At 39.1% G+C, this 1,024,994-nt stretch overlaps 5 protein-coding genes, 3 long non-coding RNA genes and 2 pseudogenes across 17 annotated transcripts; 5 read left to right on the forward strand and 5 right to left on the reverse strand.

Moving 5' to 3' along the window:
* Positions 1-3,215: 3,215 nt before the first annotated feature.
* Positions 3,216-348,516, forward strand: NR3C2 (nuclear receptor subfamily 3 group C member 2). Of its 2 annotated transcripts, none has more exons than XM_053216884.1 (9): positions 3,216-3,238; positions 9,646-11,404; positions 172,451-172,602; positions 248,122-248,238; positions 279,491-279,838; positions 281,599-281,743; positions 307,212-307,342; positions 313,184-313,341; positions 347,554-348,516. In XM_053216884.1, the coding sequence occupies exons 2-9, from the start codon at positions 9,648-9,650 to the stop codon at positions 347,707-347,709; spliced, it is 2,964 nt and encodes a 987-aa protein (XP_053072859.1). In that variant the 5' UTR covers positions 3,216-3,238; positions 9,646-9,647; the 3' UTR covers positions 347,710-348,516. The 2 variants fall into 2 exon arrangements, with proteins under 2 accessions (XP_053072859.1, XP_053072860.1); XM_053216885.1 differs by having other exon boundaries at positions 172,451-172,590.
* A 7,472-nt stretch (positions 348,517-355,988) lies between these two features.
* On the reverse strand, positions 355,989-675,822 carry ARHGAP10 (Rho GTPase activating protein 10). 3 transcript variants are annotated; one of them, XM_053216886.1, is made up of 24 exons: positions 675,458-675,821; positions 595,216-595,311; positions 595,081-595,142; positions 578,809-578,922; positions 572,551-572,622; positions 564,237-564,338; positions 557,540-557,650; positions 555,413-555,517; positions 544,646-544,775; positions 541,344-541,450; positions 539,053-539,147; positions 511,217-511,298; positions 509,209-509,254; positions 506,354-506,419; positions 485,915-485,989; positions 479,104-479,191; positions 470,567-470,625; positions 459,259-459,364; positions 457,444-457,603; positions 410,391-410,541; positions 384,856-385,015; positions 367,260-367,412; positions 366,004-366,095; positions 355,989-356,737 (listed from the first exon to the last, which is right to left on the reverse strand). In XM_053216886.1, the coding sequence occupies exons 1-24, from the start codon at positions 675,609-675,611 to the stop codon at positions 356,649-356,651; spliced, it is 2,475 nt and encodes an 824-aa protein (XP_053072861.1). In that variant the 5' UTR covers positions 675,612-675,821; the 3' UTR covers positions 355,989-356,648. The 3 variants fall into 3 exon arrangements, with proteins under 3 accessions (XP_053072861.1, XP_026922766.1, XP_053072862.1); XM_027066965.2 differs by lacking the exon at positions 578,809-578,922 and having other exon boundaries at positions 675,458-675,820; XM_053216887.1 differs by lacking the exons at positions 555,413-555,517; positions 557,540-557,650 and having other exon boundaries at positions 675,458-675,822.
* LOC106983317 (L-lactate dehydrogenase B chain-like) lies at positions 428,041-429,047 on the forward strand (annotated as a pseudogene).
* PRMT9 (protein arginine methyltransferase 9) lies at positions 675,001-768,219 on the forward strand. 5 transcript variants are annotated; one of them, XM_053216890.1, is made up of 13 exons: positions 675,001-675,023; positions 733,526-733,674; positions 738,274-738,510; positions 739,386-739,553; positions 741,784-741,886; positions 744,547-744,653; positions 748,167-748,359; positions 750,484-750,667; positions 753,526-754,243; positions 756,689-756,745; positions 764,183-764,336; positions 767,419-767,541; positions 767,841-768,219. In XM_053216890.1, exons 2-13 carry the CDS (start codon positions 733,655-733,657, stop codon positions 768,054-768,056), a joined length of 2,280 nt encoding a protein of 759 aa, XP_053072865.1. In that variant the 5' UTR covers positions 675,001-675,023; positions 733,526-733,654; the 3' UTR covers positions 768,057-768,219. The 5 variants fall into 5 exon arrangements, with proteins under 5 accessions (XP_053072865.1, XP_053072864.1, XP_014937001.3 ...); XM_053216889.1 differs by lacking the exon at positions 675,001-675,023 and adding an exon at positions 730,968-731,168; XM_053216888.1 differs by lacking the exon at positions 675,001-675,023 and adding an exon at positions 731,228-731,475.
* On the reverse strand, positions 687,995-695,035 carry LOC113601783 (uncharacterized). The gene is made up of 3 exons (XR_003423042.2): positions 694,923-695,035; positions 689,223-689,264; positions 687,995-688,451 (listed from the first exon to the last, which is right to left on the reverse strand). It is a non-coding gene; the product is annotated as an uncharacterized LOC113601783 (long non-coding RNA).
* Positions 695,086-730,747, reverse strand: LOC128314446 (uncharacterized). 2 transcript variants are annotated; one of them, XR_008296085.1, is made up of 4 exons: positions 730,380-730,747; positions 728,985-729,148; positions 714,181-714,365; positions 695,086-695,315 (listed from the first exon to the last, which is right to left on the reverse strand). It is a non-coding gene; the product is annotated as an uncharacterized LOC128314446 (long non-coding RNA). The 2 variants fall into 2 exon arrangements; XR_008296084.1 differs by having other exon boundaries at positions 728,985-730,747.
* On the forward strand, positions 718,449-720,050 carry LOC128314444 (60S ribosomal protein L36a-like; annotated as a pseudogene).
* A 1,628-nt stretch (positions 768,220-769,847) lies between the features above and the next one.
* TMEM184C (transmembrane protein 184C) lies at positions 769,848-794,908 on the reverse strand. Its single transcript, XM_015081524.3, has 10 exons — positions 794,221-794,908; positions 788,006-788,136; positions 787,871-787,907; positions 786,923-787,128; positions 777,103-777,177; positions 775,650-775,743; positions 772,920-773,032; positions 771,459-771,558; positions 770,821-770,992; positions 769,848-770,610 (listed from the first exon to the last, which is right to left on the reverse strand). Exons 1-10 carry the CDS (start codon positions 794,437-794,439, stop codon positions 770,345-770,347), a joined length of 1,413 nt encoding a protein of 470 aa, XP_014937010.1. The 5' UTR covers positions 794,440-794,908; the 3' UTR covers positions 769,848-770,344.
* Positions 794,909-794,933: 25 nt separating this feature from the next.
* On the forward strand, positions 794,934-889,400 carry LOC128314445 (uncharacterized). Of its 2 annotated transcripts, XR_008296083.1 has the most exons (5): positions 794,934-795,232; positions 796,481-796,635; positions 856,324-856,485; positions 886,488-886,556; positions 888,429-889,400. It is a non-coding gene; the product is annotated as an uncharacterized LOC128314445 (long non-coding RNA). The 2 variants fall into 2 exon arrangements; XR_008296082.1 differs by lacking the exons at positions 856,324-856,485; positions 886,488-886,556; positions 888,429-889,400 and adding an exon at positions 830,831-839,284.
* EDNRA (endothelin receptor type A) lies at positions 871,028-932,467 on the reverse strand. The gene is made up of 8 exons (XM_015081535.3): positions 931,887-932,467; positions 927,423-927,911; positions 899,223-899,350; positions 884,531-884,729; positions 881,279-881,431; positions 876,956-877,089; positions 876,421-876,529; positions 871,028-873,265 (listed from the first exon to the last, which is right to left on the reverse strand). Exons 2-8 carry the CDS (start codon positions 927,840-927,842, stop codon positions 873,125-873,127), a joined length of 1,284 nt encoding a protein of 427 aa, XP_014937021.1. The 5' UTR covers positions 927,843-927,911; positions 931,887-932,467; the 3' UTR covers positions 871,028-873,124.
* Positions 932,468-1,024,994: the final 92,527 nt, after the last annotated feature.

Genomic DNA, 1,024,994 nt, shown 5'->3' on the forward strand with positions numbered 1-1,024,994 from the left:
TGAGCAGTGCCAACACCGCGTGGGTGACGGACGCAGAGGGAAGCTCGATTTTCGGACAGTGGGAATGTGTTTGAAGAAAGGCAGTGATTGTTTTAACAGGGCAGCTCCGTGTTTAACACGGTTTTGTGTGGGAAGAGATTAGCAACTTTCACAGCTATTTAGGAAAGAAAAAGGGAAAGAACCCAGAAAAGGGCGGGGGTGGGGGCGGGCGGGTAGGGTGGTGGTCAAGAGATCCTTTAGGAAGAGTGTTAAACCGGGAAGGGGATGTGCAGGGTCAGTTCGCGGGATTTAAATCCTAAAGGACAAGAAGCAAGGAAGCCTGTAAGTGGTAGTGACAGTCACAATGCACCCCCATCCCCCCCCCCAAATTTTCCACCAAAGGTAAGTGTAACGGTGCAGTGGGAGAGTCTGTGACTGAACGTGTATCTCACACACGTGAATGCACGTGAACACGCACACACACAAACACACACAAGCACACACGTATCCCCTGATTGGGGAGGGGGGGGATCTGTGTGGCAGAGAGTGACGGATGTGGGACTTTGGGCAGGCTGCGAAGCCTGGAGGCGGCAGACTGCTCCTCAGGGCAGAGGGAGTGGGAGAATCCCGGGACCCCGGGCCACAGCTTCATTCTCTGCCCCCTGCCCTGCGTCAGCCTACCCCGCTGCTTCTCCCCCCTTTCACTTTCGCGTCTGCGTAGGTGTCTGCCCCGGCTGGCGCTAGGGCTCGGGGGCGCGCGGGGCGGCGCGGGGGCGCGCAGCGCTCTGCGAGCGGAGGGGGAGGGGTCCTGGCGCTGGGCCCCTTACTCAGCTCGCTCCGCGGAGCCACAGACGGCCGTGTGTCAGCCGCTGTCAGAGCTAGGGGACCGGTCACGACCGCCGCTCCTCACCACTCTCCCCACACGCCCCCACGCGCAGACACCGGGTCCTTACCCGGCGTCCCTCCCCCCCCCCACGGTGGGGGTGGGGCAAAGGCGCCGCGAGCCCTGGAGAGGGGGAGAGGAGCAGCTTCACTGGGTGGGCGGCGAGGGAGCAGGAAAAGAAACTTTTCACTCCCGCCCCCCGCGCGTGGTCCCCAGCCCGCGCCGCCCCCCGCGGGTGGGGACTGCACCTGAGGCCAGGGCGGGAGCTCAGGCCCAGACTTTGGGGGGCCGTGGGAAGTGGTGGAGGGAGGGTTACGTGCCTGGGGGGGGTACCGTTTTCCCTCGGCCTCCGTGCGGCCAGGGGCCAGGGTGAGAGGGCAGCCAGCCACTGGCGCCCCCATCCCGATTTCCCACCAGCCGGTGGCTGGACGCTTTGCAGCCTCCTCCCGCCGCTGAGGGTGTGACCCGGGGAGGGGGCCGCGGCGCCGCGGGCTCCCCCTGCGGCCGCCCCCTCACAAACACACAGACACACTCGCTCCGCCGCCGGAGCTGTCACCGGCCACCCCAGGCCCGAAGAGGGGGCGCGGAGAGCCGCGCTGCGGGGCACAGGCGCGGAATCATCCCGCTGTACTTCCCGGCTTCCAGGGCCGCCGCCGTCAACGCCTGGGAGACCAACAGCCCCGGGAGAGGGGCCGGCTGGAGGCCGGGCCGCCGCTGCTGGGGGCGGGCAGGCGCCCGCGTCCCCTTCTGTGCGATTTGGCGCCGCCGCCTCGCCTCCTCCTGCGGGGTAACAACACTACTGGTCTATTGCTCTACCCACCGTCAGTAGGGCGACTGCCGGGATTATCTTCTTCTCCATCCTTACCGCCGATCTGCTAATATTGGACTTGCTGGTGGCGGCGGCAGCGGCGGCGGCGGGAGTCTCGCTGTCCTCACCCCCACCACCCCCCCCCCCCGCCCCGCGCCCCAGCTTCCCCACCATGTCCTAGAAAAGGTGAGTGCAGCGACAGTCACTTTGCGCTGACAGCGGCGGGAGGGGGCCCGGGGAGCTCAGAGGCGGCTCTGGGAAAGGCAGGGTCCGCGTGGAGGGCGCGGGTGGGCGAACCGAGGCGGGCTGCAGGCAGGAGACCAGGTGCCCGCCGGGCCGCCTCTGGGCAGGGGTGCTGGGAGGCGGGCAAGGGATCGCGGCGGCTGACCCTGCACGGTTCTAACCTGGATTTTACAAGAAGCTGAGATCCAGGGCAAGACCGGCCCTCCGTAAGGGAGGTAAAAACTTAGTAAAAGACACACGTCCATTGCTTTAATAATGAATAATTTGTCAACGCGGGCTGCGCCGCCGCCTCCTCGCTTGCCCCGGCGCTTGGTCCGGGACTCCCTTCGTTCCTGCCCGCCGCCCGCGCTCGGCCCGGGTGCGATCGATGCCAGACTGCTCGCTTGGTCGGGAGAGTGCGCGTGACGGCGGGCCCCGCGGGAAAGTTGGGACACTTGGCGGGGACTCCCGGCTGCGGGGTCCCGGGGGCCTCTCGGCCGCTCTGCGCAGGGGACTGCTGAGCACCGAGTCGTCCCCGCCGCCAGGGAGTTCCCTACCTGCAGCGGCGGAGAGTTCGAGTCTTCCAGCGTTCGGGGTCTGGAATCCCGAAGCTTAATTACTGTAAAGAGAGGAGGGGCCTTTGGGCACAGCCAGGGTGAACCTCCCCCGCCCTGCGACTTTGGCGGGTGCAAGACAAGGGTGAGGCTGGAGGCTGCACAGCTGCCACCACCGGGCTGCGGGTCGCCGAGGGCCGGGGGACCAGATTTAGGTGTGTACGTCACTGGTGCTGACTCCCGGCCAGCCGGGAGCCTAAAACCGAGAGTCAGACGCGGAGCTTCAAAGTCCTTAGAAATCAAAGTTAAGAAGCCCATCCTTTTGCTTAGTAACTAAAGCGTTCGGGTGGGCGAGAGGAGAGTCAAGGTGGGGGTGGTTGGAGGGAAACCGAAATTTCTTCTTGCAGACACTCGATCCTTAGAAAACTGTTTGATTCCATACCCCTCATGTATGTTTCTCCCAATTATATGCAACCCCTCCCACCCATTATAAAGAAGTGAATACCCTTGATGGTAAGCTTTCTTTCAAATTGAGCTAGTGGAAAAATCCAATTCTAAACTAATAAATGCACCAACAAAATCATAAAGGAGACCATCAGCTTTTGACCCTGGTACTTTTTTTTTTTTTTTTTTTTTGGTGGGTGGGGGTGGGAGAGAGGCTGCGTTTAAAGGGCTTTGGCTGCACTGAAATCACCCACTTTTCCCGCACGGTTAAAACAAGGAAATTCAAATCGAGTGGGAACGTGATCCTTTTGCTCGCTGGCAGCGACGCTGCGGCTGCTCCGCTGAGAGGTAACTCGCAAGACCGAGAAAAGGGGCGGAGAGAGGAACCTCGGGGGTCGGGTAAAGCCCACTAGGAGTCCTCCCCTGCGCGTGGACGCTGTGGGCGGTGCCTGGGCCAGGACTGCCGCTCACCTGGCGCTGCAGGTGGAGAGCATGAGGGAACAACACCTTGACTGGATCTCGGGAAAACCGACTTCTTCCGCGTCACCACACTTTTCACGTCTTTCCAGATAGCCTGAGGTCGGCCAGGAGGAGAGTCAGGTGGGAGCGAGCAAGTTTGGGGCAGTGGAGCGAGAGGGGCTGGGGTCAGAGCGTGGATGGTGCCCAGTACCCAGTGTCGTAGCTGCTGCCCGGCACCCCAAGCACCCGCCGTGGCTGCGGCTTTAAGGGAGCTGCCGAGTCTAGGCTGTGTCGCAGCAACTTTGTATCAGTCATGTCGCCCTCCTGGTGACTGACAGCCACGATTGTCCAATGAGAAGCCCGCCTGACCTGTGCAGCGTGGAGCCTTGCTTCCCTCCGGGCCAATGGGAAGGGCTCAGGGGGGCGGGATAGCAACCTGAACTTTATCTGGACATGTGACCACCCCGGCCCTGGAGCTGGCCCACTCCCCCTCCGGGCTTTCGCCCGCCCTCTCTCGCTCTTTCCCTTCCCACTTCGCCCGCCCTGGCCCTGGCCCTGGCCCTGCCCCCTCCTCTCCGCCTCTCCGCGCCCGGGGTGTCATTGGGCCGGGGAGACACAAGCCAACTTCAGGCTGCTCGGAGGAAGCCCGTGCAGTCACCTGGGTGCAAGAGCGTTGCTGCCTCGGGCTCTCTCGCTGCAGGGAGAGCGGCACTCGCTGGCCTGGATGTGGTTGGATTTAGGGGGGCTCCGCAGCAGGGGTGTCGTGGCGTTGGCGAGCGCTGCAACAGGTAGACGCCGAGAGAAGGACCCCGGCCGAGGCAGGTGTGTAGGGGTGCGCCGCGGGGCGCCGCTTGCCGGACTCGGCTTGCGGCCGCCGCACGGGAGCGTGCACTTTGCAGGGAGAAGTGGCTGCGTAATCCGGAGGCACAGTCAGTATGGTGCTGTGTGCTTGTTGTTTTGTTTTGGTTTTCCACTTTTTCCCCCCTTTGGCCGCCAGAGGACTATTTTGGGAAAGTTTGGCCACTTTGGATAAATGCCCTCTAACGAGCAGCTTTCAACTGCCTTTGGCAGTGGGAGGTCTACCACCCTTCCCTTTCCCCAAGGATGAATTTCGGATCGTTTTCCTTTTACAATTTTTAAAGGACGTTTGAATAATATTTCTTTCCTCTATCAATTGCGGAAGCACCCAGATCTTAGCTGGAGGTGTAGCGGAAAAGGGCAGTTGAAGGAGATACAGAATCCTGATGGAGCCTGTATGAAGGGTGCTCTGGAAATTCGTGCATTTACCGTCCCCTAGTATTATAAAACTCTTGGGAGAGGCAAATGCTTTCTGTGGCATCAGTTGCAATTGTAAAGGCAGGGGAGAAGGGATGAAGCTTCTTTTGATGTCATCCGTACCCTACTACTGAATTTAGGTGCATGGCTTTTCCTACTGAATTTTAAAAGACCAGGTTTGAATCATAATGATATAGGGTACCATCAGTTTTAACTATTTATTATAACCTAGAAGTTAGGAAAACTTTTGTTTGATAGCAGACAAGTTTTGGAAACCGCCGAATTCCTAATATACTAATTTGCTTCTTAACATTTGTATTGCCATTTCTCCAGGTGCTGTTATTGATAGTATTTACGTAGTAATGATAACAGCGTTCCCCATCTGTGAAGTTCTGTGAAGTTTTAATTTTATGTTTGAGTTCAGGGCACACTGTCGCTGAAATGCCTGAGGATAGAAGTTTAAAAAAAATAAGCTAAAGGAGACTTTTTCCTTTAAGGGAGAAATAGTGTGGCTTGGGGATTTTAGAAAGATCAGGTGGCTGAGTGAATTAGGTGAGTGAATAGAAATCAGGTGTGCTCAGTTCTAACTGGTTCTCCAGCACTCTTAGGTGACCTTGGGCAGGTTTCTATCGTTTATCTCCTCTATAAAGGAGGGGAACATCATAATAGTTCCGTAGTGGGGGGTGACATAAAAGTAGTTAAGAATGGCAAACTTTTACAACGATACAACCAGTGAAAATTGTGACTTTAAGATTCTGTCTTTAAGGTGCCATATTATAGTGAAATAACTATAGAAAATGATATGTTTTAAGTGGGACTAGGTTGGGGGGATATTAAAAGTGAAAGTTTTCAGATAAAATATAAATTGGCAAGAATCTTTGTTAATATTCCTGAAAAAAGCTATTTCCTTATGGAAAAGAACAATTTAACACAGACTGTAAAACATAAAATTTTAAAGTCAGATTTTTCCTTTGCAGAAATAGTGTTTAAGAGCATATGCGTAGCTTAAGGTAGAACTTCTATCAGTGCTTTTTCTTTTGTGAAATTTCCTTTATGTTTTGGGGGGAGGTCATTTGCATGAAAATTAAAGGATCTTTCTGGTTCTTGTCTTTGTCCCAAGAGCGCCTCTGTTATAGTTTCCGATGTAAGGGAGACAAGTCTCATTCTATATAAGCTAGATGTGTATACCAGTGTCTGCTTCATCTTATACTTCAGTAACAAAAACTTTTCCTTTACCCTCTGGTTATTAAGTTCTATGAGGCTCATATTCATCAACTAAAATTATCATTATTTACTAGTACGTTCAGGTTAACTGAAATTCTGATCAAGCCATGGTTATTGTGCCAATTCCAGAAAGACAACCTAGGTTTCTTGGACAACATAGGAAATACATGCTTAACCTAATCTTTTTTTTTTTTTTTTTTACAGAGAAGACTGATTAAAATAATAGGGGGAACTCAGTATAAAATATTTTAATAATCCTAAATTTTTAAAAAACTCTGATCTTGAAAAATGTTTGCAGTAGAAGCCATGAAGATGCTAATGTCCTCTAGTCTTGTGCCTTACTGTTGCCAATCTTTATTTCCTTTGTTGAGAAGTGCATTAAGTTGGTAGATGAATACGGTACCTTAAATAGAACTAATTTAGATTTCAGTAAAGCCTTTTGCAAATTCTTTAATGATAGCCCTGTCAATAACGTGGTGAAATGCAGGCTGTTTTATGTTATTATTAAGGGTTCAAGGCTAGCCAAACAGGACTTGGAAAGTTGTGATCAGCTGCATGTTAGCTGATAAGGTGCTTCCTTGTAGAGTGCCTTAAGATTGTACTTGCCTGCTATCTCCCATGTCGATTCTCTTCAAATCTTCATACAGCCTCACAAGTCTTAGATTTGGCTCCTGCTTTAAGGCAGTATGATGAAAGACATCCCTTAGAATATTAGTAGGTGTTGTGAAAAAAGGGGGCAGTGGCCAAATTATTTAGAGGACATTGGATTAGAAAGGAAACAGGTTTCTGTACTGGAAAACTTCTCAGGAGTTTAGCAGGCAGATTTACAGTGTGAAACTTCAAAAAAGCAGTAAGTGGTCACCCTTTCCAAAAAAACGTTTGGAGGATGGATTTTGGAGAGGGATCTGGAGGTGGGGATTCTCCTTTCAGACTCAGGGTAGATAGGCCTGTTGCTTGGAGTGGGGGGGGGTGTGGGGGTGCAGATGAATAATGCAGCTAGGTGGAAGGTGGGGAGGCTGGAGCCTTTGGAGGCCTTTGGCAAAGGTGCCTAGGCAAGGGTAACCTGCAGTCACTAGGGTATAGGGTGGTGCAGTTCACCAAGACAAGAATGTGGATTTAGGGACAGGGTTCCAGGAAAGGGGTGTGATACACAGAAGATGTTCAGTTTTTTTTTTTTAAGTTTATTTTTATGTATTTATTTTGGGAGAGAGAGAGTGCACATGAGCTAGTGGGAGAGGGGCAGAGAGAGAGAGGGAATCCCAAGCAGGCTCCTCACTATCAGTACAGAGCCCTATATGGGATTCAAATTCCTGAACCATGAGATCATGACCTGAGTCGAAGTCGGATGCTTAACCAGCTGAGCCACCCAGGCACCCCAAGATGTTCAGTTTTGAACATGAATAGACATGTTTCTTGTGGTGTTTAATGTATTTGGACCTAAAACATCTATACCTTAGATATGCATCCATTCAAATTTGGTATGGGGTGGACAGAATATTCTTAGGTGGAAGTAGAAACACAGAATACTTGTAGTTTTCAACTTAAGTCTGTTTTTTTTTTCAACTTGTCTTTCATCCATACTAAATTTTTTGGCTGGAGTTACCAGATAAACAACTATTGTAATTTGTCATTTTCCCCTGTTTTGTGATTGACTTGTGATTAAGAACTTATAGAATGTTCTTTAAAAAGTAGGCTACATACCGGAGTTTAATCATCACAAATTGAGTATCGATTATATTATAATGAAAGATTTTTTATTTGTACTAGGTATCTGCTTAGGATGCAGTGGTGAAATTGATAGTTTTTGCCTCTTCAAATCACGTGTAGAATACAAAGAAGTAAGAGGTATTTATGGTACTCAGACAATTTAGGCATTAAATGTCATAATACAGCTTTGTGATGTCTATTGCCAATTTATTTAGTAGAGCCATTCTCTTATTTTTCTCTGTTAATTAACATAAGTTCTGTGGCCTGAGGACTTCCTGGTCTCTTTTTCAGGAGAAGCTAGGGAGGATGGAGGTAGTGCATGGCCAAGGGGGTGGGGGTGGGGCGGGGAAGGATGAGAGGGCCTAAAGTAATGTTGGTATACAGATCTGCAGAAACTGCACTGGACTTTTATTTGGGTCATGGATTGTTTACAGACCTGAAAGGATTTGAAAAATGTATACATAATGACTTCAGCAGTTTTGTATATTAAAATGTACAAATGAAATTTGTACTGAGAATGAGTTAATTTTCTTTAAAATATGTTTGTTGAGAGTGGTGGGTCTCAAAGTGAGGAGTGAATATTGCCCGCCCCCCCCCCCCGCCCCCCCCCCCCCCCCCCCCCCCCCGCCAATGGCCAAGGGGCATTTGGCAATGTGGAGACATTTTTGGTCGTCACAGCTGGGGATGGGGAGTGCTACTGGAGTCTAGTGTGTAGGTGTCAGAGATATTGCTAAACATCTTACAGTGCAGAAGGACAGACCTTCACACAAAGAGTTATCAGGCCCCAAATGTCGGTAGTGCCGAGGTCGAGATACCTTGCTGTACAGAGACCTGGGATTACATTTCAGCCCTGCCGTATAGCTGTGTGGCCAGAGCCTCGGTTTCCCCAATGTATCATTTGGATAATAGTTTTACTGACCTTATAGGGTTATTAGGGTAAATAAGAGGCTTATAATGTTGCATTGAGTTATATAATGCATAGAATTATGTAAGTATAGCCTATTATAATGATTTTGTCTATGAAATAAATTTATATAGAGAGTCAGTGAATATGATTGTATATCTAAGAAAAAAAAAAAACAACCTTTGGGCTCCCTGAGGATGAGGACTGCACCTCTTTTGTTTATCACTATAGATTCAGTGACTCTTTATAGGCCTAGGATGTAGCTAGCACGCACTTGGTAAATATTTGTTGAATGAATGAACACATAAATTGTCAGGACTCAGACTTCCTCCATTTGCTCTTGAAAATAAAACTGTCTTTGCTAGAAGCCTTTATAGCAGAGGTACCACTAAGTAAGGATGCATGTTGAAGTCCCTGTCAGTATTGAAATACAGAGAATCTGGTGGTGACATTCCCAGCTTCTCATACTGCCTGTCTGAACTATGGACCATCTTAGTTAATCAGGATATATGAATCTTTTCTTTTTAGAACTGATACGGGATTATCTTCATCACTAACACATTTTAAGAAAATCTTATTTTTTTAAAAAAAATCTCAATTATTTTTCCTGCGATAATTCACTTGATAACTTTAATTTTATATTGAGAAATGGTAACATTGATTGCATTTCCATATGGTTTTTAATAAAACCATGTAGATCTGGAAAGCAGCTTCCATATGCTGCAAGACTCCAAACGTTTTGGAGTCAGAAGATTTAGTTTTAAACCCATATTCATCGCTTATTATGTCTTTGACTTTGGGCAAATATCCCATATGACTGAGCTCTCAGTTTCCTCCTTGTCTGCCTCATCAGTCCCCAGGATTACTCTGAATATTACGTGAGTTGACATTTGTGAACATTCTTTGCAAATTCTAAAACATGTATTATAGCAAATATGTTACTTTTACTTACATGCAAAATAATTTTGTATGCTTGCTGCTCATATTCTGGCCTCTGGACAAGTTATACTCAGTACTCTGTTATAGCACCCCAAAAAGGTAATAATTTTAATATAACTAGAAGTACCGTTTATAGTAAGTAGACTATGCATTTATACTTTAATAAATACAACTTTAGAATGTCTTCTAGGGTGATATGGCTATAAATGACTCTAATTCGATTTTTTAATATAAATTTATTTGTTAGCTATGGAGACCAAAGGCTACCACAGTCTCCCTGAAGGTCTAGATATGGAAAGACGGTGGGGTCAAGTTTCTCAGGCTGTGGAACATTCTTCCCTGGGACCTACAGAGAGGACCGATGAGAATAACTACATGGAGATTGTCAACGTAAGCTGTGTTTCCGGTGCTATTCCAAACAACAGTACTCAAGGAAGCAGCAAAGAAAAACACGAACTACTCCCTTGCCTTCAGCAAGACAATAATCGGTCGGGGATTTTAACATCTGATATTAAAACTGAGCTGGAGTCCAAGGAACTTGCAGCAACTGTAGCTGAGTCCATGGGTTTATACATGGATTCCGTAAGAGATGCTGACTACACCTATGATCAGCAGAACCAACAAGGAAGCATGAGTCCAGCGAAGATTTATCAAAATGTTGAACAGCTGGTGAAATTTTATAAAGAAAATGGCCATCATCCTTCCACCCTAGGTGGTGTGAACAGGCCCTTGAGATCCTTCCTGTCTGACTCTGGGAGCTCTGTGAATGGTGGGGTCATGCGTGCCATCGTTAAAAGCCCTATCGTGTGTCATGAGAAGAGTCCATCCGTTTGCAGCCCCCTGAGCATGGCCTCTTCAGCTTGCAGCCCTGCAGGAATCAGCTCTGTGTCCTCCACGTCTGCCAGCTTTGGCAGCTTCACAGTGCACAGCCCTATCACCCAGGGGACTCCGTTGACATGCTCCCCTAATGTTGAAAACCGAGGCTCCAGGTCGCACAGCCCGGCACACGCCAGTAATGTGGGCTCTCCTCTATCAAGTCCATTAAGTAGCATGAAATCCCCAATATCCAGCCCTCCGAGTCATTGCAGTGTAAAATCTCCGGTCTCCAGTCCTACTAACATCACTCTGCGATCCTCTGTGTCTAGCCCTGCAAACGTCAACAACTCAAGGTGCTCTGTTTCCAGCCCTTCCAACACAAACAACAGATCCACGCTTTCCAGTCCAACTGCTAGTACTGTGGGATCTATCTGTAGCCCTGTAAACAATGCCTTCAGCTACACTGCCTCTGGCACCCCTGCTGGATCCAGTGCAGCCCGGGATGTGGTTCCTAGTCCAGACACCCACGAGAAAGGTGCTCACGAGGTCCCCTTTCCTAAGAGTGAGGAAGTAGACAGTGCCATCTCCAATGGTGTGACTGGCCAGCTTAACATTGTACAGTACATAAAACCGGAGCCAGACGGGGCTTTTAGCAGCTCATGCCTAGGAGGAAATAGCAAAATAAATTCTGACTCCCCTTTCTCGGTACCAATAAAACAAGAATCAACCAAGCATTCGTGTTCAGGCACCGCTTTTAAAGGGAATCCAACGGTGAACCCATTTCCATTTATGGATGGTTCATATTTTTCCTTTATGGATGATAAAGACTATTATTCTCTATCAGGAATTTTAGGACCACCTGTGCCCGGCTTTGATGGTAACTGTGAAGGCAGTGGATTCCCAATGGGGATTAAACAGGAACCAGATGATGGGAGCTATTACCCAGAGGCCAGCATCCCTTCATCCGCTATTGTTGGTGTGAATTCAGGTGGACAGTCCTTTCACTACAGGATTGGTGCTCAAGGTACAATATCTTTATCACGAACAGCTAGAGACCAATCTTTCCAACATATGAGTTCCTTTCCTCCTGTTAATACTTTAGTGGAGTCATGGAAGTCACATGGTGACCTGTCGTCTAGAAGAAGTGATGGGTATCCAGTTCTAGAATACATTCCAGAAAACGTATCCAGGTAAGTTGGCTTTTCCTCCTTTTTTGAAAATCATGGCTTTATAAAATGTTGAAAAAGTATTTACAGTTGGTAATTTTAAACACATTTCAGTTTACTGTTTTATGTTTGCTTTCAGGATGGTCATTGAGTGCTCCCCTCTTTCCTTGCTAGTATAATGTTACTGCTTTTTTGAAATAGAGGAAAAAAAAAACCTCTTAAAATCTTTTAGGAAATACTGGTGTTGATTTTCAAGGAGGGAGCCTATATGGGTGTCCCCTCCCCCGCTTCTACATTGCCTATTGTAGGTGTTTGGGAAAGGCTTGTTTTGTACTGCCTGCTACTGTATTTACTTTAGCAGACTAGCGCTAGACTGTTTCTTTAGCTGTATACCAGTTCACTAGAATTGTTTTAAATTCGTTTCTTTGTGGTTTTAGTCTTTTTCCTTAGCTTTTTTTTTTAAATTCATCTCTTCATTGGTTGTGAAATATGAAATTGAACCCCAAATCAGTTACCCACAAGCTCTGCACCCTCTTGGTCCTTTTCTAGGTAGGTTAATTGTATGTAAGTTATGGTTTTCAATACAAATAAATCATTTCCTTAACTGTGAGGGCTTTTAAAGACTCAGCACATCTAAAATTACTAAGTGGACAGTCTTGTTTTCTTACTCATATTGGAAGTAAACTATGTCACAGCAGTTTTGAATTGGTAGATTTACAACTTTTATGATCTGCAAGGGACATGCATTACTTGCTGTAAAATATCTCTTGACTTTCCTTTTTGCAGATGGCATATTGTGTATGTTTAGAAAAAAACGAGGTTTTTGGTATGACTGTAAAGGGTGGTTCTAAGTTATATAGTGAATACTTGTATTGAACTTTGCTTCAGTACTGTTTTTATTACATGGTTGTGATAAATGATCCCTTTATTGAACATATAAAAAATAGATTTCCTAGATGTAGTTCCTTCCTTTGGCATTTAGGAATACACAGATATTTTCCCTAAAAACTTATGTTATGGGAGATACGTTCATCCCATTAGCAACAGAGGGCTTACATGTATTTCTGTATCTTTCTTCTTCCGTTCTGCCTTCCTTATGAGCCAAAAGCTAAAACTTTAATTGGTGCACTCCTTTCCTTGTCATTGATGCACACCTTGCTCCTCTGGCCTTTATGGAAGCAAACATTCCATTTAAAGGATACGTTATAACAATTGTCCATAGCACGAACTGTCATACTGGGATCCTGCCTCTGTCTCTTAAATTCTAAACACTAATGCAACGTAGCCTAAGACAGCATGGCTTTCATCAGAAACAAACTCAGCATGTGGTCTACTGCTAGTGCTTTGTTTTACTTTCAGAGAAGGAAATTTTGCACACGATGTTGATATTTTCGTGAGTGATGTTTTTAGTGAGTTAGTATGAGGGAGTGTAGCCTGGTAGTGGAGGGCATGCTGCCATGGTCGAAATCTCAGCTGTGCCACTTAATTGCTTTGTGTCACTGCCCAAATCCCTTCACCCCTGGGCTTTGGTTTTCTCCTCCCCCCGGGGGGGGGGGAGGGGGGGAAGAAAAAAGGAAAGAAAAGGAATTCAGTAGTATCCATCTCAAAGGTAGTTAGGATAATTGAGTTAATTTATGAGAAGCACTTTGCCTATCATCTGGCATGCAGTAGGTATTATATACATTTTAGCTATTCCTGTTAACATTTGATTAGGTTGCACAATTTTTAGTTTCCATTTCTTTTAGTTTTTTGTTTTCTTCATTATATGAAATTACATAAAATATTTTGAAGAAATATTTTATACATAGTTGAAAGAAATATTTGTTAATTCTTATGATTGAATCCTACTCTGATTATTATTATTTTTTATGGTTAGGCACCATACATTTGCCATTACGTTTCTTTTTTTTTACAATGTTTATTTATTTTGAGAGAGAGAGAGTGTACACCTGCAGGAGCCAGCATGAGCAGGGGGAGGGGCAGAGAGAGAGGGGGAGAGAGAATCCCAAGCAGGTTCCATGATCATCACGGAGTCCCACTAGGGGCTCCATCTCACAACCAGGAGATGATGACCTGAGCTGAAATTAAAGATGCTTCACCGACTGAGCCACCCAGGCACCCCTGCCACTACATTTCTATTTATGCTTTATTAGTTTTGAAGGCAGTTGCTTTAGGTAATGATATTCTGGATAGCAGTAGTAGAGATATAGTAGATAAAATCATCATCAGTTCTCTGCTCTGTTTTGTTCTGCATCCTCTTTCCACTACTTTAATCGTAGTTTTTACACTCCTGAAGCCCCTCCCGATGTTCTAGTGACCCATAGCCTTAAACATGTTAATGTGAATCAGGGACCTTGAGCCTGCTCTGTGTTTGTGGGCACTGGAGGTGTTGTGAATTGTCTCTTCAGGAGGATTCCAAAATTCTTCACGTATGTGTTAGCATCATCAGAGGGGATTCATTTTGTTTACATGCATGTTAGTGTTGTTGCTAGTTTGTAGAAGTTTCCCCCAAACTTTTAATAACAAAGCTTTATTGTCATTTGAAGCCACTTATAGCCTGCTGGTTCTTTACAGCCTTTTCTGGTGAATATTATCGAAACCTGCTGTTTTGATCATTCTCAGAATAGAGGCTCAAGGATCAGAAGATATTTAGATTTTTTTTCTAGATTGCAGTCTACGTGTTATAATATTTAACCTCATCTATGCTTCATCTCTGGTCTCTTATTTTGTGTCTTTTGGATCAAAATCGAGCCTTTTTGTCTATACCTTAATGTGGGATGATGATACCCTGTTCTGGGGGATGTGGAATAGATTAAAGAATTACAGGTTGTGGAGGATCAAGGCGGTGTGTGACTGTTCCTAGGTTTTGTAATAATCATTGTCTTTAGATTGAACTGGAAACTGTTTTCTAGTAGGTGTCAAAGTGTTGTTTGGGATTCCTGAGACCCTTTCAAGGAGGGTTGTGAAGTGAAAGATCATGCATCGGTAAAAGATCCATTCAAAATGGAAGATAGACCAGTGCTAGTGTATGAAAAATTTACTAATAGGGTTTCAGATTCTACATTGCAACTAACCTTTAAGAAACTACTCACTTGCAGTTTTCAAGGTAGTGTCAAAGAATCACATCTGCATTTATCTCCAATGATCGTTAAAATGCTCCTCCTTTTTCCAACAACATATCCGTATGAAGCCAGATTTTCTTCATACTCTTGAACCAAAACCTGTCGCCACACATTGAATGCACAAGTAGATATGAAAATCCAGCTGTCTTCTATTAAGGGAGACAATAGACTTGCAAAGATGTAAAACGGTGCCTCTCCTCATTCAAGTTTTTGGGGAAACATAGTTATTTTTTTCATAGACCTATGCTTATGTGAACATGTAATGGCTTCTTATTTTTAAATGATTTAAAATGAGCATTAGTTTTAAATTCTAATATGGTAAATACCATTAGATCTAGCTGACCTAAACAAAAGCTTTTTGGAATCCTCCATACATTTTTAGAGTGGAAAGGTGTCCTAAGACCCCAAAGTTGAGAATTGCCGGTCTCTTCTATTCTCTACACCCTTTGGCAGTGAATGAAAAAAGACGTTATTACTTTATTTATGTTAGCCTTACTGAATATGATGCTGAGGAAGGAGTGCCCTATTCAAATAAGAAAAATGATTCTCCTCTAGTTAATTTTTCAAGCTGATAGAAGTGAGTAATGGCTGTGAAGTGTGTGTTGTCCTCCTCCCTGTGGGCATCCTGTAAGAGCGGTGACGAAAGCCATCTGTCTGTTAATCATTTCCAGTGAGTGGATTGCCTGAGCACCACAGTGTAAAGTAAATTATGACACAAGCTGAATGTAAAGCTTTGAGGATGGACACTGGACCTAGTTGTGTCATGTCGATTGGAGTTTCCCTGTCATCTAGGACACAAACAAAACTGTGACCATGGTGAGTCACAGCTTCTCTTGGCCTCAGTTTCTTCATTTAAAGTGGTTGTGTTGAACTCGGTGCTCTCCTGAGGGTCTGCCAGCAAAACCATGGAGTGGCTGTGCAGTTTCCTTGGAGTTCTGTTTGTGAAAAATCAAGAGTATCCTTTAACATATTTGCTAATCTGGTTTGGAGTATATTTTAATGGCAGGTCCAGATCTGTGGTTTCCAGGGTGTCCTGGATAGAAAAATATTATTGTAATTTTGCCATTTGTTATTACTATTTTTTAATGTTTGTTTATTTTTGAGAGAGAGAGACAGAGCATGAGTAGGGAGGGGCAGAGAGAGAGGGAGACACAGAATCCAAAGCAGGCTCCAGGCTCCGAGCTGTCAGCACAGAGCCTGACATGGGGCTTGAACCCACGAACAGTGAGATTGTGACCTGAGCAGAGCCAAATTGGATCCAAAGTCAGATGCTTATCTGACTGAGCCACCCAGGTGCCCCACCATTTACCATTTAAAAACAAGAAGCAGTGACTTATTTCAGTTTGAAAAGCAGAGGTTTTTTAAAATCAAATCTTTTGTAAAATTTGATACTATGAATTTATTTTTCTTTTAATTTCACCATTTCTTTTGAAGACAGGGTTTTTCTGTTGACACAACATTGATGTTTATGGTGATGGTCATAGTCACCCTGATAGCATCATAACATGCGCTAACATTGACTTAGACCTTTGAATGTAAAGTTCACTGTTTCAAAGGGCATATTCTGGTAGGTTTCAAGATGAATGATCAGGTGTTTATCTTATTCTATGCTGCATTTTTTTTTTCCATGATAGAGTGAAACAATTTAGTAAATAACCTACGGTTATTTTTTTTTTTTTTTCAGTTGTGCCTAGAGTTTTTAAAAACTTACCTTCTGTAGTACACCAAAAGGTTTAGAATTCAAGGAGTTTGTTAGAATAGTTACCTGTCCCTTAGCAGACTTTCTGAGTAAACCAGTGAGATCTAAATATGTCTATGTAATGCAGAGTATGAAAGACTGATGGGTTGTTTTTTTTTGTTTTTTTTTTTGGAGGGGAGGTGGAATTGGAGTGATTGAGTATTCATACTTCCTATAATAAATAAATCCATTAAGAATTACTTAGGTCATTTGGAAGTGAAAACCTGGAACTTTCTTTTTCTTATTATTTGTCTTACAATATTTTGAGTTTGAAATTGCTGGTGTACCTAGAATTTCTCCTGGTTAGTATTCTAAATAATATTTTTAGAAATGATTTCACAATGAGACTTGCTTCTCCTGATGATTCATCCACTTTCATTCATTTATGGTATTTCTGGTAAGAGTAGTGATAATTTTATTGAAAAAAAAAAAAGAAGAAAACCCTTAGTGGTTTTTAACGAACAAATCGCTATGTACAGTTTGATAAATTTTGCTTTTAACATCATAAGTGTCCTAGATTTATATGTCAGTATGTCTACCTTTTATTAAGTATTAGATATACTTAATATGCTTAGAACTGTTTACTTCATACTTTAAAAATAGAGATAAAAGCCCTGCTTTCAGTTAAATAAACTCAAATTATTCAACTTCAGACTGTTCAGGCTGTTTGCATATCCAGCAGTGGTGTGCTAGAACTAAGACCAGGGGATGTAGCATTTATGGATTTGATACCTTTTGCAGGAGTAAAATTCTGGATGTGTGTGACCTTTTCTATACTTGTAATGTTTAGAGTGGTACCAGATGTTATGTTGATCACAAGTAATTTAGGAGTAACACTTCACTTCCCCTAATGCTTTGATGGCATTAATTTTTTTCTCCAAAATAATATATTTTTTTTCCAGGCTTTCAACTGTTGCTTTAGTTTAATACTACTCATCTACTGATAAAATTTCAGCTCTCCTGCTACATAGTGTATCATTTTCTTTCATTTGCTAAATTCAAATCAAGAGAAAAATATTAGCTTTTATATGGAACTTAAATATAGTCATTAAATTGTATATTTTTGTGGACTGCATTCCAAAGTTTGTTAGTGAAGACCCAGGAAAAAGAATTGTGTTAAATGTGTTCGTATTTATCTTAAATTTTAGAATTTCTAGTTTTAAACTTGTCAAGTATAGGCTTTGTTTTCAGTTTTAAGAGTTTTAGAGGTAATGATGAAGTTAAAACATAATTACATATAAGCACCTGTTACTTGGTGGCCTGGAAACCTCTGGATTTATTATTGTCAGTGGTAAGGCCAAGGCCAAACTATCTATGTAGAAAAGACGTAGAAATCACTTGTATTTATGCAAGAAATAGAAAACTGTAGCATAAGGAAGGAAAAAGGACAAACAAAAAGTAATTTGAATACCTAAAAAGTTAATTCACTAGGGAGGGAGAGTGAGCTAATAACTGGCGATCTGAATATGTAACCATGGCTGTGACTTAATTAATGATGATATCTTCATTGTTATGTATCCTTACCTTATATATTAGGAGTTGTTGAGACTTACAAATAAAAATTATAATCTAAAACAGTGAAATAAGATTTACAATGGGCAAAGTCAACTTTGGGTATTCTGACAGTATAAGGTTATCTAGGCAAGTTTTGGAAAATGAGGAGTGGGGTGGTGGTGGTCAGAGTGGATATTTATCCTTAGTCTTGAAAAATTGGCAGAGGGTAGGAGTGGTCATTTCCTGATGGAGGGAGTTACGTGAGCTAAACTTGGAGATTGGCAGAAAACACTGAATGTGTCAAGATGTATGGCTGATTGTGACAATAGCGAATGAGAAGAAAGGCTGTAACAGATTAGTTCTTTGGAACTAGAAGGGAATGGAACTTGAAAGTCACACTAAGAAATTTGTACTTAATTTGGTAGGTAATGAGGAACTATTGAAATGTTGGAGCAGGGAAGTGGCATGAGCTGAAGTGCACTTTGGAAAAACCTTAATTAGGCAATGGCTGTGGGGTGGAGCCTTGTTAAGAAATTTTTGCAGCAGTGCAGGGGAATGGGAACTTGGTTCTCTGGAGCAAGGATGTCCAGGGTAATGGAAAAAAAGAGACAGATGTGAGACATTACAGAAGAAGCCCTTGTAGGAGTTTGTATAAGGTTTTTATTTTGAAATAATCACAAACCTGCCAAAAAAAAAAGTCCATTATGAACTAAAAAGAAGGACATTCTTTCACATAACCGCAATATAACCATCAAAATCAAGAAATTAACATTAAGTTACTTGCTTTAGGCCCATCTTGTGCTTTTTCTGCCCCAGTCCTGGAGTCAGCTATTTCTCCAAGGACTGCCCCATCCTCGCAGATACTTTCCTGTCTGCCTTTGGGATCTAACTCGGTATTCTGGGTCACAGGGCCACACTCCCCCCAACAGATGCCCTCCTTAGCCCACTCCAGCACTGACTCCCCCTGCTGGGCCATCCTCTCCCTGCTTGGGCGCTGCTCTGCACTAGACCATGTGAACGCATAGACACATGCATGCTTTCCCTCCGCCCCCCCCCCCCCCCCCCCGCCCCGCATTGGGCATCAGAGCCACCCTTGGGCTTGGTGCCCTACAGTGGGCCAAGAGACCTGTTCACACCCTACCCCCTACTGTGGATTTTTACTTTGCTATGTCTTGCCTAATGGTTTTAGGACTGAATTATTAAGAGAAAGGAGAGAACTAGATACTTAGGTAGAAATGGAGGGTAAAGTATGTGGAAAATCAGCGAAAACTCAAGTTGTGAGTTTGACTGTCATGGATAATGGTAAGCAATTAAGGGAAATGGAGAGGTCAAGAAGGAATAGGTCGGAGAAGAAGTGATGATTTATCTTGGTTCCATGAGTTTTAAGTTCCATACTACCTCTGACAGTAAGAGTCCTCCCTATAGGTGGAAATGTTGGTCTGGAGATGTGGGAGGCCTCTTCATAGAAGTGGCAGTTGAGGGTGTCAATGTGGGTGCTACTGCCCAGGGAGAGAATGTATGTATGACTCAGGTATGGCTTACAGTGCATTGTGAGAGGCATTTGGAGGAACAGAACCCCATTTAGGAGATGAGCAACACATCCTAATAAAGGAGACAGAGTTGTTTGGAGAATTAAGATAGTGCCAAAGGGATGCCAAAGGGAAGAATCATGTAGTCTTAGACTTTCCAAATTAGAAGGGCTCTAAGGCTGTCTGTAAATCCAGGCCTGGAACTAAGGTCCAGAGAGATTACATGCCTTTTCCAATATCATACAAAGCAGTTGGTAGCAGAGCTGGGAGTAGATCCTGCCCTTTTGTCTATTACGTCATTCTTTCCTTCAGTAGGAGGTGGTGGTTCAAAACCTGGTGATGGGGGTGAGGAAGACTAGAAATTAGACTGAGTAGTTGGCGCTGGTGATTTTTCAAGAAGGACTTCTGTAGAGGGGTAGGAATGGGAATTAGACCGTGATCGGTTAAGGAATAAGTTAGGAAGAGGAGAAACTTAGGAGAGGTGGGCACAGGATTTACCCTTGGGAGGCATCTGTTCAGTGGTAAAGAGAAAGGGTGAGAGAACAGGTGGTAGCACAAAGGAGCAGCAGGATCAGAGTAAGGATTTTGTTGGACAGGTGAGATATGACGAGGGTGGTGGAGGAGACTGTGCTGCGATTGAGATGGAAAATGTGAGAAGGAGGGCAGAGAATGACGAGGGCAGTGTCTGGGGAAGCTGAGAATAAAAGGGAGACTACGGTTAGCTGCAGGGTCAGGTATTTAACTGCCATATCGAACCAGTATATGTAAGCAGTTGCGGGCAGCCAGCATCACTGTTTTTAAGATAGGGAAACTGAGGCTCAGATGGTATTCGTGATTTGCCTAAGGCCACATAACTAAGGTATATGAAGAAACACATGCTTGAGATAGAGAAGAAAACTGAATGTCCTAAGAAAGATGGAAGTTTTAAAAACATAAATTATGTGGCCGATATAAAGCCCTCTGGCTGCCTCTCATTGCAAGCAGCATAAGGTAAAATAATCGAGGGTCTGAAAAGCACTGAAATATCAGAGCTCTATTTTATTTAATATCTGTTTTTCCCTTCTCATTCTGCACACTGACCTTTCTGTGACTCAAACTAACCGAGCCCCCTACCCTGTGGGGCCTCCATACTTAGCGTTCTCCCCGCTGAGGCTCTGCCTCCAGATTTTGGTTGCCTGTTCCTTCTTGTCACTTGGAATCAGCTTAGCTTAAGTGTCACCCTCTCAAGGAGGTCTTCCCTGACATCCTATTTAAAGTGGTGACTCCACCCCCCCACCTTCTAACAACACGTCACAAACTTTTGTTGTCTTCATAGCACATACCTATCAGAAGTTATCTTTGTTTACTTCCTCCAATTAGAATGTAAACTTCCTGAGAGCAGGAACCTTATCTGTCCTGTTTGCCAGTGTATTTGTCATACCTAAGACAGTGCCAGGTACGTTGTTGATGTCCAGTAAATTCTGAATGAATGAATGAATGAATGAATGAGTTGCTTTGCAGAGGGACTTAGGGGCAGACATGTATCTGGAATGACTGGATAAGTGTTGGTGATTGTGTAAGACTCCTACAATTATTGTCAAATAACAGAATTGTGTTGTTAGCGAAACGTCGTGACCCATGAACATATTTTTAAGGATTTTCACAAAAATAATCAATAGGTACTGTTCTTGTTGTATCCAATCTCAGCATAATAAGGTAGTTGGTGATGTATTACAGGCTATATAGTGACATAGTCTTTACTTACGAGGTCATTTATTTATTTTTAATTTACAAACGGTAAAATTCATTGTTTTGGGAGAAGTTTGGCCAAGTGAGTAGTCACATAACCACCATGCGTTCAAGATAAAAATAGTTCTATCTTCCACTAGGATTCTTTTGTGTTGTCCCTTCACTCCTCTTCACTACCAAACCGTAGTGACCATTTATATGTTCCCCATCATTGTAGATCTATTTTTTTGTAGATTGTCTTATAAATGGAATTACACTTTTTATAGCCTTTTGATTCTGGCTTCTTTTATTTAGCATAATGCCTTTAACATTCATCCATGTTGTTGCCCGTATTATTAGTTTCCTTTTAGTGCTGAGTAGTATTCCATTTATGGCTGTACCACACAGTTTGTTCATCCACTCACCTGCTGATTGACATTTGGGTTGTTTCCAGGTTTTGCTGTTACAAACAAAGCTGCTGTAAATATTCACATACAGCTCCCTGTATGGACATAGGCTTTATTTTTCTTCAGTAAATGCATACACGTAGAATGGCTAGATCATATGGTAGGTGTAGGTTTAATTTTTAAGAGACTGTCAAGCTGTTTTCTGAAGTGATTGTACCATTTTTACATTCCCACCAACACTGTGTGAGATCTGGTTCCATTACATCCTTGCCAGCACTTCAGAGAGTCAGTCTTTTTAATTACAGACATTATGATAGGCGTGTAATGAAAACTCATTGTCATTTAAATTGGCATTTCTCTAATGCCTAAATGAAACTGAACATTTTTTTTTCCCATGTGCTTCCTTGCCATCCATATGCCTTCTTCTCATACCTGTTAACCCTTTTGTCCATTTTTATTGGGTTGCTTTCTTCTTTTTGAGTTCTGTTATCAGTGGATGTTAATGTAAACGTTTTGACAGAAGACCTAGAATGAAGATAAAATTAGCTATTTAAATTTCTGGATTAACAGTGGGAAAAATAATAGACAATTTTCGGATTATTTAGTACCTGCTGTGTTCTTAATGTGGTCTTCACTGTATTCCTTTCTAGCTGTGGAAATGACTCACATGAGTATATACAGCTTTTTTTTTTTTTTTTTGTGCGAGGGGGCTGGGTAGTAGTTCTGTAATCATGTGTTCCATTGAATGATGCAGGTGAGAACTGTTACCAAAGATTAGAAAGGAAAGAGTTCTCTGTGGGCTGGAATAGCCAAGAAAAGCTTCATAAAGGGGATGAGATTTCAGGCAACAATTGAAGATTGGTGATGTTTGGTGAGGAGTAGAGATGTATTAGAGGATAAGCATCAACACAGGTCAGGTGTGTGGACAGAGGACGAAGCCCCCTTGGGTTGCTTTAATTGTATTTAGGGAAAACTAGATTATAGAAAATCCGAGAGTGCCAAAAAGAAGTGTTGGGCACTTTTAACATAGCATTATTAAACATTCTTTTAACCTGGAAATGACCTAAAAGGGTAGATAGGGAAATCTGATGAGGGAGATAAGAAATAGTGAATGAAACAATAGGAACAGTTGAAAGGCTATTGTATTGATAATTCAAACCTAGGGGATAAGTGCTGAGTGGTTGGGATGGTGGGCTGGGGATAGAAGTTCGAGTGTGAAGGAAGAAATAATTGAATGCCAGATCATCTGACCCAAAGCCTTTTCTTTTCCACTATACCACTAAGCCATATGTGCTAAACCCCACAAGACGTAGATTGCCACGGGGTATAAGGAACAAAAATAGTAATAAGGAAGACATTTAAACATAATTATGACTCTAAGAGAAAAGAAGTGAAATAATTTTATGTGGATGAAGATAAAACCTGATCATTTCGATACCAAAATAGAATACTTTTTTATTAGACTGTGGAGGAAAAAAAAATACCCCTGGGAAATGGAACAGGAAGAGCTGAACAGGTTTGGCAAAGTTGGAAAACAAGCTGGTAAAAGATGATATAAATGCGTCAGAAGTATTATGGATTTCAGAGGTGCACACAGGTCTGTAAATGAGCAGAATCCTAGCTTGTTCGGAAGCCCGTTTATTGTGTCCCCAAGTAACTGCTGTTTGAATTAGCAGGGCTCATTCCGAAACTGGGCACATGGTTGTTTTCCTCCATCACATGTTACAGTTTGTATTTACTTAATAAATGTTTTTCTGATAAATTTGAGAAGAGATTCCAAGGACAAAGTTTGGGAGTGGAGAGATTTCATGGGAGCAGATCTCCAATTTGCTCCAATTTGGATTCTTAGCTGTATTTTTGAAGTGCAGATTCTGTTCAGAGCAGCTTTTGTTCTTGGAACTACTGTATGATGGCAGAATAATATATGTTCATCGAATGCAAAGTATTTTTTTCTTGGTTTCTCCATCATTTTCAGACCCAGCTGAGGTAAATGTGCATGTGAGGTATTCCTTTGAGACTCCTGGAAGCATTTGAGTTTTCTGTATGTGGTAGAAATATGATAATTTTGTTGACATATACCCTGTATTTTGGACTTGGTTGCTATGATTCAGGTGCAAACAGCACTTTTCCCCTGTCCTAAATACTGTTTTTTAGCAAACTGAAGAAACTGACAGATGGGTAGAGTAAGGGAAGGAGAGGTTATAAGCATGGTAACCTTTCGTAGTGAAAACCTAGACCCGAGAGCTCTTATATTTATATAACTTTTTAACATTTTTATTTTTATTTTTTTCACTTTTTAGGGAGAGAGAAAGAGAGAGAGCCCAAGCAGGGGAGATGGGCTGAGGGGGGGGAGGGAGAGAGAGAGCAAGAGTGAGAATGAGAGCGAGAGCAAGAACGAGAGAGAGAATGAATCTCAAGCAGGCTCCATTCTCAGAGCAGAGCCTCACATGGGGGTCGATCCCACAACCCTGGGATCATGACCTGAGCTGAAATCAAGAGTTGGACATTGAACCAAACTGAGCCACCCAAGCACCCCTATTTATATGAATCTGAAATGGCTTCATGGGAGGGTCTTAGGTGTCCATTAGCAGGGTACCCCTTATTTTTGAGCTAATGTTCACTTAAAAAGCCAAAGATTTTTATGATGAGTATAATTGTGTCAACTGTGCATTTGTTAAAGGATGAATTTGTTGCCAGTACCTGAGAGTAGAAGAAGTAAAAATATATATATATATATATATATATATATATATATATATATATATTAACTGTGAACATGGCCTCATCCTCATCTTTGTGATGTCATAACACTGATGCAATATGCTTTTTAAAACTTTTTAATTCTTTCCAACTTTTACTACAGCAGAAATCATCAAATCTGGTATCATGAGGGTTTTAAGGAGAATAGACATAAAACAATTAATGTTGTTTTAATGGGAAAAATGACTAAATTTTTGTGAATATGTCAGAGTCTATACAGTCTGTCTCCTCCACACATGTAATGGATACTAAGCATGATAACCTGAGTTATTCAGGGCTTTTAATCAATGAAGAATGCTGAAAGTTTGCTTGTCATGCTGTTTTTAGTGTTGATACTTCAGTTGCTTGGCTTTAAAAGGGGGTGCTCTTCCCTGGTCCTTAGCCCAAGAGAGGGAAGAGAGATGATTACAAGACAGGAGACGTAGAGATTTTTCAAAGAGGAATGCACTGCCACCTATAAATAACTAATATCAATTCTATTTATTGAACTCCCTGGAATCTATAACAAACAACAATGAACGTTAAAGGCACTTAATCCGAAAAAGTTCTGGAGAGGGATGGTGGTGATGGCTGCACAACACTGTGAATGCACTTAATGCCACTGAACTATATACTTAAACATGGTTAAGAGAGTAAATTCTGCATGCGTACATTTTATCACAAATAAAGTAGCACTTAATCTTGACAAAAATGGGAGTACCTTGCGTTGATGAAATTTGGCATCCAGAGATACGGAGGTGTACTGAAAGTCCACTGTGTGAGCCCCTCCGAGCAGAGACTAAAGCAGGGACCATGTCATCCTTAGCTTTGATCTTCTGGACTACTAAGTACAGCATCCCATATGAACTGTGTTCAATACTGATTTTCATTCAAGAAGCATTTATTAAGCACTGGATTCTGTCAAAGCATGATCCTAGGTGTGTGGTCAGAGCAAAAATGAGATATTCCTCATCCTTTAGGACACCCAGTCAAGATACATCCAAGATCCAATTACAAAGTAGAATGTGGCAAGTTTGTTTGTTTTGGAGGTAGCAAACAATATTTTGAGCACACGGAGAGGGAATACTTCGGAATTAAATATTAATTTCACTAATGAAATTATATAATGCCCATAAGTGAGTTTCATGTAATTAATGAGAAGTCTTGGTTTGTAAACAGCACAGGAAACCATCTCTGACTAGCTTCAAGAAAACGGAATCTCTTGGCTCACAAAATGGGAGAAGTTCAAGGGGCAAACCTCAGGCTTGGCTAGATCCCAGGTTTCACATGGTGGTGTCATGAGTTTCCTTATTTCTCCATCGATTGCAGTTTTTCTCTTTTCATTCAACTTTGTTTTTCGAAGGTATGGTCGGCCTCACTCTGGGCTTGCATTTTCATTAGTTTTTTGATCCCGGTGAAAGGATCAGCCCTTTCCTTGATGGATTTTGACTGGCCTGGCTTGGGTCTCACCACAAGCTTGGAGCAGAGATAGCTCTTGTGTGCATATATGCATTGCGGGGGTGGGTGCTTGGCCTTGCCCAGCACAGTGGGCTAAGAACACAGGAAGATAGTTCTCTAGTGTTCAGGCAAACAAAAACGGTACTCTGTGTCAGTAATTTCAAAACTGATCATATAGTCAGTTATTAGTTACCCTGTATTTAATTAGAAGCATTAACTACAATGCTTGACTCTCTGTGTATTATGGTTAATAAGACTTTACTATTATTGAAGTAGACTATCTAGTTGTATTGAGAACTTGTGGAGGACAGAAAATTGATGATTGGAAAGGCCACGGTGACTTTTTTTAGAGAGATCTGATAGTCTCTTTTGTGGAGTACATTTATAGATACTTTAATGATGATAAAATTTAGTAGTAACCAGAATGTGTTCCAAGAGCAGTACACTGCAGATTCAGTCCCATTCTCTGATACATATGGAAAATCAGCTTTCATGTAACACCAAAAGGCTTATTAAATTGACCCCATTAATAAATATGGCCCTAGACCATCCAGAGATGGTCTCCCTAAGAGCACCTAAGAAGTGTCCATCTTATATTATTATTTTCTTTGGTCTGTTGATTGAGAGCCTCTTCAGTTCTTGGTGCAAATGATATTTTCTTAGTGTGGGAGGATTACTAAGGAAATGAACTTCTACCTACTCACCAGCACAAATATGTGCATACTTACAATATTTTGCATATGGCTTCAGAAGATTCACGCACCATTTTATGAACTCCCTGCTCCAGGTTAAGAACTATTTCTCTTGGTCATTGTTAAAATATAATTGTATAACAGAAAGAGAACCGTAGTGATCCACTACCAAGAGAACATTTATAGTTGAAAATGCGGTTTGAATTGTTTGCTAGTAGTGCTAGGTTATATGTTCAGTCACAACATCTCCTAACACGTGGTAAATACTTATGCAAGATGGCTATTTGGGAAAAAGAATCCTGTGAAAGGGGCACCTGGGTGGCTCAGTTGGTTAAGTATCTGACTTCGACTCAGGTCATGATCTCACGGTTCGTGGGTTCGAACCCTGCGTCAGGCTCTGTGCTGACAGCTCGGAGCCTGGAGCCTGCTTCAGGTGCTGTGTCTCCCTCTCTCGCTGCCCCTCCCCTGCTCATTCTCTGTCTCTCCAAAAATAAATAAACATTAAAAAAAAAAAAAAAAAGAATCCCATGAAATACGGAGTACTGAGTGGCCCATATAAACTGGCCAGCATTATCAGTTGATCTGATTAGTTGGTATCTGATAAGTTGAAAAGATAAAGATCAATATTGTAGATATTGTAGGTACAGGTAGCATCTTTTGGGAAGGGTATAATCAGAAGCCCGCATGGTCTTGGTACATTGGAGGAAATGTAACAAATGAATGTATAGGAGAAGAGTGGTAGATAGGAACGCCAACGTTGGGAATGCACTTCTACTTGCTTCTTGTATATTTTTAGGCAAGTTACCTAACCTCTCTATCAATGAGTTTCCATATCTTAAAACAGTGACAATAATAGTCCTTACCCTTATGGCTATTGGGAAATTTATCTGGGCTAGTCCATGTAAAGTGCTGGCATATAGTGACAGCTCAGTGAAAATAAAATATTAGTTTTTATTCTTGTTGATTTTTATTATCAGTTTCAATTAGAATTGAAATAGAGGAATAGAAACAAATAGGAACTACATGGGTAAATAATTGCTCATAAGAAAGTATGACCTAAGAGATTCCATTGTGAAAAGAATTAGCAATGTAGATTTAATAAATTCAACCACAAAACTAACATTATTTTAGAGAGAGGAAATCCTTCCAATTCTTTGTGCCCTCATGAGATCCTTAATTGAGAACTCATTCTTTTCTGAATTCCAAAAATAAAGATGATTATGAAGATAGTTTAGACTAGGGATTCTCAACTCTTTTTTAGAGCAATACAAATGAAGATTAATATTCACATATATCACAAACTCAGTGGCAGATTTGATTTAGAAGCCTTGTGTGGGTATGTGTGTGTGGGCAGTAAAGCAAATAGCACCATGAGCTTTTTGTTTTTGTGGTATTCATAAAAAATCAATACTCGGCATAAAAATATTATTCACTAAGAATTGCTTATTATGGGCTGTTGCTTAGGAATATAAGCCGCATGGTAATATACAGTAATGGCTTTAATTTCCAGTTCTTCTCCTGCTTGTGAAAACATGAGAATGCAAACAAGTAAGTGGCTTTACTATGGGAAGAATTGTGAACTTGTTTTGTGGTTCTGTTTTGAAAGTAATTTACGAACATCAGTATCATCATTATTAACAAATTACTTGGCACACCACTCACAACTGATCATGCCCTATTATATAGTTCTCTGATTTAGAGGGTACCCTGAGACGTCAGTAAAAATGGCCAGACCCTTCCTCCTCCTCCACACAATTAAAATCACTGTGTAATAATACTATTCAAATATAAAAACCATTGGGGCTCCTGGGTGGCTCAGTTGGTTAAATGTCTAACTGGCTCAGGTCGTGATGTCACGGTTCATGAATTCGAACCCCACATCTGGCTCTCTGCAGTAAGCACAGAGCCCCCTTCAGAGTCTCTCCCCCCACCCACCTCTTTGCCCTTGGCCTTTTTTGCGTTCTCTCTCTCTGTATCTCTCAAAAGTAAATACTGAACACTAAAAAAATATGTAAGAACTGGTGAGCCAATGATACTAAATATATAGTTGCTTTTTCCTTTGGACAACAGAATAAAACAAGAAGAAGGCCTGTTAGGGATTCAGATGAGCTATGAAAAATCTGACTTTTTATATTGAACATTGGGCTAGAATTATTGTTCAGGGAAGGCCTGTGACAGCTTTTACTCTGTGGGTTTTTAAAGGTAAGAATGATTTTCATGTTTGAGATGTTTTTGATGTGGCTGTAACCAGAATAGAAGTGTCTTAAATTATGGCTTTTCCTCATATTGAGTAATTCTGTTGTAATAAGTCAGCATATGTTGCTGTCTAATCTGAAATCTACATAAGGATAAAAAACATATTATGTAAAACCACCTATAGTAGCAAATCTTTACACTTCCACTATGCTTAAGATTTAATGCCAACACCATACACCAGATAATTTCCAGATGGTTTAAAGAGAACCTTGGTCAAGGAAAACATTTAGTTGAATGCATCTCTGACCCCAGGAGAGAGAAGTGCTTTCTAAGATTAGAGGGGAGGAACAAAGTACATACACATAAACTAAAACTTCTGACTGTGTAAAAATTCTAGATGCCTATATGCCAGGTAAAATTAAGACAAAGATGGGAAGTTGTGATTAGGTTAACTATATTAAGAGCTAATACAAATCGATAAGAAGATCATGAAGACTTCCAGTGGGGGTGGGGAAAAACACAGGCAAAGAACATGAACAGGCAGCTCATAGAAAAGCTCATAGAAAAGCATGTTGAGTCATGCTAGTAAATAGAGACAAATGTAAGCAACAGATAGCATTTTTCATCTATCAGATTTTCAGAGAGGGGAACAATTGATGGATGGATGGATGGTGCTTTGGAAAGTGGGGAGTTTAAATAAAGAGAGACAAGTAATTTGACAGCATAAAACACCAGAAATAGTATGATATAGTTCTTAAGCATGAACTCTACAGCTAAAAGGATCTGAGCTTTGTTTACCACTTACTGGCTGAGTAACCTTGGGCAAGTTACTTAACCTCTATGCCTCAGTTGTCCCCATTGTAAAATGGAGAACAATAATAGAATTTACCAACTGTTCTAAGGGCTCATTGAGTTAGTATATGTAAAGTCCTGGACCTATAGTAACCCTACGTATGTGTATTTGCTTTATTGTTATTATTATTATTATTATTGTCTGTACCTCATAAGGTCCAGTTTCTAGGACTGTATCATAAGGCAATTATTATACATGTGCTCAGAGATTGCTGTATAATGATGTTCATTTTAACATAACTTATAAAATTTTAAATAGATGTTTTATCAGGGTGCCTGGGTGGCTCAGTTGGTTAGGTGTCTGACTTGATTTCGGTTCAGGTCACGGTCGCACAGTTTGTTAGAGCCTTGCATTGGGCTCTGCGCTGACTGTGTGGTGTCTGCTTGGGATTCTGTCTGTCTCTGTCTGTCTGTCTCTGCCCCTCCTGGTTCTTTCTCTCTCTCTCAAAATATATTTATTTGGAAACTTAAAAAAATAAATACCTTTTTTTCAATGGATTGATAAATTTATTTTTAATAATATTGTGTAATATATGCAGTGATTTCTATAGAGAAAATTAATAACATGGGGAGTCATTAAAATCTAATTTTTTCACTTAACATTATATATGCAACTGCATCTACAGAATTTTTGCACATTTATGTGTGTGTATTTTATTCTCAGTGGAAATAAATGAATGTATATATTTTGTTCTTAATGGAATGGAAATTGCCTAAAAATCAATAGTGGTTATCCCCAAATAATAGGATTACTGCTCTGTTAATTTTTCTTTCTTGTATTTACCAAAGTTTTTACAGTGAGACTGTATTATGACTACTACAATAAATTATTAAAAGAGCACCAGTAATTTCATTTGAGAGTGGAGTAAATCTCTCCTATAAGAACAAGATCATCTTTGCCTCCAGGTGGCACTACCATTTTCAGAGAGAAGTAAAGAATTCTGGGCTGTTGTGCATTTAGAATCTGTGCTTGAAGGTTATGTTTGTCTTGCTTTCTAGACCAGTCTGGAAGACCTGGTGGGTGTCGAGGGAGGACTGTGTAGGCCTGCACCTGCCTCTCAGAATATTTGCTTTGCCTCTTGGGAGGTTCTGCCTGCTTCTAGATTCTTTGAAGTTGTAGGGCCATTTGTTGTAACGTGTATTAAAACTATCTGAGAGTTAAATTGTTATGTTTATAATTATCTGAATAAGCACGCATGATGAATAAAGCAAAGTTTTCATAATTTGGTTTATTTCCTAAGCTAATACAGGAACTTAAGAGCTATTTGGGCAGAATAAAAATAGTGCATAAAAAAATCCATTATCCTCATATTTACTTCTCCTCTACCTTAATGATCTCTCTTTCCTCTTGTTCCACCATGGGGTCTCTGTTTTATCAGGCCTGAAATCTGACCCTTTCAATTCCTATGATTGTGTAACAGTGGTTCTTTGAGGTACTTAGATTAGATGGACAACCTTTTGATTTTTCTTTAACTTCTTTTCAAAGTTGTACTGTTCTCACATAATGGTCCTTTACCTTAATGATATGAAGAGAAGTTTTAAATGTGAAAAAACAGGAAGAATTGTATTATTTGATATTGGGTGGATCGTTGGAAACCTTGCAAGCCTAATAGATTTTATTATATTTTTTTAAATATATAATATTATATATCTGGGCTAATCTGTTGCCAGATGTTTAAAGATTGGGTTTTGTGTGTAATATGAAATTCTTACTATTAAAAAAGTGCCTAACATTATTAACAATGTTATGGTTTGGAATTGGTATGCTGACCAGATATTTATATTCATTGAGCATATGATGACTGTGGAAATTGTGCCTTGTCTAGATTTATATTTACAGTTATTCTGTTGTTATTCCTAAGTAATATTTCTTTATAGGAAAAAATAAGTTTTTCATTAAACAAATTAAGGACAAATTAATGTATTTTTTTCCAGAAGTTATCATGTTTAGCATCAGTATATATGACAAATTATCTTCCAAAAGACCCTAATGTAATTAAGTTTGACCTATTGGTAATAATGTTATTGGCTGTGTTTTTTGAAAGTGGCATGAAATTCAGAATAGAATTACTGAAGGTAGATGGCAGTCAAGGTAGATTACCATTATTTTCCAGGAAGCTGAATCAGTCGAACCAAACAGAGGCTAAATCGTCTAGACAGGGATTAGGGATTTTCACTCAATGCCTTATTTGTCCTTTTTTTTATTGTTTTTAAAATCAAACTGCCAAAGGCAAAAATAATATTCATATTTTGCCACCCAGAGTTAACACATGTTAATTTCTCATTTGTTTCAGATCTTTATTTAAACTTGACACAAAATATTACAGATGAATTTCAAGTCCCATTTGAATCCCTTCTCTGCCTTTCCCTTACTGTCTGTGCAGAGGCAAAGTCAAGAATGTCCTGTGTATCTTCTGCCCATGTTTTTATCCTACACATGTATATGTATATGCACATATTTAACAATTTTACAGAAATGGAATCTTAGCCTTGTAAAACATTGAGCAATTTTTGAGTTCTATGTGTGATGCATTTAGATCTAGTTCATTCCACTTTAAGTGCTTTATAGAATTTTGTTACTTATCTGGTTCCCTACTGGTGGACATTGAGGTTGTTTCCAATTTTATTACTAATAAAAATAGTGCTGCAAAGACCAATTTTATAAATGTCTCCTTATACACATGAGCAGAGATTTCTCTAGGATATATAATTAGAATTTCTGGGTAAGGGACTATGTATATATTTTAAATTTTACAAGTTTTGCGTGGTGCTTGGCAATGTGTTTGTACTGATTTACATTGTCAACAGCATGTGTGAATTCCTGGTTTCCTCAGGTCCTTGCTGACACTTTGTATTATGAGTAGGAAATAGTGCCTCATTTGTGGTTCAAATGTGAATCTCCTCATTACTAGTGAAGTTGGACTTATTTTATAGGTTTATGAGACTGGGTTTCCTCTTCTGTAAATTGCTATTCATATCCCGTTTACCCAGATTTCTTTCGGCTTGTGTTCTATTTATTGATTTATAAAAACAATCCACACATTAAATCTTTGGTTATGTGAGTTGAAAATATATTCTCCCAATCTGTGGCCTGTTCTTTAACTTTGTTATGGTATTTTTTTAATAATTCAAATTTTTTGATGTAAAGTTTCAATTTTTTTTAATGTTCATTTATTTATTTTTAGAAACTGTGAGCAGAGGAGGGGCAGGGGCAGAGCAAGAGGGAGAAAGAGAATCCCAAGCAGAGTCCACTCTGTCAGCGCAGAGCCCAACATGGGACTTGATCTCATGAACTGTGAGATCATGACCTGAGTCAAACTCAACGGTTGGATGCTAAACTGACTGAGCCACCCAGATGCGCCTCAGTTTTTCTTTTTTCTTTTTTTTTTAATGTTTAAATGTTTATTTATTTTCGAGAGAGAGAGTGAGAGACAGTGCGAGCAGGGGAGGGACAGAGAAGGGGAGACACAGAATCCAAAGCCAGCTCCAGGCTCTGAGCAGTCAGCACAGAGCCTGATGCTGGGCTCAAACTCATGAGCCTTAGAGCTGTGAGATAATGACCTAAGCCGAAGTCGACTGTTTAACTGACTGAGCCACCCATGTGCCCTGCCCCTCAGTTTTTCTTACATTAGATGCTTTCTTAAAGAAATCCTTCCCTACCTTATATTCATGAAGATATTTTTTGATCTATACTTATATAGAATTTGTTATTCTTTAAGTCTGAACACTTTTCATGTAGTAGTTGATAAAAGAATTTAGTGTTCAGAAATGAGGTTACCCTAGGAAGTGAAGCATTGCCACTACTCTCCTCAGAGCTGATCTTCACATCAATAGGAATAACTCCCTATGATATTGGTGGAGCTAAGAACCGAAAACTGTTACACACTGACTTAACCAAGAGTGACTGCTATGTAGCTATTTAGAAGCGTTCAATAAACACAAGATAAAACAGAGAAGTCAGGGTTGTTTATTTGTTATTTGGTTTTGAAATTCAAATATTTGTGAAAATCCTATGCTGGTGTAAGAAGATGAAAGAGAGGAAACTTCTCATTTTGATGATCGCAGTTATTCAGTGTAGATTTAGATTGTTATCTTAAGGGCCTTTGGAAAGAAATATAAGACTACCCAGATGGAAAAAGCTCAAATGACACAAATTTGTACTCTGTACTCTCAACAGCATTTGCCACCTGAGGTGTGACAGAAGCACTCAATGGCCCTTTGGGGATGATCCCTGGATAGGGGGTGGATATTCATGTGGTGTGGTCTGGGTCAGAGATGGCTTCATCACAGATTGAAAGATAAAAATTACACATTTTTAGAAACTGTAAGTAAGAAAAAGAATGTTCATGAGACTGGAAAGTGCTGGCAGTTGAGTTTTTGAAGCCACAGTTGGTGTTGCCATTATAAGGCTCTCAGACAAACCCTATTTTTTCTTCCTAAGAAAGGAAGGAACATTTTTTACCCTTTCTCTACTTCTCTTGCTTCTGCTTCTTTCTTCAATTTAAATTACCAATAGACGCTGCCTGCATTTTATCATTGAAAGGCTAAATCTGAATCCCGTAACTGTGACTACTTAGCCAAGAAAGTAGTTCGAATTCCAGCTTGATCTTTTTTTATTTCACTTACGTATTCTAACACAATTTCAGTCTTTTGAAATTTAACTAATTTAAACTGTACTTTTAGGAATGTCAGTCCCTAGAAAATAAGTCATTAAATGTAAAGGATTCATCGCTTTCTTAGCAGTAAGCAAGGCATCACTGCCGCACCCCCCCCCCCCCCCCCCGTGGAGAAGAAAGCCGTTTGCAGCCGTGGTCAACCATGGCTTCAACACTGCCCATGCGCCAGTCTTAGCTGCCCTGTGCTTTCTAAGCATTAGTCTTTGTGGCAACTGTCTAGGAGACAGGTGTGCTAACTCTTGCTTTGCTTATAGGGAAACGGATGCTTTGAAGTGGCTGAGTAGCTAGATCATGCACTTATCGAATGCTGAACTGGGCTTACAACCTAGCTCTGACAGACTCTGAAAACCCTTTTCTTACCAGTACTGCTGTCTTAATTAAAATTAGCAGTGGTTTCATAATGGTATGACTTTGTGTCTCGGCATGAGAGGATTTTTATATTCTTGAGTAGAAGAGGAGTCGTGGGGTTTCTTCATCTTGCTATGTACCTGCAGAGGAGGTAAGTTGAGGGAAAAGAGAGTATTTATTTTAGCGACACTGAAGACTAAGTTTGCTTGTCTAGTAGTTAATGTTAGAGCTTGTCCTGGATGTGTATGCAGATGGTACCCTATGTAAGTGTCTTGTGAGGTGACAGTGTCTGAAGGCAACGTACAGTAGGACCACACGGTCCGGAATGTGTGAGAATGGGCCTCAGCAGCACTCTGTTGAGTTAGGGGGAAAAGAAGGAAAGAGAAAAAGCAGGTTGTATAACAATATATATCGTGTGATGCCATTCGTATACAAATTTAAAAGCACATAGAATATGTCCATTTATTGTTTATATGCGTGCATGATGGAAGTATAAAAATATGGAACAAAGACATCAACCAAAGTTGCTTCCAGTTTTCTGTATATGAATTTTTTTTTTCACTCAAATAACCACCACGACAACAAATGGCCACAAGCCAGGGGGATTTGCTGGTAATTACTGTACTTCCAAACAAAAATATTTTGGAACCTAGAACTAAATCGTTTCTTTAATCCTTTGTTTGAGCCATTGAAACGACAAGAAGCCTGATGCAAGCAGCCAAAAGTAGCTCTTCTTGCCAGAACTAAAAATATGTAGTTGGGAAGTAGCAAGAAACTGTTGTGTTAGGACCCCCAAATTGGATAAGGTGACACCGACTTGAGAGTTGGAATATCTGAGGCTTCTTTGTATGCTTGGGTTTGGTTTGTGTCCTTGGTAGCTATGCATGTTCTGTATGTCTGTGAATTCTGCCATCTATAAAGCATCCCTTGTCACTCCTCTTGGTGAAATACTCTGTGCCTGTACTGTGCTCTGTGGGCATATAAATAATAGAAGTACAACCTCAGGTATTATAGGTAAAGAAGTCTGAATGGCCAGTCTACGAGTACTCAGTGCTTGGAGTTACTTTTTTCTCCTCACAGTCTAAGATGTTCAAGAAGACTCAACAGGTAAGAAAAATAATTTGAGACACCCTGCTTCTTTGAAATGTAGTGAAAGGTCTCATGTAGGTACATCACCAGACACTAACTTGTATTTTAATTTTATTTCTGTATCTTATACTTTGATTTACACTTCTGCAATTAAACTAAAATGTGGTGTTAACAGGTCCCTGAATTAAGTCTATAAATTTAAAACCCATAAACTCCTGTTATTGCTCAATTAAAGGGGAATATGCTATGAACTGAGGATTTGAGACAAGCTCATTTGTTATCTTTCGGAGGTTGGTCTGGTTTCTTGGAGCCTTCTGTGTCCATTCCTCATTTTGAGAGTAGACTTTTATTTAAAACTTTTTTAATAGATAATTTAAGCACTGTTTCATTTATTGGAAGTACAGATGACCTGATTTGGAATAGTATGGGCAAGAAGTAGCAGCTGGTCTGAGATGAGCTTAGTTCAGAAAGCGATTTAGTTACTACTTAGTATTTCATAATAACAGGAAATTCATACATATATGATTATTAGCATACTTTCTAAAATTTCAGATGTATTGTTGAATGACAGTCTATCGATTGAGAAATGAATGAATATAGGTTGTCATTTAGAGTTTTCTTCAGGATGCCTGGGCGGTTCAGTCGGTTAAGCATCTGATCTTGATTTTGGCTCAGGTCATGATTTCCCGGGTTTGTGAGTACGAGACCCACACTGAGCTCTGTGCTGACACACGGAGTCTGCTTGGGATTCTCACTGTCCCTCCTCTCTCTGACCCTCCCCCACTTGTACTCTCTCTCAAAATAAATCAACATTAAAAAGATGGTTTTCTTTTACATTAAAAATGAGATAGCCCTTTAGAAGTACCTAGATTTTGGGGTCCCTGGGTGGCTCAGTTGGTTGAGCATCCAGCTCATGATTTCAGCTCAGGTTATGATCTCACAGTTCGTGAGTTTGAGCCCCGCATCAGGCTCTGCTCAGCCTACTTGGGATTCTCTCTCTCTCTCTCTCTCTCTCTCTCTCTCTCTCTGTTTCTCCCCTGCTTGTATTCTATCTCTTTCAAAATAAATAAAAAATTAAAAATAAAAAATAAAAATACCTAAATATTGATGTGACTTTTACTTAATGGTTTTTGTTGTTGTTGTTTTTAGAAAACATTATATATAATGGTAGTTTTAGGAACTTATGTAGAGTTTTTTTTTTTTAAATATAATTTAAAGGACTTTAGAGACACATGTCATTTGGACTCATAACCTCGTTCTTTTGTGATGATAGGGGCATTCTTAAACCCTCCATTATGTACAGGGGAACTTTTAGTAAAGGCAAAGTATGTTTTACCTAAAGTCCTGAGGAAAAGCACTGATAAAAACAGAATTTAGGGGATGTGGGGTAGGAGAAATGGGTACAAGGGGGTCAAAAGGGACAAACATCCAGTTAAAAAAAATAAGTCATGGGATGGAATGTACAGCATGGTGACTGTAGTTCATAATACTGTATTGCATATTTGAAAGTTGTTAAGAGAACAGATCTTAAAAGTTCTCATCACAGGAAACATTTTGTAACTGTGTAAGGTGATGGATTAATATCACCTAGACTTATGTGATAATAATTTCACAGTGTATACAAATATTGAATTGTTATGTTGTACACCTGAAACAAATATGAGGTTGTATATCAACTATACCTCAATTTAAAAAAAGCAGCATTTAGGACTAAGTAGATTACTTTCCTTGCGATGTTTTACCATGAACTTCTGTAAGACATGATAAGTTAAGAGGACCACCTAGGTAGTTAAATAAAATCATGTAATCAAATAAAATTTAAAAAATCAAATAAACATCATGTAAAATCACATTTTTACATAACATTTAAAGATAAATGTGGTTATATTTCAATTTTAGTAATATGTTTCCAATTTTCAGTATCTTATATAATGTTCTCAAGTCACAAAATACTAACCTAGAAAGTGACTTCTTGACTTAATTAAGGATAATTTTGTAGGTAATTCTGTGGAAAATAAGAATAAAATTTAAAATATACATATTATAGCTATAGAAAAGTTCCATCAAGAAATGATGAAGTCTAGGTTTAAAAGTTTTGACAAAAACAAAATTGTGGCAATAAAGATATGGCCCAAGTCTAGTGGCTAAATACTTGGGAGTGTATAGCTCTTCCTGAAGGCAGAAACTCATGGGTTTCTGAAATCAGGTTCTGAATAGTTCATGGTTCATGATAAGGACACATAGGAAGAATTTTTGTAGAGAAAGAAGAGAAAAGGACAGTCCTGGGATAAGATGTTTTACCTTACTTAATATCAAAGAAATAGAAATTAAGACAATAATATTTATTGCTTGCTTTCTATATTGACACATTTTAAAATAAGTTCTGTTTTTTGGGGTCACCCAGGTGGCTCAGTGGCGCTGAGCGTCAGACTTCAGCTCAGGTCATGATCTCACGGTTCGTGGGTTCGAGCCCCACCTTGGGCTCCATGCTGCCAGTGTGGAGCTTGCCTCTCCCCCACTCACACTTTCTCTCTTTCTCTCAAGAATAAATAAATAAACTTTAAAAAAGTTATGGGTTTTTTTTGTTTGTTTTTTTAAATAAGAGATACATGTATGCTTCTAACAAGAGCATGGGAGAGGGATGAAGGGCCTTTTCTGGAGGACAGTTTGGCAGGATGTTAGTAGCTTTATTCCTTTGCCCTTTGGTCCAGTTTCTCTACTTCCAGGAAACTGTCCTGAGAGAATAATGAGAAATGTGGATATTTACAAAGATTCATCACAGAGTTAATAGGACCTAGGTTTAAAATGACAACTAAGAGGTGAATTATGAAACAAAGTTTGCTATATTCCTATTATATGGGGCTTTCTAACTATAAATATTTAAATATTTTCTAATAACTTTGAAGACCTAGGAAAATATTGAATTAAAAATGGTATAAAACAACATATTCAGCATGGTCTTTTCATATATCCATATATGCAAAAATATACGTTCTCAGACATACTTACAGATGAAATAGATTCATAGATGAAATACACTATTTCTCTGGATGGTGATATTATGAGTGATTTCATTTTTCTTAATGCTTTTATTCTGTTTCCTGTAGTCAGTCTGTTGTTTTTATAAACAGAAAATTAAATTAAGCAGCTACATTTTATAAGTAAACATACCGCATAACATTTTAAAAAAAGACTCTCTTTTGGGGTGCCTGGGTGGCTCTGTCAGTTAAGCATCCGACTTCAACTCAGGTCATGATCTCGCGGAAGCTCAAGCCCCACATTGGGTTCTGTGCTGACAGCTCAGAGCCTGGAGCCTGCTTCGTATTCTGTGTCTCCTCCTCTCTCTGCCCCTCCCATGATCATGCTCTGTCTCTCAATAATAAATGTTAAAAAGAATTTTTAAAAAAAAATACTTTCTTTTGAATTGTAAAGGTTTTGTGGGTGATTTGGTTATTTCAACTGTCTGTAATTACTGAGTTTGATGCTGTGGAAGATGAAGAAATAAGGTATGATCTCTGCCTTCCTGGAGTATAAGCCTTAGTGGGAGAGGCAAGACAAAACTTTTCTAAAAGTCCTACAAATAAATTCTCTGGGTTTTCAGAAACTACCTCTGAAGTGGAGGATGGAAATCCAACTTATGTCCTTATAACTACCTGATAACTGGCAGTGATTAGTAGAATTAATGATTTTGATTATTTACTCTAATTCATTAAGGCCTGGTTTGGCCCATCTGTACCATGCCACTCCCTGTCCTCCACCTTTTCCACATTCAGATTAAAACTTAAAAAACAAAATAAAAAACAGTTACTTGCAGGTGTTGGGTCCCTGCTAGTTCATATGTGACAGGTAATAAAGGAACCTTTTAATTTTTTAAGGATATTAATTTGGCCACATGTCGGGTTTCCTCCTGCTACCACACAATAGCAGAAGGAGGGCGGTGGGAGGGAGGATTCTCAAGGTTTTGTTTTTTTTGTTTTTTTAATATAAAAATTGTTCCGTTTTAATTTCCAGGAAGGTGTTCCTGAGGGCCTGTCACCAGGTTGTTGGAATTCTCTTTACATCCATTTGCTAATATAAATTACCTGGAAGAAAAGACTCTAATATTTGTGCTAACATTCTAGATTGAACACTATTCCACTAGCAAATAGTGATGGGGCAAGGATACTTGAATTTTTATAAAAATGAGTGTAGCATTTTATAATCCAGTAAATTCTAAAATAGTTAAAAGAACTGCTAACTAATGTAAAAATGGAATGGCGAACTAATTTTTTTTAGAAGAATGTATTCCAACGAAGTGGGACCACTTGATAGAGTTGAGTGATTTACATTCATTTAGATTCATTATGTGCATATGCTTGCAAATCATATTCTAGCACTGTGAAAAAAATGTATTGGCGTACTTGGAAAGTCTAGTGAAATCCTGTCTATCAGTAGTAATATATGCGGACGTTAACACTGTTTTCTTTGAAGAATAAGCTGTTTAATGAATGGATCAATACAATTTCACAAAAGTAAACCATTCAATCAAAACTAATTATATGTTTGGAGACATGATAAAATAATTTTAATATGGGAAATGATGTGAAAAGAGATATATTTTTAGGACCATGCAGTTTATGGCCACAGCCTCTGATTTTAAGACTTTGTTTAGTTGAAGAAAATATAATCAAGTGGATTCTACACGTAATGGGGTTTTTGTTGTTGTTTGTAGGTGTATTTGTCTTGTGTTCTAGGTACCATCTTCCTAACAGACACCTATGACTCTTGGTATGGTGTACTGGTGGGAATTGAAATCGTATCAACTTACATTTGTATTCTGATTCTGGATAATTGCTAGTATTATGCCCTTGGGAAAGTTCTTAATTTCTATAAGCCTCAGTTTTCTCCACTTGTGATAATCTATTTAATTCACTGGGAATTTGTGAGGACCAAATAATACGCACACAGAGTCCTTAACACAGTGCTTGGCACTTATGTAAGTGTTAACTCTATGCAAATGGTTGCCATTAGTTAATTAAGATACACACTTTTTTTTTTTTTAACTGCTTGGTATTACGTTTTCTTAGACTAAAACCTGCAACTTAAATTCATATCTTCCTGGGACTGTCAACTGTCAGATTCCAACACTGAGATATATACCTATTTTGTGTTTTATAGATCACATATCCTGAAGTTCAAGAAATTAAAAAAAAATTTAACAGTTATTTTGTATCATAACGAATGGTCTTAGTTTAACATTCGTTAAGTTTAGTATTTGAAAAATCCTAAATGTCAATATTTAGGAGCTTATCAGTCAGGATCCTTAGTTCAACCTAGTTCTTATGTGCTGAATTTCTTCCAAGTTTTCCAACAGTATGTACTCTCTTCTGTGGGCAGTTTTCTATCTCCAGGGCAGTTTTCTTTGCATACCTCCCAACCACCACAACTGCCTTGCCTCATGAGTCTGTCCTGCCTGTTAGTACTGCAGGGCTTAGCTTAAACGTTTCTCCGTGAAGAAGGCATTCCAAACTTTGTGACCTTAAATTTTCCTTCTGTGTATTCATATGGCTTTTCATAGTTCTTTACCAAATATGTACATTATTAATATTGCAATTATTACTACTGCTACTGTTTTATAATTTTCTATAACCTATTGAACTATACCTCCCTTCTAGAATGCATGTCCCATTAGGATAGTGCTGGATCTCTCTTACTATTCTTACAGAGATTATTATTTGAAAGTTGGAAAGCCTGGGAGTTGGCAAATAGTGTCAAGGCCAGTGAGAGCTGCTGGAGGTACTGGGCTTCTGTTGGACAACTGTTAGGTCTGCAGGTGCACATACAGGTGCCCTGCTGCCTGCCCTTTGAGTATGAAGCAGGAACTTGCCTTTAGAGACCTCTAACTTTCCAGTAGAGACCACGCATCTGTGAAGTGCTTTATAAATCCAAAGCTCTCTCAATTTTTCTCAATACAGAGCATTCAAACTTTGCGAGAAAGAGGCTGATTCCTCTTGTTGTAGGTAAACCCCAGTTCAGACTAGTTCAGGAACTGATCAGCATTTTGTAGTGATGGAATTTTGTTACATTTAGTAACTCCCAGAAGTATAATCCTTTGCCTGGGAGAAGTGAATGAAGTCTTTGCACCTCTGCTATGAATGTATCTGTAAAAAGAATTGATGTGGTTCTGGAGGTTGATGGGCACTATTATCTTGCACCTATTCCCCCTTTCCTAGTCCCAGTTTGTGAATATATGAGAAAGGGGTGTGTATGTGTGGTGTGTGTGCTGCACATGTGTATTGGTGAAAGATTTGCAAGGTATTTTTACTCTTGAGAATTGCAGAAAGATGATGGCTATATATAATGCAATTCATACAGACTTTTGGAGAGAATAGTGTATCTTTCTGTACAGAGGCATATTGCATGTCAAATTGTCATTGCCATGACTTGTCATTTCTATCTACTAAGTTTTCTTTAAGCAAAATGAGTCCATTTGGAGTTTCGAAGATTATAGGAGCAGAAAACATTTCTAAAACATTACTATCTTTAAAAAAAAAATTTTTAATGTTTATTTCTGAGGGAGAGAGAGAGAGAGAGAGAGACAGCATGAGTGGGGGAGGGGCAGAAAGAGAGGGAGACAGAATCTGAAGCAGGCTCCAGGCTCTGAGCTGTCAGCACAGAGCCCGATGCAGGGCTTGAACCCACGAACTGAACCATGAGATCATGACCTGAGCTGAAGTGAGACGCTTAACTTACTTAGCCACCTAGGTGCCCCTAAAAAATTTCTGTATATTTGAATGTTTGAAAATTTATCAGTCCACTGACCTTGTATGCTGAAATAACTAGCTAAAAACTCCAGTACATGAATTTGGAACTGTTTAATTCCTCACATGCATTATAGTTTATAAGCTTAGGAAATTCTACTAAATATATGCTTTTATTTCTGGTTATTTTAAGTCAGTTAAATTTGATTATAATATTTTCCTTCAGGTAACATTCTGAGAAGCAAATATCACAAATAAATTGTGAATGTAAATGAAAAACATCACATAGACTTTCATCATTACTGAAAGTATGCCCCTAAGTACATTTCCTCCTTTTTTATTATGTTTTCTTATGCTTTGATATTATGTTTTAAAATCATTTTATCATTTCCTTCCAAAAAATTCATCAAGATCTATGTATATTAGTTTGAATTTGAATTTCTAGATGAGATGGTAGATCATAAATGTTCAAAAACGATTCCCTGAAATTAACAGAACATTATACTAGCATGATACTTATGCTTATAACAGGAGACCTGAAATAATTTCTGTTTGCATTTTTGTGTGCAGAAGCTTGTCTCCCCATCACCATACAGACAGACAAACAGAAACAAAACAAGGCTCTGGGAGCCTTGAAATGGTCTTTGGTCAAAACCAAAACTTTGACTATTAAATATTAATATACTTCATTTAATAAATGTGTTCTTATTCCTCTTTTGTGAACTTAAGTTTCATATGTCACATTTAAGGTTTACTCAGAATAACTTTAATTTTACTTTTTTATTTTTTTAAAGTTTATTTTGAGAAAGAACGTGCAAGTGAGGGGAGGGGCAGAGAGCGAGAGAGAGAGAGAATTCCAAGCAGGCTCCCTCCACACTGTCATTGTAGAGTCCCACAAACTGAACTGTGAGATCTCAACCTGAGCCAGCATCAAGAATCTGATGCTTAACTGACTAAGCCACCCAGGTGCCCCAGAAGAACTTTAATTTTAAATGAATCTTATTCTAAAGAAAAATATTATCAAATGTAAGTAATCCGTGAATAATTTCTACCTTGAAATGTAAATTTTTATAAACTAGAGTTTTCAGCTAGTCTGTGCAGGTGTACCTGCCTTTAAGCCTGATGTATAAAATGAAATGGAGATAAATTAGATCTGAATGTATAATTTGCAAAGTAGTTCCAAGTGGAAAGCATCAGCACAGATTTGTGAAATCCAAAATATTTGCGTTTAAAATTTGACCCAGCTCTCTGAGCCTGAACAGAAGATACAACTGTTTTCACTCTTGGATTCCCATACAAGAAATGGGGATAATACTTAACAGAAGAGTAGACAGATATGTAAAGCTTATAGTGGAATGTGAAACTTCATATAGTTAACAAATTATCACTGGCCTCCTCTCAGTAGATAAACAGTTCCTCAGGTACATTTAAGATAGAAAGTATATAAAACAGAACATGAAGTTTTTGGCATTTGAAAAGATTTCAGAAAATATACCTTCATTTAAAACATAAAGAAACTAGCTATCAGAGGAAGTATAAAAAGTGCTCATAATTGGTAGAAATCTTGGGCTTCTATACCGGTACCTATTTTCCACTCTGTATTATTTAGAACACTTAAATTTGCAAATTACTATGATCAAATCTAGTGCAGTGAAAAGTTTGTCTTAATTTCATGGCCTTATTTTTCAATCAGTATCTGGCTCTGTATAAAAATATATTTTCTCAAGCACAAGAGTAGTTTGGAAAGCATATTCTAAAATAAGATTGGGTAACATTACATGGAGAGGGCAAGCATTGAAATCTGCTAGAAGTCGATATTTTCCTTTCAATCATTAGAAAATAGAACATCTCCCTAAATTTCTGTTTTCCTTTGGGCTTCAACACTTGCCTACTTAAAAAAAAAATTTAACGTGTATTTATTTTTGAGAGCGAGTGAGCACCAGCGGGGGAGAGGGAGACACAGAATACGAAGCAGGCTCCAGGCCCTGAGCTGTTGGCACAGAGCCCGACTCAGGACTCGAACTCACGAGTGGTGAGATCATGACCTGAGTGGAAGTTGGACACTTAACTGACGGAGCCACCCAGGCACCCCAACACTTGACCATTTTCTAATGGAAGATTTCCTTTGGAAGCCGGGGGTGGGGTTCCCCTGGAGTAAAGATATTGTTGCCCAGTAAATGGAAAGACGGTAACAAAGTGTAAAAATTAAGGACTGGTGGAATAGAGAGAACTCTTTTTCTTTTTCAGCATCCCATATATGATTGGGTACTCAAATAGTAATTTATTGAAACATACAATTGAAGCTTTATAGTTCTATGAGAAGTGAAATGTGAGGATTTCATACTAAACACTTTTTATTTTTGTGCTTTTGGTTTTGTGAACTAATTTATTTTCATTTAGATTACTCAGGTAGTTTTAAAATTCATTTAATTTCTCTTTTACAGAGTACGTGTTTTAAAAGTATGTGTGTATCTTTATATGTGGTATATATGTGTATATATATATATATATATATATATATATACACAAATACATATGTATATATGAGATAATACAGAATTATATAGACAAAAAGTTCTCTATTGATTACCACTACCACCAACAACAATAACAACACAAAACCAGAAAACCCACCATCAAAGCCAAAGGAGCCACTATTTGGTGTATATCCTTTCAGAGGTTTTTCAGTTTTTTTAAAAATTACTCATTGTCTGTCTGCAACTTGCCATTTAAAATTTAATAATAAAATTTGGACTTATTTCCATGTCAGTCAGAAAAGCCTTTTAAGCATATTTTGTTTTCCATGGCATGTAGACATTTTAATCTTAAAACTTAAAACTTTTGGGGTGCCTGGGTGGCTCAGTTGGTTAAGCGTCTGACCGGCTCAGGTCATGATCTCGTGGTTTGTGAATTCGAGTTCCACGTCGGGCTCTGTGCTGACCGCTCGGAGCCTGGAGCCTGCTTCAGATTCTGTGTCTCCCTCTCTCTCTGCCCCTCCCCTGCTCATGCTCTGTCTCTCTCTCTCAAAAATAAATAAGGCGTGTACAAAAAAAAAAAACTTAAAATTTTTAAAGAAATAGATTTGAGCGATTTATTTTTTCATAAAATAAATACTTATTGAATGTGTATCATTTGCCACATAGGTACTAGGGATATTGAAAAGTTATAGCTGCTTGACCTCAAGGACTTCAAGAGTGATTTTTGTATTGTTTGTGTACACAAAAAACGATACAAATATCAAAGATGTTTTCTAACTGCAAATTAAAGAGCAGTCCATTCCGTCTGGGGTCTTTACATCCATCTTTGTGGTGCTTCTCTCTCAGATATGTGAATTTTATATCTCTACAAAACCTGAAATTCACTTAAATAACAGCTTATTGGTTTAAGAATGACAATATCTTGGCCAGATATTTCATATTCACATATCCTTTGCTACAATGCAGGTATGGTTTCTGATGATGTTCCTTTATTAAATATTAGATGCCTTTGTTATTAAGAGCTTCATCATGATTAGTTCCTCTTCCTCCTATCTCCCATTATTCCTAGTTCAGAATAATTACTGAAATGTAATTTAGTCTGGCAGTTTATTGTTAAGAATTCAAAGCCCAAAAGGTAATTTTTGTGTCTGTCTACTGTTCATGAGGCTTATTACTATACATATAGTACTGACCACTCCACTGGGCTAAGATTAAAAACCTGCACCAGTGTCCCATTTTGGAACCTACAGCCTGGATACTTCCATACTTGGAAAATGCTAGGTTAGGTATTAGAAAAATAAGTGAATAATAAGATGGTAAGTTATGGAATGACATTTAGTGGAATATTATCTTGCCATTTTTGCATAATCATGAAGCTCATACAAGTACGGAAAATGTGCGCTGTAATATAAAAGCAGAATAATCTTGTATGTTTTCTGAGTATAAGTAGACATACCAAGACGTTTACACAAAGGCCCGGGGCAAGAGTAGGCAGGCAGTTTTAAGGATGGAAAGTGGTTCTGAATGGATGACAGAGCATAGAGGTTGAGCTGGGCAGTTTGGCAAGAAAATAAGCCTGGAGAGATGACCAGGAGGTGGTTTACAGAGCCTTGTCTGTGCCACCCTAAGTGTATACATTTGTTCTTTTTTGCTAGAATGTTCTTCCTCTATGGAAATGCCTTCTCTCATGTGGTGGCTGAACAGTTAACCTCTGGGTTAGCTGGGAAAGGCCTTCCCCAGACACACTCTGAACTCCTTGGCGTCCTGTCACCACATGCACATACACACACATATGCACGTCCATGTATGCGCATGCACACACACAGACGCACACAGAGTTACTCTCCCATACTCACCCACCATTGTATTTCTCTAGGTGACAGGTAATTGTTGTCAATTTATTAAGTTCTTGTCTCCTTAATAGAATGTAAATTCCATGAGGGAAGAGATTATCTGTTACGTTTACAGATCTGTGGCCATTCTGTATGGAACAGTCACTCAATATCCTGAATGAATGAATCAGGAATTTGATTCCTAGTTAACTGTGTGGGCTGTGGGAAAATTATTTAATTTTTTGAGTCTGTTTTTCTTATCTATGAATTTGGAATACTTAACCTTAGGTTCTTGTCTCCGATTGCATAATGTAGTTAAAAATGTGACGGTCCATTTTAATAGCTATCTAAGATTGGTCGCTATGTATCTCTTATACAGTGGTTATCTAACTGGTCCAGGCTGTATAGTTCTTGGGCTGTAAGCCAGGATTTAGAGCCCAGGACTACAGCTCCAAAAGCTTTCCTATTTTTACTACCTGAAGCTACCTGAAATGGGATCATGATGAAAGCCCAAGGGTTCAGGGTCAGGAGTGAGGCTGCCTGCCCTCAGGGGTGCAGAGCCCAGTCTGGTAGTTAGGCAGCCAGTCAGGGTGAGGGAAAAGGAGGAGACGGGTCCTCACTGGAATTTCCCACCATAGGACCCTGGAGGGATGTGCAGTGATAGCTGCAGCTTTGCAACATGGGATGTGATCGACGAAGTCAAATGCCAAAGTAGCTGTTCAATCTGTAAATCTCAGTGGGGTTTTATGTGGCACATTTTGATTTTGGAACTTCTAGAGAATATTTGTAAATGGTAGTTTACACTTGATGCTTAAAACCTTCAAATTCTTCCAAAAGAAATGTTCTTTAATGTCTGACAGAAAAGAAATGAGCACAACATCAACTTCTGTAAATTGAATTGTCCTTTATAAACAGAAGTAGGGGTTGGAGAGAACCATGTTCTTTTTTGTAATGTAATGTTGTAAGGAAAAGTTTGGAAAGTTAATGAAAAGATCAGAAATTGCTTTAAAATTATTCAAAGTTTATTAGAGTATATTAAGTTTTCAGCTAATCGAGAGTATATTTTACTTCATGGAATACATTCAGATGAGCTATTGTATGATTTCTAAATGAATTAAAAATATTCTTCAGTGCCTGCAGTTGTTTTCCAAGAAGGCAGTTTTATGGGAACCTGTTTCTAGGGACTTAAACATTTTTGTCCCTATTTTATCATTTAGGTTGAAAGAATATCAAATTCATGGTATGAAAGTTGTGCTTCTTTTTTATAGTTTAATGAAACTAACGTATTCTGTTAACTGGAAGAAAAATAATTTCTTTTGCAATTAAAAAATTCAACTTAGGCTTCAGTTATTTTTCTAGTCTTTGTTAGAAGTGCTTCAGTTATATACAACATTGAGGGTAATTTAGATGTATACAGAATGGTTGGATATAAATTTTTCTCAAATTGCCTTGAACTTTTAATGGATAAAATGAAGAAACTTTGCCCCAGGGAAAACATAACTATTTCAAGTTTTATTACTCATAAGTACTAACATATGAATTTTTAGTCTCTGTTTATATATGTAATTTATTTTATGTTCTGCTTTATATTTATAGGAGGTATCATGAAATATTGCATATGATATGTTCAGTACAACTTTGGCGTTGGGATCATTCCAGAGCTGAGAGTTTGCTTAAAATTCAAGACTGTTTTGTTTTAGACATTTGGAATAGAAGTCTGTCTAAAATAAATTGCCCGTTTTCCTGTCTTAAATAGATTGTTCTGAGCAAAAACCTTTCCTTGATGAATGATCAAACTATGGTTTATTTTAAGCTCCTTTGGAGCTTGGTTACTTACATAAGCGTAGTAGTATTCCAAATCCCTAGCCTAGGATGACTACCATTTCTACCCACTTGTAACTACACTGAGGGCCAGATTAAGATTCTTAATCCCTGGCACATAACAAGGCCCATAGGCACATGTTCAGTTATTTCAGTTGAATGAATGAAACCATTATGGCAAAATATGATGCCCTTAATACCAACTGATATTTTTAGTGTACTTTGCCATCAGAATAAATGATCTCAGACTGCTGTCGCTGCTTCCTGCTTTGGGGCTATAATCTTATCTAGCTTGTCGAGCTCATCCTCAATACCTTATGCCCTTTGTCATGAGTCAGGAAAATTTAATCGAGTGCGGTTTAGTATTATGTACATTAGAGCAAGTATGGTCCAGGTAACAGCCCAACTGCCTCTACCTGTACGGGAGCACTCTCAGCACATGGATTCCAGGTCATCTGTTTTAATTACAGAGGTCTGTGTTCTTCAATTTTCCTGCCATTTGCTTTAGTCTTTTGAGAAGTGGATGTGTGAGAGTCGGGATCACCCTTGTGGCACAGTTGTAATTCCACAGCAGCTTGTCACGCTCCTCATCTTGTTGGGACTTCTCATGGATGCCAGGTTTCTAAACCATGTGAAGTGAGGCTCACCTGGGCGGGGGTGGGGGGCTCATCTCCCTGAAGCTTCACTTTTTCCACCAAGGTACTCCTAAAGTGGTAGAAGGAAATAAATGCCTGTCCCAGACGATTTAGGGATGTATCCCTAACCACTAGTCCCAAGAATCAAATATCTTTGAAGTCTCTTACATTGTGTCTTAAAAAGTAATGCCAACTTAGAATCTATACGTAGTATATTTATATTTATTTTGATGAAAAACGATATTTTAAATAACTGATAGAAAAACATGTCTGCTCACACATGTGCATGTCTGTGTAAGTATATATTCCGTTTTTCTCAAGTATTACCTCTCCTTCCCTCCTCCCACGCACACAGTCATGTTGGTTATCTATAACTTTGAAAACTTGGAGCATGAGAGACAGGTTTGTTTCTAACTCACCAAATCCTGGACTCTCTGTTTCTCCCCGTTGCCCCTCCCCCTGCCACATTCCGCTTGCAAACTGAACAATTTCTTTTTTAGCTCTTCTTCTTTTTCTGTGCCTTTATCATAAGCGGTTTAAGGAAACTAAGTTATATTTTCGGTCTTCCTTCTGGGGTCTTCTTAGCCGCCTCAATGAGTTCATTAGGCACATTCTTTGTCTTTCAAGTTATCGGAGGCAAAATGCTATCAGTTACTTCGCCACCACAGGCTGCCGTTTCTCCAGTCTTTAATCATTGTTTCGTAATTTTCCCTGCTCCTGCCTACCATTCACTCCCAAAACTGACGCCACCTCTTTCGAGTCTTTGTTATTTTTATGGCGGTTGCAGTCTACCTTCAGTAAGGTGCCTGTAGCAGTTTTCCATTTCTGCTTAATCAGCCTCCCCAAGCTTAGTGGCTCAAGCAGTAACTCTTTGGACATGATTCTGCATTTTGGGTGGGTTGAGCTGGGTCCACTCAGGCAGCTGTGGTCATGTGATGGGCTGGAGAGATGATCTCTTCATTCACGCACTGGGGCCTCGGTGCTATGTAGCAGGTGGGCCCTCCGCTCCATGTAGTCTTTCATTACTCAGTGGCCAGCCTCACGCATGCTTATGTGGCAGCCGGGATGTTCCGAGAGGATGGAAAGCTGCAAGGCCCCTTGAGGCCCTGGCTCTGGAACACTAGACAGTGTCACTTCTGTCTTGCTCGAAATAAGTCGCCAGCCAGACTCATGGGGCAGGTAAATAGACCCCACTGCTTCTGGAAAGAGCCGCAAAATACCGTAGCCATGCTTTTTCAAACTGCCACCCCAGTATTATATACCCTTCTGAGTATTCCCGTTGAGAAGCAAAAATTATTCAACAGTGTTGATCTTACAAACCAAGGATTACAAACTGACTGCCAAGGCCTCAGTGTGATCATCGGTGTGTTTAAACATTTAGGACCCAAGAGATTTTACGTTAAACTGAACCTGAATTTCTTCTCTTTAACAAAATGGAAGCCCTGGAATACGAGGCTTGCATCCACAAGTCCCCAAGGGGCTGGAGCTAAGTAGACTGCCTCTTCAGATAGGGGGTGTCTTTTCTGGTTTGTCATAGTCCCCACCACTGCCCTTTCCCTAGTTCAGATTATCTATCCAGCTCCCAGGGCCTTTGAACCTGTGACAGCTCATCATCAACCAGCACTGTGTGTCAGAACCAGCTGTGAAGCTTGTTGTTTAAGTTTATTTATTTTGAGAGAGAGAACCAGTCAGGGAGGGGCAGAGAGAGAGGCAGACAGAAACAGGCTCTGTGCTCCAACTCATGAACCATGAGATCAGGACCCAAGCCAGAGTCGGATGCTTAACTGCCACCCAGGTACCCCAGAACCACCTGTGAAGCTTTTAAAGCTGCCAGTTCCAGGGCACTACCTAAGACCTATGGAACACGATCCACTGGGAGGCAGAGCCTGGGTATATGCAGCGGCCCATCGCTTCACAGGTGCTTCTCTCCACACCCATCATTAAGAACCACTGACCCAAGATAAGGCTCTCACATATTTGAATGATACTGAATAATCGAAAAATGGCTATGCTTTGAATATACCTATTTTCTCTACTTAACAAATGTTACATGCTTTCACACTTACTTAATTTTTCCTCACAAGTTCTCTGTGAAAAGAATAGGTGATGAAATAAGATAGGGAAATTAATTTATGAATTGCTGGAAAATTTAATTTTGTCTCCTGAAACTCTACCTTCTTCATATTAAAAAAATATCATTTATTACAGCTTGAGGGATCTTCTACTTATAGGAAACTCCAATAGCAGCAATAAATTTTGGTAGTGATCCTTTTACTAGCACTTGAATCTGTACCTATTGAGAGATGTCTTTATAAAGATGGGGGAGAATTGTGAACATTAACAGTTGATTACCTATAGAAAATTCTGTGGAGCTAGTACCATTTACCTTGAAATTAAGGTAAAGCCTTAATTTATTAAACGGACTTAGAAGCACACAAAACGTGTCTTCCTTCTGTGTCTCAGAAAGCAGCAGCTTTTATATTATTTTATTTTAGTAAAGTACTTTTATTTTACAATAATAAAATTACATAATTTTTTAGATATGGTCAGTGCTTATTTGAGATTGCTTTAAAAAAAAAAACAAAACACCACCACCATGTTTTGTGGTCAGCCTTTGTTTTCCTTGACCTGCCTTCTCAGTTTTGTTAGTCCAGTCTTCTCTCTCTGTAGGGTACAGATTCACAGAGTCATAAGCAAGTGCTACACTAGATCCTGGCAACACCAGTCAGACACGCATGTCCTCAGTGAGGAGAAGGTCAGGGGGTGATCGTTGTCATAAGTCTCCTAAGAGAGGGTTCCTGCTGGCTACTCTGGAAGTCAGCAAGAAATACATGGGTTGAATCTTGCTTTTGGCAAACATTTCAGAAGCACAGTAGTTTCCCAGAGTGAATTCAGTGAAGTCTGAACTTTAAAAGGGGGGTGAGCACATTATTGTCTTTTCTGTTTCATGCTTTCAGGTATTCATAGAAAATCTGAACTGATAACATTACCTGGAAGGAATTAGGGAGTGGTTTCATTAAAGTTTTTTTTTTTTTTTTAAGTTTTATTTATTGTGAAAGAGAGAGATCGTGAGTTGGGGAGGGGGCAGAGAGAGAAGGAGACAGAGAATCTTAAGCAGTCTCTCCACTGTCAGCATGGAACCCGATGTGGGGCTTGAACTCCTGAAACCATGAGATCATGACCCACGCCGGAACCAAGAGTCCAGATGCTTAACTGACTGAACAACAACCCAGGCACCCCAGGAAGTGGTTCCTTTAAAACGTCCACCAAGGTCTGTCTCTTTTGATTCAAGTCTCTCTGTTCATATTTGGTAAATGCATCTTATTTGGAAAATTATTCACTTTCTTGAGGTACCTAAGCTTCTTTGCCAAAGTTTTTTTTACTATTTTATTAATTGTAATAGTTTATGACATTTAAAAAATTCTCACATGGTCTCTAGTAAAGGAGACATTTGCCCTTTGTTTAAGTAGTATTCCTTTCTACTATATGGTTTGTCAGCATCCTGCTAAATTTGGATCAGGGCTATGGAATTCTTTCATCCCTTTGGGGAGAAATCTCTTCTTTACTTGCACCAACTATTCAGTGGATGGACAAGTTTAAAAAAAAAATATTGTCGAGGCCAAAGACAATATTTTTATGAATTATACAATATACTATTAAAAGATTTTCTAAAATTAAGAAAATCTTGATTTTTTTCTTGCATATTATAGTTCACTTTAAATATGTAACTCCCCAGTTGTGAATAAAGTAAGAAGTAGAACAGAAAACCATTTGTGTTAGGTTTTCATGCATTGTTGCATGTTGTGGTTTTGTGAAAAAGATTTTATAAGCCTTGGGATCTAATAAGAGGCTGAGGCCCTGTTTGGTTTATAAATATGTGTGATATATTTTTTAGGTCTTCAGAAATAAAAGCAGAGAATCATTTCCTTATGTTATCAATTCCTCTATGGGAAAGCATATTAAAATGTAGAGAATATAATAGTATATAATTTAGCAACATAATATATAATGTGGGTTGAGAGACAATTACAGTGTTTTATTTCCCTATATTTTCCATTTTAACTGAATGCATTTTAGCAACAATTGGTTCCTGGCTGTAACATTATTTTAGCTGTTTCATAAAGCTTTACAGCAAATTACTGTGGTGTACCAGATAAAATAAATTCCTGACTTCACTCTTAAAAGTCATATTATGAGCAGGCATAATTTTTTACTTTTATAGGTAAGCACGTATTTTATAACCATTTTTGCATGTGTGCTGTCAAAATCCCAGTTGAAGATTGTTGTTCTTAACACTATTTCAATGGTTTCCTCTGTGTTTAAGGTTTTGTTTTATGCTAGCCAATCAAGCATCTTTTCTCTTTGGTTCTTAGTAAGCCGATATATACAGTACTGAATTCTGGGGTCACACATCACCAAGTAAACAGCATCCATTGTTTCCATTCACAGTACAGTGCCTTTAGTGTACTGTCTCCCCAGACAGCCTACCTTGTCCTCTTTTCAGGTGATTCGGCGCAACTCTTTGACCCTTCTGCATATGCTTCCTGCCACTCTCTCCGGTTCTTACTGCAGCCTGACACTTCTTACCTAACCCTACATCCCATTTGGTCATATTTTCTTCTGGGAATGTTATAATTCCAAGATTTTTTTTTTTTTTCATGCAGAAACGACTAGAAAATAATTGAACACACTAATAAACAGTCAGGCATTTATTTCTGATTTAATTGTCAGCATTTTGCAAATTGACTGCAGACCTTGCCCCCTTCCATTTTTTTAAGGGAATGTGTAATTGAAGGGTTCCCTAATTATATTTCCTAATTATATATCCTTACCCAGATATGACCATTCTTGTGTGCCCCTCTCTAGTACATGTGTTCTTTTACCACTTTCCTATTTACCTACAAACAATACCTATTGCATTATATATTCTTAAATTTGTATATGTAAAAGGCAATGATATTAAAAATTGAGGCATAGTGTTACAAGTGAATTTTTTAAAGACTTTGTTTTCAGAGTAGTTTTAGTTTCACAGCAACATTAAAGGGGAGGTACAGAGATTTCCTATATACCCGCTAGCTTATACATGCATAATCTCACCCATTATCAGGATCATTCACCAGAATGGTAGATTTGCTATCAGGGATGAACCTACATTGACACGTCATCGTCACTCACTTCTGGTGTTGTACATTGTATGAGTTTGGACAAATGTAGAATGAGATGTATCTGTCATTATAGTATCATTCAGAGCGTTTTCACTGGCCCCTGATTTTCTGTGCTTTGCCTGTTCATCCCTTCCTTGCTCATACCAACCCCTGGCAACCTCTGATCTTTCAGTGTCTCCATAGTTTTGCTTTGTCCAGAGTATCATATAGTTAGAATCATAGAGGATATAGCCATTTCAAGATTGTCTTTTTTTCCTTATTAATATTCATTTAAGGTTGCTCCATGTCTTTTCATGGCTTGATAGCCCTTTTTCTTTCTAGCACAGAATGATAATCTGTTGTCTGAACGCATTACACTTTATCTGTTCATATACTGAAGGACATCTTGGTCACTTCCAAGTTTTGGCAATTATGAATAAAGCTGCTGTAAACATCTGTGTGCACACTTTTGGGCAGATACACATTCTAAGTTCTTTTGAATAAATACCAAAGAGCACGACTGTATGCTAGGAGTGTGTTTAGTTTTGTAAGGAACTGTCAAGCTGGCCTCCATGATGGCTGCATCATTTTGCATTTCCACCAGCAGTGAGTGAGAGTTCCCGTTGCTCCCCATCCTCGCCAGCATGTAGCATCATCAGTGTTCTGGAGTTTGGCCATGCTAATACGTGTGTAGTCGTAGCTCGTCGTTTTAACTTGCATTTCCCTGTAACATAAGATGTATAAATGAAAGTTTTTCAATAACGTTATTATATTCTTTACAATTTAAATTTCTTAATTCATTTTTTATAAAGTAGTAGTTTGCGAGTCTAGGTTTTTTGCCTGAGCAGTATCCTTTATCCTTTTAGTATTTTTGTCCTCCATGTTTTATAATTAATAACCAACAGAATGCTTTCTGTGTATTTAAATGAAATAACATACATGTGAGAGTGGATTCTCAGTCATTATGAAATGTATCAAAGATGCAAGATACATCTAGATCAGTCCAAGGAAAGTATTTTTTTTGTACAGTTTAGTTTTTGTAATTCACAAAGTAATACTAAGATCTAAATAAGGAAAGAAAGACAAGAGCAAAGGACAAGAAGACTTCTAAAGCTACAAAGCTATGTATTTTTAAAATATACTATGAAAAGGACAGGCACATTTACCAAGTTAGTAAATAGTACATTTACATTGGAAACTTCTCTGTTAAATCCTGCAGCTGAACCACCTTTTATCTGTGCACTATAGGATCATGGCAGAGCACCTGCTATCCTCTTCATAATACAGATAGACCAAATTCTCTTTGCAGTGAGCCTTTTTTTTTTTTTTTAAATCTTCAGCTTTGCTCTTTCTGCAAGATGTGGCCAGGCCCCTCATTGCTGTTGAGTACAAGCTGAAATGCTTCAAAGACCTGGAGGTGTGGCTGAGATGGGCTTTTTTCAAGTCTTAGGAAGAGCCGTGTATAATGCTTTGGCAAATGAAGGTGGAAACCTTAGATGAAAGACCTTGAAATTGAATGTTGAATCAATTGAGGTACAACATATGTCTTTAAAATACTGACATGTAGTGCAACTTAATTATGATGCAGTAGCCAGGCAGAGTTTTCTCTTGTAGAGCCAGCATGCTATAGGGAGGCCTGCAGAGCCAGTGTCTATGAGTGAACATGTCCCTTTCTAGCCTGCTTGCCATGGATGTGTGCCACCGAAGTCCCCTGACTAAGCTTAGCTGAACGGTGGGGGGGGGGGGGGGGGGGGATTGGGGGGAGTCAGAGAAACTCCTCTCTTTCTGGCCTGGCTTTCCTACAGCCCCGTGACTAAAGAGTACCTTTCAGGCCCCAGCCATTCCCTACTAGTTCTTCTACTTATTACTCCTTTGTTAGTATTGGGGCAAGACAGTGACTGAATAGTAAGCATTTTCAAGAAATGGGTTTGTTTAGTTCCAAATAAGTGACTGTGTCATGTTTTCCTACTTATATCTAAGCATTTTGTCATTTTCTGTCTGGTTTTATATGTTGAAATTGGTATTGATGGCTGATAGATTTTTATGTGAAGTTGTGATGTGACATAAGTATACTTTTTTTTTAGAGCAAAATTTTTACAATTTAAAATTTAGAAGAGGTCATTGCAGCCTCACAATACTTTGTCCAGGTATATAGGACTTTTAATTTACTTGCCTAATATTTAGAGAAAAAGTAAAGAAAACTACTGTAGCATATAAATTGTTTTCTGCAGCCATTTTCTCATTTCAGCTTATTAGAATTTGCAAGTGAGAGAAGAATAAAAATGAGTGTGTGTGGCAGAGGCAGACGTAGTAGCAGTCCAGAATTCTCGGGTGGTCTCGGGAATGACTCTGGACATAGAAACTAAAGCAACTTATCAGAAATGCAGGGTAGGTGGCCAGGTTTTCAGTAGTGTGCGCATACACTGTTTCCGGCTGCCAAGTATTTGATAGGAAACGGGGAACCAGATACCTATATGTTCTTTGCGCCACCTGTAAAATACTGCTTGCTCTAAATTTTGGAATTAAGACATTGAGATATTAGCCGTTTAGAATAAAAACACATCTTTCTCAGTAGGAGAAGTTCATGCAGGACATGTTGTTGTCACTGTTAAATTCTTAGATCTTACCACAATTTACGTCAACTCTTCCTGGGATGCAACCATTTTTAATGCTTTATACATCAGGTGAGGATATTTTTGACAGTGGGACGTACCAATACCTCTTCTAAGAGTGATCTCTCATCCCAGCAATGTTGCCCCGTTCGTCCAAAAAAAATATTAGCATTCAGGCAATGGTTGATCTAAACACACTACCATTAAAAACGTGAAGAATACAATTAAAAATATACAATTGTGATTTTCTTGTTCATGGTGACATCCAGTGATACCTGATACATGAATCAGCAATCATTTCAGCTGCACATAACAGAAAATTAAAGCCACGGTGGCTTAAGCAAATGAGTCTTCTTTTCTGTCATCTAGAGGGAGGCAGCCTGAGCCAGATAGGTAGCTTCACAACATCATGAGATCTGAGGAGCTTCCTGACTTTCTGTTCAGCCCTCCTTTTTGTTCAGTTTTCATCCTCATGCTTGCTGCCTCATGATGACAGTGTCGTTGCTGGACCTCCACAATCCTCCGAGGAACAAAGAAGGTGAAAGGCAAAGAGCACAAGGCACAAACCAGTCAAGTATCCCTTAAAAAAACTGGGAGCTCCAAATGGCGCCTTCTGCTTATATCTCCTTGGCCAGAGCTAAGTCTCTTTGCCATCCATAGCTGAACCAGACATTGGGGTATATAGTTTGTTAGCTGGGAACTGCTGCTGTGTACAAAGCAGGGGTAGTGTCACTAAGAATAAAGGGGGGTAAACTGGAGTAGGTAGGTAGAAGAATCCAGCAACCCTGTGTGTAGAGATTTCTATGGCAGAGACCCAAGACAAAGCCCAGGAAAATGGCAGATAGAAGAGAACTGCTTTTTTTCTGTTTTTTGTTTTTTTAAAATCCTTGATTTAGGAATGAGGCAAAGCTCTAAGGAATAACAGAGTAAAAAGAAGGTAGCCTTCTACAGTCCTTCTCTTTAAAATTGACTGTAGGTAGTTCTCAGGTTAAAGCAGTCAGTAGTGCTGTAGAAATGCTACAAACCCAGTGTTTGGAGACCACAGGGTCTGGCCCTGAATCTGCTGATGTCTGACTTTGTTATGCTCAACAAATCACTGCATTCTTCTTGGCATGAGGGCTTCCTCCTTTCTTCTCTAAAATTAGGGAATTCAGTGAGTCACTGTGATCCCTCTGAGGTAAAAGACGTTTTGATTATCTGGGTCTTTTGCTCACAGTTTCCTCAGTTTGACCCCAAATCTAGCTCCCTTCTGCATCCCCACATGTGAAGTTGATTAAGCGTATATAGTATTGGTGGTCATTTTTATGAAAAATTGCCATCAGTTACTTGCTAGGGCTTTCGTTCGTATGGAAAGCTAGGATAGGCTGTTTTTCAGGCATGTCACCCCTTTGAGACTCAGCTGTAGCTTGGTTTGGACCTGTGACCACACATGCGAATGGCCCTGTTCATTTTGATGCCGAAGTAGGATTTTTTTTTTTTTTTTGACTGCTGTTCAGGGCTGGAGAGAGAGAGAGAGAGAGAGGAGGGAATTCCTCAATTTCATGTGAATGAGGGAAACCGCTTCTCAGATGTGCATCAGGGCGGTTTCCGGCTTGCAAACACCAACAACATTCCTTCATTTGCGTGGGCATTCAGCACAGACCAGCCCCCGGCTCCTCCAGCAGAGAGCACCTGTGGCAGTCCAGCCTATCTGACACAGACCATCAGCCGATGACAGTAGCTCTCTCCGTAGGGGTGGCAGGTGCCCGAAAACAGCACAGGAAGCAGTGGCGTCACTGATGGGCAGCCACGCAGAAGTGTTTTTAGAAGGTGCGCTAGCAATGCTTCAGCCAGCCTTTCAGGCTGCAGAGGGTCCTGGACACTGAGAATGCCACAGGGCGAGGGCAGAACGCAGGCGGGACGGAGGTGGGGTGCGTGCGCAGCCGAGGTGCAGAAAGGATCATGATGAAACAGTGTGTCTGTCTCCCTGTCTTTTCTTTTTCTCTCTGTCCCTTCTCTCTCTTCCCCTCTGTATCTTTCTGGCTTTAATTTAGCATTTTATTCTAAACAAGTATAGCTCTGTGTTCAGTTGGAAATAGTGGATAGAAATTTGGGTTCTTAAGGCATTTGCCCTTGAATAAGGGGGAAAAAGGGGGATTTCAGATAGAAATCTGAGCAACCTGAGGTTTCTGTATGGAATATAAGAAGAGTTGCAATGAATAATTAAACAAGTTATAGCTAATAAAATATACAGCACCTTGCTTCAAACTAAAACATTCTAACTCTGCCTTAGGGATGAATGCTTTTCATTATTTTTTAATTGTTGCCAGGGTTGACCTTGAAGGTCTTTACTGGCAGATAATTTGTTATGGTAAGAATGAGATCACTAAGCATTTTAGCACAAGCCGCATGATGCATAGAGTGTCTTCCTATTATATAATAGTGATGTGATAAGTCTGTTTTCCTGGGAATTTGTTCCTCCGTTTAGGTGGTAGCTTATTTCTCAGATCCTGCCTTTGGCAATCTCAGTGTTGCTGGCCCATAGGAGGATCTCTGGGGTCTGATGCAGGCCCCTGAATCCGTGTGCTATTCCTACTTGACTGTCTGCTAACCTCTCAAGGCCCATGAGCACCACAAGAATGTGCCTCCATTTTGATAAAATGAGCATGGCAAGATCTAGGATCTCCTTTCTCTCCTCAGAAAACGGTGTCCAGGGAGATGATGCCTCCATGAATAGAGTTGGACAGATTTTGCCCTGATGGCCTTTGACACTATTTAGTGTTCCTTTGTAGTTATTGTAAGACCCGTAATTGCAGATTGGTTACCAGTATGCCTAGTTACTGGTGTTTTGACAACTGATTTCAAAAAGAAACCGTAAAATGCGATGGAATATTTTATTCAATTGATTTGCAGTTCTCCATTTATGTTATATCTTAGGAAGAGCAGATAATAGAACATCATGGCTACAAAATTGATAAAAGCATAGAAAAAAAACCTGTAGTTTTCACCAAAGAAAGTAAGAAAATCCTCTGTATTTGATTGGGGAATTAAGTGTAAATATAGTTTCTTGTTTGTTTAGAGTATGTACTGAATTTTGGACTCGAGTGCTAAGTTCAAAACCACATGGTGTTGATGTGCATAATATTAGTAGGTTCTGTGTATAAAATTTTAATTAAAGAAACTTATTCAGTTGATTGGACCATATGGTATGTATTTTGTGTGTGTGTGTGTCAGTAACATCTAGAAAAAATACATTAGTATTACAATTCTCACGGTACTTTCTTACAAAGCAAATCCAGTGTGCTTTTAAATAAATATAAAGATTTATACTATATGTGAAACATATGTATAAGAATAAGATCTAGAATTACTACCAAGTATTCTTATGTTGTAAAAAGTTTTAGCTTCTGTTACATGTAGAAGATATTTGTTTTTACATTTTTAATATTTTTGGTAATAGAAAACATGAATTATTTATCATACATGATCATTTAATTTCTGTTTTGAATATGGTGGAATAATACATACCAAGTGTAATCTACATAAATTTTTTTTCTTTCCAGAAATTGCCGGTGAATCTTGGTTCATAAAAAACAACACAAATTCCTATCATTTTACTAAGCATATAGTTCCTTATTGCTGTCATTCAGCTTTAAAGGTGCTTATTTATAGACTCTGTGAAGTCAAACTGTCCTTGGCTTATTGCTTTAAAGTTGTAAACTCAGGCCCTTTGCACTGGTGATGTTAGTTTACATTTTGGTATGGTAAATCCCTAGTCAAACAGCTGTTGTTTAACATTTATACAACTTCATAAAATTGTGGCAAAGCTGTCGTGTTTAATTTCAGATACATTCAAAATATAGAAAACCCATAATTGTTAACCAAAGGCAAAAGTATGAAATGATTCTAAAAGAAATAAAGATCTATTGGAATTTCTAGGCTACTACAAGCTGGACTATAAGAAAATTATAACTAAGTTGTCTTGATTTAAATGAAGTTAAAATGCCTCTTACTACAGTAGATTTATCTCCATCCTCATTGCCTAAGGCTTATTTTTTTCTCAGCTCAGAAAGGAAAATGCTAGAAAATGATTCAGAATTACTGCCTCAGTTCATATTATTATAGCCACTTTTTATACAATATAATGAAACATGCAGCATGACGATATTTCATTCTACCTACAAGTTAGTATATAATTTTCAGGTTGTGAATATTCTAACTTTTGTAATAGCTTATTTTTGAGAATATTCTGAGTATGTTTACTTATTGTCTAATTTATAGGTTGTCTTATTTACACTTTGGATAAACGAACTTGTGGTTATAAACTGGATTTGAAATGCTGTCTCTGAGTAAATTGCAACATTAACCATTTACATTTTTTTAAGAATATGAGTACGGAGCAGGGGTTTTTTGTTGGAGTGAAGGGGTAATATTATTTCACTGCTTTACGTGCATTCCTCCTTTATTTATAAGATCTTACTTGTGTCCTGCTTTTAATAATACTTAGAGTGACTTTTATGGTTTTTTTCCATAGTAGATCTCTTGGTTGGCAGTAGGAAGTTAGTTACCTATAAACAGGTTATGTTGTAAAAACTCTACTAAATTGATGACTGCCATTCATAGCGTATTTTAAAAAGAGACGATGTTACAAATTAGAATAAAATATCCAGGCAAGCTTATTTAATGTATAATATCATGGAAACTGTAGACATTACGTTTACATGCTATAAATGCATAATGATTGCATCTGCATAATATTTATTTTATACCTTCCATATGCTTTTCAGTGGTTGAGCTGCTTGAGGCATTGAAATGGGTGGCTTTGGGGTCGGACAGATCTGTCTTTTGATCTTGGCCTGAGTACTGGTTGGTTTGTGAGCTGGGACAGACCATTTAACTTCTGAGTTTGTTTGCTCTCTGCAGTGAGTACAATGGCAGGGTCTTTTGTGAAGATTAAAAGTAGTAGTGTGGGGGCACCTGGATGGCTCAGTTGGTTAAGCGTACAGCTCTTGGTATCAGCTCAGGTCATGATCTCATAGTTCGTGGGTCTGAGCCTCGCATTGGGCTTTGTGCTTATCAGCATAGAGCCCGCTTGGGATTGTGCTCTTGTTCTCTCTCTCTCTCAAAAATAAGTAAACTTAAAAAGATTAAAAAATAAATGAAAGTAGTAACGTGGAAGTGGAGCAACTATTACAAAATAAGTGCTTGATAATATGAGATATTTATTAAGTTCATGGGCCATCTTCTTATTTTTATCCTTAGCACCTAGGTCAGAGTCCGGTCGGGAGGAGGTAGAATAGGTAATAACTAACTCATCTAGAGATCCTAGAGAGGATTGCAACTACTTTTGTGCCTTGTAATTTGGTGACGGTCGCCTTTGATGTGACTCATACCTTCATAAAGGTTTATGTGGAACAGGTTGTGACTGTCTACACGGTCAGCCAAACTAGAAACTGGGAGTCATTGTTAATCCTTCAGAATCCAGCTTCTTTTACCTACCTGTGAATATAATTGCCCTCACTGGTACTTGGTGTAACTGCTCAGTGGAAGGAGCAGTCGGGACGTCTCTATATCCAAGATGGAGCCTCTGTTGGATCTGGATAGATTGCAGTGGTGACGAAAAGAACACTGGGGAAAGGAAAATTCCAGACAAGGAGACTTACACAGACAAATGTATAGAGGCTGGAAGTATCATATGGGGGTGGGGGGTGGGTGGGGGAGTGGTCAGACCAGAACATTTAAAACACACACAGAATGTTCACAGCTCACTGGGCTTGGTTCTTTCAGTGGAAAAAAATCATGGTGTCATTTACTAAATGATAATGTGGGCATCTTCCAAATGAGTTAAAAAGTGATCGTAACCTAAGTGAGTTAACAGTTGCTATCAGCAGTACTTTGAGTTTTTGGTTCCTTGTTTTAGGTTTCTAAAAATAGAAGCATTTTGTTTGAATTTTCCATGTTTTAAACATCAGGTTCCATACTTTTATTGTACAGAGGTCTTAAATGTCACAAGTGTGGGCAGTAATATAGTTTGTCATATGACAGAGTATATTTTCTAGTACTTAATAATGAAATGTTTCTGAATATAATTTAATATTTGGTCTAGCAAATAGAAAGGTCACAGAAGTAAACTTGAAAGCAATTTAGAAACTTTTACAAGTGATGAAACGTTGTAGTGATTATTTAGAATCAGTACATTTTTCTAGAAAAATAATAAATGGCATTTAAACAACTAGGCTCATTCGCCTGCCACCATTTGCTACTTTGCTGTAAGATACTGAACTGCTTTTTACAGACTTTATTCTTACCCTAACGATCCTTTGATCAACCATTTTTGCTAAAGGACAGTGTATTATTATACGTATATAAATGTATAAAACCTTGTATCACTGTATGTAATTTTTTAAGATTGACTTCTTATCTTTTACTAGTTTTCTTATTCACAGAATATTCACTGATTGTACGTAAGTCTACTTAGTGAGGTCTAATGTAAAAAAATATATGTGAATTGAAAAATTATTCATTGTTACTGTTACAGCATTTGTTAGATCAGTCTAAACTATATGGAAAATTCTTATTGTAAAAATCTGTGTGCTGAAAAGATGCTCAACATCATTAGGAATTAGGGAAATGTAAATCAAGACCACAGGGGGATGTCACTTATGCCTACCAAGATGGCTATAATCAGACAGACAGACAATACCAAGTGTAGGTGAGGATGTGGTGAAATTGGAACACTTACGCATTGCTGGTAGGAATGTAAAATGGTGCAACTTTCTTGGAAAACAGTCTGGCAATTTATCAAACAGTTGAATGTAGAATTACCATATGACCCAGAAGCTCCAAGAGAACTGAAAATATACGTTCACACAACAACTTGTACATGAATGTTCACAGAAGCATTCTTTTATAATAGCCAAAAAGTCAAATGTTCATCAGCTGATGAATGGATAATCAAAATGTGGTATAGCTCTACAGTGAAGTATTATTGAACCAGAAAATGAGCTAATACATGCTGCAACATATATGAAACTTTAAAAACATTATGCCAAATGAGAGAGGCCAGCTACAAAAGGCCACATACTGTCTGATACCATTTATTTGAAGTGTCCAGTATAGGCAAATTTATAGACATAGAGCATAGATTAATGGTTGTTGGGGCTGGAGACAGGCAGAAATGGGGCATGGCTGCTAATGGATACAGTGGTAAAATATTTTGGAATTAGAAGTGATGGTTGCACAACTTGGTGAATGTATTAAAAAAATCACTGAGTTGCATATTTTAAAAACATGCACTATATGGCATATGAATTATATTTCAATGAAAAAAATGGGAAAAAAGATTGCGTGCATGTGTAGTGCCGTTGGTACTATATTTGCCCTAAATCATTACATTAAAAAAATTTTTTTTAAGTTTATTTATTTTGAGAGTGACAGCATGAGCAGGGGAAGGACAGAGAGAGAGGCAGAGAGAGAATCCCAAAGCAGACTCCGCACTGTCATTGCAGAGCCTGACTTGGGCCCTGAAACAGTGAGATCGTGAGCTGAATGGAAACCCGAGAGTCAGAGGCTTAACCAACTGAGCCAGCCAGGCGCCCCTAAATCATTATATTTTTTCAAAGATAGCCTAAGTTTCCTGTATGCCTTTTTGAATAACATAAAAAGTCATTTAAATCTATTTTTGTGAACTTTTTCATGTAATTCTCAATTTTAGTTTTCCAGATTAGGTGAAAATAGAGTATTGGTTGGTATTAAAGTATTTTTATGCTGAAATATGGACTTAATAAGAGAGCATCTATGAGGCAGAACAAGGACAGAGGCCAGGTTGAAGGTTATCCTGCTTCTTAATATCCTTAAGGTTGTTGAAGTAGATTTCCAAAGTATTCTTTGGACCTTTTGCTGCGTCTCGTCTTTCTTTTTATCATTGGCATCATTAGAAATCAAAGTTCCTTATTTAGTAAATAACATGGGAGAATACTATAAAATTTTTCTTTTATTTTAAATTGGCCTGTTATCTCTTATCAACACTTGTTTCTGAGTAGAAGCTTAAGTAGTTTTTATAAAGTGATGGTGTCTTAGACCCCTTTGAAAATCCCACTTAGCAGCTCTCCTGGCGCCTTCTTGGTGCTTCTCCAAGATCTCATTTCTCAACGCGGAGACAGCCTTGCTTGTCAGCTGTGCGACTCTGGCAGGGAGGGTGGGCTCACTGCACATGTTGCTGTTAGGCTGTGTGTTCTGCTCTGCTCATGTGCACACCAGGGTCTGAATCTTTTCCTCTCTTCCTCACACGGAGGTGGGGAGGAGGTCGATCTCTGCCTAGATTCATTGATGAATTCCTAACCACTTCTGTTTGAGAACTTCTGTTATAAAGGATCCTTGGCTTACATCCTTAAATTGAATTTTTAAGTAAGAATTATTTTAAAATGACATGCATACTCTGAGTTATCTAGATTTTCTAGAGAGTTAAATTTAGACACATGATTAAATTGAGATAAAGATTCTTCATCCTGTATTTTTCATTTATTAGTTGCTTAATCTCTTTTGTATTGTTTTCCAGCTTTTAATTTTCATGTAATATACTGGGAATTCTTTTGTAGCTTACTTTATCTTTTTTTTTTTGATCTTTTGCTTGTACAGGGTGATTCAGTGAATTTATTTTCATTGCCACATCATATTGTAGTATAATGAGCATAATTTCTTTTTGATGAGAATTCTTTGTAATTTTTCATTTCAAACCTTAGCGCATTGAATGTTTTTTGTGTTTCCTTGTGCAAACATACAATGGCACAAAGGTTTTTCTGAGTATATTCCTGTAAATGAAATTGACAGGGCATGGTGTATGAATATCTTTATTTTTCCTCCTAGTTGTTGCCAAGTTCTACAATTTGTAGTCCTACCCACAGTGTCTGAGAGTCCTCCTTGTTTCTCACTCTTAGCAACCCTGTTATCAGTGAGTTAAAAGTTTTTGCTCTTCTGATAGGCATGAGTATTTTCTTTTTGTTTTTCAATTGCTTTTTCTTCTTTCTAAAGAGCTCCCAAGCAACCAGATTGGAGGGAAATTGTATCTTTCTAGCTCATACTCATTATTGTTCCTCCAGCCACCTCCATGGCCAATGGGAAGGACCCAGCAATTGCACACATAGTAGGACATTTGAGGAGTTCCTCTGGTTGTCCATCTACACTTTCCCTCATATAGCTGGTGTGTCTTACCACCCGGGTCCTGTAACCATATGAAGTGACACTCAGCTGCCACGCAATGCCTTGCCTGCCTGGTCTCTATTTGCACCATGCACCCACTCCTCTCTCCTGCTGTCTCCTGGGCATCAGGAGGCTCTATAGCCTGTATCCCAGAGAAGTTCTCTCCTTCATTTTTTCCCCACAGGGAAGAAACGAAACAATGGAGACAACAAAAAATAAAATCTCGGTAAACTACCCTTCTGTAGAAGTGTCTGACATTGTCTCTGGGATTCTTCTGCTTAGCTGCTCGGACTCTGACGAGAAGCCTCTTCCAGGCTGCCACAGTTTACAGACTCTTCACAAGTGTCTAGCGTCTAGCTATTGTAATAATTAGTTTTAGGGCACTAACTTTTCTCTCAACATCAGTATCACCTGTCTCTTGCTTTGCTTCTCCCGTGTTCATCTGCTCTTTCAATATACCTTTTCTCCTCATAAACTCTTTGTAGCTGCTGGTGTTCCTTCTGACCCAGAGCCAGCTGCTTTTCTTGTTTTCTGGACAGCATCTATGTTTAGATGAAACTACCTTTGTTGTCCCCCCACCTTTGAGAAGAGCTTCACAATAGTTGAGAATACTTACATATTCCTTAGGAAACCCCAGTAGAACGAAATGTCAGTGAGAAAACTAAAAGTTCAGTCAGAGATGTGTTGTCCTTTGTGTCGGTTTAGGATTAAAAAAAAAAAGTTTGACCTTAGCAAATATGTAAATTTCAACACAATTAAATTTGAATTTATAATATATTTGGGCAAAGTTTCAAAAGAAATATAACTTTGAGGGAAAAGAGTTTTTGCTGATTTTAATACTGCAGTCATAAAATTGTACCTTTAAATTTTTATTTTTAGCTGGAGATAAACTAGGAATGCACTATATTAAAATAGTAATTGAGTCCCTAACATCATTTTCCTTGGTGTTATTCACTCCACTTATTTGCTAAAAATTTCTAATCGTATAATGGAAGAAATATATATTAAATCTCACTAAGAAAATTGTACCCGGGGCTCTTTTTCAGGGTTAGCTATTCTTGGAAGATAGAATTACCTATATTGTTAAACATCACGTGCTTTTAAAGCTTTTGACTTTAAAAGTTCAAGCTGAATTAATAGGTTGTATTTTTAAAAGTAAAAGAAATGGTTGTTTAAAGTTTAAGCTAAAACTCTTAGGGCAGTAAGCTGTCTCTTGCCCTTTTGTAGACTCTGACCATGTTTTGAGAGTCCTTGAGGAGAGACAGAGCTACAGAAAGCAAAGGGTCTGTTGCACGTGGACCTGCATTCCTACTCTGTACAATGTTTGAAGCACACAAAACCAGCAGCACTACACTGAGTCCTTTGTTCTTCCTGTTGGGCAAAACTCTGATAGCTTACTGTAAATATGGCCGACCGCCAAGCTGTGGCGCAGATTCTTTTTTTTAAATACTGTAAACTGGCACAGGCTCAAGAATTACAGTTCTTCCTTTTATTTGCCTTCTCCTTCCATACTGAAGAGTTTCCTCTATCGTAGGTAGAAAAACAGTTGTTGTGGTCAAGGGAAAAAGTGCCCAAACAGTCCATTTTTTTTTTTTTTTTCTGCCTTCCTCCTTGTCTTGGATACGTTTCTGCTGAAATAAGCAGAAGTACTTTTATTACTCTTAAATTTTAAAAGGACAATGTCCTCTCATGGTAATGAAAAGAACTTGAGTAGAGCAGTGTGAACTGAGTTGAATTCAGAACACTTAACACTGTGTTGACTTTAAAAATTAATTCCGTGTTGGTGTTTCCTACTTTTCTTTGTTATCATGGTTTTACTTCCTGTTGTCCTAGAATCTTTTTGGTTTTAGATTCTAGTTTTAATGTGCCTGCTTTACTTCTGACGTTACCAAGTCACTTTCCCCTTGTGTTGGAATTTGTGTGGCTGCTGCTGAATTGAAAAGAGGTAGAGGGAAATGAAGGGTGTGTGGTTCTGCCTTTCAACTACAGGGTGTGTCCCTTTTGAAACTTTTTCTTTTAAATGTAAGAAAAGGCTTGGAAATGTTGTATTTGTGGAAGGATTATTTGCTCATGATATTAAAAAAGAGATGCCAGGAAGAAGTAGATACTTTCTTGATAGAAAAATCTTGTGAAAAGTTTTAATTTTTGCAGTTCTATTGATCTTACACGTAGAAACTTCTAGACCTGAGTAGAAATGAAACGTATATTGTGATTATTTATCAAAAAATCAAGCGACGATTGAATATACCATTCTTCCTTACTTCAGTGACATTAAAATTATTTTTTACAATAGACACATGTCAACATACTTTTTCTTTTGGTTCATTAATCTCTGTTTCTTATAAAAAGACAACTTTGCTAGGATGTAATTAGGGGATATTTGTCTTGTTTTCAGACATGGTTAAAGGTAGAGGAGATTATGTTTATCATCAGATAGGTTTTATGACAGTCTTTTTAGGATATGTGGAGAATCTAAGAAGGAGGAAAGGATCCTGCTTCTACAGAGATGCTCTGTCAGTTACTGTGATGAATTTTCTTTATATCCTAATATATTTTTAATATTTTGAGGGGGGATTTTCACTAAACTGATTGAAAATAATTTTAAAAGTTGGGCAAAATGATATTGGCTACTTTGGCCTCAGTTTCTTCATAAAATTTAGGTTGTTAAACTAAGGCCTAAGTATCTTGAGGTTCTTTTCGTATGTTCCTACTTCTAGTGCTTCTCTAGAAATACGTATAGAGTTCTGCCAGTACAGTGGGAAAGCAGTTAGGCTGAGCCTCAGGAGGCCAGGTTCTCATCTTTGCCTTCATTTCATGATTATATGACCTAGAGCCTATCTACTCACTCTGGGCCCAGTTTCCTCATCTATAAAGTAGTCAGTAGAATGGGATGATCTTAGAGGTTCCTTTCAACATAAAGAGTCCAGACAAAATTCTATGGTTATTTTGCTTTTTTTGTAGACTAGAAATTAATGAATAAGTGAGAACACAATATGCTAACATAGGGAATAGCTCATTTACGTTTATTGAATGTAGATGTGTAATTTTGCAGTGTTGTATAATTCGAAGAAATTTTTACCTCCTTAGTACCCAGTCATTCCTTTTCCTTCTATTTATTATATAGGCTGCTGTCATTTGATGTCATTCACAGGGCGATTGTGAGTAAAAAATGGCATATGGATTAGGGCATTTGGTAGTTTTGAAGAGTTCCAGTGCAGATAAAACCTTCTGGGGGGTGGAATTCCATTTCGTACCTTGAGAGGCCGCTGCCAAGCACCATGCTGCAGGCCTTTGAGCCCAGGCTGTGGGTTTCAGTCCTGGTTCTATTACCCAAAAGTTTTGGTCCCTGGGATCATGCATTAAAATTCCCTGATTCTGAGTTTCCTTGTCTCTAAAAGGATAATTTAAGACGGTTTCACAGATCTGCATATTAACTGAGTTTTAAACTAGGTTGTGTGTGTGAATATCCTTAATTTAAGTTTTAACATTTTAAAAACTCATCATTCGGTTCAAGTTGGCAAACCTTTTGTTGGATATCTAAGGTATGGTGCTCAGGGGGCACACGCACACACCTGGGTAACAGGAATGGAAGCCATAATGTGGAAGGTTAGTTGTAAAACAGTGAATGGGAGTGTAATAATATAGATGTAACAATGGATTTCAGCTGGTAATGTTTTGTAAGAGAAGGTGTATCTGAGAAGGTGGATTTGAGCTGGGCTTGAAAGGTGGGTAGGATGTTACCAGTAGGAGAAGAAGGAAGAGCCAGGAGGAACTTCCAGTCAGGAAGAAGAGAGCCATTGAGGTTGGAGGATTTGATGCATGGATGGAACCTGGTTTCCCTAGGAAAGAAAAAAACAGAAGTAACTCTAAGAGGAAATCAAGTATAACATTGCTCTATGTAGTAAGAAATAACATTTAACCCCATTATGTATTGGAAACTTGCATTGAGTGCTGGTTTATCCTAATTCCTTATCAAAGACCTCCCTACCTTCTTCAGATAACTTTTTCCAGATCATATAACAAATAGATAATGCTGAAAAATCTTTCAATTACAAGTGGCATATAAATTCCTTTAGTAGTAGAAAAGTATTATACTCCTGAGTTTTGAGTTTTTGGACAATTTAAGAGCAAAGGTTCTTTAAAGAGATTAAATTGTCTGAAGCATACTCAGAAATCAGTGGAAAGATTGGCATATTTTTTAAAAAGTTTATTTATTTATTTTGAGAGAGAGAGAGAGAGAGAGAGAGGGGCAAAGAGAGAGGGAGAGAAAGAATCCCAAGTAGGTTCCACGCTGTCAGCACAGAGCCTGATGGTGGAGTTCAATCCAATGAACTGTGAGATTGTGACCTGAGCTGAAATCAAAGAGTTGGATGCTTAACTGACTGAGCCCCCAGGTACCCTAGGATTGGCATATTTAATCTTGGTTATTATCCCTTAAAATCATGCTATGACTGAATAACTTTTCTCCGAAATCGATGCAGCAAATATTTGACTTTTAAGTGTTAATAACTTGGAAAAATAAAGAAGCTATTGACTTTTTCTTTTCATGTACCTTTCATTTGGCAACAAACCATTTGAGATACTATTTCATGCTAGATTATTTAAAATAAGCTACAGTGAATAAGACTGCTTATAGGCACATTGTATATCTGGTTGCCAGTAGGAAATGTGTTTCTCAAACCTTGGGTCACATATTTTCTTCCATGTTAAGAAAGCTTCTTTGGTATTTGGCATCTGTTCATCTTTTGGGTATGCTGAGATTATCCGTTACATCACCTCCAGGGGTATGAATAGAATCACTGAGAAGTAGTGGTCAATAGTAGCTTTTGTTTGAAGAACATATTAGTAGCACAATATCAGTGGGAGGGAATATAGCATGTTTTTAAAATAAGAGATCATGGTATTGGATTTAGAATTCTGTTTCTGCCATTGTCATTACTTCAGTAGGAGATTTTCAGGAAGTGAAATGGCTTTTTGCTTTGGTTTCTTTACCCACAACACACTTTTTAAGGTGGAGTGTGGTATTTAATGTTATATTTTAATGCATCTGAACTTAAATACTCTTTATTTGCTAAAACATACAGGTGCATTTTACTTTTACTTTTAGATCTGTTGTACTAACATTATGACCATGAGCTTTTTGTATAGGAGCACTATTCATCCTATGTTATTTCTTTTCTTTCTAGGGGGCCAGCAGTAGTTGGTGTAGGGTAGTCACAGATGTTTGCGGAATGAATAAATCATTTCCATGGGAAAAAATTGGAGAGTTGAGGTTCTCCACCTTGTTCTTTTAATCTTGTATCATTTGGGTGCTATTACTCACTAGCTTATGATTGTAGGCAATGACCTCATTTAATATATCTAATCTTTAGTTCCTCCTTTTGCATAATCTCTATCACAGTACCTATATCAGGTTAGTGAGTACTGATAATGTTTTCATTTTAGTGAAATTTTAAGGGAAGTGTTTATTAAATTTGTTAGGTATCCCTCCTAATAAGTTCTTGGTGCTTTTGAATGTCTTTTCCTTCATTTTTTTCTCCTCTGATAAATTGGAGACTATATTTAAAGGGACTGCTTACACACAAGGTTATTGTAAAGGTGTACAATTTTTTACTTTCTATAAGGTGGGGTATACCTGTTTAATTTTGTGGTGTAGTAATGTCTCTGGGAGTCTCTGCTGTCTCTGAATATTTATAGAATTATAAAATTGTAAAGCCATCAAGCCAAGGGGTCCTGGGGCATTTATCTAGTTCCCTTTGCAGACAGGTCCAGACACATTTTTACCAGCTGTCCTCTCTTACCGCATGATTATAAGAATTAAAAGTAATGAAGGGAACTTAAGATTCATAACTTATTCTCTAAATAAAATGCTTACTGTTAAGACTGATTCTTTACACCAGACTGAGAGGGTGCTTTGTTTTTTCTGCATATCTAAATTTCTGCATACCCTTCCATTCATGTTTCAAAATTTCATATAAATTGCATGGGTAGGGAAACTCCTATCTAAATCTCTTGATTTTGACAGCATCCCGTATGATTTTACCCAAAATAATAAACATCCGTTTCTTTCATGTGCAGACATAGTGACACACAAATACAGTATTGAAAAAAAAAGTTAAGACTAATTATATGATTCTTCTAACCATACCACTTTCACGATTACATTCACAAGAAAGACTTTAGCAAAATAAATTGACTAGCAATGTTTTCATTGCTTAGTAAAGTGTTTATTGTTGTCATTGTTGTTGTGTACTGTTGAATTATTTTAATTGGTTTGCAATGAGGTTCTTCCAAATGTTGATCCATAGGAAAATAGGTATTCAGTAGACAGGAAAAATTGCCCTCGAAGTCTTATGTTGGCTTTTTTGCCTTAGCCTATCTGACCAGGTCAGTCATGGGGTTTGTGGGGCCCAAGGTGAAGGTTTCCTTCCAGAAGAAGCAGGAATTCTGCTTTGTTTGCTGGTCAGATTGCATGGCTGACACTGGCCAGTTGTCTTGCACCTGTCACCGGCCATCTATTCCCATGGGACAAATCTTCTATCCATCATCACTGCTAGAAAAATACATCAAAGCACGTGCCTCCCAGTAGGGAAGCTGGCTGCATCATCTTGGTATACAAGAAAGCATGTTGTTACTGATTTAGAAAGTTGCTGCTTCTAAAAAGGAAGTGTTTGGTTCTAACTCCTTAGTGCCCATTAATTGTGTCCGATTTTGTGTGGTTCTCTGCCACGTATGGAGAGACTGAGACAGACAGCCAGGATAGCTAACCATGAGCTCAGAGGCAAGTCTTGCTACTTTTTGCAATGTAGCTCATCTCTACTGCTTTTCCTTTTACAAAATTATTGTTTTGTCTTGTTCTCTTAATTAATTAAGATCCCTCCAAGGAAGTAGATCGGTATCACTGGGTAAAGATTTATATAATTACATTAGAGTGGGCACAATCCATTTGCCATACAGAAACAGAAGCTTATGCTTTAAAATTTAGAGAAACTGTGAAGGGTTTAAGAGAAATGGTGAACATGATGATTATATGCAAAGTGCTAAGGAAGTATTTAAATGTCAGTTTTCAGATCTGTTATCAGCTAAGTTCTGTCAGTTCATTTTTTTAATCCAACTCAAATTATTCATATTTCAAGTGAAGTATGTTTCTGCTAATGCTGCTATTTGGGGCATTTAAATTTCTATGGACAAATGCTGTAGTCCTAAAACGTGTGGGGGAAGTGGAAATAAGCATTGGAAGGTGGCTTATATGTGTCACTGTGAAATTGTATTCTAATATATTTTTAATTCATGTTATGGGCATCTTAAACTTTTTATCCGTTGATAGCAAATGCTTCAAAACCACATAAAATCACTAATGCCATGCCATGTATAGAATCACAATTTAGATACTTGCCCTAATAATCCATTCTGGATCATCTTTGCATAAACTCTATTAAGGGAAATGATTTTTTCCTTTGCTAACAGGTAATTGCCAAGTGTGACCCACCCTGCTGCTTGCAAAGAATTCTGAAGTGCAGACTGCATTTTTACAGAATGTAGTTAATGGCAAAAAGCTGTAGAGGGGTAGAACCAGAAAAGAACTGAAGGCAACAAGTTTAGAAAAGGCCAAAAAGGAAAGTTAGTGAGTACCCAGGAAAATATCCCCAGTATGATATAAACGAGCTCGGTCTCCACAGGGCTGCACCTTTTGGGAAATCATGCTGGGTAAAGTGGAGCAGAGACTTAGGAATTGAGATTTCTTATGAATTGAGCCCCGCTTTCTGGGATGTCTCTGTGGACATCTCCTAAATATCCCTTTGTGCCTTTTATATTGTCCTAGCTTTTCTTTTACTCTCTCCTTTCCAGGGCTGGTTTATATACTGATCCAGTGTTGAGATCCCTTTCTGCTGCTTCCTCTCTCACCCGCATTTAGAAAGCTGAACCATTATGTACTGATAGAATGTAGAGGACTCTTCTTGTGCTCAGTGTAACTAGAACCAGGGAAGGATTAAAGACATAATTGTGATGTTAAAGTATCCTTTCATTTTATTAATAATAAAATACCACTGTTGGTTTTTTATTATTATGAATAGTGATGATGATACAATAATAACAGTAGCAGAGACCAGAAGTGAGGGGTTTGGTGGGAGCTAAATATCAATCCTGACATTTAAAGCACCACTGCACAGCTCAGAATTCTGTCCCCTTCTCTTGATTCTCTTCTTTGACTATGTACTAATTCCTTTGAAACACTTTCTTCTTATTAGAACACATCCAACCAAAGAAGCGAGTACCTATTTTTAGAGATCTTCCTCCTCCCACAGGAAGTAACTTGTAGGTGAAACAGGAAATACAAGGCTCAGAGACCCTGCAAGAGTCTGAGCAGGTGCAGTGGTGTCTGAGGAAGTGAAGGAGAGGAAGACAGGTGACTAGTGTTGTATGGGGAGAGGTGGGCCCACTACCCCAGCCAGGGCATCAGGCTCCCGATCTGTGAGACACTGAGGTGGAATCAAAGGTGAGTGATTGGTGAGTGAGGGTTTGGGGAGGAGGGGATATTCAGAATGATGCCCAGGACCTGGTTTGGGCATCTAGATAGATGGTAGAGGAAATGTAGCAGGAGGGCAGGTCTTGGAGGAAGATTGAGTGTTGCTATGGTGTATCTCTCGGTGGAAGCATACTGAGTAATTTGCAGTTTTTTGTTTTTGTTTTCTAAGGATACATTTCTGTTTTTCAATATGTTGGTATGGAACCTAAGAGAAATAGGTTTTTAGTGCTTTTTCAAAAGTTCTTCCTCAAAGATTGTTCTAGTTTTTTCTTCGCTGTCTCTAAAGTAATGCTGAACATAAATCCTTCATGATGTGAATAATGAAAAATTTGTGTAGTTCTCTAAACTTAGGAGGTACATTACATTTGCCTTTGTGACTTTATGGATATTAGGTTTGGATTGTGGTTAAGCTAATGAACTGAAGAACTCAAGTTGATGGTCTCATCATTCAATCCAGCAGCTTGTGTTAAATTTTAGGCTAATATCTATGTTTTTACATGATTGCTTAGCTAGAATTCTTTTGGTACGTTAACATTTTTCATATTAAACCCAAGCTGAATTTTAATAGATATTTTTTCAGTTTATTTGAGAGTATCTTTAAACTTTTTAATATTTTATACCTTCCACTTGAATGATGACACTGTTGATTTAATGTTATAGTATTTATGTAACATGATATAGGCCAAGAGGACAATTAAACTGTATAGGCATACCTTATTTTTATTGACCTTCACTTTATTGTGCTTCACAGATGAGTTTAAAGGGGTTTACTGTTTGTTTTGTTTTGCTTTTACAAATTGAAGGTTTGTGGCAACCCTACATTGAACCAGTCTACTGACACCATTTTCCCAACGACATTTGCTCATTTCATCTTTCTGTGTCACATTTTGGCAATTCTGACAATATTTCAGAGTTTTTCATGATTTCGTTTGTTATGGTGACAAATCCATGATCTCTGATGTTACTATTGTATTGGGGTGTAAACTGTACCCATATAAGACAGTGAACTTAACTGATAAATGTTGTTTTTGTTCTGACTACTCTACTGACTGACCATTCCCCCATCTCTCTCCATCTCCTTGGGCCTCCCTATTCCTTGAGACACAACAATATTGAAATTAGGCCAGTGAACAAACCCTACAGTGGCCTGTAAGTGTTCAAGTGTTCAAAGGAGAGGTTGTACATCCCTCACTTTAAATCAAAAGCTAGAAAAGATGAAGCTTTAGATGAGAAAGACATGTCAAGGTCAGCATAGGCTGAAAGCTAGGGCTCTTGTGCCAAACAGTCAAGTTGTGAGTGCAAAAGAAAAGTTCTTGAAAAGATGAAAAGTGCGACTCCAGTGAACACACGGATGATAAGAAAGTGAAACAGGCTCATTGCTGATAAGGAGCAAGTTTGAGTGGTTTGGACAGAAGATCAAACCAGCCACAACATTCTCTTAAGCCAAAGCCTGATCCAGAGCAAGGTCCTAACTCTTAATATCGTGAAGGCTCACGCAGGTATTTGTCAGCAAATATCAAATAGCAAATATCAAAGAGGTTGATTCATGAAATTTAAGGAGAGAAGCCATCTTTGTAACAGAAAAGTGCAAGGTGAAGCATCCAGTTATCCAGAAGATCTAACTAAGATCATTAGTGAAGGTGGCTACACTAAACAGCAGATTTTCAATGTAGATAAAACAGCATTATACTGGAAGAAGATGCCATCTCAGACTTTACAGAGGAGAAGTCAGTGCTGGCTTTCAGGCTTCAAAGAACAGGCTGACTCTCTTGTTAAGAGCTAATACAGCTGATGACTTCCAGTGAAAGCCAGTGCTCATCTACCATTCCAAAAATCCTAGGACCCTTAGAATTATGCTAAATCTATTCTGCTTGTGCTCTATAAATATAACAAAAAAGCCTAGATTACGGTACATCTGTTTCCAACCTGGTTTACGGAATATTTTAAGCCCACTGTTGAGACCTATGCTCAGAAAAAAAGTATTTATTTCAAAATATTGACTGCTTATTGACGGTGTACCCGGTCACCCAAGAGCCCTGATGTTGTTTTCATGCCTGCTAACACAGTATCCTTTCTGCAGCCCATGGATCAAGGAGTAATTTTGACTTTCAAGTCTTATTTAAGAAATAGATTTTCTAAGGCTATAGCTGGCATAGGTAGTGATTCCTCTGATGGATCTGGGCAACATAAATTAAAAATTTTCTGGAAAATAATTCACCATTCTAGATGCCATTACGAATATTCATGATTCATGGGAAGAGGTTGGATACCAACCCTGACAGGAGTTTGGAAGAACTTGATTCCAACCCTTGTGGGTGACTTTGAGAGGGATTCAGGAATTCAGTGGAGGAAGTCACTGCAGGTCTGGTAGAAATAGCAAGAGAACTAGAACTAGAAGTGAAGCCTGAAGGTAGGACTGAATTGCTATGATCTCATGATGAAACTAACAGATGAGGAGTTGCTTCTGATGGATGAGCAAGGAAAATGTTTTTTTTTTTTTTTTGAGATGGAATCTACTGCTGTGAAGATTATTGAAATGACAGTAAAGGATTTAGAATATTCCATAAACTCAGTTGATAAAGGCATCAGCAGGGTTTGAGAGGATGGATTCTAATTTTGAAAGAAGTTCTGCTGTGGGTAAAATGCTGTCAGATAGCACTGAATGCTCCTGAGAAATGGTTTGTGAAAGGAAGAGTCCATGGATGTGGTAGACTTCATTGTTGTCTTATTTTAAGAAATTGCCACAGCCACTCCCAACCTTCAGTAGCCACCACGCTGATCAGTCAGCAGCCATCAGCATGGAGGCAAGACCTTCCACTAGCACAAAGATTATGACTTGCTGAGAGTTCAGATATGGTTAGCAGTGTTTTTTTTTTAGCAATAACATATTTATTTATTTAATTTGAGGGTGGGGGGTGGGGAAGAGAGACACACACGGGAGGGACAGAGGCAGGGAGAGAGAGAATCCCAAGAAGGCTTCACATTGTCAGCAGGGCTCGACATAGGGCTTGATCTGTGAACTGTGAGATACCTGAGCCGAAACCAAGAGCTGCACACTTAACTGACTGAGCCACCCAGGCACCAGCAATAAAATATTTTTTAAATTTTGTTTTTAATCTTTATTTATTTTTGAGAGAGAGAGAGACAGAGCGCGAGCAGAGGAGGAACAGAGAGAAGGAGACACAGAATCCGAAGCAGGTTCCAGGCTCTGAGCTGTCAGCGCAGAGCCCGACACAGGGGGCTCGAACCCACGATCTGTGAGATCATGACCTGAGCCGAAGTCAGACGCTTAACCGACCGAGCCACCCAGGCGCCCCCCACAATAAAATATTTTTAAAGCGTGTGCCTTAGTTTTATTTTCTTTTAGATTTAATGCTGTGTATATTTCATAGACCAGAGTATATATAAGTATTATATGTCCTGGGAAACCAAAAAATTAATTTGACTCACTTTATTCTGATATTTGCTTGTTATGACTGTCTGGAACCAAATCCACGATACCACTGTGGTCTGTCTGTATTGAAAATTTATGTATAATATTGGATTGCTGTATCAGCTCAAACAAATCCATTCCTAAAGATCACCTCTTAATTTTTCAGCAGCGTTTCAGATGTAGTGAAAGCACACAATCCTATGAAAATTCCATTTTATTATATATATTTTTTGAATACTGACTTTCAAATGTAGAGTTACTGGAACCTTTTTGCATTTTTAAGTGAATTCTCTTTAAAATGGGTAACCTTTGAGATGACAAAATTCAAGACTGGTTTCATAGAGTATAATATACTTCATTCTGAACTTTTTAAGGGCTGTTTTTTAACTTAAGAAGAGATTGCAAAGTGTTAGCATATCCCCATAGAAAATAAATCCCATACATAAAACCTAAGAATGAATTATTTTTCTTGTAGGTTGGCATGATTGAAATCACATTGCCAGTGTAGTTGTACATGTAGCTATTGTTCATAAAATTCAAACATAGCTAATAGATCATCTTTCACTGTTTGATGATTTGCCATTCTAGAAAATTCCTTTCTAGTAGAGATTTTTTTCTTTTTTGTAATTTTTAGCTTTCGATACTCAGAATGGAATGTAATCACTCAGGGTTTAAGTATGTAGGAGGAAGGAGAAATCCGAAATTTTTGATGATTTGATAGAGACTTATTTCACTTCTTATGGGAGAAGGCTTGTGAACTGATAAGGAAGAATAGAGACATTGATTTGGTATAAGTTTATCAATTTAGATTTTTCTAAATTAGTCCCAGTGTCTTCAAATTTATAACTGAATTTGAGGGCCAGTAACTTTTTTCTCTAGTATATCTTCTAGAATATTGCTGTGTTTTTAAAAAAAACAAGCATCTAAAACAGCAGCTGAAATTACTTCAGAAATTCCTGAGCACTTCGGTCACATAATTGGCAGAAGTCTTCCTAAATCTCCTTTATTGTGCAGTGTGTAGAGTAGGCATGTGTGCCAATTATGGTATAGGAAGGTCAACCTTATCTCTAGAGAGAGAAAGAACTTGCCTATATGTGCATTATTATGTTGCATCTTACGGATTTTCCAGGAACCTTCTGATATCAAGTATTTTGTCTAATTGTTTCCACAGATAAACTTGTCAAACGTGTTTCCTTATTTAGGGTTTAGAAACCGTGCTCCTTACTTGGGGCCACTATGAGGTTTCCCTCCAGGGGGTACTTTCCTGCTAGGTAGAATTGTGTATGATATCACTGAAGTCAGGGAGCAAGCAACAAGTGCACTAAATTGTGGGGGAAAGGCACACAAACAGTGGGGGGAGAGCGCCCTGGGAGGCAGGGAGGGGCTTGGAAAAGGGCTTGGAAACAAGTGTTCCCTACCCATGATTTTTTAACATTCTTTTTTTTTTTAATTTTTTTTTTTAACATTTATTTGTTTTTGAGACAGAGAGAGAGAGAGCATGAACAGGGGAGGGTCAGAGAAAGTGGGAGACACAGAATCGGAAACAGGCTCCAGACTCTGAGCTGTCAGCACAGAGCCCAACGCGGGGCTCGAACCCATGGACCGCGAGATCATGACCTGAGCTGAAGTCGGATGCTTAACCGACTGAGCCACCCAGGCGCCCCGATTTTTTAACATTCTTATGTGTGGTTACATATACTGTGTTGTTGTTTCTTTTGATTTGGAAGCCAAAGTAAGTTTATCCAACATCTATGTTTTCAGCAGATCAAGTTTTTAAGAATTCCATATTTCCTGAAATCATTTTAGAGATTTATATTAAGATTTGGAATATTAATGTTGGTGGAGGTTAGGAAATAATAGTTTTGAATTTTTGAAACAATTTTCTGGCTTTTTTTTTGGGAGGGGGGAAGGTTTCATGTTTAGATTTTGACATTGATAGTAAGGATAATTTTTTGTCATTAATCGAAACACTGTAAGATTTCTGTGGCTATTTTATATATTGGTGAGCTTTGTTGTGAGAGTTTTCAGGGGACCCACTTGGGTCAGTGGCCAAAATTCCCCGGAGTTTGTGAGCCTTCATGTGGAGAAAATTACTCTTTTATTTTCACTAGTATCTAACTGAAATTTGGCCTCTCCCTTATTTATGAATGTAGGCAATAAACTCTAGTAGTATTGGCAGCCTGTGACTTTGCCACTGATAGAAATCATATATTTTCATCTTACATTATAGTTGTTACAGATATCTCAAAATATTGAAGCTCATCACTACTTTAAAATTACAGCATTTATTAGACTCACAGCTAGAGCTTGTTATTTAATACGTTAATAAAGCAGTACATTATTATATCACATTTTAAATATTTTGATAACTGTCAATCTGATGATTTTCTTCGTAGTCTAGTAACACTCTTAAACAACATTCTAAGAAGGGGTCTGTAGACTTCACTAGACTGCCAAAGGTATCCATAAAACAGGGTCCCTGGACAGGGGAACATTGCAGGTGGGTACTGTGCTGCTGGTTTTACTGTTACCTCACTGTGTGTGACCTTGGGTGCCACTACCTTGGGTAGTGGCACATGTGTGCCGTATGATGACGATACCCATTGACTTGGGAAATTAATTGTAAAGATAAAACAAAGGAAATAGTATTAAAAATTTTTAGCGTTATGCATACAGAAGATGTTTATTATATGAATTTTTGCTTTTCTAAGAACAAGGCATGTATGAGTAATCATTAAGAGTATAAGCGAGGCATCTAGAGGTAATGTAAATTGTGCTTTCGTTCTCCAGTTTCAGTGTGGCTCAATGTCATTACACTTTACGATGAATTGCTACAGGAACATGCCAATTTCATTGTAGCTCCAAAACATTACCAGTCATGGAAGAAAAGAGGATTACTTTCCCCTAAATATTTCTTTTAAAATTGATTTCTGTATTCTCCAGTCCTCTAATCCAAACTGATGGGCTTCGGTGCTCCCCAAAGCAGTATGTCAGTCAGGCAAAGCACGAGAGAAGAACACGTTTCTTCTGCAGCAAAAACCAAAGTGTAGCAGCGTGGCTCAGTTCCTGTACCTAGTATAATTAATCAAGAAGTAAATAAATAAGAGATGGAAGAACAAAGATATTGAGCATTGTATTTGATGTTTTATGAACGTTCTCTTTTTATGACAGCCTTATGGAGCTCATCAATATTATACAATTTAATAGATGAGTCAGTTGGAGTTGGTGTCAGTTTATTAAGTGGTCACGTTACTCAGAAGCTTTAAAACTTGGATTCATATTCAAGACTAATTGTAAAGCCATATGATTGAGTTAAAATATAATTACTGAATAAAATGAATTAGGCATTAATTTTGAAATGTGATCTTTCTTTTTAGAGGTTTTATCTTTAATGCATCATTGATTTTCTTTTCATTGATGCTTGAGATTGACTGCAGTTTGGACAAGAGAGTATTTTTACCCTTTTGAAATTATAGGTGAGACTGGGTGTAGAGATATATGAAAAGCCAACTTTTGCTGTTAGGAGTAGTGTCCTGTTTTCATTTTTAAAATTCTATCCCCTAATGCCCGTGACTTGGATACATAACACACACAGTTTGAAGATCTGTTCAGCGAATGAGTGACTGAAAAATGGTAGGAAGACATGTTGCATTCTGACAAAAAGGAAACAGAAGGTTGGCTTGGGATATCTGTCCATTCTTTTCAGAGAACGCTAGCAGCAGTAAGGAGATCACTGAATGTAAGAAAACAGAAATTATAAGAGAAAAGAAAAATGTAGTGAGAAAAATAAGTTTGCACTGTTAGGGAATCCTGTAATCAAGAGTTTTGACATCTGCTACTTCACATACAGTCCTGATTCACAAGAATGAGGCACCGGGGGCACATGTCCTCCCCATCTTACAGACTGAGCCCAGGAAGATGCTGTAACTCTGTCACCTTTACAGATGAGACCTCAGAGCTAGATCTTTGGATTCAACATCTGGGCATCTTTGGGGAGGGAGGGAGAGAGAATGGAGAAAATGGAAAGCCACAGAAAGAAAGGTAGAAAAATAGAGCGAACAGAAACAGTGTGAAGCCTTCAGTGCTGTGCCTAAATGGGTATTCCTCAGACACCCTGTCCAGCCTCCCTCACTTTCTACCCATCTCTCTGCCAAATCTGGTTTTCCTGTGGTAGGATTCACTCTCGTGCCCCACAGCAGTTATCACAACTGGTAATTATTTGTGTGGGTAATTTTTTGTGTGAAATGGCTCTTTCTTCGTCAAGCATCTGGATCGTAAATTTGATTGCAATGGGAGCTATGCCCATTTCTTCCCTGCTTTAGTCTCAGAGCACAGTGCCTGGTACTCTGTAACTCCTGAGCAGGTGAAAGCAGGAATGGCTATATGCTATTCTATACAGGGATGGAAATAATAGAAAGACCAGTGTGGAGATAAAGACTGCAAGAAACTTCTCATAAAAGGAAATCGTGCAGACAGCTTGCAATCTTACGGTGTGCCGTGTATCGTTAACTATCCAGGAAATCTATATTTTAAATATTAATCTAGTTTTGTGGTTATGTGTCTCTGTTTTTGATTCTGAAAATTCTGGTCACCTATACCTCAGTAACAATTAAAGGTAAGTCATGCCTTATAGGAATGGAAGGACAAGGAAAGGCCCTGAAGGTAGCGGGTGTTCATTCTACCTCTACAGTAGACTTTTGTAGGTGTTGTTAATGCAAAATGAACAGCTGAAGACGTGGTGGGCCAAAGAGATTTAACGTGTCCAAGATTCAGATGATAAAGCGTCGGAGCTAAGATTAAAACCAGAGCCCATAATTTTCCATTAATTACATCATATTTAAGGAGGACGAAAAAGGACAACTTCAGAAGCCTCTCGGGGCATCGGCTTGCAAGACTAGGGCTGGGGCAGGTTTCCATGTGGTTCTCTCATTCTTTGGCTTATGCCATCAGTAGGTGCAGCTACCTGCAAAGTTCTGTATAATAACTGGTGTTCGCAATAATTACTGTCATTGGAAGGATGCAAATTATGTTACATTTAAGAGAAAAAAGAATATCATAGTTTAGAGATTTTTATTCAAAGTGATTAGAGGTTTAACACTTTAATTTTGTTACTGAGAATTCTCATGTATAAATTGATCCATTGATGTATAAATTATGTCTGGAGTCATACACTCCAGACTTGGAACCCCAGACTTCATGAGTCAAAAATATAATTGAACATTACTGTTTCTTGCCAATCCATATTTAATATTGTATTATAAAAGATTTCAGCATTATATAATTAAGGTGAAAACTTACATGAAATCTCCTATTAAAATGCCTGGCACATAGCACTTAAAGAGTTTTTAAACATTTTTTTTTTATAAACCTAGTCAATTACTATGTGATTTGGAATATTCCAGAATCTGAGAAATCATGTTTCTAGCAGCAACTCAATAGCATGATTTTGTTTATAACCCAAACACATCCTAAATCCAAATAGGGATTATTAATCTTTAGTTAATATGTCAGATGCTTATAAGTTTTTTTTTTTTAAGGGAAGAGTGGGTTTGTTATTGAAAATGTAATTCTAAATATAATACAAGTTTTGTAATGCTTTTGGCTGAGTATGTTGCCTTTTCTGTGAGTCCTTAGCTTCATTGTAAGACCCTTTAATACTTATAGCATAGAGAAGAAATTAATAAGCATACTTAAGTGTAGTTACATGGTGTATGGATCTAGGCCTACATTAGTATGATTCACTTTCAGTTTGGTTTTGTTTAAAGGAGAAAGGACACACTATTAAGTGGAGAAAACATTTATACAGCATGCTTAGGTGTATGTGTTTATAAATTGTGTTAATTATATAATTTTTATTTTTATAAAGTTTTTCCCTATAGTGCTTAATGCTAAATAAGCAAAATAATAATGAAGTGTGAAGCAAGGGGAGATGAAAATACGCCTTTGTAATCCCAAGATTTTATTAAATGACTTATGATATCTCTGCTATATTTTTGTGTTTGAACATGCTGCCTTGAAAATTCCATTTCTTTCTAGCTACTGTCACCAAGAACCTCTTACACTTTAGTTTGCTACCTTTGCTTCCTGCTTAGAAGTAAACAGAGCACATCCACAGACCTTGCCATACCACTGTATATCAGTTCCCCATTCATACCTACCTGCCTTATTCTCTCATTCCCAACACTCACCTGTCTCCAGCCCACATAATCAATTACACAGGATGATTGAATCAGTTGTTTGTGTGTAAAGATATACAGCTCCCTCCCGTACATGATACTGCCATTTTAAAAGTTTTAAAGCCTTAATTTGGGAGCTTTTACGGGCTGCTTGAAATCATACCTAAAATTTGTTATATATGTACATATGGAAGAGAAGTGGGTACATAGCTGTTTCTCAGAGGGAGTTAGGACACCAAAAGTATGGGGAAAAACTGGGAGCTAACTCTTAAATTCCCACTATTACCACCATACCTTCTCTCTCCCCCTCTCTCCCTTTTTCCTTCTTCTTTCCTTCCTTCTTCCCCTCTCTTCCTCCTCCCACCCCCATTTTTAAGCTAAACTCTTATTCTTAAACAGTAATGCAAGATACAGTGGTGACTCATTTATTTTTGGCAAAAGGTAAATTTATTGGTACTGTTTTGTTTCTCTTCCAAGTTTCATATATTTCTACATCTGCCAGTTGTGAGTGGTAAAACCAAAGGTAGCTAGAATCCCTTTGTTTTGGGGAGATCCTTGTGTATAACCCAAGTGGATATGAAGAAGTAACTTCTGTTGGGAGCCTATTATAACCATGAGGTCCAGTAAAGTCTAAAAATTTTATCTAGGTGATAAGGTGTTCAAAGTATTCTTTTTTTTTTTTTAATATGAAATTTATTGTCAGATTGGTTTCCATACAACACCCAGTGCTAATCCCAACAGGTGCCCTCCTCAACTCATCACCCACCCTCCCCTCCCTCCCACCCCCCATCATCCTACCTCCCCCCCCCCATCAACCCTCAGTTTATTCTCAGTTTTTAAGAGTCCCTTATGGTTTGGCTCTCTCCCTCTCTAACTTTTTAATAGCTATAGTGAAGGCAGGGCAGAGAAACTAAACACATTTGGTCAAAACTGGCTTGTGATCTTTTTGTATGATATCCAAGTTGAATGGTCCAGAAAAGAAAAATTAATAAAGAGACAGAACTGTATAAGGAAGTTGGGCCAAAATTAAAGATTAGCAAAAGCAATTTTATTTATCAATTCCAGCACATGTATTCTTCCTTTAAACAGTTCGGTTTTGGCATGATGATTCAAAGAAATGATGCTTGAAAAACAGATCTCTTTTATGACCTAGCAGTGAATTATATATGTAGTATTTTGGAATGTGTTTTGTACTTTGTTGTTTTTGTGAATTGTGGGTTAGCTTATTTTATATTATCATATTTGTGTTATTGTAGATACTTTCCCTTTTTCAAGGTCAAACTTGTCTTATGGAAATACTGTTATTGGTATGCTATTATTGCAATTTAAGTAAATTACCAATTAAATATCAACGTACTAGCCAAGTACTCTAATGGCTACAAGCACAGCTTGTAGTACAAGTACTACAAGCACAGCTATGAGTGTCTTGAAAATGGAATCTTTTTTTTTCCTTGAGATTCTAAGACCTACTACTTTTAGAACCTCAGTGATTAAGCAGTTTCATATAATTTAAATTTAGCAAACAAAGAACTGAGGCATGGCATTTTAATAAGGGGTTTACCTTGTATTTGGAACACACAGTTGAGTAAATATAGCCCTTTTGAAAGAGGACACTTTCAGTGCATTTTCATAATTTAAAGATATTTGTGGTTTTCTTTTATACAATACTCTATAAATTGAGAAGTAAAAGTTTCTGATCTCAGTGTGTTTATCCCTTTTTTGACTTGTTCCTCATCTTTGTAAGCCTATACTTTTGATTTTAGTATGTCAGGAACTAAAGTGGCTTATGCTTCTGTTAAATTTTTTTTAATGATAATTGGAAAGAAGATACAATGGGGATTGATAAACAGAGAAAAAGGAATATAATATGGTACAATTTAGCAGAAATCACTAGAAATCGTTAATGTTACATAAATAATGAGCCTTTCATGGAGATTCCTTTGTATTTAACATAAAAGCTTGTCATGTTAACATTTCCCCAGATTCTTCTGGGAAGAAATTTAAAATCTGTAGGTATCACAGAAATGTTTTATATTTGGAGCAATATGTGTGTATATCATATTTGTTTTAGCTTGATAATCAAGTTATGATTTGGGAGAGACTTCCATGTTGTAGCTACCATGTAAAAAGACTCACACTCTAGTCATTTAAAAGTACATGAATTTACATGGGGAAATATACCTTAGATTCAGTCCTCTCCAGAGGATGATGATGTTTTTGGCATTTATAAGCATAGATCTTGTTTCCATAGATGAATGAACTTGTATTTATATTGACACTTTCAATACAGAAATGAATGCATCCTAATTTTAAAGATTTATGAGTGAAGATTTGGCCAGATTATTTGTTCCTTTGGCGTTGAGTTGTATGAGTTCTTTATAATATGTTTTGGATATTAATTTCATCAGATATGTCATTTGCACATGTCTTCTTCCATTCAGCAGGTTGCTGTTTCATTTTGTTGATGGTTTGTTTCGCCGTGCAAAAGCTTTTTAGTTTGATGTAGTTTCGATGATCTATTTTTGCTTTTGTTTTTCTGATATGAGGAGATAGATCCAGAAAAATGTTGCTAACACCAATGTCCAAGAGATTACTGCCTTTGTTTTCTTTTAAGGAGTTTAATGGTTTCAGGTCTTACGTTTAGATCATTAATCCATTTTGAGTTTATTTTTGTGAATGGTGTAACAAAGTGGTCCCATTTCTTTCTTTCACATGTATCTGTCCAATTTTACCAGCACTATTTACTGAAAAGACTTGTCTTTTCCTTGTTGTATGTTCTTGCCACTGTTTTCATAGATTGACCATATGTAGGTTTACTTCTGGGCTCTCTGTTCTGTTTCATTGATCTGTGTGCCTGTTTTGATTAATAGAACTTTGTAGTATATCTTGAAACCTGGGACTGTGATACCTCCAGCTTTGTTCTTCTTTCTCAGTAGTGCTTTGGCTATTCAGGGTCATCTCGGATTCCATACAAATTTTAGGATTATTTTTTCTAGTTCTATGAAAAATACTCTTGATATTTTGAAAATGATTGCATTCAATCTGTAGATTGCTTTGGGTAGTATGGACATTTTAGCAATATTAATTTTTTCAGTTCATAGACATGGAATATCTTTCCAGTTGTTTGTGTCATCTTGAGTTTACTTCATCAGTGTCGTATAGCTTCTAGAGTATGAGTCTTTTACCTCCTGGGTGAAATTTATTCCTAGGTATTTTATTCTTTTTGATGCAATTGCAAATGGAATTGTTTTGTTAACTTCTGTGTCTCCTACTTCATTATTAGCATATGGAAGTGCAACATATTGCTGTCTATTAATTTTGTATCCTACAACTTTATTGAATTTGCATTTTTTCAAAGAAGATATACAGATGGTCAATAGAAACATGAAAAGATGCTCAGCATCATTAATTGAGGAAATGCAGCCAGCCAAAATGGCTAGTATCAAAAAGACAAAAATCAAGTGTTGGCAAAGATGTGGAGAAAAAGGAACCTTCATTCACTGTTGGTGGGAATTTTAAACTGGGATAGCCACTGTGGAAAACAGTATGGAGGTTCCTCAAAAACCTGAAAATACAAATATCATATAATCCAGTAATTCCACTGCTGGGTATTAAAGAAACTAAAAACACCAATTTGCAAAGATATATGCACCCTTGTGTTTATTTGCAGCATTATTTACAATAGCCAAGATATGGAAGCAACCCAAATGCCCATTGATAGATGAATGAATACAGAAATTGTGGTACGTATATAGAATGAAATATTGCTTAGCTGTAAAAAAAAAGAATGAGATCGTGCCATTTGCAACAACCCAGGTGGACATAGAGGATATTTTGTTAAGTGAAATAAGACAGAACAGGACAAATACCATATGATTTCACTTAAACGTGAATCTAAAAAAACAAATGAACAAACAGAAACAAACTCATAAATAGAGAACAAGCTGGTGGTTTCCAGAGGGGAGGTTGGATAAGGGTGGGTTAAACAGAGGGATTCAGAGGTACAAACTTCTAGTTATGAAGTCAGTAAGTCACAGAGATGAACAGTACAGCATAGGGAGTATAGTCAATAATATTGTAATAACTTTGTATGGTGACAGATGGTGATTACACTTGGTGAGCATTGAGTAATGGATAGTATTGTTGAATCACTGTTGTCCACCTGAAACTAATATAACATTGTCAACTGTAACTAAAAAAAAAAAAAAAAAAAAAAAAAAAAAAAGACTTGACCAGAGTTATAAAGTTACAACCAGAGACCTGTAGGGAAGTGCAATTTTTATTTTGGTAGCAAGACTTTATTTTTACATACATATACATATGCTCCTGTGACTGTGTTTTTGTAAATGAGTCTGTTCTTGGGCTATGTGTCATATTCATAAGGTTACTTTAAGAAGTGGTCTTTTTTTTATTTAGTAATATATGTGTCTTAAGTTTCCCGGTAGCAAATTCCAAGTTATAGTGGATAGCTTTATATTAATCTCCCAATAATTCACATGTAGAAAATTGTGGCTCAATAAGCTACAGCTTAGATATATAGCCTTTATGGGGGAAAGTATGAAAAATAATTCCTTTTTATTCTGAATGTCTATTTCACAGATGTTTTCCTTTTTTTAAATTTTGTTTAATGTTTATTTCTGAGAGAGAGAGGTGGGCAGCATGCTGGTGGGGGAGGAGGAGAGAGAGAGGGAGACACAGAATCCAAAGCAGGTTCCAGGTTCTGAGCTGTCAGCACAGAGCCTGTCATGGGGCTCAAACTCATGAACCATGAGATCATGACCTGAGCTGAAGTTGGATGCATAACTGAGCCACCCAGGTTCCCCACAGATGTCTGTCTTTAAATAAGAATTTACCATTTGTACATATTTGTATCACTTTCTTCAAAGTTATATTGTGTGCGTGCATATGTATGTATATGTATGTATGTATATATATACACACACACACAGGTATACTCATTTTAATGAAACTGTACATTTACAATAGATTTAAGTTTTCATTAGTATTTTAGTTATCATTGGTATTTTAAGTACTATAAATGAAAATTTCTCAAATATACAGAGAGCATACTTTCATTATTACAGCAACAATAGCTTTGGTTTAATAAGTATAACATATAAAATGTTTTCAGTAGGTCCGTTTTCATTCTGCTGAATGATGATCATTTTATTCTGTATATCCGAAGTATGCACATGAACATTATGAAATTTTCACTTTCAAGATCTTGACTTTCAAGATAGCGGCACTCAGGAAATGCTAGGTGCTTGTTGGGTCCCATTGCTAAGAATGTTATGCACATGGCTCATTTTATGCACACTCTGATCCAATGTGGTGGGATTTAGCCCTGCTCCATTTTAAAGCAAGGAAATACAGAAAGTTTAAGTAATTTGGCCAGGGTCAGGTAGCAGGACCAAAATTTGATCTCCAAAACCTCAACTTTACCTTTCCTCTTCAGATAAGATACGTTTTTATTCAAAATGTTAGCCTTAACCTTGTGCTGAGCTTTTTTAGCAGGTAGCCTACCAGTATCTTCCAGTGATCATGGTGGACCTCCAAGCTTTAGATCAGGTTGTATATTTGTTGTTTAATAGTAATGTGTTCACAATACTGAGGGAGCATCCCTGCCCTTCCTCTGGTAGGGGAAACACCTATGATGCTGCCTGGTGGCAGATGTGTGGGCCATCCTGTTCTAGGGTGCCTTAGAAGTACTACCCCAGAGGGGATGCCACGTAGGACGTTAAGGATAGTTTTCTTCTGACTGTTACACCAACATTGAAGTTATTAGTCATTAATCTGGAAAATAACTGGAGTGGGAATAGAGTAGGGCGTTCAGAGGAAAAGATGGAATATGCAGAGACCAGGAGAGAGAAACATTATGGTGAATGCAGGGCTCTAAGCATGCTGGTGCTTTTGTCTAAGATACTTTTCTTTGAAGCATTCCACTCATAAAGTTAAAAACCTACGGTGACATGCTATAGTTTTCTTGGGATTTCTGATTGTTGGTACACCTAACTTACCCCAAAAGATGTATGAACTTCACCTTGAGAAGTTTGGTATAGGTATCCTACTGATAAATTGTGAATGGAGTGGGGCAGCAAGAGGAATCCTTACTATGTGTAGAACATTTGCATCTAGGCAATTTCTGACAATAAGAACAATTCATTTTAAGCTTAAAAAAAAAAGTTATTTTTTTTATTATTTTTAGAGAACGAGCAGGGGAGAGGGGCGGAGAGAGAGAGAGAGACAGAGACAGAGACAATATATTAAGCAGGCTCCATGCTCAGCAGGGAATCCGACAAGGGCTTGATTCCATGACCTTGGGATCACGACCCGAACCCAAATCAAGAGTCTGATGTTCAACCATCTGAGCCACCCAGGAGCCCCAAAACTTTTGATTATTTAAATAGGTGGTTGTTTAATTTTGCTCAATTCCATTAAAAACTGTTATTTTATTGTTCCCTTCATGGAAATAATTTACTGGTATTATGTGATAGAGGCATTAATTTTTAAGAACAATAGCATAAACTTGGTAAAAAAAATCAAATCATTTCTTAATTTCCATTGTTAATTTGGAGTATTATGATTTGTTCTCATTTTATGTTTTTCCTGGTTATAAGATGAATCTATGTTATTCAGAACTAGTACAGTTTTTTTAATATTTTTCATAAAAATAACTTCATGAACTGTGTTCTTTTGGAGATACTCTGTACCAGTAACATATAAAAAAATCTGTCTTTTATCATAATTATTAGCATTATATCATTGTTTTGTAATAGGATCTTTTATTTTTAAAAAAAAATTTTTTTTTCAACGTTTATTTATTTTTGGGACAGAGAGAGACAGAGCATGAACGGGCGAGGGGCAGAGAGAGAGGGAGACACAGAATCGGAAACAGGCTCCAGGCTCTGAGCCATCAGCCCAGAGCCCGATGCGGGGCTCAAACTCACGGACCGCGAGATCGTGACCTGGCTGAAGTCGGACGCTTAACCGACTGTGCCACCCAGGCGCCCCGTAGGATCTTTTATTTTAAGATACCTTGCACAGGCTTGAAAAAAATGCCTTTATAACTATTTATCCTTCAGAGCAACATATTTATTTTCTAATACACTTCTTCAGAAAATGCATTTCACTTTTTCCTTTTTTCAGTTATTTTTCTTCATTGGGGTGAGTTGTGTAGGTTTAAAATAATTTTTACATGTCCAGATAAATAACTTAGGATTTACAATTTATGTAATCATGTTTACATTGTGTAATACTGTTTGTAAGAGATGGTGAATGAAAATTCCCATTAGGTAGAATCCATTTCATATGCAGTGAAACATCACTAGGCTATGGTTCCTTAATTACAGTACATGAGTCTACCTAGGGTGAAACTTTGTTCTATAAAATAATAAAATCTTTTTTTTCCATCATATAAATTTATTTTTATTTTTTAATATAATTTATTGTCAGATTAACTTGCATGCAATACCCAGTGCTCATCCCAACAGGTGCCCTCCTCAATGTCCCTCACCCCTTTTCCCCTCTCCCCTACACCTCATCCACCCTCAGTTTGTTCTTTGTATTTAAGAGTCTCTTATGGTTTGCCTCCCTCCCTGTCTGTAACCTTTTTTTCCCTCTTCCCTTCCACCATGGTCTTCTGTTAAGTTTCTCAAGATCCACATATGAGTGAAAACATATGAGATCTGTCTTTCTCTGACTTATTTCACTCAGCATAATACCCTCCAGTTCCATCCACATTGCTGCAAATGGCAGGATTTCATTCTTTCTCATTGCCAAGTAGTGTTCCATTGTATATATAAACCACATCTTCTTTATCCATTCATCAGTTGATGGACATTTAGGCTCTTTCCATAATTTGGCTATTGTTGAAAGTGCTGTTGTAAACATTGGGGTACAAATGCCCCTATGCATCAGCACTCCTGTATCCCTTGGGTAAATTCCTAGCAGTGCTATTGTTGGGTCATAGGGTAGATCTATTTTAATTTTTTGAGGAACCTCCACACTGTTTTTCCAGAGCGGCTGCACCAGTTTGCATTCCCACCAGCAGTGCAAGAGGGTTCCCGTTTCTCCACATCCTCTCCAGCATCTGTAGTTTCCTGATTTATTCATTTTAGCCATTTTGACCGGTGTGAGGTGATACCTCAGTGTGGCTTTGATTTGTATTTCCCTGATGATGTGATGTTGAGCATCTTTTCATGTGTCTGTTAGCCATCTGGATGTCATCTTTGGAAAAGTGTCTATTCATGTCTTCTGCCCTTTTCTTCACTGGATTATTTGTAAAACAGAAAATCTTGATACAACGTATGAAGTCAGTAATAAGAGTGAGAATATATCCTCTACTCCTCTAACAGGAACTCTGTTGTTTTGAGTAGCAGTGATGGCTTTTTTCATATAGGAAGATAATCATAGGACAATTATACATTTTTCTAGAAAGTGTAATTTTGTACTTTTTAAAACACATTCATTGTAGAAAACTTGAAATTCCAGGATTTACTTCCACTCTTCTTTGCCTGGGTATCCATATATTTTTTTTAAATAAAAGTGGTATAATTTTGTGCAAATTGTCTTTTTTGCAACTACTTGCATTAACATATCTCATGAAAACTTCCCCTGTTGTTATATATAATGAATATTTATGCATATATATAGAAAATTTATAATTTTTGTGTTTGTGGATGTAAGCAGTTCTCTATTATTAGACAAGTTGTTTCATATTGTAGTTTTGACGAACTATAGGTTTAGCTGTGGCTCTTGGATTTCTGTAATTCAAAAATTAAAATGAATTTGTATTAATGAAAATATATTGGTGCTTCAGTTGTATATTTATCAGGGTTTTGGAATTAATGTAACTAACGTTTTTAATATAAGCTTCCTTACATTTTTTAGGATAAAGCAGGACATAGATAAATTTAAAATATGTTATCTGGATCAATCATATCTTAGGGGCATGTTGAGAATGAATCTACAATTATTTAGGCAAAAGTAGAAGATCTTTCTAGTTTTGTAAAAACTGATACCTTGCCATAACGAGAGTACTTAATTTTTTTTCTATGTGTAATCTATGTACACAGTTTTGAAGAATTTTTTAAAATATTAAGACCTGCTTTATTACCACTTGAGTTCCCATTAATGTTTATTCATTCAGTGTTTGACTTTTATTTTACATTATTTCAGAAAATGTGCTAAGTAACTTGTTAGCTGCCCTACATTTTTATACCGTGTTATATAAGAATCTTTATTCTTCAGGAGTTTTCTTTGTAGTTTAGCATTCACACTACTTACATATCTGTACTTAAAAAAAATCAGAATAACCCGGTTGTTTAGCATTTCCCAAACGGTAAGATACCATCTTAGAAACATGAAGACTCTATAGTTAGCTTTTACTGGGTTTCATTGTGGAAGAAGCTTGTTGCTGATTGATGTTAGGACAAAGATTAATAGAGATCAATGACCAGAATTTCTCATCCTTTTCTAATGACCTGCTGATGCCAATAGGAGAAAATCCACAGTTTGATATTAGGAAGAAGGGCCTTTCATTTCCATGCAAGCAGCCGCCTGCAATGAGTCACTCTGTGGTTTGCACCCCTGGCTGAATAGAATCTCAAAGATGCCAAGCAGCATTTTGGCTAGATGAGCAAGGATACATATTGTCATAGTTCTGTGTAGGGTTAAGATTTATTATTTCAATTAACACAGAAAAGAGAAAACAAATACTCTTGAGTGACCTCAAAAATAAAGTATAAAGTAACATTCCATAAGTATCACTCCACAAATTACTTTTTCTCAAAATGACTTCCAAAAACTGAAAGAGAAATCCAGAACAATATTTTCAAGTGTTTCTTTGCTGGAAAATGAGTAGGACACTGTTCTTCCAGAACTAATGTTGTAAAATCCATCTCATGGCTTAAGGAAGCTTCCAAAGAAGCAGATCTGATTTATCACCCCCTCCTTCCTTTGGCAAGTCAGAAAGATTGAGTCACCTATAATTCCATTGGAATTCCAAAATTCGTTTCTTCTTCAGCCACAAATTATCCACCATTTCGGTGTCCTGAACTTAGGTACTTGATCAACCAAGGCTTTAAAAAGAGAATGGAGACTGACGTAGATACAGACCACACCTGGGTGATTACTAGAGGTGAGAGTGGGAGAGGTGAAGGTGGACAGTGGGCAGAATGGGGGAAGGCAGTCAGAAGGGACGAGTGTCCACTTATAAGATTAAGTCCTGGGGATGCAATGTACAACATGATCACTATAGTTAACAGTACTGTATTATAAATTTGAAAGTTGCTAAGAGGGTAGATCTCAAAAGTTTTCATGACCAGAAAAAAATTGTAACTGTGTGAGGTGGTAAGTGTAACTAAACTTATTCTGGTAATCATTATGCAATATAATATTTGATTATATATACAATATTTGATTGTATAATCAAATCATTATGGCATATACTGAAAACTAATATAATGTTATTTGTCAGTGATATGTATAAAAAAAATGAATGGGGACTGAATTTTGAGAATGTCTCCTATGATGTAGTAATACTACCTGCAAGATCTAATGACACATTTTTAGCTAAAACATTTATTACTCTTTCATGACTGAGGAGACCTAGACTCACTCACTGTGAGTCAATTTATTTGCTCTTTTATTCCCTCATTTACTCAACAAGCACTTGCTGATCACCTGCCTTGGGAAGATGCTGGGATACACAGTGACCAAGGGTCTGTCCCTGCCCTCAGGTGGTTGATAGCCTCCCCAGGGTTGTCCTTAGCAGTGGGGCCAAAGGGCCCTGCAGGGCTCTTGCCACTGTGCCACTGAGAAAGGTAGAGGGTAGGGTGTTAGGGTGAGGTACTAGATGTTCCTGAGGAGCGAGAAGAAAGAAGAAATTTACATATTAGAAAAGACAAGTTAGCCTAGAACATGAAATGGATGTTAAAACAGATTTGGATTTCTTATGCAACACCTTTTAAGTGTTACCTGAGGACATTGAAACATAAAAACAGGAGACTGGTAAGGATTTTATAGTTGTTTTTTTATTGAACACCTATACACCAGATACTTTGGCATTGAGAGATATGTACAATATAATTGTATATATGTGTACAATATAGATGTATACAATATAGTTATATATATATATATACACACACATATGTATATTTGTATACATATATAGTTGTATAGATGTATACAATATAGTTGTATAGATGTATACAATATAGTTGTATATATATATACATATGTATATTTGTATACATATATATAATTGTATAGATGTATACAATATAGTTGTATAGATGTATACAATATAGTTTCATTCAACACCTACACACCAGATTCTTTGGCATTCAGAGATGTATACAATATAGTTTCAGGATGGAAAAAGGGAATAAAAAACAAAAAAAATACAAGGATAGAAGAATATTTTGTACCAAGTTTATGGCTATTAATTTAATCTCCGTAAACATTGATTGAGTGAGTAAAACTTGTTAGTTTCCCACCCTTGAGTTCACACCCTTTTTTAAAAACTTGTTAGTTTCTTACCCTTGAGTTCACACCCTTTTTTAAGACAGTTGAGTGATGGGAACCAGCCACTAAGGGCTCTACATCCCATGCCAAAGAGATTAGAGTGTTTCTGTAGTTGATGGGAATCTTACAGGCTTTTAAGCAGAGGAGACACAGTTTTAAATTTGTGTTTTAGATATTTTACTGTGGTAGCTATGTAAAAAAAAAAAATTTTTTTTTTTTTTTGAGAGGATCAGTTAGGAGACTAATCTAGTAGTCTGAGAAAATAGCATGGCCTATGAATGAGGGTATAATTTGGATAATTGAGTTTAAGAATTAAAAAATAGCCATTTAGAGAGATTTCTAAACCTTTGAGCTTCTTCCCTTAATGCATTAGGGCCAGTTATTTGAAAAGTTAAAGCATACGTAGCCTCTGTGTGTGTGTGTGTGTGTGTGTGTGTGTGTATGGTCTATCCAAACGTATAGCAATTAAAAGTCTTATTCATATGTTATGGATATAAACATAGGATTTCATTCCCACCATCTGCAATTCTTAGAAATTCTCATATTCAGCAATGGAAGGTCAGGGTACAAATAATCTCAAAATGGTCATCTGTAAGTGCACTAACTTTGGATTCAAACAGACCTTCTTCTGTACTTTGTAATTATTTCTTGAGCAATTTAATCTCTCTCAGCCTCAGTATTCTCATCTATAAAATGGGCATAATGTCCAATTCCCTGGCCTATAGAGTTAGTAAGGATATAACATAACACATTTAGCACAATACTAGCTCACATTCTAAGCAATAAGTAAATGTTTCCTCTTTTTATTTATAGTAAGGTACTTGTCTTTCAGGAAAGGAAATTGTAATTTGGGGCCTCTTGGTTTATTTTCCCACTTGTATAATGGGACCCTAGTTTGCATATTTCCTCAACTTTATGTTTATATATCTGTTCTTCCTCCTCCAGACATTTTCCCTCAGCCTCATAACATTACATTGGGAGCAGTATACTGTAGTGTTATTTGATACCAACAATATACACTATAAACCTTTCTTTTACACTTTTCTGGGGACTCAAAGAAATTTAGCAAATAATGGAAAATTGTCTAATGGGAAATGAAGCCATGAAATTAACTAGGATATTGCATGTCATACATTAACATTGACGACAAAAAAATCAAACGTGTTGTAAACACTAAGGAAAGTGGTCATTATGAACTCCTTTCCCAAGCAACTAACATGGCCTTCACAGAAGGCAGACATTTCTCATTAACAGGTTTGTTCAGCTCTAGAGCAGGATGCATCTCTGTAGGCATTTGTGATCCCTTTTTGCAGGAACCCTGTGGGGCTACACTAAAGAAGATGATAAACATTCATCATACACCCTTCTCTGAGTACAATTTCTGTTATTTTAGGCTGGTTTTCTAGCTGACCTTAACATTTCCAACAGTCAAAATCATGAGGGGTCCCTGGAAAGTTGCTATATTTCAGACCCAAGTTATAGTACAAGAGAGACATAATGAAACCAGAAAAAAAAATGTAGAGAAAGCCAAATAAAATGATGAGCAACAAAGAGGACTCTTGTGAGGGAGAACACTTTAATACCAGAAATATGAAGGATTATGTAGTGGAATTTTCTATACCAAAAAGTGACACATTTGAAACTGTTGTTTTATCTGTGTCAGGTTCCCGGTTAATAGTGGTTAATAGTAAGGAAGCATTTCCTCCAGGCTTTTGGAAGTTGTTTCCACTTCTAAATAATAATTGGGTAAATTAGTTTAGTGTATGTTTGGCTATTTCGTTCTCTTTCTAGTTGTTTTCTTTGTGCTTGATATTATTGCTATGAATGCAGCAACGATAGAGTAACAAGTTAATCTTAAGGCTTGAAACAATCTGAAGGGAGAGTGCACAGAAGACATTCTAGTCTTTAAAATAGATATAACAAAATCTCTGCGTTAAAATTCATGCCCTTTTCATAAAGTCAGTAAACAAGTATCAGGTTTCTTGGATTATCGTATATTTGCAGTAAATTAGGGGATAAGAACAAACATATTGGAAGTGGTAGGGTAGGACATTAAAACCCATACAAGCACTTAGCATAGCAATTAGGGAGCTATCTGTTATCCAGGCAAACGACCCTATAAACCTCATTAGCTCCCCAATGGCATCACTGCATTTACAACAAAGTACAAAAATTAGAGTTTAGAATGATGACCCTGGGAAGTTACAGTTACATTTGTTCTGCCCTATACAAGAAGGCAGATGAGAATAAAAGATTTTTCTTTGGTGAAAATAAAAGTTCGGGCCTGAACATGAATAAATTTCTTGGATTTGGGAAGTTTACTTTGATTCATTTAACTAGTACTTAATGAGTATGTTCCAGATATTTCTCTAGGTCTGAGGACATAAAAACATACAATCCCTGCCGTCATGAAATGTCTAGAACAAGTAGGTGACTCAGACACGAATCACGTAGTGTGAGTTACCACCATGATAGGTGCTGTTCAGGGAGGACAGAGCCTTGTAACATCAAGTTCAGACTTGATACAGCTGGGGGGGGGGGGTGGGGGGGATATAAATTAAAGCCTAATCAGGTGATTAGATTTACTTAGGCAGAGTGTGGCTTGGAGGAGTGGCTGCTCAGTCTTGAGTTTTTTCATATTTAAAATAGACCTGAGTTGGGGCGCCTGGGTGGCTCAGTCGGTTAAGCCTCCGACTTCAGCCAGGTCACGATCTCGCGGTCCGTGAGTTCGAGCCCCGCGTCAGGCTCTGGGCTGATGGCTCAGGGCCTGGAGCCTGTTTCCGATTCTGTGTCTCCCTCTCTCTCTCTGCCCCTCGCCTGTTCATGCTCTGTCTCTCTCTGTCCCAAAAATAAATAAACATTGAAAAAAAAAATAGACCTGAGTTGATTGTGAATATCATATAAATTAATTGGTGTAAAGGGCTGGATGGTACAATGACTGACAGTTGGAAGCCTTATAAACCACTGCTGCTATGATGGTTGTTATTTGTTATTATGATACTTGTTTTTTGTGCCACAGATTGGAAGCTCACTGGGGGTAGACAGTAGGTTCTCAATAAATATGTGTTGAATTAAATGCTTTGGGAAAGTCAAATTGGACAAAAATGTGCAGACATGTGCTTTTTTCACAATGGGTGCTTTTAGTGAGGCCACCATATCTTACAGGAACACTGATTTTATTGAGGATGGAATGAAGAATTAATGCGGATATTAACAAAGATGCATATAATTTTAGAATTTGAAGAATTTTGTAGATTATCAGTGATGATATGGTGATGAACAAGGATGACTTAGTAGAGGGAATATGTGACTCATGGGGCAAAAGGAGCTTTAGTTTGAAAACAGTAGAGTTTTTTTTCTTCTATTCTTTGATTTGTTTTCAGTCATCAGGGATTTCACATAATACTGAAGGAGCATTTTGGGGGTGGTGGTGACAAGGATAGGTTAATAAAAGGTGAAAACCTTCGATTTAAAATAATATGCCATTTGGAAGTCAGTACAGTAAGAATTTGAAAATTTGTGGCAAAATATACAGAAACTCAAGAAAACTAAATTATAGTAATACAATTATGGGTTTAAAAAAATTTTTTTTAACGTTTATTTATTTTTGAGACAGAGAGAGACAGAGCATAAACAGGGGAGGGGCAGAGAGAGAGGGAGACACAGAATCTGAAACGGGATCCAGGCTCTGAGCTGTCAGCACAGAGCCCGATGCGGGGCTCAAACTCACAGACCGTGAGATCATGACCTGAGCCGAAGTCGGACACTTAACCGACTGAGCCACCCAGGTGCCCCCAATGATGGTTTTTTTTTTAGTAAAGTAGTATTTCCCATTTATTCTTCTGTGTTCTAGTTGAAATATGCTTTTCAGTCCTTGTCTGACTTGACTACCCAGCAGAATTTGACCCTCTTGTGCAATCTCTGCTGACCAGAGAGCCTGTGCTGGTCTTGCCCTCGACTGCACCACATTATCCAGCTTGATCCACTTCATGTTCTCTCTCAGCTCCTCTTCATCCCACTCATCTTACCTGTGTTGAATCCTGCAGCTTCAACAGAGACCAGACTCATTAATGGTCTTCCTTACTCTTCTAATTAAAAAAAATTTTTTTAATGTTTTTATGTATTATTTTTGAGAAACAGAGAGAGACAGAGCACAAGCGGGGAGGGGCAGAGAGAGAGAGACACACACGCAGAATCCAGAGCAGGCTCCAAGCTCTGAGCTGGCAGCACAAAGCCCTACTTGGGGCTCAAACTCACTAACAGTGAGGTCATGACCTGAGCCGAAAGGCGGTCGCTTAACTGACTGAGCCACTCAGGCGCCCCTGCTCTTCTAATTTTTTTTAATGCTTATTTATTTTTAAGAGAGAGAGACGGAGTGTGAGCAGGGTAGGGGCAGAGACAGCGGGAAACACAAAATCCAAAGCAGGCCCCAAGCTCTGAGCTGTCAGCATAGAGCCTGACGTGGGGCTCGAACTCATGGACCGCGAGATCATGACCTGAGCAGAAGCCGGACGCTTAAACAAATGAGCCCATCCAGGTGCCCTGACTCTTCTAAACTTCAGTTACTGTCTATACCAGTGCTACCCATAGAAATAGAATGGCAAAACTCCCATGTAACTTTAAATTTTTTAGTCGAGCCACATTATAAAGGTGAAAAGAAACAGAAGATGGTGATCATTTCATAATGTATGTGTTGAATCACTATATTGTGCACCTGAAACTAATATAATACTGTATGTCAACTATACTTAAAAAAGGAATCCATTTTAATTTTATTTCAACTGATACATCACAAATCTTATCCATTCAACATATAATCAATATAAAAATTATTAACGAGATCCTACATTTCATATAGATTTCTCTTAAACCTAGGATGTATTTTTTTTTTTTTATAGCACATTTCAGTTTGGTCTAGTGGCATCCCAGGTGCTCCATAGACACCTGTGGCTAATGGCTGCCATATTGGACCCTAAAGATCTGGCTCACAAAGACCAAATCCTCCTCTTTAGCCCTCAACTTTTTCAGAGCTCTAGACCCTTTATCCATGTACCTAGGAAGCACCTCAGACTTAACCTGTTTAAAGCTAAGCATATTACCTTCCTTTCCTAGTCCCAATCTGCTTTGCCTCCAATGTTCACATCCCATGAAGACACCTTCATTTACCAAGTTGCCCATGCCAGAATCCTGTGCATTTTCTTTGACACTGCTCACCCTCACATCCAATGTTACCATATGTAACAAGATAGGTATCGTTGAATCTGTTTACTCAGCCATCATCAATGCCATTTCCTTGGGCCATGTCACCATCATTTCCTAACTGGACCATGGTAATAGCTTCCCCTCTGATCTTCCTGCCTCCATTCTCTCCATTAAACAATGTTACCCACATTTCCTGAGCCAGTCTAAGGATTGCTTCAGAGCTTAAGATCTTTTAATAGTTTCCATTGCTCATGTGATAAAATCCACACATGCCTAATTGTGTTCATTAAGGTCATTTCCTTGCCTTCTTTTGCAGGCTGCACCCTTCTCTGCCTCCGTTTCAGCCATCCTGGCTTTTCTTCACTTCTCACTCACACTTTGCTTATACATCCTTTGCTTATACAGACTTTGCTTATATAGCTAACTTCAGTTTTTCCCTCAGGTGGTTTTAGTAGAAAATGTCTCTCCGCCTCCAGCGTAGGTTTCTTTCCTAATCTTCCATATAGCATTCATCATGTTTGTAAATGTTTGTATTTCATCTTCCCTACTGGACTGTAGGCTCCAGAAAGGCAGGAGCTAGGTCTGTCCTTTGTGGTGCATACAGTGTGCGGTAGGTAGGTAGGGTACCTGGCATTTAGTGAGCATTTCATGAATATCAAGAAAGATGAATGAATGAACAAATCCAGAAGAACACAGTGCGGTAGTCCCAGGTTTAATTAACCTTTATCTAGCATGTGAATTACCTTTGGAACATCCCAGCTTCTGCTTGAATACTAGTGATGGAAATCTCGCTAATTAGATAGGCATTTCTTCTTGTGAACAAGCCATTAAAAAGCTGTTTCATTATATGGAGGAAGAATTTGTCTTACGTAAAAAAGTGGTTTGTGAACACTCAGGGAATGTGCTCTCCAACTTACACCCCCCCCCCCAAAACAAAAAGAAAAACAAAAACCCATAAGGTAAAGGTTGTATTATCCCAGATATTCTGTTTTGATTTAGTGTTGTTGTTGAGTTTGGTTAATAGTTGCATCATGAATTTCATTTTCTTTTGAAAAACAACAGTGTACATATATTTTTTTACTCTTACTAATTAGTGTCTACAATGAAGAGAAGTAAAACATGTGTCAGTTCATTTTCTGTCTTGTTTACATGCATCTGTATGTGTATGCATTCATGTGCACATGTGTGTATATGTATTGTCTGTTTCTTGCTGGAAAAAAAGAAGTGATCTTTCTAACTATAAAGCATCTAGTGTTTTCCATTAGGTCTCATTTGTTACACATTTCTGCTTTTAAATTACTTCTGAACCACAGAATCTGGCAGGCCTCATAGGAAGGCATTTGAGGATAACTACTCTATCTGGAATCCAGCCATTTACAGTATTTGAAAGCAAAGAACAAAGCGAAGCAAATTGAGATTATTTCACTGAATGTTTAAAAGTTTTGGAAAGAACAATTAAAATTAAAAAGAAATCCTTCACTGGTGCATGCTTTGAAAATACCAAGTTTTCTCAATCTTTAATTTTGTGCATCTGAAAACCAACTTGAATTTGTTTGTCTTTAATCCTTTGCTAATCAGTGGAAAGTAATCTGGAAGAATTGCTAATCCTGTATGGCCTTGGAATAATGTTAAAAGGAGCCAGCTTGTTTAATGGGTTAATTACTCTTCTTTCCATTCTTAGAGTCAGATTCAGATCCAGCAGAGAAGCAAATCTTGATCATGTGTATTGTCCTGGTTCTTCCTCAAGAGAATTCAGATTTCATCATCTAGTTTTAAAATTTCTAAACCTCTTAATTATATTAAGCGTGTTGAGCAATAGTGGCAGTGTGGACCTCAGACTAATACCAGAGGCTCAGTGGAAACACTGGGATTTTAGAGATAGACAAGATGGACTCAAATCCTGGCTGACCACGTTCTGTTGTCCAGCTCCTGCTCTGAGCAGCCAGCACTTACTGAATGCTGACGAGGTGCCAAGCACAGTTCCATGTGCGTTAGGTATGTTCTATCATTGGGACACAGTGGTAGCTCCGTTTTATAAATTAGAGATTGAATAACTTGCTAAATTTGTGTAGCTCCCAGTGAAGTTTGATCTCTAACCCTGGTGTCTGGCTTTAAAGCTCATGCTTTTTCCAGCCACGTTGCCTGTATGTTGTTTAGATTTCTTGAGTTACTAGCTTTGATGTTACTTAAAATTCCACTATTGCAGCCTATTACATCTATAATTCAAATAATATTTTAATCAAACTGTATATGAGGAATACATTTGAGTATTTTTAGTAAGTTTAGAAACTCTAGGTGTTAGTATTTGTGAAGATCTAACCCTTCAAGTAGCCATTGGTGGTACTTGAAGAGAAATGGAATGGAAGTTTCTCTGCCTTGTTGGAGTAAAGTCAGTCTTAGAAAAAAGAGTAAGGGTTTTAGAGCTATTCTTTGTGAAGTTTTCAATAAAACATGGGTCTGTCATCCTTTTCCTAGATGTAGCTTACGGCTTACTTGTCATTCAGTTAATTTAAAGCTATATCAGGAGTTGTCAACAACTTTACTCCTTGGCCCAGCAAACAGGAATGCAACCAGCCTTGTAATTTTTGTAGCTGAACCGAGTACCACGCTGCCTCCTGACTTTGCAGGGAGAAGTCATAATTTAAAATGCCCCAACCACAAAAAGAGAAGACTGTGAGTTAATTATTACATTTTCTTTTTCCTTTGCTTTTTTTTTTTTTTTGGACTGTGTGTGTATGTGTTTGTGAGTTTGTCACTTAGTGACTTTGGCCCTCTAATTGATGTTCGTTCTCATATACCTTTACAGTTCTTCTTTGGGGGAGTTTCATTGCTCATTCATAGGAAGTTTTCATCCTATTTTCCAAAAGCTTAGGTTGGAATTGTCTACAAACACACGGAGAAAACTGGGCTTCATACCATCCAACTCTATCCCAAACCTTGAGGGTTAAAAATAATCCACTCAGTAAAATTCAGGGGACCAACAGCATGCCAGTCAGGGCTGATGTCAGCAGGGAGAAGGCAGCCACTACTCTTACCTCTCTAACACTGGAGTTTGGTTGGTCAGAAAATGGGGATGCCCCCCTACCACCTTGGTGCTTGATTCAGTGAGCTGCAGAGACCCTGAATTTGGGCTGAAGGGTTCAAACTTCCTTATGGCTTAGCAGTTCTTGTTCAGTGACACAGAAACTGATAAAGGCAAATAACTGATCCTGAGATTAAATAATAAGGACTTGAAGGCATAAAAGGAAGGTGGTGGGGGATAAGTTACTCATGGCAGTAAGGGGTAGAGTACCGTGAGTTTTGCTTCAGAGCCCTGCAAGTTTTGGCGTGGTGAACATATGTTTCTGCTTTGCAGCTTGCAGAATTTGGGCTGCTTCGTAATCTTGCCTCAGTTTGACTAGGGAAAAAGCTGTGATACTTGATTTAATAATCACCATGGAGTCAAATGAACTCCTTTCTGTGCCCAACTACCATATTAATCTCCAAAATGGGTTCTATTTTTCTTTCCAGGAATGGGCTGAAAATCTGCCCTTGTCTTTAGTAAACTAAAGAAAGATTACTTTATATCTTAAGTAGTTGCATTAGTAATGGATTCATTCCAGGTACTTTGAAGTTTCTCATGGCCTATAAGAGATGCCAATTAACCTTATAGCTGAAGTAATTTACAGTAAAAATACAGACAAAATGACTGAAATAGTATTTCTGTGAAAATCCTACTGTTACTCTTTTAGAAATAGTGAGATTTAGAAATAAGATAAGGTTTTTCACAGTTCTTTAATGCTACAGCATGATAATTGTATGTGTTAATAATAAAGGCATAGCAGGGGATTAGAAGTTTTAGTCACTGCTAATAGCAGTTTAAAAAAATCCCACAGCAGGTTCAGATATGTGGGAAAGGATTATAGTGAAAGCACAGCTTAGCTCATAAGGGGCTTATTATGGATCAGCAAACCAGGGCCTCATCAGATGTGAAATACAGGTGTATTCTCAGAGTTGTTTTATTTTGTGCCATTTGATACCTGTCACAGTGCATGTATGGAGCACTCTAACAGAGAAATTTCTGCTGTGCTTTTCAGTGTTCAGTATCTTGCTAGTTGGTGCTTCGAGGTAGCCATGACATTAAAGAAATGATATGATAGATTTCCTCTATAAGCCTCTCCCTTTTCTCCCCCTTTCAGCTGTGCTTTCTCTTTTCCGTTGACAATTCCAGTGTTTCTTAATTTGAACTGTACTCCTTATTGCTCTTGATGGCTCCTTGCGTATGTCACAAAGCTTGACTCTGGGAAGAGTTTTATTTTGCGTGTACTGTAGTCTTGTTCTTGGGCTTTTAAAAGCCAAACTTAGACTCATTCTAAGTGATAGAGGAAATGCTCTCCTCACCTTAATGTTTAATTTACTTGAAATCTAAAACTCTTTGGAGTAAAGTAAAAACAACAAAAATTTAAAAATGAAGCAGAAGTCTATGTAATAGTGAGTTAGTGAAGACTTAGAAATAACTTATTTAAAAAGTCACCTACAGATTTTTTACTTCTAATTTTCAGTAGCTCATGTCTTCTCTAGGCTTAGGAATTATGTATTTTAGAGAAATAAATAACCACACCTTAATAACAGAAAAAATGCATAGCATCAGTTCTTAAATGCCAACTCACAAGAAGTTCAGCAGAACAAAACCAGGCATCTCTGATTTCTGCAGTTCTTTGTGTGCATTGAGCTGAAGGTTAATTGCTGCTTCTTACTTCCTAGACACTAGTAGCTAAGAGGGAGAGGATAAAGCCTCCTATTTTCATGAGAATGTGCCATCAGCGAACAGACCCTTTATTAACATCTAGTCCATCTACACAAACATTTTGACCATAGTTACTGCCCCCAAGCTTTATTTGAGTGATTGCTTATTGGAGCAAACTTATTTTTGATCAATTCACTGATAGCTAAAGTCCTTAAACACCAGATTTTTTTCCTGTAATTTGTTATCTGTAGTCACAGTTCTGATTTGAAGCAAAACCAAACCCTTATCTCTACCATTAGGAACTCTTAAATGTTCACATCAGATTTTCTGGATAGCTTGAGTGTTTAACCTCTTATGGAAAAAACAGACCAGTTTCAGAATTATGAGGCATGTCAGAGATGTAGACTCACCTACACAGAAACATCAGCTCTTAAAATAATTCTTACCAAGTATTTGCAGTGGCCCAGAGCCCTGCACATAATAGATTTCCTATAAATGTTTGTTGAATTAAACAGAGATCTTTCTGAAATGTAATGCTGATCAATTATGTATGTTTGTCTTAAGAACCCAGACCATGAGAGAGAGTGTGTGTGTGTGTGTGTGTTGTGTGTTATTTATAGTACTAGTTTGAACTGTTGTGCTGAATAGAAAAACCACCACGTCCTTTTAGTAAAGACCCTTGTAAAACTCTGAGCTCCCTGGGTCATATTGGGCAACATGACCCTTCCCCAAAGATCTCAGGCTGTGACATTGGCTGCTTGGAGCTGTCACCCTCTGAGTCTTCCAGTTATCCTCATTCTTACCCTGAAATCTGTGATCAATGGGACTGTCTTCAGCAGCCCTACTCCACTGGCCAACTCATTGTAAAACATGTAAATCAAGAGTAAGAAAGTTAGGAGGGGGCAGCACTAGAGATTTGCATGTAAATCCAGTGCACGGATTTGTGACAACAGTGGTTTTCTGCTCAGAAGCTGCTTTGCTGGTTGGTTGACTTTGGACTACGTGTGCATGGGCAGCATTTTAGGGATATTTTGATTACAGATACGTGAGTTATTACCCTAGTTTTCAGGTACTTTTTCTTGACTTAAAAAATAAGTAGATGCATTAAAATGGATGTATGTATAATTTTTTTTCTGTTTCAAACATTCCCAAAGGATGTTACTGAAAATGTTTTAGGTGATTGGGAACACTTACATCATAGGTCACAAACTGGCACCCAGGCCAAATTTGGCCCTGTGAAGTGTTTTGTTTGGCCCCTACATTTTTGTTGTTGTTGTTTTTAATTAAATTAGTTCCTAACTCTTAAAATGGAGTTATTTTCTCATTCTTTATGGGGGGTGGCGGTGGTGAGACCAGAATGTCTGGCACTCCTGGATTTGAGTTCTGCCTTGTCCAGAGCAGTGACCTTCTTTTGATGGGACACCTCTTTAGGTCCCTGGATTTGCCACTGTTCCCTGTTACTCCTTCCTGCTAAGATGAAGGGTTGGTTGCCCTTTAATGTCAGGCTGAGCATGCCCACCCTGGCTGCTTTCCTCCTTTATTTTACCTGCTTAATTTCTATAAACATTTGAGTTTTGACGCCTGACTTTTACATGAATAAACCAATGCGAGTAAATCATGAGAAAGCCTTTTCACCATAAGCAAAGTAAAAGGTACTGATGAGATGCCTTCATCTCACTGTTTAAAAATATAAACATTTTAATTTTGCCTCTTTGGAAAAAACATAGTCTTTTAAAAATCACATTACATTTAACTCTTAGATATCCTGCTTGGAATCCTACTTTGAACATTAGTCTATACATGCACTGTCTGAACTTAATACTTTTGGTAGACCAGATGTATTAAAACTTACAGAGCACTGGATCTGCTTAATTTGCTGCTTAGCATTTCTTTCTCAGTTAACTAGATATTAAATACTGTAGTCTAGTAAAGAGAAACCAGTCTATAACTGAGTGCATTTTCTTCTAAGGTAGTTTTTAATACTATAAGAAACAACTGGGAATTTCTAAACAGAAAGTGACTTTTGTGAGTTACATTACAGTTTTGCTGTTGCCCTTAATGAGGGGAAGCCTTCCTTTTTTTTTTTTTTTTAAGCTTATTTATTTAGAGAGAGAGGGAGAGAATGCCAAGCAGGCTCCACTCTGGATCTCACAAATCATGATATCAAGACCTGAGCTGAAATCAAGAGGTGGATGTTTTACCTCCTGAGCCACGCAGATGCCCTGGGAAACCTTACTTTTTGAGACCAAGTCCTGTTTCTGAAAGGATAATCACAGTAGAGTCATATATTGTTGGGTGCTCTTTGGAGCTCATTTTGCACCTGTGTACTTCTACATATAGTATTTAATCCTCACAGTATCTCAGTGAGGCCAGTTCTTATATTATCCCGGTACTACAGATGGGGAAAAAATGAGGTATGTAAAGTGTAGAAAATATATAACTGGTCACAAAGCTGGGGAGAAATCCAAGATACAAATCCAGGTTTTCTATCTTTATAAGCACTAACCACCATGCCGTTTCCCAAAATTAAGAGGAGAAACATCCCTCTCTGAAAAACCAAAGAACAGAAAATGAATTCCCATTTTTCATATTGAAATCATTGCGTTATAAGTATGTTAATGAAAATACTGATTTTCTTTGACTGAAATGTTAGCTTAATTTGGGTGGTGTACCATATATTTCTACTTTTCTGAAGGAGCATCTCAAACATTGATTTTTTTTTTCAGTTGTTAAAAGATTGTCAAACATATATTTACCCAATACTGAAACCAAAGATTTCTAGATCAAATTAAGTCCTTTATAAAAACAGATGTTATTATGTTTTGACTGGTTATAAGTAGCAAATCTTAAGTAAATTCTTAAGTAAATTTGAAAGTTCAAATAAACATAATGAAAAAGACCTTTTCTTCCTAATGTTTCTACTTTGTGGTATACCTGCTTAAAATCCAGTAAACCCACCACTAAATTATAACTTTTGTACCAACAAAATTTATCATGAAAGTCAACAAGGCTACATGAATCCAAAATCGACTTAATGTAGGTTTGAAACGAAAGAATGTTTTAGTCATTTGTGTTTGTTTTGAATCATTTTTCCATTTTGGCAGAACTATAACCATATCATAGAAAAAAGAAAAACAATATTCCCTCTTCCCAGGCCTCTGAAAAAGAGGACACAGCAGCTATTGGCATTTTGATGTATTTCCTTACAGGCGTTTTTCCTTATATGCTTTAAAACAACACTATATATATATGCCATCAGACTTTCGTATATTTTTGTACTCTGCCTTTTCCCCACAACATTACAAATTTCTTCACGTAATTGTAATGTTCTCATACCATTCTAATGGCTAGGTAGGGCATATGATTCTTAATCTACAAACTAGGGGATGCAAGAGACTTGTACTTTTTTTCTCCTTCTAAATCTAGGAGGCTGCTCTGACAGGTTAAGGAAAGGGGTGTTCAGTTTCTCATCTATAGCTTTTTCTTCCCAGGGCCTGGCAAAGATCCTGTAGTGTGTATAGGGGGGTTACATACCACTATGGAGATCCCCTAGTTAGGAGTTTTTGTGCCATCACCTCTAATAGCTCGGTAGCAAGCCACTATGATCCTCCAAAGTTTGAAGGATCTGTACCTTCACTGTCGTGTGGAGTATGGGAATCCTGGCAAATCTGTGGCCACTGGATCTCTGCATAGCCCCACCAAATAACCCTTTCTCCTACCAGGCCACCCACTGCCATAGGGCTCCCTTATTCCTGGCTTGGATAGGCCTCCCTGATGCTGCCAGGATCTCACAGCTGTCAAAGGCATGCTTCTCTCTTCCATTCCCACCGACAAGAACACTTGATCTAATCCCATTTAGGAGCACAGGCTTCCAGAAGGTGTGAGGAAGTCAGATTGTCTGTAAGCAATATCTGCCTCTGGCCTTCTGAGACACCATCCCCAGAGGCAACAGGGGGACATACACTGTCTACTCACTCTGGGAGAGCGAATAGGGGAAGCGACACAAAAATCAGTAACCTCATATGTTATTCAGTCCTAGCTGCTTAGTATTACCCTGGTGATGCTGTAGTTGGCTGACCATCTCCATTACTCATACAGTTGTTGTTCATTACTTTCCAGTGTTATAAATAACACTGCGGTGAATATTTTTATGCATAAACTTTTTTCTCTATTTATGATTTTCTTAACGTGAATTCTCAAAAGTATCATTACTAGTTTTGAATTGTTTTAATGACTTTTTAGATACTATATAGCCATATTGCTTGCCAGTGCTGAATTTGAAAACCGAGTGGACCATTCTGGGGAGTACAACTGTGTAGTGAGTAGAGCAGGCTTTCAAAGTCATTCTCCTTTTCATTTCAGGGTTTTCTAAAATGATGAGTGACCATTGCTAATGCTTTTAAATGTTTCCAATTTCACCAAACTCACTGAGCACAGGGAGATACTTGAGAGGAGCCAGTGTATTCAGTGGATGAGTAAGTGGCTGCTGTTGTGTTCAGGCTGAATAGTAGTTCTAGTCATTACCACTAAGAGCTCTCAGCTAACTCAGTAGTTATTTGTGATCATATGATGTGTAAATTCACACGTTTCACAGACATATATATATATAAATACAAATACAAATCAATACCAGATGGCACAATCAATTGTTAACATCCTCTTACTTTCAGAGAAGCTGACCTCTCACCAGTTGTTAATGGGTTGAGTTGTATTCTGCCAAAGTTCATATATTGAAGTCTTAACTCCTCAATGCCTCCAATGTGCCCTTATTTGGAAATAGTCATCACAGATGTAATTAGTAAATATGAATTCATACTGGAATGGGGTGGGCCCCTAACTCAATAGGGCTGGTGTCCTTAAAAATGGGGGAAATAGGGCACAGGCAGGTACTCACAGAACAAATGCCAGATGGAAATGGAGGTGGATCAGAGTGGTGGCAGCGGAGGCTGAGGAATGCCAAAGATTGCCCGCAAACCGGCGGAAGCCAGGCCAGAGACCTGGAGCCCTCTGTGTATCTCAGCACTCAGAGGAGCCAACCCTGACGACAGCCTTGGTCTTGCACTTCTGTCCTCCAGGACTGTGAAACAATAAACTTATGATGTTGAAGCCACCAATTCATGGTACTTCGTTATGGCATTTTCAGCAAGCTAATACATCAATTCAAGAATGTTTTACAATAGTCTGATAACCCAAGGTTACATTTTTCCCCCTTTTAGATTGGTTGCACCTTTTCTTTGTCTTCTAGAACAAATTGTGGTCACATCCATGCCAAAGTTTCTGTTGTGCGCTGTTCCCCATTTTTGCTCATTCTGTTACGAATCCTTGAAGGATGCTTTATGCAAATTTCTATGTGCTCTTTTGCTTTCTCTAAATCACAAAACCTCTTATTTTAGCCATAAATGTTTTCTAGCATTCTTCATAATTTTCCTGACGGTATGCATGACCTTTGTGATCAGGTCAGTTGTGGCATTGCATGACTTCTGGTTGTTGCAAATGCACCTTGTTGTTTTGTGTATTTTCCCTTGTTTCAAGTTCACATTTCTGTTTTCTCATTATCGAGGCACATTCCCTGTTGAAAATAAATTTAAAATTATTTTGATTTTTAAAGCATACAGTCAAAAACAGAAGCAAAACATTGTGGGGTTTTTTGTTTTGTTTTGTTTTATCGAGTTTTTGTAAGTTAGTTTCAAAGAAATTTAGCTGTGTGGGCTTCATAGGGGACTGGACCTGAAATCACAAATTCTAGCTTTCTGGTTCCTTCTGAGTAGGACTGGAGTAGGACTGGTGCAGTGGGGCGGGGTCCAGGCCCTGGGCACAGTCTGTTCTTGCCACAAAAATGTACCTGTTTTACTTTGAAACAGTCTTCACATGAATAGTGCCTGGCTTTTCCTGATTTTATTTATATTGTCTGGGTTTACATTTAGCTCCACACACAGAAAGTAATGGTTTAAATGAGATTTCCCTCTCATGTAAAAGAACCTAGGAGGTGGCTAGAGCTATCACTGGTGGTTCTGGATAGTCATCAGAAAGTCAGGAGATTTAGGGGTCCTCCCAAGTTTTCATTCTCCCATCACTAGGAATATTTTAAGGAGACTTTCTGAAAGTTCCCTGAGATAGTTCAGCTCATGCCTCATTGGCTCAAACATCCAGCTGCAAATTAGACTTGGAAGTGTCCTTTGGGTAGACAGCATTGTGTGCAGTTTAAACGCAGTTATTTTTACTATTAATTATCCAACGATGGTACAGAAATGCCAATTTTTCGGCCTGTTCTCAGCATATAATGTTTATTTTTCTTTTTTAATTCTGAAGGTTTTTTAGATGAAATAGACACAAAATGAGTACGTTTGGAAAATTAAGTTCCTATCGATTTTATTTGTACTGGTGCAACCAAAAACAAGACAAAACAAACAAGCCCTCCCCCCCCCCCCAACAATCCTTTGGAAAAGAACCAACATTTTCTCCAAAATTGAATAAAATTAATACTCCATGAAGATGTATCACCATATCCATGGCTATCTAACATTCCATGGTACTGCGTGCCCTTGGGGATACCAGTATCCTAGTGTGAGAAGAAAGGCTTTCAGGTCAGATGGCAGCCTTACCCTAGCCTTGCTGTAGATAATGTGACGTTTTGACTCAGATGTTTTACCATGGATATTATCATACTAAGGACAGTTTGATAGCTATTTTCATATAGGGTATTTTGATACACATCAAAAAAGCAAACGTGTTGCAGATAACCATCGCTAGCAAATTTTTGTATACGTTCTTACAAACGTGATAAATGGGTATGTATATTCATGTAGGTATCACCTAAGTATTAAAAAAGACACTCCCGGTGGAATTCTGCCTCAAAGGTTATAATAGTTTAAATATTAAAGCATTTTGTTGAATGGCCTCCTAAATGGTTGAATCAGTTTACTTTACCGTTGGTAACAGGCATTATAAGTATTGTAATCTTGGGCAAAAGGTGGTAATTTTTATTTGCAGGGTTTTTTTGCCATGATTGACGTACATAGATTGTTTTTTAAGACCTTCCTTTTTTCCTTCCTGACTTCCTTTCTTTCTTCTTTCTTTTCTTTTTTCTTTTCATCTGCGGAGTTTGAAAGATAATTCAGAGACCATACAATTTCCCTACTTAAACTATATAATTCAGTGGTTTTCTGAATTGTATATTCACAAATGTGTGTATTCACAAATGCGTGTAATCATCACTACCACATTTCTTTTTTGTATTTTTTTCTAACATTTTGTATTTCTTGTTCAACCCGATTTGAAAAAGCTTGGAATGTAATCATAATTTGTCACACTTGTACCTTTTTCAGGTTTGTAGATTATCAATATTTTTAAGTGCTTTTTCTTTTTTTAAATATTTTTTTCAGTTTTAATAGTATTTAAACCAATGCAATAATACATTCACATTTCCAAAACACAACACAATAAACATTTGATTTTATATTTGTAAGATTGTGCCACAAAAAAATAGCATCCCATTATCTTGTATTTTGAAAGTAAAACTAATTAACATTATTGTGGTATAATTTCCATAAAAATACACAAATTTGAGGTGTATACTTTGATGAAGGGTAAAAACAGCTATAACCTTGGAACTGTCATCTTAATATTATTATTTTTCAATTTAATTTAATTTTTTATTTTTAAAAATTTACATCCAAATTAGTTAGCATAGAGTGCAACAATGATTTCAGGAGTAGATTCCTTAGGGCCCCTTACCCTTTTAGCCTCTCCCCCCCTCCCACAACCCCTCCAATAACCCTCAGTTTGTTCTCCATATTTATGAGTCTCTTTTGTCCCCCTCCCTGTTTTATATTATTTTTGTTTCCCTTCCCTTATGTTCATCTGTGTTGTCTCTTAAAGTCCTCGTATGAGTGAAGTCATATGATATTTGTCTTTCTCTGACTAATTTCACTTAGCATAACACCCTCCAGTTCCATCCACGTAGTTGCATATAGCAAGATTTCATTCTTTTTGATTGCCGAGTAATACTCCATTGTATATGTATACCACGTCTTCTTTATCCATTCATCCATCGATGGACATTTGGGCTCTTTCCATACTTTGGCTATTGTTGATAGTGCTGCTATAAACATGGGGGTGCATGTGTCCCTTCGAAACAGCACACCTGTATGCCATGGATAAATGCCTAGTAGTGCAATTGCTGGGTCGTAGGGTAGTTCTATTTTTAGTTTTTTGAGGAACCTCCATAATGTTTTCCAGAGTGGCTGCACCAGCTTGCATTCCCATAAGTGCTTTTTTTCTAAAGTAATAATAGCCATCAGCCTTTATGATTTCTAATTTAGCAACAAACTTGGAGAGTTCTTTCCAACCCAGAGTTCATTGGACAATTCTCCTAAATTTTCTTCTGATATTCTTAGAAACCATTGAGCTTTCAGGTTCATCTTTACCAAGTAATATGCAAAGCCAGTATTCCTACCCTGCTCTCCAACCTCATGAAGTGGAGATGAGGAAGAATGAATGAGCCCCAAGGTGAGAGTTGACAGTTGTACTCACTATTTAGTAATAAAAGATGATGTTTTTTATTTGACAGGGTCGGGAAAGATGGTATTTTATACATGACAAGGTCAGATATCCTCCACAAAATGTCATGTTTCATTTCCTCACACCCTTTGTTCACCTGGATGCAGGATATCAGAACGTATAGACATTGTTCTCTTTGGAGCACCACTACTGCCCTTGTACTGGGAAGTTACTTGTCTTCTTTTGTTTCTAAAGTCAAAGTGTATCTTTATATATTTATGAAAATGGTAGTATTTCATAGGATTTCTAGAAATTTTATGTAAGTGTGGAAGAAAAGCTTAGGTTTAAGTTGTTACTTGGAAACCTTGTAGATATGTCATTGTATAACTTTCACCATGGAGGTACCTTTAAAGTGTAAAAGTTTTCTAATTGTCATGTATTTATTTTTTGAATTAGAGTTACCTTGGCCCTTATATAATGTGATATTTCTATTTGAAAGACACTGTCACCTCTGTGCTACCCCTTAGGTTGATATGTATAGTCCACTGAGGGGACTTTATCGGCTGGTTCTTTCCATGTTTGGGGCAATCTTTTCTCATGGTCATTTTAGTTTTAACCCATCTTTTTTGTCGTAAGAAGTAAATTCTAAAGACTACTAGATGTACCTTTTGCAAGTAGAAGAATGACCTTTTCTTTTTCTTTTTTTTTTTCTTTTGCACCTAGGGAGAAACCTAATGAATGCCAAAGATGAGGTTTAGATCTACTTTCTATTGACTGATTTTGGAGAATATATGTGTATCATTTATATACTATGAGTGAACGTTTGAATATAAAGTGACATGGGAGACAAGAAGTGTTGGCATTTTGCATGAATGTGCACATATGCCTAAAGTTTGGAGTTAAAAAAAAAAAAAAGCAAGTAGCTTTTTCTTAAATCTTTATTTGCCAAAATCAGAGAAATAAAAATATTATTAACAGTATATAAAAATTTTATATTCAATAAAAAAATTAGGCTTTGATACCTAAATTGGGTTATAACTGCTTGAGGCATGAAGGACGTTGTTTTCTGGGATACCGTGAGCTCGGAGATGATGGAATAGCCCAAAGGAACCTCTAGGAGACACTGATGTCTGATAAATTGATGAGAGAGACCCTGTTGTTTCATCAGGACTCCAGATGGGCTAGTTGTGAATCTAGGTTGTATTTCATAATGTTTGTGGGTTGAGGACCTCATCAATTTTGAAGCCATAACTGTCTAGTTTATAAATGCCCATTGAGAACGAATCCGATCTTATGCATATTATGGGGCTTTCACTAGGATTAATTAGCTAATATTTGTTGAGTTTTATGAAGATAAAAAGCACATGTAGATGCTAGGAGGCATATTAAGTTTTTCCACGTAATGCCAAAATATTTTCATGGTCTCCCTGGCTAGTCAGAAATAAGAGATGATTAGTGACCAAACATGTAAAGGTAGGAGGTGATCATAGATTGAAAAGCTATTAAGTCAATTTGTGATTTAGGTGTCAGGTTAGACAAATGAGTTAAATAAAACATTTTCCAATTAACAGATGGAAATTCATGAAGAATCACTAGGTATTTTGAATTTAAATTTAACTTAATTTAAAATTCTCTTTGTTAATTGAATTGTTGACTTTAGAATTGGTCAGAATTCAAATCTAGTCTTCTCTACCTTGGGCAAGTTACTTAAACTTTGTCACCCTCAGCTTTCTTGCTTGTATATAGAGAAGTTTTTATAATTTTACCAGGAGTTGCTTGAGGTTGGTGTATGTAAATCTGTTAGTGTGCTACCTGGTACATAGTAGGTATTCAGTAAAGAGAAGTTGCCTTTCTACCTTCTCCTTTTTACTTTACTTAAAAGACTGTCTTTTTACCAAAAAATCTCTTGTGATGTAAAATTGGTATTGTGGAAGAAAGGGACATGAAGTTTTAGAAGAAGGAACCAAAAAGTATAGAATCTAAGCAGTGTAGATGAAAGAAATCCTAATAGGTCCTTGGGATTGCATGTTGGATAGGACTTAGGGCTGGGGCTCCTTCATTAAGCACAGTTTTTCATTTCCTCATTCATGTGCCCGGTCTCCAGGCCCCTGAAGGTGTTTGCATTTTTGACCCTGATAGGCCTTCATCACATCCTCTTATTTTCTAATATCTTATAACTTTAGAGGTTTTAAATTTCTGCAGATACAGAGAATGAAAAGGGAGAACATAAAAACTAATTATATCATTAAGCAGTCTGGCAGAAGTGTGGTTAGAGATTGGTTGAGACTGTATGTCAAAGTCAGATTTGAAAATACAATTCTTTTGGTATCAGAAGACCCAGGTTTATAATTTGTGCTCCACCATTTATTGGCTGTGAGGCCTTGGATAAATTCTTTGAGCCAGCACAGTGCCTGGTTCATTGGTGGTTGTTAACCTGTTATTAGTTTCTTCCTTCTGTTAATTGAGACTTAGAATACAGTTCTGTATTAATGATGCCCTCTTTACTCTTCAAACTAATGGATACACATGTAAAAATCTGCATTGGCTGGGTGGATAACTCCTGAAAACTGAGGACAGGTAGCTTAGTTGCTATTACTGGGGAGAAGACTTGTTCTTTTTTGGGGAGTGAGAGGGGTCTACTCCTATTCCCTTTACACTGTCCAAAGTTGTCGTCATTTCTGTTTCTTTGGCAGAGGAGACAAAGACAAATGCTAGGATGTTCTTAAAAGGCAGGGCTTTTGGCTCTGTGTCTTTTCTTCCTTGGGAGCGGATTCTGTGTCCACCTTTGCAAGAGGTAGAATTTGTAGAGTGTTCAGGTGGGGAGCAGGTGCATTCTGTGCCATGAGAACAGATGCCTCTCTTTTCCTTAAGCATCTTCCTCCCCATGCTGATTCTTCTGCCTTCAACTTCTCCCCTCCTTCTACAGTGGGAAGTAGAACATTCCATCTTTTGCCCCACCACCTCTCTCCTTATCACTCTGGTCATTTCTATAGCAAATGGAGCCCCAGCTACAGGTGGCAGAGCTCTGGCAGGAAGCTGGTGTTGAAATAAACAGCCGTAGCTGTTGGGGCCCACCATTGCCTCTGGAAAAGGACAAGCTGGGGCATAATATTAAGGCAAGAAAGGAAACCTGCAATGACCAAAATCCCCCCACAAGAACTAAGAGGTTTTAGGGGCTGGGAATGGGAAAACACTTGGCCATTAACATGTTGGTTCACATTCTTCTGCCTGGCCGAGCCATGTTCCTTTGCATACAGGTGAGACAATGCATGTGAGAGGAAAAATGTATAGGTGATGGAGAGAAAAGAGTGAAGTCTAGCAAGTAATGTCTGTGCTGAGAAAGGAGATAAGACTAATAGGCAAATACTTTGACTCCTGTAACAGAGCACACCCATCCTGCCCCTTGTCCAGTCGTATCCATGCCTGTCCCCTTGCTGTTTCTACTCCCTTAGATGAAATCATCATTAGGGTGTCAGAAAAGGGACTTTGGGAGCTCTAGTACACTGAAGTTGTCAGCTAATTATTGACTATGGGAAAGAACAGGAACTCTAGAAGCCATCATTATAGTATGTTTGGAGGGGCTACAGACTATAGATAACGTTTTGCCACAATAATAGCCCCTAAGATCCAACAGTACTATAAGGGATCACTGTGGTGAGTTTGAAGGGTACATGAAAATGTCCATGATTAGCATGTTTTCCAGGTTTTTTTCCTCTTCTTCTTTTTTCCTCCTTCTTCCTCCTTTTCTAAACCTTTCTTTTTTCTTTTTTTTTCAGATTGGAACTATACAAGGTTGAACTTCAATTTGCAGATTCACATATCCTCAACTAGATTAGCTACATATCCTCAATTTTAAAATGTGCCTTTTCTCTCTCTTCTACTTTTTGGGCTTCCAGAAATTGAGGTGTTTCTTTTAATCAGTAAGAACACGTAATGTAGGCTTTTCTCTACATCAATTAGTGCAGAATCATACCATCAATCATGACTTAGAATTGTGGAAATTAGATATTTTTATTTATATTCCTGTTGAACCACACTGATTGTTGAAGATTAATGCCCTTACCCAACTGACATCTTTTTCTAGTTTAATTTTAATTTCTTCCCATTAATGTATCTTCTTCTTATGTAGACCTGAGAATATAGAACTGAATTATCAGATAAAAATAATTCTTACTCAACTATGGACTTATCTTAGATGGTGTATCTGTAAAGAAGTAATTTAAAGTAGTGGTTTAGATCCATTTAAGTTCTGTTCTATGAGTATAATGATTTGTAGTGGTATTTTATTACTGTGCTTTTACTTCTTCTAATTATTTTTACCTATGTGTTAATTTACAAAGCAGATGTTCTTTTAGAATATTTAAACATTTAACATATTTATATTTAGTCGTAAGCATTAGACAGTGAGATTTCTCAGTTGTAAGCATTAGATGGTGGGATTTCTCAAACAGCAGGCTCCGTTTTTGAAAGGTGACCATTGTTAGTAATGGTGAAGCTTCGTTTTCACAGAGGTTGACGTTTGTCAGTCCTTGTTCTAAATGTATGGTTTAAATCTATTTGTTCCATAGACAGTTGGTGTCAAAATCCTTCAAGCCCTAAAGAAAAACAAACAACCCTGAGAATCTAAAGTCTTTGAAAGATTGACATCTTGCATACTGGAACAATAGAAATAATGGGTAATAATAAAACCTTTTCCTGGACCAACTAAAGCTATGTGTAAGCTAAGAAGTTTACTCTAAGGAGTTCCAAAGAACTCATCTTGGAATAGTAATGTTAGAAAACTTGAAGTTTATAAAGGTACTCTGAAAAAGATAAATTAAAAAAAGGAAACATCTGTAGTTCTTACAACAACCTGGGTCCAGTGATCTTGCCTCTTGCTGGTTGAAGTTCACATCTAGAGTGAATTATAAGTTAGAAACAAAGTGTGTTTTTGAGAATCAAACTTGCCCAAACAGTTGTTAACAGTGGTATGATTCACTGAACAAAATAAAACAAAACTAAAATCTTGAATCTTAAACCCTAAAACTAAAACAGAATCTTGATAAATGCAAGCCAAACTCATACACGTATGTATATATGTATCTCCTACTTACAGACAAAGTAAAACAAGATCTTAGATACTGTCTACTACTGTAAGGGTTCATCTCTGAATATCTTAAAGGATAATCATTTGCTGTAATTATTATAGGTAGGGGAAGTACTTGGCTTAGTTGGCACAGCTATTGGAGAAAACTTTCTTTTATCATTTGCTACCACTTGCTTACTTAACTGCAGTAGTAAAAGTCAGGGTTGTCTCTCCCTGGTGAGTAAATTACCCCTTATTTAGATCTGTTTTGATCTTACCCTTTTCGTGCCGTAGCTCACTTGATAGATGACAATCACACGTGTGAAAAGTCCACATCTGCCGTCGCGAGAGAATACCTAGATTTCATGCAGAGTTACTGTACTTCACCTCATGACTTCCTGCTTGCCCTAAGACCAGTCATCTCTTTCTCATTGATATGTAGCACACCTGTGTGTGATGACATCTCTGCTGTTAGAGAAGAGGCTAACAATAGGGACAGTGTACTGGAGATAAAAAAAGAGAGAGAAGCTAAGCCATACATATATACACAGATGCTGCTTTGCAATGTTAGTTACTTGGTCTGCTTATCTCCTATAGTTTTAGTGTATTGTAATATATAGGAAAGATGTCATTTTATGGATAAAAATACCAAGACCCAAGCTATCTTGCTTAAGGTCACAAAGCTATTTGGTAGCAGAGCTGAGTGATTTTTGTATGATGAAATTTTGCGTTGATTATGGTATCCTGTCCCCATGTATGCACACAGCGCTCCTATACTCAGTCCTTAGGCACAGCAGCAGGCCTTGTGATGCTTGTTTTGGAGAATTTGTGCTTAAACAAATGATTCCATAACCTGGACATGGCCCTGCAATGATGATACTGATTTTCTTTTTCATGCCCATGTAATATTTGAAGTAACATTTGGCTTCTGTCACAGATAGTTTGCATGTCTTTAATTTGCTAGACCGAGGCAATTAAACAACAGCAGAAGACTTGCCCAGTAGTTGTTAAGGCAGATAGGATGATTCTTTATCCAGTTAAAGACAGCTGATCTTTTCTGAGCTATGCTATTTTCTTTGGTTAGTAATGGGGATACGGGAAGAGAATGGGCCGGTGGTAGATGCTGGTCTCACCAGATGGTTGTCATTCTGCACTGAGATTTAGGTGTGTTCTTGTCAGAGCTGTGTAGACTTTGGAAGTGAGTAATTTGTGGAATGAAAACATATGCAGACATTTTAAATTATGTAAGGTTTAGAAAGATCTCGGTATTGAAGACTTTTGAAAAAATGAGGCAGATGTAATTTTTACTTGTTTTTCCTACAGAACCATTAGGTTTTTATTTTTTATTTTTTACCACAACTCCTCTCCTTGTACATACATTTAAAATAATGCCTAAATGATTCATGATGTATCTCACAAGGAAAATTAAAACTAAATACCATTTTTCTTTGAGATCATTTTTTGCAATCATCAAATCCCCATACCCTCTCTCTACATTATAACCACGTCAGTTGTATTTTCTTTTATGTAGCTTCTATACTTTTTATCAGTTGTTCAAAATAGGTACAAAGCAACCTGGTTGAGTTATATTTCATTAAGTAACTATAGTTGTGAATAAACTGATAAAATGATAATGTCTTAATTTCTCTAACTGGAAAATTTTAAAATACTCTTCCACTCAGATAATTATCTTAAAAATTTTTTTTAAATATTTATCCATTTTGAAAGAGAGAGTGTGAGTGGAGGAGGGGCAGAGAGAGAGGGGACACAGAATCTGACGCAGGCTCCAGGTTCTGAGCTGTCAGCCCAGAGCCTGACATGGGGCTCGAACCCATGAACTGATCATGACCTGAGCCAAAGTCGTTTGCTTAACTGACTGAATCACCCAGGCACCCCTCAAATAACTATCTTTTATGAGACTCCTTTAAATAAATAGATTCAATTTCTAGTCTCTTAAGTCAATAAATTAAGGCATTAATAGGACTATGATTTCTCTTTAAAAATACTAGTCAACATTTAATTTTTAAGGGGAATATATTGGACCCCAGAAGGCATGTTTTGTTAAAATAATGTGAAGTATAAATACATAGTATCAAATTGGAGTCACAGCCATAAATCAGTAATCTATATAATTAAGCATAATTTTTGGCTCATTATAAAAATTTCCTTCTTGAAACAAATTGAGAAGAGAAAATTTCACAAATACCTATTGAGTATTTCTCATAATTCAAAGTGACACTTTGTATGTTAAATTATACCAGTTTCTTTATCCCTTCCTGTTTGTAGACCTGTAGAAGATAATACTTTCCCTTAATGTTCCGTAAGAATTGACATTTGTATTGGGGTACCTGGGTGTCTCAGTCTGTTGAGCGTCTGACGTCAACTTAGGTCATGATCTCACGGTTCACAAGTTCAAGCCCCACGTTGGGCTCTGTGCTGACAGCTCGGAGCCTGGAGCCTGCTTTGGATTCTGTGTCTCCCTGGCTCTCTGCCCCTTCCCAGCTCGTGCTCAGTCTCTCTCTTTCTCTCATAAATAATAAAACATTAAAAAAAATAAAAAAGAAGAATTGGCACTTGTATTAAGTCACTGCCTTATAGAAATTTGTGTATAGCAAGTTAAAGCTACATTTACATGGGTTGTGGCTTTTCAGAAGGTAAATAATCTCATTTTCCCCCTTAAAAGAGGGATTAAAAATATTATATGCTCACTATAAATATATACATATTTTTATCTTAAGTTATTATGCATAATAACTATATATAACTACATATTGGGTAAATTAATATTCTCAGCCACACCAGACGATCACTATGAATATTTTACATATTTCCTTGTAATCTTTTCTCTGTGTGTGTGTGTGTGTGTGTGTACTACTTCACATATATTGAATGTAAATGAGATAAATTTTTTTTTTTTTGCTTTTTTCATTTAGCATACCATAAGCATTTTTAGTATGGAAAATATTTTTAGTGCTTGCAAAAAACATATAGCCTATATCATGTGTCCTTTGTTTACATTTTCTTTTTTTGACCATTCAAGTTTGTGTTGGTTTTTTCCCTCCTCATATGACTCTCGTAATGTGCATATTTGTACTTAAATCTTCATTTGAATGCTGACACTTTAAGATGAATTCTAAGACAGGGGATTTATAAGTTCGAAGAGTGAGAATTTTTGAAAGTGTAGGTCATAAGACTTTTTATAAATGTAGTAAAACTTCCATTACAATCAGCATTAATTTTCAATTCTCATGAAAACAAAATATCCTTAAAAGCTACATGAAGAAAAATTTTCAACAGGTATCGCAGGATGTTACAATCTGAAAGCATCACTGTAACGCCACGTTACTGACTAGTCAGATAGGCAGGGGTTCAGAGCTTTCCAGAAGAGTTTGTTTTTACTTTGCTCAAATTGCATTTAGGTGTTGAAGAATCGGGGATAACAGCTAAATGCAGTTGCTCTGAGGTGGCGCTGCAGATCATTTTGCCTGACAGGTGGGCCCAGACAGGGTGACAGCTTCGAACCCCAAGAGTGGTTGTGGTTTGCAGTGGAATGAACCATGTGAGGAACTAAGAACCGGGCCGGCCAACCTGGGAAGAGCCTGCTAGATTTAGGGAGGAATTGGCAGATCATAGTGACGGGATAGTGAGCCATGATGTAGGAGGAAATCTAGTGCTGGCCCTAACTATTCTGGTCCCATGACATACTGCAAAAGCTGCTTTTTAAAAATAAATTCTCATGGCAACTTTGATACTGTCAAAACATTGGTTATTTAAAACTTCTATTTGCCTGAATTACAGATAATCAAGAGTTTTCAATGTTAAAAGTACATAATTGTCATTTACTATACGATGTTTACAAAACTGTTTTCAGTGTTAGAATTTTGCATAATAGAGATTTTACATCATTTTCATTGTATAAAACACTCAAATTGTTTAGCATGTTAATTAAAGATTCCGTGTAATTACTGGATGTATGTTTTCTTAGTTATGAGAACATTATGGTAATATATTTTGCTATCAGAAATAGGTGTAGAATTTGCCGTTGTTTTTACAAAGAAGTTGTAATTGAAGGCTTTAGATTTTAATTTTTCTTTTGAAATCTTCTGGATTTGATTAGGCTTCACCTCAGAACCAATGCGGACATTAAGATACTTCTAAAATGAGTTATCCTTTTTAGGAAATTATAAAACTATTTGTTAGTGATTATTAGTAACCTTAAGATCATGTTTAAAATATGGACATGCAGCTGGTTTTCTAGTGTTTCATTAAACGTTGTATTGAATGAAGGCCTTTAGGTATTCGGTTTTCTGACTGTGTAAACTGTAAATAATAAATGTAAAATATAATTTTAAAGCAACCAGACCACTAATTAGGAAACATCTATAAAACTATGTGCATTGTAAACTCGCAACACCTTCTCCATGACTAAGACCAAGTAAAGCTCTTAAATGTTACGAAGGCCTTGTATTTTAAACATGGTTATAGATCTGAAAGAATATTTTTCACAGAACTAAAAAAATGCCCAAGTCTAATGCTGTGCTAAAAATAGTGTACTTGCATCTGACATGACATTGTGTTGATTTCTGGTGAAGTGTGGAAAGGTGGATACTTCACCCCCCTCATGTCACACTTGCTCTTCCCTTTCATTTCCACCTCAAATGATGTGATTGTGTTGCTTATGAAGATCTTTTCCCCCATATAGTCCTTTTGTTGTTCCTTGTAATGGAATCCATTTTTAGTAGCTCTCTTTAGACTTTGTGATTCCTTAGTCAGGGTTGGAACTGCAGTATCATGCACTTGCTGTTACAATAAAATATACCTCTTTCAAAAAGAAGTTGGATGGGGCGCCTGGGTGGCGCAGTCGGTTGGGCGTCCGACTTCAGCCAAGTCACGATCTCGCGGTCCGTGAGTTCGAGCCCCGCGTCAGGCTCTGGGCTGATGGCTCGGAGCCTGGAGCCTGTTTCCGATTCTGTGTCTCCCTCTCTCTCTGCCCCTCCCCCGTTCATGCTCTGTCTCTCTCCGTCCCAAAAATAAATTTAAAAAGTTGAAAAAAAAATATTAAAAAAAAAAAAAAGAAGTTGGAGTATTTGCAGCTTCTGTAAATAAGAACCTTCCATTACCTGCTTTCCTCCTAGCAAAAGTGTAAGGAACAGGTATATTAGCCATTTTCAGAAAACCTGCAAGTGGGTGCTAGCAAAAAAAGCCTTGCCATAGGATTTGGGGATCTTAGTTTTTACTGTTGAGCTTAGTGAGAAAGTTGCTATGCTATTTTTTCAGAATACATACAGGAAAGGTAAAGCCAGCCTGCAGTAGGTAAGGCCAAAGCAAATAAAGTTTAAAAACTTGATATATGACGAACATTTGAAAACCCTGCTTAGTATGATGGAGAGAGCAGAGAATTCAGAGTCAAAACCTGCGTCCCATTTTCCCACGTGACTAATAACCATAGAGGCTTGGGTAAGTCACTGAAACTCAGTTTTCTTTCATTTTTAAAATGGGGAAAATAATATGTATATTGCACGTTTGTCCTTGGCATTAAAAGGATTTTAGTATTTTGCTAAATTTACGATAACAGTGTTTAATTGGTTTAGTTTTCAAAATGTGAATTGAAAGGTTCTTCCGTCAATTAAAAATCTAGTAGGAGCCATACCAAACTGTAGTGTTGTTGTTCATCAGCTAAGTTTTCTCACAAGTGTAACACATTGGATGGCTTAAAATATTTTGTGTATCAAAATTTCAGTTAGTGAAATGGACTTGTTACAAATTTAAAGTTTTTCAGGACTAAGTATGTTAAAAAGTGATCATGTTTTATGGTGTTTTTTTTAATGGATTTTAATAAATCTGCTTACTGCTCACAAGATAAACGTTATTGGACTGCAGCCCAAGGACTTTCTAAAGGCCAGCGTTTCCTTTTTCTGGTATATTATCCATCACGTTTTATCTTACTTTGGTATGGCATATTCCTTGCAGTTGGTAATAAAAGAGAGTCCTCGGTCACTTAAACAAGTAATTAAGAGCATCATTTACTATTTCTTGCCTTTGAAAAGTGTTAATTTTATTTGTTGTGGGTTAATGATGCATTTATTGTCTATGCTTACAACTTATAGTAGTTCAAAGGTGAATCATTCCAATAGTAAAAAAAATTCTGTAACATTTAATTGCATTACAGATCTTTAACTAAAGACATATGCTTTTTTTTAAAAAAAAACTTTTATAAATTTGCTGAAATGTGATACTAAATGAAACTCTGAAGCAAGATATATTTATTTTAAAAGTATGATTATTTGGGAAAATGCCAGCTACAGCCAGATTGAGTCATCATTTTATGAGACATTTATTTGAATTAATGTGACATTATTTAATAGAATACCATATAAAACTGTATATGACTTGCCAAATGAGAATGCATTATAGTTTTTGCAGTTTCTTTCTTCTCATTATACTTCAGCAAGTGACTTTCAGAGAAATTTATTCTCTCTTCCCTTCAATATTGTAATGCCTACCATATGCTAGGCACTGTACGAGGTGCACAGCTACAGTAGAGTCGAGTCAGACAGACCATCAGTGCTGTGCTGGTAACAGTAAATGTTTAACAATGGGCTTTCCTTCTGGGAGGAAAGGCCCTGGCTTTTAGTGGTTGTTGCTTTTTATAGTGTGAATACTGCCACCACCCTGATCTCAGTCTACAAATGTGATGTGATTGAATGAGTTGCGAAAAGGTGCTAAGTGGCACAGTTGTTACCTTCTTGATAGAACAAATGTAAATACCTAAAGGACACGGAGTAAAATAGGAAACAATAACTTTTGAGCATTTATTATTCTTTTTAACAAAATTAAATTGTAATGTTATAGAAGGTAATTTTTAATAATAGCTGTAGTTTAATGACCGATTTGCAGAATTCCTACAGATTTAAGAACTGGCTTTCCTGAGCCAATACAGGCTATCTCCAATACAGCGCTAAGGGGTGAATAAACTTTAAAAAATAAAACACATGTTAAAAGGTGATGTGTGGGGGCGCCTGGGTGGCGCAGTCGGTTAAGCATCCGACTTCAGCCAGGTCACGATGTCGCGGTCCGTGAGTTCGAGCAACGCGTCAGGCTCTGGGCTGATGGCTCGGAGCCTGGAGCCTGTTTCCGATTCTGTGTCTCCCTCTCTCTCTGCCCCTCCCCCGTTCATGCTCTGTCTCTCTCTGTCCCAAAAATAAATAAAAACGTTGAAAAAAAAATAAAAAAAAAAAAAAGGTGATGTGTGACCAAAAATCAAAGCAGAATCGGGAACAAGGAATTGCCGTGTTTGTGTGCACATGCACGTACCTGTGCTGTTCTAGAAAGGCTGGTCAGTAGAGGCTTTGCAAATGCCACGGGCTGACTCTAGCTGATGTATGATTTCTAAGGGACAAGGACAGAGGTATGGAAGCCTGTTGGAGGACACTCTGCAGTGATTCATTTGATGGTCACTTGGGTCATGGCGGTAGTGCTGGAGGTGATGAGACATGACCAAATGCTGCATCTTATCTGCTCGTAGAGTCAATTGGGTTTGCCAGTATGAGACACAGGAGAAAGGGAGGGTGACTCCAAGGCTGGTGCCTGAGCAGCTGGAGAAATGGAGTTATTATGAACTAAGATGAGGGAGACCACTGGAGACTTGGGGAGACAAGTATGTTTATTTGCCTATGTTGTGTTCTGCGTGACCGTGACATATTTAAGTAGATCTGTTGGGTGGGCAGTCGCATTTAGGAAACTGGGGAGAGGTTTGGGTTGGAGATACAAATTTGGGAGTCAGCAGAACAGAAGTGGATGAGGTTACTGAGAGAACAGAGAGCTAGCTGTCCAACCCAGTGGGAAGATAAGGATGAGACGGTTAAGGAGCCTGAGCAAAGATAGCCTGGGTGTTAGAAGGGAAACAGTGTCTGGAAAACAAGTCAAGTGCATGTTTCAAGGACAGAATGATCCAGTATGTCTGAAGCTACGGGTTATATAAGTGAGAACTAAGAATTGTTTCGGCCTTGGAACGTGAAGGTCCTTTTTGACTGTGGTGAATGTGGTTCTGCTGTGGCTGGCCGTGTCCATAGACTGGTTTAATGAGAGTCTGGGAGGAAAGAAACTGGAGAAGGAGCGTGGGGAGTTCTTTCCATGGTTTTGCTGTGAAAGAGGACAGAGAATTTGGTGAGAACTGGCTGAGAAATGGAGTCAGTGTTGTTTTTTTTTTCTCTCTAGAAAAAAAAATAGCATACTTGTATACTAGAATTTTTTTTTTCTTGTAAAGTGTTTCTAAAGCCCTCTTCCTCTATGATGCAGAGTTTATCTTTACCCTCACTCTTCTCCCATCCGGGTGTTTATTGAAAACATTTTCCTTTCTTTCAGTAGGCCCCCCTGTACGTAGGAAACACATTTGTTGTCACCTTTTGTCACTTGATTCCTGCCTTTGGGGAACAAGCTTGTTCTCCGTGTTTCTCAGCTAAGTTGGGCGTCCGCCCCCAAAGCACTGCTGGTACCATCTCTAGATCCGTATGCATGTTAAGTAAATATAAACACGAGCTCCCGAAGCAAAGATCCGGTCGTGTTTGGATTTGTGATTTGGAAGGGCATGCACAAGGTGTACGTTCGTGGTGATTTTGATGTGAAGGACGTTTTAGTAGCACCGTGTCGCACACATCTCATGTTTTCTCAGTGTCTTCATTTGTCAAATGTTACTTCCCAATCTCATTTCATCCTGTTGGAAGTCTGTAAGTCAATACTTGAGGCAACCATGTTGAAGAGTCTCTGATAAAGTCTGATGGAAATATAATACAGGATAACTGATTAATTCCTTAACTCGCCGTTTTGTTTTCACTTTCTGATACACATTTTAGTTGCATTAGTAAGCTGTATCTGAAATCATCAAAACTGATGGCTCCAAGAGAGAATTCAACAGAGAAAACAAATCATAAATAGGAAAATTCCTTCAAAGATGATTGCCATTTCTCTTTGCCAAGTTTTATCTTTTTTGCATTTTTTACCTAACGTAATGTGAGATAACTATATGTGTATATGACTATATATAGCTTGGTTTTTTATTAGTGAGGCAGAAATAGAAAAAAATTTAAATCCCAAAACCCTAACCTGTCAAAAAAAAATTTATGTTAAAGGGAAAAGCCTTTCCTCTTATACTGTGCTGGGATATTAAGATGTAAATTAAGGAAATAATCTTAATTGTTATTTATAAAGCTGTTCCATTTAATCCATTAATTCTATTAAAAGGGACACATAGTTGTAAACAAGTATGATCTCTTAATTATGAGCTTATCCACTACAAAATTCCTTTCATCATTTCATTTGCCCCATAAGGCATATGTGCTATAATCTATTTTTAATGTTTTGCAGCATATTTATAGGGTGAAATTATGCATTTAAATCTTTGGTATGTGTTTGGAAACCATCTGTTATAACTTACTGGAAAATAGGAACTTCCTTCATTAATGTGTTCCCTTATTTGGGGGACTTAAATATTTAATAATATCCTTCCTAGTTCACAACTGAAAGAATGAGAAACATTATTGAAAAGTAGTTTTATTTATTCCCGCAGGGGGATCCAAACCTTACTGCTTTGCATTCTGTCATATTTTAGAGTTGTGTTATAAAAATAAACATTTATGATTTACTAAGGCAGCAAAAAAAGTGGATCCAGTTAACAGTAATTTAAACTTTAGGATGTGTTCAAGGAGTATTCATGAGAGACTTGTCCTCACATAGAGAAATAAAAAGTTATTATTTATTCGAAAATATGCTTGGGCAGTTGGAGAAGGCGACGTAGGGGATGGATTTGAAAATGAATACAAGAGTCCCAGATTTCAAGGAAGTTTAATAGAGTAGTAAGATATGCATAATAATTCACGAGTCTGAAAACAGGGGTAGAAGAGGTTTGTACAAATTGGTCACCTCTTGTTTTGTGTAATCAGTTTACAGGTAATTGCTTTATGAAAGTTACTCTACTTCTCTCTTTTATCCCTTTGCAAATGTATGATCATTATCAGATGTGTTCTCTCTTCTCTCAGTTTTTCTTTCTTACTAAGACATTTTACCTTTTTAAAAATGTATATCAAGCCCCTCCCTTCCCCAGATTGTAGAAATGTTTATATGGCTTTCGATATTAAAATAAACACACTTCCTCAAGAATTGCAACTGCAGGGATGCCTGGGAGGCTGAGTCGGTTGAGCGTCCGACTTCGGCTCAGGTCATGGTCTCACAGTTCGTGAGTTCGAGCTCCTCATCGGACTCTGGGCTGACAGCTCAAAGCCTGGAACCTACTTCAGATTCTGTGTCTCCCTCTCGCTCTGCCCCCTCCACCACTTGCGCACGTGCGCTCGCTCTGTCTCTCTCTTTCTCAAAAATAAGTAAATATTTAAAAAAAAAAGAATTGCAACTGCATATATCTCCTTGCCTTCCTGTAAAAGTTGAAGAGTGAACAGTGAAGAGGCTGTTCCAGGTGTAGGAACCCTCAGTGCTGCCTCCGCTGTCTCTGTAAAATGGTCAGCTGAAGAAGGAGAGAGACACAGAGAGCACCATGGGTTCCAAATCTATGTTGGCACGGTTTTCTCAACTTCACATTGACATCTTTGTAAGTGAAATACGTGTATGGAGGTGCTACAGAGAAAATGATAAAATCCACCTGGGTCAACAGATCTTTAGTGCACAGCTCAAAGTAAAATTCTGTTTTCTTGAATTCACTAAAACCAAGAATCCACTATCCCAGACTTTTCCACTTAACGGTCACTCTGTCTCCTCTTTGATTAGTATTCTTCCCGTATTTCTTCTGATTTTCTGGTTTTTCCATGTATGATTTATTAGTAGAAAGGAAGGTAAGTTAGAGAATTTCATTTTACTTGTACCACAGTTTAAGACAATCAAGTTGTCAAACAACAATAAAAGTAGGAACATCATAAGAAAGAGATGGTTGGGTTTTAGCTTGAACATCATAAGAAAGAGATGGTTGGGAATTCTCCTTTTTAGTAGGCTTCATCTCAGAATTTTGTTTCCCCATGGATTTGGAAATATAAACATGTTATTTAACTTTTCTTTCCTTATCCTAAACAATAACAATAACAACAAAAACAAAAACAAAAAAAGTGGGGAATATACAGAAAATTAAAGAAGGGAAGTAACCAGGATTTGATCTTCAATACAGTGAGTTGGAGGTTGACAGACTGACATCATTCCTGGTCCTTCTCCAGCGATTATTTGTATAAATAAGTCCTTTGAGGTGAATTACCTTGCTGTTTACTTCATTAAAGCCAATTTCATCAGTTGGCAAGTTTTTACTTTAAAACCTGCAGACCTTAAGCATGGGGTCTGGCCCTGTGTTTCTGTATGGGATGAATGTTAATGCAAGCGGCTTAAATGTGTTCAGTGCATAATTATAACAGAATCTGAGCTACTTGATACTACTTGATACTAAATTTTTTGTTTAAAGTTGCTAATGCATATCATCAGTGATGGAATACTCTGATATGATGTCTCCTGATAATGACACAATAAAAAACAGTATCACCTATGTAGTATTCTTGCCAAAGCAGTTTATTGTAGGTCTAAATATGAGAAAACAAGACAAATTTAGAATGTAAACCTGATTTAAAAAGTCTGATTCTTAAAAAAAAAAAAAAAAGATTTTTCCAAATGCAATAAGTAGACCTTGATTGGATCCTTATCAAAACAAAGTATAAAACATTTTGGGGATAACTGCAAGAATTTTAATTTTTTTAATGTTTTATTTATTCTTGAGAGATAGAGAGAGAGACTGGGTGCAAGGCAGAGAGAGAGAGTGAGACATAGAATCTGAAGCAGGCTCCAGGCTCCGAGCTGTCAGCACAGAGCCTGATACAGGGCTCGAACTCACAAGCCGTGAGATCATGACCTGAGCTGAAGTTGGATGCTCAACTGACTGAGCCACCCAGGCGCCCCATTTTTTTAAATGTTTTATTGACAGTTTTTATGTTGATTATATTTTATCTAGTATTGAATGAATGCTAGTTTTCTCAGGTGTGATAACAGAATTATGTTCATGGAGGGGAATAGTCTTAATCTTAGGAGATACATATTAATGATAGATGGTGTAAGATTGTATGATATCTACATGTATTTTTGCATGTTTCAGTAGAAAGAAAACTGTATATATTAGGGTTTTCCAGAGAAATAGAGCCAATATAATGGATCTATATCTATGTTTATATCTGTCTGTTGAGAGATTTATTTTAAAGAATGGTCCTTGCAGTTATGGAAATTGCGAAATCTAAAATTAGCAGGATGGGTCCCCAGGCTGGAGACCCCAGGAGGACCTGATGTTAGAATTCAAGTCTGGAGGTCTGCTATCAGAATTTGCTCTTGCTTAGGGGAGGTCAGTCTCTGATCATATTTGGGCTTTCAACTCACCAGATGAAGCCCATCCACATTATAGAAGGCGATTGACTTAGAGTCCTCCAATTTAAGTGCCATCAAAAAACACTCAGAGAAATATCGTTTGACCAAGTATGTGGGCACCATGGCCCTGTCAAGATGACAATAAAATCAACATCATACTATTTCTATCCTATCTATGTATCTATAAAGAGAGAAAACAAATGTGGGAAAATGCCAACAGTTGGTTAATCTCGGTACAGGGTTTACTGTGTATATGCATCATTCAGCTTTTTTGTAGGTTTGAGCATCTTCAGACTAAAGGGTTGGGGAGAGCAGAGACAGGAGGAGTTGTTTATCATTCCCACACATTTCTTTGTGATCTAGGCTTTTGGATACCCATGGCATCTTGTGCCCCAACTTTTCTTTTTTGGCAGAAAAAAGTTAAAGTGCTCCAGGCATCTATCTTAACTGTTCAACAAAAGAGGCCATCTTCTTTCCCTGAGTGCCAGCATACCACCAAGAGTCCCCTCAGAGGTATGTGAATGGAAGTCACACACAACAGAAGGAAGAACATTCTGTTTCAATCCAGAAAAAGCCTGCACATCCAAACCCCTGTTGTACCTCTTGCTTCCTTGGGTGGTTAGTTTTGCCTTTTTAAGAAGATGTAGGTGAGGTGATAGGCTGCAGAAGAAGAGTTCACTTTACAAAAACACGCCTTAAACTGTAACGTGCTGCACAGAAAATACAAGGTCATGGCACGGTGTGCAGTGGTGGTCAGAGGGCTGTTGTGGGCTGTTTGACTTTAAAGTGGAATCAACTCTTGTCCTTTCATTAGTCTGTCCTCAGAATCCCTTCCATGGCCTTCAGCTCCCACAAGTCTTTCCTTTCTGAGAACTCTGGGAGCAGCTGCTTGTTTGGCTTCATATGTAAAACAAATAAAACTGGAATAGCCCAGGACACATACTGAATCTGTAAATTCTCTGAATTATTATAAACTATTCATATTCCTGAGAGGATGTCCACCTGTTTTAATAGTTGTAACATTTCTTCGATTCCACATCCCCAAATTGAGTTACCTGCAGGCAAGCCCCAACTTTTCCCCAGCTCCTAGGTCCTGGGTGTTCATTCACCCACAAAGCACTGCTTTGCCCAGTCGATCGGAGGGCAGCCCTAGATGTGCACAGCCCCAGTGACGGTTGTCCCCAACTTCCCCCCAGATCATAGCCTTTTCTTCCTTGTGGAGATTTTCAGAGGAATTCTGGGAGTTGCAATTTTTCTTTTCTTTTAAAGAATGGGATACTTGACAACAGGATCAAGTGGCATCTGCGCTGTTCCGTAGCCCAGCCCTGTGCCCCTTGCCGTAGCCGTGGGGGGAGGTGCTCAGCACGGGGCACGGCACATGGGACTCTAGTGCTGCTGGGAAAGCCATAGCCTTAGCCTCTTCCAGTCATCTTGGGTTTTTATTATTATTACTATTTTTTGAATATAGTTGACACATATGTAATTAGTTTCAGGTGTACAACATAGTTACTTGACAAGTTTATACATTATGCTGTGCTCGCCGCAAGTGCAGCTGCCATCTGTCTCCAAACAAGGCTATTACAGTATCACTGACTGTATTCTCTATGCTGTACATTTTATTCCCATACTTATTCCTTCCCTAACTGGAAGCCTGTCTCTCCCACTCCCCCGTCCCCCATGCTGCCAGCTCCTTTTCACTGTTGCTGCTGCCTTTCGTAACTGGCTTTAGGAGAAGATTTGTGTTTTATATTGAGGGGAATGGAGAAAGAGAAAAAGTGTTTTAGTTAGCCCTGGATACCAAAGATATTTGGTCTAGAACAAAACCTGAGAAAAAGCATCCAAATTACTTAGACGGAAAATGAACAGCTTCATGCTTCCCTTTTCATCGTGTATCTACCAGAATGTCAAAGTGTTCTGGCGACACAAAAAATGCTTTGCGCTTTTTTCATTATTTTGTAAATGAGAAAGTTTTTGTTTTCATTGATCACCCAAGAACTGCAAGAAATGGTAAATAGCACATAAAACTAAATACGTGTTGTTTATTCATTAAGGATAAATTCCAAATATGAAAGCCTTAGCTTATGGAAGACATGGCATATATACGATGGCATTTGTAATTTCTCTGCCAACAGAATAACTGGAATTTCTGTGCTTTGTTGAATGCAAACGTTGGATGAGGGACCAACAAGGGGTTGGAGTTCTGCAGAAAGTACTCTTCAGTATCTGCTATCGTTTCTAAGACCTCCACAGAAGTCATTTGATCAGCATATTCATTCATAGGTCAGTGTTTCAAGTTGCTGTTAGTGATTTTTAAATTAGCTATGCCTTTGCTGGTAAAGAGGAAGCCAGATTAGCAATTAATTCATTCTAGTCCCTTATTTCTTGTTAAAAAGACTATACTTTCTAAAAGTAGCAATCAAGATGCAACACATTCCGTCACCCGTGCCACTCTCCTGCCTGGCTGGTTCCCAGAGGCAGTCACTCTTCTGGCTTTTGTGTTGCTTTATTTTGTTTTTACCTTAGGTTAGTTTTGTATGTTGTAGAGCTTCATATAAGTGGAATCATGTAGTATGTTTTTCATTTACTTATCATAATGTTTTCGAGTGTTCTCAGGTATTTTTTTTTTATTGCTGTATTGTATGCTATTGTCAGAGTATACCAGTGTGTCTCTTCTATTGATAGACACTTAGAGGCTCTTTTCCAGTTTTTGGCTATTAAGAATAAAGCTTCTATGAATGTTCTCCTACATGACTTTCTGTGGACATGGTTCCCCCCCCTGCTGCCTTGGGAAAATATCTAAGAGGGGGAATTATTGGATCATAGAGATATATGTTAAGTCTCAAACTGCCAGACATTTTTCTTACAGTGTAGTATCTGAGGGTTTTTTTTTTTTCTTTACTCCTTCATCAGTGTTTTAGGTTATCTGTGTTTTTAATTGTAGCCATTCTGGTGGGTGTATAGTGTGTGACTTTTTAATATCAAGGCAAATTTCTCAGAATTCTAAGGTCAGTTTGAATGTTATGAATTACTCTAAGTTATACCTACATATTTTAATTAGAAAATGTGGCCTCTTTTTAGAATTGCCCAGGTATTTTTGTTAATGGGTTTGAATTGAGAAATTTAACAATTTAACGTAATAGATAATGTTTAAGGATAAGGTAAAAGATAATGAAAGCTAACTAGGCAATTATGAGCATTCATCACATTTGAGGTGAAAACTTATGTTTTTTTAAATATTTTTAAATTTTTATTTATTTTTGAGACAGAGACAGAGCATGAGTGGGGGAGGGGCAGAGAGAGAAGGAGACACAGAATCCCAAGCAGGCTCCAGGCTCTGAGCTGTCAGCACAGAGCCCGATGTGGGGCTCGAACTCGTCAACCGCGAGATCATGACCTGCACCAAAGTCGGACATTCAACCGACTGAGCCACCCAGGCGCCCCAGAAAACTTATGTTTTTAATAGGTTGGTTTGTTCATTAGCTAAGTCATTTATTTTGTTTACCCATTCATGAATACTTCTTAATGGAATTGCCTAACAACGCTGTCCAGTAGAGTTTTCCATGTTGATAGACGTGGTCATTCTGTGCTATTCAGTATGGCTGGCCATTAGTAACATGGTTATTGAGCACTTGAAATATGACTAGTGCTACTGGGCAGAGGATTTACAGTTTATCTTAATTATGACTTAACAGCTACTGCATTGAATAGTGCATGGCCAGGTAAATATATTCAGGTGTTGTCTGGTCTTATATTATAAAATAACAAAAGTGTCTTTCTCCTTTATATACTAGAAAGTGCAAGTCTGGCTGTAATCATTGCCTTTAATTCACTTAAGTTTTTGGTATTTGGAATTTTATTTCATATTCTTATTATTTTTTATTGAAGTTTTCACTGTGATAATTTTAGATACATATGCAGTTATAAGACTTAATAAAGATCCCATGTGTCCTTTACCCAATTTCCTCCCTTGATAACATTTTGGAAAACTATAGTACAGTGTCACAACCAGAACATTGATGTAGATACAAATACAGAATTCCCAGTATGTGAAATTACATTTTCTGTATACTTGATCTAATGCTTAGATTTAGAATAATAGCCACTGGTAGGAAATTCTTTCCACTGGTCAGTTGTTTCTATGCATGAATTGAAATGGGCAGCCGATGCAGACCCCTTTATGTTTACGGGATTAGAAACTTTCTCATCTATTCCATTTATGTTATAGACACATGTGCTTTTTTTAATTGGTTAGATCATTACTGAGCAGATTGAAGTCATAAAGACAATGAATCATTAAAAACAATCCAGTTTTCTTAAGAATAAAGTCATTTGATTTCAATGATTATGTGATTATGAAAGGTATAATGTCTTGGTGTGAAGAAAGAAAACAAATAAAAGATTCTAATTAGACAGCAGTCTATTTTACTACTGAACCATAATGGGAGAAAATAAAATATTACTTGTTTCTGTTTTTTTCCAATCTAGAATCTTTTATAGGAGTAAAAGGCATTCTTAAGGAATAACTGTGAATGCTGCTTTTTTTGGGTCAATTCCCAGAAATGTGGTAACATTGTAAGTGATGCTGGAGCACAGTTAAGTAAGTTGACAGTAAAAATATTACTATAGTCCTTCAAAATAGTCTTTTATAATAATAGGTGTTAAGTAAGTGGGTGCTGTGATAATTGATTTTGATAAAGGATATGAGCCCAAGAAGATATTTTGTGACCTTCCTAAGCTTATCCTACATCTGCCTAGTCCTGTCTTATGACACAGTCTTCTTCTCTTTTTCCCTCTCTCTCAGCTCATACTAAGGGTCTCTCTGTTTCAAGGAAAGTATTAACTTGAGCAAAAGTATTAACTTGGAACAAAACTGTCCTGTGTTTTCTGTGCTTGCTCTTTTTCTGGATGAAATGGGTTGATTCTGAAATAAAAATGCAACTTTTCAAGGTCCTATCAGGCTGCAGATTATGTGTGTCGTGAGCTGTATGGAGATGAGAAGGCAGCACAGCGTTAAAGCTCTTGGTGCTTTATGCACGTGCCTCTCCTGGGAGATGTGGTGAAGTGAAGATGAATTAGGCAATAGGACTATTTCTTGTCTTTATTGAGCTTAGGTTCTAATAGAGGGTAGACATGTGCCAGATGAATTCACTGTAGTGCCAACAGTGAGGGTATGAGAAAGAGCCCTTTGCTCTTGGTGCATGGAGGTGGCAACGTTTGGGCGTGGCCTTAGAGGATTAACAAAGATGGTGGGAGTAGGCATTCATTCTAGGTGTAGGGGATGACATAGATAATGGGTCACAGACCACAAATGTTTGTGTATTTAGTCTCCAGAGTAGAGGAGACATACGGGAATTAACATGGGGATAGAAGGGAATTAGGTGCTACAGCTGGAGCCTTATTGTGATGATTCTGAGTCAGGGCTGTGGCTTTTTGGACTTTTTGGGGGGACAATGCTTACTTTCATACTGAAATGTAATTGTCAATACATTCCGTTTTCTTAATTATACATCCTAAAATGTATAATTATACATCCTAAAATGTATCTTAAGGGGAAACTTTCATTTTGTGAAATGTCTAAAATCAGGTATAATTTAGTGACCCTCCTCCTCTGTTTTCTCTTTTAATTTTTTCTTCTTTATGAATATATTTAAATAAGTTTTAAAATGTTTCATAGTTTTGTCAGTATTTAATACGAGAACGCTTATTTCATAGTCATTTGATTAACAGCGTCACAAAGCAGCATACTTTTTTTTTTTTAATTTTTTTTTTCAACGTTTATTTATTTTTGGGACAGAGAGAGACAGAGCATGAATGGGGGAGGGGCAGAGAGAGAGGGAGACACAGAATCGGAAACAGGCTCCAGGCTCTGAGCCATCAGCCCGGAGCCCGACGCGGGGCTCGAACTCACGGACCGCGAGATCGTGACCTGGCTGAAGTCAGACGCTTAACCGACTGCGCCACCCAGGCGCCCCAGCATACTTTTTATATCAGTGAGGAACTCTAAAAGGAATTCTTGAGCTGGAATGAAGGTAGAGGTAGTATAGTACTAGATTAAAATTCGGATTGTCAACAGTTAAGGTCCTTGGACTAAATTACAATAGAACACAGGATAAAGGGCTATTCTGGGAGGGAGTGGGTGATGATATGCTTAAAATGTTTTCAGACAATTTAAATACTGTTTTGTCAGAAGCAGCCACGCACAGGTTGTCTGTATATGGAAAACACGAAGTGGTTTTATGTATAATGTAGCTGAAATTACTTGGAGCTCATTAAATAAAAGAGGTGGAACTGCCACTCAGGACTTTTCCAAATTGACGGCCTGGAATTGAAGGTGAATACTGAGTGCTGACCATGTTCCTAGTACTTTGCCAAGCATTTGTCCCTGTTAATCCTCAAAACTACAAAGCGGCTACCATCCCCATTTTATAGGTGAGGACACTGTGGCTCAAGGTACCACATACTTAATTCAGAATCACTCGTGGCTAAGTAAGGCACTGTGATGTGAACCTGGCTCTGTTTGCCTGCGGATCCGGTGCTTGCCACCACCAGTAATTTCACTGGATCAGTTTTTGAAAGAGTATGAAGGTCCCTAGAAGAACACCCAAGAAGCCAAATCCCCTGTTTGGGGAAGGGGACTGGGAGAAGAGGGGCTTTGAGAACTAAAGGCCACTTTCATGACCTGGCGTGGATTACGGACCTTGTTCCCGGAGAGAGGGTTGTGCTCTGACACAGAGACCAGGTCAGGGGCAACCAACAAGCCAGGGTCATGTGTTGGTAGGAGGACTTTTGTCACTCGTACCAGTGAAAAATCTGAAGTGATGATCTCTAACAGGTAGATCACCAGACTGACCTCTTACACCATTAGAGGCAGTACGTGTCTTCCTTTTCCCCTTGCCCCGGAAATGTGTTGTGCATATAGGCCAGACTCTGAATAGTTGACAACAGACACAGAAGACCCTCAGATAGAACACACATTTCTCAGAATGAAGAGCAATATCAGTTCTGATTGTAAGAAATTAACTTAAATGTCAGCATTTTAGGTGAAAATACATTGTCATTAAGGCATTTCCAATCAGTAATGAGTTGGAGGAGGGAACTGCACACCCACACTTTACCAGCCTCAGCATCGTAAAGCAGAACCAGCGTCTGGCAGTTCCCAAACAATCTCTGTCTCTGGATTTCCAGAATGTTCACAGCATGATCTGATGAAATGAAATGCCATTTCATCCTTTAAATTCTGATGCAGAGATAGGTCTGAGGACTACCATAACAAAATTATTTTCCTGCATGTACCCAAGCAAGGAATTTGAGCTTCTAAATGAGTGGTTATAAGTCAACTCCACCTTTTTTTTTTTTTTTGAGAAGGGTTTATATCTGGTTTGATCCTCTGTGATCAATCTTCTGATATTATCCATATTACATATGAATAGTGGATGTTATATATATGTATTATGTATTGCATTTGTTGAACAAGGGTTTACATTTTTACACATTATAATTCTTAGTTAAATAAAAAACAGAAAAAATGCTTGCCATAAATTCAAGTGTTCTTATTTTGAGATTTTTCAGGGTTTTTAGCCATGGAGTTAACAGTTAACCTTGTTTCGTATCCTGCATTCTTTCAGAAGCTCTAAATAGGTATATGTTTTAGTGTTCTGTACAGCTGTTACTCAATATCATCTCTCTGTCCCCTTCACCTATCATAGCCCTGAAGTCTAGAAGCCAGTGAGTACACTTTGAATTGCTTATTTACAAGAGAATATAGGGGTGCCTGGGTGGCTCGGTCAGTTAAGTGTCCAGCTTCGGCTCAGGTCATGATCTTGCAGTTCATGGGTTCAAGCCCCGCATCAGGCTCTGTGCTGACAGCTCAGGGCCTGGAACCTGCTTCGGATTCTATGACTTCCTCTCTTTCTGCCCCTCCCTGGCTCATGCTCTGTCTCTGTCTCTCAACAATAAACAAACATTAAAATTTTTTTAAAAAGTATATGAAATAGATACATTCTAAAAGGTTATAAAATCCTATTTTTCTATAGACTTTAACCTGTCATATCAGCATTATGACTGGTTTTGTTGCCTAGTGTGTGGCAGTAGCCCTGAGTAGTCCAAAGACCTTTGAGAACAGTATTGGGGGTCAGTCAAGAACTCAGCTGTTTGACTTTTTATTTTTTATTTATTTATTTTTTTTACTTTTTTAACATTTATTTTTGAGACAGAGACAGAGCATGAACGGGGGAGGGTCAGAGAGAGGGAGACACAGAATCTGAAACAGGCTCCAGGCTCTGAGCAGTCAGCACAGAGCCCAGCGCGGGGCTCAAACTCACGGACCACGAAATCATGACCTGAGCCGAAGTCGGACGCTCAACCGACTGAGCCACCCAGGCGCCCCAGCTGTTTGACTTTTTAAAAGGCCTTACCAAAATTCTCTATATTTTGGTCCTTCACACTCATGCAAACCACAGTCTGAGAGAAACCTCATACTCTGACCACCAACCTGGAATGGATTCCTTTGGACTCTAATGGTGGTTGGGCAGGGAACTAGTATGTTTTTTATGTAGCTCCTTTCTTTCCAACTTTGTAAGTCAATATAGCAACATGTCTAAAATACTAGAATTTCCTCCTTTAGATCTCTTTTAAAAATATGTGTCTTAAGGGTTTTATAATGTTACCATGGTATCTTCTATCTGTCCTCTTAAAATATCATTATATAAAGCAGTAAATATTAGTAGGCATTACTCTATGCCAGACAGCATTTCAGTGAAGAAACCATGAGAGGTAAATGTAGAACCAGAATAACAATTTCTTATAGTGAATATCAGGATGACTGCTGATTGTATGTGCATAAAGTAGTTTACCCTTTGTATGCTATAAATGACATCCAGAGAGTGGTGATAGAGTATATATAAGAAGGACTTAGAGGCTACTCCACATAAGGAAAAGAGATACATTACTAGGAATAAGTACTACAAAGCAGGGTTAAGAATGACAATGCTACTGTACTGTTTACTCAGTAGGAAACCTATGTTTTGAAAAATTTTAAGAAACTAAAGAAAAAGTAAACATCCCTGATAATAGTGAAAAGGTCAAAGAAAAAAAGGTGAGTATACTGACTTCACTATATGTAAATACAGGTGAGAACTGAATAAAAGGTAATTTTTGTAGGTAAGAATTGGGTTTCATGGACTAATGTTCAGTAACAGGCTGGAATATTGATAGTAACAGGAAAGGATATGAAAGCTTTGTCAAATCCCAAAAGTAAGATCAATAAAAATAATACATACCAAAAAATAGAGTACAAAGCAGTCCTCTAAGATAGATTTCATCTCCTAAAATGTAAGCACGGAGACGTTTTTGGAAAATAGTGTCATAAGGCTGAACTCAGGATATTGTCCATATTGTTTTTCTGTGTAGCAGAATAGAAATTCTTGCTCTAAAGACTCAAGTGGTAAATCTTTCTTACAATTATTAGAAAAAAATTCAAAGTCATAATCTAGTTAGGTTTATAATTAGTAAGGGGGGAAATAAAACCAAAATGGAGGAGAGCATGGTGTTTTTTGGTCTTTAAATAATACGATCATTCATTTTAATTAAAAAGTGGAATAAAGAGGAGGGGCACCTGGGTGGCTCAGTCAGTTAAGTGTCCGACTCTGGCTCGGGTCATGATCTTGTGGTTTGTGAGTTCAAGTCCCGCATTGGTCTCTGTGCTGACAGCTTGGGGCCTGGAGCCTGCTTCGGATTCTGTGTCTCCCTCTGTCTGCCCCTCCCCTGCTCATGCTCTGTGTGTGTCTCTCTATCTTGAAAATGAATAAGCATCAATAAAAATGGAATAAAGAGAGGTCAGTCTAGAAAACCATGTTGTTTGTGCACCATCTTTGCAGTAAAAATGCTGATTTACTTGATACTGTTTGCAGGTAGAGAAGTGCTAAAGGCAGGCTTGTATACAAGGTTGAATAAAAGGAAATAAATAATACAGAAATGAAAAAAAATCATTGTATTGCTCATTCTAATGGGTTAGTATAAATCAAAAATGAAAATATTTTGCATGTATAGAGCAAAGAAGAGATCCTCCTCTCTTGAAACTGGCAAACCTCAAGGTTTTCAGTATTGTGCTTTGATGATGTAAATGCAAGGAAAAGTACCAGAAGTAATGATACACTAGAACCTGTCAAAGAGATTTGAAATCAGGAATTGGGGTTTACAAGGTGAATATGTTCTAGGTTCATACGTGAGCAATTATTTGCACTAAAATAATACTTTAATTTGCATTAAAATGATATTGACCATTTCAGGAATATATGTCTTCATAACCAGGAAAATATGGAGTAAAAATTTGAGCATATTACATTCACATAAAAAGTTTTCATGAAGTTGTTTTTCACTAGGTCCAGATGGCGAATGGTAATAACTATTTGACCTGGTATATTAGTTATCTGTTGCTGCATAACAAATTACCGCAAACTTGGCAGCTTGAAGCAACACTTATTCTCTCACTTTTTGGGGTTTTTTTTTGGTAGATCAGGAATCCAGTGGTAACTTAGCAAGGTCCTTTGCTTTAGAGTCTGTTACAGGCTGAATTGTATGCTGCTCTATATTCCTCTGTTGAAGCCCTAACTCTGAATGTGACTGCATTTGAAGATAAGGCCTCTGTAGAGGTAATTAAACTGAAATGAATCAGTTAGGGTGAGTCCTAATGAAATGTGACTGATGTCCTTATAAAAAGAGGTAACTTTCACACAAACATGTATGTGGACTGAGGAAAGTAAGGTAGCCATTTGCAAGCCAGGGAAAGAGGCCTTAGAAAAAAAACAGACCTGCATATGCCTTGATGTCAGACTTCTAGCTCCAGAACTATGAGAAAATAAATCTCTATCGTTGAAGGCACCCAGTCTGTGGTATTTTGTAATGGCAGCCCTCGCAAACTAACACAGGGTCTCACGGGCTGCAGCCATCTTAAGGTTCTACGAGGGAAGGGGTTGGTCCAAGCCCACTCATGTGGTTGTTGTCAGGATTCAGTGCTTTGCTGGCTTTTGAGCTGGGGGCCACATTTCCCCATTATCTGCTCTTCTGAGGCCATGTGGGGCTGTGTCAGAGCAGCTTGCTTGCAACATGGCAGCTCACTGCATCATAGCAAGCAGTCAGTCTCAAGGCTGAGAGGAGGGAGGGAGTCTGGAAGTTGCAGTCTTCTACAATCCAGTCTCCAAAGTGACCTCTCATCACTTTTGCTCTGTTCCATTGTGAATTGAGTCTCTAGTTCCAGCCTAGTGCTAAAGGGGAGAGGATTATGTAAGGGTTGAATTCCAGGAAGTGGGGCTCATTTGGGGGCCATCTTAGAGGCTGTCCCACCACACTTGGTTATAGAGTCTTTGTAAGTATATACTTGCCATGAAGTTTATCTGTATAACAGGAAGATACCAGAACATGGGTAGAAACACCATGCAGTAAAGATTATATGTAATTTATAAGCCATCTTTTTTCTTTATGGTGGTGAGTCATTTTGATGTTTTATTAAATGCTATAATAGGATTATATAACTTTTAAAGTACAAAACAAGCAACCCGTATATAGTTTTAACTTGTGCAGCTGAACGAAGTTTGAGGCATGTTAAAGCCAATGAATGCTAATAGGCATTGAGCGTTTAAAAACTTTTTTAAATGAGGTATATCCAACATATCGAAAGTCAAGAGAAACATATAATTCACCCTCATCACTGAGGTTTCACAGTTCTCAACTGTCATATTTATATCATCTTTTTTTTTGTGGCTGTAAGCATTTCAAGTATAATTACACACATCATGCTTTTTCATCTCTAAATATTTCAGTACTCTTCTCTTACAAAGGTGTATTTTGCTGCATAACATATTATCATAGTGATACATAATAAAATTAATTATTGTGTACCCAGATCATTTTTAAATTTTCCTTGGTTGTCTCAAAAATGCCTGTTTATAGTTGACTTGTTCAACTCAGGATCCTATCAAGAACCGTATATTCCACTTGGTTTTTCTGTCTTACAAGTCTCTTTTATTTGAAAGAAACTCTCATTTCCTTTTCCTGACATCAACTTGTTAAAGAATGGGACACATTTTAACTTGGTCCACCCCCCTGCCCCCCCCCCCACAACATTCCTTGATCAGTAAAGTTATTTATTCACACCAGCATCTTGCAACTGGAAGCCTCGTATGTTAAGTAGAAGGCATCAAACAGATAAAATAGAGACATCTGTTCTAATTTAGGCAAGGCTGAGAGACCTGTCCCCCCGAGCCACGCCTGTCCCTACTCTCAGTCACCTTCTTGGCTACACCCCTGTGTTTGGCACAATTTGAAGCTACTGTTTTAAATTGTAGATGGTTGAGACTGAAAGAGTAGAAAGAAAAGAAAGGAGCAGACAGAGTGAACAAGAGAGAAAAAAGTGAAGCAGCTGGGCAGGATTCAAATCTTGCAGCCTTTTGTATGCCAGAGCAACTGGCTGGTGCCCAGGAACTATGTGCTGAATGGAGGGGTAAGGACAAGTTGGCTGAGGGACTATTCGTTGGCATTTATGGCACAAGCCAACCTCTTCCTGATTATTCCTACTAGAATGACAGCTCCACGTGGCCAGGGCCTAGGACAATGCCTGGCACTTACACATGCTCAATTAATATCGGCTGAATAAATTTAAGGATGAATGAATAATGAATGAAGTAGCATTTACAAATCACCTATTTTATATCAGTTATGGTTTGTGCCGGTCACATAATTTGTAAGGTATTGATGTGCTTACTAATAGATCCTTATGAGGTAGGTTATTATTGACATCCTCTTACATATAAAAAAAAAACAAAAACTGAACTACAGACAAGTTGGAATTTACCTAAAATTATTCAAACCAGGGTCCAGCAAACTCTAAAATACATATTACTGGCTTTGGTGGAACTAGAAATAGCCATGAGAGCTGAATTTTAATTTCAGCTTTTCTACATGCTATTTACAGACTATACTGTTTCATTTTACGGAAATCATTTTGGTTTTCTATTCTTCAATCCCCTTTATGAAAAATGTTGGTAATTAAATATATTTTCATGGATTACTTACAAAGGTAAATTTGATATAAGGAAGCAAAAGTGTGCTGGGAAAAACTCAAGCTTTCCCCCAAGGTATCCTCTGCTATCTACTATAATGTTTAGCATGTAGCTGGCTTTTTAACATTTTTGTTTGACATTAATAACTTCTAAATGATAGTTATTACATGTCATTTTGTGCATGCTATGTTTCTGTAAGGTTTTGTAACTAAAACCATTATACACTTTTCCAGGAGTTACTATGTATAACTAACATAATACACAACCAAGGAACTGTGTGGCATATTTTATATTAGAACTTAATTGAATATAATAGTAAACCTAAATGAAAATAATATGGTACCTGATTATTTTATCACATAGTTTTCTTGTAATGGTATTTGCCTTAATAGAATTTGAATTTTTTAAGCATAGTAATTTTATAGGAAAACTTTGACAGTTTAAGTTGGCAATTCCAAATCAGCCCACTCATTGTGCTCACTAAAGTGTTCTTCCAAAAATAAATGAGTAGGCTGGCATTGTGTTTTAAACATCAAGCTAATTTTGGTTAATTATATAAATCTAAAAGCCATGGGCAAGGCAGCAATTCAGTCTTACTAGATGATGATCAGTGAAATTGTAAGACAGCTTGCTGAATGGTGCACATCAGGCTAATAACCTGAATGCATTGTGTCCAAAAGGACAGTGCCTGGCAGAGCATCAGATAGGAAGCCTTCCCAGCTCTTTAATAAGGGGCTTGTGAAAGCTTGCAAAAGAGGGTACAAAGTTAGAAACAGTAGTAATGGCTCTGATCAGAATTCAAAAACATTGGAGAAAAAAATGGTTACCATGCATAGCTAATAATTCTCTGTTAAATAATGGAAAGCTGGGTTGAGCAGCCTCATGGGCCATCCCTTACTTGCTCCTTATCGCTAGTTTTTGTTTAAATAGAATGAGTGCCACATTCTGTGGGGCTTTCATTTAAATTAGCTGAAATTAGCATTCTGCCACAAGCAAGCAGGAAATACAGATGCAGAATAAGAATGTGTTGCGGGCAGGCGAGTTTAGTGCACTTGACTCCCTAAAGACTTCCCCATTCAGAGAAGAATCATGACTCTCTTTGTACATGATTGTAAAGTAATAATGGACAGAAGTTATGTTAGATTTTTGCTGTCACTGAGTTCAAGTGGTGGATTTATGTTGCTGTCTGTTAAATAAGCTGAATTTCTTAAAAAGCTTCTGTGATTACACATAGATGTCTTTACCCCTGTATTCCATCTGATGCCTCGAAAAGGCTGTGTACAACTTGAGAAAACATCTTTGCACTTGACAGTTGCAGGATTTCCGTATCTGGGTTGAACAGTCTGTGGTGGTGTTTTGGATTTATTCAGGAAAGAGGTTCGTCCCTCCTTCATCCAGATTCTGTTGGATGGGCCAAGAATGACTGTTCAGGCTATTCTTTTATTTCATAAAAGAATAGATTTGACTGAACTTTCTTTTTTCAGTGACCATATGGTCATTGTGAAGGTCTGTGCCATTATTTGTAGAACTGAATCACAGAGAATTTCTGTTGCTCTAGAATCCAAATAGTTGATTCCTATAATCAGATTATTTTCCTTAGCTCTGTACAACCTGATTTTTACTGACCTATACATTCAGGAGCAGTTGAAAGTACCCTAGAAGACAAGAGAGACGGACTTAAAACCATTCATGGTAGCTGAGTCTTTTAAAGTGATTGCTGGTTTGCTCTGTTAATGTTATCAATTGGCTTTAAAATATAATCTTAACAGTTCAGCGTACCCCCCAAAAACTGCATTTCTGTTCATCGTGGTCTTTTATAGAATTTGAACTGCTGGCAGAAATTTAATTAACAGAATTCTTTGTGCCGCACACCTAGGCTTGGCCTGCAGTGTCACTGTAGATGAGGCAAAATTTCTCCAATTATTCTGGTTTAACACATTGTTTTCCAGCCCTCCTAGTGGACTGTCTGTTAATTATAAAACAAATGATGTATAAAATTCCTTTTGTTTTTAATCTTTTTAAGAACACATGGTAACATCATTCTTTGAATAAAACTAACATGTTAATGTTTTTCCCCTAGAACAAATTCTGTGACAGATAAATGTATTTTATGACAGACTACATTTTAAATAGATTGATAGAAATTATATAAGAAACCATCAGGCTTTTTAAGGTAACAGTATATTTGACTCGGCCCGTCACCACATGTGAGAGACAGTAAACCAACTGTAATATTTGCCCATGGAGGGAGGAGGTTTTTAATTTCAAAAGATGAAGTATGCTTCCTCTCTTGCCTCTTCCATGAACCAGGCTTGTTGTTTCTCTCATTGGTTGCACTACACTGCACAACTTCACCCTCATTCTTCAGAAGGGTTGGTTTTTCTGTGTCTTCCCTAACGTAAGTTATGGATTAGACAGTCCTGAGCATTTTTTTAATATGATCATTCCATGATAAAGGCTGCAACAAAGGGGAAATCACTTCTTTCTTGGGGCACAAAACATTCTGGATTCTGGTCTCTTTTGACATCCTCAGTTCATTTTTTGACATAATGTATAAGCCTGACAGTTCTAGAGTAGGACTCTCTCGCTCTGATGCGACAGCTTACATCAAGGGAGCGGGGCTCTGGACATGAACGACATGTTATATAATCCTGGGAGATGGAAAGAGAAATGGCTTTGGACTCTTACTAACCCAAGTTCACGTCTCCCTCTGCCAGGTACCTGCTCTGTAACCAGATAGTAGTTCTATTTCACTTTTCCTGGGCCTGAGTTTCTCATCTATGAAGTGAGAACAGTAACCGATAGCAGGAAGATTTGTCTGTAGGATTAAATAAGAGAATGCATGTAAAGTCTCTAGACCCTCAGTGCTTTTGGGTTCAGCACATGTTAATTGCCTTCCTCCTGCCCTTGAAGGTCAGAAGGTTTGGACAGTGGCCTGGGATTAACAGTGCTATAGGCCAGTGTGCCATCTGATGGCAGAAAGCACTAATTGGAGCTCTGCATGTCAGTATAAAATAAAGCTTGGCCCACAAGATAGGAAGTCATGGATCCTTTCACCTTCCTTGCTGGTCAGAGGCGGTACCAGTAAGTATTCTTGACAAGATAGATTAGCAGGAATCCTTATAGTAAACAACCTGAATGTATTTATTCATCTACCTGATTTCTTGCAAAATGAAACAACTCTGTTATTCTCCTAGGTAGAAGTCAAGATCTCTGATCAGTACCTAGACTTGGTTCTGCCTTGAGCTGTCAATGAAAACTCAGACACCTTCATTTGTTCTTTGGTTCATCTATTCATGCATTTATGTCTGCAAATCTGTATGGAGTATTAATGTATGCCACATCTTTTGCTGGGGACCTAAAAATTAGAAGGCCAGTTTCTACTCTCAAGGAGTTGATAGGCTTCTGGGGGATACATATGTATGCAAAGAGTACCCCAGAAGAATAAATACTAGTAGAGGTCTATCCACACGAGCCCTCCTCGCTGCTCCTTTAGTGCCCTGGCTCTTCAGTGCTGCATTGTCCCATTCTTCTTCACAGGCGTCTCTCTCACATGGTAGAAAGTCAATAAAATATTTCCTAAAGTGAATTTAATTGGTATGAGAATATCTTGGAAGTACTAATTACTCCCGTGGGTAGGGATAGGCTGTTAACTATCTTCATCCTCAGTTGTCTCGAAGGTGACACGAGGGTTCATGTCCTTTTGGATTTCTGTCGTTGCTACTGCTAAAGTTTGAATAATGATTTACCAGAAACTGATGTAATCAAATATGAATTAATGAACTAAGTTACTTGTTGTCTAAGGAGCAGTTATGAATTAACCAAGAATTGAATTACAAGTTGTTGTTTTTTGTATAGATTGCAAACTTTTTAGCATTTTTCTTGCTGGATTCTAAAAATGGAGAAAAAATATTTAAGTGCCTTTTGCCAATTGAGTTACAGATTGCCAATTGAGTTACAGAAAGAGGTAGATAGGAACTGAATATAAAACTGTAAATCCAATTCAAGTGAAAAACAATCATCTGAATTTGAAGTAGTTAATACTTAAATTTCTTGATAGTCATTTAAGATTCTTAAAACATCCGTCACAAGCAATCACAATGGGAAAAACACAGAGTTCTTACAGTCAGTGGTGCTCTTGTGTTTCTCTTATCAATGGGTTCTTCACAAAAATACTCCTTGGCCTGAAGGAAACACAATTTATAAACCCTCAATGTTATCAGCCTGGTATCATTTATTTAAAAATTTAATACTCTTTTGAAAACACTCCTCAATTTTGCAATGTTATAATTTCTGTGAATGTAAGACTATGACAGCGGTGCTGAGTTTTCTGATCCTTTCAGTTGGGTGTAGTGGCTAAAATTGGTTTACCTGACCATAGTTTTTTTTTTTTTTTCCCATGTTGATTTATTTTTGAGGGAGGGAGAGAGAGAGAGTGAGCCAAAGAGGGGCAGAGAGAGAGAGAGGGAGACACAGAATCCGAAGCAGGTTCCAGGCTCTGAGGTGTCAGCACAGAGCCCAATGTGGGGCTTGAACTCACGGAGTGCGACTGCGACTTCGACCTGAGCCGAAGTCAGATGCTTAACTGACCGAGCCACCCAGGCGCCCCTACCTGACCATAGGCTTAAGCAAAGTTACTCAGGTTTTAATTACTAAAAGTTATCTTCTTCCCTCTTCTTCCCTCGTGCTTCTTCTTATCTTTAAAACGACCCAGGTATTCTTACTGTCTACTTCTTTCAAGTGCCAGGTATTTGTACTCGTAGCACATAGGACGTTTAAAATAATTTTTCCTTGTAGTGTGCTGGGTGTGCTTGTTTGTTTTTTCCCCTCAACTAGTTGTTTCCTTTCTTTTCCTTCTAACCTCCTCCCTCATTTCTTTGTTTTCTTTTCCTCTTATTGTCAGCACAGTCCCTCAACTCTTGCCCTTCCTGAGCATCCCCTTTGTGTCTCTTCTCAGTCTTGCAAATCCTGTTCTTCCTGCACTGCCCTGTTCCACCTATGTCCATCTTGTCTCCCTTCCTTTCTTTTCTTTTTACCTACCCCTGTCTTTCCTTGACTTTTGTCTTCCCTCCCTCATTGCCACCCTTGAACTGTTTAGACTACTCTTGCCAAATGAGTTTTAGGCAATTTCTTGGCATTACTGTCTCTTCCGGTATCTACACCCACACATGTGCATATACTATGTTTAATTTGGGACTTTCTTGTTTCCTTGCTCCTTCCCAGCAAGGACTTTGTCACCATTCCCTCTGCATTGTACTGACTTTTGCTTAGTGAATGTTTGTTGAAAGAATAGCCTACTTGACTTTTCTACTTTTATTCCTACTCTACATACTTTTAGATTGTAAGATTCGGTAGGCTTGCCTGCAGTATTTAGCTTGAACAGAGTTCCTTTTAATTTTGCTATTACAGAAAATGGTTCTGTCTGTTTTTAATTGTTGTCCAAGCCTACCATATATATAAACAAATAATCTAAAAGGGATATTCAGAAAGTTAATGAAAACTTTGAGGTGTTAAAATCTTACCTGTACGTCAAGGCCCATCTTAAGTATTACTGCCTCTAAAATGAATTAATCTCTTCCTATTTTATTTCCATGATACTATTTCTATATATATTATAGCATTAATAAATATTACATATGGCTATCTTTACATATATTTGTGGAAGGACAGGAATCATCTTTACATTTCCCAAAGCATTTAGCATGATGCCCCACATAGCATAGATACTTGCTGAATATTTGTTATACTGAATCAAGAGGTAGAAAGAATATTTTTTTAAAAAAAGGAGATTCCAATGAACACTTCTCTTCATAAGGCATAAGAAACAATGGAACCTAGAGCAAAGATTGGGATTTAAATTGAGCTAGCACAAGGTAGAGGACATATCTCTGAAAACACTGATTTTTAAAGCTTTAAAATATATACTGAGTATATGAATGTTCTGCAAGTGAAAATTCGTAACTGTGAAAGAGAAAACGTAAATAAAAATATTTGGTAATGACTAAAAGTGTATAAGTGTACATAAAGTGTTCATTTTTTTTAATTAGAAAAGGACGCAGAGTAATTGCAATAATATATAAAACCATAGAATGTGCTCAATTATGTTGCCATGAATTGAAACTTCTGTTTCAATTAAATATAATTTACCACAGTTCAAACAGGCATTCCTGCATTTGCATCTAACCACAGGCACTAGTTTTATTGAGGAAAATAAAAAATGCCTTCTTTCATCTTTCACAAACTTTTTTCTCATGAGGCCAACCAGCTAGTGTCACAGACTGTTTCTTCCCATTTGGGGATTATAATTAAACAAGGGGATAAAAGAAAACACAGAGGGGAGGTCACAGCCATGATAGCCTGATTGTAGAGAGCTGAGGAACAAGAAAGAATGAAGTATCAATGGGAGATGAAGGGAGGGACAGAGTCTGAGTGGAATTCTCAAGGAAATGGCTCTAGCCCGTGCCTACAACTCTGGCCTGAGGAGCAAAGATAGCCTGGGGCTCAGTTTCTCTTTCTGCTCATTGCTTTTCCCAGCTTGCCTTCACTGCTTCTCTCAAACACATTTTCACAATCAAAAGTTAGCATAAAAGGGGAAGTAATGCACATATGGATCTGTTTCTCTTGCCTTAATAGGAGTTTACCAGAGGAAATATGATATACATGCTTTAAAATAGAACTAACTCTATGACTTGATGCATTCTGTGACTTGAGGTACAAGACTTTCAGGCCTAGTATATCTGAAAGCCTTATCCCATTCTTGAGAGAGGCATACCCCAGATACATTGCAGGTTTGCTTCCAGACCACTGCAATAAGGCTAATCAAATGAATTAGGTTTCCCACTGCAGGTAAAAGTTAGTTTACACTATACTTTAGTCTGTTAAGTGCACAATAGCACTATGCCTTAAAAGAACAAAGTACCTACCTTACTTAAAAATACTCTCTTGCTAAAAAAAACACCAAACATCATCTAAGCTTTCAGTGAGTCATAATCTTTTTGCTGGGGAAGATCTTGCCTCCATGTTGATGCCTGCTGACTGATCAGGGTGGTGGTCAGCTCTGGCTGAAGGTTGGTGTGGCTCTAGCAATTTCTGAAAATAAGATGTGAAATTTGTCACATTCATTGACTTCTTCCTTGCACAAATGATTTCTTAGTAGCATGTGATGCTGTTTGGTGTCCTCATAGTAGGACATAGTAGGACTCATAGAAGTCCTTCAGAATTAGAGTCCATCCCCTCAAACCCTGCTGCTGCTTTATCAACTCAGTTTATGGAATATTCTAAATCCTTTGCTGTCATTTCAATAATCTTCACAGCAGATTTCATCTCAAGAAAACCATTTTCTTTGCCCATCCATCAGAAGCAACTCATCTGTTAGTTTCATCATGAGATCACAGCAATTCAGTCCCACCTTCAGGCTCCACTTCTAGTTCTCTTGCTATTTCCACCGCACTGCAGTTACTTCCTCCACTGAAGTCTTGAACCTTTAATTTGTAAAAAGCGCAGTATCTGCAAAGCGCAGTAAATCAATGTGCACTAAAACAAGGTATGCCTGTATTCCTAAGTACATTACGGTTTTCTTTGCTATAATTGACATCCTTTCTGGTATTATTCGTAACTTTCTTTCCATGTTAACTCTTCTAAGTGAACAGGTAACTGTATTTTTAAACTGAAAAATTGCAGAACAAGTTATTTTTATTTTTCCCAGGACATAGGATCATGTTAACTGATAGTAGTTAGTCAAAAGTGCACTTCAGAAAAATTGTGAGGAGACATTATGCTTTAAAATTTCTTTGAACAGTTGTTGAAAACTAGATTTATTTTCCCATAGGAAAATATATAAACCTTTATGTAAATCTTGCATAAAATGCATATTTTTGGTAGTTCCTGCACTTCCAATAACAGAAAGAAAAGGAATTAAAGATAATGCTCATTTAACATTTTGCTCTCCACCAAATTTGTCTAGTTTAATCACTTACTATATTGTTTTAGAATAACAATTTCTGAAAAATTTCCCCATGCCATTAGGGTGTGATTTAGCTGCTTCACAAGGCAAGAAATCAGTCTTGAATTTTTTTTTTTTTCCCTTTGACAGCTCTTGAGTTCACAATTCAAGATAGACTTCCAAGGCCAGAATGTTAAAGAAAAAAATGAGTAGTTTTCATTTTGGTTAAAGAATACATACTTTTAAGTATCACTGAGATATAGACGTCTACACATGTTATGTATGTGTGTATACGTGTACTTTAAGTTTAAAAACACAGTGCATTTCTTACCAGATAAGTTTCTTAAGGAGGTATTTCCTGAAAAGTCATAAGGAAAATTGAGCTTTTTTGGGAGGTGAAAGGTTTGGGGTGTGGTAGGGAGAACCAGGCATATACAAAACTTTAAAAAATATGTTGTTGTATTTACAGTCATAGGTTCATATTTAGTCTTCCCAGGTTGTTTGTAAGCAGACCACGGTCCCCTGAAAAATCTTACGCGTCATTTTGCAAATCTAAAAGCGAGCTGTCTTCAACTTAGAAAATAAGTATTTCAAAACTTGATTCTGTAACCCTTACTCTGAAACGTTTCCTGAAAGATAGTTTCTTAACTAAATAATGTTATTCGTAGCAGAGTTACATCTTTGGATGCTAGGAATCTGTTTTCATTTCCTTCGAAGAAAACACACTTTGGCTCCCAGGAATTCATACAGAGATCAAACTGTAGGCATTTCCTCTCCTGAGGTCCTATAGGTGTAGATCTGCCTATACTCTCCTGCCCATCTCCTGCCTTCGTGAATCTTGGCCTTGGCAGTTGGCCTTAGGTGCTGATGACTAGTGTAGCTGCTGCCACAGAGCTAGCAGACTTTCTGGCATGAGTGCTGGGGTGGGGTAGAGGTAATGGGAGCAGCCTTCCGGAGGTGTGGATTATTTTAAATTCGGGCACCATTTGTAAAACTTTTACTTCCTGTTATTCACTTGAACTTCACAGCACAAATAAAAGAACACGTATAATTTTGATGTAGATTAATTTGTTAGAGATTTAGGTACTTTATTATAATATTTAAAGTCATGTAGTACTTCATATGCCTGTGAGGATGACCCATAGCCATGAGGATTCCAAGGCATATTATTTTCTATACAGCAATGATTCATATCATTTTAATAGTCTTTAAATGTCTTCTTTGGGTACTTATTATCTTGCTTAATACCACAAAGTAACAGACTTGAATTTTTTAGAGCTGAAATGTAAGCTTTTATTAGAAGATCGCATTTTGTAGGATTTCATGCTAATATTTACCCCGAAAAATTAGGTGATGCTGATCTTCAAGTTGCTACTATATATTTGATTCCCCTAGAATGTTTGATTTTTAACGTATAGCACAGAAGATCCCATTTATGAATATTTTGATTCCTTTCTTAAATTGAATCTTTGCTTCTAAAGATCAAGTGAAACAAATAATATTAAATGGTATTATCAAGTCACTGAACACACAGTAGGTTGTCTTAACCTTGCTTGAAACAATATGCAAACAAATGTAATCAGTTACTTTAACTAGAATATAAGCTGCCAATACTCTTGAAACCATTTATATAAAAGAGAAATTTATCACTGGGTTATGGTATTGGTGATTGGCGTTATAACTTAGTGAATTGTTTCAGTAGTGTAAAAGAAAAATAGTAAAACGATTGCCTTCCCTTATGCCTCTGTAAGTGTTACCCCGAATTTCACTTGAACAAACAATAGGAAATTGCGGTACACTTTTGAATGATTGAAATTTATTTCTCAGGAACAGCCTATTACTAATTGTGGGGAAGGGAGGGTACCCATATTCATCTGTTTTCATCCAGCTCCACTTGATAAACACCTTACTGGAACCGTTACCAGACCGTGGTCCTTTATCTAGTTTTGGGTAAGGCTTGTTGAGACTCTACTTATCGTTAGGAAGAAGAAATCCCTGCCCCAATAATACTGTCATGACATTATTTGTTTAACTCTCACACAAAGTCTTTTAACTTTGTGCAACTGTGAGTAATAAGAGTAAATTCTCCCGTCTTTGGCCTTTTCATTCCTATGTTCTGGGTCTATTCAGGGTCTATAAAATGCATGCAAGACCCACTACATCAGACTTGTATTTTAAAAACACTCCAAAAACCAACTATTAAATATATCTAAATTAATCAGAACCTGCACTTACTAATTTGTATGCAGAATTCAAGTAGTTACTAGGGAATCATCAGGAAAGTAGCACCTCACGCCTATGTGCCCCTGCCCTGTGCACACACTCCCCACCTCCCAATCCAGGAAATGTTCTTAGGTCAGACGTATTAAGGCTGCCATAACATGTTCACAGTGAGGATTCTAAAGCTGTGAGGTGAAAATCTTCATTAGGTTCACTATATTCTGAAATATTTTAGAATGATTTTAATACTAGTTTTAAGGAAGAGATCAGAGTTTTGAGTTATACTCAAGTAGTATCACAACATTTCATAACACAGATTATCCTATTTTTATTACAATCACATTTTCTATTAATCATACTTAATGTGCTTATTTAAATAAGCCTATGGTGAAATAGGTTTCCCCATTTCAGGAATTGAATTAAAAATCTGTTCTGTTTGGTATCTGTTGACTCTTAGGAACTCCACATTTTCTTCCTGTTAGTTGTGTGACTTGCATATGGCGATATCAGTTATTTCCATTATATCTAGTTTTTATATGGATTATAAAAATTAGGCTTTATCTACTTTATTAAAAAATACGTTGCCTCACAAACTCCCTTTTTACTTCCATTTTGAAAATAAAGGGAAGCAAAAATTTTTGGCTTAATTTTAGACCTCAACAAATTATTTTCTTACCCTGCAAGTGTCCAGCAGAAAATTCCTTCTTCTGTCCCAACCAGTCCTTTCCCTACCTTTAATTGCTTACACTTACATTTTCTAATGACCTTTCTATTTATCATGGCTCTAATTATTTCAATGAATAAATAGCCCTCTCTGCTCAGAAGGTAAACAGTGAACTTGGATACATCCTTCAGAATTATTTTGCCTTTATGACAAATTTATTTCTACCGTTATTTCCCTGTTTCCTTCTTGGAAATGCCTGCCATTTTTAGGCAACTTTTCTGACTAAGCTTGTATGTATCCACCTTTCTAGGAGTCTGATAAATTGCCGTTTGTCTCCTTGAACACCATCTGTTCTCAACAGAAGTTCCCTTAAAACACTTGCCATGTTCGGAAAGTTGATGCTGCTTCTAGCTACCTCAGGTTTTTTTTTTTGAAAGGTTTATTTTTCTCCCTTTCCTTTCTCACCTGCATTAACTTTACTTTTTTCCCATGAACTGGCTTTCTATTACCTATTGAATGTGCTGGCCTGTTTTTTCTGCAGGTGAAGTGGTCGGGGCTGAGCACACCCAAGGTCTAGGGTGGGGCTTCAGTGTCCCTGGGCAAGCTGGGGAGGCTCCCTGGGAGAGAAGAGCTTCCAAATTCATCTGTCTCCAACATTGGTCTCTATGTCTGCCCCCCAACTCGACCCAGCCCAGGCTGTCTTTTGCCTTGGAGCTTAATGGTGTGCTTCTGCCCAGATGGTCATAATTCTGTTACCTGGTTTCCAAGGGCTTGCTGACTTGGAACCTTTCCTTTATAACTTTGGGCATCTCTGCCTTTACTGGCTCAAGCTGGTTGCCCAACATTTTCCCAGTGTGCTTTCTCTGCCTCTCATTCTTCTCTTTTGGCTTCCTGACCGCTTCATGTCTCAGCCCTGTGTTCCTTCTCAGGTGTACACGTGGGCTCTTGTAAGTTGTCTCCTTTCTCTGTCTCTCAGTGTGTTGGGATCGCAGCACCTCTGGGTGCTTTTCTTTTCTGGGTCTTTAAAAATGATCAATTTATATAAGTCTTACTAAATTAAGGGATGAGGGTAAAGGCCAACATGCCATCTGATTCCTGAACATTATTTTACTGTATTAAAAAAATTATATTGCTGACCATATTCTTCAAAGCATGGTGAAATTTGCCTAGATAGAAATACATGTATGTACACACACATGCTTTATGTTCCCTATGTGTGGAAATATTTTATATTAATCTCTCTCTGCCACAGAGCGCATATAGCATATGCATATTTGCATTGTTTCAAACACTAGAAAGAGAATATTTGTATAGATTTCAAAATTTATATTGCAGGCAGGTGTTGATAGTACAGTTTCAATACAGGGCCTAGCAGGGTCCTTGAAATCAAGTCAGGACATCTAGCAGTTTTAGTTCTGTGACACTGAAATTAAACATAGGAGGTTTAGTGCATCTTATTTTAGGCATTTCCGTATATAAGATAGAAAAAGGCCGGTCGCCCTCATATCGTTGGTGGTAGGTTATCAGGTTGGTATCAGTTGACTGTCCTTCTGTTTCTCATCTGGCAGCAGTATAATGCAGGAAGTCATTTTTGAAGCAGAGTAGATCTAAGTGACTTCTACACCACTTCTTGCCTTGTTCCATTACAACAGAAGGAATGCCCTTTCTCAACTTCTTCACCATCTTTCATCACTATTTATAGGTACACTGAAATCCTTTTTCCCCCCACAAACTCCATTGGAACTACTTCTGACCACTAAACAATGTCCCATTTGCTTTGATATCTATGCACTTTGTCTTGTTTTAAAAACCTTTTTCATCTTTTCTCAGATCTTTTCCAAAAGGAAAAGCCTAACTTTTAAACCCTTTGAGAGAAACCTCCATAATTTCTTTTAAGAACATCAGGGCGATTTTGATGTTTAAGTTAACAATTGTCTTTAATAAGTACAGATTTTTTTTTGCAACCTTGGAAGATAATTAAATCTAGCATTAAAGCCAGTAGTAAAGAGGAGTACCTTTTCATTTGAGGGACTACCGTATTTCACTGAAAGCAAGGAAGACTGGCATGTTTACGTAAATAAATGCCGTGGGTATTTACACACAACACACCTAGGACTTAGCGGTACAAGTATGGATCCAAATCCTGTTTATGACTCAGTACTCTTGGGAGTGTCTCCTTGAATCTCTGCGATTCACATCTCAGTTATAAGAAATAGAAGTCACACTGATTTAACTGAATCTAGAGCTGTCATTTTAGTTTTTCTTGATTTGAGGAAGGGCTGTTTTAAGCAGACTTGATGTATTTTTTTAAGAGGAAAATAATAGAAAATTGTTTCAGAGGTTATTTTACATAGTAATATTTCCTCACTTTCCAGTAGGGATTTATCTGCACCGCTGGGCCCACCACCTGCATTCTGACACTAGAATATGGCGTCCAATCGTCAGGGACTTTAGTGTATTTTGTTTGCGGGTATGTGTCAGAGCAGCGTCTGGCTTGTGCTAGGTACTCAGCAATGGTATTGGGTAAATGCTAAGAGGGACAAACACTTGTTCATAGCACACAACTATAGGCTCGGAGAGCTACTTGGAGGTGATTCTCCTTAGTCCTTAGTACCAGAATAGCACCAGAGGTAAGATGAGGAAGGAGGTACAAGTGAGTAGCTGGAAGAACACTGAGCCCTGATTAGTTCTCCCTTCTTCCACTCTCAACTACTGGCAAGTATCTAAATGGCCCTTTTAATTTAAATTTAAATATTTAACGAATTTTAATGTCTGCTCTAATAAGGACCAAGTATACCCACACCTCTGATTATAGTGGTAGCCATTTTCTCAAAGTCAGAATATGCGGGAGAGTGGAGTTGGGGCAACAGAAGGTGGGGACAGGAATGAGAAGAGAAAGGTAGAGAAAGGAGGAAGAGTATTGGGGGGATTTTTTTTTTCTTGATTTGTCCTTAAGTACAGGATAGTACAGGATAAGGTATAAGATATCTGGAAAAGATGGTAGCTAATGAAGTAAATTAATACGGCATTTGTATGTACCCTTGTGTTGACTGCGTGGAACAGTGCTAATTCAGTGGCTGTGTGTTATCACTCATGTGCCCATAGAATCTTAGCTAACCAATGAACAACCTTTCTGCAACCTTAGGTTTCAAATATTTGTAGACAGAGGAAACAGCCCCAAACTTCAAACCCTAAGAAAAACAAAGACCTAAAGAAAGTACTCAGGATTCTGCCATTGTTCTGTTCATGCCGAGTCAGGAAATGAGTGTACCGTTTGGTTTATTAAAGTTATTTTTTTTAACATCGCATTTCACTTAAAAGTAAAAGTAATAAAATTGATGAGAAAAAAATGAAGAAAAGCATATTGCCAGAAATTTGTAAGTCTTAGCCAAAACTGGTGGAGAATGTGGTAATAGAAGGGAACTTAGCAGTGTGGGGTGGGAATAAACAATATCTAACTTCACCTCAGTACTTCCGTGTGTTACCTTGAAGGCCCAAGTCCACCATACTTAGCTGTTGCCCACATGATAGTAAATGATCATTTTATTGAGTTGGAACTGCTGTCCAATGGCAGACCCTGGTTTTATCATTAAAGCCAGAGGCCAGAAAGGTGTTACATGGAACCATAACAAATTCCCAATTTTTCAGGTCAAAAACCGTTGAAAAAAACTATTTCATATGGCTTAATCTTACAAATTATGCTTGAGTGGGAGAATTTTAAAAGAGAGTTCTATGGGGACCTTAAAGGTGAACACAGGCAACTATTGATAGAATAGAGCAGCATTGATACATCAACCCCAAAGGGCATAGGAATAAGGTAGAAGAGGTGTCTCTGAATTACCCTGCAGACTCCGCCATCTAATCCTGCTGACCTAGTGCCTATAGTTGCTCCCACTTAAAGCCTCTGCTATTTTCTTCCCAGGAAATTCTTAATGAAAAATACTTTGAAGAGCAGCAAATCATGACACTGCAGAAGATTTTTGCTTGTGTGTGTATGTGTTTCCTCTTCAATGTGTGTGTTAGTGCACACCTTATTTTCAGAGCTTACCAGTGAGGCTGGTCTGTCCCCTGAGTAGCATTTTGCAGTGTTGACCAAATCATTCTCTTTGGTGATGACTGCCACCAGGATCCAGGTACCAGTCATGCTGCCCTTCAGCACAGTAAGGGCAGGGTTGCTTTGTGTGTGTGTGTGGTTATAGTGTTGGCTTCCATAAAGAAAACCCCTGAGGACTAGAAAAAATTTATTCATGTTTTGGAAAGGGACATATATTTTTACCTGTTACAAGCTAATGTGTGATTAGGAAAGATTTTTGTTTTCTGATTCCTTACACCTTTACTGAAAGACCATCTCAGAGTATTAAGCTGACCTGAAAGCATTAATGTTATTTAAAAATAATAGAGGGATGCCTGGGTGGCTCAGTTGGTTTAAGTGTCTGACTTTGGCTCAGCTCATGAACTCACAGTCTGTGAGTTCGAGCCCCGCATTGGGCTGTGTGCTGACAGCTTAGAGCCTGGAGCCTCTTTCAGATTCTGTGTCTCCCTCTCTCTCTGCCATCCCTTACTTGCACTCTGTCTCTCTTGCTCTCAAAAATAAATAAAACATAAAAAAAAAACTAAAAATAATAGAATTAACCCTAAGAAAATATGGTTATTACTTGGGCATTTCTTTCTCAACTTCTAGTTTTCAAGTGACACCTCATTGATTATTGAAAAACTGAAATGTCAAAGAATGAATTTAGCTAATCCCATTAATTAGAACCACTCTTCAGGAATTTTAACGTCACATGAAGATGCTAATTTTAATATTTTTAAGAGTGGTATCTCTGCTCAAAGTCAGATATTGAGTAGGTTTAAAGTAAATATGGCAAGATGTCATGTCAGTGAAAGTACTATGACATTGTCATTAATTTGTAGATTTTGGAATGAGCTTCTCTGAACCTATGACATGTATACTGATGAAATAATGAAGGATATCCCTTTATCCTACATGAAAAAAACTTAGTATAAGACAGGTAGGAGGATGTGAGTTCATACAAAAAGGCCCTGTAATATTATGTACAAATCTTGCATAGTAACAATGATAGTGGAATGAGTTGGTGAATCAGAGGGCAATACCAGCGGCAAGGAAAATGATTATTTCTAGACTGTAAGAAAAACCACTCTGGGAAAAAGCTGTTCGGAGCTTTGATAAATTATATTTCTGGAAAGAAGCTGTATTCTACTGCACAGAAAGTCCATGGTGAAGCATGTTTTACATCAACTTTTTGAAAATGTGGTAAACAGAGCACACTTTGATCAGTAATTTCTAAATAACTCGGGTTCAAGGTCCATACCTAGGTTCAGTACCCATTAGTGCTCAGTGTCTCATGCCATCTGTATCAGCATCTAAGTCTGCATCTTAACATAAGGGTAGTTAACATTCAGGGGGAAAAGGTAAGTCATGTGTACTATATATAGTATGTTTCAAAAGCAAAATTACTGTAATTAAAAACACTCAAGCAAGCATTTTGTAGTAATCTTCTTAAAACCCACTTTATATGCTCAAACAAGCATTTAGAAGTAATCTCCTTAAAACATACTTTATAAAGTACTGACCCTCAGATGATGTGATAAGTTCTGGAAAGATTCCTTTCCAGAGAATTCTGGATAACTAACTTATGATGTATATAAATACACTCACATATGCCAGGGATCACAGAGGCAAAATAAAATGTGGAGGCATCTTTTTTAGCACATATATTTGGTCATTGTCTTAGCAACCACTGATTGACATAGAAATACATGCTCAATAAATGTTTCTGGAGATAATTTGACATTAAATCTTTTTAGAGACTCTGCATATACTCAAGGATAGTATACTACCAGGTATAGTTTTATGACAAGGGCTACTTCTCTGAATACGGAAACTCCTTAATAGAAAGATGTGGAATGCTTTTCACTTCAATATGGCTTATATGTGCATCTTATTTTTATAAGTTTATTTATTTTGAGAGAGAGCATGAAGCAAGAAAGGGGGATGGAGGGAGGGAGAGAGAGAATCCCAAACAGGCTCCGTGCTGACAGCACCGAGCTGTCTGATTTTTTTATTGACCCTCCTCTCAGAACCTAGGCCACCTCCAACCTCCAGCCTCCACTCAGTTCTCCATTTGGAGGAGTCCTCCCCATTTCAGAGTTATTAAGAGACACTCCCTGCCCATCCCCATCCTTCCTACCACATCCACCAAGGTTGTCAGCTTTGGATCCTTGGGGTCAAGCCCCAAGGAGGGTGTACTAAGGGGTCTGTAGGTTTGTGATTAAAATAATAAATGCTAGGCGTGTTTGATGCGCTTTTAAACTTTGAAAAAAAAAAAAAAAGATCGTGATGCAGGGCACGATCTCATGAACCATGAGATCATGACCTGAGCTGAAACCAGGAGTCAAAAGCTTAACCAACTGAGCCACCCAGGTGCCCCTACATGCATCTTATATATGCATAAAAATGACCATCACTAAGGTCAGTGGTGTTAACCATGACAGCATCTGAGTGGTCAACCTTAAGTCTTGCTCTCTCGGTGGCATTTGACACGGTTGACCTCCCATTGAATCTGCCCTCCCTTTTATTCTAAGACTGCATTATCTTGTCTTCCTACTTCTTTGTGTACCCCCTGCCCTCCTGCCTCAGGTTTATTAGTGAGTTCGTCTTTTCCTGCCTAACCAAAAACGTTCATTTTCTATAGATTTCCATTTGAGACTTTCTTTTCTCCTCATTTCAATTTCTCCCTGGGTGAATTCATTCATTGTTCCATAAGTAAAATCTAGAGTCCTTGCTCTGCCAAGAATAACCTATCTTTTAAGTTGTGTTGCACCCTTGAATGTGTTTTTTGTGCTTATACTATCTAGCAGTGGTCCTTACTCTTCTTCCAGTTTATTGCATCTTCTTGTTTTCATTGTATTGTACACATTAAAAACTGTAAACTGGTCACTTTTATTACGACCTTTAACGTAGATTTTTATACCCACCTCCATTTTCCATGCCACATTTTCAGTTGTCTACCAGATGTTTCAACTCCTTGTCTTACAATCATCTATAACTACTTAATCTAGTATTAGAGACTCTCCATGGTTTGGGTTATTTTTCACACTTGTCTCTAGAATGCATTCCTGGAGTTTGGACCCTGGAGCATTTTGCCATTGTCTGGACTTTTTTTTCTTCTCTTCTTCTTCTTCTTCTTCTTCTTCTTTTTTTTTTTTTGTGTAGCTCACTTTTGAATTTTGATTTATTTTTAAACCATGGATGATTCTTACCGTGTAATGACTTTAATATTTACCAATCTCCAGGTCTTATCTACCCTGCTCAATTTTAAACTTTGAGAGTAGAAGCTATTTGTTATCTTTGTATTCTCAAAAGGACTGTCACATAACTTGTATTTAGTGAAAGTCATTTGATTAAAATGATTCATTAATAATACAAAGGCCTATAATTATATTTGATTGTTTTCTTTGTTTTGTTAGAAAATACGTTTTAATCTTGATTAAGATATTTTTGCTTATTTTCCAAAAAATAGATGTTGCATATTTTGATCAAATGCTAATTTGGCTAGCTAGTTAAGGAGAAAAAGTTACTCAAATGCCCTCCTAACATAGATCCTTATTTTTAAAATGAAATTTGGGTCACCTGGCTAGCTCAGTCAGAAGAGCATGAGACTCTTGATCTCAGGGTTGTGAGTTTGAGCCCCACATTGGGTGTAGAAATTACTTAAAATATATATATATTTTTTAATGGAATTCTGCATATCGTAGTGTGGGCTTCAGTTTGTTTTGATCCAAAATATTTTTTTTTCTTTGAGATCTGTGTCAAGATACTTTTTTGCTGTGCTAAAGCTATGCTTTCTTGATTATGATTTTAAGTCTTTTACTGGCAAATTTCTTTCACTTAAATGAAATTTAGAGTGTAGAAAATGCATATCTCTTTAAACAGAGCCACTCTAATATTATTAATGGTATAAACTATTATGAAAACAAATAAAAAAGTAAAGTGGAAAATACTAATCAGCCATGGCTGTGTTTTAAATTTTAATTTCCTAATCCAGGTATATCCTTGAATTTTCTGTATATAATTTTATTCATAATTTTTCATACAACTGAAGTTTTAAGATGGTATGCCAATTTTTAATTTTTATCTATGGTGCATTATGAATTGTGGCTTAAGAGGATAAACTCTATTCAGTGATGAATTATCCCCCCAAAACACTAATGATTTATTTATCAACAAAGATAAGACCATAAAGGAAAATATACCACAAGTCTCACTCCCAAATATTCCCCCTAAATAATAGGAAAACTAGGATGAGATAGCACAGGTTAAATATTGTGATTCAAAATATATGCTTATTGGGGCGCCTGGGTGGCTCAGTAGGTTGAACATCCCACTCTTGATTTTGGCTCAGGTCATGATCCCAGAGTCATGGGATTAAGCTCCACATTGGGCTCCATTCCAAGTGTGGAGCCTTCTTAAGATTCTCTCTCTCTCCTCCTCTGCCCTTCTCCCCCTTTTGCCCTCTCACGCTTTCTCAACAACAAAATATGTTGTTGAGAACAATACAAAATATGTATTATATTTTTTTATCAAAACAAAAGGAAATAGTCTACAAAAAGGGTTTTTCTTTTTGTTTTTTGCTTATTTTATGTGTTGGTGAAAATAGGATTTTAGTAAACAAGTTGGTAAAGGTTAATTTATACTCTTGAAATTTTTTTTGAGTGTTTTCCAGATTCTTATGTTTCTTAGATTTAGTGTTCTTTATATAAAAGAATATATATTTGAATCTCAGTGATTATTTATCCTAATGATCTAATGTGGCTGTTTCCAAGTTGCACATTACAGACATGAGAAATACTTAAATCCATATTCACACAAAACACTAACTACAGTAAATAACACAACATAGCTATTGTAATACCACTATTTTATAGTATATTTGAAAAAAAAATTTTAGTGTTTATTTTTGAGAGAGAGAGAGAGAAACACAGTGTGAGCTGGGGAGGGCCAGAAAGGGAGGGAGATAGAGAATCAAAAGCAGGCTCCAGGCTCTGAGCTGTCTAGCACAGAGCCCAATGCCAGGCTTGAACTCACAAACCACGAGATCATGACCTGAGCCAAAGTTGAATGCTTAACCGACTGAGCCACCCAGGCACCCCTATAGTATAATTTTTAAAAACCTTTCTTTTGCTGCTTACCAATGTTATGCCTGCTTATAGAAATTAAAAGCAATACAGAAAAATATAATATAGAAAAGTGGAATTACCTGTAGATCCACTACTGTGGCAGTCACTGTTAAGAATTATAGATCCAACAGTAATACTGATTAATAATCACCAGAATTTAAATAACACTGAAGGTGCGTCCGTGTTCTTAGTGTGCTTACATATATGGAGTAATATAAGGTAGGAGCTTTGTTATTACTACTTTAAGGATGAGGAAACTGGCCCAGAAAGGTTAAGGAAAACTGGTGTGGATCACTCCCTGTCTTTCCTATGAGTAGACTATCTTTTAATTTAATCGTTACTATATTATATACAAAAGTAGACTATAACGTACCAATACTGTCCTACTGTGAGATCCAAAACAGACCCTACCTTGCCAACCTGCTCTTTATCCCAATCTTATATATTTACAGCACTGCTGTCCAGTTATGCTACAAATCCTGTCACTGCTATCTGTGTAAAAACAAAAAGTCACTTCTCACAGTCTTTACTAATTAAAGCTTAATCTGTAGAAGCCATTGTCCTCTCCTAGCTGGATAATTACAGGAGTCTCCTTTGCTGTTTTCCCTGATCCCAACACTACCCCATCCTCTGGTCCATTCTCTATACAACAGTCACAGTAAGATGTTTAAGTGTCAATCAGATCATGTTACCCTCTTGCTGAAAACATGTCAATATTCACGTTATGTTGATGGCACTTAGAATAGTATCCTGACTCTTTACTATAGCCTTCCAGGCCCGTGTGGTCCATTTCCACCCTCTTTTTGGGCGTCACATCCTATCGCCCATCTTCCCTTCTTCCTTGTTGCCTGAATTTGAGCCACAGTGCCCTCCTTTCTGTCTCTGGAAGGTGTCACGTTTATTCCTGTCTCAGGGACTTTGCACTTGTCTCTTTGTTTGGCATCTTCACAAAGCTAGCTACTTTGTCATTTCAGTCTCCCCAAAGATGTCTTCTCAGGCTACCTTTCTAAAGAACCCTATGCTCCACCACCCCATCCAATCTCAGTCTGTTACTTTCTTTCTAGCACTTATCACTTCCTAAAATTATTTGCTTACGTCTGTGTTGTCTACCTCTCTTATTACAGTAGAAACTCCACAAGAATAGGAACTTTCTCTTACTCATCACAGTGGTGCCTATAGTAGGCCTTCAGTGAATCGCCTCATTAATGAATTATTTAAACGCACCAGCATGTTCAGATACAAGGATGCTTACTGAAGTATTGTTTGCATATTCCTCAAAATTCTCACCCTGCTCTAGATAGCTGACTGAATATTGGAATTGATTACACATGGAAAAAATGTTTTTAGTAGCTGCAGGTGATGGTAGAAGCATACAGCTGATTAAGTGGCAGTACAAAAGATAGGTTTGTCAATTCATACTGAGTGAGTTTAAGAAATGAGACAGTATTTTCATACGAAGAGTTTCCTATCACTGAATAGTGGATCAGTCACCACTGTATTGTTATATAATTGTTATAAAGACAGTGAAGGGTAGTTTTACATGTGGTAATTCCTGGAACAATGTGGTCCATTACAGTTTCTCAGTGAGCTGGTTTCCTAGTCTTGTTTTGATCAGTAAAAATCATTTTTTCTCCTATGGCTTCTTCCTAAACATCGAACCATTTCAGGGAAAAAGAAAGATAGCTCAATTGTTTTTGATGATTGGCTAATTTATCCCCTCCCAAATGTCACCAGAATTAATGTGCACCTTGAACCTTTGGTTAATCTCTTCAGACTCTTCACTGGGTCATTAGAATTACTATATTTGGCACAAAAAAAAATAGCTGCATCTCACTTGTGTTTCCCTAAAAGAGACACTGTCTTTACAAATGGAAATATAATTTTCACAGATTTCTGCTTTTATAATATTTTAACATTTGTATGAAATCCTATGAACTGCCTTTGTTGATTATAAACTTCTTTATGTGAACATTGTTTCTTTGATTACCAAGACCAAAAATGATCATTTTGGGTAGTTTTTTACGTCAATATTAAAATGTTCTTTAGGGGGCAAAGTACCATTTTAATGTGTACATTTATAAAGAAATTTTAACCAAAATCAGCATAGATACAATCGTGAAGATGTGACAAAGTTTTAAATGCTGTATGAATAGCTGTTCTAGAAAGAATAAGTTTTTACATACGTATGCTTTTATCCTTGATCTAGATCAGAAAGTGGTTATTTGTGGTGTGTAATACATTGTCTTTAATTTGAGCTTGAAATTTGGTTTGTATAAAACTTGATCAGGACAGGCCGTCCCATTTATCTTTTGTATCCATCTTTAACTTAAAAGGATTTCTTAAAAATAATCTTAGAGATTTTCTATTTAACCTTTTTGTGATGAGAATTATCATCTAAAGAGAGGTGGTTTTGCTGTGGTTTCTCGCTCGGAAATGACTGAGCTAGAACTGGAGCTGAGGCCCCCGGCTCGAGCCTCTGTCCCCGCCTTTGCCCCTGCATATTTGGCCCTACAGTGTGGGCCTCACATTCTGTGTAGGTGCTTAGTAAATAGATTATACTGTAAAGTTGAATTTTGATCTACAGAATCACTGAGTAAACTTTGTATTTTCATAACACTCCGTGTCTAAGAAGTGAGTTCAAGGTCTGCCCCCCTGTCCTTCTCTCCCTGTCTCTCTCCTTCCCCTCCTCCTTCCCTACCCACCCCCCTTCTAAAATGTACTGATATATTGCTTAAAACTAGATATGTAACTTCCCAACACGTGCCGTAGTTCAGTTTTAAAGATAACCACACGATAAGGTGTCAGTAGAGACTGGCATTTCCCTGACCCATCCACGCTCTGTGGCTTGTCTTCTGTGTTAATAATGCATATGTTTGTGAGACAGCTGGCTGAGCTTTTGAGAGAAGTCTGTGTTCCTGGATGTTTTTTTTCCCCCTGTGCAAAGCTAAATGAACCGCATGGGAATTGAACCTATAACCTTGGCCTCATTAATTTACCTTCTGTACAGTCGCCTTTTGGAAATTTATGTTCTACTGTAATGAGATTAAGAGTGCGATTTCATTCATTCAATAAATAGTAGCAACCATCCACTAATGGCAGCAGGGTGCACAGAGATGCACAGGACAAGATTTTTGCCCTCCAGGGATTAGGATAAGTGCACAGGTCACTAATGTGAGGCCCAAAGTGGTGTCTGCTGAAAGGGGGAGGGGAGGGTAGTGCAGTGCTGGGGTGAATCGGGGGAGGGAAAGCGGTGCTTGCTGCTGGGAGAACACCAGGGCTCCTAAAGGATGGATGTGCTACGGGGAGTGTGAACAGGGGTGAGGAAGCAGGGTTGTGTCAGTGCCAGTGTCCGCACCGACAGGGATGTCAGCATCATGCGGCCTGCACGAGGCTGGGCGTGTGAGAGGACCTGCAGGGGAAGGTTGAGAGGGGGGAAGACTGAGCTGTCCTACCGAGGTCGTCATCATGGTGGTGTTGGTGGGACGATGGAAGTAATGAAGTCAAGCTCTTAAATAGGAAAAATCATTTGTCAGCCAGTGTGGAAGGAATTGGGAGGAGAGGCTGGTGACAGGGAGGATGCCTGAGAAAGTGAGAGACAGGGACCTGAATCCCTGTTCACAGTAGCCGGTGAGGCCGAACGGCAGACCTGGTAACTGTTAGATTTGCCAGTTAGGAAGGAGTCCAGGGTTTAAACCTGGGAGGTTCACAGATGGCAGTACCCTTCCAGAAATGCATGGAACACAGAGGCAGAGATGTTCTATAAAGGAAGTGAAAACAGGCCGTTGGACATGGGGGGAGTGGTTGGAGCCGGATGGGAAGATTTGGGAAGTCATTCACCAAGAGAGCTGTTTGAGCCGGGAGAGTCAATGAGATCATTAAGGGACAAAGTACAGAAATAAGGAAAAAGATGGCCAAGGGTCGAGCTCCGAAGAAAAGCTACATTGATGATCTAGAAAATGAGAAGGAGCCTGAAAAATAGAGGAGGCGTGTTAGGGAGAACAGGCTCAGTACAGTGTTACAGAAACCCAGGAGGCAGAGGGCTGCTGAGAGGCATGTACAGGCAGATTTGCTCTAATGTCATTGAAAGATGGTAGTGAACAAGAGGGGAAAAGCGTTCGTGTTTGCTTTAGTTTTATAATGAAAAAGAAATGTTTTAATTTGAATTTCACAGTGCATCCTTTTTATGCTAGACTTTCTCTTCAACTTTTCTTAATTTGGTTCCACTACATACATCTCACTCTCAAGATAGTTAAAAACAAATCTCATTCCTTCATATAAGGACTGTGGGAGGACTTCAGAATTGACGATGGGATGGGTTTTATGGTGTCTGTTGCAACAATGCCAGTTATTCAAAATCAGTCATTTATTCAAGTGCTGACTGGGGTCCTGGTCTGCCCCAGGTACTAAATGGTCCAGGAACTGGGCACACAATTGTAAATAGCAGAAGAAAATCCTGGCTCCTATTGAGTTTACTTTCTTGTGTGTCTGAGGAAGACAATAAACAGAGTACAGAGGTAAAGAGGACAACATATTCGATGGTAATGTGTTGTTCCGAGAGGAAAAATAAAGCAGAAAGGGGATAGAGGGTCCTAAGGAAGGAGGCATTTTCAGCAGCGTAGTCAGAGAGGCCAGACTGAGAAGGTGACATTTGGATGAAGCCTTGAAGGGGGTGGGCGGGACTCTGTAGATATCTAGGTGAGAGGGGAGAGCAAGTGCAAAGGTTCTGAGGTGGGAGCACACCTGGTGGTTTTGGGGGCCACTGAGGAGGCCAGTGTTGCTGAGTGGTATAGGCAAGCAAGAGAGGTTAGAGAAGTCTGGGAGGCCAGATTTGGCCCTGCGGTAACATGGATAACTGACTTTTCTTTTGAGTGTGAGGGAAAGCCCCTGGATGGTTTTGAGCAAAGGAGTGAATAAAGATGATTCTGGCTGCAGAGGAAGGAAGGGGTGGCAAGGAAAAACAGGAAGATCACCTAGGAGGCTTTTGCAAATCCCTGGGAAGAGGTGTTGACAGCTGAAGCTAGTGGTACGAGAGGAGGTGTGTGAAGTGAGTAGAATCTGGATGTATTCTGAAGGCAGAGTAAATAGAATTTAGCAGATTGGATGTGTGGAGGGAGAGAGTAAAGAGTCAGAGATGAGTCCAAGTTGCTGTTTTAGTTTGCCAGGGCCATGGTAACAAAGTACCACAAACCGGGTGGCTTAAACAACAAAGATGTATTGTCTCACGGTCCTGAAGACCCGAAGTCCAAGGCTAACGTGGGAGCAGGATTGCTTCCTTCTGAAGGCTGTCAGGGAGAATCTGTTTCTTACCTGTCTCCAGCTTCTGGTGGTTTTCTGGCAATCTTTGATGTTAACTGGCTTGTGAAAGTGTCACTGCCTTTACCTTCACATGGCATTCTCTGTGTGTGTCTGTGTCCTGATTTCCGCTTTTTAAGAAGGATGTGGGTCATGTTGGAATAGGGGCCCACCCTACTCCAGAATGCTCTCATCTTAACTAAGGTATCTGCTATGACTCTATTCCCAAAAGAGATCACACTTGGAGGTTCTAGGGACTAGGACTTCAACATGGGAATTTTGGAGAAGACACAGCTCAGCCCGGAACAGTTGCCATTAACCGAGATGACAAAGTCTGTCTGTAGGAGGAGCAGGTTTGGGGCAGGGAGAAGATCAGCGAAGTTACGGACATGTTAAGTTTGAGGTGTACCTCAGACACTCAAGTGGGCATGTCAGGCACGTGGATAAATGAGTCAGAAATTTCAGGAGGTGTCTGAGCTGGAGATAAATATTTGGAAGCCCTGGGCATATCCATGATGTTAAAGCTAAGAAACTAGACAAGATCACAGAGAGGATGGGTTTGACAAGAGGAGGAGGGTTATAAAAAGTGAAGTTAAGAGATTATTAAGTTTGGAGACCAAGACCAAGGCTCCCATAAATGTGAAACACAAGTCCTACCTATGCTTGTAGTTGTGAAAAAGCAGCCACAGTTAATGACGATTGTAAGTTGCATTCTAATTGTTTATGAACTTGAGATATTTCCCTGTGAGGCGTAAGAGAGGTAAGAGGGTTGGACAGAGCATGGGATGAGTTTCTCTGACATGCTGAAGAAGTTACTGGTGCTGAAATGGAATGTTTTGAATGCCATAAAGAAGTCAAAGGACACTAATAAAAATAATAAAGAGCACTTTTCTCGGAAGGAGAAACAACTTTGGAGAACATTGTTGCAGTCCTTGATTTAAGAAGTCATTTTCTAAAAAGTCAGTCATGCTGCAGTGCTCCAGCAGCTGAATACTTTGTTCCTTCTGTTTTTCGTGAGAGCATAGTGAACATGTCTTAAAAAAAAAAAAAAATTACCAGGACAGAATTAATCACGTTTTAGCTAATTTGGAAAACAGAGAAAGCATCACCGTGACATAACCATTCTAGTCTTCTAATGTGTTTTCTTTGAGTCTTTTCCACATGTTCCTGCTGTTTCACATGGAAACTGATGTCGTCGTGACAGCAAGGTGATGATGGTGACATACAACAGTTCTATTCAGAGTCTTCTGAACACATCCATCTGGCATTTCCCTGAGCCGTTGCACCTCTGCTTCCCCCGCACCTTTTCTTTGTCCAGCTCTCATCCTGTTGTGCTTCCAGATTCAGTTCAGTGGTCACCTTTGGGGAAGTGCTTCCCTACTGGCAGAGTCCCACCCTTCCCAGTAGGTGCCGCCATACTACCCCGCACCATAGCACTTACCGTAATTGTTCAGGTCCCCACTCACTGGAGGACAGAGACTGGGTTTGGGTATTTATTTCCTTAGTACCTTGCATAGGGCCTGTGGGTACATATTCAACAAATACATGTGGACTACAAATGAATAATGTCACCTTCTTTGCCTGTTCAGAATACATCTGTCACTGAACTACGATGCCTTATTAGAATGTAAAATATTCTTGTTTAAATTAGCACAGTAATATAGAATGTATCACAGTATATATGAGAAGATTCCCCTTTAAAAGTATTCATAGAGGGGCACCTGGCACATGAATAAAAGTATTCATAGAGGGGCACATAGAGGGGCACCTGGGTGGCTCAGTCAGTTAAATGTCCGTCCGACTTCAACTCAGGTGATGATCTCACGGTTCGTGAGTTTGAGCCCGCGTAGGGCTGACAGCTCAGAGCCTGGAGCCTGCTTTGGATTCTGTGTCTCCCTGTCTCTCTGTCCCTCCCCTCTTCGCACTGTCTCTCTTTCAAAAATAAGCAATAAAAAATTTTTGTAAGTATTCATACAGATTTTTGTTTAAAGGGCTGAAATTTTCCCCTAAAAACTGATGCCCTTCATTTTCTTACCAGAAAGATACCTGAGATATTCACCACATAATGGCTTTTGTTTTTTGAGTATTGACTGTGTCCTTTTAGTAAGCAAAATGAAGTGATTTGAACACACCTATATAAGGTAACACGGAAAAATGCAGAAGCTTGGAGAATTGCTGGCAGTCAAGGCAAGAATTTTTACATTTTGATTAGTGGATTGTTTTGGAAATGGGAGAGTTTTTTATCTGGCATAATTGAGATATATAATGTGAGTCTGGGTGAAGAGAGTAAAGAAGTATTGTAATAGCTCTTTGATGCCAAAAATACTTCCATAATGACTCAGCTCAAGATTCTCCTCCTCCCTGCCCACCTAGAATGCAAATAATTTTTTTGGTCAACTTTCTCAAAAATAGCGGGGCCGGGGGGAGTATTTATGTGATTATTGTTTCTTGGTATTGAGAAAAGGCTTTGCTGCATAGAATTCTGGATAGCATTACTCCACTGATAGGGTTTTACCTTCATTTTCTAGGTCACATCTGTGACCAGTAAATACTGAATTCATTTATGAAACTGCGAGTATTGACAAAGTTTGAGCTAAGCTGTACAGCATATCAAATTTGCTATTGTAGCGTATTTATTTAAATCTTGATTTCTTTCCCCAGCTCTACTTTACGAAGTGTTTCTACTGGATCTTCAAGACCTTCCAAAATATGTTTGGTGTGTGGGGATGAGGCTTCAGGATGTCATTATGGGGTAGTAACCTGTGGCAGCTGCAAAGTATTCTTCAAAAGAGCAGTGGAAGGTAAATGTTCATGTGGGTGTTCCTTTTACACGTTTTCTTTCCTGCTGCATAGTTTGCGTGCATAGTTAACTCTAAATCACTACTGGGAAATACATACAAAATACTTCTGAGGCAGTCTGTCAGTGATAAATAGTAGTAATGTCTTATCTAAAAACCACCTGGAGATTTTCCACTGAGTGCTGTTGAATGGGCAGAATTTGAAATTGGGAATTGAGATCTGTCAGAAAGAACTTTTTTGTTTTTATTGGTCTTTGTTTTTCAGTGAGACTTAGAAAAATAATTCTCCATAAACTTAATTTAAATGATGTGCAAGAGCATTTTTACTAGGCACACATAGAATGTGTCATGTCTTTTCTGTGTTTCTGTATAAATATATGTGTTTGTGGCAAATTGAAATTTTAATATCAGGATCGTGTCTGTGAGTTAAGTTGTGTTCCATACAGAATAATTGCATTGAACAGCTGCTTCAGATCCCAGGTCCCTGCTTCAGTCCTACCGTTGTTCTAACTGAAGGTTTCCAAACCAGTACACTAAATTAAACATTTGACTGAGATTCTCTAGGTATATTTAGGCTAGCTTTGCTTCTGTCCAAGTAATTGTACTTCCTGAGGAGAGGTAGTCTTTTAGATTGTGTTCTCCTTCCTCCATCCTCACTTGTAAGTCATTAATTACCATCAGACTTAGATGGTTTTAGTAATATTGACTATATGATTGGCTGAAGTGTAGAAGTTTTGCTCTTAGCAGCAGCATTATTGCATCATTGATGCTTATTTTACGGAGGAGCTCAACACTAAGACTCCTGTAGGTTTATTTCTCGGGCAGTTTTCTGGGGGATGAACTACTGCTTCAGAGACTTAAAGCACTTGAATGTTTCATCTTTGTTTTGCTGGTGACCACAGGAAGCTGGTGTCCTCAGTTCTGGATGGAAAAGCTGACCAACTCGTTATTTCTGTGCTTCTAGGATTGGTTTCGTGTTATTTAATTAATATTACATGATTTTACATTATTTACACTATTAATTATTTAATAGTCCCGAAACTCAGCATTGAATTGGTAATAGGAGTTCTGTATTTCTCAGAATATGGGCTCTTGGTTACAGGTGACAGAAAATCAACACAAACAGGCTTAAGCAGCAGTGGAAATTCATTTGGCTCACATAACCGTAAAGCCCTGGTGTAGGCTTGGCTTCAAACAAGCCATGGTTGTAAACCAGGTGGTTAGAACTCCATTGCATTCTCTCCAGTGCTTGACTTTGCTCTGGCTCTGTTCTCATCCAGGTTCTCTCATGGTGATGAGATAGCTACCAGGACCTCATTAAAAAGAAGTTCTCTGTTCCCAGCAGTTCTTAGAAAAGCTCCCAGTTAAATCTCCTCTAAGACTGCACTTGGCTCCCATGTTCCCCTCCAAACCAATTACAGTGACCTGGGAATGCAGTGATCTGACAGGCTAGTTCTGTCTAGAGTCAGCCAACTTAAACTACCTACACTAAACAGTGGGGAAGAGCATTTCCTGTAGGAAACCATGGATTCTGTTACCAGGAGATTGATTTCTGGAAAATAAATTTGTGCAGTACTGAGATCAATTTATTTTTTAAGAGTTTCCTCACCCACCACTCCCCTCTTTCTATCCTTAACTATATGATTGGCTCAGTAGAAGATAAGATAATAAGGTAAAATTACCTTTGGTACCTTCCTAATGCCACTTTGTACCTTCCAATATAAGGACTCCCCTCTTAGGCTCACTAATTAGTGAACAAAGTAAGGCAATATATAACAATAAAGCAGTGTAGAGAGGGCATTTGGAATGGTACCCTCTGTGGTACCCTGCCTGTGGCTCAGCCTTCGTATCAGAACCCAAGTTGTGGCTGTTTTCGGAACCTGGACTTCTCTGCTTCTGAAGCAAATGGCTTTCCCAAAGGTTTTGCTTAGTTTTGTTGTTTTCAGTAGTTTCTATGGAGGTAGCTGAGGAAACAATTGTTTTTGTAACTGAGGTATAAATAAATATGGAAAAACCTTGATGTCTAGACATCCTTTTCTTCCATTGGAAATTTGATCGATAATAGATAATGAAACTTGATGAGCACCTTTTAAGACTTTTATTAATATAGCTTAGTCCTGGGGCGCCTGGGTGGCTCAGTCGGTTAAGCGTCCGACTTCTGCTCAGGTCATGATCTCACGGTTCCTGAGTTCAAGCCCTGCATTGGGCTCTGTGCTGACAGCTCAGAGCCTGGAGCCTGCTTTGGATTCTGTCTCCCTCTCTCTCTCTCTGCTCTTCCCCTCCTGACTCTCTCTCTCTCTCTCTCTCTCAAAAATAAAATAAACATTAAAAATTAAAAAAAATATAACGTAGTCCCTATTTTGGGGGAATTCTGATTTGATTTATTTTTTTAATATGAAATTTATTGTCAAATTGGTTTCCATACAACACCCAGTGCTCATCCCAACAGGTGCCCTCTTCAATACCCATCACCCATCCTCCCCTCCCTCCCACCTGCCCATCCAGGAAGTAGCGACAGCTAACAAATTGATCAAAAACTACTTAAGCAATATAACGGAACAAGAATTTAGAATAATAGTCATAAAATTAATTGCTGGGTTGAAAAAAGCATAGAGGACAGCAGAGAATCTATTGCTACAGAGATCAAGGGACTAAGAAATAGTCACGAGGAGCTAAAAAATGCTATAAATGAGGTGCAAAATAAAATGTAGGCGGCCATAGCACAGATTGAAGAGGCAAAAGAGAGAATAGGTGAATTAGAAGATAAAATTATGGAAAAAGAGGAAGCTGAGAAAAAGATAAAAATTCAGGAGTATGAGGGGAGAATTAGAGAACTAAGTGGGAATTTTGATTTTAGAACTCACCTGAGTGAAACCAGACCATAAATTTTGAAAATAAACTTGATCAGAGTGAGGACTTACTTGTTTTTATTTTGTATTTGTATTTCTTTACTGTTTTATCATGTGTGTATGAGAGAGAATATGTGAGAAGTTGGACTCTGTTTGTATCAGAACTTTTTTGATTTAATAAAAATAAATTATTTTTATAATACTTTATAGTTGGAAGCACTAGTTTCATAAAATTATGGTATATGGATATATTATTCTTCCCCTTTTATAGATGAAGAAAGTTGGGATCAGACCCAGTTTATCAATCTATTCAGAATCATTAGACCAAACTTGGACCTGGATTAAAGTCTCAGGACTCCACACCTAGACTCAACCCAGCATCTCACAACTCTGAATCTCTCAGTCTACTTCTTTCATTTTCTATAATTTTCAAGCTCATGGAAACTCTACCCTATATGTCATTTGTTCATGCCTACTTGATGATAATGGTGTGATGTAAGCATTGAGAAGACATAATTTGGTCTATATTATAGTGTATATAAAAACATAATATATATATATATATACACACATATATATATAATACATATATATAACACATAAATATATATAATACGTGTATATATAGATATATATATATATATATCTATATATACACACACGTGTGTGTGTGTGTGTGTGTGTGTATAGATAGATAGATAGATAGATAGATAGATAATCAGGCTTTCCCTGATAACCTTAAGCTCTTCCTTAGATTATAAAAGCAGAGAATTCAAGAACCAGTAGATAGAGGGAGCTGGGATAAGGGGAGTCAGGTAAGCTGAAAAGAGCTAACCACACCAAGCGCAGAACTGGAAGCATCCACTAGAGTGGAGGCAGGAAGAAAGATGGAACAGTCTGAGCTCTGAGTTTACTGGTTTAGGGCTTTATGCCCTAGAGCACTCTACTCTAAAGCTTGGTATAATAGTGTAGTAGTAACGGTGTAAGGAGACTGCAAATCATTTGTTAAAAGTATAAATTATGGGGACACCTGGGTGGCTCAGTTGGTTAAGCACCTGACTCTTGATCTTGGCTCAGGTCATCTCATGGTTCATGAGATTGAGCCCCACATCAGGCTCTGCGCTGACAGTGCAGAGCCTGCTTGTGATTCTCTTTCTCTCTTTCTCTCTCTCTCTCTCCCTCTTCCTCCCTCCCTCCCATCCACACACTTTCTCAAAATAGGTAAATAAACTTAAAAAAAAACATTAAAAAATGTGTAAATTATGTTCTTTGTGTTCTGTTTAATGGGACATATATATGTGCTTATTTTTTTTATCTTAAACATTTAATATAAAAAAAACTTAGAAGTCTCATCCAGAACAGCTTATTTTCCAATAATGTCAGTTAAGAGCCATATTATTGTATGTTACAAATGGAAGTTTATAATTTTGTTTTTAAATTTGAATTGCTTATTTGCCTTGAAGTTTTGTCAAGACCTTTCTATCTTAAAAGGAAAAAGAATAAACATTTATATATTTATATTTTTTAAGTAGGGTTCTCCCTTGGTGGAAACTGGACTGGTTTTAGGGTCAGAGGATTTAGTTTTTTGTTTTTTGTTTTTTTTTAATTAAAAGAATCTTTATTTATTTATTTTTTTTTTCAATATATGAAATTTATTGTCAAATTGGTTTCCATATAACACCCAGTGCTCATCCCAAAAGGTGCCCTCCTCAATACCCATCACCCACCCTCCCCTCCCTCCCACCCCCCATCAACCCTCAGTTTGTTCTCAGTTTTTAACAGTCTCTTATGCTTTGGTTCTCTCCCACTCTAACCTCTTTCAGAGGATTTAGTTTTAATTTCTGGCTCTGTCACTCACTAGGTATGAGAGTAAGACATTATTTAATTTTTTTAACTGAAAACAATTTTATAACGTGTCATTATTTAATTTGCCTATATAATTTCTTTATATCTAAATAAGGAAAGTAGTATTGCCCTACCTAATGCTAAGAAAAATAAAATGGAAACAAAATGTTTTTGCAGATTTTATAAATCATCAAGTGGCATCAAAATATTAGATTTATTCTGTAGAATCAAATGCTACAGTTCTCTGGTTAATGTCTTTAGAGAGAGGTTGTGTAAGTGGTACAATAATGTGGCACTTTTAGGTTTTTGTTTTTTCTTCGTTAGGTTTTTATTTTTCCTGTAATACATTATTTTCTTCATAGAGCTCCCTTAGAGGTTGTAAGATTGTTCTAGCCTAGGAGTTTTCAAAGTTCTCAGAGGGCATGTGGGAGAAGTGGGCAGAGGATCTGCCAGAATTTTCTGGAGAGGCTGTCCCACATGTTCCAACTCAGCCTAGACTGTTGATATTTACCCCATAATTGACCCTCTGTCACCCATGCAGGCAGTCTTGCCTTTGGAAGTTGCATAGTGAGAAAATATTAAGAGCCACCAAACTACTGGACCTTCAGCTCCTCTGTGAGATGTCTTTAGGGTGAGACAGTCTTATCTCCAGAACGGAGCAAGACTATAGATATAGAGCAGCCACCAAATAAATGTTTGAATGTACACATGAATGTTTACACGTGGCATGAGAGCAGTTGAGGTTAAGTGACTTCCCTGCAAATCAGGAAATTAGCAATGAAACCAGCGCAAGAGTTGGTGCAGGCTTTTGACCTTCTAATCTGCAACTTGTAATTCTAGTCTGAGTTTTTACTCTCTGTCTCTTTCCAACTGTAGATTGCCAGTAGTTTCATCTCATGTGTATTTTATTTTGTGATCCCTCAGTGAACAGAGGCGACTACATTCACTACACTATTTTATAACCTAATTTCCTTTTTGGATACCCAGTGTACAAGCAGTGTCTGGAAGACACAGCTACCACAAATCACTGAAGAGGTACAAGGCTATGAAAGGACAGAGCTCATTATTATGTAAAGTCAACTGGATTTATATTTTTGCAAGCAGACCTGTTAGGCTAAAGAGTGCGTATCTTGGTAAGGTCAGCCAAATCATGTGATGTCAGTTTCCATACTTAGACATTTCCTTTTAAGTAAGAGACTTACAAACCTATTTCCTGAAACAAAATAACTTTAAGAGGTACAATTGCAGATTAATCAAAAGATTCCTCAAATAGGCAGAATTTTAAGGTAACCAAGCCTCTGAACATGTATTTCAGTCTTAACATATGTAGTTCACAGCATGTAGATTTGAAAATCTTTATAGTTTATTCTTTGAAAAAAAATTTTTTAAATGTTTATTTTTGAGAGAGCATGAGTGGGGGAGGGGCAGAGAGAGAGAGCAAGAGAGAGAGAGAGAGAGAGAGAGAGAGAGAGAGAGAGAGAGAGTCCGAAGCAAGCTCCAGGATCTGTCAGCATAGAGCCCGATGTGGGTCTCGAACTCACAGACTGCGAGATCGTGACCTCAGTCAAAGTCGGACGCTCAACCAACTGAGCCACCCAGGTACCCCTATACTTTATTCTTTGAGGTAACTGTTGTTAAGGAAATGTGATGGTTGGTTAATAGTTAATTTCCTTTGCTTTATAAAATTAATGATTAAACTGAACAGGTCCAGAGGAACTTGTCTCACTGTGTCATATACCCACATTAGCCCTATCACTGCAATGTGAGCAAGTGGGAGGTGCAGGGGGGTGGGGATGGGCACAATACAGTTGCACCCCAAAATAGAGAACTTGAATTTAGTGGACACACACTATTCAGGGTGGCATTATATAATAATTGAAATATAGGTATTCCCTTATAACTTGAAATATAAAATTAAGGAAATGATAATGCAAGGAAATAACATATATTTATTAGATGTCTTCAGTTCATGCTACGATACAGCCCTCAGTGTCTCCATGAGCCATGTACAGGGAGCTAAAGAACATCAAAGTCCATTGTCACTTACAGAACTGCTGAGTCAGAGATAGGAAACCAAGGACTGTTCTGGCTTACAGTTTTCTCATAAAACTCTTTAAAGATGATTTCTTTCCTTTACCAGATGTTAGGAAATGGATAACCTGGTTCTTTCTACTCACTTATTTTAAGAGCTTAAATAAATATCTATTCAGTAGATTATATCTACGGTTTTTATGAACCCTCCCTTCCTCCTTGTATAATCATAAGGCTTTAGTGTTAATTGCACGTTTGCCCAGATTTTTTGTAGCCCTTGAGTTAGTTGCTATGGGAACATGCAAAGCCATGACATTTAGGCTAACCTGGAAGGTCAGGGAAGGCTTCTTAAAGAATTGACCCCCAAACTGAATCTTGAAAGATTAAAATTGGCCATGGTGAGGAGGAATAAGGATAGTCTGTCTGCACAGGGCACCAGAAGCAATTTTGTGTTAACCACTTTGAAAATTGAGATTTGAGTAGAAGGTGAAGCTAAGTGTGCAGATTGGGTCCAGGTCTTGGACTGTTAGGCAGGACCTGAACTTATCCTTGGGCAAAACAGAACCTCTGGATGTTTTCAGCAGAATGGCAGGCTCAGTTTTGCATTTAATATCTGGATTTAGGGTGGTATGCTTATTTAAAGAGTTCTGGTGGCTGTTTTAAATCACTTTGGTAAGAGATGTCCAAGGAAAGAACTAGACCATCAGTGTTAGGCATTGAGAGGGGAGGGGTAGTTAACGAGACTATCTGGGAAGGAACATTAGCAGTTCTATATTGGATGTAAAGAAGCAAAGATCTAAGATGATTCCCTAGGCTCAGCTGCTGATATTAGTAACACTGGAGAGGGAGTTTATTTATTTGATATCTACTAAATGCCAGACACCATTCGAGGCATACCTAGACATCTTGAATGAAGGGACATCTGAAATGAACAAAGATCCCTGCCCTGGTGGAGCATACATTCCAGTGAGAGGTGGTGGGGAGATTAGACACAATAAATGAGTTATTTATGTAGCACAGGAAAAAAAAAAACGGTGGGGGGGAAGGGGCATTGCCAGGATAAAGGAGATTGGAATGAGGTTCGATTTAGGACATTGAGTTTGAAATGTCTATAGGACATTCAGGTGTGCCTAACAGAAAGTTGGAGATGAGATGCAGAAGGTTGGGGAACAAGGTAGGATTGAAAATAAAGATTTTGGAGTCATCATCCATGAAAATAGATGCATTTGCCCAAGAAATGGGTGTTTAGACAAAGAATGTGCCATGGTTAGAACCTTACAGAATATGAATGTAGGACATCGTGTGTGTGTGTGTGTGTGTGTGTGTGTGTGTGTGTGTCTGTGTGTTATACATGTATGAGTAATTTTTTCTCTAAATTGCACACAGAAAGCCCCAGTTAACTTGGTCTTTGTTTATTCCAAGTTTAGCTAGACATCAGACATTTTTGCATATGTGGAATTTTCAATCCCAGTTTTTGTTTTTTATTCATCATTAAGCCTTGATTATTATTGAATCTCAGTCCAGAGCTCACAACTAAACATGATGTAAAGGGGATTTGATTTGTTAACCAGTGCAGAGATGATGCCAAACATGTAGCAGGTGCTCAAGCAACATTTGCTGGTTGACTACTTGATAACTATTTATTTGTTTGTTTGTTTATGTTTTTTATTTATTTTTGAGACAGAGAGAGACAGAGCATGAGGAGGGGAGGGGCAGAGAGGGAGACAGAATCTGAAGCGGGCTCCAGGCTCCGAGCTGTCAGCACAGAGCCTGATGTGGGGCTTGAACTCACAAACTGTGAGACCTTGACCTGAGCTGAAGTTGGACAGCCAATCGACTGAGCCACCCAGGCGCTCCTGATAACTATTTAAATCATATAATAATATAATATAAGTATGTGTATGTGTGTTATATATATATATATATATATATATATACACACACACACACACACACACACACACACATATATATATATATATATATATATATATATATATGATTCACCCTTATTTCTGTCACTGTTTCTCTGAAGAAGGAATTTATTAGAAACTGATTTCAAGTAAAGACATGGACAGGTGGGCCAAAAGTTAATTCACATTATCCAAGGAGAGCTTCTTGTAACTTAAAATTTAAGTTAAGGTGTACTTTACATAGCAAATTTGTAAAGTATAAATTAGAAGCCCAGTAATTTTCAAATGTTGATGTGTTTGTTTGCCACCCATCTTGTTTGAGAAAAACATCCAAAGGAACAGAAAACTTTATATAAGTTAAAATGAAATTTTAAATAAGAGATGAAAAACACGACAAAGGGAAGATAAGAGCAAGAAAGGGAAAAATAGAGCCAGGAATGGGGATAATACAGAGAATATATGCCCTGAGGCCTTTGTAGAGACTGGCCACTTATTTGGCTCTTGGTTTTACAATAGACAACTCAAAGGCAACAGTGAGTCACCTCACCCAGGATGTTCTTCAAAACTGGTTTAGAGGATTGCCTATTTATAAGAAAATTTTCCCGAACATTGGTTTCAATTTTTTTTAGTGTTTACTTTTGAGAGAAAGAGATACAGAGTGTGAGCGGGGGGAGGGGCAGAGAGAGAGGTAGACACAGAATCCAAAGCAGGCTCCAGGTTCTGAGCTGTCAGAACAGAGCCCAACACAGGGCTTCATCAACTCACAAGCTGTGAGATCATGACCTGAGCCGAAGTCCGGCGCTTAACTGGCTGAGCCACCCAGGCACCCCAACGAGCATTGGTTTTAATGTGTCTGTTCCTTCCACACAAATTATAATCTGAAATTTAAAAAGTAACTCTCATTTTTGCTGTTAATGGAGTGGTTTGGTTTATTTTAAGGAGCAGTGCTTTAAAAAAATGCTTTATTCTATCCCATCTACTCCTATAATATAGCTACCTTTTACTGAGCAGTTACTAGATGCCAGACATTGTTTTATCCCATTTATTCCTAATTGTTTTTAATGTTTGTTTATTTTTGAGAGAGAGAGAGCGAGCAAGCAGAGGAGAGGCAGAGAGAGAGGGAGACACAGAATCTGAAGCAGGCTCCAGGCTCTGAGCTGTCAGCACAGAGCCTGACATGGGATTCGAACTCACAGACCATGAGATAATAACTTGAGCTGAAGTCAGACACTCAACCTACTGAGCCACCCAGGCACCCTTATCCCATTTATTCTTCATGACAGCCTTCTTAAATCTGAAAGCTTGGTGAGTTTTGAAAGGTAGTATCTTTAAATCTGAATTCTAAGCAGTTGTGACAAAGAAAACACTGAATGTATTTTAACTAGCCTTTTTGGTATGGTCCTTGAATTTTTAAAACTAAGAGCAGTCATAGTAAATATTTGAGTACTTATTTTGTGCTCATTATGCTAATAATTTTATTGTATATTCTCGTTTTAATCCTCATAATAACCCTATGAAATAGGTATGATAATTATCTGCCCTCATGTTAGATATCTGCCATCTGAGACATGTGAGAAGTGAGTGAGTAGTCCAAGATCGCTCAGACTGAAGGAAGTGGGATTGGAACTCAGGAAGTCCAGGCATTTTGACTCTGTGTACTTAACACATAAACTATACTGCCTCTCACAAGAGTTACAAAGATCCCAACTATTTTTACCCACCAAAAAGTAGGGCAACATCTCTGGCTTCAGAACACTTATGAAGAGCACATTATAATTTAACAGTTATCTCGCTATACTCTAAATAATTAACTCCTAGCCATTTCAAGTTGAAACTCTAATTTGAATTTCTGTTGCCCTGATGGGAAAGAAATTGGGTAGTCTCTATTTTTTTCTTAAGGAATGATCTCCATACTTTAAAAAAAAAAAAAGTCACCATTACCATCCTGAAGTACCTCTTTAACATCTTGATATTAATCTAAAGCTTTATTTAAAAATTTTATCTTCCTGTGTTTCATTTCCTGTGTGTGATAAAAATTAGATGTAGCCTATCAGGTTCAGAGAATCATTGTGAGAATGGCCTTCCTCATACAAGGCTGAAAGCTACTAATTCCTCAGGTCTTGTTGTCTTCTTTATGCCTAGTGGCTCAGAACCATACCCAAACGCCATAGGACACAGAGCTGCTGTCACAGAACTTGCACTCACGGTGTAATCAGGATCATACAACTTACATGATGTGATACTTTGACACCGGAAATATGAAAATTGCTAAATTGAGTGCAGTCAAATGCCAAAATAGCGTCCTGGAAGGATGGGGAGTATGAGGAGGCGTTTAGGCATTAAGGAGAAGTGGGCAGAGGAGGAGCAGGAAGATGGAGCCTGAACTTGAGCCTGCTTGCTTGCACAGGCCCAGATCAGGGGACAGCCTGGCCAGAGCAGGCAACTGAACAAAGACACAAGGGCCGCATTACGTAAGGCCCTCAAATTGGAATGAGAAATCGCAGCCCTTCTCCTAAATACATCAAGTCTTTTAATAAGTTCTTCACAGTGGAAAAAAATCAGTGCAGTGGCCCGGGCAGTTTTGTCCCTTGGTGTGGTACAGTGGCTTATGGCAGGTGCCCTCTAGAGGATGGATGACAACTGAGATGGGATTGTGGATGACAGAGTAGAAAGCACTTAATTTGGGACAGCATTGGTGCCCTTGAGCAAAAGGCCTGATTTGAGTGGTGACAGGGAAGAATTGGCAGGAGCCGATGGTGGATTAGTTTGGGGAAGGAGGTCAGAGACTGGAGAAGGAAACACTTTAAGAACAGAGAGATGAACATTGGAGTGCCTGTGCCTCTTCGAATCAGCAATTTTGTATCGTTTGGATAAATTGCTAGTAGTGCAATTGCTGGGTTGTAGGGTAGTTCTATTTTTTAATTTTTCAAGGAACCTCCATGCTGTTTTCCAGAGTGGCTGCACCAATTTGCATTCCCACCAACAATGCAAAAGAGATCCCCTTCCTCCGCATCCTCACCAACACCTGATGTTTTCTGTGCTGTTAATTTCAGTCATTCTGATCGGGGTGAGGTGGTGTCTCATTGTGGTTTTGATTTGTATTTCCATGCTGATGAGTGATAGTGATAAAAAAGAATGAAATCTTGCCATTTGCAACAACGTGGATGGAGCTAGAGTGTATTATGCTAAGCAAAATAGTTTGGCAGAGAGATACAAATATCATATGATTTCACTCAAGTGGAATTTGAGAAACTCTACAGATGAACATAGGGGAAGGGAAGGAAAAATAAGATAAAAGCAGAGAGGGAGACAAACTGTAAGAGACTTAAATACAGAGAAGAAAATGAGAGTTGCTGGAGAGGAGGTGGGTGGGGAGATGGATGGGGTGTCCCATCCATAAATGGGTTATGGATCTTATGGATAAATGGGTTATGGACATTAAAGAAGGCACTTGTTGGGATGAGCACTGGGTGACATATGTTAAGAGATGAATCACTGGGTTCTACTCCTGAGGCGAAGACTACACTGTATGTTAACTAACTTGAATTGAAAAAAAAAAAAAAACAGACATGATGGATAAGTGGAGTTGAGAACTGGTGAATCTGTGGCAATCAGTTCTCCAAAAGGGATAAAGCAGTCCAGGTAAATAGGAATGGAAAAGCAGAGACAAAATTCTGAAAAAGTTCCCTTCCTACCTGGAAATATTTTCTTGAAATGTTTAAAACAAACGGCATAGTTAAGTATTAAGCATGTTGGCAGACGGCCTTAGTTTTAGGTAGTCGATGTCAGTGGCTGCTCTGGATGTTTGGTGCAGTGTGTGGGAAGCTACACAATGAAGTTGAAAGGCTGGCGAAGGTGTTGGGCCCACAGCACCTATGGAGCAGGCTCACTGGCTGTAGTGATCATTGGGGGGACTTGTGCTGTTGTTACTTCTCATAGTAGAGGTACTAAATGATGATTTCAACAGCTTAGGGCCCCATAGGGAGCCACAAATACATGAAGCTATTTATGGTTGAGAAGGCAGAAAAATTCTGTAGCAAATAAAAAGATGCCAGTGTTTCAAGTCCCTAAAACTTTTCCTGTTTTTGCTCTTTAAAGACAGACCTATCTAGTGTAGTGATTTTTTCCCTTTTCACCTTATTCCTTGGTATCTGTTCACTGCCCATGCTGACTTCGTAGGTGGGAAACAGAGAGAGGCCGATAATGATTTTTCTAGAGACAAGCGGACAGGTGTAGCACATACACACTTCCAGAGCTCTGCCCCACCTCCCTTGATCACCCAGTGATTGCTGTTCCTCAGGCTAAGGAGCAAGGGAAACCCCGAATGTCAAGAAGAGGACTTCAGAACCACCTGGAATTGTCACAAAGCCCTCTGTGCACATGCACACATTCTCTCACACTCAACGCACCTCCTTCCAACATCATAGATCAAATCCACAACCGGAGAAGAGCAGATTGATGCTCCGGAATGGAGCTCACAGCTCTTCATGAGCAATGTAGATTGTTTCCATTTTGCCCTTGGGTTGGCCCCATTTGAAGCTCTGCAATAAATGCTAGCTCTTGGAATTTGTTGACTATAAGGTTCCATTTACAAAGGCATCACCTTCCTGTATGTGCTGTGTTGCTAATTAACAGTGAACTTTTATACCTCACAGAGCAAAGAACAATGCCTAAGGGAAGAGTGAGAAATGTATTTTCTTTTTACAGGTAGAAGACTAAAGCCTCCATTAAATCACTGGCATTTGACAACCTAATACATGATTACAAAAATGTTTTGTTTACTTTTCTAAAGGTAAAACATGAAATAAAGCAAATGGAATAAAACAACAGATTAAAGGATATAAATCTAGAAAGGAATTATAACTGTCAGCAAGAACTGAAAAGTCACTTCTAGCAAATTAGCTGAGGCGTAGACAGGGTGAGGTTTTTAGGAAGTTCAATGTAAATTTTAAATTACATGTATCATTGTAGTATAGGTCAGGTGCATTAACTTATATTCTTTTATTTCAGTAGATCAAAACTATATAATTTGAAAACTAAAAGGGAGATATCTCCTCCTCCTCCCTTCTAATCCCTTCTTAAATTTGATTTTCTTCTCCAATTCAGGAGGAAGAACCTGGGCTTGAGTTCCCAAATTCACAACATCCTCTTCCAAGGCATCCTGATCACTTACTGATTTTTTAATTGTTGTCATCCCACAATTTGCACACTTACTGTGTGAGTCCTCTGGTAAGAGGTCGTATAATAAAACCTTACCAAGATAGGTTTTAAAGTCCAATTTTTAATGGAGAACGATAGAGCAGAAAGAGAATTAGCCTGGGGTCAGACAAGGTGGACTTGAGTCCAGAATGGTGCTACTCACTCTGACACTTTGAGCAGATAATTGAACATCTGTTTCCTCTTCTATAAACAAGAGAAATTAAGTCTTGAAGTATCAGTCCTACCCATCCCTCAGAGTTAGGAAGATGAAACCGAGTACATGTATGTTTAAACTGCTTTAGAAACAATAAAGGCTCGCTTTACAAACATTACGTTTAAAAAAGAATTTTCTCCTACTTAGGAAGCAATTTAATCAATATACTTTGGTTCACAATAAAATGCGGAATATGTAAACTGTAGCTACTTTATGTACATGTTAAATATTTGCTTTGAAGGAAAAACCAGTAAAAACTAAAGTGTCTATTACTTTAGGCAAGACTAGGAGTTTTGACCTCTTTGTCACTAGTTGAGGCAGATCTATATTGTTATGAGTATTGTATGCCAAAGGGCGGTGGTGGGGAAACCTTTGTGTTTAAGGTCAGGATTTAAATGTAATCCACCTGAATACAGAATCAGAGAACAAAGGATATTTCAACATCTTAACCATTTGTAAGATCCCAGCTACTTTTTACTTTTTTTTTTTATTAACCATACCAAGATTTCTAAAACATACTGCATTCTTTTACTCTCCCACTCTTGACAAATGACTTAATTGGAAAACCAGTGGAGAATTAGTCTAGGTTGATTATTTTTCATCTGGCCTACACCATAGCATTTTCCCAGTTGAAACAGGCTCAGCAATTTGATATTGCTAGCATTACATAAGTACCAATTGTTTTGTTTTTCACTATCTCCTATGAACTAGAGTTGAATTCAGAAAAAAAAAAGAATGGAGTACTGGTAGCCATTCATTAGAAATATTTTTTAAAAATTACTGTTTTTAAAGATAAATAGATGAAGAAATAGTTACAGAAAATGCCATTATTAAATACTAGATAAAAAAAATTCCTTCAAACAACTTTCCCTCTCAATTTTTAAAATTAAATGTGCTTCTGACACATCTGATTAGGATTTAGATTTATTTGAAGAGCTTTAGTTGCTCTAATTGGTGATAGTTAAAATTCAAAATATTTATGTTATGTCTCCCAAATACTGAAATAGCTGACCTTTGCCTAATTGATTTAACCAGCATCTCACAGGACAGAGTTGTAATAGTGACTGAGGTCAGAAATCACTGAAATGTAGAAAGGTCCAAAGCTTGGAGAGCAGGTGAGGAGAGGGCAGGGCCAGAAGCAGGGACCCAACAGGGCCAGAGCCAATGAGGGATAACGCAGTTGTTGAAAATGGAAAGGAAAATGCCCCACCTGTGGCATAGTGTAGAGTCGGACCTCAACCCAGGCACCTTCATTCAATGCAGCAAACACTGTCGAGCGCTTACTATGCACTAGGCCCTGGGGGTGTGCTGCAGTCCAGTCCTATTAATGAAAAGACATGAGGATCCCAGATACCACCTTTTATATCATTCTAAGCAGTGTTTTGTTCTGTTTTGGTTTTTTCCCCTCTAGATTTTGAAAATTACCTATAAAGCAAACTAGGGGCACCTGGGTGGCCTAGTGGGTTGAGCATCTGACTCTTGATGTCACCTTGGGTCGTGATCCCAAGGTCCTGGGGTTGAGTCCCATGTGTCAGTCTCCGTACTGAGCATGGAGCCTGCTTGGGATTATCTCTTTCTCCCTCTGTCCCTTCCCCCTCCCCCACACTCATGTGTGCTTGCTCTCTCTTTCAAAAAAAGACAAAATAATGATGAGCCTTAGGAATTAACTTTGTCTTTTCCAGTGAAGCTGTACAAACTGTATAAAATTCAAATGGAACTAGTAAAGATTTCCTTTTTTTTTACAAAGATTCTCACTGTTGAATTCCGTTTACTAAGCAGAAAATTGGGGTTTTCAAATACTGGTAGCTATTTAAGAGAGTAAGTTGTAATTTATAGTCATGATCCACAGGGAGAGGATGAGAACAAAATAGAAATTATTTTAGTATCAAAAATTAACCTCTATTGAGCCATTAACACATCTTTTGTAAAAACAAGTGAAACATTTAAAGCAATTTTAAATTATCTTAAAAAATCAAGCAAATTATCTTTACTATAGTGAGGGGGGCATGTCAGAAGTGTAACATAAAATACAGATTTTCTTTTTTTATTAGGTTTATTTTTTTTTTGAGAGAGAGCGTGCATGCGCACGCACGTGGGAGAGGGGCAGGCAGAGAAAGAGAGGAGAGAGAATCCCGATCAGGCTCCACACTGCTAGCACAGGGCCCGATGCGGAGCTTGAAGTCACAAACTGCGAGATCATGACCTGAGCAGAAATCAACAAATTGACCAACTGAGCCACGCAGGCACCCCTGGGTGTTTTCATTTATGTAGAAAAATGGAGTAGACTTTCCTATTTTGTATTTACCATAACTTACCATTACATAAGTAGTAATTGTGCTTTTTTTTTTTACCATCCAATATGACTTGATATTATAATTTTAAAAACAATAGTAATTTTGTAAGAGTATTAATAGGCATTGATAAAAATCCCTGTTTTTAAGAGAAAATAGAGAAATACCATTATTAACTGGTTTTAAATATAAAATTACTGCAACTTTTCCTTAAAATTTTTTAAATGTGTTCAGCATGTCTGATTATGACTTTTTGAAGAACCTCAATCATTGACTAGACTACAAGAGGAATATTGTTTCAGATAGTCGTGACTGTGGTGCTTCCAATAAAGATTAAAAAAAAAACCTGTGTTAAATTTTTTTTTCAGTTACTGAGATATGTTTAAGATTTAAGTTGAAACATTTTTCAATGTATAAATAGTTTTTCCTTTAGTAATTGCATTATGACCTCATTCTGTTATGCATTATAGATGACTTGTTTTTAGGAAAAACAACTTCTAAGGGAAATGTCATTGGGACACCTGGGTGGCTCAGTCAGTTGAGCATCCAACTCTTGTTTTCAGCTCAGGTCCTGATCCTAGAGACATGGGATCGAGTCCCAGGTAGGACTCCGTGCTGAGCATGGAGCCTGCTTGGGATTCTCTCTCTCCCTCTCCCACTCCTTCTCCCTCTCCTTCTCCTTCCGTCTCTTTTCACCACTTGCACACACTCTCTCCCTCTCTCAAATAAAAAAAATAATAATAAAGAAAATGTCATTATGTAGAGAGGTGTGTACTGTGATGCATTCATGCTGCCTACTGAAGAGCAGTCTTTTTTAAAATAGAAATTGCTGCCTATAGAATCACAGAAAGAGCCTCTGCTTTCTTTCATATTTTATAACAAGGGGACAACCGACCATTTTCTTATATTCAGGTTTCTAGAACACATTGCATGTACCCACTCATTCACATTAAAGATCTATTTAAGAATCATTTGGGGGCGCCTGGGTGGCTCCGTTAGGTCATGATCTTACGGTTCATGGATTCAAGCCCCGCATCAGGCTCTGTGCTGACAGCTCAGAGCCTGGAACCTGCTTTGGATTCTGTGTCTCCCTCTCTCTCTGCCCCTCCCCCCACTCATGCTCTGTCTCTCTCGCTCTCAAAAATAAGTAAACATTAAAACAAAAAAAAAATGGGGCGCCTGGGTGGCTCAGTTGAGCGTCTGACTTTGGCTCAAGTCATGATCTCATGGTTTGTGAGTTTGAGCCCCGTGTCCAGCTCTGTGCTGATGGCTCAAAGCCTGAGCCTGCTTCGGATTCTATGTCTCCTTCTCTCTCTGCCCCTTTTCTGCTCATGCTTTGTCTCACTCTATTTCTCAAAAATAAATAAATGTAAAAAAAAAATTTAAAAACAAAGAATCATTTGAAGGGGTGCCTGGGTGGCTCAGTCGGTTGAGTGTCTGGCTCTTGATTTCGGCTTAGGTCATGATCCCGGGTCGCAGAATCGAGCCCTGTGTTGGGCTCTGTGCTGAGCATGGAACCTGCTTGAGATTCTCTCTCTCACTCCCTCTGCCCCTCTCACTTGTGCGTGCTCTCTCTCTCACACAAAAATAAAAAGAATCTATTGGAAATCAGTTCTAGGCAATGATTTATTTTATATTACACAGGTAAATCATAGAATAAATACTTTGTTTAAGATCATATAATAAAATACTTTTATTGTCATATGAAAAATGTGTCATAATTCAATTTCCTTAAACAAAATTTCCATCTAAGACTATATTTTCAGATTCAGTCTAATAAAGCTTAATGTTGGTTTTTGTTTTTATTGAGGTAACATTATATGTTACATATATATATATAAATTTTACATATTATCATTTTTAAGTGTAAGTTCAGAGGTATTAAATACTTTCATGTTGTTTTGCAGTCACCACCATCCATCTCCATAACTCTTTTCATCTTGTAGAACTGAAAATCTATACCTATTAAACAAGAACTCCCCACTCTCCCCTAGCCCCTGGCAACTACCATTATGCTTTCTGTCTTTGTACGTGTTTTTTTTTTTTAAGTTTATTTATTTATTTTGAGAGAGATGGAGACAGCGCAAGTGGGGGAGGGGCAGAGAGAGAGCAGGCCTCATGTGGGGCTCGAATCCATGAAGCCATGAGATCATGACCGGAGCCTAAACCAAGAATCGGACACTTAACCAACTGAGCCACCCAGGCACCCCGTATGTGTTTTTTTTTAACAAGTGCTTTTTCTTTCTTTTTTTTTTTTTTAACTATTTTTATTAGTTTTTAATGTTTATTTTTGAGAGAGAGAGACAGAATGTGAGTTGGGGAGGAGCAGAGTAAAAAGGAGACACAGAATCCAAAGCAGGCTCCAGGCTGAGCTGCCAGCACAGAGCCTGACATGGGGCTCATACTCACTAGCCGTGAGATCATGTCCTAAGCTTACCTGAGCCACCCCCTACAAGTGCTTTTTCTTAATTTTAATTATAATTGAAAATAGATGATAAGATCCCATTTTTCACATTCAGTTTAGATGTATGATGTTACAGTCAGCATAGTAACCTTTGGAGCCTTGTGTTCAAATTCTAGTGTTACTGTACACAGTATATTCATCACGGTTAACATTTACTAGCTGCCATTATGAACTAGGCACTGAAATGGAGATTCTGTGGTTTTATTTCTGTACAGTTTTTATACGAATTAAGTACTGTTCTTATTTGTGATGAGGTTAATCAGAAGAATTAAGTAATTTGTCCATAGTCACACACTGAAGGAGAGAGGTAGGAATTGCGTGCAGGTTTTTCCGACTCTAGGCTCTCTTTTGTTTGTTTTTACCATTATGCACTACTGGCCTTGGGACCTGGGGAAAGTTATCAGCCTCTCCCTGATTCCTAGCTGTAAAATGAAGACCAGGTGATTCCTAGTTTAGCATGGTATTTTGGCAATTGGAGGTGATGTATGCCAATTACCTGGCATGTCGTAGACATTAAATAAATGATAGCTTTTCAGAGTGTTCTTATTACTTGTCAGACTAGACATAGACCACAGATTATGCAGAGCTCTCCAAGTACTACCTTGGCGGAATAGTATATAAAATGTCAGGGGAACAATAATTTTATATGTCAGATTCCACCCCCTCCCCACGTGTATTAAATATAAAATGTGTATTCAAAACCAGTAAGAGGCTTCTTTGAATCCTGGTGAGAGTAAATACCATTGGAATCAAATGCAGACCTAGGGCAAGCAACTTTTCAATTGTTAAAATAGCTCTGTTTTATTATCAAATAGGGTGATGGATGACATTAAAAGCTATAATAGTACAGTAATACTATTTTGTAGAAGAGATTCACTGCATGATATTAGATAAGGGCACAAATCAAAAGTCCTAAATTGTACTTTTTCTAAAAGGAGACGTTTAAGTTCTAACTTGAAACAAAAATTTTACTAAAATTTAGTCCACATAGTCCTAATATGGAAGTATTCTTTTAAAAAACTTGAGAAGAAAGAGAAGGAAAAGCAGTAATTGATGAAAAGAAAAAAATATTAGGCAGTTTCTCTCCCTTCAAGACCAAGTCTTCAGAAATCCAAATACTCTGCAGCTTAGGTTAAGAAGCTGTGAGCTTGCTCCAAAGAAGAAATACACAGCAAAGCTCACTTCCATATCTTCATGTACAAGTGTGATAATAACAGCTTATGTTTGCACATGTCTTCATACCAGTAAACACTTGGAGTTGAGCAGCTTAGGCAGGCTCACACAGCCTAGTAAATGGCAAAGCTTAGATACAACACTTGGAGTGTGACATATTGGAGAAAAATGGAGAGGGGGTGCCCCTTGGTTAAAAATTTTAGCCTGCAGTTGATTTACATTGTCCAAAAATATTTTTTTTTTAACTTCTAGTGGTTTTCCCTGGAAATACCAGGTATGCCTACCTCTCTTATCCCAAAGCCTATAGCTGACCCTCTATAAGCAAGTATATAAGCTAATATTAAGAGGGTCCTGTTTACTGAGGATGGCTGTTGTGTCACTGGCCTTTTTTTTTTTTTAATTTTTTTAAATGTTTGTTTATTTTAGAGAGAGACAGAGTGCAAGCAGAGGAGGGGCAGAGAGAAAGAGGGAGGGAGACACAGAATCCAAAACAGGCTCCAGGGAGACACAGAATCCAAAACAGAGCCCAACGCAGGGCCCAAACTCATGAGCCATTAGATCATGACCTGAGCTGAAGTCGGACCCTCAACCGACTGAGCCACCCAGGTGCCCCATGTGTCACTAGCCTTTTAAACCAACGGTAAGTCAATGAATGTCTCAATATGTCAAGCTGGTAGTTTTGTCTGTAGTTAATTGCCAGTTCCACCTGTATGTGTGGCTAACCCTATTGGTACGTTTTAGCCAGAATTTACTATAATGTAAACTTATTCTCTTACATAAGGGATTGTCTCTCAAACCTACCCATCTTAATACCTTTGCACAGTGCCAGTTGTAAACCATCTAACCACAGGAAACTTTTCTGTTGCAGAAATTATAGCAGGAATCATACAACACTCTTCTTCAATAAACTGGTACCAAAGTCATACTTGGCTCATTGTCAAATCAAAGATGATTTGCTTCCCAAGACTTCTAAATGCTCTACACCCTCGTAAGACATTGCAATGGCTTCATGTTTTTGACCTGTGATTAAGTCATTTAGATTTTCTTTGACATATTCAGGCCACAGGGAGCTAGTCTGAAGCACTGTTGAGAGTTGTTCAAGTGTACCCCATTTAAAGGAGGCCCACTGGGGGGCGCCTGGATGGCTCAGTCAGTTAGCGTCCAACTTCGGCTCAGGTCATGATCTTTGTGGTCCATGGGTTCAAGCTCCACATCAGGCTCTATGCTGACAGCTCGGAGCCTGGAGCCTGCTGCGGATTCTGTGTCTCCCTCCCTCTGCCCTTCCCCTGCTCGTACTCTGTCTGTCTCTCAGAAATAAACATTAAATAAACAAGGCCCACTATATGGAGGTCTGCATTTGTTGAAATGAAGATGATAAAAATGAGTCTTCCCATGGTATATCTTCTATCTTCTGTCTTACTCCTGTGTATCAGGAGGTGCCATGGAACCCTTTAAAATCCAGGAATATAGGTCTGGTCTTAAACAGAACTCAGAAAGGAAACTCGGGATCCTGGAAATCCTTTTTTAAAATGAACCATTGGGGCCTGTAAATGAAGGAAAATTAGCTTTTCTTTGAGTTGTTTTTCATGATACATCAGCTTATTAGTGATACTTGAGATCCTGTTTATTATGGAACCGTCTTTCCCAGAGTTAAAGAAATGCCTTTATAGCAAACTCCCTATCTTAGTTAAAATGGGGGGAAAAAAATCTGGAGAAATCCTTCTACCTAAAATGGTAACCTTTTTGCAACCAATTAATTAATGCTCCTACTTTTATTAGAATCATTTTAATAGTGTTTCCTTTGTGACTTAAGTTTGTCTCTGAGTAGATACATTTTTGATGCGCAGTATATTTTGGGAAATTAAATGTTTGAGGTTTAATGTGATTCACTCCTATACCTCGGCATCTTAAACATAAGAATTAGTTGTCTTTACTTTGTAACAGACTTTTAGACTTCTAATCCTGGGGGATAGTTGATTTGATGGTAAAATTGCATCAGTTAACCTGCTTTTTAATAAGTAGTCTTTTCCCCTGCTTATGTAAGAAAATATTTTCTGCAAAATTTTAGGAAAAAAGAATGAAGATAGAATAAATATCTGTCCTTTGAGCATAGCAAGAGATTATATGAAAGCCAGTTGGTGTTGTGATATTTGCTTTACTTGCCCAGTAAATGCAAGGCCCACAGGAATACAGAAATATATATGCTATGGGCTCTTGCCATGTGGAGGGAGAATGCTTCCAAGATTTTTCCTATATACGTCCTTATATTTATTACATCTCATAGGTCTCCAAACTAAAATTTCTTAATCACATGAGGATTTTGATTTTAAGAAGTGTTTCCAGGGATGCCTGGGTGACTCAGTTGGTTAAACATCCAACTACCACTCAGGTCATGGTCTCTGGGTTAGTGAATTCAAGACCCGTATCGGGCTTTCTGCTGTCGGCACGGGGCCCACGTCAGATCTTCTGTCCCCCTCTTTCTCTGCCCTTCCCCCAGTCATATGTGCATGCTCTCTCTCTCAAAAATAAATGAACATTGTTTTTAAAAATATTAAAAAAAAATAGTGTTGCCAGATTGCTTTCCAAAGATGGCCATAATTTGCATTCTGACCAGGAGTGTATTTCCAGCCTCACCTGTAATAGGTGGTAGCACACTCTTTACTTTATGCTAGTTGGATAGGTATCGGTATCATTGTTACCCTCTTTAAAAATGGTGGGAAAATACACCCAACATAAAATTTACCGTCTTAACCATTTCAGTGTGTGGTTCAGGGATGTTACATGCATTCACGATGTTGTGCAGCCGTCATCACAGTCTACCTCCATTCATTCCCCAGCTCGAACTGTACCCATTAAACCATGACTCCAGGTTCTCCCCTCACCCCCCGCCCCCGGTAGCCTCTAATCTACTTTCTAGACCTACTTTCTAGTAGATTTAACTACTGTAGGTTACCTCATGTAAGTGTATTGGGTATTTGTCTTTTTGTGACTGGCTTATTTCACTTAATGTCAATAAAAATATATTTTTTATGATGAAAGAGAACTCCTCAAGAAAGGATTTGTCCTAGTAGTTACTGATAAAAATCTGTATTTGGATGACATTGATTTATTTCTGTAGTCATGAAAATTTCAAGCATCTCCTGGGTGCCAGATGCTATTCCAGGCACTGGGGGCAGAGCAACACTTTGGCCCCCATAGATAGAATGGTTTAGTGGGGAAGACAGGTTATTTACAAATAAACAGGTAAAGTAAAGGGCCCCGCCGGGGGGGGGGGGGATGGTGAAGAATTCTGAGATGGAGTATCTGGGTTGCAGGGGAAAGGTTATGTTAGTGTGGTCTCAAGAAGTTCCCCAGAGAAGTAAATGGGACTTAAAAGTTTGGGGCGCCTGGGTGGCGCAGTCGGTTAAGCGTCTGACTTCAGCCAGGTCACGATCTCGCGGGTCCGTGAGTTCCAGCCCCGCGTCAGGCTCTGGGCTGATGGCTCAGAGCCTGGAGCCTGTTTCCGATTCTGTGTCTCCCTCTCTCTCTGCCCCTCCCCCGTTCATGCTCTGTCTCTCTCTGTCCCAAAAAATAAATAAACGTTGAAAAAAAAATTAAAAAAAAAAAGTTTGAAGTGGAAATAAGCCCTCAGTGTGCCCTGGGTACAGTGGAAAGAGACTGGAATGATAGAGGAATAGCCAGTGGCCTTTGTGGCTGAAGAATGGGCAAGAGGAGGATGAAATGAGGTTAGTGTAGAGTGAGGGCACAGAGGTGACACCAGATCATGTAGGACCTCAAAGACCCCTGTTAGGAGGTTGGATTTTATTTTTGTAAAGGCACTTGGAAGCAAGACATGGAATGGTTTTCACCCATCACAGTTCCAGAGAAGTACAGCATTTTATCCCTAACAGTAAGTCCAGAAGGAAGGGAGAGAAATCACAAATTACCACTCTGACAGGCACAACACTTGGCATCTATAATTTTTTCCCATTTTATAGGTGAGGTAAGGAAAGCCTAAGACTTTCTTCCCAGTGTCTTTCTGTGGCAAAGAGCCAGATACATACATTCTCCTGTTTCCAGGCCTTTAGTCTTTAAAAACCATTTTAAGATGCAATTGATGTGTAAAAAGTTGTATCCGGACCTTTAGTTGTAAACAATAGGAATGAATGGAAAAGGTGTTTTGGAAAACAGAACTTAGCAGATCTTACATCTGCAATAGCTCTGTTCCTATAACTGGGGAGCTGATTTTACTTACTTAAGTCTCCCACCTGTGCTGAATCACTCCACCCCTAAGCCGGCCTCCATCCCTATTCAGTTCTTCCACTGCCCTTGGGCATTTGGGCAGGAGCCCAATGAAACTACCATCTCCTGGCAGTGAGAGCCTCCCCCTCATTCTAGGCTAGCTACTTCTGCCATGAGAAAAATGTCTGTGTATTCTGACGGCCTTATGGTTGGTGGCAGATGGAACGTTTCAGTAAAATATTCTGGACCTTCACTGTCCAGTATGGTAGACACCAGCCACATGGGGTTTTCGAACACTTGAAATGCGGCCAGTCCTAATTGAGATGTGTCGTAAATGTAAAAATACATACCAGCTTTTGAAAACTTAGTATAAAAAAAAAAAGAATATAAAATACCTTTCATAATTTTTATACTGACTCTATGTTGAATAAATAACATTTTAGGGGAAATTGGGTTAAATAAAAGACCATACTAAAATTAATTTCACTTGTTTATTTTTACTTTTTAATGTGGGTACCAGGAAATTTCAAGTATTTATCTCTGTGCCTTTTAACTGTTATTCGCTGCCACCTCCCTCACACACATGCCCGTTTATGCACAGGGGACCTCGTCCCGTGCTTTCCCATCAGACTGCCCTCTGCGTACTAATTGAACAGTATCCTCACAAGAGAAGAGAGGGGTGGCTCCAGATCCCATGTACGCTGTCTTCTCTGGAGCTTCTAGAGTTCGACCACAGAGAAAAATAAAACAAGCTTGGAAACGTGTCCACAGAACTTTGAAAGGTCCCACAGTCTCCCAAACAATGGAGAGAGTCTCTTCTCACACTTCAATTTTTACCTGGTGTTTTATCTCCCCAATTTATCAAAAAGCAGCCAGACCTACTAGACTTACTAGCAGGGGTTAAGAACCGTGCCTTCTGGTGCTTGTGACAATGACCCAGTTGCCCATCCTCTGCCTCTGTGTCGTTGTCCTGGTACTCAGCACGTACTAGGAATTTGGAGAGCACAGAAGACTCCACATTCCGTCTTCACTGGGCCTTCCCTCTCAGTAGTCCAGACCAGGGGCAGACTCAGATGGCCTCAGAGGATAAGCAGCCAGGTAAAGGGCAAGGTGAGCCCCAGAGCTGAACTGAAGACCCCCTGCATCAGACCCACAGGTACCAAGTGCCATGAACCGGGTTGACAAAACTCCTCTTGCCACCTGTGAGCCTGGCCTTCATCAAAAGATGCGTGACATTTAATACCATCACAGAGACACCACTTTGAATCGCTGTGTGGCAAGGGTGGCGCTGGGGAGCAGATGACAGAGGGTAAGTGAGTCCACCCAGCATTCCCTCTTCCACTTGGCTTGTTGCCTTTTCAGGATTCTTCAGCATTACGTATGAGCTCTGGAACCTGCCTACCTCTCTAGCTCTGTCGCTCTCCACTCATGCATCAGGATCCATTCTGCAGCTGCACTCAGCTTAGGAAAGTGTCAGTCCCTCCCGTGCGTCTGTCTGGCTGCCCCCTCGCACACACGGCCTTTGCACACGCAGTTCCCTGTTGGATTACTCTTCTGTCCTCCCTGTCTCTGAACGGTGCCAGCCGGTTGCTCCCAGGGCTTCAGTTCTCATTTTAGAGGTGGCTGCTTCCGGAAAGCTTCCTTGACTCTAGTGTGTCCTGTGACACCTGAGCTTGCCCCACCCCACATCTTCACAAGCTCTGTTAAACGTCTTATTTGTGTCTTCCCGCTGGACTGCTAAGAGCAGGGATCGTGCCTTGTTTAGTCTTTTATTTCTGCAAGTAACACAGTACGTAGTACATTGTAGGGGAAGGAAGGAATGAGCCATAAACCCAGATTGCCAGGGTCCCCTCAAAGTCATATGTAGTTGTTGAATGTCTGTCTTGCATCAGATCTCGGAAAATACAATATTTAAAATTTTAACTATAGGAGAAGAATGGAAGATTATTATCTTTTGAATTGGGTCTCTGCAGTTCACTGTAATTCAACACTTAATGATGGTCTTTTGATGCAATTTATATCTATTACTCCTTTAAAATTGTTCTCACAATTTTGATAGCTTACTTCAGTTCCTTTTCTGTGTTGGTTTCTCTGACCTCTCCTTTGTCTGCCAAAATGACTTTTTTTTGTTACGGGTGTTAGTCACAGTGATTTGTTCAAATTTCTCATGTTCTTACAGATGACATTAAGAGACTAAAGTCATTTTTGACATACAGGATCAGTCCAATGGTAAAATTCAGCTGAAGGAAAACATTGTTTTGGCTTTGGGAAACAGCTATCAAAGATAAATTTGAGTTTCCATCTGTGACTGCATAGTCTTCCCTGTTAAAGTACTTCTCAAGTGGCTACATGTTACCTCCTCCCTCTTCTGGATTCAAGTACTGAACATGCCAAGTGGCCATGCCTGAAAATAGAGACTCTTGCAAATATAGTTTGTAATTTTAAATAAAAATATAAAATAGTACTAGCAGATATTGTAGTGATCACTTAGGGAAATGTATTGGATGGTATCCTCAGATGGTTTGCTCTAAATATTAGTAGAAAAATTTTACTGAGGTTTTCCCATTTGGGATCCTAAGAATGTGTCTGAATTTCCCCTTGTGTTGTCTTGTATAAATGCAATAAACTGTCAGAATCCATATTTAAGCTGGTATCGTCTTAATATCAGAGTGTTTAAATGAATGATGCTAATAGTTTTGGAAGTTCACTCAGAAATAGTTTGAGCATGTATTTTGCTTGTTTCTTAAGATAGAAATTCACGTTATTATTCACTCATTGTAACCTTTTTAGCTTCACAAAAAGCCTATCACACTACTCAGCTTTGTATCATGTATCAACTTTATGCATTAGTATACTTAACTTGATTTCTTAATACCCTGTGTTTTATTCTGTGATTTAATTTTTAAATGTAAGTCATTCTGACTTCTGCATAAAAAGCAACAAGAAAAAAAATTCCCATTTTGTTTTTGGGCAGTGCTCTGACTTACAAAGTTACTGAAGTGCTGCAGAATGTAAATTCATTTAGTTGGACTAATAAGTTCATAAAATTGTGCCACACTTCATTATAATCTCTTTACCAGAGGAGAAAATCCTTCTGGTTTATAAATTCCAGCTGTTTTTAATTTTTTAGTTTGATTTGGGTTTTAACGTTCATGGACCTAAATGCTGCTGAGAATGTTAATTATGACGTTTTTAGCGTGAGGAGACCTTAAAAGAAATTGAAATGTTATTCAAATTCTAGGACTATCCAAATGACATAGCTGGCTGTGGGGAGTACCGCCACGTTCATTCTTTTTCTGTACACTCTGAGTCTCAAAATTGTCATTGGCATTTCATAGTGCTAGCAGGTTTTGGCAATATATTTCCAAAACAATTAAATTATCTAATTGGGAAATGAAAGCGTCTTCCCTAGAATTGGATGTTGGTTTCAAAATTTTACAGTTGGGTGAAAAAATCTTTTTTTTTTTTTTACAATTGGATGATTGTTGTAATTGTCGTTTGATAAGTTTTAATGTTTTGCTATGTTTAATATTGTTCATTAAAGTCCATAGTTCATTGACATGTATTATAAATACAAAGATAAGGATATTAATGGTACAGAGGTAAAATACCAGAGTCAAAGGATGAGATTTAAAAACAGATTCCTTTTAGCTTTTCCCATATTGGTGGCTAGAGCTTTCCAAAGGGTAGAAGTTTGAGAATAACTATTGTAGAAACTTCACTATAGACCTCAAAGAATTGGGAATTGTAGCTAAGTCCAGTTAATCTTGAATGTTTTTGCATTGACTTGCTTATATCTAAAGTGATCATGTGTCCCAGGGATAGTTTTGTTTTGTCCCAGGAATAGGATAGTTTTTTTAGTCCCATTTGCCTGGGATAGTTTTGGCTTATGCCTGTTCCTGGTACAGTATTTAACAGCACCTCCTTTCACACCCACACGTGTTTGGATAATAAACTGTGCGGCTACTCTGTTTGATGCATTATTAATTATGACTGCGAGTCTTCAGGTATATGTAGCACTTCCCCAGAAGTATTTATTTCTTCTAAATATTCAAAACAATGAAATTTGAGCATTATGACTGATTATAAAATGCCGCATATTTTATTTATGGTATCTGTAAATCTTCAAAAAAAGTTTTCTAAGCTTTTTTTTTTTTATGTAAAGGCTATCAGTTGCAAGTTGTATATATTAATGGGGTGTGTCCAAAATGAATTATCCTAATATTAAGTTATCTTTTCACCCACATGAAAAGCCTATATAGTATTTTGTTAGAAAAAATCCATTATTCTTTTTTCAGTTGAGACTGGAAATTTAAAGTGAAATTACAAACGCCAATTCCCAGAGCTGCCAGTGAAGTAACATAGAGTGATTTGTATAGAAACAAATATCAGGAGCCATTGTTAGCTAAATGATAACCGGCCTCAAGCCTCTAAGACCCGGATAGAGATGATGGTGGAGCAGGAACAAAATTGGCTTACCTGACAGCACTGTGCTGTGCAGGCCTGTGTCAGTGCATTCAGGTTTTCTTTCTTTTCCTGAGAAGTGAGGAAGATAAATTATATTCTGCTCTTCCCAAGGGGTCCTGGATTAGGGGGTGGGAACCCTCCCCAGGGCTGCCCTGGTCTAGCTGTGGAAACACAGGAGAGCCAATTCAGATCTCGTGTTTGCCCGCTGCTAGTGCTGTGGCAGTCTGCCAACAGGGAAGTTCTATGGAAAAGGGGGGTGGTTGGGGGGAAATGTGTGTTTCTTCCTCATAACTTGGCAAGGAGAAAATATGTCAGTAAAGATAGAGGAAAAAAGATGGCTTTAGTCTCAAAATCTAGTTGTTGATAAATACTGTTGTTGTTTTTTTTTTTAGGATTACTGATATTTCAAAAAGAGAAAAATAGGCATGTTTCTAAAGCATAACTAAGCTGTTATGATAACCAGTATTTAAATAGAACTTTGTTTCACAACAACAAAAAGTAAAAAATACTCCTAACTGAAAAAAAAAAATTCTCCTGGCTTAAAATCGAAATCATTGTTCTGATGGTTATACAGTGGTGTAAGCCAACTAAAAGTCAATAGGCTGTGTGCTTACAGTGGGTGAATTGTATGGATGTAAATTATACTTAGTAAAGCAGTTAAAAGTTAAATAAAATCCTGTTTCAGAGTAGTTTCGTTTTATCCTTAAACTAAGAAAACTAAACCATTCTGCTTTAATTCTTTCTCTCTTAAAATAAATTCTTTTAACTTTATTATGGAGAATTTTACATTAAAAATGCATGAAATTGTATAATGAACCCTCATGTATTCATCACCCAGGTTCAACATTTATCAGTATGTCCCCTTTTCTACCTCACTAGATTATTTTCAAGCATGTCTGGCATCCATAAATTCTTCAATATATATCTTTTAGAGATAGATCTCTTTTAAAAAATGTAATAAAATGGCCACTTAAAAGTGTTAAATATAATTATCATTAAAAGAAAATCATTGAAATTTTCTTCAGTATCATATTATAAATATCTTTTGTATAATTGTTCACATCAGGAACCAAGCAAACTCTGCAGAGCTTAATGTCCTAAATAGCATACAAGTAGGATCTTGGGGGCCAGGAGTTGTAATTTTAAGTGTGATTTATTAACCATATCAAAGGTCTTGTAAATATTTTCATGATATCATAAAACAGCAGATGTGGTTTAGCCAAGTATCCTGTGAAAATATCTTCATACAGAGCAGATCTTTCTAGTTTATTTTAAAAGTCATTGGTGATTATGTCTCCTTCCGAAAATCTAAGGTAGAAACACTGTACACATTGGTTCAGCGTATTCAGTAGGCAGGATACTTTAAGACTCTTGACTAAACATGGCAGAAACCAAACTTGCATGTAGAAATTGTTTTTGGGGGGGTGCTTGTGAGTGATGGTCAACCTTGTTACTCAGTAAGTATGGGCCATTTATTTCAGTGATTTATAGGTAGGTTATTTCATCCTTACAATGATTATACAAGTGTTTGTTGGTGGGTGCAGCAAGTCTTGCTTACATTTTGCTTTTTAGAGCAAAAGAGCTGAATTTAAAAAGTTTCAGTTTGTTGTGCAAAATCATTAGTTGTTCATCTGGACCTAGAATCTAGCTCTTGACTCGCAGTAGAGAATTATGTCTTCCAGAGCATGGTACTCCGGTTGTCACATTAGAGCACTATGCTTTTAGCAGGATACTATTTGAGATGATTAATTTGTCATAGGAATTGGAATACTCACCAAGGGGTGAAAATTACCTTGACAAATAGGATCTAAGACATCCTTTAGATGGTACTAAGAATAAAAATCCATCTTTCTTGTTAGGTTGTGTGACTACCGTGCACATTTATGAATTTCACATTTTAGAATTCATTTTGAGTTTATATTACAAGCGCTTATTTTCGGTAACTGATATTTAAATTTTGAAAATTTGCTGAGCACATCTTTCTCATTCTGTGCTGTTGCTAAACTTCAGTGTGACACTGGGAAACCACATGGTCTGCTGAATCCAGGATTGAGACTTAAAAGCGTAATTACATTCTCCCATCATTCACGTGAAACTTGAAGTGTGCTTACTCTTACTTCATCCTACTATGTGGTTAGAACTGAACATGCAAGCTTAAATGAAATGTAAGAGAAAAAATAGCTAAGACAAAGGTAGGATATTCTATCACTTAGGATGCTTTTGTCTGTGATTAATTTTCAGAAATTGAATGCAAACGGACTTCAATAATACAAAATAATACTGGCTCACATACTGCAAATCCAGAAGGAAGGCAGGTGTCAGGGTTGGCGAATACAAGAGAATAAAAATACCAAGATACAGGTTTTTTTCTTCTCTCTGTTCTCTCCTCTAAGTGTCTGTTTTACTCCAAGGCTGGCTTCCAGAAGTGACTGCAGTTATGCTTTCTCATTTATGCACTGGAAAAGAGAGAATTCTCATTTATAAAAAGTAATAGTAAGACAGGTTTGTTTTTCCAGACGTCCTCAGCAAACCTTTGGCCTTGGAGTTACATGCTCACTTAAGAACAGTTGTTGACTGGTGGGGGGATGTGGGGTGGGAGGTGGGTGTTGGTGTTACCCTGTAGAATTAAGAATTTCCCTAGGGCCGAAATTGGAGTTAGTTCCCTTGAAGAGGGAAGAGGTGCAGAGGGGGTATATTTACAGTTCTTTGGGGAAGGGAGAAGAAGGAAATGGGTAAAGTACAATAAGGCCCCCTACAAGGTCTTTTCAATTCTAGGCAGCTCATGAAAAAGAAACTTTAAACTTCTGACTTTAAATTGGCATATTTGGCCAGAGGTCACCCTGGTGAATTTCATTTTGGTGTCTCTTTTCTTCTCTGTGGCAGGTCTTAGAACTGGAAGACCTCAGTGTCATAGGACTTTCTGTGACCTGTCACGAGATGCATCTATGAGCTGAGGATGTCCATACTCTGCAGCCATTATCTCATCCTTTTCTGCAGGAAAGCCACAGCCAGACAGGATTGGTTTTTTTAGTCAGGCTCTCGAGACCCTTTTCAGGCCCAGAATTGGTCATGTATGCTGGTCTCACTTGCTTTGGCCTGCTTTCAGCACAAAGCTAAGAGATAGCTTGTCAGTCTATACCTGGTCTCTTTGCTCAATAGTGTTTCTCATGGAGTCTGGACCAGGTGTTTCTCTTAGTCCTTCCTTCTCTCACCATAATTATTCATCTCATCCATGCCCCCTGGCTCGTTTATCCTCTTCTCACCCATGCCTCCAGCTCATGTATCCACAGGGTACAGAAGTTTGGACAATGTCCTGACCTTTCTCTCTTGCCAGCAGTCCGGCTGCAGTGACAAGATACTGTCTGTTTCTCCAAAGCTGTTACTGCATAGGCTTGAATACGAGGTTTTCTAAACTGTATATTTATAGTTTGCATATTTTCAAAAAATAAGTGTTCAAAGTTCAGTAACTCTTCAGAGTTTTTAAAGTCTTTTTCTGCTTTACTATCTTTTCATCAAAAGTTTGAACTTCATCAAACTCTAAACTCTGTTCATCAAAAGATACTGTGAAGAAAATGCAGAGAGAAGTACAGAATGAAGTAAATATTTGTGATACATCTTACACATTATGTAAATAAGCTAGAATGAATACATATAATAGATACAGCTTTTAAAAAATACATGTCACCCAATAAAAAAAATGCAGAAATTCATCGTAGCTTTATTTGTTATTATAGAATATTGGAAACAACCTAAGCATCCATACGGTGGAGAGTGATTAAATCAACCGTGGGTACATCCTGCAATGGAGTACAATATGGCTTTCTGAAAGAATGACAAAGATCTCAGACTTGATATGGATGACGTTTTGTTGAGTGGAAAAAGCAGAGTACAAAAGTACCTATCTATATATGCTACTGTTAATTTGAGACAGATGAAAATACAAGATCTAATATACACATATATGCATATTTATGTTTATTTGTACAGGAAGGATAAACTAGAAATGGATTCCTTATTTGTAACAAATAAGGAATAAACCCTGTGGTATTGGGTTGGAATTGGAAATAGCAGTATCAACTCATGATTTTTTTTCATAAAAAGTAATTTTTAATAACTCTGAACTCACCACTACACAACAGATGACCTGCTATTTCACATAACCACAAATCCTATCATTACTGCTAGAGAAAAGGCATATTTTTAAATGATATAAGTATAAAACATTTTACATAAATCATATAGTAATTTGTATCCTTATATTGAAATTAAAGTGACAATGAAAAAACCGGATTAAAAACAAAACTGTAATAAACTTACATAGGGATGATTTAGGAATTCTGTGTAGATGGAGGACCAAAGTAACCTATAATAGTTACAAAAGTTAATCACTTTTGCTCTAATAATCTTTATCATGTTAAAACCAGGTAGAGGTTAAGGTATTTTTTTTAAAATTTACATCCAAGTTAGCATACAGTGCAATAATGATTTCAGGAGTAGAATCCAGTGATTCATCCCCTACATATGACACCCAGTGCTCATCCCAACAACAAGCTCATCTCCTTGCCCACTTAGCCCATCCTCCCACCCCAAACGACCCCCAGCAACCCTCAGTTTGTTCTCTGTATTTAAGAGTCTCTTATGTTTTGTCCCCCCTCCCTGGTTTTATATTTTTGCTTCTCTTTCTTTATGTTCATCTGTTTTGTATCTTAAATTCCACATATGGGTGAAGTCATATGATATTTGTCCTTCTCTGACTAATTTCACCTAGCATAATACACGCGAGTTCCATCCACATTGTTGCAAATGGCAAGATTTCATTCTTTTTGACTGGCGAGTAATATACCATTATACACACACACACACACACACACACACACACACACACACACACCACATCTTCTTTATCCATTCATCAGTCAATGGATGTTGGGGCTCTTTCCATACTTTGTTGATAGTGCTGCTGTAACATTGGGGTGCAAGTGCCCCTTCGAAACAGTCACCTATATCCTTTGGATACATACCTAGTAGTGCAATTGCTGGATTGTAGGGTAGTTCTATTTTTAATTTTTTGAGGAACCTCCATACTGTTTTCCAGAGCGGCTGTACCAGTTTGCATTCCCACCAGCAGCATAAAAGGGTTCCTTTTCCTCTGCATCCTTGCCAACATCTGTTGTTGCCTGAGTTGTTAATTTTAGCCATTCTGAAAGGTGTGAGGTGGTATCTCATTCTGGTTGTTTGTTTTTTTTTTTTTTTAACGTTTATTCATTTTTGGGAGACAGAGACAGAGTGCAAACAGGAAAGGGACAGAGAGAGAGGGAGACAAAGAATCCAAAGCAGGCTCCAAGCTCTGAGCTGTCAGCACAGAGCCCGACGTGGGGCTCAGACTCACAAACTGCGAGATCATGACCTGAGTCGAAGTCAGACGCTCAACCAACTGAGCCACTCAGATGCCCCTCATTGTGGTTTTGATTTGTAGTTCCCTGATGATGAATCATGTTGAGCATTTTTTCATGTGTCTGTTAGCCGTCTGGATGTCTGCTTTGGAGAAGTGTCTGTTCATGTCCTTTGCCCATTTCTTCACTGGATTATTTGTTTTTTGGGTGTGGAGGTTGATAAGTTCTTTATAGATTTTGGATACTGGCCCTTTATCTGCTATGTCATTTGCAAATATCTTCTCCCATTCCATCAGTTGCCTTTTAGTTTTGCTGAATGTTTCCTTCTCTGTGCAGAAGCTTTTTATCTTGATGAGGTCCCAATAGTTCATTTTTGCTTTTGTTTCCCTTGCCTCCAGAGACATGTTGAGTAAGAAGTTGCTGAGGTCAAGGTCAGAGACGTTTTTGCCTGCTTTCTCCTCTAGGCTTTTGATGGCTTCATGTCTTAGGTTTAGGTCTTTCATCCATTTTGAGTTTATTTCTGTGTATGGTGTAAGAAAGTGGTCCAGGTTCGTTCTTCTGCATGTTGCTGTCCAGTTTTCCCAGCACCACTTACTGAAGAGACTGTCTTTATTCCATTGGATATTCTTTCCTGCTTTGTCAAAGATTAGTTGGCCATATGTTTGTGGGTCCATTTCTGGGTTCTCTATTCTGTTCCATTGATCTGAGTGTCTGTTCTTGTGCCATTACCATACTGTCTGGATGATTACAGCTTTGTAGTATAGCTTGAAGTCTGGGATTGTGATGCCTCCTGCTTTGGTTTTGTTTCTCAGGATTGCTTTGGCTATTTTGGGGCTTTTGTGGTTCCATACGAATTTTAGAATTGTTTGTTCCAGCTCTGTGAAGAATGCTGGCGTTATTTTGGTAGAGATTGCATTGAATATGTAGATTGCTTTGGGTAGTAACATTTTAACAATATTCTTCCAATCTGTGAGCATGGAATATTTTTTCATTTTTTTGTGTTTTCTACAATTTCTTTCATAAACTTTCTGTACTTTTCAGTGCATAGATTTGTCACCTCTTTGGTTAGGTTTATTCCTACGAATTTTATGGGTTTTGGTGCAGTTGTAAATGGGATCAATTCCTTGATTTCTCTTTCTGCTGCTTCATTATTGGTGTATCAAAATGCAACTGATTTCTGTGCGTTGATCTTATATCTTGTGACTTTGCTGAATTCATGGATCAGTTCTCACATTTTTTTTTTTGGTGGAATGTTTTGGGTTTTCCACATAGAGTATCATATCGTCTCAGAAGTGTGAATGTTTGACTTCCTCCTTCCTATTTGGATGCCTTCTTTGTATTGTCTGCTGAAGCTAGGATTTCCAACTCTATGTTGAATAACAATGGTGAGAATGGACATCCTTGTCGTGTTCCTGAACTTAGAGGGAAAGTTTCAGTTTTTCTCCATTGAGGATGATATTAGCAGGGGGTCTTTCATATATGGCCTTTATGATCTTGAGGTATGATCCTCTATCCCTACTCTCCTGAGGGTTTTTATCAAGAAAGGATGCTGTATCTCGTCAGATGCTTTCTCTGCATCTATTGAGAGGATCATGTGGTTCTTATTCTTTCTTTTATTAATATGATGTATCACATTGATTGATTCGTGGATATTGAACCAGCCCTGCATCCCAGATATAAATCCCACTTGATCGTGGTGAATAATTCTTTTAATGTATTGTTGGACCCAGATGGCTAGTATCTTGTTGAGAATTTTTGCATCTGTGTTCATCAGGGAAATTGGTGGGGTCTTTGTCTGGTTTTGGAATCAAGGTAATCCTGGCCTCATATCAACTCATGATTTTTAATAGGTGTACATATATATAGGTAGGGAAGCAGATTTATATGCCTGTTTACATATGCATATACACATTTTCTTGTTCTGTCTCGTGAGAATGTCCGGAAACAGTGACACCCAGTAGCAATAAGGGCATCTAACATCTAGATCTTAATTTGCAACAAAAAGGTCACAATCTTTGGAGAATGGTTCCATTTAGTTCTGGGGCAAGGAATGTATACGATGATCCTGGAACATCTTATGGCACCAGAAAGGTGGTCTTCAAAAAATAAATGATGGGGGCATGTGCAAGAACCAAGCTGAAGGACAGCCTAAACAACGAGATAAATGGATGATAGTAATGGTTTACAGTCCCTTGCATGGATTAAACATCCATAATTCCATACACAATAAACATACAAATGAGGGAAAGGGAATAATTCTTTCTCATAGTATAATTCCTTTAATAAATATTGAAGAAATGAGGGAAATAGAAAACCACTACTTGGCTGACACTGCAGTAATGATTGTTACAAGTAAGAATAATTAATGGATACTAAATTAGTGGGTGAAAATATAAGAATCAGAATATTTGCCTTGTCTCGAAGTATCTCTCCCCAAAATATTTATTAATTACAAAGAAAAACCTAATGCCACCACAGTGGAGAAACCTGGCAGACATCACCTTAAGTGGTTAAAGTTAATATACTTAGTAATGAGAAATGTCACCATCACCTGGTGTGATGCCCTGAGAAGGGTACAATGTTACTTTTTTGATTTTCTTGCCAAAAATAAATTTAAACATAAGGCAATATCAGAAACATTCTACAGAACAACTGGCCAGTCCTCTTCTAAAGTGTCAGTGTCATGAACAACAAAACTGAGTGACTGTCTTCCATTGGAGGAAAGAAACTGAGCGGACCTGACATCTAAATGGAATGTGGAATCCTAGACTGGATCCCAAAGAAAAGGACCTCTGTGGGATAATTGGTGAAATATAAATAAGGTCTGCAGATGAGTTAATAGTATTGTAGCATAAACCAGTGATAATTGTACTGTGGTTATGTGAGATGCCACCATTTGGAGAAGCTGAGTGAAGGTCTTACAGGCACTCTTGGGACTTTTTTTCAGCTTTTTTTTCTAATTCTGAAATTATTTCAAAATTAAAGTTAAAAATGTTAGCGAAAAGACTTGAACACACACTCTGCAAAAGATGCTGAGTTGGCACGTGAAAAGATGTTAGCAGTCAGAAAAATACAAATTGCAAATTAAAAATCAGTGAGACTAGTTGGCATCTACAAAATTTGATGATAAAGATGGACATCACCAAATATCAGCAAGGATGTGGGTTAGCTGGCACTCTTACAATCTGGTGGGAGCATAAAATAATACAACCACTTTGAAAAACAATTTCTCGGTTTCCTGTAAAGTTATATATGCCCTGTGCCTATCTAATACATACCTACCCTCCAACCCAGAAATTCTACTTCTGGGTATTTATCTGAAAATATAAAAACATATATCCACACAAATATGTGTACATGAATATTAATAACATCTGTGTTAATAACAAACTGTATTCATATAACAGGATAGTCAGTGAAAAAGAACGAACTAGTGATGCATACAACATGGATGAATCTTAAAAATTGATGTTGAACAAAGAACTTAGCTCACTGCCTGTGAACTTCCATTTGTATGAACTTTGAGAAAAGGCAAATACCAAACTGTGGTGATTAAAATCAGAGCAGTGATTGCCCAGTGGTGTGTGGGAATTGGCTGGAAGACGGGGCATAGGGGTACTTTTTGGGATGATGGAGATATTCTGCATATGAATTTGATGTGTGTGTGTATTTACCCAAATGTAATGAATTCTACAGTAAACTTTATATCATTTGAACACAAGGCCCAGAATGGAGCAGACTGCATGGCATTGAATAATAAGCTCTTAGTAGAAAATTGAAGGATTTCTAACAGAAGCAAGAATGGCATGTGTAAAACTGGAACCACAGTCACAGTCTGTGGTAGATGCCTTAACAAAATTTTGCACTATATTATTTTTTCTAACATATTATTTTTTATTAGACATATCTTAGGAGTGCATATTTATATTTTATCAAAATTTCATTAATCAGGGCACCTGGGTGGCTCAAACATTTAAGCATGTGACTTAGGCTCAGGTTATGATCTCACGGTTCATGGGTTCAAGCCGTGTGTCAGGCTCTGTGCTCACAGCTCAGAGCCTGGAACCTGCTTCAGATTCTATGTCTGTCTGTCTGTCTGTCTGTCTCTCTCTCTCTCTCTCTCTCTCTCTCTCCCCCCCTCCCCTACTTGCACTCTGTCTCTCTCAAAAATAAACATTAAAAAATTAAATTTCATTAATAAATTCTATACTGTAGATTACAGACATCTGAAAATATCTACTCTTACTTTGGTAAACTGTATAAAGCTAGAACACTTATTAGTCATAAATGTCCTTTTTTAAATGTTTTATTTATTTTTGAGACAGAGTGCAAATGGGGGAGGGACAGAGAGAAAGGGAGACCCAGAATCCAAAGCACATTCCAGGCTGTAAGCTTAACACAGGGCCCGATGCGGGACTCGAACCCAGGAACCACAAGATCATGACCTGAGCTGCAGTTGGATGCTCAACTGACTGAGCCAGCCAGGTGCCTCATAAATGTCCTTTTTGAAAGGGAGAAAATGACCCAGTGAGAAAGAGTTAGAATGCTAGATGTGTAAGTAGCTTAAGTTAGAGTGTAAAAATATTAGGAGTATAATCTGGGCGAGTCTGCCATTAAATGCCTTGCATCCGTTTCCTATGAAGACTGGGTTTTGTTAATAAAAATGGTTTTGGTGTGTTTTTTTAGTGTCATTTTTCTGGAACCGAGTACATCTGTTGCAGTATAGAAGTGATATTGGTATTTTCTTTTCAAAAGGGCTCTATTTATTTCAAAATTAGTCAAGTTTTAATATTCACAAATTCTGTATAATTCATTAGGAGGTGATGGGAATGGATAATTTCTAAGTGAATAATTGTGTCAGTTTCAGCATAGAAAATATTAAGCTACAGGATTCATAAAATTATTACATATAAACTTTTGAAAACAAAGTTCTGGAGACAAGGGAATTTATATTTTTATATCTATCGAGGCATTATTTTGTTGTTTCATAACAAATTGCATTGGCAAACATGAATTCGTATTTTGTGATACATAGATAAACTTTTCTGGAAACTCAAACAGAATTTTTATAAGTTTATTTATTTTGAGGGAGTGCTTGTGTGAATGGGGGAGAGGCAGAGAGAGAGAGAGAGAGAGAGAGAGAGAGGGAGAGAGGATGAATCTTAAAAATTGATGTTGAACAATCAATTTGTTCAACATCAATTGAGACAGTCCCAAGAGATTAAGAATCCCAAGCAGGCTCCGTGCTGACAGCGGGGCTCAATCTCATTGAACCCGTGATCATGACCTGAGCCGAAATTAGGAGTTGGTTGCTGAACCTACTGAGCCACCCAGACGCCCCACACAGCATTTTTTAGACTCTAGTTTTGTTGATCATTCAGCAGAAGGTTTCTGTAAGGTGTCAAGCTTTACCAGAAATTTCTGGATTTTGTGACAGGATTCTCTTGAATCTTGTGTCAGCTGGGGTGGGGGTTGAGGAGATTCTAGTTAGAAGAGGAGGCCTTTAGGAGAGAGAAAAATAATTGGTGTTCTGTCAGCAATATATGTCTTTATGGCCTCTAGTCAGCCCAATGAAGATTTAAGGTTCCAGTTTTCTAGATGATACCCTTTTTAAAGTTGTAGTTTTTAATACATAATTCTCAGTAATACATCCCTCTTTGTTCAGCAGTTTTGTCTTGATTCAGCAGGAAGAGGAAATACTTGATTAAAATGGAAACAAGATGCTGGAATCTCAATGCTAGGAGTCTTTTTCTGAAGGTAGTTTCCCTGAAATAAGAGGGAAAATGAACTTTTTTTTTTTCTTTGAGTCAGGCCCTCTCACTGTATCTTTCACTAACATTTTTAAATAAGGACATTGAAGTTATTACTTCCAGAAGCTTCAGAGTTTTAAAATAAATGGCCAAGTTAGTATTCTAACCCATTTTGTTCACCTCCAAGTCCCAAACATTTTCCCACATGTCACATAATCTCTTGAAGTTTAGAACTGAAATCAATGCAAAAAACTTCTAAATGATCTCCAGCTATGGAATGGACTCACTGTATACAGGACTCACTATAGAGCTGAGAGTCTCATTTTCCATTGTCGGTATAATCCACAACGTAATGCTTCTTCACCATTTGTAAGTTGGAAACGTTTTTGCATGTTTACATGAACACTTATTCACTGTTTTCTTTGAGCTTTACTGTGAGGGCTGAAGAAGTGAAGGAGATAAAATCATTGTGCTTTGAATGTCATTCTAATACATTCCATTTTGACCAGCGTGTGTGTGTCTGTGTGTGTGTAGTCTTTCATAAAATCCTTTCACTAAAATTCAGTATGCCCCTTAATCATAAAATTCTTGACTGTCCACCTCAATTAAATGTGTTGCAAGATAACCTATACTTCTTCCCAAGATCAGGCAGTCCATGTTGTCTCTGCTCATTCACTTTTCCTCCCCACTTCTTTTTGTCTTTTCGTTCTTCCTTCATATTCTTCCCACATAACTTGAGGTTCTTGACTCTCTGGTCTTTTCCTTTTTTGACTTAATCTCTTTGGTGTATTCAGTCAACATATGCTTGTGAACACTGCCAAATCAGCATACTCAGCTTCAATTCTCAGTCATGTTCTATCTGTTCATTTGCCCATAGGATCTTTGTATGCATGGATTTTGCAGATGCCTAAGACAAAACAAGATGAAAATTTAACTTCCAGCCCCCTGCAAACATGGCAGCTCTTTCCAACTTCCGCATTATTATTAATGATAACGCCATTATTATTTTAGGCACTAAGGTTTATAACCCTAAAGTCATTTGGATATATCTCTTGCCTTTGTTCTTTAAGTGAAATCAGTCTCTAACTCTTTAGTAGCTCTTCCTTCAAAGTATCTCTGCCTTCTCTTCTCCTGTTTATTCAGATATTGATTTTCTATCAATTGGCAGACTCTTCCCTATCCCCAAACTAACCATACTATTGCTCAGCTGGTATCTCCCCAGTGCTTATTTCCTTGTGCCTTTCTCTAATAAGAGCTTATCATAGCTCAATAGCAGTCTGACTTTGCTCATAAATCAGATTCTACCTTAATCAACTACGAAATATTTATTGAAAGCCTGCCAGGCGCTGTGGAGAATACACAGATTTGTATAACACGCAGTCCATGTGCTCAAGCAGTTTATGGTCTAGTTAGAGAATTAAAACATATGTGTGAAAACAACACTAACAATAGATGGTAGTGCTTAATGAGGGCCAAATGAGTGCTTCCTTATGGGTCTTAAAGCTGAATCTTGGTGAATACTAAGAATTATAGATGCAGGGAATAGGGATCTCTGGGGACAAAGAATGAGTGAAGATCTGAAGAGGACGTAAGGAATATTTGGAGCTTAATGCATAGCTCTAAAATATTGCTGAAGGGGGGATGCCAGTGTAGGGCCGAATGGATGGATAAGGTTGAAAAGTGGGGCTGGAAGTAGAATACCTTACACTTCTGTAGCTATTCAATTTCTAGCCCCTTTTTAATATTCTTTCTCTCTATAGTATTTGTAAAGTATTCTAGTTCACATTCTTTTCTTTTACCCAATTGCCTATTTTATCTTTACCACACATTTTTACCCTTGATATCTTTCTCTTTATGCTCCCACACATTGATGTATTAGATCTTGTCACATTCAATCTATTCCGTGAAGTCCCAAGGGCATAAAATGTTATCTGAAATGTCTTCGTATTCCCATAGTATCTAAAAAGCTGGTGGGCACACAGTACATGATCAATAAAAACTTATGTTATTGGATTGCAGTAAAATAAATGGCAAAATTTCTACCTTCTCTGCTCCTTCCTAGTGAATATTTCACATGGCGAGCTATACAATTGTCTGAATTAAATAAGGAATCTTAAATAGAACGTATAACTTGTATTTTAAGTTACGTCACTTTTATTATGTTTCATTAATGTCCTAAATGCTACCATTTGTAATACAGTATACTGCAAATTTTCGGTTGTTGAGTGGCAGAGTGGCTGTTGAAAAAAATATGAATTTGACCAGCTTTTCTTTAGTAGCATTGGATAACCAGGGTGCATTTCTTTCAAGTGAACATTGTAGGATAAAGTGGGCTTTGGCTCATTTACTAAATCAATAGGGTTTTGTGTACTTAACGCCCACCTCCTAAGAAATAGGAGTACATTGAGGAAATTTACTTGTTTATGCCCCCTTGCTCTTATAATTGCAAATAATGGAATATTAGTCATTTTATATGGTGTTTTATGACTCTTCCTACAGTATATCCTAACTGCAGTGATGTTTCTTTTAATTTCAAGATAATATAATGATGATGTTCCATAGATTAAACAGACAAAAGTCTTACTTGGTATCAGTGAGTTTCCTTTTGTATTAGTTACAATCATAATAATAGCTAACCCTTACTGACTGCTTAGTCAACTATTAATCGAGTAAGCAAGTAAGCTGAGTGATTGACAGACACAGTTTTAGCTCTTTATAGATTATATTAACTCATTTATTGCACATATACACACACAAATCTGTTATGTTATTATAATTATTCCATATTAGAGTATTAAGATTATAGTACTGTTTCCAAACTGACTTTAAAATGTAATTAAGATATGTTTTACTTTGGAATAAATCTTCTAGTTATTAGAGGTTTTTTTCATTTCTAATCTGAATAATGGAAGAAAATAAGTAAACTTTAATCAGTTTGTTTTGAAGAAGTTTACCTAACTTACTCAGTTCTTTCTTTTTCCAACTGTTATCTTCCATTTTTTCATTTGTAGTATTTGATGACATATTATGACTAGTAATTAAACATAGTCCCCTTCAAACTCCAGGATATCTGAGAATAAATTATAGTGATTGAGAAAGGATGACTCTATGAATTGTACATCTACTTCATATGACTTTATAGTGCGACTTCTCTGGAAATGTTGTTTAAGATTTAGCACATGTATTACAAAGAAAATTATTGGTAGGTTTGCATAATAATAAGAACCTACAATTTACCTTTCAAACCTTCAGCCACTGTCTTCTGACAAGTGACCCAGGAGGCAGATGATCAGTTTAACATTGCATTAGCATCATGACCCAGAGGCCATCTGTTTTAGACTCATATAATACATAGAGTTTAATAGGTTTCAACAATAATCTCATCAGAAATTTGGTCTCACCTTCAGATATTCTTTGCACATATTTTCTTATTTGCTAGTGTTTCTATTTCACTCTTCAGCATGTGATGGCAAAGGCCTCAGAGCGTTTAAAAACATTTGTTGGATCTGAAATAAAGAAGCAGATGTTAAAAACCTGGAATTTAATCCGAGTCCACTCTGTGTATTCTTTTACATCAACCCAGTGCTGTATCCCCATGCTCCCCTATCCCTTCCACCCCAGTCCAGATGAGAGACAGAGATCCCTGCCACCACGTCTGCCCAGGAGTGCACTCAGCCTCTCCATATTTGAGCCACTTTCTTGTTTGTTGCCCCTCAGCTGGATTCCATGAGGAAATTCTCCCTTTGATTATAGATTTGGTGTGCCGGACTCTGGCATGTGAAAATGCTTTCTGGTGACCTCTGTAATCATCAGTCACTCCAATATTTTCTTGACTTATGGTTTTTCTACCTCAGTGGTTCTCAAGTTAGGTTGCAGGATTCCTTGACGCATTTAAGAATAGTGAAGATCTGGGGCCCGTGGGTGGCTCACTCGGTTAAGTATCTGACTTCGGCTCAGGTCATGATCTCATGGGTCGTGAGTTCAAGCCCCGTGTTGGGCTCTGTGCTTTTCGGAGCCTGGAACCTGCTTTGGATGCTGTGTTTCCCTCTCTGTCAACTCTTCCCCCACTCACACTATGTCTCTCTTTTTCTTTCAAAAAAAAAAAAACAAACAAACAAACAAACTTTTGCTTTTTTTTTTTAATGAATAGTGAAGATGGGGCGCCTGGGTGGCTCAGTCGGTTAAGCGGCCGACTTCAGCTCAGGTCACGATCTCACGGTCTGTGAGTTCAAGCCCCGCATTGGGCTCTGGGCTGATGGCTCGGAGCCTGGAGCCTGCTTCCGATTCTGTGTCTCCCTCTCTCTCTGCCCCTCCCCCGTTCATGCTCTGTCTCTCTCTGTCTCAAAAATAAATAAAACGTTAAAAAAAAAATTAAAAAAAATGAATAGTGAAGATGCCAAAAACCTTTTGTTCATGTGAGTTATATCTATTGATATTTTTTGTGTCAGGAACTAGAACAGACATTAAAAAATTAACTTCTTTAAGAATAACAATAAATCCATTACATGTTAACATATATTATATACTTCTTATGAAAAATAACTGCTTTCTGGAAAAAAAAACAGAAGAATGTCATTGGTGTATATTTTTGAAAATCTCCCTAATGTATGGTTTAATGGAAGACAGCTGGAGACTCATGTTGTTTTGTTTGAGGTATTTGAAGAAAATCTGGCTTTACGCAGATAAATAGTTGAAAAAGGGGAAAAGTATTTAAGAGCCTTTTTAGATAATTGTGAATACTTCTAGTCTCTGGAAAACCCCATTGTATACTCATGAAAGAATGAGAATGAAAAGGGCAAATAATATTCTGGTATAATTATGACAATGCTTTGACCTCTTGGACTCTCTAAAATAGTCCTAAAGGGGCACCTGGGTGGCACAGTCGGTTAAGCGTCCGACTTCAGCCAGGTCACAATCTCGCGGTCAGTGAGTTTGAGCCCCGCGTCGGGCTCTGGGCTGATGGCTCAGAGCCTGGAGCCTGTTTTCGATTCTGTGTCTCCCTCTCTCTGCCCCTCCCCCGTTCATGCTCTGTCTCTCTCTGTCCCAAAAATAAATAAACGTTGAAAAAAAAAATTTTTAAAGTAGTCCTAAAAACCCTGGATCACAATTTGAGATCCCCTCCGCTAGCTCAACAAATGAAAGTTTAATTTAGAGTTCCAAGCAAAATTAGACATTAGTTGGGCACTTGTGTCTAGAATATGTAAAGAACCCCTAGCACCCAATAACAAGATGACCGACAACTCTTGTAAAAATGAACAAAAAACCTGAATAGACATACACCAGAGAAGATACATGAATAGCTAATAATTCCATGAAAACATGTTTAGCACAATTAATCATTAAGGAAATGAAATTTGAAGCCACAGGGAGATTCCACTTCACACTCATTAGAGTGACTGCAATAAAAATATAAAACAGATAATATTAGGTGTCAGGATATGGAAAAACTTTGAACCCTCTCACATTGGTAGTGGAAATGTAAAATGATATAGCTAGTTGGAAAAGCAGTGTGGCAGTTTCTTAAAAAACTAAACAAACTTAGAAGAAATTCCGCTCCTAGGTATCTTACACCCAAGAAAAATGAAAATATAAGCCCACACAAAGATTTATAAACAAATGTCCACATGAACATTATTTGGTATAACAACAATGTAAAAAGCATCCAAAGTCAATCATTTGGTGAAGGAATAAACAATGTGGTATATCCACATAATGGAATACTTTTCAGCAATTAAAAAACAAACAAACAAAAAAAAGCCTGGCCACTAGTGCATGCTGCAACGTGGGTGAACCTCAGAAGCATTGTGTTGAGTAGAAAACACCAAAAGCAAATTATTGTCTGTTATGATTCCATTTATATGACGTGTCCAGTAAGGCAAATTGAAAGAGACCAAAAATAGATTAATTGGTGATCAGGGTGGAGGAGATGAGAAGTGTCTGCACATGAGCATAAATGCATCTTTCTGGGGTGATGGGAATGTTCTAGAACTGGACTGTGGTGATAATTACACAGGTCTGCAAAATAATAATCACTGAGTTATACACTTAAAATGGATGAGAAAAATATATTTTTGTGTTTTAAAGAATGCGTACTTGAAAAATAAGACACGGGAAACCACCAAAATATTAACCAAAGCTAGAAAACCATGAGACTAATGCTGAACTCTTGTTAACCTATGAGAGGGCATGTGGTTATATCCTGTAGTCTTTTAGATTCCTTAAAACATAGCACTTTCTATGATTCTGCAGAATCCTGCGTCATTTGTATGATGGACTATTCAACTATGACACGTTTTTTTGCTTGGGGATCTCTTTGGACCGCACTCTCAAAGTATTATTTTGTGTTTGCCAGTCTATTTTTTTATATATATTTTCAATGTATTCATATATTCTTGTTGCTGAAATCTTTTCTTATTTTCATTTTTTCTCATTAAGGTAACACTTATTAATTGTAACTATGATATTTACCCTTGTTTTTGTACTTAAGCTTGTAGCAAATTTATAGTCTTAACACACTCCAGACACTGGCTCCAAGTGTATTAAAAAGTTAAGATCAAATGTTGGTAACTTTTTCTTTTGTACTGCTTTGCTGAAGTTACAAGGTACTCTTTAAAAAAATTAAAACAAGACAACAAAACTATTTATCTGATTGAGTAAACCTCTAAGCAAGTAAAAGGCATGTAGCTGCAGTAGATTTGCCCTGGTTTTAAGAGGATTTCATTGTCTTTTATATTCAAAGGTTGCCATTGTTGAAGTTTCTTGCCAGTGGCAATAGACATTCATTACAAGAGCTACAGTTCATTACATATACATTCTGTCTACCCCTTTAGATATACAGTTCCTTTCCATATCTGTCTTCATTCTTTGTAGCTCTAAGCTTCTTGAATACTTGATAAGCAGCAACAACTCAATCCCAGTGAAAGAGTGAAAACCTGTAGAGTACTCTGGGTCACAGGGTCCTGGACCCACATTTGGTGTCAGAGCCAAGTGAAATAAAAAGGAAGGAAAGATTGCCTGATGTCAAGAGACAGTGGCAAGTGTATCAGCATGGGTCATCAAAAAGAAAAGATGGGTGGGGGGGCGTTTGGGTGGTCCATTCGGTTAAGCGTCTGACTTTGGATCAGGTCATGATCTCACCATTTGTGAGTTTGAGCCCTGCATCGGGCTCTGCACTGACAGTGTGGAATTGCTTTGGATTCTCTGTCTCCCTCTCTCATGCCCCCCCCCCCCCCCCGCCAGCAGTGAATAAATAAACATTAAACAATTAAAAAAAAAGAAAAAAGTTGGAAGGAGGCAGAAAGTCCATTGCAAGGTCAAGTCACAGTAGGAGAATGAATCTGCCCCAGGAAGACCTCAGTAAGGACAGTCATGTCATTCAAGTGAGTTCCATATAATCTGTTGTACTATTGACCTCTGACAAGGGGAAATTCAGGCCCCTCACCTGTCCCCAGGTTGAAAATCTCTGAGGTGTATAGGTTGGATTCTCTGGACCATGAGAGATTTTTCCTGTGCATGTCCTAGGAGTGTTCCATTATTTTTGTTCTAAGGTACAGGCACATTCCCTGGGCAGGTTACATTCTTGTGAGGTTGCCATTGGGTTAAATCTATCAAGGGAGATCACAGCAGCTTCCTATGGTGAATTCTCTGAGGCAGAGGCTTAATTACAGGAGTTCCCAGAGCTATAGGGGAGAATTCTGACCACTAGAAACCCATTGTAGTCATGCACATAAAGACTTTGCCCCAAATCAGGTTGGTTTATCTATGCCTATCCTATTTAAATGTATTTAAAGTTCTTATATGATTTGTATTGCCTTTTCTAGTTGTCTTGCCACTTTTTGCTCTTGATATGGTTTAGGCATACAGTTTTAGTTCAACTTTGGCTCATCCCCAGTTCTGTGGCAGTAGTTTTCAGCAAATATGGCTTTGGTAATAAGACTCTGGGCACCATCTGGGACTTAGCTTCTTGTGAGCCTGATCTGTAATTTGAAGCTTTTTAAGAATTTGCCTATGATTATGAACATGAACTAAGTAACAGGTCCAAATAGGGTGGTTTACATTCAAGATATGTACGCTCTTTATTAGGAGGACAATGTCTGATAGTCCTAGGCATACAGTAGGTCTAGGCATATAGTAGGTCCTCATTATATCCCAGAACTAGTGGGAAACTATATTTTGTTGACATCCAGATGCCTTGGTTTCTTCATGTTCAGTGATTCCAATCTGGTAAACTGGGATGCTAGGGAAGCTGGGGGCAGGGGGTGAATCTGGGTATCTGTATTTTTGAAAACTCTCCAGTAAGATTCTGATGCCCACCAGGGTTGAGAACCACTATGTGCTTATGACCCTCAGCGTGGAACCCACAGTCTGTGCTTGGGTTCAAATCATAGCTTCTCACTTCCTGTCTGTATACACTTAGACAAGCCTCAGCATTCTCATATGTAAAAAGGAAACTAAAAGAATATTTCATAGGGTTGTTATCCCAGTTAAACGAATTACGGTAATTGACCAGGAAATATAATTTCCTCTTGCTTGATTATTTCTGTAGATCAGGGGCCAGATTTAGCCCACTGACTGTTTTTGTATGAGCTAAGAATGGATGGAAAAACAAAAGGAAAATAATAGTTTATGATACATAAAAAAATACATGAAATTTACATTTTGATGTCCATAAATAAAGTTTTATTGGAATACAGCCATACTCATTCATTTACATATCTTGCGTTGTTGCATTCACACTACAATAGCGTAGTTGAGTACTTGTAACAGAAGCTATATGTCTGTCCCACAAAGCCTAAAATATTTACAGTTTGGCCCATTTACAGAAAATTTGTCTACCCCTTCTCTAGATAGAGCCTTGCAGTACTCAAAGCTTGGCAGGGTAATCATACTTTCTCTCAAATAGGGTACAGAATGAGGAAGCCCTCTTGCCTTGATATTCTTGTCTTTGATGCCCGGTGTTACTTACCAGGGTATGTCAAAAGAAGCACAAATTTAATAGCTATTTTAATCCTGATGTTACAGATGCATATCTTTGGTCATGTGTGGCATTACTGATATTTGAGTTAATAAATGACCTACACTTTCTCCATATTGTTTATCTACAGTATTTGCTTCCTCACGAGGAAGGCCTGGATCAGCTTCTGTAAGCTTGCTGAGCACAGTCTCCACCAGCATACAGCAGTTCGTGGATAAACGCCTCAAGGGCATTTAATAACATTTGCAGCTTAGTGAACTGGAATGGCTTTCCCGAGAACTGAGAGTCAATTTGAATGTTTTTCCCAATGCTCTATGAAACACCAGAGGCATATAGCAGTGAATCCCAAGGACATAAGGGTGACGAAATTCAGGGACATGCCTCTGTTCTAGATGCCCTGTTTTCCTTCTCATACCCTGGACGGGGTTTATATTATCTGTCCTAATGCCAGTTTCCAGGATTTGTTGTGAATTCTTAGACATAAAAATAAAAATCCAGATACAGAAGGCCAGATTCCTGCCCAGCAGCATTTCGTTTGCTTCTCGTTCCAAGCCCCATCTAGTTATTGACGGCTGCGTGAAGCCCCAGCCCCCACACCTGGGTGTTCTTGTCCTTGTAAGGGTCTTACCGCTGATTTCCCCAGACTGAAATTCAGCTTGCTGAGGTGTTTCATTCGGCCTATACAGTATTTCTTTTTGAATTTGTGAGTTCGTTGCCAGCATTTAGGAGTCGGGAGATTTCACATAAAATCTGGATGCCCAGCTTCTCTTGAAGCAGTGGAGGATCTGGCATCGGTGCCCCTGCATTCCCGCATGCCAGCACTTGGCATGCCCGTGGTAGCAGCTGTAGCAGCTGCTCTTTCCTTGAGCCAGGGCCTGCAGTCTCCTGCTGTTTCACGAATTTCAGTATCTCATGGCCCCAGCCTCATCTCAACGTGCCGGGCCCCACCGTTCCTACATGGGACTCTGGCGGTTCTTCAGGAGTACTGTCTAGTCTTCCCTGCTTCCTTAGTCACAGGCAACCTTCAGTGGTCCACCCGAAATGCTTAGTGGTCACCGAGCCAAGTGCATTCATTTTGAGCTAGCCTGTGATTTGGGAAATCTTTTTGTTTTGTCTTACTTTGTTTCTAGGGTTGAAAAACAGCTCAAATTGTAGAAAGTGAGTACATGGTTATTATATTACTCTTTAGTTTTCTGTGTGTGTGTGTTTAAGGCAGAGCAAATAGAAACAGCCCAGACCGTATGGTGAACTGACAACCAGGAGGTCTTGCGTGGTTCAGGGCTCAACATTATAATCCATATTAAAAACTAAGCTGGTACATACCTATTCTGCTAAGCACTATACTTTGCACCTTAAATATATTTTTCCCCTGTCCTTTACAATACTCTAGCAAGGCAGATTATATTTTTACAAATGTACAGGTGAAGAAACTCACCCATAAGAAGTAAAGGAACTTGGGGGCACCTGGGTGGCTCAGTCGGTTAAGCATATGACCCTCAGTTTCGGCTCAGGTCGTGATCTCACAGTTTGTGGGTTCAAACCTGGCATCAGGCTGTATGCTACACCATGGCGGTCTGCTTGGGATCCTCTGTCTTCTCCCTCTCTTAGCCCCTCCACCACTTGTGCTTTCTCTCTCTCTCTCTCTCTCTCTCTCAAAATAAATAAACAAATATTATTTTTTTTTTTAAAGTAAAGTAACTTGTCCCTGGTCACACAGCAGGTGATTAGATAAGTTTGATTTTAAACCTAGCTCTTCTGATTTAAAGTCTCCCATCTCTCTATTATCTCTGTGACCTTGGTTAACCCCTAGGTTGGAAGGAACTATTTTCCTCCAGTTCTAAAATTATATAATTTTCTACAATAAACAAGAAAACTATTGTCCTCTAGAAGGAACAAAATCCTCAATCTAATCATTGAAGGTAGTGCCTAGTATTCAGAGTTGCAGGAGAGCCATTTGTATGGCTTCCCCCTTCCTTTTTAGAGTTTAAGAAGAACTTACACAGAGGACTGTGTAAGTGAAAAGTATTCTACCAGCGGCCACAGTGACTGCAGTTTCATACCGCATTCATTATATGGTTTTCCTGGATGAAACAGAATCAGATTACAAAGATCTCATTTGCAAAAGTTCTAAGAACCTTGCATGCCCTATTGAAGAAGATTTTATTTTAACTTTAATCAGAATTCAATTTAAATAATTTAGAGTGTTTTTAGGCAGAATGGCTGTCTGAGATGTAATGTCTTCTTTTCTTAAACGATTGGATTGTATTGACTTAAAGGTTGAGTACATGTGAAAGACCGTATCCTTTGAAAGTGCTGCCTAATAATACTCAACTTTAATTTCATACGAGATAAACATATTCAGTTCAGAATACTATAAATATTAAAGTGGAAAACAGATTCTTTGGTAAGTTATCATGTAACTTCAGACCTACAAAAGCATTTCATCGGTTTTAGGGGTCAGTTTCTCACCTTTTCTTGGACATCTCTTGGACTTTTAGAATCATGTCTGTTGATTTCTGTTTTTCCCTTGGCTTTAGCAATATGATTGTCTTTACTAATATTTTTTGATATCTTTATTATCCTGATTTTAAAATTAATTCCATGACTTCATTGAATTTCACCATACACTTACGCAACTGATTTGTTCGGAGTCCTCTGTGGAAGGCACTGAGTGTGCTGTGAGACCATGTCATGGCAGCTGAGGCCTTAGATGGACAGGTATGATCTTGTCTGAAAGCACCAGTGTCCTTCCCTCTTCTTTCTCAGCTGGGGAAATTGCATTTCTCCTTTGAGGTCCATATAAAGGTGACCTCTTCATCAAGCTTCTCCAGTCACCACTGGCTATCTCCCCTCCTTCCCTCAGTAATTTCTTCCTCCTCTGTGATCTCATAACACTTTTCTCCCCAGACTTATTGAGGTAAAACTGGCAAATAAAATTATAATACATTTAAAAGTGTGTGATGGTTTGACACACATACACCTTGTGAAAGAATTCCCGCCATTGAGTTAATGAATAAATGCATTACCTCATGTATTTGTCTTAAAAAAAATTTTTTTTTCCTTTTGTGAGAACATTTAAGTTCTACTCCCTGAGTAAATTTCACTTATACAATACAGTATTATCAGTTACGGTCACCATATTATATATTAGATTTTCAGACCTTTTTCATCTTCGTACCCCTTTATCAGTTACTTCCTATTTTCCCATCTCCTAGCCTCTGGCAACCACCATTCTGCTCTGTTCCTATGAGTTTGACCTTTTTTTTATTTTTTTAATTTTTATTATTATTTTTTTTAATCCCACATATAAGTGATACCAATCAGTATTTGTCTTTCTCTCTCTGGCTTATTTCACTTAGCATAATGCCCAACAGTTTCATCTACTTTGTTGCATACAGGCTTTTTTTTAAGGATGAATAATGTTCCACTGTGTGTATCACATTTTCTGTATGCATTTATCCATCAGCAGACACTTAGGTTGTTTCCGTACCTTAGTTTGTGAATAATGCTGCAGTGAACCTGGAAGTATAGGTAATTCTTTGAGACAATGATCTTAATTCTTTTGGATATATATCTAGAAATAGGATTGCTAGATCATATGGTAGTTTTATTTTTGATTTCTTGAAGAACTATTTTCCATGGTAGCTCGTACCAGTTTACATTTCCACCAACAGTGTATAAGGGTTTCCTTTTCTCCACATCCTCTCCAACACTTGTTAATAACAGCCATCTTAATAGGTGTGAAGCTTGTAACACTTTTATACACAAAGTGCATTTTACTATGTATGTATGTATGAAGTTCTTTGTGAACAACTTTGTACTTTTCTTACACCCCATTGTATGTCAGTAAACACAATGCCTGTCACACAGGTGTTTATAAAAGGGACAGAGGCTGAAACCATAGAATTAGAAAATATTTTTGTTTTATCACGAATCATTTTGTATCCTAAGATTAAACTTTGGTTAAATGAGAATCTATTTTTCAAAATCTTGTTGTAGACTACTAAAAATCGCAAAATGTACTTTTTGTTTAAATTTCACTTTCATTCAGGCGCCTGGGTGGCTCAGTTGTTTAAGCATCTGACTTCAGCTCAGGTCACAGTCTCGCATTTCGTGAGTTCAACCCTGCATTGGGCTCTGTGCCAACAGCTCAGAGCCTGGTGCCTGCTTCGTATTCTGTGTCTCTTTCTCTGTCCCTCCCCGGCTCACTCGCTCGCTCACGCGCTTCCTCTCTCTCTCTCTCTCTCTCTCTCTCTCTCTCTCTCTCTCAAACGTAAATAAAGATTAAAAAATTTAAAAAAAATTTTCCTTTCATTCAAATGAACTTCTCATTCACTTTCAGATATTTTCTTGCCCCCCCCCCCCCCCGTGTATATTTGTTTTATTATATGGTGACACAATAACCACTGACTCCTCTAGTGCAAGACTTTAAATGTTAACCCCTACAGCTCTGCCAGCCAGGGCATTGAGAAGTTTGGGAGGAAACTGCCATTATCACAGGGCATGTGCATCAGCTGAGAAGACAGAGCCTCCCTGCCCCAGACACTAGTTTGGTGCCAAAGAAGAGGACCACACTGTTCTGGGAATGGTATAAATGCATCTTTAACACTTACCATGTACTCTGCACCATGAGGCTCTCTACCTTGAAGGTTTTCTGATACAGATACGAAGAACTGGCTCACAAACACCCAGCCTTCACATAGGGAAGAAAGCAGTAATTGCCAGTGAGAATTTGCCAGGGCAATAAGAACAACATGAAATGGGAATAATTTTAATAGTGTATGGTATTCTTACAAATCTTAATTAAAATAACGCAGCACTGTGGGGCCCAGCTCATAACAGTTCTCAGCTAATGTAAGCTAGATCCCCGAGGTTCAAATAATGTGTGAGGATGTTTCAGAGAGAAGATGTATGTGTCCAAGGTCAGTTAAGTTTGCAGAGAATGGTCAGGTTTAGTCAAGACCTTAGTCTCTAGAAAGGGAGAAGGAATGGACTGATGATAATGTCCAAAGCCTCCATTACATAAGAATTTACACAAATCCCATTAATTGGTGGTTGATTATTTTTATGGGTAATAAAACTTAAGTCCCCCAGAGGATTAAATCAGTCCGGCTCTATTCGCATTGCTGGTATCTGATGAATGCCATCCACCTTATTCTGACAGATGGAATTCTGAGCTGGGAAAAGCTAGGCTATTTTTGGCCTACAAGCTGTATTTTGTTTGTTCACCATGCTGCTTCATATAGGCATTTTATGCCACGTTACTTGATCTGAGGTGTTAACCACAGTGTAACTCTTTCCTTAATATTCTTCCAGGGAAGCCACAGCTTCTCAAGTATCATCATCTCTGATTTTTCTCTGACTTAGAATATTACTTCTAGACTTTTTGCCAACGTGTTTTATCAATTTTATAGTTGCAGCATAAAGATAAATACATAAACACAAGCAGCCTCCCTAAAAACTTGTAGGGGTGAGCACAGAAAATGAGGGAGGAGGGCAGATCTTCCATTTCTGCATTTTTTAAATCTTGGAATACCAAGTGAAAAATTCTAGATTTTTTTTTTAACATAGCGTCAAGATTGTAATGTGATGGCTTTCTAACTTTCAGCAGTGTTACAATTATTTAAAATGGATGGATGGATAGATATCTATACACATATATACACAATCTTAAGATTTTGTTTGCTTTTTATCTCCTGGAGTACTTTCTTTAGAAGTATTTTCAAAAAAGTAAGTTCTGTTATCTTTGACTAGTCGCCTTTCTCATCAAAGACCATAGTGGCTGCTTTTGAATTCTTTTAACTAATTTGCAATTCTAAGACTCTTGTGTGGGATAAGGACAGTGGTTACAGCTCCCTGTCCTGTCTTTAGCACTTTGCTCTTAGTTTGGCTTTGCCAATTACACTGTGTATTTACATAGGCCACAGGGTAAGGCTACATTGCCCTATTTGCTGCTTGTTCTATTTAATGATGACTTTGTATCTTTCCTTCAACCTCAACCGTTGCTCTTTTCAGAACCATAGAAGCAGCGATAGAGCCACAGTCACAGTGCAGATCATCCAATTCCATGTCTATATTGTAAAGTGAAGAAGAGGGATTTAGAAAGGCTGTCACTTGACCAGGACGACCAGCAAATTAGGGATTTACAAAGATTGCTGAGGAACTTCTATACAAGATTATTTAACTTATTAAAGTAGTCATTTTTTGGCACTGTGGATAGAAAAGGCTTAAAAACCACATTATGATTTCTTTGCATTTGTTATGTCTCCAGATTTCTTCATTCTCACCACATGGCACTGTACCAACAGCATATCTTAGGACAAATAGGAATGAAGTCAAGAGTCAAATGGGTACAGCATTCCCCAGCTGCAGTCCAGGCATATGGTTGGTATGAGGCTTCAGGGACCATGTAGCAGATGGACAGACAGGGCGTAAGAGTAAGAACCCACGTAGACAGTTGGAATGTTGGAGTTTTGCCCATGGTTCATGGAGCTTAAGCCATGTGGTAGAGTACAGTGATAAAGCGTAGGGAGTGCTAAGGACACACCAGCAATATCAGACAAGTGCCTGGGAAAGCAGCTTTGATGGGGGACCAAGACCAAGGCCCAACCTGCCTCAAATCCCAGGTCTTTTTCTCTCCTTAGGGGTTATGCATAAGGAACCCTGGCAAGTGGGGAAGCAAATTGCCTTGATCCAGTGCACTGGGCTTGCATCTCGAGAGGATATTAGAAACTCAGCCAGTCAGGTGTCACACCAAAGCTGGCCTCTGCCTGCGTACTTTCATTCCGTATTAACAAAAGAGGGTTACCATCTGGAAGCTGACCTACCCAGACCCTCCGAGGAGAAGAGGACACAGCATAGAACTTGCTGACTTGGGACCCGGGGTCCAGTAGGGAAATTAAGGCGTGGGAAACTCTTGTCTAGTGAGAGAACATCAGGCAGCAGGGCAGCTCTGGGCCAACTCAGGAGACCAGCATCATAGATGTGGAGTAGGGGGTAGGAAGGGCTGGAATGTTCTGTCAACTTTTGGCCAAAAGTAGTATCCACCCCAAACCTGTGGCTGGATGAGTCCTGGAGATGGCAGACTTGGAAGAGTGGGGAAAGGCCCAGACTGGTAAGGGCTGTGAGCGAGCATCCCAGGCCTAATGAGATTGTCCAACTGAGCTAAAAATCAGCTGGCCATTTTCCAGCGACTTGGGCCACTGAAGTGAATGTGTCTCTGTGATTTAAAAATGACTACAGTGATCATTAGGCAATCAGTTTGTAAATCTGCATACTTTCTTAATGATCGAATAACACAATTGTTTTTTCTATTCCTCATGACAGGCTCTTGCTTTTTGAGAGAGGGAAAAAAAGCACCGTATAGTTGCAAATAAGCTAGATGCTTATTTCTTTGTCTTATCTCTTCTATATAACAGAAGTGATGACAAGAATTAAAGAATATAGATCATTGGTGAATAAGTAACGGTGGGGCAAACTAGAAAGGCCTGGGGTATGAAACTGGACCTGCTCACCAGTGCGGGACAAACCAGTGTGGACACTAATGCTGAAAGAAAATACAGTCCAGAAGGCAGAGTGCAGAAGCCCCTGCGGTCTGGGCAAGACATCATGAGAGCCTCTGGGTGCAAGAGGAGCCAGGTGGGCTCTCGAGAAACAAATGTCAGAACCTCAGTCTTGGAGCTTGACTTTGGAGGGAGCCAGGGTGTTGGGAATTTTGTTCTATAAGAATTGAGGGTGCTATGCAAGCCAGAGAACAGAACAATGGAACACAGGGGAATGAAGACATAAGCCCAGTTGGCAGAAAGTGAACCCAGAATACAAATATAATTAGAGATTATATTAGACTTCACACAGAGATCCCAGGTTTAGAATAGAGGGACTAGTTCCTTCCTGCTCAAAGTCAACATTGGCCTGGACAGGGCTGCCCTAAGGGAGAGGTACTGTTATTCTTCCCATTTTATAGGTGGGGATCTGAAGGCTTCGTGAGGAAAACCAACCAGCCCTCACAGACAGGGCATGGTGAAGCAAAGTGGGAGCCAGGCATTCTGCTCCAGGAACAGTACTCTACTCCCCTATCTCCCATCTCAAGGGTATGACCTTGGAGGAGAAGGTTTGTGGAGCACCAGTTGTGTTCCAGTCATGGTGCTAAACATACTATTGCATTTCCTCTTTATAATCCCCCATGAGATACATTTGGTTACTCTAACTTCATGGATGAGAAAATGTAAGGTTAAATGGCTTCCTCAGCATTACACAGCTGATAAGTGACAGTGTCTGGATATAACTCACATGTGTCTGACCTCAAAGCCCATCACTACATTAGGAACTATGGTTAGGAACTTTTCATATCCTGGGTTTCAGCTGTAAATAAGGACTAAGCCGTTTTCTAAATGGGAAATTCTTTGATTTCACTCAACGTAGTCAAATGATCAAATGTACAAGGTTAAAATGTGTAAGTACAAAGCTTTCTTAGAAGGCAAGAATGAGCTACTGTTGTGCCTCTTAAGATTTCAGGACTGTTTCTGAGTGACTCACCCAGCAAGCATGGGTTTTGTCCGATCTGGATTCAAATCCTGACATCACCACTGGCCATGAGAAGCACCATGGACAGCTGCTTAACTTATTTCCTTGTCCAGAATGTGAGGATAATATTACCTATCAAAAAGGTTATCATAAATATTGAATATGATTATAATATAACTTTCCCAGACTAGTAGCTTAGAGCATAGTAGTTCCTTACCAAACGTTAGTCCTCTGCATTTCCATCTCATGCTATTATTCTCATATTCTCATGACTGTTCCACACACTTGTGAGCCGGTCTCTCATCTCCCCCCCCCCCCCCCCCCTTCTCATTATCAGCCAACAGGTTGTCTTATTTCTCAGGGCACTTTCCCACAGTTCCTCCACTCTCCTTTATCTGATTCTGATCTTCAACACCAAGTGGTAAAATAATCCTATGCAAAGTCCTGTTGTATGCAGATCTATGTCCTTTACCACTTCTTTCTCGTAAGCACAAGAAGTTTGGCTCAAACCTAAGATTGTGAGTCATTTCTTTGGGGAATAATTAGATAAAGGGGGACTTCCCAATTTAGAATGCTAAAAAAGAAAATACTCCTCTACTTTGGCAAGGTAAGTAGGTAACCCAAAGGCTTCCATTTTTATCTGAAGCACACATATTATCTGTTTCTTTGAGACAATGATGGAACACAGGAGGCAGAAGTCAACAACTTTGAATTATACAAGGTGTGGAATATTTGCATGGAGGACTAGAAATAAATAATTTAGCATGGCTTCAACTGTTCTCACTTGGATGATGAGTGGATGTTGAAGCAACTAAGATATAGAAAAATACATTTGGGGCTGAGGAGTAACAGAGAGGAGGATGACTAATTGGAAATTGTATCTCCTAATCACCCTCTTAAGGAGCCATACAAATTCTGAGCTTAACCAGTCTCTTCACTATACTCTGGATATTTTCCACTGACCTACCCCCTGGATTGGCTTCTCCATTGCCTAAAAATTCCTGTCGAGACTCCACAGCATGGCATGGCAAATCTTTACAGTCTTATTTTGCACTGACTCCACATACATTTCCTGTGCTCTAGCCACGCCAAGCTCACCCATCCCTATATATGATACTCTTCGACAACATTTTTTTTTAAATATGGTGTTCTCCTCTAATTAGAAAACTTCTCTCTCTTTCCATCCAACAAACATCCCTCAAGAATCTGGCCTAATATAATTTTTTCTAGTAAGCCTTTTCTGACTTCTGAAACAACAGTCACCAGTTCCATGTTCCTATAGCACTCTGCCCACATGCTGTTCTTGTTCCGGGGTTTGATTTGCTAAGCACTCTGTCTCCCACACTGGACCATGTATGAGTCCCTCAAGGATAGAGATCTTCTCTTATTCATCTCTTGGCCCCTGTGCTGATCATAATAACTGGCATGTAATAGCCACCCAATAATTATTTGTTGAGTTAATTAGTAAAATAACAAGCAGACATGTTGAGTTAATAGTGCCTAACTCAACAAATGATATATTCACTGTGCTTAAAAAACATGTGTCCTAGAAAACCTTTGGAATGCTACAAAGACATTGATAACAGTGGTAGCCTCTGGGGAAGGGAGCTGGGTGTAGCCAGAGGATAGTGTAGAGAGAGAGAGAACCTTCACACCATATGACCCATAATGCTGCTTGAATTCTCTACCATGTGCATGCATTATATCATTATATACCCAAATTAGTTAATTGTGTGTGTATGAGCAAAACAACCTCATATTAAATAGTTTCATAATTTCTTTTATAGCAAAAATTTAGATTGTCAATATAAGATTAGGATACAATTGCTCTCTGTTACAAAGACAGCTCTCATCTGGGTTTCAAGCCATAAGGGTCTTTAGAAACCAGGCTATGCCTCAGATGGCAAATAAGGACCCACTGAGCTGTGTTGAGACCTTCCAATCTTAACAAATAGTTTGAGGCCAGGGTGGCTGAACAAAACCCCTTCTCTCTGCCAGGCCTCATTTCTACTTTTAAGATCTTAGGGAATTTGCTGGTTGGGCAAAAGTGAATGAAATCTGATCATTAAGAACCCAGCACACGGATTCAGTTCTGAAAGACTGTGGATTTGTTTGCTTCAAGGTCTGGGGTTTTCAGGTACATTTGAATCCGGAAGAAGTGGTTGATTAGGTACTATATAAGTTTGCCATGCTATGAAATAATCATTTGAGGCTCAGAGTTGTAGGTTCGCCTAAACTCATGCCTTTTCCCTTCCCAAGTGTCAGAGCAGTTAATGTTTTAGTCTCCTAAAACTTATCCTTTATTTGGTAGCCTAAATGTTTCTCAGTGCAGAGATTCTCTTTCTGTCCCATTTTACCCTCTAGGTACAAATATCTTACGGATACTTCTAATATGTGTGGAGCCATAGAGAGAGTAATGCAAGAACACCAAGTAGAAACCCCAGCTAAGTGAGCCACATGATTTAACCTCCCTATGTGTCTTCGTTGACAAAATGGAGAAAACATGACCAATCTCACAGGATTCACCCCATAGGATTTTAAATTAAGGATTAAATTATATGATTGGTAAAGCACCTGTCACATAATAGGAATTCAACAAATGTTAATTCCCTGCCCAGTGCCCTGAATAACTTATAAGTTTATCAAGATAACAGATGTTTTTACATAGTGAAGTAACAACTATGCTAAATTCCTACTACTGAATGTGTGTAGGACATAAGTCACTCCTCCTGAAAAAAAACCTGTTTCTTGTCAATAACATACTTGTCTTCTCTTATTGCACATCATAGTAAATGTTTCTCAAGGTTAAAACTTACTGCACTTGGCTTTTGTCATATATTTTCTTTGATTATCTTTCACCAAAATATACAGAGTGCCTAAAATGTAAGTCACAATAATTAGAAGTTGTATTTTTTTAATGAAAAACTAACACCTTTCACACCAAGAAGAATGTTTATCTGGGAATTTTGTGCTTACCCACATGGGAAGAACTCTTGAAACACCGCAGGGAAAAAAATAAGTCCAATCTGACTTCTAAATTAAAATCTTAGAATCCTCAAAACATAACTTCAAAAGCTTTGTGTTTAAAGGTGGCAAAGGCAACCTATACTTACTTCTCAAGTGAGTTTTTTTTTGTTTTTTTGTTTTTTTTTTTTAACCCCCTGGCATTTTAAAGCATGTTAATCCAGGTTCACTCATAAACGCCAGCAGCAGGGGATCATTGTTCATTGGTTTATTATGGGCAGACCGGACTGGTTTAAACTGAGCAGAGGAAGTTAATTATCAAACGTTTTAGCTGGCTCTAACAATGAATAACCAGTTCCTGTCGGACACCGTCTTATTCACTGTGCAACATTATAAGACAGGGGGCCAGGGGAGGCGGGGGATGGGAAATCGCCCATCAGAATCTGCAATGAGGGAATTTGCTGGGACTGCCCTAATCTGTTTCCCAGGTTGTTCAAACCAGTTCAAGAGCAGTTAAACAAGGTTATGTAAGTGACATGTGATGTAGCCCAAAATAGTGACTGCAAACACAGGCTGCTGTTGCTGGGCAGTTGTCAACTGCTTTAGAAAAAAAAATCCTCCAGCAGGATAACAAATGGACCTTTAAAAATGAGAAGGAAATTTAAGCAAAAAGTTAATTCTAAGAGGGATTTGGTGAAATTGCCTTTCTGAAAATGAATGCCTTTTTTTTTTTTTTCAGAAAAAGGAAAACCACATTATACGTAAAGTCTGGATAGTCTAGAGTATCCATCAGGGGTAGTTAAATAAAGAGGACTCAAAAAGTTTGGTTTTTTGCTAAAGCAGAGAGTTCTCGGGTTTTAATAACAGCAACAACAAAACCATCAGATTTGTTAATGGTTTTGGGCATATAACAAATTATTGAGCAGTGAATCTTTCAGATGGTGATAAATATTAAACTATTTTATTACTGCCCGCTCTTAAACTCTCTTGTAGTTTCAAGGTGTGACAAAGAAAACTACATTTCACATGACATGGTAAGTGTGAAAATAAAATTTTAAAGGAAAATAAGATTCTTTGGTGAAATCTCTTTGACAGATTGTTTTTAATAGGAAAACAAAAACAATAACAGAAAAGGATCTAAACTTGACTGTCATCAAGAGGTTTGCACCATGACATTTGGGTTCTCACATGACCCTATGCTCTGGGTTCCCTGCCTTTTAACATGTTGCAGGTCTGGGGAGTCAGGAATCAGGGAGCAAGATTCCATGGAAGTAGATGGAGAAAGAGCCGTAGGATAGGATCTTTGTTACAGGATTCACACAGAGGGAGCTCATGTGGTATCATATCCCTGTTGTTGAGATCTTAGTCTCAGGGACTCTGGTGTTGGATTTTCTCTTCATCTGTAAGAAACCTGTGAACTAGCACCATGTTTCCCCACCTGGATTCTGAACAAACTAAGAAATAAAGCAATAGTTGATGGTAGGTAAAATATCAGCTTGTGGGGAGTGGGGGGGATAAATAAGTTGAAAGATGTGGCTTAAGAGCAAAAAAAGGAGGACTGCTACTGAGACACAGAATTAGAGACAGGTACAGGCAAACGCTGGATCAGGATATGCTTCCTCAAGGCTGGAGGCTGCACGCTGAGGGAGTTCTCCCCCAAGGGGAAGATGCTGAGGCAAAGAAGTCAGATTTATTCTTCTCAGACTTACTGACCAAGGCAGAGTGAGTAAAGGAGAAAGAGACGGCCGGAAGTGTGACGTCTATAGAGCAGTCTCCCCTGGAAGGAAATATCAATGGGGGAGGGACGGGAGTGTTCCTCTCTGGAAGGCGCAACCTGAACGCCAGGCACAGCTTCTTTGGGGGGTGGTGAAAAGGGATCTGGGTGCTGAGGCAGGGGAGGAGGTCATGTTCAGTGTGTCCTTACTTTCTCCAGTCCCCCGTTTGTAAAGGGCTATGCTCCCCAAGTGTCATGATAAGTCAGTTTCTCAAAATGTAGAACTTGGGACATTCTGTTAGATCTAGAATCACTTTAATCCCGTCACATTAAATACCTGCTCATCAGATTGAACTCACCTACCTCCTTCTTTGTGTATCTTTTTCAAACATTCATCAAGGTGTTTATAGGTGTTCAAGATGTTCTAAGGGCTTCTAGAACCTGATTCTTTCCACATCTAGTTTTACCTGAGAAGTTTAGTGTTTTACTTGATATCAGCCATGCTTATGGCCCAGCTCCCAGGCCGTAAGAGAGGATAAGAGAAGATAGTGTATTTGTTTTCACATGTAATTAGAGGAGCAGAACATTGCTGGGAATTGAAGGAGATGTGTGTGTCCACAGACACCACTGAATATGAAATTAGTTGAGCCAGAAGCATAAATAGGACTCCTTCCTAAGGTCAAAGCAGAGAGGTATGCAGGAAGATGTGCCACAGGTGCAGCCACAGCCTAGGGCTGAACCTCAGCCAGGATCAGACAGGCAAGGGATACTCGCTGCGCACCGTGTTACCTGTCTGCAGTTTTAGGATTTCGCAAAGGATGGTATATAATTTGGGACCAGCCTGTGTGCCTGTACCTGCGAAGAGAGATACAAATATACAGTGACCAGTCTTCTGAATTTTTTCCATTTTGTTAAAATAAGCCACCAGATACATTGTCTTTCATGCCGATAATAGCAATAAAACGACAGTAAAAACACCATAACTAAAACACCAGTAAAAATAACAGTCCGGTTTTACGGTATCCGATGCCTCTGGTCCCAGCTTTGCTTACTTTTCCTGAAATAGCAGTAAGTTTTGCTGAGCACATCTTTGAGCTCTGCCTACCCCTGCCTCCCCTTTTTGTTCCCCAGTGGCTCAGTGTCACTTGAATAAGATACATAAGAGTTTCGACTTGAAAGTTTAAGGAGTGAAGGGCCCTAGAAGGCTTTCAGTCAAAAGGATGAGATTATCAGATTTGTGATTCCAAAGGATCACTGCACAGCTCTGTGGATGATGGAGGCTCATGGCTGTGACTGTGTCCTCAGAGGAGCCCTGGTTTTCTAGTGAGTGGAGTGCCTCCTGGATCACTGACAGATACAAAATGGGGAGCAGCTCTGGTGCGGGGGGGGGGGGGGGGTGGGCAGGGGGGCTTATGTTCATTTCAACCAGTCACTCTTCCCTTCATATTCTAAGATACTGAGATCTGTTAGAGTAATTTCTTTTAGACAGCTTTTAAATTAAAGTTTAAGAATCATTTGATTTAGAAGTGGAGACATAGTAGAGGCAGGATAGACTAGTTATAATAATAGTAATATGCAGTGCTATATGATAATAGCAATAATATCATGATAACAGTTACCATTCACCAGATCCTTGCTGGATGCTAGTGGCTGTTCTCAGGACTTTATGTATTGTATTCGTCTTCCAGATAATTCATGACATAGGCACTTTGATAATTCCTATTTAACACAGAAGGAAACTGATGTACAGAAAAGTTAAGTAACTTGTCTCAGATCACACAGTAAGCAAGGGTTCAAACTCTGTAATTCAGAAATTTAACCAAGAGAGCTTTGAAATCAGGAGAGAAGGTACTGGTGGACATAGACGGGATTCAGGAGAAACTCAGGGGAGAGAATCGTCAGGCCCTCATGGCCAATTGAATATTTAGGATTGCAAGGGTTTGCAGGGAGGTGGGTGGGATGTAAATCAAGTGTGACCCTGAAGCTTCTAGTTCCAACAGCTAGTTGTAGCTTTCACAGTGGGGGAATATAGGAAGTGCATTATGTTTGGTTTGTGAATATGGAGGATTTGAAGTGTCAGAGACGTTCAGGTCGGGATGTCCTCTGAGTTAGGTGGATGCGTGGGTCTGAAACCCAAAAGAGAGGGCCCAGGAGCCCTCGTAGCATTGACAGATCCCTGGATGTCCTCTAGTCACCAAAATGTGTAGATACAGCTTGTTCCTTCTCTGGACCCCTGTCTTTCTGGGCTTCAATTGACCAGACCAGTTGCTTCCTGCATATTTAACTGTGTCTCTGCAGTTCCCTGCCCCCATCCTCTGCCTGGGATGCCTGTATGACTGTCCCCTCTGTGTTTCAACTCCACAGCATTCTTCAAGTCTTACCTCTGATGCTTGCTTTCTGCATAAAGCCTTCCTCATCTCTCTTCCCAGTATAATCACCTCCTTCTTTAAAGTCCTACCACATCAGGGGCGCCTGGGTGGCTCATTGGTTAAGCTTCCAACTCTTGGTTTCAGCTCAGGTCACGATCTCATGGATTCGTGAGTTTGAGTTCCACATCAAGCTCTGTGCTGACAGTGCGGAGCCTGCTTGGGATTCTCTCTCCCTCTCTCTCTGCCCTTTCCCCACTCATGCTGTCTCTGTGTCTCTCAAAATAAATAAACTTAAAAAAAAAAAAAAAGCCGTACCACATGAATCCCACATGATTTACCTTATGAAGTTTCCCTAGCCTCATCCACCCTCTAGAAAGTTCGAGGAGGGAATGGACTATGTTTTGACTTTAAAATGTGTGCCTACTTACTTTTAAGAGTTTTGATATTGAGTGATACTGGAAAACAGATAAAGCAGGTGAGGAGCAACAGTACAAGGCGGTTTTAACTTTCCAGAGTCTTCTACCACGCTTAAGGTCTTGGGCCCCAGTCTAGAATTCTTAGCTGAGTTGCAGACCAGAATCCCAGCATTTTGTCCTGTGTCTACCCTAAGGATATCGCTCACCACTCTCACATCCTTGCCAGTTTGTTGAGAAAGTCAAGGCTTGAAGATGAGATCAGAACTGAATGGTATTTGTCTCTTCTCAAGTGGTCTCTGTTCATCTACAGGTCTTCCTCATTCAGTGGTGATATTCTCTTCCCACAGGAAGTTCTTTGCTGATGTATTTAATTAAGAGTTGACTGTGTTTGTTTTTTGGATTTTCAAAATTCTTTATTTATTTATTTATTTATTTATTTATTTATTTATTTATTTAAGACCAAGCTAACCAAAAAAATGATGGGTACCATCACTATCACCATTTGTGTTTTTTTTGTTTTTTGTTTTTTTGGTTTTTACCTTCGGCCTGGCTTTGTGCTTCTTGTTTTGTGTATATTAATTGAATCCATCTGACAGCCTACAAAGCAGGTGTTACTGTGTTCACATCATGGATCAGGAAACTGAAGCTCAGAACAGGTTAAGCAAAGTGGCCAAGAATCTCACAGTTCCCTGTTGACTGAGGTAGGGTTGGAAGCCAGGTGTGTCTGGATACAAAGCTGTGCCCTTCCCACTGTGTCTCCTTCCCCCACCCCGCCTTCCATGTTTCCACTCTTTCCTTTCTAGCATTATTGATGCTTTAAGGCAAGACCCATATGTCACCCAATCTGTATTTTCTCATTTGGGACCAGCCCAAGTACAACAAAAACTTGGTTTTTGATTTCAAAGTAATTGAAAATTTTACATGACAATTTTTTTTGAGTTCGGTAACTTTTAAAATAATGACATTAAGTTTTAGGCACTTACTGAATTATTCTATAGTTAAAAGCAATACCATAGTTGAAAACAACAGGGGAAAAATGACACTTTTGATTTTTTTAATTTTTGAACTCAAACTTTGTTTTTTAAAGTCCATAGGCATTTTCCCTTTGATTTTTGTATTTCTGGTTACTCTGTAAACCCGTGAATTTATATTACATATGTACTAACTAAACTTCCTGGTACCCCCTTCAGATTTACTGTAACCTTGGCAGCTTTCTGTTTGCTAGAATTACTGCCTTTTCTCCAAAAAGCTGCCACTTCCTCAGGCAGGAGGTACGTTGAACTAGTACACACAGATGGATGAGTGACTAAAGTTCCCTGAGCCCTACTGAACAGATTTTCATTCTTAAAACAAGATGCTTTCAGATGCAGATGGCTCTGTAATGGCTACAGTTACAGGCAACCTAAGGAATTTCAGTGGCGCATAAAGCGGGTCTCCTGGGGGGAGAATTACTTAGGACCTAGGACACCAAGAAGGCACACTCATCCCCTGTGGGATTCTGACCCTGGTTTAAGTTTTGCCTTTCACAGAAGTCTCTGCTGCTTCCTTGGAAATCCTCAGAGCTCTTTTTCTCAATTGGGGTGTGTGTGTGTGTGTGTGTAGGAGAGTCTGAAAGGTATGATGCTGGAGATAAGGCAGAAAAGATTTATATGCATCTGTCTTTTGTAAGCCAATTACCTAGGAGCCAATAAGGCCTTCTGTGAGCATTCATTACTGTGGGTTTGTCTGCATATACAGCACACTATATGAACGTGTACATTCTGTATGTTGTACATGACTTAGTTTATCAGAATGATTGCTTTCGTTCATTGATCCTTTTATTCAGTAGCAACGATGGGCCAGGTGGTATGCTGTTTGTGCTGTATCTCTACTTTCTCCATTAGCTGGTAGGCTATTTCTTCACAGAGCCTAGTAGAATGCCATAGATGGATGCTCAGAAATTTTGTACAAAAGTTTTATTTTAAAGAACTATTTTTCTGAATCTTCAAATCCTATCCCATTTACTTGAACCTTCTATTTCCCTCCATGTTGTGGAAACGTACCTTCTTTTCTTCGGAGAATCCGTTACAGTGCTTGCTACCAACTAGCCAGATGGAACGTTCTCAAAATTTTTATGAGGAAAAGTAATCTATTTGAAAATGGTAGGACATTTGCACTTCCCATGTAAGTTTTAATTGATTTCATTTCCTTTTTTTTTTTTTTTCAGTACAAATTCTTGAGTACATGTGCATATGAGTATACTGCCATTGACAAAATAGGCTGTGGGTGTTTGGACTTGAGGGTGGTCACTGGAATACATTATTTATTAAAATAGTCCATAGATGCTTCTTTTCTTCTAAAAGGAAATGTAGTACACACTAGTATCTTCTCATTAACATTTTGAAAAGTTCAGCTATTTATGGAAAGGGCCCTCAACATTATTAAAGTTAATTTGTCCCATAAAAAATAATGTAAATCTAACACTTCAGAGAAGAACTAATACAGAGGCTGAATTTTATGTTCTGGTTTCCCCTTCATGGAGGTAGTCCTCAGTTATGTTCCCCATCTGTTTCCATCTCTTTGTCTTCTGGGCACAAGGTAGGATTCCATTTCATGCCTCCTTTGTGGTTGAGTGCTATCATTGTACTAAATCTGAGCAATGAATAGTGAGTTGCCCTTTCTGGGCTGGAGCATTATATTTCCTAAGTCATATTCTACATCCTCTATAGCATAAGACTCACAATATTCACTATGATGACTCCTCCCAAAGTGAGAAGACATGGAACAGAATATCCAGCCTATATGCTCTTGACTAATTCATTAATATCTTTACAAAAAAAGGTACATTTCCATAACATGGAGGGAAACAGAAGCTTAAAGTAAACGGGATATGATTTAAAGATCCAGAAAAATAGTTCTTTAAAATAAAACCAACTTTTCTCTTTGCTGATTTTTTTTCTATTGCTTGTCCTTGCCATTGATTTCTATACTATATTGCATTCATTCTATTTTGCTTTGGGTTTAGTTTTTATTCTAGCATCTTAAGGTAGAATTCTAGATCATCAATTTTAAATATTTTTTTTCTAATATGAGGATATAAAGCTAAAAATTCTTTTGTAAGTACTATAGCTGTATCCAACAAATTTTGATATGTTGAATTTTCATTATCATTCAGTTTGAAATACTCAGTAATTTCCATTTTGATCCCTTTTTTTGTCCCATAAATTATTTAGATGGGTGTTGCTTAATTTTCACATATGTGGGGCTTTTTTTAGATATTTTGTTATTGATTTCTAATTTAGTTCCTTTGTGGTCAGAAAACATACTATGCATGATTTTAATCCTTTTAGAAGTTGACACTTTCATAGCTCAGGATATGCTCAATCTCACCAAATATTCTATGAGCACTTGAAAAGGACACATGTTCTGTGTAATTGTGTGACTAAATGTTAATCAGGTCAGGTGTTTGATAATATTGTTCAAATCTTCTATATTGTTACTGTTTCTCTACATAGTGGTTCTGAGAAATTGTTACTGAGAGATGGGTTCTTAAATCTCCAACTGTGATTTTGGATTTATCTTTTCTCCTTTTTTAGTTATGTCAATTTTTGCTTGATTTATTTTGCAACTCTGCTCTTAGGTGCATTTTATATTTAGGATTGTTATCTGTCCATTTAATCATCATGAAATGACTTTGTTTCTTTGTTGATATTCTTTGTCTTAAAGTCTACTTTGTTTGATTTTAATATAGCTACATCAGCTTTCTTATGTTAACATTTTACATTGCATGTATTTTCTCATCTTTTAACCTTCAAACTGCCTGTGCCTATATATTGAAAATGCATCTTAACACATACCTCAGTCTTCTTTTAATCCAGTCCACCATCTTTGACTTCTAATCAAAGTGTATAGACCATTTACATTTAATGTAATTATTTGCTATATTAGATTTATATCTGTTATCTTGGTGTTTGTTTCCCTTTTGTTCCCTCTGTTATTTGTTCCTTTGTTTTTCCTTTACTTTTTGGGTTAAATGCTTTATAGTATGCCATTATATATCTCTGCCATGTTTTGAGCCATACTTCTTAGTGTTGTTATTCTAGTGACTGCTTCATGGCAGTCTTGGAGACATTAATATGAATTAGAATCACCTGAAGTGTTATATAAAACACAGATTTCTAGGTTCTGTTCCAGAGTTTCTGAGTTAGTAAGTCTGAAGTGAGCCTGTGAATTTAAATTTAAATTTCTGATAAGTTCTTATGTGATGTTAATGTTGCTTACCCAGGAATTACAGGATGTACTCTTAATTTATCATTGTCTACCTTGAATCAATTTCAGGTATACCATTTTAAGGATAATGGAAGAAACTTAACAGCAGTAGAATTTCATTTATATCCCTCCTTATTTGTGCTATGTTCTCAGGTATTTCTCTCATACATATTTTATAAATCCCATAATACATTTTTATTATTTTTTCTTTAAACAATCATTTGACTTTTAAAGAATTTTTAGAAAGAAAATTTCTTTTACAGTTTATCATCCATAATTTCCAGTTCTTGTTTTTCTTTTTGATGCATCCCAATTTCTATCTGGTATCATTTTCTTTCAGCAGAAAGAACTTTTTTTTTTCATACCTTATAATGTAATCCTACTAGCAACAAACTCCCTTAGCTTTAATTTATACAACAATGTCTTTATTTCACCTTCATTTTGAGAAATGTTTTCATTGGTTATTCTGAGTTGATGGTCTTTAAAGAGATGTTGTCTTGTGTCCTCAATTGCTTTGATACGAAATCATGTATTACTCTTTTCCTTGTTTCTTTTTATGTAATGTAATTTGTTTTGGCTCTGGCTGCTTATAATTATTTTTATGTTTGTTTTTCAGCAATCTAACTGTATTGTGCCATAGTGCTTTTCTTTGTATTTATGTTTTAAAGGGGGCATTTGCTAAGCTTTCTAGATTTGTAAATTTTCATATAGTTTTCTGACCCATTTTCTCTCTCTTTCTGGGACTCCAGCTGCACACATATTAAATTGCTTAATGCTGTCCTACAAGGTATTGGTGCCTTGTTCATTTATCCTTTAATCTTTTCTCTTTATGCTTTAGTTGGGATGATTTATATTTCTTTAATTTTAATAACCCATTTTTGTTTAATGCCCAATATGTTATTCATTTTAACCAATAAATATTTTATTTTATATACTATATTTTTAAGTTCTTGAATATCCGTTTGTTTTTATTTGTTTTATAGTTTCCTAACCTCTTCTGATAGTCCACAATTCTTAACTCCTGTTAATGGTATTTTCTTATACAATCTGGCATATCAGTTTTTAAATCCTTATTTGTTAATTCCAACCTCTGGGTCTGTTTCTATGGACTAATTTTTCTATTGACTTTGGTTCATATTTTTCTGTTTTTAAATATTGTATTCTAGACTTTCTGGAAAATCCAGATCCTGTTATATTTCTCTGAAGAGTATTGAGTTTTCTTCTAGTAGTCAATTAAATTACCCATCACCTTAAACTTGTAGAGCCTTTGCTTTAAACTTCTTTAGGATGATGTGCCTGGGTGGCTCAGTTATTTGAGCATCTGACTTTGAGCCCTGCATCGGGCTCTCTGCTGTCAGCACAAAGTCTGCTTTAGATCTTCTGTCCTGCTCTCTCCCTGCCCCTCCCTGCTGTTTTTTTTTTTTTTCTTCTTCTTCTTTTCTCTCTCTCTCAAAAGGAAAAAAAAAAAAAAAACTTTTTTAGGATAGGTCTATTTTGGTTGTGCCTTTAACTGTAGGGTAAATGCCTCAGTCCTGGAATACAGTATTTCCTCTTAAGGCAGGGACCTTCTGGTATTTCAATGGAGAGCCTGAGTTATTTAGTGAGTCCTGATTTAGTGGGATTCAGACTTTTTGTGGTGGGCAGAAGCTGAAATCATCTGCTCAGCCCTTTCAACTTTAAATTCTTTCACCCCTTGACGCTTTGGAGTTTCATGTTCAGTTTAGGGATCAGCCAAAAATTTGAGGAGAGTTCATATGTACATTTTCTCTCCCTCTATCCCCCCACCCCTCCATGACGCTCGTCTTTCCAGAATGACTTCCTTCAACGTCTGGCTGCTCTGGCAGTCCCCAAATCTGTTCTCTGCCTTCTCAAGCCATTAAGACTGAGGATTTTGCTTAGTTTCTATCTACCCTGCACTGAGTAGAACACAGGCTCTCAAGGAAAAAGCCATTCAGAGGTGAATATTGTTTATGGTGATACTCTTTTTTTTCAAGAATCCATTTTCTTCCAGTTTCTGCCTGCTTTTGGTTGCTCCCCATTGCCTTTAAATCTTTCTTTCTCTCCTTTCGTGGACAGTTTATAAGTGTTATTTGTAGGAGGTTCATCTGATTCAAGCTCTTCTGCCACTACCAGAACTGGAATTCTCTCCATAATGGACATGTAATTTCAATGAGAAATCTTTGATTTTTTTCTTAACTGCAGGATTATTCCTGTTCCTTTATAGTCTGACAAAGATACAGCTACTAATTTGCTTGGAGGCCATGTCCGAGAACTTTCAAGTGGACTGTTAATAGTGTCCCCTACTTCCGTTGTGTCTATCTAGTATATCACCTTCAGATTAATGTTTCTAAAACACAGCTCTGGACTTGACATATTGTAAGCAAGGTTCTTCGTTGATATCCTATAACCTCCGAATAAAATTTGAGTCCCTTAGCTTATCATCCAAAGCCTCCACTGTCTGGTCCCCAGAACTCTGGTTGTCTGCCCTATCATAGCATCATAGTAGAAAACCATTTACCTGAAAGAGCCTGGGACGTGACTTGCTGAGGATTAGCGCTCTTAACACTAGGAGAACACAGTGTTTAAATAGGACATGATTAAAAGTTTTGTAAATCTTCTAGATGCATTCTGTTGTTTTCATTGTGGGTTTTGTTGTTGTTGTTGTTGTTGTTACTACTTTTATGTTTTAATATAGATTCAGGGATGGGACACACATTACATATTTGTGTAGCTACAGTTTAAATCTTTAATGTTTGCACAACTAAAAATATAAATGGCAGGGAATTATCTGAAAACCCTTAAGACATTCCTGCAGCAGTCCCTTACATTGCTCTCATCCTATTTTTGGAAGATGAATTGGTGGCAGTGACCACACTGGTTGGTAGAAACCAAATACACAATTTCAACTATTACTGCAGGAAGGAAATTATCCTGCAGCTATTAATGTAACATGTATTTTTAAGGTGTGTTCACTTTTTTGAATTCTTATAGAAATATCCCAGCTCAGCACAGAGCCTGCTTGAGATTCTCTCTGCCCCTTCCTCCCGCATGCCTTCTCTCTTTCTCTCTCTCTCCCTATTTCTCTCAAAATAAATAAGTAAACTTAAAAAAAAGAAATATCCCAGCTTTTGGAAGTTTCTGTTTTTGAACACCCAAAGAACAAAGTCTTCTAGTGTGTACATAAATCAGTGGTGGTCATTTCTTACGCATTTTCGTATGCCTACAATCTCAGAGACTTAGTCACAGTTTATTGCACATTCACAGAAACGGAAAGAACCTTAGATTACCCCAACTCCTTATACAAAATTTTGGCAGCCTTCCACACATAGTGGGTTCCCAATGAATACTTGCTGAATTAAAACCAATTAGGGGGCACCTGGATGGCTCAATCATTTAAGCAACTGACTTTGGCTCAGGTCATGATCTCACGATTCATGAGTTCGAGCCCTTCAATCGGGCTCTGTGCTCACAGCTTAGAACCTGCTTCAGATCTTCTGTCTCCCAGTTGCTCTTGTTCTCTCTCTCTCTCTCTCTCTCTCTCTCAGAAATAAATAAACATTGAAGAAAACAATTAAAATTACATTTAGTTTTTTCTTTGGACTTTATTTTTCTTTTTTAACGTTTATTTATTTTTGCGACAGAGAGAGACAGAGCATGAATGGGGGAGGGGCAGAGAGAGAGGGAGACACAGAATCTGAAACAGGCTCTAGGCTCTGAGCTGTCAGCACAGAGCCCGACGTGGGGCTCAAACTCACAGACCGTGAGATCATGACCTGAGCCGAAGTCGGCCGCTTAACCGACTGAGCCACCCAGGCGCCCCGAACTTTAAAGTTTGTTCAATAGGAGTTACAGATAAAATCTGTGGTTTTGTGTTCAAGTTCACACCATGCAAAAGGCAACACAACTACATGGTGCTGGTTTCCAGTGAAAATAGTGGCTGATAAAGTAGAATACTCCTCATTCAAATAATGTTACTTTGCTTATTGGTTCCAAAGAGTACTTTTAGCATCCTGTTGGACCACCAGTAAATTATATTGCAAGTTGATGTTTAAAAAAGGCTTCTGGCCTTAAGGCACACGGATACTGTCAGCTTTCCTGAATTCTTCCAATTTCACCATTTGGGGAAGCCACTTTACCAGTGCTAGCATGAATTTTTTATTTTGAGTAAATAGCAATAATAATTATTTCCTTCTGTACCATAGGGTTGTTACAGGGCTTAAATAAGCTAGTGCTATAATAGCGCCTTAAACTTTTATTTTAAAAGTGGTAACCAGTTACCTAATAATGTATGGCATCACAAAATGTTATATGAATCAGGTATTGTCTTTACCAATGGGTATTGATTGCCTTTGTGTAATTATCTATACCTACTTACACTCCCTAAGAGTCTTCATTTTTTAAAAAAGCCATTAGATTATTATAATGGTAGATTTCCATTTCTTTACTTTGATAGATTTCCCTATTCTAGTACTGTTTATTGTTATTATTACTAAGATTTGCCATAATGTTACCGAGAATGTGCTCTAGATTAAATTATTTTAATTACATTAAGCAACACATATTATTTTTATTGAGTATTTACTGTAATTTACTTAGTCTCAACCAAGGGAGCAGGAGAGTCCTAGTCTGAAGGGAGTGCTTTAGAGCTTGTTCACTGCTTTACAGTAATCAGTGAAACCCCTTCTTTCCTTTATCTGCATGTTTTCAATGACCCATGACTCAGTCCTCGGACCTCTTCACTTTTCAGTCTGTGCTCACTCTCTGTATGATCTCATCCAGTCTCATGGCTTAAAATAATGACCACAAGCTGACTACATCTCCAGCCCAGACCTCTCCCTGACACAGACCTGTGCATCTAACTGCCAGCTTGACATATCCACTTAGATCCCTCTCAGGCATCTCAAACTTAACACATCCAAAACTGAACTGGGGAAGTTTCACATAAACCACATGCCCTTAAATGGCAGTTCCATTTTTCCTAAGGGTTCAGTCCAAGAATCTTAATGTCTCTAACTTCTGTTTCTCTCTGGTCTATGAGCAGATGCTAACAGTTCTGCCTCTAAGATGCATCTAGATTCTGACCACTTCTCACCACTGTCACTGCTACCACACTGACCAGAACCACCGTCATCTCTCCCCTGGTTTGTGGTGGTAGCCTCCTACCCTGGATCTCCCTGCATCTGTTGAGTCAGTTGTCAGCATAGCAGCCAGAGTGATCCTGCTAAGTGTAAATCACATCAAGTCATTTCTCTGCTCGAACCTTTCTGTTACACTCAGAGTAAAAAAGTCCAAGTCTTAAATATGATCTTTACTATGGCCTCATATGTCTGACTTCCATTAGCTCTATTTCCTTACCTCTTACTTTCTACTCATGCTTTCTACTCTTTCACACTTGGCTGTACCTTAAACATGCCAAGTATCCTCCCCAACCCTACCCTTCCCTCTTTCGCTTTTCCCTCTGCCTAGTGTATTTTCTCCCCAAGATATCCATACAGCGCCTTTATTTCCTTCAGACTTTTATTTAAAGCATCGTTGAGTGAGGTCTTCCCTACTCTTTTTAAAATATCAATATCCTCCCACATCCTCCCACATCTCCACCATGTTATATGCCCCTTCTCTTCATGTCCCCCTAGCACTTAACTGTCCAACATTTGTATATTTTACCTAATTACCTTGTCTGTTGACTGTCTCCTCCCAATTGAATGAAAGTTAATGATAGCAGGGACTTCTGACTGCCTTTCTCATTGCTATATCCTCAATATAGGATTGAGGATTGTTTGTTTGTTTTTTTAAGTTTATTTATTTAAGTAATCTCTACACCCAAGATGGGACTCAAACTCACAAACTCAAGAGTTGCATGATCTTCTGACTGAGCCAGCCAGGCACCCCTCTCCTCAGTGTTTCTAATAGTGCCTGGTACTTATTTTTGAAATTAATAAATGAATAATAGAACTAGGTACAGTTTTACATTTTGCCAGCAGATGCCTCTCGCTAAGCATATTCCCACATCCGAATGTTTGAAGTTACAGTTTGGTCCACAGTATGAAATAGTTAAACATTTGCAGTTGTATAATTTAAAAGTCTTCCCACTGAAATCACACGTGTAAATGGTGGGCAGGCATAGCTTAAACAACTGCAAGAGGGCCTTCGAATAATTCACTTTGCTGCTGCTGTGATATCTGAATGAAAGTTGCACCATTGCCTGTGAGGGCTTGTGTAGCTATCAAAAATTTCAGAGAGAGGGAACGTGGCTGTACGTATATGAGAGTTGGAAATAAATGTAGTATTAATCTTATCTGTAATATGAAGTCTATTATGTTATGTTATTTTAAAGTGACTCTGTTATGTCTGTGTTAAAGTGTTATGCCTATATTATCTGTAAATCATATTTCTCATCTATTTTTTAAAAGAAATTTCAAGGCAGGAAAGATGAAGTTTCATATTCTGATTATACATATTAGTACTTTATATTAGTGTAGTAGTCTTTGTTTTAACAATTTTTTTTTTTTTATTCAGGGCAACACAACTATTTATGTGCTGGAAGAAATGACTGTATCATTGATAAGATTCGACGAAAGAATTGTCCTGCCTGCAGACTTCAGAAATGTCTTCAAGCTGGAATGAATTTAGGAGGTAAGTCTTGTGTTTTTAGTTAAATAAAAATTGTTAAGATGGAAGCTCTGTATACTCCCAAAATTTAAGATGAAGCTAACATGGAGCAAAGATTTCTAAAAATCTTAACAAGTTCTATACTCATACTAAAACATTTTAGTATTTCTTTCTTAGCAGCAGTTAAAAAAAAGTGTGTTATGTGGCTGTAGTCCTAGTGAAGTTTTCAACCCTGAGTTTGCGAAGGTTTCAAAAACTGGGAACATAACCAAAACCAACACAAAAATGAATGACTTTTTATATAAAACCATAACTAACAGTTTTTATTACAATGTCTGTTTAGAAATAAGCCCTATATGTGATAACACTAATCAGATATGAATACATTTCTAATCTAAGAATAAATGTAATAAAGGAAGACCTGTATTTAAACAAAAAAAATTTTGAAATATCACATGAACCTGCCAAAAGGGGGGTAGGATGGGTGGTGGGGATGGTAAAAGACTTGAACCAAACGCAAAAGTGTACAGTGTCCATGAATGGGAAGGTCCAGTGTGCTAAAGGTATCAGTTTTCCCTGAATTAATTTATGCATGTAACACAGTCCTAACTAAATTACCAATTGGTGATTCTAAGTTCTTAAACAACAAGCAACAAAATTCTGAAAAAGATAAATATTAAGGGCAACTAGCTCTACCAAATAATAAAGCATATGATATAGCTATAGTCATTAAAACTCTCTGTTTGTTTACTGATTGTAAGATCAACAGAAAGTCAAGAAAAAAATTAACATGAGATTTTTGTATATAGTAAATTTGGCATTCCAGATCAGTGGTAAAAGGATAAATTATTCAACAGAAATTATTGTGACAACTGGGAAGCAATCTGGGAAACAAGAAAGTTGAATCCAAACTCATTATCTCCACCCAAATAAATTGTAGTCTTTCAAAGTTTTAAACTTGGAAATATAACCATAGAAGTACGAAAGGAAAACATGGATATTTCTTTAATACTCTTCAAGTGGAGAAGACCTTTCTAAGTATAAAACTCAGAAGCTATTAAAGAAAAGAATTGAGGAAATCAACACTATTTACAAATCAAATATTGCTTCAAAGGCAAATAATAAATAAGCTGGGAAAAAGTACTTGCGACTTATAGACAAAGGGTTTATTTCTTCATAAAAAGCTCCTACAATTTCATAAGAAAAAGAAAGTTCCTATAAAAAATGAGATTGAACAGAACAAGAATATGAACAGAACACTTAAAAGAAATACAATTGGTATTTGAAACACATGAAAAGAGTCTCAGTCTAAGCATAATAAGAGAAACGCAAATTTAAGATATTTTTTACAAATGTCAGAAATAAAAAATGTTTATGATATATTGTTTGATCATACGGAAATAAAGTAAAATTCAGTGGTGATCTTATGCATTTGAGGCGGAAATAAGGTGATACAGCCCCTGTGGAGAGGAATTTCGCTATTTCAGTAAAATGGTAAACATTTGACTCAATAACTCCACTTTTAGGAATTTATCCTAAGTATATTTTTGCAAGTAAGACATGATAAATTCATAAAATAGTTATTATAACATTGTTGACCATCAGAAATACATTATTCATGTGGTCAAGATTGATTAAATAAATTACAGATACTCTTCAGACATTAATAAGAATAAAGGAAGCTCTATATGGATTGATCTCCAAAATACTGTTTAGTGAAAAAAATCAGGTTGCAAAATAGATGTTTTGTCTACTACTAGTGGTATATCCGTTTCAGAAAAAGAATATATATTGTATCGAACATTTCTGGAATAGTATCCAAGAAACAAGAAACTGGTCATGTTGTCTCAGTAGAAAGGATTGGGTAGCTGAGAGACAAGGATAGGAAGCAGAATTACTGTCATTGTATTCTCTTCCATGGCTTTGAATTTTGTATTCTGTTTAATGCATGTGTTATGTACACATGTTGCCTAATTAAAAGAAATAAAGTAATTTGAAAAAGAAATCAAATGAGACTTCATCCTTCTTTGCTTTGATAAATGAACCAATAGGCTGCTAGTCGGGACTGGTGAGTAAAATGGCAGGATGGAGAGCAGAGAGACTTTTAGAAATCCAGAGGAGTATGAACTATGGCCAGCTGAGACTGCTCATGTCAGACTGTGGCCTGAATATGTGACACAGTAGCTCAGCCAGAGAGGCTCTTGCTGGTTAAGAGGATGGGCTCTGGAGCCAGAATGCCTGGGTGGGAATCCAGCTACTTCTTGACCGTGTAACCTCAAGGGAGCTACCACCTTTTCTGTGCCCATGTTTCCTTATCTTCAACTTGTAGTGATCAGCATGTCTGCCTCATAGACTGTGATGAAGATTGAATGAGTCAGTGTGCAAAGAAGAGAAAGCACTCAGTGCATGTTCAGTGGGTGGAGGTAATGCTCATTGTGATTTCCATAGCGCCTTCACACATGATCCGAATGATATTATTGCCCCATGTTTTGGTGATGGTGAACCTCAGGTGCCCAGAGAGGCTAAGTGACTTGCCCAGACATGTCACAGCCAGTAAAATGGTCTTATATCTCTAGGCTTGTGGTCTGGTGTTTCTAGTAACCACACTGTTCCCTTTTTCTGTTATCTGAATCAGTGCAAATGTGGCACAAAAGATCACCTTCTTAAGCGTGTGAGTGAGAATCAGGAGATATGAATCATTTAAAATCTAGATGGCACAAGGGTACAGCCATTGGTTATAAAATAAACTCTGAATCAATTTTGTAAAATCCAACATCTGAATCTAAATATACATACACACAACTGAAGTATCTTTTAAAGTGTCTATATGTAAATTTTATATAACTTACAAATATTTACAAATATTGTAAAACTTTACTATGTAAATATTACTATAAATATTATATAACCCATTCTATAAAATATAAGTACTATTAGTTACTATAACAAAATAACCACATCTATAATTCCCTACCTCATAGTGTATTGTTAAGAATGAACTGAGCCCATTTATAACCTTTAAAACAGGGTTTCTCCCCATGGGGGAGGGGAAGGAAAAAAAAAAGAGGTTAGAGTGGAAGAGAGCCAAAGCATAAGAGACTCTTAAAAACTGAGAACAAACTGAGGGTTGATGGGGGGTGGGAGGGAAGGGAGGGTGGGTGATGGGTATTGAGGAGGGCACCTTTTGGGATGAGCACTGGGTGTTGTATGGAAACCAATTTGACAATAAACTTCATATATTGAAAAAATAAATAAATAAAACAGGGTTTCTCAACCTCTGCACTGTTGACATTTTGGGCCAGGTAGTTCATAATAAGGAACCGTCCTATGCATTGGTATATCGGCATCCCTGGTCTGTACCTACCAAATGCTGATAGCAACCTCTTCTCCCCAATTTGTGATAACCAAAAATGTTTCCAGACTTCACTAAATGTACCCTGGGTGGCATTAAAACCCACTGGTTTAGCTATAATAATAAATAATTGTAAGCAGTATTCAGTTGTGAGATATTTTCTGCTAGAATGTAAATTCCATCAGGGGAAGAATTTTTGTCTATTTCGTTCATTGCTTTTTCCCCAGTAACTAGAACAGTGCCTGGCACAAAGTAGGTGTTCAGTAACCATTTATTGAATTAATTGAATGAATGATTAACTGGCATTTTTGAAGGCTTCTGTGTTCTCAGCATTTTGCTAAGACTTTATATGTGTCATCCTTTTTAAACCTCACATAAAATATGTGATACATACTTTTAATCTGTCCATTTTGGAAGTGAGTTCATGGAGGCACAGAGAGGTTAGAGGAGTGGCTTAAGGCCACAGGGCCAGGGGATGGCAGAGCCAGAACTCAAATCTCTGTCCCTGGCACCAAAGCCTGTACCAGTGTCACTCTGCTGTATGACATAGGTCCACTATTTGTAGATTGGCATTTTTATTTATTTTTTTATTATTTTTTTAATGTTTGTTTGTTTTTGAGAGAGACAGAGCGTGAGGGGTGGGGAGGGGCAGAGAGAGAGGGAGACACAGAATCTGAAACAAGCTTCATGCTCTTGAGTTGTCAGCACAGAGTCCGACGCGGGGCTTGAACCCACAAACTGTGAGATCATGACCTGAGCCAAAGTCAGACACTTTACTGACTGAGCCACCCAGGAGCCCCTGTAGATTGGCATTTTTAAAATAGCCCAGATTATCTATTAATGGCAGCAGCAGCACCCTGCTTTTTTAATTGTGTCTGTAATGATCTGTAAGTGAGGTTTGGCACAGTACCGAATATAGAATTCACATAGTTTGTTGTTGGTTTCTGTGTATGAGGCATAGGTTTTGTGAGTTTTGGTAAAACATTTTACTAGAGAGAAAGCATATTTTGAATCTCGAGGTCATTGCAAGTAGGGAGTCAAAAATGGGAAGAGTAGGAAATAATATTTATGAAAAATACTCTTTTCTTCAGATTCGAGTTATAACTTAACCATTTCTGGTTCAGAGATTAAATCCTTAACTTTTATTAAGTGTTGAGTTGCAGTGACCTACATTGTAATCTTTCTTTTTCTTTTATAATTTATTTTGAAGCCCTGCTTTTAGTTTCAATTTGGGCAATAGGAAATGTGAGCAATTTTATCACATTCAAAAAGGATAATGTATTAACCTTTTAATGTGAAGCAATCTTAAAAATGTGAGTTAAGTGAAACCTTTTTACACATGTTCCAATCTCACCCGTTGTCCTAATGAAGCAGGACTGTGCAGTTTCTTTTGATCCACCCTTCTTCCCCGCTACCTCTCTTGGGGGATAAGGCAGCTGCCAACCCAGTGTACTATTTGGCCGGCATTTTGTGTCGGTGAGTGGTCATCACTCTGGGAACAAAATTAGCCTTCCCCTTCTGAAGACTTCAGGAATCCAAAATACTTGACAACGGTTTTTTTCCTAGCTTATCATCTGGTTAGTGTATAATCCTAACTGTGTCCCCACACTAGCATCTACCTTAGAAAGTGGGAGGAAGGAAGAACAAGTCGATTTTTCTGTCTCGGAAGTTAAAGCCAGAAAATGTGCCTCTTCCCTTTTCTCTAGACCCACTCCCTCCTTCCTACCACAAGTACGGTTCCTTTTCTTTAAAATCCTGCTGCGCTTTAGGCTGCATGCAAAGGAAAATATAGCAGAAGATGTGAGAATGTCAACAGAGAAATTGAAAGGAAAATAACAGCTTTTCTGGCCCCAAGCTGGGCCTGCCATGCTTGCTCTAGCCCCTATCAGTAGATCTAAAAAAGTCTTGGTTCCATATGCATGAGAATTTACCGCTTTACATAGCTTTCTCCAAAGAATTAATCACTTTTACATGCCAGTGTTCTGATGAGGATGATCTATATACATGTCTTTGAGAGCTGCTCCTAAAATGCATAAAACGTCATTAAAGCCAAGTGGCCCTCAGACCAAGAGTAAGTTTTGAGGAGCACTTCACTTGACTGCACTCTGGCCATGGCATATAGAGGAGATCTTCAAGATTTTTCTATTCCAGTCCTCCCATTTACAGCAGAGGAACTTGGAATCTAAGATCGTATCATCAGAGACTTAAAAAATGCAACGTAAGAATTCTAATTCCGTTGTCTTCCCTCTTTTCCAGACCACACCCCTCTCTTATTTCATTTCTCATTAAATAGGCTAAGTCCCCTTTCACTTTCCTTTAATGAAGCCTCTAAAACATTAAAATCTTGCTCCCTGTAGCTTTAGAAATGTAGACTTTACAAACCACAGGGCATTTCTAACCTGGGTTCCAATTTACTTCCAGCGCCTATCTGCAGCTTTCCTTAATGCCAGCAATCACTCTCACTGGGTTTAGCCAGAGCCTTCCTTTAAAGGGTGGCCGTATCAGGCAGGGCTACCTCTTCCTCCTGGAATGGATCATGTCATGTGAGAAGAGAGGGATGTCAGACACAGGAAGCAGTAGCAACAGTAGACATGATGGTTGCTTTCTGGAGACAGAGAGGAGGCAGCTCAGTGAAAAAGGGAGGGAAGCAAGATGCTGACACTAGCAGTGTTCAAAGATACACTCTCGTATATTACTGATGAGGATGGAACCAAAGAGAGGAAAATCTGTAAATTAAAATTCATCCACATAATGCAATATTAATCAGCCAATAAAATTATGGCGATGAAAATTCAGAGCAATATAGAAACTTTCTAAAAAAAGTAATAATGAAAAATTAGCATGCAAAATTATTAAAATTTTACTTATTCTATGATTCTAGCTATATAGGAAAAGACTTGGAGGAGTCAAGAGACTGAGGAAGAAATGTTCAAGTACCAAAAGTGGTTGTGTCTTGTTTTTAATAATATGAACGTTTTACAATAAAACTTTAAAAATAGAGTTCACAATTTTGAACTAAAAAGAAGGGAAACATAAGAATAATACTGCTACTGAGCAGAAGAAGTAAAGAATTCTACAGATAACCAAAGGAGTTTTCCCTGAACAGAAAGGAAGAAAAGGGGGAAGGAGAAGAGAGACATCAGTAAATCAGTCTCCTGCTGTGAAATGCTGTGAGAACTGAAATGGAGAAGTGGGTGAAAAACAAAAGACCCAAAGATCCTAGAGTGACAGAATCATAACTGATTCTCCAAGAAAAGGGATCTTTTCTACTTGAGGTAAATTGGCTTTACCTGCCAGCAACTTTTGGTCACCTGCAAAACTCACACGCGGTGTGGGTCTGGTGAGAGAAGTTATAGGATCAACGCCAGTGAAGAGTAGGTTTAATATCTGAAATCCAATAAGGAAAACAATTTTTATATCTTTAAGGGTCTCCTGAGGCAGGATATGCAGTAGTCTGTATAAGTTTAGAAAGCCCAAGTGTACTGAGTTTTATGAAGAAATACCATTGCTTGGATTTTTTTTTTCTTTCCAATTCCTCTTGCTTGGAGACAATAAGAATTTCAGTGGGACTTTTGAACAGTAAAGTGCAGAGGGAAATAACACATTTTTATAAATCAGTGAAAGTATGGTTTTTGAATCTTCACGTATAAGTTACGCCATATTCATTTTCTTAGTAATATGACTTGAGTTAAACAACTGGTATTTTTACCTTGCAAAATTCCAAAGAGGAAAGTTCAGGATTGGTCCCAAAGCAGACACAATTTCAAGATTTACTATTTTTCTTCATTTCTGAGACTTTTTTTTCTTCCAAAGTTTACCTATTATGATTATAATTTGCGATCAGTATGTGCATTTAATTTTTATTAGTTTTTTTTTAAAACTCTTAATTATATTGGTGTCTTATTTGGTGACAGATGACATCTTAGCAATAGAAACATTCGATTCAAAGATTCGTCCCTCCTAAGAACATACACATTTGTAGGCACATACTCATGTCTGGGTGGGCTTACCCAGGTAGGCCGCTTTTCTTGGATCTTTTAAAATATATGACCCAGAGATGTTTGGGAAGTTCTGCTTGGTATACAAAGGCCCCTTGTTACTTCCATGCATCCTTTAACTTTTTTGTTTGCAGTCTGTCCTGGTAGGTTGTCATCCCTTCTACTTAATGGGCAGGAGAGCTTAGCCTTTCGGACCTTTTGGGGCCAGGATAGCTTGTCACTGGCCCAGGTGATCTCCAGAGACCTGGCATCAGAGCCAGCCTCTCTCCTTCTGGGCACCACCTCGGATGTACGGTCCTCTTTTGTCTGGACTCCAGCAGCCTTCCAATTCCACACACTCAGTGCTGTTTTCTGTAATACATGATTGTTTTCTAACTCTCTGATAAACTGTGGGGAGCTTTTGTTTTTGCTCTGTTCGCAGTGCTTCCTATTGTTGCACTCTTTGAAAAGTTACTTCAGATGATAGAGGTTTATTTTTATTTTTATTTTTATTTATTTTTGAGAGAGAAGAGAGAGAGAGAGGGAGACACAGAATCTGAAGCCGGCTCCAGGCTCTGAGCTGTCAGCACAGAGCCCGATGCAGGGCTCAAACTCACAGACCATGAGATACGACCTGAGCCAAAGTTGGACACTTAACCAACTGAGCCACTCAGGCACCCCAGATGATAGAGTTTTATTATAAGAATATTGATAATTTCACAATTAGCCATTGGGAAATACTGGGATGTTGCTTGGGACACATCAGATTTCAATTTCTAGGGTTTTCTCTTAGATTTGTTTTCCTCTTTTTTTGGCTTCTTTTCAAGCAGGAAGCTCTCTCCTCCCTCTGTTGGTGTTTTTGCTTACTCATTGTTTTCATTATACTTGTTTCTAGGCACTACCTTCTGTACCCCTTAGCTTCATTGTCATCTGAGTGTCCTGGAGTCAAACTTCCAAGAGAGGGTCTGGGCTGATTGGTTGGTCAACTATCAGAATGGAGCTTCTGATTGGGTGGAATCCTCCAGAGGATATAGACACATGGCTGCCTTTGCCTCTGCTGCCCCTACCTTACCTAGGCTGGTGTGGCAGGTTATAGATCCCTGTGCTGCAAAGTTCGATGATCTTTGACAAGAAAGATTTTGATCCTATTTTTCAGGAAGGAGCTATAAGTATAGATAGCAATCAGAGTATAATAGACTCAATGTAAACTCATTAAACAGTTACAATTAACTGTTAATTGTAGAGAATCCCTTAAATCATAGTAATTTTTTCAACACCCTGATTTTTATTCACATTATAAGTTACCCATATATTTAAAAGTAAAACATTTGTTTTTAGCAAGCAAATTGGCAAAGGAAAACAATAACTTCATGATCTTGGAAAAAACTACTAAGGCTTTATTTTGGAGTTCAGGGCTTTTTGATATAGCTCTTCAGAAAACACACACACACACACACACACACACACACACACACAACATAAATAAAGCAAATCTTAATTTAAAAAAAATCACCAGTTAATGCGTAAGGTAGACATTTTCTTGTAAAACATCTCTATACTAAGATAGTTCTCTGTCCCTACATGCCACGCTCTGGACAAAGGATGAGCTCTAGGATCATGGGAAGGGTAGGGAATGAGGGCTAAGGAAATATTAGGGAAGAAGATAAAACCACTTAAAATTAGGCATCATAGGTTTACCATAGTCAACTTAGAAAGGGTACTCAGTCATTCTAGCTAAAGTCCCTGTCTGTTCTCTAGGATTCATTGCACTGTCTACCTCAAATTCTGATTTCCCACAGTGAAAATCTTGAATTCATTTACTTTTAATTAACAGGCATGTCCACTAAGGAATATAATTTAATCTTTTTCATTTGAAAACCTAGAGACTAATGATCATCTGCTTGTTGCCTTTCTGAATAAACATCTTCTTCTCCTCGTCTTCACAGTAAAATGTTATGATTGTGAAGATGGGGAGAGGAAGCTATTTATATTACAATAAAGTCCTCTGTTCTCACCTCTAGGACATACAGAAAACCATCCAGCTAACCTGCCAACAGTCTGTCAGCCTTCAGTAGTAAATATGTATGATATTTAATATCATTAGTTTCTGTTAAGATGATGATTTTTCTGGCACAGATAACTTACCCTTTAAAGGCTAACCCAATTCTGGGGTGCCTGGGTGGCTCAGTCGGTTAAGCGTCCAACTTCAGCTCAGGTCATGATCTCACAGTCTGTGATTCGAGCCCCATGTCAGGCTCTGTGCTGACAGCTCAGAGCCTGGAGCCTGCTTCGGATTCTGTGTCTCCCTCTCTCTGCCCCTCCCATGCTCATGCTCTGTCTCTTTCTGTCTCAAAAATAAATTAAAAAAAAAAAAACATTAAAAAAAAAGAATAGTATTAGAGTAAGAATATTATAAAAAAATAAAATAAAATAAAGGCTAACCCAATTCTAACAGATTTTTTAAAATATTTTTATTGATTTATCAAATTATACATACTTGATACAGCAATTAATAAAGGAAAGTAATAGTTCTCTGCAATATATTGAGGGAATAAAGATGGAAGATGAGTCAAGACATTTGCCGAGCACTTTATTTACTGATGAAAAAATAATCATTTACATTTTGGCAGGGAGGCTCTTAAAAGCTGAACTAGCAGAGCTAATAAAAATGGTTTCTTCAGAATGTGCTGCTTCATTATTTTGAAAAGAAGATCTATCAACAATAATATAAAGGCAGTTGCTGAGTTAGGTCAAAGAAGTCAGAAACTCCAAAATGTAATTGTGCTCTGTTTCTCCTTCAGTGTTTGTACAGTATTTGTTTTGAGAGGATGATAATATGGAACATGTTTAAATAGTGAGGAAGGTAAGCAGTTGCTCAGTTACCAGCTAATTATTTTTTTTATATTAAGATTAATTTAATTTGTATAGGAGGGGGTCATACTGTTCCAAAAGTGCATCTCTGATGAACCCATTCATTGATTTGTTCAGCAAATATCCATTGAACACCTCTGAAATTCCAGATGCTCCACATGATGTTGCCGATGTAGCAATGAGAAGACAGGCACTGGCCTTGTTTTCAAAGACCTAATCTTTAAGAATGAAGAGATTTATTTTGGACCCAATAAGCATTAAAAATTGCAGCAGGGTACTTAAAAAACATCCTTACCGTTGATAGCGGCCCAAATCCCTGGAGTTCTTTCTCTCTGCCTTAGAGTGGTACCCATAGCTTCTTGACCTGTACTGATCAAAGTGGTGGCACCTCAGGATGACTTCCCATGACTGTGTCCCTTGATATTTGGTTGGTTCATCTTGCCTAGTTGCTTCCCATGCGTGCTGATCCCACCAAATGGCCCTGTGGCATCTGCTAATGCTTGCATGGGACATTGTCTAGAAGGGAGCAGCTGTGCAGTGTGAACTCCTGCAGAATGACCATAGCTCCTTCCCAGTTCCAACTACAGCATCTGTCAGGAAACGGAATTCTTCACTTCCTGTTGCTCCCTCAACTCAAGCTGTGAAAATAAGCTCTTCACATTCTTGCTGAAAAATTGAACTTCACTATGAAGATTTGTGGCCACCTTAGAGGTTTCTAAGTCATTTCTGGTCTTAGGACAACTGAAGAAGCTCTGGTTGGTCTCCTCAGAACATCTGCCATGTCTCTGTCTCTTTTCACTCTTGTAACGGATGCTAGGAAACGTGTGTGAAGAAAGGCTGGAACTTCGGGAGCCACTTTCTAGGAGCTCTCTCTCAGCTCCCTTCAGTTCTTGAACCACCATAGCATGTTACTATTTCCCTCAGAAACTTCAGAACTCACCTGCAGCAATGGCCTGAGAAGCCAGGAGACAAACTTGTGTGAATAATATTTTTAATGTTTTTATTCTTGAAGACCTCTCCACACAAAGTTTTCTTAATCTAGAAAGACTCAAACTAAGCCATTGATAATTCTAAAATTAGTTCACCAGTGAAAACTCAGTTTCATCTTTATTTGGCAGTTCATGATAATGACTTAGAAACATTTGCATATGTTAAGTAGCTCACTTTTTTTTTTAATTTTAAAGCAGACACTTAAAGCCTATAGAATAAAAACACCTTTCCATTCTGTATATACTCCTATTTTTCGATAAATTGAGTTAAGTTAGAAATTTTAAGCCAAATTCAAAAGATAATGCAAAGGAACAACAGGAAGCCCAAGAGGACTGTGTAATTAAACGATCAGTCATTCTTGGTTCTCACTGTATATCACGTTCATCTGTCAAGTCTTTGTTTTAAACCCACTCACCCGTGCCCTACTCCCAGAGACCCTCATGCAGTAAATCTGAGGGAGCACGGGCATCTTTACTTTTAAAATAGTATGCATTGTACATCAGTACACTAGAGCCAAGAACATCTGTTCTAGGGGTTACTAGAACACTGCCAGCAGTTTTCTTAGGATAAGAAAGCCCTTTCATTGTTTGTTTTTTAAATGTTTATTTCTTTATTTTTGAGAGAGAGCGAGCATGCACACGAGTGAGCTTGTGGTTCGGGGAAGGGGCAGAGAGAGAGGAGTAGTTGAGAGTCCCAAGCAAGCTCTGTACTGTCAGCCCTGTCAGTGCAGATCCTAATATGGGGCTCAAACCCACAAGTGGGAAATTATGAACTGAGCTGAAGTCAAGAGTCAGACCCTTAACCAACTGAGCCACCCGGGCGCTCCTCTTTTTTTTTTTTTTAATGTTTATTTTTGAGAGAACATGAACAGAGGAGAGGCAGAGAGAGAGAGGGAGACACGAAATCCGAAGCAGGCTCCAGGCTCTGAGGCATCAGCACAGAGCCCAATGTGGGGCTTGAACCCATAAACCATGAGATAATGACCTGAGCCAAAGTCGGAGGCTTAACCGTCTGAGCCACCCAGTCGCCCACCCTCATTGTTTTTTTTTTTTTAAAGCACCATTGTTTTATTTATTTATTTTTTTCTACTTAGCATTACTTTTCTCTTTTTAAGTAAATCACTAATCAGCATTTGGAAAACATTTCTTTATCAGGAGAGGTCCCCTAAAAATGATATTTGAAATTAATATATATTTGTATTTTCCTTGTCAACTCTAACAGCCCTTCAAAGGTTCATGTTAGCTTTTAGTCCACTGACTTTATTGGTTTGTGCTTTTCTAAGCAATAACTTTTTAAATTTTACATTTAAATGCTACAAATATTTGGGGACAGAGTGTTCAGAATGCAAAGATGAAGGAAGGTTTCTTATCGTCAGAGAGGAAAAGTCTGAAACAGTGACCCTACAGCTCTCTTCTGGGGAGCCAAGAGTGAGGAAAGAGATGAGAAGGCTGAGAATAATCTCAGGAAGGAAACTGGGGGGTGAGAGAGTCCACGGAAAGGTTTGTGATTTTTTTACGAGAGAAGAAACAGATTTAGAAATGCCATCTTAGGTGTCACCTCACGTTTGTTCATTTGCTCCTACCTCATACCCTGGACATGTGTAGACATTTGCCCCCACTGAGGAGAGACAAAAGGAGCTAGGTTATATCTCCTCTCCCCACTTAGAGTGCCCCCATGCCAGCACTGTGGCTGTCCCCTCAAGCTGGTAGTCAGTGGGTCAGATGTTTGTGTATGTGGTGTCGTCCAAGACCTCAAGTGGGTCTGTTCTCCACACTGTTCTTCAGAGCAAAGGACATCTTGACCCACTTCTCCATTCTTTCCCAGTAGAGATGGTTTGGTCACATCATTAAACTCTTTTCAGATAATATTAGTGGTGACATGTTGTTGGCTTTCCAGTTGTTTCATGATTAAACAAAAATCCTTATCAGGCTTTAAATATTATATAAGAGATTTGATTAAAATACTCTGGAGTCTAAGATTCAAAATAAAACTTAAAAGACTTAGCTGTATTTGATTTATTTACTCTAAGGTTCACTAACTGCCCCATTCCCAACAAGCTTTCATATCCAGTAGGTCAGTTTTTTTCAAAATGTTTGACTCATTTTCTTCTTTAATAAACAGAGTCTGAAGCCTCCCCTTAGGTTATTTGAAATTCAAAATAAATAGGATCCCGTGACTGAACATAACACAGCGAACACAAGGCTTGGTTTGTTTTCAACTCACATACACCCCTTTCGCCTCTACCTGCTTACCCTGCCCCTTGAAAGGTTCTGTGCCACTCCTAGGCTCTACCCTGTGTAACTAGTCCTTCCAGCTGCTCCAGTGTGCCCTCCACACCGCCAGTGACTTCTCCCGCCCACAGCTCCCTCTGGTCCTGCGCTACAGAGAAGTTCCTGCCAGTCAGTCTCAGTGGTTTGAGTGACAGCACACTTTGTCAGGCACAGCAAAGTCCTCTCGTTTGCAGTAGACATAGGAAGGCCAAGAAAACCACCTGTATTCCTATGTGTACACGTTTCCCATCAGTGCTATAACAAAGTACCACAAACTGAAAACAACACAGATTTGTTGCCGTATAGTTCTAGAGGTCAGAAATCCAAAATGGGTCTCACTGAGCTAAAATAATATGTCAGCAGGCTGTGTTCCTTTGTAGAGGCTCAAGGAGGAAATCCATTTCCTTGCCTTTTTCAGCTTCTAGAGTCTGCCCATATTCCTTGGCTCATGACTCTCTTCCATCTTCAAAGCCAGATTAAAGGCATCTCTCCTACCTTAATGTATTTCAATCTGTAGGGTCCCTTCTGCCCTATAAGATAACACATTCACGTGTCTGCCCTATAAGATAACACATTCACGCGTTCTGGGCATTAGGTGGTAAATGTCTTTGGAGGACCATTATTTTGCCATCACACTATTAACAACCTATACCCATCAAAACACACTGCTGCTTTGGGATTTCTGGATTGCTTCCTGACTTGGGCCCTCTACATACTCACCCAGCTCATTCCCCTCTCCCCTTACCCCCTGGCACCACTTCTTTCCATGAAGCCACTCTGATTTCTTGCTCACAACTTTCTGGTTGTGCCTTTGTCCACACAATTCTTAAATGGCCTACATATTCCTTCCATATGCTAATTAGTCTCGATCACCCACCCCAGGCCTGCTTCAAACACTGCATCACCTCCACATTAAGTGCAGCCCTCACAGATCAATCTTTTACACAGTTGGAAAGAACTTTCACTCCCTTTTAGGCTGTCCCAGATATTATATATGTATGCATTTTATTAAGACTTCTTGTATAGAGTTTTTTATTACTTCCTTAGATAAAGTTAATTAGTACCTCCTCTATGCTTCCAAAGCCCCTATTGTAGCATTTATCAGTTTTTATTACAATTATTTGTTTATAGGTATTTCATGCCAACTAGTCAAGAATTTCTTAGGAGCAAAGTTGTCCCTGTGTCTTCATATCTAGAGCACTTGGAACAAGTCGGTTAGTGTTTAATAAATGCTTACTGAATAAATGAGTGAATGAGCATGCAGTTAAACCTTGCACATACATAGCTAAACTGACTTTAGCAAAAAATTGTAAGTTTGGTTATATAGTTATTAAAGGCACAGTAGGCTTCATTTTGTAAACAGTCCCATAACAAAGATTCCAAGGATGATATTTTAAGAAATTTCTATAAATATTGTTGTTTCCATCCCTTTACCAAGAAGGTGCAGTTTCCAAAAAAAACCATATAAGTCTTGATCATAATGTTGACTTATATAGTATAATTTGGCAACTTCTTAAATGATAACATATTGCAAAAAAGTTTTTGTGTATGTCTTCATTTACTGATGAGGAATTTTATGTGATTTTTGAACTTCCAAATTATGCTTATTTAACCACAGTTTTTGTCCCCAACATGAGAGAATGGCCATCTTGGGATAGCTCTTGTAGCTATTAAGGTGGAAATTCTAGCCCTGGTCTGGTAATTTGTAGTGAAGTTTAAGTTTAAGGTCAAGAGAGGCTAGTTTGAGTTGACCTGGAGTGAAAGGGCTAGAGAAATGAGCCCCCAAAATAAATCTGAAAAGACAAAGCCAAGAGGTAATGGAAAGGAAACACAGGAGTGAGGGAAACCTGAGATGAATAGGTTAAGATGAAGATTTAGTTGAGCAGCTTAGTGAGATCCTAAATCCCAGGGATCATGAGCTACATCAGTGGAATCATGGTTCCCAGAACATTTGTAACCCAAGGTCCAAGTCAGGTATATGTACTGATTTCAGGTGAGAGAGGGACCTATCTTCCCAAGAACTTCACCAAGATTGACAGAAACAAACGCTCAGCCCATGTTTGGATGGCCAGTTGAGTAAAGCAGAAATAAGCAATGCTGTGTTCATGACCATAAACATGAAGACAGTATTCTGGCTCCGTTTCTGGGAAATAGAGAAACCTACAAGCTGAAGAAGGAGAATGTTATCAGACGGTATCTGTGAGGCCTCCACCCATTAGGAAAATGTGTGCCTACCTAACTGAACAGCATGAAACCACACTCATGATTGAAGTAACTCTGGGCAGGTTATACCTGGAAATTCCTTCACACAGTAGTCAGGTTTAATTGCACACTTAATTTGGCTGGGCGCAGGGCTAGCATTCATGGGATGGGGAAAAGGTGCAACTTCCGAAGATGAGAAACAGGCTATAAACCTAGGGGTGTGCACCTTTTTCCCTCCAGGTGGTGTCAGCAGGATGTTGCCCATGGGGAGCAGTGCCAGCAACACAGCTGAAGGAAGATTATGCTTTGTTTCATTACAGGAACAGATATTCTTTTAATGGATAGTTAGTAAGGAAGCCTATTGTATAAAGCCCAGCTTGAATTTTAATGTGAGAATGTTGAAGTCAGTCAGTCATTACTCATTTTTTTTTATGAGTGTAATAACCTACAGGATATGCACTTGTCAGTCAGTACACACACCCTTTGGGCGTGGTAGGGCACTTGGCCATGCCTTTTAAATTGTAAACCTGATGCTGTGATTACACTAAGCTGCAGGAACTTCTCTAGTGCACCGTATGTTGTGCCCATGTTGCTCGTAAAATATGTTTGTGGTGTGGCACTGGTAATAAGACTTGGATTTCCAGAAAACTAAACGTAAGTTTTAAATGTATGGATAGGTTCCAATCCTTTACAACACCGGTGACACAAATAAGGAATTCTGTATAGAATTCACCTATCTGTAGAGAGCAGGGGAAAACCTTCAGTGCTTCATCTGAAAGGGCATGGCCAGCTCTCAGCTCCAGACATTTGTTGCCATGGGAGAAAACAGGCAGATCTTGCCAGAATTTAAGATTTCTTTTTGAGATATCAGAAATACAATTTTTTTGTGAAATATGCCACATTCTGAATGATGAAAATGAAGGGAGTTTTTTTTTTGTTGTTTTTTTTTAATTTTACTTAGCTTACTTTCCAGTTTGTGACTTTTGCTATCAAGGAAACTAACTTTAGGAGCATCATAAATTAGCATGCTGCTTACTTCAGTTCTCATTTGCTTGTTTTTATATAGTCTAGGAATTTAATTATCTTTCTAGCTTACTGTTCCTGTTTTTATCAACTTCCGTAGCGTAGACCAGTGGTTCTCAATCAGCAGCAATTATATCTCTTGGAGGGATATTTGGCCAAGTCTGGAAATACTTTTGGTTGCTACAACTTAGAGTGAGAGTGTGCTACTGGCCTTTAGGGGAGTAGAGGGCCAGAGATCCCGCTAAATTGCATAGGCCTCTACGTTGCATAGGACAGAACCCAACAACAAATAGTTTTGTGGCCCCAAATGTCAGTGGTGATACGATTGAGAAATCTTCATGTAGACCCTGTTTTTAATTTCTGTGTATCCCTCCTTCCCTTCTTACTTGCCTTTCTTTTAAAGCACTTTTTCCCAGATACTCTGTTTCCTCTTCCTGGAATCTCATTCAGAACCTTTAGGTTGGTAGTTCTCAATTTCAGAATGTAGAAAAAATCTACATGGGAGTTTCTAAAAGATGGAGACTCTCAGCCCCCACTTGTAGATATTCTGACATGTGGATCTGGGGTGGGCCAAGATTCTGCTTCTTGAAATAAGCATGTGATTCTAAGGAAGACCGTGCACAGACCACAGCGAAAGTGGTAGGACAGTTCTCGTTTTCATAATATCTGCTTCTCTCCACTTTTTTTGGATCCTTTATTAGTTGAACTCCTTAACTATATTGTTACTTTTACTAAGCCTTTAAAAATTGCATATCTTTTAATAGTTATTTATACTTTGGGAAATAAACTAAAATATTTATGGACAATCAGTCATCCAAGTAGCTGAATAATATATCTTACAGAGTTTCTTTCCAAAATTTCTGGTCTCTTTTCTCTACTTTTTTTGTAATATACTATATGTCTTTTCACTGGTTGATAGTGCTTCCCTGAAAATAAAAGATTAAAAACTTGAAAATATTAGAAATAATCCATGTAAGTGATTCCTTGAGCAAACTGATGCATATGAAATATTACCATGTAGTTGTTCCATGGAGGCAAAAAGGGGAGGGCATTTATAGGCACATAAGAGCTATTTCTCCTAATGCTTCCTGGAACTCAGGAAAACTACATGTTTATGCAGATACCTGCCTTCAGGAGCTTCAGCTCATGACTGGCATCCCATGTATTATAAAAATTGAGTTCAAATCACAGGACTTTGATAGGTCTACAGCAGTTATTCAGTGTCTTGTTGAAATTTATAATTAGAAGGATATGTGGCAGTTATTTGGATCATTTATCAAGGCATAGCCTCTGGGATGTCATTACCAACACAGATGTCCTTCCACACAGATAAGACAACTTACAATCGTTGTAAGTTGCAAACATCATTGGTCTGCTAACCAGCTTGCCACCAAGGGTCATGGGTAACTTTGTTATCCAACTTTGACCACTTCTCATCATAATCCCAAAGAAGCTATTTTTAAGAAAGCTGGAATTCTATCTGGATGGCTTTGTGTTTATTGGCAGATATTAAAATAGTTATCGAATGTCCTGGGGAGAGGTCGTTAGCTTCTCCCTCATAATATTCATCAAATGTTTTTCATAATAAATAAATACAGGTAAATGTCTTGCTGAGCAAATGTGTTTTCACGGGTTTCCCTGAGCCCCTCCTCTGTAAAAATCCTTATGGCTGACCCTACCAACAGGCTACTGTACTTGAAATGATGAGGCCATGTGTAGAAATCCCCTTTACCAGTTGGAATCTCAGTGAATTCATCTTCCTGGAACTTTATTTCATCTGACTTAAAATGAGGAGATTAAACTGGCTGATTTGTGATGTTCCTTCTTGTTCTAGAAGGCTATAACTCTGTTAGAGTGCTCACAATATAGATATCCAACGTTGAATCGTCGGGGGTCCATCTGTGGCAGGAGAAGATCACAGCTTTTCTCTGCATCCCTACCCCTTCCCCAAGGATGTGTCAGGGTCAAGGGCAGAATCATTTCCCATGATTGCATCCACAGAAAGGAAATCATGCTGATGTGTCAAACTCAGCAGTACAAATTGGACCCTAAGATTAGGGATGGAGAGTACCTCTTTCCTGGATCCTGTCTCTAGTCTTGTTATTCTATGAAGTTAAAGAGGTAAAACACTTATTTTTGGCTTTTCCCTTTTTCATCTCTCATTAGACTTTCTCAGGGTCAGAAGTGGCAGGGCTCCTGCCCTCTCCTACTGTACTTGGCTTGCTGCTTCTTAGAGGGCACCTGACCTGCCTTTGTTATCATACCAAGGCTTCATTGAGCCCCTGGCTGCAGTTATTTTCTGGATAGACTAGCCTAGCTCATTGGGGCTTGGAGTGAGACCTAACATACTCTCTATTTCCCTTAACAGCTTTGTTAGAGAATGGCAACTGTAGTCCTCACGTTAAGACATATAACCAGTTTTTGAATGTCAGCAAAGCATTCATTTATTTATCTTCCCTTTTTTCCTCCTTTATTGCTGTGAAATAAAATGCTTAGACAAGTTCTGAGCATGAGAATACAGAAACCAAACAAATGAATGTAGAGTGTATCATTATTCTGGGCATATCTCATGATCTTTTATTCTCTGTGATCATGTCTGTAAAGGGAGAATAGTTGAATCTAAATTTTTTTTTTAATGTTTATGTATTTTTGACAGAGAGAGACAGAGCATGAGTAGGGGGAGAGCAGGGAGAGACGGAGACACAGAATCCAAAATAGGCTCCGGGCTCTGAGCTGTCAGCAGAGAGCCTGATGTAGAGCTCAAACCGACAAACTGTGAGATCATGACCTCAGCTGAAGTCGGATGCTTAACCACTGACTGAGCCACCAAGGCACCCCCTGTTGAATCTAAAAAAGAATTTCTAGGGTTGCCTGGGTAGCTCAGTTGGTTGAGCGTCTGACTCTTGATTTCGGCTCATGTCATGATCCCAGGGTCATGAGGTCAAGCCCTGTGTTGGGCTCTGTGCTGAGCGTGGAGCCTACTTAGGATTCATCTTCTCTTCTCTTCTCTTCTCTTCTCTTCTCTTCTCTTCTCTTCTCTTCTCTTCTCTTCTCTCTCTATCACCCCCCCATCCCTCCCCCCTTGCATGTGTGCTCTCTCACACACACACTCTCTCTCAAATTGAAAAGAAAAGAATCTCTAATCCTAACTCTGGGCCCAAAGAAATTGCTATTAAAGAATACAAATTCTTTGCAGGGAAGGTTATAGGCTTGTATCATCCCCATTCAGTTATGGAAGTTAAAAATTATTATGGACGCTAAAAATTGTGTTTTACATGGTGTGTAACTTAGAACCACATTGTCTGTTTGAAAATCCTAGCATGAAATTGGCGCTAACCCAAATCAGCAATGAGGAACTGACTCCTAGCAAAGACCTCTGCTCTGGGGTGACAGCCGTGGGCTACCCCATTACACTAGAAGAGACTTGTTCTAACATCAGCAAAGCCATCAGTGAAATTTATCATCAAAGACACCATGAATTCTTCCCAGTTACATACAGAAGTGTTAAAAATCACAACATGCTAGCAGACTATGTTTTAAATGAAGGGAAACCTATCTTTGGAACATAAGCAGAATACCGATAGGAAAATGGTAGGCAATTTGTGAGAAGAAACCCTAAGTGTTTTTGTTTAATATCCTTATTGTAAATGTGACATTACTTTAAAAATTACTAACAGTGGCATAAATATGAATTACAGCACAAAAGGAAAACTTCCAGAATGGCCCAATTATCCTTCCGGAACTACTTAAATCGTCTCCAGAAGACCTCCTCAGGGCAGCTCATCTTCTAGCTCTGGCAGAGATGGGCTGACTTGTTTTCATCTAAATCTACTGTTCTTTCTCCTCTGTGAAGGCAAAATAGATTATAAGGAATCACTCAATATAAAAAGGGATCTAATGTTTACTTCTCCTAAAAGTTTCTTTTTGATGAGTTAGCGTCATATTTATTAACAACTTTCTTAAATGCTTTCTTGGACCTTTTGCTTTTAGTGTAGCGAAGTGATATACATTTGAATAATATTTTTGAAACTTAAGTGGAAAGCATATTCTTTTAAAGACTCTTTTTGTCCAGCCTGCCGTGCTGAATTAGGTTTTGAGAGAGTCACCAAAGCTCTGGAATTTACACTGTGGCAGAATACCAGATGAAAAAATAGCCGTTCATCTTCTAAACAGAGCTGCGAGGTCAGGCATGTGTGTCTGCCCCCACCCTGGCATGGCTCTGCTCACCACCAGGCAGCTGAGAAGGCCTCGTCCTCAGCAGGGACCTGAGACCTGCCAACACAAGACATCATCAGAGCGCCTCAAAATGTTTTAGTACTAACTCTGTGTGCAGAGAAAAGTTGGAATGAAACCATGAGAAGCAAATGTAAGAGAATCACTTATTCAAAAAAGGCCATTTGGTTTGGCTCTGCTTTATCTGGGAGTTTCCAGACCAATTCAGCCTGTATCCTGAAGAGATCCCAGCCTAGAAAAATAATTTTTTTTCAAGTACATGCATCATTAGCTACTATTAATTCCTAATTTAGACTTATTCTGATAATGTCAGTGGAATAAAATGTAGAGTAATATTTATTTAAAATGCATAAAAGATACAAACATTGACATTTTCTCTTCCCTCAGGCCTATTTAATTGCCCCCCCCCCAACTTGAGTGGCATCCTGTTAACTCATTAACATGTACTTATTACACTCATCCTTTTTTTATATTAGTCTTAGCTTCTAATATGAATATATATTTTTTAATTCTGCTTGGCTTCTTTGTCTTGCATTTTTAAAATGTTAAAACACTAGACTAATAGTAGTCAGAAATACAGAATGTTTTCTGTGTTATGCCAGTTGTGAAAAGTACGTGTCTATATCAATTCATGGTATTATTATTCTGTGTTTTGTTATCTAGTTCAATTCTTTCTCTTGCTAAGTTTTAATAATATTTAATCATTCAATTATAATCTCAACATTGGTAGTCTCGACTAGAACCTAGTCAGTTTACTTTTCATGTAAATAATGTAAAGTGTTACTTATAATTTGCTTAAAATTGAGACAATTTTATATAAAATATGCTGTTAAGTAATAGTCCATAAAAGATAATTAAAACTATAATGATGTGGCTCTAAGTAATTCTTTTACAGAAAGAGTATTGAGCTAAGGATAAAATATTTTGAAAAAAACTGGTATTGGAGATAAACCTATTCTCTTAGTCTGCATATTTTTCCATTCCACTCCATAGTTTTTAATTCTCAGGTACACAAATAGTAGTCATAAAAAAATCTGAAATTGAATTTAGGCATCTTCCCTCGTTGCATTAGAATTCTCGAATACTTGCAAGCCGTAAGGTCACTGGGTACAATTAAAGGGTCCAAGACGAAGAAGCCATTGCAATGAAGTGAGAGCAGATGCTAAGAGGGAAAAACGGAATAACTGAAACCTGCCTAAATGTGACACTCAGGCAAATGTTAAAGCATTATATTTTAAATGTTCTCTGAGAGCTTATTTACAGAATGTTTTGCTGAAAATATTATAAAGAAAAATGCCATTAACCTAGGGTAAATAACCTCCTGGTATATCTATTGGATAAACTTTTATAAATACGTACATACAACTGCTTAAGGTAGATCCTATTTAGCAGACTTGCTGGTTTGAGGAGGTGTGCACGGGGCCCTTTCTATGGGTTTTCTGCCCAGCATGTGTTCTAGCATCTGACCAGTTCTTTTTGGCCTGAGCCTATGGAGGATCGTGCTGGGGCTCAGGAAGGCACAGTAAATTAAGCTGTGCACTGTAGTCTGTTTCCAGGTCACTGCCTTCTGCCTCTTTCTCATACCTTATTCACCCTTTGACCTTGTTAGAACAGTAATGTTTCTTCATAAAACATCCTTAATGAGACTATTTACCTTGCATACCCAATGAGATCATGCTTTGTGTAATAAATTCTGTGCTCGAACATGTGCCAAGAAGGCAACCCTTGCAGCTGTTAAAGAATTAACTTTTTAACTGAGGGAGGGAACTTTTGCTTGGTGTCCACAGCTATCATGGCTCTGTTTTTCTTATTTTAAGTATGTTATAAAACTAGATGGAGGTTTTCTCTACTTTTTTTTTTTTTTTTTTTGCTTATTTGTGTTTTGCGTACACAGTTGTATCAATCTTGAGCATGGCATAGTTATTCCTAAAGAATGCGAATTTACAAAGCAGATAAATAATGTGTATTTTCTTAAGAATGTTCATTTGAGGGGCGCCTGGGCGGTGCAGTCGGTTAAGCGTCCGACTTCAGCCAGGTCACGATCTCGCGGTCCGTGAGTTCGAGCCCCGTGTCGGGCTCTGGGCTGATGGCTCAGAGCCTGGAGCCTGTTTCCGATTCTGTGTCTCCCTCTCTCTCTGCCCCTCGCCCGTTCATGCTCTGTCTCTCTCTGTCCCAAAAATAAATAAACGTTGAAAAAAAAATTTTTTTTAAAAAAAGAATGTTCATTTGATTTCATATATCTATTTGTGCAAAGAACTCAACTCTCAGGTGCAATGGAACTTAGGAACTTTATTTTTAATCAGAAGTAGTAGGTTCTTCCCCCATGAATTCTATTTTTCATACAGACCAGTTTGAATTCTGCCTCTTGGTATCTCCTTCCATCAGGATTACGGTGTCTTCACATGGAGCAAAAGCATAAAGCCTGGGTTGCCTGCTACAGGAGCAGCCCCCGAGTCCACAGAAGTTGACTGTTCTGCCCAAGGAATTAGGAGAGAAAATATCTTGTGGATTGGTACAGGTTGTTATATGCCTCCTGTTAAAGAGATTAATAATCTCTTCAGTACAGGTAACCTAATGGTAACCTTGCCAAAAATTTAAGTCATTTGAGGGCTTGGCCCTTTTTCACACCCCTTTGGCCTCTTGGTTTGATGTCATCTGCAAACGTAATGGGGTTTCTCTCTTCTGTTTTTCCATGTCATTACAGTAGCCCACCACCTGCTGACTCTGCCACAGTCACAAGTGCCATCCTTGTGACCCCCTGCAAACCACTGCACCCCTCTGTATGATGGGGATGACAATAGTACCTACCCCACAAGGCCCTTAGGTGGATTAAATGAGATATTTTTAAAAGATGGTGTCCTAGCACTTAACATACAGATCCCCAATCAATGGTAGCTCTTTACTATTACTTTTTCCCCACTAAGAAAATTACATAGTCTCAGGATTAGAAGAAAACCAAAGAGCCCATTTTAAACACAGAACTAAAGCAAACAGTCCTGTAGCTTATAGTGGTGAAACTGTTTCTAACAAACAAGGTGTGACTGCTGGGGGATAGGGTGGAAGAGAGCATAGAGGACTTGACGTGTTTTTTTCCATGGTGCTGGACCTTCTTCCAGGCATGCATTCTGACATCGCAGTATTTGTCTTTTGAGCTTATTTTGGAAAAATACTTCTAAATTTATTTCTTACCACATTTATAGGGGTAAGGGATTTATTCCTGTTTCTCAAACAAATATGAACCAGAGAAGTTCCTTTCAGACAAATGAAAGGCCGGAACGTACAGTGGAGGTCTGATTTTCTTCCATTGTGGGGCCACTGGATCTCAGTAACTCATTGAATCACGTTTTTCTACCTTTGGACAGAACTGCACTCAGGCAAGCAGGATGCCTGTCTACCTATTACTTTAGAGTTTTTAGAAAATAATATTACGTGCTCTTGCTGGTAATTCATTCCAGGCTCTCTCCATAATGCATTCCAGAACACTTGAAGGAAATTCTCCTGATATCTAATCTCAATCCCTTCTTCTGCCCTTTAAACCCTTTATATCTTATCTTAACTTCAATGGGGATAGAAAGCAGATCCTCACCAGGGTTTGCCACGTGCCTTGTTAAGTTTTTGAAATTGCTATTTCGTCTCTCACGTCCCTCCTCACCCTCTACTGTAGAATAAGTCGATCCCAGTCTTTTCCCACTTTTTTTTTCCTCTTCACTAAGCATTTTTTGTCCAGGGCTTTGTGGGTAAAAGATTTGTCATTTTGTTGTTCCCCCTGAGACTTCCTTGGGGTATGTATCAGCACATAAATGGCAAGGTGCAGGTAGAAGGTGTTCCATGTAACCAGCCCACGGTCCACCCCAGCTGGCCTTGAGGTGCCGGCTACTTCCCTGCCCCACCACTGCTTACAGTTCTGCGGGAGTAGGGCCCCAGGGGTGCCACGGGCATGGTTAAGCGTCTGACTGTCCGTTTCGGCTCAGGTCATGATCTCACAGTTCGTGGGTTCGAGCCCCATGTCAGGTTCTGTGCTAACAGTGCAGAGCCTGCCTGGGATTCTCTCTCTCCCTGTCTGTCTGCCCTTCCCATTCTCATACTGTCTCTGTCTCTCTAAATAAATAAATAAACTTAAAAAAGAAAAGAAGTCGTGCCACAGAGAGCTTTGGAACTACGATTTATGCTCAGCCCTGCCATTCAATCCTATGGCAGTCTCTTGCTTTAATACAAACCTACCACCAAGAGGCCATTTCTCTGACATTGTTTCCTCTTGTAAGATTCTTGCTTGATTTAAAGTAGTCTCAACCTGGCCAGACCTCGAAGACATGCTGCTTCACCTTCATAAGTCTGGCTGTCTATCTAGCCCCCAGAAGTACCTCGTAGGGAGGTGCTGACTTTGCACCTTTCTGACTTTGTACCTCTGGCAGGGAAAGTGTCAGAATACGTCATTGGGGGTTGTCTTCAGAACCTTGTTACCCTCTCTGCACAATTAGTGGACCCCTATTCTGACTGCCTCGGATTCCCCTGAGTCTCTCTTCTGAGATTTGGCTTCTGGTCTGAGGGACTCCCCTCTTTAAGGGGAGGTCAGTTGTGCTTAAATTTGGGTGGATTCCCAACACAGGAAGGTGGCCTGGTCCACATGGGTCTTCCGTAAAACATGAATCACACTAGAAGCAAACCAGGACATGGTGGGAATTAATGGCAGAGGGGTATTGTAAATTGTGACCTCCCGTAGAAAGATACAACAACTTCTCCCTGCCATTGTCTGACCCTCCAAATATATTGTCAGTAGCACCGACCCCAAACTTATCATTGCTCGCTTCATAGACCTTATTACTTTCTTATGTATTGATCGAACGTCCCCAAGATTGTTATCTCTTGTCTAGGCTCAGATCTTGTTACTCAACATTGCACTGCTCACAAAAACAGCATACCTCTACACAGTGGGTGGATATTGGTTACCTAAGTAGTGAATAAATATATTCTATGGTAGCCACAAAATTATATTTATTAAAGATACAAAGATGTCTATAGATACCCTGTGCACATATTAAAATTAAACATATGGAGATCCACTCATTCAGAATGTCTTTTTTCCTCAGGTTTATTGAGGTTATGATTAACAAATAAAAGATTATATATATTTAAGGTGTACTACATGGTATTGTGATATAATGTGCATGTATAATGATTACCACAAGCTAATTCGCATATCACCTCATATAGTTATCATCTGCGGGCCTGTGTAATGTGGAAAGTCTTTTAATGTGGTCAGAAGTTAGGTTTCAGTTTGTCTTAGCATGTGTTCTATGCTAATAACATTGATAATGCCTGTTAATTTATTAAATTTTGTACATTAACATGAGACTATTCAGAGATACTTTTTAAAACACTGTCTTCAAGTTCTTTAACCACTCAAGGAGTATTTATAAACAGTTGAAATGCACTTTTTTATTATCCATTGAGAAGCTAATCATTTATTCCTAAAGCAGTGTAGGCACATTGCCCCTGGATGGTCGCCCCACTCCCATTAGTATGTACTGCCTTGGGAACAATATGTGCTCTTTTTCCTGTTAGTACCAGTTAGAGAGGTTTTGCTGCAAAACTATTAAACCTATAGAATGGTGACATTCCTTCCTTTGGTTCTATGACACAGAAATACTCGGTTGTCCCCCTAACTCTCTGAGCATGTCTTCTCTGGCAGTAGGAAAGCAAAGAGAAGCCACGCAAACAAAGAGGATGAGGAGGATGGGGCAAACGGGAGCAAGGCGAGGGTGGCAAGAGAGAAGAGAGAGGAATGGGTGGGTACTGTTACTGTCCTGTGGCTTCAAACCAGAAATTATATTTGGCCCGTGAACAGAAAATCCATGTTTTTGTATAACCTCAGTCTATTCTCTCTAATGTTTACTGCCAAGACCTAAAACTTCAAGACATTTCTAAGATGACAGAATTCTCACTTTAAATTTCTCCAGTGAAATGTCATGATTGAAAAAATCTCATACTAGTCTTTTATTCTACCCCAGAAGGGTCAGGGGGAAGGCTGTCCTAATTACCCATTTCTTGAACTAAAATATCTCTAATTGAACATACTTGAGAAAGATCACGATGAAAGTAACATGAACCATGGGAGAGTCCCATCCCACCATCTTACTGTGAGATGAAAAAATGAAATCATTCCTATCCAGCCATCATTCTTCCACACCAGTAGTTTGTCAAAAACTATGTTACAGGTCCTGTCCACCTTGGGACATAGAGTAAACCACAAAGGAAGACCTGCCATGCCATGTCTCAAGGCCTTTGTGAATCGTGAGATCTCAATGGGAATTCTTCACACTTTTTATAAGGTTCCACCAGATGCGCCCTGCTTGCTGTTCTGCATATTGGTCAAGATAGGAAGCAGGGCCTCCCCACTGCACAGCTCATGGTGTGGTGGGGGGTGGGGGGAAACAATCGTGGAGAGCCTGTAGAGTTCTGGCCTCCAGCAGTGCCGGGGAAAAGTAGCTGCCCAGATGTTGCTGGTAATTAAGGACTTGGCAGCTGAGGGCAGCCAGGAAGCACAAACTAGTTACTGTAACATCCACATAGAATGAGTGAAACTCCTTTAGGTCCAAGTGGGACTGGGACATGTTTAAATTCACATTAATGTACCCCTCCATGCACCCTCCCCCCCCGCCCCCCCCCCCCCACACAGCTGTTGCTGGCACTTAAGAAATGAAGTGTGGCTGTGGCCACCTGGGAGCATGGGTCCCCAAGCCCAATGCCCATTAACTCCATGTTAATTTAGTAAGGTGGTTTGTAGGCAGTGCTAAGACCCCCAATTTATGTTCACTGATGCTTTGGATAATGGAAACATGCTTATTAAGGATCTTTGGCAAAAGATTTTCCTGTGTAATTGGCAAACATCTTAATTATACACTTGGATTTGAAGCTGTGGCTAATCTTAAAGTATAAAAATAATGCAAATTAGATAAAGAAAGAAGGATTAGAAGGGAAACCATATAGCATAACTCCATTAATAGAGTATAATAATTTATTAAAGTTTCTCAAAATGTGAATTTGAAATAAATTCAGCATTTATTAAGTACCCATAAGCATAATGGAAAGGATGTTTTAGGAATGTGTAAGACACTATTACCAACTTTTAGGAACTTTCATTTTAGAATATAACACGTATTAGAAGAGCAGCATAAACTTTCCAAACACTTTAGAAAGGCTACTTCGAGTAATATAAGTATAACTAATTATGTATCTCCCCGTGCTTTTAGAAAAGATATTGGATGGATACACATGGCTGCAAAATCTACACACTGACGATATTTATTACCTTGAGCTGTTTAAATAAATATAGATTATTACTCAGTACCAAGCGTGTCCCACATATATTCCCAAAATCATAGGCTAAAGTTAAGTGTAACTGAAATACCAAACATAATATTGATAATCTCTTCAATAGGTTATGCTACAAGCCATAGCCTTGTGGATAAGTGCTAGAGAAAATGTTCATGATATTTTATAGCATTGACCTTAAGTCAGCCATGAGAATAAACACAGCAGTATAGACCTAAGGCCAAAAAGAAATATGATTTTTACAATTAATTTGCAAGCAAATATCACTTTTAATAAAATTTGAAACTATAACCCTTGGCTGTTGCTAGTCAATCAAATTACAGTTATCATCAGATGTAGTCTTATAAAGAAGGAGGACATTTTAATGAACTGGAATATTTTTACTATTTGAAGAATTATGGAAAGAATGGGAGTAACACTGAAATATATGCTTCAGGTGTCAACAGTAACTTTCAACATGTTTTTATTTTTCTTATCCATTTAGCCCTCTGTGACATGGGAGAGGGGAGCCTTATCGTCTCCATTTCTCCTTGAGGCTTAGAGAAAAGTTTATGTGACCCAGGCAGTTCCCAAGTATGTAATTCCCCAAATAATCAGTATGCTATCGATGAGGCACTTTGCTGATTTTTTTTCTTGGTTGGTAGCTCACTCATTTGTTTGTCAGAAGCATCTTAGTTACATACCGTAAGTTAGCACTACTGTGCGGTACTTGTCGACAGCTTCCCATTAGCACATGTGAATATAATACATTTGCTTTTCATTAAAACAATTCCAAACATCAGATTTTTTCTGCCAGAAATCTTTTATTGATGGAGGTAGTCTGTAAAGAAATGAAATGATTTGAAATGACTGCTTTAAAATTGTTTTGCTAATTTTAAAACTCCTTAAAATATAGGAATTCTATCTTTTAAGCCCAGTTCCAGTATTTAATAGATGTGTGGCAGGTAGATCTATTGTTGGCCAGTGGCTTGTCGTTCATCTAAATTGGTAAGTGTTTCTGTGATGAATGTGGTAAAGATTAATGGCCATGATTGTAATCATGAATGGTTATTTCTAAAATCAAGCTAATTAGTGTAGCATATTTCTACTCTACATTAAACGTGTATGCTAGAAGTCCCTCACGTGTTTGAACTAAGTAGAGTTTTGAAATTCTTCAGTGAAATTGAAAACCTTACAGGCGGGCCTTACAGGATGGCTCAGTCAATTGAGCGTCATACTTTGGCTCAGGTCATGATCTCACAGTTTGTGGGTTTGAGCCCTGCGTCAGGCTCTGTGTTGAAAGCATGGAGCCTGGAGCCCGCTTTGGATTATGTGTCTCCCTCTCTCTCTCTCTCTCTCTCTCTGCCCCTGCCCCTCTCGCACTCTGTCTCTCTCTCAAAAATAATAAAAATAAAATAAAGAAAACCTTACAATTGCAAATAAGTTATTACTGTAGCTCTAAGCTCAATTTGGCATTTCTAAGCTTTCTTTTCTTTTTATCCTTTAAGTCATACATCAAGGGGCACCTGGGTAGCTCAGTCGGTTAAGCATCCGACTTCGGCTCAGGTCATGATCTCACGGTCTGTGAGTTCGAGTCCCACGTCAGGCTCTGTGCTGACAGCTCAGAGCCTGGAGCCTGCTGCAGATTCTGTGTCTCCCTCTCTCTCTGCCCCTCCCCTGCTCCTCTGCCCCTCCCCTGTCTCTCTTTGTCTCAAAAAACAAACAGTTATCTGTCTACCCATTGACCCCACACACCTGCCATCCAAAACCCAACCTCCCATCTACCTTCCAGTCTCCCTTACATCTCCCCATTCTTTCATTTCTCGTCTATTTTAAGTGCCCTTGAGAAAAATGAGAAAGAAAAGCAATTTCTGTTAAAATTAATACTTACTGATCCTTTGGTTTTAATTAAAATGACCACATTATATTTATTGTCCAAAATATGGCACTTGTAAGAATAAACAGGGCATTATTGGTAATCATGCTGGGAAAACCAGCATAAACCAGGACTGTTCTGGGTAAATCAGAACATAATGTCACTCGTACATAATAAGTTCTCCTAAAAATCTGAAGTGAGATTCTAATATCGTAGTATGATATTTTTTAGTTAGATTATATGATATGTGAATTGTTGATTTGTATTCAAAATATAGAGTGGGTCAGATTTTTAAATATTGTATATGTGTGCGTTGGTGTAATTTAAACATGTTTTTTTTCAGCATTGGTTCCTATACATGTAGTTAGGATAGTAGTTAGCTCTCCAATTTGAAATCACCTAGATATTTAATTTATTCCATCTTGTTGCCTTGCTTTGGGGTTGATTGCTCTCCCATTAATCCAGTGGAAATCTATAAATCACTTTCTCCAGGTATACCATTCACCAGCGTGCCACGGGGACTGTAAACGAGGAGGAACACCCAGTCTTTGTGTTTCAGTGGTTTACAGTGTAACTGGGGATTAGGGCTAGCAGAATTTATGCCAAATAACCGCATAAGCCAGCGATGACACATGGACCAGAACAGGAAGTGTAAGTGGTAGAAAGTACAGGAACTAGTAAAGGGGCCAGCAAAGCTAATTAGAGGGAGCAGAGACTGCATTAGAATAAGACCCATTCTAGCACTTGTTGGCAACCTGGTGGAAAATAGGCGGGAGTTACTGGTTTATCTAAGATTTAATGGAGACATATGTAACTTATTAGCATATGAAGTAATTTTACCTTCCTCTGAACGCTCATCTCTATCATGTGTTCACTGTGTGATCTTTGACCTACCTATTTCTTAACCCTTCTGGCCTGTTTCCTCATTATAAAATAAGAAACTTAATGGTGCCTACTCATAAAATTGTTAAATTGGTTAATTAATATAAAACATTTAGGACTGTGCCCGATATTAGAAAATCACTGAGAAGGCTCTATTTCTGTTACTGTGACAAGACATCTTTAAAAGAAAAGTAGTCAACTAAGTCAATGTTTAATTGTAACTTACCTCATGTAAGGTATCCCAATCCTAATTTAAATTTGCCCTTATTATTTACAATTTCTTTTACAGCTCGAAAGTCAAAGAAGTTGGGCAAGTTAAAAGGTATCCACGAGGAGCAGTCACAGCAGCAGCCCCCGCCCCCACCCCCACCCCCCCAGAGCCCCGAGGAGGGGACAACGTACATAGCTCCTGCAAAAGAGCCCTCGGTCAACTCAGCGCTGGTTCCTCAGCTGTCCACAATCTCACGAGCGCTCACGCCTACCCCTGTTGCGATCCTTGAAAACATCGAGCCTGAGATCGTGTATGCAGGCTACGACAACTCAAAACCAGACACAGCCGAAAACCTACTCTCCACTCTAAACCGCTTAGCAGGCAAACAGATGATCCAAGTCGTGAAGTGGGCAAAGGTACTTCCAGGTAGGCATGCCTCTCCTTTCAAGGTCTGCATCCTGAAGAAGAGAAGTCAGGGCAACACATTTCACCATTTCCCCAAGAGTGCAGTTGGAGTTAGCTTTCTGTCAGGTCCTCATAACCAAATTTTGTAATCGCTACCAAACTAATCAAGTGTGTAGGGAAAATCTGTCAATGTGCTCATTTCTCCTGAGCTGTTAGGTCTAAGGGTTCTGTTGTTAATCTACGTTTCTTGTGCTGGTGATTGAAATAGGACATTTCCACCTCGAATTATCGATAAGGTGAAATACAATCTGTTTGTGAAAATGCAAGTTGAGCCCATTATTAGCAGCTCATAACCAGGGCTAATCTTAGCATAGACCAGTAAACCATGACCTATCAAGTAAGTTGTAGGAGATCCTGAAAGACTGTTCTTTCTGAAAATATCATCTTGCCTCCGGCACCCTTTAAATTGTCCTTGAAATTCCTACTGTAGTCACTTTTTATGCTATAGAATTTTATTAATAAAGTCCTTCTTAATCTACAGAAACATCACTTAGAATTGTTATCACATTGTCCCAGTTCATTAATCAAAGCAGTTTCTTGGGGCGCCTGGGGGGCTCTTTCTGTTGAGCATTTGACTGGATTTTGGCTCAGGTCATGATCTCACGGTCATGACATTAAACCCTGTGTCAGACTGCACTGGGCATGGATCCTGGTTAAGATTCTCTCTCTCCCTCTCTCTCTGCCCCTCTTTTCCACTCGCACTCTCTCTGTCTCAATAATAATAATAATAATAATAATAATAATAATAATGTAATTTATAAGCAATTTCTTGGATTACCTATGGTCAGCCAAGAGGCATAAGAGAAAAGATTGGGGAAAGCTCTGATGATTGGGTCTGTGAAGAGGAACATGTCCTGGTGAAACTCTGCAAACAGAAGAATACCATGATGTCCCTGGAAATACAGGGGGTGAGAAAAGGAACAAAAGATGGGCTGATGTAAGCCCAGAAATGAAGACTGTAAGAGAGAGGAGGACAGATGCCAAAGACACTTACTCTACTTTATATCTTTGTTGAAGTCCAGTATTCTCCCAGACGAGGGAAACAAGGAATAGTACTTTTTCAACCACTGCAAATTCACAAAAGTTAACTATAGATATGTAGGAGTTGACAGTTATTAAAAGTCTTTATTTGAATGTTAATGTGAATAGGATGAAGCAAGTTTTACAAGTTAACACAAATTCTTTCAGTCTAACCAAAGGTTTTAGACCATTACCCACAGTGAAGCTGTCTGAACTCCCTGGTTTTGTTTGTTCTGGCAGTTCACCCTCATTGAAAGTTTAGGGTGAATTTAAAATGAAACGTTGGAGAGTCTGGGTGGCTCAGTAGGTTAAGCGTCCAACTCTTGATTTTGGCTCAGGTCATGATCTCACGGTTCATGAGATTGAGCCCAAGTGGGGCTCTGCACTGACAGGGAGGAACCTACTTGTGATTCTGTCTCTCTCTGCCCCTCCCCTGCTCGCACACACATGCATGCATGCGTGCGCTCTCTCTCTCTCTCTCTCTCTCTCTCTCTCTCTCTCTCTCTCTCTCTCTCAATAAATAAACTTAAAATAAGATGTTAAACAGGGCCATGCCCATGGTGGGTGCTCCTTAAATGGCTATTGAATTGATCTGAGTCTGTTAGAGAAAGGTGACTATTTGGGGTTGCCTTAAGAAGCGTCTTCCTGGAATGTACTTAAATGCTAAGTGTATTTCTGTGATTAATTGTTCTGTTCTTCAGGATTCAAAAACTTGCCTCTTGAGGACCAAATTACCCTAATCCAGTATTCTTGGATGTGTCTATCATCATTTGCCTTGAGCTGGAGATCGTACAAACATACAAACAGCCAATTTCTCTATTTTGCGCCAGACCTAGTCTTTAATGAGTAAGTACCTATTAATTAGCCTTCATAAAATAACCTGCAGAGTTATTTGTTATGCTTTTTTTTATGATTTCTAAACATAAATCATATGTATATTTGTGAAAGAATCCACTGACACTAGCATTTTTAAGAGTAGAAAATCTATCATTTAAGAATTTAAAAATCACTTTTTGCAAAATTATAATGCACATGTCTGCGTATATATAAATCAGTTTATATAGATCTCATATAATATGTGGGAATTGTCCCAAAAGAAAGATGATCCAGTTGGCTCTAAAAACTTGACTGGTACAAAGCCCCGATTAATAGAAAACAGTCTCTTTTGGTATCTACTCCAGTTGAGAAGACTATCTAATTTCTAGGAAATGTGAATGTATGAAGTGTCAATTTTTACATGCATTCATACAGTGGTTCTTTTGTTAACAGTATACAGCTGCTCAATGTGTTTTCATGACAATCATAATTATCCTTCTTTGCAATCATAAAAGAAGCCGAAATGTTGTTCTGTAGTGAAACGTTTTTAGTTTTATGACGCATTTTAAAAGATCAAAAGAACTGTAAGAGATATTTCTTTGGCCATGAATTCCTTCCTATGTTACGTGTACATTTCAACGCCGTTCTTATTCCACGTTAGCACATTTCGCATATGTTTGTTTCCAGCAGTGCTTCTTTGTAATTGTTGGGTCAAGAAATACCTAAAATAAAAAGGAACATTTGAATTATGATAGTAACCACATCACTATTCTAACAGATGGCTCTGTCTAGAGATAGGAAAATAGGGGGTTCTGGTAAGGAAGGAAGCGCATAAGAAATAGATTGGTGATAAGAGCAATGCAAAAGATTGATAGTGGACACATAGTGCCGAGACACCTAAATGGTTCCAGAGCAGTTTACCTAGGAAGGCCAGTTCGCTCAAGTATGGCATGTCACCAAGACCATTTCATCCCAGTGTAAATTGGGAACATCCACTGTTGGTTCCCAAGGTGACCCTCCTTTTGGTGATTAGTCGGAAAGAATACTTCTACTGAACATAATTTTTCACCAAAAGAGTGAAGCAAGGCTAAACAACCAACATGCACATTTTCATTTACTTGTGTTCCTCATTAATCAGTTGATATTATATAGCAAGGCTTTTTTTTTTAATATGGTCTATAAACCAAAAGAAAAACACATTAAGGGAGGTCATTGTTTTAAATTTTTTTTACTATTTATTTTTGAGAAAGAGAGACAAAGTGTGAGTGGGGAGGGGCGGACAGAGGGGGAGACACAGAATCCAAAGCAGGCTTCAGGCTCTCAGCTGTCATCACAGAGCTTGACATGGGACTTGAGCTCATAAACCGTGAGATCATGACCTGAGCCGAAGTCAGGGGCTTAACCAACTGAGCCACCCAGGCATCCCAGAAGGTCCTTGCTTTAAATGGAAGTGTGGGTAAACAAGAATTGCTACTCAGGCCATCCAGCATGTCTCCATTTGACTTTAACAGGAGTTTTAAATGATCCGTTCAGTCCTATTTAGCACATATATTAGAAGTTTTTCTCATAAAATACATATAACTTAAAATTTTTCCATTTTAATCATTTTTAAGTATATAGTTCAGTGGCGTTAATTACATTCACAGGGTTGTGCGACCATCGCCACTGTCCGTCTCCAGGATTTTCATCATCCCAGACAGAAACTTTCAACCCATTAAACAGTAACTCCACAGTCTTCCCTCCCCCAAACACCTCATAACCTCTAGCCTATGAATTTGCCTTTTCTAGGTGTTCCCTATAAGTAGGGTCATACAGTATGTATCCTTTTGTGTCTAGCTTATTTCCCTTAAGACTCATGTTATCAGGGGTCACTCTTATTGTAGCATGTACCAGAATTTCAATTTATGGCTGACTATTATTCCATTATATATAGAATCAGTCCTTATTGTTTGTAGATTCTGTATTTGTGAACTGACCTTCTGACTACATTTCTTTGTAACCCCAAAGTCCATACTCAGAGCACTCCCATAGTCCTTCGTAGATGTGCCCAGAGCAGCAATAAATTAGAGTTGCCCAGTGTGTACATTTCAGCTGAGACTATCTGCCTTTTTGTTTCAGCCCTCTTACTGTGAACAAGTGGCTTTTTCATGGTCTACTTAGTACCATGTGGGTTTTTTTTTGCATTTTTGTGCTGTTTTTTGGTGATTTCATTGTTTAAAATGATGTCTAAGCATAGTGCTCAAGTGCTATCTAGTGTTCCTAAAGCAAGATGGCTATGATGTGCCTTAGGGAAAAAAAATATAGGTCTTAGATAAGCTTTTTTCAGGCATGAGCTATAGTGCTGTTGGCTGTAAGTTCAGTGTTATGAATCATATGTATATATATGTGTGTGTATATATATGTGTATATATGTGTGCGTATATATATGTGCATATATATATAATAATATATATATATATATTAATAAGGTATGCTTAAACAGAAATGCACATAAAACAGGATTATATATAAATTGGTTGATAAAGGTGACCAGTGGCTCTCGAGAACTTATTACCCTTAGGAGGAGCAGTTCAGTAGTCACTCATTCAGTATTTGCTGCAACTTTATAGAATATAACTACCTTATTTATTTTTACCAAATAGAGAACATTGACCACATTTTATTTATCCATTCATCTGTTGATGGACACGTGGGTTGTTTATACCTTTGGCTATTGTGAATGTTGCTACTATAAACATTTGTATATAAGTATCTGTTTGAGTCCCTGCTTTCATTTCTTTTGGGTATATACCTAGGAGTGGAATCTCTGGAGCATATTGTAATTCTGTGTTAAACTTTTGAGGAGGTGCACCCAGGTGGCTCCGTCAGTTGGGCAGCCGACTCTTGATCTCACCTTAGGTCATGATCTCATGGTTTGTGAGACAGAATCCCTCACTGGGTTCTGCGCTGATGGTGGGGAGCCTGCTTGGAATTATCTCTCTCCTCTTTCTCTGCCCCTCCCCCACCAGCTCTCTCTCTGTCACTAAATAAATAAATAAACATTAAAAAGTAAAAAAAAAAAAAAAAAACCTTTTGAGGAAACACCATACTGTTTTCCACAGCGGTTGTAGTGTTTATATTCCCACCAGCAATGTAACAAGAGTTCCAATTTCACCACATCCTTGCTAATACTTATTTTCTGTTTTTGGGTTATTATTTTTTTTTAATAGCCATACTATTAGGTATAAAATGTTTTGGGCTGGGATTTTTTTTTTTGAAATATATTGACATATAACATTGAGTAAAGGTAAGGTGTACCTGTTGATTTGATACATTTATATATTGTAATATGATTGCCCTTGTAGCCATCTTAGTACCTCTATCAAGGCACATAATTCTTTTCTTTCTTTTGGTAGGGGTAATTAAGATCTAGTCCATTTGCAACGTTGAGGATTATAACATAATATTTTATACATTCACTATACTGTACACTAAACCTGCAGAACTTAGTTATCTACTAGTTGCGGGTTTATACCCTTAAAACGGCATCGCTCCTATTCCCTCCCCCTCACCGCCCCCGTAACCACTATTGTACTCTCTGTTTTTACAAGTGAGCCTTTTTTAGATTACACATATAAGTGATATCATACAGCATTTGTCTTTCTCTGTCTGACTTATTTCTTAGTAGTTGTGAAGTTGTATCTCATTGTGGTTTTGCTTTGCATTTCCCTAATGACTAATGATGTTGGGCCTCGGTTCATAAGCTTATTGGCCATTTGTAGATCTTCTTTGGAGAAATGTCTATTCAAGTCCTCTTAGTCATTTTTAATTGGGTTGTTTGTCTTTGTGTTCTTGAGTTGTAGAAGCCTTTATGTTTTCTGGATATTAAACTCTTCTCAGAGATACAATTTGTATATTTTTCCCATTCTGTGGGTTGTCTTTTCACTCTTCATAGTACCCCTTTAAAATTAGAGTTTTTAATATTAATGAAGTGCAATTTATCTTTGTTTTCTTTTGTTGCCTATGCGTATGGTGTATTCTGTTAATTTGTAATAGTACACACATATCCAAGTGTACAGATTCTGAAAAAAGTACAGAATTGTAAGAATCCTTTTTAACAAGTGAGATGTAGGGGAAAGCAGCTTATATTTTAAATCTAAATTAATGTAATTAAAGCATTTGGGAAATAAATAAGAAGCCCAAAATAGAAAAGGCCATATATGCTTTGTGTGCATTTGTTTGTTCTAAAAAAAAAAAAATCAAGACAAAATGGAAACACAAAGATTGTTTTCCAATGTTATAAACAGTTACATGTTATTATATAATTATTAGACTGAAAATTTTGTCCCTGTTCTCCAAACTTTGACCTCAGCCCCAACCTAGAGTTCTCTAGTTTTCTCTCAACTAAAGAGCAGGGGAGGCTTGTGTTTTTCAAAGTTGAGAAGGGGGAGAAGTGCCTCTCAGAAAACATTCGGAAATGACCTACAGCCTTTTGATCAGATCACGCCAACAAAAAGAGCTTGGTGAGTGACTCTGTCACAGAACCTGTGTTTTTTCGGGAGACTACTAGGGTTAGAAAGAATGGCCTGCAACTAAAGTCTGAATGCATCCTCCTGCTTCATCCTGCATTCATTCAGGGAATACTTACTAACTGCCACCCATGTTCTGAGTGGTGGTTCTCAAATAGGGAAAATACATGTATATAGTCCTCGTCTCGTGGAACAGACAGTCTAATCAGGTAGACAGATATTGACCTGAGAATCCTCAAATTCCAATTCCAAGTATTGAAAGGGAAAGTACTTTAAGGGCAGTTAATGGGAGGTATTGATCTAGTCAGGAAAGCCTTCCCTGGGATTGATTAAAGTAGTGTGAACCAGGTGTAGGGAGTCCAGGAGGAGGGAAGCTGACCTAGACTGAGGGACCAGCATGTGCAAAGCCAGTGGCAGGAAGGAACTCAATTCAGAACAGTGTGAGGATGGGACATAGAGGGAAATGCAAGGATGTGAAAGGCAGAATCAACAGGAATCACTGGTGGTCACATTCAGGTAGAGAATGGAAGGGAGGAAGTAGTGGGTGTCGGGGATGACCTCCAGGCCTTCACCTTCAGTGCCAGGTAGGATTTGGTGTCATTCCCTGGGATACGGGAGCAAAGGTAGAGGACCAGACTTTGGAGGGGAAGAGGTAGGGAGTGTATGACACCAGTTTTGAACATAAGATTGAATTGCCTTCCAATTATTCAAGAAGAGATATCAAATAAGCAGTTATTATAGACATCTGAAGCCTAAAGAGAGGAGCCAGCTGAAGATACAAATTTTGAATTCATTTTAGACGCAGTGGTTAAAGGAAGCAAGACAGGGAAGTGCTACACATCACAGATCCCAAGAAAAGTGAGGGCTTCAAGAGAGACAGTATGGCTACTAACGTTAAATGCCATGTGATCTGAGTGAACTGGAGAAGTGAACCACAAAATAGGAAGCACATGTCACTGGTCACCTGCCAACACTTTGCACATTCATGTCTGCTGAACGTGTCCCTGTACTTTCCCTCAGCCAGTTCCTGTACTCCATACCCTTCCAGCAAGTGAGGTAAGGAACGGGCATTTTGTGTAAGGGAGTAATATACGCCATTCAGCTGAGGCTAGAATGCTGTGATGTGATCCCGCCTTGCTCTCCCACTCACTGTTTTAGGCTACCTCTCACCTGCACTGGCAGCTCTTTTTCAGGTATCTGTATCCCCACTTTGTTTCACTGGTACCTCCTCAATGAAATCACGAACTTTGTCTTAATTGGTTTTTAATTTCCAGCACCTGGCATAGGCCTAGTGTCCAAGGCAAAGGAGGAACTCTATAAATATTTGCCGAATAAATGAATTATTGAACAGATGAACCAAACAATCTATTAATCAGTCTGGAAGACACTTTCTAAGTTATCATTGCTAATTATGAGGATGACATTTATGATAAAGAAGTATGATGGGGGTGCAGTTTTCATGAACAGAGGCTTTGCTGTTTAAAATGGTGAACAAAATTTTAATGGTTGATCCTTTGTGTTTGCCTTCGCCTGTGAAACAGATCTGAAAGTTACCAGAGATCTTATCTTCAGCTGTGTACTGGCTTTATTGGAGTTGGAAGAAAGGTGGGGAGCAAGGAATAATTAAGGAAAACATTCTTTCCAATATTTTTTTTATTAAACATTGGGGTGAAGATATGAGTTAATACTTTAAATTAGCATAGAACTTTTCTTATTATAAATGCAAAACTTTTCAAATATGTATTAAATGATTAATTATTCAATTGTACCTTGAAACAGCTTATCATATATTGCTACAGATAGCTGCAAGTATTCAAATTTCTTATCAATTCAGTACACATATTAAAACTCCCATTTAAGCCTGTAATGAAATTTCTTCCAATTTTTTTTTTTTAATTTCTGAAAGGCAGATTTAGTGTTACCACTATGTTTTAAGTCATGGCCAGCATTTTAGAATTAAAAATATATTTAAAGGGATGCTTGCATTCCCTCAAGTGGTAGCCCAACAAGAAATGTTTTTTGAATGATCTTTGACTGTCTTTGTGGTTCTGAACCATTTGTGTACGTATATATGTATGTATGTACGTATGTATGTATATATTTTTGGTTCAGAGACTGTTGGTAGGAGCAAGAGTTTAAGTCTGGGTACCACTTTCTGGACCCCTCCGAGTGAGTGCCCTGAGTGTGCCAGACAGATGCATTAGCCTCAGTTCCTTAGTGATGGAAGATGAACCCCCGCCACTCCCACACCCCGGCTGTGTGATGGCAGCACCAGGAGGGAAGTACAAACTCAGTTATCAGTCATTGTCTGTTTCATGGAGTGCTGCCTGTCCCTGCTGTATCCCCAGGGGGGACCACTGTGCTGCCATAGTCCAGTTGTCCTTAGTGAGGGGCCCTCCCCAGTGCTCTCAAGGACCCTCTGCTCCTAAGGTCCTAAAGCTCTAATAGGCCTGGCTCATACCCCAGCCGTGTGTTCCAAGGCCGTGTCATTATTGTTGGGGTGTCTTCATGAAGGCAGGCACAGATGGAGTTAGAACATGGAATGCCCCACCCACACCTCCCAAGGCATCATGGTCAGTATTCCTGAGCCACTCGAGGTGGATTCTGTGCCTGGACCCTTGCTCCAGCTGAGAGCCAGTGATGGATGAGGGACAGGAGTTCTGGTGAGAGGAGCCAGGGAAGTGGGGTGAGCCTGGATAAGCTTCCCCTTTACTGGCTGCATTTGCTTTTCCTCCTCTCTCCCCAGTGGTTCTTCCTCCTCTGTTCCCTTTCTGCTGCTTTCAGACAGGATTTCTTACTTCCCCTGTGCTCACTGGGGCACTGTTCTGTGTAGTTTCCAGTATCTGACCTCCACCCTTTCCCTTTTCCTTCCACTCCCTCTCCCTTCCCTCCTCCTCCTTCTGCTCCCCCCTCCTTCCTTCCTCCCTCTCCGTCTCCTTCTCTTTCTGTGCCTGTCTTACACACACACACACACACACACAGGCACGCCTACCTCCTGTCTGAAAAACCAGCAGCCTTCTGAGATTTTCTCTATTTGGAAATCTCCATTTGGTCAGTATGAGGAAATAAACTTTGAAAGAAGAAAAAGTGTGCCTTATCTTTCCCTCGGACCCTGTGGAAACAAGGCCCTATCCTACCAGTTTGAGGGCCAGAGTCTGCAGCAGAATGGTGTGGCCATTTTGTGTGTTGGACGGGAGTTGAAGCTCCCCCTTTCCATGGTGCTTGCACTGCCCTTCCCCCCATGGTTCCCACCACTCCCTGCTGTTTGCACCTGGCCCTCTTCACTCAGGAGTCTGACACTCCTAAATAGAGAAAAACAATGTCACAAGTCAGCAAATGGTGAATCCTTGTCTATAAGGTTCAGAAACATGACAGAATGGAATTACCTTTCTTTTGCGTAAAGTTCAGGTGTGGAAGACACTGTGCCACCTGAAGGCGACTAGGCAGAGGGAAATCTAGGGGAAGGTACAGTGAAACCTGAGGAGATCTTATAAGCTACAAATGAGAGATAATCATCTAGTCCTATATGGGAGCAGAGGAAAGGTAGGTACAGAACTCAAAACAAGGGGTATTTCTTCCCTTCTTTTTTTTTTTTTTTGATTCTTTTAAAAACAGCTTTTCCTCCCCATAATCAACCTACCACAATGATAGGAAGTAGAGTCGGAGCAAAGAGTTACTTGCAGACATTTCCAGCAAAGGAGTTTAGAGGAGAGAAGTTCTTAAATAAATGGGTAACCGCTATGGATGCTTCTGCTGAGTTCCTGCTCATCAAAGAAAGTTCCCAAGGTGAGCCCGTAGGGGCCGGGGACCACCCTCACCTGAGAAGGGTGAGAACACTGAAGAATCCCATAAGGACTGGCACCATAGGTAGACTTTCTAACTCACTCCTTGACACGTCTTCTTTTTCCCCAAACCCTGCCTTTCATTTTGGACTGCTCTTGGGTGAAGGAGATATGTGATATTTATTCAGTCCATTCAGCAAATATTTCCTGAGCGACTTCAATACACCAAGCACTGTTCTGGGCACTGGAACAACAGGGAACAAATGAAATTCACACTCTAGTGGTAGGTGGGTGGGGTGGTGGAAAACATGGAGGCAGCATGAAGAAGTCCCACCTGCTGTGTCCCCATGGCTCAGGTAGCATACCATCATCCTTGTAAACAACCACGAAAAAGTGGCATTTAAAACGATAAGGTGCAGTTTGGATTCTCTCAGAGGATGTACTAGCACCCTTGATTAGCCACATTGACCTCCTGGTGGTGCTTTGAAGGATCTAAGTCCACTCTTGACTCAGGCCCCCTTTATACATGCTATTTGCTCTGTGCAGGAGGATGGTCCTTTCTCACCTTCTTGTCTTAGCTCAAATATTCCTTATTCAGAAGTCCGACCACCAGATCTAGAGAGACTCCTGTAGTCAGTCCCTCCCCATTATATCACACATTTATTTTCTTTGTAGTAGGTCTCCTGCCTGCATGATATAGACTCAGGGAGGGAAGGCCTGTCTGGTTTATCTTTTCATACCCAGCACCTAGAATACTGTCTGGCATTAGTAAGTGCTTGATAAACTAATTAATTTTAAAATGCTATTTTCAGCATTATTTCCTGCTGCTTCTTTGCATAAATGCTATGTGAACCAAATTAACCTTTCTCTTCTCTTAGTCCTATCTTTCCACTGCCGTGCCTTTGCTAACATTTTCCGTTTCTCTCCCTCAAGCCCAACCCAAAGGATGCCTCCTTTCTAATGACTTCTCTTCCCTTCAAAATCAGAAGGGACTTTTTTCCCCCAAAACCTTTTTTTCTTTTCTTTTCTTTTTCTTTTTTTTTTTTTTTAATGTTCATTTTTTTGAGAGAGAGCATGTGTGCACAAGCAGGGGAAGGGCAGAGAAAGAGAAGAGGACAGAGGATCCAAAGCGGGCTCTGTGCTGACAGTAGAGAGCCCCATGCAGGGCTCAGACTCGTGAACCACAAGATCATGACCTGAGCCAAAGTTGGTCTTTGGCCGACTGAGCCACCCAGGCACCCTAAAAACCTTTTATCTATATTACTTTCTTCTGTATCAGTTGTTTGCTGCTTTTTGTGTTTTATATACATTTTCACTCCAGATACACTGAAATTTCTAGAGCACAGAAAGTATACTTGAAAAACTTTTCCTTAATGTCTAGCAAAATGCTTTTTACATAATTGGCACTTGGTGGCTATTTTTGGTTTGTTAATAAGTACTCTTTCTAGCACAAGCGTCAGATGCAAGATCCCTGATACAGGTTTACTCTGCAGTGCTCTTAGGGCTTGGCGTGTGAACTTCATGAAAAGGATTCATTTTTGTAGGGTTCTCTCAAATTTTACTTCAGGAACATTGTTATATATTAATATTTCTTACATGTTGCTTCTTGTAGCGTACCTGAGAAATTTCCTGATAGTTAATGAAACTGGGAAATTTCCAGTTTAGTATGAAATTAAAACAAAACATAAGAAACTGCAAAGAGAATGCACTGTTGAAGCCATGTGGAATCATACAGAGACTGCACAGAGTAATAATGATGCAAGAAACATGTCTAAGATTCAATGTGAATAACTAGAGGGAGCGGTTTTTTATTTTGAATAAAAGTCAGAAACAGTTTAATACGACATGTTATCTGTAAAAGGCTTAGTTAGTGTGGCCAATGCTAGCATGTTGCTTTTTATTTCAATCAACGTGCCCAAGGACTTTTGTCTCTCCAGCTAAAAATATTCTTCCTTTCAATAGAAAATAAAACCACTAGAGTGAATTTATTTTTTAAAAAATTTAATTTCAATGCAGTGATTATTATTGCAGGATTGGGGCAGGTGGTGAGGAATGGCTTAGTCAGTTACAAAACAAAGGAGAGCACTAGGCTTCCTCCCTTGACACAGGTCATCCTGTGACAGAGGACGTCTGTGTCATCCTCAGACACAGATGGTGTCTTTGATCATGCTCCTCTAGGTTGTAGGAAGAGAACACTTGAATGTGCCCTGATATACAAAGTATTCACTGAACTTGCATCTCTAAACAGTTCTAGAACCAAAACCGAGCCACATAATTATCCATTTTTATCGTATCGTACATGACAGATGATTTGGTTTTAATCCCTCACTTCCACCTATGAACCCTAAGCAAATTAATAGAGTTGTGTACTTGGAGGGCTCTGAAGAGGTTAATTTTTGAGGGGTGGTTCTGGGATTGATACTTTTCTGAAAAAACTAGTAGGGAAGGAAAAGAAAAAAGAGACGGCCATAGTTGGTGACCTTCAGCCTTCTTAGTAAAGCTCATCTGTGTTTCCATAGTAGGCGTACTGCCCCAGACAGGGTCCACATTTACAGATGTGGCGACCATCGTTTAAAGGCCCATCATCTGTGCTTCCCCCACCTTGAAATGACCACTGTCTCAATAGAATCAGAGGAATTATTAGTATATAAACTCCTAATTTCCTTTTTGCTACAGGTATAATGTCACTCTCTTAGTCACCTTGGGCTGCTGTAACAAAAATGCCACAGGTTGGGTGGCTTAAACAGCAGGCATTCATTTCTCACAGTTCTGGAAGCTGAAAGTCTGAGATCAAGGTACCTGTATGGTCATGTTCTATGAAGGCCTTCTCCCTGGCTTGCAGATGGTGCCTTCTAATTTTTTTTTTAACGTTTATTTATTTTTGAGACAGAGAGAAACAGGGGAGGGGCAGAGAGAGAGGGAGATACAGAATCTGAAACAGGCTCCAGGCTCTGAGCTGTCAACACAGAGCCCGACACGGGGCTCGAACTCACGGACCGTGAGATCATGACCTGAGCCGAAGTCAGACACTTAACTGACCAAGCCACCCAGGCGCCCCACAGATGGTGCCTTCTTACTGTCTCCTCATGTGGTGCAAAGAAAAAGCTCTGGGGTCTCTGTTGCTGCTTCTGCTGCTGCTTTTTTCTCCTCCTCCTCCTCCTCCTCCTCCTCCTCCTTGTCCTTCTCTCCTCCCACCACATCTTGGGGGCTGTGCTCATCTAAACCTGTTTACTCCCCAAAGCCTCACCTCGTACTGTCATTACCTTGGTAAGGTTTAGGACTTCAACATAGGAATTTGGGGAGTGCAGGGGACACACATTCAGTCTGTAGTATCTCCATTTACATGCATACTATGTATGGTACAAGGGCAGTCAATAGTCAAGTGGTTTAGAGGGGAAATTTGAAGGATGATGAGCTGGTGCTTTTAGAGCTTTTGTTTATATAAGTTATAGCTATTGGTATTTACCCATATTAGAAATTAAAACAGGGGCACCTGGGTGGCTCAGTCAATTAAGTATCCAGCTCTTGGTTTCAGCTCAGGTCATGATCTCAGAGTTTGTGAGTTCAAGCCCCACCTTGTTAGCATAGGGCCTTGCTTGGGATTCTCTCTCTCCCTCTCTCTCTGCCCCTCCCCACCTTGTGCTCACTGCCCCCCCCCCCCGTCTCCTTCTCTTGCTCTCTCTCTCAAAATAAGTAAATAAAATTTTTAAAATAAATTTTAAAAAAGGACAATATAAGTGAATATCCTGATCACTTCCCCTAAAGTGAAATTTAAATCTCTTAATTGTTTAGCTAAAAAAAAATGATTAACAAAGACTTGGATTTCATGAGTCATTAATAAATATGGAGAATACCTACAATATGCAAAGCACCACCATGGCTGTTGTAAGGACAGAGTTTCCATTCTCTGGAATATTTTATGGTGTGGTTTGTGAATTAAGACCTAGACATATGTGTAGTGGCCCAACAGGACGAAGACCACATGACAAGTGACAAGTTTTATTTAAGAGGGGTGTTCCTGGGTGCTCCAGGAGTTTAAAGTGAAGGTGATTCTCTTGGGCTGAAGTGATCAAAGAAAGCTGCCTAGTGGGATTGTATAATTTTAAAACTGGAGTCGGCCTCCAAAGGAGGGTGAGAATTTGGATGGGCACAGTGAAGACAATGCTTTACGGTCCACAGGTGAGGAACTGTACCTGAGCAGGAAAGGGGGGGAGTCTCTGACGTTCACAGCTGAAGTTCTCCACCTGCTCATAGGTCAGGAAGAGCTGCGGACTCACACTTCAGAATGGAGGGGGCTCTTTCCCACTCTCCTTTTCTTCTCGTTAGTTCTGATTTCCCAAATCTCCTTCCCTCCGCAGCTTTTTGTTTTTGTGTGTCTTGTCTCGTCCCTCCACTTCTGCGTGACTGTTGCTTCTTCCAATTTTTCTCTTCCTCTTTTTCTCCTCTGTGTTCATCCCCCTGTGGCTCTCCAGCCCTTCACTGCCTCTCATCTATCAAATAAAAATATTACATCCTGATGTCAGCTTAGTTTTTAGGTTGAGACATAATTGACATGTAACATTGTATTAGTTTCAGTGTACAACGTGATTTGATATTTGCACATATTGCAAACGATCACCACAGTTAGTCTAGTTAACATCTGTCACCATAGTTAATGCAGTTTTTTTTCTTGTGATGAGAATTTTTTTTAATTTAATGTTTTATTTATTTTTGAGAGAGATAGCATGAGTGGGGGTGGGGCAGAGAGAGAGAGGGAGACACATAATGTGAAGCAGGCTCCAGGCCCTGAGCTGTCAGCACAGAGCATGATGTAGAGCTTGAACCCACAAACCCTGAGATCATGACCTGAGCTGAAGTCAGACACTTAACCGACTGAGCCAGCCATCCAGGCACCCCATCTTGTGATGAGAATTTTTAAGATCTACCTTCTGAGCAACTTTCAAGTTCTGAAACGAGATGTGTTCAGGTTTTCATACACCTTTGCAGGGGGAAGAAAAACAGAAAGAACAAAGTTGCTGTTTCACTTCAGTATGACCTTTCTTGCTCTCTTCTTTGGAGTGGTAACCCAAAATGGGAAGCTTTTTCACTCACGTTCCACCCATCTTGGTCTTGGTCTTAGTCTTAAAATCATTGAAATTGTTCCAGAAGCTACTCGAAGAAGTGACTTTGATTTTCTGATTTTTATTATATTTTGTATCCTTCCTGACCACTATCCTTTGTACTTGTTGCAGAAAAACACTGCTGTCAACTGGCTGCCCGGCCCCACCCCCAGCCCTTTGTGCTGAGCAGTAGTGAGGGAGGGGTTCGAATCACAGTCTCTTTCCAGGTTGTGAGGCCCAGTGTCTGGCTGGGAATGGGGTCCTGCCTGCTTTTGAAGCATCGGCCTCTACCCTCCATGCTTCTGGTAGATGAACCCAAAAACTCCCCCCAAAATCATTTGTCATTAAAGACTGCATGGCCATTTTGTTCTGATTAGCGAATGTTCAGAAGTTCATAGAATTTCAGAGTATAAGGGAAGGTTAGGAACATCAGCTGTGCTCAGCTATCTTGACTAGCAGTTTTCTGCAAGTGGGTAAAGAAGATGAGAAACATTTAGGCTGTGCTTTGAATAAGCGTTGTGTTCATGTCACTTCATGCACATGTGTAGTATGGTTTCAGTGTTGCTGTTTTACAGAGGAAACAGATGTCACTACGGGTATAGTGGCCTGGTAGTGTTATACTCACTTCACCCAGTCATGAATGATGCAGTTGTTCATAATGTCCTGAACAAAATCTGCTTTGTGACAGATGTTCAGAATAATAAGAAAGGACACGTGGCTAATGTCTAATAAATTAATTGAGTTGAACATCATCTTTTTTTATTAGTATTTAGGCAGATGACTTACCAGCTTTTAGAATGATTCAAACTCAAAAACAAAAAAACGTTTCTTCCAAAACCATGGCACCCAAAAACATTTTCTAGGACCCAGTTTGATTAATGAATTGAGTAGTGTCTGTGATAACAGTCTCTGGGGGTTCGGCTGTTTTCTTCTTGCACAGTAAGACTTTGCAGGTAGAAGGAGGAGTCCGCGGTCCTGTCATGCTAGCACAGTTGCTTTCTGCCTTCTGCAGCCCACTCTCACCACGCGCGCACTGGCGGGCACCTCTGTGTGAGCCACACTCTGCCGTTACCTTGGAAGCCTAACTGAATACCTGGGCTTTATCGGAGTAAATGTCCTTCCTTATAACCTGGGCCAGGTCTGTGGCTAGAATAATGTGACTTTGGCTTCAAGAAGACCATGACTCCATAAGTTGCGAGTTAATACAAATCTTTTATTGTACTAGGAAAAGTGCTTTGCTGTCACCCTTTACCCACACAATAGTCTAGCCACACTCCTGAATTCAGCAATGAACTTTGTTGACATTCTTGAAATTCAGTGGTTATCAAGGAGAAATCTAGCCTTTTTACGGCTCCTTTTCACAAGTGAGGAAACTGTGGTCGTTTATTGAAAGTAAGCCATGTCTTTAAGTCTATACCTAAAGTGTCCCGGTTTGAGGCAGTAATAGCTCACTGAAGGTTTTCTGTCTTCTGTTGGAACATCTGTGGTCTGCATATCATGAAATCTGCAGAAATTTAGTGTTAAAGTCTACATCCTACAAAAATGAGACTTTGATAATTTAAAAAAAAATCCTTTACCAGAGAATATTTGTTTTTTGTATCCTTTCTATGTGTCGAGCAATTGAGGTGTTAAATCTTAACATGGTTTGCATTTTGTTAAGTGCTCATGAGGTTCTAAGCATGCTATTGGGTATTTTAACCTTAATATAGCAGGTAAGAGGAAATTTTCACAGTGGGTTATAGCTTCCTGTTTTCTTTCCTGTACCACAAATATGTGTCCTTGTACCAAAAGAAATTGTGCTATGTAAGTATTTTAAAACCTAAGGTACAAAAGAGTGTTTTACAAAAAACTGTACCTAAAATATATGGTGAAAAGAATTTTTTTCATGATTTCTAGGACTGTCAGTGGCAAATTATGGTCATGTAGCCAAGCCCTTTCTCAGTTTTTAGATTGTCAAATATGATTTGATCTGTGTAACATCTACTGAAGTCAGTGGCCATTTGTGATGCTTAGGTTCAAGGGTACTTCTAGAAAAACACATCCCTTCTGGAACGTCACTTAAGGTGACAAACAAAACACTGAGTTAGCTTTTAACTCTTACTAGAGTTGGCCATGTACAATTAATAGAGAATTGATGAATGTCATAAAGACCACTGGGATACCACTCTCTGGCTCACTAGTCCAGAAAAGCAACATTCTCCAGCAATTCCTAGACCAAAGTGACTAAGTTCTGCCCTGGCTGTAAATAAATGACGTAAATACTATAACAGACATCAGAACTGCAGCTAGCCTAATGGTCCTTTTATGGATACATCTTGTTCATCGGTTAAGGAAAAATCTGGTAAGACTATGAAAAAAAATGTATATCATACACTGGAATAATTTGGATCTTCAAATTGAGTTCATTTTTATTTTAATTAAGGTTGGGGGGTGTGGGAAACCTGTTTGTGCATGTTATTTTTTAGGGAAATAACAAGCCTAAGACAGGGACCATCTGTTAACACTGACCACTTAACACGATGTTACATTTATTTGGACATAATAATGTGGTCTGCAGCATCAGATGTAAGGTCTGGTCTTTCAGATCGGCTGTGATTGTGCGTGCACCACACCGCTGAAATTATTTCACTCTCTGTGTAAGACTAACAGTATTACAATGTAATACACACACACATTCCTAGGGGCAACTTATAGAAGTAAGAGCAATGTTAGCAAACTTGCTTGTGAAGTCTTGAGGCTCCAGGGAGCCTGGCCCTGAATGAGCCCTGCTGGGTGTTGTTGGTATCTATATTTTACGAGCAACTCACAGTGTGTGAAATCCATTGGATTTACCTGTTCTCAGTGGCTACCAGGTATTTATTTAGCACTGGTGTAATTTGGGATCTACATACATACAAAAATCAACCACAGATGATTATCCAGGAGAACACGCGCCTTCGAAGTGATGAGAGTTGCCTGTTGCTTAATCCATGGGCTAACGTGAAAAGTTTCTTTTTGTAGCTCCTTACTAAATAAAGTGATGTTTGACACCCCTGAAAGGTATTTAGGTGACCAGGGTACACTTTAGTGCAATATTGCTAAAGAATTGTAAGTTAAAAAACGTCACTGTACCTTTCATAGACTCCTGTAGTTGAAAGAGCTGGGGACCTTTTATGCTTTGGCATTTATAAAATCAGCCAATGTGAAGGGATTATGTTTATTAAATGTAAATTCTTGGAAAGAGAAAAGAGTGATAAAGGTAGTTGTATTTTCCCTTCTCCCTCAGGGTACCAGAACTACAACAGACAGACCTTTGAGGAAGTGTTTCTGACTGACTTTCTGAAATTATGGTTTATTAAAGAATTTTTACTCTTACTGCTTTTAAAAAACATTTAGCACAGCCTGCAGTAAAAGTACATACAGTAAGATTAAAAATCCATCAAGACACAAAAAGGTGAAAGGCAAGTAGCAGAAACCGAGAAGAAAAGAGATTATTTTATATATTATAAAAGAAGAAGAATGAATGAAAAGCCCGAACCCTAAGAGAAGCTACATAATTAATGCACATCCTAGTTTCTTAATCTCAATCAAAGTACAGCAGATAGGATCATGGGCTGCAGAGAAGCCTTTTTGTTTCTAATAGAAATATTTTCAATTGTGATAAAAATACTCATAACATAAAATTTACCAACATAACCCTTTTTAACTCCATAGTTCACTAATGTTAAGTATATTCACACATTAGGTAAATAAGTCCTCGTTTCTTCCTTCCTCCAGCCCCTGGGAATAGCCGTTCTACGTTCTGTTCCTATGAGTTGACTGCTCCACATACCTTATATGAGTGGAATCACACAGTATTTGACTTTCTGTGACTGGCTTATTTACCTAACAGAATATCATCGAGGTTCATTCATGTTGTAGCATCTGTCAGAATATCCTTCCTTTTTAAGGCCGAATAATATTCCATTATATGAAAATAGCACATTCTGTTCACCCATTCATCTGTCTAGGGACACTTGGACTGCTTCCACATTTTGGGTATTATGAATAATGCTGCCGTGAACACGGGTGTACAAATGTCTCTTTCAGACCTTGCTTTAAATTTCTGCAAAGATTCTTTAAGTAGAAGTTAGCTTGTGTTCTGTCTGTAGATAGCCACAGCATGAGAAGTCACAGGAGACATTCGGGCTAATACTTAGAGCTCCTGAATTCTGCAGATGCCCATAGTTTGGAATGTTTTGTAGCTTGGGCTTATCAAATATTTACCTGTAACAGAACAGAAGATAAATATGATTCCAGGATTGCATTTAGTTTGGGTCAATAATTTCCCAAATCAGCTGCCTCCAGATAGACCTCCAGATAACTGAATGACTAAGCTTTTCATATACTTTTTTAGTAGTGTCTTGGTAAACCGATACTTGAATACCAAAACAAGAGTGTTCCTTAATGGCCAGTGGCCAATAGGTTCAAAGGACTATCCTCATAATGTAAAATAAGGCAATACTGTTAACATAATAATGGCAAGAAGGCATGGGTCCTATAGACACAAAAGTTGTTCCGATTATTTACTAAATTAAAAGCAGGAACTGGCATATGAATCATTTAAATTGTGAATGTCTTTAATACTCTGATTATAATGGGACTTTTTCTAATTCCCACTGTTATCATGAAAGTAAATTCCATTTTCAACCTCAAATTCTCTCAAAAAGCCAGGAAAAAAATATTTTCTAACTCTTGAATTATTCACTTTTGTTCCAAGTTATTAATCAGGTTTGGAGACATTAGATTATTTTAATATTTTAAAACTATTTCCAAATGACCATATGATTTTATGGACGTTCTAAGAGAGAACCAGATGAAGTTATAGCTCTGAATAAAATTGGTTTCTTAGTTTGAGAAAATTACAAGTTTGCAAAACTATTGAAATACTTCTTTTATCTTTTTGAAGTGTTTTTTAAAAAATATTTTAGAACTATTATTCTTGTAGATTTTATCCCAAGGTCTTTGGAATCGGAACAGGGTCTCTATGCCCATTTTGGTTATTGTATTTATTTATCCAAAAATAGAGTTCATTCTGTTCTGCAAATGAGATGTTTATAAACGGATGACATGTGCCCACTGTGGAGAAGGCTGTCAGTTATTCAGTCCTGACATTCACTTTAGTACAAGGATGTTGCCGACTTCAGTAATCTCTTACTGCCTTTGTATTGGTTCAGTGTTCAAGGGTGACTTTTGCATTTACTTTTATGTTTTAGGAGCATTATACAAATTTTGTCTTTTCCCCAAAGTTGCTCATGTATTTTTACATTACTGAAAATGAGGTAAGATTATAAAATGAATAAAAGCACGTAGCAAAGAGTACTTCTGTGAAGTAATATTGTAAAATTAATACCAGTATCGTGCCAAAAAGATTGTCCTTGTTTCAGCTTCTGTGGATGTACATTTCTGTGCATTTAATCTAATTGTGCAAAAATGATGTGTTGTAACATGTGTTTTCAAGATGGCCTATTTTCTTGAGATTTCAAGCTATATTGAGTACCTGGTACTCTTCATTTGGAGAACTCAATTTCATGCAGTGGAAACAACAGCGGCATTTGTAAACACAAAATCTTCCCACATAATGGAGGGCAAAGGGTAAACAAATGAGCATATGTAATAACAAAACATATGAGGTACCAAATATCTCTTCATAGTTGTGAAGAGATGCTCTGGAGAAAACAGCTAAAAACTGTTGGGCCACTGGCAAGTGCGGAGAGAGATAAACGGCCTGAGTTTGAGATGGAAAACCTGGGGTTGGCTCCGGGCTGCATCATGTACCTGCATTTCCTTATCATGAGCATGAGGATCATTCTTCACAGGGCATCGTGAGAATTGGCAAGAATAAGTTTAGCCTTGGTGTACAGTAGGCAGCCCATGCATGACAGCTACGAAGACCACGGAGGTTATTCAGGTAATAATAATACCTCAAGAAGGAGTTAAGGAGATGCTGTTCAGACTGAAAGGGCAAAAAAATAAAAATAAAAATAAATGCTTTCTTTAGGTGTGCACACATTGATCTTCTAATCTGTCTTCTGGTAGAATCTGAGGTCTCTCTTTACCCTTAAATCTGTGCATGGATGTTTTGTCAACACATCTGAGAACAGAAGCACTTGAACACAGAGGTGTTTAGTCCTCATGTTCTTCTCCAGGCACGTTCCTTTTACCTTCCTGAAAATCGGCACTCTCTCTGGTTTTTCTGCATTATCAACCTACATGTAGAAATAATCATGATAATACAATATTATTTTCCTATAAAGTCATTTTAAAAATTTGATTATTGCTTGGTTTGTTTTAGGCAAAATGATCTTGGGTCTCTCAGAAAGCATTTTGTTTTCTTATACCGAAAAAACAAAAGAATATAAGAGTTGTACAGTACTTTATAATTTAAGAATTTCCAGGGGCACCAGGGTGGCTCAGTCGGTTCAGTGTCTGACCTCGGCTCAGGTTGTGATCTCACAGTTTGTGGGTTTGAGCCCTGCATCAGGCTCTGTGCTGACAGCTCACAGCCTGGAGCCTGCTTCGGGTTCTGTGTCTCCCTCCCTCTCTCTGCCCTTCCCCACTCATGCTCTCTCTCTCTCTTTCTCTCTCAAAAATTAATAAAAATTTTTAAAAGGTTAAAAAAGAATTCCCATATAATTGATTCCTACATTTCTGCAAGGTTGAAATTGTTATTAGTATCCCAGTTTGACATGCAGTAAGTCTGGGTCTCAGAAACAGAACCATCGCAGACTCACAAAGCCAGCACCCGGAAGGGCTCATGGGCTGCACATCTCCTGACCCTCCTGAGGTGAAGCCAAGGATGGCTGTGCTGTCTCCAACACAAGGTGGCCTGAGGAATCAAATGCATAGAGTCTGCTTTTTAACTTGTATAGTGTCAAATGCATGTTGTGCTGTATTCCATGGATATCCTGATTTGTAATCCACTCCACCCCATTGTACAACCTAAATCTCTCCTCTTTCTTTTTTAGAAAGTTTTGAAGAACTTCACAAATGCCATATCTATCTTACTAGACATTTGATCTTCCTTTGTGTAAGTTTTCAGTATCATCTTGCTCTAATAGCATCATCATATGCAAATCTTCATTTGGTTGTCTTCACTTTTTTCTTTCCTTCTCTCTCTCATTCATTCATAGAACATACATTGAGCAAAGATTGACACATGACACTTGGCTCTCATATTCTATTTAATATTCAGAAAGGTTAGCCAGACATGGATCCTGCCTTTAAGAATCATAATCATCATAATGGGGGAACTGAATTGAGCCTTTTTTTTTTCTCTAAGCACATAGAAATTCTGCATTTAAAAAAGAAAGTCTTAGAGGGACGCCTGGGTAGCTCAGTCAGTTGAACATCTCACTTAAGCTCAGGTCATGATCTCGCAGTTCGTGAGTTCGAGCCCCGCGTCGGGCTCTGTGCTGACAGCTCAGAGCCTGGAGCCTGCTTTGGATTCTGTGTCCCCCCCCCCCCCCTGCCCCACCCCTGCTTGTGCTCTGTCTCTCTTTGTCTTTCAAAAATGAATAAACATTCAAAATTTTTAAGTAAAAAAGAAAGTCTTAGATATATAGGCAAGCTTAAAAGGGGGAACAAACAGGTGCAAGAAAAGGGAATTCACAGCCAGAGTGGTTTAACTTGGACCCAAAGCTATAGTTGGCGCACAGACTAGTGGATGTAGATGAATGCTTTCGACAGGGGGGGTGGATATTAGGACACGAACAGGAGACAAGAACATAGACTCTGGCAAGGCTGGGGCCTAAAGTGGAGGCTCTTGTATAAAGCCACAGCTCTGCAAAGATTTCACTGTCTACTAATAAGGACAGTAAAACTCAACACACCAGCCAGCCAGCCCAGGGACATGGCAGGGAAGCTGAAAGACATAAGAAACACAAGCCTGTATCACATCAAATGTGGAGTCTAAATTTAAACTACACAAGTCTTGCAAAGAGCATGTAAGCTAAGACATTAGCTTAAAAGCTGGTCCAAAACAAGTGAAATGTTTATACCCCCAACAGTTATAAATGCTGAAACTTCCCTCAGAGTCCCTTCCACAAGGCAATGCCCCGAGGATTCACCCAGGCCAGAACAGTGCTCAGACATGCATATCAGCATCCCAGAAAATTGAACACCACCACCAAAAAATCTGAAGGCAACTAGGAAACACACATGTTAAAAGTATTCAGGGATGTAGTAAGTAAAGGTGTAATTTAGGGAAAGAATATATAATAACCACAAAGTAAGAAGTACCTTATGGGAAATAACAGACGTTTGAGGAAGAACTAAGTAGTTATTTCTAGGCATCTAGACATGAAAAATGTTGTCATTAAAACACTGTAGACATTAAACATATCAGACACACAAAAAATATGTATAGTTAGAAAGTGAATCTGAGAAAATCACCTAGTTACAGTCCAGAGAGATAAAAAGAAATATGAGAGGGAGGTTGATATGGAAGACATAATGAGAAGATCCAAGGCCCTGTGAATAGGAGTCCAAAGAGAAAAAGTAACAGGAAAGGGATAGGGGTGTTACTTGAAGAAACAACGTAGAAGGACATTTTGGAACTGAAGAAATACCTACATCTTCAAATCAAATAAGGATATTGAGTCCTGAGCAGGACTTAGGTCCTTCATAATGAAACTGCAGCATCAAATAAATGGAGTTTTTGGTAAGTTACCAGAGAGAAAATGGAGGCTACCTGCATTAGAATGACAACTAGCCTAACAAGAAATCTCCCCAAAGCAGCTGCTATTAAGGCCCAGCTACAGTAGAATACTATCTTCAGAGTATTGAGGGAAAGTATCAAGCTGGAAAATCTCTAACTTTTTAATTTTTTTTAACATTTATTTCTAATTGAGAGACAGACACAGAGCGTGAGCAGAGGAGGGGCAGAGAGAGAGGGAGACACAATCCGAAGCAGGCTCCAGGGTCTGAGCTGTCAGCACAGAGCCCCACAAGGGGCTCAAACTCACAAACCGGGAGATCATGACCTGAGCTGAAGTCGGATGCTTAACTGACTGAGCCACCCAGGTGCCCCTCTAACTTTTTAAAGAATGAAGGTAAAATAAAGGCATTTTCAGACAAATCAAGACTGAAAGACTTGAACTTTCAGTGATTGACCGCTGTTGAAAGAATTATGAGAAAATATTCTTTAATATGTAAGAAATCGAACCCAGAAGGATGGAGTGAAGTACAGGGAACAATGGGGACCAAAGAAACACATCAAAATGAGACAGACGGGCATGTGGGTGTGAAGAGAGATGGGCTGATTTCAGGGGAAATGTGAAAAACGGTGTAATGTAAATTCTAAAGAGCAGTAACATGGAGGACTAGAAACAGTAGACCAAAGGTATTCTACTTGTTTGTGTGTTTCTCATGGAAAAGCTATGGATTAACTTTCAATTTTTAAGTATACAAATTCACAACATGATAATTAAAGAGTAAAAATAAAATGTGTACCTTCTGAATCCATTCCTGGAGCACAGGGGGATTTTTTTTTTTTAATGTTTATTTTTGATAGAGAGCACAAGGTTGTGGGGGGGAGGGCAGAGAGAGAGGGAGACACAGAATCCGAAGCAGGCCCCACACTCCGAGCTGTCAGCACAGAGCCTGTCCCGTCCAGGGCTTGAACCCACGAGCTGTGAAATCATGACCTGAGGTGAAATCTGAATAACCGCTTAACCAACTGAGCCACCCAGGCACCCTGCAAAGGGGGATTTTTTTTTTTTTAAGCCGGATCAATTCAGTAAAAGGAAGGAAAGTGGCAAGAAAGAAGGAAAAGAGGAAAGTTAGAGTGATAGAAAAAAAAATCGTAAAACATCAGTAATCTTGATAAAGGAAAACAGGTTAAACTAAGTTGTTAAAATACACAGACTCTCAGATTTTTTAAATCCTTTTTTCTTTCTTTTTTTTTTTTTTTGCTGTTGGTAAGAGACATGTGAAATATAATTAGGGTCTACCAGGGAAATTCTAAAGAGAGCAGAAGAAAATAAGAGACAGGAAAGGAGAAAGGAAGAAACAAAATTAATATCAGAAAAAAAAATTTAAGGCCAAAAAAAATACTAAGAATAAAGGTAGTGTTGCTTAGTGATAGAAGGGGAAAAAGCTTAACAGTAACATGGATAAAGATATGGAGAGACACATCACCAAACAAGAAACCCAAATGGTCAAAAAGCATTTGAAAAATGTTCAGCAGACTGGTGTTAATGGGAATGCAAGTAAAAGCACCAATGGGGCTATCCTTTCAACCCCCATCAGTTGGCAACAAATTTTAAATTAGATAATGAAAAGTATTGCCAGGGATGTGGAATAAAAGGAAATTCTTATCTCTTACTGGTTGGAATGGAAGCAGCAGATGTGTGCTTATCTGTGACTCAGCAATTCTGCTGTCATTGTACATCCTAGATTAATGCACAAGGTATACCTTGGGCATCATTCTTGATAGTGATAAAGAGGAAACAACCCAAGTGGCCATTGGCAGTGGGATGTATAAGTAAATTGTAATATATTCAAACAAACAAAACTTGCACCAGTGTCAATGAATTAAATTACAGTTACCTGTATTAAAATAGATGCATCTCAGAATTACAACATTGAATGAAAATAAGTTGCAGAAGAATGTGTATATCTAATCTCAAATTTACATAAAACAAATCAGGTACTGTATGCTGTTTTTACAGATACATACATGTGGTAGTAAAATATGCACATCTGAGAGGAAACAGTAGATCCCCCAACGTGCACGAGTGCCCTTCTTGAAGGAAGATGAATGGGAACCAGAAGGAAGACAGAGCAGGCTGTAACTCCACCATGTTTAATTTTTAAAGATCTGCAGTAAATATGACAAAAAAACATTAGCATTTATTTACATTGTTAGTTCTGGATAGTGGATGCCTAGGCTCCTGCTATGTGTGTGTGTGTGTGTGTGTGTGTGTGTGTGTGTGTGTGTGTGTGTGTGTGTTTGAAACATCTATTTAATTAAGAATATCTTCCAGCTTCTGGGAGACAAAAGACATATAATAATAATGGAAAGAAAATGTTCTGTGTTCCATTTTGGGTTCTGTGCAGGTGGCTTTCAGAGTTGAGATCAAAGGGTTTCTGCCAGTGAGGGGAACCCAGGAATGCATCCTGGGAGCTGTATCGCAATGTTGCTGTCCCACAGACTCCTACCTGCCATCAGTCACCCTTGGAAATCTATCAGCCATCATTGACCTTTTTTTTCTGTTTCTTTGGCCTTTGTCAAGTCTGTTCCCATTTTTCACTAATAGTCTCTTTTTCTGTTATTAAGTTCTGGTCATCATAAAGCAATAGTTACCCAGGCCCTCCCGAAAGATTTATGACTTTGAGAAAGAAAAATCTTAAAAATGAGCTGATGCTTGCTTACTTCTCATGGAAAGGGACAATGGTGACTTCTGTTGTTACATAATGTAGATGTTTAGGGAAACATTTGGATTTGGTGGAAGGAGAAGATTGGTTGTTTCCATGAAAATGTGCATATATTGCCCCAAACCCCCATCTTGCTTTTTGCCTTTATCGGAAAGATTCTATTCAAGGTTCTCACATTTAAAAATTTTGTCCAGTTTCCTTTTGGAATGTATTGCTGCAAACAGTTAACCGTCGTGTTTCATGACCTCCACGAGGATGGTCCATGTGGAGACAGGACTGATCATCACTGTCCTGTGTTCACAGCATCTAATACAGTTTATCAAAATGCTAATAAGCACTTGGTATCTCAAAAGGAACAGAAGTTTGTGGGCTTTACCCCACATCACAATGGCCTCTCTGCTATATAACACAACACAGTCATCCTTACTCTTGACATAAAATTATATAATGCCACCCTTCGAAAAAGTTTGGTTTCAGTGCTTCTGATACATGGTTGCAGGGTACTAGTAAATGGGATGGCAGTGTTGGCCTAGAAGCAGTTTGCCAATCGGTGTGAAATCTAACTTGTCTTTCAAATACGTATCTGCTCCATGTTGAAGCGTTTCCAAAGGAAAACTCTGAGTCAGATCTCTTATTAAGCTGCCTTGGGCCACCAGTCTGGGTTTGATCATGAACCTTGTATTCTCAGACATTTTCTTCATTTCCTTTGCAGAGAGAAGATGCATCAGTCCGCCATGTACGAATTGTGCCAGGGGATGCACCAAATCAGCCTTCAGTTTGTTCGACTGCAGCTTACCTTTGAAGAATACACCATAATGAAAGTGTTGCTGCTTCTAAGCACAAGTAAGCTGATGTCCACTTGGGCCCTTTTTCTACATTATTCAATAATCTTACCTTTAGGAGATTAGCCTGTTTACAGTGTCAAGTAGTAGGTATAAAAAATTTTCTGAGGAGGTGGGAGAGGGGCTTTGGTCTTTAGTGAATGAACTAAGTTACATGGAGAGTATGAAGCTTTGGGTAAAGAAGGAGCATATTCCTTCATCCACCTAACTACTAAATATATATTAAGTGTCTGTTATATATGCATGGGAGGATTAGGCAGATCAGGAACTACAGGAGTGAATGAGGTGCAGTTTCTGCCCTCAGAGAGTTTTACTATAAGATAGATTCAAAGATAATTTTAATACACTGCAGAAAGGGATACTCCAATCATTATAGAAGATAAAAGAATGTCGTGATGGCTCAAAAAAGGGAGAAGCATGTTTTGTTCTGGGGACCAAGGAGCGAGTCACGGTGAAGCTGAATCTTGGAGAACTTGGCAAGGATAATGAATTGGATATGAGGTCTGAGATGGCATTCCCATGAGGGGATGATGTGAGGGATTGTGGAAATGTGGGAAAGCATATCCAGGCAATAGAACTTAGTTTTGGAAAAGTTGTTTTGCCAATTAAGTTCTAAATTTCTATCTTATTTCTGTATTAATTTAATTAATTTTTCAAGGGGTATCAGGCTATATTTGGTTGGAGAGGAGTGGGGAATAAGGTTGGGGTGTAGGTTGGACCAGAATATTCAATGCCTGCAGAAGCCACCTGACCTTATTGGGTGGGCGGAGGAGTGCAACACCACAGGCTTTGAGCAGTGGGATGACGTGACTTAAGCTGTGTTTTGTGTTTTATGAAGATGTATCTGGCGCTAGACTAGATTAAAGGGCAAAGTTAAGGGGAGGCCGAGAAGCAAAGAGAATTTAGCCAGCTTAGAAGCACAGAGACCTGCTGTGAGCTGTTGAAATAATGACCTAAATGATGATGGTATGATGGACAGGAGCAAATGGATTCAAGAAACACTGCAGAACTGGCAGCCGACTAGAAGAGGAAATAAAAAGGATATGGATCAGAAGTGACACAGGTTTTGAGCATGGAGAAATGACTAAGACGGCAGTCATACCATTAAGAGGAACATGTTTATGTTGGGACTCAGAGAAGATTTGCTGGAGTTTTATAAACTGAGTTCTGTTTCAAATGGGTTAATTTTCAGATGTATCCTAATAGGCCAAAAGATAAGGAGAATTGGGGACTGGAACTCAGAAGACAGATTTGGGGATTGAGATATGAATGTGGGATGATCCTCATAGAAAATTGTCATCTAAAGTAAAATGGGGAGTGGGGTTGCCGGGGCACAGAAAGAAGAGGAATGATCCAGTTGACTTACATGAAAGGAAGATGGCAGGACCAAAAAGACAGAGATGGGACTGTCAGAGAAGCAGAGAAACTGGGATCCAAGTACTGGTTTCCAAAAGGGGCATGACTAAGAGCAAAGCTTCCCCAGGAGAAAACTTGAGAGCTCAGAGAGAAGCCTACTAGAGTTGACCATTAGACATCGAGCAGCTGCCAGATGGCCAAGGACTTGCAGATTGATGGGAAGCTTTTCTAGGCTTCTGGAACCAAGTATGAGAGAAGAGAGGTTGATGACATAAGGTGCCAGAGAGACAACACAGGACAGGATTAGCCTTGGCAACGATGTTGAGTACTTCTTCCTTGGGCAACGACACAGACATTTTCAAACTGAGGGGATAAAACTTGAGTAAGTTTACATCAGATGAGAGCGATGGCAGGAGACAGTATGGAGAAGAAATGTCTAAGCCAAGTGCTGTGGCCGCTGGGGAAACAGAAATGTTCTGGATGCCAGGGCGAATGACATGGACTTCAAGGGATGAGAGATTGTTGAGTGACCACCTAGAAGCAGAAAAGAGAATCCAGTGCCTGCCCAGCACCACTCCCCGCCACCTTGGTCCATGAATCAGGGACATGGGAGAAGGGGCAGTTTTGAGTAGAGTCATTTGGGAGGAAGTGGCATCACTAGCCAAGGACAGAAGGGGTAAGACGAGATGTTATTTCCAGCAAAGAGGGACTGGATCTGAGGAGGAGTTAGCCTGAATCAAGTAGTGACGAGCAGGAAGAGGGGATGCCACAGCGACTGTGGATAAGCGTCTGCTTCCCTATGGTTAGCACCTTGCAGTTGTTGAAGTGTTCGTATATTATCTAGTTTAATGCTTCACACAACCCTCTGAGATTGATGGCCCCATTCTAAAGTTAACAAAAAGGAGGCACACAAGTGTTTTTGTTCAGTATCCTCTGTGAGTTAGAACTCAAACCCATGGCTTTGGACTTCACATCCAGTGTTGTTCATGCTGGCCCCCAGAGCAGGGAGCAAAGGGTGTAAAGGCAGGCTGGTGGCATAGGAGTGTGACAGGAAGAGTGGATCGGTTAGTGGGCCAGACTCAGGCTCCCAGGAAGGGGGCAAAACAGCAGCCTGGTAGGGAGGTGGGACCAGCACTTCACAGCTGTGTTTTGTTTGGCCTGCACAGGAATTTAGGTTGCTTTTGGCCTTTTGTCTTGTTTTATTTTCATTGAATTTGATCGCCCAGGGCAGGGCATGCTCTCTCCTGTTTGCCGCAGGCCTTACCATTCCTCACTAATTACACTCAGGCAGTCTCCTGTAGGGTTGTGTTTGCAGCCCTCCTCTGCAGGGTCAGTAGAACCAGGCTCTTTCTCCCCACTCTGTCCTTCCTCGAGATTTCTGATGTTCCTGATTTATCCTTTTGGAATATAACTGGAATCTATAAGTTCGGTGACCGTGATTTTATTCCCCTTTCCAAGCAAGGTCATTAACCATTACTGGCTTGAAAAATGTTTTAGATTGATATAGATGTAGATATAGATACAGACATAAATATATAGCTATAGATAGATAAAATGGGTGATAGAATTTAAATAAAGTATTTTTTTCTAAAAAATGCTCATGATACCAATTCTTTACAAATCCTGACTACTCAATCTTAATTGGTGTCTTATCCTTTTATACCATTTAATCAGTCAGCCTTTAATCAATTCTGATACCATTTTGAAGCTACCCGAATTAATTTATTAGTTTCCAACTAGCTCAATACTTTCAATTCTGGGTTTTGTAGATGCTGGAAAAGCAAAATAAAAAGGCAAGAAAACATAAGTAAAGAATTGTATGAATCATAGAGCTGCAGGCTTTAGTAAGCTTATTTTGCTAATGTATGACAGAATGTGTGAAAATTGTTCTTCTTATTTAGGATGTTAAATTGTACACCTAATGTCCAGTGTATCAAGAATGTCTTTACCAATGACATTGAGAGAATCTTGTGTTCTTAATGCTTATGGAGGAAAACAGACGACCCTCTATCCCAATTGTCTCTTTGCTCTTCTCCAGCCCATAGATTTTGGATGATTTCCAGCAGCCCTGCTGTATTTAATAAGTAAATTCAGAAAATCTGGGCCGACCTCCAAAATTTGAGGTTCTGCTTAAGTTCTCCTTATTTGTGGGTTTGCTTCAACTCCTAAAAAATCTGGCTGGGAAATTGGTACAATATATTTCAGTTACAGATAATATATAAGTAATATTTGACATAAGTTGTTTATAATCTTGAGAATTTCCGATACAGGACTATCCATATGAAGGTCTTGGTGGATTTTAGTGGATATACCAAATAGTAGTGAAATATAGTAGTGAAATTTATTCACTCCATTCTAATTTTAGGTAGTTTTTTATTTTTTTTTTATTTATTTTTTATTTTTTTCCAACGTTTATTTTTGGGACAGAGAGAGACAGAGCATGAACAGGGGAGGGGCAGAGAGAGAGGGAGACACAGAATCGGAAACAGGCTCCAGGCTCTGAGCCATCAGCCCAGAGCCTGACGCGGGGCTCGAACTCACGGACTGCGAGATCGTGACCTGGCTGAAGTCGGACGCTTAACCGACTGCGCCACCCAGGCGCCCCATAGGTAGTTTTTTAATGTATAGGATGTTATCCATAAATATACTGAAAAGCAAAAGGTTTACTCCATAATATTTTATAACTTAAAAAAATAAATGATAACCTGTGGGTGGGCACTGTTTGCAAAGTATTTGCAGACATTCAGTTTCTTTCAGAAAGTTTTCAGTTAACATTAAAAGTTTGGTAGAAAGTAGATCTAAAGTTTGACTATTAACATCCTGGTTATTACCATCCTTCATATTTTTTATACTTTTAAAACAAGGCTTTATTTTTAAAGAAAACAAACTATTTGTTATATAATAGATGGCATTTAACTTTTGACATGAATGTCAAATATTTGAAACCACAGCCACTCTTGTGGCAGTCTCGGGAATTTGTGCAATTACTATTAGGGATTTATTTTTTCCCCACAAAAATAGACTTAGATAAACCACAAACCAAAGCCTCAATAATTAAACTCGAGAAGACTGTTAACATAATATGTGAATTTAATTTGCAAGATAATCCATATTTTTGTACGGGACAGCCAGGGTTTAATTTGGAAGCAGCAGTATTTCAGGTTTCCAGGGTCCTCATAATACTCAAAAATGTACTTAGCTGTTCTAAAGGGCTGATGACCCAAGTGAATTATTATTTATCCCAGTTATGATAAATTAACAAACATGCTGTATAATTAAGAAGTGAAAATAAGAGCAGTTTCAAACTCAGAACATTAATTTCACAAGATGAATTTTCTTTAGATCTTCATCTCCTAAAAATAAAGTCCTAAGTGATTTCATTTTTCAAAGTTAAAGCATGCATATCACTATTGGCTATAGTAGAAAGAAAGCAAACACGAAAGTAGATTTTCAAAGGGACTACTTTAGTTTACACTCTGCCCTACGTACACCTCCTTCCAGGCACAGGAGCGCCTTTCCTCTGTAAAGTGCTTTCACGTGTGTCCTGGGACAAAGCATCTCCCTTCAGCAGGTCACAGAAACACTTGATATGTTTCCAAGCCCTGAATCCCAAATAAAAGTAAACACCAGCCACCACACAAAAGAAAATGTGATGCTTCATTTTCCACATCATCACAGATAAGGTGAACGTGGTTTATTCTCCGAAAAGTTTTCGATTCTGCCTTGCACGCAGAGCCACCGCTGTGTTACTCCTTTGCACACGCAAACCAGTGCACAGCACCACCACCAGGTTGTCTGGAAGGCCACGTGACCATGCCCAACTGCTCATAGGATCCTGGTACAAAGAAGATAGAAAGCACTTCTCAGCATGCCTGGCCTCCCCCTTGGTAGATGGCCAGTATCCCCAAGTGTCTTTGATATTTGAATATGGATATGGAGATGTTGCTTTCTAATTCTAGCCCCGGCTTAGACTGTTGGCTCTTCCAGTTGTCCTGGAAAATCAAAGTGTATTTTCTTACCTATGAAGTACTTGCAAGTTAGGATTCATAAGAAACTTTGATGACAGGGCACAAGGCAGTGTAGCATTGTGGTGATGAGGCAGGCTTTGGAAATTGACCTAGGTTTCTGTTCCTTCTCAGCCATTTATTTATTGTGTTTCTTGGGCAGGATTAAACCTCCAGTCTTCAATTCCCTCATCTGTAAAATGAGAATAATGGTTATGTCATAAAATTGATGTCAAGATCAAGTTAATATATGCAAGGTGTATATTAATATACATCCAATAAATAGCAGTTACTATTCTTTCATATATGGATGTGAACAAGACTTCACCAGTAGATAACTGCCATATTTATTTATAAGTGCAATTAATTACGATTCAGTATCAATCTAAAAGTATGAGCCTAAAAACCCCAAAATATTCTACACCATTGTTAGAGCTGTTTCCCATCCTGGGAATTTACATGTCTGTATTCCTTAAACACAGTTCCAAAGGATGGCCTCAAAAGCCAGGCTGCATTTGAAGAAATGAGGACAAATTACATCAAAGAACTGAGGAAGATGGTAACTAAGTGTCCCAACAACTCTGGGCAGAGCTGGCAAAGGTTCTACCAGTTGACCAAGCTTTTGGACTCCATGCATGACGTAAGTAGAGCCTCTTGGTGCCTGTTAAATGAAGGATCAACAATCACACACACTGTTGACCAAACAGTGGAGAGGGGAGAAAGAGTTCTCAGGGCTTTGGGAAGAAGAGAGGTAAATTATCCAGTGGGAGGCAGCAAGAGGTGAGAACTGATTAGAAAGGAAATTTCCTTCAGATAACCTTTGAAACAAACCTCATTTAAAGTAAAGGGTGTGGCTCTTTTCCATTCTGAGCAGGGTAAGAGTACTATGGACCATAATGGCAAAACCTCTGTGTCCTGGGCCAGGGAAAGCCCTCAGATTTGCTACAGGTGTCAGATCAAGTTTCACATTTCTGCTTACAATTTAGGAAATGTTTGGTTAATAAAAATGTTTGCTTTAACATTGCACAAATAGCGTCCATCTTCTACAACTGTTAATCTAATAACCCAATCTTCCCAAAACATTATTAGTGGTCTAGGGCCAACTGGGATCATCTCAATCTTTGCCAAATTTTGAATCCTATATTCATTCCTCACGGGAGTCACCTTTCTTGTCTTACGTAAATATAGAAAGTAAATTCTGAGCTTGTTTCTAAATCAATCAATTATAGATGTAGTCGAGGTGTTTGTTAGCAGTTTCTACAAAATATCGATTTGGATAACTTGCTTTGTTATGTCACTTGAAATATGCTTCTTGTTTCACTTTGTGAGCAGTTTTCTCTAGTTCTGGCTCAAAAAAAAAAGTTGTACACAGTCATGCTGATTTAGTTTTTGATATTTGTGAGGTTTTCATACTTTCTTCTGGAAAAGTTATTACCCAAGTTCAGCCCATATGATTTGTATAAGAATTCAAATATTTCTCCGTTGTTCAGAAAAATGTTGCCAGGCTCCATGGCTGGTATTATAACAATACTACTATTGAAATAATGAGTCATCCTTTAAAATTTTGTTTATGCCAGTGGAATGTGGCGTCTCTGTGGTTTGATTGATAAAGAATGTCATTTTCCGGTGTTTTACACCAAAGACTCCATACATATCACATTGATTTTGCTTTCTCTCAACTTTTCATGTGATGGGTCACATTCCCACAAGGTGAATTCAGTGATAATTTTGCTAATTGTCAGTGGCCTAAAGAGCATGGCCTAATGGAAAATCTTAGGACGAGAAAATGATGGCAAACACAGCTCTAGAGAACACAACTCACATGGGGAACAGAGAAAAACAGTGCCTGGAGGGCAGGTCATCTGCACAAGAACCAGTAGTACATTTACTTTCTTCTGTCAGTTTTGTTGAAAGTCCTTTCTAGTGCACTCCGAATGGGTTTTTGTGGTTCCTTCTTGATGAATTCTCATATGTGTTCAAACGTATGGACAGGCACAAGTGCAATATCAAGATTGGTATGTAATGTGTCATCATTGCAACGTATGATAATAGCTGATACATTTTGAAGCAATTTGCGTGTAAGGAGACTGACGACCAAAGTTAAAACTTGCTTATCCACAGCCTTTCAGAGTCTGTGTGCCTTAAGCAAAGTGGCCTTGTGGAAACACTTAGAGTCCACCCCAGTGGTCAGTGTGTCCGACTGTCCTCTGCCAGCTTGGTTTTCTCAGTGCCATGCTTGGCACAAGATCGGAACTCAGTGACTGCTTGACCCAAATGGCTATATCATAAATGATGATATTCTGCAAAATTCCCCGAGGGAAAAAGGGTCCTTTTAGTATTTTTTTAATCAAGATATAATTGATACACAGTAAAGTGAACATTTTTTTAAAGGTTTATTTTTGAGAGGCAGACACAGAATCTGAAGCAGGCTCCAGGCTCTGAGCTGTCAGCGCAGAACCCAACGTGGGGCTCAGACTTACAAACCGCGAGATCATGACCTGAGCCAAAGTCGGACGCATAACTGACTGGGCCACCCTAGGCGCCCCTAAACTGAACATTCTTAAAGCGTGCCTTTGGGAAATGTGACACAGTATACACCCATGAAATTGTCATCACCATCAAGATAACAAACATTTATTACCCGAAAAATTTCCTTGTGCCCCTTTTTTAACCTTTACTTCCACCTCCTGCTCCCCAGTTGCTTTCTGTATTGCTTTCTGGCAAGTTGGACTTCTATATTCCCAAGTCTCACATACATGGAATCATGCAGTATGTACTGTGCTTTTTTTTCTTTTTGTCTGCCTTTCTTCACTTAGCATAATTATTTTGAGATTCATCCATGCTAATGCACATATCACTAGTTCATTCCACCATACAGATATTGCACAGTTTGCTAGTCCGGTCGCCTGTTGATGGACATTAGGTTGTTTCCAGATTAGGGATTGTAACATAGAAAGCTGCACTGAAATTTGTGTACAAGTCTTGTATGGACATTGCTTTCTTTTTCTTGGGTGAAGAGCTAGCTAGTAGTAGAATGCCTGGGTCATATGGTATGTGTGTTTTCCTTTTTTGTTAGACTGACAAACTGTCTTCCAAAGTGCTTGTCCAGTTGTACATCCGCTTAAGACGTGTGAGTGCAGACTACTCCACTTCCTTGCTGGCAGTTATGGCTAGTCTTTCTAATTTTAACCATTCTAATAGCTACATGGTGGTATCTCACTGTGGTTTTAATTTGCATCTCCCTCATGATTAGTGATCTTTTCGTGTGCTTATTTGCCATCTTTATGTCATCTTCTGTTAGTTGTCTATTCAGCTGTTTCACTCATTCTTAAAAGTTGGATTGCTTTCTGATTGTTGAGTTTTAAAAGTTCTAGATACGGGTCCTTTATCAGATTTATGATTTGCAAGTATTTCCTCCCAGTCTGTGGCTTATCTTCGTTTTCTTAACAATGTCTCTTGAAGAGCAGTTTCCCATTTTTTTTAATAGAGTCCAAGTGATTGTTTCTTTCTTTCATGAATCTTGTTTTTAGAAGTCTTGGCCCAGGCCAGTGTCACAAAGCTTTTCTCCTGTTGTCTTCTAGAGATCACTCTCCTTCATTGACAGATATGGAGTGTCTTAAAAACCATTTTTTTTTAATGTATTTCTCAGAGCATTTTTTTTTTCTTGTGGAAGAGTGAATCCAATCCTCCTTATTCCACCATAGCTGGAAGGAGAACTTTCTTTGGGGAATCACTGCTGTCATTTTAATTCTGAAACCCTCGTTTTAAATTATCAAAAATATCTGCTCTTAGAAGTAGCCCAACAGAAGCATCTTGAACGCTCTATTTATATTCCTGTTCTAGACAGAACATTGAAAAACGCATTGTAAGTCTAGAGGGACCTTTCTAACATTCACGCTTACTCAGACTTGAGACTGCCTACAGCTTTTTCATTAGAGTAAATTAGTGAATCAACATTTGTGGAATTTTCTTCCAGGGAACAAAGAGCTGCACAATGACTGGCTCTGTGCTCAAGCCTAGTTTTGGTCACCTTGTGGAAAAAGAGCATTTGTTCCTGAGGTTCGCACAAATAAGAACCCTATGAATCAAATCAAAGTTCTGCTTAAATAGCGTGCATAGCATGCCACCCCTCAGGACACATGTCCATAGATCTCAGGACATGTGGATTTCTCCCACATGGTGCACACGTGTGTTGGCAGAATGGTGCCAAGGTGAGTGAAAGGAACATTCTCGGAAAAAATAGGTTGGCAGCTATTTGAATCGGTCAGCAACTTTAATGAATCATAATCCTCCTGAACATCAATCTTTCCCCAAAGAATGTTTCAAAGAAAGCAGCTGTGGGCAGGCGGCTAGGAATAGATATATTTTTGCATTGTAAATGTTTGGGTGGTATTTGTAAAGCATACAGATTTCTTATTCTTCTAAAGAGAATTGATCATTAATAGTCATTCTCTAGCTATTGCTAAGACTGGTGACTAATTTTCTATGTGAAAGAAGCACATTTCTGATAAATTTATTGGTAACTTCTGTTCATTCATAGAGGTCAAGGATTATATTATGATCTTTGTGTAGAACTGTTAGTAAATGTTAAATGATATTAATAGTACTTTTTAGAGGCCTTTTTCTATTAGTTTCAAGGTCATACTATTGTGATAACTTTATTTCAACATATATACTAGAAAAAAAGGGGCCTGGTGCCTAGCAATATTGACAGGGCTACAGGGGATACAAAATAAATACATGACACCAACCCAACCCTCAGATAGCTTAGATTCTAGGCAGGTGGCTGGAGCACAATATGCATGCAGCAGAAAGTAATTAGGCACCAGAACTGGCCATCTGGGCAGTAGAACCTTGGAGAGCACATGAGTTGCATTCTTTCCTGTGCCAGTGAGTCCCCACCCTGTTCTGGAACCGCAGGTGCAAGTGTGAATAGAATACCTGTCCTTAGGAATCCCATTTGTTTGATGGGGGAAGATGTTCCGCTTACTCAACAAATGTTTTCATATCTGAAAGTGCAAGGCAGCATACTCAGGGGAAGAAACCCAAAGCCTGACCTCCAGGAGCTTGTAGTCTGCCCAGGGCACCCAGACGGCACTACACAGGCGTTGTGTTTGGGAGCTCCGATGAGGTGAGCGTGCCATTAGTTGTGGATGTGGACTCACTGCTGTTTATTCTGAGTTGATAATAAGTCTAATTGAAAAGTTACAGGAGTCAGCTGTGCCAGGCAGGCGTCCTGGAAGGCTTGTGGGGGGGAGAGGGGGATTTCAGAGAATCTCTATTTCATAAGAGACAGAGACCCAGAGAGTGATTTTGGAGGGTCCATAGGTAGCCAGTGCACCTGAGCCCTCTTGACTCACTGTCTAGTACTTTTCACACCACCATCATGGTGAAGGAAAGCTTCAAGCTCAGAGCAGCTGCTCAGTTTTAGGCCGGTCTGCATCTTTGCAGATCAGAAAACTAGCAACGAGGAACATTAAAAACAGCTGCACCGTGTTCCAGCTCTCCAGACTCCTTTGGATCTTCCCTGGCATCTTGTGGAATGCGTTGTTTTCGTGAGGCACGCGGTTGCATCTTGAAGGCAGTGAAACCTGGCGCTGTATTAAAGTGGCACGCATGTTTAGCAGTTCCCAAAACATAATGTTGGGTCTGCCTCAGTGTAAGCTGAGCAGACTTAAGTGTGGAGGCTTTTGTCTCTGCGGACGATCGTTAAATCCAGGTAAGAACCTGGGCAGGCACTGGCGTATCACTTAGAGGCTGTTCTCTGTGTGACAAAAGGAAACACTCTGAGGGCCATGTTGCTGAATAATTGCCTTCTGTGGTTCCAGAGAGAATGCTCAACAACTGAAGTGGCTTTTCTCTCGGAGCCAAGGTTTTCCTTCTGCGAGGTGGGGGGATGAGGGGGGGTGAGGAGCAGAACATCTGGTGATACAGTAAATGCTACACGTGCACACTGGGGAGACTTCATGCTCTACATGAAGAGGGCGTTAAGTTTCAGTGACACAGTCACCAACAAAAGAGATATTGCTGCAAGCAGTCGAGACTATTAGCAAATTATTTTGAGATTCTCATTGCTCATTTAATTAGTGGGTGCTTTTGCATCCGGGCTGTGGTAGTGGTAATTTCCATCGTGATTACACTATAGGTGGTTTTGAGATCGACGCAAACCTATTTTCAGCATTTCTTACCGCACGCTGAAGAATGCCAGCCACAAGTTTGGCTCGGTCCACCATTTGGGCAGCCCGCTTTCTTTCACATTTGATTCTGGTTTACATCTTCCCAATCAGCTTCTCCTCGGGAAGTGTTCTGAGACCAAAATAGGAGCCCACCACAGAAATGGAACCCCTGGGGATGGCCTGTGGTGCGGCACCACCATTTCACTCAGTAAACTTGGGCACTTAAATTTTCCACCCTCAGTTTCTTCAACTATAAAACAGGAATAGTATCCACCTTATAGGGAATTTTTAGGACTGAATGCAATAACACAGGTACTGCATAAGGCATTTACCACATAGCAAGCACCAAACAAACATTCACCCCTTTGCATCCCCTTTTCCCATACTTTGTTAGAATTTCCTCAGAAGCATGTCTCTGTACCACCAAAAACCTTCCATCAGGCAGTTTTAATTTACTTGTTACTTTTTTTTTTTTTATGTTTGTTTATTTTTGAGAGAGAGAGAGCAGAGGAGGGGCATAGAGAGAGGGAGACAGAGTATCCGAAGCAGACTCTGTGCTGACAGCAGAGAGCCCAATGCGGGGCTCAAACCCACGAACCATGAGATCACGACCTGAGCGGAAGTCGGTCCCTTAACTGACTGAGCCACCCAGGTTCCCCTTAATTTACTTTTAAATACAGAGACACCCAAACCTTTGAGACATAGCATGTACCTTCAAGGAAATGACAGTCTAAAAGTTGGCCAGATCAAGCAGGGAAATAGGCAGTAAAGATCATTCCACAGAATGGGGCAGGAAGCACAAAAGTTATCTGGTAGTGAGTTAATAGAATTAAGTCAGTCCTAAAGCATTTCCACGGTACTTCAGGTCCTGGTGCACACATCAGCTACACATTTACCGGGGGAGATTGGTATTGTTACAAACGCGTTGGGGTGTGTTTGAACCACTTTCTGATTCGCTAAAAGGATTAAAGGTATTTGATGATGGAATGATTGCGGTGAGGTGACCATGAGGATGATTGATCCTGGCGAACCATAAACCCTTGCCTCAGGTGTTACCAGAATACTGCTAGCAATGAAAAAAGGCTGACCATGCTGCTGCAGCACGAGGAGAGAGATTTCCCTCTCTTCCTGTTGCTCAGGTGACAAGGAAATGACACTATTTGATTCTCTATTTTTTTTTAATGGTTATTTATTTTGAGAGAGAAAGATCACAGGGTGGGACAGAGAGAGGGGGAGAAAAAGATCCCAAGCAGGCTTCTGGCTGTCAGCACAGAGCCTGACACGGGGCTTGAACTCACGAACCATGAGATCATGACCCAGAGCTGAAATCAAGAGTCAGACAGTTAACCAACTGAGCCACTCAGGCGCTCCTGATTCTCTATTTGTACAGTACTGGCAATAGCACACCTGGGTGTGTGCACGTGTATGTGTGTAAGAGAGTTCAAATTCAAAGCCATAGTTCTATTTCACTGAGCAAAACTTAATTATTTAATATAATTGTTAGCAGTGTTACACTGCCTTCTCCTTTGATAAGACCATGACTAAAAAAGTTTCTAAATAAAGGAAGAATTGTTTATTCCAGAGTCAGAGAAGGGAGCAAAGCCTTGTGCACCAGTGGAGGGAGGATACAAATTATGCAAAGACCCTCCCCTTTTGAAAAAGAAGTCTTCATAAGTAAAGGTTTCAAATTAAATGAATAATTGACATGGCAAATCTTACTCTTTGTCTAGCTGGTGAAACCAGTGGAACAGTTATTAATGGTTTACAGCATCTGTTTCTGCACTTCTATATAGTATGTAAGGACTGTCATTTGCCTTTATAAATTTTTAATTTAAATTTAATTTAAAGAGTATAGCATGATTCAGAATGCTTTGTCCTGGGTGAGTTTTGCCAGTGAGTGCTTATTTTAAATGTTCATTTAGAACATGTTTTATGTTCGTAGAGTTGAAAAAAAATCCAACGGATGTAAGAAAAAATAAGAATGGGGGGAAATGGAAAAAGATAGGTCAGAATATTCTAATATTTCAATGTTGTGGATAAATAGGAATTTGACTTTGGGTGTGGTATAGAAAGGTCTGGGTGGTTCAAGGATTGGCCATGAAGCCCAGATAGAAGATATAACTCCCCACAGATATGAAGGATGTCTTTACCTGTTCCTTTTTTGTTCACACATGAATTAAGGGCAGCGTCAGTGGTCATGACTGTGACTCTCCAAGCTCCCCTAGGGTTTCTGATCAGTTCATATTGTGAGAGGCAAAAGAATAGCTGAATTACTGTCTTCCTAAACCTGTTGGAAAGAGGATTTCAATAACCAGGACACTGCATAAGAAAAGATATCTTTCGGTGTCTGTTGTTTTAGACCCTGTGGAATGAGACATCCCTATGTCAGTTACACTTCCTGTTTATCATCTCCACAGAGGTATGCAAAGGAAGTGCTGCTTAGGGGCTCTGCTTCAGGGACCCGAGGTCCCAGTAGAACAGGCACATGTACAGTGGCCTCCACCAGGCCAGGTACCGTACTGGTACGGAGGATACAACAGCAGCAAAGGAGACTAGATCCTTGACCTCAGAGTGCAGTATGATGGGGAGTATAACAATCAAACTGGGGATTAAAATCCAGCATGACAGGTGCTCAATATGGGCTGTAAGGCCCATAGTTGGAGTATCTGGAAGAGGAAGAGGCACAGTGGAGAAGGCCCAAGGCATGAGGTGAGGGAAGTGATTGCTGAGCTGAGCCCCAAAGGCAAAGTAGGAGTTTGCCAGACAGATGGAAGGAAGCTGCTCGTAGCCAAAGGAGTTAATATCCCAAGAGAGAGACAGCATGGTGATTTTGAGACATGGAGAATTTCATTGTATCCAAGAGCATCGGGGAAGAACTGAGAGAAATGAGGATGGAGACAATGAAAGAAACTGTGAATCACCTCAAGGGAGCTATTGAGGGATTTTGAGCACATCTGTGGAGAATCTAGACCTGCCCCTTTGCAGTGCAATGACCATTAGTCACATGCAACTGTTTACATGGAAGTTAATTAAAATTAAGTAAAATTTTAAGCTGAGTTCCTCAGTTGCACCAGCGACATTTCAGATGCTCAGTGGCCACATGTAGTTAGTTGCCACCATTTGGGGCAACGTAGGAAGTCTGACAACTATCCATTATTGGACAGTGCTGATCTAGAGAATCTATCAGTGGAGGGCAAGAGAAACAAAGGGCCAGTTGGGGTGCTGGTGCAGTGATCCGGGGAAGAGATGGGGGATTGAGTCAGAGCTAGGGAAAAGGGACTGAGGAGATATTCATGTGGTGGAATGGACACGGAGATTGAGAAAAGAAGATGCCCCTTGGGAATTGGACATAGGTGGCTGGATGGGGTGGAACCAGAACTGACCAGGGGCCTGAGCAGGAGGAACTTTGGGAGGGGATATGATAAGCAGGTTTTGGGTGTACTGATTTGAGGTGCCCTTATTAGCATATCCAGGGAGAAATGTCAGGTAGACTTTGGGTTCCATACAGAAGAAGATGAGGCGTGACAGTGCTGATACAGACTGGGGAGGTGGCAGCACATGGCAGACATGAAGCCTGAGGGCAGATGGCACTGCCCAGGCATTGGTGTGGAGAACACAGGGCCTGGCACCAAACCCAGAGGGAGAAACGGCCAGTGGATCCCAAGAAGGAAGTTTACTGAGAGGCTACAAAGGAGCTGCTGCTGAGCTAAAAAAAAAAAAAAAAAAGGAGGCAAAAAGAGGTACAAAGGGGACAAACCAGAAAACAATGTATCTCCCACTGTGCAAATGAGGGGTCAGAAGCTGCAGAAAGGTCAGTCAGCAAACAGTCTGAAAACTTCAATAGCCATAGCAACGAGGAGATTATTGTGAAAAACTACTGATTGATTCAACTTGTGTTAATGTTCTGTAGTTTCTAGTAACCAGTCAGAATCCACAAAGCAAACTGGGAAAATATTTTTGTAAAAAGAAGAAAATTCAAGGTATTTTCCAGTAAAGCTCCTTAGAAAAAATTGCTGTTATAAATAGGAAGTATGAATCTTTCTGTCATGTGAGAACATGTGTGTAAATGAGTATATGTGGATGAAGGAACCTGCAGTTTTTGTGTTTGAGTACAGCAAAGAAATCACAATGGCTTTGCAAACTCTATCTTTGTGAATAACCCCAAAACAAACTATTACAGACCTCAATCCAGCCATGTAGGAGTTAATTGTGCATTAGTGAAAGCTTTACTAGATAGTATATACATATACATGTATTCTGTACACTAAATATACATAGACATACTGCACAGTATATGGATCTAGACAGAGACAGAGATGGAAGGCGGGCATTGAAGGCAGCCATGGTGCTTCAAGGCTGATTTTGCATTTCAAGTCGATTTTATCAGTGATACTGCTCTTGAGTCCTTTCTCACCCATCACGTTCATATGAAACCTTAGTTACAGTGACAGTTAATTTCCACATGCAGCCACAGAACTTTATCTCCTTTGGTGTTTCATGGTTGGCCGTGGTTTCCTGTGACTGACTTAATGTCAAATCTGTGTTACTTCCTTACCTCTTTGGAAAAGGTTGATTTAAAACATTGAATATTTTCAGTGGCTAATGTTTAGACTATGGCAATATTTACCAACTGCTGGTCTATAGCCAGGCAACATTCTGAGATGCAGTTGCTTTCAGTTATAGAGAAGTGAGGAAAAAAATTCCATACAGGGTTTTGTCATTGCTTTTATTTTAATTGTGGTAAAATACATAAGCATCGAAGTTACCACTTCCACCATTTTTCACTGTACAATTTACTAGTGCCGGGCACACTCACATTGTTATACAACCAATCTCCAGAACTCTTCAGCTTGTAAAACCAAAACTCTGTGCTATTAAACAACTCCTCATCCCCCTCCCCCAGCCCTAGCAACCTCTACTTTTTATCTCTGAATTCGACTACTCTAGGTACCTCAGATGTATAGAATCATACAGTATTTGTCTTTTTGTGACTGATGTATTTCACTTAGGTTATCCTCCACGTCCATCCATGTTGTGTCCAAATTTCCTTCCATTTTAAGGCTGAGTAATATTTGTTTTAAGTATGTGCCATGTTTTATGTATCTGTTCATCTGTTGGTGGACACTTGAGTTGCCTCCACCTCTTGGCTATGATAAATAACGCTGCTGTGAACATGGGTGTGTAGCTACCTCTTCAGGACCTTACTTTCAATTCTTTGGGTATATTCCTAGAAGTAGAATTGCCAGATCATATGGTAATTCTATGTTAATTTATTGAGGAACCACCAAGCTGGTTTTCATAGTTTTTTTACATTCCCACCCACAGGGCACAAGGATTCCAGTTTTTCTACATCGTTACCCACACTTGTTATTTGCTGTTCTTTGGTTGCTGTTTTGCTTTTGTTTTGTGTTTGTTTGTTTGTTTGTTTGTTTGTTTGGATAGTGGCCACTCTAATTAGTGTGAGGTGGTATCTTGTGGTTTGATTCGCATTTCTCTAATGATCAATGATGTTGAGCATCTTTCAGGTGTTTATTAGTCATTTGTATTTCTACTTCAGAGAATTGTCTGCTCAACTCCTCTGCCCGTTTTTTAAATCAGTTGTTGTAGTTGTTGAGTTGTACGAGTTCTTTATTCTGGATATTAATCCCCCATCAGATACATGACTTGCGAGTATTTTCTCTCATTCCATGGGCTTTGTTGTTTATTTATTTTGGTGTCAGAATCTTTCCCCTATGAACTTATAATGATAACAGACAGCAGTTTGTGTCTTTTAATCCTTAACTGGAAAAATTAAAAGTTGTGTCTGATCCTAATTTATTTAAAGAAAGGGGGAAAGGTGTATTTTCTTGCAGTAATAACTACTCCTTTGGCTTCATTAATTAACATTTTAAAAGTTGCAAAGCCATAGAACATGTGCCATTGCTCACATTTTTGAAAGAATGCTGGGGGGGGGGGGGGGGGACCAGGATCTTGCCTTGTTTGAGGCAAGAATGAAAGAATAGTGCATTCCATTCCTACCTGATTCTATAAGACTTTTGATGCTAGAGGGTGAGCTTTCTGGGAAGAGATAGATTAGATAGATAGATAGATAGATAGATAGATAGATAGATAGATAGGGATAGATATATAGATATAGATATAGATATCCGGTAAAAAGAACCACTGAGGGTCCTAGAAGCCATGCTCATAGACAATCACATTGAAATCTAACCAGACACATAGGCATCTTTTCTTAATCTAAAATATATCTAGGGAAGATTTGGGAAGACTATCTCATTGTCTAACACCTGTGTCAATAAATCCCCACCTCTTATGCAGCCTAAATCCCTCTTCTTAAAATATAAAATAAGTATATAATACCTGGGGTTTACCTAGTGCCTTTCTTTCGTAAGTCCTGTCATTAAATCCTTCTACTCCCTCCATGAGGCAAGGATGAGTAAATACTACTATTTACACTTAATCACCTCATCCTAATTCCTTTCTCTATAAAAATTCCTTTCTCTATACTTTTCTCTATAAAAGTAATATTTACTCATTTTTTAATGTTTTATAGAGAAAAAATATTAAAACAGGGAGTAATTACGTGCCCTTTCCCAGGTTCATAAATGAGGCAGGACCAGAAGGCAGGGGTGCAGGAGGGAAGGGAACATGTGTGAGAGACGTCAGTGTAGGGCCAGCCCTGTACCTGGGTAGCTCTGTTAGCCCTGGTAGGTTAGGGATCACTTCAGAGCCCCGCACATAGGAGGGTCCCACTCTTGGCTTAATATTTTGCTCTCACCATCTTGAAATCTATAGCAAACTTTGCACAAGGAGCTCCCCAAATAATGCAGCCTGTCCTGGGCGTAATATTGTCCATCTAAGATCATGTTGATTAGAAGAGATGCTGAGTATGAAGAGCACTTTGCAGCCTGTGGTGCACGGTGCACATGTGTCTTTGAAAGGAGGCAGCAGAGGTTATGAAAGGCAGAAAGCTTAAAGGAAGCAGGGTATGAGAACTGAGGGAAGTAAGAGACTTGTCGATACACTGGAAAGGAGCCTTAAACAGGTAAGGCCCAACATGACACAAAAAGAAATAGTGGAGAAATTTCATAAGGGAGAGAGACATCGTGAAGCAATAGAAAGGGGGAATGTTATTTTCATGTGCTGTTTTAGATGAGGGTGGATCATTTTAAATGACTGAGCTTGCAGGGACCCGGAAGATGCCAGTTGATCAATTTTGTTTACCAAGGTCATGGTTAAAGGACCTGGAAAGTGGATGTGGTTTCACACACAGTTGACTCTCATTATTTGCAGATTCTTTATTTACAAATTTTCCTACTGGTTAAAGTGTATCTGTAAACCCAAAATCCATACGGAACTTTTGCAGTCATTCACAGACATGCAACAAGTAGTAAAAATGTGCCCGTTCCCAGCTAAGGTCAAACAAGGTGACATTCTGCCTTCTTGTTTCATCTCTCCTATAGCAAAGAAGTGTCTTTTTCATGATCTGTTTAGTGGCACAGGTTTTGCATTGTTTTGGTGATTTTGATGTTTAAAATGGTCCCCAAATGTAGTGCTCATGCACTGTCTCATGTTCCCAAGCAGAAAGAAAGCTGTGATGTGCCTAATGGAGAAAATAATTGTGTTCAGTAAAACTCCATTCAGGCATGAGTTATAGTGCTGTTGGCCATGAGTTCAACGTTAAAGAATCAGCAATATACATTAAATAAGGTCTTTAAACAGAAACCCATAAAACAAGGTTGTGTATTGATTGTTGACAGTGTGACCAGCAGTTCATGGAAACCTAACCCTGTATTCTCCCGAGGAACAAGGGTTCAGGATCTGCTAATTCTGTTCTCCATGACATAACAGAATGTAACTACCGTGAATAATGACAAATGGAAATGTATGTACCTACAGGGACTATAGACTCAAAGGGAAATGACTCCTGAAAGAACAGCCAGAAATGGAAGACAAGGGTGACAGTGGTTCTCCATTCAAATGACAAATTCTGGAGCCTTTAAGCTAGACAATGATGTTATAGGGATTCTTTGTAAACCCTTTCCTAAAGGCTCAGAGAATCTGGAGAGCATTTGGAAACTCAGCTCTAGCTACCAACCATATTGCTTGGTTCACTTTTTTTTTTCTTTCACATTTCAATATTTCTGAAATCAGGAGACATCTTATACTTGATTTATATATTTTAACAACCCACCAAACCTGTTCTCCCATAAACTTACAGAATCCTTGGCATGCCTTCCAGTCCAGGGCCACAAGCTTTTTCTGTAAAGGGCCAGATGGTCAACACTGTAGGCTTTCTGGGCCCCACAATCTTGCTGCAACTGCCTGGCTCTGCCATTGTAGCAGAGAGCAGCCATAAATGAATAAGCCTGGTGGTGTTCAAGTAAAAATAGTAAAATTGTTATTTCTATCATTTCTGTATGTCACAGAATACTCTTCTTTTGATTATCCTTCAATCTTTTAAAAGTATAAAAAACAGGGGTGCCTGGGTGGCTCAGTGGGTTAAGCGTCCAACTTCGGCTCGGGTCATGACCTCACAGTTCATGGGATCAAGCCCCCCGTCGGGCTCTGTGTTGACGGCTCAGAGCCTGCAGCCTGCTTCAGATTCTGTGTCTCCCTCTCTGTCACTCCCCCACTCATGCTATACCTGTCTCTCTCTCAAAAATAAACATTAAAAAAAATAAAAATAAATAAAAGTATGAAAAACCAAATGAAAAAACACATTAAAAAAAACAGAACAAAACAGTTCTTAGGCCAGATTTGGCCTGCAGGCTACAGTTGGCTAACCCCTGATTTATTCGGTGGCATAATAGAAACAAGGGAATGAATGAGACCCCTTGGTCTCAAGTGTTCTTAGTTGGATCAAAAGAGGTTGCCCTTGCCCAGTGGGGGTCTGCCCCTTGTTCCTTAGTGTTCCTTTTCCTTCAGAAACTGAAGTAAGGATTTTAATGGATTTAACTCTTGAGTTAACCTGACATTGAAGTTGGTAACTTACCAATACAAGCTGGTTTAGATTTTTACGTGGCTTAATACAGTGTATACTGGCAAAAGTATCCTAGGAAATACTGAAAACAAAATTAAGAAAAGTTCATACTTCTATATACAGTAACATGCCAATGCATTTCAAACACAGCCCTTTCCTCAGATTCCCTTTGTTCAGCAGTGTTCTAATTATCCCTTTATCTTTAAGCTCTCCTTTCTCTGTTTCCATTGTGTCATTTTTCTTTGTGTTTCTCACATGTACAATAGACCTTATGCACAAGAAGGCGGAGCTGCGATCCAGAATGAGGCTTGTAACACAAGGAAACTTAAACAGGGTGGAAATTAAATAAATTTAAGTCCAAAAAAATTGGAAGGAAATTGAACCCATCTTGCTTAGCATAGCATCCAAACAACATATTTTGAAGATACAATATTCATCACTGACCAGAGATCAGTGACTCTACTGAATTCAATATAAAAATGATAATGAAGACAAATTAAAAAGTAGCCTGAGATAACAGAGTTTCTAGAAAGGCCCTTGGTTTTTCGTAAGATGTGGAACAACTCTACTTCCCATCCCAGAAGCCAGCCTCTTTCCTCTTGGGCACCTGGTCTGGCCCAAAATGCCCAAGCCTGCACCAGCTATACCCTGTGAGGCTACACAGGACAACCCTGCCTCCTTCACTTCTCCAGGCAGCCAGGCCTCTCTGGAAGCAGAGCTAGAGGTGCCCATCCTGGCCTGGAGCCCTGGCTTCAGCCACCCTTGCAGGGGGTCCCCTTACCTAGAATTTGCAGGCAGATCTCATGTGAGAGCAGCAGCCCCATGGAGCCTTGTCCCCTGCTTCAGGGACACACTTGAACCCAATGCATTAGATCTGTAGGACTGGCTTACTGGATGTGATTTTGTACCCTCCGATGCCTCCTCAATTCTCCCACCCTTTGGAAACCACCATTCTATTCTCTGTTTTTATGAGTTTGGCTTTTTTTTTTGTTTTTGGTAGTGTTTTTATTTGTAGTTCTCTGTTCCTTTTTTCTTCTTTTGCTCTTTTCCCTTGTGATTGATGACTTTCTTTAGTTTTCAGCTTAAATTCCTTTCTCTTTATTTTTGTGTGTCTGTTACAGGTCTGTGGTTACCATGAGGTTCACATATAACATCCCAATTATATAGCAGTCTATGTTGTTGATGGTTGGTTTAGTTTGAACACATTCTAAAATGTGTTCACTAAATTTTTACTAAGCACTAAATTTTTACTCCTCCCCTCCATGTTTTATGAACCAGATAATCATATTTGATATCCTTTTATTTTGTGAATTCCTTAACTGAATTTTTAGATGTAATTGATTTACTACTTTTTTCTTTTAATCTTCATTCTAGCTTTATAAGTGATTGACCTACTATTTTTATTGTATGTTTGCTTTTACCAATGAAATTTTTTTGCCTTTCATAATTTTCTTTTACTTAGCAGCCTTTCCTTTTCTGCTTTAAGAAGTCCCTTTAACATCGGTTTAGTGGTGAAGAGCTCCTTTAACTTTTGTTTGTCTGGGAAACTCTCCTTTGTCTCTGAATGGTCATTTCTCGGGTAGAGTATTTTTGGTCTTTTCCCTTCAGCCTTTCAACTGTATCGTGCCACTCCCTTTTGACCTGCAGAGTTTCTGCTGAGAAAGCTTAGCTGATGGCCTTTATGGGGTTTCCCTGGTATGTAACATTCCTTCTTTAATTTTTGCCATTTTAGTTATGTATCTCGGTGTGGACATCTTTGGGTTTATCTTGTTTGGTGCCTCTCTGTGCTTCCTAGACCTGAGTATCTGTTTCCTTCTCCAGATTAAGGAAGTTCTCAGCTGTTATTTCTTCAGATAAATTTGCTGCCCCTTTCTCTTTCTTCCTTCTGGGATCCCTATAATGCAAGTGTTAGTATTCTTGATATTGCCCCACAGGACCCTTAAAATAGCCTCACCTTTATTTTTTTTTTCCTGTTCAACTTGAGAACTCTCCATCACCCTGCCTTCCAGATGCTGATCTGCTCTTCCACATCCTCTAATTTGTTGATCCCTCCTACTGTATTTCTCATTTACATTATTCTTCAACTCTGATTGTTGTTGTTGTTTACATTTTCTGTCTGTGTTGACATTCTCGCAAAGCTCATCCTCTCTTTCCTCAAATCCGGTGAGCATCTTTATGACTATTACTTTGAACTGTTCACCAGGTAAGTTGCTTACCTCTGTTTCATTTACTTCTTTTTCTGAAGTTTTGTCTTACTCTTTTTTTTTTATTTTTTTTAATCTTTATTTATTTTTGAGAAAGAGAGAGACAGAGTGTGAGCAGGGGAGGGTCAGAGAGAGAGGGAGACACAGGATCTGAAGCAGGCTCCAGGCTCTGAGCTGTCAGCACAGAACCCAACACAGAGCTCAAACTCACAATCCATGAGATCATGACCTGAGCCGAAGTCAGATGTTTAACTGACTGAGCCACCCAGGTGCCCCGTGTCTTATTCTTTAGTTCAGAGCATATTCCTCCGTCTCCTCATTTCGTTTGACTTTCTGTTTATTAGGTGAAACCGCTACCTCTCCCAGTCTTGATGGAGTGACCTTATATAAGAACGTCCCCTATGTGGACTCTGTATGCCTGGCAGCTGAGGTTGGCTGGCTGGAGCTGGAGCTGGCACAGGCCGGAGGGTCCCAGGGTGTTCTGCACAGGGGGCACCCTGGAGGGATGGCTGGAGCTGAAGTGGGTGCTTCATGCCGGGCTGGCACTGGACACCTGGGGCTGAAGTGGCCACAGACCAGCGGGTCTCAGGCTGCTTCATACCAGGGTCACCCTGGTGGATGGCTTGAGCTGGGGCAGGCGTGGACCGGGGCATTTTGCATAGCAGGAACCCTGGCAGGATGCCAGAGCTGCCCTGGTGGGATGGCTGGAGCTGAAGCAGATGTGGGCCATGCTGGGGCAGCCTTGATGGAATGGCTGGAGCTGGTGTGAGCTAGGGGCTCAGAGCTTGCTGAGGCAGCAGGCTGGCTAGAGTACTGGGTGCCTGTTCCTGTCTGTGCTGTCAAGATGGAGAGTGTAAACAATGGCTCTCACTGGCACCATTGACCCCGGAGAGAGTTACAGCAATTCCCCCACCATATGGGAGACACTCAGGATTAGTACATGGGTTTCCTTCACTTACAGTCTACCTGCCTTTTAAAATGATGGTTTTGTTGGTTTTGTTTTGTTTTTTGCAGTGCCTCGGGTCAGATGAATCTGTACGTGGCACATCTGTGATATCCCTTCCCTGCTGTAGGTTGCCACATTAGGGGTGGGGTTCCCATCATTACTGTGTCTCCCTCTCTCCTGCTGTTCTCTGTGTGGCACCTCAGTGCTTTATTGTGCAGAAGCTGTTCAGTCAGCTTTCAGTTCTTCCTTAGGAGGAATTCCTGTATATGTGGGTATAGATTTGGTGTGTCCATGAGAGGAGATGAATTCAGGATCTTCCTAAGTTGCCATCAAGTTCAGCTTTTTTAGATTCTACATATATATATATATATATATATATATATATATATATATATATATATTTGTCTTTCCCTATATGCCTTGTTTCACTTAGTATAATGGCCCTTATGGGCCATCCATGCTATTACCAATGGCAAGATTTCCTTCTTTCTCATGGCTGAATAGTAATATCCCTTTGTGTGTATGTGTATATTTACCCCATCTTCTTTATCTATACATCTATTGTTGTTTCCATACCTTGGCTATTGTGAATAATGCTGCAGTGCACATGGGAGTGCAGAGATCTCTTCCATATCCTGTTTTCCTTTCCTTTGGATTATATATCCAAGAGTAGGGTTGCTGGATCACATGGTGGTTCTGTTTTTAATGTTATGAGGTATCTCTATACTGTTTTCCATAGTGGCTGAACCACTTTGCATTCCCACCAACAGTGCACCAAGTGTTCCCTTTTCTCCACATCCTCACCGACACTTGGTATCTCTTCTTGATGACAACCATTCTAACAAGTGTGAGAGGTATTATGTCATTGTGGTTTTGATTTGCATTCCTGATATTTAGTGATGCTGAGCATCTTTTCACATACTTGTTGACCATGTGGATGCCTTCTTTGGAAAAATACCTGTTTAGTTCGTCTGCCATGTTTTTGTGTATGTGGTTTTTTTGTTTGTTCATTTTTAGTTTTTATTTTTAATTGGATTGTTTTTTTGTTATTGAGATGGATGAGTTCTTTATATATTTTTGACAGTAACCCCTTCTCTGGTGTATGATTTTGCAAATATTTTTCTCCCATTCAACAGTTTGCCTTCTCTCTCTCTCTTTTTATTGTTTCCTTTGCTGTGCAGAAACTTTTCAGTTTTATGTAGTCCCACCTGTTGAACTCTGTTTTTGTTATTTGTGATTTTGGTGTCATATCTAAATTGCCAAGACCAATGTTAGGGAGCTTCTTTCCTATATTTTTTCCTAGGAGTTTTTTTTAATGTTTATTAATTTATTTGAGAGAGAGAGAAAGCACAAGCAAGGGAGGAGCAGAGAGAGAGAGAGAGAGAGAGAAAGAAAGAGAATCCCAAGCAGGCTCTGTGCTGTCAGCACAGGGCCCGAGGCAGGGCTCGATCTCAGGAAGTGTGAGATCATGACCTGTGCCAAAATCAGAGTCAGACGCTTAACCAATTGAGCCGCCTAGGTGCCCTTTTTTTCCTAGGAGTTTAATGGTATCAGGTTGTATGTTTAAGTCTTCAACCCATGTTTGTGTATGGTGTAAGATAGTGATCCAATTTTCTCAATACCATTTGTTATAGAGACCATCCTTTCCCTATTGAGTGTCCTTGGCTCCCTTATCAAATATTAGTAGACTATAAATGTAGGGGTTTACTTCTAGGCTCACTGTTCCATCGCTCTATTTGCTATATTTATAATAGCCACTTATTGAAATTACTGCATAGCTCTGTAGTATAATTTGAAATCAGGAAGTACAGTGCCTCCAGATTTCTTCTTTCTCATGATAGCTTTAGCTATTCAGAGTCTTTTATGGTTTTGTATAAATTTTAGGATTTTGAAAAATTTCTATGAGAAGTGCCATTAAATTGCAGTTGTGTTGAATCTGGAAATGTCTTTGAGTAGTAAGGACATTTTAATAACAAGTCTTCTGATCTATGAACACAGGATATCTTTGCACGTGTATCTTCGATTTCTTTTATCAAATTCTTGTAATTTTCATTGTACAGGTCTTTCATTTCCTTTGTTAAATTTAGTCATAATTTTATTGCTTGAATGCTACTGCAAATGGAATAGTTTTATTTCTTTTTCCAATGTTTTGTTGTTATTTTATAGAAATGCAACTCATTTCTATACATTGATTTTATCTCCTGCAAATTTACTGAATTCATTGATTCAGTTTGAGGTTGAGTCTTTAGGGTTTTCTATACATAAGGTCATATTATCTGCAAATAACAATTTTACTTCTTCCTCTCTGATTTGAATGCCTTTTATTTCTTTGCCTTTCCTAATTGATATAGTTAGGACTTCCATTACTATGTTGAATAAAAGAGGACACCCTTGTCTTTTTCCTCATCATAAAGGAAAAGCTGTCAATTTTTCACAATTGAGTATGTTAGCTATGGGTTTGTCATATGTGGCTTTTATTATGTTAAGGCATGTCCCTTACAGAACCAATTTGTTGAGGGCTTTTATCATGAAAATATGTTTCATTTTTTCAAATGTTTATTCTGCATCTATTTAAATGGTCATGATTTTTATATTTCATTCTATTAATGTAGTGTAACACATTTATTGATTTATGTATGTTGAACCATCCTTGCATTCCTAGAATAAATCCCACTTGGTCATGATGTGTGATCCTTTTATTTTTTATTTTAACTTGTTTTATTTTTTATTAATTTACATCCAAATTAGTTAGCATATAGTGCAACAATGATTTCAAGAGTAGATTCCTTAGTGCCCCTTACCCATTTAGCCTATTCCCCCCTCCCACAACCCCTCCTGTAAACCTCAGTTTGTTCTCCATATTTATGAGTCTCTTCTGTTTTGTCCCCCTCCCTGCTTTTATATTATTTTTGTTTCCCTTCCCTTATGTTCATCTGTTTTGTCTTTCAAGGTCCTTGTATGAGTGAAGTCATATGATTTTTGTCTTTCTCTAATTTCACTTAGCATAGTACCCACCAGTTCCATCCACATAGTTGCAAATGGCAAGATTTCATTCTATTTGATGCTGAGTAATACTCCATTTTATATATATATGCCACCTCTTCTTTATCCATTCATCCATCGATGGACATTTGGGCTCTTTCCATACTTTGGCTATTGTTGATAGTGCTTCTGTAAACATGGGGGTGCATGTGCCCCTTCAAAACAGCATACCTGTATCCCTTGGATAAATGCCTAGTAATGCAATTGCTGGGTCGTAGGGTAGTTATATTTTTAGTTTTTTGAGGAACCTCCATACTGTTTTTCAGAGTGGCTGCACCAGCTTGCGTTCCCAGATGTGTGATCCTTTTAATGCATTGCTGAATTTGGCTTGCTTTTATTTTGTTGAGAATTTTTGTATCTGTATTCATCAGGGACATTAGTCTATAGTTCTCTTATAGTGTCCTTATCTGCCTTTGGTATCTGGGTAATTCTGCTCTCATAAAATGAGTTTAGAAGTGTTCCTTCTTCAATTTGGGAAGAGTTTGAGAAGAATTGACATCAGTTCTTCTTCAAATGTTTGGTAGAATTCACTCGTGAAGACATTTGGTCCTGGAGTTTTCTGTGTTGGGAGCTTTTTAATCACTAATTAAATCACCTCATGTATTGTCAGTATGTTCATATTTTCTCTTTATTCCCAATTCACTCTTGGCAGACTGTTCCCAAGAATTTATCATTTATTCCAGATTGTCCAATTTGCTAGCATTTAATTTGTTCATAGTAGTTTCTCATATCCTTTGTATTTCTGTAGTATCATTTGAAATGTCACTCTTCCATTTCTGATTTTATTTATTTGAATCCTATTTTTTTTTAGTGTAACTAGAGTTTCTCAATTTTACTTTTTTTTGAAAACCGGCTCTTAGTTTCACTGATTTTTTTTTTCTATTATTCTTCTGGTCTCTGTTTCATTTATTTCCACTCTAATCTTTGTTATTAATTTCATTTGCTAACTTGGGGCTTAGTTCTTCTTTTTCTAGTTCCTTGAGATATAAAGTTAGGTTTTTTTCAGATCCCTTTAGTTTCTTAATATATGCATTTATAACTATAAACTTCCCTCTCAGAACTGCTTTTGCAGCATCCCATAGGTTTTGGAACAGTGTGTTTCCATTTTCATTTGTTTTGAGATATTTTATTTCCTTTTGATTTCTTCTTTGACCCATTGGTTGTTCAAGAGTATTTAATTTTCATGTATTTGTAGCTTTTCACATATTTCAGCTTTCCTCTTGTTTTGATTTCTGGTTTCATACCGCTTTGGTCAGAAAGGATGACTTGGTATGATTTCAGTCATCTTAAATTCGTAAGACTTGATTTGTGTTCTGTCATGTGGTCTATTCTGGAAAATGTTCCACGTGCACGTGAGAAGAATGTGTATTCTTCTGTTGGATGGAATGTTCCACAAATCTTTGTCAGGTCCATTTGGCTTAATGTGTGGTTCAGGCCCAATGTAAATGTTGGTTTTCTGTCTAGATGATCTATTACTGAAAGTGGAGTATTGGAAGTCCCCCACTATTATTGTATTGTTGTCTGTTTCTTCCTTCAGATCTATTGCTTAATACAGTTAGGTGTTCCAATATTGTGTGTGTGTCTGATTGTTATATCTTCTTGATGAGTTGACCCTTTTCTCATTATATATTGACCTTTGTCTCTTGTTACCATTTTGGCTTAAAGTCTGTTTTGTCTAATGTAGGTATAGCTACCTTACTTTCTTTTGTTTTTTACTGGCATGGAATGTCTTTTTCTCTCTCTTCACTCAGAGCTATGTATGTCCTTAAAGCTGAAGCAAATCTCTTGTAGGCATCATATAGTTGAGTCATTTTTTATTCATCCAGCCACTCTGCCTTCTGATTGGTTAATTCAATCCATTTACATTTAAAATTATTGCTGTGTAAGATCTTATAATGCCATCTTACTGTTTTCTGATATTTTGTTTTTCCATTGTTTCCTTTCACTGCCTTTGTAAATGCATAATTTTCTATGGCGGTATGCTCTGCTTCCCCCTTTTCTATCTTTAGTGCATCTACTCTAGGTTTTTGTTTTTGTTTTGTGGTTACCATGAGGCTTACATAAGACATAAATAAAACAGGCCATTTTAAACTGATAGCAACTTAACTTCAATTGTCTATAAACACTTTGCCCTTTACTCCCCCTTGTATATTTCTGGTATCGTTTACCTCTTTTTATGTTGTATATTTATTAAATTATAGTAGCTATAATTATTTTTAATACTTTTTTCCTTTGACATTTATACTGCAGTTAAGTGGTTAACATCCATCCAAAGTCTGATTTTTTACCTTTACTAGTGTGGTGTATACTTTCGTGTATTTTCATGTTGCTGATTAGTGTCAGTTTATTTCAGCCTGAAGAACTTTCAGCATTTATTACAAAGCAGATTTAGTGCTGAAGGAACTCCTTCAGCTTTTTTTTTGTCTAGGAAAGTCTGTTTCTCCTTCATATCTGAAGGATAACTTTGTCAGATATAGCATTGTTGGCTGGCAATTTCTTTTTCTTTCAATTCATATTCTTTGAATATGACCTTCCACTCTCACCTGACCTGTAGTGTTTCTATTGAGAAATCTGCTGACAGTTTAATGGTGGTTCCTTTTTAGGTTACAATATTTTTCCCCTCGATACTTTTAGCATTCTTTATTTCCAATTTTTTTGATAGTTTCATTATAATGTGCCTTGCAGAAGGTGTTTTTGCATTGAGATAATTGGGTGATTTTCTATAGCTCTGTAAACTTGGATGTCCAGTTCCCTTGCACGTTTAGGAACTTCTCAGTTCTTCTTTAATAGTATTTTAAAAATTTTTTAATGTTTATATTTGAGAGAGAGAGACAAAACGTGAGCAGGGGAGGGGCAGAGAGAGAGGGAGACACAAAACTCAAAGCAGGCTTCAAGCTCGGAGCTGTCAGCACAGAGGCTGATGTGGGGCTCAAACTCATCCACTATGAGATCATGACTTGAGCCAAAGTTGGACGTTCAACCAACTAAGCTACCCAAGCATCCTATCAGCTCTTATTTCTTTAAATAAACTTTCTGTCCTCTTCTCTATTTTCTTTGTGTAATCCTGATTCTATGTTCTTTTGATGAAACCCCATTAGATCATCTAGGCTTTCTTCACAGTTTTTCCTTCTTTTTTTTCTTTGTTCTCTTCTAACTTGGTTATTTCAAAATTTCTTTTCTCTAATTCACTTATTCTGTCTTCCATTTGCTTTACTCTGCTGCATTTGTCATTTCATTTATTGAATTCTTCAGCTCCAGAATTTCTGCTTGGTTCCCTTTATGATTTATAGCTCTTTGGTAATATCTCATCTTGAATGCGTATGCTCACGTGTGTGCGTGTGCGTGTGTGTGTGTGTGTGTGTGTGTGTGATTTCAACTGTCCTTAGAGTTTTTTTGGTACCTCATTGAGTTTCTTCAATACTGATGCTGAATTCTTTATCCAAAATCCTATGCCTCTGAGCTCTGTTATTTGAGAATTATTATTTTTTGGTGATGACACATTTCCTTGATTTTTCATGTTCTTTGTAGTTTTGCATTGCTGCTTTCACATTTGAAGTAGCAGCCACCTCTTTAAATCTTTGCTTGTTGCCTTCACATTGGGTGTTCAGCTCATTAGTGCTATTGCCATCTAGGGTTTTATTGGCCTTTGTATGGGTACACCTGTTCCACTCTTCTTGCTCCCTCTTGTGGCAAAATTCTTAAGCTTTTACATCTTTGGTTCTTACAACTCACCAGGCTGGCTATTGGAAACCTTTGTTTTATTTTGCAGAAGACGGTGCTATAGCTCAAGTTTGTGGTTTCTCCCTAGTCCACAGACCCTGGCCTGTTTTTCAAGCACACTCCCAAGGAGCTTGCTCTTGCCACCACACTCAGAAGTATGTACAAGGAGCCACCTGCAGAGTGGAGGAAGGTATAGATTTAGTCCTTGGGGCATTAGGGTTGCCCACAGGCCTGGTAGGGAGATCCTCAGGTGTAGTGCTCTGAGAAGCTCATGATCGGACTTCCCGCTGTGTGCAGGCAGCAGGCCCTGTGTCCCTTTAGTGTCCTTTGATATTCTTATCTTTCTTTCCTCCATCGTGGAGATCCCACCTAGGTACTCTGAGTGCTCCTGGAGAGGAATGGGTTCCTCCAGCTGCATTCCATACCACTGTGGGTAGCTGGACACTTATTCACTGCTCTTCTTTTTCTCTGTGAGAGAGGTCACTACCACCTGATAGTTTAGCCCAGTGCAATGTTGCTTTGGTGGGGGTGAGGACAGCGTTGGTAAAGTGCTTTTTACCATCTCTGCTGTGTCCAAACTTGTTTTTTGCTCCGTTGGTGTGCTGGAATCTCCCTTCATAAAAGCTAGGCTTAGGCACCTTCTCTGTTGTCCGTGGGTATCAGCTTAGATCAGCACTCTCTAGGTTTTTTCATGACTATGTCAAGAGGAGTTGGGGCAGGCTCACTGCTCCACGGGTTCCACCTGTGCCCATAACTGGATGCACAGGTATGTAGACTCCTCCTGAGTTCCCTGGCCTATGGTGCCAGATCCTGCAGCTCCCACAAAGGCACTTTTGTTCATGGATGGATGACTCATTCTTCATTGAAAAAGAGGGACAGAAAGGTGCCTTCTGTCACTGTGGTGCTAATGTCACTCCCTGATATCTTCTCAATCTTCTGTCTCGGTCACATCTAAGAGGCCTTCAGGACTGCTCCCAAACGCATCCTGTAGGTGAGCCCTCCAAGAGCACTCAGCAGAGTATTGGCACTGTGGGGCCTGGATTTCTAAGAGGAATCCACAAGGAAATGGTAGTGTAAACTGTGTTGTAAAAGGTTATATTGTCTTCTGGGTATAGAAGCTAATGCTACTAAATTTGGGGTGCTATTGTTACTCTTGTACCATGTTACCATCAGGTTTCACCGAGGCATCACCAACCAGAGAGAAACAGTCAGCCCTACATGGCCACAGGCACCCACCTGCGCACATGCAGGCATCTTTCACACTGCTTGCACTGGGTGGAGAGTGGGGTTTTGAATGAAGGCTAGACTCTTTTTTTTTTTTTAATTTAAATTTTAGTAAGTTACCATATAGTACAATATTGGTTTCAGGAGAATTCAGTAATGCATCACTTATATATAGGGCTCATCACAGGTGCCCTTTTCAGTGCCCATCTCCCACCCCCCTTTCCTCCATCAAACCTCAGTTTGTGTTCTGTCATTAAGACTTCACTCTTGTGATTTGTTTCCCTCCCTTCTCTTTTTCCCCCTTTTCATGTGTTCATCTATTTTGTTTCTTAAGGTCCACATATGAGTGAAATCAGATGGTATTTGTCTTTCTCGGACTTACTTCACTTAGCATAATACATTATAGCTCCATCCATGTCATTGAAATGGTAAGATTTCATTCCTTTTGATGGCTAATATTCCTACACACACACACACACACCATATCTTCTTTATCCATTTATCAATCGACAGACATTTGGGCTCTCTCCATAGTTTCGCTATTGTTGATAATACTGCTAAGAACACTGGGATGCATGTTATGTACCCCCTTCAAATCTATATGTCTGTATCCTTTGGGTAACTACCTAAGAGTGAAATTGCTGAATTATAGGGTAGTTCTATTTTCAGTGTTCTGAGGAACCTCCATACTGTTCTCCAGAGTGGCCATACCAGTTTTCATTCCCACCAACAGTACAAGACGGTTCCCCTTTCTCCGCATCCTCGCCAACACCTATTGTTTCTTGTGTTGTTAATTTTAGCTATTCTGACAGGTATGAGGTAGTATCTCATCATGGGTTGATTTGTATTTCCCTAATGATGAGTGATGTTGAGCATCTTTTCATGTGTCTGTTGGCCATGTGTTCTTTGGAAAAATGTCTATTCATATCTTCTGCCCATTTCTTCACTGGGTTGTTTATTTTTGGGGTGTATGATAGGTCCTTTATAGATTTTGGATACTAACCCTCTGTCAGATATGTCATTTGCAAATATCTTCTCCCATTCTGTAGGTTGCCTAAGTTTTGTTGATTGTTTCCTTCACTCTGCAGAAGCTTTTTATCTTGATAAAGTCCCAGTAGTTCATGTTTGCTTTTGTTTCCCTTGCCTTTGATGACATGTCTGATAAGTTGCTGTGGCTGAGGTCAAAGAGATTGCTGACTATGTTCTCCTCTAGGATTATGATGGTTTTCCTATCTCACATTCAGGTCTTTCATCCATTTTGAATTTATTTTTAGGCATGGTGTAAGAAAGTTGTCCAGTTTCGTATTTCTGCATGTTGCCATCCAGTTTTGCCAGCACCATTTGTTGAAGAGAATTTTTTCATTGGATGGTCTTTCCTGCTTTGTCAAATATGACTTGACCATATAGTTGTGGGAAGGCCAAACTCCTTATACAATCACTGAGCAACATTTTCCAGTATTCACAGAATTATTGCAGGAACACCTGGAGTAAATAGGTGCTAGCCATTTCTATGAGTGTCACGGCATTTAGAGGTGAAGCTCTGTATCTTTTGCCTCTGACCCTATTAACGTAGCTGGCTACAATTCTGATCTTGAAAATAAACCTTTTAACCTACCCCTGCCCCAGTGCTTATTACAGGCTAAAAGCTTGATCCTAATTGGGGGAAAGTTCTGGAGTCATCAGATATCTCATGAGAAATGAGCATGCTGTTGAAAATATGTGGGACCCTATTTCAGAGAGGCTGTTATCATTCAAGTGTTCTGTCATCACTTAGTGACTCTATAACCTTAGAACGGGGCTGAGAGGCCATTGCTTGTGGTGGGAGTGGCCGTGCCCCTGGTGATGAGATGGAACTTAATGGCTTCATCTTCAGTGTGAGTAAAATACCACCATTACCTTGAGACCTTGTCAGGCTCCTCCACTGCCCTGATAGCTGTGGCCCTTCAGGCTAGATAAATTATGCCTGGCATCTAGCTAAACTTCTGTGATCCCCACAGATACATTTTGTGTAGAATGAAAAGTCAGTGCACAGGACTTTTCTCTGATTCCTAATAATGTGAGACTCATTTCTGATTATAATTAGGGTTCTTGCCTCTCCCTCTAGCCTGGTATTTACCAGGAACGGCTGGTGGGAACCAGTATCAAGGCATCAGGCCTTTCTTCTCATTGCAGTTAGGGCATTCATGCTGACAGGCCAACAGGGTAATAGAGCTTTTATCTCTCTAGCTGTGACCACCCCCTTCCCTATGCCTGTCCCTCTAATCACAGTGAGCAGTGACTGGGGCTCCTGGCACCTGTGGCATAGCATACATATGAAGTCACATTAAAACCCAGCAATAAATGAGTTGAAGGAAATCAGACTCAGAGAGAAAGATGGAAAAGGTTAGCTTTATGTATTGAATCCTGCATTATTTACTTAGTGGCACTAAAGTGAGGATGCCTATTTAAAGTGCCCAGTAGGTGTTTTGGTTCATTGATTAAAACCAGCGACACGTTGCCCTAAGAAAACACTGTTGAAATTCATTAACTCTGAGCACTTCAGAGTTTGGAAGAAATCACAGAAACACAGGAGCAAGGCCACAGCAACAGTAGCTCTGGTCCCTGCAGCCCCTCACCAGGGCTGCACGGAAGGAATGGGAAGGGGGCCTCTCCGGGATGCCGTGGGGCTGAGTAGGTAGGCGGTCCCTGCCTTCAGGGAGCTTGCAGGCTGCCTCGGGACCTGGAAATGTGAAAAGTTACATCGATAGGAGATGTGATACACCAGAAAAAAGAGAAGGTTGTGTCACCCGGCTCCATGGCTAATTATCAACTTAGAAGGACAGCAGGTGGCATCTGTGAGTTCAGAGGAGAGGAAGGCTCCTTCAGGCTGGGGCTCCAGGTAGGCCTGGGCCAGGGTTGACTGCAGGGAGCGAGGGGTGTGGAAAGAAAGAACCCAGAAAACAAGCAGAAGAAGCCAGTACTCACCTCGCTGGAAAAGAGAGAGAGTGACACTTTTGAGAAATGATTCCTTACCAAGTGAATATCCAAGGGAACTGCTGGATTATCTCTTGAAGGGCTGTCCACAGTTGTCTTGAAGTAATCTCACGTTAAAGGCCACTCTTGAGACGGTCTGGCTCTCCCCACGTGGTGCACCAGAATGGGAGCAGGTCATGACAAACAGAGCTCTTCCCTGGTGGCTTCTGCCTTCATAGTGGAAATGGTGGTTTGAGGTTCAGACGGAAGCTATGTTCATTTAGTGATACACAACCTCCACGCAGGGCCAGCTGCCAGGTGTGACTACGGCCTCCCCCACCAGCTCTGTAGCTGGAACAGCGGATGGTGTCTGAGGATGGCATGTGCGTGGTGCTTGTCTGCAGCCATGTTTCCTGGCTGCTCTGGGCTCAGGCGGGGGCCCTGCCCTATTGTGTGTGCGTTGTACCAGGATGACACTTGGGAGACACCTGTGCATGTGAACAGCAGGACTGCTTGACACGTGGCTGTGACACAGAAGTTTGGCTCATGCACCTGTGTTCATTCTGACTGGTCAGCATCCCTGCCCACCTAGCTGTTTGCTATGTAACTCTTGCTTAGCTGCCAGGGCCCAGTCCCCGCTTCCTCGCACTCTGACCGCGCGCAGCTTCACCCTTCCTGTGCCCTGTGTGCTCCAGTACATGCGCTGCCCTTGTACTGCAGCAGCCCACCTCAGACACCTGTTAAGGGCCAGGTACGCATGGGTCCTGTCCTAAAAGCCCCTGACCCACAGGGTGCGGCAGGCCAAGGCTGGGGAGGGCGGTGGGAGGGCTTTGTGGGCCAGTGAACACTTGGCAGGCAGAACCTGCAACCTGGATCAGACTGGCCCATGTTCTCCTCGCCCGGCGACCAGGAGCGCCTGGCTTCGATTCTCCCAAAGAACCCTTCACCTCACCAGCCATGGTTAGTTGTTGGCCCGGGTCCTGCTGGGTTGAGGCCTACAGAGGTCTTCAGCTTTGCCTCAGGAGGATGTGGGCCAGGCAGACTCCTGAAGCAGCCAGCGCTTTCTGGGCGCTCCCGGCCCCATGGGCATCTTGGCCGCCTCAGCAGTGAGGGGTGAGCCCTTTCCTGAGAGAGTGATGGAGTCCCCTGACTCCCAGGTGTTCACAGGGCGAGATACCCAATCCCAGGCTGCCAGGCTTACCCCCCCCCCCCCCCCGTGCCCCAGGAAAGCCCTCATCCCTCTGCAGCTGGCTGAGGCGTTCGCTGTAAACAAGCCCTGGGTGTCCGCTCATGACAGGAAAGGAACTGCTGTCTCAGTCTGTGGAACAGAGGCGGTTGTGAAATGCCAGCCCCAGGTTAATATGCATGGTTGGTTAGGGACACCTGTCCTCAGCCACCCTGTCAGGGATGACAGCTGAGCCCTGGGCTCTGGTCTCTCCCCTCGGCATCTCCTAGGTGATGCTCATGAGGTGTTAAAGGTAGGTGTGTCCCCATTAACAGGGTCCCAGAGGTGCTCCCGTGTGTGCTGCCTGGTGCTCAAGACCTGATTTACTCTGCTTCTCATCTCCTATCGCATATGTGACTTGGCATGTTTACAAATATAAACCCTAAGTGGCCCTGGCCCTGCCAGGTAACTTGTTTCAAATGTCAGCTGGTCACTTAACAGGTGCCGCTTCACACTGCTCTGAACCCTCTGAGCGACCCCACACCCACCCTGATGGCTGTATAGCTCTGCTCCACCTCCTTCAGGTCATCAGCCACCACCCCCTTGGCACTTGGATCACCCTTCCAAAACTGGCACCTCCTCTGTCCCTTCTTGCACTGCCGGCACCTGACCGCATTTATCATTTCCTCTCAGGCAGAGCAGAACATAGATACCCTGAGACCAAGGCTTTGTTGTGTTTGTCATGGTTTCTCTGTGCCCAGCCCAGAGCAGGTGCTCCATAACCTGGATGGACACACATGGAGGATGACTTATGGAAAAGGACCTCCACCTCCCTGAACGCCCTGTGGCCCAGGGACAGGGAGCCTTCATCTCTGGACATGAACTAGGGCCAACCCCAGAGAAGTGAAAAGGGCAGCAGAGCCAGCCTAAGGAGGGGTTGATGTTGCCTAGAAAGTGAGCGGTCTCCCTTTTTTTTTTTTTATTGAAGTATAGTTGGCACACGATGTTACATTAGTTTTGGGTGTACAACGTAGTGACTGGACAAGTCTGTGTGTTATGCTGTGCTCGCCACAAGGATAGCTACCACCTGTCACCATGCAGCGTTGTATTGACGATACCAATGACTGTATTCTCCATTCTGTACATTTCATCCCCATGTCTTACTCATTCCATAGCTGGAAGCCTGTGTCTCCCGCCCCTCTTCATTCTGCCCGTCTCTCTACCATGTTGTGAAGGCTACTGTCAAAGAGTACTGCCTATGTTTTCTTCTAGGAGTTTTATGGTTTCAGGTCTCACATTCAGTCCTTAAATCCCTTTGAGTTCATTTTTTGTGTATGGTATAAGAAAGTAGTCCAGTTTTCCCAGCACCACTAATTGAACAGACTGTATTTCTCGTTGTATATTCTTGTCTCCTTTGTTATAGGCTAATTGACTATATAAGCATGAGTTTATTTCTGGGCCCTTTACTCTGTTCCATTGAGCGATGATCTGTTTTTGTGCCAGTACTGTATTGTTTTGATTACTGTAGCTTTGTAGTGTATCTTGAAATCCAGAATTGCAATACCTCCAGCTTTGTTCTTTTTCAAGACTGCTTTGGCTACTTGCGGTCTTTCGTGGTTCCATACAAATTGTAGGATAGTTTGCCCTAGTACCGTGAAAAATGCTGTTGGTATTTTGATAGGGATTGCATTAATTCTGCAGATTGCTTTGGGTAGTATAGACATTTGAATAGTATTTTTCCAATCCATGAGCACGGAATATCTTTACATTTGTTTGTGTTATCTTCAGTTTCTTTCATCAGTGTTTCATAGTTTTCAGAGTACAGGTCTTTCACCTCCTTCGTTAAGCTGATCCCTAGGTACTTTATTCTTTTGGGTACAATTTTATTTTTTATTAAAAAAATTTTTTTTAATTATTTATTTTTGAGAGACAGAGCATGAACGGGGGAGCGGCAGAGATGAGAGGGAGACACAGAATCCAAAGCAGGCTCCAAGCTGTCAGCACAGAGTCCGATGCAGGGCTCGAACCCACGAAACATGAGATCATGACCTGAGCCCAAGTCGGACGCTCAATGACTGAGCCACCCAGGCACTCCCTTTTGGTACAATTTTAAATGGAGGTTAACATTCTTTAAAAGGAAAAATCACCCTCCTTTATAGCCCTGCAGGCACCACACAGAGAGACCTTGGGGGCAGGATGGGGGGAGGGATCAGGATGAACTTAAACTTGGTTCTTTGTACCGGCAGCTGGTGCCCAGAGCTCTGCTGTCACCCACTGAAAGGCGTTCTCTGCAGTCGAAACTACTAACTCATTCGTGGCACCACACCTGGAGAGTGGCACCCAGCTTTTAGCTTTCACGGCCACTAGCCCACTGCCTTAAAAAAATCAGTAAGAAATCTGGGATCCCAATTCTAAAAATCTCTCTCCTGGAAAGGTAAAACACAAAATTCTCCTGCCCCTCAATTTATAGAAGGGGGGACCCGAGGATACAAAATTACACAAAGATGACCCAGAGCAGATTTTGCAAACTGTGTCCCATAGAGAAAAAGGATGTTTTATGGCTTAGAGAGTTTAGGACCACTTGGGAGGATGGAATCAGAGGGGTTCTACCAGCAGTACCTGTCAACATCTTGACTGAGAATTGGCATCCATATTGTACTTGCTTTATGGCAGTTCACTCATTCCATCCTCTTAAACAACCCTGGGAGGTGGATACCCCATTTTACAGATCTAGAAACTGAGAGCGTTCACAAAGCAAGCGCAGAGATGTGAACGTGCCCAGACTGGACAGTGGCTTGTGCTGTTTTCCAGTTTATTTGACCCCAACCTTCTGTGAGTGAATGAGACTTATTAAAGCTCTCACAGTCCTTGGAACCTCATTAGGGTAATGTCCCTCTGCAGACAGAGGGCATAGACAGGCACAAACAGAAGCACCAGATACTTTTCCTGATGACATTTTTTTTTTTGTATTAAAGGCCTTTGCCATACAGTTATTTACTATTCTTAAGATTGTAAATTGAGTTAAAAAAAAAAAAACCCTGAGGGAAAGTTATAGATGGTATTTTCACTACCATCATTTTATTAAGACTACAGAGTTCTTTTATGACCTGTAATATTGTCTGCTTTAATACAGTGGGAAATGGCCAAAAATTTCCTACAGTGAGGTATGGAAATAATGGTATATCGCATTTGTGGATAATTGGTTTTTTTAACTTACAGAATTGGGGGTGGTTCAGGTCCTGGAGGATGGAAAAGGTCCTTGGGTCACCAAGTAGGAAAAATAGCTGGACAGGCAAGTAGGCATGGAGGTGGCCCTTGCTGTTTGCTCTCCACAATCAGCCTGAAATAGAAAGCGGCTGAGAATGGAGAAGAAATACACAAACACACAGCCGTGAGAAAGTTGGAAGTCCTGCTGTTTGCAGTAACATGGATGGATCTTGAGGCTATTATGCTAAGTGAAGTCACACAAAGAAAGATTATACATCCTACTGTATGACATTACTTATATATGAAACCTAAAAAAAAACCCCAAACTCACAGAAACAGAATGGAGTGGTGGTAAGTAAGGAAAGGGGAAATGGAGAGACGGTGGTCGAAGGGCACAGACTTCAGTTCTAACAAAATAAGTTCTGGGAGTGTGAAATACAGCATGATAATTATAGCTAATACTGTATTTGTTACTTGAAAGTTGCTGGGTAGATAGAGCTTAAATTTCCTTACCACAAAAAAAAAAATGGTAATTATACGACACAATGAAGGCGTTAATCATTTTGCAATATAGAAGTATCAGATCAGCCCATTGGGCACCTTAATCTTACATAGTGTAGCGCATCAGTGACACCTTAATAAAGCTAGCGGTGGGTACTGAGAAGTCTCAACCCTGCCCCCCGGCTCAGGGTGAGAAGCCAAAGGAGAGAAGAAGGTGGCAAGATGAAGGCCAGCATGTGGCCACAGCCCCAACTGGCAGGGCCCACCCGGGACTAGAGGAAGCATGACTCATGCCAGCAAAGGCCTGGGCACCACCTGCCCCTCCACCTCAGCCCACCTTATAACCTGGGAAGGCCCATCACTACCTTATAGAGATACACGTACACACCTGCTCCACCAAATTCACACGTTTACGAACGAGAACTTGGGGAGAGCGATTCCGTGTCCCCACCACTAGGACCTTTGTAACTGACCCTGTTCCCACTGGTATATTCAGTATTGCACACTCAGTTCTCAGCTGGGATCAGTTCTGCACGAAAGGCATGGTGACAGGAGACATGAGCACCCCATCCTCCCCCAAAACAGATGCCTTAGCCAAATTAGGCAGCTTCACGGCCACGGTTTCCTGGTCAGATTTCTGCAAGTCTCTTGAGCTTACAGCAGGGTTAGGACACAGAGGGGCGTGGGGACGGAGATGAGGCCTCACTGTCCTGTTCCCCGTCTGTGTTGCAGCTGGTCAATGACTTGCTGGAATTCTGCTTCTACACCTTCCGAGAGTCCCAGGCCCTGAAGGTCGAGTTCCCCGCGATGCTGGTGGAGATCATCAGCGACCAGCTGCCCAAGGTGGAGTCCGGGAACGCCAAGCCCCTTTACTTTCACAGGAAGTGACGGAAGACGTCTTACCAGGAGAGCTTTGCCTTAAGTTTCCCCATGTTATTCTACACCCACGAAGGACCCAAGGAATCATATTTTTGACATGTGATGGTTGATTCATACTTGTTCAGCAGTTTCTCAAGTTGAAAATCACGTCAAGGGTTCGGAGCCGGGAAAGCAGTTTGACACGGATTTGGCAAGACCTGAGCGGTCTGAAGGATTCTTCCCTGTCCAATCCCCAGCGCTTAGAAACATGTTCCTGTTCCTCTGGATGAAAAGCCATATCTAGTCAATAACTCTCTGATTTTGATATTTTAACAGATGGAAGTTTTAACTATGCCATGTAGTTTCCGGTATCGCTTGTTTTAAAAGGGTTCAAGGACTAACGAACTTTTTAGAGCTTACCCTTGGTTGCACATAAAACGTATAGTCAATATGGGGCATTAATATTCTTTTGTTATTTAAAAAAAACACACAAAAAAAGAAAAAAATATATACAGATTCCTGTTGTGTAATAACAGAGCACGTGGGGTGAAGAGCGGCCCCCTTGGTGGCGGGGGGGCTTATTCGCCCGCGTTCCTCTGCATCACTGGTATACACACCCTTTAGCGTCCATTTATTTAATTAGAATGGATAAGATGTTAAATGCCTTGGTTTCAATTTCTAGTATCTATTGTGTTGGCTTTACAAATAATTTTTTGCAGTCTTTTGCTGTGCTGTACATTACTGTATGTATCAATTGTGAAGGACCTGAAATAAGGTATAAGGAAATTTTGTAAATGAGACACATACAAAAAAAACAAAAAACAAAAAAAAAAACAACTTTAATGGTTGATAGGATGAAGGGGAAAGTATTTTTGAAAGAATTCTATTTTGCTGGAGACTATTTAAGTACTATCTTTGTCTAAACAAGGTAAAAATTTTTTTTGTAAAGTGAAATGTTCTGCATGCATAATGAACCGTTTACAGTGTATTTAAGAAAGGGAAAGCTGTGCCTTTTTTAGCTTCATATCTAATTTACCATTTTACAGTCTCTGTTGTAAATAACCACACTTAAACCTCTTTGGTTGTGTCTAAGCCTTTCTACCTTTTCTGTACTTTTGTTTTGTCTCTGGTCTCCCGCTTGGGGTGTTCTTGGGACTTGAGCACCGTTTCTGGCTTCTGCTCCATCCTGCTTCCGTCCGGGAGCGACAGGCTGTGGTGCCCGCAGCTCCTCCAAGGGGTCACCTGACAACACACGTGCGAGAGGGTGTCCGGGAGTGCCGCAGCTTTAGGAGAGTTGCCTCTTTTCCTTTCTTCCTCACGAAGCAGAATCAGAATCGGCTCCAGGAGAGTGAGACCGGAAATGCCATGGCCCAGAGAGCTGAGTCTCATCCCATTGTAGAAAATTGGATTTTCTCCTTTGGGAAAGAAATTCCGTGCACTCTCTACATCAGCGGAGGTGACACGTTCACTTCTGGTCTTGGAAAGGGGTTTTGCACTCCCGGAACTGGTCATGGGAACACATAGGCCATTGCAGGACGCACTGGGAAGATGCATTTTGGCACGGTTCGGTCAGAGTGGCGTGGAGACCGCACGATAATTAGAGGGTTTTTAGATTTTTAAAAGGTAGGTTTTAAAAATAAATTTTATACATAAACAGTTTTGGAAAAAAAAATACAGATCATATAAGCAAGACAGTGGCACTAAAATTTTTAATTCACTAATCTGTTTGGCACTGATGCAATTTATCGCTTTTCTCTTGCCCCAGATCACAAACCTATATATCTTTGGGGAAACTTAACAATATGATTGCACTAAACTACTTTGAACAGAGGCCAAATTAGTCTTTTAAAAGTGACGATAATCATCAGGTACTCAGTGAAATTACATTATTTTCCAGAACATAAAAGCTGTAGCTGGAGAAGCCAGGAGAAGGCAGCATTGGGATCACCACTTTTCTCCAGGGTTCACCATGCAGGCAACATTACCTTGTCTTTCAGAAGACACCTGCCTTATGCAAGGGGAAGCCTGTGAAAGCTGCATTCAGGGGGAGGACTTTTTCTTACATAATTTGCAATTTCAGTAATTTAATTTATAGGCAGATCTTTAAATATAGTCAACTTACATGCACAGCAATATGAAAGCCACACTTGGAAGGTGATAAGTACTCAGCATGCAGACTAGGAGTTTCTAGAAAAGAAATGGCTTACAAGAGCAGCTTTTAGCTCGAAACTTACGTTTTATGAAATTGGAATTTCACTGTAACCAGGTTTGGGATGGAGACAGTCTGCATCAGCTTTTTGTATTAACGAAGTTACTGGCTCTTTATGTGTCTCCAGGTAACTTTGCTTGATTAAACAGCAAAGCCATATTCTAAATTCACTGTTGAATGCCTGTCCCAGTCCAAATTGTGTGTCTGCTCTTATTTTTGTACCATATTGCTCTTAAAAATCTTGGTTTGGTACAATTCATATTTCACCAAAACTTCTTCATATAATTAAAAAACACTAAATTAGTTTAAAATGAAGCAATTTATATCTTTATGCAAAAACATATGTCTGTCTTTGCAAAGGACTGTAAGCAGATTACAATAAATCCTTTACTTTAATCACCTGTTGTTTTGGAAACATTTCATTTGAATGTCCGTAGGAACACCTGGATTTTTGTGTCCCTCTCAATCTGATAACTTGCACTTCTGCCTACATCCAAGATAGCGTAACATTTCTGCCCCCCTGTGTTAAAGCCCCCCCCCCCCCCATTAGCCACATGTCCATTATATTCTTTTGGGACTAGATGCTTCTCAGTGCTAATATTTGGGGTCACTAAAACAACCTGTAACAGTTTGATAACAATAACTGCTACTAAACACTCTGTGTACATTGCCTCCTTTATCTTCACAGCCGTAGGAAAGCTCGATCATTCATTTTTCAGACTTTGAGACTGACCTGAGTAGACCAGATGCCCCACCTGACTCCAGAGTTCTTCCTCCATGCAGTTCTGCTTTGCTCCTTCCCATTAGATCCTCTTGGGCCAAGAGACTTGGCTCCCCACTGGCCATAATGCTTCTCACACTCCTTACAGGCTGCTCCCCTTAATTTCATGCATATAATATGGACCACAGAAGAGCAGCAAACAATTACCAGCTCATCTTAAAATTAGAAAACATATATTTCCCACCATATAATTTCAAGTTCATTTTTAACATGTCATTTAACTGGTGATGAAACTATTTGCTTCCAGAAAGAGAAGACTAGTTGAGCATTAAACAAATTCAACTTTGTTCTAACATGATAGATTTCTGGAACACAACATGGCCATTAAACACAGAACGGGAGAGAAACCGTTTTAGAGTTGTAAGCACAAATTTGTTTCTAAAACATCTGTACATGCAGTTAATTTTATATCTTAAAGCTAACAGAATTTGACCTACTAGGGAGCAAGGCTTTTCACCAAGAGCCCCTAACTTTAAATAACGGCCACCCCAGCATGCTCCCTTTTAATTAGAGTGGGTGTCCTTTCAGAATGGAGCGGACTCATGCTTGGGACAAGTGTCACTCTATTTCTGAGATTCTCTAAAAGTGTTCTCAGACCCAAAGAATCCAGCTGCACGTTTAGGAATCCTTAGCTGAGAACAAAGACTCTTCCCCTGAGACAGCCAGCCACTGCACACCAGAGCAGTGAAGATTATGCGCAGTGATGCATCTATAATTAGGGGTTTGCTTCTTTGTGTTGAATGCCCCTCAATCAAATAGAAAACATTGTCCCTCTATGTTAAAGTCAGCTCTAACATACTTTTTATAAACTGTGAGTGTACACAGACTAAAATGACTTGATTACAAGTCTCCCTGGCACTTTAGTTTCAAGCCCTCCAATTGTCAGTGCAGCAGTTTTCTTGGAAGTAAAGTAACACTGTGGCTTTCCCAACACTGGATAAGAGAAGATTAGAATATGATCTTAACGGTCAGCATGGACCAAGACTATATCCAAAGCAAAGCAAACCACGGAGCAGAGTAGCAGGTGGGTAGCTGCAAACCACCCCAAAATGTAGCGGGGTTTGAATCAACCACCGTTTGTTATTTCTAGTGAGTTTACAAATCAGCTGGGAGGGTTCTGCCGACCTGGACCAGGCTCGGCGGAATCTGGCCTCATGGGGCATCTGCAGTTAAGCAGCAGTCCGACTGGTCTGGGATAGTTCTGCTCCACGTGGCCTCTCATCCTCCAGCGGACCAGCCTAGGCGAATTTTCATGGTAAAGGCAAGGCTCTAATAAGAAAGGAGTGGGAAGGTATAACACTTTTCAAGCCTCCGATTGCATCAAGTTTGCTCCTATGCCATTGGCCAAAACAGGTTACAAGGTCAAGTCTAGAGTCATCGTGGAGGGCGCCACAAAAAGGGACATGGATTCAAAGAGGGGTGAAATTTGGGATCATTAAATCAATCTACACTGGCAATTACCCTGATATTTTTCATAGAATTTACATTGCCAGGATAGCAGTTTCCAAGTTATCCACGGTCACAGCTACAGAAAGGGTCGCAGCTACTACAAAGCCGTGTTGGAGCGTGTTTCTCCTGCAGTGTTTCCTCGCTGCTGAAATCCTCCATGGAAGAAGAAATCTAGACACCAGCACATGACACTGAGCTGTCTAAATCAATATTGTGCATTTACTGCCCAAGTTCAAAGTGCAGGTCTCTTGCTAGACAAAAAGCAGAAGTCTGCTTTCCAATCAAGTTGATCTTTTCTGATAGGAAAGAGTTCTCGGAGATATTCCTCCAACCAGTAGATTGAGAAACTTTTTGTTTGCAGACATGAGCATTAGGAGACTATGCCAGGTTACCCGAGGAGGGTGGCAATAAATTACTGCCCCGGCCAGTCAAGGAAAAAGAGTGCTGACAGGCACAGTCAAGGAAGACATTTGCAGAGCTTGGAGCAGGAAAGCAGTTTGAGGACATGCTCCTGGAATGACATCTTTGGATAGGAGGAAGGAAGGAAAGTTATGTGGCTCAGGAAGATTAAAAAAAGGCATGGAAAATATCTGGCTGAGAAAGGAGTCATCAAGACCAGCATTGAGAGATTGGAGGGGAGAACAGTCAGAAGGTGAGAAGGGGGCCAGAACCGAGGTGAATAGGGAACAAAGACAAGGGCAAGATTACAGAGGCAAAGTATGCCCTTGGGAAGGAGAGGAAAGGGCAGACCATGTAGAGGGTAAGCCGAGGAATGGCCTTTGGAAAAGTACCTGGACGAAAGCAGTGAGTGGCCAGGAGACAAGAAGGGGGACAGAGACTATTCCCACCACCAGGGTACCCTGCTGTCTGCCTTCTCCCATCTCCATTTACCAAACTCTTTCCTGCTGGGCACCCTTCAGGCACTTATCTTTTGTCACAACATCTCAATGAGGTTGGTGCTGCTCTCTATTGCACAGAAGGAGACTGAAGCATAAAGAGGCAAGTTCACTTGCCCAAGGTCACCAAAGTATAAAATAGTAAAAAAAAAAAAAAAAAAGGATTTAAAATTGGTTGTTTGTAACTCAAGGCTCACACTTTTTTTAGCCACTGTCTTAGGTCCCTGGAACTGCTGTAACAATGTGCCACAAACCATCGGCTGCAAGTCCAGGAGCGAGGTGTTGGCAGGGCTGGTTCCTTCTGAGGGCCACGAGGGAGGGATCCGTTCCAGACTTCTCTTGCTTGGCTTGTGGACGACTGTCTTCTCCCTGTGTGTCTTTTCACATTGTCTTCCCTATATGTGTGTCTGTCTCAGTGTCCAAATTTCCCTTTTATAAGGACACCAGTCATACTGGACTAGGGCCCCACCCTACTAACCTCATCTTAACTAATTACACCTGCAACCATCCTACTTCCAACTGAGGTCACGTTCTGAGGTGCTAGGGGTTAGGATCTCAACATACGCATTTTGGAGGGGAGTGCACATCAACCCCAAACAGCCATTGTCCCTTATTGGCTCCCAGAGGCAAGATGGTACAGCAGAAAGAACATGTAGTCAGCTGACTGAACCTGAGCAAGGCTCTTTGTCCTTGAGAGCCTCCATCTTCCCATCCATAAAACGGGATAAATTCTCCTGGCTCATTCGATCACTGTATGGCAAGAATGAGTTAACCATCCTTCACTGGCAGAGTCCACTGCTTTCCCTGCCCATACCTGCAAGTGCAGATATTTTTGCTACATAAAGGAAGGGGGAAAACCAGTACAAGGTCTTTAGCTCTGATCTCACATGGCATCATCTTATATGGTCTGCAGAACAGGCCCTGGGCGATGAAATCAGATGCAAGCCCCACAGCCAGCCCCATGGCAAGCAGAAACGCAGCACCTGAGTGTCCGTTTTCGTCCCCAATCCCCTTGGTGATTGTCTATGAATACAAGCTGGAGACCCGTTCTGAGCGGCTGCTGGATGAGGTGGGCTGAGGAGCCAGAGCCCTGCGGACGCTCAGGGGATTGGCCACATCCATGCAGCAGAAACGGAGAAACAAATACACCCTATTTCTCTTCTGGGGAAACGAAGATGATCTGCCAACGTAAGAGCACACCTCCTGATCCCGTTACTAGGCATACCCTGGGCCAGACCCAGAGGGAAGCTCCCTACCTGAAGGCCTTGGCAAGCCTGGCCACACCGGTCCTGTTTGCAGAGGAAAGCACCCCAGGTCCCCTCTGGCGTTCCTCCCTCGACAGCCACAGGAGGGGACTGCAGGGCTTGGTGCTGTCGGAGTCCTTGGATCCAGCATGTTCTGAGGCTTCGTGACCACCACACTGGCATCCTACAGAACACAGATGGCCCTGACAACAGAGGTGCAAGTGACGGTCATGGTGGGAACAATACAAGGAATAGCAGCTCCCATTCACTGAACACGTACTACATACCGGGCATCCTACTTGCATTAGATCATTTCAACCCAAACCTCTGGGCATCATTTTCTTTTTAGGAGGAAGAAGCACAGAATCAATTTAATTTAAACTACCCAAAATCACACAGGTAGTCACACTTTGTAGCAATTTCCTTGATCAAGCGTGTGGTGGTAAACACACTTTGGGAGTTGGTAGTCTGACGGATAACTGTGGGTAGGGGTGCACCTCACCGTGAAAGATGGAAATCTCCAAGCAAGCAAATAAATCAAGTCCTGGTGCAGTGGGTCTTATTGTCAATGCCCTACAGGGATATACCAATTAGGAAAACTGCCAGGAAATCACTCCCAGTGCTGTACTGAGCCCACTCCAACTGCCCATACGTTTGCATTTTCCCGCAGAGGCCCTTTGTAAAGTGGGACACGTCAGTAACTCCTTCTCATAAGCCAAGTTTCCCTTCCGCATCCCTTAGCAGTGGGCATGCACAGGAAGTGATAACTCAGAAAACAGGACACCGGGGCTGGCCACTGTCGGGCGGCCCTGGGCTCCTCGGCAGTCCCAGGACTTTCCCAGTGGACAGTTCAGTACTGTAAATTACGCTGCACTGAGACTGTCTTGATGTAAAACATGGATACTTTTCAACAGGCCCATTCCCCTGTACACCCGTCACCCCAAACTGAACACTCTACATGGTCCGTGTAGGTGAATTCAGACCTGAGAGCCAGCAAACCTTGTATCAATTCATCTGGGGACGATGCAGACACATCTTTCTTGTGACAAATTATTAGGAGTAAAAGTTTGACAGGCTGAGGAACCTCCCGTGGGGAAGAGAGACATGCCACGCCCCCACAGCAGGCTCTGTGGTGGGGCTGGCTCCAAAATGATGAGGCTCCTAAAAATGAGTCCCACACTCCACAGGACTCCAGAACAGAGGACAGAGAGGAATTCGGCTGAATCTGTGCCTGGAAAGAATGAGGAAGCATCACAGTGTGGCCCACCCACAGGTGGGGCACCATAACGTGTAGCATCGTGGCTGAGGCCTGACAGCCACCCTGCAGCCGGGCTTCAGGCAGATGGAGAGACTAGTGCTGAGGCCTGGAAGACAGAGGGAACACAGGGCAGGGTGGGGACAGACTTGCACGGTGAAGCTAGTCAGCGGGGGGCCGGGGGTGGGGTGGGGTGCAGCCTCAGCCCCACTCCTGCTCGGGAGTCACATGGGCCATGGGGGAAAGGCCTGTTCCGGTGGCTGGAGGAGCCCCTCCAGGATTTCACACGTCAGGGAAGTCTGCTGCCCTCAGGAATACGCCCTGCTATGAATAAGCAAGGCTCCTTGTTAATAAATTCTACCTGCGTGTGCCAACGTCAGAGGAAAAGGAGTTTCTATCCACTGGATGCCGAATCATAAAACGTTGCAGAGGGAATGAATTCCACCATCTCTTTCCCACATTATGACACAAATCAAATAGTAAATTACATTTTATTTCATTTACAGAGACCTTGGGGCAAAAAGGTGGTGTTTGGGAAACAGCACACAGGTGAGAAGCACCAAGGAGAAGCCTGTTATAAATATGCCAGTGTGCTCTAAGTAGAGTGAATGTGGGTCCCAGCGGTGGCCATCTAGGAAGGAGCGTCTTTCTGCTGCCCTGTGGGTTTGGACCAATTCCCCGCCTGCCAGCGGCAAGCCCCCTCCACACCACATCAACCAAAGCCAAGAGCACAGCCTGCAAACAACCACGAGTAAGTGCAGTTCCCTTTTACATCTCAGCAGCACGTGTGCAGAGAAGTGCCTGGTGGGATGATCACCAACAGGGGAGGCTGGGCAGGCAGAAGACTGGATAATTAAAAATCACAGTCCAAAGTCCCCAGGCTTGACAAATGAAAAGTCCATTCTGCGAATCCTGCTACTCTTCTCCCACTCCACAGATCTACGCGGTGGATCTCTACAGTTCTGTGCGGTGCGCCCGCTCCCCCCACCGCTGGCAGGATGTCTCCCTCCCCTCCCCTCAGGTGCCAATCCATGGTCTGAAGTTCCCGTGTCCAGGGGCCTGTGGGTCCCGCCCTGGAGGAAGAAGGCAGGTTCCCAGGAGCCAAAGGTCCATGTGGGGCCTCGCAGGCCGGACACTACAGCAGCTTGACATAATTCTGTGGAATCAGCCCCCTCTTGCCATTCAGAGTCCCTTCTAGCCAGCCAGGTTCCCTCGAGGTTTGCACTGAAAAGGAAGAGAAATTGCTTTTTACCAAAATGTCCCCAAGTACTTGCTCCCTGTGGAATTCACTGTACTGCTGGGTGTCTTAAAGGATCAACCAGAAGAGAATGGGGCCCATGTCTGGGATGTCTGGTTACAAATCTGCACAAGGGCTATTTATAGGACCTGCCCCTTGGCCACTACAGACCTCATGCAGCCCCTCGAGGCAGCCTCCTAACCGGTCCCCGAGCTTCCAGCCTGCCTGGCTCATCCTGATCCGCTATGCATAAAGGAGCTCAGTGAACTCTCTAGAACACAGAGCTGATCATGTCCCCCCGCTTAAAGTCCACTGTGTCCAGGAACAAACCCAAGCTTCTACTGGTCTGATGCACAGACACCCAGCCCACCCGAATCTCCAGTCTCCCCTCACTCTCCCCACCAGTGCCATGCCTTCCACCTGAAATGCCTGTCTCCCACCTCTTCACCAGGTGATTCTTCCTCTTCAGAGACCTTGAAATGCCCCGTCCTCTGGGGAGACTCCCTCGACCATTCCCAGCACTCATCAGGCCTCACAGCGTCATCTGGGCACTTGTGTGTCTGCCACACTGGATGGGGTGCTCCTGAGGGCAGGGCCTAGGCCTAACACCCTGGGCACGGTGCCTAGCAAACTGCAGGTATCCATAAATATCCATGACGGATACAGTAGAAAATAACCACAGGCTGGACAGCAAAGGGCATCACCAGGGTTTAGAAGGAAAATACAGACGCATCTAATAACCCCCGAGTGTGGGCAAGCCGCCACTCAGGCCTTGACCACAGCAGGCCGTGTGCGGAGAGGCGAGGGGAGGTGTGGCCTAGGCCAGCACACCAGCCCAGGAGCTGGCTGAGCAATGCAGCTGTGATGGCGATCCATAAGAAGAACTACTGGGCATCAGAAGCCGGCATACACAGACATGTACACAACACACAAAAGCTTCATCAAACAACACCTCTCTCACTATGTGCAATGCACTCTCTTTATTCTATTATTCTGAAATGCTGACTGCAACTCAGGAAATGCAGTTCATAAGCCACTAACGTGTGGCAGCCCACAGTATGACCTCCGCATAGCTGTTCATTCAGCTCTGACGCTCTCCTCCCGGCCTATATATGCCTGGACAATGCCTCCTCACCCTTCAGATATCAGCTTGGGTGTCCGTCCCTCTGAGATCACTCCTAGTGCTCCAGACTAGGTCAGAGCACCCAGTTATACACCATACGTGTTGTGTGTGTGTGTGTGTGTGTGTGTGTGTGTGTGTGTGTGTGTGTGTCAGAGAGACAGAGGGAGGGAGGGGAAGGGAGGGAGAGGGAGATGGACTGTCTCCCTTCTAGTCTAGGTTCTAACATGAGACAGGGACACCGCACCCCGAGCACCATGCCCAGCACGTGAGGATTTGTTTGAAGGATGAACAGCGAAGGAACTAGGTACATGCTCTCCAGGCAGTCTGGCAGCAAGTCCCCCTTTGCCTCTTTGCTCCCTCACTGATTTCCGGCCTGACGCTGTGCCTCAGAGCAGCATTTTTAAAAGCTCCCACTTATTCCAAACCACCCAAGCTGGCAATACTACCAGAGCAGCCACCAGCAGGGGAGGGAACTGGATGCCGTGGGAAAGACCCCCAGGGGTTGTGCAACATGAGGACCTCAATGGAAAGGGGCCCCAGGCTCAGGACAGAGGGCCTGGAGGGGACTCCCAGCTGACAGGTGCTAACCAGGTGCGCCTGGGGAACTACTTAACCCTCAGGGCCCCGCTCAGCCTCCTCACCTACAAGATGGGGTTACAGCACTTGGCCTGTAGGACTACTACAAGGAGGCCGTCAAATAGTTTATGGAAGAACACCTTGGATGTGCTCATCGTTTCTTCTCTGATACACACACACCAACGCCCACTCTCACACGGAGTAGGTATTAACGGACACGGGCTGAACAGAAGAGAAAGAAAAGAAATTTCCCATAAAGCTAGGGGTGAAGGAGGCCCGCACACAGGAAACCAGGCTAGGTCGGGAACCCTGTACCCATCCTACCGCTAGACGAGGGGGTTTATCCATACCTCACCTGCTTCCTCTGCAGCTCTTAATTCCCCAAAGTGTAGGAAAGAAATGTCACCAACTTAGGGGACTGAGAGGACCTCTTACAGTATCCAAGAGCTTGGAAGTGGCAAGGGCTGACAGGGGGGCAGGAACGGGTGGAAGAGTGCAGAGCACCCGTAGCTGGGCCTCCCCAGGCACAGGAAAGTGCCTCGGAGGTTTCAGATGAGGCCGGTGAGGGTCTCACCACGCTCCTGGGAGCGTCAAATCCCAAAATGCCCATCCTAGACTCCTTGCTGTACTTCACTGGTCAAACCATTTCCTCCAATGGCAATGTGATAGTTTCACGTGTCAACCTGGCTAGGCCATGAGACTCACACGTTATTCTAGATGTTTAAATGTGATGAACAGGGAAACCAGCAGACTTTGAGTAAAGCAGATTACCTTGCATAATATGGGTGGGCCTCATTCAAGAAGTTGAAGGCCTTAACAGAACAAAGCCTGACATCCCTCAAAGAAGAGGGAACCCTGCCCTTGGACACAGACAGCAACTACTCCCTGGGTCTCCAGCCTGCTGGCCTATCCTGCAGATTTTGCATCTCCACAACTGCATGAGCCAATACCTATCTATCAAAAGCGATTCACTCATTCACATACACACTCACATCCTACGTGTTCTGTTTCTCTGGAGAACCCTGATACAGATGGTTTTGGAAATAAGAATCTCATTTTGGGAAGATTTTGACTCCTAGAGGCAGTGAATCTAAGAGAAATGAGATGCTGGCTAGAACTCTGGCTCCCTAATGACTGGGAGACCCTGGATGATTTACCTCCATCTCTCATGACCTCCATGCTCCTCATTTCTAAAAGACAAGAAGCGATCTGAAGTTGCTGCTGAGATTAAAATGAGACACTTTACATGAGATGTGATGCCAGGCACACACCATGTCCATGCCCCTGTCCAATGCAGGCAAGTAAATGTGTGTGGGTCTCAGTTTTTGTCATGCCCCTGGTGCCCATCCCTGAGGGCTGTACACTCCCTGCCTGTCTCAGTCCAAGAGCTTGGCTCTCCTTCAACTGTGGAGCCCCTGTCAGCCTCATGCTGGGAGAAGGCCATGGGTACAGGGCGAGACAGGTGTTATGAGCTGCATGCTTGTGTCTGCCCAGGATTCATGCATTGAAACCTTAACTGCCAGCAGGACGATATTAGGAGGTAGGGTCTTTGGGAGGGATATGTGTTGGCTGAGCTCATGAAGGTGGCATTCCATGATGGAAGTATTCTTGTAAGAAAAGACAGGAGAGGATCACTTCCTCTCCTTCCAACCTCCCTACCACTACTCCCCCCGCCCCCCCCCCCCACACAAACCATGTGAGGAAACCGGGAAGAGAGCTCCCACCAGAACCCGGCCATGCTGATGAGAATTCCCAGCCTCCAGAATGGTGGGACATACATTTCTGCTGCTTAAGCCACCCAGTCTGTGGTATTTGTTACAGAAGCCCCAACTAAGATGAAGGGTATGGGGCCAGGGACCCCAACTAGCATTGAAGAGTAGCAAATACCTTCCTCAAATGCTCCCAAAGCCACTAGGCATGGGAATGGAATGGGGGGAGTGAACTAAAGATAGTTCCACCAAATTCCCTGACGTTGGGCTGCCACCGGCCACAATTCCCTGTCGGGGCCAGGTCGGCAGCTCCAGCACTCAACCAAGAGGCCGTGGAGAGGCAGCTGCTCACTGAAGGCCCCCAGGACACAGAGGGAGACAGTATGGCAGTCACTCAGCAAGCAATGGAGAGCACTAACTATGTGCCCGGTGCCGTGGAAGGGCCTCGGCCACACCCTGTCCTGCCACATAGAGCTGTGTGGTCCTGGGCGAGTCACACACCCTTAAGAACCCAAGCAGTACGTGATGACAATTATACCAATGCTCCCTAATATGTGTGGGTTTTTTTAACTGTTGTAAAATATGCAGCACTTAAAATTTACTATTTTAGTAATTTTGAAGCGTGCAATTCAGGGGAATTAAGAATATTTGCAATGTTATATAACCATCGCCACTATCCATATCCATTTCCAAAATTTTTACATCTTCCCAAACTGAAGTTCTGTGTCCATTATACACTAACTCCTCACTCCCCACCCTGAGCTCCTGGGAGCCTCTATTCTACTTTCTGTCTCTAGGAATTTGCCTATTATAGGGATTTCATATAAGTGGAATTCTGCACTATTAGTCCTTTTGTGACAAGCTTATTTCACTTAACATAATATCCTTAAGGTTCACCCATGCTGGGGCATGTATCAGATTTTCATTCCTTTTATGGATGAATATTCCATTATACATATATATGCCACATTCTGTTTACCCAATGAACACGTGGGTGTTTCCACCTTTTGGCAATTGTGAAAAGGCAGCTGTGAACATGGGTGTACAAATACCTGTTTGAGTCCCTGCTTTCAATTCTTCTCTGTATCTATCCAGAAGTGGAATTGCTGGATTCCGTGGTAATTCTGTACTCAATTTTTTTCCATACTGCCTTCCAACAGCTACATGTAACATTTTACATTCCAACCAGCAATGCACAAGGGTTCCAATTTCTCCATATTGTCCCCGATACTTGTTACTTTCTGAGGTTTTTTTTTTAAAGATTTCTTAATGTTTACTTATTTTGGGAGAGTGTGTGCACTCAAGCAGGGGAGGGGCAGTGGGAAAGAGACCAAGAGAGAGAGAGAGAGAGAGAGAGAGAGAGAGAGAGAGAGAGAGAGAGAGAGAGACACCCAAGCAGGTTCCACACTGTCAGCACAGAGCCTGATGTGGGGTTCGAACTCAAGAACTGTGAGATCATGACCTGAGCTGAAATGAAGAGTCAGACGCTTCACCGACTGAGCCACTCAGGTGCCCCCAGAGGGTTAGTTTTTTTGTTTGTGACTTTAGATGTTTTTTTGATTAACAGCCATCCTAATGGATATGAGGTGAAATTTCACTGTGGGTTTTCCATGTCTTCGTGAATTACCACCCCATAACAACAGGGGCACGAGAGCTAGAGACAAGAATAATTTGTAAGAAGCTTTCTCCAGAAGAGAATATGGTGGGATTTTTTCTAGCATAATAAAAACAAGATGTAAGACAAATATTCAAGTCACTGAAGCATCATCATAATATAGTGAATACCCAGAACCCAGGGAATGTGTGACTGATACAGAGGCCTTGTCCTAGGCTTGTCCCTATGCCATCCCCTCACCAAAGCCCCTTCCTACCCTGAGGTGATCAGGAGCTTGAATGTTCTGTTTCTCATTCTCTTACCCTGGCTCTGGTTAAAACACAATCTCATCCCATCTGTTCATATCTCTAAATAATAGACTATTTATTTTGCTTATTTCCAAGCTTAGCCAGAACCACATTATATACTCTTCTGGCACTCCCTTTTTTTACTTAATATGTAAAGATTCCTCAAGGTTAGGAATAGATCTAGGAGTACAATTGTTGGGTCGTGGGTTCTGTACAGATTCAACCTGCCAAGATAATGCTAAATTGTTTTTCAAGGATTACTCTTTATATATTTGAGACCTTTAAAAGGAATCACCAGAAGCTTCACAAGATCAACCTGGGCCACACCTGCTCTCCAAAGCATTGGATCAATCACGTATCCAAGTGTAAATGAACAAAGTCTAGGAAGCGCGTCTGAGAGATGGCCAGCTCCTGGAAATCCTCCCACCAGGGGCCCCTCCGGTCCTGCCCGGCAGCCTGTGGAGGGATGCCACTTCCCACTGACCTGGAGGGTCTACCAGCTGAAGGGCCGCCTACCTGAAAAGAGAGCAAGACTAACTGGTCACCAGGCTAAAGTGTTTCTGGAGTTCCCAGGCCAAAAGAAAAGGGAAGGTCCATATGACAGTCACAGGAATATAGGCTGCTCTGAGACTTTGCAAACACTGCCTTCCCTGGGGGATAGGGGAGGCATTTCCCCTGAACAATGGTTAAGCACTCATGTGTCTACCATACAGATCAATCTTTAGCCTAGAGTTTAAACCCATAACTTAAGTCCAGGTCCACACAGTAAGAGCAAAGAGCAAGGAACAGCTATCAAGCTACTTAATTACTACAGATCCCTTTCTCTTCCACACTCTGGTTTAGGGTTTCTTACTGTTGTATATATTACAAACCACATAAATACTGACAACGTGGCTCAGGGGCCATTTTGACCTGGATTTTGTCTTTACCGAAGGCCACTGAATGCCATAAACCAATTTCCTTTGTTGCCCATATGAGGGACAAAAGGGGATTATTCTGCAAGAGCATTTAATGACAGCTGCAAGACTCCAGTGGACAAGTGGACACAGCAAAAGCGTCTTGGGCATTTTAGGGGCCTAAGTATTGCTGGTGTGCAGAAAGGGTGTGTTCCCGGCCACATTCCTGTGGGCTGTACTATAATGGTGGCCACCTGGAGCTCAGCCTTGCTCCACAGAAGCTGAGGCTGGATGAGTTGCCTATCTGTCCTATTTTGTGTCAGTCATCAGAAGGGAAGACCCCAAACCAGTCAAGGAAGTGCTTCCCTAGACAGTTTCTGAGCAGGCACACAGTTTTAACTAATTATAAATTCTCTGCAAAGAAATCATGCACAGCGATGAAGGTGCAAACACATAAAAAAGAATAAATCCTGTTCAAGGGCCTTTGATTTTCTGTACCCTTTAAGAACCAGTCCTAAGACACAGCAAGTCTGATGGTGGAGGCTCTGAATGCATTCCACTGTGCTTATTTGTACCACTACCAGAAGGTCACAGGGAGGCACGTGCAACACAAACAGCTCACATAAAATAAGATGCTCACACGCTCGTGTAGGGAGACGGTGTCGACCCATCTGCGGAGCAGCTGGCCTTCAGGAAGAGACAGAGGAACAACTGAGACACCCTGGGTGCCCCAGCCAGTGGTCCACACAGGGCTGGACACCAGGACTACAGAGCACTGAATGTGAGGGAGACAGGCCTTGGCTCAAAGAGGAGCCCGACCACGGCACACCGAGGTGTGCCAAGAGTGGCTCCCTGGTCGGCATCGTCCTCCACAGAGGTCTGTGCTGTTCTCAAAGCCCTACCTACCCATGGCCCCAAATGCTGTCCTACACTGCATCACTCTTGTAGACATCCTCGAAGATTCGGATGGAGAATCTGATACACAGAGAACTCAAAGAACTTGCCCAAAAGCACAGAGAAAGTAGAAAGGCCAATCTGCTCTCAGGCAAAATAACTGCAGAGTTGGCAATGCATAGATCTCTGCTAACTCTCCTCTTTCTAAACACAATGAGATACTGGTATGTGTGTACACACATGTATACGTGTATATACATACGTGTGTGTGTGTGTGTGTGTGTGTGTGTGTGCGCACACAGGAGGTGTCCCTGCACCCAGTGTGGTTTAGACTGCCCTAAGTCCTTGCCAGTGATGGGTTTAAGGTGGGCACATGACCTTGTTCTGGCTACTGAAACATCAGAGCAGGTAAATTAGGAAAGAAGTTCTAGAAAAGTTTCTTTCTTTCTTTCTTTTTTTGAGGGCAGGATGGAGGTAGAGAGAACAAGAGCGAGTGGGGGGTGGAGAGGGAGAGAGAATCTCAAGTAGGCTCCATGCTCAGTGTGGAACCCAATACAGGGTCCAATCCCAAACTCCTAGAATCACGACTAATTGAAAGTTGGATGCTCAACTGAGCCACCTCCTTCTATTAGGGTCGATGACTGGGCTGTGGCAGCCATCTTATCCCCACTGGGGATGCTGGCCAGAGGCCCCTGCCCACAAACTGTAACCACAAGCAGTTCAGCAGAGATGGATCCACTGTGGTCTTGATGATATCTTTGAGAATGTGAATTAACCAACCCTTCCGGACTTATCATTATATGAACTAATCCATCTTAATGACAATTTAGCCATTTGTGTCAGTTTCCATTACTTGCAGCCAAAGGCATCCTAATAGATAACGCCTTCTACAAAGGTAAATCTCTCTCAAATGACACAGTCTAAAGGATTTCAGAGGCTCCCAGTCAAATCTAATCACACGATGGACAAATTCACCATCATTTCTCAGATGAGTGGGTTTCAACACTACTGTCTCAGCATTCCCTCATGCCATATGGTATGCCAGCATGTGACAGGGCTAGAGTAGGTGGCTATTGTACCACGCCATCCTGGCAAAATCACAGGTATGTATGTTATAGTGATAGAGGAATGATCTTGCTTCAACTCCAAGAACAAAAGTTCTCCATAGAGTATAATTCTTTCATATGTAGGGTTTTGGTGGTGGTGTTTGTTTTCTGACACTATCTAGAGTCCCTGGCTCTCAAGAGTACATGTCCTTCATATATATGCCTCTACAGGAGGCAGTTAACTTCCTTTCTAAAAAACCACCACGAGCAAATGCTACATTACTGACAATATACCACTAGGCGTTGTATTCCTATATTCCATATATTCCACACATTCTGGCTAATCGACCATTACATTCCAGGCATCTAAGACCCTCACTGTCTCCACAGAACTCTTTTGGGCAGTCCCACCCCCACGCATCACTGTTTCCACAGCAACCAATGAATTTCATGATAAGCAGGGCTGTTAAGGAAGATATCAAGAGACTGGGGGAAAAGAGATAAACAATGAACCATAGGAGAAATCTGTGAAATATTAAGCTGGGCACAGATCCTCCATGCATGTGTATGAATATTAAAGACTCGGATAAAATCCATACCCTTGTTTCAATATGCAGAGGCAATACCCAAATCTAGAGATTCACACACTATTCAAATGAAAAAAATCATGTAAAGCCTAAGAATGGTTAAGAGAAACTATAAACCAAATTTTTCGACAAGAGTATACTCTTCTGTAACTCAGACTTGGCAAACCTGAAGCACTTAGGAGGCTTGGCGGGGGACTCTGGGAGAAGCAAACAAAGGATGCAAATCAGAAGTATCCAACTCCCAGTGGCACTAGCTTCTTTACATCAGGAAAAAGATGTCCTGAACGAAGATACGCAAGAGTTAAAAGGGTTGGAGAATAAACAAGATGAAACCAGAAGTTGAACTCCATAGCCCCCTGCCGGAGTTCAGTTCCTGGCAGCCAAAGGGGCCAGCTCTCTCCTGTCCAAAGTGTCAAGGGATAGATGTGTGCTCCTGACAAACCCACAACCCGTGGCTGGATTACAGACATTCTGGGGAGGACAGAATACATGCTACTACCAAGCTCCCGCTAACACTCACCATCCTCAAAAATTGCTCCTATTTCAAAAGATAATTCTGAGCTGTGTTCTGCTTCACACGGATATACTGCTCGAGCCTTCCGGTTGACAACGCTGAAAAGGGAACGTGCAAGACACAAATTAAAATATGAGAAACCGGGAGGGGGAAACCTCACCTTACCCCAACCCTCCCTTCCCAAATCTCATTTCTATAGCACCAGTGGGACAACTCCTTCCAAAAAAGAAAAAGAAAAAAAAATAGCAGGGAAGTGAACAGCAGGCGGAACTCCAGCACTTGATTTTCAAGTAAATGATGGGTTTCAAATTCAAATCTTTCTTCGGGGAGCTTCTCTGAGAAGCTTTCGATGAACCTCTTCACCTAATTGTCCTCTCTGCCTGGTGGGATGCCCTTTCCTCTCACTTAGCATTGTCAGAGCCACAGGGTGTGTTTATTCCTAAGCCCTTAGTTTACCTATTAGGGGAGGCACTACTATCTTGAGACAGAAGGCCAGGCGGTGAAGGGCAGAGGCGCACACACACCAAGTGACTTCAGCAGTGCGCTGCCGACATCAATCTGGCAAGACTGACAGTCTGCTTCCCACGTCACTCTGGAGGGAGCCTGTCGTTCTGAGTTGGGTCTCCCCTGTTTGACCCCCTCCCTTCTGCCTGAAAAAGGCATTTCAGGCTCAGCTTCTCACCGCTCGTCAAAACACCCTCTGTGCCCTTCTGGGGAAAGAGCACACAGGCAAGGATGGAAAACATGCTGTTTAGCCAGATGCAAACTGCAGCAAAGGAAGCGTCCCACCTCACTGGAGTGGGGGGAGCCGCTGATGATAAGAACTTCAGCCTACCCCCCAGGAAGAAGAGCTTGCTGGGCCAGCACCTCTGGCTCCTGCACAACTGGCCCGTTAAACGGCCACGTTAATTCCTGTTCCCAATGCCCAGTTTACTTTCCTTTAAAAAACAGCGTGTGTTTTATATTCACGGATGAGAAATTCTTCCAAAATAAGCAGTTTCATAAATGCACAACAGGCACCAAAAAGACAGAGTAGGACAGCAGGTTCGAGCAGCACTCACATAGAGCCAATTTCTCCTAACAAGCTACTTGCTCTTGAACCAACACACAGTCAGAGACAAGGTTGTCGATGTTGTCCACGAGGTCCAGGAGGCCGGGAGATCCTGAGCAAGCCCCACGCGAGGAACACAAGAACCTGCTCAGGTTGGTCAAGCCCTTTCTGCGTGCTGCCTGTCTTCCACATCGTTTTCCAAACCCCGTACCTTTCAGGCGGCTTGTCCACTATGGTGGTGGGAAGAGAAACGGGGGAAGGCGGTGGCTTGGGTGAAGGCGGTGTAATCGCTGGGCTGCAGCTTGGGGTGGTCGGGGACTGCGTGTTAAGCCACTGGACCATGGGTGATCGCGTCTGGCAGGGGCTACAGGTGGAAGTTGGAAGAACAGGATTAATAGTAATAAAGGGAATAGAACACCAAATACATGAAACTGCATTTCTAATTGGCTAAGATGATAGCTTCCTCATCTCTCCTGATGACCAGGAGAGACAGAGTTCTCATTGTATCCTTCCTGGTCTTGTAGCCCCAAAAGCCACAACCCAAAAGTAGAGATGCCTAGTCCTTCTCCAGGTTTGCGGAGATCGTGTCTTGCCCATCCTAGCACCAAATCAGTTCACTAATTAGGACACCAGAATCCAATTGCCAAGACTAGCTGCTTGGACTTTTGAGATACTCATGTTTTCTGCTTTTAAGGAAAGTGCCAGAATCTACAGTCAAACTCATTACCTGTAGCTCCAAAAATTCAAGACATGGTCTATTAATGTTTAAAGCCTTTTCATCTGGTTGTGTACATGGAACAACTCAGAAAAAAACTGCAGCCAGGAATCAAGATTCCTCTTGATTTGAGACAGAAACCCATGAGCAGCAAAAATCTTTGATGACCTTAACGTTTCCATTGAACTCTCATTTGCAAATTTAAAAAAAAAAAAAAAAGCTAACGTATAAAGGTCAGTGAACAGACTCATGGAGGGGCCTAAATGTAAAACAGAGTTCTATAAATATGCGCTGATTGGAATTAAATTATGTTTCAATTACCTCACACTGGAGGCTTGTGACTTAGTATATGAAGCTTACTTTAAAAGCACAGCGATGGAAGTTTCTCATTTCAATTACACTCTCAACACACATGTATTCAATGGCTGCTACACCCAAATGCTCTTCACCTCAAATTCATCCTCTTCAGCTAAAACCAGTTTCCATGAGCAGCTTCCTTATCCTTCCACATTCCTGAGCATTACCTATGGTTCTTTCTTCTGTAGCACAGCTAACATTGAGTTCTATCCATTTTTACTTCCAAGAGCTCCCACGCTATTCTCTTCTCTACCTCCTCCTCAGTGTCAGGAGACTCCCTTTCTCATCGCTTCATGCCTGTGTCATCTCTGTGGTCTCCTGACTAAGCCCCCAGTCTAATTCCTCCCACTTAGCTGGCTCGGCCAGCCACCCTCAGCCACCTGAGACCCAGTCTGCCCCATCCGCCTACCCAAGAACTAGTGTGCTCCCCAATGTACCCCCTCCATGTCTGCTCCCCCAATGGTCCCCCACCCTGTGCCTCAGGTCTCTCCTCACCAATCAGGCTCCCCAACCCCTCTGCCAGCCCTGATCTGTCCCTTCCCTGGCTCAGCTCCAGACCTGCCTGCCCAAATGCTTCTCCTTTGGACTAAATTACAGATCTTCTCTGAAGGCCCATCCTTGTTCTGTGACTGTTTCAGATATTTCTCTTGCCTTTGGGTTATAATCAGGTCTTTAACTCTTTCGGTAGACCTTACAGATCCAGGCAGAGTGCTGGGCACATGAAGTCTTCCACAGACATCTTAACAACTAATTCAGACATTCTACAACTACAACTGGATTTTATAAATCAAATACATGAAATATTGCATTACTGACCTGATAGGTATTTAGTATGCTAGAAGGTTTCCTACCCTTTGCCCAGAAAAGGGGACAGGGGCTCACATTTAAAAAACATTATTTTTCGAACAATTTATTTACAATCCCCCTATCCAGCCAATTCATTTGGAAGTCATAAAACCTATTTCATACCAAGCAAAGAAACCTATAAATCTCAAATGATCTGTACTACCAGCAGCAAAAAAGTCACTCAATTCTTTATCAGAAAATGAACCTTAAATGGTGTCTTACTAATCAAAAGGGAGAGGATGAGGGAAGGTCTGACAGAGAATTTAAGACCACACTTAGCCAAACAATTCCCATTTCATCTCCCAGCAATTATTCAAGGTGCTTCTGGGGTGGTGGTGGTGGAAGATGAGATGTTTTACCACACCCCCATCAACTCGTTCAGGTCATAAATAGCCTAGTGATTAAATGATGGCCATCCATCTGCTGAGAGGGAGGACAGCTACAGGATGAAGATAAAGTAACAATGTGACTATATTTACAAGGCTCTTAAAAAATAAAGATCATAAATTTTATAGCTATTATCTACTTAATCTTTACATATTATTTTTTTTTAACATGGCTTTGTTTTTTTGGTAAAGGAAAAACACTCCTTTTGGAAAGTGAAAGAACTGTTGGAACGGCAGGTGCAGAAAGTTTGGGCCTGTCCCTTTGCTCAGCTTTCTCCATCCTGTCCCAAAACAGGGACTCAGAATCAGCAATCCTGGCTCAGGGTCAAGTTCTCAACATTAACCTTTTTGTTCCTTTGTTTTCTGTGACCCTTTTGTTGTCCTTCAACGTATAGATGTGCTATGTGATCCAGCACTCAACAGGCCACCAAGATAACCGTTCAGACTTCCCATTCAGACTTACATTTCTGTATTCAATTTCCTGGGTTTTCCCCACAATAGCTCAGAAGCCTGACCCAGTTACTTCTCCTTTGGATTTCAGAATCCCACATGGCACAAACTTTGCGAGGTGGAATATTCCTAACAGGCAGCAAAACCCAAGTCTGGAAACAATCTCTATGGAGAGGAGGCATAAGAAGTTACCTGGAGAATGGGAAGTCCTATGAAATAAGAGACCTATGTAGTAAAACAAAGTTTGGAAAACAAACAGAGTAGATGCTTGGCTGGATACAAGAAACTTTTCACAGGCTTCTTCCGCTAAGAAGGAGTGAGGATAAGGCATAAAGTGATTAAATAAATATAGTCCTAAAATGAGTTCTCACTTCAGCCAACAGAGGTCAGATAACAATATGTTTCATAGGTGTCTCCCAAAAGCACACTGTCCGTATCTTTTTGAAAGCAAGAAATGATCAGCATAAGCTGCTTTACCTAAATCACCTCCTACTTTTCAGAATTTGGTGTGGGGTTTTTTTGTTTGTTTGTTTGTTTGTTTGTTTTGGGGTTTTTTGTTTTTGTAATGGGGATCAAAAACTTTTCTTTAACTACAGTTGACCCTTGAACAATGTGATGGTGAGGGGTACCGACCCCCATGCCATCCAAAATCCACATATAACTCTTGATTCTCCAAAAACTTAACCCTCATTAGTTGCCTACTGTTGACCTTTGGAAACCTTACCAATAACAGTTAATTTACACGTTTTGTATGTTACATGTATTATATGCTGTATCCTTACAATAAAGTAAGCTAGAGGAAAGATGTTTTTAAGAAAATTGTAATGAAGAGAAAAGACAGTTACACCACTGTACTCTATTGAGAAAAATCCACACCTAAGTGGACCTGGACAGTTCAAACACACCTGTTCAAGGGTCAGCTGTATTTAATGGTTAAAATATACTACTTATATTTTCCCAAAAAGCAATGAAGGAAAATATTAGCTTTTAAATTAAATTTCTGATAGTCTCTTTCTCTTCTTTAATACATTTGACAGAAACACTGGGCATTTTGGAAATGGCAGCCCCCACCCCCCCTCGCCTAGACAAAGGACTCCGTTTTTCTTAGCCTGAGCCCTAGAAGAGAATTAAGCCCTAGGGCATCATGTATATCAGTCACATCTCTCCTATATATTTAGAATAGTTCCAGCTACCTATGTGGTAGGAGACAATTCTTGATGGGTTTCTTGTGTTCTGCACTTCTGCCTTTGTCCTAGACTATCTTTACAAGGATGTCTATTGGGCAAACAGCCTGGGAAGACAGAGACTGGGTCTCCTCCTAGAGAAAAAAAGAAGGCTTTAATAACCACCATGAAAGATCTGGGTTTCCTAAGCTCTGGGTTCCTCTTGTTTTTTTTGTTTTGTTTTTGTTTGTTTTCGTTTTGAGAGAAAGAGAGCGAACCAGCACGCATGCATGGGGAAGGGGCAGGGGAAGAGAGAGAATCCCAAGTAGGCTCCACACTCAGCACAGAGTGCCACACAGGGCTCAATCTCAGTACCCTAAGATCGTGACCTGTGGCAAAATGAAGAGGCAGACACTTAACCAACTGACCCCCGTCCTCTCTTAGAACACTCTATGCAGGTATCTTCCACCCGTGGGGCACCACCCTTTGTTAACTGAAGGTCAAAGAGCTGATACTGTGAGCATTGCTACCGCTGTAATTAGTAGTCTTTTCACCACGAGTCCTGTGTCTTCTGCCAAAATCCATGAAATCACAGCAGACAAATTTGGTAGCTTGTAAGCAGAGTACGATTTCAGACTTTAAAGTTCTTGACATTATCATCCTTGGGAGAGTTGAGAAAACACTCATCCCCTCCCTTTTTTTTTTTTTTTTTTTTTTAAAGTCTGTGGTTCAGAGGAGAATCCTAGTTAAAAAAAAAAAAAAGTCTTTTGGGTTAAACCAAAAATGATGGGTAATCTAAGAATAAAAAGCTTCGTACCTGCTAAAACATAACGAAATATTTTGAGTTAAGCATTAAAAAAAAATTATATTCTTTTTCCTGCTGCCCCTTTACAAATTTTTGATGAGTAAGACTGGCCTGATCACAAACCACCAATTTTATTTAATGATGAGCTGCTACCAATTTCAAAAAAGTACCTAAATGCCACATATTTCCTGAGAGCCAACTTGTGGTTTGCAGAAATGGAGGCCGAAGTCAACTCTTCCTGAAAAGCTCAGAAACCACATTTACCAAAACAGAAATAAATTAAAGAGAAGTACTAATATCTGTCTGTTTGCTATCTTCCCCATTTCATGCACTAAACTGAAAGAACCTTCTTCCAAAAGTAAAACTCTTCTCCGTTTTCAGTGCACAGGAGCCAATATCCCCACCTTCCTCTGAGGAGGAATGTTTCCTTCTCAAAGAAAAGGAACAAATGGCAACAAGAGTGTTTCACTAAAGACACATAAAGGTTTCATACTGCTCACTCAGAACCTCATTCCTGAAACTACTTAGGCTGAAAGTCTATCTGGCTATCCCTAAGGCAACAGAGAAGTCTGTGCCCTGGTGGGGCGGGTGGAGGGTTGGAAGACATAGCAGAGAGTAGAATGTGCATCTGTGAAAGGGACGAGAGCCTTCTTTCCATTAGAGAGAGAGAGAGAGAGAGAGAGAGAGAGAGAGGGAGAGAGAAAGAGCCACACTGTTGCTTTGGAGTCTGTATTGCAGGGAAAGGCCCTGCAGCTTTCACAGTGAGGAGGAATAAACCCTCAAAAACATAACATTATGACAGTAGCTGTGTATGTATCCACTTTACAGTTTATATTTATAAACTGCAACAAATCAGCAGTATGTGCCGCTTCTGATTCAAACTGTGACCCCGATCTTTTCCAATACCAGACTCTACGCTCCATGCATATTAAAAACTTTTTGGCAGCAGCAGAACACAAGCATTTCAGAAATGGGGGAGGGGAGTCAGGACCTTAACTGTTAAAATTCGACAACAGCTGCACCAGTCACCAGAGAACGTCTGTATCTAATGAACATTTCTTGCATAACATAGACAGGTCAGGCTTTGGGCAGCGTGGGAGATACAAGTGACTGATTCCAGGCTCTTGGAGCAGTGACAGAGGCCATAGAAAAGGGAGAACACATATCAAGAAACGATTGCTTGTGTGAAGTGATTAAATCCCCCAAGTACCAAGATATTTGACTATGATTATATGATGTCAGAATCACATCAGAAGTTTGTGTCAGAATGAAAGATTTTAAAACCTCATTTGCAAGGTCTCCGAGCAGAAGCTAACACATTAGTGAAATGATCTTTCATTCCAGCCTGGGAAACGTACAGCATAAGTCTAGAACAGCTGTCCTGGGCAAAAGTGTTTGAAAATGTTAATAAAGACAGAAGGAAATATTGTAGATCGGTATATTATGGGAAATCTCTGTTCAAATAAATGCCATCATTATTCCTTAAGTGCCAGAGAGGGAGAATTCCACAGCCAGTAAGTTTTTGGTTCCAAATGAGCATACTGAGGGGGACAGCAGTGAGAAATGCAAGCGCCTATGACAAGAGAGTCACCATTATCCAGTGCTGGGCAAGGAGGCCTTCACTGCCCATTAGGAGAGCTGGACATGGACCTTGTTCACTCATCATTCACGGTCTGAGAACTACCTGTCAGGCCCCATGCTAGGCCCTGGGGACACCCAGGGGACTGTGACATCTGCTCTCCATGAGTGCCCAGTCAAGTGAGTAGAGAATGACAAGCTGATAATCATAACACAGTGTGACGAATGCCATGCGGAGAGTTGCCCAGGGTCCTTTGGGAGAACGGAGGAGGAAGCATCTAACCATCACGTGGGCACTGGGAAGGCTTTCTGGACGAGGCGGCGTCTGCCCTGAGCTGATGCTGCCAGTGTCAATATCATCACCTGTCCACACCCAGGCTCCTGCTAGGCACAATCTGCATATGCTGATTCACTTACTGCAAGGTATGCTTCCATTCCACATGAGACGTATGAGAAGACCATCTCAGAAGGCTAAAAGGGATTTACTCAAGGTCATGTTGGTGCTCTGGGCACCTGGGTGGCTCAGTCGGTTGGAGGTCCAACTCTTAATTTCAGCTCAGGCCAGGACCTCATGGTTTGTGGGATCAGGGCCCAAGTTAGAGCCTGCTTGGGATTCTTTGTCTTCTCTCTCTCTCTCTCTCTCTCTCCTGCTACCCCTCCCCTGCTCGTGCACTCTAACTAAACATTAAAAAAAAAAAAAAAAAAAAAGGTTGGGTCACCTGGGTGGCTCAGTCGGTTGAGCATCCAACTCTTAATTTTGGCTCAGCTCATGATCCCAGGGTAGTGGGACTGAGCCACATGTCAGGCTCCACGCTGAGCACGGAGTGTGATTAAGATTCTCTCTCTCTCTCTGCCCCTCTCCCCTGTGCATGCGCTCTCTTTCTCTAATTAAATAAATTCATTTAAAAAATTTTTTTAAAACAGGTCATGTTGCTGCTAAACTCCGTTTTGACTAGACTGCATGGAGCTCACACCCTCACATTCTTCTGGGTGGCTGGAACAGAATACAAGGAGAAGAATGGAGAAGGAGGGGAGTCAGACCTACTCAGGGGGCAGGACCGTGTGAAGGACTGTGATTACACCAACTGCAAGTGCAGTGAGTGCCACCATTCCAAAGAGGGACCTGGGTTCCAAAGCCAGCTGTGGCTAATCTCCTTATGCTTTCTCCTTTTTCTGTAAACACAGACGACACTTCTCACTCGCTAGAGGCCGTGGCCAGGAGCAAGAGAATGACTTCAGAATGCCTGTTGGAGGCTGCTGCACGGTGGCACTGTTAGCCTTGGCTGAGGGTCACCCAAAACTAAAGCTTGCATGAGTGTCACACTCCCTGGTCTCAGCTTCCTTCACTGAAAAGAAAGGAATCATTAACAGGTGAAGTGGCCAAAAGACTTGAGTGGGATGCTAGGTGGGAAGTACTGCGCAGGGCCAGGAGCAAGTGAACACTCAGGAAGTGAAGCCTGTATTACCAGCATCAGGTAGTTTGCAGGCAGATCTCACCTGTGCTTTTCAGGGTTCCATCATCACTAACAAATCATTTTCTTTGCCTGAAGACAATGTATAAACTATATCAAAGAGAAAAAACCCACAGATATTAAGTGGATGTCATCATTTAAAAAAAGAAGTTGCTGAATGCAATATGGTATCCTGGAACAGACCCTGGAAGAAAAGGGCATGAGTGGAAAAACTAGTGAAATCCAAAGAAAGTCTACAGTTAACAGAATTGTACCAATGTGAATTTCTTATTTTTTTTAAATTTTTTTTTAACATTTTTATTTTTATTTTTGAGACAGGGAGAGACAGAGCATGAACAGGGGAGGGTCAGAGAGAGGGACACACAGAATCCGAAACAGGCTCCAGGCTCTGAGCCGTCAGCACAGAGCCCGACGCGGGGCTCGAACTCACGGACTGTGAGATCATGACCTGAGCCGAAGTCGGCCGCTTAACCGACTGAGCCCCCCAGGCGCCCCTGAATTTCTTATTCTTAATAAAACTACCGTGGCTCTGCGTAAGATGTAACAGTAAGGGAAGCTGGGTGAAGGGTCTAGAGGAACTCCGTGTAGCTTTTCTGTAAATCTAAAATTATTTCAAAATAAAATTTTTATTTTATTTTAAAGGTTTATTTATTTTTGAGAGACAGCACAAGCAGGAGAGGTGGAGACAGAGAGGGGGAGACAGAGGATCTGAAGCGGGCTCCACATTGTCAACACAAAGCACAATGTAGGGCTCAGACTCATGAACTGTGAGATCATGACCTGAGCCGAAGTAGGATGCTTAACCGACTGAGCCACCCAGGTGCCCCTAAAATTTTTATTTTTAACAATAGGTTGTAAAAAATAAAAAAGAACCCCAAATAAACTCTTGATTCAGTCAAACACTAAAGACCTTTTGAAATTAGGATCACACTTTGAAGACATCCAAAAACCATAAGGAAACCTTTTGCTTGGTTAAGTGACAAGAAAAAATTAGTAAGGGTTACATTTAAAAATCACCTGCACTGCCCATCTTAAGGCAGTTAATCTCACTTGATACAACTGGGGTGTTTTTTTCTTTTTCTTTTTTTTTTTTTTTTTTTTTGAGAGAGAGACAGAGGCAGGGCTTACCTGGAGGGGGCTCATGCTCACATGATGTGGGACTCGAACTCATTAACCATGAGATCATGACCTAAGCCAAAGTCAGATGCTTAACAACTGAGCCACCCAGGTGCCAGAAACTGGGTTTTAAGAAAAGTTCTGTTTTTTTTCCCCAAAACGATTTGTTTTATTTATAGATTAGATAAAAGTCAACAAACTTTTTCTGTAAAGAGCCAGAGAGTAAACACTTTAGTGTCTGCAGGCCATACAGTTGGGTCTCTCAACTCTGCCATCACCGCTGTGCAAAAGCAGTGACAGACAAAACGTAAGTGCCGGGGTGGCTGTGTTCCAGTAAAACTTTATGTATGAAAACCAGTAGAAGTGGGCCACAGTGTGCTAACCCCTGCATTAGCTGAGCCACGTGAGAATCCACTTTGGAGTGGACAGCTAGGGGAGATGGAAACAGTGATGGCAAACTCCCCGGGCTTGAGAAGCCCCCGCTCCCTGCCGCCTCCATCGCCACTGGCTGTGTGGCATGGGCTCCCAGGTGTGCTCCAGAAGCCGCTCTGCGAAGGCCCAGGGCTTGCCCGCAGCAGCAGCTCTCCTGAGGAACTGCTCATGATCGCCTCCCATGCACGGGGGAGACAACAACACATCAAGCCAGCACACAAAAGCAATTAGCTTGATCAGCCTTGAGTAGAAAGTTTTTTGCAGGAGGGGTGTGGGCAGGCAGAGGAGAAAGAGCACCACAGGAAATCACTGGAGCATAGATAAGACAAAGCCTTTTGAAGTTAGACACGGCCACACTGAACACTCAGTCCTCCCCACTGTGGGATACTAAGGCTTCTGGAGAGTTCCCTCCTTAAGGAGAAAGAACACCACCACCTGGTCATCATACAGCTTGCAAAGGTCACTCCAGGGGCGATCATTTTCTTGGGATTTACTATAAAAGAACTGTCTTAGAATTACATCTCTAACTATCCTTTTGCTCGAATAGTGTTCCTTGAATCCCATTTTTCTTTCTTCCGGATGATCACTGGAATCAGGTAAGAAGGTTGAACTTTAGCTTGATAGCTGAACAGAAAAGGAACTGAAGCTTCATTTCAGAAAATCATGGGGCATTAGAGGTCTCGGCACTGAGGTCCTGCAGGATAACGGACAAAAATGTTTCTGCCAGCTCAATTCTTACGTGGAAAACAGCTGCCACCCAATGTGAAGCCCGAACATATGAAATGGGAGCTACCAAGCGCAGCTCCAAAGGGGTACAACATTACTCTGCTAAGAAAAATCCTTCAGTTACTTACAAGCTGTTTTTATGAGTAATGTGTTGTAATGGGAGAGCTACCCATAGTGCTCAAAATAATCTACAGAATGACTGGGTCCCAGCAGGTGCCCCATGCCTTGGTCATGCAATACGCAAAGGCCCTTTACAGAGCGCCTGGGTGCCTCAGTCGGTTGGGTGTCTGACTTCAGCTCAGATCATGAGTTTGAGACTCGTGTTAGGGCTCCTCCCCCGCTCATGCTCTGTCTCTCTCCTTCAAAAATAAATAAAAACACTACAAAAAAAATTTTTAATTATGCTCAGAAGTTGGCTCCTTTCTGGACTCTCTTTTGGGGGATTGGGGACTTAGAGGGAGTAGAAGCTTTTTTTTCATCAGTGCCTGGTGCTTAGAGGCTGTAGAGAAGGCTTGATTGGGTACTTATTCTCTTGAATTTCCCAGGAGGACAAAGGAGCATTAATTACTGGGGACCACCAGACTTTGTTTTAGCCACTTTATAAAATGGTATTTCATCTTAATCCTTATATTAACCCAGTCAGGTAGATATATCTTCATTTTTAAAGATAGTGAAACCAAAGCATACAGAGGTAGGAAAATTGCCCCAAGCCACAAGACTAATAAGGGACAGAGGTAGAGTTTGTCCCTGAGCTGTCTGCCCCAGTGATCATGGTGCCCTTAGACTTACTGTAAGGATTGAAATGACCTCGTTGCATATGCGAGCATTGTTTGAAGTGTGGGTTTCCCCTGGATCTGAAACCCAGTGAGATAACAGTGGCTGTGCCCTTGTTTTGAAGAGGGAGCACTGATCCCACATTAGGTCAGGTGGCTATGGTTTAGGATTATCTGTGGGGAATAAACACTTGAATCTGATTGCTGCATGTTCATCATGCCACACCTTTTGCCGAGATTTGGGGAGGAGGGCATCCCTTCCCACCAACAGAACTGAGAGGCTTGGAAATCTGAAAGTCTGCAACAGAGTAGCATTCATAATTTTTTAACGAGTAATGTGATATCCAGTTGTCTCTTTAACTTCAGTAAAGGTCTTGAAGCTAATCACAGGACCCACATACTTGACCACCAGCCATAAATGTCTGCTCACATTCATTTTTGGGGGTACAATTTTTGTCCCAGATATTTCCTTGAATCTTCTCTCCAAGTCTGTACAGAAACGATGCCATACCAACTGCCTAACGTGCTCACATCCTTCCATACATATCCGTGTGTCTTCCTAGGATATTTTTGGTATTTGTATTGTGTACTCGGATTTGCATGTGGCCTAATTCACGTCTTCCTTTGTGCTGTCACTTATAGGTACTGAAATCCAAAGGTTTCATTTTCAGTTGATAATGTTGATTGCTCACATTAACTTTAAAGCCCCATAATGAAAAGTTGACTTTCCAAAATGAAGACACATGTCTGAATTTTGTTATAGCTTTTGTTCTGCTTAACACTCAGAGAAAACAATGAATTCCTCTCATTATTATTTCATTGGTTTTTGTTGTTATACTTTATCATTTTCTGTGCATGGATTGGTTGCCTGTGCCTTAATATCAAAGTGTAGTCAGGGACGTCCTGAGTTCTCTGTAAATTGGAAGAGAGTTTAGGCTGGTAAAGCATTGATTTTAGAGTTAGGATGGGCTTTCATATCCTCATTCTGCTCTTAGAACCTTGGAGACTTTATATAAATTATTTAAACAAATCAAGACCTAGCAGGATTATCTGTTGAAAGGGAATAACAGCATCTGCCCCTCTGGGTTGCTGCAAGGTTTCAAGGTATCACATATACTAAAACCCAGTTCCCGTTCCCCTTGGAGCTCCAGGTGGCCGCCTGTTTGGATTTTCCTTCCCTCTGAGAACCTAATTTGATATTCTTAGTTTAAGTTGACCTGACTTCCTGGTTCATCAGTTACATAAGCTCCTTACTAAATAGCTCAGGGAAATAGCCTCTGTAGTCCTGGGGAAGCCTTAGGGGTTGGCCTGAAGTTGTCTTATTACTCCTGGTTACTGTGTTTATTCCAAGGGGACTCAGCTTGGACCTCCTCTTCCTCTCAGTGTAGGAACCTCTTTTGTAGAAGCCTCTGAGAAAAGGGCCTTTATTTTTTTTTTAATTATTTTAAATGTTTATTTTTGAGAGAGAGAGAGAGAGAGAGAGAGAGAGAGAGAGAACACAAGGAGGGGAGGGGCAGAGAGAGAGGGAGACACAGAATCCAAAGCAGGCTCCAGTCTCCAAGCTGTCAGCACAGAGCCCGACTTGGGGCTCAAACTCACAAACTGTGAGATCATGACCTGAGCCGAAGCCGGACGCTCAACCAACTGAGCCACCCAGGTGCCCCTGAGCATAATTTAAAAGTCTGCTGTGGGCTCAAGGCAAGGCCACATGCTCCCCCTGCTCATTTGGCTCCATTCTGCCTTCACTTGAGCCATCTTATCTTAGGCTTCAATCTTTCTGAATCCACCCGGGGACTTTGCTAGTCACTTTGGTAAGGAGAGGGGAGAGGGGGGAGTGGGAGGGGGCCTGGCTTCCAGTTCACTCCTCACACTACGTGGCACCAAAAAGGACACCCTTCCATATGAAGGCACTAGCTATCCTAGAGATCTCAGTCAATGTAACCTACCATGTTCTATTACCAGGGCCAGCCTACAGGTAAGCAGAGGAAAGCAATGCACTTATTAGGATACAATCTCCCCATTAACCACTAACAATGCTGGAAATTCCTATGATGGGCAATTTGTCCTTTGCCAGATCTTTTTAAATTTACAGAGCTTTCTTCCCTTTGCTACAAAAGTACTCTGTGTTCATTTTAGTCAAGTCAGGGGAAAAAAAAAAACAGATGTGGGGGAAAAAAGTTTTAAAAGATAAATTCCTTATTTTCTTTTTAAACAATGATCATTTCAAGAGAGGGAAAAACATGAGATACCAATTTCTAGGGTGAACTGACTGCCCCTGGCCCAAGAAGGGTTGGGAGCTGTAAAATCAAGAAGTGATGGGGCTGAAGTAGCCCTCCCTGAAGGGGTGGAAAAGACAGTAAATGGGAAGAAAATGAGAGGAAGAGGAGGTGGAGACAAAGCTTACCTATGACCGCGATCTTAGAGTTTCTAGGTGTATGCCAAATTTCACAGACATCTGTTAAAAGTTGTTTTAAGGTGATTAGTTTTCCAAACTTCAGACAAATCACTCATGGTTTGTCATGGTACACCAAGGCACAAATCAAACTTCAAAAGTACTGTGAGATCGCCCACCAAATGTTTTCATCAACTTCCAAAAAGCAATCATGGAACCAACAGTCAAGTAATTTAAAATGCCAAGTAGTTGTCTATGGGACCTCTATTTGCACAACTCAAACGAAGCAAGTGATTTCATTGATAAGAATACAAATGGTTACCAGTGAGTGCAACACTAAGCCTACAGACGACATGCAGCCCAAGGCTGTAAATGAGAGTAGGAATCTACTGTCAGATGATTTCAAGCAACCAGCATCAAGTCTGGGTAGGCATGAATCTGTTGCACAAGAGGAGCTCTGGGCAGCAACTGGGAAAGATGGGTTAGGACTTTCTTAATATTCAGCATAAACTAAGCCAAGCCTCTAATCAGATGGGACAGAAGGATCTACTGCCCGCCTGGCCTGCCAGAGCACACAGTGAACCATACCTTGGGATACCAACATTCCCAGCTACAAAAAACTATTCTATGATGCCGCCATCTTGAAGGTGGGAAAGTGCGGGCACAAAAGGAGTTTGTTCCTTTTCATTTGAAATCTTGGGGGAAGCAGATAGCAATGGCTGCTATTTCTTACAAGAGAATTTCTTTTGGGGCTGGGAACCTAAAAGGATTACTTGTCAAGAACCTGTTCCATCATTTACAATGGAAGAAAATCTGTTTAGAGAAAACTACTTTATTGGAAAAAAAAAAACGACTTCGGAACATCTGAAATACCTTGACCTATGATGTAATGTCCCCCAAGGAGACTGAGCTAGCAATTCTTCACTGGCAATGAAGTCACCCATCACCTTACTGAGTGTACAGGTAAGTAATAGCTCCAGATTGATTGACTGCAATGAATAATACCCACAAGTCATAAACATCAGCAGAAACCCAAGAAATCCAATTCTGCTGTATTGTTTTCTACCTGTCAGAGGCTACTGCTGTATTTACACACTGCCCCGATCAGAATCTCTGCTGCTGTAGCTTTCCCTCTGCAAATGTGCTTTCCGGTGGCTAGGGTCATGGCATTTCTTTCCAGCCAAGCTACCGGGGTCCTATGTGATCCATATACAGTTGTCGATTTTTCAGGACATGAGATTAGGCAAGTGTATGTTTTGTAATATAGAATCACTACCCTGGATTAAAACCAGGCAGTCCAGGCATTGCCTCCTTTTTTAAAGCCCTCGGTAGAGGTTTAATGACCCCACAGCAATTTTAGTTTCATTAAAAGGAGTCTTAATCAGTATTTACTCAGAGCCTATTCTATTCAATACTGTATAGTTTGTGTGCAGAGATCATGGATTGGAAAAAAAACAAAAACAAAAACACCACACAATGAGAAACAAATTTACAAATGGTAAGGAAACAAAGAAAAATGCTCTAAAGAGAAAATGGTGAGATTAATTCTGTGAAATTCCTGGAGGAAGAGCTGTTAATCTCTACAAGGAAGAAGGAAGATGGAGCAGAAATGAAACACAGTTACTTACAGACATTCAGTGATATACAGAAAGAAAGATTTCCAAAAGGAGACCATTTTTATAAATGCATAATGTTCTATTTCTTACTTTAATAACTACGTTAAGATCACTAAAAAGTTCGAAGAATATAAAACTCAATTTCTATCATCAATAATTTTTATAATCTATCTTGGAATGAGGGAAAGATAGTACTGTGGACTGAATGTTTGTGTCTTTCCAAAATTCGTATGTTAAAATCCTACCTCCTCACATGTGATGCTATTAGGAAGTGGGGTCTTTGGAAAGTAAGTAGAATTCAGTGATGTACTGAGAGTAGAATCCTCATGAATGGAATTAGTGTCCTTATAAGAAGAGTCACAAAGCCAGCAAGCACTCCACAAACTGGAAGCAGGCTCTCACCAGAACCCGGCCATGCAGACACCTTGATCTTGGAAATCTAACTTTTAGAACTGTGGGAAATAAATTTCTGTCATTAAAAAGAAGTAAATAAATAAGCTCTCGCAGTATTTTTGTTATTATAGCCTGCACCAACTAAAATACATAAATGGGCAGGCAGGCAGAGACACTGTTGTGAGTATATAGATACGCATACACATACACATATACCACTTAAATATCAACTAACACTAAAAGGTAAATATTACCTAATACTAGAAGGCAGTATTTTCCCAATGTCCATTATTGGGTATAGACAGAGAAAGATATTTAGAATCTTCCTGTAGACTACAGAGCTAGAGAAAGCTTCTTTAGAGTGGAAACTAAATTAGACCCTAAAGATAAGTCAGATTGCCTTGAGCAAAGAAGGGGGGAGATATTTCAGGCAAAGAGAATGAAAGTATGGGGGAGCCACAGAGGGGGACCTGAAGACAGGAACACACCATCCCAGACGACGTAAAAGAAAATAAAGTGAAGAAGAGGTATCACTTATCCTGATTGCACTCCTCAGGGAAGCTGTTTACAACCACACATGCCTGGAACCAGGGGGACATTTGTCTGTATCACCTGGCATTCTGCTAGAAATGCATGCTCAGAGATTGGCCCTCAAACCTCAGGGTCACTCTGGGAAGGGGCCGGCAGTGGGGGCTTCACAAGCCCCCCAGGTGATCCTGATGTGTGCTCAAGCTTGAGATGCATTCCTTGCTTCATGATCAATCTGGACTGAAATATGCTTAGAAGAAAATCCCTCAAAAGACACACAAGGAACACTCTATATAATTCAGAGAAATATACATACATTTTATCCACTACACAGAAAGAACCAAATTCTTGAAGTAGGAGGAAGTCCAAATTATAACACAAATCTTTCCAGACTTGTTTCAGCTACTTATTTTCTCCCCTGCTTTTTTGGCCTCTCAGTGTCGGAGTGCTTTCCATGACATTTTAAAATTTGTATGAATAGGAAGCTGGGGAATTCACTCCTCGTTTGATTTATGACCAAAAATATCAAGCTCTTCATGTTTCAGGCATGAACGTGCTATGAATTGAGCATTGGCTATATCACGGCTTATAATGTCACTTTCCCACAGAACCACTCCGGAAGAAGTAGGACTAACTAAACTATTCTCCACTATGATACACACTTACTGAAAGAAATAACTAGAAATCTGGTTTTTGCTTAAACACATGCACATGCACCCACACGCACCCATGCAAATTCTACCCCCAGAGTGCCCAGGATTAGATTCTAGGTTCCTATGTAACCACTTTCACTGGTGCTTGGAGCACTAAAGTGAAAAGAGTATTTTTATTCTGGAAAAAAAAAATAGTAAAAATGACAAGCATGTTCGAGTACTTTGCAATTTAAGTCCACAATACACAGTCTTCGGCATTTAAATATATATGTGTTACAATCTTGGGGGGGGGGGGATAAATCTCATCTGGAGAATGCTTCCATATTTTGAGTTCCACATGGACTTTCAGTTACATTTTCAAAGTCTTTAGGTCACCCCAAAATTTTAGCATACCAAATGTCTCCCAGCCTTTTAATACTTAATAAGTTCATAATGATTTCATGTGAATCCAGCAGTAACTATAAAAAGCCGAGTAATGTGAGGAACACTTTCCGATTCCATTTAAAGTCCCAAGAATGCCTAGCTAGGGTCAGATGACATCATTATCTCTGACTTATTTTAGGCAACTTTGATTTAAAAAAAAAAAAAATGTTTTTTAACTTTGAAGACAAGACGCCCAAATACTCTCAAGGCTGAATTGTAAAATGTATTTTCGGATGTAATGTGATTGACTAATCAAGTAATGGCATGTAATTATTAGTGGGATTCTTTTTTTGTTTTTGTTCTCTGAGCATTTGTTTGTAATTTGACACTCTTTTGATGTCCCATCCCACCACCAATCCGCATTTATTCCACAGCTTGGTCAACGCAGAAAGACAAACCATGTAGTCAAACCAGGACCATGGTATTGTTTGTTTTGGTATATTTGTCCTAATATACCTGAGCTGATCTGCACACGCCTGGTACTAAGCCAAACTGAGATGACAAAATCAGATATTTCATTCACCAGTTGTCAAGTATGCAGCATGTTATGGAGAAAACAGAGAACACTGGCATAAAGCTCTTGAAAATTCAAACAACTAAAATATCATTCTACTGACAGTTTCAAGAGTCTATTGATCACAATGCACACACTATCCTAGGTCTAAAAGTTTACGCTGCTGGTGAGAGGACATCCCGAGTATCTGAGCAGGACAATAACAAATTTCCTCTGTGTAAGCCAAAACTGCCACAAATTAAACTCAAAACAGATTTGAAACAGCTCCTATCCACTTTTCCACATGGGGAACTCAGAGAAGCTGTCAAGAAAGGCCTTTTTCATGTGTCCTGCTTCCTCAGGTGGTCCCACTGATTAGAGAACAGAGGTCCTCAGACCCAACACTTCAGTACCGATGCAGCACATAAACTTCAAAATGAAGGTCCCAGTCCTCCTTCCCTCAGCACCAAAGAGACACACAGCTACTTACACAGGGGATGCCCAGTCCCCAAAGCTGCCCCCATCTGTGAGAAGGTGGTTTTTGTCTGGTCCAGAAGGCCCGTGGACAGCTGCAGTCGTGGGAGATGGGGAGGAAAGTGAATCTAGATTACTGGTAGGAGTGTCCTCCTTAGGAAGGTTAGGACTGTCACCTAGGGAAGAAAAAAAAAAATAACATGAACTTCCAAACAAATACACAGAAGATTGAAAAAAAACAAACCACTCCATTAATAATTATATGGCATCATTTGATTATACAATCAAATTAAATCCAAAATTATATTTATAATTTACCCTGAGATTATTCAGGGGTCCTGTCTTTAAATTTTTTGTTTTTGCTTTTAACCAAAAATGCTTAAACTAAATCATGATAATACATAGAGAGGGGTGTTTCCCCCACAAGAAAATACAATAAAATCAGTTCCAATGAAAGATGAAAGCCTCAGTTGTGGCCACAATGACTTCCTAATGTCTAAGGAACACAGTTGTAAATCAAGGATAACCTCAGGAACAATTCAGAGCAGTACACCAGCCCCAAAGTGGCCAACCTCTCACTTCCCAGACACCTAAGCCTCTTTAAGACACTGCTAGTCACCACTTAGTGCATAATAAATTAAACAACTCTAAAGGGACCTTGTCTTCTGAGCTGGCGTCATAGATTACAACCTAATAGTTCAATTTATTAAAATCCCAGACATAGAGAAACTTCCATCTCCCTGTGAAGATTAGGGAGGATGTTATATAAGAATCAGGCCTCTGCAGTGACTGCAGGGATGACTTTAAACCAAAACTAAAAAGCATTTTTTAAATGGATTGCATGATTTATTCATTCACAGAGGACCATTTTATGAAATACATTTAGTATCGTTTGCACACATTATAGGCTGGGGTAGAAAGATGGAGAAGATGAAAAAGAGCTCACATCAGCAGCTGTTTTCCTCAACTGGTCTTCTTACTTTCACGGCACTCCCATCTACCATAACGTACCTGAACAGCACCTATCAGAGCCTGGACCCGTCGGCCACATTCACAGTCCCCATTAAATATTAACTGCTCCAGGCTGCCTTGCAGAGGCAGAAATATTCTACTAAGAGGCACTGATTTTGCCTTGATTTTATAGATGATGGGTCACAATAGTTGATCAACAACTATCAAGCAGATGATACACAACCTGGAGGGCCAAAACCCAGCCACGGTCCTAGAAGGAAAGCCTGCGTGAACACCAGGAACAGCAAGGATCTTGCTCTCAGAAAACCATCTTAGATTTCAATCCTACTCATAATGAAGTACAAGAAAAATTCTGGCCTCTGATTAAGCTAGACCCCAAGATGCTAACCTTGAAAATTGATTGTAAGAGATAATTCTTATTTAACTCTGACCCAGCTTACAACTCAGGTGAAGAGAGAGAATCTTAGAAATGGAGATCTAGAAAAGTTGAATTCAGGAAAGTAGGAGTTACAGATGGCAGTGATGGCTGGAAAAAGGAATTCTTTATGGGGCAGTTAGGAGGGAATGTCAGGATAATCATGGGCAGAAGATTCTGGTAGAGGAGAGTTTTCTGAGCTTTTTCTTTCCTAAGTGTGTCGTCGAGAAAGGTGCGTTGAAACAAGAGATGAATGCAAGCTCTGGCGGCAGGTCTCCTCCTTGGTCTAAGTGTCCCTGTGAAGCCGTGCTCAGTGCCCATTCACAAACGCGGAACGTAGAAGGCTGGAGGATTCCTCTTTGAGTGAAGTCACTTTTTCCACAGCCCTTCACCACAAAAGTGTCTAGCTAATTGGAGTAACTCAGCCCCACATACGTGGGCCAGTTTTCAGGCAAATAAACCATAACCCGCTGATAGACCACCAGGATTTCCTTCTGATTTATTTTCATTCTGGGACACAGTCCACTTTGAAACTAAAGCTACTTCTCTTTCTATGTCTGCATAGTTCAGATCCATCCAGTTCTGTTCTGCAAATATGCCCAAGAATAAGGGGCTGGAGCTCCAGCTTCCCTGGGAACTCCTGAACATGTACCTGTACGACAGCTGCCAATTCAAGGCTTGGCTAGAAGTAGCAAAATAGGATCAGTTCTGAAGCAGAACAGGATAACCTCAGCAGTGAGTCAGACGCAAGCAGCTTCCTGGCTTCAGGAGGCTGGATCCTGGCCCTCTGCTCTCTGGGCCTCATGCCCTGTCTCTAGGGCACCGCATGACATAGCAAAAGCAGCAGCAAATGAGAGTCTGGGGCCAGTTATTCCCTGATTCATTCCTACAAGGAGAAACATTTCAATGAGAAGCAACTTTGGGGAAATGGAAAGCAAGGGTCTAGTGTTACTTTCAAAAGATGCCTGAAATGTTTTTACAACCAGATACACTAACTCATCTACATTGCTTCAAATTCTTTTCCCAAGCAGACTGACACAGCACCAACGGTCATTCAACATATTAAATCACATTCTATTAAGAGAATTTCTTTCTCCCTTCCTGCCAAACAGTAGCAATCTGAACCCTCAAGTGAAAAGAATATTGGTAGAAGGGAATATGTTTACACAAACTGATCAAATGAAGAGATACCTCACCCTACTTTCTGTGCACACAGAATTCCTTTCTCCTCCACTGTTCCGGAATGAGCTTATCTACTGGAGAATCACTGCATTTGAGGAAAAAGGCACATAAGCCTTAAATACTAACAACCATTTCTGAAGCCTTAGTTCCCCCAAATCAAACTATGACTTTTTAACTAGTATGAATATAATAAAACTTATTCCAAAAACAAAACAAAACAAAAAAAACTCTCCGTTCAATGATTTCTGGAATAAAGGTTTTGAATCCTATGAAACTAATTTGTACTTGAGAATTAAGGTTGGATACTCTCATTGTTTCTCGCCTTCCATTTCTTTGGAGTGTCACACACCTGTTCCCTTAGGTGTTACCCTTTAACAGGCACCTACAGGCAGACAAATCACCTGTGAGTAACAAGACTGTTCCGGTAAGTGAGCAGAAATGGTGCTGAAGGGCTTGTGTTATGAACAGACTCCGAGATAAGAAACTCACCAGAAATAATAGAACTACCACCACCTAGAAGAGAAAATGACTTCTTCACAGCATCCAGCTTAATTGCCACCTTCTCCGCAAAGCACTTGCCAACTGCCTCTTCTGCCTGTTCTCTCCTCTCTCACAACTATCAGCAGCAACCAAGTTGGCATTCACTAATGCCACGACCTGGTTTTAATTCCCCATTTCCATTATGCATGTTTTGAGGGTGGAGACTAAGGCCTCAGTCTCGGTAATCCTTAGAGAACATAATGCAGGGCCAGGCAAACCAGAAATCTTCAGGAAATACTGTGGATTCACTGCCATGTGGAATATTATGAATACGGAAAGCCAGTGCCTCTAGGAATTGAAGAGGAGAAAACCAAATCTGCAAACCTCAAAGTACTGTTAAAAAAATCAGCACAAAGCTTCCAATTATCATCTTCTCCCCTTTCAAGCCACAGATATCTTTCACCCTCTTTATTCAATCAACAAGCATTTACTAGGCTTCTACTTACATACAAGGCACACCACAGATGCTTAGTTATAAAGGTGAAGAATCAGCGATGCCTGATTTGCAGCAACGCGGATGGAACTGGAGGGTATTATGTTGAGTGAAATATGTCAGTCAGAGAAGGACAGATATCATATGTTTTCACTCATATGTGGATCTTGAGAAACTTAACAGAAGACCATGGGGGAAGGGAAGGGGAAAAAACAGTTACAAGCAGAGAGGGAGGGAGGCAAACCATAAGAGAATCTCAAATACAGAGAACAAACTGAGGGTGAATGGGGGGGTGAGGAAGAAGGGAAAATGAGTGGTAGGCATTGAGGATGAGCACTGGGTGTTGTAGGTAAGCAATGAACCCCAGGAATCTACCCTAAAATCCAAGAGCACACTTTACACATTGTATGTTAGCCAATTTGACAATAAATTATATTTTAAAAATAATAATAAAATAAAATAAATAAAATAAAATAAAATAAAATAAAATAAAATAAAATAAATAAAATAAAATAAATAAAATAAAATGTGAAGAATTAGTCCTTAAACCAAAGGTGCTCACAGTACAGTGCAGAAGACAGTCAGGTAAAGACAAACACAACAGGAGGTGGTGTCGGTCGTATTATGATTGTATCAAGGAGCTTTGAGACCCAGAAAAAGAAGTTTCCAAACCTGCCAATGGTAGAGGGAGAAAGGCAACAGGAAACGGAAGAAATTATTGCCAAACTTGCATGGAAAGAACCCGACAGAGAAAATATTAAGGTTGAAAGCATAGAAACAAGAGAGAATGTGGCAGTTTCCAGAGCCACAGGTAGCTGGATTTGGCTGGAGAATAAGATCAAAGGCAGAAAATGAGAGTACGAAGTGGGGTGTTATATATAACCTTAGGGTATCTGACTTTGTTCCACAGTCATTGGGAAGTTACTGCAGGAATGAAGCAGGGAAGTGACATGATTCAGAGAATGGACTCAAGAGATATTCAGTACTGGGGCACTTGGGTGGCTCAGTCGGTTAAGCCTCCAACCCTTGATTTCAGCTTATGTCATGATCTCATGGTTCACACGATTGAGCCCCATGTCAGCTCTGCAGTGACAGCATGGAACCTGCTTGGGATTCTCTCTTCCTCTCTCTCTCTACTCCTCCCCCACTCACACACAAGTGCACATGCACATGCTCTCTGTCTCTCCCTCTCTCAGTATAAATATTAAAGAGAGATATTCAGTAGTACAGTCACTAGAACTCTGTGAATAAAGGTGAAGGGTGAGAGAGGAGCCTAAGATGACTCTCAAGTTCTTGACTTAGGCAACTAGATGAATGGTAGAATTATTACCTGAAATAGGGAATAAAAAGCAAGGAGGGAATTGGGTGTGAGAGATCATAAAACTAGTTGCAGATATCTTGGGCTGGGCTGGAGGTGTCAATAAAAAAATCCAGGTGAAAATAGCCAGAGAAGAGTTGGTTATACACTCCAGAGCTCAGAAAAGAGGTCTGCGACAGTTACTGTTGGGGGGGGGGGGGGGGGGGAGTTGTGTGTGTGTGTGCGCACGCGCGCGTGTGTTCTGAGTGTCATGGAGGTAGAACTGAAGTCATGGTATTGGAAGAAGACAAAGGAAAGCTGCAGAAAAGTAAGAGAACCTTGGAGGAACCTCAGCTGTAACGATCAGGCTTCTCCTTAAAGCAAGATTATTGGTGGTGGTGGTGGTGGTGGTGGTGGTCATGATTGTTGCTGTGATTATTAAGATAAATACAGAGAAGTGTTACTTTGCAAATATTTAGGATTCCCTCACAGACATATGTTTTCATTAAAATTGGGCAAAATAGCATGTAAGAGGACATACCTTTCATGATAGACATTTCACTATTAGTCTGATTTTTTTTTAATGACCCTGAGTACATGAACAAGGGTTTTACTTTCATGATAGACTAAAACTTCAAAGACTGGCAGAAAATTAGAGCTAGAGGAGGAAACAAGAACTTGATAGTTCTACCATATCTAACAACATAAGAGGACGCTCATCTCCTTAATTTTAATAGATGGGTAAGCTTTTACTTTAGTGGTTGAACTTCCTTGTTCTGACGATGACAAATGATTCTCTCCATTCATCTCTGGCCATTTCACTTAATTAGAACTGCTTCTGTATTGTTGGAGGGAAAAAGGCTTTGAGTTTTCCCTTCCATTTCATTTCCCTTTCATTTCTTTTTTGTCTTCCTCTCAAACGGATTTTGTAACTGTTAAGAAGTCAGGGATAGTTCCCTTTGAATCTCTTACCTGCTGTTTTCCACTTAGCCTAAAATGTTTGCATACATTATGAAACCACAGAAACTTTGTTATTCCTCAGAAATGGATTGTCTCCCTAGTAGCAAGAATATTCCACATTTTTCTTGCTTAAACATCCTGGTTTATGTATTCGCAGATAAGAAAGAAAAGGAAAGGGGGACCGAAAAGAGGAAAGAAAAAAGCCTAGAAAGAAAAGATCCAGTATCCTAACCGAACTTGAACTTAACTCCAGCAAGCCTCACAGTTGTGCTTCTGGGTTACCTGCCACCACCACAGCTACACAGGTACACAAATATGCCACCTGTCAGTCAGGATAGTCACAGGTGCTTCTAAGTCTCAAACAGTTCATCACTAGGATCAAAGAAACATTTACTGAGAATAAAGTAACTATACTTTTAACACCACAGTAATGCTTCTACAATGAAGGTCAGTCAGGAAATTTCCAGGTAAGAAGACAATGAAATTTTAAGTAGAACCCACCCCTCCCTCCCACATACACTGCTACCACCACCACCAAAATGATAAAATAACATTTTAAAAATATCTAAATAAAAAGATATAACTGCATTCAAAAATATGTTAAACCTATCTATGGAACAGAATGGAAACAGAGCTTCAGAGGTCAGTGGGAGCATAAGCCAAAGGATTACTGACTCCAGGACCTACTGACACCAGCAGAACCAGACAGACATTTAAATCCTGTGGTGTCCTAAGTACAACACACCTACGATACACCAGGCATGGGGCTGGAACCAGGTTCTCCATGTGGAACTGGGGGTTAGGAGATGTTCTCCAAACTATACGGAAACAAATAATCTATGACCAAGTTCCCCACTCAGCAGGGAAACTAGATTTGACATGCCTACCCCTCCCATCTCCAGGATGTGATTTATGAGCAGGGATAATAAGACCTGGTTCTGAACCAAAGCACTTAGGTTGAGGCAAGAGCCAGAAAGGGAGTAGGAAAAAAAGGAGCAGAAAGAAGGAGGTTCCAACTCATCACAGCCACGAGTACACACACAAAATCCTCATTCACAATGGACTTATACAATTTCTAGAATGCAAAGAAAACTAAGATAGCAAACTCAACAAATAAAAAAATTCAGATATTTAGAGATCTGTAATATAGAAAAGAAGTGAAATTGCCAACACCCTGGTCGCAAAAGAAGAAATAAATCGAGACTTAAAGAAATAACCACTAACTCCTCAAAATTAAAGGATCTTCAGAGACCTCAATTCAAAAAATTCAGAGTGCCAAACAGGGGAATAAAGAAAATATTGCACAATGGAAAGACATGCCATGCTCATGGATTGGAAGAACAAATACTGTTAAAATGTCTAAAAGCAATCTACACATTCAATGCAATTCCTATCAAAATACCAATAGCATTTTTCATAGAGCTAGAAAAAACAATCCTAAAATTTGTATGGAACCACAAAAGACCCCAAATAGCTAAAGCAATATTGAAAAAGCAAAGCAAAGCTGGAGGCATCACTATTCCAGACTTCAAGTTATATTACAAAGCTGTGACAATAAAAAAATATGGTACTGGCACAGAAACAGGTACATAGACCAATGGAACAATATAGAAAACCCAGAAATAAACCCACAATTATGCATTCAATTAATCTTTTTTTTTAACATTAATTTTTGTGAGAGAGAGAGAGAGAGAAAGAGAGAGAGTGTGCACACGCGAGTAGGTAAGGGGCAGAGAGAAGAAAGAGACACAGATTCCAAAGCAGGCTCCAGACTCTGAGCTGTCAGCACAGAAACTGATGTGGGCTTGAACCCACGAACCGAGAGATCATGACCTGAGCCGAAGTCAGACGCTTAACTGACTGAGCCACCCAGGTGCCCCGGTCAATTAATCTTTGACAAAGCAGTCAAGAATAGCCAATATGCAAAAGACAGTCTTTTCAGCAAATGGTGCAGGGAAAACTGGACAATAACATGCAAAAGAAAGAAACTGGACCACTTTCTTACATCATACACAAAAATAAATTCAAAATTCATTAAAGGCCTAAACATAAAACATAAAACATAAAAATCCTGGAAGAAACCATAGGCAATAACTTCTGTGACATTGGCCAAAGCAACTTTTTTCTAGATAGGTCTCCTGAGGGAAGGGAAACAAAAGCAAAGATAAACTATTGGGAGTACACCAAAATATAAAACTTCTGCACAGCAAAGGAAACAATCAAGAAAACTAAAAGGCAACCTACAGAATGGGAGATTATTTGCAAATCATATATCTAATATATATAGAATATATAAAGAATTTATAAAACTCAATACCCAAAAAAACAAATAATCCAATTAAAATATGAGAAAACATGAAACATTTCTCCAAAGAAGACATCCAGATAGCCAACAGACACATGAAAAGATGCTCATCATCACTTACCATTAAGAAAATGAAAATCAAAACCACGATGAAATACCTCACACCTGTCAGAATGGCTCAAATCAACAACACAATAAAACAACATGTGTTGGCAAGAATGTGGAGAAAGGGGAACATTCCTGCACTGTTGGTAGGAATGCAAACTGGTGTAGCTACTGTGGAAAACAGTATAGACGTTCCACAAAAAGTGAAAATGGAACTACCCTACAATCTAGCAATCACTACTGGGTATTTACCCTATGAATACAAAAACACTAATTCAAAGGGAGACATGCACTCCTATGTTTATAGCAGTATTATTTATAATAACCAAGATATGGAAGCAGTCCAAGTGTTCATTGATTCAGGAATGGATAAAGAAGACATATATCTATAACTATAGATACATATATATTTATATAGGTATATTTATATATATTTATATATATTTATATATGTTTTATATATATTTAGATATATATCTGAATATATATATATCTGAATATATATATATACATAAAATAGAATATTATTTAGCCCAAAAAAGAGTAAAATCTTGTCATTTCCAACAACATGGACACAGCTAGAGAATATAATGCTAAGCAAAGTAAATAAGTCAGGGAAAGACAAATACTGTATGATTTCACTTTTATGTGGAATTTAACAAACAAAACAAATGATCAAAGAGATAAAAAAGGGGGAGAGAGACAAACCAAGAAAACACTCTTAACCTTAGCAAACAAACTGAAGTTGGAGAGGGGGTTGGGGGATGGATTAAATAGGTGATGAGCATAGGGTGTAGTATGGAAGTGTTGAATCACTATATTGTACATGTGAAACTAATACAACACTATATGTTAACTGGAATTAAAATTAAAACTTAAATAATAAAACATTTCACATAAGATACATTTTTGCAAAATTTAAGAGTATCAAATACAAAGAAAAAACAAAAAAAGCATCCTGATAGAGCAGATTATACAAAAAACAAACCAGATTGACATCAGAGTTCTCAACAGCAACTCTGAATGCACAATAATGAAGTAATATATTTTTTCATGTTTATTTATTTATTTAGAGAAGGAGAGAGAGACAGAGAGAGAATGAGCAGGGGAAGGACAGAGAGTGTCTCAATCAGGCTCTATGTTGCCAGCGAAGAGGCTGACATGGGACTCACACCCACAAACCATGAGATCATGACCTCAACCGAAACTAAGAGCTGGACCCTTAACCAAGTGAGCCACCCAGGAACCCCATGAAGTAATATTTTTAAACCATTAAAGAATTTTGAGCAAGTAATTATATATTCAAAATGCCAAACAGCCATTCAAATGTGAGGCCACAATAAACATATTATTATACATAAAAACACCCAAGGTTTATCACACAAAGAACTACACTGATAACATTCTTAAAGAAAATATTAAAGTGTTTAAATCAAAGAAGTAATGTGAAATGTTCAACAAACTTGATAATGCTATTGTTAACTTTTTAAAACTCTAGGACAAAAGAAAAGTTAAAAACATAATGAAAATGATTCAGAACAAAAATTCTGGAAAATACCACATGGTGGGGGGAACGTAGCCCAGAGCAGAAGAGAGTGCATTAAATTACTTGTCTTATTAGGGGTAGAGAGAGCAACACATATAATTAAGTATAAGAAACCAAGAGATAAATGAGATAAGTCCCAAAATAAGAGCAATCACCTTAGCAACAAAAACAGAATATTGGAAACAGAAGAACATTTGTGTGTTTTTTGGAGGAAAAAGAAAGAAAAGGCATATCAAAGTTTATTAAATAAAAATTATAAAATAATAGAAATCCTAACACAATGGTAAATAAAGTAACAGAACTGGATTAAAATTAACAGTTAAAAGACAGTGACTTTCAGGGGCACCTGGGTGGCTCAGTTGGTTAAGCACCCGACTCTTGATTTTGGCTCAGGTCAGGATCTCGCGGTTTTTGAGTCTGAGGCCCTCCGCTGACAGTGCAGAGCCTGCTTGCAATTCTGTCCCTCCCCCTCCCCCATGTGTGTGTGTGTGTGTGCGCGCGCACTCTCTCTCTCAAATAAACAAACTTTAAAAAAAAGAAAAAGACAGTGACTTTCCAAATATATTTTTTTATCCAACAATATGTTGACTACCAAAAAAACATGCTTAAAACAAAAGGTTGAAAGTAAAAAGCATTAACATGTGCTAGGCAAATATTAAGACAATGATCTTAAATTACATGAGAGACAGAGTCATGGTAAAGGGACAAGATGATCCAACAAGAAAATAAGCACCTAATGATATAAGCCTTAAGCAACAAGTAGAACTGTAAGGAAAAACAGAAGAAGCAACAATTGTTATTGGAGATGTTAACACACTCTTCTCAGGTCTACTATCATCAGGCAGGCCACAACAAAAACAAAACAGAGTCAACATTACAAAGGTGATCTGTTACACACACACACACACACACACACACACACAGACACACTTCGCAATGAGCAGAGGATACATATTCTTTAAGAACACATATAATAACAACAACAAAGCAGGAACAGACCCATAAATACAACTGATGGTTGCCAGGGGAATGAGGTAAGAGGATGGGCAAAACGGGTGAAAGGGAATAGGAGGTTCTGGCTTCTGGTTACAGAATGAGTAAGTCATGGGGATGAAAGGTACACAGCATAAGAAACACAATCAGTGGTATTACAATAGTGATGTAATGGGACAGATGGTAGCAACACTACTGATGAACACAGCATAATATGTAGACCTGTGAAATTACTAAGTTCTATACCTAAACTAATGTAACATCGTGTATCAATGATACTTCAATAAAAAAAAAACACACAGAATATTTTTGAAGATTAAAGTCTTAAATACCAAAGACTGAATATTATATATACTGTCTTCTCAGATCAAAATTGCAAACTATTTATAACTTCATAGACAAAAGGACAGATTTTAAAATTTCCATATGTGGGAAAACTAAATATGGTTAAAAAAGAAAATCCTAATGGAAATTTTGGAAAATTTAGAATTCAATGATAATAAAAACATTTCGTATCAAAATTTGTGAAACATGGCAAAATAATATCAATGAGAACTTTATAGCTCTAAAATGTTTACTGGGAAACAAAAAAGGTTCACAATGCTTTTATGCCGATTTTAAATAGACATTTTTCCAAAATAGTGACAGTCAACAGTCATGACTGTTTAAACGGTCAAACTAAATTTAGTTCGGGTAAACTCTCAATAAAACTAAAATTTACTGAAATATATTTGTTGTATTTTCTTTATTATACTGCACTGATTCAACAAGGCTCACTTATATATTATAATTAATGTAAACAAGGTATACCAAAAAGTAAAAAGCTAATATTCTTAACTATTATTGTCATTAGTTATTGGCATTAAGACTTTCTGGGGGAAAAAAAAATCTCCAAAGTCACAGTGGAAATCAATGAGAAAAAATGACTAGACAAATAAAAACTCATCCTAAGTACAGAGAAATAAGACTCATGACTAAACATGATCTATTACACTTTTGAGGGTGACTTTAATCAAAATTAGGTGGACTCTTTCAGCAGAAGGGGGTGAACAAAGCTGCTGTAGTTAATATCCTTCTCTTGGGCCTGGATCCATTTTCTTGTCATTCTTTATTTTCTATCTTTTAAAATAGGGCTGCCCAGTAATAAATAACCAGTATGGTCTTGCTTAGAGTATTCTGACATCTTATCCCAATTGGTGTCTCTTCTCTAATGACACTGTACCCAAGGAAGACTTAAGAACCAAACATTCAGGCTTTATGACCGACGCTGAGGAGGGCTGAGCAGGTGGGAAAGAGAGAAAAGATATCCTCAAGAATAAACATCTGTCACAGATGCAGACAGACAACAGCTTTGGGAACTAAGCTGTTGGGACAAGGCTGAAAGTGGAAAGGAATTACAAATGCTGCAGTAGGAAGTTTCGTTTGTTTTGCTAACTTACATAAGCCTGTTCAAAACACAACCTTTGAACGAAGCAGGGACATAGTCACGCCGCCCTAGTTTCCAACATGTGGCAGATATTATGACATCAATAAAATCCCTTTCGAGCCACAGACATCTTTCCTCCTAACGTTACACAGGACGTAAAGTGTACTGAAAAGGAGAGGGATGCCCTGTATCAAATACAGTACTCCCAAATCTATTTCCAGTATTTTCTGACATAATTCCTACTTCATTAAAATAGTCTGAGTTGCTATATTTCACCATGTCAAAAAACAGATTCTAATGCTGCCCTGACTGGTGTAAATTAGAATAAGCCTAAATTTGTTTTCCCTCCCCTCAGGTCAGTATGCTGTTAGACTTGGCATTGTAAATAAAACCTAACGCCGAACAAAAAATATGGAAGTGACTTGTATAAATAAAGCTAAATAAGTCCAGGAGCTGGTGAGAAGCTTCAGATATATGAAACAGTAGAAGGAAAACATTTTCCACTGATTTTCATAAAACCAACATAATAGATGGAAGGGGGACCAACAATGGAATTTTAAGGCCAAGAGCAATCAAAGAATTCATTAATGATTCAGTGTAGGGGAACAGTTAGCATGCATTAAGCAGAGCTGTTCTCTGAAAAGTGTTAAACACAGGTTCAAACTATACTACTTGACTCATGAGAAATAAGACGTCCTAGAATTGCATACTGGATCAGGATAATGACCCATCTAGGATAGAATTCTACTTTTAATAAAGACAGCCAAAGACAATCTAGTTGTCCACAGCCTCACATTTTCTATCCAAGTCTTAGAAGTACATCATTATGTCTACTTGCTCTCAGACCACTGGGTGAAATCATTGCAGACAGTGAAAAATCCAACAGTTCCAGCTCTGAGTAAGGAGTGTGACTTCCAGAGTGGTTCACTCTTACATTACTGCTCCAAAGGCAGGATTTTCAGTTTCATCCAGTGTTTTTTTGTTTTTGCACCTTGTCCTTAGCACTAGCATTCCCAGAATTATTGATTTGCAGACATCAGGGTGGCAAGGTACCCAGAATAATTACATCATATTATCTTATACATTAGCTTTCCTTAACTGGAAGGATAGACACACGCACACACACAGCTCCTTCCTTAAACTAATTAGAATAACAGAGATAGGTTAGGAAACTCAAAGTTTGACTTTAAAATTGAACTTTTCGAAATGCTAATGTAATTGGATATTCTTTTTAAAAAGAGCAAATCCACCCCTACCTTTCAAAGGCAATTCTTCTTAACCATCCATAGAGTGGAAAGTGGTAAATGATTACTGTTGGTAAAGTTTAGGTTCTTTGATCAGAAAAATCTTCCCTAAGTCTTACATTAGGGAAAAAGGGGGAGGAGGCCTAAGAAATTAACCGTGCCAAATGCCCATTAAGGAAAGAAAGCTAATTGTGTTTCTCAGCAGTGGGAGGTGCACTGAGACAGGTTATAACTGCCAAGTGGAAGGAAAGGTTCCTCAAGTCCCACTTACCCAAGTTCTTAGTTCTGCTACAAGTTAAAGCAATGTCATGCTGGGTAGGGGGCAAGATGTCCCAATTCCTCTCATTTCATTTTGCCCTCGTCCAACAAGACAAACGATAATGGGAACCTTAATGAAGCTAAATAACATGCAGATTAATGACAGTCAGTGGCTAAATGAGAAGAAATCACTTGGGTAATACAATTTCTTTATCTGAAACTGTGTCTAGGAAAGGTTATCTCAACAGAATAACCTCCTACTCTCAATCCCAAAAGCAAAACAAAACAAAACTACATACAGATATGCATCTCCCAAAAAGATTACGTAAGAGGGAAAAGGCAACTCCTGAACTCTAAATTAATGCATCACATTAAGGCATAAAAAGATGTAATGACGGGGCCATAAAATTATACAGCAAATTTTATTTTCTGTTGCCCAAAGATTTAAAAAATGAAGTATGATGATTGCCCCCCAAATCTACCACACAGCTAAGATACACCAAACGTGTATGCCAGGAGAAGTTCATGAGGGAATCAGCTGTGTTAATATCACATGACATAAAACATAAGACCCCATTATAACGTTATAGCAGCAGCTAATAGGCATTAGGTTACAACTCCAGGAACCACCTCTACCACTTGCAAAGGTCGATGGAAGTCTGTAGCAATTCAATTATAAAGTGAATAAGACCGGTTCAGTTGCAATGTCAATAGAAGTCAAAGCAAATTGCTTTACTCTGTAAAGCAGAGAGCATTTTTACAACATCATCACAGTCCTGAGGTATTATTTACAGACTCAGATTTCTGCCTACATAAACAAACAAAAAATATAACAACCATGTACTATTATCCTTAGGAACCAAAAAGTAATCAGATACTGAATCAAACTGTCTTCCATAAACTTCTGAGGAAGCCTGACACTTTGACAGCTCAGGAAATTGACAGCACTGCTCAGAACACAAACTCCAGTCCAGCTGAGACAATGAGGGCTGCTGGACTCCTGGCTATTTACCGGTCTTCCTCCCCTGCCAGCTGCCTCACCTAAGGAATGTTAATTATCATCAAAGGCCAAATTAAGACACTAGAAACCAATATGCCTAGGCATTATGCTTGACAAAAATAAAAGACTGAGTTACATTTTCTTTCAAAGTATACTGTATATGAAAATATATTTGAAGCCCTCTACTTCATACATGAAGCCCTCAACAAATAAGCTCAAATTCTTGAGTATTTACAAAACAGTGGGTGGTTTACAACTCTTAACTCATATATTCTTGGCAAAAAAAAAAAAAATCACGTGAAGTTTTATTGCTCCAAACTTGTGAGGCTTGGGGGTGAATTTGCCATGATCATAAAAGACAGAAAGCACATGGATTTAAATCCAGCTTACTTAATTTTAATGTTTTTTTTTTGAGAGAGTGAGACAGATGCAAGTAGGGGAGGGGCAAAGAGAGAGGGAGACACAGAATATGAAGCAGGCTCAGGCTCCGAGCTGTCAGCACAGAGCCCGATGCAGGGCTCGAACTCACAAACCGTTGAGATCATGACCTGAGCTGAAGTAGGTGGCTTAACGAATTGAGCCACCGAGGCGTCCCTAAATCCAGGTTACTTTAAATCCAAACTTCACCACAAACAATCCTACCAGTCAATACAAGTCTTTGCTACCTAAGTCTTTCCAGTGATAGCGATCCCCAAGATGCTAGGACAATGTGGCTCTGAGACAGCAGCCCAGGTAGAAGGTAAAATATATTAAATCAAATGGGAAACCACTAAGCAGCAAGAGCCCTCCATTCTCACAGTGGCACCAGTGAAGTCTGTCCAAGTCAGCTCTTGCCGGAACAATGGCATAGGAACAACAGCATACGCTTCTTGCTAGGGAATCTGCTTCATTCTTTCCACTTCAAATCTTAAACTTACACTTAGCACACTAAATACCGAGCACAGCTTGCATCAGTGTTAAGCTGAAACTTCTGTGACTTCAACACATAGATATTTATATATTTATGTGGTATATACTTATGTGATATACATGTATATTCATGTGTTTATATGCATATGTGTGTATAACAATATGGTGCATAAAAGTAATATGTACAAATATGTATAACAATATTTGTGTATGACAAGTAATATGTATGTGTGTATGACAAGTAACCAGTAATATAGGAAAAAGAATTACAGGTATGTATAAAGAAGAAAACCATGGCTCTCATCCTTTAAGTATAACCACTGTCATAACTGATTAATATGCTTCCAGATTTATTTCTATGCTTATACATGTACTTACACAATTTTTCCTCTAGAAGTGAGATTATTCTGAAATTTCTGTTTACAGCTTGCTTTTATTCACTTGAAAGCATACCATGTGTATTATCTTTTTTAATAAATTTTTTTAACGTTTATTTTTGAGAGAGAGAGAGAGAGAGAGAGAGAGAGCGCGCGCGCACAAGCAGGGAAGACACAGAATCCAGAGCAGGCTCCAAGCTCTGAGCTATCAGCATAGAACCCAACGCGGGGCTTGAACTCATGAACCATGAGCTCACGACCCGAGCCAAAGTCAGCCACCTAACCAACTGAGCCACCCAGGCACCGCCCCATGTGTATGATTTCTGGGAAAACATTTTTACTATCATCTGAAGGCTGGAAGTGTGTGTGGTTAGTAAGGGGCTTCCACCATATACTTGAGCTGGGCTATAGAACACAGGGCCCTCTTAGGAATACATCTGTACAACAGAACACATAGAATACTATACAGCAGTGAAAAGGGGGGAAGGAAAGCTCCCTGTAGAAACATGAAAACCAACAATGAGTACATTATAATTTTTTTTTTAATTCGGTACAACTGGCTGTTGGGTGAAGAAGGTAAGAATATATTCATATCTGCTTGTAAATACATAACGGATTCTGGAAAGATGGGTGAGAAATGACAGGTTAACTATGTGAAACCACTGCTCTACAATCATTTCTGATGCACACAAACAGCAATTTCACATGGCGTGATCCTACTAACGGTGGTCAGCAATCCAATTTGATCTCAACTCTGAAATGATTTAAGAAACTGTAGGTTGAACTACATGAAATTCCTGATGCTTTAATACTTTTGACTTAATGAAAAAATTTTTTTTGAAATTGCTGATATTAGATAACTTTGGAACCCAAAGATGGCACTTCCATATGGCTCAAGCCAGTACCGTCAGTGATTGCAGATGCCCTGTGCAGGTGCAGCCGGGTGAGGGGAACAAGCTGACAGGGTGGAGCAGACACTTGTCACTACATCATTGCATACTTTTTTGGGTTTCAAACCAAGGAACCTATTACCTATTGTTGTAATTTTTTTAATAAAAGGAAGAACAAAGAGGGAAAAAAATACCAGCAAAATCCAATATATTCAGGCAGCATCAAATTGCTGATTGCATTCCCTTTACACATCTCTAACAACCCGCTGAAGCACCAGGTACCTGAGAGATCTGCATTACAGCTAACGCAAGAGCAGGTAATTGTCCATTTTGGTAAATGGTTGCATAAACCACATGAAAACAAACATGTCACTGAAATAAAATGACTGCTCCTCCCTCTCCCCCTCCCAGAAAAATGAGCACCCCCTTTTCTCTTGGAGGGCCCATTTCTGTCACCATGCATTGTGCCCCAGGTTTACAACCATACACATCTCTGGCTCTCTCTTCACCTGCATCTCCTTCAGGAAAACCATTATTCTGATTCCAGTACTTTCTTACAATGAGAAAACTAAGAATCATTCCTAAAATTAAAAAAGAATAAACTGACATACTGTTTGAAATGCAGAGCATCTCTGAAACACTCAGAGGCAAACAGGCTATGTCTACGGACTCCAGGGAAGAGAAGATGTCACTGCAGCACTTGTGTTCAGCACACTAGCAGCATGGAAAAGGGGCCAGGCTGTGGGATTGCACTGCCTGGGTTCAATCCTGGCATTGTCACTGGCCAGCTGTGAGACAGGTGACTTACTGATCTCTGGGCCTCAGTTTCCTGAACCATAAAATAGGGATGATCACAATACTACCTCTCAGATGGTTATGAGGATTATCTATATCTAACGAACATTGCTAAAAACAGTGTCTGGCATATAGTATGGTATAGGTCACTGATCACCATTATCAACCCTCCAAATTCTGTATCCTGTTATTGCATTAACTATTAAAATTTTTAAGAAAAGGAATATACCTGTCAAATAACTGAGTTAATAAAGACTTAATATTATTCTATTCTGACCTAAAGAGAAAAATAAAATCATGACCATAATCACATTTGAAGCCCAAAAAATCATGCTGCTGATTTTAATTTTTTTTTTTTTTTTGAGAGAGAGAGAGAGGGAGACAATATACGTGCAAGTGGGGGAGAGAGAGAGAGGCAGAGGGAGAGAGTCAATCTCAAGCAGACTCCACACTTGGCACAGAGCCTGACGTGGGGCTCGATCCCACGACCCTGGGATCATGACCTGAGCAAAAATCAAGAGTCAGACGCTCAACCAACTGAGTCACCCAGGCACCCCATGCTGCTGACTTTAGAGAATACTAGTATCTGCAAAACGTCAGCCTGATAATTCATTTTAATAGGTTTGAAGAATTCTTTTCATCCAAGAGTAACATTCAACTTCCAGATACTGCTCGGAGGGTACACAGCAATGCCATGGAAAGCGGAATGAGCCCTCAGAGGGAACCAAGCTGCAAAGTTGCTACCCAGAGTTCACAGAGGGCAACTAGAGGGGACTAGTTACAGGAGTATTCTCCATTATTGATTCAATCTCATTCTTTTTCGTCTTCAGTAAGTAAAAATGAGCTGCCACTGGTTTGTTTTGTTATATTAATTGTAGACAACACCCTCACTTAGTGGTAATTTTTATCACGGTTCGAAAGAGTTTCTTCTGGGTAAGAGAAGTTACCTGGAATTGGCCACATTGAGATAATACCTTCCCCTCTTTAAGATTTCTGCTCATCTTCCTGGCTATCAAAGAAAACGCTTCAAATCACTCACTCTTGACAGCCTTAAAAATTCTATTTCATTCAGGATAAACAATACTTTGCTTGGTTTGAAAAGATGTTTCTTAGACAGCCCAGCTACCTCCTACGCTGTAGGAGTTTCAAAAACGGCTATAAAGAGAATGACAGCTGCTTGAATTCAGAACTAGAAATTAAAATAAAAGCTATTAGAAGTGAAGAAAAAGCCCACACCACAGGGAGACAAGCTTTAAAGAATTTTTCTCTCTTCTATAAATTCTAGTTACCTGCCATGAACTTATTTTCACCACAGAAGCAGCTATGTATTTTTCTGAAGGCGTTAAATAAGCCTTTTCCCTCCAGAGAAAAGGGGAAATGTTCATCCCACACAGAAGCATAGTTAAGATTATATAGGAAGTCATATAAGAAGTTGCCGTGTGCTTTGTCGCTGACATTAGGGGGGCTGAGCTTCTGGGAGGCTTCTGGGGAGACGCCAATGCAGGGGAGGCAGCTTGCATGATTTATGGGTACGCCACAACTCAATTACAGCCCTGAAATTTCTGGCTGCCTTTTCCATCCCATTGATCTCATCATTGTAACAGTGAGTTAAGAAATAATCTGTCTACATATACTGTCACTGATTCAAGCCTGGTCTTAGATTTAACTTCACAATACAGTAATTCCATGTCAGGGAATCATAACATTGCCCCGAAGAAATGGCAAGGGGCCTTGGCACTCAGGAAGTTATTATCCAGCGTCCACCCATGAAGTGTCATGCCAAAAAAATGATAAGAATCAAGGGAAGATCGCCAAGCTTGAGCCGAAGATCTGTTTGTGCCCAGTTACTTAGGGTTGGTTATAATTCTGTGTCAAGCCGATCAGCTTATGTCTACAAGAAAATGTCAATAGCTGTAGAATGTCACTGAAAATTCCCATCAGCAATGGTTTTACTGTGGTTCTTCTTACATTGTGGGGATGACAGGACAGTTACAATTCACTGATAAAAGCATGTTTTCATGAAGGCAATTTCTAAAGATGCTCTCTTGGGAACTGAGATTTGAGAGTACAGAGCTGCCATGACTGTCTGCTATCCACCCTTGACTTCTACTGAAATGATCGTCTTTTAGTTTGGTGGTTGCCTCGCAACCTTTACCTTCCCAGCACATGAGTGAATGTGGATATAGGTCTGTGCGGTAAATAGGGGAAAAGAAATGAGCTCTCCATTGCTCACGGCTATGAGACTGACTATTCTTTCTCTAAGAAGACATACCATTTAGTACTATTTAATATTTTCCTCTTTCCACTGACTTTCCATATATACTATTTACACTAATACATTGTACACTATTTTTATTAAACCTATTTTCCAAAGCGGTTACATATTGCACTATGTATTGAAGATGCTAACAAAATGAGGTATTTCCTTCCTTTTGATGAAAAGGTGGTCTAAATATTAAAATATGGCTGAAGACATCGTTTTGATTATCTGCTTTCATTCTCCACATCGAGTCGGTTAAGAAGTCCCAACAGTTTGCTTTAACACCTGTCCCAGATTTATCTTCTATTCCTAGTGCTGGTTCAACACCATACCAACCTAAACCTAAACTACTTAACCAGCCTTTACCATGGCCTTTCTGATTCTTACAGACAGATTTAAGTCAGATTAAACTTCCTTTAATATTATTTTCCATGTGACAACTCTCCCTTGCTGAAAAACAGTAACTTCTCTTATCATTCTATATATAAGGCACGTTTCTCTGTCTTTAATAATAATATTGAATAGCAGAAGCTAGGATTTGACTGTTTACTATATACCAGACACTATATTAAGCATATTAACCACCTAAACCTTCTCAACCATCCTCAGTAGCACACATTATAACTACTATTTTGTAGTTAATACGATAGATTTAGAGAGGGTAAGCTATCTGAGTAGAATCAGAATACAAAGTCCTCAGACCAGACTTCTAACCATCATTCCTTAGGCTGACCTCCCCTGGTTTGGCAACATCTCATTGGGTTCACTGGTCACTACTCTTCAACCCTGCCCCCGTCTGACCAAGCTGGCCTCTTCTTTACCCTCCTGCCTTATTCTTACTCACCATTGCTGCTGGGCCTTCATTCAAGCTAGTTTCCTCACCTGAAATCATGCCCCAACCAACTGCCAAAATGGCTCCACTCAAGGAAACCATGACACCTTTCCCACCTACCGCAGCCCTGGGGTTGCCTTCCTCAGGGCCCATAAGGCCGACAGCCCAGCACTGGGCACTTGCTACCATGCTGTCTCATTCTTTTACTGTATAGTGACAGAAGGAGAGTAGAATATCGACGCCTTGAAATAGAAACCATGTGTAAACATGATGCAGAGTTTATAAAAACTCTTCAACAGATACACAGAATTCTGATTTTAGTCTCTAGTATGAGAAAAATCACTAATTAATGATAGAGGCAGAAAATCTCCAAACTGCCAGGGGCATTCCATACTTTAGGATTAAAAATCTACATTTCAAAAGACCTTCCAAGAGCCTCCTTTTTAGCTTTCTATTCTCTTGCTTATGCCTCATTCATTATTCAACAAGATTCTTTCCAAATACCAAAGGTGGCTCTCAGCATCACTCTCATTGATATGGGACATTTAAATGTTAGGTAATCATTTAAAAATCTACCTGGGTGTCATTTCGGCTGAAAGGACATCTACATACAACTTATTTATGCTACTCTGATTTTAGAGACTGATCCGTATCACAGTATGTTCCTCCTTAGAACAGAAGGGAAACGATCATGCTTCGTTGTTTATCTATCTCCCTTTTAACAGTTACATTTTCACTTTATGCTTATAAGGCTCTCCATCCTTGTCACACTGTAGGACTACAATAACACATGTTCAACAAAATGTGCTGCAGTTAGCACATCCGGGATCCAAGTGTGAGAGTGCCAACCCAACGATACCCAAGTAAGACCTACTCTATAATAATATTAAATCTTGCCAACTGGCTTGCAAGATGATTCTGTTTTCAACTTGCTATAAATCATATTTTTTAAGTTGCCTAAACAAATAAACTGCTAGATCATGTACAAAAGAAGATGGGCAACAGAATACCTAACTACTCAAGAAGATACAAATAAAAACTAGTCCTATGAATGCCTCATTCTGTTTAAAATTAGAACTAGCATAAAGAAAGAGCTTGGTCAAAATTTAGATGACCACCATCTTGTCTCCCACTCCCCAAATCTCTTTTAAAATTTTTCTTTGGCCTTGAATGAGAATAACAAAGAATGTATCTCATATAGCCTCATGAACTTCCCCTGTACTTGGGAGAATTACAACAACAAAAAAGGTGTCTCTTTACATAAGAGGTAGTAAAGGACATGAATATGGAATGAGCAGGAGAAAATGAACATACATTATAAATTTGTCTGGAGTTACTTTATTATGAATTCTAAGAAAATAAAAACACAGAAAGATCATTTGAGAATGAAAGCAAACCTCTGATTTTTAGTTATCTTTTTAGCACTTTCCAGCATACCTCATATTTTTCTATTTCACAACAGACCCAGCCAAACTTCTCAACTTTGAAGTTCATGAGATTATTAAATGCTATATAAAAATGAACAATATGGCTTCTACCAAATAAAGATAAGGACTTTAGTAAAGATTTAATAGCTGCTTATTTAAAGAAATCTAGCCAGATAGTATATCCATTTCAGTTCGTATTAATCATCAACAAAGATCCTTAAGCAACTAACTAGAATTTTAAAGTCTTTCGCAAATAATAAGTTTAATATCATTTAATCATATATTACAAAGAAAAATAACGAGCACTGTGTATATAATATAGATAAATGTGCCAAAGCCAATTAAAGTCTTTAACAAAGTAAAGACACTAGGCGTCTTTAATTAAACTGGTCACCTCTCAATTGGGATGGGAGTGGGGTTGAATATATCATAATAAAATTCACGTCTAACAGCAGAGGGTTTCTCTCTCATTTTACGCCAGCTTGGATTCTCTGCTTCCAGGCCTATCCTGCTTCAGCTCATGTAATAGGCTTGCTGACTCTTTGTTAATAATGACTTTTTGATCTGCCTGATGTTAAATTGAAGCCAATTCTGACTGTTTTCCAGGGTTGGCTATTTGGTACATCACTTAGTTTCATACCCTACTCAATGTAGAAGAAGAAATAACATATTACAAACACTTAACTCAAATACCAAATCTGTGACCAAATCATAAGGCTGAAGAAAATCTCCGATCATCTAATCTAGCGCCTTGGATCTTGACAGATAATCCACCTAAATTTAAACAATAACTATTTGTCCTATATTTCATTAAGTCAAGATTAATTTATACTACACTGCATCAATGGGAGAAGGACACATCTACATTTAAAAATCTCTATCACATTCATCTAAGCTACAAAATTGGGAATAATCCACCAAAGTTGACTGTAATGCATATCTTCACCAGACCTAGTGAAACATAGGAAATTGATTCTACTACCACCAATAAGAAAAAATATTAAGAAGATTAAACTTTTTGAAACCTTCAAGTTGACAATTATAGAACTCAGGCTACTGAAAAAAAAAACATTTAAGTACTAGGGACAACAGATTTTTTTTGGGGGGGAGGGGGCAGAGTTTTTGAATATGCTAAGTATAGTCAATAACACAGTTTTTTAGTATGCTTCCCCTGTATGCTTCCTTTCAGAAGCTCTTCTCTTCATTTATCCTCACCACCCTGCCTTTTTTGGAAAATATAATATGTACACCCTACTCTGTTCTCTCTGAAATAATTCTTTTTCACACAACCTGAGTTTCACTAAAGCTTACCTACAAATAATTGGGGGGGGGGAGGAAATAACTTATAGTTTTTAATTGCTTTATCTTATGACCTCTAGATATAATAAAATTACTCTGTGACAAAATCATGGACTTTCCTGATTCTGACAATTTGCAACAACAGCAAATTCCAAGGCTACAATCAAGACAGATTAATGTAAAGTTATAAAATACAAAACGTAGAATAAAACACCATATAAATAATGAACATAAAAACAGACTAAAGGAATTGAATATTTCACAATCTTTTTTCCCTTATAATCAAATAATTAAGAATTATTATATGACCTAAAATCTAGGAAAGCTATGATTATATGCCATCGTGAGCATTCCCATAAAAGATGTACCAAGCACCACTTCAGCAACTTCTTACCCATTAATAATCACTTTCCAACACAATGGTCAAAAGATCAGTCACCATGTATACTGACTGGATATTATGATTCAATTCCTTAAAATACCAAAAAAGTAGATGTGATTCTAAGACAGTCACTCTGGTCATTTCCTTTATGAAATACAGCCAATTTGGTTTTGCTCAAGGGCCAGTGAGCCAGTGCAGATTTTATTCTACATCTCCTTGACTTCTTTTTCTCTTCCTACTTCCCAACATTTGCCTCCTTCACTATTTATTAACACTTCCACCAGAGGACAAGTGAGATACAAGAAAAGGTGCAATTCAAACCAGTCAGTTTTACTCCTTATTAGCAACTCCGCTGAGAGAGAGTGAGAGTGAGAAAAAAAGAGAACAAAAAAAAGTTAGGTAGGATCAGAAGTTGAAACTAAGGTCTTAAAAGGAAGCTCTGAAATTATAGGTTGATTTTAAGGATTCATGCCCTTCCTCTGGAAAATAAGGATCTGATTGTAAAACTAATAGTTGTATCATATGATGCCCATCTTAAACGATGTGAAAGAATACCAGCACACGTTACCCCCCCCCCCCCCCACCGTGTTATTACAGGAAGCATTCTGAGGCTTCCTGCAGAGACTCCCTAATCAGTTGTCACTTGCTTGCATGGATCTTTCGATATTAGCTACCTGGACATTTGACTATATAGCTCCTTACGATGAAAGGTACTGCATTTGTTTCTGTCTTCATTCCCTTCCTCCTTCTGACAATCACCTCATACTTCCAAACCAATATAACTTCAGTAGCTTGCAAGGATAATAAATGAAAGATACAAAAAAGAAAAAAGGTTATAACAAAAAGAAGAACGAAGATTAATTACGAATTCAGGAAATGTCCTCAAAAGGTCCCACAACCAAAGAGTCACAGTTTCAGACATGCCTGCTGAACTAGAGGTTCTTAGAATCACCTTACCCCTCCATGCCAATAACCGCATGATTACAAATCGGCAATCAGTAATTTCTACGTGACACATCGTCTTGTTTTGTAGAGATCAGTGCATAAAATTCAAATTTCCAAGCTTTCTTTAAAAAACTAGGCAATCTGACGATACTGAGACAATGTGGCCACGTGACAACAAGTAACTGGAACATGTTAGCCAGGACAGGACAGTAGAACTTCCATCTGCCAGAGTCCCACTGCACCTTAGTTCACTGGGCCTGACCCCTGAAGGCAGGTCACTTCGCCACGCCTACTGTACGATGAGGCGCCAGCCTTGCAAGAAAACGTGGGCCAAATAAGATGCAGAAGCCCTAAGCTTCAGTGCAATAGAAAACTATGCCTTTAATCTAGATGTATTTAACATTAGACTATCAGCTCCTCTCAAAAGATCTGCTTTAATTTTAGTTCCTCTTCCATTTGTCTCAGAGTTATGTAACCTCACAGGAGGTCACACAAGTTTCCCAAAAAAAGAAATTTAAGCTGTCTTTTAAAAATAAAAAAAGAAACATGCATAACAAATAACAAACACAAACCTGAAACTCGCGTTTTCTCTCTGACAAGAAGGCTTTACCCTCCTTGTTAATTTCAAAAAAAAAAATTATCTTAAGGTGAAAAGAAATTAAAACACAAAGGAAGGAAAAGAATGGCCTTCCCTGAGGACATATGATATGCCATACTCTCAACATGCTGTCAAGCAGAAAAATAGAATCAACATCCTACCATCTTCCAGTTCCAGACAAAGATTATACACGGCCACGGGTCTCTTCGTCCTCTGGCCTTGTCTCTTCGATTGTCTTGGTGGAGCATTTGGGGGTGATGTTGACAGGGAGACTGGCTCCAGGAATGTCGCATCGGGCGGGGTCCTAAAAATCTGCCATCGAAGCATAAAGGACATTAATTGTTTCCCATGAACAGAAACCTGTGTGTTGCAATAGTAAACCAGTATCAAGCAACATTTGATTTGGAGCTCATCCAAAACAGGCTGGAGCCAAAAATCCATTCCTTCAAATCGTGGGTACAGGTCGTAAGTCTTTCATTTATTTTCTTAACAGAAGATTTCAAAATACAATTTCTAGTTAAAATTAAGTAAAAGCAATATCCAATCATTATATTTCAAAATAAATTCATTCCAAAAGTAAATATGTATAATTAACTTTACCAGGTATAGACAATACCACAGCTATTCACCCACAAAGAAAGTAGCCAGGATAAAACATTAAAAGTAAATATCCCATTTAGTTTCATACAGGGTTATGTTTATGCCAAATGCTGGTCTCAATTTTTTTTCAGCTACATAAACAGAAACATATGACTGTAAATATTTTTTACACATTTAAAAATAGCTTATGCTTATGAAATTACCTTTCAGATTCCCATGTACATTTTTCATAAAATACTTTATAGATTTTTTCAATTACTGCCTTCCAACTTCCCTTAATAATTTCCCTTCCATTTATGAAACCTAGAATATTAGCACCTTGATAATCTACAGTGTCACTCATATATCAGCAATAATAACATTAATTAAAATGTGCTGCTTCTTTGCTTAACAATTTTTTTTTTCTTTTGAGAAAAGCAATCTGTCCCATAAAGGGAAGCATATCATGCAGAGGTAATTTATAATAGACCTTCCACAGCTGCCAAGACCTGAGTTCAGAGGTTTCCTGTCCCCAACAACACTGGAGACCCTTCAGCCTTCAATGAAGTCATAAAATAAAATATTTAGACACATCAACCTAATAGACACTGCATCTCCAAGAGGCCTGATGCTCCCCAAGTGAAAGCAGGAAACAGGAAGAAAGCTTGCTACCATTAAACAAAACATAAATATAAAACTCACAATAAAAAAGGCACTGTGGGAAAGCCCCACTGCTACAAGGAAATGATTATTTATGCATTTAAATAAAAAAGGCATGTGACCCGTGTATACGAGTGAGGGGATCACATATACATATCACATTTAACAACTAACTACCATGTCAGAGTTACGATCGCAGAGTCCAAAAGTTCTCACCTAGAAACTATTATATACCAATAAAAATAGACAATTTCAACAGAGCATTTGCTTTATATAGTACCATACTGCCCCCTCATGCGTAAATGGGATACAAAATGATTTAAATTACTGTGGACAAATATTTGCTAGTGAAAATTTAATTTAGTGCTCCAACTGGCAACCTGCTAACACCATATTTCCACAGACTCTGTGTTCCAATAGGGCACTCCAGCAAATAGCAAACTACTTATCTGCCTTAAAAAATCCTCTGCTGTCTAAACTACTGTCCAAGCTGGATTTATTACCATCTGTCACTACTCAAATTAAGGAAGGTTGTGGAGTGGTGGGAACAGGAGAGAAGTTAGGTTGAGAAGCGTATGACAATGTGAAGGAGAGAAGTTGGGAAAACTTACTTCCATTGAAAGAAAACAGCCCGTGTGTGGCCAACTGTTGGAATAGCTTCTTACCTATGTTTGATCTTTACAAATATGGGAAATGCCTCTGGGACAGTACTGGAATAGGAAACCAAACACACAGAGCCAATACACCCAAAGCCTAAATAAACAATGGGAAAGTTACATCCCGGAACTGATTCTGCATAGCTGATAATCTTCTGAACAGATCTTCCTCTAAGACCCACCCCGATGACTGTTGTTCCCTCCACACACACCTCAGGGTAACAAGATGGGTAGGAGTGTGGGGGGTAGGGGGGAGTTGTGGGGAGCGGCTCAAGCGTTCAGAGCCATACTGCAAGCCACCAAGCAAGGCAGGACCTGAGAGTGCAACTCCAATGCTCTCAGGGGAAAGATCTGAGACATCCCAGGGCTAAGTATGGAATTCTGCAAGCCTCCAGAATACTTATGACATGGTTTATATCAGAATCTGCGAGAATATTATTTAGCCATAAAAAAAACACAAGGAAATCTTGCCACATGTGACAACATGATGGACATGGAGGGCATTATGCTAAGTGAAATCAGACAGAGAAACACCAATGCTTCATGATCTAACTTACGTGAGGAATTTTAAAAAACCTAACTAATAGGTTAGAACAGATTGATGGCTGCCAGAGGCAGGGGGATGGGAGTAGGGGGCAAATGGGTGAAAGCAGTCAAAAGGTACAAACTTCTTCCAGCTAAATGTATGTGAGGTGACAGGCATTAAGCAAACTGATTGTGTGGTAATCATTTCACCATACATACACGTATCAAACCATTATACTGTACACCTCAAACTAATACACATTTTTTATGTCAATTATATCTGAATGAAACTCGGGAAAAATTCTATCTGGGAATGGGGACTGGGCTTCAGGTTTATTTGCTTTTCTTTGATCTGCATTTTAAAGCTTCCAGGTGATTCTTCTCTGGAGCCAAGGCTGAGAAATACCTATTCAGACAAACATTCCACAGCATTTTATACTTGTGTTGGATGGACCACAGTCAAAATCAAAACACCAGAAATATTATCTCAGAAAAACTGGCACTGAACACACACAATCGATTCCTTGGACCCGCTCAAGTCATAATTAGAGCAAAATATTTCAAAGATGCTAAATACCAACCACTTCCTCAACAAACTCCACGTTGTATTAACATTTCAAAGAGTTATCCTGTCATCTGAATTTGGTGGTACCAAGGCACATTTGCTCACTTGAGAAGGCACTATCCTGGCTTTTAAGTCTTCTCAGCTATGAATGTATAGACTACTCCTTAAAACATGTGTAATGAGGGCCATAACACCTAGATCTCATGTTATTACAGACATTAAATGAGAAAATGTTTATAAACTGTTTAGTACAGCACTTGACACATCATAACTAGAAATAAATGGGAGCTACTGGTATTTGCAATATGATCACATGTGATAATAAAAATGGATTTAGACCTTCATTACTCTGCTCAACCACTGTTTTGAGAGGGCACTAATTCTTTAAAGTCTTGAATATTCCTCAAATCCACTGTTTAGTTATTCTAAACACATGATTCTAAAATGTTTTATGGAAGAAGCTCATCAAGCAGTGGGGGTGAAAGGGAAGAAACAAATAGAGCCCCTTATCAAATTCCCAAGTCAGCTAGAATCACAAAATTATTTTGTGTATTCATTTCTGCACTTCAGCACTGAAATCTGAGATTTAAATTACTTCGTCTTTCATTAAATACATTTAACATTTAAAAGCATGTACTAGGTAGTAGGCTTTCTTTCTGTTTAATATTCTCACAACTTTTGAGGGAAGCATTGTTCCCCACATGAACATGTGATATAAGCTCAAATGATAAAAACTCAAAGATTAAACAATTAATCCAAATGTCCAGTTTGAAAATGGCAGAGTTGGTATCTTTGCTCTCAGTTCTGATTCCAGAGCCCCTACTGCTAGTTTAAAAAACAAACAAAATATAATCATTAGGGGGAAAAAATCACCAACTATAATGTTCTATATCTGTTTAAAAAGAGTAAAACTGGAGATTATCGGTGTAATTTCAGATTATATGTAAGACTCACCATCATTGTGCCATGACTTCCTAGATGTTTCACGAACACATCACTTTGTATATGCATCTACCTTATTTGCCAATGCACAAGACTCAAGTTACCAATTACTTTTGTTTGTTTTTTAAGCTACAAAGCTATGTTCTTATGGTTCTCTCTGAAACACCAGAAATAACTTTTTTTTTTAATATTCTTTTTAAGTTTAGGAGAGGAGGAAACAATAAACTGTTTACTTTACAATTTTGTCCTGTTTCCTGGCCATCTGATTCTAGAAGTTACAAATTTACTTATCTTGTTCTATTATGGCCAAGATGTGTGTCATCTTCGACTATAATACTGACTTCCTAATTCTAGAACCACTGCATGGATGCAAATTCCTTTGCTGCCCAGGTCTCTTTCCAAAGTCTCTTGACTCTCCTAACTTCCCTAGCATCTTATTACCTTTGTTGTAGGGCAGATGAACTCATCTTCAACAATACTAAAAGATCAAGTCTACTCAAAACATTTGTTTCAGGGTAGAAAGTGTCTTCACTGCACCTACGTATTTTACAACAAAGAAAAACTCAAACCAGACAAGACAAAGACAAAACACAAAACTCCACACATAGATATGTCAGGTAGATAAGCGCTTATTCAGATCTACTAAGTGTTAGCACAAACACAAGTCTGGCACCACTGTTAAGTCACAGATTCTGCAGACTCAACAGACTCACCAGACTCACATTTATGCCCGTGGGACTCAGCCATACATATAAATACCTCCCAGAGTCCTTCATGCTCTGCTACCAGGGGCCACATATGGAAATGATTGGGCCACTTCTGCCAGAAATGCTTTGTAGATAACAGGAAATAAAAATGGTCTCTGAAAATTTTGCTTTAATACCCAACTCAAACCTTCAGCATTTGATTCAACTAACTAAACAAACAATATGGTTAAAGGAAATTAAGGGGGATGAGATAATTTTTTTTACATGTTTCTACAGGAGAATCCACTGGTCTTTACTGTGATAGGGAGATTACTAATATGTGTGCATACGCCCATCATCTTGAATAATAATAGTTGCAACTATTGGGTAGTTGAAATATACCTGACATATTCCTATGACCAACTGGTTGACCTACGAAGATTTGAACCCAGATTTCCTGATTCTAGTGTGGATGTGTTAGTCAGTGTGTTGCCCTGTCTCCAATGTTACCCAATCACATTAAGCCCCATTCATACTCTGTCCTCTTTGATGGTGGCCTAGCTCACGTAACTATACTATCCATAAACACAAAGAGATTTAGCCAGAAGATGGTTGGAAACCAATGCCTACTCCCCTTAGTGAACATTTAACATACAAGGAGGGACAAAAATAAAATTTCCAATCTTCTCTCCACAATATTTAGCTACAAAATGGCCAAATATTCCTTTCAGCTCCAGAGTCTATAGTGTGCTTAGACAAACACTCATCACCTTAAGGTTATATGACTCTAAGTTGGCACCAAGGTAGCATGAACCTTCCGTCTGTAACATAACTTTAGAATTCAGCTACTGTGTGAACAGTACAAAAGAACTCTGAAAACTTTCCAGCTGTCTGTCTTCGAATCAGCTCTACCCCATGACTAAATATGGGTCTATTACAGAAAATTTAACTAGAATCGATAATAGGGACTGACAGTGAAATACCAGTTAGGTTCAGTCTAGACGCTGGAAATATACTAAGGCTTCATGTTTGTTCTGGTTCATTAAAACTCAGACTCTCAGAACGAAAAGTGTCCTACCTATCACTTAGGCCAAGCCCTTTTCTCACAGTTGAACAAACCAAGGCCCCTGTGGTTAAAGATTTGCTCATATTTATACCACTAGTTAGTGGTAAACTCAAGCTTTATTCCCAGACCAAGGCCTCAATGCCAACTGCTATTTCCCATCTGGTTGGCTCTGAACCTTTCTTCCCAAACACTATTCTTTATGCATATGCCTCCTCATCAGGGGAGATTTTGCTTAATAGCTGCAACTCCTCGAAGTGCTTTCATATGCATTATCTGATGCAAACCTCAACACTTAGATATGTGAGGCTGACACTGGACCCTGTTACAAGGTTTTGTTCAGAGTCCTCCTGCTACCCATCAGCATGAGGCTCCTTCCATTATGTCACAGCAGACACTGAGAAGGGCAGCCAGGAAAAATGGGATGGGAAAAGGAAGGCAGGAGATGTTCTCAGTCCCAGCCTATTCATCCTGCAGGCTCAGGCTTTCACTATGGCCCTGACTTACCATGAGCTTTTTGAAAAACAACTTCAACGTTGCTTTACAAATTCCCTCCCTGCCATAACCCACCCCTCCTCCCCATCCCCCAAAAAAATAAAGCAAAGGAAAAAGTGTACTTTTTGGAATTTATCAGACTGCTAGGGTTCATGTTTTTCTTCCTTTCCAAGCTTTTAGCTTTAATTTCTAGAGACATTTTCAGACATCTTCCCAACTCCTAACAGCATATACCGCATTAATTTCTTCAGCACTCCGTGTGCTGTAAAACATACATAGAGTAATACATAATTGACTTTGGTTTTTATTACTTCAAGATTTTAGTAAATGACAACCTTTATCTACCAAACATTATATAATGAAACACACCCCAGAACTACCTACCCTAAACCATGGGTATTTTCAGTGGCATTAACTGTGTATGCAACATCAGTGCCCTGGTATTTCCAGTGTTCAACAAAAACTGACAGAGGTAATAATAATAATTAACAACTCTGATACATCGGTAAGCAAATGGCATTAAGTAAAGGTTCACAGGCTCACTAAATAGCTTTCTCTCTAACCAATTCATAAAGTAAACTCCTGATTAAGCTGAAACTACATTGCTCTTACAGTCACGGTGTGAACATACATTCCCAGTTATAAAATGCTGTGTTTTCTGGTTTGCAAACCCTTAAAAACACTCCAGGTGCAGTTGTATCAGTTTGCACCTGCAAACATTTGGGAAACACAAGCATACAACCTTCTGAAGTCAGAAGAATACATTTTCCCAAACACAGCTGTAACTTTGACTTTCAAAACCCAAATGTCTACAAATATTCTTAACTAAATAAAAACTCAATGCCTACCTAGAATTTTTTTTTCTATTTGTCTTTTGCTCACATACAAAAAGTTTACATTACAGTATAAAAGCCCAGAATAAAATTAACTCCTCCTCCAATTTCGGTGTAGAACTTCTTCCAATTTTTTTTTGTTCTTTTTCACCCTTTATCTTTCCAAAACTTTTCATTCCCTTAGAAATCACTTGGTCCTGGGGTGCATGGATGGCTCAGTTGCTTAAGTGTCTGACTTTAGCTCAGGTCGTGATCTCATGGTTCGTGGGTTCAAGCCCCGGGTCAGGCTCTGTGCTGACAGCTCAGAGCCTTGGAGCCTGCTTCAGATTTTATGTCTCCCTCTCTCTCTGCCCCTCCCCCCACTTATGCTCTCTCTTCCTCTCAAAAATAAACAAACATTAAAACAAAAATTTTAAAAAAAAAATCACTTCGTCCTAACAGTAGTACAGAGGATCAGAACACAAGAAGCCTACCATTTGTAGTCCCCAAAGGCCTGGGGATCCACAAGGAGAGACCTCCCCAACAGAGGACTAGCTCTAGCCATGACAAAAAGCAGGACCCTCCCTGAATGTTACCTGTGAAACTTTATATCAAATGTAAGTAAACATATTCAGAACTCACTGACTCATCATTTTATGACCATTTCAAGGTGAATGACATTTTTCTTTTGGAATACAAGCTATGACCCCTCCTCGTTTAGTAGGCCACAATGACCATTTCCCTAGAAAGAAAGAATAAGCCATGAATCTATTTATTCTCTAAGAGGAAATGTGTGAATTTTAATCACAGTGAAGACAACATCTCCTGAAGGCATGTATATGATTGTATTTATCAGAATCATCTAGAACCTTAAGTATGTGTGCCCCCAGGTATGGCCTACATATTTAAGAAATAGTGCAACACACTTTTTTTCCTCCATTTTAATGCTCATAAAAACGAAATGCCTAGGGGCACCTGGGTGGCTCAGTCGGTTAAGCATCCAACATCTAACTCTTGATTTCGGCTCAGGTAATAATCTCACAATCATGAGGTTGAGGCCCATGTGGGGCTCTGCACTGACAGTGTGGAGCCTGCTTGGGAGTCTCTCTCCCTCTCTCTCTCTCTCTCTGCCCCTCCCTCTGCTTGCTTGCTCTCTCTCTCTCAAAAAAAAAAAAAAAAAGTAAAAAAAAATGTCTAAGCAAAACCATGTTTGAAGGTGGTCAATGGTAATTCTTTATGAGAAGCTGCATGGTGGGGGGGCAGGGGATATTTACCAGCCTTCACATTAAATCAATAGCTTTAGGGGTGCCTGGGTGGCTCAGTCACTTAAGCACAGACTTCGGCTCAGGTCATGATCTCACAGCTTGTGGGTTTCAGCCCCACGTGGGGCTCTGTGCTGACAGCTCAGAGCCTGGAGCCTGCTTTGGATTCTGTGTCTCCCTCTCTCTCTGCCCCTCCCCCACTCACACTGTCTCTCTCTCTCTCTCTCTCTCTCTCAAAAAATAAATAAATATCAAAAAAATTTTTTTTGTTAATCAACAGCTTTAAAATTTATAGGAATAGTTTGGTAATAATGTAGGGGTCAGGGTACTGATCTCCCTTCTCCCATGCAATCAAAAATCCACATAGAACTTTTGACTTTCCAAAACCTTTAACTACTAATAGCCTAGTATTGACCAGAAGTCTTACTGATAACAGTTAATCAACAAATATTTTGTGTGTCATATGTATTATACATTGTATTCTTAGAATAAAGTGAGCTAAAGTAAATGTTACTAAGAAAATCATAAGGGAAATACCATACTGTACCTTAAAAAAAAAAAAAACCATGTGTAAGTGGAACTGCACAGTTGAAACTCATATTGTGCAAAGGTCAATTGTATAATTTATTCATGTTACAAAAGTGATAACTAACACATTACAGTCCTTGTAGAAGTTCCGGTAAACTCAAGGGAAAAAAACCTCTTTAAAGAAGATAAAAACCATCCATCATCCCACACATAGGAACATTTCTGTTAAAATTTTAATGACTATTCTTCAGAGGTTTTTTTTTTCCATGTAACATTTGTCTCATTTTATTTTATTTTATTATTTTGGAGAGAGAAAGAACGTACAAATGGGGGAGAGAGGGAGGGAGAGGGAGAGGGAGAGGGAGAGGGAGAGGGAGAGGGAGAGGGAGGGAGGGAGGGAGGGAAGGAGGGAGGCAGGGAGGCAGAGAGAGAGAGAGAAAGAATCCCAGGCAGACTCCATGCCCAGCGTGGAGCCAGATGCAAGGCCAATCCCACGACCCTGGGATAGTGATCTGAGCAGCAATCAAGAGTCGGATGCTCAACTGACTGAACCACCCAGGCGCTCCCCATTTATCTCATTTTAAAGAAGTTAATATAAGATTATAAAAATATATGGACCACAGTCTCCTAGAACTTGCCAGTATTCAGTCCATAGTTACACATGAGAGGTGGTGACCTCTGGCACAGACATCTGTTAGGAATAAGTTTTGGGCAAGATTCGATTTCTAAACACACTGGGCTACAGCTAGATTTCACCTCCTAACTAAACGTTTCTAATTAGCAATTTAGAAATTATTATGTATAACTTTAGGAATATTCCAAGCAGCTCAATGTTTAGACCTTCACCTGCCAATTCAAATCTCTGTGGAAGTCACACATGCTGGCTACTAACACCATCCCCTTCAATATGCACTGCACAATTCATTTGAATAAGACTTAAATATGATAAAAGCATAATCTTTACCTAGTTCTTGCACCTTCAAAGGTGAGGCTCAAAAGGTTAATGCTTATATTTCTGAATTACACATCCATGTGGAACTTGCTAACTCTCAGTTATTATAGCCACGTTTGAAGTGCAAAGGAGAAGATCTGCCTCAATTGATCTCACTTCTCTTACCACCAGTTTTGACACAAATGCCTTAAGTGCGTTCCTTTGATTGGAAAGAAAGAATAGGATAAAACAGCAACAGAACCACATACAGAGAACAGAACCTCTTCATGTGTATTTCTGTTGACATTCTAATAATCAAGTGCTTGTTACTTATATCCGCATAAAATGTTTAGTACTTGTCAAATCGGGTCATGCAAGCTTATCTTTGTCACAAGATTATTCAAGAATCCAACACTGTCATCATTATATGTTTATTTACTCGGAGATGAGTGTATTAGGTTTAAGATTTTTATGTAATTTAAATTCCAAATCATAAATGTAGAGGAGTCATCAATGAATACTATCACTAAAGGATAAAAGTCTACTGTGGAACAGGATTCTTAAATATTCTCAGGCTATCTCCTAATGGATCACCATTAATGACAAAGAGGAAAAAAAACCTATTTTTACAATTAAGAAATCTGGCAATCCTCACTTCTGGCAGTTTTAAAATACAACCACAAATTCATGGACACTCTTCCATCTATGTCTCTTCCCCTTGAATCTGGGCAGGCTCCTGACCTTGCCAACCAACAGCATATGCATTAGTGATGCTAGAGGAATGTGGATACTAGATTATAAAAGGTCCTACCATGTCTGCCCTCATGGATAGAACACTCCCTTAGGCTGCCATGCTGTGTAAGGAAGCCCAAGCTATGTGAAGAAGCTTGTGTAGGAGATTCTGCTCACTCGTCTCAGAAGAGCCTTGCCTCTGAGTCACCCTAACCCAGGCACCAGATGTAAGTACAAAGCCTCCAGATGATCCCAGCCCGTAGCCATTCAAATGTCCCAGCTGGTTTGCTTAGAATAATCAAGATCATTTACCTCCCAAAAATACATAACCTGAATATAACCATGAAGAAAGATTAAAATTAAAGATCATTTTATAAAACAACTGGTCTAGACTTCCAGGGAAGATGGTGGAGTAGTAGGATCCTAAGTCCACCCCATCTCACAGACAACTCAACTCAAAAAGACCCACATGAGGGCAAATAAACCAGAAAATGACCCAAAGACTGGCAGAACAGACTTCACAGCTAAATGTAGAGAAGAAGCCACATTGAAAAGGGTAGGAAAGGCAGAGACATGGTCGGGAATCAAATGGACCCACAGGACTGTCCACAAGAGGAAGAGACATGATGGGCATGGAGAGGTTAGAGGACTAGACCCCACCACACCAGGTACCCCAGGCATGGGGAACATACACTGGGAAAAGGAATCCCTGTAACATTTGGCTTTGAAAGGGCCTGGCTTCACAAGTTCTTACAATTGGTGGGGCTTAGCATCTGGAACTTTAAAAATTGGTGGGCTCAGCTCTGGGAGCTGGAGGGTGAGGAAACTGAGTTCCCAGCCTTAGCACAACAAACAGCCCTCCTGCGATACAGCATAGAAGCAGCATTGTGAAGAACACCAGGCGTATACATGAAAGAAATGTATTTACTAATCTCAGAGCAAGTGCTGCAGAGGGAAGAGATCTTTGGGAGACATCTCCAAGAACAAAAGAGCTACTGGCATACCCTCCCTGCTTCCCAGTCCAGGTATACAGACACTTGCTGGAACCAGCACAGGGCCAACATTCTCCACCTAGCTTGCTAAAAGCACCTCTGCCCAGTGCACTTCTGTGGATATACTCCCCCACAACCCGGCTGGACTCAGCAGGAATTTTCCCAAGCTGCTGCAGGCCTTCTCCCACTGTGCACCAATGTGGACCTTGCTGCCATTGTGCACCCTGCCCCCATATCATCCTGCAGCCCTGTCCCCTCCAATAAACCCTGGGCCAGAGCCCATCCAAAGTGGTGCCATATAAGCCTGGCACTGGGCAATCAGCCCTGACAGTGGTCAACACCACTCCAAAGCGACCCCTGCCCAGGGAGAGGGGAAGATTACTACATACACTACTCTAACTGTGGCCTGAGGGGACAGACATTACATCTAACTGCAGGATACGTCCACCAACAAAAGCTTCACAACGGACAAGTCAGGGAAGGTGCCCTGTAGTGTGGTGGTACTGTATCTCTGGAAAGTGCATGGGCTGACTCAACTCAAGCCCAAGGCAGCCTCAGACTGGCCCACTAACAACACAGGTACAAAACCCTGTCCACAACGGGGATGACTGTATTGAACAAAGGCAAATCAGCCACAATAGTAGGTCACAAACAACACACATAGGATGCACTCATGAAGCGCCAGGTCCTGGTGAATAGCAGACATTGCATTTCAGGGCACTACAGGACCTCTCATTCATAGGCCATTACTTTCAACAACAGTAGACATAGCTGACTTGACTAAATACACACAGAGAATTAGACAAAATGAGGACACAAAGGAATATGTTCCAAGTGAAAGAACAGGAAAATCACAGCAAGAGACCTAAGGAAAATGGAGACCTAAGGAAAATATCCAATAGAGAATTTAAAGTAATAGCAATAAAGATACTCACTGGACTTGAGAAAAGAGTAGAAGACTTCAGTGAAACCCTCAACAAAGAGACAAACATAAAACAACCAATCAGAGATGAAGAACTCAACTGAAATTAAAAAATACAGTATAGGGAATAAATAGTAGACTAGAGGAAGCAGAAGAACAGATCAGCGCCCTGGAGGACAGAGTGATGGAAAGCAATCCACCTAACAGGAGACAGGAAAAATAATAATAAATGAAAATAGACTAAGGGAACTCAGTGACAACATCAAGGTTAATAGCATTCATATAATAGGGACCCTGGAAAGAGAAGAAAGTAAAGGGGGACAGAAAACTTATTTGAAGAAATAATAGTTGAAAAATTCCCAAATCTGGTGAAGGAAACAGAAATCCAGATCCAGGAGGCACAGAGAGCCCCCCAATAAAATCAACCCAAGGAGGTTGACACCAAGATACACAGTAATTAAAATGGCAAAAAGTGCTGATAAAGAGAATTTTTAAAGCAGCAAGAGAAAAGAAACAGTTACATACAAGGGAAAGCCAATAAGGCTATCAGCTGATTTTTCAGCAGGAACTCTTCAGGTCAGAAGGGAGTACCATAATATATTCAAAGTGCTAAAAGGAAAAAAACTTGCAACGAAGAATTCTGTATCCAGAAAAGCTATCATTCAGAATAGAAGGATAGAGAGTTTCCCAGGCAAAAAAATTTAAAGGAATTTATGACCACTAAACAAGCCCTAAAAGAAATGTTCAAGGAGACTCTTTGAGTAGAAAGGAAACACCTAAGTAGGAGTGTGAAAAGTAGGATGCACAAAGCAGTAAAATTAAATATATACACAAAAATTCAGTCAAGGGATTCACAGAATAAAAGGATGTAAAGTATGACACCGTATACCTAAAACATGGGGGGGAAGAAGAGCGAAGAATGGGTTCAAACTTAAGCAACCATGAATGCTTATATGCACAAGATAGAATGCTTAATATAGAATATAGAATGCTTAATATAGAATGCTATATGCACAAGATGTTATATGCAAACATAATCAAAACCACAAATAAAAAACCAGTAATAGATATGCAAACACTAAAGACAAAGGAATCCAAATATATCACTAAAAAAAAAAATCAACAAACCATGAAAGAGTGCAAGAGAACAAAGTAACAGAGAAGAACAATAAAAACAACCATTGAGCAAGTGACAAAATGGCTACAAATACCTATCAATAATTAATTTGAATGTAAATGGACTAAATGTTCTAATCAACAGACATAGAGTGATAGAATAAACAAAAAAGCAAGACCCATCTATATACTACAACAGACTCATTTCAGACCTAACAACACAGGCAGATTGAAAGTGAAGGGATGGAAAAGCATTTACCATGCAAATGGAGGTGGAAAAGAATGCTGAGATAGCAATACTTATATTGGACAAAAGAGCCTTTAAAACAAATACTGTAACAAGGGACAAAAAAAGACACTATATAACATAAAGGGAACAATCCAACAAGATGTAACAATTGTACATATTTATGCACTCAAAATGGGAGCACCCAAGTTTATAAAGCAGCTAATAACAAACATAAAGGAAATAATAAATAGTAATACAATAGTAGTAGGGACTTTAACACCTCATTTACATGAATGGATAGATAGACCAGACAGAAAATCAACAAGGAAACAGTATCTTTGAACAACACATTGGACCCCATGTATCTAACAGATATATTCAGAATATTCAGTCCTAAAGTAGCAGAATACACATTCTTTTCAAATGCACATGGACCATTCTACAGATCAGATCACATATTAGGCCACAAAACAAATCTCAACAAAGTCACAAAGACTGAACTTAGACTATGCATCTTTTCTGATCACAATGCTATGAAACTAGAAATAAACCACAAGAAAAAATTTAGAAAAAAAAAAACACATGGAGGTTAAATAACATGCTACTAAACAATGAGTAAGTCAACCAAGAAATCAAAGAGGAAATCAAATAATATATGGAGACAAATGAAAATGAAAACACAACACTCCAACATCTTTGGAATACAGCAAAAGCTGTTAAAGAGGGAGGTTTGTAGCAATACAGGCCTACCTCAAGAAGCAAGAAAAATCTCAAACAACCTAATCTTACACTTAAAGGAACTAGAAAAAGAATAACAAAACCGCAAACCAACAGTAGGAAGGAAGTAATAAAGACTAGAGCAAAAATAAACAAAATAAAAACTAAAACAAACAAACAAAAAAATAGAACAGATCAATGAAACCAGAAGCTGGTTCTTTGAAAAGATCAACACAACTGATAAACCTTTCGCTAGATTCATAAAAAGAAACAGAGAGAGAGGATTCAAATAAACAAAATCAGAAATGAAAGAGGAGAAATAAAAACCTGACACTCAGAAATACAAAGGATTATAAAAGAATATTATGAAAAATTATATGCCAACAAATTGAACAACCTAGAAGAAGTGGACAAATTCCTAGAAACATATAGCATCCCAAAACTAAATCAGGAAGAAGAAAATTTGAACAGACTGAATACTAATTACCAGAAATGAAACTGAATCAGTAATCAAAAAACTTCCAACAAGGGGCACCTGGGTGGCTCAGTCAGCTAAGGGTCTGACTCTTGATTTTAGCTCAGGTCATGACCTCACAGTTCATGAGTTCAAGCCCCACATCAGGCTCTGTACTGATAGCACATAGCCTGCGTGGATTCTCTCTCTCTCTGCCCCTCCCCTGTTTGTGAGCATTCTCTCAAAAATAAGTAAATAAACAGTAAAAAAAAAAAAAAAAAGAAAAGAAAAGAAAAACTTCCAACAAATAAAAGTCCAGAACCAGATACCTTCACAGGTGAATGCCATCAAACATTTAAATAAAAGTTAATGCCTATTGTTCTCAAATTTTTCAAAAAATAGAAGGAGGAAATCTTCCAAATTCTTTCTATGAGGCCAGCATTACCATGATACTAAAACCAGATAAAGATACTACCAAAAAAAGAGAACTACAGACCAATATCTCTGATGAACACAGATGCAAAAATCCTCAACAAAATATTAGTAAGCCAAATCCAACAATACATTTAAAAAAATCATTCTCACACACATACACACACATACACACAATCAATCACCACGATCAAGTGGGATTTATATCTAGGATGAAAGTGTACTTCAATATTCACAAATCAATCCACATAATACATCAACAAGATAAAGGATAAAAACCATAGTATCATTTCCATAAATGCAGAAAAAGCATTTGGCAAAGGACAACATCCATTCATGATAAAATCCTTTACAAAAAAAATTGGTTTAGAGGGAACATATCTCAGAATAAAGGCCACATATGAAAAACCCACCGCTAACATCATCCTCAATGGTGAAAAACTGAGAGCTTTTCCCCTAAGATTGGGAACAAGACAAGGATGTCCACCCCTACTATTTTTATTCAAGATAGCACTGGAAATTCTAGCCACACCAACCAGACAACAAAAAGAAATAACAGGCATCCAAATTAGTAAGAAAGGATGAAAATTTTCACTACTTGCAAATGATATACTATATATAGAAAACCCAAAAGACTCCACCAAAAAACTACTATAACTGATAAATGAATTCAGTAAAGTCACAGGATACAAAATCAATACACAGAAATCCATCCACTGCATTTTTATACACTAATAATGAAGCAGCAAAAGGAGAAATTAGGAAAACAATCTCATTTAGAATTACACCAAAAATTATAAAATACTTAGGGATAAAACCCAACCAAGGAGGTGAAAGACTTGCACTCTGAAAACTACAAAACACTGATGAAAGAAATTGAAGACAACACAAATGGAAAAAATATCCATGTTTGTGGATTGGAAGAACAAATATTTTTTAAACGTATTATCCAAAGCAATTTACACATTTAATGCAATCTATATCAAAATATCAACAGCATTTTTCACAGAACTAGAATAATCCTAAAATTTGTATGGAACCCAAAAAAGACTCCAAACAGCCAAAGCAATCTTGAAAAGGGAGAACAAAACTGGAGGTGTGGCAATCCCAGATATCAAGATATACTACAGACCTGTAGTGATCAAAACATTATGGTACTGCCACAAACCTAGGCACACAGATCAATGGAACAGATAGAGAGCCCAGAAATACTCACATGATTATACAGACAATCTTCAACAAAAGAGGCAATATGCAATGGGAAAAAGGCTCTTCAACACATAGTGTTGGGAAAACTGGACAATTACATGCAAAAGAATGAAACTGGACCACTTTCTTATACCATACACAGAAACAAACTCAAAATAAAGATCTAAATGTGAGACATGAAAATATAAAAATCCTAGAAGGGAGCACAGGCAGTAATTTCTCTGACACTGGCAATAGCATTATTTTTCTAAATATGTATCCTGGTAGGAATGCAAACTGGTGCAGCCACTGTGGAAAACAGTAAGAAGGTTTATAAAAAAGCTAAAAATAGAGCTACCATATGATCCAGTAATCCCATTACTGGGGTATACAAAAACACTAATTTGAAAAAATTTATGCACCCCTATGTTGACTGCAGCATTATATATAGTAGCCAAATTACAGCAGCAGCCCAAGTGTCCATCGGTAGATGAATGAATAAAGAGGTGGTATATAAATGCAAAATGGAGTATTATTCAGCCATAAAAAAGAACATGGATGGATCTAGAGGGTATAATGCTAAGTGAAATAAGTCAGAGAAAGACAAATACTATAGGATTTCACTCGTATGTGGAATTTAAGCAACAAATGAACAACAACAACAACAACAAAAAATAGAGACAAACCAAAAAACAGACTCTGAACTATAGACAGAACTAACTAATGGTTACCAGAGGGCAGGTGGTTGGCGGATAAGTAAAATAGGTGACAGGGATTAAAGAATACACTTACCATGATGAATTCTGACTAATACGTAGAAATGTTGTATCGCTATACTGTACACCAACCAAAACTAAGAGAACACTGTATGTTAACTATATAGAATTAAAATTTAAAAATCAAAACAAAACAACTGGTCTATACTCTTCAAAAGTACTAGTATCATGAAAGACAGAGACTGAGGAAATATTCTAAATTAAAGGAAACTATGGAGACATGCCAATTATTAAACACAATTCAATACACTGGACTGGATCCTGCATGGATGAAAATATTTCCACAAAAGGTATCCTGGTGGCACCTAGCTGGCTCGGTTGGTAGAGCATGTGACTTTTGATCTCAGGATCATGAGTTCAAGCCCCATGTTGGACCCAGAGATTACTTAAAAAGAAAAAAAAAGCTATCATGTAACAACTAATTAAGTATGAATATGGATTGCTCAGTCCAGTGCTTCTCAAATATTCATACACATATAAATCAGGGGTCTTCTTAAATACAGATTCTGGGCAGCTGACACTGTCTTCTTCGCATGGCTCTTAACAGCCATTTCTCTTTGGGCACAATGGCAATTCCTAAGGAAAAACTGATTGCACCAGTCGCAGAAGAAGAGGCAACCATCCTAAACAATAAGATCACTCAAGTGGGTGTTGGACAAGTTGGTATGGCATGTGTCATCAGCATTCTAGGACAGTCTCTGGCTGGTGAACTTGCCCTTGGATGTTTTGGAAGATAAATGCAAAGGACAAATGAAGGGTCTGCAACATGGGAGCTGATTTCTTGAGACATCTAAAATTGTGGCAGATAAAGATTACTCTGTGACAGCCAATTCTAAGATTGTGGTGGTAACTGCAGGAGTCCGCCAGAAGGAGGGGGAGAGCCAGCTCAACCTGGTGCAGAGGAATGTTAATGTCTTCAAATTCATTATTCCTCAGATAGTCAAGTACAGTCCTGTGGTCTCCAACCCAGTGAATATTCTTACACGTTACCTGGAAGTTAAGTGGACTGCCCAGGTGCTGTGTGATTGGAAGTGGGTGTAATCTGGATTCTGCCAGATTTCACTATCTTATGGCTGAAAAACTTGGCGCTCATCCCAGCAACTGCCATGGATGGATTTTGGGAGAACATGGTGACTCAAGTGTGGCTGTGTGGAGGGAGTGAATGTGGCAGATGTTTCTCTCCAGGAACTGAATCCAGAAATGGAAATAGCCAATGACAGTGAAAACTGGAAGGAAGTGCATAAGATGGTGGCTGAAAGTGCCTACAAAGTCATCAAGCTAAAAGGATATACCAACTGGGCTGCAGGACTAAGTGTGGCTGATCTTATTGAACCCATGTTGAAAAATCTATCCAGGATTCATCCAGTGTCAATGGTGAAGGGACTGTATGGCATTGAGAATGAAGTCTTCCTGAGCCTTCCATGCATCCTGAACACTCAGGGATTAACCAGTGTTATCAACCAGAAGGTGAAGGATGATGAGGTTGCTCAGCTCAAGAAAAGTGCAGATACTTTGTGGGACATCCAGAAAGACCTAAAAGACCTGTGACTTCTGGATTCTAAAAATTTTAAACTACAACATGATGTACGGTGAGCCTTTAGTTTTTTCATCCATATATAGGGATCACAGTTTGCTTTTATCCTCCTAAATATGTGAATCTGGGCTCACAGAATCGAAGCCCATGTTTTGTTTGGTGCTTGCAATATGAACCCTTGAGCAAATAAAATTAATTTTCATAGTGTGCTTCTAAATAAATAAAACATTAAATAAATAAGTGCATATTCTGATTCAGCAGGCCTGGAGTAGGGCCCCAAATTCTCATTTCTAACAAATTCCCAGTTAGTGTCAATGTGTTGGACTGTGGGTCACCCTTAGTGTCACAATACATTAAATAACAATATAGTGTCAGTTTCAAACTTCCTAAATTTTTCCTTGTTTTTGGAAGACACATACTGAAGTTTTTAGAAATGAAAGGGGTCATAAAGAAATCAAACTTCATCTCAAATGGTTCAACAGCAATAATAATAATAATAATAATAATGTAATTACACTGTATGGGGACAGGAAATACAAGTGTTTATTGCATCATGTTGCAACCTTTCTGTGGATCTGAAATTTTTCAAAAGAAAGGCTATTATGTAAATTAATATCAATAACCCTACAAAGTTGCTATTTTTATTTCAATGATATAGATGAGGAAACAGAGATGCCTAAAGAGATTAAATAACTTGTGTACAATCATATTACTAGTAAAGGGCCGCAAGGTCATAAAGTTAAGTGATAATGTTCCTTGCTATTAAATATAACATGACCTTGGGAAAGCAACACCATTATAGGCCTGTTTCCTGATTCAGCTAAATGCGGTCTGGTTGCACCAGACCACATGATGTCTAGCATCTCAAACACCATCACTCCCATAAGTCAATGCACCCTTCAATCACTAATACCCTCCTACACTTCATCTGGGCAGGTCTTTATCTCCCTCTACCTTCATGGTAGAATGAAAGAGCAAAGGGAAATGTATCTAAAAAACATATCCATATGACCAACACCAAATCGCAGACATCTATGACATTTTGAATTGGTTAGCCATATGAAATAGAATTTCAAAAATTTTAAAAAGTTCAGGAGGTGAGCCACACATTCTCTCCAAGTAATAGCACTGTCCCTTATCTGAATACCAGACTTAGGTTTCAGAAAGGAGACTTCAAAATATTCCACATAAAGTAATGTATGCTTCCATCATTTGAGGTCCTGAAAGGAAAGCCTTCTCACAAGGCCAAAGATATTTTCAAAATTTAATCTTAACTCCACAACAAAACAAAAACATAGTATCCATGAATGAAGCAAAGGAACTGAAGCAGAGGAAATCCTTCTGACAAATGGAGATCCCAAAGTGCACTCAGATTTACTACTAAAGGAATGGTGATCACTTGGAGAAGCAGACAAGGGATAACTAGAAATTACCACAAGTTAACTAGGAACCTGCCAATTAATTTCTATTCAGGTTGGGAAACATAAACACTCTGTATATTTAGGTTCTAATGAGGTCTTTAAAACTGTCACTCGATACAATATCCTTGCATATACAATGAAGAAATGTCACCTAGTCAGAAGTTCTTAAAATTCATCATCTCAGGATCTCTTTATACTACAAAAATTACTAGGATCCCAAAGAACTTTTATGCCTATTGACATTCTTAGTATTAGAAATAAAAAATAAAATTTATGAGAAATTTTAGGGGTGCCTGGGTGGCTCAGTTGGTTAAGTGTCCAACCTCAGCTCAGGTCATGATCTCACAGTTCATGGATTCCACGTCAGAATCTGTGCTAACAGCTCAGAGCCTGGAGTCTATTTCAGATTCTGTTGTCTCCCTCTCTCGCTGCCCCTCCCCCACTCATTCTCATTTTTTCTCTGTCTCTCAAAACTAAACATTAAAAAAATTCTTTTGATTTTTACATGCATTATTAGTTGATTAAAATAATATGCCAATTACATATTAACATGTATTATGAAAAAATAACTTTTCTAATAGAAAATAATTTAGTAAGAGAAACTGTATTGTTTTCAATTTGGAAAATCTCTTTTTTAAAGTTTATTTCTTTATTTAGAGAGAGAGAGGGAGAGAGAATCCTAAGCAGTCTCCATGCTGTCAGGACAGAGCCAGACAAACTGTGAACTCACGAACCGTGACATCATGACCTGAGCCAAAATCAAGAGTCAGATGCTTAACTGACTGAGCCACCCACATGCCCCAAAACTCTCTTTAATGTCAGATGTAAAAAAAAAAGGCAGCTAGATTCTCATATCTGCTATTGCATTCAATCTGTTTCCGTATTAGATGTCACGTCACCTCTGGAAAACTCCACTCTACTCCACTCCACTCTGTAAAAGAATGAGTGGAAAAGGCAATCATCATAAAAAGAGCTCTGACCTCAGAGACCCCAAAAAGGGCCTCAGAGGACCCCCGGTTGACCCTTTGAGAATCACTGTCTTATGTGCTAATGTAATAAGTCTGATTAGCAAAATTAAAAATATCATACTCACCAGACACTGTTTCCGACAACCACATTAATCTGGACAAGGACTTCTCAACCTCAGCACCCTTGACATTTTGGGTCTGATTCCTGTTGGAGGCACCATCCTATGCATGGTTAGCAGTACCTCTGGCCTCTACCCGGTAGATACCCATACCAACCCCACTCAGTTCTAACAATCAAAAATGTTTCCATACATCGCCAAATGTCCCCTGGGAGTTGAGATCCACCACTATAAATCTAGAGAAATACTTCTAGTGTTATGCCTCAGAGCTCTAACTCAGTATTTGTTGTCTTCATACAGGACACAAAACTGGAGAGATACTGAACAATTTCCTGTGCAAGAAGTATGCCCAAGCATTTTTCAGCAGATTGGAAACAAACAGACCAGCAATACAAGATTCCAAAGAAAAAACTATCTGGGAAGTTCTTGAACCTGTATAAAAAGCAGCCACACAAGTATAGTATGAGAACATATGCCTCAGCCACAGTGGTGAGTAAAGTCAATGTGTACAGGAAGGCCAGAGTGAGGACACACATGTCATGACTGGCAAACTGAGAACATCTCAAGTAGAATTAACACATCCTACACCTAGAACGAGGAAGATGTTGATCCCAACTGCACACCTTACTGACCAGACCACATTAGGGCAACTCAATTCTGACAATATCCAGCCAGAGATGGCATCAGATCCCACAGGTTAAGGGCTTAGTCCCACAAGACTGTCCCTCAACCCTCTCATCCCACCCCCCCCGCCCCGCCTCTGCTTCAGATACCAACTGTAAGACCAGATTGTTACATGGGCTTCTGACTGGCTATAAATCAGAGGTTCTCATGACCCAGTCCTTGGATTCAATTTATTTGCTAGAGCAGTTCACAGAACTCAGTAAACCGGTTTAATCACTAGATAACTGGTTTATTACAAAGGATATTAAAGGATATAAATCAACATCCAGATGAAGAGACACATAGGGTGAGGTGCCACATGAAGAGAGTTTCTGTCCTCATAGAGTCTAGGATCCAGCACCATGGAATGTGGGAACCCTTCTGGTTCCCCAAACTGGAAGGGCTTGGAAACCCTCTGCTTTGGGGTTCATTATGAAGACTTCATTACATAGGCACCACTGATTAAATCACCAGCCACCAGCAACTGATTTGACCTCCAGCCTCTCTTCTCCCAGCCAAATCAGGGGTAAGACTGAAAGTTTCAATCCTCTATTCACTGTTGGTTCTCTGGCAACCAGCCCCTCATCCTTACGTACTTTTCAAAAGGCACCTTGGTTACATAAATCCAGTCCTAGTAGAGAAAGCTTTTCATGAATAACAGGACATCCATTTCACCTGAAGCAATTCAGGAACTGAAGACAAGAGATCAAATATAAGAAAGATGCTCCCATTGCTCTTATGGCTCAGGAAATTCCAAGGGTTCTGGGAACTGGGGGCCAGGAACTGTGGATGAAGACTAAATATGTATTTCTTAGTATAAACCACAGCACAATGTGACCAGGAAAGTGGGAAATTCAAAGCAAAGTCATGCAACTTGCCAATTCTAAAAAACCGATTCTAAAAAACCATCATGTGAAAGAGATATTCACCTTGTACTGGGCCCAGAGATTAAAACCAGGGCTAATGGGTTAAGAATGTAAGAAGGCATATGTCAACCGAATATAAGGGGGAAAACCTTCTGAACTGTGTGAAGTTACACAACTCTTGGGCAGTTAATTTGGGAGAGAATGAGTTCCATGTCACCAAAGTTTTACAAGGTAAGACTAGGAGCATTCCAAAAGAGGCTCCGACACTACATGCAGGGCTTGAATAGTTGACCCATGAATCTATGAATAAGAAAATATATGCCCATCCCCCAAAGCCTGTCTCACTCACCAAGCTATGTGAGCCAAGTGACTGACTCCGCAATACAGAAACAAGCTCTGTCAAACTGACCTGCCACCCTTCCCTGCAGGACAGAGTAACCTCTCCCCAACCCCTGATAAATACACAGTGTACCATGCTGAGACATGAGCTCCCTTAGTTTCTGCTTCAAGTCAGGCATACTGTGGGTTCTGATTATACCCAAGATGCACGGTTAACATGACAAAGGGGTGGCCCTGACTATTTAGGGAGTAATCTCGTTTTACCATCCCCTTTATTCTGGTTTTCCCTTTCCAAAGGAAGAATGTGTCAGATATTAATAAATACGTGACAAAGATTTGTGAACTGTTACCATTTCATAAATACACTCATTGCAAATAAAGTCATCCTTATTTGACCCCTGAAACGGTGATCTTACAGTTCCATGGACATGGATAGAGATGTTTGCTGAAGAGCATGATGATTGGCCCCCTTGAAGTTTCCTAAGAACCACAGCACACCAATAGGTATTTTAACCTTATTTTCCTATTTCCTAGTATGCAAAAGTATGTCAACAAAACAGAACGAAAAAACTAGATAGGTACTATAGCAGTAATACTGAATACTGCTCCAAAAGAGGCCAGAGTCCCAGGGATAAGTAAAGTCTGTATTGGGGAAGAATGAGCAGGGGGAGCGCAGGGAGGCAGAAACCTCAGACAACTGGCTAAAGCTCTAAAACTGGGGAAAATAATATGAGAACTAATTACCTGATTGTGCTCTGTATTTTCATTTTTAGAATTTTTATCGTATGAAAAGATGCAGATAACGTGTTGCTCTTTAAATATATAACCTTTAGGAGCAGTTTGGTGGCTCAGTAGGTTAAGCATCTGACTCTTGATTTCGGCTTAGGTCATAGTCTCATGGTCATGGGTTTAAGCCCCACATAGGGCTCTGTGTGGAGCATGGAGCCTGCTTGGGATTCTCCACCTCCCTCTAAACAAACAAACAAACAAACATTAAATATATAACCTTTAAAAATATTTCCTTTTCTACCTAAAACACCCCCCCTCTGGAAGTCAATAGGGACACAGAATTCACTAAACCAAAATTCATGTTCAGTGAAATAATGGGATATTCCTTCCATTCACTGCTATGTAACAGACCTCTCCAAAACTTACTGGTCTCAAACCACCACCATTTCATTACGCTCACAATTTTCTGGCTCAGGTATTTGGGCATGGCACAGCAGGAATGATCAGCCTAAGCCAAGGTCAGTCAAATGGGCGTGGCTGGGACAGTGACTGGGGACACATGTCTGAAACCCTAGTTTTGGTTGTCATTTGGGTTCCTCACTTTTGTCCGCTAGAGTCTGGGATGACCACGCTGTTTTTCCACACATCCTATGCCTGGGATGAGAAGACTGGAAGAACTAAGTCTGGCTGTGCATATCTCTTCCTCCCTCCTACACAGCCTCCCTACATGATAAGCATGGGCTTCCTCCCAGCTTGGCACTCTCAGGGTAGCTGGACTTCTCTACAGCGGCTGCCTTCCCCCAAAAAGAGCATCCCAAGAGGAAGGAAATGGAAGCAGTCAGCTCGTCAAACTATAGTCAATAGTGACTCCTGTCACAGTCTAATGACCAAAGCAACACAGGGTCCACCAAGATTTAAGGAGACAGATTCTCTTATCTCTATGGAAGGAGTATAGAAGAGTTTGTGGCCATCTTTATTTACTCTGTCACAAAGAGACACATTTATTTCATTTCTTCATCTGATATCATGTACAAGCAGATGATAGTCTGGATATGAGCAAAATAACCGTTCCCAAAGTGACTTCAAAATATAACCACTTCGTAGTAAATGTGCTCAACAGATCATATATATAAATATTTCTCTCACTACTGCTTCAAGTTTTTGTCATCTAAGGACAAGACAGCCATACAAGGGCTTCATTCATCAGAAAGGAAAGACATCAAAGAATGTAAGGGGCTCAAACTCAAAAAAGAATCAGACTCATTGTTAAGTTTCTTCAAACTGAAGCCTGATTTCTTCAGCAATTTCCAGTTTCATCCAAAAAATTAGTCAAACTGACAGATATTTTTACACTCTGAGATAGAGAACTAGAGTGTTTATTCTGTAATGTAAATTTAAGTATGTGATAGTTGGCTTTTTTTAAGTCAAAGAAGAAAACTATAAATGAGCCTTATCCTAATAACACTGTTGATGAGGATACTGACACACAGAATACTGGAAAAATACTGAGTCCCTTCCAAGGTAATTAATCATTGTCAATAGTTTCTTTGATTTCTTCTAAGGAAATTTTAAAAGTTGCCTATGCCTATGCATGGGCATACACACACACAATTTCTAGGTACGTATTTTAATACACAAAGGATCATAATAGAGATACAGTTCCATGTCTCAATTTTTTTGAATTATTCAACTGTTAACTGAATGCTTTTTACGGGACCTGCAATGTTCCGGACATTGGAAACAATTAAGTGCAAAGGCCCTGGGGGAGAAATGTACCTTGTGTATTCCAGGAATGCCAAGGAGGCCAGGATGACTAGAGTTTAAGATATGAAGGTATGAAAGAAAAGTTGGGTAAGTAGTAGGAGATTTTTTAAATTTAATTCAGAGTGAGCCAGTATGCCAGTGTTTTAGCTCTCATTCAGTTTTGTGTGCTCATTTACTATTGCTGTGTAACAAATTCCCATAAACCCAAAGCCTAAAAACAACACGTTTACCATTACTGTTTTCTGATTCTTGATGGGCATAAGAAAGCTATCGTTTATCTCCTACTTTCCGTGTGTCAGGAGTCTAGGCACATCTTCACTGGGTCCTCTGCCCCGGTCTTCAGCTCACAGAGTTGTAATCAAAGGATCAGCCAGCCTGTATTATGGAGGCTGGACTGGGGATAAATCTGCTTCCGACCTCATTTGAGTTGTTACCAGAACTCATTTCCTTGCAGCTGTACAACCGAACGTTCTTTCTGGTGAATATGAGATGGAGGCCCCCGCAGTTTCCTCTCCAAAAGCAGTTCATAACATGCCTATTTGCTTCTTCCAGGCCAGTGAGAGAACCTCTGCTTCCAGTCTGGTCCCGGGGAGTTTTACATAACAAAACAATCATGGGGGAAAACATCCATCACCTTAGATTCTACTGGTTAGAATCAAGCCATGGGTCCCACAGGCACCCAAGGGCCTAGATGACTGGGCCACCTTAGGATGTGTCCACCAAGATAGGTGTCCATGTTTGTGAGTCTACTTCATTCTTTTGAACAAGCTGCTGAACGTTTCTTCTCATAGTCATCACATAATTTGGGTGAGAGGGTTAACCCTCTCGCCTGCCACTGAAGGCTGTTTGTGATTTTTTTTATTGTGTATTTATTTATTTTTGAGAAAGAGAGAGAGAGAGCACAAGGAGAGGAGAGGCAGAGACAGAGAGAGGGAGACACAGAATCTGAAGCAAGCTCCAGGCTCTACACTGTCAGCACAGAGCCACACGTGGGGTTTGAACCCATGAACCATGAGATCATAACCTGAGCTGAACTCGGACACTTAACCAACTGAGCCACCCAGGCGCCACAAGGCTGGCTGATTTTTGCACTGAGAGATACAGTAGACGTCAATGGCAGCAAACACGCTCTACATTTTTGCAAAATTTTGACAGTATCTGCAGAGTACTTTGTACTAGAGAGATGGCCTTCAGGACAGGGGTGCATTCTACACCTTGCGGGACACTGCGAACAGTCACACAAAGTCCGTTCCAGTTCACACACACTTGTTTCCTCCTCCTAGAGACTTCCCTCATCTGGGAAAGTCCCATGGGTGGAACTTTATAACTTTCTTCACATAGGTGCTCTTCATCTCTTCATTTAGGCTCACACACCAGTGATTTATCTTTTCTTGATTTAGGCTTACGTTCAGGTAATTCATCTTTTCGGATAACACTGATAATCACGCCTGTTCTCCCGCTGTATTTTCTGATGCCCTGCGGTATATAAGGAAGCTATCGATTTGGTAATTACTTTTAATCCTTCATCCCAATGAATCATTTTAGTGTACCTAAGAGCTCTTCAATCTGCTCTCTGGGGCTATCCACGTGTACAAGCATCTGTAAATAATGCAAACTCTCCCCCTTCTAGTTTTCAAACTAGCTCTGTTTTGTTTCTTGCTTTTCTTATATCATAATTCTAGGACAATAGTAACAGTGAGCCATGTCATGATTTCATCAACCTTATAAGCATTTCAATAATTACATAGAATATGAACTTAAGGGTTAAAATATACATTTTAAATCATTTTAAGGAAGCATCCACAATTTCTGCTTTACTAAAGTATTACGTTAGGAATAATGTAAAAGCCTACAGCTTTTAGGCATCTGCTGTAAGATTTTCTCCTTAGACTTATTAATATGGCATATTATTATATTAATGTGTTTCCTAATATTGAACCACCCTTGTATTTCAGGGGTGAATTCAACCTAGACTGAAATATTATCCCGTTAAAATACTGCTGTTACTTTTGATGTATTATTTAAGGTCTCTGCACAATATGCATAAGTAAAATTGATCTACAACTTTATCTCTGACAGACTTTGGCATGACTGCCCCACCAGCATCATAAAAAGAAGTTGAAACTTTCCTCTGCTATAGTGTGGACCAGTTTAAATACTAACTGATTAACCTATTAAATGGTTTCTTCCATCTTTAAAATTCACCTGTGAAAATATCTCTGCCTGGTGCTTTTTTGGGGGGGGGGGGGAAGCAGGGGATGGCAGTTCTTTGAACGTTTTCTGTTTATTAGTACACTAATTTTATTCAGATTTTCAAAATTCTGTGCACTGTGTATCTATGGTTATTTTCACATTTGTTTCTTTTTATGTATGTGAGCCTTCTCTCCCACCCCTGTTTTTCTTGACTAGCTTAGCCAAGAAAATCTGTTTTATTTTATGCTCCCCAATCTACCAAAAATGCAAGAGGTTTTATAAAAACCACTTTTTTCTTTCCTAATTAATTTCAACTTTCATATTTTCTTCAAATTTCTGGGGATGTAGGTGGGTGGAAATTTAACTTATTTCATTCTTTCTGGCTTGGATATGCAGTTATTTAAGTCTATACATTTCCCTTAGAACATAATTTTTGCACTATCCTTTAAGTTTTGATAAGCTTGTTTTCATAATATTTTTCTAGGCATTCTACAACTTTTTTATTTCCACTTTCACCCATGAATTATGAAAGTCTTTAAACTTCCAGATGACCAAGGACTCTTTTTTTTTTTTTTTTTTTTTTTTTTGGCTTCTAATTTCTAGATTTAGAATATTACCGATCGGGGGGGGAAAAGATGGTCTGTGTTATTTCTGCCTTTTGAAATTTGGGATTTTTCTTTGTGGCCAAAAATAGATACTCAAGACCTATAAACACTGCTTTTATTGTCTTCTGAGTTGCTGTAGGAAAATATGAGGCAACCAGATGTATCCTCCCAGTGTTTTTTATTTTTCCTTAAAATCTAATAACTGAATCAGTTTGTCTCTATACGGATCATTCTGAAGGACTTACTATTCAGATTGATGTTTTCTGAAATTCAGCGAACATTTTGATCAGATTATGGTCTCACTCTGATTCAGAAAAAAGTTCTGTTTTATCATCAAAATTACTTCTGTTCCTTGCATTCATTCTGTACTCCTGTGATGACTTCTGATGGGTCATTCTTGCCCTCTGTGTCTGTTTCTTTGACTTGTGTCTCTCCTTCCATTGAATGTGACTGTTCCATTAAGGAGGGTAATTTGTTTTTTAATTTTTTATTCTATTTTGGTATTTTTAATTTGTTCATTTTAAAACGTTGTACATGTGTCAGTCTGTTTCCTTAGCTCAGCAAGTATCTTTAAAACTCTTCCATCATTTTATTTTTTTTAACTCCCATTTCATTAAATATTTAATTCTTCTATAGAGATAAATTTTAGTAAGTTCCTTTCTTCTCTTCCTTAGACCAGTAGTTCTTAGATTTTTCAACTATAGTTCACATTTTCTCCTCTCCTGCTGCAATATAGGCTCATTGACTACACGCTGGATATTTTTGGTTGTTTCATTTCAACCATACTAGTTTTTAAATGGGCAGCTTTGTCAACACTTTATTCACACCACGACACCACGGGTGACACGTCCTTGAATCTCTTCCCAGGTTGTGGACGTCTGTTTTCTTCTTCTACACACTACAGCTTTGCCTGCCCAGTGTTCTGTCGCTGGAGAATGGTGTGTTCATCGGCTTGGGCTGCCACAACAGAACACCACAGACTGGGCGGCTCCAACAACAGAAATGTGTGTTCTCACAGCTCTGGAGGCTGGGAATCCAAGACCAAGGTGCCAGCAACGATTGTTGCTCCTGAGGCCTCTCTCTTTGGCTTGCAGATTGCTGCCTTCTTGCCGTGTCATCACACGGCCTTTCCTCTGTGCATGTGCATCCCTGGTGCCTTTTCTTCTTCTTATAACAGTCCAATTGGATGAGGGACACATCCTTATCACCTCATTTAACCTCGGTTCCCTTTTTAAAGACCCCATCCCCAAATAAGGTCACATTGGGGTTAGGGCTTCAACATTTTGAGTCCATAACCAATATGGATGGGGAGGACAAGGATGCAGCCAGGGCTATAAGCAACCTGCTCTCTCACTTCATCTCTCTGGTTTTGCCAAAACGCCTGTGCCTGTGTTCACTCCCTCTGCCTGGGCTATACAAACTCCAGGGGAGGCCCCGGGCCCTTCAGCCCCTGCCAGAAGTCTCTGTCCTAGCTGGCCACTTTATCACCACTTCCCACCATTTACTAGACAGAAGCTGGACCAGGTAAGAGACATGACTTCTAGATGTTCATGTTACAAGTTATCAGGGTGGGACATGGGATTCCCCTCCCTACTCTCAGGGTTCATTCTTCCCATCTTTTTCTCTTATAGAAGCTCTTTTTTAAAATTTAGTTTTGATTCTGATGTTTTCTTTCTGATTTTCTGTTTACTGCCAGAGATCACTGACCCTGCAGTGTCTATGAGAGGAAGTCACACCCCACCTATTCTCCTTTCTCTGGTGGGAGGCTAGGATGGTCAGGAGGAACTTCTACATTTGTGGAAGTTGCAAGTCTTACCCAAAGCTGCCCAAACCATCTTCTCCACCTCCCTCCCAAAAGGGATTCTGAGGATTACATATGCATCTGTTCCGTATCATGTCTGTGGAAGGTTGAGTTAGGAGTAAAACAGATATGGCCCATGCCAATTTTTAAAAACATCATTTGCTGATCCCTGGCCTTTTCCTCAATTTGACTGATACCAAAGTGTTTTTTGTTTGTTTATTTTTTTGTCTTTTTCCTTTAACCTATTTTTAGTTTATATTGTAAGATTTTTGAGCTCTGTCTTTGATATCTTAAAACATGTGTTTGAGATATCTGTTTTAGAAAATAAGTGGACAATAAATACTACTGGTAAAGCCATAAGTAAAAGGTAACACACTATCACATGCAGAAACCTGTAAGTTGCTAAACTTCGCTAGTTCCCGCACTCCCGCATCGTAAAAATGGGCCACATATTTTTATTAAGTTATTTCAGTATCATCCAAGTTCATTTCAGCAAGGCAGGGTTCCCAGCTGAGGTCTCTTAGAGAATTCAGTATTAGTGTATACCCTCAAATTGTATGTAAATGGTCCATATGCATTTGTATTTTTTCAATGAGATTGTTATCTTTCATAAAATTCTCACAGACCTATGAAACATAAAAACTGGTTAGGAACCACTAACCTATAGTAATGAGCAGGAAACCTGCCAAGAATGGGAAACAATGGAAACTTAGAAACCATTTACAATAGTTTGGATTCATCTGAATAATAAAGTCAAGTGAAAGTTTTCTTTTAAGCTACATAGAATTTGGATAAAGCCCAGAGGACTTCCAAAAAAGTTCAGCTGCAGGTGTTTGTGGCCCTGGGCATGGCAGGTAACAGCATCCTGCAGAAATTGTAGAACAGGAGTAACACACAAGAAACAATGATCATTCCGAAGACCCTTCCACATCAATCCATCAGTAACTACAGTTTACTCTGTGAGCTTATTAGCACATTAAGCACAAATGACCTAATTCCTTCATTAAATTTTGAAAACGATGACTAATCCTCTTAGTGGTCATGTCCACCATTTCCATCTCAACAGAAATGACATTCGAGAGAAATCAAGGGTTTGAAGGCTTTCCTGGAGAAAAAAATGTCTCCACTTCTACTCATTGCTGAGTTAGGGAAAGAAAAACAAGTACCTTAAAAAAGGCAGAGCCTTTTCTAAATAAAATATAAATAAACTCTACTCTCAATATACAAAACAAGCCAAGTTGATTCAGCAACAAATTAAAGAGAACAGGAGGCAGATATTGAGAATCATATACTCGAGATTACGATCCAGATTTTGTGTGAGTTTCTGATGTACACTGTTTCTTTATATGAATATATACAGCACGGCTATCATTTACAAAGGATTATAAATCTTCCCCAAAACCTATTAGTTCAACCACTTTAGAGGTTTGGTTTGGCACAATCTATAGTTTGCAGCCCATGTGCACTTTTGGTAATTAAGAATAAGTAATAATGCTGGCAAACAACACACCAGCTGTGCAATGATTAATAAGAACTTTCTTGTACACACAACCAAGCACTGACATGTGTGGCTCAAGCAACTATATAAAGCTCATGACTTTATGAAATCGAATACAGAGATTTCCTTTCTGACTCCTACACATTCCAACAGAGACATACGTAAGCACTTTTGTAAAATTCAAACTTGGAGCTATCCATGTAGTAATACTGCCTGAAACACTATGAATCATTGAAGCTTAAAAAGAAAAAAATACGGTCTTGTTTTTCTTGGGACAGTAGAAAGACCGCAAGGAATTTTCTAACTGTGTGGCTTAACTGCCTGAAATCCTTTTTGGACCGAGGCAGGCTGTAAATGAATAAAGCAAGCTGTGTGACCTTGGGTAAGTTAATTTCAACTCTCCAAGCTTCCGTTTCTTTCATTAGTCTGTAAACTGCAGAAAAAAAACACTACTATCTAAAAGAAAATGAAAAAACAAAACACACAACCAATACAATCTACCCTCTCAGGGTTGACGGGTTGATCCGCGGTTCGTCTGAACGAGAGCTGGCCAGTGGTTGGAACATTGGGTGCTCAAGAAGCCCTTAGTGCTGACCCTCTTCTCTAAGCAGACGAACTAAAGTGCTTAGGGAAAGGAAATCTGAATTTTATAATTATGTCCACTAGATCTCCTATAGGCCAACACACTGCTGTGAATGGAATATCTTCTGAAGAAACAACTGGGTTGATTCACAAAGGAATGCCTACTACATTTAGTCTTCAAAGTATAGCAATGGTCTTAACCTGGCTTTGGACAGAGAAAGCTACCAGCTTCCTATAGGTTCAAACTCAAACACACACTCTTCAGGCCAGGTTACTGGATTTCCACTGTGTCAGTTAGGTACACCGTTGTCTTTCTTACTAAACGCTAACTTCCGGAAAGCAAGATCTAATTTTTTTTTTTCTTAAGCTTTTGTGCCTGTCCACAGAGTGCAAGGCATGAAAGAGCAGCTTAACAGATGTTTGCTGAATGAATTGATAACTGCATAAAAGAAATGATGCCAACACCAAAAATCAGATCATATAACTTCATCATGAATAATATGAGATATATAGATATATATAGATAGATAGATAGATCTATATATATAAATACGTACACACACACACACACACAAGTAAAAAGTAATTTAATAAACTCCTAGGGGCACATCACCTAACTACCTCAATCACTAACTGATGGCTAGCTTAATTCATCCAAGTCCCCAGATTATTTTGAACCAGATTCAAGACTTAGCACAGGTGTTTACGGAGCTTTAAGTAACTAGATTTTACTCTAGAATTCTAGATGCTTTTATCTCTATAGTAACTAGAAAGACACAATACTATGCAAAGATCGACAGAAGCCATCACTACCTGGTCAAGAGACGAGCTATGACACAAAAGGAAATCAAACTCTTCCCCTAAATCACTATGGATTAGAGGGTACTGATGGCATGATTACATGCCAGAGAGAGAGAGAGAGAGAGAGAGAGAGAGAGAGAGAGAGAGAGAGAGAGAATAATTCTACAAATATCTGCATGAAAAGAAATAATGACTTGGGATAGCTCACAGGAGGAGGAAGACAGCATTAATACTGGATGACAAGCTCACCTAACAAATCCTGATTGAAGGATTTAACTTTTTTTAACCTTTTAATAAAAAAAAATTAAAAAAAAACTTTTTAGAGAAAAATCCAGAAGGGTAAATAGAGGAGGGAGCAGATCTGAGGAGGGTCAGTATCAACCAGATACTACAAAGCCTAGGCCAAGCTGAGGAAGGGGGTTTTGACCAGACGCCAAGGACAGAGGGCAGGACAGACAGAGCAGCACCTTGATCCTTGAGAAAATGTGGGGCCTCCAATGACAGCGCTCAATAGAGCTGAAGGGTGAGAACAGAAATAAAGCTGACAAAACTGATTCCTGCCCTTTGGGGTCACTCTCAAGGAGAAATCAACCAACCGGAAAGTTAAAACAAGGAGAGCTTTTAAGGGACTTTTCATCCTGTGCCAAATTAGTCCAGCAACATAAGGCTGCATGGCTTGAAATTTACTTGACCTGCACTGACCACATTCATGTCGATTCCCATGCTCCTCAATAAAGTTAATCCTGTACTTCCTAATAGGCCTGACAACACACACTTCCCCAACAGAATGGAGAAGACACTTCCCAAGCAAAAAAAGAGAAAAGGCTATGACTCCCAAATACAGAGAACATCACCCCTGCCCTCACACTCTTCACACCAGCAGTTAGAAGAGGCCCAGTGAGGGGTGCCTGGGTGGCTCAGTTGGTTGAGCGTCTGATTTCTGCTCAGGTCATGATCTTGCAGTTCGTGAGTTCGAGTCCTGCGTTGGGCTCTGTGCTGACAGCTCAAAGCCTGGAGCCTGCTGTAGATCCTGTGTGTGTGTGTGTCTCTCTCTCTGCCCCTCCCCTGCTCATGCATGCTCACTTGCTTGCTTTCTCTCTCTCAAAAATAAACACTTAAAACATTTTTAAAAAAAGAAGAGGCCCAGTGTATAGGAAAGAGTAAACACAGCAGGCCTAAGATGGCCATCCTTAGAAAGGCCTGCTTGCAAAGTCAGCCCTTGGTTGGCATCTGGGAACTAGGCTGGTAAACAGTTGTTTAAATGGATATAAAACAGTCCCTTACAAGTTAGCATGGCCTACCATGCCTAAGCTGTTTGTACATAAATGTGCATATGCTGGGGTTATATGGAACACCTGCTTTCCTTCTGGGAGTCTGGAATCCTGGTATACAGTAGGCAAAGCATGCCTATGTGACTACCTCCCAATAGGCACTGGTCTCTAATGGGCTTTCCAGAACAGAAGTATCACACGTGTTGCTGCATTTTCAGTGCTCAGGGAAGAGTCTGCTCTGTGTGACCCCTCCTGAGAGGAGAGAACATAAGCAAAACTACATGTGGCTTTCTCCAGAGTCCACCTGGTTTGTCAAATTCTTCTCTGTGTGTCCTCACTACATCGCTGTGAAGAAACTAGCTGTGAGTACAAGTATATGCTAAGTCCCATGCCCCCTTCCAACACATCCCCACACATGGGGGTGGTCTTGAGGACTCTAAGCACACCCAGGAAGGGCAGGCACTACATTTACTAGGAAGACTTCTATTTGGAGGGCACTATGTAGTAGCCTGCTTCATCAAATAGACATTTTATCCACTCTGACTTTAAGTTCGAGAATTTGTGGAAGCCTAGCAGAAATAGAACTGTTATGCCCCAGTGTGCATGAGCTAAAACTGTCAACCCTTAATTTAGCCATTTTTCCGGCTACCATTCATTATTCAAAACGTTTAGTTAGGTGGGACACTAGTGTTTGCCATGCTAAAGATGCAGGGACTAAAACACTAGTGCGTGGTCAATCACCGACCTAGTGCAGCAGTGGTGTCTCAGAATGGTTTTAATATCAGAGCAATTCAGAAGAATTTAAATGAGACAACAAGGTTGCGGTGTGAAAACCTGGCCGGGACAGAGGTGCCTTCATCAGACTTCCCCAAGTCAGTTGCCTTCTTCTTCCCACTCAGGCAGAAATCTGAACATCACCACATCTCAAAATAATGGAAAATGGCTGTCGTCCAGTATTTTAGCACAATGCCTTTCAGTGTGGGCTCCTTCTTTCCATAGCCAAACTGAGCCATTATTATTTTTTTTATTTTTTTTAATGCTTATTTATTTTGGGGAGAGAGAGAGAGCGAGCGAGCAAGCAATAGAGTGTGAACAGGGGAGGGGCAGAGAGAAAGAGAGACACAGAACTTGAAGTGGGCTCCAGGCTCCGTGCTATCAGCACAAAGTCCTATGCGGGACTCAACCTCACAAACCACGAGATCATGACCTGAGCCAGAGGTGGATGCTTAACCAATGGAGCCACCCAGGCGCCACCCATAAGTATCTCAATAAAGGGTTTCTTTGGTGGCTGGCCCCACAGAAGGCACACAAACAATAAAGTATCACTGATGAACTAAAGCAAGAATCTGAGATGAGTAACATCCTCACCTGTTCCCTCCCAGTTCCTGAGCAGAAACACAGAAAATAAGTCAACAGCAAAAGACAAGAAAGGCTAAGCCAGAAGACAGGTTCTAGACCCTAACTTCTCATGGATATACGGCAGCTCTTGGTTTCCCCATGGTTCTAGGTTCTTGACTTGGGAGTCCCTGAAATTCCTAAAATTGTACCCACGTTTCTTCTGTGTATATATAATATACTTATTTGCTGGGAACAGGACCCAAAGCTTTCATTAAACTTTCAATTGAGTCCTAATGTATCAAAGATTCAAAACTATTGCTCTAGATAGAGGAAAAGTATGTCAGATGAAGGAGTAGACTTTAAAATGACTGACTGAATGGCAGAGCAGAGGCCCAAACAGCCAGGAGACATGTAAGAATGCAACGGGGGATGAAATGGGTCTATCAGGTTGGAGAACAACAGCTAGGAAAACAATTATCTAGATAAAAGACACTTCTGGTTTAAATACTGGTCTGAGAAAAGTGAAGAAAGTTAAAGAAGCTCTAGTTAAAACCACGGGAATAGAGCAACAGGTTCAGATTTGGGTGACCTCGAAATACCCGTTTCCATCTGAAATTCTACTGACCAGATGCACCTGATCCATTTCCATAAGGACTGGGCCTAAGTAGCAGCCAGCCTCAAGAACATGCTGGAGCTATGTGACGGCACCAAAATATAAACTGAGTTAAATCAAAGTCGATGAATAAATTGTAGGTATGCTGCACTGTGAATTTTCTCACACTGTCCAAAAGATGACTTGGTTATAACCAAAACTGACCAAACTGACATAAGTAAAAAGGGATTTATTAAAAGGAATAAGCAGGAAGGACAAAGAGCTGAAACAAAAGTGCTCTGAATTAGTAACCCGAGGCCATCAAGAGCCAACCAACAATTCTCCATTTCTCACCTCTGCACCCTTCCTAATTTTGTTTTTAATCTTTATTTTTGAGAGAAAGAGTGCAAGTGGGGTAGGGGAAGAGAGAGGGAGAGAGAGAGACACAGAGAATCCAAAACAGGCTCCAGGCTCTGAGCTGTTAACACAGAACCTGATGCAGGGCTTGAACTCACGAACCATGAGATCATGACCTGAGTTGAAGTGGGACACTTAATCAACTGATCCAAGCACCCTCTTCCAATGAGACTCCCCATCCTTTCCAGTGCTCTGCCTTCTCCACCGGGCATCTGACCCACTACTGGGGTTCCTTCAGTCTGAAGCCCAGGGGCAATCTCACAGTAACAGGCTGGGTTTCTCCCCATCCCAATTCCACATCTCCAGAGGAGAGACCGTGACTCAGCCCAGACTCCAGAGGAACTACTCTTGTGTGTATAGCCAGTTCTTGTCAGCAGATCGAGATTAGAGGGGCACTGAGTCTTACGAGAGGGATGAATTCCACAGTGAGCAGTTCTCAGAGATGCTGGGCTATCTTCCAGGACATATATGTACTAAATCACTGTGGGGCAGTACAGACGAGAAGGACCCAAGAGAGGTAAAAGGGGAAGAGACGGAGGTCAGAGTCTAAAAAAATACCCTTTTCCCAGCCCATCTTGTCTACCAAGTAGCAGGACATCTTTCCAGGAAAAGAAAGGGAAAAAAATTTTCCTCTGAAGGTATCCCAGTCTGATGCAAGTGGCCATATTATCATTGCATAGACTTCAACAGTATGCATACTTTATTAATATAAACATCTATTGTTTTTAATTCTAAAGTTTTTTGCTAAAAGCATGTAGCCTATTCTCAATACTCTGGATTAAAGTTTAGAAAAATCAGTTCTTTACATATTATTGAAGCAATACTTCATGTTTATATTTTCCCACTTACACTATTTGGTGTAATTTTGGATTTCTGAAAATTTGGGACACTAAAACATTCTGCTTTTAGTGATTTAGTTCAATCTTCATATCCTCTAGATCTGCTGTTGCTGAGGATCAGAATGTAGTTGTCTGGCCTATTAGGCAGTGACCACACAAAAACCTTCCACTTAAAGCTGTTTAGAATTGACAAAGCAGCAGTATAGTCTAGGCCTCCTTAACAGTCCCACCTCCAGAGGCAGACAGTCCTGGGTTTAAATCCCAGCGCTGCCATTTACCAGCTGTGCGACCTTAAGCAAATTCTTACCCTAAGCTCCAGTTTCCTCATTTGTAAAATGAGGATGAAGATAATATCTACCTCACAGAGCTGTTGAGCAAGGCATTAAATCAGATCATGATATAAAATACTTCGCAGTATGAGAACTTAGTGAATATTAGCCTTTCTATTATCATATATTAATAATCCTGATGGTGATAAACACAAGGAGAGAGAGGATAACAGAGCTTCACTAGAGTTTCTGGCAAACTTGAGCTGAGCGGCCTGGCACAGCCTGATGACCCCAAAGAGACGACATGTCAGAAGCAGGCTGCCTGTCACGTGTGATGTGGCAAATGGAGAGTGACCTGAAGAAGGGGGGAGATGGCCAGTTGAGAGCAGTCGGCATTCCTGTCCATGCCCGCCAGGTACAATGATCATATAAACCCCTTGGATCTCTCAAAATTCAAATAAATCAGCACTAAAAAGAAATAAGCTATCAAACCATGAAAAGACATAGAAGAACCCTAAATGCATATAACCAAGTGAAAGAAACCAGTCTGAAAGGCTACATACAATTCCAACTACATGACATTCTGGAAAAAGCAAAACTATGGAGATAGTTAAAAAAAAAAAATCAGTGAGTGCCGGACCTGGGAAGTGGGGGGCAGTTGAGGAAAGAGACGAACAGGTAGAACGTGGGATTTTTAGGACTATGAAAATATGCTGATAATATTAAAATGACGAGTATGTGTCATAACACATTTGGCCAAACCCATAGAATGTACAGCACAAGAGTGAACCCCAAAGAAGCTCTGGACTTCGGACAATAATGACGTGTCAGTGAAGACTCCTCGACTGTATCAATGTACCACTGAGGTGGAGGGATGCAGATACCAGGGAGACTCTGTATGGGGAGGTGGAGGGGGAGACAAGGGGCATATGGGAAATCTCCATACTTCCCTCTCTGTAAACTAAAAAACTGCTCTTAAACAAAGTGAAGTCTTTTAAAAAATACAAATATGTCATTAGAGTTTAATATAAAATGTGTGTATTTATTTGTGTAATGTGTATTTATACATACATTAGCAGACAGTGACAGTGTAGGGTTAAGGGATAGGCCTTGGAGACAAACTGGGTTGAAATTCCAGCTTGGCCACTCTCTCTGGGACTATGACCTTGAGCAAATTACCGAGCCTCCCTGGGCCTCATCTTCCTTATTTGTAGAACAGCAGGGAGAGGAGGAGCTCACGTGGGTCAGCTCACCTCATCTTTGTGACCACTCTAGTGAACGGGTACTTCAGCGGTTTCTATTTCATACAGGAGGAAACTGACAATGAGAGTCAAGAGGGTGCCCAGGTCACAGAGAAGTCACATAACTTAGTGGAGCTGAGATGCCAACACAAGGAATTTCATTTTAGAGCTCACTATGTATGCTACATTATGTGATACTCTCCAGAGTATTTCAGTAAAATGTCAGAGAAGGAGCTAAGCCTAGTGCCTAGTCATCCCTTTGTCAATATTGACTATTATTGCTGATCTCAATTTTATATCGAGAGATGTGGCAGAGATAGCTCTGAAAGCTTTTGGGAGGGGGGGGGAAGTTATTTTATAAAAGAAAATAAAAGTGGGCATGTCCCTGCAAATAGTCCAGCCCATAAACACCCCACACTATCCTGTCCCCTAAGAAAAGGCATCTGACGGCACCTTCTCCATCACTCACCTACCCATTCCCCGCTATCCCCCCACCCCCTCACTCCTCACTCACCCCATCCCCTTATTCTCTCTTCCAAGAACTCTTGGTGTTGCTCCTAAAGGAGAGATGAACAAAAGGATCATATTCCCCATCGTTCTTAAGTCTACAAATACTGATAGAATGCCAAGTTCCATGCCCCAAGCTATACTCTGAGGACCTGTCTTTGTAGCTCTGCGTCTCCAGAGACTTTGGCAGAGAATCTCTGAGTGGGCCAGACCTCCTAGGCCTGCTCGCTTTCTCCAACTCCCCAGTCTCCATCTCCAACATGAACACATTCTCATCATCAAAAATATTATAAAGTTCTTCCTTCTACTGAATCAAAAACTCACCTACTAGCAAGTTCTGCTCGCTTATACTAAGCTTTCTTAGATAACAAAAAATAAATCTACTTCCCCTTCCATACTGCAGCTCTTCAATTTTCTTGAGATAGCCCCAGTGTTTTGTCTACACCAGACACTAAATGCTGCAGAACTTAAGAACTGTATCTCCAAAATTTTCTCTTATCAAACCACGCTAGTACCATGGGAAAATACTACCTACCCCAGAGCCACGCTACAGTGCAGAGAAGGGACTTCCTGTACCATAGCAAAATGAAGAGAGAATTGAGAAGATAATGTCATTATTATTTTATGACTCTCCTTCAAGAAAGGAGGAAGGCAGACAGAACGTTTTTTGTGGCTCTAAAACTTCTTTTTAAATACTCCAGAGAGAGGGGAGGATGGGTGATGGTCATTGAGGAGGGCACCTGCTGGGATGAGCACTGGGTGTTGTATGGAAACCAATGTGACAATAAATTTCATATTAATAAGAAAAATAAAAATAAAAAATAAACACTCCAGAGAAATGTAAGGCCCTGCTGGGGAAAAAAAAAAAATCTAACAGTAAAGGAAGTCTCCACGGCTATGCCAAAGATGCCAACATTCAAGAAAACTGGAATAAGGGAAAAAGCCATCCCCACCCCCTACAATTTGTCAGATCCTCTTGCCATGGGGTTTTAACTTCTGTACTGAACCATCACTACTCAGGCAGCCATAAAGCTTTTAGAAATTTTGGAGTTTTATCATTGTTGCTGTTGTTTAAGATATTTATTTTTCTCTCATATGAAAACTGGTGCTGCCTAGCAACCCTGGGCCAGCAAAGCTTTATCAAGAAGCATTTTAGGCTGAATTTTTTAAAAAGAGATTTCTTTTTCCCCCTGAATGACAGGCATGTTTTAAGACTAAAAGGTTCTTTGCACCTCAAAGAAAATGGCTGGCATACCACTCACTCGGGCCCCCTTCATATTCAAGGATGACAGAGACCAACCTGCAGAAAGGCCAGGATGTGCCTTGTCTTTGCGGCAACAGGAGTGGAGGAGTGGGCTGCCCCAAACCCAAACCAGTCCACGTGTGGCTGCTTCTGAAATGCAAGTTGGGACTGAACAGGGCATCCCTTCCACCATGGAACCTGGGGGCAGAGACATATTCTTCTAGCTTTTGGCAAAGACAAGGGTGTAGGTCCAAAAGTTTGTCCCAAGGTTAACAAGAGTAATGCAATGTGCCATTTGATACTCTTTATGTGTGCATGTAATTTAATATTCTGAGTGTGCTGCACACCTGAGAGAAAACGTACATGCCCGTCTCACCTTGTCTCTTCTGTGACTAGAGCGACACTGGCTATCCAAGGATTTTGCAACAGATATTACAGGGAAGGTTACTGAAACTTCAGAGCAGGAACAAAACATCAGCCTTTTCCACAAACCATGATCATCACAAAAGGCCTCCATTTTCTCAGGAAAAAGGAGACGCAGACTGCCTGAGTATCTATTTCAAAGACTAAACTGCTTATTTTGACTAACTTTTAAGAATCCTCACCAAGGAAAAGTTTTATGCCAATAAAATGTGATTATCTCTCAGTACCTTGTGGTCCACAGAAACTGTAGTATATAAAGGCTAACACTAGACAAAATCTTCATGACCCACTGGCCATCACAGAATCAGTGAAAATCAGAGCAAACTGAAGCATCCCACAGAGCTAAAAGCAAGGAGGGCACCACATTTGGCATATCACCTTGAAAATCCAATTATAATCCTTAATAAGATAAATATACAGGCATATCTCAAAGATATTATGGGTTTGGTTCCAAACCACTGCAATGAAGTGCATATTGCAATAAAGCGAGTCCAATGAATTTTCTGGTTTCCCAATGCACGTAAGAGCTGTATTTACACTGTACTGTAGTCTACTAAGTCTGCAGTAGCATTATGTTTAAAAAGACAATGAACTTACATTAAAAAATACTGCTAAAAAATGCTAACTATTATCTGAGCTTCCAGCAAACTGTCATCACTGATCACAGATCACCAGAACAAATATAATGATGAAAAAGCTTGAGAGATGGGGAGAATTACTAGAATGTGAAATGTGACAGAGACACAAAGTAAAATGACACCAATGGACATGTCAACGCAAGGCTGCCACAAACCTTTGATTTGTAAAGAACACAGTATCTGTGAAGGGCAATAAAGTGAAGGGCAATAAAACAAGGCCTGCCTATAATCTGGATTAAAGTTCTATATACTATCAGGGCACTGGGGGGCTCAGTCGGTTAAGCGTCTGACTCTTGGTTTCAGCTCAGGTCATGATCTCAGGTCTTCGTGGGCTCAAGCCCCACATCGGGCTCTGTGCTGACAACGTGGAGCCTGCTTAGGATTCTCTCTCCCTCTCTCTCTGCCCCTCCCCAACTCATGCTGTCTCTGTCTCTCTCAAAATAAATAAATAAACTTTAAAAAAAATTCTATATATTATGTCAAGTGATTTGGTTGAAAGTAACATATTTCTTACTTTCCATGAATTGCCAATTTAAGTATTAACATGAAATAAGATAATAAAACCGCACCAATATTAATGTTTTCTTTGATGATTCCCAAAGGTTCTTCATAATCTTCCAGGGCCCTCAGGGACTTGGGGAGAGACAAGGAGGATGTCGCATTATCAACACAAATTTCTTTTATGACACTAAAAATGTATAAAAGAGCAGAATGAGCTCTATTTCAACAAACTGTTAACTCCCAGGAGGGTTCTTTACCCACCTGTCTAACTAAGCTCCGCTAAAGAGCTCCCCATCCCAGAAATTAGCTAACAGGAAGTTAGAATTAAAAGTGATTAGCAAGCTGTATACAATTCAAGTGCCAGCAGTCCTCCCCTACTCTTTCCCATCCCTGTCCTGTCTGCTCGGACTTTTCCTCCTGTCTGTTCTTGTCCTACAGGAAAAAACACATGCAGATCTCTACTTGCTATCACCCATTCCTGAACACACACTCATTTAAACCCTTACAAGTCAACTTCGGCTCTTGCTCCCAACAGACATTTTACTCTTGGAGTCAACAGTCGTACTCTCCCACAGGGACAACATCCGGCATCACTGACAATGCCCCTCGACAACCCTAACACTGAACTTGCTTGGGTTTCTTCTGGTTCCTGTTTTATCACTAATAGAAAAATCTCGGTGTTTTGCTCAAAGATATTGTTCTTAATCTTCTCCTAGTGATGAGAAGCAAAGGTTTGGGGTCAAACCATCCTTAACTCAACCCAAGCATTGCCACTCACCAGCTGTGTGCCCACAAGCAAGCTAATCTCTCACCCTTCAGTTTTCTTACATGGTATAAAGGGACGTATGTGTAATAAGAATTGTGTATACATACAGGCACACTATTAGGTATATATGCAATACTTTAAATATTTTTTTTACTTTATATATCCATTTTAAGTGTGTATATACAGACACATACACACATGTAAACACTAGGGTTACAGGAGGTAAGTACCCCAGGTAGTAGACCAAAAGCATATAACACAAAGGGCGCCATGCCAATCTCTTGCCTCTTATACTTCCTTCCACTAAATTCTCTCACAAGTTTGAGCCCCACATCTCCAACTGTTTCTTACACATCCAGATGAATAAAATTCAGCACACCGTAAACTGAACTCTTGCCCCAAACCCAATTTTTTTTTCTTCTTTTTATTAATGACATTAATATTCTTCCAGCATTGGGTCCTCAAGTGTGACTTACTGACCATGATTTATGACACATTCCTCTGAGATGGCCCACAGATCCAGACCCTGGATTGTGTCTACTGTGCCTCACAAGATGATGCCCACCACCCTTGAACTTCCACTGTCACAACCATGTCCTCAACTACACGCCGCGTGACCCCTCACCTGGTCTGTTATTACTCTACTTTCTACTCGCTAACCCTGCTGCCAGATTAAGCAGATTAACCCTGTTTCCTGAAGCAGTTTACTTGAAAGCCAGGAGAGGCCCTGGTACCCATAAAGTGAAATCCAAAAGTCCTATGGTGGCATTCCCAGCCTCCCTACACCTGGTCCAAACCTCTTTCCAATCTCATTTCATACCACTCACCTATGTTCCAACAGGAGCCGCATTCCCATAACACACACCTACTCTCTGTGCTTCTCTGATTACATGATTTCCCCATACCTGAAATGTCCTCTTAAAACATACTCCACCTGTTCAAACTCTATTCTAAAACCTATTCAAACCACCTAGTCAGGAAACGTTCCAGATTCCTCACAGTTACACATAAATCCGCCTCTGAAGTCTCAGCAACTTTCTCCGCATCTCTGTGAGAGCGCTTATTCTCCACCGCATCCCGCCATTACTGTTGGACAGACCTTTCCTTTTCCCTGCCGGACTCACTGCCCTCACTTCCCCCACATCTCACATCCAACTCTGAGAAGGCACCCACCACGAACATGCCCATTAATCCATAACAAGTATACTTTGTCAAGAATGAAACTTAGGCAAACCCCATAAATTCTAAGGCAAAATCCCAACTTGAAAATCGGTGGGAATTTCACAGTACCCTTTTCCACCTGGGAAATGCAATTTTCTGGTTTGCACGGGAAGAAAGACCTTGATGATATTTTTGGCCCGTGAGTGCTTCTTTTAAAACAACATCTTAATGTACTGTGTGGGAAGGAAGCCAAAACATGTCGATTTAAGTTTCCTATAGAGTACATATGGGTTTTATGAAAACAGCAAAGAGGCTAGGATAAAATGTGATCTCCAAGGCAGATTAACTCAGGCCTTTTTCTAACTCCAAAATTAATCTAGTGTTTTCTTGCTTTAATTATATGCTGAAAGTTTCCTCTTCTGCTTTGGTGACTTTCCTGGTCAGAGGCAGCATTTTTCACATTCCTAGGATGGAAACATAAGTGAGGAAAAGAAAATGCCTTCCTTCTATTGTCACTTTCCCCTCTGTCTGTTCTCCTTCATAGACACTACTTAAGTCTCTTCATTCTCTCTCATTGCCCCTCCTTTCTACCCCCCTGTCTATTATAATTCTTTCCTCCCCCAGAAGACTCTTCTTTTTAACCCTTCTACCCTCCCTCCCTCTCTTTTATTTTGTTCTCAAGCATTTACTAAGAGGAACCATATCCCTCCCTCACAATGTTCAAGTCAAAGACAAGATCTCTGGGTGGTAAACATGGGTCTGTGGCCAAGGAAGCCTCTGGCTCCCATGGGTCCATGCGTCCATATGAAGTTTTCCTGCACAGCCACCCTCTTCAGTAGAGATATCCTTCCTCAGAGCTGGGCCTGTGCTTTGAGAGGAAGTCCAGCTGAGTGGGACAAAGAGCTGGCAGTGAAAGTGGACAAGGATGAAATCAGAGTGAAAAGAGGAGGAAACGGGGAAATTAAGTTCTCAGAAATAAAAACTAATCCAAGCTAATAGCTCCCCAACCCAAGCAACCCTGTACATCCAAACCTAACCCCATGCACACAGTGAAGAATCTGAAACTCAACAGCCCCCTACCCCCTTCTTGATAGGAAACTCACTGCTTCAATTCACACTGGCTGTGCATTTGCAGCATTATCTATCGTAGCCACAGAAAGGCAGAGGGGAAACCTGCAAGCCTTCTACTCAGCTCTAGGAAGCTTCCTCTCTGAGAGTTGGTTCAGTTTCATCCGCTGTAACCATTATAATTGGCTCACCAGCGCCACTTAGAAATTCCTATAAGATCTGTTAACAAGGTGGAAGCAGCACAATCTACTTCCCAGCAGAAAAATCATGAACTTACCTTCTCAGCTTCAAATAAAAGAAGAAAATAGGAAGCTGCAGCATTAAACGGAGATCCTTTTATATGAGAGCAAGACCCAGAGCCAGTATTTTCACAAATAAACTGCATGAAAGTTCCCTAATTGGGAGTTCACCTAATGATAGTTGTACCACTAAGCATTGTTTCAAAGCCTGTGGGTCTAATTATTTCTTTTTCTAAAAATGATTAGTAGCCATCTTTCCTTGAGGCTGTCTGGATAGCTTAGGGCACCACAAACAAACAAACAAAACAAAGCAAAACAAAAACCCAAACATCTTACACCCATAAACAAGCTGCTTATGCTATACTGGGAAAGAAAATCTCTGACTAGGTTTCACCCTTAACTCTTCAGTGGGAACCAGTATTCACACAAGCTAGAACTGCTCTAGCAAACAGCAAATGCAGCAAGGCTCTTGCTGTGCTTTGCTCATAGAGCCTAACACCTCTGTCTCCTTCCCGCTCCTCTGCCCCCTTCAAAATTTATTGAGCTCATTCATTCATCCAAAAAATGTTAACTGAACATCCAACATGTACCAGGTATTATTCTAAGTGTAAAAAAAGATCTCTGCCCTCAAGGACCTGGCAGAGAGAAACAGGTAACTATGGCAATAAACAAATTACATAACATGTTAGACACGGATAAGTGCTATAAGATTCAGGTCCCCAGACAGCCTGTACCCCACATACTGGGAGCTGCTTTCCATCAGGGACTGTAATGTTCGTCTTCACATCCTAGCACCTAATATATGCTCGGCACAGAATACAATCTCAGTTGAAAAGAACCAACAAATTAAAACAAACTTTTAATAAGCAAATGAGTAACTAAGGATTTTAACAGTTTTCAAATTCCCTATCTTAGAAGAAGTGAGGACAATTAGAAGCAAGGTCCTCATCTATAATGAGGATGAAGAAAAATTACATAAAAGTTCTGGAAAGAATCTATCGTATTTTCAAAAACCCCATAGTCCCCTGATTACAGAGAAACAAGTGAGCAGATGTGTCACCAAAGAGATTATTCATTTTAAACCAGAGATTCTTAATCTGGGGTTCCCAGAATCAAGGATGCATATGAATCCCCTGAAGTTGTTAGCACAATTTGGGAGACAGGGGGAGTTTCATGTGTGTTTTTCTAGGGAGAGTCTGACACAGATTGGCAAAAATATTTTCCCTGTGTGACAGAAATAGAATTTGAGAAATCCAAGGATAGGACTGAAGGCAGCAAAAAACCTGAAGATTCCAGTATTATATTGCAGATACTCATTTGCATCTGGGTTAAATGCTTCTTCCTTAAACTACTGAGGCAACAGAAGACCAAGTAAACTTCAGATTTATGGAAAGCCATCAGAAGACACAAGCTCAGTGGGAACTTCTCAGAACCAAGCTCATCATCAGAGTAATATCATCATTTAATGAGGGAGGGAGGATCTTAGAGGACAGTTTCATCTGGTGGTAAAGCCAAAAACAGGAATTTCCTTAAGGAGAAAACAACAGAGAGTTTACCTTTTCATGGTTTTCGATTAAGATTTCCACAACGATGTTCTGAAACTTCAAATCCATGATGGCAGCAACAGTTTCTTCCTGGGGCCTCATCAAAGTTGGTCCAAACACCACTCCCAAATTTGCCACAGTCATTAAGTTCTGCTTGGAGTGATGTGAAACACTAACATAGACGTGGGGGGAAAGATAGGTCTCCAGTTAAAAGAGAGGCAATAACTGAGGAATGTACATTATTCTCCAACTCTGTATTTCCTTAAAAACAAGGAGTCAAGAAGGGGTGCCTGGGTGGCTCAGTCGGTTGGGAGTCCAACTTTGGCTCAGGTCATGATCTTGCGGTCAGTGAGTTCAAGCCCCACGTCGGGCTCTGTGCTGACAGCTCAGAGCCTGGAGCCTGCTTCAGATTCTGTCTCCCTCTCTCTCTGCCCTGCCCCCACTTGCACTGTCTCTCTCTCAAAAATAATACAATACAATACAATAAAAAAAAAAAAAAAGGAGTCAAGAGACTCCATTGTCCTCAATGTCTCAATGTCTGAAATAACAGGATCTGACAAGACCCTAGATGATGAGGCCCCTGCCTACCTTCCTATTACTCTCTTTGTGACACCCTGCTCTAACCACAATGGCGTTCTTAACAAATCTATGTTTATGCTAGGCTTATGCCCCTCAAAGATCTTCATTTACTGTTGCCCTCTACTTAGAATATCCTCTCCTTCCCCAGACATGTATACCCTTGGCTTCCAGTAATGACCAGACTGTCTGGCATTCTTGCAAGAACTGGCTTCACAAGCACCCAGAACTTGAGCACCCGCATTCACCCCTTTGGCCCAATACATTGTGCACTGAGCAACCTGGACAACTGTTCTCACAAGCCCTGACAATTCAGACCTCAATTCAAAGGTCTCATCCTCCAGATACCTTCCATGATAACCCTCTTTGTAGTCTTACACCCAATATATATTCTCTAACCCCTCGCTCTATTTTGTTTTTTTTTAATCACTTATCTGAAATTATTTTGTATTTTTATTTGTAATCTGATGATGATTTTTTTTCTCTTAGAAAGAAGGGACTTCATGAAAGCTGGGAATTTGTCCATCTTTGTTCGTCTATGTATCCACTAGCACCTAAAAAAGGCATTCAGTAAGTATATGTTGAATGAACGAATGGCTATACCAGTAGTAGGACACTTGGCAGGTCATAATATTCCCTGGCCTTCAGTTTCTTTTTATGTAAACTAAAAATAAATAACAAAATAAAAAAATAAATTCTAAAACAGCATTTTTCAGCTTCCACTTACCTCTAAAATTCTATAATTATAGTGATCTAAGAATCATTTATATTTGAAGAAAGGACTAATTTTTCCACTGAGTGATTAGATTTTGCTTGCTTTTTAAAGAAGGAATAAAAAATAGAATGGATCCTATGAAATTACTACCTATTACTGGATTAAACAAACTTCAAGGACATGTTCAAACTTAGAGTTAGGTAGGTGTGAAACCAGGCTAAATTCGCTGACAGACTTATAATCACATTTCCAGAATCTGTGTACAGGGAAGTGTATAATATTCTCTTCTTTTACTTCCAATCAAACCCCAAGTTGCTGGCAGTGATGTTAAGAAAATAATTATACGACTTCACGAAAGCATCATATTTCAATGGTCTTGTCCAAGACATACACAGTGAGTCAAATGTCCAGCCTGCCTTTCCAGGCGTGGCCCCCGGTATTGTGTAGACAGCCCCACTTCCAACTGTTACAAATCCAAGAACGCTTCACAGCACCCAGAGTGAAACAGAAAAAGTTAGAAGGAAAAAGAGGCTTACTTTGTTAAGTGTTTCACCAAAATATCCAGCATTTCTTTATTTTTCTCTGGCAGTTTGTGTACCAAGAAATGGATAGCATTGACGCGAGATTCTGGGCTTCCACTTTCTTTAAAAAAAAAAAAAAAAAAAAGAAGAGAAAGAAGAAAAAAAACCAGATTACTCAGAATCAAATACAGTCCTAAAAATCAACCATTACAAAGGTTCATCTGTTCTACATCTTTAAACAGAGAATTTAAATGTATTTTGCCACTTCTCGAGAGAAAGAGAGAGAGAGGAAAGCTATTTTTTGCCTTATTCTCCTTAGTCTCTGAGCCTCTCCTATGAGGTAATTTTCATGCGAACGCAATTAGTGCCTCTCCCTGGGGTGATATTTGAGAATAGAGGGCTACTCCAGCTTCTCATCCTGGCACGCTACATTTCCAGTCTGCCCGTCACTTGAAGGAGTTCAGTCACTGGCTCACTGCCCCCACGATGGAATGCAAGTAAAACATCAGCAGATAGATTCTTCCCACTTACCGGTTGCATTTTCTCTCTCCAAAAGATACGCTGAAGCCCTAACCTCCAGCGGCTCAGAACATGCCTGTTTTAAAATGTGCGTGGGGTTTGTTTTCACCAGGTATGGTAAGACACACAAACATAGAAACGACTGACTTCAAGGAAGAAGTTTATACTCACACATCCCTAGAAACAGAAGGCACAGGACACCACATCGGGCTGCGCCAGGGTCAGGAGAGGGGCAGAGGGAAGAAGGGGAAAGTGTGGTCAAGGGGCTTTATTGTGGTTTCCATGTGAAGGAACAGGTGAGGCAGAGTTAGAATGACTGGTTGGTTTGAACTCTTTCAGCAGGCTCTGAGGTACAGGGGCTGTGCTCAGATGTCTGGTACCTGGCCCTGATTAGGGCAGGAGAATACTGACTTGGAGTGTAAGAGCCCAAAAGACAGAGTTTGGAAGAGAAAAGGGGCTCTGGTTTGGCTGGCATATGGAAAACATGCTCAGTTTCCTATCTCAAGGAATTGGTTAGCCCCAGGAGAGAAGGCTCCCCAGGGTCAGTAAAGCCCCAGATGCCAAAACATCAGAATAAAGAGACATGCTTAACATAATGACCTTATTTGGGAATAAGGTCATTGCAGATGACATCAGGTCAGATCAGACAGATCATTTCGGAGTAGGGTGGTGGTTTAATCTGTCTGGTGCCCTTGTAAGAAAACAAAGACACAAAGGGAAGATGGCCATATGATGGCCAAAGGGGAGAATATCATGTGACAATGGAGGCAGAGATTGGAGTGATGTGTCCACAAACCAAGAAATGCCAAGGGTTGCTGCGAACCACCATATACTGGAAGAGGCAAGGAAACAGCCTTCCCTGGACCCTTTAGAGGCTGGCCCTGTCAACGTACACCTTGATTTTGGACTTCTATTCTCTAGAATTGTGAATGAATAAATCTTATTTACTTACTTACTTACTTACTTACTTACTGATTGATTGACTGACTGTTGTAAGCCAATTCAGCAGCCCTAGAGAACTCACACATTCACTTTATCCCTTAGACTTTGGAATGGATTATCCACAGCTTTTATCAGCAATGTGCCCAAATTCCCTTTATTGTGTTCTTAACCAAAAATTATCAAACAAATCAATAAAATGCTTATTGTAGAGAATTCCACTGGTGTTTTCAGGGATGTCAAAGAAGTGACTGATAAAAATTCAGTGATCAGTTACTGCAGCAGAAAGGACAGTGACAGACTGCTTGCAGGTTCACAGAGAATTGACTGCAGCAGCAGAGGAAGGGTTTCAGGTAAGGGAGAACATTTGAGTTGGGTCTTGAGCGTTGAAGAATTTGAGGAAAAGCAGAACTGAGGCATAAGGGGCACATTCCAGATTCTGCAAACAGTATGAGAAAATACACAGCCTATTGACAGAGAGCACTTCAACCTTATAAGAAGTCCAACACCAAACTTTGGTTTGTAAAAGCAAATTTGAAGAATCCATCTTCCTGTTGGTTCTAAAGTAGTCACTGTGAGTAAGGCTGGGAAAAGAGACGAACAGAGTTAAATTTGGGGAAGACATGCCTGACATTTTTTGGAAGATGGATTAGAATGGGGTAAAAAAAAGCAAATTAGGAGGGAAATGCTATCTGAGCAAGAAGTGATGAGGCAGGAAGGGGGACGGGAAGTAGAATTACAAGGAAGGAAGTAGAGCGAAGAAGCACAGCCTGCAAGCAGGATTTAGAACTGCTTCTTCCACCTGACAGAAAGTGGCCATGAGCAAGGTACCTAACCTCTCTGGGCCTCAGTTCCTCCTCTGCAAAATGAAGTTAACAATACTATCTCAAAAAGCCATTATAGGATTCAGTGACGTAACACCTGCAAAGCACAAAACTCCACAGGAACAAACAGGCGCCATCATCTCTATTGTTTGTATTACTCTTACTGAGTGAGAGCTACTACGGAAGAGGCAGAATGACAGCATCTAGCCTCAGACTGGCTGCAGATCAAAGGAAGAAGGCAAAGATGACCACTGTTTCACTCCTGGGTCATGTGATAGTATGGTCAGTCCCACTGACAGACAGAAGCAGAGGAGACGTCGCCGGTTTGAGGGGAAAGATGATGGTTGGGAGTGAAGGAGGAAGGGATGTTCAAGGGCCTGGTATCTAACTGGGAGCTGGGAACAGTAGGAGGTGTTAGAGATAAAGGTAGCAGTGTTCTTCAGAGGGAGTGGCCTCCAGCACTCGGCCAAGGCTGCCCAACCACTCCAGAAAGCTAAGAGGGCCCTGCTGGGAAAACATCTCCAGAGGGGTGCACAGGAGATGCCAACTGGGGGCTAAGCAAAGCACAGGAGGAAGAAGAAGAGGAAGGACCAGGAGGTTCACTGTCATTAGAAACTGAAGTGAGAAGAAACGTGCAAGGCCTGGGTAGCCAGTGGTATCAATAGTTAACAAGGGACTAGGGAACAGAAAGACCAGGAGGAGAGCCCAGACACCCACCTCTAAGTTTGCCAGTCGGGATCCCCTCTTTAGTAACACAAGAAGGCTAAAGCATGGGTGGCTAGAGGAAAAGCAGAATTTCAGACCACTCGTTCAGAAAACCAAGAAATGGAAGGGAAAGGGGAAGAAAGGTAAAGCAGATCAAGAAATAGGAATTTGTTTTTTATCGAGATATAACTGAGACGTAACATTATGTTAGCTTCAGTTATACAACATGATTTGATATTTGTATATAATCCTAGATATCATCACAATATATCTAGTTAATATCCATTACCACACAGTTATAAATCTTTTTATAAGAACTTTCAAGATTTACTCTCTTAGCAACTTTCAAATATGCAGTACAGTATTATTAACTGTAGTCACCATGCTGTACATTCATCCCCATGATTTATTTTATAACTGAAGTTTGTTCCTTTTATAACTGATGTTTGTTTCCTTTCAACTCCTTTAACCCATTTTGCCCACTCCCCAGCCCCCAGCAACCACCAATCTGTTCTCTGTATCTATTAATTTGCTTGTTTTCGTCTTTTCTAAGATTCCTCATATAAGTGAGATAATATGGTTTTTGTCTTTGCCTGATTTAGGGAATTTGCTTCTTCAAAATGATAATGGTTTTACTCTTTGCTTCTTGTAAAAACTAAATATTGGCTCTGTTAAAATGTCAGAAAATGTAGATAAAAGAACTTAGTAAAAAAAAATCACTAATAATTTGAAATACATATAGTTGAGAAAGAATTTGCAATCAGACTATGGAGAACTATCAATCAATCAGAAAAGAAAGAGACAGCCCAAAGAAAAATAAGCAAAAGACTGGAGGAGGAATTTCACGAAAGACATTAGCCAATAAACCAATAAAAATACGAAAAAGTGCTAAACCTCATTATTTATCAGGGAAATAAAAATAAAACCACAATGAGCTACTACTTCTCACCACCAGAATGGCTCTAAATGAATAAAATACTAAGCTCTGGCAAGGATATGAAGTAACTGGACCTGTCATACTCTAACTACATGGGAACAATGAAATGGCACAATCACTTTGGAGAACTCTTTGGCTATGCCCCCTGAAGTTGAACACACACATTCCAACCCACAGCCCAAAAATTCTACGCAAAACCAGGAGAAATGCTGGTTTTCACTGAAAGACACACATTAGAATGCTCATAGCAGTAACACTCTTGTTAACCCCCAAAGTGAAACCACCACTGAAGTCTCCATCAACTGTAGAACAGATAAATGCATTGTGGTTATGTTCATACAATGGAAACCGGTACCACAAGGAGAGTGAATGAACTGTTGATTCACCCCACATGGATAAAATGTCACAAGATGAGCAAGAGAAGCTGAATGCAAAAGAAGAGATTCCCATTTACACACAGTCAAATGCAGCAATCCTAACCTATGGTATCAAAAGTCAGGGGCTGGGCTGCCTGGGTGGCTCAGTCGGTTAAGCATCCGACTTCGGCTCAGGTCATGATCTCACAGTCCGTGAGCCCGAGCCCTGCATTGGGCTCTGTGCTGACAGCTCGGAGTCTGGAGTCTGCTTCAGATTCTGTGTCTCCTTCTCTCTGACCCTCCCCCGTTCATGCTCTTTCTCTGTCTCAAAAATAAAAAAACATTAAAAAAAATTTTTTAGTAAAAAAAAAGTCAGGGGAGTGCTTACATGCCATAGTGACTGTGTGAGTATTAGGAAGAGCTTCTGGAACTATGAAATGTCTTACTTCTTAATCCAGGGCTGATAACATGGCTACCATTCATTGGTAAAAAAAAAAAAAAAAAATCATTAAGCTATATATTTATTATTCATGTATATTTCTATTATGTTTCAACAAAAAGTTCACTTATATTAAGCTACTCATAATAAATGTCATCCTTCCCAACTTAGGCTGACAAATTTTAGGTTTATACCTTTCATAATTTTGTTTTTGTAACAAAACGTGCAAACAGCCTATTTCATTTAAAATACCATGGACATCTCTCCATGTCATTAAAAGGAACACAACACCATCAAATTCTATGAACACAGGAGTTGCTTCCAGTGATTGTAAAGATAAGCCTGTGCCAGTTTATACTTCCAACAGTAATATTTTAGAGTGAGGAATGAGATTTCACAGCACAGGACACAGTTATTGCTAAAGACAAAGGAAGCAAAAGGCTAAGAAATGAAAAGGCACCTGATAAAGTAGAAAATAATCAAATCATATTACATAATAAAAACTCTTAGATACAGACTAAGTTTCACTGAAAACAAAAGTATAACTATCTAAAGACTTGGGTAAGGAGTATCATTCAGTCTTGAAAAAGGATGAGCTCATGTCATGTGCAACAACATGGATGGACCTAGAGGGGTGAACAAATCAGAGTAAAACAAATACCATATGATTTCACTTAAGTGTATAAACTAAAAAACAAAAACAAACGAACAAACAAAAGATGCAGAAACAGACTCATAAACAAAGAGAACAAACAGGTGGTTTCCAGAGGGTGAGGGGGTGGGGTGGGAGATGCGCAAAACGGGTGAAGGGAAGTGGGAAGTACAGGCTTCCGGTTATGGAATGAATAGGTCACAGGGATGAAAGGCACAGCATAGGAGAAACAGTGAATGGTATTGTAATAACATTGCATGATGACAGATGGTAGCTCCATTTGTGATGAATATAGCATAATGAAGAGACTTGCTGAATTACTATGTTATATAATTGAAACTCACATCACATTGTGTGCTAACTATACTTCAAAAAAAACCCCCACAAATTAGGTGATTAAGTACAATCAAGTTTCTTATCTAGACTTAAAACCAAGGTAATGCCTTATCAAATCAAAACTGGAGAAAGATGAAATGAATTTTTAAAAAATAACATTTTCCTGGGGCACCTGGGTAGCTCAGTTGGTTAAACATCAGATTCTTGATTGCCAGTCAGGTCATGATCTCATGGTTCATGGGTTCAAGCCCCACACGGGGTTCTGCGCTGACAGCACAGAGCCTACTTGGGATTCTCTCTCTCCCTCTTTCTCTGCCTCTCTCTCAAAATAAATAAGCTATGAATGAATGAATGAATGAATGAATGAATGAATGAATGAATGTAGGGGGGAAAAATTAAAGTCGGGACTCTGAAAAATAGTAAAAATATTCCAAAGGAATAAAAGGATAACCGCCAACAGTAAAAATTTTATACATTCAAAACTGAAAATTTTCCAAAATTTTGCACTAAAAAAGCTACTTCTAACTCATGTTGTCTATTGCGTCATTAATAATCTTTTTTTCCCAAAGAAAATCTAATTTTAATATTTGGGGATTTACTACTTATTCAGAAACACAAGCTACAGAAATCATTTCCCACCCTCTCAGGAAAAGGTTCTTCATTTCTAAAAATAGTAGAATTGGTTTTGAAATTAGAGTTAGAGCCTTCCACTTCCTTCTTTGAGTGCCCCTCCCACATCCATCTAATTTGAAATCACACACACTTTTTTCAAGTATGCTTTTTTTCGTCTTTCAAAAAGAAGAATATTTGGAAGTAAGGCTTTTAAAGTAAAATTACTTTTTTCTCAAAACATTGCTTCATTTTGACATTAATCAGAAATCTCTACTAAATAGGCATTTCATTTCCAAGTGGCTACAAACTAATAATAACTAAGGTACTCAAGAAAAGCTTTCTAAATGATAAATTATATAATTAGATAAATTATCTTCAGTTGTTTATGCTCTATGCATTTCATTATGTTTTAACTTATATAAACTATATAATGAAAAGCATACCATTTTAAAAATCTAGAATACTGAATTAATCATAATACCAAATTCCTAACATATGCCAGGAAATTAGTTTACTGTAATAGCAAAAGCATTTTTTACAATTGTGGAGGTAGAAATCAGCGTCCACAACACTTAAGGTCTATGTGCTTAGGATGCTGTGCCAACAAAAGAGACTGAAAAAGACAGGATCACAGCTTACTGGAGCTTATCAAAGCTACCCAGGCAGATAAATGTTAAATTATTTCAATATTTAAATGTCATAAGTCAACAGTACTGTAATTTTAGGAAAACATTAGCAGTAAATATGCAAACACTTCCCCAGGTGCCTCACTCAACAGACATCAAGTATTCCAGTTCTTCTGTGGGAGACCCTATCCACTGAGAAATGAATATATCAGGCTAAAATAGCTGAATATCATTAGGCATTCAGTTCCTTTAAGGTCCAGGTTTCAAGTCTTTCCCAACCAAGACCACATGATTTTCCTGCTTCCTATGCAAGTTTATCAACAAGAATAGAACATTCCAGTTAGGCAAATACCAGTGTCCTGGATCCCGTAATAGTTGTATTTTTCATCATAAATGACTTAAGAACTTTGTGATTATGATTGTGCTTCCCAAGTAATCTGACTACAGAAAGAAAACATATAGAACATAGCAAGACAAGTGTTCTTGTTCGGGGGTAAATATTTTTGTGTGATGCCATATTAGGCATCCAAGCTACAGCTGTCATTCTCAAACTAAGCTTAACATGAGTCCAATCCAGAATGGGTCCAATTTTTATCAATATGATATAGCAAGGACTCTGAGCCTGGAAGACTAACACATAGACCATGGACTGCAACCTTCCCAGAAGTAAGAAATGCCATAGAGTTAACACCTTCCGGTAGACACCCTAGCCTTCCCCAGGTGGGCACATCTTTTGCATTCCTGCACAGACCAAGTAAACTGTGTTTTCATCTTACGAATTTCTATACTAAAAGCTTATTACATTTTCTCACAAGATAGATGTTGTGAAGTAATAAGAAGTATATATATTAGTCTCTGTTTCTGATTCTTGACATAGAGCTTCTGAAAGCCTTGTAAATACGAGTGCTCAGAGAATCTTCTAATATTTAGTCTTTGATGCTAGTTCCTGCCACAAAATTCCTACAACCCCCGTAATTTCTTAAGTGATAGGAATATTTGAAACTGAGCTCCTATGTCCCTTGGAATTTCCTGGGTGCTATGATCATCTTTTGTTCTAATGAGGTGACTTTTGGTGGGCTCCTAGATGGGGGCTGGTAATCAGAAAGACCAAGCTATAACATGAAGCTCAGAATGTTCAGCCCCACCTCCCATTCTCCAGAGAGGGACAAGAGGCTGGAAGTGGAGTTCACAATCCATCATACCTACATGATGATGCCTCCATAAAAACAGTAGAGTCTGGAGAGCTTCAGAATGGGTGAACACATGTACATGTCCAGAGGGTGGAGCACCCCAACTTCTCAGGGACAGAAGTCTCTGCACTCAGGACACTTCTGGATCTCATCCTATGTATCTCTTCACCTGGCTTTTCATCATATCCTCTAGCATATCTTTCATTATATAATAAGCTGGAAAATATAAGTTTGTGTTTCCCTGAGTTCTGTGAGCCATTCTAAGAAATTATCATACCAAAGGTGGAGGTTGTGAAACTCTGATTTCTAGTCAGTCAGAAGTCCCGTGGAAAACCCAGGAGCTGTGACTGGTGTCTGAAGTGGGGCAGTCTTGTGGGATTGAGCCCTGACCCTGGGGGATCTGACACTACCTCCAAGTAGACAGAATCTGAACTGAATTGTAAGATGCTCAGCTGATATCACAGAACTGGTTGGCATGGGGAAAATATCCCACACAGTTGGTGACCAGAAGTGTCAGAAGTGAAGTATTGCGTGCACAAGCAAAAGCAAAACAAAGGAGTGGTTTCCCTAAGACCGATAAACTCTAGTTCCTTTCAGCAATTTCAGTTAATTCTCTCAGCTGAGAGGGTCTAGTTAACTCTCAATTTTCTCTAAAAAAGAAAAAAAGAAAAAAACAAGAAAAATTAATTTCCTAAGGTATCCAACACTGAACAGTCAGTATTTTTTTAAGAATGAAGAACAAAAACTGTTTGTCTTTTGTGGTGACAAAAATCAAATGAAATTCCTATTTGTATCATGCACTCCAGAAATTAACCCATGGGTTCTGAACAGAAGTCTACAGGAAAAAAAAAAAAAAAAAAAAAAAACCGAGAGGGAGAAAATAAAGGGACCGAGGAGAAACCTTCAGAATTCTCAGCAGGGAGGGCAGAAGAGACCATCTCAATAGCATAGAACAGATGGAAACCACCGCACATGACTGGAAGGAATCAAAAATTAGTTTCTGTGCTGGTGTGAGAGGCGGTAACAAAGACTGGCAATGCTTGGTAATTTTAGCAGTCAGCTCTGCTAACAGACACTTTCGCACATCAAGGTAATCTCTGCCGTTGTCAATAGAAAATGTAACTTGACCGCAATCCCCATTTCCCAACAATATTCAGAAGAGGAGACTAATTTTGGCCACCTGACTTCTGTAACGGTTTCATGCAATACTTGAAAGTAGATGTGAGGAAGATTAGAGAATTTGCGCGCACACTCCTTCCTAAATGAGGCACTGTGAGTAAAGAGAGGGGCACTCACAGAGATTCAAATAACAAAGTCTACACTGGGAATGTTGGATACACCCATTGAACACATGTGCTTTTTCTCATTAAATAAGGTAACTACAGGTCCCGTTCCACCTGCAATTCCACTTGGGTGAAAATACATGCCAATAATTACAGCAGCTACAGTATTTCTTTGAAACAGGCCTGTTACTCAAATCATTGTCAAGACTCTTTTACAGCATCCCCAGAAAGTCAGGAGGCAAAACACAAGGTACAGGTCTAGTAGGGGATGATACAGTTTATATTTATGCAATCTCTTCTACCACATTGTTCAAGCACAGTCTCGACAAACTCCTTAAACTCATTTCCTACCACCATAGACTTCATTACCACTCCTAAGTCCTCGCCTCTTAGGAAGACTTCATCTGGCAAACAACATTGACATTAGAATTTCAAACACACTGGCTTCAATTATAAGGCGTGATAATCATAATGACACTAACTTGTGGTAATTTAAAACCTTTTTCCATAATCACTTTATCTTTCTCCAATTCTCAAAGAGTCTAGATTAAAACTGGCACTCTTCTGCTTTTTCCAGTCTCTAAGGCGAACAACATGAAACAATTGTCCTCCAACTAGAGTTTAATTTCTCTTTCCCCAGTTTGCCAAAAATGCCACAGGGAAGAAATCAAAACAACTAAGTCTTTGGTTGAGTTTTTGCCAAGAAAATTTTCCCCCACTTCCTTGATCATACAAATTCTCTTCAAAAAAAAAAAAAAAAAATCCTCTTCCACGTGAAAACAAAAGTGAGTAGAACCACATTTTTGCTTTTTCCGAAGGCCTATTTTATATGTACAGTCTAGCTGGGCCTACACATTGCTTCCTTCTGTAACACACTAGGAACCTTTACACTGGCTGGACCAAAGACCTCACAAGAAGATAACATTTAAAGCAATGTTCGGGCAGCAGTAACACAGGACCCAAAGGGATTACTCTGAATTTTTCAACAGATTAAACTATGGAATACATCCAAGGGGGGTGGGGGGGTGGGGAGGAAATGAAAATACGATTATAGCTACTGTCGGTGCACCTGTGAAAACCAATACTGCAGGTTTTAGCCAGTGGAGCTTGGGTTTTGAATTTTAAATAAAGATCCCTATAATCTGGCAAGTTACTTAACATGTCTCAACCTTCATCTCCTTAACTATTAAATACCTAGCACCAATGTATTTCAGAAGACTTTGACGACTAAACACCACGTGTCAAACACAAAAACTTAAGTGTATGAATAGAGAGAAAACAAGACAGCTTCAAATGATTATGACTCACAAAAAATTTAATCACAAATTAAAATTCTACCGACTATAGGCCTTTTTTATTTAACATTTTATCACATATAATTCACTCTCTATCAGATACTGTGTGGGCTTCTGGCATTATCTCATAATACTCCTTCTGCCTGTAATTTCCATCTAAATATCTTTCTATATGAAGCCATTTCCAACCTGCTAATCTCTCCAAATCTGCTAATCTTCCCCAACCTTCTGCAAGTTAAATACTTGTGTGTTCCCATAACGCTTTGTTCATGCCATTACTATATGTTTTATGGGACAGTGGGAGGTGCGTGTGCCAAATACTTGCTAGAGAATTGACTCCTGAGGGCAGAAATCCTTTCACGGTTCCATGTACCCAGTATCTACCAGTGACTAGCACACAGTAGGCAATAAATAAATGTGAATGAATGAATGAATATATTACTTGTCCCTCTTTTTCACCCTCTAAAAGAACAAACCAAACATCTTCTGAAGTGATTTCTATTTTTAACACAGATTACAAGAACACGAAGTTAGATTTTTCACATGGAAATTTTAGTTTAAACACACTGTCAACCATCCAACTGTCTCTGTACCTCTACATCATACTTACTGGCTGGAACAATGAAATCTCCGTGTAACTCATAGGTCATAAGAGGCTCTGGAAGACTCCTGTATGAAAAGGACAGCTCAGAATTACCAAACAGGTCACTATACCCTTTGTGCTCATTTTTTATAAAAGGTTATAAGTATGATATGCATTTATCACTTACTGTGTAAAACTTCCCTAGGAAACATTTTTACATATCAAAAAGATACATAAATCCAATGGATTACCTTATAAAGCACTATTTGCATCAGGACTACCAAAGCTTAAGCAGCCACAAATCCCTATCAGATCTAAGCACATAATATTTCATATTTAATCTTGGAAAGTACCTTTATAAATATCTGATTTTTTACATAAAACTTCCTTCCACATATTAGCTTATTTAGAGACAAACATTCAATGCAACCAAATGTAAGCATAAAATTCTGAAAATCATCTCTAGAATATTAACTGAAGACGTTACAAAATATGTTAAAAAGTTTAAACAAATATCATAACCTCTCCTCTTACATATCTCTAGTATAGAAACAGGATATCCACTTTTGGCTTATGCATATGAAACAATAAAAGATAGGATGTAAAATACATGACAACTTGAAAATTACACATATAATTTTAATTTTCTACCAAGCAGATTACACAAATGGTAGTATATTTTATCCTGTGGTCAACAGAATGCTACAGTTCACTCAACTTTTATACATTATCTTAAATTTTAGAAGACCAGATTTCTGTACTCTATAAAAACACTTCAAGAACACTAAGACAAGTATCAATCTGCACAGTCTTTCTGGAGGGCAATCTGGCAAGATATTAAAAATCTTTAAAAGGTTTAAATCGTGTAACCCGGAAATTCCTCTTCAAATACTCAAGAAAAAAAAAAAAATCAAAGACACACACACACACACAAATTTAAGACATTGACAAAAGATAAGAAAAATGTAGGGATAAAGGAGTTCCTTTCATACTTATAAAAAGGACAATTAACAAGACAACAATCCTAAATGTTAACAAATCTAATAACAGGAGCTTCCAAATACATGAAGCAAAAACTGAACTATTAGGAGAAACAGACAAATCCACAACTATGGCAAGAGATTTAAATACCTCTCTGTTTTAATAAGTGATAAGACAAGTAGACCAAAAAAAATCAGTTAGCTTTATTCACATCTTCTGTATCCTATCAACCAATTTTATCCAATTGATATGTCCTTCACCTAAGTGCTAGTCCATCCAAAAGCAGCAGTAAACACATTCTTTCCCAGCACACATGGAACATTTATCAAGATAAACCATTTTTTAGGCCATCAAACAAATCTTTCTTGATAAATTTAAAAGGTTCAATTTACACCAGCTATTTCTCTGATTACAATAAAAAATGAATTAAAAACCAGGAACAGAAAGATCTGGAAAACCCAAAAGATAGGGAAACTAGAAAGTATTTTGAGCAAAATGAAAATATAACATCAGAATTTAAGGGACGTTATTAGTAAAGCAGTATTTAGGGGTAAATTTATATCATTCAACACCTATATAAACAGAAAGATCTTAAACCAATGACTTCACTTTCCATCTTAGAGAGCTAGAAAACAAAACAAAACAAAAAAACAAAAGAGTAAATTAAACCCCAAATAAGCAAAAGAACAGAAAAAATATAAAGATCAGAGCAGAAATCAACAAAAAGATAACAAGAAAAATAGAAAACATACATGAATCCAAAAGCAGTTCTTTGAGGTCATCAATGAAAATCATAAATCTAGGCAGAGTAATTAGCAAATAAAGGAGAAAACACAAATTACTAATGCCAGGAATGATGGAATGGTAGAGATAATTGTAAAACCACTGTAGGCTCTAAAGATATTTAAAAGAAAATAAGGGAATACCATGAACAATTTTATGCCCACAAATTCAGTAATTTAGATGAAAGAATAAATATCTTGAGAGACACAAACTACCAAAGCTCACTCCAGAAGAATCAGGTAACACATCTACTGAAGAAACTGAATTTGTAGTTAAAAATCTTCCGAATAAGAAAACCCCAGGCCCAGATGACCTCACTGGTGAATTCTACCAAAGTAATAATACCAATCCTATGCAAATTCTATGCAAATTCCAGAAAATGTAAGAAGGAATACTTTCCTACTCATTCTTTCATGTCCCCACCCTAGTACCAAAATTAGAGACATTACAAGAAAGCAACAGACCTTAATACTTATGAATATAGATGCAACTATTCTAAATAGAATCAGCAAAGTTCAAATTCAACAGATACATAAAAGGATAATACATCATGACCAAGTTGGGTTTACGGCACAAATGCAATACTGCCTTAATATTAAAACAAAAATCAATGCAATTTGCCACACTAGCAAACTAAAATAAAAAAGACTGTATGATCATCTAAATAGATAATTCAGGGGAAAAAAGAGCGCTTTTCCCACAAATGGTATTAGAATAACTGGACATTCATATTCAAAAGTGAATTTGGATCCATATATCGTATCTTACATAAAAATTAACTCAAAAAATCACAAATCTAAGTGTAAAACCTAAAACTATGAAACTTCTAGAAGAAAATGGAAAAGAAAACCTTGGTGACTTTGGATTAGGCAAAGATTTCTTGACACATCACCAAAAGTACAGTTCATACAAAGAAAAACTGATAAACTGCACCACATTAAAACTGACTGCCCTTTGGAACACACTATTAAGAGAATGAAAAGACAAGCCACTGACTGAAGAAACATTTGCAAAACACATATCTGAGAAAGGACTTGTATCCAAAATACATTAAAAAATTATCAAAACAGAGCAAATGAACAAATAACTCCATTTTTTTTATTGCATGAAAGACACAGACACTTCACCCAAGAAGATACAGAGAATGCAAATACACACGTAGAAAAGCTTGACATTATCAGTCATAATGGAAATGAAAAACAAAAGTACACGAGAGGGCTGCCTGGGTGGCTCAGTCAGTTAAGCATCTGACTCTTGATTTCGGCTGAGGTCACGATCTCATGGTTCCTGACATGAGCTCTGCATCAGGCTCAGCACTGATAGTGCGGAGACTGCTTGGAATTCTCTCTCTGCCCCTCCCCCCCTCATGTTCCCTCTCTCTCTGAAAATAAACAAACATTTTAAAAAAGTACATGAGCTACCACTATACAGCTATTACAATGGCTAAAATGAAGAAGACTGACCATATCAAGAGTTAGCAAGGGTGTAAAGGAAATGAAACTCTTATACAACCACTCTGGAAAAACACAGTTCGTCATTTTCCCAAACTGTTAAACATATATCCAACATACAATCTAGATAGACATTCCACTCCTAGGCTTGAACCAAGAGAAATATAAGTCTGCTCAAAGATTTATACAGAAAGGTTTTTGGTAGCTTCATTTGTAATAGCCAGAAGCTACAAACAACCCAAATATTCATCAGCAAGGGAATGAACCATAATAATCTGTGGTGTATCCATACAATGGAACACTAGCAACAAGAAGGAATGAACTACTGGACTTGCCACAACACAAATGAATCTCTAATTATGCTGAATAAAAGAACCCATATTTTTTTAAAAGATGTATTTTTATTCCATTTATATGAAATTATAAAAGAAGCAAATTAATAATGTACAGTGAAAGAAAGCAGGGCAGTGGTAACCTAGGAATGAGGGAGTGAAAGGCAAGGTGGGAGAGATAGATTCCGAAGGTGCATGAGGAAACTTTGGGGGCTAGTGGTTAGGATCACTATCCTGATTATCTTGACTGCTTTACAGGCATAAACACATATCAAACTTATCAAAAGGTACACTATAAAAATGTTCTGTTTATTATATGTCAACTTCACTTGAATAAAGTGGTTTATAAAGCAAATAAAACAGGTGCAAAAACATATTTACAGGTTATATTCCCTACACACCGCTTAGGAAACATATGCACACACACACATAACAACTGTAGGCACATTAACTAAAACTTAAAGCCCTAGTGAGGAAAAGCTGTTTCTTATTTCCCCTCTCCCTCCCCTTCATCTCCTACGCTCTCATTTAAAGAAGAAAAATAAAAGCAATTATACCACAGCCTCAATAAAAAGAAGTAAACCTTTAGGTTTTTTTGTTTCAAAATACGGACAAGTAAAAAATGGCAAGGAAGGAAAATGACGGCTTGGCACAGAAGGAAAGCTAAATGGTACTGGGAAGAAAATGGGGGAGGGGGGAGAGAACATTTGGAAAAGCACGGACAGCATTGCTTTTCCAATAAAAATGAACTTGTACCTAGGTATCTTCGATGAGCTACTTCTACCATTGCCATATGCCTATTTGTCAATACAGCATAAATAGTAAGTATTAAATATTGTTGAAGTTCGGGAAGCAGTAATAAAAATGACACGTTCCCCACACAAAATGTATTATACTGAGTCACTGTATCTCTCAACTTGCCATCCAACATGTTTTGAGCTACTTCTCTTTGCCACCCCTTGGGATCTAAGAACATAAATCATAATATTTATCTAAGCAGGCATTTTCTTCCCCAAAACTTCCATTCTAGTTTCCAGGCTTTAAAAGTTCCCTCTGGGTAAAATCAGTTTACTAAAAACCTCACAAAATAGCTCATCTGTCCCCTCACAATGGGAACCCATTGTAATGAACACGTGGCTGAAAATCTAAATTATGGTCTGAAAAGATAGGCACTCAATCAGAGAGCTGGTATTCAGCCCTCTAAAACACTCAAGTAAAGAATTTTTGCCTCAAGTCAATACAAGAAAAAGGGAGATGCCATACACGTATGTGCTGCACATCTTTATCTCTCTCCTAGGGTTTGAGGGGTTTGGCTATTTCCCTTCTTCCACCTCCAGCCTCCCATCCAATATGATGGCTGGGTTATTTGCGTAGAGAAGAAATTCAAGAGCAATAGCTTTTGTGGTGAGAAAAGCTATATTCGACTTGTGCTATGGCGCCTTCAGTGACAAAGCTGGGATTCCAACCCACGCAGGCTGGCTCCAACCATGCTCTTGACCATCACGCTGTATTACCTCTTGTACTGAAAGAAATGCACACGCTCAGGCCATAAGCAGATAGCCAAAATACAAACTGTTTTCTCCCATTTGGTGCACCACCAGAAAAAGTATTACTTAAATCCTAATTACTGCATTTTTAGTTGCTAAAAATAACACAGGGGAAAGAACAGCAACCTAAGTTTCAAAATCTCCCAAGGCATCTGCCATTTTATGATAATCACTTTATCACATTCAGGCAGACTGTGTATATTGTTAGGAGTGAAGTTATATAATAATAGCATCTCATAATGTTGTTCTCTAGGCAATGTTTGCTTAAAAGCAGAATTCAAAAGGATAAAGCAACGCAAAGAGAGAAAAAGGCAGAAAAAGCAACACAAGACCAAGAGCGATAAGGGACTAGCTTCAGTAAGTATCAAGAACCAAAAAGAAATTTTACTTACGGTACTCAATAAAAAGATCCTCTAAGTTTATTAAACTACTTATCTCACAAGGAAAAAAAAGAACTGGTGTGGAAAAGGGAGAAAAAAAACATGCAATTTATTACAAAAGAACTGGATTTTTGCCCTTAGTTTCCACACCAATAACTGAGTCACCTTGGTTAATCCTTTTAACTCTAGTAGCCATGATTTTACCAAACAGTAAAATGGGTTTAAAGCTCCCTCCTGGAGCGGCAGCATCCTTTGCACATCAAGTTAACATATGCAACTCATTGTATTTTTATATCCCTCTCCCTCTCCATCTATTACATGCTTTCTCAATCTCAGCACTATTGCTATTTTGTACATACGGGAGCAAGGGTGGGTTGTCTCCTGCACTGTAGGATGTTTAGCAGCCCATCACTGGCCTCCATCCATTACATGCCAGTAGCACCCCCTTTCCAGCAATCATGACTACCAAGAATATTTCCAGACATTGCCAAGTATCTCCTGGGGGATGCAAAATTTCCCCAGTCAGGAAGCACTGTCTCTGAGTGACAGGTACAGCTCTAGATGCTGGGGACACTGCAATGAACAAGACACATTCGGTGCCTATCCTCAGGAAGCTTACATTCTAATCCCAAAGTGGGAGCTAAGGAGATTAATTTTGTCCATAATTCTCATCCAAGCCAGTTAGTCACCATCAGTGGCAGATAGGAAGACAGCCATAAGCACATAGGTTTAGCCTTAATTTTATCCCTTTATCAATTAGGGATATTAAGTGCAATTCTGTACTTAATACTTTAAGGGAAAAAAATTAAACAGTGGTTAAAAATATCTTGTCGAAATAAAACACTCAAAAATAGGTAATACACGTCTGAACCCACTGATAAATTTTAATTTCATTAAAAAGTGGGACAACCAGATAACACAGGCCTCCTGATATAATACAGGAAAAATATGCCACCACTATACTGTATTCTTGCAATAAATCATTTTTTTTTATAAAAACCTAACCTGGATCTAATAAAGCCTATAGATTTAACTGTTAGTTTACAGGAAATATGATGGCTAGAGAAACATGTTAAATGACACCATGACACAATCTGCCCTAAGATGTAGAAAATTCTATTTAAAAATGACCCAGGTTCATAAGCAAACAAACAAGAAAACGCTGAGGAAGAAAGCTGTGCAGAGGAAGGAGACTATGCAGATTAAAAGTGATTTAAAACACATCAATCAAATGAAATGTGTTGACATTACTCAAACCCTGTCGGAATTTAAGTAAATATAAAAAGACCTTTTGGAAAAAAAAATCAGTGAAAATTCAAACATGGACTGAGTATTAGATGGTATTAATTTCATTGGGTATGGTAACTATTTTTTTTGTCTTTCTACACTCTTTTTTTAAGTCCTTATCTTTTTCTAAGTATATACTTCAATATTTAGGGGGGAAGCAATAGGGTGGTTTAGAAAATCTTTCAAATAGTATCCAAAAAAAGTAGCAGGTAGGGAGACTGAAGAAACAAGAAGGGTAGAGTGTTGGTAACTTCAGAAGCAGGATAATGGAGCCATGAGGATTCAGTATACTTAACTGTGGTTGCACAGACTTGGAATTTTTCAAATAGATGAACTACTCGACATATAAATTATATAGTAACATTTCATTCTATGTGCTCATTCAAACCCAAATACTATCTACCTAAAACACGATCCTACATGTTGGTTAAAAAGAAACGATGCTAGGGGAGCAAAGCCATTTGCTATTAAAATCCCCAACAGAACCGCAGCATAAGAATTACAGTCGTGGGTCGGGGCACCTGGGTGGCTCAGTCGGTTGGGCAACCGACTTCAGCTCAGGTCATGATCTCACAGCTCCTCAGTTCGAGCCCCACATCAGGCTCTGTGCTGACAGCTCAGAGCCTGGAGCCTGCTTTGGATTCTGTATCTCCCTCTTTCCCTCCCCTGCTCACACACTGTCTCTATCTCTCTCAAATATAAACACTAAAAAAAAAAATAAATAATGAAAATGAAATGAAATGAAATGAAATGAAATGAAATGAAATGAAATGAAATGAAATGAAATGAAATGAAATAAAATAATTACATTCATAGGGCACCTGGGTGGCTTAGTCAGTTAAGCATCTGACTCTTGGTTTCGGCTCAGGTCATGATCTCACAGTTTCCTGAGTTTGAGCCCCACATTGGACTCTGTGCCAGCAGCATGGCGCCTGCTTAGGAGTCCCTCTCTGCCCCTCCCCCACTCACGCTCTGTCTCTCTCAAAATAAATAAACTTTAAAAAATAAAAAAAAGAATTATGATCATAATTTTTTTTCATTCTTTCACTCACTTTGTATTGTTCTTCATCTAACCTCAAGGTTTCTATCATTAAGTTCCTTTCTTCTTTATAAAAAGGGTAATCACCCATAGAGATGCTGAGCCCTATTCTAACTCTGGTCCTAAATATTTTCTGTAATAAATGCAAAACTTAAGTTTATCCTAAAACTTCAAATAAACTTCTTTAAAAATAGCTTTGTATTTATGTGTTATCATTATAAGCCTCTAGGTGCAACGGTTTATCATTTTTTAAGGTTATTTATTTTTGAGAGAGACAGAGAAAGCAAGAGCAGAAGAATGATGTGGCACCCAGCCTCACGGAACTGTGAAATCGTGACCTGAGCCTAATTCAAGTCAGAAGCTTGACCATTTGAGCCACCCAGGCGCCCCTAGACTCAATGGTTTAAATTTAAACCAAAAAAAAATTCTTCATTGTAGCCTAAAACATAAATAAAAGGTTCGATAAAAATTGATAAATGGCCTTCTTCCTCATTGCTTCATAACATTTAATTCCCAAAACTCCCATCTACAATAGACATCTACTTCACACACTTTTGTCTTTTCCGATTCTGTTTTGCAATTTACCTAACAACAGACATTCAACTACTACTGATGGCACTTTCAGAGACACAGATCCATCATGAATGTCCTCCTGTTCTGTAAGGTTGAACTCAATGATCGAGATCTCCAGGCAGCGTTGGCATCTACCACACGTTAGATACCCAAGAGCCCACGCCTCCCTCCTGTTACTGAGAGGAGCTTACCTCAAATACTGTTTCAGGGCACTTGTTATTGTCTTCACTTCCCAATCTACAGAATTCTCCAGGTCCACCTCATTGCATGTTTTTACATCTGGTGAGCAAGCAGGCAAGAAAACAATAATTAAAACCTTGGACATCCAAAGGTCTTCTTGACTGGTTCACAAAGCTTCCATTTTTAAATGGCCAAACCACAAATAATTAATTCTGGGAGTCCTTATAAAAACATACAAAATTTCTTCTATTATAAGCCATGTTCTATTATTAGACATCTGTAAGCAACTTCGGAAAACCCACAGTGAAGATCAAGGTAAAGGATAAGATGGGGCTGGGAGGAGGGAAGACCTAGGCATAGTAGACATTTCAATATTCACAACTACAAAGCATACACAGCTGTGATGACCGCCACGGTGGTAGTTATTCTATTATTAAAGACACTACCCCACAGTCAGGGCTTGGGGCATGTGGCATCTACAGTATCTATACATTTTACCATGTTTCAGGCGGCATTACTGTTATCACGCTGTGTTATGACAAGGGAAACAGGCAGCCCTGTTAATGGCAAAATGACAAGTCAGTGGGAAGAAAGGACAGGAAGTTTGGTCCCACGCTTCTAAGATCTGGACTCAACAGATTATCTTTCTGAAGATTAATGCATGATCAACCAAAATAGCAATATGGTAATACATAAATTTAAACTCAACTTTGACATTAACATCGTAATTTATACATTCATCTAAGAAATATTTATTGGAAGCCTCTGTGCAACGCTTCTGACATTCATTCTAACTAAAACTAGTTTTCTTTGTCCCGAAAGGGTGTTAATGATGTGTTTCTTCCAGATGCCCTTTCAAATAGCTAATAAACTCTACAGAAAAAGACGTATGGCTAACCAAACAAACAAACAAACAAGGGAGGGGAAAGGAGACAGTAAATTCTACAAAAGAAGAAATGAGGGGGGCCTGGGTGGCTCATCGGTTAAGCGTCCAACTTCTGTTCAGGTCATGATCTTGAGGTTCGTGAGTTTGAACCTCGTGTCAGGCTCTGTGCTGACAGCTGGGAGCCTGGAGCCTGCTCTCTCTCTCTCTCTCTCTCTCTCTCTCTGCTCCTCCCCTGCTCGCTCACTCACTCTCTCTCTCTCTCAAAAATAAAATATTAAAAAAATTAAAAATAAATAAAAATAAAAGGGAAGAAATGAGTCTTGGTTGAAATAAAAGGAAAGGAGGGTGGGAAACAGAAAGGGAAAGGCCAGCACTCTGTATATGGTGGCACCTTGATCCTTACAAGGCTGGGCTACTCCACTCAACTGCGGCTTGGCACCAGAGAGGAATGAGTGCAGCATGTTCTCACAAACCTGGGCTTAAATCCTCATGGCCACCCTAAGCAGCCACACCACTCAAACCAAGTCACATCCACACCGGTCTGAACTCCGGGTTTTCATCTACAAAACAGCGATCATGTAAACACTCTCACAGAACTACAAAGAGTAGCAAAGCAAATAAGCAATGTGTACCTTGTTTAAATGAGTAGGCAATTACCACAACCGAGTCACTAAAAGTATAAGCATTCAGTGGTGGTTCCTACTCAAAGGGAAGTGTAGTAAATGGGTTATGATGACAGATATTAAATAATCAGTAGAAACTTGCCTCGTTTTCTACACCCCATCATCCAAAGGAAAAAATCAGGCATTCCAGGAAAAGACTTGATTTCTCCCTCACTCCAGAATGATGTTTCAACTAAGAGCCAAGAAAACTAGTTGTTTCAGACTTTTTTTCCCTCTCTTACACTGTATTTATCTATATAGGGGAGGAAACATCTTGTTAGTATTTCCTCTTTAAAGGCACTAAAAAGAAAAGCCTGTCAGAACGGGACCACTGCATTCAGTCAGGCATGTCACTTAAAAAACTTTAGGCTTGGGCATGAGGAAGGATAGGTGACAACTCACCTATCTCAAACTATGCTATTCTCAAACTTTCCAGAAACAAAGTAAAACAGGAAGTGATGGTTATTTCACAGCCATAACATCATACATATGAAGTCAATTACTCAAAAGTCTGGAGACTTTTTAAAGCACTTCAACAGTTCTTGATTACAGCAACTGACAGCAACATGCAATAAACTACAACAATGGCAATTGACACTGATTGCATTTTGATCAGTTCCTACAATTCAGAACTCATTTGTTACCAAGCTTGTCAGACAAGCCACAGATACATTCAAGAAATCAAATTAAGCACCCTGATTAAAGGTGCAATCCTTTATAACTGGGACTAAATAATTCTGTTCTAAAGGCTTTGCCAACCCATTACTTCAGTAACTGAATATTCTCTCATTAAATCAATTATTTAAATCTCATTTTAACGTACAAGTCAGATAACATTTTCAATCAATTCGCTCCCGGCAAATCAGCATTTTAAAATCCAGGAGGCTTCTAAAGGAAATCTTTTATTTTCATCTTTCTACCAAATTATCATTCTATATTTCGAGAATCATAGCCTTTCTATGGAAAAGTAAGCCACCCTTTGAATTCCTGGAATAAAAAGTGGCTGTCACATCAGAGGCTAATGACTACATAGTGTCTATGGTACTAATCCCCTATTAAATTTTTACTGTTTTCAAATAACTCAATCATACCTAGCAGTTCTTTAGAATCAGTGGATGCACTGGGACCAGGTAAATTTGCTAATAACTTCTTTGGGATTCAAACTTATAAATGCATTTGAGTGTTCAATCAGAATATACATTCTACTGTAAATAAGGAAGGGATTTTGCTCCCTTATTGACTAAGAGACAACACCTTTATGTACTAATTAAAACTAACAAGCACAGATACAAACAGTTAACTGTTTATTTGGGTGGATGTTTCATAATTACATAACCAGGATTTTTTTTTTTGAAATGGGATTTTTCAGCCCCACCTAAATGCAAAGCACCTAAATGCAATATTCCAAAAATTGACCTGGGTCCCACTTTAAATTAAAGTACTTGAAGGAGCACACTGATTGAATGAATCTTTAGAATATACATTATAAATCCAAAATCATAATTTTCACCTATATTAGTTTACTTTGTTTTCCCCAAAGTATATGAAAAAGCTGTCTTACAAACAAATAAGGTGATTTTTTTTAAGTAAAACTTCCAAGTTAGCTGTATCTCTTGTTTTCTATGGTTCTGTGTCTAAAAATAAAATCCTGCCTATTTTGCAAGTTAAATTTAGAAATAACCACCAAATTCACCAACACACTTAAGCTGCCACCACATTTTCTTATAATTTCCCCTCCCTGCTCTGATGTTTTCATTCTTCAGTGGTGAAGTGGGAGAACACTGACAACTCTAACCCATCTGAGTTCTAACCTGCCAATAACTATTGTAATTAACCTGCTACATTCTCACCCCATTTACTAAAAATCCATGACTCACCCAAACACACATCATCCGGTATTTCTCCCTTCCCTCCCCAAGTGCTCTAAAGTTACTACGTAAAAAACAAACATAAAACTTTTACAAAGTTACATGTCTATGTGTGTGTGCCCTCTGTTAGAGGAAAAGGGGAAGAAAAACACCTGAAAAGGGGACGAAGACAACTGCTTAGTTGGACTTTGTATGTATGTATGTGTGTATATATACATATACATATATATGTATATATTATGTATGTGTGTGTGATTTTATATATATATATATATATTTATTTATTTATTTATTTATTTATTTATTTATTTTTTATTTTTTTTTTTTTAAACTTAAGAAGTGTGGTCCAGGGAAAGAGAGCTGAGCACTACCTTCTGGCTCCCAGGATAGAAGACAACTAAGACAACAACTCCCATCACCTGACCTGACCTGGAGGAGTAGATATGACATGTCTATTTAGAGGACTTTCTGTGGTCAACTACCATTCGTACTCCTTCTTGGCAGAGGAGAGAAGAAAGGGGTGGAGGAAACAGGGGTGTGGGGGAGAAGAAGATGGGGAGAGATGAAGAATGGAAAGAAAGACTTTTCTTTAATCTTAAATATGAAGAGTGAAAACACACCAACAAGTGAAGAAAACATGGAAGATACTAAGCATTCATCCTTTCTTTAGAAATCATCACAAACTTCTACACAAGAGTAAATACTTAAAACATTTCAAACAAACAATACACACGTTATATAAAATGACAGTAATAGAAAAACATCCAAGTAAATAATTAGTTCTCAAGAACTAAAGAACCAAGTAAACAGAAGTTCTTGTCAAAAATACTAAATGCCTTGGAATTTTTTCTCAGACATTAAAAAAATGGATTATTTCTCATCTCTACAAAGAAAAATTCAATACAAACAAATTGTACTTTGAAAAATCCAAATTTGAAATACACATTACCTGGAGGAATAGCAACTTAAAAAAATAACTGCCTCATACTGGGGCACCTGGGTGGCTCAGTCCATTAAGTGTCCAACTTTGGCTCAGATCATGATCTCATGGTTCCTGAGTTCCACATCGGGTTTGTTGCTGTCAGCACAGAACCCGCTTCAGATCCTCTGTCCCCCTCTCTCTCTGCCCCTTCCCTGCCTGCACTCTCTCTCTCTCCAAAAATGAATAAATAATTGCCTAATACCAAATGGGCAAAATCATCAGGACTCCTGGGGCGGGGAGAGTGGGGACACTGGTGTAAAAGGGCAAGGCTAAAAATCTGGCAGACTCATCCGGTGTTTTTTTTTCTCTTTAAGATATAGAACCCTAGAACAACATAGGGAGGTGAGATAAGATGGAAAGAAAGAATATCCAGTGGATAGGGTATACACAACTACACAGAACTCTTAAAATCCTTTTTTTGGAAGAGGTATAAATTATTTATTTGAACACTTAGTGAATGGGATAGAAGGAAAAAGGTATCTTAAGGGAATTTTAAATTAAGATTCAGTGAATAAATCTATTTTGTCAAGACCTAAAGTTTGAGTTGGTAACAAAGTAACAAGAACGCAGTATTAATCCTAATAAAAAATCCAAAGTTTGTGATTGACAATCTTCAATTTCATACTAGGAATTATTGTAAAATAATTATTGTGGTAGTGCCCAACCCCCCTTTACAAGGAAATAATCAAGTCAGTGTCATCCCTCTCATCAATTCTTCAACTTCCTGAAGAAATGCTTCTTGGGAAAACAAATTTCCTTTGTCAGCAACTGAAATTAGGTTGTATCGCGCTTGTATCCTAGACTTCTCTGCTCTGAGTCTCATGGAAAGTGAAAACCGTTTTCCAGGTCATGAATTTTTGAGGGTTTAGATATTTTAAAACACCTTGCCAGTACGGGATTATCTTGAGACATTTCCCATGAGCAGAGGAAACTACCACCTTAGTTCAGGGATGCAGATCAAGAGGGATTTTATGAGATTAAGAACAAATTTTGAGACAGCTTAACACTTCCCTGTGACCACAGAGACACCCTTGTTTGAACTTCCCTTGAACACGAACAAGAAGACAATAAAAATAATGCTGGGATCCTTAGGACCAATTTACTGCCAAAGTGTGCCTTTCAGCCAAAATATCCCCTTCTGATACCAACAGCCTTCCAATTCTAATCATTATTACACCATCTTGGAAATGAGCGAAGTGTTTCTAATTTTAAAATTAACTAAAAGCAGATGCTGTAGCCCCATTAAACTCTTCCAGCTGCTACTGAACCACTGGCAACCTGAGTCTATTTAATTTGGAGACCACTAATGGTAAAAAGGAAAATCTGACTGCCAAAATTGCACACCCAAGTTAAACCAGAGAGGCAGAAAATGAAAACAGCTCATGAAAGCGAATGTATTCTAAGACAGCTCTCCAACTGATGATGGGCAATTTTTCCTGCAGTTAATAGCTAAAAAAAGGTTATTGCTTATTAAATCCTTAATTCAAATACAGCCAAAGCAATCCTATCTGTAACATGTCAGTTGATTTTATTCATCTTGGTTTATGCTTCCTAAAAACGAGTCCTTCCCACAATGCTTTAAGATGCAGACAGGTTTCAAATGCATCTACAGCATACCTGAGGGCATTGTTAATACTGATTAAAGTGAGATATCAAGTTAATTAATATTTAGCAAGGTCAAAATGACAGATTGGTTTGACATACAGGCCCTCAAGCCTGATGAGTTATCATCACTCCTCAAGAGGCAGCCAGCTTTGGGGCAGGGAGAGAGGCAGCACACCTTACAGGTGGCACCGAACCGACAGCGGCGTGTCATGTAAAAGCGCTTTGTCATTCACGCAATGTCTGGGGTAATGAAATGAATTCACTTGCTGGCTTCCTCTAGTCTGTGGTGCCAAAGAACACTGTGTTATCAGCACAGATGGAGCATGCATGGTTCTGGAGAAGAGCCTGGTGCAAACTACGAACAAGCCACTGTGAATACCAATGAGTCCCCAAGAATCGGATCCTTGCTGTCAAGTGACAGTTTTGGAAGCAACATAAAAATGAGTGAGTCCCAGTGGTCTTGTCCAACCAAATGTACTGTCAAGACTCTGGACGGGCAATTTGGAAGCCATGCAAATCACAGAGGCCTGGCTGCTACTTTCCTGTGAGAAGCAAGCACAAGACGACATTCACCCATGAGCTGCATTCTTTTCTTTTCTTTTTTCCCCCCATTTACTAAGAAATGGAACACAAGGTAAGAGGGAGTGGAAATCTGTGCTGAGACAAACACTAATCTACTTCTCAGCATCAACTACCTCTGCTCAGGAGAAAACTCATCGAGGCACCCAAGTGTGCTGTATGTTACTATGAAATATTAAGTTGTAAAGTCAATGAACATAAACAAACAATGCATGGAAAATTATTAGAAAAGAGGCATACCCATCAACATACTCAGAAGTCTCTGGACCTTTGAACTCACCCCCACAACTCTGTACAATCCTTGGTCATTTATACCTATTGGAAGAGACAAAGTGTTAGCAAAATATAAGACAAGTCATATTTTAAAAGCTGTCAGCAAACAATTGTATTCAGAATCTTTGCTAACTCACATTAGCAGCATTCCTGTTGACTATAAAAATAAACGTTTGACAAAACCAAGTGTTTACCAACTTGTTTTAGCAGCTTGGTATTCATGAGTTATGGTTGGAAAATAATCTCATAAAAACAGTGTTCCATGTGCACAAAATGTAATGAGTCAATGTTAATGAAATAAGTTCCTTAAGTAGTACTCATGTGTACCAATGCATTTTGTAAAGATGCATTCTAACTTTCACGTTGTTTTTCTTGAAAAGTTCAGCCTTTTAAAAATAACATGGTGCTGATTAGTACACAGAAAGAAAATCATTATTTAGATGATTCTTTAAGGCCATGGAAATCCATTCAAAACTAAGGCAGAACTGTTTTTGTTTTTGGTTAAGAGCTGTTACATGCACTGTCCAGCAAGGAGCTCTGAAACTCCCAAGGAACATTACTACAAAGTATACATCAGAATGAGCCAAATCACAGCATTCTCTCTCTGCAGAGCTGGGGAAACAAAGTATCTCTGGGCACAACAGATGAGAAATAAAGGCAAGAAAATATATTGTCAAACAGAATTTAGTATATTGAATACATGGCAATATACACAGCATATTGATTTGAATAAACCAACTGTAAAAGGGCATTTTTGAGGCAATTGGGAAACTCTGAGTGACATTAAGAGTATGTCAGAAAATGTCCCTATTTTTTTTAAAGTACCTACTGAAAAGAGTGAAAGGAACCTATCTGAGATTTGCTTTAAGAGCAAGGAAGGGATAGATGAAGCAATTTTACCAAAATCTTAAGTGTTGAGCCTGAGCCATAAGAATATGGGAGTTCACTGCACCACTCTCTCTACTCTTTTTATGCTTGAAAGCTTTCATGATAAAATAACGACTTTGAAAAATCATGACTTCTCAAAAGAGTTGCAGCTTGCTGCAGGTGTTTGTTTTCTGCACAACCAATGTTAAAACTAACAAGAACACAACTGGCTGAAAAGAAGATGATGCCTCTAATCCCCAAAGTTTCCCAAACACAACAACACCAAAAAAGCCACGGATTTTGCCTAGGAGAGCTTACTTTCTTTTCATCTACTCACATGGGTTATGAAAAGACCAGACAGGGTCCGAAGGGCTGGCTTCCAGTCAAGACTCAGTCACTCCTGAGCTCTGAGATCATGGGCAAGATGGGAGACCTGAGTCTCGATGATGTATCTGAGATCAAGGACAGCACCTTGCACTTTGTGTTTGGTGGGGGGAAAACACTGAGATGATACCAAGACATGTACTATCAATTGTAACACATGGCACACATAAAAGCTCTTAGCACTCCTTGCAAAAGCAAGTCTTCATTTTCCTTTTCTCTATTTTGCCTTTCATTTATTTCTCCTTAATAATTTTTTAAGCTTCTCAAATGTCCCATTTGTCTTGTATATGCTACATTTTGCATCCCCCCAAAATCCATATGTTGAAGTCCTAACCCTCACTACCCTCAGAATTTGACCGTCTTTGGAAATAAGGTCTTTAAAGGAGGTAATTAAGTTGAAATTATGTCATTAGGGTAGGTCCTAAAGCAGTATGTTTAATGTTCTTATAAGAAGTTGGGGGGGCACCTGGGTGGCTCAGTCAGTTAAGCGCCCAAGTTCAGGTCATGATCTTGTGGTTTGTGAGTTCGAGCCCCATGTCTGGCTTTGCACTAACAGCACAGAGCCAGCTTAGGATTCTCTCTCCCTCTCTCTCCCCCCTTCCCTTGCTTGCTTGCTTGCTCTCTCTCTCAAAATAAATCAACACTTACAAAAAAAAAGAAGTCGGGACACACAGGGAGAAGATGGTCACCCACAAACCATGGCCCTCAGAAGAAACCAATCCTTGGGGCGCTTGGGTGGCTCAGTCGGTTAGGTGTCCAAATTCAACTCAGGTCATGATCTCGTGGTCTGTGAGATCGAGCCGTGCATCAGGCTCTTTGCTGATAGCTGGGAGCCTGGAGTCTGCTTCCAATTCTGTGTCTCCCTCTCTCTCTGCCCTTCCCCCATGCATGTTCTGTCTGACTCTGTCTCTCAAGAATAAATAAGAAAAAATTTTTTAAATCTCCCTCTCAAAATAAATAAACATTAAAAAAAAGAAGTTGGGACACACACAGAGAGAAGCCAGTCACCCACAAACCAAGGACAGGGGCCCTCCAAAGAAGCCAACCTACTGACACATGGACCTCAGATTTCTAGCCCCAAGAATTCTGAGAAAATACATTTCTGTTGTATAAGCCACCCAGTTTGTGGGACTTTATTATGGCAATCCAAGCAAACACATACACCTTGTCTCTCAATTATCTCAACAGAGCTCAAAGAACCAGAAGAGCAAAGGCTAGCCCTTCAGTCTACACATATCTGTTCTAAAGATGCTTTGAATGCTAAAGAATCAAAGCAGCAGAGAGGCACCTTCCTGATGGGGAAGCTCACGGACTCCAAGAGAGGGAAACAAATTCAGGTCAGCCGTGCCAGGAGTTGGTAAAAAAGAAAGGAAATTGTCAAGAAACACAAAAATCAGATTTTGAGCCTGCTACAGGAGAAAAGACTGGGCCTCATTCCTTCCTTCTCCTAGAAGCCAGAAGGCCATGTCCAGAGTTTAAAATATCAGAGGACTGTTTTTCAATACTACTCCATTTAAAAAACCTAAAATAGTTTGACCTCGGTGCCAGAAGCCAAAAGAGCAAGTCATATTCTGCAGTCAAGCAAACGTGCATCTTTGAGACATGCCTGAAATGCACAGAGAAATGAAATAAGAATGTTACCTCAGCAATAATCATCACTCTGTGCTGGTAATTACTATCAGATAATTGATCAAGTTAAAATTCATCAACCTGAGAGAAGCTGAGTTAATTGCTAATGCATAATGAAAGGTGCAAGGGGGAATTGATGCTACTCAACACAGTTTCTACATTTTTAAGATGAAATTTAAATAAACCTCATATAAAAGTAGCTTAGAAACAGCATGTAACACACACACGTCACATAGGATTTTGTTTCTTGTTACAACATCCTTAAAAAGGTCTGAATTAAGAAAACTGAAACATACTTTATATCTCTGAACATACACATATCATTTAAAAGACAACAAATAAATACATTTGAAGAATAGGAACCAATCCTTATGCCAAGTCATATGAGTGAGTTTATCAGTCTCTCCAGCTTCTCTTCCACATTTTCCCCTTTCAGCCCAAGGAGTCACTATTTCTAATCACCACGTATTAGAATTTGGAAATTTTCTTTGACTTCCTCTCTGTCACTTTCCAAATTCACTAGGTCAATGTGCACAATTTCTTCACATTCAGACTCATCTCTGCTTCTTCAACACAGTCTTGAGTTTTATACACACATATTTATTAAGACACCCCTGTAGGGAAGCACACACGACTATAATTCATTCTGAACATCATTTTTTCTTTTTCTTTTCCTTTTTCAAACCACACTGATTATCTAAATTCTCTGCCATCTCCATTTAAGAGTAAGCCATCACTCAGATCCAGTCTAGATTCCTCTGTTGAGGTAGTAGGTAAGGCATAAATACACAAATATCTACAATGGGCCCTACCTCACCTACCCACATTTATTGTGGAGTATTCACCTCAACCAGAGCAAACCCCGGACTATCACCCACAAGTCACCAAATTCACTCCCTTCACTCCTCCCTCCAGGTCATCTCCTCGGACAGAAATGTTCTTCCGCCTTCTCTCCACAAATTACTCATCTGTCAAATATTTATTCATCAAATATGTGCCAGGTGCCATTCTAGCTGCCAGAGGTTCAACAGTGAGCAAATTGAATCCCATCCAGACCTTCAAAACCAGATAAAATCCCACCTTGTCTAACACCAGCCTACAGTTGATATTCCCTTTTCCTGAACATGACTCATAATTAATTCCTCTGAACACTTGAATACATTTTAAAACAAGCCCACAATCTCTTATTCACAATTCCCAAAATCAAAGTCTGAATGCTTGACCTGACATCAGATTATTTACGTTTGTATATTCCCCCGCTCAGTGTGAATACTCCTAATTAACTATGTTAGAAGTATGTCCACACATCTGGAGATGTGACATGCAATATACCTTACGCCCCATATGCTTTCTAAAACACATCCAACCTCATGATTTTCAGATTAAGAATTGAGGACCTGTGTTCTACCTTCTCTTTCCAAATACACAGAGACATGAAAAGATATTAAGTCAATCTTGGGTTTGGTTTTTAATAGCTTTCATGGTGCCTCACGTGGAATAGTTGAGTACAAAAAAGATATGTCTAGGGTCTTGGAATTAATTTGGAACTACAGATAGAGACTGGCCTTGGGCCAAAACAGACATTATAATTAGGAGCTAAAAACAAAGTTAAAATATCCAACTTACCACGATTTTTCTCGGGTAGCAATATTCCCTGATGTTATTACTACAACACTTTTTAACTTTTAACAAAAATTTTTCATCTGGTCAAAGTGCTATAGGCCCAAAGTTTTATTTTTGTGGTTTTTTTGTTTGTTTGTTTGTTTTTTCTTTTAATAAATAAGGCTGTTTCTGATCAGGAGGGTAAGTGCTCTCCATTACAGTGATGAGCAGCTGATGACAGCTGTCCCTGGGCAAAGTGGACAAGGTGAAATCAAACGTGTCTTACTTCCCACCGCCTGTCTCCTCCAATCTCACACAGTCCTGTCACTGAGTACCAGCCGCATCTTTCTCGAGGAGAAAGTCAAAAAAAGGAAATGAGTCAACTTTCATCATCATCTCTGCCCCACAGTCTCCCTCTTGGAACCCAGATGATGCTGCCAGAACCAGTCTATTCCACTCCACAAAACACCTGCACAGAACTACCTAACATCAGTGGGCACTCAGAGGCCCTGGCAGGTGGGCTAGAGAAGCAAAAGAGAAAATAAGATGCTCTGGAACAATAAAAGAATTAGATACAAAAGGAAAATAAAGCCAAAGAGGGTGGCTAAATTCAGTTAAACAACATAGGTGGGGGCAAAGGCTAACATGGCCACACTGGCAAAAAAATTTGTTGAGTAAGAAGAAAACAGGAAGTGGCATCTAGAGTAAAGGAGGTAGAAGACAGGTAATCAACACACACACACACACACACGCACGCACGCACGCACGCACACACAGGAAAGGTCAATGAAGAACAGAAGGAAGGAGAATTTGGAAATAAATGAGGCGATAACAGTCTAGAAATTGTGTAACATTTAAATTCCTATTAATTTCATAAAAATTATCGTGTACTTATATTTTAAGCACTGAGGTAGAATACAGTGAAGACAGGATAAAATTTAAAAGACAATTAAAATTAAAAGAAAGAGCAACTTGGGAGAGAGCAACCAACCCAGCCACAACGTCTCATCTTTCCTTTCTGGCTTCGGGAACAGAACCCATACCTGATAACTCAGGGACTCTTAATATCTTGCATGATCCTCAGTACGTGGTATACATTTAACCAGTGAATCAGATAAATTAATGGATAAACTGAATATGTCATTCATAAGTTGATAAGTGATTAGTAAAAGGATATAGAAAGAAAATAAAAAGAGACAGAAAAGGTTATTTGTAAGTAGAAAAGACAAATATAACATTATAAAGGAATAAGACTCAAAATGAAACTTAGACTTTTGATGGCGATACATACAAAATTATTTTAAAAAATTATCCAGGTATATGATTCTACAGAAATCAGTGACCATATGCTATGGGTCCATAAACTAACATTCAGTCAGTTCTCATCTAGTAACCAGTAGAGTGCTTGGCATGGAATGAGATAATTGACCAATATTTGTGGCAGGACTGAATCATTTATTTGCACTTTTGTCTGTCTACAACAGGGATGAAAGGTCGTCAATGGTCAGGTTCATATTCACAAGATTTACATCAAAAGTCTGCCACATGTCATCAGTAATACAGCACACACACATAAACACACACACACACACACACACACGCATAAATGCAAATTTGTTTATATATCCCACCAGCACTGCAAAGACAAATTCTCCTTTGAGCTATGTAATGAACACACAATTTTATGCATAAATATCAATCATAATTGTAAATGTTTTATAATAATACATTTATATACAATTATAAATATTAACTAACCTGGAGTGGGTCTTGAAAATAAAAGGAAGAAAGCACTATACGTAAAATGATTAGGAAAAGCTTATGAGAAAATAACCCAGCAACAAAGCTAAGAACGAAATGCTATAAAGGGGACTCCAAAAATAGCAAATGATGAGGCTCATGAATATTGCTTCAGGTCATAGGTAAATGACAAAGATTTGATAATGTGTCCTTTATGTATATTTATAACTAATCCCCAATAAACATTCTATTTACATGTCTGTGTAAATACAATCATCACTTTCCAGACTATCCACTGCACTGAGTTACACAAAAATAAACAGGTTCATACACAAAGACTACCTTCCAAGATACTGGACAATTCATAATATTCTAAGGTTCTATCAAAAATATGCATTTAAGTTAAATTATTTTTAAGTATAAGCAGACAGAACCAAGCATCATTTGCTCTATTCCATCAAAGGGACATAACATTCAATACCATAAATTAAGGTACTGTATTTAAAGAATTCTAAAATTTTGGAAGAAGAATGTATTATTTTTAATACTTAAAGTGTATTAAATACTAGGAAAAAACAGGGTAAGAAACAATTTTTAAGCCCTGAAACAGAAGATTAACTGCAGATGATAGTAACATTTCAACATTTCTAGATCTTAGTCCCCTCACTTCAAAAAAAAAAAAAAAAAAAGTAGGGGCACCTGGGTGGCTCAGTCAGATAAACATCTGACTCTTGATTTTGGCTCAGGTCATCATCTCAGGGTCTATGAGATCAAGCCCCACATCAGGCTTTGTGCTCATGGCGTGGAGCCTGCATAGGATTCTCTCTTTAGCTCTCTGCCCCTTCTCCCATTTGTGCATGCTCGCTCTCTCTCTCTCTCAAAATAAATAAATAAACTTTAAAAAAAAAAGCATATTCAGTAAACACATCTTTGTTAAATTTGTAAGATATAAATTATTACAAGTTAAGGTTACTCATATCCTGGAAACTTCCAACTCTACCACCTCCTGGTTGTACAACCTGGCAAGTCACTCATTCTCTCCCTGCCCCAGCTTCATTACCTGAAAAATGAGGTTAATGATGGCATGGGATTGTCATGGAAATCAAAGGACACACCGTGTGTAAAGCGCATGAGCCTCACATACCAAGCACTATTACAAACTTTAATTGAGCATAAGATTCAAAATTAGTATCAAAACAGCTAGGTACACTACATATACAAATTGCCCTAAGTCTACAGCCTAATTTATAAAATAAAGCACATGTTGAGTGTCAAAATTTATTCAATATGAATGGCTCACAGAAAATATGACATTTCTGCTCGCTTATAATGTTTGGAATTTCTCCCCTAGATGATGATTATTTGGGCGGCAGATATAAAAATATTATTGACAGTTACTATGTGTCAGGAACTACTCTGCACTTTTCCTTCCTATGAAGTCTTGCTTCCACTTTCATGTTGGCCTCTACATGTTCTTTTTAGATTAACCCACTTCTGTATTACGATGGATAGCCTCCTCACCAGCAGGCACTTTGAGGACAGGTCTCATGATTTCATTCACATGATCTTCCTATACCCAACCAACCAGAGAGCTCAGAACTCCAACAGTTTGGTACATGAGGGCAGCTGTGCCCACTGAGTCTGCCTGTCACATCACTTTCGTTACTGCATCCCATCCCAGCATAAGTGAAAAGTAGGGACAAAGTACAAGGCAAATACCGAATTCCAGGTCTAAACCAGTATTTTTGTGATGAAGTTCTCATTCCAGGACTTTTCAGACACATCTAGGCTTGACTCTAAGACCATTCTTTCATTCCAAGTCACAAATACAAAGGGTTCTTGGTTTATTAGCTGCTACCTTGGTATTCGGATCAGAACAGACTGTGTATTCCCAGCATTCCATGCAGCTAGCCCACATGAGAGGAAAGCATTTTTGCTTCGGACCAGACAACCCCTAGGCTTGCTGCTATTTCTGGTATAAATTCACCCAAGCCAGTGGGCAGGAAGCCTCCAGCAGGGCTAGTGAGAAACTACTGACTACCAGGAAATTTCCTCTTCCATTAATAACACTCAGGGCCCCAAACTCTCTCGAGGTCTGATGTCTTTCTGTCCCACATCTAACAGATCTACCACTCATTCAATGTGCCCTTCGATCTTTCCTCTCAGTGTAAACCTTGGGGAAAGGAGTGTGTCACAGTCCCTGGGCCTCCTAGCAGAATTCAGCTCCCCTATTACCACTAAGTGGAGTTGTCAACCAACTCTTCCTCTCACCTTACTCTCCTGCCATGGGTGAATTCTGACGTTGAATATGGAGACCCGGTTCCGAATCCCAGCTCTGCCTCTTTATAGGCTGTGTGAACTGTGGCAGGTTTACCCTTAACGTTCCATGCCACAGATCCCTCAGAAACAAGATAGATCTCAACCACCTACTGAGTTTTGTAGGGACTGTGTGAGCTAGAATACATGAAATACTCAGAAAATATAAAATGCCATTTGTTATTAGGATTTTAAATACGGTCAGATGCAGATTCCACACCAACATAATGTTTTCTACAAAGAGACTTTCCAAGGTATTACATAGATTCTCAGCAAAGGGGATAAATCTTTCTTGGGCTGATGGTGCCCCTTCAAAGGTCCATGATGGAGCCAGTATGGAAAGAAGAAGGTATGACTTTAGAATGGCTTCATCTCAAGTCTGGAGGAGCACTTCAGAGAATGACATTTAAGTCTTCCCTCCCAGCTTCCCTTTCGTACCGTCTACAGTTTCACACTTCCTCTATTCTTTAAGTATTTGTCTGTATTATATCATTCATCTCCAGCATCCTCCAAAATCAGCCTATAGTCTCCATCTCCTCGTGTTCATTGATGTTGAGAGCACCAGCATTAAAAACTCAGCCTTGGATTTGAGTTGTAGTCTGATACCTTCTAGCTGAGACTTATACAAGTCAAATCATGTCTCTTGGCTTCAGATGCTCATGGAAAATGGAAAATATCATTGTCTCATAGGGTTCTTGTGAGAAGTACAACCTGTACAGCCTGGCTATTCTCCAGCTTCTTGCTTCCCAGTCCTTAAATGTTTTTTTTTTTTTTTTTTTGGTCCTCCTCCTCCCTGAACTTTGTAGAGCAGGTGACACAGGTATGACTTCCTCCTCTTTGAAATTACCCCTCTTCTGGATTCCTTTACACCACACTGTCGTGGGTTCTCCTCTGACCCTGTAACTGTGCTATGTCTCCTTAATTATTCTTTTTCCTCATATTCTCTAAAGGCAAAGATCCCCAAATATTCTGCCCTTTGTCCCCCATTATTTTCTTCCCTCACCATCCACCTGACAAGACTTTTTGACACTCAAAACTTGACCTCTCGGGGTGCGTGGGTGGCTCAGTTGGTTAAGTGTCGAACTCTTGATTTCAGCTCAGGTCACTATCTCATTGTTTGTGAGAGTGAGCCTAGCGTTAAGCTCCATGCTGGGTGTAGAAGCTGCTTAAGATTCTCTCCCTCTCTTTCTGCCCCACCCCCCACCAGCTCATGCTCTCTCTCTCAAAAAAAAAAAAAAGGGAAAAAAGAAAAGAGAAACAAAGAAAAGAGAAAAGAAAAAAACTTCACCTCTCTAAAAAATGATGCCCATCTCTTCTGTTGCCTTCATTTTATTTCTGACAGAAATGTCACAGGACAGGCACTCTGAATTCACAATATCAAAAACCAACCTATATTCCTCCCAAACCTACTGCTCCTCTTGCATTCTCTGTCTTGGCTAAAGATGTCTTCAACTACCTTGGTTGGGAAGCTTATAGTTTTTATCTTCCCTTTTCCCTACCTTCTATATTCAACATGTCATCAGATTCTGTTTTTCTGCCAAGTCTCTCATCCTATCCATCCCTTCTTTCCACTATCAGTGCCCTAGTTTAAACCTCCATCAGCTGTATCTGGATTATTTCTAAAATCCAACCAGCCATCTTGCCTGCCATCTCCCCATCCCACCCAACTCCCATTAAAAGATCTGAACATACCCCTGCTCAAATCTGTCAACGTCTCACCTCTGCCTATAGCACTGAGGCAACATGCAGCACAGTGCCTGGGATCTACCACACTCTGGCCTCGACTGCTCACAAAGCATCTTAACATATCATAGCCATCCACCCCCTCTGCCAGCAACACCCCAGGGCGGGTGAACACCATCTGTTCCAGTATCTCACTCTAGAGCAAAGAACAGGTTTGCTTGCAGCCTTAGAAAATAGAGATAGTGTCTCCATCTAGAACAAAAGCCAGGCATACTTGTCAGCCATACTAAGAGTCAAGTTTCCTAAGCTCAGAGTTTTTCTCTTGTAATATGACCCATTGTGCAGGCAGGTATCACCTGACCTTCTCTGCAGTACCCTTAGGAATTAGAGACCAACACAAAATTTATATTCTGACTACTGAGAGTAATAAACTGTCCTTCATCTCTGATCCAGGAGTCTTGGGTCTTCTACTAGCATGCATGAAACTATACAAAATAACTTGTTCACATGAAAGCATGAAATCAGAGGCCTTCACTGCCTTGAAACTAGATTGAAACTAATCTTTAAGAAAAAGGAACCATATCTCCACCATTTTTTCCTCCAATATATTTCCTGTAGGAAACACCCAAAAAGAATTGACTAAAGCCCATGTAACACGTGCATGTCGAAGAATACGTAAATATTAAATAAGCTGGAACGGATGAGACAGCTACATAAAAGTACATTTTATTTTTAAATTCACTCATGTAGCTCAAGCTTAAGTGGTCACAAAATTTTACTTAACGTAAAACAGAAAAAGAGACTCAAACTCAAGGCAAAGTTGGCTGTCGTTTTTTGCCACTCTTTTTCTTCCCTTCTCTACAGAAATCAGAACATCAGGAAAAGTCTGAGTCTCACTCCTGCCATCGGTCTCTCCACCTCAGAACAGCTTGCAGCATCAGGAACTAAACCAATTCTAGGCAACTCCGGGCAATCTCTTTTTTGGGGGGGCGGGGGGCAGGGAGGGGATGTGGAGGGGAAGCTTGACGTAATCCAAAAGCCATGGTCTTGTTCCTGAGCATCCTTCCTTTCTTCACCCCCTCCTGGCCGTTTTCTTGCTCCAGTGTCCACAAGACACTGAGGAACAGAAGACTGAAATTCCAAAGCAGTTACTTTTGCTGCATGTTGCAAGTGCCACATCAAATTGCTAAAGTGAACTCAAGTGATTTATTTCCCTATGTAAATTACTATTTAAAAAAAAAAAAAAGTGTTCCCAGATCCTTGAATCAATAACGGAACTACTTAATTGTGACTGGCCTCAATTAACAGATGGATCTCTAAATAAGTGACTCACATTTACTGAGCACTCAATAGGTGCCAAGGTCCCAAGCACTCTCTTTTCATCCTTACAAGCCCGCAAAGGAGTTGCCACCATTATCCCATGAGACACATGATAAAATCAGGTCACAGGGCGTCAAGTAACTAACGTGCCATGGTTGCAGAGCTAGTAAGTGGTGAAAGAGATTCCAATCCAGACTGACCTTTGGGCTCATGCTATTCACCACTATGCTAAAAGTGTTGACAGAGCCTTGCAATAGAAATGCCATGGACCTCGTCAGAATCTGAACTGAACACACAAAATCTAGCATGCCTACTCTCTAGCAGGATAGTTTAACCATTTTTCCCTATTAACTGTTGTCAACCACTCATTTGGAAACTAATAGCTTTGGAAGCTTACTTGTTCTTAAAACAAATAAGATTACTAATTAAGAAAATGAATAATCCTGACTCGCCTGAATTTAGGATTTCAGTTTTGCATTTGCATTTCTGCAGACACCACAAGACTCTCTAATTCCCTCCCACATAAGACTGTCCTCTTGTTATCCACCCACTCCCATCTCACACCCATTATGATTAAAAAAGAGACAGTGAGGGAAAAATTCAAGTTTACTTGCTGTGAATTTTCTGGGGACAGCTGTTCTTTATTTTCTCCATTTTTGCATGTAATTTGCCCTCAACAACTTAAGATTAATGTGCAGTAATGGTAAAATATGCTGCAAGTTCATCTTGGGCATCTTCCTTCCTACTGAAACTATACAGTATCATCTTCTACCAGGCCCATCTTGAGACCCCCACACAATTCCAGAGGTGTTTCAGAAGTGGAAAAATCCTCAAGCCAACTTCAAAAAGATTTTCCAAAAACCTAAAACTTTGCTTTTCAAAGAAAGAGAATCTCACTTTTACATACGACAAGTCAAAGACTGACACATCTTAGACGTGGCTTCCTACTTCTATCCCATGAATTCACAGCTTGTTAAAGTGCTCAACTGGATAACTGACAGCTTGCCTAGACCGATATTTTAATGCCATTCTCTAGAAATTAAAGTGAATATTCAAATTATTCACATATGGAAGATCTTTAAAGAGAAACTTCCTAAACAAAAGTGGCATACAAATTTAGTTTCAAATCACGATGACTATTTAAAAAATAGCAACCAGAGAAGTTTTTAAGCTAGAGTCTTATTTGTTTTTGTATATTTTACAATGCATGCTTCGGCAAAACCAGACGTCATGCAGTTCCAGAAAAAACTCAGTGTACTGGTCATGGGAGTTGGCCCCTCTATAGGAACAGGAGTAATTTACTTAAGGAAATCATGGAATTACTCTTCAAGCTCTGAAACCAGAAAATTCTTCAACAGGTAACATGACATATCTATGTCTAAACTACTACCTATAATTCAGAAAGATGCCGACATAAATTTGCAAAGAACAGAAATCCAATCCTACCTATGTTACTTGAAAGTACTAATCCTAACCACAGACAGAAGAAGAAATCTTTCCAATAATTTTACCAATTGCTGGAACACATAATGTGGCTTTTAGTCAAATCTCTGAATACTCAAGCAAAACACAATTGCTTATTGAGTTCTATGTATGAAAGACACAGACTATACTGAGAAATAAGAAGAGGCAAGCAAAGGCAAAGCAGAAATAAGACATTTTCTTCACTCCAAGAAAACCATAAAGTTCCTGAAACAAAATAAATATATCATATAACTAACAATATCAGAGGGGAGCATGGGTGGCTCAGTTGGTTAAGTGGCCAACTCTTGATTTTGGCTCAGGTCATGATCTCACAGTTCCTGAGTTCGAGCCCCATAACAGGCTCTATGCTCAGCACAGAGCCTGCTTCATATCCTCTGTCTCCCTCTCTCACTTGTGCATGTGCTCTCCCTATCTCTCAGAAATAAATAAATAAATGTTAATTAAAAAAAAAAAACAATATCAGACAATACAACTCCCAAATGAGGAAATTGCTTCTCACAAGGAAAGCACTTCAAGGGAAGGATGGAAAGGGGAAATTGAAACAATACATTTAATAAATATTCTACTATATAAAAAAATTAGCTCTAATCCTCACAAACGTGGGGGTAGGTAAGCAGTGTGAATGAACTTCCTAGTCACATTCTTTTAAACTGAGGGTCCAAGGGGTTAAGAATCTTTCCAAAGTGCCTATTTCACTGCACCATTGTGGAGTGTAAGCCTGACAGCTCCCATCAGCTAACAGAGAGGTGCGGCTTCTGCAGAGTAATCAAAGTACCTCTCTTCCTCCAGTCTTGCCAAGGACTTCTAGGGCCCAGGTGCATCATGTTCTTTCAAACATCTACACTTCAACCCCACCTTTTCCTCTGCCAAAATCCTTCCTGAAACCCTACACCCATGCATCTGGTCAATTCCTCCCTCAACCTTCAGAAGGCAGCTTATGCGCTAAGTCCTCAAGGAAGCCCTGAGTCAATGGTGATTCAGAGATCCAGGAGGGGCAAAGGAGAAGAATGAGCCCATCATATTGTCCATCCTGAGGGAGCCACAGACACATGGTGGCTGCATGGTTTTCAGCCCAGACAATGGAGGATATGTTGTATAAAACTATTTTGAGAATAATCAGGTGCTTCCCACAAAGGAACAAACTGCTACAGGGCACTAGGCACTAAGGCACTAAACGAGGCATCATCTGAAATAGCAGGTAGAGAGACTGGCGATGAAGCACAGGATGATGAGCGACAGGTGCCATGAATACTTCAGAATATGCCTTGGATCCACCTACAAACTATGTGAAATCCGAAATACCCTTGGCTTCTGACACAGAGACTTGGCCACTATGAGCCATTTTGCTATTTCTTCTCTCAACCCCTCTTTTTAGGATGCAGGTCTACCCTACATCTGCTATGCTCACTCTCATGATCCCAAAAGCTACATGGATCCATGATCCAGGGCCCTCATAAACTCTCTCAGGAAACCATCATGGCTTCTTCTACTCTCTAAAACCAAAAGATGAGAAAATTCCTCTCTCCACTGGACTATTCTTATTGGAACTCACACTGTCTACAGCAGAGGCCCAGTTACCAATGATTCTGATTCAACAGAACTGATTGAACCCAGGAATCTGCATTTTCAAGAAGTACCCCCTGGTGATCCTGACACATGTCAACATGTCTGCCATGGACCCATAAGTTTCCTTGATATCCTTTGCTTTCCAAACTAAAATCTGAAGGTGAAATTCCTTACAGAACTCTGATCCTATATGTATGACCAACTGCTAAATGTGACGATCTGCTAAATTATTTGGATGCATCCATGCTATCTGACCCCACTGCCCAAATCGACCATCCTAAATCAGCTACCTCGTCTACTGAATCCTCCAGCCTAGACAGAATTCTGAGGCTCCTGTGCACTAAGTCATCCCACACACGGCTGCCAATACTAATTTTCATATTTATCTTTCTAAGCCTCCTACTCTGCTATCCACCACCCTCTAGCACTTACCCAGCTCCTTTACAATTAAATGCAAATGCCTCAGTACCGCTTTGATGCTATTTCTTCATGCTTCCTTTCTTTTGTTTAAGTTAGTGAACATACAGTGTAGTACTGGTTTCAGGAGTAGAATTTAGTGATTCATCACCCATATAGAACACCCAGTGCTCATCCCAACAAGTGCCTCTTTAATGCCCATCACCCATTTAACCCATCCCCCCCAATCCTCCCCTCTAGCACCCCTCAGTGTGTTCTCTATATTTAAGAGTCTCGTATGGTTTGCGTCCCTCTCTCTTTTTATCTTATTCCCCCCCCATATTCATCTGTTTTGTTTCTTAAATTACTCATATGAGTGAAATCATATGACATTTGTCTTTCTCTGACTTTTTTTGCTGAGCATAATCCATTCTAGTTCCATCCACATTGTTGCAAATGGCAAGATTTCATTCTTTTTGATCACCGGGTAATATTTCATCGTATATATAAACCACATCTCCTTTATCCGTGCGTCAATGGACATTTGAGCTCTTTCCATAATTTGGCTATTGTTAACAACACTGCTATAAACATCAGGACGTATATGCCCCTTTGAATCAGCATTTTTGTATCCTTTGGATAAATACCTAGCAGGGCCATTGCTAGGTCGTAGGGAAGCTCTATTTTTAACATTTTGAGGAACTTCCATACTGTTTTTCAGAGTGGCTGCACCAGTTTGCATTCCCACCAACACTTTCATGTTTCCTTTCCAATCAAATTTGGCTTGTTTCTGTCATACTCTGTCTCCACAGCTTTGCAAAGATGTCTCTAAATTCCACAATATACCTTCCTATCCTTTAAATCTAAGGAAGCCTATTTCTAACCACAGTCCTCAATTATATAACATCAAGTACACTTCATTCTATCAACATGCATTCAAATTCTCTTAATCCTTGCAAACTTGTAACACTTATTTTATCACCTGTTATATTTACATTACAAATCCCTGTTTACTATTAACATATCCAGCATTATATGTAAACAACCTTAATGTGTCCCAAAGGACTAGAACAAAGCTATGTACACCCTGTGATTGCTCAATAAATAAATACTGCTCAATAAATAAATACTAACCAGTATTTATTAATACTGGTAGAACTAGGATTTAATGGTGGTAAGTCACCTGTTACTAAGGGAAGGAAAAGAACATTATGCTATTTTCTGCAGAACTTTTCTCTTTTGTTTGTTTGGGTTTAGGTTGGGTTATTTTTAAAAAGAAGTTACAAAAAAAGCTCCCCACATAGCTGGATACTATAAACATAAAGATAACAATTGTGCAAACTATTTCTTCAATACCAAGCAACCCTTCCATTAGGACAGTGGTTCCCAAACTTCGCTACATAGTAGAATCACTTGGGGAACATTTTAAAAAATCCCACTTCCCAGGGGTGCCTGGGTAGCACAGTGGGTTGAGTATCCAACTCTTGATCGTGGCTCAGGTCATGATCTCACAGTTCATGGATTCAAACCCACATCGGGCTCTGTGCTGATAGCACGGGGCCTACTTGGGATTCTGTTTCTCCTCTCTCGCCCCTCCCTCGCTTATGTACTCTCTCTCTCTCTTTCTCTCTCAAAATAAAAAAGTAAACTAAATTTAAAAAAAAATCCCAGTTCATACCCGACAGCCAGGAAGTCAAACTTGACTGGGGGGGGGGGGGGGGGTGGGGGGTGGTGAGAGCCAGGTTATAGTCTTTAAAGATCCCAGATGATTCCAATGTGCAGCAATATTTGAGAATAATAGCTTTAGGAAATCATTCAACTTGGTATATGTACATAAGCAATAATTTCCTAGAGGTAGTCAGTTGGCCTGAATTGATTAAGAACCAGTACATATCAATTACAAATATTTGGTAAATGATTGAAAGATCAGTTGATCTGACTCCCACACACACCCTCACTTCATGAGCAAACAACTCGATGAAAGTGACAAGTATGATTTGTTAACTGATGCTGATGTTGTAGAGAAATGGGATTAGTTCTCGTCTCAAAAGTAGAGTAACTGCTTAAATAGTCCCACTCAGGTCAAGAGGTCAGCATCTGTATAGGTCAACATATATTGTACGTGTTGACATAGGTTATCATATATTTTATTTGTGTCATATATTACTGTCCTATGCTAGTGTCGCATACATATTAGTTCCATATGCAGTGTATATGTTGTCAAAGATATGTTAGTACACTAAAAATGTTAACTTTCTTAGGATACTGCAGATGACACTAAATTTTAGACATTTGTCTGATGCTTTCAAATATTTCAGTGAAGTCACAAATAAGATTGATGACAATAAAAATGCCAAAAGTCGTTTTTAGAAAAACATATTTGGAAAAAGGCACACTAATGGTTTTAACCCACACACATGAAATGGGCAGTTTTCAGAAAATGATGGTCATGTTTAAAACACTACAAGCTGTGATTCGAAATACTTCTTCAGTCAGATCTCATTAAAAGCCCCTGGTCTTTAGGCATGTAGATCCACCAGGTACACAGCAGTCATTAAAGCTATTCCCCAAAGATTTCCAGCTCTCTGTGTGTTTTCCAGTCTCCTGGTAGGGTTGCTGAACCTAGACTCTTTGGGGTCGAGTATGACCATGAGGCTTCTAGTGACCAATTAGTTATTTGCAAACCTAACTCGCTTCAAGCCCAGACCACTTTGCTTGGAGGTCCAAAGCACTCCAGAATTGTTTCCCTCTGACAAGGCAGCCAGGATCCCTTGACTTGTTTGGTTCACAAAAACAACCAGGAACCTTCAAGCCTAAGTATTAGTGATGAGCAAAACCCTCCTACCAGTGCTTGAGTGAGAAATAATTCTTACTGTTTTCAGACACAGAGACTTGTGGGTTTCTTGTTACAGGACATAAACTAGCTTTATCCTGATGAAAAAATAAGTATGGCAAATCATGCCTATAGCATAAGAAAATCACTAGTCATGCTAGCTGATTTGCGGGAAATCATTGACAACAATATTCCTTAAAGGAACTCACAAATTTAGTATAAAAGCCTCAGAGATTCTACAATGTTTCTCATCATTTTTGATAATATAATCTGACCACTGATTCTTTGAACACTATTATTAGTCTATTATTTCACTAAAAGTAAAAGGCTTCATTCAGGAATGGAAAACCTTTAAGAACAAAAGATTTGAAAAAGAAAAACATGGGGCACTTGGGTGGCTCAGTCAGTTAAGCGTCCAACTTGGGCTCAGGTCATGATCTCCCAGTTCAGGAGTTTGAGCCCTGCGTTGGGCTCTGTGCTGATAGCTCAGAGCCTGGAGCCTGTTTCAGATTCTGTATCTCCCTCTCTCTATGCCCCCGCCCCACTCGCGCTTGGTCTCTCTCTCTTTCTCTCTCAAAAAATAAACATTAAAAAAAAGAAGAAAAACATATGCTTTTAGTTTATTTTTAAATGATAAAAATCTAACTTAAATTGTGTAGACTAATTCTTCTGTTAAAAACATCCAATAATTATATATTTATAATAAAAATACATCCAATGAAAATACATTCAATGCAGATTCATGTGTATGTATGTATATATATATGTATATTCCATTCAATGTATAGAACATTCCATAAAACTACATATACCAATCAGAAAGCATTCTAGATAGATTTTTATCTGTTCAGGCAGAAGCAAGTATGTATAAAACATATCCTTTGGGGAAAGAACATAATTTATCAAAATAATAAACACACAAGTGATAAAATTAAGGCCCTTCACTTCAGGAACTCAGGAGAAACAGAAACATGAATGATGAAGTGAGAGATATGAAAGTCACAGTATTTTTTCCAAATTTTGGAAATTTGTGAAACACTAGGAAAATGAAGAAATTTATCAGCTCAACTTCAGGGCAGATGAAGGAAAATCTGCCACAGACCAAACTGCCACCATAAGAGAGTGTATGAGAAAAGGCTTTCTATGACTAGGGATTTTATTATCGATGCGCAAACCCCTAATCATAAAAGGGCTGGTACTTCTCTGTCATCCGACACTTTTATTTCTGACATGGCTCCATGACAAAAATCCTGTTTTGACAGAAAGCATGAACACAATGCTTCATCCACAAAGTCATCCAAAGTGGGACCGGGATACTCAATACATGAGAGTGAATGAAATATCCATTTAACCATACTTCGCTTGGTCTCTAAACAAAGAGAAACTCCACCTCCAGAAACAGCCTGTTTTGTAATGTTTAATCTTTCATTTCTCCAAAGTCTGCTGCAATGGCTGCAAAGCAGAGGGACCCTGTTTTGTTGGGTTTTGGGGGGTTTTTTGGGGGTTTTTTTTAGGGATTATAAAGAAAAAACTTTCAGTGGGGGAGGGATTAGCTTTCCTTAAATTTAAATGGAAACAACCCGGGGCGCCCGGGTGGCTCAGTCGGTTAAGCGTCCAACTTTGGCTCAGGTCACGATCTCGCGGTCCGTGAGTTCCAGCCCCGCGTCAGGCTCTATGCTGACTGCTCAGAGCCTGGAGCCTGTTTCAGATTCTGTGTCTCCCTCTCTCTGACCCTCCCTCGTTCATGCTCTGCCTCTCTCTGTCTCAAAAATAAATAAATGTTAAAAAAAAATTTTTTTAAATAAAATGGAAACAACCCAAATATTTATCAACAGGTGAATGAATAAAGAAATTGTGGTATATCCATGTAATGAAATCCTGCCTAGCAGTAAAAAGAAATGAACTAGGTATACACTCCACAAGATGAATCTCAAAAGCATTATGCTACATAAAGAAGCAGACTCAAAAGACTCTATACCGCATGATTCCTTTTATATGAAATGGTTTTTAAAAAAGAAGGAACAAACTAAAGTGATAGAAAGCAGCTCAGTAGTTGCCAAGGGCCAAGGAGGGAGGGCAGGCAGATTGACTGCAAACGGACATAAAGGAACAGGGAGAGGAAAGCCAGGAATCTTCTATGATTATGGTGGCAGCTACAAAACAGTACACATTTGTCAAAACTCACCAATTCCTACAGTTAAAGTCAGTGAATTTTACCGTATGTAAATGACACCTCAATGAAGCTGACTTTTTAGAGAGAGGCCAACAAGACAATGGAAGATGAGACTACCCTAATGGTGAACAAAAAAGGATTCAGATTGGCTGTCCAACGCTGCTGATTCTTCAAATAGTTCTCATTTCAGCAATGACTTCAGTGCTGGGGAGAAATATAAATGTAAACACAAAGGAAAATCCCATGCTGTCATAGTAAATGGACAGCTCAATCTCTGACCCCCAGAGTACATACACATTTTGCATTGACGTCTTCCATTCTACAACACTTAACTATGCAACAGGCACTTTAAATACTCTTAGATTTTACATACCTATAGCTTTTCATGAATAAAATGATTCTATCATGTTACCTCGTGTTTCAACTGCACTGATGCATTTTCTGAGAATTGTGAATCCCATCTTATCCAACTGTGCACCTAAAAGAAATAGTGTTAAAATATTAAGGGCACAATGAATTATTGATGTTTCTCTTCTTTACAAAAATAGAAAAAAAATTATTTAAATTTATTTCACTATTAAAAGAAAGCTAAAGGCCATGTATTCCCATGTATTATAATGTAAATGAGAATTTCATATATTTAGAAAAGCACTTATTGGAATACGACACCAATTACCAATAATTTATAAATTTATAATTCATAATACGAAATAATTTTTATACTAATACATATGACTTATTTTAAACAATGGAAAAGAAAGTGCTATAAATCTTTAGGGATATCTATCTAAAAATGGGTAAGATACATTTTGCCAAAATTCCAACAGCAGCTCAGAATTCTTTTTTAGTTATACAGAGGAGTGAAGTAAATTACTTGACAGTTGGAGGGAGAATTAACACAAACCTCTTTTTTTATTATTACTATTTTTAATGTTTTTATTTATTCTTGAGAGAGAGAGAGAGAGAGACAGAGGGCAAGTGGGAGAAGGGCAAAGAGACACAGAATCCGAAGCAGGCTCCAGGCTCTTGAACTGTCAGCACAGAGCCCAACACAGGGTTCAAACTCATGAACTGCGAGACTATGACCTGAGCTGAAGTCAGACACTTAACCAACTGAGCCACCCAGACACCCCACAGAAACCTTTTTTTTTCTTCAACTATAGAAAAATTTAAAAAAAAAATTTTTTTAATGTTTATTTCTGAGCATGAGTGGGGGAGGGGCAGAGAGCAAGAGGGAGACACAGAATCCGAAGCAGGCTCCAGGCTCTATCAGCACAGAGCCCGACGTGGGGCTTGAACTCACAAACCGTGAGATCATGACCTGAGCCGAAGTCGGTCGCTCAACCAACTGAGCCACCCAAGCACCCCCAGAAAAATTTTTTAAAACACTTCTTAAAAGTATTATTTGGCGGGGGGGGGGGAGTATTATTTAAGCCATGAGTTTGAAGAAGAATTTCACATTTCATACCATGCTCTAATGTTTAATGCTTTATTATTTTCATAATGAATTTAAAACAGATGATTCGTATAGCAGAAAAGATTTTTAAAATTTCCTATTTTTTTTCCCAATATAAGTTCTTGCCTGTGATTAGGCTGGCACATTTGAGTATCCTAATAAAACATGATTCTTGTTTCAAAAATGAAATCAGGGAAAGTGAATGCTTGAGTCTGTATTTAGAACTAGGGAACAGTAATATTAACACTTATCTCTCAGGGGGGACAGCATGAACAATCCACAAATATAAACTGTGCAGGTTTAATGCTAAGTTTGAGGAGAACTTTAATGAGGCAAATCAGGCAATGGTTTACTGTTTAAGGATCTACAATTCATATTTTATAAAATGTTTAGCAAAACTATTTTTCAAAAGAAGTGGCAGGTTTTTATTTCTCTATAAAAAATAACTGAAAGGAAGGACAGAAGGAGAAAAGGAGTTGGGGGAGGAGAGAGGAAGAGGAGAAAGACAGAAGGGAAGGGAGAAGGAAGTAGGAGGGACAGGTAGAGATTAAGAAGGTGCCTCAGTGCAAACAGTTGAGCATCCGACCCTTGATTTTGGCTCACGTCATGATCCCAGGGTCGTGAGGTCAAGCCCTATGTCTGGCTCAGGACTAGACGTGGAGCCTGCTTATGAGTCTCTCTCTTCCTCTCTCTCTGCCCCTCTCCCTCCATGCTCTCTAAAATAAAAATAAAACAAAATAAAATTTTTAATTTAAAAAAAAAAAGGCGCTTCACATAGCTTTACAACTGGCAATTTCCAATACCAGGCAGGCTAGAGAGGTCTTTTACTCAAGCACTGGCTCAAGTGATATATACACATCATGATAATTTGGAAATCATGTGTTAAAGAACATAAACTTTCCAAACTGTATACATTTGATTAAGGTAACCTTAATTTAGCCAAAGATATCAAAAGTAAATTAATGAAGAAACCAGCAACTCTGATCACATTTTTATCCCCGAAAAAATAAAGATTACAGAACTAGGCAGTGCTCCCACATTCCTGGAGTATATATGATACATGGAAGGTGACTGCCCTAAAATAACTGAATATGTGTGAATGTTATTTTCTTTGTTGTTTATTTGAGAGATTGAGAGAGAGAGAGAGAGAAAACACATGCAAGCAGGGGAGGGGCAGAGAGAGAAGAAAGAGAATCCCAACCAGGCTCCAGGCTCAGTGCAGAGCCTGGCACAGGGTTGGATCTCACAAACCACAAGATCACAACATGAGCCGAAATCATGAGTCAGACGCTTAAATAACTGAGCCACCCAGATGCCCCAATTGTTATTTTCTAAGGTGCAATAATTTATTACTTCTATAATCCATACTCAGAGAGTTTAAGGATAAAAAATATCAAGGGTGGGGGTAAGGGGGTTGCAAACAGGGGACCTGATAAACAGTTCCCACCCATAGGAACTTACAACTTAGGAAGCTGAATGATGTACACCTGGAAGTCTTAGGTGTTTATTTATAGCTATAACAATAAATATCAATGAGAATTGTGGCGGAAACATTTTGGGCTTTGTTGAGAAAGTAATTATAGAGAAAGACTTTAAAAAAAAAAAAAAAGCTCAGAGATAGAAAAAAATCAATGAGGATTACAGCAGTCCAGGAAAATCTGGGTTGGTTGCAGTAGGTAAAACAGAATACATATATACATTTGGAGATCTAGCTTAGAGAGGATACAGGGCACACAGCAACAATCTGACATCAGGAATGAAAACTAACTCATGAAGACAACAAACAGTCCTTTTTATGAATCAGCACTTACTTCCTTCTGGTCTTGGGATGATGGCTCTATTAAAACTATGTAACAGCTAGTAAAAGAGAAAAAGGGAAAACAATATTTTTAACATATCAATATAAAGGTTTCAAGTAGGCATGCCTATGACCATGCAAAAAAAAAATTGATATTGGCTAATTATATGCTCGTACGTGCTCAAATGCTAAGATAAATAACAATCAGGGGCACCTCTAAGTCTACTTTGTCTCTTGCAGAGAGGTACACCATGGTAGCAAGAAATAAGATGAAGGAGCTAGGATTCTTGAGCAACTTAGTGGAAGTTTATGTAAATTTGAAATGCTCAGCCTTACAGTTACAGAATGACAAAGAAACTGCTGCAATAAAATGAAGCTCATTTTCTCACCACTATTTCCAAGATCTGGTATTTACTTAACAATGAGAGGACTCCTGCTCATAATTTAAATAACTACATCTGAAAGAGCTAGGTGATAATTCTGGGCTGCCTCTAAGAACTTCAGCACTGACCCATTATTTGCAAGTCATATATATAGCACCTGGAAAAAAAAAAATGCTACTTTAGGTGTCCTCGCATAAATACATAGCTAAATGTTTTCTTTCTGCAGACTTGCCTTCGTCTGTGCATCTCAAATTAATTACTTGCCTCTTTGTGCTAAAGGAGAGGTTAGGTCTTCAAGGTTACACTGCCTTTGACAACAGACTTATTTCTCAAAGACTGAGTCATGTGATCTTTTCCCTGGGCAAACTCACTTTCCAAAGCACTTGAATGTCCGGGGAGAGAAGTCCTAGTTGCTGCATTGCCTTTACTAGAGAGGATTAGTATAATGTATTTTGGATTCTCAGTAACCATTAATGCTGTAAATACTCTAGATTCCCAGCTAAAATTTTCAAGGACAAATGAAGACTAGACAGAAATAAAAGGAGGGAGGCCAAATGTAGGTCAAATATAATAAAATAATACACAAATCTGATTACCACTTTTCCCCCCCAAGCGTGATACATTCTCTTCTATAGCATCTATTTTTAACATGTATACTTTGGGTGTGCATTTTTCCAACGCTGAATCAAGACTGCCACGCACGCCAGGGCCCAGCTCCCTGGCCCCTATATTCCACCAGTGTGTTCTCTGCTACCGTAAGATAACATTATCTTCTGCCAGTTTCACAACTCAATTCTGACACCTCTCCTTTTACTATACATGACCCCTCCTTCTTCCCTTTGCAAGCCACTCTCCTTCCTTTTAAACCCTGCTAAAATGACAAATGCTTTCCAGTTAAGCCCACCTGGTACCTGCACTGGCAGTTTACTTAGAGTCATAATATTTGCAGGAGAGTTTATTTTAATGGGTTCTATGGTGTTTTCTATAATTATCCTTACTAACTCCCCAATTCAATACATGATCTGCCAAATTCTCAATTCCCAAAGGCCACCAGTCCACTGAAATGAAAGCAGTACTTAAAGCAGCAAACAGGCTGAGTGTGTGTGCCTCTGGATCTATACCACTACCTTTAATTTAATCCTCAAACCAATCGTACAGAGGCCCATTCACTAAGGCTACCTGATATTGCACACCATAAACCATTAGTCTAAACCACAAATTGTTAAATCAAGCAAAATAACTACAGCAGTCACTTATAATATTGCCCTCACTGCCTCATATTTACTGTTCCATCTCCACTGAGATCAAAATGAATTGCAAGCATTTATTGTTTCATCACCCAAAGAACTGTCAGGCAGGAAAGAAAAAATTGAGAATTTAGATGACTTCCTCAAGCAAAGCAAATCTGAGAGGCAGAGTCAAGAAAAATCAAAAATAAAAACTAATGATACACCTGTCTTATATGTGTTGCTGCTACCTCAAGCCAAATTACTAGAATACTGAATGCTTCCAAGATGAATTCAAATACCAGTTTCAGCAGGAAACTTTTTTCAAATACTATGAAACAAAAACAACATAAAAATGAATACAAGTCAACTCTAAAGGATTTGACATAAAACAACCATTGATTATTCTTACAGCTTCTTTTCCACCCAGAGCTTCCAACCACTGCTTCCTTTCCTCTTCCGAAAATGCCTGCATAGTCAAGGAAACGCCAGGCCTGAAAGACACCAGTAATGGATCAGGTTATCCCTCGGGCTGGTAAAACAAACAAACACAAACAAACAACAACAACAAAGCCTGCTTTACCTCTTTCTAATGTTTTGTTCTGGTGATTAAGTTGGGTTTTTTTTAATTGTGATAAAAGACACGTAACATAAGATTTATCATCTTAACTTAAACTGCACAGTTCGCCATGTTAAGTACATTCACATTATTGGGCATCCCCTCTCCAGAACTCTTCACCTTGTAAAACTAAAATTCTGTACCCATTAAACAACTCCCTGTTCCCTTTTTGCTCAGCCCCTGACAACCTCCCTCTACTTCCTGTCTTGATGAATTTGATTACTCCTACGTAACTCTTATAAGTGGAATCATATAGTATTGTTCTTTTTGTAACTTGCTTATTTCACTTACCATGGTATCCTCCATTTTCATCCATGTTGTAGCATGTATGAGAATTTCCTTCCTAAGGGTGAATAATATTCAACTGTGTATGCAATACATGTTGCTTATCCATTCATTTGTCAATGGACACCTGGGTTGCTTCTACTTTTTTCTATTCTAAACAATGCCGTTATTAACATAGGTGTACAAATATCTCAAGAGCTGGCTTTCAGTTCTTTTAGGTATATACCCAGAAGTGGAATTACTGGATATGACATAGTAAGAAATAATGTATTTGGTCTCTGACCCTGCTTCCTGGCACAAAGCTCCTAATACCCTTGCTATCTCCAAAATAAATGTCAGTTTATATTCTAATGCGATAACAGGGCTGCAAGCTCTAGGACAGTCTTGGGATGGAGCTGGTTACCAAGAGAACCATGTGACTAGGGGACTGGAACTTCCAGCCCCACCCCCACCCGTTCCAGGAGGGGGAAGGGGCTGGAGATTGCGTTCAATCAGCAATGGCCAATTATTCAGTCAATTATTTCCTATGCAATAAAATCTTCATAAAATACCCTGGGTATGAGAGAACTTCCAGGTTGGTATAAACATGAAGGTGCTAGAAGGGTAGCATGTCCAGAGAGGACACGGACACTTCAAGCCTCTTCCCCTATCTCTCTCTTCATATGGCTGTTCATTTATTTCCATTAAAATATCCTTTGTAATAAATTGGCAAAAGTAAACTGTCTTCCTGAGTTCTATGAGCTGTTCTGGCAAATTATCAAACCCAAGGAGAGAACCAGGGGAACCCCCAATTTACAGCCCAAAGCAAAAGTGACAATCTGGACTTGTGGCTGGCATCTGAAGGGGTGGGGGACAGTCTTATGGGAGTAAATCCTGAACCTGAAGGGTCTTCACTAACTTTAGTTAGTGTCAAAATTCAGTTCAATCAGGGTCTGCAGAGAACTGGAGAGCTGCTGGGTGTGGAAAACCCCACACAGCTGTAGCACAGAACGGAGAAACAGTTCTGCCTCCCAAGGGGCCAATGGTAATTCTATTTTTAATTTTTGGAGGAATTGCCACATCTTTTCCACAGTGGCTGCACTGTTGTGCATTCCCACCAAGAGTGCACAAGGCTTCCAATGTCTCCATCCTCACCAACACCTGTTATCTCTTTTTTTCAAAAGTAGCCATCCTAATGGGTGTGTGGTGCTAGCGATGACAATTTAATAAAATAGATACATGCTTATTGTTACCCAAGCATGGACAGAGTAAAACCAGAAAATCATTTTTCACCCCATCCCAATTCTACTTCCAAGACGGCAGACTACTAACGGTTTTGTGTTTCCTTCTTATTTTCTTGAGCCCTGTGTTGGTCCTCTGGGCCACATAATCTTTCTCAGTTCAGTTAATTCAGACACTCAGGGATTGAGCCAGAAAACTCTTTATACTGGGAAGGAATACTAGGTAAAAAAGTCATTAATAATACCTCTTAACCTGTGAGTGGTTTCTCACATGAAACAAATGTTGAATATTTGGTTCAAATATTAGAAATTAGTATTAGAAATGAACTTTTCTGACAAAGAATTTAAAGGCAAAACACAGAAAATTGGAAATGAAAGTAGATGGTTGAAATGAAAAGTATAATAATTAATACTTGCAATATTTAATTCCCCTTTGATACTGAATATACTTTTTTTAAGTCTATTTTGGAGAGAGAGAGTGAGCAGGGGAGGGGCAGAGAGAGAGGGAGAGAGAATCCCAAGCTGGCTCAGCACTGTCAGCACTGGGACCGACAGAGGGCTCAAACTCACGAATCGTGAGATCATGATCTTAGCTGGAATTAAGAGCCAGATATTTACCTGTCTGAGCCACCCAGGTGCCCCCTGAATACACTTTTTAAAGTTATCACTCCCGTGGCAGTATCTCCCCTCATTTTTAACTAATGGATTATCTTTTTCAAATAAAGCAAGCAGTAATAATCAACTATAATTCAATAATCATTACAATTTTTATAAATTACTGTAAAGTCAAAAGTCTTCCAAAAGCACAGAGACAAATGTGAACAAGCGGGGCTCCCAACACTCACTCCCAAAGGTATTACGCTTTCTCCCCACATGATTGTTTGCTTAAGGTTCACTACAAAGTAATTATAGCTACAATTGATAGGCTCTTGATGACAACCATGTTCTCCAGACTGAAATTTAAAGGAAAAAAAAAAATCACCAATAATCCCCCACTCCCACCCCTAAATAGCAAAATGGCTCTTTATTGTCTACCCCACACTTTTTTATTATTATTTTTTAATGTTTATTTATTTTTGAGAGAGACAGAGACAGAATGCAAGTGGGTTAGGGGCAGAGAGAGAGGGAAACACACAATCTGAAGCAGGCTCCAGGCTCTGAGCGGTCAGCACAGAGCCCAACATGGGGCTCAAACTCACGAACTATGAGATCATGACCTGAGCCGAAGTCGGATGCTCAACTGACTGAGCCACCCAGGCACCCCAACCCCACACTTTCTTATACTGGCCTCACTTTTCTATCACCTCGGCACTGCACAGTACAGACCCAAGGTCCCACCTCCTCCCGTTCTGCTACACACAGCATCTTTTTGGATCAAGCATCAAGGCAAGATGCCCAGACAGCCAGTCTGTTTTAAGAAGTTCCTTGACTGGGACGTGAAGATTTTGGCCCTTATTCTTAGTAACCCACACTGGGCTCAAGGGAGTTAATTAAAATTGTGAGGGAAAACTTCAGATGGCACAAATGTTTTTCTTTACATTCTTTAAGTGATAAAACAATATTTACATATGGGGGTCTCACGTCTGCAAGAATGCTCCATTCTTGTCAAGAAGAAAAAATATCTAGTTACCTCTCTAAAAATTATATTTATTCAAACATTTAGTTATGTACTTAAATGAACAAAAGTATAAAACATAAAATAAGATGTGGTAGCGAATACATAATACAAAACTGACAGCTTTTCTAGTCCTGGAATGGCAAAATTAGCAGAGAAAATGGGACCCAAGGCAAAACATGGTAACTTCTATCACAGGAAGACAAACATGGAGTTTACAAACATTTATTGAATACCCTACCATATGCAAGGCACCGGGCTGGGCATACCACACACAAAGGGCTTACTGTCTATCAGAGAAAGCAGAAGGTTAAAAAAAAAAAAAAAATTACAAATAATCTATTAATTAGAATTGTACAGAGCCCTGCAAAAAATAGAATTGTACAGAGCCCTCCAAAAAGCCAGCTACCTTGGAGAAAGAGAGGTGACAATAAAGACATCAGAAGGTGCATGCCCAAATACAAAGGCATTCAACCTCAAATATGTTAAACTGTTGTCAAGACTTGTCTCTGGGCTAATTCGGCTGCCAGTCTCAGGAGGAAATGTCACATTCTTACTATGGGGACTAAGAAAGAGAAAGGTCTGACCTAGCCCTGGAAGTCAGGCTTCCCTAGGAAAGGAACATTTAACCTAAGGCCTTAAGGATACATGAGCCTTGTCAGAGCACCAGGGCTAGAGGTATTCCCTAAGCCGAAAAGGCACAGAGGAAGGAAAGAACACAGCCTCATCAGCCATCTTCCCTGCAGAGGCAGCCAAGGGATCCAGCCACAAAGGGCTCCTTGGCTGTGTGAAAGATCTGATTTATCCTACATGTCACAGGTTTTTAGTAGGGAAATAACATGATCAAAGGTGCAGGTGAACAGTGGATGCTGGATGGAAATGGACTGAAGACAGGCAAGAGTTGGCTGCAGAGACTTGTTAACAAACTAAGAGGATGAGATCGAAGGACACAAATGAATTGAAAAAAATGCATGAACTCGGAAACAGGCAGGAGGTTGCTTCTACGCGCTATGGGCGACAAATACCGAGTAAGAAAGCTGCCACTCCAAGAATCAAGAGTAAAGAACAAGTCAATTACAATGTTTCATCAATAACTAGTAAAGGGAATCCATGAAAGCCAAAAACAATTGAAGCAAATCAGGACTTAATATACTTACACCCACAAAATTAGACACTGAACCATATGAAATTCCTGCACTTTCTAGTTCCTTTTTATTTTCCCCTAAGGTTCTCCATTAATATGTGAGGAGAAAGAATATTTACCACATAGACATGGTTGGATATTCACATACAGTGGCAAACAGAGACACAGATAAGAGAAAGAATGACTGGTTCTGGTGGTAACTTGAAACACAAGAAAAAAGTGTTGAATGATGAAGAGTCTAAAGAGTTATGAACTAGAATTATAGATAGCACAGTAGAAAAAAAAAATTGTCAGGCTTCAGATGAAACAGCCACAGTACATCTGGATAAAAATCCAATGTGGCATAAAAACTAAAGTATATGCCTTGTCTCCAAGAACAATGACTCAGACTTGAGCCACCTAGCCCTTTATGGAATACAGCAGAGAAAAAGCAAACTTATTGAAAGATGAGAGATTACACAGAAATGTATCAGCTATAAAGAAAGAATTCTATTTCTGTTTACATTTGCCAAATGATAACATGGTAACTCAAAACAATTTCCCTTTTGAGAATTAATTCATCACAGGACACACTTTCATAAGACTTCATATGTACAATATACAGGGATCAGTCACTAATATTATATAAAGCCGAGTTCCCATCCCATCACAGACTTGACTCACACTCATCCCCCATTTGCTTCACCCCCACTTCTAAAACATTAGTGTAGGAAAAAAACAATGCACTACAACGTGTTTTAGGGGTAACTCGGTGGCTCAGTTAAGCAGCTGGCTCTTGATCTAGACTCAGGTCACGATCTCATAGTTTGTGAGATCGAGCCTCAAGTCGGGCTCTGCACTGACGGCACAGAGCTTGCTTGGGATTCTCTCTCTCTGCCCTCCCCAGTGCACGCATGCACTCTCTCTCAAAATAAATAAATACATTTTTTAAAACAGTTTTCAACATTCTTAATTTCTTAAGTTTCTTTTTTTAATAATCAATTGCTAGGAAATCATTTGGCAAATATGAGACTTTAGGAAGCATTGGACACATTTTAAACTCCAGTATTAACAGCATCTCCTTGTTAAACCATAAAAACTCTTTAGTTTTTGAGACAAAGACATGGCTTACTCATGAAATTTAATGGATACATAGAACGACATGGTGAATATATGGATAGCCAAGAATAGAAAATTTTAGTGTGTGAGATAGATTATTCACAATTATATAAAAAGAGCAATTATATCTTCAATAACATTAGTGACTCCATTAGGTGACAACATTAGGTAACAACATCAGTGACTGCGTTGGAGCTGGAACTAGAATGGACAAAGTTCTAATTTTTGGTAGTTGGAGCCAATATTGCTGCAATGCATTACACTGGTTCACAGAGGACACAACATTCTCTTCCTCATCTGATAATTCATTTCAACCAAAGTAACATCTGAGTACATACTGTGTGCTAGACATTGTGCTAAACTCTGAGTAATTTATCATCATGCACAGTAAGCAAAACTAATTCTTAGCAAATACAAAGTCAACAGCAGGAGCTCCATGAAGAAAAAACAGACAAAGGAAAAGAGAGCAACTTGCCACGATAGTCTATCTTTCTTTTCTTAAAACCATAACTGCTGTCTGTAGAGCACAAGGTACAAAACTGAACTCTAAAGAAACACTTAAGTGGCACCTGGGTGGCTCAGTCAGTCAAGTGTCCAACTTCAGCTCAGGTTATGATCTCATGGTTTGTGGGTTCGAGCCCCGCATCAGACTCAGTGCTGACAGCTCAGAACCTGGAGCCTCAGATTCTGTGTCTCCCTCTTTCTCTGCCCCACCCCTACTTGTGCTTTCTCTTTCAAAAAAAATAAACTTAAAAAAATAATAAAAAATAAACACTCACTTAAGTTAAAAAAGTTCTTGTTAAAGCAATTCATCTTTTCTTCATTCACTCATTAAAAAAAATAGGCACTATTATGCACTATTAAGCACTACCAAGGTCCATACATGAGAAGCAATCTAGAGAGCTATTATCTGTATTCTATGTGTGACCCTGTATTCTCTTTCAACTCCATTTTTTATAGTTCTATCAAAGCGGTGGAAGACATGTGTTTTCCTTATATTCTACATGATAGATCAATGAGTCCGTAAATTAAGAAACTATAAAAATAGAAAGAAATGTTCACAAGGCATTTATGAGATATCAATTAATGTGATATCATAAATAGGGAAATTAAGGAAAAAAATAAGCAGCAGCTATCAAAACTTACTATGGCAACAATCAGGAATATTCTAATGTTTTACTAAAAGGAATATTGAAAAGGAAAAGGAAAAAAACTAGACCAGCATGTTGTAAATCATGCACTAAATTTTACTATGTGAAGGGGAAACTGGCAAAGCCAAACAAAACACTCTAAAGTTATAGAAAGGTAGCTGTGATAATCAGTTTCACAGAATGATTGCTGAGGAAAAAAGTTTTTTAAGTACAAGTCTATGAATCTTACATGTTTCCAGAAATGACCAAAGCAAGTTGCCTGATTTTACTGAGGGTAAAGACTATAATAACTTCTTTCTTCTACCCACCAAAAATAATAATAATAAAAAGGTTTCAAATAGAGCAGTTAAGCAATGATACAGTCAGAAGTAGGATTATTTCCTCTAATAAAAGCTAATTCAAGCCATTAATCATTAGAGAACTACTACTTTAGAACTAAGAAAGTTGTAAGAGAACATAGTTCTACCCCAACAACAGGATAGAAACCCTACAAAATCATAGTGCTGAAATACAGATCAGAGAACTAAAATGACTGAAAAACAAACAACCAAACAAAAAAAACAACAACAAAAACACCCTAATGAACTATACGCATGTTAAAGGATTCAGGACAAAAGATGGCCAACATGCATAAACTGATGGAAATTTCAGAAAAGAAATGAAAACCATTTAAAAGAGACAAATGGATATGCGTGAAATGGAAAATAAAGGAACAGTGATAAAAAATTCAGGAGGAGGAGGACACATTTCAGATACAAACCAACCAATCCTGAGTCTATGTCTGCAACCAACTCTTTTATCTGACTTTCACTCACAAAGGCAGTGTTTCCTCTGCCCTATATCACCCCAGGACAACCATCTCCATAGGAAAGAGCCCACCACTACTATTCAAAGCAGCCAATCCTAAATTGCTTCCCCTTCTCTGCCTGGCCTCTTTTGCAGAAACTCCAGTAAAGATTGGTCTAGGATTTTCCCTCACTTCTTCCTGACTTCTAACCAAAACCTGGCATTCCCCACGTGGCCCCATATGGCATGGCAAGTCCTCTTCTCTTGGAAACTATAATTAATAAAATTAGTCTTCGACTGCCATTAGTCTCTCCTTGTCATCTCTCAATCACTTCCATAAATCAAAATCCTGCCAGTACAACCAAAACAAATTCCAAATGGTCAGAGACAATGTAACTGTAACTCCAGAAAGTGAAGAAAGAGAAAATGGGGCAGAATAAATATTTGAAGAAATAAGGACTTCGATTTTCTAAACCTGCTATGAAACATCCCACATATCCAAGAACTTCAAAGAACCCAAAGCAAGATGAAACAAAGAAAGTCACACCTATGCACACAACCAAAAAAAAAAAAAAAAAAAAAAAAAAATTTAGCAGCAGCACAGGACAAAGACAACATATAGGGGGATAGTAAGAAAGATGGACCATTAATCATGATTTTAAAAATAGGAGGACTGAAGAAAATGAAATGACTTCTTTGAAGTGCTAGGGAAAATAAAACCTATCAATCTAGAAATCTGTATCCATCAAAATGGAGGCAAAATAAAGACATTTCAGACAAAGGAAACATGAAAGAATTCTTTTCCAGCAGACTTGTATTACAAGAAATGCTCAGATTAATGAGCCTAAGGGACTTAAGGCAAATGGCACAAGATAGATACTCAGTTCTGTAGGAAAAAAAAAAAATGAAGAAAATAAAAAAATGGACAAATATATTGGTATTAAAAAGGACAAGAAAACCACATATATATATATGTAAATAAGATACCTAATATCTTTAAAATTACTAGTTACTGATTTCATAAAGTGAAAGTAGTTGTATAATTTGGATTCATTGCATACATAGAATTAAATATATATAATAATAAGGGCACAGAAGACAAAAGGATGGTAATTAGAAGTCTACTGTTGTAAGGGTTTTATATTGTTTAGGAAAGGTAGATACTTTAAGAATTTAAAAATGCATGTTAAACTCCCTAAGACAACTACTTAAAAAGGCACATACAACGAGGCATAACTAAAAACAGAAAATAGAATACTAAAAAAAACTCAATTCATTAAAAAGAAAGCAAAATAGGAACAGAAAAACAAAGAACAAATTAGACAAATAGAAAACAAAAACTTAGATGGTAAACATAAACCCATACAAATCAATAATTACATTATACATTAATTAAAACCCTGATTAAAAGGCAAAGGCAAAGAGACTGGATTTAATTCAGGACTCAGTAATATGCTATTTGTTATAAAGAAAGTTTAGCACAGGTAAAAGGAAAAAGATTAAAAAACATATGTCAAGTAAACACTGAGCATAAGAAAGCCAGGGTGCCTACATTAATATCAAACAAGCTAAGTTTCAAAACAAAGATTATTAGAAACAGAGATTTCATAATGACAAAAGGGACATTTCATCAGAAAGACATAGCAATCATAAATCTGCACACACACACAATTCCCAAATATGTAATACATGGAATAAAAATTGGCAAAATTAAAGGGAAACAGGCAAGTTCTAACCATGGAGATTTTAACATCCTTAGTTTAGTAACTGCCAGAACAATAGTAAAAAATCAAAACAATTTAGATGATTTGAGCAACACTATTACTAACTTGCTCTAATTGACATTTAGAGAAAACTACATCCAACAACAGCAGAAAACTCACTGGTCTCAAGTGCACATGGGACATTTACTCAATAAGACCACATTTAGGACAGTGAAGCAAGTTTAGTAAACTTCCTAGTAAAATAAAGTATGTTCTCTGACCAAAAGAGTATTAAAGAAAAACAGAAAATAACAAAGTAATAGAAAAACAATAATAATACACACAGAAAAAAACCCCAACCATTTGGAACTTTTAAAACATATTTCTAAATAATACTTAGGTTAAAATTTGTCCAAATCACTCACACACACACACACACACACACACACACAATTTTAAATATTTGGAATGGAATTACAATGAAAACACTGCACATAAAAATCTGTAGAATGCAGGGGCACCTGGGTGGCTCAGTCAGTTAAGCATCAGATTGCAGCTCAGGTCATGATCTCATGGTTCCTAAGTTCAAGCCTGGCACCAAGCTTTCCACTGTCAGGCTCTCTGCTTCAGATCCTCTATCACCCTCTCTCTCTGCCCCTCCCCTGCTTGTGCTCTCTCTCTCTCAAAAATACATAAACATTTTTTTTTAATTTTTAGAATACAAAACAAATTGTAGGATGCAAACTAAAGCAGTCCTTATAAGGAAAAGTATAGATTAAATGTCTACATTCAAAAATAAAATGGAAAAATCAACACTTCCATCTTAAGAAGCAATTAAAAGAAAAACAAATTAAATCCAAAGTAAATGAAATGTATAAAAATAAAAGCAGAAACCAATAAAATATAAAACAGACAACATGGGTTATCTGAAAAAAAAAATTAACAAAATTGGTAAAGAGCTAGGCAAGATATCACAAAACAATGAAACAAAAATTCCCAGGGGTACCTGGGTGGCTCAGTCGGTTGGATATCCAACTCTTGATTTTGGCCTGGGTCATGATTCCAGGGTCCTGGGATCAAGCCCCGCATCAGGCTCCAGCTGAGCACGAAATCTGCTTAGAACTCCCTGTCTTTCCCTCTGCCCCTCCACCCCAACTCTCTCAAAAAAAAAAAAAAATCCCCATATGAGGAATTAGAAATGAAGTATCAGTACAGATCCTACAAATATGAAGTAATAAGAAAAGGATATTATGAAGATATACATACTAATAAAGTCAACAGCTTAGAAGAAATAAATCTTTGAAAACCACAATTTAGCAAAACAGGAAAAACAGAAAATCTAAGTATCTCTTTACTCACTAAATTGAATTCAAAATTTTCAAATTTCACACAAAGAAAATGCCAGACCAAGAGGGCTTCACAGGTGAATTCTCTCAAACACTTAAGGGAGAAATAATACGAGTATTATAGAGACATGTTCAAATATCAGGAGCATGGAAAACCTTCTAACACTTTTTGAAGCCACCATAACCCTGACATCAAAATAAGACAAAGATATTGCAGGGAAAACAACAAACAAACAAACAAAAAAAAAAACATAACACACACTCTCTCTCATGAACATAAATAGTAATTCAACTTGATCAAAAGTAGATGTTCTTCTAATCAAAAAGCACTGTTAAGAAAACAAATACACAAACCACAGGTTAGAGAAAATATTCAAAACTGATATAACTGATGAAGGATTTGTATCCAGACTGCTTAAAATAATTCCTACAATCTAATAACAAAAAGACAAACAATATAAGTTTTTAAATGTGCAAAAGATTTGAACAGTTGGCAACAGAAGAAATATAAATGGGCAAAATGCACATGAAAAAGTATTAAACATCACTAGCCATAATTAGCTAAAATGAAAAAGATAAGATAATCAAAGGTTGCTAAGAGGGTAGAACAACTTGAACTCTCATATATTGCTGGCAGGAGGATTAAACTACTCTGAAAAACTATCGATTTCCTAAAAAGCCAAATATAGGTAAATATATATGTACAGACACCCCAGCAATCCCACTCTAAGGTATTTAACCAAGAGAAATGAAAATATGTGTCCACAAAAACCCTTGTATACAACTGTTCATTATAACTTTATTCATAAAAGCTAAGAACTCTTCTATGATTCACATTCCAATGTCCTTCAGCAAGCATTTTAAGAATAAATTCATATTAATGTCCATTTAAAGATTGGTTCGTGAGTTTGAGCCCCACATCAGGCTCTCACTAACACAGCTTGGAATTCTCTCTCCCTCTCTCTCTGCCCCTACCTCACTCATGTTCTCTCTCTCTCTCTGCCCCCTCCCTCCCTCTCTTTGTCTTAAAATAAATAAATAAACTTTAAAACATTTAAATATTAGAACCCGTATAAAATGTCTTTCAGGGGTGCCTTGGGTGGCTCAGCAGGTTAAGCATCAGACTCTTAATCTCGGCTTTGGTCATGATCTCCCAGTTCAAGCCCCACGTCGAACTCCACACTGAGTGTGGAGCCTGCTTGGGATTCCCTCCCTCCCTCTCCTTCTGCCCCTCTCCCCTGCTGGGGTACTCACTGACGCTCTCTCCATCTCTCTCAAAAAGAAAACAAAATGCCTTTCAGTATGCCACTGTCAACTACAATCCTAGAGCAAAGTCTTATACTCTGTGAAAAACACACGGCCTATATACAAAACTTGTTTCTAATTCTATGCAATCCATTTTCTAACAATTCCACCTAAATTCTTTTAAAATGAATTCCATTTCTATTCTCTCTACACTGAAATCTAAGCATTCTTGAACTATGCACCAGCACTGACAGGATAAAGCCACACAGATCCCCTTCACATTCTGGCTTTATTCATCCCCTGCTCTATAACCAATTAAGCTGTTATACTTTTTTTCATTGAAATATAAATCTCATAGGAGAGCCTGGCTGGCTCAGCCAGTTAAGCATCCGACTCTTAATTTCGGCTCAGGTCATGATCTCGTGGTTTGTGAGATCAAGCCTCACCTCAGGCTCTGCACTGACAGCGTGGAGCCTGCTTGGGATTCTCTCTATGCCTTTCTCTCTCTCTCTCTCTCTCTCTCTCTCTCTCTCTTGCTCCCTTGCTCTCAAAATAAATATTTAAAAAATTTAACAAAATATACATCTCATAAATATATTCATGTAAAAAAAATTGCATTCGATGGCACAAATGTGCTGGAGTGGTCTTTTCAAAGGCTTTAAAGCAGAGCTTCTCAACAGCGACACTCCCAACATACTCAACCAGATGATACTTTGTTACAGAACATGCTACATATTTAGCACAGGGGCTGGCCTCTATCCACTAGGTGTCAGCAGTGACAATCACAGTTGTGACAATCACAATGTCTCTGGGCACAATTTCTTAGTTGAGAACCGGACTTAAAGGATTTTCTCATTATGTTTTCTAAGACCTCCTAGGATTCTTTCTGCCTTGGGCAACCCTTCCTCTGAGTTTCCAAACTGTTCTAGTAAGCTTATGCAGCCAGCCCTACTCTTACTGCTTCACAGCTCCCAAAGTACCTTAGACCTCTGAACTGTTATTTGTTTGTAAACACTCTTGGTCTGTGAGTTCCCTTCAGGTCAGGCCTTTTAGTTTCTTGTTCTCGCATCCTTGGTGCCAAACAGTCTAGGATTGCTTAGCTGCCTGAGTGACATGCTCTATGAGATACTTACAAATATTACTACAGTTAATGTACTACAGAAACATTATTATTCAGCTCAACTGCATGGGCTTCTGGAGCAACATGTTCTTAACTCACTCTTTTAAAGTGACAAACAATAAAGTGCCACGCACATAGCTGCTAAATAAACTCTTTGGTGTAGCAGCATTATAAAACACATACTGCTCCAGATACTTAGGTCACTGCCTCCACCCCCTGCCATCGTGAAAACATAAATGAGTGAATTATAAAAGTAAAAAGTACAGGGGCGCCTGGGTAGCTCAGTCGGTTGAGCATCAGACTTCAGCTCAGGTCATGATCTCGCAGTCCGTGAGTTTGAGTCCTGCATCAGGCTCTGTGCTGACAGCTTGGAGCCTGGAGTCTGCTTCGGATTTTGTGTCTCCCTCTCTCTCTGCTCCTCCCCTACTCGCGCGCTGTGTCTCTTTCTCTCTCTCTCTCAAAAATAAATAAACATTAAAAATGAATTTAAAAAATAAAATAAAAAGTAAGAAGTTATCTTGCCATCCTGCAAGAGTGATACACTGGGAACCAGGCAAAATCAAACCAAACAGAATATCCGAAATGTCAGGTTGAGAGCAAAATGGGAAGCCTTTTCTTGAAGCAGTGCCTGAATGTGATGTGTGGGAGAACCTCACACAATGGTAATTATTTATCAAGCAAATGTGTGGGGGTCACAGTACAGTGTGGCATGTTGTGAGCTTGCGAAGGAAGCTCAAAGCATGTTATATAACAAAACTGTTGGGGCAGGAGGAAGGGGACTGTGTTTCATCCTTTAAAGAAAGCTGCCTCTTCTGACAGACTACAGCTTGCCATAGAGAAAATAACTGCACAAAATCCTCTTCTCCCACCTAAAATGAGTGACGTGATCACTTCACAGCCCGTGGTATTTGACATGTGGCTGCCATGAAGTAGGGAATGTTTATATCATTTTTGAAGGCTTTCTTTCTTTATGGTCTTTATTTGCAGCTGTGTTCCTTTTAATAAGCTGTACTGAAATATAATTCACACTGTAAAATTCACCTAGAGTATATAATTCAACAGCTTTTAATATATTCAAAGAGTTGTATGACCCTCACCAAAATCAATTTCAGAACTTTTTCATCACCTCCCCCCAAATATTCCAAACCCATTAACAGTTAGTGTCCATTTCCCTTGAAAACCACTGCCCTAGGCAGCCTCTAATCTACTTTACTCCAGTAAAGATTTGCCTGTCCTGGATGTTTTATATAAATATAATCCTATGATATATAGTCTCTTGTGACTCACTTATTTCACTAAGCATGCTGTTTGCAAGGCTATTCCACATTACAGCACATGGTAGTTCTTCCTTCCTTTTTATTACCAAATCATATTTTGTTGTATGAATAGAGCACATTTTATCTACCCATTCATTAGTTGATAGACATCTGAGTTGTTTCTACATTTCAGCTATTATGAATAATGCTGCTATGGGCATTCACATGCAAGATTTTTATGCAGACAATACGTTTCCATTTCTCTTGCATATATAACTAGAAGCAGAATTTCTGAGTCACATGATAACTTAATGCTTAACTTTTTGAAAAGCTGCCAAAATGTTTCCCAAAGCGGCTACACCCTGTTAGATTTCTGCTACCAGTGTATGACAGCCCCAATGTCTCTGCATCCTCACCAACACTAGTTATTATCTCATGTCTTAATTACAGCCATCCTAGTGAGTGCGAAGTATCTCACTGCGGCTTATGCCTTAATGGCTAATGCCATTAAGCATCTTTTCATGTGCTTATCAGCCATTTGTATATTTTCTTTGAAAAAAAGGTCAAATTTAAATCTTTTACCCATTTTTTAACTGGGCTACTTGTCCTTTTATTATTGAGTGGTAAGGGCTATTTATATTTTCTGGATACAAGTCCTTTATCAGATTTACCATTTGAAGTATTTTCTCCCATTCTGTGGGTTGTCTTTTCACTTTTTGGATGGTATTCTCAGCACATGTGTTCCTAAATATTCTTAGCTGAAACAGTCAAAGTAAACTGGTGAAATGAAAGGAGGAGAATGAAGCACATATCCATTTTACACTGATAATCAAAGTGGCAATGGCTACCTGGACCCCCATCCTCAACCATTCTCTCCTTCATTGTCAGTGATAGATTCCCCAAGTATTACAATAGCACATGGATGTTGGTAACAAAAGACACAATTTCCCTGCTTCAGCATTTCCCAGCCTCCCTTGCAACAAGGTATAACCATACAACTCCATTCAGGTTAGTATTACGTGATCAAAAGAGCTACGTTCAACCTCTGGAAAATGTTCCTACGATAAAAGACAGTGCTATATAAGTGAGATCAGGCATCCTGGACCTCAGGTGACTGGGAAAAAAAGTCATGCACACGAAGGAACAAGATCTGACATCAGGAGACATGATGCCCACCCTGATCTAAACTCCTCTGTTTTCCCAAACGAGAGAAAAAAATACTACTGCATTATTTAAGCCATCTTGAGTTTTTTCTGTTCAGTGCAATCAAACCTGATTCAGACTCACACAACAATTACATGAAAGCTCTTGATTTGTATCTACATAAATCAAATGCAAGCCCAGGCTCCATTCTGCAGTTTATGAAGTATTACCTGTTGTCACAATGTTACCTGACTGCTATTCTGATCCAAGAAATAAAAAAAAAAGCAAAAACCAATACCAGGAAAGGACACAAAATATGTTTATATCAGGCATATGCAATAAACTATGAAATTTTATATGTAGGTACCCAACAGGAATTGCCTACAAATGGGTTTCCATCAGAAACCCATCTATGACACCCACCTGCTCCAAAATGGGTCAGAGCTCACAGCACTGCAGTGTGGTACAGAAGAAAAGGATGGCTAACTGACAACTGCTTGATTGAATCTAATCCCAGTTCTGCCACTTCTAAGCAACAATTCAATTTCATTTAATTCAACACAAATTTGGTGAATGCCCACCACACATAAAGCACTGCATTTGGTATTGCAATACCAAGTGATCCTAAAACAGGGTTTCTACCCTCATGGAATTCATAATCTAACAGACAAGGAACAAATTACTTATAATTCCCAGGAGTCTACTTGGCCAGGAATCGGAGAAATAGACAAGAGAAGAGCCTACCTCATGCAAACTCTTCACTAAATAAGCTTTTCAAAACCCCAGAATTAGGGTAGAGGCCTCAAAGTACACTACCTCACCCTCCAGATTTTGCTCCAGAAGTGGGAGACTAATACTCACACATTGACACAGGGGTTGGCAGGAACCTAAGGGCGCGGGCCCCACAAATACTATCCATTGGTAACATCAAACCTGAATAAATGTTTCCCTGTTTAGAAATGAGGAACTAAGCAAAGACAACGGGAGTCTATAATTTAACTCAAAAGAAACATAATCCTGAAGACTCAAGGAGACACAAAGACAAAGTTATTTTCCAAGTTAACCAAAAAGCTTTAAAAAAAAGACTTACAATAAGTGTGTATTACTTTAAAAAATATATTTCTATGCTACTGGTATTTACATAAGATTGAATACACCTATATAAAATGTTGGATCCGACAAAGAGATCTTTTTTGTCCCAAGAATTCTTGAAAGATTAAAAAAAAATAATATCTCCCACCTCTGCACTGTTAAAAATGCTTATTAGACATCCCAAAAACAATACTGAGTTTTCAGCTAGATAAGAACCTCGAGTTCAGGGAAAAGATCCTGGTAGAGATAATAAATTCAGGAGTTACTAACATAAGGATGGCATTTAAAACCATGAAGCCAGACAAAATCGTAAGGGTTAAAATGAGAAGAGCTCCAGGATGAACATGAGAGAACCTGAATATCAAGAGGTCTGGGAAATGAGAACTGGCAAAGGAGTCTAAAAAATGAAAAGTCAATGAGGGGATAGAAAACAAACAGGCAGGCATGATATTTTGGAGCAAGTAAAGCAAGTACGTCATGGAGGAGAGTCTGGCCATGTCAGAGGCTGCTGCCAGCAAAGAACAGGGAGGACAGGAAAGCTGACTATTGGATGTAGAACATGGAGATGATGATGACTTGACAAACACAAGTGCAGTGGAGAAGAGAGGCAGAGGCCAGACTGGAGCAGGCTCAAAAGAGAACAGAAAGAAGGAAATTTGAGACCTTAAAATAACAGCTTTTGAAGAAGTTTTGTTGCTTATGACAGGACAGAAAGGAGCAGCAGAGTAAAGGGAAGACTGGTCAAAACAAGGGTTTTTCATTGGTGATGGCAGGAGCATTTTTTCAAGATGGCTGAAAAAAGAATATTTTGCTTGCTGATGAGAATAATCCAGTAGAAAGGGCAACCTTCATGTTAACAAGAAAGAAGACTGCTTGAGTGGTATCGGAATAGCAGAGACAGGATGAGAGAGAGACAGGATGAGAAACAACTGAACAGAGAGACTGGCCTCAGGAACACAGGTCACACAGTGACGAAGAAGGGCAAGGTGATGGAGGAGTGTAAAGGCAGTGGGTGATCTCTTCTAATTGCTTCTACTTTCACAACTAAATAAGACACAAAACTATCAGGAAAGAGACAGTGTTGGAGGCTTAGAGAGAGGAAAATATGAAATATTCATCAACCAAGAGAATGAAGGAACTAAGAAAACGTTCACACAATTAGTGGTTAGAATTAACAGCCCATGTGGGGCTAGTGATCATGAATTTGAAGTGATCCCAGTGAACATGGTTAAATATGTCTCTCTAGGAAGAGAGAAGGCAGAGGTGAATCTTCAAAGTTGGGGTTGTACCAGCAAGTCTAACAAAGATAGGAGTAACAGAGTTTATTTAAAAGATAACTATGATGATTGTGAAATTAAACTAGGTGAAGAAGGAAGTGAGGGTGTATGGAAACTGACAAACAACAGGCTCAACTGATTAGAGAGAATCTAAGGATAACTTACCAGAAAAAAAAAACACTAGAAAGTAGTGTCAGAAAGAGAAAGGCTTGCAGTTGAGATCCAAAAGAAGTTGCCAGTTCTTGTAAGATCTAAGCAATGACTGTGACAGTGAATGGCTGAGGTAGGGTAAAGGAGAAGATGACTGAAGGAGAGGAGTTCAAGGAGTCAAGAAGCAAAGCACTAAAAGGATCATCTCAAGCAATACCGAAATCACCAAAAATTATGAAAGGAGTAGAATTGGAAATATACCGTGTAAGGAGATGGAGATTCTAAAACCAGTTCACACCACAGAAAAAAAGAAAGATACAGTCTATAGAGTGATACACCTTGAGGATGAAACCATGTGAATGGACAGAAAAAGAAAAGACAACCACAGGAAATAACATTTAAAAAGTAATAGCTGAGGGACACCCGGGTGGCTCAACTGGTTGAGTGTCTGACTTCGGGTCAGGTCACAATCTTGGGGTTTATGAGTTCAAGCCCCACATCAAGCTCTCTGCCCCCGTGTCCCTCTCTCTCTGCCCCTCCCCTGCCTGAACCCTCTCAAAATTAAACAATAAAAATAAATAAATAAAACAAAGGGGCACCTGAGTGTCTTAGTCAGTGAACAGTCCAAGTCTCGATTTCAGATCAAGTCGTGATCTCATGGTTCGTGGGATCCAGCCCCGTGTCAGGAGCCTGCTCAATATCATCTCTTTCCCTCTCACTCTGCCCCTTACCCACTCATGAATGCAGTCTCTCTCAAAATAAATAAGCATTTTAAAGAAGTAATGACATGAAATGAAATGGAAAAAAAAATAAAATAAAATAACCAAAAGCTGAATATGGAGAGGTTCAAGAAATTTGGGGCAACCACTATGATTCAGTCATGGAGGTCAAGGGATAGATGATTTGCAGGAGGTAGAAGGTACGTACCAAGTCAAATGCTGCTAAAGCTGCCAAGTGCTGTGCCCAATTTCCCACTGTATTTTTTATCTTTTAATTTAAATCCAAGTTACTTAACAGTCTAATAATAATTTCAGTGATTCATCACTCACATAGAACACCCAGTGCTCATCCCACCAAGTGTTCTCTTTAATGCCCCTCACCTTTTTAGACCATCTCCCACTGAACACCCTGCCAACAACCCTCAGTTTGTTCTCTGGTATTCAAGAGTCTCTTATGGTTTGTCTCCCTCTCTGTTTTTATCTTATTTTTGCTTCCCTTCCCCTATGTTCATCTGTTTTGTTTCTTATTCCACGAGTGATATCATGATATTTTTCTCTGACTTATTTTGCTTGCAAATGACAATATTTCATTCTTGTTGGTTGCCTAGTAGTATTCCATTATGTGTGTGTTTACACACACACACACACACACACACACACACACACACACCTTCTTTATCCATTCATCAGTCAATGGACATTTGGGCTCTTTCCATACTACGACTATTTGTCAATGGTGCTGCTATAAACATTGAGGTGGATATGTCCCTTAAAATCAGTATACCTGTTCAGTATCTTCTGGGTAGATATATGAGAGTTCAATTGCTGGGTCACAAGGTAGTTCTATTTTTAGTTTTTTGAGGAACCTCCATACTGTTTTCCAAGAGTGGTTGTACAAGTTTGCATTCCCACCAGCAGTGCAAAAGGGTTCCTCTTTCTCTGCATCCTTACCAACACCTGTTGTTGCCTGAATTGTTAATTTTAGCCATTCTGACAGGTGTGAGGTGCTATCTCATTGTGGTTTTGATTTGTATTTCCCTGATGATGAGTGATGTGGAGCAGCTTTTCATGCATCTGTTATCTGTCTGGATGTCTTCTTTAGAAAAGTGCCTATTCATATCTTTTGCCCATTTCTTCATTGGATTATTTGTTTTTTGGGTGTTGAGTTTGATAAGTTCTTTATAGATTTTGGATACTAGCCCTTTATGTGATATGTCAGTTGCAAATATCTTCTCCCATTCCATTGGTTGCCTTTTAGTTTTGCTGATTGTCTTCTTTGCTGTGCAGAAGTTATTTATGTTGATGAGGTCCCAATCATTCATTTTTGCTTTTATTTCCCTTGCCTCTGGAGATATGTCAAGTAAGAAGCTGCTGCGACCAAGGTCAAAAAGGTTGTTACCTGTTTTCTCCTCTAGGATTTTGATGGCTTCCTGCCTTACATTCAGGACTTTCATCTACTTTATTTTTGTGTATGGTCTAAGAAAGTGGTCCAGGTTCATTCTTATGTCACTGTCCAGTTTTCCCAGCACCATTTGCTAAAGACACTGTCTTTATACCATTGGATATTCTTTCCTGCTTTGTCAAAGATTAGCTGGCCATATGATTGTGGGTCCATGTCTGGGTTCTGTATTCTGCTCCGTTAATCTATGCATCTGTTCTTGTGCCAGTACCATACTGTATTGATGCTTACAGCTTTCTAATACAGCTTGAAGTCTGGAATTGTAATGCCTCCAGCTTTGGTTTTCTTTTTCAGGATTTCTTTGGCTATTCAGGGTCTTTTCTGGTTCCACACAAATTTTAGGACTGTTTGTTCTAGCTCTGTGAAGAATGCTGGTATTATTTTGATAGGGATTGCACTGAATATGTAAATTGCTTTGGGAAGTATCATCACTAACAATATCTGTTCTTTCAATTCATGAGCATGGAATGTTTTTCCATTATTTTGTGTCTCCTTCAATTTCTTCCATAAGCTTTCTATAGTCTTCAGTATATAGATTTTTCATCTCTTTGGTTAGGTCTATTCCTAGGTATTTTATGGGTTTTGGTGCACTTGTAAAGGGGATCGATTCCTTAATTTCTCTTTCTGCTGTTTTATTATTTGTGTATAGAAATGTGACCAATTTCTTTACAATGAATTTATATCCTGCAACTTTGCTGAATTCATGAATCAGGTCTAGCAGTTTTTGGTGGAGTCTTTTGGGTTTTCCACATAGAGCATCACATCATCTGCAAAGGGTGAAAGTTTGACTTCCTCCTTGCTGATTTGGATGCCTTTTATTTCTTTGCATTGTGTCGTTGCTCATGCTAGGACTTCCAATGCTATGTTGAATAACAGTGGTGAAAGTGGACATCCTTGTTGTGTTCCTGACCTTACAGGGAAAGTTTGAAGTTTTTCTCCATTGAGGATGATATTAGCAGTAAGTCTTTCGTATATAGCCTTTATGATCTTGAGATATGATCCTCTATCCCTAGTGTCTTGAGGGTTTTTATCAAGAAAGGATGCTGTATTTTGTCAAATGTTTTGTCTGCATCTATTGAGAGGATCATGTGGTTCTTATCCTTTCTTTGATTCATGTGATATATCACACTGATTACTTTGCAGATATTGAACCCGCCCTGCCTCCCAGGTATAAATCCCAATTGATCATGGTGTATAATTTTTTAATGTATTGTTGGATCCAGTTGGCTAGTATCTTGTTGACAATTTTTGCATCCAGGTTCATCAGGGAAATTGGTCTATAGTCCTCCTTTTTAGTGGGATCTTTGTCTGGTTTTGGAATCAAGGTAATGCTGGCCTTGTAGAAGGAGTGTGAAAGTTTTCCTTCCATTTCTATTTTTTGGAACAGCTTCAAAAGAACAGTTATTAACTCTTCCTTAAATGTTTGGCAGAATTCCCCTGGAAAGCCATCCAGCCCCAGACTCTTGTTTGTTGGGACATTTTTGATTACTGATTCAATTTCTTTACTGGTTATGGGTCTGTTCAAATTTTCTAGTTCTTAATGATCTAGTTTTGGTAGTTTATACATTTTTAGGAATTTGTCCATTTCTTCCAAATTGCCCAATTTGTTGGCATATAATTGCTCATAATATTCTCTCATTATTATTTGTATTTCTGCAGTGTTGGTTTGATCTCTCCTCTTTCAATCATGATTTTCTTTATTTGGGTCCTTTCTTCTTTCTTTTTGAGCAATCTGGCTAGGGAGTTATCAATTTTGTTAATTCTTTCAACAAACTACTTCCTGGTTTCATTGATCTGTTCTTTTTTATTTCAGTGTCGTGGATCTCTGCTCCAATCTTTATTATTTCCCGTCTTCTGCTTTAGGGCTTTATTTGCTGTTCTTCTTCCAGCTCTTTTAGATGTAAGATTAGGTTGTGTATTTGAGACCTTTCTTCCTTCTTTAGGAAGGCCTGGATTACTTCCCTCTTATGACCACCTTTGCCATATCCGAGGTTTTGGGCTGTCGTGTTTTCATTTTCATTGACTTCTATGTACTTTTTAATTTCCTCTTTAATTTCTTGGCTAGCCCATTCATTCTTTAATAGGATGTTCTTTAATCTCCAAGTATTGATGGTCTTTCCAAAATTTTTCTTGTGGTTGATTTCAAGTTTCATAGTGTTATAGTCTGAAAATATACAAGGTAGGATCTTGATCTTTTTGTATTTGTTGAGGGCTCATTTCTGACTCAGTATGTGATCTATTCTGGAGAACATCCCTTGTGCACTCAAGAAGAACATGTATTCTGCTGCTTTAAGATGAAATGTTCTGAATATATCTGTTAAGTCCATCTGGTCCAGGGTGTGATTCAAAGCCATTGTTTCCTTGTTGATTTTCAGTTTAGATGATCTAGTGCTATAAATGGGGCATCGAAGTCCCCAACTATTATGATATTATCATGTATTAGTTTATGTTTGTGATTGATTTATATATTTGTGTGCTACCACTTTGGGGCATAAATGTTTACAACTGTTAGATCTTCTTGGTGGAAAGACCCCTTAATTACAATATTATGCCCTTCTTCATCTCTTGTTACAATCTTTATTTTAAAATCTAGTTTGTCTGATATAAACATGGCTACTCTGGCTTTCTTTTGATGATCATTAGCATGATAGATGGTTCTCCATCCCCTCACTTTCAATCGCAGGTGTCTTCAGGTCTAAAATGAGTCTCTTGTAAGCACATATAGATGGATCTTGTTTTCTTATCCATTCTGATACCCTATGTCTTTTGATTAAAGTGTTTGGTCCATTAACATTTAGAATAAGTACTGAAAGATACGAAATTAGCACCATTGTGTTGCCTGTTGAGTTGGTATTTCTGATGGTGTTCTCTGGTCCTTTCTAGCCTTTGTTGCTTTTGTTCTTTTTTGTTTTGTCTTTTCTCCAAAGGGCCCCCTTAAAATTTCTTGCAGGGCTGGTTTAGTCATCACAAACTCCTTCAGTTTTTGTCTGGGAAATTCTCTGTCTCCTTCTATTCTGAATGACAGCCTTGATGGATAATTCTTGACTGCATATTTTTTTCTGAATCAGCACGTTAAATACATCCTGCTACTCCTTTTTGGCCTGCCAAGTTTCTGTGGATAGGTCTGCTGCAAACCTGATCTGTCTTCCCATAAAGGTTAAGGGCTCTTTTCCCCCCTTACTGCTTTCATAATTCTTTCCTTGTCTGTGTATTTTGTGAATTTGACAATGATATGCCTTGTTGATGGTCGGTTTTTCTTGAATCCAATGGGAGTTCTCTGTGCTTCTTGGATTTTGAGGTCTGTGTCCTTCCCCAGATTAGGAAAGTTTTCCACTATAATTTGCTCACATAAACCTTCTGCCCCTTTTTCTCTCAATTTTCTATGATTCCTATGATTTGGATATTATTCCTTTTTAATAAGTCACTGAGTTCTCTAAGTCTTGTATCATGATCTTTTACCTTTGTTTCCCCCTTTTTTTCCTGCTTCATTATTCCCCATAATTTTATCTTCTAAATTGCTGATTCACTGCTCTGCTTCACCCAGCCTGGCCACCATGGTATTCATTCAAGATTGCATCTCGGTTATAGCATTTTTAATTTCATCCTGACTAGCTTTTATTTCTTCTATCTCCACAGAAAGGGACTCTATGCTTTTCTTCAACCCCAGCTAGTATTCTTATTATTGTGGTTCTGAATTCCAGTTCAGATATCTTGCTTATATCTGTGTTAAGACCCTGGCTGTCATTTCTTCTTATTCTTTCTTTTGGGGTAAATTCCTTCAATTTGTCATTTTGGAGGAAAAAAATAATAAAAAATTAAATTAAAAACAAAACAAAAATCAAATAAAGGAAGACGGATCCTACATGTTTTGCTCTGCTTGTTGAAAGAAGCTTGATAGAATACAGAAAAAGAAGAAAAGGGAAAAAAAAGTAACAAAAAATTTAAAAATTAGAAATAATTATATAATAGAATAAAATGAAGTAGAATTTAAAAAACTAAAAAGTAAAGTAGTAAAAATAATATTTTCTTTCTGTATCCAAGAATGAGGAAGAAACAGAGAAAAAGAAAAACAATTAAGCAAAAACAGATGCAAAGAAAATGAACAAATAAATGAACCAGTGAACAGAATGAAACCCAGTTTCCCCTAGAACTGAAACTATGAAGCCCTCTATAATCTGTACACTAAGTGAATGGAATGACTTGTGCTGGTCTTCTAGAGAATGTGCTTGGAGGGAACAGTTCAGTGGGACTTTGTGTAACGAATCCATTCTCCACTAAGTGGTGCTGCTCAGCTTACTGGAGTGGATCAGTGTGGTGCGCCTGCGCAGGAGAGGTGAAAATGGTTTCTCCAGCTCCCTAGTCTCTGGCACAGGAACTCTCCGCTCTCACTGACCCACAATCAGGCACCCTTCCTTTGTCTCAGGCCTCCATCTAACTTCCCCCTCTACCCTGTCCACGTCCAAGCCATCCGCCTGCTAGGCAGCACCTCCCTCCAGAGTTTTAGCTCAGATGGGGTTGTGTTTCAAAACCACATGCTTCAGAAACCGCTGGGGCTTGGACCCATGCTCACTCTCTAGGGGAGGGTCTCACTGAGCAATGGTTGGGTGCCGGCTTGCCCCACAAAACATTCCTGTGATTGTGCAGTGTCAGAGGTTCAGAGATTGTGGCAAACCACAGCACAGTCAGTGCCAGGTTTCACCTCACTCTGGCATCTTTGTCCCAATACCAACAAACGTGGCTGCTCTCTGGGGTCCACTGGGACCTTTGCCTGTGGGGAGGTTTATGGCCTCCACCAAATGCACTGCAAGCAGGGAAACTGCCTCTCCCCTTATGGCACACGGACCCCACAGACTCCAATGGCTGCTCCTGGGGATTCTCCCTGCTTCCTCACCAGAGCACCACCAGGCACTGAGCTCCAGAGCTTCAGACTCTGCGCTCCACTGTTTGTAGAATCCTGGTGGTACTGAAACTCTCTGCTTTCTTCTTGCCAATGGTTGTGGGGAACAGACTTCTTATTCAGTCCCCTGTGAGTGTTTTCACTCTTTCTCTCTCTCTCTCTCTCCAGCTACTGTGGGGGGGGGGGGGGGGAGTGCTTTTCTTGCACAATCCTACACACCACTCTCTCCCCCATTCTCTTTCTCTATCCTCTGTCTGCAAAAACAGCTCCCTACCCTCTGCAGCTTTTCTCTCCCCCAGTTCACCTTTCTGCACTGTGTACCTGCCAAGTTCTGTGGCTCAAGTTATGCAGACTGTTGCATTAATCCTCAGATCAATGTCCTAGGTGCCAATGGATTTCTTACTGAATGACCCACAACAATTTAACTCAATATGACCACAGCTGAATTCATCATCCTCCATCCATCCCTGGGCCTCCTTGGTTTTCAATCTTAGTAAATGGCACCACCTAGTTGCTTAAGCCAGAAACCTTCCCTTCCTTCACTTCCTTTACTTCACTTCCTACTCCAACATCCAATTTGTCTCTACACTTAGCTCTAAACATCTCCCTCAAATGGATCCCTTAGCTTCCATTTCCACATCTACCAACACTAATCCAGGGCCCCTACTGTTGCCATCTTTGAACCTGTCTCTACTCTGCCAGGGTGAGTCTTGAAAAATATAATGTATAATGTATCACCTGCTACTCTACTTAAAACCATTTAATGTATTAAGCTAAAATACCTCAGGCCCTTGCCCCCATCTCAAGCTTCTTCTCCCACTCTTCCTGGCTGCTCCAGTGTCATTGGTGTCTCTGGGGATGTCAAATGGGCCATGCCCTCCCTTGCCTACAGGCCCTCAGATATGCCATTCACTCTGCCTGGAATAGGAGTGTCAACCCCAGCTGACTCCAAATAATTCATCAGTCACCAACTAGACATCAGATCCTCCGTCTGCCTTTCTTCAACCATCTATCTAGACTAGCAGTACCCCTGCCACAGAAAGCAGCTCTGGGTGTCAGCAGAAGCAAATTAGAGATGTCTGCAAGAAGAAGGAAACTGAAAGAGTACAGATCCAGGCCCCTTGCCCCACTTTAGTAAGGCAACTTTTTTGTTTCATATACATATAAATATAAAATTTTATTTGAAAAGGGGGGTTCCCTATAAAACAGTTTAAAAACCACTAGAACAAATCACCTCTAAAGTCTTCCCCAGTTCTCAGAGTCTATTTATAAGGCATTATCTTTTGCTTTATAAATGAAAGTAACTCCACAGTAATCCCTCATCGATCACTGGGAAGAGTGGGAAGTGCTTACAATCATAGTAAGCATCATCGTTGACCAAGTGCATTTGGCATGGTCAGGTCTTAGAAAAAAATACAGGGTTAGGCAAAAACAATACAAACTGGAATAAAACAATATACGAAAGTACTAGGAGTATCCTGCTTTCAAACCAAATCAGATTAACTACATTTACATATTTTCTAGTAGACAGCACTGCTGATTCACCTTTTTCAATTATTTAGGGAATGTCACAATCACATGGTAATACTCACTTACAACATCGTGGCTAAGAAGCAGAAGGGGCTCTAGAGGCAGAATGCCTCTCAGAAATCTCAGAATGCCTCAAAATCTCAGCTCCTCCACTTACCAACTACATGCCCTTGGGAGAATCACTCAAGCTCTCTATGCCTCCAGATTCCCATCATAAAATGAAAAGGATAATACCTACCTGACAGGGCTGTGATGAGGATAAAATGAGATAAAGCATGGAAGAATGGAGAGCACTGTCTGGCACTTAGGACTCAGTAAATGCCCACTATGGGCATATACACACATATGTTCAAGTTATACTAGACAGCCTGAATGTCTTAAGGTATCTGAACCAGCCCTTGCTGGCTTGAAATTTAACATCTTCCGCAATGACATCCTCTTTCATTTTTTTTCCCACTCTTGGCAAAACGCTTATTAAACTACCTGCCTTCTTCATGGTGGTACCAAATTTATCATGGTGCTTAACGGCACACTTTTACACACCTGCTCTTCAATCCATTTATTGGAAAGTAAAGCATAGCTCTTCCCTCTCTGCACCAACCCCATAGACTTGGTCACATCCTCTAAGGGAAGGGGAAGCATTAATTACTTTTGTATCTGACCTGAAATGAACTTTTGTTACAGAAGTCTCATACTGTAAACTTTTATTATACAACTATGAAACAGCCTTAGCTAAAGACCAGTGTTGACAAAACCAGGACTGGCAAAGAACCACCATACTGTGAGACGTTACAAAAGAAACATTCTCTAAGTACCAGGATTTTCCTTAGTACAATCGGACACAGAAGTAAATGCCAGACAAGTAGCAATGTTATCGGACGAACTTTTTTCTGTTTTTACTTCCTCCTCTCTAGCAAAGATTCTTTTATAATAACTTAAAGTCATATGACAAGGGAAATAATAACTAATCTTTGAATAGTTTGCCTACAACCCTCCATCACATACAGAATATACACACTGAAAATTCCCACACACAAAAATGAATATTGTTCTGTATTAATAGCCCACTATCTCTTGTCAGCTATGTCACCTACTTCCTCAGTTTCATTCATTATTCTTTCAGTGCCACCAATCAGGCCTGGGTCAACGATGAAATGCTCCAAGGTAATTTTTTAATTACTGGTTAGAACTCCAACTCCAGCCGAGAGCAAGCTATCACTCCACAGCTAAACACAGGGACAAAGACTAACAAGTCAAAATGAACACAAAGCCTGGAAATGTAACAAGATAACATTCTTTCAGGCCAAGGAAACCTCAGTTTCAATTAACCTCCATTCTTTAAATCATTTTTTATAGGCTTCTTTCCTTAAGTGGCATGATTCTAATAACTTACCGGTCAGCAGCTTCCACGTCAAAACAAAACCTTCTGTCAATGGAGTCAGTATGCCTCTTGGTACATTCTTTCAAAAAGAACACTTCTCCATCCCCCTGAAAATAATCATTTTTAACATTTTCAAAAATACAATATAAACATAAACATATTGAAGAATCCTATATTGGGGTTGGAGGGGGCACAAGTTTCAAGATTTTAAGTCCATTTATCCTGTTCTCTTTCAAACGAGTTTAAACACTATGTATAATCTTAATTTTCATCATCCTCTTTTCCTTAAGGTTTTCTAGATCTTTCTCTGATTACAGTAACACTAAACCAGACCTCATGAGCACTGATTTTAAAGGGCAGATTAACGATATGGTTTCCAAATGCTAGAATATTTGTTATTCTCTTACTGCACTTTTTAAAAGAATAATTTGTTTTTAATTCGCATTATGTTACACTGTATGAAATAGTCACTATGTGACCATTTTTGACCTACAAAAACTTCAATTCCATATGAATCTACCTAAAAAGTATAATGTATCAAAGGGCCCTAGATCAGCTACTGTGATCATCAAAAGCTAGACCACTCAATGTAGGTTTTGTTTCCTTAGTGAATCACCCTGAATTTATCTTAATTTGTTTGAATACAGTACTATTTTACCTCACTAAACCATCCAAGGGAGACAGAGGCAATGCAGGAACATGGGTTCTGAGTAAAAACTGTTAAGAACTCTGAGTATATACTTCTAGACTATTCTGACATTTTCTAAAATACAAGAATCTCCAAATAATACTTAACAAACATTCAAATATGCCAATATTTTAAATATTAGCAGCCATTATATTCTAAAAGTATTTTTTATTATTTGGTGGTTTAGCAGAAAGTCATCTCATATCTTAGCATTTGAGTTAGTCCTGACTCGTGACTAACACTCAACCCTCATGCTCAATCTTAACCCCATCAGCCCTTTTAGAGTGATATCCTGGGGGCACCTAGGTGGCTAAATCGGTTAAGCGTCCGACTTCAGGTCAGGTCATAATCTCGCAGTTCATGAGTTCGAGCCCAGCATCAGGCTCTGTGCTGACAACTCAGAGCCTGGAGCCTGTTTCAGATTCTGTGTCTCCCCCTCTCTCTCTCTCTGTCCCTCCTCTGCTCACACTCTGTCTCTCTCTCTCTCTTTCGCTCTCTCAAAAATAAACAAACATAAAAGAAATTAAAAAAAAAAATGATATCCTCACAGATACATTAACAGAGTCCCTGGGTAGCTTAGTCAGTTAAGCTAAATCTGACTCTTGATTTTGGCTCAGGTCATTATCTCATGGTTGGTAAGTCTGAATCCTGTGTCAGGCTCAGCACTGACAACACGGAGTCTGCTTCGGAGTCTTGGGATTCTCTGTCTCCCTCTCTTTCTCTCTGCCCTTCCCTTGTTTGCAAGCATGCACTCTCGCTCTCGCAAAAATAAATAAATAAACATTAGAAAAAAAAAAAAAGAGTGATATCCTGACTTCCTCCTCTTCTCCACGGCCCTGATTTTCCATGTTTATTACATAACTATGTTTATATTATAAGCTGCTTTAAACATTTTTCAGGAAGATGCAAAGTATACGTAAATAGAACTGAACCTGGGTTAATTCTGTATTCACCAAAGCAAAATCATACCCATCCACCCAGATAAGCAATGAGTTCACCTTTTTTTTTTAACGTGTTACCAATTACATTCAATACTGGTGGAAGAGCTTTGTCTCCAGACTATAGATTATTGCTATGAGTTGCAGTTTCTATTTAAAACCCAAATAATGATCATCATTTTTACACAGCAAACTCCTAAGGTTTTCTTGCTATCACGTGTTGTTTTGCTACTTATTTCTGTGGGAAATAAATGGGAACTGCCTAAGTGAGAACTTTGTACATCTAAATGGAAAACAATATGATTCATTATAGATTACCTACTGTATAATGTTTTCAGGCTGTGAATAACATGTGCGCACATCTGATCTGTGTGAACACTGACCTGGCAGAACACTGAGTCGTGAAAGCTTCTCGTAGGTGTTCACTACATCCTCTAATAATACTGGACATAAAAGGATTCTAGTCCTGACCATAAAAACCCACACATACAATTCAAAAACCACAAGGGCTGTTATTTATTGGCCTATTTCATTTAGGAACAAAAGAAAACAAAGATCTGAATCCTAAAAACAAGATACAGTATATTTACCATTAATGAATATATACACCATTAAAATGTCAGCCTCAAAAAAGTACCTGTCACACAGAATACAAAAATACATAATCAAATACTTACAAGCTTTCCCCCAGATCTGTGCTCAAATGGGATTATGTTAAACTTCTTGGCTGCTTTCCGATACATGCAGTAGTGTTTGACCCAACTGGAACCGAATGGAGCAGGCCCTTCAAGAAGAAATAGATCTTTACCTTTCTCCTCATAAATAAGCAGATACACAGAGTGCCAAATGCATTACTATAGAGGAAAAAAAAAAAAATAAGCAGCAAGTAACACAGCTCAAGGAAACAAACCAGCAACGATGTGGATTCCAATTAAAAAAAAAAAAAAAAAAAAAAGTAGGGAAAATAAGCCTGAGAGAGATCATTTGAGAGAAAATGCAATACTTTTTAGCAACAGAGCAGTGAGTCAAAGACATACTTCTCAGTTTGCCACACCATTATATCTCACACCTAAAAATGTCTTAATTGTGAACTATGTTTTTTGTTTATTTCTAGGTATTAAGAGTTCACAAGGGTTTCAACGATTCCATTCAATGTATGTGATAGTTCTGGATTCGGTTCTGGCCTCTCAATACGATACAATCACAGAATCTAGCATCTCAGGAGTTCTGAGTCCACTCTAGCACCCTGGTAGGTAGCTGCCCTTACTAATGATGCTTTGTAAAGGTAAGCTTTAAAATGAAAAATGAAGAACGGAGAGGTGCTATCTACATCTGACCAGAACATTCTCAGAACCACTCTTTACCTCTTGTAGAGTCGATATTATCACCATCAGAGCTCTTAGAAGACAGTGGTCTACATAAGGAGTACCTAGCAATCTTGAGTTTCACATGCCAATAAAAGTACAATTATAACACAAGTTAGGTCACCCAGAGGTTGACAATTTTGTCTTTTACCAAGTAAAGACATTAAAAAAAAAAAAAAGCAAGTAACAGGGCTCTTGGGTGGCTCAGTCAGTTAAGCATCTGACTCTTGATTTTGGCTCAGGTCATGACCTCATTGAGCCCCACATCAGGCTCAGTACGGAGCCTGCTGGGGATTCTCTCTCTTCCTCTCTCCCTCTGCTCCTCCCTTGCTCTCGTGCTCACTCACATGCATGCGATCATTCTCTCTCTCTGTCAAAATAAATAAACTTTAAAAAAGTAAGAGGAAGGGGGGAAAAGTTACAGAGATGGAGGGAAGCAAACCGTAAGAGACTCTTAAATACAGAAAACTGAGGGTTGATATGGGGTGGGAGAGAGGGGCAAGTGGGTGATGGGCACTGAGGAGGGCACTTGTCGGGATGAGCACTGGGTGCTATATGGAAACCAATATGACAATAAATTATATTAAAAAAATAAAAAGTAAGTAACTTGTGTTGTCACCATAATTTCATCTACAAACAAGTAAACTTTCTATATCTAAAAATCAAGAAGGACAAGCTTAGGAGGGAAAAAGGGACTCATTCAAAAGGAATCCACCAAGCTTTAGGAAAAACTGACCACACTGTCTTGGGGACAGTAGAGGGTTGAAAGGGGTTACCAGACCACAGTAATCCCACCTCAGACCATCATAAGTGCAAAAACCAGAATTCAGGAACCACTGGGGTGTGTGTGTGTGTGTGTGTGTGTGTGTGTGTGTTAGGAATAGCTAGCTTGGTATCCTAGTCTATGGTTCAAAATATATTGTACAGATATTTCATTCCTAAGAAAAAAATGTTGAGGGAGGATGGCGTATTATCTTTTTAATAAAAAAAAAAAAAAATTTAAGCTTAGACCAAATGCCCAAGAAATGACAAAGCCTAACCTCAAATCCGAGTCTCTGGCCCCACATAACAAGGTCTCCCCACTAATTAAGCCAGCATCCTTTCCTGACTCCCATCTGACCCAAGCATATAGGCTTTTCACACCGTCCATGGTCCAGATAATACACTAGAGAGCACGACACAACGCCAGCATTCAGACTTGTATGATCTAAAGAACATTATTTACCTCTCTATTTTCTCAATGGTATTTTCATTCTCTCAATGGTAAATGGGGCAATAATAGCCCCATACACTTCATAGGGTTTTTTAGTGGACTAAGTGAGGTGTATAACAAGCTTCGCACAGTGCCTGGCACACAGTTAACAAGAGGAGAATTTTGCCACTGTTGTTTTCATTCTGTTTTTCCAACTAGTTTCAGCCCAATTCCTCTCAAAGCCAGTTAAGCTGGGCAACAGTTACGAATCTAAAAATTAAAGTTTCCTGTGATTTTCACTTGGGCATATAATACAAAAATTCTATCCTTCTGTCTCTACATGTTAATTTAGTCCTTTCAAATTCATTGAACAAACAGATTAAAAAGCTGAAGTGTCAGAAAAATAGAGTTCTGCTCACCATGTAACTCCTCTTCATGAGACGTGAAGAGTATGGAGGTCCAGATTACATAAGGACAGAGAGAAAAAGAACAACCACTCTGCCGACTACATATGCATTAGCTTCAACTTGAAGCACAGATATCCCATAGCTAGCCCACGAGTATGCCCTCCTACTACAGTGGTCAGTTTGAAAGTCCTGTAAATCAGCCACGCTCATTGTTAAGTACTCTGACGGCGGTCAAGGGTGGGGAGGCAGGAAGATAGCAAATACAGAAACCTTTTCACATTCTCCTCCTTTCTACCACATAGTACTCGGGTTCTACAGTTGAAGAAGTAAAGTTTAAGAGCTGAACAGTTAAAATAAGACCAAACTGTCAAAAGTCTTAAAGAATTTTTAGGTGCCTTAATTTTCAAAATAAGGACACTCTATGCACTGCATATTCACTGAGAGCAACAATACTAAAAATGCAGTGAGATAAGTTAGGATGCCACCTAGGAATATTTTGTATAGCCATCTGCAATCACCCTGATAATTTTAGCAAGAACAAATGATCTCAGATTGGTGTGGAAAGCAATGACGTGAAGGAATAGGAGGAATATGTCCCTCTTGACTTTAACATGGAAAAGGAGTTGTGGGAGGAGGAGGGTGTGCATATGTATATGAATGTGCCTATGTGTATGCGTAGGTGAGAAGGACGGGGGTGAAGGGAAAGGAGGAAAAAGATAATACCTCGCCTTGCTTTCAGCCTTACACCATGTTCCGGCATCCTCACAAGCGTTGGCAAAGTATGGTACAGAATTTGGGGGTGCAGCTAGAAAACAGGGTGCATCTTGAGTTCTTCATTTCAAGGTCCCCTCCCTAGAGCAGAAATGTGCTTTCCCCCCAAATATAAAATATACCTTCTAGGACAGGAGGGGGCAGAGGAAGTGGTAGGAATAATTATTCCAAAAATCGAGTAATTACAGTAAGACTTTTAAAATAATTTTTCATCAGTCATTCATCATTGCTTGGGGTCCTCTTACTTTTTTCCTGTACATACAGGTAGCCTTCTGCTGTGAACTGACTTGCTCGTTTGTGGTCCTTGGGATTCTGTCTGATTTTGTTCATAAGTTCTTCCACTTCTGACCTTGTTCCTTCAAAACGATTCCGCGTCTGAAATAGATAAAATATATATATGTATATATGTTTTCAGTTTTCATGTGTTTTGGATGTACATTTTTAAGCCTCTGGATAACTATAATTAAATTTGTAGAATTTTTCTATAAACTTCTCAAGGTATACCCATCTCTTCCAGTGTGTCTCTTTAAGATTGTCATTCAAAGAAAAATATTACTGGTAAAATAGCTAATAGGAGTCTAATAAGCCAAGTAGGGATTACTTTCGAAGCTTTCTAACACCAAGAATAATTGTGTTATTCAACGTAAGAATTCCTACCTCCATGTCTCACAATATTACTAAATCTTAGATTTAAAAAAAAATAGGTCATAAAATATATTGGAAGTCTTTCCTTTGCACAATCAACCTGACTCTTTGTTATTATACCAGCAGTATTAAGTACTCAGAATCTGAAAAACTTAATTCTGCTCTGCAAACTAATAAATATGAGGTCATCTTCTCCAGGTCATGGCAATTGCAGTTGAAATGATATTTCTTCTCAGATAAAGGAAGGGGGGGGCGGAATTTCATGTACAAATAATGTCTTTGCTATCTGAAGAGACAAATCACATTTCTGAAACCCAGGAGACTCAGCATGCCAATATCTCTGTCAAACGGCTACCCTGAAAACGTATATGCAAGGTGAAGTGACAAAATTACCAAGGCAAGCATGATGAGTCAGCACCACCAAGTTTCTGGACATTTCTTTCATCCACACTCTAAAATAATTGTATTAACACCAAAAAACTGCTGATGTGAAACTGTGGACAAGCGGAGATAAAAAATTTTTATTGAAATTCCTCCCCTCTCCTCCCTACAAGGAAAGAGGTTACCGAGGGTCCTAAAATAGAAAAATGGTAGAATGGTACACATTCTTTAGGAGAAGAGGAGTCTGATAAATGCAGACCGCAAAGGGGAAAACTTATCTTCAGAAGCTTATTTAAAAAAAAACAAGCTGAGAGTTAAAAAAATAAACTTTATGTGCTAGAACAAAACACAGGATTGCAGGGAGGGTGGAACTCATTTGTTAATGCCAGTTCTCTCTTCCCTTCCTGTTTCTCAAGCCTCCAGGATTTCTTGTCCCCATTTTAATACTCATCTTACCCTGATTTTATTTATTTGCCTCCTTTGTCACTTTGCTTAGTGACAACTCCCAACGCTCACTTCTTTCTGAAGGTGCATCTGTGTGTAGAATATTTATACACAAAAATACCTCTGAGATATTGTGGGTTTGGTTCCAGGCCATTGCAATAAAGCGAATATAGCAATAAAGCAAGTCACATGAATTTTTAGGTTTCCTGGTGTATACAAAAGTTCTGTTTACACTATGCTGTAGTCTATTAAGTGTGCAATAGAATTATGTCTTTAAAATGTACATATTTTAAATAAAAACCACTTTATTGCTAAAAGAAAATGCTAACCATCTTCTGAGCTTTCAGTGAGTCAATCATTTTGCTGGTGGAGGGTCTTGCTTTGATGTTGACGCCTGCTGACTGATGAGGATGGTGGTTGCTGAAGGTTGGGGTGACCGTGGCAATTTCTTGAAGTAAGACAACAACGATATACGCCACATCAAATGACTCTTCCTTTCATGAAAAATCTCCCTGCAGCATGCAGTGCTGTTTGGTACCATTTCACCCACGACAGTGCTTCTTTCAAAACTGGACTCAATCCTCTCAAACCCTGCTGCTGCTTTATCAGCTAAAGTTATGGAATATTCTAACTTCTTTGTTGTCATTTTAGCAAATCTTCATAGCAGCTTCACCAGGATAGATTCCATATCAAGAAACCATTTTCTTTACTCATACATAAAAATAACTCCTCTGTTAAAGTTTTATCATGAGACTGAAGCAATTCAATCCCACCTTCAGGCTGTATCTACTTCTAATTCTAGTTCTCTCACTATTTCTGCCACATCCGCAGTTACTTCCTCCATTGAAGTCCTGAACCCCTCAAAGTCATCCATAAGAGTTGAAACCAGCTTCTTCCAAACTCCTGCTTATATTGGTATTCTGACCTCTTCCCATGAATCACAAATGTTCTTAATGGCATCTAGGTCTCAACAGAGGGCTTAAAACACTCAGTAAATTATGCTGTAAATAAATGTGCTGCATCTAGCTTTGTTGTTCCGTTTACAGAGCACAGGTAAGACTAGAATTAGCCTAATTCTTAAGGGCCCTAGGATTTTCAGAATGGTCAATGAGCACTGGCTTCAACTTAGTCACCAGCTGTATTAGCCTCTAACAAGAGAGCCAGCCTGTCCTTTGAAGCCAGGCATCGTCTGCATTGAAAATCTGCTGTATCATGAGGCCACCTTCATGAATTATCTCAGCTGGACCTTCTGGATAGCTTGCTGCAGCTTCTCCAGCAGCACTTGCTACTTCATGTTGCACTTTTCTCTTATAGAAACAGCTTCTTCCCATAAACTTCGCAAACCGACTTCTGCTAGCTTCTGACTTTTCTTCTGCAGCTTTTTCACTTCTCTCACACTTCATGGAATTGAAGAGAGTTAGGGCCTTGCTGTAGATTAGTCTTTGGCTTAAGAGAATGTTGTAGCCAGTTTGAGCTTCTGTCCAAACCACTGAAATTTCCTCTGTATCAGCATTAAGACTGTTTCACCTTTTTTTCCCCCAATAGGCTTCACACCCAGCACAGAGCTGAAAGCAGGGCCTGAACTCATGACCCTGAGATCAAGACCTGAGTTGAGATCCAGTCAGATGCTTAACCAACTGAGCCACCCAGGCACCCCACAACTGTTTCACTTTCGTATTATTCATGTGTTCAGTGGAGCAGCACCTTTAATTTTCTTCAAGAAAGCTTCCTTTGTGCTCACAACTTGGCTGTTTGGCACAAGAGACAGCTTTCAGCCCCTGTGGGCTTTTGACATGTCTTCCTCACTAAACTTAAACATTTCTAGCTTTTGCTTTAATGTGTGATTCTTCCTTTCACTTGAACACTTAGAAGCTATTATAGGGTTATTCACTGACCCAATCTCAATATTGCTGTGTCTTGGGGAATAGGGAGGCCTGAGGTGAGGCAGAAAGATGGGGGTGCAGGACAGTTGGTCAGTGGAGCAGTCAAAACACACAATATTCTTCAAGTTCGCTATCATATACAGGCACAATCTGTGGCACCCCAAAACAATTATGACAGTGACATCAAAGACCACTGATCACAGATCAGCATCACAAATGTAATGATAATGAAAAAGTATCAAATATCACAAGAATTAGCAAAACCTGAGACAGAGACACCAAGTAAGCAACTGCTATTGTAAAAATAGCACCAGTAGACTTGTGGGACATAGGTTGCCACAAACCTTCAATTTGTAACAAATGCAGTATCTGTGAAGCTCCAAAAGGCAAAGCACAATAGAACAAGGTATGCCTGTACATAGATACACACATATATAGACATGTGCATGCCATGTATGCACAGATGCCAGCAAGGACACACACATGCACACACGTATATTCCTATTTATGTCGTGACTTGTATCCAATACTCTCATTAATTATATTAATGCCCAAATTTCCTACATTTGACCAGCAGAGGCCCCTTCTACCTGACCCCTGTACCTTTTGATATGTCTTCTTGAGTGATCCCCTACTTTCTGGTTCAAAAAGGAGTCCTAAGTCCATCTTATACTTTTCTCTGTCCCAGTCCTAAAATCAGTCATATCCCCCAAAGAAGCCCTTATTCCTTTCACTGGAGTGTAGTATTTAGAAACCAAAATCTGAACACAGTGTGCTCACAGCTAAGGGGTTGTCACTGCTTCTGGGTCTTCTTGGCAGATAGAAAAACTATACAGATGTGTGTGTGTGTGTGTGTGTATGTACACATACATACGTGCTTTTACACACATACACATGTGATTTCTATATGTCTCTATATTGGAAAAACCCACATGTTCATACCGGTAAATCTAATTCCAATCCAATACTTCCAGTCTCTTTCTAGCCTATCCCTTCCCAATTTTGCATATTTCTTTTCAGATAGTGAGAAATCTAGTTCGCATTACTCTCAATCTATTTACTTATTTGCTCAATTAATATATTTGCTTAATCCAACCAATCTCTACTCCAGCCACCTCTTTTTCAGGCTGCCTCTACACCCTCCCACTCCCACTATACCATCACCCCCACTTTTCCTGCTGCAGGGCTCTCCATGGAGTACTCCCTGCCCTCATCGTCCTACTTCCTCAGATGCTTATGACTGTGCTCTGCGAAGGGAGGGAAAGGATTTTACCATTTTAAGTAAATTATGAATGGCAGTTAAAATTGTATTTTTTAAAACTTTGAACATAAATAATAGAATGGCTAGAACCCAGTAATCTCCAATTCTAAATTCCGGTGTCTATTAAAAGATATCATCAAATAATAACATTAGGCTGTAAATTCTACAGTAAGTGACCATGACAGTGTTTACACTGTGACTGGCACTACTGAAAGCACTTTTTGGTGTTTTATTTACTTTCTTTAAGTTTATTTATTATTTGAGCGAGAGAGAGGGAGGGAGGGCAAGAGAGAGAGGAAAAGAGAGAATGCCAAGCAGGCTCCACGCTGTCAGTGTGGAGCCAGATGCAGAACTCAATCTCACAACTGCAAGATCATGACCTGAGCTAATCTAAGAGTCGGACACTTAACTGACTGAGCCATCCAGACACCCTACTTTTGGTGTTTTAATCCTCAAAATAACCTCTAAGTTAGGCTAGTGCTATCCATTGTCAGCAATATACCACTGTATTATTTCCTTTCCTTGCATGCTTTGCTAAATAAATTTCTAAATAAACCAGTCTTAAATAAAGTCTTCTAAATTAAACACTTTATTACATCACCTATTTGGGAGAACAATTTGGGGACTAAGCTGGAATTCAGACCCATCTGAGTATGTCTGGAAAACCGCTGAGTCAAGATTAGCACAGGTTCAGTCCCATATTAAGGGGAGAAGGAGCTTTTCACAGTGTTATACCCAGAAATAAAGCTTTCAAAGCAGAGGCAAAGGCTGACTCCAAGTACCGATAGCCATTTTAAGTTTTCCCATCCTAGCCCCATGACCTCACTCAGAGAAGAAAAGAAGGCAAGGCAGAACTAAAAATATGAAGGGGCACCTGGATGGCTCAGTTAGTTATCTGACTCTTGGTTTCAGCTCAGGTCATGATCCCAGGGTTGTGGGACTGAGTCCCACATCAGGCTCCACACTGAGCATGGAGCCTCTTTCTTTCTATTCTTTCTCTCTGTCTCTCTCTCTCAGTGCCTGGGTGGGTCAGTGGGTTAAGCAGCCAACTCTTGATTTCAGCTCAGGTCAGGATCTTATGGATCGTGAGTATGAGCCCCAAGTCAGGCTCTGCACTACCAGTGAAGAGCCTGCTTGCAATTTTCTCTCCCTCTCCAGCATGCTCTCTCTCAAGTAAATAAATTTTTTAAAAAAAGATTATCTCTCTCTCTTTCCCTCTGCCCCTCTCTCTGACTTGCATATTCTCTCTTTAAAATAAAATAAAAATTATGAAGAGGCTTTCATGAAGTAGTTGTAAAATATCAGGGTGGGCCCCATGAAGCCCTGCTTTAGTAACTTTGCAAAAGAACATAACATAAAGGGGTAAGTTCCTACCTACACGCGCACACACACACACACACACACACCCTCACTGTAATTCTCATATCGCCCCTCATGTGAGATGGCAGAAAAAGGAATGTTATGCAACAGACCCCAAGTGAATAGGTGATCGAGTCTAAATCCCATATAAGACACCTTCCATGGGGGTGAGGGGAACACAGGTTAGAACAGGTGCGAGGTGGGGGTGAGTTGAGGTGCAACATCGGGGCCTAAATCTGAGTTCTTATAATTAAAGGGACTCCCATGTTACCCACAAGTTGCTACGGTGTAGGCAAGCAAATGGCCATATCAAGAGGTTTCCCAGCTCCTGTTATTTACTGACCCCAGAAATACCATGAGTGACCCATGTGTATCCGAGTACAGAAGCTGAAACTAACCACCATGACCCCCTAGAGTGATTCTGCCCAAGTTCCAGTGTCAGCCCTGACCTTAAGGTATGATATCAGGAAGTTATTATCCTCATTGTCCTCATCTGTAAAATAGGAATGAAAAAAAATCTACATCATAGAACTTTTACAAAGACTAAATGTGTATAATCCAAATAAAGCACACAGGTAATACCTGGCACTTGGTAACAAAATTAATTTAGCTGCCATTACTACTACGACTACTACTGTTACAAGTAAGTCACCCAAGAGTCACAATTATTCTCATCTAACAGAGGATAAAAGGAAATCTTCACTATCAAACTGACAATTTATTGTTTTAAATCTTATTGGAAGAGAAACTGTATTTTTAATTTTTGTTTCAGAATACAAAAACTAATCCACAAGATTTTAAAACAAAGAGGGAAGGGCACAAACTACAAAAAGAAAAGGTTCAAAAGCAATTAAAAGGGACTATAAACCTATTTCTCACAAATAACCACATTTGTATTTTTTACACAATCACTTCCAATCTCTTTTTGAAAAAAAGATAGTTTATTATTTTAGTGCTCTATTTTTCTCACAACACTGTAACAAAAATATTTGGGCATATTCTTAAAATCTTAACTATTCTTAGTATTTTCTGGGGATTCTCCATGAATCCTAAGATTTCTCACATTAAATTTCCTTCTAGGAAGAATTCTATTCTAGTCTCTCTTTCCCTACATTCTTCTGGGGATAAAGATAACAAAAGTTTAAATTTAGTTTTTTAAAATACCCTTCAATTTTGATCCAATTTATATTTTTCCAGATATAGAAATCTACTTTTCTAGAAATAGAAAATCTATCTTCTAAAAGCCATCTTGCTCTGTTTTCCTTTCCATGTATTACTCTGGATTATGGAAAGTGGATGAGGAATAAGTTGCTTCCAAAATAATAAAAAATAAAAGAGGTATGATCATTTTTACAATAGAAAAGGTGAAATCAGATAGACGAAAAGTAGCTTGTTTTCATTTTTAGATAACATTTACCTTTTTTCTGATTATAAAATGATTTTGCGATTTTTTTTACTATAGTAAAATACTTACAAACCAACCAAAATCATCCATGGCATTATAGTGCAGAGATAATCGACACTATGATTTGGTTTTAATATTTGGGTATATGTCCTTTAATACACAAATATACAGAGCATAAAAATAATATGCCTTTTTGTAATTTGTAGTTTTATATAGCCAGCGTTTTCCCTTTTTTACACTAAAAGCTGCTATCATGAGGGAATGAGAGAAATGGCCAAGAAATGAGCAAATTACAGCAATACAGTAAAAATGTTCAGCAGGTAGCACAGAACAAGTGCCATGTGTTTCAAACGTGCAGGTATTTCTGAAGGGAAAAGAATTAGCTTAAAGCAAAAATGAACAGCAAAGACACCTTGGTCAGGTGTTCTCAAAATTGCCAGTGAGGCACAAAGAAGAGGCTCTACTTGAAAGAGTTGCAGGAGCAGACTCAGAAACACAACAAAATAAAGAGATAAATATTTAGAGAAGCAGTATCAGGGCAATACTGATGACAATCCTTAAATTCCAAGGGTACAGAAAAATTTTCCAGTCAACTGTTCTTTGCCCACTTCTCTATGGGAAAGCTGTTCTCAAGTGTGTAAGTTAACTTCTGAATATATTTAACCAAGTTATTTTGTGAACCTTTTTTTAAATATTTTTTAATGTTTGTTTATTTTGAGAGAGAGTGAGCATGCAGGGGAGGGGCAAAGAGAGAGAGGAAAAGAGAGAATCTCCAAGCAAGCTCCAAGCTGTCAGCACAGAGCCTGATGCAGGGCTCAAACTCAGGAACCGTGAGATCATGATCTGACCAGAGATCAAGAGTCAGATGCTTAACCCACTGAGCCACGCAGGGGCCCCTTGTGAACCATTTTAAGTGATAGTTTGTTTTTAAGTTTTGCTTGTAATATTTCATGACTGAGTATTGGCTCATTTACATTGAAATATTTAATCTCTCGCAATTATTTTGGTGTATGTAAGGTAACTAGATCCCTCTTACAATACAGGCTTGTTACAAAAGTACTTCCATCCACAAGCAAGCTGTGCATGGACAGTTTCAGTGAAGCCCACGGGAGATGATAATGTGTCTATCCCACCTGTCACCCAAGACACTAAGGCACAGCCAGCTTCATGGGCATGTAGTCTGCACAACCACAAAGAATCTTGTGCTCAGAAGGTCACACACTTGGTTTAATGCTCTGTTGTCACAGACTTGAAATTATTCATTTTTAAATAAGGGCCCTGCCTTCCCATTTTACATTGGTCCCACAAATTATGGATCCAGTTCTGCCTGAAGGTTCTCACCCAGGCCAGCCCTACAGTTAACAGATGATGTCCACACAGAAAAAGTACATTTCCACAAGTTATATAGGCAGTTGGTACAAGAAAAAAATCAGGAGTATAATTTATCTTCTACACTAACTATGTAGTGTTCTTTTCACAACACTGTGTTCAGCTGTCTGCATAAGTATTCTGAAAAATCATAGCAACATTAGGCTAATTCTACTACCTATAGAGACAATTTCAAGTTAGACTAGGGGCGACTGGTTGTAAGTCAGTTGAAGGTCTGACTCGTGATCTTGGCTCAGGTCATGATCTCATGGTTCATGCGATAGGGCCCCACATCCGGCTTTGTGCTAACAGCATAAACCTGCTTGGGATTCTCTGTCTCTCCTCTCTCCCTCTCTCTGCCCCTCCCCTACTTATGCTCACTCACTCTCTCTGTCTCTCTCAAAGTAAATAAATAAAAAACTAAAATAAAATCAGAACTAATCAAGGCACTTGGGTGGCATAGTCAGTTAAGCATCACTCTTGGTTTCAGTTCACGGTTTCAGTTCACATCATGATCTCACAGTTCATGAGTTCAAGCCCCACATTGGGCTCTGTGCTAACAGCCTGCTTGGGATTCTCTCTCTCCCTCTTTCTCTGCCCCTCCCCTGCTCGCTTGCTCACACACTCTCTTTTTCTCTCTCAAAATAAATAAAATGTTACTTTATCACAAAAATAAAATTAGAACGTATCTATACATATGCATTTTGATATATTTTTAAATTCTGTTACATTATAATCACTGACAGTGGGGGGGGGGGGGGAGGGTTGTACTCTTAGTTATTTAACCCAGCTCAATGTCCAAATAATCTACAAATACAAATTGACACATGATTTACAAAAAAAAAAAGAAAAAGAAACTTCGTTATCTACATTTCCAAATGTAGGGAACTATGCAAAAACAAAAACTTGGAAACAAAATCTATACAAAAATCATTCCTCCTCAGTCTCAAGATATCAAAGTGAAAGTCAGGCAACAACAGCACAGAGAGTCCCATCTTTCATGTGTCTTTCAGTATGCGCTCATATGCATGTATTCCAAAACTCACTCGCTTTTTTTCCATCAAGGTCTAAAATTATACTAAACATAATCTGAATAGCATTCCAATGAGGACACTTCCCAAAGTCAACTCAAGTGTTAAGAGGAAAAACACCCACCACTTTCTGATCAAAATCACATATGTTGTAATAATTTAATAAATTAAGAAAGCTCTCCTAAATCTCTTTATCCAAGACCTCTTTGAAAGCATACATTTTCCAGGAAAATAATACGGACCAACTGCAACTGTGAACTCAATACATTAGTGAATATGCATAAACACAGGAAAGAAATTCCTCTTGAACCAGCAACCAAAAATCAAGTAAGATACACAGAAGAAACTGAGATGATTTGAACTAAAATGCCTTACATGTAATGTGGAGTGCTCTTTTGTCTGTTCCCTACATGGAACACTGAAAGTTACATAACAAAACTTATCCTTACAACTATCCCACAAAGTGCAATATGGTGACAGTTAACACTACTGTAGGACATACTTAAAAGTTACTAAGAGAGGGGCGCCTGGGTGGCTCAGTCAGTTAAGCGTGCGACTTCAGCCCAGGTCATGATCTCACGGTCCGTGAGTTTGAGCCCCGCATCGGGCTCTGTGCTGACAGCTCAGAGCCTGGAGCCTGCTTCGGATTCTGTGTCTCCCTCTCTCTCTGCCCTTTCCCTGCTCATGCTCTGTCTCAAAAATTTTAAAAAAAAATATTCCAAAAAAAAAAAAAGTTACTAAGAGAGTGGATCCTAAGTTCTCATCACGTGAAACAACATTTTTCTGTGACTACATGAAGTGACAGACATTAGCTAAACTCTTCATGGTAATTGTCTTTCAATATGAATGTCAAGCCAATACGCTGTACAATTGAAACTTATAATAGTACTGTGTGTCAATTAAATCTCAATAAAACTAGAAAAAGAAAAATATAATTTATGTGACTCCTGATTTAAAAAACATACCTAGTGACTTTTCTGAAAGGCAAGAAAAATAAATTCATAAAACAAATTCATTAATTTAAAAAAAAAAAACCGCCAGGTGGCACAATTCCCCGAGCCTCACCTCCATGAAGAACAGTTTGTTATGCTGAGAACTGACCAGAAGGTGGCAACGTAGCCTCAGTTTCTCAGCACCAACAGCTCAGTCTGGTCTTAGTTTAAGGTTTTTCACATACCAAATCAAAAATACACATCTCAAACATCCTTTATACCAGAAAGCTTTCATTTCCTTACATTCTGAATGTTGATCTGTAGTTCCATTTTGTAGTGATTGAAGTCTTTGGCAAGTTCATGGCCCTGATGATAGAAAGTAAACATTCCCTGAAAAAATGACAGCATCTAAGACAAAGGGGGGGAAAAAATGACATTAGCACAAAAAAAAACCTCAGGGGGAAGAAGAAAGAATAAAAAACAGCCACGTTTCCCCCATCCCATTGCAATTCTACTGAAATAAAATTAAAAGAAGTCACCAGAAGTCAATTAAATCTAACCGCATATTATTTATTAAGCTGTCTCTTTAAAAAATGAAAGATTTGTGATTTCTCCTTAAATATCAGAGCCATTAGATAGCTTTTATAGTGCACTGTACTGAAGAAATGATACAGCACCCATGTGTTCTTTTTTTTGAAGAGAATCTCCATATCCATTTATAATTGAAACCTTATCACCATAGGTCAACACAAACTGTAACAAAAAGTGAAATCACAGAATCAAAGAGCTACAGGCTCTCTCCAATGGCATTTAGTGCAGCACAACCTCTCTCTTTTGTCTACCAGGACAGTCAGTGACTGGGGCAGAGACAGGTAGAGACAGGGAGATAATTAAGCTCTGAGTTCTTACCAACCCTCAACCTGCTCTTCTTGATTAGAGGGCACCTCCTTCCGCCCAAACATGGGAGTAAATTTAAAGTGAGTACAAGCATAATTTGGGATAGGAATTAAGAAAATCCTGAAATTCATTTTCTTTATAATGTCACATAGCATAATGGCTAGCAATCTGGGACTCTAATGTCAAGTGGCCAGCAGGGATCAATCCCCAACTTCAGCTATGTTATGAGACCTTGGGGAAATTAATGAAATTTTCTGTACTTCTATTTCCGTATTTGCTTAGTGGGATAATAAAAATATCTCCTTCTGGAGCTCCTGTGTGGAATAAACACATGAGCATGATGAAGTATTAGAACAATGCCTTGAACAAAGAGCACTGTAAATAATGTAGGTCATTATTATTTTACATAAAAGAAAGCTTTAAGGAGATGAATTGTTCCCTAATGGTTGAAATTAGGTTAATCTATTATTCCAACTGGACTATTGCTTCCATGAATGCCAATTTTAAGTTAATCATTACTTGGTTATTTTTTGTTTCTCAAAATCACATACAGTGGATAATTGTATACATGTAAATTTTATCTCAGTAAAACTGTTTTTTAAAAAACCACATGCAAAAAAAACACCTATATTAAAATTAATCTTGCGAATCATGAATTCTAGTGTTTCTTGTTTTCACTAAAACCCACAGTATGAATTATTACTTTACATATCTTCATATACATCACATATATATAAAATTTATATAAGCACAAACACAAATCATATGTCTCTAAAATAAGTATAAAGAACTGCCAGAGTAACTCACAAAATAGTTTCAAATGCTCCATATGCTGGTTCTTAACCTCGGCTGCCATGAGCATACAGTCGCGTTAAAAATAATTTGTTACAGGGGCGCCTGGGTGGCGCAGTCGGTTAGGCGTCCAACTTCAGCCAGGTCACGATCTCACGGTCCGTGAGTTCGAGCCCCGCGTCAGGCTCTGGGCTGATGGCTCAGAGCCTGGAGCCTGTTTCCGATTCTGTGTCTCCCTCTCTCTCTGCCCCTCCCCCGTTCATGCTCTGTCTCTCTCTGTCCCAAAAATAAATAAACGTTGAAAAAAAAGAATAATAATAATTTGTTACCAAGAACGGTTTAAAGTGCTAAAATTTGGATTGGTGTACTTGCTTCAGAACAAATTCGAGAAGAGTGAAGATTATCCATCGACACCACTGCTCACTCTCCCATCCTAACACTTCTTTCACAGGGTTTTCTTTAAAGGGTGGGTCTACAATAGGGTGGCAGAAATTGCACCTGATTGCAGTCATTGAGAAATAATATTCACTATATGTTGCTGTGCAAAGGCCGAGAACCACTGAACTGTGAAGGTGGTTCCTTGACCTCATCACGATCTGGGTCCACCCTTTACAATTCATGATGTCTTGCTTCCTGTGTATGTATCCTGGTCCCCAGGAACTGTAAATTTCATCTAGAAAGAAAAATGCTTCTAGGATATCTATTAAATGTAACAGCAGAACAACTTTCTATGATACTTACAGGTTCCACAAACTCAAACTTCTTTCTTTCTTGGATCTCCTGAAGCTTACATACATACTCAAGGGACAGTTCATAAAAGTGCTGCCGGTTTTGCTCCACTTGCATATCTGCCTATGTTAAAGTAATAGAGGCTGGTTAAATCAGAGATGGTAAGGAGTGAAATGCTTGACCAGAGGTTGGCAACCTGCAGCCTGGTTTTCTACACAAAGTTGTCCTGGAACACAGTCGTGGCTACTGGTTTATAGACCTTCTATAGCCACTTTCCTGCTAGAACAGCCAAACTGAATACTATGGCTGCCACAGGGACCTTAGAGTTTGCAAAAGTATACAGCGTTTACTATCTGACTCTGCAGAAAAAGTCTGCCAACGCTTGCTCTTTATGATGAGATTGGCCCCAAAGGATTAAACACTGAAGGATGCCTCTTCACGAAAAACTCACCCCAACCACAACGGACACCCAAGGTTGAACCATACACATATGATCAAAATCACATAAACATTATTTCCGTTGACAAATCCTGTAAGAATGCAGTCGGCCTGGGAAACTGTAGTCACTTCAGTAGTCATGAGTGAAGGCAGCAGGTGAGGAAGTGGTAGCTATGGTACCATCTCAAGAACCTGGTTCTTAAATACCATACGATCTGGTAATTCCACTTCCGGGTATAACCCAACAAAAGCGTTAATTTGAGAAGACGTGAGCACGCCTATATTTATGGCAGCATTATCTAGAATGGCCAAGATATGAAAGCAGCCAAGTGTCCACCAACAGATGAGCGGATAAAGAAGATGTGCCATATATACAATGGACTACTGCTCAGCCATAAAAACAGATGAGCTCTTCTCACAACAACATGGATGGACTTAGACACTGTTAGGCTAAGTGAAATAAGTCAGACATAGAAAGACAATACCATATAATTTCATGTATACGTGGAATCTAAAAAACAAAGCAAAACAAAATAAACAAAAAGGCAGAAATAGACCCATAAAAACAGAGAACGAGACGACGGCTGCTGGACGGGAGAGAGGTGAGGAGGATGGGCAAAACGTGTGAAGGAGAGAGAAGGTACAGGCTTCCAGTTGCGGAATGAGTAAGTCACGAGGATGAAAGGTACAGCATAGGGGATATAGTCAATAGCACCGTAACAGTGTTGTTTGGGGGCAGATGGTAGCTACATCTATGGTGGACACAGCATAACGTATAGAGCTGTCAAATAACTATGTTGTGCCTGAAACTAATGTAAAATTGTATGTCAACTGTACTTCAGTCAAAGAAAAAAGAAAAGAGCCTGGTTCTCAAAAGTTGGGCCAGAGCTTGAAGCCCATCTGTAGGCAGTCAGGCTGTTAAGTCCTCAAAATGTCTCATCCTCTGGGAGTAAACAGGCACCAGATGGTCAGGAGACTGTTCAAAAAAAAAAAAAAAAAAAAAGTTCCAGCTTATCTGGTCTAACTAGAAGGGCACTATGGGAGGAGCAGGGTTCCATGGAGGAAGAGCAGGGAAAGAATGGCCAGCCTAGAAACCATTCTTACAAGGCATCACATAATATATTTCTTAATTTGGCCAATTTTACTTTTAAAGGTATTTATCTAGACATTTCTCCAAAGAAAATATATAAATGGCAAGAAGCACTTGAAAAGATGCTCGACATCACTAATCATTACAGAAATACAAATGCAAGATAACACCTCACGCCTATCAAAACAACAACAAAACTATTAAAAAAAAAAAAAAAAGAAAGAAAGAAAGAAACAGGGGCACCTGGGTGGCTCAGTCAGTTAAGCATCCAACTTCAGTTGAGACCACGATCTCATGGTTCATGAGTTCGAGTCCCGCGTCAGGCTCTGTGCTGACAACTCAAGAGCCTGGAGCCTGCTTCAGATCCTGTGGCTCCCCCTCTCTCTGCCCCTCCCCTGCTCACACACTCTCTCTCTCTCTCTCTCAAAAATAAATAATAAAACATTAAAAACATTAAAACAAAACAAGTGTTGATGGGGATATGGAGAAACTGAAACCCTATGCACTGTTGGTGGAAATGTAAAATGATGAAGCTACTCTGGAAAACAGCATAGCAGTCCTCCAAAAAAATTAAAACCAGAATTATCACGTGACCTAGCAATTCCATTTCTCAGTATATACTCATAAAAACTGAAAACAGGGACTCGAAAAGATTTATCTAACCAGGTTCATAGCAACATTATTTTCAATAGCTAAAAGGCAACAGCAAGCGAAGTATCCACTGACAGATACATGGATAAACAAAATGTGATATATATATACATATACAGTAGAATATTATTCAGCCTCGGAAAGGAAGGAAATTCTGACACGTGCTACAACATGGATGAACCTTGAAAGCATTATGCTAAGTGAATAAGCAAGTCACAAAAGGACAGATACTCTATGATTCCACTTTTATAAGCTACCTAGAACCAACACAGAAAGTGGAAGGGTGGTTGTCAGGAGATAGGGGTAGGGAGCTGGGGAAGTTTTATTCAATGGGCACAGAGTTTCAGTATTAAGAGATGACAAGAGCTCTAGATGTGAAGGTAGCGGTGGTCGCACAACAATGTGAATGTATTTAATGCCACTGAACTGTGCCCTTGAAAATCATGAAGTGCGTATATTTTATGGTATGGAAATGTGACAACAATCTTTTTCATCTTGGAGGGAAAAAGTATCTATCATGGCAAAAAAAATTTTTTTAGCATGAAATGAATTTTCAAGTAGAATGTTATATAAGAGTGTTATGTTACTAAGCTACTAAGCTAAAATGAGAATTTCTACTTAATACTCATCAAAATCATCTTTTTTATGCCTCGAATAACCAGAGTTTGAAAGTTCAGCCACCAGTAGCTAGCAGACACAACTCTGGGGCGGGGGCGGGGGCGAGAGGGATGCAATTTTGTTTCGTATTTAATAAAATGAAGATGTGAAGAGTTCCAGGTAGATTCCTCATGTTTGGTTACTGGGAAATGTCCTTCAAGAAAATTACACAAAGATCAGACTTAGCCAAGTAGGCTCTTTATTTCAGCAGATTTTCTCACCTGGTTGTCTGTACTATTCCAATCACCCTGGCATTCATTGATGGTCAACCTCTATACACACCCCTAGTATTCTGGTTATCCATAACCACTATGCCACGCACTGTGTGATTAGATCACCAAAATCCCCAGGGTTGCCCATAACCTGTCATTTACAACAATGCCAAGGGCACCCTAATGATATGGAGCAGCACAGTCCTTTAGAGCCTGACTCAAGTCTGGAAGGCAATCACTATATGTGGAATAAAGCACAAAGCTTCCAAAACCTTTGGAATTTCCTGAGAGATGGGAATATCTTTTGCCATACATAAAGAGCCTCTCCGGAGTTTATGCCACTGAGATGACTTAGGGTGGGGCCTCTAGATAGCACCAGAAAGACTAAATGATCAGAGGGCTAGAACTTTCAGTCCCACCTACTGACCTCTGGCAAAGAACGTAGGAAGTTCTGTAAAAACGCTTGAACTTCAAGGTCTGTGAGCACATGCATGTGCCTGGAGAGTAATACACCCCAGTTCCATGGGGACAGAAGTTTCTATGCTTGGGACCCTTCCAGACCCCACCGTGTGTACCCTTTCATCTAGCTAGTGATCTCAATCTTTTATACTATTCTTTACGATAAATTAGTTAAGTAAATGTTTTATCTCAGTTCTGTGAGCCACTCAGGAAATGAATCAAACCCAAGGAGGGGGACATAGGATCATCTAATTTATAGCAAGTAAATCAGAAGCATAGGTAACACCTTGATTTGCAACTGGTATCTTAAAAAGGGACAGTGCTCTGGACTAAGCCCTTAACCCCCTGGGCTGATGCTGTCTCAGGTAGATAGTGTCAGTAGCGAGCTTATTGCTGGGCAGTGCGGGAAAACACACATTCAGACTGTACTTTTTACTATATCAAGCAAAAGTGACATTTTTAACAAATTCCAATTTGACCATCACCCAATTTCTGGCCATTCCTTCTATAAGTATTTGTAACAAGAACAGACCATTCTCCTGCAAAGTTATTCACAAGATCTACTCCTCCAGTCACATATACTGAAATATAATCAATTGACCGCTCAAAAAACAAAAATATACTTCAAAAATTAACAGAAACAGATTTTTCTCAAATGTCTGATACTCGTTCTAGTGTAAATATTAATTAGAATTTAGGGAGGGGGATGGAAGTAGAAGGTATTGTGCTCAATAAACACAGAACTACAGCTAATGGTCCTAACAAAATTACCAAAATAGCCAGCCTGGTGTTTGCAACAATCGTCTCCTGTTACTTTCATTTGAGACAAAGAGAAAGAATAAATGATGCAAGTTTCTATGCCTTTGTTCAGTACCACTCTCAGCAAACTTTATAAACCTCTTGAGCACCTCAACTCAGTTCACTAAAGATTAGCAATACATAAGCCAATGCCAAAAGCAACGAAAATCCAAATCTAACTTTTTCCCTTTAAAGAGCATCCCCCCCAAAAAAGGCCTTCATGTTTGCAATAGAAAGCTGTTTCAAGTGGGAGTTTGTATGTTTGTAAAGAGTAAATAGCAAGATAGGGCAGAATGTACAGTTTAAATGAAACTAAAATTATTCATCTTGAGGGTGTCTTCAAATTGCTGATCTGGAGTCTAATTATCTTTGGAAATGATCAAATGGATGGAGCCCTAGCTCACTACGCAAGCAACTTCATCCTTCTTCATTCAGTATTTATTGCCTACTCCCTGACTAGTACTATTCTAGGTGTAAAGGACAGACTACTGAATAAAACAATGTCGCTGCCTTCAAGGAGCTTACAAGACAGTGCAAGAAGCCATGTAACAACCAAATATTTAGTATGTCAAATGTTTGTAAGAATGTGAAAAAATTAAAACCGCATAAGGGGGACACTTTAAATAAGACGGTGGGGGACTTCTCTAGTAAGGTGAACTCTAAGCAGAGAGTACATGGAGGAGTGAGGCATACAGGTCTGGGCTGGAAACGTACCAGGCAGTAGGACAACAAAAAAGCAATGGCCCTGAGCGCAGAGGATGCTTGACCCAACCCAGCCAGAGCAAAAGCAGCCTGTGTGGGTGCGAGGACAGGGGGGTGGGCCCTGGGCCTCCGCAGATAGCTATTAGTGGGGGGTCTGGGGAGGACCAGCAACATCAAGCTTCACCCTGCTTGCTGTATAGAAAATAAACTGTAGAAATATCTTGGTGGAAGCAGGGAGACCAATTAAGAGGGCTCTGCAGTAATCCATGTGAGAGATGCCAGCCGCATGGGCCAGGGTGAGATGGGGCCTGGGGTGGGGGGGTGGCGGGGGGAGTAGAAGTGGCCATATTCTGAGAATGTCCGGAAGCTACAGACAATATATGCCAACAGACTGGATGTAGGGTAAGAGAGTAAGGGCCAAGGATGGCCATAAAGATTTTGCCTAAGCAACGGCTTGAATAAGATACCTAACTAGCCAGTGAAGACGGAAATTTACTTACAGAATGAAATTCCCTTCAGGATCTCTGAAAAGAGAGATAAGGGGAAAAGACAGGTAGAATGCTGCCGGCATTAGGAGAGTCTATAAAAACAACAGCTGTCATTTCAAAATGGGCAGAGGGAGCATATGGAACAACTGGATGGTTTTCTACACAATGTGGAACGAGGAGAGACTGGAGCCCTACCTACCTACAGTATTGTAGTGAGGATTAAATGGTATAAAAGCTCCTTTCTCTTTTATAAACTTCCAAACGCCATCCAAATGTCAAAGTTATTAAAGAGGAAAAAGTAAATGTGACATGTGGGGAATGTCAAAATGACCACACACACACATAGTGTGCAACTAAATATCTGACATTTAAATATAAACCAGCTTTATACTAGAGCCAATGTTATTAGCGTCATTTTGATGATACTTCAGTAAAAGTATGTTATAATGTTATATTATGCCCAGATTCCTTAGGTGTTTAAAAATAAACAAATAAGAAAAAAAAAAATCACACTGTTGTGGGATGAGTCAAGATCCCAACAGCTGCAAAACAGCATTATTTTTAATGAAAACATATGTTCCAAATTGCAAACCCCTGAGTTTCCATTCAAGTGTGTGAGTGAGAAAACACAAGAGCCAGGGAATTTAGAAAAGAGAAAGACAGACAAAATGAGAGATAAGATATAAATTCCTTTCTCCTTACACATGGCTCCCTCCAAAAAAAAAAAAAAAAAAAAAAAAAATGAGTCTATTACCACAAGTAAAGCAGATGCTCTTTTTCCAATGAAGCTGAACTTCCTGAATCTTCAGCATTACATAAGATTAATGCTGCCTTCACATAAAAACAAAATGGTATATGAGCTTATTAAATTCATTTCTTCACAGTCTTGAAAGCCAATTAATGAATCCATTCCCCCCAAAATAATATACCCGTTCTTCAGTAACGCTGGATAAAATTGTTCCCGTGAAAATATACTCAGAATCAAAAATGTTAACACTATGAATCTATACTGAATTAATCACTGTAAGATGTATTCATTATTTTGCGTCTTGTTCCACAAGAACTTTTTTTTCCCTTAATTCATGGCATTACCTCTTCGTTTTTTTTTCATCCCTAGATGAAAAGTTCACAAAAGAAAAGCACACTTTAAATGGAAAAAACATGCACTGCTCATTGAATTTAGGAACAAATTAACAGAAAAATAAAAACAATACCTCTTGTAAGTGTGAGTCTTTCTTTTTGGCTGATAAATTCAAATGCTTATCAATTAGACTATAGTTCTTTTCTGTTTCTTTGTCAAACTTCTTTTTTTCTTCCTACAAGTCAGAAAACACAAACAACTATGATTAAACAGGAGGGGAAATGTATGCGCAAAGTTTATCTACTAGGAAGCTCAAGATATGAATAGTATCTAAAAATAAATAAAGTACCACCGAGTGTGAGGAAGCTATCTGAAAAATCTATCTGTACCCATGCCACTGCTTACGAATCATCAAAGCAGCATTAGGATTAAAGAGTCACTCATCTTTTCTTTTTTTCCTTTAATGGGCTTTTTACCGAGCACATTAGTTTTCAACTCTTCATACTTAAGTGCTTACAATTAACACCATGTCACTTGTCCCTCGTTAAAAGAAATAATAATAAAAAAGAACACAGGGTTAAAACAGCAAACTTGTGCAGATTTTGGCATAGAAATGGGATTCTTTTAAAACTGAGTAAATTTTAGTCTACATAAAAAAAGGAAGCATCATCACAATTGGGGGGAAAAAATCTTGGGAAAGATTTTAATTGTCCAGTGTGAATTTAACAATAAGACCCTCTGATCAGAAACATCATCTCCTTTCCCAAACTTTCCCAGTGATTTCTGTTACACTATTCAGAATATGTATCAACAGATCAGTCTACAGGGCATAAGGTAAACACTGACACCTTTGTACTGAGACTCTGTGATTAGCATTACAAACATCTCTCAGGTACTGCCTAGAACCAGCATTTGCTTCCTTTGTCGATAGAAGCTTTTTGAGAAAACAAGTATCCTAATGGTTAAATACAGAAAAGATAGACGATCTCCTCTGCCAATTTAAGTGGATTTTTAATAAACATTTCTGAGCACCAACGAGAGCACACTATGTCCTCATGCCCTCAAAATGTTTCCATTAACTTCAAACTCTCCCTAACTCTCCAAGGGCTCCTGGAAAGGAACATTCTCTTCCCTATTTTCCAACTTCTATTTTCTAAAGCAAAAACGAACATTCCCCATCTTTTCTGATATGATCTTTTTCTTATTAGGCAAAGAGACTGAACAAAGCACGTGAGAAGTCTGTTTCTTCACATTTGTCATTATTTTTTCAGGACATGGGACTACGAAAACTGTGGGAACCTAGGACAGAGCCTCTGCTGGCTCATCCCACACGGAGGGAAGACAGTCAGTCTCAAGAACGGATGTTTCTTCCCATTTCTATTCCAAGTTGAATTACAAATTAGCTACACAACTTTGAAAAAAAATTCACAACACAGAACTTTAGTTTTCTTACTGAAGAAGTCAGGGATTTTTTTTTTCGTACTTGCTCATTTTTAGATCCAATCCTAAAATTCTGTGACCCAATGGATCACCTACGTGTGACAACAGTCACACTTTTGTTGACACAGAGGCACTTTTTCTTTATGCTCTCTAGGTTTCATTTACAACTATTTAAAAAAAAAAAGCTTAAGGCATGAATACACAGTTACTCTCTTTTCTGCTTTTTATTACTACAGTTTTCATCAACTATTTTGGTGACTCACAGAAAAATAAAGTAAAACAAACATATGGCCACTGTTTCAGAATCTCCACTATTTTAACAAGCTGATAGTGTGGAATGCATGCTGGATCTGGTGTGAGAAAACCAGCTCTCGTCCTGGCCACTTAGGACTGTGACTGCACCAGCCTCACAGCGTTCTCTGAGCATGTTTCTCACGTTCAAACAAAACAGGAAGAGAAGGCATTCCGCTGCATTCACCACACGGTTACCGCAAGGCAGGATTGTGTAGTAAAAAATGCTCCCTAGTGCAGATTCGTACTTACCAGGAACACTGAAAATATTTTTACGCATTTGATTTCATCAGAATCACAGAACAGGACAAAGGAAGCAGTGATGCTAAAAAGAGCAGTCAAAACACCCAGCACACTCAGCAGCAGTGGGGTTTGTAAGTTAACACGTGGGTAAAGTTGAGAATGAAAGAAAGCGGGGGTATCAAAGGCTTTATGCAGAAAGAATTCAGCCAAGAAAGAACATTCCACCCACCAACAAGAGTGGAAATGCGTTCGTCCACATGTGGTATGGCGTTATACAAATGCTGCTGTGTTTTGTTTTTAAATCTTAAGACCTAAATAAAATTATTTCTTCTTGCATTTGTTCTCAATGCCATTACAGGGTAGTATTGTTTCTTTGTGCTCATATGGCTTTTGTGTTACACATGGGAGTACAGGCTAGTATACAAGCCATGTCATCTGATTTTTCTGGAACAGCCGAAAAACCCAGTGATTTTTAAATAGTGACTACCGGGCACCTGGTTGGTTCAGTCGGCTGAGCATCTGACTTCGGCTCAGGGCATGATCTCATCAGTTGATGAGTTCAAGCCTTGTATTGGGCTCTGTGCTGACAGCTTAGTGCATGGAGCCTGCTTCAGATTCTATGTCTCCCTCTCTCTCTGCCCCTCCCCTGCTCATGCTCTCTCTCTGTCTCAAAAATAAACAAACATTAAAAAAAATAAAATAGTGGCAATCGTTTTTTTTTGTTTTTTTTTTACATTTTAACATGAGTAAGACAAACAAAATTATGTTTACAGGTTAACTATGATTCACTGAAAGTCAGCTTGTAATTGGTTACAAAACCTATGCCCATGCCCCACGACCCCCTCAACTACCCCCCAAAAAAGTAAAGAACAGTTATTACTTAAAATAGTGTAACCAGGGCACCTGAGTGGCTCAGTGGGTTAAGCGGCCGACTTCAGCTCAGGTCATGATCTCATGGTTCATGAGTTCAAGCCCCGCATCGGGCTCTGTGCTGACTGCTCAGAGCCGGGAGCCTGCTTCAGATTCTGTCTCCCTCTCTCTCTCTGCCCCTCCCCCACTCATATTCTCTCTCTCTCTCTCTCTCTCTCTCTCTCTCTCTTTCAAAACTGAATAAACATTAAAAAAAAAAAAAAACAGTGAAACCAAATAAGGTGTATGCTGTATAAATGGTAAAGGGAATTCAGAAACCTAAGAAACAAAACTTAATATTTTAAATATATTAGAAGTAAACATACTTTTTAAGGTTGTATCATAAATCACTGGATAAAAAATATTATTCAACTAATGGTGTTGGTATAATTAGTTAACTACTTGGAAATAGAGAACTATGTCTCATATCAAAATTAATTCCAGATGGATTGAAAGAGTCACGAGTAAAAAATGAAGCCATAAAAGAGAACAGTTTCATCAGATCTCACAACAGACAATACTTTTTAAGCAAAAAAGAAATGGAAGAAGCCATGAGAACTTCTAAATATCAAAAAATACAAAACAGACAAGCTAAAAGACCAACGACAAAGCAGGGAGAAGATGCAATTAATATGTAAGAAAAGTAAATATTCCTAATACATAAAAACACTCTTAAGATTAAGCAATTTTCTGCTAAAATCACATATTAGTATTTCCATGGAAAAATGAATAAGGAATATATAAAGAATTCACAAGAGCTTGAGATTGTGAATTGTCCACATTTCTTTAGAGCATTAGAATTTGCTTTGGAAAAAGGGGGGGGGGGGACTTTTTAAAGTTACCAGGTAACTTTTTAAAAATGTTTTGGTTATTTTACAAACTTCCTGGGATGAGGAAATGAAAAAACTTATTTTACAACGATAAACATTAAAATAATAAGGCGTGACTAGTCTGGAGAACTAAATACTTTCTTAGAGATTCCAACTCTTCCTCCCTTATTTAAGTAAAGAGATGGGGGGGGGAATACCACCCATGCAAGAAACAAGATTCATATTACACATATACTTGGCAGGAACACCTTTTAAACTGCAGTCCTGATGTCCAAGCCTGATACCCAAGAGTTCTGTAATCTCTGTTCTTACCCTCCCCTGGTCTACCAACATCCTGCAAGCCCAGATAAAAATGCCATCTCGTCCATGAAGTGCCCCCTTACCACTCAATGGTGGTGAAAACAGCACACCCTCCCTTAACTTCTGCACCAAATGTCACCTCTCCCTGTTTGACAACTCACTTGCCTTATCCAACCTTACTCTCCCCCTTTCTCTAAGTCCCTGCAGCCTACCCAAAGAAATGAGAATTCAGCTTTCCCTCCCCCACAGAATCCAGCACCTAACTCCACACCCAGGAGACATCTGTCAGAGGATGAGAGAAGGAAGCCTGTGGCTGCAGTGGCACCAAAAATGACAAAGTTGACACGTACCCTCAGCTACTGTGCAGGGTCACCTATCCATCATCTTCACACTACCTGGCCAGGAGGGTCATAAGCCACGGTACTCTGGCATGTCATACTCTTGCGGCATGCAGAGAGTAGACAAAAACCTGAGCGGTTCTTGTTTGGCAAGTTGACACAGAGCAAGCCATAAATGGGATAATAAGATAAACTGCAACCATGTAGGCCAGGCCCCTCTCGAGGCATGGGAAATACACTATCAAGTTCATTTAATCCTCACAAAAACCTTCTGAGACAGGGGTCATTAGCCTCATTGTAAAGATCAGCAAATTGAGAGCTGGAGACCATGAATGCCCGAATCCACACAGCTAGCTTAGGGGCAGAAATGGGATTCAAACAAGAAGGAAGCAGGTCTTCCTGAAAGACTTTCCTGGCAATCCAAGTTGAGACAATAGGGCATGTTCCAGAGCACCTATGCTTACCTCAATTATAGCACTTTTTAGTGTTTTGTTTTGTTTTGCATCTCCCCCACACCCAGAGTTGACCATGTCTTGAAGGCCAACTAGTGTTTTAATTCATAGTTGTATACTGGGACTCTTCCCTTACGATAGGTGCTGGTAAGTGTTTTATAACTAAAATGAAAAAAATGTAATTAAGTCAACATTTTTTTCTGCTTTGTCAAACATAATTTGAGAAATTATTTAAGTAGATTTGCTTTTCACTCATATTCACTCACTGCAGTCATTTACAGAATCTCAGGAAGTCAACTTTTATTAAATATTTAGTCATTAGATACAATCTTGGAAAGAAATATAAAAGAAATTTGGCACAAGGGTCTCTGAAAGGCTGAGGCTGTAAGTTATAATATATGAAATGAACATCTTTTTCAACCCTTCTGGTTACATTTTTTTATTCCAGTGAATAAAATAGTAATTGGCTCTTTCAGACTAGCATCTGAGTTGGCTCGATTATCAATAGTTTAGTTGCATCTGTTTGATATTTGCATGCATGCTGCCACCTGCATGAGGCCACATTTTCATTACTGGATTGTTCCAATATCTACAAGAGAAATCTTAAATTCTCCCAATGTAAGTCATAGCAAGTTGGGGTATTTCTTACAGAGTTTACACAACGGCCTAGTAGGCTCCTCTGTCATTCGGTGCCCATACTAGTTTCCTAATTTGACTAAGTGGCTAATTCGACATTTAATGAGCAATGGCTCTGGATAAAGTATTGTGCAGACACTAGGATAAGTGACAAGCCCCTGGGGAAAGGAAAGAGCTGCAGAGGAAGTAAAAGCTGAGTGAGGCTGTGAAGGGAACTCTGAACAGGAACCTCATGTGACACAGCACAGAAGGACCTGTGTCCTGCGACGAGAAATGGAATTTTTCCAACAGACAGGAGAACCTGGCAAGCATGGAAGAAAATCAGCAGAACCTCCAAGAACCAAGGAATGAGCCCAAACCAAACAGATATGACGGAAGGAGAACAAATCCAAATGGAGGCCAACAGTAGAAAAGAATAGCTCAGGGCTTTTAAAAAATCCAGCTTGCAAAAACCTAGCAGTTCAGACATATTAAAACCACAAATTAAACATGTCACTGAGATTCTGGAAATCCGAGAAACTAAGAGTGAACAGAACGGAAACAGCTCCAGTTGAAAGGCAGAGGGTAGGACACCCCAGGTGGGGAAGGAGAAGAGAAAGAGAAGATCCACATTCTAACAAGGAGATCTGAAACATTCTGCTGTGGTCAACTTTTAAAGGCTTTTTTTTTTTTTTTAATCCCCACATAAAAACTGCTTTTTTAAAAAGACCTTTAACTTACATAAAGTTATTTTTAAGTGTCCCAATTAACGAGTGACTAAAAATATAGGTTTGTCAAAACATGATGAAATATTCAAGAAGTACAGATGTAGAAAACCAAGGATCCAGATTACAAACCTTTATACAAACCCTCTTCTAGAATTATCAGTGGAATAGGTTATTTATCAGATACTTTATATATTAAGACAAGAGTGGAGGCCGGTAGTAAATAAAAAAAGCACAGCCTTTTTCTCTTCAACACAGAACAATCTAGATTTAAACACTGAACGTCTAGAGACAGATGCTTACATAGCACTATATAACCTAGAACATCACCATTCTCTATTCTTTAACATATAAAACTTTGAGTAAAAAAGGCCTTCTCCCTGTGACCCACAAGGACTTGCCTCCTCAAATAGTATCCATAGTATGACAGCCAACACACATACTGTACTGAACAAGAACATATGATAAATCCTTCACAAACTTAAAGACAGTGAACAATGAAGGAATAAAAAAAAGGGGGGACTTCAGGATGGAATCTGGCCATGAAACAACTCAAGGCATAGACTAAAATTATTAAAATAACTTCTTTTAACATGGCAAGCTATTCTGTGAGGTGCTTGCTGGATATATACTCTGAACAAGTACAACATCAGAAACAGGAAAAGTTTTAGAGGGAGAAGGAGTCAGTCAATAGAAAATTCAAGGTTAGAAATTTATAAAAACTCAGTAGGGGGGCACATGGCTGGCTCAGTTGCTAGAACATAGTCTATCAGGGCTGTGAGGTCAAGTCCCACATTGGGCATGGAGCCTACTTAAAAACAAACAAACAAAAAACAGTAGGGTGGATGGCAAATAAAAAAGAAAATATATTAAGTCATATTCATTTTCCATTTCCATAATATAATCCTCACTCACCACCACCATCATCCAATTAATAAGAAACGGACACTGTTTACATTCAGTACCTGCTAATGAAGTGTTAGAAAACAAACAGTCAAGGTGTTCGAGCTTTAAAACAGCCTAAAGAAGACAAGATCAGAGAAAACAGTATCATAAAATACAAAGTAGAGCAGTCAAATCCCCAAATCTCTCTTTTTACAGATAAGGAACTATAAAGCAAATTATCTGCCCAAGGTCACAGGTGTGAAAGCAGACCTCCAGTGTCCTGCTGCAAATCCAGAAGACACAGTCAGCTTCATGGAACTCAGCAAACAATCCAGGAAGAGGACTTAGAGGGTGCCTGACTAATCTCCTCTGAAAACATAGCCCTTCATTAAAAAGGTAAAATAGTATGCTAAAAGGAAATGTATCTAATATTTTAACAAGTCACAGGAGAAATGATTCTTTAAATAGCAACTAAAAAGCTGGCACTCTTTGGGCCCATCTGTATAGCTACAGTCATTGAAGCCACAAAGTTTATTTGTACAAAACCATTTTAATATTTTGCTTAGGAAGATGAAGAAAAAAAAGCTTCACAACCCCAAGCCACTGGTGGGGAGGGGGGAGAATCCAAATGTAAAAACTCTCTTCCCTACCTAAAAGTGATGTTATTCTCTTCCGGGCCAAGCCAAAAAGAGTCAACACATGATTGTTACTTTTTGTCCCTCAGGTGAATGCACAAAATTCAGGAAACGTTGGTAGAAATTATTTCTCTGGGATAATTTCAAAGCTCATTAGTATTGGAAGTTGCTAAATATATCTCAGGCTCCCTGTGGTAAAGTCACCAAGTTGTTCCCAGAAATCCTGGCTAACTTCCAGATCCTTGAGTGCGGGCTGTTGTTCACCCACCTCTGAATCCCCAGCACCTACCTATAACAACACTGGCGTGTAAGAGAAGCTCAGTAAATCGGTGTTAAATTGAAGGAAATTATGTCCCCAAAACCTAATGTTCTCTTCGTATAGTTTCAATGGCATCATGGTGTAGCAGCATTTCTAATCTTAAACCCTCACATAACGCTACACTCCTCCATAAAACTGAGGCGTATGAGGAATCAGTGTACTCCCCACAGAGGTAAGATGCTTCTATTCCGAGTGCATGTGAGGTCTGGTTAAAGATATTTTCAAACCTCTATATGGGAAGGTGTAGCCAAAGATTGCTAGAGGTTTTACTATCCCGTCCAGGTGTTTTTGTTTGGTTTACAATTTCATACCCCCCAAGGGGAAAAAGCACATTTACAACATAAAACAACAGATGGTTTACTCCAGCATCTCCTTCCAAGCCGCCAAATGCGAATCAAGAGTACAGTGAAGCAGCAGAGGGACGTCCATCTTCCACGTACAAGTGTGCTCAAATTAGACACAAACCTTTACAGCTCCAAGTTGCTCTTTTCTGAATTTTTCCAAAGGTTTAATCAGGGTTTCAGTTACACTTAATGCCTAGAGAATGAGAATGATAACAAAAGAACATCGTATTAGGTTTCCAAAGAGGAAAAAAAAAAAAAGTCAGTATTTCATTTCCCTCTTCCACCCCACCCAGAAATAAAATGAACAACATATTTTAGCTACTTTATCTCACGCTGCCAATGCAACCATCAAATGACTTCTAAATTTATTAACACACTGGATCTCCATAAATATTTTCAGGGAAGAGGAGGTGGGGCAATGTGCCAGGGAAATGTGCAACAGTCCCAACACAGCTCTTTCTTCAGGGAAATAGCAAGCCGGTTGTCTTTAAACAACAAAGGGGTCTATCACATTCATTAACAGAACACTTCTGTTGGAGATTTTTTTCCCTCCCCCTCCTCAGAAATTTACAAGTCAATTACATTCCTTTACTAGTGATCAGACTACATTATGTAAGGACTCAGTTTGTGGCTACAAGTTTACACACTCAGTCTGACTGAAAATTACTCATAAGGATTGAAGGTGAATAAGCAAAGCAGAGTCCCTGGAGCTCACAACAAAGTAAATACTGGGCATGCTGGCAAACAGTACAGAAGGAGGTCAATGTGGTAGGAGCCATATACACACTCCAACCACTCGTTCTTCTATTGGCTGCTTTGGGGCTTTTCCTTTGAAGACAAGAACATGCAACAAACAATGCTGAAAATGAAAATCACAGGGAATATTTACCGAACGAAAATGCACTGAAGAGTATGCAGGTGAGTAGTGGTCTTCTCACCCTGTATTTCCGGAAGATCAGAAATACCCAGAATAGAAAAGGAAACTTCACAACACTTTACAAGGAAATTTCATGCCTCTTTTGACACACACACACACACACACACACACACACACACACACACAGGCTTCCAGAAATCCAAGTTTTAAATTACAGAAAAACTAAGTTACTTAGAAAAGTAAAGGATTCTGAATTTAACCAAAAGCTCCTTTGCAATATTCCATTAGATAAGGATTTCTCCCAAAGAAATCCTCAAAAAATGACTATGCATACTCAAGATAGGGAATCCTCAAAAAATGACTATGCCTACTCGAGATGCCTAGAGTTCGAACTCTCTTCCCCAGGCCACAAATTAGGTTCCACTCACTCCCACTCTGAGAATTTATAACTTAACTATCAAGGCGCTGGGGCAACAGAGAACTAAAAGAAAGAAGAGCAACAACTAGTCAGGGGAAAAGGATCACTTTCAAAATACTACATTCATTTTATCCTCCCTATGTTGTTGACCATGTGACCTACAACAATGGCAAACCAGAAAGTCCTTTGTCCTAAAGAACAGAGCAGGGACAAAGCACATGCCAGGAATCCCAACTACTCAGAACAATATGGAATGCCTCCAGCAGATATGAGAAGTTCTGCCATACGTTTTTAAAGGGATCCATCTGACACACAACATCTCACAATAATTTAAGGCGCATTTCTATGAGCACCAGTGTCACTACCTAGCCTACTCCTTTTCCGAATAAACCTACATATAAGTATGTATATAAATACATTCTCCAGGGTGGATGGTCCACTCAAGAAAGAAGTCAGCCCAGCATGACAGTGCTGGGAACACAGAGGCTAATAAGTGCTCAAGTTCACAGAAGATAGGAGCAGAGATTCAAAATCATGTAAGTCCAAGCTTAACCTTAACCAATGTACAATATTGCAATGAAGTACCAAACAGGACTTCCCCTTTCCAAGCAGTCATCCCAATAAACCCTGTATTTCATGAAACAAGTATCTGCTGAGCATTCAGCACCAGGTGCTGGAGACACAACTATGAACAAAGTAAAGTACAGTCCCTGCCCTCCTGGAACTTACTGTCTAGCAGGGAAGACATGATGCATACGGGAACATGTAAGGAAACGTGTAGCTGCAAATTCTAGTAATTCCTTCGAATGGTGAAAAGAACTAAGGTGAGGAATTTAGTAGAGGATTTATAAGGAAAAAACTACCCAAAGAGAGCTCCATCCAAAAAATGACATTTAATGGCACAAAAACAGACACTCAGATCAATGAAACAGAATAGAGAACCCAGAAATGGACCCACAAACTTATGGCCAACTAATCTTTGACAAAGCAGGAAAGAATATCCAATGGAATAAAGGCAGTCTCTTCAGCAAGTGGTGCTGGGAAAACTGGACAGTGACATGCAGAACAATGAACCTGGACCACTTTCTTATACCATACACAAAAATAAACTCAAAATGGATGAAAGACCTAAATGTAAGACAGGAAGCCATCAAAATCCTCGAGGAGAAAGCAGGCAAAAACCTCTTTGATCTTGGCCGCAGCAACTTCTTAACACGTCTCCAGAGGCAAGGGGAAAAAAAGCAAAAATGGGACCTCATCAAAATAAAAACTTCTGCACAGCGAAGGAAACAACAGCAAAACTAAAAGGAAACCAACAGAATGGGAGAAGTTTGCAAATGACATATCAGATAAAGGGTTAGTATCCAAAATTTATAAAGAACTTATCAAACACCACACCCAAAAAACAAATAATGCAGTGAAGAAATGGGCAAAAGACATGAATAGACACTTCTCCAAAGAAGACATCCAGATGGCCAACCAACACATGAAAAAATGCTCAACATCACTCATCATCAGGGAAATACAAATCAAAACCACAATGAGATACCAGCTTACAACTGTCAGAATGGCTAACATTAACAACTCAGGCAACAACAGATGTTGGCAAGGATGCGGAGAAAGGATCTCTTTTGCACTGTTGGTGGGAATGCAAGCTGGTGCAGCCACTCTGGAAAACAGTATGGAGGTTCCTCAAAAAACTAAAAATAGAACTACCCTATGACCCAGCAATTGCACTACTAGGTATTTATCCAAGGGATACAGGTATGCTGTTTGGAAGGGACACATGCACCCCGATGTTTATAGCAGCACTATCAACAACAGCCAAAGTATGGAAAGAGCCCAAATGTCCACTGACGGATGAATGGATAAAGAAGATGTACACACAATGGAGTACACACAATGAAGTATTACTTGGCAATCAAAAAGAATGAAATCTTGCCACTTGCAACTACATGGATGGAACTAGAAGGTATTATGCTAAGCAAAATTAGTCAGAGAAAGACAAGTATCATATGACTTCACCCATATGAGGACTTTAAGACACAAAACAGATCAACATAAGGGAAGGGAAGCAAAAATAATATAAAAACAGGGAGGAGGACAAAACATAAGAGACTCTTAAATATGGAGAACAGAGGGTTACTGGAGGGGTTGTGGGAGGGGGCTAAATTGGTAAGGGGCATTAAGGAGTAGATACTCCTGAAATCATTGTTGTACTATATACTAATTTGGCTGTAAATTTAAAAATTGAGATTAAAAGATGCCAAAAAAAAAAAAAAAAGGCAGGGAGGAGAAATGACATTTAAGTGCATATATGAAAGATGAGAAGGAATTAGGGGTGCAGAGAGCAAGGGAAATTGTTTTCAGCCTGAACCCAGCAGAGGTAAAGGCTTGAGGTGAGAAATTTGTATATTACAGGAAATAGCAAAAGGCCAGTGTGGCCGGGACATAAAGAACAAAGAAGTAAATGGAAAGACAGGAGTGAAGGCAAGGGACCAGAACATATAGGACCTTGAGAGCCCAGGGAATGAGTTCTTTCATTTTGGGTATAATGTAAGCCACGGAAGGTTTTTAAGCCAGGCACTAACACAATGATTATTTAGATCTTTTAAAGATTACTCTGGATTCTCTGAGAAAAAGAGATTAGAAGTGAGGAAATATGGAAAGAGAGAAACCTGCCAAGAGGCTTCTAGAATGGTACATATAACGGAGGATGGGGGGCTGGAATAAGGTCATGATAACAAAAATAGAGTTTTCAGAGATATCTGCAGATAGAATCAAAATAACTGGTGATGGACTGAATGTGGGAAAGGTGGGCGTTCCCAGGATCACTCCCAGATTTCTGGCATGAACAACTGAATACCAGAAATACTATTTATTGAAATAGGAAAATTATGAGCAAAAGCAGCTAGGAGCAAGCACTAAGGAATTATGCTAAATCTAAGACACTAGGAGACACCCAAAAGATAGTAAAACATCTAAATGCCCACGTCAAGAATCCTGAAAAGATGGTTCCAAATTTCTAAGGTGGGAGGAGATGAGATGGTGCCCATGCATGGGTGTTGACCTGTCACAGGAGGAGGGATCTGTCCCTCCTGTGTAATAACAAGTAAGAACACAAGTACTGTATCAATACAAATGAGTGTGAAGATCTCATGAAGAGAGGCTGGGGAGTTGCTACCTGATGGTTATTTTTTCCATGAAATACAAGGCAAGATCACTTACAAGAGAGGTTGAGCATGGGAAAAAGTTTGAATAGTGAGGAGAATGAAGGAAAATATCATTACGAACCATGAGCAGAGCACTTCCTAGAGAAACACGAACATTACTAGGCAGGGCTACAGGCCATTTGAAGTAACTGAGCAGCAGTTTGGGAAGACATCCATCTGCCTTGCTGTGCGATTTTCTCTAGCAATGCAGGGAGTGAGTGAGCAGTTAGGTTTAACCAAGGTAAGAGTATTTCCAGGACATGTGAACATATCAGCATAGTATTGATGTGGTGTGCACAGCACAGGCAAGTTGCACAGGTGAGGGAGCTGACTGGGTAAAAGAGATTTCTGGAAGGGGATAAAGCAGAGCCCGAAATAGGGCATACGAGTTCTCCAGGCAAAGAGTAAGGATACACTTGATCTTAGCCAAAAGGACAAGAAGCGATGGCAAAGAGTAAGGATAAAGGGGAGAGGAAAACAGCAATTTCAGGGCATACACCTGCAAGCAATTCAGTGTCACTAACGCAGCTGAAAATCAGCAGAGGAGGCTGAAGAGATCCAATGGGCCCCAGGAGCCATCAGAATAGGATCTAGGAAATGTTCAGTAAATGCTAGATACAGGCATTAATAACACAGACACAGAGAGGCCTTTTAAAATGTAAGTCCTAAAAGTTCATCGTGTGGCGTAAACACCATCCTTTACAAAAGGGGGCCCACAAAGACTACACACAAGTAATTTTAGGTCATTAAATGGGTCCTTCACTTGGATAATTAACGTGATGCAGCATGTGTCTGACTCCCAAGGTCTAACTCTTTTTCCCAAGGAAAACAGCATGAGAGATTTCTTACTGTTTGCAAGTTAACAAGCAAATTTCCAGAATAAGAAAGGAGTTGTTGTCTTATCACTATGTCCAACTCTTTCATAAAACTTTTTTGATTAAAAAAACTTTAATTTAAAATACATTACCAATTTTTTCTTTTAAAATCTGGTCATGTACCTTCTGAACTGAGCCTTAAGCATTCTATTCAATAAACAAAACAAGAGGAGCTACTCAACGTTTCAGTAAGGCACTGGTGGTTGAGCAAGAAGGACTGTTTTCTTCTTTCTCTCAAAATAGACTAGACACTCCATGGAATCTCTCAGTTCCTTTTAGAAATTTCACAGAAGTATTATATAATATTTGTTAGGAATAAGTGTTACTGAAATGTTCTAATACCAAAACATGATTCTTCCCCAGAGACAAATGAATACCAAATCAAGGATGGCTCCTAAAACCCTAAAGAAAATTTCTGGTGGTAACAGTTCCCCAATTTAAAAGAGACAGCTGAAAGTAATACTATGGAGAAAAGCTTTCAAATACTAATACAGTAGAAATCAGGTAATTTAAAGAGAGAAAGAGAAAGCAAATAGAGAATGTGATTTTATACTCCACCTATAAGATTATGTAACCATATTATTCCCCATAAAATACTTGAACTAGCCACAATAAGAAATCAGAAAAGGCTTTGACTAATGAGCCTTGAAAAGGATTTTGGATAGTCTTGCTTAGAAACAGAATACATCTACATGAATGTAAAATGTGTTGATTTACCAGTTGCTTTCACCTTAGGGCAGGAGTCAGCCAACTTTTTATATAAAAGGCTGGGTAGTAAATACTTTAGGCTTTGCAGTCATATAGCCTCAGTTGCAACTACCCAACTCTTCCATTGTAGCCCAAAAGCAGTCATAAACAGTACATAAGTGAATGAGCACAGCTGTATTCCAGCAAAAACGTATTTACAAATATAGGAGGTGAGGTGGGCTTGGGCCATGGCTGGCTCAACTCTGCCTGAGAGAATCATCTTGAGTACATCCCAAGATGTTCTACTTACTATTCTCTGGTTGCATATTTCTTTTCTTTTCTTCTTTTTTTTTTTTTTTTTTTTTCTTTTTAAGTAGGCTTCACTCCCAGTGCAGAGCCCAATGCAGGGCCTGAATTCAGGAACCTGAGATCAAGATCTGAGCTGAGATCAGAAGTCGAACTTTTAAATTTTTTTTTCAACGTTTATTTATTTTTGGGACAGAGAGAGACAGAGCATGAACGGAGGAGGGGCAGAGAGAGAGGGAGACACAGAATCGGAAACAGGCTCCAGGCTCTGAGCCATCAGCCCAGAGCCCGACGCGGGGCTCGAACTCACGGACCGCGAGATCGTGACCTGGCTGAAGTCGGACGCTTAACCGACTGAGCCACCCAGGCGCCCCCAGAAGTCGAACTTTTAAACAACAGAACCACCCAGGCGCCCCCATGTATATTTTAATATACATTTACTATATTTGCAGGGGAACAAAATTTGGGAGGAAAGGTTGAATGTTGCATGAGAGAATCACAGTTCAAGTAGCTGTCCAGCTGAAAAGAGGGATTTACAAGTGAGGTAATAGATTTGCCTGGGATAAGCAAGCCAGTGGGTTTCAGCGTTGAAAAGCAACTGTGCAAGCATTAAAAAACAAAAAACAAAAAAAAAAAAAACTATCTTAACAATTTATATGAATTTATAGCGGGCTTTAATAAGGGCTTCAGTCCCTAAAAATGAGTTAACTGAATGTTCAGCATGAGTCAAAAGAGTCCTAAGTTGCCCTAGAAAAGAATGAACTCATACATTGGCTAGGTTTAAACCAAACAAGCCAATCATTCAACGGTGTCCCGTGAGATCAGAATCTATCTCAATAGTATGGATATTGCATTTTAAAAAAGACATTTGCTAACTGGGGTAAAGCAAGAATGTGCCCAGAATGCTAAAACAGTGTAGGAGGAACAAGAAAACCAGAGGTATTCAATAGAATTGGGGAGGAAGAGAATATTTAGAGGAAACATGAAAGCTGCCTATAAACATTTAAACAGGTGCTAAGTGAAAGAAGGAAAAAAGCATTCTGATTTGCTTAAAGAAGACAAAACCAGGTCTAATGGGAAGAAGCTGTAATGCAGATTTGGGGTTTGCTCCCAAGGGGAGCTCAGTAAGACCTGCATGGACCAGGCAAAGTCTGACCTCTAGCTCCTTTCCCATCAACAAGTACAATCTAGGTGACCAATGCCCATGGACACTCTATCATAGAGGCCTGCAGGAGGAAAAGCTGGCCTAGGAGACCTCTGGGGTCTCATCCAGCTCTAGGATTCTATGTGAGGTGGGAGAAGCAGAAATGCAAGCCACATTTCAGCCACAAATCACAGAATCCATTAAAACTTCACAATTCAAAGTAAAAGAATGAGACTATTTTATAACAGCCTGGGGGATTAAAATATTTCCAACTAGTCAGGTCTGAAATCCCTTTCGTTAGACATCTGGATGTGAGAACTTCAATGGCTAAAAGGAAAACAGAAGGTAAGGTGATATCTCTGCCTGCCCCCACAGTTCAAGCAGTAGCTGAGAAATCTGTTGGCAATGACAACTACCCAGCAGACCATTAGACTCTACTTTGGGCTGGGGAAGAACCTCTGCTGCTGTTTTAAGGCTGCCCATTTGAGGGCAGGCTAAGTTCTGATGTTCTAATTCTAAACAGAATGGGGCTTGGGGTTAGAAACCCATATTCAGTGAAAAGGCAAAACTACATTCTATGAGATCTTTAACAGTTTTTTAAAGTCTCAATCTAAATAATACAATGAATATGTCAGTGTAAATACTAAACCACGCCCTTCTGATCACTTAGTACTAACAAGGATAGACTGAGTCTAATGAAACAGAAGGAATTATGTCTGTTCCCTATGGCACTTGTTATTTTAAGCCTAGATTCCAAGTGTTCTTGACCCCAGAGGAATGCATAATCTGAGAGCAAAGGAGAATTTCCACTATTTTCTCCCATGACCTTCCAGATACTTCCCATTTCATTAGACTAAATGGAAAACTCTACTTTCCAACTCCAATATCAAGAATAACAGCAAAGATACATCACAGACATGTTTCTTACTTTTTCTTGAAACAGAACCTCAGGATATAACACTATATATATATAATATGTATATATATATAATTATATTTATATTTCTGAACATAAGAAATATTTTTCCCAAAATTGTCAGAGGGACTTAACCCTACATAAGAATTCTCAGAGTCTCCTTAAGGAGTGTGCTTTCCATTATTTTGATCAACAAAGGACTGTTTGAGGAAACAGTCCTCAGCCTGAAACAGCCCCCATCACACCTAGTTTCAGATACTTGCAGTTTACAAAGAGTTCTGGGTTACAAAAACAAGTGGAAGCTAAGAAATTTAAGAGCTTTAGTTACTCTGGAGAAAACCTCAAATTCTAAGTGTTTGGTGTTTTTATAAAGATCACTTCAAAAGAAACAAGGCAGTAGTTAATAGTAAGTCATGAAAATACATCTGTCTTATAAAATCTGTAAAAGGTATCATCCAAATGTGCTACACATAGGTATCTGTAGCTTGAGATAAAATATTGAAAGAAAGCAGCAGAAAGAGATTTTTCAAAGGTGCTGTATCAGAAAGAATTCAGACAGATGTGGCCATGACATACTCTGGAAAGTTGTGCCAAAAGATTCAGAATGTGTCAGTGATAAACATACTAATGTAAAAGTCGTCAAGACTTGGAATAACTTTTTTATGAAATAAGTGGGGGAAATTTTTCCAAAGTATACATTAATCATTTGATTTTAAAATATAGCCACATACTTAATCCACTAAATAATGAAAGTAGGCATGTGATTATCTAGTAGATATACACATGCATACCTACAAGTATGTACATTCAAGCCATCCAAAAACATTTTTGTTTCATCTCCTCATGGGAAAATGATGTTGCATACAGTCAGACATAAACGTTATATGTAGTGGATCTCTGTCCTTCTGGGATACGCACCACTTGAAACACCTTCCTACGTTTGAGAATTCTCCTAACATATGAGGCACAGCCCAGCTTCCACTATGGAAGCTGGAAATGACAGACACTTGCTCTCCTAGCCGTCTTGTAGTGAGGTAGCGGGACCCGGCCAGAGTGCCACTAATCAGATCCTGCCAGCCCAGACTTTGATTCGGAAGCCAGTGCTTACAGAAACTAGTGACCAGAGATTCTGCTGAGTAGTAGCAACTCATTTGCAAAAGTAGAAGTTCTACAACTACCACCAGGGACAGTGGTATGGTTGGTGCATGCTCTGTTGTCTACACCCTGTGGCAAGGGTGGTGACTATCATCTCCAAACCCAGCTCTGCAGTGCAACTCTGGGCATCTTTCTCAGTTCTCAGAACCATATGAAGATACCACAAGCTACTGAACAGTCTTTAAATAAATTCCCTTTCTGTTCAGAAGACTCAGACCTTGCTACTGAGGACAGACTAACACAGGATTCACATTTCTTTAAAATCTCCGAACTGTACGCAATCGTGTCAAAATGCCTTCAGTACTATCCATCTCAATTCCCAAACAAGATTTTTCTCCTGATTAAACCAAATAATTTTTTATTAATTAGATTATTTCCCATTCACACTCATCCTTTGCTACCTCCCTTTTTCTCTATCTAGCCAGTCTTTCTCTGGACTGTGCTTTCTCCCATCAACTCAGACTCAGGTTATAATAGGAAAACTGAAATGCACAATAAAGCCCTCCCATTTTTTAATACCTAAAATTGTAAGAGAAATAAGTCAGAAGACTCTGATGCTGAGAAAAAAACAAAAACATTTCACTGGTGTGCTAAAAGAGCCTGGCCACAGTGACAAATAAGAGCCCAACATTCTCTCATTTGGGCTCAGACCCAACCATTTCTGTTTTTCAACCATAAAAGAAACAATTCTCTTTTGTTACCTGAATATTCTCAACTTTAAAGAAAGAATAATGCTTGTTCACTCTACCTACTTAACACAAGCAAAAAAAAAAAAAAAAAAGGGAGGGAATGCCACGTAAGAAGCAATTTTAACTTCCAAATAAATCCCTAGATATTATTTTATTTGTGAGCACAGCTTAAGCTAAGCTAATCCTTCTGGTACAAAAAATTAATGTAAAAACAAAATTAAATTTCAGAGTGTTGATACCTCAAACTTATCGGCTAAGAACTGGTAAGAACCTTAATAAACCCATGTACAAAGGTCTAACTGAGACATAGGTACAGAGGTGCTATAAATTAATTCTACAGAGTTTAAACCTGAAAATTAAAAGCCAATTAATATAAAATGGTTCCTTGAACATCCGATTCTTTTAAACCACAGCAGTCCAATTTAACAGTCTGGAAATTATAATTTGTAAAATATATATTCCAAATTCACTAGATCAGTCACTACACTTTTGTTTTCTTCTGAAAGGCCAAGAATAAAAAGTCCTCCAATGAGAGTTTTTGTCAACTTTCAATTGTAAACTCTGAACAGAGCCTTAATAAAACAAGAGTATTTGAGCTAAGTTCTGACAATTTCTGCTCCCTGGCTTAATTCCCTGAATATCTGGCCATAAACTGGCTCTCAAAAAACAAACAAACAAACAAAAAGTTAGGCCACTGAATCACAAAAAATTTAAGCTTCCCTTAATGTCTATATTCTACAAATATATTAGTGTTTAGCTGAAGAGGGAAAAAAAAAAAAGGAAGCTTGCATCAATTGTGAAGGCCTTTCATTAAAGGTTGCCATTTTACTCCAATTATTTAAATCCAGTAGATTCAACCAGTAAAGATTTGTATTATTCTTTGGAAAAAGTAAGAATCTTCAAACAAAGATTAGGTATATTAGGAATGAGTTAACCTAATAAGGACATGCAGAGATTTAACCTTTATCTTCTTTCCCTCTGTGCATGATGGACAGTAAAGATCTAGCTTCTTTTTTTTTTTCTTACTAAATACTTGGGCAGAACATTGTGAGAAGGAATAAGACACCACAAAAGCAAGTGAAATAGGAGCCTGACAGAAAGCTGCAAAAGTATCATGAGAGAATTTGAAATTATATTTTTTATCTTTAAATGAGAGAAATTGTAATTTCTGAAGCGAATGGTACAAGTCAGTGGCATAGCTAGAAATGGAACCTCATGAATCAGGCAATAAATTTTCAATCAAGAAAACATGAGAGGGGTGCCTGGGTGGTACAGTCAATTAAGCTTCCGACTCTTGATCTCAGGTCATGATCTCACGGTTCACGGGTTCAAGCCCAGCATTGCATTCTGCACTGATGGCATGGAGCCTGCTTGGATTCTGTCTCTCCTTCTCCCTGCCCCTCCCCTGCTTGTGGGCACACACACTCTCTCTCCGTCTCTCAAAGTAAATAATTAAACTTAAAAAAAGAAAAGAAAACCTGATAGAAATAGAGAGAAAGAGATGGGTGGGGATCTGTTCAGAAAAGAACACCTATACATTTGGCCAAAGGCAAAGACACTGATCTCCGGCCCTTCTGTACCTGGGCTACTTGAGTGGCTGAGAGAAGGAGGGTGTCAGACAGAAAGGCTCTCATTCTCCACTAAGCAGCCAGCAGCTGAGCACCTCATCCTGACAAGTGCCTAATCCCTCACTAACTCTAGCATTCTCGGGTGCTAGAACACTGCCCAGCTCCTAGGGCACCTGGGTGGCTCAGTCAGCTGAGTGTCCAACTTTGGCTCAGGTCATATCATGGTTCATGGGTTCGAGCCCCACGCGGGGCTCTGTGCTTGTGTGGAACTTGCTTTAGATTCTCCTTCCCTCTCTCTGCCCCTCCCCTGCTTGTTCTTGCTCTCACATGCACACGCGCTCTCTCTCAAATAAACAAACACTGCTCAGCTCCCAACATTCAAAAATACTTGTTTTATGAAGCAGTAGGATTCTCATACAAATTTAGATAATGTAAAGAATAGAGTTTCTATATGAATTCCACATTCCCTGCTGATGGCAACAATGGTAACTATGAACACCTATGCTGCGTCTCCTGTACATATTATCTTCATTCAAAACAGTCCGTTTCTGTGTTACACCAGGTCCTTTAAGAACCAGACACCGCCACAAGATTAGAAATGCCAGAAATTTATTAGGGGTAATGTCTGTGAGAAAAAGGGGGGGGCGGTAATCAGGGAGACAGTGATGCAGATCTCATCCCAGTGGAAGGAGACAGGGAGGGGAGGAAGGCTTCAAGGTTGGATAGACATGCATTAGACTGCAGTGCAGTTCGAAGGAAAGTTCAGCAAGGCCATCGGGGACTCCTTGAGCCAAGGCTGCCTGTCAGAGGACTCCAGAGTCCCCAGCAATGAGCTGCTTTAGTACCCCCGCTGTCTCGGTCCTGGCTGGGGGCAGACTGTAGGAGGTGTGGCCTTCACTCTAACACAGTAATGGAACACATAGCAACAGCTAGGCCCAATGGTCCTTACACTCCCTGCAGTGGGCGATCTGAGAGGTGCCCATCTGCCACTGCTTCCTAAGTCCATGTTCTTCCCAATATATGGCCATGGCCACTAGTTTACTCCTGGACCTCTAGTAATGCCCACCACCATTAAAGTTCTGTATTTCATTCAATCTAACATGCCACTAAGAAGACGGCACTCCACTTTTCTATATGGTCTTATGGAAAAAATATGGAAACCTTGATTTAAACTTTTACATTTATTGAAAAAGTTCTTTGACAGATTTTTATCCTGTATCCCTCTTGTGTATACATAAACAAAAAACAAAATATATTTAAGATATTTCTAAAACTTCTTCAGAGTCCAGCTCTCCTGAATCACTTTTCATCTCACTCACTGATACCTAGTTTTGCCCACACATTGTTCTCTTTTCCTTTGTGCCATCAAGAATAGTGGAGGATGCCTTATTTCTTGAAGTGGTACTCCACTATAGGACCCAGAATTTTCTTCCAAGATGATAGCATCCACTTTCTAGGTATTTCCTGATGCTGGAACTCCTTTGACCTAACCAGAAGGCCTTAATGGCAGGTCTTCTAACCGTTACCAGGATTCATATTTCTTCCTCAAGTGACCAAGTGGTTTATTGATTGAAATGTTGAGCTACAGTTATCCAAACAGCCAGGAGAAATAACAACAGGAGCACCTGGGTGGCTCACTCGGTTAAGAGTCCAGCTCTTGGTTTCGGCTCAGGTCATGATCTCATGGCTTTGTGGGTTCAAGACTCACATTGGGCTCTGCACTGTGATGTAGAGCCTGCATGGATTCTGTCTCCTATCTCACTGCCCTTCCCTCACTTGCGCTGTCTCTCCCACAAATAAACTTAAAAAAACAAAACAAAACAAAACAAAAAAACAAAAAACAAAGAAAGAATAAAATTCACATTTCTTCAAGACTCCTGCCTGGCAGACAGCAGATATAAGGATAAATTTCCATTCCCCGCCATGTTCAAAGGTGGAAGGAAGGCTGGTAATCTTACAAGGAGCTACAGGCAAAGAATAATGTTGCTAGGATACCAAGAGATAGGAAGATAGGAGAAAGATTCTCTTTTCATCACTGTCACCAACTTATGTTCTAAAGTGACATGGATCAAATCACTTTACTTCACTGAATTCCAATTTATTTGTTTTGTTTGTTTGGTTTTTTTTTTTTTTTTTTTGGTCAATAAAAGGGTTAAAAGTTTCCCTAAGTTCTCTCTCAGCTCTTTGTTTTAGGAGCCAAGGCCATACCTTTGAGTACTTCATGACTGGATCTGACAAAAATATTTTCCTCATGCAACTGCAGACTCAGCTGAACTTAATTCTCACTATTGGAACCACTCCTCTAGATAAGACAATGAAATGAGGGGACTGGTCACATTCTGGTGTCTGTTGTTGGTGTGCATGGATGTGTGCTGGGGATGGGTTGAGGAGTCCTTGTCTACTCTGCTCTTTCGTGTCAGTAATAAGGGGTTTAATCAGAAAAGCAGATTCCTCAGAAGTGGACAAGAACAAAGCCCAAGATATGAAATACAGGAAACATAAGTTTCAATAGGGAAGTAGAATCTGACGATGACAAGGCTTTGAGACCACAGATGACTATGAGTCACCAAGAAAGGGCACTGAGTCATGAGCAAGGCCTCCCACGTAATGGGGTCCACCAAGGAGCCCAATCCTCTTGCCTACATCATCCTCACTCATTTTAGAATTCTGATTTATTCGAGTCAGTTCTGACTATAACCTCTATAGGATTCTGAGTAAAAGTCCAACTTTCAAAAAGTATATTCCTAGGAAACACGTTTCACAATGACATCTGTATCTGATTGAATTAATAATGAGTTTACAAGGGTAAAAAACGGATTTATGTGAACAAAACAGTGTTGTCAAATTGTAAGGGTCAGTTCCAAGGAGAAAAATTCTTTATAAAGTTAGGTCACTGACAACTTTTAAACTAAACTGAGAAATGTTCTCACAAAAGTTCAAGACGGATTTTTTCCCCACCTGAATATGCCTTCCAATAGAACTGTGCGTGCATGCGCGCACACACACACACAAACACAAATGTCACTTTAACTGTAAAAGAACTGGTTAAAATCAGTTTGATACACCATATGAAATATAGTATTTACAGTAAGATTAAACTAAAGGCACAGTCTTTCCAGTGGCATGGAATGCCTTAGGTGCCCAGCACATTACAAGAACTCAAAGTAATGCTAAACACGAACACTAAAATTCCTAACAGCAGAAACCTATTTAAAAAAAAACAAAAACAAAAACAAAAAAAACACTAGATATAGTTCAAAATCCTCTGGAAACGGCATATAAAAGCTGAGGTTTTTAAAGTCTATTTTATTTTAACCTCCTGGTAAACAGAAAGTCATCAAAAACCAATTTGTAGTGTTTCCAACTTTCAGACATCTCTAGCTCCGAGGTCAGGAGGTTCCAATTTAAGCATGCTTCACAATAACCTGGAGGGGTTATTAAAATACAGACTGATGGGCTGTACCCCAGAGTTTCTGATTCAGTAGGTTTAGGGTGGGGTCCGAGAGTTAACATATCTAGCATGGTCCCAGGTGATGCTGATGCTGCTGGACCAGAGACCTAGCTTTGGGAACCACCGTCTTCTGGTACTTAAGACAAAAATAGCATGAAAATTTCTCCCAAAAGGTAAAAGATATTTAGTTCATTTTAACCAACACACGTCATTTTAAGAGTATCAGGAAATACTTTTGAAAGGAAAAAAAACAAAGTTTTAGAGCAAAAATCAGTATCAAAAACCCCAAAAGAGCTAGAAATCACTTAAGATACTTGACACAATGAAAGACCAATGAAGAAGGAGTGATGCAAATTGGCAAGCACTGAGGAAACATCCATTGTGTCTTGCCTGGAACCACCTAAGCTATTGACAAAAGCCTTTGGTACTGAGAAGCCCAGTGCCTTCTTTATTGGGGCATAAGCTCAGGGCAAATCACCTAGCAAGTGTTCCCTATCCTGGTGTTTTCACAAAAGTGAAATCTATGGTGGAGAAAAACATGGGGAGGAGGAAGGAAAAGGGGGAGGAGGAGGAAGGAAAAGGGGGAGGAGGAGGAAGGAAAAGGGGGAGGAGGAGGAAGGAAAAGGGGGAGGAGGAAGGAAAAGGGGGAGGAGGAAGGAAAAGGGGGAGGAGGAAGGAAAAGGGGGAGGAGGAAGGAAAAGGAGGAGGAGGGGGGTAGCTGGAGGAGGGAGAGGAGGGGGAGGAGGAGGGGGAAGAGGCAGAGGAGGAGGGGGAGGAGAAGGGCAGGGGGAGGAGGAGTAAAAGCAGGAGGGGGAGCGGGAGGGGGAGGAGTTCTCAAAAGCCTACAGAGTCTAAAATAATCAATTAAAATAGGTTTGAGGGGCGCCTGGGTGGCGCAGTCGGTTAAGCGTCCGACTTCAGCCTGGTCACCATCTCGCGGTCCGTGAGTTCGAGCCCCGCGTCAGGCTCTGGGCTGATGGCTCAGAGCCTGGAGCCTGTTTCCGATTCTGTGTCTCCCTCTCTCTCTGCCCCTCCCCCGTTCATGCTCTGTCTCTCTCTGTCCCAAAAATAAATAAACGTTGAAAAAAAATAAAAAAATAAAATAGGTTTGATATGCCATATAAAATATTTTTATAGTCAGATAAAACTTTATAAAGGCACAATCTTCCCAGTGGTTTGAATACCTTAGGTACTCATCACATTTCAGGAAGTCATAAGTAATGCTAAACACAAATTAAGTAACAGTAAAATTCTGAACAGAACAGGGTCATCTTGCTCAAGTAGGGAAAGGATGCAGCTGGTGGACAAGATGTCTCTTCACTGTTTGGCAGCCCAGTCAGCACCCAGCCCTCTCTGGATGAGAGGGAGGTACCTTTTGTGCACCATCTGGCAAGCTCTGCCTTCTCTCTCAAGGCATCCCCTCTTCCCTGAAGCTTTCCTCAACCTCTGGGCCTCACGCAACTGCCCTGATTTCCCAAAATCCTGAGAAACTGAGCAGTCATGTTCAGGAAAAGGACAAAAAAAAAAGAAAAAATTATGATAAAAGAAGCATATAGAGAGGCAAATCCAATATGAAGAGTTTTTAAAAGAACATCATAAACGCTGCAGCACTATTTTAAAAGCCCTTAAATTCTTGGACAGCTGCCCACCTCAGATCAGTACGCCATGTCCTGCCATGCCAGAGAGAACATCTCCAGAATTCTGGCAGTGAAACACCACATAGTACTTTCCTCAGAGAACATGCACAGAAGTGAGCTCAGCAATTCTGGCCACAAACAGCACTCAGCTCCCAACTGGAGTTGGTCAATTTCACAGTCAAGGCTGGCAAAATGATCAATAAAAAGTATTCACTTGAAAACACTATTCCAAAAAAGTCAATATTGGCCTTGTAAAGGGCATGACACATTCATTCACAGAAATTTCATGCAGGGGCTGGGGGGAGACACTCTGCCTTCCTGACCAGCCTTCTTTCCAGTTCCCTCCCCAACAACTGGCTTTAATAGCTATGTAGCTAGACACTGGTGGGAAATAACACAAACAGATACCTCCTTCTTCCCCAAATTCTGTCTGCCCGGAAGAAACTAGTGCTTCACTTCTATCTTTCCTTACTTGGATAACCCCTACTCATCTGTCAACTGAGGTCTGAAAGGACATCTCTACTACGCCTTCCCTGAATTCCCCAATAACTCTGTTACCACAAAGCATGCTTTGTGTAATCTCTCCCAATGGACAGCTAACTACGCAAAGGGAGGAACTATGCCTTTATCTTTATAGCACTTGGCACAGTGTATGGGCACACACAGTATTTGTTGAACTATTTATATCTAAGCCTATTGAGGTATACAGATTAGTCATGTGTGTATACATATTCCTGATGGCTCACAACCAACAAAGAACTTGTTCCTTATTGTTGAGCTTCCAGTCTGATGACTATTCCTAAAACCCAACATCCTATTTTAACATTTATTTAAACATTTATTTTAAAAAAAAAAAAGCTTTTTAAAAAAAATTTTTTACCCTGGTCCTTGCCTTCTAAAACACAGATCAAAATATTTTTTCACATTTTAATGACTCAGTCTTAATTATGAACATCTAATTATTACAGTGCAACATTTAATTTAGGACTTCAGAAAACACTCATTGTTTTTGGTTTTTTGGGGTTTTTTTTTTTTGAATATTTATTTTTGAGAGAGAGAGACAGAGCACGAGTGGGGGGAGGGGCAGAGAGAGAGGGAGACACAAAATCTGAAGCAGGATTCAGGCTCTGAGCTGTCAGCACAGAGCCCGACACAGGGCTCAAACTCACAAAGCATGAGATCATGACCTGAGCCGGAACCAAGTGTCAGATGCTTAACCAACTGAGCCACAAAGGTGTCCCAACACTAACTGTTTTTAAAGATTAGGCGACCACTAAGATTTTGTTAAATTCTTAGCACCAAGTTTAGAATATTTCAACCTCTATGTTAGAGTTGTGATTTTGCATTCCTTTTTCTTAATATGTAGCTTTTTGCTGCTGATGTGTAATAATTATAAGTGAAACAAGAGTTTTTAAAAATTTCCCAGAATGCACTGGCTTCTATTTCAGCTACTTAAAGACTTTCCTCATCTGTATGTCACGTGTTGGAGAGGTATGAACTTGTTAAACCACACAAAGGTCCTCCTTTGTGTCTCTGCTCCACAAACTCCAGCTCAAACACAACTTCTTCCACAAAGTCCTTCCTGATAAGCACAGACTTAACCTCTCCCTACTCCATGAAACCCCACCTAACTTTGTGTTATCACAGGAGAATAGACTTTTTGTAAGTTTATTTATTTTGGGGGGGGGGGGATGCACACAAGTGGGAGAGGGGCAGAGAGAGGGGCAGAGAGAATCCCAAACAGGCTTCACGCTGTCAGCACAGAGCCTCACTTGAGGCTTGAACTCGCAAACCATGAGATTATGAGCTGAGCAGAAATCAAGAGTCAGATGCTTAACTGACTGAGCCACCATGTGCCCCAGTAGAATATATTTTAATTCATTTTTTACCAGTTATTCTCCAAGGCCATACTGAGCACTTCCTAGGGGAGGTATCTTTTCTTATTCAAAAGTTTAAGGCTAGTGTCTAGTAAGGCATCAAAGTTTTTTTTACTAAGCGTTCAAAGTTATTTAAAACAAAGGTAGCTAGGGGCGCCTGGGTGGCTCAGTCGGTTGAGCATGCGACTTCAGCTCAGGTCATGATGTCACGGTTTGTGGGTTTGAGCCCCACATCGGGGTCTGTGCTGACAGCTCAGAGCCTGGAGACTGCTTCAGATTCTGTGTTTCCCTCTGTCTCTGCCCCTCCCCTGCTCGCGCTTGCGCTCGCTCGCTCTCTCTCTCTCTCAAAAATAAACACTAAAATATAAATAATTAATTAATTAAAAAATTTTTAAAAAGGTAGCTGTGATTCCATGCAATTTTCATGGTTACAAAAAAGTGAGACCCCTGATGATGGAGATTAGACAGAAAGACCCAAAGAACACCAATATGGGTTAAATACTAAACATTTTCATTTTTATTATTAATTTTGTTATTATAACTCATTGATAACTCAGGAAGTAGTACTATTTTAAAGGTCTTTTAAGGCTAATAGAAAAGTATCAGAAATTCTTAGTAAGGGAAAAAAGGAAGAAAAACCTACAGATTAAAAGAGACTTAGAAACTTATCTATCAAATGCAATGTGTTTGGATCCAGATTCAATCAAACCAACTGCTGTGGGGGAGGGCAGACTTTAAATGAGTATCAGAAAATTTTGAATATAGCCTAATTCCTTGTAATATTAAGAATGACGATTTGCTTGTCTTTAGGTGTGTGAAGGACACTGTGGATCAGGAAGAGAGTTAACCTTTTAGAGCTCTGTAGTAGGATATTTATGCATGAAACAATATAATGGGCTTTCTATCAAATTGTGGGGGCACGGGAGTGGGGAGTGAGAAGTATAGGAGAAACAAGATTGGCTGTGTGGCAATGGTTACTGAAGCTGAATACTGAGTACATGTCGTTTAATTATATTTCTCTCGGGGCGCCTGGGTGGCTCAGTCAGTTAAGCGTCCGACTTCGGCTCAGGTCATGATCTCGCAGTCCGTGGGTTCGAGCCCTGTGTCGGGCTCTGTGCTGACGGTTCAGAGCCTGGAGCCTGTTTCAGATTCTGTGTCTCCCTCTTTCTCTGACCCTCCCCTGTTCATGCTCTCTGTCTCAAAAATAAATAAATGTTAAAAAAAATTTTTTTAAATCATATTTTTCTCTTTTTGTACATGCTCAAACTTTTCCAAGCTAAAAAGCTTTAAAAAAAAAAGAAAAAAATAAAAAGCACGAGGTGTCCTTTTAATTCTATGGTTGGTCATAGCTGCTCCCTACCCCCGGCCACCAAACTGCCTTCTGGCTTTGAATAGTTTCCTGCTATGCAGGAGTCGCTGTTCCCACAAATGTGTTATAACATACTGTCCCATTCCTCCCTGAGGTTCCAGCCTTATACAGACAACATCCTATTTCTACTTCTACCCTATACCAGAAACCCAGCCCCATCATCCCCATCCTATCTAAAAGACCCTATCAACCCCCAACACAGCTGAAGATTACACCAAGATGCCAGCTATTAATAGCCCTGAGAACCACACTATCTGCATCTGACAGCCTGGAGCTAAGACCACATTCCAGTTTTTTGACCTAGTCAGTGCATCTCAAAGAACTCAAAACAGAAATAGGACATCAAGACAGGAAGTAGTCACACAGTATTTTGGTGGTGATAAAATCCAGCACGGGTCCACCTAACACTCTTCCCCTAAATGTCAGGATGCCTCACATAGTTCTCAGCTGTACAGGCCTCTCCTCACCACCCTACATATAGGAGTACCCTGCCCTACTCTCTGACTCTTTGGCTACTAACTTTCCTTCACTTTGATTTTTTTTGTTCTGGGTTTTTTTTTTTTAGGTTTATTCATTTATTTTGAGAGAGAGCGAGAACGCACAAGGTGGGGAGGGGCAGAGAGAGAGGGACAGAGAGAGAATCCCAAGCGGGCCCTAAGATGACAACAGAGAGCCTGAAGCAGGGCTCGAACTCACAACCCACAAGATCATGACCTGAGCTGAAGTCGGACGCTTAAGTGAGCCGCCAGAGACCCCTCTTTATTTGATTTTGTAGGACTTATGCTACCTGACCTATAGTACATGTTTATTTATCACCTTCCCTTCCTAGAATGCAACTTCCATGAGGAAGCTTGCTTGGTTTTCCTTTGTGTGCTCAGATTCTAAACAGTAATTGAAACACTCAGAGATCAAATGTATATTTGCTGAAAGCTCAGGATCCCAGGAGAAATACAACTAAATACCAAAGAGGGCTGGGAACAAAAAAGTTGATACTACTAAATACATAAACTGAGTACACACACTTCCATCACTACCCACACACCCACATGTAATACAAAGGTGATAGCATTATTTTTACCCACTATCACATTTAGACTTTCTTAAATGGCTGAAAAATTAGTGACTTGGGATCACACAAATAATGGCTGAAGATGTCAGTCTGTGCCAGAAAAACCTAACAGGACCACAGTACCTTCACATGCCCTCTACAGTATTCACAATATAAACAAATCATCTCAGGATATAGGGTACAATGCAAATTATATTGGGGTTTTTAGAAGCCATATGTCACTGTCACTTTTAAATCAAAATCAGTGTCCTCCCACTACTTCTTCGCCTACTGCAACTACACTAGACAGAAATCCCACCACCGCCACCACCAAAGAGATTAATTACAGTAACATCTAGGAAGCTGACCAAAATGGTGGGTGATTCAGAGTGCCTGGTTCTGGCTCTACCTCTCAGCTACCATGTGATCTTGGGCAAGGTACTATGGCTCAGTTTCAAGTGTAAAATAGGGAACAATAAAAGAGTCTCTATCATAGGTTGATCATAGGGTTGATATCCCTGTACCAGACACACACTAAAGGCTATCTTAGTTATCATGTTCAATATTATTATTATAAGCACTTCTGAACCCACTGGTACACTTATACTTTAACATAATTCTAGGTAGGACTCAGTCTCAAGGATATAAAAAAAGCCAGTTTGTCATTTTTTTTAACGCCTATAAAATCTGGTGAGAATAGATAATATATAATAATCTGGGAGCAATTCTCCTATAAATCTTTATTGAATGAATGAATCACAGACATTAGGAAAGAAGCTTTTAAGAAAAGTGAGAAACTATTACTCAATACCCTCAAAATCCATTGCTGAGCATTTTGTTAAATAAAATCATCCACTCAATGCACTCAGCATATAGCATCAAGCATGTGGAGAGCACCCAATGGAAAGTACTTATTATTCTTACTGTTGTGATCATGAACCTCAAGGCAAAGAGGGATTCTAAGGACTTCCTGGCCCAAATTCTCTCCCTCCACACAGCCTAAAAATCTATAAAAATATGATTCAGACTCTAACATTGCTCTGCTGTCCCTCTGCCTCTACATAAGCTTTTCTGCCTTGATCTTCTAGGTACATCAATGTTCTGCCTGAGACTCAATTTAAATGAAAGTGCTTCACTGCTAACAAAAATCTAGAAAGCACTGCTGTAGTCCAACCCACTACTTTATGGATAAAGAAACCGGGCCTTGGTCTAGAGGTCCAGCAACTTGTCTAAGATCTCACCACAGTCAGCACCACTGTGGAACTAGAAATCCAGGCTCCTGAAACCTCATCCAGGGCTCTCCACTGCTAAGTGTTACTTCATCCACAGACAAATGCATCAAAACTTCTACCAGAACCAGCTTCTAGACCCAGATTTTCTCTGCTTGAAGTTCAATTTACTAATTCACATCCCGCAACTCACCATAATTTCTCTCTGTTCTTCCAGATTCTTCAAAAAATTAGAAAATTCACGTAAGGAAGCATCTATAAAGACAAAGTTACGATTATTTGGTAGCCAAAGCAAAGGAGAATAAGCCAAAACCTCACTGTTACATACCTATGCAGCGTTCATCATCTGTCTCTGCGTCACCGATGAACTCAAATTTAAAGTCTCGGAGTGAATGTGCAAACTTCCGCTGGGCTGCTGAAAGACCTAGGAAGAAAGATTTAATGATTACCTGGGGCCTTGTTTTCAGTCCAGGCTTAGAAGAAATGTATTCATCCTAAGGTCACTAGAGCTGTCGGGCTCTTCACCCAACCCAAGAGGAGGCACAACCCAACTCCTTTGCCAAGGGGCCCATCACCCTCAACCTGGCATGCTCTGGGATGTTTCTGTCTTCCCTTCTACACTCCGGCACAGAACAGGTGCTGGAGACATGTTTACTCCCTCCCCCACCCTCTTCTTCCTCAGAGATATAACTGCTTCACATTGTTCCCCAAAGCTCTTTCTCTTTATCTGCTCACTCAGGTCAGAACTTGCCCGATTCAAAAGTTCAGGCTATGATTAGGAATACATACACCTGATGGTATCTCCCAGCGCTGGAGGAGAACTGGCTGAATGCCACGGTTTCAAATATAAAAATATCAAAGCTCAAAGTCAGCCGGCCAGATGCCCTTAACTGACTGGCAAACTCCAGCCAGAGAAGCACAGAAGTATCAAAGAGTTTTCATAGAAAACAGCATCAGGAGGTAGCTGAAGGCCAAGCTTAAATGATGGAAAGAATTCATTCTGCAAAGACCTACACATTCTTATCTTTTTTTATTGGAGATTAATAGAAAATAGTAGAAAACTACATTGCAGTATCATTTACGATAGCCAAGATATGGAAGCAACCTAAATGCCCATTGGTAGAAGAACAGATCAAGAAAATGCGGTATGTATATACAATGAAATATTACCCAGCCATAAAAAAGGAAGGAAATCTTGCCACTTGTGACAACATGGAGAAATCTAGAGGGCATTATGTAACATGAAATAAGTCAGACAGAGGAAGACAAATACCATATGATTTCATTTACATGTGGAATCTAAAAAACAAACCAAACAAAAAGCAAAACAGAAACAGACTCACAGATACAGAGAATAAAGTGATGATAGCCCAAGGGAAGGGGGTTGGGAGAAGGATGAAATAGATGAAGGGAATTAAGAAGTACAATCTTCCAATGATGAAATAAGTAAGACACAGGAGTGTAAAGTACAGCACAGGCAATGTAGTCAATAACATTGTAGTAATTTTGTATGGTGACAGCTAGTAACTAGGTGTATTGTAGTGACCATTTCATAATGTATATAAATACCAAATCACTATGTTGATACTAATCCAGTTATTCCCCAATTAAAAAAATTAAATAAAGGGAAGTATATACAAAGATAGAAAAAATAAGAAAATGATGGAAAATTCTACTTCTAAAATAGGGTAACATTTATTTTATGGGCCATAGCACATGCTGTGTATATCTCATTCAATACTCTTATATAAAATAAAGATTATCTTCATTTTACAGTGGGGTGCTAAAGCTCAGAGATGTTAAACAATTTACACAGTTGCACAGCTACTACAACAGCAAAGGCTTGATTCTATTCCAGAGCTATTTGCACAAAGCCATGCCCTGGCCTGGATACAATTCTGCCACCGGTCTAAAGCACCTTTTAAGAAGCTGTTCCCTGACTCCCACACCGTGAATATCGACAGACTGTGTTAAAGTTTCATGTCAAGCAGATTAAGAAGTTGAAAAAAATAAAACACAATCTATAACTGCTGGCCAGAGTACTCACACAAAAGATAAATGTAGACAAGAAAGAGAAGCCAAGAATGTCAAAACTGAGGACTGTTTTTAATGAGATAGTAGAAGCAATTTTCTCTTTTAGTCATTGACTAAACAAGGAATAAAAGCAAAAGATTCTTATTTTTACATTATAAAATGCTACCTGATTTTTTTTTTCTTTTACCAACTCTTTACCTCAAATCATTAAGTACAAAGCTCCCCAATACCCTCCTGGACAAGCTGCTTTCTCTCACTTCCCAAACTTTCTGACAATGCTCCCCAGCTCTTTCAGCTACTGTCATGGTTTGGTTTTGCTTAATTTTCTTAACAGACTATATTTTTTAGATAAATTTTAGATTCCCAGCAAAACTGGGCAGAAGGTACAGAGACACCCTGCCCCCACACGTGCATAGCCTCCCTCATTATCAACATCTCTCGCTATCGCGGCTTTTCAAATGTCATTCTTCCTCTATCTAATTCATGTTTAGTTCGCTTTTCTCAAATCCTTTTTCTCTTTAAAATAAAAAACTGAAAGACCGAAATGCAAAAGGTAAAAACCACAACACCTTTAGAGGATGATACAAGATTATAACTTCTTACCCTTAGCATATGGAACAAAAGCACACACCATAATGTAAAATGTGATGGACTGCAAGCATGGTGACAATTCTCCACCTGTCCCTGTAGGCACCTCTCTTTTCAATGTGGACTCTGCAGCTCCTCCAGCAATAGGTAGAGTCTCTCTTCCCACACCTTGAATGTAGGCTGGCCTTAGAGCCAGCAGGATGTGGTGAAAGTAACACTGTGCCAATTGAGAACCTCCATCTCATGAAATTTTGTATACCTCTACTCGACTCTCTTAGAACCCTCTGGCTTCTTTGTGAACAAGCCCAAGCTAGCCTGCTAGTTGGTGAAAGACTAGTGGCCCAGTGTCCCCACCCCCCCCCCCGCCCTCCCCCAACTTACTGCCCCATGGGTCAGGCAGCCAACCTGCAGAAGCAAAGCTTTCCTGCCTTTTATGAAGGAGGTAATCCAGATGAACTTGAGTCCAGACTAAAATAAATAAATGGCTGCTGTTTAAGCCACTACGTTTGGGGATGATTTGTTACAAGGCAACAGATAATTAATACAGAAAGGTTAGTAAAATTTGACTGTGTTAAACTTGAAAAATGCTTAAGACATTAAAAAAGTGAAGATAAGCACACACCCAGGAGATGTAAGTAACAGCTATAAATCAATGAAGGCAGAAATTCTAATTAAAAAAAAAAACTGAACAAAACACTTCAACAGGCCCTTCACAAAAGGAACTGAAGGAAATCTAAATGGACTATAACCACATGAAAAGGGTGCTCAGACTCATTAGTGGTAATGAAAATGAAAAGCTCAACATACCTCAATACACTTACCAGACTGGCAAAAATTAGTCTGGTAAGTCCAGGTGTTGGTGTAATTCTGTGTTTGGAGCAACACAAATCCTCACATACTGCTAGCTAAGAGTAAAAATTGGTACACTCTTTAAGTACTTTGGCATTTTCTAGTAAACTTGATGATACCCTACAACCCCAAAATTGTCCTTCTAGGTAAATTCCCAAGAAAAACTCTTACACATGTGCACTTGTAGACATATACTAGAAAACCCATAACAGAATGATCATAATAATAGCAAAAACTGGAAAAAACAAGTACCAAGTAACAACAGAACTGAAAATTATATTACATTCATACACCATAGAGTAAAAGTAACTATCAATTCACAAGTCAACACACATGAATCTCACAACTTGGACAGAAAGAAGCAAGTCACACAGAAAAAATGCACACAGTATGATTCTCTCATAGAAAGTTCAAAATAAGCTACACTATATTCTGGGTTGCATATATAGGTCACAAAATTATAGAAAAGCAAGGGAATCATTATCTCAAAAGTCACACAATGTTTACCACTGGAGGCAAAGGAGAGCAATGCAAAGGGACGAAGGGATTGAAGGGATTTTAGCTTATAACCTAGGGGTGAGTCTACAGATACTTGCTTTAACATTCTTATTTAAAATGTACGTTTGTTTCACTTTTGCCATAATTTCACAATTAAAAATAAAATCTTTAAAACCATAGAAGAGTAAAACCTAGCAATTTAGTCCATTCCAAAGTAACTTTTTTCCATCGTCGTCCAGGCAAACATATAATTATTCTCCAAGGCTTAACCACACTGGCGTGCTCTGGGTCACACATGCCAAACTCACTCCAGTCTGACACCCTTAAAATTGCTACTCGCTCACCTGAAACACTATTCCCCTACCCCCCACCCTCACCAGGCTGGTTCTCAACCCTGATGGCTCAGTCCATCTGTCTCTGATGGAGCCATCCTCCCTACCATTCTCTCCAAAACAAGGTCACCCGTGGTGCTTAATCCCTCTCTATTCTAATGCTGCTTTATTCTCCTCGTAGCACTTATTATCTGAAACTATCTTATATAGTCAGAACTCACTCAGGATTATCTATTTTCCCACTGTACAATATCACGTCGTGTCCCTGAGGCAGTAACTGACAGTCTTGTGCGTCACTATATCCCTGAAACAGGGACCACAATAGGATTTTTCTTTTGTATCTCATGCACCTACTTCCAGATGTTAATAGTGTGTGGGTTTATTACCATTTTTAATAACTTTATTATTCCATTTTACTAACGTTTGCTTTGTCAGTTCTCAACAGGGGCGTGTACATTGGTTCCATTTATGTGTATATATACATATATATGTGTTTATATGTGTATATTTACTTATACATTATACCATTTTATATAGATTATTTATATAATATGTACAAACACTGGCATAAGTTATATTTTTCCCCTCTGGAGCTGTTTCCTGTGGATTTGACCCAAATCACTAAGTCAAAATATACTTTGAAGACCATGTTTCATATGGTCATGGCAGGAGGCTCTCTAGAAAGTAAAAAACTTAATCTATCAATTTTTTTAATATTTCATAATACCTAATTTCATTTTAGCTTAAAATGTTTATAACAGCAGATTAAATTTGGGTTCATTTGCACAGCCAATATGATATTTCTCCCTGGGTAAAAAGCATGCTTTTCTCTCATTAAGTGCTAAGTATTGTAGTTACGTTAAAACTTTATTTTAAACACATACATACATATTTTTAATGTTTGTTTATTTTTTTGATAAAGCAAGCAAGCAGGGGAGGGGCAGAGAGACAAGGAGACAGAGGATATGAAGCGGGCTCTTCGCTGACAGCAGCGACCACAATGTGGGGCTCAAACTCACAAACCACAAGATCATGCCCTAAGCTGAAGTCACACATTCAGCCGACTAAGCCACCCAGGTGCCCCAATACTTTATTTTAGAATAAGTCATTTTTCTTTCTGTTGACTTTTTTCTGGTGTTATTAGAATTCATGAGGCAAAATTTTTATTGTTTAAAAATTTGACCACACCAAACTCCATTCCATTTCAGAATCACAAATGTATCATGTTTATTTAGTATATTCTAAATGTATTTATTCTCCCATATAGTTTATACCTCCATAGACATCTTCTGCCTTTTCAAACATAATATGAAATCATGAGATAGTTCACTATATTTAGTACAGTCCCTTAAAGAAGCACAAAGATGTTTTATGCAAAGGATAATGTTTTCTCTTTCCGGTATCACTGCACATAAATCTCAACCAGTCTTTAGTTTTCAAGTTACAAAAGTTAGCAACATTCCTCTATTGGGGGAAGATGGTGAGGGGCCCACTGGATGGGAATGCCTTTACTGAGTGCCTACTCTTTGTTACCTGACTTACAAATATTACTTCATTTACTCCTTATCATCAGCCTGGAGAGTAGGTGTTGGTGTCACTTTTTTTAAGTTTACTTTATTTTTGAGAGAGAGAGGGAGAGAGAGAAAGCACGTGCAAAAGTGCAAGTGGGGAAGGGGCAGAGAGCGAGGAAGACAGAGAATCCCAAGTAGGTTCCAAGATGCCACTGCAGAGCCTGATGCAGGGCTCAAACCCATGAACCTTGAGATCATGACCCAAGCTGAAACCAAGAGTTGGACGCTTAACCAACTGAGCCATCCAGGTGCCCCTGGTGTCACATTATTTTACAAATGTGTTAAGTAGGTTCAGAGACAGGTTAGCGACTTGATCAAGGTCACAGACCTCTTTACACTGCTAGTAATAAGTCCTGGAGGCAAAGGATCCCTTCCCTAGTCTCTCAAGCTTCTACCAATGTCCCTTCCATTACATCATTCCGACTTTCAGAAGACAGAACATTATTCTCTTGTCCAGATCTCACCCAATTATCTGAACAGCTCTAATGCAGATTCTAACTAAATGGAAAATTCACAATCATGTGGCTCCATGCCCCCATCCTTTCCTGTCTACTAATTCCTCACTACTGTGAATGAAATACCTTCAAGGTGTGAAAGAAAATAAAGCACAACTAATGTAAAAGAATTCATGTGATTTGCACTCTTTCAAATGAACCTGGGCTCAGAGTCACCCAGATTAGAATTTTTAGGTCTTCAATCCACAGACAAATAGGAAGAAGCAGAGGCATATAACTCTTCCCAGGGCTAAGAGCAGTGTGAGAGATGAGGAGTTACATTTGAGATCTCATGAATTTGAGATGTAGCACACGTAGGGATCCAATCACAGTTTAAATCCAGGTTTGGAGAGCCTCCAGACACTGGCCCAAATTGCCAAAGCTCACCCTTGCTGATGATACAGATGAGAAAACTATCTTTTGCAGAATGCCCACCTATTAACCAGTTTTCAGTTATGACCGTGAACTCTGAGTCACATACAGGCACTTCGAAGGAGGTGAATGGGAAAACTCTCTGTTCGACTGCTCTACCTGACCCAGCCTGGCTCTGGTAATAAGGTCATAACCACTATCTCCAGCAACTCCCCACACTGTCAACCGAAGCACGAATGGGGACGCCTAAGGAAATGTGGCATGTTCTCTAATTCTGGGCTTGAGAAGAAAAATGAAACAGCAAACAAATGTGCCTTTCTTACTCATTAAATTTGAAATATAAGACTCTGCACAAGCCATATCGGATGCTAAAGCCTTTTTTCAAATAGGCAAACTGCACCTAGATGTTCACATTCCTTTGCATGTAGAGACCCAAGTAACTAGTTTATCAAATATGCAAAAGCTCTGCCAAGAGAAGCTCTGCCACCCATTCTGCACATCAAAACACGTACCAAAATTCTTCAGTGTTTTATTTAGAGAGGAACAGGGTACAGACTCTAAGAACTTCATATCTTTCATGCCAGATTCATGCCAAGGAAATAATGCCGATGTTAACCCAACTCAACTTGGAAATGAAACAAAATTCCTCTAGATCTGTAAACTGGCTTCATATTTTCCTTCTGTTTTCCAGATTTACAAAACTGGCAGCAGCACTACATACTAAAAAAGCATTATGGCCTCTCTATAGGAGTCAAATAAGAAGGTTAACGACTCTCTTTGTAGATTTTTTAAAATAATGCAAACATCTCACAAATCCAAAATGCAGCCCTGAAGGCCAAATCACAGGCTGTTCCAGCAACAGCTCAAGGGCCAGCCTGGTCTCTTGAACTGTTACATTAAGACATTCCTGGCCCTAACTCTCCAATTCCAGCCCAACTGGAGTGTCTATGTAGTAAGGTCTTCTTAATCGTAGGAAAAGCACCATCTAAAGTCACTAGAATATTCTAGACCTAAATTGACAAATTTATGAAGTCAAGGAAAATAAGGTGAGTCCACAATGATGCACGTGCCTCAGGAAAAAAATGCACAAACCTGGAGTGTAAGACTCAAGACCCAACATGGCGCATTAACAGACAGCCAGATTCTGTTAGCCAAAATAATTACAAAGAGAGTACTTTCAAAGGGAGGGATCTGAACACTGCAAAGAATCCCACAGGCAGGTCCACACTGGAGACCACCACCCCAATCTTCGCTACACCTTCTTCCAAGCTTCAACTGCACTGCACACATTCAGCAGTGCAAAGGGTCTACTCGGGCTAGGTTCTGTGTAGAGAGAGAGTACCTGTCACTGAGCAGAGATTGCTAGCAATCACCCAGCCTACCAGTTTTCAAAGTGTCTTGGGCCACAGAATTGGTTGTTCAAAGAAAATCTTATAGTGAGAATAGAACAATTACTTGACACTTAAATGTATGAGTTTTCTGCTGCTGCTGTAACTAATCACTATAAATGTAGTGGCTTACAACACCACAAATTTATTATCTTATAAATAATAAAGATTTTTTGGAACCTTTGGCCTGGACATCAGAAGGCCAAAACGGGTCTCACGGGGATGCATTTCTTCTGGAGGCTCGAGGGGAAAACTGTTCCCTCGCCTTCTCGAGGCTCTAGAGGTGCCCAAATTCCTTGGCTCACAGCCACCATCCCCCAGTCACATCATTCTGACCTCCTTCTGTCACACAGCTTCTTGGACTCTTAAAGACCACCATCCTAACCCAGGATAATCTCACCACCACAAGGCCTTTCATCTCATCTGCAAAGTCCCTTTTGCCATGTAAAATAACATACTCACAAGTTCCAGGAATAGGAACAGACCTCTTTGGAGGGCCATTAATCTGCCTGCCATACCTTATAATGTCAGGTGCTCTCCTGACCACTTTACATTTATTGATTCCTTTAAGTTGTCCTTCATCCCATCTGCCTTCATCTCATTCCTATACTTCCAGGAATCCAAGTGGCCAGAATTCCAGTGTTCCTTTCTCAGCGTCCCCGTTCTTCATTCTACACATCCACATTCTACTCATTTACCCAAACATTTGCCAGGCACAGCGTTCTGGACACAGAGCATACTGCAACAAATAAATCACACCAACTGGAGTGAGAGTGGGTGACAGGCCAAAGTGAGAGGGGGGAAGTAGAAGGGGAATAGAGAAGACAAATAATAAAACATAAATTACATAGGACATTGGTAAGCAGGTAAGAGCCATGGAGAAAACTGAAGAAAGGTTAGGAAAATGGGAACATCTGGGGAGAGCTTGAACAGATCTGAGCAGATGGCACAGAAAAGATGGTATCGAAGCAAAGACTTGAATGATGCAAGAAGCAAGCCACATGGATAACTGCAGAGAAGACTTTCCAGACAGAGGGCACAGTCATGAACAGACCTGGTGTAGGACAGCAAAAGGCTAGTACTGCTGATACTGACTGAGGTGGGGCGGCGGGGGGGGGGGGGGGGGGGGGGGGGAGGGGGGGGGACAGACAGAGCAAAAGGCAAGAAGGTCAAAGACAATGGGGAGCAGTTCAGAAAGGACCTGAGCATCTATTACAAGCAAGAGGGGGAGCTTCTGGAGGGGTCTGAGGAGGGACATGATCGAATTTTTAACAGCATCACTCTGGATGCTGTGTCAAGAACACATTGAAGATGGACAAGAGGGGAAAAGGGAAAACAAGTTAGGAGGCTACTGCCCGATCCAAACAAGAGATGATGGTACTTCTTTAAAGAATTTCTGGAAACTGTGCCAACAACTGATTAGATTTCAGGGTCTCAACCTAATGAGTTGAGGGGCCCACATGCAAAAACATCCCCAAGGATAGCAATCACCTTCAAAACTTCTTGGCTTCAAAGTGAAGGAAGTCTGCTTTGTAAGTGCTTAACATCAGTAGAGCATTTTCATTGCCCCGTGTTAGGAGTTCAATTGTAGCCCACCCCTGCCCCGTTTACATAGTACAGTCCTAACCCTCCAGATCTCAGAATGTGATCTTACTTAGGGAGTCTTTACAGGTATAATCAAGTTAAAGTGGGGTTACTGGGGGCGGGAGGGGGGGGCCCTAATCCAGCATGACAGGTGTCCTTACAGAAGGGCAAAGTTCGAACACACACACACACACACAGAGGGAAGATGAGGTGGCGAGGCAAGGAAGAAAACGGCCATCTACAAGCTAGAGAGGAACGCCTGGAACAGAGGCTTCCCTCACAGCCCTCAGAAAGAACTAACCCTGCTCACACCTCGATTTTGGACTCCCAGCCTCCAGGGCAGTAAGACAATAAATTCCTGTTGTGTAAGCCACCCAACCCAGTCTGTGGAAGTTTGTCACGGCAGCCCTAGCAAACTAATACATCAGGATTCTTTTTTTTCTCTTTTTAGAAAAATAAGGTAGCCTTGGGGTTAAAATACAGGCATGAAAACACTACTGGCAAGGATTGTTTTTACAGATCAGGGATGTAAGCTCAATGACAAAGCAATATTATCCAAACATTCTGGTACTGAATATAGTAACTTGGCATTCAAACTGGTTTCCAAAATGTTCTAAGAAAGAGGAGATAAAAAGAAAAACAAAACCATAGACAGGGGATAATGTCAAGACAAGCTACCGTGTTAACCACAGTATATGCTTAAGGCCCAAAGTAAATACTAGTAAGGACTGAGGTGTCAGGTGTTCATCTGGCTAATGAATGTGAGCTTTCCCGCCCTTTTGCCATTGGAGCATCACCATTTCACAGCACAAACGAGAAACTTAGCTGCCAACCAAAGAAAGCCAAGAGTTACTATGTGCCTCTCATTTCTCTCAAATGCTTTAATATTTATTTCCTTTAAAATAACTTTTTTAACATTTTTTTTTGAGACAAAAAGAGACAGAGCATGAGTGGGGAGGGGCAGAGAGAGAGGGAGACATAGAATCTGAAGCAGGCTCCAGGCTCTGGGCTGTAAGCACAGAGCCTGATGTGGGGCTTGAACCCACGAGCTGTGAGATCATGACCTGAGCTGAAGTCACACTTACCCAACTGAGCCACCCAGGCATCCAAAATAGTTCTTCTTAAAGTAAAACAAGACTCAGTCTAAGGAGGGGCTAAAACCTCTTTTTTGTGTCCCAAGATAAACCAGGATCACAACAGCTGAAAGAAATGCCACAAGAAATGCCCCAGGACTTGCATCTATTATTCACTCAGCACAGTCCAACGTGACATATAACACACCAAGATATGACAGTTGTCCTAAAAGGTCTGTGACCTCTGATGGAGAGAGGTCACCATCACATCACATCTGGCATATGAACTGAGGGGTCCAGATTACACACTCCACAGGAGTCCAATGGAAGACAAACTCAAAACAAAACAAAACAAAACAAACAAAAAACATGTTGAAGTCATCAGGAAAACACAGCATGCATGGAATGTGGGGCCTGAATAAGGGCCCAAAAACATAAGCTAAATTTATATCACTGTAAACCACAGAGAAGACCTTTGAGGCATTGGGAACAAAATGAGGGAAATCCTTCAGAAATGAGAATGAGGAAGACTATATACACTACACAACTTATATAAACTAGGGCCTTCTGAATACAAGAAATGAAGACTCAAATAATGAGAATACAATCAGAAAGAACTCAGAAAAGAAAAGCAAACAATGTGTGTCACAACAGAGAATTTGTGGCATAGCCCAACCAACCTGGGATCTTCTCTCTGGACCATCACCATCAACGCAACTTGGATTCTGAGTGTTTACTTTTTTCTCTCTCTCACTTTCAACTGCTCTGTTTTCTTTTATTTTGTATCAATTCTTGCTGTCAGAACCGCTGCTTACTCAGAAGGTTTGCTGCCATGTCACTGACTGGTGGCGCCCTTTCACTGTCCTTGAATCAATTATGTCATTCTTTCAGCTGGAGCTCTTAACTGCTTTTCCCTTATTTCCCAAATTAAAATTCTTAAGAGAATCAAACAGGTCCAGTTCATTTCCCCCACCCCCCCACCCCCCCCCCCCCCCCCCCACAGAAGGCCATGAAAGAAGGAGCTTCTATTGTCCCACCCTAACCAAATCAGCCAGCTCGGGGAGATGAGAGGGGAGAGGTCACATGGTCCTCAGAGAACTTTCTCCTCAGCAGAGGCTATGAGCAAAGCCATTTTTCCTTATAGGAACTGTGAAGTAGTTAGCAAATGCCAAGAGAGACAACTTGGGCCCAAAGCCAACAAGTAAAATGCATTCTTTTAAAGGACAAAATAATTTCTGAAGACTTGACTATATCATAAAATTCCACAAAATGCCCCTTAAAGGCAGAAACTAGTCTATCTAGAAGACTGAAACAGGCAGGGCCTCAGTCTATGAGATGGGCCATTTTAACACAAGGAATTACGTTCAACATAAGGAGTTTGAACACTCATATTTGACTAGAAAATGGTTTCAAATCCAGTGCTTCCAAATGGTTTAAATGTGTGCAATGACCATCTGACACTTATTTAGCACTATGTATGCACTGGTCACTCCAAGGAAGTCCTCTGTGTATATTAGTTCATTACCCAATTAGGTAAGCCTTTTTTCCACTGTATTTTAGAGACAAGCACCAGGATACACAAAGGGACCACACTGTGTTAGATGGTGGAGCAAAGATTTGAACCTCGAAGCCAGCTTTCCATCTAAATGGTCACAATATGCTGCCTTCCCACAAGGAAAACTGCACAGGCCATAGGTGGGCCACAATTTCCTTACAATGTCCTTATAAAATGTATGTAAACCATCCAAATCTCTTGATTTTGTGGAAGTGTTAGAAGAGAGGTCAAGAATTTTCTTAAAAGGTTTTGTGGGCGTCTGTAAACAATGCATGGAGGGCAAGCTGGCCTTTGCCCCTATAATCATGCCTGCAGGAGCTCGCTGGGGGACCCACACCATTCCTGGGAGGTAAATGGCTTTGGCCTCTTTGGGATCTACGAGTCAAACTTTGACCACATCAGAGGCACGAACACTGAGGAGTTCTGTGACCAGGGGGAAGCAAGGACCGGGAGCTCCTGGACAGGGTCCTGCAGGATGGGATGGAGGTGAAGCAGCTCCAACGGTGGAATTTCTACCAATACCACTGCAAGCAGGGAATGTGGGGCACACAACTGGAAAGGCTCGCCCACGGAGGGACCTTGAGAAGGCGATCCCTCCCAGTCCCTGGCTGCAGTTATGTGGTGGTAGCTGAAGGCCAGGCGCTGAGCCTGGTCCTTGGGGACCCAACAGGGCTTATCACAGGGGCACAGCCACCACCTGTGCCTGGCTACCGTCTCCTTAATGCCCCTCCCCAGAGAGGCAGCCTTCACAGCTGGTTTGGGCCCAGGCTTGGTCTCCACACTCTGTGCAATGATTTTTGTGAAATTTTGCCATAGCGATGACATTGTTTTCAGGATATCCGAGAGTTCTATCTGTTCCGTCTTTTATTCAGAATGAAATAAAAAATTTTTTTTGGTTCTAGGGAAGAAAAAAAAAAAAAGCTTTTTTGGACAGCCCCTAGGAAAGCAAAGTTGCCCAGGAAGAAGGACAAGAAAGGTATGCTGAGGAGCTCACAGCCAACAGGAAGAAGGAAAGGGAGTAAACTTGGAAAAGCTGCTCTTAGAAAAACAAGTACCACCTGGGCAGTGAGGTCCATGAGGTCTGCTTCTTGGTTCCACGCTTCCTCAAGGGCAAGGTCAACATATACCAGGATCCCAGACAGCAGAATCAACACAATCCAAGCCTCTTATAAGGGGCATATGGACACAGGTCTGGGCCTCCTAAAAACTAGCCATATTCAAACAGGAAAGAGGTGTTATATAAATAAATAAGCTACATGGTCAACTTGTAAAATCACTGAAAGCATGAGTCAAGTATGTAAGTGCACATAAGACAGTTGAAAAGTTAAGCAACACCCCCCCGCCAAATCTTAACCAATGATTCTTTTTATGTTCTATTTTTTATGTTCTATGAATTTAGCATAAATTACTTTTATAATCAGGAAAAAAAATAAGTTAAAACCAAAACAAACAAAAAAAGAATGGATGATATCTGATCATTAGAATAGGCTGTGCTGTAAGACAATGTGGCTATGATGGCTAATTTTATGTATGAACTTGAATGGGCCACAGGATGCCTAAATATCATGTTGTGTTATTATTTCTAGGTGTCTGTGTGTTGCTTCCAGAAGATACTAGCATTTCAGTTGGTAGACTGAGCAAAGCAGATGGCTTTCCCCACTGTCAACTGACATCATCCAACCACTAATAAACACACATTTAAAAAAATTCAAATTCACTAGTAACGAAAGAAAATTTTACATGGCTTTTCACCTGATGGCCCATACTATTTTTAATAATGAATTTCAGTATGTATTTGCAAACATATAGGTAAATAAGCCCTTTTATATATTGGTAGGGGAGAAGAAAATTAAGAAACCTGCAGTCACTGCTGTCACTCCTCTCTTCTTCCCCTAAAAGAGGGAAGAACATGAATAACCAGTCACGGCAGGTCTCCATAAAAAAGATAATATATGTGCAATATTTTCAGAGAAAATGCTCAGATGGTTAATATGACTACTGTGAACAGCTAAGGTCCCAATGTGACATACTTTTTACGAAGGAAGGTTAGTTGTTCTTCAGAAAAGCCTCATCACAAAGCTCCTAGCACAGTCATTGAGAGTTAATGACAGTGATGGATTCTGGTGTCAGACTGACAGGATCACACACTAGGGTCCCCATGACCAGCTTCTAGTGACCCTGAGCAGGCGACAACCCTTCCAAGCTCCAGCTTCTTCACCAACAACTTGGGAATAATACTGGATTTTATATAACAAATTGTAGTAAAGCAAAATAATGAATCAAAAGATTACTAAGTTATCCTGTTTGGGTGACAGAATGGCGGAACCGTATTTTTTGTAAAGGGGAAGTCAAGAGAGGAAGCCAATGTGAGGTGAAGAAACAACTGAATTTTAGGTATTTCACAAAGTAGCAGATTAACTAAACAGAAATTCTGAAAGCAGCTGAAGACAAAAGTCACGGACAGAGATTCTAATCATCACTTCTGTGCTGAGAGGTAACTGAAGTGAATTCTCCTTGTTAGAAGGAAAAAGTGTAGAAAATCTGGAGCTGAAAATAAAGAAGTAAACCATGGTGGACACCCATAAAAGGAGAAAGGGTGGGTGGGGGGTGGGGCGGGCAGAAGAAGACAAGACAGAGAAAAGACAGCCCAAAATAAGGTACAAGGGGTGTGCAGAATCGGAGAAGACACAATACTGAGAATGCTCAAAAGTGCCAAATGGTTTGCAAGGCTGGAGATTGGGCAAGAAGTACTTTGACAAATCAACCTGATTCCTCCCTTTCCCTTCACCCACTACACATCCAACTCTACATCCAAAATATCCCATGGATCTGCTCACTTCTCTATCTCCACTGTTAACACAGCCTCTCTGGTCACTCTGCTTCCACTCATTCCCCTTCAACCCAATTCCTACAAGAGCAGCAAAATCTAACTAAAAATATAAATTGGATTTCCTTATTCCCCTGCTTACCGCTTAAATATCATTCTGTTGTATTCAGGATAAAACCCAGACTCCTCACCAAAGGTCTCAAATACCTTGAGTGATTTCGTCTCTGCTCAGCCCTCCAGCCTCATTCATCCCCTAAGCTCACTCAACTCCAGCTTCATCAGCCTCCCTTCTAGTCCTGGGAGAAAAAAAATGCCAAGTCCTCTCCTTCCTTGGGGTCTGTGTACATGCCCTGCCTTCTGCCTGGAATGCCCAAAACTCAAGTACAACCTACACTAGAAGCTACCAGAACCCCATCAAGTCCCAGCAGGACCCCTCTGCCTGCCTTTATAACTGGGCTCCAGTTATCAGATGTATGTATATACAGAAGATGTATGGAGCTGTAGTATATGAAATCCAGTTCCTGATTTCAAATGGTCTGTACTCCAAATCAGTAATAATTGAAAAGGAAACACTAAAACATATAAGAAATACTCAGCTATATACTGATTGAAGATACACATGCCCCTAAAAAGCATATTTTCCAGTTTTTTATTACTTTCATTCGAAATTTAAACACATTACTGATCCACCCTTCCCCAACCCAAACTACACACACGTAAAAGCAAAAGAGGGGGAAAGCCCTTTAGGAACACTTCTGGCCCATTAATAACTTCCAGGCTCCAATTCAAAGGACACTTAGAAAGAGCTCAGCTAACATCCTTCATTCGCCAAGTTGTGTTACAGAAAGTAAATGTATCACACGCACAGTTAGCACAGAAGGAAAGAAAAAGCTGAATCAGAGGGGGAAAGCTTCCAAAAGCAAACACTGGATTTCATTTTCTGCAAACGGATAAAGCACAGACTTTATATAATTATGATAAATTTTAGCCCCTAGAAATCCAAGGATCAAATCTTGTAAGTTGTAAACTTACTGACAGAGATCTTCGAATCCAGCCTAAATCATCCCTCAGCACTTGACCATGACTTCATAATACCTGGAAGAAGGTAACAGGTACGTGGGAGTTCACTATTCCATTAGCCCAACTTTTTCTCAAAAAGTTATTTCTTTGTACTTTCTAATCTTAATCTTTATTTCCTTCATCACAAGTATTTCTATGGTCTAAAGTGCCATGAGTGTACTGTCTTTATTTTCTCTACTCCAACAAGTTTGATATATAACTTCATGTTAAATGTTTTTCTTTCTTACCTGTGTGGCCTCCTTTTTGGATTATGATTTTGATTTTTGTATCTTCTTAGGTAGTCAAATTTTACCATTTTGAAGAAACTGCTTCTGTCATTTACTCACTTTAAAAGCACCCACCTATTTACATCCCTGAACATTTTAGAAGAAAATTAAACTGAACATTTCCAATTATTTAAACTTTATTTTTTAAGAAACCTAATTCTGGGAACACCTGGGTGGCTCAGTCACTTAAGCTTCAGACTCTTAACTTCGACTCAGGTCATGATCTCACGGTTCTATGCTGACAGCACGAAGCCTGCTTGGGATTCTCTCTCTCCCTCTCTCTCTGCCCCTCCCCCACTCTCTCGGTCTCAAAATTAATAAATAAGCTTAAAAAAAAAAGAAACCTAACTCTGGCAGCTCCAAGTTATTCTGTTCCTTTGTCTCTCTTTCTGTGCATTTTAAACCACAGTCTCACAGCATACTTTTTACCTAATACAACCAATCATCCTATTATTTTTTTTAAGACCTTATTTATCATTTCAGAATTATTCCTAAAAGCAATAAATATCTACTATTCTGTGGAGTGTTTTATATAAAAAATTACCCCTAGACTCCTACTACAAAGATAACTATTACATATTCATTTTATAGACAGAGGGGAGGTGGGGAAACAGAGAAGTGAAATCGGTCACACAGCAAAACCAGAAGTAAGCCCAGGTCACCCTGATTCCCAGCTCATGATCTCTTCATTCCTAAATTCTGCTGGCAGAAGTACTTGCTCGCACACTAAGTGGCACCGGGCTACGAGATTTAACTGACATATCAAATTAGTGTGGCACTGCCTCCCCTGGTTTCAAATATACAAAGGCTTGGAAATCTGAGAGCCACACGCCTGAGAGCTGGTAGGTGCCAAAGGAAGGTCTGGGGTGCCCGCAGGCAATGCTACTCAAGGTGCCAGCTCCTGAACTATGGGTCATAGGGTCCCTGAGAAACAAGGAATTTGGACAAAATGTAAATTAACCGAGTCACTGAGCACACCTGTTTAGTTTGGCTGACTTTTCTTTATAGCAAGACTTCTTGCCTCAAGGAAGTCAACTCCTATTGTAACTAACAGTCTGCAGACTAGCACAGGTCTACAGGCCCCACTTTGAGTAGCACTGACCTACAGCAGCATTTTTCAAAGTACCTAGAGCAGCATTTTTCAGGGTGCCATATGTGACTTAGTGGGTGATAAAATCAGTACAATGAGCTATGCCAGCATTTTTTTTTTTAACGTTTATTTATTTTTGAGACAGAGAGAGACAGAGCATGAACAGGGGAGGGGCAGAGAGAGAGGGAGACACAGAATCGGAAACAGGCTCCAGGTTCTGAGCCATCAGCCCAGAGCCCGACGCAGGGCTCGAACTCACTGACCACGAGATCGTGACCTGAGCTGAAGTCGGACACTTAACCGACTGCGCCACCCAGGCGCCCCATACCAGCATTTTTTAATAGCAGAGAAGAGAGGAAATAGGGGGCTCTGGTATAGTGAATTGAAGACAGGTAGGGGCATTACTGTAATCTGGTTAGAAACACTTCTGAACAAAACTGGTAGGGGTAGATGAAGATTCAAGTTCAGAAATATCCCTTTCCATGTATGGTATTATATGGAGCATAAAAAATATTTATCTTTTTTACAAGCTTGCTTTTATGTTTTTATTTTTTAGGCTTTTTTTTTTTTAAAGAAACATTTCCAGCTGAGTAAGAAAACTTGGGGCACTGTGTTTAGTTTGCACTACATTTTAAAGAGACACTGGCAAAACCGAACATCTAAAAAAATGTTATCAGGATAATGAGGATTCTAAAAACCCTACGAATTAAGACAAAAATCTTGGGGGTGGCGGTGACTGGGTGGCTCAGTCAGTTGAACATCCAACTTGGGCATAGGTCATGATCTCACGGTTCATGAGTTCGAGCCTCATGTCAGGCTTTGTGCTGACAGTGCAAAGCCTGGAGCCTGCTCTGGATTCTGTGTCTCCCTCTCTCTTGGCCCCTCCCCCCACTCATGCTCTGTCTCTCTCTCTCTCAAAAATAACATTAAAAAAAAAAAAAAAAGACAAAATCTTAGGACGGTTTCTGAATTGAGGGATATTAACTAGAACGGTTCTTACACTCAACCCGCGTGGTGTCACGAGACTCATCCCAAAGCCAGTATAGGTAGAAGCTAAAAGGAACAGATTTAGTTTCAAGTAAAGCAGAACTTGCTAACTAATACAATGTGCTGCCTCGCCGGGCAGGCAATTATGAGCCATCACCACTACTTATATGGTAGGGACACCCTGCTGAGGGTGCAACTTCAGTGCAGGGGTCCAAAAAGGTCCTGCCCGATGCTAACATTTTTTTATTCTAAACTAATCAACAGTTGGTGAATTATTGTACTGGCACTAATATTACCTTACCTTTAGCACATAGCTCAAGTACATACAAAAGACAGGTTATAGATTGCCTATACAGGAGTCTTATTATGAGCGACAGGAAAAGTTCTCCAATGCCCAATGTGAAACTCCTCTCTTCGGTACAGAGATTTTACTTTCCAGAAAGACTACATAAGTAGGGAAGATGAAGAAAAAACAAAAGCAGAAAGAGAGGAACTAGTACACCAGAGAAGAAGGGAGGCAGTGACACCCCCTCCTTAGACCCCTTCAGTCGTCTTACCCAAATGACATTAAACAAACTCAGTGTTTAGTCCTACTCACTGGACCTCACTCTCCCTGTGCCTCAGGGAGTCTCAGGGGAAGAAGTACATACTTCCCATCTCTGATCTCAAAGATTTCTGGCATCCGTTCAGTTCTGACCCTTTTTTCTGTAAAACCCTGGAGACTCCAGAAAAATTACAAACAACCGAATAGTTAACATCTGGGTTTCTCTATTCCTCCAGTTGCGATACAGGAAAAAGCTTCCTGGGGAAATACTGTGAGAAATATCTACGGTCTGTGGAGTACGCAAAGATTATCTGATAAAAAGCCACAGAGAAGGCTAAGTTATGACATTAATTTGTTTGGGTAGTGCCAGCAATCTTAATTATATTGTTTACTCTCTTTGAAGTAGACTATGAATGATGATGATAACAAGTGATAGAACTTTTTGCAAGAAGGAACATTTTATAAGGTCACTTAGGTATTTTATAGGAAAAGCAGAAGGTATGTTATTTTAGACTATCAAAAATAGTATTAAAATGGGGACAAATATACAGCATGTCATTCAACCCTAGTCAATATAATTTAATTTTTTTTAACGTTTATTTATTTTTGAGAGAGAGAGAGACAGAGACAGAGCATGAACGGGGAGGGTCAGAGAGAGGGAGACACAGAATCCGAAACAGGCTCCAGGCTCTGAGCTGTCAGCACAGAGCCCGACACGGGGCTTGAACTCACAGACCATGAGATCGTGACCTGAGCCGAAGTCGGCCGCTCAACCGACTGAGCCACCCAGGCGCCCCTAGTCAATATAATTTAAAACTGGATTCTTGTACTCTTACACTCTGATGATAGGCGTTTCATTTGAGGTATTAATTCTTTAGTGTGCTAATGTTATAAAGTCCAAAACTCTACTGCCTTGCAAAGTTCTCTTGTTTTATCTTCCAGATAACTCTCTGCCTTAGTTTCCTACAATGAGCAAATACTGGATTCCTCACCAGGAGGCTAGTTCTAATCTGAATTCTGCAATTAAATAGCAGTGGGACCCCCTCAACCAGTCACTTAACCTGACTGGGCCTCAAGTTACCTTACCTATAAAGTAAGAAGGCTCAACGACATGATTTGCTAAAGATAGAAAATAAATGATAACCTTCTCTCACATTTGTAATCGCTTTTAAAAATCCAACATTTAAGAATGAGTAACAAGAGACAAGATAGCATAGACTCATTTCTCCCTGTTCCTTTTCACTAAGCACTATTCACCCTGGAGATAAAGCAAGAGGCAACCAAAGAACTCTGAAACGTGGTGAGAAAAAAGCAAACCAGTCTGTGACTTCAAGACTGGAGGAGAAGCACAACAGAGGACAGCTCACATTCCTGCCACAAAGAAGGCAACCATTGGGACCCACCATTTCCCAGAGCAGCAGGCAGAGCATGCAGACTCATTCCTACCCCAGATCGAAGGAGAGTCCCTCTAGAAACATCTGGCAAGCCCTACACCATCCAAAAGGGGACCTATCTGAAGTCCCACCGACAATAAGCAACTATGAGAGCCAAGACATACGCCTAAGGACAAGCCAACCCAACGAGAGGTACCCAGACACATGTGGCCCAGGAAGGACTCCCTACTTTTCCTTGTGCAGAAGACCTCAGAGAAGCCATGGTCACCGGTAAAAAGATCTCATCTTGACAAGTGACAGGATCAAGGAGACTGTCTGTCCCCCACAGATTGGCGGGGAATCTACCACACTCAAGGAAGCCCAAGTACACAGGAGCCTGCATCTACCTGCCCTCCTCCCCTGACACCCAGTGCCCCAGCCTAGGGAAACTCCATCTTCATCCACAGCCAGTGTAAGCAGGGGGCAACGGCAGCTCCAGTAACAGCTAATCAACAAAGCAAACTAAAACACCACCACAGAGGCTTTGAAAATTAGCTGCCATTGGAATCCTGGCCCATAAGTGTAGGCCAGGACTTGTGTGCTAAAACTAAACACGCTGACTGCTAAAATAAAAGATTTAAAATGGGACCCAGGATATCCTAATATAACCAGGCAAAACAGATATAATCAAATATCATCCATCATATCAAGAACCAGGAAACCTATAGCTTGAATAAGAAAAGCCAATCAACTGATGCTAACCCCAGAGATAAATGTTGGAATTACCTGATAAGGATTTTAAAGCATAAAAGTCATAAAAGTGCTTCAATAATCAGTTATAAATTCTTTTGAAACAAATGAAAAAATAGCAATTCTCAGCAAATTAATAGACGTTACAAAAAAAAGAACCTCACAAAAATTCTGTAACCAGGAAATACAGTAACAGAAAGTAAAACTCACTTGATGTGCTTAATACTGGAGTGGAAAGGACAGAGAACAGAATCAGTGAACTTGAGGAAAGAAGAGAATTCACTCAATCTGAATAACAGACAGCAAACACGCTGAAAAAATGAACAGAGCCTCAGGGACATATGGAACAACAAAAGATCGAACATTTGTATTATCAGAGTCCCAGAAGGACAGGAGAAATGAAGTGAGGCCAGAAGTGTATTCAAGGAAACAATGGCTGAAAACTTCCCAAATTGGTCACAAACATACAGATTTAAGAAGCTGAGCAAACTCCTGAACCAGGATAAATTTAAATAAATCCATGACAACACGAGGGTCAGTGGTAAAATATCAAAAGATCTTAACTAACCCTCTGAAAACCAAAGACAAAAATATCTTAAAATCAGCCAGAGAAGGGGCGCCTGGGTGGCTCAGTCGGTTGAGCATCCGACTTAGGCTCAGGTCACGATCTCGCGGTCCGTGAGTTCGAGCCCCGCGTCAGGCTCTGGGCTGATGGCTCAGCGCCTGGAGCCTGCTTCGGATTCTGTGTCTCCCTCTCTCTCTGCGCCTCCCTCGTTCATGCTCTGTCTCTCTCTGTCTCAAAAATAAATAAATGTTAAAAAAAAAAAAAAATCAGCCAGAGAAAATTGTCACATTATCTATAGGGGAACACCAATTCAAATGACAGTGTATTTCTCATCTGAAACCATGGAGACTAAAGGAAATAGATTTTTCAAGTGCTGAAAGAACTGTCAACAACAAATTCTATACCCAGCAAAAGGGTATCCAGGAATGAATGGCAAATAGAAATTCTCAAACAAAGGGAGCTGAAAGAATATGTCACTACAGACCTACCTTTAAAGCACAATTGTCGAAGGGCACCTGGGTGGCTTAGTAAGTTAAGCGTCTAACTCTTAATTTGGGCTCAGGTCATGATCTCATGGTTCATGGGTACAAGCCCCACATCGGGTCAGATCCTCTGTCTCCCTCTCTTTCTGCCCCACCCCCTGCTCACTCTCTCTCTCCCAAATAAATTAAAATAAAAAACATTTTTTAAAAAAGCACAACTGTCTATTAAATAAGGAATTATAGATTTCAACAGAGAAGATTCATGACTGTCTGTGAAAAACCTGTAACTTCAGACTTTATACTCTAACTAGGGAAAGATGATACATACACAATAACAATACAAATAATGACAGCAAGTATTATGTAAGTGCCACAGGCAAGGGCTAACAAACAAAGATGGTTTAGAGGTAAGTGCCAATATTATGAGCTGCCATGATCAAAGACAATTTCACAAACAAGATATTACTTGCACTGGCCCTTGAATAATGCACTACACTTAAGGAGAGCTGCTAAAGGGTGCCTGGTTGGCTCAGTTGGCTAAGCATCCAACTTTGGCTCAGGTCATGATCTCACTGCTCATGGGTTCGAGCCCCAGCGTCAGGCTCTGTGCTGACTAGCTTGGAGCCTGGAGCCTGCTTCAGATTCTGTCTCCGTCTCTCTGCCCCTTCCCTGCTCACTCTCTGTCTCTGTCTCTCTCTCTCAAATATAAAACATAAAACATAATAAATAAATAAATAAATAAATACACAGATACATACATAAATACATAAAGCAAGCTGCTGAAAGGGTGTGTCCATGAAAATCATGCAAAGCAAAACCAAAGCAATGTGATAGCAGCAGGTGTTTTTAAGGGACAGTACAGGCAGGACCTATATTCATCTGACAGGTAACAAGCACCTGACCAAAGGACAAAAAAGAATCAGACACAACTTCAGGTCCTCAATCTAATGGGAGAAACACAGAGGAAAAGAGCTACCATAATTGATTGTAGAAATGCAACAAGAGGATGAACTGGACAGACTTCAGGGAACCCAGCAGATGGTGTAACCAATTCTTCCTAGGAAAAGCAGGGGAGGTTTCACAAGGTTGGTGACAGCTGAGCTGGATCTTAACACGTGAGACAAAAGTGACACATCAGCAAAGGGGAGGGTACATGGGGCCATGAGAATGACAAAGAACTCCAGATGTGCTCTGACACGTGGTAGCATGGGGCGGGGGAGGGATGGGAGGCGCTTAAAGCAGACTGAGGTCAATGGTAAGGACCTGGGCTGAGAAGGTGCATTTCCATCTTGGAGGTAATGAGGAGTCATGGAAGAATTTTAAGCAGCGGGGTAAAACCCAGCACAGGATCAAAGGAAAATAAAAGGGATTAGAGGAAGGAAGACCAGTTACAGATCAATCTTTTGGTTCAACAAAGATTTGAATCTAGTATATGCCAGGCTCTAGGTCAGATGCTTAAAGCAGAAAGATGAATGATTTCCATTCCTGGTCTTGCAAAGAAAGCAGGTTATCGATGTGAGGATGGGAGGGAAGAGGAAGCAGAAACTATACTCTGAAGCCATTTCAGAGCTAGAATCGACAGCACTCTGAGAGAAGAGCTGTGTGGTGTCCTGGAAAAGACAACAGTGAGGTTTTTACATTAGAAGGGGTAGAATGACATTAACTATGGGCAGCACCACCACTCTAGAAATAAGAAAGGAGTAGCATTTGGATGGAAGACTGAGTAGGAATCTGTGCACTTTCCTTAAGATTCAGTGCTCCTGTCGTATCTTCCAAGAGGACCTTCCTTTCAGCTGCTCCATTGTGTTCAAAACAAACCAACAAGTAAAAACTAGTTCATAGCATAGTTCATAGCGCAGATAGATAGATAGATAGATAGATAGATAGATAGATAGATAGATATACCACAATGCATTATACCTACACCTGTGTTTGGCTCTCCCACTAGACTCCTCAAAGCAGGAATTATATTTATCTTTGTGTCTCTACTGCATGACACTCAGTAGGGTTTCAACAAGTGTTCAATGAATGAAAAAAATATAAGAAACTTCATGCTGTAACAAAATCATCACAACCTTATTTTCTGTCACATTCCTAAATTGCTCTTCCTCTGCTATCAGAACAGGGAAAAAAAAAAAGGTTAAACAAACTAGGTAATCTAGTTCTGCTTGAAGAGCCTAAAAAAATTAATCCATATTCCCCCAAAGCATCAATCATAATGTCATAAAGGTCAATCAAAAGAAAACCATCTAAGGCTCTAGTGGGTCGTCATTCAATCACCTCACATTTACTTAGTACACACTACCTGCCAGGCACCCTGGTGAAGAATACACAGCTCCTACCTTCCAGGGGCTCACACTCTAGAAGTTCCCTTTGTGAATCACTGCACTAGAGAATGTTTCATGGAGAACATTTCATGAAGTCCTTTGAAGGGCTGACCCACAGAGAACTTGTTGCATAACACATCAGCAGGCCAGAGGGAGAGCTATCCCTCAGGCAAAGGGATGTACTTTTGGACTACAGAACAGAGATACTCTAGTGAGAAGTTTTCAAGGGGAAATGGGGAGTAGGAAGAAGGCGGCATAAATATTTCAAGAGGAATAAAGCAAGGCCACCATACACTCTTACAAGACACTTCCAAAAGGCAAGTCGACCACATAAAAACTACAAAAGACACCCGTGATTGGCAGCTGCTCTCTGAGCCACAGAGGAAATTCATGTTTATTACCTGCTATACTTATACGGAACTGATTATAGTCAATGGCAAAGTAGCTGGAAACTTAGAAACATGCTTTAAATATTGAAATTGATTTTCTTTTCTTTTATGGTAGAGTATAAGTGAGGACATGTTGTCAACAACCCAGACAACCATCAGAAGGGGACTAAATTAACTGTGCTATATACTCACATGACAGAACACCAGAACGTTAAAAATCACATTCTGAAAAAATGTCTAGTGGCATTGTAATATGTTCATCGCTAGTTGCATGCTCTTGGGTTACTCTGACCTCTCAGTCTCAGTTTCCTCATCTGTAAAATGGGGATAACAGAATACTAGACAAGAACAGGAATGAGCCGTCCACAACCATACACAATAGCACACAGCAGAAGCATACAAGTTATATGATTCTGTTTCCAGAAAATACAGAAACAGGAAAAGAAACATTGCTATTGGAAGTCAAGGGGGCAATGGGGGGACTTCCAGAATGTCTGTAATGTTCAGTTTGTTCTTGCTCTGGGTACTGGTCACACAGAGGTATACAATTCATGAGAGTCCATCCGGTTTTACACATATGAAAGTATGCTTCTCTCTATAAATACTAAATTCCAATAAATAGTTTTAAGAATGAGGATAATTATAGGATCCTCTTCATAGGGATGATGCGAGAATTAAAATTGTGTTATAGAGATTAACTGCACATAAAATGTTTGCCACCTAACACATGGGTGAGCACACAATAAATAGGTTCTCTTATAATCCTCCCAATACTAACCACATGAGAAGCTCTACTAAATGTTCACCAGATGATTCAAGCCCCACGTCGGGCTCTACACTGATAGCACGAAGCCTGCTTGGGATTCTCTTTCCCCCCTCTCTCTCTGACCCTCCCCTCCCTCAAAATAATAAAATAAACTTTAAGAAAAAAAAAATGTTCACCAAATGAATAAATTCCTCAGGTGAAATGAAGGAGTGCCAACCTCTGCAATCCCAAAACTACTTCGAAAATTTACTAAAGCATTTATTTTGCACTTTGCACCATGACCGTTGGTGTTTAAGCCTGTCACTCCCCTGTACTAAGAACAAAGCATATGGTAGTCTTTGTATCCTTCACAACACACAGAACTGCAAGGTGCTCAATGAATGTCTGCTCATTCTGTGATCTGCAGAATGTTCTAATGGCAGAATGATTTTGAAGGTTGCAGTAAAGTTTAATTGCAAAATTATATCCCTTGTAAGCTTTATTTTTTAATGTGTTGAAAATTCACCTTGTTGATGAACTTTATGTTCTATTAAAAATGCCCATGTGGTTCCACTGTTCACTTATTCATTCATTCCAAAAATACACTGAAGTGCAAAGCTGCATAAGATCACCTATGTTCCTACGTTCCAAGAAGCTTACAACTAAGGCACAGATTTGTTTCTGTAAGGCATCTCAGCAGAGGAACATCATTAACTCTGGAGTGGTTTTTAAGCTCACTTCTTGACTTGGGGACTCCTGGAACATGTGGGTAGTATACATCTGAACCCTAAAATGTAAGGGAACACCTGTCCTTTCTAATTTTAAGACTGGAGTACTTTTATCTTCTACCCAGAGCCCAGGTTGAGATGGACTTTTCTTTGTATTTCTGTGCTGGTGGGCAGACTTTTTCTCATCTACTCCTTCACCAAAAGTGCAGCCATTGGAGGATCCTGGCTAACTAGATTTAAGGGGAGATCCCAGGTCCAACTTTTTGTTCAAGGCTTCATTTTATACCCCCTGTATTGGTGTTAAGACTCCCAGCATCTCGTTTCTGACGCTGCTGAGAGCTCAGCTCCTAGTGGACTCTGCTAGGGAATTATGTCTTCTCTTCACTGTCGAACTCTGGAGACTTTCTATACTTTCTTTTTACAATCACTGCTGTGCATTTAAAAGCATGTGTGCTGTATTTTACCCAATATAGCTAAGTATTTTGTCAACTGAAACCCCTATTCTCTCTATATAGATTTTATTTTAGAGAGAGAGAGAGCACAAGCAGGGAAGGGAGGCAGAGGGGAGAGAAAGGGAATCTCAAACAGGCTCCATGCTCAGCGTGGAGCCCGACATGGGGCTCAATCCCACGACCCTGGGATCATGACCTGAGCCAAAATCAAGAGTCAGATGCTCAACCCACTGAGCCACCCAGGCGCCCCTCAACTCTACATTTTTAATACACCTTTGACCAAGTATCCCAGTATACCCACAGATAAAGTTTAATTGAAAAGGAGCTCATGGGGCGCCTGGGTGGCTCAGCTGGTTAAGTGTCCATCTCTTGATTTCAGCTCAGGTCATGATCTCACAGTTCATAGGGATCTAGCTCCTGCTGTCAGCATGGAGCCTGCTTGAGATTCTCTCTTTCTCTCTCTCTCTCTCTCTCTCTCTCTCTGAACCTCCTACTGCGCTCTCTCTCTCTCTCTCTCAAAATACACAAACATTTTGAAACAAAAGAAAAGGAACTCACCATCTAAAACTAAAAAGCACGCAAGGAAAAAAACTGACCGTGGACAAAAGAGAGTAGACACTACAGAAAAGCAGAGATTGGACCCACTGTGAATTTTAAATAACAGACCTATGAGATAGACTATAAATTTAAAATGATTACAGACATAAAAGCAGGAATCAAATACGCATGAAGAGAGACGCTGCAAACTAACCTAAGCCCACTTGGCAATCCAGCAAATGTCACGTTCTTTTCATAAACACTGATGGCCTCCAAGAGCAGGGCAGGCTTATATGCTCCTCTTGCACCCTTTTCATACCAGCTGGCATATTAGAAGGAAACCAAACCTTACAGCCCGATTCCACCATTCCAACAACGGTTTTACTAATGAGAATCATACACACAAAGAGAGGTGCAAATTGTGCCAAAGCCCTAGAGCAATCTGATCCACTGCCTATGGGAATATAAATGGTCTGTCTGTGAGGGAAAACAGCATGAGCTAACAAAGTTAAACATCAGAATATCTAATCCCACATTTTCAGTAGCATGTAATATTCAAGAGATTGCTTTTTTAATATTCAATTTTGAAAGAGAGAGGGACAGAGAGAGCACAAGCAGAAGAGGGGCAAAGAGGGAGGGAGAGAGAGAATCACAAACAGGCTGTGTGCTGTCAGCACAGCACCCAACATGGGGTCAATCTCACCAACCGCAAGATCATGACCTGAGCCGAAATCAAGAGTCAGACGCTTAACTGACTGAGCCACCAAGGCATCTTAAGAGATCATCTTGATCATGGCCAGCAAGAATCACATATACGAATGCTCATAAAAGAAGGGTTCATAATTACAGACAACTGAAAACAACCCAAAAATGCCTATCCGAAGGTAGAAACAACAGAAAAATAACAATGGGGAAAATGTTACACTGCAGTGAAAATGAATGGACTAAAGCCAATGCAACAACTTGGATAAACCAGGCTGAGAACAGGGGAATCTGAAAAGCCAGGTCCAGACGGAAGACCACATACAGAACTAGATGACAAGGAAGGATGAAGTCCAGGACAGTAAGTACAGGAGAGGAGTCAGAGGGACAGAAGGGTGGGGAGAGGCACGGGTAGATGTAAATTGTTGGCAGTGGTTCAGACCTTCATGAGTTCCTGTATACATTATATTAAAAATATGAACAAAGAAGAGGGTCATGCAAAACCCAATAATGAGAACATGTCATGAATTCAGGATTATGACAGTTCCACTTCTCTGCACCTGAGGCCCACGGCTCCCACCTGTGAAGAGGTGGGGCTACATGATGAACAGGCAATTCACAGAAGCAACAGCCTGAAAGACCAACAGACGTGTAAAAAAGGTAATCTCACTTCAATCAGGAAAACACAGCATTAAAGCGAGAAATGAAGCGTTTCACTTCACAACCAATGGATGGGTAAAAGCTCAAACATTTGATAATACCAAGTATTGGAGAAAACGCAGATCAAGGAGATCACTGATACATTATAGGGGGATCACAAACTGGTTACTGTGTAGAGCGATGTGGCACTATCTAGTATAAGCCTTGGGGCTGAAGACACTCACATCCTATGATCCAACAATACCACATTTACCTTTGTCCCCAGAGAAATTCTCATTCACGCAGGAGAGAGGTACTTGAATGTCCACAGCAGTGTGTTATAGATCATAATGAAAATCTCAAAACACTCCAAAAATATCTGACAAGAGAACAGACTAATATAACGTAGGATAATCATACAATGGAATATTATGTACTGTACATCTGTTTTTTAAAAATGAACCAGAGCTATATATCAAGGGGAATGAATCTCAAATAACGTGGCTGGGTTTTTTTTTGTTTTTTTTTTTTCTCTCAGGGTACGGGAAAACATATAGTTTACTATTTTTTCCTTAACGCTTTAAAAATTATATACAGTCTATTGCTCATCAACTCATACATACATAATAAAAGTATAAAAATGTGCACAGTAATGACATACCCCAAATCCAGGCTGGTAGTTACTTCTAGAAAAGGAAAGAGAGACACAGGACAGGGAGGAGCATATAGGAATCTTCAATTCCCAGTGATGTTTATTTCTCATATTAAAAATATTTCATATGAAAAATAAATAAACAGGACAAGAGTGGAACCTGACAAAACGTATTTGAAAGAAGACTGGAGGAAAATAATTGTATACCATTTTCATGTTAGCCACCGAATGGCTCAAGGAAGACAAATTGCTTTATCTTATTATCCCTTTGGGCTACACACAGCACAGGGCCCGACTCATAAAATGTGCTCAAATAAGCATATGCTGAATAAATTGGACAAGCAAGTTGAAAAAAGTCAAATTATTAACCCAGCCACCTCTGGATATTTTAAATACATTTAACCATGTCTCTGAATATTTGTGAGTATGAATAGTAACTACTGATACACTGGATCATCTCCTAAACTGAAAACATAATTTTCAGGGCACCTGGGTGGCTCAGTCAGTTAAGAGTCTAACTTTGGCTTAAGTCATGATTTCACAGTTCATGAGTTTGAGCCCCCACATTCGGCTCTGTGCTGACAGCTCTGAGCCTGGAGCCTGCTTCAGATTCTGTGTCTCCCTCTCCCTCTGCCCCTCCCCTACTCATTCTCATTCTCTTTCTCTCTTTCTCAAAACTAAATAAACATTAAAAAAATTTTTTTAAACATACTTTCTACCAGATAGCCTAGTTAAAAAAATAGCATCCCATATATTATGGACTGAATATCTGTGTCCCCCTTAAAATTTGTATGTGGAAGCCCTGATCCCCTGTGTGATGGTGTCTGGAGGTGGGGCCTTTCGGAGGTAACTAAGTTTAGATCAGTTCATGAGGGTGGGGTCCCATGATGGGATTGGTGCCCTTGTAAGAAGGGGGAGATCAGAGCTCTCCCCCTCCACTACCCACTACTTCAGGACCCGGCAAGAAGGTGTGCAAACCAGGAAGAAGATTCACACCAGGAACGAATCTGCTGGCACCTTGATCTTGGACTTGGTAGCCTCTAGAACTGTGAAAAATAAATGTCTGTTGCTTAAGCCACTAGCCTATGATACTTTGTTACAGCAACCCAATCTAAGACACTAGGATAAAAAAACAAAACAAAAAACCTTCCCGCTAAGAACACACATTCATTGCTAATAGAAAGCAACTGCTGTGAGCCTTCACCAATCCCTGCCAAAGAGAGGGGATGAGACTTCCATTCTATCATTTTGGTCCTGTATCCCTGACAAACAGGAATGATCTGATTTTAAATGACTTCCGTCATTGTTTTACACAGAAAAACCTCAGTTTATTGGGGGATGCTCTAAATAGGAAGGGGTGAGGTCTGACACAGCTGGGTGACACTAGCAGGCTAGCTGATCTCGAGTTAGCTGACAACCTTATCTAAAACAGGAGACTGCTCCAGGGGACCAGAGGCTCTTCAGTTTCAGAATTCGGTATCTCACTAATTAGGCATTTGTGCACCTCTCACTTAAAATTATGTGGAGACAGGGGGCGCATTGGTGGCTCTGTCAGCTAAGCATCTGACTCTTGGTTTCGGCTCAGGTCATGATCTCACAGTTTCACGCATTCAAGCTTCAAGTCCAGCTCTGCACTGACAGTGCAGAGACTGCTTGGGCTTTTTCTTTCTTTTTCTTTTCTTTTCTTCCTTCTTTCCTTCCTCTCTCTCTCTCTCTCTCTTCCCCCCCCACCCTTTCTCTCTGCCACTCCCCTGCTCATGTTGTCTTTGCCTCTCTCAAAATAAATAAACTTAAAAAAATTTTTTTTGAAATATGTGGATACTGAACCCAGTGGCCTCAGCCCACGTACACAGAAATATACTTGACAAAATACTGCTTAGACCATCACTATGCCTGGCTGAATTGAGGAGTATAGTTAAAGTGACTTCCACAAGATTGAAAAGAAAGCAAAATAATGCTTACAAAAAGAGCCTCTCTCCCAGTCTCCCCCCCAAAGGCAGTTGGAGCTGCTACGAGGGGAGGCTACTCTCAAAATAAGCAGTCACCACCTTGCAGTTTTCACTGATGGCCTCAGTCCAGTGAATTGTCATTGGCTGAGTAAAGGTGAGTAAATTTTGCTATTGCAAAAACTGAATGTATTAATGGCACCAGCATCACATTCATGGTTATTTAATAAATACTACTGACATTTAACTTGCACCTACCTTTATTCCATATGAATGACCTTCTAGATGGTTTCAGCTTGTAAACAATGAAGCATGAATATGCTCTCAAGCAAAAATCCTCTCAAGCAAAACTATCTAGCTCTCCTGATGTCACAGGAATCTACCAAAGCCTTCAGAATCAGAGTTCTCTCTCTACAAAATTTCATAATACTATTTTCCCCATTTCTAACAACAAAACCTAGCATCGATATCATTTATTGGCAATGCAGACTACTGCTGCTTGCAGCTCAAATCGTACTCTTGAAACATTCCCAAATGTGTAGATTGGCAGAGGTGAAGTGAAGGGCACTACCCTTCCTAGCCCAGGGTGAGGATTCCCCCCACTCCACCCTGGTCCTCACCCCCAAGCATACAGAGGTTTGGACAAACAGAAGCCCTTTCAAAATTTCTCCTTCATACTTGCACTTGACTTCACAAGTACTCTTTTAAAGAAAAAGAACAAGCTATTATGGTATCAATATGGGGCCCAAGGGTGCATTTAATTCATGGATATAGGAGGAAGGAGGCCTAGAGAGCAAGAGCCGATAAACTCTGAAGCAAATGCTCATGATTTTTTTTTAAATATCTGAGAATTATCTGGATTTTAAGACAAACACTTGGCCCTGATTTTGCCCTAAGCCCTTACTCCTGATCCAACTACCCATGGCACCTGTTTCACAACCTCCCTCACTCTTGTTCTACATCACAGCCCTTCTCACCCGTACAGACCCAGTGCTTCACGTGAACTCTAACCACACCGCTGCTGTGTGTCCACCAGGTAGCAGGACTTCTGCTAAGGTTACTATAATGGTATCTGTGTTATCAGGAGACCAAAGTTAAGGGTGTACCTTGATATACTGTGCATGCAAGTTGATAGGAATTCAACGGTCACTGGTCATGGGACAAGGTGGCTCAGGTAAAGTGACCAAAGGACAACAGGACAAATGGTCATAAGGCCTGAGCCATTGCAGTGCAAAAGCAGCATGGTAGGGCTTGCTCCCCTCCCCCCCCACCCCAGGGGGCAAGGGGGGGCGGTGGACAAAATGCCTGTGAGGAGTCCAGAAGTGAGGCTAACGTAAGGTTTTTCTCAAGCTAATCCCATCCGACAAACTGCTGCTGAATCAGTCTTCCCAATTCCAACAGCCTCTCCTGCTCAGAATCCTTCCAGTCCACCCACTGCCTAACAAACACAACCCGAAATTCCTTGGCTGTTATTCGCAGCCTTCCAAAGTCTTGGCAAGAATGTACACTGGCTGTCCTCGGGCCCTGAGCCCTGCCATCATTCCACTGCAGCCCAGAGAATGATTCATTTTTACCTTCACCAGCTCCATCTCCCCCTTGCCCATGCTGCTTCCTAAATTAAAAGTACTTATCCCTCATCCACTCTGTTTCTTTAAACCCTACCTTTATTCATTCAAATATCGAGCCCCCACTGTGCCAAGTGCATCTCAAATGCCATTTAAGAAAAAAAAAAAATCATCACTACTTCTACCAGGAAATCATACCCAATCCTCCAGTTTCCCTCCTGTCTTAAGGGTCTACAGCACCTTGCATTGGTACAATACAACCCTGATCTTCTAGCTTCCACCTTGGTCATTCCCTGGGGAGATAAAAGTAGTAAATAAGAGACTAACTTTTGGGGCACCTGGATGGCTCAGTGAGTTGAGAGTCCGACTTCAGATCAGGTCAGGATCACCTAGTTCCTAGTTTGTGAGTTCCAACCCCGCATCAGGATCACTGCTGTCAGCTTGTCAGCACAGAGCCTACTTCAGATCTTCTGTCCCAATCTCTCTGCCCCTCCCCCGTGTGTGTTCTCCCAAACATAAATAAATATTTTTTTAAAAAAGAGAGAGACAAACTTTCCTCAGCATAAGGATTAGCATTCCAGGCCCCTTCAGAAAGGGGAAGGGAGTGCTTCAAGAACAAAGGAGCGGCTTACAATGTATCAAATGCTGCCAAGGGGTTAAGACAAAAAAAGAAAAAAAAAAAAAAAAAAACCCATCCACTACACTGCGTCCAAAGGGATCACAGGTATGACCCTGGTGAGGAGAGCGATCACTAGACAGAAAAGAACTACAATGGTTGAGCAATGAAAGAGTGGGATATAAGGAAATGCAGACTGAACACAGATTCATTTTTGTATCTACTTTTCCTCCATCCATAAGCCCAAATATCTTTAACAGGTCTTATGTGTGCAAGATACCAATAATTGAATAAGTTAAATCAAACATAAAAACTAATCTGTGTCATCCAGTCTACATGCTCTGCATTCTAGCTACCAATAATTTAAGATACCATTTTATCCTGTTAGCCTTTGAAATATGACAAGTTTTCTCCTCCCACACTGCAAATCAAAATGTTCCATGGATTTTTTTTCCCTTTTGCTCCTACAGATGGGAAAGCATCTCACTTAAGGGAATGAATTAATGGGAAAGAGGAAGAAGAAAATCCTTCCTGTCAACTTTTAAGTTTTTATTTAAACCTTCCTTTAAATTTTGAGTCATTACCTTTCCCTGCCATCGGTAGGAACTGAATCTTCTATAAGGAGGGATCCCTCAGTACCGTCCTACACTCCCCATTGCCACATGGCCATTACCCAGGGGGTCGCACAACTAGAATGCTGGTATTGCCTGATCCTGGAAACAAATACACTTAATGACACTGCCTGGTAACATTGATGCAAATCAGTGATTTGATATGATGCAGCTGCTTAAGAGAGGCTTGCAAACTCTCCCCGCTGACTGATCAGGCCTGTTTAAAAGTTTCACAACTCCTTAGCCTAGTGTCTGCTGCTGCCTATCTTTAACCAAAAAACCAACCCTGCACGTGTAAAGAAAAGAAACCAATAGCTTGTAAATGACCCATCTCAGAAAAATTCTTATCCACAAACATGAACACACCCACCTCAATTTTCCTAAAATCAGAAACAAGTTTACCCTGTAAAAAGAATTCACAGGTTCAGTTTCTCACTACTGACTTGGGATATAAAAAACATGTATTCAGTGATAAAGTATGAAAATAGGGAGTGGCTTGCATACCTAAAGGATTGAGAAAATGAGTTTCATTTAAGAGTCATCTATGAGCCAAGCCTTTATAGTTATTTTTAAACCCACTGTATTAAAATCTCATAGAGCGCAACCTTTCTTAATTAAACGAAACGATTGCTGAAAACCCACAAGAATTGGCCAAAGTCATGGCCAATGATGACAGAGGGAAAACCAAATTGATGTCCTCCTAGTGACTACCTTCAACAGGCTTAGCATTACATCTTAAGAATAAAGACCTCAGATACGACCATGTTACAGGTGGAAAAGAGATGGCCTGGATGACTTTTTCGAAAGCATAAACTGCATGTTGTGTGTCTCCTGGATATCAGGCACATGCATCATTTCAGGGACGTCCAAGGAATACAAGGAGGTGCTTAAGATATCCAAAGCACTACCTCTGTAATCCTCAACATTCTAAAAGTAACAGGCTATTAATCCGAAGGTCACCACACTGCTTCCACTTATGCCTAGCACTGTCAAGTTGTCTTTCAAAAACAACCGGAAACCTGAATCAGTGAATGTTAAATCTGGGGCGTGAGACCAGAGAGAAGCAAAATGGAGCACTGGATTACAGGCACAGCAAAAGGTACAAAACACCAAAGGCCATCATTAGAAAACTGGGAAATCTCAGAAGGCAGAACTCCAGCACTGTGATTTTATTTTTAGGTTTAGTGATACTTCCAAACGCATTACCTCCCATGCTTCACCCTTAAGCATAAAGGCTCTAGGAGCTAAACAAGTCAATATTCAAGATTATTCCTTCCTCTTAGCTTAGGTATTATTATCTGGGTGTCATGCTTATATTTATTTTCCTGACTGTCACAACATAATCACCCATATACTTCAGCACTGACAGTAGCCTATCGTCTTTAAAATACCAGGAAGTCATTCCTGGGTCTTCTAAATCTTTAAAGGCCGGTGGAACTAGAAACTTAGGAATGCTCTCTAACCAGGAAGTCCTCACACATTAACCCTCCAGAAGTTTCTTCGTTTCCTATTTGCAAACTGGTCTGGCCCCTCTGAGCAAGTTGTAACACAGCCAGTAATCAGCACCTCAGACATAGCAGACGTAGATAGGGCTGGCATGCTGCATTCAGACACTGGCAATGACTGAGCCAATTACCACACAGGCTTTACAACAAAGCACCTTCACTTCATCTGACCTACTGATCTACACACAGTTCTCTCAAAGCTGATTTCTCAGCTCTAATTCTTGCTGAGGTAAGGAAGACTTTTTTTTTTTTTTTTTTTTTTGCTGACAACCACTCCACAAAGTAGTATTCTGTAACTAGTGGCTGACTGGTCAGCTGCAAAGCTGACTCATACTAGAAGAACCCACTCCTGAAAATGTGCTAGTTTCCTGCTTGTGATAAAATGCATATAAGCCATGTGAAAAACGCCACGGGCACTCCATAATGTTATCCAACTGTCATCACAGACACAGAGAATCATGTTCCTCATGGAAACTACAAATAGCTAAACACACCCAACACTTGATCTTTCAGCCATATTGTGCAAACTATCAATAAAAACATTAAGGATTTTCATAGTCAGATATTTCTATGCCCACACCGCACACACCCATCAGAGTTAACTTCAGTAAATCCAGTCTCTTTGAGACATTCACTCCACAGCAATGTGAAACACGTTATATTAGCAATAAAAGTGTTTTCTTTATTCAAATGTTGCTTCACCTTATTGCACCTTCCTCATCCCCATGTTACAACAGAAATGCTAAGTGACAAAAACTATTTAGTGCCTTTAAAAAAATTGTCTATTTTGCACCACTTCCAAATCAGAGCAGCTCAACTATCAGAGTTTTTTTTTTTTTTTTTTGAAAGAGAGAGAGCACATGGGTGCAAGTGGGGGAGGGGCAGAGAGAGAATCCCAAGCAGGCTCCGACTGCCAGCACAGAGCCCAGCATGGGGCTTGATCCCACGAATTGTGAGATCATGACCTGAGCCAAAATCAAGACTGAGCCCACCCAGGTGCCTCCCAGAGTTTTTCAGTTTAGAAATTCAGATTTAAAATAAATGCCTAGAATTTAGCAATACATATCTAGAACTATACAATCTGACCCAGTTATTCTATTTCTAAGAATTTGACTTTTATGAAAGTACTGAGACATACACAAAGAATTATTTGTTTTGCTATCATTCGTGCTAGTTAAGTAGCTGGAAAGGAATCTACTTTAGTAACATTATGCAATTAATGAAACTGTGGTACATTTATCAGATGAAACACAACTACCCACGAACAACATTTTCAGTGAAACAGTATACCAAAACACTCCTAATATTAAAGGGGCTTTATTTCTTTTTTAAGGGAGAACAAAAAAGTTAAAAGTATGACAACAGTTTAGAGCCTTGGGAAGGAGCTACTTAATATATAAAAGCAGTTCCCAGATTTTGTTTGTTTTAATGTATATGGAACCTGAACATCTCCAGTATCTAGAGTGATACCACATCCTGACTTGCCAGACCCAGTCCCGATGTAAATATTAACAGTGTCCAGTTTGGTCAACAAGCTCAATGGTCACCACACCTATATCCCAATCGTTTCCAGGTCCTAGATAAGGTCGCGAACAGTTATTCCTAAGTCTGCAGGAACAATGGCTCCTACTGCCAAATACCAGACTCGAGCCCTTGCTCTTTTCCCTCTCTCTGGAGTTCCTAAAGGTGAGAGGTGGAGCAAGTGTCTAACCTACACAAAAGTCAGGTTGCTCTCTGGGCCTCTGCGTCTCTGGGCTCCAGGTGCTTTTCTCCTGAGCCCACTTCACTATCACTGGACCCCATCTCGGAGGAATACACTCTAGCACCACGCCCTTAGGCATCTGCTCGCCCAGCTGTGCCTTAAGTTCTGTCATGACCTGCATCTACCGTCATCTGCAATGTCTCACTCCATGGCTTGGGTCACCCACAGGATGAGGCTGACCGGTCACTAACCTCAAATGTTTCCTTCTCTCTCTGTGCATAATCGGCAAGAAACTTCCCCTTCTCAAGTCCCTCTCTGTGGATCAGGCCGGGGGAATCCCACAACAGAGCTGCATGGTCCCTGCTGTAACATGGCTAATTCAGTCTGTTTTCCCCAGCCCTTGAAGCCTCAGGAGGACAGATCCAAAAGAAACTCAGATAAGCACACCATCATCTCATCGGAGATACAAACGCTGCCCTCTTCACCCCAAGCCCTGCTTGCCAGACTCCTTCCTCACCCGTGTCAGCATTCTGTTTCATTCTCAGGGGAGCTATGGTCACTCCAAGTAATCTGGCCCCACACAAAATATGCGGGGTAGCCAAATACAAAGGTAGAGGAGAGGGAGGAGAAAATCTGTCACTCAACTCCACACACTGGCATACTGGACCCCAGCTCTGACCCAGACAGGCCCAAATCTACTGCTTACCACACATGCACCCATGCAAAGACTGAGTGAAATAAGTGAAAATGTTAAAAATATAATTTATGGGTAGCTCACAACTGATTCCTACTTTTTATTATATATTTATGTTCCCATTTTTTTATTTTTTTAAGTAATCTCTACACCCAATGTGGGGTTCAAACCCACAAGATCATGAGTCACATGCTCTACTGACTGAGCCAGCCAGGCATCCCTGTTCTATAATGAATATGTATTACTTTGAAAAATGAGGGGGAAAAAAGTGAAATATAAACCAATTCATGGGTGTTCACAGTGATCAAATGATTAGAAATTAGTAACTTACAGAAAAATTAGAGATATACCACAACCCAATTAACATTTTATTGCTAAAAACACAAATGACTGACAATAATACACCATTTCCCTTGTACTTAGGCAAGACTATAAGGATGTAAGAGTCTAGAGGAAAAATTACAGTGATATCGCTAACAGATTTTTAAACAATATTCTTTCATTTAAACCTCATGATTTTCACAAAAGGAAGTTATTTTGGGAGACAGGTGATCACATATTTAGAACCACAAAAGCTTAGACATTAAAGAAAAATATAATTGGAAGGCATGGAAAATTATATAGACCCTTCAGTCTGAAAACAGGATAGACAATAATCTAGAAAAGATACAGAAAAGAAAATAAGATAAACAATTTAAACTCAGTTTAAAAATAACTGAGAAAAGGGGCGTGTGCGTGGTTCAGTCAGTTAAGCATCTGACTTCGGTTCAGGACATGATCTCATGGTTCATGGGTTCGAGCCCCACATCAGGCTCTGTGCTGACAGCTCAGAGCCTGAAGCCTGCTTCAGATTCTGTGTCCCCCTCTCTCTCTGCCCCTCCCCCACTCATTCTCCCAAAAATAAACATTAAAAAATAAATAAATAAGAAAAACAAAACAAAACAAAACTGAGAAGTTTCCCGAAAAGCAGCCACCGCTCTGATTTCCCCTTTATGCCAATGTGAGCACTACTGTCCAAGCTCTCAAGCTGAAGGAAATGTTGGGTCACCTTTTATTCTTCCCTTTCTTACCTTCCAGATCTTTCTCTAAATCCACTCCTAAAATAACCCATCCCCTGGACACTGCACTACCCTCCAGCTTGTCTTACCATGTCTGGCCACTTCCCCCCCATCCTCCCCCCACAACCCTTTCCCCTGCTACCAAACTGTGAAAGGAGATGCCAATAATACCACACTGATAAAATTCTCCCATGGCTTCTCACTACCCACAATAAAGCGCCAGCTCCTCAGGCCGGCACTCCAGACCTCAGCACGAGTGTTGCCTTGCACCACCTCAGAGCAGAGCACACGTGGCAATGGTGATCCCTGCAGCTAGGTAGCAGGACTGCCCCGGCCATCACCTCTGCTCTAACAGGACTCCGCCAGCACACTGTACACGTTCCCCACAGCCGTGGTTCTCAAGAGCAGGTCTTGGACCAGTAGCATCAACATCTCATGGGAACTTGTTAGAAATGTAAATTATAGGGACCTACTGCACACCTACTAAAACAGAACTTCAGGGACGGGGCCCAGCAGGGGATAAAGTAAAAACCACTGCCCCACAGAAACCCTCTAAAGCTACCATACTGACTTATTCACCATTCCCAGACTACGTTTGTACTTTCCTCTTCTGGCCCGCAGTCAAAGGACATCTATCTAAAGCCTGGCCACTCTTCATAGCACAGACCAAGTCCTTTTTCCGCCATAAAATCTTTACTGATCACTCTAATGAATTCTTGCTTTTCAAATGCCAACAGAACTTACTGTCCCTACCACTCACTTAAATCTTATTAAAATGCAACAGAACAGAGAGATGACAATACCTCAAACTTCCAGGGTGGGGATTACAAACTTCATAAAATGTGCCAACTTTAAGCAGAAAGTAGTGGCAGCCAGGAACCATGTGTTAAGAAAGATTCCTCAGCTATAGCCAGGTAGGAAAAGAATATTTCAGTGAACAATATCCCTATGAGCAGATTTCTTGGGAGAGTGGGAACAATCCAATAACATATGGTTTTAACCCAAAAGGACATAGAGGACAAGAAGCAGGATTTATTTTGAAGCTCACATTATCTAGTCCAATGCCATACACAGACTGTAATAAAAGGTAACTACACACTGGCTGGACCTACAAACTCCTTTCTAGTTTTAGAGTTCCAATCTCTCAAGACATCTCCCCATCTATAGGAAACAAAATCTAGTTTTTAGAAACTGAGGTCATTAAAAACACAACATTTATGGTATGATAAGGGCCCCAATGTATAACCTCATGTATGTTACTCAAGGTAATAAAAAGCAGAGTGCACTCCCCCAATTCATATTACTGTTTAGAGACACAAACTGTCCCTACCAGAGGTATAGGAAAGACACAGTCAGAAAGGACACACCCATGAATCAATCACCCTCGAAGCCCAGTCAGCGTGACTCACAGATCTGCCTGTCTGACAGAAGAGTTACATCTCTAAGCCTTAGGTTCAACACAAGGCCAAGTTGGAAAAACACACCCTAAGCAGACAATTCTATCCAGCCACACAGACCTTCATTCAACTGGCACAGCAAGAAGATGAAATCTCCTAATGGTAAACAGACACAGATATGTAGTTGAAACTCAAATCTGGCACATCCATCTTAACAGCAGCTTATCATCAATATACACTTAAGTCCAAAAGAAGAAAACTGATCATGACAGCTATCAGCAACGCACAGTACTTTCCACTGCCAGGTCAAACCCAGCCAGAGTTTTTCTGGACTAGTCAGTAACAAATATAGGCAAACATCTACTCCCCAGAGCCTCAATGTGACTGCAGGCCACTCAAGAGGAGAGTAGATAGATGCTCTTCTTCCACAGCAGAGAACCTACCCTAAAGCTTTTACCAGGCCCTGGAAAAGTCCCCAAAACCCCAACAGGATCAGAATGAACCACATTATGTCATCTGAACCTCACAGCAGCTAAGGGAACAGTCCATGCTCCACTGTGAGTCCTGATGCGTGAGCTTCTGATGCTACCCCATGACCAGGGCAGCTGCTCCCTATCAAACCTTATCTCAATAGCAGCAGAGCTCCCAATCAACCTGGATGAAGAATGCAAAAGGGGGGTGTCTGGGGGGCTCAGTCAGTTAAGTGTTCTACTTCGACTCAGGTAATGATCTCACGGTTCATGGGTTCGAGCCCCACATCAAGCTCTGTGCTGACAGCTCAGGGCATGGATCCTGCTTCAGATTCTGTGTCTCCCTCTCTCTCTCTCTCTCTCTCTCTGCCCCTTGACCACTCATACCCTGTCTCTGTCTGTCTTCCTCTCTCTCTCTCAAAAGTAAATAAACGTTAGAAAAAAATTTTAAAAGGCTGGGGGGAAGCAAAAGGGTTTGGAGACTTTCTTTTTCACAAATTTATCAAAAGTTCTAGAGTAACGACTCCTAGCCAGCTTGTTGTCTGTGGAGGTGCCACAGGTGGTGTCCGAGAAATACACTTCACATTGAACCAGAACAACCACTAAAACTTCTTAACATCTGCAAGAGGACATTTTTCTCATTAGTAGGTTGTATCTGTTGTCCACTGGTAGGTCTACAGAAAGTATATGTACCAGCCAACAAACTGCTATGTCGAGACTAAGAATTTAGAAAGATATTTACTGTATTTTGTAATATCAAGTCTCGGAAATCATCAAAAAGTTACATGCCAGGATAACTGCGGAAGGCAATGTTTGAGTTCCTGGATTCAGATCTGAGCTTCAGTACTAACAACCCATCTGTGCCTCAGTTTCCTAGTGTGCAAAATAGAAATGCTGTCAGAGTGAGGACCAAGTAACCTAGTATTTGTCACATCTGAGGACAACACCTGGTACACAGCAAGCCCTGCATCCGTGTTAACCAATATCACTACTGTCTGGACCAGCCAGGTGTGCTGTGCTTTGCTTTTTCACACCATAACCCTGAGCAAGAAGAATGAGAACCCCTGTTCTCCACAGGAGGAAACTTAGGCTCAGTTTGAGTTCTTTTTTGTAATAATATAGTGAGTAAAAGAGAAGAATTCAAACCCAAGTCAGCCTGACCCACAAAGCCTATGCTCGTTCCATATTCCCACTGCCTTCTGAGTGAACCAAAGAAAAGACAAAAGACAAGGGCACCAACAATAATCACCCTTCACCATCCGACCAGGCCACATAACAATACACCAATGTGGCATATGTGAGAATAAGCTTTAGACCAGGACTTTGATGCAACTCTGAGAAAAAGCCTTCACCAGCAATGGCTCTCAGGCCAGCCCCTGAGACAACAGGCATTGCTTTCTTCCAGCAGCTTCCCACCTGCATAGCTCTGCCCTTGCAGAGAGGCCATCTCCTTCCACCTGAGACAAAAGTCAGGCAGCAAATAGCAGGGGCCCACCTAAAGCCCCCTTTATTTCTACAGGGCTCCAGACTGGCCAGGAGGCGGGATGCAAGCTTTACACCTGGACTCTGCAAATGAGGATGTGGGGGGGTAGGTAAGCAGCATCAAAGGGGAAAGAGCGATGGCAGAGTCTTAGCATGGAGAAGTCACAGGGCAAATACTGCTTATGTCGACTCGGAATTCCACGGGACTCAGTAAACACCAAAGTGTTTATCTCATCTCTGCCTCTTGAAGCCCAGGGAAAAAATAAATAAAACACACACAGGCGGCTGGGTAAAAGCATTATGTGAATGTTATACAATCTCCCATGGCACACAGGCAGCAAGTCCTCTAACCCCTGGGTGGTCACCATTCCACAAAATAAAGTCACAGGAAATAAAGAGGCTTTACAGGTTAAAAAGAAAAACTAAGTACGTTACAGAGTCGAGAACACTAAGAGGACAAAAAGATTAAAAACAACAACAAAAAAAACCCTCTGATCTCAAAATCGCCCTTCTAACCCTCACCTAAAGACATACTTTTAAACCCTACAGACACAAGCCCAGGTCATGTGCACCACCAAACCAAACCTGTCAAGCAACATCAAATACCTGCAGAAACTAATTCTCGAATGAAGATTCCACTAAGAATAAGAGCTCATGGTTACCTAGCCTGGGGATTACAGAGTTTAGCTGGAGAACCCAGGATAAATTAGGTCAGGAATGGACACCGATGCTGCTAGGTATCCAACTGGTCTGCACACGGTCAAATACGGGTATTTAATATGTGCTAAGATAATATGTGACTGCTAATAGCAGTCAACACTTATTCAGGGCTAGCCCTGTGCCAGGCACTGCCCCAAGTGCCCTACATATGTTAATGCATTTCATTCTCACAGCAACTCTATGAATGCTATTATGATACCCATTTTATAGCTGAGGAAACTGGGGCTCAGAGAAGCAGGAAACTTTCCCAGGATCACATAGCTTGAATGACAGGACCCGGTGTGACCCACCCAGGCAATCAGGTTCTCAAGACTGCGTGGCTAACCAGAAGTGCTGCTTCATGAATGACTTCCAAACATACCTCAGGCTATGCTCTAGAACTGATCAAGGGCTCAGGCTATGCTCTAGAACTGATCAAGGGCTAAATGGCTGAGAAAATGAAATAATCCTTTAAAGGGGCTTCTAGGAGCTCTAAAATATGCCTCTGTTTCTGAGTTGTCCACTTTCTTACTTGTGCTGATTCACATTCTGAAGACCTGAGGTGGAGAGCCAAGAGCCCTCTTTCCCTCTCTAAGGGATTCCCTATCATTCCATTTTGATTTATGGCTTGTATTATGGAGAGCACATGCTTTTTAAAAGACTGTTTTAAGCTTCACCCGTGAAAAACAGTTCATTGTTTTTAAAGCTTGACTTACGACATCATGGCAACCCTGGATACCACATCCTAGAAAACATTACAATGCCACTTTATGTCATAACTCAGAATGTAACATTCAAGCCCACTTATGGATTGGGGTTGATTCCTAACACAAACTTTAAAACATAACACTGCTTCCCAAGCTGTCACTGGGCAGCTGGAATCCTAAAATATGAACCTTTCCGTTGTCCCCCTTTGTTACACTGGGTAATGTTCCAAGGGATGTTTATATTAGCCAGCCCAAAAGCTACTTTCCACTCAATAAATATAACTGCCCTTCCCAAGTGGTGTTTGGGATAGAGCAAAACTCAAATTTGTGGTAAACTGAGTGGAACTACAATAAAGCTTTGTAAAGTGTTTAGAAGAAAAAAAAAAATAATGTCTCAAACAGATATATGAATCATGAAAATAAGGTCACACTGACCCATAACAAACAAGCATCTTTTTGGAAGGGAAGCGTGTTATTTTAAATATTTTCAAAGAACCCTATCTTGACAACAAGTATTAACGGTTTCTTAACATAAAGAAAAGTCTCCCTTCCACCAACCAAAAGAGAAAACCAAAAAGAAATGCAGAAGACGTTTATTCAGATACCTAGTACTTAAAGCGTTCTTTTTACCACTTAACTCCAGAATGTAGGACTTCTGTCACAAATCTCTCCTAGTAAATTCCCAAAGAGTTCCACCTAACCGCCTGTATGTATCGCATTTGGAATTCTAATCAGTTCCGCCCACCCAATGACTCACACTGAAATATTAAGATATGAACAGCTGCACTCATCCAGCACACTAAGAATAGTTTTCAGGAAACCAAGCTCCAGTTGGAAAACGACATTTAGAAAGCCTTCTTCTCAACTTGAGAGAACACTGTGGGAAACTCCTCTACAGTTAATAATGAAAATGCCCGTCAAAGATTTTTAAACACTTACAAAGCACATATCTTCTCCTACAAGTACACAAGTGAAATGATTTTGTGACCAATTAATACCCCAGGATTTTAAACTGATGTGTGTTTATGTGAAACTCTCTGGATGATAAATGCTGGCTAATGCCTTGTCAAACATCATGCTTCAAGAGAACGTCCTCAGAGGAATTACCGCTCATTCACCATGAGGCACAGGCCACATGGCACCGGTCTGAACAAAAACATTAAGTCATTCCAGGCCTGTGTTTAGTTTTTCTTTCACATTGCTTCCTCGCTCTTCTGTCCCACCCCGCCTTACACCTCTGGTCTGTGTGTAGAAATGTGGTTGTGGTGGGGAGCGGGGTACTGCTAAGTAAAGGGGCGAGAGGGGGAAGAGCAGGTCTAAAAAACATAAACCGTGATGTGTGAAAAGTGTCAAATGGCAGAAACACACTACTGCCAGGTGGAAACACTGAAAGAATCCAGGGAGAGAGGGAGTCAAAAAAGTGCACTGCTGTGCTTGGGAGAAGCCTGACATTCCTGCCAACTGGGAGGAAGGAAAGCCTTGCTTCACTGAAAAGTGGAGATGATGCCCTGCTGGGCAGGGAGCAGAAGCAGAGAGAACTTCTCAGAAGAGAACACAAGCACCTTGGACGCACATCATTTGGTTGCGTGAAGGGGGGTAAAGGAGGTAAGAAGCTTATGGAAAGACACACCTAGATATTCAAAGCACAATTCCACCAAAGTATACTTTTATGCTTGGCTAGAACACAAAGAAAACAAAGATTCCATCCACCCCCAGCACAGAGTGGTTAATACTGAGTACGCACTGGGGCGCCTGGGTGGCTCAGTCAGTTAAGCGTCCGACTTCAGCTCAGGTCACGATCTCACAGTCTGTGAGTTCGAGCCCCGCATCGGGCTCTGTGCTGATGGCTCAGAGCCTAGAGCCTGCTTCGGATTCTGTGTCTCCCTCTCTCTCTGCCCCTCCCCTGCTCATGCTCTGTCTCTCTCTGTCTCAAAAATAAATAAACATTAAAATACTGAGTATGCACTAAGCTAGTACTCAGGCCAGGCCTTGGCATATACTACTTCATTTAATCCTCACCACAACACATATTATGTTCACAGCTATTATTATGCTCATTGCTGAATTGTCTCAACCAAAATTCATCATGTTGGTGTCTTAACTCCCAGTACCTCAGAATGTGATTGTATTTAGAGACAGAATCCTTAAAAAAGTAATTCAATTAAAATAAGGTCTTTAGGATGGACCTTAATCCAGTGTGACTGGTGTCCATATAAGAGAAGATTAGGACAAATAGGCCAAAGACCACATGAAGACTTGGGGAGAAAGCAGCTATCTAAGCCATGAACAGAGGCGTCAGAGGAAATCATGCAGATACCTTGATCTTGGACTTATAGCCCCAGACTTGTGAGAAAATAAGTTTATGTTGTTTCGGCCATCCAATCCGGGGTACTTTGCTACAGCAACCCCAACATATTAATATAACTGTTACACTGAAAAAGACATTGAAGCTCAGAGAGGCTAAGTAACTTGATCAAGGTCACATAGCTAGTATGTGGCATCGTTAGAATTTGAATCTAGGTCAAAACACAAACTACTCTTTGCAAGTTGAATACTTAGCCAGGCCCAAAGTCAGTACTAATAAATAGTGACCACTCTATTTATACCAAGTGACTAACCTGGAATGCAGGATCCAGAGATATAGCCATAACATAACATGATGAGGGCTGTAATTCCTGAGTGCAGTGACAGACAATACTATATATCAGCAATTTAACGGACTGGAATTAAGTTCAAAACTGAAGCAAATTCCCCAATTACAAGATTGATGAAGTAGCACAAGTGAGACCTGATAATGACTTGGCCCAAGGAAGTGACGATAAGGTTAGGAAGGAGTAGCTACCCATGAACACACACTACATCTCTATGATCAAAGGGGACGGCTTCATAATACTCTTTCCCCTGCTTTCCTTGGGGCTCTATGTTGTTATCTGGAATAGGTGCATGAATAGTAGGATGACTTTTCAATATCTGTCTTTTAATCATTCTTAGCCCAAGGCTGTACTCCATAGCCATGGTTAGGAAAGTAGAAGTCACTTCAGGCTCCTCTCTGAACCTCCACAACATATCTCTTAACTACAGCCACTGGTTTTTAAACTAGGGTAGCAAAGGAAATCAGGTTGCACAATAGCATCCCACAGTTTCTTATGTGAAATGATCAAGAAATGGGGCATTCAGCCAAGAGGGGAAAAAAAAACACAGATTCTCAATTTTCAAACAATTAAAAGACAATAAGTGTGTGGCATTAAAGCTATACTGAATATAATCTTTGGTGATTCAAGAGGATTTTGTGGATCCTCAGGGTAATCATTCTAAGTATTAATCATCGCTGTAAAAAGAACCTCCTAATATATGGAAATTCCAAGGTAGCAGAACGTTAGCTAATAGGGAATTTACGATGTAAATAAAGAAAAGCACTGTGAATCCTATTTGAAATAAATTTTTGATGCATGGTTTATTTTTAATATCCATATTATGAGGAAAACAATACAGAACAGAGACATATAAGAACCTAGATGCCTACAAATGCCTACAAATTTACTCTTACTTTCTAGTTAGGGGTTTACCTTAAGTTTTAAAATTATGGGCCACAATGAATAACTTCCATTTTTTCCTCCTTCTTCAAGAATATCTACTAACTTGGGGCACCTGGGTGGCTCAGTCAGTCGGGCCTCTGACTTCGGCTCAGGTCATGATCTCGCAGTTCATGAGTTCGAGCCCAGCATCGGGTTCTGTGCTGACAGCTCAGATCCTGGAGCCTGCTTTGGATTCTATGTCTCCCTCTCTCTCTCTCTCTCTCTCTCTCTCTCTCTCTCTCTGCCCCTACCCTGCTCACGCTCTGTCTCTCAAAAATGAATAAACTTAAAAAAAAAATTTAAGAATATTTACTAACTTCCCTAAAGACCATATGTGGTCTACCATATGTGGTGAGAAAATGCCTCATTATGGAACAGGTTGGTGCTACCTGAAGAATTATCCAGTTCTGAAAGCAATATGGGTATCACCACTGCATCATTTATTTCCCCTTCATTTTTAAGTAGCAACTAGCATTTAAATCAAATTTTTCAAAAACAAAAGCTGACATCAAACTCTTGCCATCTCTACAGTTTCTATCATCCATTTCTACTGGGTTGGCAAAAATGTTTTTGAAAAACAATGGAAAATTTGGCAGAGAAGACTCATAGAATGACAATTTTATTATGAGACCATGCTAACGCCTCTTATTCCTGAGAAGAGTAAAATTCACTAAATCCAAAATGTCAAGGACTTTTTTGTAACTAGGGAGACCATTGTGATAGGAATAATGAATTGGCAAACCACCAACAAGTCTTCATGTTGACATTAACAGTGGATTCCTCAGGACTATTTGGCAGTAGGCTTACAATGTTTCCAGACACTCAAACCACTTATAGTTCTTATCAGAAAGTGTTTCACAATACAATAAAGCAATGTAAGTACTCACATGCTCAGTTCCATGATTCATTCAGTCTGATTAGGCTAGCAGTAGTAGGTAGCAATAATGGAGGGAGGGAGGGGTTGCAGGAGAGAAGATCCAGAGAGGAAAAAGTGCCACCCAGAGGAAAATTACGTTGAGAGAGCAACTCCCACCAAAATTATGAGCCTCTCAAGAGCAGAAGCCATATCCTAACCATTTCTGAATATTCAGCAGCTAGGGTACTGCCAATTACAGATGTTTATTTAGTATTTCATATGTGATCTAAATCAATTAAATATTTGAAAATCTTCCTGAATTAATCTATAAACTATTAAGAAGGAATAATCCATAAAATACACCATAATTTTCTTGCCTTAAGATCTATACCATATGGGAGGGGAGGTTACTTCCTAGTGTATTTGTATATTCATATATAATATCTTCCATAAGTCTATATAATCCTTTACCTTTGCTCCTTCATACATAAAGAACTCTAATTTATCTACCCTGTTATTTAAGACCCGTTCCCTTGATCATTCAAATACAGTATTCCCTGATCCTCTACCCTTATCAGTATTATTTTCAAATTTGCTAGTTATACTGAGGAAAGGACTTCAATTGAGCAAAAGGCACAGGTTGTTAGTGGAAGAAAACTATAAAAGTTTTGTTTTATTCTCAACATGATTCTTGATAACCTTTTCATTACAGCAGTAAATATGGCCATTTTTTTTTAATTTTTTTTTTTTTAACGTTTATTTATTTTGGAGACAGAGAGAGGCAGAGCATGAACGGGGGAGGGTCAGAGAGAGAGGGAGACACAGAATCGGAAGCAGGATCCAGGCTCTGGGCCATCATCAGCCCAGAGCCCGACGCGGGGCTCGAACTCACGGACCGTCAGATCGTGACCTGAGCTGAAGTCGGACGCTTAACCGACTGAGCCACCCAGGCGCCCCAATATGGCCATTTTTAAAAGGTACTGTCGAGGCAAAGCTCGGTCATCTCAGAATGCCTTTCAAAATTCTGACCCTACTTCTGCAGAGAGACTAAATTCTCACCCAGAGTGCCGACATAATTCATTCCAGATGGGTTTTCCAAAAAAGCAAATTCTGCAGCTCACACACATTAAGCGTTCACTTATATCTCATGCGGCCAACTTTGATAACAGTAAGCTAAATTACTATTTCACAATATTTATCTTTGAGAAGTTAAAGAGTGTTTTGAGAAGAGAGAGCCTGATTAAACAAACTTAAGAATCAATAGGTTTAAGCAAAGCTAAACAGGTTTCTTTACTGCCAGACTTCCTTTAATATAATCACATGTGTAGTGTATCTCCCAGACAGGATAGAACATGTCATGTGTTACAGAAGGACTTTGTCTTCAGAGACTCTTTTCATGGAGCTTCTTTCTACCAGAAATAGCAATCCTCAGAAAGCACACTGGGGATTGCTAGATTAAATCCTATCTTGTGTTTTACTTCAGGAGACCTAACAACAGACCAACTCAATACTCTGCAGTCTGTCAGGAGGGCAAATGGATGTGGCACACTGAGAGAGAGAGAGAGACACACACACACACCTGTTCCAAAGCATACTTAATTACAGTACTAGGATATGCAAATACTTTGGTTGTGGCTTATGCAAACTTCACTCAAAAACCATTTGCTACATAGATGCTAAATTACTCACAGGTCACAATGATTTATAGTGAACAATTAAAAGAACAGAAAATGTCACAAACACCTATATTTCTCCACTCCTCCGAAATGCACATGACATCAAAGTTATTCCATGGTCTACTCTAAGTGTTAACTTGAAGTCTGAATACCTACACAGGTTATAAACTGACTTCACAGCATTTAAAAGCCCTAAATTATAAGTAAGATTACACGTATCTGTGCATTTTTGCGGAAAGGCAACGCTTGCCTGTACTAGATATTCAAAGGTTTCTGTGGCCCAAGATACATTTTTTAAAAACTCTCAATGAACAGTCTTCCAGCATTACTCTGGTAATATTTCCAACCCAAAACAACTGTATTTGTCAAATCAAGATCATTGAAAACACTGCAAGTTATCCTGATTAAAACATTTCCAGGGGCGCCTGGGTGGCTCAACTGGTTAAGCCTCTAACTCTTGATTTTGGCTCAGGTCATGAGCCCACAGGTCATGATCTGACAGTTGTGAGATGGAGCCCAGGGTCAAGCTCTGTGCTGACAGCACAGAGCCTGCTTCAGATTCTCTCTTTTCCTCACTCTCTCTGCCCCTCCCCGTCCTCGAGTGTACGCACACTCTCTCTCTCAAAATAAATAAATAAACTTAAAAAAAACACAAAAAAACATTTCCAGTAAGTCCTGACCAGGATATTTAAATCTGTGACCAAATGAAAGTCACAGTTGCCTTTTTCCTCCATAGTCTGATGGGTTGGGATCTGGTGAGTTTGCAGAAATTCTATAAACGTGTTACCAACAATGAATTCTAGTATGTTATTAAAAATAACATGGGGGTGCCTGGGTAGCTCAGTCAGCCAAGCATCCAACTTCGGCTCAGATCATGATCTCACGATTCATGAGTTGGAGCCTTGCACTGGGCTCAGTGCTGACAGTTCAGAGCCTGGAGCCTGCTTTGGATTCATTCTCTCTCTCTCTCTCTCTCAAAAGTAAATAAACATTTTTTTAAAAATTTTTTAATAATAACCTATTGGTCCTCAGCATATTGGTCACATAAAAGGCACCTAACAAATATTTGCTGGATTAATTTATTCCAAATTTAGAGTTTCTTAGTTCAAGTGTCATCATTTTATTACTTCAGCAGGCCGATGTGAAATGAGACCATACTTCCTAAGTCACCTCCAATACAACAATCACTTCCCATAGTGCCAAGGACACCTATCCTCTGGGTGTTGTTTACTGACCTAGCTTGCTCAGGACTGGCGAAGGCCATACTCTCCAAACTCAAATCTCTCCAAGCCTAAAAATGCAAAATGTAAGCTCCATAAAGTGGCACAGAAGGCTTCTACCTTACAACCTCATCTCCCATTACTCCCCCCACCAAAACCAATTCTATCTATGCCCCAATATACCTTTTACTCTCCCACCCATTGCTCTTCTGAATCCTGTGCATTATTCACTTGCTCATGTCCCACTTTACATGAAACCTGTCCAACCCTATTCAGTGCCAAATGATCTTATTATCCAATATTCTATACCTACCATCATGTTTCTCAAAGGGTGGCCCAAGACATTGCCTCATACTCCAGAGAGAATCTGAGTGGAGACCAGGAAACCACACTGTTAATAAGCACTCTAGGTGATTCTGATTCCCACTAAAGTTCAGGAAACACTCCCTTTGTAAGGCTTAATTCACCTCTATGCCAGTTATTCTCTACCCTGGCTGTACATAAGAATCACCTCAAGAGCTCTCAAAAATATCAATGCTCAGGCCATCTGGGTGGCTCAGTTGGTTAAGCATCCGACTTTGGCTCAGGTCATGATCTCAGGTTCCAGAGTTTGAGCCCCACATTGGGCTCTCTGCTGTCAGTGCAAAGCCCGCTTCGGATCCTGTGTCTCCCTCTCTCTCTACCCCTCCCCTGCTCACTCATGAGAGCGAGCTGGCTTGCTCTCTCTTTCTCAAAAATAAACATTAAAAAAAAAAAAAAAATGCCCAGTCTCCATCTCAAAGCAACCAAATAAAATCACTCAATCCTTTTATAAGGCATCAGCATTTTTTAAAACATTCCTATTTGATTCTAATGCATAATGAGAATGGAGAAACGCTATTCTATAATATCTAACTTGCAATGAATCTTACACATACTTACTATAGGTCTTTTTATATTGTATCATTAATTGGTTATATCATTCTTGTTTTACTTTCCTTGTATTTGTGTCCTGTCACAGTTTATGTCCTGTCTCAATTACTAAAATCTGTTGTTATCCTTCATAATTCCCAGCAAACAGGGCAGAGAGTAGGTGAGTAGCAACAACTAATCTTTGATTAGTAACAATCCACCCTACCCTAGTCCACTTGGTCACAAAGAAATAAACATAGCATTTCATTTGTTTGGCTATCTCACTAAACTCATCAACACTCATCTTCCTTTTCCTACACCTAACCCTATCAGGTTATCATTCTATGTCTGCTTCACCTTACAAAGGAGATCAGTACTGGCGGTAATAACACACGTATGTATCAAATCACACTGTACACTTTAAATATCTTACAATTTTGTCCGTTATACCTCAATAAGCTGAAAGAAAAAATATCATTGCTAAAGACTGTAATCCATTAGGAGATAAGAATACATTAATTGATATCACATTTACATTTCAAAAGGAGGAAGTTTCTGATGGTGGACAATCTGCAGTTTCTGATCTAGGCGTAAGCATAAAAACCAGAGTCCAGAGAACTGAACACAAGATACTGCTGCTGCTCAGAACAGCCAAAGCAAGTGGTTACTCATTTAATTCAACTCATTTAGTCTTCTTTCTTCTTTTGTCCTGCAAAGCCTTCCTAAAATCACCTTGGAAGTTGCTTACCACTAATTAGCACAAAACCTTAAGAGTCCAGCACTGTGCAAGGTAAACTAGCCCACATACCATGGATGGACAGATCTTCCAATTCACTCTGTTCACTCTTATTTGGTTGCAGAATTCCATGCAATTGCATTTTATAGCGGATAAATGCAAAGGCCTGAAGGAATGGCTAGGTCCCCAGTAACAGCCTTCCTTCCATTCATGAAAGACTTCTGTTGCTCCTCTGGAGAGGAGAGAAAACAAACCCTAACATGAGTTTTCAATCAGAGAGGAACCACTAAGTCATGTGGCAGATTCATGCGATTTGAATTGAATGCTGTTGCCACACACACCCAAAAAGTGCCAAAGAAGCCATCTACAAATACAAAACATGCATGGGACAGACTTGTGGCCAGTGAAGACATTATTGCTACAAAGGGGGAAGCCCTGGAGAAAGCTTCAACAATTGGAAACAATTTTAACTCCAGATTACTGTAAAGACAATAATCTGGGCCACCTGAGGGGCTCAGCAGGTTAAGCATCAGATTTTGGCTCAGGTCATAATCTCACCGTTCATGGGTTCAAGCCCTGCATCAGGTTCTGTGCTGGCAGTGCAGAGCCTGCTTGGGATTCTCTTTCTCTGCCCCTTCCGCGCTCTGTCTCTCAAAAAACAAAATAATATAATAAACTTAAAAAAAAAAGATGATAATCTTATCAAATAAACTGCCTCTCAGAAATAACTACCCATAAACAACTCCTTTCCAGTTCCCAGGCGAAGGTTCTTCATGCCCAGGCTTTTGTTTCCATCCATGGTTTCCACCTGGAGGCTCCCATCACCCAGCCCTGAGCCCCAACCACCACCCCACCCGGCCACAGTGTTCCTATCACCCCTGAAAGAAACTAACACAGCCCAGCATCTAACTGGGGTCTTGGGAAACCGATCACAAATGACAAAATCTTTTCTTCAACTAGTTTTGTACTACCAAATATTTTTTTTTAATGTTTATTTATTTTGAGAGAAAGAAAGAGCAAGCGAGCAGGTAAGGGAAGAGAGAGAGGGAGAAAAAGAATCCCAAGCAGGTTCCGTGCTGTCAGAGCCTGACTCGGGGCTCAAACTCATGAACTGTGAGATCATGACCTGAGCCAAAATCAAGAGTTGGACAATTGCCACCCAGGCACCCCATCTACTACTAATTAACTAAGTCAGAAAATTAATAGATCTTTTTCTTACATTGTTTCTTTGCCTTTTTAAGTTATTTATCATGAAAGGGATGGAACAGGGAACTTCCAGGGGAGAATTTGGGGGAAACAAGAGTCTCAAAATGAACCCAGTCTGGAAAAGAGAGAGAGAGAATACAAATGAATTAGGGTTCAGCACAAGTGAACATGGGAGGGGTCAAAATGAGCAATGGTTGAAATCAGCAACAAAGAACCTCTAGGTTTCTCTAACAGACTGAGTCTCTCAGAAGGCCAGGGATGGACCTCGGTGACAGACAAACCCTTTATGCTGAAGGACTAGCCCAAGCCTCAAGTGAGCTGCAGTCTACCCCTGACCCTACCAAGTAGAAACCTTGTGCATCTGGACAAGGTATTAAGCTCTTGGGATCTCCATATCATCATCCGTAATATTTCTATGCCAACTGGACAGGTACCTGATACAATTACCTCTTCTGGTTCTTGTGAAAATCTAAGCAGCTAAAACCACAACACTGGCGGCTGGAAGCCTAACAAATCAATTTATTAATCATTCATTCATTCAGCAAATATCTGAGTACCTACCATGTACTGGATATTTTAAGTCAGGCAAAAACCACTGCCACAAAGCTTACATTCTGAGAAAAGCAGACAGACATACATATAAAATATATCAGGTGATATGGGCTCTGGTGTATAACAGGCAGGCAAGGGGGAGAAAGAATGGGGAAAGAGTGCTAACTGAAACACTGTGGTCAGAAAGGCCTCACCTTGTGGCGCCTGGGTGGCTCAGCTGGTTAAGGGTCAGTCGGCTAAGTGTCCAACTTCCGCTCAAGTAACGATCGCTTTGTGGGTTCGAGCCCTGCATCAAGGTCTGTTCTGACAGCTCAGAGCCTGGAGCCTACTTCAGATTCTGTGTCTCCCTCTCTCCACCCCTCCCCTTCCCACACTCTGTCTCTCTCTTCCAAAAATAAACAAACATTATAAAAAATTTAAAAATATGCCTTCACCATTTGATTGTCCTATAAAAAAAAAAAGGCCTCATACAGCAAAGGGCTGAAATGTAGAAGCATGTTACACATTATTGGCCACAAAAAAGAGGAGCCCAATGGGGTCCAGGGCTTCTTTTAGAGGTGACTGTGGAGATGGCTTCATATAGGTGAACATACTAAAAACCACTGAATTGTACACTTCAAATGGATGAATCAAATAGTGTGTGAATTATAATTCAACAAAGTGAATTATATCTCAATAAAATAAAATATACCAAATAAAAATGTATTAACCAAAGGCTCATGCATACGTAACTGCACCACAGTCTTCATGGAATGAGATGGAAAATAGCTGCCCTTCATAGAGGATTACAAAACTCACAGCAAGCTGTAGCATCTGTACTAGTTTCGCACTTACATCGTGCCTGCCCCTCCATCAGCCGACCCCTCCTCTTCTAGGCACTGGTGAGGTGGCAGGCTTGGGCAAACCTGCTTTGTATCCCAGGTCACAACTGGCTGGAGGGACAGGCACCAGATCCAAGAGCAGACAACTGACAGGGGGGTCAGTGACCTCCCAAGAGTTGTTGCCAGACAACCTCTCCCCAAACAAGGGCAATATCATAGGATGCTGACTTAAAAATATGGAAATACTCAGATGTACAGTGGAGGACAGTGAGGCTGCTAGAACACTTAAGAGAAGCAGCCTGTGAGTGAGCCAAAATTTGAAGGAAGCAGAAACTATGAACAAACAGAACTGATGGAAGTGGATAAAAGGAAGTCAAGATGGTGGACACAGAACAACCTAGACTGTGAAGACCAGCTGGGTCACAAAACCTTTTGTTCAAATTAGACTGCTCTGGGCTTCTGGTGGACTTTCTGGTTCTGGTCTCTAATTTATTCCTAGCCCACCAAGCTGAAGGCAGTATCTTTGCTTTAGCTTTCTCAGCAAATCTTAGAAGCCACGGAGTCCTGCTGACTTTCCTTTGGCATCACTCATTTCCCTTTGGTGCTCTCTCCCCCTCCAATTGCTCTGCCACCAACCTGGACCACAGTCCCAGTTCTGAAAGTAAGCAGGACAGCCTTCCACAGTCTTTCCTGGCCCCAGGTTCTCCCTGATCCATAAGGGAGTGCCTGATTATTTTCCCCTTTAAAGAGCACATCTCTGTATTTCCTACTCCCAAACCACAACTACTCCCAGTTCTGTTTTAAGGCAGAAGTTATTTCCACATTCATCCTTCCCATAGACCCTAATAATTTTCCACTATATTCCAAATAACCTTGGGTATTCAAGACGTTCCCCCTTCCCAAAAACTTCTATCCCTCCCATCAGCCCATCCTAAGTCAATGCTACCTTCTCCATGGAGCCTTTTTAATTATACCATGTATCCATGAAGGCATCTCTTCTTAAAATCTGGTGAGAAAACACAGCACTTAATTCCATAGAACCTTTTGTTTCATGTTTGTTTCCATAACTAGAGTGTAAATTCTAATAAGACAATACATTATATTTTTGTAGCTCTCTCTCATTCACTAAGACCAATAACAACAGAGTTCACATTAACAGTGTTCAGTGAAGACCTATCGATTGAAGTTGATAGAGAAACACGACTGAGATCCTAAACTGTTTTTGGTTGGTCCAGAAAGTGTCTCATTCAACAGGGATTCCAATCTTCTCTTCCCTCGCCTTCCTCAACAACCCTTTTCCAGACTCCCTTGCAGTGAGGGGAAGTCACATGAAAGCAGAGGCCAACAGGATATAAGTAGAAGCTAATGGGAGGTTCCTGGGAAAGCCTCTGATATACACTTTGCTTCCTATTACTTCTTCCTCTTCCTGTTCCCCTAGAAAGGGGGGTGTCATGGCTGGGCCATACTGTAACTATGAGGAAATGGCCAAGAAATCTGTAGAAACCTCAGTCTTGACAACCAGCCAGCAACCACATACTATTGACTTACTTTGTGAGAAAAAAAACACCAAGGGGTGCCTAGGTGGCTCAGTCAGTTGGGCATCCAACTCTTGATTTCAGCTCAGGTCATGATCTTAAGTTTCCTGGGTTTGAGCCCTGAATCTTGTTCCTCCGCTGTCGACGCAGAGCCTGCTTGGGATTCTCTCTCTCCCTCTCCCTCTGCCCCTCTCTGCTTGCATACACACACTCTCACTCTCTAAATAAATAAATAAACAAACAAACTTAAAAAAAAAAAACACCAACTCAGTCAAGGTTTGTCTACTGGCTTTTCTGTTACACGCAACCAATTGTTACTCGTGCATTGCTTCTCAAGACACAAGCAGGACGTGGGGCACCTGGGTGGTTCAGTCAGTTAAGCATCAGACTCTTAATTTCTGCTCAGGTCATAATCTCACAGTTCCTAAGATCGAGCCCCAAATGGGGCTCTGCACTGACAGTCAGGAGCATCGTTGGGATTTTCCCTCTCTCACACGTGTGCTCTGCCCCTCCCCCACTTGCTCACACTTTAAAAAAAAAAAAAAGACATTAGCAGGATAAATACAGCAATATAAACCAAAGACAAAATACACAGCAAACAGCCACAGAAGCTAACTCACAATGTACTACACACACATCCATATACGTAACATCCCTACCTATATAAGCATAAGAAAAGAGCAACAGGGCAGTTATCTATTTGCGGTGTTTATAACACCAAAAGTAAAGCTACTCCTTAAAATACCTTATCCACAGCTTGACAAAGAAAACCCTAACGTTAATGTTTTCAAAAAGAGCTGTTACTTTTTGATAACGTGGCACTGATATTCCTATAGCTAGGATCCCTTCCTGTTTACAGTCAAATGGAATGGGATGCCTTGCATTTTTCTAGGAGAAATTAAATGAGAAGTGATGCTATGAACACAGAACATCCAGAGTAAGTTTCAAAGGTTTCACATGAACTGGTTATGTAAGAAAAAATTTTAATAAGGAAAAATATGACATTCTGTTCTGCTTAAAATAACAAGTACTTCTAATATCACAGCTTTGGTTTTGCTTAAGTAAGATGTTTGCTTGTATTTTATCAGTACTTTCTGGGAATTTTTTTTAAGTCCTTATTTTAATCACCCAGTGTTCATCACAACAAGTGCCCTCATTAATCCCCATCATCTATTTAACCCATCCCCCACCCACCTCCTCTCTGGTAACCATCAGTTTATTCTCTATAGTTAAGAGTCTGTTTCCTGGTTTGTCTCTTTTTCCCCCCTTTCCTTCTTTTGTTTCTTAAATTCTACACATGAGTGAAATCATATGGTATTTGTCTTTCTCTGATTTATTTCACTTAGCATTATAATCTCTAGGTCCAAATCAGTGGTTGCAAATGGCAAGATTTTTTTTTTTAAGTTTTTTTTTTTTTTTTAACATTTATTTATTTTTGAGGCAGGGAGAGACAGAGCATGAACGGGAGAGGGTCAGAGAGAGAGGGAGACACAGAATCTGAAACAGGCTCCAGGCTCTGAGCTGTCAGCACAGAGTCTGACGCGAGGCTCGAACTCACAGACCACGAGATCATGACCTGAGCCAAAGTTGGACACTTAACCGACTGAACCACCCAGGCGTCCCTTTTTTTTTTTTTTTTTTTTTTTTTGAGACAGAGAGTACAAGCAGAGTAGGGGCAGAGAGAGAGAGAGAGAGAGAGAGAGAGAGAGAATATGAATGAATCTCAAGCAGGCTCCACACCATCAGCACAGAGCCTAATGCGCAGCTCAAACCCACGAACCATGAGATAATGACCTGAGCTTAAATCACGAGTCACATGCTTAACCAAATGAGCCACCCAGGTGCCCCGTTCTTTTTTATAGCCAAATAATATTCCATTGTCTATACAACACACATTTCTTCTTCATCCATTCATCAATCGATGGACACTTGGGCTGTTTCGATAGTTTGGCTATTGTAAATAATGTTACTATAAACATAGGCGCACACGTATCCCTTTGACTATTTTTGTATTCTCTGGGTAAATACCCAGTGGTGCAACTGCTGGGTGGTAGGGTAGTTCTATTTTTAACTTTTTGAGGAACCTCCCTACCTTCCAGCATGGCTGCACCAGTTTGCATTCCCACCAACAGTGCAAGAGGGTTCCCTTTTTCTCCACATCCTTGCTGACACTTATTGCTTGCACTGTTGATTTTAGCCATTCTGACAGGTGTGAAGTGATAGCTCATTGTTGTTTTAATTTTCCTTTCCCTGATGAGGAGTGAGGAGTGATAAGCATCGTTTCATGTGTCTACTGGCTACCTTAGGTCTTTAAAGAAATGTGTGTTCATTTCTTCTGCACATTTTTTAATTGGATTATTTGGTTTTGGGGCATCGAGTTTTAGAAGTTCTTCGTATTTTGGGTACTAAACTATCACATGTGTCATTGGCAAATAGCCTCTCCCATTCCACAGGCTGCCCGTTAGTTTTGTTGATTGTTTCCTTTGCTGTGTAGAAGCTTTTTATTTTGATGTCGTCCCAATAGTTTATTTTTGCTTTTGTTTCCCTTGCGGCAGGGGACATACCTAGAAAAAAGTTGCTACAGCCCATGTCAGAGAAATTACTGCCTATGCTCTCTTCTAGAATGTTTGTGGTTTCAGGTCTCACATTTAGGTCTTTAATCCATTTTGGATTTGTTGTTGTGTATGGTGTAAGAAAGTGGTCCAGTTTCATTCTTTTACATGTTGCTGTCCAGTTCTCCCAACACCATTTGTTGAACAGACCATCTTTTCCTGTTGGATACTTTTTCCTGCTTTGTCAAAGATTAATCCAGCGCATAATCGTGGGACTACTTGGGACTTTTTCAAAGGTATAAGTTTGAAAGGATTTTAATATTTTTTAGGGACCCGGTTCTATTATAAATCTAATAAAAGAATGTACAAGTTGTACTGTGCAGCAAAATTGCTATTTTTGTCTTTTTCCTGTTACTTTTCATTATGTGAAACAAATTAAACACGAACACCCTATCTTCACACATATGTAACAGTGAAAATTCACCCACACTATCTCTACATGGAGACAGACTAAAATAACAACAAAAAACTGTATACAACTTTCAGCTTAAATAGAAACAAACATTGACAATAAAAGGTCAACCAAAAGAAATGCACACTTCTGATAATAACCACCCTGAGCTTTCTTTCCATCTAGAGACAGTTTGAGGCCCTCTGGAGAATTTGAATGCTATCCTAACTGCACCCTAACTCCTCATAAGCCAGTCTTCAGGCTCCAAACGTTTATCAACTGTGAAAGCCAAAACAACTTTCTAACCAGATTGTACCAGCTCTGACACTATACAAAGTTACAAAAGGCACTTTCTGTCTCACATCAGTGGCTCAGAAACTGGACAGGGATGGAAGGCTCTGGATTCTCACATTCTTATCTGTGTCTTTACTGGTGTCACGTAACCTCTCCAGACTTCAAGGACTTCCAACATTCCAGGAGCCAGACAGGCATTTACTCACAGCAAGTTATTAATCCAAAAACCTAAGAACCAGGCACTATTCTAGGTACTGGCAAAGAATAGAGAGAAGATACCACCACCCTCGAGGGGGCTGAAAGTGTTGGAATCCAGCATGTGAGCAAGGTGAAGGGCAAAGCTTCCAGAACGTTCAGTTTTTATTAGACCAGTAGCGGCAGATGAATGGAAATCCCAACCACAAAACAATGTCACATCATCTTGATTCATTAACTTCCCTACTTCAATTTTAATGAAGCATCAAGAGGAAGAGCTTTCATTCATGTAAATTAAATGGTTAAGTCTCAAATTTTTCGCTCATTCACATCTAAGTTTTCAAGGTACACAATTATGATGTAAGCACCATGAAAATGGTTTCAAAAGGGAAAAAAATCACCCTTTAAATATGATTCCCACATTTACTTGTTCATTAATACTGCAAATAAACAAATTCAAAAATGACTTCAGGGGCACCTGGGTGGCTCAGTCAGTTAAGCGTCCCGACTTTGGCTCAGGTCATGATCTTGCGGTCCATGAGTTTGAGCCCTGCATTGGGCTCTGTGCTGACAACTCGGAGCCTGGAGCCTGTTTCAGATTCTGTGTCTCCCTCTCTCTCTGACTCTCCCCCATTCATACCCTCTCTCTGTCTCAAAAAAAAAAAAAAAAAAAAGTTAAAAAAAAATGACTTCAGTGTAAACTCAACACTGTAAGTGAACGTCAAGAAACCAACAGACAGGACAAAGCAGATATCTTAGAGGCCACTTGGGATGTGTTTCCTCATTTTTAGAATACAGTGGTCAGGCATTCCTTCCAGCTCCATGGCAAGAGTTAGGAGACCAGGACTTTAACTGAAATTCACTAGATTAAAGATTAAAAAGCCCCAAAGTATTTTTTAAATTAACTACAATGTCTTTGTCTATGGCTCTGGACAAAATTCTTTTTAATTTTTTTTCTAATGTTTATTTATTTTTGAGAGAGAGAGACAGAGACAGAGAAACAGAGTGCAAGCAGGGGAGGGACGGAAAGAGAGGGAGACAGAATCTGAAGCAGGCTCCAGGCTCTGAGCTGTCAGCACAGAGCCTGACGCGGGGCTAGAAGCCATGAACTGTGAGATCATGATTTGAGCCAAAGCTGTATGCTTAACCAACCGAGCCACCCGGGCACCCCTGGACAAAATTCTTAAACTTCTGGAGAGCAAGTTCCTCATAGATGAACCAGGAAAAAATCTATTTCAGGGTAAATACATTCAGAATACCATCACCAAAAAGGATGAAAATACATCCAGAAAGAAAAGAAATGGTCATTACTTGTGAAGAAAATAAGAGAGCAATACAATTTGGGGCATGAAATAAGCAACAAGTTTAAGCAAGGAGGCATTACTGGCATAAACAGTAAAGCATCCATTTCACAAAACATGTCTTTCTCTTTAAGGGAATAAATCCTCCAGATCTTTGGAGGTCTCTCCAGGTCTCTGCTTATCATGGTAAGACAGAGAAGCTGAAAATGGCAACCCTAGCAAGCTGTCAGGACACAACAAACCTACACACCCTTTGGATCATTAACCATAACATTACTTTTCAAATTCTGCTTTGGTTAAAGAGCAAATGACCACAAGCTTTTTCATTTCTTGTAAAACAAATAGAATAGTATAGCCACTATTCCAGATCATCTAAAAATGACTTCCTTTCCTGCGACTTTTAATAGCTTACAGGAAGTTCTATCACCTTCATAGAAAACTTTTTAATTTCCTAAGTGCACTTTGCAAACGTAACTGCTCCCCCACCCCATGTCTTTACACAAGATAATACTGTAAATAAGGCTTGTGAAATTCTGTTATCAATGGCAATAATGTATGCTCTTCTAGAAACTAAAGGCTTCACAGTCCGTGTGCAACTGGCAGGGGGCACATACCTTTCTGGGTAAGTGCCCTTGGGCAAGAAACTCAACCTATGTAAACCCAGCTTCTTAAGTTGCAAATGGTATTTACTATAAGAATGAGCACCAGGGCACCTGGGTGGCTCAGTCAGTTGAGCCTCTGACTTCAACTTCCCCTTGGGTCATGATCTCACAGCTCGGCTTGTGAGTTCAAGTCCTGCGTTGGGCTCTGTGCTGACAGCTCAGAGCCTGGAGCCTGCTTCGGAGTCCATGTCTCCATCTCTCTCCCTCTGTCCCTCCCCCTTCCTCCCTCCCCCCAAAATAAACATTAAACAAATTTTTTTTTAAAAGAACAAGCACCAAATAAGACTGTGACAAGTAAATGCTAACCCATGTGAAAAGCTTATATAGTTATTCAGTAAGTGCTAAAAAATTAAATAAAAACCTATTATCCGCTACTACAACCACAATTATTATTATTCTTAGAAACTTATAAATATGTTTTAGTACATCTCAGATAATGTTTTCAAAAAGCTCAACTGATAAGTAGATTATCAGGCAAATTAAAACACAAAATCTATTATCTCCAACTTAAAACAATAGTAATCTACTCACTGCTATTTTAAATTGAAGATATTTTATATGCACCTTCATTTAAACAAATCCAACAGCTAAAAATGGGTATTCACATACATATGCCAAAAATAGGTTGGGAGATGACTATTCATTTTAAAGGAATCATCACTGATCCCTCTTAAATAATAAGCATAGTTTAGTCCCATGTAAAATATGATTAGATTACACACACACACACACACACACACACACACACACAGTAGAAGCCCACAGAGCTGAATACGTATCGATTCCATTCCATTCCAACTTTTCTTCCTAATATAAATTCTCAGTTTTGGTACACATCATTCAAAAAGGTGCCCTCCAGCACCTTCCAAAGCTCAAACAAATGCTCACCGATGCCACTAGCTTCCACCATGGAACCCACTCCCGCCCCGTTCCTTTCTGTTTTGTTCTCACTGCATACGTGAAACTGAGGGAGTACATTTACTCACAACCACATGTTCAGCTTTAAAGCTTGTGGAATCAAAACTTCAAAGTCACAAAATGTGAAGGTCTTTACAAAGTTGCCTCTCTGTTCTCTGGACAAAGCAGCACTTTTTAAAACCTTTTGTTCCATGATTGTCAAGGTAAATCAGTACTGCAGACACTCTGGCAGATGCTGCCAACAGGCACCAAACCATCTTACAGCAAACAAAAACCTGTTAACTGTGGTTAAGTGATACATCCGGTTTCTGGATGTCGGACGCTCACCAATAGTTTTGCATAGACATACGAGCCTGTAAGATGATGTCAATTAAGACAAGCAGTCAACTGTCAAAGATTTCAGAGTTCACAACATAAATATTTAATTTAACCGCCACAATTCTCCTAGACTGGCAATGAAAATAGTCCAAGTAGGTCATTTACCTCCTTTCACATCTCTGCTCTAGATACTATCCAGCATTCACAATAAAATGGACACAGGGAAAATATTTCCATTTCCAGAAACCATCATGCAATTCAGAAGAAAATGAACTTACGTAGACAACTTTTCTACATGCTTACAGGATTATCTCAACCTTAAAATTGAGGGAATATACATGAATGGAAAGGAAAAAAATCTGCTCTGATTTCTGTTCAAAAAAAGTTTCTTAAGTTTATTTATTTATTTTTGAGAGACACAGAGTATGAGTGGGGGAGGGGGGAGAGGGAGGGAGGGGGAGGGAGAGGGAGGGGGGAGGAGGAGGGAGGGAGAGAGAGGGAGAGAGAGGGAGAGAGGGAGAGAGGAGAGAGGGAGAGAGGGAGAGAGGGAGAGAGGGAGAGAGGGAGAGAGGGAGAGAGGGAGAGAGGGAGAGAGGGAGAGAGGGAGAGAGGGAGAGAGGGAGAGAGGGAGAGAGGGAGAGAGGGAGAGAGGGAGAGAGGGAAAGGGAGAATCCCAAGCAGGCTCCTTGCTGTCAGTGCTGAGCCTGATGCAGAGCTTGACTGCATGAACTCTGCACTAATGACCTGACCTGAAATCAAGAGTTGGATGCTTAACCAACTGAGCTACTCAGGTGCCCCCCCCTTCTATTTCCTTCTCCCTTTAAAAGGAAAAAAAGAATGTAAAATTGTTCAAGCCACAGTGCAAGATGAATTACACTCACAAACATCAGTTTTTCTTAGCAATACTTTATTTCTCCAAAACTAAAGAGAAGCACTGTATCAGTGTCAGAAATTTAAGCCACCAAATCACTATTTAATTTTTAAAATTTTCTTGGATGATCACAAATTAAAATATTATAAATATTATTAGCTATGCTGATCTACGCTTTTTCCACAATGACCAAAAAAAGTGTCAGTCGCTCCATACTTTGACGTTAAACGCTGGAAGGCACAGACCCCAACTACTACATTGTATCAACAACCTTAACCTTGTACCCAGGCAAGTCACACAGACCCCAGCCTTCATTTCCACCCTCTCATCTCTCCTAACCTTCTCGATTTTTGTTAAAGGGAATTAACCAAGGGGCACCTGGGTGGCTCAGTCAGCTAAGCGTCCAACTTTGCTCAGGTGCTGATCTCCCCAGGTGAGGATCTCCCCATTTATGAATTCGAGCCCTGCATCAGGCTCTGACAGTGTGGAGCCTACTTAGGATTCTCTCTCTCCCTGTCTCCCTCCCTCCCTCCCTCTCTCTCTCTGCCCCTCCCCAACTTGTGCTCTAAATCAAAAATAAACTTAAAAAAAAGGAATCAACCAAGCAATGGGAAAAAAGACACGGCAAACTTACCTGACTAGTAAGTCATACTGTCCTCATTTGTCACATAAAGCCTCTAGGTCCAGATCAAAACAGGTCTAAAAGTCACTTTCAAATATGTGAGTTCTCTTACTTATTAGATGTCTGCTTTTCTTCCTATGTTCTACATATCCCTTTGCTGTGAGTCTTAGCATCCTGGTCATGAAGATAATCACTGGATGCCTGCTTCTTCAACCCGGTGTCAGGCACATCATTCAGTTGGCCAAAGTATACCATCTGCCATGCTCAGAGACTGGGCCGGGACCGACAGGGCCTTTAGGGTGGACAACCACATGTCCAGGTTTACCCGGGACAATCCCAGTTTATCCCTGTTGTCCGGCATAATTTCACTCTTAAAAGCATCTTTAATTTTTTTTTACATTTATTTTTGAGAGACAGAGCATGAGTGGGGGAGGGGCAGCGAAAGAGGGAGACACAGAAGCAGGGCCCAGGCTCTGAGCTGTCAGCACAGAGCCCAATGCGGGGCTCGAACCCATGAACCCTGAGATCAATATCTGAGCCAAATTCAGACGCTCAACTGACTGAGCCACCCAGGCGTCCCCTACTCTTAAAAGCATCTTGATAGGGACTATATGGTCTCTCTACCTCTAAGGCAGGGTTTCTCAGCCTCAGCACAAGTAACTTTAAGCTGGATCATTTCTTGTTGTAGCAGGCTGTCCTGCGCTTACAGGACGTAAAGCAGCAAGGCATCACTGCCCTCTCCTCACTAGATGCCAGTAGCACTTCCCAGTTATGACAACCAAAAATATCTCCCAGAGGGTAGATTCATCCCTTTGAGAACAACTCCTCTCAGGAAAAGGAGTCACTGTTCTCTGCAATTACCAGGCAATAAGAAAGATGCAAGGCTCGGGGCGCCTGGGTGGCTCAGTTGGTTCAGCGTCTGACTTCAGCTCAGGTCATGATCTCGCGGTCCAGGAGCCCGAGCCCTAGGTCAGGCTCTGTGCTGACAGCAAGCTTTGGATTCTCTGTCTCTCTCTCTCTGCCCCTCCTCCGCTTGTGCTCTCTCAGAAATAAATATTTAAAAAACATTTTTTTAATTAAAAAAAAAAAAGACGCAAGCCTTAAGCTCTCATCACCGTGCAAGAGTGCCAGTCTCAGGGTGGAGCCAACTGAAGGAAATGCTAGAGATGCAAAGACAGACATGTCACTGTGGGAACCCCTGGATTCAGGTGTACCTAAGCAAGCCCCCCTCCTCAGACTTCGCTCATAGGAGCCAAGAAATTCTTTTGCTTCAACTAATTTTAATCGGGTTTCTCTCACTTGCAACTGAAGGAAGTGAATGAGGATGTAACGCACGTTTTATGTCAAAAATTCGAACTGTCAAGAAAGCAAAAGGGCGCAGATTAATTCTGAACCCTATCTTGTGCTTTCCACAAAAAGAGGACACCAACTCTAGCTCTAGGGATACAAGTGGGGAACTTCTCCACTGAACTCCTAGTCTCTCCCTTTGAAGAGCCTGAAAGCCTCTGCCCTTCATCTCCAGGCAGGTAGGGGGGGCGGGGGGTGGTTTCCAGCCAGTGCAGCCAGGGCTAAAGGGAAGAGGGGTGCCATCTGCACACCCCTGCATCTGAAGAATTACAGTCATCGTAAGCATTTCTTTCTTCCGAAGATCGTTTCTTAAACTTGTTAGAACCTAAGTAGTTAGCCAGGAAAGAGGAAGGAGAGATCTTTTGAGCTCGCTAATAGTTTAATACATTCTAAATTCTCACAGGCTCTTTTCCTCCTCCTCTCTTGGACAAAGGGGTAGAAATCTAAAGGCCTAAAGTCCCTTCTCAGATGTTGCCAGAGGCATTTTCTTCTCTGTAAACATCCAAAGGGAACCATCATGATTCCATGGAGATAAAAACAGAAAAATCAGCAGTGTTTTCATTTACTTCTTAAAAAAAAAGATTGAAGACTGTTTGAATAAAGTATTCGACTTTCAGTGCCAACACAATAAAGTCTGGAATAGAGGAACTTTCTTAATGCACTAGTGATTGTCTGTCCAGACATCTTATTCCCACCTTTTCTCCCCACCTCCAATTACCTATTCTCAGTTTAACATCCAGATTCCATCCACTCCCCCCATTTCAAACAGACTGTGAAACCAAAGTCTTACAAGTCATGTATTATTTATTAACCAAAGAATGTGGTGGGGAAGAAATTAAAACACAATTAACTATGGAAAACTATCTTGCCACCCACCTCACAGAGAAAATAAATCTACTGGTAATAACATCCTCAATGTCCTGACACAAATCTCCAAATGTGCCTGAGTGTTCACCCATCTTCTCCACCCCTTCTAGGAGTGAAGTAAATGAAGGGCGTGTCCCCCCCTTCACCTGGAATCTGAATTCCATCTTCTACATTCAGAAATACTTTGTACTCTGAAATATTCCCAGAATATTCAATCCCCTCCTCTCCACTGGATACCTTCATTAGCAATGTCCAAATCTCACTCATTAACCAATACTTTGGGAGGCTCCTTTATTTTCCTCATACCCTCTGCAGTCAGGCTCCCATTCCTACTGTGCCATAAGCTAATCTCCCAGTTATTACCAATGTCACTGCCCTTTTTTTTTCCCCAGTAAAACTAACATGCAGTGTTACATTAGCTTCACGTGTACAATATAGTGATTCAACACTTCTACAGATTACTCAGTGCTCTTTAGTACAAATGTACTTTTTTTTTTAATGCTCTTATTTTGAGAGAGAGAGAGAGAGAGAGAGAGAAAAGAGAGCGAGCGTCCACGCACAGGGGAGAGGGAGAGAGAGAGTCCATGCTGCCAGCACAGAGCCCGATGCAGGGATCAATGTCACCAACGAAGAGATCAAGTCAGAAACAACCAACTGAGCCACCCAGGCGCTCCAAGACAAGTGTACTCTTAATCCCCTTCACCTGCTTCACCCATCCCCACCCACCCAGGCCCCCCCCCGCCCCCCCCACACACACACACTCACCTCCTCTCTGGTAACTATCAGTTAGTTCTCTATAGTTGAGAGTCTCTTGTTTTGTTTGACCAATGAACTGGCTTAATGCAATGTCACCTGTAGTGCTAGAACTGGTCCTCTTTGTAAGGCGACCTTGTCTCCTCTCTCCTACTTTGTCTGTGACTTGTGCGACCCTAGCCAAATTTTCCACCTTCTCCACTTCTTCCCCCCACAATCGTTACTGCTCTCAAATCTCCCCCTCAAGCTCTTCTACCCACCCTTTAACAGTTGTGTTCCCCAGGATTTGCCCAGCCACGCTGCCTTCTGCGTCTACACCTCTCTCCCAGCAGGTTTGCTATCCAGTTGCATGGTGTCATTTCCTACCTATATGCTGTGTCTCCAGAATCTTTGCCTCTAGCTTTATTCCTTGTTCTTGAAATACATACTCAAAAAAGGAAGCAAAGTACTGAATGTGTCCACTGGATAGCTGAGAAGCACCTCAGCTTCAACATATCCAATCCAAAAAACGTATCCTCTCCATAAAACCTGTTCCTCTAGCTGGACTACCTCCGTGAATAGCACTCAACTGCCCAGGGCAGGAACTGAGGAATCCTCCTGGGTGCCTCCTTCCTCAACCCCCACACCCAATCACCCACCAAAACTTGCAGCCTCTGTATCCTGACCCCTCCTAAAGAATCAGCCTCATCTGCTACCAGAGTCTCTGGCCTAGGTGAGTGACCTCCCAACCTCCAGTTTCCCTCTCCTCAAAGGCATTCTCAAAACCTCTGCCTGAGAAACTGTTCTAAAATGCAATTCCTATGATGCCAAAGTCCTCTGCTCAAAACGTTTCCATCACTCCCTACTGTGTTACAAATGAAGCCTGAAGTCCTTACCCTCCTTCACCTGGCCCTTCTCACTCCTGCCCCTGTTGGCTCTGCAGCCCCATTGCTCTCACTGGGCAGGAGCTGTGGCCTCTCTCCCTGGCTACCAGAGCTGTCCCTCCAGCCCTATAGCACAAGATCTCTCCAGCCTCCAGGCCTCTGGCATGCATTTAACTGTGCTTGGAGAATCCTTCTTCCCTACCCTCAGCATGGAAAGCTCCTAGCTTTCCTTGTGGCCTCAGCTTAGAAGTTACTACTTTCTTGAAGTCTTTGACTCCCTAGATAGTCCTCTTAACTATGGCCATAGCATCCCAATCTTACTCAACAATATGAATGACAATGCTTAATTAATCCTCCATCTGCCCCACCGGAACCCTGACTTCTGCGTGGATACACAAGATCTCTGTTCACTGTTAAGCCTCTAGCAACTTGCCCACAATAGGTGGAGTTTAACGACTTGGGATGACACTTTGTCCCCACTGTCACGAATAAAGTTATTATAGTGATAACTTTGTCCCTGCTGTCATGAATGAAGTTATTATAGTGATAACTGTGAAAATATTTTTAATTTATTTTCCTATGCTTAGCAAACACATACAGGGGTCACTATGAATCAGTTTTCAAAGTACTTTAGAAATAACTCCTTCTAGACACATTTAGGGAGAAAAACCACTATCCACATTTTACACAAGAGGAAATCAAGGCACAGAGGAGTTAAACAAATTGCCCAAGGTTACACAGTAAATCTGACACCAAAGACCATGCTCTTCAATATTTTTGCTATGCTTCCTTTGACCTGCACTTCACAAAGAAAAACAAAACTATCTGTCACAGTGACAGAAGTACCATCTGCCAGATTCTGAAATAAAAGTAATGACAGGTCAATGACACTCCACTCCCTTGTACTTCTTTGGCTTTGTCCCCAACACTTTCAAGCAAAGAGCTTCAGTAATATGCTGGATTTCAACACATTATTACAGATGGTTTCTTCTCTTTAATAAATGAGAGGCCTATATTCAGCACTATACTTCAAAATATTGTTAACCTGACAGAGGAAAAAACACATGTTCACAGACCATTTCTACTATCTGTACTGGGTAAGCCACAACTGTGTCCAAGTTCAACCAAAGGAAGTCAGAATGGCGCTCTTTTGATGATGGGGACGATAATAGCACCTACCAATAGGCCAGGCACAGTTCTGAGATCCTTTAAACTGTAACATTAGGATTAAATCATACCACCCAGTAGGCAGTTCTTACGATCTCCATTTTACTAACAATGAAACGAAAGTCAGGCACTGAGGGTCTAAGTGATTTGCCCAAAGTCTAGCAGTCTACACTGCTGATAAGTGGTGGAGCCAACTTTATAGTCAGAGATAAAAACACTCACCTTCTTAAAGAGTACTAAACATCCTGTGTTCAGACCTAAAGTGACATTACTCTGGCCAAATTGGTTTCCTCCAGCCACACACCTCACCATGACTCGCTACCAGATGATGATGGAATGCATACCTTGACACCCAAGGGCAGACAGTGCCCATGGGTGAACACGTCAACAAGGAAGGAGAAATCACACTCACCGTTGAAATATTAAGTAGCACAGGATTAACATCTTCCTCAGGAAACACAAGGAGGAAATTCTAGTTCAACCAGGGAGGCAGGCTTCCAGGGCAACAACACAGGTGTGATACCCGTGAAGCTTGAGACCTACATGTAAAGCGTCAGAGATTTTTCTGTGTGTGTGTGTGTGTGTGTGTGTGTGTGTGTGTGTGTGTGTAAAAGAGAAGGATGTCAAGCCTTCCTCATTACAAAAGCATCCCCTTGGCAAGTCTACAAATCACGTTCCTATATGAGGAAAATCAAATACAGCAGGCTGTGGTTGCTGCTTGCTTTGTGTCCTGTCACAAAATACTAACCAATCCCTGCCTAAAAATCATGTTCATCTGACCTAACTAGACTGAAAGGTACCAGATTTCTTAATGCACATTGTGTTTACGAATATTAACATCATTTTTTTCTTCTGATACCAATACAAGAAGTCTAACTTAATGAAGTGAAAAGACTAATTTTTGTTTGCTCTTGATTCAGACCAGCAACTGACCCTTAAACTGGTTTCCTGTGATCATCCACACTAGGCTGATAATTTATCAAAAAAATTTTCACTAAGGGACTGCAAAATTCATGGGTACGTTACTTTAATTTTTATTTATTTATTTTGAGAGAGAGAGTATATGTATGCAAGTGGGAAGAGGGGCAGAGAGACAGGGAGAGAATCCCAAACAAGACTCTGCACTGTCAGACGTGGGGCTTGAACTCATGAACTGTGAGATCATGATCGGAGCCGAAATCAAGAGTCAGATGTTTAACTAACTGAGTGACCCAGGTCGCTCATGGGAACATTATTTACAGATTGTTGTCAAAGCTACTGGTTTAAAGTTTTTAAAATTAATTACAATACTTTATCATTTCATACTATATAAATTCACTAATAAGTTGTATAGCAATCAAAAAATGATGAATATATGATACATCACAGAACATCTTATGTTTTTATAGAATATCTATAAAACATCAATTAACAAAGTCTTTTTAAATGCCACTTGTAGGAAAAAGAGGTTGAACTAAATGAAATAGAGCTACTACATGTATCCACATGGATAAATCTCACTAATATGATAGGGGAGGGGGAGTTGCCCATATAGTTTGAAAACCCTTATATAAAGTCTAAAAACATGCTATTATTTAGGAATTTGTACAGATATATTAAAGTGTCTGGGAATAATAAATGCTGGTTTGAGACAGTTGCTACCTCTTGGGGAGAAGGGATAGGTTGCTACTGGGGAGAGGCAGACAGGAACAATTTTTTGCCAACCTGCAAGGCTACTAATACAGAAATGTTTATTATGAGATTTTATATATATATATATATGTATATATATACACACACATATATATGCTCTTTACATATACATTCTTCATATACCTTTATGTAAATATATATAAATATATATGTGTGTAGCATAGTTTACATTTATTTATTTTGAGGGGGCCAGAGAGAGAGAGACAGAGAACTCAAGAACACAAGCAGGGGAGGGGCAAAGAGAGGGAAAGAGAGAATCCTAAACAGTCTCCACACAGTCAAAACAGAGACCAACGTGGGGCTCGAACTCACAAACCATAAGATCATGACCTGAGCCAAAATCAAAGGACGCTTAACCCACTGTGCCACCCAGGTGCCCCTCTATGGTATATAGTTTTAATGAGCTAAGAACAGAGCTATTCCCATATGCTTCTCCACTAACATTTACAACCATTTATATCTTAATGAGAGAACATGTTACTTGAAAGACGATTTATACACAGTGTGCTTTCAATGAGTTAAGGACACAGCTATTCCTATATGCTTCTGCATATACATTTACAAAAACTTGCATCTTAATGAAACGAGTAGTAGAAAAATGCAATATCACACTTGTAGTTATTATGAGATTCTCTGTATCTTTTTATATTTCTAAATTATTTCATAATTTTGGCAAAGCAAAAAATACTAATGCCAAAATATGAGAACAAGATGAAAATTTACTCTACCAAAGGGTGGAAGGAAGGAATGGGACACAAAGGAAGAAGGAACTTGGCGGGGGGGGGGGGGGGGGGGGGAGCACAGTAGAGATTAAGAGACAGAGACTGAGGGGAAGGAAATGATACTCTTTTAAGTAGAGATCTGAACCTAACTGATCCTAAATCAACAAATCTCTGAATGTCTATACTTCCTATACAAACAAGCAACCAGTTTTATTTACAATAATCATCCTACAGGGCCTTAAATTTTCTTTCAGTCATGGTCCTTGTACTGAGCTAATAAGAACTGTCTCCCAACTAGATCATGAAGTTTACACACATTCCAGATAACCAAGATTTATCATAATCACTTCCCCTAACACAAGACCGCAGTTACACCCCATTATGGAGACAGCTAATGATTGTGGTTAAGGGTTTTAGAGTCAGACAAAAGTGGGTTCACATTCCAGCTCCTCCACTGACAAATTATGTGATTTGAACAAGCTTTCACACTGTTCCTATTCACTGCGACATACAGTCAGCAATCACTTAGAGTACGATTTATGGTAACTTTGCAGACTACCCACCATTTTTATATCCTTCATAATTCTTGCCTCTCTTATGACCCAAAAAACAAACAAAACCGTAAGGTAGTCAAGAGCTATTAGAGTCACAGACTCAAAACAGCTTCTTTGGGGATTTGAGGATTCTTTCATAGATGACAGGATGTACTCTTAGGTACATCCCTCTTAGAGATGTCTCTGGCTGCCTTTTCTCATCTGGAATTTCTCATTGTGAATTTCCCTTAGCAAATACAAGCACTGTCCATTAGTTGTCAAGGTTTCCTTCAGGTTAAACACTAACATTAATGTCCTTTAAAAATATCACTGTAATTTTTAAGTATCTGAAGGCTCCATGAGATGTTATCATCTCAGTACCTGGAACACAACTCTTTCTGTCACCTTCAACCCCCACCCCCCCCCCCATCAGTCCTCTGGACAGAGGCCTCCTGCTGACTGCTGGAGTCCCAGCTGCAGGTGGCTTGCTAGATTTACTGCAGCCTTACTGACACATTCTACTTCACCTTCAAATGTTTGTGAACTGGAAATAAATTCTGGAGAATGTTTTCCCAAGATACCATTTAGCTTCGATTCATCAACTTACTTGCAAGACTTCAATATCCTGCACTACATTCAAACTTTAGAAGCCTTCCCAGAGTTTGTCAAATTTGTCTATCTTCTTGGTCACTGGTAATGAGGACATGAATGAATATACTCTTAGGGGTAATAAGCACTGAAAGGTTACCCAGTAGTCACTGGGCCAGAACAGAGGTTTCTCAGGCAAGAAAAGGCCCAAATATTAAAACATGTGCCTACAATTTAAAGAATGACATCATACGTGTTAACATTTCACATCTGAATGCTTATTCTTAATGCTTTACATGTATTAACTTATTTAATCCAACTAGCATGCCTATACGGGGATAGCATTATAATCTACATTTTATGGGTGACAACACAGATAGAGAAAAGCTAGGGGCACCTGGGTGGCTCTGTCAGTTGAGCTCATCTGACTCTTGGTTTTGGATCAGGTCATGATCCCATGGTTGTAGGATTGAGCCCTACATCAGGTTCCACACTGGGTGTGGAGCCTACTTAAGATTCTCTCCATCTCCCTCTCCCCAGCTCACATGCGCTCTCAAAAAATAAAGAAGCCAAACAACTTGACTAGGTTCCACCATCAGTGAGGGGTTGAGGTAGGATATGGACCCAGACAGACCAGTACCCTCAACTTGCACTCTTAATCTTCTATGCTACACTGTGTCGTCGGCTATTTTAAAAATTAAAACACAAAATGCCTGTTTTCTCCTCTTCCAAAAGTCAACAATGCTCCCTGGTCCCCTCCAAAAAAATAAGCAAAAAAAAAAAAAAAATGTGGTCAAAGGAACCCCAACAGATAAATAGGAGGACAGGGAAAACGCAACGTGTCAGTAAGATACTGAGCACACCGGATGACTGACCCATAAAACATTCTAAATGAACACAGATGGCTAGTGGAGAGCTCTAAACAGAGACTATTCTAAATGGAGTCAAGGACCACCTGCAGCAAATAAGGTACTTGAAGCTTTTAAAGGCTGTCTAGGTCCATGTCCTAGCTCCAGTCGGACAGTATTTTTATAGAAAGTCTACATGCATACTGGAGACCAGCCCACTGTAGTAAAACTCCAAGAGAGAGTTTAAGACTTACCCCAGGTGATGCCCTGATTTGTCGGGGGTCCGTGGTGATTTCTTTGAGGCAAAAAATACCTGAATCTTCTTTTACATTCAGGGAAAAATAATATTTGTAACTTATCAACGTTTTCAATAACATTTTATTTCTATACTTCTCTAAATTCCACTCAATCCCAGGATCAGCATGAAATTTAGAATCACATTTCTCCATCAATATTGGGACGTGAAGTGGCAGAAAACACAATTCAAACTGGCTTAGGTCATTTAACAATATATCCAGAGCTGGGCTTTAGGCATAGAATAGCCTGTGGCTCCCACAGTGACATCAAAAACCCAGATGCAGTAAGCTGTCTGCTCCACGCTCTTTACCTTGGCTCCCCTCAGTCCTCCCAAGATGGTAGCAGCTCCAGGCCACACAACCAGATACCACAGAAGAGTAAAGAACCCTTTGGGTGAGTCTCCTCACACAAAAGGAAATCTTTTTCCCAGTCTCCAGCAGACTTCCTATCACGTCTCCATGACCAGAACTGAGAAACATCCTCATTCTGAAACCAGGTTACAAGCACAAAAAATAGGTTCACCATAACGGAGTTAAGAGTTCTGGGACCCTTAACCCTGAATGCATGTTTTTATCACTGCCCAGGTGATTCTAAAGGTCAGCTAGGATTGAAAAACACTGAGTTAGACTAATCCGCAGTGCCCTTAATCATCCTTCCCTGAGTCACCTGGGAAAAGGTAGAGACACCTGAACAAAATTCAAGTCAAAGAGAGAAAAGTAATGTTGGCTGGGCAAACAATAGAGTCTGCCCAACACTTAAATGCACGTTTGCAAAACACTTTCACACCATTTTACTCAATCCTCAGGCTGGGCTTTCTGCAACAGTCCCGTTTTACAAATAAGGAAACTGAGGCTCAGGATTACGAAGTGAAATTCTTTTAAGTCTTCCAAATTTCTATATGTTTCAATGCAATAGCAACTTGGGAAATTTCCCCCAAAAGGAATTATGGCATGAACTATCTGTCTGAAACATTAATGTAAAGAAAGCAAAAAAAGGGGCGCCTGGGTGGTTCAGTTGCTTAAGCATCCGACTTCAGCTCTGGTCACGATCTCACAGTCTATGAGTTCAAGCCCCACGTAGGGCTCTGTGCTGACAACTCAGCAGATTCTGTGTCTCCCACTCTCTGACCCTCCCCCACTCACAGGGGCGCCCACACACGTACGCTCTTTCCAAAATGAATGTCAAGAAAGAAAGAAAACTCTGATGTCCTGAAGTAAACAAAACAAAAAATCAAGTAAATATTAAAAGCAAATATTAAAATATCAAGGCCTAGGGGCGCCTGGGTGGCTCAGTCGGTTAAGCGCCCGACTTCAGCTCAGGTCACAATCTCGCAGTCCATGAGTTTCAGCCCCGTGTCGGGCTCTGGGCTGATGGCTCAGAGCCTGAAGCCTGCTTCTGATTGTGTCTCCCTCTCTCTCTGCCCCTCCCCCATTCATGCTCTGTCTCTGTCTCAAAAATAAATAAAGGTTAAAAAAAAATTTTTTTTAATAAAAATAAAAAAATAAAATATCAAGGCCTAAAAAAAGTACTAAAACCAAGACTTGGAAGACTGAAATTCTAGTCCTGGCTGCCATCAGCACCCTTCTCCAGGTCTGTGATAAGAGCAGGTTCACTCAGAGGGGCCCTACAGCTTAACTAACACACACCAAGAAAGCTAGACAATCTAACCTTACTAAACAGCATTTTATGTAACTATGTAAGTGCTTAATAACTGTAAGGACTATTTGTTTAAAAAATATATTTTTTTCCTCTAAAACAGAACAAGTTCGCCCAACACTGTCTAATGTAAACTTTGTGAGAAAAGCATATATAGCTCATTTCTATTTCTGGCAAATATGCTATACATTTGTATGAATCATAAGCATCTTAAACTATACAGATATCACGTGAAAGGCTTACAAGAGAAAAGACTGTATTAAGAGAGGACACTGGTTATTCTAGGAGAGGCGTGAAAAAGAAAAAGGACTAAAAAATCCATTTAAACAAAGACTCCATTGAATTGGGTGAATGATCTCCAAATGTACCACAGAAGTCAATGATCCCAGACTTCTCTCTGGAGCTCCCGCCTACCCCCACTGCTGTGTCCAAATCCGCCCTGCACACAGATGTCAAATTCTGTCTCGAAACCATCTCTTTCCCATTATGTCAGCCTTTTGCTGAACACCCTTCAGTGATTCTCCACAGGATAAAGTCCACATTCCTGACCTCACTTTTACGACCCTCCATAATCTGAAACTGACCTCTCCCTTTATCCCATTCCAAGCTGGTCTCCTCATGGCCCTCAAACACTGTGGCGGTCTAGTTTCTTTTCAGCTGTTTTCAATCTGACCAAGTTCTACAAGGTTTTATTCCTTACTTAAAACAATGAGTTCCCAAACTCCCAAGTCACATGTCTTCATTCTGACCTACAACAAACTCTTGTTTCTGGCAAAGTTAGAATACTTGCTTGTCACTGAATTTTTAACCTTCTAATATGTGTGTGTGTGTATCCTTTGTTTCTTCAAGAATTTAGCACAATGTGGGGGCACCTGGGTGGCTCAGTCAGTTAAGCGTCTGACTCTTGATCTCGGTTCAGGTCATGATCTCAAGGTTTAGTTTGTGAGCTCCAGCCCTGAGTCACTGACAGCACAGAGCCTACTTGGGATTCTCTCTGTTCCCTCTCCCTGCCACTCCCCTCCCCCCACTCACACACGAGCACCCTCTCTCACTCAAAACAAACTTAAACAAAATGGAATTTAGCACAATGCTACAGGTGTTCAAACAGATTCCCTAGATTGAACTGAATTCAACTACAGGATGATAAACTCAAGGACAAGGGCCTTGGGCTTATTACCTCTTTGAATCTCAATCCCAATATTTAATGAATCATAGATGTTAAATATTTGCTGATTGCCGCCATCACTGAACCCAGCAGTAAGCCTTCAAGTCCCACAGAGCCACCTCCAACTTCTTTAAATATTTATGGAATATTCAAACATCAAGACATCAGAACTACATAAATCCAACAAGTATCTAGTGCGCGCAGGAGACATCTTACAGGGCAATTAAAAACAAATCACTTAAACTCACAATTCTGAAAATGCACCAAATGCTATTTTTGCACAACAAAGTGTAAAACATCCGAAAATTTAATCAGTCTGACCTAGTTGATTGTTATTCTTTCTGCAGCAACTCCCTCCACCTCACGTCCTCCCTTCACTTCTTGGCTCTCAGATGTTATACAGAAAGGCTCAACTGGTTAGGCAAACAGCTGACCTACACTGCAATTTCCAAACACTGCAGGACCTTACCAATGCCTCTAAGAGGTAGGACAAAAGAAACTGAACACAAAAGAATTAAGTGACCTGAGCGGCTGTCATGTAGCCAGGCCCTCACAGTAAAGGTAATTAAACTCAGGTGCCCTGACTTAAGTCCTATTGGTGCTCGTAGTCTTTGATGGGAACTAGAATTAAAATTTGAGGAGTGGGCTGGGCAAACACAGGGTCTTCCTAACTTGCCTAAAGCAAGTGAGCTAAAGCTGTGGTTTTTTTGCTGTCTTCTGGGAAAGAATTTAAGTTAATCAGGGGCACCTGGGTGGCTCAGTTGGTTAAGTGGCCAACTTCAGCTCAGGTCATGATCTTGTGGTATGTGATTTCAAGCCCCACATCGGGCTCTGTGCTGACAGGTGGGAGCCTGGAGACTGGAGCCTGCTTCGTCGGATTCTGTGTCTCCCTCTCTCTGACCCTCCCCTGCTCCTACCTACCCTGTGTGTGTCTCTCTCTCCCAAAAGTAAACAACCATTTAAAAAAAAAAAAAGAATTTAAGTTAATCAAACACAATGAGGAAAAAAAATATACTTTCTGGGGTCTCTTAATCACGATTATAAATTATGTTTCTTATGGTAAAGTACAAGAATCAAAAGGAGTAAGACACCAGTTCACAGAAAGTCTACATTCTGGGGAGGAAGGCTGACAGCTGGCCCCCCAGATGTACCAGCTGCTGCTGGGACACCAGGCATGTGTCCTGTTGGCAGAAGAGGGAACATGCAGTCACATAAATAGCTTTCTACCAGTGGCCAAACTGGCTTTGCCATCTGCCTCTCCCCATACCAAAGCCTCCCCCCTCATCTTCCTAGCTCCAGAGGGAGCTGCTAAGGCCAGTAAGAGAGGAGAACATACACTCCCCTGGCCACTGACCCAAGCCACAGAAAGGAGTCCTCTCCCTCACGTTCATTCACACATACATGTACACCCTGCCCTCTCCTCCCTCCTTCCTACATACTTACAGACTCTCCCTCCTTCCCACCCAACACACATACCTAATCCCAAGGCACTGGACAAAAATCATCCAAATAAGCCCACACATCCCAAAGTGATGCCCAAGCTTCATTTTGCAACACGAACAAGGTCAGAGAACCAAAAGGAACCCTGGACATCATCCAGAGAAGTTGACTGACCTGCTCCCAAAATTACAGGGGTGGCTCACTAAATTCTTCCTATTAAAACTTAGTTCAACTCATTCGTTAAATGAATATTCACTGTTCCAGGCACTGTGCTGGGTTCTTGAGACAGTTTGTTCAGTAGGTTTTAATCTTTCTTAATGCAAAATTTGGCGGGGGGGGGGGGGGGGGGTAGGGGTGGTAGGGAAGAGGGTGATATAGGGTATTTTTCCCCAGAGTTGATATCTACAAACAAGTGTACAAGTGACTAATTCCCAAAACTGGGAATTACCGAATTGAGAAACTAGAGAAAAGATAAAGACCCCAGCAACACAGACTTGTAGATGCTGGATACTGCCCTGTCCCCTGCCTGCTATCTTAAGAGGGCACTCAGCAGCATCCTCAGAAGGGCTATGGGCTACAGGTGTGGTCAGGCCACCCAGCTCCTCACTGGAGCTAATGCCGCCCCATATCCAACAGCATCACCAACTCGGTGTTTCAGCATGAATTTTAGCCTTTCTCCCTCCTAGAAAGAATCTCCTCAGATAATAGATATTCCTACAGAGATCTATTTCTCCAGTGGCCATTTCGTAGTTTAGGAAAAAAAAAAAAAAAAAAAAACAGAGAAGAACCAGGGAGGTTGGCATGAAGCCTGACGAGGGTGAAATTCCCTATTTGCAGGCACTGCTGGTTCCAGCCAAAGGGTAGGCAGTCTGCTCCCCCTTACAAGCCGCAATCTTTGAACCCTCGCCGGCGCAGGAGGTCAAGAATGTGCGGAAAGCAGCACAAGGCCAGGTGGACTTTCTGGTTTGGCACAGGGAAGGACTCGGGACGAGACGGTCCGAAACGAGCAGAAAATACCACGGTAAGAGTGTCGTTTAAGGGACTTTTGAAAAATTCAACGCCCAGCAGGTTTTCAAAGAATCCCCAGAAAGTCCTCTGGAGAGGTCACGAGACAAGGCGAGTGAAACTGATGTTTCTGTTTCAGGAAAGACCGGGCAGCTTTTAGGGTGCAATCCAACCTGACCTCGGGCGGGCCGGGCTGGGAACGCAGGCACCAAGGGGTGCCGGGCTGCCGGCGGCGCGCTCCCACGCACGGCTCCCGGCTCTGGCCGCTGCCGAGGGCGAGGGGCGGGAAAGGGGACTCGCCGCCGGCTGCCTGCGGAGCCGGGCAGGAGGGAGCCCGGGGCCTCCCGGCTCCACCGGCGGCTGAGCTGGGGCGCACGACTGCCCTTCGCGCTCCCGCAGAGGCTCCTGCCGGCCGCGCCGCAGCTCGCCCGCGCCCAGGTCGCCGCTTACTTTTGGTCGCTGCGATGAGGTTCTTCCCGTCCTTGATGAGCTCCTTTATGAACTTGTTGGTCCTCTCCAGCTCCGCTTCGTGGGCGCGGATCCTCTCCCTGAACCACGGGCTGTCGAGGTAGCAGTCGCTGAACTCCAGGGGCTGCAGCCCCATGACTGCTGCGGTCCGCCACCCGTCCGCAGCGCCCTGCGGAGATCCGCGTCGGGCTTCGGGGCAGCGGCCAGGAAGTCCCGGAGAGGCGCGCGGCGAGCGCGGCGCGGACGTGTCCCTCGGAGCGGAGCCTGGCGACCGAAGCGAGCGAGAACCGCGGCGCCCCAATCCCGGCAGCCCCCGCCGATGCCCGGGCGCCCGCGGCCCCGCCCCGCCCCGCAGACCCTCCCCGAGGCGCCAGCCGCCCCGCCCCGCCCCGCCCCGGGCGCCCGCCTCCGCTCGCCCCTTCTTTATCCGCCTTCCTTCTTCCTCCCTCCCTTCCCTTCTCTTCCTTTTTCCCCGGCAGCCTCTTCCTTCTCTTCCCCACGCGCAGTTGCCCCTCCTCTTCCTTCCGAGCCTCCTCCGATCTAGAATTTCGTCCCGCGCTTCTCCTCCACCCCCGGGGCGCGTGCCCATCCCTTTTTTCGGCTCCCCCACTTGGGATGACTTCCCGCGGGCTCCCGGATGCAGAGAACTCGACCTGGGCAAGGAAGGGGAGACTTAGTTGCAGTCTATAATCCCCGCTCTGCCAGCGACTGCACGCAGAGGTCTGGCCTGCTAGGGGAAACGATGGACTCCTTGATCTCACTTATCCTGGGAGCGACCCTGAGCTGTGAAAGTTTCTCGCACGCAGGGCTCGCTTTTCCTTATTCCCGTTCCCCATCTGCAGTAAAAATGCGTGCTGAATCTCCGCTTTAATTGAAAGCTTTACATGAGCAGGGGTTTACATGAGTAAAAAAAAAAAAAAGCTTTACATGAGTTTGGGGGCCGAGAGCTCCTATTACACCATGCTGCGTATCCACACTGAACCACTTGGAGGGAGGGAGAGGGGTGGCTAAACCACTGAAAAGTTGTCTCTGTTGTATTCAGCAGATTAAATTTGCTTGGGTAGGTGGAGATGATCTTTATTGTTCTAAAAATAACCAACGAAAACAAATGCCAGGTTTCACGAGGTGCGGGGGTGACGATCAAATGAGAATTTGTGTCAGCACACATGGAAAAGTATTTTGTGTTCTCTGGCAGAACTCGGATGTGTCTCCCAAAAAGTTAAGATATTTTAAGTTCCTGAAATGTATTTCCAAAAGAAATCAATTGTTCATTACAGTAACTTTTTATAATGGCAACTTACAATTTATTAAGCAATTATGTGCGAGGCACACACCAGGAACTCTGCGCACATTTTTTACAAGCTCACAACACATGTTTACATATATAGGTTTACTAAAGATGTTGCTATCCACAAAGAAACTTCAAAGCGATTCTCTAAAACTTTCAGACTCAGCTCTAGGTAATTAAGAATCTGTTTGGACAGCATGTTGTAGGAGCCTAACCCTCAGGAAGAAGTTAAATAAGCCTCCTACTCAATGAGCTCTTTTGTTACAAAATAGCACCTCCAGCGTGGGGCTAACCCTCAGAAAAACAGATAAACATTATTACTTTAATGTCCATCCTCCAGAGAGTTCCAAATGTTTTACAAATAACGTTTAGGCATTGAAAGCTTCAGTTCCTACTAAAATCAGCAGGGGGCTGGATTCTTCAGAGAAGAGAATAAAAGAGGCAAATAGAAGGGGAAAGAGGCAAGAATAAAAGGGATGTAAACAAACAGGACCTGGCAAAACAAGACAAATTGACAGGCACTCAATCCTCTAGGCCATGGGGTGCCTGGGTGGCTCCCTTAAGCATCCAAATCTTGATTTCAGCTCAGGTTATGATCTCACAGTTCGTGAGTTTGAGCTGTGGAGCCTGCTTGGGATTCTCTTTCTGCCCCTTCCTGGCTTGCATTCTCTCTCACTCTCAAAACAAATAAAAATAAATATATATATTTTTTAATTCCTCTGGGCAAAACCCTAAACCTATCCTCATAAAGAAGGGCTGCTGATACTCCTCAATGCATTAAACATAAATTTAACATGTGAGCCAGCAATTGCACTCCCTAGGTATGTACCCAAAAGAAATGAAAGCATGTTTGCACAAATAAATACTTGTTCATAGTAGCATTGTTCATAATAACCAAAAAGTGGAATCAGCGCTAATGTCCATCAACTGATGAATGGGTTGATAAACACAATGTGTGTATCCATACAGTGGAATATTAATCTACTAATGGAATATTAATAGAGAAAGATTAAGGACTGATGCATGCTACAACACAATGAACCTTCAAAACATAATGCTAAGTGAAAGAAGCCAGTCACAAAAAGCCACATATATTATTCAACTCATGTGAAATGTCCAGAACAGGGAAATCCATAAGAGACAAAGTAGATTAGTTATTGCCAGAGGCTGGATGGTGGGGTGGGGGTAGAATAAGGGTTTCCTTTGGGGATGATGAAAATAATTTAAACTTAGATTTTGGTAATGATTGTACAACTCTGTAACTCTACTAAAAATCATTAAATTGTATACTTTAAATGGGTGAAGTTTTTTTGGTATGTGAAATACCTCAACTATAAAGTTTAAAAAGGAGGGTGGGATGGGGGCTGCTCCAGGAGTGCCTCTTCTTCCTTACCACTTTCTACTTCCAGCCACAAAAACTCTGGTTCAATGTGGCCAGATATTTAGATATTTTGGAACAAAACAATTATACAATTATACAATTGTTTAAAACAATTATACAACATCATTAAAATACTGTTACTTGTGTCTTTACACATACACACACACATACACACACATACACACACACACTCCCCAAAACAATTTAAACAGCAGGTGAATATAAATCTTAATTCAACATTAAAAAAAAAAATTTTTTTTTAAAGGGGGCGCCTGGATGGCTCAGTTGGTTAAGTGTCCGACTTCGGGTCAGGTCATGATCTCATGGTTCATGGGTTCGAGCCCCACACCAGGCTCTGTGCAGACAGCTCAGAGCCTGGAGCCTGTTTCAGATCCTGTGTCTCCCTCTCTCTGTGCCCCTCTCCCACTCACACACTCTCTCTCTCCCTCAGGAACAAATAAACAATAAAAAAATTTTTTTAAATCTTAATTCAATACTAAATAGCTCTACCAATGATCACCAAGAGCGGAAGGCCCTAATTAGTTTTATTCAGTTACACCTTGTACCTGGCCTGGTAGAAATGATCAGTAACTGTGGAATGAATGAGAAGTGTGGCCAAGTAAGGGAAACCCTTATGGTACAATGGTACCATTTCTCCTAAAGAAATTTAGGAGCTCCAGGGCACCTGGGTGGCTTAGTCAAGTGTCCGACTTTGGCTCAGGTCATGATCTCGAGGTCTGTGAGTTCAGGCCCCACGTCAGGCTCTGTGCTGACAGCTCAGAGCCTGGAGCTCGCTTCACATTGTGTGTCTCCCTCTCTCTCTGCCCCTCCCCCGCCTCAAAAATAAAAATAAACATTAAAAAAAAAGAAATTTAGGAGCTCCTAGTCAGCTTCCCTACTTAGTAGTTGTACCAGCTTGGCAAAGGAAAATCTCTAAATCTCAGGCTTACCATCCATGGCATGGAGACAATGATGCTGCAAGTGCAAGTTGGTTGAGAAAACTTAATAAAATTTTTGTTAATAGTAATTTTTGTTGTTGTAAAGCACCTGCTGAAAGCAAGAATGCTGATGGTCAGGAGGAGGCAGAGATGAAGATTACATTCCACCAGTATGTGAAAAATGGGGGAGGGGGGGCAGGGAAAACTGTCCTCCTAAAATCATAGCATTAAACCATGTAAGACAGAATTCAAGGAAAGTGATCACAAAAGCAGATGCTCCAGAGTTCCTAGGCCCCATTTTTGTTCATTAATCAATTCATTCTTCCCACAAATATCTGTGAAGTTTCTATATGTATTACGAACCATACTAGGTGTTGGTGATACAGCAGAATACAAAACAGTGTCTATCCTCACTGTGCTTTTGTTCTCTAGAGGGAAATTGGCATGGTACCAAACAACAGCAACAACACAACAAAACAAAACACAAAACCACACATAAATATATATCTAATTTAAAATTAAAGTGCCATACAGTTAGAGTAAAGGATGTGTGAGAGATTCTAATCGAGAGCCTGATATAAATCAGGAGTAAGGTCAGGAAGACAATGACTTCTGGTCATTTAATCAGTGACCAGAAGAATCAGTACGAGTTAACCATTAAACAGGGGGCCTTGAGAACAGAGTAGTCCAGGCAGAGAACCAGCCTCTGCTAACCTCTGGAATGAGAAAGAGTTGTACATTCAAGAGACTAAAAGAGGTTAGGCAGCTGAAGCATAGTCGTTGAGAGATACTGGCTCAGGCCAACACAGGTGGTGGAGGATAGGCAGGGGCCACACCACACAGAGCCTCATAGGCCATATGAGGATTTTGGATTGTACCATAATGCTGTTGGGAGCCTTTGAAGAGTTTTCAGCATGATGATAATGTGATCTGGTTTGTGTTTTCTCTATAGCTCCTGTGTGGAGTCCAGAGGGAAGGCTTTTGGAGTTGTCTGGGCAAGAAATGGCATAGCTTCACCCTCTAAGTAACAGTGCAGAAATGAGGACAGTGTCAAAGATGGCCCCCAGGCTCCTGTCATGATAGGTTAGATGGGTGGAGATGAACTTTACTGAACATTTCACTGAAAGGAAAACAGGGGATAAGAAGTTGATGTGTTGACTGGGATGGACAAGGTCAATTTCAGCTTCAGACTCATTAAGCTCTAGGTGCCTAGGAGACATTCAACTCTGTGTGTCAGGTAAGCATTTTTAGGCTTTGCTCAGTGCCTGGATTAGATAAGGATTTGAAACAATGCAAATTGGTCAGGTTCTAGTCTAGATAAAATAGAGGTTAATACAGATGAAACCTTCCCTTTATGTAGGTTCCTCCACATACCATGTTGTCTTTCCCTGATGAGTAACAAAGTTGCCACCTATAAAGTTCAAATAAGGGTTCTACTCTATTCTTTGGATATGTTTCAGGGTGAGTCAGTTAAAATTAGGTCCAGACACATTATAACAGAAAATCCAAAATAACAGTAGTTTAGACCACAAGGAATTTATTTCTCTCTCATGTAAAAGAAGTCCAGAAGTAAATAGCCTAACGTGATTCCAGGGTCCCCAGGGAAGCATTGGGTTCCAATCCGTTTCACTTCATAACACAAGGTGGCTCCTACAGCTCCCTCTGTGAAGGAAGGGAAAGGATAAGAGTGCCTCCCCCCAAACTGAGTCAGCACTGTTTTCAGCCTTCCTGCAGGTCTTAGACATTTTTGTTTTTTGTATCATTAGCCAGAACCTAGTCACATGACCACACTTCCCTGCAAGAGAAAAATATGGTCTTTTTAAAAAATGTTTATTTATTTTTGAAGGTGTGGGGTAGGGGCAGAGAGAGAGGGAGACGAAGTATCCAAAGGGAGCTCTGTGCTGAAAGCAGAGAGTCTGATGTGGGGCTCGAACTCACAAGCCATGAGGTTTTTACCTGAGCCGAAGACGGAGGCTTAACCAACTGAGCCACCAGGCACTCCAAAAACGCGTGTTGAAAGAAACTGTATTTTCTTACAAAGAGAAAAAGGACAATAGATTTTGAGCAGGAACCTAGCAGTCTCTGCTGCAGGCTGACACCTATATGAGTGAGGTACATAAATTATTGCTATGGCGAAACATAAATGATATAATGAGAGGAAATATAAGATAAATCTTTGGGTGTCTTCCAAACTGTATTAGTCTGTTTTCTCTCACAAGTATGGGGGGAGGTGCCAAAATAGTATAAACAAGAAATTATTGGACCATATCACTAAAATCCTCCCTGAAGAGTGGGGACAGGCTTCTGTAGATTTATCACCACTCCAGCTCATTTGTCTGTGATTTTCTCAGCTCTGCCCCAGCTGAGTATTGACTTCAGCCCTTTGGAAGTTTCCTTTGTGAGAATCAAATGGCTTCACCGTTTCCAGATTTACCTAAAAACAATGCCACTTTCTACACTGGAAAGATGCCCCCCTATCACAACTACTTCAATCTGAGCATCAAGCCTGTTTAGAGGACTGCCATGCCCTATCTCAGTTAAACCTGGAGGCTTTCCCTCAACTGGTCATTGAGGCAGAGGTGGGGGTAGTGCCAAATAGCTTGGGCCACCCAAGTGGAGCCACTCTTTGTGCTGGGGGTGACCAACGCAGGTGGCCAGCATCTAGTCCATCAGGGGCTGGAATGAAAAAGGCAGAGGGAGGTGAATTCTCTCTCTCTCTCTCTCTCTCTCTCTCTCTCTGAGTTGGGACGTCCATCTTCTCCTACCGTCAGACATTGGTGCTCCTGGGTCTCTCCCCTTCAGACTCGGACTGGGACTTACACCACTGGCTTTCTGGTTCTTCAGCTTGCAAATGCCAGATCATAGGACTTCTTGGGAGTGTATATAGAGACGCTTTGAGCTCAAGGTGGGTTGAGCCACTAAGATTCGAGGATGCTACACAACAGGTTTGTCAACTAGTAATCTATAAAATATAATGGTGATGGTTGAACAACAATGTGATTATACTTAACCCTGCTAAACTGTATGCTTAAAATGGCTAAAATGGTAGCTTTTATGTTATATGTATTTACCACAATAAAAATAATACATCTATTTATACCACAGTAAACATATGTTTTTATACATCCCATTGGTTGGTTCTGTTTCTATGGGATGCTCTAATACACTCTGTGTCTTCCAGGAGTGCAGTGGGTACATGTATGTGCTGTGGAGAAACTATTACTCATGCCTCCAATGTTTACGAAGCACTCACTATATACCAGGGAGGACCCTAGAACTAAGAAGACAGTAGTGAACAAAACAAGCACTTCTGTGCAAGTGAACACTTTGTGCCTTCATGAATTAATAGTCTCCAGTCAGAGAGAAAGAATATATCGAATAATTACAATATAAATATTAAATGAAATCACTGATAAGTGCTAGGAAAGAACTGTACATGATGCTATATGTAGTAGGAATATGGCCTTTTCTGAGATGTTAGTGAGGAATTAACAACTGATCCAGATCTGAAGGATGAGGAGTTCAATGGGTTCAGGTAACATGGATATGATCTAAAGTGGGAAAAAACATGCCCAGTGAAAGCTTTGTCAAAGAGCTAGTTCAAGAAACTGAAAAAGGCCATGTGGCTGGAGCACTATGGGAAGGGATACAGTCCTTGAAGAGGGAGCGAGTGCCCATCCATCTGCATCTGCACCAGGCTTAACTTCTTTCCCCCAGAACATTGAGCATGGGTTTAGAACCCCTCCAGGCTTTCCTGATTGTTCTTAGAGGATGCTCACCTTTTCCAGCAGTTTGAGACATAACTTGGAAGAAATTGGGACCCCAAGAAAATACTAGAACTATTCCACTTACCTAATGTTATTCAGCAAATATGGAGTACCTGGAAAGAGCAAGGCACTATGGAAACTTCTGCAAGGAATGCCAAGGTGAGACAGTTCCTAATCTCGAGGCATCTACAGTCTGGTGTACTCCAGCCATGGGGAATAAGCGACAGAGGGACGATGATAACACAAAGCACATTGCTGCTTAATCCAGCCAGCCTGGCAGCCTGGCTAAGAAGCAGACATTCCCAGTGAACTGGGGTAGGGAAATGGGGAATGGGTGTGACAGGGAAGGAAGGCGGGATTTTCCAATTCTCTCACATTTAAATGAAAATCCTCTGAAGAAATCTAGGACTCTTCTCAAGTTTGGAGTTAGAAGAACCTGGCTCATGAAGATGTGGGTCAAGTGGAGCACCCTGTCATAGTGAAATGACTCCTTTTCCTGCCCCCAGGTTTGGAGAGATTTCACATGGAGAAGAGGGGGCTAGGTATATCATATTATGTATGCTGACTTATATCAGTAGGCACTCCCCACTGCCCACAGATCCCTAAGGCAAACGCTGCCCTCTTTTCTGTAGTATGTGAATCAATTGACCAAAGCAGAGACCTTGCACTTTATTTTATCCAGATAGCAATATATATAAAAAATGTCAGAAGGAAAGAGGAGAGCTCTAACCAGTATGCTTTTCCCAGCACCACAAATGCCCCTGATATGACCCAGAGAGAGGTTTCCACAGGGTGACCTTCAAACGGGCAATTATCCAGTTCTAGATAGGCCAATCTAGAAGGCACTGGAAAGCCAATCTAGAATGATTAGAGGCATACCCTCAGAGTTCATTGGCACTTCAGTAAAATAGAAAATGAAAAAAGTTTAAATACTCACTGTTATCTTTGACCCAATATTTCCAGACCTAATAATTTGCCCTAAATATGTATATATTATTATTATTATTAATTATATATTTATAAATATATGTATATATTTTAATGTATATGCTTAGGGCTATTTATTGCAGGGAGGAAAGAAGGGCAAAAAAGGAAGCAATCTAACAATTGGAAAATAGTAAAATAAATCAGCACATACCAACTCAACATATTCATAAGTACTCAGGCTTTGACGCCATTAAAATAATCACTCTTGGGGGTGCCTAGGTGGCTCAGTTGGTTAACGCACCCAGCTCTTGATTTTGGCTCAGGTCATGATCTCACAGTTTGTGGGTTCAAGTCCCACATCTGGCTCTGTGCTGATGGTGCAGAGCCTGCTTGGGATTCTCTGTCTCCCTCTCTCTTTACCCTTCCCCCACTTGCACTCTGTCTCTCTCTCTTTTTCTCCCTCAAATAAACTTTTTTTTTTTTAATATGATCACTTTTTTTGCTGTAGTGGTAGATACTGGGATCTTTGGATACTGAGCCTTTATTCTCACTTGCCAAAAGCACCCTGACTTTCACCTGAGTAATTATTTTCCCACATAGCACATAGTCTTGGTAAAATTCATGGGCCTAGCTCATACTAGGGAATCCAAAGAGATCCCTGGAGCCTCCTGCTAATCCTTCCTCTTAAGCCTGCCATTGCTAAGGGCAGGGTACATGCCCTAAGCTCAGCCAACCAGACTCTTTTTCCCAGGACTTTGAAGCATAGTAAAAAACTGACAGAAAAAACAAAGTTCATCTGTTCCAGCCACGACTGTCAAGAGACCTGCTGCCTGGCAGTCTACCCAGCTACTCATTCAAAGGCTGGTTTTCAGGTTTCCTTTAGCATCCCACATACTTCAAATGAAATGCCTTTTTGCTTAAGTTGCCAGAATCAGGGTTTTTCCCCTTGCACTCAAAGATTAATTAATACCTAGACTGATTAAATAATACTAGACCCAGTGCCTGCTAGATTGGCCTATCTAGAACTGGATAATTGGCAGTGGACCTTCATGGAAATTGTGGGGCATATTTGGAATTAGTTATTTGGTGAAGATAAAACAAAAAACAGTAACACCCTCCTCCTTTATGTTCTGAGAGAAAATCTAGCAGCCCATGGCACACACTGGACAAACAAGCCATTAGGTTATCAACTTTGATCACTTAGCTCTAAGTCACATGACCTTAAGTCCTCTCTGATGGTTTTATGTGCCAACTTGACTGGGCTAAGGGATGCCCAGAGAGCTGGTTAAACATTACTTCAGGATGTGTTCGTGAGGGTATTGGAAGAGATTAGTATTTGATTCAGTAGACTGAGTGAATAGATCTACCCTCACCAACACAAGCAGGCATCATCCAATCCAATTCATGGAGAGCCCAATTACAACAAAAAGGCAAAGGAGGGGCAAATTCCCTGTCTCTCTTCTTCAATTGAGACATCCATCTTTTCCTGCCCTCAGGCGTTGGACATCAGCCACTGGGGCTTCTGATTCTTGGGGCTTCAAACTCCAGGGCTTACACCAACAGCCCTCACCCTGGTTCTCAGACTGAATTACACACCACCAGTTTTCCTGATTCACCAGCTTGTAGATGACAGACTGGGGGACTTCTCAGTCCCCATAACCACACAAGCCAATTTCTACAATAAATCTCCTCATCTATATCTGTACATATTTTGTACATATTCTGTTGGTTCCGTTCCTCTGTGGAACCCTATTATATCCCCCTTTGACTGTAACTGGCCTGCTTTACACCTTTGGAATCCCCTCCCTTTTACAATTTTCCCCTGAATGTCTTTTTTTTTTTTTTTTTTACTTTTTTTTTTTTGAGAGAAAGCAAGAGAGAGAAAAGGAGAGAGAGAGAGAGAGAGAATGCATGTGAGCAGGGGAGGGGCAGAGGGAGAGGGAGAGAGAGAATCTCAAAAAGCTCCATGCGGCACTCCATCTCACAACTGTGAGATCATGACCTGAGCTGAAATCAAGAGTCAGACGCTCAACTTACTGAGCCACCTCAGTGCCCCAGATGTGTCATTTTTAAATGGAGTTTTACTATAAATAACTGCATTGAAAAGATTTTTAAAAAAACTAAGCCAAGATGGATTCCTGGACCTCTACCCTGTATTTAGTCTCCAGCCATGGTCTCATCTAGTAGTACATGAGACACATAAGCAGTGAACAGAGTTCTTACTTTGACAAGTAGAAAACCTGAAAGGTGACTAAGGATAACGTACCTCTCTTTTACTGACCTTTCCAGAAGCAGTGTAACCAACACACTTTCAAGAACCACATAAAGGGCACCTGTGGGTACAATGAAACCCCCAGGAATATGATCAGGTGGGGACAGTTACTCCTTCCAGTGGCCATTGGAGAAGTGGTTTTACACTGCTACTCTTGCTGGCTATTTGATGTGTCAGTAGAATGGCCCATGCAGTAACCTGCAAGATGAGTGAAGTTGTCTGGCTATCGGAGTCAACATGAAGCATAAACACTTACAGGTTGAGTGTAAGGTATAAAAGAAAATGAGGGTGAGTAGAGCTACTATCAAACATAGAGTAATCCAAACTCCACACCTACAGTCATTTGTCCTTTATTGTGCTGTACAAATGTATGACTATGTAAGTACTTTACTGATTGGTAACTTTTTTTTTTTTGTACAAAAGATAACTTTTGGCAGGAATGAGCTGAAAGAAAGAATGCATGTTTAATGAGAAATCAAGTACTGATTTCCCATTTCTTAAAAAAGTTGCTAATGAACTTGTCAAGTGTTGGTCAATATTTATCATCCTCCATGGTGCGTCCACAATGACATGCCTAACCACATGAAAACCAGAGGGCCCAGTGCTACTAAAAAGTTCAGCATGTACTTCAAAAGTTATAATTTGTTGGGGCACCTGGGTGGCTCAGTCTGTTAAGCGTCTGACTCTTGGTTTCGGCTCAGGTCATGATCTCACAGTTTCATGGGTTCAAGCCTGGCATCAGGGTCTGCGCTGACAGTGCAGAGCCTGCTTGAGATGCTCTCTTTCCCTCTCACCCTCTGTCGCTACCCCTCCCCCATTCATACTGTCTCTCTCTCTCTCAAAATAAATAAACTCAATTTTTTTATTTAGAATTTATGAAGAAAACTGGGCCCAAAGATGGCAATTTAACATGTCAGCCACAGCAGTGTTTATATATTACTCTGTGATATGTGACTTGTCACTTAGATCAAATTACTATTCTTCTAAATTAACTGTTTTCACTTATTCCAGGATTTCTTGTGGCACTACATAAAGCAAAACGTTAACGTGTGGGCTTCACTAATAGGAAAAAAAATGCAAATAGTTAAATGAGGCCAATTTTGTATCAGGGAGGGTACAGATGAAGATGTAGAGACCACATACCCAGTTCTCCTCTCTTTCAGATAACAAGGAAGGAATATACGTGTCCCCTTCGACCGTGTTACCAGGTCTAACAAAGTTCTTACAAGTGGCATGTGCCATTTCCAGGCTGAAGCATTTGATTGCTGGTTCAAGGCTCTACAGCACTTCCTTGCCCTGCCTTGGTAACCTTGAAGGCCTCATGTTCCAAACTCTGAAGCCATGACATGATTGGGTCTCCCTTAGCCTGAGCCTCTGAAAGACTGAGAAGCAAGTACACTCACTGGCCGGTGTAGACTATGAAACTTGTGTGAGAACTGAATCTGTTAGCCATAGGATTTGGGGGTTATGTGTTACCATGGTACAGCCTGTCCTATTCTGACTAATACAGAAGAATTCTAAGATATTAGGAAGGGGGAAGAGTATTGCTGATGGGATTTAATAACATAAAGCAAGAGAATGGTAATATACTTTTTAACGCTTATTTTTGAGAGAGAGAGAGAGACAATATGAGCAGGGGAGGGGCAGATAGAGACAGAGAGAGGGGAGAGAGAGATGCAGAATCCGAAGCAGCTCCAGGCTCTGAGCTGTCAGCACAGAGCCCAATGCAGGGCTCAAACTCACAAACAGATCATGACCTGAGCTGAAGTCAGAAGCTTAACTGACTGAGCCCACCCATGCACCTGGTAATATATTTTAATATATATTTTTAAGTTTTTGTTTAACAGGTTTGGTATCTGTTTGGGATGATGAAAAGTTCTGGAAATAGTGGTGATGGTTGCATGTTACAAATATATTTAATGCTCCTGAATTGTGTACTTAAAAGTGGTTAAAATGGTAGGGGTGTTCGGGGGTTCAGTCAGTTAAACCTCCAACTCTTGATTCAGCTCAGGTCCATGATCTCACGGTTTGTGGATTCAAGCCCCATGTTGGGGTCTGCACTGACAGCACAGAGCCTGCTTGGGATATCCGTCTCTCCGTCTCTTTCTGCCCCTTCCCACCCCCCCTAAAGTAAGGTAAAAACATTAAAAAATCTTTTTAAAAAGTGGTTAAAATGGTGAATTGTATGTTGTATACATTTTACCACAATAAAAAAACACAAGTATAAAGTTTTTCTACCAAAATCTTCCAGTAATTATAAGGGTTAGAAAACCAGTCATTCATATATTGTTGTTGAGAATATAAACAGGTATTTCCTTCTGGAGGCAGTTTTGGTGATACTTATTAAAATTTCTTTGAAATGTGATGCCATTGATTCATTTATTCTCCTTGTGGGAATTCAACCTAAAATTTAAAAAAAAAATAGTGATTTATAAAGTTTTATGCAAAATGATCTTAACCTTAGCATGGTTTTTAAAAGCCAAAAATATGAAATTGTCTAAACTTGACCATGGTGGATTGATTAAACAATTCAGGGTATATTCATACTTTGAGCACTAATTTTAGCTATCTAAAATTATAGTGCAGAAGACTATTTCATGAAAAATATTAGAGAAATACTCCAATATAATGTTAAATGAAAAAGATACAAACACTAGGTCTTAAGTTGAATAATAAGTTCTTAGATGTAAGGTTAGTTTGACAGTGTTGATTCATTTTTAATTTTTTTAAGTTTGAAAATTAAAATTTAAAAATACATTTCTTTATTCTTTATTTATTTATTTATTCTTTATTTCATTTCTTTATTTCTTTATTTTGAGAGAGTCAGAGAGAGCATGAGTGGGGGGTGGGGGGGTAGAAAGCAAGGGAGAGAGAGAATCGCAAGCAGGCCCCATGCTGTCAGTACAGAGCCCGAGGCAGGGCTTGAACCCATGAAACTGTGAGATCACTACCCAAGCGGAAACCAAGAGTCAGACACTCAACTGACTGAGCCACCCAGGCACCCCTGACAGCATTGATTCTTAATGAATCTATGCAGACTATGTTTATAAAATTATTTTCTGTGATTGTTAACTGTGGTTACATGATTACAATTACAAGTCCTTTAAATATCTCAGGATACAATTTATCTGGGCATAAAAAAAATTCATTAAAAGAATTAAATTTGCTTCTTACCTTCCTTGAATTTATGTTTCCTCCTACCATTATTCTTTTACCCTTTTCATTTGAAGGTAGTTATTGAGAGAAGAATGGAGAAAAAGAGACTTTGGCTAGTTCTGCTTTCTCTGTTATCTTTTAAACATTACATCATTTTCCCCAGAGTCTTTACAGTTTTGTTCTTGCCATGAACATGACCTTAAAAGGGCACTCCCCACCCCCACCCCCACGCCCACCCTTTTTTTTCCTTTTTTTTTTTTTTTTTTAACTATGTTTCACATGTCTAAGTTCCTTCTGGATTCTGCTTTCCCTGATATTATTAGTCAAGGTTCATGCTGCTCTCTAGTATTTATGTAAATGTACACATCTATCTATCCTTTCATATTTTGGTCTCATAAAGGAATATCTCTGTAGTTACTTGGTGTTTTAAGATCTCCCTTTTTTTCTTCCCTATTCAAATTATTTAAGAAAGTAGTCTTCAACCTGAGTTATAGGAACCCCCAAAAGTTTGTGAATACTTTTCAAGGAGCACTGTTGGCAGGAAAATTGTTATTTCCAGATCCTCAACTTCCAGTTGTCCTTTATCCTAAAATTTATCTGAAAAAAACCATTTTGCAAGTTCTCCTGCCCACCTCCCCTTTCACAGTGACTCTGTTTGCACGGAAGAGGAGAAGGTAGAAAAGCACACTGCAAGTTCATTCATCTGCACACTTGTCCCAAGATGTAAAAATCTCCAGGGTACCAAGGGGACAATTTGAAATATTTTTGTCTGGAAGCCTTCTACAATGATTAACCCAGATGGTGACTATTGTCTTTCCCTGTCTTATGCACATTTCTTTTTTTTTAACTTGTTTTATTTTTTACTTTTTTAAAATTTACATCCAAATTAGTTAGTATATAGTGCAACAATAATTTCAGGAGTAGATTCCTTAGTGTCCCTTGCCCAATTAGCCCATCCCCCCCCAACCCCTCCAGTAACCCTCAGTTTGTTCTCCATATTTATGAGTCTCTTATGTTTTGTCCCTCTCCCTGTTTTTGTATTATTTTTGTTTTCCCTTCCCTTATGTTCATCTGTTTTGTCTCTTCAAGTCCTCATATGAGTGAAGTCATATGATTTTTGTCTTTCTCTGACTAATTTCACTTAGCATAATACCCTCCAATTCCATCCACGTAGTTGCAAATGGCAAGATTTCATTCTTTTTGATTGCCAAGTAATACTCCATTGTATATATATACCACACCTTCTTTATCCATTCATCCATCGATGGACATTTGGGCTCTTTCCATACTTTGGCTATTGTTGATAGTGCTGCTATAAACATGGGGGTGCATGTGTCCCTTTGAAACAGCACACCTGTATCCCTTGGATAAATGCCTAGTAGAGCAATTGCTGGGTCGTAGGGTAGTGCTATTTTTAGTTTTTTGAGGAACCTCCATACTGTTTTCTAGAGTGGCTGCACCAGCTTGCATTCCCACCAACAATGCAAAAGAGATCCTCTTTCTCCGCATCCTTGTCAACATCTGTTGTTGCCTGAATTGTTAATGTTAGCCATTCTGACAGGTGTAAGGTGGTATCTCATTGTGGTTTTGATTTGTATTTCCCTGATGATGAGTGACGTGGAGCATTTTTTCATGTGTTGGTTGGCCATCTGGAAGTCTTCTTTGGAGAAGTGTCTCTTCATGTCTTTTGCCCATTTCTTCACTGGATTCTTTGTTTTTTGGGTGTTGAGTTTGATAAGTTCCTTATAGATTTTGGATACTAACCCTTTATCTGCTATGTCATTTGCAAATATCTTCTCCCATTCTGTCGGTTGCCTTTTAGTTTTGCTGATTGTTTCTTTTGCTGTGCAGAAGCTTTTTATTTTGATGAGGTTCCAGTATTTCATTTTTGCTTTTGTTTCCCTTGCCTCCGGAGACGTGTTGAGTGAGAAGTTGCTGCGGCCAAGATCAAAGAGGTTTTTGCTTGCTTTCTCCTCGAGGATTTTGATGGCTTACTGTCTTACATTGAGGTCTTTCATCCATTTTGAGTTTATTTTTGTGTATGGTGTAAGAAAGTGGTCCAGGTTCATTCTTCTGCACGTAGCTGTCCAGTTTTCCAAGCACCACTTGCTGAAGAGATTGTCTTTATTCCATTGGATATTCTTTCCTGCTTTGTCAGAGATTAGTTGGCCAAACGTTTGTGGGTCCATTTCTGGGTTCTCTATTCTGTTCCATTGATCTGAGTGTCTGTTCTTGTGCCAGTACCATACTGCCTTGATGATTACAGCTTTGTAGTATAGCTTGAAGCTGGGATTGTGATGCCTCCTGCTTTTGTTTTCTTTTTCAAGATCACTTTCGCTATTCGGGGTCTTTTCTGGTTCCATACAAATTTTAGGATTATTTGTTCTAGCTCTGTGAAGAATGCTGGTGTTATTTTGATAGGGATTGCATTGAATATGCAGATTGCTTTGGGTAGTATCAACATTTTAACAATATTTGTTATTCCAATCCAGGAACATGGAATCTTTTTCCATTTTTTTGTGTCTTCTTCAATTTCTTTCATAAGCTTTCTATAGTTTTCAGTGTATTGCATATTTCTGTTACAGGTGAAGAATAGCCTTAGAAACCTCCCTGTTGAGATATGCTGAATATGGTATAGGGTGAGACGGGTAGGAGTGATGATAATTCCCCTTTATTAACTTGCTTCTCCCATCCTTAAATATAATTAAACAATACATGATTCTTGAGGAAGAGACTCATGAAAGCAAATAAACACAATGTCTTTAAGAAACATTAAACTCTAAAAATGGCTCTCCTTATCTCCTTTTTGAAAATAAGCTCTTTTTCCTTTTTCGGTGTCTCCTCAGGATTCCTTCTAGAATGTGCTGTCAGCTGAAAAGAAAAGCACCCTTGAACAGATTAGTCATGCTGATTTATTAAAATATAACTGGAATGTATAACTGTGATTTTTGAGACATGATGGATAAAGCCTGTGCAGAAAAAGTTTACATGATTTATTTCAGAATGAGTTTGCATTATTTTAAAAGGGAGTTATAACTTATTTCATAATTTAATATCATAAAATAGTTATTGATTTACTGAGTTAAGCTTTCTGTGCCTCAGATTCCTCTTCTGTAAAATGGGGTTAATAATAGTACCCCTCCATTGAGTTGCTTTGGAGATTAAATGAGTCAACCTATAATCTATGCAAATCACATAGAAGAGTGCCTGGTGCATAGTAAGTGCTTTTCACATCAGAATGCTCTCCTCCCTGGTCCGAACTCTTCTCTTTGTCTGTACTCATTCCCTTGGTAATCTCACCCAGTCTCCTGGCTTCAAATATCTGTATGCCAATGATGCCCAAATTTATATTTCCCATACCTGCTCACTGCAGAACTCTAGACTCATATATTTAATAGCTTATTGGCCATCTCTACTTGGATACCTAATAGACATCCCACTCTCACTCTCTCCTAGCTGAATCCTGTTCTTTCCTCTCCCTCAATCTGCTCCACCTACAGAATTTCCCCTGCCACTTGATGTCAATGTCATCCTTCCAAATGCTCAGTCCTCCAAAACTTGGGAATAAGTCTGCACGCATTTCTTTCTCTCATACTCTACATCCGATTGGTCTTCCTAAAAAAAAATATATATATCCAAGAACAAACAGAGGGTTACTGGAGGGGTTGTGGGAGGGGGTATGGGATAAATGGGTAAAGGACATTAAGGAATCTACTCCTGAAATCATTGTTGCACTATATGCTAACTAACTTGGATCTAAAATTAAAAAAATAAAATAAAAATTAAATATATATATATCCAGAATCTGACCACCATTCACTACCCCTACCACTGAGCCCTGCTGCAAGCTACTCTGATTTGTCTCCTGTATTACTGCTTATAGACTCCTAACTAGGTTTCCTGTATGTATACATACATTGAAACCCATAAATATTATTTTATTCTAAAAAGATTGTAAAAATATGCATCAAACTGTTGGCAATGGCTATCTCAGGGTAGTGATCATTTAAAATATTTGCCTTTTTGTCCAAAAATATTATTTTTGGGAATTTATCTGTAGGAAACAATTAGGATGTGCCTAAAGATTTAAGTTCAAGGATTCTAGTTACAACAGTATGTATAATAGGTAAGAATAGGACATAGCCTAAGTATCTAACAATAGAAAAGTAGGGTTTTTTCCCCAAGTTTTTATTCAAATTCCAGTTAGTTAACATACAGTGTAATATTAGTTTCAGGTGTAGGAGTTAGTGATTCATCACTTACATGCAACAACCAGTGCTCTTCACAGCTGCCCCACTTAATCCCCATCACCCACTTAACCCATCTTTCCCACACACCACCCCTCCAGCAGCCCTCAGTTGGTTCTCCATAGTTAAAAGTCTGCTTTATGGTTTGCCTCTCTCTCTCCTTTTTCCTCCTATGTTCAACTGTTTTGTTTCTTAAATTCCACATATGAATAGGAAAGTAGTTTAATAAATTATGTTATAGCTAGGTGATAGATTGTCTTACAAGGTTGAATATATTTTTCAAAAAATTAATAACACACCATTAGTGAAAAAAGTAATAAAATAGCAAGTACACAATGAGATTAACTTTGCAAAGTAAAAAAATGTATATGAAGAGAAGAAAAGGTAGGAAGGATATACACAAAATATTAACAGCAGTCACCATATAGGAAACACACATAGGTGGCCATGGTCTAGAGCTGAAGAGTTGTGAAAAAGGTACTGCTTCTCCATTAGCAAACCTGCTTGGAATTCACAAACTCAGAACAAATGTGCAAATTCTAATCAACACTTCCTGCAATGTTTTGCAGTGTCAGCTTAAGCAACCATCTCATTTATAGGCTACGAATGCACTCATAGAGCATATCACATGAATAAAAAGATATTTTAACTCTGAATTTGTTGTCACAAAAAATGATTCTCATACAGCATACTTAGCAAGTAGAAAAAAAAAATCCCCTAATGCTTTTAGGAATGTAGGCCTTTTAAGTCTTTGCCAGATTAGGATGGGTTAACCTATTTTTTGCAATGACTGATAAGAGTTTCCCAAGAGCTTCTTATCAGTTTTTAACCTGTTTGAAAAAGTAGTTAAAAGAGCAAGAAATAAGTTTGCTTGGCATACTCAGTGACTGACACCCAGTTTTTAACTCATAATTTTTCTTAGTTTTTAACAGTTGAGTTTAAACGTTAGTTCTCAGAATTTTTTGTTTCATGTGTTTCTTGTAACTTACAGAATGAATCAAAAGAAGAAAAATTCTAAATTCACAACTGTCTCTTCTATTCAGGCCTATCATTTTTACCAGAGGATATTAATGTGATCAAGAAGTCTAAGAAGCCTTCTCTCTTTATTTTTTACTTATCTAAAGCATAGATACCATTAGAACTACCAACTCATTTCACTGAAAAGTAAAACCAACAAATAAAAAGCAGAATGCAAAGCTCACAAGCAATGAAATGCTATCAAGACAAGGCTATCAAAATGACCTGCAAATCAAGCTTGAGGTTTTTTTCATGAATCAAATGATCAAATTCAAATACAAAAGGTGTCAGGTATGTAATCACCACATTTCTTTATCACTTACCCATAAGACTGCCCTTAAGAGCCCACATATTTAAAAATGAGAACATGAAATTTTACAGGACTTTGTTGTAAAACTGTACGTGTACTAGAATACTGCCACTTTGCTCTTTTGGAACATAAAACACAATTTACCAAACAATAGTCCCCATAAGAGATGGAAAGATCTGATTATGTGCTTAGGAGAGCTTAAGAGCCTTTCTTTCTTTCTTTCTTTCTTTCTTTCTTTCTTTCTTTCTTTCTTTCTTCTTTCTTTCTTTCTTCTTTCTTTCTTTCTTTCTTTCTTTCTTTCTTTCTTTCTGACTATTTTGGTATTCTTTGAGAACAAGCTGAAATTCTCTTGTGTTCTGGAGAGAGAGAGAAAGGCAAAAATTACTAATGTAAAACACGAACTTCTTACCAGTATCAAAACAAAACAAAACAAAGCAAAACAAAACAAATCAACTTTAGGTTTACCTGGAATGAGTGTGCAGTAAGAATCCCATTTTGGTCACATCTCTACAGGTGGGCTGTCTTTATAGCTTATGTCTATCAAATTTAAAATCTGAATGTTAATGACATCTAAATTAAAAACCCCTACACGAGTGTGAACAAAGAGAAAATCATTACTTCTAGATATTTAGTCAAATTTGAGGTAGAATTTCTTCCTGGATTTACACTATGGTTCTCAATTTAGGAATTGTGATGTTTTGGAAAATGTTTCAAGAAAACTATCCTAAGGTATGAACCTTTGTTGTTTTCTTAGTAGCAGTTAATTTTATTTATTTTTCTTCTTATTTACAAATTCTATTTTTTTATTGAGGTATAGTTGACACATAATGTTACATAAGTTTCAGGTGTACAACATATTGGTTCCACAACTCTATGTACTATGCTCCCCATGAGTGCAGCTACCATCTGTCACCATACAAGACTATTAAAATATCACTGACTATATCCCCTATGCTGTACTTCTTATCCCTATGACTTATTCATTCCATAACTGGAAAACTGTACCTCCTAATCCCCCTCACCCATTTTGCCTATCCTACTCTCCTCCCCTCTGGCAATCACCAACTTGTCTCTGTATTTATGGGTCTGTTTCTGCTTTGCTTGTTAATTTGTTTTGTTTTTTAGATTTCACGTATAATGAAATCATACGGTTTGTCTTTCACTGACTTATTTTACTTAGTATCATACCCTCTAGATCCATCCATGTTGTTATGAATATCAAGATTTCAAGACCGAGTAATATTCCATTGTGTATATACCACCTCTTCTTTATCTATTCAACTATTGATGGACACTTGGGTTGCTCTCATATCTTGACTATTGTAAATAATGCTGAATTAAACATAGGGATGCATGTATCTTTTCAAACTACTGATTTCACTTCTTTGGATAAATACCCATTTGTGGAATTACTGCATCACATGGGAGTTCTATTTTTAATATTTGAGCAACCTCAAATAGAGAACAACCATTGTCCTCTACAATGGTTTCATCAGTTTACATTCCCACAAACACTACATGAGGGTTCACTTGCCTCCATATCCTTCCAACACTTGTTATTTTTTTCAGTTAATTAATTCATTCATTTATTCATTCTTTCACTTTTTGATTCTGACAGGTGTAATGTAATATCTCATTGTGGTTTTAACTTTGCATTTACCTGATGATTTATTGATGTTGGGCATCTTTTCACATACCTGTTGGGTATCTGTATGACTTTGGAAAAAGTCTATTCAGGTCTTTTGCCCATTTTTTAATCAGATTAATTTTTTGTTGTTGTTGTTGTTGTTGTTTTGGTGTTGAGTTGTATAAGTTTTTTGTATATTGTAGATACTAATCCCTTATGGGAGATATCATTTGTGAATATCTTCTCTCATTCAGTAGGTTGCCTTTTCTTTCTTTCTTGTTTTAAGTTTGTTTATTTTCAGAGACAGAGACAGAGAGAGAGAGAGAGAGAGAGAGAGAGAGCGCGAGCATTTGAGTGGGGGAGGGGCAGAGAGAGCGGGTAACAGATGATACCAGGCTCTGTGCTGACAGCAGAGAGCCTGATGCAGAGCTCAAACTCATGAACTGTGAGATCATGACCTGAGCCAAAGTCAGATGCTTAACCTACTGAGCCACCCAGGTGCCCCAGGTCGCCTTTTCATTTTGTCAATAGTTTTCTTCACTCTGCAAAAGTTTTTATTTTGGTGTAGTCTCAATAGTGTCTTTTTATTTTCTGGTTTTTTGCTTTTGTTTCTCTTGCCTAAGGAGACATAGATAAAAGAATATTGCTAAGGCTAATCTGTAAGAGATTACAGTCTATGTTTTCTTCTAGAAGTTGTATGGCTTCAGGTCACACATTTAGGTTTTTATTCAACTTTATTTCTGGGTATGGCATAAAAAAAGTGGTCCAGTCTCATTCTTCTGCATGTAGCTGTCAAGTTTTCCAAGCACTATTTATTGAAGAAACTGTCTTTTCCTCCATTGTATATTCTTGCCTCCTTTGTCATATACTAATTGACCATATAAGCATGGGGTTATGTCCAGGCTTTCTATTCTATTAATTAGTGTGTCTGTTTTTATGCCAGTACCACACTGTTTTGAGTTTTATAGCTTTGTAGTATATCTTGAAATCTGAGACTATGAAACCTTCAGCTTCATTCTTTTTTCTCAAGATTGCTTTGGTTGTTTGGGATCTTTTGTGGTTCCATACAAATTTTAGGATTTTTTGTACTAGTTCTGTGAAAAATGCTGTTGTTATTTGAATATTAACTATTCCAATCCATGAGCATGGCATGTCTTTCCATTTGTTTGTGTCATCTTCAATTTCTTTCATCAATGTTAAATAGTTTTCAAATTACAAGTCTTTTTCCTCCTTGATTAAGTTTATTCCTAATTAGTTCATTCTTTGGTGCAATTGTAAATGGAATTGTTTTCTTAATTTATCTTTCTGCTACTTTTTTTATTAATGTATAAAACACAATCAATTTCTGTACATTAATTTTGTATCTTGTAACTTTATTGCTTTATTTATTAGTTCTAATAGTCTAACAGTTTTTAGGTGGAGTCTTTAGGGTTTTCTATGTGTATCACATCATCTACAAATAGTGACAGTTTGACTTCTTACCAATATAAATGGCTTTCATTTCTTTTTCTTATCTGATTGTTGCAGCTAGGACTTCCATTACTATGTTGAACAAAAGTGGCAAGAGTGAACATCCTTGTTTGTTCCTGATCTTAGAGGAAAAACTATCAGTTTTTTTTACCATTGAGTATAATGTTAGCTGTGGGTTCGTCATATACGGCCTTTATTATGTTGAGTTTTGTTCCTTCTAAACCCACTTTGTTGAAAGTTTTTATCATGAACAAATGTTGAATTTTGTCAAATGCTTTTTCTGCCATCTATTGAGATGATCATATGATTTTATACTTCATTTTGTTAATGTAGTGTATCACATTGATTGATTTGTGAATACTGAACGATTCTTGCATCCCTAAAATAAATCCCACTTGATCATGGTGAATGATCCTTTTAATATATTGTTGGAAAGGGTTTCCTAATATTTTATTGAGGGTTTTTGTATCTATTTTCACCAAGGCCACTATATTAGCCTGTAGTTTTCTTTCTTTGTAGTATCTTTGTCTCGTTTTGGTATCAGGGTAATACTGGCCTCATAGAATGTATTTGGATGGGCGCCTGGGTGGCTCAGTCAGTTAAGCGTCCGACTTCAGCTCAGGTCATGATCTCCTAGTTTGTGGGTTTGAGCCCTGCTTCAGGCTCTGTGCTGACAGCTTGGAGCCTGGAGCCTACTTCGAATTCTGTGTCTCCCTATCTCTCTGCCCCTCACCTGCTCATACTCTGTCTCTCAAAAATAAATAAATGTTAAAAAAAAAAAAAAGAATGTATTTGGAAGCTTTCCTTCCTCTTCAATGTTTTGGAATCGTTTGAGGAGAATAGGTGTTAACTTTTCTTTAAATGTTTATAGAATATGGAGTGTCTTGGTGGCTCAATTGGTTGAGGACCCAACTCTTGATTTCAGTTCAGGTCATGATCTCATGGTCTTGAGATCAAGCCCCGAAACAGGCTCAGTGGTCAGGATCAGGGATTGGGCTCAGTGGTTGGGGTCCACGCTAAGCATGGAACCTGCTTAAAATTCTCTCTCTCCTTTTCTCTCGGCCCCTGCCCCACTCGTGCTTGATCTCTCTCTCTCTCAAAAAAAGTTTTAATAATAAAAAAGAAATAAATGTTTGTAGAATTCACATGTGAAGTCACTTGGTCCTAGATTTTTGTTTGTTGGGAGTTTTTGATTACTGATCAATTTTGTTACTAGTTATTTTTCCGTTCAGATTTTCTATTTCTTCCTGATTTGGTATTGGAAGATTGTATGTTTCTAGGAATTTATCCACTTCTTTTAGGTTGTCCAACTTGACATATAATTTTCCATAGTATTTTCTTATAATCCTTTATATTTCTGTCGTGTTGGTTGTTACTTCTCTTTTATTTCTGATTTTATTTGGATTCTCTCTCTCTCTCTCTTTTCTTGATAAGTCCAGGCTAGAGGTTTATCAATTTTATTTATCTTTTTAAAGAACCAGTTTTTGATTTTGTTGATTTTGGTTTCGGTTTCATTTATTTCTGCTCTGATCTTTATTATTTTCTTCCTTCTACTAACTTTGGGCTTTATTTGTTCTTTTCTTTCTAGTTCCTTTAAATGTAAGTTTAGATTGTTTATTTTTTTATTTTTAAAATTTTAATTCCCATATAGTTAACATACAGTGTTATATTAGTTTCAGTATAGGTATACAATATAGTGATTCAACAATTCTATACATCACCCAGTGTTCATCACAACTAGTGCACTCCTTAATCCCCTATCACCTACTTCACCCATTCCCCTACCCATTTCCCCTCTGGTAACCATCAGTTTGTTCTCAATAGTTGAGCGTCTGTTTCTTATTCTCTCTTTGTTGTTTTTTCCATTTGCTCATTTATGTCATTTCTTAAATTCCACATATGAGTCTAATCATACCATATTCGTCTTTCTCTGACTGACTTATTTCACTTAGCATATACTCTCTAGGTACATCCATGTTGTTGCAACTGGCAAGATTTCATTCTGTTCTGTGGCTGAATAATATTCCCATATTATGCTTACATAATTTGGCTATTGTAAATAATGCTGGTATAACCATAGGGGTGCGTGTATTCCTTTGAATAAGTGTTTTTGTATTTGGGGGGTAAATATCCAGTAGCACGATTACTGGATCATAGGGTAGTTCTATTTTTAACTTAAAAATTTTTTTTTAATTTGAGAGAGAGAGAGCACACAAGTGGGGCAATGAGGAGAGGGAGGGGCAGAGGGAGAAAAGAGAGAGAGAGAGAGAGAGAGAGAGAGAGAGAGAGAGAGAATCCCAACCAGGCTCCATACTCAGCATGGAGTCTGATGCAGGGCTCAATCCTAGGACCCTGGGATCATGAGCTGAGCTGAAATCAAGAGCCAGATGCTCAACCAACTGAGCCACCTAGGCACCTCTATTTTTAACTTTTTGAGAAACCTCCATACTGTTTTCCAAAGTGGCTACACCAGTTTGCATTCCCACCAAGAGTACAAGAGGTTCCTTTATCTACACACCCCTGTCAGCACTTGTTTCTTGTGTGTGTGTGTGTGTGTGTGTGTGTAAGACATTCTGAGAGGTGTGAGGTGAAATTTCATTATAATTTTGCTTTGCATTTCCCTGATGATGAGTGATGTTGGGTATCTTTTCATGTGTCTGTTGGCCATTTGGATGTCTTCTCTGGAGAAATGTCTGTTCATATTTTCTGCCCATTTTAAATTGGATTGTTTGATTTTTGGGTGCTGAGTTTATTGAGTTCTTTATATATTTTGAATACTAACTCTTTATCAGATATGTCATTTGCAAGTATCTTCTCCCATTCCATTGGTTGCCTTTTAGTTTTATTGTTTCCTTTGCTGTGTAGAAGCTTTTTTTTAATATAGTCCCAATAGTTTATTTTTGCTTTTATTTCCCTTGTCTCAGGAGACATATCCAGAAAAATGTTGTGATGGCCAATGTCAGAGACCTTACTGCCTGTGTTCTCTTCTAGGATTTTTATGGCTTCAGGTCTCACATTTAGGTCTTTAATCCATTTTGAATTTATTTTTGTGTATGGTGTAAGAAAGTGGTCCAGTTTCATTCTTTTGCATGTAGCTAACTGGTTTTCCCAACACCACTTGTTGAAGAGACGGTCTTCTTCCTATTGCATATTTTTTCCTGCTTTGTCAAAGATTAACTGACCCTATAATTATGGGTTTATTTTTGGGTTTTCTGTTCTGTTCCATTTATCTATGTCTATTTTTATGCTAGTACAATACTGTTTTGATTACTACAGTTTTGTAATATAGCTTGAAGTCTGGATTTGTGGTATCTCCAGCCTTGCTTTTCTTTCTCAAAATTGCTTTGGCAATTTGGGGTCTTTTGTGGTTCCATATAAATTTTAGGCTAAAAAAATAGACACTTCTAATTACACATTTGTGATTCTAGTCATCTGTGGGGTGAAAATCCCCATCCTCACTCCCAATTCCAGCTACGTGGGTACAATATGACATCATGGTCTGGCTGTTGGTGAAGGGGTAAAGGTGAGTGCAGGGCTGGCCCATGGATCTTCAAGAGAGGGAGCTTAGACTATGGTTGAATTTGCATTGCTTCAGGGCCTGCTCAAGCCCTCATTCAGGGACAGAGTACTCTGACTGGTGGAGCAGTCAAGGAGCTGCTTGATCTCATAAGCCCAGCACCCCATCTGCAGGGGCTAGGGGACAGAGTGGGTGGGTGCCTGCTGAGCAGCAGGCTGGGTGGGCTCCGAGCCTCCCCCACTGAAAGCTCCAGTCGGGGTACTACCAACAATGTGTCCCACAGCTGAGCCAATAGCCACCCTATTAGCCATGAACACCATCTGCCCCATTGGGCAAGGTTGGCCAGAGAGCAGACCAGTGTGGCAACGAGGGCAGCGGGTGCATGGACAGGTGAACAAGGGTGAGGCAGTGTACCTGACTGGGCAGCCATACCGGGGCTCCTCTGGGGCATGGTGGTGGTAGTGGTGGGAATTGGCCAAATGGAGTCAGAGAATGCAACAGTAGCAGTGGTTCTCAAATTTTAGGATTTTTTTGTTCTACTTCTGTGAAAAATGCTGATAGTATTTTCATAGGGATTGAATTAAATGTTTACATTGTTTTGGTTAGTATAGACATTTTATTAATATTTGTTCTACCAATCCATGAGCATGGAATGTCTTTCCATTTCTTTGTGTCATTAGATTTTTTGAGATTTTTCATATTTCTTGAGGTACGTCTATATTGCTATAAATTTCCTTCTTAGCCCTGCTTCTGCTGCATCCCAAAGATTTTGGGGTGTTGTGTTTGCATTTTCATTTGTCTCCATGTATTTTTTTATTTCCTCTCATTTCTGTGTTGACCCATTGGTTGTGTAGTAGCATGGTGTTTAGCCTCCACATGTGTGTGTTTTTTTTTTCCAGTTTTTTTTTCTTGTAACTGATTTCTAATTTCATACCATTGTGGTTGAAAAAGATGCTTGATATGATTTCAATCTTCTTAAGTTGATTAAGGCTTATTTTGTGGTCTAACATGATCTATTCTGGAGAATGTTCCGTGTGCACTTGAAAAGAATGTGTATTCTGTTGGTTTGGGATGGAATGTTCTGTGTATATCTGTCAAGTCCATCTGGTCTAAAGTGTTGTTCAAAAATACTGTTTCCTGAGGTGCCTGGGTGGCTCAGTTAGTTAAGCATTTGACTCTCAATTTCAGCTCAGGTCATGATCTCACAGTTCATGGGATCAAGCCCTGCATCTGGCTCCATGCTGACAGCATGGGGCCTGCTTGGTATTCTCTCTCTCCCTCTTTCTCTGCCCTTACTCCACTCGTGCATGCACTCTCTCTTTCTAAATAAATAAATAAACTTAAAGAAAAATATTGTTTCCTTATTTGATTTTCTGCCTGGATGATCTATCCACTGATGTAAGTGGAGTGTTTAAAGTCCCCTACTATTATTGTATTAGTGTCATCTTCTCCCTTAATGTTTATTAATATTTGCTTTATGTATTTAGGTGCTCCAAGGTTGGATGCATGGATATTTACAAGAGAGATCTTGTAAATAGGACTTGTACTCTTGTACTCTAGTTGGATTGATCCCTTTATCATTATATAATGCTTTTTTGTCTCTTGTTAGTCTTTGTTTTAAAGTGACAATTAATTACGAAATTGCACTATTTTGAGTGACAGTTATTTTTAAGCTATAGTTCATACAAAATAGAGAGTAAATATTCCATTGATTAAAAAATGGATTCCAGCTGGGGTGCCTAAGTGGCTCAGTTGGTTAAGCATCTGACTCTTGGTTTTGGCTCAGGTCATGATCTCATGGTTTGTGAGATCGAGGCCCTTTGCTGTCAGTGCAGAGCCTGCTTGGGATTCTCTCTCTCTCCCTCTTTCTGACCCTCTCCTACTCATGTTCTCTCTCTCTCTGTCTCTCTCAAAATAAATAAATAAACATTTTAAGGTTTTTTTTTTTGAGAGAGAGAGAGTGTGTGTGTGCAAGCAAGAGAGGTACAGAGAGAAAGGGAGAGAGAGAGAGAATACCAAGCAGGCTCTGAACTATCAGCGAGGAGCCTGATATGGAGCTCAAACCCACGAACTGTGAGATCGTGATCTGAGCCGAAAGCAAGAGTCAGACACTTAACCAACTAAGCCACCCAGGTGCCTCTAAATAAATATATATATTTTTAAAAAATGGATTCCAGCTGAAATATCTCATCCATTGATAACAGCAAAATTAACTGATCTTCAACCTCTATATAGTTAGGGGCTATTTCAGTGTTATTTCCAATCACAGTGAAGTAAAAGGAGCATTTGTCAATAAATAGTCATCAAAGCCACACAAATAGTAAACCCTGAACAAGAGAAATAGCTGATATTTGGCATCTAGGTAACTCCCGCAAATTTAAGCAGCAGGCTTAAGCAAAGGGGGTGTAAATATTCATTACTGTATTGAGGATGAATTTCCTGGGTTCTTTATGTCTTTATTACTGCACTTAGTTGCTAGGACCCTTTTCACTTAACAGCCAAAACTTGACTTTCTATGTAAGTTTTTCAATTTATAGATTTCAACTAGTCAATCCAGGGGTTTGACCCTCTCACTTTCCTTCTCTTCTTCTGGGGATATATATGTTGTACTGACCTCAGAGGCACCTGGCCCCAGGATCTGCTGGGATGCACAATTACGTCTAACCTTTGATTGTCAACTCCTTTCCCTGCTACCCCCTGTCTGTATTCATCTCTGTTAACCTCATCCTGACGACAAGGCCCCTCCCATTCTGTCACACCATTCAGCCACTCTGTATTGCCTTGCGGAGCTCAGGAAACAACTGTTGGATGCTCAGTATCCTGGAGGGTGGGTAGGAGCATCTCAGTCATTCTGCCACAGATGTGTGGTGAGCAGGGGTCTTCTTGAGAGAGATGAAGATCCTCTCTGCTCTTAAGTCTTTACTCTCTTCCTCCAGGAAATTTCCTGTCCTGTCATCTGACTCAGAAGAGTGAATAGGAGATATAATTCCTTTCTTAGGCATCCACCAGCATCCAAATTATAGTCACAGGCACTCAGATTCTCTTCTCCTTCCACCAGTCCTTCTGGTGGACAACTTCATACCTCCTAACTCTTTGGCTTATAGTGTAAACAATCTGCCCTGAATTCTCCAAGCTGTAACTGTTGTAGAATTTTAAAACCCACGTTTCCTCTTTTGAGAAAACTGCCTTTATAATAAAAAGCCTATTGTTTTAGCTTTGATTTTAAAATCCCATTCAGATTTTCTCTGGAGATCTTAAAGTTTTGAAGAAATTGACTGTAAAGTATCAGAGAAAAATAAAAGTCACTTACTTGAAGATGAAAAACAAACAAGCAAACAACTCATTCAGAAACTTAGTTGTCTTGTTTGTTCCTGGCTATGTTTACCCTCATCTTGAAACTATGAATGTATTGATTCAGTGGGTGAAGGGGGAGACCTGGTGGTGGGAGAGGAGAACCAAAATGCCTGTGAAGAGAGAAACATTATCTCCAAACTGTATCCCACTACATCCATCAGGAAGTGTTTATTAGTGAACATGTGACAAATGGTAGTCAGGGGTGATACAAGCCCCCTAGTGGGAACTTGAAAATGTGCAGGACATATTTAGTCATCACAGTGATTTGGAATTTACTGGCATTTGGTGGGTGGAGGGTAGGGATGATAAACAGCCTGAAAAGTTCAGGACAGTTCCATACAAAATGCCAATAGTTCCCAACTGAAAAATACCAAAGACATTCTTATTTTCTGTTGGGCTTTTTCAGTCCCTGACCCCATCCATGTTACTATCTAGTACAGCTCCAAAGGCCCTCCTTTTAGGCATCAGGCCCCCCTTGCTTACTTCTCAAGCCTGAATCTTTTCCTCTTCACAGCTCCATGGGACTAGCCTGACTACCCATACAGTCTTTGCATGTCTCCAGCCTGAGCTATCATGGGGAGGAGCTAGGTACTCTATCAGGAGGTATTATTTAGGTGTCCTATCCCTTAATGTCAAGTTCCTCTTCTGTCCTAAAGTACCCATGGAGTGGTTTAAGGATTTGGCTCAGACTTGCTTAGCCACTTTTCTATAGAAGAAATACATACCAGTTCTCTTGCTTCCCATTATTGTTCCTATCATTTCTATCTAAAAGAAAAAGTGTGAAAGATCCTGTATTTTACTGCTGTCACTAACTTTGGGCTAGTCATTGAGCTTTCTTGGCAGCTAAATTTTATTATTTGCAAAAATGAAGGAATTGGGCTGGATGATCTGAAGGCATTTAAGGTCTGTGCTTTTATGAAAAAATAGCATTTGTTCTGATTCTGGCATATTTCACCTTTCTTCCTTCACTTACGTCCTTTAGTCTTTTTGTTCATAATTTAGAAGTCAATGGGATCTTTAGCAAAAGAAATGGTAATAATGAAATTAGATTTTCATGCTATTTTGAGGCATGGGTTGGTTAGTTATTTAGCTACGTGCAGTAAAAAGAAATACATTCTAAATTATTATTGTTTTCTATAAAGAATTAATCTCCCTTCTGTCCTTGCTTTACTAATACATTTAGGAAATATTTATTAATCATCTATTGTGCCAAGAACCCTTCTAGATAGAATAGTGCTGAAAATCTAACAGTGAACAAAAGAAACTCACTGCTTTTATAGAGCTTACATTCTAGATCATCAGTTTTCAAGGTGTGGTCTTCAGATCCCTGAATAATACCTCAGAGGGTCCAAAAGGTCAAAAACATTTTCTCAATAATACTAAGGCATTATTTGACTTTCCCAGTGTGTTCACATTTGCATTGATGGTATGAAAACAGTGGTCGGTTAAATTGCAAGTGACTTGGGGCACCTGGGTGGCTCAGTCAGTTATGCATCCAACTCTTGGTTTCAGCTCAAGTCATGACCTCAAGGTGGTAAGATCAAGCCCTGCATCAGTCTCTGCACTGGGCATGGAGCCTGCTTAAGATCCTCTCTCTTTCCCTCTACCACTTGCTCTCTGTGTCTCTCTGAGAAACAAAACAATTGCTCTCTCTCTCTCTCTTTAAGAAACAAAACAAAACAAACACAAACAAAAAAACAGCTAAAATGTGGAAGCAACTCATATGTTTACTGACAGATGAATGGATAAGCAAAATTATATATATATATATATATATATATATATATATATATATACATACATACATACAGTGGAATAATACTTGGCCTTAAAAAGGAAGGAAATTCTGACATGCTATAACATGGATGAACATGGAGGATATTACACTAAGTAAAATAAGACAGTCACATAAAAACAGTAGAAAAGCAGAGTAAAAGCAGAGCAGAAGATAGGAGAATGGTGGCCTCCAGCAGCTGGGGGGAGAGTTATTGTATAATGGGTATAGAGTTTCATTTTTACAAGGTGAAAGGAGTTACGGGGATAGTTTGAGGTGATGGTTGTACAACACTATGAAAGTATTTAATACCACTGAACTGTAACCTTAAAGATTAAGGTAGCAAATGTTATGTTATGTGTATTTTAACACAACAAACTCCATATGCACACACTGAGGAAAGGCCATGTAAAAACATAGTGATGAGGTAACCACCTGCAAGCGAGGAAGAGAGCCCTCACCAGAAATTAAACCAGCTAGAACCTTGATCTTGGACTGCTGGCCTCCAGAACTGTCAGAAAATAAACTTCTGTTCTTTAACATCTCTACCACAAATCAATAGCTATTGAGCTCTTACTATATCAGTCCTTTTATTATTCTCATTTTACAGAAGGGGAAAGTGAAGTAAAAATTTTCCCAAAGTCCATATTTACTCCTTCTTTGCTTGTCTAGTACATTGGAGAATGTCCCCAGGTTATTGAAAAGTCCTTTGACAGCATTATATATTCATTTGGAAAAAAATGAGGCATTGCTTCAATAATGCTGAAGACATACATTTTTAAAATGTTTTAAATTTATTTTTGTGGGGGCATGAGTGGGGTAGAGGCAGAGAGAGAGAGGGACAGAGGATCCAAAGTGGGCTCTGCATTGACAGCAGTGAGCCCCAATGTATGGCATAAGATCATGACCTGAGCCGAAGTCAGATGCTCAACAGACTGAACTACCCAGATGCCCCAATAATACTGAAGACTTTTAAACTGAAGATCACTTGATTATGCTTCTCTAGTCCTACTATTTCACTGGAATTGGATTTACTAACTGTAGCTATCTCAATATTGTCACATCTCTATAAGTTGTCATTTTTAAAATTTCAATTTTTCTCTCAGTTTATTTTTTTAAGGTTTTTATTTATTTTTGAGACAGAGAGAGAGACAGAGCATGAGCAGGGGAGGGGCAGAGAGAGAGGGAGACACAGAATCTGAAGCAGGCTCCAGGCTCTGAGCTGGCAGCACAGAGCCCGATGCGGGGCTCACACTCATGGACTGTGAGATCATGACCTGAGCTGAAGTCGGACACTTACCCAACTGAGCCACCCAGGCGCCCCTCTGTTTACTTAATTGTCTGATGATTCATTTTTACTTGGTTCTTTTCTTCATTACCAGCAATTTGTTTCCCGATATTCTTTCTATCTTTGTAACAAAACCCTTTTAAATCTCATTTACTCCTATTTCTAGAACTTTAATTATCTCATGCCTGAATTCTTTTAAATTCATCTTGCAACTGATGTCAGACTAATTTCCCAGTATTCCAGAAATGTGAATTCTTTTTTTAAAAAGTAAATACACACACTATCTTTTTTATTGCCTTCAGAGTCAAGAGAGTTTCCCTTGTATTATACTCTACTTTTCCATGATTTGGACTTAACACTCTTGATTTTATTTGCCACTGCTACTCAACTTCAACAATAAATAGTTTTCTGTGGGGACAGCTTTCTTTATTCTCTCCAGCATCCATTTTCACCTTTTTGCTTCTGCTTTGCTGGTCTCTTCTCCTGGAAAAAATACCGTTCCCCTTATCTGAGCACATCCTAAATACTACCCATTCTTTAAGACCTGGTTCAAGTCCTATCACCTTCCTGAATGTCTATCCACTCATTTTAGCCATTTAAATGAGCTTACAATGCAATTTTTAGAGGAAGCCACAAGAACTGAGGTGGGAGGATGGGGAAGATGGCAAAATAAGAGGATCCTGACCTTACCTCATTTCCCAGACTCACCACAGCTACAATTACATATAACACAACTCACTCTGAAAACCACCTAAAAGACTGGTGTAACAGCTCATCTACAGATAAATATATAATGAAAAAGCCACATTGAAAAAGGGTAGGAGGGGCAGAGATGGGGTCAGGATCCATACCTCTAGTCCAGCAGCCCCCAAATGGGAGGGGTATCATAGACGCAGAGGTCCTCCAAGGGGACCAGGGCATCAAGCCCCAAATCAGGCTCCTCACCATCCTGGGTATCTGTACCAGGAAGATAATCCCCCTGGCTTTGACATCTGGCTTTGAAAATCAGTGGGACTTAATTCCAGGAGACCTATAGGAAGCTGAGACTGTATTCCTATTTATTTTAAGTTTATTTATTTATTTTGAGGGGGGTACAGAGAGAGAGGGAGAGAGGGAATCCCAAGCAGGCTCTGCACTGTCAGCGCAGAGCCCAACATGGGGCTCAAACTCACAAACCATGAGATTATGACCTGAGATGAAATGAAGAGTCAGACGCTTAACCGACTGAGCCACCCAGGTGCCCCTATTTTTTTAAGTTTATTTATTTATTTTGAGAGGAAGAGTGTGTGAACGTATGCATGTGAGTGGGGGCAGAGAGAGAGGGAGAGGGAGAGGGAGAGAGGGAGAGAGGGAGAGAGGGAGAGAGAGAGAGAGAGAGAGAGAGAGAGAGAGAGAGAATCCTAAGCAGGCTCACTGCTGTCAGTGCAGAGCCCAATAAGGGACTTGATCCCATGAACTGTGAGATCATGACCTGAGCTGAAATCAAGAGTCAGACTTTTAACTGACTGAACAACCCATGTGCCCCAAGACTCTATTCCTATTAAAGGGTCAGTACACATATCACTTGCTCTGAGACCCAGCACAGAGGCAGAAGTTTGAAAAATGCCTGAGTTATATATGAAGGAGATGTATGGACTAGTTTTTAGGTTTGCAGTAAAGTGGCAGAAATTTGTATGAAATTTCTCCAGGAATAGAAGTGCTAGTAGGAACTATTTTTATTGCTCTTCTTCAGTCTAGCTGGCCAGACACTTGTGGGAGCCAGTTCTGACACTCTCCATCTACCTTGAGAACACCTCTCCTTTGCCCTGGTGTTCCTCTGTGGTCCAGTCTCTTCCAACCTACTGACTTTGGCAGACTTCCTTCCAAAGCAGCTCCCACCATGCCATACATGGCAGACAGCTTTGGTCAGGACTGGTGTCCCTGGAATGCAACTACTCTCCTGCCATACCCAGCAAATAGCCCTGGCCAGGACAAATGCCCATCCAAAGCACTGACTCCCCTGGGTTGGGGAAGCAGCCCTATCTACCAGCACAAGTGAAGCAGCTGTAGCCAGGCCTCTCAGTCCATCATGCCAGGGGCCAGCTCTGCCCACCAGGGCACCCAGAGTAGACATGACACAGTCACAACCAGAGGCTACACATAGCTCATATAGGGGACACTCCTGGAATGCTGGGTTCTGGTGACCTAGGGGATTGAGCCACTGCACACTACAGGATGCCTTCTACAGAAGGCCACTGCTTTTAAGACCAGGAGGTATTGCTGACCTAATACACAGAAAAAACACAGAGCATCAGGCAAAATGATGAGTCAAGGAATATGTTCCAAATGAAAGAACAAGAAAAAAAGCTCAGAAAAACAACAAAATAAAATGGAGACAAGCAATTTATTTGATAAAGAGTTCAAAGAAGTTGTCATAAAAATGCTAACTGGACTTGAGAGAAGAGTAGATAAACTTAGTGAGAATTTCAACAAAGAGATAGAAAACATTAAAAAGAAACAATCAGAGCTGAACAATACAATAACTCAAATGAAAAATACACTAGAGAAAATCAACAGCAGATTAGAGAAGGCAGAAAAATGAATCCGCGATCTGGAAAACAGAGTGGTGGAAATCACCCAAACTGAAGAGCAAAAAGAATAAAGAATTTAAAAATTAGGGTAGATTAAGGGGCTTTTGAGACAATATCAAGCATAATAACATTTGTATCATAGGGACAGAAAACCTGAAAGACTTCACCAAAATACTATTAGAATTAATAAATGCATTCAGTACAGTTGTGGAACACAAAATTAATATCTAAAAATTGGTTGTGTTTCTGTACACCAACAAAATAGCAGAAAAAGAAATTTAAAAATAGTTCCAAGGGTGCTTGGGTGGCTCAGTCAGTTAAGCATTTGACTCTTGATCTCAGCTCAGGTCTTGATCTCAGGGTCATGAGTTCAAGCTCCACTTTGGGCTCCACACTGGGCACAGAGCCTACTTAAATAAAAATAAAAATTAATAATTAAAAAAAGGGAAAAAAAATGAAAATCCACTTGTGATCGCATTAAAATGAATAAAATACCTAGCAATAAATTAACAAAGAGGTGAAAAATCTGTACTCTGAAAACTATAAGACAATGAAAAAAATTGAAGACAACAAAAATAAATGGAAAGATATACCATGTTCATGGATTGGAATAATTAATATTCTTAAAATGTCCCCACTACCAAAAGCAATCTACAGATTCAATGCAGTCCTTAATCAAATACCAAGAGCATTTTTCACAGAACCAGAAAAAAGAATCCTAAAACTTGTATGGAACAACAAAAGACCCTGAATAGCCAAAGCAATTTTGAGAAAGAAGAAGGAAAGCTGGAGGTATCACAACCTAGATTTCAAGATATACTACAAAGCTATACACACAAAGTGTGGTACTTAGCACAAAAACAGACACTCAGATCAATGGAACAGAATAGAGAACCCAGAAATGGACCCACAAACGTATGACCAGCTAATCTTTGACAAAGCAGGAAAGAATATACAATGGAATAAAGACAGTCTCTTCAGTAAATGATGCTGGGAAAACTGGACAGCGACATGCAGAAAAATGAACCTGGACCATTTTCTTACACCATACACAAAAATAAACTCAAAATTGATGAAAGACCTCAATGTAAAACAGGAAGCCATCAAAATCCTCGAGGAGAAAGCAGGCAAAAACTTCTTTGACCTCGGCTGCAGCAACTTCTTACTCAAAATGTCTCTGGAGGCAAGGGAAACCAAAGTAAAAATGAACTATTGGGACCTCATCAAGATAAAAAGCTTCTTCACAGCAAAGGAAACAATCAGCAAAACTAAAAGGCAACCGACAGAATGGGAGAAGATATTTGCAAATGACATAGCAGATAAAGGGTTAGTATCCAAAATCTATAAGGAACTTATCAAACTCAATACCCAAAAAACAAAGAATCCAGTGAAGAAATGGGCAAAAGACATGAATATACACTTCTCCAAAGAAGACATCCAGATGGCCAACCGACACATGAAAAAATGCTTAACGTCGTTCATCATCAGGGAAATAAAAATTAAAACCACAATGAGATATCACCTCACACCTGTCAGAATGGCTAACATTAACAACTCAGGCAACAACAGATGTTGGCAAGGATGCGGAGAAAGGGGATCTCTTTTGCACTGCTTGTGGGAATGCAAGCTGGTGTAGCCACTCTGGAAACAGCATGGAGGTTCCTCAAAAAGTTAAAAATAGCACTACCCTACAACCCAACAATTGCACTACTAGGTATTTATCCAAGGGATACAGGTATGGTGTTTCGAAGGGGGCACATACACCCCCATGTTTATAGCAGCACTATCAACAGTAGCCAAAGTATGGAAAGAGCCCAAATGTCCATTGATGGAAGAATGGATAAAGGTGTGGTGTATATATATATATATATATATATATATATATATATATATACAGACAGACATACAATGGAGTGTTACTTGGCAATCAAAAAGAATGAAATCTTGCCATTTGCAACTATGTGGTATTATGCTAAGCGAAGTAGTTGGAGAAAGACAAATATCATATGATTTCACTCATATGAAGACTTTAAGATCCAAAACAGATGGACATAAGGTAAGGGAAGCAAAGATCATATAAAAACAGGGAGAGGGACAAAACATAAAAGACTCTTAAATATAGAGAACAAACCGAGGGTTCCTGGAGGGGCTAAATGGGTAAGGGGCATTAAGGAATCTACTCCTGAAATCATTGTTGCACCATATGCTAACTAACTTGGATATAAATTAAAACAAATAAATTATTAAGAAAGAAAGAAAGAAACAGACAAAAAAACCCCAGTGTGGTACTGCCACAAAAATAGACACATAGATCAACAGAACAGAATAGAAAGCCTAGAAATAAACCCGTGCTTATATGGCCAATTAATCTATGACAAAGGAGGCATGAATATATGATGGAGGAAAAGAGAGTTTCTGCAATAAATAGTGCTGGGAAAACTAGACAGCTGCATGCAAAAGAATGAAACTGGACCACTTTCTTATGTCATACATAGAGATAAACTCAAAATGGGTTAAAGACCTAAAGGTGTGACCTGGATCCATACAACTCTTAGAAGAAAACATGGGTAGTAATTTCTTTGACATCAGCCTTAGCAGTATTTTTTTTTGGATCTGTCTCTTCAGGAAAGGGAAATAAAAGCAAAAATAAACTATTGGGACTGCACCAAAATAAAAAGCTTTTTCTATTATCCAAAGGAAATGAAAACACTAATTTGAGAGGATATATGCATCCCTATGTTTATTCCAGCATTATTTACAATAGCCAAGATATAGGAGTAACCTAGTGTCCATCAGTAGATGATTGAGTGAAGAAGCGGTATATATGTACAATGGAATTTTACTCAGCCATAAAAAGGAGTGAAATCTTGCCTTTCCCAACAACACAGAGAGACAGGCAAGGTATTTTGCTAAGTGAAATATATCAGTCAGAGAAAGACAAATATCATGTGATTTCACTTACATGTGGAAATCTAAAAAAAACCCAAATGAATAAAAGAAATAACAAAAGAAATTGAAGCAGACTCCTAAATACAGAGAACAAACTGGTGGCTGCCAGAGAATACCTAATTCATTCTATGAGGTCAGCAGTACCCTAATACCAAAACCAAAGACATCACAAGAAAAGAAAATTATAGGCTAATATTTCTCATGACACAGAGCAAAAATCTTCAATGAAATATTAACAAATAAAATTCAATAATATGTTAAAAAATTACATGCCAAAACTAAGTGAAGTTTACTCCAGGTATGCAAAGCTGATTCAACCTTTGAAAATCAATTCATGTAACCCATCATATCTATAAGTTAAAAAAGAAAATTCACATGATCATATCATAGATGCAGCATCTGACAAAATCTAATACCCAGTCATGATAAAAACTCTCACCAAACTAGGAATAAAGGGGGAATTTCCCACCTTTGACTTGATTAAGAAATCTACAAAACACCTAAGGTAATGTCATACTTAATAGTGAGAAACTAGAAACTTCCCTGCTAAGATCAGGAACAAGGTAAATATGTCCCCTCTCACTACTCCCTTTCAACCTTGTAATGAAAGACTTAGCTAATGCAATAAGACAAGAAAGGGAAATAAGAGGTACACAGATAAGGAAAGAAGAAATAAAACTGTCTTTGTTCACAGATGGCAGGATTACTTATGTAGAAAATCTGAAAGAATTGACAAAAACAGCTTTTGCAATGAAAAAGCAATTGTAGCAAAGCTACAGGATATAATGTAAATATACAAACAATGAATATATACTAACAGTGAACAAGTAGAATTTGACATTAAAAACATTACCATTTCGGGGCGCCTGGGTGGCTCAGTCAGTTGAGTGTCCAACTTCAGCTCAGGTCATGATCTCACGGTTCGTGAGTTCGAGCCCCACGTCGGGCTCTGTGCTGGCAGCTTGGAGCCTGGAGCCTGCTTTGGATTCTGTGTCCCTCTCTCTCTCTGCCCCACCCCTGCTTGTGCTCTGTCTCTCTCTGTCTTTCAAAAAATGAATAAACATAAAAACAAATGTTTTTAAACATTACCATTTGCATTAACACCCCAAAATGAAATAATTAGGTATAAATTTAACAAAATATGTACAAGATCTATTTGAAGAAAACTATAAATCTCTGGTGAATGCAATTTTATAACTAATAAATGGAAAGATATTACATATTTATGGCTAGGAAGACTCAATATTATCAAGATGTCAGTTCTTTACAACTTGATGTATAGATTCAATGCAATCCCAGTAAAAATCCTAGAGAGATATTTTGTGGGTATCAACAAATTGATTGTAAAGTTTAAATGGAGAGTTAATTAAGAGACTTAGAATATCCAATACAATATTGAGGGAGAAAAACAAAGTCAGAAGATTGACATCATCTGACATAAAGACTTGTTATAAAGTGTGGTATTGGCAAAATAACAAATAAATCAATGGAACAGATTAAAGAGCTCCAAATTAGACCCAAGTAAATACAGTCAACTGATCTTTGAAAAAGGAGCAAAAGGCAAGAAAATGGAGCAAAGATAAACTTTTCAACAAACGGTGCTGGAACAACTGGATGTTCACATGTAACAATACAAATCGAAACACAGACTTTATACCCTTCACAAAAATTAACTAAAAACAGATCACAGACTTAGTATAAAATGCAAAACTATAAACTCCCTAGTAAAAACAGGATAAAATCTACATGACCTTGGGTATGGTGATGACTTTTTAGACAGAACACCAAAGATACAATCCATGAAAAAAAGAATTTATAAATTGGACTTCATTAAATTTAAAAACTTCTACTATGAGGGGGCGCCTGGGTGGCTCAGGCGATTGAGCGTCCCACTTCGGCTCAGGTCATGATCTCGCAGTTCATGAGTTCAAGCCCCGCGTTGGGCTCTGTGCTGACAGCTCGGAGCCTGGAGCCTGCTTCCAATTCTGTGTTGCCTCTCTCTGCCCCTTCTCTGCTCATGCTCTGTCTCTCTCTGTCTCTCAAAGATGAATAAATGCTAAACAAAAATTTAAAAACTTCTATGCAAAAGACACTATCAAGAGAATGAGAAAAGAAGCCACAGAGTAGGAGAAAATATTTGTAAAAGATATATATGAAAAAGGACTGTTTTCCAAAATATACAAAGAGTTCTTACAACTCAACAATAAGAAAACCAATGACCCAATTAAAAAAAAATGGCAAAAGATATACGAACAGACACCTCAGCAAAAGAGATACACCAGATGTCAAATAAGCATATGAAAAGATGCTCCTCATCATATGTCAAAAGGGAATTTCAAATTAAAACAGCAATGAAATACCACTGCACATTTATTAGAACAGCCAAAATTCAAAATGCTTACAATACCAAATGTTGGTGAAGATGTGGAGCAACAGGAATTTCATTCATTGCTGCAGGGTATGAGAAATGGTACAGTCACTTCGGAAGACTGGAGGCTGCTTAAAAACCAAACATGGTCTTAACATAAAATCTAGCAATCATGTTCTTTGGTACTTATCCAAAGGAATTGAAAACCTATGTTCACAAAAAAATTTGCATTCAGATGTTTATATCAGCTTTATTTGTAATTGCCAAAACTTGATGTCCTTTAGTAGGTGAACAGATAAACTGTGGTACATCCAGAAAATAGAATATTGTTCAGCTCTAAAAACAAATGAGTTATTAAGTCATGAAAAGGTATAGAGGAACCTTTTATATATATGAGTAAGTGAAAGAAGTTAATCTGAAAAGGCTACATACTATGATTCCAACTATATGGCATTCTGGAAAAGGCAAAACTATGGAGACAGTAAAAAGACAAGTGGTTACCAGAGGTCAGAGGGGAAAGAAGGGATGAACAGGTAGAGCACAGAAATTTTTTAGGGTGGGGCACCTGGCTGCATCAGTCAGTGGAGCATGCAACTCTTGATCTCAGCATTGTGAGTTGGAGCTCTACACTGGGTGTAGAGATTACTTAAAACTTAAAAAAAAAATTTTTTTTTAGGGCAGTGAAACTATTCTGTATGATATTATAATGGAAGATATATGTCATTAAACATGTGTCAAAAGTCATAGAATGTACAACACCAGGAATGAACCTTAATGTAAATATAGACTTTGGGTGATAATGATTATATTAACTCTCCATTCCCTAGGATTTGTTGATATTATCATTTATTGTAGTTGTTATTTTTTGTTTAGTGACTTTCTTTTCTAATTTTTTTAAATTTTATTTTTAAGTAATCTCTACACCCAACACTCAAACTTACAACCCAGAGATCAAGAGTTGCATGCCCTATCAACTGAATTAGCCAGGCACCTGTTTAGTGACTTTTCTGAACTAATTCTGCAGTCTGTTCTTTGTTGTATGTAGCCCCTGAAGTATCTGTTATGGTAGCTTAGTGGTCACCTAATGATTGGCCACAGATTTTCTTAAATACTTGGAACCAAAAGATATCCCAGTCTTTGGAGAGAACCTATGTATATTTGTTGTGGCATGCATTCAACATTCACCAGTCACTTTACAACTCTGCCTTAGCCATCACTTCCTTCTTTCTTAGAACCTCAAAGTCAGGAGGGAGTGAGTTTAGGGCTTTCTTGAATCTTTCCTGAGCATCCACACTTCCCTGAGCATGCATTTAGCCTTTTAGATTTTCAGCTTTGTAAGCTTACAGGACACTCATAGCCCAGCCTTTCTGATTAATCTATTATTTACCCCAGCTATTATCTATCACAGCAGGAGCAGCAACCTAAGACATTATACTGTAAATGTTTTCAATAAATGCCCTGTGGGAAGGAGCTTTAGCCTGAGGCTAGTTTGGAGTTAAGCAAAATAAAGACAAGCCTATATTTGAGGGAGCCAACAGACAGTTTAGAACAAATACAGTTGACCCTTGAACAACATGGGGGTTAGGGATGGTGAACCCCTCCATCTCCCCCTGTTGGGAATCCAGTTATAACTTTTGATTCCCCCAAAACGTAACTACTAATAGCCTACTACTGGTGACCATAAGCCTTACCAGTAACATAAACAGTCAATTAACCCATATTTTGTATAGGTATTATATACTATATTCTTACAACAAAGTAAGTAAAAAAAAAATTAAGAAAATCATAATGAAGGGGTGCTGAGTGGCTAAGTTGGTTGAGCGTCTGACTTCAGCTGAGGTCATGATCTGCGGTTCTTGAGTTCAAGACCTGCATCAGGCTTGCTGCTGTCAGCCTGTCAGTGCAGAGCCCCCTTTGGATCCTCTGTCCCCACTCTGCCCCTCTCCTGCTCACACGGTCTTTCTCAAAAAATAAATAAAACTTAAAAAAAGAAAAAATCATAATGAGAATACATTTATACTGTACTGTATTTATTGAAAAAAAAATGTGCATGTAAGTGGTCCCATGCAGTTCAAGCCTATATTGTTCAAGGGTGAACAGCAATGAATTACAATTCTTTGCTTATGAGGTATGTTTTGCTCCCTCTGGTATCAGGAATGCAGACTGTTATTTTTACAGCTACCACTGATCTGAGGAGCAAGGGATGCGGCTGGCATAGGTTAAAACACCATAAATTTTATAGTTCTTTAATAAAAACCAGCCATTTCTCCTGAGTATTTGACAAGTTGCTACAGGCCTTTTGCTAATTTCCAAAATTACAGACAAGTTGATTCTGACATTTTTGCCCATTTTTCATTTCCTTTATGGGGGGGGGTGAAATTTGGAGTATACTACTGTGCTATTTTCACTGATATCACCTCAGGTCATTTTTAACCCCGATAGTAGCTAGTCAAGGACTAAACACAACGTGGGTGACTAATACATCTTTTAGATCTTTTTGAGATTTAACTGATCAGAAAGTTCAGTTTTGTGTCCAGAAGTCAGTTCTTTATAGAATTTCTATCTTTCAGCATCTTGAAAAATCCAAGTTTATGGTGGCTGTGCAGTAAGTACTTGTCCAAAAATAGGCTGTACAGGTATTCTCGGCAAGATCAGATCCTGATAAATTTCACCTCTAAGATGATCTTCAATTTTCAGATTCTTAAATTCTAAATAGTTAACTTACTTTCTATGCTGATAGTGCTCTTACAAACATGGTGAACATTCCTAAAACCTGCGGACTTTCTGCAAGAAGTGTGGCAAGGACCAACCTTACAAGAAAGTACAAGAAAAGCAAATATTCTCTTTATGCCCAGGGAAAGTGGCATTATGACAGGAAGCAGAGTGGCTTTGGTGGGCAGACTAAGCTGATTTTCCAGAAAAAATCTAAAACTACAAAGAAGATTGTGCTGAGGCTTGAATGTGTTGAGCCCAACTACAGGTCTAAGAGAATGCCGGTTATGAAGAGATGCAAACATTTTGAACTGGGAGGAGATAAGAAGAGAAAGGGCCAAATGATTCAGTTCGAGGCCTCATATTTTGTTACATTATGAAGACAATAAAATCTTGAGGTTATGTTAAAAAATAGTGAATGCAAATTCTCAGAAATGATTTACACCAACCCAAGTCAGTAAAAAAAAACCCTTAATTTATAAATCATAGTATCAATTTGTTATTTCATAATACAAACTATTTCTGGCAAGATAACCAACATCAGTCCATTTTTTTTTTGGGCGGGGGGGGGGGGGAGGGGGCACAGTTTCCCAGTATATTAGTGCCCTTGGAAGAAACCAGGACAAAGAATTGCTTGGTGAGCATAGTGTAGAATAATGTAGTTGGGTGTTCTTGTAAAATATTTCTTCTAGACAGGGTATCAGAGAGAACTTCCATCCCTAACTCTGATCCTCATTTGTGAAATGTTAATTACAGTACCTGCCTAAAAGTATTTGTGTTAGGATTAATGAAATTACACACATCCATGAACCATGATATCACTACAAATGACAAAAACCAATTCCATTTTACCTTAGACAAAAAGGAAAACGTCATAATTTACAGAATCCAAGGAATGGATGGACAACCAAACCATAGAAAGAGCAGAGATGCCATAACTTTCTCCCCATCCTTGTTTAACTTTATTCTGTGTGTCAACTCTGTTCCCTGCCACTACAGCCTGGTTTTCTTCACTTGTTGAAGAATATGGTCACTGACAACTCCTCCTACGCACTACATTTTATAATGTGGCTACTGGAGATTCTTTTTTAAAATTTTTTTCTCAATTCTTGTTAGAAAGTAGAAGGGTTCTGTTTGAATTAGTTATATGCTCAACTCTGACGAAATCAATTGTGGCCAAAAAGCTGGGAATATGTAAGAACATGGGCATTTTCCCACAAAAGCCACAATGTTTAAGTTGACAGAGGAATAATGTGGCCAATTGTATTATTAACTTATTTGCTCCTCCCTTTCCATGTATATGTATATGTGACTTGAAGTGTCCCTTTCCTTGTTAAGAGTATATATCCCCAATCCATCAAGGTTGAGCTTAGTCGTATGATATCTTCTAGCCAATGAAGTGAAAGGACATGACATACAACACACCTGTGCAGAAGCTTTAAGAAGTATTGTGATTTTGGGGCACCTGGGTGGCTCAGTCAGTTGAGCGTCCAACTTCGGCTCAGGTCATGATCTCACGGTTTGTGAGTTCGAGCCCTGCGTCGGGTTCTATGCGGACAGCTGAGAGCCTGAAGCCTGCTTCAGATTCTGTGTCTCTCCATCTCTCGGCCCCTCCCCTGTTCATGCTCTGTGTCTCTCTGTCTCTCAAAAATAAATAAATAAACATTAAAAAAATTAAAAAAAAAAAAAAGAAGTATTGTGATTTTAGGGGTGCCTGGCTGGCTCAGTCATAAGGGTGTGTGACTCTTGGTCTCAGAGTCATGATTTCAAGCCCCACCTTGGGCCTAGAGATTAAACAAACAAACAAACAAGCAAACAAACTTAAAAAAAAAAAAAGAAGAGGCATTGTGATTTAGTAGCAGCTTTCCCCCATCCCTGCCATGAGAATGGGCAGGTCTTCTTCAGCCTGGAATCAGGATGAGACAAGACATGGTGCACAGCAGAATCTTCTAAAAGCCTGAAGCAACACTGTAGGCAACTTATGATCTATACGTAATATAAGCAAGGAGGTACTTTGTTTTGTAAACCACAACTCCCAGTTGTTTGTTATATAGCATAACTCAGTGAAAGTCGACAAGTATAAGCAGTTCCCAGAAAAAGAGAGGGGAGATGCTGGCTGGTGAAATATTAAATCACTTAAACATTAAGTTACTTAATGCATTCAATAGACTTCCCTGGAGAAACACCAATAAATTCCAACTTTCCAACGCTCACTTTCAGTAAGTTACAAAAACTCCTCATAAAGATGAATTATAATATAGCTTCCTGCTACTATCTGAAAGCAGAATGTTCCTATGAAAGCTGTGTAAGCTGAAATGGCATAAACTGAAGAATATTCCCCGTTTTCCAAAAGTCTGTGTTCCATCACTTTGCTTTTAGAAAAGACCTACATTAGTACCTATTTTCACAAACCAAAAGAAATCTGAAGAGGAGTTTATACCAATATGTTGAGAAAAATATGCCATTCATATTCCTTATATTTATCTATTCTATATGCTATTGGCCCAATTGGATTTGGGAAAGACTCTGGTATTATTTATAAACCATTCCTTCGAATAGTGCTTGTCTAAAAAACAATACATCTTACCCAGGATTTTATTTTCCTCCACTATTAATTTCAGAGGATTCTCCCAATCAGAGTCTTGGCTGTTCTCTTCTCATTCAACATTTTTATTTGGGCACTTCTACCCTCTGCACACTTTCCATGTAGAATAATAACCACTTACATAACTCAACCTACCAGTAGAATTAAAACCTCCAAATATAATTCTAGACCAGATCTTGCTTGTGAGCTGTAAATACAGTTTCTTACCTTGTCACTGGACATCTTCACTTGATACTGATTGATATCTCACATACAGCCATTAAACTCATGTCTTTTTCTTCAATTCTGGTTGTTGTTGTTGTTGTTGTTATTGTTATTGTTGCCTGAACTGCCTATCCTGGTTACCAGCACCATCATGTATCCAAGTCCCTATAGCTAAAAAGTTTTGGCATTCTCCCCTTTCCTTATGTCTTTGGTACTCCTATCATATAACTGTTTCAAGTTGATTAGATTCTGTTCTCTACACATCTTCCAAATCATCCTTTCTCTGATCTTCCTACTATTGCCCTTAGCTTAGTTTACCACACATTTAATTGCTTTTTAAGTTCTAGTCACTATCTGAATGCTGGAGATAAGGAATGAATAAAGGTATACTTCCTAAGGCCTAGAACTCACTTTTTAGTCAGAAAGACAAACATATCATTTCACTTATATAATTGGGTAAGTGCTAAGATAGAGTTATAGATGGGAGATCATAAGAAATCAAAGAAATATAGGGGAGGGACCAAGATGGCGGAGTAGCATGGAAGTTTTTTGCGTCTCTCATCCCTGAAATACAGCTAGATCAACACCAAACCATCTTGTACACCTAGAAAATTGATCTGAGGATCAACTCAACAATCTACATAACTTGAACCACAGAAGTCAGCAGGTACACGGCATGGAGAAGTGAACTGGGAAAGAGAGAAGCTGCAGAGGGTAAAGAGCTGTTTTTGCTTTTAGAGAGAGGATGGAGACAGGGGGTAGAGTACTGGAAAGGCATTTTCCCCTACCCCAAAAGCGGCTGGAGAGAAAGAGAAAGACTGAAAACACCCTAAGAGAATTAACAAGGGAGAAAGAAGAGGGTTTGGATACCATTAAGACTATGAACAGGGGAGTGCAGAGTCTGAAACTCTGCAGCTCGATACGTGGTGGAGCTCTGGTGGGAAGGGCGAATCCCCAGGAGCAGAAAGTGAGGTCCAAGGGGTCCGAGGGCCACACGGGGAGGCAGTTCTCTCCTGGGAGGACATTTGTGTGTGGTCTCCCCACAGGCAAAGGTCCCAGAGGACCCCGGAGAACGGCCCAGAGCAAACGGAGAATGTTTGCTGGTGTTGGAACAAGGACATTAAGAAATGGTGAAGCCAGACACCAGATGTATATTGCAATTTACCATAATCCCTGAAAGGCCTCTGCTATGCAATTGCATGAACCTTTTCTGGGGTGGCTGGCACCTGGCCCCAGTCTCTGGGCATCTTCAGTGGTGCAGTCATGTGAATATTCCTGGGGTGGGCCAGCCCCGGATATTGTTTGGCAAGACCCTCCTCCAGAGGGTCTGAGCAGGTTAAAGCCACAGGGCCTCAAAAGTGAGGAGTTTGGAAACATAGCCCCATCTGAGATAAAACTCAGGAGGAGGTGCCACCTGGCAGGCTGACGACTTGGTTACTAACAGGGTAGAAGTGGGGAGTGGATGAAAGCCAGAGACAAAGGAGGGGTGCTTGATTGCTGGTTAGCAAGAGCACAGAATTCTGATACCAGACACTGGGTAGCTGGGTGACACCATTTTCACCTCTCTCATGCATATGCATACATGCATACATGTGCCACAAGATACAGCCCCGGTAAGCAAAGCAGGGCCATCTAATGGAGAATGGAGTCATTACACCAAGCCCCATCCAACCGGACCAACCATGCTCTAGAGGAACACCACAAGTCTCTCTGCCTGCTTAGTTTACAAAGTGCTTCATAGTTTGACTTCTAGGGGAAACTGGATGTAATTTCAATCATATTCCATTCCATTCGTCAGTCCATCTATTCAATTGTTTTCTTTTTCTTTTCCTTTCTTATTGTTGAATACAGAGGAGAAAAAATATTTTTATTTTCCTTTTTAATAAAAAAGATTATTGAATTTTTTCAACGATATTTTTTACTTTTTTGAAAATTTTATTCTATTTTACTTTCATTTCATTTTATTCTATTTTATTGTATTCATTTAATAAATTTTTTTTAATGTTTATTTTTGAGAGACAGTGCAAGCAGGGGAGGGGCAGAGAGAGAGGGAGACACAGAATCCAAAGCAGGCTCCAGGCTCTGAGTTGTCAGCACAGAGCGCGAAATGGGGCTCAAGCCCACAAGCTGTGAGATCATGACCTGAGCCAAAGTCTGTCACTTAACCGACTGAGCCACCCAGGCACCCCTATTGTAGTCATTTTTTTAAATTTTTCAAATGTTTTTCTTTTCTTTTCTTTTCTTTCCCTTTTCCTTCTATTCTATCAAGCTTTTTTCAACAATCAGATGATAACACACCTAGGATCTAGCATCCTTTAGCTGATTTCTTTGTTCTTTTTAAGTTTAATTTTATTATTTTTCTTCCTCCAAAATGACAATACAAAGGAATTCACCCCAAAAGAAAGAACAGAAAGAAATGACAGCCAGGGACCTAATCAACAGAGATACAAGCAAGATGTCTGAATCAGAATTTAGAATCATGATAATAATAATACTAGCTCGGGTTGGAAAATAAAATAGAATCTCTTTCTGTGGATATAAAGGAAGTAAAATTTAGGCAGGACAAAATTAAAAATGCCATAACTGAGCTGCAATTTTGAATGGATGCCACAGTGGCAAGGATGGATGAAGCAGAGCAGCCAATCAGTGATACAGAGGACAAACTTATGTAGAAAAATGAAGCAGAAAAAAAGAGGGAGACTAAGGCACAAGAGCACGATATAACAATTAGAAAACTCTGTGACTCATTAAAAAGGAATAATATCCGAATCATAGGGGTCCCAGAAAATGAAGAGAGAGAAAAAGGGGTAGAAAGTTTATGTGAGCAAATCATAGTGGAAAACTTTCCCAACTGGGGAAAGACACAGACATCAAAATCCAGGAAGCACAGAGGACTCCCATTAGATTAAACAAAAACCGACCATCAGCGAGGCATATCATAGTCAAATTCACAAAATATACAGACAAAGAGAGAATCATGAAAGCAGCAAAGGAAAAAAAAGTCCTTAACCTACAAGGGAAGACAGATCAGGTTTGCAACAGACCTATCCACAGAAACTTGGCAGGCCAAAAAGGAGTAGCAGGATGTATTCAACTTGCTGATTCAGAAAAAATATGCAGCCAAGAATTCTTTATCCAGCAAGGCTGTCATTGAAAATAGAAAGAGAGATGAAAAGTTTCCCAAACAAAAACTAAAGGAGTTTGTGACCACTAAACCAGCGCTGCCAGAAATTTTAAGGGGGACTCTCTGAGGGGAGAAAAGATGAAACAAAACAAAAAAGTAACAAAGCAACAAAGACTAGAAAGGACTGGAGAACACCACCAGAGACTCCAACTCTGCAGGCAACACAATGGCAATAAATTTGTATCTTTCAGTACTCACTCTAAATGTCAATGGACTAAATGCTCCAATCAAAATACATAGAGTAACAGGATGGATGAGAAAACAAGATCCATCTATATGCTGTTTACAAGAGACCCTCTTTAGACTTAAAGACACCTTCAGATTGAAAGTAAGGGGATGGAGAACCATCTATCATGCTAATGGTTGCCAAAAGAAAGCCAGACTAGCCATACTTATATCAGACAGTCTAGATTTTAAAATAAAGACTGTAACAAGTGATGAAGAAGGGCATTATATCATAATTAAGGGGTCTATCCACCAAGAAGACCTAACAATTTTAAACATCTATGCCCCAAATGTGGAGAACCCAAATATATAAACCAATTAGTCACAAACATACAGGAACTCATTGATAATAATACCATGATAGTAGGGGGCTTCAACACCCCACTTACAGCAATAGATAGATCATCTAAACCAAAAATCAACAAGGAAACAATGGCTTTGAATGACACACTGGACCAGATGAATCTAACAGATATATTCAGAACATCTCATCCTAAAGCAGCAGAATACACATTCTCCTTGGGTGCACATGGAACATTCTCCAGAATAGATCACATACTGGGACACAAATCAGCCCTCAACAAGTACAAAAAGATTGGCATCATACTGTGCATATTTTCAGACCACAACGCTACGAAACTCAACCACAAGAAAAAAATTGGAAAGACAACAAATACTTAGAAACTAAAGAACATCCTACTAAAGAATGAATGGCCTAACCAAGGAATTAAAGAGGAAATTAAAAAGTACATGGAAGCCAATGAAAATGATAACACCACAGCCCCAAACCTCTGGGATGCAGCAAAGGCAATCATAAGAGGGAAGTATAGAGCAATCCAGGCCTTCCTAAAGAAGGAAGAAAGGTCTCAGATATACAACCTAAACTTACACTTTAAAGAGCTGGAAAAAGAACAGCAAATAAAACCCAAAACCAGAAGACAGGAAATAATAAAGATTAGAGCAGAAATCAACGCTATCAAAATTAAAAACAACAGAACAGATCAATGAAACCTGAAGCTGGTTCTTTGAAAGAATTAATAAAATTGATAACCCCCTAGCCAGTTTGACCAAAAAGTAAAAGGAAAGGACCAAAATAAATAAAATCAAGAATGAACGAGGAGAGATCACAACCAACACCACAGAAATACAAACAATAATAAGAGAATATTATGAGCAATTATACTGCAATAAATTGGGCAATCTGGAAGAAATGGACAAATTCCTAGAAACATATAAACTACCAAAACTGAAACAAGAAGAAATAGAAAATTTGAGCAGACCCATAACCAGCAAAGAAATTGAGTTAGTAATAAAAAATCTCCCAAAAAACAAGAGTCCAGGGCTAAATGGCTTTCCAAGGGAATTCTACCAAACATTTAAAGAAGACTACTCTCTGTCTCAAAAATAAATAAACGTTAAAAAAAAAATTTAAAAAAAAAGGGGTGCCTGGATGGCTCAGTCGGTTAAGCGTCCGACTTCGGCTCAGGTCATGATCTCGCGGTCCGTGAGTTCGAGCCCCGCGTCGGGCTCTGTGCTGACTGCTCAGAGCCTAGAGCCTGTTTCGGATTCTGTGTCTCCCTCTCTCTCTGACCCTCCCCCATTCATGCTCTGTCTCCTTCTGTCTCAAAAATAAATAAACGTTAAAAAAAAAATTAAAGAAGACTTAACACCTATTCTTTTGAATCTGTTTCAAAAAATAGAAATGGAAGGAAACTTCCAAAATCTTTCTATGAAGCCAGCATTACCTTAATTCCAAAACCAAAGACCCCACTAAAAAGGAGAACTACAGACCAATTTCCCTGATGAACATGGATGTAAAAATCCTCAACAAGATACTAGTCAATGGATCCAACAATACAAGAATTATTCACCACGACCAAGTGGGATTTATACCTGGGATGCAGGGCTGGTTCGATATCCACAAAACAATCAATGTGATGCATCACATTAATAAAAGAAAGGACAAGAACTACATGATCCTCTCAATAGATAAAGACAAAGCATTTGACAAAATACACCATTGTTTTTTGTATTTTGCACACAGGGCATAAGAAGGGGGCTATTATAAAATCCTAACTGTAGTAAAGTAAAAAAGATTGAAGAAACTGGGAATATTTAGCAATGAGAATGTATCAATGTAAATTTCAGTGGTCCATGGCTGGTAGTGCGCTGTTGATCCAATTATATATTTTTTTTCTCCAACAAGTAATTCAATAGGATTCTATTCTTTATCATATAGCAATCACTTCATTCAGAAGAATAGAGAATCTTCACAATTCTTGTGAAGCCAGAAATAATTGTTCTACTCCCTACATTGCCTTTATACTGCATACCTTAAATACTTTAAGTATATCAGATATAATAGAAGCTTGCACCATACCCCCCCACCCCTACCACATATTTTAGACTCACTCAGAGAACTTTTTATTTTTATTTATTTATTTATTTTTATTTTTATTTTGTTTATTTTTTTATATGAAATTTATTGTCAAATTGGTTTCCATACAACACCCAGTGCTCATCCCAAAAGGTGCCTTCCTCAATACCCATCACCCACCCTCTCCTCCCTCCCACCCCCCATCAACCTCAGAGAACTTTTTAAAAGAATTCATGCCCAGACCCCACCAGGCCAATTAAATCAGTATCTTTAGGTATAAGGCCTAGACACTGTTATTGTTTAAAAGCTCCTCAGATGATTCTAAAATGCACAGCGAGTTCAGAACAAGGCTCCAAACTACAAAATTGTAAAACAAACTAAATCACACAAAAAGATATGAATCTCCAAAGAAAGTATAAACATGAGATACTTGTGCCTGGCAAGCTGTTTATCTCTTCTTAATGAACTTCCTGTGAGCCTTTTTTTCCCCATTAACTTTCAACTTTTGCAAATTGGAAAGTTGACTGAGAGACTTTCAGTTGGTTTTGCTTCCTTGTTTGGCATGTGTGGTTTGTTGACAAGCTGCCCAGAACGTGGTCAAAAACAAACACAATTAAACCTGCCTCTGAGTCAGCAGTAGTTTTCTAATCAGTGGGTTTTTCTTGGAACCCTAAAAAGGGTGAACTAGAACACATAAATGGAGGAATCAAATAGACTCTCTAATTCTAAAGATTAGTTTTGGTTGTGAGATGGGAGTGAGAGGAAGGGTATTGTGAACAATGGAGCAATACCTTCAATATATTTTTTTAACGTTTATTTTTGACACAGAGAGAGAGAGAGAGCATGAGCGGAAAAAGGGCAGAGAGAGTGGGAGACACAGAATCCAAAGCAGGCTCCTGGCTCTGAGCTGTCAGCACAGAACCCTACACCAGGCTCGAACTCACAGACCGCGAGATCTTGACCTGAGCCGAAGTCAGATGCTCAACCGACTGAGCCACCCAGGTGCCCTGATACCTTCAATATTTTTAAAGAAAAACTTAAGGATCAAGAAGTAAAATCTACATTCTAGGATTGTTTTGCAACATACTTTTGAGTTTTTTGTAATGGAATATAATGCCTTTTCAAAAGGACTTAAAGAATTACTATAAATACAATTAATCTTCAATAAATATGAAAAATCTAATTCTAAGTCTTAATTAGGAATGAGGTAATAAAAGAAAATAGTAAAATATATTTTATTCCATTTTTCTTCCATGTTAGTCTTGTGAGTTCATTTTTTTCAAATGGCTTACCCTATATAGTGTCTAAGGTATAAACTACAAAGAAATGCAAATAACTTCTGATTTCTCCGTGTAGATAAATCACATCAGAACTCAGTAAATCTTAGTAGCTCACAAAGGTACCTGAAGTATTTTACAAACAGCAGGTAGCATCCCTTGTACTTTTTTAGCAGTGGTCACTGACCACAGGTTGATACTGTAGGTGATGATGCAATAGAAGTTGGCTCCTTTCATTTTTTCTCTGCCTTCTCTTCACTTCCTGCCAAGCCCCTTCATTTCTTAGCCTATATTGGTAACATTTGTCCACCTTAAGCTTCATGTGGTCTAGATGTTTGAGATATGCAGGTTATCTCAATAAACCAACAGACCAAAAAAACAAAACAAGTAAAATAAGACAAAAGAAACCTTGTCCCCGTGGAATAGGAAAGCATGTCCTGAACCACAGATAACCTGTTAAGTAAACTAATTCAGCTGAATGGTGGACTCACAGAGATTATTAGAATGATGAACTCTAAGTGATTCCCCATTGACCCAAATCTCTGCAGAGAAAGCTTGGGAGGTTTCCCTTTGGTTTCTGAAGGGAGATTCCAGCCAATTACATTAGACTCTTAAATGATATGAGTTGCACCATTTCCAATCAAGTGCTTAAAGGTGTTTGTGACATAATTTTCATTTTAATAATCCAGATAAATTTTGGGGCACCTGGGTGGCTCAGTCGATTAAGTGTCCGACTTCAGCTCACGTCATGATCTCGTGTTTCATGGGTTCGAGCCCCGTGTCGGGCTCTGTGCTGACAGCTTGGAGCCTGGAGCCTGCTTCGGATTCTGTGTTTCCCTCTCTCGGTCCCTCTCCCGCTCCCACTCTCTCTTTCAAAGATAAACAGAAAAATAAAAAATAATCCAGATAAGTTTTAAATAACTCTAAAAGTAAACAATGCCTAGCACTAAATATATCTTATATATAAAATGCTTTTACACATCTCATTATCTCATTTGATGGTTATATCAATCTTATGTCCAAAGTAGGAAATGTAGCTTTGTTAGGCCTTTTTACAAATAATGCTTCTTAAGGAAAGGTTATTGGAGGGGCAGAAAAGGACCAAGTTTGCACTAGAATGTACTTTTTTGTTTTGTATTGTTCAGTGGCCTTTGCATGTTCTACTACATCCTATTGGGACTAGCATTTCAGGCTTGTTAGGGAAAAATCATATAGTTAAATCTTAAATTGCTTAGTACAAAAAGTGGCAATTCAGAAGGGGAAAGAAAAAAGGATGTGAACGATGGGGAAAATCTACAAGTGAAACCTGGGAGTGGAATGTACTTTCCATTAACATTAAAAAAATTTTTTTGAGTCGTTACTCTGAACTAGACTCTGCTAGAGGTAAAGCTTACAAAAATGGTTAAGAACAGTTACTGCCTTTGAGGAACTTTCTGACTGCAGGAGGAGATTATAATCTAGTAACCTGAACTTTGAAGAACTGATTAGGGTTTACAGTGGTAAGTGCTCAGAGGAAGAGTGGTTCAAATAATCAGATCAATAGAGAAGGCAGAAAATGGTAGGAGCCCCCCAAAATTAGATATGCAAATGGTCTTATTTTTTGTTAAGTAAAATGTTCACTACTGAGATGTTTGAAAATGAGGACAAAAATGACTTCTTTCAGCTGTAATTTCCACGCGCCCCCCCCCTTTTAAAGTTTTGAATCCATCCCTTAGGGGCCACACTTGAAGGTAGAACATTTTTTCCTATGTTATTAATATAGCCAGTATACAGTGGTGACCCATCGAACAGTGAAATAAATCCTAAACTCGTTTTAAAATAACAGAGAGCTTGGGTTTGAGTCACGCCTTTCCCACTACCCAGTTTTGTGATACTGGGCAAGTAACTTCTCAGAATGTCGCCTTTGCCGCCTTTAAGATTGTGATTTAGAAGCCCACCTCATGGGGGTTTGTGAGGATGATTTTAAATAACGCCTGTGAAAGCATTTGCTCCACTACATCTAGGGTGCGTTTGTTAACTTTGGGCTCTTTTCAGTCTCGCCATTTTGATATCTGAGGCATCCCGATCCAAAGATCTTAAACATCACCACAAACGCCTGACCTCCTCACAGCCATCCATGTCCCTCACGGTCGCGTGCAGCTTCGCGCTGACTGCATCTGCAGAGTCGGGTCTTGCAGTCGAAGTCACACACACACACACACACACACACACACACACACACACACACTACACATACACACACACTTCTGACGGCCAGGAAAAAGGGACAGAAAACGCCGGTTTCGGCGCAAGGGGAAGCGAGGCGAGGGAGAGGAAGGCAAGAACCTCAAGACCGTTAAAAGCGCTGCTCTCCGCGCAGGCGCCCCGTCCACCTCGCGCCTCCCTTTCCACGGGGAGGGGGACGGACCGCGGCGTGCACACGTCAAGCGCACTGACGCTCGCTGGGCGTGCGCCGTGGGCTGGTGTCTGCAGTTTGCCGGGTTGACTCGCAGACCCCGCCTGGCAGGGAGGAGGCGGGGCTTTTGCCTGGCTAAGGTGGGCGCGCACACCCCGGGCCCAGGCATAACTTTACGTTACCGGTTTTCGCTCTCTGTTTAAGTCATTTGGAAGTGTAGCCAACAGGACCGTTTTCTCGTTCCGTTTAGTAAAACATCTTCACTTTGGTTATACAAGCTTAGGTTTCAGGGCGGTGACTCTGTCATGCCGAACTCTCGGCCCAGGCCCCGCCGGGGTGCCCGGAGTGGCGCCGGGGCAGTCGGGCGCGACCGGCTGGTGTCGCGGTCCTTGCAGAGCGCAGAGCACTGCCTGAGCGCCCAGGACTTTGGCACCGCCTATGCCCACTACCTCCTCGTACTCAGCCTGGCGCCGGAGCTGAAAGACGACGTGAAGGTGAGGATGTCCCTTCTTTCACTTGCTGGCAGATCCTGTGTTTTTCCATTGGGAGGGGTGGCTAAGGTTAATGGCTGGTGGTTGCTGTTAATATTTACTATTCATCCTTGACATGTCTTTTGTTCACACCCACAGCCAGCCCATCAAAAAAATCCTCTCGGCTCCATATTTGAAATGTATCCAAAATCTTAACCATTTCTCACCACCTTCTCCTTTACTACCCCTGTTCAAGCCTCAGTCATCTGTCGGCTGTTGGTGTAGGCTCATAACTAGGCTTCCTCCGGCAACCTGTCTCAACACAGCCTGGGTGAGCATTTCATAACAAGTCAGACGATGCCACTTATCTGTTTCAAAACTTCCACCTTACTCAGAATTCTAAAGGCCATATTGCAAATGAGGCCGAGGGTGATCTCCTCCTCCTATATCTAATTCTAGCATGCCCCTGCCTCAGCACCTTTGCACTTGTATGCAGAAGGAATGTCGTGGGTATCTGTAATTGAATAAAGTTGGGAATAAGCTACTATAAAGTAGTCATTTGATTGATGATGCATTATTTAAGCTTCAGTTACTGGATTGTGATCGTTCTATATGTAATAGATAAGTTTTTCCAAGTTATTTTAGAGTCTAAATTTATAAAAATTATTTAACTAAATTTTGTATTCCGTTTTCAGCCTCAAGCTACTTTGCTTTTTTTCACCTAGCGTTTCTCAACCTCAGCGCTGTTGACTTTTTGGATGGAATGATTCTTTGTTGTGGAGGGCTGTCCTGCGCCATTGTAGAATGTTTACCCGCATTGTTGATATCTATCCACTAGATGTCAGTAACCTCTAGATGGTTGTAGTTAACATAAACTTAGTGTAAATTTCAGGAGCAGCTGGTCCTAAGGAGGAGAAAGTGCTATGTTGAGGTACAGTTTGTTCTCATAGGTAGGCAGCAGTAGAATAATGATTGATCAACCCAAGTGCTGTTTCTTTAATTCTTTGTTCCTAAGGTTCCTCCTTTCTAAAACAGTGACAGTATCTTTTTAAATAGATATTTAATGTGTATTAAAAGTATATCTAAAGCCTGTATTTGAATGCCTCGTGTTCAGTAGGGTTCAGAAACTAGTTCTGTTTCCTGTAGAACAAAGTCCATATTCCTTCATGTGGGCGTTTGTGAAAGAGCCATTTCTTTAGTCTTATTTCCTACTACTCACTCTACTCCCTATGCCCACACTTCAGTCACACCAAGTTATAAATTCTCTTATCCATTTCATATCATCCGTACTTTTTTCTCCTGATACTTTAGGTCTTCCTCCATATCCTTTTCTCTTTAGTAAACTCCATCAAGATTCAGTTATAAGTCTCAACTCTTCTGTATAAATCTCTGAAGATGATGTAAACTGTGTTCATGATAAAACTGGAATGACTAAAGCCTTCCCTTTTTTCCACTGTGTTGTACTATGGAGAATGGCTGGAGAGAAGTGACATTGGAGCTAGGGTGACAGAGGGAATGCTGTTACTGTAGTCCAGAAAGTATTATAAGGGCCAGACTGTTGTAACAGTGGGTTGGAGAGGAGGTGACATAGTTAAAGATGTTGAGACAGAATTGACTGGGTTTGAAACTAATTGTATTGGAAGTTAAGGTAGCATTATAAGATGACTTAGTCATTTGAGGTTTGGTAGTACCTTAACCTTATATCCTGTGTGAGCGGAATATAATGGGTTCAGTTTAGAGAACCTATTTTTAGGTTCTCTAATTTCTAGTTTCTCTAATTTCTAGTTCTTTAATTTTTAAAGAACTGTATGTTAAATGTCTTTCTACAGGGCTTCTGTGAGGATAGGAATAGGATTTATGTTGTTCATTGCTGTATTTTAGCCCCAGTTCTTTGCATACTGATTGCTCAGGAAATATTTGAGTTGTGCTGAATTGAGGTGGCTGAGGGTGCAGTCCCTTGTTGAGATGACTAATAGGAAGTTGTGTCTATGTGTCTGAGATTCAGAAGAGAGGGTCTTGATTGGAGATGTAGATGTAGAACAGGTGATAGAGATGGATGAACAAAGAGAAGAAGGCAAAAACAACTTCTAAAACATAGAAGCCCACAAAAGAGAGGTAGGTGGAGAATCTGATATGATAGCTAAGAATGGAGAGAGTTTAAAGTGCTCAGATTGTCTAATTCTGCATGTTATTGCCACATAAGTGGTAAAATTCATTTATGCATTTGTTTATTTAGCAAACTGTGTACTAAAGCTAAACAAAATTTGAAGTGATCAGTCAATAGTAATTACGTTCCATTCTCTGTGGAATCATCAACCAGTGTTGTATATTCTTCCATCATTTATATTATTGACTAAATTACTGTTTTCTCTTTTACACAGGAAACTTTTCAGTATACGCTGTTCAGATGGGCTGAAGAGCTTGATGCTCTCAATCGAACACAAGACTTACTTGGTTGTTATGAGCAGGCTTTGGAACTGTTTCCTGATGATGAAGTGATTTGCAATAGTATGGGGGAACACCTCTTCAGGTTTGTAGTGATTTCAGTGTTATTTGTTAAGAATTATTCTGTATCAGTCTTGATCAGAGATAAATCACACAGTAATTTGAAAGGGAAAGTTTAATATAAAGAATTATTAACTGTGACAGGGGATCAGAGTAATGGAGGATTGGCTGGTAAAAAATAAAGAGAACTCAGAAGAATATAAGAATCACAAATATAACATGTAATAACAGAGCATTTTTTTATTACACCAACTTTTGTTTCATATAAGAAAACAATTGTGAATGTACCCATAAGAAATGACACAGATAAGGAAAAGTAATAAACATTATACAGAAAAAAGTCAAGATGCTCGGGAACGTATGATTATCGAAAGTGATCCAGATTGAATATTCTGATGTATTCTTCTCAGTCGATGAAAGTGTTTTTATTCCAGCATATAAAGGCAATTGATCTGCAATCAACATTTCTCTTATTTTAAATATAATTTATTGTCAAGTTAGCTAACATACAGTGTATACAGTGTGCTCTTGGTTTCAGAATTAGATTCCCATGATTCATCGCTTACATACAACACCCAGTGCTCATCCCAACAGGTGCCCTCCTCAGTGCCCATCACCCATTGCCTCCTTCCCCCCACCCCCGCCCCATCAATCCTCAGTTTGTTCTCTGTATTTAGGAGTCTCTTAGGGTTTTTCTCCCTTTTTGTTTGAAACTGTTTTTTCCCCTTTCCTTCCCCCATGGTCTTCTGTTAAATTTCTCAAATTCCACATATGACTGAAAACATGTGATATCTGTCTTTCTCTGTCCGACTTACTAACAGAACAGTTTTAACATTAATCATATACTACACAGCCACTGCCCCTAGGGCTAGGATATAATATTCAAGGAAGATTTCCCTCCACCTGGCCAAGATTCAGACCTTGTTGGAGAGGACACAGCCATGGGTTGCAGGGTGGCAGTGAAGTCACTCTGATGCCTTGCCAAGGAACTTGTAATTCTGTTTTCTGGATCTTGCTGAAAACTTGCCATTGGAATTTCTGCCTGTTCTTCATAGAAACTGTGTAATTAGGAAAACTGATGAAAACGCAAAATTTTTGTATTGGATTTGTTTTAATAAATCTGGTGTCACTTCTTTGTACAAAGTAAAAGAGTTCTTATTTAGGAAATGCCATGGTAATGTCCTACTGTATATAGTAAGATAATTTTACATGTTCCAGCAGTTTCCTCTAGTATTACTGCTTTGTTCATCTTGTCATGTTAAGTTTTAGTCAATGAAAAGTTATACATAAGAAATGCCTTTATCAAAGTGTGTTAGTCTCAGAGAGGTAGCTGCTATATGGTTTAATAGCCTTAATCAACATGGCCTGGGAAGTGAAATGAGTACTCCTTTAAGAGATAAATATTTGACAGTTTCTAATTGTAGAGTATGATAATAACCGGGAAAATAAGGCAGATTGTCAACTGACGCTTGTTTGTTCACACTAACAGCTAATCTGATCCTGTTACATAGACTCCCATCTGTATTAATTAGCAACTACTTTTCCTTTAATTTTTTTTTTTTAACATTTATTCATTTTTGAAGGACAGAGAGAGACAAAGCATGAGCAGGGAAGGGGCAGAGAGTGGGAGACACAGAATCTGAAGCAGGTTCCAGGCTCTGAGCGGTCAGCACAGAGCCTGACGCAGGGCTCAAACTCATGAACTGTGAGATCATGACCTGAGCCGAAGTCGGACACTCAGTCACCCAGGTGCCCCAACTAATTTTCCTTTTTTTTTTTTTTTAATTTTTTTTTTCAACGTTTTTCATTTTTATTTTTGGGACAGAGAGAGACAGAGCATGAACAGGGGAGGGGCAGAGAGAGAGGGAGACACAGAATCGGAAACAGACTCCAGGCACCGAGCCATCAGCCCAGAGCCTGACGCGGGGCTCGAACTCACGGACCGCGAGATCGTGACCTGGCTGAAGTCGGATGCTTAACCGACTGCGCCACCCAGGCGCCCCACTAATTTTCCTTTAAATGAAATTTAGTTTAAAAGATTTTTTTAAGTTTATTATTTTTTTAAAATTTATTTTGAGAGAGAGAGTCAGGAGGGGGATGGACAGAGACAGAGGGAGAGAGAGAATCCCAAGCAGGCTCTGTGCTGTCAGCACAGGGCTTGAGGTGGGGCTTGAACTCATAAACGGTGAGATCATGACCTGAGCTGAAACCAGGAGTCAGTTGCTTAACCGACTGAACCACCCAGGTGCCCCATTAATTTCAAAGTTTTTTTAGTTCTTCAGTCCATGAAAGAGGAGTTACTTTATGGGATTCAATTTATTTCCAGGTAATGCACATGTTATTATCATAACATCCTAGAACTTATCTTTAAGGATAAACTCAATTTAACAGAAAATTGGAGCTCTACACACTTTTGACAGATTTTAACTTGGTGACCTGTTGTTGCAGGATATTAGTCTGAGCAGTTACCAATTCGTGAGACAAAAAAACCAAAAAAAACCAAAATCGTGCTTGTTTGCTTTTGGGAGATATAATTATGCAAAATTTCTAATTTAGACATTGAGATTTCATCAGTTGTGATAGTGTGAATGCGGCTTTTGCTATATAGTTTATCTTTGTTCTCTACAACAGTAGCTCTTAGCTTTTGTCCTACTTTCCTCATCAAAGAGTGGATCACTCACTTCCCACTGAAAGAATCACTGCTCTGGGAGAAAAAGATTTCCAGAGTAAATGATAGCTTCCTTTCCTTTATTCCTTTTGTTTATTAAATGAAATTTGTGTCTGGAATGTCTCAACTTTACAACCTTATGTTAGTCCAGCAGCATCAGATTTAAACAAAACATTTAAGTTCCTAATTGGGAAGGTAATTTTTTTTTCTAGTTAAAAGAAAAGAGGTGGTTTCATAGTTTGTTGATACTGACACATTGTTGAGTTTATCAGTATGAGATATATTTTGAGTGTACCATACATTTTTCAGATTATCGTTACAGTTTAAGAAAACAATGATATATTAAGAATCAAACTTCAGGGAAGCATAAACCCCAAGAAATTATTAGGGGCAGGTGTGGCATTGATTCAATAGATTGTTGATATTTAAAAATTTTAAATATCCATTGCTAGTTTTGTCTCTCACCAAGCAGTGATTACATACAATGTATTTTGTATTGTACTGTGTGCAATGTCAGTTGCAGATTAAGATAGCTCTGTCTAGCAGATACTAATCTTAAACGTTTTTATTTTAACCTAAAACATGAGTGCGTATCATTTGACATAGGGCCATTGCCCATGTAGTTTCCTGTTTGAAATTCCAGAATGTCTTTTTTTATGTAAATCATACATAGGATTAATAATCTGATTTGGTTTCTTTAAAATTGACAGAATGCTTAAAGGTTCTTCTGAAGAAGTATGAGTGTAAAAGGGTTTTACTAGCTCAGTTCTCTTCAGCTTGTGGACTACCCACTTGTGCTGGTCCACAAATTATCAGTTAGTGATGGATAAGTATAGAAATTGAGAGGAAGTGTTTAGAAATGTATATAGCAGTTTGACATTGCTGTAATCCCAAGCATGTGATCATGAAACTCACTTCTTGAAAATAATATGGACCAGTTTGGGTGAAATCTGATGTGTGAGTTGCATACTAATTACGTGCAGTGAGACTGTATTGGTCTACAAATATTAGATATTTAGAAAAGGGGAGATGAGTTCCTCACCACAGAATGTTTAAGAAGCACTTTTCTAGATAGTTTGAAAGTTTTCTCCCTTTTTATTGTTGATTTGCTTACATAAACTTCAGTAGCAGTTTTTTGGGTGATTTGCCTCTGATGTTTTACAAAGCATTTACTAAGTGTCCTCAGAAACAGTGGCTCTCTTTTTGCAGTCATAATTTATTTAGTTTCTGTAATATTTAATTAAAATATGTAATTATAATAACAAATACAACTGGTGTAAACTGGTCTGACAGCAAATACAACCGACTCTTTTATTTTAAATTGTTTTTTAATGTTTATTTGCTTTTGAGAGAGAGAGAGAGAGCGCGCGAGCGCAAGGGAGCGGGGAGGGATAGAGAGAGAGGGAGACACAGAATCTGAAGCAACCCCCAGGCTCTGAGCTATCAGCACAGAGCCCAACGTGGGGCTAGAACTGACGGAGTGCAAGATCATGACCTGAGCCGAAGTCAGACACTTAACCTGAGCCACCCAGGTACCCCACAAACACAACCGACTCTTGATAATTCATTCAGTTGCTGAGAGAAAAGGTATGCAGGCACACCAGCGAGGAGCCTACTAGCTATAGGCATTGATATGTTTTACACAGGGAATGGTTTTTAGAAAGCAATCGTGTTTTAGTGGGTTGGTTAAATTGAAGAGGACTATGAGAGCTTCTACTATACTTTAGTTACAATAGTAATTTATAGTCTGTCTCCTAGAATGCATAAATACAATAAGGGTTCAGAGAGGAAAGAAGTGATCAAGGATTGCAGTCCTTACAAAAGGAGATGGTGCTTGGGTTGAGTAGGATTTGGGGTACTGGAGAGGGATTCTTAGGCCAGATGAGTGCCATGGATAAAGGCACAGTAATTGCTATCATAATAATTGAATATTTTCTCTGTCATTTTTTACTATAGAATGGGCTTTAGAGATGAAGCAGCTGGGTATTTTCATAAAGCAGTGAAACTAAACCCAGATTTCAATGATGCAAAGGAGAATTTTTATCGTGTTGCAAACTGGTTGGTGGAACGCTGGCACTTTATCATGCTTAATGACACCAAACGGAATACAATTTATAATGCAGCAATCCAGGATGCAGTTTGTTTGGGGTCCAAGAGTGTTTTGGACATTGGAGCAGGAACTGGAATACTAAGGTTTGTCGTAATTGTGCTTTAATTATATACACATATACACCAAGGTAAATTAAAGCTTTTGCCAAATATGGAAAATTCAACAGTGGAATTGAAACAGAGTTTACTTTATTTCTAATAATCTTATGATTATTCATGCAACTACTATTATTGTATTTTTTACTGTAACTTTAATTTATCAAGAACTGGACATAACTACTAAGGAGAATTTGAGGTTATGATTGAAATTTTGAATGCCTTTTTAGAGTACTTTTTTCATTAATATTTTGGTTGAATCTAGTTCTCTAAGTTAAAACCTATCGATATTTTTCATGCCAGTTGTATCTTCTTAAAAACATAAATGTCATGATTTATTGTATAGTTTGTTTCTATTTTGTTTTTTTAAAGATTTTATTTTCAAGTAATCTCTCCACCCAAGGTGGAACTTAAATTTACAACCCCGAGATCAATGGTCACGTGCTCCATTGACTGAGCCAGTCAGGTGCCCCTGTATGATTTGTTTCTTAATAAGAATATTGGTTCATTTTGTTTTTTTAATGTTTATTTATTTTTGAGAGACAGAGAGACAGAGTGTAAGCAAGGAAGGGCCAGAGAGAGAGGGAGACACAGAATCCAAAGCAGCTCCAGGCTCTGAGCTGTCAGCACAGAACCCGATGTGGGGCTCTAACCCATAGACTGTGAGATCATGACCTGAGTCAAAGTCAGATGTTCAATCAACTGAGCCACCCAGGCACCCCTGGGTCATTTTTTAATGTGGAATGAATAATGGTTGTATTACAGAATAAAAGAAAAACCCCATGTTTAACATTATAATTCCATTAAATTTGAAAAACCATAGTGGATTATTTTTTCTTGATGGGGCACCTTTTTCCTTGCAGCATGTTTGCTAAAAAAGCTGGAGCACACTCAGTATATGCTTGTGAGTTATCCAAGACCATGTATGAACTTGCCTGTGATGTAGTAGCAGCAAACAAGATGGAAACAGGAATCAAACTCTTACATATGAAGTCACTTGACATAGAGATTCCAAAACACATTCCTGAAAGGTACTATATAATATATATCATTTTAGTTTTTATAATCCACTATTTTATTTAAAAAAATTAAGATATTCACATTTATAGCTTCTAGCCCAAATAAAAATGCTAAAACCCTTATATTGTAAAGATAGCGATATAGGATCATTTAGCATAAGATAAATTTTCATAATGTCATATTCTTGATAAAAAATATTTAAAGATCTTGAAAAAATTTTGCGCCAAGCGATTTAACAGATAAACTTGACCTTTAGCAAGTTACCTTACTTTTGTTAATTTCAATATTCTATTTGTGAAAATGGATAATACTTCCTGTATGGTCAATAACTATTTAAAAGTTATAGTTAAAAATAATACGTGAGTAGATCAAGCTTGATAGACTTATCAAATTTTGTGTTATCCTTGGCTAAAATGAAAGCTTTGGAAGTGTCAGCTGTCCATGTATTTTGGCCTGGGTTCTTCAGATGCTTTGAATATTGTCTCATAAGTCTTGGCTTTTTAGTATGTCATCTTGCTTTGATCTATATCACAAGGCTGATGGCATTTTAGAGCTAGAATGGATTTATATATCATCTGGTCCAACACTATTTTAGAGACAGAGCTTTCTTTATGTAGCACTTGCTTTACTACCTCTCTTGGGTGGTCTGTCTTCTTATCTTAAGTTCAGCTTATATTGAAAGATGACTTTTTTATCATCTGTTGTCATTTGGACTATGATTTTTAAAAGTCTTCTTCGATATGTATAATAGTATTTTTGTATACATAATTCACTTTTTAATGGGCTCTACATTTGTTTGCATGAAAGAAGTCTTACTAGATTGTTGTGGCAGAAATCAGCAGTCTCCTGAATTATCTTAGTCTGCTTGTTGCCCTAACAAGATACCAGAGACTAAGTGGCTTAAACAACAGACTTTTATTTTCTCACAGTTCTGGAGGCTAGAAGTCTGTGATGAAGGGTGCTGGCAAATTTGATTTCTGGTGAGAGCTCCCTTCCTAGCTTGCAGACAGCTGTATTCCTTTCCTTTCCTTCTGTGCATGTGAAGAGACACAGAGAGTGCCTGTGTCTCTTCCGCTTTTATAAGAAAACCAGCCCTGTCACATTAGGGCCCCACCCTTATGACCTCATTTAACCTTAATTACCTCCTAAAGACCCTATCCTTAAATGTAGTCACATTGGGGGTTAGGGCTTCAGCATATGAATTTTGGTGGTCCATAATTCAGTCCATGGTATGAATCAGTTACTTTAATTTAACCTTCATTTCTCTCATAGATAGTGTGGTAGAAGGACCTACAGCTTTGAATTAGGAGATATGGATTCTAATACTGACTCTGTTATAATTTATTTTGGCCCTGAGCAAACCTAGAGACATCAAGATGTTGGACTAGATGATTGGGATACCTTCAACATTCTATATGTTTGCAGCCTTTAAATATTGAAAATTTTGTGGACTTGTATAATATTGGCTTTAGGCCCTGTAGAGGATACCAAAGTTATTTCAGTCCTCAAGGTGCCCACAATCAAAAGAGGAAGATAAGGAATATTCATGAAGTTTTTCTTTATCTTCTAGCTATATAAATAAATGATACTGGGAATAAGTGCTAAAGAAGTTCAGAGAAGAGAGAAACTATTTTGGTATGTCTTTGAGTGAAATTTTCTAGAAAGAAAGAACAGTCAAAAGATCAGAGCTCTGTGGCTCTTCTGTGATAACTCGCAGGTAGTAGGTGAAGCAAAAGAAGCAACAAGAGACCTATGAATATATAAGAGGTAAACATGAGTAATGAAGGAAGAGAAGGATTTTGAGAGGGAGGCCTTCTCATATACATTACATGTTTGTAGATTAAGGAAAATGAGACCTGAGAAAGAATCATCTTGATAAGTAAGGGAATTATTTATGACAATATTTTTATGGAGTGTTGACATCAAGGAGGGGACTGGCTATGAAGCACTCTTAAGGATTTAAGGAATGAAAGAAGAGCCTGAGGAGGTAGCAGGGTCAAGGGAAGGTTGTGCATCTCTCCACCCCCAGAAGGTGTCAGTGGAGAACAGAGGAGCCTGAGGAACAGTAGAGTCAAGTTCCTTAGGATTTGTGGGTAGAAAATAAAAAATGAAATGTATTAGAAAATTTTATATATGGACTGTTTCTATAATATACTCTTCCTTTCTTCTCTCAGCTTTGAAATCTTTACATAAATAGCATGATATTTTACTTACATATATCTTTAAAAAATCATTCTATAGAGTGTCCCTAGTTGTAACAGAAACTGTCGATGCAGGTTTATTTGGAGAAGGAATTGTGGAGAGTTTAATTCATGCATGGGAGCATTTACTTTTGCAGCCAAAGGTAAGCAGCATGAAAACACTTAAATTTGATTAAGAATTCATTATTTCAGTAGGTATTTATCGAACCCCTCGTGTATTTGCAAAGCAGTATGACATACAGTAAAACCTTGGTTTGTGAGCATAATTCATTCCAGAAACATACTTGCAATCCAAAGCACTTATATATCAAAGTGAATTTCCCCATAAGAAATAGTGGAAACCCAGATGAGTTGTCCCACAACACAAAAATATTCATACAAAAATGATTACGTTACTGTAGCATAATACAAAATAATAAAGAAAATACAAAATATAAAGAAAAATAACCTGCACTTACCTTCGAAAACCTTCATGGCTGGTGTGGGGGAGACGAGAGAGGAGCGTTATTGTGTAGGGTGCCTTTCATTGTCAGTAATGGTATCACTGCTATCTATTGGCTCAGTGGAATCTTTTTCTGCATGGGAGCCATTGTATATGCTCATACAGATGTTGACTACAATATCAATAAACTCTTGTCATATACTGTATTTAATGTAACTGGCAATAAGGCAACAGAGGAAAGGGTCTATATCTGTAAGCATCTTGACCTAGAATGAAGGAAAACATTCCTAAGCTTACTCTTGTGTGGAAAAGCAAAGGACTATCCATACGTGCTTTATAAAGTGACAAAAAATACACTAGTGCCAGTTGTGGACACCTTCCAACGTTCTGAAAAATTACTGATTTCTGCCAAACACTGCGGCCTGAGACGGACAACCTGAGCATGGGAGACGATCACCCATAATCCCGCAGAGAGAGAGAGCAAGAAGAACCATTGGCTTAGTTGTGATCATGTGATGTTCGGTGTCATGTACTACTTGTGTTACAAGACATTGCTCATTTATCAGGTTAAAATTTATTAAAAATGTTTGCTCATCTTGTGGAACATTCACAGAACAACTTATATGCAATCCAAGGTTTTACTATACATCCTGTCAAGGTGTATATTTTGTAGGTGGAAAGAAATCCATGCAAAAACCACATTTAATCATATAATGTATGCTTGTGTACCCAAATGGGGTATTCAGGCAAAAACACTCCAGGAAGGAATTCATGGTAATTAAGCTTACATTGTGGACCGGCATTGTGGAATTCTTGAGTAGGGTTGAGAAAGGGAAGTGCTTTCAGTCTCACAGCCCTCACTGATTGGAGTTTGGCAAATTATCAAAAGGGATATTGGTAACTGGCTTTGTATATGTTTTATGTACCAATTGATTGGACAGGACCAACTCTTAAAATTGCCAACTTATGTTTTGCAATGAAATCCTCTAATATGGCCCACAAATTGTCGATTTGGTTTTTGTAATAGGTTATGTGAATGAAAGGCTTTTAACAAGAATTTACTATTTACAGAAAATGATTTGAATTTAAAATACCTAATTAAAGTTTAAAAAGAAGGTTGTTTTTCAACTAGGTAATAATGATTTAAAAAAAAATTAGTGATTTTGGCTTCTCTGTTAGTCATACCCAGCAGTTTGTTGCTGTATACAGACTTCCTAGCTACCCTCCTTTTCCTATTTGTACTGATGAAAAAAATTAATGTATACACACACATACATATAGCAATGAAAGTAAAATAAGCTTAAAAAAAATAAAGTTAGTGTTAACATGGGATCCCATTCATTGTTTTTGATTTTTTTAAATACTGTGTTTTTATTCAAATATAATTAACATACATACAGTGTTATATTAGTTTCAGGTGTACAATATAATGATTCAGCAATTCTATACATTATTCAGCACTCATCATAATAAGTGTAGTCTTAATCTCCTTCACCTGTTTCACCCATCCCCCCCCCCCCATTTATCCTCTGGCAACCACCAGTTTATATTTTGTATTTAAGAGTGTTTTTTTGTCTCTTTTTTTGTTCTTTTGTTTTTTAAATTCCACATATGAGTGAAATCATACGGTATTTCTCTGACTTATTTCACTTAGCATTATATCCTCTAGACCCATCCATGTTGTTGCTAATGGCAAGATTTCGTTCTCTTTTATGGCTAATATTCCAATGTATGTGTACATATATATACACACATACATTATATATAAACACATACCGTATGTGTATATACATACATAAACTTCTTTATTTAGGTGTGATTGACATATAACATTACATTAATTTCAGGTGTAGAATTAATGAATCAAAACTTGTATATATTATGAAATGATCACCATGAGTCTAGTTAACAAAAGAAACTTTTAATTACATTCTTTAAAAAGATTTCATTTTTAAGCAATCTTCTGCACCCAACATGGGGCTTGAACTCACAACTCTTGAGATCCAAGATTCACATGCTGTACTGACTGAGCTAGCCAGGTGCCCCACAAAAGAAACTTACTTTTTTTTAGAGAGAGAGTGCATAAGTGGGGGGGGAGGGGCAGAGAGAGAGAGAGAGAGTCTTAAGAGAATCCCAAGACCCTGGGATCATGATCTGAGTCAAAATCAGGAGTTGGATGCTCAACCAACTGAATCATCCAGGCACCCCAAAAGAAGCTTTTTAAAGAAAAAGTTCCTTAAGTTGTTTATCCTTACCCATTGCTTTTAAGGTTTTTTAAAAATTAATTTTCTTTCTCATAATCATGCACACATATTTTTGCATACATATAACTGAATATAATTTTTATTGTTATATTTTTAGACCAGAGGTGAAAATGGTAATTGTGAAAAGTATGGGAAAGTTATACCAGCAAGTGCTGTTCTATATGGAATGGCAGTAGAATGTGCAGAAATAAGAAGACATCATAGGTAAGTGATTATTTAAGTAGTAAATATTAGAAAACAGTAATTTTAAGGAGTAGACTGTACTTGAAAGGTTATTTAGGGAATATTTATTTGGATGAGAATTTGTAGTTTTGTGACCTTTAAATTCATGGTGTTTATTCCAGTCTTAATTCCCTTTTTGCCTTTTTCTTTTATTTATTTAAAAATTTTTTTAAGTATTATTTTTTTAATTTGAGAGAGAGTGTGTGAATGTGGGAAGGGCAGAGGGAGAGAGAGAAAGAGAGAATTCCAAGTAGGCTCCACTCTCAGGATGGAGCACGAGTCGAGTTGGGGTTAATGCAGGGCTTGGTCCCATGACCCTGGGATTATGATCTGAGCTGAAATCAAGAGTCAGGCACTCAACCCACTGAGCCACCAGCTCCCCTTTCTTTCTTTCAAAGAAAGAATTAAAACCAGCTTTAGATTTTTTAGTGGAAAATTAATTTTGATACAAGTTAGTATCCTTTTTTTTACGTTTGTTTATATTTAGAGAGAGGGAGAGAGAGAGAAAGCATGCAAGTGTGTGAACAGGGGAGGGGCAGAGAAAGAGAGGGAGAGAGAGAATCCCAAGCTGAGCCACCCATGCACCCCAAATTTAGTATCTTTTTGATGTGTGATAGATTCATATAGAAAAATATTAAGTTCAGACTGATTTCAGATGAAAGTGAAATAAAAATTTCTAGTGTGAAAATAATTTATCTTAATTTATTTCTCCTATTTCCCTCTTCTTAATAACTTTATTGATATTATAATGTTTTGTGGTTATGTAGAATGAAATTTTAGGAAGTTTCTGCTCTGGAAATTCTAAGATTTACTTATCAAATATGACACAAGTGAAAATGTGGTATTAAATATTTTTAGTCATAGAAGCCTCTTGGTTATTTTTTTTCTTGAGCATTAAAAAATATTTTATCTTGCTAAAATACTGATCCTTATTTTATTAGGACTTTTTAAGGAGGCCCCCTTCCTATAACTTAATAGTAGTAAACGTAACATATAATTATTTTAAGAAATAGTGATGAGTAAAAGAAGAAAATAAAAATTATCCTAAACTCCTCATCATTAGATAACTACTGTTCATCTTTATTGTATATTCTTCCTTATTCTCTATGCACGTTACGGGGTGATAAGTAAAAATGTTTAGTGGTTGGTAGGGCATAGAGCATCAGCCAAACAGTGGCCTTAATTAGCAGATTGGCTGAATTAGTGTGCCTGGTTGAATGTCAGCTCTGTAAGTAAATGTGTATGTGTGTATAAATTTAATTTTGTTTCAAAAATATCAATAAATATATATGCTTTTTCTTTGTGAGCCTCTTCATGTTAATAGATATGCTGCATGATTTTTTAAAACCAATTTCTTATTGGGATGCTTGGGTGGTTCAATTGGTTAAGCATCCAGGTCTTGATTTCGGCTTGGCTCATGGTCTCACGGTTTGTGAGATCAAGCCCCACATCGGGCTCTGCACTGACAATGCCAAGCCAGCTTGGGATTCTCTCTTCCCTCTCTCTCTGCCCCTACCCCCCCCCCCCCCCCAGGAATAAATGAGTGTTAGATCATGACCTGAGCCAAAATCACGAGTTAGATGCTTAACTGATTGAGCCACCCAGGCATCCTGTGGTACGGTTTTTTTTTTTTAAGTTTATTTATATATTTTGAGAGAGAGAGGGAGAGAAAGAGGGAGTGAGAGAGAGAGAGAGAGTGCACACACACACACACACACCCGAGCAGGGGGGAGCAGCGAGAGAGAGGGAGAGAGAATCCAATCCGGCTCTGTGCTGTAAGCTCAGAGCCTGACAGCCTGACGCAGGGCTTGGACCCATCAACCATGTGATCATGAGTTTTGATAAATTTATATTCATGTATTTTATAAGAAATTAAAAGGAAGTTGTCATATCCTTTTTGTTTCTGTAGCACTTCTGAGTTATTAAAATCATTAATAGTTTCATTCATCTTTTGAGAGTATAATAAAATATTTTCTAGAAGTACACAATTCAACCTCAACCCTGTAAGGGTAGATAGACCAATAAATGAATACCTCTGAGATGAGAGAAGATTGGAGTTTTGTTTTTGTTTTTGTTTTTTTGAGAGAGAGAGAAAGAGCAAGAGTGAGCCTGTGCAGGCAGGGGAGGGGTAGAGGGAGAGGAGAAAGGGAGAGAGAGAAACTCAAGCAGGCCCCATGCTCAGCTCAGAGCCTGATGCAGGGCTCAATCTCACGACCTTGACCTGAGCTGAAATCAAGAGTTGGATGCTTAACCAAGTGAGCCACTGGGCTCCTCTGGAGTCTTTCTTTTTCATAAAATTGTGCTGCTAAATGCTCATGAAGTGTTCTTTTCAGTGTAAACTTTTATCAACATCAGAACATTGTTATAGCAAGTGCATAAACCATAAATTTATGGTGTGATGAATTTTCATGAAGTTGATGCACTTGTGTAACTAATGCTCAGATCAAGGTTCAGAACTTTACCACCACCCCACAAAGTCCCTAGGTAGAAACCCGCTATCCTGACTTCTGACACCATAGCTGCTATCCTGACTTCTGACATCATAGATTATTTTGCTTGTTTTGAATTTTGTACAAGTGGGGTCATATAGAATGGTTTTTTTTGTGCCTGGCCTTTTTTCAGTATCCATATCCACTGGTGTGTAGCTTGTTCATTCTCATTGATGTACGGTATGCCACTGTACAAATATACCAAGACATTTGCCCATTTTACTGTTGATGGATATTTACATTATATCCAGTTCTTTGATTATTAGAAGTAGTACAATTATAAACATTCTTGGACAGTCTTTTTGTGATTGTATACATGAATTTCTGTTGGCTGTATTCCCAGAAGTAGAAAAGCCACATACCTTCAGGTTCCTATATTAAGAATGAATCTAGAATGGGTATGTTCAGCTTGAGTAGGTACTAAGAAAAGTCTTCCAAAGTGGTCTTACTAATTTTAAACCCCTACCAATAGTGTATTAGACTTCTAGTGTAGATCCTAGTGTGTCTTCACCAACACTTGTTACTGACATTTCCCTTTTCCCCATTCTGGTGGTTGTGTAGTATGTTAACTTCATTTCCCTGGTGACTAGTGACATTGAGCAACTTTTTGTATGCTTTTTGGCCATTTAGATATGCTCTTTTGTGAACTAAGTCTTTTGCCCGTTTTTGTTTTTCTTTTATTTGTAGAAATTTAAAAATATATTTTGGATACGAGCCCTTTGTTGAATAGGTGTATTATAAATTGCTTCTACTCAATGTGCCTTTTTACTTTCTTAAAGCTGAGTATTTTTTAATGAACAGAGTTCTTAATTGTAATGTAGATCTATTTTTCATTTGTTTTCCTTTATAGTTAGTGATTGTGTATGTATTGTGTTTAAGAAACCTTTGCCAATAAAGTTTTTATGTCATTTTTGTTTATTTTTTCTCGACTCAATTCTAAAAACAAAAAAACAAAAAAACCCACCCCATCTTTCTCCCTTGCACTTCTCATTTTCCCTCTTACCAGGGTGTGTACTAAGGATGTTGCTGGGATCTGTTTACCAACAAATGTGAAATTTCAGAGTCCAGCTTGTTCTTCTGTGGATACTGAAGAGACAGTGGAACCATATACAACTGAAAAGATGAGTCGAGTTCCTGGGGGATATTTGGCTTTGACAGAGTGCTTTGAAATTATGACAGTAGATTTCAACAATCTTCAGGTAAAAAAAAAAAAGTTACAATTTTGAGCATTAAATTTCATTCATTGTTTAAAGTGCTACATAGAACAGTCTTATTTTATGAGTTTGCATGGGATTCTGTTTACTATATGTAAGGAAAATGATTAAATGGTAACCAGTATTTTCTCCTGAAATTATTTACTTTAAATACATAGGAAGAAAATCCCTAAAGTTTGTTGGGAATGTATAATGTGCCGGGTGCTTTCACATGTGTTCTTAGATTGCTTTTACAACAGTGTTGCAATATAGTTATCCTTGGGCTGTACAGATGAGAGAACTTTTGTTTACATTCATTTTCCTCCGTTATGCAGGTGTGAATGCAAGAGTTATAACCTAGAGCTTTCTGACTTTTCTCAATGTTGTACTGCCGTTTTAAGTTAACAGTATTCCTTGAAATGAACAGTAATCCAGATCTCTAGATTGTATGTGTATTAGGGTGAGCACCCATATCAGTTTGCCCAAAAATGAGAGATTCCCAAGGCAAGGGACTTTCATTTTTAAAACTAGAACAGTCTTGGGGCACCTGGGTGGCTCAGTTGGTTGAGGGTCCGACTTCGGTTCGGGTCATGATCTCGCAGTCCCTGGGTTTGGGCCCCACTTCGGGCTCTGTGCTGACAGTTCAGAGCCTGGAGCCTGCTTCGGATTCTGTGCCTCCCTCTCTCTCTGCCCCTCCCCTGCTCGTGCTGTGTCTCACTCTGTCTCTCTCTCAAAAATAAATAAATATTAAGAAAAATTAAAAAAAAAAAACTAGAACAGTCTTGAGCAAACCAGGACAAGTTGATGGCCCTAAGTGTCTGTGTGTGTGTATCGGTGGGTGGTGGGAGGCTGTGCTACACAAAGGAAGTGCCTAAGGAAATGAAAAAAGGTCACATCGAGTCCTTCTCTGAAGGTCTTTAAGTCAGATTAGATGAAACCTGCGTGAGCACAGAACACTTTGTGAAGGTCATTTTAGCCTAAGATCTTTATAATTTAATACATTTAATATAATTTAATCCCCTATTAGTTGTTACTAGATTTTTCTTGAGGTGGTTTGGAGCTACATTAACACTTTGACATTGATTACTGAGACTGAGCTTCAAGATCATTTCTTTTCTGATACAACTGTACAGTAGGGATCAACATGATTATAGTTGCTAAATACCCCAAAGCTGTCCTTATTTTGAGATTTTCTTACGTTAATTTTTCTTTGCCACAGTTAAATTTCAAGTAAAATCTGCTTGTTTTAACACTTACAAGTAATACAGAAGAATAGAAGAAAAAGTATATGTCTTCCTTTTTAATTTATTTTATTATTTTTTAAGCTTTATTTATTTATTTTTGAGAGAGAGTACACACATGCATGCTGCTGGGGGAGGGACAGAGAAAGAGAATCCCAAGCAGCTCAGAGCTCCAGGCTGAGCGTCCAAAATCAGGAGTGTGACACTTAACCAACTGAGCACCCCAGGCACCCCTTCCTTTTTTTAAATCTAGGTCCTACCTTCTCAGGTCACCAATTTGAAGTATATCTTTTCAGACTTGCTTTTCTGTTTTTCTACACACACACACACACACACACATACACACACTCATGTGCTCATGTGTTTTTGAAAACACAATCCCTATTTCTTTGCCATTCACTTCCTTCATTCAACAGTATATCCTGGATTTGTCTCTACATCAGTATTATGTATGTGCCTCATTTTATTTTTAATGTTTATTTTTGAGGGAGAGAAAAAGCGCACACACGCTTGTGCACAGCGGGGGAGGGACAGAGACAGAAGGGGACAAGGATCCAAAGCGGACTCTGTGCTGGCAGCACAGAGCCCTATGCGGAGCTCTAACTTGCGAACTGTGAGATCATGACCTGAGCTAAAGTCATATGCTCAACTGACTGAGCCACCCACTCACTCTGCCTCATTGTTTTTAATAGTTCCACGGTATTCCACTGTGGTAGATTGGAGCTTCTCATTTAGTATGCCTGAAATGGCTATAGGTGTGTCAAGATACTGATTCCCCCAGTGATGCTGGGCAGATCTGAGAACTTACAGAAATGGAAAGAGATGTAATAGTAGGGCATGTATATATTGCATATATAAACTGCTTTCATTCCTTTTACGTTTTTGTCAGGAATTAAAAAGTCTTGCAACTAAAAAATCTGGTAAAATTGGTATTCCTGTGATTAAAGAAGGCATACTAGATGCTATTGTGGTTTGGTTTGTACTCCAGCTTGATGATGAACACAGTTTATCCACAAGTCCTAGTGAGGAAACATGTTGGGAACAGGCTGTCTACCCCGTACATGACCTTGCAGGTATATCTTGTCTAATTTTTGTTTGTTTGTTTGTTTGTTTAGTCTTGTTGCTTTAATCTTCTAAGCATTTCAATCAGTGTAAGAAAATTTACTTTGAATATGAAGTTTCCAGTTGAGGGAGATTGGTTAAGTTTTTCAGAACTTTCTTTTTTAAAAAGTAGTTTTAAATAGTTAATATATATAGTTAAGAAAGAGAATAAAACATAATTGCTGCATACCATTCAACAATGTCTATCGTTAAATCATTTCTTCAGCTCTGATTACTCTGGTTATGAGCAGATAATAGAATGCTAGTCCATTTTTTATAGAACATGGTAGAAAAGTACTAGTGCAGGAGTGCTTCCTGCTTTGAGGATCTGATGGCATTTGTGGAGCCACGAGTCATGGAAATGCACACACACACATATAAACAACATTTTACAGTTTTAGAGGGCTCATAAATTCATGGACTTCCTTAGAGAAGTTCTACGTTAAAGATTTTTTTCTGTAGAAATTTTTTTGCCAGCAATTTGATGGGTTTTAGTGTAGTTCACGTAAGTTGTATTACATAGAAAAATTATACCTGTTTTAAACTGGGAGGTAATAAGTTTCTATTTCTGTTTAGTCTCCTAGTCAAGGATTTAATTTGGCAAGACCATTAAGTCATGGGATGAGTATAGTGTTGTGGCTAGTATGGTGTTTTTGGAGTCAGTCAGGTAGATTTGGGATTCAAGTCTTAGCACTGCTACTGACTCTCTGGCTAGCCTTGCTGGTTATGTCTCAGAGCTGTTATTATGTGATGTATAAAAATGGGATGCTGCCGCCTACTTGGTAGGATTGTTGTAGGGATTATCAGTGATAATGGATGTAAAATGCCTATCATAGCAACTGGCACTCAGTAAGTGGCATTTTTTCTTTATTTGTTTTATTTTTAAAACTATAATTCCAGTATAATTAACATATCGTGTTACATTAGTTTCAGATCATCAATGTGATGATTCAGCAATTCTCTATTCAAGCTCATCATAAATATACTCTTTTTTTAATGCTTATTTATTTTGAGAGAGATTATGTATGCATGTGCATGCATGTGAGTAGGGGAGGGAAGGAGAGAGAGGGAGAGGGAATCCCAAGCAGGCTCCACGATGTTAGTGCAGAGCCTGATGGAGGGCATGATCTTAGAAACCATGAGTTCATGACCTGAGCCAAAATCAAGAGTCAGATGCTCAATGCACCGAGCCATCCAGGCACCCCATCATAAGTATATTCTTAATTCTCACCTCCTATTTCACCCATCCATCCACCTCCCTCCCCTCTGGTAACCATAAGTTTGTTCACTGTAGTTAAGAGTCTGTTTTTTGGGTTGTCTCTTTTTTTTTCTTTGTTTGTTTATTTTGTTTTTTAAATTCCACGTATGAATGAAATCATGTGGTATTTGTCTGTCTCTGACTGACTTATTTCATTAAGCATTATACTCTGTAGTTCCATCCATATTGTTGCAAATGGCAAGATTTCATTCCTTTTTATGGCCGAGTAATATTCTATTGTATGTATATATCACATCTTTTTTTTTCTAAGTTTTTATTTAAGTTCCAGTTAACATACAATGTAATTATAGTTTCAAGTGTATGCTATAGTGATTCAACACCTCTATACATCACCTGGTGCTCATCATACCAAGTGTATTCCTTAATCCCCATCACCTATTTAACCCATCCCCCAGCCCACCTCTCTTCTATACCACATTTCTTTATCCATTTATCTATCAGTGTTCTCTTGGGCTGCTTCCATACCTTGACTATTGTAAATAATGCTGCTATAAACATACGGGTGTGTGTATCCCTTTGAATTAGTGTTTTCGTGTTCTTTGAATAAATACCCAGCAGGGGTAATTACATTTTTAATTTATTGAGGAACCTCCATGCTATTTTCCACACTATTCCCACCCACAGTGCACATCTTTGCCAACACTTGTTTCTTGTGTTTTTGATTTTAGCCATTCTGACAGGTGTGAGATTATATCTCACTGTGGTTTTAATTTGCATTTCCCTGATGATTAGTGATGTTGCACATCTTTTCATGTGTTATTTTGTTTATTCTAACTTTCTTATAGTAACTTAGATGGGCTTTAAAAATTTTAATCCTTCTTAGGGAAAGGACATTTTAAATGTGTAAACAAAAGAATAATTTGTATTTTCAACCATCTCTAAATGCTGATAAGAAGAAATTGATTATACGTGCACATTTAAAGTTTTACCAAGTTTTAAAGTTCATGGATAAGACCCTGATACACTCTTTATTGTAGGACTTAGTCCTTCCTTATATTATCAAATTCCTAAACATGAAAGAATGTTTAAATATAAACAGAAATATTACTGACAAGGTTCTATTGAATGCTGCCTTGTTCTTTTTGGAAATTGCTGTTAGAGAAAAGAATGCCCCTTTAAGCTAAAGTGAGATTTGGTATTGATCCCTGACTTTTATTTATCTTTGTTATTCGCTTCACTACTGAAGAGGATTGGGAGTCTCCTGTACCCCTTTCCCCACTCCATAATATGGGGACATGATACCTAGTGATTGCAGTAAAGGCACTATAAAACTAATAGTTGGGGTCCAATAATGGAGCTCTTGAGTCTATTATGCCATTAGTTGATTGAATCTTCAAACTTAAGTTTTTCACTAAGTAAAGCTGTAGGGATTTTTCCTAGTTTTTTTTGTAGGACATGAATAAATTAATTCACTTAATTCTATTAAATCAATAGATGTAATCTTTCCTGTAGTGATTTCAAAATGAGGGGAGGGTGGAAGTATTTGTATGATTCTTAGACTTATAAATATATTAATTACAATTTTTCTTTCTTTCTTACTGTTTTATGGAGACTACTGGATAAAATCTGGGGACCAGGTGATGATGGAAGTGTCTTGTCAAGATTGTTACTTAAGAATTCAGAATATCAGTGTTTTCAGTTCAGAACATGAAATGGATGTTGGAAAAGATTTTAGCAAGGATAAAGACTTGTTCTCCTTAGGAAGTGAAGCTGAACTCTGTAGTGCCCTGGCTAACCTTCAGACCAGCAAACCAGATGCTATGGAGCAGACATGTATATTGGAATCCACAGAAATTGCTTTGCTTAATGACAACCTCTATCATGAAAGCTTTAAAATGGCAATGAGAAAAGTGTTGTCTTCATTGACTCCAGAGAAACTGTGTCAGGCCATGGATACTCACTGCCAGAATAATGAGATGAGCTGTGGAAGTGGACAGAGTAATTCAGAAGAGAGCATCCCTGAACCATTCTATGTGTTAGATGTTTCCGAAGGCTTCTCCATTCTGCCCATAATTGCTGGCACGCTTGGGCAGGTTAAACCTTACAGTTCTGTGGAGAAAGACCAACATCGTATAACTCTGGACCTCATATCTGAAGCCAATCACTTTCCTAAAGAAACACTTGAGTTTTGGCTGAGACACGTGGAAGATGAATCTGCTGTGTTGCAAAGGCCAAAATCAGACAAGTTGTGGAGTATAATTATACTGGATGTCATTGAGCCATCTGGGCTCATTCAGCAGGAAATAATGGAAAAAGCTGCAATATCCAGGTAAAACACAAAATGCAACTTTTGTATTTTGAGCTTAAATTAATATAAATTGGTTTAGTTCTTCAGTGGCATAACTGTACAGATGAGTTATGATCATAGTATGTTCTAAGCATTGCTTTTCAGGACATGTGACTTTATGCCTTTCTCTTTGTGTGCATGTCATTACTCGTTGTTTTTGGTCTAAAGGAATCCCTGCTCTGTAGGTGTGAAGAAGAGAGCCTGCTTTGAGATTGGACTGTCTATGTATGATATAGAGAATTAAGTAGAGATCTATAAGAACAGATAAGACATTCAGGGTAAATAAGGAAAAATCAAATCACATCTTAATAAGAAGTATCTTTAAGAGATATATAATACACAGTTGATGATATGTTGGGAGAGCAGGGTGCTTCTTTAAAAAAAAAAATTTTTAATGTTTATTTTGAGAGAGTGTGTGTGTGCATAAGTGGGGGAGAGGCAGAGAAAGAGGGAGAGGGAATCCCGAGCAGGCTTCACACTGTCAACACAGAACCTGACTCGGGGCTCAGTCTCACAAACAGTGAGATCATGACCTGAGCAGGTATCAAGAATCAGATGCTCATCCAACTGAGCCACCCAGGTGCCCTGAGCAGAGTGCTTCTTATGAACAATCCCAGTCCTCTTAGGTCTTAAAATCTTTATTTTATAGTACAGTTATCTCCCTAAGAGATTTTCCCTTCAGTGTTGTTGCTGGAGGCAAACTTGACCCTAATGTTTAATACTGAAAGCAAATTTGGCTAAGCTTCAAAGTCCTTTGGTCATGCTGCTCAGATCTGAAAAGATGGCAATATTTAACATTTGGGGATCCAAATTTGAGTAAAATGAATGTTAACAGATTTTGAATTTTGTGGTATATATATGGGTTGTTTTGTAGTATAGGAAAAGCGGTGGGAATACAGACCAGATTGCAATAGCAAAGGCAGATTATCTATTGAAGAAAAAAACATTTGACAAAACCAGGAAAAAGTGTTTGATTCTATGGGTAATTATATTTTAGGTTCTATATACATTTTCTTTTGTTAACCAAACTCTTCTTATGGAGTAACAAATAAAAATCACCACTTTTTTTTTCTTCAAAACAGTTTTGTACGTATCACAAATTATGGGGATACAGAGATTTGACACAAATACATACATACATGCACATAAAATTTTAAGCAGATATACTCGATAGTTTAGAACGTGGTGCTTAACCAACTTTTTAAAAATTTTTTAACATTTATTTATTTTTGAGACAGAGAGAGACAGAGCATGAAGTGGGGGAGGGTCAGAGAGAGGGAGACACAGAATCTGAAACAGGCTCCAGGCTCTGAGCTGTCAGCACAGAGCCCAGCGCGGGGCTTGAACTCACTGACCTCAAGATCATGACCTGAGCCAAAGTCGGCCGTTTAACCGACTGAGCCACCGAGACGCCCCAGAACATGGTGCTTAAAGGGTTCAGAGCTAGTCTCACATTTGTTAATGAATTCCTGAAGTAGTGAAATTTTCTTTTTTTTTTTTTTAATTTTTTTTTTTTAACGTTTTATTTATTTTTGAGACAGAGAGAGACAGAGCATGAACGGGGCAGGGGCAGAGAGAGAGGGAGACACAGAATCAGAAGCAGGCTCCAGGCTCCGAACCATCAGCCCAGAGCCCGACGCGGGGCTCGAACTCACGGACCATGAGATCGTTACCTGAGCTGAAGTCCGACGCTTAACCGACTGAGCCACCCAGGCGCCCCTAGTGAAATTTTCTATAAATCACAATATAGACTCTCATCCTCAGTTTTCCTCATCTGTAAAATGAGGGATATTGCATTAGCCACCTTGGAAGGAATTTCAGCTCTATGAATTTTTAACACAAATGAAGTTTGACTTATTTAGAAAGACACTTTACCTAATGGTTTATTTTATCTTCAGTTTTAATTCTTTTTCAAATTTTTTTTATTGTGGTAAAATGCACATAACATAAAATTTACCATCTTAACTATCTTTAAATGTACAGTTTGGTGGTATTAAATATTTTCATAATGTTGTGCAACCATCATCACCTTCAATTATCCCCATAACTCTTTTCATCTTGTAAAACTGAAACCTTATGCACATTAAACAATAACTCCCCATTCCATCCTCTCCCCAGCAGCTAACAATCATGATTCTAGTCTCTGCTTCTATGAGTTTGACTACTCTTATGACCTCATATGACTGGAACCATACTATATTTATATTTTTGTTACTGTCTTTATTTCACTTGGGATAATGTCCTCCAGGTTCATCCATGTTGTAGCATGTGTCAGAACTTTTTTTTTTTTAAGGCTGAATCATATTGCATTGTATGTATATATCACATTTTGCTTATTCATTCATTGATGGACACTTGAGTTACTTCCACCTTTTAGCTATTGTGAATAACAATAATAATGAACATGAGAATGCAAATATCTTTCAGACCCTGCTTGAAATTCTTTTGGGTATATACCCAGAAGTGGAATTGCTGGATCATATGGTAATTCTAGTTTTAATTTTTTGAGCAACTGCTATACTGCTTTCCACAGTTGATGTACAGTTTTATATTCCCATCAGCAGTACACAGGGTTTAAATCCTCACCAGCACTTGTTATTTTCTGGGTTTTTTTTTTTTTTTTTTTTGTAGTAGCTATCCTACTGGGTGGGAGATGATGTCTTAATGTTTTGATTTGCATTTCCCTATTAATTAGTGTTGTTGAGCTTTTTAAAATAAGTGCTTATTGGCTGTCTTTATATCTTCTTTGGAAAAATGTCTTTTCAAGTTCTTGGCCAATTTTTGAGTCAGACTTTTTTTTTTTTGATTTTTAGGAATTCTCTATGTATTTGGATATTCCTTATCAGATAATTTACAAATATTTTCTCCAATTCTGTGGGTTGGTTGCCTTTTTACTTTATTGAAAGTATCTTTTTGTTTTTTTAATGTTTATTTTTGAGAGGGGCAGGGAGGGGCAGAGACAGAGAGGGAGACAGAGAATCTGAAGCGACTCCAGGTTCCATGCTGTCAGCACAGAGCCTGAAGTGGGGCCGGAACCCACAAATCACAAGATCATGACCTGAGCTGAAGTCAGATGCTTAACTGAGGTGCCCTGAAAGTGTCTTTTGATGTGCAGAAATTTAAATTTTTATACAGTCCACTTTTTTTTTTTTTTAATTTGTTGCCTGTGCTTTTGGTTTGATATCCAGGAAATTATTGTCAGATTCTGTGGCCTAAAACTATTCTCTCATGTTTTCTCTAAGAGTGTTTATAGTTTTAGGTCTTACATTTAGGTCTTTGATCCATTTTAACTTAATTTTTATATATGGTATATAGTTAGGGCCCAGCTTCACTCTTATGAGTGTGGATATCCAGTTTTCCAAACACCGTTAATAGAAAAGACTGTCTTTTCCACATCGAATGCTCTTGATACTCTTGGCAAAAATCATCTCACCGTATATGTCAAGGTTTATTTCTGAGCTCTTGAATTGTTTCATTGATCTACCTGTCTCCCTTTATGCCAGTACCATCCTGGTTTGATTACTGTAGCTTCATAATAAGTTTGTTTTTAAGTAACTAATTCTTTTTTTATGTGGGAAACATTCAATTTAGCATCTAAACCATTTTTAAGTATACAGCTAAGTAGTACTAAGGTATTTTCACATTGTAACCAATAAGTCTCTAGAACTTTTTCATATTGCAAAACTGAAACTTTATAACCATAAAACACTAATTCCCCTCACCCTGCAAGCCCTTGGCAACCACCTTTCTAATTTCTATTACTATTTTGTATTATTTTGAGTACTTTAGATACTTCATATGTGGAATCATATGGTATTTGTCTTATGTGACTGATATATTTCACTTACCAGAATGTCCTTGAGGTTCACCCACGTTGTAACATGTAACAGGATTTCCTTCTTTTTAAACTGCATAATATTCCACTATATAAATATGCCATTAGCCATTCATCTATTGATGGACACTTGAGTTATTCTACCTTTTAGCTACTGTGAATAATCTCTGAGATTCTGCTTTCAGTTGATTTTTTTTAAGTTTATTTATTTATCTTTGAGAGAGAGAGGAAGAATACAAGTAGGGGAGGGACAGAGAGAGGGGGAGAGAGAGAGAATCCCAAGCAGGGATGCCGGGCTGGAACTCACAAACCATGAGATCATGACCTGAGCCGAAATCCAGAGTCTGATGCTCAACCAGCTGAACCACCCAGGCGCCCCTGCTTTCAGTTCTTTTGATATATATCCAGAGGTGCAATTAACTGAGTCATATGGTAATTCTATTTTTAATTTTTTGAGGAATCTCCAGAATCTTTTTTATAATGGCTGTACCATTTTACATTTCTATCAGCAGTGCACAAGGATTCCAGTTTCTCCACATCTTTACCAACATTTGTTTATTTTCTGTTCTTTTGATAGTAGACATCCTAATGGGTGTAGGCTCATGTTTTATGGTTTGATTTGCATTTCTCTTGTGATTAGTGATATTGAGCATTTTTGCATATTGTTGTTGGTAATTTTTATATCTTCTTTCAAGAACTGCCTATTGAAGTCCATTGCCCATTTCTTAATCGGATTTTTGCTGTAGTTGAGTTATAGGAGTTTGTTATATATCCTGGATGTTAACCCCTTATGAGATACATGATTTACTGATATTTTCTCTCATTTCATAGGTTGCCTTTTCACTCTGTTGATTGTGTCCTTTAGGCCTTTGATGTGCAGAATTTTTTAAGTTTGATGTAGTCTCATTTGTCTGTTTTCGAATTTGATCATTATGTCTGGTCAAGTCTCTGTTGAATCCCACTAGTAAAATGTTCAATTCAGTTATTTTTCAGCTCACAATTTGTTTGGTTCTTTTTTATAGTTTCTATGTCTTTGTTGATATTCTCTATTTATGCATCATTTTCTGCATTTCATTTATTTGAGGATCCTAATGATAGTTAATTTTAATTCTTGTATCTGTTTCATTAGGGTCAATTTCTGGGTATTTAATGTCCTTTGATTAGGCCATGTTTCCGTGTTTGTATGCCACGTTAACTTTTGTTAGGACTTGAGCTTTTAGAAGAACGCCTCATCTCTCTCAGTTTTTGTACAGGGAGGCTTTGTACAGGGAGGACCTTTACCATTCAGCCTGACTAGAGATTCTGAAGACCTCGCAAGCCTTTTCTGGGCATGTAGCTTCTTTGGGGCTTTTGTGTGTCAGCTAGTTGAAGTCTTGCTGGTTTCTCCTCAGGAGCTCCCCTAGTATCGGTCTGCAGTACTGCAGCTCCCTTGGTGCTATAGCAAGTCATAGTACCAGAGCTCACCCTGATGACTGTCTTTGGAACTGCAGACTCTCTGGTCTTTAAGCCAAGTGATCGCCTTTGTAATCTACCAGAGGGCCCCAGCCTGGCGCCCATTTTTTGTCACTTAGATTTCATGTGAGACAGAAACCAGTTCCTTGGGCAGCACTCCCAAAAGTCATAGTGTTGGATGTACGTTCCATTCTTCTGTTTGTCTCCCCAACAAGAAGCTGGGAATTGGGGGTTGTCTCTTGATTGTACTGTGCTGTAGCTGGGGATTGTGGCAAGTAAATGCGATACACTTTCCCATCATCTTCCATATAGTTCTTTTTGGCCGTGTACTGGCTTGGAGTATAGGAACCGCTTAACTAGTTTCTAGGTATCTCACAGAAACAGTTTAGTCTGTGTGTCTTTTAGGTTTTTTTTTGTTTGTTTGTTTTCATGTTTATTTCTGAGAGAGACAGAGAGCTCAGGTGGGGGAGGGGCAGAGAGAAAGGGAGACAGAGAATCTCAAGCAGGCTCCACACTGCCAATGTAGAGCCCAAGGTGGGGCTCGAACTCAGAAGTTGTGGGATCGTGACCTGAGCTGAAACCAAGAGTCAGATGCTTAACTGACTGAGCCACCCAAGTGCCCCTAGTCTGTGCAGTTTTGGGTAAGTGTCTCTGTGGGAAGAGGTAAATCTGAGGCTTCCTTTTCCACCATTTTATTTATATGGTCATTTTCCCTGTACTTTGTAGTAAGTTTTGAAATCAGGAAGTATAAAACTTCCAACTTTGTTCTTTTTCAAGATTGTTTTGGCTATTCTGGATCCCTTGAAATTCCATATAATTTTAGGATGGGGTTTTCTATTTTGGTAAAAAATGCTGTTGGGATTTGAAAGGGACTGCATTAAATCTGTATAGCTCACTTTGGGTAGCAACAGTATTTTCTTCTAGTCCATGAATGTGGGATGTCTTTTGATTTATTTGTGTCTTCTTTAATTTCTTCTAGCAATGTTTATAGTTTTCAGCTTACAAGTCTTTTCCACCTGCTTGGTTAAGTTTATTCCTAAGTACTTTATTACTTTGACGCTATAGAAAGTGAAATTGTTTCCTAAATTTCCTTTTTGGGTTGTTCATATTAATTGCAGAAATACCACTAATTTGTGTGTGTTTTATGTCCTGCAACTTTGCTGAATTAATTAGTTGTAATATTTTTATGTGGAATCTTCAGAGGCTTTTACATATATGATAATGTTGTTTATGCACAGAGATAGTTTTACTTCTTCATTTCCAACTTTGATGCCCTTTATTCTTCTTGCCTGATTGCTTCACCTAGGACTTACAGTGACTACATTGAATGGAAGTAATGAAAGTGGGTGTCCTTTTCTTGTTCCTGATCTTTAGTGGAAAAGCGTTCAGTCAGTCACATTTTATTTAAATGTAACCTTTAAAGGATTTTTAAAAAGCATGTTTGGTTATAAAAACAATTGAGCCATGTGTTCTGTCTGAATGATTAGTTATATTAGTGGGAAACATCTTATATAAAGCTACCAACTCCTTTTCCTGGTGTTTCTTAGTTGGGGCAGGTGTCCTATTGGAAGTTTGGGTGGGACAGTTTTGGTTTAATTTTCTTATATAGGATTGTCCTATGGATTGCAGGATGTTTGGCACCTCTGGTCACTAAATGCTAGTAGTGCCCATGATTATTGTTTTAACCAGTGTTCCCTCCCCTCCAAATACCTACCTCCTGAGTAACGGTGAAGAACCAGTGCTTCTTTCCTTCAGCCCAAGCTATTGTTCAATCTCCTTACCTGAATGGGCGGGCTTATCTTGATTCTGGGGACAGAGGTATGCAGATACTTCTCACACAGGCCTCCTGTTATTAATGGTCAGTGTTTAACAGAGGGGAGGTCTCATGACTGGTGAAAGAGGGTGAAGTTATATCTGGGATAAGGGCATCTGTCTCACTAGAACTCCTCTGAGCACCCCCAAACAAGGCAAGGGAAAATGAGCCATTTCACAGACTTAAATATTTAGTTTCTAGCTACCTTTCTTTGTAGTCATTGTTTTAAAATCTTCATTCTTAGACTTTGCTCAGTCATACTAGATTAAAATACAGGAAGAAGTTTAAAAGCTTGGTACTTTTTTTTTTTTTTAATTTAAAACGCATTTAAAAACATCTTGTGTTGGGTCACAAGGAAACTGAAGATATTCTTCAGAATTTTTGCCATTTATGGTTAGACTTTTGAGTTGGAACGTATTTTCTCACTGCTGAAGGCACAGATGGTTCAGAAGTATTATTTGGCTTTGCAGAGGATCCATTGAGGAGTCTGGCAGCTGCAGTGGTATAAGTGACAACAAACCAGTGTCAGTAAAGCTAAGCAGAGTTTCAAGGCAATTACTCTTTTATCTAAACATAACTAAGGAGCATTCCTGTTAGTGACAGTAATATTGAGTTAAGGATTTGTGTGACATTTTATTTATTTATATTAAAAATTTTTTAATGTTTATTTACTTTTGAGAGAGAGAGAGAGAGAGAGAGAGAGAGGCAGAGAGAGGTAGAGAGAGAGGGAGACACAGAATCTGAAGTAGGCTCCAGGCTCAGAGCTGTCAGCACAGAGCCCAATGCGAGACTCGAACTCACAAACTGTGAGATCATGACCTGAGCCGAAGTTGGACGCTTAACCAACTGAGCCACCCGGGTGCCCCATTGTATAACATTTTAGATTAAAATAGTATGACCATGGTCTATTAAAATAATTATCATATACTGCCTTTGTGTATAGTATTTATCTCTAGCACAGTTGTTAGTACTCTAGTCAGCCTGTTCTGACTTTTTAGGGTTCAGAAGATAAAATTTTGATATTTTGTTTAGTCTAATTTTCTGAATGATTTGATGTAATGCCCTCCCTTCCTTTTCCCCATAGATTTTTATGGTTAGAAGGTTGACTTCTAACCCTATGTGCTTTTTCAGCTTGCAAATTTCATAGAACAGTACCCTCTTGTGGTTACTGGGGATGGAGGGAATTTAGTCAAGAGCATAAAGCTCTGTGGCTGGTCTGTCATTTGAGAAATTGTGATCTTAAGAGTGATTAGATCTGGCTCTATTTAAATGGATCACAATTAGAGATAACTTCATCATTTTTTCAGGAAAATTAGTGCCATGAATTATCAGGAATAAACCTGATCCATTTGAGCAAAACAGGTAGATTTCTCCAGTTTTTTAGGAAGACGCATTTTTATCTGGTTTGGTAAAGACATAGACAGGAATTTTGTTAAGAGCTGTGTAATTTTATTAATTATAGAGATTAATTTCTACTAGACTTTACCTAAAATACTAGAAGTTGATAGGAAAGCAATAACAAAAATGAGCAAAGTACTGTGAGGTCCTTTTTTAGGCTGATCTATATAATATGTAGGACTTACTACAATGTAAATGATGATGTACTTATATTTATTTACTGAAGAGAGATTGTCTTGGTTTAGGATCATGACTTGTCTCAGTCTAATGGCATTATACTTAGGAATCATCTCTAACTTCCCTTGCTGATTCCATGTTCATCAAATGACCCAGTTATGACTTGGCTTCCAATGACCTAATCTTTAGGGAGAGCTGTTACAAGAGCAGTCTGTTTACTTATCATAAAGTTTTCCATCAACTTTTTATTTTGAAATATTTCAAAATTTCAAACGAGAAAAATTGCAAGAATAGTAACAATGAACATAAGACTTTTGTTTTGTCTTTATAACCTTCATGGTTTAACATTTAGCATGTATCTCCTTAGAACAAAGGCTTTTCCCTACATATCACAATAAAATCACATTCAGGAAACTTAACATTGATAAAAATACTATTATTTAACATATAGTCTATATTAAACATTTCCCTATCCCAGTAATCTCCTATATTCCTTTTTTTCTCCCCAGTCTTCCTCAGTTTTCCTCACAGAAGTTTTGTCACATTAGGAGGCATATAGTATTGCTTTATCCCATGATTGTTGATATTAATTTAGGTCAGTGTGTTTTAAGTTGTATTCACTGGGTTTTTCCATAGTAAGTTGCTGTTTTTCCCTTTGTAACTAGTAAGCCATTTGTGGAGACGATACTTGGAGATGATGTAAATATCTTTTTCCAAATAAAACTTTCACCCACTAGTTTTGTTTTTTTTTTTAATTTTTTTTTTAACGTTTATTTATTTTTGGGACAGAGAGAGACAGAGCATGAACGGGGGAGGGGCAGAGAGAGAGGGAGACACAGAATCGGAAACAGGCTCCAGGCTCTGAGCCATCAGCCCAGAGCCTGACGCGGGGCTCGAACTCACGGACCGCGAGATCGTGACCTGGCTGAAGTCGGACGCTTAACCGACTGCGCCACCCAGGCGCCCCTCACCCACTAGTTTTAATATCCATTGATTACTCTTCCTGAATCTAAAGACTTACATCCATCAAGCCAACTGGTTGTTTTTCTCTTTCATGGATCAGCGGCCACTTTGACTTTTTGGGAAATTATTTCCAGTGGTTTATCACTCTGAACAACCAGCCAATAACATACAGTCCATTAGATTAGGTACAATCTGTAGTTTACCAATTCATTATGAATTAGTTATTGGTATTTATAAAATGTAGGGAATCAAGATGATTTTTAAAACATTTCTCCTTCTCTAGGTGTTTGCTGCAATCTGGAGGCAAGATCTTTCCTCAATATGTGTTGATGTTTGGGTTGCTTGTGGAATCACAGACACTGGTAGAAGAGAGTGCTGTTCAAGGAACAGAACGCACTCTTGGATTGAATATAGCACCTTTTATTAATCAGTTTCAGGTAAGTGAAGAGAAGTTCCATCAGGTGGCTATTACCCACCATCTACCTTATCTTTCTCCATAGTTTAATCCAGTCACTGTGTTTAGCTGAATCAGGATGGTAATCAGTTTCCTAGAGCAAAGGAATTTATGAGTGAAAATCAACATAGGGATTAGAATCGCCAAGGAATTCTGTTGTTCCTATTGACAAGTCTATAGATATTCTTCTGAACCACTAAGTGAAAATAGGATGCTAGGTTTAGTCTTATGAAAAAGGGTGCTTCTTGTCTAAAGCAGAAGCAGTCAGAAAAAGACCTGTGTTCCAAACTTGAACCCTTTATTACATTGAAACCTCAGGCTGGCAGGTGATAGATGTAAGCAGCTAGTGTCTAGACAGTCAGACTGCTGTGGGTAAGAATATAGGAGCCTAGGAAACTGGAGCGCAAGGCAAAAGGTTTAGTTGCTATTTGGGAAACAAGGAGTCAAGATCTAGTGCTGGCAAAGGTATTAGCAGAATACAGATTTGCGGATTAAAATTGTGTGAGTGGATAGAATGTCTAAGGGAAGAAGTTTGGGTTGAAGACAGAGGCAGGAAGTACCTACTGATGTGATACTGATGTGTAAACCAAAGCAGAATTTTTGGGAAGTAGGATTTGGGTACAGAATTCAAGCAGTGATATCTAAAACTTTTATTTGAAGGCTATACATAGTAAACCCTTGAAGATGCAGTTAGATCTCATGTGAACAGTACTTAGCAAATATAAGTTTCTTGAGAAAATGCTTTTTTCAGGGCTGGCTAACAAGTTTTAGAGTTTGTTTAATCTCAGATTTTTTGCAAGTTTAATAGGAGAATACACTTATCAGAAGACAGAAGTTTAGGGGCACCTGGTTATCTCAGTTGCAGGAGTGTGTGACTCATAATCTTGGGGTTGTGAGTTCAAGCCCCACATTGGGCGCACAGATAACTAAAAAAATAAATAAACTTAAAAAAAAAAAGAAGACAGAAGTTTAAATTGTTTGTGTGGTTCAAAAATACCACCATCTCCTTTCTTTCTAGCTTATTCCCTCTTGATCAGCAAGCAACTCTTTGGTCCCATCAGAATCTATTAAATTTTGACCTTGCCATCTTTTCACTGTACTTCCTGTCTTATATCCTCCCTTCCTTAATAGTTTGTATTCATGGTCTGTATACTTTTCATATCCCTTCTCTTCTGTTTTTTTTACTGGCCTAGGAAAATAAGAGATAAATTCCTGCATTCATGGAGCTAGCACTCAAATTGGCAAACAAGAAATAGATAATAAACAAGTAAAAAGATTAGTATGATAGATGGTTAGAAGTGCTATGGACATAAAGCAGGTTAAGAAATACAGGGAATGGGGGTATGTGATATATACTGTTTCATATAGGTAATGACTAAGGGAAGGACTCATGGGTAAGTGGTAGTTAAGCAGGGAGCTGAAGAAATAAGGAAGCAAATCATAAACAAGTCAAAGGATCAACAAATGCAATGGCCTGAGGCAAGAGCATGATTGGAGTGTTCAGAAACAGCAGGAAGATACCATGAGGTGAGTCACATGAAAGATGCAGTCAGAAAAGTATTAGGAACCAGATCTTATAGACCCTTTTGGTCATAGGAAGACTTTTACTATGAAAAGGGTGGAAAACACGTGGAGGAGTGACATGAGGTATCTTGTTTTGAAAGGGTTACTATGGTTAAGGGGTTAGAAGTAAGCCACTTGTGAAAGCAGGCAAAGGCATTATTGCAGTAATCCAGGTAAGAGGTAGTAGTGACTTAGGAGTGAGTCATAGCAGTGTGGAGACGGTGCAGAGTTCCAACTGTAGACATACTTGAAGGTGCATTGTGTGATAGATTGGATGTGGGTAATGAGAGCACCTGGAAGGATAGTTACCATCTACTGATTTGGGGAAAATAGCAGGAGGATTAGGTTGCATTTATGTGTTTGCAGGATCATTTATAAGAATTCAGAGAAAGATACAGGCTAGAGATAAAATGTGGTAGGTGATATTTAAAGCCCTAAGTCTGAGTGAAATCACCTTGGGCGTATATAGAAAGAACTGAACTCTAGAGAACTCATGAAATAATGAGCTCTAGATGGGAAATGTGCGAAGAATTAACACAGATGACAGGGATGGCCAGTGGGCTGGGTTGAGAAATAGAAGTGAGGACAGGCTATGAAGGAGTAGAGTGCATGTGATGAGAGGTAACAAAGGAATTTAGGGCTTCTTCTGGTGACTGATACAAATGAGGGTAAAGGGCATAATCAGTCTTGGAAATGGCATGGAATTGCTGTTTTTATGGTGAGGGAAGCTTGGATGCCTTCAGGATGCCCAGGAAGAGGTTGGTATATCTGTGTCCATTGTTTTCACCATGAACAGTTGCTAATATTTTACTCAAAGGAAAGAGGGCACTTTTAAAACAGTTTCCTTTCTGTTTCAAATTGAAGAGGCTAAAGTTACTGGTAGGAAGGTTCTATTGCTGCTAAAATTGATGGAACACATTATAGCAGTGGCTCTCAACCTTGACTGAACTTTCAGAACTATTGATACTTGGCTCCCAACTCCAGATTGATCTGAGGTATGGCCTGAGCAGTTGAGGCTTTTAAAAAGCTCTTTAGGTGATTTTAACTTGCAGCCGAAGTTGGGAAACATTGCTTTCTAGAATTAAACTTTATTTTACAAATGAAATCCACTATTATTTGGTATTTTCTCAAACAGTACAATAATATTGTACTATTTGCTAATTAGTTCATCTTTCACACATAAGCACATCTGTATTTAAAATTTTTGGAGCTATTTGGCTTAAGTAAAAATTTAATCTGCTTTCATCTAAGAAAAGAATTCATAGATAATTGAAACCATAACAAATTATGTAACCTGCCTAAGCCTTGGTTTGTTCATCCTTCTTATAAAACTGGAATCATGAAAATCCTTATGCCTTAAGGTTGATATGGGAATTAAGTTAAATGAGATATTAGGTGTAAAAAGCATTGTATCATACTGATGCAAGTACAAAGTAAGCACTTCAGGGTCATTGGGCCACAGAAAGAATTGAGTAAAAGTGAAAAATTTGTACTTTTTCTAGGTACCTATACGTGTATTTTTGGATCTGTCCTCATTGCCCTGTATACCTTTAAGCAAGCCAGTGGAACTCTTAAGACTAGATTTAATGACTCCATATTTGAACACCTCTAACAGAGAAGTAAAGGTAATACAAAATGATTATTCTTGTCATAGTCAGAATTTTCTTAAGCTAGGTAATACTTTATATACACAAAATAGTATTAGTCACTTTCTTTGAAGATTTAAATGTTAGGTTTTTTTTTCTAAACAATATTCAAAAATGAGCTTGGTAAATACTAGTGAATAAAATAGGTTGATATTTGGATTGGGTGATTAAATCTTTATAAAACTTGGAGCTAAAATTGACTAAAAAGACAAGTCTTACTTATTCAACTCTGTTCTATTTACTCTGATGAAATTTTCATAATTTCTTAATTTTCATAGGTACACATTTGTAAATCTGGACAAGTGACTGCCATTCCCTTTTGGTATCATATGTACCTTGATGACGAGATTAGGTTGGATACTTCAAGTGAAGCCTCCCACTGGAAACAAGCTGCAGTTGTATTAGATAATCCCATCCAGGTGGAAATGGGAGAAGAATTAGTACTCAGTGTCCAGCATCACAAAAGCAATGTCAGCATCACAGTAAAACAATGAAGAGTAGTTTTCTAATGAAAAACTGTTCAGGTAGAGCAGCAAGTATGCAGTTCTGGTCTGAATTAGTAGTGGAATAGTATTCATGAAATGGGGGGTATAAAGATTTAATTCCTTGTAATGGTTAAATATTTTTTAAATTGATTAATAAAGTATATTTAAAAGATTTTAAAGAGGAGCGTTATTATAAAAATATTGCTGCAGACTTCTTTTTTCAAAAAGGCTGTCATTTTTCAAGTAAGTAAGCTTTGTTTTTATTGCTTGGTTGTACTTACAATGGGTTCAATTTTCCTAAACACTTTAGTGTACATTCTAAATCTATAAATATAAGGGATTTGAGTCCCGTCTTCATTGTCCTGTGTAAGCAAAGCAAAACTTAATTTTTTAGGCATCTTGAGTTAATTTTAAGTCTAAACTTATAATTGGGATATATCAGAAAGTTGGCTTCAGTTGAAGACAGGGTTATGGTTACTTATAAATTCCAAGCTTGCTTCTTTTAAATACTTAGTATGTTTCTGAAACTCCTTGGGTTTTGTGTTTGGAGAATGCAAACCTGAGTAAGAATTTAAGCTATAAGCTAAATCTAATTATGAGAGTTAAAGAGTTAAGGATGAAGTAAAGTTTTAAAGAGGCAGCCTTTTTCCTGGTCTACTTTGGCAAAGAAAATGAAAAAGCTGGTAAGTTCAGGAATGAGGTAAACCTAAATCAGTATTTTTAAAAGTTTTGATCCATATGTGCAGTAAGAAATATATAATAATTGGTCCAATTTTTAAAGACTTGCAACAGGAAGATTAATAAGATCTGCCTTATTATACTGTGTGCTCTTTGTAAGTAAGCCACAAAGAAAATAAGACATACCTTCTCTCTACATTGCCTGTTCTCGTTGCTCTAGTATTATACTACCCAGCTTTACTTTCAACAGAAATGTTTATAATAGTGGACACAATAAAGACTCCAATTACAGTGAACCAGTGTATGTATGTGAATGTGTGTGTGCATAAATATATAAAGCAAAGATTTTGAGAAATAACATTTATTGCTATTTGTAACATACTACTCTGGCACTTTCTAGATTTCATTTGCAGTATATAACCCAGTTGGTTGTGATTAGCAATTTGAGAAACTCCATCTTAAGTAAGAAGTGTCTCCCAAATAGCACCTACATGTCTTCTGACTATGGTTTAATGAATAATTAAGACTACTCAGCCTAGATTTATTTGCTGACACCTGTGACAGCATTGAGGAAAAGTAGACTCCATTGTTATCATAAGTTTTTTTTTTTTAATGTTTTATTTATTTTAGAGAGAGACAGAATACAAATGGGGGAGGGGCAGAGAGAGGGAGACAGAATCCACGAAGCAGGCTCCAGTTTCTGGGCTGTCAGCACAGAGCCCGATGTGGGGCTCAGACCCGTGAACCATGAGATTATGACCTGAGCCGAAGTCGGATGCTTTAACCGACTGAGCCACCCATATGCCCAATAAGTTTCTTATTTATCCTCCCAATCTTCTATCCAGTTTATTCTTTTCATCTGAAAATCATGGATAACTTATTAATCTATTAGTAGTGTTGCAAATAAGATTTTTAGATAGTAGTTGTTTTAAGATTTATATTAGGTCCTATTTCTTCTAAAAGGAATAGAAGATATAGGTATCCTTCATTGTAGGTGTGTAATCTTTAATCTTTAATTTTTTTGCACTTATTTCTTTTTTGCTGTGCCTCTAATCAAGAACTTTTTGAAAAAAACATTAGGAGTTTATGTTGAAGTAATGAGAGACAAAAAATTGCAGAAAATAAATGATAAATTCTTATTTATTGAAAGACATCCAGTTGAGAAATAGAGAAATAATTGTTAGGTAGGCATATATGGCACATGATTAAGTTCCACTAATTCGTATTTCCAAATTATACTTTCTGCTAAATTCCAGAGCGTTCTATTCATGCAGCAGTGGTAGAAGCATTGATTTTTTTTTTTTTTTTTTTAATGTCCATCCTCTTGATAAAGCAATGTAACACCAGGAACATTTAGTACAGTCATTTTCTACCATTTGAGTATGTGATACTCTAATGTTAAGAAATCAAGTCTAAGTCTAGGATATTTAGACTGATTATTTGTGATATACAAAACTCAGTTATACAAATCCAGTAGTTGTACCTGGCTTTCTCACCTTCTTTGTGTTGAAAACTTTCCATCATTTATGGCTTGTCCCAAGCACAAAATCCTGAGCAATGGGATACCAAGTGATGAAATAACATGGTAGAAGGAGCATAGTTTGCTTCTGCACACTTGTTCAGGAGGCCACAGATTTATCTGAAAGTTCATTTTTCTCTCCTGTAGTGTCATTATACATTTCATCAGGTATGTTAGCCATAGTAGGCGTAGTCTGGGGAGTCACAGTGTGTCCAAACCCTTGGTAATGACCCATGGGTGAAGGTGGTACAGAAGAGGCAACAGAAATTGCATCTTGTGATGATGACGATAACAAGCTTGTATGTTCATTTTGATCTTGGTCCTCAGGAAAAAACTTCTTCCTAGGATGTCCCATGACTGTCCTCCCTTTAAAGTAATAGAAAGGTTTTCAAATTAGCCAAAAGTTATTTTTATCACTATAAACTTACCATGCTAAAAATAAGTTCCACCTCCCCACCCCCAATTTTACTGGTACTGCTTTAAACAGTCTTTTCATCTCTTAAAAATAGCTACAAAATTGCCCTAGTATGAGAACTCCAATAACCTGTTTGGATGAATGAAATGGCTGGTACTTACCAACATGCCTTACTTGCTCAGAAATATCATCCCTAATATCTGAAACATCCCACATGGCAAGAAAGGAATCAAAGCATGAGCCCTCTTCTGCTTCTTGGACATAGGGTTTATATGAGAAAGTGTAGTGATGAGCAATAGCAGCAAGGAACATCTCAATACAGATGATAAAGTCCTACAACAACAGCAACAAAAACATCAGCCATCTTTGAGCTTAAATCTAGTTTTGTAAATAAAAGCACTATCTTTCTTTTCAAAAAGTAAGTATTGATATCTGTTTTTCCCCATATTATACTCATTTTCCAAAATAACTGTCTCTGACCTCAAAAAAAAAAGGCAAAATGGCAAAAATCTAAACCTCCTTTATACTCCCCAATCAAGTATATCTTAAAGTACAGTGCATTCTCAATCCACTGCCCAAGGACTAAAGACAAATGCACAGAGAAAGAAGGAAAAACAAATTCTAGGTTCTATTCCTGGCTCTACCACGAGTGATGATGGCTAGTTTCCCTACACTTCCCCGTTTCCTCATTTGTGAAGTGAGAATAGTAGCCCCACAGCCTGCTTGTTGTCAGGTTTCAGAGATAATATGTAAAATGGGTAAATAGTACAATCGTATTAAATTCACAGATAGCACTAACCTGGAGTCCTGTAGCCACAGCTTCTACAGTCTGCCATTCCCATGTATGCTTTTCAGAAATAACGCCAACTTTAACCAACAAAGCAATAACTACTGCTTGCCTATATGTTAGGAAAAGGTAAACGCCAAATCTATATCAAGCATAAAATGAGCAGTTGTTTTACAAATATGCCATTTAAAAAAGTTAACCCTCACAACTTGTGGACCACCACCACCACCCTGTCTTCATAGCATATTATATTATAGCATGTATCTATATTAAAAACATTTATTTGCTTTACAAATTTATTCTTCTAGTATAGTTTCATTGTATGAGTTTTCATTATGTATTTTTAAATATATGTAACTTCAGTATTTGGTTTCTATGTCTTTTTGTTTTGAAAGTGTGTACAAGCAAATGCTTCCTATACATAGACAATGCCTAACACCTTGTATATCAGGCATTTAAAATAAAATACAGGACAGATACTTCAATGTTATTTACACCTGTTTTAATTATCCAGATTATTCTTTAAAACATTAAAACCTGTCTTGTTTGAAGTGCTGGAACTAGAGACAAACTCAGAAGGTGTCAGACCCCCAAGATGGAGTCACACTGAACATTTTAAGCACATCTATGGATATAACCCTAGGTGAAATTTAGACAGCTAATAATAAGATAGTAAGACGAGTTTTCATATTTCTGCATATAAGAATTTTACTTCAATATTGCTTGTAATGGTGAAAAAATCAGGAACATACTAAATGTCAATAGAAGATTAGTTAAAAAGTTACATCCACAGAACAGAATACTTAGCAAAACCAAAAAACAAAACAAACCAAACAACAAGAAAATTATATCCTCACTTTATAGACTAAGAACTATATACACAATATACTGAATGTATCATTGAATTCTACAAGTTTTTATAGTATGAAACCATTTCTGTGGAATTTTATATGTGACATTATGTGCACCACAATGTTAATCATTCTTTCTGGGTGGTAGAGGAGTTCAAGGATTATTCTTTTTCCCCTTTTCATATTTGTATGTTAGTATATTTGTTTCTAGGTCCCCTATCACCCACTCTTTCACTAAATTGGGACCATGAACAGTTTTGTCTTCTGCTTTAAAGAATGTATTTTACTAATGAACATTATACCTCACAGTATTAAATATTCTATATTTATCTTCCAAACTGCAGACTATTCTCTTATGTGAAAGGACCATGATATATTTTAATGATTCCTCTAGTGTTGAGACATTTAGATTGTCTCAAATTATTTTCTTGTAAATGTTATGCGAACTATCTGATTATTTCTTTATGAAAAACCAAGAAGGGCTAAAAGGATGAACTTTTTAAAAGGTAAGTAGAGACATTTTAATTCATCTTCTACATTAAGACCATTTTGAAAATCCTCCCTAGTCAACAGTATTATTACCCTTAGAAACTAAGAACATTTAAGAGAAAGCAACACTTACCAAAAGGAAACAAAAACCACCAGCTTTACACAAAGAAATTTGCCAACAGGTTGAATTGGACTCAGTTCTTCCTTCAGTACTTTATAAAATAGCAGCAGACAATACATGGCAAACTAGAAACAAGATTAACAGTTAAACTTCTTCAATAAGAATAATTAAATATGGTAACAGAAATCATACAGTTAGTTATAAACCAGAACCTGGTACACAGTCATGGTTCAGGCAATTTTTTTTAGGTTTTCTATTCTGTTATTTTTAGATTAACAACAAGCTTTTATAGTTTACTGGGGATGACAATAATGATATGAAATTTCTAATAAGAGATGCATAATGTCTTCCCTGAAAGTGGCTTTAAGTGTTCACTTACTGGAACCCATAAAGAAAACAATGACCAAGTGACTGTCATGAAAGGAAGAAAAGGCTGTCCCTCAGCCAAGATAAAAATATATCGATCTGCTTATTAATTGCTTTTATATATAAATTATCATTAATTTTGTAAAAGTTAAGTTTGACTAGTCTACCTTACTCTATTATATATATGTTATTTATAAAACACAGTAAATAAGTACTATTTGAATAAAATTTGCCCATGAAAAATGAAAGTAAGGAATCAACAATTTTTCTTGAGGGCAGTATGTTAATCTGGCTGAATTTACTTTTTTAAAATAAACGCTCAAGACAGTATTAACTATTTTTTAAAAATCAATTGTAATAACGTAGTATAGTGTACATAGCAATAAACATTTCCCTAAAAGTTTATTTTTTCCCATTACAGTCATAGAAAATGTTTCTTTGAAATATTTTAGAATATAAAAGCAGTAAAGTAAAATATAAAGTTGTCTATAGTCCCATTGTCCAACCATTCCATTCTACATATAGGTGGTTTTTAACAGGTATCACCAACTGAAAATAAAATTTGGTTGCCTGATTTTCCCTCACTTAAAGTACCTTACTTTTTCATATATTTCATAATGATTATTATTACATTTTAAAAGATTTTAAGTACTCTCTACACCCAACATGGGGCTCCAACTCACAACCCTGAGATCAAGAGTTGCAAGTTCCTCCGACTGAGCCAACTAGGTTGGCCCCTCATAAGGATTATTTTTAATTACTGCCTAGTATTTTGACCAGTGGAAGGACCATCATACATTTAACCAGTCCTTATCACTGGGCTTTGAATGGTTTCCAGTCTTTTGCTATTACAAATAGTCTGTATATACAAAGATATTCAACAAACCAAAAACACAACTATTTCTTTTTTTTTTTTTAATGTTTATTTTGAGAGAGAGCACGTGCATGCATGTATGAGCAGGAGTGGGGGCAGAGAGAGAAACGGTGAGAGAGAATCCCAAGCAGGCTCCACGCTGTCATTGCAGAGCCCCATGAGGGGTTATCCCACAAACCATGAGATCATGACCTGAACTGAAACCAAGACAGATACTTAACTGACTGAGCCACCCAGGCACCCCCTTACAACTACTTCTTGAGGATTACATTCCCAGTAATGGAATTACTGGTTTTAAAGAACATGAACATAAGGGAAAGCTTTAAATACACAGGCATATAATTTTTTTTAAATGTTTATTTTTGACAGAAAGCACGAGGTGGGGAAAAGCAGAGACAGAGGGAGACAGAGGATCCAAAGTGGGTTCCATGCTGAGAGTGGGGAGCTCAGAGTGGAGCTTGAATTCATGCACCATGAGATCATGACCTGACCTGAGCCAAAGTTGGATGCTTAACCGACCAAGGCACCCAGATGTCCCCACAGGCATATAATTTTTATTATAAACATCTAATAACACACGTGCATGTCATTCCACCTATTATTATTTTGTTGAAAACATTAAAGATTTAAATGAAGTGCAAGTTCTTAAGTTGAAAGGATCGGACAATTATTTTTTTAGAGCATTTCAGTTTCTAGAACATTTTTAAAAAAAATTTTTTTTTTAAACCTCTATTTATTTTTGAGAGAGAGAGAGACAGAGCATGAGCAGGGGAGGGACAGAGACAGAGAGAGGGAGACAGAGAATCTGAAGCAGGCTCCAGGCTCCAAGCTGTCAGCACAGAGCCCAAAGTGGGGCTCAAACTCACGGAAAGTGAGATCATGACCTGTGCCAAAGTCAGAGGCTCAACCGACTGAGCCACCCAAGTGCCCCTCTAGAACATTTTTTTTAAAACTTAGCGTTCACAATTTTCCTTTAATTCCAAATACATAAGAGTATTTTATTCTCCCATTTTTATTCAAACCTTGTACTGTCATAATCCATTTAGATATATTCTCTTATTGAGTATGCCCTGGTTATGTATATTTTAAGGAGAGCATTGTGCTTTTATTTATGACATATCCACACAACTATGTAGTGACTACTACAACCAAATGAACAAACATGATCAACAGGTCAAGGTAAAAGTCACCAAATAATTAACCCAAAGATATTATATCTTTATATATGTATAAGGACATGTTAAAATTTCTTCAGGTTCTTTCCTATAAATGAAATTTCAAGATTAAAAAATAACAAACTTCATTCTCAAACTTTTCCTAAGAAAATTTAGAGTCACAGATACTAATTTAATACAGTTAATATTTATTGGGATACCTGGCTGGCTTAGTCAGTAGAGCTTGTGACCCTTGATCCTAGGATCTTAAGTTTGGGCCCCATGCTGGATATAGAGTCTACTTAAAATAATTTAAAAAAAAAATAAATTAAAAAAATATTTACTTACCAATTGTGACATGTTGTTTATTATAACCAAGTAAGTCCAAGCATTTGAAAAGCTAAAGTTTCCTTCATCATATATACCAAGCAGCTCACAGATTCTAAAATGGTAAAAATAAGATCTATGATTAAATCAAATATATATTTTAAAACATAGCATTGACAGAAATATTTAAATTTAGAAGTCAGTTTATTTATAAAAGACCCTGTAGATAATCACTTGATTTTGGTCATAGAAGTGGTTCAAAATTAAACATTTTTTAGTAACATTACCAAATGATTATTTCTGCATCTTAATTCCAAAATAAGATACATGCACTGAACTAGAAAGGATAATTACTAGATTAAAAAAAATTAGGTTGCCTAATTTCCAAAAGCTTGATAGTTATAGGCTTATAATCCAAGTCTATAACTACAAGTATAACTTTTCCTACAACTTGTCTTGGGAGGTAAATTTTATGAATACCCATATCTAAGTATTAGCTTATGTGATTGATTACCCAGTTTCTAAACTGCAGGCAAATAAAGCCTGCCATCATAAACAAGTTAATTAATTTTATTTTATTTTATTTTTTTAATTTTTTTTTCAACGTTTTTTATTTATTTTTGGGACAGAGAGAGACAGAGCATGAACGGGGGAGGGGCAGAGAGAGAGGGAGACACAGAATCGGAAACAGGCTCCAGGCTCCGAGCCATCAGCCCAGAGCCTGACGCGGGGCTCGAACTCAAGGACCGTGAGACCGTGACCTGGCTGAAGTCGGACGCCTAACCGACTGCGCCACCCAGGCGCCCCCAAGTTAATTAGTTTTAATTCTAAGGTAAATACTGCTAAAGAATTGCTAGGTCAAAGGTAGAATAAGGAACTGAATGCTTCTTTCACCTTTCTTCCCTCTTTCTCTGAATATGCACAATATTAGTTATGATTAGCAGATAAAATATGCAATCTACTCACTTTAAATTATCTGATGTCCATAAATTTTTAGGGAATAATTTTACCAGATAGCTTAATGATATACCATCTTACCTCATCTCCTAAGCCTTGACAGAATTCTTAAATAAGAAAATTATGATTTCATCCTTGGAATATAGTAGTCATAATCTAACCATATAAAAAACAAAACCATATAATGAAGCTAAAGTAGTATACTTTAACTTCATGTAATCGATGTTTCTGTAAAGCTGTGTGAATATTAATATTTGGGTAAAAAAGTACCTTAAAAATGTTTTCCAGAATGAACTAGAGAATGTTATTTAGAAGAATTCCATAGTGATTCTCTGCCTATAAATGGTCACCTTATTTTTAAAAGTAGGGTTTTCATACATGTTGCTTTTTATAAGAGTATATATATATATATATATATATATCATAAACAAGTAAATTAATGCTCTTGGTATGTCTACTCAATTGTTCTCAAGAGCAGGAGAATGAAAAAAAAAAATAATGAGTTCTTTGTACTTACAGAGCAACAATGGTGGTGAATGGTCTGACGACTGTATACTGCAGTACACCCAGTTTGCACCTAAACAGCAATACTCTGCCAAAGAACAAAAAAACTTAGCATTTCGACTGCTCATTTAAATAGTATCAGATTTTTCTCCAAAGCCTCCTATATTAAAATCCTTTTTTTTTTTTAATTTTTTTTTCAACGTTTATTTATTTTTGGGACAGAGAGAGACAGAGCATGAATGGGGGAGGGGCAGAGAGAGGGAGACACAGAATCGGAAACAGGCTCCAGGCTCCGAGCCATCAGCCCAGAGCCTGACGCGGGGCTCGAACTCACGGACCGCGAGATCGTGACCTGGCTGAAGTCGCACGCTTAACCGACTGCGCCACCCAGGCGCCCCTAAAATCCCTTTGACAAATGATGCCATATTTGTATTTAATTCTTTTATTAAAAAAATTTTTTTTTAGGTTTATTTATTGTGAGACAGAGACAGTGTGAATTGAGAAGGTACAGAGAGACCGAGAGAGAGAGAGGGAGAGAAAAGAGAGAATCCCAAGCAGGCTTCGTGTTGCTAGCACAGAGCCAGACATGTGGCTCGAACTCACAAAACTGTAAGATCATGACCTGAGCCGAAACCAAGAGTTGTACCTTAACTGACTGAGCCACCCAGGTGCCTCTATATTTAATTCTTTTGATTTAGTCATTCTAAATGGCAATTGGGGAAGAATGTGGATGATAGCAAACAAACTGTTTAAATGCTGTTTTTTAATTATTTGACAACTACATCTTCTGAAAGATCCCCCTTTCTGTGTTCAGTTTCAAATTCCTGAATAGCGCAGCACAGAAAGAACAAAAACGTGTCCCTGTATGTTTCTGGAAGAAAGACAGTAACGGATGAATTGTGTGCATGTATATGTGAAAGCGTATTCAGAAAGTATTATTTAGGGGCACCTGGGTGGCTCAGTCAGTTTAAGCATCCAACTTCAGCTCAGGTCATGATTTGCAGTTCGTGAGTTCCAGCCCTGCTTAAGGTGAGCTTGAGCCCTGCTTCAGGCTCCATACTTTCAGTGTGGAGCCTGTATGGGATTCTCCCTCTCTCCCTCTCTCTCATTTGCACCCTCTCTCTCAAAACTAAACTAAACTAAAAAAAAAAAAAAAAAAAAAAAAAAAAAAAAAAAAGTATTACTTATTTACATTTAGAATTCAGTTTTCTTTCAAGTTTGGAATTTAAATATCATTCCAGAGAGTATCACTAACTAGATTTATGAAAGGACAAAACAAAGATCCTGCATAAATGTAAAATTACTCAATGTAGGGGAAAATTTACAAAGGGAAAACAAAAACAAAACAGAAACGGCTCTACCTGTGTTGTGCAAGCCTTCTTAAAAGACCAAGTTGCTCTGGAGTGCCTGGGTGACTCAGTGGTTAAGCGTCTGACTCTTGATCTTGGCTAAAGGGCTCAGGTCATGATCTTGGTTCACAAGATCAAGCCTTGCACTGGGCTTACAGCCTGTTTGGGATTCTCAGTCTCCCTCTCTCTCTGCCTTCTCCCTGCTTGTGCTCTCTTTCTCCCTCAAAATAAACTTAAAAATGAAACAAAAACAAAAACACCAAGTTGCTCTGAGGGTAAATGCTTTATTTAGCACTACTATCAGGAGAACTGATTATCAATGTAATGTATTATGAATCCCCTAATTTAAGAATTCCATCAAGACTGAGAAGATTCGGCATACAGGTCTTGAGGTGTTGTATCAGGACTGAATAAAGAAACTGTTGAGGTTCTATGTGCTGAGAGACTTCTCTGTGCTAAGGTGGTTCACTCCCACTTACAGCTAAGTGTGCCTCCCTCAGGGGGCCTAGGGAGTGCACTTGGGCTTGTTTCAAGACCTCTTGAGAGAATGCCTTGGCTGTACATGCTGTTCTTCCTGTCCCATACTCTTTACAAATGGATTAGCCAATTAGATAACTTTGAAAGCTGAAGAGAATAAATGAACTGAAGATGAATTTGAAGAAACTGCCTAGAACGTAGCAAAGGCTGAGACAAAGAAACAAATGTGAAAGAGAGTTACAAAGAACTGAATAGAATCAGAAGGTCTGACATATATTCATAGTTAAGACAGAGTAAAGATAAAATCACAAGAAGTTATTGCTAGGAACTTTTCAGAACTGATGAAAGATATGAATCTGTAGGTTGAGGCACTCTGTAAATTAAGGAGGACTAAAAACAGAAACAACAACCTAGATACTTCATAGTGAATCTGCAAAACATCAAAGACAGGGTCTTAAATGCAGCTGGAGCTAGGTCATCTATAATGGAATAACAATTAGGTTGACAGGAGAGGCTTAATAGTAACAATGGAAGCCAGAATCAGGTAGAATAAAGTCTTCAAAAGGCTTGGAGAAAATTCCTGTCAACACAGAATTATACATCCAGCAAAACTATCTTTTAAGAATGAAGGCAAACCTTTTGGATAAGTACATCTGAGAAAAATTACCAGTGATACATTGACACTGAAGAAATTTTTAAAGGTCATACTTCAGAAAGAAGTAATGGATCCCGAATTGCTCTGAGATACAAGGAGTGAGGACCTTCTAACACTTGTAGTTAAATCTATAAGACTTAAAAGTAGTCACGTTAAAATTAGTTAAAGATGATACACTGTTTTGCCACCATATAACCTGTGAAAAAGCTTTTGGTTTTCAAGGGTTTTAAAAAATATTTTATAATCACCAATAAGGAATGATGGACCTACAATATATTAATATTTGTTAAATGTGGGTATTATAAAACAGATTTGTTTATATTTGTTTGTATTCCTTTAATGTTTGGAAAACCTTAAAATTATTTATTAAAATCTTTATTAAAACGTGGATTCTTGAATTGGATCCTGGAACAGAGAAAGGGCATTAGTGGAAAAACTTGAGAGATCTGAAGAGTCTGCAGTTAATAGTATTATACCAATGTTATTTCTTGGTTTCGACGAATATACCACGATTACATAAGATGTTATGTAACATTAGGGGAAGCTGGGTAAAGGGCGTATTAGAAATCTGTCTTGTCTTTTGCAACTTTTCTATAAATTGAAAATTATTTTACAATAAAGGCTTACTCAAAAAAATGCAATCAATGAAAGAAGAAAGTGAAACAAAGAGGAAATAAACAGATAGCAAGATTTTAAATGAACATATCAACAACCACAAAAATGTAAATAGCCTATTATTAGATTAGAATTTAAAAAAATACTGGGGCGCCTTGGTGGCTCAGTTGGTTAAACGTCCGACTTCGGCTCAGGTCATGATCTCATGGTCTGTGAGTTCGAGCCCCAGGTCGGGCTCTGTGCTGACAGCTCAGAGCCTGGAGCCTGCTTCGGATTCTGTGTCTCCCTCTCTCTCTGCCCCTCCCCAACTCATGCTGTTTCTCTCTTTGTCAAAAATAAGTAAACATTAAAAAAAAAAGAATTAAAAAAATACTAAACTTAAAAAAAAATGATACATCTAAAACATAAGGAGATGGAAAGGATGAAAGTAAAAGACAGCAAAAGATAAGCCAGGCAAATACTAAACAAAGGAAAGATGGGATACCTGGTAATATCAGATAAAACAGCTTTAAGATAATAAAAAATTAGTTGGAGTAGAAAAAGCATCAAAATATATAAACCAGATGACCAAAGTACAGGAAGAAAGTGACAAATAATCAGTGGCAGAATTTAAACAATCTCTTTCAGTAAATGACAGACAAGTAGTCAAAATCAACAGAAATATAGAAAAGTTGAATAACATATTAGATTGACCCAATGGACATGAATATATAGCAAAGCCACTCATTAATATAGAATACACATTCTCTTCAAGCACACAGGGAACCTTTATAAAAACTGATCATGTACTAAAGGGCATGAAACAAATCTTAACCAATTACAAAGACTGTCTCAGAGAGTCTATTCTCTGACTGCAATGCAAATAAATAAAATGAAATCCAAAACCCTCCCCAAAAAGTCCTGTTTGGAAATCTAAAAATACTCCAGAATAATTACAGTAAAGAAGAAATCCCAATAGGAATTTAAAAGCATTAAATGGGATGACAATAAAAATATAAAGTTTGGGATTTGTGTGGTGATGGATATTAACTAGATATATTGTAGTGATCATTTTGCAATATATAGAAATACCGAATAATTAGGTTGTATACTTGAAACTAACATAACGTATGTCAATTATATGCCAATTAAAAAAATAAAAAATAAAACAACAAAAATTGGGATTCAGTGAATGTAAAACTTGGAGGGAAATGTACAGTTTCAAAGCAGTAGTAAAAAAAGAAGAAAGGCTCTGTAAATCAGTGAGCTAAGACTCTAACATATTAGGAAAAGATAGTAAACCAAAACAAATGGGAGGTAGGAAGTAAAAACAGAGCAGAAATTAATCAAAGAGAAAACCAGTATATTACAGAGCCAAAAGTCACTTCTTGAAAAGATTAGTAGGTATAGGCAAACTTTTGGCAAGATTGTTCAACGAAAAAATAAAGATATTAAATTTAACATCAGAAATGGAAAAGGAATCGTAACAGATCCAGAAGAGATTGAGAATGTATGCCTGTACATTTAAAAACTGTTTATTCTGCCTAATTCCTAAAATTATATTAAAAAATGATTTCAGAAACAACAGGAAGCCTAAATAGTTCTGTAACTGTCCTCCCACAAAGTCCAGATCTAATCTTTCAAGCTATAGTATATAATCTCTTCCTGTGATACACAAGTAAAAGGCAATACCTATTCAGGCAGTATAATTTGGATATGAAAACCAGACAGGAACAGTGTAAAAAAGAAACTTATAGTCTAAACTTACTCATGAATATAGATGTAAAAATTCTAAACAAAGTATTAGCAAATCAAATCTCATGATGTAGAAAAACAGATAATACATCTTAATCACATCTCAAAATGCAAGGAAGTTTTAACATTAGAAAAGTTATCAATCTAATTCACTAAATTAACAGGTTAAGGCAAAACCCAACCATCTCAATAGATACAGCATAAGCATTTGATGCAATTTAATCATTTATTCATGATTAAAAATTCAACAAGCTATGGGTAAAAGCTTATTTTATCTGATAAAGGATGCCTATAAAACACCTTTAAAAACATAAAATTCAATTATATTTTATAAGAATTCCCTTCAAGATCAGGAATAGTGCAAGAATATCTTGAGATACCAGCATGGTAAGAAGAGTAATTTATAAGTATAAAGACTAAAAATCAAAGAAATCCTTTAATTGAAGAGGACATCTTCACAGGGAACTTAAAAAGTCTACAGACTAAGAAAATGTAACAAGATTTTTGGATATAAGGTTAATATGCAAACCCAATGTGCTTTTATACACACTAGAAGCAGTTAAAATGATTTTAAAGATAGATTCCACTTATAATAGCAATAAAATACATTTATGAAGTCAACAAAGATGTACAAGACTTCTATGAGAAAAATGTACTTTTGAAAGATAAATGAAGAGCTAAATATGCAGAAACCTAGACCATATTCATAGGTAATACTAAAAAAATCATAAAGATGTCAATAAAGATTAATTACAATAAAAAAACCCAAGAGGTTTTTCAAGCAACTTGACAAACTTGTTTCTACATTTTATATGTAAGAGCAAAGAATCAAAAATAGCAAGATAATAGGGTCGGGGCACTTGTCCCTCATTTTAAGGCTTATTAATAACCTGTAGTGCTTAATGTATGGAATTGGTCCAGCAATAGAAAAGTTAACCAATAAAACAGGAAAAAACAAAAACAAAAACAAAAACAAACCCAAACCCAAAAAACCAAAATCAAAAAGCCACAAACAGACCCATACACATGGAAACTTCACACACGACAGAGATGGCCAGAGAGGTGAGTGAAGTAGAAGGGACAGAATGATGCTAGGGAAATTAGTCAATGGAATAAAATGAAACTGCATTCCTACCTCACACAACATACACACAAAACATTAAGTGTTTCTATGTCTTAACAGGAAAATTTTGAAATGTTTACAAGAAAAGCACAGGACAATGTTTTTATAATGCTGTAATTGGAGATAATATTTTGAGTGAGACACAAAAAGTACTGACTATAAGATAAATTCAACTATATTAAGATCCAAAACTTCCATTTATCAGAAGATTTAATAAAGGTGACAGATGTGCCAAAAACTGGAAAAGATATTTTCAATACACACTAAACAAAGAATTAATATCTAAATATATAAAGATCCCCTATGAAGCCACAAGACAGACAACCCATTAAAAAAATGAGAAACAGAAAACAAGCATTCCTCAGAAAAGGAAAACATAAATGGTTAATAAATACATGAAAAGTTGCTCAACTTCATTACTAATCAGGGAAATCCAAATTAAGACCACAGCAATATACCACTTTACACCCTCTTGATATACAAACATAAAGAAGTCTAGGTAATTCCAAATGTAGGTGAGGATGTGGTTCAATTAGAAGTGTGTTTTTAAAGAGTTTTTTTTAAATGTTTATTTCTGAGAGACAGAGAGAGCACGTGAGTGGGGAAAGGGCAGAGAGAGGGAGACAGAGAACCCAAAGTGGGCTCTGTGCTGACAGCAGAGAGCCTGACGCAGGGCTCTAACTCACAAACCCCAAGATCATGACCTGAGCCGAAGTCAGACCCTTAACTACTGAGCCACCCAGAGCCCCTAGAAGTGTTTTATACTGTCAGTGGGAGACTAATATGGTACTGCCACTTCAGAAACCAATTTACCATTGGGGCACCTGGGTGGCTCAGTCGGTTAAGCGTTGGACTCTTGATTTTGGCTCAGGCATGATCTTGCGGTTCATGAGTTCGAGCCCCAAGTCAGGCTCTGAGCACACAGTGTGAGCCTGCTTAGGATTCTCTCTCCCTCTCTTTCTGTCTCTCTCCCGCAGTCTCTCTCAAAATAAATACTTAAAAAAAAAAAAAAGGAAATTTACTGCTAACAATGCTGAACAAAATCTAAAGACCTAGCACTCCACTACAAGGTAAATACCTTAGAGCAATCTTAAACAAGAGGAAGAGAATATGTAATACGGATTAGTACCATTTCATGAAAACATTTGTTTCATAAGTGTACTAAATCATTAGATGTGGGAGATGCAGGAAAAGCATCAAAGGAAAAGACTTCAAAAGGGAAGGGCTGGAGAAGGTGCAAGACCTTAGGACACATTTACACAGCTGAACACTAGAGCCATTAACATTGTCCAGGGCCGGATCCTCCTTCACACCTGACCCTTCCTAGTGCTGTAGAAACCAATTAACTCGAAATTCAACCTTGAAAAGCTAAACCATTAGATTGATTAACACACTTGCTTAGCTGACTTTATGTATGTAGTCTTTAGCAATTATCCTAATAAAAAGAAGCTTCATTTTGGAGTCAGGACCTTTACTTAACTGCATTTTGTTTGCGGACTCATCTTTTGCGACTCTGGCCATACTCCCTGCAACAATTAGGTAATCTATTTTCCCTCCTCTCATGAATATACACAAAATTTAATGTTCATTAAAAGAAAACTCATTGTGCTGTTTATGTTACAGCAGAGTATAAAAAGCAGACTTAGTTTTTATCAATTAACAACTGCAAACTTGCCATTGTATTTACATTTTATAACAAATGCATTATACTGAATTATCCTAAACAGCAATAGCCTGATTAATGATCAGATTTGTAACACTAGTTATCTACTACAGGGAGACTGGTAACCTACAATGTGGTTATACACAGCAGACGTTTTACTATTACTAAAACCATACTTCCAAACTGTATGACTTGGTAAATACTGAATATCCTCTGAAAGAAAAGAATACCTGAACTATGGATGCATTGCTGACATTATTCAGGAAGCAGCTGTCAGAATTCAAGGGTATCAGAAAAAAAATGAAACCAACATGAAGAGATTTAACGAGAATAAACGTTAACTGTGTGATTAGGAACATATCAATTACACAAACACAACACAGGGGAATTTTGGCCAGTAGCATGGTCTGAAAAAGGTTTGGGGTTTTAGTTAACAACGAGCTAATTGTGATGATACAGCTAGAGCCTCATTTTAGGTTCTGCAGTATTAGGAGGAGAGTCCTGATCAAAGCTGAACTATCATCATCATATTTACTGGACCACTGCAATCTCTTCCATCCTTGCCCACTTGCTCTACCAAGAGCAGTAATCTTTGAAAATGAAATTGGCATACCAGGGCCTCTATTTAACATCCTATAATGGCTTCTCATTTGACAACGACTCTCTCCTTGAATGAACTTTAACAGGACTCCTCTGAGCTCTCTTTTCAACTAGGTATCATTCTCAGGCCTTGGCCTTGATCTAAGTCAGTCTCAGCAAAAAATACTGCTAAGTCATCCTACCCTTGATATCTGATTACCTTTGATATTTAATCAAGCTCCTCATCTCCCATTCTTGATGTGTAAGTGCTTGGCCTGCCCTTAGTAAGAATTCGATTATGTCTATTGAGAGAGAACCCCTACTCTTGATGTCTCCTCTTAGTAATTTTCCATCCAGTGACCACCTCAATCTGCTCATTAGCTATAAATCTCTGTGTTGTATTTTTTGCTAAGCACAGTATCTCTCCGCTGGTCCCCAAATTATAATACTTCTCCCTTACTATCCTCTTTCATACACTATTGTTCTTTTCCCTTCAAAGCATTTCTTGATATAAGTAACTCTATTATTTGTGTCTTCATTTAATTCCAAACCTCTGAGGCAAAATGTTGGTTCCACGAGTTCTACATCTGTTATGTGCATTAAGATATATCCATATACTGGCACACACTAGGTGCTCAATACATACCGAGTGTGTTAATGAACACATTAGGAGCTTATTACTTAAAATAGCTAGGTAGCTCCCTGTCATTTCAAATGTGTAAACTAGAGACCTATTTAGTCCCAATGTTGTACAAATGGTTCTGTATCTCATGGGAGGCAATGTAGGTACCCCTAGGTTGTATATCTACATTGATTACTATAACTCCAAATCTTTCCAGTTACCTTGACTTTCAACTTTCACCTTATTCTCCATTATCAGTGATCAACTCCTACCAGTCCTTCAGTTTCAGTCTCTTTCCTTTCTATTCCAATTTCATTCCTCCTTTTCAGCTTATCTCACAAATGGACCACTGTAATAACCTTCTAATTTATTTCCCCATCTCCGGAATCTTCCTCCCTCTAATATATCCTGAATAGTATTGCAAAATTTATCTTTCTAAAATGGTATTGTCAAATGTTTCCTTGTTGAAAAATATCAAATGGCTCATTCATGTAAAAAATGCAATCTTAGCTTCAACTGAATTTGTCAGGCTTTATTTTCCTTTACTGTCCTCTATGGATATATAATAAGGCCAATTAACCCATTATTTAGTACTAGAATAAATACTATTTGTTGCTCCTATCTCGTATACTGTTTCCCCACCTAGACTACCTTCTCCTTGGGTCTTACACCTGATTTTGCCATTAACTATCTATGTAATCTCAAGTAAGTTAATCTCTATAGATCCTGGGTTCCAATTGTAAAAGGATGTTGATTAAATGATTTCTAAGGTTTTTTTCCCCTGCAATGTTTTAAGTTTGCTATTTAGGATGAATAATGTATGAGAGTAATTTGTATGTGTGGATTATAAACATGTGTTTTATTATTCTTTAAACTTGATTATGAACTACTTGAGGGTAGGAACTCTTCTTAACTTTTTGTCCTGCTCATAGTACTTAACACACTTTGCAGAGAACTGACTGATGCTTAAAAATTCTGTTTAAATACATAAAAAGACTAAAACCAAACATACTTACTCTCCCATAGTCCATGGTGGACAACAACACAAAGGAGGGAAATGTTTTTGCTGATCTTTGGCTTCAAGAATTAATACCAGATTTGGATACCGGTTAGTTAGATAATTGGTAAGGAATCCCATAAAGTTGTAAATGACATAAGCTTCATAACATTCTCTGCAGGTATCCACATATATTGCAATGCTGGGATATTTCAAAGCTATCCACTATGAAAAAGCAGAGAGGTTAAAAATAGTTGGAGCTAAGATAAAATGAATTGCCGTTCCAATTCATAGTATTCACAATGCTAATTTTTAAACTTGAGATGTCTTGTCACATATTTCCATCTAACTGTCTAAAATTTATGAGGGTTACCAGACAATCTGTGAAATGAATTTTTAAAAGCAATAAACATATTGGATACTGGTAAACAAAAACATTCATGTAAATAGTGAATATGAAGAAAGAAGCTAAATTATTTTGTCATCGGGTTCTTTAATATAACATGCAATTTTTCTTGAGATGATCACCGAAAATGCAATTAAAGACATTTCCTTTATATTTAATTAAATTAAAGCAGTCATCTGTGACAACTGCATGTTGTTCCCCAGAATCCACTGGGGAAGGGTTTTTTTTTGTTCCCCCCCCAATAAAAAATTTAGTAAATAAAAAGGATGTAATGTAATTTTAAGTATTACATTCTTTAAAGGACTAAGAACACATAATCAGAAATTTTAAAACATACAGCAAAGAAAACAGCTATAGATTTTTTTTTTAAAACACCCGTCTTTTCTACTGTCATACTTCATCTTTTTTATTAACATTAAAAACAAGTGAATCTTTTCACTTTTCTTATTAATCTAACCCCTACTGTCGAATAATAAACTTTCATTACCTTAAGCATTCTGTAAATATTGTTGTATCATCAAACAAGTTCTTAACTAATGAGATAAAATGAAACATACTTACACTATCTAAACTGTATATGGGTACCATCCAAAGAATCCTATTTGGAAAGCAAAGCATAAATTAAAAACCTTTTACATCATATTTATGAAACAAGCAAACACAACAGTAAAAGAATCACAATATGTTAAGGTTTACCTTATTATTGGTTTCTGTAATTCAGGTTGTGTATAATGCACTAAATGTTGTAATATCACCCAGAGTGATATAGGTATAGTCAACAGCAAAAAAATTCCAGCAATAAACCAAGCCTTTGTGTGTATTCCAACCTAAAACAAAAGAACATATTTAAAATAAATCCTCTGATATTAAAATGAAAGACCTAAATAAAATATTTTTTATTTCTAAAATTTAGATTTATGTAATTACTAATGAGGCCCAACATTTTCCAAATAACTAGTTGCTTGTTTTCTTCTTCTTCAAAAAACAGCCTAGGGGCGCCTGGGTGCTCAGCCGGATAAGCACCAGACTCTTGATTTTGGCTCAGGTCATGACATCACAGTTCATGGGTTCAAGCCCCACATCGAGCTCCGTGCTGACAGTGTGGATCCTGCTTGAGATCCTCTCTCTCTCAAAAATGAATAAACCTAAAAAACAAAAAAACCCCAAAAAACCAAAAAAACACCCCAGTCTATCTGTGCTTTTATGGAGGGAGGAGGATGATTTTTCCTTATGGCGTTGAGCATTTTTCCTTGTGAGGCCTTTTGTAACAACGCTGTATACATTAAGAATATTAACATCAGATCATTTTCCCTTAGCTTGTTATTTGTCTTTTATATTTGATTATTGTGCTTGGGGATGTACAGAAGTTTTAAAATTTTTCCACAAGTTCTAAAAATCTTTTTATGGTCTATTCCTTTGCTTTTATGTTTGGAAAGTAAAAATTCTACCTGCATTTTCTGTGAATTTTACTGTTACACAACATGTTACTGAGTATTGCCTAATATTTTGCTAAGTTTTTTTTTTTTTTTTTTTGTATACATTATGTCTTTTAACCCTCCCATTTGGTAAGTATTGCCACAACCACTGTCCAAGCAAACAGTGTTAATACATGCTACCCCTCTTACATATAACAATATCAACTCAGGATACTACATTTTAAAAAGCTCTAATTTCTTTTTTTAGGTATCTGATCAATATTTTATCCTATAAAAACTCAATTTCTAAAAATACACTTTCAACTATCTCATCTTAAGGTAGAGTTGAAGTAATTCACTTACTTTCTGCCAAAAAAAAAAAAAAAAAAAAAAAAAAAAATTGAACCTCTGTTCTGTCCGTGGGGCCCTAGAGAATGAATTTTATATTAACTTGTGAATTCACTCATCAAGGCAGGGGTACATTAATGCTAATGTTTTAAAGGAAAAAAGGTGGGCATTTAATTTTGGTACTTTTGGGATTTGAACAGCTAATTAAAATAGAGCTGAAGTCTACAACTTCTAGTTTTACTGTTTTGAACAAGATTTTTTTTCAACAGGGGTCAAAGATTAAAGAAGTAGAAAACAAAAGTATAAAGAACAAATGTCAAAAACCCATATTAATTTTTGACTTCCCCCAAACTTAACCACTAATAGCCTAATGTTGACCTTACTGGTAACATAAACAGTCCATTAACACATATTTTGTATGTTACATGTACTATATGCTGTATTCTTATAATAAAGTAAGCTAGAGAAAATGCTATTAAAAATCTTAAGAAAAAATACATTTACACTGTATTTATCGGCAAAACTGTGTATATGTGGACCTGCAGTTCATACCCATGCTGTTCAAGGGTCAACTATACAAAAAGTCTTAAACTCTGGATATTAATCAAAATAGTTAAGTGAAAAGTGAGTACGTGCAGAAGAAGATCCTAAAAGGAATGTCTTTATAATCATTTTTCAGGGATTTTTGCTTGGTTCAGTTTCATTTATTTTTTTAAATTTTTATTTATTTATTTTGAGTGTGCACAAGCAGACATGAGTGGGGGAAGGACACAGAGAGGGGGAGAGAGAGAATCCCAAGCAGGCTCCACACTGTCAGTGCAGAGCTGAACCCAGGACTAGATCCCATGAACCATGGGATCATGACCTGAGCTGAAATCAAGAGGTGGATGCTCAAACGACTTAGCCACCCAGGCACACCTGTTCAATTTCATTTAAAATTGAGTATAGATGGTCCCAGACTTACACAGTTCAACTTTCGATTTTTTGACTTTACATTGGTACAAAAGTGATATGCGCTAAGTGGAGACTATACTTTGAATTTTTATTTTTTCCTGAGTTTTTCGCTGTGTGATATGATACTATTCTGATGTTGGGCAGGGGCAGGGAGCTATAGCTCCAGGTCAACCACACAATCATGAGGGTAAACAACTGATATAGCTTCAACTTGTGATGGGGTTACATTCTGATAAACCTATCATAGTTGAAAATACCCTAAATCCGAAACTGCATTTAATGCACTTAACCTGCCAAACATCATAGCTTAGTCTAGCCTACCTTAAACATACTCAGAATATTTATATTGGTCTACAGTTGGGAAAAATCATCTAACATACAGCTTACTTATAATAAAGTGTTGGATATCTCATAGCTCATGTAATTTAACGAATGCTATACTGAAAGTGAAAAACAGAATGGCTGTATGCGTACAGAATGGCTTTAAATGTATCAGATGTTTACCCTCATGGTTGCATGGTTGACTGAAAACTATGGCGTGCTCCCCCTGCCCAGCGTCATGAGAAGAACATTATACTACACAGCACTAATCCAGGAAAAGATCACAATTCAAAATCTGAAGTACAGTCTCTACTGAATGTACACTGCTTTCATACCATTGTAAAGTCAAAAGTTAAAACATCATAGTTGAGGGGTGCCTGGGTGGTTCAGTCGGTTGAGCGTCCGACTTTGGCTCGGGTCATGATCTCACGGTCTGTGAGTTCGAGCCCTGCGTCGGGCTCTGTGCTGATGGCTCAGAGCCTGGAGCCTGTTTCGGATTCTGTGTCTCCCTCTCTCTCTGCCCCTCCCCTGCTCATGCTCGGTCTCTCTCTGTCTCAGAAATAAATAAAACATTAAAAAAAAATTTTTTTTTTAAACATCATAGTTGAGACCCTTCTGCACCCATATAGCTATTGTTTTTCACTTTTACTACAGTATCCAATTACATGAGATATTCAACACTTTACTATAAAATATGCTGTTAGAGGATTTTGCCTCTATAAGCTAATGTAAATGTTATGAGCAAGTTTAATGTAGGCTAGACTATGTCCCTATGATGCTTGGCAGGTTAAGTGCATTAAATGCATTTTTACTTATGATATTTTTAACATGATGGGTTTATCAGGATGTGATCCCACTGTAAACCAAGGAAGATCTGTATCCATTTTAATGATGACCTAAAATAGTAATAATAATAGCATATTCTAGATCTTCTCAATTATAAGGTGATAATGAAGAATAGTATTGCCAAGTAATTTTAATGCCCACATTTGTTTTTATAATCGCCTTAGTGCCAACTTGGTGGTAGACCTAAGAGAAAAATGATGTGCTTGTGACTAATAAAGGCCAAGCATCCTCCGTGTGCTGTAAAAAAGAAAGTTCTTTTCAAATGATCATAAAACGAGTGACTAGACAACTGAGTCATTTCAGTATAGATACCAAATTAAAAAATACCTTGCATCATAGAGTTAGTACCATTTTTACATTGCAAGGGGTAGTTTCTTAAAACCATCATCTGTCCACATTAATGCCATTAATTTGAATCACTGGTTTTATAGCTGTTTTAATTTCTGAGGTACCTAAAAAGCTATATGCATAAGAAATTAAAGCTATTTTGGGTATCCACATATTTAAGTAATAAAATAAGTAAACATTAGGTATTTGTAGAAATCATTATTACCTTTATTTTAATTGACATTTATTTCTAAATAAATTATTCACACTTGAGACACATTGATATGAGGCTATCATTTAACATTATTAAAGTTATCAGCCATAAGCAGGGTCGTTTTGGTTCACAAGACAAGGAGGAGATAAGTAGCACAATTTTTCCCCCATAAGGTAACTTGAAGTAGAAAAAACCATTAAAGACAAGCATCCAGGAGTGGGTTAACTGAACCTGAACCAATTGAAAACATTTGGTTCAGAGTGCAATAAGAGTGTGCTCTGTGGGCCCAATCTTCCTGAGGGGAAGAGAGGAGAACTTACAGAAAGAGTAGCTACTCGGGGCATAAGTGCACATAAGGCAGGGTAAAATGACTGCAGAGTGAGTAGTGTGACATTATGTGTGCATTTCACTTACTTACCTTCCAATACACATGCTCAGCCAAGTAAGAGATGGAAATAATTTAAGGAAGGCATATGGTCATCTTGCCATTCCAATAAATGAGTACATGCCCCACCATGGGCATGGGATGGGCTCTTATGAACTTCTTGTTTTCTACAATCTCAGTTCCCACTGACTTCTCAGTGTGAGCATTGTGATTCTAGTGTTTAAAAGACAAATGTTTTTCATATAAACCTGTCCCTAAACATGTAAACAGTTTACACATCTCATTTTTACAGTTTTGTTTCTTCACTGCCAAGGATACTTAAAAGTCAGTTTTCCATCTCTATTTCTGTTATTCTGATTTGGGCCATAGTCATTGTAACTCAGGCACCCATGACCTTGTAACTACCATAAACAGCTTTCTAACTTTCCTTCACTTCCACTTTTCTATAGCTGGTAGTGGTCTTTTCAAGATGCCTGCTGGTTCATTTATTAGATCTTTTTTTAGTTTTTTCCATAGCCTTTTTTTTTTTTTTTTTTTTGGTTGTATTGATCTCTACCACTAAGTTCCATGAAGGTGAGTGCTAGATTTCTCTCTCTCACCATATAGAACACAAGCCTGATTTATCACTGGGATGAAGGAAAGCTTGCAATTTTTAAACAGGGTAGCAAGGTGACATTCAAGTAAAAGACCTGAAGGACATAAAGGAATGAGAATACCATCTAGGGGAAGAGAATGCCATAAAGGGGGAGCATTTAATGTAAAGGTCCTAAGGCGATAACATACTCCCACATGTTAGAGCAAAGTCCCCGTGGTAGAAGCAAGGAATTGAGAAGAGAAAGTCACAGGGGGATTGGGTGGGGTAGTGTCAGATTATGTTGGGCTGTAATGGCCAGAGTGAGGGATATTAGCTTTTAATCTGGACTTGGAGTGACTGGAAAACTTTGAGAAGAATAGGACTTGTTTTAATTCGATACTTTGGCTGGTGAATTGAGAATAGTTCAGGCAAGACATGAAGAGAATTTGGTTCAGGGTGTTTGCAGTAGAGATTGCAGATTAAATTTTTCCTTAAAAGTTGGCACTTAAAAACTATAGTTAACCAACAACTAAGAGAAGTCTTAAAGTAGGTTGATACTACACATATTAGCCTTAAAAATAGTTCCTACACCACACTCCAAAAAAATACTTCAAAGAAATACTTATTTGTAATAAAATGTCTGTACTTGAATTCTGGTTGATAAATCATGAGAAACCTAAATATCTAACAAAGAGAAAATATTTAACGTAGTGGAATATTATATGAACATTAAAAATAACTACATGGGCTATGCCAATATGGGAAAGTCAACAAAATATAACTTAGTGAACATACAGGAAACAAATGCATATTAAAATGCATTTGTTTAATTATGTAAAAACATTTCCATAACAAAAAGCCTAAACTAGCTGTTGTCTCACCATTGCTCTTATAAAATAGGTGTTGCTAAATAAAAGTACTTGCTGGTTTTTATTAACTTAGAATTTAAAATTCATCATACAATTTTTATAAAGTACCTATCTTAGTTGAGTATTTACCTTGGGGTTTTCCAGTTTGTAGTACTTTACTGATGTCATAATAAGAATATGACATCAAAAAATATACAAGGGACTTTTGCAAAATCTTTATTGGTTAAGAGCTAATTTCTAAGTAAAAACAAACAACAAAGTTAAACCAACTAGAACCCTTTAATTCAGGAAGCTAGTTAAATGCTAATAAAATTCAATACATGGTTTTCAAGGTAGTCCAGTATCTGAACAGATCAGATTTCAGCAATAAAATTATCTTACTTTCAGGGAATTGATGGAATACTTGCAAAAGAGTGCTCTTCTAAGCAGCAATCTTAATATATTCTATTTTCTCGACTTGGCCCTCCTTCCACCTGCAGCACGCTTTGAAAACCAGTGAACAAGAAACCAGACAGGTTTATGAACTAAGACTGGGCTCATTTACATGCCCTGATTTTCAGGATATCAAGTTTGGGGCATCTAGGGTAAAAATGGGCAACCTTAGACGGGCAGGACGGTAGAAGAAAGGGTAGAGGCCAATGGTGAAACACCCTCTTACCTCCAGCTTCTGTAATTCCCACACGCATAGGGGAACCGCAACCACTATGGACACCAGGTAGATGACAACCGCTAAAGGTCGAATCCACTGTCTCCAATTCCTCCAGGTACAAGTGCAAGGCATGTTTCCGCATAAATCAGCTCCCAATGGCAAGGAAAAAGAGCTCGACAGAGATTGTAATGGGGAGCCCTGTTCTTTGGTTGTTTTGTCAACTCGCATGCTACAGAGAAACAGCTGTTGGGCGACTTTACCAGCAGCTCGAGCCGCCTCCTCGGCCCGCGTTGTGCTTTCTGCTGCTACTGCTGCCGCAACTGCGGCCGCTCAGGGTGCTACCAGGGAGCAGTGCGGGCAGCATCCTTTCTTCCCCACACCGCATCTACCCAGTTTTCGGTGGTGGAATACCCGGGCGGAGCCGCTGCCCTCACCTGGGTATCGCCCAGAGCACCGCCTGCACCATGGCCTCGAGGTGAGCGGCGCCGACCAGGACCGGCCCCTAAATACCCTGCATACAGTTCGGTTCTGCCCCGCCGCTGCCTGCCCACTTGCTCTTTTCTTGGGCGGTCGAGCTTTCTCCCTCCCGCGTCTGCAGGCGTCTCTTCGCCCGATTTCGCTGGCAGATTGGAGGTGAGGACTCAAACCTGCCGGCCCCAGGATTTCCTCACTCACTCCCACGGGACATCCCCACAACGGAACCCAAAGCCAACCCAGGGCTTCCGTTTCCGCCCCCGCCGTCTGAGGTTGCTGATTCGTCGACAGCTCCAAACTGGGCCCGCCCCATCCGCCTCACTTTACACTCTCTGATTGGTCATTTGCGGGGGGAGGGGCTGTAGAGAGGCGTAGCAAGGTTAGGAGGTTGGTAGGAGAGGAGATGGTTAGAATTGTTGGAGTTGGTACTGGTTGCCCCAAAGGCCCGTGAACAGGATTCTGGAAGCTGTAAGAATTGATGGAGAACACTTGAGGGACACCTGCTATGTTCTTCTGCTGACTGTATTCCAGCATTAAGAAAGACTGGGTAAGACCTTATAACTGAGCCATTTATTTGCATAGAAATTTCCGGTTCTCTCTGTGAGTGGACAGGGGAGCGGGTGGAATAAGAGAAGAATGGAAAGCGTCCTCCTAGTTTTCTATCAGTTGCTAGAAACTACGGGAGGGCTACTTAATTATTTCTGGATTTTGCAGAAAATTCTAAAGGTAGCTGAATTTTAGAAGCAACTGCAAATACTGAATATCCTTTCCGCATTTAGAACTCGTGTGAAAAACTCATACATTTAAGTTTCAAAAGGTTTTGACGTTCCAACTGACAGCTTTTAGCTAAACCTATACAACAAATGGCAAATAGGATCTTAAAGCCTTTTAAAACCAACAAAGCAAACAAATATCTAAATTCTCAATTAGATATACAAATGTGTCCTCTATTATAATTCTCATGTTCTGAGGGGCAGGCATTGTACTAAATTCTTCACCTACATTATATCAGTTAATCTAAATCCACAAAAGTAGGCAGTTCTCCATGTTACAGATGAAAAAAAAAAGTTTCAAGTGGTTAAGTAATTTGCCTTTGTTCATTGAGCTAGTTAGTGGTAGAGCTGAAATTCCAACTTTGGTCTCTTGATTCCAAAGGCACTGCTAAGCATTTGTCTTTCAGACACACCTGCTACCTGAGAGTTTCTGACTCATGACTGTGGACAAGAAGGCCTCAGTCTGAGTACACCTAGCCTAGAATTCTAACAGAGGCATTGAGGGAATGTTATCTTCCCCAGTGTCATCTGCCCTGGCCAAAGTCTAGAGCTGCTCTTCTGCATCCATACTCCAGTCTTTAACATCTCCATTTTCCAACCTGGCCTCTTTTAATACAAACTGCTTTCTCAAAGGGAAATAGACCTTTTGTTTCTTCTTCCTAAGGGTAATCTACAAAATCAAAATAATTGTGTATTTCCTGATCATTAAATTTATGCATATTCCAGTGTTAAATTTCAGAAACTAGAAGAATATAGAAGAGAAAAGTAACCCTTGCTCTACAATCAAGTATAACCACTACTTACTTTTTTGATTCACAATGTATCTTCCTTGGATATACTGCATACGTAGATTGTCTCTATGCTTTCAGTCACAGTCATTGCCACCTTTAATAGTCTTCCTCATTCTTTCCCAGGGGCAAACCTTTTTCAACCTAATTTGTGAAAACTTTCTTGATTTTGTTCCCTGTATCCTTATGGCATTCATGTTGTGTTTTAATTACTTATTTGTCTGTCTTTCCTAGGAGCAAGCTAAAGTTGTAGAACTATCAGAATAAAGTAAGAGATGGAAGAGACCAGAATGTCAGATGGACAAGTAGTTTTGCACACCAGTTTGTGAACTGGGGTTCATCTATGGTGAAGTTGCTACAGATCAGCAGAGAAATAAGAAAAAAATATAGTGAGTTTTTCATTTAGTTAAACTTACTCTTAAGGATTGTGCATTATATTGAAATTGTTCATTCTATTTCTTTTATCCAATGACAGTTATAGAGTAGTTATTTTCTAAATAATTTTCTTTGAAGAAATATTTGTTGCTAACTTTATTTGCTCCCATTTGGTTTATTTTATTTCTGAAATTTTTCTTGGTCCACGAGATCCTAAAGTCTAACAATTACTGAGATAGAGAATGGCCACCAATTTCAGCAATCATAATGCTGGTGTGATTCTAGTCTACTTACTTTATCTGCTATATGTATTCTCTGTATTCTTTCTGGATATGACTTAGTCTAAGCCTGGGGGTGGATCTGAGCTTGATGGTGTTTGGAAGATAAGAAGTGGTTGTAACTGGCAGATGGTACTAGGCCCCAAAGTAAGACATTATTCATTCTTGATGCAGTTTATATAGATGAAATGAAGTTTCTGTTTGTTACTGTATTACATGAAAATAGGTAGATGGAATTTTGCCATCCAAGGAGAATATGTTTGTGTTAGTCTGACTTAAAATAATAAGTTAATAAAATTCACTTTGAGGGAACGTGGGAGGTGGGCACTGCTGTCAACCTTTTGGTATGTGTCTTCACATCTCTCTATACAAATATGCCCTTGATGGTTTTAAAATATGGCTATGACTTCTTTGATGTCCTTCCCATGAAAAGGTATACTTTGTGTCTTCTCCTCTTAAATCTGGATGGGCTTATGATTGATTTATACAAGAGAATATAGAGAAAGTGATCATAGTCACCATATGTGACTTCAGAGGCTAGGTCATAAAAGGCCATGCAGTCTGTTGAAACCCTTGCTTTTGCAGCTCTCAGCCATCATGTAAGAAGTCTGACTACCTGAGTCCCATGTGCTGTGAAAAGCCCAGGGCAATAGGGAGACCCCTTGAATGTACTCTGATTGACGGTCATAGCTGAGCCCAGCCCTCCAGTTAGCCTAGGTGCCAGATATGAGAATGGAGAAGCAGATTCCAGCTCTCAGCCATTTAGTTACCCTTCAGCCTTTTCAGCCTTCCCAGCTGAGGACCTAGACTTGTGGACCAAAGTGAGCCTTTCCTGCTCTGTCTTGTCCTAATTCCTGACCTGAAGAATCCACAATTTTAAGAGAATGGAAAACAAGACACAGACTGGGAGGAATATTTGCAAAAAAAAATACATCTGATAAAGGACTGTTATCCAAAATGTTTAAAGAACTGTTAAAACTCAACAATAAGAAAACAAAAGTTCATTTAAAAAATGGGCCAACACCTTTACAGACCTCACTAAAGAAGATATACAGATGTAAAATAAGTATATGCTAAGATGAGCCACATCATATGCCATCAGGGAAATGCAAAGTGGAAAAAAAAAATGACTTACCACTACACATCTCTTAGAATGGCCTAAATCTAGAAATTGACAACACCAAATGCTAGTGAAGATGTGAAGCAAAAGGAATTCTCATACATTGCTGGTGGGAACACAAAATGGTACAGCCACTTTGGAAGATAGTTTGGAAGTTTCTTATAAAATGAAATATACTCTTACCATGTGATCCAGCAATTGAACTCTTTACTATTTACCCAAAGGAGGTGAAACCTTATGTCCACACAGAAACCTGCACATTGATGTTTATAGCACCTTTATGCATAATTGCCAAAACTTAGAAGCAACCAAGATGTTTTTCATTAAATAAATGGATTAATACACAATGGTACATTCAGACTACAGAATATTATTTAGCACTAAAACGAATTGAGTTACCATGCTATGAAAAGACACGGAGGAACCTTAAATGAATACTACTAAGCTGAAAAGGCTATACACTGTGATTCCAAATATGTGACATTCTGGAAAAGACAAACTATGGAGACAGTAAAAAAAAAAGTCAATGGCTCCCAGACGGGGACAAGGGAGAGATGAATAAACAGAGTATAGAGGATTTTTAGAGCAATGAAAATACTCTATAATGTTAATGAATGTATGTCATTATGCTTTTGTCCAAATCCATAGAATGTGTAACACCAAGAACGAACCCTAAGGTAAGCTGTGGATTTTGGATGACTTTGATGTGTCAGTGTAGATTCATCCTTGATAAAAAATGTACAATGCTGGTGGACAATACTGGTAATGGGGAGGCTATGCATGTGTGGAGGGGCTAAGGGTTATATAGGAATTATCTGTATCTTTCAATTTTGTTTTAAATCTAAAACTGCTCTGAAAAAACAATAAAGTTAAAGTCTTAAAAAGAATTCATAAGCATAATAAAAATGATTATTTTACTTCTCTGTGTAGGGTTGTTACACATCTTTTCCAGTGAGTAGATAACTGAAACCATGTCTCTTGTCTCCATATTTATGTGCACTCTATCTTTTGGAAGAAGGCTTCTTGCTTAGAGTGATTTTTTTTTTCTTTTTTTTTTCTTTTTTTGCCTAGAGCTGACTTTGAGCCTTCATAAGGTGTCTAGGGTTTTCTTTTTTAGGAGTATGTTGCCTTCAGAATTTGAGATTATGCTAACCAATGAAAGAGTGTTGCAAATGTAGGGAAGGGATATGAGCAGGTCTTTACATTATGCTTGATTTTGTAATGTACCATTTTCTCTTCTCCCCTAAATGGGAGGGAAAATGGTCTACTATGTACCAAATGAATGGGGAAGAAAATATAAGTGGAACTAGCTGTAATATCCAACTTGAAATCTGAACTTTGAGTATTTTTTGCTCATTAAGTTTCAGCTTTACCTACCACATTGTTCAGGCTACGTTTTAAGCTTTGTTAAAGACACCGTGGTTTATTTATTTATTTATTTCTATCTCCTCTATACCTCCCTACATCTATAACAGGTAAAGCTGTACATATTACATGTAATACCTGATTTCTATGTGTATGTCTATATGTCCTTATATACATTTTGATCTCGTCTTTTTTTTTTTTCCAATGCTTATTTATTTATTTAGAGAGAGAGAACAAAAGCAAGCATAAGTGGGGGAGAGGCAGAGAGAGAGGAGGAGAGAGGAAATCCCAAGCAGGCTCCCAGCTGTCAGCCAGATCCCAACTCTGGGTTCTATCTCACTAACCGTGAGATCATGACCTGAGCTGAAATCAAGAGTTGGACACTTAACTGAGCCACGCAGGTGCCCCAATGTGGCATCAGTTGACTTCATCTTAAAGAGACTTCTCTCAAACATTTACTGGCTACACTTACAAGTTACTGGGTACACTTATAATTTGTTAAGTGTAACAAATATATTAAATGTGAAAATCTGTTTAACATGTTCATGTTAATAAAAATGAATTACAATGACTTCAAAAAAACTTCTAAGTATTTCATGTCATTTTGTTCATTTTGTTTAGTGGGTCTTATGATTCAGAGCAAACTGTGGCCTGCAACCCAATTACGGTCTCCAGTCTATTTCCATATGGCTCATGAAGCTAAGAAATGTTTTTACATTTTTTTTATTGTGGTAAAATAACATAAAATTTACTATTTAACCATTTTAAATGTACAGTTCAGGGCATTATGTACATTCATCTTATTATGAAACTGTCACTGCTATCCATATCTAGAATTTTTTCATCATCCCAAACTGAAACTTTGTATCTGTTTAACACATTGCTCATTTCCCCTTTTCCCCCAGTTCCTGGTAATCACTATCCTACTTTCTGTCTATATGAATTCATTCCAGGTACTCATGTAAGTGGATTCATACAATATTTGTCCTTTTTACATCTGGTATATTTCACTTAGCATAATGATTTTTAAAGTCCATTCATGTTATCAGAATTTCTTTCATGTTTAAGGCTGTATAGACTACATTTTGTTTATCCATTCACCTGTCAACGGACATTTGGGTTTCCACCTTTGCTTGTTGTGAATATTGCTGTTGTGAACATTGGTGTGTGTACTTTGACCTTTTGACTTTCTATCCCCTAATGGTGTCCAGTGCTGCGATGCACACGGGTATACAAGGGGAAATGGGGAATTATTATGTTCAGTGGATGGAGAATTTCAGTTTTGCAAAATGTAATAGGTCTGGAGATTGGTTGACAACAATGTGAACATACCCACTGCTTTCAGTTAGCTCTTACATTTTTAGAGTTGTAAAAGAAAGAAAAAGAAAAAAGAAAAGAATATTTAAAAATACTATCTGACTTTTTATGGAAAAAGTTTGCCAACCCCTAATTTAGAGTAAATTTTCTATAATGGACTATTATTGCTGAATGAATCTTAAAGTTCATTCATTTCTTCACTAGAGAAGTATTTAAATTTTAGTAGACTTTCTCATACTAAATATTTGGGGAACTTTAGTTGTTTGGTCCCCAACCAACAATGAAAAATAACGGTTTTGGTTTTGTTACTAAGAGTAAGATTCACTGATTTACAAGCAAGATTCATTGATTTTGAAGGGATGCTGCAGTAAATTCAGAGTAATAGGGTACAAGGTTCCTTTCTTTAAAGCTACAGTAGAGTGAAAGGCCCTACCATGTATAAGGAGGCATGCAGAGGCTTGAGGCGCTGTCCTTTTTACTTTTGATCTACTTTTCTTTTCTTTTCTTTCTTTTTTTTAATGTTTATTTATTTTTGAGAGAGAGACAGAGACGGAGAGCGAATAGGGGAGGGGCAGAGAGAGAGGAAGACACAGAATCTGAAGCAGGCTCCAGGCTCTGAGCTGTCAGCACAGAGCCAGATGTGGGGCTTGAATTCACAGACCGCGAGAACATGACCTGGGCCTAAGACGGACACTTAATGGACTGAGCCACCCAGGCGCCCCTGATCTACCTTTCTGGTTCTCCTCTAGGCAGGCTATGTCTTTTGAACCCTGGTATGTCCTTAAGGCAGAGATTCCCAAACTTTCTTGTTTCATAGCATTGTTGGACTTTTTTCATAGTGTCTCGAGCCTAAGAAATACTGTAGAGTTCCATTTATTAAGTAATTAAGTCTGAACAACCTAATCATAGACATTCATATGATGTCTCACAAACGTCTCTGTGTTTCTCTGAAACATTTAAAATATCTCATGGTGCCTTGTGAGTTCACTCCAGAGTCCTATGCCCCTGAGCACACAGTTTGGGAATTACAGTCCTAGGATCTTCTACCTGGGTTTCTGATTTGGATTTGCCTTTGTCCTTGGCCTTGTTTCTTATTTTATCCCAATTACAACTTCCCACATTTCCAGGGCTTGCCTAACAATAATTTCTGATGGCTTTCTTTGGTTACAGATTTAATTTTTACATTCTTGATTCACGTTTCTTCCTTTAGTACATTAACTTTTATGTTGGGTTTTCCTTATAAAGGCTCTGTGTTTAAACTACAGAAATAAATACTTAAGTGAATAGAACATTTGCCCTCATCTTCAAAAGTGTGTTACTAGAATTACTGGATTAATGACTGTAGGGTTCTTTAGTTTTCTCACAAGAAAGGTGATAAAGTATCTTAAGCCACCTGATAATCCTTAGTTGTATATGTTGGCCTTTGTCACTCAAGTGAAGAAGGTGCTGTGAATGGTGCCAACAACTTGCACAGTAAATAATAAATTACCTTTTCTATAAATTATTACTCACTAGATTAACTTTCCAGTAGCTCTGTCTGGTAGGAAAGTTGTTTTTTCTCTTACCTCCATGGATGTTTTCTTTTCAGGCTGATTTAAGTGACACTTCTGAAATATCAAGTTATAGTCTGAAAGAAATGTGAAAAACCTTAATGTTAAGTAACAGACTCAAGACTAGATAATTCAAAAGATTTGGGAGAGAAGGTATTTCTGGTTAGGAAGAATATTCTGTGCATTGTAAAAATATGGGAAAAGAAAATGTTTTTATATTGAGAAATTCTTTTAGGATTTAAACAAGAATCAATATGTCATTCATTTGTACATTAAGATGTAGACTATGGTGATCCCTATAGAAAGAAGGCTTTGACAAATTACATGAGGTAAAGAGAATACATGGGAGGATTTTAATCTACTGTGGAGGAATAGTTTTCTTCTTCAAATGTAAGGAGAGCTCTCTATGGAGTAAGGTAAAACTCTTACTTTTCTCATATATTTCAGGCTGTGAATTGCGCTTGTGTGAACTCACGTAAAGCACATGTCTATGTGCTTTTACATAGGTAGGATATGGGGGTGGGGTGAGAATTATACCTCTCCTGCACTGTTGAGCCAATCAATATTCTGTGTACGCATAGTTCTAAATGGAGTCCCACCAGGCTTGGGCCAGTGTCCTTATTTATGTATCATCTTTACTATTTAGAGGTAGAACTAGACTTTTTTGCTGCTATTGTGCAAATCCTATGATGTATGCTTTCCAGTTTTCTCGTTTTGATTTTTCCCTTCCTGCTTGATACTCTCCCTAGAACCTTTTCTCAAGTCAGGATATAAGAGTCAGGCAGTTGTCCCGGAACTAACATTTTTCAACTCCCCCTAATCTCAGGGACTCTGGTTTTATAATAAGTGTCCCCAGGAAGGAAGACTTGTGTGGCAAAAGTACCTTGTTTGATTTATTATTGTTTTTATTAAAAAATTTTTTTTGTGATGTTTATTTTTGAGAGACAGAGCATGAGTGGGGGAGGGGCACAGAGAGAGGGAGACACAGAATCTGAAGCAGACTCCAGGCTCTAAGCTGACAGGACAGAGTTCATGACCTGAACTGAAGTCAGATGCTTAACTGACAGAGCCACCCAGGCACCCCATACCTTGTTTGATTTATTTTCTGTTGTTGCCATAACAAACAGCCACAAATTTAGTTGATGAAATAATGTATATTATCTTAACAGTTCTGGGGGCATGGACCTCAAAGAGTTAAAACCCAGGAGTTGGCAGGGTAACATTCCTTTCTGGAGGCTCTAGGGAAAATATCTTACCATGCTCATTCAAGTCATTGGCTGAATTCAGTTCCTTGAAGTTGTAGGACTGGAGCTCCTGTCCTTGCTGGCCATCAACCGAGGGCTGTCCATAGCTTCTAGAGGATGTCCACATCCTTGGTTCATGGTCTTCTTCCTCTGCCTTCAAAGCCAGCAACAGTGGGTTGAGTTCCTTTCAAGAGTCCTCACTTTTTTCTTCATCTTATACTTTTAAGGACCGTGTGACTAGATTGATACTACCCACATAATTTAAAATAATCTCAAGGTCCTTAATTACATCTGCAAAATCCCTTTTGCCGTGCAAAGTAACATATTCAGAGTTTCTAGAATTAGGACATGGACATCGTTGGGGCCCATTATTTTCCTATCACACCTGATGTTTTTAGTAAATGACCTGACACTGGAATCATCTTCAACTTTTAGTCACTTCACAGCTGTCAGTTTCATACATTGCAGATTGACATCTCGAGCTTCCTTTCCTATGCTGAATTCAGACTTTCTTACATCCACCGAAAACTAAGTATTTGAGGACAATTCTTTCATAATATAGAACTATATAGAATAAGGAGGTGGAAATACAGGGGGACATAGAGATGAGGGAAGGGTTTTGTTTTTTAATCCAAAAATGAAATAAAACAACAGTGACTTGAGCATGTTTAAATGCTAATGGGAGGAAACCAGTAGAGGAGAGTGAAGCATGACAGCCTGGAGGTAATCCTCCCACATCTGCCTGGTCTTCCCTTCTGCCATAGGAGAAGACTTGTGATCAGGGACATAGCCACCCAGCTAGACAGTACATTTCTCAAACGCTTTGGAGCTAAAGTTCTGTAGTGATTAGGTTCCTCCAATAATGGATTCTCTGTTACTCAGAAGGCAGAATGAGGTGTTCAGCATAGCTGTGGTCTTCTAGCAGCATTCTGGGGTTCTGTGAAGAAGCTGGAGGCAGTGGCAGCCTCTTGATTTGATTCTCCAAACCCACTATGCCCTCTGGGAAAGCCCAGAGGCCACTTCCTTCACCAAGCATTGGGTAAGGGAACAAGAGAGCATCTCTGTGGGACTATGTCCTGAAACCCATAGAAGACAGTGGGAAGTGCTACAAAAATTGCATTTCCTGATTACAGTGGGAAAATGGAATTTCAGAGGGGTGGAGGCTAGGTGGTAGATCCCAGCAAAGATCTGTTTAGTGTGGTCAGTCCAATGAATCAACAGAAAATAGTAATAGGTGTGTTTTGAAACAACTGGGCAGCCTACCCAGGTTCTGCTTTACATAGAAGGAATACTCTGAGCTCAGCTGGGGAGAAACTAACCAGACATCACTGTCTGGATTCATGTCTTCTTACCAGGTGCCCAGAACTAAGCCAGTGTGTAGATCTGAAGCCCCTCAACAGAGGTGGAGGCAAGAGAGCCTCTGAAAAAGAACACTGCAGTACAGCCATAGGTGTATACAGTGCATTTCCTCCACAGAGTGGAGAGCTTTCCACAGAGTGACCCGTAGCTATTTACCTAGGGGACTGTGCACTGAGGAAAGAGAAATATCCAGAACTTCTGGGAACTACTGCATACTGATGCTAATTTTACACTGATCCCCAGAGACCCAAAACGCTACAAAAGTCCACCAAAGTAGATGCTTATGGATGTCAGGCTTTAGATAAAGTCTTGGTTCAAATTCAGCTAACAGTGGGTCTAGTTGGAACTATAGAGCACTAGTGTTTTATTACAATTATAGAATATATGGTGTTTATTATTACAGTTGTAGAACATATGGTGAGAATCCACACACACATATACTTGATAACTAACGAAATGCCATTCTCTGGTTCCCTTTCCTTCGGAATGAGGGCTCTGGAACTCTTCCCACACAGTACACCAGTTGGTAAGCAATACTTAGAAATTACCACTGCCATAAAAACCTTGAGAGAAGCTGGGATAGTGATTCCTATTATATCTGCATAAAATGTTTCTATGTGACCAGAGCAAAAGGCTAAAGGGCCTTGAAAAATAATAGATTATTGCAGACCTAATCAGATTATGATGTTAATTGCAGCTGTAGTTTTAGATGTATATTGACTGGAACAATAAACTGTGATAGTTAAGAGCCTTGGCCCCCCAACTTTTTAAAATTTATTTATTTATTTTGAGAGAGCGAGTGAGAGCAGGGGAGGGGCAGAGAAACAGGGAGAGAGAGGGACAGAATCCCAAGCAGGCTCTGCACTGTCAGCACGAGTGGGGCTGAAACTCATGGACCATGAGCCAAAATCAAGTGTTGGATGTTTAACCGTCCCAGCTACCAGGTGCTCCTAAGGGCCTTGCCACTTTGATGAAGTTTCAAGGGGTCCAGTGATTCGGAGCATATTAGGTGATACCTTCTACAGAGAGATAAGTGGCAGTACCTTGCCCCAACCACCACAAAGAAAGAGGCACAGTGTATGATGCTTTCCGGATTGTGGTGACCACCTATACCGCATTTGGGCATGCTGCAGCATGCAGCAGATAACCCATAAGCTGCCAGTTTTCAGTGGGTCCTAGAACAAGAACTAGCTCCGTAACAGGTCCAGGCCGCTAAGCAAGCTCACATGCCTGTTGGGCCTTACAGCCTAGCAGATCTAATGGCAGTGGAAGTGTGCCTGGCAGCAGAGATGGGGTCTGGAGACCATGGCAGGCCCCAGATTAGACAAGGTTTTGGAGGAAGTTCATGCTATAACTGTTCTTCATTTTGAAAAGCAGTTCATAACTCGTTATTGAGTCCTGATGGAAACTGAGCATCTGACTTCGGGACTCTTAAGTGACTGGACAACCTAAATCACCCATCACAAATCAGCTATTATGTGATCACTGAACCATAACGCTGGGCATGCCCAGTAGCATTCCATTATAAAACATAAGTAGCAACTATACAACCTGGCTTTACTAGGTCCAGAAGACACCAATTAACTGTACTAGCAAAAGGCTCCTGGGAGGGAGCAAAGAAATAACTAACATAAAACAAAGCTGCTGCAATCCTCCAAGTCGAGGATTTCGGGAACTGTGGTTCTGGTAGTGGTTCAGGAGAAATGAGAGAGGATGCATAGCCAAGTGGGCTGTCCGTCAGGGTGCATAAATAGTTTGTGATAGTGTAGCTCTTCATCACTTGTGGCAGCCCTGACTCACCTGGTGTGGTGCTGACACATACCCAGTTTTCTTCTCTCTCTCCAGCACCCTGAAAGATTATACTTAGCTGTCCCCCTTACAGGAGGAGGCATGTGGTTCTGGCCAACAGCTTATAAGCAAAAGTCGTGTGTGTCATTTTCAGGGTGCGATATTTCATTGCTGGTATAAGACCCTCTGGCACTCTGGTCCCTTCAACAAATATTGCTAATTGGAGCAGCTAGAATAATTCTAGAGAACCAAAGCCTGGACTCAATGGGGCCACACTAGATGAAGTCAAGGTGTAAAAATTCCCTTGGCATAATGTAGAGGGAGGAATCTAGAGACCCTGGGACTAGGGGTGCTAAAGTGAATTTTTCATGTGCAGTCCATTCAGTCCCCTACCCTCTAACTTTGTCTCCCTCAGAAGGGGTGCAGGAAAAATACATTGGTAAAATAAATACCACCCTCTTTGGAAAATGCTTTCATGGCTATCATCTGTAATTGTAGCTGCCACTGAGGAATAGCACACTTAACATAGGTTTCCTAATTTCACTGAGGGTAGGGGGGATCCAGACATGATATAAGCCAAGTAGCAGTACTTAATGATCAGAGGAAAAGTGATTACAGTTAGTATAAAAGGCAGCAGGGCTGATACAGAAATACGTGGCTTCAGGACGGTTGCTTACTGAGACGGTGTCACCAGCTAGACCCCAAGTCCTGCCTTTTACTGCTCACCTGCTTGTACCCACGACCTTTGTCCTGCATTTTTCCTTAAGCTCTTCTTTCCAGCTTATCTCTTAATACAGGCAAAGGCCTGAGGCACATAGCATCTTGTGATGGAACCGGAAACTACCCTCAAGCAATAACAACTGCCCACACAAAGTTCTACCCAAGTGGGCCCAGACCATCTAGACCAGTTTTTTTTTTTTTTTTTTTTTTTTTTTTTTTTTAATGTTTATTCATTTTTGAGAGAGAGAGAGAGAGAGACAGACAGACAGAGGATCCGGAGCAGTTCCATGCTGACAGCAGGGGCTCAGACTCACAAACTATGAGATCATGACCCGAGCTGAAGTTGGACACCTAACCGACTGAACCACCCAGAAGCCCCCCATCCAGACCAGTTTTAACTTAACCTTAACTCACGCCTGCACAGATGGAGCATGGAGTGACCAATGGTTACCTTTACCTCATTATGAGACCAAAATCTCCATCGAAGGAGGAGCACAAACCTCCTTTACATAACATACAATATGTATGTATAGGCATGTTTCCTTAAGGAACATGTGCCACCCTATGCCCACCTTATGATGACATAGGCTCTTCTATGTAAATATTCATCCTAACCCTAAATAAAAGGAACCCATTCACCCTTGCTCAAGGAATCATGGCTTTGAAAGTTATTCCACAAAGTTATTGCACAAAGTTATTTTGCTGCAGATAAAGTTTACTTTGTGTGACAATTCCACCTGGTGTAGTTTCTGTGACTCATCAAGGAGTGAATTAAAGTTAGTTCCGTTACAGTGGGAGTCCTTGGACTGTTAAGAGCTGTGAAGGGTATAACGTTTTTACCCTGTTTGCAGACTAACAGATTAGCCTGCCATAGTTTTGTAGATGCCAGAAGATATGAGGTATCTTGGTCAGAGACAAAGGAGACAGAGACAACTTTTCTACTCACAGCACAGTAGGCAGTGTGAGTTGCATATCTGCATTGGTTCCCTTGCCTTCCAAGTCCTACAAGTGAGGTGGAAAGGTGTGAGTGTATGCTGTGAACGAAGTGGGTTTGCATCACAGATGGGGAACTCCAAACTTAGAATCCCCCAATCTCTTATAAGGGCCTGCATGCAAACCTGCCTACCTTCGCCCTGGAGGGAGACCTTGTCTTTATTATCCTGGTCAGGAAACAAGTGTGCTCTTTTCCTGAAAGGAGATATTATCTCTACATTCCAAGGCTGTTTGACTTAGAAAGCCTTGCAAAGGTAGTTGAGAACAAAAGCTGATAGAAAGCAAGCAGAAATGTTATGAATGAATTGTCTCCTAGTAAAGATTAAACTAGATAGCCAGACATACTTGATTTGTATCACCAAAAAATTGTACATTTGATGAATAGAGGCCTGGCTTAAGTCAACCTGACAGAATTACTTGCTTTCCATCCCCAAGACAGCTGTTAGACCTGGAGCCACATACCCTTGAGGCGAGGCCAACATGCCCTTGAGGAAGGTCTGAGATAATACTGAAGGTGTGTTCCATGAGTCTTGTCTCAGGTTTATCAAGGAAAGTATGCAAAAGGTAGAGAGAAACTGCCACACCTGTTGTTATCATCAGACAATTATTTTGAATAATTGTCAAGGAGTGTGGAAACCAGTCGGGGTGGTTCAGTAGCAGGGCAAAAGGGAGGAAGTAGTTGCTGGAACCTGAAGACAGAGAGGCTGTGTGGAACAGGCCATCTAAAAAGAGTTATGACCTTCTGTGGAGGGATGACTTCATTAAGGGGAGCTGAAACAATGCTCAACCTCACTTTCCTCCCTTTCTTTGATCTTCCATTCATGCCCTCTATTGGCCAAACTGGAAGCCAGAAGACAAGGAAGCCTGTTGATGTAGTCCAAACAAACTAGCCTCCCAGGGCACAGACACAGTAGAGAAGGGCAGAGGATGGATGTGGAATGACAAATGGAAGAAATCCAACCTAGCATAATGAAACAACATTAAAAATAATACTTCAGCTTAAAATATTCTACCTCCCCAATGCTTCCGTAACTGGCTAACTTTTTTTTTATGAGAGAGAATGAGCTGGAAATTAGATGTTTGGGACATAAATCTGCCTAAATTTATATGATAAACAGTGTTGTTTATTTTTATTCCATACCTATATAAATATTAATAATTTACATCATTTTAGTTGCTAGTGTCCTTCGGAAATTGGCTGATACTTCACCATCATCACTCCTATTTTACCCACAGAAAGTATGATCTGTTATGATTTGTGAATATGCCCTCATTTTTATGTGACCACTCAACTGGCCTGCTGTAGATTTGACCCAATTATTTCAGCCATTTTCATGATTGATTCTCATCACTATGGGGTGCATGCACTGTGTGGCCATCTACACTGATTATGAAGGGGCTTATAGTGATGGGATTCCAGGTGCTATAGCCTGGTCATTCTGCATAGGAACATTCTTCTCAAGAATCATTTTAAAAAATCAGCAGAAGGGAAGATGCTGAGACTTTCAAATTCTTTTCCATTTGACTTTTCAGCTACACTGTCACCAGAATTTTAATAAGCTAATACAGTAGGACAGGTGTCCTGAAGTAAGTGCCCTGCATCTTTCCAAAGAGCAAATGGGGGACAATATCCAGATCTGAAGTTTACAGCAACACTGAACTGACCATACGAGTTAACCCAGGGAGCCCCAAATTGTGCAACATATATTTTCTGAAAGAAGTGAAGCAAGGCAGTGAGAGCAAATTTTGAAACTTGAAGACTAGTAAAATTTTATGCAAAATATACCAAAGTGAATCTTGGTGGTCCAGTTTTCTTTCTACTTATAGATAATCCTTAAAATTTCTAATAATGAACTATTATCCTATATCTCATTAGCTATACTTTTGTCATCTTCACTCATGGTCTTAAAAAATTTTAGCTTTAAGAGGGGACTGTGGTTTCTTAATTGGATTATTTTAAATTTGAGAGAGTGTATGTGTGTGCAGTTACAAATTCTTACATATAGCAGCATTTTGTTTTTGTTTATTTTTCCCCTAAGATGGTTTATAATGTTTATTTATTTTTGAGACAGAGAGAAACAGAGCATGAATAGGGGAGCATCACAGTGAGAGGGAGACACAGAATCTGAAGCAGGCTCCGGGCTCTGAGCTATCAGCACAGAGCCTGACGCAGGGCTCAAACTCACAGATTGTGAGATCATGACCTGAGCTGAAGTCGGACGCTTAACTGACTGAGCCACACAGGCGCCCCATCCCCTAAGATGGTTTATAAAGGTAGACATTTTCTTATTGTGGAAGCTTGTTGATATAAACTAGTATTTCTATTTATAACATTTATCATATATAATACAATAACATTTATTTTATATGTATTTATATTTAAATTAGTTGTATTATATGTAAAATTATATAATAATACATATTATATATGGTATATGTTATATACATACATATAATAATAATAATTACTGTGGAGGCTACATAATCCAGTTTACCTCTGATTTAAAGAAAAAGATGTTCTTAGTCTTAACTAACAACTCTTTCTTCCAGAAAAGGTTAGGAGTCTTACAACTGACCTCTTTGCTGATATTTTCATCACATTTTTCTTTTACTTTTGCTTAACAGGAACCCATTACTCATGCTTCTCCAGCTTTTCCATACAGTACCCCTAATAGTGTAGAAGAGTTAACATATGTTTCCCAGGGGTCTAAGATAGTACCTGAAGTTACCACAAGGAAGAAGTTTCTCTCATTTTATGTTTTTAAGTTTTTATTTAAATTCCAGTTAGTTAATGTAGTGTAGTATTAGTTTCAGGTGTACAATAGAGTGATTCAACACTTGCATACAACACCTGGTGCTCATCACAACAAGTGCCCTCCTTAATCCCCATCACCTATTTCACCCATGTCCTTCCATCCACCTCCCCTCTGGTAACCATCAGTCTGTTCTCTTTAGTTATGTCTGTTTCTTGGTTTCTTCTCTCTCCCTTTCCCTTTGCTTGTTTGTTTTGTTTCTTAAGTTCAACATATGAGTGAAATCATATGGTATTTATCTTTCTCTGGATGACTTATTTTGTTTCGCATAATACTCTCTAGCTCCATCCATGTTGTTGCAAATTGCAAGATTTCATTCTTTTTTTTAGTCTCATGTTTTGTTTGAAGAATTTATTGAAACTTTGCAATCTAGTTATATATGTGTATGTGTATATATGTATATATGTATATATATATATGTACACACACACATATGCTCCTATATAATGTGGAAAATTGAAACAAATATATCTACATATATGTTTTAACTTAAATTAATGTACCAGTAAATCTGGTAAAGTTGTTGCTATTTTTTTCTTGTGGCTTTGAATGTATCCCAAGACTTTGCACTTATTTTATGGGCTAAGTTTGGGATGTGTTAGGCTTGCAGATTTCCTAAATATCTTTCAGTCAGCCAACAAATATTTACCTATTATTAATTGCCACTAAACTAAGCACTTGAATTACTATGGGGAACATGGCATCCTGCCTTCTGTCTCTGCACCTTCACCTGTGCTAGCCCCTTGTTTAGAATGCCATGCCCAATCCCCTTTCTTCTTACCTATTCAAGTCCTATCTGTGGATCTATCTTCCCATCCCACCTTACTCTGATTTCCTACAGTGCTGAGAAGATGGACTGTTTCTCACCTGGATAAGGACGTTAACCCTGCCTAGCAATAAGTTGGCTGAGCAAGGAGGGATATAAATTTCAAGGTCTCTTTTGAAACTGGTGCTGATATGCAAATTAACATTCCACGAAACGGTGTTTCTTGTACTAGCTAGACTGAATTTCTCAAATCAGTTGAATAATTCCTGCCCCTTTCATCACTTCCATAAATATACAAGGTGGCAGAGGATCCATGTCTTTTTTCTGGAGCACAACCATGGGGTGACTGGCTGTGCCCCTTCCAAGTAGCTGAATGGTAAGTAGCTGAATGGTGCATACTGTTTTCCTTGTCCCATTTCTTTGAGCCTACTCTGTGCTACAGTCCTAGTTGTCCTCAACAAGGCCTATTTGGGCACTTATTCTTACAAAGAATTATCTTATTATTTAAATGTTTTCTGTATCTTTGTAGACAGTGATGGGCTATCTTTTACTTCATTTAAAGAGGGATCTAGCACAGCACTCAGAAGGCAAGACATACTCAACAAGTGCCTGGTGGGTGAGAGAGTGAAGAGTACACATTTCAATTGTACTATTGATAGTGGAATAATGTCTCTTCTGATTCTCTCATACCTCTTTCCAGCCTAAATACCATTGCCCATTTACTCTTACATGTATTAAGCATGATGCTCAACTCAATAAATATTGAATGAATGAATGAATGAATTGTAGGAATAAGTGTTAAAGTCCAAGCTTTCAACCCCTATCTCTCCTGAGGTACCTTTTCTGACTGTTCCAGGCTTCAGTGTTACTCCCTATTCCGTATCACTCATTAGTGGTTAGAAGGCTACCATAAATAGTTGATTATATTCCATGTTTGTGTTCTATCCACTCAACCAAATTATAAGGCTAGGACTTTTAGATCTTTAATCCATTTTGAATGTATTTTTGTGTATGCTGTAAGAATGTCGTTCAGTTTCATTCTCTTGCATGCTATTGTTCAGTTTTCCCAACACCATATGTTGAAGAGACTGTCTTTTTCCCGTTGGATATTCTTTCCTGCTTTCTTGAAGATTAATTGACCATATAATTGTGGGTTCATTTCTGGGTTTTCTATTCTGTTCCATTAATCTGTGTGTCAGTACCATACTGTTTTGATCACTATAGCTTTATAATACAAGTTGAAGTCTGGAATTGTGATGCCTCCAGCTTCGATTTTCTTTTTCAAGGTTCTTTGGCTATTCAGGGTCTTCTGTGGTTCCATACAAATTTTAGGATTTGTTCTAGTTCTGTGAAAACTGCTCTTGGTATTTTGATAGAGAATGAAACCACAAAAATGCCAGGGGAGAACACTGGCAGTAACCTCTTTGACATTGACTGTAGCATCTTCTTTCTAGATATGTCTCCTGAGGTAAGGGAAACAAAAACAAAAATAAACTTTTGGGACTTCGTAAAAATAAAGAGCTTCTGCACAGTGAAGAAAAACAATCAACAAAGCTAAAAGGCAACCTACAGAATGGGAGAAGACATTTGTAAATGACATATCTAATAAAGGGTTAGTACCCAAAATATATAAAGAATTTATAAAACCCAACACCCTAAAAATGAATAATCAAAAAACAATGGGTGCAAGACATGAATAGATATTTTTCCAAAGGATATGTACAGATGGCCAACAGACACATGAAAAGATGCTCAAATCACTCATCATCAGGTAAATATGAATCCAAACCACAATGAGGTATCACTTCACACCAGTCAGAATGGCTAAAATCAACAACACCAAGGAAACAACAGGTGTTGGCGAGGATGTGGAAAAAGGAGGACCCTCTTGCTCTGTTGGCAGAAATGCAAACTGGTGCAGCCATTCTGGAAGACGGTGTGGAGGTTCCTCAAAAAGTTAAAAATAGAATTACCCTATGATTCAGCAATTAACACTACCAGGTATTTACCCAAAGAATACAAAAGTACTAATTCAAGGGATACATGCACCCCGATGTTTGTAGTAGCATTATCTACAGTAGCCAAATTATGGAAATGGAAATGGAAATAGCCCAAGTATCTATTAATTGATGAATGGATAAAGAAGATGTGGTCTATCTATCTGTGTATCTATCTATCTATCTACACACACATACACAATAGAATATTACTCAGCCATTTGAATGAAGTCTTGCCATTTGCAACAATATGGATGGAGCTAGAGAGTATTATGCTAAGTGAAATAAGTCAATCAGAGAAGGACAAATACCATATGTGGAATTTAAGAAACAAAACAAACGGGCAAAAGGTAAAAAAGAGGGGGAGAGAGGCAAACCAAGAAACAGACTCTTCACTATAGAGAACAAATTAATAGTTACCAGAGGGGAGGTAGGTGGGGGGATGGGATTAAAGAGTGCACTTGTTGTGATGAGCACCAGCTGTTGTATAGAAGTGATGAATCACTATATTGTACACCTGAAATTAATATTACACTGTGTTAACTAACTGGAATTTAAATAAAAAAAGGGCTAGGGCTGTGTTTTACACACTCAATTTTTTCTATTATGCCTGGTAAGTATTTTATAATAGCATGCTCAATATTTATTAGTTATTGTTGATAATGAAATACTGGAAGGAAAACAAACAATGAACTTTCAAGCTATTGTTCCATTTTGCTTTGATATTTATCTGCATTAGAAGGTTCTTGAGTCTGAAGTAGTGTCAGTAGCAATTTATGTGATTATATCAAGTGTGGGTTTTATTTTGATTATGCTAAACTAAATGAACTTGAGAGTGAACACAGCTTTTCTCTTGCTACAAGAAATTAAAAGTAGCTTTTATTGTATTTACTGCAGTGGATGATCAAGAGTGCAGAAGCTATGTGGAATAGGAAAAAGAACTCTGTACCAAGAGTCAGAACTTTTCTTTAGATGTGTATTGTAGGTCCTCATTTTGTGTCTCTGCTACTTGTGAAATGGGAAAGGAAGGTAGTACAATATGGCATAGTGGTTTTTAAGAACGTTAAACAAATGGTAAGTTTTGTTGAAATGCAGTCTTGGGGGAAAGCCCATCACATAATGACATTCAAATAAAGCTACTGGGGCTCCTTGACACATTGGAAGCCACTGGTGTGGTATTTGGAGTGCAGACCAATCTTACAACTTATGAGTTCTAGGACTTTTCATAAGATATAATCTCTCTGAGCCTCAATTTCCTTATCTGTAAGATGGAAACAAGAAGGAAAGCAACCTCAGAGGGTTGACGTGAGCATTAAATGAGATAACATGTGCAAAGCTCTTAGCATAGAGCCTGTTATATTATAAGTACTTCCCCATGCAGTGGATACCTGTGAGCTGTTTTGCTCAAAATACTCTACTTTCCTCTGGAAACTTCTTCCTTCTCCATCCACATGGTAAAGCAGGAGCAGCGATATTATAACATGACCCAGTCCACTGGCCAATGAGTCCTTTCCCAGCATGTCTTGGATGAGGCACCAAGAGATAGAGCTAGGAGAGTCTCTCCAGTTAATACATTTGAAGAAACAGTAAGAAATAAAACTCAGGAGTTGTCAGCAGTTGGCACGGGTTTCCTGCAGGACAAGTCAGTCTGTGGAGAAGCAGATAAAGAAGCAGGGAAGGAGGTGCCACAAGGGAGACAAGACACTGAGAGAAGTGATGGTGTTTGAGTTCCTGTTTTCAAGTATTCCTGAGACCTAATCTCATTCCTGTCTTCAGTTCTTTGAGGAACCCTAGGTTCAATAAGTTCCTCTTTTTTCCTAGCTAGTGTGCTGGATGATGCTGTGCCTTCTTGTTAAGCTAGGAATTACATTTCCCAGAGTCCTCATCTGTGTCCAGTTTTCAGTGAGAGTTGGTCAAAGAGGAACTTCCAAGAGATTTGGAAATTTGAAGAGAAGCAAAGACCATTATTTTCAGTAGGCCATCCTGGTGAGACAGACAGACGCAGAGGTGCCCTGGGTCCCACCTGATTCTTGTTCTCCTCCATACTGTCCGGTTTCCAACTGCTGGACCTGCTCACCCAAAGCAGGCTGTTAGCTCTACAGAGGGAACATCTTCCCCCTTCACGATCCCTGAAGCAGCTGGGTGCAGTTGCCTCTCAGATTTCCGTGCAAGCTCCAACTTACCCACTCATGCCAGTGCTTTTCGAGAACTAGTTAGTGACTCTCAAGTCCTTTGACTTTCACTTTCTCAGCTGCTCCCACATTAGTGTGTGGTCTATTTCCTCTAATAAATCTCTTATTCCCATAATATGCTAGTGGCTCTGTTTCACTTATTGAAGCCTGATTGCTACAGCCAGTTTATTTTTCTTTCTCTTGCATATAAACCAAAAGGATATCTTTTTTTTTTAGATTTTTCACATTCCTTAAACAAAAAACCCCCCACAGAATAAAGAGAAATATCAAGGTAACACTTTTGAAAAAATTATAGTTTTTGAAGCAAAAATCTTATAAGTTTTCTCACATCATTCTTTTTTTATATATAAACAATGGGTTGATGATAAGTCATGGTGATTTTATTAAGATAGCCTGATATGTCCTGAACCTCTTGAGCCAAATTGAGGAATATAGGTATGATTTTGCCTCTTCCAGAGATGTAGGTAATAACACTTTGAGGAAGGTAAACTAGGAGGATACTAGGACCTGGGGCAAAGAGAATATACCTTGAACATGGAATTAGTGACAATGACCTCTCCTTCATCACTATGGATTCAACCAGAGAAGCAGAAACACCAGGACACACACACACACACACACACACACACACACACACACACGTAACAAAGATTTGACCTTATTCAATTGTGGGAGCTGGTTAAACAGTTTTTGTAAGCTATTGTCTTTGTGTCTGAGGCTGCAGCTCAAAGTTCCAACCCCCTTCAGCCTCTAGACACCTCCTCTGCAGTATGCCAGGAAAGTTCTTCAGGCAGAGGGAAACTATAACCTCTTTAAGCAGAGTTGGAAGAACTGCTTCTCTTGGCAAAGAAGGCTCAACAGAATATATAGGTGTTCCTGGGGCACCTGGGTGACTCAATTGGTTAAGTGTCCGACTTCAGCTCAGGTCATGATCTCGTGATTCCTGGGTTCAAGCCCCACATCGGGCTCTGTGCTGACAGCTCAGAGCTTGGAGCCTGTTTTGGATTCTGTGTCTCCCTTTCTCTCTCTGCCTCTCCCCTGCTTATGTTCTCTGTCTCTCTCAAAAATAAACAAACAAACAAACAAACAAACAAACTTAAAACAAAAAAAGAATATAGGTGTTCCAGCTACCCAGCTTCATTGGAATCTGCCCATATGTCTCCATTTCAGTTTTCTAAGGTCCTAGTCATTTAGGACATTTTAAGTTACCTCTTCCAAGGTGAAGGAAAAGTTGTTGTGCCTGGCATATGTCAGTTTTCTATTGCAGGGTAACAAATTACCAGAAAGTTTGTGGTTTACACCAACCCAGGTTGATTATCTCACACTTTTGATAGTTCAGATGGCTGGATTCTCTGCTCAGGTATTTGCTGGGCTGAAATCAAGGTGTTGGCTAGGGCTACAGTTGTTACCTGGGCTGAGCCATTGCTGCTTTCCTCTTTTTGGAGACTTTTCTGGAGATCCTCCTTTCTTAGTGGTCACATGTGGGAGGGTGTGCTGCTAGAACTTTTAAATGTTCTTCAAAGTAAATGCAAATAACTAGGTGTGGGAGGCAGAGTTGAGAGGAAGAATAACACACCTAGGGTGGCCAATGAAGAAACTTCAATAAAATGATCTCTAAGATGATGTGGGCTGTTGGCACAGGCAGGACACATTTTAGTAAAAAGCTAGTAAGTAAAATTAACTATATAAAAACTTTTTTTTTATTAAAAAAATTTTTTTTAACGTTTATTCATCTTTGAGAGACAGAGAGAGACAGAGCATGAATGGGGAAGGGGCAGAGAGAGGGAGACACAGAATCTGAAACACGCTCCAGGCTCTGAGCTGTCAGCACAGAGCCTGACGTAGGGCTCGAACTCACAAACCGGGAGATCGTGACCTGAGCCGCAGTCGGAGGCTCAACTGACTGAGCCACCCAGGCACCCCAAACTTTTTTTTGGTAGTAAGTAATTGAAATCTAATTTCTTTTTTCTCAAAGCAAAAAAAGAGAATTTGTTGATGTAGTTGGAAAGTTCAGAAGTTCAGCTAACTTCAGATATGGCTGGACCCAGGGGTCCAAACAATTTTGCTGAGACTCTGCTTCTCTTATATCTTTCCTAGACCTCCTCTCATCCTTTGATCTTTAACCCTTAATTTTTAACCCTGAACTCCTACTATGGACCTTAATTGTAGCAGAAAGAAGTCTTTTCTTTTCTTTTCTTTTCTTTTCTTTTCTTTTCTTTTCTTTTCTTTTCTTTTCTTTTCTTTTCTTTCTTTTTCTTTCTTTCTCTTTCTTTCTTTCTTTCTTTCTTTCTTTCTTTCTTTCTTTCTTTCTTTCTCTCTCTCTCTCTCTCTCTTTCTTTCTTTCTTTCTTTCTTTCTTTCTTTCTTTCTTTCAGCAAGAGAGAGCAAAAGGGCACAGGGGAGGACAGAGAGAGAGAGAGAGAGAGAGGCAGACAGACAGACAGAGAAAGAATCACAAGCAGTCTCTATGCCTTGCTCAATCTCACAACCCTGAGATCATGACCTGAACTGAAATTAAGAGTCGACCACTTAACAGAGCCACCCAGGTGCCCTAATTCCTTATTATTTCTTAATAACAATTATAATTAATGATTGGCTTGGCTCCAGCCACATGCCTGTTCCTGAACCTGTGCTGTGGAGCGGGTACAGGGTGGTCTAATTGGCCAGGTCTGGGCTATGTGCTTGTTTTTGTAGCTGGGCTAGGGGTGGGTGGGGTTGGGTGAGGTGGAGTGAGGTGGGGGGGGGGGGCGGCATTCAGGCCCTCCTGTACAGCATGGAATGAGTCTTTTAGTGGGAAGACAAATGCCATTACCAGATGAATGGGGAGGGGGGTGGAGTGATATTGGGCAAACAGGAACAACAGATGTCCTCTACAGTTAACAACTGACTGATTGTGGTCTTAGGTGCTAGGCAAGGTCATGGGTGGAATAGGGAGGATAGAGAAGAGATAAGTGCCTCACCCATAGGTTTGAGTTACTTTTGTGTAGCTGGGGATATAGTCAAGATTCCAGATCATTCAGAAAATCTTAGAGTATAATTTTTAGAGAAATGATCATACCCTGAGTGAGCTGGTTTGCTTATCCTCTTATACCCAACTTCCCAGTTTCTTGTTCAGGTGCCATTTCCCCTATACCCTGGTGCAGTAAAGGAATTTTCGTTATTCTTTTTCTCCCTGGCCCTTCCATGACTCAGATTTGATAATTCCTTCCTTGTAGCGCTGTCTGTACCTTCCTGTTTATTATTCTTATTTAGGTCTTTATTATCATAGGCATGAACTGTCAGGGGTCTACTAGATAGTCTTTCTGTTTCAAGCTAGCCTGCCTGCTACTCCCAGATGACATGATAAAATCTTCTTTTGATCATGTCAATTTTCTTCTTCTAACGACCTTCATTTGCTCCATGTCAGCCTTTAGAAGAACTCCATATTTCTTACCTGGCATTCCCAGGCCTCTACAATAAGGCCTTGTCCCCTATATCCTCTATCCTCAGGCCATCCGTGTGTTTACAGTCACAGCACACCTGCCCAGTGCTGCTTCTGCACTGAGCCCATCCACCCCAGAACGCTCTCCCTGCCCTTCCTCTCACAGCTGAAGCTAACCTATGTGCTAAGACGCAGCCCAGGTTCCATCTCCTGTGTGAAGATTTCCCTGCTGTTCACCCTCATCCGTCTTTGGACTCCGGTAGGACTTCCTCTCTGAGCTACCTGTCATAAACTTCCACCCACTGTCTTGTGTTTGCAGTTAGCTATTCAAATGTAGATCGTATGTATTCTCAACCCACTTAAGCAAAGGACATGGCCATGCGACTTCAGAAAATCTCTCTGAGCATCCACTTCCCCATTTGCAATTTGACAATAGGTAGCTACCATGCAGAGTAGTTGAAAGGATTAACTAAGCTACTGTAAAGGGACTCTACCAGGGCCTGGTACAGGACAGGACTTTAATGATTGGTACTTGAGGCAGTGCTAAATAAAGGAAAGAAGGCCCAGCATTATCCGTCCCCATGCTCGTCAACATCTGCTATCCTCCCCAAAATCTTAGTACCTCAGATTGCAACAGTGTTTGGAGATAGAGCCTTTAAACAGGCAATTAAGAGAAAATGAGGTTACTAGGATGGGCCCCCTAATCTAATATGCTTGGTGTCTTATAAGAAGAGGAGATTAGGATACAGGCAGGTGTAGAGGGAAGACCCTTGAGGACACCATCAGAAAACAAGCATCTGCAAGCCAAGGAGAGGATTCAGAAGAGACCCACTTTACTGACACTTTGATCTTGGACTTCTAGCCTCCAGAACTCTGAGAAAATAAATTTCTGTTGTTTAAGTCACCCAGTCTGTAGTACTTTGTTATGGTTGCCCCACTAAATGAATACAGTGTATGTGACAATATTGCATGGGACAAATTTATATTAAATAGCTTGTTGTTTATCTGAAATTCAAATTTAATTGAGTGTTCTAATTCAGGGGCTTAAGGAATAAGAACAGAGCACACAGTGTCTGCATTTATTAAGTATCCACCATGTGTTTGGAGTAGCATTTATTGTGGAAATAAAGAATTAATGAATAAGTCTCCATACTTTGCTTACCTCTCTCTCAGTGTTGTAATTAAGCTTGAATGAAGGATGTATATAGACCTGCTTCGAAGATTATAAAGTGCTACACAAATGATACAAAATTATTCATTTTTTTTTTTTACTAATTTCCTAACACTTCCAGAAGAGTATGTGGTACATAGTAGCTGTTCAACAAATATTTGCTAAATCGAATGCAATTATTATTATCGGCAGTCAATAACTATTTACTGATTAATGTCATAAGATTAAGGCAAGGGTGTTTTAATACCTTCCCAGAACCCAGGCATGCTTATTTTTGGAGACTCGCCTCAGACCATTCATAGTAAAGTACATATCTCACATAGTAATCAAGAGAATATATATAAATGTAAATAAGTATATGTACTGAATTTTTCAAATTTAAGAATTGTTTTATAATTTAGTTTTTGAAAAGACTTGTCTACAGGTAATTCTTTTTTTTAATTTTTAAGTGTTTTTTTTTTAAATTTATTTTTGAGAGGGAGAGAGATACACACAGAGTGAGTGGGGGAGGAGCAGGCAGAGGGGGAGACCCACAATCCAAAGCAGGCTCTAGGGACTTGAACCCATGAACCGGGGAATCGTGACCTGAGCCGAAGTTGGATGCTTAACTGACTGAGCCACCCAGGCGAGGCACCCCTACAGATAACTCTTAAGATTAGACTGATTTCAGGTACCTGGGTGGCTCTGTCGGTCTGACTCCTGATTTTGGCTCAGGTCATGATTCAGTCCTGGGTTTGTGAGTTTGCATCCTGTGTAGGACTCCCTGCTATCAGTGTGGAGCCTGCTTGGGATTCTCTCTCTCTCTCTCTCTCTCTCTCTCTCTCTCTCTCTCTCTCTCCCCCCCTCCCTCTCTCTCTGCTCCTCCCCCACTCGTGCACACACACATGTTCTCTCTCAAAAATAAATAAATAAACTTTTAAAAATAATTTAAAAAGAGTCTCTCATGGTTTCTTCCCCCCCCCACATGTTCATCTATTTTTCTTTAAGTTTACCTATTTTTGAGAGAGACAGACAGTGTGAGCAGGGGAGGGGCAGAGAGAGAGAGAGGGAGAGAGAGAATACCAATGAGGTTCCACACTGTCAGCACAGAGCCCAATGCTGGGCTGGAACCCACAAAATTGTAAGATCATGACTAAGCTGAAACCAAGAGTCAGAGGCTTAACCAACAGAGCCACCCAGTTGCCCTGTTTTGTTTCTTAAATTCCACATATTAGTGAAATCATATGGCATTTGTCTTTCTCTGACTATTTCACTTAGCATAATACACGCTAGCTCCATCCATGTCTTTGCAAATGTCAAGATTTCATTCTTTTTGATTGCTGAGTAATACTCCATTGTATATATATACTACAACTTCTTTATCCATTCATCAGTCAATGGACATTAGGGCTCTCTCCATAGCTTGGCTATAGTTGATAATGCTGCTATAAACATTGGGGTTCATGTAGTCCTTCGAATCTGTGTTTTTGTATCCTTTGGGTAAACACCTCATAGTACAACTGCTGGATCCTATGGTAGTTCTATTTTTAACTTTTTGAGGAACCTCCATACTGTTCTCCAGAGTGGCTGCACCAGTTTTCATTCCCACCAACAGTTCAAGAGGGTTCCTCTTTCTCCACATCCTCCCCAACACCTGTTGTTAAATTTATCCATTGTGACATACGTGAGGTGGTATCTCATCATGGTTTTGATTCATATTTCCTGATGATGAGTGATGTTGAGCATCTTTTCATATGCCTGTTAGCCACCTGGATGCCTTCTTTGGAAAAGTATCTATTCATGTCTTCTGCCCATGTGTTAACTGGACTATTTGTTTTTTGGGTGTTGAGTTTGCTAAGTTCTCTATAGATTTTGGATACTAGCCCTTTATCAGATATCTTATTAATATAACAATATCTCTCTTACCAATAGAAGTCACAGATAATTAATTTATTACAGTAGTTACAGATATCTCAAAATACCATTTATATCAATAAGGTAGTTATTATTATTATTTTTTTAATTTTATTTTTCAACATTTATTTATTTTTGGGACAGAGAGAGACAGAGCATGAACAGGGAGGGGCAGAGAGAGAGGGAGACACAGAATCGGAAACAGGCTCCAGGCTCTGAGCCATCAGCCCAGAGCCTGACGCGGGGCTCGAACTCACGGACCGCGAGATGGTGACCTGGCTGAAGTCGGACGCTTAACCGACTGCGCCACCCAGGCGCCCCAATAAGGTAGTTATTAAATCCGCCACTAGTGCTATTTTCATTATTGAATGGATTCATGAGTACATATATTACAAATTAGTTTTTCAAAAAGTATTTGAAAACATTTTATTTTAATTTTTAAACTATTTATTTATTTTTGGGAGAGTGCAAGCGAGGGAGTGGCAGAGAGAGGGGGACAGAGGATCTGATCTCTGTGCTGACAGGCTGTCAGAACAGAGCCTAATGTGGAGCTTGAACTCACGAACCATGAGATCATGACCTGAGCCGAAGTCAGATGCTCAACCGACTGAGCCACCCCTGTGCCCCTGAAAATATTATTTTAAACAGTTGATTTCCCTTTTAATATATTTATTAAGATTATTTTGGGACGGGTCCCAGGAGCCTCACTGGACTTCCAAAGGGATCTATGGCACAAAAATTATAAAGATGCTGTTAGTACCTCATGAATAAAACAGCTTAGATGTGAGACTCAGGTGACTCTGGCCTGGTATTGCTTCTTTGTGTTTTTCTGGAAAATAGAAGCCACTTTGCAGGCTCAGAAGAGTATAATTACATGTAGATGCAAGAGAAAAGTCGAAGTATGTCTAAACTTTACTGGAAAAATTACTGGATGGAGAGTCAAAAGACTGGATTTAGTCCAGGCTAACTTTTCCTATCCTGCAACAGGTACATATATTCACTGAGTCAATCAACATTTATTGAGGGCCTTCTATGTGCCAAAGCCTGAATATGGGCTTTGAAGAGTTCAGTCCCTTCTGTCACTCATTAGCTGAGTGACCTTGAATAAGTTCTTTTATCTCCCTAAGCCTTAGTGTTAATACTCTGTGAGAGAGTGAGACTGATCTTAATTCGATAGAGTTGTTGAAAGGATTAGATAAGAGATTGGATGTAAAGTCCTAAGAACACATAATAAACTATTATAGTTATTGTGAATCACCATTTTGTCTACAAGGTTTTACATCAATGGTGTTGTTAGCTGTTAAAGAAAGGCATATAAAATTGTCTTTGCTTTTAGGGGAAAAATATAAAAAACACATTTCTTTTTTAAGAATGGAAATGAGCCTAATTAACTTGTTGTTAGCTAAAATTTGACAGCTCGGGAAAAATCTTATGACAAGTGCATCTTTCTATTTTGGTCTTTTGATGGTGCTTATTGTACTTGTGGCACAAAGCAGAAAAGAATCCTCCCAGGGATGGTAAAATATTAGTTTACTTTGCCACTTATTAAAGATATTTTCCCCCTTAAATGCATTTGAAACAGTGTTCAGAAAATTGGAAAAGTCATAAAAAGGGAGATTATTGTGAAAAAATATGAATGTTAAAAATTGTGTCGGGGCGCCTGGGTGGCTCAGTTGGTTGAGTGACCGACTTCGGCTCAGGTCATGATCTCACAGTTTGTGAGTTTGAGCCATGCGTCAGGCTCTGTGCTGACAGCTCGGAGCCTGGAGCCTGCTTCCCATTCTGGGTCTCCCTCTCTCTCTGCCCCTCCCCCTCTCATGCTCTGTCTCTCTTTGTCTCAGAAATAAATAAACATAAAAAAAAATTAAAACAAAATTGTGTCAATTTATGTCAATGACTCATCAGTAACCATTATTACGGTATATTATTTTAGAAACTATAAGGACATCTATCCACAATTATGATTTAAGAGAGCCATTCCACATTCTTTTCCCCAATACTTTATTTTCTAAAAGCTAAACACTAGGCATTCTCTATTTTGGTTTGTAATTTTGGCCATTTACAGACATACACCACCAGGTTGCGCTGTAGTTCCACAATGGAAACTAACAGGCCTAGGGTCTGTGAAGAATTCTCAGAGGTCTTAGTTAACTATAGTATTTCCGTTTTTTGAAGCACAGAGAGGTGGAGACAAATATTTAAAAGGAAAAAAAAAGATCTTGCTGAAAATAAAGAATTTTAAATTCACTATGATTTAAAAATTGGTATTCAGCAGAAAAGATGTTGTCTGAGAACATTGTTATAGTTACTTTTAGAAAAATTGCATCGACCCAGTCCTGATAAACTATTTTCCTGATGGAAAAATAAATTTTAAAACGCTGTTAAAAATTTTGTTTCCTATGTTCTTTAGTTGTTGATGGATGAAACTATATTTTAAGATGTTAAGATGAGGTATTTTTAAAAATTATATCAATATCTTTGATATTAATCAAGCTTTAGAAAATATATGAACATTTCAACTTGAAAACAACTTTTTTTGGGGGGGGAGGTAGAGCTCTTTTTTCTTTTCTGCGCTTGTTTTTCCCAAACGTCAATATTTATGAGTCAGGGTTGTGGGAAATGTTACCTAGGGCTACTGGGGCCAGAGTTTGCCCTCTTCCATCCCGGGGGAGTTGAGTGTGAGTGCCAGAGGGCAATGTTTGGCTGGAAGGACCCAACCCTTCTTTCTCTGTACCCTGTGGTATGTCCTTTGAAGTGAAAGAAAATTCTGTACTCAGCTCAGCTTCATAAGATGTCAATTTAAGATGAGCAATGCACACAAGTTTCTGAATATCCTTTTAAGCATGAAGCCAGACAGAGGCTTATAGAAAACAAACCAAAAACACCAGCATTGGGCAAGTAATTTTGAGATTTTGAGAACTCAGATAAAATATTCACCAGTCTAAATTTCTGAATAAGACATTTTTCTTTCTTTCTTTCTTTCTTTCTTTCTTTCTTTCTTTCTTTCTTTCTTTCTCTCTCTCTCTCTCTTCCTTCCTTCCTTCCTTCCCTCCTTCCTTCCTTCCTTCCTTTAACATATCACTGTCAAAACATCAGCCACTTCAGGTTTAACCCCTTCTAGGAGCTTGGTAGTTAGTGTTAGTTTGGGTGATGAATGGTAAAGACAGATGACAATGAGCATGAAACCCTGCAGAAATAAGGTAAGACCTCACAAAATATTAGTAAATTATGGAGCTTACATTTATTTTGGAAATGGATTGTTATCCATCAGGGTAATTACAAAAATTTATTACTCAAACCAGGTGCTTTATTTTAGTTTCTTTCCTTTCAAATTGTCAGTCAATAGGGGTTGAACAAGAAAATAAAAGGCAAAAATGAACAAACTATATGAGGCAAAATAAACTGGGAGATAAGCTAGAAAATTGAGGCCATTGACAATAACAACAACAAATCAGAAACACTCTTAAAAGAGTCACCAGTAAAATATGTCTCTAAGGTCAAATGAAACGTCCTGATGTTGATTCTCAATTTCCTTTTACATTTTATTTGAAGGATCTGCTCTTTATCCTTTTCATAAGTTAAATGCTTAACCTATTACCCCTATAGATGATGAAGGCTGCTAGTGTTTTTGAACTAAGGATCGTGATTTTTTTTCCTTTGCTTTATTTGCTTCATTTGCTTCAACAATTCTTTATTTAGCTTGCTTTGTTTTTATATGTCCCACCCAAACACTTAACTGGTTCAAGCACTTAACTGGTTTCCAAAGGCTCCTTGTATAAATAACATGATAAAAATTCATAGAACATTTTATTTTCCCAGATTAGGAGGTAATTGCGCTATTTCAGTTTGCAGAAAAGTATGACAAAAGAATTATTGAGATTAGTGAAAAAAAGATGATGAGGAATGATAACATCAGTTTTTTGGGGGTGGGGGGAAATGGCTGTGACCTTTGACTTCTTTCTTTGACCATGGTCAGCTAATTCTGAGTGTGTTTTTCCCACTTGCCAGTGATGTGCCAGTGTTCTGCTGTTTAAATTCCCTAAGACTTGGTTTCTTTATCTATAAATCTGGATAAAAGTATTTAGCTCAGAGATGTGGAGAGGATTAAATTCGTAACATGTTCAATCCTTGTGTATAATAGGTGCCTGGTGTGCAATAATTTCCCTCTTCCTTTCATCATCAATAAGAATACAAAAATAAAACACAGGTTTATTTGTATTAAATATCTCTATGTGGGTGAAATACAAAACTTGTTTAAATCGATTTGTACAGTGCCTGACATTCTGGTATATGCTGTTCTTGCAACCCAGTCACAAACAAACATGCTTAATGAAATTAGCTTTGGAAACAAGGCTTTGAAACCAAAAGTATAAATTCTAGAGGGTAGAACTAACTTTTAATATTTTGTTAATATTCATATGTACATTCAGTATATGTTTATTGGTTGCACAGAGTGTATCTATTGACTTCCAGATTGTATATCCATATGAACATTTTGGTTTGGAAGATATCACTAAAGCATGGTTCAATGAAGGTATTTCAGGTTTTGTACCTTGTTCACTCCAAAGATTGAATTGTTAAATTATATCCTGTAGTAAGCTGAAAAACAGCCAACTCTCTTATCTAGTCACCAATAATATGGGGTTTCTGTGAAAATGAAACAAGGCTAGCCTATTTTTCTTAAAAATAAAACCCTCCAGGGTGCCTGGGTGGCTCAGTCAGCTAAGCATCCGGCTTTGGCTTATGATCGTGATCTTGCTGTTTGTGAGTTCAAACCCCTCATTGGGCTGTCTGCTGTCAGTGCAGAGCCTGGTTCAGATCTTCTGTCTCTCTCTGTCTGCCCCTCCCGGTTTGCAATCTCTCTCTCTTAAAATAAATAAATATTAAAAGAATAATAATAAAACCCTCCATATATTCAATTGAAAGTCTTCCTTTTCAGTGGAGTTGCTTTGGAGGTCTAGACACTTCTTTCACCATACTGCTATCATTCTATTGTTTGATGAACCCTTTTTCAAATTACTGTTGAAAATAATGTAAGGAATCATATTAAAGAAAAAGCTAGTCTTCTATTTTAGTCCCTTTTTTTTAGGCTAAAGCAGTTTATTCAGTCAATTGCCATCTGCCTTATTGAGTGACTTGTTTTTTTCTGGAAATGAAACTTATACTGATGAGAAAAAGATTTTTTTTTTTAACCATTGGGGACATTCAAAGTAATCCCCTCAGTGAGTGAAGGAAAGCAGTTCCTAACTGGAGTTCTAAAATCATTTTAAACAATAACAATATCCTTGGAATGTTGCTACCTATTTGAAGGGCACATATTTATTTTTGTGGATAAATTCAGGTATATTTGTGAAAATCCAGTGACCTGGCCTTGTCATCATGTCTTTTGAATTAAAAAAAATTTTTAAGTATATTTATTTATTTTAAGAGTGGGGGAGGGGAGTGAAGGGCAGAGAGAGAGAGAGAGGAGAGAGAGAGAGAGACAGACAGAAAGAGAGAATCCCAAGTAGGCTCCACACTATCAGCTCAGAGCCTGATACAGGATTCGAACTCACAACATCATGACCTGAACTGAAATCAAGAGTCAGACACTTAAGCAATTGAGCCACCCAGGTGCCCAGGTAGTCATATCTTTTTATTTATTTATTTTTTTAACTTTTTAAAAAATGTTTATTCATTTTTGAGAGAAAGAGAGAAAGACAGAGAGACAGATCATTATTGGAGGAGGGACAGAGAGAGAGGGAGACACTGAACTCTAACCAGGCTCTAGCTCCATGCTATCAGCACAAAGCCTGACACAAGGGCTTGAACCCATGAACCGTGAGATCACTTTAGCCTAAGTCAGATGCTTAACCGACTAAATATCTATGTTGTAACACAGGGATCATTTTGGGCGGAGGGACCCCATAAAAAAAGAAATGATGTTATTTAAAAAGGAATTGTGAACTTTTAACCAGGGTTCAATCTGTTCAGTTACAAACCTCAGAAACTACTGAAAAGAAGGAGAAAAGTATAAAAGCTTTCATGCTCAGACTAGGCCTACATCTTCCTTTATCCTCACATTGTTTAGTGAGCTACTGAAGCTTGTGTATATGATTGAATCTAAGCTAGACATCATGAAATAAGATTATAAAGACTATGTGGTCCATATTTTGAAATAGAAGCAGGAAAACAACATGAACTGATTTGAAGATGAATCTAGACTTTGATCTTGGCAAAAATATAAGTAGTAACAGGGTAGAAATCAGCACTAAAAATACTGGTAGCCTCTTTGTGTCTGGTTATTAATAAAAATAGGAGATGAGTAAAAAGGAAGAGCTGAGAAAGTAAAGATGCTTCTTAGGTACGTTGGTTAGGCCAAATAAAGCTGTGAAAGCTCGCAGCACATAAAATCTGTGACACAGGCTGAAACCCGCAAGTGGGGCCTCCAGGGCTTAGGGTTTTAGAACAACTCCTGCGGCCCAGGCCCTTCTGGCATGCCATTCTCAGACCCTTTAGACTGGGGGGTTGCCAAACGGCTCGTTTCCCATCAAACTTAGCAGACTCGTAGTCTGGGCTGGCCATCTGCACAGCACATTCCCAGTAAAGCTGTGTATCCTTTCAAATCACCCACAGTGTAGAAATCAGTATCTCAGCAAACCTGGGATCCTTTGATAGTTCAGTAGCTGTGCTGTGTGAACTATGAATGCAGTCTCTTTCACTCACATTTGATTAAAAATGTTCTTTGTTTGGAAATGATTTTTGGAATTCAAGTGATGTCTATTTTTTTCTATAAATGCTTTCTTTTTAAATAAAGCCCGTGAATAATTTACTTTGCAGCCAGAGATGTGCTTGCTTTTATTTTCATCAAGACCTCAAGTGTCAGTGGGCAAACATCCTTTTATCCCCCAGGGCTGTATGACCTTCTGACTCTCATGGTTTTGCCAGGTCACTTGCAGAGAAGGAAGGCCTCTCTGATGGGGGTGAAATGAGCCCTCTGAGGTGTCCTCACATTCTGCACACTGGCCTGATGCTAGCTTGTGTTTGGCTGCTTCAAACCTCCATGGAAAGAAAGAATAACATAATGTCTGGGGCAATGTCTGGGGGAGATGGGTCACAGATGAGTTCCCTAAACCTTGGCAAAATAATTAAATAGAAAGTTGATGTGTTTTTAAAGATACCTCAAAATGTTTATATCACAAAATATATTCTATTTTCCAATTTCACCTTCTAACATTCTTCCTTAGCTAAGTGAAGGAAAGCCCGCAGAAAGCCACATGGTGTATAATTCCATGTATATGAAATACCCAAGAATAGGCAAGTGCGTAGAGACAGAGAGCAGATTAGTGGTTGCCTGGGGCTGGGGGGCTAGGGAGTAGGGAGTGACTATTTACTTATTGGCTATGGGGTTTACTTTTGGGGTGTTGCAAAGTTCTGGAAATAGTGGTGATGGCTGTGCAACATTGGGAAGGTACTTAATCTCACTAAATTGTACATGTTAAGATGGTTAAAATGGTGGGGCGCCTGGGTGACTCAGTTAAGCATCTGACTTAGACTCAGGTCATGATCTCACGGTTTGTCAATTGGAGCCCATGTCAGGCTCTGTACTGACAGCTTAGAGCCTGGAGCCCGCTTCAGATTCTGTGTCTCCCTCTCTCTCTGCCCCTCCTCGGCCCATGCTGTCTTTCTTCCTCTCAAAAATAAATAAACATGAAAAAAAATATTAAGATGGTTAAAATGGTAAATTTTATGCTATATGTATTTTACTACAATACAATAGGAATTTTTTTCTTCCTTAAGGAGAAGTTGAATGCAATAGACAGTATAATTGTTAAATCATTTGCACTCATCAATAGCTTAGTAATAATTTTTAGGGCAATCAAGCAGTATCTTAGAAAGGCTCTGATTATTGGACAAAACCAGAATATTGTGATAAACAGGTAAAGCTAGAGTTAAACGTGTGAAGAAAAGACGAGAAAGCAGGTCAAGGTGGATTGACTTGGTGTGATGCTTAACTTTATGTGCCCACTTGACTGGGCCCCAAGATGCCCAGATATTTGGTTTAACATTATACCCAGGCATGTCTGTGAGGATGTTTATGAATGAGGTTAACATTTGAATCAGTAGACTGAGTAAACAGATTGTCCTCCATTTTTTGAGTGAGCTTCATCCAATCTGTCAAAGGCCGGAATAGCATAAAAAGGCTGAGTAAGAAAGAATTCTCTTTCTCTGCTTCTCTTTTAGGTGGGACATCAGTCTTCTCTAGCCTTTGGACTTGGACTCAGAATGGAACTTACACGTTTGGTTCTCTTGGGTCTCCAACTTGCCAACAGTAGATCTTGGAACTTCTCAGCCTCCAAATAGCTAAAAACTTGGAAGATACTTTGACACTGGGTAATGGGAAGAGGCTGGAAGAGTTTTGAGGTGCATGCTAGAAATATGGACATTAGGGGTGATTCTGGGAAGTCTCAGACTAAAAGGAGGAACATGTTATTAGAATATGGAGGGAAGGTGATCTTTGTCATCAAGTGGCAAAGGATTTGGCTGAACTGTGTTCTAGTGTTTGTGGAAGGTAGAACTTGTTGAGTGATGAAATTAGATATTTAACTGAGGAGATTTCTAAGTGAAGTGTTGAAGGAGTGGCTTGATTCCCACGACTGAAGAATGAGAGAACAGAGAGAGGAAAGAAGAGTAAAATGAGAGAAGAGATGGATGAATTGCAGAAGGAATTGTTACATAGAAAGGAACCAGACTCGGGAATTTGGATAATTCTCACTTGTCCATATTGCAAAAAATGATAAAGCATGTTCTAAAGAGAACACCAAGCTCATAAATGCACTATCACTCAATAAAGTTATGGGATTGTAGAAGAAACACTGCCAGTTTGAACTGAAGGGTCAGAGTTGGGACAAAATGAAGAAAGTCAGCCAGACTTCTTGGATTCTAGAAGACAAGACCATAGGCCTATTTGTCTGTGAATGTGTGTTTTTGTTCAAAGAAAGAAAGGAATGACCCAGAAGGAGATCCAGAGATTGTGAGGACTGCCATGTTCACCAGTGGTCCTGAGACAGGCTGTCTCTTCCTCAGTTTCAAAGGGTAAGGCTGCCTGTCTTGTGGACCAGGAAGATCCCACCCATGTCTCAGGAGTACAGCTGCCCTGTGGAACCTTAGGAGCCCCACCAAACCCCAAACATTGGGGGTACATTAGGGGTGCAACTCCTATCTAGCAAAGCCTTGGAAGTGTGGCTACTGCCCCAGTTCTGAAGGCAGAGCATCAAAACAAAGAGGATTTCTCAAGTCTTAAGATCTGATGGAATTTGCCTTGCTAGGCTTTGGAGTTGCTTAGGACCCACCACCCTTTCCTTCTTTCTTCTTTCTTCTTGGAATAGGAGTGTCTATTTTATGCCTGTCCCACCATTGTACTTAGGAAGCATATCACTTGTCTGGTTTCACGGGTTCACAGCTAGAAAGGAATTTTGTCTCAAGATGAATCATCTCTCAAGTTTTACCCATATCTGATTGAGATGATTTTTTTTTTGAGAGAGAGAGAGAGAGAGAGTACAAGTGAGGGAAGGGCAGAGGGAGAGGAAGGGACAGAATCGCAAGCAGGCTCCATTCTCAGCACTGAGCCCATTGCAGGGCTTGATCTCACAACCATGAGATCATGACCTGAGCTGAAATCAAGAGTTAGACGCTTAACTGATTGAGCCACCTAGGAGCCCCCAACTGAGATGATATTTATTTATGTATGTATGTGTGTATGTATGTATGTATGTATGTATGTATGTATGTATGTTTATTTATTTTAGAGAGACAGAGTGCAAGCAGGGGAGGGACAGAGAGAGAGGAAGACACAGAATCTGAAGCTGGCTCCAGGCTCTGAGCTGTCAGCATAGAGCCTGATGCCGGGCTCAAACTCACGAACCATATCATGATCTGAGCTGAAGTCAGATGCTCACCTGACTGAGCCAAGTAGGTGCCCTGATATAATATTTAAATGAGACTTTGGACCTTAGACTTTGGAGCTGATGCTAGAATGAGTTAAGACTTATGGGGCCATTGAGATGGAATGAATGTGTTTTGCATGCGAAAAGAACATGACTTTTGAGGGACTAGGGGTGGAATGTAATGCACTACATATTTGTGTGTCCCCTGATTCATATGTTGAAGCCTTAACCTCCAGTGTGATGGTATTTGGAGTTGTGGCCATTGAGAGGCATGTAGGTTAGATGAAGTCGTAAGGGTGGGGAATTTATGATAAGATTAGTGCCTTTATAAAAAGGAGAAGGAGATCTCTTTCTCTTTCTCTCTCTGATGAGCACAGTGGAAAGGCCATGTGAAGATGTAGCTCATGGCAGCTGTCTGCAACTCAAGGAGAGAGGGCTCTCACCATGCATTTACCCCGCTGGCACCTTGATTGTGGTTGCCAGCCTCCAGACTGTGACATTAAGTTCCTGTTAAGCCATCCAGTCTATGTATTTTGTTATGGCAGCTTGAGCTGACTGAGATACCTGGTTGCCTCAGTGGGGAAGGAACAGAATGAGAACGAAGGTAGGTATGAGATGGGAGCATGTTGAAGGCAAAACTACTGTCTTGAGTCTCTTCAGAGCTAGTTGTGCCTTGGAGCACGGAGATTTTAGATTCAGGCAACTGTGTGAGTTTATCAAGATGGCAGTCCCTCTTTCCAGGTCTCCTCATCATAAGTTGACCAGGCATGGGAGGCATGCCCTTGCAGAAAGTCTGGTGCTAGTCATTAAACATGGCAACTGAAGCATTACCTGTTCATATTATCGCCCAGGAGACCAAAAATCAATCAAGTGCATATGTATTTGAAATTCCTTGACAGAAAAAAATCATGTTCTTAGATCCAAATTCTTGGGTTGTTAGTGTACCATAAAGTATTTGGAGTTACTGCAACTATGCATGTTTCCTTCTACTGACGATTGCTCCATTTGTTCTTGATGCTGGAGGGTGAGGTGTGGGGAGAGAAAGATGATCACACGTTTGCATAGAGAAAAACAAAAATTCCAACTACACATCTATTTTCCATAGACATACTTTCCAGCAAATGTTTAGGGTCGAATGTTGTATTTGTCTCTGGGAAATGCTATTGATTTGAATGAGTACCTCAAAGGGGAAGTTTCAGACATCACGTCACCATGTTTTGTTGAATTATAAACTAACAAGGTAGCAGATCTGACAGAGATTTCCTTTTGTGAGCTCCCTGACAGTACAGGTGGCAGTTTGGCCCTTGTATTCTAGCTCTCCCTTATCTTTGCAGGCTTGCCCTCTCCTAATGCTCTCTGCCTCCCCCTCCTGACCCTCCACAGCCCCCTTACTGCAGCCACATCGAACGACTTACTCCCCATGCTCAGAACACTGGGGTCCTTTGAAGGGCCCATGCTTTGCACATGGATTTCCTTGGCCTAGAAGTTCTTCCTGCCTTTTTGTTTGGCACAATTCCTTCAACCTGCAAATACCCCATGACATTTTATGAGCCATAAGAAAGCTTAGAAATAACATCACACTGGCCAGAAGTTGCTGTTAGAAACAAATCTTTGGAGAATCTAATTTGGCTTTCTTCCTGGATCTTTTCTTTAGATAGAAAAGATACCATTTCAGTTTTTAAGTGAACTTGGCAGAAAAACACACATGAAAGCATTTTGTAAGAGCAGATTCCCTGAGGATGACTGACCTCAAGGACTCTTGGTCTGTTGTGTGAAGCACAGGCAAAGAGTCAGGAACTTCTGAGTTCTGCTGCGCAGACCTGAGCAGTTGTCTATGTAAGCTACAGTGTGATCCTCAGGATGTGCATTTCCTGCCCCAGCTGGGGAAGCCTGAGTGTGATGCTGGCAAGGGAAACAAAGAAGAGAAAAGAACGCCCATCACTTGTGCTATTATTATCTACCCCTGGGTGAAACTGAGTAGTGAGATCAAAGTGCTTTGTTTGTTCAACTAGTTTATTTCTTACTGAAGTGCTTGTTTGTTTTGTTTTGAGGTAGTTCTTTTGGAGGGATTAATGGCAAAGCAGAGTGGAAATTCCTTGTTTCTTCCATGTAATCCTATAATAACTACAAGTTTGTTATTGTCTTTTGGTTCCCATAAAGAGGTTTGTATTCGTGTGTGTGTGTGTGTGTGTGTGTGTGTGTGTGTTTATCGGGATGTGGGGAGACAGGAAGCTGAATATCGAGGAATCGAACCTTGGGAAATTAAGAGAAGGAAAATAGGCCGAGCTGTGGCAGAGAGTGAAATAAAGGGAACCAAATACAGCAGGTCCTGGGGAAAAGGACAAAAAACTCACAAAAGATAGTGGGGAGAACACCTAAGGGCATGTAACACAGTCAATCATAAGAAGTCAGAGCTGAGTTGGATCTTGAAGAATATTGAATTCATCCTCTTTATCTCAAAGATGAAGGACCTGAAGTCCAGGGAAGCTGTGTGAATTAACTCACTGGTTAAGGTGAGAGCTAAGACCAGCATCTGGGTCTCCAGTCTCATGAAGTGCATGCCTCTGTTGGTGAAGGTCAGAGAGAGAGTGCTCCAAGCCAAAGACAGGACAGTGATGTGATTTTCCTATTCATTATTGTTAAAGAATATTTCCAAGTGGCAAACTCCTGCCTCTGATACAAATATAAAATGAACATGCATCATGGATTTTATTTAACTTATTGGTTTATTTTTTTAGTTTTAAAGTGTTTATTTATTTTTGAGAGAGAGATAGAGACAGAGTGCCTAGAGGGGGAGGGGCAGAGAGAGAGAAGGAGAAACAGAATCCTAAGCAGGCTCCAGGCTCTGGGCTGTCAGCACAGAGCCCGACATGGGGCTCGAACTCACCAACAGCTAGATCATGACCTGACCTGAAGCTGGATGCTTAAATGACTGAACCACTCAGGCCCCCGTAACTTAATAATTGTTAAGGGCACCAGTAAGATGTTACTGGTTGAAAAACTCTAAGGTACCATACACATATCGGCAGATAAAAAATAATGAAATGAATTGACAAATAAATATGATATGGCATAGATTTTCACTCATTAAGTACTGGGGGAACTTGATGAGAAGTTATAACTGGTTGAAAGGTGAATTCAAAGTACCACACAATTATATAAGAAAGTGGGAATGCATTCTTTCTGACACAACTGATTTGTATTTGTATGGAGAAGAATCTTTGGTATTATTTCCAGCTTTCTACAAATTACTGAGTTGTAAAATAGCTCAAAAATGATAAAAGGCAGAGATAGCTGGGAAGAGTACATTAAAGAGGACACTCAAGGGGCACCTGGATGGTTCAGTCAATTAAATGTCAGACTCTTGATTTTGGCTCAGGTCATGATCTCACAATTCGTGAGCTCTGTGGTGATGGTGCAGAACCTGCTTGGGATTCTCTTCTCCCTCTCTCTTTTTGCCCCTCCCTGCTCATGCTCTCTCTCTCTCTCTCTCTCTCTCAAAATAAACAAACAAAGAAACAAACATTTTAAAGAGGACACTCAATAATCTTTTTTTTTTTTCCATTCCAAAGTCTTGCAACAGTTTTTCCCAACAAGAATACATCATTGGAGCTAAGGGAGATGTTCCCTCACCTCTTTTGTCTTGCAACACCATTAGCAGCGATAAAACCAGGCTGAGAAAAGGGGAGGAATCAAGCAATACAACCAAGGTCCTGCTGTAGGCACCTCTGGTCAGAGTGCTACTCCTGCCACTGCCTCTGCTGGACACTGCCGCTTGTCTAGCATTGCTAGACACCCCATCTGGCTGTGTAACCCTGCCTTTTTGGACTACACCCTCAAGGCTCAAAGTCTAGGTGTAGGCATCAAGTTGACCCAGGCCCCATGCTCTCCCTCCAACTGCTGTGGGCTAGGGAGAAGGAACTGTCTGGACATTTGGTTTCATTATGGCAAGCCAAGATTCACACATTGGGGATTTCCCTCCAAGTAGGAAGGATATGTGATATGTTGGGTAGTAAAAAAAAAAAAAAGGCAAATATTTACTGAAAATACTATGCTAGGGATACACAAAACAATTGGAGAATATTGAAGCTTTTTCTGGAGAAACAATGTAATAAAGTGGAAAGAGTCAAAGCTTTTCACCCAGGTGGATATACCTAGGTCTATGCCAGCCTCCATCATTTATTAGCTAAGTTGTGGGAAAGTTACAAACCACTCTGAACTCCAGTTATCTCACTTAGACACTATTACTATCATGTCACTATTACTATCATTATTTTTACGACCTTCTCTTCTACTGCGTTTGCCTTGCTAAAAACTCAGCCCCAGCCCCACTGATTTTCTTGCTGTTCTTTGAACACACAAACATCCATGTGCTTTAGGCCATTTGCACTTACTGATTCCAATGCCTGAAAAATGTCCCCCATATGACTTGTTCCCTCACTTCCTTCATTCAGCTCTATTATCAAACGTTACCTTGGTTTTGGTAATGTCTTCTCTGACAACCCTACCAAAAATTATGATCCCTTCCAGTTGTACTGCCTCTGTCTCCTCCCTGCTTTATTTTTCTCCATAACATTTGTTACTTGTCTATCTTCCTTCTCTAAACTGTAAGATCCATAAGAGCAGGAAATCAATTCTATTTTTACAAAGCGGTATCCCTAGCACCCTGAATAATATCTGGCACATAAAAAGTTCTCGATAATATCTGTTGGATGAATAATTGATTGCCAAGTGTCTGGAGTACAGTAGGCACCAAATAAATGCTAGTTATTGCTATTTTTTTTTTTATCAGACTCTTCTTTCTCTTCCCATTTTCTGGCCAATCACTTCCAGCCTAACTTATTTTCCCAGAGAACTTCTGATCTAGTAATAAAATTTTACCACTCCAGGAACTTAATCTCCATATTTCTCAGATGATCAACATAAGACAACTGGAATAGTACAATATTTATTTTAGCAATGACTTTTGGGAGTTCATGTTTATTCTACTCCTTTGTTCTTTAATGTATATGAACTATGGTGATGGCACCAAATGATTTATGTTGACATCTGGGCAAAAGCTCATAAAATTTCCTTGAATGGGCATTTTGAGATACCTGAGAAACACAACATCTGAACATTAGGAAAGGTCACTGTATTAGGATTCTTCAGGGGATTAGAACCAATAAGGTATTCATTTATTCATTGATTAATTTATTTATTGGAAATTGACTCACATGATCATAAAGACTGGAAAGTCCTAAGATTTGCAGGATAAACTGACAAGCTAGAGACTCAGGAAAGCCAATAGTTTAGTTCTAGTGTGAGTCTATATGCCAGAGAACCAGCAGATTCATTGGTATGGTTCTAATCTGAAGGCTAGCATATTGGAGACACAGGAAAGCTGATATTTCAGTTTGAGTTCAAAGGCAGGAAAAAAAATTGATATCTCAGTTTCAACTGTCAGGAAGGAATTCTTCTCTTACTTGGGTGAAGGTTAGTATTTAGTTTTATTGAGATCTTCAACTAATTAGATGGGGCCCACCCACACTAGGGAGGATAATCTGCTTCTTTCAAGTATGTCAATTTAAATGTTAATCTCACCTAAAACTCTCTCACTGAAATACCCAGAATAATGTTTAACCAAATAGCTGGGCACCCGGTGGCCCAGTTAAGCTGACATATAAAATTAACCATAGTTACTCTATCTTTTGTATATGTCATTAATTCTTTAATGTCATTGTATAGTGTTATAAAGAAACAGTGGGCAACAAAAATATCTTGAGTAAAAACAGGTGTAGGTCAGCAACCTTGTATAGGTCAATCCCATTTAGTGTTTGTGCGAGCCTCTTAATGTTGAACTTGGCATAGAGAGACCATGAGCAAAATACAAGTAAGATTGCAGTAAGTTCCATGGGGGCCTGCATTCTAATCATTAACTAGGGAACCGATCTTTAGCAATTTATTTAACTTTTTGGAATTTGCTTTCCTCTTCTGAAAATGAGGGGGTTGGACTAGATGATTTTTAAAAAATCACGTTCAGCTCCAGGATCTTGGGTTTTAACAAAAGAATGTAAGGTAGGCCCTGTGTGTTAGCTACCAGCATTGTGCATATGGGCACATCTTTGGAGTTATGTACACAATGTCATCTATGTTTGCAACTGAACGACAAAAATAATTTGGCCTGGCTTTTATTTGTTCTCTGTTGGCTAAAATTAAACAAAGTTTATTCTGGGAAACATCGTATCTTCATGAATTTCCTCATTTCAAGTCTCTTCTTGCCCAGGGTACCCTGCCCTCATACATATTCGAAAATGGCTTCCCATCTTACCTGATTACACTTTTATTAAAACATATTTATGCTGCAATATTACCTCAGCCACACTTTTGGAAATGAACCTCGTTATTTCTATTTCCGAAGTGAAAGGCAGCCCTGGTTAAAAGAATTGGCAAGCTGGTGAGAAAATGAGGCTCTGCAGGCCCCAGAAATTACATTTTATTTAACTCACTGGATCATGAAGACTTGAATACCAATTTTGCTTTGCAGAGTGAGAAGAAGGAAGGTCAGAAGGACTGGGGCATAGCTTTGCCTCTTCTTATCCCTACCCCACAGTGAGGATGGGGGGGAGGAGCTCCCTCACACGATTACAAGTGGGAGAGCCATCTGGAGGTCAGGAAATAGGACATGTGTCTGGGGCATGTGACCCTCTCCCTTCCTCTCTTACCCAACTCTGTCCTCTGCTGCCTCTCCCCAAGGTCCTCACATATGTTTTGACACAATTGTACTCTTTTGAGTTTCAGATGGTAACTTTTCTAAGTGTTTTTTTTTTAAAGAATGTCTTTTTAGAAATCCATGGTTCTATATATACATTTTAAAAGTTTATTTATTTATTCATTCTGAGAGAGAGAGAGAGAGAGAAGGGCAGAGAGAGAGAGAGGAGAGAGAGAATCCCAAGCAGGCTCCGCGCTGTGCTGTTTGTGCAGAGCCCAATGCAGGGCCCTAACCCATGAGTAGTGAGATCATGACCTGAGCCAAAATCAAGAGTTGGACCTTAACTGACTGAACCACCCAGGTGCCCCAGATCTTCTATATTTTTTGAACTGTTGCTGTATGGTTGGATCGTTGGAACATATTCCTTTTATCAGGGAAGTTAGTTTTGCCCCTTATATAGAAAGTCACTATTGCTAAATCCCCTAAAAGGGAGTCTGCTTGCTAAAAGGAGTCAGAGTTCAAAAGAAAAGTATTGAATTTATTGGAATGTTTAAAAATCAGCTGAAAAGTTTACACAGCAAGTTGACATTGCTTATCTCTGGTATTTTAATTTTCATCTGCACTTCTCTTTATCCCCTCTATAATAAGCAGAGGTTATTTTTGTAAACAGGAGAAAATAATATTAAAAACTTATAAAACAAGCCATTTTATTTTAAGGGAATACACATCACAATGAAAACTTTGTGGAAAAAAATCAAGAACGAGTTTGCACTTGAGAAGATATTGCACATCCATTTTCACAGAGCTGCTGCCCCAGAATTGAGAAATTTTGACCCCTTGAATAAAGCTTATCTTACCTCAGCGTTGAATAAGAGATTTTCTTATCATAGATTATGAACTTTATTACTTTTTTCTTGCTTTACATAGGTTCTTAGAAATTGAATATTTTATTAAGTAAGTGGGATGTAGTTTGCAAATTATTTTCCTTACTAGGAAAGACCCAATTTCCTTAAATAATAAAGTAATTACCAGGAAAAATCAGAATAGCTCTGTGACAGAATATACGGTGACATAATTTTCCTTACTTTGGCTCATTTTTAAGGGAATTGTCTAGGTGCCCAGGATTTTCAGTGATTTCAGAAGTTATTGTATACCAAATTTCTGATGATAGTAAGAACAACAGTGACATATGATTACAACAGCAGTAACATGTGCTAAGTGTTTTATAGTTTACAGGACACTTGTATGCATATTCTCAAATGATCCACAATATCATTATATCCAGATAAGGAATCTGATTTTGAATGGTCAAGAGGTCAACCCAGTGTCAGCAATACATGACGTACTAAAAAAAGATTGTGCACTTTAGAATTAGACAGACTTGGATTCAAAACTAAGGACAGTCATTTGCTAACTGGCAACAGCCCATTTATCCACTCCAACCCATTTTCTTTCTGTTTCCTAAGGGCATCTTAAGATAATGAATATAAAGTGCCTACGAGAGTACCAGGCACATAGTAGGTTCTCGGTAAATGTTCATTCTCTTCTCTCCCTCTTTTTACTGCATCCTGGGTTCAGGGCATCGTCTGGGAAATGGTAACTACAACCTTCCTCCCCATACCCCAGGAATGGTAGCCTCTGATGCGCAGCGCCCTAGCCAAAGTGGTGGAGGTGAGATAATGAATAATCCTCATTCAGAGAGCTGCCAGCAGGACTGTAAAAGGAGGGGTTTCTGAAGGTGTGTTTCTTCATCCAGGCCCTGTGAGGGCTGAGGAAAGGAGAACTTTTGAAATCAAAGAGAGGAGTTTTCAATCTGGGGGCTGAGTATGCGGATGGGAAAAAAATTGCATTTTTATTTTGCACTTCCAACTGATAATTAGCATTTCCTTCAATTATGAATAAAGGCAACACCTCATAGTAGTGTTAGCTGTACCTATGGCCTTATCACCAATAGAAAATCCCAGATATTTTCACATCATAGTACAGTTATTGAAAGAGCTCCCAAGATATCATCTATACTTATCACCCCTTTGACATTATGACAGTTGTTTGACCTGCCACGAGATTTTATTATTTAATGTGTTAGTACAAAAGACATATATTGCCCTATCACACACACACAAAAATACTCTGATAACTGTATTTTTTGGGGGGGGGAATGGAGTGACAACTGTATTTTAATGTAATGGGTATTCTTATAATTCTATGTATTTTATTTTATTATTTATTTTTTGTTTTTTGTTTTTTTTTGAATACAGAGTTGATACCTAAACTGTAATTCTATCTCCAGTACTGTTTACTGTCATATGTATGATGGGTATATGTGGGTGCATACATACACACAGGCATGTGTATTGTAGCTTTTCTATTTTTCCCAGGAATATATATATATATATATATATATATATATATATATATATATATATAAATTTTTTTTTCTTTAGAGAGAGAGAGAGAGAAAGAGATGGGGGAGGGGCAGAGAGAGAGGGAGAGAGAGAATCCTAAGCAGGTTCCACAGGGAGCCTGACAGGGCCTCAATCGGGGCTCCATCTCTGAGATCATGACCTAAGCCAAGACCAAGAGTCAGATGCTTACCCAACTGAGCCGCCCAGACACCTCATTTCCGGGGAACATATTCTATGCATTTGAAAGAATTCATTAAGAGTATTATTCACTAGACTTCCAGAGAGGTCCATGACTCAAAAAGATGAAAAGCCCCTGCTATGGTTTGAATGTTTGTGTGACCCCAAATTTATATGTTGAAGCCCTAACCCCCGTGTGATGGTATTTGGAGATGAAGCCTGTGGGAGGTATTTAGGTTTAGATGAGGCCTTGAGGGTGGAGCCACTATGATGAAATGAGTGTCTTTATAAGAAAAGCAAAACAGCCTCCTCTCTCTCTCTCTGCCAGGTGAGGATACAGCAAATGTGACCATGTGCAAGCTGGGAAGCAACTCTCACCCAGACACTGAGTCTGTGAGCACCTTGATCTCAGACCTCCCAGCCTCTAGAACTGTGAGAAATAGCTGTCTGTTGTTTTAGTCACCCAGCCTGTGGTATTTTGTCGTAGTAGTAGCCCAAGCTGATCAAGCCCCTCTACAAGAAGAGTGTCGCACTGAGAAGTATTCAAAGAGGTGGAATTGGTGGCACAGTGCTCATTGAACAAAATATCATTTATTCAGGTCTCTTTGCAAAATTGTAATACTGCTTAGCAACCTTTTGATATCAGAACTGTCCCCAACTACCACTTTCCCCTATATCAGAGTCAGTTAGTTTTAAGACATGAGAATTAATAGGTTAAGCCACTACACTATTTAAGAAGACACAACAAAGTGCTTTCTTGGGAGCATGGCTTTAGCAAAAGCTAACTGATCCATTGACTCACATGCGTTGGCTTATTGACAGATAATTCCCCGCTTTGGTGAAGACTCTAAAGACACATAAAATGGCTTAGTGTCTCACTTCAAAAAAAACAAAAAACAAAAACGTTCCATGTGTTTGTGAGGAAGGACGGCTCTTTCTTTAAATGTCAATTTATTTATTTTTTCTCCACATATAAACAGTTCTCTTTGGAGAGATCAAAAGATATAAATTATTATTGATTTATTTATATTGAATGCTTTTATTTGGCTTTGTATGTATGCTCAGTGCTCACAGAAGGTATTAGATTAATGAGTCTGGAGACTAAAGTCTTCTGTTTATCCACTTATTTGGGAAACAGAAGATCTCAAAGTCATTCAGTATAAACTTGCCTGCACTTTGTAGCTCATTGCCTCAAACTTGACCCAGGAAACTCTAGAGCTTTATCCATTAGTCCATCATAGGGCCATAAAATACTACCTACCACTCTAAATCATTATAGAAGGACGTCCTTTCTTCTTCTTCTCTTTACCCTTTCCCCCCTCTCCTCTGGTATTACCAAGAGGCCATAGATTGTTATTTTTGTGTTTTTCCTCTCCTTTTTGCAACCAAATACATCAGGTGGCCATAACTCTCTCTTCTCCAGCCCTTTTTAAATTTACCTTGTTCTTCTCCCTCTCTCTCTCTTTTTAAATGTTTATTTATTTTTGAGAGAGAGAGAGAGAGAGCAGGGGAGGGGCAGAGAGAGGGGGAGACTCAGAATCTGAAGCAGGCTCCAGGCTCTGAGCTGTCAGCACCAGAGCCCAATGTGGGGGTCAAACCCACGAACCAAGAGATCATGACCTGAACCAAAGTTGGACGCTTAACCAACAGAGTCAGCCATGTGCCCCTACCTTGTTCTTCTCTTTACCTCTTCTCTTAACCCCTATGTACTTATTTTACTTTTAGCAGTACTTATCACTTGCTTCCTGAACTAAACAGAGAAATGTAAAAGTGGATTTCCAATAGTATTCTGTGAAGCTCCTTTCCTCATGATCTGATCCAGGAGCAGGAGACCCTGGTCCTGTAAGCTCCACTTCTTTCAGAACAGCTTTAATCCGTTATATTTATCTGAACACACTTAGTTAACACCTGTTTCATTTGAACAAAGGGTTATTTGGATAAAGGGGTTTAGAAGCCACTGAACTAGAGAATGTTCTTGGCATGGTTACCACTGTACTTTAGCTCTGGCACATGAAAGGAGAAGACTTTGATGGTCCAGTTGTCCAATGATGCAAAACATGATAAATGTGTAATAATTTCTACTCTCTTGGCCCCTGAAGCCACATATCCATGTGGCCAAAAGAACAGAGCTATTTGGTTAGTTATTTGTCTTTGGAGACTGCCCTGTCTTGAAGAGTGTTCCTCCCTGCCCCCCCCCCCCCCCAAATCCATGTCCACCAGGAACCTCAGAGTATTACCTTATTTGGAAATAATGTTTTTGCAGTTGTAATCAAGTAAAAATGAAACCATGCTGGATTAGATTGGGCCTTAATCCAATAGCTGTTGTTCTTATAAGCAGAGGGAAATTTGGACTCAGATACATAGACACACAAAGGGAAGACAACATATGAAGACAGAGGCAGAGAATGAAGTGATATATCTACAAACCAATGAATGCCAGGTATTGTCGGCAACCACCAGAAGCTAGGAGGAAGGCATGGGACGATTTTTCCTTTAGAGACTTCAGAAGGAAACAACCTTACCAACATCTTGATTTTGGACTTGTGGAATCTAGATAAATGTTTGTAGTTTTATTTATTTATTTATTTATTTATTTATTTTATTTTATTTTATTTATTTTTAATTTTTAAAAAAAATTTTTTTTCAACGTTTTTTATTTATTTTTGGGACAGAGAGAGACAGAGCATGAACGGGGGAGGGGCAGAGAGAGAGGGAGACACAGAATCAGAAACAGGCTCCAGGCTCCGAGCCATCAGGCCAGAGCCTGACGCGGGGCTCAAACTCACGGAGCGCGAGATCGTGACCTGCCTGAAGTCGGACGCTTAACCGACTGCGCTACCCAGGCGCCCCAAATGTTTGTAGTTTTAAGCCACCCAGTTTGTGGTGTTTTGTTACAGCAGCCATAGGAAAGAAATACAGAGCCTTTAACAATTTCTTCTTAGTTCCTTGTTCCTCTCCATGATACCCCACCATTCCCTCCATGCAGTCCCTCCCCAGCCCTCTATTATGATCTCTTCTAGGTTGTTCAAGCTTTGGATGGGCTCTGTCAGTTTCCTCCACAAGGGATCTTGCATTTGAGGTCTCATTTCCATTGAGTGAAGGTCATTTCCAGCATCCCCAAGCTGTTGGAGGTCCACTGTTTAGTCACAAAGGCCTTTTCTGGTACCTTTCTGGAAGTGCCTGCTAGAAGTGAACACTTACCTCTACCCCTTTATTAGACTTGTTCTGGTAGTGAAAAGCCCTGAATAAGAGGCCAGGGGATTGAGTATGAAGAAATGTGTGCTTTTAAGACATTTCTTAGGTTCTATAGAAGTATTAAGAGCAAGAAGAATTAACATCCTTGGGAACAACCCTCAACTAATAAAGGAGTGGGAGCTGGCATATAAATATGCCAGTTTCCTGTTCTTTGGGAGAATAATCCTGAAGTGCATTTACATGATTCCTGTAAGAATCCACGAAGAGATTGAACCCTAATTGCCCACCACTTAAAATTTACCCTGAATTAACTTTCCCTCCTTTGCTTTCTCTCTCCTATTCCTTTACTCTGCTTCCTGAGATCATTTCCGAAGTAGACTTGCACTCAAGTCTGTATCTAAGACAGGGAGTACAAAGATGGTTCTAGAAAGTAGACATTCAGGCTGGAATTGTTTATTAGGAACGAATCACTTAACAACCAGATGACAACAAAGCCTTATTGTTGGTGATAGTAACATTGCAATAATTAAGAGTCTCTGAGAAAGTCTTTGCTAGGCCAATGAGGAGCCAAAGGCAAAGATTACCCATCAGAGGAGTCCAATGATGGACAGGAAAGGATAAGCTTCTAGAATGCTACTATAGTAGGCGTGCCTGGGTGGCTCAGTCAGTTAAGTGCCCGACTTTGGCTGAGGTCATGATCTCATGGTTTGTAGTTGGACCCCCACATTGGTCTCTGTGCTGACAGCTCAGAGCCTGGAGCCTGCCTCAGATTCTGTCTCCCTCTCTCTCTGCCCCTCCCCTGCTCATGCTCTGTCTCTCTTCTTCTCTCTCTCTCCTTCAGAAATAAACATTAAAAAAATTTTTTTTTAGAATGCTACTATAGCAGAAATTGAATGCCTGACAATGGAGGTATCAAATAACTATGTGATTGAAACTGCCTATCAGGAACTTTGTCATGAGTTGGAGCCCCCAAATCATAATGTTGGAAAGAAAGCTGCAGTATTATATGATAATATAGTACATCTGGGAACTAATCAGAGGGCATAAAGTTACAATGCTAACTAGCCCTGCCTTCCATGTTACCTACTTCTCTTGCACCCATACCTTTCCCTCAGCTCACCCCATAGCTTCTTGAGGAATTCTCTATGACCAACCAAAAACAGGAGAAAACCATTCAGCCTGGTTCATGGATGGGTTGGCTCAATATGTTGGTGATATCTGAAAATGGGCTTCTGGGAGTATTGTCCCTCCTTGGAGTATAACCTATAGGGCAGTAATGAGATGAAATCCTCCCAGTGGGTAGATCTTTCAGCAGTACACTTCTGTTATTTTTGTATGACAGAAATGGTCTGAGCATTGGCAAATGTCTTGGCTTGTTGGTCAGGGGCCTGAACAGAACAAGATTGGAAGACTGAAGTAAAAGATCTGGGAAAAGAGTGAGGCAGATAGAACTATGAGTGTGGGCACAAAAAATCTTTGTGCTCTCCAGTATCTGCTAGGAAGCATCCATGGCAGAGGAATCACTTGACAATAGAATGGACAAATGCATCTGGGGGATGTTAGCCAACCTCTGTCAATGCTTGTGCAATAGGCCCAAGAACGGAGTAGCCATATGTTTCAATGATCTACTGCAATGTAACAGACCATAACAAAAACTTAAGGGTTTAAAACAACAATGCTTCTTTTGTGTTGTTTGTTTTAAAAATTTTCATGATTCTGTGGATTGCATAGGTAGTTCTTCTGCATTACTTGATTCTTTTTATTCTCTTGCTCGCTTGCCTGCTTGCTTTTTTGCGTTACTTGATTCTAACTGAGCTAGGACTATTAGCTAGGGAGTTTGGAGCTCCTCCATAATGCCCCTCTACTTATTAGCTTGGGCTTCTTCATAGCATAATGGTCTCAGAGTAGTCAGACTCTTTACATGGTAGCTGGCTTCTAAGAGGTAGCATTCCAAGAGCACGAAAACAGAAGCTACTGGCTTCTTGCAACTGGTAAGTCATCCCAAAACTTAGTGGCTCAAAACAAAAATGGTTTATTATTTCTTACCATCCTCTGGGTCAGGAATTTGGGCTAGGCTGGGATTAGATGTTTTGCTCCACATGGGGTTAGTCACTCATTTAGCTGTGCTCAGCAATGGGCTGGTCTGGTTTTGTAGGTCCAAGAAGCCTTTCTTTACTCATATGCTTGGCACCTCAGTGCTTCAGCGCTTCTCTATGTGGCCTTTATTTTAGTTCAGGCTCAGGCTCATCATTCATTTTGTTTAGCCCACGCTTTTTTGTTTTGTTTTGTTTTACAGCAGAATATGGGTTTATTTTCCCTTCCCACAGTGCTTCTGCCCTTATGAGTGTCTCATGACCTACTATACTTGACTTACTGACATAGATCCTCTGTAACCTTACCTTGGACCAAGTGACCTGTTTTGGGGGCAAAGGATGTATGACCATGGATGGGCTCATGACCACAAGATCCATGAGTACTACAATATACCATATCACTTGGAAAGTGATATAGTATAGAAAGTGAATAGCTTGATAAAATGTTGGAATGTCCTATTAAAGGCTCAGATACAATTAGAGCAAGAGACAACACCCTGTGGGCTTAGGGCTGTGTCCTCCAACTTTGAGATGCACAAAATCAGGTTCTTCAGAGGGTCCCCAGCAGTACCACACTCCAGTTATCTATAGCTCAAAATAGACCATCTGTTGCTTTTTTTCCCTTCTCTCTCTTAATCTTCCATCTCCTTTACTGTTTCCTAGAGTCACCTTTCAAATAAGCTACCTGCCTGAATCTGTGTCCCAGGCTCTGTTTTAGACGGATGCCATACTCGGACATTTCTTAGGATATACTACTTTTTCCTATTATTGAAAAAAAAAACAAACCCTGGAAATTCACATCTTTAGCATATGACTTGCTTCTCAGATTATTTTTGGGGTAGATTTCCGGAATTGGATTTGTTGGATCAAAATGTTTGGGTTGCCTTTAAGGCTCTTGTTCTGTCCATTGAAAATAGTGTATCGACTTGTATTATTTCTAGAAAAAATATGATATTATTATGTCTCACTTTCCTCGTCAATTTTCATTTCTGTAAGTTGCAAGAAAACAAGCAAATTTGTTTCACAAGTCATTAACTGGTGGACATGAGTGACTTTTAGTAAAGTGCACTTCTCCTTAACTGATGGAGTATATAGCAGAAATATTTAGACACACAAAAGAAAATACGCAGAAAAAGCTATGTTCATGTAAAAGGAGGTCTTAGGATGCTGAACACTTTCTGATAAGTCATTTCAATAAAATTGCAGTAGGTTTTAGAGGCAAGTGAAAATTTCTTCTTACTCAAGGGCTTTACGAGGTAATGAAGTATCGGCGAAACCTTCCGTCTTTTGATGGGGGTGGAGTTTGTAAAGATGGGCATATAGTACGTAAAAAATAATAAGCTAAAATCAGAAAATTCCTCTCCACCCATCAGATTTATAGCATCATTCATCTCTCTGTATATAAACCATATCTTTTGGCTGAAAAAAAACTGGACTTTAAATAGTTGACTTTTTTGGTAAAGTGACGTTCCTTTGTATAATGGGAAACTCCCACCAACTTTGAAAACTGACAACTAAATTGATATCAAAGGTTATTTTTTAAATGAATTCATATAGGAAATAATGTGAATTTTTTTTATTTTTTAAGCTTTTTAAAAAAATGTTTATTTATTTGAGAGAGAGAGAGAGAGAGAGAGAGACAGAGTGCAGGCAGGGGAGGGGCAGAGAGAGAGAGGGAGACACAGAATCTGAAGCAGGTTCCAGGCTCTGAGCTATTAGCACAGAGCCCGCGGGGCTCGAACCCCCAAATCGTGAGATCATGACTTGAGCCAAAGTATGACTTAAGCCGAAGATCATGACTTGAGCCAAGCTTAACTGACTGAGGCACCCAGGTGCCCCAATAATGTGAAATTTTTAAAGGATAAGTACAAAAGTGCCCCCATAAATGTATTATTTTAGTATTTCTAAACTTGAGCTCTGGATCTACTGGTTAATACTTAAGCTCTGGCACTATTAAAGTTAATAAATTATAGAGAACTGGATGGTTTTAAAATCAGTTTACCACCCGTATATTTATGGTTATTTGTCACTAAAAGAAACCAGGTTTTGGTTTTTGTATTTATTTATTTATTTATGTATTTATTTTCTAAATTAATTAATTATTTTTAATTTACATCCATTATTTTAGCATATAATGCAATAATGTTTTCAGGAGTAGATTTCAGTGATTCATCCCCTATGTATAACACCCAGTGCTCATCCCAACAAGTGTCTTGTAGTTATTTTTTGTAATGTTTATTTATTTTTAAGGGAGAGGGTGCAAGCAGGGGAGGGATGGAGAGAGAGGGGGACAGAGGATCTGGACTCTGCACTGAGAACAGAAAGCCCGATGTGAGGCCTGGACTCATGAACTGTAAGATCATGATCTGAGCTGAAGTTGGACGCTCAACTGACTGAGCTACCCAGGTGCTTTAACCAGGTTTTGTTTTAAATGGACATCTACTTCCTCTTCTTCTCAAAGTTCCAAAAAAAATAAAAAATCTGCTTTATAAGAGAATAAAACTAAAAAAATCACTGGAAAGAAAGGAAAACCAGAAGATTTGGGAAATTCCTGACCAATAGAAAGCAAAAGGTGTTGAATTGATGGAAAAAGCTGAACAGTAGAAAAACAAAACAATGGTAATGGCAAGGAGTTTAAGGGTATTTATTGGTAGAACTTAGAGAAATGCCCAATGGCAAGTCAGAGCCATCTTCATAGGCATGTAACCTGTATAGTGGCATAATGCCCCCATGCTTAGAAGTGACCTCCACTTGGTTTAATGGTCTGTCATTGTCGGGAAATTCTTAGTAATTTTTAAACAAGGGACCCTGCATTTTCATTTTGCACCAACGCCTACAAATCATAAACTGGGTCCTACTTGCTAGTACTATTTTTCCATGCCCTAAATTGAGCTGTGGGAGCAGTTGCTTTACCCTTAGGCCCAAGTTAATAACTGCTTTCATCCCACAAGAGGCTTGCATGAGGCTCCAGGAGAGAGATTACTGAGAAAAAAGTAGCATAGAATTTAAGAATACTCTAGACATCTAAAACAAAACAAAATGAAGAAGAAGAGGAAGGGAAAGTGAGGAGAGGTAGAGGAGAAAGTTTTCAGGGGTAAAACACACTAAACAGTCATAATTTGGTATTTGGAAGAGTTCTTGGCTAATCACCCATGTTGGTTGCCTGGAAACACAACTCTGTCCACCTCTCTACTGCCAGTTTTCAAAGGAGAGACCACAGGAGAAGTGGGCCTACACAAATAGAAAATCTGTTTCAGTTCCTGGTGTTAACCTGTATCATCCGTTATTGATAAATGTGAATAGGTAACAGTTCATCAGACATAAGAGGAGAGCAAAAAAATGTGAAATGGAAGATCAAAGTTGAAATAATAATTGATTATGGAGTAAGCATAATCCAGAGAACAGAAGAGAATTTTAAAAATTCTAAATACTATCCACAGAGATATTTAAGAAAATATTGTACCCATCAGACAAAACAAGGCTGCTATAAAAGGAGACAGCAGAGTTCAAGAAAGAATACACAGAAATTTAAAAAAGAATGGCAAAATTAAAAAAAAAGTATAGACTAGCTGAATTACCAAATTGATGGGGAAAAAGATCAAGTTGATAGCCTAAAAGATAAAATGAGATCATTAGAATTGAGAGCTGAAAAGAAAAAGAGAAGAAGAGAATGGAAAATAGGAGATAACTTTTACTTTAACTCTTCTATCTTAAATAAAGTTAAAAAAATAATAATTAACCCATTTCTGTAAATTTTAAGACTCTAGTTTTTGGATGGACTCAGCAGGGCTCACAGAGGCCCTAGCTATGAAAACAAACAAAACAAAAACAAATGAGAAAACAACATTTTAATCTGTTTTGTTCATAGTTTTATCACTTGCACTCTTGTATCACTTGTTTCAGTAAAAATTTGTTCAATGAATGAACAGATTAAAATATTTCATGCAGCCTCAAAATTCTAAAGAAAAGGAGAAACATCTCAAATGTGACCAGAGAGAATGAAAAAAGAACAGGTTACCTCAAATGAATAAGCATTTAATTGTTAGTAGATGTCTCTTCCACAATGATGGGTACTGAATACAAGCAATACTGTCAACATTTTGAAGGAAAAGAATTTTTACCTAACATTTATTACGAGTCAAATTATCATTCCGGTATGAAGGAAAAATAAAGACATTTCCAGTGCTTGTAAAAGAAAGACATTTTCTTCCATCTGAAACAATTATCCAAGGATATTCACCAGTTAAAAAAACAAAACCAAAACAAAACAAAACAAAAACTTAAGAGGAAGATACAGAATCCAGGAATGGTAGAAGCCAGAAGTTCAATGTAAAGCAATTACAGGAGGGCAGTTGCATAGAGGCTTAGAAAGCAGTAGTTCATAATGGAGAGGAACTGCTTGACAGAGTAGGGAGGCATCAGAAGAAAGAGGCTACAGGGTATAATGCCAAAAGCAGAGTTGGGGAGGGATGGTGACAAGATGTCAGCTGGAAGGTGAAATAAGTCAGGAAATAGTATAGTTTGGAGATATTTATAGTTTTGTGTATGGTTTTTGTTTATTAATTCTCCCTATGAGCACCTGCCACAACAGAGGATATGGGCAATTAATGTTGTCCAAAGAAGAGCCACCAATATGGTCTAGACAAGAATTCCTTTGTGCCTTTCTCTAATACCTCCTATTCCTTCCCCTGCTCCTGGATGATCGAGCAGCAGGAAGGGAAGAGAAGGAGTGAGACCATTCTGCCTCTCTCCACTGCTGCCCTGAGCTGGACCAGGCCTGACCTGGAGGAAGGGGAAAAGTTTTAAAATGGACAAGAGGTGAAAATTTTGGTTCAAACTGGAGTAACATTTCAAAATCCAAAAACAAGACTCTTCTAATAAAAGTGGCAGGATAGCTATGAGATCTGTTTGGGATATTGGTTAAAGTATGAAGAGGACAAATCTGATGCAGCATTATTTTAGAATGTAGGTTTCATTATTATTCAAATATAGTAAGGCAAACAGAGCAGGAGATGATTGACATTGAAAAGACAGTTAGTTGTACTTACAACCCCCAAGAAGAGGGACCCTGCCACACCATGCAGGGCACACAGAGAAGCACAGTGTCCATCAGCAGGCTGAGGGAAGGGGTAAAATGTGGCCTGAGATTCATTGTGGTTTCTGTGGGAAGGGAAGGGTGAGGAATGATAGGTTTAGAATTGGCTACCTTTAATAATTTTTAAATTTTTCAGCTTTTTAAAAATTTTTTCAATGTTTATGTATTTGTTTTCAATATATGAAATATATTGTCATATTGGTTTCCATACAACACCCAGTGCTCATCCCACAAGGTGCCCTCCTCAAGACCCATCACCCACCCTCCTCTCCCTCCCACCCCACATCAACCCTCAGTTTGTTCTCAGTTTTTAAGAGTCTCTTATGCTTTGGCTCTCTCTCACCCAAACCTCTTTTCAATGTTTATGTATTTATTTTTGAGAGAGACGGAGAGAGAGAGAGTGCATATGCAAGAGAGAAGCAGAGCAGGAGAGTGAGAGAGAGAGAGAGAGAGAGCGAGCAGGGGAGGTACAGAGAGAGAGAGAGAGAGAGGAAGAGAATCCCAAGCAGGCTCCGTGCTGTCAGAGGAAAGCCCAATGCAGATCTTGCAAACTGCAAGATCGTGACCTGAGCCAAAAACAAGAGTTGTATGCTTAACTCACTGAGCCACCCAGGTGCCCCTATTTTTCAGCTTTATTAAGATATGTTTGACATAACATTGTGTGAGTTTAAGGTGTAATGTGATGATTTGGTACACTTACATATTTTGAAATGATTACCACAATAGGGTAATTTAAAACTTCAAAAACCTCACATAATTACATTTTTTATTTGTGGTAGGAGCATCTACTCTCTTAGCAAATTGCAAGTATAAAATACAATATTGTTAACTACAGTTACCATGCTAAACACTAGATCCCCAGAACTTATTCATCTTATAACTGGAAGTTTGTATGCTTTGACTGACATCATCCCCTTCCCCCAACCCTCAGCACCTCGTAACCACCATTCTGCTCTCTATTTCTGTAATTTTGATGTTTTTAGATTGTACATGTGAGTTATATCATATAATATTTATCTTTCTCTGTTTTGAGTTACTTCACTTAGCACAATGTCCTCAAGGTTCATCGTTGTCACGAATGACAGAATTTCCTTCTTCCTCATGGCTAGGTATTAATCCATTGTGTACATATACCACATCTTAATCCATTGATCTGTTTATAGACACTTAGGTTGTTTCCATATTTTGGCTACTGTGAATAATGCTTCAATGAACGTGGAAGTGCAGATATCTCCTCAAGATCCTGATTTCATTTCCCTTGGGTATATACCCAGAAATGGGATTGCTGGATCATGTGGTATTTCTATTTTTACTATTTTGAGGAACCTCCATACTGGTTTCCATAGTGGCTGTACCAGTTTACATTCCCACCAACAATGCACAAGGGTTCCCTTTTCTCCACATCCTTAATCTCTTGCTTTTTTTTTTTTTATACTAGCCATTCTAACAGGTATGAGTGTGAGGTGGTATCTCATTGTGGATATCGTATATCTCTGATGATTAGTGATGTTAAGCATCTTTTCATGTATATGTTGGCCATTTGTGTGTCTTCTTTGGAAAAGTGTCTATTCAGGTCCTCTGCCCATTTTTATAGGAGTGTTTGCTTTTTGGCTATTGAGTTGTATGAGTTCCTTATATACTTTGGATAATAACCCCTTAACAGATATATGGCTTACAAATATTTTTTTTTACCATTCCATAGGTTGCCTTTTCATTTTGTTGATCATTTCTTTTGCTGTGATAAGCTTTTTAGTTTGATGTAGTCCCACTTCTCTATTTTTGCTTTTGTTGCTTGTACTTTTGCAGTCATATCCGAAAAGTCTTTGCCAAGACCAGTGTCAAGGAAATTTTTCCCAATTTCTTTTCTAGGAGCTTTATGGTTTCAGGTGTTATGTTTAAGTCTTTAACCCATTTCAAGTTAATTTTTGTGACTGATGTAAGATAGAGGTTCAATTTCATTCTTTTGCATGTGATTAACCAGTTTTCCCAACATCATTTATTAAAGAGAATATCCTTTTGCCATTGAGTATTCTTGGCTTTCTTGCCAAATAATAGTTGACCGTATATGTGAGGATCTATTCCATTTAACTGGTTTATATGTTAATTTTTATACTAGTACCATACTGTTTTAATTATTATAGCTTTGTGATGTACTTTGAAATGAGAAAAGAGGATGCTTCCAGCTTTGTTCCTCTTTCTTAGGATTGTTTTAGTTATTTGGGGTCTTCTGTGGTGCCACACAAATTTTAAAATACTTTGTTCTATTTCTATCAAAAATATCATTGAAATTTTGATAGGGATTGTATTGAATCTAAAGATGGCTTTGGGGAATATGGACATTTTAATAATATTAGTTCTTCTGATCCATGAATATAATATATTTTTCCATTTATTTGTGTCTTCATTAATTTCTTCATCAGTCTTATAGTTTTCAGTGTACAGATCTTTCACCTGCTTGGTTAAGTTTATTCCTAAGTATTTTATTGTTTTTGATGCTATTATGAATGGGATTGTTTTCTTTATTTCTTTTTCAGATATTTAATTGTAAGTGTATAGACACACAACTAATTTCTATATGTTGATTTTGTATCCTACAACTTTACTGAATTTGTTTATTAGCTCTAACATTTTTTGGTGGAGTCTTCAGGATTTTCTATATATAAGATCATATAATCTTCAAACAGATATAATTTTACCTCTTCCTTTTATTTCTTTTTCTTGCCTAAATGCTCTGGCTAGGACTTCCAGTACCATATTGATTAGTAGTCATGAGAGTGGACACACTTGTCTTGTTCTTGATCTTAGGGGAAAAGCTTTCAACCTTTCACTGCTGTGTATGACAGTAGTTGAGGGCTTGTCATATATGGCCTTTATTATATTGAGGTAATTTTTCTCTATACCCAATTTGTCAAGAGTTTTCATCATAAATGGATGTTGAATTTTGGAAAATGCTTTTTCCATATCCATTGAGATGATCATGAGTTTTCTCTCTCATTCTATTCATGTGGTGTACCAACATTTACTGATTTGCATATTTTGAACCATCCTTGCATCCCAGGAATACATCCCACTTGATTATGCTGTATGATCCTTTTAATGTGATGTTGAATTTGGTTTGCTAATATTTTCTTGAGAATTTTTGCATCTATATTCATCAGGAATATTGGTTTGTAGTTTTCTTTTCTTGTACTGTCCCTATCTGACTTTGGTATTCCTGGCTTCATAAAATGAGTTTGGGAATGTTTCCTGCCCTTGAATTTTTTTTGTAAGAGTTTGAGAAGGACTGGTGTAAATTCTTTAAATGTTTGGTAGAATATCACCAGTGAAACCATCTGGTCTTAAGTTTTTCTTTGCTGGGGAGTTTTTGATTATTGGTACAATCTCCTTACCTGGTATTGGTCTGTTCATATTTTCTAGTTCTTTATGATTCAGTCTTGGTAGGTTGTATGTTTCTAGGAAGTTATCCATTTTTTTTGTAGATTATCCAACATGTTGGTATATAATTGTTTATAGTAGTCTGTTAAGATTCCCCCTATTTCTGTGGTATCAATTGTAATGTCTCCTCTTTCATTTCTAATTTTATCTGAGTCTGCCCAAACTTACTCTCATTACTATTGTGAGCACACATGGGGAGCTGACCACAGGTGGTGTGTGTGTGTGTGTGTGTGTGTGTGTGTGTGTGTGTGTGTGCACATGTGTGTGCACATGTGTGTGTAAGGTACATGGAGCGCTGAGGATGCCATTTGGGAAGATCTGAGGGCAAGGGGTCCCTGGGGTGTGTGGGTGAGCTTCTTGATATAATCTGTGACATGGGTAGTAGGATCTGCTTCTCTTTAATGCCCTCAAGAGTCCCATCTACCTCTTTCCTAGTCACTCCCTACCCCTGAGTCATGTAGCTCATAATTTAACTTGGGTTAATGAGAAAGAGAAATGGGCCTCATTGGCAGCATCCTGCATAGCTGGGAAAGCCAGCTATTTACCCACACATTCTCATTTTACTATCCCACCCCATGCAGAAATATCATTCTCTTGGCCCAACCTGTGCTGCCTTGGGGGAGGACTAGTGCTGATTAAGTCAAACTATTCCTCTTATGTTCTCCAGTGCATCCAAACTTTGATATTTTTTTTCTCCAGTGCTCCAAACTGGAACATCTCTGCTGTAAACCTGGGATCCACGAAGATCTCTCAACTGTGAGTGATTGTCTAAGACAGTGTTCTCCAGAGCCTCCCAGACCACCACCAAGAGAGGCTGGAGCTGGTTCATGGTCCACTTCAGGGTCCACAGCTGGAACCAAGGTCTGTATGCCTGTTACTCATAGCATAAGGGTGGGTGTGGGATGCAGCAAGACTCCTCCCTGGTCCCTTGGCGTATGGTGTTGAATCCCACCAAGACACTTTTGGGAGCCAAAGATACTGTGTATAGATGCCAAATTGTTGAGGTGAGGGAGATATTAATGGGCATGTCTTATTTGGCCATATTGCTGCTATCACTCCTAGTCTGAATAATTTTGAAGAGCTCTGGGGTAGGGGTTGTCCCTAGTTGTTTGGTACCTGGCCCTGCGATGAGTAGGGCAGGGGGCTAATGGCCTTAAGTTGGATAAAGGAGGTGGTTGGGGTATGTGCTATGGATTGATTGGTTTGCATATGAAAGGTGTGCTTGTAGGCCGGTTGTTGGCTATTTTAGTAATTTGCTAACACTGAGAGGGGCAGACCAAACATGTTTGAAGGCAATAGAAGAAGAAAAAAGCTATTCTCTTATTTTGCCCAATTAAGTTTATCCTATTTAGTAAACTGATGAGTTCATATGGTGTCATTTGGGTAGTAGGCCTAGGTTGGGGAGAGAAGATAGATTTTTTTTTTTTAAGAGAGGAGAGAACATGAGTGGGGGAGGGGGCAGAAGGAGAGAGAGAATGTTAAACAGGTTCTGCCTTGAGCATAGGGCTGGATCCCACTACCTGGGGATCATGACCTGAGCCAAAATCAAGAGTTGGACGCTCAACCAACTGAGTCGCCTGGGCATCCTGGAAAGATAGAATTTAATTTTTCCTTTTATACTTTTATAATTATTATCATGTTCATGCATGCCTTTTATAAATCAACAAGTATCATATCCAGAGGAAAGAAAATCCTCAAAAAGAAGTATAAGAAAGAAAAATAAAGGTTGTAGAACGCTTGTTTTTGGGTTTCCCAAAGCAAAAAAAAAAAACCCAAAAAACAAAAAACAAAAAACAATAAAAATTGCTCCTGCATGTATTTGATGAAAATTTTGCACTTACTCTTTCTCCACTATTTAATTTAGCATTGATCAGACTTTCTGCACGGTGGGAAATAGATTTTGTTTTTCTTCTTCCTTTCCTTCTATTGTCTGCTATTTCTCACTTAGATTTTCAATGATCTGAGTACCACTGGAAGTAGGTCTATCATAACTATGGCAATAAGTAGGGTTATAATCTTAACCAGGACATTTGAATGTGAAAGTGAGCACTACTAATAATTACACTGGGACGAGCATAAACTGCAACAGTCTTGGTCAAAGTGGGACATATGTTGACCCCAAGCAAGGCTCTCCTTCATTAGATCCCCCTTACTTGAGGGATAAACTTGAATGTCTTCAGAAAGGCACACAGCCCTATATGATCTGGACCCAGGCCATCTCTCATGGAACTCCATGCTCCATTGTATACTTGGGCAGGATGTAACTGCGTGTACAGCCACCTGACCCCCTGTACCATCCCACTTGCAAGCTACACTCAACCTTATGCTTGCTTCTAGGACTTTGTCCATGCTCCTTTCCACGTGGAATGAGCTCTCTCTCCCACAGACATCCCTATCCCTACCTTACAATTTAAAAATTTTCCTTCATAAAGGCTTGCATGTCCTCCTGTGTAGCCCTGTGCTACCACGTGCTTATTTTTATTACCCTCTGTCACAGTGTTTATACTTATCTATGTGGTTCTCTGTCCCTGCACTGGAGTATGTGCTCTTCCAGGGACCAATAGCTGCCTTTGTCTGTTTCTGACACACTACCAGACACTTAGATGTTGTGTCTGAATGAATTAGTAAATGAGTGAAGAATGCACTCCAGATCCACCTTCTTAAAAACACAGAGAGTTTTTAGATGGTAGAATAACTTATTTTTGGCTAGCAATTCAGTATATCTACCTGGAACATCCTTTTTACTTTTTCTTTTGATCTTAATGTTATCATTAATATAAAACATGCTAGTCAGAGTAAATAGTTATTTTGAGATATTGGGTTTTGGAAGCATTGTGGTTTGAGGCTTGGTTTTGAAGAGCAGTTCTTTCTCTTATATATCAGTGTTCTTTACTGGTTTCATTTTTTTGACACCCCTTCAGACAGGGTGACTTAAGGCTGGAGTTTTGAGTTTTAGTTATATGTTTTTTGTTTTTTTTTTTTCCCTGACATCTAGCAGTTTGCATTGCAATCTGCTACCCAGAAGCTGAGTTAGCTATGTATAGATATGTGGACACTTCCTGGATTTAGAAGCAGGCTTAGAATTGCTTATGGAAGATGTGAAGACAGGAAAGGAATTATCATAAGAATGATAGAAATAAGTTCTTTCAGTTTATACTAGAGGGATATTGCCATATTGCCCAGTTTTTTTTATCACTCAAAGGGAATTTAGAATTCTTCTGATTTAATAGAGTACATAGTCTCCAGAAAGGAAAAAAACATAAATATCCATCAGTAAGGTGCTAATTAAGTAAATGGGAGCAAATTCATACAGAGGGCTATAATGTAGTCATTAAAATTAATAAGATAGACCTATAAGTGCTGACATGGATATAGGTATAAAATATATTAAACAGAAAAATGTAGGATAATATATAAAGTATGCCACTATTTTTTGTTAAACATATATAAATATGACAAGATACAGACATTCAGCTGTTCAAATTATTTTTTTAAGTTTTCATTTTTAGATAATTGTGGAGTCTCACACAGTTGTAAGAAATAATATAGAGAGACCCCTCCCTTATGCCCTTCACCCAGTTTTGCCCGAGGGTAACATTTTGTATAACTATAGTACAATTTTGCAATCATGAAATTGACCTCAATATAATCCATTGACCTTACTCAGATCAAACTATTTTAATTTACTTTTTATTTTTATGAAAATTATACATATACATGCTAAAAAATTAGTACTGAAGACTTACTACTCTTGAGGACTAAAAGACTTAGTTTCCAATTATCTATTGCTGTATAACAAACTACTTCAATATATAATGGATCAAACCAATAATAATTTTATTATATCTCAAGATTTTGTAGATATGGAATTCAAGCAGGGCTTGGCTGGCTAATTTTTCTGTGCCGTGTAGCATTAACTGGGTGTGTTTGGCTGGTGTCTGGTCTGGTCTGGTGGTTCCAAGACAGCTTCATTCACATATCTGCTGTTTTGGTGGGGTGGCTAAAAGGTTGGGATCAGCTGGTTACTTCTCTCTTAATTCAGTCTAAAGGCCTCTCCATGTGGTCTTTCAAGGGAGGTAGTTGGTCTTCTTACATGTTGATTCAGGGATTCATGAGACCACAGTGGAAGCTTCTAATCCTCTAAAAAACTAGGACTGGAAATGACAGAGTGTCAAGTCCACTGGTATATTATTGGTGAGCAGTTATAGGCCAACCCAAATTCATTCATGGAAAGGGGAAATAGACCCTTCCATGGGAGTGCCGTCAAAGAATTTGTGACCATCTTTAATCCTCTATAGCTAATAATGAAAAAAGGAAGCCCCTTGCTTTTGCCTCTCTTGATACCTGTCCCCCAGAGGCTACTGCTTTCAAATTTTAGATTGTTTTTACTGGTATTTAACTTCACCTCTTTGAACAGTGTGCTCACACCGTCATTTCCGTGGATTTAATAATTTTACATATTATATTTTGGCTTATTTTCAGGGTAAATGAGGTCTTCTCTCAATCTCTCCTTCTCTTTCTCTTGCTCTTTTACACACACATGCACACAGGCACAGTTTCCCGTTTCTATGATTCTAGTGATTCCCACTAGAACAATGTTACAATTTGGACACTATTAGACACTCTACTAGTTCTATCTCATTATTCCCCTGCAGATAAGCTGTTTTCTCAAGCTTTCTCTCCTCCTTCTTTGATTTGGACTGCTTGCTCTAGGCCTGCTGCTGATCTCTATTATTCTGGGAAATTTTTTGCCTCTCTCCTGTGTTGGAACCTCTGTTTTACTGGATCCTATATTTTCTGTGGTTTTTTTGGTTAACTACCTTTTTTTTTTTCATTTGAATTGATCTCTTCTGTCCTCAAAACTCATGTTGGGTTTGTCTTTTCTTTTGGCATTTTTAGAAGTCATTTGACTTCGTGGGAACAAGAGGAAAGTAGTAGTGAATGTTTGGGCAACGTTTTGCTGCATGGAAAATAAAGCTCTCTCTTCCCTTCCATGAGTGGGAGATCTGAAGAAAGGTCTTTCTGCTCCTGAGGAGAAGGAACCGATACTATGGGGTCCAAATTTAGTGGATAATCTTGGTTCTACCTATTAGCTCTTAACAACTACTGTGTTGGAAAAAAAGAGAAAAAAGAATTTTTTTTGTAGTGAGGAGAGGAGAGACATAGGTTTAATTGGGAGAGGCTGAGGATGTGAGAAGTAGTGTGTCTGGAAGTGTAGAGGTCAACACAAATGCTGGGAGAGAAGGGTCACTTCCAGAGAAGTTCAAAGTCACACTATTGATGTCCTAGTCTTTACTGGGAATCTCATATTACTGGCCTCAAGTGTCCTGGCAGTAAGTCATACAGCCACTGTGGGTATGAAAACAATACCCAGCTAAGTCTCCTTTTCTTGACTCTATAGCAAATAGAGGAAGCTGCACTCTTACTTGTACCCTACGTTTGCCGCCAGGGCAACTATAAGACCAAAGGAATCCTTGGATACCTAGTGTGGAGGTTTGTGAGTTGAATAGAACATGCTCGAGCATCTCAAACTGTAACATTAGAAGTGGACACTTAAGCTATATATAACACAGTAGGGTCAAAATTGAAACAATCTAAAGTATGTATTTCTATAATTGATCTTATGTTACTTTGGAGCTACTTAAATTCCTGGTGATTGTAGAAATTAATCATTTAAAGCTTATTATTAGAAGGTAATTTCACCTATTCTAGATTATAATTTGGTTTTTATGGGTTTATATATACCCATATTCAAGCAATTTAAAATTCATAAGCATCACCAGAGTTGTTTCTCTTCTGCAGAGTCTCCCTTCCTTCTTCATATGCCCAAGATGGTGTCTGGGTGCAAGAAGGAGCTTACTTATCCTTTATGGACAAAGGTTCCTTGCCCTGGTGATATCATTCTGTTTTTCTGTTGATCACCAGTTGAGATACATATTTACCTCTGCAGTGAGTGACTTCTGTCTTCACTGCATCCACTGCTGAAATGTCCAGTTTTGTCCTCTATTGTCTCTCTGGCCTACCCTGTCTAGCCTATGGCCTTTAGTGTCATCTCACCTTTCTATATAGTAACCCAAAGGTAGGCTCTCTGGCTCTTGACTCTTGGCTGGTTTCCATGGCTTTCTCTGGGAGCAAGTAGGAATGTCTATATCTTTTCCACATTGCATGGGAAAGTATGGGAGACTTGAGGATAGCTAATAAAATTTTCCATGTCTAATAGTTCATGCTTATTTCTCAGTAGCTGAAGACATGTTGGTTTAGGTCAACAGGTGCTCCGTGAGACAGTCTGTTTATGTTTTCCAAATAGAAACAGTAGTGTACAAGCCTTTTTCTAAAAAGGGCACAATTTACCAGTTTTAGGCTTGTCTCTCTTCTCTGCCTGATTTCTGTCTCTGCAATCAACCTTCAACTGGCTAAATCTTAGGGATATGGGGTGGGAGCACTGAAATCCAAGAGAACCCAGGTGGGATGTTCATAGTGTTCCTTCTTAAGCTTTCCTTCTGCTCAGTAGAAGAGCATATATTTTTCCTGATCTGGTAGAATCTTCTCTCATCATGTTTTCACTGGGGACTTTTATTTTAGGTGTTTTCTGCCATCCCTTCCCTTTGGGTGATTAAGCCTTAATTGTGTAAGGAGCTTTAGGGGAAGAAATTCTGGATTATGGAAAAGAAAAATGTTCTGAGAAGCACTGAAAATGAATTTTCTCATTATCTCTTTTAAACCCACTCTGGAGATATGCAATAGCAAATAGAGTCCCATACGGTCCCACCAGTCCCATTCCTGTTCTCTTGTTGGGCCAATCCCATATTTTTTTGGGTTGCTCTTCAATAGTTATAAAGCTCTTTTTTTCACAATAACAGTCTCATATCAACAATAAAACGTTCAGGCCATTGTAATAATCAAAACCTCATACTCTTATCTGATTGTCATATAGGTTTCATCTCCCAGAAAGACTTTCTTTGACCATCCTATATTAAAAGTAGCCTCAAGGTAACTTCCTAGGCATTTTTTTCTATTGTATCACCTTGATTTAATTAATTTACTATATACATATTGAGGGCTAACTATGTGTCATCCAGAATTATTTCAGGCATTGTAGATATTACAAAAAATAAGACAGACCAGGTCCTTTATCTAGTGAGAGGTGGCATACAATAGACAAACTTACCAAACTGAAGACTCACTTAAGTTTGATATGTGTTATGCAGAGAATTAAAACCAAATAATATATGATATGGTAGAGTGACTGAGTAATTTACATTTTGTGGTGAGGAAAGGTCTGAGGAGGCGACATTTAGGCAGAAATCAGAATGACAACCTTTTATTTGTTGCATACTGTGTAATCTACCGAGGCAAGAGCTTGTAAAATTGTACATTATGCAGCATAATTCCTAGATGAGAGTACTTGAGTGTAACCACAGTGGTCCCTGGAGTACTGGGACAACCTGGTGGAATGCTGTGTGATCTCACGCATGGTCAGAAGTTATACCGTTATTTTCCCCAAACCAATTCATGGTTCAGTAGAAAATTAAGTTCCCATGACCCTTCTCCATTTTCACTGAAAGAGATTCTGGATGCCAGGCTGATGACAAAAGTGGATGACTGTATCTACTAACCAAGCCCAAGAGGTTGTGCAATTGGTTTAGCAATACAATTGCTGAATATCTGTAGATGACGTAGAATCTGAGAAAGAGGGTCAGTGTGGAGGAAGTAATGAACTCAGGCTCCCTTCTGCCTGATGAATTTTGGGCCCAGGGTAGTTTGGAAATGGAGCACTCAGTGAAGGGGGAGGAGTTAGAAAACAGTCTACCATTTTATAGATTCTCTATGGACACACAGGGGAAGGCAAGGTAGGCACGTTAGACTGCTTCAGAGCTTAATCTCCACCAGCTACCCTGACTGATAGATTTGGAATGGTGAGAAAGACTCTTTAATGTGGAACAGCTATGTGATTGGGAGATGTTTATAAAATGAAGGCTTTAAGGCACAGTTATGTACATAGTATACATCTCCCGCTTATTGGAAATTTATTTTCTCTGATCGTTTCTATAAGGAAACATAAACATGTAATGAAATGATTTTGGTTTTTCCTTGTGCATTTATTGTATAACTGATGACTGATTTTATGTGTCAATTTTATTTTCACTTTTCAATTTTATTTTCACTTTTCTGGCCTAACGGGTGCTTAGATAGCTGATAAAATGTATTTCTGGGTATGTCTATGAGAGTGTCTCTGGAAGACATTAGCATTTGATTGAGTAAAGAAGATTGCTCTCACCAATGCAGGTGAGCCTCACCCAATCCATCGAGGGCTTAGAAAGAACAAAAAAGTGGAGGAAGGGTGAATTTGTCCTCTGCTTGAGCTAAGACCTTTGTCTTCTGCTCTTGACCATTGGAGCTTCTGGTTCTCAGGTCTTTAGACTCAGACCAGGACTTATGCAATTGGCCCTCTGATTCTAGGGTCTTTGGACTTGAACTGGATGATAGGATGATGCCATTATTAGTTTTCTTGGTTCTCCAGTTTGCAGACAGAAGATTGTGTGACTTTTTGGCTTCTATAATCACATGAGGCAATTCTTGTAATAAATCTCTTATATATTACTATATATGTAAGTTCTATTTGTTCTGTTTCTCGGGGAGAACCCATTGGCTGTTAAACTGAAGAAAGTTTAACACTATTATCAAAATCAAAGATAATTTTTCTCTATTTATTTACATACTCTGATTACAGAGCAAGGATCACATGTTCATTATAGAAAAGATTGTACAGGTATGGTTTTCACTGGCACCTATAGATAGCCTGGAGTGTGGGTGAGGCCATTCTGAGTCTAGCTATAGGTCAGTCTTCTCTGAGTCCCTCTAGCTAGGAGCTGACTAAGGTGTAGCATTCATTCATACAGGTGCACTTGGTATCTTTCCAGGATGTTCCCGTAAGGTATGATTTAAAAATGATACTCTTCTACCTATAAGAAACAGGCTCTGTTCTTGTCTGTAAGCCTAAAACATATACAAAGGACATTCATGAGTAGGAAGATATACAGTGTAATCTTGTTTGTGGTAACAAAGGACTAGATAAATTAAATAAGATATAGGAAATCACATGCCTGAAGAAATAGATGCTATTGATTAGTCAGTGAGGAAGAATCAACCTCCCTTCCATCCTTCCTTTCCTTTCCTTTCCTTTCCTTTCCTTTCCTTTCCTTTCCTTTCCTTTCCTTTCCTTTCCTTTTCTCTCTCCCTCCCTCTCTTCCTTTTTCTTTCACTTGCATATAGTTGACATCCAAAGGTTTTTAGTTTCAAATCTTTCCTTTTAAAGCCTGCCATATCTGACTCCTCAGATCATCTCTGGGAGCTTGATCCATCAATTATCTTCTTTTTTTTTTTCTCACACATCCATGATCTCTTCTTTCACTGGCCTCAATTCTTCCATCTTAATGCTGAGGTTGCTTTTCTCTTAAAGAAACAGAAGCCTTTCCTTTGACCCTGCTGTTTTCTCAAGCTGCCATCCTAGTTCTCTGGTACTCTCATTGTCAAGCCCAGAAAAAGTGGTCTCTGCTTGCTCCCTGCACTTCCCAGTCTCCAGCTGACTAATCTTGTTACCTCTCTTATTGATTTCCAGCTTCATAAATGACTGACACCTTCATCTGTCAGACACTTGGGAGAGGCATATTCTCCTAAGGGCAAGTGTAGTAGTATCCCGTTAGATACTCAGAAAAACTTAGAGCTTGAAATGGAGCTCCTAGAGTGTTGGGTGTTAGCACCCAACAGAAAAGCCATGCTCTTTCATAGCCAATGGGACCGAAGTAGAGAGTGGGGAAGTTTGGATGGCCAATTAGTAGAGGTCCATACATCCTAAGAGGCCCTGGAGAGAGAAATTAAGAGTAGCTTCAAATAGGAGCCCTGATGCAGTATGCTGAAGAATCTAATATTTTCAATGTCAAAATTTGCCAATTACATTCAGCAGTGAAATAAAAACATGTGCTAGCTTTGAGCAGACTCTTCCAGAAATAGTCCTTGAGGCAAGGATTTGGGTGTAAGTGGTTTCTTAAGGCACAGCCCCAGAAGCAGAAAACAGTAAGAGAGTAGAAGCAGCAAGTTGGGAAAAGGGAAGACCCTAAGAAAGGTGAGCTTTCAGGTGAAGTCGCAGCCCTGTCTCCTGGGGTGCTTGGTGTTTGTCCTACCTGAGACACAAGAGCTGCACTTTTGTGCTCCCACACCAGGAGGCTGTTGGCCCACAGGTGGGAGTTGTAGGTGAACCTAAAAATCCCACACACTTCCACTTCTCCTTATAAACTAGGAGGCTCCTGTGTCCAAGGGAAAGCCACTTTTAAAGTTGTAGGTACAAATAGTAGCAAAAACACGATGCTAGGGATGGGTGAACAGAGCTGGTGCAAGAGATCCAGGAGGATCTAGTGAGGTCTCCGACAGCATCTGTATATCTGCCGAAAGGTATATGGTCCTCCGGTGTGACAGTGCCAGTGTAAAGTGGAGCAGTTGCAGGCCACTCAGAGCCCCGAGTAATAATAATGGCTCCACTCAGACATGGTGGGGACAATCTGCAGTATGTAAGGGTATTAACTTGCAAAACCCCTGTGATGGAGCAGCAATCCTACTCACCTGTAATTGTCTCAGAGAAATCACACAAGTCTCCATGAAGACTAGTACAGAGATGTACAATGTAGCCTTGTCTGTAGTAGCAAAAGACTGGATAAATTAAATGTAAGATATACATACAGATGGCTATCTGTCTGTATCTAATATTTATAGCTATAGCTATCTATCTATACCTATATATCTTACATTATATTTAAAATCCCATGTATAGAAACTTTCTCCCCTTGAATACATGGATCATTAATTATTGTTTTGTTCTGAAGGGGCTTTAAATATATTATAGATCTATTTTGTATATTTTTTTATAATTTGAAGAACAAAAATTCTTTTTTTTTAAGTTTATTTATTTTGAGAGAGAGAGAGAGAGAGAGAGAATGGGGAGGGGCAGAGAGAGAAAGATAGAGAAAATCCCAAGCAGGCTCTGTGCTGTCAGCATAGAGCCTGATGTGGGGCTTGAACTCGAGAACCATGAAATCATGACCTAAGCTGAAACCAAGAGTGAGACACTTAACTGAGTGAGCCACCCAGGCCCCCTGCATATAAATTCTTTTTAAAGAAAGTAATAGAAATGAAAGAATTAACTAAGCTACAGATGTGAAAAGCAGCAGAAATAAGGAGTAGCAGGATGTATGGACAATATCCTCAAACAGGAAAAAAGGAAGCGGTGCAGCTGTTCCCCTTCCTCTTTCTAAGGCCATATGGGTTTTCCTTTGGGAAGTCACCGTCCCCCGCCTGCTCCCTCTGAATCAGCCCTGCTTGGCTTAAACTCATCAGAGAAATCCTTCCCTCCCAACAAGGTCTTGACTGCAAATGAAGAACTGTGCTCCGGCCTAACCCCATTAGATTTCATAAAATAGAGAAAAGACTAGACTAAGAAATCAGTTTTATTTCATGCACAGATTTATTTCATGCACACATATGCACAGATGTATGCCTGAAAAGCCTAAAAGCACACCTGATTGTGTTCCCTTCACCTGATCACTTTTAGTTGATTTTCTCATTTGAAGATATTTTTAGAAACAAGAATTTAACTGCAGTTAATCCCAGTTGTCACACTTTAAGATAAATAATGAGCTATCGTTCATAGAGAAATGGTTTTTTATTCTGTAAAAACTTGCATAAATGGAGTGAGTCAGGGCTGTGCCCTGTAGGTGCCTGGGGACTGTGATTTGGCTGATCATACGATACTACACAGTCTGGGCAGCGTGCATTACTGTCCCCCATCTGGGACAAATCTGTCACACAGCACCAAATATACAATTGTATCTATCATCATAGAATCAAATTCAAATGAAAGATGGTCAGTTCTATGTAGATAAATTAGGAAAGAGGACTGTGGTTTAGGGCCAAAAAGGAAAAATTTGTGGAATATTCTATTCCCTTAGGAGATTCCATGACTTGTCTTACTATATCTATGCTTGGCATTGCTGTTCCTAATTTATTACCTCCCAGGAAGAAACAAAGACATCTACTGAATAATATCGATGTGAGAAGCTTGGGAAACCATGAGATATTAGGACTTCTGGCTTCATCAAATCAAAAGTGAACTATGTTAGTTTGCTTCATGGGGAAAGCCTGGCTTTGCAGTTACAGTGTTAATTTTGGTTCTTGATTATTCCCTGGTTCTAAGAACTGTGGCCTCTCTCAAAACAAAAAAGCCAGAGTATCAGTGCTGACCAAATATAGACACTGGTTTGTCTTTGTAAATACTTAGAGGAAAAGTGTCACAGAAACTTCTCCACATGTAAGATTGTTAAAAAAAAAAAAAAAATCCATGGGGGGGTTTTACTCTGAAGACCCCACTGGAATTTCAGAAACTACTGCATATGGTGGACTTGGGCCCTGATTTAACTTTGCCTGTTTGAAGTATGGAGAAAGGTCAATAAATACACTGCTGTGCAAATAAAGGAACCATGGTATTAGAATTTCAGGCCTGGAGAGGCTGGGGAATACTGGTAGTGCACTTTCCTCACTCCATACCTATATAGTGTTTAATGCTATATTATGGACTAGTAATACTATTAAAAATAATGATAAGGATAAGAGATTAGGAAAAGGTTAATATTTGTCTTGGCAATTTCCTGGACTTAATCTCCCATTTGTTTCATTACCTTAATAATTTTAAAGGCACAGATATTTGGTTTATTTTTGAGGGGAAAGTGACATGTATTTACAGCTTAAAAAAGCTCATAATGTAAAGACAATAGTCTATTGCTTTTTATTATGTCATTCTCCTAGCAGTGACATATTTTTGCATTAAAGTAAGAATCGTAGAAGGGAAAACCTTTTCGCTGTGTTCTCTAATGTCACCAGTTGAAGTTTAAAGAATCTTGACTATTTTGTGCCTTTACCGGCTCCTATGCTGGCATCTATGAGTCACCACTAAGAATGTCATTGCATTTATTTATTTGTTTATATATCTGGTTTTGTATTCCCAGCAACTCACACAGTGTAATAATGGAGGGTGTTTACCATATCTGTATTGGGTGAAAAGATAAATCAAGAAGGAGAAGGAAGGAGGGAAGAAAAGGTAGAGCATAGGGTATTTTTAGGGCAGTGAAACTATTCTAAATGATACTATAATGGTGGAAAACTGTCACTATACATTTATTAAAACCCATAGAATGTACAAAACAGTGAAACCCAATGTAAACTCTGCACTTTAGTTAATACTCTTGTATCAATATTGGATCATCAAGTATACCACACTGACACAAGAGGGAAATAATAGAGTTGCATGCAGGCAAGGAGGGAAAGAGGACATGTGGGAATTCTCTGTACTTTCCAATTAATGTTTCTATAAACCTTAAACTCTAAAAAACATAAAGCCTCTTAATTTAAACAAGAAAAGAGAAATAAATCAAGATAACTTAGAGGAGATGTTCTTAGAATGTATGGATTGTAAGCAACAAAAACCCAATTTATTAGCACAGGCACAAGAGTAAATATATTAGTTTGCTTACTCAAGCCATGGGAAAGCATCAGGGAAAACTGGAACCAGGAGCTTATATGCTCTTTTTCATCTTTGTAACAGTCTACGTTGACTTTCCTCATAATGCCCAAACCATGGTGGCACAGCTCCCATGGTCATGTCCTACCAGGTGTGCCACAGTAGGAAAGGGCTCTTTCCTACTTCAGTTGTTACTAGAAAACTCCCCAGGGGATACTGGTCAGCTTAGCTTGGAAATGTGAATACCTTTAGACCGTTTATAGGGGTCGAGAGACAGGCTCCAATTAGAGTATAGTGTTTAAAAGGCTGGAAATGATAGAAGCATTGATAGCAGGCGTGATAAAAACATGATAGAATTCTATTGTAATTATCCTGGCAAATGGCATTGGTGGCTCAGAAAAGGGAAGTAGAAGCAGAGAAAGAGAAGTAGTCAAATTCTGAATATATATTGAAGATAGGGCTGTCAGGATGTATTGAGGCATTTAGTATAAGACAGGAGAGAAAGAATGGGCAATGACTTCAAGGTTTTTATCCTGACAGCTCAAAGAATGAAGCTGTCTTTAAATGAGCTGTGATGGTTAACATTATGTGTTGACTAGGCTAAGAGACATCCAGTAAGATATTACTTCTGGGTGTGCCTGTGAGGGTATTTCCAGAAGAGTTTAACATTTGAATCAGAAGCTTGAGTAAAACAAATAAATCTGCTATCACCAGTGTGAGCAGGTGTCATCCATCTGTAGAAGGCCTGAAAAAAACAAAACGGCAGAGGAACAGTGAATTCTGTCTTTTCTTGATGAGGGACATCTATCTTCTCTTGCCTTTGGACTTTGGTACTCCTGGTTCCTGGGCCTTGGACTCTGGGAGTTAACCCTAGCTCCCCTGTTTTTTTCAGGCCTTTGGACTTGAACTGAATTATATCACTGGCTTTCCTGGTTCTCCAGTTTGTAGATGGCAGATCATGGCATATTTTAGCCTCCATAATCACATGGAGCCAATTCCTATAATAAATTTCCTCTTTTATGTATTATCTATCTATCTATCTATCTATCTATCTATCTATCTATCTAATCTATTACCTATCTATCTATGTATCATCTATGTATTATCTATCTATCTATCTATCTATCTATCCTATTGGTTCTGTTTCTCTGGAGAACCCTAATACATAAGCAGAGAAATATTATGGCAGCACAGGTTAGAGGGATATCAGGAGCTTAGTTTTAGATATAGTATGTCTGTTAGCCATTCATTTGGAGATGTTAAATAAGCATGTAGGTATATATGAGTATCTTCCTCCAGATATCCACCTGACACGCTATTTATTGTCCAACTCCCTCCTTTGGAATGCAGGCTCCATGAGAGCAGGGACTCTGCCTGTTTTGTTTGCTGCTATGTCCCCCAAACCTAGAAGAATGCCTGGTGCATAGTAGATGCTTAAAACTTACTGGAAAGGTGAATGAAGGAATGAATGAAAGAGTTAAGTGTTTAGTATAACAAAGTAGGTTGAGAATAGGAAGTACCTGTTTGAAAGTAAAATTGCTTGCCTGGCTACTACTAGGGAGAAATTTGCAACAGGCATCACGTAATCAACATTTTCTATGTAAAACTATGTAAAAATGAAGAGACACTTGCAAGTCTTCTGTAAACTTTTATTTTATACTTATGGGCCACTGCCAATGCAGGGGCCTTGGCCTCTGGCTCATTTCTACAGATCTACTTGGAAAGATGTGGTAAAGGTAGAAATTGGAACTATTCCTGTTAGTAAATCATGGTTACTTACTGGTCCATAAATTAAATGCACATTGAAGTCTGTGTTTTATTCAGAAATCTATGACTCTCTGAACTTATAAAATGCATTTTTAATATGCAAGAGACAAAATATCTTTAAAAAGAAGACAATTGTCTAAACAAAATGATGTGAACTATGGCTTATATTATAGGTATATATCACTGTATGTGATTCACCAGTATAGTAATGGAATTTGACTGCTCACACATAGAGGAGGCCTGCAATGGCACAAGCTGGAACCTGATATCATTTTATACATGACTATGCTAAAATATAGCCCAAAAAATCAGCTTAGGTAATTTATCATCAGCAATCTATCTGGTGAAGTCTGATAGAAACATCAGACCTCTTGTCAGTCTCATCAGCACATTGAGTTGAGGAACCAGGACAATATACTACTTCAAAATTGAATGATTTTTGCTCTAGCACAGGAAAAAGTATAACCCCAAATACTGTTTTATCAAACCAACCAACCAACCAACCAACCAACCAACCAACCAACCAACTAATTAAACAAACCCTATTGTCAACCCATGGTGCATCCTCTTTCATGCTGCCTCTCATATTCCATTTGTAATGGCAACATGGTCACAAGGATTGTGAACACAGATATATTAAAACTAAGGCCAGTTGTCATGATGAACAACCACTAGATTCCACCCACTCAGAGTGTGTGCTGTAGTACAACTACAGGGCATTATTATTAGATTTCATTAAGTCCATACATACTGTCACACACATGCATATATCACACACACAAGTATATTCCATAAAGACAATCACAGAAAAATTGGCTAAAAGAAATGTACAGTTGTTTATATATATTTATATACACACAGTAAAAGGTTTTTTGCCATACTCACAGTCTGTAAACATCTTGGAAAATGCCCAGCAAAAGTCACTGTGGGCCCTTTGAAATGGTGACCATGTGAGGAGCAGGGGTGGGGGAGGTGTTTCGATTCATACTGGAAACCCAGGGAAGTGAAGAACCGTAAGTTCATGGTGGCATTTGGGGATAATTATATTTCACTGACATGATAAACTCAGTTGGCCACCTTGAAATTGTTTCTTACATGGAAAAGGGAATGACCAAAAAAGTCTTACTGCCAGTTAACATTTTAAGAGAAATCACGAGAATATGAGGTGATATGTATAATGTATATAGATATGCTTACATCTATATACATTATACATATATGTATATGTACATCTATATGCACATACATACACACACGTTACTATGACCAAAAAAACAAAGTCTCAGTGAAAATTTCCAAATCTTCAAAAAAGATTCAATCTTTTTCTATGAAGTGTGCTTTAGACTTCAATACATTCCACTGAAATTCTTGGGTATAGTTGAATGATTTGTACATTTACATTTTGGTACATGACATTGGTTTTACACAAAATATCTACATTTTAAAAAGATTGGGTTTGCAAAAAATAGAATTATTTGATTCAAGCATTATTTTAAAATTTAACATAAAAATATGCTCCAGATCTCCTGTAATGAAACACCATTAAAAAATATATATATATATATATATATATATATAGGTTCTTAACAATTCTTTGAATAGCAGCTATTAAACTGCCACATGTGGATATCAGTCTGTGCTTTAAGTGGCTGTATTTGTTGCAGCTTGAGAATTGGTGTTTTAAAAATAAAAAAAGTGACATGAAAAACATTAACCTAATTGTTCATCTTACTGTCTTTGGCCAATTAAAAAAAAGAAAACCTTGTCAAGATTACAAAATTTTCATTATGACCAGTTCTCATGGAACATTCCACAGAACTGCCATGGAAGCTGTTAAGTACTCGGAGACTCTATTTTCATGCAAAAGTAGCAAATATCCTTCTGGTTTAATTGAACAGTCTCCTTTCTCCCTGCTAACTCCCAACATTTTTTGGTGCTGAATATAACATGCAGAATATGTAAATTAGATAAATTAAAGAAGAAAGATTCATTGAATTTGTGACTATAAGCCAGTCCACCCTCTGATGTTTTGGAAAGCATTTTTCTGGGGTTGGGGTTGCATCATGGGAGAAGACTTGGAGAAAATATTTCTGGAAACACAGTTGCTGCGTGATTTTTTTTCTCTTCAACAGACTTTGAAGGAATATTGATTAATGTTTCTTAAGCTGTTTAGTTAATACTGTCCTTATGGCTGCTCCTCTCTGTGTTGTGGTTGTTTTGTTCGTGGTTCTTCCATTGTATGCTTGTTCCATTCATGGGGACCGAAGTCATCAGACTTTTGGACTGGTAACAGCAGCAGCAGAGGCAAGACTGGGAGAAAGAACAGATTCTAAATAACATAAGCCTACCAACCCATTCCCAGCAGAACACAGAGGCCTTGGCTTCCTACCAACAAGGGGGAAATGTCCATACAAATTTGAGGACAGAATGTGAGCCTGAACAGTAATCTAGAGTATGGAGCCTATAATTTCTAGGTAGAAGTTAAACTGTCCATTCTAGTGCTGGAAAAATAGATCCCTTGTTTCTTGTTTTAATTTATTCACCAAGTCAAAGAGGAAGAGAAGGCAGTGTTGGCCTGAGGGAGATGTTCCATGACTTGGGGTAGGCATGGATGGAGAAGAGTCCAGAGGGGCCTGGCATTTCCACAGTGTGCACCATCTGCATGGGGCACCTCATCTGATGTTCATAATGACCTTAGGTGGTAGGTGCTGTTTTCCTCATTTTATTAATGAGGACAGGGAGGTTTAGGGGAGAAATAGGCAGAACTGGAATTAGAGCCCAGGACTCTAGATTTCTCCAGCATATGCTACCTTTTTCTGCAGATCAGTCAAAAGACATGTTTAATTTCTGAGAGTTTGTACATTGATTTTTCCTTTCCCTCTAATTAGTATGTAAATTAATCAAAATGATGTTAACTCCAGATTATATATTATCATGACCAGCATTTTAGTCAATCCTTCTTTGGGCAGAATCTTTCTTATAGCATTTCATGACTTGTAAACATTATCAAGTAGACTTCAAAAAGGTGTTGGCTAGAACTTCCATGCCAAGATTCATTTATTTGTATGATTCTTTGGTAAATATATGTTTGTCTCCTTCTAGATGGCAAATTACATGAGGGCAGTCATTGTGGTTTTCCTCTCTTCTCTACCCCTAATAATAATAAACTCATACTGACAGCTTATTATTGTCTTAAGTGCTTAACATATATTAGCCCACTGAATCCTACCCATGAGATAGATAATCTATAAAATCAGATGATCAAACTGAGGAGGCAGGAGGGGTACCACCTGGACCTGAGTTAGACAGTTAGCAAGTACAAAGCTGTGGTGTAAATCAAGATTGTTTGCTTCCAGATCCTGCAGCCTTGATCTCTACCCTACTCTTCCTAATATGTGCCATAAACTGAAGTTAAACATCCTGGCCAAAGAGAACAAAATCCAGTTAGAATTAACTGTATGCTAAATCATCCCAGGAACTGCAGAAATGACACCTTGGTAAGAAGTGCATGGAGCTTCTGGAGGACGTGGGTTAGCTTAGCTGCAAGGAAGTTTGAAGAACATAAGGAAACTGATTTTGAATGAAATTACATTAGTTCAGATTTCCAGGGCAATAAGCATTTACTCTCCTTGAAGAGGCTATTATTAAATATAGTATTAAGCAGCATTTAGCAAGATTGTTTTTAACAACAGAATTTATATTTTGTTGGAGACTGTGGTTAAAGTCTAAGATAATGAAAAGCATGAATAGGTTTTATGTATTCTATGCAGCCTGGAGCTCACATTTGAGCATTCCTTTAAAAAATTTTTTTTAATGTTTTATTTATTTTTGAGATAGAGACAGAGACAGAGCATGAGTGAGGGAGGGCCAGAGAGAGAGGGAGACACAGAATCTGAAGTAGGCTGTCAGCACAGAGCCCGATGCGGGGCTCGAACCCACAAACTGTGATATCATGACCTGAGCCAAAGTTGGATGCCCAACCAACTGAGCCATCCAAGCACCCCTTGAGCATTCCTTTAAAAAAATTTTTTTTTAAAGTTTACCTATTTGAGAGAGAGAGCGAGAGCGAGCAAACCTGAGAAAGATCAGGGGAGGGGCAGAGAGAGAGGGAGAGAGAGAAACCCAAGCAGGGATCTCTCTGACTCAGAGCTAGATCCCATGAACTATGAGATCATGACCTGAGCTGAAATCAGGAACGAGATGTTTAACCGACTGAGCCACCCAAAGGCCCCTTGAGCATTTCTTTTTAAAACAGTGTATTTAAAAAAAATTTTTTTTAATGTTTATTATTTTTGAAAGAGAGAGAGACAGATAGTAAGCAGGGGAGGGGCAGACAAAGAGGGAGATACAGAATCAGAAGTAGGCTCCAGGCTCTGAGCTGTCAGCACAGAGCCCAACGCAGGGCTGGAACTCACAGACCACAAGATCATGACTTGAGCTAAAGTCAGCTACTTAACCGACTGAGCCACCCAGGCGCCCCTTGAGCATTTCTTTTTAAAGCAGCATACTAAATTAGCATATTATTAAGTTAGTCTTTTTTATACCTCTGAATATTTTGTTGTCTGAACTGATCTTGCTTTTCTGACAATTTTTCTGACAATATTGCTTTATTTTTTTAACTTTATTTTTTATTTTTTTAAATTTACATCCAAATTAGTCAGCATATAGTGAAGCAATGATTTCAGGAGTAGATTCCTTCCCATCCCCCCTCCCACAACCCCTCCAGCAACCCCCAGTTTGTTCTTCATATTTATGAGTCTCTTCTGTTTTGTCCCCCTCCTTGTTTTTATATTATTTTTGTTTCCCTTCCCTTATGTTCATCTGCTTTGTCTCTTAAAGTCCTCATATGAGTGAAGTCATATGATTTTTGTCTTTCTCTGACTGACTAATTTCACTTAGCATAATACCCTCCAGTTCCATCCACGTAGTTGCAAATGGCAAGATTTCATTCTTTTTGATTGCCGAGTAATACTCTATTATATATCTACATATATATATGTATGTGTATATATATATATGTATGTATATATATCTCACATTTTCTTTATCCATTCATCCATCGATGGACATTTGGGCTCTTTCCATACTTTGGCTATTGTTGATAGTGCTGCTATAAACATGGGGGTGCATGTGTCCCTACAAAACAGCACACCTGTATCCCTTGGATAAATGCCTAGTAGTGCAATTGCTGGGTCGTAGGGTAGTTCTATTTTTAGTTTTTTGAGGAACCTCCATACTGTTTTCCAGAGTGGCTGCACCAGTTTGCATTCCCACCAACAATGCAAAAGAGATCCTCTTTCTCCGCATCCTCGCCAACATCTGGACAATATTGCTTTATGCTAACAATCTGACTCTCTAGGTAACAGAATATGATTTTAACTTCTCTACTAGAATTAGCCATGCTTGTTGGCTACTTAATATAACCATTTGGTTGTCCTTAAAAAATACGTGCAAAACATTCTTACCTGGAAACAATTTTTAAATTTCTTGCTCACAAAGTATAGAGCTATTGGGTTTATACATGAATTCATGGTTGCCAAGTTAATACCGATGTAATCCATGAGCAGCAAGAAACTAGAACAAAAGAAAATAGTGTAGAATAATTAGAAGACAATGTTTTTAAATCTGCTAGCTAGCATTTATCCCTAGAATAAGCATTTTTCTTGCCCAGGAGCCATTTCTTACAGGTGGCAGTCAGAATTTTTTTAAAGTGCTTGTTTAAATGGCAGTTTCAGTTCTGCAGAACATTTACAGATATACCGGCCACTTGGTTAGCTCAAACCATTATGCACAGCCTCAGGAGGGGAGCCACAAGCCAAGCTATGGCTTGCACAAATTTGGGGATCAGTCATGGGCTATGTCAGCTCAAGAAAAATAATCAACTTGGCAGTTTTAATTTTCACGGCTAATGAGGCTATAGACTAGGTGGTTTGGTAAAAAGTATTATAAGTGTGCAAATTAGGGAAACTCCAATTTCCTAATGAGTACACAGGATCATACCTAAGTAATTCACATCGGTTCTTGTCCATCTCATCATACACGGTTTTCTTCAAAATACGGCTTAAGTGAAGAGGGAACCAGCAAAGAGCAAAAATTACCACCAAGCAGAAAACTGTTTTTGCCACTTCTCGACGCTAAAGGAAAGTGAGGGGAAAAAAAGTACAATAAGTTTAGTGTTTTTCTACCAGAGGAAAGAACTATACAAAGGAAGTTGTAGATAGCAAAGAAAGAATTACTTAAAAAAGAGCCAGAACAGCATACCTCACAGTGCCTCTATCTCTTCAATATTTAGAGTCCAACTTTCTAATCAAGGAGTTGCTAATGATTCTTTTGGGTGGCTGCCAGGAAGGATGGTGGCCTGAAACTGGTTATTAGGGTCAGGATAGAAGTTAGATGTCAGGGAAATGGGAACTAGCTGGAGCCGAGCCAACACTGTGGCTGTGTGTGTGTGTGTGTGTGTGTGTGTGACTATATGGGGGAGATGGTTAGCTAAAAGCCTCCATAATGGGTAGCTAGCATTAATGGCAGCATGGCAGTCAAAGTGACTGAACCTAGCATAATAAAGAAGGAACAAATCTATGAAGATATTTGGAAAACGTAAGTAGGAAAAAGAGAAAAGGTCAATAGCAATGTGTTTCCCCCATTTCTTGCTGTTGAAGAAAGCTAGCACTGGGAGTTTTTTGCTTCTAAAATTCTTTTATTAATGACATATAGCTTCCAACGACATCTTGTTTGCAAACAGAGGGATGAGGGTAAAGGATTATCAGCAATGATGATTAGAACAAGTGGGACATGTTGACCCTGGACTGACTTCACTTTGAAGGTTTACATACTTTTGAGTTTGTGTAGACCAGAAAAATCATAGGTTAGGAATTATCTGCAACAGTCATTTGTGTGCATTATGCTTCAGCATTAAAACGCATGCATTTGAAAGCCTAACTAGGAACATAAAATGCAACTCGTCTGTAACTGGGATCAGTTAATGTCAAAATAAAATTGATTGAAAACAGGATTTGGAAGGGTAACGCTGGTTCAACCCAAAGCATATAACATTAAGTATGGGAAGCCTACAATAAACCCACATGATTAATAGAGCCATTTAAGAAGATTTCAAGGCAGTTGTCACAAACTGCTGCTCTAGACCAAAGGACTGGAGTTCTTTAATCTTCCAGAGTTATTGGGTGGGATAGCTGGGATATGGCTTCAGAGAACATATAAGCTAAGCAATGGTTGAGAAAATAAAGAGTTCCAATCTGTAGGAATAGGGGATTATTTTAAAGGGTCCTTTGGTGTACACAGGAAGACAATGTGACCAGAAAAAGAGAAAAGGAGGGTACTGGGTACTGGGGGAAAGGTTATCTCCCTTGAGCACATCCTCAAAGAGGATGATCATTCGAAAGGTAATATGTTGTATGGTAGTCTGATATTTGCTTAACCAATATCTATTCTCCTGTTTTCCTTACTATCAGTCAGAACCGTGATTTTATTATGTCAGCAGGTGAGCCTGGGCTAATCATCTGCATGGCCACCTGACACAGTTGGACCACTGAGATCAAGTAGAAATCATTGTAAGAGGTTTCTGGAAAAGCTACTTAAAAGTGGAGGGTACTCCTTCTGATGCACACACACTAATATGATCTATATTCTTTCCCTTTTTGCTGCCTGGAAATCTGATATAGGGGTAGAATTGTAGCTACTGTCTTCCAATACTAAAGGAAAAGTCAGCAAAACAGCAGACCCCTGGCTTCTGAGTCCCTTGAACACTGAACCAGTGACTTTTTTTTTTTTTTCCTGTGGGAGAAAGAAGAAACCTCCACTTGGTTTGCTCAATGTTATTTTGGGTTTTCTGCTACCGGCATCCAAACACAATCCCTAACTGATAAAAGATGTTGAAAGAATAATACAGAGAAATTCGAGGAAACCGTGCAGAAAGCAAGACCAGAGCTATATAGGATACTAGTTAAAGGGTGGCATGGCCTTTCACTGAGAGCTAGCTCCCTACAGCCCCCATGGAAAGCCTTCCAGTAGGCTTGCTCTCCTGCTGTTGGAAACTGCTACAGCTTTGGGTGTGACAAAGGCAGTGACTATTGTAGGAGGACCAAGTCTTTGCTTTTAATTTCCACTTGGATAAGCCAATCGCTTAACCACCCTTATGCGGACATCTACCCTGCTTATATCTCGGGGTGCTTGGAAGAAATCAAATAAGCAAATGACATGCTCTTTGGAAACTTATAAAATGCTATGTAAATGTGAAGGAGCATCCTATTATTGTGACCAATCCCTATTCAGTTATTTTCAGAGCAGGTACCATTCAGCTTAAACACTCAATCATGGTGCTAATGAAAAAGTCAACATTGAAAAACACTATGGGGTTTTGTTTTTGTTTTTTATAAATCTATTCTAATTAATTACCTCCACTGCAGGAGTGAAACACAGTAATTACTTGATATATTTTACATCTGGAGCACTTGAAACATTCATGCCTGAACAAAGTCATACTAAATTTTCTCAATATAATTTTCCGTTACATTTTAATAAAAAATATAGCTACCATTTTTATGGCACGTAAGGATTTTACAAATTACATGTATGCACCTAATGCCTTTGATTTTTGTAATAATATTGATTCATATACAATTATGCCCAATTTATAGATAAGAAGCTGAAGACTCAGAAAAATCAGTACAATAGTTGAGAAGAGTTGCTGATGAAGAATGTTGCTTTTGTATGGTAATTGTAGAGAGCAGATTTACAGGCTTCATCAACAATTCATTATCTTTTGGTGCGGTTGGGTGTTCTTATCCACTTCTCTGCTGAGACGGAGAATTTACCTGTAGTCCTAGTTTTACTCTTTGAATTAATATGTATCAAACATTTTCTGGGTACTTACTATGAGTTGGGCTCTATTAGACACTGTACATGCATTAGGTAATCCTCTTGATGTATTATTATATACATTTTGTTTAATTTTTTAAAAGTAGTCTCTATGCCCAGTGTGGAGCCCAACATGGGGCTTGAACTCACAACCCTGAAATCAAGACCTGAGCTGAGATCAAGAGTCAGATGCTTAATTGACTGAGACACCCAGGCACCCCTATTTAATTTTTTAAAATTTAAAACTGAATCAGTATTTGTACATAAAGGTACAGATATTATTGCATATATTTTATGAAGACCCAGAGATTCAGAGAGATTAAGCAATTTGCCCAACAACACAGAGCCAGCAAGTATAAGTGTAAAGGTTTGCCCTCTAAAGTCCATGGCTGTACATGTTCTGTTTGCTTCCTGGTAGTGAGGGAGGGGAGGGGAGGGCAGGGAGGGAACCAACAGCAGCCTCCTATTGACATGTACAAATTTTGGGGCTATCCAAAATCTGACCTCTTTTTATGTACCCAGTCCCATTTCCTATCCTGAGTCTTACCTTGGATGGTTTTCTAGTGAGGTTCATCTCTTTTTTCCACTCCCCAAATGCGTGGTGCCTGTGCCATGTTCTAACTAGACTCCTGTCCTCCCACTTGAAATGCCCTCTGTCTTCTTCTTCCCCATCAAACCCATTTATCCTTTATGAACAGTTCGATCTCCCTCATCCATGACAAGCGTCTTTGTGACTTTGTCTTTATATCATCCTTGGCTTTCTACAGCATAGGCTACTTTTACCATATTTGGTGATTCTATTTTCTAATTTTTTCATGTTGTATTTTATTTCTACACCAAGACTACAAAGCCTGCTAGGGGAGAAAGTCCTATGCCTCTTTGTGTCCTGGCACAGTTCCAAGCCCAGTTCAATTCACAGACACACAAACACACATGTTCAATATACTCTTGGCAAACTAAATGAATAGTTCTTCTCTATTTGGCCCTGCCTCCAGGCCACCTGTTTTACAGGCAGACTCTCTATTTCACAAAAGAAATTCCTAATACTGGGGCGCCTGGGTGGCTCAGTTTTTAAGGATCTGACTTCATTCTGCTCAGGTCATGGTCCCGTGGTTTGTGAGTTTGAGACCCACACTGGACTCTGTGTTGATGGCTTGGAGCCTGGAGCCTGGAGCCTGGAGCCTGGAGCATGCTTGGGATTCTGTATTTCCCTTGCTCTCTGCCCACTTGTGCTCTGTCTCTGTCCCTTTCTCTCAAAAATAAAAATAAAACATTAAAAAAATTAAAAAAAAGAAGTTTCTAATACTATAACTATAAATAAAACAGTTATAAGACTTTATTTTTAGCAAACCAGGGTAAATATGCTAAATAAATACACTTATTTATAGGCCTTCTGTTGTCCGGGACAAATAAGTCTTGGCCAAATTTTCACGATCTTATTAGGTTTACCTGTTTAAGGTGTTCACTGAGGGCAATTCTCAAGCTTCCGTTCCTTCTGTTTAACATCTCACAGGTCATGAGGGTGTAGAAAATTGCAGTGCACACCAAGGGCATGCAGAAATAGAACCCGAAGAGCCACCAGTCTTTCACATCTTGGTAAAACTGTAGGGTGAAGAAAGGGAGAGAATAGGAGGTGCATTGTAATCGAAATTTACTGGGCAGTGCTCTGGTAGCTTCAAAATCTTCGTGCTTGTAGATATGTTTCTACATTCACACTTGTGGTAAAGGGCTTGGGGTGGTGCTCAAAACTCAATGGAAAATCCAAAATCCAATGGAAAATCCAAAAATGATCCTGGCTTTCTAGTAGCACATGAAGAAATTGCACTTAAAAATAATCCTGACAAAGATACTTTTTATAAACCGAAATTGGTTTTAATAACACAGTGGGAGAGCCCTACTCGAGAAGAAGAGTTCCCTCCCAAAGCTCATAAAGCATGATTTTGAGATAGATAGAATATGTATTTATCTTTACTTATTGATGAGCCTCAAAACTTTGCTAGTGCCAAGTTTACTTTTGACTCTTGTGGTTAAAGTGTACTTAATGTGAATATCTTGTGTGGTAACAGCGAAGGTTATGAATGGCTTATCTGTGTAGCTCTGGTTACTGGGAGTTAACCCTTTGCCTGGTATGCTTGCTATGTGACCTTGCAGCCAGCCAGTTAGAGCCATCAATAACCATGCCCTTTCTCGAGCTCTTAATACTTATCACCTGGAAACTATTGAGGCAGAGTATCTTATCTGAAGGCCTATTTAGCATTATCTCTCTGTGGGCAGGATTTGTAAATAATAGTATTATTAAGTTTTATGTCTTTTTAAAGGAGAAAATTTAGTACTCTACAAAATGGAAATTAGAAAATTATATCTGCGTTCTTCCTCCCACTAAATTAATCACCGACTTAGGAAGAAATGCTTTTCCTTATACTCTTTCTCCAGATTGTTTATTTACGAAGGATAATGCAGCCTCCTGTATTATCTCAGTTCCCACAGTAAAAAATAATCATGCTGCTCTGTGAAAAACCGGACAGTTGCTGAATATAGAAAGAGGCCCAGTAGGCTACATTTATAACATGTCTATTAAAATAATCTATAAATGGTTCCTGAGGAAAAAAGTTCTGGGCAGAGGTTCTTAACTGTTTCTATGCTTTGGAAGTCTGGTGAAGACTATAATCCTTTCTGAGAATAATACTTTTATATGCATAAAATAAAATAAGATTACAGTGGTAGCCAATTATGTTGAAACACAGCTATCAAAATATTAAAATTCTGATCTAGGTGTTTATTAACAAATTAAATGAAAAATCAAATGGTGGCTCTAATAACCATCAGAAGTTGAAATAATGATGAGCAGAAATGATATTTCAAGATTATCCAACTGTTATGTTATGAAAATGTGTATTACTTCCATTAGTGGAAATAAAATGGTTCTGTTAAATATGACTGTGGTTTGTTGCCTACATTCATAATAGAAGGAAATGATAAATTTCAGTTAGAAGTTAGTGAAAATCAATATGTAATTTCTTTTCCATTCAGGTTCACAGACCCCTGAATTCTATCCTAAGGTTAGTGCAAACTACACCAAGGGACTTGGTTTATTCAGATCTGTTTATACAAGTATTTCCCTCTCCACATCACACTGTAGAAAGATTTGCGTACTGAAGTAAACAAAACAAAACACAAGAACAAAAAAATCAGAACTCTTTGTTTAAGTGCACACAAACACTCCTTTAAGCGCTCTCTTCACTTGTACCTCCTTCTTCCAGATGCATTGCTGCCTGGGTGTGAATGCCCTAGAAGCAGCTGCAGAAGGTCTGGAAGCTGACCTCTGAGGGGTCTCAATGGAGTCCCCTGCCCCCTCTATGGCAGAGGCCTGTAGAGAAAGGGGTCACACGTTTCTTTTGAACTAATGTCATCAGCCAGGGTATGGAGGGACCTCCCTCCATTCTAGGTTAGGGCAGAGTTGAGGAGGAGAGAATGGAACACAAGCTGGGGGAGAATGAGTCTGAAAACTTCAGAGTTGGATGGAATCTAAAAAACAATCAGTTTGAACTCATACTTTTCATTGTAATCCCCTTAGGTAGCTAGCTAGTCTTTGCTTGCCCACTCTAGAAGAGAGACTCGGTTGTTGTGAAGTAGCCCATTTCATTTTGTCTAGTTTCAATTGATTAGTGAGTTCATTCTTATACTAAGCCTCTTCTCTTTAACACTTTTGTCGGGAATAGCTAGATTGCTTATTCGCACTGCCCAAATTCTGATAACCTCCTGCTGCTACTTTGTTTTTCACTATGGACATCGACTTAATAAAAAGGTCAGTAGATAAACAGAAGACCTTAATTTTAACATTGCCAGTTTGGCAGTTTTCATGAGTACTTTTAATTTTAAAAGAAGAATTTCCAATGCAGGAAAACTGGTCAACTGTAAAACCACTAATTTTGTGAATTTTTCAAGTTAGGAAAACATACCTGGGGATGTCTGTGAAGGATTAAATGTGGAATCTGAGCTGCATGAAACCTACATCAAAGCACTAAATTATGCTGATTTAAGAGAAATGGTTCTCCTTTTCCTCCCCAGTCCACATTTGACTAGTTTGGCAAAGGAAATATGCATTTTAAACATGTTTCCCAATGCACTTAGTTATGTAATTAAACTTTTCAAAAAAACATTAATGTGGTCAGATATATCAAACAACAACTGAATTTGTTAAAGAACTAAAACACTTTTTAAAAAGTTCTGCAAATTTGTTATTTGTATATTACATATAGAATTTGTACTAATATAAGTACATGAAGTATAACTTCCTACTTTAAGTTAGTAAATCTATCTTTAAAAAAGTCTGAGGAATGTGCATTTCCCCAAATAACATAAAATACATATTAGCATGCCCATCAGATGGAAATTGTTGTGCTGTATTACTTATTATAAAAACAAATAGCACTGTGTATATATATACTCCCCCCCCCCCCCCCCCCACATCTATCTTTCTGAGTAAGTTTGTTTCAGATGCTGAGTTGTTTGGGGTAAAACTAGAGTTGTGTCTACAATTGTGCTCTAATATAAGAGTGAAAACAAAATAGTTGCTCTAATTATGGGACTGAACTAACAGAGTAAGCCACACTGGGCACTGTAAAAATATCAAGTCTTGGCGATGGTAAAGTATATATGAAGACCTCCTCTCCTCCCCAATTTCCTTTAAACTCTCCATACCTCCATGAATCTTGATGTGGCATTGAGCATACAGGTTTTGTGCTGTTCACCCCTGTATTCAAAGGGCACCATGACGAAGCCGATAGCTTCAGGGATAGCCAGGATAAAAGAAAGGATCCAGATGGAGACGATCTCAATAGCAGTGATCAAGGGAATCCCAATTCCCTGGACACGACTCCAGGAAGCAACTGCTCTGTACCTGAAAAACAAAAGCAGGGTGGGGGTGGGGGAAATGGAGGCAGAACCTAGTTGTTAAGAAATTTAAAATTTATTTCATTTAAAAAATAATTATAAATGCTAGAAAGATCCTCCCCTTAGCCAGTGACCAATCACTGGAACTTTCCAATGAGTCCTGGAACTTTCTGTGAGTCCTGATGTGAAAAGTAAGTGGAACCATTAAGAGTTCCACCCCTTTGGGAATCAGGTGTCTGGCAGGCCTGAGTCTGAGGTCTTCATTTGGGATTCAGGAAAATCTTGTGATGGCTTATAATGGGGCAGCATCAGATAAATGTGCCTATGTTTTTTATTTTTTTTATTTTTATTTATTTTTATTTTTTTTAAAGATTTTTTTTTCAACGTTTATTTATTTTTGGGACAGAGAGAGACAGAGCATGAACGGGGGAGGGGCAGAGAGAGAGGGAGACACAGAATCGGAAACAGGCTCCAGGCTCTGAGCCATCAGCCCAGAGCCTGACGCGGGGCTCGAACTCCCGGACCGCGAGATCGTGACCTGGCTGAAGTCGGACGCTTAACCGACTGCTCCACCCAGGCGCCCCGTGCCTATGTTTTTTAAGCTGGGGGAAAAAACTGGATGATGGAAGGTGTAGTGAAAGCTGCTGGTACTTGTTAAGGTAACATCTTACTCCTCTCTATATATTAAAAAAAGAAACTTGAAACATTATTATGAAGTGGATCTAGATATCCTTAAATGAATATGACCATAGATAGCTGATCATTTTCTCCTTTCTTCTCTCACTGTATACCTGGTAGTCAAAGAATGACTATCTCCCATTATGGTCCTGAGCTAAAATAGATAAAGTGGAGTTAAAGATATCTTGGTTCCTAATCTTTAGGGTTTACAATCTAATAGAAAAGAAAGGTTCATAGAAAAATGTAGAACATAAATGTTACTGGACAATCATGTCAATCAAAAAACAAACTGGCATTAAGAAATTGTTTATTTTCTACTTTAATATTTTTTGTGATAGTAATCCCATTTCAATGTTAAGTCTAAAGAAAGTTTGGTTTCAGAAAGTCTGTGTTTCTGACCTGAGGTGATGGTCTGGTGCTAACTACTTTTAGGCTTACTATTAAGATGGGACCTGTGACATGGTATGGTATTTTTGTGGCTTCATTCTTGAAATTTTTTTTGCTGTTGTAATGGAAAGTAAACATTCTCTTTTTATAGCTTTCATTAGATAGTGCCAGAAGAAGACTGTAAAACAGACCAAGGCATTGGGGACAGGTGCACATGGGCTTGTAGGGCACATGACTTAATGTCAAAGATTTGTCAGTAAAGCCAAGGCAAACTACACGTTACCCATAATCACTCTTATCACTTATATTTACTGTGCTGTCTCAGTGCATCTACAAGGTACATCTGTGAAAACACAGGTCTTAGGAATTATGCTACCTAGTTCTCCACTGTAGATTAGAACTTATAGTTTGGGTATGCATGACGATGCCATATGGCACACATATAGCACAATTTGCTGAAGAAATATTTTTTGCAAAAGATTTTTAGGATAAATTAGATTGATGTACAATAAGAATCTTAAAAAAAAAAGTCCAGATTAGTTCAGAATTGAATAAAATACAGCTATGCAAACAAACCAAGAAAATCCTTTTACGATATAGCCAAGATTGCATTTTTAAATTTATGGTTATTCCAGTGGGATAAAGACTGCTATTTATTTTGCTTTTCATTTCTGTTTACTTTTCTTTGTTGCCTTATTAGACTGGCAGCCTGATGTCCAGTAAAAGCTAAAAGGAATGGAGACAGGATGTCTATATCCCGAGGCTGTCAGTGAGTTATATCTATTTCTTTTCCCCTTCTCTTAGATCAACTATCAGGAAAGGTGCTTTAAATAAAGTGCTTTATCTCCTAAGGGAGTAAGGAAGCAAGATTTATTAGGCAGGATTGGAGATAGAAGGTGGTTTGAGAAGGAAAATGTGGTCAACATGTTCTTATGATGAGTATATTCACAAAGCAGCTTCATTTTGTAATATGCCATGAGTCCTCAAATTATTACATGTCTATAATCTAATGTAAATTCAACATTTTAAAATAAATAGAAGTAGTTTTTAGTGTATAGTGTGGCAAACCCACACGACTGAGAATTAGACTATTTTTTATTTGTAATCACATTGATTTTGATGACATTTACATGACATGAGAAAACAATTGTAAGAGTTAATTAGAAATAATCATTTGTGATGATGGGGGTAGGGAAAGGTGTGAAAGATAAGAAATACCAGATGTTCCAAACATAATTTCTATTTAGAATATAATGATACAACACACATATCCATAAATATGTTCTCCTAACTAGGTGTGATTATAAACATCCTTCAATGGAGCTAGTGGACACATATGACATTTTCACTTGCCATAGAAAATCTGCAAGTGTAGATTCAACCACTAACAGCTGATATTCCAGAAATGATGTCTACTTTTTGCAATGGTTTCTTCTCTCGCCTTCTACTACATTTCTCCTGGTCTTTCTCCAGCTGATAAGGCTGGCTATTTCTTCTCATCTCCTTGGCTGGAACCTGCTCACTTCTCAAACTCTTAGCATTGGATTCCTCCTTAGTCCTTGGTCCTCTTTTCTATTCTATCAACACACTTTCTTTTAGTGATCCATCCAGTCTCATGGCTTTAGCATCATTTAAAATTTCTATATACTGATAATTAATTCCCAAATTTATAAGTCTAACCGAGGTCCCCGCCTCTAGCTCCTGACTTGTCTTTCCAACTAGTTATGGCCACTTGAAATCTAATAGGCATTCGAACTTACCCAAACCAGACTCCTGGTCCCTTTCATGACCTCCACCCTGCCCTCTCTTCAGTCCTTACCATCTCAGGCCCAGAATTTGAAGTTAGCCTTAACTCCTCTTTTTCCCTTTGCTATCACACATCCAATTCTTTAGCAAACCCTGTGACCTCTTCCTTCACGATACACCTAAATGCAACCACATCTCACCATCTCTCCTGTTACCATCCCACCTGGATTATTTTAGTAGCTTCCTAACTAGTCTCCCTTCATCCATTTTGTCCTACTTCATTCTATCTCAAACATAACAGCCAAAGTGAGCCTGTTAACATGTAAGTCCCTCATGTCATCCCTCGGTTCAAATCCCCCAGCAGTTTCCAGCCCAGTGGGAATGCCTACTGGTGTTCTCAGAGCTGCTTCCTCATCTGCTTTACTTTACTCAGGTGTAGCTTTTCATAGGGTCCTTCCCTGAACATCCTGTTTGAAATTGCCAGAATCCCCTACAGACTTAGGCTGACCTGCTCACGCTGATTGGTTTTTCTCCATAGCGCTTACCAATTGGTCACCAATATGTGACCAATCAAATATTTTATTTATCGTCTCTGTCCACCCTTGTCTTTAGAATATAAGCGCCATGAGGGCAGGCATTTTATATGTTGGTCACGATACCTAGAACAATAGGTGCCAAATAAATATCTGTCGAAGTAAATGTCTTTGTTTCCTGGCCATGCATTTATCTTTATCAGCCAATAAAGCACACTACATTCTGAGCATTTTCTTATTTTTTAAGGCAGCCTTGACAGACAACAAACAAAAAGCTAATACTTTTAGAATCCTAGAAGCAAATAATTAAAAAACCATGAGGGACTCTTGGGGTGATCTTTCTCCCCTTCATGTTCTACCAGTTGGGAACCTGAGGACTGGAGTGTTACTATATCGTCTGCCTCATCTCCTGTGAATGTGGAGAGCCCGAACTAGGGCTCTGGTCTGCCAACACCCAGGGGAGTCTTTTCCCACGACATCACCTTGTACCCTGTCATGTGATATGCCAAAATAAAAGTATAAATTACGCATTTTATTTATGTAAAGATGTTTGTTACTGTGTATGTCTATATATAGATTTATACATGTTTCCAAGGCCAAAGGCATTTAATGCATGTTTTTGAATTTTTGAGGTATGGCCTGGGATGGTAAGTAAATTTTAATATATTTATTATTGAATGTACTTTAAAACAGGATGAAATAAAACAAATTAAAAAATACCACTTCAACAAAACCTATTTTTATTTCTTCTTATTCTTTGCCTATTTCTATTCTCACAAGCATAATCTAAATATATATTATAACCATATCAATTACAATTTTATTTTTAGCTTTATCTACTTTTCATGATAAAAAATGGCCTTATGCTTCTACAGAAGCATGGCATTTATTAATTTATAGCTACACAGTATAACTGGATATTGATACAGTTGACTTAAATATTTCTCCTAAGTTCACATCAATTCTAGTGTTTCAAGGTTGTGAATAACACACTTATAAATATGTTTGTATATATAGTTTTTTTTCTCTTTTTGAATGACTTTCCTGGATTAATTATCTTGAGGGGAATTATTGAATCAAGAGAAGGAAAAAGGTAACTGAAGTACTTTCAGTACTTCAGTAATTTCTACCAAGTGCCTATCGATACTTGTCTACATTGGAATTTATTATTTTCCCTTCCATGTTGCCACTTCCAGTAAGTGTCACTTCTACCCTTACCTATGCACATTGTTAATTAACAGCAAATGCAATCATTTGTAATGTTTCTTTACGATTTACGTATCTTATATGATAGACAAACTAACTTCCATGCAGAGGTTTGGAGGCAAAATACCAGCAGGAAGAATTTTATTTTATTTTTATTTATTTATTTCAGCAGGAAGAATTTTTTTTTAATTTTATTTATTTAATTTAATTTTAGTTTTTTTTAATATATGAAATTTACTGTCAAATTGGTTTCCATACAACACCCAGTGCTCATCCCAAAAGATGCCCTCTTCAATGCCCATCACCTACCCTCCCCTCCCTCCCACCCCCCATCAACCCTCAGTTTGTTCTCAGTTTTTAAGAGTCTCTCTTGCTTTGGTTCTCTCCCACTCTAACCTCTTTTTTTTTTTTTTTCCTTCTCCTCCCCCATGGCTTTCTGTTAAGTTTCTCAGGATCCACATAAGAGTGAAAACATATGGTATCTGTCTTTCTCTGTATGGCTTATTTCACTTAGCATCACACTCTCCAGCTCCATCCACGTTGCTACAAAGGGCCATATTTCATTCTTTCTCATTGCCATGTAGTACTCCGTTGTGTATATAAACCACAATTTCTTTATCCATTCATCAGTTGATGGACATTTAAGCTTTTTCCACAATTTGGCTATTGTTGAGAGTGCTGCTATAAACATTGGAGTACAAGTGCCCCTATGCATCAGTACTCCTGTATCCCTTGGGTAAATTCCTAGCAGTGCTACTGCTGGGTCATAGGGTAGGTCTATTTTTAATTTTTTGAGGAACCTCCACACTGTTTTCCAGAGTGGCTGCACCAGTTTGCATTCCCACCAACAGTGCAAGAGGGTTCCCGTTTCTCCACATCCTCTCCAGCATCTATAGTCTCCTCAGCAGGAAGAATTCTAAAGAGAAACCAGGCATGGTAGATTAAAAGATAGCAGTGAGTACTTTCATACTTCTTCGGCAGAGTCTTTCAGTTGGGCTGGCCTGTGACTGCTTGGACTGACTGAGTAGAGCTGGAAGGATGCTTTGTGGGTTTCAGGCCTGGCTTCCGAGCAGAGCAGCGACTCCACCCTGAAGCCCTGGGCCTGTCCCAGAGAATGTAAGAGGTGCTAGACTGCATGAGAGGGAGTTAGGCTCAGACTTCCATTTGTTCTTGCCAAAGGGCTAGTCATGTATCTTGGACCCAAGAGACAAGCTGAGCCACGAGATGAAATCTACCAGGAGACCCCAGTCAAAGTGACAAGTTGCATAAGAATTGCCCAAATTCCTACCCCACCATATGGTGAGGTAATAGTAAAATGGTGGTTGTTTTAAGCTGCTAAGTTTTGTTAGGTAGGTTAGGTAGGTTTTGTTAGGTAGGTTGTTATCAAAGAAAAATAATCTGGATTGCTTGGGTGGCTCAGTCGGTTAAGCGTCTGACTTCAGCTCAGGTCATGATCTCACAGTCTGTGAGTTCGAGCCGCATGTCAAGCTCTGTGCCAACAGCTCAGAGCCTGGAGCCTGCTTCAGATTCTGTGTCTCCCTCTCTCTCTCTGCCCCTCCCCTGTTGGTGCTCTGTCTCTCTCTCTCAAAAATAAAAACAAAACAAAACAAAAAAAGAAAAATAAGCTAGCAAAATTATCCAGTTACTTGATCTTATCAATAGAATTAAGATAAAAGAACAAATAACTATGTGCAATGGGGAACAGACCCCCAAATATAGAGCCAAATGCTCTATAGTCGGCATTTGGCTTTGTCTGTGTCTTGTCCCTGGGTTCCCTCTTCTGGCTCTTCTTACATGTCTTCCCTATTGTCATGCAGCAAAGGACAATCAGAACAGCAGAAGAATAAGGAGAAACCAAGTCCAAGGTCTAAATAAAACCGGTTTTCCAGAAAACCACTTTCATGTTTTGACTTAGGACAAACCTTTGGGAACATCATAGAGACCACTGAGCAATTATGTAAAATGCTGGGATGAAGAACTGACATTGGCTTTTGAGTTTGAGGCTTATGAAACAAAACTGCCTTATCACTAGGTCTCTGCAACTTTTCCAGGTATCTAATTATACATCACTCCTGGAGCCGTTGTTAAAAGAGTTTTATCTTTTTACAATCTACTTCCACAGGCAATTTTTAACTACAAGTTGGATCTGTACCCAGACCCTTTTACTGGTCTGACCCTGTCATCTTCCACTTTAAACAAGACAGTTAACTTTACAAAGAACAGCATTGAATCCCTCTTCCCTTCCCTGCCCCCTCTTTTTTCCCCCTCAAACAAACTCAAAGTAACATCTGAAATTTGTCACTTATGGCATACAAAAACACCTATTTTAATTGTTGGTAATGGCTGGTGTTATGAGTACACTACCTTAGCATTAAAAAAAATGTTCACTGATAAATCTGAAGAGGGGTCAAAGTTGTTTCTAGATTTCCTCAGTCTTTCTCTGAAATTCTGGTTTTATTTTTCTTAAGTGACTAAGGATGCAAAGTAAAAATCAATAAGAGCTAGATTTGAAGAGGAATTAGTGAAAAGGTAGAGCTGAGACAGGTCCATAGTTGATATTAACCATGAAGGCTCATCCTTTCTGGGGCAAGTTATGGGCTTCTTCTTACTCTCTTGTTTATCCTCTACAGATTGAAAGCTGATAGTGAGAAAGGTAGATTTTTTTCTTCTATCTTTCAGTTTTCTGTATTCATTGAATAATCGATTAAAGTAATAAATCGTACAGGGGCTGCTGGGTAACCTCAGTCAGTTAAGGATCTGACTCTTGATTTTTGGCTCAGGTCATGATCTCTTAGTTTGTGGGATAAAGCCCAGTGTTGGGCTCTGTGGAGCCTAGTTGGGATTCTCTCTCTCCCTCTCTCTCTCTTCCCCTCCCCTACTCGCACGCCTGCTGTCTCTCTCAAAATAAATAAACATTTTTTTTAAAAGAAATTGTACACAGGGAAACAAAAATAATATAAAAACAGGGATGGGGACAAAACAGAAGAGACTCATAAATATGGAGAACAAACTGAGGGTTGCTCGAGGCATTGTGGGCATGGGGGATGGGCTAAATGGGTAAGGGGCATTCAGGAATCTACTCCTAAAATCATTGTTTCACCATACACTAACTAATTTGGATGTAAATTAATAAAATAAAATAAAATAAAATAAAATAAAAATAAAATAAAATAAAATAAAATAAATAAATTGATTTATTTTTACTAATTATAGTTAAGATGACACCTCATTGTTGCTCTAATTCACAAAATTTGAAATTCTTCTGGAAGCTTAACTTTTGAATAACATTTGATATAGTTCTTCTTACATAACCATACATTCATATTCTTTAACCATGCTTCCACTAGAAAGTAGCTGTTGCCTTTATTAACCAATATCTCTCTTGCATACATATTTTTGGGCTAAAATTTCTGTTCATAAACATCAGTTACAAGTATCTTTCTCATCCAGTTGTTTTCATTTTATTATTCATTGTTGTGGGAAAACATTTCCTTTCTTACTGTATCTGTAAATTATAGATTATTAAATCTGTAAATCAACTTGTGAAATACGTTCTTTATTATATTGTCTTCCCAAAGAAGAAAAAAAAAGAAATTGTACAGAACTTGAATATGTTGTTCTTCTCATCATTTTTTATTTAAAATATATTTAGAAAAGAATGGGAACTCTTCCTGAGCCATAAATTTGATTCAGTTCATAAGAGGAAAGCAGGGATTCCCAAACTGTAAATTGTTTTGTAATAGATTCCAATTTCCCTCTTTTTACTTCTTGTTTTCTTTTTATTTTCTTAAAGAAGGATTTTTTTTTTATTTTTAGTAGAATATAATGCAACCAAATCGAGACTCAAAGCAAATAGTATCTTATCTTCTGGAATTAAGTGCGAATGATTCATTCTCTAGTGTGAAAGCTTTTGAAATAGAAATGTCAAAAGAGATTCCCTATATTCAGATCCCAAAACTTAGAGTCAGTACCAAATGAAATGTAAAAATAAAAAGGAAAGGACCCAGGGAACAAAGCATTTATTACCAAGGAAAATCTCCTAGGTTAAGGCAGATTTTTGTGGGAGTGGAATTTTAAATGGTTCATGATCTTGATTTGAAACTGAGCCCAAGTCTTAATGAAATAGATGCCTGATGTCATTTTTTTTTCTTTTTTTAACCAAGAACATTTTATTTGATATACAACTGATCATTTGTGATGGAACATTTATTTCATTTTTCTCCATGCCTGAGATGGGAGTGGGGAGGAAGTGGTAAAGTGAGGTGATCCCACACCTTCTCCCCCCCGTCCACCCCCTTCAGAGGTAGAGTTTCTATTGGGGAGAACGAAGCTGTCCAAAATGGTTCCCTGAGATTCCCTCAAGGAAGAAAGAGAGGGCAGAAAAATGTGAACTTGGGAAGGAAGGCAGGGTTTTGAAGATTTAGGTGATTTAGGAATCCCATAGCCTAAATACCTTCATCAAATATTTCATTCTCTCATGTCTCCAGGTTGCCATCTTCACAAGCATGAAGACTCCTAAGGGACAGCAGCCAGTCCTTATTCATCATGTCTGTCCATCACCTCATTCCTGCCTGAGCCCCTGCTGAACTAAATTATGAATTATGCTTCTCAATCTAGGATAATTTATTATACAATATGTCACTAGGGGATAAGTACCTTACAATATTTTCATCAACAAAAAACTGATGACATAGACTTACATAAAATATAAAAGGGACCACTAAACCATGCCACATAACACTATTCAGAAAAAGACTCTAAATTTTGTAACAAGGAAATAAATCACAAGGATGACAGTGAAACATTTATTTATTTCTATGGAGGTATAATTGACATAAAACATTATATTAGTTTCAGGCATGCAACATAATGATGCAATATTTGTATAAATTGTGAAATGATCACCACAATAAGTCTAATTAACATCTATCACCACACACAGTTATAGGATTGTGTGTGTGTATGATGAGGACTTTTGAGATTTTCTCCCTTAGCAAAGTCCAAATATGCATCACAGTATTAACTACAGTCATCATGCTGTACATCACATCCCCATGACTCATTTCTTTTATAACTGGAAGTTATGAAATAATTTGGACCCTCTGCACCCATTTCACCCTCACCCCTACTGCCCATTGGCAATCACCAATTTGTTCTCTGTATCTCTAAGCTCATTTTTTTCTGTTTTGCTGGTTTTGTTTTTTAGATTCCATATATAAATGAGATCATAAGTATTTGTCTTTCTCTGTCTCACTTTTTTCACTTAGCATAATGCCTTCAAAGTCCAACCATGTTGTCACAAATGGCAAGATCCATCCTTTTTTATGGCTGACTAATATTCCATTGTTTATATATACCACATCTTTATCCATTCATCCATGGATAGACACTTGAATTGTTTCCACATCTTGGCTATTGTGAATAGTGCTGCAATAAAATAGGGGTGCATGTATCTTTTCAAATTAGTGTTTTCATTTTCTTTGGATAAATACTCAGAACTGGAATAGCTAGATCATATAGTAATTCTATTTTTAGTTTTTTGAGGAATTTCAATTTTGTTTTCCAGAGTGGCTGCACCAATTTACATTCCCACCAACAGTGCAAAAGCGTTCCTTTTTCTCTGCAGTCTCACCAACACTTATTGTTTCTTGTCTTTTTGACACTAGTCATTCTGGCAGGTGTGAGGTGATAGCTCATTGTGGTTTTGATTTGCACCTCCCTGATGATTAGTTCTTTCTTCTCTTTTGGCTTCTTCTTTTATTAATGCTTATCAGGGGATTATACTTAGATATCTTAAACATTTTTATTATTTATAGGAAACAAGAATTCTCCTTGTCTTCATTTTATTTCTCATTCTTTTTTGTAATATGCTAATCTTATCTAGCTTTGGCTTTTAGTTAGATGTTTCCTCAGAGGTGTAGTTTTCTTTTACGATGCTAAATTCCTCTTTCCTAACACTCATTATCATCCTGGTTTTTAAAGCCTTTGAGACAAAGTTTAATTTTGATATAAAATGCTATTTTTCCCAAATATGATGGTGTTTTTGTAAAGGCAACAATAGGGATGGAAGAGGCTCTGGGCTGGGCATATACATGTGTTTCTCCATGTATACAAACTTCTGTGTTCATGTTTATGTGCCTATATGTGCTTGTGTTTTAGAGCTGCCTGCCCATAGAAAATTAGTCTTGATATAGAACACCAGTCATAGGAATGAGCTGCATAAATGAGAAAAAATAAAATGCATAAAATGGCATAGAATAAATAAGGAAAATGGGTAATAGGTAATAGAAGTAAATAAACTTTCAGATTTTTTTCCTACTCATAGAAGAACATTACAAAAACCTATCCCCCATCCCTAGATATAACTACTAATAATATTTATCATGTTTCCTTTAAGGAATTTTATATTCATATACCTGTACATGTCAATTATATATGACCTCCTTTTCATTGGCCTAACATGGAACAATAAGATTCCTGTATTTTGCTGTAAATAATATTGTAAAGAAAATTTTTGTGCATGAATTTTCTGTTTGGAATGTTTTCTCAGAATCAATCCTAAAAATTGTAATTACCAGGTCAGAAGGCAAAAGTGTATACAGGATTTTATCTTCCTGAAGGGCTGTTTATTTTATTTTTTTAATGTTTATTTATTTTTGAGAGAGAGAGAGAGAGACAGAGCATGAGCAGGGGAGGGGCAGAGAGAGAGAGAGAGAGAGGGAGACACAAAATCTAAAACAGGCTCCAGGCTCTAAGCTGTCAGCACAGAGCCTGACGTGGGGCTCAAACCCACGAACCATGAGATCATGACCTGAGTCCAAGTTGGACACCCAACCAACTAAGCCCCCCTTAAGGGTGATTAAGGTGCCCCCCTGAAGGGGTGTTTAAATCTCTACTCCCACCAGATATTAAGAAACATGTTCTTAATTAGAATTTCTTTGATTACATGAACATTATTCATATGCTAATTAGTCATTCAAACTTCTTCATTGGTATTTTTATATTTGTGCTCTTTTTATATGGAAGTCTTATGATTTTAATGACTATCTGTATGTCCTCTTTAATTACCAAGAATATTAACATGTTGTAGCTTTTGCTACAAGTATTTGCTGCAAATATTTTCCCCAGCTTATTGCTATATTTGTTTTTTAAATTTATGAATGTTTGATATTCATATTTTCAAACTTTATCTCCTGAAATCCTTTTAATAATTATATTCAGAATTTATGCCATCTTTTTTAAGTTCCAAAGCCCTCCTTTTCCAGTGATCAAAAAGATATTAGTCTATTTTCTTCTATATGGCTTGAGTTTTTACATGCTGAAGCATAGTGGTAAAAAGGCAGACCACTTATATTTGATTACTGCCTCCAACATTTGGTAGCCAAATGGCCTTCGTTAACCTCTTTCAACCTCAGACTCCTCACCTATAAAATGAGGATAATTACAGTACTATCACAAGGTGGTGTTGTAAGGATTAAGTAAACTAATTTCTGTATTTTTAGCAGGGCCCAGTACATACTAGTACTCAACAAGTGGTAATTATTATAAATATTATTATTGACATACAATACAAGATAAGACTTTAACATGCTTTTTCCCTCAGATGACTAAATAGCACTGTTTATTGATGATCTTTCCTTTCTCCATTACAAAAGTGATTTCGGCCTGTATTATGTTCTCATACACTGTAACACCTGTTTCTGGCTTTCCCATTTATTTCTCAGTATATTTATATGCACGTGCCACACTGCTTTAAATACTGTAGCTTTATAACATTTAACACTATTATATAGGAAGAGTATGTACGTAGGAAACATAATTGTTTTTTAAACTATCATGATTATTTTCTTATATCTTTTCCTCATGTGGATTTTAGAGTTATATTATAATTAAAAATTTAATTGAATATTGTAATAAGACTATATAGCTATATCTCTAAATATACAACTTGACAAATACAAGAAAAATCTTACATTAGTCATGTCACATATACAATTTAAATGCTTTAATTTTTAGATAGTACGACACTTTGGATACAAGAGGAAAATGATGTTAGTGGAATGCCAGGGTAGGAGCAGCAGAGTGAGAATTCATTAGTGAATAAAATCCAGATTATAAATGCTTACTCAACTTTTTAGGAGATGGCCACAAGTAACACAGTCTATTATTTAGTCAGGTGGAAGTGATACAGTGGCCACCTGCACCGTGTAAATGTTTTAATACTGCAGCCCTTAATGTCTGATATGATGCAGAAGAAAACTACATAGACCTCAGGTTTTCTTAGAAATTACTGAGAATCCTACTAATAAGGGAGAAGTGATCTCTGATCTTTGTGTTTACCATTGCTGTAGCAGCATTTTTGTCAAACACATCACTATGTTTTAAACTACTAAAAGAATTTTTGTGTTTTAATTTCAGCATTACATTTTTTTGCAAGACATTTATATTTATTTATTTATTTATTTATTTAATTTTAATATTTATTTATTTTAGAGAGACAGAGCACAAGCAGGGGAGGGTCAGAGAGAGAGAGAGAGGGAGACACAGAATCCAAAGCAGGCTCCAGGCTCTGAGCTATCAGCGCAGAGCCCCACATGGGGCTCGAACCCACGAACTGCGAGATCATGACCTGAGCAGAAGTTGGACGCTTAACCGACTGAGCCACCCAGGCACCCCGCAATACATTTATTTTTAATAACAGTACTAAACATTTTGGTTTGTGTTTCACAGTTATTACAGGCTTAAATTTATAATAAGAATACCATTATAATTTTCAACTCCTAATGGAACGAGTATTTTTTATGTTTTATCAATAACAATTTGGTCCCCGAAATTAATTGCAAATGACAAATAACAGGATATCTGTAAAAACTTAAATGTTCTTTAAGAAAGTGAGTCTTTTATGTCTATAATGATGGGACTCAGGTGCTCTGATAGAATTATTACTAGAGTGTGAGACAGAAAAAATAGAAACCTCTTCTAAATTAAATAGGTCATTAAAGAACATTTGCATAGGATAATATTCAATATAAAAGGACTCCATAGAATGTATTATAAAGTTCCTAACATCACTTTTTATAGATCCTGCTATGAAAATTAGACGGTAAAGAAAATCCCATCTAGAAGTACTCCTTTAGAGAAGTCTTAACATCCATGTTTGAGGAGAATTCCAGAAAGATATACTTGATGGGTTTTTCAGAATCTGATCAAGGGGTGCTTCTGTTGTTGCCCTTTTTAAAAAAATTATGAAACATTCCAGGGGCACCTGGGTGGCTCATTCGGTTAGGTGTCCGACTTCGACTCATGTCATGATCTCACGTGGGTTCGAGCCCCACATGAGGCTCTGTGCTGACAGCTCAGAGCCTGGAGCCTGCTTCAGATTCTGTGTCCCCTCTCTCTCTGCCCCACCCCTGCTTGTGCTCTGTCTCTCTCTGTCTTTCAAAAATGAATAAACATTAAAAAATAACATTAAAAAATTATGAACCATTTCAGGCATTCAAAGAAACACAGAAGAAGAATAAAACAATATTATGTACTCACCACTCAGCTCAAGTAATCAAGCATTATGAATATAATCGAATGGTATCTTCTTTTTTCTAATGAGAACTCTACCATTGAAAATATAGGATTTGCATGTCCAAAAATCTCCTTTTCCAAAGTTCCTTCCATCTAATATGTTCATTTTTCCTTTGTTGCCATAGGGTACCAAATAGCTATAACTGGCAAAATGCTCTAAATACAAATCCCCTGCACTAAAGATGGCTAATAACCAGCAAATGTGTAAAGCAATTCTCAACAGTAGGGCAAGATTGTTGATATTTTAATTCACTTTAATTATTGATATTTTAATTAACAACTGTCCTGGCCACCAACTCTCAAGGCTTTTTGTCTTCTTTTTGAGAAAATGTTTTTCTAAATGTAACAAGAGTAGAGGGCAAGAACCACATTACCTGTCAACACTGAGAGCGCAGAGATTGAGGACGGTGATCCCCACCGAGGACTTCTGCAAAAAGGGGAACAGCTTGCAAAGAAATACGCCAAAGTCATTGTGATCAAAAGGCCAGCGCCCAGCCAGCAGCTGAAAAAAGGAGACACCACGGTAAGAAATGACAGAGCTGGCATGGAATACATGGACACTTACATATCTAATGATCTTCCAAACTTCTAAATTTCATTATTCATTATGCTTTCCAGTTAGCATGGCAGCGATAGAGTATTATTATAATTAAAAAAAATATTTTAAAGCCGTAGCATTTTTTTAATCTGGGAAAATGTGGAGAATGATAAATACAATAATAGAAGAGATGAACCTTTGATCTTATGTGAAGTAGTCATACTGCCTACTTTTCAAAGAGTAGCAAAAGGTTAGGGTTTGGGTGACAGCTTGAATGAGAAGCAGGCAGTCATTTCTTACCTATTTTTATTAAACCGTGAGTAAAGCTTGTTTTCAAGTAGCAGCGCTGGAAGATTATGTTATCTCCAGACAGGCAGCAAAGGCTCTGAATGCGAGGTTATGGAGAATCCTGGGAGAAGGAAGTGGTTTAGGATGCACTGACTTGTTAGCTGGTTAACACCCTAAAGTCATTTTGAATTTAGCTTACAGGGCTGATTCTGTTTCACTAAGTGTGTCACAAGTGGCCTTTCTTTATTTAGGCTTAAACGTCCCTTTATCATATGGAGAAAGGTGGTTACTGTGATCTGTTTGTGGCATTTGCAGGCAAATCTATTCTATGTTGACAATTTAAAACCTTTGTTGGAAGGAAAGGATGGATACCCTCTAGTGGCTGCGGTAAGTAGCAATAATATAAAGTCCCCTGTGAGTTGCTGATATTTATCTAATTAGGCATTATACCCAAAGCATGGGCTTGAATAATAGCTCAGCTACCTAAAAGGGAAGTCCCTGCTGAAAACTTGATGTCTTTTCAAGAGTAAAAATGGTATTGATTTCCCTTCTAATTTTTGCTTAGTAACTCAGAATTGAAACCTACTCCACTCATTAGGAAACACTATCCTACTAACTTGATAAATGGGGCTTTTTTCTCTTTTTTTTTGCAAAGTACCTATTGCCTTAGTAACTCTGAGTTGAGCTTTGAATTTCTGTTCTGTCATTTCTAAAAGACTATGTAAGGCTTAATTTCATGGTCAATGTGGCCATTAACATGATACTCATTTTGAATTTAGTAATATAGGGCACTCTAAAATCTTCTTCTTCTTCTTCTTCTTCTTCTTCTTCTTCAAGAGCACATGCACGCAAGCATGAGTGCGGGGGAGGGGCAGGGGGAGAGAGAGAATCGCAAGCAGGCTCCACACTCAGCACAGAGCCAGACACAGAGCTTGATCTCCCGACCCTGGGATCATGACCTGAGTTGAAAGTGACAGTAGGACACTCAACAGACTGAGCCACCGAGGCACCCCTAAAATCCTATTTTTATGGCTAAGACCTTGTATGACTTATTCCAGAAATTCTCTCTTAAACACTTAAAACACATTTCCTTTTCTTTTGAATAGTTTGCTGAAAGGACCTTGTCCTTAATCCAACTTTGTCTCTCATCTCTTTTTCCTTGCATTCTGATCAGTCTTGGTGGGTGTCTTCTTAGAATTTCCACATAAACTTTTTGTCCAAGAACAATTGATGGGCTCTTCACAGAAACATTGCCCTAAACTCTGACAGTTTTCATGAAGCTAACAAATATTATACCATTGCTGACTGCTGGTTGTTAATGCTGATGCAAGACACAAAACACTATTTCTGAGATGACTCTTCCCCTATAAAGAAAAGAAAACCTGAAAACTACTTTTTATAGAGAGTTTAGTATTTTGTCCTACAAGTGTAATTCTCCACTGAAGTATTACAGAGATGTAAATGAAATGTGTAGGGATTGTTATAGGATATGCTTTGGAGTAATTTAGCTGTTACAGTTGGTTCATTTCAGAAACAGAGGATCCTGAAATCCACATAGATGGATTTCCCAATTCACACATCCAATAATCAGAGAAAAGGATGTTTCTTGCTTAACAAGGGAGACTCTGAGGTCCTGTGAGGGAATAAATGACAAGTGCTAAGAAAAATGATACAGAAAAAAACACAACTGAGCATGTATTCTTTCTGGCCCTTGAGTTTTTTCCTTTTTCATTCTTGCCAGATGGGGGTAGATACAGAGGAAGGACTGAAGGGAAAGATACTATAGAATTGGTGGGCACCAAAGAGATCATAGAATTGTCTTTCTTTGACATAAGGAGATGCTTTGTTATGTATGTTGTTATCTTTTCTTTTCTCCTGGAGTGGACCTTGATTCTTCTTGGGAATTAAAGACAAAGGGAAATGAAAGAAATCATTGGAGGAAATTTCCGGACAATCACAAGGAGACTTCTAAAACCTATATCCACTTCATTCTGAAAGAATGTATGGAAAGTAACTGTCCTAATGTAACCAGGGGAAATTAGGCCACTGCCTGCGGCAACTTCTTCCTTTTCTGATTAAAGGTGGCTTCCTCAAAGAGGCCCCCATTAACTACCCGGTCTCAAACAGGTTCTGCTTATTAATCTTTCTTCATGGAACTAGTGTGGGGGTAATTTTACATTCCAAGTCTCAGCTCACTCTGTTTTAGCAATAAAGCATATACAAAAAAAGAAAAAAAAAAAGAGGGAATCAAAGAGGCATAGAGTGTAGCTCACCTATTTTTCTCTTATTTAGAAGAGATATTTTGGAACTTCTGAAAGACTGCTGGGAATGCATCCTTTCTGTTATTTACTAGCATTTAAAATTAAAAACACAAGATTTAAAATGGTAAAAAGCTGTATAAAAACATGTAATGAAAAGCAAGTCTCCCTTAACATCAAGGCCTCTAAAATCCCTGCCCAAAGGCATCCATTGTTAATTGTTAAGTGTGTTTTCTTCCAGAAAACTTCCTATGCCCTTAAAAAAAAAGTGGGAACATATGGAAATAATACCTTTTAACAGTCTTTTATGATCTTTTTTGCCTACTTTTTTGGTAAGCAGTTCTATTGTCTAATTAAAAGGTTTGGACTTTTAAAAGCATATCCATGAAAGAATTTAGACTAGGATAGGAAAAGATAGGCAACTGTATAAGATAAATCTTATAGAGCAAAAGAACTCGTTGATTTCATTAATGTCAACAAGCTACTATCACTTCATTGAAAGAAAAACCAAACTAGTCTGACAAACAGACAAGTTAGATTGGTTCAAGGGTTAACTGGGCACCTTGGGGCAGTCATAGCTTATTTTTGCCATATAAGGGCCTATGCTATTATGTAACCCTCATATTTATAACTTCCAAGGACATCACGCAGGTCCTAGCACATAGTAGGTGTTGAATGAATTAATAATCCCAACTCATTAACTGAAGCCAATATTTTCATATTTTTAAATTACTACCACTTTTGCCCTGAAAATACATCCATCTTGTAATTTACTTTCTACTTAAAAGTTGTTTATCAGCATCCCAGTTTAGTATTTCCATTCCTCACGTTGAAAGAAACCACACACCTGTGAATGAGTCGTTTGAGGAAGTGGGAGAATACTGTTCTATTTAAGACTTCAGGTTAAATAGGAGCTTCCAGAAACTCTGTGCTTGGAGACCTCTCAGTCTGGGCTGTGATGAGACTATCCAGCCTAATAAGAGCCACAGAGCAGACACTTGAACATGATGTGCGTCCCATGGTCTAATCTCATTCTCAAGAGGATACAGAGGAACACCACAGAACAATTGCTGAAGGAGCAGAGGGCAATCTGCTGGGTATGGATTTTACTGAAGGATCCTTTCCTTGATTCTAGCCTGGGGGATTTTCTACAGTTGAAATATATGTTGTTAAAGTCCCTGATCATCACCTGAAAACTCAAATACCTCTAAAATGGCAGAAATGAATGTATACATTGAATATGAATATATATGTATGTATGTGTGTGGTTGATTTGGATTATGTCAAAGTCAATATAAAATTGACAGGCTGCATTTTTAGCCTATCAAAACCAGATTTACCTAAGGACTTGTACCACAAGGTATGCTCATAAGCACCCTGTTTGTAGAACGACTAGATCCAAAAGCAGGATCTCTGTCCACCACTATATTTAGTACAAAGCAATGTCTACTGTGTTGGGATGTTTTAGTTATGTGCAATGTACCTGTTTATATCAGTTTTCTGGAACATAACAAACGGAAAGTAAGCAAAAATGTAAGAAGCCCATTGGTTGATGTGAAATTTATGCCCTAGAGCTCATGTACTTTACTTACAGGCAAACTGCTGGACTCTTCACTGCAGGTTGATTTATTCTTTCTTTATACTCAATGCTATAAAGTTTAGCTTTTATTGTTCCTTAGTCCACTGCACATCCAGAGCTCCTCACTACTGGGAACTCTCCAGAGTAATAGTTCTCAGTCTTGCCTGTACATTAGAATGATTTAGGGAGCTTTTAAGAATCCCAGTACCTGGGCCATGCCCCTAGACTAGTACTTCTCATCTTGAGGCAATTTGGCCCCCAGAGGACATTTGGCAATTTCTGGAGACATTTTTGGTAATTACAATTGTGTTGGAGGACAGAGGCTACTAACATCTAGCTGGTAGAGAATAGGCCTCCCCAGTGAATCATTATCCAGCACGCAATGCCTATAGTGCTGAGGTTGAAAACCATATTATAGACCAATAAGCCAGAATCATTGGGGTTGGGACACAAGCCTCAGTAGTTTTTAAAGCTCCCAGGTGATTCCAATGTACAGCCAAGTTTGAGAATCATTGCTTAGTGTAGTGGTTCTCAAGCTTTCAAAGCATCAGAATTACCTGGAGGGCTTGTTAAACCAGATTGCTGGGCTCTATTCCCAGAGCTTTTTGATTCAGTAGGTCTGAGATGAGGCCTGAGAATTTACATTTCTTTTTTTTATTATTTTATTTCTTTTATTTTTTTATTGAAGTACAGTTGATACCTAGCATTTGCATTGCTCATGAGTTCCTAGGTGATGCTGATAGTGCTGTTCCATCAACCAAACTTGGGGAACCACTGCTCTAGAAGCACAGTGATCAGCAAAAACTGACAGCTGACAGCCAGATAGGGGAGAAGCAGAAATAGTTTATAACATAAATGTATGAAATTAAAAAATCACAGTAGTTTAGGGACAGCATCCCACTGCCCCTTCACCCCAGTAGTCCCTAAAGCCTTCAGTACGTAAAAGTACAGTTCGGTACCAGGTGGCTTGACTGTTACGCAAGACCCTCATGTTGTAGCCTAATGTTTCAGACCTCATCAGCTTGGCGCTACCGAAAAAGGCTGTTTTTCCCCTAAATTCAACTTAGGTTGTGAACTCAGAGGACTCAGGTTCAAGTCCGAGATCTACCTGTTCCTGTGTGACCTTGGGTAAACCCCTGTAAGTCTCATTTCTGTATTTGTTAAATGGGGTGGTTCGCATTCCTCCAACAATGATATGATGACCATCTCAGAGGCTCAATAAGAACAATACATGTGAAAGAATTCTGCAAACTGAATCTGCACTACATAAACATTAGTTACTTTGGACTGCTATAATTGGTAATCATACATGGAAATGTCCCATTTATGCACAACTTAATGAAAACAAGGATAACAGAAATGAATTTACCCCTCTTTATCTATTCCTGATGTTATCTCTGCCATTTAATGCTATTATTTGGACATTACTTTTGTTATTGTCATGGCTTCTTAATAATGGGATAAATAAAACCGGTGGCACATTGTTCTGTGTGCTAATTTTCCTTCCAGCCCATCCGGTGCGGCTGAGGGATACTTTTCCTCCCTTCACACCACTCCACCCATTCTAGACAGGAGCGAGAGATTTATGAACACAGTCTATAGTAGTTGAAAATATCAAATTAAATATTCTCCTCTCCTCAACATGAATTATTGTAGTGTCACTTGGAATTGAACACGATGGACCAGGTACCAGTGTTGAAAACGTGAGGTCCTACGGTTTTCTTTCTTGCTGGGGGAGGGGCTGGGATGTAGAAGTTGAATAGTTGAATCTGTAGTAAACAAGAATATCTTCCAATAGCACAGACTGAGTTAATTATAATGCCTGTAATGCCCAGGAAAGGCCTTTAATGAAAACATGCTCTCTGTTGCAAATCTCAAATCAGATGCAATAAAATAAATCACTGCATGACTGAGCATGGAGTTTTCTTTTCCTTTATGTTTTAATTGCTTCAGGGTTGAGGCAGAGTTTTCATATAGATAAATGAAGTAAAATCCATGGCCTCTGCTCTATCCATACACATATTCCTTTGACAGGCTCCTCTTCCCTCCTGACCAGCCCCAAACTTGAAGTGTATGACAAATGCAGAGCATAGCAGCAACTCCATAAATGTTCTCAATTCTGGTGCTGGGTGCCCTCAGTGACCAAGGGGGATGGAGAAGCACTTCTAATTAAAGCAAGTGGCCTGGCAGAGCAGTTAAGAGCATGGGCCCTGAAGCTCTCCTTGGACTTAAGGCTCTGCTATGTTCCTGTGTGACGTTGACATGTTGATTAACTTCACTGCTTCTCAGTTCCTTCCTCTAGAAAATGAAGACAGTGATGGCAGCTACGTCAGGGGATTTCTGTGGGCAACAGAAGAGACGATCCATACAGAGGGATTAGCAGAAGTAAGTATCTGGAAATGTGAGATATTTGCACAGCCTATCATTATCAGTCTCTACGTTTTGTCCTGTTTTTCCACGAGAATGTGAAGGATCACCCAGGTTACCAGCTGCAGAGTGCTGGAAGATGACACAAGCTCAAAAGACCTCATTCTCAAGGAAATTATTACCTGGAAGATGAACAGACATAATAGTTCCTAAAGGAGCTGTAAGCAACGTTCTGTGGGAGCTCAACAGAAGGAGACAGTGGTATGGCACCATGGCAGAGAAAACAGGCTCTGGAACCCGAGCCTGGCATAATTTAGACAAGTTAACTGTGGCCTCAGAAAAAACTGGACATGAAAAGAGAATCTATGCCATATGGTGCATGTGAGTATGAAATGAACTAATCCACACAAAGCACTTAGAACAGGGCCTGGCCTGTCACAGATCATAAATGTTAGTTCCCATGAGAGACTGTTCCCACTATTCTGCACTTCCATGGGAAACATGGGATTGTTGCTACTCCTCGCTGTCTGTATCTTACACTGTTGAATATTCAGTGTTTCCATTTTTGCTGAAGTCATAACTTTTTTAGAATCTGAGATACATAGCTGTTAACAACAACCAGGTGGGGGAGGGTGGGGGCGGGGAAGAGAAAAAATACTTTTTGAAACCAGAGTTCCAAAGTCACGAAGGTTTTTCCTTAGAAGAAAGATGGTTCCCCCAAGACATGGGCTTCCTATCCTCAACAGCCTCAGTTACCTGGAAGTTGGAATGAAAAGAAATGTCTCTTTTGAATAACTCTGTTTGCTGTAAGGATACCAGTCTAGAAGCAGGGGCCTTGAGACTTCTACTCATTTCTCATGGGTAAAGCCAAAGGATAATTATGGAGAATGATGGAGAAGAATTAAAATTCTTTAAAGGAGGAACATGAGAAGGACTCAATATCAAAATTACACACGTTAGTGCCAAATATATGTGCCAATACTTTAAGATTTAATTCATAACAGAGAGAAGATTTATGTTGGAAAAAATGATCCCTAGCTTTTCCTGACTGGAGAAAAGATTTCACACATGTGTTATGAGTGGAGACTTACATTTTCTTGTAACAAAGTGCAAGCATAGTTAATTATAGCCCATAAGTGCTCTGACCTGGACACAAAACAAGGCACAAAACCTAATGAAAATGTTTTATTATTTCTTTTAATCAGCAGTCTCTATGCAAGTACATGCCGGTACTTGTTTAAAAGAAAGCTGCAGGCAAAACCAAAGCAGAACAAAGCAAAACAAAACAAACTGATAGAGATCTCCACATACAGATTTAGGGAGTAGCTACAAAAGACTTATCAAGAATTGGTGATAAGTAGGAAAAAGGGAAAACCAATAGCATATTTGAAGGCATGCAGCTTATTTAATGATTTCATGTCATTCATGAGTTCTTCAAAATCTTAAGAACTGGAGTTAGTTCTTCATTGTCAAGTATGACATGTGGTCATAAGAAATTATCCTATGTGTAGACAGAAACAATGGCCCACCTAATGTACGGTATGCAGCATGAAGAAATGGTACTCTTGTGTCTTTGGGAGGAAAAAAGTTGATGCTGAAGCTGACATGTTACAGTACAGGAGGTTCAGGTGATTTTAAATATTTAATAACAGAAATTCATTAGACAATAAAACTTCAAGATTTCCAGTAGCTGACACATAAAGTGAAAGAGGAAGACATACCTAAGATGTCCGAATTACCAGTCATGTAATAATACTTCACATACAAATGACATGCATTTTAACAATTTGCCATTAAAGTTTTAGAAGCTTGGCTGTCTTCTGGGAAGTGCTATGTGTGGTATAGAGAGTATTAACACCGTAAAAATCATATTTAATGGGAAGAGAGAAGAATGGAACATCCTAAAGGGGAAGTTGGAAATCCTGACTTCCAGCTTCAGCCCTGTCAGAAATCTTTGGGCTTGCTTCCCTCCTCTGCTGAATAATCTAGTTCTGGTGCAACATTTCTTATCTCTAAATTCTCTGCCTGCTCAGAAATTGTGTGATTTTTTTTTTTCACATCAAAACTCCATCTATAACTGGTTTCTCCAAAACTATTATCAACTCAATTTATCCCTAATCTTAGCTTAATCTTTCCCTTCATTTTACATAATTTTTTTTTCCAAATTCTCTTTTATTTTTCCAATCAGTGACTGTTTCAGTCCTTTTGCCTTTTTTTTTTCCTACCCAGAAGTTTTAAGGATGTCAAAACCTGTGGAATCCCATAGATTGAAGCATTGAGACTATTTACCTTGAATGAATCAACAATACTTTATTACTCTCTAGGGAAAAGCTAAAATATACAGTACACTTGTCAGTGAGCTATAAGCATCATATTTTAAATATAATCCTGACTATATATAAAATGCAGGAAAAAATAGTAGGCAAGTAGCTATTTTAAGCTTCCAGTCAAGGGTCTGTTATAAATAGTAGTATAAAATTAGGGCTTTTAAAAAAGTTTTGAAAATGAGTTTGATTATTATTTTGTCTTACTTATAGTTAGTTGGAAATGATATAACATTAGGTTGTGCTAGTCAAGACCAATAGATTATAAGCTAGTTTTGCTTCTAATCTTGATATTTGATATGTGCTGTATCTCTAGTGTAAGCATTTTGTTTATTTTTAGTGCTACCTAGAACAGAAAACATATAAATTTGGAATCTAATGTAATTAGCCTACAGTGACATCAAGATTCCTTTTCTTGATCCTCTTGATTACTTAAAGATGCTTATGCTTGTCTAAAGAATATTAACTGTCATGAAAACCAGCCATTTAATCGAATGCTATTTTAAAATTTTTCTCTTATGATTTTTAAAATTTAAATCCAAGTTGGTTAACATATAGTGTAATAATGATTTCAGGAATAGAATTTAGTGATTCATCACTTACATATTAACACCCAGTGCTCATCCCAACAAGTGCCCTCCTCAATGCCCATCACCCATTTAGCCCATTCTCCCACCCAACACCCTGCCAGCAACCTCAGTTTGTTCTCTGTATTTAAGAGCCTCTTATGTTTTGTTCCTCTCCTTGTTTTTATTTTTGCTTCCCTTCTCTTACGTTCATCTGTTTTGTATCTGAAATTCCATGCGTGAGTGAAATTACATGATATTTGTCTTTCTCTGAATGACTTATTTAGCTGGAACTTCAGTTCCATCCATGTTGTTGCAAATGCCAAGATTTCATTCTTTTTGATTGCCGAGTATTATATATATATGTATATATATATATACACATATGTATATGTATATATATATATATACACATATATATGTATATGTATATACATATATATGTATATATATACATATATATGTGTGTATATATATATACATATACATATGTGTATATATATATATATATATATATATATATATATACATACATACACCACATCTTCTTTATCCATTCATCAGTTGATGGACATTTGGGCTCTTTCCATACTTCGGCTGTTGTTAATACTGCTATAAACATTGGGGTGCATGTGCCCCTTTGAATCAGCACTCCTGTATCCTTTGGATAAATACCTAGTAGTGCAATTGCTGGGTTGTAGGGTAGTTCTATTTAATCAAATGTTATTAAGACAAGTTTGGTAAATAACATTATCTTAGATTTTTAAAGTTCTATAATTTCAGACTTAGGTAGGACAGGTACTTAGAGATCATCTATATCAGTGGTTCTTTTAAGTGTTGTCTGAAACTCCTGAGGATCCCTGAGAACCTTTGTACGATCAAGAGAACACTAGCAGGGGGCGCCTGGGTGGCTTGGTCGGTTAAGCGTCCGACTTCGGCTCAGGTCATGATCTCACGGTCCGTGGGTTCGAGCCCCGCGTCGGGCTCTGTGCTGACAGCTCAGAGCCTGGAGCCTGTTTCTGATTCTGTGTCTCCCTCTCTCTGTGACCCTCCCCCGTTCATGCTCTGTCTCTGTCTGTCTCAAAAATAAATAAACGTTAAAAAAAAAAATTAAAAAAAAAAAAAAAGAGAACACTAGCAGATTACTGCCTTTTGCCTTGTTGGTACAAAAGCAATGGTGGGGAAAGCTGCTGGTTCCCTTAGCACAAATAGAGACAGTGGCACCAAACTGTTTTAATAGTCATTGTATTTTTCACCATCACACACTAGCAACAAAAAAAATTGCTGCTGCAAGAGTAATGGTGAGGGGTTCAGTGGGGGCACAAGATACAAGAGCAATATACAAACACCAGTTGCATTTCAATATTCCAGCTCTGAAAAATCCAAAAATCCAAAAATGAAATTAAGAGACAACTTCATTCAAAGTAGTGTCAAAATTAGGAATACATTTTACAAAAGAAGTGTACGACATGTACTGAAAGCTACAAAATATTGGAGAAATCAAAGATCTAAAATACATGTTTATTGTATTTGATAATACAATATTGGAATTTGATAATTCCAATATTGATTGGAAGAATCAATATTGTGAAGATGGCAATTTTCTCCAAATTCATTTAAAAGGTCCATATAATCCCTATCTAAATTGAAGGAAGTGAAAAAGTTTATCTTAAAATTTATATATAAATGTAAAGAATCTAGAAAAATTAAAACAATGTTGAAATGAAAGAACAAAGTAGGACTTACAATATGTGTTTAAAAACTTACTATAAACTATAGTTAATCAAGACAGGATGGTACTGGCAAAACAATAGACACAGAAGTCATTGGAACAGAAAAGAAAGTCCAGAAATAAACTCTTAACATTGATCATCAACTGAGTTTTGACAAAGGTGCCAAGGCAATTCAATGACTAGAGGGTTTTCAAAAATGATGTTGGAACAATTGTATATGCCTGTGCAAAAAAATGAACTTAGATGCTTACCTCATACCCTACGCAAAAACTGTGATCAAAGATCTATATGTCAAAAGCTAATACTATAAAACTGTTAGAGAAAAACACTGGAGAATTTTTTTGGTGACCTTGGCTTAGGCAAAGATTTCGTAGATATGACACCAGAAACGTGATCCATAAAAGTTTGATAAATTGTATTTAGTCAAAATTAAAAATTTTTGCTCCTCAAAAGACACCATTAAGAAAATGAAAAGAAAAGCCACAGAGTGAGAAAACTATTTGCAAATCATATATCTGATGAAGGACTTCTGTCTGGAATATATAAAAAAACTCCTACAATTAAAAAATATAAAGACTAACAAAAATTAAAAAGTATAAGAGATTTAAATAGACAGTTCACCAAAGTAGATATAAAAATAGATAAGAACATGAAAATGAAAAATACTGAACATCTTTAGTCTATTCGGGAAACAGAAATTAAAACCACAATGAGAGACCACCATGCATCATTAGAATGGCTATAATTAAAAAGACCCATAATAAGTGCTGGTGAGCATGTGGAGAAATTGGAACTGTCATGTAATGCTGATGGGACTGTAAACTGGTACAATCATTTTTTTATATTAATATGATCCAGCAATATTATTCATATCCCTCCAATGTTACTCATTTGTATTTAGTTCTATGCAATTTTATGACATGTGTAGGTTTGTGTATCCACCACCAGTCAAGATATAGAACAATCCTTCACCACAAGGATCCTTTATGATGTCCTCTTAGATCCACACTCACCTCCCCTCCTAATCCCTGGTAACCATTTATCTGTCCTCAATCTGTGTAACTCTGTCATTTCAAGAATGCCTTATAGGGGCGCCTGGGTGGCTCAGTCGGTTAAGCGTCCGACTTCGGCTCAGGTCACGATCTCAAGGTCTGTGAGTTCGAGCCCCTCGTCGGGCTCCGGGCTGATGGCTCAGAGCCTGGAGCCTGCTTCCGATTTTGTTTGTGTCTCCCTCTCTCTCTGCCCCTCCCCCGTTCATGCTCTGTCTCTCTCTCTCTGTCTCAAAAATAAATAAACGTTAAAAAAAAATAAAACTTAAAAAAAAGAGAATGTTTTATAAAAGAAATCATATAATACATAATCATTTGAGATTGGCTTTTTCACTCAGCATCCAAAATTGTTCATCCAAATTATTATATATATATCAATAGCTTGTTCCTTTTTAATCTTGAGCAGTATTGCATGAAATGGATGTACCATAGTTTATTTAACCACTCACCCACTGTAGAACATCTGAGTTGTTTCTGGATTCTGGCTATTACAAATAAATCACTACAAACATGCATGAACAGGTTTTTGCATAAATGTAATTTTCATTTCTTTGGAATAAATGCCCAAGAGTGCAACTGCTAAGTCTGACAGTAATTGCATGGTTAGTTTTTCTTTTTTTAATTTTTTAATGTTTATTTTTTTTTAAGAGAGAGAGAGAGAGAGAGGGAGAGAGAGAAACGTGGGGGGAGTGGCAACGAGAGATGGAGACACAGAATCCAAAGCAGGCCTCAGGCTCTGAGCTGTCAACACAGAGCCCAATGCAGGGCTCGAACACATGCAAGATCATGACCTGAGCTGAAGTCAGATGCTTAACCAACTGAGCCACCCAGGTGCCCCTGGTTAGTTTTATAATAAACATCCAAACTCTTTGCTAGAGTGGTTCTACAATTTTTCATTCTCACCAGCAATGTATGTTTATTTTAGTCATTCTTACAGGTGTGTAGTGATATCTCACTGTGGTTTCCATTTTGCATTGCCCTAATGGCTTATGATGTTGAACATCTTTTCATGTGTTTGTTGGGTCATTTATATGTCCTCTTCAGTAAAATTTCTATTTGTATCTTTTCCCCATTTTCTACTTGGATTTTTTTGTTGTTGATTTTTGAGAGTTTTCTATGTATTCTAGATACTAGCCTTTATTGGACTTGGCAATTGCAAATATTTTCTCTTAGTCTGTAGGTTTCTTTTCATCCTCTTAAGAGGGTCCTTTGTAGAGTAATCGTTTTAAGTTTTGAGGAGGTTCTATTTGTCAATTCTTTCTTTTATAGATTGTGCTTTTGCTATCAAGTCTAAGAATGCTTTGTCTAGTCCTAGATCCCAAATATTTTCTTTCTTTTTGTCCCTAAAATTTTATACTTTTACATTTTCATTTAAGTTCATAGTTTTTAAAAAATTACTTTTTTTAAACTTTATTTATTTTGAGAGAGATAGCACAAGCAGGGGAGGGGCAGAGAGAGAGGGAGAGAGAGAATCCCAAGCAGGCTCCATGCTGTCACCACAGTCTGACATGGGGCTTGAACTCACAAACTGGGAGATCATGACCTGGGCTGAAATCAAGATTCGCATGCTTAACCAACTGAGCCACCCAGGTGTCCCCCCAAAATTGTTTTTACCTGTGGTAAAATATACATAACATGAAATTTTCCAAATTAACCATTAGTCATAGATCATGGATGTCTTTAGCAGAGAAGAGATAGTTTGAACGGAATGAGGGGATGCACTGAGGATCAAGGAACCTAAAAAGGGATTGAATGATAAACATTAAGCCCTAAGGCACTTACTTTTCTCTACTCATTCATTTATCCAAAATTCCTGGCAGAGAAATAACATGTTATTAGATGTCTTCAATTCTGTACCAGTTTTCTCTTCTGGACTATTTCCACAAACTTAAATGTTTATCATTTCATGAGAGTTAGAGTTACTGCAAATAAGTAAAAAATTTCAAAACCACAGTAGAGATAGACTCTGGTCTATCAGCTGAGAGCTGCTTTTATTATATCAACCTGAACACAAGACCAGTTTGAATTAGTATCTCTGTAAGATTGTAAATAGCTCAGTGTTCTGGGTCACACAGTCAGAACTAAAGATGTTGACTCCTAACATTCTGAGAGTCTATGCTCCCTGCTTCTCTCCCTCCCTTCCTAAATATATATGAACTGTCTTCTGTCTACCTGATGAATTACATAGTGTCTAAGAGTTGAGTCCCAGGGATGCATCCATCACCAACTCTGTCTTCTTTCCTCCATCCCCTGTAGCACCTTCTTCTTTTCCCCAACAATTGAGAAAAGGACTATATATACAGAGAATATCTGTACCACAAAATTGCACGCACACACACACACACACACACACGTATAAAAAAGGAACACAGAGTATTTCTTATCCTTTCTCCACTTTCCCCTTTGTCTATGACATGGCCCTTCATCCATTATCAAAGAAAAATTCCTTGAATTTTATAGAACAGAGATAAAAACATTCATTTATTTTAAAGTATGTATGTAAATTACATATGACCATGTAATTTAAGTGGCATACCAAATAAATATACAGTGATTTTCTGATCCAATAATTTCAAGTTATGTAAAGTTTTTGTCTTTAAAATCTTTAGGGAGTACCTCTTTTTTTTTGTATGATATTTCCCTAAAATAAATGCAAAAGTCTTCTTTACTTCTTTTTCCTAACTGAAACATGAATGATTGCTGAAAGATCTGGTCACTTGGTTTAGTGCTGATCTTAATTATTTGAAAGACAAGATAATGAACAGCTCTAAGATCATGACAAAGAATTTAAAACTTATTCAGTTTTGATGAGAAATGCATGATTTATCCAATAGGTTTCATGGATACCTGGTCACCAAGACCCTCAATGAGGCCAGAGTTCTGATGTGTGATAACTAAATGGGGGAGAGAAAGAGATAGTAACAGCCCTTGCCTGTTCTTTTTTAATGATTTTATTTATTTATTTATTTATTTATTTATTTATCTTTTAGAGAGAGAGAGCAGGAGCAGAGAAGTGGGGGCAAAGACGGAGAGAGAATCTTAAGCAGGTTTTATGCTCAGCATGGAGCTCACTGCAGGGCTCTATTCCAAGACCCTGGGATCATGACCTGAGGCGAAATCAAGAGTTGGACGCTCAACAGACTAAGCCACCCAGGCACCCCGGGTGTTCTTCTAATTGATGTTAGTAGTCGCTTCAGGAGCAAGCCTACCATGCATCATTGTGCCTAAGGGGACTCCATGGGATTAGGGTCCCTCATTATTTCGTACAAAAATAATAACTTGAGAGATCAAGTGATTTATTTAAGATCAATTACAAACCATTTAAAAAATTTTTAATTTCCTGGGATTATGCCCATTTACTTTTTTGGGAGTTGGAGACATAAGCCACTTAAAAATATCAAAGGTTATGAAGACATATTAATATTTCTGAAGTTCAGGTTTTGAGCTTTGACCTACTATGGAACAAAATGGAGGAGAGTGAGAGGCAGGGATGAAAGGCAGGAACAGGGTAGTTAGTGAGATGCCACAGGGGTTGATAAACTGTTTTTGTAAATGGCCAGATAGCAAATATTTTAGGCTTTGCAGACCATATGGAGTCTGTCAACATGATTTACTTAAGTAATGGGTATGGCTGTGTTCCAATAAAAGTTCATTTACAAAAATAGGTGTTGGGTTGGATTTGGCCCACTGGTCGTAGACCCACCGCTGGGCCAGAGAATGAGGAGAAAGCAGAAATGATGAGCACTCAGTGCTTGCACATGAAGCTCTGGAATATCCCTTTTAGTGTATAGTACTTCCAGATTTACTTCCCCTCCTTGATGGTGGCCCAGGAGATGGAGGCAATTTTAAGGTCACTCTATAACACCAATGAAAATATTCCTATGAAGCTATTTCCATGGAACAAAAAGCAGGAGAAGTTTCAACAAATCACCTAAGTTTAAATGCATATTCATAATATTGCAAAACCCAGTGCTCACACACATTTCACTCACTTCTGAATACCTTCTGGGAGTATGTATTATTTGCGCTATAAGACCATTGTAAGTTGCATTTGAAATTGAGTCAGTGGTTTTGACAAATAAAATTTCTTTTTAGGGATGCTGCAATGCAAACCTTGTGGATGATATTATGAGGGATTTTATTCTGTCTTCATAAGCTGCAACTTGGTAAATTTCTATAGCAACCTTCCCTTACCAATCTTATTTTAATAGTAGTAACCAGATTATAACTAAACCTCCAAGTTTTACCTAGCAACTGGCACACCCAAGATATGTCATTTAACAAAAATAACCTCAGAGAGATTGTGTGGAAAATTTCATTAATTCAACTTAAACTCTCATAACATTTACTGTCTGCAATCATTGTTTTTTAATTTGTGTTTCATAGTGTGTTTAGACCTTTTATTTTTTTTAAAGTTTTTTATTTATTTTGAGAGAGAGAGAGTGGCAGAAGCAGATAGAAAGGGAGAGAGAATCCCAAGCAGGCTCCATGCTGTCAGCACAGAGCCCAACACGGGCTCAAACCCATGAATAGCGAGATCATGACCTGAGCCGAGATCAAGAGTTGGACACTTAACTGACTGAGCCAATCAGGCACCCCTGAATATTTTTAAATAAATAACCATTTATTATAGCAGTAATGGAAAATGCTGAAACCTTATTTCTGTATCCCTTGAAATTAATTTGACTAATTTTGTTTCAGCTGCAGATACTCCTTTGGGAGGAAGAGAAATGGCAGTGTTTCTATTTTTAAAGAAAATGTTAAATAGGTGTTTCACTTTTAAAATGCTTTTCATGTGTGTGCATGTTTGGTGGTCTCAAAAACTTCAACAAAATACCAGAGTATAAGATTACCCTGGCAGTTAGGCTAATTTGATTGTATACGTTTGTATTCTCAAACAGAATGTGTGCCACTCAAAGTCATGGTTATCCTAGATTTGTGTTTTCTATAGGCACTTAGTAAATATGTGAGTTGATGTGGGGATTATCCATTATAGAGGCAGATAACAGATTTGTTTGAAAGCCAAAGAAGAATTACAATGAACACAATTCACACATATGCCACACAGGTCTTTAGAGCATTCAGAATTAGAAAAAAATTCTTGTTTAGGCAATGCTGCCTAATTCTTTTTTTTTTTTTTAATTTTTTTTAACGTTTATTTATTTTTGAGACAGAGAGAGACAGAGCATGAACGGGGGAGGGGCAGAGAGAGAGGGAGACACAGAATCGGAAGCAGGCTCTAGGCTCTGAGCCATCAGCCCAGAGCCCGACGCGGGGCTCAAACTCACGGACCGTGAGATCGTGACCTGAGCCGAAGTCGGACGCTTAACCGACTGAGCCACCCAGGCGCCCCTGCCTAATTCTTAATAGTGTACCATGCCCTGGTATAGTTCTCCAAAATTACTGATCAAAATTTAGATTAAAGATTTATAATCAATATTTATATAAAAATATATATTTAATATATAGGTATATTTTGATATGCAAATATTACATACATCTTTTTATATATACCTACGTAGGTCATATATGTGTATGTGTGTATATATATTTCAGCATATGTATGTACAGAAAGATGCATATGAGAATTTCCATAGAAGTACTATTCATATTAGCTCAATTTTAGAAACCGTTTAATGCCTACATAGAGTGGATAAATTGTGGCATACTCAGACAAGGAAGTACTACAGAGTAATGAGAATGGATGAGCTACAATACAACAATGTGGGTTACTCTCACAAACGTAATGTTGAACAAAAGAAGCCATACAGAGAAGAATATATATCATATGATTCTATTTATATAAAATACAAAAATAGGCAAATTCATGCCATTAGAAGTCAGGAAAGTGGTTGCCTTGGGAGTTAGGGTGATTCATGACTGAGGGACTTCTGGGAGCAGGTAATGTTCTGTTTCTTGACCCTGGTTACACATATGTGTTCGTTTTGTGAAAATTCATAGAGTTGACACTTATGTACATTGTTCTGGATGTATATTATACTTCAATAAACTTTTTAAAAAGTTTACACAGTATTATGGCTCTTAAATGATGTAACATTCCCCTAATTTTCATAGGTTTATTTTTTAATTTTTTTTTTGGTAAATTTTTTTTTTAAACGTTTATTTACTTTTGAGACAGAGAGAGACAGAGGATGAATGGGGGAGGGTCAGAGAGAGAGAGGGAGACACAGAATCTGAAACAGGCTCCAGGCTCTGAGCTGTCAGCACAGAGCCCCACGCGGGGCTCGAACTCACCAGCCGTGAGATCATGACCTGAGCTGAAGTCGGACGCTCAACTGACTGAGCCACCCGGGCGCCCTCATAGGTTTATTTTCTATAAGAAAATCAAATTTGGGGAAACAATGGAAATATGCAGAAAAACAGCATTTATGACATAAATGACATTATTTTAAGGGATAATTTTGGAGTGTTCAGGACATTTTTTATTTTATGAAACTAAGTTAAAAATTCGCAGCAAAGATGGTTCTCTCTCTCTCTTCCTTCCTTCCTCCCCTTCCCCTTCCTTCCTTCCTTCCAGGTACAGACATTTAGCAGAATTGCCTCATCAGCTAGAAAACTCATGTGGGATGGGGCACAGTATATTGTTCAGTACTTGGCAGAGATGTGTGCCCATCCCATTCCTTTCATACTCTGATAGGCAATGACTTTGGACATTTTTAACTTGTCCAGTAATTATTTGCTTTACTTGTTGCTTTTATAACTAGGGATATTAATAAACTCCTTACTTAGTTTTAGATTCAATGGACCACTTCACAAAACGTATACTTCATATGTACATTTTTTTTCAAATTGAAGATTTCTGGCTTCTTTTTATTTTTTTAACGTTTTATTTATTTTTGAGACAGAGAGAGACAGAACATGAACGGGGGAGGGGCAGAGAAAGAGGGAGGCACAGAATTGGAAGCAGGCTCCAGGCTCTGAGCCATCAGCTCAGAGCCCGACGCGGGGCTCGAACTCACGGACCGTGAGATCGTGACCTGAGCTGAAGTCGGATGCTTAACCGACTGAGCCACCCAGGCGCCCCTCTGGCTTCTTTTTAAATATCAGTTGAGACATATTTCCCAAACATCATCCATTGTGTTCCACATTCCCCTTTTAATTCCTGTGCATCTGGTAAACCTAGGAAGGAAGGTCTAGAAATGCAACATTTAGTTTTAGCAATAAAATCTCACATTTCCACCCCAAATAAAACTATGGGCTAGTCACAAACACTCATTTTTGTCTCATGTCCACTGAAAAATTGCCTGGCCCTCCCAGAAATAACTGGGTGAGACACCTATTTAGCAAAATGTGTCCCTCTGAGCAGATAAGCAGATGTATATGTCTAGACAATCAGCTCATCAAGAGCTCAACCTTTCTTTTATTATTTTATTTTCTGGTTCCTTTCTGTCGGTTGACCTCACCAACATGACGAGTATAGAATACAAAAATCTGCTTACCAGATGTGCCAGTGCAATCTGCAAGATTTACAACATAAATACTATTCTGAAGAACAGTCTCTGTATCATACACATTTTCCTTTATGATGTTTTCCTTCTGTCTTAAATAAGCAACTAAAGAAGTTATTGGATTTAATGGAGGAGAGAAAAGGGTCTGACTTTATCTTTGAACATGGTCTTTGAAAATATATTTCTGTACCAGGGATGGCATCTGGATGACTGGAAAGTTTGCCCTATGAAGTATACGGAAGAGAAGTGGTATGGCTGCTTGTCCTACAGCATGGTCTCCGAGATCAGACTGGATCCAAATCCCGGCCCTGCCACTTGCTAGTTGTATAACCTTGAGGAAATCCTTAAAAACTGTATCTCAGTTGTGGTGCACCGTGGGTTTGTTGTGAGGATCAAAAAAGTTAGCCTGACACAGGGCAAATGCTAGTTAAGCTTCAGGGAATACTATTCTCACAGTACATATTGGTATACATAACATATTTTAAGATTGCATATTTTTCCTTCATTGATTCAGGAAGTGCTTCTCAACACAGTAGAGCGAATGCTCTTGGTAAGATACAAACCAAATCATGTCACTAATCTTCTCTTGACCTTCTAAAAGCTTTCTATCTCACTCAGAGGAAAAGTCTAAGGGCTTTATAAAAGGTGCACAGGTAGGGTGACAATGTTTAGAACATGATATTTTTAGGACAATCCATGTTTATGCCTATTGTCCAGATGCAATTATTGATGACAGTGTCTCTTTTCACTCTCAGAGTATCCTGGTTTAAATGATAAAATATATGGTTACCCTATTATTAGGCCCTATGTTGTCTGCTTCCCCCATCACATAGCCTACCGCCTATCCCTGTGACCTCATGTTACTACTGTCTCCCTTCCACTCACCACCATGGCCTCTTTGCTGGTCCTTTAACCGTCCAGACACATTCCTGCCTCAGGGACTTTGCCTTTGCCATTTCCTCTGCTGGAATGCTCTTACCTTAGATAGTGGCGTGGAAAGTTTTAGGTTTTTTATTCAACTGTTATCTTGTATTGAGGCATTCTTTAGCCACCACTCTAAAATTAGTATCTTTCCCCCTTTCTATTCCTCTTTCCCATTTTACTTTTCTCCTTATCAGTGATATTTGTGAGATATTTATTTATTTAACTTGCTTATCGTCGTATTCTTCTACTTGAATGTATGCTCCAAGAGGGCAAGGATGATTGTCTGTTTTTCTTTACTGCTATTTCCCCAATGACTGGTATATAGTAGGAGCTCAGTAACTATCTATTGAATGGATAAAGGAAGAACATTTAGAGAGGAAAGATCTGATGTCACTGAGTAACCAAATGGCCAATCCACTGCCATCCCCATTACCTTCTAGAGTAAAATAGGGCTCATATGTTTAGGATTCATGTTATGAGAAGAATTATTTGACCAGCTTCCATTACGGACGCTCTTTTCTAAGTAAGTTGTTGGAAAAGTTGAGATGGGAAACAATGTCAACAAACCTCATACAGAGGTTTAAATTCGAAAAGTAACCTCTCAATTTGCACATCCAAAAATAGGATTAAATCTTTCTGAGGGTACACTTGGATCGCTGCTTCCTGAGTCCAGGAACACCGGGGACTTCAAACCTTCCAAGTTTAAGTAAACATTTCAGAGCATGTGGTCTTGTAAAATTTTTGATGTTCAAATTTAAAAATAAGGCTACCAAAAATTAATATGGAGTGATACTTACGTTTAGTCCCGTTACCGAATTTAATTTCAACTATTAACTTTATAATGTAAGAAAGTTTTTCCAAGAAAAGCTAGACACAGTTAAAAATAAAAGTGTAGCTATAGAAAGCAGTTATTTGAACTCCCAGGAGAATATGGTAGCTACAGAAAGCAGTTGTAGAATTTCTGGCAGTATATCAAATTTATTTTGACAGAATTTCTTAGAACAGTCCACACTTAATCACTCTAGTCTTAGAATCAACTTCAGACACAGAGAAGTTGATACCCCACCCTCTTTCATTTTAGTTAGCACACTCTTTATACCAACTGCATACCCTTGTATGATAATAAAGAAATAACACTCATATCCTAGCAACTCGTAGATGAAGACACGATAGAAATATTTCAGAATGAAATAGCCCGAACATCTGCTTGTACTGCAAGCGCTTGAAGCAGTGCAACATTTACATCCCCTCCCCAGCCCTCACTATTTTATGTTAAATTTAGAACACAGCAGCCTCTTCCATGAGCTGAATGGTTCAATGGGGGAGTATCATCAGCCATGATGCTTCTTTACATCTCCACACCTTCCTAATGAGAACGGGACTGAAACCATCTCTCTCTCCTCAGCCATGGGAACAATCTTGCAGTTATGGATGGTTTCCATCCCCCCACCTCCCTGAAATAGGAATAACTGTGGTGTGAGCCAAATGCTGAGGGTTAAGAGAGTAACCTCACATGAGAATAATTACTTAACATGAGCATGAGAGAAGGCAATGAGGTTCCCAGACACAGGAAACGAAAAGTCAGAATGGGAGGTAGAGTTGGAGAGGGTTCTGAAGCCTTTCCAGACAGCAACTTCCTTATAACAAACAGTAAATTGGGTAATAAATTTATCACTCTGTCATTTTATGTGTACAGATATTCTAAAATCAGCTAGTTAGCATAATGAATTTTTTGCAATGCGCATGTGTCTTAGCAACGCCAGAAACTCAAACTCAACCTATTTCCTGTTCTCTGAAGAGCAAATAAAATCTTTAGTGATATGAATGTTCATTTTGATATCCCAAATCACGTGTAGGTTTAATATTCCAATCAAAACCACAATTCCAAGTATGCTCAAAGAATGCATATTGCACAGAAACTTTGAAAAAAGAGCCCTCAATTTATTATATGTGCCAGAGAGAGGAAGGTAACACAGTGTCCGGACATAGGCAGAAGGGGAAAATGACCCTGTTATGTGCTGCTCTGCTTTGCACACATTTCCCTCAGATTTATGGACCCTGAGACGTTGCTCATTTGCAAGAAAAAAGTAGAAATTCAATAAATTCAAAAAGGAAGTCAGCTTTTAGATCTTGAATTGCATGGGAGGAAAAACACTCTTATAGAAGCAAGTACCAGTACATGTTCTTATTTTACTCATTCATCAAATATTTTTTTAACTTGGGTACAATGCTAGATACAATGATAAATGAGAATTATGGCAGCCTGTCTTAAGGAACTTGAAGTCTAGTGGGGCAGACAGGCAAGTGAATTGGCAAATACAACAGAGTGTGCGTTAAATGCTATTTCAGGGTTAATAGAGGGTGTCGTGGGAGCGCATGAGAAAGGCACTAACCCAGTTTGGGTTATAGATACTTGCCAGACAAGGAGATGTTTAAGCTGAGATCTGAAGAATAAAGCAGAATAAGCCAGAGGAGGCCTGAAGGGAAAATCTTCCAGGTAGAGAGACCATCTTGGTATTCTCAGACAGGCCAGGTTAGCTCCAGGAAAGGGAGGTAGAGGAATGTGTACAGAGAGAGGCCCAGGAGGGAAGGCAGAGGCAGAGCTACCCCATAGGAAACATTTAGCTGCAATGCACCAACAAGGGGCAGAGATCTTGGTCAAAGGACACACTTTTCTTTATCAAAATTCAGGGAATATAGTTTTTATCCCTAATTTTATGGTTATAGTACTATTACTGGAGTACATAAGAAGGATATGTTTTTATTTGCTTGATGCTAAGTAAAAGGGAGACACCATCATTATCACATAGGCAATAATCTGGTGGGTAATTTGATTAATTTGGGGGAATAGGATGCGTAGACCACAGATAATTTCCTGTGTCTTGTACATAAATGAAGATTCCCTCTAACAAATTGTCATCATAATCATCAGTACCATCAGTATTTAAACTGGAAGATCTCAGAGAAATCTGATAAGAAGTCAATTTTAACAGTAAAGACCCTGAACAAATCAAGTTATACCAAAAAGCACTTACTGAATGACTACTATGTTTGAGACACACAATCTATAAGTTGTGGTGATTTATTTTTTAGGCAAAAGTTGCCTTGGTGATTTGATGTGTCAGGAGACAACTTTGGTATGGCTGCCCCAACAACAGAATGGATTGCACAAGATGTCAAAGGCTGTGTGAATATGCAGATAACTGGCTCCAAGCAAACGTCTCTGGTTTCCACATTGCTCAGATCCTCTGCCAGAGCAACATATTGAGTCTTGACTTTCCATTGCAAAATATTTCTGATAATTTCAAACAGAATTATATCTGTTTATTTTTCATTGTTGTCCTCAATAAGAGGTGGATGCTTAGAGTGGTCCAAATTAGTAACAAACAATCAGTTACTAGATTCTGCCACTTGCTGGTTAGCTTCTTCTCACAAACCTGCTTTACCCTACATGCTAAAAAGAGACACTATTCACCTACAGTATCATCTATGACATCACTAGTTTCAATGCCCAGCTCTGCGTGTGACAGATTTCTATGCTAAGTCATTGGACTCCACTTCTTCCCTTGGCCACCATTTTAATCCTCTGCAATCTACTTCTCTCATACACATATTTCCCCACATTCCTTTTTCTACTAAAGGGGCTGAGCTACAGTGTTTTATGGGCATATCTGTGTGCAAACATGGGTGAGCTGTTATCCTGAAAGCACATGATGCCAAGCTTTGGCTGGTTACCCATGCATAAACATCACTTTTAGAGGTTCCTCTCTATTCAAAATTATAACCCATCTCCCTATAGATGGCACTCTATGGCATTAACATAATCTCAAGAATCATTAAAGAGTACAATTATTAGATTCTGCTGTCCTAACCTATATTGGCATTTAGTAGTTGGGGGTTATTTGTATCCCTAAGATACAAGGTTTTAATTGCTTTGTCATTGTAATGGATGTAAACAATTTATACACAGATCAATGTACTGGCTAAATTTGTGCATTTCTTGAAAATTCAGGATATCAGATAATGTAATTTCCTCACACATAAAATCCATCATCAGTTTAGGTGACAAGCATGAGTATTTGAAAGGGTCGGTAACTCTTTTCCCTTCCTCTCTCCTGTTTTGGTCAGTCTTCTCTTATAATTAGTGATATTATGCTTTTTGCATAATTAAGAATTAGAGTAATCCTTTGATAACATTAGTAACAACTTTTCCCCAACATTGCCATTTGCAAGGCCCTTGCATGCTTGAAAACCAAGAAGGTAACTGGCATTTATTTGCTTCCTTTGGTTCCTTCTGCTTTGGATTTTATTGTCTCAGATTGTCTGATTTTATCACCAGGTAGTGTGTCAGTGTGTGTGAGAGTACAAGCTAGGGCCAGAGGAGACTCTCTCCACTTTTTGGCTTATTTCTTCTTTATGCAACACATGTAACTTTGGACTTATTTTTCAATTTAGGATCTGTAAATGCCTCAGTAGCAGTCCTTCAGTGACTAGACCTAGCCTCTCTGAGAATGTTATTATTTTTTTAAATGTTTATTAATTTTGAGAGAGAGAGAGAAAGCATGAGTAGGAGAGGGACAGAGAGAGAGAGAGAGCAAAAGAGAGAATCCCAAGCAGGCTCCCCGCTGTCAGCCTGGAGCCCAACGCAGTGCTCAATCTCACGAGCCATGAGGTCATGACCTGAGCCGAAACCGAGTCAGACATTTAATGGACTGAGCCACCCAGGCGCCCCTCTGAGAATGCTATTTAGTTAGGTGCAGTGATGGCATTTTGACAAGAGCTGTGCCTGCACATTGGCAGCTGGTAGGAAGTAGGTAAAGTATGGTCGGAGTGGAGAGGACCTCGACTACTAAACATGGAAGCTCCTGGGTGATTTTTATTAAAATGACACTCGGTAAGTAGAAGTGAAGACCAGTATAGGCTGGAGAAAAGAAACCCTGAAGATAGGGAGATTGATTAGGAAACTTTTGGAAATCAGATGTGGAGGGACCCCCTCTTCCATGCTCACAGATCGAGAGCCACTTGGCACTAAACACCATGGTAAAGAGAGATGGACAGCTGCTGCTTCACCTTGCAGCATATGCCATGGTCAGAGGAGTCCACAGGTCTGATAGGTGAGACTTCAAAGCATCAGACTCTTACAGCAGGAGGCAGCTGCAGACCAAAGGCAGGAAGGCCCAGAGCTCACATCACTAGGAAGGATTTCTCTGGACTCTCCTGGGCAGATATCAGGGAAACTACATCTTCTCGTCTCCCAACTCAGAGAAGATGACTGACAGAATGAGGTAGAAATAACCCCCAAATACTGGGAGGCTTTTTAGCTTAAATGTTTTCTTCTTTTCCTCTGGAAGAAGATTGAAATAACTAAAGCATGTATGTATTTTTTTAACCCAAAAGGTTTACTTTCTAAAATTAATGTTGGTTAAATGTCTCATTATGTGAGTTTTAGAAAAACAGTAATTACACAAATGTACCCCTGCGATGTAAAAGCCTGTCAAACTGTCTACATTGTATAGAACTACAATAGAGGATATAAAGTATTAGAGTCCCAAAAGGAAGAACCATTTGGTCAAATGAGGATGTGTAAATTATTATCCATTGTTATATGAATGTAAAACCAAGTTTTATTTGAATTTTCACCAACTGGGGATAGTCCAGATGGTCTGGCTTCGTGTGTTGGTCTGGACTAGAAATGATGTTTAGTCTAGTGACTGGCAGGTAGCACCTCAAAGAGATAAGCGAGTGTCTTTTCCAGCAGTCGCAAATATTGGTTTTCCAAAAATGTTCTTTGCAAGTGGTCAAACGGGAATAATTAATTCAGAGATAGTTAATTATTCTTCTGAGGCATGATGGGTTGGTTAACTAGTATATAAGTATGAATAATCAATGTTTAATACTCTACAACATAACTACTAGAGTAAAATTTTGAATAAGAGTCATATAAATACTTTAAATCTATTAAAGAAAGATGTCATGAGAAAGCCTCGTGTTCACACACATTATTTCATAATGAGAAAATTAATAACCTTTAAAAAAATTTAAGTTCTATAGCATGTGCTAAACATTCTAAGTTAATTATGCATTTTCAGTTTTGCATCAAAGTTCAGTTCTAAAATCCCATTTCAAGTTCAAATAGAAAACATATGTTTTCATGCCATTCTGTGAAAAGAGATGGCATATAATTTTTTTTATCGTTTGTTGTCTAATTTCTCCAATTTTGCCAACAATATACTTGAGTACTTTTGAAATGCTTTTTATTTGTAACGTTCGAGACTGTAATCTCTTGTTTTCATCTTTACTGTCAGCACTTCATTGTATCACCGCTTTTCCTGGTAGGCGAGCATAGTTTTGCCATAGTTTAAGTGTATTTATTGGAAACCGAGAGACTCTTAGTTAAAATTTATCATGTCTTCAAACAAAACTTGCTACTTAAAGTCATATTTCAGAATATTATTGCTCAGAATAGTTTTGTTTTTATGGATAAGACATAGAAGAAAAAAAAAAGAAAGGCTGAGGAAAGTACTTTTCCTGGGTTTAGAATAAAGACATTCCATAACATCTGGCATAGACCACGTAATTTTACTTGAATTTTAGTTCACTTGAATTCTTGCAGCCATTTTCCCCTCACAACCACTAGACCAAATACGAAACATCTAATTCCTTTGGGCTGTACTTTGTTTTGGTACTAACCAGTCCCTAAAGCAAGATGATCACAGTGACAGTGGGTGAGTTATCTTCCCCTCCCACTGAGGCATCACTTTTGTCATATTTGTCTTGGGATCCTTATTGCCTAGCTCAGGGGCAGACACATAGTGGGTACTCCACAAATAAAAACTCTGTAAACTGAAGAAATGAAGAAGGCAACAGTAAACTGAGGCTTATTTTAAATGGCTTTAGTGACACTGTTCAACAAGGTCAACACTGAGCTGAGATCACGTGGACCTCACTATCTCTAAGTCACCGAGACAACTGAGGGAAGCCAGCGTACCCTTTGGCTTCCATCATCAATCCAGATCGTCAAAATAAAACAGGTACTTTCATTTCAACATGTACCCTGGCTATCTGGCCACTGAATGGCATCACATTAAAAAGGTTACAGAAACTGAAGAAATACTTATTTTAAGTATCTTTTGGGCTCAATAGATCTCACCCTGAAAACTGAGTCTCAGAAAAATCCAGTTTCTTCCCAAGATTGCCCATCCACTCAGCAAGCTCAGGGCTGGCATGAGAATCTGCTTCATTAAAGACCGTGACTTTGAATAGTCTTCCCCAAAACGCGATTTTGTGAACAATTAAGTTAGCAAATAAATGTAACATTTAACAAATAATAAAAATGTTAAAGGCCACCAAAGTTGAAGGCTGCAGAAATCACTCTCAGTAAAAACACAGACTAAAACTCCAAAGGTCTGCAGCAACTCTCTTACTGTGGAATCAGAACGTATGTTCAAACCTGCAAATATAGTTGTGGTTACTTCCTACCTTAAACACATTGATAGGGAGATCAATGACCACATAGATAAGGTCTCCAAGGGCAAGGCTGGCTATCAGCGCGTTGGGGCCATTCCTCATACACTTGTTCTGGTAAATGATCCTGAGCAGAGTTGCATTCCCCACCATTCCCACGATGAAAATAGTACAAGATATCACAGTGTTAATGTATTTGAAAGCTGAAGTAATCTTAGTCTGCTGTGGGCAATAGCTGTGCATTGAGCCATTGCTAGGTAGGGCCAAATTAGTGGGTCGATGAGTGGTAACGAGGAAGCTGAGCTCTGTCCCACGAAAAGTGGTGAAATCATCCACTGGAGTACTTAGGTTTGTGCTGTAGCTTTCAGGATTATCACTGATCACACATCCAACCAGCGCTACCCAGAAGGACACCTTGAGGCAAAAGGTTTCCATCGTGATGCAAATTTGAGGAAATGTCTCTTACTACCTTCCCTTTATACACTTGCTTTTTTTTTTTTTCACCTGGAAAAGAAAGGAGGAAAAATAATTGTTTACAAAATCCAGCTGCCAATAATTGTAGTCAATGATTATTTACTGCGTCAGGTAAAAAGTAATATATATTTGGTAATTAGATAAGATCTGTGTAAGGTTATCCCACGGCAGGGAAAAAAGACAAGATCAAAGCTCCATTATGGCAAATTCTCTATCTCTATCTCTATCTCTATCTCTATCTCTGTCTCTGTCCTGTCTCTCTCTACGCCCCTCTGCTTCCTTCTCTTTCTCTCATCTCCATCCATGATTATATCTAGATTATAATATGGATGAGGACATATGGGTTTTTCCTTTAGTAGATCAAAAGTTACTTTTTTCTCTCCATTACACTGGCTGATAAAAATCTGAATTGCAAAAATCTTCAAGAGTTGAGATACAAAATTTTATTTATTAATGGAAGAGAAAAGGCATTATTTGCCGAGTAAAATTTACATGGTATCAAGGCATAAAATTAGCAAATTCTGTAACTAACAATTCAATATTCCAAAATGTGTTCTGCTGTACACATGGTAAATAATGAACATGGGGTTAAAATGTAGCACAGGTAGTTATTTAAAGTGTCATAAAATGCTCTTTTAAAATCAGAACTCTGGTTAATACCACCAATACATTTAACAATCTTAGTTTCGATTAAAAATTATGTAATTGATACACACCAAATATTCATTTTATTGAAAATCTTGATGATTAATGTGTACAATCCACCTCTCTGACAGGAATTTTTTCTCTCTCTCTTCCATTCTTTAGAAATTATTATCCCAATACTTGCCAGCAAGTGAAGCTGGTAATAATGGCTTTCCAGGCCAGGCACAGAATTTGGCTTTCCAAGGGCTATCTGTCTCATGCTTTCTTTGAAACATCCTATGTGGTTACATTTGTCACACCAACTGTGCTGAGCACTTCACATGCATGGTGTTGTCTAATGCACACCATGCCTCTGTGAGGCCGATGCACAGTTCCTCTAGAAACATAGGGGACCAGAGGCTCAGTAAAGGCAAGGAGCCTTCAGGTCCACAGGTGGTAGTGGCAATGTTGATTCTAAGGCAGGTTTGTCCAACTCTGAGCCTAGGCTCTTAGCCACTAGACCACACTATCTCTCTCTCATTCTTGTGCTTTCTTAGCACCTAAAATGTTTCAACAGTCTCCCAGAGTTTCCATGAAACAATAGATTTGGGAGGGTGATTACTTGTTTCCAAAAGATCATTTGTTTTCGTTTTTTGTTTTCTTGTTTGTTTAAGTGACTTGCTGACAGCAAGTGGTCCTTCTTGCTCAGAAGGATACTTTAATCCTTAAAAGACATTGGAAGGGCACCTGGGTGTCTCATTCAGCTACGTGTCTGACTCTTGATTTCAGCTCGGGTCATGATCTTGTGGGTTCGGGAGTTGGAGCCCCACCTCGGGCTCTGTGCTGACAGCATGGAGCCTGCTTGGGATTCTCTCTCTCCCTCTCTCTGCCCTACCCTCTTCAGTCTCTCTCTCTCAAAATAAATAAATGATTTTTTTTTTTTACAGAAAAGATGTTGGAGGAAATGAGGGGTTGGTAGTAACACAGTAATCAAAGGTAAATTAAAAATGGCTCCTCCCACTTAAATATTTTGTAAATTTTCTTCTCTGTGAGTTTTTAATGATTCTTTAAATGAAGACCATAACCTCATTAATGCAGTGGCATGTGTCTATGATATATATGGTTATAATGTAGTTTTTTAAAAATTGTGTCCTTTTTCTTGGCCTATTTATAGTTGGTATTAACCGCTTTTAGGAATTTTGACAGTTATGTTGGGAAATCAGTAGAGCTTAGGTTTACTCAATATGTCGATGAAATAAGATTTATTCAAGTTGTGCAGAAGGTCTAAAGTAAGTACAAGGTGTAAATACCATATACTTTTGCCTTCCCCTGAGGTTTTTCCTGGGAATGTGAAAAAACAACATTGTATGTATATTAATAATTTATTATGTATGCATCTGTTATCTGACTTGAACTTTATAACTCTGGTAGGCAGGGGCAATATTCCCATTTTAATCATGAGTTAAGTGGGTCTTGAAGAAGTCTTCATGGCCAAAGAGTGTCAGGACAGGCATAATGCCTTGCTTTGCTTTGCTTAATTATAAATAGTTTGCAGTTTTTTCCTGCTTCTTACAGTTTGGAGTGAATACTTGACCGAATACTGTAGATCTACAAAATGCCACTGCTTGCATTCTACAGTGGAGACCAAGATTCTAAGAACAAAGCACCTTGTCATTCTCTTCTTTAGATCATAGATATGAGAGAAAAGAAATCCTTCAGTATGTTATGCTATTTAATGACTACAGCCTCCTACTTTCCCAGTTGGGATGGACCCTTCAGTAATGTTTCCTTGAAAATAAGAAAGAGAAGGCCTTTCCTGGAAATGGAGTGGCTCTTTGCCCAGTAGAGTCCACTAGGAGGATATTTAGTGAACTGACCTGGCTATCATGCCTATTATGCCAGTTAGGAAAGGTACCACTAGTGTTTGAACATCAGCATGCTGGTTTGCTTGGTCAGCTGATTAGGCAGGAACTATGGAGGCCAAGGCTATAGGTTCTCATCAAAGTGTGAGCTAGCTACCATTAAAGCCACGTTTCTTGTTCTTCTCACAATGATACTGCTACATCATTTATGATGACATCTCCATCAGCTCTTGACACATATTAAGCTGCAGAGCTAAGGGATACTTGCCAAAGATATGTGGGTACCATATTATCATTGGGTGAAAAATGCAAAAGCAAATAAACAAAAAGCCTCTCAAATGCATGTTCCTCCATAGATGAACCTGTAGCACATTTCCGTGGATCCAAGTCATGCTGTGCTTGGAACTCTCGGTCACAAGCAGACCTAGCTCTAGTGAAGCATCTCAGGGTCTACCCTGAAAAACACAGTTTATAGATTCAGCCTTCTTCATATTTGGGGGCTAAGAATTTGATGGAGTTCTAAAGCTATTATTAAGGAAGACGACTGAATCCTTAGGTTTACACTGCAAGCATTTAACATCTTGGATTCTCAGGATTAAAGTTCACCTGTAATTAGTAATTTGGAAATTCCAACCTTACCAAAATGGCATAAATTTAGAGCACGTAATTTACTGAAATGATTGCCAAGATGTTTCTCAATTAGTTAACACAGAGGGGGCAGGAGGCCACGAATATCTACTAAAGGAGAGAAAAAAAAAACCAAACAAACTAGGAACTTTTTATTAGTCTTCTGTGGGTTCTGCTTGCTGGGTAAGAAACTAGCAACTCTCCTTACAGACAACTGACTTTAATGTGCCTCCCACCCCACCCCCTCCGCCGCCAACTCTATCCGGGAACTCCATTAGGATGGTGTAAACAGAGGCTGATTATCTAGAAACAGCCCTTGTTTTCTGCACGTGAAAGGCAACAAGTGCCCTTTAAAGGAGAGCACAGAACACAACGCCCAGACCTCTACAGGCAGGTTTCCAAATTAGCTGCACTGGGGGTTTTCCAAAACACATCAGTCCCTCACACCAAGTGCCCTTGGCTACCCTTGGCATACCCCGGGTGTGCAAGGAGGAGAAGCAGGCGAGTAAGAAAAGGCTGCGAAGCAAACTTCGCAAGTAGGCTTTGGAGCCAGCGACGAGGGCGTGATGTTCCACAAAGTTCTTATATGCTTGGGGGAAAAGGGAGACCAAGGAAAACCGTTGGTTTTCCTCTGACTAAAAATCCTAATCCTGCCTGGGGAGGCTGGGGGCTTTCGATCAGTCCCCCAACCCCCAAACGTTTCCGGAGCGCGCCCTTCCCACAGAGGCGCCCGCCCCGCCACGCGCCCTCGGGCAGGTGGGTGCCAGCCCCTGTGCGGAGGGTCGCCAAACTGCAGGGCGCCGGGCGAAAACGCTCCCGGCTCGCCAGTCCTCCCAGGTAGCGCCCCCACCCCCACCCCCGCTCGGGTCCCCGAGGAAAGAGTTGCACCGACCGTGGAGCTCGGCGGGCTCAAACAGCTGCCGGGTCCGCGCGCCGCGCCTGGGCGGGAGGAAGCGGAGCCGGCGAGGGTGGGTGGTGGCTGTCCCCGACTCCCACGCCGCGGCAGCCCGGGAAGCACAGCTGCCTCCGCTTCGGAAAGCTTCCTGGGCACGGCTCCTCCGGGGAGGTCTTCCCGAGCCTCCAGCCTCCGGCCACCGAGTGGGACGGAGCCTCTCCACCGCCCGTCCGCAATCGCCAGACTAAAGGGATGACTGTACGCGCGCGCGCGCGCGAAGGCTCGCAAGAAAAAGAAAACTCCAGGGGAACACGCCTCCCGGCTGTCCTCCCCTTCTCCTCGAAACACTCCCAGACCTTCGCCTCCACTCTGGGACAGCAAGAACGTCCCAACCTTCCAGCCCTCCCAGGAGGAAGACACTATAAAGCACAAAGCTGCCGCCCCCTCCCAGCTGCCTCCCAGGCCCTGAAGGGCAACAGCCTTTTAACCATTTCCTTCCAGAACTGAAGTGGGGGGTTGGCAGTCGAAGGAGGAGAATAGTCCAACAGACAAGCCAGAACTGTGGAAGGCCTTGCTGAAAAACCCATCCCCTTCACGGGCAGATTTGATCCGTGAGGGAAAGACTGCGGCTAGAGCCGGGGTTCAAGCTGGATGTCTCCTCTGTGCTCCCCGCCCCTTTGCTTGGGTGTGTATGCCCCCTCTGAAGCTTACCGCGTTCAAGAACCAAACTTAGCAGTTTACTGGATCAAGTTTTGCTACTACCTTGTCTCTTGCATACCACTTCAAGGCAAGGCGGGAGAGTCTGTGAAAGGCTCCAGTGTGTGGCTCAGAGAAACCTACGATTCCTCAAGAAATCCCAACACGGAGGGTGCAGACATTGCAGAAAGCGGGCATGTTTCCATGATGGAGATTTTTATCCTAAGTTAAGGAGTAGGGGAGGAGATGAAGGACAAAGGCCATTGCCTGTGACATACAAGAGAAAACTGAGGACTCCTTAGAGAAAGCTCTCCCTTGGGGTCCTTCGTTGCACTACTGGTGTGAGACATATTGTGGAAATGTGAGTTTGGAGCACTGGTAACTCTTTCAGACTGTTCTGGTTATCTACTGCAGCTAAAGAAAGTCACCCTAAAACAGTAGTGGCTTAAAACAACGGCAATCATTTACTTTACTCATCAATCTGCAGTTTGAGCAGGGCTTGGCTGGGACAGCTCATCTGTGTTGGGGCTGGAGGCTCCACTTCCAGGACAGTTCACTCACTTGGTGACGAATGTTGGTTTTTCTCCATGTGTGTCTCTCTACAAAGTGGTTTAGGCTTCCTCACAGCATGGTGGCTGGGTTCCAAGAAGGAGTGTCTTAAGAGTCAGGAAGTGGAAGCTGCCAGTTTCTTAAGGTCTGGGCTTTAGAGACTGGTACAGTGTCACTTCGGCAGAATTCTATTATCAAGCAGTCACCGATCCCAGATTCAAGGTGACAGGGTTTTGCTTCCATCTCTCAATGGAAGGAGTTTCAAAGAATTTTTAGGGGGAATCTTGTAAAACCATCAAAGAGATGCACGGAATATCACCATTGAATGGGACCTTAACAGTCATCTAGTCCAACCGGACTAGGTATTACCCTGTGCATTAATCTATTCTGTCTACAGCTTTCCATGACAGTCAGCCAGCCAGGATAACCAATAGCTTTTATAAATAAGTGCCTTAGTTTGCATTGAAAAAAAGTGCCCCTTCAAGCACATGACTTGGCAAGCGGGCAATATTTTCAGGGAAGAAAATGTTATTGCTTCCTCCCAGAAAAGGCAGTTCTATATGAGGGTTCACACCTTGGAAGGTGAAACATGTACTGGATTTTAGCTCCTGCTCACCCTGTGACCAGACACGCTTGGAGAGTGCACAGCTTGTACAACTGAACATCTTAGTCTATCCAGTCTTTGGTAGAGCACATCGATCAGCCCCTACATCCTGGGAACAGCTCACCCCACTGTGGCACAGGTCTAGTTATTAAAAATTCCTCTTCTGCACCCATGAGGATGGCTATTACCAAAAAGCAGAGAACGACAAGTGTTAACAAGGATGTCTAGAGATCGGAACCCTTGCACATTGCAGGTGGGAATGTAAAATAGTGCAGTAGCTGTAGAAAACAGTATGGTAGTTCCTCAAACAATTAAACATTAAGTTACTGTATGATCCAACAATTCTATTTCTGGGTATATACCCAACATAATTGAGAACAGGAACTCAAACAGGTATGTGTGCACCGTGTTTATAGCAAGATTACTCACAATAGCCAAAGGATGGAAATAATCCAGGTGTCCATTTATGGATGAATGGATAAAATGTAGTGCACATATATACAATGAACTATTATTTAGCCTTAAAAAGGAATGAAATTCTGATACATGCTACAATGTAGGTGAAACTTGAAGACATCATGCTAAGTGAAATATGCCAGATGCAAAAGGACAGGTATTATATGATTCCACTTACATGAGGTACTTAGAGTAGTAGTCAAAACCAGAGACAGAAAGTAGTATGGTGGTTGCCAGAAGGTAGGGGGTTGGAGGAGGAATGAGGATGTATTGTTTAATGTGCTTCTGAGCATCCATTTGGGATGAAAAAGTTCTGGAGATAGATGGTGGTGATGGTTGCACAAGGTAATGCCACAACCTTACACTCAAAAATGGTTAAAATGATAAATTCATATTATGTATATTTTGCCACACAAAAAAATTCTTCCTGACATTCAGATGAAATCTGCCTCTGTATAATACCTACCCTATATGTTTATAAAATAAATTTACTGCTTCTTCTAAGAAAGATCTTCAAATATAAATAAATATGTATTACATGGATCACCAGCATAGGTATAACTTTGTAACTGATTGGGATTGCCTCATTCTAGGTGAGAACAACATAAACTTTCCTTAGTTGTTGGAGATTTATATTCTTGGCTTCTCTGCTTTACTTTGGGGAAAATGACTCCAGTGGATTTAAATCTGTTCTCCTTTAAATTAACTACTTCACTAACCCCTTGCCCCATTTACAAGGCATTATATACTCACCCCACTTCTTTTTTTTTTTAAGTTTATTATTTTGAGAGAGAGAGAGAGAGAGAATGAGCAGGAGAGGGGCAGAAAGAGGGAGAGAGAAAAAAATCTCAAGCAGGCTCTGCACTGTCAACCCAGAGCCTGACATGGGGCTCAGTCTCAGTATCCATGAGATCATGACCTGAGCCAAAATCAAGAATCAGATGCTCAACCGACTGAGCCACCCAGGTGCCCCTACTCACCCACTTCTATATTCCTGCTATGTACTTTAAATGAACATATAATTAATGCATTTGGCTATGTTTCTTAATTTGATTTCCAAGGATTCTTTTTTTCCTCTGGAAGGTAGGTTGGATGCAGATTTGCAGGCTTTCTGGGTTTCAAGGAGACTTTCTTAATCACACTTGACTTGTAGTTCAAGCTGCTCGTAAGTGGAGCATTACTGTAATGGTAGTTACATTGACTTTTCTCAGCATCATATTATCATTATTGATTTCCTGAATAATAATTGCTGAAAATTAGGAAGTACTCAAGATGGCACTTAAGAGCCAAGTTTTCATGTGTCCTTGTGGTAAAAGTTCTTGCGAATTTAAGTTTCTTGATTCAAATTTGCAAATCCATTTCACAATTGCTATCTCTTAACGATTCTCAAAGTTGAAATGCAATAAAGGATTTGAGTCTCACAGTGTTTGCTAAAAATGTTGTGTTCCCTTTAGGGCCCCCTGGGGGAAGGAAACATGAAGGGGTCAGAGAAGAACCACAAAGTTAAAGAAAGGCTGGGACGCTTGTTGTGAGGGGAGAAACCAGGGAGATGCATATCAGAGACCTGGGCCTGTCACTGCAGCCTTCACACTGGGCGGTGCCATGGTCAAGACTCAACATCACTGGCCTGGAGAAGAAAAAGCAAGCCCGGTGAGTTTAAGTTTCATTTTTAATTGAAATTCACTATAGACGGTTTGCTTGCAAAAGGAAGTATTCCAATAGTGCTAGCTTGTAATGGGTTGCGGAAGATTCTAAAGTGTTTTCTCACTGCAGTAATGTTGCACATGGTTGTCAAGACTGCAGGTTGTCTCATCAAAATATACTCAATGCATAATGTAGCCCAGTGTTTTGTAAACTGCTGGTGGTCTCGTTGGAGGGCTGAAAAATCATTCAGTTTTAGCATCACTAATGTTTAGACAAGTAGATGTTAGTTTCCTTTTGACGACATATTCCATCTGGTCACAACCGTTTAACTTAAATTACGGCTTTAGCTCTTCCAGTTTCCAGGAAAGGTAGGAGATAGATATTGTAACAAATGCTGTGAGGAAACAAGTGGACAAATCCAGAAAGTGTGACATTTTACAGGACAACTAGCCCTTCAACAAGTCAGCCAATGAAAAAGGGGTATTTTTCTAGATTAAAAGAGACTCAAAGGAGCATGACAACCAGCTGCACTATCCTGGGTTGGCTTCTGGTTTGGAGAAGTCAACTGTAAGGGACATTTTTTGGACACCTGGAAAAATTTAGATTTGGACTAGATATTAGATGCTGTGAAGAACTTATTAATTTTATCAGATGTGAAATGAACTTTATTCAGTGTGATTATCTTTGGCATATAGAAGAATGGTCTTAAATTGTAGATTATTTTGGGGTATATATAATTTACTTTTAACTACCAAAGCAGAAACAAAAATGACATGAGTAAAAAAAAAAAAAAGGATGTAACGTACCTAGTCTGGCACATCATGGGAGCTCAATAAGTGATAGCTCTTTTCACTTTCATGTGTTCCTTCCTTGTTTGTCCATGAGGAGAGTGGTATAGCGGAAGAAGCAGCTTCACATGGTAACATGGGTGACTTTAGAAAGGTGACATAGTACTTGTGACTAAGGCCAAGGAGATCACTGGCATCTGGGGAGCTACAAGGTAAATGCTGGAAAAGGGATCTGATATCTTCAGGTGGCTGTGAGAGCAATCATCCACAGCCGAGCTTATGCTACACTGCCCCAGGGATCCCTTTAATGACACAGGAGGGGCCTGAGAGGTCCCGATTTTGCCAGTGAGGACTAGAGGCCAAGGTGGGTGCTGTGAGGACATCACTGTGACTTTGACTCTTGAATGTTCCTTATGGTTGGTATGGGCTCAGGAACTCTGGGTTGCACATGTAATAAGACAAACTAAATATCTCTAAAGCTTGAATACAGACTCTTAATCAAAAGAGGTGACAGCAGGTGTCTTGTGGAATAACGTCAGAACAGGAGAGGTAAGGACAATTAGCTTATTGTTTGTTCTTTAGATATGTCAGGGCAAAATACGATAGATTTTGAAATTGGCAGAAAAGATCACTAGGTGTCCTGTCTAGTGCATTTTTTTGTGTTATCTGTGCCTTCCATCACCTTTATGTTCTTTTACAGCTCTGTGAGTTGTAGAAAACTGATGGCGGTACAAGTGATTCTTAAACATAGAAATAACAATTAATTTGGGTTGGTAGAGATGCAAGTGTATGTTGACTAATTATCTGCATCAGCTCAGGCTGCCACAGTAAAATACCACAGACTGGGTGGTTTAAACAACAAAAATTTGTTTTCTCACAGTTTTGGAGGCTGCAAGTCCAAGATCAGGGCACCAGAAGGCTCTGTTTCTGGTGAGAGCTATCTGCCTGGCTTCTTGCCATGTCCTCACATGGCAGAGGTAAAGAAAGAGGGAGAGAGAGACACCCTGGTATCTCTTTTTATAAGGGTACTAATCCCATCATGAAGGCACCAACCACCCTCGTGACCTTATCTAATCCTAATTACCTCCCAAGGCCCCATCTTCAAATACCATCACATTTGAGGTTAAGGCTTAATGGGTTGTGATCAACAATTTTAACGTGTGGAGGGTGTGTTTGAGGGTGCAGTTTTCCACACCACCAAGCAGTTCTCCAACACCAGCTAGATGTGCTACAGTTCAACTCCACTCTGACACCATCCTCCCAGAAATAGCATCGGGTTTCCCAGGTTAAGTGCTCGGTACCAAGAGACGTAAGATACCAATCACAATCACCCAGGTTGTTGCCTGTCATTCTGACTGACTGCCTATAAATTGCCCTCCTGCTTGAGTTTGATTAATTTCCTAGAGTGCCTTACAGAACTCAGGAAAGTTATTTATTCACCAGATTACTGATTTATGACAAAGGACATTAAAGGCTACTATTCAATAGCCCAATAAAGAGACAGATATGGTGAGGTCCTGCGCAAATAAACTTCTATCTTTGTGGAGTTTGGGGCCCAGCATGGTGGAATGTGGAAGCTGTCTGACTCCCCAACTCTCCAAACCCTCTCCTTTTTTGTTTTTATGGAGGCTTCATTACATAGGCATCATTGATTACATTATTGGCCTTTGGAAATTGACTCAGTCTCAGGAAATCAGGCCGTGGACTGAAAGTTCCCTTTTTGTGGTTGGTTCCCCTGGTGACTAGCCCCTACCCTTATTTGCTTTCCAAAACTCACCTCTTTAACATAAACCCAATTGTGTTGGAAAGGCGATGGTCATGAATAACAAGACACTCATTTCACCTTCATGGATCTGAAGTATTTTTTTGGCACTGAGGTCAAGAGACCAAATACTATAACAAAATATGCTTTTATTGCTCAGGAAATTCCAAGGGTCTGGGGAGCTCTGAGCCAGAGGTGGTTAAAGATGAATTATATGTGAGACATATATTTTCGTCATTTGAACGACCAAGTTATATTCCTTATAAATCACAATATCACAGGACTTCAATATCTGAATTCAAGGGGGAAACAAACATTCAGTTTAGAAAATTTTTCCCCTAGACTCCCTAAATTCGTGTCCTTCATGCATGCAGAATACATTCATTCTACCCCAACAGCCCCCGAAGTCTTAACCCATTCCAACATTAGCTCTAAAGTCTAAGGTCCAAAGTCTCATCTAAATATCATCTAAATCAGATATGGGTGAGACTAGAGATACAATTCATCCTAAGGGAAAAGTCCTCTCCAGGTGTGAACCTACAAAAACTGTGCTTCCAAAATGCAGTGGTGGGACATGCATAGAGGAGACAGTTTCCTCATAAGTAAGAGGAAATTGCAAGATTACATCATCTATAGACTTTTTATGCTTTATGATTCTATAATTCATTTCTTGTGGAGCTTACAATCTATGTATCTGAATAGAAACTAGGAGCAAGAAGACAGGTTAGTATTGAAGGGGTTTGGAACAAGTCTCCCCAAAATGTGCTACTTTGGCATGTAGACTATTTTGAGTTCAAGGCAATTAAAATGCAGCAGACTCCAGAAAAACATTGAACTCTCCCTTAAACTGCCTAAAATTTTTTATATAGGGGCCTGCCCCAGAAAGAGAGCTACTACTGAGAGATAATTTTTTTCTTTTCTTTTCTTTCTTCTTCTTCTTCCTCTTCTTCTCCTCCTCCTCCTCCTCTTCCTCCTCCTCCTCCTCCTCCTTCTTCTTCTTCTTCTTCCTCTTCCTCTTCTTCTCCTTCTTCTTGTTCTTGTTCTTGTTCTTCTTCTTTTTAAATCAGAATGACCTATCTGAATGGCAGGACAAGCATAATTACCAAACATCTGCTTTTCTTACCCTCTTGTTAATCACCCTCCTCCTCTTTGAAGCCCAGGTCCCTACCCCATTCCTCATCTCAAGATGGCATGTAAGTCTCAATTGTCTGGTTTGTCCTGGAGTCTCATTGTCTTTGTGGGGCCCCCATATGTATGTAATTCAAATTGTTTTTCTCTAGTTAATCTGTCTATTGTTAATTTGATTATTAAACCTGCCAAAAAACTTAGAAAAGTAGATGGAAAGTTTTTTCCTTCTTCTCCTATAGTGTGTTATCTCAGTTTAAAGCATGAGGGTAGAGAATAAAGTGGCGATGGACACAGCTTTGGTGGTTTGGTCAAGTCTAAGTAAGGCACAAATCCTAGAGATATTTAAAATGAAGGAGACAAAAATAGCAGCCAGCTTATGCTGTATAACAGCCCCTTCCCCCAAAGAACATATTGGCTTAAAACCACAATAGCTTATGAGCTCATGCTGTTGTAGGTCAGCAGTTTTGGCTCATCTGTATGGTTCTTTTGTTGGTCTTGACTAGGCTCATTCATGCAGTAGAGTTTTCTCATGTATGTGCAGTCAGGTAGGATTTGATGGCTTCACTCATATATCTGGCTCTTGGCTGGAGCAAGGGATTCACAGGGTCTGTGTCTTCCATCATCTAGCAGGCTAGCCTGGCTCATTCATCTGGTTGTACTGGGGCTCCAAGTACTGGAAGAAGGGGCAAGCCCCAGTAACCAAGTATTCTTCGAGTGTCCTCTTGCACCATGTTTTCTATCATCCCTTTGGCCAGAGCAAATAAGGTCAAGCCCAGAGCCAGTTTTGGAGAAGACTAACCAAGGGCATAGAAATAGAGAACTATTGCAGCTATTTTTGCAAACAATCTAATGAAACCAAGAATTGTTTGGGGGGAAAGAGTGCAGAGTGGATCTAGCAGGAAAAAGTAAAAAAAAAAAAAAGACTCTAAATTTTCCTATTGGGAGTTCAAAACAGTTCGCCAATGTTTATTGAGTAAATACTGTGTACCAGGTTCTACGCTAGGAATAGAGATTTAAAAAACCCAATAACGAATAAGACATGACCTTATTCTAAAGAAGTCTAGAGTCTAATAGGGAGAAAGATATGTAATAACTTTAAAGTAACCCACTAAGGGTTAGGATAAAGCTATCTGCTAGATAGGGGGTCAGAGAACATTTTCTGTAAAGGGTTATTTACTGAATACTTTGGCTTTGTGGACCCTACAGTCTCTTGTCACAATTACTGGACTCTGCTTTTATATAAAAAAAGTAACCACACACAGTATGTGAACAAAATGGCCAGGAGAGGAAGATTGACAGTGAATCCATTAGGGTACCAGGCAAAGGAAGCCAGGTTTGAGGGGCAAGAGAGGTTTATGTAAGTGGGAAGAAGATGAGTTCAGTTTTTAAGCAGTTTGAAAACATTCAAGTGAACGTCATTGATATCTAAAGACGTATGGAACTGTAGGCCTGGGTCTAGATGAGGCCTTCAGGCTTGAATGAGGATAGTAATCAGGAACTGTAGCCATGAGTTGGAAGCATTTCATTTGTAGACTGAATGTGAAAAAGAAAAGGGCAAAGAAACCAGGATGAGCCTTGTACAAAGCATTCAGTTAGGGTAAGTAATAACCAGAAGCTTGTCAGAGAGGGAAGCATGAAAGAAAGAAGCAGGGAAGGGCAGTGTCTCTGACACAAAGAAAGAAGAGAGTTACAGGAAAGAGTGGGTGGTCAAGAGAGGTCAAAGGGAATGAAGAGGGAGAATGGGTCAGGGAGATGGGCAATAAGGGGGATATTGTTCTAAGGATGTCAAGCTGAGCCTTTAGGCAAACTCTTCTGCTTTACACACATTCAAAATAACTGAGTAATTAGAAACAGTGCAAAAAGACATGCAGGAACATTGCTAAGTAGTGAGTATAAATCTTTCTGCTAAATTTATTTCTGTAATATGTGGAAGAAAAGTCAACACCATCTACAATTACCATGTACTACGTTGGGCTTCTTTTCAAGACTTCTTGGTAAATTTGGAAAAGGAATTTTATTGAGAAACAATTCCACTTATATTTTTTATACAGAGGTGAACAAGAGACCAGGAAGCTTGCATGTGAGGTAGAGGTTGAATCAAAGCCTCTTCCCGATTTCCCATTTATGTCTTTAGAATGCTGCCAAGATGTTTTTCATTACCTTATCTCAATTCTGAATTAAAGAGAAAAACGATGGAGACTTCCAGCTTTTCATGTATTTTTACTTACTAAATTGAGGTAGTGTTCAACACAGTGTGTTCTGTAGCAAAGCCTTCCAAAGTTTTTCATCTTCATTCGTCAGCCAGAGCTTTAAGACCACTCTTCTGCAATAGATATCCAAAACTGGGTGACAGGTGTGAAGAATTTAGACTTGAGATTCCAAGATTCCATCCTCAGGGTGTATTGCCTTCAACAGTCACCTCTCACGGATATCAGGTTATTTCCCCAGACACTCTTCTGATCCCTCACCTGGAAGACATAGAGGTGGCTCTGCCTGAAGGATGATGGACAGATTAGGCAGCATCTCAAGGACCTTTGTTTACAGCTTCCTGATTGGAATACATTTGGGAGGACATTTGTATTTGCTTGCAGGACTATTGTCACAAAGTACCACAAACCGGGTGGCTTAAACAACAGAAACTTATTGTTCACAGTTCTGGAAGCCAGAAGCCCGAGGTGTCAGCAGGCTTGATTTCTTCGAGTCTCCTTGCCTTGCAGATGGCAGCCTTCCTGTGGTGTCACATGGTCTCTTCTGTGTGACTGGGTATGTGTGTGTCCTGATCTTTTCTTCTTATAGGGTCATATTGGATGAGGGTCCACCATATGATCTCGTCTTGCCTTGACTACCTTTCTAAAGACCCTATTTCCAAATACAGTTACGTTCTGAGGTATTGGCAGTTAGAATTTCAGCATATGAATTTTAGGGGGAACATAATTCAGCCCATAACAACATTTAACACTTGCCCTCTGTGGCTTGAAATGCCTGGATTTTGTGGACACACTTTGCACACACCACCACACTCCAGGCTCCACAGCTCTGCTCCAACTTGCCGCTTCATGTACTGATCTTTGCATTTGCATGACTTAAAGAAAATGTTCACAGTTGGCTTTATAAATGTGCATATTTCTGTGGAAGTATTTATTTATTTATATATTTTTTAATGTTTATTTATTTTTGAGACAGAGAGAGACAGAGCATGAGCAGGGAAGGGGCAGAGAGAGGGGGAAACACAGAATCTGAAGCAGGCTCCAGGCTCTGAGCTGGCAGCACAGAGCTCAACGAGGGGCTCGAACTCACGAACTGTGAGATCATGACCTGAGCCGAAGTTGGACGCTTAACCGACTGAGCCACCCAGGCGCCCCTCTGTGGAAGTATTTTAAAGTAAGTTATGGACATCATAACATTCACATCTAAATATTTGATTATCTGTAAAATATAAGAACATTTTCCTGGTAAATTTATTTGTGATTTCACTAAATGTTTATTTTCTTCTCAAACATATGAATTCAATTTTGAGGTTTTCCTGAAGCACTTATTTTTTGCCATCCTCTTTTAATCCAGTGTGCGTAGTATCTTCTGTCAGAATGTTGGTGCTCCATCAACATTTTGTAATTCGTAAATCATTCTGTGGGTAAGTAACATTAGGAAATGCTGATGTAGGTGAGTCGTAAGGATGTGGTTGTATGTCATTATTCCTCATTTTAGTAATACTATGTTGATATTAGTCACTACAGGTGAAGTTCATTCATGCTATAGTTTTGTAATTTCCGTCTAAGTGAGACTTACAAAGAAATCATGCTTTGAGGATATTAAGTTTTAGACATTGTTTTTAATAATATTTTAAGCTCTTTTACTTTGAGGCCTTACTTTATTCTTGGAAATGTTCTTTTCTTCATTTCTGGTCTGTGGCCATGTTTCCCCAAAACATTTCTTTTCTTTATCCTTGATAGCTGGTGGGGAACTAACTTAAGTTCATATAAAAGACTCTGCTTCATCTCCTCATTTCTGTCTTTATTAAGAACCAGTTCTAGAATGCAGAGAACCACCGTGTTGTTAGTGTGTATTCACACTCACATCCCAGGACCATGTAAGGATTTTCATGATCATCTACCCTGAACTGCAGGAAACCAAAACTCCTGTCTTCTCTCTCCATCAGCGTTGTAAATGGAATTCTACTAGTCTGTATTTATGATCTGTTATGGGCAAGGCCCTATTTATGAGCCTATGTGCTCTCTGAATGTAGTCAGACAAATACATTTGACCACTCTCAAGCTAGTGCTATCCAGTTTCACCTGTCTGCCATCTGGAGTGCCCCTCACTCTAACCAGAGTAGGCTCCCAGTTCCTTTTCAGAAACACCCGCTCATCCTTCTGTGATAGTGGATGCACCTTGTGGGTAGCGCCTTCCAGACTTGGCCAGCTGAGTCCACTTTCGCTTATCACTCCAGGCGTTAGAACGCCTTCCATGGTCTCTGTCTTCTAGATGACTTAAAAGCTTGTTTAATTATATTCCTTTTGTTTAGTTTTCCTTATTTAAGCTTTAAAATGGGAAAGAATGTAATATAGTCCCTGGTCCCAGAAATTTTAAAAGCTAAAAGGATGACCATATACAGTAATCATGCTGCCCACCTTAGGATTAAATATCCATGGTAAGAACTGCAGTTTTTTTTTTGATAATAGTTTGCATTTAATTCACTTAATTTTTTCAAATTGCACTTAGAGTCTATATTTTTATAAGCTTCATAGTGTTCCCGTGAAAGAAGTAGGGCAGGTATAGGCAAATTTCATCTTACCAGTTTCTCTGCAAATTGCATCATAAGGTAAATCATTGTAAGGAGATCCTATTTTCCCCAAAGGAAAAATGGTAAATTTGGATGTTACATACCTTATTAAAGACTCCCACTTACCTTAGAGCTATTCTAAAAAGCATGGTAGGCACTCAATAAAAATACCTGACAAAATGCTTTCACATTTTTTTTTTCTCACTGGAAATGTTCTTAAAAAATAAAAGAAGTTTTATCTTGACTCTCCTCAACATCCTCAATTTTTCCAAAGTTATGAATGTGCTTGCTCGATACCAGATGTTTGAAAGCTTCCATCCTTCAAAGACATTGGACCTTCGAACACTTTATTGACAGATATTAGATATCAGGATTCCTCACTTTATTGGTATTGATAAATATTGTTACCAGGCTATAAGATCAGAATTTAAAAATGGAGCATTCTCAGAGTAGTGCTACAACTGGAATAAGATGGGATCTTAATGTAAGCACATATACTTTGGATTGTGGGAAGTGTGAATGACCAAAGGCTATAAAATTCATGTATGTATTAATTATCATTACATGAATATAGCTAGGAGCGGGGAGAGATTACCTATTGTGACAGGAAAAAAGATTGAATATAGAGGTACAGTAGTCCCCCCTTACCTGTGGTTTTGCTTTCCCAGCATTTTCTGTTACCACAGTCAACAGAAAGCAGCTGACCCTCCTTCTGGCGAATCATCAGAACGTCAATAGTAGCCTCATGTTATGTCACAGCACCCTGCGCCTTTCACTTCACTTCACCTCATAAAACAGGCATTTTATCATCTCGCATCATCACAGGAATAAAAAGCGTAAGTACAGTTCGATAAAATATTTTGAGAAAGAGACAGAGACCACATTCACATAACTTATATTACAGGATACTGTTTATAATTGTTCTATTTTATTAGTAGTTATTGTTAATCTCTTACTGCGTATAGTTTAGAAGTTAAAGTTTATGGTAGGCTTGTGTGTATAGGAAAAAACAGTATATACAGGGTTTGGTACTATCCATGGTTTCAGGTAGCCACTGGGGGTCTTGGAACTTAATCCCTAGGGATAAGAGGGGGACTAATGTGTGAATGCTGGTAGAACTTGTGGCAAAAAGATGAGAAAACTATTTTCAGATTGCTTCTATTTTCTCAGTGAAATAGGACCTGAAGCCATTCGTTAAAAGTGACAATGGAGAGAATACAATGGAGTAAGCATCACTAAGAGGTTTATTTAAAATGGAGCTGGGAGGACATTGAGGAGGTGGGGCTTATGCACGTCTTTTGTCTGAAATTCTAGGAATTTTGCTGAACTCAGCTGAAAGCCAAAGCATCTGTTATGTGTTAAAATGAACATAAATGAACTTTCTGCCTAACATTAGCCCTAGCAACCAATCCCGTATAGATTAGTGTAACTGAACCAGCACCAATCACGTTTTGTTTGAAACAACTTGTGTAAATTTCCTCTTTCCTCTTTAAAAGCTCTGACCTTCTTTTGTCTCTCTGGAGCCCGCTTTTGATTTTGGTGGAATCTGTGTCTCCCAGTTGCTGTCTCTAAGACCCTAAATAAACGCACATATTTTATTTTGCAGCTTGCAGTTTTGTCTTTTGGTGGTTGACAGAAGTGAGGATTGAGGGTGAATTGATGGAGGTTTGGGAAAAATGGAAGGGATGAAATTATTGTCTTTTGTCTTAGACTCACGGGGAGTGGTTGACTAGGGTGTGATGCAGGAATGCCAGGGCAATACAGAGGGCCAATCAGAACTTTGTGTTAGCAGTATTGAGATGAGGCTGCACACTACTGAGTAGTCTCCAGGCCCAAAGGAAGCAGATGCCACACAGGGAAATGCTCCACAACTGAGTATTAGATACCCCCAAATTATAAAAGTTCAGATGAGAAATTCTGGTCTACAGGTTCATAGTGTAAGCGTTTTCTTTGATCCTTGATATTGGGTCATAATACTTGTGTTTCTGAAGAATAAAGCCAACTGTGACCCAGGATGAAAAATACCTAAAATGTGGGGCACCTGGGTGGCTCAGTTGGTTAACCATCTGACTCTTGGTTTTGGCTCAGATCATGATCTCATGGTTCATGGGTTCCAGCTCCACATTGAGTCCCATGTCACATCAAGCCCTGCATCAGGCTCCATGCTGATGGTGCAGAACCTGCTTGGGATTCACTCTGTCCCTCTCTCTCTGACCCTCTCCCCCATGTGCCCGTGTGTGTGTGCTCACTCTCTCTCAAACTTAAAAAGATTCTCTCACTCCTTCTGCCCCTCTGCCCCACTCCCACATTCTCTCTTTCTCTCTCTCTCTCTCTCTCTCTCTCTCAAAAACCAACAAAACAAACTAAAATGCTCATCTTTAACCAGATTATCACTATTGGGTTTATATGTAAAATTACTTACCAGTTACAAGGCACTTGGTTTTAATAAATACTCCACAGTGTATTTTATGTGTTTGTGAACTGCACAATTTCATAGATTTTTAGCTTCTAGCGGTTACTCTTGCTGATTGTGGTACACTAAGGATGGACAACTCAGGAAGACTCATTTATTTCCTTGTTTCATATATTTGCTTCACTATTGTGAATTTTGGATGTATTTTGGAGAGAGTGTGTGTGTATGTGTGTGTGTGTGTGTGTGTGTGTGTGTGTGTGTCTACATGTGTCTATAACTTTGTATATGTCTATGTATGTATATTTTTAACATGAATTCTCTGTTTTAATTAACATGGCTTTATAGTTTGTTTTGATATTTGGCAGGGAAAATTTTCATCCTTATTATTTTTAATTAACATGGCTTTATAGTTTGTTTAAATTAACATGGCTTTATAGTTTGTTTTGATATTTGGCAGGGAAAATTTTTCATCCTTATTATTTTTCATTCTTAAGCTATTTTTCTAGGCACATTTACTGTTACAATAAACTCAAGAATCAACTTTTCAAATTTCATTGAAAATAGTTTGGATTTTTGTCAGAATCATATTCAATTTGCAGGTATTGGCTTGGCAAAAACTGATACCTTTACCAATGGAATCTTCTGATATTAAAAAAAATGTATTTTGATACTTAGATTTTTAAAAAGCATTTTCCAAAATAATAATTTTCTTATACTTTTCTGGTTTGATTATTTTAAAATATATATACATATAAAAATGCTAGTTGTTATAAATATGAATTTTTATTGCATTTAATGGATTATTGTTGATTTATAGTAATGTCATTATTTTGGTGTACTTGTATCTTGATATCTCAGAGAACTCAATTCTAATAATTTACATTGATTATCTTGAACTATGACTATGCAAAACATTGTCTACTTCATTATGATATTTATGCTTCATTTGGTTTCTTGTCTTATTACATTATCTAGGAACTCAGAATAATTTTTAATAATAGTGATTATCTTTTTATTAATTCTCTCACCTTTTACCCTTAAGAATGTCATTTACTCTATGTTTTAGATTTATTCTCTTTATCAAATTAAGGAAGATTTTTTTTGTTGTTGTTCTTAGCTTACTAAGAGTTACAAAAGAATCAGGAATGGATACAAAATTTTCAGGTGTGTGCGTGCGTGTGTGTGTGTGTGTGTGTGTGTGTGTGTGTGTGTTTCCACCTATCAAATGGTTCTTTAATATGCTAATATAGTGAATTCTGTGAATTAATTTTCTGATGATAAACCCTGTATAAGCTCTATTTAGTTACAATGCTTTGCTCTTTTACCCTTTGCTAGATTTGATTTGCTAATCTTTTAGTAAGAATTTTAAAATTCACATTCACAAGTGAAACTGGTCTGTGGTCAGAATAGTGAACTCACATGCCTAAACTCACATGCTTTGCTCTTTCAGCCTTTGCTAGATTTGATTTGCTAATATTTTAGTAAGAATTTTAAAATTCACATTCATAAGTGAAACTGGTCTGTGGTCAGAATAGTGAACTCACATGCCTAAAGGAGTCAAATTTGTTAAAAAATTTAAGTAGAGTAGATGAGGCTCATAAAGAGAGAAGCACATAAAGAAAGAAACACAGACTGTGGTAACAGAATGGATGTTGGGTCTCATAATATCTACATTCAATATAAATATAAAATGAGCCCTGGTGGCTCAGTCTGTTAAGTGGCCAGCTCGTGATTTTGTCTTGGGTCATGATCTCCCTGGTTCATGGGATGGAGCCCACATTGGGCTCTGTGCTGACAGTGTGGAGCCTGCTTGAGATTCTCTCTCCCTGCCTTTCCCCTGCTCATTTTCTCTATCTCTCTCAAAATAAATAAATAAACTTAAACAATGCTATGTACACATAATCATTGGCAAGATGGTTGTGGCCCATAGAACCCAGCTAGTAGCATTTGTGTGTGTATATGTTTGTGCCAGCCTTGTGGAAGAAGCAGGGAGATTTTTGGTGTTTTTGTTTTTTTTTTTTAATATCTAGGGACAGTTTAAAGTACATAGGGATTATTGGTTTTATTGAGACAAATTTACCCATGAAGCAGTCTGGGTCCATTGCCTTTTGGGTGTACATTTATTGCCCTGCCCCATGTATTTAATTTATCTGATGGCTATTGTGCAGTTTTGGCTTACAGCTTTTTTTGGAACTGTGAATATTTATGTTTTCTAGAAACATAGCATTTCATCTAGAATTTTAAAATTTCTGTATAAGCGGATCTGCTTTCTTTTAGAGTATGTTAGCTAGGAGCAGTTGTGCAGAGACCCCCAGGATTGCCAGTACAAGGAATGTTTGGGTGTGAAAGGTGGTCCCTTTCTTGTGCGTGTGTGTGTGTGTGTGTTTTCATTGTGAGTGTCTGGAATGACCTCGGACTCTGCTGTGCTTCCATTTCTTGCCCTGTCCAAGGAACCCTGCCTAGTTACATCCTCTGGAAGCAAATACCCCAGTGAGAGACAAGAAGAGGGACATGGCTGGCTCAGCTGTTTTATGGGTGTTTCCTTAATTTATTATCTTCTAGTCTGCCCTCCACATTTGTAGATTCGTAGCTGACAGTTTCTCTCTGATGGAGCCCTTAGAGATGAATATCTCTATCTCTCACAGCCATCTTTCCCACACCTATTGTGTGTTGCAGTTTTCTCTGGTTTGGCTTTTCTATCCACCTGACTTCATCTACTTTTTATTTCCTCAAGATTTCTGGTCTACTGATTATGTTTTTTTCTTGTTTGCAGTGTTGTTAGGGATTAATTTTGTGTGTATGTATATATATACATATATATGTATTCTTTATATATATATGCTTTATATATTTATATATATACCTTACATATATTTATGTTATATATTTATATGTTAACATGTAACATATAAATATATGTTTATATTATACATTTACATATAAAGAATATATATTTAGCATATGTAAATATGTATATATTTATTTCAAATGAGGTTTGTGAAAGAATGAAAAGGAAACGTGTATGTTTAGTCTAGCCTTGAACTGAAAGCTTTATGGGCTCTGTATAGCAATTGCTATTACTTTGTTAGAGTCTTGCTCAGTCTCTTTTCTAACAAGCATACTTTTTCCTTCTCTGTGGATAAGTTAATATTGGAGGTTTTTTTTTATTATTGTTTAACATTATGGTATGAATGCAGTATTGGCTAGAAATATTTTTTGAACATTTCTAAATCTTTAGACTCCTTAATATGTTTGAACCATGAATTTATTTGAACATTGAAAGGTTTTGTTTTTGTTTTGTTTCTTTTGTTTTTTGTTTTTGTTTTTGTTGTTGTTGTTTTAGTAAAAATTCAGTGGTGCTTGTGGGAGTCCATTCAGTAAGGCCAGTCTGGAATTCAGTCACTAAATCAACTGAGAAAGGATTGATATATAACATCTTGTAAATGGATGCTATTGGTAGGTCCACTGTCTTCTGCTTAGATACTCAAATGGAACCTAAGGAATGTCATGAGAGGACCATTGGGTTTGGAGCTTGGAGTTTTGTATTTGGGTTTTGCCTTTAGCACTTAATAGCTGTGGGACCTTGAGCAAGTCCCTTAAATTTCTGAACCTCAGTTTCCTTATATGTAAAATGGCAGTGGTAACACCTACCCATCCCTATCTCACAGATGCCGAGAGAATGAATATGAAGGTCTTTTAAGAAACCAAAGTTAGGTAAGTATAAGTTAGCATTAAGTATTCTCATACTTTGCCAATGACTATCTTCAAGGATTATATTTAAAGAATGAATAGAATTCTTGACTTCTTTAGAGAGATGACAACTTGAATTCAAACATTTATTTTTTTACTAAAATGAGGACTTTTTGTATGAGGAAAAGACAAATGAAGAATAATAAGTTCTTTGTTTAATAAAGTAGAACAATTCATTAGATCTGATGAAAACTAGAGGTTTGTTTTCATCAATGTTTTAAAATTATGCTTCCCAAAAGGAACCAATTTGGAGATGTTTTCATAGAAACATCTGGACAGTGGGTTAGAAATGTTTAGAATGTCCTGGTCTAAGTATTTAATTTATTTTGGCTGGCTGAGCTTTACTCTAGAATAGATAATTAGGATTCACCTTTCCTTGGTTAGTTCCTTACAGTAACTAGTGTCAGCTGAAGAGACTCACTTTTTTTTTTTTTTTTTTTAAATTCAGAATGCCCACTCTAGCAGTCTGTGTGTCAGTCTTCAGTTTAAGAATTCTGCCAGGTAGGGAATTGTAAAGGAAAACATTTTGAAGTCAGGCCATGAAAACTCAGAATTAATCTGTGCCCAGCTAATTCACCAGGGAAAATAACCTGGGGTATATTTATTGCACAAGAAAATCAAGCATTCTAATGATCAGGATTAAGTCTTTAGAGAAAGAGGATTCATTAACAGTCTCTCTTATCCAACCATCCTGTGACCTGAAGTTATGGAAATAAAATACTGTAAAGAACAAATACTGTTGAAAGTTTATTTGTGATGGTTGCAGGGGAATGGCATTCCACAGAAGTGGAACAGAATAAGAGATACTGAATGGAAGGCTCATGACTCTTCTGTTTTTTGGTGGCTAAAATGTTAAAAATTTAAAAACTGATTTTATTAGTCTAAATATACTTCCTAATACGCCAGACTCTTTGGGATGCTAAATAGATTACACATGTGCAAATTCAAATGTAGACTGTAACAGATTAAAAATGTGGATTAACTTAAAATACCTTAAAGTTTTTATGAGCATCACCAGCTCTCAATTTTTTTCTTGGTGAAACTTTCCATGTATTGGGGGAATATGTTTTTAAAAAGGAAAAAAGAGGGGCACCTGGGTGGCTCAGTCAGTTAAGCGTCTGACTTCTTCTCAGGTCATGATCTCACAGTTTGTGGGTTCAAGCCCCTCATTGGACCCTGTGCTGACACCTCAGAGCTTGGAGCCTGCTTCAAGTTCTGTTCAATTTCTCTCTGCCCTTCCCCACTCATTCTCTCTCTCTCTCCCCTCTCTCTCAAAAATAAAATAAACATTAAAAATCTTTTTTAAAAAAGGAGAAAAGATAGGAATATTACTTTACTGACTACTCAGAGCAAATGCAATAATCCTTCTTGACTTCAGCCCCCACCCCCTCCCAACACCAGTCATACCCTTAAATTTCTGTTCCCATTTATAAAATTACTTGGAAGGATTATCTATACTCATTGACTCCAATTTCTCTTTTCCCCTTCTCATTTAAATCCACTTAATGTGAACCAGCCCAGACTAATTGATCATGTAGAACCATTAGATTCTTTTTGGTAGATAATGGTAGCCACAAGACAGACAAGGTCAGATTTGCTATTCCTCCACCATCTCACACCAGGTTACAATGAAAGCTTATTTCAGAGCAAATTCTCATACATGTACAACATCTATTAGCAAGCAGGCCCAAAAAGTGTATAAAAACCTCAAATCTTTGTCTTTTCAGATGTTCTGCACAGCCCCTGAATGTAAAGCTGGACATGGGACCAATTAGGTATCTTGACTATGGTGCCATTCTGAACTGTACAGGCTACAGGGCATGCCAAACTTTTATACCATCTTCCTGCTTTCAAAGTGGGAACGATTGTTTCCCAAATGTTTTAGGCAATCTACATTGTCATGACTTTCATGAATTTTACCTATGAAAATCCATTCACATCTTCACAATGATTATAAGCAAGTTTTCTGGTGTTTCAGTGATAAAAGTCACTGAAATGATTTCAGTAGCTTCCTTTGTAGAGTAGGCTTTGTTATTTTAGTTGCATCAGAATCACAGAGAGGATTTGTTAAAATACATATTGCTAGGCCCAACCCCCAGAGTTTCTGATTCAGTAGGTATGATGGGGGATTGAGAATCTGCATTTATAACAAGCACCCAAGTGATGTTATTTCTGGTTTGGGGTTCTCAATTAGAGAATGCTTTATGATATATTTTTAAAAAATTTAATTTGATTTGAGAGAGACAGAGACAGAGACAGTGACAGTGGGGGAGAGGTAGAGAGAGAGGGAGAGAGAATCCCAAGCAGGCTCTGTGTCGCTAGCACAGAGCCCGATGTGGGGCTTGAAACCATGAAATCAGGAGATCACGACCTGAGTTGAAACCAAGAGTTAGACACTTAACCGATTGAGCCACCCAGGAGCTGCAAGAACCCTTTATACTGTGATTGCAAGTCTGTTTCTTCTCAAGTTAATTTTGGTAAATTTAGAAAATGGCCTATTTTATCTATGTTTGGAAACCTAATTCATTAATTTTTAATCCTGATCTTTTCTAATGTATATATTTAAGGTTATAATTGCCCCCTTAAGTCTCACTCTATTGGCATTGTGTAAGTTTTATATGTAGTATTTTTTTTGACATCCACTTCTAAGGATTTCACAATTTCCAGGATACTATTTATTTTTTAAATGAATTATTTAGCAGTGTGGTGTTTATTTTCTAACTGTGTATATATATATTTTACAGACTTTGTTGCTGGTTTCTAATTTTGTTGCATTGCTGTCAGAGAATACTATCTGTATAACATCATTCCTTTAGTAGTAGATGAAACTTCCCTTGGAGTATAGGGCATAGTTAATTAATAAGGTTTCCATAGGATGGCTGGAAACATTTTAAGGCCTCTAGATATCCTCTTCTCTACTCATGTCCTCTCCTTCTGTCCATTCTCTGAGATTCTTGACTAGCGGTTCTCAGACTTTACAGTGCTTTGCCACCACCTGGAGGACTTGTTAGAACACACATTGCTGGGCCCTCCTACGGTTGTTTTAGATTCAGTAGGTTAGGTGTGGTTGAGGGATTTTGCATTTTTAAATTTCCAGGTGATGCTGAAGCAGTTGGTATAGGGAATTGCATTCACAGAACTGCTGGTGCAACCCACAATGCCTCCTTTATTTCTCATGACTTTGTTGTCCAATGCCCCTGGTCTTGACTTAAGAGTCATTTCTCATCTTTGCTATCCTAACACCTCTACAGGTTTGCTGGGGTTGTTTCACGCAAGAAACTGAACTCTGTTCTATAACCAACTCCAACTTCTAGTTGTTCCAATTCCTTTTTTCCAGACATTGAGTGGTACCTCTGCTGATCAATCACATTATTGGTTAGTAATTTCCAAACCTTACTCCACAAGAGGATGACTGGTGGAGGTTTTCAGACATGAACATTCATGACCCTCTGCTGGAGATTCTGGGGTATGAAGTGGTCATGTGTGGATTTTAAGTCCTTCATAATTATATCTAATGTATAGCAAGGATCAAGATCTATTGATCATATAGGTTGGCAGTAAAGGTTGCTTTTTTAGGCAACATTACTTCACTTACTTGAGAACAGGTTAATATGAGATGGTGGATGTGTCTCCAAGTGGAAGCCTTAGCACACCAGAGTAGATACTGAACTCAGGAGATAGGTTATAACTGGATATAGATATGGAAAAAATAATTGTGAACTTACAAATGAATATTGAAGCCCAAGAATGGGTGCACTGTCTGTAGGGGAAAGATTGGGAAAGTAGAAAAGAGCATCATGGAGTAAGCCTTGGGAAATACAAAAATGGATTGTCAGATAAAGAAGTAATACAGTGAAGAATCATTCGTGTAGGAAAACCAATAACTTGGGGAAATACAATCAATTTAGTTCATTGTTGTCTTTGTAAAATCAACTCTAATTTCTGTCAATAGTGATATCATATTCCTATTTGTCCAGGTTCAGAGCTATCTTTGATTCTTCATCTTTTCTGACCCCTCAGGTAAATTCAGTTGTGAGATGATACTTCTTTTTGTAATGTTTCTTTTTTTTTTTTTTAATTTTTTTTTTCAACGTTTATTTATTTTTTTTGGGACAGAGAGAGACAGAGCATGAACGGGGGAGGGGCAGAGAGAGAGGGAGACACAGAATCGGAAACAGGCTCCAGGCTCTGAGCCATCAGCCCAGAGCCCGACGCGGGGCTCAAATTCACGGACCGCGAGATCGTGACCTGACTGAAGTCGGACGCCTAACCGACTGCGCCACCCAGGCGCCCCTATAATGTTTCTCATTCATCTCTTCCTCCCCCTTGCAAATCTCACTTGTCATGAAGGTCTGTAACTAGTCCTCTAGATATTTGAATCCATCATGCACATTATTGTCAGATTTATCTTCCTAAAGTGTCATTTTGATATGTCCATTTCTTGCTTAAAAGTCTCAGTGATTTTGTTGTTGTTGTTACCAATGGCCAGTCTTTCTAATCTTGTATTTCTCTACTCCAGGCAAACTGATTTTTCTCACCTTTTTGCTTTTGCTCATACCTTTTCCTACTAATCTCTACGCATTTAGTGAGCTTTTATTCATCCTTCACGATCCAGATTAAATTTTATTTCTTTGGGCCTCCTTTGGGTTCATACTCTGAAGCCAGAATGTGTGGATTCAAATCTCAGGTCTGTGACTCTTACTAATTGTGTTATCTTGGATAGATCACTTAACCTTTCTGAGCTTTAATTTCCTCCTCTGTAGATGAAAATACTGTCACATGTCTCATAGGTTATTGTAAAGATTAAATGAGTTAATGGATATACAGTACTTAAATTATCCTGTGGCATGTAATAAACACTTTATACATGTTAGATATAATGATGATGATGATTATGGTGATGGTGATGATGGTGATGATGTGGATGATGATGGTCTTCCTTAACCATTTTACATCCTTCCTCTCAACTCAGCATTACTCATTTAGTAATTGGCAGAATGATGTTTTTCTATCTGTTGGTAATTGTCTTTTAAACTATTCAAGTATAATCTCCTTATTTAGATGCTAAACTTCTTAAGGATAGGTAAATCTGTTTGACACTTCTCTGTAAGGATTTAAAAGAGCCTGAAAACATAGTGTTTGCAGATTGGACTTGGAATGACAGTGGTAACCAAGTGAGAAGTCAAGAAATCTAATTAAAAAATAGAACCAAGTACCTCTGTCATTTTCCTAAGATGAAGTCACTTGAGTAGATATGCCATATGCTAATGTAAAAAATAAACATAACCCAAAATCCTATTCCAAGTAGTTTTTAGTTATTTGGACTCTGAAACAATGAAAAGAGCTGAAACATATTCTTGTACTCTCTATAAATGTTCAACAATAGCTTCATTGGCTGGAACACGTAATTTTTGCCTCATTTTTTTTCCTTTGAGAAATACTCTTTCTGGCTACAATTTTAAAATAATAACAAGGTTATAGGGCACTGAAAAGGATCTCTGTGATTATAGCTTCTAGAATTTGGCTAGAATAAGAGAAAAGGTATCAAGAAACCCTGGCTGCCAAGAACTAATGATTCTGGAATTAATTGACATGTCTGGGCTAAATTGCCTTCAGAGACAGTGGTTAAAGTAACAAAGAGGTAGTAATTATATACTCCAAAGAGCTACTTGCTCAGTCTTGGCAGTCTTATAATGAATAAAATATTCAGTAGATTCTTTAGGTTTATATTTAAGTAGAATATAAAACAGTATTCATTAAATTTAGGAGAAAGTCTTCAAGTGACTAGGCCAAAAGTAAGTAAAATATTCCGGTTATAAATTTTGAGAATTCAGGCCAGCCAAAGCTAATGCTCACCCTCTATTTATGTCCATAAATAAATCAGCCAACCTTGTTTGACATTAATTTTCTTTTAAAAAATAACAGTAATATATATACATTTTTTTCCAGAGAAGAGATCTGTTGCAAACTTGCAGTGTGACCTTGAGTTAATATGATCTTGGACTTCAGATTAGTTACCTATAAATTGGATTTGAAATCCATAATCTCTAAGGGGAATTTCTACTCTAATACATCTAATAGTATATAACAGTATGGGCTTCCTCCCCTAACTTATTTAGCTGTTTATGTTTCTTTGAAGTCTCTCTAAGTAGGGATTTCATTTTCCTTCTTTCCTTCCTTCCTTCCTTCTTTCCTTCCTTCCTTCCATCCATCAATCACTCACCGTCTGTCCCCACCCTCAACCACCCACCCAAACCCTATAAATGCGTTGATCTTTGTGGAAGGCACTGTGCTATGTGTTTTTCACACTGTTCCATTTACTTTTCCTCATAATTCTGTTGTTATTCTCATTTTACAAACAAGGAAACCATGGCTTAGAGAAATTTTGTAACCTGTCCCATATCACAGAATCAGGGATTCAGGTTCATGTGAACCCACCTCCACATCCATGCTCTTTCCCTCTGTGCCACTGCTTTATCTTGTCTCTCTCTTTTCTTTCTTATTTCTCCTACTGAATTACCTATAGTATCTATTTCTTTTCTTTCCACTTTTTTTTTTTTTGCTATGGCAGCGATAGTTACAAGGCTTAAAATTTGTATGTGGATGTAATTATTCTGTTATTTTCTAACATACACTTTATATGTGATACATTCCAGAATCCTAGACCTTAAACTCTAAGTAACCCCTTGGATCTCCAGAATTTCTGTTGTCTCTGTAAGTTGTGTTTCCTTTTACTTCTTGAATTCTGCTTTTAAAGCAGGATTTTCAGCAGTTTCTCTCTAAAATTTACCTTTTCCTGGAAAATTCACTTGGATCTCTTTCTCGTGCTCTTCATAAGTGCCTTTCGACATCCTTTCCCTTGATATCTGCATTCCCTTGTTTTATCTCTTGGCATGATCCTTTATCTTTCACTTCTTAATCTTTTCTATAGCCTTTTTTTCAGATGCCTGTGGTATGCTTTTACAGAGAAACTTCTCTCCATCATTCCAGGGAAGAAGCATAAACCCATTCTCCCACTTCTGACATTAAAATGGAAACATGGGGCGCCTGGGTGGCTCGGTCGGTTAAGTGGCCGACTTCGGCTCAGGTCATGATCTCACGGTCCGTGAGTTCGAGCCCCACGTTGGGCTCTGTGCTGACAGCTCAGAGCCTGGAGCCTGCTTCAGATTCTATGTCTTCCTCTCTCTCTGACCCTCCCCTGTTCATGCTCTATCTCTCTCTATCTCAAAAATAAATAAACATTAAAAAAAAATTAAAAAAAATAAAATGGAAACAGAGGTGATTGGGTGGCTCAGTCGGTTAAGCCTCTGACTCTTGCTTTCGGCTCAGATCATGATCTCATGGTTATTAGATCGAGCCCTGAGTTAGCCTATGCACTGAGCATGGAGCCTGCTTGGGATTCTATCTCTAACCTCTCTTTCTGCCCCTCCTTCACTCATGCTCTGTCTCTCTCTCTCAAAAAATGAATAAATAAAAAATAAAATGGAAACAAACCCACTGCACTCCACAAAGCTCTGACTACAGTAAAATATCCGAGCTCTTTTAAAATCCCATTGGCTCTATTTCTTATTCCATCCTCCCATTCTTTGAAGAATGCTCACTTATTTATGAAGATACAGTTCTTTATACCCTTTAGTAGATTTGAGGATAAAAACCAATTTTCCTGGATGCCACCATGGACTGGCATCTGGCTTTGATTAAAATGGTAAGGTTTGTTTATGAATAAATGACAGAAAGTAAGACTTTAACATATTGTCCATGTTCTTCTACATTTTACTACAATGTAATTGTAGCATCACCAGCATGCATATAAACCTCCCATAGGTAAGAATTGAATAATACATTTATGCCAAGATAAAAAATAGCAACCTTTAAGAAATAAAAATGCAAGCTCCTTCCATGAGAGCTCAACTGTTATCAATTATTGTTTAATCTAGTGATGAATGCCTTTTGAAAAATTTATTACCAGAAACAAAGGTTTTCTCCCTTGAAGCATTTGTATGCTTTCTTTCATTGGCATTATATAACTCACTGTGTTTTCCTTTTGGTCTTGACTGCCAAGAATCTTGGGGCCAAGCATGGAGCTCAGTCACAGTAACTGTATTATCCTTTGTGGTTAAGCATTTGTTTCTTTCTTCTTTTCTGGTTTTAATTTCTATTCCAAGAGCATTTATGCCCAACTTTAACAAAAAGCTACATCAAATTCCCTCTTTGTCTCTCTTTCAAATAGGTACGAAGTAATAATAAATAAACAATAGTGGATTTATTACTTCAGATAAAATATAATTCATTTTGACTTTTTTCAAAGTTGAAAATTTGTTTCTAGGTTCTACCTGACAGTAATTTAGAACTTGATTTAACTTTGCATTAAAACACACATGCACACACACTCTATACAGCAACCCTGTAACTAAGTCTTTAATTTCTTCCTCTTTATCAGAAAGGAGGTAGTGGTTTTTCTGTTTGGCTCTTTAATTAGCTGTGGCCTACAGCTTTCCAAAGACTCTTCTTCCAAATCAAAGGGCTCGGCTCTTTCCTGCTTCACTTCCTAATGACTGACATCTGGGGGTGGTGGGTATGGGAGGTAGTCAGGACAAGGTACCACTTCCATTCTTCTCTGTATCTGTCTTCTTGGACCAGCCAGGAGAAAATTCACATAGGCAACCTAGTCATTTATTCTTCTCATCAGTTTGTCTCTTTAGCTAAATTATTATTTTCTTTTGCCCAGTGAACCCAAACAAGTTCATTCAAAAACTACTTAAGATCTTTCTTTACCAGTATCTTAAAGAAAAGAATATTTTCTTTATATTTTCTTTTATATTATATTATATATAATATATAAAAGTATATAATAGATGTGTATTTTTGTATATTACATATTACACACATACACATATATATTCACACATACATATTCCAAACAATATTAGAATTGTCTAACCTTAAAAAGTGTTCATAGTCCCACTGTCTCAATAAATTATGTATTTTAATATTTCATATTTAAAAAGCCAAACTCTTTTTATATATTTTAAGCCTACTGAAGCAAAATGGGGTAATCTTTAAAATAAAGTTATGAAATGTTACTGCTACAACCTGTGTTAAAAAACATAGGGTTTTTTTTGTTTGTTTGTTTTGTTTTAAGCAGGCTTCACGTCCAGTGTGGAGCCCAGTGCAGGGCTTGAACTCATGACCCTGAGATCAAGACCTAAGCTGAGATCAAGAGTCAGACACTTAACCAACTGAGCTACCCAGACGCCCCCAAAATAAAAATCCTTTTATGATGAGCAGATATTCATATTGCAGAACCTTGTTTTTGTTTTTGTTTTCCCTCACTCTCAGTTTTCACTGATTTCTTTCCATCATTTGGGTTGGTTTTTTCTTTTCCCTTCAACCTTAAGGATTACTTGGGTTCTTCTTCCAGTTTATGTTCAGCATTGTAAAAAATCTTACGTAGAGATAACAGCTATTTTGCCTCTTATTATCAGATGTATCATTTCCATGTGCTATACATTGACTTAATGTATATGCTTTCCTTGCCCTTTTCATACCAGATGCCAAAGAGTCAAAAAGTTTTTATGAACAACTTTACCTTGCATTTTGGAACGGCTTCCCCCCCCCCCCCCCCCAGCCTATCATTAGCATGTAACCACAGTATTTGGGTAATTCCCATAAAATGTCACAACATCGAACTAGGCATACTGGTCAGCAAATCTTATCCACGAAAAGTGGCTGCTGCCTGTTGCAGAACATCCTGGACTTTGGTCAAGGAGGTACTTGAACTTTCTCTCAAGATCAACTGTTTCGAGACTGCATATTTTGAGAGCTCAAAAGACTCTGCCTTTTCCTTTCTTCTGGAGAAATGGACAGTACCTTTCCCCCCCTCGCCGGAGCAATGACTCCTGCGCGGGTTCTGGGGGCTCCTTCGTTCCTCTATACCAGTGTAGAGTCCTTTCCTTTTACCTGACTTGGAAAACTGTAATTACTGATGATCTCTAAAGGGTTTGGCTTAAAAGTGCAAAGTTTCTGGGGCGCCTGGGTGGCTCAGTCGGTTAAGCGGCCGACTTCAGCTCAGGTCATGATCTCGTGGTCCATCAGTTCGAGCCCCACGTCAGGCTCTGTGCTGACTGCTCAGAGCCTGGAGCCTGTTTCGGATTCTGTGTTTCCCTCTCTCTCTGACCCTCCCCCGTTCATGCTCTATCTCTCTCTGTCTCAAAAATAAAAAAACGTTAAAAAAAAAAAATAAAAAAAAAAGTGCAAAGTTTATGCTGCTAGGGGAAAAGTTTCTATGGGAATCTGAATTTCCCTGACACAATAAAGCCAACACTCACAGTCGCACTATCCCCACTTCCTGCATTCCTTGCCTGAGCTTTCTCTGCTCCTACATGCGGAGCTCTTGCTGCCCTCCCACCCCAACCCCAGAATGTCCGGCGTGGAAATAGTAAATGGTAGTCAGTGTTTGGAAATCTTACTTGTAATAGCACTGGGAGTGTGGTCAGCACCTCCACTTCTAAACCAGGAATCAAAAAGACTTGAGTTACGGTTCCAGCTCTACCATAAGCTGTCTAGGGGACCTTAGGAAAATTATTTAATCTCTGACATTCCCTTTCTTCACCTATAAAATGAGATACAGCTAACCTGCCTACCTCACAGGATACATATGAATGGAATGTGGTAATGTATATGGAAGAGCTTTAAACACAACTTATTTTTGTTATAGTTGGTGGGGGAGGGGAGTAGTCCTAGTTTACCACTTTGCATGTGGCCAGGACAGAGGTAGTGGTGGAGATTCTGCTTTCAATAATGGGAAATTTGAGGCCACTCTGGGAGACTGAGTACAAGCTGGTACTTGCTAACGTGTCCCCTTAACTGGATGCCCTGTTCTTTTCTACATCTGTATGTCATTTCTCTAAGGACATTTCACCCCTGCCTTTGGGGTCCTGTGGGCTAAAGACATGGTGCTGCATCACAGAATCGCTGGGCCTACAGAAAAGCTGTATTAGCAGCTGAGCTGTATTAGCAGCTGAGCTGGGTCTGCGAAGCTGTCCCCCTTTGGAGCTACTTCCATCCCTTTCCATCCCATTCCATCCCATTTCATTTTAAACTTTCATTTGGTATACTGGGGGAGAAAAATGACACACAGTAACTTTTTATGTCAGGGGTCACAATTAATGAGAAAGACACCCAAGTATCCCTAACTGAAAATGTGATAAAGGCTCTAATTCTGGTAAAGACCACGCATTCTGAAAGTACAGAAGCGTAGAGATGAATTCTAAGTGATTACCTCTGAGAAGGCTTATTGAAGATAGGGGATTTGATGGTAGGGACCTAGCAGATAGACTTTTGGTTAGTCTATAAATGCAAAAGGATTGGATTAATTCAAAAGGAGGGATGGGATGCAAGACATAGTAGGTGAGAGTATCAGAATAGAAGCCTGGAATGTGAAAATGTGGGGGGCGGGGACTGTAGAGGGGACATATTCTCATATGAATGAATTTACTAGTGTCATTTCCTGAATTTACATTGACTCTTGGAAACTAAGTCACTTTAATTATACACAATTCTTATACTTCCTATGAAATCCAATTATGGTGGGGTTGGTCCTTGAAATCTTTTGAAGTCTGGATCAAGACTGGAAATAAACCAATACTTTTGTGGATTTACATAACTGCATTTTTGATCCTCTTTTTCCATCAACAGCTGAGATTAACTGGTAATCATGGAGGTCAGTGGTGGCTTGTGCAATAACCAGATGCAGAGAGTGTAGCTTATAATATTACAAGCAGGACTTACAATTCAGAGACTTCTGAATGCTTAGAAAAAATGCCCCAAGGACCATGCCATGGTGAAGGCAAAAGGCTGCAGTTGGATTGCAAGTTGGATATTAGTGCTTGTGACTCATATGGTTAGACTGTGAAATAAGTGATAAAGAAAATCAGTCCAGAAACCTGCTACCTGATTATCTAATATCATTGAAGGGAGGAAGGATTTCCATGGATTTATAACTTAATTTCTGCTTGCTCAGATAACACCACTTCAGGCTATATATTCATCAGTTATGAATGTAAAATCAGGTATAGTGAAGGGCAGAGCAAACTTTCTATTGGAAGTACAAACTTCTATCTCTCATAGACCATGAAACCCATGGTCTGGAAGAATTACTATTTTTTTTTTTTTCCGAGAAGGTAAACAAATTTCCTTCTCTTCTACGTACCAAACCCACAGAAAAATTCAAGCTGGGTTTAGAAGCCTGGAAAGGCTCTTTTAATGAAAATTGTTTTCTCCTCCAGTCATGCTTGTTTTTTGAGATGCTCAAAGTAGTTGACAACCATCTCGTTTATTTTCCAGATTTCCCAAGTGGTCGTATAATCTGCAAAACGTAATCCCAAGTTTTAGTATCTTGCGTAGGCTTTGGCAGGGGGCAGTTTGGGGAAAGGAGAAAGGCTAATGCTTATGCTACCCATGTTCTAGAGCGATCCTCAGTGTTGACATCAGGCACCCTATTCTGAAAGTTCATGGAGACTTTGCTATTGTCAACAAACTGGTGTGGGACAGGTGACAAGTGGCCACCACAGCCAAGTTTGCCTTTATTACAGCATCACTAACATTACAGTCTCCACTGGTGATTCTATTGAGTTTGGAGAAAGTAGCCAGAAAGGAAGCTAGTAGGGAGGCCCTAAATACTAGGGACCTGGAGCTAAAGATTTCAGTCTTTATCCCCTTGTGATGGTTACCGTGTCAATTTGGCTAGTCTATGGTATCCAGTTGTTTGGTCAAACACCAGTCTAGATATTGCCATGGAGGTATTTTTTTAAAGATATGATTTGGATAAGACTAACGTCTAAACCAGTAGACTTTGAGTAAAGCAGAATACTTTCCTTAGTGTAAATGAGCGTCAACGAATCAGTTGAAGGTCTTAAAGGCCTTAGGCTTCCAAAGGAAGAAGGAATTTTCATCCAGACTGCCTTCATACTCAAAGCTACGTCAGCTCTCCCTTGCATTTCTAGCCTTCTGGCCTGCATGACAGATTCAGACACGCCAGCCCTCACAACCATGTGAGCCAATTCCTTAAATAAATCTCTATTTATCTATCGGCCTATCTAAATCCCTGACTAATACATCCTTTTGTTTTCTTGTTTTGTTTTGTTTCATTTTTGTTATTGTTGCTTTCATTGAATAGTCAGAGTTGAGTATTCCAGATACAGCTGAGCGAAAAATTGTGCTTTACACCCCCACACTTTTGTCTCACTGGTATTAGTTTCCCCATCAGGTCAAGAGATTGACTGATAAAAGTTAAGGGTCATGAACATGGCTTTGGAATGAAGCATGCAGAGCAAGGGGCCTGTTCTGGTTAGCTTCAGCAACTCTGTTACCGTCTTTCCCTTTTAGCCCCTTAATGTCACGTTCCATTTGAGGTTAAGCTGTACTGCCCTTTGCTGGGAAGAAGGAATGTAAGCTGCTTTTATTAATGGGTATCATGTTGTCCTGACCTATTCTTGGTGTTTTTTGTTTTGTTGTTTTTTGTTTTGTTTTGTTTTTTGAGCACAGGGATGGCTGGGGTTTTACCAAGAGCAGTTCAAGATTTCAGTTTTTGATTTGTTTTAAAGTGGAGTAAACCTTATATTCTCTACATTTTTGTTTGGTAACTGAACCATCTCCAGTTCAGCACTGTTCAATAGAACTTTCTATGATAATGGAAATGTTCTTCCATGCCGTCCGTATGGTAGCCACTAGCCACATACTGCTATTGGGCACTTAAAATGTGGCAAGTGTAGCTGAGGAATTTAAATTTAAATTGAAAATTTTAATTTTATTTAGTCATTTAAATTTAAATAGCCACACAAGGCTAGAAGTTATCATATCACACATTATGAATTGAATTGAGTCTCCAAATATCAATTTATAGTTTGTTTTTACTCAAGTGTATTAGTTAGGGTTCTCCAGAAAAACAGAACCAGTAGGATATATACAAATATATATAGGAGGAGATTGTTTTTTGCTTAAAAATTTTTTTAGAGTTTCTTTATTTTTAAGAGAGAGAGCATGGGCAGGGGAGGGACAGAGAGAGAGGGAGACACAGAATCTGAAGCTGACAGCTCAGAGCCTGACATGGGGCTTGAACTTGGGAATGGTGAGATCATGGCCAAGGCCGAAGTCGGATGCTTAACCAACTGAACCACCCAGGCACCCCAACAGGAAATTTTTATAGGAATTGGCTTAATTGGTTATTGACATTGAGGAGTCTCATCTGCTCTCTGCAAGCTGAAGAATCAGGAAAGCGAGTGGTGTAATTCAGGCCAAATCCAAAGGCCTGAGAATTAGAGGCGGGGAGGGGGGGCGTGCACGGGGAGGGGAGCAGGGGGACAATGGTATAGTCCCCATCTGAGTCTAAAAACCTGAGGCCTATACCCTGAGGTATAGTCCCTGTCTGAGTCTAAAAACTCTCCTTATGTAGAGAGAGTTAATTTGCTCTTCCTCCACTTCTTTGTTCTATTTAGGCCCTTAAGGGGTAGATGATGTCCACCTGCAGTGGTGAGGATGCTCTTCACTCAGCCTACTGATTGAAATGATAATCTCTTCTGGAAAAGCCCCCCACAGACACATCCAGAAGTAATGTTTCACTAGCTATCAGGACATCCCTCAGTCTAGTCATGTTGTACCAAGTAAAAGCAAATCTCTTTTTATATATCAACTTAGTGATAAGTGATACAAAAATATAATAAAAACTTGTACTACTTGTAACTGAGGTTTTCAGACCAGCAGCATTCACATCATGTATGAGCTTCTTACGTGTATAAAATCTTGGGCCCCACCCCAGACTTACTGAATTAGAATCTACATTTTAAAGAGATCCTCAGCTCATGGACTCCTTAAAATTTAAAAATTACTGATATAAACCAACCAGACAGTCTTAATTCATGGATGGAGGGAGGAGAAAGCAGGGAGGATTTTGTTAAAATTGCTCATGTGACTTCTTCTGAGTACCCTCCCTACATGCCTCCATTCCTGGTTCTGGAAGTAGTAGAATCCCTCAGTATATGTTTTTGATTTTTCAGGATGCTATACTTGCTCACACATGTCTGATTTTTTTTTCTTTCTTGGTGCTGGGGGTAGCATGTCTGAGTATTAGGGCTTCCTTAAAGTGAAAAATCACTGTTCCTGAGTAAGTGTGTAGTTGAGCTTTGTGATACCTTATGTGATGTAGGTCATTGATAAAATCTCTCCAAAGCAGAAATCAACATCTATATTGGTTTCTTGTTTATTATCAATCAAATCAGTTGTGTCATATTAATAACATTAAATACAATAAATGTTGAATGCTGTATCCTACTTGTGACTACCATGGACCTAGCTCTGTTCTGTCACTAATTGGGGGATTGAAAATTGCAGCATGTGACAGACATTGGAGGTGGTGAATTTAGCATTTCCTTGATTTTAAATTACATCTTTATCCCCTATGGGCATTGGTAATTACAACCAGCATGACAGAAGAGTCAGATAACTGCTGTTATCTCAAGGTTTTTTAGTTCACAATCCATGGTCACATGTTCATCAGGTTCTAAAACCAGTTCTAAACTGCTGACCTTTTTTGCTACTATGATGGGTGTCATGTGAAGCAGCATACAGGAGAGCTGTCCTGTCTTTTTAGGACATAACCAGGTAATAGGAAGTAAACCATACTGTCTTAGAGTTTTACTTGGCACAACTCTAAAATGCTGTTTCAGTTTTATAAAAGAGCTGATACCAAGCACATAGAGGGACGTGGTGATGTGTGATTTTGTGTTAGCCTCGAAGCTAGCGCCTTTTCGTGTCCCTACCATTGTATTTGCTTTTCTTTTTCACCTAATTTTAATTCATATTATCTTACTACACTTTATGCATCTTTGTAAGCTACTTTTTGGTAACAAAGTAACAAAGTGGGGCTGTAAATTAAAAAATAATCATTTGGATTAAAAGTCAGCATTTAGTTAATTTGGATCAAAATTAGGAATTGCCATCAGACCCATGGATTCATCCATTCTGTTACTCAGTAAAGTACACATTATATCAAATATTGGTACAATGCTTTCCCCCCATAGGGAGTAGATGGGAAGAAGACAGAATTCTTCACATTCATAGGCCACTGGTTAAAATTTACCTTAGGCTTTGCAGTCTGACGGGTTTGAATCCTGGCTTGGTCATGTATTTGTACAGATGAGATAATGATACTTAACTTGGAGGTAGCCCTGACTCTCTACAAAAGAATATGAGGCCTCCCATGCTCCTTCTAGAAGGTGGCCTTGGCAGGTTAGAGGTACCTGGAGTTGGGGGGGGGGGAAAGAAGCACCTGGAATGTAAGATTCTGGTTACTGAAGCCACATTCAAAGCGTGATGTTATGATTTGAGGGAGATCTGGCCCCAGATGTTTTGTATGTTCCATATAAACACATATTAGTGGCAGGTACTGTGGTTGCTATTCTTTAATAGGTTCAATTTCAAAATGACTTACATGCTGCAGAAGCTTAAAAAGACTCTTCTGTGTTCTGGCTGAAGAACCAGTGTATATCTGACTCCCCCAAAGTACCTGGAGCTTTGTGAGGTCCTTCTCTTGAGAACTGCAGGAATATCATTCCTCATCTGTACTGTGGTTCTAATCATACTCAGCAAAACTCCTGGCGCTGCCCGTGATGGCCTTCAGTGTGCCATGATTTACAGGTGCAGTTGCTCTCCAGACCAAGAGCTGGGATAGAGATCCTGACTTTGAATGCTACTTAGTATGCCTCTTAGTATCAACTGATGTCTTTTTTTTTTTCAACGTTTATTTATTTTTGGGACAGAGAGAGACAGAGCATGAACGGGGGAGGGGCAGAGAGAGAGGGAGACACAGAATCGGAAACAGGCTCCAGGCTCTGAGCCATCAGCCCAGAGCCTGACGCGGGGCTCGAACTCCCGGACCGCGAGATCGTGACCTGGCTGAAGTCGGACGCTTAACCGACTGCGCCACCCAGGCGCCCCAGTATCAACTGATTTTAACAGGGACTTGTCCTAGGCACTTAACAACCATTCAGTAGAAAATTAAAGTTACTTAAAATGCCATTACTCAGAGATAATGTTTTAAATTTTTTTTGTATTTAATTTCAGGTTTTTTTTGGGAGGGCACATTTACACATTCATTCGCGCATATTTACTTGCATATAGATATTATTGCTATTTACCAATATTCTGCTTTTTAAGTAATAGGAGAAAGAAAGTAATAGGGGATAATGAATGTTATTAAATATTTTATGAAAACAGGACTTTTAATGTCTATATTCTTTCCTATTATGTGGATGTTTCATTACCCACTGAACCATTTTCTTATTGTTGAAGTTTGGGTTTTTTTAATTTGTTGAATTATAAATAGGATGTGATTGCTACTGTTTCATATAATATTCTTCCTTTTTTGTGCAATTTTATTTTGTTTTGTTTTTGCTTATTTATTTTATTTTATTATTTTATTGTATTTTTTCATCATGATAAGTGATGCATTCTTTAATCCCCATCACCTATCTCATCCATCCATCCACCTACCCCCTCTCTGGTAATCATCACTTTATTTTCTATAGTTAAGAGTCTGTTTCTTGGTTTGTCTCTCTCTCTCTTTATTTTTTTTTCCTTTGCTCATTTGTTTGATTTCTTAAATTCCACATAGGAGTGAAATCATACTGTATCTGTCTTTCTCCAAATGACTTATTTAGTTTAGTGTTATACTCTCTAACTCCATTCACGTTGTTGCAAATGGCAATATTTCATTCTTTAAAAAATTTTTTTTAATGTTTATTTATTTTTGAGAGATAGAGAGAGACAGAGTGTGAGCAGGGGAGGGGCAGACAGAGAGGGAGTCACAGAATCCATAGCAGGCTCCAGGCTTTGAGCTGTCAGCACAGAGCCCGAGGTGAAGCTCGAACTCACGATCTGTTAGATCATGACCGGAGCCGAAGTCGGATGCTTAACTGACTGAGCCACTCAGGAACCCCATTATTTCATTCTTTTTTATTGATGAATAATATTCCATAATATTCCATAACTATATGTATATACTATATATATATATATATATATATATATGTGCTCTCTATATATGTATGCTATATATATACACACACACACACACACACACACACACACACACACACCACATCTTCTTTACCCATTCATCTATCGATGGACACTTGGGCTACTTCCATAGTTTGGCTGTTGTAAATAATGCTGCAGTAAACATCGGGGTGCATATATCCCTTTGAATCTGTGTTTTTGTATTTTTTTTTGTAAATACCCAGTAGTGTGATTACTGGATTATAAGGTAGTTTATTTTTTAATTTTTTGAGGAAATTCCATACTGTTTTCCACAGTAGCTGTACTAGTTTGCAACAGTGCACAAGGGTTCCTTTTTCTCCACATCCTCACCAACGCTTGTGATATTAATTCTTTCTTAATACATACTGCTAGCTTAAATTTCAGAGAGGTTGTGGCAATTATGTTTCCAGTGGCAGCAGCTGAAAATATGCATCTCCTAAGACCCTTGCAAGCTGAGAATTAACATTTAAAAGATGCCCATTTGATGAGAAAAATTGTTTTAACTGATGAATTGTTTTAATTAACTTTGAATTTGTACTTTTTTTGTTTTTTAATTGAGGTGTAATAGACACATAACATTTTATTAGTTTCAGGAGTACAACATACGGATTAGATATTTGTATATAGTGCAAAATGATCACAGTGAGTCTAGTTAACACCCAGCACCATACATAGCTACAAAGTAATTTGTAATTTTTAATATGGTCACATAGGACTTTACGTTTATTCTGCAAATTTTAAAATCTATTTTATAATTTTTAAATATTGAAGTGCTAAGGTTTTCCTTTAAAAAGAGTTGTATATTTCCCATAATCAGAGTTGTAAACTTTTATTGCAAAAAAAATCTGAAAATGCATAAAATATATAGAAGAAAAGTCACTCATAGTCCTACCAGTCAGGAGTAACTACTGTTGATACTCTACACTTAGAAGTTCCTCCATATTCTTTCCTATGCCTACATAAACAGAGGCCACACAGCCACCCACACTTTCTTTTTTGTTACCAAAATGGAAACACATATTGTTTTCATAACCTGATATTTCTCAACTAAAAATACATTACGGGAAAAACAGCATGATGCTGTGGTTAGGAACACGGCTATTGGAAGTCAGACTCCCCATTTTGCTACTAATTGACCTTGGGCAAGTTGTTCAATTGCTCTGCACTCATTTTCCTCATTTGTAAGGAAATGGGAAATGGGAATAATTGAGAATAATAATAAATGAGAACCATTCACAATATTCACAGAGCTGTTGTGAATAGCAAATGAAATAAAGCACATAAAACACTAAGGACAGTGTGTGACATGTAGTAACACCCAATAAAAGTGAACTCTGATTATCTTCTCAGATCAACAATGGGTTTATCTTGCTGAGAGGATAATTGCATTCTATTCTATCATTAGCAATAGTTTATTGTATCACTTATTGTATCTATTTATAACAGAATTTATGGAAACAAACCCCTTTTGAATACTTTTCAGTTATTTTACAAAGATGAATGGTCTGTGGAGCAACACGGAGTTTAAGAATGTTCTTTTAAGATTATTAGCTATGTCCCTGTGAATCCTGGCTCTGCTACTTACCAGACAGACTACTTAAGGAAGTGTTAGATTCCTCATGTCTAAATTAGCTATAACAAAAGTCTTGTAAGGTTGTCTATTAGTTATCTATTGCTGTAAAACAAACTAGTGGTTTAAACAGCCATTTTGTGGTTCATTTATGGTTCACGAGTCTGTGAGCCCAAACTTTTGGGCTGGGCTCAGCTTGGTGGGTCTTCCCCCTCTCCCATCTGGTGTCATTCATGTGGCTAAAGCCATCTGAGAGCTCAGCCATAGCTGGGTTGTTCAGTTTAGCTACCTTCCCCTGTCTGGTGCTTGGTGCTGGCTCTTGACTGACTTTGAGTCTTAGCAGGCTAGGATTTCTTAGCATTGTGGCAAGATTTCAAAAGAAGAAAGAGAAAGGGAAACCCTCTATTTGTGACACTTGCTTATATCTCATTGGACAAAACAAGTGACATGGCCAAACCCAGAGTCACTGTGGAGGGGATTATGCAAGGGCATAGATACAGAGAGGAATGATTCATTGGAAGAGGCCCTTACTGTAATAAATATTCTAATTGTTATAAAAATTACAATTTAGTTTTATCATCCATATAGATGATAATATTATCTACCTTATAGAATTATCATCAGAGTCAAATGATCTAATACATATGTACTATTTTGCACACATTGTAAATGTTCAGTAAATGCTAGTTATTATATTCAGTACTTGCCTGCTTATTTCCTTGGGAAATGAATTGAAGTATGTACTTGATAAAGACATTAGATGTCAGTGGCAAATTACATATTTTCCCACACCTTTTTAGAAACATTGGGTATTATCACTTTTGAAAATCATTGTCACTCCGATGGGTGAAAAATAACTCATTGTTATCATTTACATTTCTTTGATTGCTTATGTTTGTCCATAATTTCCATGGAGTTTGACCATATGCATTTTTTTAGTGATTTGCCTATTCATTCTCCTTGTCCATCTGAAAGAAAATAAATGTTTAGTTTTGAATTATTTTACGTTTACAGAAAAATTGCAAAGATAGTCAGAAAAGTCTTACATATCCTACATAACATTTCGCATCACTGTGGTACCATTGTCACAACCAAGAAATCAACATTAGTACATAACTGTTAGCTAAACCTCATACTTTACTTAGATTTCAGTAGTTTGTCCACTATTATCCTTCTGTCCTAGCATCTAATCCAGAGTACCCCACTGCATTTTATCTTCATGTTTCCTTAGTCTCCCCAGGTATGTCTTTGGACATGCAGTCTTTGTTTTTTGACCTTGGATAGTTTTGAGGAGTACTAGTCACATATTTGTGGAATATCTCTCACTTTGGATTTGCCTGATGTTTTCTCATGATTCAGCTGCGATGACAGGATTTGAGGAAGTTTACCAGAGGTGGAATGCCTTGCCTTTCATAACCTATTGAGGGGTACATGCTGTCCACATGACTTAGCACTGCTGCTTTTAACCTTTATCATTTTGTTCTGGTGGTGTTTGCCAGGTTTCTGTAAATTGATTATTTTTCACTTTCCATACTCCATTTTTTGGAAGCAAGTCACTAAGTTCAGCCCACACTCAAGGTGGGGCTGGGCTGAAGCACTGCCTCTGAAAAGAGAGGTGTATTAGTTTGCTAGGACTGCCAGAGCAAATACCAGAGACCAGGTAGGTGGTTTAAACTACAGAGACTTACTTCTCACAGTTATGACGGCTTAAGGTCTGAGATTGAGGTGTTGGCAGATCTGGTCTCCACCAAGGCTTCCCTCCTCGGCGTGCAGATGGCCGCCTTTTTGCTGTGTGTAAACATGGCTGTTTCCCTGTGTATGCACATTTGGTGTCTTTGTGTTCTAATTTCCTTTTCTTATAAGGACACTAGTCAGATGGGATGAGGGTCCACTCTAACACCCCCATTTTAACTTGATTAGCTCTTTAAAGGCCCCATCTCCAAATATAGTCACATTCTGAGGTGTTGCAAGTTATGGCTTCAATGTATGGATTTGGGACAGAGGGAGGACATAATTCAGCCCATAACAGCGAAGAATATCTATATATTTTATTTGGGTTTTTTTTTTTTTTGTAGGGAGGATTTCTCTCTTTCCCTCCACTGACTTACATATTCAACCATTTATTTACACCAGTATGGAATCACATATACTTATTTTATACTTTGGATTATAACCTAATACCATGTTAATTTTGTTGCTCAAATTCTTCTTGGTTGGCTACTGGGAACTCCTTCCGTTTCTCTCCTGTGTCTCTTTGACATGACCCCATCCTTTTATTTTTTGAGTACCTCTTTTATGGTTCTGCACAACGATGTAGGCTCATCTTGTATTTTTTTGTGCTCCAGTCTTGGACAGCCACTTCTCCCAAGGAACTCTGGTTCCTTTTTCTGGAGGATCATATTTAAACACCAAGATCTGGGCCTGAGTGTGCCCATTTTTTCCTATGGAAATGAAAAAAAAAATTCTTACTGATTGGAACATCTCTCCATGTATTAGAGATATTAACTTTTTGCCTGTCTTGAATGTTACAAATATTTCTTCTTTCATTAATCAGCAAACATTTAGCATGTGCTCACTTCGTGTTTTGCCTGAGTCAAGATGCTGGAGATGTTACCATAAATAAAACAAATGTCCTGCCTTTCATGAGCTTATATTCTAAAGAAGGCAATCAGTCAATAAAAGAGTAGGGAAACGAAAATGATGACAATGTCATAGCATAAGACCCATGAAGAAAAATAAAGCAGAGTAAGTGCTAGAGAGTAAGAGGGGATGATGATCTTAGGCCAGCTAGGAAAGGCTTCTTGGATGAGATGACGTTTGAGCAGAGACGTGAATAAAGAAAGAAAGTAAGCTCTACAGATAACTGAGGGGTACAGCATTCTAGGTAGAAGAAATAGGGAGTGCAAAGGCCCTGAGGTGAGTGCATGCTTGCTTTACTGTAGGAATAGCAAAGAGGCTAGTGCAGTTGGAAAAGAATGAGAGAGGCAGTAATAAAAGATGACATCAGAGGTTGTGAGGATCCAGATCATCTTGGGCCTTATACGTCATGATAAGAACTTTGGCCTCATTGTGACTATGATGGGAAGTCATGGGAGGGTTCTGAGGAAAGGTGTGACATAATCAAATTTATATTTTAAAAGATGTCCCTTTGCTTATTGTGCGAACAATTGGCTAGACAGAGCTGAGAGTGGAAGCAGGAATCTCAGTTAAGAGCTGCTGTAGTTATCCATCTGAGAGGTGTTGTGGGTTGGACCAAGGTCATAATGGTGGAGATAGAAGTGGTGGGGGATTCAGGATACATCCGGAAGCAGAACCAACAAAATTTATTGATTAGATGTGAGGTGAAAGAAGGAAAGAAATCAAGAATAACTTTAAGATTTGCACCTTAGCCATTGGGGAATTAAAGATTCTTTTTATTGGGGCACCTGAGTGGCTCAATCGGTTAAATGTCTGACTTCAGCTCAGTTCATGATCTCACGGTTCATGAGTTTGAGCCCCACGTCAGGCTCTGTGTTGACAGCTCAGAGTCTGGAGCCTGCTTCAGATTCTGTGTCTGCCTCTCTCTCTGCCCCTCCCCCACTCGTGCTCGTGCTCTCTCTCTCTCTCTCTCTCTCTGTCAAAAATGAATAAACATTAAAAAAAAGATTATTTTTTATTGAAAAGGAAAACTCTGAAGAGAACCAGATTCTCTTTTGGACATTGGATGCATATTGACATCAGAGGGGGAGATGTCCCGTTGGCTAATGGAAAAATGAGTCTGGTGTTCAGCAAGGGAGGTCAAAGTGAGAGACATAAATTTGGAAATCAGTGATAGGTATACACACACATACACACACACTCACACTCACAGTTTTAGAGATTACATGGGGTTTAAATACGCACATTTAATTTATATGTAATATTAGTCAATATTTCTGAAGCTGACCACATCTGGGCCTTTTTGGCTTAATTATTTTAATTAACCCAACATACTATTGCAATTTTTCTATATCTCCTAATTTCATTTCACATGGATAGTACATGAGAAATCATGAATTTTATTTATTTTTTTAAGAGAAGTGGTACTATTTCGTACTTTATCACTTTCTCAACAATTAACAATAGATTCAAAGAATTAAGAAGGAGACTTGGGTATCCATGACATTGTTAATGTCCACTGTATTGGTTAGGACTGTATATTGCAAGTTGTATGGGACCAAAAATCCCATACAACCAAATATACAAGGGAATATTTTGGTTTACTTAACTGGGAGCTTCAAGTGGTAGGCCTGGTTTCAGACATAGTTTGATCCAGGAGTTCAAACAATCTCGTCACCTTTCTGTCCCTGTTGCTATCTCTGTCACTGTCTCTCTCTGTCTTTCAGTATTGTTTGTCACTACTCTGTTTTATTCTTAGGCTCTCTCCTTAGCAACCTGTCCCTGGTGGCCACAAACACTGGGATTCTTACAGTTTGGAATCAAAGCACAAAAGAAATACCCATGTCAATCCCTCGGAAAGGACTTGGACAAACGCTTCTTGGGTTTTTGTATCAGGATGACAAATTATTCTCATTGGTCAGCCTGAGTGTTGTGTCTGCAGGGGATAACAGATGGATGGGCTCAAAAGAATCTCGTGGAAAGTAGGAGACATTTCCCAAAAAGAAAACCAGGCCAGACTGGCAGCCTGCCCACAGCTATAAAAGTGTCTATTAGAGAAGAGACTGGGTGGTGTTTGTAATGTAGATAGCAAGGGTAGAGAGTTGAGCTGAGTGAGATGATTTTGAGATCCTCAGAGTGAATCTCAACTCCCAGGATTTTTCATTACTCAGTCAGTTTGGTTTAGTAAATACTTAAATTTATTTTTATGCCCAGATAAAACAGTTTTCTTTGTTTGAAATATCTCTATGAAATACACACACACACACACACACACACACACACACACACACACACAAACCACAGAAATAAAGAGGTTTATCAAAGTTCAGGGAGGTAATTAGTGGCAGAGGGAGGACCAGAAAACAAGCCTATTCCTGGCTTTTAGCTCTTATCCCTAGAGGAGTGCTAACCCTGAGGACCAGGGAGCAGGCAGTCATATTTAAACATTGTAAATAAACCTACCTGGTGAATTCAAGCCTTGGAAACCATGAGGACTCCTTCAGGAGTCACAACTAGAGACTTCAGCAAGCTGTATATTTAGGGAGGCATGAAGAGAGAGTGACCAGGGACTAAAGTGGTTTCTGAACACTTCACTTTGCCTAAAAGCACCTCAGAGAGGTCATGTTGATTCATAAATTGGGGTAACAAGGAACCCTGGAATGTATCAAGTTGCACAATGCTAAGTTCAGGGTAGTGTGGTTCAGCTGGTAGGCTCTGGGGTCAGGGCGATTTTGTTCATTTCCTATGTTTACTAGTCCTATGAGCTCTGGCAGGTTACTTAACCTCATAAAGTCTTAGTTCCTTTATCGTTTACATGGTGGACAATGATCATATTTACCTCAGAAGGTTGTGGGGAGGATTACAAGTGATAGCACACATCAAGTGCGTAACACAGTGCCTGGAATACAGTAAATGCTCGATCAGTGTTAGCGTTTCCCTATCATTATCATTACTACTGCTGCTGTGCTACTGCCCTACACCATCATTGTTGCGAACATACCTGGGTTATCTAGGCCTCTTGTCTGTCCCAGAATTAGAGCATTTCTTCTAAGCAGAACTTAAGGTTTAGGACCCTTGAGTTTGTTTGTTTGTTTGTTTGTTTGTTTGGTTTGAGGAAGTATGACTCGTGACACTCTGAAGCCAGTACTTTGAATTTCTTGCATCTGATAGACGGACCTTGGTATATAGCTCTGAGCTCTCATAGGTTTGGATAGATGCAGAATATGATTATGACAACTGTTCTAAAATCATATAGATGCACAGTGGGCGGTTAAATCTCTGCAGTCGGATCTGAATGCCTCTTACTCACCAGCTGGCTGTCAGGAAGGGTTGGCTCAAGGAACTTATGAAAAATAAAATAAATTTCCCAATATTTCAGAGTAAGAAACCCCAGTGTTGATGTATTTTCAGGAAAGGAATAATATCTCCTTGCTCTATGTTCAGATCATAACCATTGTGATCTCCAGTAATTATAGAAAAACAAAATTTTAAACAGCAACAGGCTTTCAAAGCAACTTGGGCACAAATTGTAGCAGGTACTAATTATGAGCTTGAATTGTCATGGTCATGTTATGACATGATCTGGGGCTCAAGAGCCTATGCTTTCACAGAAGGACATTTGGAAATACTTGTCTCTCAGGCAAAAGTTCATGCCCAGGGAAAACACTGTTATGCCACAAATAGCCCTTATGTTGAGTTGTCAGATGCAGAACAGTTACCCAAATAGGCTCTATGTTTTCAGAACTCTGGCTTCCTAAGTCACTCTTCTGTATGGACCATTTCAGCCCGGGAGGTGTGCTCAGTATTCAGGGTGCCTAGAAGAAATCCTCGAGGAGACAGGAATTTAAGGGTTCTGGGGAGAATTGTCCTCCCATGTAGTATGAGTAAAGAACTACTTCCTGTCAATTCTTTAAAAAAAATAATGGGCCCTTATGGGGATTGCCCAGCTACCCAAAGTAGCTGTGTGTCCATCCCTCCCGCCGAACCTGGCTTCAGTTCAGTATTCATACCTTGAATGTAGATGAGCCATCTCTTCCCTTTCTTACTCTCCCCTACTCTCTGTTCAAAACTTTTTGTAATTCAGTTTTAGACTTAGAGAAGAATTGCAAAGTTAGCACAGAGAGTTCCCATAGTCTTTACCCAGCTTCCGGTAGTGTTAACACCAGACATAACTGAGACACAATTTGCAAAACTAAGAAATTACATTGATACAATATTTTTAACTAAAGACTTTATTTTTTTTTAATGTTTATTTATTTTTGGGACAGAGAGAAAGACAGAGCGTGAGGGGGGAGAGGTAGAGAGAGGGAGACACAGAATCTGAACCAGGCTCCAGGCTCTGAGCTGTCAGTGCAGAGCTTGAACCCATGAGCCATGAGATCATGACCTGAGCTGAAGTCAGACTCTTAACTGATTAAGCCACCCAGGCACCCCTTAACTAAAGACTTTATTATAATTTCTTATTTTCCAAAAGTGTCCTTTTTCTGTTTCAGGGTCTAACTCAGGATCATACATCACATTTAGTTATCATTTCTCCTTAGGCTCCTCAAATATGTGACAATTTCTCTGCCTTTCCTTGTCTTTTGTGACCTTGAAACTTTTCAAGAGTAGTGGTATTTTGTAGGACTCTCACATTTTTAGGCTCTTCAGTTTGAAAATTTTTTGACATTCCTTATGGTTAGATTAAGGTTATGGATATTTCCCCCTTTTTTAAAAAACAACTTTGTTCCTGGCTACTTTTTCTGATTCAACTGATGTTGAATGTTGTAGAATCAGTGTATCACCACGAATAAATACATTGTAATTGCACAGGAGAATGGATTAGGCTGGAAAGAAGCTATATTTCTTTTAATTTTTCATTTTGTTTTATTTATTTCTTTATTCATTTATTTATTTATTTATTTAAATTTATTTATTTATTTATTTATTTATTTATTTATTTATGGATAGAAAGCTCTCCATAAACAGAATCAGTAATTACCTTTACGTCAAAACATAATTTTGAAAGTGTTTTGGATGTTCTCCTTTGTAAGAATGTTTGGTTACTGAAGGGCAAATTGACCTGTGAGAAATTAAGATTAACTACTGTTGCAAACAACTGTAGCCCAGGCAAAGGAGGTTTGTAAAGCCATCATGCTTAAGGCTTTTCAGAAATCGTAACTTGATGTTGGTTAAAAATAGGTGTATTATGACATCTGTTGTTTCTATTTAAGGCAACATTAAATTTATTCAATAGACATTGATTACCCATTTTTCTTCATTCTAGGCATGGTGTTAATCTAGCTGATGATGCACTTAATGTAATATTTGTGGAAAGCATGGAATGAATTGTATATACAGTCTATTCTCATTATTCACAGTAGTGATGGTCTGTAAACTTGCCATGAAGAGTGAATTAGCAAATACTGAACCATTGCTCCTAGGGGAAATACAGGGTTAGGTCCCTATGAGACTCTGGTCACAAAATTTTTATCAACTAATCATATGTAATTTCGTTTTATGTGTGTTTCTGTTTAAAGATACCTTATCAACATACAGAGTTGAGTCATCAACACTGAATTCACAGCCAACAGCACTGTGACTTATGCCTGAATGAAACTTATCTAACACATGTTTTTTTCCTCTAAGGCACATCACAGCCTTCTTGCACTTGGGGACACTGGACAGCACGAGTAATATACTAGGTAGCCATTTTAAATGTGAAATCACTAACAAAGAGTACAGAAATGTGAAAAATATGGCATTAAATAGACTGTAAAAGAACACTTGTTTCCTTGATGAGAATTGAAACAAGGCAGAGTATCTCTTACTCAACCTTGCTGGAAATGTGTGGGTCATGTTGCAAAATTTTCCCTGCTCTGAGCATATTTGTGAGTGACCATGAAAACACTGTATTGATTTTGAGGTTACAAATAAATTTTAGTGGGTAAGCAAATTCACAAATATGGAATCCATGAATAAGAATCAACTAATTTCTACATCCACACTGTGTGAGGTATGAGTTGTCCTTTGGGGCGCCTGTGTGTCTCAGTCGATTGAGATTTGACTCTTGATTTCAGCTCAGGTCATGATCTCATGGTTGTGAGATAGAGCCCCACATTGAGCTGTGCGCTGGGCATGGAGCCTACTTAAGCTTCTCTCTTTTTTTCCCTCTGCCCCTCCCCTGCTTGTGTGCTCTCTCTCTCTCAAAAAAAACAAAAAACAAAAAAACCAAAAACACAAGAAAAAACCCAAAAAGATTTGTCCTTATTTCACAAATTAAAAATCCCTGAGGTTTAAAAGTGTTGAGTTATTTCCCTCAGGCTAGCCAGCTAGTTAGTGACATAGATAAAAGGTAAATAATGCTGCTCTAATCCCAAAGGCAAGGCTGCCATATTTGCGCTATGTATCTCACTGTGTTTGAGAAAGCTAAGTTATCTTCTGGCAAATTCTGGAGTCATCCAGGTGCTGTTCTGTTACCTATAGTAAGTTGTGATAAGTGAGACATCTCCACTTAGATGTTTGTCTCTAGACTGATCTCAAACAGGATTCAAAGTCTATTTAATCAAAAAGCTCCTTCTAAAATATGTTGTATTTCAAATAGTCTCAGTGTATGGATCTTACAAGAGTCAGTATTCTAGGAGAATGGTAATTGTATCATCTTTGTGTATATAGCCTCTTTTTGAAAAAAATTCCCTAAGAAGTTTATTTTTCCCTTGTTATAAAAGTAATTCATGCTATTTTAGTGAATTTTGAAAATATAGAAAAACTCAAAGAATAAAGTAGAAATCATCCACATTTCTTACACAAAGAAACAATCATTATTACTATTGGATATGACTTCTTTCCATTTATTTCCCTCTTGTTTTCTACATGTACATATGTTTGTTATTTTAAACTTTTTTCGTGAAATAATACATTAAAATTTTTTAATGTTATTATATGGATATGCCTTTGTTTATTGAATTATTTAGACTGCTTTCAATTTTTGTCTATTTCAAATGCATTTTCAATTGACCATTAAGATGAATGTTAGCACAGGGGCACCTGCATGGCTCAGTTGGTTAAGCATCTGACTCTTGATTTTGGCTCAGGTCAAAATCTCATATTTCATGAGTTTGAGCCTCGCATTGGGCTCTGCGCTGATAGTGAGGAGCCTGCTTGGGATTTTCTCTCTCCCTCTTGCTCTGACCCTCCCCAGCTCTCTCTCGAAATAAACAAATAAACATTAAAAATAATTTAAAAGATGAATATTAACACATATTCCTAATTATTATGTGGAAATAAAATTGTTGCATCAAAGTGTATTGACATTGTAAAGACTTTTTGATAATTATTGCTAAATTGCTTTCAGAGAAGTTGTAGCAATTTAATTTTCCCGCTAGGCTATTTCCCTCTCTTCTTATAAACAGGGCATGATTTAGAGACTTTATCTTAAGTTGTCTTATTCTAGGTTTATAAATGCTTTTGTAATTATATCAGCTTATATTTTATTTAAAAAGTAAGATTGAAGTTTTTGGAATGTTCTCTACATGAATTGTTGAAATCATTCAGATGCCCTTTCTCCTAGTAGCAGGCTATATGTGCCATGATAGTGCAAGGAGATGGGCACTGAGGTGGCATCCCAGGGAATACCCACAGTGTAAGTGGGGAGCACAGGGGAAGATGAAGCCATGAAGGGACAGAGACAGGGAGATGCCAAAAGAAGCTGGGGAGGAGGATGTCACAACTGGGTTGAGGCAGTTTCCATTAAGCCGTAAAGTTTCCATTACACAACAGTGTAAATGCTTCTGAAAGTATTCAAAAAGTCAAGCAAGACAAGAGCTAAAAATTGTACATTTAACTGAGCAGAAAGGGAGGAGAGAAATCTGGATTACTGTGGGCTGGAGTGCATGTGTCAGAGACCTGTTTTTTACATGTGCCTGTTTCTGTTTAGTTCCTGCTAGATTTTTTTTTTTGAAGTGTGTGTGGGGGGAGTGAACATACAAACATGGATTATTCTGGAAGCAGTTGGCATAGTTTGCTTCAGGCCACCTGCTTTGGGGGAGCAGCAATTCCATAAATGCAAAGAAGCAAATAATTGCAGATACTATCTGTCTGCTTTTGAGTCACCATAAAAGGCCAATTCCAATTTTGTTCTAAAAATGGGCAAAAGTTTTCAACTGACCCATCATTGATGAGAAATCTTAGAGATGAATTTTTATCTGTGCAGGAGCAATGTCATCTCTTAGCAGGAGGCAGTCAGTTATTTTAGCAGTGAGTCTACCCTTGGCCTGCGGCGCTGGTTGTAATGGCACTTACTGTTTTAGCAAGTGGCACAGGTTTACATTTGGGGTTGAATCCTATTTTCACAAGGCAATTTAGAAAGAACTACAGAGACTTGTGTTTGAGCAATTATAGAGCAGGCATTGCTAAAGTTAAGAGCAATGCACTGAAGCCTAGCGTGCACTCAGATTCTTCCTGGTGGCGGGGACACTTTTAGGTGAATGGAACAGCTTACAGGCTAAAGTTTCCCTTGGGATTAACCTAGAAAGAGCTGACTTAGAGCTGATAGAGCTTGAGAAGTTCTTCCCATTCTGAGTTTTTTTTCTGACTTTGCCTAAGAAGAGAAAGTGAGGTGATGGAACAATAGTAACAGTAATAATGATAGTGCTGCCATTAATAGCTAATACTCTAGCTCGAGCAATTGCTCTATTCTAGGCTATGTGCAAAGCACTTGACGAGTATTATCTAACGCAGCCCTCCCTACTGTCTTATGACATATGAGCTATTAGGTTTTACAGATAAAAAGGTGAGGTGCAGAACGGTTAAGTGGCTTGATGAAATCACTTGGCTGGTAAGAGGTGACATGGAACATCAAACCCTGGTCTGCCTGGCCCCAGGACCCTTCTCTTCATCTGTTGCGACTGCTCACGTCTGTACAGTGCTCTGTATGGCATCTGGCACATAGTAGGCACTCACCAGATGTTCGTTTCCTTCTTTTCTGGACAGTGGTGGGCCATGACAGCAGGCCTGTTCTCTCAGATAGGAGGGCCACACACCAAGAACACCACCCGACACTGGTCAGTCTAGGCAGGAATGACAAGCATGAGAAAGGCAAAGGTTTCAGGGCTCTCTGGACCCTCTGGGGGATTCAAGAACATTATAAAACCTTCTGAGTCATTCTTTGTCATTTTGTGGTAATTCTTGCTCACATTCTTAGCAGTGGTTCATGATTTTTGCTGTTAATGAATTCTTTCAAAATTTTGTTTAAAAAAACCTGGTTTTCTTTATCACTTGAAGACTGATTGTGTTTTGGGGGGGATGGGGAGGTATTTGAAAGGAGTGTTCTTTTGCATCTGAAACCCTAAAATATGAGGTGAGGTTAATGGAAGAATTTCTATCAGCCGGAAGCTGAATCAGGAGCTGCTGCTTAGGAACTAAGTTTTGAGTTGCAGAGGTAGAGGAGAAATTGGCCCCTTTTCTCTTTACACAGAGACATGAAATTTCATTGCTGCTTCCAGTGCTCAGAGGCCTGAAGGAAAATGGAGACGGTCCAAAGAGGAAAGCTAAAGATGATAGTTTCTTACTTTTCTGCTCAGATTTTTGCCTCTGCTCCCTGGGGTGGTTGGTGGTTGGCAGTTCACAGCCAAATCCTTGCTAGATGGTGAGATGGAATGGCGCCCCCTACAGGTCTCCGAGGGGCTGGCATAACAGGTAGCAGAAAGCCACCTCTAGGGTCCTCCAGCCTTTGGTCCTCCCCTTACCTGGCCAGCTGGGATGGAGGGTATTTGACCCTTCCTGAGAGTGTTCATATACATTTGTCAAAACTCACTGAACTAAAATCAGTTCATTCTATTATAAGTAAATTATAACTCAATAAAGTAGACCTGAGAGGTAGGTGGAGAGTGCATTCAGGGGGCATATATAACAACAGTCCTTTCATTATTGAGAGAGACAGAGCAGGGGAGGTGCAGAGAGAGATGGGGACAGAGGATCTGAAGCGGGGTCCCCACTGTTGACAGCAGAGAACCCAATGTAGGGCTCGAACTCATGAACTGTGAGATCATGACCTGAGCCAAAGTGGGACACTCAATGATTGATCCACCCAGGCACCCATAACAACAGTCCTTTTGTTGTTGTTAATCTCACATTTGCATTTTATATATAACATGGGTGCCTAGTTTTGAACTTACGTGTTGTAATTAAGTTATGCTACCCAGACTTATTTCTATAAGGTCTACAGGGCTTCAAGCATTTTGGGGAATAGCCTGGCAACCAGAGAAAAAAATAAACTCTGGAGTTAGACTAACTGGATATGAATTACGGCTCCAATATTTACTGGTTGTAGACCTTGGACAAGCTACTTAGTGCCCCAGTGTCCTCATCTGCAAAGTGGAACTAATAATACCTACCCCATAGAGTAGTAATGAGGGTTAAATTAATGATAATAATAATAACAGCAACAATAATATTACTTATAAGCAATAAACGTTATGTAAATATTAGCTATTATCATTTTTATTATTGTTGTTAAATGATACAAAGTGGCATATACCTGGGGTGGGGAGACTCCTTACCAAGACAGCAACAAAAATTGTTTGGCAAGGAAATTAGTTGATCAATCTGTATTCAAACTTTATATAACAATAACGGAAAGTCCACAATGAGATACCACTCCACATCCACTAGGGTAGCTCTACATAAAAACAACAAACAAAATGGAAAAGAGCAAGTGTTGGCAAGGAGGTGGAGAATTGGATGTCTCTTACATTGGTGGTGGGAATGTAAAATGGTTCAGCTGCTGTGGAAAGTAGGTGGTGAAATTGTCTATTTTCTAATAGGTGGTGTTTTCTCAAAAAGTTAAACATAGAATTACCATATCACCCAGCAATGCTACTCCTAGTTTTATATCCAAAAGAATCAAAAGCAGTTGCTCGAATACTTGTACACCATGTTCACAGCAGCATTATTTACAATAAGTAATAGATGGAAACAATCCAAATGTCCATCAACTGATGATTAGGTAAACAAATTATGCTATATACACACAATGGAATATTATTCAGCCATAAAAAGGAATGAGGGACTGGGGTTCCCGGCTGGCTCAATCGATAGAGCATGCACCTCTTGTTCTCGGGGTTGTGAATTTGAGCCCCACATTGGGTGTAGAGATTACTGGAAATTAAAATCTTTTTTTTTTTTTTTTTGGCAAAGGAATTAGATACTGATCTATGCTACACTATGGATGAACTTTGAAAATATTATAGTAAGTGAAATAATCCAGACATGAAATTGCATATATTATATTATTCCACTTATATGAAATATCCAGAATATGTTAATCTGTAGAAACAGAAAGTAGATTGGTGGTTACCAAGGGTTGGGGAGGGGACAATAGGAGTAGCTGCTTAATGGGTACAGGGTTTTATTTTGGGATGATGGTAATTTTTGGGAAGAAGATGGAGTTAGTGGTTGTGTAACATTGTGAATGTACTGACAGTTTAAGATGGTTAATTCTATGTTATATAAATTTTGCCTCAAAAAAAAAGTGCAAAATGAGATAAGCTGTTCTTGATTAAAGAAAATAATTATCTGGTTCACATTATTTTAAATTTATTACTAAAATTTCCTTCTATGATATGTCTTTTAAAATTTAGTCTACTTTATTGAGTTATAATTTATTTATAATAGAATGAACTGATTTTAGTTCAGTGAGTTTTGACAAATGTATATGAACATGTAACTATAGTTGAACCAAGAAACAAGGATATTTCCATCAACCTAGGGAGTTTACTTTACCCTATTCAAATAATTAGATTAAATTTTGATTGCCAAAGAATAGAGTTACTTGTTCTAGAAATAGAATCTATAAATGGAATCAATATCATGTTCTCTTTGGTATCTGGCTTTTCTCACTCACTATAGTGTTTTTGAGATCCATTTATACAGTTTTTGGTGTTAATAGTTCATAACATTTCATTGCTATAAGTATTCAATTATAATATTATAACACAATTTGCTTATCCATTCACTTGTTGATGGACATTTGGTTTATTTCCAATTTTTGGGTATTATAATTAAGCTTGTTATAAATATTCTTATATAATTCCTTTTGTAGAAATATGCTTTCTTTTTTTCTTGGGTAAAAATTTAGGAGTGAAAGTATTGGGTTAAAGTATTGACTTAAAAGGTCAAGTAAGTATATATTGACTTTTTAAGAAATTGTCTATTTTCTATTTTCGGGTGCTTTGGTAGCTCAATCAGTTAAGTGTCTGACTCTTGATTTCAGCTTACGTCATAATCTCATGGTTCAATTTGTGAGTTCAAGACTTGCCTTGGGCTCTGCACTGACAGTGTTGAGGCTGCTTGGGATTCTCTCTCTCCTTCTCTCTCTCTGCCCCTTTCCTGCTTGCATGCATGCTCTCTTTCTCTCAAAATAAATAAATAAAATTTTTAAAAATATTTTAAAAAAAGAAAAGAAATTGTCTATTTTCTAAAATGTACCATGTTGCACTGCCAGACATATTGTATTTCTGATTGTCTCATAACCTTACTGTCAGTTGATATCGTCAGTCTTTTTAATTTTAGCTATTTTGGTAAGTATGAAGTAATATCTCATTGTGGCTATGCTATACTATGCATTTTCCTGATGACTAATGATACTGGGTATTTTTTAATGTATCAATTGACCACTCATATAGCTTAAAACATTTTTTTATTATTCAAATATAGTTGACATACTATGTTACATTAGTTTTTTGTGCAATATAGATTTGGTAATTCTACACATTATACACCACGGTAAGTATAGTTACCATCTGTCACCATTTAATGTTATTACAATACATACTACAGATTACATATTACATATTACAATATTATTGACTATATTCCTTATGCTGTACTTTTCATCTAATTTATTTATAACTAGAAGATTGTACCTCTTAATCCTCTTCACTTATTTCACTGGTTCCTTCATTCTCCTTCTCTCTGGTGTCCTCCAGTTCTCTGTATTTATGAGTCTGTTTATATTTTCTTTGCTTGTTTGTTTGTTGTTTCCTTTGTCCATTTATTTATATATGGACACATAAGTTGCTTCCATATCTTAACTATTTTAAATAAGGCTGTCATAACATAGGCTTGCATATATCTTTTAAAATTAGTGTTTTTGTTTGAGTTGGGTAAAATAGTAGTGAAATTACTATAGCATATGGTAGTTCTATTTTTAATTTTTTTTTTTTTAAGTAGGCTTCACATCCAGCACAGAGCCCAGTGTGGGACTTGAACTCATGACCCTGAGATCAAGACCTGGGCTAAGATCAAGAGTTTGATGCTAAACCAATCGAGCCACCCAGGCACCCCCTATTTTTAGTTTAGTTTTTTTTTTTAACTCTATACTGTTTTCCACAGTGGTTATATCTGTTTACATTATAGGCATGTCTTATTTTATGTCTTCTTTTCAAATACTTAAGGATTTTCTATGTATCTTATTTTTGTTGATTTCTAATTCAGTTCCACTGCAGTTACAGAACAATTCTTTGAAATTTATTGAAATATCTTAGTGAACATGTCATGTGCACTTTAAAGGGATATGTGTTCTGTTGTTGGGTTTAGTGCTATATAAATGTTAGCTTACTCATATTGGTCAAATTTTTATAGCCCAAGTTTTTTTCCTGCTTTAATCAACTATGAAAAATGGGCAATAAAATCTCCAAGTATAATTATAATTTTTTTCCTATTTCCTTTGTTCCTTGGTCTTTTGTTATTTCTTTATCTTCTTTTAGGTTAATTGAGAAGGTTTTTCTATTACATCTTTTCTTTTTTTTAGCTATATTTCTTCATTAATTTTTAGAGGCTATTCAAATGCTTAAAATACGTCATTTATCCTATCATGTTCCTCTTTAAATTGATATCATAATTTACCAATTATTATACTGAAAACAATTCTCATTACACTCCCACCACCTGTTCTAATGCTGTTATACATTTAGTTCTACATATAGTATATACCCACCAAGGGACTGAAAAAGGCAAGCCATAGAATGAGTGAAGATATTTGCAACATCTATAACCAATAAAAAGATTGTATCCAGTGTACTTTAAAAGACTACAAATCACAAAAAATGCAGACAACCTAGTATAAAAAGATTTGAAAGGAGAATTTAAAAAAAGAAATTCAAATATTGAATAAACATATAAAAAAGTGATTCATCTCATTAATAATCAGGGAAATGCCTGTTAAAATCACAATGAGATAGCACTACAAACCCAACAGAATGTTTAAAATGAAAAACAACAAAACAAAACCTCTCATACATAGCTGGTGGGTATGTAATTAGTACGATTTTACAAAATAGATAGGCAATATTTTCTAAAACTGAAGATATCTCCATGACATAGCAGTTACACTTCTATTGAAAGGCATATGCTCCTGCATATGTCCTGCATGTCCAAGAATGCTCACGGTAGCTGGATTCATTATGGCCCCAACAAGAGAAAGCATCCCAAGCTCCTGTTAATAGAAAAAAAGGACACATAAATAGTATGTACTTATACATTGTAACACTATTCATTAAAGAAAGTGGAAGAACTATAGCTGAATGGGACATCATGGACAAATCACACCATCAGTAAGCTGCCAAAAACATACAAAAGAATGCATACTGTATGTTGCTGTCTTTATGAAGTTCAAAACTTATGGTGTTTAGGGATGTATAGTGGTTGGTAAGATTTTAAAGAAAAGCAAGAAAATGATTACCATAAAAAACAGGAAAAATTTCATTTAGGTGAGTGATGGAATTGATTTGGAATGGTATTTTTTGACCTGTGTGGTGGATACATGGGTGTTTGTTGTATAATGCTTTGTCAAGTTTTTGTTTTATGCATTTTTCTTTATGTGTATTATATTTTACAATAATAAAGTAAAAAAAGGAAAACCAAACTTGGTTAGACTGTTCTCTGAAGGATAACAGTGAAACTTTTCCATCCCCTATCGAGTAGATCCCTTACTTCATAAACTCATTAGCCAATAGATATAAATATAGACTTCTTCCCAGTGTATATTAAGGAGATATATTTTAAAACCCAAGAAATGGACCTTTAAAAAAAATTTTAATGTTTATTATTTATTTTTTGAGAGAGAAAGAGAGACAGAGTGCAAGCAGGGGAGGGGCAGAGAGAGGGGAGACAAAGAATCAGAAGCAGGCTCCAGGCTCTGAGCTGTCAGCACAGAACCCAATGTGGGGCTTGAACTCATGAACTGTGGGATCACGACCTGAGCCAAAGTTGGACGCTTAACTGACTGAGCCACCCAGGCGCCCCTGGACCTTTTATAAGACATAATGTTCATCTGAAGAATTTTTGGGTTCGGCCTAGTGCTAAAAATTTTGTTGTCTAAATAAATGAATTAATGAATGGAAAAGTGACCAATTAAAAAATATAGAGTGGAGAGAAAGAAGACAGTGATGAGTTGCTAATACTTTGTTTCTTTCAGTTGGGATAATTCCATGCTCTCTACTTCAATTTTCCCTACTCTGTATTTAGAAAAGTAGTTTAAAAATTTCAGAAAGGGTTCACTGGGATCTTAAAAGTCACTCAGTTACATTGTTGAACACTGACTGATTGACAACCCAAGTCACATGGCTGTATACCTTATAAGCCCTGCCTTTGAGGTGGTTCATTTCTTCTCTGGACAGCTTTAGATATTTCCATATTCTTTTTGACAAATAGCTACTGTCTATCCTTGGATTTTCAACCAAAAGCTAATTTGAAGATATAAAGAAAAAATACTCTTGTGATGAAAATATATTTAGGAAAAGGTATAAGACTTCTCTTTTAGCATTATTTTTTTATAAGCCCTGTGAACATAAGGACCCTGAATAGTTTGCTCATCACTGTGTGTATCAAAATACTCAATAGAGTCAAATGACCAAAATTTTTTTAATATTTATTTTTGAGAGAGAGAGACAGAGCCTGTGTAAGTGATGGAGGGACAGAGAGAGAGGGGGACAGAGGATCTGAATCAGGCTCAGTGCTGACAGCAGAGAGCCTGATGTGGGCTTGAACTCATGAACCCCAAAATCATGACCTGAGCCAAAGTCAGATGCTCAACTGACTGAGCCACACAGGTACCCGAATGACCAAATTCTTAACTTAAGTGGAAATATAGATTGTAACATTGATGTGCACATTCCTATTGTCCTAATTATCCTAATATTTAGTAAAATCCATAAGATTTAGTGGAGTGGCTTATCTGAGGGGCAGGATAGATTTTGTACTTAAGCACAGATGGACATACATGTAAAGAGGTGGCAAGAAGCCAAACACATTCCTTTAGGTTGAGTGGAGGTCCTTCTTACACAAAAATGCAGCCAGGGGTACAGAGACTTCCGTCCTATTGCTTGGTCAGACTAAATTCAAGACAGCAAATCCCCAACACACACACACATATAAACACATTCATATCCACCCCTTCCAAGCCAGTGTGCCATCTAAACTCATAACACAATGAGTGGTGATCTAAATTAATGGGCATTTGTGTGATGACTGGTCATGAGTTTGGCCTGTTAGAGAGGAAAACCGGCTGTCAGTTACTGTTTTCTTTCTTAGCACTGAATTAAGTGAACTTGGATTAAATTCCAAAAAACAAACTTTCATGAAGTATTGAAAAGATTTTGCATATCATCCCTGTAAGCTATACATATTTTAACTTTAGATCCCAAGCTCTCCCTTAAAAAATAATAATGATGTAACAAATTTTCACTTGGGCATTTATTCATAGCATAGTAGTTCCACAGTTCTTTTTACTACATGTTCTTTCCCTTGTCAGAAAAGTAAACTTGTTGTAAACTCTGAGTCCTGGCATTAATAAAGAGACAGTTTAATTGGCAAAATGTTACTGACTTGAAATGTGTACACTTGAAATATGTTTGGTTAATGCATTTCTGTTAAAGTGATAGCCAGAAGGCTTCACATTATTGTTAACCTCATTGCAATTGAAACTATTCAAGAAAGTTTATTCTACTTTCAGAAAAAAAATTTTGTTCTCTATCTTTAAAGGCTAGTCAACAATAGAAGTTAGTATCTTAGAAATTATTCCTCAACTAGAGCCAAAAGCAGTCACTAGGGTTTTGACTCTCTGTTTTTCCTTTTTAGTGTCTTACTTTATGTGAATTCCTAGATACGTGTATACCAGCTGTCAGTCTATATAGTAGTCCCCCCGTTATCTGTGGTTTCTCTTTCCCTGGTTTCAGTCACCCACGATCAACATGTCCCAAAGCGGATGTTCCTCCTTCTCAAGTGTCCTCAGGTCCTTCTGAAGTGAATATTGGCCTAATGCTATGTTGCAATGCGTACATCATTCACCTCACTTCGTTTTATCTTCTCACATCATTACAAGAGGAATGATGAGTACAGTATAATAAGATATTTTGAGAGAGAAACCACAGTCACATAACTTTTATGACAGGATATTTTTATAATTGTTCTATTTTATTAGTATTATTGTTAATTTCTTCTGTGCCTAATTTGTTAATTAAACATTATCATGGGTATGTATTATAAGAAAACACATAGTATATATAGGGTTTGGCAATATCCATGGTTTCAGGCATCTGTCCACTCGGGATCTTGGAAACAGATCCCCCATGGATAAGGGGAAACAGCTGTATAAAAGAGAAGACACATTATGGGCTTACATGGGATGGAATCTCATTAGTGCCACAACTAGGCCCCATCTGATATTTCTTAGCCTAATATGACAATGGCTGACCTAGTCTTAAAATATCTGTGTGATAGTTGCACTTTTTGAGTGAAAATAGGCACAGAAGTTCTTGTGGTGAGGGGGAAGTCATCATGCCATTTTTGAAATGCAGTTTTTAAGCAACAAAAACCCAGCTACATGCATTTGAGATTAGGTTGAAAAGATTAGTTAGCACACTTAGGTTTTTGCCTGCCAAAGGCTAAGGGTTTGGGAAGATGAATTTGAGTCATCAAATTGCCTCATTTTATCTGAATATTAGCTTAGGGACAGGTTATAGTGTTAGCTTATAAATGGGGCATAAAGCATGTTAAAGCTGAAGAAATTCATTCTGTAGAGGAAATGCTAGGTAATTAAAATTTTGACTCCTTGCCCATAGTGCATATATATATATATATATATATATATATATATACACATATACACATATGTTTTTTATCAATGTACCGGCTAAACTTTTTCCATGTGGCAATTTGTCAAAATTTCCTAAATGTGAAAACATTTACATTGGTATAAATTATTTCTCTTTTATTTATTTTATCACTCTTATTACTACTTGTTAAATGTTGGTCATTAAATCTTGAATGTTCTAAATTCTAAATAAAGAGAATTTTTAATTTTTATATTGCTATTTTTGTGAATTTTTAGGTGAACAGGCATTTTAGATTAATGGTAAATATTAAAATTTTTCTCTTCATAAAACAGTAAAATGTACTATATATATGACTATAACAGTTTGAATGATAACAAAAAGTATAGCCAGCTTTTAATTATTGAATTATTAAATTTCTATATACAGCACTAAGTAGAAAAGAAATATTTTTGCCTCCATAAATTAAAAAAAAAATGTCAGGCAGCCACTATGAGTGGCTTTTCTTTAGGCAAAAGAGACATCTTTCTAGTTCAGTTTTCCAACATTTTTTAATGTAACACGATTATTTTCTTTGTCTTTCTGACTGTAGAGATTACTCAAGATATACCTATGCTTGATTTATGGCCCATAAATCCTTCTTTTTATTTTTAATTTAGGCATATGTTGTCAGAGAGAGAGAGAGAGAGAGAGAGAGAAAGAGAGGAAAGGATGGGGTAGAGGTAGAGGACAGAGGGGAGAGAGGGGGAGAGAGAATATGCAAATGGAAATGTCCAGAAATTAATCAAGATTAAGCAGAACCAAAGAATGAACTATGTACATTGAAATTTTATACCCAGTAGACTGCAAAAATAGTGTTTGGAATGCATTAAATTGAGAAAACTAAGAATTGCTTGCTTATGGAAAAATCCCTTTATGAAGAAAGAAAGTACATAGCTACTACGTGATGGGTCTCTATTTGTTGGCTTCTATTTAGGAATATCATCTTTTGGCACAAGGAGAGAAACCTAGACATGGTTTCTTCTAGAATTTTCTTTTCTTCATTGTTTGGAGTTTGGCTAAATATAAGGATGAGTATCAAGGATAGAATCTAGTTCTCCAAGTTATTCATCTCCACTGTAGGAGACTGCTGATTTGTCATAACTCCTGGGGTATGTTTAGTGTTAGTGGCTCTGCTACAACTTTCATATAAACCATTCATTCATTCATACATTTGTTCATTTGTTAATTCATTCATACAGCAAATATTCATTGAGTACTCTGTTAGGCAAATGTCCTATTCTCTAGAAGTAAATTGGTAAGCAAGACAGAGAAGGACCTTGCTCTTAGACTGCTTATATTAGATGGGGAGATAGACAGATAACAGCTAAACAAACAAATGAACAAGCTACTTCAGATAGTGAATAGTGCTATGAAGAAAACAGACCTGCAACGAGAGAGTGATTGCCTTGTTTTGTGTGTGGGGGCGTGACCTGGGAAAGCAGGTCTGAGTGTGATGTGTAAGCTGAGTCATGAGTGACAAGTAGAAGCAAACCATACATCTAACCTGGAAGCAGAGTGTTCTAGGCAGAGGGAGCAGCAAGGTGGCGAGGCCCCCAACAAGAACAAACTTGATTTCTCTGAGGAACAGAAAGGATGGTGTGGTTGGGAAAGAACAATCACGTAAAGGAGTGCTGGGGGCAAGGTCAAAAGAAGGCATGGTCTTATCACATAGGGTGTTGGAGACTATGCTTTATTTTATTTTGGATCTATACAGTACTTTGTGTTTTGTCATTATAGCATCAACATAAACAGCTGTAGCATGAAAAATCTGCTGTGCTGGTAGTTCTATTCAATGAAAAAAATAAATTTGATGAACTCTTATTGATGTAAAGAATAATTATGAAAAATTACTTATCAGGTGGGCAAAACCTTTGGGTTTGTCTTTATGTTGAAGAGCATAAGAAAAACAATGAAGAATGTAAGTATTTTAAACCTTAATGCATCACCACAAGGAAACTATAAGGCTAGAAGGCGGCTCTTCTTTAGATTCACTGAACATTAGGCATGCCCTTTAGTCAAGTCTGCCTGGGCCAAATAAAACATAAGGCCTAGCTTGCTCAAGAATATTGGAGAATCTGTAACTTCAACATGTGTGATTCATATTCTCATCATGGAGTTGCCATTAAATTTTGAGGCTAGTGAAATGTGGACAAGAGCCCAAGAAAGATCGAGCATGGGCATGTCCTAAGAAAGTAGGTTCTCACTAGTCACATAGAGGAAAGCTCAGAGGAAGAGCCGAGGTCAACCTATTACATGCTAATCAGTTATCAGCATAAGCTGAGGGCTGGTTGGGGGATAGACAAAGTACCTCATTTTTATATAGAATCTTTGACCGAAAAAGCTTAGAGAGCAACCTGTGACTTTATTCAAGTGTCGTGTGGTTTCCTCTTCGTTTTCCTCAAAGTAGCTTATACTCATCTTTTTTCTTTTTTGTTGACATTTCATGAAAAAGACAGGGAGTCTGTAGGGTTAGTAAAAGGAGGTATTTCAGACTTTGAGACAGGCAAAAATAATCTTTTCCTAATAACCTTTTACTTGTGCCATTTAACTTTGCAATCACTTGATCAACAAATTTTTAGAGCAGCAAGCTCCATAGCAAAATCCACGCCCTATACTTCTTCTGTGAAGCGTTGCTCTATAATGTAGGGGGTGGAGAATGTTCTGAAGTCCAGCAAAGTGCACTGATGACCATGTTCCACGTGAGATGTTTTGGTGGATTCCATATGGGAAGATGACAAGGAATGGTAGCTATCTGTGTGAGTTCAGACAAGCTCCTCACACTGGCTGAGGAGCCTCTGTTTTGACACTGGTAAAATGGCAATAATACCTATTCAAAAGGTTTTGTGAATTTAAAATAGGTTGTGTGTGCTTGTGCCTATAAATAGAAACTACTTGAAAAAGAATCGCTGTTATTATTCCATGTAAACTTAATTAGTTGCTAACATTACTGTCTAAAATATTGAGGTCTTTGGTAGGGAAAAATAGCTTTTTCCTTTCTAATCTCCTTTTTTCTTTCTAAGGTAGCATCTCTGTGCTTCTGTACTCTGTAAAAAATAATTTCACATTTTAAATGGGGAGCCTAAGGCATATCTAACTTCTTACTGCAGTGAGTTTTCCAATCTAGTGCAAATCAGTCAGGACATTTCTTTCTTTTTTCTTTTTTTTAAGTTTATTTATTGTGAGAGAAAGAGAGAGAGAGTGCAAGTGTGAAAGTGAGGGAGGGGCAGATGGAGAGAGAGAGAGAGAGAGAGAGAGAGAGAAGAGAGAGAGAGGAAAGAGAGAGAGAGGGAGATAGAGAATCCCAAGCAGGTTCAAACTCATGAACTGCGCAAGATCATGACCTGAGCTGAAGTTGGACCCTTAACCAACTGAGCCACCCAGGTGCCCCAGTCAAGACATTTTTTAAAAACTGATCATGCAATTGACTAGTACTTGGTTTTATTACTTCTAAATTTGGTATCTTGTAGGTAGATGTGATAATTCGTGCACATGGTTTTTGGAAGAATCACAAAAAATTTATTTAAAACAAATTTATCCCACAGGTAAAAGTGATGCAAAAGGATCTGGAAACACTTTTCTCTCTAGGCCTGGGGCTAATTTTCTCAGATGTATGAGGTTCTTCCTCCTTCATTGTGAAAGATTACAGCAGTTCTATATGTTAAACTTGTCTGATAAACAACCAAGTGTATGATCCTAGGAAAAATGAGTGACTATCTGCTGAACATAATCCAATTTATTGCACTGGTTAAAAAACATGCAGTAAAAGACCTGTGTCCATTGGTCTTGACCTAAGGATAAAGCCCAAATGTCAAACAGTGACCACCCCCACCCCCAGGCCAAGCCTATCTTTAGAGTTTCATATTTCAGCACTGTTCTTCATATACACTCTAATATTAGGTGTCCGGGCTGGTTGGGCGCTTTCCTCCAAATGTGTTATGAAAGTTTCCACCTGTGCCTTATTATGGACAATGGAGAGGAGGGAGTTCAAGTCATCACATACGTGGTTTGTAGCAAGAGGTAGTCTGCGATAGGCTAGAATGTGAATGCAGGAGGTCAATATGGCCTGAAATAGTAATCAGGGATATTTTAGTGAGGGATAGTTTTAGTTTTAGTGAGGGATAATTATTGATAATGAAGTCCAGAGGGTCCATTCAAGGGGTTCCAAATCCTGAATCTAGCCCTTGGGTTAGATACAGTACCTGCCGTCTGTTAGGTACTCAAAAGATGTTTGTTGAGAAATTTAAGTATTCATATATGAGCCCTTTGGACCTCTACTGCTGTCACCCTGGTTTGAACCACTATCACCGGCAGTCCAGAGTTTTGATATAGTTGCCTGACTGGTCTTCCAGTTTTCATCTTTGCTTCTACTGAGTCTGTTCTCACACTGTGTCATTTCTCTGCTCAAAGCTTCTTTGAAAAAGTTATTTTTTATTTTACAGAGAGACAGAGAAAGAGGGAGAGAGCATGAGCAGGGGCAGGGAAGAGCAGTGATAAGAGAGACAGATAGAGAATTTCAAGCAGGCTTCATACTCAGGGCAGAGCCTGATGTGGGCTCCATCCCACAACTGTGGGATCCTGACCTGAACCAAATGCAAGAGTTGGACGCTTAATCGACTGAGCCACCCAGGTGCCCCTCTGCTCAAAACTTCTAATTGTTTCCCTTGTCACTGGGAGGAAAGCCCTCACAGTGGTCCACGAGGTCCTATATAATCTGTCCCTTGTTTTTTCTCTGTCCATACAATTTGACTTCCCCTCCATCCCAGCCATACTGGCCTTCAGGCTGTGCCTTGAATATGTCATTCCTCCAACTCACCATTCATACTCTAGCACAAGCACTTCCCTTTTCCAAGACAGAGAGTTTCAGAGCTGGAAAGAAGGTCAGATGTCATTAAATCCAGATGTTTTGAAGCCTAGGGCCCTGGGCATGTACTACAGGGTGGCCTTGTCCTTTTGTGTATTTTTTTTAAACCCTCAAAAATTATAAATTTACCTTAACCTGCATGATAGCCACAAGACTCACATGACTTATTCCTTTGCCTCCTCCAGGGCTCCACTAAAACTTTGCTTTCCCTAGGAGGCCTTCCTGAATATCCTATCTAAAATCCCACTTTTCTAGCACATGCCTGTCTTTTGCTGCTGTTGTTCTTCAGAGCACTTTGCACTGTTTGAAAGATGTTTTAGTTTTTATTTACTTGTGGTCTGATTCCTTCAGTAGAGTGTAAGCTTCACGAGGGTGATTGTTTTTGCTGCTTCGTTGGCTTTAGCACTAAAAATAGTTCCTGCACATTGCAGGTCCTCTGTAAGTATTTGGTTAATCAATTAATGAAATTTTCACCATCCTCCCTAGTCAAAGTGGTTTTGTTCTCTTTTATTTTCCCATAGCACCTTGTCTATTTCATTGTATATCACATATTCCAGCAATATAGGCTCAATTTGTATATTGCTTATCTCTCCTCCTAGGATGGGTGCCCAGTTGCTGAATATTGCATTTGCTTAATACATTCTTTTAAGGGTTGAATTTATGCTCTTGGAGACATATTATTACCTTTTTACCTTTTTTTTTGTGACCTACTATTGTCTCACATTAAAAATCAATCTCTTCTTAGATCCCTAGAGTTGTATTCCTCACTGTTTATATGGGCAACCCAGCAAAATATAGAGTTATTAGCATTTACTCAATCTTCCATATTTTAAATTTCTTGTTTTAGAGTGATGTATAGTTGACACCCAATGTCACATTAGTTTCAAGTGTAAAACATAGTGACTCAACAAGTTTGTATGTTATGCTATGATTACCACAAGTATAGATACCATATGTCATCATACAAAGATATTCCAAGACAACTGACTAGTCAATCTTCCATATTTTTAAGTTATTCTTTGCTTGGGCTTGGCTCATTATCTTCTTGAGAGGCATAAAATGCTTAATGTTGCCCAGAACAATCTCAACTTTCAGCACTGATATAAGTTTAATGAAGAAGTTTGAGGCTCCAAGGTCTGTGTCATAACATTTAAAGTTGACTTTACAATAAAAAAAGAAACAAAAATGGGAAAGAGGATGGAGATGAGATGAGAAAGAAAACAAAAATGAATGTTCAAATTAGGCACTAGGTGCTACTCATTCAACAAATATTTATTTATCTACATGGTCAGTAGGAACTGGAGAATATTTCCAGGTTTCTTCTTATAGATAGCTGCTGTTCACATTGATTAGATTGTGTTTAATCTAATCAATAGGGTGTCATAGCAATGGGGTTCCATTCACATATAGACATGCTTCTATTGAAATTTTAAAATTATTTTATCCTAATTGTTCACTCCAAAGATGGATGATCTGCATATTTTATGACAATTTTCTGGCTTGTGACAGCAAGGAGTTTTACTTTATTAAAGTCAGCATTGGGGGCACCTGGATGGCTAAGTCGGTTAAGCATCCGACTTTGGTCTAGCTCATGATCTCCTGATTCCTGAGTTCAAGGCCCATGTAGAGCTCTGTGCTGACAGCTCTGAGCCTGGAGCCTGTGTCTCCCTCTCTCTGCCCCTCCCCTGATCTCAATCTGTCTTTCTCTCTCTCTCAAAAATAAATACACATAAAAAGAAAAAATTTTGAAAAGTTAAAAAATAAAGCCAGCATAGTGTGTCAAATTTCCAACAGATGGACGTACAGTATCATATTATAACAGAGAAGATATGTATAATTATGCTTTACCTTATAAAAGAGGAATGAGCTTAATCAATAAAACTTTTTGATCCAATAACCTGGGCCTTTAAACAAGGAGCTTCATGAATCGCCTGGGTGACTCAGTTGCCTAAGTGTCTGACTTCAGCTCAGGTCATGATCTCGTGGTTCATGAGTTCAAGCCCTGTTTGAGGCTCTGTGCTGTCAGCTCAGAGCCTGGAACCTATTTCAGATTCTGTGTCTCCCCTCTCTCTCTGCCCCTCTCCTGCTTGCGCTCTCTCTCTCTCTCTGTCTTTCAAAAAACAAACAAACAAAAAAAAAACAAAAAAAATTTAAAAAAATAAACAAGGAGCTTCTTATTGAATATCTTGGTGAAAATCTTTTTTAAAAAAAAAAATCCACTATTGGTTTTAGTACCCTGGCTTAATGGATATCATATGCTATAGTTTTTACCATCTGCTATTTGTTTCCTGGACCAAAATTGTACTGCTAAATTTCCAATTAATCTACAAGTTCTTATGACACAAATTACTATGTAATGATTCAATTTCTATTAATAATCTACGAAGTATGTTTTGCATAGATACCAATTAGAGATTACCATGTAACAATTTGTTAATTATGTTATAATATTGGCTTTTTTTTGTTACTATAGAAATGTTGTTACAAAAATTAACCTCTAAAAATCTGGAGACATGTTTTATAATATTTTTAAATGTTACAAATTTTTGGAAAAGGATGCTATTTCCCCTTGGATGTTGAAAAGAAAATTTAAATTATTTATTAGTATCATATAATGAATAATTGGGAAATTTTCAGAAAAGAAAATTAAAGAGAAATTTGGGTTGGTTAAATAAATGTTCCAGAGAAATAATAGGTGGACTGACAGAACAAAAAGAAAAGGATTTCAGAACCATAATTTTCAGCAAAATGGACCATAGATATGTTATTAATGGAGCAGATGTTAATTCCACTTCAGTGTCAATTCTCAATGAAGAATTTCAAGAATACTTTGAAGAGGAAAAAACACAGAAGAACTTATTATACTGAATATTATATTTGCAGATTAGGTTCATGGTCATCTAATTTGAATATGAAACAAAAAGACATACCACTCTTGTTGAAAAGTATCCAATTCTTGGAAGAAAGGTAAAAATATTTCAGAAATGAGTATATGCAGGTTCTTGCAAATGCCAAAAGTGATTAGAATATGTTATTCTACCTCGAGTCAATTTATCTTTTGTCTCTATTATAAATGCCTTGGGATAGAAAAAAATCCACTAATGAAAGAAAGTGTGAAATGACTATGAGCTTTTATTACATATTCTTAGTAAACATGAAAAAAGGAAAATGCCGGTCAACAGTAATGGAAGTATTCAAAATTGAAATCTTATAGAAAAATGTTATAATTCTTGGTACTAAACAGAGATTACTTGGAAAGGAGAAAAATATTGGCATTCTGTGATGGACCTCTTAATGTGTATGGTTCAGGTTTTGGCAAGGCTGTGTCTAGCATTGAGAATTATTCAAGAAACTTAATAAGACAATGGTGATTTGCTGTATTTTTTAGAAACAATAGCAGAAGTTTATAATACCAGAGAAGACATATGCGCAGAATACAAACATTGGCAACATATCATACTTCTTAGGGAGTGGAATACAAAGCCAAAATTATAAAATTATAGCAGAAGTGTTTGGATAACAAAAAATGTAAAACACAAGTTAATTATTTTGGACACAATCCCTGATGTATGCCAAATAGAATAAAGAGAAATTACTATTAGATTTGTGGATTCTAGAGATGCATATATTTCTAAATGTCAATTCTTGGTTTGGAATTTTGTTAACTAACTAAAAAATTATGTGCATTTCTTATGGACTAAACAGTTTAAAATACAATTTTAAAGACAAAAATAATTTGAGAATCTTCATAGACCCCTCTGGGATTAGCCTCATGTCTTAAGGACAGATAATATGAAAAGTATATATAGAAAAAACAGATTGCACAAAAGAGCCTTTAATCCTCTTATCTGTGAATTCTTTAAACCTGGTAGCGAACAATATAGTTAAAAAATATTTTTGACACCACTAAATTTTAATTATCTTTCAAGAACTAACCAGCTACTTTTTGACTTCAACTGAACATCAAATTGTATTTAAAACCCATTTAGTAAATGTAAAAACAACTTGAAAACCTTTGTGAAATATGTGAGGGAGAATCAACTGATAGCATTGTGTCACTAAAAACTATGTGAGAAGCAGCGTGTGATGCTCTTTGGGAAACTGCTTGATGATGTAATTGGAAATACCTAAATATGTAGATAGATAGAATAATGGTATAGACTTACAAAGAATAATAACATGCAATATTAATTCAGTAAATATAGATCATAATAATACAAAATAATAGCATACAGCAATAGTGTCATAATATAACCATTACTACTAATATGTAATAATGATACAATAAGATTATCATTTTTAAAAGTTTTCAGTATTAGAAGACTATCACAGATGAGCACTGAGTAATCTATAGACTTGTTGAATCACTGTATTATACACCTGAAACTAATATAACACTGCATGATAATTATACTAGAATTAAAATTTTTTAAAAGCTAAAAAAGAAAAAAAAGACGATCACAGCCTTTTTAGAGTTCTAGGTCAAGGGTTTGCAAAAGGGTTAGATAATAAATATTTTAGGCTTTGTGGGCTACATGGTCTCTGTTCAATTTGTCAGCTCTACCATCATAGTACAAAAGCAGCCATAGACCCCACATAAGCAAAAGAGCTTGGCTGTGTTCCAGTAAAGTTTTATTTACGGATGCTGAAGTTTTAGTTTTATAAAGTTTTCAAGTGTCATGCAATGCTATTCTTTTAACAATTTTCTAATCATTGAAAAATGCAAAAGCCATTCTTAGCTCATGGGCTGTACAAAAACAGATGGTGGGTCAGATTCAGCTTGTGAGCCATTGTTGGCTAACTTCTGTTCTAGATGACATATATACTTCGAAAAACTGTAGAAATGAATTACTACAAGTACATACAAATTTATAATTGAAATTGACTGATGAACATAGTAAGGAGTAACAGATGGGACATGATCGTGCAGCCTTAATTCACTGCACACCCAATACTTACCTGGTTCTCAGTTTATATTTAAGTCTGTTGGTGGCAGTGGAGAATTTATTCTCAGACTGAAAATTTATTAAACATGGCCTAAGGTCTACAATATCACAAAAAAGTACAGTTGAACCAAGTGGCCATTTTTATAGAATGAGACCCAGTTACAAATAAATAGTAGAATTGCTGTAATAAATGTATTTACCAAGAAAGCATGTTGTGTAATTATTTAAATAAAATACTAAATTGAAATTAGTTGGCATTATTAAACCTTTTTAAATTTATTTATTTGGAGGGAGAGAGGGAGAGAGGGAGGGGGAGAGAAGGAGAGAGAGAGAATCCCAAGCAGGCTCTGTGCTGCCAGCACAGAGCCGGACATGGGGCTTGAACTCACAAACCACGAGATCATGACCTGAGCTGAAACCAAGAGTTGGAAGTTCAACCTACTGAGCCACCCAGGTGCCCCTTCCTCTAATTTTTATGGAGGCACTGTGTGGAGTAGTGGCAACCAGTCCTTGTTAATAAGAGTGAAGAACCACATCTATGACTGTCCCAAGGGAGAGAAATTACAAAGATGAGCAAGACTTGGCTTCTGCCCATCAGGGGCTTCTAGACAGTCTGGAGCTGTATGTTTTTCAGTCTAATATTTATTTAAAAGCAATACTCTGGTTATTGTTTTTTTTCCCATTGTTTGGAGGCAGTAACTTAATGTCTGGGATTTTACTTTAAAACAAAAACAGCAATGTAAAAGAGGATGAAAAATGGAAGCTACTCAGTCAGTATGCTGTTATGTGTACATGCTACATTGTGTGTGTTTTTTTTAATATTCCTTTTTTTTTTAGTTTATTTTTGAGAGAGAAAGAGAGCACATGCAAGTGTGAGAAGGGAAGAGAGAGAAAACGACAGTCTCAAGCAGGCTGCACACCATCAGCACGGAGCCCAATGTGGGGCTGGAACCCACAAACTATGAGATTATGGCCTGAGCTGAAATTAAGAGTCAGATGCTTAACTGACAACCACCCAGGTACCCTACTACATTGTGCGTTTTGATTGTTTATTCTACCTCCCATCGTTAGCAGCATGCGGGTGAAGTTAAGAAGCTTCACAGACCCTACTGGGATTCGTCTCATGTTTTAAGGACAAAGATTAGTCAGGTTGACAACTTGTTATTTGTTACAAGACTTGTCAGCTCTATGATCAGCAAAAATGTAAACTGAAGATATCTTTAGGTACAAAAAGATATTCTTCAAAGCCAAAACTGGCTTTTAGATAAAAATACAAAATCCTCTAGAATTGTATAGTCAAATAAAACTTAAAAAAAAAATAAACTTTGAAACTCATGTAGACTGTTTGAAGACAAAAGAAGAGTTGTTTACGGGCCAATGATGAAAGTGTGTAAAGGGCCACAGGTATTTTGCAATAGACTTCTGGAGATCTCATTAGAATTTGAAAGCACTGTGAGGAAAGGAAGTTCTTTAAAGTTAGAGAGGTTGGCTGAGCTTCAGTGAGGTGAGTCATATCTGGAAGCAAGGATCTGAGAGAAGTTCTTGCCCTGGTAGTGTTGTGTAGACAGACTGATAGGAGTCAGTCCTGAATGTCAATCTAGTTATTGGTTCTTCTTACAAACTTTTCGAAAGCATGGCTATATAAAAGGCAGAGAACCAATGCAACCATCCCTTCTAAATCTTTTACATGACCTTGGCATTTTTCTGTATATTTGAAAGATTTTTTTTTTCAGAATTTGAATGATAAGTAAGTCAGTGATAGAATATCTAGTCTGGCAATTGTTTATTGATTTGTAATTGTCTTAGCTACACCCTGGTCAATTCATTTTCATGTGTTATGATGGACTTAACGACCCTTACAGGAGTAAAGACCAATCTATGCTAAGCAAATTGGATATTATTTGGTTTTCTTCCTATAGGAATGGCATAAGATATTCTTAAAATATGTTCTTCTAGGGGTGCCTGGGTGGCTCAGTCAGTGAAGCTTCCAACTTCAGCTCAGGTCATGCTGGCTTGGGATCCTCTGTCTCCTTTTCTCTCTGTCCCTCACCCGCTCTCCCACTCTCAAAACAGATAAATAAACTTAAAAAAATGTTCTATAAAAAGGGGATGTACTTGCAAAAGGGGATGCTGAAATAAACCTAGAGGATGGAATAAAATGGAAAATGAATAAACATTTAAGATAAAACTTGGTTCTTCAAAATAATGAGTAAATTGAGTAAATTACTCATAGGATTTATTTAAAAACTCGTTTTAAATGGTAAGAAAAGAGAGAAAATATTAGTTAAGATCAGGAATGCAAAAGATTATTTGAGGATATGTTTTAAATTATTTTTATATTATCATTCCCAGTTTATATTAATAAATTTAGTATCAAATTAAATGATTAATTTAGAAATTTATACAAACCAAATAAGCACAAGAAACAAGGAACATAAAGTGACTATTAAGAGAAGAAGAAAGTTGACAGATGTTCCTGAATATTGTAAAACTGTGAAATCCCAAATTCCCCAAATTTTCAAATGTATGTTCTTTGGAAAATACACTTCTCTAAAATGTGTTACCTGATAGATTTTTTGAAGTAATACATATAGCTTTGAAAATAAACTATAGTTTTAAATTCAAACATATGAACACTATCAAATTATAAAAGAAACAAGATATTAGACTGCAAAGCTAAAACAAGAGAAGTTTATTTTCTCACAGTTCTAGAGGCTGGAAGTCTGAGATCAGGGCACCAGCTTGGTCAAGTTCTGGGAGAACCCCTTCCTGGCTTGCAGATGGTGCTTTCTTGTTGTGTCTTCACATAGTGGGGACAGAGCTTTGGTGTCTCTTCCTGTTCGTATCGGAGTGCCAGCCCAGACAGATTAGAACTCCCCCCTTATGATTTCATTTAACCTTTATCGATTCCTCACAGGCCCTATCTCCAAACACAGTCACACTGAGGGTTAGGACTTCAACATATGAATTTTGGGTAGGCATAATTCAGTTCCTAGTAAGGGATTCTCTGTGACATGCCTGACCAATACTCCTCAAAAATAAGTCTGAGAAGCTATTACAGTCAAAGAGGAGCCTAAGGAGACATGATGACTGGATGTAATCTGGTATCCTGGATGGCACCCTGGAACAGAAAAAGGGACATTAGGGAAACTTTTGAGAAATCTAAAATAAGCACAGATTTTAGTTAATAAGGATGGATCAATACTGGTTCATTAATTATAACAAATGTACCCCACTAATGTAATGTTTTAGTAATAAGAGAAACTGGATAGGGGTATATGGCAATTGTGTACTATCTTTCGTAATTTTTGTACATCTAAAACTGTTCTAGCAAATAAGCCATGTTATAAAAAGCTATGTAATTCGACTAAAAAGAAAACATAAATTTCAGAAGAATTTATAAACTATTTGAAGAGAATGAAAGATCAGAAGCACTAGAACAAGAAAGAATGGCATCACGCTAATCACTAAATATAGGAGGGACAACTGGCAGTTGGTATAGAGAAGAACTGAATTACTGACAAATGTACCACATATTACAATAAAAACTTCAAGATTTATCAAAAAGTAAAGCACCAAAAACAAAAAGGACACCAGAAACTTATCCAAACTTTAAGTGTTCTTCTTTAGTAGACCTTGATGTTCTACAACCATTTATATTTTCCCTTGGCCTAATTTCCTAATTCTACTTCTATTTTGACATCATCATATTGTGTGTATTCCTCTGTAAACTTTTTTCTACAAACTTTTGGAACCAGATAGGAAATTTATAATGAGAAAATAAATTCCTAACTATTGAAGAAACCCAAGGATATTATTGTAGATAAGATAGAAGATTCTGATGTAGTCCTCTCTTTTTTTCTAACCTACTCCAAGGTTTTTTTTTTTCCCTGACAAACCACACAATAGCCCACACAGAGATAAGAACTAGATACAGTACAATTCATCTCAGGCTGGCCCAGACTGCTGCCAATTTGATACATCTCTGAACCCTCAACAACAGAGTGACAAAATGATAGATAAAATTTGTTTCAAAATATATCTGGTATGTACAAGAAAAAACAAAGTAATTTAAAATAATACAAGAATTATACACGTGCTAAATAAATTTATATAAGTGGGTCACACCAGCATTAAAAGCCAATTCAATATGGAGATGAGAAGAAAGTATATATACTCACAAGAAAATAAAAATAAAGAGAAAACTAATCAGCTTGTGACAAAATTGAGAGTATGGATTTGCTCAAAATCGAGTGTCTAGATTCTAAAGCAGTATTTAGGAGCCATTTTATACCTATTTAAATATAATAAATCAATAATCATAGCAAAACACAATGGGGGTTGGTAGGCTTGAGAAAGCCACAATCATAGAGAGCTACCAGCATTGTAAATTGCTTTAGTCCTTTTGAGAATGGTCTGGCAAAGTTGAAGGAAAAAAAGAAAAGAAAAAGCTTTAACACTGTTTCTCCATTTTGAGGTGGTCATTCCGTTTCTGGGACTACCTGGGACATTGATGTTCAGATCAGGCTCTAAGGAGTCCTACAAGGAAAAGAGTGCAGGTAAGGTCAGAGTTTGGAGTTTTTCCTTTGCACTGCAAAGGGTTCAGAAGAAACTAAAATTTAATTGAAGCTAGTGCTCTATGGAGGTATTCCTAAAGAGAAAAATGTGAATTTTATGATGACATTAAAAATAGCTCAGGGTCCCCGTGTGGCTCAGTTGGTTAAGTGTGGGACTCTTGGTTTCAGCCTAGGTCGTAAACTCTCAGTTTACGAGATGGAGCCCATATTGCGGTCTGCACTGGCAGTGTGGGGCCTGCTTGGGATTCTGTCTCCCTCTCTCTGCCCCTCCCCCACTCACTTTTGTGTGTGTGTGTGTGTGTGTGTGTGTGTGCGCGCGTGCTCTCTCTCTCTCTCAAAATAAATAAACATGTAAAAAGTTTAAAAAATAGCTCAGTTTAAAATAGGAGAAAATAAGACAAAACTCCAAAAAGCAAAAAGGGGGGGGGCGGTAAACAGAAATAGCATCTCGAATAAGCACCATGTAAAGGCAAGGATGAGGTTTACTTAGGTACAAGGAAAAGCAGAATACAAAACAATTGAATGCATGATACAATGACATAAAAATGTATTTATGTATGTACAGTGACAACAATTGGAAGATACTTTAGAGAAATAAAGCTTAATGTTCCTTTGTCCCTTTTTCTTCCATAAAAAGGATTAAGGGCAAATTTTAAGAAAATATTCTTTACATACATAGGAGAATTGGGGCTATTTGGACCAACTTTTCTTATATGAGTGATCCAATTAAAAGTATCAATTTATTTATGAACAAGGGCAATATACTAGTTTCTGTAAATTTGTATAAAATTAAAGGCCTCTGAGCATGTTGACAGAATTAGGTGGCATTGTAAGGCCAGGTTCTCTAGGCATTCCCAAGCATATGCTTGTGTATTCAGATGCATAAACTACAAAATAATGAATCTTTTCCATGTGGCAGTGTTTTAGCATTTCAAAGTCAAAAGCAAAGAAACACACAGATGTATATGCAGCTGGAGAACAGACTTTTTTCCTCCCCATTCCGGTAATGACATTTTAATTCTCAGTTTTTTGTCTGGATTGGGTTGTGGATTCTGGCATTGTCTTGATGAACCATGATGTTAGGGTCTCCAGAAGGGTATACATGGTGACAAATTAATCTGACATTTGAAAATGATGAAATACAGTGGGAGAAAACTCTCCAGATAAAATAGTGGAAGTTCTGGTAAGATAACAGAATAATGGTGATAGAGGATAAGGTTAAGAGGGCTTTTTTTTTTTTTTTTTTTTTTTTTTTTTTTTTTTAATGAAAACGTCTAAAAGCTGGAGAGGCCAAGATGATTTGGCAAGTGCCCGTGTTAGGAGACAAATCTAGGTTCCCTCATAGCAACTGAGGTATCATCTGAGGACTTCATTCCCAGATTCAGGACAGTACCCTGCTGGAGAGGAAAGAATCAAGTGAGAGCTGCTGAGACAGACTATGGACTCTTGGTGAAGAAGGGAGAGAGAAATATTCATTCATTCACTTATTTTCTAGCTCTATGATTTATGGCTAATTACTTCAACGTGCCTTGGTTTCCTTATTTGTGAATGGACACAATGAATGCACCTGTCTCATGGAGTTGTGAGGATGAAATGAAATTGTACATGCCGGTTAGAACAGAGTATGTTCTATTGAATGTTAGCTGTTATTATTGGCAGAAATGGGGATTGTGGGACTACTAAAGACTGGAAAATTCCATCATAAAACTGAGAGCTCTCCAAATAATCTGGGTTGCAGAAAATCTTGCAGCCTGCTGAGTGGGTGCTACATTTCTACTTATTAGGGCATGAGAGAGATTTGTGGAACACACCAGAAATCTTTACCCAAATTGCTGAAGTCATGTTCACTGAGATGCAGAGGCTGGCTACAGGCTTATTTCACTTCGTGTAGCATTTAAACATTTTCTTTGATGTGTTTTATGAGGATCCTGGTTTGGTTTTGTTTCTGACTCCAGTGACTTGAAGTAAAAATTAGCACAAAGCACAAGGCTCGTCATTAGATCTAGATGGTGCCGTTTTCCTAAAGTGGGGAAAGAGGGATGTAAGAGATGAGGAAAAGAAGATTGCTGTCATTTCTTCCTTGACTTTGGGTAGAAAGCAAAGCAACATAGAGAAATAAGCATCCAAAGAGAAAGAAATCTTCCATGAAAAAGAAATTAAAATAGGAAGTAGGGTTTTTGGTGTTTTTTTTTTTTTTGGCTGGCGTTTAAAATTTTACCTCCAAGTTTCTGCCCACATTCTAATCTTGGACTGTGAATTTGACAGTCGGGAAATTCACAGCCAGCCCAGTGCTCAATGCCTCGGCTGGGCATAGTAGAACAATTCTCTGATAACTGGATTCTCATTAGCATTTATTTATTCTCGTGGCGACCTTTATCCAGAGTCGTTTACCTGGCAGTGTTGAGTCTATTGATTTTCCTTCCCTAATTTCCACTTTTCCTCTTCCCATGTGCTACATTCCAGTGACTCTTCAGAAATTATCGTTCCTCTTATATACACTGAAATGTTCTACTCAGGTGCTTAAAAAAATTTTTTTTTCACTGCCAGGAATATCCAGGCCTTCTGCCTCATCTTGTAAGATCCAGATATAAACAGTTACACAGATGTCACTTCCTCCATGGAGCTTTTCACATACCACCCCCTGGTCCTCCCCCGGCTGAAAGGAGTAACTGCTGTCCTCAGAACTCCCTAGGGCAATTGAACCCTAGGTATAGTTCTATGGTGTTAACCTCTTTCTTAGGTGTCTTAAATTTTATGTTTGTCTACTCTCCTTCATTACACTCTTAAGTAATCTGAGGGGAAGTGTCATGCCTTATTTAACAATATTCCGTGAATGAATAAATCTTAACTTAAGTAGTATCTAAATTACACTTACTGTATAAGGTAGTGTGCGTGGTATCATTGTTATAAATGCTAAGGCCCCTTTTGAATCCCAGATGTTTACATTGTATACAAATGTCAAGAGCTACAGAATAACAGAGATTTTTATGATTGAGGGGAAATGCATCCCTTACAGATTTTGTTAAGGTAAATAATAAGGACAAAATAATACTATATTTCAAATTAGATTTTCCATTTATAGTTTTCCTTTATTCCGAAAAAGACTGGGAGGTTGTAGCATGCTTCCTATTTCTGTCATTAATTTGTAATTGATAATAAGAGCTAACTCTATTCAGTACAGGAAATCCAGTCACTTCTCTCCAACTCTGCTTGTCTGAGCCACCACCATCTCAATGGAACACTGCAGGCACCTCTTACTGATCTCCCAGCTTCCACCATTGCCCCGCTATGCTCCGTTCTTAGCATGGCAGCTAGAATGACTTTTGTCTCGGTGAATCAGACCATGTCACACTAAGGTCCCTGCAATGGCTCTTGGGTTCACTCTATGTAAAGCCAAAGTCCTGCTCAAGTTTTCAAGGCTCTTCATGATCTCACTGGTCCTGTTTCCTCTTTGAGCTCATCTCCTGCTTTTCTCCCTTCACGGCTCAACCCACACCTGCTTTCCCTAATATGTGATGCATGTGCCTACTTACACACTTGGAGCGGGCTGTTCCTCTGCCTTCAAATGCTTTTTTCCAAATACATGAAAGGTTTACCTCTCGACTCCTTCAGATCTTTGCTCAAAAGTCTTGAGGACTCACGGGGCCTTTCTTGACCAACTTATTTAAAATTGCAGGTGCTACCCCTCCTGCAGTCTGGAGCCCTCCTCCCCTGTATTAGTTTATTATTTTTATTTAATTTTAATATTTATTTATTTATTTTTGAGACAGAGACATAGCGTGCGCGGGGGAGGGACAGAGAAAGAGAGGAAGACGCAGAATCCGAAGCAGGCTCCAGGCTGCTAGCTGTCAGCACAGAGCCCGACTCAGGGCTCGAACTCACAGATAGTGAGATCATGACCTGAGCTGAAGTCAGATGCCCAACTGACTGGGCCACCCAGGCGCCCCTGTATTATTTTATTCCATAGCATGTGTCACCTGCCACTTTTTCATGCACTATATACTTTATTTAGTAGTATTTTATTGTTTCTTATCTGTATCTCTCCCCTAATTCTAGTAAGCTCTTCGAGGGCAAGGGATCTTTTATATTCACTGATGTATCCCAAATGTCTACAACTGTGCCTGATATATAGTAGATCTTCTACATTGTGTTCAGCGAACGGAAGAGTACTTATTGTGTGCCAGGCACTGCTAATCACTGTAACCTCCCATTTTAATTTGAGAGGGCTGAAGTTCATGGGGTTAAAGTGCCCAAGGTCACATAATTAGCCAGGGGGACTTAACTAAGATGTGAATCAAGGTGCTGTAACTTGAGGTTCTGTCCTGTCACCTTTCATATCTGGGCTGGCCCTCAACCTCTTGCATGTTTATTTTAGTCAACATTACCTTCTTTACTTTTAAGAGTCAAAAAGCCCTACAAAATGAGTGATGAAAAACTATTTCCTTTTCCCTCATCCTCCAATTCCACTTCCCTAGAAGAAAACACTTCAGCTGGTTTTTGGTTTTGGTATTTCCTCCCATATTTCCAAATAAAATGCTACCATTTCTATTCCTTGATTTCTGTTCTCCAATTTTAGACATTATCTATTGGCTTTCCACATTGAAAAGTGAGTATTTTAGCCCTCTTCCCTCCACTCTCTGCACAGAAACACACTCAGAGACATACACACAGACACACACACACACACACCCTACTCGCATCCTTTTTTCCTATCCCCCTGACCTCCAAATATACTTTTGGCTATGTCAATAGAAAGGTTTGTATTGTTATTATCTCTGTACTTTATTAATAAATGCATGATGCACATGTGTCTTTTTTTCCCCCTTCACTGCATTCCTTTCTGTATTCCCTGGAGTTGTCTTGTTTTAAATTTGCTTATTTATTATTGTACTTACCACTATTGATACCTAAGGCCTTCACCATGTTCCCAAAATTTTTTGAGTCCCTGAATATCTGAAAATACCTACATTTTGCTGATACTTGAATGATGGGTCAGCTGTTTATAGAAATTTCAGGTGGACATAATTTTCCATCAGAGTTTTGAAGGCATTATTCCATTAATTTCTAGTTTTCAGTTGCTTTTGTGTCATTTGAGGCTGTTTTACTTTCTGATTCCTCCATTTATGACTTTTTCTCTCTCTCTGGAGCAGTGCTTACTCTTCCCTCTATACCCAAGGCTCTGAAATTTCCCAGTGATGTGCCTGGGTGTGGCTTTATTTTCATCCATCATGCTGAACAGTCACATTCATGGTCTTCAGTTCTAGGACATTCTTTTGAGTTTTTAAATGGATTTCCTCCTATTTTCTCTGTCCTTTTTTTTCCAGAAAAATATGTATTTAGATTTTCAGAACCAGTACTCCCATTTTTTATCTTTTTCCCTTGTATTTTCTATCCTCTTTTTTTTTTTTTTCCATTTTGCTCTGCTTTCTAAAAGATTTCATCAACCTTATCTTCTAATCTTTCTATTGAGCTTTTAATTTCCACTCTGGCCAGAATACATATTCTTCTACTTACCTGGGAAGGAAGGTTAAAACATTTTTTTTTTAAAGAAAAAGTGGATGGTTGGCTTCCTGAAGGAAGGGCTCAGATTTTAGCTCTAAGGCGGACATGTAGTAAGTATATGATAAAACATAAGGAGGGAGCTGCCGACAAGAGCAGGGCCAAGGCAAAATTAATATAACTGGAACTATAAGCCAGTCTAGGAATAAGCTTACCTAGAAGGCATATCTTTTTGAGATACTCAGCTGGACCTCCCTCAGTTTCTTCTGATTAATTATTATATTGGATCCACATTCTGGGGAAGGGTTCAACCTGGAAATAGAGTTAAGTGGCCTTCACTTTGAGCAGAGAAAGTTGCAGGAAGCTGGGAGCCTGGTGGATCATTATAGAATGTTAAATTTCTCTAACATGGACATAACCACTTCAGAATGCTCTTCCCACCCCCCATCCCCCACCCCCACTGCTGCCATGTTTTAGAGGCACTAGTGGGGCTGTTAGTAAATATCTGTAATATATTTTTCCCAGTTGCTTCAAGTTTTGTCCCCCACCCGTCCCATATTTCTAGGAGAATAGAGCAGCTCGCTAAAATGATGGAATTCGGCTGCCAATAAAATGGAACAGGTCTGTAGACCCCAAGAAAGTCACTGGTAAATATTTACATGTGGAACTGAATCTTCTAAGTGTCATGTGCCCTTGATCTTTGTGGAATGCTACAGCTTTTTGCTAACAGTTTAGCGTGTTGTGGAGATGTGAAAGCAGGCAGATGTTTAGTTCCTAAGAAGGGGCCTTGCTGCTGGGCCTCTTGCCAGTTATGGTTGATGGGTTGTGTCTCAGCCCAGATTTCAGTCCCATGGCTCACTTTTTTTGTTTGTTTTGTTTTGTTTTTTTTAAAGCCCTAGAGATTTTAAATTGGTTCTTTTCCTCCCAGGACTGGCTGCTGAGTAAGATGGTATCTTCCCATCTCTCCACTTGTTACCAAAAATAAGCACGCACGCTCTTTCTATTTAAGGGGTTTTTCAGTTGATCTCTTCTTGTCTTGGGGATCGACCTACCAAGCCAGTTGGTAGTAAACTCAGTGGCTCATTTATAGTTATAAGATTAATAAGCACCATGTGGATTCATGTTTGTTAAGTAAATAAAAGCACTTATAAAATTCATAATTGTTGTGGTATCTAAGGATTTTCCCTAGAGGCTCAATACCAGTTGTCTCTCTCATATTTCCTTAATATCTCCTTGACTTGAGCCCCTAAAAAATGGATTGTTTCCCCAGTTTCTATCTTCTTGTCCTTTTAGGTTTGCTGGTAACACTTTCTCTAGGACAATGCTTCTTAAATTTGAGCATGTAAAAAAATCATCTGAAGAGCTGGTAGAATCATGGCTTCCTGCCCGACTGCCCCCCCCCCCCCCCCCCGTAAGCCAGATTTAGAAGATCTGGGATGATACTGATGCTGTTGGCCCCAGGTCCACACTTAAAAACATTTTTTTAATGTTTATTAATTTTTGAGAGGGCGGTGGGGGGGAGGAGCAGAGAGAGAGGGAAACACAGAATCCAAAGCAGGTTCAGGCTCTGAGCTGTCAACACAGAGCCCAATGAGGGGCTCGAATTCACAAATTGGGAGATCATGATCCGAGCCGAAGTGGGGCACTTAACCGACTCAGCCACCCAGGCCCTCCACCTTTAAGGTCCACACTTTTGATTGTATTCGTCTGAACTGTTAAAAATCTTGGTTCTAATGTTGGATAGACTTGGGCTCCTTCACCAATTTTCTAAGCTACTGTTTGGGTCCAATCTTCCCAAAGTCCTTGTGGCCCCAGTGAAATCTGTTTGTGGTACAATCTTCTTTCCAACAGTACAGCCAGAACTTTGATTCCCTTAATGAAGGGAAAGGAAGAAAACTATTTGTTATGGAGAATATAATCTATACAGGCACCAAGCTAGGTAGAATCATGTATTTACTTCACTGAATGTTTGCAACAACATAATGGCATTACGACAGCTGGTCTCATTTCATAGAGAGGTTCAATAACTTATCCAGTGTCATCAAGCTAGTCATCAGGGAACCAAAGTTTAACCTAGTCTCTGTACTTATCACCACCAAGGTACTACCCTACTGCTCCAATACCCCTTGCTTTGGGATGAAACTCCCTAAAAGATTCTTATTCAACTCAGAGGAACATCTACAAGGAGATGAATAACTGATAGGCCCTCTAACTATTGAACGACTAACCTCTTGTTCAGACAAAGAGCTTTATCATCCTCCTAAGAGTATCTGTGACTTACTCAGTTGTCCTTCTCCCCATGCAAATGCTCCATAGAATTATAGATGAGCAAGGCCAAACAGCTCATTAAAAACAACAACAACAACAACAAAGAAACATACTTCTAGATAATTTCTACCAACAGAAGAAAGTGATTTTCTAATAGACCTGCAAGAGAAATTAGGTTAAATCTAAGAAAAATCTGGAAATGGGTCTAATGAAATGTAGTATATTTTACTTTTTCCTAGTAATTTTGTCTTTATTTCATTTATGTTAGATTCCTATTGTTATTTTGGTATGAAAAAGTAATATTCAAATAAGCATAAGAGATTATTACAACTGTTTAAGGTTGGCATGAATCTGGGTTCATTTTGGGCTTGTCTGGGTCCTGACAGAGGAAGCAGTGGTCTGCCAGTGTCCAGGAATTGAGTGTGGGGCAGTAAGGTGGCCTTCTGTTTCCCAGCTTCTATAGCTGCCAGGTGGATAGATAATAGTCCTCACAATATTCTCTATTTCTATTATTGCAAGGGCCCAGAAAAAGATGCTATTTGATCCTTGTTTCCTATCCCTTCAAAATCTTCTCCTTGTCCTTGAGCCAAGTGTAAATGTCAGAAGACGTCATCATAAATTATTGCCACATCATGGAGTAGGAGAAGGCCCTGTTCTCGGAGCCTGAGGACTGGGGGTTTCTGGTCCTATTTTTGTCATATATTTTGCTAAGGAACTTGGGCAAGTCACTTCTCTTCACTAGATCTTACTTTTGTTAGCTAGAAGGCAAAGGAGTTGTGCTAAAACTATTTCTAAGATTTAAAGTTCCATGAAACCAAAATTGCTATAGAGAAATTTAAATTTCATTTTCAATAAGCTATTCATTCCAATTGTGACAACTTTCAGGTAAATGCCTAAAAGAATTTTTCTTAGACTATTGGCAGCTCATCAACATCAACATCTACTTAAAAAAAAAGCTTTTAAAGTAGTTAGCTGAGGTGTTCTGGCATGTCCATTAATTATTAAGTATTTAAGCAGAATAATGGAATGATGGACAAATTGATTCTTATATTTCTCACTTAGAAAGCATTGCTTTTAGGATGTGAAAACTTTGCCATTTGCCAGTGGTGAGAAAAAATGTCAAGCAATTTCTTAAAATCGAAATCTAAAGTGTCAGGGAGTCAGACCACAGGACAACTCAGTAACTCAGCTGGGCCTTCAGGCACCACTTCTTGAAGAGAATCTGCAGATTAAGGCAAAAGGAGCTCTGAATTTGGGTAGAAAAGGTTGGGAAAAGGAAAAAGAAACAACCACAGGTATGACTTCTATCTTTCCATAAGATCAGATAAGCTCTTAGGACTTTTCCTTTTTCTAAGTCATTCCAAACATGGACAGTATTAATGACTGTTATTTGGAGAGGTGTTTCCAGAGCCTACTTGAATATGGTGGCCGGATGGCGGCACCCTTGATACTGGGGACCAGACAGTGTTGCTGTGAACTTCCCAACATTCTGCTCTGTAACCTACGTCTTCATGGGGTACAAAGTGGTCCAATCCACAGGGAGAACCCACTAGTATCTAGGGTCAGTTTAATGGCTGAAAAAAGGGTTAGGTGCTGTCTAGTGTGAGTATCTATATATTTCACAGTGTCTCATGTAGATGCAGGTAACTGCCACAAGATCAAGGAAGAGCTTCTTGAGGAGCCTGCCTGGTATCCATCAGAGACCCTATCTTGGTTCTAACTTAACATCTCTGGGAGAAGACTGAGGTTTGGATTAGAAACAATGGAGACTTGGCAGAGTCCAGGAGTGTGTTGGTCAAGAATGGAAGAATGTGCTCCGGTGTTAGACTTTGTATGAGGTACAAGAGGCAGGGTTTTTGATCCGTGGACATTCTAAAAGGAGCCCTTGATGTTATTTTAAGAAAGGCCAGAAATTCAAAGCCAAGTTAGTGAACAGATGGGAAGTACAACTCCAAGTCAATGGGATGAAAACAGAGAAGGAAACAGAAATTACTCCAATATCTCTGACAGAGAAAAAGGGGAGGAAGGCAAAGGAGATTCACTCAAAGGTTTGACTCTCTCAGTTGGATTACACTGACCTCCCCATACAACGGGCATCTCTGAGAAACTACCTCTGAGAGGGTATTTAAAAAAAAAAGCTTTATGGAAATATAATTCACATGCTATACATTTCACTTATTTAAAGTGTACGATTGAGTGATTTTTATTATATTCAAAAAATTGCGCAACCATTACCACAATCTAAATTTAGAATATTTTTTTATCACTGGGGAGCTTGAGTGGCTCAGTTGGTTAAACACCCAAATCCTGATATTGGCTCAGGTTATGATCTCATGGTTTGTGAGATCGAGCCCTGCATTGGGCTCTGTGCCAACAGTGTGGAGCCTGGGATTCTCTGTCTCCTCTCTCTCTGCCCTTTCCCCTGCTCATGTGCTCTCTGTCTCTCTCTCAAAAAATAAATAAACAAAAAAATAAATAAAAATTTTTCAAATAAATTCTAGTACAGACATCATTAAAATGAATTTTTTCTTCCTTTACTGGCTCATGCCATGAAAAACCTCAATATAATTATGATTGAACATACATGCCATTATTGAGTACCGTTGGTGTATAAGAAGTAGGCAATTAGTCTAAGATATACTTATTTCACGATATAGTCTAAGAGGTAGAAAAACAACAGTAAATAAAACACAACAATAATAAAACCCCAAGTCTCTGATATGCATTTGTTTATTTGTTTTGTCTCTTTTTATGAAGGTAAAATTTAGACAAAAATTCCAGTTATCTGAATTTTTGGTTGTTTGAATTCAGGAAAGAAGCATTATAGTGACTTATGGAAAAGGAATCTGAAAATAATTTGTAAAAGAAAAGATAAAAACATTGGCCTTCTATCAGCTGGATCTTTGGGTGTGGATTTTTGAGTTGGATAAATACTGTTTCCTGTTTCTTGTATCCATCGGTCTCCTCAAGCAGAAATTATATCTCAAGTTGAATCTCTTTTTTTTTTCATTTAGAAATGTACAAGGAAGAGAAAATCAGACTAGAATTATGCTTCAGAAAAATTATTGAGTGTGGAGAAACATGGCTTAACTCATGCCAATATATATATATATATATATATCTGAAAAGAAGTACACAGTCAAACAAAATGAATCTTGCTCTGGCCAAAAAAAATAAGGTTACTTCGTAAATTAAAGCAATTTAACTAATGAATTTCTAGCTACAGGGAACACTAGCATAAAAAAAGTGAAATATCAGGATAGTGATGGGCATTAACACCCAAATGATCCTGAGGTGTAGCTTGGTCTCAGAATGTATAAAAGAGAAAATGTAAATGGTGAGAAAGTCATTGTCCCCTGATGTCCCCAATGTCATCCAATCTCATACCATTACTTTCTTGGTAAGCCTTTCTCATTCCTTTACATCTTTGAGATAAATCATGCCTGTGTTGTTAACAAGAACAGCTGACTCCTGTGACTAAGGGGTCAGCCTGCAGGAAATGTTGTTGATATTGGACTATCATTTCCTACAGAGAGAAGAGTAGTTTATGTGGTGAATCTTCTTTCCTATATACATTTGTTAAAATGCTGCCTGTTCATGAATTTTGCAAATAATTCCCACGAGAATTACTTAATGTGGCATTTTGGATTTTTGTGCAGTTTCTCACCATGAATGTTTGCATTTGATCTATTTTACTGATAAATGTCAAGGGTAAACTGATTGACATGGAGGAAAAAATAAGAACAAGTTCAGAATGGGTCAAAATGACAACACAATCTGGAATCTATTGTTTTTTAATCTCATTAGCTAAATTTCCCAAGAGTTTTTAGTTCTTCTATGAACAATGTTTATAACCCAGCCACCATTGTCTGGATAGAATATTTCAATTCTTAATTGAAGATTTAGCTGTGTAGCACCTCTTGCAATTTCAGTGATGCTGAAACAGGAAGTGCCTGCCCTGAAACATCTCCAATTCTCAATCAATCCCCTGTTTTCTAGATCTACTTTGTTCACATCACCATACATATAAGTCAGGTGCCAGATGCTGACTTGCTCAGAGTCCTGGGAACATATCCCACCTTGTTTTGATCTCTCTTTGTTAACTGTACAATTTCAAACTTGAGTTTCATGAACCTTCTCTTTCCTGGCTCTGTGATACCCTTTCTTCTACCTCCTCCCTCTCTCACCATTCTTGTCCTTCACCTTGACTGCTTATCTAGCTGGAATTTATTTGATTTCTCTTTCTCTTCCCCTCATCCTGTGGGAAAGCTCAAGCGAGTCTCCCTGAAGCAGTTTTGAACTTAGTTCATGCATTTGAGTCTCTTTGGATAATTTGAGCTTGACCCTGTCACATATCTTCAATAAGACTTGTTCTGAATGTTTTAGTAATTGAGAATGTAACATACTCTTCAGGTTATAGGGCTATGAATTATTCTCAAGTTGCAGAACAAAGACATTGACATAAATACCACCCTTTCCATCTTTAGAGTCTAATGGGAAAAAGAATCAGGATGTTTTAGGTGAAGAGTATATCCCAAGTTTTACAATGAATGTGATTTTGATTAAATCCATATCACCTTTACTGTTCTCACCACTCCTCACCCTGCAACCCAGAGAATGGGAAGGGAGAAAAAAGTGAAAGAAAAGGAAAAGCAAGGGGAAACAGCTTGTGGTGTTTGCTACTGAAATGCTATATGAACTCTAGTTTGGGAGTTTAATCAATAACTCTTGAGACACCCTCTGCCTTTAGTATTGTACATCTGATTCTGTATTTCTAGGTATATACTATGTTTACTTGGTCATGCATCTTGGTTTTCCCTACAACTGCTGATACTTACTCTCTTGGAATACGTACTGATTTTTGTGACTGATCATAGTGTATCTTGGCAGTAGTAGGAAGCTCTTTGTTATGGACTTATTTTTTTTTAACAGTTCAGACAATGAAGAATTGTTACCGCTAAGCATTTTAGGGGTGGGGTAGAGAGTGAAGAGGGGGGTTAATAAAAGGCCAGCTAGCTCTAGACTTGCAGAGTGCAGAGGTGAGAAAGGGGAAAAGTTTCCTATTTCATAGAGAAATTTTGGACAGAGTTTGAACAGGGAATAAGCAAAAATACCCAAATGTAATTTTATAGCCAACTTCCCATGTCTTCATGTCTGCAGGATAACTTAAAATCTTTTCATTATATTTTCCTTGCAATTCAATTTGCTGATGTTCCAAGAGAAATAAGAGGAGGGGTGGGAAAATTCCTTTTTATGGTTGGAATACACAAAGTTTATTGTGCCTTTTAAAATTGTAGTCCATTTACAACATAGCGATACCTATTGCAATATTGTTCTGTGTCCTCTGGGTGAATGAAACATGAACATCAGAAGCAGAATTTCTGGGTTGTATGTGATAGTGTATCCAGTAAAGAGTTCTGGGCATAGTAGGTTACCAGAAAGGCATAGTTCAGTGATATAAACTCCTGAAGTCAGGCTTACCTTCTCTGCCACTTCACTGCTCCAAGACAGAGTAAGATAGCAGTGGGAAGAGTGAATTAAAGGTTAATTGCATGGCCTATTGGAAGTGAGTGGATAAGGACAGCCTAAGAGTTGCAGAGTGGCACCTTCTCACCTGCATGCCACCCTCATATCCTGCTGTCCCTGTGTTCAGGCACCTCTTCTGCTTCCCCAAAATAAGATTCTAATGGATTCAGGATGCCCTTTGTCATGTTTTCCCTTCCACCCCACGACAAGACTCCCAGGTCTGCCCTAACACCCAGGATCCACACTGATGGTGACCAAACTTTACTAAGGACAAATCAGTACTCAAACTGTGACAGATGAAAATGTGTTTGTTGGCAGCCAAAGATGGGAACGAGGCCATACAGAAACAAGATTAAACGAAAAGCCACCTTTTGACTGAGATTCCTCTGACCTCATAATCTGGTCTGCTCCCAGGACACTGGCAGGAAAGTGGGAGAAAGAGCTGCTGGCACTGAATGGCCAGGCATCTACCAGGCAGCCATCACTTGACAAACCATACACTGAAGCTTCTAGTGAGGATTTTGTGACTGTCCTTTAAATACAAAGTTAGGGGCACCTGGGTGGCTCAGTCGGTTGAGCATCCAACTTCAGCTCAGGTCATGATCTCACGGTTCGTGGGTTCAAGACCCGCATCAGGCTCTGTGCTGACAACTTGGAGCCTGGAGCCTGCTTCGGACTCTGTGTCTCCCTCTCTCTCTGCCCCTCCCCTGCTCTCTCTTTCTCTCTCTCTCTCAGAAATAAATAAATAAACATTAAAAAAAATACAAAGAGTTAACCAAAAGGAGAGAATGTAATTTAAAAATAGGAACCAAAACAAACAGGAAAAAAAATCAGAGGAAAAAATTTAATGCAGAGATCACAAAAAAATGTAAAAGAGAGAATTAATATCCTCAGAAAGGTAAGACAATTTATATACATAAAAGGAAAATAAGAGTCTTTAAGAAAGCACCTATTAAAGGGGCACCTGGGTGGCTCAGTTGGTTGAGTGTCCAACTTCAGCCCAGGTCATGATCTCTCAGCTCATGAGTTTGAGCCCTGTGTCGGGCTCTGTGCTGACAGCTCAGAGCCTGGAGGCTGCTTCAGATTCTGTGTCTCCCTCTCTCTCTGTCCCAACCCACTCGCATTCTGTCTGTGTCTCAAAAAAAAAAAAAAAATTAAAAAAAAATTAAAAAAAAGAAAACACTTACTATGGGACTAAAAACATTTATCAAGAAACCATGATTCATGGAAAATAATACAGCAGATAAAAACAATTCAAGAGAAGATTTAGATGATAAGTTACAGGACTTCTAGAAGGTAGAACAAAGGCTGGGAGTAAGAAGTAGAAGAGAAAAAGAAATCAGAAAGTAATGGGAATCTATCATCCAAATAATAGGCATTCCAGAAAGAGAGAACAAGAAAATGGAGGAGATATATTATCAAAGATTTATACAAAAAATTTTGGAATTGAAAGACATGGGTTTTTATATACAAAAGACTACTGAATACCTAATATGATGATCAGAAAAAAGAACTATTCTGGGCATATGATCATGAAATTTCAGAAATATGGGTATAGAAAGAGTACATTCTAAAAGCTTCCAGAGGGAGGAAAGAAAAAAAAAAAAAACAACAGAGACAAGTCACATACTAGGATCCAAACTAAAGATGGCATGCTAGCCTTTTAACTGCAATAAAGGAAGCTAGGAGGTACTGGTGCAATGCTTCAAATTTGAGAAGAATGACTTCCAGTCTAGATGTCTATACCTCATGAAATGACCAATCCAGTGTGAATGTAACCTAAAGACATTTTCAAACAACCTAGGTCTTTTTATTCTTAGATCCGTTATACACTTTCTCAGCAAGCTACATAAGGATGTTTTTCTATAAAACAAGGGATTAAGTCAAGAAAAAAGAAAATCTGGCATCAAGGACAAAGAGATCCAGCACAAGAAAGAGCAAAAGGGAAATCCCACGGGTCTGGAGCATCTTATACAGGATGATGGAGGGCTCTGGGAGAAATACTTCCAAAAAAAAAAAAAAAAGGAACTGATAGACATATATGATAGTTTTGACCACATAGAAAATTGAAGGAAGAGTCATTGAAGAATATGTAAAGATTTAGCCAGAGCCTCAAAAAGAGAAATATAAGCAAAAAAGAAGCAGTTTATTCCAAGAATAACATTCAATTACTCAAGAGAGGGAAATACATTCATAATACACTACTTGATTCAGTGATGAATAATTGTTGTAGAGTCATAATAAAAATATGAAATAATGATTTGTCTCAAAGTAATAAGACTGTATTCTGGAAATAGGAAGGAAAATATCTGTATGGGATATGGTATAAGGAGCTAAATTTATATTACCTATAGTAGGAAAAAATATCTAAAATAGAAAAAAAAGTACAGTATATCATGTTATTTAGAAATATAAAAGCACATACTCTTAAGAAATAGCTAATATAGTAAAATGTGGCTGCTTCACCAGGCATGGAAGAAATGGGGCAGGAGACTGATAACTTCATTGTGCACCTTGCAGTCATGCAGGAAGTGTGAGGCAGACTAAAGGGTTTAAGGTTGCTGAGGAAGCTTGTCTGGGAGGGTCCTCCGGAACCACCTTAGTCCATCAACATTTCCTGGCTGCCTACACTATTGCAGGCCCATCCGGTAATGATAAGTAGTATTTGTGCTCACCTGTGGGAATCTGAGAGCGGTCATTAGACTAGGTGTTGGGCAGGAACTAGCAATACAAAATGCCGGAGGGTGGATCCTGTAGAGGGATATCCTTGGCAGATTGGCAGGGGGAGATCTTGAATTCTTTCTTTTCCTTCCTCCTTCCCTCCCTCTCTTCTTCCTTCCCTCCTTTCTTTCTTTTCTTCCTGCTCCTTCTTTTCTCCTTCTCTGTTCTTCTCCAATGAGTGTTCTTCCTAACTATCTCTGTATCTCTGTATCTATCATCTATCATCTATCATCTGTCATCTATTTGTATTAGTCATGGTTTTCCCAAGAAACAGACAAATAAGATATATGTATGTATGTATATGAGGGGATTTATTATAGAAATTGGCTCACTCAGTTATGGAGGCTGAGAAGTTCCACAATCTGCCTTCAGCAAGCTGGAGAACCAAGAAAGCTGGTAGTATAATTCAGCTGGAGTCTAAAAGCCTGAGAATTGGGGGAACTGAAGGGGAAGGGCCCTGATGATATAAATTTCCATCTGAGTCATAAGGCCCAAGAACAAAGAGAACATCAACCATATTGGTGAGTGTGATCTTTTGTATGTAGTCTACCAATTCAAATGCTAATCTCTTCCAGAAACATCCTCACAGCCACACCCAAAATAATGTTTTATCAGCTATTTGGGCATCCCTTGGCCAGTCAAGTGGACAGATAAATTTAACCTTCCTTCCTTCCTTCCTTCCTTCCTTCCTTCCTTCCTTCCTTCCTTCCTTCCTCTCTCTCTTTCCTTCCTTCCTTCCTTCCTTCCTTCCTTCCTTCCTTCCTTCCTTCCTTCCTTCCTTCTTTCTTTTTTTCTTTCTTTCCTTCTTTCTTTCTTTCTTTCTTTCTTTCTTTCTTTCTTTCTTTCTTTCTTTCTTTCTTTCTTTCTTTTCTGAAAGAAAAAATGTGTATGTAGATAAGTGGTACTAAATATTAAACCCTGCAGTGAATTACAGTGGATTTGCCTAAGTGACCTTTAAATTCTTTTTCCCAAGGGCTCCATCATGCTACTACTCCAAGTGTTGTTGGTGGGCCACTAGTATCATCATCCACCTGGGAGTTTGTTAGAAGTTCATATTCTTGGGCCTCACCCAGACCTCCTGATCATCCCTGTCCCCCAAATGGAACTCAGGAATCTGCATTTTAATAAACTCTTTAGGTGCTTCTGATGCATGTTGAAATTTGAGAAGCACTGCTCCAAATATCACAGCATCTTTCCCTTTCATGCCTGCCCAGGAGAATGCTGACTTTGCCAGCTGTTTCTGGGGTTTCGTTATGAAGAATTGGATTAATGAAAAGAATGGAGATAAGCTTGACGGGGTAAGCCCTGGAAGAATAATAACTCAAAATGGAAAAGATTAAGAGAATGAAGGACAAGATAGGAAAACCTTAGCATAGGCCAGGTTTTAGAGAAAATTCTAAAAAGTTTTAGAGACAGAAGGAAGGCTGTGGTACAGTTACTGTCCTACTGTGTTGTGGATTGAGAGAAAAAAGTGGTTTTGAAGTAGATTAGGGATAAGGTATCCCAGTGGCATTTTGTGAATGTCCACCATAAAGATTTAAATTGTTTTCCAAGTTTGCTTTTGGGTCATGTTGAATGGCTGTTCATATGAATGTCAAAATTCATCAAGTCTGACTTCCAGGTGTTTGTTTCTCTGTGGGACCTGTGAGGAGCTAGGCACCAACATTTTCTTGTTTCATATTATTTAATGGTGATTGCTTTGACTTACCTGTTTTTTGTCTGTTTTGTTTTTCTTGGTTGTGGTTACTGGACAGATCTCTGGGGACATCACTCTTTGATTAGATGATCACATTAAATGGACAGTGCAGGACACAGCTGACTCTTAGTATCATCCTGGTCACTGCTGACTCAAAGGTCACAGGATTATTAATACATATTACTTTTCATTTCTTATTGAGCATGGTTCCTCAGCCTTCCTCCTGATTTTCACTATCTTTATTTTATTTAATTAATTAATTAATTTTTTTTGGTGCTGCTACTCTCTTATATAGACATGTCTTGACCTTGTCAACTCTAGAAATTTCATCATCTCTGAAATCTCAAATTTACATAGTTTTTAAAAATATTTCTAGCTTACTTGCTCAAAAGCCCCCCTACAGGACATTTGTCTGATTAGCAAATCCTGTTGGTTCTTCCAAGTAAGGTCCCCAACCTGGCAACTATTTACTGTCTTCACTGCTAACCCACGCATTGAAGCCACCCTCAGCTTTAGTATAAGCTCTAGCTGCTACTAACTGTTCTGCCAGCTTCTACTCTCACTTCCCTAGGGTTTATTGCTTATAGCAGCCAGAATCATCCTTTGCAATGTAAATCAGAACTTTTTACACCCCTATTTAAAAATCTTCCCACTGTTTTCTCAAGCCATTGGAATTAATCCAAACCCTTCAATAAATATAACCTGTAAAGCTCCATTTGATTTAACACTTGGTTTCCTGTCCAAATTCACTATCCTCTGCTAGCCCCCTTGCCCACTATTCAAATTTCTGAGAAGAAATTTGCCTTCCTTGCTTTTCCTTAAACTAGAGGATGACAAATTATGGCCTATGACCAAATCTGTCCTGTTGCCTGTTTTTGTAAATAAAGTTTTATTGGATGATAGCCACACACATTCATTTATATGTTGTATATGGCTGGTTTTATAGTATAATATAGAGCTGAGTAGTCGTAACAGAGATCTAATGTATTGACTATATGATCCTTTACACAAAAAGTTCACCAACCCCTGCCTTAAACACATCAAACATATCTGCTTCAGGGCCTTGCAGTTGCTGTTTTTTCTGTATCAGACACAACTTCCCTAGATAACTTAAATATCTCCCTCTTTTCATGTTTGTCTTTCTTTCTTTCTTTCTTTTTTATTTCTTCTTTCTTTCTTTCTTTCTTTCTTTCTTTCTTTCTTTCTTTCTTTCTTTCTTCTTTCTTTTTATATGTTTATTTATTTTTGAGAGAGAGAGAAAGGGAGAGAGAGCACAAACGGGGGAGGGGCAAAGAGAGGGGGCCAGAGGATCTGAAGCAGGTTCCCTGCTGACAGTAGCTTCAGCTCAGCAAGTCCAATGTGGGGCTCAAACTCACAAGCCATAAGATCATGACCTGAGATGAAGTTGGACACTCAATTGACTGAGCCACCCAGGTGCCCCTCACTTCATGCCTTTATTTAAATGTCACCTCCATCAATGCCCTCACTGGTTATCCTATTTAAAAATCAGTCCCTATCACTCTTTAGTTTCTCATACTGATTTACTTTAAATTCATCTGAAATTTTGTGTCTCTGTTCACAGATGTGATGGAGACAGCTAGTGAACCACCTAGGATTCACGCCTCTCATAGCATTGTTTCCGGAAGGAGCTGCTCATGCCAGGATCATACTTCCCAGCCCCCTTATTTCCAGGTGGGGTCACCTGACTAGTTCTGACCAATGGAGTATGTGTACAAGTGGTACATGTCCCTTACAGGCAGAGATGGTGAAATGTCTGGGATACCAACTTCTCACTCTCTCTCTCTTCCTCATATGTTGATGATAGTGTCACAACATAGAAGGAGTCTGGATCCTTGAGTTACTCCCTGGAGGAAAGCTGCCAGACCAGAAACATTTACATTCAATTTTAGTATTTTTTTTTGTAATGTGAGTCTGCTGCTAAAAAATTCCTGACTGGACTGATTGGCTCTCAGCCAAATTAGTGGTCTTAGACTGGTTAAGCTACAAAAT

The sequence above is a fragment of the Acinonyx jubatus genome, chromosome B1 (assembly GCF_027475565.1).
Source record: "Acinonyx jubatus isolate Ajub_Pintada_27869175 chromosome B1, VMU_Ajub_asm_v1.0, whole genome shotgun sequence".
Lineage (NCBI taxonomy): Eukaryota > Metazoa > Chordata > Mammalia > Carnivora > Felidae > Acinonyx > Acinonyx jubatus.

Coding starts and splice junctions, on each gene's coding strand:
- NR3C2 (XM_053216884.1), top strand. CDS start 9,648: ATGGAGACCAAAGGCTACCACAGTCTCCCTGAAGGTCTAGATATGGAA. Junction 248,239..279,490: donor AGCTGGAATGAATTTAGGAG/GTAAGTCTTGTG, acceptor TTTCTTTTACAG/CTCGAAAGTCAAAGAAGTTG. Junction 281,744..307,211: donor CCAGACCTAGTCTTTAATGA/GTAAGTACCTAT, acceptor TTTCCTTTGCAG/AGAGAAGATGCATCAGTCCG.
- ARHGAP10 (XM_053216886.1), bottom strand. CDS start 675,611: ATGGGGCTGCAGCCCCTGGAGTTCAGCGACTGCTACCTCGACAGCCCG. Junction 572,623..578,808: donor AAATATGCAACCAGAGAATA/GTAAGTAGAACA, acceptor CTCATTCTCTAG/GCATTAAGTGTAACTGAAAC. Junction 459,365..470,566: donor AGATTTCATTGTTCCAGCCA/GTAAGTATGATG, acceptor TTTTTTTTAAAG/AAAGTGGAAGCCCAGAATCT.
- PRMT9 (XM_053216888.1), top strand. CDS start 731,281: ATGTCTTTTGTTCACACCCACAGCCAGCCCATCAAAAAAATCCTCTCG. Junction 738,511..739,385: donor GCAGGAACTGGAATACTAAG/GTTTGTCGTAAT, acceptor TTTTCCTTGCAG/CATGTTTGCTAAAAAAGCTG. Junction 741,887..744,546: donor ATTTACTTTTGCAGCCAAAG/GTAAGCAGCATG, acceptor TTATATTTTTAG/ACCAGAGGTGAAAATGGTAA.
- TMEM184C (XM_015081524.3), bottom strand. CDS start 794,439: ATGCGAGTTGACAAAACAACCAAAGAACAGGGCTCCCCATTACAATCT. Junction 788,137..794,220: donor GGGAATTACAGAAGCTGGAG/GTAAGAGGGTGT, acceptor CTTTTGTTTTAG/GTTGGAATACACACAAAGGC. Junction 771,559..772,919: donor GTGGTTTTTGTTTCCTTTTG/GTAAGTGTTGCT, acceptor CCTAACATATAG/GCAAGCAGTAGTTATTGCTT.
- EDNRA (XM_015081535.3), bottom strand. CDS start 927,842: ATGGAAACCTTTTGCCTCAAGGTGTCCTTCTGGGTAGCGCTGGTTGGA. Junction 877,090..881,278: donor TCAGTGAACACCTTAAACAG/GTAAACCTAATA, acceptor ACTTTCCTTTAG/CGTCGAGAAGTGGCAAAAAC. Junction 876,530..876,955: donor AACCGATGTGAATTACTTAG/GTATGATCCTGT, acceptor CTTTTGTTCTAG/TTTCTTGCTGCTCATGGATT.